The 1077407-nt window shown below is 40.7% G+C and overlaps 3 protein-coding genes across 12 annotated transcripts; 1 reads left to right on the top strand and 2 right to left on the bottom strand.

The window, feature by feature from the left end:
• Positions 1 to 138887: 138887 nt before the first annotated feature.
• On the bottom strand, positions 138888 to 647656 carry AGBL1 (AGBL carboxypeptidase 1). 2 transcript variants are annotated; one of them, XM_087941340.1, is made up of 23 exons: positions 647296 to 647656; positions 616117 to 616180; positions 611351 to 611497; positions 607794 to 607925; positions 597910 to 598003; positions 548965 to 549002; positions 532203 to 532411; positions 524130 to 524289; positions 523189 to 523262; positions 522692 to 522808; positions 522032 to 522597; positions 516387 to 516470; positions 512945 to 513031; positions 512216 to 512364; positions 510303 to 510390; positions 497947 to 498094; positions 479573 to 479726; positions 449434 to 449614; positions 391059 to 391188; positions 381845 to 381973; positions 368523 to 368699; positions 279014 to 279177; positions 138888 to 139869 (listed from the first exon to the last, which is right to left on the bottom strand). In XM_087941340.1, the coding sequence occupies exons 1-23, from the start codon at positions 647344 to 647346 to the stop codon at positions 139725 to 139727; spliced, it is 3288 nt and encodes a 1095-aa protein (XP_087797466.1). In that variant the 5' UTR covers positions 647347 to 647656; the 3' UTR covers positions 138888 to 139724. The 2 variants fall into 2 exon arrangements, with proteins under 2 accessions (XP_087797466.1, XP_087797468.1); XM_087941342.1 differs by having other exon boundaries at positions 138888 to 139866.
• A 97766-nt stretch (positions 647657 to 745422) lies between these two features.
• Positions 745423 to 784328, top strand: KLHL25 (kelch like family member 25). Its single transcript, XM_026709292.2, has 3 exons — positions 745423 to 745600; positions 773994 to 775815; positions 783870 to 784328. Exon 2 carries the CDS (start codon positions 774011 to 774013, stop codon positions 775778 to 775780), a length of 1770 nt encoding a protein of 589 aa, XP_026565077.1. The 5' UTR covers positions 745423 to 745600; positions 773994 to 774010; the 3' UTR covers positions 775781 to 775815; positions 783870 to 784328.
• A 6589-nt stretch (positions 784329 to 790917) lies between these two features.
• On the bottom strand, positions 790918 to 1076355 carry AKAP13 (A-kinase anchoring protein 13). Of its 9 annotated transcripts, none has more exons than XM_087941336.1 (40): positions 1076080 to 1076355; positions 987763 to 987854; positions 963793 to 963836; positions 943800 to 943950; positions 930181 to 930477; positions 926164 to 926347; positions 924154 to 924343; positions 918081 to 920820; positions 913038 to 913114; positions 868222 to 868303; positions 861171 to 861307; positions 856344 to 856696; positions 853694 to 853747; positions 851220 to 851282; positions 848476 to 848668; positions 847280 to 847373; positions 837912 to 838037; positions 835981 to 836014; positions 834840 to 834972; positions 823074 to 823239; positions 821656 to 821723; positions 820479 to 820551; positions 819413 to 819548; positions 818278 to 818390; positions 815349 to 815495; positions 814114 to 814364; positions 813049 to 813174; positions 809159 to 809276; positions 807187 to 807435; positions 806403 to 806479; positions 805999 to 806180; positions 804913 to 804995; positions 804549 to 804728; positions 803498 to 803659; positions 802492 to 802562; positions 801243 to 801287; positions 798743 to 798793; positions 797154 to 797603; positions 796190 to 796511; positions 790918 to 794633 (listed from the first exon to the last, which is right to left on the bottom strand). In XM_087941336.1, exons 3-40 carry the CDS (start codon positions 963823 to 963825, stop codon positions 794584 to 794586), a joined length of 8061 nt encoding a protein of 2686 aa, XP_087797462.1. In that variant the 5' UTR covers positions 963826 to 963836; positions 987763 to 987854; positions 1076080 to 1076355; the 3' UTR covers positions 790918 to 794583. The 9 variants fall into 9 exon arrangements, with proteins under 9 accessions (XP_087797462.1, XP_087797461.1, XP_087797464.1 ...); XM_087941335.1 differs by having other exon boundaries at positions 847280 to 847391; positions 848488 to 848668; XM_087941338.1 differs by lacking the exon at positions 837912 to 838037.
• Positions 1076356 to 1077407: the final 1052 nt, after the last annotated feature.

Genomic DNA, 1077407 nt, shown 5'->3' with positions numbered 1-1077407 from the left:
AACTCTAGACCTAGAAAACCTAGAACTACACCGCCTCTGGTCCGATCTAAATATAGTATATAAAATCATACATTTCAATGTCCTACCTGCAAATGAATTCTTCAGCTTCAATCATAACAATACAAGAGCACATAATAGATACAAACGCAAGGTTAACCACACCAAACTTGACTGCAGAAAATATGACTTCAGCAACAGAGTGGTCAATGTCTGGAATACTCTACCTGACTCTGTGGTTTCTTCCCCAAACCCTAAAAACTTTAACCTTAGACTGTCTACTATTGACCTCACCCCCTTCCTAAGAGGCCTGTAGGGGACTGCATAAGCACACCAATTGTGCCTATCGTCCCTGTCCTATTGGTTTTTTTAATTTTTCTTATGAGTATCCATCTCATGTATTCAAAACTATATTTATTCTTATACCTGTATCTTGTAAGCGATTGACAAATCAAATAAATGCTAAATACTAAAAATCATGTGGTGCTCTGAGTTTTTAACTTGGGCTGCCAGCTTTCTGGTCTTTACCACTGAACCACCACACCACCTATTTTCCCCCCATACTGATGTTTTAATTAAAAGTTGCCAAGGTTTACCCTTATTTAAAATCCAGTACGCAAAAAATTGTCTGATCAGCTCAGTTCAGCAGTGGCATTTATGGTGCTTGATAAGCACCAATGAAAAGCAGCAATGACATCAAACCAAAATAGGATGGTGGAAGGAAAGAGAGAAAGAAAGGGAAGAGAGAAATGTTAGAGTTGGGCAGATCCTAATCACCATCTACCACCAACCATAATGTAGCCAAGGTTGAGTTTCATCACCATGGCCTTCTATGTTACAGGAAGCATTAAAATATATTGTATGAGTGGTGTTGCCATTTTATGGAAAATAGATTCCAGATCAAAGGGGCTTGCTTTAAAAAAAAAGGAAAAAAGGCCAGCTCTAGGGGGTTTCAAATATTTATACTTTGCTACATTTTTAAAAGGTTCTTTGAAGCAATGTGTTTGGAATCTGATAACACAGGCACTGTTCAAAACAGCTCTTGGTCTTATCCAATTAATGTTATAAGAAAATAAGTGTCTGCAGCTAGCCACAATGAGAAAGAAATGGTGACACATGCACAGTGATGTCACTCTTATGAAGGGATGCAAGCCCATTCTACTTGCATCTCAACATTGGCTGGGGAAAGTCACAGGGTTTGCATGATGCTGTGACACATGTTCTGCCACTTCCACTCCTTCCACAAACACATCTGCCAACACCAATAAAAAGAGAGGAAGGGCAGGATTTGAGAAGAAAGCATTTGAAACATTGAGCCAGAGCAGAGGCTAGCAAGCTTTTAATTTGGGTCAAAGGAGATAATTACCCAAATTATCTTTAGACTGAAAAAGATCCATGAAAACCAGCCCTACCTATCAATGCTTCTAGAGAAGCAGTATGAGACTTGTGCTTACTTTCAGGACATATTATCTCCCCACTACATTATAGCCATTCTGAATGTTGCTCTGGATTTCTGATGCTAGGATTAACTAGCAAGACCTACTTGGGTTAAATGCCATGATATTTATCCCCAGGTGGACTTTGGGTGACTAACCATGTTTAGCAAATGTAATGGTATGTGGGAAAGACCTTGAGAGATTGAACAAAGATACTGACAAGGGAATGGCCAGATAAGAGATAGCATAGCTAGGGGTGGGATTCAAATTGGTTTACCATCAGTTCGGTGGGTGTGGCTTGGTGGACGTGCTTTGTGCACATGCAGAGACATTCCTACTGACTTTTTCCTGCACTCTCTGTCTCTTCAACAGCTGATGCGTGGCAATCTGCTGTGCCACATGATGCAGCTGAGCATCAAAAGCAGGAAAAAGGGTCAGTATGGAGCCAGGGTAGGCAGGTGAGCCCAGCAGCTGATCGTCGGAGTGAACTGGTTCACTTCCAGATGATCTTCAGAGCTACCGGTTTGGCTAAACTGGGCCAAACCGGTAGAATATCACTCCTGAATATAGCCCACAGTTGTATAATGGGCAAGGAAAGAAGTTCAGAAGGGACTCTCCCTAGTTTCTTGGGCTGTATAGGAGGCAGGGACAGGATTGTACTTTGTGGCCTGCATGATTAATGTTGACCTCCCCAAGTAAACCATATAAGAATGAGAAGGATTCTGATGATGGAAATAATGGATAACAGCATTAAAAAACTTCTAATTGCAATTTATGCCCTGAATGATAAACAAGAAGAATTCTACAGAAAATTACATAAGAAAATAATTGAATTGGACTATGTTAATATTTGTATGATGAGAGATTTTAATGGAATAATTAATGACCGGTTGGATTATAAAACACAGAAAACAACAAAGAAAGTTAGAAAGATACTACCAAAATCCTTCCTTTGAATAATAGAAGAATTTAACTTAAAAGATGCATGGAGAGAGAGAAATGCGGAAAATAAGCAATATACTTTTTATTCAAACAGGCATACATCCTGGTCTAGAATAGATATGATATGGATGTCAGCAGAATTATTGACTAATGTATGACAGATTGAAATAGAAACAAGCACTTGGGCTGATCATAATCCAGAGTCAGTTATTTGGAAAGGATACAAGAGGAGATCTAGATGGACTTTAAATAATATGATATTAAAAGAAGAAGACTTTAAACAGAAAATAGAGAAAGAACTTGTTTTCTTCTTCAAAGAAAATAGAAAAGAGGATACATCTTTACAGAATCTCTGGGACACAATGAAAGCCTACACAAGAGGAGTTCGCTGTGTTCTGCTTGATTGGTGTTTCTAATATCTCCTGTCTGTTTTTTGGCTCTTTTTGTTTCTTGATTGGCTGGCAACATTGTGTTACTTAATTGGAGGCCTTTAGTGCAGCTTGGCTCTGGGTAAATGGACGGCTATCATTAGTTAGGAAGCTAGGTTTCATCTGGGTGTCTGGTTGGGGTGTGTTTGAGCTGGAGGTATCAGGGGGGATCTGTCTGTGCCCAGGTGTTTGCCTGGCTTGTGGTGTGGAGATTTTTTTGTTTGTGAGTGCAGGCTTCCAAATGATTGACAGTCTGCTGGAATCATCTCTTCTATTCATGCTTTCTGGTCTTTTTTCAACCTCTATGGCTTCTCTGATGATTCTGTGGCTAGGGTTTTGGTGCCATTGAAGCTGATGCTATAACCTGTGACTTCCATGTGTTGGACTAGTGAGGAAGTGTGTTCCAGCTTTTTGACTGCACTTTTGTGTTCATCCAGGTGGGTACTTATTCTTCTATTGGTCTGTCCACTGTATGTGGACGGGAATGATGCACAGGGGACTTCGTATATGCCTTGGTTTTCCAGGTCAATTTTATCTTTGGGGTTTCTAAGGATGGCTGCTATTTTTCTCTCTGTTTTGAAGGCAGTCTTGATGTGATGTCTGTGCAGTATCTTGCTAATTTTGTCTGTAGTACCTCTTATGTAGGGCAGGACAGCTGTTCCATAGGTCTGTTCATCTTCTGAGTCTCTATTATGTCTCAGTGTGTTTTTGTGGATCAAGCCGGTGACTTTGCTTTTGTAGAAACAGTTGGCTGTCAGTACCTTAGTCAGGATGAGAGATTGTCAGAGAGACAATCCACTCCAGAACCTTCGACTTCGTACATGACAGCAGCTGATCCACAAAATGAGCCAGAGGCTTCTAGTGAGGAGGAAACTGACAGACGTTGGCTTGACGCTAGAACTAGGAGAAGATTGAAATGTCAATCACAATCTGAAGGGAGGTGTCAAGCCAGACATTGATTAGAGAGACTGACACGCCCATAGTGGGGATTTAAGGAGGCGTGCTGACTCTCAATCTTTGCTTGGAGCAAAGTGAAAAGTGAGTAGTCCTTTGTGGATTCGAAGGGATACATTTGAAGTGGCTGTTGTGATTTATGAACAATTCTGAGTTGCCAGACAGATTCCGGGAAGACTGCCAAGGACTGGAAAACAGTACTGTTAACTCTTTAAAGTCTGGTTTTGTTCTTGTTTGAATATTTTGAACTCTGAAACTTTGTATTCTCACCTGTGGATATAGGTGAGACATAACATTTTTGCTCCAAGCCAAAACTCCATCTTATAACCAAGATGGACCCAACACAACTAAAGCAACTGGCAGAGCAGCAGCAACAACAAATAGATCAACTTTTGCAGCTTAACCAGGTTTTACAACAACAGGTAACTCAACTGGTTAATCATGTGACACAATTACAGGCTCCAGTTGCTCCCCCAGCTCTTCCTCTGAGGAAAAGCCCGGTATCCGTGCCGGATAAATTCTCGGGACAGACAGATATGTTCCCGGCATTTTTGGGACAATGCCAATTATTCATGTCTTTACAGCCTGAAGATTTTCCTAATGACCGGGCTAAAGTGGGGTTTATTATTAGCCTTTTATCAGGACCGGCTGCTAAATGGGCTACTCCTCTGCTGACACAAGATAACCCTTTATTAAGTAACTACCAGGGTTTCCAGCATCAATTACGGATTATGTATGAAAATCCTATAAAGAGCCAAATTATGGCTAGACTTTTGTGGGACATTTGCCAGGGGAAACGTCCTTTGCAAGAATATATTGCAGACTTTCGTCTTCTCTGCATGGACTCTACTTGGAATGAGTCAGCCCACATGGATGCATTTCAGGAGGGCTTGGCAGATGAAATCCAAGATGAATTGGTGCATGCGGAGCGGGCCTTAACACTGGATGCGCTAGTGGTACAATGTTTGTGCATTGAAGCCTGGTTACAACAGCGCAAGATCAAACACTCAGTTCGGGAACCGCCCTCCCACTCAAGGTCGCAACCTTCAGTACAACCTGCGCCATTGGTATCTGATAGTACCAGGACCAGGACCGAGGAGCCGATGGAGTTGGGTGCACTCCGCCCTCGGTTGACAGCGCAAGAATGCTCGCGAAGGTTCCAGGAAGGTTTGTGCCTTTACTGTGGGGGACCGGGACATTTTGCCAATTCCTGTAACAAGAGGGGAACACGAAGACAAGTGCCCGAATCTACTCCTAGCCCATCAGGGAAATGAGGTAGGCCCGACCATGGGGAAACCCTAGGTTGGGCACGTTTCACACCCCTACCTCAAGCAGTTGAAACAAACTCTGGTCCTCCCCGGCATTTACTTTTGGATATGCAAGTTTTTCTACAGTCCTGGAAGGAGGGGATTCCTGCGGTTGCATTGGTCGACTCAGGGGCTACTACTAGTTTTATGGATCAGGCTTTTGCAATGCACTTTGATGTCCCATTGGTTGCCGTTGAACCACACTTCTGGGTGGAAACCTTTGATGGGCATGAGCTTAGGTCTGGGCCCATTCGCTTTGCCACCCAGCCGTTGTGATTGGTTATCGGAGACCACAAGGAGGCGATTAGCTTCTATATCACCTCGGACCTTCATCTCCCCTTGGTTTTGGGCATGGCCTGGCTATGGTTGCACGATCCTATGGTGGCTTGGGCGCAGAACGCCATTTTGTTCCCTAGTCTCCAGTGTGTGGATCATCTGAGACATATTTGTGCTGGTCAGAACATTGCCGCCCCTGCTGTTTCCATACCACCAGAGCTATTGGACTTCTCCAACATTTTCAGTGAGAAGGAGGCAGATCAGTTACCACTGCATCGCACATATGACTGTCCCATGGACCTTCTACCTGATGCCCCACTGCCCAAGGGTCGCTTATATTCCATGTCTGAGCCCGAATTGGCTGCTCTTTGGGAGGTTCTGGATAAGAACTTGGCCCGGGGATTTATCAAACCATCGTTGTCTCCTCTTTCTGCTCCTGTTCTTTTTGTGAAAAAGAAGACGGGGGAGTTACGCTTGTGCTGTGACTACCGCTGGTTGAATGCAATCACGGTGAGAAATAGTTACCCCTTGCCGCTCATTCCAGAGTTAATGGAGCAATTGCGGGAGGCTACTATTTTCACCAAGCTCGATCTTCGAGGTGCCTACAACCTGGTGCAAATGCACAAGGGGGACGAATGGAAGATGGCATTTGGCATCCGCCACAGACATTTTGAATACACTGTAATGCCATTTGGTTTGACCAACGCCCCCACGGTTTTCCAGCATTTAATGAATGACATTTTTCAGGACATGCTTGACCGATTCATGGTGGTGTACCTGGACAACATTTTGATCTACTCTCGGTCCAGGGACAGCCACCTTCGTCAAGTCAGTCAGGTATTACAACGTCTTCGGGAGCATAAACTCTATGTGAAACTGGAGAAATGCCTCTTTTTCCAGACTTCCATAGAGTTCCTGGGGTATATCATTTCTCCCAAGGGCATTGCCATGGACCCGAGGAAAATAGAGGCCTTGTGTAGTTGGGAACCCCCTCGTTGAGTAAAGGACGTGCAACGTCTCTTGGGGTTCGCTAATTACTACAGGACCTTTATCCCGGATTTTGCCAAGCTGATGGATCCCATCACCCAGCTCCTTCGCAAGAAGGTCCCATTCAAGTAGGGGCCCCCGCAGCAACAGGCTTTTGAGGCTTTAAAGAAAGTCTTCGTTGCTGAACCTATATTGAGGCATCCTGATCCGAATCGTCCATTTGTGGTTGAGACAAATGCCTCTGACGTAGCTATTGGTGCGGTGTTGTTGCAAGCCCCAATGGATGGCACTCCTCTTTTCCCATGTGTATATTATTCAAGGAAGCTCACAGCTTCTGAGCGCAACTATACCATTTGGGAGAAGGAGTTGCTGGCCCTTAAGGCTGCGTTTGAGACATGGCAGCATCATCTGGAGGGGGCTCAGCACAAGATGGAGGTTCGTACGGATCACCGTAACCTGGAACATTTGTCCACTGCCAAGAAGTTGAATCAACGACAGATCCAGTGGTCGTTGTTTTTTGCTAGGTTCAACTTTTCAGTCACATACGTTCCCAGTGAATAAAATCAGAGAGCGGATGCCCTGTCTCGTAAACCTGAGTACATTGGCCCTGAGGACACTCCTCCTCCATGTACGGTGTTACCAGCAGAATCTTTGGCCATTATTCAGGATACGGTGGATTTAAGGGCTCGAGTAAGAGAGGCACAGTGTTTAGATGCTTGGTCACCGCAAAGAATAAGGGAAATTGAACCTGACTCCCCATGGAATCTAGAGGAGGGCTTGCTACGTCATCGAGGTCTATTATACGTACCCACCAGGACACTTAGAGCCCTCATCATGACTCAATGTCATGACAATCCTGCTGCTGGACACTTTGGCTTCTTTAAAACTTTTCACTTGGTTACACAGACTTTTTGGTGGCCTAGAGTCTGACATGACATTTTTTCTTACGTTGCTTCTTGCATTACGTGTCGACAAGCGAAGGCTGCATCAGGTGTGCCTCCTGGACTTCTGCAACCACTACCGACTCCGAACCGACCCTGGGGGGCGATATCCATGGACTTTTAACACACTTGCCCTCGTCGTCGGGTTATACGATGGTACTCGTGGTGGTTGACATGCTCACTAAGATGGCCCATTTCATCCTGTGTGGAAGATTACCATCGGCTCGTGTTACTGCCCAGCTTTTCATATAACACGTATTCCGTTTACATGGCTTACTGGACAGAGTTGTTTCAGATCACGGTGTTCAGTTTACTGCTCAATTTGGAAAAGCCTAATGAATGCACTACGAGAACAAGTTTGTTTAGCATCAGTGCACCATCCAGAAAATGATGGCGGAACTGAGAAAGTAATTGGCATCCTCGCCCAATACCTCAGATGTTTTGTAAATCAATGGCAAAATGACTGGGTGACCTATCTTCCATTGCCAGAGTTTGCCTTTAATAATTCTCGGCACACCTCCACCCACATGACGCCATTTTACGCAAATGTGGGTTACCATCTGAGGTTTTTCCCCCTGTCAATTGCAGATTCTCCAGTTCCAGAGGCACGGGACTTTTTGTCGGAGTTATATGCCGTGCATCAATTAATTTCCAGACAATTGGAACAAGCAAAAGCAGATTATAAGCGTTTCGCAGATTGTTCACATCGAGCAACGCCTCTGTTGGCCATGGGTGACAAGGTGTGGTTGTCCATGAAGCATCTTTGGGTCGATTGTCCGATTAGGAAGTTGGATCATCGTTTTATTGGTCCCTTTCCTATCGAGGTGGTTATTAATCCTGTGGCTTATCAGCTCACCCTACCATGCTCCATGCGCATTCACCCTGTTTTTCACCGCTCCCTGTTAGTACCTGACACCCCATCGTGTCCTCTCTGTTCTCCAGAAGATATGGGTTCTCCATCCAGGCCCAGCACTGAACCTATTATGGATACTACAATGGTCGGAATTTATGATTCACGATGGTTGAAGGGGCGATTCCAGTACATCGTGGGGAGACTGCAAAATGAAACAGAGATTCGTTCTTGGCAGGATATGTCCAAGGTGCTTATTCTAATATATCATGCACAATTTCCTTCAAAACCGCATCCTGATCGTCAGACTTGGGGGAAGGGCCCTGCAGTGAGGGATAGTGTTGTGACTGGAAGGATTGACCCTGCTAGGAGTTTTGACTCTGATGCCTCTGAAGATGGAAGGTTTGAGCCTGCTGTGAATGGGGAGTCTGAATTATCAGAGGACACAGATGTAAGCCAGGAGGATGAGAGATTGTCACAGACAATCCACTCCAGAACCTTTGACTTCGTACATGACAGCAGCTGATCCACAAAATGAGCCAGAGGCTTCCAATGAGGAGGAAACTAACAGACGTTGGCTTGACGCTAGAACTAGGAGAAAATTGAAATGTCAGTCACAATCTGAAGGGAGGCGTCAAGCCAGACATTGATTAGAGAGACTGACACGCCCATAGTGGGGATTTAAGGAGGCATGCTGACTCTCAATTTTTGCTTGGAGCAAAGTGAAAAGTGTGTAGTGCTTTGTGGATTCGAAAGGATACATTTGAAGGGGCTGTTGTGATTTATGAACAATTCTGAGTTGCCAGACAGATTCCAGGAAGACTGCCAAGGACTGGAAAACAGTACTGTTAACTCTTTAAAGTCTGGTTTTGTTCTTGTTTGAATATTTTGAAGAGACATTATATATATATATATATATATATATATATATATATATATATATATATATATATATATATATATGGATGGTTTTCTCCCAAGATTCGAGATCTAGGCAGCACGTTCGAGAAGTCTCATTCATCATCTTCAGAATGAGACTTCATCAAACGTGCCTAGATATCAATCTTACACGGAGAAAACCCAACAACCAAAGATCCACAATAAATACCCGAGAACCTCAGAAAATATATATATATATATATATATATATATATATATATATATATATATATATATATATATAATGAGAAGCAGGTGAGCTACTTCTACTTTATTGTAAAGTGACATTGACAGTATCTTGCAAGTCTGAAAATACAATTCCAAACACCCAACCACACCTAACCCTAGGATCTTAGAGATCTCTAGTTGTACATTCTTGCTTAGGATTTCTTTCCCACGCACATTTTCTTGTTAACATACTCATGGTTATTTGCAGCCATTTACAACTACTGCACATTTCCTAATCTGTTTTTGCTCCAGCAACTGCTTTCTCAGCATTTCACCTCCTTAAATGGTTCAAGCCAAGAATGGCACAGCAGGAAGCTATGAAGTCAAAAAAGATTTTACCCACTCATCTTTGTTTATTGATGAACATTAGTATAATTAATGGCATCCATTTAGGATAGGAAACTTGAGCCCTGGCTCGGAGATGTCTGTATCAGAGGAACGATTATTCAGCATACTGGAGGAGGAGAGGAGGAGGAGGAGGAGGAGGAGGAGGAGGAGGAGGAGGAGGAGGAGGAGGAGGAGGAATTCTAATGCACAAATTTAAAAACTGCTTTCTCTTTTCTTTCAACTCCAGTTCAAAAGATCTTCCTAACTTTGTAAAACATCACAAAGGATGCCATCAAATGTCAATTGGTGCCAAATCAGAGACACATATGATATAATTTATTCATTTATTTACTTAGTGGTAGTTTTTCAAATTCTCAGAGAAAAGTTGGAAAGAAACAAAGAAGTTCCCCCCAAAATATGCTACATTTCTCTAATTTTGTTTTTGCACATTGTTTGAAACCTGCCTTTTCCCTGAATTAATTTTTCATCTTCTATAGCATACTGTATGTATCAGCTGTTTTGCTTTCCTGTTGATTAAAAACCTGAAATGGATTAAGACATATATAGTCAATGAAGAGCTATATATAAGGCAATATTAAATTTAAAAAAATGATTTCAGCCTTAGTACTGCATATCTTAAGAGATCCTGAATTATATGTAAAGATAAACAAATATATGGTTTGTCATCTTTAATGACTCCAGTTGGGTCAGCCATCATTAAATCTCATTTGGGACAATCTTTTGCCTTGTTTCTGTGCTTTTTCCCAGAGAAGCAGCTCAAGTCAATCTGATGTTTGACGTTTTATCTCCCTTCACCATAAGTAATGATATACAAATGTTCTTTAGCTCCCAGCACGTTGTTGAATTAATTGATAATACCTTTTTCATGATTCAGGACTATATTATTCAAATAAATACTTTCCCCTGTAATACAATATTGATCTTAAGAAAACTCTGCCAAGCAATGATTGATACTTCATCAACTAACTGAGTAAATTGACTTTTTTTTACAATGGATATATGTAACTAGCAGGGTTCATTCCTGGGACAGGTTATTTTTAACATATTTATGAATGGATCTGAAATTTGGAGGGATTAATGAAGCAGCCATACTTTGCTGATGACACAAAGTAATTCAGAGTATTTTAAAACAAGTAGGGTCTGTAAAGAGCTCCAAAGGGATAATTGCACATTAAAGGGATGAGCATCAAATGACAAATGTCATTCAATGTGAGGCACACTGATGTCAAACATGCTTGTCACTCATAAAATTTAAAGGAATCATAGCTACTAGTGACAGACAAGGAAAGGAATCTTGGAGTAAAAGCAATAGCAATAGCACTTAGACTTATATATCACTTCATAATCCTTTACAGCCCTCTCTAAGTACTTTACAGAGTCAGCCTATGTCCCCCAACAATCTGGGTCCTCATTTTACCCAACTCGGAAGGATAGAAGGCTCAACCTTGAACTGCTCAGAATCGAACTCCTAGAGTCAGCAGTGAGTTAGCCTGCAGTAATGCATTCTAACTACGGCATTCTGGGCCACCACAGCTGGTAATGGTAAATGGTAATGAGAAAGAGAAAGAGTTTGGTGTAAACATTGACGATGCACCCTTTGTTTAAAAAAAGGGAGGGGGAGGAGGAAGCTAATAGTAAGTTAGGGATGAGAAGAGAATGTACTGAAAAATGAGATGCTAATATAATAATGCCCATATATAAATCAATAATAACACAATCATGTCTGACATATTGTGTGTAGTTCTGATCACCACTCCTCACAAAGGAAATAGTGAAGTTAGAGAAGATTCAGTAGAGGGCAACTAAAATGTTTGAGGAGCTAAGCAGCGTCCTTATGAGGAAATTTATGACCCTTAGGGGTTTTTTAGTCTAGAAAGGAAGTGAACAAGAAGGGACATGATTGACAAGTTGTACAAAATTATTCATGGTATGGATAAAGTGTCAGGGTTGCTCTCCAGTTGCCATAAAGCAGGCAAGGAGCAGCTATGTTCTCCTTCCCCAAATATTAGAACCAGAGGTCACCTGGTGGAAGTAATCAGCACAGAAAAAATAAATGTTTTTACACATGTAAATAAACTTTGGGATTCATTACCAAGCAGTCTGGTCCTAGTTATCAATAGCAATAAATGACTTAGGCACTTAGACTTATATACCACTTCATAGAGCTTTACAGCCCTCTCTAAGTGGTTTACAGAGGCAGCATATTGCCCCTAACAATCTGGGTCCTCATTTTACTGCCATTAGAAAAATAGAAGGTTGAGTCCACCTTGAGTCAGTCAGATTCAAACTCCAGGCTTTGGACAGAGCTAGCCTGCAATACTGTATTCTAACTACTGTATCACGAGGCCATCAGCTTTGCTGGTTTCCAAAAAGGGTCAGACCAGTTCATGGAAGTCATGGAGAGCAATGGCTATTAGCCCTGATAGCCATGATAGCCTTTGAAGGCCATCTGCAGTGAGACAAGTGGACTTTGTGTGTGGTTGGCTGACCATTGTCAGAACAGACTGCTGAACTAGATGAGACAGAGGTCTGATTGAGTTGGGCACTACCTATTATTTATTTATTTATTTTTATGATGCCCATCTCCTCTACTGAGTGACTTTGGACTTAAGTACCTAACTCCAGTTGGTGTGTATTGGATAAGACTGATTGTGCACCAGGCAGTTTTGACTCCTAGCAACCACAGATATTTTCTAAGCAGGATCAGGACTGATTAATACTTGAAGGAACAGCACCAAGAATTCCTTATCCTGAAGGGTTAGATTGTCAAGAAAACATCTCAGAAGACATGTCAATGGTGATTCTTAATCATTCAGGTCATGGTTGCCTCAAAGGTGCTTTTTCAAGAAGCAATTAGGCTTTCTTTGTTTTTCCTTGACGAAGTTTCACTTCTCATCCAAGAAGCTTCTTCTGAAGATGAAATGAAGGAAAAACAAAGGAAGTCCAGTTGCCTCTTGAAAAAGCATCTTTGAGACATCTCAAAAGACAACAAAGGCAAATCTACTGGTAAAGGAGAATATTTGTAGCTCAGGGTTGAAATGAGAGATCCTTGGTGCTTCCTGAGCTTAGTTCTTTTCTTGCAGATGCTTCATTAACTAAACTAGGTAGCATCATAAGTGCTAATGGTAACCCTGATGATGAGTTTTGGTAATGACATGTCTACTAGAAAACAACCAAGCTCAGAAGGCACCAAGGACCCCTCAAAGGCAAATCTCTGAGAGTGAGATGGACAGTATATAAGTTTTAATAACATTTTTTTTAAAAAAAAAAATCACTTCTATATTGTTGCCAAGAAGACAAACCGCTCACCTCAAAGAGGACTCTACCTTGATTTTATTCATCCTTACTGGTATTTATTCAAGAGCAATAGACGCCTTCCATGCATGGATACATTGAAGCACAAGAATTTCTTTCATAAAATTAACAATCTTCTGTTTTGGTGTGTGAAAAATAAAAATTGTGCTTGCAAATCACAGTTGACTGCAACATAGAAAAGTATCTCTATATTTATCCATATCTCTATGTTCTGTCTCACCTGTATCCACAGGTGAGAATCCAAAGTTCAAAAAGTTATAATACTCAAACAAATGAACACAGACAATGCAGAGTTAAAGGTTTCTGTTTACTCAGTTCTTGGCAGTCTTCCTAGAATATGTCTGGCAAGTCTGAACTGACTATAAATCATGACGCTGCATCCAAGAGGTTCAAATGTATTCTTCTGAATACAAAAACGCACTTTGCTCCAAGCAAAGATTGAGAGCCAGCACACCTCCTTAAATCCCCTGGAGGGGCGTGTCAGTCTCTCTAATTAATCCCTGGATTGACGTCTCCTTTCAAATTGTGATTGACGTTTCAATCTTCTTCTAGTCCTAGCATCAAGCCAACATCCATCAGTCTCGTCCTCACTCGAAGCCTCTGGCTCATTCTGTGGATCAGCTGCTGACACATGAGGTATGAACGAAGTAGAAGGTTCTGGAGATGACCGTCTCTCCGACACTCTCTCATCATCCTGGCTCACATCTGTGTCCTCTGATAAATCAGACTCCACATTCACAGCAGGCTCAAACCTTCTGTCTTCAGATGAATTAGATTCAAAACTCCTGGCAGGCTCAATCCTTCTAGTCACAACACTATCCCTCACTGCAGGGCCCTTCCCCCGAGTCTGACGATCAGGATGTGGTTTTGAAGGGAATTGTGCATGCTATATTCGAATAAGGACCGGGGCATGCACCTTGGACACATCCTGCCAGGAACGAATCTCTGTTTTGTTTGCCAGCCTCCCTATGAAGTACTGGAATCATCCCTTCAGCCATCGTGAATCGTAAATTCCGATCACTGTGGTATCCGTAACAGGATCAGTGCTGGGCCTAGATGGAGAACCCGTATCGTCTGAAGAATGGAGAGTACACGATGGGGTGTCAGGTACCAACAGGGAATGGTGAAAAACAGGGTGAATGCACATGGACCACGGTACGGTGAGCCAATAAGCCACAGGATTAATAACCACCTCGATAGGAAAGGGACCAATAAAACGATGATCCAACTTCCTAATCGGACAATCGACCCAAAGATGCTTCATGGACAACCACACCTTGTCACCCACGGCCAATGGAGGCGTCGTCCGATGTGAACAATCTGCGAAACATTTATAGTCTGCTTTCGCTTGTTCCAATTGTGTGGAAATTAATTGATGCACGGAATATAACTCCAATAAAAAGTCTCGTGTCTCTGGAACTGAAGAATCTGCGATCAACAGGGTGAAAAACCTTGGGTGGTAGCCCACATTTGCGTAAAAAGGCATCATGTGGGTGGAGGTGTGCCGAGAATTGTTAAAGGCAAACTCCGCCAATGGAAGATAGGTCACCCAGTCGTTTTGCCGTTGATTAACAAAACATCTGAGGTATTGGGCGAGGATGCCAATTACTTTCTCAGTCCCGCCATCGGTTTCCGGATGGTGCGCCGACGCTAAACATACTTGTACCCATAGTGCATTCATTAGGCTTTTCCAGAATTGAGTGGTGAACCGTGATCTGAAACAACTCTGTCCGGTAAGCCATGTAAACGGAATATGTGTTGTATGAAAAGCTGGGCAGTAACACGAGCCGATGATAACCTTCTACATGGAATGAAATGGGCCATCTTAGTGAGCATGTCAACCACCACAAGTACCGTCGTATAACCCGACGACGAGGGCAAGTGCATTAAAAAGTCCATAGAGATCGCCCCCCAGGGTCAGTTCGGAGTCGGTAGTGGTTGAAGTCCAGGAGGCGCACCTGATGCAGCCTTCGCTTGTTGACACGTAATGCAAGAAGCAACGTAAGAAAAAACGTCATGTCAGACTCTAGGCCACCAAAAAGTCTGTGTAACCAAGTGAAAAGTTTTAAAGAAGCCAAAGTGTCCAGCAGCAGGATTGTCATGACATTGAGTCATGATGAGGGCTCTAAGTGTCCTGGTGGGTACATATAAAAGTCCTTGATGATGTAGCAAGCCCTCCTCTAGAGTCCATGGGGAGTTGGGTTCAATTTCCCTTATTCTTTGCTGTGACCAAGCATCTAAGTGCTGTGCCTCTCTTACTCGAGCCCTTAAATCCACCGGATCCTGAATAACAGCCAAAGATTCCGGTGGCAGCACTGTAAATGGAGGAAGAGTGTCCTCAGGGCCAATGTACTCGGGTTTACGAGACAGAGCATCTGCTCTCCAATTTTGTCCACTGGGAACGTATGTGACTGAAAAGTTGAACCTAGCGGAGAACAACGACCACCGGATCTGTCGTTGGTTCAACTTCTTGGCAGTGGACAAATGTTCCAGGTTACGGTGATCCATCCAAACCTCCATTTTGTGCTGAGCCCCCTCCAGATGATGTCGCTATGTCTCAAACGCAGCCTTGATGGCCAGCAACTCCTTCTCCCAAATGGTATAGTTGCACTCAGAAGTTGTGAGCTTCCTTGAATAATATGCACATGGGAAAAGAGGTGTGCGATCCATTGAGGCTTGCAACAACAACACCCCAATAGCTATGTTAGAGGCATCTGTCTCGACCACAAATGGACGATTTGGATCAGGATGCCTCAATATAGGTTCAGCAATGAAGGCTTTCTTTAGAACCTCAAAAGCCTGTTGCTGTGGGAGCCCCCACTGGAACAGGACCTTCTTGCGAAGGAGCTGGGTGATAGGATCTGTCAGCTTGGCAAAGTCCGGGATAAAGGTCTTGTAGTAATTAGCGAACCCCAAGAGACATTGCACGTCCTTTACTCGATGAGGGGGTTCCCAACTACACAAGGCCTCTATTTTCCTCGGATCCATGGCAATGCCTTCAGGAGAGATGCTATGCCCCAAGAACTCTATGGAAGTCCGGAAAAAGAGGCATTTCTCCAGTTTCGCATAGAGTTTATGCTCCCGAAGACATTGTAATACTTGACGGACTTGACGAAGGTGGCTGTCCCTGGACCGAGAGTAGATCAAAATGTTGTCCAGGTACACCACCACGAACCGATCAAGCATGTCCCATAAAATGTCATTCATTAAATGCTGGATGCATTGGTCAACCCAAATGGCATTATGGTGTATTCAAAATGTCCATATCGGCTGCCAAATGCCGTCTTCCACTCATCCCCCTTGCACAACCACACCAGGTTGTAGGCCCCTTGAAGATCGAGCTTGGTGAAAATAGTGGCCTCCCACAACTGCTCCATCAACTCTGGAATGAGCAGCAAAGGATAACTATTTCTCACCATGATGGCGTTCAACCGGCAGTAGTCACAGCACAAACCTAACTCCCCCATCTTCTTTTTCACAAAAAGGACGGGAGCAGAAAGAGGAGACGACGATGGTCTGATAAATCCCCGGGCCAAGTTCTTATCCAGAAACTCCTGAAGAGCAGCCAATTTGGGCTCAGACATGGAATATAGGTGACCCTTGGGCAGTGGGGCATCAGGTAGAAGGTCCATGTGACAGTCATATGTGCGATGCGGTGGTAACTGATTTGCCTCCTTCTCACTGAAAACGTCAGAGAAGTCCAATAGCTCCGGTGGTATGGAAACAGCAGGGGCATCAATGTCCTGACCAACGCAGATATGTCTCAAATGATCCACACACTGGAGACTTGGGAACGAAATGGCATTCTGCGCCCAAGCCACCAGAGGATCATGCAACCGTAGCCAGGCCATGCCCAGAACCAAGGGGAGATGAAGGTCCAAGGTGATATAGAAGCTAATCGCCTCCTCGTGGTCTCCGATAACCAAACGCAGCAGCTGGGTGGCAAAACGAATGGGTCCAGACCTAAGCTCACTGCCCATAAACTGTTTCCACCCTGATGGGTGGTTCCATGGCAATCAATGGAACATCAAAGTGCGTTGCGAAGGCCCGATCCATAAAACTAGTAGTAGCCCCCGAGTCCACCAATGCAACCGCAGGAATCCCCTCCTTCTGGGACTGTAGGAAAATCTGCGTGTCCAAAAGTAAATGCCGGGGATGACCAAAGTTCACCTCAGCTACTTGGGGTGGTGGTGTGATACGTGCCCGACCTAGGGTTTCCCCAAGGTTGGGCCTAGCCCATTTTCTCGATGGTCCAGGATTAGGTTCTGGCACTGGTCTTCATGTTCCCCTCCTTTTACAAGAACTGGCAAAATGTCCCAGCCCCCCATAATAAAGGCACAAGCCTCCCTGGAACCTTCACGAGCGTTCTTGCACCATCAACCGAGGGCAGAGTGCACCCAACTCCATCGGCTCCTCGGTCCTGGTCATGGTATTATAAGATACCAATGGCGCGGGTTGTACTGGAGGTTGCAGCCATGAGTGGGAGGATGGTTCCATAACTGAGCATTTGATCTTGCGCTGTTGTAACCAGGCTTCAATGCGCAAACATTGTACCACTAGCGCATCCAGGGTTAAAGCCCGCTCTGCATGCACCAACTCATCTTAGATTTCATCTGCCAAGCCCTCCTGAAATGCATCCATGTGGGCTGACTCATTCCAAGTAGAGTCCATGCAAAGCAGATGAAACTCTGCAATATATTCTTGCAAAGGACATTTCCCCAGACGAATGTCCCTCAAACGTCTAGCCAGTTTGACTCTTTATAGGATTTTCATACATAACATGTAATTGTTGCTGGAAACCTTGGTAGTCATTTAATAAAGGGCTATCTAGTGTCAGCAGAGGAATAGCCCATTTGGCAGCCGGTCTTGATAAGAGGCTAATAATAAATCCCACCTTAGCCTGGTCATTAGGAAAATCTTCAGGCCGTAAGGACATGAATAGTTGGCACTGTCCCATAAATGCCGGGAACATATCGGTCTGTCCTGAGAATTTATCTGTCACAGATACCGGGCTTTTCCTAAGGGGAGGAGCTGGGGAGCAACAGGAGTCTGCAAATGCGTAACATGATTAACCAACTGAGTTACCTGATGTTGGAGGACCTGGTTATTCTGTAATAGTTGGTCTATTTGTTGCTGCTGCTGCTCTACCAGTTGCTTTAGTTGGGTTTGGTCCATCTTGGGTAGAAGATGGAGTCTTGGCTTGGAGCAAAAATGTTCTGTCTCACCTGCATCCACAGGTGAGAATCCAAAGTTCCAAAAGATATAATACTCAAACAAATGAACACAGACAATGCAGAGTTAAAGGTTTCTGTTTACTCAGTCCTTGGCAATCTTCCTAGAATATGTCTGGCAAGTCCGAACTGACTATAAATCACAATGCTGCATCCAAGAGATTCAAATGTATTCTTCCGAATCCAAAAATGCACTTTGCTCCAAGCAAAGATTGAGAGCCAGCACGCCTCCTTAAATCCCCTGGAGGGGCGTGTCAGTCTCTCTAATTAATTCCTGGATTGACGTCTCCTTTCAGATTGTGATTGATGTTTCAATCTTCTTCTGGTCCTAGCATCAAGCCAACATACGTCAGTCTCATCCTCACTCAGAGCCTCTGGCTCATTCTGTGGATCAGCTGCTGACACATGAGGTATGAATGAAGTGGAAGGTTCTGGAGATGACTGTCTCTTCGACACTTTCTCATCCTCCTGGCTCACATCTGTGTCCTCTGATAAATCAGACTCCACATTCACAGCAGGCTCAAACCTTCCGTCTTCAGATGAATCAGATTCAAAACTCCTAGCAGGCTCAATCCTTCCAGTCACAACATCTCTATATAAAATCCTAAACTATTTTAGGGACAATCACATCATTAAAGCCAGTGTACATATTTAGAACTTCACAAAGTTATTGTGGATGTTCTCCAAAATACAGTCTATTGCAAACAACCATTTGACTATCTATTAAAGTTTAACAGAAGTTGTGGATGCTCCAACATTGGAGGATTTTAAGGACAATGGACAGCAATTTGTCCAGAATGGTACAGTAAGGGGTTGGACTAGAAGACCTCCAAGGTCCCTTTCAACTTTGTTATTCTGTATTTTCTTTGTCTTGCAGAATGATCACAATTATCTCAGCCCAAGCATTATCTTTTTTTTTGGGGGGTGATTACTCCTGATTTTAGACAAAGCTGCAGCTTTCCATCATTTTTGTCCTCTAATTTTTTTTTTTGTGCAGGCTCAGAGCTTTCTTAGCAAATTGAGATGAGGCTGGTGATAGCTGTTTTGTACTGAGCCAATAACCTAAGGAAAAAAATCTAATTGAAATGAAAATACTGAGGCAATAATAGCTGATGGGAACCAAGTTATACATTTGAAAGAAAAATATTGTCCTGATCTGTCAATCTTTGAAGAAATTTCAATTGGCTTGAATCTTTTGCCTTGGCGGAGGGGGGGGGGATGACTCACATTCATCAATCTCAGTGGCCCACCTACTGGTTATTTATAAATATCATTTGGCATTATGAACATATAGATCTATTTCTTAGAATGAGATAATGGCATTTTAGAACAGATCAATAAGTGTATTAGCACCAATGGTCTCGCTACATACTTTTATTTGTCAAATATGACATCAGTCTTCACAGAAGACAAGATAATAGCACTCATTATGTTTTACACAGGTTATTATAGTAAATATAGGTCCAGCTACTATCTTAAGAACCTTTAGGCCATGTGGCTATAACTATCAAACAGTGATTAGGAAAGCTAACTAAGAGAGTCAATTCACATTCAAGTATTATGCCAATAAATAAAAAACAAAAGGACATGCTGAGAAGAATACCAAACAGTAACGAATCTCAATATCACTTTAAATATAGAATAAAATCTCTAGGTCATGATTCTTATCCTATTATAATCCAAATATAGAGGATTGCTTGTATTCAGCCAGAAAGGCATGTGGGTTTGTTTTTAAGCAAGCAAATGTGAGTTTATTGATACATTTACTTGTTTAAAAATTTACAGAATAACAGAGTTGGAAGGGATCTTGGAGGACTTCTAGTCCATCCCCCTGCTCAAGCAGGTAATCCTACACCATTTTAGACAAATGACTGTCCAGTCTCTTCTTAAAAGCCTCCAGTGTTGGAGCAACCACAACTTCTGAAAACAAGCTCTTTCATGGGTTAATTGTTTTCACAGTTAGAAAGTTTATCCTTCTCTCCTTGTTTAGTTTTCATCCATTACTTCTTGTCCTGCCTTCAGGTGCTTTGGAAAATAAGTTGCCCCCCTCTTCTTTGTGGCAGATCATCAAATATTAGAACACCGCTATCATGTCCCCCCTGGTCCTTCTCTTCTGCTAATCCTTGTTCCCACAACATACTTATTTGGAATGATAGGTGAGAAAGAATAACAGTAGAGCAGAGTTGGAAGGGACCTTGGAGGTCATCCAGTCCAACCACCTGCCCAAGCAGGAGGTCCCACACCACCCCAGACAAACGGCTCTCCAATCTCTTCTTAAAATCCTCCAGATTTGGGCTGGTGGTTCCAGTCACATGATAGGGGTGCAACAATGGGTTGTGAGATCCTGAAAAGATTTAAATAACCCAGGCAAATAGCCACAAGGGGATTAAATCCAGGGGTGGGATTCTACCGGTTTGGACCTGTTCGAGAGAACCAGATGTTAAATTTGCATCTGATTTGCCAAACTGGTATTTGAACTGACTGGTTGACCCTCCCCACCTCACCCCAGCCCTCCCAGGAGTCTACACGCAGCCATTTTCGATGCAGGTAAGTGCAAGGTCCATGCAGAATGTTAGGAATGATAGTCACCTAACAATTGGGTTGGCAATATATATATATACCAGGATAGTCATTTAATACTGTTGTATCTTTAAGAGAAGAGTTAGTGTGAATACATAGTATCGTATGTCTATTGTTTATTCGTGGGTTACTGTCCTGGTAAAGATGGCACAAGACCCATGAACAAGTCTATCACTGATAACCCAGTTGGATGGAACAAACTATGTTTCCTGGTGTATGAAGTGCAGTCTACTCCTGTGTAGGGAAGGGTTATGGGCTGCAGTTCAGGATCCACCGGATGTAAATGCTTGGGATCCAGATGATGAGGACAATGCCAAAAAGTTAGCTGACTTTAAATGGAACAATGAATGAGCTCTTTGTATAATTGGACTAACACTGAGTGACCAGCAGCTAGTCCATATTCATGGTGAAAAGTCTGCTGCTAGGTGTTGGGAGAATTTGAAGAGGATTTATGTTCGTGACAGCGTAGGTGCACACATACATCTTAACACATAAGCTGTTTAGAGCACGTCTTCTGAAAGGTGGAGATATGTTAGCTATTTGAACTTTATGAAAAGAACTTTTCAAGAGCTACATGAAAAGGAACTGATTTTTTCAGAGCTGCATCAGGTTTACATCATTCTTTCCTCACTGGATGGAAGTTATGATGATTACATATCTTCATTGGAAGTCCTGACCAGAAATGAACTGACATTGATGACATAACTGGATGATTGTTAGAATAGGCAAGAAGAAGGCAGGATAGAGACCAACTGAGAGAGAAACAACCACAAGAAGAGGATTTCTTTTTAACTGTCTATACTGTTAGGAAATGTTTTTCTTGTGGGGCTAGGGGACATATAGCTAGATTCCGTAAGAAGGGAAAATGACAGAATACTGGTAATCACCAGAAGGCTATGAAGAATGTTAATTTAGCTGTGTCTAGCAATTCAACTGTAAACCATGAATTGTGGGTAGTTGACAGTGGAGCATCGCAGTGCATTACTAGAAATAGAGAGAGGTTTGTAAAGATGTCCATGAGTAAGCAACATGTATCATTGGCAAAAGGATGGAAGATGAAAGCATCTGGTGAAGGTACTGCATATTGTTCATGTGTAAATGAGCATTTATCTATGTTATATGTACCTAAACTGAAATTTAATTTGTTATCAGTAAGGGCTTTAGTTAATATTGGTTATGTAGTAACCTTAGGGGAGATAACTGTATAATACAGAAAGAGGGTAAAAGTGTTTCTGCTACTTTAGAGAATGATTTATATGTTATACATGATGATTAATTGCAGATGGCTAACTCAGTTTATAACAATGTTAAGCCACATGATGAATGTATACATTTACTGCATAGACGTCTGGGGCACATTAAACAAACTGTTAAATTGGCAGAGGGAGTAAAATTAAAACCCTGTAGCAAGTACTTAAACTGTAGTGCCTGTAACCAGGAGAAAAGCAAGGTTACTCCTGCAAACAGACTGAATGGGTTTAAGACCAAAGAACCTTTAGAAGTTGTTTTTGCTGACATAATTGGTCCTAAGACACCCAGTTTGGGAGGTGCCTGCTATGTTTTGAGTATAATAATCACGGTACGGTTTCTGCTATCTAATGAAAAACAAAACAGAAACGTTCCAACGTTTCTTTAACTGGCTAAGATTTGCTGAAAGGAAAATGAGACATAGGGTAATTATCTTACTTACAGATAATGGGACTGAGTTTATTAACACTAGATTCCAAATGATGTTGAAATTGGCTGGTGTCAAGCATAAGTGTTCTACCCCTTACAGGCCACTACATAACTCATTTATAGAATGAAGGGGGCAAACATTACAAGCCATGGCTTGCACTATGTTATACGATTCAGATTTTCCTGAAACACTGTGGGTTGAAGCCATAATGTGTACCAACCATGTTTTAAATAATGTGGTGAACACAACAACTGGTGAATTGCCATTCACTCATTGGCATGGCAGAAAACCAAATTTAAGTTATCTACACACATTTGGAGCTCCAGCATTGGTGCATATTCCCTCACAAGTAAGACTGAAAAGACAACATAGAGCTAGGAGATTAATTTTCGTATGAAGCCAACCTTAGATTGTTTAGATTCTGGGCTCCTGGCACAACTAATGTTTACTGTAGCACTAGTGCTAAATTTCTTGAGCACGTTGGGTGGCATAAAGTAGAACAGAAATCCAACAATGATGTTATTATTGACACCCAAGTGGCCCCTTACAATGAGAAAGTTAAACCTTCAATAACATTAAAAAAGAAGAACAGGCACAGGAGGAGGTAGAAGAACAGGAGCAGGTGGAACAGGAGAGTCCACCAATAAGCCCTGAGTTGCCTAATGTTCAACCCATGTAACACAACCACCAGATAGATATCAGACTAGTATAGCATGCCAAGTAAATATAGTTCCTACTAATTATAATGAAATGAAACGGTATCCTGCTAAGGTTCAGGCTGCTTGACAGGAAGCAATGGATAAGAAACTGAAATCCTTACAAAGGTTGGAGGTATATGAAAATGTCAGGTTACCACCAGGTAAGCATGCCATAGGGTGTAAGTGGATTTATAAAATTAAGACAGGTATGGATGGGACTGTTACCCATAAAGCCAGGTTAGTAGCATAGGGGTTCTATCAGTCAGCCAATGACTACGATGAGGTGTTTGCACCTAGTCTGAAGACTACCACATTACGAGCAGCATTAGTGTGGACAGCTAAGAAGAAATACACAATAAACCATTTAGATGTTGAGACGGCATATCTACATGCACTGTTGCAACATATTATATATTTAAAGAAGACTTTGGGAATAAAAACTAATAAAAACTAATTGCTGGAGATTAAAAAAGAGTCATTATGGCTTGAAGCAATCAGGCTATGAATGGAACCAGTGCATAGTGAAGGAATTAACTAAGATAGGTTTTGTAGCTGGCATGGCTGATCCATGTTTATTCAAAAAGGAAAGTGATGGTGTAGTTTCATTGTTGCTATTGTTCACTGATGACATAGCATTAATCACTAAAACTGAGCAAGAAGCTACTGGGATTATTTCACTGTTAGAGAAGAAATTTAAACTCAAACATTTAGATGAGATTAAACAGTATCTTGGTTTGAAAGTAGATAAAACTAAGGGAGGCTACAAAATCTCACAGGTAGATAAAATTAACCAGTTACTGAAGAACTTTAAAATGGAACTTTGTAAACCGGCTAAGATACCAATGAGCCAGGAGTTTAGCCACAATGATCTGCAAAGTCCCATTTTTGCTAAAGACATTTATCAATCATTAATTGGTAGCTTAGCCTATTTTAGTAATTGGTCTAGTCCAGACATAGCATATAATGTCAACCAATTAGGCAGGTTTAATGCTGAGTCTACTGAAAGGCACTGGCAAGCCTGCTAAGCATGGGTTGAGATATCTTAAACAAATGATGCATTATGCATTATATTTGGAGCCTAAGGATGAACTAAGTTTAACTGCATATGCCAATGCAAGTTTCGCTACAGATGTACCTACACGTAAATCAATGTCAGGTACTATAGTTTTATTAGGAAAGGTGTTAATTGGATGGCGGTCTATTCGACAAAAATATCTAAGCTTATCAACAATGGAGGCTGAATTCTCATGTTTGTCTCTATTATGTACGGACTTAGTATGTTATAAACAACTAATGATAGACATGGGAAGTAATGTAAAGGAACCTATTGTTGTATATGAATCAGCAATTCAGATGGCTTCCAATCTCACCGTAAAGACAAGATCAAAACACACCGATCTATGATATCTGAATGTGAGACAATGTGTCCAAAGTAAAATGATTAAACTGGAGTACTGCATGTCAGAAAATAACATTGCAGATCATTTTACGAAAGCCCAAGGAACTGTAAAACATAAGGCTTGCTGTGAGGAATATAAACTTACACTGTTAGGTTTTATATATTGTCCTACCCAAAGGGGAGAATGTTTCCACTCATTCATCTAATGGGAAATACCTCAACACAGAAGCTCTGGGAGGGGGAAAACTGGCATTCCCAGAAGTACTGGAAGGCCTGTTTTTGTTTCCGGTGGGCCTCCAGAGCCCAGGGGAGGCCATTTTCACCTTCCCAGAGGCCCAAGGGAAGCCTCTGGACCCTTGGAATGGTGAAAAACAGCCCTCCCAGAAGTTCCAGTAGGCCACGCATACCATGGCCACACCCACCCAGCAACTGGGCAGCGAACTGGTTGCTGGGATTTTTGAATCCCACACCTGATTAAATTTCATTATACACTAAGTTTGAAGAGAAAGAAGAGGAGGAACAACCACAATCCAGGAGGAAAGGGTTAGCAGAAGCATCAAGTCAAGCTACTATGGATCTCATTGCCAAAGCAGTAGAATGGAACACATTTTGCAAATGCTCATTGATTATGGAATTGAAGACATGCCAATCATTTCCTTCCTACCTAGTGAGGAGGATACCAGCACTATGGCCTGAAGTCTCACGAAAAAAAAAAGTGGAGCAGGAAACAAGAGCACACACCAACAACAACATGCAATGGTACATCATTGAAGTTATCTTCCACCTTTTAGCCTGGAGCTCAAGAAGGCTCAGAATATCCCAAAACAAATTCTAAACTACATTGAAAATGTGGTTAAAAAACAAAAACAAAGCAGAAGTCTTCTGCAGGAGAAAAGAAAGGGGGAAAAAAAAAGCTTCCAGGAGATGGAAAAAAAATGTCTGAAAATCCCTATCAGCCTGACAATAAATTCCCTGCTTTCTCCCAGGGCTGATCTTATGAAGCAGCAGAGCCTACAGCCTCCCTCTTTTCATACCAGCTGCCACTCTTAATGACAGGCATTTAGCGGATGCCATATAGGACGACTCAACATTACATGGCAAACAGATTTAAGGTGGCAAGAAAAATTATCTTCCAAAGCTATTTTGTCTGAAGGTACGATGGGTCAGTGGATGGCAAAAATCCATCTTCCTTTAAAATAAGCCATGTTGTTATCCTGTCCATAAACTCAGCAGACTGGGAAAAAAAATGAAAGGTTGAATATCTATTTCTCTATTTGTCTTCAACAGCACCAAGTTATCATCTGCTTTCATAAGGAGAGAAAAAAGAGAGACTGCCCCACCCCTAGGAGATTATGCATTACTTGACAGCAGGTAAAATACCAGATGGGGGAAAAATATTGAATAATAAATAAACCTTTTTTTAAAGAAACCGTAGTAGGGAAATATTAAACGTTAATATGGATAACAAGGAGGTTGTCTCCACCCCAGACTTTTCTAAATGCATCCCAGTTTCCCCAAAGGAACAAGTTAGATTTCAGTTTTCAGAAAATCAAGTTTGTGAAGAAAGTGGTATGTCTAAAAATGTTTGATTTGCTTGTTTTATGACAAAGACAATTTTGGGTGACTGATAACTCTGCTTTTCCAAGAAGGGAGAATGCAAGGAAGAGAAAAACAAAACAAAACCAAAATCATTATTTCTCCCATCCAGACTGCATTTTTTTTCTCAAAACAATTTGTGCATAAATAGGGTTTTCAGCGGAATTTCAGGTCAGCCTGTAGATAAATTTAATGATAATTAAATGTTCTAAATGCAATGTTCCTCAGAACTGCTTTGTTCCTGGAATTGGATGTATCTGCCAATTTGGCTTTCTCTCATTTCTTAGCATATGTAGTTGGTTTCAAGCCTATTTAGGGAGAAATTTGACTTGCCATTTTTCAGGAATAATTCCCTTAAGCTTAACCAAGTTACCAGCACAAATATCCCTGAGCAGTACAAATTTGCATGATGTTTTAGACCTTTAGCAAACTCGGGGAACCTCTGACACAGCTATTTAATAATTAATGATTACTTAATAAGAGCCGTGGTGGCACAGTGGTTTAGGATGCAGTATTACAGACTAACTCTGCCCACAGCCAGCAGTTCGATCCTGACCAGCTCAGGGTTGACTCAGCCTTCTATCTTTATGAGGTTGGTAAAATGAAGACCTAGATTGTTGGGGCAATATGCTGACTGTAAACTGCTGTAAAACACTATGGAACAATATATGTCTAAGTATTATTATTATTTCATTGCAATTGTAACTGAAGCCCTTGAACTGCACATAGCATTATAAGGGGATTCTTGATAATATCCAAAATTGGCTGAAACCCTATACTACTAAATGTGACCAAAGAAAATATTAAATATAAGTAAAATAGTCATGTTAAATGAGATTAAAGCAGTTAGCATGACTGTTTTAGTTATATTTAAGTGGAATTGCATTTAAATTGAAATTTTATTTTGACCTTTCACTCCCTCACCACTGCAATTAAATTCTCAACTGTAGCCATCATGCAGGATACTGAAAGTTGATTCTTGGTCCAAAAATGCTTTGCACTTCAATTTAGGATAGGTTTCGTTGATATGTCTAGTTTAATGGAAAAGAAGGACTAAGGGGTGACATGATAGCAGTGTTCCAATATTTGAGGGGCTGCCATAAAGAAGAGTGGGTTAACCTATTTTCCAAAGCAGCTGAAGGCAGGACAAGAAGCAATGGATGGAAAGTAACTAAAGAGAGAAGCAACCTAAAACTAATAAGAAGTTTCCTGGCAGAACAATTAATCAGTGGAATGGCTTACCTTCAGAAGTTGTGAGTGCTCCAGAATTAGAAAATTTTAAGAAAAGATTGGACAAGCATTTATCCAGAATGGTATAGAGTTTCCTGCTTGAGCAGGGGTTGGACTAGAAGACCTCAAAGATCCCTTCCAATTCTGTTATTCTATAAATGGAAAATTTTCAAATCTGGTACCAGGTATCATTTGTTAATATCTGCAAATCTGATTGCAAAAAAAGTTAAAATGGCTGGTTAAGAACCATTGAGTGCTCTGCCCTATTTACTATGGAAGTTTCTAAGGTACCAAGAAAGAATCAACTAATGTCCTATTATGGATAAAATGATATGTGATATGAAAGGAAGATGAAGGGAAGACAGAGAGACATGGAAATGTTTTGCCCAAAGTGAAGAATTTTCAACCTGTAACATATTCCAGAGAAAATGCTTATTTTATATACAGATGTCTGTCATGGGGAAATACAATCTGACGTCATTGCAGTTTTCACTTCCTTCCAAAACACAGCTTCTTCTTGCAGAGATGAAGTTGTTTGCCACTGAAACATTATCAGTCAAGAACATTAATTGCTAGGAGATACATTAAATAACTAAGATTAAAGGCCAGGAAGAGAAGGAAGGAGTATGTGGTGGTATGCTGGGAATAAACAGTTTTAACCCATAAATAATGAGCTTTGCAAAGAGCCCTGATTGGAAAGATTAATTTGCAAAGAAGCACTTTCTAACTAGATTCAAGCTCAAAGCATGTAGCATGAAACTGGTGCTTGAAAGACAAATTCACCCTCAGGGTTCAGTTGAGCTGATGCCATTACATTTCTCAAAGGAAACCAGAAATGTGAATGGCAGAGCAATTCTACTGTTTTCTTGGAGCTGCTTGATTTTAAAGTTCTTTCAAAAATCCCCAATATTTTCATGACAAGAAGGACAGAGATATTTTAGGCATTCAATCCTCTTCCAATTTTTTATTCAAATAGGTTTAAATTCTTCCTTCCAGATGCTAGTCTTAAACCTTCTAATTTTTAGCATGTCCCATCAGGAGACTGAAGTCAAGATTTTTTTCCCCCATCTCACAAATTCTTAACAGTTGCAGGAATTGGGTATGTCTAGTCTAATGAAATGAAGGAGTAGGGATGACATGATAGCAGTGTTCCAATGCTTGAGGGGCTGCCACAAAGAAGAGTAGGTCAACTTATTCCTCAAAGCACCCAAAGGCAGAATAAGAAGCAATGAATGGAAACTAATCAAGGAGAGAAGCAACCTGGAATTAAGGAGAAACTTCCTAACAGTGAGAACAATTAATAGGTGGAATGGCTTGCCTTCAGAAGTTATGGGAGCTCCATCACTGGAAGCTTTTAATAAGAGAATGGACAGCCACTTGTCTGGAATGGTATAGGTTCTCCTGCTTGAGCAGGGGGTTGAATAAGACAACTTCCAAGGCCCCTTCCAACTTTGTTCTTCTGTTTAAGAAGAGACTGGACAGCCACTTGTCTGACATTCTTTTAAATACTCTGAATTTATTCCTCAAGAAAAATCTTCAATCTTGGAAACCCAAAACATCTTGATTGGAATTTGATTCCTTAAAAACCATAATCTTCAAATGATTGGGGTTCTTTTTTATATCTTGGAATTGGACAACCAGACAACCTAAATAAATTCTGTGTGAAGTTGTTATAGCCAGAAGACTATTCTTGCAAGATTGGATTGAAGACATGATTGTACCTACCACCTACGAGTGGATTTCTTATAGACATAGACTTTGTATGGACAAATATAGTGAAATAGGGGACTCGTTTATAAAAAAATCAGTAGGTTTAAAAAAAACACTAGTTATATATGTGCTTGAATAATAAATACATTAGATAACTATGTATAGAATTGTAACCATTTATAGCTAAAATGATACACTGTACCTTTATCATGTATTTTTTTCACATTTTTTAAAAATGTGTTTTTCCTCTTTAACATTGTATGCATTTTTTTTATCTTTGTGAGTTTTGTTTTTCTGTCATAATTTTAAATATATAAACCATAAATGCAGAATTCAGGCTAATTATTTTGAATTTTAAAACGTACCAATCTGTTATGTACCTGCATTTTTCTTCACAATGTTTGAGTGAAGAGCCACACTGAAAAAACCTATAGTCTGAGGAATAATCATGGCCTAATTTACGTATTTGTCCAGGGAAAAAGAATAATACTACTGTCTTTATAATTACTGTCAAACACAGTTATTTTCCATTTCAAGCAAAATACACTTTTGTTAGAGAATATTACTAAGGGGACATTTTTTCATGAATTAAAAAAATCATATTTTTTATAGCACTCCAAATTCAGGAATTAAATTCCTGATAATAAAATACCAAAAGCAGAATAAGAATGGATGGGAAAATAAAATGCCAGCAATTTTGGCTCCATATTTTTCAAGGTAAACTGTCAACTATCTCATAGATACCTTATTAGAAAACTCATTAAAATCTTCAGGAAAAAAACTGATAATAGTTATTCAGCATTAATTTGTCATACAGTAATTATCATATTAAATCTAAATTAAACAATTGACTTGCACACTTTATTCAAAACATTAACACAGCAATTAAAGAGGACATGGGAAATATCCTATCAGTACTGGTTTAACATTTAATGGTTAAATATATTTTAGGCTGTTTTAATCGCATCTGAAGATGGGCTATGAAAGAAGCAGCATAAACATAATTCAAGTACATAGATTTAAATAATATGTATATAATAATGTTAAGCGTAATGAGCAAACTGTAGTTCAAAGAGAAGTGTTTTTTCAGTATCTAGTGTCTTTTTCAGAGCAGTGGGTGTTGTAGCTCGGAGGTTTGAGCCTGCTTTGTTAGAGGACAAAGACTTGGACAATGAGGAAGAGGAGGATTTGGCTCTGAGGTTTGAGCCTGCTTTGTTAGAGGATTTGGAGTTGTCTTCCTCCCCAGGACTTTCCTCTTCAGCAAGACCTTCGTCCCTGATTGTGCCTCAGGTGTTGGCAGATAACCAGGAGGGCGTATCAGAGCCTCTGACTGACGATCAAGCTGAGGAATGCTGGCTTGAAGTGAGGCAACGGCGCAGGCAAAAGTGTGAGCTGCAATGCAGAAAGAAAGGATGAATCAGAGACTGAGATGAGGGACTGACATGCCCCACAGGGAATAAAAGTGGGTGTGTTTGCTCTGGGAACTTGTTCGGAACAACGTGTTACTTAGTGAGAGAAGCTTCAGAATATCCTATGTGCAGTGACAGCTTGTGATGTATATTCCTGCTTTCTTGTCGGACTTGGCAGACAGCTTGTGTGAGACTGCCAAGAACTTTATCGGCTCAAGGAATTTAACCCTGTAACTACTGGACTTGCTTGCTTGTTTTTATTCAGTTGGAAATTTTGACTTCTCACCTTGTTGGTACAGGTGAGACATAACAAGTGGGCTAGGGTTATAATAAACTATTATAACTATTCTTAAAATACACACTATATTATTTAAAAAAAAAGAATTATAAATATATGTAATTATAAACCCTCATTCTGTTCCAGTTCAGTTCTATCATTAATAATCATTAAAATCTTAACATCTTTAACACTTCTTTTCAATTAAATATCATACTTCCTTAAAAACACACATAATCTCCATAATTATTTTTTCCCTTATTTCTCTTCACATATGTTTTATAAATCATTAAATATAACTTTTATTATATTTATTTCTTGACAAGAATTCCACTGAATTACGATAGGTATTTTATCAGACATTTTAATCACACATTGTTTCATATTTTCTAAAATTGTTTCTGTTTCTAATATAACCATACTATCTTATGTACCTTTGCAGATCCCTTTTTCCATTAAATTTTCACCCATTATCACTAAATAGGCCCTGTTTCTCTATATTTTGCTTTTGTCCTTTATAACTTCTTTTCCTTTCTTTCCATTCCAATTCAATTCTATCATTAATATTAATATTCGTTAAAGTCTTAACATCTTTAACATTACTTTTCAATTAATTATCATACTTCTATGGGAACAATTATAAGCTTTCCATAGTTAATTCCCCCCCTCTTCACTTATATCTTATAAAACATTAACTAATTAAAATGTTCCCATTCCTTCCTAATTTTCTCATTTATTTTATTTCACTTTTTTATTCACAAACATTTCACTAAATTACACTATTTTATCCCTCATTTTAATCTTATGTTATTTCCAATTTTCTAAAGTACTAATATAACAATACAATCTTATGTACCTTTACAGAATCCCCTTTTCAATTAGATTTTCACCCATTATCTCTAAATAGGTCCTGTTTCTCTATATCTTGCCCCGGTCCTTTGTAACTTCTTTTCCTTTCCTTCTTCTTCTCCCTCCCGCTTTTACCGCCTTGTCTCTCTAGTTCTAATTCTCTCTTCTGCATTTCCCTCTTCTGTTGCTTTCTGATTTTATACTTATTTTTCACTCTATTTTTTTTGGAGTTGTTTTCCCAATCTTAGACTTTCCATTCTCTTTCCCCCCTTTCCTCTCCCCCCCATCTAAGCTTCTTCTTTGTCGCAATCTTCTTGTTCTGCAGGCATTTCTTGTTGTTTCTCATAATTCCAAATCCCCACTTCTAAAAACTGAAATACGAAGCCAAAAGAACCTCTCCCTTCTTGTGCATCTTCTTTGTACCTTTTAAGTTCCATTTTCAGTTCTTCTAAAAGTGGAGCCATTTTAAACAGTTTTAAACAACCACTTGATTGGTTTTAGTCATTCAAAACAATAACCAGGAATCCAGAGATTACCAAGTAATCCAAATAGTCCAAAGCTGTTTCTTCTTATTTCTTTTTCCACTTTCTCTTCCTGGGTTTTTTGTTTATATTTCAGTTAGAATGTATCTTTTGGAAGTCTTGTTGAGATTTTGCTGTAAGTTCTTTTTTAATTCCAGGCAGTCTCCTCCCTTCAAGATCCTGCCCTTTTATTCTTTTTCTCTCCTTTCCTGTTTTCAAAAGCTTTTAATTATCCAGAAATCTTTATTACCCCTTTGACTTTTTATTTTCAGCATTAAATGCCTATTGATGTCAAAGTGGATTTTTTTCCAATTTCTTACTTAAGTCTCTTAGCTGTCAGTATAGGAAAAGGAGGAAAAAAAACCCAAATCTTTTCCCTTTTCTCTCTCCTTCACAGCTTAAAAATCTTCTTAGGGAACAATGTTATTGTTTTTTAATAGTTTCAATTCCAGGGTACCTTATTTGTTGCTTTTGCTGTTTGACCCAGTCAACCAAAACTTTCTCCTCTTATCTTCCTCCTGCACATTCTTTTCCAGTCAAGTTGTTTGTGGTGGCCATTTCTGACCACCGCTGCAACTGCCTTCAGAAAAGGGAGTAATGGTCAGCTGGGAAGGAGAGATGCGGCTCTCCTCAATCCTGCAGGCAGTCTCCCTCCTCTTCACCACCTCTATGGGGGTGGCTTAGCCTCAAAGCCAGCTGGCTCGGGGCACTCCAGTGGCGAACACGGATCGAAGCCTCGCAGAGATGAAGAAGCTCAAACCAGAAGTCATGAAGAACTTAAATTTCTGTTGGCATGGCTGGGACCATGGTCTAGCTACATGGTGAAACACATTTACACAGGCATACTTAATGACCCAGGCACCACTCTAAAATGAGCATGGGATGCTTTGGACCGGAAATATGGTTAGGACACATTGATGGAATACTCACTCCTAGAACGATTTTACAGTTTCCCATGTATCACCATCCACGAAAACCGAAGACTAGTGGCATTTTCCAACATCCTTACGGAGCTGTGAACAGCCAAAGAGCATTTTGATTTACCAGGACTGGTTTGTCTTGATCTCTTCATAACACAAGAAGCAATCACTGCCAAAGTCCCAAAAGAAATATTAGAATGATGGATTGTTTTGTCTGATGCCTTTCTGGCTGCAAACCGCAAATGAGAATCACCCTTTGCCCTTCTCCAAGAATTTGTTGTCTGGCAAACAGAGTCCTGCAACAGCTTCAGAAACCTCCGTCTCAGATGCAGACTCTTCCCAACTAACAAAGACACAACAGAAACTTTGCACCTCTCCAGAGTATGCTGTAAATTGCTACAGATCACAATCACAATAACACATGTAACACAAAGGTTACAACCTCCTCCAAAAACAGTTTGGGAGAGGACTCATCAGATACAACCCAATTTAGATCTCCGACTCCAAAGAGAAGCCAGTTTTCTCCTTTGCACCACACTCGACACTCACTGAACAGGTGCCAGGGGTTTGCAGCGTAATATCCAAAAGGAAAGAGTTGATAAAAGATCTCCAATTCTGCAACAAGTGTTGTGAATCCAAACACTCGCTCAAATATTGCACAGCCAAAGTGCAATGTCATATCTGCAAAAGTAACATGAACACAATCGCGCTGCATCCAGATGCTGATCCACCACTGCAGACATCTCGTAGCCCTCCTTTGAACAAGGAGCCTCAACAAGCTACAGAAGCACACCCAGAGCCAGTGGTGAGTGTCAATTGCATAGCAGTGTGCAATGGCATACCAGCCCCACGCTCATGTCATCAGATTTGCTTAGCCAAAGTTTACCCAGATAGGCGCCCAGAAGAAGCAGTGAAGATGTATGTAATGCTGGATCCTCAGAGCGATCGCTCACTAACCAGGCCCACATACTTCAACATCTTTAATGTTCAGAAGGAAATAGTGCACTTCACAATATCAACGTGCACCGTACCAAGACGCACGGAAGGAAGGGAAGGTACTGGACTCTGTATAGAGTCATTAGATGGAAGTTCCCAGTTCCTATTGCTGCCTGTGTTGGAATGGAATGGGATACTAGATGGCCACAGCCACATTGCAATGCCAGAGGTAGCTAGCAACATACCTCACCTGAAGCATATGGCTCATCTATTTCCCGCCCTAGATCCTGAAGCCAAGATTTTGCTCTTGCTAGGATTCGATGCCCCTGATGCTTTAGCGTATACTGAAGTAGTCAGAGGCCCGAGTTACTCACCCTTTGCCTTCAAGACAGACCTGGGTTGGGGAATCTCAGAACTTGTCAGTGTCGATCGGATGCAGCCCCCAACCCAGGCAGATGCCTTAGCACCATCCATTCTGACAGCCTTCCGATGCCCTTTAGCACCATCAAAAACAAGAATGCCATTCCATCCTAAAAGGCCGCTGGCGACCATACACTTTCACTAGGACACCCTAAACAGCTGCCAGCAACCACCAGACCTCCACTTCCGTGCTCTGCATGGGCATATGCCTCCACAACACCATTTTCAACAGCTTCCCAATGCCCTTTGATACCATGGAAGCAAGAGTACCGCTCCAACCCTAAAAGGCCACCAGAAGCAACCACCAGACTGGCACCAAGAGCACCTGTCAACTCTAACAGGCCATCAGAAGCGACCACCAAACTTTCACCATTGGCACCAAGAGTACCTGTCCACCCTAAAAGGTCACCAGAGGTGACCAGCAGACTTGCACCAAGAAGCTCTACACCTGACAGGTCATCGACCTAGTGTTGCTGCGGTGAAAGGCTGAACTTGAAGATTGAACCTCAAACTTTGCATGCTTTGCTTTGTTTGATGCTTTATTACTATTTACGGTTTCCTTTAGTTATATAGTTAACTGTTTATTTTAGTAATATAGTTATCTGCTATTCAGTTAGCATTACTCTTTACTGTTTATCTTAGTTAATTGCTCTTTACTTAGTTAGTGGAATTTACAATTCCAGGTGGACAGTGTGCTGTCCAGACAGTTTAGAGTAATGAGATTTGAGATAGTTAGTTAGGAATTGTGAGGTGTCCCATTAAGAGAATGCATCATGGTAAATGTAGTTAAGGTATCCTGGGAAATGTAGTCCATGTCATGTGGCCACATCTGTAATCCTGATTGGTCACTAAATTGACCCTTGTTGGGTTGGGGGAGGCTCCCACATTCTTGCCTGAAGCCACCATACCATGTAGTTGCTTCAATCATCATGAGGTTGAGACTTTATTATTTTTCTACACCACAATTCAGATATGCAAAGGATTGGACATTAAGAAGAACCTCATCATAAATGTGAGTTGATAGGTTGCCTGATGAACCAATGAAAAAGACTTTGTATGGATGCATTGTGGAGTTACTCTGTCTGCTTTATGCCATCAAAACATTAATAAACAGAACAAGAAACTTTTCCCCATGCCTTTGTAACTTTGACCGGTCACTAAATGAACTGCTGTAAGTTGAAGACTATCTGTATGGAACATGACAGAAGGCCACAGTTAGTAACATGCCAAGGTATGACAGCAGCATGCTATTTCTGTTTCCTAGCAGATAGAGGATAGCAATACTCTAGACAAATTAAGGCACTTTAATCCATTATATCCCAAAACCATCTGCTGATCCCAAACCTGGCAAAGTCACATCTGTTCATACTATCTACAGCAGCATCTGACCTGCACTTGATTTGCAAATTTATAGGCCAATTATGAATGAAAAAGGTGTGAAAAAAGAAAGCAAAGGAAGGAATGGGAGGATTAGAATAGAAGCCTCCTAGCAAAAAGAAAAAGAATAATCTGTGGTGGGTTTTTTTTTTCCTAGCTGAGGACCAAATACTGAAAAGCTATGAAATAAATTATATTTTGTTGCCAGTTCCAAATAAGTACAGTAAATAAGCTTGAAATCTCAGTGGGATATTAGGAAGAACCTTAAAAAACATTTCACTCTTCTTTTTCATGCTTATAGCTTGTTAACCAGCTCAAAAAGATATGGGCTAGAATAACAATGTACTGGTTTCAAATCAGATTTGCACTTATGTTTATTTTGACATTAACGCAGTTTAGAGCCTTTCTGACATTAACTTGCATTTTTTTTAACAATGTCCTTTAAAAATGTCTCAAAAGAAGGTACTTATTATTTATAGTCTGCCCTTTTTTTAAAGTGCAAACAGTAATCTTATGTGGGGAGGGATATCTTCTTGAGGTTTCACAAGATATGCAAAGAGTTTTCCTAGATATCCTATCTACCAGTGCTGCAATGGTCACAAGTGTGAAAACGGCCATGTCACCTTTTTCAGTTGTAATTTCGTGGTAATTTCTGTTAGGAATGATAGTCACCTAACAGTTGGGTTGGCAATATATAAACCAGGATAGTTATTTAATACTGTTGTATCTTTAAGAGAATGCTGTAATTGTGATTGGCTGAGGTTCCTCTGATGGCCCTAAGATGGAGCCAGAAACCTGGTTTGTTCTCTTCTTGCATTTCCCTATTGCCTTTTGTCTGATCGTTGTTCTGCTTAGATTGCTGTGAATCTTGCAACTGTTAGCAAACTCTGTTTACTGAATTTTGTTTATGATACTTGACTTTGTTTTTGGATTATCCCTGGACTGATACTAACTGCTTTAACTGTGTATAATTTGGACTTTTTGTTGGACTTTGTTTACCCATTTACTGGAAGTAAAACCTACATTTTACTGTTCAGTGTATCTGTATGCTGGTTGTGTGTTATTCAATATCACTCTCACTACATTTCCCTGAGTGTACTCTTTCTCCTAACGGGGAATACCTCAACAATTTCAAACAGTCACTAAATGAACTGTTGTTGAGAGCTACCTGCATTGTGCTTTATACCTAGAAATAACCATAATTTGTATGCCACCCTGTTTATATGCCAGTGTTTGCATAAGTTTCCCTTTGAAGGCAGCACAGACTTGAGATTTACTTGATACCAAATAGACACACCTCTATACTTGTGAATCTAACCACTTTTCACCTATTTTGCTTGCATTACTTTTTGGATTCAATTTATTAGGCAAGGTCTATTTGGTTCTCATCATTCTGAAGTTAGGTTCTTTGAATGAGTGTCTGTTCCCATATGATCCTATTTTGATCCCAACATTAAATTTCAGACACTCCTCAAAGTAAGGACAGATAGGGTGTCCTTACCCCTTTATTTAATTAGTTATTTAATGAGCATGAAGGAGATAACTTCCTCTTTGGTGGATCTGAAAAGAGGACTAGGGCAAAACAACTGGCTTGCCAGAATCCCTTTTGTGGTTTCCAACCCTCCTTGCCAAAAAAAAAAACCTTGTGTATTTTTCCCCTGGAAGGTGCATGCAAAGTTTCAGCTCTTAAGCAGCATTTGATCTGGCTTCAACTTATCATAGGGAGCCAAATAGTTTATCTTTAAGTCAGGGGTCTTCAAACTTGACAGCTTTAAGACTTGTGGACTTCAACTCCCAGAATTCCTCCTCCAGTCATGTTAGCTCAGTCTTAAGACTTAAGTTAAGTCTTAAACTTGCCAAGTTTGAAGAGCCTTGCTTTAAGTCTTTGTAGAAGCCATTTTAAAACTACGTTCTTCAAGCCATGAAATGAACCCTGAGCTCCATTTTGGACTGAGCCTTGATAAACTACGCAAAGACTACTGTAGTTCAGGGGTAGCTAACCTTGACAACTTTATGACTTGTGGAATTCTGGGAGCTGAAGTCCACAGGTCTTAAAGTTGCCAATGTTGGACACCTCTGTCCTAGTGTGATTCTTCCTCTGCTCTGATATCTGATTCTGCATCTCTGCTTTTAAGTGAAATCCAAATATATTTTCTTTCTGACTTTATTTGATCTTTATTATGGTTTCTTTTGATGGAGTACTTGCCTTCAGTATTGCTTGGAAGACATTTGTTCACCGGTTTTATCTTTCTAGCATAAGCTCTCTAACAAGGGCTCATTGCAAAATGTTGAGAGTTGTACACTAAATAGCTAATCTAGGTTGGTGAACATTTGATAAATTTTTTCAGGATGAGCACAAGCAATTGAAAGGAAATCTCTGGTGTCATTTTCTTTGAAAATGAAAGGAGTTTCCTTTAAATTATAATGCCTGCAGCTTGTCAGGTGTTGCTGATCTTAATTCTCAGAATGTCTCATTGTTGGTCATGCTGGGTTTCTGGGATCATTCTGGTGGAATGATACATTAGCCAATCCTTCCTTGGTGAGGATCTTCTTTCAGTGTTGCTATGGCCAAAGTCTAGTACGCTTTTGAAGAAGACAATTGTTGGTGAACACTTCTTAAGATAAGGAACCCTGGGTGGAATGCCATCCATAATATTACTGAGTTACAATTCTTTATTGAAAATAAAGCTCTCTGAATAGCAAGAAGGCACATTCCAGGTAGAAAATTCTTGAGAATGTTAAGAGGAATCCAAGCCCTGTTTTGAATTGGAAGTAATATTTTCAGCAAAACTGCAATCTTTTTCTAATTATGGTTAAAAGCTATACAAAAGAACAGAGGAAGGGAAACATAAAGTTATCTGGCTTGGAGGGAGTTCATTAGCAGTAAAGAATAGCATAATTCTTTACTGCAGTTGCCTCCATATTCCGAACTAAGTTGGCTAATCCCTTTTTTCTTTTTGAGTGAACCACAGGGTGCACTTCTAATAGAACACCAATTGCTTTGGGGGTTGGATACAAAACCTATTTGCTAATAATTAGATCTCTAAATTAGTCTTATTTCAATTTTTAATCCTACTTCTCTCCTTGCTGTAGCAGTCTCCTGTGGTCAAGGGATTTTTTTAAAACTTCCCATCTATTTTCTCCTTATCAGCCCTTGTAGCGAGACAAATATCATTCATATAGTTTTCCACCGAACTGCTTTTGTGGTCATTTTCTTCTTTCTATATTGCAAGTAATCCTGAGCCCAATTTTTACAAGGTTTGGTTTTTAGATGTGCTAGATGTAGCTTGCAAGGGCTTTGTGGGAAAACAGAACAAAACCTTCAATACATGTAGTCATCCCATAAGTCAAGAGTCTTCAAACTTGACAGCTTTAAGACTCGTGGACTTCAACTCCCAGAATTCCTCCTCCAGTCATGTAAGTTCAGGAATTCTGGGAGTTGAAGTCCACAAGTCTTAAAGCTGTCAAGTTTGAAGACCCTTGCCATAAGTGCTTTTCCAAAAGACAAGTGGACTTTGTTGGGTTTTTTTCTTTGAAACCCTTTTGCTTCTCATCCAAGAAGCTTCTTCAGTTCGTGACCTGGATGATTAAGGGTACAGGTAGTTCTCAACTTATGACTACAATCAAACCCAAAATTTTCATTTGCTAAGAGAGACAGTCAAGTGAGTTGTGTCCCATTTTGAGGCCACTGTTGTTAAGTGAATCACTGAAGTTGTGTTAGTAACACTGTTGTAAAGTGAATCTGGCTTCCCGGCTTGTCCAGAAGGTCTCAAAAGAGGATCACATGACCCTCAGAGGGCTGCAATCATCATAGATATGAATCAGTTACCAAGCATCCAAATTTTGATCATGTAACCATGGGGATGCTGCAATAGTCATAAGTGTGAAAAAGAAGTCATTTTTTTCCCAATGTTATTTTAATTTTGGTCACTAGACTAAGCATTTGGATGCTTGATAACTGACTCACATTAGGACAGTTGCAGTGTCCCAGAGTCATGTGATCCTCTTTTATGACCTCCTGAGAAGCAAAGTCAAAGAGGAAACCAGATTTGCTTAAAAACCATGTTACTAATTTAACAGCTGCAGTGACTCACTTAACAAATGTGGTAGGAAAGGTCATCATAAAATGGGGCAAAACTCACTTAACAAATTTCTCACTTAACAACATAAAATTTTGTGCTCAATTGTAGTTGTAAGTTGAGGACTCCCTGCATAGTTGAGCACTAAAGCACATGACTATATACTTTGTTTGCTCTGTGTGGTGCTTTATATAAATATAATTTATAACATTTTGCCCCCCCCACATTAATGTTAATGTAAATGGAGAATTGTTCCTCTTAACTTTGCAATCTCAGTAAATCAAGAATAAGAAATGTGCTGCTTGTATCTGTTGATGTGATTATGTATCATTTTCATTTATCTTATTACCTATCTCAAATATACAGCTCAGGGCAGTTGATGCCAATCTTGCAAGTCTGAAAGGCTGGGTTGCCAGCCTGTTAATTGAGACCCTCACTCCCATAATAGCAATAGCAGTTCAACTTATATACCACTTTCCAGTGCTTTCCAGTGCTCTCTGAGCGGTTTACAGAGTCAGCCTATTGCCCCCAACAATCTGGGTCTTCGTTTTACCCACCTCAGAAGGATGTAAGGCTGACTTCCTTGATGCTGATAAAGAAGGAGGAAACAATTCATGAGAATTGTTGCTTTCATTATTTTCTTTTTTTTAAAAAAGTGAGCACTTACTGACATTTCCACATTTTTTTGTGCACAGAATTTGTGTTTTTTTATATTTTGTTTTTTGTTTTGCTGAAAAAAATATACAGGTTAAGTGTTTGGATTCAAATGCTTCTCTAATTTCATAACTAGAACTGGATGTATGTGTAAAGCAATTGTTGGAAGGAGAGAGAAAGAATGAGGGAGGAAGCAGGTACCTCTTAAGAAGCATGCTACATTAGACCAAAATCCTAACTTATCCTGTTTCCCACTGTGGCCAACCATATGTCACTGGAATGTTCAGAAGAAGGACATATGTTCCCAGCATGCTTCCTCTGTTGCTATTATGTTGTTCTGTCACTTCCAACTCTTTGTGATTCAATGGGCAACATTTCTACAGTATTCTGCTCTGTTTCTCAGAATTCAAGTCTCTTCCTTGTGTTACTCATAACAGTACCTAGCCTGCCTTCCTCCCTCCCTCCCTCCATTCCTTCCTTCCTTCTTCTTTATTCTTTCTTTCACTTAATGCAATGTGTTTGATGTGACTGATATACCTGTGAGAAGAAAACATGTTAATTTTCTGTTAATTTTAAGTTAGAGGGAAGCAACTGGAAATATTCCTATCAAATTGACTTAGCTAAAACATTAAGAAAAGTCCCCCATTTCACTGATCCATGGGATTAGGAGACTAACACTCCATTCCACGAGAGTACTGGTAAACTTGGAAAAACAAAAAACTCCCTGCTTCACTGGTCCACCATCAGAAGGTCTCTTCAGAGGAGGCCCAAGAGATCTTGATAACATGGTGTTAGAGAGTAAAGACCAATGATCTACAATGGAATGAAACATGGCAGGCAAATCACACCGCACAGTAGAAGCCAGAAAAAATTACTTTGGATGTACAGAAAGAAAAGATTCTGTCACCTTCACAGTGGGTTGATGCTGAGCTGAGGTCAACATTGTGCATTCATTTCTTTAAGAAAGCTGTCCTTGTGCCACTTCTGCTGGTATTCCATCACCTCCTGCAGCTTTCTTGTTAGCAATATTTTCTAGGGCCCATTTAACTTCAGTTCCAGAATTTCTATAACTTATAGTGTTGCTCAAACCTTGGTGTGTGTCTTCAATTTGTTGATTTTGGAGATGGGGGGTACAGTTTTTCCCTATAATCAATCCCTTTTTCATTCCTTTCTCTAAAATATGTCTCTGTTATATCTATATCTTTATATAGAATTAAAATATTTAAACAAGATAATAACTTACACAAACTAATACAAAGTGAGATAGAAAAAAAAAGAATGTTTATCTTTTCAGGAAAGATTCCCATTATTTCTGTAACTTTCTTAGATCTTTAATACATTTACTTAAATAATGCTGATGATTCCTTCAATATTTAGCAACTAGTTCTGTTACTGGCAATGCATTTACTAATTTTTACAAATGTATATGCCTCCATCACATAAAAGGGATGGATGATAAATGGATGGATGGATGGATGGATGGGTAGGCAGGTAGGTATAGATTCAGCAGTCTGATTCAGAAATGAATATATGAGGACATAATTGTGTAATTGAAACTGAATTTACAAAGTGTGATAGAGAGTATTTTGTCCAAGGAACCTGTAGTGAAAATATTTGCACAATATTTTTTTTTGTAAATTTTATTTGAGTTTTCACAAAAAAAAAATACAAATAAAACATCTTTTTTGAAAGTAGCGTAATCCCGGGTTACATTTCTTTGTACAGACACAAATTCAATTTCATGCTCATTTTTATGTTCTATTCCATATTTTATTACTGTTTTACATTTTCTGCATAGCTTCTCCCCTCTTTTAATTTTCTCAATTTTATTTTAATTATCTCACCTCAATTCAAATCATTTTATTTATATTTTTTGTCTGTCCTGTTTCAATTATCTATTATCTTTTCTAATTAAACAAAGTTTCTCCTTTAATTACTGATTGGAGTATGACGCCTTTATATCTTTTAAGTTTATCCATTTAACTCTTATTTAGGCTTCAATATATACCCTAAAGTTATAACATTCAATATAATACATAACTCCTCTAGTTCCAACCATGAGTCTGTGTAGCAGCAATATTGCCTCTCCCAATCATCCCTTAAGTGTTCTTCCATGGGTTTGGTAAGCTTATTCTTTCTGAAGTCGTAGGCTTTGTGAGATCCAGCCGCCTCTGGGTGTTGGGAACTGGGCTCCATGTTTACATCTAGGATGGGTGGAGGATTTGAATCCTCTGGTACTTCAGGGCCATCTGCCATGGCTGAAGAAGTTGCCATGCTTCAAATTGGCAAAGGTAAATTTTGGAAAATTTAGTAGTTTTCCTTTATTTTGCTAATGGCGCTGTGCACAGGTAGCAGAAAGTAGGAGTATCTGCTAGATTTAGTACTTGAGCACATAGGTGGCGCTGCACAATATGGCTGCTTTTTTTTGTAAATTTTATTTGAGTTTTCACAAAGAGAAAAAAAATACAAATAAAACATCTTTTTTGAAAGTAGCATAATCCCTGGTTACATTTCTTTGTACAGACACAAATTCAGGTTCATGCTCATTTTTATATTCTACTCCATATCTTATTACTATTTTACATTTTTTGCATAGCTTCTCCCCTCTTTTAATTTTCTCAATTTTATTTTAATTATCTCACCTCAATTCAAATCATTGTATTTATATTTTTTGTATGTCCTGTTTCAATTATCTATTATCTTTTCTCATTAAACAAAATTTCTCCTGTAGTTACTGATTGGACTATGACGCCTTTGTATCTTTTCCCTAAAGTTGTAACATTCAGTATAACACATAACTTCCATTCAGATTCTGCTTGGTACATTCTTAAAATACACACTGTATTCTTAAAAAAAGAAAAAAATTATAAATGTATATAATTAAAACAACATTCCATTCCAATTCAATTCTATCATTAATATTAATATTCGTTAAAGTCTTAACATCTTAAACATTACTTTTCAATTAATTATCATACGTCTATGGGAACAATTATAAGCTTTCCATAGTTAATTCCCCCCCCCCCTCTTCACTTATATTTTATAAAACATTAACTAATTAAAATGTTCCCATTCCTTCCTAATTTTCTCATTTATTTTATTTCACTTTTCTATTCACAAACATTTCACTAAATTACACTATTTTATCCCTCATTTTAATCATACTTCATTTCCAATTTTCTAAAGTACTAATATAGCAATACAATCTTATGTACCTTTACAGAATCCCCTTTTCAGTTAGATTTTCACCCATTATCTCTAAATAGGTCCTGTTTCTCTATATCTTGCCCCGGTCCTTTGTAACTTCTTTTCCTTTCCTTCTTCCCTCTCTTCTTCTCTCTCCCCTTTTTACCCCCTTGTCTCTCTACCTCTATTTCTCTCTTCTGTATTCCCCTCTTCTGTTGCTTTCCAGTATTATACTTATTTTTGAATTATTTTTCTTTTCTTTGGTTGTTTTTTTAAGTCTTAAATTCTCCATTCTCTTTCCCCCCTTTCCTTTTTCTTCCCCACATAGAATTACTTGTTCATTAAAGATGGCTTCTTCTTTGTCCCAGTCTTCTTGTTTTGCAGTCTTTTCTTGTTGTTTCTCATAGTTCCATAACTCCATTTCTAAGAATTGAAAAACGAAGCCAAAAGAACCCTTCCCTTCTTGTGCATCTTCTTTGTACTTTTTAAGTTCCATTTTCAATTTATCCAAAAGTGGTGCCATTGTATAAATTTTTAAACAACCACCCGATTGATTTTAGTCATTCAAATATAATAACCAAAAATCCAAAGATCACCAAATAATCCAAATACACGCAAGCTGTTTCTTTTTTGCTCTTTTTTTTCCCACTTTCTCTTTCTGGGGTTACTATTTAGTTGCAAAGTTTCAGTTAAAATGTATCTTTTAGAAGTCTTGTTGAAGTTTTATTTAGATTCTTTTTAATTCCAGGCAGTCTCCTCCCTCTTCCAGATCCTGCCCTTATTCTTTTTCTCTCCCTTCCTGCTTATGAAAAAGAAAGTTTTTAATGTCCAGAAATCTTTATTATCCCTTTGGCATTTTGTTTTATTTTCCGCTTAATTGCCTACTGATGTCAAAGCGGATTGTTCAGATTTCTTATTTAAGTCTCTTAGTTGTCAGTATAGGGAAGGAGAGAGAAGAAAAAAAAAGCCAAACCTTTCCCTTTTCACTTTCCTTCGCTGCTTCTGACTCTTCTTTGGGAGCGATGTTATTTTTTGTAAGTTTAAATTCCAGGGTACCTTGGTTGTTGCTTTTACAATTTAACCCAGTCAGCCAAAACTTTCACTTCTTATCTTCCTCCTGCACATTCTTTTCCAGTCGAGTTCTTCTTTGTAGTGGCCATTTCTGACCACCGCTGCAACCACCTTTGGGAAAGGGAGTAATGGCCAGTTGAGGAGGAGAGATGCAGCTCTCCTCAATCCTGCTGGCAGTCTCCCCCTCTTCACCACCTCTATGGGGTGGCTTAGCCCCAAAACCAGCTGGCTCGGGGCACTCCAGCAGTGAGCCCAGACAGAAACCATGCACGATTGCAGATTTCTGTCTGTCGCCAAAGCCCTTCAAACTGGAAGTCCAATATGGCTGCTTTTAGGGTGCAGTGAATGCTTGCAACACAAGTGGGCTCTATAGTAGGCATTGTTGCTGAGTCTGAAGACGTGAGAGCAAAATGCAGGTTTGCCTGTTAGTGTTGCTTGCTAAGTCTGGAAGACACTGTTGCTAAGCACAGGTTAGGCTGCAGGTAGTACTGGAACCCTGCATTAAGTTGCTTAATGTTGCCACAATAATTTTTTTAAAAAAAGGAATTTTCACTGGTTACACACTGGTTAAATTTGGGAAACTCCCTAAAGTTTTTATAAAAATTTGTAAACAAGTTATTATAAAAATTGGCAGACAAGTCTTTGAATTATCTGGGAAATTTCTCCTAGACCACCAGATGGTGCTGTGGGCTTAAGTCTGTAGTGGGGGGTGAGCTCCAGAGGAATTTATTACTTCCTCGCTGGAAGAGAAATTCATCAAACAAATACAAAACTCCAAAGGTTGCATGCAGAGTTATACTGTTAAATTTTTAGTAAAGATGGATAAACTCTAGGTTTTTTTATCAAAAAAGAAATTGCTCCTTTGTTCATATAGCTGCTTGAATTAGCCTTGTGTCTTGGGAGAGGGGAAATGGACTCCTTTGCTTTGAAGACAGTCTGTCAGTAATGAATTATGACCCCCAATAAAATGGCCAGAGAAGAAAAAATCCCCTTTTAATTGCCTTTTGATGCAGCCAAGAGCTGAAGAAATGTGAAGCCTTTCAGTTGGAATGAGCAGGGCAAAATTAGTTTTCCTTTCTAGAAATACCAGCAAGATTTCTGAAACTTTCTCATTGCGTTTGGAAAGGGCTTGTAACTGGATGAATATAGGGATAGATGAGGAATACCTGGCCCCTCCCTTTCTTTTGCAAATTGGTTCTTTCTGAGTTAGGAGTTGTAATTTGAGACACAGCACTTCTTTTGCTGAAGAGAAAAGGGGGGTGAATTTGCCCCTTCCTGCCGACACGATGCTAGGTTTGGGGAACAAAGGAATAGCATGCACATTTACTCCTGGCTTCAAAATATCTTTGTATTTATCTTTCTACCTTATCTTTATCTTTTTACTGCTTCCAGGAATCAAGATTAAATTATCTTTCTACTGTTCTGCTTATTAATGTTTGGATGGCATAAAGCAGACAGAGTAACTCCACAAAGCATCCATACAAAGTCTTTTTCATTGCATATCTGAATTGTGGTGTAGAAAGATAATAAAGTCTCAATCCCATGATGATTGAAGGGACTGCATGGTATAGTGGCTTCAGGCAAGAGTGTGGGAGCCTCCCCCAACCCAACAAGGGTCAATTTAGTGACCAATCAGGATTGCAGATGTGTCCACATGACATGGACTACATTTCCCAGGATACCTTAAATACATTTACCATGATGCATTCCCTTAAGGGGACAGCTCTCAAATCCTAACTAACTATCCCATTAACTCTAAACTGTCTGGACAGCACATTGCTTATGACCATTTTTCACACTGACAACCACTGCAACATCCCCTTGGTCACATGATCAAAATTTGGACACTTAGCAACTGGTTCATTTATGACTGTTGCAGTGACCCTGGTTCATGTGATCATCTTTTGTAGCCTTCTGACAAGCAAAATCAATGGGGAAGCCAGATTCATTGCAGGAGAGGACCAGGCTGAACCCAAGGGAGGAATCAAACACATCATAAGTCATGAGTCCCTACATGCCCACAAGAGATCTAAGTCCAGCCCACCTTGAATGCCTCACTTATCTCCCATGTGTTTCCCTTAACGGCTAGTTGGCCAGATTCTTGTAGAGAGCTTAAGCTTGCAATAAACCTTTATACTCATTTGAACTTCCTGAATCTCCTGGTTTCCCAGGGTCTTGATATCCACTTCACAACACTTAGTATTACACTTCACAGTGCTACTAACTTAACTACTGTAAGTGGTTCACTTAACGACTGCGGCAAGAAAGGTTGTAAAATGGGGCAAAACTCATTTAACCACTGTCTCACTTGGCAACAGAAATTTTGGTCTCAATGGCTGTTGTAATTCACGGAATACTGTATTCAGTCACATGGGAGAGGGTACTGTCAGAAATGGAAAAAAGTCAGCCAAATTCTTCATCCTTGGAAGTGCAGTACATTTGTGAGCTAGATAGCAAATATTTACCGCAGGATTGTCTGGATCTTTTTTGCATGCATCGTTAATTTAATTTCTGTAAGTTTACCCTGCTTATGAATGAATCATGGAAGAAATTGAACTCTCTCTCACTAGGCTGGTCTATAAACATAGAGCAGCTTCCAATAATTTTGTGGCTAGCTTTATGACCTAAGGAATGTGGCACACAAGGGAAAAGTTTTTGAGAAAACTTTTTAAAGTTCGGCTTTTGATGACAACCAGCTAAAAGAAATAGTTCTCCTTAACCAAATCAAATAACTTGCATTAAATGAGGAATCAAATTTGCTTATATTCAAATGTTTATAATATATGCTTAATGCACAAACACACATATGTACCTGCTTATATATTCCCTTCAAAGGCTGTGAGTGGAATGATTCCCCCCCCCCTCTCATAAATTCAATGTCTCTCATAAAAATCCTTTAACAACAGAACACAACCAAGAAAAGAACAGTTTATCAATTAGGTTTATTATTATGAAGAATGTAAGCAGTTAATATATAGAATGTTGGAAACTAAGTACACCAAAACTCTTCATTAGTGAATACCTTAAGATGGGATCCCTGATTTTTTCTCCTTTCTCAATTTGTATGCTAACTATCTACCTGGTTTGTTTGCGTCTTCAAAGTAGTTCTGTTTAGCACCTCTAATTTTCTGTGCTAATTCTTCTTTTTCTATTTGACCCATTTTATGTTTAATTATATCCATTTTTAGCTTGATGTCCTTTTTCTTTGGCATTTTCTGTAGCTCTTTTTCAAGTCTTTTATACTCATCCTCTAAGGCCTTATAGACTAGTCTTTTCATAGTATTCCTTTTCCTTGTATAGTCTATTATCAAGCCTCTAACATATGCCTTCATTGTATCCCATACATTCTAAATCGATGTATCTTCTTTTTTGTTTTCTCTAAAGAAAAAACCAAATTCTTTCTCCATCCACTGTGTGAAGTCTTTTTCCTTTAAAATAGTATTATTTAACATCCATATAGATCTTCCTTTTTGTCCTTTCCATTTAATTGTCATTGATTGTGATCTGCCCAAGTACTTGTTTCAAATATTTATTTCTTGAATATTAGTTATTAATTCTGTTGACATCCATATCATATCTATTCTGGACCATGATAAGTGTCTATTTGAATAGAAGGTGTATTGTTTAGTTTTAGCATTTCTTTCTCTCCATGTATCTTTTAAGTTTATTTCATCTACTATTTAAAAAAAAAAGATTTAGGGAGCTTTTCTGTTTTGCTTTATTGTTTTCTGTGCTGTATAGTCCAATTTATTGTCTACAATTCCATTAAAATCTCCCATCATAACTATATTAGCATAGTCCAGTTCAATTATTTTCATATGTAATTTTTTGTAGAATTCTTCTTGTTTGTCATTCGGAGCATAGATTGCAATCAGGAGTGTTTTCGTATTATTGTCCATTATTTCCACCATTAGTATTCTTCCATCATCATTGGTATAAATCAATTTTGCTGGGGTGGTCTCTTTAATATATAAAACCACTCCTCTTTTCTTACATTGTGTCAAAGAAGTAAATATTTTCCCTAATTTTGGCTGTATCAACAATTGTTCATATTGTTTTTTAATATGTACTTCTTGTAGACAAATTATATCAAATTTTAATTTCTCTAATTTATGAAAGGTTTTCCTTCTTTTAACGGCTGAATTAAGTCCATTTATATTAATTGTAATCAGTTTTTTCTCTTCCATGGTTATATTTTGTAGTTAAGTTTAGCAGCTCTCGTAGATCTTAGTTCACATTTTTCTTTGGTTTCCACCTTTTCACCTACTGCACCTTCTTCTTTTTCAGTCGCCATTTGGCAGTCCTCTTGGAATTCAATTAGTGAGATCTGTTTTTCTGCCTCTTCCTCTTTCCCTCCAAAAAATTCTGTATAAAATAATTCAGCTTTCTCAATTGAGTCAATTCTATGTCTCTGTTCTTGCCATGTGAACATTAAACCTTCTGGAATCAGCCATCTATAATTCACCTCTTTTTTTAAGTAGCATTTTAGTCAGGAATTGGTATTCTCTTCTCATCTCTCTCAGTCTTCTGGGTATTTGTTTCAAGACCACAATCTCCTCTCTTTATATTTCAATGTTTTCTCTTTTGCCACTTGCAATATTTGCATTTTAATGGCTTTCTTTGTAAATCTAATGTGAACTTCTCTTGGTAAGCTATTTCTCATTGCATATCTTGTGAAAACTCGATAAACCTCATCTATTCCATCCATCATCTTCTCTTGAGTTATTTCCAAAGCTTCAGCCAGTATTTCTATCATTATCTCAGCTAGGTTTTGTCCTTTTTCTTCCTCTACGTTTTGGAATCTAAGATAGAATTCTGATCTATCCATCTCCCATCTCAACATACCACTTTTATCTTGTTCAACCACTGTTAATCTATTATTAATATCTCCAATCTTCTTGTCTCTTTGTTTATTTTCTTCAATTTTTTGGAATCTCTCATCATACGTCAACATCATTTGTTGGATGTTCTCTACTTTTTCATCGGTTTTCCCTGTTCTTTGTTTAGTGTTCTCTGTTCTTTGTTCAATGTTCTCTGTTCTTTGTTGAATGTTCTCTATTGTCTTTTCAATATTCTCTGATCTTTCTTGAATATTTTGAATTCCTTGCATAATCATCTGCAGAGTCACTTTTTCTTGTTCTTTTTCTTGTTTTAACATTGCCTGTATTGAACGTTGTCCTCCAGATGCTGGAGAGGAAGAAGTAGAAGTTGAAGAACCAGGAGCTGTAAATTTCCCACTCATTTTAAGCAATTCAAAATCTTCAGGTTCTTCTAAACCTTAATCCAATTGTGAAGTAACCAATTATAGTTCAAAATAAAAATAGTAGAAAAAAGAAGCCCAATAATAATGATAAAAGAAAAAGAAAAAAAGGGGGTTCTTTTATACCTTAATCCAATCAGTAGTTAGATGAAGAAAAAGGCTTGAAAAAGAAAAAAAAAAAAAAAAAGGAAAAGGAAAAATTCTCCAGGTTCTTCAACACCTCAATCCAATTGAAGGGTCTCAAATAGAAAAGAGTGCATAAGAATAAACCAGAAAGGTAGATGAAAAAAAACAAAAATACCAGGAAAGGGGAAAAAAGGCTATTCCTTAAAAAAAATACATTACTACTAAAGCTTTCCCTTTAAAATAAAAAGCAAACGTAGAGATTGGACTTCCAAAGAAAAAAGAAAAACAAAGACAAGTTCCAACAAAGCCAAAAACCCAAATAGTTATTACAAGAAAAAAAAAGGTAAAATGAAATAAAATAAAGCTGGTGAGGAGGGATAGCACAACTTAGAAAAAGTAAAAAGAGCACACTGCACTTTTTTTTAATTATCCAAGGCTCTTATTATAGCTCTCTTCTCCAAAACCTTACCACCTTTTTTTCCCCTAGGTTTCAACACCAGACTCCAGTTGTTGATAGAAACCCAGAAGAGCACCTGCAATAACACTCTCCCATGCTCTTCCCTCTATCTTATCAAATAGCAATGTCCTTGAAAAAGAGTCTCAGTTATTTCTTTCTCAGCTTTGTTTGGTTACAAGGAAATAGAATATTTTCAAGCCTCTAGTTGGCAGTGTTACAAAGTTTCTTTGCTCTCACTTTCCCCCTCCTTTTCCAAGCAAGATATAATAAGAATTAATAAAGAAAAAGAATTTTTTTTAAAAAGAAATAACTAAAAGGAAGCCTCTAGCCTAAAATATTACAAAATCAAAAAGGAGAAAAAAAATAGATGTAAAAGAAAAAATCAGTCCAGTTTCAAAATATAAGATCATGTATAGAAAATCCAGCAATGAGAAAAAAAACATTACTTTGACATTCCTGTTTAAAATCGCCGCTTAATCACTTCTGTCAAAACTTTTACAGATTCTTTCTTTTCCTTAGGGTGTCCTTTCAGATCTTAGAATAAAGAAAAAGTTCTCACCAAACCGGCACACTCTCTCTTTCTGTTCTCTTTTGTTTTGGAGCTGTCCCAACTTCAGCAGCTTTAATGGCTGCCTCTTTGCCGCTGGCAAGAAGAGCTTCTCCTGGATCTACCAGGGACTTTGCAGTATCCCTGGAATCGACAGGATGCACTCTTCACTTTCACCATCTCTTCGGGATGGTTTAGATCCAATAGGACCGTCCAGAAGCAAAGATATTGGCAGTGATCTCAGATCTCCAAGTTCGCATGCTGTATCATTGTGAAGCCAGTGATGCCCTCCCCATATTGCAATTAATAGATGACCAAAGCCAAGTATGCTATGGTAGTAAAGAGAAGAAGGAAATAATTTGAGACTTCTATGGGAAATTATATATGCAAGAGAATATTGATGAGGAAAGAGTTAAACAGTACTTACAGAATGCTAATTTACCTCAGATACCTAAAGAGACTGAAGCAATGTTAGAAAGCAATATAACGATGATGGAGTTAACTGAAGCACTCAAGAAGCAAAATAATGAAAAGGCACCAGGCCCAGATGGACTTCCGGCAGAATTTTAAAAAACATTACAAGAATTGTTGAATCTTCCATTGCTAGAAGTTATGAATGAAGAAGATACCTAAATCATAGTCAAAAGCCTATATTACACTTGTCCCAAAAGAGGAGGGTGATCCATTACAAATCAAGAACTATAGACCCATTTCTCTACTAAATGCAGATTATAAAATCTTTGCTTCAATATTGGCAGAAAGACTTAAAAATATTTAAATAATTTTATTCATCCTGATCAAAATGGATTTCTGCCAAAGTTACAAATTAAAGAAAATCAAAAAGGAAGAATTTAAGCTGCAAGCATTTGCAGATTATCTGGTTTTCATCTTAGAAGACCCTTTAGAAACAGCATCAAAATTGATAGAAAAGATAGAGACATATGGAAAGGTGGCTGGTTTGAAAATAAATAAAGATAAGACAAAGATCTTGACAAAGAATATGCTATTAAGACAAAAGGAAGAACTGGCAGATCTATTGAAAATTCAGGTCACGAATAAGATCAAGTACTTGGGCATATATTTGACAGTAAGATGTAGTACTTTAAAAGAAAATAATTATATCAAACTTAAACAGCAGATAGCACTAGATTTGGTGAAATGGGAAAACTTACAACTGTCACTAATAGGGAGAATTTCAACAATCAAGATGAATATATTACCCAGAATTTTATATTTGTTTCAAACAATTCTAATTAGGTTTGGAAAAGACTACTTTGAAGATTTAAATAAAATTGTGTTGAAATATATATGGCAAGGTAAGAAAGCGAGAATGAAGTTAAAACTTTTTCAAGATGCTAGAATTAGAGGAGGATTTGGTTTGCCTAATTGGGAATTGTACTATCAAGCTACAAATCTGATGTGGGTTAAGGAATGGATAACACTAAGAAATACTAGATTGTTGGCATTAGAAGGACATGATTAGTTGTTGGGGTGGCATGCTTTTTTATGGTATAAAGGAACTAAAACACAGGGGTATTTTAGAAGACATATATGGGAGTCTCTGTGGTTAAACTGGGAGAAGATTAAAAGACAATGTTATTTGAAAATTCCAGTATGGTTATCGACTATTGAAGCATTTTCTTATCCTATAATATACAAAAAGGAACAAACAGTTAGATATGGTGAAATATCGAATGAAAAGGGTGAACTCAAATCTATACAAAAACTAGAGGAACAAGGTACAAAGATGAATTGGTTTTCATATGCGCAAATACATTCAAAGTATGATAAAGATTCTAAAATAGAAGGTTTCTATGATAAATTGACTGATTTAGATAAGATTTTGACAGGTACTGATGAAAAGGTGATTAAAAAACTGTATGGATATTTATTAGAAATTAAACTAGAAGAAAAACAAGTTAAAGAAACTATGATTGCTTGGGGGAAGAATTTTCGATATGGGATCAATTTAGAGAAATGGCAAAAATTGTGGTCTCAAAATTATAAAATGACAATGTCAACAGCATATAAAGAAAATTTGTATAAGATGTTTTACAGGTGGCATTTTTCCCCAACAAGAATAGCAAGAATGTTCAAGAATAAATCCGAAAAATGTTGGACATGTCATCAGACATGTGGTGGACTTGTGCGGATGCTAAAAAATACTGAACTAAAATGCACATATGGTTGGAAAAAATGACAAAAAAACATATAGACTTGAAACCAGAGATATTTTTATTGGGAATTTTACCTGAAATATATAGTAAAGAATTGAAATACCTGATTGTAAATGCATTAACAGTGCCTAGAATTGTATTTGCTAAAAACTGGAAAAATGAGAAAATACCATCGCAGGAGGAAATCATTAAGAAAATATTGGAATGTGCTGAAATGAGTAGATTGACATTTGAAATTAGAGAACAAGAGGATAAACAATTTTATAAAATTTGGGATCTTTTCTATCAGTGGTTAGTCAATAAAATACAGTAATGAAATATGTAGACTTTTAGAAAATAATAAAGATATAAAGATTCTTTCTTATTATACCTACAAAATGATTTTAGGATAGATTTGGGATGATAATATGAACTGTTATAAAATAAACTAAGTAAATTATGATTATCTTGTAAAACATGAATAAATAAAAGTATAGTCAAATGATTGATTAATAATGATACTAAGGTATTTAATTTTTGATTGAAAATGTAATTGTAATTGAAGACTACGAAATGGAAGCACAAAACAATTTGTAAACCAACCGGCACACTGTATGTACACATATGGAAGATGTTTGTTGTTAGATCTCGAAAAGGAGGGAGGCCACACCAGAGCATTTCTCAAAACACGCTTTATTCGGAAATAAAGGGGGCTGTCGTGTCTGCATTGCTAACAGCAGACTTGCCAGCGAACAGCGGCTGGCTCAACCTAGCAGCCGGCTTTTATAGCCGGCTGTCGAAGGGAGCCAACCAATGGGGGGTGTAAACGCCCCCACAGGGAGAGCGGACCTGATGGAGAACTGGTGTCAGCCCCGAGGACATAACACCCCTTCCCCCCAGATACGAACATGAATAGTCTTGTAGGTATGCGGGCAGTTTGTACGATCGCCCTGATCGGCGCAGTTCGGGTGAGCCCCCAGGCAGTACAGAGTTCGGGGCAGCGGAAGCTGGATTTGTTGGGAGCTGGTCGGCCACCTGTGCGTGGTCATAGACCTCGGGCCGGCTCGCTGAGTTGTCGCAGCCACTTAGTGTGGTGGGGTAGTCGGTCGGAAGGGCCGATGACTCTGGTGGACGGTTCCGGTCTATTGTCTGTTCCCTTGACTCGGCTGGAGGGGATTGGTCGCCCTGGATGTCCCAGTCAGGAGTTGCGCGTGGTGCTTGGAGTGTCACTGCAGCCTCTGGGTCGGTGCTGGCGAGCTCGGCTGGACGGCTCCGTATTTGGTCTAGGTGTCTCCGCCAGATGCGCCCGTCTTCCAACTGGATGCGGTACGATCGGGGACCCGTGATGGCCACGATCTTTCCGGGTATCCACAGTGGGTCGCCTGCGTAATTCCTGGCGAAAACTCGGTCCTGTAATACAAAACTCCTGACCCTACTGTTAGACCCAATTGGCATGTCTGGGCAATAGTGAGGGTGCAGTCTATCTAGTACTGTCCTTAAGCGTCTGCCCATTAGTAACTCGGCTGGAGATTTGTTGGTGACCGTGCAAGGGGTCGAATGTTGGCTCATAAGGAATCGAGAGAGCCTGGAGTGCCAGTCATCTTGGGTGAACCTGGCTAGTGCCTCTTTGGCAGTTCTGACAGCTCTCTCAGCCAGTCCATTGCTCGAGGGATGAAAAGGGCCGTTAGAATGTGCCGGATGCCCAGGTTGGTGACATACCGGCTGAATTCCGTGGAAGTAAATTGAGGGCCATTGTCTGAGACTATAGTGTCCAGCAGACCGTGTGTGACGAACAGACGGGTTAGAGCTTGGGCAATTGCTCGAGTGGTGGTTGTGAGTAGAAGGGCCACATCGATCCATTTAGAGAATGAATCTACAACTACTAGGAAGGTCTTGCCTTGAAATGGGCCGGCCAAGTCAATATGCAGCCGCGACCATGGTGCGTTGGCGCTTTCCCATTTGGTGGGAGTAGTGATTGGAGGTGCAGGCCTGGACTCTTGACATGGGCGGCAGGAGCTTACCCATTTCGCGATTTCGTCGTCCATGCCCGGCCACCAGATGTAACTCCGGGCCAATGCCTTCATTCGGACGATGCCGGGGTGCCCCTCGTGCAATGCCTTTAGGACGGGTCTGAGCAGAGATTCCGGGATGACAACTCTGGTCCCCCAAAGCAGGCAGCCCTGTAAACTGGAAAGCTCCTGTTGGCGGACTTTAAATGGTGAAAAATCGTTAGATGGATTACTACCCGGCCACCCCCTCCGTACCCAGTCCAGGACCTGGGCGATAAGTGTGTCTTTTCTGGACTGAAAAGCAATGTCTCTCACAGTGACTGGAATGCTGAACTCACTGGTGTTGAAAATGGTGTGTACTGGGGCCGGATCCTCCACGGGTGTTGGCAGCGGGCATCGGCTGAGGGCGTCAGCATGGCTGAGGTTTTTTCCTGGGCGGTGAACTAATTTGTATGAATAAGCCGCCAGGAATAAGGTCCACCTTGTCATCCTGGGTGACAAGACTTGCGGAGTTTGTTTCTCCCCGGAGAGAAGTCCCAACAGTGGTTTGTGATCTGTAACTAGTTCGAAGTTGTGCCCGAATAAAAATTCATGGAATTTTTTAACCGCGGCTATGGCAGCGAGGGCCTCTTTGTCAATTTGACTATAATTACGTTCCGTAGTTGAAAATGTTCGAGAAAAGAATGCGATCGGAGCTTCGGATCCGTTGGGAAGCCTGTGACTTAGTACGGCCCCAATCCCGAAGGGTGAGGCGTCAGCAGCTAAAACCAGTGGCAGGTGCTGGTTGAATTGAATCAGCACAGCGTCTGAAGTAAGTAGTGACTTGACTGCCCTAAAAGCGTATTCCTCTTTGGGTCCCCAATGCCATGGTGTATTTTTGTCTAAAAGTCTATGCAGTGGTTCGGCCACTGAAGCTTTGTGAGGCAGGAATGATGCATAGAAGTTCAGCAGGCCCAGGAAGGCTTGTAGCTCTGGTTTGGAAGAGGGGGTGGGTGCCTCGTGAATGGCTTTGACCTTAGATTCCACCGGGTGAATGCCAGAGGCGTCTATTCGGTATCCAAGAAAGTCCACCTGTTTAGTGGCTATGGCGCATTTTTCTTTTTTTAGTTTGAGGCCATGCTGTCTGAACCTATCCAATACCCCTCTTACTCTGAGGAAAAGTTGGGCTCTGTCCCGGGCTGAAACCAAGATGTCATCAAAGTACGGAACCACACCAGGAAGGCCCTGCAGGATCCGTTCCATTAATGACTAGAATATGCCCGGGGCGACGCTGACGCCAAATTGGAGGCGCTTGCATCGGAAGGCCCCCCTGTGGGTAACAATGGTTTGCAATTCGGCCGTTGTCCACAGGAAACTGCTGGTATGCCTGTGACATATCCAATTTGGCGAATATAGTTCCTGGTTCAAATGTGTGAAGTAAATGTTGGATTACTGGCACTGGGTATGCGCTAGTCTGCAGATAGCAGTTTATTGTGGTCTTGTAGTCTGAACACATTCTTATACTACCATCCTTTTTTAGGGGTGTGACAATTGGTGTCTCCCATTTAGCAAAATCTGTGGGTTCAATTACCCCTTGCTTGAGTAATTTGTCTAGTTCCGCATCTAGCTTAGATCGCAGAGCAAATGGTACTCTTCGCGGCTTTAAGCGGATGGGAACTGCTTGGGGGTCTACCGAGAAGGATATAGGTGTGCCTTTGTAACAGCCCAATTCATCACTGAATACGTCAGCGTAATCTGAAAAGAGTGAGTCGGTATCGGAGGATGAGACAGCATGTACTCCCGTTAAGCTAAGACCGAGAAAGGGAACCAATCCAACCCCAGAAGACTAGGAAGAGCACCATCAACTACCACTAATGGCAGGTGGCCTTTAAAGGATTTGAATTTGACGAGGAACTTGCCTGTTCCGAGCACCGGAATATTCTTCCCTTGATAGTCCCTCAAGGATAGGCACTCTTCTGCAGTTGCTTCCTGGACAGGCTGGGACGTATTTTCTTAAGTGTGCTCCACGAAATAATCGAGAGTGCTGACCCGGTATCGACCTCCATAAGGCAGGGTTTACCTTCTAAATGAATGGAAAGTTGTATTTTATTAGGAGTCAAAAAAGTATGGTTAGCTTGATAGCATGTATAACAATTTTCTACTTGCCTGGGTGGCCCCGGAGGGGCATAGGAAGATGTCTTTTGTGGAGTCACGTGCGTTGCCTGGCACACCCTGGCGATGTGCCCTTTCTTGTTGCAATTGTTGCAGGTGGTGTTTCTGAACCTGCACATCGTTCTGGCATGGGGACCGCCGCATGAGAGACAAAGTTGGGTGTGCCTAGGTGCGTTGCCGTCTCTAGGTCTAGCTCCTACCTGTGGTTGCTTGAATGGTTTAAGGCGGTGGACTTCTGAATGTTCAATAGGCTCTTCCTCGTTCACTGCTTCCTCGGAATGCACAGTGACTGGACTGGTTTTGGGTGCGCCTCCCTGTATTTCAGCGGCTGACTGTATGGCTAGCTCAGCGGCCAGGGCTTCTTCGATTGCTCGGGCGAGGTTAAGGTCCTTTCTGGCCAATAAGCGCCTCTGTAGCCTCGTGTCTCTGACCCCACAGACAAGTTGATCCAGGAGCATGTCATCGAGGTAATTTTTAAATTCACAATGAAGGGCTGCGGTTCTGAGGGCGGCCATATACTGGTTTATGGTTTCTCCATCCGCTTGTTTCCTCATGCGAAAGGCAAAGCGTCTCGTGATCTGCGACGGCTTTGGCGAATAATGATTGGAGAGTATCTCCAGCAGCTCAGACCACAGAACATTCTTTAACTCCCTCGGGGCGCATAGTGCTGTTGCGGTGTCGAACACTGTGGCCCCGCAGTAACTCAGGAAAAATGATTTCTTCTTATTGTCTGTAGCATCGGCCAGCTCAACAGCATCAATGTAATGATTGAAACGGCTCCTGTAAGAGTCCCACTTGTCTTCGTCTGGCTTAAATGGCGGGAACGCCGGATTTGAATTCATGTTTGGTTTCAACCTGTGGCAGGTTGATCAATCTCACTGGGAATACAGGCCCTGGATGCGGTAGCAGCTGCAGCTCGCAGCGCTATTTCAGCTCAGTGTCTCAGCTCTTGGAATCTCTCTGGGTTTGTGTGGTAGCAGCTGCAGTTCGCAGTGCTATTTCAGCTTAGTGTTTCAGCTCTTAGAATCTCTCTGGGTTTCCACGCTCTATATTGCCCTTGGCGGCTAGGCTGTAGCGCCGTAACTGATGTCTGTTTAAATTTCGCGCCCTTACAAGGCGTAGGCGGCTATGGCTGTAGCTTCGTGCCGACAGCGATTTAAATTGCGCGCCAACTTTCAGCGATTGTGAACGCAGCGCCGAGGCTCGGCTAGGCAGAATCCGGCAATTTCGGCTGGATTCAATGCCGGGCGGCTGAGGCTCTCAGCGCCCTACTTCCCTGTAGCTATTTGTGCACTTGAGCGGCTACACGCTCCACTTCGCTCTGTATCTGTAACGGCTGACCGAGCTCTCAGCGGCGCGGCTACGGCTCAGCGTTCAGGTGTGTGACTTCAGCTCTTGTATTGCTGCTGGTTGGCCATATCCCATCCTCGTCGCCAATGTTAGATCTCGAAAAGGAGGGAGGCCACACCAGAGCATTTCTCAAAACACGCTTTATTCGGAAATAAAGAGGGCTGTCGCGTCTGCATTGCTAACAGCAGACTTGCCAGCGAACAGCGGCTGGCTCAACCTAGCAGCCGGCTTTTATAGCCGGCTGTCGAAGGGAGCCAACCAATGGGGGGTGTAAACGCCCCCGCAGGGAGAGCGGACCTGATGGAGAACTGGTGTCAGCCCCGAGGACATAACATTTGTATTGATGTTTGTATGTTTTGTTTGTTTATGTTTGTTTTTAAAAACCAATATTTTTTTTTTAAAAAAAGATGGGATCCCTCAAAGACATTTGAAATTCTCTTTCCCAGAATGCAAGATTTGAAGGACTAAAACCAATTTTTTTCCAGATAACACTGAAAATTGTTGCTTTGATAGTCTCCTGTTTTTTCTGCAGACCAAATCAATCACAGAACTCTAGTACTAATTCACCAATGCAGTTCTGAAAATCATATCAAATATGTGACTACTTTCTTCTCTCTCTCTCTCTCTCTCTCTCTCTTCCTTGGTGCTCTCTGAGTTTGGCTTTTTTTTTGCAGACATTTCATTACCCAAACTAGGTAACATCATCAGGGTCGTTATTATGTTAATGTGATAGAAAGAGGCCAAAATGAAATTTGATACAATGGCAAAGCTAAACTCTCATTTCACCACATGTATATTATCTTGGAATATGTTCAATTCTATGTAATATGCAAGGAAAGATATTTGACAGCAGCTTTTTATACCATCCTTCAGCAACAGATTTAGGTGCACCCAGGATCACTCAGCTATAATAACATTCTATAATTCTCCAGGAACCCAGGCAGACAACTCTGCTTCCTGCTAATATCAGTTACTGTCAGATTTCATTGCAGGTAATCAATGAACTTTCTAGACACTTTACAACAGACACTTACACTGTAGATATAACCCCCCAAAAGATGTTTTTTAAGACTGCAGACAAGACAGAAGCAATGGATGGCTCAACAATCTGCCTACAAAGATACTAAGCTCAGTTTTCTCCCTAGATGTGGCCATTCTCTTTCTTCTAACTTTGAGAATAGGAAAGAGTTGCTTCTTCTTTTTTTTGTACAACAGTTCTAACTGTCCTGTGTGTCTCTCTCTCTGTGTGTGTTGTATTTGCAAAGTGTGAAAACATTGTACTGGCCTTCTGGCTTCAAACATTCCTCATTATTCTATTTTGTCTTTTGCTGCTCCTTGAGTAAAGCAGATACGGCACTACAGGTGTGTTTATAATCCAAAACAACCTTCTGACTTCTAGCTTTTTTATTAATAGCTATAATACCATTACCTATCATCATAATATGTTCTCAGAAATATTTCCCCTCTTGTAAGAGCTTTAATACAGGAAGACAAAGTGCATTCTAGGTCAAGCCAGTGCTGCTGCTGTTTGTTTTGTTTGTTTTTTCAAATAAGCATGAATCTCTCCTGACTTATTTTCTTTTTATGCCTTTCCACTCTGCAGCAATCTTTACCTTGAGGGTTATTATTAAGATTATTAATCATATAATTTGGGCCTATTGTTGATATTACCAGTAGTCCTCTTTCTCTATCAGATAAAGTAATTTCCACTTTTCTATTTGTAAGATGCAGTGCTAAATCTAAAACAAGAGCAGTTAGTGGCATATCACAGGTAATAGATGCTAATATAATCCTGAAATCTATCTTGCAATTTCTCTCTCTATTTTTTCCTTTCCTTTCCTCTGCAAAGAGAAATATTGTATTTATTTATTTATTTATTTTATTTGTCAAGCAAGTATTAGATAACAGGTATAAGTTAAAACATAGTTATGAATACATGATAAAAAAAGAAAAAGAAACAATAGGACAGAGATGGTAGGCACGTTGGTGCGCTTATGCACGCCCCCTAAGGACTTCTTAGGAAAGGAGTGAGGTCAATAGTAGACAATTTAAGGTTAAAGGTTTGGGGGTTTGGGAAGAAACCACAGAGTCAGGTAGAGTATTCCAGACATTGGCCACTCTGTTGCTGAAGTTGTATTTCCTGCAATCAAATTTGGTGTGGTTTACCTTGAGTTTGTATCTATTGTGTGCTCTTGTATTGTTGTGGTTGAAGCTGAAGTATTCATTTGCAGGTAGGATATTGCAGTAGATAATTTTATGTACTACACTTAGATTGGGCCGAAGGTGTCATAGCTCTAGGTTGTCTAGGTCTAAAATTTCAAGTCTGGTGGCATAAGGTGTTCTGCTACTAGTAGAGGAGAGGAGAACTCTTCTCATAAAATATTTCTGGACTTTCTCGACTGTATTAATATCAGATATGTAATGCAGGTTCCGGACTGATGAGCTGTATTCAAGTATTGGTCTAGTAAATGTTTTGTAAGCTCTAGTTAGTAGTGTGATGTTACTGGAGAAAAAGCTATGCAGGATTAGGTTAACAACTCTTAATGCTTTTTGGCTATGTAGTTACAGTGGGCTCTAGCACTTAGATCATTAGAGATGAGTACTCCAAGGTCCTTGACATAGTTGGGATATAGTTGTATTCATAAATTAAATTATTGCTCAAGCCTTTGTTCTCTTGGTGCTTAAGAATTTCTATCAGATCTGTTTTGGTGGCATAGTTCATCCTTGTTCAAAATGGAAAAGAATGCAACTTTCTAATGCTATTGTTTTGTTCTACATAGCTTTCCATTTCTCTGAAGCCTCCTTACTGTTCATATTTTCCATTTTTAAAAAAGGAGAATTTTTTTTTTCTCCTCTAAGCCTTGGAATGAATGGAAACATGGAAAGCAAGAGAAATTTGTTGTTGTTAGTCACAAAGTTGTGTCTGACCCATTGCGGTCCCATGGACAAGGTTCCTCCAGGCCTTCCTGTCTTCTACCATCCCCCAGAGTCCATTTAAGCTCATGCTGACTGCTTCAGTGACTCCATCCAGTCATCTCATTCTCTGTCATCCCCTTCTTCTTTTGCCCTCAACTGTTCCCAGCATTAGGGTCTTCTCCAGTGAGTCCTTCCTTCTCATCAGGTGGCCAAAGCTTTTAAGTTTCATCTTCAGGATCTGGCCTGAAGAGAGGTTACAGGCTGGTATAAAGAGAATCATACAGTATGAAAGTATTATTTGGTGAGTGGCTAAAATTTGCTAGGCATTACACTCTCTTTTTCATTATCTAACTCTCTCTCCAGCTGTTTTGCAGACACTTTGGAATCTCACATCACCATGAAATCCCAAAGGAAAACAACATGAAGGAGATTTTATTTATTTATTTATTTTTGTCAAAAGCTTACAATACAATAGAAATAAGAATAAACATAAGTTTAAATATAAGAAATAGGAACTAATAATTGGGGACAATAGGACAGGGACGGTAGGGACGACTGAGCGCTTATGCACACCCCTTACAGACCTCTTAGGAATGGGGTGAGATCAATAGAGGTTAGTTTGAGGGTAAAGGGGTGGGGGTTTGAGCAGGTGACAACAGAATCAGGTAGTGAGTTCCAGACATTGACCACTCTGTTGCTGAAATCGTACTTCCTGCAATCAAGTTTGGAGTGTTTAGATTGCTTTAGGCAAGTCACAAACTTCCAGAGAAATGAAAGACAGGATCTCTACCTCACTCCTTGCCTATTTCATAATTAAAATAGTGCAAGAACACTATAATCCACATAGAAAATTGCTTACTTGCCTATTTATTTCTGTAGTTGTGTGTTTGAATCTATGAGACACCACACTGAGGGGTGAGATTCAAATTTCTTAACAACCGGTTCTGTGGACATGGCCTAATTTGTGGGTGTGGCTTGGTAGTCATGTGACTGGATAGATGTGGCTTGTATGTAAATATTGTATATATTTATGTAAATATTGTATATATTTATGTAAATATTGTATATATTTATGTAAATGTTGTATATATTTATGTAAATGTTGTGTGTGTGTGTGTGTGTGTGTGTGTGTTGTGACTGGAAGGATTGAGCCTGCTGGGAATTTTGACTCTGATGCCACTGAAGATGGAAGGTTTGAGCCTGCTGGGAATGTGGAGTCTGAATTATCAGAGGACACAGATGTGAGCCAGGAGGATGAGAGATTGTCGGAGAGACAATCCACTCCAGAACCTTCAACTTCGTACATGACAGCAGCTGATCCACAAAATGAGTCAGGGGTTTCTAGTGAGGAGGAAACTGACAGATGTTGGCTTGATGCTAGAACTAGAAGAAGATTGAAATGTCAATCACAATCTGAAAAGAGGCGTCAAGCCAGACGTTGATTACAGAGACTGACACGCCCATACTGGGGATTTAAGGAGGTGAGCTGACTCTCAATCTTTGCTCGGAGCAAAGTGAAACGTGAGTAGTGCTTTGTGGATTCGAAAGAATAGGTTTGAAGTGGCCATTGTGATTTATGAGCAATTCTGCGTTGCTAGACAGATTCCGGGAAGACTGCCGAGGACGGAAAACAGTACTGTTAACTCTTTAAAGTTTGGTTTTGTTCTTGTTTGAATATTTTGAACTCTGGAACTTCGTATGCTCACCTGGGGATGCAGGTGAGACATAACATTTTTGCTCCAAGCCAAAACTCCATCTTATAACCAAGATGGACCCAACACAACTAAAGCAACTGGCAGAGCAGCAGCAACAACAAATAGATCAACTTTTGCAGTTTAACCAGGTTTTACAACAACAGGTAACTCAATTGGTTAATCATGTAAAACAATTACAGGCTCCAGTTGTTCCCCCAGCTCCTCCTCTGACGAAAAGCCCGGTATCTGTGCTGGATAAATTATCGGGACAGACAGATATGTTCCCGGAGTTTATGGGACAATACCAATTATTCGTGTCATTACGGCCTGAAGATTTTTCTAATGACCGGGCTAAAGTAGGATTTATTATTAGCCTTTGTCTGGGCAGGCTGCCAAATGGGCTACTCCCTTGTTAACTCAAGATAGCCCTTAATTGGGTAATTTTCAGGGTTTTCTGCAACAAATGAGGGTTATGTTTGAAAACCCTATTAAGACTCAAACCGTGGCTAGACGTTTGTGGGACATTTGTCAGGGGAAACGTCCTCTGCAAGAATATATTGCAGAGTTTCGTCTGCTCTGCATGGACTCTACTTGGAATGAGTCAGCCCACATGGATGCTTTTCAGGAGGGCTTGGCAGATAACATCAAAGACGAGTTAGTGCATGTGGAGCGGGCTTTAACCTTGGATGCGCTAGTGGTACAGTGCTTGCATATTGAAGCCCATTTACAAAAGCGCAGGAGCAGACGGCCAGTTGTGGAACTACCTTCTCATTCACGTTCGCAACCCGTGCCATTGTAAGTTTATAAAAATACGACCAGGACTGAGGAGCCGATGGAGTTGGGTGCACTTTGCCCTCGGTTGATGGCACAAGAACGCTCGTGAAGGTTCCAGGAAGGTTTGTGCCTTTATTGTGGGGGACCGGGACATTTTGCCAATTCTTGTAAAAAGAGGGGAACACGAAGACCAATGCCAGAATCTACGCCTAGCCCATCGGGGAAATGGGGTAGGCCCGACCTCGGGGAAACCCTAGGTCGGGCACATCTCACACCACCACCCCAAGTTGCTGAGGTGAACTCTGGCCCTGCTTGGCGTTTACTGTTGGACACCCGAATTTTCTTACAGTCCCAGAAGGAGGGGATTCCAGCAGTGGCGTTGGTAGACTCTGGGGCTACTACTAGTTTTATGGACCGGGCCTTCGCAACACACTTTGAGGTCCCATTGGTTGCTGTGGATCCACCCATCAAGGTGGAAACCGTGGATGGGCATGAGCTTCGGTCTGGGCCCATTCGTTTCGCCACCCAGCCATTGCGTATGGTTATAGGGGATCATGAGGAAGCGAAAAGTTTCTATATCACTTCAGACCTTCACCTCCCTTTGGTTCTCAGTGTATCCTGGTTACAATTGCATGATCCTTTGGTGGCTTGGGTGCAGAATGCCATTTCCTTCCCAAGTCTCCAGTGCGTGGATCATCTGAGACATATCTGCGCTGGACAGGACATCGCTGATCGTGCTGTTTCCATACCTCCGGAGCTATCGGACTTCAACGTTTTTAGTGAGAAGGAGGCGGATCGGTTACCACCACACCGAGTCTATCACTGTCCCGTGGATCTTTTACCAAATGCTCCACTGCCCAAAGGTCAATTATATTCCATGTCTGAGCACGAATTGGCTGTGCTTCGAGAGTTTCTTGATAAAAACTTGGCTCGTGGATTTATTCAACCATCATCGTTTCCCCTTTCAGCTCCCATTCTGTTTGTAAACAAAAAGTCAGGAGAGCTTCGCTTGTGCTGTGACTACCGCCAGTTGAACACCATCACGGTGAGGAATAGTTACCCTTTGCCGCTCATTCTGGAGTTGATGGAGCGGTTGCGGGAGGCTACTATTTTTACCAAGCTCAATCTTTGAGAGGCCTACAATCTGGTGCAGATGCGCAAGGGGGACAAGTGGAAGACGGTGTTTGGCACCTGATACGGACATTTTGAATACACTGTAATGCAGTTTGGATTGACCAACACTCCCACGGTTTTCCAGCACTTAATGAACAACATTTTTCGGGACATGCTGTAGCAAGATCCTCCAAAAACACAACATCAAAACAGCATTCTGCACAAACAGAAAAATATCCACCATCCTAAGAAACCCCAAAGACAAAATCGAATTAGAAAACCAAGGCGTATACGAAATCCCCTGCACTGCCTGCCCTACCACATACATTGGACAAACTAACAGAAGAATAAGTGCACGCATTGAAGAACATAAGAACTCAATCAAAAAAGAAGAAATGACCTCTTCCCTGGTCCAACACCTCAAAGCCACAGGACATGAAATTGATTTTAAAAATACCAGAACTATTGCCAAAACCGAACACTTCAACAGCAGAATAATCAGAGAAGCCATAGAGATAGAAAAACGCCCACACAGCATGAACAAACGAGATGACACCTCCCGCCTTCCAGCCATTTGGAAACCCGCCCTCATGAACAGATGAGTACCTAACATGAAGAAGGACACCAGACCCACACCCATGAGAGCCACACAAGATGCCACCACCACACTTCCATGTAGAAAACAGACTCACACCCACCCAGAAGATGAGACATGACCATGGACCAGAAGCTGCACTGCAGCTGCATCACTACCCACTTCAAACCCCTCCGAGCCATACATGAAGCAAACCGACACCCACTATGAAGATGCAGCACGACCATGAACTCGAAGCCAAACAGCAAGATCACAGCTCACCAACTCAAATCCCCCAGCAACTAAGACTAACCTGAGCACAACCAAGCCCCCACCTGAACAGAACATGCCTCCTACCAATCAGAACACGGCCAACCCCCCAACCAATCAGAACACAGCCAAACCCCCTACCAATGAGAACACACCCCCACCCAATCAGAACACAGCCAAGCCCCCACCCAATCAAGTCCCACCCCACTAGCAGTTAAAAGGAAGAAGCAGCTGCAATCTCACATCACTCTGAGAAGCACAGAGCCGGAGACAGAAGCCTGAAGATGATGAATGAGACTTCATTGAAACGTTGCCTAGATACTTCGAATCTTACGTGGGAGAAAACCCGAACAACCAAAGATCCACATACAAATACCTGCGAGAACCTCAGAAAACAAATATTGCACCTCTACGGGGAGGAAACCCACCATCTGACCAGGACTTATGAAAAACTTGAAGTCCAAAGAGCCTCCATTTTATGTGACCTTGCATTCCTATGCAACTGCCGAGATCAAAATTTAATTCCCACAAGCTTCCAATTGAAATTCCACACCAACACAGCAGCCACCAAACGCATCCTAAAAAGAACAGAACTGGCCCTAATTAGAAATGAACTTCACACAAAAAGGTTTCTCCTAGACCAAATCAACAAAGATCTCCTCACACTCCACCTCAGACTCAGCAACAAGATTCACCCCTACTTTGGGACAAATCCAAACAACTCGCTGTCTGGAGAGCCGAAACACAGACCACCCTCAAGACAGACACACACACCAACAAACTCAGGAAACTACAACAACGCCAGAAACCAACTCCTCCCCCACAGCCACACATGAAACAAACAGTGCACAACATCTCAGACAAGATCCTCACTGAAGCTGAAACCAAGGTCCTTTCAAAAGGATTCAACTTTGCTGTCGCTCCCAAACACATCCCCACAGAAACCATCATATGCGGAGTTGAAACCAGCCTGACCAGAACCAACCCTGATGATGCTAACAAAATCAGACTTGAAATCACCAACATCCTCTGCACTAGCAAACCACCCAAAAGCAACTTATCCAAAGAAGAACAAACTGCACTACTTAACCTGAAAGAAGACACCAGCATAATAATCCTACCAGCAGACAAGGGCAATGCGACAGTGGTTATGAACACATCTGACTACCAAACCAAGTTAACCAACCTACTCCAAGACCCCGCATACAAACCCCTAAAGACAGACCCCACCACCTACCTAGAAAAAACTACCAAATCCAAAATAAAAGCCTCCCCATCAGTGAAGAAATCCAGCAACGAATCATACCCAGAGAGAAATCATCCAGATGTCCCAAGCTTTATGGTCTCCCCAAGATACACAAAGAAGGAACCCCACTCAGACCAATAGTCAGCTCCATAGGCTCACCTCTACAAAACCTGGCCAAATTTCTTGCCAAACAACTACAACCCTATGCAGAATCCATCAACTCACACGTAAGAAACTCATTCCAGTTCATCGAGATCATAAAGAAACAAAACTTACAACCTAACGACCTACTAGTAAGCTTCAATGTCATATCCCTCTTCACCCAAGTGCCAATAAAAGAAGCCTTGACAGCCATCGAAACAAATACAACCCCCAAGCACATCCTAGATCTGACCAACCACTGCCTATCCAATACATACTTCACCTACAATGAACAAAAATACAAACAAATAGAAGGAGCACCCATGGGATCACCCCTCTCACCTGTCATCGCAAACCTTTACATGGAACACTTTGAAACACAAGCTCTAGAAAAATACGACCACAAACCCAAACTCTGGCTCAGATACGTAGATGACACCTTCATAATCTGGCCACACGGGAAAGAAAAACTGAACAACTTCCTCACACACCTCAACAGCCTACACCCCAAAATACAATTCACCATGGAAACAGAAGCCAACAATCAACTTCCTTTCCTAGATGTCTTGGTATACAAAAGATCCAATGGCTCCCTAGGACACACCATCTACCAGAAGAAAACACATACAAACCGCTATCTACATGCACTCTCACACCACCACCCAGCACAGATCAATTCTGTAGCCAAGACACTCATCTCCAGAACAAAATGCTTAGCCGATGAACAACACCAAAAAACCGAACTACACACTCTCACCAACGTACTTACAGCCAATGGATTCCAAAGAAAGAAGATTACCCACCTAATCCAAAAAGAAACCCCAACCAAAATCCAAGACAGAGAACAGGAAAACGGCAAAGCCCTCCTCCCATATATAAAAGGCACTACAGACAAAATTAGCAAGAGCCTCCAAAAACACAACATCAAAACAGCATTCTGCACAAACAGAAAAATATCCACCATCCTAAGAAACCCCAAAGACAAAATCGAATTAGAAAACCAAGGAGTATATGAAATCCCCTGCACTGCCTGCCCTACCACATACATTGGACAAACTAACAGAAGAATAAGTGCACGCATTGAAGAACATAAGAACTCAATCAAAAAGAAGAAACGACCTCTTCCCTGGTCCAACACCTCAAAGCCACAGGACATGAAATTGATTTTAAAAATACCAGAACCATCGCCAAAACCGAACACTTCAACAGCAGAATAATCAGAGAAGCCATAGAGATAGAAAAACGCCCACACAGCATGAACAAACGAGATGACACCTCCCGCCTTCCAGCCATTTGGAAACCCGCCCTCATGAACAGACGAGTACCTAACATGAAGAAGGACACCAGACCCACACCCATGAGAGCCACACAAGATGCCACCACCACACTTCCATGTAGAAAACAGACTCACACCCACCCAGAAGATGAGACACGACCATGGACCAGAAGCTGCACTGCAGCTGCATCACTACCCACTTCAAACCCCTCCGAGCCATACATGAAGCAAACCGACACCCACTATGAAGATGCAGCACGACCATGAACTCGAAGCCAAACAGCAAGATCACAGCTCACCAACTCAAATCCCCCAGCAACTAAGACTAACCTGAGCACAACCAAGCCCCCACCTGAACAGAACATGCCTCCTACCAATGAGAACACGGCCAACCCCCAACCAATCAGAACACAGCCAAACCCCTACCAATGAGAACACACCCCACCCAATCAGAACACAGCCAAGCCCCCACCCAATCAAGTCCCACCCCACTAGCAGTTAAAAGGAAGAAGCAGCTGCAATCTCACATCACTCTGAGAAGCACAGAGCCAGGCGACAGAAGCCTGAAGATGATGAATGAGACTTCATTGAAACGTTGCCTAGATACTTCAGAATCTTACGTGGGAGAAAACCCGAACAACCAAAGATCCACATACAAATACCCCGAGAACCTCAGAAAACAAATATTGCACCTCTACGGGAGGAAACCCACCATCTGACCAGGACTTATGAAAAACTTGAAGTCCAAAGAGCCTCCATTTTATGTGACCTTGCATTCCTATGCAACTGCCGAGATCAAAATTTAATTCCCACAAGCTTCCAATTGAAATTCCACACCAACACAGCAGCCACCAAACGCATCCTAAAAAGAACAGAACTGGCCCTAATTAGAAATGAACTTCACACAAAAAGGTTTCTCCTAGACCAAATCAACAAAGATCTCCTCACACTCCACCTCAGACTCAGCAACAAGATTCACCCCTACTTTGGGACAAACCAAACAACTCGCTGTCTGGAGAGCCAAACACAGACCACCCTCAAGACAGACACACACACCAACAAACTCAGGAAACTACAACAACGCCAGAAACCAACTCCTCCCCCCACAGCCACACATGAAACAAACAGTGCACAACATCTCAGACAAGATCCTCACTGAAGCTGAAACCAAGGTCCTTTCAAAAGGATTCAACTTTGCTGTCGCTCCCAAACACATCCCCACAGAAACCATCATATGCGGAGTTGAAACCAGCCTGACCAGAACCAACCCTGATGATGCTAACAAAATCAGACTTGAAATCACCAACATCCTCTGCACTAGCAAACCACCCAAAAGCAACTTATCCAAAGAAGAACAAACTGCACTACTTAACCTGAAAGAAGACACCAGCATAATAATCCTACCAGCAGACAAGGGCAATGCGACAGTGGTTATGAACACATCTGACTACCAAACCAAGTTAACCAACCTACTCCAAGACCCCGCATACAAACCCCTAAAGACAGACCCCACCACCTACCTAGAAAAAACTACCAAATCCAAAATAAAAGCCTCCCCCATCAGTGAAGAAATCCAGCAACGAATCATACCCAGAGAGAAATCATCCAGATGTCCCAAGCTTTATGGTCTCCCCAAGATACACAAAGAAGGAACCCCACTCAGACCAATAGTCAGCTCCATAGGCTCACCTCTACAAAACCTGGCCAAATTTCTTGCCAAACAACTACAACCCTATGCAGAATCCATCAACTCACACGTAAGAAACTCATTCCAGTTCATCGAGATCATAAAGAAACAAAACTTACAACCTAACGACCTACTAGTAAGCTTCGATGTCATATCCCTCTTCACCCAAGTGCCAATAAAAGAAGCCTTGACAGCCATCCGAAACAAATACAACCCCCAAGCACATCCTAGATCTGACCAACCACTGCCTATCCAATACATACTTCACCTACAATGAACAAAAATACAAACAAATAGAAGGAGCACCCATGGGATCACCCTCTCACCTGTCATCGCAAACCTTTACATGGAACACTTTGAAACACAAGCTCTAGAAAAATACGACCACAAACCCAAACTCTGGCTCAGATACGTAGATGACACCTTCATAATCTGGCCACGGGAAAGAAAAACTGAACAACTTCCTCACACACCTCAACAGCCTACACCCCAAAATACAATTCACCATGGAAACAGAAGCCAACAATCAACTTCCTTTCCTAGATGTCTTGGTATACAAAAGATCCAATGGCTCCCTAGGACACACCATCTACCAGAAGAAAACACATACAAACCGCTATCTACATGCACTCTCACACCACCACCCAGCACAGATCAATTCTGTAGCCAAGACACTCATTTCCAGAACAAAATGCTTAGCCGATGAACAACACCAAAAAACCGAACTACACACTCTCACCAACGTACTTACAGCCAATGGATTCCAAAGAAAGAAGATTACCCACCTAATCCAAAAAGAAACCCCAACCAAAATCCAAGACAGAGAACAGGAAAACGGCAAAGCCCTCCTCCCATATATAAAAGGCACTACAGACAAAATTAGCAAGAGCCTCCAAAAACACAACATCAAAACAGCATTCTGCACAAACAGAAAAATATCCACCATCCTAAGAAACCCCAAAGACAAAATCGAATTAGAAAACCAAGGAGTATATGAAATCCCTGCACTGCCTGCCCTACCACATACATTGGACAAACTAACAGAAGAATAAGTGCACGCATTGAAGAACATAAGAACTCAATCAAAAAAGAAGAAACGACCTCTTCCCTGGTCCAACACCTCAAAGCCACAGGACATGAAATTGATTTTAAAAATACCAGAACCATCGCCAAAACTGAACACTTCAACAGCAGAATAATCAGAGAAGCCATAGAGATAGAAAAACGCCCACACAGCATGAACAAACGAGATGACACCTCCCGCCTTCCAGCCATTTGGAAACCCGCCCTCATGAACAGACAGTACCTAACATGAAGAAGGACACCAGACCCACACCCATGAGAGCCACACAAGATGCCACCACCACACTTCCATGTAGAAAACAGACTCACACCCACTCAGAAGATGAGACACGACCATGGACCAGAAGCTGCACTGCAGCTGCATCACTACCCACTTCAAACCCCTCCGAGCCATACATGAAGCAAACCGACACCCACTATGAAGATGCAGCACGACCACGAACTCGAAGCCAAACAGCAAGATCACAGCTCACCAGCTCAAATCCCCAGCAACTAAGACTAACCTGAGCACAACCAAGCCCCCACCTGAACAGAACACGCCTCCAACCAATCAGAACACGGCTAACCCCCAACCAATCAGAACACAGCCAAACCCCTACCAATGAGAACACACCCCACCCAATCAGAACACAGCCAAGCCCCCACCCAATCAAGTCCCACCCCCACTGGCAGTTAAAAGGAGGAAGCAGCTGCAATCTCCATTACTCTGAGAAGCACAGAGCCGGAGACAGAAGCCTGAAGATGATGAATGAGACTTCATCGAAACGTTGCCTAGATACTTCGAATCTTACGCGGGAGAAAACCTGAACAACCAAAGATCCACATACAAATACCATGAGAACCTCAGAAAACATATATATATATATATATATATATATATATATATATATATATATATATATATAGAGAGATATAGATATAATATATATATATATATATAGAGAGAGAGAGAGAGAGAGAGAGAGAGAGAGAGAGAGAGAGAGAGACATATACACATACACATACACATACATATATATATTTTCGTAGATTTTCACGGGTACAGGTATGTAGGTCTAGGTGTGCTCGGGACTTTTCCCATATAAGATTAAGAGTATCTTGGCAATGTTTCTTGGCAATGTTTCAGTGAGGTCCCACTTGCCATCCTCAGGCTGGTGCTTTCGGCTTCATGCCAGTGCAAGCAGTGTGTGATCGGAGCTGCCGTCTCTCTATAAATACTGGTGGGGGGGGGCTGGTGTGCTGGGCTGGTTGGCTGCGCTGCTGCCTCTTGATTGGTTGATGGAGTTGATGTTGGTATAATGGGCTGTGTGATGGCCTTGTGAGTTTTGTTGTGGAGATATCCTGGATCTTGTGCTGTAATCTCCTGTATTGTGTGTTTTGTAGTGATCTTTTTTTCATTAGCCTCTTGTGTTTTTAATGGCTTGGGTAATGGGTTGTGTGTTGTGGTATCCTGGGTCCTGAACTGTAATCTCCTGGATCATTTGTATTTTGATCTCTTTTCCATTAGCCTCCTGTGTAGTAATGGCTTGGGTAATGGATTGTGTGATGACCTTGTGAGACTTATTGCTGTGGTATCCTTGGTCTTGTGCTGTGATATCCTGGGTCATTTGCTGTGTTGCAAATTCCTGAGTTCTTGTGGTGTAATTTCCTGAGTTTTCTGATGTGATATCCTGAGTGGCTGGCTGTGATGTAGCATTCTGGGTTTTAGTCTGGCTTCGAGTTTGGGGTCTGGGTCTGTGTTCTTGGCGTGTGTCAGCTTGTTTGGTTTTTGGGGTCGGGGAGTGTGACAGCTGGCGAGGCAGTCATGGTCTGTTTTCTGGATGGTGGTTGTCCTTCATTTATAGGATGGGCTTGGGCCTGGATCTGATGATGGGAATTGGAGGTGGTGTCCCGTGTTGTTTCAATGAAATTAATTTTGAAGGAACCAAATTATTATCCAACACTGAACACTCCAGCAAGAGAATAATCAGGAAAGCCATCGAGATAGAGAAACACCCCCATAACATGAATAGACAGGATGATACCTCCTGCCTATCAGACATCTGGAAGCTAGCCCTCACCAACAAATGAGTCCCAGCCACAGAAACCAACACCAGACCCGAAACAACATGGGACACCACCGCCGATCCCCCTCATCAGACCTAGGCCCAATATATATATATATGTATATATAAAAAGAGCAACTTTTACTCAAAATCAGGCAAAGCAGGCAGGCAGATTGAGCTGCTTGCAGGATCACAGCTTCACTCCTAGATCTACCTTTCTGCAATCTGCTGCCTGAGTCTGCATTGAAAAATAGAAGCTTCAGTTCTCAGGAAGGTTTGGCTCTGCTCTCAGGCCACTTCTCCCCCACCCCCCGATCCCCTGAATACCACCCCTGACTGGGGCTCAGGGAAGCCTCTTGGGCAGAGGCAAAGCAGTACAACAGCGATTCAGATTAGCTAGAAAGCAGAAATCCACCAGGAGAGGGGGGAGAGGGCCAGTCAGTGGTGCGATTTGCTGGTTCTCCAAACCGCACAGAATCGTAACAACCGGTTCTATAAAACTGGTCCGAACTGGTAGAATCCCACCCCTGACCCCACTCCAAAGTTCTCTTCTAATTTAAAAGAAATGCCAAAGTGCACTCTGTGTTTTCCAGCAAAATGACAACCTGTAGAGGGGAAAAAGACAGGAGAATTATTCTGCATAGTATGAATGTTTGGTCAACTTGGAACACATTTCATTTGGGGATTCCTGCCCCACAACATATTCTCTTTGAACATCCCATATAATGATACGGAAGCTTAATTTCTCTTCTTTATTAACATTATTAAGACATTTCCCCCAATTTCCCTCTATTTGAAATGACAAACAATTGGAAGGCAGTAGATTTTGACACAGTCAAGATGCCTTGTGTTAGCCACACCATATATTTGAAGCAGCAAAGTTATTCTCTCTCTCATCCACCTATTTCCTCATAATGCAATATATATTGAGCTTAGATAATAGGTGCAGTAGATAATATGATAATATGATGCATACAGTATTTCATGCAAATAAAGAAACCTACTGTCAGCCAATTCCCCCTTGATGGGATGGATTAGAGATACAAAGATGACAGATTTGTGATAAAGGTTTTAGAGGTTACTGTGCTAAAACGCTAACTAACAGCTTAAATGGCTAAAAAACTAAACAACAGCCTTAATAGTTTTCACCATCTAAGAAATGTCACAGGGGCATTGGGTATCATGAGTTGATGCTGCCTTATAATCACAAAAAGTATTATTTTATTGCAAGGAAAATTCCATTCATGAACATATATCTCTCTTCTTATGTGAAAGCACAGGAAAAGAAACAGAACAAGGAAAGAACAGAACAAGAAAAGCAACAAGAAACAGAAGACAACAGAACAATCCCTTTTATTGGAATACAATATTTATATATTTTTTAATGTTTTAATTGTGCACTGCCTGAGTTTCTCTGTGTGTGACATAGGCAGTCTCCAAATTTGATGTATAAATAAACAAGCATTGGTGGTGGAAATATAAAATATTGTTTTAATGAGTAGTCTCTTCCCATAGAGCTTTCTCAGAACACAAAGAATAAACAACCACAAAGTAGCAAAGAGCTGGAGAGATTTGGGGGAAAGGGATGCCTTTGACTCAACCTTGACTCCTGGCAACTACATAGACAAGCCCATGCAGGTTTCTTAGCAGTGTTTTGGGAAGTGACTTGGCCTGGCCTTCTTTGTTTGGGCTGAGAGAGAGTGATTGGCTCAAGGTCACCCTGTTGGCTTTGTGCTTAAGGCAGACCTAAAACTCACACCCTCTTCATTTCTATTCCAATGCCTTAGCCAAAGTACCTGTCAGATAGAGGAATAGGTAGCAGGGAAAGAAAGAAAGAAAGAAAGAAAGAAAGAAAGAAAGAAAGAAAGAAAGAAAGAAAGAAAGAAAGAAAGAAAGAAAGAAAGAAAGAAAGAAAGAAAGAAAGAGGAAGGGAAGGGAAGGGAAGGGAAAGCAGGAGGAAGGAAGGAAGGATTATTGAAATAAATTTGGGGGCAATCTAAAGGAATCTGAAGATAAAGAAGAAAAGCACACATTCTTCCGGAGGGTAACAAAAGCGCCCCCCCCCCCAGTAGTAACCTATATCTAATCCCCACACTACAGTTAATATATAAGAACTCTGTTCCTGCACTTATTTTATAGCAAGGATTTATTTGTAAACCACCACAGGATCGTCTCAGAGAAGGATATAAAGCAACAAATATTGTCTTGAATCCTAACAATGAAAACATATGATGGGCAGGGGCTTCCAGCTGGGCGCTGCATTGATGCGGAGCTGAGGAGCGGATCTCCACTCTGAAAGGCTCCAATTTTCACACTTCCAGGAGTGTGTTGGACCTCGGAGGGGTAGACAGATGAAAGGGGAAGACCTGGAGATCTCAGGGAGGTTCCGCGATCCCAGAGATTACAAGAGAATTCCCTGAAAACCAGCAGCAGAAGCGGGAGATCATACAGATCGGAACCATAGATGTGGCAGCCCAGCAGCTTAAAGAAGAAGGAAGGAAGCAAAGAGTGGAAAATAGCAAATTGAGTAGTGGAAAGGTGAACTTAAAGAAGATTTCCAGAATACTGATTTATACTACAAAGGGAAATTGAAAATTGAAACTCCAAACCGAACAGTGCAGCAAAGCGGCAGAAATATCGGAAGGAGTACTAACTAAAGAAATGGCAGTAATTTGTACTGATTAATGGAGCACTGAAAATGGAGGAGCTGAAGGGTGAGACAACACCGTTTACTTTTACTTTGGGAGCTATATTTTTTGGCGATTCACATTTGAGAATTGTGGGAAGAAAGGGAAAGTGACGTGTCCACGTGAGACAGAGAGATCGGAAGAACAGCTGAGAGTAAAAACTTGAAAAGAGAACAATTGACACTTTAAAAGATTTAAGGAAAGGACTGAGGAAAGAAACCTTATAATTACAATATTTGTCTGATAACTGTGATAAAGAAAAAAAGAAAGAAATAAGATAACTAAGATTTATAAGTGGAACTAGGACTGTGTGGAGAAAAAGAATAAAGGAGCAAGAAGAAGAAAAAGCCAAAATAGAAAGGAGAAACAAAATGATGGAAGTGACTGTGCAAATTTAAAGAGGACATTTTGAACTTGAACTAAGAACTGTAATAAGGTATTTATCAGAAGAAGAAGAAGAAGAAGAAGAAGAAGAAGAAGAAGAAGAAGAAGAAGAAGAAGAAGAAGAAGAAGAAGAAGAAGAAGAAGAAGAAGAAGAAGAAGAAGAAGAAGAAGAAGAAGAAGAAGAAGAACAACAACAACAACAACAACAACAACAACAACAACATCCATGGACATCATTCAACTGGTCAATCATAGATGTAACTAAATAATATTGGTAAAACATAATCCTAATAGATATATATGTGTTAAGATATATATATTAAGATATAAGAATATTGAGTTAAGAATACTGGTTAATAATTTTTGAATAACTGGACAATTGAAAGTGAACTGGACAATTGAAATATAGAACCCAGACCTTCAAATATTAATCATATAGTAAGATATTGAGTATTTTTATTCTGAGGTAAGCATATAACTAAGAACTCTAAAGAAATAGATTAATTGATATTTATATATAGATAAGAATATAATTACTTTAATAAATTGGCTGCTTTAAATTAATTAGTTAAGCATATAAGACTGTTGATTTTGTGAGTAAATATATCTGTATTTGATTAATATTGAATTCTCTTAAGTATTGTAATAGTTGAATAAGTTCAATAAGAAAAAATAGAAATAAGAGCTGATTGTGATTTTTCATAATAGAATTTTGGTAATTAATAATATAATAATATATGTATTAATATTACTATTGAACTGAAAAGGAGAGGAAAATAGTGCTCTACTAGGGATAGTTGATGGTAGACTGGAAAGAGCTGCTACAGATAGTTAAAATGGCGACAATATCAATTACAAATGTAAAATCAGGAAAGAAAACTACAACAACGATGTCTCCACCTATGGGGCAGAGATCTATAGATGCAAGGCTATTGGCAGAAAAACTAGGTCAGCTCAAAGCCTGTAGACAGTACAGGCAACACTCACTGTGATGCAGGAAATGATGGTAAAAACCCACAAATTGATAGCAAGGAACCATGAAGATATGAAAACAGAGATGAGAACTGAAATAGGACAAGTGAAAAATGAAGAGACATAGACTACCCCAAGAGGTTCATATTTGATTTGCGAGGAAGATAACACGAGACCTGCTCTATAGTAAGACCAGAGAAGTGGTTACACTGAAACAAATACCTAGGAGAGTCAGAGAGCAGATAACGGGCTACCAATTTTTATCAATTTAGCTTATTAGAAATGGTATTCCATTTAGGTGGCTCACCCCAGAGGGGCTTTTAGTTTCGTGGCAGGACAAAAAATACAAAATTGATACAATTGAAAAAGCATAGAAATTTCATGAGCAACACCTAGGACCTAAGGAAGAACACGAAAGTAGAGATGACCTAAATACAAGAAGCCAAGAGGAACAGCTCTCTTGAGAAAAAGAATCTGATTCACACTCTGAACCCCAAAATCTTAGAGAAGAAAGGGAAGACAACAGACTAAGAAAAAGAGAGCCTAGAATAAGAAATGAAATGAGAAATGCCTCACACAGTCAGTGACACTGATAGAAAAATCACTTTATTTTCAGTCAATATCAATGGTTTAAATCTATCATCAAAAAGAAAACAGATATTTGAGAAACTTAAAAAACAAAATGCTGACATAACTTGTATCCAAGAAGTGCATATTCCAGACCATCAAGCAGACCTCTTAAAGAATATAAATTTGGGTAAAATGTACTCCGCACTTGCAAACAAAAAAAAAAAGGGGGGGAATTGTAGTATAGGTAAAGGATTGGTTGCAACATAAACAAATATACAAAGATCAAGAAGGGAGAATGCTTTTTATAGAAATAAATGTAAATCAGAAAAGGATGTTATTAGTCACAATATATGCCCTGAATACAAACCAAAAAGACTTTTATAATAGGCTTCACCATAAGATAATAGAATTTGAGCATACTAATGTATGCATTGTAGGACACTATAATGCAGTCCCAGACAAAGATAAAGATTATAGAACTTCCAAAAAAAAAAAAAGGAAAGGAGAATACTCCCTTCATCTTTTAATAATATGGTAAGAGAACTTAACTTGAAAGATCTGTGGAGAGAATTAAATCCAAATAAAAAACAATATACCTTTTTTTTTTTGAACCCCCACCACTCTTGGTCCAGAATAGATCAGATATGGATAAACCCTGGGTTAATGGAGAATATTGAAAGGATTGAGATTTTGCCAAATCTATGGGCTGACCATAATCCCATTCAAATTAAATGGAAAGGAAAGAGAAAAATTGAAAGATGGTCATTTAACAATACCGTATTAAGAGATAAAGAATATATTGAAATAATAAAGAAAGAATTGAACGTATTTTTTGAAATAAGCAAAAGAGAACATACCTCTCTACAGAATCTTTGGGATACAGCCAAAGCCTATGTGAGAGGTCTAACTATTGCTTATAGTATTAAAAAGAAAAAAGACAGCAACAAAGCATATGGAAGGAGAAACTGAAAGATTTGGAAATAAGTAGACAAAAGGACCCAAACAATTCAAACATTAAGAAAGAAATTGATCTGGTAAAACATAAAATAAATTTAAATGTACAGGAAGATTTGGCCTGAAAAATTAAATTAGCAAAACAAAATTACTTTGAAAATGCAAATAAGCTGGGGAGGTGGTTAGCCCATAAAATTAAAAAAGAACAAGAAAAGAGAATGATCGTAGCTCTCCAAGATCAGGAAGGGAAATTATGCATAAAGACCTTGAAAAGAAAGAAATTGCTAAGGAGTTTTTTATGAAATTGCATAAACAGGAAGAAATACCAGAAGAATCTATTGATCAATATTTGAATGAAAAGAACTTGCCCGAAATTACTGATGAAGAGGAACAAAATTTGAATAATAAAATATCTATAGAAGAAATTAGGAAGGCAATTGGAACACAAAAAGCAAATAAGACCCCTGGCCCAGATTGAATTCCTTCGGAATTCTATAAGGAATTCCAAGAAACAATAGAGGAGATATTGGTGGATTTGTACAATGAAGCCCTGGAGAATGCTAACAGGCCTAAATCATGGTTGGAAGCATATATTACCCTTATTTATATAAAGAAAAATCAGACCCACAAAAAATTCAGAACTATAGACCAATATCACTTTTAAATGTAGATTACAAAATAATGGCTATAATATTGGTGGAAAGATTAAAGAGAGTATTAAGTAGAATTATCCACACTGATCAGAATGGCTTCCTCCCCCATAGGCAAATAAAAACAAATACAAGAACCATTATAGATATATTAGAATATTATGAAGTACACTCAACCAAGACAATGGCATTGATATTTTTAGACGCCCAGGAGACTTTTTTTTTTTTGTAAATTTTATTTGGGTTTTCACAAAGAGAAAAAAAATACAAATAAAACATCTTTTTTGAAAGTAGCATAATCCCGGGTTACATTTCTTTGTACAGACACAAATTCAGGTTCATGCTCATTTTTATATTCTATTTCATATCTTATTACTATTTTACATTTTTTGCATAGCTTCTCCCCTCTTTTAATTTTCTCAATTTTATTTTAATTATCTCACCTCAATTCAAATCATTGTATTTATATTTTTTGTATGTCCTGTTTCAATTATCTATTATCTTTTCTCATTAAACAAAATTTCTCCTGTAGTTACTGATTGGACTATGACACCTTTGTATCTTTTCCCTAAAGTTGTAACATTCAGTATAACACATAACTTCCATTCAGATTCTGCTTGGTACATTCTTAAAATACACACTGTATTCTTAAAAAAAGAAAAAAATTATAAATGTATATAATTAAAACAACATTCCATTCCAATTCAATTCTATCATTAATATTAATATTCATTAAAGTCTTAACATCTTTAACATTACTTTTCAATTAAATATCATACTTCCATGGGAACAACTATAAGCTTTCTATAGTTAATTCCTCCCCCTCTTCACTTATATTTTATAAAACATTAACTAATTAAAATGTTCTCATTCCTTCCTAATTTTCTCATTTATTTTATTTCACTTATTTTATTCACAAACATTTCACTAAATTACACTATTTTATCCCTCATTTTAATCATACGTTGTTTCCAATTTTCTAAAGTTATTTCTATTACTAATATAACAATAGAATCTTATGTACCTTTACAGAATCCCTTTTTCAGTTAGATTTTCATCCATTATCTCTAAATAGGACCTGTTTCTCTATATCTTGCCCCAGTCCTTTGTAACTTCTTTTCCTTTCCTTCTTCCCTCTCTTCTTCTCTCTCCCCTTTTTACCCCCTTGTCTCTCTACCTCTATTTCTCTCTTCTGTATTCCCCTCTTCTGTTGCTTTCCAGTATTATACTTATTTTTGAATTATTTTTCTTTTCTTTGGTTGTTTTTTTAAGCCTTAAATTCTCCATTCTCTTTCCCCCCTTTCCTTTTTCTTCCCCACATAGAATTACTTGTTCATTAAAGATGGCTTCTTCTTTGTCCCAGTCTTCTTGTTTTGCAGTCTTTTCTTGTTGTTTCTCATAGTTCCATAACTCCATTTCTAAGAATTGAAAAACGAAGCCAAAAGAACCCTTCCCTTCTTGTGCATCTTCTTTGTACTTTTTAAGTTCCATTTTCAATTCATCCAAAAGTGGTGCCATTGTATAAATTTTTAAACAACCATCCGATTGATTTTAGTCATTCAAATATAATAACCAAAAATCCAAAGATCACCAAATAATCCAAATACACGCAAGCTGTTTCTTTTTTGCTCTTTTTTTTCACTTCCTCTTCCTGGGGTTGCTATTTAGTTGCAAAGTTTCAGTTAAAATGTATCTTTTAGAAGTCTTGTTGAAGTTTTACTTTAGATTCTTTTTAATTCCATGCAGTCTCCCCACTCTTCCAGATCCTGCCCTTATTCTTTTCCTCTCCCTTCCTGCTTATGAAAAAGAAAGTTTTTAATGTCCAGAAATCTTTATTATCCCTTTGGCATTTTTTTAATTTTCAGCTTAATTGCCTATTGATGTCAAAGCGGATTTTTCCAATTTCTTATTTAAGTCTCTTAGTTGTCAGTATAAGGAAAGAGAGAGAAGAGGGGGAAAAAGGCAAATGTTTCCCTTTCCACTTTCCTTTGCTGCTTCCGACTCTTCTTTGAGAGCGATGTTATTTTTTGTAAGTTTAAATTCCAGGGTACCTTGGTTGTTGCTTTTACAATTTAACCCGGTCAGCCAAAACTTTCACTTCTTATCTTCCTCCTGCACATTCTTTTCCGGTCGAGTTCTTCTTTGTGGTGGTCATTTCTGACCACCCTGCAACCGCCTTCGGGAAAGGGAGCAATGGCCAGCTGAAGAGAAGAGATGTGGCTCTTCTCGACCCTGCTGGTGTTCTCCCCCCTCTTCACCACCTCTACGGGGTGGCTTACCCCCAAAACTAGCTGGCTCGGGGTGCTCCAGTGCCAAGCCCAGACAGAAACCGCACACAATCGTGGATTTCTGTCTGTTGCCGAAGCCCTTCAAACAAGACAGGCGCCCAGAAGGCTTTTGACAACCTGAATTGGAACTTCCTTATTAAACAACTGATAGGTATGAAATTTGGTGAAAATTTTATAGGATTTATTAAGACAATTTATAACATGCAAACCGCAAAAATATTAATAAATGGGGAAAATACAGATACCATAAAGATAAATAAGGGAGTAAGACAAGGCTGCCCCCAGCTCCCCTACTGTATATATTGGCAGAAGAGGCAAAATCAAGAGATTAGAGGACTAAAAATTTAAAAAGAGGAATATAAACTCCAGGCATTTGCCAATGATATGGAATTTATATTAGAAGAACCCTTAGAAATGAGTCCTATACTACTAAGAGAAATAGAAGAATATAGAAAGGTGGCAGGGTTAAAACTTAACAAAGAAAAAGCAAAAGTGTTAACAAACAACTGTACAAAGGAGCAGAAGAAAGAACTAGCAAATAAATTAGGTATGCAGGTGCTAAATAAAGTAAAATACTTAGGGATCTGGTTGACTGCCAAATGTTTGTTGATTAAAACAGATAACTATGATAAGTTGATAATGCAAATAGTTAAAGATTTAGATAATTGGGTCAAATTGCAGTTATCACTATTGGGATGTATTTCGACAGTAAAAATGAATATTTTGCCGAAACTGTTGTTCCTGTTTCAGACAGTGCCAGTCAAGTTGGAAAAGAACTTTTTTGTAGAATTGAACAAATGTATATCTAAATTTATATGGCAGAGTAAAAAACCCAGAGTGAAATATAAATTATTACAGGATGCCATGAAAAAAGGAGGATTTGGCCTTCCAGATTTTGAATTATATTATGATGCTGCCATAGTAAACTGGCTTAAGGATTGGGTTAAATTAGAAAATAGAAGATTATTAGTATTAGAAGGTTTTGATCTCCAACTTCACTGGCACGCCTTCATGTGGGATGGAAAATCTAAACAACATTCATATTTCCAAAGGCATCATGAAAGAAATGTGTTGTTCAATATCTGGGGAAAGATTTAAAAAAAAACACTACTCAAAGGTTCCATTGTGGCTGTCTACATTGGAAGCAGTCACATATCCAAATCTATTGGATTATGAAAATATTGTCAGGTATAAAGATTTACTATATGATACTGGAGAGCTTAAAAATAGGAACCAAATACAAATTCAAGGAAAAGAGATAGCATGGTAGTCCTTTGCACAAAGACAAATCCATTATTAAAAAGATAGAGAACAATTTGGCTTAAATATGACCCCACAAGAATTAGATAAAATATGGCTAGGAGAGGAAAAGAAATCAATTAGTAAAACATATAAATATCTTTTGGACTACAAATTAAAAGAAGAAACCATCACAGAATCTATGATAATTTGGGCTAAAAACATGGGTCATAGTATTGAATTAGATAAGTGGGAGCACATCTGGCAAACAAATCACAAATTAACCATGTCAGTCTCATATAAAGAAAGCTTATATAAAATGGTTCATCGCTGGCACCTACCTCCTGCGAGACTGGCAAAGATGTTCCCCAACCTACCACCCAACTGTTGGAAATGTAACAAGGAACATATTTTCACATGTGGTGGACTTGCCCATGTGCTCAGAAGTTTTGGTGACTTCCGGTTTGCCAGGCTTCGGCGGCGGCGGGGATTCACGATCCTGCGCGATCCCTGTTGCACTAGCCGTCTTGGTGCCTCCGATCCTGATAGGTCTGGAGGATAAGGCTGCCCCGTAGAGGCAGCTGAAGATAGGGAGGATCTGGGAAGGGGTTAGGAGGTGTCGCAGACCCCTTCCTCACCCGGCATAACCTCCTTTTCTCAAGGCAGTGGAGCGGTGGTCAGTAATGGCCGCCACAAAGAAGCCGGCAGCTGGGCAAGATTGTGCTGGAGGAAGGAGAAAGAAGAATCAGAAGTGAAAGTGCTGGCTGAGCCGGGAAAATAACAACTTTTAAAACCCTGGAAACTGAATTGCTTGAATTGCCTAAAAGATACGTTGTATCCCTAAGAAGATTGGAACACAGCGGAGAAAGCTGTCAAGGGAAAACTTTTTTTTTCTTCACTCTACCACCCCATAGAAATAGCAGACGGAGATTTGGAAAATATATCTGGGTACCGAAGGTAACTCAATTTGAAAGTTAAAGACAAGAGATAAAGGATTCCTGGACACTGGATTTAACAACTTCAGAAATCGGTAAACCCGTATTTGAGGTATGGATTTCTGAGCATTTAAAGGAAAATTGTTGGTGTAAGTGGGGGGAGAGGAAAAAAAATTTGGAGCAGAACTTGAAAAAGGAGGAGATTGCCTAGAACTTTAAAGAAAGATATATCTTAATGGGAACTCTTTGATCAAACAGTAACGCCAGAAAGAGAAATAGAAGAAAGAAAGAAAAAGTATTAAAAGAAATAGTTTATTTGGATTTTTTAGTGACTTTGGAACTCTTTGGAATTATTCTTGATTAAAAATACTTGGGTGGTTGTTTTGGAAAAGTTTTTCTCTTCATGATGGCATTGCTTGTGGATGAACTAAAACTTCAATATCAAAAATATAAAAAAGAAGAGCAAGATGGAAAAGACACTTTGGGCACTCTTTTTCAATTTTTAGAAATGGCAGTATGCACTTATGAAAAACTGACTACGCAGCAGGACGACTGGAATAAAGAAGAAGAAGAAGAAGCCATCTTGGATGAACAATGGGTTTTCTTTGGGGAGGAGGAGAAAGAGGAAAAGAAAAAGGGGATTTTAAGGTTTGAAAAAAACAATCCAAAAAGAGAAAAATGAGATGAAAGGTGGATATAAGGTTAGAAAACAACAGAAAGGGGGTAAGCAGAAGAAGAAAAGGGAGGAGGAGAGACAAAGGGGTAAAAAGGGCAAGGAGAAAAATAAACAAGAGAGAAAGGAGGGGATGAGAAGCCTTAATGGTGGGAAGCAAGATTTAAAGAAGCAAAACTTATTTAGAGACAATGGGTAAATCTAATTGAAAAAGGGATTCTGGAAGGTACATAAGATTGTGTTTTTATATGTGTATTTAGAGTAAAATGTCTAAGATATAAATGAGTATCAATATATATGATTAGCTTTTTAATGGTATTGATAGTGGTTTATATGCTTTTATTTTGTTATTGTAGTGTTGTTGCTTTTCTCATAAAATTTATTGTGTAATTTTAGAATGTACTAAACAGAATCCCAATATAACGTGTTATATTAAGTATTATTAAGTTAGGGGAAAGAGTTAAAGGCGTTACTCCAATCAGTGTACAGGAGAAGTATATTTAAAGAGAAAAGACAAATGGATAGCTGGAAAAGAACAGACAAAGAATGATAAGTATTATGAATTCTATTGAGATAAGATAAATAAAATAAAACTAAGAAAGATAAAAGAGGGAAGAAGCTATATAGAAAATTGAAAATGGTAATAAGATATGGAATGATATATAAAGTAAATATGATTTTTGAATTTGTGTCTGTGCGAAGAGTTTTAACCCGGGATCAAGTAGCTTTCAGAAAAGATGTTTTATGTTTTTTATGTTTTATGTTTTGTATGTTTGTGTATTGTTTTTGAAAGGCAATAAAATTTTAATTAGCAAGAAATATAATTTGGATAATAGAATGAAAAGGAGAAGTTGGGATAAGATATGAAGTTGAACAGATAACGTAAATATATATATTACAATTTGGAACTATTTTGTATGTTCTACTGGTTTTTTTAGAAAAGATCTTTTATGTTATTATGCCTTGATTGTTTGTGTATTGTTCTGTAAATTTAATAAAATTTGTCTTAAAAAAAAAAGAAGTTTTGGAGAAATATTAGAAATTGGATTTTAAATATAACAAATCAAAATTTAAAACTTGAACCCGAAGCCTTTCTTCTAAGTATTTAAACATGGAGAAAAAATATCAATATTTAATTTTGCACATCATAACTGCGACCAGAATAACCTACACACAAAACTGGAAACTGTCTTTCATTCCTTCAGAGGATATGGTAATTAAATAATACATGAATGTGCTGAGATGGATAGCCTAACCAAATTGTTAAAAAATAAACAAGATAGTGACTATTATGAAATATGGAACATTTAGTATGATTGGTTAAAGAAAAGGTAATATTTGATATTTGGATAAGTTATGGAAATGACAGAAGACGTGCATTTAATTATAAACTATATAGAGAAATTAAAACATTAAAAGAATGAAGCAGTTATTGTAACAAGGCAGATCACATCAATGATAAAGTTAAAGATAAAAAAAATTAACCATTGCTCAATATATGCTGTAAAATGTATATGTCTGTGTGTGTGTGTGTGTGTATATGTATGTATGTATGTGCATATATCACCCCTCTCACCTGTCATCGCAAACCTCTACATGGAACACTTTGAAACACAAGCTCTAGAAAAATATGACCACAAACCCAAACTCTGGCTCAGATACGTAGATGACACCTTCATAATCTGGCCACACGGGAAAGAAAAACTGAACAACTTCCTCACACACCTCAATAGCCTACACCCCAAAATACAATTCACCATGGAAACAGAAGCCAACAACAATCAACTCCCCTTCCTAGATGTCTTGGTATACAAAAGATCCAATGGCTCCCTAGGACACACCATCTACCAGAAGAAAACACATACAAACCGCTATCTACATGCACTCTCACACCACCACCCAGCACAGATCAATTCCATAGCCGAGACACTCATCTCCAGAACAAAATGCTTAGCCGATGAACAACACCAATAAACCAAACTACACACTCTCACCAATGTACTAACAGCCAATGGATTCCAAAGAAAGATTACCCACCTAATCCAAAAAGAAACCCCAACCAAAATCCAAGACAGAGAACAAGAAAACGGCAAAGCCCTCCTCCCATATATAAAAGGCACTACAGACAAAATCAGCAAGATCCTCCAAAAACACAACATTAAAACAGCATTCTGCACAAACAGAAAAATATCCACCATCCTAAGAAACCCCAAAGACAAAATCGAATTAGAAAACCAAGGAGTATATGAAATCCCCTGCACTGCCTGCCCCGCCACATACATTGGACAAACGAACAGAAGAATAAGTGCACGTATTGAAGAACATAAGAACTCAATCAAAAAAGAAGAAACGACCTCTTCCCTGGTCCAACACCTCAAAACCACAGAACATGAGATTGACTTTAAAAATACCAGAACTGGAGCCACGTTGCTGCGATACAGCTGCAATCTTGGGGCTCTGAGATTGCAGCTGATATCTTCGCCCCTAATGGACCTAAATCATCCCGTAGAGACAGTGATAATAAGGGGTGCGTTCTGCTGATCCCAGGGACATCACAAAGTCCCTGGCTGATCCAGAAGAAGCCCTTTTACCATCAGCGGAGAGGCAGCCCCCTTGGCTGCTGAAGCTGTGGCAGCTCCGGAAGAGAGAGAACGTGCATTGGCTGGTGAGAATTTTTTTTTTCGGGAACTCAAGGACACTCTAAAATGAGAAGAATCCTGTAAGACTTTGGACAAAAACTGATGGAACTGATTTAGCAGCGATTTCTTAGAGATAATGTCAAATTGAGGCTTGGCTTTTTACTTTTACTTTTGTTTTCATTGAACTTTTATTGTGATCTAGTAACTGTAACTAGACTGGTTTTTCCTTTTATATTTATCTAATTTTTCTTTCTTTTTTCCCCCTTTTGATTGTTAATAGTTTTTTTTTAGAATAGAGGCTCCCTTTAGTAATTTTTTTTTCTTTTAAATATATATATATACATGTATATTTCCCTCTTTTTCCTTTTTCCTTTTTTCCTTTTTCCCCTTTTTTGGGGAAAGAAGGGGGAGTGGACTAAAGAAATTTTGTAACACTGCCAACTAGAGGCTTGAAGATACTTTATTGAAAGTTGAAAAAGCTGTGAAGGAATCCTTTCTCAAGGACACTGGATCTTGATTAGATAGAGGGAAGAACACCGGAGAATGTTTTAACAGGTGTTCTTTGGAACTTCTATTATTGAGTACTTGAAGTTTGGCTTTGGAATTTGTGGAGAAGCCATAATAAGAGCCTTGGATAACTAAATAAGATGCAGTGTGCTCTCTTTCTTATCTTTCTTTAGCTGTTTCATCCCTCCTCCTCAACCCTACAGTATTTTGTAATATTTGTATATCTATTTTCTTTTTCTTTTGTTTGACTTTATTTTTAATTTTTAAACTTACTTTTTTTTTTAAGGGAAAGCCTCAGAATAGCTTTTCTTTTTCTTTTTGCTTATTGGGATTTTTGCCTTTTCTATTTTCTATTTTCATTTTTTATTTATTTTTATGGTTATTTTTTTTTATTTTTTGAGATCCTACAATTGGACTAGGGTGTGAAGAAGCTGAAGAATTCTTTCTTTTTCCTTTTTTTTATCATTGTTTTTTAATATTATTGGGTCTTACTCTCCTTTTCTTTTTTATTATTCTTAATTTTTATTTTTGAATCATAATTGGCCATCTTACAATAGGATTAAGGTCTAGAAGAATCTGAAGAATCTCTTTCTTTTTTTTCTTTTTAATCTTCTTTTTCTCCTTCTCTTTTTAATCCTGGACTCTTTATTTTTTATTGGCTTTTTAAAATGTTTTTCTTCTTCCCAATTGGATTATAATTGGCTACCCTACTGATTGGATTAAAGGAGCTTAAAGATCTTGAGTTATTCAAATGAGTAAGAAAACTTTACCTTCTGGCAGTTCAACTTCTGCTCCTGCTTCTCCATCAACTGGAGGACGACTATCAATAATGGCGAAGCAAGATAAAGTACAAATGGATCTAGCAACGATTATACAAGGAATACAAGAACTCAAAACAAGCATTGACCAAAGAACAGAGAGTATTGAACAAAGAATTGCAAAGACTGATGGAAAAATTGAAAACTTTCAACAGATGATGGCAAAAAAGGAGGAGAGACTCCAAAAAATTGAGGAGAAAGATAAACAAAGAGATGAGACAATTGGAAATATTGTTAGCAAATTAACAATGGTGCAACAAGATATAACTGGGATGTTGAAGTGGGAGATGGATAGGTCAGAATTTTATCTCAGATTTCAAAATATTGAGGAAGAAAAAGGACAGGATTTGGCGGACTGTAATGATAGAAATTCTGGCTGGAGCTTTGGAGATAACAGAGGAAAAGATGATGGACAGAGTAGATGAGATATATCGTGTTTTACAAGATATGCAATGAGGAATAAGCTACCAAGGGAGATCCATGTCAGATTTACTAAGAAGACTATTAAAACACAAATATTACAAGTCGCAAGAGATAAGGGCTGAAATATAAAGGTAAAGAGATTATGGTTTTAAAACAAGTCCCCAGAAGAGTGAGAGAGATGAGAAGAGAATATCGATTCTTGACCAAAAAATTATTGGAAAAAGACGTGAATTATAGATGGTTGATCCCAGAAGGATTAATGTTTATATGGCAAGAACAGAGACACAGAATCGACTCAATTGAGAAAGCAGAAATATTCCACAACAAATTTTTTGGAAGAAGAGAAATAGAGACAGAAAAAGAAACCTTTGCAATTGAGCCTCAAGAAGACCAGATGAGATCGGGAAGGAAGAAGGTGCGGTAGGTGGACAAATGGAGACCAAAGAACAACGTGAAGTAAGATCCACAAGAACTGTTAGACCTAAATATAAAACATAACCATGGAGGAAAAAAAATTGATTTCTATGAATATAAATGGATTGAACTCAGCTATTAAAAGAAGAAAAATCTTTCATAAATTAGAGAAGTTAAAATTTGAGATAATTTGCCTACAAGAAGTACATATTAAAAAACAACATCAACGATTATTGGTAAGACCAAAACTGGGGAAAATTTTTACTTCCTTGACTAACTGAAAGAAAAGAGAGTGGTCCTGTATATTAAAGAAACTATTGTAGCAAAATTGGTTTATACTGATGAAGATGGAAGAGTATTAATGGTTGAAATAGTGGATAACAATATAAAAATATTACTTGTTGCAATCTATGCTCCGAACGATAAACAAGAAGAATTTTATAAAAAGTTACATATGAAATTAATTGGACTGGACCATGTCAATATAATTATGATGGGAGATCTTAATGGAATTGTAGATAATAAATTGGACTATACAGCGACAGCATTAAAACAAAATAGAAAGACTCTCCCTAAATCCTTTTTTAAAATGGTAGATGAATTAAATTTAAAAGATATATGGAGAGAAAGAAATGGTAAAACGCAGCAAATTGGACCTCATCAGAACTAATATCTAACATTCAAGAAATAAATATAGAAATGGGTATATGGGCAGACCATAACCCTATGACAATTAAATGGAAAGGACAAAGAAGAAGATCTAGATGGACATTAAATAACGCTATCTTAAAGGAAAAAGACTTTACACAATGGATGGACAAAGAATTGGCCTTCTTTTTCATTGAAAATAAAAAAGAAGATACTTCAATGCAGAATGTTTGGGATACAATGAAGGCATATGCGAGAGGATTAATAATGGACTATACAAAGAAAAAAAATATTAGGAAGAGGCAAACTATTAAAGCTTTAGAAGATGATTATAAAAACTGGAAAAAGAATTGCAGAATATGCCACAGAAAAAAGATATTAAATTCAAAATGGATATAATTAAACATAAGATGGGTCAGGCGGAGAAAGAGAAGTTGGCACAAAAATTAGAAGTGCTAAACAGAACTATTTTGAAGATGCAAATAAACCAGGTAGGTGGCTAGCATACAAATTGAGAAAGGAGAAAGAATCTAGGAGAATAGTACAGTTAATAGATGATAAAGGTCAAATCTGTTATGGTAATAAGGAGAAAAAGATAATTATTCAAGACTTTTATGGACAATTATATAAACAGGAAGATTTTGATGAGGAAAGAATTAAGCTTTATCTACAAAATGCTAACCTACCCAAGATACCTGAAGAGACTGAAAAATGTTAGAAAGTACCATAACAATGATGGAACTAACGGAAGCACTTAATAGGCAGAATAATGGAAAAGCACCAGGCCCAGATGGGCTCCCGGCAGAATTTTATAAACATTACAAGAATCGTTGAGCACTCCATTGTTAGAAGTTATGAATGAAGCCATGTTAAATAAGAAAATACCTAAAACATGGTCAGAAGCTTATATCACACTCATTCCAAAAGAAGGGGCTGATCCATCACAAATTAAGAACTATAGACCTATTTCTTTACTGAATGCAGATTACAAAGTCTTTGCTTCCATCTTGGCAGAAAGGCTCAAAAGATATCTAAATAACTTTATTCATCCTGACCAGAATGGATTCCCGCTAAGGAGACAAATTAGGGATAATATGAGGGTAATTCTGGACACTTTGGAATATTACGAGGCACACCCTGAAAAACAAATGGCTTTGGTATTTTAGATGCCCAAAAAGCATTTGATAATGTGAATTGGAGATTCATGTTTTTGTTATTGGAACAGATGGGCTTTGCTAGAAAATTTATTCAAGCAATAGAAGCCATATATGACAAACAAACGGCGAGAGTGATGATAGAGGGAGATTTTACAGATTCTATTAATATAAGAAAAGGCACAAGACAAGGTTGCCCATTATCACCTTTGTTATTTGTATTGACTTTGGAAGTGCTGAATAGAAACATTAGAGATGATCCAAATATAAAAGGAATGAAAATTAAGAAGGAGGAATTTAAATTGCAAGCCTTTGCGGATGACTTGGTTTTTATTTTGGAAGATCCTCTAGGAACAGCTTTAAAGCTACTGGAAAAGATAGAGATTTATGGTGAGATGGCCGGCTTGAAAATAAACAAAGATAAAACAAAGATCTTGACAAAGAATATGTTATTAAAACAAAGAGATGAACTGGCAGATTTATTGAAAATTCAAGTTACGAATAAGGTTAAATATCTGGGGATATATTTGACGTCAAGATGTACTACATTGAAAGAGAATAACTATATCAAACTTAAACAACAGATAGCATCTGATTTGAAAAAATGGGAAAATCTACAATTGTCATTGATAGGTAGAATATCAACAATCATGATGAATATTTTACCCAGAATTTTATATTTATTCCAAACCATACCAATCAGGCTTGGTGAAGATTACTTCGAAGAATTAAATAAAATTGTGTTGAAGTTCATATGGCAAGGTAAGAAAGCCAGAATAAAATTAAAACTTCTGCAAGATGCTAGAATTAGAGGAGGTTTTGGCCTTCCGAATTGGGAGTTGTATTACCAAGCTGCAAATTTAATGTGGGTTAAAGAATGGATAACATTAAGAAAGACTAGATTGTTGACATTAGAAGGACATGATTTATTACTGGGATGGCATGCTTTTCTCTGGTATAAGGGAACTAAATCGCAGGGCTATTTTAGAAGGCGTTATATAAGGGAGTCTTTATGGTTGAATTGGGAGAAAATTAAGAGAAAATGTTATTTGAAAATCCCAGTCTGGTTATCAACTATTGAAGCCTTTTCTTATCCTATAATATATGAGAAGGAACAAACAGTTAGATATGGGGAATATTGGATGAAAAAAGTGAACTTAAAACAATGCAAAAACTAGAAGAACAAGGCATAAAGATGAATTGGTTTTCATATGCGCAAATACATTCAAGGTATCTTATAGATTCTAAAACGGAGGGATTTTATGACAAATTGACTGATTTAGACAGGATCTTGATAGGTACTGATGAAAAAGTGATTAAAAAATTATATAGTTATTTGTTAGAAATTATATTAGAGGAGGAACAAGTTAAAGAAACAATGATTGTTTGGGGGAAGAATTTTGGATATGGGATTGATTTGGAGAAATGGGAAAAATTGTGGTCTCAAAATTATAAAATGACAATGTCAACAGCTTATAAAGAAAATTTGTATAAGTTGTTTTACGGGTGGCATTTTCCCCCGACAAGAATTGCAAGAATGTTCAAGAACAAATCTGAAGTGTTGGAAATGTCATCAGATACCTGGCTCATATTACCATATGTGGTGGACTTGCGAGGATGCTAGAAAATATTGGACTAAAATTCGCATATGGTTGGAAAAAATGACAAGGACACATATAGACTTGAAACCAGAGGATTTTTTTTATTGGGAATCTTACCTGATATATATAATAAAAATTTGAAGTATTTGGTTGTAAATGTATTAAAAGCAGCTAGGATTATACTTGCTAAAAACTGGATGAGTGAGAAAACTCCATCAGAGGAAGAAATTATTAAGAAAATATTGGATTGTGCTGAAATGAGTAAACTGACATTTGAAATTAGAGAACAAGAAGATAAACAATTTTATGAAGTTTGGGATCTTTTTTATCAATGGTTAGATAATAAAACATAATAATAGAACATTCAGATATAGCATATAAATTTTTTCTTTTCTTTTTTTTGGATATTATCTTTATAAAACATTATCAAGATAGATTTGGTATGATCTCATGATTTATTGCAAAATAAATTAAGTAAACTATAGTTATCTCGTTAAAGTATTTATTAATAAAATTATAGATAAATGCTTTTTTAGTGATGATATTAGGTTATACAATTATTGATTGATAATATGAGCTATTATGTAACATAATTATATTAGTGACTAGGAAATGGATGTACAAAAAAAAGTGGTAAACCAACCGATGCACTGTTTTTAAATTTATGAAGAAGGATGGTGCTTTTATGTTTCATGTGGTATGTCTATGTTGTCTTGTTGTTAAAATAAAAAACTTTTTAAAAAAACCAAAAGAAAACACCACCACCCAGCACGGATAAACTCCGTGGCCAAAACACTAATTGCCAGAACCAAATGCCTGGCAGACAAGACACACATAAAGACTGAACTATGCACCCTGACTAAAGTACTGACAGCCAACGGCTTCCACAAAAGCAAAATCACCGGCTTGATCCACAAAAACACACTGAGACATAATGGAGACCTAGAAGATGAACAGACCTATTGAACAGCTGTCCTGCCCTACATAAGAGGTACTACAGACAAAATCAGTTAGATACTACACAGGCATCACATCAAAACAGACAGAAAAATAGCAGCCATCCTTAAAAACTCCAAAGATAAAATTGACCTGGAAAACCAAGGCATATATGAAGTCCCCTGTGCATCATGCACTGCCACATACATTGGACAGACCAATAGAAGAATAAGTACCCGCCTGGATGAACAAAAAAAATGCAGTAAAAAAGCTGGAACACACTTCCTCACTAGTCCAACACATGAAAGCCACAGGTCATAGTATCTACTTCAATGGCACCAAAACCCTAGCCACTATAGAAAACCCCAGCCACAGAATTATCAGAGAAGCCATAGAGATTGAAAAAAAGACCTGAAAGCATGAATAGAAGAGATGATTCCACCAGACTGTCAATTATTTGGAATCCTGCACTCACAAACAAAAAAATCACCACACCACAAGCCAGGCAAACACCTGGGCACAAACAGATCCCCCCTGATACCTCCAGCTCAAACACACCCCAACCAGGCACCCAGATGAAACCTAGCTTCCTAATAAATGATAGCTGTCCATTTATTCGGAGCCAAGCCACACTAAAAGCCTCCAATACAGGAAACACAATGTTGCCAGTCAATCAAGACAAAAAAAGCCACAAAATAGGCAGAAGATATTAGAAACACCAATCAAACAAAACACAGCAAACTCCAAGACAAATAAACACAGACCAAGACTCCCAACCAATTAGGATGAAGAAAAAACCATTCTGGCACAGCAGTAGGCTAGCCCCAAATTTAAAACTGAAACCACTGTAAAAGTCTGACTCACAGATGAAAACAATACAGAAGCCTGATGATGGTAGATGAGATTCTGCCGAAACGTTGCTACAACTTTAAACGTACAACTACAATGACGTGGGAAAATACCCGAACAAAGCTGAATGCCATACACACACACACACACACACACACACACACACACACACACATATATATATATATATATATATATATATATATATATATATATATTGATTTGTTCTGTTTTAAATGTATGTCAAATAAATGTTTTTTTCTAGAATAAAAATAAATATTAATAAAAAAAGCAAACATATGATGGGCAAACATAACCAAGATCATTTCTTATCCAAACGCTGGATTCTCTACACTAACCCCGCCCCCTCTCATCTTCCCCCTAGTTTCCTTGTTCAGTATTGCAGAGAAACATTTATTTGTGTTAGCCAATTTGTGACTTCTGGAAAAGATATGTCCCAGGGACATTCACTGATAGTCCATAAGAAGCAAAGGCTGCACAAACAGTGTGAAATGAGGTGGCCAATGATGAAACTGCAGAACACACAAGAGTGCTTTCAGTTTTGTTATCCAGAGCAAAGTGTGTCATCCTGAATGAAGATTTGTTGTTTTTACTTTGAAGTTTTGTGCATTTTCTGGCATCCCTTTAACACCCTCGCCACTTTCTCACCATGAAATTACATTTTTGCATTGTAGGTAAACTGTTTCAACTTCTGCCCTCAAAACAATGCTATAGGGCACTGTGCATAAGAATAACTAGACACAAGGACAGTTTTTTCCCTCCATACCCTCACTCTACTAATTCCTACAACACTGTCAAACTTTCTAGAAAGGAAGTATTACCACCATTATAGCAATAGCACTTAGATTTATATACCACTTTACAGTGCGTTATAGCCCTCTCTAAGCAGTTTACAGAGTCAGCCTATTGCCCTCAACAATCTGAGTCCTCATTTTGCCCACCTCAGAAAGTTGGAAGACTCATTCAATCTTGAGTCTGGTGAGTTTTGAACTGCCAAATTGCAGTCAGCCGGCAGTCCGCAGAAGTAGCCTGCAGTAGTGCATTCTAACCACTGCATCACTGTGGCTCATCTTCCCTATCTCCCTATCTCCTTATCTTCTTTATAGCTATAACTTTGTTGCTTATATCTTGCGATTTATATTGTTTACTTAGTATCCTAGTATGATTTATGTTGATTGCTTATTTAGTATCCTATGACTATCACTAAGTGTTGTATCTTATGATTTATGATGAATGTGTTTTTACAATGATCTATCACTATTGTTGTATGTACACTGAGAGCTTATGCACTAGAGAGGATTTGATGTTGGTGTGGTGCTAGATAAGCCTTCCCCAACTTGATGCCCTAAACATAAGCCAAGATTACAACTCCCAGAATTCTTGATCCTTATCAGTTATCTAAGATGAGGATTCTCTCGCATGATCATCCGGTTGAGGATTAGCACAGTCCATTCAGTGAACTACAGATGGTATAAACAAGTAACTAGGTCACGTCTGATTTTAGGATTATTATTATTTTGCTTCAATTGTTAAGCAAATTGTCAGTCTGTGCTCCATTCAAAATCCAAGAAAGAAATACTTAGACTCCATAGATTAGAGGAAAGAATTCTTTTACTGAAATTTGAAGTGGAAGCTACAGGTAGAATTCTGAATCTAAGGATTTAGGTGTGCAGATCACATATACAAAAGGATGGAATTGTTCCCACCCCACAAAGTTCAAAAGATTCTTCCAATTAAAAGTTCTGAATATGATCATGTGGGCATCTTCAGGAAGTGATGAGGCCTCTGTCCATTGACCTTGCCATATTTTGATAAAGATTCGCAGTTGCGCAAAGGAAAGAAGGCTAAGCAAGGAAATAGAAACTTAAGAACAGGAATTTATACTCCCCCCCCACTCCTCATTTATACAACACAAGAATGTAACACCTCCAGGTCTCTTCTCAGACACAACCCCTCCCCCCGTTACTCATGGCAGCCGAAAGATGCAAAGCAGTAGAAAAGTAGAAAAGATCTTGAAGGCTGACACAAATACTGTGCTTGTTAAGTGAATCACTTGGACATTAAGCAAATTTGGCTTTCTTCATTGACTTTGTCAATTGTAAGCTGGCTGGGAAAGCCTCAAATGACCCTGATATGCTGCAACCATCATAAATACATCATCATAAATATATCACCTGAAATTTGATCACATGGCCATGGGGATGCCACCACAATCAAACATTCAAGGACCAGTCATATGTCACATTTTTCATTGCCATTGTGACTTCTATCAATAAACCAATGGTTGTAAGTCAAGGATTATTTGTAAAATGGAATCTCATTTTTTATCTTGCTATCAATATATGAATTGTGTGTATATGTTTGCTTATCTTCTGTCATGTTCTTGTCATACATTAAACAATAATAATGCTATAAATTTATTTCATTGGTATTTTGGTCTTTTAAGCTAATTGCCTTTGAATAGCATCCATATGGTATTTAAAAAGGTGATTCTTTTTCTACCCCCTGGCTTTGAGAAAGGAAGAAAGATGAGCTTTGAGACAAGAAGAATTAAAGAAACTCAGCTAGCAAGTCTAAATTCCCTTTGAAAGACACAAATGTTTACCATTTAAACAGCCTTCTGGAGCAGAATAAAAGTGACTTGGTTTTGAAGGAACAACACCTTTTAATATCCATCTTACTTATGTTCCATTTCTTGAACTTGAAAACAAAACAAAGGGAGAAATAGCAATGTTTAATTAGATAAATGGAGCTGTGTGAGTCAGCAAGAGGAAGGGGTAAATAAAGACTTTCAAAAGAAGCCTTTCTTGCAGATTAGAAATAAGCTGTGTTTCAGAATGTCAGATCTAGTAACAGTACGATATTTAAACCTCCTTTTGATTCAATTTGGAATCTGGCTGGGCAAACTGAACTCATTTCCAAAACCAGCTTCTATTCAAGGAAGAAAAATAAAGATGTGTGAGTAGGAATGCTGTGCTGAATTCTGTTTTACAATTTTGAAAAGTTCTGCTTTTCCTTTTCCTCTCCCCCTCCCCCACTTTAAAAAAACCCTTCACTCTTAGGGTATTTGAAAATTTCCTTTCAATTTTTAGGGATCTTAGGATTTCTTTTGGTAGCAAGGAATGCCACTGCTTCTAATTTTGGCTTTCCATCTCTCTGATAGAACATAGAATAATAGGGTTGGAAGGGACCATGCAGATCTTCTAGTCCAACCGACTGCCCATGGCAGGAGATCCTGTACCATTCTGGACTTTCTTTAGGCTTGATAGGATGGATACATGTAATCATAGAATGAATAACAGAACAGAATAATAGAATTGGAAAGAACCCCAGAGGTCTTCCAGTCCAACCCCCTACCAAAGCAGGACACCCTATATCAGGCTTGTCCAACCCACGGCCCACGGGCCGCATGCAGCCCAGGTCGCCTCGTAATGCGGCCCAGTGCCCACCCCAACCATCGTGCCACAGCCAGCGAGAAGGAGGAGGAGAGGCAGGTGCGAGGTGGGGCGAGGCAAGCGCCAGGCCAAGCAGCAAGAGAAAAGGCGGGTGCCGTCAGAGCGCCACCTCCTGCTGTTGCCGCCGCTGGCACCTGCCGCCGCTTCTGCCCCTGCCACCGCTGCTGCTTCTGCCCCGCCGCCGCTGCTGCCCCGCCTGCCGCTTCTGCCCGCCGCCACCCTGCTGCTTCTGCCCCCTGCCACCCCCCCACTTCTGCCCTGCCACTGCTGCTGCTTCTGCCCCCACTGCTGCTGCTGCCCCCGCCGCCGCTTCTTCTCCCGCCGCCACCCCCACCGCTTCTGCCCCCGCCGCCGCCGCTTCTGCCCCTGCCACCACTGCTGCTTCTGCCCTCGCCGCCGCTGCTGCCCCCACCGCCGCCACTTCTGCCCTGCCGCCACCCCTGCTGCTTCTGCCCCCGCTGCCACCCCCACCACTTCTGCCCTGCCACTGCTGCTGCTTCTGCCCCCACCGCTGCTGCTGCCCCCGCTGCCACCGCTTCTTCTCCTGCCGCCACCCCCACCGCTTCTGCCCCCGCCGCCACCGCTTCTGCCCCCGCCACCGCTGCTGCTTCTGCCCCCGCCGCCGCTGCCCCCGTGGTGGGGGCAGAAGCAGCGGCGGTGGCGGGGGAAGAAGCGGCAGTGGCGGCAGGGGTGGTGGTGGGGCAGAAGCGGTGGTGGCAGAAGCAGCAGCGTGGCGGGGGAAGAAGCGGCATGGCGGGGGCAGAAGCTGTGGTGGCGGCGGGGGCAGAAGCAGCAGCGGCAGCAGGGGCAGAAGCAGTGGCAGTGGCAGGGGCAGAAGTGGTGGTGGCAGCAGCGGCGGGGCAGAAGCAGCAGTGGTGGTGGGGCAGAAGCGGCGGGGGCAGCGGCAGCGGGGCAAAAGCAGCAGTGGTGGCGGGGAAGAAAGCGGCGGCGGGGGCAGAAGCAGCGGCAGGGGAAGGCTTCTGCCCCCGCTGCTGCTGCTGCTGCTTCTGCCTTCCAGTCCTGCCTCATCCAGCTGGGCTATTTGCAGGAGGAGAGGTAGGCGTGAGGCAGGCGAGCTTTCTCCCCCCTCCCCCCCCCGCAAAATGTGGCCGGAAAATAAACTCTGATAAAAAAAACTGTGATAAAAAAACTGTGATAAAAAATAAATAATTTTTAATAAATAATTAATAATAAATAATAAAAACATCTCACTAACTTTATTTCCAAATAAATTTAATATGTTAACTATGTTTTCTATGGTTTTTTGGGATGATCGGGTATCGTTACTGTTATTTTATTTTATGTGCGGCCCAAACCAAATTTTCATCTTCAAATGTGGCCCAGGGAAGGTGAAAGGTTGGACATCCCTGCCCTATATCATTTCAAGCAATGGTTGTCCAGTTTCTTCTTAAAAACATCCAGGGATGAAGCACTCACAACTTCTGGAGGAAAGCCATTCCAATTGTTCTTTTTTAAAAAACAAATTTTATTCAGTTTTTCACATTAAAAACAAAAATCTTTTTAGTGGACAACATATTTCCGGGTCATCACCTTTACATAAAAATATGACAGCAATTATACATTCATATATGCATACTTAATTCTATTATTACCTTTTCCATTCCAAATTTTCAGTAAGGAGAGAAACAAACACATTAATTCTAGCCTCTTTCATTAATCTCAGTCGAAACATCTTTTTGTTTCATTTCAATTATTCAAAATAATAATAATAATATTTATTTTAAAAATAAAGATAAACAATATGTGTTTGCCTAATAATAATAATAATAATAATAGTAATAATAGTAATAATAGTAATAATAATTGTTACCAATGTCTCTCCTTGCTTTTAATAGTTCATATTAACTTATTAATTTAGTTGGTTCTTTAGTCTGTCATATTCCTTTTCCATTACACATTCTTTTTATAAATTCTAGATGAATACAAATTTTAACACACACAAAAAACCAAGTATAGGTTTCCCCCCTTTTACTGCTTTGAGTGTGACACCTCAATGATTAAAATATACCTTTATTCCCTCATCTTGATTCCCAATAAACCATATTTTTAAGAAGTTACAATAATAATCATTACATCTTTTCATTTGGATTCCACAGCATATCCCCCCCTTGATTTTTAATAAGAGTTATCAGTATCTATATTACCCTATTTTCTAAATATTTTTAATTGCAGAAATATTCTTATTACCCGTTGTCAACCTGCAGAATCCCCTTTTTAATTCATCAACCATTATCTCTGAAAAAACAATTTCTTTTCAACATTTTACTATTTCCGTATTTCTTTATTTCATGCACCTGTTTCTTACTGCTTCTCCCCCGCCCCTTTTCCCCATATCTTTTCTCATTCCAGTTTATATCCCTCTCTTTCTTAATATCTTCCTTTCCCCTTTTCTGCTGGGTCTTTCTGCCTTTCCTGACTTCATAGGTATTCCCCCTTTTGATTGCCTTCTTAAATCTCAATGTTTTAACCTTCCTTCTTTCCCCACTTCTTTGTAGTGTTCTTTGTGTTAATTGTCTATTTAAAATGTCTTCTCCTTGAATCAACTCCTCCTCCTCTGAAGCTCTTTCTTCTTGTTCTTCAATCGCCATTTCCATTTTTTCTAACACAGAGCAAAGTGATTCACCTCTTTCCTGTAGTAATTCTCTCATATTTTGAAGGTCCATTTTTAATTCCCGAAGAGATATCATCATTACACACTCTTATATTTTATGATTGTTAAAGTCCACACAAAAAAATCACTTTTACTTTCCTTCTTTCTTCTTTCAATTTTCTAAAGTTCTCAGTTATTCCAGCCGAGGGTCTATACCAAAAACATCGATCAATCCCACATTTTCCTTATTCTGGTTCTGCTTTCACTTTCTAAGATTCTTACTTTGTTTTAATATTTCTTTAATGTTATATCCACATAAGTTCATTCAGAAAGAGGATGCTTTCTCTTTTGTTTGAGCTCAAGTTTTTGTCAAAAGGGGGCACCCTCCATTATACAAAATCTTCACCTTTTCCCCCTATTTGTTTTTATTTAGGGTTTTTCGAACCTCAATATTCTAGCACAGTCCAGTCTCCAATTTGTAAATTTTATTATTATTATTTTTTGACAATCTTAAGTCCAGCTTTATTTTATGCCTGTTTAGTCCCAAAATATTTTAGTTCAATTTAGTTAAATCTTTAGTTCCAGCTTCTTCCTTTCCCGGTTTGAAGCCCCACTTAGCTGTAAAAAGTATTTTCTTTTTTTCTCCCTGTCCCTTTTTAATTTCGCCGCTTACTTTTCTTTTCTTAAAAATTCCATGTTACCTTAATCCCGGGGTACTTTTGTTTAGTTGTATTGCCCAGTTGTCCAGTTCAGATGTTACCCACCTCTTTCTTCCCTCCTGCACAAATCTTAATCTAGCTGAGTCCTCCTCTTTGGGGTGGCCATTTTAAACCACCGCTGCAGTCATCTTCAGGGGGAAAAAGACCAAGCCCAGGGGAGGAGATGTGGCTCCCCTCAACCTGGCTTGCGGCTTCGCCTTACTCCACCACCCCTCCAAGGCAGCTTCAGCCCCTAATCGTAATAATCGGGGCTCTCCAATGAAAGAGCACGGACCATGGCTGCAGAGAGTCATGATCTACCATCCGTCAGTGAGGAGGCTCTGCCTTCTTCCCATTCCAATTGTTCTGACTGTCAGGAAATTTGACTGAAAAAGCCTGATAAAAAGAAACTTTTTGAAGATGGAATGGATTCCAGGGAAGTCCACCAACCAACCAGTCATTATCATGGTCACAGAGCAGCACAACAAGGGAAGCCTTGGAGGCTGTGGACTGCTGGAGAGAGGAAAACAGAGTAGCTTCACAGTCCTGGCCTTCTCAAACAAAATCAATACAAGAAGAACACTCTGCCAATGGCATGAGCCACGGTGATTAGAGTGCAGTACTGCAGGCGACTTCTGCTGACTGACTGCTGCTTGCAATTTGGCAGTTCAAATCTCACCAGGCTCAAGGTTGACTCAGCCTTTTGTCCTTCTGAGGTTGATAAAATGAGGACCCAGATTGTTGGGGGCAAGAGGCTGACTCTGTAAACCGCTTAGAGGCCTGTAGAGCATTGTAAAGCAGTCTAAGTCTAAGTGCTAATTGCTATTATTAAGTTTCAACTGGACATTTGGGTACTGGACCCAGAGCCTTCTCCTTTGCCACATACATTATCTTTCACTAAGCTATGGGACTTTCTCAAAAATGTTCTTCAGTACCAAAGCAAACTATTTTTCATTTGGTGTAGTCCTTTTCCTTCAACAAATCTCCAGGATTTCAGATTGATTTTCCACATAGATTATCCCCTCTCTTTAATTAAAAATAAACCTGAAACTACCTCAATATAAAGACCCTTTCCATCAGTAATCTAGCACTCTAGCAGAATTCAGTAAAGCTGCATTTTTTTTAATCCATTAGAATTTCAAGGCAGATCAGACAAGGAATCTACTCAGTGGTGGAATTCAAAATTTATTACTACCAGTTCTGTGGACATGGCTTGGTGGGCATGGCAGGGCTTGATGGGTGTGGCTTGATGGGCATGGCAGAGGGAGGATACTGCAAAATCCTCATTCTCTCCCCACCCCACTAACCTGCTTTCCAGTTCCATTCTCCTGTGCAGGGCAACAAAAGAAGACCCAGCCAATCAGCTGGGACTCAATGGGAGGCAGAGAATAGATGGGGTTGGAAGGCCCAGTCAGAGGTGGCATTTGGCAGTTATCTGAACTACTCGAAATTTCCACTACCGGTTCTCCAGAACTGGTCAGAACCTGCTAAATACCACCTCTGAATCCACTGCCATGCAAGTCATTATTGTGGCTAATCTTTGGCTTAAAACTATTATTTTAATGACTGTTCAAAGTTACAACAGCACTTCTGTGCTGTCCAGCCAGTGTATGGGAATTGGATTGTTAGTTAGCAATTGTGAACTGCCCCCTTAATGGAATGCATCATGGTAAATGTAGTTAAGGTATCCTGGGAAATGTAATCCATGTCACGTGACCACATCTGTAATCCTGATTGGTCACTAAATTGACCCTCGATGGGTTGGGGGAGGTCTCTTCACTCTTGCCTGAACTCACGGACTCATGGTAACTGTTCTACCTCTACCACTATGAGATGGGAGATAACCATGTTTTTACCTACAAGACAGATATGCAAAGGATTGGACATTAAGAAGAACTTTGTCATAAAAAAGTTTTCACTCCCTGAACAAGGCCCTTCTGACAGGACCTGACCTCATGAACAGTCTCCTTGGGGTGCTCATCTGCTTTAGAAAAGCAGTTATGCTTATAGCAGTTATGGCCGACATACAACAGATATTCTAATCCTTCCTCGTACAGGAAGATCACTGTAACTACGTCTGTTTCCTGTGGTTCAGTGATGATCAGCACAACCAATGAATATCTGAGTTCTGCATGAGGGTGCATGTATTTGGCAATGGCTCTTCCCCTGCAATTGCAAACTACGGTCTCCAACGTACTGCTAGAGAGGGAGGAGACAAATACAGAGCAGACGCTGAACACTTTGTAGAACATGACTTCTATGTAGATGACCATAGACCATATAGGAGAGGCCATAGACCTCTTGAAGAATACACAGCAAATGCTAGGGATGGCCACCTCAAGCTACACAAGATAGCGTCCAATAATGAAGAAGTTCTAAAGGTCTTTAGTCCTGAGGACCATGCCAAGATATTGTAAGTCCTTGATTTCGCCAGTGATGCTCCCTTCATCCAATGTAGTCTCGGCTTGTGTTAGGACTTGAAGAAAGACCTCTTCACCTTCAAAACCCCAGCCCTAAAGACCAGCATCATGAGGAGAGGAGTGCTGTCAACAGTTAACAGCCTGTTCAATCCTCTAGGGTTTGCAGCTCCTGTCACCATTCAAGGTAGAATCCTACTGCGCACGCTCTCCAAAAACACCAAAGATTGGGATGAACCGCTCCCGCCAGGGCAGAAGCAAGAATGGGAGTCATGGAGCAACTCTCTCTGTTGTCTCCTAGATGTTCACCTACACTGCATATATGTTTCCATCTCATCCTCCACAGCATACAGAAAGGAACTACATATTTTTTCAGACACCTCAACAAAGGCAGTAGCAGCCGTGGCATACCTCAAAGTCTATGGCAGGGAAAGCAATGTATATGTCGGATTCATCATGGGAAAGGCAAAACTAGCACCGCAAAAAGGTCATACTGTACCACAGCTGGAACTTTGCAGAGCTGTGCTGGCAGCAGAACTATCAGACACAATAACGAAGATGATAGATCTTCCCTTAGAACCCACCACCTTCTATACAGACAGCAGAGTGATAGTAGGTTATATCTACAGCGAGAGTAGACGCTTCTACATCTATGTGAGCAACAGAGTTGAGCGGATCAGGAGATCTTCTAAACCAGTGCAGTGGCAATATGTTCCAACAGATCAGAACCCTGCAGATCATGCGACAAGGTCTATTACTGCATCCCGGTTATCAACCTGGCTCTAAGGACCTGAGTTCTTGTGGTGTACAGATAACTTGAAGCCAGGGAAACCTAATTTGTATGAACTCCTAGATCCAGATAATGATGGCGACATTTGACTGCTGGTCAAGAAAGAGGAACCAGTCATCCCTCCGGTTGTCTGCCTAGCAACGACGTTCCAACGCGAGGCAATAGGCCCCTTAAAACCTGCTTGCTTTGAACGCTTCTCCCAATGGAAACCTCTTGGACTGGGAATAACTGTGCTCATCCGCACAGTTGTCCATCTCCTCAGTCATTGGAAAGGCTTCAGATCATACTTCCCAGACCACTGCACTCATACCGAGGGATGAATATTGAGAAGTGTACAACAAGATGCATATCTGTCAGAATACAGACTCCTGAGTGTAGGGAAGCCCATTCCACAATCTAGCCCACTTCTGAGACTGAACCCATACCTTGACGACCAGGAGACACTGCAAGTAGGAGGTCGCCTACACAAAGCAGAAATGGACTCACCCAGCAAGCACCCCATCATCCTTCTGGCTAACCACCATGTAATGAGGCTGTTAGTACAACACTACCATGAACTAATCCATCATCAAGGCCACCACTTTACAGAAGGTGCACTCAGAGTGTGTGGAGTTTGGATCGTAAGTGCCAAAAGATATATTACGACTGTTCTGCAGTCTTGCTTCCATTGTCGCAAGCAAGGAGGTAAGACTCTACACCAGATGATACCACCCAAGTGCCTGAGTTCCGAACCACCGTTCATCAATGTAGGTCTCAATAGTATTCAGCCTTTGGTCTGTATCTGCCTGACAGACCAGGGGTGGTCAAGCTAACAGCAAATGATAGGCAGTACTCTTCACATGCCTCAGCATTCGAGCGGTCCATATCGAAGTCATTGAATCTATGGATACCTCTTGCTTCATCAATGCCCTGAGAAGGTTTCAAGCCCACAGAGGCCCAGTCAAGATATTCAGATCTGACTGTAGAATTAACTTTGTAGGCACTTGTAAAGAATTACAGATAGCAAACGGCATTCCCCCTGACTCGTCAATCGATGGCTACCTTAAAGCCAACAAGTGCAGATGGGTATTTAATCCTCCCCATGCATCTCACATGGGAGGAGCGTGAAAATGCATGATTGGAATAGCTCATCAGATCCTTGATTCGATGTTGGCGAAAGCACCTAAACTGGCACATGAGACTCTATCTACCCTTATGGCAGAAGTCAAGGCCACCATTAATGGTCAACCTTTAGTTCCACTCTCTTCAGATCCTGAGAATCTGACCTTTCTCACTCCAGTTGCCTTGCTAACTCAGAAGACGGGTGATTGGCCTGCGCCATTAGGGAACTTCGATTCAAAGGACTTGTACAAACAACAATGGAGACAAGTTCAACAGCTTGCCAACATCTTTGGGAACCGTTGGAAGCAAGAGTACCTGTCTACCGTACAAGATCGCCATAAATGGAAGACCAAAGAACTGAACCTCATAGAGGGAGACCTTGTCTTGCTGAGAGACAAGGATGTGCATCACAACACGTGGCCTATGGGACTTGTGTCTCAAACCCTGCTGAGCTCTGATGGACTAATCCACAAAGTCAAGGTCCTGATAGTGAGGTTACTAGATTCCTCCTGGGACCAGCAGACTTTCACCAAGAAGCTCTACACCAGACTGGTCACTGACCTTGTGCTACTACGGAGAAAGGCTGAACTTGAAGATTGAACCTGAAGCTTTGCATGCTTTGCTTTGTTTGATGCTTTATTAATGTTTACTGTTTATCTTGGTTATATAGTTATCTGCTATTCAGTTAGTATTACTGTCTACTGCTTATCTTAGTTATATAGTTAATTCCTTTTCCTTTTAATGGTGGAATTTACAATTCCAGGTGGGGAGTGTGCTGTCCAGCCAGTGTATGGGAATTGGATAGTTAGTTAGCAATTGTGAGCTGTCCCCTTAAGGGAATGCATCATGGTAAATGTAGTTAAGGTATCCTGGGAAATGTAGTCCATGTCACGTGACCACATCTGTAATCCTGATTGGACACTAAATTGACCCTCGATGGGTTGGGGGAGGTTTCTTCACTGTTGCCTGAACTCACGGACTCATGGTAACTGTTCTACCTCTACCGCTATGAGATGGGAGATAACCATCTTTTTACCTACAAGACAGATATGCAAAGGATTGGACATTAAGAAGAACTTTGTCACAAATGTGAGTTATGAGGATACCTGATGAACCAATAATAAAGACTTTGTATGAATGTTTGGTTGAGTTTATCTATCTGCATCTGTACAGAAGACAAAATCTACCACTGTACAGAATACAGAACAACTTTCAAAACTGACTTATGATCATTTTTCACACTTATGATTGCTGCAATATCCTCATGGTCAGGTGATCAAAGTTCAGGTGCTTAGCCACTGAGTCATATCTATGATGGTTGCAGTGTCCCACGTTCATGCGATCCCCTTTTGCAATTTTCTGGCAAGCAAAGTCAAGGGGGAAGCCAGATGGACTTAACCATGTTACTAACTTAACAACTATAGAATAGAATAGAATTCTTTATTGGCCAAGTGTGATTGGACACACAAGGAATTTGTCTTGGTGCAAATGCTCTCAGTGTACATCAAAGAAAAGATACATTCATCAAGAGTCAAGAATCATCAGGTGCAACACTTAATAATAGTCATAGGGGACAATAAGCAATCAAATCATACTAGGAAACAGTCAATATAAATCGTAAGTATATAAGCAACAAAGTTAAGTCATACAGTCATAAGTGGGAAGGAATGGGTGATAAGGAGTGATGAGAAGGTTAATAGTAATAGTAGTGCAGAGTTTGTAAATAGTTGGAGAATGTTGAGGGAATTATTTGTTTAGCAGAGTGATGGCTTTTGGGGTAAAACTCCCCTTGTGTCTAGTTGTTCTGATGTGCAGTGCTCTATAGCATCATTTTGAGGGTAGGAGTTAAACAGTTTATGTCCAGGATGTGAGGGGTCTGTAAATATTTTCACAGCCCTCTTTTTGACTCATACAGTAATGATTCAATTAACAACTGTGGCAAGAAAGGTCATAAAATGGGGCAAAACTCACATAACAATGGTGTCATTTAACAACAGAAATTTTGGGCTCAATTGTGGTCATAGGTCAAGACTACCTGTATAATCAGTAAAACTGTAGTAACTGAAACTTTCAAGCCTGAATGAACTTCCTTCCTCTCTCTTTTTATCTTCATGGGAGTTAGGGAGGGCTTGTTTGAGACCCTTACTTAGGTTAAATGCCTGTCCTGATCTTGCCTTTTATAGCTGACCAATATTTTCATAGCAATTGTTCCTCCTGTCCCTCAAGGCCATTTCCTCTGTCCTCTAAATTCCCTCCCAAGGATCTCCAAAATATTTCCTTGTCAAGCACACTTGGTTGGCTTGTCTGAATTCATCTCAGTGGGTAACAAATTATGCAGACAAATAAAAGATTTCTAGATGGATTTGCTCCCTTCAGCCCAAGTTCCCACTCAGCACTGTTATACCATCCATTTAGGTGCTTGCTAAGCCAACATTTTCAGCTGTAGCTCAAAGCATTTTCTGTTTATTTATTTCAACATTCCAAATTGAGCTAGGACTTCTGTTGGGGTCAGGTAATTAGTGCTGGAAAACTTTATCTCTTTGCACCAGTCCTCAACATTTAACACAATCTCACATAAGCTTTGTTTCTGACAAACACTATCTCTACCAGGATCTTCTCAGAGGCTGGTCCACAAAGTGAGGAGAAATGTTGACATCCCCCTTTTTTGGGTGCCAGGTTCATTTCTCTTATTAACTCTCATCTAAGAGCCATGGATGAATGGGATATACAAGTAGAAGGAGAATCCCTTTTCTAAGATAAGAAACTGTGATTTGATTCCCTGTGATTGAAGAAACATATGGTGGTCAAGTACTCCTTCCTTTCTCCATTTTAAATATTGTTTGCTTTTTCTAAACCTGCTTTGGAATAATTAAAAGGCAAAACAAGTGGACGGTAACCTGAATAAGCCAAGGGGAATCCAGATTATATATTCAAACCACAAATATCCATACACAGGGACATGGGAAAACGAGTCTGGTTATTAAATAAAATTAAGCAATTCCCCTTAAATGGAAGGGGGAATTAAAAGATGCATTTTGAACATAAAGTGTCAACAAAGGCATAATGAACAATTAAGAGGGGAAAAAAAGCCGTTATCTCCAGTCATCCTGGTGCAAAAATGTCCCATGAAGAAGTTGTTAAGGACAAGGAGGGGAAGTGAAATGAGCAAACAAATCAGCAAAGGTTGGCTGGGAGGAGAGAATGATGGGCAGAAGGAAAGACCTTGCAAGACACACAACACTCATTAAAGAAGCTGGCCATGTGCTTGGTTCTCCAGCCAAAGAAGAAATAGAGATGAAGTGAAAGGTTCTACACCTTTTGATTCTAGAACAGTTTAGAACAGATGTGATCCTATTAGGCATTGGACAGAAGGGTGCTGTGTAAATTCAATTGTTAGGTTTATTTGAAGGCAAGGCAAGAAACAATGGATGAAAACTAATCAATGAGAGAGGCAACCTAGAACTAAGGAGGAATTTCCTAACAGTGAGAACAATTAATCAGTGGAATGGTTTGCTTTTAGAAGTTATGGGTAGTCCATCCTTGGAGGCTTTTAAGAAGCGACTGGACAGCCACTTGTCTGGAATGGTATAGGCTCTTTTGCTTGAGAAGGGGGTGAACTAGAATACCTCCAAGGTCCATTCCAACTCTGTTCTTCTGTTATTATGAAACACCTCAGTCGGTACGTAACATACTAATGTCTGAATGAGTATATAATTATTTGGCTTATGCAAAGATGCCCATACTTGCTCTGAGTTTGAATCCTTAATATTGGAAAGGGACAAACCTTTAGAGTTCATCAAACATGGTCCCAATGAATGAACATTATTCACGAAACTAGCCTAGAAAAATATAGACATATGTAAGTCAATGGCTATCAAACTTTCTTCACACTATCTGATTAGTGATAGTTAAATAAGAGGCCATCAGGTAAGGTTGAAGACTTGGTATCTTGACCCAAACCAAAGGATAAGGGGAAAAGGCAGCAAGTCTGTCAGTAAACTCTTACAGTAGTCTACATGAAACATCACCAAAATATAAATTAACATCTTGGCTGCTTCAATAGCACAAAAATGGTTAAATTCACCTCTCTTTTACATGCCAGTTGCCCAGGCTGTGGCTTCCTCCCCCCCACCCCGCCTTCCAAGGTCCATCCCACATACCATTACTCATATTTTATAAGACCATGTTCTAGTTCATGAACATGTGAACTTTATAAATCTCACAGCAAACGTTTGGTAGCCATATATTCAGGCTTCTGCTTGCCCAAATCAGAAGAAGAAATCTGTGGGAAAATGTTTAGGAAAAAAAATGAGACAATTTGATTACATTGAAAGAAAGTTCAGAAAACAATTAAAAACAATTTTGTCCTTGACAGTTTGTGGGACCTTATTTTCAACCTTATTTTATACTGTCTATACAATTAATCCTTGTGTGAATATATATCTATATATATGTGTGTCTGGGTGTATGTATGTATGAATGTATGTGTGTATGTATGGTCTTCAGCTTTGTTCAGGTATTTTCCCATGTCATTATAGTTGTGCTTTTAAAGTTGTAGCAACGTTTCAGCAGAATCTCATCTGCCATCATCAGGCTTCTGTATTGTGTTCATTTGTGAGTCAGACTTTTACAGTTGTTTCAGTTTTAAATTTGGGGCTAGCCTACTGCTGTGCCAGAATGGTTTTTTCTTCATCCTGATTGGTTGGGAGTCTTGGTCTATGTTTATTGGTCTTGGAGTTTGCTGTGTGATTGGTGTTTCTAATATCTTCTATCTGTTTTGTAGCTTTTTTTGTCTTGATTGGCTGGCAACATTGTGTTTCTTGTGTTGGAGGCTTTTAGTGCAGCTTGGCTCTGAGTAAATGGATGGCTATCATTTATTAGGAAGCTAGGTTTCATCTGGGTGCCTGGTTGGGGTATGTTTGAGCTGGAGGTATCGGGGGGATCTGTTTGTGCCCAGGAGTTTGCCTGGCTTGTGGTGTGGAGATTTTTTAGTTTGTGAATACAGGCTTCCAAATAATTGACAATCTGGTGGAATCATCTCTTCTATTCATGCTTTCAGGTCTTTTTTCAATCTCTATGGCTTCTCTGATAATTCTGTAGCTGGGGTTTTCTATAGTGGCTAGGACTTTGGTGCCATTGAAGTCGATGATATGACCTGTGGCTTTCGTGTGTTGGACTAGTGAGGAAGTGTGTTTCAGCTTTTTTACAGCATTTATTTGTTCATCTAGGTGGGTACTTATTCTTCTATTGGTCTGTCCAATGTATGTGGCAGTGCATGATGCACAGGGAACTTCATATATGCCTTGATTTTCCAGGTCAATTTTATGTTTGGGGTTTCTTAGGAGGCTGCTATTTTTCTGTCTGTTTTGAAGGCAATCTTGATGTGATGCCTGTGTGGTATCTAACTGATTTTGTCTGTAGTACCTCTTATGTAGGGCAGGACAGCTGTTCAATAGGTCTGTTCATCTTCTAGGTCTCCATTATGTCTCAGTGTGTTTTTGTGGATCAAGCCGGTGATTTTGCTTTTGTGGAAGCTGTTGGCTGTCAGTACTTTAGTCAGGGTGCATAGTTCAGTCTTTATGTGTGTCTTGTCTGCCAGGCATTTGGTTCTGGCAATTAGTGTTTTGGCCACGGAGTTTATCTGTGCTGGGTGGTGGTGGGATTGGGCGTTGAGGTAGCGGTTGGTGTGTGTTTTCTTTTGGTTTTTTTTAAAAGTTTTTTATTTTAACAACAAGACAACATAGACATACCACATAAAACATAAAAGCATCATCCTTCTTCATAAATTTACAAACAGTGCATCGGTTGGTTTACCACTTTTTTTTGTACATCCATTTCCTAGTCACTAATATAATTATGTTACATAATAGCTCATATAATAGCTCATATTATCAATCAATAATTGTATAACCTAATATCATCACTAAAAAAGCATTTATCTATAATTTTAGTTGGCTGTCAGTACTTTAGTCAGGGTGCATAGTTCAGTCTTTATGTGTGTCTTGTCAGCCAGGCGTTTGGTTCTGACAATTAGTGTTTTGGCCACGGAGTTTATCTGTGCTGGATGGTGGTGGGATTGGGTGTTGAGGTAGCATTGTTTTCTTTTGGTATATGGTGTGTCCTAGTGTGCCATCTGTTTTTTTGTAGATTAGTACATCTAGGAATAGTAGTTGTTTGTTTGTTTCCATTTCCATGGTGAATTTGATTTTGGGGTGTGTGCTGTTTAGGTGTGTTAGGAAATTGTTTTGGTTTTCTTTTCCATGGGGCCAAATAACAAATGTGTCATTGATGTATCTTAGCCATAGTTTGGGTTTTTGGGTGGCATTAGCCAGGGCTCTGGATTTGAATTCTTCCATGAACAGGGTTGCAATGACGGGTGACAGTAGTGATCCCATAGGGGCTCCTTCAATTTGCTTATATCTTTGTCCTTTGTATATGAAATGTGTTGGTTAAGCAGTGTTCTGTTAGTTCCATAAGGTGTTTGGGTGGTTGGTATTTATTTTTGATGATTTCGAGAGTAAATTTTTGATGATTTCGATATGAACACAATACAGAAGCCTGATGATGGCAGATGAGATTCTGCCGAAAGATTGCTACAACTTTAAAAGCACAACTATAATGACATGGGAAAATACCTGAACAAAGCTGAATACCATACATATAAATATCTGTGAAAACTTAAGAATATATTCTCATGAATCTTATATGGACTTCTCTTGGGCATTTGTGGCATCTCGCATAATTTGGACTAGACTCCATCAAACTCTCTCAAGATGTCATCTTTGTCCTTTTCCAATAGTTTCACCAATATTTCTACCATTATCTGTTCCAATCTTCTTCTCTTGATTCTGCTGTGTTCTGGAATCCCAAGTATGTAGCAGCCTTGTTCATCTCTAGGTAGATCAAGGAATCCTCCATTTCCTTGCTCACATTCTTTAGTTGTTCATCTACACTTTCCAATTTCCTTTCAGTTCATTCTGTTCCTTTCTCTACCTCTTTTATTGTTGCTTCATTTTTCCCCAAGGCCTGCTGTATTATTCCAACTTTCTCCTCTACTTTGAAAATATCTGCTTTCATTTCTGCTTTTAGTTTCCCACCTCTTCCTTTATCCATTTATATCTGCTCTCATCTCATTATTATTTTTCATCATTGTTTCTTGCAACTTTGACATTGATTCTTGTAGAGTAAGCAGGATCGATTGGATATTAACATTCGAGGAGGTGGTTTGTTTCTCCAATGGTATTGTTTCTTCAATTGTCTTTTGTGTCATGGGCGAAGATGTTGCCAACATAGTTGTTAGTCTCAAGGTGGCCTTTCCTCCAATTTTCAGAGTAGTAGTTGTTGTAGATATCATTGCTTTTAAATTTTGTTTTTGTTGTTGTAATATGTTGGTTATGTTGTCCCAAATTAACATTCAATGGTAACAGTTGATAGTATATATTAAAATTGATCAATAATTCAATTAACTTATCTATCTATCTCTTTGGTATCTATATTCTATATATATTTAGTGGGGTGATGTCCAGGAATAAAATTTCAAATCTGAATTCTATATCACATATATAATTTGTATATAGCCTAACCTTTGTTACTAATTGTTACTAATTCTATATACGTAGCCTCAAAATACTCCTGATAAACAAGATTTAATCCTGAGGAAGAAGGCAGAGCCTCCTTGCTGACAGACCATAGATCGCAACTCTCTGCAGCTATGGTCCGTGCTCTTTCGTTGGAGAGCCCCAATTATTACAATTAGGGGCTGAAGTTGCCTTGGAGGGGTGGCAGAATAAGGGGAAGCCACAAGCCAGGTTGAAGGGAGCCACATCCCCTCAAAGATGACTGCAGCAGTAGTTTAAAATGGCCACCCCAAAGAGGATGACTCAGCTGGATTAAGATTTGTGCAGGAGGGAAGAAAGAGGTGGATAACATCTGAACCAGGACAACTGGGCAATACAACCAAACAAAAGTACCCCAGGATTAAGGTAACATGGAATTTTTAAGAAAAGAAAAGTGAGCAGCAAAATTACAAAGGGACTGGGGGAAAAAAAGAAAATATTTTTTTGACAGCTAAGTGGGGCTTCGAACCGGGAAAGGAAGAAGCTGGAACTAAAGATTTAACTAAATTGGACTAAAATATTTTGGGAATAAACAGGAATAAAATAAAGCTGGATTTAAGATTGTCAAAAAATAATAATAATAAAGTTTACATATTGGAGACTGGACTGTGCTGGAATATTGAGGTTCGAAAAACCCTAAATAAAAAAAATAGGGGGAAAAGGTAAAGACTTTGTATAATGGAGAGTGCCCGCTTTTGACAAAAACTTGAGCTCAAACAAAAGAGAAAGCATCCTCTTTCTGAATGAACTTGTGTGGATATAACATTAAAGAAATATTGAAACAAAGTAAGAATCTTAGAAAGTGAAAGCAGAACCAGAATAAAGAAAAAAGCAAGGAAAGGCTGACTGTGGGATTGATCGATGTTTTCGGTTTAGGCCCTCGGCTGGAATAACTGAGAAGTTTAGAAAATTGAAAGAAGAAAGAAGGAAAGTAAAAGTGTTTTTTTGTGGACTTTAATGATCATAAAATATAAGAGTGTGTAATGATGATATCTCTTCGGGAATTAAAAATGGACCTTCAAAATATGAGAGAATTACTCAAGGAAAGAGGCGAATCACTTTACTCTGTGTTAGAAAAAATGGCAATGGCAATTGAAGAACAAGAAGAAAGAGCTTCAGAGGAGGAGGAGTCGATTCAAGGAGAAGACATTTTAAATAGACAATTAACACAAAGAACACTACAAAGAAGTGGGGAAAGAAGGAAGGTTAAAACATTGAGATTTAAGAAGGCAATCAAAAGGGGGAATACCTATGAAGTCAGGAAAGGCAGAAAGACCCAGCAGAAAAGGGGAAAGGAAGATATTAAGAAAGAGAGGGATGTAAACTGGAATGAGAAAAGATATGGGGAAAAGAGGGGGAGGAGAAGCAGTAAGAAACAGGTGCATGAAATAAAGAAATATGGAAATAGTAAAATGTTGAAAAGAAATTGTTTTTTCAGAGATAAAGGTTGATGAATTAAAAAGGGGATTCTGCAGGGTGACAATGGGTAATAAGAATATTTCTGCAATTAAAAATATTTAGAAAATAAGGTAATATAGATATTGATAACTCTTATTAAAAATCAAGGGGGGGATATGCTGTGGAATCCAAATGAAAAGATGTAATGATTATTATTGTAACTTCTTAAAAATATGGTTTATTGGGAATCAAGATGAGGGAATAAAGGTATATTTTAATCATTGAGGTGTCACACTCAAAGCAGTAAAAGGGGGGAAACCTATGCTTTTTTTTAGTGTTAAAATTTGTATTAATCTAGAATTTATAAAAATAATGTGTAATGGAAAGGGAATATGACAGACCAAAGAACCAACTAAATTAATAAGTTAATATAGACTATTAAAAGCAAGGAGAGACATTGGTAACTTTTTTATTATTATCATTATCATTAGGCAAACACATATTGTTTATCTCTATTTTTAAAATAAATATTAAAGTATTATATTTGAAATCATTGAAATGAAACAAAAAGATGCTGCTTCTTCCTTTTAACTGCTAGGGGTGTGTGACTTGATTGGGTGGGGGCTAGCAGTTAAAAGGAAGAAGCAGCTGCAAGCTCACATTACTCTGAGAAGCACAGAGCCAAAGACACAAGCCTGAAGATGATGAATGAGACTTCATCGAAACGTTGCCTTGATACTTCTAATCTTACGCGGGAGAAAACCTGAATGAACAAAGATTCACATACAAATACCTGCAAAAACCTCAGAGAAAACACACACACACACACACACACACGTATGTATGTATGTATGTATGTATGTATGTATGTATGTTATGTCTCCCCTTTAATTGCAGGTGGGCAAAATGAAACAAGCAGTTCCAGAAATATCACAAACCAAAAAGCAAACTCTCACAAGAGGACTGCTGAAGTATTTTCAGTCCTCAGCAATAAATCCAAACTCTCTCTGGCAAACCTGACGTGGCTATAAATCCCAAAGCCTCAAAGAGTTCTCTTCGTGTGTTCACTCCCATAAATCACTTTGCTTCTGGCAAAGCTCACCAGCCAAGCCGTTTCCTTTTATCCTCTATGGGCATGCCAGCAGCTGATCCACAAAATGAGCCAGAGGTTTCTAGTGAGGAAGAGACTGACGGATATTGGCTTGATGCTAGAACTAGGAGAAGATTGAAATGTCAATCACAATCTGAAAGGAGGTGTCAAGCCAGGCATTGATTAGAGAGACTGACACGCCCATCCAGGGGATTTAAGGAGGCGTGCTGACTCTCAATCTTTGCTTGGAGCAAAGTGCTTTGTGGATTCGAAAGGATACGTTTGAAGCGGCCGTTGTGATTTATGGACAATTCTGAATTGCCAGCCAGATTCTGGGAATACTGCCAAGGACTAGGTAAACAGTGCAGTTAACTCTTTTGGGTCTGGTTTTGTTTTTGCTTGAATATTTGAACTCTGGAACTTTGGATTCTCACCTGTGGATACAGGTGAGACATAATACACACACACACACACACACACACACACACACACTCTTGAGTAATACTATGTAGACCCCCCCAAATTGAGAGAGGAGCATTCACTAATCAGAACACCAGAGAGAGAGAGAAAAAGTAGAAAGAGAGAAAAGAAAAAGTATCTTAAAGTAGCTATTCCACTTTCAGTCACTTGAGATACACTCTTGAAATCCAAATACCCTGAAAGAGCAAATTGCTGAGTAATAATAATGTCCTCTCAAAATCTCAGCTCACTCAGTTATATCCAGTTCTCTTTTCATCTTTTCTTGGGGATCTTATGTTCAGTTTTCCTATATTTTTTTCAGTTAAGGCAGACTATTCAATTGGACCAATATACCCTTGGATCAGTGGTCAAAGACTTTTTCAGAGCTTCCAAAAAGTTTCTAAGTGTCTCCGTTTACACCGTGTTATCTCCTTTTATTTCACTTACTCCAATCATCTTCTCATCTCAAATCTAATGCAGTCTTTCAAAAAGAAAGTGATCCAAGTCCCCTAGACCTTCCAGAAGCTAGATTTCCTTCCGTTAACAATGTAGCAAGCCTTGCCAACCTCCCAGTCTTCTTTGCTTCATTTGTTACTGTCCTTATTTGTTACTGTCCTTCATTTGTTACTGTCCAGCCCTTTCACTTTCACCCACCTCACCTCCGTTCCTTAGCCGCTTCCTTTTAGGGCTCCGATCAGATTCCTTCAACAACTTTCTGTGGATCCACAGCATTCAGAAAAAACTTCCTCACCCACACCTTTCTCCAATGATCACCACACTTTGTCTCTCACTTGCTTCCTTTCATTGGTGGCAGACCAGATTTCGGGACCACCATTAACAGAACAGCAGTCTCTTGCTCGTCGGGCTCTGGAGGGTTTCTCTTCACTGCAATGGGAGTTGCCTTCCCCTCCCTACAGCTTGAGTTTCCCTACACCAGCATGTTTCTCTCCGGGATTTATGCATCCCAAGGGATTGCACCAACAGCAAGAAGAGGCAAGAAGAACCACGAGCAGACCTCTACACTATTCGTCCCCACCTCACCACCGGAAGTCTTCAGAATTCACTTATCCTTGGCAGGCTAAAGAAAACAGATGACCAAACTCAAATGATTCTGAGTCTGACCATGTTGCCATGAAGAGAAGCAGAAAGTGAGTGATGGAAGTAAAAGAGGAATATATCAAATACAGAAAAAGAAGAAGGCTCAAAGACAACTACCCTATATTGTTGATGTAGATCAATATGTCCCAAATTTGGGAACTTCCAAATGTGTAGATTCCCTGAATTCCCTAAGCAGATGGCTATTATGGCATGTGACATCTGACCATCTGTGAGAGCTCAAGGCTGGAGAATAGTGTCCTAATAGACTAGAGACACCATGGTCTGGTTTTCTTTTGCCAAACATTTAAAAAAGAGACAGGCAGATTTACAAGGTTTGGTCTGTAGGGATTCATGCAGTAAGTGGAAAACATCTGAAAATAAAGAGGGGTTGTTTTTTTTGGCTTCATCTGTTCCTGTAAGTGTTTTTTAAAATATCCATGAGCAAAATAACTTCTGACAATAAATACAGCTCTCTCAAATCATTACCTCTGACTCTTTATTTCTCTGGCAATAACATGGAGGGTTTGTATTCATAATAATTTCACACTGTCCAGAGTCTGGTATTAAAGTATTACAATGATGTTTGATAGATAAAAACAAGCAAATATATTTATTGTTAACCTTAAAAAAAACCTGAAGTAGCTGAATACGTGCAAAGTATAAATAACAATCAGGATGTTGTCAGAATGATTAAACTCTCAATAAGCAGTCTAGAAGCAAAACCATTCCTCCTGTCTCAATCTTTTCTTTGGCTGGATTTTGTAATAAGTGTATATATGCTTGGTCTCCGTCTCCTGGCTCAAACGAACACACTCACTCATACAAGGGAGAGGGATCTTTTAAGCATCCAAAAATGACTTACAGGTGCAGAAAGCTATGACTTACAATGAAAGATTAAAATATCTAAACATCCTACACTTGGCAGGAAAATAACTCCAGGGTGGGGAGATAATAAATGACACCTAATTTTTGAAATGTGTTCTAGTCAGGAATGGCAACAACATTATGATGTGTGAGGAGTCACAGGTAATAGAAATAAAAAGCTTGTTTGTGAAATGAGAAAGATGATGCTGATAGTGGCATGTGGGGAGGAAAAACTAAGAAAATGTTAAAGTGATAAATGTTCACCCTGGCAATGGAATATCCCTTTAGAATGATATTCAGTTAAGAGTAGGGAAAACGTTCTCTTATCAACATGATCAAAGCAAGATATGTCACTGTATTAAAAATCGATGCCCAACCAAGGAAGTCTGTTGTGTTTTTAAAGCTATGCTCATTCAAGTTGATGAAGAGATGTAGTTATATGAATTCTAAGAATAGAATTTCTACTCTATAGAGTAGACCCAAAGGTGCTTTTTCAAGAGACAGCTGGACTTTCTGGATTTTCTTTGATGACATTTCACTTCTCATCCAAGAAACTTCTTCAGTTCTCTTGGATGAGAAATTAAATATCTTCAAAGAAAAATCAGGAAGTCCACTTGCCTCTTGAAAAAGCACCTTTGGGACAACTATGACCTGGATGACTGAGGATCTCCATACACATCTATAGAGTAGAATAGAATGCATAGGTGGAGTGCTGAAGTTCTGACATTGAGAAAGTGTTGGAGAACTTCTTATTCTCTTGGAGAAATTTTGAGAAATTGGACACTTTATTTCCCTGCCCAGGATAAGTTTCCAAGGACAATTCATGCTCAGCTCACTCAAAACCTCATGATTGCTGCAGACTCTATTTAAAGGCTAAGTAGCCAGCAACAAGTTTGTTAGGCTTGGGTTGTGTTATCAACCAAGCTTATCAAGTACTTAGGAGCGGAGGGCTTGGTAGCACAACACCAGCCATGAATACACCAATCAGTCATAGGCACCACATAAACATGACTCATAGAATAGCTCAAAGCACATATTCCAGTGGAGTGAAGTTCCCAGACGATGGCCTCCAGCATGACTCCAAAAGTTCAACCCAATTTTATTTTCCACCTAAATGTGCTTGAGATAGAAAACCTGTAGCTGTATTTGCATCACATTTCGAACTTGATTAGTGTTAACTTTAGTTGGATCTTTTCCCCCTTTGGGACAGCTTAATGTGTTGTGTGAACCTAAGCTGACTGGTTAGTTCACAAATCATTGTAATGTGCAAACATAGATTGTGCACTAACCCAATAGCAGTATTTTGCACATTAAGGGTTCATTGTATTTGGATGAAATAACCTCAGCATTTCCCTTAGGTCTATTTAAACCAGTGCTTTATAGATAATCTATGGTAGCAATAATTTATTCAAAATAGTGAGGATTTTTTTTTTTGTTACACTATTTTTATTTTAAAGTGGTGGCCATATTTGCAGACCATGAAGAATCCAAAGAAAATGAACTTGATTAATTTTTCACCATCCTTATAGAACTTTGGAATCTGCTGATTCAACGCAAAAATAAATATTCCAAGCCAATATTATCCCCAATTATTATTCCTCTTGTGGGCAATTTATCTTTTCAAATAAATGGGAAATGACTCTTGCCTTTGTTCCCTTGTTGGAGTAATGCCTCTTTGAGGAAAAACAGACTACCAGGTGTGCAATTGGTAATATACAATGTGACTTATTTTCAGCCATGGAACTTAATGTTCCTGAATTCTTTTCCTTTAAAAAAAATGGATGTTAACCAGATAATACACAAGACTGAATACTTTTTCCGGGTCTAATTCAGAAAAATAAAGTTTGAATGAACTGAGCTAACTAAAGAGATAGTTTGGATAACTATTATATTTATCCAAAAATTGCTTATGAGTCTTAAATCTCTTACAGTATATGTCTTTTTTAGAACAGAATAAATTAGCTGTGGTTGGCAGCTACTACAAATATGTTGCTTTAGTAAGATCCATAATTAATGGAAAACCAGAACTCGCTGAGCAAGTTATCAAGTGTTAGGCCAGGGATGTACTATCAGCAGTCGCAACACCTTCCTTCCTTCCTTCCTTCCTTCCTTCCTTCCTTCCTTCCTTCCTTCCTTCCTTCCTTCCTTCCTTCCTTCCTTCCTTCCTCCCTCCCTCCCTCCCTCCCTCCCTTCCTTCCATCCATCCTCTTGTCAGATTGACCCATTCCCTTCATTCAGCCAGTAGCATGATGTACAAGAGCTGTCCAAAAGAGAATAATGATTTTGCTCTGGTTTCATCGCTTGCTTCCTTGAGTCTTGATCACCTGCAGTGTAATCTCAAAACATTTTGAATGTTATCAGCATTGACAAAATTACCATCGATCAATTGCAAAAGGCAGCTTTACTTGGAACAGCTTAATCCTGTAACAATACCCTTAACACAAACAAATATCAACATCTCCCTATCCCAGGTCATTGGGAAGGACTTGATAGGTGCATAAGATAGGTGCATAAGTCCAGACTGAAAAGCTGGCTTACTGTGCAATGAACCATAATCAAAATAATAATACTGTACTGTACTGGGGTGTGACAAATGTCATGTTAATCAAATTATTATTGGAGAACCAGTGAATTGAATCTGTAAACAGAGTCCAACACCACATACTCTATATATAGGTATTCTGTCTCACCTGTGGCCACAAGGTGAGAGTCCAAATGTCCAAAGGAAAATATACAAAAAGAAAAAACCAGGAACAACAGAGTTAACTTTCCTTTGTCTGAATTCGTCGTTGGCAGTTTTCCCAGAAGCTCTCAGCCAATTATGATAACGAGCAGCACTATAAATCAGAGATGAATTCCAAACAGGATAAATTGTCCAACTGCAAACACAAATCAACAAGTTGATCCGAACAGGGCTTCAGAACTAGCACGCCTCCTTATATTTCCTGAAGGGGCATGTCAGTCTCTTACTCAGTCCCTGATTCGACGTCTCCTTCCAGTTTGTGCTTGACGTTTCTGCTTACGTCTGTTCCTTGCATCAAACCAAGATTCTTCGGTTTGATCTTCATCCAAGGGCTCTAGCATGTTCTCCTGATTATCTGCTGACACAGGTGTAACTAATGAGGAAGGTCCTGGAGAGGATGAAGATTTCGAAACTTCCAGCAAAGCAGGTTCAAACTTCAATGCCCTATCTTCCTCTTCCTCCTGACTCCCATTTGTGTCACTCAACAAGGCAGGCTCAAACCTTAATGCCAGATCTTCCTCATCACTCGAGCCTATGTCTTCTGACAGAGCAGGTTCAAACCTCCTAGTCACAACATATAGGTAATTGTGTTTGGAGACTATCATATGGCAGAAAGCTGACTATCATTATGTTAAGTTCATGCAGAATTTCAATCCACTTAACCTCCCTATGCATTTCCCTCAACTGTAGTGACAAACTTTATCAACCATGTTATCAAGAATTTCACTTTACTTAAAGGCAAAACACATTAGTACATGAAGTGCCCTTTATCCTGTCTGGAAGACAGGGAGATGGAAAACAGGAAGCTCAATAGCATTGAGATTCTCCTACTTTGACACAAAGCCACCAGTCCCTCAGAAGAGAATGAAACATTCATTTTCCCCATCAGCTTTCTGCCTGTTCATAGCATTTTATACAATGATCTGAAGTTGCTAAGCAACAGTCTTAGAGGCCTCCTGTGGGTGGAGGACACATTGCAATAGGAACCATCTTTGTATGTTGGCTTATTTTCTTCCACTTTATATTTTGAAATAAAACTGCAATTTTGAATTCTTCTGCTGCAATGTCCAGGAAATCTACCTCAATTGGTTGAGTTAGCTTTGTGGGGCAATTCATGTATATATGGCACCACAAGATACAATTTAACTGCCTGACTAGAGAAGAGTTTTTGAATCAGGAAATTCAAACTTAGAGTCATCTTCTGCTCCATATGCTTTGACCTTCTCCCCTTGCTTCTCTTGAAAAGCACAGTGTACTCAAAGAACACAAGCTTCACAGAGACAAAGGTCCCAAATCTAATTAGGGATGGAGAAGAATTTATCCCAGTTTCCTTTTGAAAGCCATCTTACCTAATTCATGAACCAAAATGCAAATCAAAACACAGCTGTACTATGAAATATACTCTTTCTTTGAACTGTGTGATGCAGTTCTTGAATCAGAAAATGTGTTTATAAGGAAAAGCACAAATGTGTGTCTTTTGTAAAGATTGTGAACAAAAATGCATTGGGGGGGAGGGAATGCTTGCAACAAAAGGTAATGGGGAAAAGGATGTATGAGGAATAATGCACACAAAGGCATATGAATCTGGGTGCAGTTTACTTTTCATCAATTAATTTAGGAAAAAGACAAAAGCAAGTAGATCCTACTTCTTGGAAACCTGTCCTTTCTAGCATTAAGCATCTAACTTTAAGTCAACTTGTCTAACTATTGCTGGTGATGATTGCTTTTTACCATTTTTTTCTATTACTATCATAATAACACCACTGACATCTTGATGCACTTTTATCATAATTGTTTCTAGAAAACATTTACAGGCAGCAATAAGAACTTCAGCAGCATTTAATTGCTATTTTCCTTCCTCTTTTCCCCCAGTCTGGAAACTCACTCTCTTCCAAAGTACTGCAAAAACAACAGATCCTGTCTTATCCTACTGTATTAATGTTAAAGAGGCTCTGCCAAATTCTTGATGGTGCAATGGGTTGTCATTAATGTATGCTATGAATATGCTCATTTTGCTAATATTTTGGAATCGTTATATATGCCCAATTAGGAGGAGGAGGTCTCATCAGAAGCAATCCAAAGCATCAGAACTGTCAGATAATCATAGTCAGTTGCAAAAAAGGTGAGACATTGGCCAAAGATCAAGTTTCCAAAGATGACTGAGTCTAAGAGGAAATTAGTCAGTCCAGAAACAGTCCAGAAGTACAGAGGTGAGGATTGATAAATAGACTTTATACAGCCAGCATTCCTGAACCTCTGCTAAGGGCTCCATTGCTTGCCTTAATACCACCAAAAAGGATCTCTCCTCATAGTTCTGATTCCCCATAGTTCTGATTCACAAAGCCTACTACCTAGTTAAAAACCATGCTTCTGAGACTGGGATCTCAACTAGGTGTGATTCTTGAGAACAGATAGCATTTTACATTCTCAGTTGAGGTTGGAAAGAGGAGGACATCCTGAGTTCCTAGATTCTCAAAAGAGGGGTTTAATAAGATGAGTATAAACATTTTCTCCCCCATATTTGACAAGCTATTCTTATATCAGGTAACATCCATTAGAAAATGGAAATTCTGAAGTATGACTGGGAGAACTGGCAATTAAATGTAAAAGTGGAATAAGTGAGGCCATTGTGCTCCTGATATGACTTAATTGTGGTTAGAAATAAGTAATTCTTTTTATTTAACTTGTTGAGTCAGTTACATTTTCTGGTTAAACATTCTTTATGCTATAGATAGGAAGAAGATCCTAAAAGGCAAAATGTTCTCTTTATACCAGTATTAGGAGGAAGGTGAAAAGTAGCTCTTTTTGTCCAAGAAAGGAGGAAACTCCATGATACTTCTGCTCTGAAAGCCAACTCCAATCATGTTCATTACATTTCAACAACTTCATGAGTGAAATAGAATTATACATTGATCTGTTTATGTGCCAAATGTCAACAGGAACCACAGAACATCTCTGAAATACAACATTTCTTGACAGACTTGAGCATCCTAAAAACATCATTGCCCCCCTTTTAAGGGGAAAAAAGTTTATAGTCTTTTCCTGTGAGTGTCAAATCTGACTGCTGTTCAGTTCAATCAATCAATCAATCAATCAGAATAGAGCTGGAAGGGACCTTGGAGGTCTTCTAGTCCAACCCCTTGATCAAGCAGGATACCCTACACCCAGTGGTGGGATTCAAATTTTTAACAACCAGTTCTGTGGACATGGCTTAGTTGGTGGGTGTGGCTTGGTGGTCATGTGACTGGGTGGACATGGCTTGGTGGTCATGTTGTTGGCTTGGTGTGACCAACTCAATATCACTCATATTGAGGCATGCATCTCCTTGCCTGGCATTTCATGACTGTGGGGATGCTGCAACAGTCCTAAGTGTGAAAAATGGTCATAAGTCACTTTTTTCACTACCATTGTAACTTTGAATGGTCACTCCACACAAGCAAAGTACCAGCAAAGGAGAGGAAAAAAACTCCAGAGACGTTCCTGAGACAGGAAGTCTAGTCCTGCCAAGATTGTAATAAGGGTTAATAGAGAGGTAGTTTCTGTAAGCAACACCAGAATGTTTCCTTCCAGCTTTCCTTACAGGATTAGGCCAGTAATTTATTCTAACAACTGGTTCTCCGAACTGCTTAGATTGTTAACAACTGGTTCTAGTGAATAGGTGCAAACTGGTAGAATCCCACCCCTGCCTATACCATTTCAAACAAGTGGGTATCCAGTCTTTTCGTAAAAGCCTCCAGTGATGAAACATCCACAACTTCTGAATGCAAGCTGTTCCACTGGTTGGTTGTTCTTACTATCAGGAAATTTCTCCTTCTAGGTTGCTTCTCTCCTTGGTTAGTTTCCATCCATTGTTTCTTGTCTTGCCTTCCGGTGCTTTGGAGGATAGGTGGACCCCCTATTCCTTGTGGCAGCCCCTCAAATACTGGAACACTTCTACCATGTCTCTCCTAGTCCTTTTCTCTAGACTAGACCTATCCAATTCCTGCAACCATTCTTCATATGTTTTAGTCTCCATGTCTTTAATATTTTAGTTGCCCTTATCTGCTTTTTTGCCAAGGCCTTTGGTCAACAGGACCAGTGATGGTATTCAGCAGGTTATGACAAGTTCTGGAGAACCAGTACCGGAAAATTTGAGTAGTTTGGAGAACTGGCAAATACCATCTTTGACTGGAGATTTTACAGTATCCTTTCCCTGCCATGCTCACCAAGCCATGCCCACAGAACCAGTAGTAAAATAATTTGAATCTCACCACTGAACAGGACCCAAAAAGCAGCTCTGAAATACAACATTTCTTGACAGACTTGAGCATCCTAAGACTATAAGTGATCCCCTTTTAAAGGGAAAAAAGTTTCAAGTCTTTTCCTCTCAGTGCCAAATTTGACTGCTGTTCAGTTCAAATTCATTGTTTATGCCTCCTTCCATTCCATGGCTGACTGACTGCTTAATCCTGCATGTATTTAAAACTGATTAAATCAAGAGCCAAGGAGGATTTTTTTTAATGATACAAATGTATTTTGCAACAGATACTGTCTCTGAATATTCCCTCTAGGAGGAGACAGAATAGAAAATTAGAGATGGATGAAAATTTCCTTCAGCTGATTAGCTCGATAAGAATGTACTTTAATTTGCACTTTCCTTCACAAATGGGATGTTGAGATTCTTTTTAAAAAGACACATGATAACCAAGTAAAAGAGAAAATGAAAGAAAAGTGAAACCGACATATTTATCAGCTACAGATCAAGGATTTGAATACCTAGCTTTCAAAAGCTACTGCATGAATTTCAGTGCATTTGTGATAATGAATAGGAGATATACTTTTCCGCCCCCTCTTTTCTTTGGTAACAGATATTATGAAAGGTGATTGTTGCATCATGGGAAAAGAGACTCAGACCCAGTTGACTTTTTCTAGTCTTTATTTTCCTCTAGGATTTGAACCCAGAGAAACCGAGGCAGTCTTTTTTGTAGCCAGTTGCTCACGGCTCGTGGCCAATGACAGCTCTTCAAATCTCCCGCTGCCATGGACCAACCCATCATAAGTAAGTATGCAAATATATAACACACCTCCCCATATGGTCCAGTCTAACCAATCCGTGCCCTGACTATATTACGTAGTCACATAGATAGGTGGGGCTCTTATGGTTCCTACTGAACCTGCACAACTTAGTCGTGAGTTTGCCTCTGACCTGTTCAGATGGGGTTTCTGTTTCTCCTGTCCTTTTCCATGGAACCTCCTGGAAGGTAGAGCCCATGCTGCTCCCACTAGGCCTTTCCTGGATGGTTGAGTCGGCTTGGCCGCTCCCACCAGGAGTGGCTTCCTGATGGCTCTTCGAAGCCTGCTCCAGTCTCCCCAAGTTGTTTTCTTCTATGGTCTCAGGTACATGTTTGCGAATTCCGATCAGGGCTAATGTTAGTATTGGTTGTTGTGTAGTTGTTAGGGTTTGTTTTGTCAATTCTTTTATTTGTGGAGGGTCTCCCCCTCCCCTTCTGTTTCTGTTTGAGGGGTCTCCCCCCTCTCTCTCTATTTTCAGATATTTCGTGGAGGTCGCTCCCTTCTAGGAACCTGAGGAATCGGTCGCCGTACGATTCCCAGTCCTTGGTTGTTGGGTTGAATGGTGCGGGTGGCGAATTGTTCCTGGCCATTTTGTCTCGCTCAGTCTTTGTTGCCACATGCTCAGTTGGGCTCCTTTGTCTCAGTATCCCACCTTTGTTGCCAGTGTTGCGTCACGGGAAAAGAGACTTGGACCCAGTTGACTTTTTCTACTTTTTATTTTCCTCTGGGATCTGAACTTGGAGAAACCGTGGCAGCCTTTTTTGTAGCCAGCTGCTCGTGGCTCATGGCCAATGATGGCTCTTCAAATTTCCCGCTGCCACAGACCAACCCATCATAAGTAAGTATGCAAATATATAACAGTGATGATGCTGTTAAACATTCTGGGGATAACTGTATCTTCTAAATTTGGCAACAGAGGCAAGCATTTCTATCAGAGTGGATTTGATGAGAACTTTCTAACCATTTGCAAATTCCTCAGTTGCCTGGGATTTCAGCATAATGTGACCATTTCTTTTCCCTGCATCCATTTTTATTTTTATTTTTTGTTTTTAAGGGTCAATGGAATGGAAGTGTTCTGGGAAATCTAAAGTACTGGAAGAATTATTACCATTTAACTAATGAGTTAAAACCTGGCATTAAGTTTTAACTTACTACCAGTAGGTTTTAACTAATTAGTTAAAAACCTAGCATTAAGGTTTAACTGATGAGTTCATTATAACTAAATAACCGGAATGAGAATTATATCTATTTATTCAATCCCTTGAAATACGGAACCCTCTTTTCAATGAGGGAATTGTTCAAAAAATTCATTTTCTTTCTCTTTCTCTCTCTCCCTCTTCCTGAAAGTGGTTCTGAAATTTCTTCCTTAATAGAAAAGAAAGAATGTATGTGTCTTTGTATATGACAGGGAGAAAAGGGGAAAAACATGGGAAATTAAAAGGGGAAAAAAGTGAATGAATGTACAACTCTCATATATTAACCCAAAAAAGAATTATTTATTTATTTATTTTATTTTATTTTATTTTATTTGTCAATTGTTTACAAGATAATAAATATAAGTGTATACATAGTTATGAATACATGAAATGGGTACATATAAGAAAAATAAAAGAAAAATAAAAGAAACAATAGGACAGGGGACAGTAGGCACGTTGGTGCGCTTATGCACGCCCCTAGAGACCTCTTAGGGAAGGGGTGAGGTCAATAGTAGACAGTCTAAGGTTAAAGTTTTTGGGGTTTGTGGAAGAAACCACAGAGTCGGGTAGAGTATTCCAGACATTGATCACTCTGTTGCTGAAGTCGTATTTCCTGCAATCAAGCTTGGTGCGGTTAACCTTGAGTTTGTATCTGTTGTGTGCTCTTGTGTTGTTATGGTTGAAGCTGAAGTATTCATTGACAGGTAGAACATTGCAATGTATGATTTTATATACCATGCTTAAATCAGACCGAAGACGGCATAATTCAAGGTTTTCTAGTTCTAGAATTTCAAGTCTGGTGGCATAAGGTATTCTACAACGAGTAGGGGAGTGGAGAACTCTTCTTGTGAAATATTTCTGGACTTTCTCAATTGTGCTAATATCAGATACGTAATGTGGGTTCCAGACTGATGAGCTGTATTCGAGTATTGGTCTAGCAAATGTTTAGTATGCTCTAGTTAGTAGTGTGATATTACCAGAGAAAAAGCTACGTAAGATTAGGTTAACAACTCTTAATGCCTTTTTGGCTATGTAGTTGCAGTGGGCTCTAGCACTTAGATCATTAGAGGTGAGTATTCCAAGGTCCTTTACAGAGCTTGGATCATCAACAAGATCTTGACTATTCAGCTTGTATTTTATTTTTGGATTTTTTTTGCCAATATGTAAGACAGAGCATTTATTTGTTGAGATTTGAAGTTGTCATTTGTTTGACCATTCTGATACACAGTCAAGATCTTTTTGAAGGGTAGCAGTATTGTCTGTGGTATTGAACAGCTTTACATCATCAGCAAAAGAACGCAGTTGCTCTTAATATGATCACAGAGGTCATTTATGTAGAGTATGAAGAGAGTTGGTCCTAGAACACTGCCTTGGGGGACACCACTATTGACAGGTACAGAATTTGATAGGATGCTCCCAATTTTGACCATTTGTTGTCTGTTTGACAGGAATGCTTCTATCCAGTTATGCAGTTGTCCAGAGATACCATAGGATTTTATTTTTAGTAGTAGTTTGTCATGTACCACTGAATCAAAGGCTTTACAGAAATCTATGTAGATTGCATCTATTGTTTTGCCCTGATCAAGTTGTGTAGTCCATATGTTTTTGCTATGTAGGAGTTGCAGATTACAGGATAGTTTTTTTCTGAAACCAAATTGTTTATTGGAGAGTAGGTTGTTTGTCTCTAAGTGGAGGATGATGGATTGGTTAATAATTGATTCCATGACTTTACAGGTGATGCAGCATAAGGAGATTGGTCTGTAATTTTCAACTAGACTAGGGTCTCCCTTTTTGAAGATGGGGATGACTGTGGCTAGTGACCATAGGTTAGGCAAGGAACTGGTCCTGAAAGATTTTTCAAAGATTATGCTTAGAGGTTTGGCTATGGCAGTGGATAGCTTTTTTAAGAAATAGGCACATATTCCATCCGGTCCAATAGATAGAGATGGTTTTAGATTGCGAAGTGCTTTTTCAACATTGTCTTCTGTAAAATCCATATGTATTAGATCATTGTAGTTATCTGTGGTTCGGCTAGGAAATACTGGGCATGATCCATTGCTGTTTACAAATACTGAGCCAAAAAATGTGTTAAAGATGTTGGCTTTAATGGTGTCGTCGTTGCAGTCTTTACCATTAGAAAAGAAGAATTAGAAAAGAAGAATTAGAAAAGAAGAATTAGAAAAGAAGAATTAGAGAAAAGTGGAATCAACAGAGATCTCTTATGAAGAAACTACTATTTCATACTTGGGTCTCATCAAATGATCACCCTGCCCATCCTGGATTAGTAGGAGAAATATTAATAGTTATTTGTCAAATCCCTTTCCATTCTCCTTGAATTTTTTAGAAGCTTGGGCTATGAAGAAGCAAATAGAAACAAAAGCCCAGCCTATCTCAATTTTGTAGTTATAATAAAACTGATTCAACCTTAGCCTGAAACTTTTACATTCCTCTAGTATAAGGAGCTACCTTATAAAAGACAACTGTACATAGTATTAGCTGAGAGCTGGCAAACTATCAATTCCTTTCTCAAACTGATCAATTTTAAATACATAGCCCTTTAGAATGGAATATATTTTAGATTATTCTGATTGAGGCAAATCTTTCGAGTGTAATAACTTCCTGAGGGGAAAATATATAATTGTTTTATAATTTAAATCCTATCTTAGCCCAAACCTGTTATCTCCAAAGGACATAAATCTCCATGTTGCTAGGTTTTTGTAATAAGAATGTTCACATAGATATCACAGTTTTCTCATTCATGGAATGAAAATATTCATGGAATTGGAGCGGGGGGAGCACAATATTTCAACCTGCTCAACCAAATCCTGGGAATTTCCTTTTTTTAAAAAATAAATTTTATTAAGTTTTCAAATTTTAAAAACATAAAACTTTATACATTGTTATCAATATCAAGACATCTTTTGTATCTTCTTACATTTTTCAGTATATGTATTTACTTATTCCTTTACCATTACATATTACTCTTGCTATAAATCAATATCTTTTATCACACATTAATCTTCTTTATGGTATATTTACATATTCCCTCATTCTTTTTCTAATTGCCATTTTATTTTATTTTTATTTCTAAACCACTCATATTAGGCATCCCAGGCCATATAGTAAATTGAGTCTTCTCTGTCTTTTATTTTCATCGTTAGTCTGTCCATTTCTATAAAATCTACTTTTTTTTATAACCATACCTTCTGGTGGAACCCCTTTTTCTTTCCAGAGTTGTGCGTACAAAATCCTTGCAGCTGTTGATATGTGTAACATGATATATATATATATATATCTGTTTTATTGCATTTTTGTGTTATTATACCTAATAAAAAAGTTTCCAGATTAAATTCAATTTTCTGATTCATGATTTCTTCTAGCCATTGTCTAATTGTATTCCAATATTTTTTCACCTCCTGGCATGTCCACCAGGTATGAAAATAAGTGCCTTTTTCTTTTCCACATTTCTAACAGTTTGGGTCTGAGTTAAACATTTTTGCCAGTCTAGCAGGAGTAAGGTGCCATCTGTAGAACATTTTATATTGATTTTCCCTGTATGCTGAAGATGTAATTAATTTATAATTTAATCCCCACATTTTCTCCCAATTTTCCAGGTCTATATTATGGCCAATGCTTTTCTCCCATACCACCGTCTCTTTGACCACCTCCTCTTTCATTTTAAAATCTAGTAGAAAGTTATATATTCTTGAGATCATTTTCTTTTCCATTTCTTGTAGAACTTTATCCAATTGTTGCTTTTCCATGCAGAAACCAAATTGTTCTTTGTCCTTTTTGTATCTCACCTGAATTCGCTTGTATGGCCACCAATCTATCTTTATATTTTGTTGCTGTAATTCTTGTCTCATTTTTAATATTCCTTGTGTGTCTAATAAGTCTTTATAAGTCCTCCTTTTTCCCAGATCCATTGCATTTGGATAGATTTGTGCTCCATAGTTGACAACCAGTTTGATATTTTAGTATAATGGTTCTTTTTAATCTTATTCCATGTCCAAATAAAATAATTCTCTAATCATGTGTCTCTGAAAATATGCATGCTGCTTACATTTCCCATCCCATAAAAAACTATGCCACCCTCTCTGCAAGTCGTGAACCTCTATCAACAATACTCTTCTGTTTTCCAGGTTGATCCAATCTTTAATCCATACCATAGCCACAGCCTGGTAATACATTTCCCAGTCAGGGAGTCCAAAGCCACCCCTTTCTCTTTTGTCCTGTAATAATTTCATTTTTTATCCTGGTTTTTTTTCCCATCCCAAACAAATTTACTTATTATTTGATCTACAGTTTGAAAAATATATAGTAATCCTGGGAATTTCTTAATCATACTAATGTATTTGCCAATAAATAATCCAGATATGAGATATGAAATTCAACCTGTAGAAAAAGAGCAGACAGAGCTGAAAGGTGGAGTTAAGAATATTATCAGCTTAGAATCATTGTGTTCCCACAAGCATTCCAAGTCCAATCACTGATGAATTCATTTGACTCTTATCTGGTGACAATTTATTGTTGAACTTTAATAGATCAAATACTTGTGCATAGGCTTGAATATGTCTTCTATGCTTCAATCTTATGAGTGGCCCTGATTCCTTGCACCTGACACAACAATAAGTAAAATGCTTGGGAAGAAGGCAAAATAGTTAATAAAATTCCATCCTGAATAAAAGCTCTATTAAGATTCTACAAAATCAGGGATTAATAAAGAGTTGACTCCAGCAATATGGAGTTGTCTTAGCAACAGTATGGAAATTGTCTATTGATAATCCTGTGATTTCTCAAAGTATCTTCCAACCAAATATTAATCAATTTTAACCTTGCTTACCTTTTTGAGATCCATCAAGGATGTTTTAAGATCATTTAGGATCAGCTGGATGATTTTAAATGTTTCATAGCTGTTTCATAGTTCATTGTATGGGATTTTTCAGTAGTGTCTATAATCGAGTTAAACATTTCATTTTTAAAAACCAAGCCTTGGAATTTCTCAAAAATATTTAGAAGAAATGAAAATGTCTGACTATAAGTATGTCACTTTTTAGTCTTATAATTTAAGAATGGAGACAATTCATTATAAATGTTATTCATATCTAATGGACCTCTCAAAGAATATTAAAAACATGGACATCAGATTTTTGTGAGGGCTCTCTGTCACACACACATATATTCTGCCATTAAGCTGAAACACACATCCATATTGCAATCCAATCAATAATATTCACAGTTAAACTGATAAACTAAGTGGGTTGTCTGCATGTATACACACAACATTAGTATACATACAACATGGACACTTGGTCTCATCTCTGTATACTGTATTTCACCTGGAATTCTGAAAGTGTCCATCTTCACCCATGAAATGAAGAATCTTCTTGGACATCAACTAGGAAAAACTAGTCTTGGGGACTTATATGCTTTACTTTACCCTACATATTTACCCCCTTTCCTTAATGTATCTCTGTGTCTGCAGTGTTTGGCAGCCAAGTGCTGAAAACAGATTGCACTGGCAGCAACTCTTTGCCACTTTTAGTTAATCTACTGCATTCTCCCTCTCCCTCCCTCTTCTCTTTTTCTTCTGTCTCTTTCATATGCATACATCTCCATCTTCACTACATTTATTTACCACAATTTATAGCCTGCCTTGTTCCCAAATCTCTGGGCAGCCTAATTAAAAGAATTATAGTAAAAAAAGTAACATAAATAAACATTAAAACATAATTAGTCATGAAACAACATTAAAACATCATCATTATAAAAAAACAATTCAGGGATAAAGCATTGCAGGCTGCAATTCTACATTCCAAATCCTCTAATCAAGAGCCAGTCTTTGTGACTTTCTGAAATTACAGGTGTGCAAGGTGTCTACAAGTTTCAGAAGTTGGGGTGTTCTCTTTCCAGACCCAAAAGCTTATCAGTGCTTTTGGCTCTCTGCCAAGGGATGAACAAGACAATATACTACACGTTAGAAAATTCAGGAGAAAACTATTGGATACAAGGGTTGCAACTGAGCCACTGATCTTGTTTCAGTAACTCCTGACTCCTGATGTTCCAAAGGGCAGGAACCTTCACCCAAATCACTTGCTCCTGAATTTATCTCTTTTAAACTTTTTGCAGTGAATGCAATGGTATCTGAGAATGACCTTTGGAGACAACAGGAAGAACCACAGAGGCAAGTGGTAGCTGAATCCCCAGAAGGAATGGGTGGGTACCAGATGTCTCAGAAGGAACCCTCCCTAGGAGGAGATGCATTTTCAGATTTGCAAAAATTTATTAATGTAAGTGTCAGATGGTGCTCCATTCAAAATCCAAGAAAGAAATACTTAGACCCCATTAATTAGAGAAAAGATATCTTTTACTGGAAGTCAAGTGGTAGCAACAAAAGAATTCTGAATCTGAGAAAATGAGCGCGTAAATCACATACAATGTTCCCACCTCCAATAGTTCAATTGGCTCATCCAATTAAAAGTTGTGTATATCATCATGTGGGCATCTCCAGATGGTGATGAGGCCTCTGTCCATTGACCTTGACATATTTTGATAAAGAGTTGCGGCTGCGCATAGCATAGGATAGAAGCCTAAGCAAGAACCTCCCCTCCCAACTTATACAGTTTTGTTTTGTAACACCTCCAGCTTGCTTCCCATAACCATGTCCCCCCTCCTCCCCCCGTTACTTATGACAGCTGAAAGATGCCAAGCAAAGGAAGAAAATCTTGAAGGCTGACGATAAGTTTACAATAAAGTACTGACCTAGTATTTTGTGGTGTCCTTTTTATCTGGACTACCTTACAAGGTTGACAGAAGGTGAACTCACAGTATCTATTCCTCAGCCAATTGAATAGAAAGGATAGATCCCTTCCAGAAAAGATGATTAACTCAATTCTCCTGGGTCTAACCCCTTTTAGGCTTAGACTAACTGGCATCTTAAAAATTACAACTGATAGCCAGTGCAATATCCCAGTAAAGGTGTTACCTTGCTCCATGGCACTTACCTATTAGCCTATAAGCTCCTGCATTTTGTGCCAATAAACTTCAAGGGCAGCCCCAAATAAAGCATTTACAGTAACCTAGATGAGACATAATGAGGGCATGAGTTACCATTCCTAAAGCTTTCTACCTCAAGTAGGACTTCAACTATGGCACTAGGCATAGCAAGGTAAAGGCATCCTGGCCACAGATTCACCTATTGTTATGGTAGTAGTTGTAAGTCCAGAAGAACCTACTGGTCATGGACCTGCTCCTCCAAAGAATGAGATCCCCTACAGATCAAGAGAACAGGTCACCAGAGAATCCAAAGGTGTCTAGGTAAACAGTGATCTAGTCTTCCTGAGCCTTAGTTTTACTTTCTTTTGTTCCATCCAGTTTCTGGCAGCCTCTATCTAATTGGAGAAAATATTCACTGTATCAGGATTCTGGCAGTTGCCCCATCTTTTCCCAAGCCTAAGGTAGCCATGACTGAACAAACAAATAAATAACATACTGTTTGTGAGATAATATGGAGAGTGCTGAACTATACAATGTCCCACGTTGAAGTACTCAGACTTCTTTCTTATTAACGATAACTGGAACTTCCCACTTGGAAAGTAAGGAAAGTATACCAGGAAAGTTACATTCCTTCCATTCATGGCCCAGTGGTCATTCCCAAGAGTGACTAAGTTTTGGTTCAGTTTTAGTTTGCCAGGGATTCAACTGGTCAGTTTTTTCAAGGATTTTCTAGTGCAGAACCTTCTCTAGCAGAGCATCAGTTCAATACTAATAATTTAATAATAAATTAAATAACTAGTTTGGTAATGAAACGTCCTCAAACAAGCAAACAAGCTCAAAGAACACCAAGGACCCTTAACAATTCAACCCTAGCTACACATTTTTTAATCTATTGGAATACATCAACATGTTCCACACACACCCTGCCAGCTCCAGAATGGAAGCAATGCATGTTATTGTGTGCCTAAGGAAGTGCCCCAAGTTTTAACTGAGAAGCTCTTTAGAAAACTAGACTTCTTACATTATTCATTATGTAGAAGATCCTTACTATACAGCAACAATGGAAAGAATTATTACATTTGTGTTGCATTGATGAATTTCCAGCAAGCATGGAATAGCTCAGAAGGGAAATAATAGGTGGTTGTTTTTGTTTTTGAGTCAGTACATCAAAAATGACTTGGGAACTTATAGCACTAATTCAAAAATGCAGTTCTCAAGGTCATATTAAAGATATGAATACTCTCTCTCCCTCTCGCTCCTCATTCTTCCTCCATCCTGTTCTTCTTCCTCTCTCTTTTCCCTTCTTAATTATTTATTTTGTACTTCAAAGTCACCCAAAGCTCTGTGAGGCATCAAAGGAAACAGCTTTCAGCTGCAAAAAGGTTATTGCTTGCCACATACCTAGCCAGCCACAGGACTGCTAATATATTAAGAAGAGCAAGGAGGCAGAGTTTTGGGTCACAGCAGGCAGCAGCCATTGAGTCCTGGCCTTATTAACATGGGAAAAGAAACATATTTAGCTTGGGTCACTCTTAATAAAAGGAATCCAAATAGCAAAGGTTGGAACGTGCATCTCCTTCAAAGAAGAATGATCCAACGACACAAGCCTGACAGCAGTTTTGATAGGCCCAACTCATCCAGAGGAAAAGTTTTAAAAAGCTGATGTAAAATTGAATGGCAATGTTTAACTGTGAGATATCTCTGGAAGCCCTGCTTGATTGAAAAGAAAGGTGAGGAGAATGTAAAATAAGGTGGCAATGCATTCTCAACATTTCAACCTTATGTCAAACCATTGGAAACATAGCAAGAAAAGCCATTTTTGACTTAGGGTGGATTTTAGCCTTGCAAGGTGACTATTACTTCCAGATCTCTGCAGTTTGTTCAGATCACATAAAAACATCAGAATTTGTCTAAGATCAGAAAAGGCTGCCCCTTGAAAACAAGTCACCACTTTTCAATTATGGTTGGGGAAAATCATACTGTTTCTCAGCATCTGATCATACATCTGACAGATTGGGCATTCCTGAGTTAATTTCATGGCAAAGTGTGATGGTCCATGCAATTATAATGGCCTACAATTAACAGATTAACAGAGTTGGAAGGGACTTTATGTTGTAGGTCATCTAGTCAGCCCCCCACATGCTTAAGCAGGAGACCCTACACCATTTCTGACAAATGGCAGTCCAATCTCTTCTTCAAAGCCTCCAGTGATGAAGCTCCCACAACTTTGGAAGGCAACTTCCGTTCCATGGGTTGATTGTTCTCACTGTCAGAAAGTTTCTCCTTATTTCTAGGTTGAATCTCTCCTTGATCGGTTTACATCCATTATTCCTTGTCAGGCCTTCAGGTACCTTGGAGAATAGCTTGACCCCCTCCTCTCTGTGGCAGCCCCTCAAATATTGGAACCCTGCTATCATGTCTCTCCTGGTCCTTTTCTTCACTGGACTAGCCAAGCCCAGTTCCTGTAACTGTTCTTCATATGCTTTAGTTTCCAGTCCCCTAATCATCCTGGTTGCTCTTCTCTGCACTTCAACATCTCTTTTTTATAGTGTTGCGACCAAAACTGAATGCAGTATTCTAGATGTGGTCTTACTAAGGCTTTATAGAGTAATATTAGTATTACTAATGTTACTCTATAATAGTATTAGTACCTCACTTGATCTTGATCTTTCTGAAAGCTTCAGTAATCAAATCCTGAATGGACCCTTCAGGACCAACCTGTGGAATTTCTAGGAATAAAACATTCATTCATTAAATTTATTTTTCACGCCTTCACTTTCATTGCAGAACTCAGCGACTAATTCGTGAAGTTCCCCACAGGTATCCTGCGCTTTGCCGACGGTACATCGGGCGAGAAGGAACGTGCATGAAAGCTTCAAGAGATCAGAGAGTTGAGAGAACTTGGTGACTCTGTAGATGTAGGAAACCATGGTCCTTTAGCATCCCTCATCAGTGGTGTGGCTAGAAATTGTCATTCAAGAATAAGTGGAGAAGGAGATGGGTTTGCATGCACAGAGATGAGATGGTACACCCAGCAGATACAGACTGAAAGGCTCACATTTTAGATGCTTTCATGCTTGTTCTACAGACTCATGGCACATAAATTCCAGATGTGATGCTTAAGGGAATGCACTCCTTAACAGAAAAAAAAATAAAGCGGGGGGGAGAAGGGGACGAATTTCCTTATCCTTCAGACAGCCTTTTCCAGATAGAAGAGGCTAAATGGATTAATGCTTTAATCCCCTTTGAATTTCAGTTTTAGGTGAAATATGATATTTCTTTAAACATTCTTTTGGGCTGTGCCACTTATATCTTAATGCAAGCCACAAACAGAAAACTTGGTAAGCAGGAAAATCCCTTATGGAACACAAAAAAAAGAGAGGGAAGAGGGAGGGATAAACACAAGCAAAGAAACTTCTCTCTTCACTGCTAGTGTTCAGCACTATATTCAATTTTAACCCTGTTTCCAGCAGGTGCAATTTCAGCCACTCAGGGATCACAGCGACCAGGACAAAATCTATCTATACTTTCAATCAAACACTTCTAAATTCCCTTTAGATGCCTAAGGGCAGAAGCATTTTGTAACAATGGGACCTTCAAGACTGAGAAACAAGCAGATAGAAGACTATTGGGTCAAAGTGAAAAAAGGAAAAGGATCAAGATTCAGATTTGGAGAGTGATGTATTTCTGGGTCAGGTTTCCTACATACAGTCTGCTACAGAATCTTTGTGCTACCCATGGCATGTCAAGCCTCTTCAATAAATACACCTGGCATTGCCATCTGCTTCTGACTTCTAAATTATATTCAGTCAGGTGTGTTTGACAAGGGGCTGGCAAAAAATGAATTCCACCTCACTTTGTAACATTATTATCCATCTTTCTCTTTTCAGACTCAGCCTTGGGATATTATAGGGGGAGGATAGAAAGAGCTTGGGGGCAGAGTCAAAAGAGGAATCAGCCTGGCATCATTACATTCCCATCAATGTTCTAAGCCCAACACCTCTTGAATTCCATTAACTCTTATCTAGCATCGATTTAGTGCTGACCTTAGTTGATTAGATTTTTGTATACAGGCATGAGCACTAAATCATCTTAATTAGAACTCAACATATGGTCCTGATTCTTCACACCTGACAGATATATCTGCCAAAGCCTGACACAATACCATGAAATGCCAGAATAACACAGTGAGAGATTCACTTTAAAGAAGAGCATTATTAATCTTAATGGGAGGGTATTTTACGAACCAACTGGAGATGTTGAGCAGTGAAGTTCTTTACAGAAAAAGAAATGCTGATAAAGTTGAAAGGTATATTTTACCTCAAACATCTATGAAAACCAAAATTATTAAGACAAAGAAAAGTATGATAGTTGTCCAGCCAGGACTTTGTCTAGCCTTACCAAAAATCAAAGAGCTGGAACTGGGAATTTTCTGCAACCAAAGTATTTGTTTTATTATGGGGTATCTGCTGTGAAGAAGACACAGGACTAAGAATCTGTTTCCCTTCCTTTCACTCCTCATAAAAATAAAAAAAACCTCTTTGCAAAATACCCTCCGACACCTTTCCCGCTCCAGCTGTTTAGCATTATTGTCCCATTAGTTGTTGGCAAAATTTGCAATGGCCAAGGAAGAACATAACACTAAATGGGGCAAAGGCAGGCCAAACTTTGGAGAAATGATTAAAGCTTTTGATCTCTCCTTGAGAGGACCTGCCTGCTGCAAAATCACATCCTGCCAAAACTTTCCAATCTTAGCAAAGGACATTTTGAAGGTATTTAACACAGAGGTCTAGCTGATACAGAACGAAGTACTCTCCCAACTTCTCCTTCCATGACATCACAATATTAACAGGAAAAGGAAAAGAAAAAAGGGGAGGGGATCTCTTCTGAAGAGCAACAGGAACAACATGTCTCAAACTATAGTTGTCACTAGTAAAGCAGCAGATGAAGTGATGAGTTGCTTCTTCTTTCCTGGGTTCCACTCTCTTCTCTGCTTCCACCAAAGCTCCAGAGCAGAGTGGTAGGACAGGGTCAAATCTGGCTGCTCACCAGTTAGAAACAGAAGTCTTCTTCAGACCTGGGAGAAAAAAGTATCCATCCACCTCTGCTGGCCTCTGCTTTTGTTTTCATACTTTCAACCCTTTAGGGGAGATTCTTGGATTTCTCTATCCATGTCCAAAAAATCTGCTTCTTGATCAGAGCAGCTATCAGTGTTATAATCCACTTCATCCCCGCAGGGAAGTTCATCATCGGTCTCCAGGCTGCAGTTGTTGTTGCTTCTGCCAGAGATTCACACACAGAAAGAAAACAGAAGATTGAATTGGACGGAAGCAAAAAGAGGTTCAGTCTCATCTTGTAAACACCCAAGCACATATTGCAAATTCTAGGCTCAGTGGATAAGGAGAAGATTAGTATAATGAAGCCAAAGACAACAAAAGCCAGTCCTAGTTTTCCTTTTTAAAGCAGCACACATACACACAACACAGAGATATATATATACACATAATATGTACACATACACTCCCAAGAATGACCTACTTCTGGTGCCACCAGACTGGATGTTAAGGTATATTGTGAGATGTTTATGCAAATGTTTTGAGTTCTTGTATATTCAATTTTGAATACATAAAATTGTTTTGTATAAAATTTCAAAAAAAAAAAATTTCCTTCCCCTGCCAAAGAATAAAGCAACCCTCCTATTTGCTCTCTCCTTCTCAAAATGTTTGAGAACATCTTTTGAATTTCTCTTTTGGTTTTTTAAAGCTTATTTTGTCATTGGGGGCAGTGGTGGTATTCACATTTTTTAGTACCAGTTCTGTGGGTGTGGCTTGGTGGGCATGGCATGGCTTGGTGGGCGTGGCTTGGTGGGCATGACAGGGGAAGGATACTGTTAAAATCCCCATTCCCTCCCCACCCCTCTAACCTGCTTTCCAGCTGCCTTCTCCTGTGCAAGCCAACAAAAGAAGACCCAGCTGATTGGCTGGAACTTGGGAGTCAGCAAATAGATGGAGGCAGGGCCAATGAGAAGTGGTATTTCCCAGTTCTCTGAACTACTCAAAATTTCCGCTACCAGTTCTCCAGAACCTGTCAGAACTGGCTGAATACCACCTCTGATTTGGGGTACAAAATTGCTAGGTTTCCATTGTTGCTATCTATTTGCTTCCCTTGGAAGCCTCTTTGACTGTCCATAATCATGGGTGGAGTTCTCCACCATAACATCTTCCCTTAGGAAGGAAGGACATTCATGGAGTCCTCAGGTTGCTGGAGAGAAGACGATACAGTGAAAACAGGACATCTACACACCCATCTTTTGGTTAGTTCCTAACACTCCAGTTCTGAACATTTCACCAACAAATGTCTATGGAGATTCTCAGTCATCCAGGTCATGGTTGTCTCACAGATGCTTTTTCAAAAGGCAACTGGACCTTGTTTTTCCTTTCTTTTCTCATTCAAGAAGTTCCTTCAGAACTGGAGAGAAACAACGAGAAGCAAAACATTTTCAAGGAAAATCAAAGTCCAGTTGCCTTTTGAAAAAACACCCTTGGTATTTCACCAACACGCTTTCTTCCCTTTCACAGTATAATTTGAAAACAAAAGCCCCTTTTGTCACATTGACTGAGTGGAAGAGAATATGCAGGAAAACTGTTTGCCATGGCAACAGTTTATAGCATTTGTGGGAAAACTTGAAGATAAAAGGTTATGCATGCTGTCTTAAGCATCTGGAGGAAAAGTGAAATATAAATCAGTTAAAATTATTTAGCTCTTTATCAATGCTGAAATAAATAGCATTGTTTTCAAAACTCATATGATACCACCATTTTCTATTAGTGATGCTTTTGGTATCTGGAACTTCTCATCTGACCCATGGAATCTTCCACTTCCAAATTTAATTTTTAGGGGTAAATCTGGTGAGCTTTAGTGAAAAGATGTTGAGATGTTTTTCTTCAAAGAAAATCAAAGAAAGTCTTGTTGCCTCTTGAAAAAAAAAAGCACCTTTGGAACACCCATGTCCTGGATGATTGGATATCTCCATAGAGAGATATTTCACCTTCTTTTCCTGAGCAATTTCACTTGCTGGGCTTTCCTCAGAATTAAGAAAGAAAATTTCTCTTAAGTAGAAAGTTTGTCACAAGTGAGCCCCCAAAAAAAAAAAAAAAAAGTCCTGTCACCACTGGGAAAAAACAAGACAGCTGGAACTCCATTCTAATATACAGTATTATTCTGGGTCATCAATGCATCATTATGCAGAGGTTAGCTGACCTGCACATTTAAATCTAACATCCTGTAACTCCCATCTAGTGTGGTTTGTAGTAGTCTCAGAGCAATCTGCAGCTTTAGGATGTGATAAATAGAATTCCTTGTTTTCATTTGTCATTTGCATATTTATTGAGCAATGACTTGATCTTAATTAGTTCTGCTTCAAATGTGTCTGTGTGCTGGCTAGCTGGTGCTTCTTGAAAGACTGTTTTGCAAAAGAAGACTTCCATACTCTTGACGACATACGCAAAGATGAATCCCATGGCTCTGCTATTTATTCAGAAATCAACCATTTTTCTCGCATTTGCTTTCAAGCAGGTCTTCCTGTTCTGTTAGGGGTGCTCAAATTTTCGAAGCCAACCATCCAGATGAATTGCACAGAGGATATCCTAAACAGCCTCAATTTTCTCCTAATAATATGAAACAACATATTCATGCAATGTTAGCCATTTACTGGCTGCTGAAAGCATTGGGAGATGTTGATCAATCAGGAAGGGGAAAAAAACCAAATTCATGTTTATACATCAACTATTATGAGTTCAGCACCTACCTGGAGTTTTGAGAATATTATGGTCTCGCTTTCAAAAAACAGAACAAGGAGGCAAGATAAGAGTGGAATGGCCTTTCATAAAATGTCTTTAATGGTGAGCATGCAGCCATTTAGGAAAGTTTACATGAAAGTTCTACATGAGAAAACATGACTCTTTGTATATCCAAATATGAATTCTTATGTGGACTCTTGAACAAGGAGAGATTCAACCTGGAAATAAGGAGCAACTTTCTGACAGTGAGAACAATCAACCAGTGGAACAGAAGTTGCCCTCGGAAGTTGAGGGCATCATATGCCATCACTTGAGACCTACAAGAAGAGATTGGGCTGCCATTTGTCAGAAATGGTGTAGGGTCTCCCGCTTGGGTAGGGGGTTGGACTAGATAAGGTTCCTTCCAACTCTGATTATCTGTTAACTATTAATCTTCTCATAGTTCCTATCACCCATCTCCTCCCATACAGACTGTATGACTATAACTTTGTTGCTTGTATCCTTATGATTTATATTGATTGTTATCTAGTATGATTGGATTGCTTACTTGTACCCTATGACTATCATTAAGTGTTGTGCCTTATGATTCTTGATGAATGTATCTTTTCATGTACACTGAGAGCACTTGCACCAAGACAAATTCCTTGTGTGTCTAATCACACTTGGCCAATAATTAATTATTCATTTATCATATGTCTTGAAATAGAGGTAGCCCAGGTTCACTGCATGTATCATGTAGTTTTCTAGAGTTAAGGAGATCCATACCTTCCCAACTAAGACTTTCCTATTGCTGTCAGATTTTTTTCCTCGAACAATATCAGCTCTTTTTATATATTATTTTAAGCATGACTCAAGTAGATATGGATATTGATCAGATGGATGGATGCAGTGGTTAGGGATACAAATGGAACAGAAGAGGAGAAGATATTACTAAAAAGTAGTTTTATCAGTTTCTGGTAATTCAAATGTAGCAGTCATTTTTGTATCATCTTGCTTCCCCCCCCCCCTACTTTTTTGTAATTGAATATTTCAGTGAAATATGTAAATAATAACAAGAACATTAAATATTAATATTAAATATAAATGTTAATAATATTGATATTATAAGAGCCATGGGGGTGCAGTGGATAAAATGCAGTACTGCAAGCTACTTCTGCTGACTATCAGCTGCCAGCAGTTTGGCAGTTCGATCCTAACCAGCTCAAGGTTGATTCAGTCTTCTATCCTTCTGAGGTCAGTAAAATTAGGATCCAGATTGTTGGGGGCAATAGGCTGATTCTGTAAACCACTTAGAGAGTGCTATAAAGCACTGTGAAGCAGCCTGTAAGTCTAAGTGCTATTGCTATTATATTGTATACTTAATATAATATTAAATATAGTAATAAAAAGATAGGCTTCAGTGATAAAGTGAGTAAAACATATTAGACTCTCTGTCACTCGTCTTGGAACAACGGTGTCTGGAGACAGTGTCAAAATCTATAGGGCCGCAAATAGCTGTTCTTCAAGATCTACTTTGATGCCCCTATGCACCCACCATCTTGAAGGCTTGGATTTCCCACCTGCAGTCCAAGGGACACCTCTTCTTCAGGGTAATGGATGCCAGAACCTAACAGAGAGTGTCACTTGATGGCATCAGAAGGCTGATCTACCTGGCCAGGTTAACACAAATGAAGATAGACTGCTGATTATTTCTCAAGAGCAAGGATGCACAGTCTCATTCTCTATTCACATCAAGCCCACCAGGAATACAATGTGTCCCAATTTTTCTCCTATATATCTGAACCAGTTGTTTCTGACTTGAACCAGCCCAAGTAGTGGCATCCCATTTGCCTCCTATACTTAATTTCTGTGTAGACAAATGCCTTCTCTTTAGTTGACTCTTGGGCCCTGGGGCAGGAATGATACAATCATTGATTTCCAATGATTGTACCCCAGCCTCCATGGGTCTCTTCCATTCTGCTCACTAGAAGTTTCCCTTTCCAAGTTCACTAGAAGTTATTTAGTTCTGATCTCTCTAAAAAGGTCATTAATCAGTGGTGAGATTCAAATTTTTTTAGTACCGGTTTTGTGGGCGTGGCTTGGTGGGCATGGCAGGGGAAGGATACTGTAAAATCTCCATTCAGAGGTAGGATTTGCCGGTTCTCCAAACTATTCAAAATTTCTGCTACCAGTTCTCCAGAATTGGTCAGAACCTGCTGAATATCACCTCTGTCATTAATGGAGTAATAAGACAATGGATTTGTCTTTTGTTTTAGAAGTAAACTCATGAAATAACACACCTATCTTCTCTCCCCTCTCTTTCTCTTTCTTCATTGATGGATCAATGAATCATGGGCAAGAATTCTGCCACTTTCCCATTTCTAGCTCAAGGGGGAGAAAAAAAATTCCATAGCCCTTGTATTTATGTTCTTTCCATAAAAATGATTTTTTTAAAATGTTCATAAAATAGTGTTGTTTTTTGTTTTTAACCAGTCCAGAAAAGGTATAAAAAGGGAGGGGAATCTATAAATCAGGATCCAGACACAGCATCCTGCCATGACTGTGGTTGATGCAAAAGGAAAGGTTTGAAATCCAGACAGGAATTTCAAAACTGGCTTGAATTCTGCCCAATTTCCATACCAGAGAACAGCAGATTAAAGCTGTAATGTCTAAAATAAGGGGAAATATTACTTTAATGCCATAAGGCTATGTATGACTTATGGTATTATGGTACATACAAATGACTTAATCCTTGTGGGCTAGGGACAAGTGGAAGGCAACACCATGGGGACATGGCAGAAAAAAAGATATCCTAAGGTATATTTGTACCCTGGTTCAGCTCAGTAGAGAAAGGTCCAAGATGCTGGGTAGCTAAACCCATTATGAAGCAATTATTTTTTCTTCTTGTTTTAACGACCCTTTAATCCTTTGCATCAGGGTGGAGTCAGGGGGACTGAATGGAACTAAGCATTCACTGGCCAGATGCCCTTCCTGATGCCTATGTGGAGCTCACAGCAAATAGTTTCTATGAAGCAGTTATTTAATAAAGCTTTTGATTTGTGGGATTTTGAAAAGAAAATCACCAGGGGGGAAAAGTTAGACCACCATTTATGCCTTGGACTGCTGATATAAAAGAAAGACCTAGAAATTGATGTTTCAATAAGTCCCTCGTCTGTGCTTCTGAGCACTATCTAATACTCAAGTGTAGCCTGTGTTTTTATCCTGGAGTTTTACTTGTTTTCATTCCAATTGTGCTGGGGCTCCTATTCTTAAATTTTTAATGCTGTTCTTTAGGTTTATAAATGGTCTAGCATTCAAAACAATTTTTTTGGATGAAAGAAAAATAACTTCAGATGATAGCCAAGAGTGTAATATATTCTGGATGGGGAATGATGAGCAAAAATTAGGTCTGTGCTTTTGAATACTCAGTGATGTATTCCGTTTCCTACAGTGCATAATAATTATATTGCATTATATTGATATTTTGCAAATACCATTATAAACAATAGTGCTGAACAATCATGTCTCTCTGTTTGTTTGTCTGTCTATCATCTATCTATCTATCCTATCCCTCCCTTCATCTATCTATCCTTGGCTGCAGATATTTTATATGCTTTTTATCTTATATATTGTATGATGTTTTTTCACTTGCTTTTAATTGTTGTAAACTGCCCAGAGTCATGTATTCGATTCAATTCTATAAATTGAAGGAAGGAGATGGAGGGGGAGCTGAAGCAGAAGGAATTGAGTGAACAGTGAAGGAATCTGGTAGTTCATACCCATCCTCTTTTTGGGATTCATCAGTAATAAATATCCTAGCTAATTCTCCATAGTGGCATCATTTTTAACAAAGCATGAATTAAAAGTATCTCCTTTTTCTGTTTTCTACGACTGCTAGAATAGCCTTTTTTTTTTTTTGATTTTCATTTTTTCTCCCTTTCCCTGTGTCAACTTCAAAGAAAGAGTGTAATTCATTGTTAAGAGCTCTGGTCTTTCCAGAGCTCCCCAAAGTCATTTCTAGCCACAATGTTCATAACAGATCCAGACTGATTTAAATCAGACTTTTTTTTCTTTAAAAAAAAAAGAAAGTTACCACGATGAAGCAAATGGAAAACATGCCAGAGAAGGAAGGAATACTTAGAAACCTAAGTGATTGTCTTCTAGACCACTCTGAGTTTTCCCCACTATTATTTAATTAGAAGGCAGCTTTCAGCCATGTTTTTATGAGGCAAACCCAAATTGCAATAGATAAAAAGAATCATGAGTTTATGAAAAATTTAATGGAGGACAGAAAAGCGCAGAAAAGCAAGACTACCCTGCCTGAATTGGATGGTTTCTAATATCATTTTCCTGAAACCTCTGTCAGATAATCCTAACCTAGCAGAACCACATTTTTTTTTGTCTTCCTACCTCTGAAGAAGATTGAAAATAATACCAATAATATGTGTGATTTAAAAGATTTAGAGTAATATGATGAGTAAGGGAGGCAGAGAAAGGCTACAAGTTCTGGGTTCAATCTTATGTTCCATCATTAATTTTATTTTTTACAGGAGAAAAAATAGCTTTGTGTCAGTGCTGCATGAATACAGCATCTTTTATCATCTCTCTGATAGCTTTAGGCCATGTAAGCATTAATAAAACAAACTGATTTGAGCAGATGCACAGCAGCTGGGAAACAAACAGGGGGAGGGTTGAGCCTCTGCATTGATCTCCAGAATTCCTGATTATTATTATTTTATTTTAATTTTCTTCCCTTCTTCTCCCCCTTGGATTAAAAAAAAAGGCACCAATTAAATGTTGGCATCCAACTCTTGAAATCATCTGGATGGGGAAAGTATTAACTCATTCCTCGATCTGCTGACGTGCTTATTCTCCCATTGCTGCTCAACAACAGGAGTGGGCAATGTGAATCCTCCACGGGGACACTTTTCCCTTCTTGTTTTAATTCACAGGACTGGAATTACTATGGTAACTATGGAACAACCTTCTCACAACCATTTTAATTCAGTGTTTTCTTTTTTACTAAGAAAACAAATTAGCATAGTGTGATGGGCCTTAAGTTGTACCATTCTGCATCTCATAAACATTCTTTCTCATCACCCCAATAGCATCACACCACAAGCTCTCATAAAGCTCTTTGAACCTCTTCTACAGGAAGTTCTCGACTTATGACAATTGAACCCAAAATTTTATTGTTGCAAAGCGAGACAGTTAAGTGAATTTCGCCCCATTTTACAGCCTTTCTTGCCACAGTTGTTAACTGAATCACTGCAGTTGTTAAGCTAGTAACACGGTTGTTAAGTGAATCTGGCTTCCCCATTGACTTTGCTTGTCAGAAGGTTATAAAGGGGATCACATGACCCTGGGGACACCACAATCATCATAAATGTGAACCAGTTGCCAAGCATTCAAATTTTGATCATGTGAAATGGGAATGCTGAAATGGTTGTAAGTGTGAAAAGTCACCTTTTTCATTGCTGTGGTATCTTCTGTTATTAAATGAACTCTTGTAAGTAAAGGACTACCTGTATTTCCATTTTTACTTCTCACTCACTCCCCTCCTGGGCTCACCTTGCCTCCTATTTTTAAACCATCTTGGCCTCAATCAGATCCACCATTTGCAAGTATCTTCTGTTAAAATCCTGACGGATTCAGCAGGATCATTAACTTCTTTATAAACATAATAATATGAGTAAAGTTTACAAAACCATTTGTAGATTCTTTCAACCTAACATAAGCAAAAACACAAGCAGCAGCTCAGAGGGCTCAGAACAGAACTCTAGTTTCAGTTTCAATTCTCAGCAAAGCACACAGAGCCAAACCACATCCAGGCTGTCAGCTCCCATTGGATGGTCCGTTGCCATGCTTACTCACTTGCTGACTTTGTTAACCATGTCTCTGCCAGTTAATGAATACACTCTGACATCTTCTCATACCCATTTTCCCCCAACTATCTCCTTAAACCATGTTTCAGGCTTTCAAGATGCTTTTATTGCAGCCTATATCAATAAAACAGAGCTCCAATCTGTTTTCTGGAATCTTCACCTGATTTGCTCTACCTCAAAAGGCTGGCAATGCACTAGTAATAAGCAACCTGTTTTCATATTAGCACTTTAAAAAACCCCAATTTTTTCATGCTAAAACTCAACAAAGATATGTTTTAAAAATAGTGATGAAGTTTGCATAAATATACCTTTCAAAATATAGAAACATTGGGACTTCTGGTTTGAGCTTCTTCAGCGACAGACTGAAACCTCATCTCTGCGAGGCTTCAATCCATGCTCGCTGCTGGAGTGCCCTGAGCCGGCTGGTTTCGGGGCTAAGCCACCCCGTAGAGGTGATGAAGAGGCGGGGAGACTGCCAGCAGGGTTGAGGAGAGCTGCATCTCTCCTCCTCAGCTGGCCATTACTCCCTTTCCCGAAGGCGGTTGCAGTGGTGGTCAAAAATGGCCACTACAAAGAAGAACTCGACCGGAAAAGAATGTTCAGGAGGAAGAAAAGAAGAGAAAGTTTTGGTTGACCGGGTCAAACAGCAAAAGACACTAATAAGCTACCCTGGAATTGAAACTGTTAAAAAACAATAACATTGTTCCCTAAGAAGATTTTTAAGCTGCGAAGGAGAAAGAAAGGGGAAAAGATTTGGTTTTCTCCTTTTCCTATACTGACAGTTACGAGACTTAAGCAAGAAATTGGAAAAAAATCCACTTTGACATCAATAGGCATTTAATGCTGAAAATAAAAAGTCAAAGGGATAATAAAGTTTTCTGGATAATTAAAAGCTTTTGAAAACAGGAAAGGAGAGAGGAAGAATAAAACGACAAGATCTGGAAGGGAGGAGACTGCCTGGAATTAAAAACAACTTACAGCAAAATCTCAACAAGACTTCCAAAAAATACATTCTAACTGAAAAATCGCAACAAAAACCCAGGAAGAGAAAGTCGAAAAAGAAATAAGATATAACTCGGGACTATCTGGATTACTTGATGATTTCTGGATTCTTGGTTATTATTTTGAATGACTAAAATCAATCAGGTGGTTGTTTAAAACTGTTTAAAATGGCTCCACTTTTAGAAGAACTGAAAATGGAACTTAAAAAGTACAAAGAAGATGCACAAGAAGGGAGAGGTTCTTTTGGCTTCATATTTCATTTTTTAGAAATGGAGATTTGGAATTATGAGAAACAACAAGAAATGCCTGCAGAGAACAAGAAGATTACATAAAGAAGAAGCCATCTGTAATGAACAAGTAATCTTAGATGGGGGAAATGAAAGGGGGAAGAGAATGGAAAGTTTCAGATTGGGAAAAACAACTCCCCCCCCCCCAAAAAGAATGAAGAATAAGCATAAAATCAGAAAGCAACAGAAGAGGGAAATGCAGAAGAGAGAATTAGAACTAGAGAGACAAGGGGGTAAAAAGGGGAGGGAGAAGATGAGAGGGAAGAAAGAAAGGAAAAGAAGTTATAAAGGACAGAAGCAAAATAAAGAGAAACAGGGCCTATTTAGAGATAATGGGTGAAAACTTAATGGAAAAGGGATTCTGCAAAGGTACATAAGATAGTATGGTTATATTAGAAGCAGAAATAATTTTAGAAAATATGAAACAATGTATGATTAAAATGTCTGATAAAATAGCTATCGTAATTCAGTGGAATGCTTGTCAATAAATAAATGTAACAAAAGGTATATTTAATGATTTATAAAACATATGCGAAGAGAAATAAGGGAAAAATTAATTATGGAGATTATATGTGTTTTTAAGGAAGTATGATATTTAATTGAAAAGAAGTGTTAAAGATGTTAAGATTTTAATGATTATTAATGATAGAACTGAACTGGAATGGAATGAGGGTTTATAATTACATATATTTACAATCTTTTTAAAAAAAAAGAATATAGCGTGTATTATAAGAATGTGCCAAGCAGAATTTGATTGGAAGTTATGTATTATGTATTATATTGGAGGTCATAAACTAGGTATATATTGAAGTTTAAATAAGAGTTGAATGGATGTAATTAAAAGATATTAAGATGTCATACTCCAATTAGTAACTACAGGAGAAAATTTGTTTAATGAGAAAAGATAATGTGAAATTGAAACAGAACAGACAAAAGTATAAATATAATTATTTGAATTGAGATGAGATAATCAAAATAAAATTGAGAAAATTAAAAGAGGGGAAAAACTATGAAGAAAATATAAAACGGTAATAAGATATAGAATAGAATATGAAAAGGAACATGAAATTGAGATTTGTGTCTGTACAAAGAAGTTCAACCCGGGACCATGCTATTTTCAAAAAAGATGTTTTACTTGTATTTCGTGTGTGAAAACCCAAATAAAACTTTATTATATATATATATGCAGAAACATTAACATTTGGGTGTCAAAAATGCTAAAAAAAGAGGGGATCCTGTAAAATGGACTATGTAGTGGTTGCATTCCCACACCTCAGAGTTTGCTTCAATATGATTTATCAATTTAGGGGTTAGGTTCAAATCAAATGTCTTTATTGTGATCGTTGACCAGGCTTTATAGTGAAAAAGAGAAATAGTTTGTGTTCAAAATATAAACTTGAGTTATAAACTCCATGGAAGGAGTTCATGTGTCAGAAAAGGAAAAAAAAACCATAATGTTGAGTTAGCATCTTCTGAAATTCCAGTCAGTCTGAACTATAAATGTTAATGATTTAACAGTCAATTCTGAAAATCATTCCTACAAGGATTTATGATGCAGTTGGCCAACTACCCAAGCAATAACTATTTTAACACTGACTAAGAGGTCAATTCTTGCTATATGTGATTTAACAATGGAAAAGTCAAAGGTTTCAAATGAGCTATAGCAATTTGCAGCTTTGTAACCATGGAATCTTTGAACATCTTTTTCATATAGAACTTTTATTTATGTCTATGAAGATTCTCAGTCTCTGACTGGATGGTGGGGAATGAAATGCAAATAGCCAGCTATCTGCAAGGAGTATAAATCCTTCCATTCCTCACCATCCAGTCAGAGTTGAAGAAGCTTTTTGGGTCAGAGGTGAAATGTCTTGAAAGAAAAAAACAAAAAGTCTAGTTGCTTCTTGAAAAAGCATCTTTGGAATTTTTGTTTAGTTTGAACATTTTAATCACATCCCTTTTGAGGTCAGAAGTCCTTTGTTCCTGCCAAAATGCTTTAAATAATTAGTTTGTCTCTATCTAATTGATATGCCACTCAAAAGCAGATCAGATGATGACAATTTGTAAACAGAAAGAACTCCTCTGATGTTCAGAAGGGAAGAACTGAGTATGGCATCTTCCCTGCAGATAAGTAACCATCATGCACATGTAAAGAAAACCTGCAATATCCATCAACTTCTAAGAGGGACTAAAGGAGAAGCTGTGGTGGCACAGTGGTTAGAGTACAGTATGACAGATTAACTCTGCCCATAGCCAGGAGGTCATTCCTGATGGGCTCAAGGTTGACTGAACCTTCCATCTTCTGAGGTCGGTAAAATGAGGACCCAGATTGTTGGGGGCAATATGCTGACATTTGTAAACTGTTCAGAGGGTTGTGGAGTGCTATATAAATCTAAGTGCTATTGCTATTTTCCAGGTCACACCATTCCTGACTCATGCACTATGTTCACAAGGGAATTTTAGAAGATGAAAGACCAGTAACTCTAATAGTGACATCTTCTAGTGCAATTAAGCCTTCAAAGGAATCTGAAGATATAATGCTGTCCACTTATCATCTTCCTTTGAGAGGTATTATCTTAAAGGAATGCATTTAATCATTTCATCAGAACAAAACGAAATGCTTAGCACACCCTATTCACCTAGACTCCATACAGCTGTTTCAAAGGGACCCAAATTCCCATACAGTCTGGAAAGACATTATGTAGATCTCTCTTTGATTGTTTCTAACACCAAATTAAAAGAAAGTAGCTGTGAAGCCTTCCACTAACTTCTACTATTTAGGCTGATTGATGGTGGAAAAATCCAATAGGTGCCAAGTGGCCATCTCAGAAAAAGCTTGGAAATGAGTCACCGGGGGATTTCTAAGCACCACAAGCTGAGAATGTGATTAACGCAAGGGAAGAAAGAGCTGTTCCTATTTCTTCAATTGTATTATTATTTTTCTAAGCACCTGAAGCATTACCTCAAAGGTTGCAGCGTGTTCTCCTTGCCTTACTCCCACTTGTGAATCTAATAATCATCTTTCAAGGCAGGGAAACAAATAGCCTTACTTTAATGGAAGTGTAGCAGACCCAGCATGATGTAAACTCTTTTGAAATCTGGATTTTTTTCAGATCCCAATTCAGGGATCTCTGAAAGCATCTTGAGAGCAGGAGACACGTTTAGGGAGCAGAAAAAGTCATATTTCACCTGAACAGCAAAGCTTCCATTATTAATACCCTACAGGTTATGTTGTATATAAAATACAGCAATATCAAAGGAATAATACAAGGGACACTTGTATTTTTCTTCAAGCTAGAATGCTAAATAAGCTTCTGAAATTCTTCACCACATTTGTATGCAGACAAAGTAGGTTCCAAGAGAAAAGAATGTATACAGCTCAGATTTGAGCTGTGGAGCACTGATGGGGCTTCCTAGTTGGGCAACAAAACAACTGCAGGAAAACAACCAAGGTAGGTCAGAGAGCACCAAAAACTCCAGAGAAATCAGGCAAATCATTTCTCCAAATCCCCCCAGGGAGAGAACTTCTCCAACATGCCTATGGAGATTCTCAGTCATCCAGGTTATGGTTTTCCCAAAGGTGCTTTTTCAAAAGGCAACTGGACTTGCTTTAAAAAATCACCTTTGGGACAAATTCTCTAACAATTTCTTAAGGGAGGGAACCACCTATTAATTGTGTAAGAGGATCATTACTGGAAATGTCTCTCCTGAGATGCTCTATCAGAATTTAATGGAAGCAAGGGAGCCCTGATTAGTTGCAGATCTTTGAAGAATGATTTGGGGAAAGAAAGACATTCCAAATGTGCTTTTTCAGGAGGCAACTGGACTTTCTTGTTTTTTTTTTTCTTTTGAAGACATTTTACTTCTCATACAAGAAGCTTCTTCAGCTCTGACAGGATAGTGGGGAACAGAAGGATCCACTATCGTGTCAAAGCTGAAGAAACTTCTTGGATGAGAAGCAAAACATCTTCAAAAAAACAAACAAACAAACAACAAGAAAGTCCAGTTGCCTCCTGAAAAAAGCACCTTTGGGACAAACATGACCTGGATGAAAAAAACACTTACTACCAACCTCCCTTTCATTGAGGACCTGTATACTGCACGAGTCAAAAAGAGGGCTGTAAAAATAGTTACATCCTGGACATAAACTGTTTCAAATCCTTCCCTCAAAATGACGCTATAGAACACTGCACACCAGAAACTAGACACAAGAACAGTTTTTTTCCCGAAAGCCATCACTCTGCTAAACAAATAATTCCCTCAACACTGTTCAACTATTGCAAAGTCTGCACTACTATTACTATTAATCTTTTCATCACTCCTTATCACCCATCCCCTCCCACTTGTGACTGTATGACTGTAACTTTGCGTCTTGTATCCTTATGATCTATATTGACTGTTTCCTAGTATGGCTTAATTGCTTATTGTACCCTATGACTGTCATTCAGTGTTGCACCTTATGATTCTTGACTCTTGACGAATGTTCTCTTTTATGTACACTGAGAGCATTTGCACCAAGACAAATTCCTTGTGTGTCCAGCCACACTTGGCCAATAAAGCATTCTATGTAATTCTATCTATGACTGAGAATCTCTACAGACTTACAGAATTCTCATGTTGACTATTTGGCCACTTCCTAACTAATGCCACACTCATCATAGAAGGCTTTTTTCAAAACTTTCCTCTCCTTTGGAAGCATTTTTAGCAGAAATACTCTTTTCATCCAATTCTATGAAAATTGGTAGTAAAAATTCATGATAATTTTTATACTCTATTTTAAGCTCCATTTTGTGATTATGAAAGATAGGATTCAGTAGAAGACAAATGCATAAATGACTTCCCATCAGTTTCCTGGATACTGAGAATATCAAGCAAGATTTTCAGAAAACCGTGTGTGCAGGACTCTTTTCCCCATACTAGCTTGGTATTACTTGTGCATATGGATTCGGCAATGGAGTAAACTCTCCACGTAAACTGAACTGGAAATCAAACAGAACAAACCTAGACTTAATAAAATATAAATGTAGAAAATAAACATGTAAAATAATTACAGTTATGGAGTCCTAGTTCCTAGGTTTAAGAACAGCACATTCAAGGCCTTAAAAGTTTGCTGCATGTGAGTCCCACTAGGTAGACCAAACCAGGAAGTCAACTGCACCGGAAGACTAAAAGTATTTATTGAAATTGGCTGTTGTAAAAAAATCTTGTTAGTCTGACCTTGCTGTACTTTCTTCACTTCTTACATTACAGTGAATTAGAGAAGTGTCTGACTAAACTGTTCCTGACCGTTATCTCATTGCTTGGAACCTAAAGATGTTTCAGACCCCTTTGCTTAGGTAATAGTTTTTCATCAAAATTACCTTCATTATTCTCTACACTGGAGGCCTTTGGTCCAATTATTGTCTCTCTCAGCCCAACCTCATGGTTATGCAGATAAAAGGAAGTGAAACCTTCATAGGAACTATTACAGGATCAAATAATAGAATGTGAAATCAATTAATGGAGCAACAAGTAGGTCTTTAAAAAAAATCACTGGGACTGAAAAATCTTCAAGAAATCCCAAAGCTGTGAGCTAGACTGGGAATATTCTGGAACAAATCAATGTTAATCATTTTTATATTCTTGCTAAGAAAATAACATGTCCTGTCTCTATGTCTCTTGTACAGGTAATCCTCAACTTACAAACGATCATTTAGTGACTGTTGGAAATTACAATGGCATTGAAAAAAGTGACTTATGACTTACAAATATTGCAGTATCCCCCTGGTCACAGGATCAAAATTCAGATACTTGGCAACTGACTCATATTTATGACTATTGCCGTGTTCCGGGGTCATGTGATCACCATTTGTGACCTTCTGACAAGCAAAGTCAATGGGGAAGCCAGATTCACTTAACAACCATGTTACTCATTTAACGATTGCGGCAATTCGTTTAACGAGTGTAGCAAGAAAGATTGTAAAATGGAGCAAAATTTGCTTAACAAATGCCTCACTTAGCAATGGAAATTTGGGCACAGTGGTGATTGTCAAGGACTACCTGCAATCATCAAGAGTTAAGCACGACAAATTTAGCCTTAGTAAATATCTAGTATATTTTTATATCTAGTATATTTCTAATAAAATACCGTTGGATGGATTTTAGATCTTAATAAAGTCAACTACCACATCATTTTGAGCTTAATAGATCTTTTTCACTAGCTACATTTTTTCAAAAAGAACAAAACTCTTGCCACCAGCTTCATTGTTGGAAATGACCTTGTGTTTTAAGGTTTTTAAAAAGATGAACAATTCTTTCAGATTGTTTGTTCAGAATTGAATACTTTTTATAAAAGCTGAACATTGTCACGTAAGCTGCTTTCCTGGGTCCTTTCTTTGGGATCAAGAATAGCAGGGAGTACATCATTTACCATCTGAGTTCAGTTCCCATGCAGGGGTTTTTGTGAGCCCCAAGTGAGAAGTAATTGAATCCTGTACGCTTAAGAAAAAGTGAAGCTTCACCTGACACCTACAATATTGGTGAAATCAAGATGGTAACTGCATCTGTCCTGTCAATCTTAGAGCTTTTCTTTATGAAGAGGTGCTATTTCCACCACCACCCATTTCAAAGTGGCAGCTCATATCCCTCAAATGCATCACTTTTTCATTTGAACAGCTATCTGATCTTACTTGGGTTTGCTCTCTGCTGCTCGGAAAGATATATGAAGTTTTCAAACAAAGTTTTGAGCTTAAGGTAACATCTAAAATATAGATTTCTCAAATCGCCTGGGCTGTGGTTGCTTGACAGGCTGCTTTGTGAGATAAGCTGATAACCCACCTTGCCCCAGGAGATGTCTCTTTGCTTTTAGACAACTAACCAACTGAACAGCAGCCCCATTAAATCTGACACAGGGTATCTGTGGAGTGACTCTGCAGAGAAAAGCTATAAACTATGGAAAAGTCAGTTGCTGGTTTGCTTTCACCCAAGGAAGAGTCATCTTCTATTTGAGTGAGGTTTGAAGGATGCAGAAATTCTCCAGTCTTAATCAGCAAAAGCTCTTTCGTAGGCATGCAGATTTTAAAATCTGTAATATTTTAACCTTAGCTTAATTCTCAACTCTGTTCTAACTTTGTTTTTTTATTTATGCTTTTATGCCAGTTTTTATAATTTTATTGTGACCGGCCTGTAGTCACTTAGGTGGGGGATGTAGAAATGTGATAGGTAAGCAGGCAGATAGATAGATAGATAGATAGATAGATAGATAGATAGATAGATAGATAGATAGATAGATAGATAGATAGATAGACAGACAGACAGACAGACAGATGATAGACAGATGATATAGGCCTCCTCAGTTCACCTGTGTGGTGCAGCTGGTGGACAGTATGATTATTTTTTCATTGCAGTGACCACACAATTCTTTCATATTTTGAATAACACGAATGCCCTTTTTTCTTTTGAACTTTCTTCCTCTTCCCTTCTGCATGTATGGTTGAATTTCAAGAACTGTATATTTTCTAAGTCTATGTATTTGCATTCAATCTATCTATTGGCCTTTCCTTCCAGGTCCTTGGGCTTGCTCAAAGTATTCAAAAGAAGTTCCCCTTAAAAAAAACACTATCAATGTAAAAGAAAACTATCTCTCTCTTTTATACAAACACACAATGCCTCAAAGATCAAGTTAACCTTTGCATCTTGCAACAGGCTTCCTTCTCTATAAAAAGCAATACACGTCATTCTTTGCTGCTCCATCTAAAATACATTCATCGAGACTGCAGAGCTTGGAAGCATCCTGATAAATGGTTGTTCTCTGCCCCAGCTAACATCTCTTAAAAGTTTAACAACACAGTTAAACTTATGCCTGTGAGTTGCTTCTTTGGACCAGTCCTTGAAAATGGTGTGTGAGTGTCCATGTTAAATTTTCACAGAAGACAGAAGGAGCTGGGGAATCTATCATCTGTATTTATTTATGGCATTTATTTATCAAGAGCATGACTTGCACAGCCTTGCTCACTGCTTCATAAGCAATAGCTTTATCTATTTTATCAGTGTACCTATCTAGAGCCTTCTCTCTGAAACATCTATTCATGATATTTGCTTTTTTCCAAATCATTTTTGATTTCTTTCCAATATCTACCTCCATATATTCATATTACTTAACTTATATATCCACCTAAAACATTTTAGTGTGCCTCAACATGGTATTTTTTATCTGATTCCAGAATCCTTCTATAATGTTCTAGCTAGTCTAGTGAAGAGAAGGACCAGGGGAGACATGATAGCAGTCTTCCAATGTTTAAGGGGCTGCCACAAAGAGGAAGAGGCCAAGCTATTTTCCAAAGCACCTGAAGGCCAGACAAAGAATAATGGATGGAAACTGAACAAGGAGGGATTCCACCTGGAAATAAGGAGAAATTTTCTGATAGTGAGAGCAATCAACAAATGGAACAGCTTGCTTTCAGAAGTTGTGGGAGCTTGATCACTGGAAGCTTTCAAGAAGAGACTGGACTGCCATCTGTCAGAAGTGGTGTAGGATCTGGACTAGATGACCCATCCTTCCAACTCTGTTAATCTATATCTGTATCTGTCTGTATTAGCTCAGTTTGGGCAACTGAAGATCCTGCAGCTGGGATGACTTCTTTGGGCTGTGACAGCTACCTCTCAATCGTGCCAGTTAATTTACTTTTTGTCATGGAAAACATTAGGTGCAAAGAAATGAACTCGAGAGGGCACAAGTTATTGTATCAGACCTTGTTTTTCAAACTGAATGCCTCCTCTTCCATTCTGCATTTGGAAGAAGTAAGTAAGAGCAAGCTTATTAGTGGAATAAATAGCAATAATAAGTAACATAAAGGAAAAGGGATATGGGTAGCTTGAAACTCATTAGGACTCCTGAGAAGCTAGGTAGTTCTATGAACTTCAGAAGATGGACATTTGTCTTCCTAGCACTGAACATCTGGGAAAAAAGGAATGAGCTCTATTCGTCCTCTATAACTCTGAACTCAAACAACCATCATTGTTCAATTCTACAATAGTCCACCTTAGAGGCTCCACCATGATATAAGAGCCATGGTGACACAGTGGTTAGAATGCAGTATTGCAGGCTAACTCTGCCCACTGCCAGGAGTTCTGATTGGTTCAAAGTTGACTCAGCCTTCCATCCTTCTGAGGTGTGTAGAATGAGGACCCAGATTGGTAGGGACAATATGCTGACTTTGTAAATTGTTTAGAGAGGACTGTAAAGCACTGTGAAGTGGTATATAAGTCGAAATGTTGAGGGCTATTGTTATGCTCTCAGTAGACAGCTATGCAGGGGTGAGATTCAAATTTTTTAACAACCGATTCTGTGGGCCTGTCTTAGCTGGTGGGCGTGGCTTGGTGGTCATGTGACTGGGTGGGTGTGGCCAACTCAATATCACTCACATCGAGGCATGCATCTTCTTGCCTGGTCTCTCATGACTGTGGGGATGCTGCAACAGTCATAAGAGTGAAAAATGGTCTTAAGTCACTTTTTTCAGAGCCATTGTAACTTTGAATGATCATTCCACACAAGCAAAGTACCAGCAAAGGAGGAAAAATAACTCCAGAGAAGTTCCTGAGACAGGAAGTCTAGTCCTGCCAAGAATGTAATAAGAGTTAAGAGAGAGGCAGTTTTGTAAGCAACACCAGAATGTTTCCTTCTTGCTTTCTTTACAGGATTAGGCCAGTAATTTCTTCTAACAACCGGTTCTCTGAACTGCTTAGAATGTTAACAACTGGTTCTAGCGAATAGGTGCAAACTGGTAGAATCCCACTCCTGCAGCTATGGCTGTGTAACTTTTAATGAAGAAGAGTTCACCGCTTCATTAAGCAGTCAGTTCTGAAACCAAGCACCTCACACAATCCTAACAGGTTTCCAAATGTCAATCACAGCTAACAAAGTTGCCAGTGAGAAAGTCAATTTCATATGTGCCTGTTTTGCTTCTCCAAGCAAAAGATTCAATGCAGAAAAACCTTCTCAAAACATGATACAAGCTACAGCTTTCTCCTCTTTTCTCTTCTGCTGTGTATGCTTTTGCCTTGCTTCTGTTTTCAACTTTTCTGAGACAAGATTGCATTGGCTAAATGGGGTAGTTGGAAGTTGGAAGCAGAAAACATCAGTGATAACCATGTTAGACATGGTGTGATTAAATCAAGGTCTCACTATAATTACACCACATTTAAATAAAACATATTCTGGTAAGTGATTGTAATTAACTACAATTAAACACTTTTTTGTAGTTGCTGTTTACCTGGAAAAAGCTCTTTCATCTGATATGGGAGCTGGGGACAAATATCCTATGAAATACTGGTGTTACCTGAGGACCATGTGCAAAGCATGGTATCCAGTCATAGGTTTCTTTATGCAATGACAGGATAAGGGCAGTGAGTTGTCCAAAGGTAGAACAAAAAATAATAATAATAATGAAAAACCAATTGCCTTTTGCTTAAAGAAACACAACCTCACCACCCCCACCCCCCAAAAATGATAAGCTGGAGAAATATAGCATTGATACATTTGGGAGTTGAAAGCTGGCCTTCCAACTGAGAATTTTGTTTTCCTACAGTACTTCAGAAAGAGAGAGACAGAGAGAGAGGGGGGGGGGAGGGAGGGAGGGAGAGAGAGAGAGAGAGAGAAAGAAAGAAAGAAAGAAAGAAAGAGAGAGAGAGAGAGAAAGAAAGAAAGAAAGAAAGAAAGAAAGAAAGAAAGAAAGAAAGAAAGAAAGAAAGAAAGAAAGAAAGAAAGCTAGCTAGCTCACAAACTTGTATTTTATGTAATTTCCAAAATGGGAAGCAGGATAGGGGCTTTTTGTAATGGTGCTGAATATTCCCTGCCTGCCAAAATCTGCTGTGCTGACCTCTACCATTTTTGAAAATGGCAGACTTGCTTATTGGAGCTCTTACTGGGGTTTGTATGCATTCCCTGCTGCTTTCTGGATGTAGTTTTTGTGCACTTATTTCACTATCATCACTGAGGTGAAAGATAAGGCTACCCACAATTGCTTGTCAATGAAGGAGCCGATATGGTTTTTCACATCAATGTCTAGGGAAAGGAAGCAGAAGGGCTCCATTGCATGCAGTATAACACTTGTGGTCTCATAAGAGCGATCCAGTTGGTTAGTATGATGAAGTGGAGCAGGGATCTCCAAACTTAGCAACTTTAAGACTTCAACTTTAAGACTTTGGACTTTAACTCCCCTAATTCCCCAGCCAGAACCTTTGGGATAGTCCAGACAAAAAGTCCCACATCAATGCTAGCTCTGCCTTTATTGTAAGATTTTATTAACAGAATATTGCTTGTCTGCAGTAATTCTCCCCTCCTTTCCTTTTTCTCTCTGTAAAACTAAAGAAGGTTCCTTCTGAGATGTTTTCCACATATTCTCCTTCACTGTACTGAAATAGCTTCTCCATTACGGTTCTCTAGAGATATCTTCTGCATGGCTGGCTGAGAAATTCTGGGAGTTGAAGTCCATGTGTCTTAAAGTTGCCAAGTTTGGAGATCTCTGGACTAGAGAATCCATGAGTTTGATCTAATTTGTCTCTTCCCACAATTTCTTTAAAAAAAATCATCACTTTTCTTTAAATTAAAACCAAACAGCTGAATGAAGCAAAACCCAAACTGTCCAAAGAAGCATTGTGATTAAATTTAAAACCTATACAGCTTGGAAAGGAAAATGAAAAGCTTTGTGGAAGGATAGCAATAGAATCTTAATTATGTACCTGAACAGAAGCAGCAATGAAACCTTAGGAAATCCCCTAGAGAGGCAACGACAATTCACAAGCAGTAGGAAAATTAATCCAGATATTTAAAGTGATATTAACTTGGGGACAGTGTGGGAAAGTAATACAGCAAAAGACCAGACACAGATACAATATTTCCCATATCCCTATCTGAGGCTGGACATCTCACAAACTGTTGGTCAAAATATGTAGTTTGAAGTTTTATGCATATTCTAAAAAGCAAACCTTTTTTATTTATGTTGCTTTGATCCTACACTTCAGAAACAAGCTTTTGAAACCACATCTTTTATAAATAAAGTCAGCCACCATTTTTGAACATAGGCAGTCTGGATTTACCTGGAACCTTCTTTGAGGTGACAGATAGTGGCAGCTCTGTCTGGTCCTAATAACTTGCATGGATCAGGCTGGGTTACATTGAGTAACAATATAATCCTGCCTTGTCAAGTTGAGTTTACATGCCTTTTGGAAAAAAAACAAAACAGACAGGTCATTTATTCCAGCATGAGGGCAAGTGTGCTGCCTGATCTGTCACAAATGCTAGAATCTTTTGGCTGCACCTCTGTGGTAGGGTACATCAAAAGGAACTTGTCATGGCCCCTTGCTCTCCTGTTGTCCATGCGCATTGTGTTGCCCTGAGGCTGCAGTGTGACAATGCTGTAAGAAAGCATGTGTTATTTCCATGAGTCCAGAGTGAAAATGGGGGAAGATGAAATCATGCTCTATTAAATTCTAGCTTATTTCAGAATTTTGGGCAGCCTTCACTAACATATAGGTGGGTTACAAATAGCCTTCTAATAGAATTTCATACCATTAAGTTTCCCTTCTCTCTTTCTTGATTATTTTGCTTTGTTTTGACTTAGGACTCAGGTGTAATTAGTTTATACAATTGCATTTGTTTATATAATCAAATATAAACTTTGCATGTTTTCAACACACAGCCTGATTGGATGGCAATGTACAAACCACAACTGTATGGAACATCTCATTGACTGCCATGCCAAAAGTGAACACAAAATGACAATTTGTGGTATGACAAGTTCTAACAAGTAAATTCTTTCAAATGCTGCAATTTTTGAAAATATATCTCATGGGCATTACAGCAATATAGTATTGCCATCATGTTCCCCACATCTCTAAGAGATAATGAGGATGAGGATAAAGGTGACGATGATAAGAAAAGTGCAACCCCTGGTCAAAAAACCTTTTATATATTTTAGGGTGCTTCAATGCTATCTAACAGGAGGTGCCTTCCAGATGTACATGACTTGGGTGATTCAACACTGAAAGTTTTAAAGAAGAGATTGAACTTGTCTGAAATGGTATATGGTTTTGGCCTGTGCAGAGGGGTGGGCTAGAACAGGGGTCCCCAACCAGTAGGCCACATCCCACTATCAGGCCCTGTGCTGTTGGCCACCAGGCCACATGAATGGCTGGCTAGTAGGCACACATCTGTGTGCACGCACATACCCTCACTCACACTAGCATTACTGCAAGCATTGGGCGTGCACTCACCTGTCATTCCCCATCCTCTGGGCCGCCAACCCAGAAAGGTTGGGGAACTCTAGACTAGAAGACTGGACTTCCAAAGTCCTTTCCAACTCTGAGTAATCTATCCTTTGTTATCATCCATGGGATGGGAGATTTCAGACAAGAGCAGAGCTGTAAACTAGATTGAGAAGTCACAAATAAGATGGAACAAGCCACTTGCAGATTATTTCTATGCTATTAACAATGATTAATGACAACAACTACATAACTACTACAACAAAATGCATGGACACTTCCATGAAATCACCAGGTGGGGAGCTTCTCTTAAGAGAGATGTTACACTACTCAATGCTGGAGGGTTTTCTTTTAACATCCAGCAGCTGAAAATAGATGCAAATTTTTAATGGAAAGCGGTAACAGTATGGTTCCTAAACAAACTAACAAACCCACAATGTCCTTTCTTGGTGCCCATTGAAAGAAACTAACAAGCTGTCAAGCAAAATATCAGACACCAGCATCAACAACAGTCCTAAATGCAGAATGTTATGATGGCTAAAAATATCTGCATTGTGAATAAAAGCAGCTAAGTTTTCCCACCATCATCTTGAAGCACTCTGTTTTATTCCTCTCAACTATAAAAATGAATTATTAGTAGAGACCTGGAATAATATTGGAGCAACAATAACATGATCCACAAAGGCAAAATAATAATAATCACACCATCATCTTCTCAAATGATTGGCCAAACAGGAAAAAAAACCTTTCACATCTGGAATGTTTCGATCTAGTTCCCAATTCAAGCAATGAATTAAAAAGCATTTCAAAATAAACATTCCAGATGAAATTAAAAACCTGCATTTTAAGAGAAGAGGAACTGAGAACTATGCCTTTAAATACATATTAATACTGTTTTCCAATTTGGCAAATCAGTACTGAATGGGACTGAAAAATAATATGGGTAGCTATGTGCAAATGTGATGTGGATCGAAATTAAAATGTTATTTTCTAATGTTGCAAATGTGAGAAGTATTGAGCAACACTTGCATGATGAAAACTATAAAAACTATTAAATTATATCCCAAAGCCCCAGCGCTTGATTAATTTGAATAATAATAATATCTCTGCCTGTTGCTGCTTTCTCAAAAACAGTCATCAGGGGCCAGAGACCATTCATTTCCTTGTAATTCAAGCTCTGGATTCTACAGAAGAATTGAACTAACAATAATGCAGAAAAGAACACTGTAAAACTCAAGACAGAAATTGCAAGAGCTCTATTACCCAAGAATTATGAAAACATTAACAAAAATGGTGAGGGGAAATCTTATTCATCTTCCCATTCACTGCCTGTACCTAGTAGTAATATTAATTTAACTGGGTGCGGTGGGGGCGGGGGGAGTGGAATTGCTGTCTAAACAAAATCAGGCCCAGTTCTTTAACCATTAAATGGAATGATTGATTCTTATATTTCTCTTGATACAAGAATGCAGAACTTTTATAGAGCATGAATGGGTCCTAGGAAAACTCGTTGCCTAGGTCATCTCGCTATATTTTGATACCAAAAATTCAGTCCTGAAACCATGTTTGGGACTTCTGAGGCAGAAATAAAGTTTTGAAACTTGCTGGTTATAAGTAACTAGCTGATAACCTAGCGTTGCCCAGGTAGTTATTTATCCAAATCCTGTACTAGACAGGAAAATCCTGTAGTTGGGACTCGCGCTATTCTACTGTCTCTCATGCAGTGTCACAAGTCTTCTATTCCTGTCCTCGGGAGTTTCTTATCTACACTGGTGTTTCATTTTTTTGATTGCACTTGGCCAATCACCTGACATTTCCTTGGAGGGCTGAGAGAGAGCCCCCTTGTAGAATAGAATAGAATACTTTATTGGCCAAGTGTGATTGGACACACAAGGAATTTGTCTTGGTGTAAATACTCTCAGTATACATAAAGTTAAGAATCAAGAATCATAATGTACAACACTTAATGATAGTCATAGGGTACAATCAACAATCAAATCATACTACGAAACAGTCAATATAAATCGTACAGATACAAGCAACAAAGTTACAGTCCTACAATCATAAGTGGGAGGGGATGGATGAGAAGGAGTGATGAGAAGATTAACAGTAATAGTAGTGTACACTTTGTAAATAGTTGAACAGTGTTGAGGGAATTATTTGTTTAACAGAGTGATGGCTTTCAGGGAAAAAATTGTTCTTGTGTCTAGTTGTTCTGGTGTTCAGTGCTCTATAGCGTTGTTTTGAGGGAAGGAGTTGAAACAGTTTATGTCCAGGATGTGAGGTGTCTGTAAATATTTTCACAGCCCTCTTTTTGACTCATGCAGTATACAGGTCCTCAACTGAAGGCAGGTGGGTAGTAATTTTTTTTCTGCAGTCCTAATTATCCTCTGAAGTCTGTGTCTGTCCTGTTGGGTTGCAGAACAAAACCAGGTAGTTATAGAGGTGCAGATGATAGACCCAATAATTCCTCTGTAGAACTACACACACACACACACTGAGGGGTGTTACGGGTGTCTTACCCCCACAGTATTTGTTTCCAGAGGGTAAGTCATCTGTGTACCAAGTTTGGTTGAAATTGCTAAAGGCGTGCCAGAGTTATGCTGGAAAACACACGCACACACATACACACATATCTATGGATAGATAGATAGATAGATAGATAGATAGATAGATAGATAGATAGATAGATAATAGATAATAGATAGATAGATAGATATTCTGTCCTCCGAGTTTTGTGAGACTCCCAAAACAACCCTCCAAAAATCAGATGGTTGGATACAGGCGCTTTCCCATTTTCTTTGGGATGTATAACAAAAATGCACGAAAACTTCTCTACCATTTAGAAGAGGCTCTTTAACAGAGTGCCTGCTGTTTATAAAGAGCATCACCCTTGAAATACATTAGGCTAAATCAGAACAGGCTCAAAGACTCTGGTCAGGAAGAAGAAAACCAGATCAAGTGATTATGAGAGCATGTTCATCATTAATGATAAAAGAGATGGAGAGACAGAAAAGAAATTGGCTATGATTAAAAAAATGGAAAGAGGGGGAAAAAACAGCGTACCACTGAGATTAATGGAAGTGAGCCGCAGTTACTTATCAAAGATACAATCTCTCTGACATTACCTACAGTTTAATATCTCAAAGAATTAAGGGAAGAAAACTGTTCTGATTATGCTCCATTAACAGCTGCATGTATTTTTAATCCATTTTGCCAGCATGTCACACCTTCTTCCTTTTCCCTACAGGCATCTTAAGTACATGCTCTTTAATAGAATCTTTATGTGCTCTTTCTTTTAATAGAAGCCCACATTTGGCATTTATGAAGACCATCAATGTCCCACTTTGGCGCTCGCTGGATGAACTGTACATCTTGCCCTCATCAGGATTTCTAATTATAAAGCCCCAATGGAACATGTGTCCAAAACCCTCCCGTGTTTCTTGCTTTGGCCAAAAAGAAATTCCCAAAGAGATTGAAAAACCAAACTTAGAAATGCTTTGATTCATTTAAAAGGGCTGGAATATCAGTCGAGGGACCCATAAGGAACTCTGTTGCATTACATTGCCTTCATTAAAATAAGAAACTCCATCATTTCCTCCTGCCTCAAGAGGTTGTTCCATGCCTAAAATCACATTTTAGCAATCTAACTCTGCATTTCTCTCTTGAGCCTCTTTGCTGATCTCTAGAAGTGGTGCATCCAAGAAGCAAAGCAAAACCAATAAAGCAAAATATTTTTCCTTCTCTTTTTTTTCAGACCATATTTTGACTTTCTCTAAGTCAATTAATGATGACCAAATCCTGGTTTAACATTTCATTTCTGTGCACCAAGCAGACTGGCTGCTGTTATTTTCTCACCTATTGCAATAAAAAAAAACTTTAAAAGTGTTGCTATGGAAAACTATAAAGATCTTGAAAAGAGCAAGAGTTCATTTTCTGTTTGATTTTCCCTAGTTGTCCTTTTAATGTGAAATATACTTATTATTCCATGCTTGGTAAGATGGAAACCTGAAAAGAATAATTAGATACTTGTTTCTAAGCTGACTTCCATCCTAGACCACAGCAACAGTGGGAAAGTATCAAGGTCATATGAATTGGTAATCCTGTTTTATAATGCACAATTAGGATATTGTGTCCAGTTTTGGTCACCACAATACAAAAAAGAATACACTAGAAAAAGTATGGAGAAGAGCAACGAAGTTGATTAGGGGCCTGGAGGCTAAAGCATATTGTTATGTCCCTGGAACTTGCTAAAGTCCCCACCCAGGTCCGTTCATGCTGCGGGGGCGTTTGCTGCCCCTCATTGGCTGGCCTCCCTCGACAGCCGGCTATAAAAGCCAGCTGCAGGGTCCGGCCAAACGCTGATCGTTGTGAGCCTGCTCCAGGCAGGGCTAACACGTTCAGTCCTTTATTGCTCAAATAAAGTCTTGTTGCACCCAAGCCCTGGTCTAGCCTCTCATTGCTCAACTACAACACTGGCGACGAGGATGGGATGGCTACCAGAGGCAATTCGCAACAACTGAAATCACTAAAACCGCTGAGCCGCAGCCGCGCCGCCGGAGAGCTCGGTCAGCGAGAGTGAAAGTAATAAGCGTCTGTAGCCACTTGTTAGCAAGCTACAGGGGAAAGTGAAGCGCTGCGAGCCGCAGCCGCTCAATACAAAAAGAGCGCGAAATTCAAACGGCTGTCGTTTGGATTTCAAGCCGGAATACAGCGCGGTGCTGTTATTCCGAGTCACTGACACTAACGCAGGCGCAAAATTCAAAGCGCTATCAGAGGCGGTAAGCCATCACCGCCTACGCTCTCCAGGAGCGCGAAATTCAAAACGCTGCCAACAGCCGTTGCAGCTTAGCCACAATTGCAGCCCAGAGAGAGAACAGAGAGGTTCTGAGGAGCCTCTCCAGAGCTGTAGTCACTAGCCTGACAAGAGCACAAGTGCCCTTTTGTTGTCCCAGAGAGATTTCTCAACAGCATAACGCGCAGGAGTCCTCATCATGAACTCCAACCCAGCCTTCCCACCGTTCAAGCCGGAAGAAGAAAAATGGGAGTCATACAAGAATCGTTTTAACCACTACATCGACGCTATCGGTCTGGCTGATGCTGGGGAGCATAGAAAAAAGTCATTCTTCCTCAGTTATTGCGGAGCCATCAGCACTCGTCGCTCCACGTGAGTTAAAGAATATTCCCTGGACAGAATTGCTAGAGATTCTCACCAATCATTACTCCCCCAGACCATCACAAATCGCGAGGCGTTTCACCTTCCGGATGAGGAAGCAAGCAGAAAAAGAAACCATCAACCAATATATGGCCGCCTTGAGGACTGCAGCCCTCCACTGCGGGTTCGGGAACTATCTTGATGACATGCTCCTCGACCAGCTCGTCTGCGGGGTCAAAGACCTTCACCTCCAAAGGCGACTACTCGCCAGGAAGGACCTCAACCTCTCCCAGGCCGTCGAGGAAGCCTTGGCAGCAGAGCTGGCAACCCAGTCAGCCACCGAAATTCAAGGTCCCGTTCCCAAACAAAGCTGCGCCACCGTTCATTCAGAAGAGGTAGTCAACGAAGACGACCCTAACGATCAAACAGGCATCCACCGCCTCACCCATGCCAAACAACCACAGGCAGGAGCCAGGCAAGAAACCAACAGCGCACCCAAACACATCATCCTGTGCCTATCCTGTGGCGGACCTCACTCGAGAGCTACGTGCAAATTCAAGGGTGCCATCTGTAACCATTGCCACAAAAAAGGCCACATCGCTAGAGTCTGCCAGGCCGCACACAACTCAGCACAAAAGGTTCCTCCCTTTTCCCATTCTGGGCCTCAGAGGCAAGTACTCAATTGTCACACTTGCTACCATGCTAACCACACCTGTCACTCTATTAGTAAAATAACACTTTCCATTCTATTAGAAGGTAAACCTTGTCGTATGGAGGTTGACACGGGGTCAGCGCTCTCAATCATCTCTTGGAGCACCCTCAAGAAAATCCAGCCCAGACTATCCAGAAACCAGCTCCAGAAGTGCCAGATCTCCTTGAGGGATTACCAGGGAAAAGACATTCCAGTGCTCGGCAAAGGCAAGTTCCTTGTTAATTTTAAAGCTTTTAAAGGCCACCTGCCTCTAGTGGTAGTTAACGGCAACCTCCCCAGTCTTCTGGGGCTTGATTGGTTCCCCTACCTCGGCCTAGGGTTAACAGGAGTCCATGCTGTCTCAGCTTCTGACACTGACTCCTTATTCACTGACTACTCAGACGTATTCAGCAATGAGTTAGGGTGTTATAATGGTACCCCATCTCATTTGCAGTTGACCCCCAAGCGGTTCCAGTCCGGCTAAAACCGCGTAGAGTCCCATTCGCCATTCGGCCTAAACTGGACGCAGAGCTCGATAAATTATTAAAGCAAGGGGTCATTGAGCCGACAGACTTCGCCAAATGGGAGATGCCAATTGTCACACCCCTTAAAAAGGATGGCAGCCTGAGAATTTGTTCAGATTACAAAACAACAATCAACCGCTTTCTACAAGTTAGCGCGTACCCAGTCCCGGTCATTCAACATTTATTGCATACCTTTGAGCCTGGCAACATTTTTGCCAAATTGGACATGTCACAAGCGTATCAGCAGTTCCCCGTTGACAACCAAACGGCCAAACTGCAGACCATTGTGACCCACAGGGGTGCCTTCCGGTGCAAGCGTCTCCAGTTTGGCGTAAGTGCTGCCCCGGGCATTTTCCAATCCCTCATGGAGCGTATACTACAGGGCCTCCCTGGCGTAGTACCCTACTTCGACGACATATTGGTCTCGGCCAGGGACAGACCCCAACTCTTCCAGAGAGTCAGAGCAGTTTTAGACAGGTTCAGACAGCATGGCCTCAAATTAAAAAAGGAAAAATGTGCCATTGCCACTAGACAGGTGGACTTTCTGGGCTATAGAATTGATGCCTCGGGCATCCACCCCCTAGAGTCCAAGGTCAAGGCAATTCATGAGGCACCCACGCCAACCACTAAAGCCGAGCTACAAGCCTTTTTGGGATTATTGAACTTTTATGCATCATTTCTACCTCACAAAGCATCAGTAGCAGAGCCTCTACACAGGCTCTTAGATAAAAAGCACCTTGGCACTGGGGACACAAGGAAGACACCGCTCGCGCAGTCAAATCACTGCTCACATCTGACGTGGTCCTTATTCAATTTGACCCACACCTTCCACTGGTACTAGCCGCGGATGCTTCCCTTTTGGGATTGGCGCCGTATTAAGCCATAGACTACCCAACGGCTCTGAGACACCGATTGCCTTCTTTTCCAGAACGCTCTCAGCAACAGAGCGTAACTATAGTCAGATCGACAAGGAGGCTTTAGCCGCAGTGGCCGCGGTTAAGAAATTTCATGAATTCCTGTTTGGCCACAACTTTGAGCTAATCACAGACCACAAGCCTCTCCTGGGTCTTCTTTCCAGGGACAAGCAGACTCCCCAAGTGTTGTCTCCCAGAATGACGAGGTGGACTTTGTTCCTGGCGGCTTATTCGTACAAGCTCATCCACCGCCCAGGAAAAACGTTAAGTCACGCAGACGCCCTCAGCCGCTGCCCCCTGCCAGCTCCAGCTGAAGACCTGGCCCCAGTCCACGCCATCTTCGATGTCACCGAGCTCGACCTCCCTGTCACCGCTCTCGACATCGCCACCAAATCCAAGACGGACAAAACCATCGCCCAGGTACTGGACTGGGTGAGGAGGGGGTGGCCGGGCTCTAACCTCGCAGCCGAATTCACACCTTTTAAGACCCATCAACAGGAACTGTCTAGCATACAGGGCTGTCTGTTGTGGGGCACCCGGGTTGTTATTCCGGCCTCACTTCGCACTCCAGTCTTAGAGGCACTACACGAGGGCCACCCGGGCATCGTCCGGATGAAGGCGTTGGCACGGAGCTACGTCTGGTGGCCTGGCCTGGACGACGACATCGTCAAGTGGGTAAGCTCATGCCAACCCTGCCAGGAGTCCAGACCATCCTCCAGTCACCACCCCACAAAGTGGGAGAGCGCCAACGTGCCTTGGTCAAGGCTACACATTGACTTAGCGTGTCCGATACACGGCAAGACCTTCTTGGTGGTCGTAGATTCATACTCAAAATGGATTGATGTGGCCCAACTATCCACAACCACCACGCTAGCAGTTACCAAGGCTCTAACTCGCCTATTCGTAACACACGGGTTACCAGATACCATTGTTTCGGATAACGGCCCCCAGTTTGCCTCAACAGAATTTAGCCGTTTTGCCACAAATCTTGGCATCCGACATATCTTCATGGCTCCCTTCCATCCTGCCAGCAACAGATTGGCAGAACGAGCCGTTAGATCCACAAAAGAAGTGTTAGCCAGATTCAGCAAAGAAGATTGGCATCACAGACTCTCCCGTTTCTTGCTGAGCCAACACTCGACCCCTTGCATGGTCACCAACAAATCCCCTGCAGAACTTCTAATGGGTAGACGCCTAAGAACTGTGTTGGACAGGCTCCACCCTCACTATTGCCCTGACACCCCTCTCACTTCAATGACGGGGTCAGAGATTTTGTCTTGCAGGAACATGTATTTGCGAGGAACTATGCCGGAGACCCACTGTGGATTCCAGGAGTGATAGTAGCCATCACCGGCCCCGGTCGACCGAGTCCAGCTGGAAGACGGCCGCATCTGGAGAAGACACCTGGACCAGCTAAGGAAGCGACAGGGTTCCTTCGCCAGTGTCGGATCGTGGGCTCAGGTCGACCCCCAGGTGCCACACCAAGCTCCCATCGAAGACCATGCCAGAGCCTCTGCACCACCTCCACCCGGACCAGGAGAGTTGGCAGTAGACCAGGACTGCCCGATGGGTCCGCCACCGGCACCAGTAGACGGGGCCACAACATCGCCAACCAGAAGCACCACACCGGTGCCAGTGCAAACCCCAGAGCGAGGCTGCACCCCATCACCAACCCCACCGGGTTCCTTGAACTCTGAGACACTTGGTAACTCACTGGAGTTACGACGCTCGGGGCGCCAGCACAGACCACCCGCTTATTTAAGTGACTATGCGTGTTCGCATCTGGGGGGGAAGGGGTGTTATGTCCCTGGAACTTGCCAAAGTCCCCACCCAGGTCCGTTCATGCTGCGGGGGCGTTTGCTGCCCCTCATTGGCTGGCCTCCCTCGACAGCCGGCTATAAAAGCCAGCTGCAGGGTCCGGCCAGCCACTGATCGTTGTGAGCCTGCTCCAGGCAGGGCTAACACGTTCAGTCCTTTATTGCTCAAATAAAGTCTTTTTGCACCCAAGCCCTGGTCTAGCCTCTCATTGCTCAACTACAACACATATGATGAACAGTTGTGGGAAGTGGGTAAGTCTAGTATAACAAAGACAAGGGACTAGGGGAGACATGATAGCAGTCTTCCAGTATTTGAGGGGCTGTCACAGAGAAGAGAAGGGGTCAACCTATTCTCCAAAGCACCTGAAGGACAAGAAGTTACAAATGGAAATTTATCAAAAAGAGGTCCAACTTAGAACTGAAGGGAAATGTCCTGACATAAGAACAATTAATTAGTGGAACAGCTTGCCTCCAGAAGTTGTGGATGCTCCATCATTGGAAGTTTTTGAGACTAGACAGCCATTTATCTGGAATGATATAGGGTCTCCTGCTTGAGGAGGGTTTGGTCTAGAAGACCTCCATGGCTCTTCAGACCTTGTTATTCTGTACAGTCATCCGGCCATCATTATATAACATTCTTGGGTAAACATAAAAAGAACCATGGCCGGAATCTGGTACTAAAACAAAGAGTGAGAATAATTGAAGCAATTTCTCATTTTCAGGGCCCCGGGCCTTACAACCATTGCCTTGATATCCAGGTTAGGTTGGCATTCACTGTGTATCTATAGCAGCAGCTGCAGTTGGTGGCAACAGATGGTTGACAAAGCCAGCCATGTGTTACCACCAACTTAAGAATAATAACAACAACAAAACTAAGCTTAGTCTTGGCATAGCACTAAAAGCAAGAGCTTTGGAAAGTGGACAGCTGGGTACTGAAAATTCGTCTCTTGACCTCTGATTTTTTGATGATGAGAAAAAGAGATCAGCATTAAGAAAGTAGAACTGAATCGGTCAATTAATCACTCACTCACCTCCCCCAAATCTTCAATAGCTTCATAATTCTTTAAAACACATACACACACGCGTGCACACACACACACACACAGGGAAGGCAAGAGGTTTCGCCTTGAGGTAAAGCCAATTCAATTATTTTCCACAGCTTAACTGTCAAGACCCAAATACTGGGTGGAATAATGATCTGATTAAATCCAGTAATTGCAATTCAGTGGAGAAAAGCGGACATCACTGAGATGGCAACAGCCCCCATTTTCCAAAACACATTGAGATACCAATAAAAAGATGGCAAGGAAACTACCTTTAATGATAAGTTAGTTCCACTAGGGAATTATCTGAGATATAATTGTAATTGGGTCAGCAAACCCTCCACCACTTAGAGATTGCAATGAAAGGTTGCTTTGGAAGCAGGCTATGCAGAAAGCCACCTTAGAGAAATATTTCATATGATAAGACACATTTGTGGACATTGCTATACTAATTGTCATAATGGCTATTGAATCACCAGCTTCAGAGCATTTTCTGATTCTGGTTCTTGAGCCATGCAACTTACATGCCATATGCTTTAGTCTTCCACTTGGACACTATGATCTAAAAATCAGAATACCAGAATAGCAGAGTTGGAAGAGCAGGAAAACCTATACCAATTCCGAAAAATGGTTATCCAATCTTCTTTTAAAAATCACCAGTGTTGGAGGTTTAACTGAGGACTATGTGGACCATAGTGTTATATTTAGGATTGAAGGAAAGATGTCAAACATGAAAACATTAGGGTCAGATTTATCATGTGTACTTCTTATCTAACTCAGAGATGATTTCTGAACAGGGTTCAGCTTGAGTTTTCAACAAATGAACTCATCTACCTTGCTTAGTATTCTCACAAGTATCATTTCTATTCAGACTCAGTAGTTTCTATAGTTTGCATTCTGTAATTCACGTTAGCACTTTGTGACTTAATCCGGATTAACCTGCATAACCTGGATGATGTGACCAGTGACATCCTGTAGGAATTTATGATGAAATTAATGCTATCCTCACATTTATTCATGTGCAGATGGCCATTGCCCAATGAACACCACATCAAGAGATTATTCACATTACTTAATCTTGCACTGCAGATCAAAACACTCCACATAATACTTTTGCATGACTTCACATCTTAAAACGGAATTACTTCATCCATTTCTTCATCTTTTAATCTTCACGTGTGTTGTAAAATCAGGAAGCATGTAATCACTAGCTTACAAACCAGCCACAATCTTCTAAGTACCAATTTCTTGGCATAAACTGTCCAACACTATTGCAAAGGCACTGTGGGACAACCAACTCACCATGGCCAATTTGCCACAGCCAACTCGCCGTGACTAACTCATCATGGCCAACTGGCTGCAGGACAACTTGCCATGGCCAACTCACTGTGGGACAATTTAACAATTCAATTTAATTATTTAAAATAAATTTGATATTAGTGTGACTCTTGCCCCACAACTAGCTATCCCACATTGAGTTGATCATGGCAAGTTGGCTGAAGCGAATTGTCATAGACCTGTAAAGGCAAGTGAATGATTTTCATAGAGAAAGATGGGGTAACTCAATTCTTCTCCATCACTAGGAAACATTTAATAAAGTTCACATCTAAGAAGAGGAATGCACTAAGAAACAAAAAATGAATCTCACTTGTGGCCACTGGCTGAGTTTGATTTCACATTTTAGACAGTTCACACAGGTTTGTACACATACTGTACATACATGCACACCTATACAAGATTAGAGCATTTGTAGGAAATCTAAATTATTGCTCCTGTGGCAACAGTTTCCTCCCTTTCTTCAGCATAAGAGAAGTGGAGGGGGGGACCCATCTTATTGCAAGAGTTTGAACTGCTCAGTTATTTCTCCATGGAGCCTACATATAATCCCTGCCAAGTTTCTAAGATAGAACTAGCCAGCAGTGAATTAATATAATGCTTTTAATGCTCCTCCTGCCTTTTTATTTTCCTTTGTTGGCAAAACCAACAAGAAACTTTCCACAGCCTCTCTTAAGTTTCCAAATCCCCATTATTTAGAAGCAGACATTTATTTATTTCACTGTAATGGTCTCAAGGGAGACATCGCAGATGCTCTTGATCCTAGTGAAAGGTGCAGCTTCATCCGATGGGCAAAGAAGAAGGAGAAGGAAAAGTTGTAAGAGCTGAGAAACAACCATGCTTACCCATCCCAAGAGATAGAGATGGTTGTAGTGGTGCATGCCGATGCTATAATGTGCTGAATGAAGCATTAAAAAGGGAATACTTACCTTAGAATGAGAAGGGGAGCAGAAATTATTGTCTGAGAACAAATTAACCATACTCATGTGATGAGTCTATCAAAGTGTCCCCAATGAAGCTGGTGTAATTAGACATGTTATGAAAATGAGGCATGAAATCAACCTGAGCCAATATGCCACCTGATGAATTGGAGGCTACTCAGAGGCAGTTGTATATATTTATGCCTATATTCATGTGTCTATGCATATATGTTTGTGTGTGAGTGTATATATAGAATGTACTTCTTATTCAGTCCAGACAATCTGCTCAGATGTAATTCTATATTCCCCTGCCTTGCAGTAAGATCCACAAAACTCAGCTGATCTAATTTTTAATTAAATGGGGTTTAATTAGTTAATTAATTAAAAAAGGGATGCAGTGGCTCAGTGGCTAAGACACTGAGCTTGTCAATCAGACGGTCAGCAGTTCGGTGGTTCAAATCCCTAGCGCTGCATAATGGAGTGAGCTCCTGTTACTTGTCCCAGCTTCTGCCAACCTAGCAGTTCGAAAGCATGTAAAAAATGCTAGTAGAAAAATAGGGACCACTTTGGAAAGGCAACAGCATTCCATGCACCTTCAGCATTTAGTCATGCTGGCCAAATGACCATGGAGATGTCTTCAGACAGTGCTGGCTCTTCGGCTTTGTAACAAAGATGAGCACCGCCCCTAGAGCTGGAAATGACTAGCACATATGTGTGAGGGGGATCTTTACCTTTACCTATAGGTTTGTACAGCAAGAGCTGGTTTAGTGCAGTGGTTTTCAGCATTGGGTTAGAAACTAGGAGTCTGTGAGTTCTAGTCCTACTGTAGGCACAAAGCCAACTAGGGGGACCTTGGACCAGTCAGTCCCTCTCAGCCCTAGGAAGGAGGCAATGGCAAACCACTTTCAAAATGTTACCCCAAAACTTGCAGAGAGTAACCCAGGAAGCTGCCAGAAAATAAGACTGATTGATTCAAAAGCACCAAAACGAACAAAAGTTTATACTATAAGTCTTTTTGAATATGATACGATCTTGTGCAAGTTTATTTCAACTGAGAATCCCAGGATTGCAACCTTAGTGGCATTATTTAATACATTACACATATTTGGCATGACAAGTATGGTATACACAACTACCACATTTCTCCTTTTTCTTATTTTTAAATGCATTGATGAAAATACAAACATAAAATTATTCTATTAAAATGTTTGTTAAAATATGAGGGATTTGTAGGAAACATAATTCATGATGAATAAAACCAAAGTTGCTTGTTTGAGATATACTAATTAAGTATTTATTCATAATTCTAGACAGGATATCCCTAAACCAAAGAGTCAGGTTGAACAGTTTGTTTTCTTTTGTTATTTCTTTGCTATTATTTTCTTGTTATATGGCCATCCACTTGGTAGAGAGACAGGCGGCATACAAATTTAACAAATGAATAATTTTTAATCTGGGTTTTCCTCTGGATATTGATGACACCAGGTATTCTTCAGTTGGACTCACACAAGAAGAGAGAGAGAGAGAGAGAGAGAGAGAGAGACTTAGCTAAAATAGGTTCTAATATCTTGTGGGTCAACATTTTATTTGTGAATCAGATGATCACAAATGTTTTTGTGCTTAGCATCTTATATGAATGCCAGATCATATTTTGTTAACCTGGATTTAGCCTAAGTGAAGTAAGTGAAGTAAGCTATGGAGTTAGTAAACACTTATGCTGTCTCACAACTATGTTCTTTCTCCACTATTTAGTCACCTCTTTCTTTACTTATTTAATTCTCCCAAATACATTTATAAGCGTATATTTCAACATAAGTTTTATTTTCCCCTTTTATATATAAATTTCATTTGTTTGATTTGGAGCATTGTGTCAGATCCGTGTATCTGCCATTCTTCAATGGAAGAAGAAGTGTGGGGGGGAGTTGGTACAAGTAATCCTTTTTGATGTAACCTGAGTATCTTAAGCCTTGTATTGAATCTGCATAACTTGCACATGATACATGACTGGAGCCAGATGCCTGGAACCTTGTCACCTCTTGGAGAGATAGCAAGAGGAGAAGAGACCATAAAAATTCCAGCTCTGAAAGGAACTGCCTGAGAAACTTTTCTAAGATACATTCCCAGAAAAGGGGGAGGGGGAATTAATATGTTTCTTTGGTTGACTAAATCCACATCAGAATAAGGGGAGGTGTTCTAACTCCATTTATCTGTCCCTATATGCCTGGGGTATCTTAGACTCTGCTTTGACTACTATCTGGAATACTTCTTCCAATAAAGAATTTCTTTTGAAGTACCTAGCTTTCAGAAGTTCATTCTTTTTGGTTGAAGGGAAAAAGTCCAGTGCTTACACATTGCTTGCTTATAACAGCTGGACACTATTTTGCTTGTTTGTTTATGATCTTCTAGGAAAGTGAGGACAAATACATACAAATGTTTGTCATAAAATGAAGAAGAACATATTAAAAATCAGCTATGCCACTGGACAGCAGCTGCTGATCTGTTCCATCATGTGCCAGTTTAGACAATTTCATTTTATATCATGCCAAAGAATTCCATAAAGGTATACAAGCATCAAATTGCTGTCCTAAAAAAGTATCTTATCCAACAGACTAAATTTATTCCATTAAAGAGAATAAATGAGCTGAATAAAGCAAAAAATTTGACATAACTCATACCTGTCCATCCTCCTACCACAGCTTTGGTGATAATTCTCATTATCTTTGTGTATGGAAGATGCTATGTCATTCCACCAGGAAAATGAGGTTAATAAGGCTATCAAATCAGGTGTCATTTAAGAGAAGCCCTTACTAACTTAACAGCTTGCAGTGATTCCCTTAACAACTGTGGGAAGGAAGCTCATAAAACGGGGCAAAATTCGCTTAACTTACTTAGCAATGGAAATTTTGGGATCTATTGTGGTTGTAAGTTGAAGAGGATCAGTGGGAAAGAATAAGGTTAAAACAGCTGAAATGGACATTATCTTATGACTTAAGAGAAAGCATCTATAAAATGATGAACCATTTATATCTGTCACCAGAGTAATCAGTCAAGAGGTAATTACAAAGGTAATTCTAAACATTGTTGGATATATGGAAAGTATGAAGGGACATTTTACCAACCATGGTGGACCCAGGGGCAGGCTTCAAAATTTTAGCAAAAGGCTCTCTGCCCTAATGACTGGGTGGGTGGGCATGGCTGGGTGTTCATGTTGGTTGTTTATTATTTTGTGCATTTGATACTTAAATAAAAGATTGGGTAAAATCAGGCTTAATAGCAGTGACTGTGAGAGGGAACTTGGAGTCTTCGTGGAGTTTCTGGTGAGTTACATGATTATTATTATTTGGGAATTAATCCCCTCAAAGGCTAGTGGCTATGTTATCTAATTTTCTCAATGGCTGTCCCTCACAAGTGCTGAATACATTGTTTATCTAGCTTGTAACACTTTTACGAGGTGTGAAATGCTCTTGGCTGAATGCCCAGAAATTCAATTAAGCCTATTAAGAGCTTTCCCTTGCTGCTTGTCTTTCTGAGGTTATTGGGGGCTCTCCAAGCCCCGCGGAGTCTTAGCTAGGGGCTCTCCTGAGCCTCTGCGAGCCCCCAGCAACCCAACCCTGGATGGACCTCTGGAAAAAACAAAAAACAAATTGGATAAAAATATGTATGATAACATGGAGAATTAAAAAAAAAATCAGAAAAGAACAGATTGGGGATTTATTGATAACCAATTAGAAAAGACACATGGAAGATGGCTTTTATATATGGTAACTGCAGCAGAGCTACTGTGCATGGAAAGATGGAAAAATACAGAACAATCACACTGGAAGACCAGACCATGAAAAATGACAGCATTGGCAGAAATGGCAAAATTGACCTATTTGATCAGGGACAAAACAAGAAGTACTTTTCTTAAAAGACCGAACAAGCTTCATGGACTTTTTGTTGAAAATGGATAAAAATGACTTGATGGTTTCTGGAGAGGCTGATTGAAAAGGGTTTAATGTGGGGAGAATTGAATTATGTGATGTAACCTTGAGGGGAGGGGGGTAAAACTAAGTTCGTTCGTAACCTTGGCAGGAAGAAAGGAAGCTGCTTCCTTAAATATTTTTCTCTTTTCCCACTTTTCATCTTTACTGCCCTTTTTTCTGCACATCTTGTTTCCTTAAAAATGCTTAAATCTGCTTTCTGTATGTTTTCCTACCTTTTATCTTTAAAAAAATGCTAATAAAAATTAGAGAATAAAAAAAATGAAATAAGCCATGGATAAGAGAGTCAGTGGAGCGGGTAGCTATATTAAATCTATAGGTAACTCTATGACCATAATATAGATTTGATTTGATATATTAAATCTAATGTAATGGTAACAATAGTACATTTATTTCTCTAAGCAAATCATGTATGACAGGATCAGCAAAGTGGGAATATTGCCTGGTATTCAAATTAGGATCTTATGCTGTTCAATATGGAATATAAATCCTCTTCTAATATGGAGACAATTTAAGCTGCTGGTGGGAACTTTTTACTGATTGCTCAACTTGACGATTTTCAACAAGGGCGACATTTGATTTCCTGGATCTAATCATTCTAGGAGTCCTTGTTAGTTGCTCTCAACACTTTTTTCCCAAGCTTCTCATCTGTGAGAAATAGCCACTTTCACCACCTCTGAGAGGACAAACAGGGAATAGAATAGAATAGAATTCTTTATTGGCCAAGCATGATTGGACACACAAGGAATTTGTCTTGGTGCAAATGCTCTCAGTATACATAAAAGAAAAATACATTCATCAAGAGTCAAAAATCATAAGGTACAACACTTAATAATAGACATAGGGTACAATAAGCAACCAAATCATACTAGAAAACAGTCAATATAGATCGTAGGGACACAAGCAACAAAGTTACAGTCATACAGTCACAAGTGGGAGGGAATGGGTGATAAGGAGTGATGATGTTAGGAATAACAAGGTTACCTAACATAGTTTGGGTAAAATAATATATATAAACTATGATAGTAAGTTTAAGTGTGTGTCACTTTAAACTGCAAAGCATGTAATTTTGGGTGCGGTTGTAAACCGCCATAAGAGGGAGCAAGAGAACCTGCTGGATTGCTGATGATTGCTGGTTTGCCTGGATTGATGGTGTGCTAACTGCGTGTTCCCTGCTGCTGAAGGAAGAAAGGAGGTTTGACTTCTTCATATCTCTACTGCGAGGAGATATATTACTGGACTGATATTTGTAAGTTTACTGACCTCTTTTTCGACACTGGACTTTGCAACTGAATAATCCCCGGACGGACTGAACTAGTGAATGATATATGGACTGTTTTGACTATGCTATAACTCTTACTGGAATAAACTATTTACCTAGCACAGTGTATTTGTTTTACTGAGTGTAAGCTACAAAAACGTTTATCTCACATATTTTGCCTGCCTGCCTGACTGCCATGCAGATTCTGCTAGGGTGTATCCCTAACACTGATGAGAAGGTTAATAGTAACAGTAGTGCAGATTTTGTAAATAGTTGGACAGTATTAAGGGAATTATTTGTTTAGCAGAGTGATGGCATTTGAGAAAAAACTGTCCTTGTGTTTAGTTGTTCTGGTGTTCAGTGCTCTATAGCATCATTTTGAGGGTAGGAGGTGAAACAGTTTATGTTGGGGATGTACGGGGTCTGTAAATATTTTCACAGCCCTCTTTTTGACTTGTGCAGTATACAGGTTCTCAACTGAAGGCAAGTTGGTAGCATTTTTTTTTCCTGCAGTTTTAATTATTCTCTGAAGTCTGTGTCTGTCCTGTTGGGTTTCAGAACCAAACCAGGCAGTTATAGAGGTGCAGATGATGGACTCAATAATTCCTCTGTATCAGCAGCTCCTTGGGCAGTTGAGCTTTCTGAGTTGGCACAGAAAGAACATTCTTCGTTGTGCTTTGCCGTGTGAACATTAAACCTTCTGGAATCAGCCATCTATAATTCACCTCTTTTTTAAGTAGCATATTGGTCAGAAATTGATATTCCCTTCTTATCTCTCTCACTCTTCTGGGTACTAGTTTCAGGACCACAATCTCCTTCTCTTTATATTTCAATGTTTTCTCTCTTGCCGCTTGCAATATCTGAATTTTAATGGCTTTCTTTGTAAATCTGATGTGAACTTCTCTTGATAGGCTATTTCTCATTGCATATCTTGTGAAGACTCAATAAACCTCATCTATTCCATCCATCATCTTCTCTTTAGTAATTTCCAAAGCTTCAGTCAAAATTTCTATTATTATCTCAGCTAGGTTTTGTCTCTTTTCTTCCTCTATGTTTTGGAATCTGAGATAAAATTCTGATCTGTCCATCTCCCATCTCAGCATCCCACTTTTATCTTGTTCAACCACAGTTAATTTGCTATCAATATCTCCAATCTTCTCATCTCTTTGCCTGTCTTCTTCTTCAATTTTTTGGAATCTCTCATCATACTTCATCATCATTTGTTGAATGTTATCCACCTTTTCATCAGTTTTCCCTATTCTTTTTTCAATGTTCTCTGTTCTCTTTTCAATATTCTCTGTTCTTATTTGAATATTTTGAATTCCTTGCATAATCATCCACAGGGTCACTTTTTCCTGTTCTTTTTCTTGCTGTAACATTGTCTGTAATTGAACATTGTCCTCCAGATGGTGAAGAGGAAGAAGTAGAAGTTGAGGAACCAGGGGCTGTTAGCTTCCTACTCATTTCAGACAATTTAAAATCTTCAGGTCCTTCTCGACCGTAATCCACTTGTGAAATAACCAATTGCAATTCCAAATAAAAATAGTAGGAAAAAAGAAATGTAGTAGTAGTAGTAGTAGTAGTAGTAGTAGTAGTAGTAGTAGTAATAATAATAATAATAATAATAATAATAATAATAATAATAATAATTTCTTCAGGTTCTTTTATACCTTAATCCAATCAATTGGCTAGATAGCAGTAAAAAATCACAAATGGAAGAAAAGACCATAAACACACACAAAAAAGAAAAAATTGTTAAATCCTGAAAAAGACGGAAAAGTAAAAAGTAAAAAACTAAAAAAGAGAAAAGTAAAGTTCTTCAGGTTCTTCAACACCTTAATCCAATTAAGAGGTCTCAGGTATAAAGGGATGCATAAGAAAAAAAAGCCACAAAAAAATATGGAGGGTAAAAAAAAATACAAGGGAGGGAGAGAGGAAAAAAAAAAGAGACTACTTCTTTAAAAAGAAAAGGAAGGAAATCATTAATACGAAAGCTTTTCCTTAAATAAAATGCAAACGTAAAAAAATTTGACTTCAAAAACAAAAAGAAAGACAAAAACAAGTTCCAAAAGGGCAAAAATCTAAATAGCTATTACAAAAAGTAAACTAGTGAGGAGGGGGTTTGTTAAAGTAAGAAATAGCGCAGCTTAAAAAAAATAAAAAGAGCACACTGCACCTTGTTTGGTTATCCAAGGCTTTTGTTAAAATTTATAACTCTCTTCTCCAGAGTCTTATCACCTTTTTTTTCTATAAACTTCAACACCAGACTCCAGCTATTGATAGAAATCCAGAAGAGCACCTGCAATAATACTCTCCCATGCTCTTCCCTCTATCTTATCAAATAGCAATGTCCTTGAAAAGAAGTCTCAGTTCTTTCTCAGCTTTGTCTGGTCAAGAAAAGGAAATAGAATATTTCCAAGCCTCTAGTTGGCAGTGTTACAAAGTTTCTTTGCTTTCACTTTCCCCCTCCTCTTCCAAAAAGAATACAATAAAAATTAATTAAAAAGAGAAAAAGATATTTTAAAAGATGACTAGAAGGGAGTCTCTAGCCTAGAATATTATAAAGTCAAAAAGGAGAGAAAGAATAGGTGAAAGAAGAGAAAAGAAAAAAAAACAGTTCAGTTTCAAAATATAAAATCATGTGTAGAAAATCCAGCAATGAGAAAAAAAATATTACTTTGACATTCCTGTTTAAAATCGCTGCTTAATCACTTCTGTCAAAACTTTTACAGATTCTTTCTTTTCCTTAGGGTATCCTTTCAAATCTTAAAATAAAGAAAAAGTTCTCACCAAACCAGCACACTTTCTCTTTCCGTTCTCATTCGTTTTGGAGCTGTCCCAACTTCAGCAGCTTTAATTGGCTGCCTCTTTGGTGCTGGCAAAAAGAGCTTCTCCTGGATCTACCAGGGACTTTGAGGTATCCCTGGGATTGACAGGATGTGCTCTTTACATTCACTGTCTCTTTGGGACGGTTTAGATCCGATTGGACCGTCCAGGAGCAAAGATATCGGTAGCGATCTCAGACCTCCAAGATCGCATGCCATATCGTCGTGACACCAGCTCCACCCTCCTCCAAACATCTGAATTTTGATCATGTGACTGATGTTTGTAAGTGTGAAAAATGGTCATAAGTCACTTTCTTCAGTTTCTTTTTAACTTTGAACAATCACTAAATGAACTGTTTTAAGTCTAGGACTACCTGTACTCCAAATTCTTCTCAAAGGAAAACTATCCTTCGATCTTTGAGCACTTTATACATGCATATGAAAACAAGATGGTGCAGTACAGAAATATTTTAAATAAATTTAAACAACTAGTTTCTTATATTTTAAGAGGGAAGATAGATTCACCAAGAATATGACAATAAAAGTAGAAGAGAGTGAAGTTTTATTTAAGTTAACCTTTCTTGTTGGGTGGGAGATATTATCCAAACTTCAGGCCTGTCTTCATTGATCTCACTTAATATTTGGCAGTTGAGATATGACTATGTTGGATAGCTGGCATGTAATGATATTTAGAATTTGACAGTATTAATAATTGCCATACAATAGTATTTAGTATCTGACAGTATTTGAAAAATGACAAGCAGTGACATTTCTATCAACCTTTGTTGATTCAGAATACAGTAGTACAATTTAGTAGCTGACAGGTTACTAAATTAAGTATCTTGAAGTATTTGCTGATTGTCAAACTAAATTTTATACTTGGCAGCTTACCATCATGGGATTTGATATCTGATGTCACCAAAATACTCATAAGAGGGAGGAGACTTTCTCTCATGCCAGATCCAAATTATGTAAAACACACTCGCAGAAGACCTGTCAAAACCTGTCTCTTTAGCCAGACCTTTAAAGGTCAGTAATGTTATTATTTGTGTATTGACTTATTTCTTTTTATCTTTTGCATTTCTGTATTCTTCTGTGTTTGTTTGAAACTCAAAAGGTCACTTTGTGGGGTTTGGCATGGAAAGAAAGACAGCATAAAATATAAACATGAAGTCAATAAAATAAGCACCAACAATTTCAAAGGGTTCTATCTTCGAAGTGATGGCAAAAATCAACATTTAAAATGAAATGAAAGAACTGATAGCAGAATAAAGGGGAAAATCTCATCAAATTTTAAACAACAGAAACTCACATTTCAACTTTAGCATGTTTAGGAGGATAGCAGAATTTTTTCTAAGCAGAATGAGTCAAGGAACAATCCTCCACTTTTTCTGAGAAGAACTATTATTAAATTGACTGGTCTGGGCCCAGTGAGGTTTTCTGGGTGGCTCATTATTAGATACGTTGAATTTATCTCACCAGATATACTTGGCAGAGTCAAATCCCTCACTGCCATCTGAAATATTTACAGGAATTATTTCTATAATTAAGAAAACTATTTAATCTCCAAAGGAGATCAGATTTAATTTTTAAGTGTAATAATACCATCTCAAATTGTTAACAGGTGGTAGTTTTCTAACCACAGCTTGCACATTTTTTAAAGTTTATTTTAAAAACATAACAGCAAGTATAAACTTTTTAAAAAACCACAAGTGCTTCTTAGAAGAGAGAATTGGTCAACAGATATGAGATGTTTTGAGTATCTGCACTTGCAATGGGCCAGATTCATGCTGGAGTACTTCAAGAGGAAATCCAAGCTATTTCCAAGCTGTGAATAAATAACCTAGATTTATTTGGGGGAGGGGAAACCAATCTGGTTCTCAAGTCATCCACTGAATCTTTGCCATACAATAGTATTTCTCAACTGTGAGACAGTTGAGACTTTCTCAACTGTGCTAATATCAGATACGTAATGTGGGTTCCAGACTGATGAGCTGCATTCGAGTATTGGTCTAGCAAATGTTTTGTATGCTCTAGTTAGTAGTGTGATATTACCAGAGAAAAAACTACATAGGATTAGGTTAACAACTCTTAATGCCTTTTTGGCTATGTATTTACAGTGGGCTCTAGCACCTAGATCATTAGAGATCCCCAGGGTCTTTTACAGAGCTTGGATCATCAACAAGATCTTGACTATTCAGCTTGTATTTTATTTTCTGATTTATTTATTTTTTGCCAATATGTAAGACAGAGCATTTATTTGTTGAGATTTGAAGTTGCCATTTGCTTGACCATTCTGACACCACTATTGACAGGTACAGAATTTGATAGGACACTCCCAATTTTGACCATTTGTTGTCTGTTTGACAGGAATGCTTCTATCCAGTTATGCAGTTGTCCAGAGATACCATAAGATTTTAGTTTTAGGAGTAGTTTGTCGTGTACCACTGAATCAAAGGCTTTACAGAAGTCTATGTAGATTGCATCTATTGTTTTGCCCTGATTGAGTTATGTAGTCCATATGTTTTTGCAGTGTAAGAGTTGCAGATTACAGGATAGTTTTTTTCTGAAACCAAATTGTTTATTGGAGAGTAAGTTCTTTATCTCTAAGTGGAGGATAATGGATTGGTTAATAATTGATTCCATGACTTTACAGGTGATGCAGCATAAGGAGATTGGTCTGTAATTTTCAACTAGGCTGGGGTCTCCCTTTTTGAAGATGGGGATGACTGTGGCTTGTGACCATAAGTTAGGCAAGGAGCTGGTCCTGAAAGATTTTTCAAAGATTATGCTTAGAGGTTCTGCTATGGCAGTGGATAGCTTTTTTAAGAAGTAGGCACATATTCCATCCGGTCCAATAGATAAAGATGGTTTTAAATTGCGTAGTGCTTTTTCAACATTGTCTTCTGTAAAATCGATATGTATTAGATCATTGTAGTTTTCTGTGGTTCAGCTAGGAAATACTGGGCTTGATCCATTGCTGTTTACAAATACTGAGCCAAAGAATGTGTTAAAGATGTTGGCTTTAATGGTGTCGTCATTGCAGTCTTTACCATTAGGTCCTATCAGGGGTGGGATGGACCTTGAGTCTTTTAGTTTGTTGTTTACAAAATTGTAAAAAGTGCGGGTGGAATTGGTGCATCAGAGGTTTTCCTCTTGTTTAATGTGATAATTGGTGCATTCAGTCTTTATCTGGTAGCATAAGTTTTTGTATCAGCTTTTGAAATTGAAATTTCACAAGAAGAGTTCTCCACTCCTCTACTCATTGCAGAATACCTTATGCCACCAGACTCGAAATTCTAGACCTAGAAAACCTAGAACTATGCCGCCTTCGGTCCGATCTAAGTATAATATATAAAATCATACATCGCAATGTCCTACCTGTCAATGAATACTTCAGCTTCAACCATAACACAAGAGCAAACAATAGATGCAAATTCAAGGTTAATTGCACCAAACTTGATTGCAGGAAATACGACTTCAGCAACAGAGTGGTCAATGTCTGGAATACTCTACCTGACTCTGTGGTTTCTTCCCCAAACCCCCAAAACTTTAACCTTAGACTGTCTACTATTGATCTCACCCCTTTCCTAAGAGGTCTGTAGGGGGCGTGCATAAGCACACCAACATGCCTACCATCCCTGTCCCATGGTTTCTTTTATTTTTTATTTTTCTTTTATGTATCCATGTATTCATAATTATGCTTTTACTTATACCTATTATCTTGTAAGCAATTGACAAATACATAAATAAATAAAAGATTTCAGAGAGAAATTGCATTAGCCCTAAAAATTCATTAAATACAAAGTTAAGGTTAGATAAATGTGACAATTTGGCATTTCCCTACTTTATTTTTTCCTTTAATTGCAAAGTTCTATTGCATTCTACTTCTGGAGGGAGTCTCACCTGCTCTGAAGTTTAATAGGCACAGTAATTCATAGCATTGAGAAGACCATCTTATACGACTTGTCATGTCAGGAAAAAAATGAAGTTGCAACAGTGATCAACTGCATAGACAAGTTTGAAAACATAAAGTTTTCAAATAACTCCAAACTCTGCTGATTAACTGCAACTGAACATTAGGCAAAGCATTCAAAAATCCAGATTCAGAAAAAATCTCCATATCTAAAACTAGCTGTTGGTCTAGAATCCTTCTAGAATTTTGCTTTTGTGAATGTTCTTATGGCACTGCCAATTCCTGAATTTTAAATATACTATCTGGTGATATCTATCAGGTTCCTGGCTTCTTTGTTCCTGTTCTTTGGCACACCTAACAAGTTTTTTAGCTAGTTATAACCCAAATTGGGTATGGTTCAAATCAAAAGAGGTCATACTTTCAAATAGCTAAACAACAGAGGGAGCACACTCACTGTACACATTTAATCAGTTTCTTGTCCCAGTGTTTCTAGCCTGACATTGTTTCTTGGATAACTACAGGTACCCTGTTTCCCTGAAAATAAAACCTAGCATGTTTTCATGTGTGCACTAATATAAGCCCTGCCCCCAAAGTAAGACCTACTTAACAGCCTGTGTAACCACCCGCCTATCCATTCCGTCAGTTTGCTTGCGGTGTCATGGCCACAAGGGGTGAGACAGGGTGGTGGGGCTGCCCCATGTGCCATGCACCAGGTTACCTAACAGATAACAGATAATCAGAGTTGGAAGGGACCTTGCAGGTCATCTAGTCCAACCCTGTGACCAAGTGGGAGAGCCTACACCATTTCTGACAGATGGGAGTCCAATCTCTTCTTGAAAGTCTCAAGTGACGGTGCTCCCACAACTTTTGAGGGCAAGGTATTCCATTGGTTGATTGTTCTCACTGTCAGAAAGTTTCTCCTTATTTTCAGGTTAAATCTCTCCTTGTTCAGTTTCCATCCATTATTCCTTGTCTGGCCTACAGGTGCAGGAAACCTCAGGGCTTCCTCAGCCAGGCCATCCATGCCCTGACACCTGCCTCACAGTGGCAGCACCAGCAGATACGTTCAGCAGGAGCCCATGTGGCCTCCAGCTCACTTCTTCTGCTTGTTTGCAACCACAATGGAACAGAAGGCTGAGTGATGGCGCCATGGCCCTGAGGTGAGGCAGGTGTCAGGGCATGGATGGCCAGGCTGTGGGGGCCTTGAGGTAAGCCAGTGTTGAACATGTGGGGTAGCTCCACCTTGCCTCACAGCAATGGCCTCCTGCCCTGCCATGAGCAAGCCTTAGAAGTGGGCCTCCCATACATGGAAAAAAAGTAAAACACCCCCTCCCCCCACACACACACAAAATAAGCCCTAGTGCTTATTTTGGGGTCCAAAATAAAATAAGACCCAGTCTTATTTTTGGGGAAACACAGGTATGTTCAAATGATATAAAAACTAGCCAATTCCATTTCAGGGTATGGTTGGAAGAACCTAGTTTATGGGATGGGTTTGTGGCTCAAGGTGTGATACCAACTTAGGAATTAGGTGAACAGAATAAACTGTGAATGTGCAGCCAATCAACATCTTTCAAAGTTGGGTATGAACACAGTGATCAGAAAGCACTAATCAAACAGCAGTCAACCAAAACTGGGTTCAGGTGGTTGTTTACAGCATTGCAGGTTCACTACATGCAGCTTTTTAAAATTTGCTCTTGTGGCTGTACTGAACACAAATGAATCACTGTTTCTAGACTTATCAAAGCTGCCAGGAACAGGCGGTGTTCCAATTTCCTTTTGGCCTATGGAACAATCAGATTAGTAGTAAACGATTATATTTTGAAGACCCCTAATCTGGTAATTGAACAAGGCCATCATCTACATGTTGTGCCACTTAGTCAGCATATCATAAGAGGATAATGACGTGGGTAATTTTTATAACCAAAGCTTTATCTTTCTTGAGACATGTACAGCAGACATGTTTCTCTTTTTGCTATCCCTCAGAATACATCAAAACACTTTGCAGACCTTAATTATAATTAATTGCTACTTCGCACACTATCAGGAGATGAGCAGTGTTGCTTCTTCTTTTAATTCCCCGACTCTAGCTTTTCTTTTTCTTTTTTTCCTTTTTTAATATCTGTTCCTTTTTCTTTTTTTAATATTTGTTCCCTAAAAATATTCTTTTTGTTCCATCCAGCAGCAGAAGGGATAGAAGAAACATGAGAAGATCAAAGAAAAACATTTAATCCTTATTGTACTTCGAGATCCTAGGATTGCAGGATATCTGAAACTCATTTTTTGGGGGGTCAAATAACCACTGAAATCAGAATTTCTTTCCTTCAGGATATAAAAATGCTATAGACTATATGTTAAGGTATTGAAGATTTAATAGCTGACCAGCTGCTGTAAGACTGCTGTAAATGCTGATGCAATGAGGATGAGTCAGCAGGGTTATTGCTGCTTTAAGACTGAGGATGGGTCAGCAGACTTATTGCCGCTTTAAGAAGCTGTCTATATAAGAGAGGCCATGAGAGAGCATCTCTCTCTCTCTCTCCTTGTGTTCTATCACCATTGTAGTTCTCTGTAATTAAGTAATTAAGATTGCTTGCTTGCCTGGTATGTACTTAACACATACATGTATGTATATAGCAGTCTTGTATATAAACCACTGTTAAAAGACAAAGCCTCTGTGTGCTGTCTTGTGCTCCTAGGTTGTGCTGCAAACACTCTGACACTTTCCTGTACTTATTTTCTCCCACAATAAACCAAGGGGCTGGATTATCATATGAATGGTTTTAGCTTAATTCAGTATAAATATAAATTAAAACAATTTCTTTTCAGCATTTTTTTCTGAGCATTGTCCATTTCTTTGCCTGGACTCCCTGTCTATTTTCAGGAATATTATTCCTGTTCCTTGTTCTGGGGCATCCTAAGGACAAAGGCATTACCCTGGAGAAGAAGGCATGTGATTGCCACACAAAGGTAAAGGTTTCCCCAGTCCAGTCATGTCCAAATTTAGGGGGCAATGCTCATCTCCCTTTCCCAGCCAAGAACTTTGTTCAAAGACATTTCTGTGGTCATGTGTCCAGCATGATAATACAACAAAGGTGCATGGAACCTTCCCACCAATGTGGTACCTATTTATCTACTTGCATGCTTTTGAATTGCTAGGTAGCAGGAATTGGGGCAAGTAACAAAAAAGCTTTATCCTTTGACAAGGATTTTGTCAAATAGATTTTTCACCAGCTTTCCCCAAACTCAGTGGGCTTCTCTTGGTCTTTGCTTGAAGACCCTCATTCAACTAAACATCAAAGTTCATTTTCAAACTTTCTGTGATCAAAAACCTAACCACAGTCCTGGGTTTGATTTATTTCCAAATTACAACACATTGTTTATGATGCCAAGCTGACTTGTGACTCACCATCATAATCTCATTCTTTGCAAGAAGGCTTAAAGGACAGAGAGCAGGTTGACCTTGCTAACCTAAGGCACACTGTCCTTGGGCAGAAAAGGAAAGGGCAGCAGTATGAATCAGAAAAAAAAAATTGCAGGGAGCTGCTTCTTTCATCCTGATCAAAAGGGAGCATCAGCTTGCAATCAGAGATGCATAATGGCTAAACAGAAAAGATCAATTGGGAGCTATCAATGATTAGTGCTGCTGTTGCTGGCCTTGACATTGGAGGAGGGGAAAATGAAATGGGTACATCAACACATGGCTCTTGTTGTACAAGGGACCCTTGTTGCACAGAGACTTATCCATGGCAGGAAAGGGATGAAGGAGAGGTATTGATGTTTGCAAATCACCTTTCACTTTCTGTTCCATCACAACATTGGTCACCATCTGCTCCTGTGTGCATTCTGTCTCAGAAGACCATCTGGTTCTTAGACTGAGCCAGGTGATGCTGGGACTCTTTTCCTGCCAACATTGCAAAGCAGGAACAGTATATAAAAACATGGTGGAAGCAGCAAAAATTGCAAATGGAGTGGGCCCTATCGCCTGCCTAGCTACTTTTCCATGACCCCAAATCTGTTTTGTTTTTTTCCAAAACTTTGGCAAAGCCAAAAGCTAAGGTAAGGCGCAAATCAGAAGTGGGAATCACACAATCTGTTAAGATTCACACATTAGGTTAGCTAAATCATGGCATGAATAGAGGGGGAGGGAAAGTGAAACCATGGTTTCATTCAACAAAGTTGAGCCACAAATAAGCAAACCATCTTGTGTCATAATATTCTAGGTAAACCCAGTCAAATTATTCCTTTTATCCCAGGCTTCACACCCATCTATAGTCAAGAACATGGATATTAAATGTTGCTGTCTCTCTCTCTCTCTTTTCCCTTTAAAGTATGGAGAGGAAAAATGTGCGCTCTAAATTTTTTACAAGCCTACAATAGTTACATCCTGCGAAGTTATGTAGCAATGGGTTGCTCCTGCAAGCCAAAAGCCATCATCAAGGCAGATTTTTCTGCAATACAGTTTGCATCTCCAAAGAAATGTCTTTACAATTATTATTTTAATGTCCCTTTCTCACTATGAGATGTTAAGGAAATAGCAGTGATAGAAAGAATCATAGCATGGTGGCAATACTAGTGGCAGCAATCTCAATGTCTCCAACTTCAGTCAACCCCAGACAAACAAAAAATAAAATAAAAAACTCCCCAGAAAGTAAAATGTCAAAAGGGACAGTGGGAGAGAAGTTCAGCAACAACACCAGCTCAAATCAATCTGTCTCACTCAGCAGGAGATGTCTGGCTTCTCAGCCAATAAATAGCACCCAGAAGACCTTCATTAGCAAATCTACATAACCTCATAGTCCTTTGGCAAGTTCTTGTGCTTTGTTTTGTTTTCCAAATGGGAAATATACTGCAAGCTGGTCTTTGTACTTGGCCAGTGTGATGGTGTTAGCTAGTTTTTTCCCCTTGCCTTCTTCACTGATTACCTCCAGGCAATGGAGCATTGTATCTTCATGAGAACTACCATTCTATGGCAGTGGGTTCTTAAATGATCTTTAACTTTAGCACTCTACAGGTAGGTTGGATCAAGCTATTTGTTCTGCTTAGTAAGGGTGCTTTAGAGAGTGAAACCTGCTTAGCGTTCGAATCTTCTTTCCAGATACCAGCTGATCTCCTCTAGGCATAGTTTTGTCATTTCTCTTCTGCTCTACTTAGATTATCATTTGAGAGGCATAATTTTACGATGGTGGGGGGAGAGAAGCTATAATGTGCATTTTTGTGTGCAAAAGTAAGGAATGGAGCAGTTAATTTGCACCGATCATTTCAAAACATGCAAAAAAGACATTAGTACTAAACTTTCTTTTTAATTAGATTATGCCAAGAAAATATTCATCATATTATGATGTTTCCACTTGTGCAAACTAGTTATTCTGTGGAGAAACCCCCCACCTGCCATCCTCTTTCTCTTGCTGTTTGCTCTGCATATGTTCACCAACTTTTCCCAGTTCTAGTTTTTGAGGCAGGGCAGGGCAGGGCAGGGCAGGGCAGGGCAGGACAACCCAACTAAGGTAAAGTATGGTGGTAAACACCCAAGTGGTGTTTGCTGGTATCCCTGCTTTTCATGAAAAGAAGTTGCAGACCAGTCAGGTGGATGCAGACAAAGACAGCACTAGGCAAAACTAATGGAAGACAAGCTATGGAGTGTTGTGGCCCATTGGCTGCCAGCCCCTGCAGCAGCCAAATTAGAGGAGGTGGAGGCATGGGAGTCAAGATCAACATCAGAGCAACCTGGGAGCTCTGAGGGGGAAGTGGGAATAGAACTGGCAGAGAGAGGGGGGGGCAGGGAGGGAGAGGGGGGAGAGGGAGGAGGAGGAGCCTTGGCAGCCCTCAGATGGAAAGATAACAGCCCCCAGGTCTGGAGGTGGCTGATGAAGAAAAGGAACAGCTGTGTCCAGTGCCTGACATGCCACTGTGCAGAAGGCAGAGAAGAGGAGAGCAGTGGAAATTTGTGGGCTGATCCTGGAGAAGGAGGAGCATTGTTGGGAGGCCAGGTGGTGGTGGTGGTGGAAGAAGAGAAGGTCGACCCCAGGGACATCCAATTGCTCTCTGTGGCAAAAGTGGGACACGTCATTTTTGCCAACAGCCAGCTGAGCCAAAATGATCCTCTGCATTAGCACTTCTTAGAGTAGGATATATATGGAAACAAACCAATGAGTTTTGCTGAAATGCACATTTCCACATGCACACCAGATGCGACTGCAGTAGTAGTAGTGTAGTACATCAGTACATTCAAAACAAAGCCTGTGAACATTAATTATTGATGGAACTGGTTGTTGCCTAATTTGGAAAACATCTCAGTCACCAGTTGCCTCTTTTCTGCAGCTGAGACTTGCAAAACTGCACTTACTTGTCTGCTTTTTCTTTTAATTTCAATTTGGGTTCTTTTTTCTTTCTCTTTCTCTCTCCTTAATATGCACACACATGTATATACTTCCAAATGCCTTTTTAAAACGTTCACTTGTGCTTAAGTATATCATTCACAAATGGATTGCTTTGTTTTTGAATGAGTCAGTTACTGTATAATAAACAAACTGAATTAAGTCTCTGAATATGTTTCCATTTGGTAGTCTAACTTCAAACAACACTGGGAATTGATTTGCATCCCAAGTAGGGATAACCTTATTTATACTGAAAGAGCCAATTTGGTGTGGCAGTTAATGCATCAGACTAGAGACGGATAGATTGTGAGTTCCAGCCCCACTTTAGGAATGAAAGCAGCTGGATAACTTTGGGCCAGTCATTCTCTCTTAGCTCTGGAAAGCAGACAATGGCAAATCAGGGACATGTCCAGGTTTAGTGACCCAGTCTGGTGTAGTGTTAAAAGCATCAGGCTGTACAATCCAGAAATTTGGACTGCATAGTCTTCAGTATGATGATAAAAGCTAGATGCTTAATGGAAAACTAAACTGTTGCGTGCTTCCTAGCTATCTCAATGAAGTTCTCCAGAGTTGAACCTGGTTGCAGTAAGCACAAACTTTCGTTGAAGTTAAGCTCAATTCCTTATGACTCCAAGGGAGGGCATATGAACATAGCCTCCCTAAAGGCAACCTTTATAGAAGAATAGTAAGCTTGTGAAGTTCTTGAGTTTTTCAGTATCAATATCCTAGAAGAATTTCTGTTCCCTAGCCATCCTATACCTAAAAGCCATCTCCTTCTTTCTTTTGCTTACTTCTTGCAAGAAAGAGCCAATGGAGAAAGAAATGGCAATAGGAGTGAAGAAAGCAAAGAAGATCTCCATAACTGAATACAATACAATGTGGGACTGGAATAGAGAACATGGAAGATCATTCAAAAGAGAAAAATAGTACAACATGAAGCAAAGCATGAAAAACCATAGAATATATACTTTTCCAATTATGGTTCTAAAAGGAGCAATAGGTTTTGGAAAGCAAAAGACAAAGACCATATTCAGATGAAACGTGTAAAAATTGGGAGAAGAGTTATTGCATTTAATATGATTAGACAACCAACCCAAAACTATATCCTTATGTAATAAGTAGAATTAAATCAATCCCTTCTCCTCCATGCTGCAGCAAGAGCCCTGGATAGGTAGACTCCTTCTTATGATGTCATTAAGCTGGGACTGTACTTGTATATATAAAAAGCCAGCCCCCAGGAGAATCCCCAGCTTTGACTCAGCTTCTTTAAGTCACAAGCTGTGTGTCTGAAAGTGTTAGCTTTATTCAGTGATTTTCTACAGAAGCTACCCTTGCTTCAATCAGCTCCCAGGGATCTGGGCAGCTGCAACTTCAGGAGAGTGGAGCCCCGTTCTTCTGCAAGGTTGGTGTTATATATTTGAATGTTTAAATGTTTCGTTCTGATTGGTTCAGCCAATGGTAGGAAAATCGAATAGTCATCATTGGCTGCGAGCCGCGAGCAGCCGCTATAAAAGAGGCTGCCGCGGCTCCGTTGGCTGCTCAGTTTCAGAAAGAAAAATAAAGCAGCTGAAGATTAACTGGTCTCGAGTCATCTTTCCCACAACCTAACACTGGCGATGAGGATAGGATTCTGAGACAAGGAGACCAGTTGAGCACGTGGCAACGAGAACTGAGCTAGACAAGATGGCCAGCAACAACTTGCCACCTGCACCATTCAACCCAGCAATGGAAGACTGGGAATTGTACATAGACCGATTCCTCATGTTCCTAGAAGGGAACAAGCTCCAAGGAATCTCTGACAATAGGAAGAGAGCCATTTTCCTCACCCAATGCGGACCCACAGTTTTCAAAATGGCAAAGGGATTAGCATCACCCCACAATGTAAAGAAAATGAGACAAGTTACTACGAGCCCATTATACACCAACCGTCTCATGCCTTATCAAGCGACACAAATTTTACAAGCATGACCAAAAGGAAGACGAAAGCATTGGAGATTTTGTCGCAGCCCTAAGAGACATTGGAGGAGCGTGCAAATTCCTAAACATGGACGAAGCTATGAGGGACCGCGTGGTTCTGGGATTAAGAGACTACAGAGCCGACTATTGACCAGACCCAAAATAACATTGACCGAGGCAATAGAAGAAGCCACCACAGCAGAAGCAGCACAAAGATCAGCAGCCACCATGCGACAGATGAATAAAGTGACACAGGAAACCCCGAAAGACACTAACCAAGCCCAAAACAAGAAGTAAGAGGAAACTCAAAAAACCGCCACCATGACACACCATGAGGACATTGAATCCCTATCCAAAACTGATGAGGAAGAAGAAGTAAATCAACTTCAGTTGGAGAAAGGCATACGGGAGCACAGGGAAAGAAAGTCGGGGTTTCATTGTGCCGGGCGTGGAGGGGACCACCCACATTCCGAATGCCGTTTGTTTGATGCTATTTGCAGGCATTGTGAATGGTGGGGACACATAGCCAGGGCATGCCAAAACAGAAATAACTATAGCCCTAGACGAAAAGGAAATACCCCCTGTCAGAATGAGAGAAAGGCAGACGGGGCTGTTGGAGCCAAGAAAACAGAAACAAGCCGTGGAAAGAAGTCAATAGAAAAGAAGAAACACACCAGACAATAACCATTGGACACTCGAGCACAATCAATGAGAAGAAGGTACTGGTACGAGTCACCATAGAAGACCAACCATGTGAGATGGAGGTGGATTCTAACTTGTATCTGTCAATGGTATCATGGAACACTCTCAAAAGCCTGATACCCGACATGAAAAGAAAGGAACTAGAAAAACAAAAACTCACACTTAAAGACTACCAGGGAAACAGAATTCCCATAGTTGGAACCGGACATTTCCAGATCAAATTTAAAAAATACATGAAAGTCCTTCCATTGACTATAGTCGACCAGGATCACCCCAGCCTACTGGGACTCAAATGGTTCGAACCGCTAGGAATTGGAGTGACCAGAATAAACAACATAGCTGAGACAGACTGGGAAGAGAACCTGATGAGAGAATTCCAGGACGTTTTCAATGGAGAACTGGGCAAGTACCGAGGGTCCCCTATCTCATTTAATTTGGATCCTAAGATAGCCCCAATAAGGTTAAAGGTGAGACGAGTCCCTTTCGCATTAAAACCAAAAATTGATGAACAATTAGATAAACTTATTGTATAGGGGGTATTAGAACCAATAGACCATGCAAGGTGGGAGACCCCAATTGTGACTCCTATCAAACCAGATGGGTCCGTACGCATCTGCAGAGACTACAAGGCCACCCTCAACCATGCACTGCAACAAAGCGCATACCCAGTTCCGATGGTACAGCACCTGTTACACTCTTTGGGGGGGAGGTAAAATTTTCACGAAATTAGACCTCGCGCAAGCTTATCAACAGTTGCCAGTTGACTCAGAAACCGCAGTAGCCCAAACAATAGTGACTCATGGAGGGGCATTCAAATGCAAAAGACTACAATTTGGAGTTAGCATGGCCCCAGGGGTATTTCAGAGTCTAATGGAGTGCCTACTGCAAGGACTTAAAGGGGTAGTGCCATATTTTGATGACATGCTGGTATCAGCCAAAGATGAAGAACAACTCGAAGACCATTTGAGGGAGGTCTTACAAAAATTTAAAGAGGCGGGACTTAAAGTTAAAAGAAAGAAATGCCAATTAGCCACCAATAAGGTTGAATTCCTGGGATACCTTATTGATAAAGAAGGGATCCACCCCACTGAAAAGAAAATCAGAGAAATCAAGGGAGCTCCCAGACCTGAAAATAAAACAGATTTACAAGCCTTCCTGGGACTTATTAACTTTTGCCGCAGAAGGCAACGATAGCAGAACTGCTACACAGGTTGCTGCATAAGAAAGCTACCTGGACCTGGGGGCAACGAGAAGAAACCGCATTCCAGGGAATCAAAGATTTAATTACATCAGACTGTGTACTAATCCAATATAGCGAAACCCTGCCACTAACTCTAATCTGCGATGCATCACCATTTGGCATAGGGGCCATACTCAGCCACACATTACCCGATGGAAGAGAGGCACCAATCGCGTTCCATTCAAAAACCCTATCAAAAGCGGAGCGGAACTACAGCCAATTGGATAGAGAGGCGTTGGCCGCAATAACAGGAGTTAAAAAGTTCCACGAGTACATCTATGGCAGAAAATTTTCACTGGTCACTGATCATAAACCTCTTTTAGGAAGACTCACAGGAAACAATCCCACACCCAACATTTTGTCACTGCGAATGACAAGGTAGTCCAAATTCCTCACTGCATACAACTATGAATTAATCTACCAGCCAGGAAAGAACATAAGACACGCTGACGCCCTGAGCCATTCACCCCTGCCTGAGTTAGAGGATGATCCTGCACCAACCACATCAACCCTGCACATCGAGACGCTGGCAAACCTACCCATAACAGCAACAGACATTGCGAGGGAAACTGCGAAATTCACTTCTCGGAGCCATCAATGAGCAGCAGCCATCTTTGAGTGCAGTCTCTTCAGACATGAGGTAAGCGGCCATTTTATGTGGCCTGTTGACCATTTTCAGGGCTCCAAAGACCCAATTCCACCCTCTGCCATCCTTAAGCACTTTTGAGAGCCATTCTCTCAATGCTTGAGCCTTGCTTATTTAAAATGGATCAGGACAGTGCTCATGCAGAGTTCCCCCCACCCAGTGGAACATGCCCTCCAACCCACAAAAAAGAAAAGACACAGACAACATACTGCTCAGAGGGAAGTGGCGGCAAAAATCAGAGCTAAGGCTCTAGCCCCTAAGAAGACAACTCAGGCTGAGTTGAAGGCAGAGAAACGCAGACATGCAGAGACAATTTAACAAGGCTATTCAACAAATGAGAGGGCAACTGCAGCAGGTTTCCCAGCCAGCCAAACATCAGGGTTTCCAGAGAAGCCCGCTCGGGGGAAGTTGTTCATGGAGCTTTTGTCCTCCCCCCCGGTCTGGTTCCCTGAGGCATTTGAGGAACAACCTCAGGATTTCAGCAGCTCTGGGCCATATTTCTAGCAAACTTCTGGGCCCTATGCCCCCTCTCTTCCCTCCAGAGTTCAGGCCTCACAGATCAGGCTGGAAGCCACTTTCACCCCCACTGCAGCTGGCCTTCAGCCCTCTACTACCTTTGATAACAGGCCCAGGGAGATCCAAGATGTTGTTTCCTTAGCTATTAGGCAGGGATTGGCTGAAGGTTTTCAACAGATTCTTCGGCCTCTGGAAAGGGTTCAGGCCCTTCTCCCTTCTCACTCTATGGCTTCCTTACCTCCACAATGAGATTTCCACAGACCCAAGACCTCAGGGTCCATTCTTCACAGGCAGAATGGGAGGAGTATGAAGGGGAAGAGGGTGCCTCCCTATGTGAACACAGTTGCTCCTCTCGTTCAGAGTGAGAAGAGGGCGAAATCTGTGATCAAAATCTTTCAGAGGAAGAAGACTCTCATCCAGATCAGCCCTCTTCTGCGTTATTCTTTAAACCAGCCCTCTTTAAACCCTTACTTAGCAAGGCCCTGGTCACTGCCAAGCTGTTACCTGAGGAAGCAGCACCTGAACCACAAGGGGAACCCTCTGAGCAAGGAGACTCGCTCTTCTCCAAGCCAGTAGTACACACAGAGGTTTTGCCTTCTCCCCTTTTGTTTCTCAACATGGTCAAGGAGCAGTGCGCTTCCCCTTCAGCAGGTCCTTGTCCATCATCTTTGGACAAGCGGTTCTACAATGTTAGCACATCCCTAGCCAACGCCTTTGCAGTGCCCTCAGTAGACACTATGGTTGTGGCATCATTCTCCTGGCACTCCCACCGAGCCAGAGGATGACCTTAAACCAGAGGACAAGTGTTCCAAACAGACCCTCAAGCGCAACCACCAAGCAGGTGCATGGGCTGTTTGGGCTTTGACTGCTGCATCATTTTTCACAAGGGCATCTCTACGATGGCTGCACCAACTGCAGGATCGATTGCCTGCCTCTGACCTCAGGTCTCATCAGGACCTTAACAAAATTATAGCAGCAGCGGAATTCACTGTGGATGCCACCCTCAATTCCACCAAATTTGCATCAAGGGCCATGGCATCTTCAGTGGATGGCAAGAAGGATTCTGTGGCTCCAAAACTGGCAGATGGAGTCCTGCTGCAAATGGAAGCTGGCCTCTGCCCCCTGCACAGAAGACAAGCTTTTTGGCGAGGCTCTAGAGCTATATCTCACCGAGACCAGAGATAAACGTAAAATTCTTTCCTCCTCAGGGAAAAAAGCTGACTATCACCCAGCTCCTTATCGCCCACCTGCCTTTTGGGCGGAGTCCACCTCTTGCTTTCCTTGGCCACAGAGGGCGTATTCTCAGTGCCAAGACCAACATCAAGAACCCCTGGCAGACAACAACCTTCTGCTGGTAAACAGCCCTTTCAGGGTCATGTCTTCCGTCGCTCTACGTAATACCTCATTCTCCCCACCCATCAGAGGTCGCTTAGCCTTCTTTGCCTCCAAATGGGAGGAGTCAACGATGGATGCCTGGGTGCTCAACATGGTTAGGTCAGGGCTACAATTGGAATTTCTATTGTCACACCCAGAAAATTTTTCGATTTATCCCATTTCACGGGACACTTCGAAGAGAGCCCTTATGAATTCAGCCATTCAACACCTACTCGACATAAGGGCTATTCAACCAGTTCCCACCTTACAACAGGGATGTGGATTTTACTCTCATCTTTTTGTTGTTCCCAAAGCCTCGGGAGGGGGTGGGTGGGTGGCGAGCCACCCTTGACCTAAAATTTCTCAATCAATTTGTCAAATACAGGTGATTTAAAATGACACTGCATTCTATCTTAGAGAGCATTCGGGAGGGTGACCTCCTCTCTTCCATTGATCTCATGGAGGCTTACCTCCACATCCCCATCTGGCCTCATCATCGCCAGTTTCTCCATTTCTGTTACCAGAATGCCCTCTTCCAGTATCAAGACCTTCCCTTTGGCCTCTCATTGGCTCCAGGGGTCTTCACAAAGATTCTAGCAGCATTGGTGGCTTCACTCTGTTCTGTTCCAGTGAGGATCCAATGCTACTTGGATGACATGTTGATACTGTCCTGCTCCATCCACTCAGCCCATCAGAACTTACAAATTACTCTGTCTTGCCTCCAAAGCCACGGGTTTTCCATCAACACCAAGAAGAGCCATCTCTCACCCATGACCAAACTGCTACACTTGGGAGCAGGAACCAGCTACTCGTCAATCAAGGTCCTGCTCTCTCAACAGACCCAGTGGTCCCTCAATTGGTGGCTCTCCCCATCCCTCTGGAAGGGGCTCCAATTCAAGGAACCAGACAGGCTAGTAATCACCACAGATGCCAGCTTTCTGGGTTGGGGCTCCCATATGGAGGATCAGATAGTTCAAGGGGTTTGGTCCAGATCAGACAGCACCCATCCCATAAATTGATTAGAGCTCAGAGCTATCTCTCTGCCTCTCAAGCATTTCAGAGCCTTGGTGACTGGCTCCCATGTTCTCACATTGACGGACAATATGGCCACAAATGCACATGTCAACAGACAGTGGGGAACGAGATCCAAGGCACTTATGAGGGAGGCAAGACATTTGGGGTTATGGGCAGAGAAACACCTGCTGTCGATCTCAGTGGATCACATTTCTGGAGTTGACAATTCCCAAGCTGATTGGCTGAGCAGGACTTTAGTCGACCAGGCAGAATGGTCCATTCCTCCGTCCCTATTCAGGGATATTTCCGTCAGATTCGGAACTCTGGATGTGGATCTCTTCTCCACTCCTCAAAATGCCCAAGTCAACAGATTCTTCACCAGGTTTCCTTGCCAGGGAGTGGAGGGAACCAATGCTCTTCATTGCAAATGGTCTGCGGGTCTCCTCTATGCCTTTCCCCCTCTTCCCATCATTCCGGCGGTCATACAGAAGCTGTTGGCAGAACAAGCAGAACTAATTCTTCTGGCACTCTCTTGATCAAGGAGGTCCTGGTTTGTGGACCTGGTCAACCTGTCTGTGGCTTCCCCTTGGAGGATCCCGGCCCATCTCATCTCTCTGCACCAAGGGGCCCTGATTCATTCAGAGACCCAGTGGCTGAAGTGTACCATGTGGCACTTGAGCAGTAGCAGCTAAGGGAGGCTAATCTCCCAGAGGGGGTAATCCTCACCATCCAGGCATCTCGCAAACCTTCTACAAGGTGACTCTATGATACCACCTGGAGGGTTTTCTCCCAATGGTGCCTCAAGGGTCTCTCTCTTTCCTCAGCCCAGTTGGCAGAGGTTCTTAGATTCCTTCAGGATGTCTTGGAGAAAGGTTTAGCCCCCAATACCTTATGTTGCCAGGTAGTGGCTCTCTCCTCAGTTCTTTCATGGAGTTCGCTTCCTTCCTTGTCCCATCACCCCTAGGTCAGGAGATTTTTGAAAGGGGCTTCCAACCTACACCCTCCTGTGGTGCACAGGTATCCTTCATGGGACCTTCACTTGGTTCTTAATGCCCTTAAGAAGCCCCCCTTTGAACCCCTTAGAAGAGCGTCTCTCCAATTCCTAATTCTAAAGGTAGTTTTCCTCAATTTGTAGCTTGGTAATACAACTCCCAATTAGGCAAACCAAATCCTCCTCTTATTCTGGCATCTTGCAAAAGTTTTAACTTTATTCTCGCTTTCTTACCTTGCCATATATATTTCAACACAATTTTATTTAAATCTTCAAAATAATTTTTTCCAAGTCTAACTGGAATTGTTTGGAACAAATATAAAATTCTGGGTAGTATATTCATCTTGATTGTTGATATTCTCCCTATTAATGACAGTTGTAAATTTTCCCATTTCACCAAATCTAGCGTTATCTGCTGCTTAAGTTTGATATAATTATTCTCTTTCAATGTACTGCTGTCAAATGTATCCCCAAGTACTTGATCTTATTCGTGACCTGAATTTTCAATACATCCCCCAATTCTTCCTTTTGTCTTGATAGCATATTCTTTGTCAAGATCTTTGTTTTATCTTTATTTATTTTCAAACCAGCCACCTTTCCATATACCTCTATCTTTTCTATCAATTTTGATGCTGTTTCTAGTGGGTCTTCTGAAATGAAAACCAGATCATCTGCGAATGCTTGCAACTTAAATTCTTACTTTTTAATTTTCATCCCTTTTATATTCTTTTCTTCTCTAATATTTCTGTTTAACACTTCCAAGGTTAACACAAACAACAAAGGTGATAGTAGGCACCCTTGTCTTGTTCCTTTTCTTATAGCAATAGAGTCTGTCAGTTCTCCCTCTATCATTACCTTTGCTATTTGCTTATGATATATAGCTTCTATTGCATGGATAATATTTTTTTACCAAAGCCCATCTGCTCCAATTGTAATAACATAAATCGCCAGTTCACATTGTCAAAGGCCTTCTGTGCATCTAAGAATATCAAAGCCATTTGTTTTTCAGGATGTGCCTCATAATATTACAAAATATCCAAAATTATTCTCATATTGTCTTTAATTTGTCTCTTTGGCAGGAATCCATTTTGATCAGGATGAATAAAGCTATTTAAGTATTTTTTGAGTCTTTCTGCCAATATTGAAGCAAAAATTTTATAATCTGCATTTAGTAAGGTCTATAGTTCTTGATTTGTAATGGATCGGCCTCCACTTTTGGGACAAGTGTAATATAAGCTTCTGAGCATGATTTGGGTATCTTCTTCCTTAACATAACTTCATTCATAACTTCTAGCAATGGAAGGTTCAATGATTCTTGTAGTGTTTTATAAAATTCTGCCAGAAGTCCATCTGGGCCTGGTGCCTTTCCATTGTTTTGCTTCTTAAGTGCTTCAGTTAACTCCATCATCATTGTATTACTTTCTAACATTGTTTCAATCTCTTTAGGTATCTGGGGTAGGTTAGCATTCTGTGAGTACTGTTTAACTCTTTCCTCATCAATATTCTCTTGTGTGTATAGTTTCCCATAATAGTCTCATATAATTACCTTCTTCTCTCTACTACCATAGCAAACTTGGCCTTGGTTCCAAAAGGCCAAAAATCCAAATAGCTATTACAAAAAAGTAAGCTAGTAAGGAGTGGGTTTGTTCAAGTAAGAAATAGCCCAGCTTAAAAAAAGTAAAAAGAGCACACTGCACCTTGTTTGGTTATCCAAGGCTTTTGTTAAAATTTATAACTCTCTTCTCCAGAGTCTTATCACCTTTTTCCCCCTATAAACTTCAACACCAGACTCCAACTAGTGACAGAAATCCAGAAGAGCATCTGCAATAATACTCTCCCATGCTCTTCCCTCTATCTTATCAAACAGGCAATGTTCTTGAAAAGAAGTCTCAGTTCTTTCTCAGCTTTGTCTGGTCAAGAAAAAAAAGAGATATAATATTTCCAAGCCTCTAGTTGGCAGTGTTACAAAGTTTCTTCTGTTTTCACTTTGCCCCTCCTTTTCCAAACAAGATATAATAAAAAATAATTAAAAAGGGAAAAAGATATTTAAAAAGATGACTAGAAGGGAGTCTCTAGCTTAGAATATTATAAAGTCAAAAAGGAGAGAAAGGATAGGTGGAAGAAAAAAACAAACAGTCCAGTTTCAAAATATAAAATCATGTGTAGAAAACCCAGCAATGAGAAAAAAAAATATTACTTTGACTTCCTGTTTAAAATCGCCACTTAATCACTTCTGTCAAAACTTTTACAGATTCTTTCTTTTCCTTAGGGTGTCCTTTCAAATCTTAAAGTAAAGAAAAAATTCTCACCAAACCGGCACACTTTCTCTTTCTATTCTCTTTCATTTCGGAGCTGTCCCAACTTCAGCAGCTTTAATGGCTGCCTCTTTGCTGCTGGCAAAAAGAGCTTCTCCTGGATCTACCAGGGGCTTTGCAGTGTCCCTGGGATCGACAGGATGCTCTCTTTACATTCACCATCTCTTTGGGATGGTTTAGATCCATTTGGACCATCCAGGATCAAAGATATCAGCAGCCATCTCAGACGTCCAAGATAGCATGCCATATCATCACGACACCAGCTCTGCCCTCCAGTTTTCCTCGTTTCTATCACTTCGGCCAGAAGGGTGTCAGAACTGCCACCCTTTCTATCAGGCAGGATCTTTGCATCTTTCACAATGATAGGGTTGTTCTCCATCTGGACCCCTCCTTTATCACAAAGGTTAACACCTGGTTCCACCGGTCCCAAGACATTGTGTTACCTGACTTCTGTCCCTTCCACACCATGACTTAGAGCGCAAGTGGAATACTCTAGATGTCAGAAGGGCTCTTAGAATTTACAAATTGTTTTATAGATGGCACTTCCCCACTTCGAGGTTAGCGAAGATGCACCCTAACATGAGTCCGTATTGCTGGAAATGGAGGAAAAAAGAAGGAACCTTTTTTCATATGTAGTGGTCATGTACAGAAACCCAAAATTACTGGAAGAAAATCAAAACTTGGTTGGAAGAAATTACAAAAAAGCAGATCGAATATAAACCAGAGTCCTTCCTGTTAGGGATTTTTGATAAACAAATTTCCAAAAAAGCTAAATACATAACAATAGACATTCTAACAGCGGCCAGATTATCCTTCGCTCAATATTGGAAACAACATCAAACTCCATCAGATGAAATGATTATCGAAAAAATTTCAAAATGTGCAGAAATGGATAAACTGACTTTGGCGCTAAAAAACAAAGATACTTCACTATATTATGATAGCTGGAATTGTTGGTATAATTGGATTGATCAAAGATAAATTATATATCATAAGGCATAAGAGAAAAGTATTTATAATAATGATATAGTGATATATATAAAGAACAGGTGTGTATATATGACATAAATCAAAGGTTATGAAAAAAGATCTTGCAAACTGTAAAAATAAGAATGCTTTTAACTTTTCTTTCCTTTTTTTCTAATTTTTTCTTTCTTTTCTTTCTTTCTTCTTTTCTTTTCTTTTGTTCATTTGTGAATGTATTGTTGGTTGGTTTTAATTGTAAAAACTAATAAATTATATTTTTTTAAAAAGAATTTACATCAAGCGCACTTCCCCTTTTAGAAAGACAGAAGCCATGTTTGTCTCCTTTTCCCCTTCTCACTTGGGGAGCAAGGCCTCTTCCCCTACTATTAGCAGGTGGGTCAGGACATGCATAACACAAGCCTACAAAGCGGTGGCTCTTCTGGTACCCCATGGTCTAACAGCGCACTCTACCAAAAGTGCGGCCACTTCAGCCGCTTGGGCCACCCAGGCATCCTTGGAAGCGATTTGCGGAGCACCCACGTGGACATCCCCATCTCCCTTCATCAGACACTACCATCTGGATTCCTTTGCCTCGGTGATGGTGGCCTTTGGCAGATGGGTTCTTCAGTGAGTGGTTCCACCATAGGAGTGATTGGCCAGATGAGGACCTGCCCGTGGACACGCAAGCTTTGGTATGTCCCATCCTGGGCTCTCACAGCAGCATGGAGGAGAATGGGTGTTGGTAAATTTACCTGTGAACACCCTTTCTATCTATGCTGCGAGAAAGCCCAGCCCCTCCCTTGGTTCGTCTGGAGATGGTAAGGCATGTTAATGTATTGGATTGTTTGCTTTCAGAGACACTTCTTAGTCTGTCAAGTATTTTCGCGAAAGCTGGGGATTCTCCTGGGGGCTGGCTTTTTATATATACAAGTACAGACCCAGCTTAATGATGTCATAAGAAGGAGTCTACCCATCCTGGGCTCTCTCGCAGCATAGATAGAAAGGGCATTCACAGGTAAATTTACCAACGCCCATTTCATTCTTGTTACCTGTGTGGGTGTTCAATCATAAACCTGTCACATTTGATTTCTGCAAATATTGGTAGAAGCATGCAATGGTTTGTATGAGTGCATTTATGTATGCTACTTTCCACAAAATATGCATTTTGTATGCTAATTCACTCAATTTGACATATATTCTCATGATGTACTCATTCAGAATGCACCTTCCCAGACAGATACCTATTTTTTTGTTGAAAACAATTTTATTGGTTTTTAAAGACAAACAAAAACAAACAAAACATAAAAACATCCAGCTTTCTTTCATAAATATACAAGCAATATGTCGGTTGGTTTACCAATTTTTGTGCATCCATTTTGTAATCTCAATTACAGTTACATTGCATAATAACTCATATTATCAATCAAAGATTAAATACCCTAGTATCACTATTGACTATAATTTGACTATAATTTTATTCATTCATACTTCACGAGATAACTATAATTTACTTAGTTTATTTTATAACAAATCTATCCTAAAACCATTTTATGAATATGATATCAAAAAAAGAAATATATCTTAATATATTCATTATTTTCTAGAATTCTAGATATTCTATTATTGTATTTTATTATCTAACCATTGATAAAAAAGGTCCCAAATTTTATAAAATTGTTTATCCTCTTGTTCTCTAATTTCAAATATCAATCTATTCATTTCAGCACATTCCAATATTTTCTTAATGATTTCCTCCTGCAATGGTATTTTTCCAATTTTTAGCAAATACAATCCTAGCCGCTGTTAATACATTTACAATCAGGTATTTCAAATCTTTACTGTTGTGACTCTGCAACTTGAACCTGATCAGTCAGCGGATGTGGGTTCGAGCGAGGAAGAAGATCTGGCACTGAGATTTGAACCTGCATTATTAAGTGACTTGGAGGGGAGTCAAATAGAGGAAGAGGAGTTGGATTTGAGAGATGAACCTGATTTATTGGAGGATTCAGAGGCCGCTCTCTCCCCTGAAACTACTTCCCTAATTAAACCTCAGGTGTTAACTGTTAATCAGGAAAGTGTGTCGGAGGTTTCAAGCGGAGATGAAACTGCCGGATGCTGGATGGATGCCAGAACTAGGAGAAGATTGAGACGTCAATCTCAATTAAAAAAGAGACGTCCAGCAAAGGATTAATTAATGAGACAGACACGCCCTTTCTTAGAGGATATAAGGGAGCTCACGGCTTTGAAATCTTTGCTGGAAACAAAGTGAATCTTGCCTTGGAAAGACTTGCATCTGATTACTGTGTTGTGATTTACGAACTTTACAGAATTGCCGGACAGATTCTAGGAGGATTGCCAAAGGACTGTGATAACAGAGCAATTCAATCTTCTGACTCTGGTTTTGTTTACGTAAAGTATTTGAACTCTATAACTTGAAGTTTTCATCTGTGGATACAGAGGGGACAGAACACTTTACTATGTTATGACTCCCCTTCAAAATTCAAACGAACAAAACAGAAAGCAGCCGTTTCACAATTAAATCAAACAGAAAGAAGTCTTACAAGATAACAGCTGGCAGAAATCTCAATCCACAGCATAAATCTTTACTCTGTCCGGCAAACCAGTCCTGGCAATAAATCTCCAGTCTCAGAGCTTCTTGCTGTAACATCCTCACTCAATAAGTCACTTTGTTCCTGGCAAAATTGTACCAGCCCAGCTGTGTCCTTTTATACTCATTGAGGCAACGTGCTAATTTACTGACTCGCTCTCCTCCTTCGCTCCAGCTGATTTTGCCTTCTCAACCGTCTTCTATTTTTTACATTTAACCACAAATTTTCCAAGTTCTCATCTCCACTAGAAGACTCTCTCAAAACTTCCCTGTCAGCCATTCCCGGCTGTTGATCAGATAAGGAACCAGAGGAGGTCAAAGGTCCTGACAATTCTAATACATCAGGTCTGTCATCCTTTGTCACGTCCATCTCCTCATCCTGGTTACCAGTCCAATCACTGAGCCATGCCGGCTCATATTTTTCTGCCATGTCCTCCTCACTTGAACTCACATCAGTCACAGGAGCTGAATCCAAGCCCAGAGCCACAACACTATCCCTCACCGCAGGGCCCTTCCCCCGGGTCTGACGATCCGGATGCGGTTTCGAAGAGAAACATTCATGAAAGCCCTGAATGATGTCTGGAGCATGAACTGCAGACGCATCCGTCCATGAGCAAATTTCTGAGCCATCCACTCTCCTCCCGACTAAATACTGAAAACGACCCTTGAGCCAACACGAATCAGTAACACTGACCACCGTGTCATCAACCTCCGCCTCCTCACGGGGCGTCGATGGGGAAGTTGTACCAGCTGGAGCACGCAGAGGACATTCCAGGGAGTCAGGAACCAAAAGAGAGCGATGGAATACAGGGTGAATACGCATGGAGCGCAGTAAGGTGAGCCGGTATGCCACAGGGTTGATAACCGTCTCAATCGGGAATGGACCGATGAAACGATGGTCCAATTTCCTAATTGGGTGATCGATCTGAAGATGTTTTGTGGATAACCACACCTTGTCACCCACAGCTAACGGAGGCGGTGCTCGACGTGACCGGTCCGCAAACCGTTTATAGTCCTCTTTCGCTCATTCAACTTGTTGCCTGACTAAACGGTGGACCGCTTGTAGTTCCTCCAGAAAATCTTGTGTCTCAGGAACCGGTGAATCCATCAAAGTTAATGGGAAGAAGTGCGGATGATAACCTACATTCGCGAAAAATGGTGTTACCTGAGTGGAGGTGTGCTGCGAGTTATTAAAAGCGAATTCAGCCAATGGGAGGTATTTCACCCAATCACTTTGTCGCTGATTAACAAAACACCTCAAATATTGGGTAAAAATGCCAATCACCTTCTCAGTCCCACCATCAGTTTCCGGATGGTGTGCTGACGCTAAGCACACCTGAACTTGTAGCGCTGCCATTAACTGTGTCCAAAACTGTGCAGTAAACTGAACTCCACGATCAGAAACCACTCTATCTGGCAGTCCATGCAGACGAAAGATATGCTGTAAAAATAGCTGAGCCGTAGTGCGGGACAAAGGTAATCTCCGACAGGGAATGAAATGAGCCATTTTAGTCAGCATATCAACTACCACGAGCACCGTCGTGAAGCCTGACGAGGATGGTAAATACGTGAGAAAGTCCATGGAGATCGCTCCCCATGGTCTGCCTGGAATCGGTAATGGTTGGAGGAGTCCAGGGGGCGCACCCGACGCCGCTTTCGCTTGCCTACACTGGACGCAAGAAGAGAACACATCGTGATGAACCCGAGGCCACCAAAAAGTCCGGGTGACCAAATGCAAGGTTTTATAAAATCCAAAATGGCCAGCAGCGGGGTTATCATGACATTGTGTCATGATGAGAGCTCTCAGCAACCTGGTAGGTACGTATAATAAACCCCGATGTCAGAGCAAGCCCTCTTCAAAGGACCATGGAGAATCAGGTCCGACCTCCCCCCATCTCTGCTGCGTCCACTCATCCAATCGTTGCGCCTCTCGTATGCGAGCCCGCAAGTCTACTGGATCTTGCAGTACGGCCAAGGATTCTGGTGGTAACACCGTTTGTAGAGGAAGAGGATCCTCGGGACCGATATACTCAGGCTTCCGAGACAATGTGTCTGCCCTCCAATTCTGTCCACTTGGAACATAAGTAACGGAGAAATTGAACCTGGCAAAAAACGACCACTGAATCTGGCGTTGGTTCAATTTCTTAGCTGTGGTCAAATGTTCCAAGTTTCGGTGATCTGTCTGAACCTCTACCTTGTGCCGAGCCCCCTCTAAATGATGTCTCCAGGTCTCAAAAGCAGCCTTAATGGCCAACAACTCCTTTTCCCAGATGGTGTAGTTGCGCTCTGAAGCTGTGAGCTTCCTAGAATAGTTTGCGCATGGGAAAAGAGGCGTGCCATCCTTCGAAGCTTGTAACAGTACCGCTCCGATAGTGACATTAGAGTCATCGGTCTCGACCACAAATGGACGATTCGGATCAGGATGCCTCAATATCGGCTCGGCTACAAACGCTTTCTTTAAAATGTCAAAAGCCTGTTGTTGCAGGGGCCCCCACACAAACGGGACCTTCTTACGGAGGAGCTGAGTTATGGGGTCCATTACTTTAGCAAAGTCCGGAATAAAAGTCCGATAGTAGTTGGCGAATCCCAAAAGACGTTGGACGTCCTTGACTCGACGAGGGGCTTTCCAACTACACAATGCCTCAACCTTTTTAGGGTCCATAGCAACGCCCTCAGGAGAAATGATGTGCCCTAAAAACTCTATCGATGACTGAAAAAAGAAACACTTCTCCAGTTTCGTGTAGAGTTTATGCTCCCGAAGACGCTGAAGCACTTGACGAACCTGCTGAAGGTGGTGATCCCTGGACCGAGAGTAGATTAAAATATCAACCAGATACACCACGACAAACCTATCCAGCATGTCCCGAAAAATGTCGTTCATCAAATGCTGGAATACAGCGGGAGCGTTGGTTAGACCAAATGGCATGACGGTGTACTCAAAATGACCATAACGAGTGCCAAACGCCGTCTTCCACTCATCCCCCTTGCGCATCCGAACCAGGTTGTAGGCCCCACACAGATCGAGTTTAGTGAAGATAGTAGCCTCCCGCAACCGCTCCATCAATTCCGGAATGAGCGGTAAGGGATAGCTATTCCTCACGGTGATAGAGTTTAGTCGTCTATAATCACAGCATAGATGCAGTTCTCCCGACTTCTTCTCAACAAAAAGAACGGGAGTCGAAAGAGGGGACGACGAGGGTCGAATAAATCCCCGAGCTAAGTTTTTATCCAAAAATCTCGGAGTGCAACCAACTCGGGCTCCGACATGGAGTACAATCTCCCCTTTGGCAATGGAGCATCCGGTATCAGGTCCACGGGACAATCATAAGCACGATGTGGGGGTAATCGGTCTGCCTCCTGTTCGCTGAAAACATTGGAGAAGTCCGACAGCTCCGAAGGAATTGAGACAGCAGGAGCGGCGATATCTTGGCCAGCGCAAACATGCCTCAGGTGGTCCACACATTGTAGGCTTGGAAAAGAAATGGTGTTCTGCGACCAAGCCACCAACGGATCGTGCAAACGCAACCAGGATATTCCGAGCACCAAAGGGAGATGGAGGTTCGAGGTGACATAAAAACTTATCGCCTCCTCATGATCCCCAATAAGCATACGCATTGGCTGAGTAGCGCAGCGAATGGGTTCCAACTTGAGTTCACGCCCATCTACGGTTTCCACCTTAATGGGTGGATTCACAGGAATCAAAGGAATTCCAAAATGTGTAACAAAAGCACAGTCCATAAAGCTGGTTGTAGTCCCTGAATCCACCAGCGCAACGGTGGGAATTCCTTCCTTCTGGGACTGTGAAAAGATACGAGTGTCCAAAAGTAAGTGCTGAGGAGCACTAGGATTTACTTCGGCAATTTGGGATGGGGGTGTAATATGTGCCTGACCTAAGGTTTCCCTGAGGTCAGGCCTACCCCATTTCCCGACGGGCCAGGAGTGGTTTCAGGCACAGGTCTGCGAGTCCTTCTCCGAGTGCAGGAATTTGCAAAATGTCCCGAACCCCCGCAATAAAGGCACAAGCCTTCCTGGAACCTTCTCGAACGTTCTCGCACCGTTAAGTGAGGGCGGAGTGCGTCTAACTCCATCGGCTCCTCAGCATTAACCATGGGTTGGAAAACTCTCGGTGGCGTGGGTTGTGCACGAGAAAATGAAGATGGTTCCATAACGAGCCGTTTGCATCCACGTTGCTGTAAACGAGCTTCAATTCGTAAGCACTGAACTATCAATGCATCCAAAGTTAAAGCCCGCTCTGCATGGACCAGCTCATCTTTGATGGCATCAGACAAGCCTTCCTGGAATGCAGCCATATGAGCCGGTTCGTTCCAGTTAGAGTCCATACACAGCAAACGAAATTCTGCAACGTATTCCTGCAGGGAACGTTTCCCCTGATTAATGTCCTGTAACAGTCTGTCCAGAGTTTGTATCTTAATTGGGTTCTCAAACATCACTCTCATTTGTTGGAGAAAACCCTGGAAATTGTTCAACAATGGGCTATCTTGAACTAACAAGGGAGTAGCCCAATTAGCAGCCTGCCCAGTTAATAAACTGATCATAAATCCTACTTTAGACCAGTCGGTTGGGAAGTCTTCAGGCCTCAGAGAGATAAACAATTGGCATTGACCCATAAATGCTGGGAACCTGTCCATTTGCCCAGAAAATTTCTCCGGCATGGATACTGGGCTTTTCCTCACAGGAGGGGCAGGGGGAACAGCAGCAGGGTTTGATAAGCTGGAAACATAATTCAGCAATTGTGTTACCTGATTCTGAAGCGTCACATTGCTTTGCAGTAGCTGGTTAATTTGTTGTTATTGCTGCTCTACCAAACACTGCAGTTGATTTGAATCCATCTTGCTTTAAAGATGGTTTGTTTTGGCCAGGAACAATAATGTTATGACTCCCCTTCAAAATTCAAACGAACAAAACAGAAAGCAGCCGTTTCACAATTAAATCAAACAGAAAGAAGTCTTACAAGATAACGGCTGGCAGAAATCTCAATCCACAGCATAAATCTTTACTCTGTCCGGCAAACCAGTCCTGGCAATAAATCTCCAGTCTCAGAGCTTCTTGCTGTAATGTCCTCACTCAATAAGTCACTTTGTTCCTGGCAAAATTGTACCAGCCCAGCTGTGTCCTTTTATACTCATTGAGGCAACGTGCTAATTTACTGACTCGCTCTCCTCCTTCGCTCCAGCTGATTTTGCCTTCTCAGCCGTCTTCTGTTCCTTACATTTAACCACAAATTTTCCAAGTTCTCATCTCCACTAGAAGACTCTCTCAAAACTTCCCTGTCAGCCATTCCCGGCTGTTGATCAGATAAGGAACCAGAGGAGGTCAAAGGTCCTGACAATTCTAATACATCAGGTCTGTCGTCCTTTGTCACGTCCATCTCCTCATCCTGGTTACCAGTCCAATCACTGAGCCATGCCGGCTCATATTTTTCTGCCATGTCCTCCTCACTTGAACTCATATCAGTCACAGGAGCTGAATCCAAGCCCGGAGTCACAACATTACTATATGTATCAGGTAAAATTCCCAATAAAAAAATCTCTGGTTTCAAGTCTATGTGTTTCTTTGTCATTTTTTCCAGCCACATGTGAATATTAGTCCAATATTTTCTAGTGTCCTCACAAGTCCACCACATATGGTAATATGAGCCAGGCATCTGATGACATTTCCAACATTGTTTGGATTTATTCTTGAACATTCTTGCTATTCTTGTTGGGGGAAAATGCCACCTGTAAAACATCTTATACAAATTTTCTTTATAAGCTGTTGACATTGTCATTTTATAATTTTGAGACCACAATTTTTGCCATTTCTCTAAATCAATCCCATATCCAAAATTCTTCCCCCAAGCAATCATAGTTTCTTTAACTTGTTCTTCCTCTAGTTTAATTTCCAATGAATAACCATATAGTTTTTTAATCACCTTTTTATCAGTACCTGTCAAGATCTTATCTAAATCAGTCAATTTATCATAGAATCCTTCTGTTTTAAAATCTTCATCATACCTTTAATGAACATATGAAAACCAATTCATCTTTATACCTTGTTCCTCTAAATTTTGCATTGATTTAAGTTCACCCTTTTCATCCAATATTTCCTCATATCTAACTGTTTGTTCCTTCTTGTATATTATAGGATAGGGAAATGCTTCAATAGTCGATAACCAAACTGGAATTTTCAAATAACATTGTCTTTTAATCTTCTCCTAATTTAACCACAAAGACTCCCATATATGATGTCTTCTAAAATAGCCCTGTGCTTTAGTTCCCTTACACCACAGAAAAGCATGCCAACCCAACAACAAATCATGTCCTTCTAGTGTCAACAATCTAGTCTTTCTTAATGTTATCCACTCCTTAACCCACATCAAATTTGCAGCTTGATAGTACAATTCCCAATTAGGCAAACTGAATCCTCCTCTAATTCTAGCATCTTGTAAAAGTTTTAACTTTATTCTCTCTTTCTTGCCTTGCCATATATACTTCAACACAATTTTATTTAAATCTTCAAAATAGTTTTCCAAGCCTAATTGGTATTGTTTGAAATAAGTATAAAATTCTGGGTAGGATATTCATTTTGATTGCTGAGATTCTCCCTATTAATGACAATTGTAGATTTTCCCATTTCATCAAATCTGGCGCTATCTGCTGTTTAAGTTTAATGTAATTATTCTCTTTTAATGTACTACATCTTGGTGTCAAATGTATCCCCAAATACTTAACCTTATTCGTGACTTGAATTTTCAATAGGTCTGCCAGTTCTTCTCTTTGTCTTAGTAGCATATTCTTTGTCAAAATCTTTGTTTTATCTTTGTTTATTTTCAAACCAGCCACCTAACCATATGTCTCTGTTTTTTCCAATAATTTTGGAGCTGTTTCTAAAGGGTCTTCCAAAATAAAGACTAAATCATCCGCGAAGGCTTGCAATTTAAATTCTTCCTTTTTGATTTTCATTCCTTTTATACTTTTATCATCTCTAATATTTCTATTCAACACTTCTAAAGTTAATACAAATAGCAAAGGTGATAGTGGGCATCCTTATCTTGTACCTTTTCTTATACTGATAGAATCTGTGAATTCTCCCTCTATCATTACCTTTGCTGTTTGCTTATGGTATATGGCTTCTATTGCTTTAATAAATTTTCAGGCAAAACCCATCTGTTCCAATAATAATAACAAGAATCTCCAATTCACATTATCAAATGTCTTTTGTGCATCTAAGAATATCAAAGCCATTTGCTTTTCGGGATGTGCCTCATAATATTCCAAAGTGTCCAGAATTACTCTCATATTATCTTTAATTTGTCTCTTTGGCAGAAATCCATTTTGATGGTTCTGGTTTGTAGCGCTTTGGCTGGGGTACCTCAGTGGCGAGCGCAGCAGGGACCCGCAGAGAAGTGGATTCCTGCCACCGCTGAAGCCTTGCAACCGGAAGTCCCCCAAAGCTGGACTCTAATTTTTAGTAATGCTTAATCGGAAGACTTGTTCTGATGCACATATTCATCTAAAAAGTGAATGGTGAATTGAACTTAAAAATAGGAACCAAACAAATATCTAAGGCTGTAAGACACTTTGTACATAGGTGCCATTAGACCAAGAGATCCTGGGAAAATAATTAACTCTTCATAGAAGAGAATTCTTGTATGAATAGCAGGAAACATAAATGAAAGCTTCTAGATTCTCAACAGACAGATTAGTATAATTGTTCTTCGTCTTATAGATATGTGCTTCATTCATTCTCCAATCTCTTGTGATTCTGCTGTTATGGGGATGGGAGTCCATTTAAAGGGAATAAAAGTAAAGTTAAAAGTAAAGGGAAAGTAAAGTTAGTACAAACATAAGAGCTTTAGACACACATGTTCCAGTTTTCCATCAGGGGTTTGTCTAGCTCAACATTATTATCACAACCTGCTCCAAATGGGATAAGGAGACGATGGTATATCACTCACCTTTTATCTCACTTTTTTTCCCCTGATGTACTGTATGTGATGCTGAATTTGGCTCAATGCTTCTTCATATCACAATCATTATCTTCTTCTTCTTTTAACAATCCCATAATCCTTTGCAGGGTGGAGGCCTGGGTACTGAATGGAGCTAGCAAAGTGTTTACTGGTTGGATGCCCTTCCTGTTGCCAATGAAGAGTTTTGTTCAGCAGATAAAATTCTCATTGTGCCCAGAGAGAAAACTATCTGCCTCTACCTAGAATCGAACTCACAGCCTCCTGATTGTGAGGTGAGAGCTCCACCTCTAGGCCACCACACCACTCCATCTTCATATCACTATGATAACAGGAAAGCTTATTGTTACTTTTGGAATTACTTTGAGGTAGGGATAGGTGAAAAATGATGGTATTTCCAAATAGTATCATGGCAGATAGGAATACTGTATGTACCAATAGTATTTTGGAAAAAAGAATATAATATTGCCATATATCTCGATCCTAAGGGGAAAAAAAAAACCTCTTCTCAATTCAATATACAGGCGCTTCTACAATCTCCCCCTATGCCTGAAGATAAAAGTTTTTGATCAGTGTGTGCTACCTGCTCTAACATATGCTGGTGAAACATGGACACTAACCTTATAATCGATACAAAAGCTAGGAGTGTTGCAAAGAGCCATGGAAAGATACCTGCTCAGCATTACAAGAGAAGATAGAAAGACTTGCACATGGATTAGAGAACAAACTAAAGCATACAATGTCATCAAGAGAGTAAAAGAATGGAAATGGAAATGGGCCGGTCACATATAGCAAGATGAACTGATGGCAGGTGGACCAAGGCAGTCATAGAATGGATCCCATTTGATCAAAAGCATCCATGAAAGAGACCTAAAACAAGATGGATTGATGACATCAGCAAGTATTGCAAGCCCAAATTGGCAAAAGAAAGCTCAGGACCATATGGGTTGGTAACATGTGGAAGAGGCTTTCATCCTGCAGTGGATAGACATTGGCTAAAATGATGATGATGATGATGATGGTGATGATGATGATGACGATGATGATGATGAATGACATATAGTTCTACTCTGTATCATCCATATCCAAAAGCAGTCTTATTTTCCTCTAGCCTTGAATTTGACAAAAAAAAATCTGTAACAGCCAACCAACTAGCTCTCGTATTTCAAAAAGGGATTTAGTTTCTTGTTCTTTGATCAGTGCCTAAATGGGAACCTTGAGCTTGTTGATGAGATTTATATCCTGTGTCTTTTCAAGAACTCAAAGTAGTGTGCTCCCTCTTGTAATTTAATTCCTTCATGCCTAATTATTCATTAATACACTGGCCCAGTGTCATTTGGTGTCCTTGTGTTGCTTGGAGAAGATTTGAATCAGATTCTCCTTGTTTCTAAAACAACATTCCAAACAAAGTACTTCCAGAAAGAAAATCAGGTAACTAGCTAGAAAATATACATAACTGGAAGGAGATTATGAATGGTAACTAAGCTTGAATTCTCCTGGATGGTAGAATATGATGGTAGTATAGGTGGCATGAAATACACATGAATAAATCAATCCCCTGGCAAAAAAGCTGAACTGACTAGTGCCATTTCCTTCCTTTCTTTCTCCTCCCTCCCTCCCTCCCTCCTCTCCTCCTCCCTCCCTCCCTCCTCCTCTCTCTCCTCTCTCTTCCTTCCTTCCTTCCTTCCTTCCTTCCTTCCTTCCTTCCTTCCTTCCTTCCTTCCTTCCTTCTTTTGAGAGTTTTGCTCTAGTGACTATAATACTGCCAACACCAGAATCAAGAGTGTTGTTGTTTTTTAAGGAAAATAAAAGGAGCAGGGTGCTAAATTAACAATGGACAGAGAATAAAAGCTCAATTATTATCAATCCTTCAAAGTAGGCCAGGTTAGGAAAACAATTGCCAGCCAGAATCCTGACACCAGCATTTCACTCCCACTCTCTTATACTCAAGAGAGTTAAGGCAGAGTATCTTTCTAATATTTTCTTCCTCTTTGGGCTTAATTCGTGTTTTACTAATTGCCATAAAGTAGTTTGTCAACATCATCTTTATGATTTTCTACACTTAGAAAAATTACACAATAGCATACATATTTGAACAACAAAAAGGGGAAATATCAGTATATTTAGTAAAAGATCATGAAAGAATTGTGGAGCGATGAAAAAATATTCTTCCATAAAAAAAATAATGTAAAAGGCTAGCAATTGCATGCATGTGCACACACACACACACACACACACACACACACACATATAAACCCTAAGCAATAACAACAATTCCCTATGGAAGTAGAAAATGGCTCCCAATTAATTATGCATGCTATGAAAGAGATGTAACCCAGTTTCCAAATGAAAACCCTCAAGAAACAAAGGGAAAAAAAGTCATATAAGTTGGTGATAGCTTCATTGTCCTCCTAACTTTGAGAAGGAAACAGGAGACCACAAGGCTTGTTTTAAAGTTGTCCTCCAACTTTTCCTGCCAAAACATTTCTCTGCTAACCTTCAGAAAGGAGAACAGTAATTCTGTCTATGGTTTCCAGAGAGACTCATATATTTTGCTATTCTTTTCTATTGCTCACTGGTCATTGAATTTGTAGCTAGAGCAAATGCTAGAGGTTGATACATCAAAATAACACTCTGAAGGCAACGTCAGGAAGGTCATTACTGCATCTGCTCTGGGAAGCCCTTTAAGTTGTTGCAGCTCTGAGCAAGCAGGTGGTGGGAGGGAGTGCAAAATAAGACCAATAGGTTTAATATTATTATTATTATTATTAATAATAATAATAATAATAATAATAATAATAATATCCAGTCCTATTTTTGGAAAAACACGCTATGTACATCCTCCTGGTGAGAGAATAGTCAGGTTCTCTTGATATTCTGTTCATAAGTCCCAAGAAACCCCAACACATTTTATGCTCTTCATGCACGCCTAAACTGGCAGGATTTGATCTTGGCATCTCAATATTCCTCTGATTCTTTCCCAGAAAGAAAGCCCTATGTACAAGGTAATTATGTACAACTAGCAACCTGCTTCAAAAATGCTGCTGTTGTGCTTAATTTGTCCTGGTCTAAGATGGCAATAAAGAACTTTTCAGTCTGAATTTTTTTCTGCTTACCATTCAACTAAGCCACAAATTCAGGAATTTTGCAAGTGTTCCAGGGTTCATAAAATATTCTCAATTTCACTTCACTATCCACAAGACTCACAGAATACATTGGATCTAAAATTCTCCCTTTACCAATGGAGGAATGAACTTCTTCCTTCTTGGGGAAGATTATTTCTAACTTTTTTCCAAATACTATGTATGTATTACTGAATTATTTTCTCTGCCTTGTTGTTCCTTCCATAAGCACACCAGCGTGCCTACTGTCCCTGTCCTAATATTCTCATTTGTCCATTTATTCATGCTAATTCATTATGTATATACTTATACCCAGTTATACGTATATGTTTATATGTTATGTTCATACTTATACTAGCATGTTTTCTCATACATGCTTGACAAACTAAACTAACTAAATAAAATAATCTCAGAGGTGGCTTATAACCATTCAGGGTGGCTTGTAACCATTTAAAATAACGCCAAGTGAAAATATTGCATTTTGTCATCATTTTAAGTAGCCCAATTGTCTCCACCATCTTTTTCATAATAGCAATTAAGAAGGGTAGATCTCATAATGATCTCCCTGGCACTTTGCAACTAAGATTATTTGGAAGTCCTGGACAAATATTGTGTGCAAGGTGTGACTATTTCTTAGGTTTTGTGGATCATCTCAGATGATCCATCAATGATCATCTGAGGGGTAACATGAAGACACGATCTACTCCTTCCACTACAAAAAGGAAGAAATTGAGATGGAACACCTTAATAGCATCATAGCCTCATCTCCATTAAATATTTTGTGTTTTCATCACAGGGGTAGCAGGATACTTCCAAAGAAGTAATAAGGCCTAGAATGGTTAGATGTGGGATCTACCATCTTTTTATTATAAACCTAGCAAAGTGGTAAATCCCTAAGTTGGCTGGGAACTTGGAAAATAAGACTTTCATTGACCTTGTGTTTGAATTATGGACTTTCCAGTCTCAGGTGGTTGACCTGAATTTTAATCTACTTGTTGTTGACTTCCAATTTAAGACAACTATTTTTCCACTAGGCATTGGAATCTGCTGTGCTGAGAATTTTTAGTGAACATATTCCTTGTTTTAAAGCAGCTTTAATTACCATGTATATTGGTTTCTTATGACATCTTCAGCTTAAAGTACGGTTTATGAAGCATCCAATTTGCAATGGGAAAGCAGGATGTCAGCTACCATAAATAAACAAAAAACAGAACTTCTCAGGAACCTACATTTAATTCCTCCTCACAAGAAAATTGCTTTATGTGATGCATTTATACCTGCCTTTTCCATCAAAGGCTTCAGAATATTTATATATGTTACAGTGATGGCTCCTAGTCAAGGAGACACAAAATTAAAGAGGAAAGAAGGGGGAGATTTAAGAATCATGTGGTTAAAACTTGGGGAATCTGGGAGTATAAAAACCAGGTTATAGAGTTTCATGTGTCCCATCTACACTTATTTTGCCATATCTATACAGGGTTCAACTATGGACCCAGTATAGCTGATTTCAATTAGAAAGAAATCACTAATAGGTAAACTTTGATTTTCTATGTCCATTCCATAGAACTGTTCACTCAATTTCTCCAACAAAGCTTGGTTGGCAGATCTTGAGGTTCTAGCAACAGCAACATGGCAAGCCTAGAATGTCCCCACTCCAGCATAACAAAAGAATAAACACATCATAATCACCCCTTAAAAGAAGTAATCTGCAATGTTTAATATAATAAGGAAAACTTGAGATAGCAATTATTTCTCTAGCAGTGGATTCAGTCTGGGAAGATAGTTTCATAATTACAGTGTACAGACAAGAAACATCTTTCCTTTGCAGTCACTAGTTGCCATAAACAAAAGTCTTAAGAGGAGGATAAGTAATCTAAATTGAAGTCTAATATATAATAAATAGAAGGAAGAAACTCACAGATGCCTTCCCCTTGGTTTATCAGAAGAAATAACTATTCTTTATCTAACATTATCTATTATCTAATGTTATCTTTACCTAATATTGTTATAAAAAAGACATTGAGATTCTGAAAAGAATGCAGAAAAAAGCAACAAAGATGATTAGGGAGCTGGAGGCTAAAACAAATGAAGAGTGGTTGCAGGAACTGGGTATGTCTAGTCTGGTGAAAAGAAGGACTAGAGGAGAAATGATAGCAGCATTCCAATATTTGAGGGGTGGCCATAAAGAAGAGTGGGGTTAACCTATTCTGCAAAGCACCAGAAGGCAATGCAAGAAATAATGGATGGAAAAGAATCAAGGAGAGAAGCAACTGAGATCTAAGGAGAAACAGTGAGAACAATTAACCAGTGGAATGGCTTGCCTTCATAAGTTGTGGATGCTCCATCATTGAAAGCTTTTAAGAAGAGACTGGACAACCACATGTCTGAAACGATATAGGGTCTCCTACTGGAATAGGGGGTTGGACTAGAAGATCTTCAAAGTCCCTTCCAACTCTGTTTTTCTGTCATTCTGTTAAAAGTACAGGGAAGATACAAAATGAGATACCCGCTGCCCCACCTTCAGATCAAAGAACTTGGCCTTCTCAGAATTCATTCTTTTCAGGTTAAAAAATGGAGCTTGCAAAAGGAGCAGACTGGACAGAATGATTTAGTGTATCTCAGATTGTCTAACTTTATTGAAATTGATTACTGGTGGAAAGACATTAACGTGAAATTCTTGGTGGTCCCTGAGCTTGGTGGTTTTTTTGCAGATGTTTCCTTACCAAACTAGGTAATATCAACAGTGCACTGCAAAAAACCCCCACCAAGCTCAGAGAGCTCTAAAGACCTCGTAGTTCAACCCTGAGCTACAAATATTGTCTTCTACAGAGACATTAATGTTCATGCAGAGATGGCAAAATTTGCATGATGCTACTAATATTGTTGAATAAATTCAAGCTATTCAAGCTGAGAACCAAACCTAATTTTTAAGAATCAAGTCCAAAAAAATTTAGTCTTTTTTAAAAATCACTTTTGACCCATTTTGGTCTCATCAATTTGAGCACAAGATCTGGTCTAATTTGATTCCCAAAGTCACCCAGTAAACTTTATAATTCATGTGGATTTGTAGCAGGTCTTCTTATTCTACATCCAACTTCTTAAACATAATATGGTACTTGTCTAACTTTCTCTCACATTTAAATCATTCAATTTCATGTGCTTCCTATCTTATTTATGAAGAGATGCATGCATTTTAGTTTGTTCTTGTTTTTGAAAAAGCACAAAAGAAATTCTCACTGATTACTAGGGAAAATTGATGAATACCTCAAATTCTTCCCCTACCCCCAATCCAGCAATGAAATATTGATATTGTGTGCTGCAAAAATGTCAAAGAATTCCATAACGTTGTATGAACTGGACAGCATTTGTCTGACAGAATAATTCTTACAGCTTCTGGATAATTTTTGGATGTTACAACCAGTATTACCTTAAGGCAGAAATTCCAAATTGCCTGAATTTTAGTCACTAGAAAGTCTAAATGCATCAGGTATCCTTTCTGTTAACCAAGATCAGCGATTCCCACTGTGCAAACAGAATTCACTTTGATTCCAATAAACAATTTAAATGAAAGCACGTACTCTTTGAACCAATCAGAAATTAGTTCACATCTAATGTGCACTTCTGCTGCCACCTACTGAGAATACAATGTAGTGATATCTTGTCCTTTCAAACAGTGATAGGGAAGTATTTCCTGCTTATCACCTTAACAGTGTTTTTGGACAATACTGGTCAATATTGCCATACTTGTCTTCATATGTGAGCCAGGAAACACTTGAATTGGGACAATTAAAATGTACAAAAAAGTAGACCAGTGCTGTATTATGCTTAACATGTTGGGATTAGAATAGGGAGATCCATTTCAAATCCAAATGCTAGGTGACTTTAGGACACTATTCTCTCTCAGCTGAGTTTACCTGAGAGAGTTCCTTTGGGTATAAAAATAGAGAGCTATTGTTGCTTTATTACCCTTGTCATTTCAAACCAGGATTCACAGTAGTCAGTCATATTCACTCCTCTTTTCTGCCACTAATGTTATATTCCAACCAGAGTCAACTCGTGCTAAGAATTCCTCCTGGGAGAACATATTTTTGGATGCTCAGAGGGGCTGAGGTTTTTTGCACAGGCATTGTTGGCTGCCAGGCAAGAAGATAGATATCTTCAATAGTCCAATGATATTAAAACAGAGGCAGACTCTTCAGAAGAAAAGAGCCCCTTTTGCCTAGATCAAAAGATGGCAACTGTAAACATAGTCAATGGCTTGGCAAAGGTCAAAACCAGCAACCCAATAAAGAGATGGCAAATCCAAGGGAAGAGACAAAAGACAGGGTGAGGTGGGAGGCCAATAAATAAGCAACCTGAGCCACCATCTGAATGCACAACTATGATATATTGCTTCTTGGGGTTTGCCAGTCTGCTTCTTGGTCAGTCTATTGACAGGAGCTGGGATGAAGACAAGAGCTCACACCATAGTGTGGAACTCGGGTCTCAAACCTGGGCTGCTGGTTTTTCAGTCAACAAGCCCAGCATCTTAACTGCTGAGCCACTGTGCCGTTTCTCAGATTGAAAGCTGGCAAGAAATGTCCTAATGGTAGGTGCACTTTGATGACAGAATTAATTCCCAAGAATGGTGATGCCAATGAATGGGTTCAAGCAGATAGCCATACTTTGGAAATGCTTTCATTTGGATTCCCTCTCCACTGCCTGAATGTATCGCTCCACAGCCAGACTTTAACTGATACACATTCTTTTTGCAAAAATAAGATGGGAAAAAAGTGGGGGGGAGAATGAAAGAGAGAAGAGAGAGAGAGAGAGAGAGAGAGAGAGAGAGAGAGAGCATGTCTAATTAACTATCATTTCATGGATCCCAGTGTTCCATTTCCTATCTTTCTTATACCTTCTGAAATTGTTGATAGCAGAGTAAACGTCCAGGTGGCAAACACAAAAACTGGAGAAGACAAATGAGACAGCAGCAAGATGAAAGTGCACAGAGAATGGTTCCCTACAAACTCTGATTAGACTTCATCCTTCTACCTCCCCCTGGTCTTGATTTATAGGATATACATTCCTGCCCCCAAGCCCCTTGCCTGTCATTTTATTAAGGTGGCGACAATTTAGAAGACCCACAGATTTCTACATCTCATTTTCTCCTAATATAGAGGAAAGGTAGGAGGTGGTAAAATATTTAATCATTTTTGTCATCCTGAAATAATTGCTCTGTGTCTGAAAGCAAGGGTGGAAGGGAGGTTTTACAACTGTACGTGTAGTTGGAAAAACAAGAAAAACAAGTCTTCTCTTTGACCATGAGTGATGGCATATTTATTATGGCACCAAATGAGATGATGATTTTATAAGCTATGTCAATTCTTCCCACTAATGGGAATTATTTGTACAAATATTGTATTTTGCTTAAAATATCTTCATATTGTTTGGTGTTAATTCAAGCTTTTTTGAACCTACCAATGGGCTTTCTTGAGAAATGTTTAAGAGATGATTGCAATATAGAACAAAGGGGACAATGCTGTCATCTCCAATTAGAACGCAAATATCCAACCTTACCAACTTTAAGAATTGTGGACTTCAACTGCCAAAATTCTCCAACCACTAGAGCAGATTGAGAAATTCTGGGAGCTGAAGTCCACAGGCCTTAAAGTTGCCAAGATTGGACACTCCTGAATTAGAACATCTCCAGTTAACGATGCTATATGATGACCACAACCAACTGGCTGATCAACCAAGTCAAGCAAGGTTGATTTCCCAGAAGCTTCAGCTATTCCAACTTCATTTCAGCAAACGTTGACATATTTCTGACATAGATCCCAATTGATCAATATTGTTTTTCTACAGCATGCAAACCTTGCTCAGATCAAAGAAGTACAAGCCAGAATCCAGCAATCTACATTATTATTTTTTTATTAACTCCTTCTGATTACATCTCCCAGTCTTGGTTGTGCAGTGGCCACAAATTGTTACCATACTGAACAATTGCTCCTACTTAATAAAAATCATCCCTGCCTGATAAAAATGTATCAGGAAACTGTGCTTGTCATTTCCCACTATCATGGGGTTAGAGAAGTTGAGGCCAGAGGGAGATATTTCTCAATATACAGCTCCTGTATTATGAGACAGTTTTTCCCAAGAAAATAGATTGGCTTTGAATCATTGTCCTTCCTGAAATAATTAGAGTGGAGCTTCCCAAGGGAGTTTTTAAAAGTTTTGTTAAGTTTTCTTTTAGTTTTAAAAATAAAATTAATTGATTTTAACTTTTAAAGTTAGTTGATTTGGGGAACACTGTATATGTGATTTAAGTTACAGTTTTTAATTTTTATAATATATTATTATATTGTGGTTGCTTTACATTTAGTAATTATTAGAGCTGCAGTGGTGCAGTGGTTAGAATGTTATACTGCAGGCTACTTCTGCTGGCTGCCAGCAATTTGGCAGTTCAAGTCTCACTAGGCTCAAGGTTGACTCAGCCTTCCATCTTTCTGAGGTTGGTAAAATGAGGACCCAGAATGTCAGGACTCTGTAAACCATTTAGACAGGGCTGTAAAGCACTGTGAAACAGTATATAAGTCTAAGTGCTTTTGTGTATGCTACTGGGTGGTGCTTAATTGCAGTGGTTTAGGAATCGAACAAATAAACAATAGATCCTGCCATTTTTGACATAGGAAATAATGAAAATGTTTGAGTTTATGTATGAGAAGAGCAGACAGGGGGTGGGTTGAAGTTAAATATGTCATCAGTTTAGACTCCTTATGTTGTCATAAAGGATCCAAGTTCAGCCCTCCCACCCTTGAATTCCATTGACCCTTAACTAGTGCCAATTTAGTGCTAATAGTTGAGTTCAGAGGGCTCACCGGTTAAAGGCTGGAAAGCTGACAACCTGGGTTCAAAAAATGGGGTGAGATCATGTTCCTTGCCCCAGCTCCTGCCCAGCTAGAAGTTTGAAAGCATGCAAAGACAAGTAGATAAAATAGGTACCACTTCAGTGGAAAGGTAACAGCATTCCATGCGCCTTTGGTGTATAATCATGCTTCATATCTTCAATGCTTGCTCCCTTGGCCAAGAAACAGAGATGAGCACTGCCCCCTAGAGTCGGACAGAACTGGACAGGGAAACTTTTACCATTACTATTAGTTGACTAGATGCTTGTGTATAGTAGGCTTCAGTAAATCATCTATGCTGCAACCTTATGAATGGTCCTGATTCTTTGCGCCTGACAGTTTACTAATTGAAAGCGGCAGGAAAAAATTTATATTCCTTGAGTTAAGGGGGGTGAACTAAAGGAGGGAGGGAAATATAAAGTCAAAAGCAAGAAAATGGAAAATCCTAGTCTTGATCACATTAGTGATGTGGCTCCCAGCCACCCTGCTGTAAAGCGAGAACATAAACTAATAGACAAGCCAATAATTGAGTACATGTCAAAATTAAGTTCCTATGATGTATTTAGATGAATTGCATATGCAGCAATCCACAGACAATCCAGAACTTCCCAATCACAGAGAGCTGAGTCCAAATTCATAATGTTGTATGGTAGCTCCATAAGTGAAGAATGCAGCATGATGTAAGAAGGAGTATTTATATATCAAGAAAAAGGTCTGAAACCTACTTTTTAAAAACCACAGATGCACAGATACAGGCGCAAAGAATCTTGGCTATGGCCTTCCAATATATCCAAAGCCATGGCTAGCTCATCATTTTTCATGGGTTGGAAAATTTAAAAAGATTTCAGATTGTAACCCTGCAAATGTTGCTATACGGTTCTTGACTTAAGAAGTATAAAAATGCATTGAGAGCCAGCTTTGTCTAATGATTAAGGCACCAGGCTCCCTAACTGGGAGATCATGAATTCTAGTCCCGCCTTAGGCATGAAAGCCAGCTGGGTGAATTTTGGGCTACTCTCTCTCTGGAGGTAGTGACACTTCAAGAGGCATATGCAACAAAATTTCATTTTAATGTATGCTGATCAGCGTACATTCAAAGTTATTTTATTCTGTTCTCTCTCTCAGCCCAACTCACCTCACTAGGATGTCATGGGGAAAATAAGAAAGAGATATAGATGTTCTCCACTTTAGTTTATTTGTAGAAATTAATAATGGCGCGATACAAATAAATGAATAAATAAAATACATGTAGGGCAGCTTATTTTTTCCCTAATTCCAACCACATACCTTTTGAGCAGCCAGGGCTCAACATTCTCAGAATCTTTATTTGTGATAATATTCTGGTTCCCCACTTGTGTTTCAAAAAAGACAGACACACTGGGCATGCAAGTTCCTAAGCTGTTGGTGTCACAAAAAAGAGATTTTGAAACAATCACAGATTGCACACAGCCTGGCCTGCCCCCTCATTTTCCCAGACAAGAAATCTCAAAGAAGACAAGTGAGGGAAGAGAGGATAATGGTTTAAATAAGATCTTCAACCAGTTTCTCATATTTTCACGTAGGTTGCAAACATGTACTAAATCCATTAACAGTTCCACGTTGAAGAGATCTTAGTGCAGACTCCCTGCACAGTGTTAAAGATGATTAGACACTCAAATACGTTAATGGACAGGTAGACATTTATTACTGGAGAGATCCATAACTCTCATCAGAATATAATCAAGAAGGCCACTTCAGAGGGAAAATATGGATGTAAGTTCTTTTCCCATCCTTCAGCTTTGTATTTTGATCTCAGAGAGGCTACAGTTGCCTTCAGCAAAGGGGGAAGTGATCTGACAGCTTTTGACACTTTCTACTCTTTAGAAAACGCAGAACGAGGCTATCGGCCTGTTAAATATGCTGCATTAGGTAAGAAACAGGACAGATTCTGATTTGCCCAATGTATTTTGTTCCATTTCTGAAACTCCAAAAACCTTTGATGAGAAACTGGTAGAAAAGGCCCAGGTTGAGAACTAAAAACAAAATATCCTTGAATCTAATGATTTGTTTTTTGATATCCAGGTAGAACTCATCTCACATCAGATCCACTTCTAGTTATCCTAAATAGTCCCAGTTTACCTCATGAGGCAGTTTACCTCATTGTCTTCCTTATTAATAAAATATTAAAAGACACAATAGTGATCTTTTACTGTAGTTTTTCCAATAAATTGTAATTTAATTTCTGGGTACTTTGTATGTTATAGAAAGCCAGTGTTCTCTCCTGTTCTAGGATTAAATTATAGTTATGCAATGTGCTTGTAATATTGACATCTGGGATAAATTATGCTCAATAAGCATAATTTTACAGTTATTTTGCAGTCATTTTACAGTTATTTTGCAGTCATTTTACAGTTATTTTGCAGGACAAATGTTAAAAACTCTACTGGACCAGACTGAAAGTTCAATAAGTTCATCATTCTTAGCCTGTACAAGCGATCAGAGAACTGCTTTGCGGATAATGACCATCAAAGCAGCAGTATGTTCTGCTGCTTGACCCTAGCATCTGATATTTAGCCTTGCACGATATTTATTTTCAGCCATTGATACGAACGTAAGTTATGCATTTTCCAAATCAATATCCACTACTGCAGATACTCAATTTTCTTCACTGCCTCCAAGGTGACAGCAATGATTGATAGAAGTCTAGCAAAGCTCAATATTCTGTCCATTGTGTGACCTCCAATTGAACTGTGTGGTTCCATGACATCTGGACCATTTGATGGAGAAATTAGGATGTAACAATGGCAACTCCATGTGCTGGGAAGAGCACATGCAAAAAAACAACAACAGATGGCATGTGTGCAGGTCAAGATCTTTTGAATTGGGTCCCATCATAAGACTTCATTAAAAATGTGCTTGGCAGATAATTTATTCAGAGTTCCTTCAAACTCTCTCTGCTTTGGAAAGCCTCTTGGTACATCCATGTATCAATCCTGGTTATTTCCCATCAAAACAGAGAACATGTGATTTACAGAGCACTTTCTTAATAAATTTGACCATGGTTTCCTTTAGAAGAAATTTAAACAGAGAGAAAAGGAAAGAGTGGTAAACAAGATGTAGTTTTGGAAGCCATCATAGCTATTAGTTAGTAGATTTCAATTAAAATGACTCCCAGGAACCAATTAAATTAATTTTATGTCCTTAAGCACCTAAGGAACATATATTTGCTTTTCTGCTTGGCTTGAGTTTCCTTGTCAACATCTGGCAGACTTAGAATGACCCTGCAATACCCTCAATATTTGTTATATCCCAGGGGGGAAAAGACCTAAAATTAAGAAAGAAGTGTTTATAGTCAGCTGAAAACTGTTCACATATCATGCCATGACATGATTTTCTTCTTTTGATACAGCATGCTGTTTCTGCCCAATCACTATGCTCTATAAAGCAAAGTTAGTGGTTTAATACATTGTGCAAATAAACACCCCATCTTCATAGTTAATCATGGCTCCTTCCCAATATTGAGTTGACAGAGAAGTATGTAAACATAATTTGTGCTGCACCCATGGCTAAGAAAGGAAATGAGTAGAGCTCTTCTTACATATTTAATTTTAATGCAAGAAATTGGGGCATTCCTTGGTTTTCTTTTCCTTCCCATCTGGTGTCATCTACTAACTGATCATAATGTGAATTGAAAAATAGGATGGGATAGAGAGGTAGAATTGGTGGATTTCCTTCAGTTTTATTCCATGCCCTATGTTTGCTCTAATCAGTCGCCCATATTTTTTTTAATCACATGGTGAACAATCTCTTTGGAGATCAATAGTTCTGCCAAAGCAAACAAATCAGCTTGCCCTATTAGTTGGTGTCAATCAAAGGTTCTGACCAGTTCTGGAGAACTGGTAGTAGAAATTTTGAGTAGTTCGGAGAACCGGCCAATACCACCTCTGATTGGAGATTTTACAGTATCCTTCCCCTGTCCACCAAGCCACACCCACAGAACCAGTAGTAAAAAAATTTGAATCCTACCACTGGTGTCAACCTAATATATACATTAACTACTGATATTGTTATATGCCTTATACTTTATTTATACTTCATCCCACTCCATTCATATACTCTGTCAACTGGTCAGCCAGAAATTTTTGCAATTAGACTAAACAATAATAGCTGCTTGGGTTGTCACTGAAGATGGAACTTGCATGGAGATTGACAAAACTTTTGTTGCTTATTCTGCTCTACTTATACCCACCACATAGTCAGGATGAGCACCTAGTCAGGTCTGGTTTATTAAAATAATCGCACTTGATTAATCAACCATTCTTCAGCAAACCAACAGAAGAATTTGAAGAAATACAATATTTTAACCATGGAAGAGAGAGGGAGGGAGGGAGGGAGGGAGGGAGGGAGGGAGAGAGAGAGAGAGAGAGAGAGAGAGAGAGAGAGAGAGAGAGAGAGAAGAGCTCATGAACTGTAAGTGCCAGTCTTCACTCAATGATCAGAATGTAAAAGAGACAGCCAATCATGACAGGGATTACAAACATTGATTGAAATGAAATCAAATACCATATGTCCTGTGTAAACTGAGGACTAAATTTACAGTTATGGTAATTGCATCATTACACCTAAGCATTGAGGGCATCACATGTTCCAATTCTCATTCAATAAGAAATATTGATCAACAACTTTGCCCGCACCTGTAATCTTCATAAATAGCAGACAGTATTTTGTAGAGTGTGCATTTGCTCAGGTCTACAACCTGCTCCTTTCTGCTTGTCATATTTGCAGCTATGTTGGTTGAGCTGCTGTTTACAGAGCTTGCATAATGACTGCATCATGGCTTCCAAGCTGCTGGGAATTCAGAACAATAAACTTAATGCACTTTTGGCTTTTGATTGAGCAACGCTATTCTGGTCCACCAACATTTTAATACTTGTTCTTTGTATTTTGTATTTCTAAGTTGCTATTGTAGTGCAGAGGGGCAGTGTGGTGGCTCAACATTAAGATGCTGGGCTTGTTGACTGGAAAGCCGGCAGTCCAGGTTCGAGACCCAAGTGTCATTTGATGAGGTGAGCTCCTGTTATTTTCCCCAGCTCCTGCCAACCTAGCAGTTTGAAAGTGTGGAAATGCAAGTAGATAAATAGGTACCACTTTGATGTAACGGTAACAGTGACATCATGTGGGCCACCTGACTGCTGAAATGTCTTTGGACAGTGCTTGCTCAATGGCCTTGAAACCAAGATGAACCCCACCCCCTAAAGTCGGCAATGAGTAGCAGGCTAAAATCCGCAGGGAGTCCTTTACATTTTGCTATAGTGTCAAAGAGATATGTCCTTTATCAAGGGGTAAAAGAGATAATGACTTGACCCCCTTATTCTACTTCACTTGCATTAAGCCAAGGAGACTTCATCCATGAAAGTATTATAAAACGTATTGCTTCAAGAATAGACCAGATTCATAAAATAGAGGTTAAAGCTCCCCAGAAGGCAGTTCAGGACAGATGGATGCAACCATCTTCTGAAAGCATCCGTATGGAAAGGTGAGAAAACAGTAGCATGATTAATTCACAGATGGCAGTTTGCTAGCATGAATAAAAATCTAGAGGTGTCCATGAGTTTGCCTATTTGTGTATTTCTGCAGCTCTATTTTCTTTTTTATATTTGCATATTTATTTTATAAAATGCCAGTCCTGATTGTCACTGATCAAAAAATTTTCCAAGCAGAGTATGATGACCTTTATTCTCTCAAAATAACCCAAAACCCAAAACATACATTAAAGTCCGGTAAGGCCTTCAACTTAACTTCACTGTTTTATTAGGCACAGTTTAAAGTTGCAAAAGTAAATAATGAGGCAAAAAGAAAACCAAAACAAACCGCATCGACGAGAGTTCTGAAGCAAAGCCAAGATAACTAATCATAAACTCCAGGAAAATAACCGAGGATAAACATCTTTCAAAGTAAACACTAAACTTTGACTCCAGCAATTCTAACTGTGCAGTTACAAACTTATATACATAGCTCCCAGCTGCAAGCCATGAGGAGGATCATGGTAATCTCCTCTTGAGTAGACCTCACTTTTCCCTGATCCTCTCCTCCCTGCATGACCTAGGATGGATAGGGGATGGGCCTGGATCCTCCTCTGACTGCTCAGCCAGCCTCTGCCCTTCCCCAGCCTCCTCCACCACCTCTGGAGACACACTCCCACTCCCTGTTGGCTGTTCCTCCTCTTCCTCAGAGTCAGTCTCCACCAGGGGCATGATACAGAGATACAAAACTTTGGAATTATTTACACAACATTAAAGTGGGTGTTTTTTTTTTTTCAAATGTTATTGCAAGAAAATCCCACACTTTCAATTTACTTTTAAAACTATAAAAGTACTGCAATGTCCAGAGAAAATGCCATAATAGAGATCATCAACAGAAATATGGAAACCACCATAACACGAGTTTAACTAAAGGTCTGGATGAACAGATACAACTTTACTTGGAGCTGAAAGCTTATGAGGCTTAGTACCAGCTGTAGTATCTTTGAATGCAGAGGAGATTCCACAACTGGGGCATTAATATTGTCACTGACTTCTCACTTGAGAGACTATCCTCTCAAGAGACCATCATTCTTACACTGTAATACCTATGAAGGTAAATTGATGGCGGCTAAGGGAAGATATTGCGGCGGGGGGGTCAGTGGTTAAAGATGCTGAGCTGGAAATCTGACAGTCCAGGTTTGAGACCTGAGTTCCACACAAGGGTGAGCTCCTGTCCCACCTAGCAATCAAAAGCATACAAACGCAAGGAGATAAATAGGTGGGAAGATAAAAGCTTTCCATGCCTCTCGGCATATAGTCATGCTAGCCATATGACCACAAAAATATCTGGAAAATGCTGGCTTCTTTGTCCCTTAGAGTCAGTAATGACTCCACAGGGGAAACTTTACCTTTACCTAGCTATACATAAATACGTATATTTGTAACATGATCTAAAGATGGTTTGTAACATCATTTCAAAACTATTTATTCTCAGAAAATGGGTTGTTTCAGTTTGTTATATTTTAAATGAAATAATTTAAAAAAAAAGATTTATCAGAAATGAAAAATGTCCAAACTTAACGCAAGGGCTTAAGGAATATCCCATGCCAAACCTGAGGAAGAGTGGATGAGTGAAGTAACTGGAGTTTTAAAATGCATATTTAATATAAAATATACCCTGCAGAGTTTAATTAGTTTATTCCCAAGTGAATGCATAAAAGGCATAGCAAAATGAAATGTTGACAAAATGCGTCTGTGTTTGTGCATATATACAGAATGAAATTTAATAAAAACAATACTCTCTGTGTCACCGGGCCAATTTCATCAGTATTGGGTTGAACTTCTTTTTTAGATATATGCACATAATTCCATGCACATACTTTATTAAAAATGCAATAGCTATCTGAATAAGATGCATTCCCTTTGCTCCACATATACTCTAGGATACACGCTTCTTCTAAAGTGATGCCTTAAATCATATCCACGGATTCTAAAAGTCATAGCTTCTGGGATTTTCTTTCTTCAAAACAACAGGTTTATTCATATTCAAATTTAACAAAATTAGTTAATAGATTGGCTCTAACTCACATGGTTAATAAGGTAGGAATCCTTTAATCAGTTGCCTGTTCCCAAGCAATGCCATTGAATTTGGTTAGAAACAATACATGGGGTGGACTTAGTATTTCAAGACGCATAAAGTGTTTTCATACAGCTTGGAAGAAAATGATGCAGATATGAAGATCTTCTATAATTCTAGGCTGCCACGTAATTCCTCTAAAAGCCATGAATTTAGAAATGATCTGTACATCTTTGACCTTTTGTAGAGTTTTGATGGAATCTGACTCAAAATGAAACTCGAAATGACTGTTATTGAAATTTCTAGCTCAAGTGAAATATTTATAATGAGATTTTTTAAAAATGTATTTGGAAGTTTTAAGCCAATCCTCTAATTTAAAGTCCTTCCCTTGTGCAGGTTTTGACTCTCACCTTGGTCTCATCTTACCTTGATCTATAGGCTGAGCAAAAGCAGCCTTCTGCCTTTAAAGATTGATGCCCTTGTATTGCACAATTACTTTATGGCCAAGCTCCCTAGCAAAGTTCCTTGATTTATCTTTCTTGCAGTAGTGATCTTTACCCTGTGCCATAACCATGAAAGTCATAAGGGGAGGTATTTCAGCCAGCTCCCAGAACACATTGGTTGCCAGCATTACTTAATTTGCTGCACTGTCAGAACACAAGGAGTGTAGGCAGGAGAATCCATGCTTTGCTATATATCCTGATCTGGAGCCTCCATTTATTTATTTATTACATTTATATGCCACCCATCTCACTATTGTAGTGACTCTGGGTGGTTTATGAAATGATAAAAAGATTAAAAAGGTAATGAAAAAGAGGTCAAGAGGAGAGCTGAGAAAATATCTACAGATCCCTCACATTAGAATTAGAATAGAATTCTTTATTGGCCAAGTGTGGCTGGACACACAAGGAATTTGTCTTGGTGTAAATGCTCTCAGTGTACATAAAAGAAAAGATACATTTGTCAAGAGTCAAGAATCATCAGGTGCAACACTTAATAATAATCATAGGGGACAATCAGCAATCAATTCATACTAGGAAACAGTCAATATAGATTGTAAGGATACAAGCAACAAAGTTACAGTCATACAGTCACAAGTGGGAGGAGATGGTGATAAGGAGTGATGAGAAGATTAATAGTAATAGTAGTGCAGTCTTTGTAAATAGTTGGACAGTGTTGAGGGAATTATTTGTTTAGCAGAGTGATGGCATTTGGGAAGAAACTGTCCTTGTGTCTAGTTGTTATGATGTGCAGTACTCTAGAGTGTCGTTTTGGAGTTGAAACAGTTTATGTCCGGGATGTGAGGGGTCTATAAATATTTTCACAGCCCTCTTTTTGACTCATGCAGTATACAAGTCCTTGATTGAAGGCAGGTTGGTAGTAATTGTTTTTTCTGCAGTCCTAATTATCCTCTAAAGTCTGTGCCTGTCCTGCTGGGTTGCAGAACCAAAACATGCTGGACATAAACTGCTTCAACTCCTCCCCTCAGGATGTCACTATAGGGCACTGGCATGCCACAAACAACTAGACACAGGGACAGTTTTTTCCCTGGTGGCATCACTCTGCTGATCACCTAATTCTCACAATTATTGTCTCTTATGCCTATTTATCCATGTTATATGACGGTGGTGTTATTACTATACTTCTTATCTTCTTTACTACCCTCTCTTATTGGTATTATCATTATGGTTATTATTAATCTGTTTCTTTGCATGTACACTGAGAGCTTCTGCACCAGAGACAAATTCCTTATGTGTCTAATCACACTTGGCAGAATAGAACAGAACAGATCAGAACAGAACAGAACAGAATAGAATAACAGAGTTGGAAGGGACCTTGGAAGTCTTCTAGTCCAACCCCCTGATTAGGCAGGATACCCTACACTACTTAAGACAAATGGTTGTCCAATCTCTTCTTAAAAACTTCCAGTGTTGGAGCATTTACAACTTCCAGAGGTAAGTCGTTCTACTGATTAATGGTTCTCACTTTCAATAAATTTCTCCTTAGTTCTAAGTTGCTTGCTTCTCTCCTCTATTAGTTTCCACCCATTGCTTCTTAAATAAAGTATTCTATTAAAATTAAGAAGAGACAATATAGAGTGTGGATCTTCTCTCTATCCCATCAGCAACCTCCTGCATAAATCAGCTCCATTGGGGCCCCAGGCCAACCAGCAGTGCCAGCTTTTAAGGCTCTAGAGGACCCAGAGTTTGGGGTCTGGCCTCACCTCCAAAGGGATATTTTCCCAGAAGGTGGGAGCAAAAAAGGCTCTTTTCTGGACCTGAGTCATTAACATTCTTTAGCAGATAGGATCTGAAGTAAATTGCATAATGCCAATTCATGATACGATCACCTATTAAACAGTGTTCTCGTACATACTATTAAGAAAAATAAACTGTGAATTAATGCCAAAAAAAATATTTGGAACAGATTTTGGAATGCACACAAAACTAGACTCAATTAGGAAAAGATTGATACATCTATTAGTACCAGAAATGTGAGCAACTGTTACCAGGAACTAGACTTAAAATATGATTTTTTTCCAATAAAAGTTCTCTTGCAATCAAAACCTCCTGGGTCAAAGGAAGGCTAAACTCTCCTTTTGTAATCAAGCCTGGAATACAGAAGGAGGCAGATATCATAATGACCCCAAAACAGATACCTTTGAAAAGATAATAACTAGAGCCATGGATATTATTACAAGGGTAATAGACTAGACTGAGAAGTATAAAAGAAAATTTCAAAAGAAGGCAATGCCAAGCAACCCCCATAGAGTTGCAAATAAACAAGAAACACATCAATTCATGCATTTGTATAATCACTGGGAGTTGAGTTTACTCAAATGATATATTATTAATTATATACTACTGTCAGGCCTAAAGCCAAGGACACTACAGTAAAATCCAATCAGATCCAATTCTTTATTTGCTTACATCTAAGAGACAGAATCTTGCCAGACTAAAGCTATAACTTTCTAACTTATAAATATACCTTGAGAGATTATAGGGTGTGGGTCTGAACCTTTTTCTTTCTTCACCATCCAGTTCAAGACTGTGCAGCCTCTTGTCTTGGACCCCTCTCTTTCCTCACCCCAAAATAAACAAACAACACACATACACACTCAGACACACACATACACACAGAGAGAGAGTTCTTCTCCAGCTGAACATTCCATCCCCACTATCTCCAGAAGCAGAGACATCAGGTCTTAGAGTTCAATTGCTACTTTTAGGAAGGAGAACTCTACTCAGATCCTATTTCTAGAGTTCTGTGACATTTATTTGGGCTTTGAGAGAAATGGATATTGAACTTGCTGATACTTCTGTCTCATCTACAGTGAACCTGTGAAGGAGTCTAACCACTGATTTAAGTGTGACAACAACCTAGTGTTGTTCAACTCTGAGAGGGGCTCTTGAGAGAGGGGCTCTTATCATTATGAGTGATATGGGCTGACCAGCTTGTTCCATCCCAACAACACTGTCTTCTAGTAAGGAACAATCCACCTCATTCCATTTTTCTGTCACCATGAATAAAACTTTTGGGATTGATCAGGATGCAATAAGCTAAATAAATCAACATTATTGCTAGTATTGTCTTCTCCTGCATTTATCCACAGAATAAAAGGTTAGATGTTAATTACCCAGATGCTTTTGCTTATTAGTTGAACAAAACTGAGTGCCCAGCTATTACTTACCATCAAATTTAATTTGGTGACTAAAGCACTCTTATCAACCTCTGAAGCCAAGATTTCATAATCAACCTAAGAAGCCATAAAGCCAGGGGTGGGATGCAAAAATCCCAGTTCACTGCCCAGTTGCTGGATGGGAGTGGCCCTGGTAGGCGTGGCCTACTGGAACTTCCGGGACGGCCATTTTTCACCTTCCCAAGGGTCCAGAGGCTTCCCTCGGGCCTCTGGGAGGGCGAAAAGGCCTCCCCCAGGCTCTGGAGGCCTCCCAGAAGCTGGAAACAGGCCTGTTTCCGGACTTCTGGAAGGCCCATTTTTCCCCCCTCCCAGAGCCTCTGCTTGGACTCTGCACTTACCTGCATCGAAAATGGACCATGCAGAGACTCCTGGGAGGGGAGGGGCAGAGTGGGTAGGGCCAGCTGGTCGGTTCAAATACTAGTCTGGTGAACTAGATGCAAATTTAACATCTGGTTCGCCCGGACTGGTTCACCCCTGCATATATCCACTAAGTACCAGTCAGGAGATATTCATATCCACACAAGGATCCAGAGTTTTCAGCTTTGAAGGATGCTGCAAGGGCTTTGGGACTGATTGGATTCAGTAAGGTGTTTTTTTTTTAACTCTTCTCATACATTGTTTTCAATATGCAAATAGTGACCATTCATAAGAATGTTGGGTACCTATACGTTGGATTAGATGAATTATCAGTCTTACCCAGTATTCTGCTTAGAGCTATGGACAACTAGATTGATCTGGGAACCTCACCAGCTGATGAATCATCTTTAATGTTTGCCTTCCATTTCCAATGCTTAATTTAGTTGATACAGAAATGCATTTCATGATTTATTTATGTGTTGTTGTGGGGAAACCTGTTATAGTTGCCTGTAAGGAAGATTAGTTTCTCCCCAAATAATTCACCTTAAAAATGGAAAAGAATGGAGGGATCTTATTTTTCCTGAGAATGCAGTAAAGTGTAATCAGCATTTTTTGAAAGGGGAAATCATCTTCAGTTCAGCAATGTCTTCCTTGCATGTAACTATGGATATTCCATTTTTTTCCTGGATTTCCTGCCATTTAGTTGGGTAAATCTGTATCTTCACAGCAGATTGCCATATACTATAATCATCAAGTCATTTAGCCCAATATTATGGATTCTGTCAAATCAACTCAAATCAAATCAGGATAGATATGCTATTTATCATCCTAGTGATTTTTTTTCCAAATTGCTGAATCACTCTCCCTCTTACTCTCCTGTTTTCTTTTTTTACTGTAAAGGCTGATCAAAGACCATAATAAATCTGACTGTTGACTTGATAGAAAGTAACTCTTTTGTATTTTAAGCAGGAATCAGGTTTTTTTTTTCCCAGTTCTCCTGTGATCCTGGAGATCATTGAGTATCGGAATTGTAGAATTGAATGGAACAAGATCACCAGACAAAATCCTCAGAAACATACCAGAAAACCAATTAATCCATCCAAAACAGGTGACTGTTCAGTCTCTTTGTAAAAATGTCCACAGGTTGATTGTTCCACAACTGTAAAGATCTTACCATCAGGAAGTTTTGGGTTATATTGAAAAGAGCTCTAAGTAATTGATACTTGTTTCTATGACTTCTGGTGTTGGGAATTAATTTTTCTGTCAGTGTTCCACCAGCAACAGGGTAAGGGAGCAACATAGAAAATGAAATTCAGTGTGGAGAAAAGTAAGGTTAGGCAATCAAATGTACAGGCAATCCAATGTACAGGTACAGATTAGGTGAAACCTTGTTCAATAGCAGTAACTGTGAGAGGGATCTTGGAGTCCTATTGGTTAATCACTTAAGTAGGAGCCAGCAGTATGTGTGGCAGCAGCCAAAAAAAAAAGCCAATGCAATACTAGGTTGCATTAACATAAGGATTGAATCAAGATCAGGTCATGCATTAGTACTGTTTTATAAAGCCTTGGTCAGACCACACGTGAAATACTGCATTCAGCCTTGGTCACCATATTATAAAATAAATATAGAGACTCTGGAAAGAGTGGAGAAAAGAGCAGCAAATATAATTAGAAGGCTGGAGGCTAAAACACATGAAGCAAGAATGAAGTATGTCTAGTCTAGTAGAAAGAAGGACCGGGGTGACATGATAGCGGTGTTCCAATATTGAGGGGCTGCCACAAAGAAGAAGGGGTCAACCTATTTTCCAAAGCACCAAAAGGCAAGACAAAAAGCAATGGATGGAAACTGATCAAGGAGAGAAGCAACCTAGAACTAAGGAGAAATTTCCTGACAACGAAAACAGTTAACCAGTGAAGCAGTTTGCCTTCAAAGGTTGTGGGTGCTCCATCACTGGAGGCTTTAGGAAGAGACTGGACAGCTACTGGTCTGAAATGATATAGAGTCTCCTGCTTGAGCATATAGTTACCATGTTCTGAATGAAATAAATAAACATTTTCTAGCTTAAGCAATCCTTAGTTGAATCTGCAGTGAATTTGAATGCTTCAGAATTTGTTTGTAAAAACAAATGAGAAGACTGCCAAAGTTTCTTCCAGTTCTGTTATTCTGTTATCTAGATAGGAAAACAGGAATGCAGAAAATATAAAAAATGTAACTATCATCAGTGGATGGGATGAAGATAACTGAAAAAGGGAATCCAGGACTTCTTGTAGAATTATATATTCTATAATCTTCTTCCTACCCACTCAAAAACTTTCAGCTGCCTTATACGGTTACCATATTCCAAATGAAACAAATAAAAATTTTCTAGCTAAGCAACCCTTGAATCTTCAGTGAATCTGAAGGCCTCAGAATTTGTTCAAAACAGCATCTCTGCCACTGAGTGAGACCAATTGCCCTTACTGATTAATTGCTATATCCCAAGTACATTGGAAGTTTCCTAACAATTTGTTGTTGATTCTGGTAGTGTGCAGCTTTTAAGGGATTCAGATCAAGATCTTTCCAACTGCTTTCTAGGGTATCAAGCAAAGAAGATACCCTAGTATTGAACCATAGCTCCAATTTATTTCCTACAAATTTCCATATTGTCTGTAATTTTCAATATTCCTATCATGCCTTTGATTTGACTTAGCCCTAGGCATATACACGTAAGTATCTTAATGACATCAATATTTGGGTCTAGATATGAAGAAAATAATCAGTCAAGGTCAAAATGTTTAGTTCATATCTTTTCTTTCTTTAGGAAAAAAAGCCTGAAGTTGTATTTAGCATCTGGCATTCTTGGACAGTCTCTCCAACTTTCATTAGTTCTGATATATTCTTTAAATATTTACTTTTGTCTATTTGCAAATACATTTCTCAAAACACTCATTTCTAATTATTTCTGCCCGTACTTCTCTGCTGTTGTTAATATTAGTTGCAACATTCCTAAGCAAAATGAGAAATAGTAAAAAAATTGCTATTTCTAAACTATTTTAGCTGTTAAAATAGCATTAAAGCAATTGGATAATGCAATTGTTCATTAATCCAGATGAACTGCGTGTTGAGTCCATCCTGAAATAAAGCATTGATATCTTAATCTTTCTTCTCATTGATTATTTTATTGTTATAACTCTGGTGCAATGTTTAAGGCTAAAAGTATCACTTGCTCAAAAGTCAAACCCCCTTTTTTCAGTCTAAATGGGATTGGGGTTTAGGCATTGCTCTCACTTTGTCCATTATACAAACCACTCACTGGAATAATATTTGCTAAGGATAGTATCCTATTACAACTTAAGCAATGCAAACATAGGTACAGCTATGAATCTTCATTTATGGACAAGATTGTGCGAAGATGAAAAGAGCGTGCATGTATCCCCAAGTGTCTGAATGTCAAGACAAACACTGTGATCACAAGCACAATTCTCCAGTTATTGAACTTGGAGACTCTTGGGAAAAGAGCTTCCTAAAGGCATTGTGGTGCAGTGGTTAAAGTGCAGTATTGCAGGCTACTTCTGCTGAGTGCTGGATGCCTGCAATTTGGCAGTTCGAATGTCACCAGGTTCAAGGTTGATTCAGTCTTTCATCCTTCCAAGGTCGGTAAAATGACTCAGATTATTCAGGGCAATATGATGACTCTGTAATCTGCTTAGAGAGGGCTGTAAAGCACTGTAAAGTGGTATATAAGTCTAAGTGCTATTGCTATTGTAGAAGGGAGTCCTATCTTCTGCTCAATCCCATTTTTTTCTGGGAAAAATTCTCTGATGGGATCAGATTACCAAATAGTCAACACAGGGCTTCTGCCAGACCGTAGGTAGTCATCCTTTCCCAATGCTCATGCTTTTGACTCTGGCCTTCTGGCCTATCAGCCAGACTGTCAGCAGTTCAAGAACCAAGCACTGCATGAAGGAGTGAATTTAAAGACTGGCCCAATGGCACAATATAAGAAAACACATGTGCTAAATCCGATTATGATCCATGTGGCTGAGTATGTTAGTTGACTAACAACTTTGTGTAGGGGCATGGTGGCCCAGTGGTTAAAATACTTTGTTGATTGTAAGGTCAGCAGTTTGAGACCCAAGCACCATGTGATGGGTTGAGCTCCCGTTCTTGCCCCAGCTCCTGCCAGCCTAGTAGTTCGAAAGCTTGCAAATGCAAGTAGATAAATAGGTAACACTTGGGTGGGAAAGGAACAATGTTCCATTAGCCTCAGAGTATGGTCATGCCAGCTATATGATCCTGGAAGCATCTTCCGACAATGCTGGGTCCCTTGGCTAGGAAACAGCAATGAGCATTGTCCCTACAGGTTAAAAAAGTAATTTCCTATGGAACATGAAGAGTTACAATTTAAACATCTTTGTAAAATGCTTGAATTCTCTACATCCTGACCTGAATTTACTATCCATAGGACAGAATGGATCCCCAGCAATGAATTATGGATTGCCACTTGGGGCTCTAATTATACAACTTATCACAGATTGATTTATTGATCTGATTTGCAAAGCATTTGTTGGCAGTGAAAATAGTCTTCACTTATAGTATTTTTTAAAATCAGCATACCTGGACCAAAAAAAAAAAAAAACCAACAGTAACTTTGGCTGCAATCCTATAAGTATTTTACTTGAGAGTAAGACATAATGGTATGCTTCTGAACAGTTGTACATAGGATACTTTTATTCATTTAAAGGATGCTTGGCTGAATATTATCCGGCAGCTAATTTGTTTAATTATGTAGCAAGTTCTGTTCTGTGGGAAAAAAAATCAGCTGCCCATGTAAGTTATTGCATTTCCTGCCTGATTTCTCTTTGGATGAGATTTTCCATGCAATTAATACAGGCTAAAACTTGCAAGTGCAAACAGGAGAAACTAGATCAGAAAAAAATACTGCTTAGCCAATATTAGCCTGGCTAATATAAAATATTGGTCAATATTTTTTATCTTAACTTTATTATTTTTTATAGATAACTCAAGGCAGCAAACATATTTAATACCCCTTCCTTCTTCCTTCAATTCTCCCCACAACAACAAACCTGAGACTTGTGGGTTGGGCTGAGACACAGTGACTGACCTAAAATCATCCACCCAGCTTGCATGCATAAAATAGAACTAGAACTCACAGTCTCCTGGTGATTGGCCCCCAAATCACCCAGCTGGCTTTCATATCTAAGATAGGTATGGAACTCATATTTTTCTGTGTTCTTAACCACTAGACTAAATGGACTCCATTTCAGTTTGTCTTAGGTTCTGTTTGGCCTGTTTTCAGGTCTTTAAGGGATGGGCCAGAAGGGGTGGAGAAGAAAAGTTGCATTTTTGTGTATTTTCATGCACATTTCTTTATAGAACATACATTTTGCAAGCAATTTTTTTCTAATGGAATTGGCTAATCTGTATTATTTTCATTACTGCATGCAATTTAGAGCTCTTGTTTTAAATAGTGAAGTAATCATGCTGTTTTGCTTAGCTTACAGTACCTTAGCTTCCCAAAGCTTTTGGTGAACAATGCTGAAGACACATTACTTAGAACCTCTAACAAACATGTGCCTGATCCACCATAGCTATTTCATACAAGAAATGTGACAAACCCTGCTTATTTCTTTCCCTTTTAGTATTAAACTGACTATGGGTCTCAGAGTTTATGGACTGTAAATTTAGTACAGTAGACCATGTGTTAGTTGACAGACTGGATTTTATCATAGATTTTATCTGTTATTTATTATTTTATTCTAGAATTTTTAATTATATATTTACTTAGTGTTTTTATTTGTTCTGGTCTCTGGTCTATGACTGTAATGAATTGAATTGAACTGATTGATTGATTAATTGAAACTTCAATACAGCTTGCCCCAAAGTTTGGTGAGCTGGGCTGGAGAACATATTTCTCTACCTTTGCTAATATGTCACTCATCAAAATTTAAGAGCAGTCTTAGCTTTTCACCAATGATAGGGAGAAGAGAGGGAGAAACTCATTCAAACCAAACTGTGTTGCATTTTGTTTTAATGAAAAGGCATCTCAGTGCTCCCCAATACAAATTTTATTCTGGGAAACAAATCTGGATCATCTTGCAGAGACCTAATGCATTTTTGTAGATGTTTTTCACAGACTTCTTCAGACAACTTTTAAACTTCAATATATATTCAATGTGCCCCAGTTCTGAGGCACATTTTTCAACAAAATGTATTGCAAAATTCAAATAATGTGTCATCCAGCAAAAAGGTAAACATGTTTTAATTAGTGTTATTAGCCCAAAAACATTAAAATAGATAGGCCTCTATTAAAATGCAAGGGCTTTCTTGCTATTGCTATTTCTTAAAAGATAATTCAATTCCACTAAATTAACAAAGTTTCACTTTGAAAAATCTTATAGGGAATGCATCTGGTACAGACTTAACATTAAAAATACAAGTATTTCCCCAAAGTATTTGACTTCAGTGGAGGTTCTATATAATCATTTTCTGAATTTTTGTGTACTTATTTTTCATGACTCCCTTGTTGAGGTTTTCAGCTTCCCTAAAGTGCTCTTTGTATTCTTGAAAAATTAAAGATTATCCATCTGGATACTGGCAATGGTAACTTAAGAGAGAACAATTGTGTAGTGTTCTCTGGATAAATGCCGAATCCTAAAGAAGATTTATCTTATTATTAGTTTCTCATTACTTTGATGCATTCCTAGAGAACCTTTAAGCATGTAATTATAGGTTATGATCTCATGTGTACACTGGCAAAAAAAATTCCCTTCCTTTTTATCTGAGGGAAAGTCTGAGTTATTAGTCATTCTACAGAAAGCACAAAGGTAAGGTTGCATAATTGAAGTACTTTCTGCTGTGAGTTTGAAACTTTCATTATCCTCTGATTATTGTGCAGCCTAACTTATACAGATGAAATGCAACATCCACAACATCTGGCAGGCTTATCTCTATTTCAACGGATCTGTCATAGATTTTTCACATGTGTGTAGCACTAGCAATAGTACTTAGACATATATACCACTTCACAGTGCTTTACAGCCCTCTCTAAGCAATTTTACAGAGTCAGCATCTTGCCCCCAACAATCTGGCTCCTCATTTTATCAACCTCGGATAGAAGACTGAGTCAACCTTGATGTATCAACTAGATGATAACCCAGTAACCCACTGTTGCAGGATAAAAGTTTAGAAGCAGGAGTGATTTATAATTTTAAAAAAAGTGGACAATTTAAATATATAATTAAAAAAATAGGGAGAGGCAAAGCACAATTAATAGATGGAACTTTGGAAGGGTTTTTTTTTTAACCAAACTGTATATATCTCACAATCACACTACTTACAAGAAAAAATATAGAACATTTTGCTATTAAAAAAAGGCAAAATTTTCAATTACTTATACATTACAAAAAGGAGTATAATGCTTTCCTTGGTCCCTGTGACAATTTTTTTTCCTCTAAATATTTGAATTCAAATTTGAAAGAAGGAATACATCACAGTGATCCCAATATAGACATTCTTACTTCCTGTGGATTATAAATATACTCTGAATTAGGGGACCGAAATTCAGTTCCCTTGCTACCTGTTTACTGGCTTAACCGGTGGAATTGCAACTGAACAGATCCATGCATGGATTTCACAATTAGATCCTCTTTTAAAATTCACCTCCCAGCGGTGGATCCCTCTGTAAAGTAATCAGACTGCCAACTCTACCAAGTTTCCAAGAGAGAAGAAGTTGTTTAAGAGCCTTATCAGAGCAAGCCAGCTGGGAGAACATGGATGGTATCGCACGCCTGCAAACCATCACTTTAACTGCAGCACTAAATTCTGAGTGTCTCCAATCCTTTTGTCACATAGGTGACCAGAACCTTTTGAGAAACAAAATGTCAGAAAGATCCATGTCGCTCCACTTTAACCAGATGGATCAGAGAGGCTCAAGGAAACTGGTTTGAACTTTTCTTTCTTTCTTTCTTTCTTTCTTTCTTTCTTTCTTTCTTTCTTTCTTTCTTTCTTTCTTTCTTTCTTTCTTTCTTCCTTTCCTTTCCTTTCCTTTCCTTTCCTTTCCTTTCCTTTCCTTTCCTTTCCTTTCCTTTCCTTTCCTTTCTATGTACTTCTCATGTGTTAAAAATCCAGAAGAGTTAAGAATCCTGCCAGACATGAATCCAAATTGTCATGTTTGTATTGTGGGTACACAAGGATTTCAACGGGGCTTGAAAAAACTGCTTCCTTTTTTTTCAGAGGCTTCCCCCCCCATTTCCCGCTGCTGATGAAAATGCTCACTTATTATTCATGAATGCATATTCATAATAATTACATTACTTTCCATCCTGACAAGATGAATGCTTACAAAGAGGATTCTGCATTTACAAGTCCTCTGTTGCTCAGTTAATTGTCCTGTCCCTTGCTTTCAAACACAGCTTTCTGAATCAGAAGGTCTAGAAACTTCATTCATGCATCCCTTTCTTTAAAGTGGTAAATATGAAATGTTTGGGTGAAAATGTATTAAAAGCTGAACAAACTTCCGTAACACAATTATTTACATTAAACCTAAGCTGTATCTTGTTGTTCATGCCTAAACTGATTTCTGCAGAGAAAGTTTCTCTTCAATGGCTTTCAGATACCCAGTGATGCAATTTCCTTTCCAGTGCATTGATCCATAGAAAACTTGTAAAGAAACAGCTTGGTAGTATAAATCTAATCTAATGGGGAATCGGGCATAATAATAGTGGCTTATCCCAATAAATGTGGCATCTTTAGGGACAGAGCATAAGGCAAGTGCAAAGCTTGAAGGAGCTTTCTGTTTGAAAGGCACAGAAATAGTTGGCTTGAGTGATGCACCTTTTATATTCATAACTTTATGACAATGATTTTGTTACCATGCTTTTCTGAGTCTGTTTCTGTCAGAGCAGTGAGGAATGTTGGCAGTGAGAGAAATTGAAATGCATTTTTTTTAAAAAAAAAGAAGCAAAAACTCACCTCAATTGTTGTTATTTAATGCTGTCACAAAAAGCCAGGAATGTACAAGTTGACATACTAGTAAGAAGTATTGAGTGTTTGTGTTTTTCCACTTGGTAGGATAGTTAGATTTTCCTGAACTGTTTAATAGTCTAATAAAATATATAGCTCTTTACAACAACAATGCAATTTTAACCTCCTTAAAAGAACAATCAACAGAAATAGGAAGATTTATGTTTTTTTTTTTAAAGAGGAATAAGTACCCGCCTGGATGAACACAAAAATGTAGTAAAAAAGCTGGAACACACTTCCTCACTAGTCCAACACATGAAAGCAACAGGTCATAGCGTCGACTTCAATGGCACCAAAACCCTAGCCACTATTAGAAAACCCCAGCTACAGAATTATCAGAGAAGCCATAGAGATTGAAAAAAGACCTGAAAGCATGAATAGAAGAGATGATTCCACCAGACTGTAAATTATTTGGAAGCCTGCATTCACAAACAAAAAATTCCCCACACCACAAGCCAGGCAAACACCCGGGCACAAACAGATCCCCCCTGATACCTCCAGCTCAAACACACCCCAACCAGGCACCCAGATGAAACCTAGCTTCCTAATAAATGATAGCCATCCATTTACTCGGAGCCAAGGCTCCCCTCACTTGTAAGGATTAAAATTTGTGAAATGCAAACCAATGTGGCTTAAATTGGACAGAACCATTGTCTCAACATTTGTATTTCAATGCCAAGATTGAAAAAAAACATAGTCAAGAGACCACTGAAATAAAAGGGCAGAAAGATGAAGCTGAAGACTTAAATCCTGGAGTTTCACTCATTTATTCTTCTTTTATCTTGATTTCTGTGTTTTTGGATCAGGCAGAACTTCTCTGCATGAGCAACTTTTTTTTCTACCTTAAGTGATGGGATTTCTCTAACAACAGCAGGTTCTTGGTGTTTCTACTATTATCAAGTTCCTGGGTCCAAGATTGAAATTCTGGAAATGTGTAAGCTGCCAGGACTGATATTAGATTCTCTCTCACCAGGTCTGTGAGCTTTCCAGAGGTACCTGGGGTTTCTCTAAATAAAGAATGAATGTCTAACTTGGATTTGTCTAATTTTCTGAATGTGGTTGAAAGGTGCAGTCTAAAACCCCAATGATTTCAAAGGCAAAACTCCCACTAACTGGAACAGGGTTTGTCACAGGTTCTTTCATATATAAGCCAAGTCGGTGGGCTCCTACTGCTCCCCCAACTACTACAGGTAGTTCTTGACTTACAACAGTTCATTTAGTGGCCATTCAAAGTTACAACAGCACTGAAAAAGGTGACTTTATTACCTTTATTTTCACCCTTACGACCATGGTCACATGACCCAAATTCAGCTGTTTGGAAACTGGCTCAATTTTATGATGGTTGCAGTATCCCAGAGTCATCTGATACCATTTTATGACCTTCTGACAAGCAAAGCCAATGGGGAAGCTGTTCCGGACTAGTGGGCTCGAAAGCCTGCAACTCTGATTGGCCCGCGAATAGCAGATCGTGATTGGTCACCGCAGATTGATCTGATTGGCTAGTAAATGGGCTGCTGCGATTGGCCCAGCCAAGCGCGGCAAACTCAAATCGCCTTCATTGGCTGCCTGGCCACAGCCAGCCCTATATAAGGGGCTGCTGCGGCCGGGATATTTCGCTCAGATCTGAAGTCACTAATAAAGAGCTGTTGTTGCTATCTGAGTCTTGCCTCCGTTCTTGGACCCATCCTCCCAGATCTAGCACTGGTGACGAAGGTGGGATGCAGATTCAACAAAGTCTGCTGAACACTTGCTAAGCTGAAGGAGCACGTGGCTGACAGAGCGCGACATCGGCAACATGGCCAGCAGCGCTATACCACCCGCCCCATTCGATCCAGCTAGCGAGGACTGGGACTCATATATGGACAGATTTCAAATGTTCCTAGAGTCCAACAACCTTAAGGATGCCACGCCCAGCAAGAAACGAGCTGTTTTTCTAACGCATTGCGGACCCGCCATTTTTAAAATGGCTAAAGCACTTGCGAAACCAGCTGAAGTCAAAACGATGGACTGGGATACCCCTGCTCCCATCCTTCGCAACCATTATGCACCAGCAGTACTGACTCTCATTCACAGGCACGAGTTTTATCAGAGGGACCAGTGTGAAGATGAGAGCGTCGGGGATTTCGTGGCTGACCTGAGAAACCTGGGCAGATTAGGTGGCTTCGCCAATTTAGAAGAAGCCATGAGAGACAGGATTGTCCTTGGCCTGAAAGATCCAACTGTCGAAAGCAAGATCATGGCCAAAGGAGACATTTCACTTGCAGATTCCATAGCAGACACCACTGCAGATGAAGCCACTTGTAAATCAGCTGCACGATTGCGCTGAACCAGCGGGACCAACCGCCAAACCACCAACAATGCTGAGAGACCTTCAGACAAGTACACATCGGCCACCCATCATGAAGATATCGAGTCATCCTCAGACAGCGAGGAGGAAGAAGTCCACAGACTCCGGTCAGAACGTGAGCAATAGGACCAGCGGGGTCATAAATTGAACTACCAATGCACCAGATGCAGAGGGAATCACCCATGATCCAAGTGCAGATTCCTAGACGCCATCTGTTGTTTTTGTGAAAAACATGGACATATCGCTAAGGTATGCAGAAACAAAAGAGGTTCCAGCCCCAGATGGAGAGGGAACAGCCCAAAAAGAACCGATGGCAACCCCACCACACAAAGGGACCTCCCTAGTAACCAGTGGAACCAGTACAACAGACCCCGAAGGTTTAATGGCATGCCCAGATGAGAAGAGGCTCATCAAACCATCACCCTCGGCCATGCTTCATCACTTGATTCAAAGAAAATCCATGTAGAAGTCACCATCGAAAATAAACTGTGCATCATGGAAGTAGACTCCGGGTCTTCCCTATCCATGGTATCCTGGAAAACCCTCAAGCAGCTGATTCCCAACATCTGACACCAAGACCTCAGCAGTCAGAGACTCATACTAAAAGATTACCAAGGCAACTGGATTCCAGTCGCGGGTACCAGCCATTTCCAGGTCTCTTTCAAGGGACATACTGCAATACTACCACTCACCATCGTTGATAGAGACCGGCCAAGCCTACTGGGCCTTCAGTGGTTCGCGCCATTAGGTATCGGACTTTGACTTTGTGGGACCTACTAAAGGACACACTTTCCTAATAACTGTAGATGCATATTCTAACTGGCTTGAAGTTAATAAAATGAAAACAACCACAACGGATGCAGTCATCAAGAAATTAAACAGACTCTTTGCAACACACGGCCTACCCGATGTCCTGGTGTCTGACAATGGGCCCCAATTTACTGCCTTAGCCTTTGAACAATACCTAGCTGAACGGGGAATCCGACATGCACTCACATCGCCAGCTCATCCAGCGGCTAATGGTAGGGCTGAACGAATGATTCAGTTCACAAAGAAAACTCTACAAAAAATGGAACAAGGTAACATCCACGATAAAGTCACTAGGATGCTCCTTCTCCAGCACATCACATCTAACAGCACGACTAACAAGAGCCCAGCTGAACTCCTGATGGCCAGGAAACTCAGATCGCCTCTAGACCGGTTACACCCTGCTTACACCCCGGAGAAGCCCCTGGGTTCCAGCAGCAAGCACCGTGCCTTTAAGGTAGGAGACCTTGTATTTGCAAAAATCTTTTCAGGGGATCCCCTCTGGATTCCTGCTCAAATAACTCAAGTCACTGGCCCCCGCTCCTACCGTTTACTGACCACTGATGGCAGAGCGTGGAAATGCCACATTGACCAGCTACGCTCCAGACTGACTACAACTTCCATCCCTGATCCCAGCCTCGACACCAGGGGGGAGGGGAAGCTGTGAGCCCAGAAATAGAACCAACACCTGTCCCATCAGAACTAACCCCGAGATCACCACATCATAGCTTACAATACTCACCAACTGTAGTTGAACCTGGGCAAACAAACACTTCACCTAGAAGCAGCAGCCAAGCGGGTTCAGTGAGCCCGGGGGGCCATAGCAGTAACAACGAAGCTGACAACTCAATCACCCCGAGGTCACCAGAGGAGAGTCCCAACTATGGCACCGGTTCACCGTTCCAGTTAGATCCAGCAAGCAATCCATCTGAACCCGAAATTGAACACGGACAATTGGAATTACGCAAGTCAGGTAGACAGATACGAAGACCTGCCTACCTGCGGGACTACATAACTCCACCCCTTAAACGGAACCGAGAGGGGAGGGGTGTTCTGGACTAGCAGGCTCGAAAGCCTGCAACTCTGATTGGCCCGCGAATAGCAGATCGTGATTGGTCACCGCAGACTGATCTGATTGGCTAGTAAATGGGCTGCCGCGATTGGCCCAGCCAAGTGCGGCAAACTCAAATCGCCTTCATTGACTGCCTGGCCGGAGCCAGCCCTATATAAGGGGCTGCTGCGGCCGGGATATTTCACTCAGATCTGAAGTCACTAATAAAGAGCTGTTGTTGCTATCTGAGTCTTGCCTCCGTTCTTGGACCCATCCTCCCAGATCTAACAGAAGCCATGATTCACTTAACAACCATGTTACTAACTTAATGACTGAAGTGATTCATTGAACAGCTGTGGCAAGAAAGGTCACAAAATGGGACAAAACTCATTTAACAAGTGTTTCCATTAACAACAAAAAGTTTGGGCTCCATTGTGATCCTAAGTCAAGAATGACCTGTACTTCCTACAAGTCCTTCGGCTGGAGAACAATATATCTTTCTATTTACTTTTAGGCTGTTTTACAAGCACGTACACCTCTTTCCCTCTCTCACCACAATGCCACCACCATCAGTTGCCTCTCTTCTCAGTTTTCATAGCCAACAGTTCCTGCGCTGAGGGGCCTTACAGGGACAGGACAACCGCAAACTAAGTGCTGGCCATTTTGTAGGCCGCCTGTCCTCTCACAGAGTTAAATTGTGTCGCTATGTTTATAAAACTGCCCAGTGAAGCTGCTAGTTTTTTTTCTCTCTTCCACTTCCACAAATCCCTCTCCCATTAAACCTTCTATTTGCAAAATATGTCTCTTTTAGATGAAGGATGGGAAATGAATCTCTCCTACCTTTTTTCAGTTTTATGAGTTGCTCACCAGCTGGCTAGGCTTCTTCCTGAACATTTAATTATCTTCCTTTATGAAAATGAGAGAAAGTTGACCAAACTTAATTGAGATTTCGGCGGTAGCATTGCCAGTCTTATCCCTACCTCTCTCACTTTGATTTTTTGGGGGGGCGGGGGGAACAGAAATATTCCCTCTCAATTTGTTACCAGCGCTTTGCCATTTTTAAAGAATCTGGCTCATTTTTACTATTTAAAAACAATAGCCTACTATCTTACTTTCCTTGTCTGTCCTTCATCTTTTGTCAATGCTACATGAAACTGGTGTGGTAATAATGGACTCAGGGGTTACACTGAGGCCAAGGACCCCCAGTTTCAAATCCCTGTTTGATCAAGAAATTCATCGCATGACTTTGAGCCATTCTGATTCATCCCAACTACCCTGCAGAATGGCTTACCAGCCAGCTACATTTCTCTTTGAAAATATAATCATTGTGGAAGAAGGCAGAGCCTCCTCCCTGATGGACCATAGATCATGACTCTCTGTGGCTATGGTCCGTGCTCTTTCATTGGAGAGCCCTGATCATTACGATTAGGGGCTCAAGCTGCTTTGGAGGGGCAGCGGAGTAAGGGGAAGCTGCAAGCCGCATCTCCCCCCCTAGGCTTGCTCTTTTTCCCCCCAAAGATGATTGCAACGGTGGTTTAAAATGGCCTCCCCGAAGAGGAGGACTCAGCTGGATTAAGATTTGTGCAGGAGGTGAGAAAGAGGTGGACAACATCTGAACTGGGACAACAGGGCAATACAACTAAACAAAAGTACCCCGGGATTAAGGTAATATGGAATTTTTAAGAAAAGAAAAGTGAGTGGTGAAATTAAAAAGGGACAGGAAAAAAAATACAAAAATATTTTTGACAGCTAAGCGGGGCTTCGAACCAGGAAAGTAAGAAGCTGAAACAAAAGATTTAACTAAATTGGACTAAAATATTTTGGGAATAAACAGGCATAAAATAAAGCTGGACTTAAGATTGTCAAAAAATAATAATAATAAAGTTTACAAATTGGACTGTGCTGGAATGTTGAGGTTCGAAAAACCCTAAATAAAAAAATAGGGGGAAAAGGTGAAGACTTTGTATAATGGAGAGTGCCACCTTTTGACAAAAACTTGAGCTCAAACAAAACAGAAAGCATCCTGTTTCTGAATGAACTTGTGTGGATATAACATTAAAGAAATATTGAAACAAAGTAAGAAACTTAGAAAGTGAAAGCAGAACCAGAATAAAGAAAAAAGCAAGGAAAGACTGACTGTGGGATTGATTGATGTTTTTAGTATAGACCCTGGGCTGGAATAACTGAGAACTTTAGAAAATTGAAAGAAGAAAGAAGAAAAGTAAAAGTGTTTTTTTGTGTGTGGACTTTAACGATCATAAAATATAAGAGTGTGTAATGATGATATCTCTTCGGGAATTAAAAATGGAACTTAAAAATATGAGAGAATTACTACAGGAAAGAGACGAATCACTTTGCTCTGTGTTAGAAAAAATGGAAATGGTGATTGAAGAACAAGAAGAAAGAGCTTCAGAGGAGGCGGAGTCGACTCAAGGAGAAGATATTTTAAATAGACAATTAACACTACAAAGAAGTGGGGAAAGAAGGAAGGTTAAGAAGTTGAGATTTAAGAAGGCAATCAAAGGGAATACCTGTGAAGTTGGGAAAGGCAGAAAGACCCAGCAGAAAAGGGGAAAGGAAGATATTAAGAAAGAGAGGGATATAAACTGGAATGAGAAAAGATATGGGGAAAAGAGGGGGAGGAGAAGCAGTAAGAAACAGGTGCATGAAATAAAGAAATACGGAGATAGTAAAATGTTGAAAAGAAATTGTTTTTTTCAGAGATAATGGTTGATGAATTAAAAAGGGGATTCTGCAGGGTGACAAGGAGTAATAAGAATATTTCTGCAATTAAAAATATTTAGAAAATAGAGTAATATAGATACTGATAACTCTTACTAAAAATCAAGGGGGAAAATATGCTGCAGAATCCAAATGAAAAGATGTAATGATTATTATTGTAACTTCATAAAAATAATGGTTTATTGGGAATCAAGATGAGGGAATAAAGGTATATTTTAATCATTCAGGTGTCACACTCAAAGCAGTAAAAGGGGGGAAACCTATACAAGTTTTTTTTTAGTGTTAAAATTTGTATTAGTCTAGAATTCTCTGATTATTCTGCCACAGGACATGAAATTGATTTTAAAAATACCAGAACTATCGCCAAAACCGAACACTTCAACAGCAGAATAATCAGAGAAGCGATAGAGATAGAAAAACGCCCACACAGCATGAACAAACGAGATGACACCTCCCGCCTTCCAGCCATTTGGAAACCCGCCCTCATGAACAGACGAGTACCTAACATGAAGAAGGACACCGGACCCACACCCATGAGAGCCACACAAGATGCCACCACCACACTTCCATGTAGAAAACAGACTCCCACCCATTCAGAAAATGAGAAATGACCATGGACCAGAAGCTGCACTGCAGCTGCATCACTACCCACTTCAAACCCCTCTGAGCCATACATGAAGCAAACCGACACCCACTATGAAGATGCAGCAGTACCACGAACTAGAAGCCAAACAGCAAGATCACAACTCTCCAGCTCAAATCCCCCAGCAACTAAGACTAACCTGAGCACAACCAAGCCCCCACCTGAACAGAACACGCCTCCAACCAATCAGAACACGGCTAACCCCCAACCAATCAGAACACAGCCAAACCCCTACCAATGAGAACACACACCCCACCCAATCAGAACACAGCCAAGCCCCCACCCAATCAAGTCCCACCCCACTGGCAGTTAAAAGGAGGAAGCAGCTGCAATCTCCATTACTCTGAGAAGCACAGAGCCGGAGACAGAAGCCTGAAGATGATGAATGAGACTTCATCGAAACGTTGCCTAGATACTTCGAATCTTACGTGGGAGAAAACCCGAACAACCAAAGATCCACATATAAATACCCGCGAGAACCTCAGAAAACAAATATGTATGTATGTGTATATATATATATATATATATATATATATATATATATATATATATATATATATATATATATATATATTCATTGTATTTATGAAAACAAGAAAAAGATAAAGTCTTTCTAGATAGCTCTTCTGAAGAAATAAGCAGAAAGATAAATTACAATTAGAGGAGGCAGTAGAGTAAACTGCTATCAAGACCTTGGAAATCTCACTGCAGGACCATGAAGTTAACTCTTAAGAACGATTTCTCAGATGAATACTCGGGCTTAACTAGATATTAAACAATCTACAGCTCTGAGATATGGCCCCTCAAACTTGGACCAAGAACATGTGTTTTTCCATCTGGTTTTTCTCCAGTGTTATATTTTATAAGCTTAAAAGCAACAGAATCTTTTTTTGGCTAGAACATGTAATACAACATAATGCAATGCATAATAATTCTTCACTGTGGATGATCAGGAGACTCGAAACTAGTCCAGTAAAGGGAATTGGAAGTACCTGTTGCTGTTTGTTTTTTGTTATTAGCTTTGAGAAGAGTAAGGGAATGGGAAAGAAGAACAATCTTCAAATACCCCCAAAAGATGCCACATAGACAAGCTCAAAATTTGTTCTCTATCATTCCAGCATGCAGGACATGGAATAATGGATTTCAATTAAAGGAAGTTCAATTCCAGTTGAACATTAGAAAAGCTTTCTTTTGACTGTGACATGATTGGTTTACCTTCAGTGGATGCATTCTGAATGGTCATCAATTAGTTGCTTTTTTTTTTGGATTGCTGCACTGACCAAGAGTTGGACTCAGTGACATCAATGGCCCCCTTTCTTTCTTTCTTTCTTTCTTTCTTTCTTTCTTTCTTTCTTTCTTTCTTTCTTTCTTTCTTTCTTTCTTTCTTTCTTTCATTTTATGTTCTTTAGAAGCAAAGTCTACATTGATGGAATATCTAAATTTCTAACTGGCTGTTTATCTTTCATGTATTTTTCAAAACCCACAACTCTTAATTCCTCTATGGTGAAGCATGTTCAAACCAACATACAAACAAAACTACAGTTATACCCTTATAGTAATCCTCTGGAGACTTTTAAAATGCCATTCCCCAATGGAAAACTGCTTTAAAAAGTACGTCTTTTGGCAAAGGGCCTAAAGAAATGCATTTAATCATGAATCTAATTTGAAAATTTGTATTTCCAGATTAAATGATTGGCTTGCAAAACACAACTGGGATTACTGTGCAAATAATTTTTCCCTAGTTAAAAAAAGAAAACAGAAAGTGGTTGGCTGGCCTTACCTTAGTTCTATGGCCTGTTGTACACTGAATTTAAAAAACCCAAATCATTTTTATCAAGAGTGGCAGGAAAAAAAGGAGACAAATTTCAACATAAATTAGATCTAGAGCCATACAACTCTGTCAGAAAAACAAATATTTTCAATTGACAAAAAAGTGAATAAAACGTTCATCATTGTTTTTTTTAATTCATCGCTAGGAAAAAGATAAAAGAATGGGAGCTCATTAATTACCCTCTTCCAGTAAACTGGGAGGATGAGTAACTGGAATATGCATATTATAGATGTAGCCCCTCCTGAGAAGGTAGCCAAGAGAGCATCCTCTTCTAGAGGGGGAAAAGCATATTAAAAATGCTGTTCGGGGGATGTTTGGCGCACGTCTACTTTGGCGGATCACCAAAGTCAAGGTCATTGAGGAATCAGCCAAGGGAAACAAGATTTCTACGTTATGCAGATGCATGTGTATGAATCATGTCCCCAATGTATTCCCCGTACCAAGCTTATTCGTTCCTCTGCCAATACAATGATATGATTATGCCTGTCTGTTCCCCGAAGACCTTCAAAATGAGGCTTGCTTGCCAGGTATCGCCTCTTGCATACAAGTTTAAAAAAAGAAGAGCTACTAAGCACTGCAGACACCATTCTTTAAATTGCACTTGGGGCCTCAGAGCCTGCTTCAGCCCGAGAAAGATACAGAATATGATTAGATGCAAAGGCATGATGAGCAGAAAAAGCAGAAGGGAAATAGATAGATAGATAGATAGATAGATAGATAGATAGATAGATAGATAGATAGAGAGAGAGAGAGACAGACAGACAGACAGACAGACAGATGAAATAGAGGCAGCAGAAAGTGGGGGAATTGAAATCTCCACGTTCGGATTAACCATCATTTCATCTCCTTTGTTCCTCTGGTTTGATATAGCAGATAACAGATCATCAGAATTGGAAGGGACCTTGTAAGTCATCTAGTCCAACCCCCCTTGTAAGTCATCTAGTCCACTCAAGCAGGAGACCCTACACCATTTCTGACAAATATAAAAGCTATTGAAGTTACTGTAAAGTTCCCATTGATTTCAGCAGGTTATTAAATCATTCTTCTAATCGTCACACAGGCCTAGGTTTCAATGATTGGGCCCTGCTATTTTATTTTTTTAAAGTGTCACTCCTTGCTAAGATTACATCTTTAACATTTTTATTTATTTATTTATATTCCTACCTTTATTAATTTTATAAATAACTGAAGGGGGGGAACACAGGTAATCCTTGAATTACAACAGTTTGTTTAGTGAGCATTCAAAGTTACCACAGCGCTTTAAAAAGTGACTTATGACCATTTTTCACACTTATGACCAATTGCAACATCACTATGGCCATGGAATCAAAATTCAGATGCTTGGCAACTGGTTCATATTTATGATAGTTGCAATGTCCTGGGATCAGCTTTTGTCACTTTCTGATAAGCAAAATCAATGAGGAAACCAGATTCAGTTAATGTTAGTTCAGTCAATGTTACTATCTTGACATGATTCACTTAAAAATTATGGCAAGAAAAGTCATAAAATGGGGCAAAACTCACTTAACAAATGTTTCACTTAGCAACATAAATTTTAAACCCAATTGTAAGTTGAGGACTACCTGTATACCTAATACTCCTTCCTCCCCCTAGATTCCCCATAACAACCACCACCACCCTGTGAGGTATATTGGGCTAAGAGTGACTGACTAGCCCAAAGTTACCTAATAGGCTTTCATATCTAGGGCAGGACTACAACTCACAGTCTCCTGGTTTTTAGCCGGTTGCCTTAACCACTAAACCAACCTGATTCTCTCTTGTGAGCACCTCTTTTGATTCATGAACTATAATTGGCAAGACCAAGGCAGTATAGCATCCTATTTTTAACACCTGGTCATCCTGTCAGCCAGTAGTGGGATTCAAATATTTTTACCACTGGTTTGGTGGGCGTGGCTTGGTGGCATGCTTTGCACGCGTGCACACACTTTGCGTGCACGCGTGTGCCAAATGTATACTTTGTGCAGGTGCAGAGGCATTTGTGCAGGCGCAAAGGTGTTCTAACTCACCTCCCGCAAGCCTGCACGATCCCGGTCGCTTCAGCAGCTGCTGCACAGCACTATTCTGTGCTGCACAAAAAGTAGCTGCCCTTCAAATTCAGAGGATAAAGGTGACTATGGGAGCCGGGCGGGCAGGCGGGCCCAACAGCAGAGCGGTGGAGAGAACTGGTTCGGTCTCTGCTGCTCATTGCTGCTACCAGCTTGGCAGAACTGGGCCAAACCAGTAGAATACCACCACTGCTATCAGCCCAGCATAGGTATTAATCTCCTGGTTTAACAAAGAGAAAAACACTCTCTCAGTTTTATAAAGTTTTAGTTCCAGATCACCTGAAAGTGGAAGGAAGGAAGGAAGGAAGGAAGGAAGGAAGGAAGGAAGGAAGGAAGGAACGCTTCTCAGTATGCCTTCTCAGAAAAATACAGTGCTTGTGAGTAATTAGGAGACTTTAACAAATTATTTCCTGTCGTCTAACTACTATATATGCTTGGTCATTTCTGTCCTGCATGGCATCTTCTGAGCTGTCACATTAGGACCGTTGGAATTTCTGCCAACTGAGCATTCCAGGATATAAAATCCACTCCCAATTTCTTACATTTCCTGTTGATTCATTTCTCCGTTGATTAAATTCAGTTGCAATTCCAGGCAACTGGAATTCCTGAAATTAGAAGTCAGCAGCACTGGAGAAGCACGTCATTGCAGAAAATTGCCATTTGAATTGGGGGGCGGGTGGGTTTGTAACTCATAAATTAGGCCAGTGCTGGCTTCCTTTTCTTTACTTTGAGTCCATTTCATGATTAATTTAGTTCCAGTGAATTATTTTTACTCGCTATGGAGCAGAAAACGCATTTCCTTGCTTATAAATCTCCACTCCAGACCCATTTAGAGAAGTAAATGAGGGAGAAGTCATTTGAACACTTTGTTCTAAAAACAAGACACTTCTGGAATTCTAAAGCATTCTAAAGCATTATTGTCCCCTGAAACGGACAATAAAAATCATCAAAATAAGGAGCAAGGAATCTGCTGATGCAGTTAATTTCAAAGGTATGTTTTTCCCCCTTGAGCAGCAAAAGCAATGAAATACCAAAAGCAATGAGCAAAATTTCTGGAAACCATTACTTTGAAAACATTTGTTTTTTTAGAAGGAGTACTTTTCATTCTCTCAGCCCTTACAAGCTTAACTATCTATTTATGCTGCAACACAAATGTTAAGTTTGTGAACATGCATCATCAGTTTGGAGTCTTTTATACCCCCATAAGAAACCCAAGTTCTGCACTCAGTAAAGCAATTCTTTGAGAAAGCTGAAAGTCTTGAAATGCTGAATTGGTTGGGTTTATCCTTGATACCTGAAGTCTCTTGACCCTTATCTGGCAACAATTAGCCTTGACCTTAGATGAGATTCTTGTGTATTGTTGTTCAGTTGCTACATCATGTCTGTTTCTTTGTGACACCAGGCTTCCCTGTCTTCCAGTGTCTCCTGGAGTTTGCCCAAATTCGTCTTCAGGAGCTGTGGTGGCTCAGTGATTAGAATGCAGTATTGCAAGCAAACGCTGCCCACAGCTAGAATTTGATCCCAATAGCTCAAGATTGACTCAGCCTTCCATCTTTCTGAGGTTGATAAAATGAGGACCTAGGCTGTAGGGGGCAATGACTCTCTAAACCGATCAGAGAGTACTGTAAAGCACTATAGAGCAGTATATAAATCTAAGTGCTATTGCTATTCATCACATCAATGACACTGTCTAACCATCTCATCCTCTGCCACCAACTTCTCCTTTTGCCTCCCATCTCTCCCAACATTAAGGGTCTTCTCCAATGAGCCCTCTCTTCTCATTAGGTGGCCAAAGTATTTCATCTTCAGCCTTGGTATCTGGCCTTCCAGAGAATAGTTAGAGTTTATTTCCTTTCAGATTGACTGAACTCCTTGCAGTCCAACAGATCTTCTTCAACGCCACAATTCAAAAGGTTTAATTCTTCAGTGTTCAGTTTACCTTATGTAGCATGAGATAAACTTGCAGTACTTTTGAACTCTATCCTGGCTCATGACTTCTTGCACCTGACAATCTTGTACTTGCTATCTTTATTTATTTATTTGCTTTCTAGAACTTATTTAAACGTATTGTCATTCTCCTGTTGGAATCTGATTCCGAGGGAGAGGCCGAGCAGCTGACACGGAATGGAAGTGTGGCTCCATTGGCTGTGGAAGAAACTGGGGAAGGGCACAGTCTGGCTGGGCAGAGCAGGGGAGAGGTAGAGCAAGGCAGAGGGAATTCGGAGGAAGACCCAGGCCCACCTCCTCTTCATCCTAGGGCACACAGGGAGAAATGAAGATGGAAGCAACATGAGTTGCATGGCTTACAGGGGACGAAAGGGTCCTGATTCCTGTTATGTCCTCGGGACTGACACAAGTTCCCTATCAGGTCCGTTCATCCTGCGGGGGCGTTTGCAGCCCCCATTGGCTGGCTCCCTTCGACAGCCGGCTATAAAAGCCGGCTGCTAGGTCGAGCCAGCCGCTGTTCGCTGGAAGGTCCGCTTGTTAGCATGCAGACGCGACAGCCCCCTTTATTCCCTGAATAAAGCGTGTTATTGATATGCTCTGGTGTGGCCTTCCCTTCTTCTCGAACTATAACATTGGCGACGAGGATGGGATCTGGCCAACCAGCAGCAAACATCAAAAGAGCTGAAAACACACACCGAAATGCTGAACCGTAGCCGCGCCGTTGAGAGCTTGGTCAGTCGTAATTGCGGAAGTGAAAGTGGAGCGTGTAGCCGCTCAGTTAAAAAAAGCTACGTGAGAAGTAGGGCACTGAGAACCTCAGCCGCCCAGCATTAGAGCACAGAATTCAACCGCTGCTGTTCAGATTCTGTTGTTAGCGAAACTTCGGCGCTGCGCTCACAGCCGCCAGAACACATTAGGCGTGCAATTTGAATAGCTGTCAGCATGACACTACAGCTATAGCCGCCTACGCCCTTGTAAGGGCGCAAAATTCAAACTGAAGTCAGTTACGGCGCTACAGCCATAGCCACATAGAGCGTGTAACCCAGAGAGATCCTCTAAGAGCTGAAGCAGCACTGCGAGCTGCAGTTGCCACACTTATCAGGGCCTTGTATTCCCAGTGAGATTGGTCAGTCTACCAACAGGCTGAACACCCAATATGAATTCAAATCCAGCGTTCCCACCATTTAAGCCAGATGAAGACAAGTGGGACTCTTACAGAAACCGCTTCAATCACTACCTTGATGCCATCGGTCTGGCCGACGCTACAGAGAACAGGAAGAAATCGTACTTCCTGAGTTCCTGCGGGGCCACAGTATTCGATACCGCCACAGCGCTACTCGCCCCAAGAGAATTAAAGAACGTCCCTTGGTCCGAGCTGTTGGCGACACTCTCCAACCATTATTCCCCAAAGCCATCGCAGATAGCGAGACATTTTGCCTTTCGTATGAGGAAACAAACAGATGGGGAATCTATCAATCAGTATATGGCCGCCCTGAGAACTGCGGCTCTCCACTGCGAATTTAAAAATTACCTAGACGACATGCTCCTGGATCAACTCGTCTGTGGAGTCAAAGATGTAAGGTTACAGAGGCGGTTGCTGGCCAGAAAAGATCTCAACCTCACCCAGGCGATCGAGGAAGCCTTGGCCACAGAACTAGCAACCCAGTCGGCCGCTGAAATACAAGGAAGCGCAGCCAAACCCAGTCCGGTCACTGTTCATTCCGAGGAAGCAGTGAGCGAAGAAGACCCCACCGAACACTTAGAAGTGCATCGCCTCAAACCCTTCAAGCAGCCACAGGTAGGAGCTAGGCCTAAAAACGGCAACGTGCCTAAACACATCCTGTTGTGCCTCTTCTGCGGGGGGTCCCATGCCAGAACGACTTGCAGGTTCAGGAACGCCACCTGCAACAATTGCGACAAGAAAGGCCACATCGCCAGGGCCTGCCAGGCAACGCACGCGGCTCCACAAAAGTCATCGTCCCCTTACTCCCCTCCGGGGCCACCCAGGCAAGTAGAAAATTGTTATACGCGCTACCAAGCTAACCACACTTTTTTGACACCTAATAAAATTACCCTCTCTATTCATTTAGAAGGTAAACCCTGTCTTATGGAAGTCGATACCGGGTCAGCGCTCTCGATCATCTCATGGAGCACACTTAAGAAAATACGACCCAGCCTGTCCAGGAAGCAACTCCAGAAGAGTCGTCTCACCTTGAGGGATTATCAAGGGAAGAATATTCCAGTACTCGGAACAGGCAAGTTCCTCGTTAGATTCAAATCCTTTAAAGGCCATCTGCCTTTAGTGGTGGTAGATGGTGCCCTCCCTAGCCTTTTGGGGTTGGATTGGTTCCCCTATCTCGGCCTTAGCTTAACGGGAGTACATGCTGTCTCACCTTCCGATATCGACTCACTATTTTCAGACTATGCTGATGTGTTCAGCAATGAATTGGGTTGTTATAACGGTACGCCCATTTCCTTTTCGGTGGACCCCCAAGCAGTTCCCGTCCGTTTAAAACCGTGCAGAGTACCATTTGCTCTGCGCGCTAAGCTGGATGCAGAATTGGACAAATTGCTCAAACAAGGGGTGATCGAGCCCACGGATTTTGCTAAATGGGAGACTCCAATTGTCACACCCCTTAAAAAAGATGGTAGTATAAGAATGTGTTCTGACTATAAGACCACAATTAACCGCTATCTACAGACTAGCGCATACCCAGTCCCAGTAATCCAACACTTACTACACACATTTGAGCCGGGAACCATATTCGCCAAATTGGATATGTCACAGGCTTATCAGCAATTTCCTGTGGATAACCAAACGGCCGAATTACAAACTATTGTCACCCACCGAGGGGCATTTCGATGCAAGCGCCTCCAATTTGGCGTTAGCGTCGCCCCAGGAATCTTCCAGTCATTAATGGAACGGATACTGCAAGGCCTCCCTGGCGTAGTTCCATACTTTGATGACATTTTGATTTCAGCCAGGGACAGGCCCCAACTTTTTCTCAGAGTCAGAGCGGTATTGGATAGGTTCAGGCAGCATGGCCTCAAACTAAAAAGGGAGAAGTGTGCCATCGCCACTAGGCAGGTGGACTTTCTTGGGTATAAAATAGACGCCTCTGGCATCCACCCGGTGGAGTCTAAAGTCAAAGCCATTCACGAGGCACCCACTCCGTCTTCCAAGTCAGAATTACAAGCTTTCCTGGGTTTGCTAAACTTCTATGTGTCGTTCCTACCCCACAAAGCGTCAGTAGCCGAACCGTTGCATAGACTTCTAGACAAAAACACTCCATGGCATTGGGGACCCAAAGAGGAATACGCCTTTAAGGCAGTCAAATCGCTACTCACTTCGGACGCTGTCCTAATACAATTTGACCAGCACCTTCCTCTAGTCTTAGCTGCAGATGCCTCACCTTTCGGGATTGGGGCTGTCTTAAGCCACAGACTTCCCAACGGCTCCGAAGCGCCAATCGCATTCTTTTCTAGAACCTTGTCAACAACCGAGCATAATTATAGCCAAATTGACAAAGAGGCCCTAGCCGCCATTGCTGCGGTCAAAAAATTCCATGAATTTCTTTTTGGTCACAACTTCGAACTTGTCACAGATCACAAACCACTGTTGGGGCTCCTCTCAGGAGAAAAACAAACACCGCAAGTCTTGTCCCCCAGGATGACTAGGTGGACCCTATTCCTGGCGACTTATTCGTACAAACTGGTTCACCGCCCAGGAAAAAACCTCAGCCACGCCGACGCCCTCAGCCGCTGCCCGTTGCCAGCACCCGTGGAGGACCCGGCCCCGGTCCATGCCATTTTCGATGCCAGTGAGTTCGACATCCCAGTCACCACTGGCGACATCGCCCTCCACTCCAAAAAAGATAAACTTATCGCCCAGGTTCTGGACTGGGTATGGAGGGGGTGGCCGGGCAGTAATCTCTCAACTGAATTCTCACCATTTAAAACCCGCCAGCAAGAACTTTCCAGTTTACAGGGCTGCCTGTTATGGGGGACCAGAGTTGTCATTCCAAAACCGCTGTGCACACCCGTCCTGAAGGCGTTACACGAGGGGCACCCTGGCATCGTCCGGATGAAAGCGTTGGCTCGGAGTTACGTCTGGTGGCCAGGCATGGATGACGAGATCACGAAATGGGTAAGCTCCTGCCGCCCCTGTCAAGAATCCAGGCCAGCACCACCGATCACCACCCCAACCAAATGGGAAAGTGCCAACGCACCGTGGTCACGGTTGCACATTGACTTGGCCGGGCCATTCCACGGCAAGACCTTCCTGGTGGTCATGGATTCGTTCTCCAAATGGATCGATGTGGCTCTCCTACCCACAACCACCACCCGAGCAATTGCCCAGGCTCTGACCCGCTTATTTGTTACACACGGTCTGCCTGACACCATAGTCTCAGACAATGGCCCCCAATTTACGTCCACAGAATTCAGCCGGTATGCCACCAACCTGGGCATCCGGCATATCCTAACGGCCCCTTTTCATCCCGCTAGCAATGGGTTGGCGGAGAGAGCCGTTAGGTCAGCAAAAGAGGCGTTGGCAAGATTCACTCAAGACGACTGGCACTCCAGACTCTCTCGCTTTCTTTTAAGCCAACACTCGACCCCATGTACTGTCACAAACAAGTCCCCAGCCGAATTACTGATGGGCAGACGTCTAAGGACAGTGCTAGATAGACTGCATCCCCACTATTGCTCAGACACACCAATTGGTTCTAACACTAGGGTCAGGAGTTTTGTATTACAGGATCAAGTTTTTGTCAGGAACTACGCAGGCGATCCCCTGTGGGTACCGGGGAAGATCATGGCCATCACCGGTCCAAGGTCATACCGCATCCAGTTGGGGGACGGGCATATCTGGTGGAGGCATCTGGACCAGATAAGAAGTCGCCAGGGTGAACATGCCAACGCTGACCCAGGGACTCCAGTGACTCTCCAATCGCCGCACCCGAATCCTAGCTGGGACCTCCAGAGTGACCAGTCTCCACCAGCCAAGTCGAGGGAATGGACGGTAGACCGGGACCGTCCTACAGCGTCATAAGCCGTACCACCTGACGACACCACCGGGTTGCGTGACAATGACAATTTAACAATCCAACCCGAGGACTGTGACCACTCCCAGACTCCAGACCGAACACCAGATCGACCCTGTTGTCCGGCAAAGCCAGTTCCTGACTCCCAGAACTCTATGCCACTTTGTGCATTGCCAGAATTGCGCCGGTCGGGGCGCTCACACAAACCACCCGCTTACTTAAAGGACTATTCGTGTTCGTATCTAGGGGGAAGGGGTGTTATGTCCTCGGGACTGACACAAGTTCCCTATCAGGTCCGTTCATCCTGCGGGGGCGTTTGCAGCCCCCATTGGCTGGCTCCCTTCGACAGCCGGCTATAAAAGCCGGCTGCTAGGTCGAGCCAGCCACTGTTCGCTGGAAGGTCCGCTTGTTAGCATGCAGACGCGACAGCCCCCTTTATTCCCTGAATAAAGCGTGTTATTGATATGCTCTGGTGTGGCCTTCCCTTCTTCTCGAACTATAACAATTCCCTTCATTAACTACAGTTGGGAATATAGTGTTGAAAAAGGAAAGCTAGGCACAGCAACTTGTTGGAAGAAAATCATGAGTTATGCGTTATTGTTGAGGCTTATCTGGGTTCCTGCTGTCTTCCCAACTGTGTGTGTTTTGCTGGCCTTTCAAGTCTGGAATTCCTTCTCCTGCCCTGTCCAGTTAATTGCTGCAGCATGGTTTGTGTGGATTTTTATTTACAGTTTGTATGCACTTTGTTTTCGGACTGAATTTCCTCCCCTTAAAGACTGTTCTTGGGATTTTTTTTCTCCAGCTGAAGGTAACCTGGAAATTGGGAGCAAAGTTGGAAGTATTAAAGGGACTCTTCTTATTTATGTGACTGTGTTGCCTTTGTGCCACGCCCCTCTGGGTCATCACACTTATATGTCTTTATTGTATGTCATGCTTTTTCAATTGTTTTAAGGATTTATTTATTTATTAGATTTATGTGCCCCCCCCCCCTTGTTTAGAGGTAAACAATCCACTCTTTATTCTTGCTTTTGGCTAAGTTTACATTTTTACTTCGTTATTAATAGTTTGTAAAGGAAGGGCTGGGGAGAAAAAACACTTTAGCAAACCTCTGGAAATATATTTGTTTGGAAAGTGCCAAATTATTATATTAATAAAATACAGGGCATTTATAGTTGGAAAAGAAAATGAACTGGCATGTAAGTCTCCACCTAACATGTAGTAATCATCTGGTAATCCTTTGCTATTTCATAACCCAGAGGAGGGAGGAAAGTCAATCAGCTATCACACTCCGATAAGAGTTGCAAAGCTCATTCATTTGCAGCTGGTGTATAATTTGAATAACCTTGCAGACTGCATTATCAAGCAACACAATGGTAGGGGGTACACATTTCCAGCTTAGATGTCTTCCATTTCAGTTTCTAAATTGACCCCCTACTCACCTGTCCTTAGATACATTCAGTGTGATTTGATAAATTAATTATCTTGGTGACCTAGGCAGGAGAGATCCTCACTTGGATGTTGGATAACCAACTCAAATAACAACAACAACAATAATAATAATAGTAATAATAATAATTTTTATTATTATTATTATTCTGCAAAGACTCTGCAAAGAAGTGGACAAAACCAATTCTACACTTCATAAATCATGAGAACCAATTAACTGCAACTGGAAATTCTTAATACAACATACAGAATAACCTTGAACTTTTCAACTCCTCTAACTCTCCAAACAAAAAAAATGTGGCAGCTGAATATCAAAGCTGACAGGTGTCCCCCCTTGAAAACTCCTCCTCCTAAAAGAAAATAAAAAAACAGATATAGGGGTTAATACATTGTCCTTAACCCCCTCTCCCCAGTCCCAAAAGGACCCTTCGGTTTGTGGGGAAAATCCTCATGGAATTGGTTAACCAACTGATCAGCATAAATATCCCAACTCTTTACCCAACTAGCATCTGAGAGGGGGTATCCTTTCCATAAGACCAAATATTGAAATCGGCTATGGTGTAATCTAGAATTGAGAATTTTTTTGAATCTCATAATGTGTTTCCCCATGTATCGTTAATGGTTTAGGGAAGAGATTGGCAGTGGTCTTATCATTGATGTAGTAGCTGGTTTTAGTAAACTACAATGGAACACCGGATGATTTTCCCCAATAGCTGAGAAAGACGTAATTGGACAGTGACCGGATTGATTATCTTTGAAATTGGGAATGGACCCAAGAATTTTGGACCCATCTTCTTACTGGGCAGTTTCAACCTAAGATACTTGGTCGACAAATATACTTTGTCCCCTACTTTAAAAGGCAGTTGAGGGAATCTATGTTTATCCACCTGTTTTTTATAATTTTTTTCAGCTTCGTTCAAAGCTTTTTTTTGTATCTTCCCACCCTTTCTTTAATGAGTTCATCCATTCTGTTAGGGACATGGATGAGGGAGGTTGTCTAGGTAACTCTGGCATTGGGACAAAATCCATTCCAGTGTTGATTTGGAATGGAGTCAATCCCGTGCTGCTATGTACTGCATTATTGTAAGCAACCTCTGCAAAAGGTAATAACTCAGCCCAATTTTCTTCTTGACAATTTACATAGCATCTAATGTATTGTTCATTCATGGTGTTAGCCCTCTCCACTGCTCCACTGCAAGCAGGATGGAAAGCTGAGGATAACACTTGAGAGGAACCAATGGATTTCAGAAATTCCCTCCAAAATTTTGCGGTAAATTGTACCCCTCTGTTTGATATTGCTCTACGAGGTACACCATGTAGTCTATAGACATGTTTCACGAACAGCTTTGCAAGTTTTTTCACAGATGGAAGCCCTTTGCAGGCTATAAAATGGGCCTGTTTAGAGAATAAGCCAATTATAGTCCAAATGATCATATTCCCTTCACTCTTAGGTAATTCAACAATAAAGTCCATTATGATTTCTTCCCAAGGTTGGGTTGGTTCAGCAGCTTGGTGCAGGAGGCCAGGGGTTTTTCCAGTTCTGTGTTTCATCATGGCACAAATTGAACAACTTTTTACATAGTCCTCGACATCAGGTTTCAGTTTTAATGTTGAAATTGAATTGCTTGAAATATTGGGCCCAGAGGACTTGCTTGGGTGATAATCTCCTAGTGGTCTTTAGAGCCTCAAGGTTGTTATGATCAGTCGATACCTCAAAGGCCTCTAGTGCCCATTCTAGAAAATGTCTCCAAGTCAATAAAGCCCATCGTATGGCAAGTGATTCTTTCTCCCAGACCACCCACCTTCACTCTGTGCCTGTCAGCTTTTTGGACACATAAGCGCAAGGCATCAGTCAGCCTTGAGAGTCTTTTTGTGGCAAAATGGCTGCCACCGCTACATCACTTGCATCTGTTTGGACAATAAAAGGTTTGGTTGCATCTGGGTGCTTGAGGATGGGCTCTGTTGCAAAGAGGCATTTTAATGTTTCGAAAGCTTTCTGACAGTCCATAGTCCAAGCCAGGGGTTGACTCGGTTTTTGGTTTGGTTGGTGATGGGCCTGTTTTTAATAGCTCTGTCAATGGGAGGGCAACTTCAGCAAAGGACGGAATGAATTGTCTATAGAAGTTGGCAAACCCCAAGAAACTATGAAGTTCTTTTCAGGTTCTGGGGGCTTGCCAGTCCAGCACCGCTTTCACCTTTCTGGGGTCCATTTCAATCCCCAGGTTAGATATTTGGTAGCCTAAGTAGTCTAGCGACTCTTTGTGGAATTCGCATTTTGAGAGTTTCACATATAATTTGGTGGCTAGAAGTTTTTCTAGAACCTGTCAGACCAATTGAACATGTTCTTCCATGGTTTTGCTGAAGCTAAGGATGTCAACCAGGTACATGAGGACACACACACCCTGGTAAAGATGCAGGTGTAGCACCTCATTGATGATCTGCAAAAACACTACAGGAGCCCCCTGAACTTCGAAAGGCATGACTTTGAATTGGAAACTATCCAGAGGGCAGTTAAAAGTAGTTTTCCACTCATCTCCCCCTTTGATGTGGACCCGGTATTAAGTTTCCCTGAGATCTAGCTTGGTGAATACTTTGCCCTTCTACAGGTGGTTCAATGAGTCCTTCATAAGAGGGAGAGGATACATGTTTTTGACACATACTGCGTTCACACCTCTAAAGTCAACATACCATATCAATCCGCCATCTTTCTTCTCCTTAAATAACACAGGGGGAACTAATCTTGATTTGGCAGGCTCAATAAAACCTCATTCCAAATTGCTGTCGATGTATTTCCTTAATTCAGTCATTTCAGCAGGCGTCATGGAATACATCTTTGGTTTTGGTAATTTCACCCTGGGCTCTAATTCTATAGCTCAATCAGTGGCTCAATGGGGAGGTAAAACGTTACACTATTCTTCACTGAATGCTTTAGCCAAATCTTTGTATTGGTCGGGTACCTGGGGGTTATCTGGGAGAAGGTGGGATGCCATGGATGCTGGCTCCAGCTCTAGGTTCGAGCTGACTGGTGGCTTTGTAGTGGATGGAAGAAGGGGCAATGGGCCCAGTCCAATGAGGATTTTACTAAATCCATCCTCCCATTTGATTGTCGGGGCCCATTTGTCTAACCAAGCAAGTCCCAATATGACTGATTCTGACATCTTGGGGGCCACTATGAAGCATATAAGTTCACGATGGGGCCCTAATTCCATCTTGATTAATTCTGTCAATTGAGTGGCTTGGGCCCCCTCAATTAAGGTTCCATCCACTTGCTCAAATCTGATTGGGCATTTTAGTGGGTTAGTCTTTATGCCCAATTGTTCAATGATGGGAAGTCTGATAAGACATCTAGAACACCCATTATCAATGGCAGCTTCTAACTCCCCAGCCTCCCTCATGTTTGGTACCACTAACTTGACCTTGATTGTAAAAGGTATGATGGGATCACTCATCATTGGGTCATCTTCGCAGGTCGGGTTCTTGGGGATGTGGTGTCAGTCCGGTGGTGCATTGTTCCCATCTGTGCAGAGGGGGCTTTCCCAGCTGTGTTTGGTGAACCCATCCCTGCCCAGAGATCTTTCTTGATTCTTCCAACCTCTAACAGCTGTATTAGGCTTCGACTGTGGAGCTTGTGGCACAGGAGCAGGGGCCAGACAGTCTGTTGCCCTATGACCAGCTTGGCCACATCAGTAACATTTCAGCACCCTGGTGGGTCAAGTATGAGCAGGTTCGGCTTGTCTGGTCGGCAGTCTCCTCACCACAATTCTCTTAGTCGGGGCTGCCAGAAGGGGTCTCCTGTGTGGGTTGATGCTGCGATCTAAGCTGAGGGAAGCAGCATACCATGACTGTGAAGTCTCTGGGATTCCCCTAATTTCACAGGCCTTCTTTACTTCTGGAACAATGGCTTTTTAAAAATAGTGTAAAGTCATTCTTTCAGGCCAATCCATGAGGTGGCTTGCGACCCTTCTAAAGTCCCAAATGAATTTTGACAATGGTCACTTGCCTTGCCTCATTTCCATTAACTTCTCTTCATTCTCTGCTACCCTGTCTGGATTTTCAAATCTGAGCCTTAATAATTGAATAAATCCATTTACAGGGGCTTGTTCATTGTGTAGTTGGGCCACCCAGTCTGAAGCATCCCCTTCATTCATTCCATTTGTTATGGCTATAACAAAATTGCGCTCTGTGGCATATTGATCTCCAAATTGTTCTATATGGGATCGGATTCAAGTGAAGAAGTAATTGAAATGTTCGTGGCGGCCATCAAATACAGCCTCAAAGGGTATTCGGTCTGGCCCGGGTCATGGTTGCGGAGGTGGCACATGCCATTGATCCTGTTCCTTCCATTCCATTGTATTGGAATTGAAGGAACAGGCCAGGTGGAGTATGTAGGCTGGGTAGGCTCCCTGAATCCTGGCTGGGTGGTGCCTCTCTGGAATAGAGGTCCCTGTGGCCTCACTTCCGGTTGGGTTTGCAATTGTGGTTGCCAGGAGGAATATGGGTGTGGCCTGGTTCCCTGGTTGGGTGGAGGGGGTGTGGCTGCTGTCCGCTGTCTGGGCAACCCCCCTTCAGACCAGGGCTGTGTTGGTGCTGGCTGCCATTGGCATTGAATCCACCCCTGGCCTGGATAAAATCCCCACCCTGTAGGGATACTCTCTGCAGGGGGCAAAATTCCTTCTGGAAATTGAGGGGATTGCCTCTGAGGCTACAGCATACCTCTGTTAGTTGATGCTTCTTTCTGGCTTCCTCCAACTGGCATCTGTATAGTCTCCTTGTTCCTTACAATACTTGGGTAAATGAATATGGGTGGTCTCAAGCTTCCACCCATCCAAACAGACTGTGAGACCAAACCTGTCACCTTTAAATTCTGGAACTGTTGATGTAAGTCTGCCCTTGATGGACTTCCAAGAATAATCTGGGGGTTGTCTTCTTGAGAGAATTTCAACCCCAATTGTCTCTCTTCCCTCCAATCTGACAGAATAGCCATATGCCTGGGGCTAGAGAAAGATTTTTCTTCAGACAGCTGGGTTACCTCTGGTTCATAACAACTTCTTGAGTTGAAATGCTTCAGTATAGGTCCCAAATCTCTTTCTCCTACTGCCATCCTGAAAGCATCCATCATCTCTTCCAAACAAGGGTTGGCAGGTTCAATTAATGCTCTGGAGGGAGGACCCCCACACACTCCCCCTGCACATCTCCAACTTTGGATGATTGCTGCTCTTTCTCCATTTTTGGGAAAGACCTCCAGGGCATCAGCCAAGCCCATTCAAAAAATAAAAGTTTGACTTGGGAAATAAATGTCAGGAATCAAAGTATCCATGATATCAATCAATCCAAGATATTATCTCTCCAATTGATTTATTAGAAACAGATCTGGCATGTCAAAAGCAATTTCCCAAGTGAAAGCTTTTTTGCGTGTTACACAGAATCCACCTTCTCTCCTCCCAATTCTACACTTCATAAATCACGAGAACCAATTAACTGCAACTGGAAATTCTTAATATGACATACAAAATAACCTTGAACTTTTGAACTCCTCTAACTCTCTAAACAAAAAAATGTGGCAGCTGAATTTCAAAACTGACACTCGCCTTTACTTCCTAGCATGGTCTTTTGTTTCTGATGCAACCTTTTGCACACGTGTGCACTTTGGTACCCAGATTTTCCCCACCTGTAATGTCTTTGCTGAGAAATATTCTAAGACAAATGCTAGAAGACTCTGAATTAGATGGCTTGTTCATATCTCCCCAGATGTAGTTTGGATAGATCACACTGTTCCACCTAGAAACAAATAATATGTCGTGGAATTCCCTGAAAGGCCTGCCTTATTTTTTTATACAACCATCACAGCATCCCCGTGGTCATGTAATCAAAATTCAGAATAGGATGTATTTATAATGGTTGCAATGACCTGGGGTCATGTGATCACCTTTTGCAAGTTAATGGGGGAAGTCAAATTCACTCAAATTCACAAATTCACAAGTTGCTACCCATGTTATTAACTTAAGAATTGCAGTCAACAATCTCAACAATTGTGGCAAGGAAGGTTGTAAAATGGAGCAAAAACTCACTTAACAATTGTCTTGCTTGGCAACAGAAATTGTGGTCATAGGTTGAGGACTACAAGAAAGTAATAAGCATAAACCACAAGCCTTAGATGAAAGGCAAGTTTCCAAGGCTTTCCAGAACACCAGAAGGTGGGGCAATGTCCTTATATCTCAAAGGATGCTATTTCAGAAGATGGGGAACACAACAGAGAAGGAGTATTTTCTTGGTCACACAAGATGGCAATTTTAAAAGGAGAGGACCTGGAACACACCCACTCTGCTGGAACATACTTGGCGGGCAGAAACAAATGGAGATAGCTGGTCTTTCAGGAATCCAGACTGAATGCCATAGATTTATATTTTATACTTTATATACCTGGGTTCTCTGTGTGGACTAATTGATTAAAATAAACAGGCCAAATCAATTATCTGTTTGAACCCCCTGAACACTCCAATCAAGTGATTTTCTGTCACTCATTTTAATAGATGAAGAAAAGTGGGAAGCAATAGAAGAGAGTAAAAAAGAAAAAAAAAGGAGAGGGAAGAAGAAAGGAAAGATCCAAAGCAGGAGAGAACAAATGGGAAGAGAGTTGAATCTAGCATGGTTCAAAGACACATGTCAAATAGGAAGGGACAAAGCCCAGCAAAGGAATTCTATTTCTAAATCCATGTATTTTAACTGTGGTATCATTGTGACTCCTGTATGTTGCTGAAGTATGCTATCCCTAGTTAATGCCTGTGAAAGAAAGAGTCACAACGGTTCAGTGGCTTAAAAGACTCCAGAGAAGAACTGTGCTCTGGCAGTTTGAGTCAGCACTGCATGACAGAGTGAAGCTCCCATCACTTTTCTCAGTTTCTGCCCAACTAGCAGTTTAAAAGCCTGAAAAAGCAAGTAGATAAATAGGTACCACTTTGGTGGGAACAAAACAATGCTTCAAGCAATAGTACAAATTCAGTCAATGCTGGACCTGCCTGAAAGCGATGCCTGAGTTTTAGGTGACATTAGTGGTGGGGAAAGCCCAAATGACACTGTAGAATGCCGTCAAGTCTTCTGAATACAAAGCTAGATCGCCCCCTGTGGTGCACTCTGGATAGTGCATGGGCATGCACTGAACAGACCAGCAGTCGTCAGCAACCAAACAACTACTTCGTATTAACACTGTAGTCTCCTGGCTCATGCATCACCACCACATGCTAAATAATAAATAATAACCCATGGAAGAAACAATGAGAGTTGTGTGGAGGAAGCCAAATTGTAGATAGGAATACACCTAAGCCTCCAAGGTCTTCTCTATTTCTACAGGTTCAGCCACTGCTAGAAGAAAAAAAAAAGGAGGGAGACACTAAGCTGATAAGAAGAGTTTATGTTTCCAGGGGGTCTCCATTTAGAATAATTTATTCTCTCCCGTGCCACTAATCCATTTCAGCCAACTTGAGCCCAATACATAAGCACCATCCTGGAAACAAATAGCATATTATTCCCTGCAGTGCATAGAAAAGATTTTCATGTCTATGTTCACTGAAAGAACAACAGGGGAGGAAAAAAGAGGAGGGGGTATATTAGACAGCTAAGCTGAGAAAGTGGGGAGGGGGGAAGTAGAGGGGCATGCTTATAAAGAAGTTTTGTTTCACTCTGGATTCTGCTGAAAAGAGGAAACAGTTCCAATTACCATCTCTTTGCTGGTGATGACAAATGCAAAAGAATGCAGAGTTTTGAGGAGGATCTAATAGTGTTTCTGGCAAATGAGGCATGAAAGTTATTGTCAAAAAATTGGATGCCCAACATGGTTGCTGGCACTTCATCTTCCCAGGGGAGAGAACTCCTAAGTGTTTAAGGGGACTGGGGGCTGTGGACTGTGAGGAGAGTTCATGAAGGCAACATCAGATGATCTGATAAGCCTCAGGAGAAGAGGTAATGGTCCAAGCAAAATGGTGAAAGACAACTTTCTGAGTGCTGAAGCTGCCAAAGAAGGTTAGGATACTGGACATCAATAAAAGCACATCTCTAACACCTTTGCCTGTCACTAAGATTGTAAACCTTGCATTAAGAGAGGAGCATTCTGCTTCAGCATTCTGCTTCAGACCAGAGCAACTGTTGAAGGCATGTGGTCAGACCCAATGGTCAATAGCAATTTCATGGGGTTGGAAGGGACTGTGGAGGCAGGAGTCCTTATACCATTGTGGACAAATGAATATCCAATATTTACTTGAAAATCTACAGCAATGGAGCACCCACAACTCTGGGAGGCAAGTAAGGGGGTGAACTTTGGCAGGATGCTCTTCTTTAAGGTTGGGGTATCATATATCTTGAAAGGCTTGGCTCAGGAAAGTTATCCTTGATTATGTCACTATATCAATGTCACTAAAACATGAGTCAGCATCTTTAAGAGTCACAGAGGAAAAGGATTTGTGGCTGCTTCAGTCCTAAGACATGAGTAGGAAATCAGAGTTGCAACTGAGTTTGCCCTGCAGACACTCACAAATAAATGAATATAGCCTGCAGAAGTGTGAAGACCCTGACCTGTGCAGTTGGCTAAAAGAAGAGAGACCACAAAAATCCAAAAAGAGCATTAGAGTACAAAGAAGGACAAGAAAGCAAGATGGTTTATATCTATTTTTCCTACTAGTGATAATTTAATTCATTGTGTGCTGGAGGATAAGCAAAAGGTTGTGGACAGTAAGTCTGTGAGACTGAGAAGTGAAGATGTGTGGTTGGAGTGATATACAAACGGTCAGAAGGCATTCAAAACAGGCCTCTGTGTTAAAAAAGATTGCTCAGATGACGGGGAGGCAGAGTAATGTGCTCTTACTTCAGACGAATCCTCAGATTTGAAAGGGATCTTGACAAGCTAGATTAAACATGGAAAAGATTTGAATTTGGGAAGTGTTTTTGAATGTTCACATCAGTAACATATTCCTTCCAGGAGATCCAACATCAAATTGAGCTGATTTGGTTAGTAAGAAATGAAATGAAAACATTTCATCTCATTGATATTAGGTAGGGGAAATCAAGAGAACACGAGGCTTACAGAGAGTACTGGTGGCTAATTATATGGAAGAAATATTTGCACAAGATCCATCCCAAGATGGCTGTATGGAGATCTGCCCGATCTGTGAATTAAAAGATGCCACTGTTAAATTAACTACACTTATCAGGCTATCAGTGGGAATATTTCCATCTTGCAGATGTGACTATTTTGTACCAGAGTGGAACTTCTGTACTTGTTAGTGAAAATTTTTGAACAGACAATGTTAGATGATAGAAGACACTGTTCAGAATATGTGGAATACACATAGAGATGAGTTTTTAAAAAGAGGCAATGCTGTTATTAGTAGGAAGATGGGAGACACTAATTTAAATAGTTCCAATCCTGTTGGCTAGGAATGTATTTGCAAGCTATAAAATTAATCTAACATTAATCACTTTGAGAAATTACAGATTTGGCCCACAGACTGCCAGCTGACAACTTTTTAAAAGACATTTTGCAAAACCTTAATAATAAAAAGAAAAGCATTATGGAAACATTAGCATACTGACTCAGTTTTGAAATATATTTTCTCCAGTCGATCTGTCCATTAATATGGAAGAATGCAGGAGTTGCCAGAATTTCAAAGAATTTCATCTAAGGACTATAACATAAGAAATATAGATGCGTAACAAACAGCATGGTGCAATTCTTTTCCAAGTGCATCATTTCTACATTCATTTGTACTAGTCACCATAAGTAAGCTAAAGAAATGTCTCTATTTTCCTTCCAGTTTCCTTCCTTCCTTTCCCTCCTTCCTTTGTTCTTTTCCTCCTTTCCTTTTTTTCCTTTCTTCCTTCCTTCCCTCCTTCTACCTTCTAAGAACACAATAAGCAAAACAGTAAATATGGTCTCCAGCATCAAGAACAGGTGGTGCTAATGACTGCTAAAGCACCCCTGAAGAGCATCATAAATTATGGAACAGTTTTGATATGAAGAAGGAAGAGCCAATGCAGTCTTGGGTTAGAGGAAAAACATGGGAGAAGAATTATTTCAAAAGCAGCAGCAACAAAAAAATCATTGAGTGAACTGGAACGCCTTGCAAATTGATAGCAATAGCACTTAGACTTATATACTACTTCACAGTGCTTTACAGCCCTCTTTAAGTGGTTTACAAAGTCAGCACATTTGCCCAAAAACCGGTGTCCTCATTTTACCAACCTCAGAAGGACGGAAAGGTGAGTCAACCTTGAACTAGTCAGCATCAAACTGCTGACAGTGGGCAGTGTTAACCTGCAATACCACATTCTAACCATTGAGCCACCTTTCTCCACCTTTTGTGGAGGATTTAAGATAAATGCTTGGGACCAGAGAATTCTATCAACTTGTCTCTAGGATGGATAGATAGATGGATGGATGGCTATAGATACAGATACAGATATAGATTCATTCATTTCCTACATACAGTTAAATAAATTCATCATTTTCTTTGCAAATTTATTAGTCACCATACTCCTGTTTATAATACAGGACTTTCATCTGTTCCTACTGGTCTATTGCAAACTACTAACTGGGAGATTTTAAATCTGGTAATGACTTGAGCCTCTCAACCACAATTAGACTGGTGGTTAAAGTATATAGCAAAGAAGAATTCACATGAGGCCCATCTTTATGGTTAGACTGCAATAATTAGGAATTACAATAAGGGCAATCATGCCAGGCAACAAAATAGTCTCCATCAACAGGTTGTAACTAATTTGGTGATGCAACTCAGTTCTTACAAGAGCCTCCAACTTAAGGTTGCTTCCTGCTCTGATCAATATGAATGACTGGTTCTGTTAAATACAGAAGGTCATTCTTTCCCCTCAAGTAAAACAAGTTGAGTCTACTAAGAACAATGGACTGAGGTTTGCATACATTTTGAGCAGCATCAGAAAACAGAAGATGGGATCAACAACGTTCCTTATTAAATTTTGGCAAGCCTGATTAGAAAAACAAGGTTTGGTTTTACCCTTAAGAATGTTGAACCTGCACATCATGAGATTTTAGATGAAATCTGGTTTCAGTTCTTCATTATCATTTTGAAATTGCTAATCATGTTCTCTTATATAATATGTATACAATACAATACAGTAAGTATAGTATAATATAATATCATATAATTATATGTATAAAATATCATTCCCTTTTCCTATATCTTTCCCATTCATCATTAGATAAACATGTTTGTTATACGATGGTTATTTTTGTCAATTTTTTTGTTTAAATGTATTTTTGCTGTTGCTTGTTGTGGTGGTTATGATTGTTGTTCTTCTGATACGCCACTCAGAGCTGGTTCGGAATGTAACCGCAAAGCAATTTTCATAATCAGATACAAACCTGCAATAACTTGCACAGCTGGATGGAAAATAGCTCAACAAAGCAGCCGAAAATGATATGGCTAATGACCCTGGATGTTCATCTCAGACTAAATACCAGTGCACACACCATAGACAAACCATGACCCCCATAACACATCGAAAGGCAGACAACCACCATCAAAACTACATTTGTAAAACAAGCTGAAAAAAGGAAAACAAAACTCCAAATCAAACTGCTTAAGCTAGAAGCAAATAGGTTCCTGAACTCAAATGGATGGCCAACATGTCCAGCTGTCCACTCTCCATTGTTAGAACACAGTAAGCCCCAAAAAGAAAGAGCTAAATTATAGCACAGATGATACTAGTCAAGTTAGAATTTTTTACAGAAGTAGAAACAGAATTTAAAACCACAGTATTTGCCACAGAGACTTGTGGAATCATAAGGCAGACAATCCAGAAGATCAGAAGAACACCAAACCAGAAGCAATTCAGAGCAGAACATCCCCCGCAAAAAATTCAAAGCAGAACATCCCCCCCCCCACAAAAAAAACCTAAAGAAGACCAAACCCTCACCATCCTCCCTGCAGGCAAAGGATGAGCCATAGTTATCCAGAACCCAATGCATACAAAAAGCCAAAGAACTATTGGAGGCATAGAAATTGTCATCCTAGTAAACATCAAAGCAATACAGAAATGAGAAAACCTGATCAAAAGAATCTTTCACAACCCAATCAAGAAAGTCAAATCATGAAATGAGAACGATGATGGAGGCAAAGCAGTGGGTGTGTCCTCTCACACTTCTATGGCTGGCCCAAAATACACAAACTGACATACATCTTCATTCAATTGTATTATTACCAGGAACCCCAAAATAGAATAAAGAACTTACAAATAATAATAATAATAATAATTTGGACATCTCAATGCTACTTTTGCATTTTCATCCTTATCTTTCTGTTTGTACTAGATATCCCCTAGTAACTAAAATGTAAACTTAACCAATGCCTTATAATCTAGAAAACTCCTTTTAGTTGACATTAATTTCTATGTCAGATTACATAAGGCTGAGAAAACATCAACACACATACACACACACACACACACACACAAACCACACAAATACACATAGCATGTAAGAACAGTTCATAGAGGTCCCATTTTCTGCTACCTTGAAAGTCAGCAGCTAATTTAGTTTCAGATAAATTGTTACTGGTCTGACCTTTGTGACTGGAGATCAGCAATTTCCTCTTCCAGGTCCAATAAAGTCTCTGCCTGGGTCATCACCTTCTTGCTGCATGGCAGGGATTTAAGCTGAAGGACCAGAAGTCCAAGGCAGAATTTGGCACCCATCTCCTCCAGTTCTGAAGTTCCCATCTGAAGACCCTAGAAGCAAAAGGAGAAGGAGACGAAGGGAGGGAAAGTAACATTAGAACCTAGAGGGAAATTCCATAATCAGCAGTAGCTTGGTTCATTTGTTTTACCTGCACTGCTCCAGAGAAAGCAAAAAGTCAAATGACTGTTCACAACATTTTCCAAATGGATATGAAAGTGGATGAAACCAAAGAGCCTTTGGAAGGCTGTGGGCAGGAAAAACATGCAGGCAGTGATTTTCTGATACAAAGAGGGATGTCTTACAACATGCAAGCTAGTGATCCTTCAGATTCCCAAACCTCAGCTACCTTGGTGTCCTTAGTAGACCCTTTTTTACTTTCTTGCTACAATGAACTATGAGTAATCTTGCCCCAGGCAGACTTGAAGAAACATTGAAATGAATTTCCTCAATCGTGATTTCTTTTTTCCAAACACAGAAGAAACTTAATGATCACTAAATGCTTCTCTTTTGCTTGTGTACATAGATCTGTGTCGGTTCCCTTCCTTCTATCTCTGAGTCCTCCTCTCAAGCCAGCCTGTCCCTGAAAACGTTGGCACAATGCCTGGCTTTTCATCCCTTATCAAAATTATTCATAAGTAAACTAAACTTTAGGTGCGCTTCAATGCAACAAGGCTTCAATCAAAGTGCCTCTTTGAAGGAAACTACCTCGTCAAAGTAGCACTCTTCTGAAGTGACAGATGAGAACAAACTACCCCGCTTTCATCCAGACATTTAAAAGGGGCTTCTGCATATATGGTGAAAATGAGACTTCATTCTGCCAGATGGGAATAGCCGTTGAATTATCCCACTGTGAATAAAAGGGTAGAATAGACTCTTTTTTTGAGCAAGACGGGTGGCAATGATTCTGATTCAGGTAATGCCTGAAGGGAGGGTAGTTGCTTCATGCAGATTTACTAAATGAACACTTGATCTTCTTGTTAATTTTATTTATTTGTTTGCATTCCTGCTTTTATTATTTTTTACAAATAACTCAAGGTAGCGAAAATATCCAACACACCTTCCCCTTCCTATTTTAACAACAAAACAACAACAACAATAACAAGTGGGTAGGGCTGAGAGAGAGTGACTGGCCCAAAGTCCCCCAGCTAAGGTGGGACTTGAATTCATGATTTCCTGTGTTTTACTCTAGTTGTTTAACCACTAGACCAGGGTAAAACTCAAGGCCTGGGGGCTGGATCCAGCCCACAGGGTGCTTAGATCTGGTCCTCGGGGCTGCCCTGGAAACAGTGAAGGACTAGCCTGCATTGCCTCTGCCAGCTCCATTTTTGGTGGCAGAGGGTTAAAGGAGGCCATCGCAGCCACTCTACATTATAAAACTGAGCCTCATTTCACCTCCAAGGACTAAGCCAACCCACCTCAGTTTAGCTTCCAAATCCAGACAAACCCGGCTAGCTACTGCTTAAGGATTTCCATATTTCCTCCACCCCACCTAAATGTGGATAAGTGTGTTTTCCTGAGTACAATTTTGCTAAAGAGGCATAAACGTTGGAGGAGCAGAGTTAAAAGCAGCACAGATTTATAGATTCCAAAAGTCTGAGCCAGCTTCTGGGCTTGTTCTTTGCACTGTTCACGATAGCTCCAATTATTATGCTGTCCAACAGCTTGCTGCCTGAATTAGTAGGGAAAGGAGACTGTCAATTTATTTATACCCAGCCGCAGGGTATTGCCACTGTGTGTGTTTGTAAAGCTATTATGATGCAGAGAGCATTCTGTGAGCATACATGTGCAGACGAGCTGGTAACAAGGTAGATAATGCCAACTATTATCCCCAGAGAGAGCACCTGGAATATTCTATTGCTCAGTGGATTTAATTTTCTTTCCCTCATTTTGTCAATAAACACAAGGGCTTCAAAACCTGGTGGTGCTTATTATTTGTGTGGAGCTAATGCACCACCTCCCATCTGCGTAGCCTCTCCATTTACAAACAAACCTTCATTGGCAACAGTTTGGCTAGCCAGGTTGATAACCAAAGGCCTATTTATGTCTTTCTCTGTACTTCTATGCATCCTCTGGAGGAAAACTCATCTAATAATGAAAAGGAATAGCTTCTGAAGACAATGAAACCAGATATTAGACCTTCCAAGATAATCATTTGTGCAGTTCTGCTTTCCTGACTCTTCTTTGAGAGATGGCTTTTCCTTGCCCTGCATCTCCTTCCATAGTTTTTCCTGGCTGGCTTCCAAGATATTCTCTTCTTTCATCCATCCTCTTTCATCCATCACCATTTAGACTATGAAATACATGTCTATGGAGATTCTCAATCATCCAGGTCATGGTTGTCCCAAAGGTGCTTTTTTCAAGAGGTTAACTGGACTTTCTGGTTTTTCTTTGAAGACATTTCATCCAATTGCCTCTTGAAAAAAGCATTTTGGGATCTACAAAAACACAGCCGTCAAATGTTTAATTGGCTTTTGGTTCAAGCTATTTAGGATATTGCTTTGCATCCACTGCTACTCTTTTGTCTCTCTGTTCAGAATTTAGACTCGATGTTCCTTGGGGCAAGGACACTGCATGCTGACATGCTGTTTGCACATTGGTGTTGCTAAATTCATAAAAGTAATATTCTTCTCCTTTCAACTTCCCTCTACTCCAGCAAAGGGAGGGAATCCAAAGAACAAACAGTCTGGTGATTTTGTTGAGTTAAAAACTAAAGTCCTGACTTGATTTGAAGTGAATTCAAGTGTGCTAAAAGTAATCCTCCAGCTATGTTTTTTTCCCAGCTCTTATACCTGAGCTGTCAGGTTTACTAAAGCAACAGATAGGACTCTGAGCAGGTTAAACAAAGTGAAAGCAATTACAGTGGGGTGTTTCCCAAGGCTGTTACTTTGATTTTTTTTTTCATCATTATGATGTTCCTGTCCATAAAGTTGGCTTCCTTAAAAAAAATCTTCACACATTCATAGAATGCTCAAAGGAATCATGAAGCCACCGAAAAGTTTTTGTATGGTTGCTTCCTTATGCCTTGGAGATCAATTGGTACTTTTTTCTGATTGAGAAGTTGCTGTGGCAAAGAAAATCAAATTCTGGGATGGCTCTTGTTGGTAACTTCTAGGGATTTCTAGAATCATCTAGCTGGTACTATAAACCTCTTATCACTACTGTTCTACTACCATAGCACAACAATAGTTGGATGTCTAAAGAAAGCAGAAGTTGTTTACATATAATGTCCAAAATAGGACCTCATCTAACTTTTGACTTTGGGAGTAAAGATTAAAATAAAAATTGGGCTAAGATAGAGTTACATCTGGAGATTGGATTTCTACAGGAGGTGTGAAACTCTTCTCCACAGAACTATCTCCTTGGCTAAATACCTACGGAAAATCTATGGTTGTCCCAAAGGTACTTTTCCAAAAGGCAACTGGACTTTCTTGGGGTTTTTTTCCTTGAAAATGTTTCACCTCATTCAATTTGGTTTAGAACTAAAGAAGCTTCTTGGATGAGAAGCAAAATGTTTTCAAGGAAAAAACCAAGTTCCAGAACTGAACCAAGTTCAGTTGCCTTTTGGAAAGGCACTTTTGGGATATCTCCATGGCTGTTCCTTTAAGACATAAATCAACTTTTAATAAGAGCTAATACAGTGAAGTGGTTGAGATGAGTTTGAAAAATGCTAAGTTCATGTCTGTCCTTGGCCACAGAACCATTGATAACTTTGGATCAGTCATCCCTTAGATAGTTGATCTGTACAAGATCCCTTTAAGAGAAAATCCCCCTGTGACAGCTATTTTGAGTTCTCACAGAAATTATGGACCCTAAATATGAATTTGTTGGCACTGACTATACAGCACTTCATGAGCAATTGACCACAAAGGAGCAGTCCATAAATAGAATAGAATAGAATAGAACACAACACAACACAACACAACACAACACAATACTTTATTGGCCAAGTGTGATTGGACACACAAGGAATTTGTCTTGGTGTAAATACTCTCAGTATACATAAAGAAAAGGTACATTCATTAAGAATCAAGAATCATAGCGTACAACACTTAATGATAGTCATAGGGTACAATCAACAATCAAATCATACTAGGAAACAGTCAATATAAATTGTATGGATACAAGCAACAAAGTTACACTCATACAGTCACAAGTGGGAGGGGATGGGTGACAAGGAGTGATGAGAAGATTAACAGTAATAGTAAGCATCCACTTTGTAAATAGTTGAACAGTGTTGAGGGAATTATTTGTTTAGCAGGGTGATGGCTTTCGGGAAAAAACTGTTCTTGTGTCTAGTTGTTCTGATGTGCAGTGCTATATAGCATCATTTTGAGGGAAGGAGTTCAAACAGTTTATGTCCGGGATGTGAGGGGTCTGTAAATATTTTCACAGCCCTCTTTTTGACTCATGCAGTATACAGGTCCTCAATTGAAGGCAGGTGGGTAGTAATTGTTATTTCTGCAGTCCTAATTATCCTCTGAAGTCTGTGTCTGTCCTGTTGGGTTGCAGAACCAAACCAGGCAGTTATAGAGGTACAGATGATAGACTCAATAATTCCTCTGTAGAACTGTATCAGCAGCTCCTTGGGCAGTTTGAGCTTTCTGAGTTGGCACAGAAAGAACATTCTTTGTTGTGCTTTTCTGATGATGTTTTTGGTGTTAGGTGTCCATTTTAGGTCATGTGATATAGTAGAACCTAGAAATTTGAAGGTCTCTACTGTTGATACTGTGTTGTCTAGTATTGTAAGAGGTGGTAATATGGGGGGAGTTCTTCTAAAGTCTACCATCATTTCTACAGTTTTGAGCGTGTTCAGTTCCAGATTGTTCCGGTTACACCATGAGGCAAGTTGTGTAACCTCCTGTCTGTATGCAGATTCATTGTTGTCTCGAATGAGACCAATCACTGTTGTGTCACCAGCAAACTTCAGTATTTTAACAGATTGATCGTTTGAGATGCAGTCATTGGTATATAGGGAGAAGTGGAGATAGCACACAGCCTTGGGGGGGGGAGGGGGGCTGTGATGATTGTACAGGTATTGGATGTGATTCCACCTAGCTTCAGCTGCTGCTTCCTGTCTGTTAGGAAGCTTATGATCCACTTACAAGTGTGTTCAGGTACCACTAATTGGTTTAATTTACTTAGAAGAGTGTCTGGAATGATGTTATTGAATGCTGAACTGAAGTCTACAAAGAGGACCCTTGCATAGGTATTTGGAGATTCAAGGTGTTGTAGGATGTAATGCAGAGCCATGTTAACAGCATCATCTGTCGATCTATTTGCTCGGTATGAGCCCAATGGATTGGGGCCAGTTGGAGGAGGCTTGGCTGTTGTTGGTGTGTTTGAGATGTGGGTTGTGGAGATAGGTGGCTGTAGTTTCTTTTCAAACCTGCAGTAAAACACATTCAAGTCATCTGCTAGTTGTTGATTTCCTTCTGCCTGGGAAGGAGGTTTGCTGAAGCCAGTGATGTTTTTCAGAGTTTTCTACAAGTTTGCTGGTTCATTTGCTGAGATCAGAGTAGCTTCTTTTTGCTGCTCTGATCTCTCTTGTTAATATGTTTCTGGCCTGGTTGTATAGCAATCTGTCACCTTTTCTGTAGGCTTCCTCTTTGGAACGATATAGCTGCTTAAGTTTAGCTGTGAACCAAGGTTTATTGTTACTATATATTTTCAGGTTCCTTGTTGGTACACATAAGTCTTCAAAGAAGCTAACATATGATATTACAGTATCTGTGACCTCATCTAGATCTGCAGAGGCATCTTCAAAGATATTCCAATCAGTGCAAACAAGGCAGGCCTGGAGTTTCAGCTTTGCCTCATCCGACCAAGTCTTCACTGATTTAATTGTTGGTTTAATAGTTTTAAGTCTGTAGGCAGGTACAAGGTGAATCATGCAGTGGTCATGATTTGTGTTAACAAATTTTGTTTCTGCTCATTCACTAAGTAATTACTAATCTGGGAGTCACTTTTTTCCGCCTTTATTCCTAGGCACATACATATACATTTTGGCTCCCTTTTTGGCAGGATATATTTAATCATGAGCTAAGTTTTGCCTATTCCTATACTGTATTTCTTTTAAGTAAACCTTTTTCCATTTGTTGCTATAAAGCCTGCTTCACTAATTCTTACAGGAGTTAGAATTTATGCTCTCATTCAGACACAAGAATGCCTCCAACTCCATCAAAATCATGATCACCACTACATCACTATAGCTTCACCAAGTTAAGTGCCTCCAAATGTCCTTGATGCTAAACCCATCAATTCTATCCTGCCTATTCCCTGGTTTGAAATGGATCTCAAGTTAAAAGCATTTACCAGGATCAAAGTTGACAACAGTCAATTTAAACCAATTAGCGTGCATGATATAGTCAACCAATCACTTTCAGCTCTGCCATCTAACCATGAATTATGAACACGACTCAATTTCTTAGGCTCACACTCCACACCCGGCCATAAATTATGATTTATAAATTCAATGGCTGGATTCATATACTACACTAAGTGATTGAATTAGTGAAGTACAACCAGAGTCTATGTAAGTAGGATATACAGTAGACTATATAAGTAAACTATATACTACAAAAATTCCTTTAAAACTCAACAACATATGGCGCACGTCAGATGAAGGCTGATAACCTGTTCTGTACTTCTTTGATCTTGCTAAAAATGTTAGATGTGAAGGACAAATCTCTCATAGTTATTCTGGTGAGAGATGTTACATCGAGCTTACTCTGTGATCCAAAGGCAATCTGAGTGCTTCAGTTGATCTAGTTGGCTAAAAAGATATCCCTAACCTCATTCACTGGTTTTTGTGCTTTTCTCCTAAAAGCTATTTTGATAAACTGGGAGTCGGGTCTAGACCAGTAGTGGTATGCTACCGGTTCAGCTGAACCAGTAGTTTAAAAAAGCCTCCCACGATCAGCTGAGAGGAGTAAGAAGAGAAAAGCGCAGGATAGGCCCTCCCACCCACTGTTGCGCTTTTCCCTTCTTTATCCTCTCAGCTGATTGGTGCTGCAAGAAAGCTGCACACACATTAGGTGTGCGTGTGTTAGATGCATGCGCATGCACGCACAATCACCAAACCAGTAGTGGAACAGGTAGGATCCCACTGCTGGTCTAGACAAACCAGAGCTGCAGATAGTCTTTGGAATTCAGAATGAAATCATTTCATTCTTTACCAAGGCTGAGTCACACTAGGTTGCACTTCAAAGTATATCATTTCCCATATATTGAAATATTGTGTGACAACCTCACCTGAGAGAAAACCATGGTGCAAAACAACAGGCTTTAAACATTGGCTGTTCTAGGGACAAGGTTGTATAAGGCAGGATTATGATTCTATATGTGGCCTTGTGAACTCATTTGTGCAGATGCTTATCACGTGCTACGAGGTTTCTACACCGATCCAGGCTCTTGAAATGTGTTAAAGATAATTCATTAGAGAAAGGAGAGATAATGTATTTTAGAGGAGAATTTTAATTCAGGCTATTTCTTGGAACACATTCCCTGGGCCTGCTATTCATTCACAGGATAACACCCCAGAAGTATTTAGCTTTTCTGCCCTTAACATTTTGTTGAATGCGTTACTGACGATGGAGTGGCATGGGTGCACTGAGGTCAGAATAAAAGGGTTTGTGGGCTCCAGCTGTGATATATCATGATGTTCTAATGATACTCAAGAGAGCTAATAATTGATTCTAGCCATTAGGAGGGAGGGAAGAGCCTGAGGTAGAATCCTTGTTCCTCTAGCCAATGAACGGGGACAGAATCACTTTTTTTCTTCTGCAGCCCCAAGGCAGTTGATGGCTAATTCTGGGTTGGTTTAGGAAAAGAAAAGTAAGTTCCATCTCAGAAAAGGTTAAAGCCCAGATGGACTTCATCCTCGGTACAAAGAAAGAGATGCAATCCTGCCCTCTTTCATCCCTTGCTTGTCTTCCTAAATGGCAGGATATCTTTCCTCATTTTTATTGCAATCCTAGGGCAGCTAGAATCAGCACAGTTAGAACGGACAAATGAAACTAGAGGGCAATATTAAGGACAGGCACTCTGTGATGTGTGATCAGCTCTACCTATTGCTTTCAGAAGCATCAGATGCTCTTTGAGTTGAGCATAAGCCATGTTTCCCACTGAGATTCATACAGAAGTATCTGCAAAATCAAAAGGCAGCACATTTTCTCCCCAGCTGTTTCCGCACCACTTATTAAAATAACACTATTTTTCACACACATCTAAAATGCCTTTTGCATGTCGCTCCTTCTTTAGAAGGACCAATCCAGTGGGGGAAGGAGCCAGAGTCAGAAGTGATGCACGCTGTATTTGAATGTCAAAGTTTTAAGCCATCATCTGTATGCTTTGTGCTGAATCCCACAGAAGAAATGGCTGAAAAAAAAAAAAAAACGGAAAGGTTTTGCTGGCCTTTTCTCCAATTCATTTGATCACTCATGGTTTCCCTCCTCCCATCCCTGCAAAAAAAAAAAAAAAAAATGCACGGGATTATCCAGAAGGCCTTATGTTAGATACATGTACTTCTTGGCACAAATTTGCTCAAAATGTTTAGGGAACGAGAAAGCAATTCTTACATTTAACAATCATTTATTGATCTAAATTATATATCAAAATAGGGTCCAAGAAAGAAATTGTAGGGTTTCAGAAGGGATTTATAGGAAGTTTTTAATCCTGCCAAAAAAAATAAAAACCTTTCAAAAGTCTATAGAAACTGGAGTTGTGTCTATGCTGTCTCAATGACTGGATAGTATTCGTATTTGGATGGCTATCAGCCAGCTAAAGCTTAATTCTAATTAAGATTCAACTGGTGATGATAAGTAGGATGAAGTGCTTGGAAGAAAAGAGCCAGATGGCCCCTTTTATGTCATTCTCAAGAATCTGACCAAAATATGTATTTGAGGCTTAATGTAAAAGTAAGTTTTCATGCAGACCAAAAAAACCCAACAATTTGATATTGCATCAGGCTACTATTATCAAACCAAGGAATAGAAGGAAATTGTAATTCCTGCCTCAAAAAGAGTTGTTTATGGCCTTTTACTTAGGCTGGTGGGAGAAAAAAAAAATTACCATAAAATATTTGAACGTGCATTATTATTTGATAATAATAATGCCCCAACCACTGTCTTTCATTTTTGGTTCCAGACTATAACTGCATTACTTAGATAAGCCCTTGGACATATTTTCTTTTTTTGGATACTACCCAACACACATTACCCAGGATACCTGCTGGGGTGGGCTTCAAAAAATTTAGCAAAGGTTTCTCTTCCTGGTTGCTGGGTGGGCGTGGGCATGGTGGGCATGACCTAGTCATCCTCCTGCACCATGGCGGGGGCATTTTTGCCTTCCCCAGGCTCAGGAGGTTTTCCTGGAGTCCCTGGGAGGGCAAAAATAGCCTCCCTGGGCTCCGGAGGCTCTCTGGAAGATGGAAACAGGCCCACTTCTGGCCTTCCTGAACTTCCGGGAGGCCTGTTTTTTGTCCTCCCCAACTCTCTGAACTTGCCCTGCACTTACCTGCATCCAAAACAGGCCACATGGGGACTCTGGGGAGGGGAGGGGTAGGCAAGCCAGCCAGGAGTGGGATTTGGGGGGAGGGTTCTCCAAATTGCACAGAATCTTAGCTGGGGGCTCTCCCAAACCCCTGGGAACCCCCAACAGCCCCCCGGATATCTGACAAAATGGGGATGGCTCCTTCCATGCATTTAGGAAGAATTTGGAATGATGTATGCATCTTTTAAATGTTTTGCTTATCCTTGTTTAACTTGGTGCCAAGCTAAGCACCAAGTCTGACACATTCCTAGGAAGCCTGAAGCCTCCTTCCTGCTGTGACAGATAGTATGAAAACTATTTGAGTTTCACGAAATCTGATAAGCTGCTGGAGAAACTGTAAGGATGCTTGCACAAAATATGGGCAGAAGGGAAAAGAAACAAAATGGATTTCAATCAATTGTCAGGATTTGTTTCGATACAAGAGTAATGTTGACATATATAGGCTTGGATAGAACAAGACCAAGTATCACAGAGTGTTGCATGACAAATTAAGAGCTTACCACAAACACCTCTAATGAAAACAAGAGAAGGAACAGTGTTTGTACTTCTGCTCATCAGATTTCTGGATTTCACCCCAAATAAAAATGAAAGAAAAAAACAATTCTCAGGGAAACATACACTTGCTAAAACAGTAAGTATTAATGTATCTGGGAAGGAAATCCCCAGAGTGGATGATTAGCAGGACATTCCGTTAGTCATAGTGGTGATTTTCTGCATCATTAAAAAAAATACAAAAGCATCACTCGTTTATCATTAAAGATTGGAAAAATGATTTTCCTCCTTGGCCTTTCCAAAGAATGTCAGTCACCTTGGATGCTTGACTTGAAGAGGATGCCATTTGATGCTCCTTCTCCGGCAACAACCCAGCTTTGGATGGCTCAAACAAGATTTCAAAACCAAAAAGAAAGGAAGAACTGTACTTTCTTCCTTTCCATGTTTTGGAATATTAGTACATCCAATTCATTGAGAGGGAGGGGGAGGGAGAGGGATACATATATATGTAACATGCTGGACACTTTATTTAGATTGCACATAGGAAGATACACTGTTGAGCACCAATTCTTCTGAAGCATTATGCATTGGAGATTGTGAAAGCATCTCATGGACATTGTCACAAAATAGTTACCACATTTTGGCTTGCCTATTTGCAAAATAGTAATACAGTGGATGTCACCAGTTACAACTTAATGCTACAGAGGCAAACAAGCAACTGTACCTCATTTTATTGCTTTGGAAGTTATGGGGACCTGTCTTCTGATATATGTCAGCACAGAATAATAACAGAGTTGGAAGGGACCTTGCGAGTCTTCTAGTCCAACCCTCTGCTCAAGCAGGAAGCTCTATAATGTTTCAGACAAATGGCTGTCCAATCTCTTATTAAAAATCTCCTATGTTGGAGCACCACAGCTTCTGGAGGCAAGTTGTTCCACTGATTAATTAACTGTTGGGAAATTTCTCCTTAGTTCTAGGTTGCTTTTCTCCTTGGTTTGTTTTCATCCATTGCTTCTTGTTCTGCCTTCAGGTGCTTTGGAGTGGACCCCCTCTTCTTTGCAGCAGTCAACCAGTGTTGAATACATCAACTGGCTGTCAGGGCTCCAACAAATCCACCCTCATTCAAATCAAAAGTCTCTAGCCGCATCTCAGAGAAAAGTAAATTCGTTTATTAGAAGTTGCCATGTTGGCACATGGCTGGGTGCAGCCAATACTAAATTACATCATACATTTCCCCCTTGACCCTGGTCTTTTCCTCACCCCCTGGATGTGACTTCTCCAATGGGACACATCCATCTCCAAGAGTCATCTATCATGCTCTCCAATAACGTTCATATTCTCTGACAACTTTGGGTTGCCGAGGTTATTATCTAGGCATTTCAAGAATGCCTTGTTTTCCCCCACTCCCCTTTTCTGGCAGCTAAAAAGACCAAAGAAGTATCTTTTTAGTTGACACTAGCCTTTTGAAATGGTAAAGGTGGGTTGCCTTTCAAAGCCTTCACACACATGTCCATCATTTCTTCGTGTTAAAACATGCCCCCTCCCCCCAAAAAATAGTGCCACCAAAAACTGAATGTTTCACAGAGTAAAAGGGTCTTGCAGGGAAGAACAAAATGGGAAGTGGGTTGCCCACCTCTGAGTTACCAACTTGTCCTCTCTGATCCTCTCTGATCCGTAACTAGGCTTTGGTAGAACAAATTCAGTCCATTTCTTATCATACTTGGTCCTAATGCCATAAATTGGTCCTCAATCTTTTATCAGAGTTGGAAGAAGCAGATGGTACCAATAATCAAGGTTCTTGCTGCAAATCTAACATCAAGGTTCAAGGAGGAAGACAGTAGCCATTATCAGACCCAGGGAACAAGGAATTCACATAAGTTGGCCATAACAAGTAACTTTATGGTAAGACTGTCAGCAAAGTTGTTCCAATAAATAACCTTCTTTCTGAAGCAGCCTTAAAAACTCAAGGTTTCTATAGTCTTCACTCAGTGGTAGGTGAAGCAAAGCAGAGTTTTTTAAAAAATTGTATAAAATACAAAAAAAGAAAAGAAATTAGAAAATTAAGACAAGGAAAGGGAACAGAGAAAGGAGGGGTGAAGTACAAGGGGGAAGAGAAAGAAAAGAAAAGGGGGCATTGACTTCCAACTCTCCCTAGCTCAGTACAAGATTAACACACTACAGGAGAGGGCAGAGCTGGCATCACGGAGATACAGCATGCGATCTTGAAGCTCTAAGATCGCCGCTGATATCTCTGTTGCGGGATGGCCCCACCGGGCCTAAAACGTCCCATAGAGACAGTGACTGAGGAGGGCACATCCAGTTGATCCCAGGGACATCTCAAAGTCCCTGGTAGATCCAGGAGAAGCCCTTTTTTCCCCATGGCAGAGAGGCAGCCATTAAAGCTGCTGAAGCTGGGACAGCTCCGGAATGGAAGAAAGCTGGAAAGAAAGTGTGTTAGTTTGGTGAGATAAATTTCTACTTATTATTTTCTGGAGGGAACACCCTAAAAGACTAAAAGTTAAATTTAAAAGTGAAGATAAAAGTGGTCAAGCGGCGAGATTAAGCACAAATTAAACCTGAAAGTTTTTTTATTGGAACTTTGGATTTTTGTAAAAACTTTTTAATTTTTAAACTGGACTTGTCTTTCCTTTTTTAACTTTTATCTTTTCTTTTTAAAATAACTCTTTGGAAAAGTTTTTTTGTCTCTTCTTTTTAACAATTTTAGACTCTTTTTTTCATTCCTGGCTTAAATATTAGAGGGGAAGGGGAAGGAAAGGGAAATAAGTAGCGCTGCCACCTGGAGGCTTGGATACATTGTTTTTCTTTCTTTCTTGTTGATATAGTTGGTGTTACATGCAAGGACACTGAGTTTTTAATTGAAAAGATAGTGGGGAGAACATGTAGATTGTTTATGCAGATGTTCTTCTGTGGAACTACTGATAGCTGGAGTCTGGAGTTGAAATTGAAAGAAGATTGAAGTGACCTTGAAAAGAGAACTGGAAATTTTGTTTTTTGATTTAGTAAAGAGCCTCAAATATTTAGTGGTAGTGCTTTGCTTACTGACAGAATTGCATTTTCTCTTTCCCTTTTTTTACTCCCCCCCCCCCAGTTGGATTTTTATATTTGGACTTGAGTCTTTTGATGCAGGAATAAGATTAATTTTTTCTCCCTCCCTCCCCCTTTTGCTCTACCTTTTTAGCAAGGGGAATATATAGATTTCTGTCTTTTTATTTTTTTTTCTATTTTTTTATTTTTTCATCCTTTCTCCATTTTTCTTTTTTTTTTCTTTTTCTTCCACACAATTGGAACCAATTGGATTAAGGTGCTCAAGTGCTTGAAGATTTTCTCCTTCCCTTTTTATTTTTTGCTTTTATTTTTTTATTGGAGTGGCAGTTGGCTGCTCTTGCTTTTTCTTCCCATTTTTCCTATTAAATATTCTAAGATGAGCAGAAAGATACCAGCCTCAGCTTCTTCAATCCCGACTTCTTCCTCCTCACCATCTGGAGGACAATGATCAATCCAGGTGATGTTACAACAAGAGAAGGAGAAAGAAGTGACACTGCAGATGATTATGCAAGGAATTCAAAAGATACAAGCAAAAACACATAATATTGAAAAGAGAATGGAAAACATTGAAAAGAGAATGGAGAATATTGAGCAAAGAACTGAAAAAAACAGATGAGAAAATTGAAAATATTCAAGAAATGATGATGCAATATGAGGACAGAATTAAGAAAATTGAAGAACAAGATGTACAAAGAGATAAGAAGATTGGAGATATGAATACCCGACTGAGTGAAGTTGAAAGAGACAAGAGCAGATCACTGGGATCACTGAGATGGGAAATTGATAGATCAGAATTCTATCTTAGATTTCAAAATATAGAAGAAGAAAAGGGTGAAAACCTTGCTGAAATGATGACAGAAATCTTGGCAGAAGCATTAGAGATAACTAAAGAGAAGGTGATGGATGGAATGGACAAGTTTTTTTGTGTTTACACAAGATATGTGATGAGAAATAAACTGCCAAGAGAAGTTCATATCAGATTTACTAGGAAAACAATTAAATCACAAATACTGCAGGTGGCAAGAGAGAAAACACTAAAGTACAAAGATAAAGAAATAGTGGTACTGAAACAGGTACCGAGAAGAGTGAGAGAGATAAGAAGAGAATATTTATTTTTGACCAAAGAGTTACTTAAGAGAGGAATAAATTATAGATGGCTGATACCAGAAGGTCTCATGTTTACTTGGCAGGAACAAAGACACAGAATTGATACAGTTGAAAAAGCTGAGTTATTCTATCTGGAATACTTCAGAGGAAGGGAGGAAGATACAAGAAAAGAAGAGTCATTAATTGAATTTTAAGATGAATGTATAGCAGTAATTGAAAAAAAAGAAGGAGCCATAGGTGGTGTACCCAGAGAGCAACGAGAACCAAGATCTACTAGAGCAACAAATCCTTCTTATAAAGTCTAAAATGGATGAGCGAAAATTGATTACAATTAATATAAATGGACTTAATTCAGCTACTAAAAGAAGAAAAATATTTCATAAATTAGAGAAATTAAAATTTGATATAATCTACCTACAAGAAGTACATATTAAAAAACAACACGACCATATATTGAAACAACAAAAATTAGGGAAATTATTCACAGCATCGACACAGTGTAAAAAGAGAGGAGTGGTGTTATACATTAGAGATACAATCCCTGTGGAACAAATATATACAGATGATGATGGAAGGATTTTGATGGTGGAGATAATGGACAATAATCTAAAGATACTTTTAATAGCAATCTATGCTCCAAATGATAATCAAGAAGATTTTTACAGGAAATTACATAAGAAAATAATTGAACTGGACTATGCTAATATTTGTCTGATGGGAGATTTTAATGGAATAATAAATGACAAATTGGATTGTAAAACACATAAAGCAGCAAAGAAAACTAGAAAGACATTGCCAAAATCCTTCTTTTGAATGGTAGATGAGATAAACCTAAAAGATGCATGGAGAGAGAGAAATGCGGAAAGTAAACAATATACTTTTTATTCAAATAGACATGCATCATGGTCCAGAATACATATGATATGGATGTCAACAGAATTGCTCTCTAACACACAAGATATTGAAATAGAAACAAGTACCTGGGCAGATCATAATCCAATAACACTTGTATGGAAAGGACAAAAAAGGAGGTCGAGATGGACTTTAAATAATATGATATTAAAGGAAAAAGATTTTAAACGGAAAATTGAGAGAGAACTGACTTGCTTCTTTAAAGAAAACACAAAAGAGGATACATCATTACAGAACCTCTGGGACACGATGAAGGCTTGATAATGGATTATACAAGGAAAAGAAACATAAAACAGAGAAAAACCTTTAAAATATTGGAAGATGACTACAAGAGACTGGAAAAAGAACTACAGAAATTTCCACAAAAAAAGGACATTCAAATTAAAATGAACATAACTAAACATAAAATAGGGCTAATGGAAAAAGAGGAAATAGCACAAAAAATTAAAAATGCTAAGTAAAACTATTTTGAAGATGCAAATAAACCAGGCAGATGGCTAGCATATAAATTGAGAAAGGAAGGAGATTTGAGAAGGATAAATCAATTGATAAATAAACAAGGACATGTATGCTATGGAAATGTGGAGAAGAAAAAAATTCAAGATTACTATGGAAAATTGTACCATCAAGAGAATGTTCAGGAAGAAAGAATTCAACAATACCTACAGGAAGCAAATCTGCCCCAGATACCCAAAGATATTGAAATAATGTTAGAGAGTAACATAACAATGGTGGAATTAACAGAAGCTTTAAAAAAGCAAAACATTGGGAAAGCACCAGGTCCGGATGGTTTGCCAGTGGAATTTTAGAAGACATTTCAGGAAACATTGAATCTTCACTTATTAGAAGTTATGAATGAAGTTATGACAAAGAAGAGAATACCCAAAACATGGTCAGAAGCATATATTACACTTTTACTGAAGGAGGACACAGACCCACAACAAGTTAAAAATTACAGACCTATATCACTATTAAACTCAGATTATAAAATTTTTGCTTCAATTCTGGCAGAAAGACTGAAAAGATACTTAAACAATTTCATTCATTCTGATCAAAATGGATTTCTGCCGAAGAGACAAATTAAAGACAATATGAGAATAATATTAGATACATTGGAATACTATGAGGCACATCCCAAAAAACAAATGGCTTTGATGTTTTTAGATGCACAAAAAGCTTTTGATAATGTGAATTGGCATTTTATGCTGCTACAATTGGACCAAATGGGCTTTGGTAAAAAATTTACTCAAGCCATAGAAACGATATATTGTAAACAAACTGCAAAGGCTATGATAAATGGAGAGTTAACAGATATAAGAAAAGGGACTAGACAAGGCTGTCCATTGTCGCCTCTGTTGTTTGTGTTAATACTGGAAGTGCTGAATAGGAACATCAGAGAAGAAAAAGAAATAAAAGGAATGAAAATTAAAAAAGAAGAGTATAAATTACAAGCTTTTGCAGATGATCTGGTATTTATATTAGAGGATCCATTGGAGTCAGCACCTAAACTGATAGAAAAGATAGAAGAGTATGGGAAAGTAGCAGGTTTGAAAATAAATAAAGATAAAACAAAGATTTTAACAAAGAACATGTTAGCAAGACGAAAGAAAGAATTGGAGGAAGTTTTGGGGATCCAGGTCACAAATAAGGTTAAGTATTTAGGGATACACATAACACCAAGATGTAGAACACTTAAAGAAGACAATTATCTTAAACTCAAACAACAGATTGAAACAGACTTGATAAAATGGGAAAATTTACAATTATCATTGATTGGGAGAATATCTACAGTTAAGATAAATGTATTGCCTAGAAACATATAGATTTAAAGCCAGAGTTTTTTTTATTGGGAATCTTACCTGATACATACAATAAAAATTTGAAATATTTGATTGTAAATGTATTAACAGCGGCTAGGATTATATTTGCTAAAATTTGGAAGAATGAGAAAATACCATCACAGGAAGAAATTATTAAGAAAATATTGGAATGTGCTGAAATGAGTAGATTGACATTTGAAATTAGAGAACAAGAAGATAAACAATTCTATGAAGTTTGGGACCTTTTCTATCAATGGTTAGATAATAAAATACAATAACAGAATATTTAGAACCTTAGGAAACAATGAATACATATTTCTTTTTTTTATTTGATCCTATCTTTATAAAATTCTATTAAGATAGACTTAGTATGACTTTATGATTTGCTATAAAATAAATTAAGTAAACTATAGTTATCTCATTAAAGTATGAACTAACAAAATTATAGTCAAATGATTGTTTAGTAATGATATCAGGCTGTTGATTGATAATATGAGCTATTATGTAATATAACCATAATGGAGACTATGAAATGGATGCACTAAAAAAAGTGGTAAACCAACCGACACACTGTCTGTAAACTCATGAAGGAAAGGATGATGTTTTTATGTTTTATGTGTTTTTGTTTGTTGTTAAAATTAATAAAACTGTTTATAAAAAAAAAAACTTAAATTGCTACAAAGTGCAAGAATAAGAGGAGGATTTGCTCTGCCCAATTGGGAATTATATTACCAGGCAACGAGTTTGATGTGGGTAAAGGAGTGGATAACATTAAGGAATACTAGACTTTTGAATTTAGAAGGACATGACTTGCTGTTAGGGTGGCATGCCTTCCTCTGGTATAAGGGAACTAAAATGCAGGGGTATTTTAGAAGACATTATATTCGAGAAGCATTGTTTCTAAACTGGGAGAAGATAAAAAAGCAATATTATTTAAAAATTCCACTATGGTTATCTACTATTGAAGCTTTTTCCTATCCAATAATATATAAAAAGGAACAAACAGTTAGATATGGTGAGATATTGAATGAAAAAAGTGAACTTAAATCTATGCAAGCATTGGAAGAACAAGGTGTAAAAATGAATTGGTTTTCATATTTGCAAATACAATCTAGATTTGATAAAAATGTTAAAACAGAAGGTATCTATTATAAGTTGACTGACTTAGATAAAATTTTGAGAGGTACTGATGAAAAAGTAATTAAAACACTTTATGGACGTTTGTTGGAGTTTAAATTAGAAGAAGAACAAGTAAAAGAAACAATGATTGTGTGGGGGGGAAATTTTGGATATGGGATTGACCTAGATAAATGGCAAAAACTGTGTCTCAAAATTATAAAATGACAATGTCAACTGCATATAAAGAAAATTTGTATAAGATGTTTTACAGGTGGCACTTACCCCCAACAAGAATTGCGAGGATGTTCAAGAATAAATCGAATAAATGTTGGAAATGTCATCAGATACCTGGCTCATATTACCATACGTGGTGGACATGCTCGGATGCAAAAAGATATTCCACCCATGTTTGGAAAAAATGACAAAACAACCTTTAAACCTGAGATATTCTTATTGGGAATTATACCGGAAATATACAGTAAAGAGTTGAAATATTTGATTGTAAATGTTTTAACAGCGGCTACAATTGCATTTGCTAAGAATTGGAAAAATGAAAAAATACCTATGCAGGAGGAAGTTATTAAGAAAATAATGGAATGTGCTGAAATGAGTAGATTGACATTTGAAATCAGAGAACAAGAAGATAAACAATTTTATATGATATGGGATTTATTTTATCAATGGTTAGATAAAAAGACATGGTAAAGAAATAGATTAGCAAGCTTTATAATAAAAGTTAATAGATTGACATAGAATACAATATAAAATATATAACTATTGGATGAATGTATAAGATTAAACCATAATGAAATTTAGAATATCTTGTATAGAATGATGGAAAAATAGTTTAGTCAAATGAAGGATTAATAATTGATATTACATAAGCACAAGTTAGATTGATAAGGTGAGGATTTATATAACTTGTGAGTAATGGTTAAAAAAAAAAGGTAGCACAAAAGTTTGTAACCAACTGACACACTGTATGTATATAATTGAAAGAGGGTTTTATGTTTTTATGTTTTGTCTGTATGTTTGTTGTAAAAAATAAAAACTTTTTTTTAAAAGATTAATACACTCCAGTCTCAACCTTTTGCTTTTACACATTAATATATAACTAGCCATTTCTATAACACAAAATCTTTCTAATCAACAAAACCAAAACCAAAGTTTCTGGGGGTTTTTTCTTCACAAGCACAAATTCCAGAAATGATATCCAAATAAGAACGTATTTTCTTCTTTAAATAAAGCATTCAATTTAACCATTCCTGCTTCATCTTTCTTGCCATGGAAGTAGTATATATTACTATTTACACCTAGTAATCTTTGAAAGCAAAGCAGTCTTGATTTTTCTAGGATATAGACTGTCAAAAGCTTTAGAAGATTTCCCTGACAGCAGCCACTTTTTTACCTGGCTAATTTCTGGTTCTACCTGAGTTCTTATGGGAGAAGAGAGACTTTCTTCCAGTTTTAGACCAGAATCCTGTGATTCAGGGCAGGGACCAATACTGTCTGCTTTAAAACTTTCTGTGCTGGTATCAGGCCTTGGTTCTTTGACATCTGAAAGGCTGGCAATGCAAATTGTCTTCTGAAGATGACATTTCTTGTTAGGCCTTGACATCAAAATGCTGTCATCTCAACAGGCATTTACCTGTGTTTCTTTTCTTTTCCTGGACAGAGGCACACACATCTCTAGCCAGAAAGTTTGTCACCTCTAGAAGGGGCAACTTTATTGGGTCATTTCATGGAATAACCAATGTGATGGAAATAACTTAGGAGGTGATGCATGAACACTTTAGAGGAAGTCCCAACGGGTGCACCTCAAGCATAGAAACTCTGTTAAGGTCACCCAGATTCACTATTAACATCAAAGCCATAGGGAACTTTCTAAAGTCTCTCTTCTCTCCTGATTAGATTAGGAACTGGCATTGCCTCATTATGTTTATTAATGCTTGGCCAGATGTTGGCAAGAAATCAATGATCTTCCCAGGTTCTGCTTGAAAGACCCTTTCCTGTCACTCATAATGTGTACGATAGATATATCCTTCATCATAAAGATCTCCAAGATTGCATAGCTTGGTTAAAACTTTTTTTTCCCCCAAGGCCATCCTTATCATTAGGCAAAACCATGCAGATGCTTCAGTAGCTATTCTAGGGAGTTATAAAAGATCAGCCAAATGCTTTATATAATTTACTATTATTTTAGCTTTACTACCAGGGCGGAATTGAGCTGTTTGTGGCATTGCCTGCCCCAGGTGTCCAAACACTAGGCACATTGATGTGGGTAGTGAAGTGAGGAGGGTGTGCATCACAGCCTTCTAGTTTCCATATTTCATATTTAACTGCCTGACTTCACACCAGAGCTCAGCAGTAAATCTCAGCTCTCCAGACACTTTACCCCTTTTTCAAGAATAATCTTGCTTGGCAAAAGATTCTCAGACAGGACTTGGCTACATTAGATTCCTTATTTCAAAAGACATACATATAGAGATGATTTGCTCTTTGTATTGCAAACAAGTCCAAGCTTTTATAAAGCTCTGGGCTCCTCCAGAGTGTTTCTCCCACCTTTCTAAATGAACGGATAACTTGGCAATCTGCTTGGCAGACTGGGGTGGTTTAGATCTGTATATGCCACATTCTCTTTAGCCCAAGAAATGTTGTTTGCTTGCCAAGGTTCAGCCCTTATGCTGACTATACTGCTAGCAGTACAGACTGGACAACGGTATCACTCTTTCAGTATGAGCCATCCCACATATATATGTATATTTTTGTCTGTTCTGTTTGACATGTTTTTGCAAAAAATAAATCAGAATATGTTCTTCACCTCTTTGGGTTGAGTCTTCTAAAGCAGAAATACTTTCTACAGGCCAAGGCCCAAGGATTCAGGTGAGGGAGCAACCCTGTGAGGTAAGCTGAGCTGAGAGAAAGTGAGTCGCCCAAAGTCATCCTTTCATGCCTAATGTGGGACTAGAACTCAGTGTCTCCTGGTGATTGGCCCAAAGTCACCCAGCCAGCTTTTATGCCTAAAACGGGACTAGAACTCACAGTCCCTTGGTGATTGGCTCAAAGTCACCAGTCAGCTTTTATGCCTAAATCCTGGTGCTTTAACTGCTAGATTAAACTGGCTCTCAAGGAGTCTTCCAAGTAATGCAAAAGAAAAAAAAGTACAAACCCATCCCCTATGTTATGATTTCTTCTGCAGCAATAATAAAACCTTCTACTTCACATTTCAGTAGCCATTGCTACATTTTAGCAATAACAGTCATCATTTGTACACAATTCCACTTCAAATTCAGTCTTACAATGTTCAAACCTAAAAATTCTTCTATCTACTTTAAATCTTCCTAATGAGGCAACGTTTGGTGTTTTCTGAGCTTGGTAGCTTTCTTGCAGACGTTTCATTACCCAACTAGGTAACACTATCAGCACAGAGAGCACCAAGGACCTCTCATTTCAACCCTGAGCTACAATGTTCTCCTCTAACAGAATCTTCCTATTAACTGCACATAAGAAGCCATTGAATATCTTTTCTACTGTCTCTTTTCTTGTTTCTATGCTTGCAGAAATAATGAAACCAACCATAGCTTAGCAGGATGTATGAATCCACTCTAACATTGTTAACTAAGCTTTACTTAAGCTTTCTGCTGTGCAAACCTCAGCCATCATGGGAAAACTGCTTTTGGAATGCTCAGGCTGTGAACAGCTGATCAAATTCTCTTTGTAGTTATAATCCCAGAGGTCCATAGGAAGCTAGAAAAAACACAGTTTTTTCCTATCCCTACCTTCAAAAGGTTCAGAGACCACAGAATGTTGTCACAGTGCTACACAGTCCATAAGTTCTGGTAACTCTAGTATATCACTGCAGGGGCAAGCAAGCACAAAGAATTAAGAGTACAAGGGAGTACAAGCTGCATTTGTGCAAATATTAACTAAAAAGTAGATCCAGTCAGAATTGTCATCACAAAGAATAGGTGGTCCTTGGCTCAATAGTAGTAACTGAGAGAGGAGTGTTGGTGTCCTGGTAGACAATCACTTAAATATGAGCCAGCTGATGCTGCAGCTGCCAAAAAAAGCCACATACAGTCCTTGGTTGCATTAACAAAGAAATAGAATCAAGATCACATGAAGAGTTGTATCACTTTATAATGCCTTGGTAAGACCACACTTGGAATATTGGGGGGGGGGTTGGTCACCATAAAATAAAAATGTTGAGACTTTGGAAAAAGAGCAGACAAGAGCAATGAAGTCTGGAGAATAATAGCATATTGTTATATCTGGGAGGACGGTTCAAGAACGGAGGCAAGACTCAGATAGCAACAACAGCTCTTTATTTGTGACTTCAGATCTGAGCAACTAAACCCAGCCGCAGCAGCCCCTTATATAGGGCTGGCTGCAGCTAGGCAGCCAATGAAGGTGATTTGAGTTTGCTGCTCTTGGCAGGGCCAATCGCGGCAGCCCATTTACTGGCCAATCACATCAGTCTATGGCGACCAATCACGATCGGCTTTCAGCGGGCCAATCAGATTTGCAGGCTACGAGCCTGCTAGTCCGGAACACCCCTCCCCTCTCAGTTCCGTTTAAGGGGTGGAGTAATATAGTCTCGCAGGTAAGCAGGTCTTCGCACCTGTCTGCCTGACTTATGCAGTTCCGCTTGACCCTGTTCAAACCCGGGTTCAGATGGACTGCTTGCTGGATCAAACAGGAATGGTGAACCGGTGTCATGGTTAGGGCTCTCCTCTGGTGCCCCCAGGGTGATGAAGTCCTCAGCCTCGCTGTTACTGTCATGGTTACCAGGGCTCGCTGAACCTGCCTGGTTGCTGCTTCCTGGCGAAGCGTTCGACTGTCCAGTCTCAGTTGCAGCTGGTGAGTGTTGCCAACCATGGTGCGGTGATCTCGGTGATAGCTCGGAATAAACAGGTGTTGGTTCTAATTCTGAGTTCACTGCTTCCCCTCACCCCCTAGTGTCAAAGTTAGGGTCAGGGTTGGAAGATGTGGTTAGTCTGGAGCGCAGTTGGTCAATATGGCGTTTCCATGGTCTGCCATCAGTGGTGAGTAGACGGTAGGAGCGTGGGCCCGTAACTTGAGTTACCTGGGCAGGAATCCAAAGGGGATTCCCAGAAATTTTTTTTGTGAAAACAAGGTCTCCTACCTTGAAAACACGGTGCTTGCTGCTGGAACCCAGGGGCTTTTCCGGGGTGTAGGCAGGGTGCAAACGATCTAGAGGCGATCTGAGTTTCCTGGCCATCAGGAGTTCAGCTGGGCTCTTGTTGGTCGTGCTGTTTGGTGTGATGTGTTGTAGGAGTAGCATTCTAGTGACTTTGTTGTGGATGTTGCCTTGATCCATTTTCTGTAGGTTTTTCTTAGTAAACTGAACCATTCGTTCAGCCTGGCCATTCGCCGCAGGATGAGCCGGCGATGTGAGTGCGTGTCGGATGCCCCGTTCCGCTAAATACTGTTCAAAGGCTAATGCAGTAAATTGGGGCCCATTGTTAGAGACCAGGACATCTGGTAACCCGTGTGTGGCGAAGAGTCTGTTCAGTTTTTTAATGACCGCCTCAGTAGTGGTTGCTTTCATTTTATTGACCTCAAGCCAGTTTGTGTAGGCATCAACAGTTATTAAGAAGGTGTGGCCTCTCATAGGTCCCGCAAAGTCAATATGAATGCGAGACTAAGGACCCCTGGGTGTTTCCCATTCTGTTGGTGGGGCTTTAGGTGGAGCTGAGTGGTTTTCCTGGCACTTGTTACAAGAGGCGACCCAGGTTTCGATTTGTTTGTCTATACCTGGCCACCAGGCGTAACTTCTTGCCAGCACTTTCATACGCACGATGCCCGGGTGTCCCTCGTGTAGCATTTGCAAGACCCTTTTTTGTAACTTAGTTGGTACAACAACTCGGTCTCCCCACAAAACGCACCCTTTTTGTGAAAAAAGTTCCGTTTGTCTGTTTTTAAACGGCTTAAACATTTCCTTAGTGTCGTAATCTGGCCATCCCCTCTCCACCCAGCCAAGAACTCATGCCAAACAAGAGTCTCTTTTGGTTTCAAAGGCGATGTCTTGAGCCGTTAGTGGAGGCGATGGCATTGTCTCTATTTGCAGTACCGGGAGTGTGGGAGCTGGGTCTTCCTGTGGCTCAGGTAGCGGTGAGCGGCTCAAGGCATCTGCGTGGGGAATAGATTTCCCCGGGCGGTACTTTAATTGATAGTCGTAGGCAGCGAGAAATTCTGACCATCGCGTCATTCTGGGGGAGAGAATGTGTGGAGTAGGTTTGTCGCCCGCCAGGATCCCAAGTAGTGGCTTATGATCTGTTATAATAGAAAACGGTCTCCCATAAACATATTCATGAAATCGTTTTATTGCAGAGACAATAGCAAGGGCTTCCTTATCTAATTGGCTATAGTTTCTTTCTGTTTTTGATAGAGTTCATGAAAAAAATGCAATTGGTGCTTCTGAGCCATTTGGTAGGACCTGGCTCAGGATGGCCCCTACCCCAAATGGTGAGGCGTCACACGTGACAGTCAAAGGTAGTGTCTCATTATACTGAATTAGTACTGCCTTTGAGGTAAGGAGGTCTTTTACTTGCTGGAAGGCGTGTTCCTCCCGACATCCCCAAATCCAGGATGCCCTTTTATCGAGTAGTCTATGAAGGGGCTCAGCAACAGTCACCTTCTGGGGTAGGAAGATGTTATAAAAGTTAATAAGTCCCAGGAAGGCTTGGAGGTCGGTTTTGTTTTTGGGTCTTGGGGCATTTTTGATAGCTGCCATTTTTTTTTCTGTGGGGTAGATTCCTTGCTTGTCAAGGAGGTAGCCAAGAAACTCCACCCTTTCTGTGCAAAGCTGGCACTTTTCCTTCTTAACCTTGAGGCCAGCGTTTTTGAACCTCTGTCGAACTGTTCTGAGACGTTTTTCTAATTGGTTTTTTGTGGGTGCTGCTATTAATACATCATCAAAATAGGGCACGACCCCTTTTATCCCTTGTAATAGTCTCTCCATCAGGCTTTGAAAGATGCCTGGGGCTACGCTTACACCAAACTGGAGCCTGTTGCATTTGAATGCACCACGATGTGTGACTATAGTTCGGGCTTCTGCAGTCTCGGGATCAACTGGTAGCTGTTGATACGCTTGGGCCAGATCTAATTTTGCGAATATTTTGCCACCCCCAAGTGAATGCAGGAGATGTTGAACAACTGGTACTGGGTAGGCGCTCTGCTGTAGCGTGTGATTGAGGGTGGCCTTGTAGTCACCGCAGATTCTTATGGACCCATCAGGTTTTATGGGGGTGACAATTGGTGTCTCCCATCGGGCATGGTCAATAGGTTCTAACACGCCTTGCACAATTAATTTGTCCAGTTGCTCATCAATTTTGGATTTAAGAGCAAAGGGAACTCGGCGTGGCTTTAGACGAATGGGTGCTATGTCGGGGCGAAGATTAAATGAAATAGGGGACCCCTTGTACTTGCCTAGGCTTTCATTGAACACTTCTCGGAAGTCATGGACGAGAGCCACCTCCCAGTCATTGTCTTTAGTATGATGGATGCCAGCCATTCCGATTCCTAATGGCGTGAACCACTGAAGACCCAATAGACTTGGCCGGTCTCGGTCTATGACGGTGAGTGGTAGAATTGCCTTATGTCCCTTGAATGAGACCTGCACATGGCAGGTACCTGCGACTGGAATCCGGTTGCCTTGATAGTCTTTCAGTATGAGTCTCTGACTGCTGAGGTCTTGGCGTCAGATGTTGGGGATTAGCTGCTTGAGTGTTCTCCAGGATACCATGGATAGTGATGACCCAGAGTCGACTTCCATGTTGCACGGTTTGTTTTTAATCGTGACCTCTACTCGGATCTTTTTAGCGTCAAGTGATGAAGCGTGGCCGATGGTGATGGTTTGATGAGCCTTCTCTTGTCTGGGGGCGTCGTTAAACCTTCGGGGTCTGCTGTACCAGTTCCACTGGTTGCTAGGGTGGTCCCTCTGCGTGGTGGCGTTGCCATCGTTTCTCTTTGGTCTGCTCCCTCTCCGTCTGGGGCTGGAATTTCTCTTGTTTCTGCATACCTTCGTGATTTGTCCCTGTTTCTCGCAAAAACGGCATATGGCATCTAAGAATCTGCATTCGGATCGGGGATGGTTTTCCCCGCATCCGGCGCATTGGTAGTTGGATTTGCGACCCCTCTGGTCCCGTTGCTCACATTCTAACTGGAGCCTGTGGACTTCTTCCTCGCTGTCTGAGGATGACTTGACGTCTTCGTGATGGATGGTTGATGTGTACTTGGCTGAAGGTTTCCCAGCATCATTGGTGGGTTGGCGGTTGGTCCCGCTGGTTCGACGCATTCGTGCTGCCAATTTATGAGTGGCTTCGGCTGCTGTGGCATCTGCTATGGCATCTGCAAGCGAGATGTCTCCTTTGGCCATGATCTTGCTCTGGACGGTGGGGTCTCTGAGGCCAAGGATGATGCGATCTCTCATGGCTTCTTCGAGGTTGGCAAAGCCACACAAACCACCCAGGTTCCTCAGGTCTGCCACAAAATCCCCAATGCTCTCACCTTCACGTTGGTCCCTCTGGTAGAACTCATGCCTGTGAATGAGAGTTGGCACGGCTGGGGTGTAATGGTTGCACAGGATGGGAGCAAGGGTGTCCCAATCCATGGTTTTAACTTCAGCTGGCTTGGCTAAGGCTTTAGCCATCTTAAAAACGGCTGGTCCACAATGGGTTAGAAAAACAGCTCGTTTCTTGCTGGGCGTGGCATCTTTGAGGTTGTTGGACTCCAGGAACATTTGAAATCTGTCCATGTATGAGTCCCAATCTTCGCTAGCTGGATCGAATGGTGCGGGTGGTATAGCGCTGCTGGCCATGTCGCCGTCGTTGCGCTCTGTCAGCCACGTGCTCCTTCGGCTAGCTCAATTCAATAGCTTTTGTTGCCTCCGCATCCCATCCTCATCGCCAGTGTTATATCTGGGAGGACGGTTCAAGAACGGAGGCAAGACTCAGATAGTAACTAAAGCTCTTTATTTGTGACTTCAGATCTGAGCAACTAACCCCAGCCACAGCAGCCCCTTATATAGGGCTGGCTGTGGCTAGGCAGCCAATGAAGGTGATTTGAGTTTGCCGCTCTTGGCAGGGCCAAACGCGGCAGCCCATTTACTGGCCAATCGCATCAGTCTATGGCGACCAATCACGATCGGCTTTCAGCGGGCCAATCAGATTTGCAGGCTACGAGCCTGCTAGTCCGGAACACATATGAAGAATGGTTGCAGGAATTGGGCATGCCTAGTTTAATGAAAAGGTCTAGGGGTGACATGGGAGAAGTTTTTCAATATTTAGGGGGGTGTCAGAAAGAAGAGGGGATCACCTTATTCTCCAAAGCACCTGAAGGCAGGATAAGAAGCAATGGATGGAAACTAATCTAGAGAACCAACCTAGAAATAAGGAGAAATTTTCTGACAATTAGAACATTAATTGCCTCCAGAAGTTGTGGGTGCTCCAACACTGGGAGTTTTAAAGAAGAGACTGGAGAACCATTTGTCTGAAATGTTATAGGGTTTCCTCCTTGAGCAAGGGGTTGGACTAGAAGATCTCCAAGGTCCCTTCCAACTCTATTATTCTGTTAAAGAATAAACTCCCTTTCCTCTCTACCTAATTATAATGCATCTGATACTAAATTTGATCAAGAAGACAATTATACTAGGCTCTATGCTGCACATATATGAAAGTATTAACCATTTTAAATAATAAGAACCAGAGCTGAAGCAACACGGTGCCTGTTCAATTGCAAATCCATGTGATTGGTGTTCTTTATTAGCTCAATACAAATTAGGGCTGCTAATTAGAGATACAACAGGAGGGCAATATCCTTCTACTAAAAAGAAAATCTCTCCCTTTCTGAAATTGACTTGATTATGCTCAGGCATAATCAAATGGCCTGTTTACCAGCCCCCAATAAATCCTAAAACAATGACCAGTCAAGATTGACTTTGTAACTCCCAGGAATTTTCTTGAGTACTGATGTGGATTTATTTGAGGGTAAAGGTTTGTTCTCTGAGTTTGTGGGCTGGTTTCCAAAGGTTTCACTATCAGGCTGTCAGTGTTCTATTTATAAGGGCTTCAGTGTGGGTGTGTTAAGTGTGGTTCTTGTGATGGGTCAAGTGTGAGTCATCAGTGAGTCTTGTGATGGGTTTTGTAATAAGGAGATACATCAGGTGAGCAATAGCATTTAGACTTATGTACCACTTCACAATGCTTTACAGCTCTAAGTGCTTTACAGAGTCAGCCTATTGCCCCCAACTATTTGGGTCCTCATTTTACTCACCTCAGAAAGATGGATGCCTGGTGATATTTGAACCTTGAGCCTGGTGAGATTTGAACTGCCAAATTGCAGGCAGCCGGCAGGCAGCAGAAGTAGCCTGCAATACTGCATTCTAACTGTTGCACCACAGTGGCTCACTCGGGGTCATTAGGAGGAGATGGATTGTTTTTTTAAACAAGGAGAGGAAATGCACCATCATAAAAATGTCAGAAAAATCCCATTATTGGATCCAGAACTCATTTGGTTGATCTCTTCAGCATCCAGACAGTTCGTTTCTGCCTCTCATTGTGAAGAGGAACTGGAAAATTTGGAAGATCATCAACCATGGGGTGGGGGGTCTCTCACTTCACAGGATCTTCTGTTGTTTTCTCCAATATTAATAAGCTTTGGGGCTGATAACCTTCCCATATATTTTATGCAGAAACAAAACTCAAACTGTAGTGTTCACACAACATGACTTTGACAACAGCTACCTTAGGGAAAACCTTAACTGGGTCTTGAAAACTCAAGAATCAACAGTTAAGTCTGTTTGATTCTTTTAACTATCATTATCATTCATTTATTTCATATTTATCCCATTGTTATTTTCTAAGTAAGTCAAGGCAGGGAGCATATTTCTTCTGCCTCCTTTTCCCCCACAATGACCATCCTGTGATATGTATTGGATTGAAATAGAGTGATTGATCCAAAATCACCCAGCCCAGCTTTCACGCCTAAGGTGGGACTAAAACTCACAGTCTCCTGGTTTCTAGCCTGGTACCTTAATCGCTAATCCAAACTGGCTGTAGAGGGATTCATATACTAATGCAAAATCCATGCCATATTTATTTGATTTAATCAAGCTGGGGTTTGCTTTTCTTTTTTCCGACCTGAAAACATCAGACAACCTGTACTTACAAACATTTTGATACATGATGTATCAAACATGGAGAAACATGTCATATGTTTGAGCTCATGCCCACAGAAGACCCAAACTATGTATCAATCAAATGTAAATTATATGAATTACTAGAAGAAGAATAAAATAAGGGTCTGGCCACTCTGAAACTCAATGAACAAAGCCAGAAACCCCAACCCCAAAGAAGACTACATTATAATTAAACAAAATAAGGTTACCCCATATATATGAATCAAAAGGAGAAAACTGATGCACCAAAATTACATGATAGCATGGCTGCCACAAAGAAGAGAGGGACAACTTTTTTTCCCAGAGCAAAGAAGGAAAGACAAGAAACATTGAATGGAAACTAATCAAGGAGAGAAGCAACCTGGAATTAAGGAGAAACTTCCAAACAGTAAGGACAATTAACCAGTGGAACAGCTTGCCTTCAGAAGTTGTGGGTGCTCCAACACTGGAGGCTTTTAAGAAGAAGACTGGACAGCAACTTCTCTGAAATGGCATAGGATCTCCTGCTTGAGCAGGGGTTGGACTAGAAGACCCCCAAGGTCCCTCCCAGCTCTATTCTGTTTGATATCATTAGCATATAATCAATAGGCAGTTTAAGGAACTTCCTCTTATTTATTTATACTTCATCTTGCCATGCAACAGATGATCGGAGTCACTATGATGACTGGTAGTCTCTCAAAATAACCCCAAACCCAAAACATACATTAAAGTCTGGTAATGGCTTCAGCTTAACTTCACTGTTTTATTAGGCACAGTTTAAAGTGACAAAAGTAAATAATGAGGCAAGAAGAAAACCAAAACAAACTGCATTGATGAGAGTTCCAAAGCAAGCCAAGACAATTAATCATACATTCCAGGAAGATAAGGGAGGAGAGTCCATGGGAAGAACACCAGCAAAGATAAACCTCTTTCAAAGAAAACATTAAACTTTGACTGCAGCAATTCTGACTGCGCAGTTACAAACTTCTATACATAGCTCCCAGCTGCAAGCTGGGATCATGGTAATCTCCTCCTGAGTAGATCTTGCTTTTCCCTGATCCTCTCCTCCCTGTCTGACCTAGGATGGATAGGGGATGGGCCTGGATCCTCCTCTGATTCCTCTGCCCTTCCCCAGCCTCCTCCACCACCTCTGGAGCCACACTCACACTCCCTGTTGGCTGTTCCTCCTCTTCCTCAGAGTCAGTCTCCACCAGGGGCAAGACACTATCCTCCCCCGCAGGGCCCCCTCCCCTGGGACCAGGCGGATGAGGACATTGAGGAAACCGAGTGTGAAAGTCCTCGACCAAACAAGGAGCATGAACATCAGTTGCATCAACCCAGGTGAAGTCCATAACCTTTCCATGCCATAACCTTTCCATGCTACCAAATACTGAAATCGGCCTCACACCTGGCGTGAATCTCAGACGCTATCCACTTCATACTCCTCCTCTCCCAGAGGGGCTACTGGGGCCGGCTGTGATGGAGCCAGTCTATGCGTACTGTCGGCCAAGGCAGGGACTAATAGGGAACAATGAAGAACAGGATGGATACTCATGGTCCATGGCAGGGAGAGATGATAAGCCACAGGATTGATCACCGCCTCGACCGGAAAAGGTCCTAAGTAATGGTGATTGAGCTTTTTCAATGGTCACATTGTTGGTAAGTATCGAGTAGAGAGCCAAACCCGATTGCCTACTGCTAAAGGTGGAACATCATGATGATGTCGGTCTACAAACCATTAATAGTCCTCCTTGGCTCTCTCTAGTTGATTGTGGACCATGTGGTGCATGGCGTTTAACTCCTGCAAGAACATATCCACTGCCAGAACCGGGGAAACAGACGGGGTTAAAGGGAAAAGTCATGGATGAAACCCATAGTTAGCAAAGAAAGGGGACACACGGGTGGATGCATATTGAGCATTTTAAGTGAATTCTGCCACCAGCAGCACTTCCACCCAATTGTCTTGTTAAGTATTGCTGAAACAGCAGAGGTACTGCTCCAAAATAGCATTCACTCTCTCTTCCCCCCATCAGTTTTGGGGTGATGAACAGACACGCCTGAACCTGCAGTTTCACAAGTAGGGCCTGCCAGAAGCGTGCCGTAAATTGTACCCCCCAATCTGATACCATGCGGTCTGGTAACCCATGCAACCGGAAAACATGGGAGATAAACAATTGAGCCATTATCTTGGCTGATGGAAGACCCGCACATGGAATAAAGTGGGCCATTTTAGTCAACATATCCACCACCACCCAAATGGTTGTGGCACCATTCGATGGTGGTAACTCAACAATGAAATCCAATGAAACTGCCCCCCACAGTTGTTCTGGCATGGGCAAGGGCTATAAGAGACCAGGGGGTGCACCAGGAGCATACTTGGCTTGGCGACAGATCCCACAGGATGCAACATATCCTGACACATCATGTTTAAGTCTCGGCCACCAAAATGTCCTAGAGATGAGGTGCAGTGTTTGGAACACCCCAAAGTGTCCCGCCACTGGACTATCATGACATTGATGTCGGATAAGGCCATGAAGAGGACCTCCAGGCATGTAAATGCGATCATGGAACCGCAACAGGTCCCCAATATATGCCCAAGGAGTCTCATGTCTCCCATTCTCATTCAATCCTTGACATCGAGCTGCCACAAATGGGTCCTTCCACTGAGCCTCCTGAATCCTCACTCGGAGGTCCACAGGTTCCTCAGTGGCCGCAAACCGCTCCAACAGAATCACTGTCCAGGGCAAGATTTTATCCTCCCTTTGGGTATACTCAGGCTTCCAAGATAGGGTGTCAGCACATTGATTCCCTCCACTCGGAACATAGGTCACCCAGAAATCAAATCGAGCAAAGAATAAGGACCATCTTACCTGATGCTGGTTCAATGTCCGAGCTGTACGTAGGTGTTCCAAATTGCGCTGATCTGTCCAAACCTCGATTTGGTGATGAGCCCCCTCCAGGTGGTGCCACCATGTCTCAAAAGCGACCTTAACTGCCAATAGCTCCTTGTCCCAAATCATATAGTTGCACTCTGGAGCCGACAACTTCCGGGAATAATAAGCGCACGGGAACAAGGTGCCTGCGGGAGCATAGGCCTGGAGGAGCACTGTACCAACAGCCACATTGGAAGCATCTGTTTCCACCACAAATGGCTGGCCTGGATCAGGGTGTTTGAGGTTAGGCTCAGAAGCACAGGTGACTTTCAATGCCTCAAAAGCTGCCTGCTCCTCAGCACCCCAATGAAACTTCTCCTCCTTCTTGAGCAGATTAGAAAGGGGAGCAGCAAAGCGGAGAATAAATGTGTGGTAGTAGTTCTCAAACCCCAACAGTCATTGAACATCTTTAACCAGCTGTGGAGGTTCCCACGCCTGCAACGATTGTATCTTTTCCGGGTCCATTTCCACCCCGGCAGGTGAAATATGATGTCCCAAGAAGTCAATCATGGTTTGTGCTAACTGACAGTTCTCACACTTAGCAAACAGGTGGTTATCATACAAACTTTGCAAAACCAACCACACATGTTGCCGTGTTCCTGCAGGGAGTCTGAGTAAATTAAAATGTCATCTAAATAAGTGACCACGAATTGATCCAACCAATTATGGAAAACATCGTGCATGAAATTCATGAACACAGCTAGGGCATTGGTTAATCCAAAAGGCATCACGGTATACTCAAAATGCCCATACCTCATCTGGAAAGCTGTTTTCCACTCATCCCCTGCACAAATACGAACCAGATTGTAGGGCCCACGCAAGTCCAACTTCATAAAGATCTTAGCTTGATGAAGCCGCTCAATCAGTTCAGGGATGAGGGGAAGTGGGTACTGATTCCTCACTGTGATTGTATTCAACTTGTGGTAATCACAACACAAATGTAGCTCTCCTGGTTTATTTTTTACAAAAAGCACTGGTGCAGCCAATGGGGAAGTAGAAGGCCAGATAAACCAAATAAAATCCCACAATGCGGCCAACTCTGGTTCCAACAGGGAATATTTCCGACCCACTGGCAATTTTGCATCGGGCAACAAGTCAGTTGGACAGTCATATGCCTGATGCGGAGGCAACTGATCTGCCTCCTTCTCCCCAAACACATCAGCAAAGTCCACCAACTCTGCAGGTAGATCCAGGTCCACGGGCATAGCCACACTCCCTGCACAGGAGCACAAGTAATGGTTGGCACACTTCCTATCAAAGAACTGCACAGCTCCAGACGACCAAACAATCTGTAGATCATGGGCCTGTAACCACTCCAAACCCAGCACCACCAGAAAATGAGGCACTGCAGTAACATAGAACACATTTTTCTCCACATGCTGCCCAATACACATGCAAAGGGGTTTGGTTGCAGCAACCACAGGTCCCGAACGAAGGGGCTGACCATCAATCGTCTCTACCATTACTGGCAGGGACACCTGTTGCTGAGGAATGAACCACTGCTCTACAAAATGAGCATCCATGAAGTTGGCTGTGGCCCCTGAGTTGACCAAGGCTTGGATCTCCACTGCTCCCACACCAGGCACAAACACACTTGCTGTCAGCACAAGATGTTTCACCAATAACAATTGTGGTAGAGATGTCAAAGGTGGCCAGGATGGCAAGGTTGGTGAAGATGGCAAACCTAAGGACTTTACACCCTGACCTACAGACCCCCATAGGCCAAGCAATGCTCATTTCCCACCACCGCAGGCATTGCCACTGTGGATGTCTTAACAGGACACTTGGCCGCAAAATGGCCTTGATTGCCACAATAGAGGCATAACCCAGCACAATGATGTCTATCCTTTTCTACTTGAGTCAGGCAAGGGTGGCCAGCCCCCATCCGCATGGGTTCCTCCAAAGGCACTTCCACAAAGGGCGCCGTCTTGCTGGAAACAGATACAGTCTCTGTCTGTCATCACACCCATTGCTGCTGAAGTCTAGGATCGATACGAAGACACAGATGCATGAGCTCCTGAAGGGTGTGACTCATTCAGGAGCTCCAACGACAAACCCTCCTGGAACTGGTCTAATGGTGCTGCCTCATTCCATTGTACATCCTGAGCAACCACCTGAAAACTAGCATTATAATCCATGAGTGAGCCATGCCCCTGCTTCAACTCTCTCAAACGTGTTTGTTGTTTGGCTTCGAATAGGGTCCTCAAACATGGCCTGAAACTGATGGCAAAACTCAGCATAATTGTCCAACACCTGGTTGGGTTGGATCAAGATTGGCGTTGCCCGACATGCTGCAGAGCCTGACAACAAACTAATCAAAAATCCCACCTTATCCCAGTCAGTGGGAAAGTCCTCAAGCTGAAGGCTCATGTAAAGCTGGCACTGCCCAAAAAATGCTGGAAATTGGGCCAGTGAACCATCAAATTTATCTGGCACTGGCACTGGGCATTTTTGGCGTGGCCAGGCAGCTTGCATTTGTGCCACCTGTGCAGTCAAAAGAGCCACTTGCTGGCTTAACTGGGCAATCTCTGCTCTGAGCTGATCCATGGTCACCCCACAAAAAGCAAAAATAAGTTGAAGGGGTAGCTGGAGTCAAAATGTCATGACCAGTAGTCTGTCAAAATAACCCAAAACCCAAAACATACATTAATGTCTGGTAATGCCTTCAACTTAACTTCACTGTTTTATTCGGCACAGTTTAAAGTCATAAAAGTAAATAATGAGGCAAAAAGAAAACCAAAACAAACCTCATTGACGAGAGTTCCAAAGCAAGCCAAGACAATAAATCATACATTCTGGGAAGATAAGGGAGGAGAGTCCGTGGGAAGAATGCCAGCAAAAGTAAACATCTTTCAAAGAAAACATTAAACTTTGACTCCAGCAATTCTGACTGCACAGTTACAAACTTCTATACATAGCTCCCAGCTGTAAGCCACGAGGAGGATCATGGTAATCTCTTCCTGAGTAGACCTTGTTTTTCCCTGATCCTCTCCTCCCTGCCTGACCTAGGATGGATAGGGGATGGGCCTGGATCCTCCTCTGATTGCTCAGCCAGCCTCTGCCCTTCCCCAGCCTCCACCACCACCTCTGAAGCCACACTCCCACTCCCTGTTGGATGTTCCTCCTCTTCCTCAGAGTCAGTCTCCACCAGGGGCATGACAGTCACTCAGAAAATTAAAGTCCCAAATTAAAGCACAGAAAGACACAAATGAAAATTAAAACAATATTGGTACAGTTGTCCTTAATAAACTATCCTTTATCATTCCCACAGATGTGCTTTATTTAAATGCAAGGCAGACTGATCAAAAACTTGATATGCCTCAGAGCTATTTGCAGTAAGAACTGTGAATGCCACATGTTTTTAAAAATCCACCATGGATTTCTTTTATATCCCTTTTCTGCCCTCTTGAATATTCACAAGCCGTAACAATAGTTCTACTATATACCTTCCACTCTTTTAAAAATAATTGTCTCCAGTCACCAGCCAGAAATGAGGAATAATAGGCTGATCAATGACGGCGTATTCCTTCCACTTTCTCCCACCCCCAAGTTCTTCAAACTTTTCAGCTTGCAGACTTCCCAAGGTCCTCGTGGAGAGGATGCTGCACTCAGGGTTACATAGAGAGCAACCGCCATTGTTACAACATTGTGTGTTGCTCTTTGGGAAAGCACAATACGGTTAGTAGCTTGTGTCTAATTACTTGCAAATGGAAAAGAGCTGAAAAGGACATATCCCACCCCTTAGCTCTGCATTTGCTAAAAGGTCATGGTGGAAGTGAAATTTTCCCCCCTCCCCTTTCTCTTTCCCACTGAAGAGCATTATCAGGAGTTAATCATATCTGAACTTCATCATTAACTGAATGTTCTTCTTTTGCTATTTTCATTTTAAAAATTTCTGTCTCTCTCCTGTACTGTGATTATCATTTTCATAGGCAAAGACTTCCTGAATGTACTGATCTTATTCCCCAATGCTATAGGACTTTTTTGGCTACAGTTTTTTTTTTAAATTATTTCTTCAAAACCCCAAGGCAAGGTAAGTCTTTGGGACAGAAAACTGGAGAGCAAAAGGTATTATTCTCTAATTACCCATTTGGATGATGAGACCATCTTCTTTTCCCATATTCTGTCTTTAACCAAATCAGTTTGGTGTGCAATCTGATTTTTTTATTTTTTATGACCCTTCAGTACCTTTCTTTGGGATGGGAGTGGAGCTGAGCATTTACTGTCCCAGATACCTTTCCTGATGCCTATGCAGAGTTAGCAGAAAATATTTTCTCTTTGCCCCCTGTAGACAAACACCTGCTGCTGCCTAGGATTGAACTCTCAACCTTCTGAGTGGGTTAGGGTCTTCACCACTAAGCCACCTAGTGGCCAATATCAAATGTGCAATCTGATACTGGGCATAAATTCCACTTTATTCAAGGAAACATAATTCTGACATGTATAGATATCCACCCATTATCCCAATCTTTGTCTGTATTCACACAACATAGTTTCCTACATTTTGCCAAAATGACATGTTACAGCTTAACATCATTAACCCAATGAACTAGAGTCACACGACCCTCTAAATATGAACTAGTCTGGGAACCACTCTAAATTGTTGAAGATCAAAGTGAAACAAGCCATTAATCAGTGGTGAGTAACAAATTCTGAATCCCTCTTAACCCCAGACACTGGTGATGCTAGTTAGTATTGTCCTGAATTCCACAATATCTAAGATAGGCTACATTTCAAGAGCATTTCCTTCATTTCCTTCTTCCTATTTCCCTTTTTGAGAGGAGAGCAAAAGCCAGACAATTAGGGGCTATGTGATAGAAATCATAACAAAACAAGGTTTTCATCCAGGCTACAAAGTGATCATCATGGTTCTCCCACTGTGCATGATATGCTTACAACAACTACAGAGAAGGAGAAGGAGAAGGAGAGGGAGAGGGAGAGGGAGAGGGAGAGGGAGAGGGAGAGAGAGAACCCCACTCCCTTCTAGCATTGATGATGTTACCTAGTTGGGTGATGAAACATCTGCAAGCCAACAACCAAGCTCAGAGAATAGCAAGGGCTCCACCCTGAGCTACAAATATTCTCTTCTAAAAGAACTACAGATCAATAGGAAGCTAGAAGACGGGTGCTGAATGAGATTTGTTTTCTGTTACCCTTTTGAAGGCAGGACATAAATAGTGAAGGCTCTATGCTACTCTTCTCTTTTTCCCCTCTTTGTAAGTCTATGAACAGATGCTATCTCTAATACAAGACTGATTTTTGCCCCCTGCTGGCAACATGCACAGTCCTGGATCAAATCTCCTTGCCTGCAAATGTTTTCCCTGATTTTTCTACAGATTCCTTTCCCTGCTTTAAGAAGCCTTCTTCCACCTGCTTTCCAGCTTGCAGGCCAGGCTCCTTGTTTCTGCCTCTGCCTTGCTGATTTCTTTCCCTGCACTTAAAGCTCTGGTTCTTCGCTTTTCTGCTTTCTGAAAAAGGCTAGCAGCTTCAGGGAGCTTTTGGGTGTAGATGGCCTGTCAGATGAACATTCTCTGTTCCATGACATTCTTTTTTTGGGTGGGGGGGGTGGGGGGAAGCACAACCAAAAGCTTGCATCTTTAAATCAACTTTCTCCATTGCCTCAGGAATTTAAGGCATTTCAGATCAATAACCCCAAGTGCCCTTCAATCCAGCTCTGTCAGCTCCATCCTCTGGCATATGCAGTGATCAGAATGTTGACTACAGAAGACAAGGCATCAGTATGCAAGGAGTGTTAGATAGATACTGGACTTAGCATCTAAGCTTGCTAGCTGTAGCCAGAGCTAGGAGAATCCCTTGGAAAATAGCTCTTGTACCTCTTTAAAAAGTTGCATGCAGCAGGACACTTCTCAAGCCGTGTGACATTTCCCATCATAAATTAGAGTGAAGCTGGGGATAACTGAGAATCACCTTCTGTGCGGAAGAGCCTAAAATCCAGATTTGGCGATCCCAAACACAATCCTCCAAGCAAATGAAAGAAAAGTGTTTTTGCAGCTCAGACTTAGAACAATGCCAAGGAAAATAAAGCAGGGTACAGACCCTATGTCTTGTTCAAATCAAGTAGACCTTGAACTGATGGCATAGTTTCAAGCAACATACTCGCCAATCAGGTTCATACTAGAAGAATAGGAAAGGAGAGAGGGAGAAAAACAGGGAAGTCAATATATATAGGAAGGACTCTGAACATTTAAAATTAACTAGACAACCCTCACCCCATTGGGTCATTATTTCAGAGAAAGTTCCCTACTTATATAGAGAAACTGACCAAGGACAGGCAAAAAAGCAGTGGAGGTACAAGTGACTTCTGATTTCCTGCTGGCTTCCCCATTGAATTTCCTTGTAAGAAACCGGCAGGGAGCAACAGAAACCGTCCCTTTTCTGCCAGAAATCACTATCGTTGGGAGAGGGAGCAAGTGGGGGATTGAGAGACTGGCTGGGAAACTGTCACAGAACTTTGAAAACGAAGTTCATGTGACTGCAACAGCAATGCAACAGCAACCAGTAGTACCAAAGCAGCCACAACTTCCATAAATTTCATTCTCTCTGGATTTGGGATGCATTCTGTAAGTTAGCCCATTTGAGGTATCTTGGTTCAAAAATTTGTAGCCCTGTGATGCACTGTGTCACCCAGTTAAAGATCATGACAATGAGATTTAGTAGCAATAGATAGTATTAGATAAAATAATGCCTCTTTCAAACTGAGCTGACTTCATTGGCCTACCCAAGTGATCTTCTTGGCAACAGTCCAGAAGTTTTCCATGGCTTTCTCTTGGGATTTCATAATGTCTTCTATTCAAGTTCAAACCAGGTCTGTTTCTACTCAGCTGTCCAATATCAACCAATGTTTCAATATATTAATATTGTATAGGAACATAATTTTCTCCATAGAAAAATCTCTCTTAGCCAGGAAAATTTGTTTATCCATCTAAGAATGATAAAGACACAAACTTCCCATCTCCATGTTAACTACTTGATGGATTAAGACAAATGCTTCCTAATTTTTTTTTTTCTCTAACCATTAAACAATTGCAGCTCCTGCCTCACTTGTCTGATTGTCTCCTAGGCAGCATCTCCCCCTTTCTTTCCCCAAGATGATTCATACATTCCATTACATCATGAGACTTTTGCATTCAACTGTAAGTTGAAACAGCAATGCACATTTAAAATTCTTCATCTCTTGAAGAGCGATTATTGTTGGTGAAAGCCCTTTATTTCTAGCCATATGAACCAATTGTGGAGAGTACTTTATAGATGAACAAGAACTTTGAAACTTTGAATTCAAGTGGAGGAGTGACAGTACAATTTGTGGTGGTGGCCATTGAGACCGGCAATTCCGGGAGAGTGGAGGAAGGCAGCTGAAGTGACTGTTAGAACTGTGAACTCAATTTATTATTGGATATATCTGGAATACCAAGGCAATGATAGGAAAGTAGGAGACTGTAAATCCTCTGCTCGTCCAGTGCTTTTTTTTTTGAAATCTTTTTTTCTTTCTTTTCCCACTTCGGACTGACTGGAGTGGTATAGTTTTACGTTATATTTATTTATGTATATATTTAAGTAATAAGACAATAAGATTGTTTGGTTATTTTGAAATAGGATCTAACCTGAGTAAGTGATATTTAATCCCTTTGGATTGCACTCTATTTCTCCTCCCCCCCCCTTTTACATATATTTGATTGAATATAGATTAATGAACTTAATATATTGATTAATATAATGATAAGTTAATTGATTTTTTCTTCCCTCTCTTTCTCATATTCCCCTTATATCGGATATTGTGATTTACTGAAATATAAAAAGTATCAATCTGAATGTTGAACTTTTGTTATATATGTAGGGAAATATTAGCTGAAATACAGTAATCAACTTAAAGAACTGACTGGGGTTATATTATTGTTATATATCTAAGCACAGTTGAGTGATTCTTTTTTATCCATTAAACAAATTAAGAACTGATGAGTTATTGAATTTATTAAGATTAGGCATTGTATACAAGGTAAGGGGAACATTTAGAGTAATAATAATTAAAGTGGGCTTGGAAGTCTGAATACAGAATTATTAATTGATGATAATTTTTTTAAAGCTAAAAGTGTTAGGAAATTAGATTAAGTAGATAAATAGTAGTATAAATATTAGATAACCAAGAAAATTAAATTGTAAAATACGGATAAGATTGATGGTAGTTGGCAATATGACTTGGGAAAATATATTTAGGATAGTGGAGGAACAACAGAGAATTATCAAAGATATGACAAGTACAACTGCCACTGTTACAAAAACAGGAAGAAAATTGGTATCAACAACAACACCATCTACTCCTACATTAACATTGACTCAAAAAACGATTGAAGGGATGTTGGCACCAGAAAAATCTACAGCCCAAACTAACACGCAATCGGTTCAAACTACATTGCTAACTATTCAAAGCATGATGCTGGCAATGCAGGAGTTGATGTCTAAAAATCATACAGAAAGTAAAGCAGAAAGAGAAACAATGAAAGAAGAATTAAAAAATGAGTTAGGAGAAATGAGACGCGAAGTTAAGAATTTGGATGGAAAGATAGGTCAGATACAGGAATTGATTAAAATAAATGAAGAGAAGATTAAAGAGATTGAAAAACTAGCTGATCAAATGGAAAAGAAGTTGGAAGGCATGGAACAAAAAATTATGGAACAGAACAAAGAGAAAAATGAGACCCTGACTCATCTCGAGATGGATAAGGCCTCCTATTATCTCAGATTCCAGAACATGGAGGAAGAGAGGGGAGAGAACTTACCGTTGGTGATGGTGGAGATATTGGCAGAGCTCTTGAATAGAGATAAGAATGAGATGGTGAATGAGTTGGAAGATGTATACAGAGTGTACACGAGCTACACAAGACGGCACAGACTCCCCCGAGAAGTGCCATTTAGATTTGCAAGGAGGTGAGTGAAAGATTTAATTTACAGATTTATGAGAGATGAAGGGATAAAATATAAAGATAGAGAAGTGATTGTTCTAAAACAGGTGCTGAGAAGAGTTTGTGAGCAAAGAGGAAATTATCAATTTCTCATCTATTATTTAAATAAAAAAATATACCTTTTAGATAGATTACCCCAGAGGGTATCTTAGTAATGTGGAAGGAGAAAAGGGTGAGAATAGATAGCCTAACTAAAGCTCAAGAATTTTTTGATCAAATAGGAGAAATAGAGAAAGAATTGAGCAGCAGAGATGATCACGAGACCTCGAGTCAAAAAGAGTTACAATTTAGAAGTAGGGGGAAGGATATAAAGAGAAGGAGAGGGAAGGAGGTGAAGAGATACTTGGAAGAGAAGAAATAGGAGTGAGGACCAGAAGTCAAATGACGAGCAAAAATACTGAGGGATAGAAGCAAGAAGGAGAATGGATAAAGGAGTGAACTTAATATCTATAAATATTAATGGGCTAAATGATCCAGTTAAGAGAAAAAGAATATTTTTTAAGTTAGAAAAACAAAGAGCTGATATAATTTGTATTCAAGAGGTTCATATTAGGATACGTGATAAAGGATATTTACTAAATAAAAAACTGGGGAAAATGTATTCAGCATTGGTGGAAGAGAAAAAAAAGAGGTGGTAATACAAAATAAGAAAACACTATTAGTGGGGATATATGCCCCCAATAAAAATCAAGGTGAATTTTACAAAACTTTATATGAGAAATTAATAGAATTTGGCAATTCAAGAATTTGTATTATAGGAGATTATAATGCAATAATAAACAATAGCCAAGATTATGCTTGTGAACAAAGACAATATAAGAAACGGAATACAGTGCCTAAGAAATTTTTAGAGATGGTGGAAGAATTAGAATTAGTGGATGTGTGGAGGAAGAGGAACCCAGGAATATCACAGTTCACTTTCTACTCCAGCCCACACAAATCATGGTCCAGGATAGATATGGCTTGGGTAAATAGTGACATATGTTAGGAGATCCAGGATATAAAGATTTTGGCCAATACGTGGGCAGATCATAACCCAGTACAGATAATCTGGAAAAATAGTCGCTATAAAAAAGGTAGATGGACACTCAATTTACAATTATTGAAGGAAGAAGACTATATTCAAAAAGTTAGGGAAGAGCTGACCAGTTTCTTTAAATATAATAAAAAACAGTATACCTCATTGCAGAATCTATGGGATACAATAAAGGCATATTTAAGAGGAATATCGATAGCCTTTATAGCAAATAGAAATAAAGAAAGAGAGGGAAAATGGAAAGCTCTAAAAAAAAGAATAGAGAAAATGGAAAATAAGCAAATGGAAACCCCAGGGGATGAGCAAATTAAAAATGAATTAGCATTAGTTAAACATGAAGTGAATATTTTAGACCAAGAGGAATTAATGAAAAAATTTCCATATACAAAACAAAATTATTTTGAACATGCAAATAAATCTGGTAGGTGGCTGGCATATAAATTAAGGAAAGAAAATCAGAAAAGAACGATATATCAATTAGAGAATAAAAATGGAATAATAGAAACGGATTTGGAGAAAAAAAAGGAAATCATAAGGGAATATTTTGAGGATCTTTATAAACAAGAGGAAGTTGATTTAAATAAAATAGAAGAATATCTGAAAGAAGGAATCCTGTATCCATTATCGGATGATAAAAAGGAACTGCTTAATAAAATAACCTTAGATGAACAAAAGGCTGTGATTCAAAAACAAAAAAGAAACAAAACGCCAGGTCCAGATGGGTTACCAAATGAATTATATAAAGAGATAGGCATCATATTAGAGAATATGCTTTTAGAGGTCTGCAATGAGGTATTACTGGAAGCTAAAATTTCAGAATCATGGAAGGAAGCTTATATAACATTGATTCTGAAAGAGGGTGCAGATGCCAACCAAATAAAGAATTATAGACCAATATCCCTTTTAAATTCCAATGATAATTTTTTTATGGCAGTGATTGTGGAAAGATTAAAGAAAGTATTTAGTAATGAAATCCATTCGGATCAGAATGGTTTTCTTCCCACGAGGCATATTAGAGATAATACAAGAGTAATAATAGACATATTAGAATATTATGAAAAACATCCAGGAACTTCCAGTTTGCAAGGCTTCGGTGGCGGCAGGGATCCGCGATCGTGCGCAGTCCCTGCTGTGCTCACTGCCGAAGTGCCTCTGATCCAGCTGGATCTGGAGGATATGGTTGCCCCATAGAGGCAACCAAAGAGAGAGGAGATCTGGGAAGGGGCTTGGAGGTATCGCAAACCCCCTCCTCAGCTGGTTAAACTTCTTTTTCCCAAGACGGTGGAGCATGGTCAGCAATGGCCCCCACAAAGAAGCCTGCAGCAGGGTAAGATTGTGCAGGAGGAAGTTGGTGAAAGTGAAAGATTTTTGGCTGAACCGGGACAACAACAAACCTTTAAACACCCTGGAAATCTAATTGTTTGAATGATACATTGCTTCCCACGAAGACTGTGAAAGTGGCGGAAGAAGATTCAAAGGGAAAATTATTTTCTCTCACTCTCCCTCCCCATTGGGCACTGAAGCTAACTAAACCTGAAATTTAAAGCCAAGGGGATAAAAGATTTTTGAACACTGGAATTAAAAACTAAAATCTTTTTGCTATAAGTGGGAGGGAAGAGGTAAAGAACTGTACTGAAGGAGACTGCTTGGAGTTTATAAGACCAGAAATAAGTGGCAATTAGACTTCTAAAAAATTACTTTGGAACTGTGTAACTGAATTCTACCCCAAGAAGAAAAAATATAAAAAGAAGAAAGTACTAAATGAAACAATTTGTTCTGATTTGGATTGCTTTGTGACTTTGGGACTTTGGGGAACTATTTCTTGAAAGACTAAAAACATTTGGGTTGTTCTTAAGAAAAAAAATGGCATTATCAGTTGAAGAATTACAAATGGAATTTCAAAAGCTAAAAGAAGAGGAACAAGAAGGCAAGGGCTCTTCTGGATCTATTTTTCATTTTTTAGAAATAGCAATTTCTACCTACCAAGAAATACAACAACGAGAAGGCTGGGATGATGAAGAAGAAGCCCTCTTTAATGGACAGACAATCTTAGTTGAGGAAGAAAAGAGAAAGTGGGGAAACAAAATGGAGAATTTAGAACCTAAAAAAGCAACCAAGAAAGGGAAAAATAAGATGAAAAATCGATACAATGTCAGAAAGCAACAGAAAAGAGAAATACAACAGAGAGGGAAGATCAAGAGAGTGGAGTTTGAGAGGTGGGGGGTGGGGGCAAAAAGGCTAGAATTGATAAGAAAGAAAGGGAAAAGGGAAAGAGAAGTCATAAAGGTTTAAAACAAGATGTTAAAAAACAGGTTTTTTCAGAGACAAAGGGTAAAATATAACTTAAAAAATGATTCTGCAAAGGTACATAAGATTGTATTGTAGATATTAATATTTGAAATTGAGTTAGAAAATTGAAATATTATATGAATTAAGGGAATGTATAAAAATGTTTAAGATTTAACAAAAGAGTTTAACTTCCTATGGAGTATTGTTTTTACTATATTATAAATTTAATTCTTTTTTTTTGTTTTATTATTCTAAAATGTAGAACTTAGAATGTACTAAGCAAAATCAGTATGGAAAGTATGTATTATTTTAAGTGTTAAATTTAGGGGAAAGATAAAAAGTTGTCATACTTCAACCAGTGATTACCGGAGAAATATTGTATTAGAAAGAAAAGATAAATAGATAATTGAAAGAGAACGGACAAAAGATGCAAGTATAATTATTTAAATCGAGATGAAATAAATAAAACAGAATTAAGAGAGTGAATGAAGAGAGAAAATATATAGAAAATATAGAATGTTAAATAAGATATGAAATTGTATATTAAGTGAGCATGAATTTGATTTTATGTCTGTATAAAAAGATGTAACCCGGGGTAAGCCGCTTTCCAAAAAGAAGTTTTATGTATTTATGTTTTGTTTGTCTATGTTTGAATTAATAAAACGCTAAAAGAATGCTGGAAGAGAATAATGAAATTGTAAATAAGACAGATGAATATAATGAATATATACAATCCAAGGTAAAAGAAATATAATTGAATAGAAAGAAAGGGAAAAATAAAGAGAAGGAGGGAAAAGATATGAAATTGAACAGATAAGATGAATATACACATTAAACTGTGCTTGTATGGAAATGTGATAATTTGGAATTATCCTGTCTTTAAATAAGATGTTTTATTTGTTCTATAGAAAAGATGTCTTACGTTATTATATTCTACGTTTTGTTTGTTTGTGTATTGTTTTTAAAAAATTAATAAAATTTGTTCAGAAAAAAAAAAACATCCAGGAAGCCAAGTGGCCTTGGTCTTCCTAGATGCGCAAAAGCTTTCGACAACTTAAATTGGGACTTTATAAAGAAGCAGATTAACTTGATGGACTTTGGAGGTAATTTTGTAAAAGTGTTAAATGCAATTTACACCACACAAAAGGCTAATGTATTAATAAATGGAGAGATTATTAAATCATTAAAGATAAGGAAAGGTGTCAGACAGGGATGCCCTCTTTTCATAACAATTTTAGAAACTTTGTTGGATAGAATTAGATCAAATAAAGAAATTAAAGGACCTAAAATTTAAAAATCAAGAGTATAAATTACAGGCTTTCACAGATGATATAGTTTTTGTTATAGAAGACCCAATAGCCTCAGGACCAGCTTTACTAAATGAAATAGATAAATTCAGTAAATTAGCAGGATTAAAAATTAATAAGGAAAAAACTAAAATGCTAGTTAAAAATTTAACAAGTAGTAAACAAAAAAAAATTGGAAGAAAAGATGGGCTTACAAATTGTAAATAAGATCAAATACAGTACTTAGGCATATGGTTAAGAGCTAGAACATTAAATCTGTGGGAGGATAACTACACCAAATTATTGAAACAGATTGAAAAGGATTTGGAAAATTGGAATAAGATGCAAATACCATTATTAGGCAGAATAGCAACAATCAAGATGAATGTTTTACCTAAAGTATCTGTTTATCTGTTTCAAACAATTCCGATACTATTGTATAAATTTTTTTTCAAAGATGAAATTTATTTGGGCAGGAAAAAAAGCGAGAATAAAAAAAAATTATCTGCAAGATAACAAAAGCAGAGGTGGATTTGGACTCCCTGTCTGGGAGATCTATTATAAAGTGGCGGCATTAGTGTGGATAAAAGATTGGATTAATTTGAGGCACAATAGAATTTTTAAATTGGAGGGTCACGACTTACAATTAGGTTGGCACGCATTTTTGTGGAACCCAAATAGCAAAAACAATCTATATTTTACTAGACATGTACTCCGAAAGTCTTTAATTAAAATTTGGGCTGATATTAAAAGAAATTGTTATACTAAAATTCCGAGGTAGTTTTCAACAATGGAGGCAATGTTTCATTTAAACATGATGGATATCAGTAAAACACTTAGGTACCATCAAATATTAGATAAAGAGGGAAGAATTAAAATGATACAGGAACTAGTAGCACAAAGGATAGTCATTGACAATTGGTCATATTTTCAAGTAAAATTGAGATATAATAAAGACGTAACGGAATATGGAATTGAGGTAAAAGATACTCATTTAGACAAAATACTTTCAAGACCCGAGAAAGGGTTGATCTCTAAACTATATAATTATATTATAAAATGAAACGGCTGAGAGAATTGTAAAAGGACCTATGTTAGCTTGGGAAAAAATTTTTGGTTATAGTATAGATCTGGATGACTGGGAAGAAATTTGGCAAAAAAATCTCATATTAATAGCAGCACATAAGGAGAATCTGTATAAAATGATGTATAGATGGCATCTGGAACCCTCTAGATTGCCCAAACTATTTCCGACAGCAAATCCATACAGTTGGAAATGCAAAGGGAATTTGGTACTTATTTTCATTTATAGTGGACCTGTCCTGAGACAAAGAAATATTGGTTAAAAATAAGAGTGTGGATAGAAGAAATTATAGAGTGTGGGCTGGAGTGGAAACCAGAATTGTTCCTGTTGGGAATGATCAAAGGGGATTATACCTCTAAAGTAAGATATCTGACCATTCACTAACAGCGGCATGGATTTCATTTGCACAATATTGGAAGAAACCAAATGTACCACCAATACATATTGCTATTCAAAAAATGTATGAGTGTGCCCAATTGGAGAGGCTCACGCTCAAAATCAATGGGAAGGAGGATACAGATTACTATAGGATATGGGATAAATGGTACAATTGGGTAGATTACAAGGGGAAAACATGCAAATGAACCCAAGAAACAAATTATATTCAGCTGTCTATATGAAATGTATAAGAATAACAAAGATTTTAAATCCTCTTTTCTTTTACATTATTATCATTATATATTTACTATATCTTTTTATTCATTATTTAAATAATATGAATGTATTATTAATTAAATAATAGTTATAAACCAAGGAGAAGATTAGTAGAATATTGTGAGTTACTTAGTGATTAAGATGTGATAGTAAATGAAAATGCGTTAAATATTAGTTAGTACTGATTATTAGGACTTAACAATTTTGATACCAATGTAAAGAGGAATGTGTTATTTACATACTATTGTTTTTGTATTTTTTAAATTTGTATGTTTTTAATTCTTGTAAATAAAGTTTTTTTTTTAAATAAAATTCTTCATCTCTATTAATGCATAATTATTCTCTTCCAAAGCAGTGGGAGAACATTTCAATAGTGGGAGTGTATTTCAATATTAGCACCAACCCTCATCCCAAATGCAGAGAAAAGCAACAAAGATGATTAGGGGACTGAAGGCTAAACCATATGAAGAATGCTTCAAGGAATTGGGTATAACTAGTTTGATGAAAAGAAGGACTAGGGGAGACATGATAGCAGTGCTCCAATATTTGAGGGGCTGCCACAAAGAAGAGGGAATCAACTTAGTCTCCAAACCACACAAAGGGAGAACAAGAAGCAATGGATAGAAACTAATCAAGGAGAGAACCAATCTAGAACTCAGAATAAATTTTCTGACAGTTAGAACAATTAACCAGTGGAACAACTTGCCTCCAGAAAATGTGAATGCTCCAATACTGGAGGTTTTGAAGAAGAGATTGGACAACCATTTGTCTGAAATTGTATAGGGGTTCCTGCTTGAGCAGGGTTTGGACTAGAAGACCTCCGCGGTCCCTTCAAACTCTCTTATGTTGCTACTCTGCTGTACTTCCTCCGTGTCATATAAGACTTTTCCAGTTCCGAGTCACACTCAGCATAATTCCTGCAACCGCATGCTGCACAATTCAAGCTCTAAGCTCTCAGTGTAGCTAATCATGTAAAACTGGACCACTGTTCCAAAGACAAAATTTTAAACAATGTTATCATAGTACAAATTTTCTTCTTTCTAGATGGTTTGGTCTTGGCTCATGTTTTGTCCACCAGTTTTAAGATTACAACCTGTATATGATCCAGGTCCTTTTTTTCCCACTTAAAGTGAAGGGTGTGGCTAGCTTGAGATTTTGATTCCTTGCCATTCTTCACATGCATTTTGATCCCACTCCTTCCAAAGTCCAATTTAGGTATCCAAATTTCTTAAACTTAATTCGAGAACAGTAGCATGTACAATATGCCACAACTTTCAGGGTTTTTTTTCAGGTGATTTGCATCCCCATAATCATCACCACATTACTGATGCTCATGTGTGAACTGATAAAATGCTGCAAAAAGCTACTTTGATGTTATTACCTGTCATTGTACAAATGGATCAGGACAAGATTCTTTTTCGCATAGAATTCACTGATGAATGCCTTTGCACATTTGTGGGTGTGAGGTGTTATTCATGGCCCCATAAGCTCAAAAGCACCGCATGAAAGGGACTTGATATAACTGTGCAAGCAATTTCATAGCTTGTTTGTTTGTTTTCTGTGTCTTTTTCATTTTGGTTTTTGTTCTGCTTTGCTCATTAGTTATATGGAGGAGATGAAAAGGAACTGGAAGGTGTGGGAAACTGTCCAAGACAATGGTGGTTCATTATTTCAAATAGTTTTTCAACATTTAGAAAAAAGAAGCGAGACAATGGAGGATTCCAGAAAATACATTTTTCCTGGGAAACCAGATAAATTTCTAATTTTTAAGGGAAGTTCTGTCGAGGAGAGTTTAGAAAACATCTTTAGATGAGACAGTGGAGTGAATTTTCTCTCATAGTCTCCCATGCACAGGAATATGCCATCTAGGAAGTTCCAACTCCTCTATAGCATAGCTCAATTCCTACTCATTAGAAAAGGATAAGACAGGTACAAAATCTGATCTGTATGATCATCAGCATCCATGAGTTATATCTGAATCTAACATTTAGGAATAAGATGGTATCTGAAATAAATGAGCTCTTCAATTCCAACCTGGAATTTTTTCCTCCTTTGTTTTTGTTTCAAATTCATCAATGCCAGCATTTATCTAACTACTCTTTTATGTTAACTATGCATTATATGAAGAAGTCATCCAATGGAATATTCTAGAGCAGCTGAGCTCTTTGCCAGCCAGAGTAACTGAATTCCAGTTTTAGAGTCATTCTGGCATTTCAGAAAGCATTGGTCCTGCTGGTGTCTGCAGGGTAGCAGCTGGGTGTCAATTATGTAAAATGAGGAAGAATGGTTAACCATGGTTAAGAAGAAAGAAATCAGATCATAATGCAAGGCAGATCTGAAATTTGAAAGAAAAGAATCAAACTACTTAGCTGTAAATGAACTTTACAATTAACCATTGTTTCTGAGTGAAAGGGAAGAAAATTCTTCTCCTTCTTCCTCATCTTTTCCTAAGCATCTAAAGCATCAAAATCATGACTCATTAACCTGACATCACCCTCACTGTCAGATCCAGATGTCAAATGTTTATATCAGTGATCATGGCAGGTAGCTCAAGGAAAATACATCCTGGTCTCTTAATTAGCATGAGGTATCTATTGTCATTGTCTTAAACTACATACTTGAGATGATTTATGTTTTGTATTAAGTAATGGGGGTTATTTATACTTGTTTATCATGAATGAAGGCAAATATAGGTGTCCCAGGATAATGTAGAAGGATCCAATCTGGGTCAGTCACTGGAACTATAAGTTTAGTCTTCCAAACTTTCAGACTCATGCTGAAGCCCATCCTCGGGGAATTTCTCTCTACCACAATGTAGAGAGCCCACCCTCAGAAAATTTATCTATATCAGAATACTTATTTATATTATCTTGAATATGTATGTACCTTATATGATCACTGACCAACTAAAGTGGTTTGGATTTCTTCTGATCTGCACAGATCCAGGAAATCAGATTTTGCTCAAATTCCAAAACATCTCTAACCTCTGGGGGGCAAGTAGCTTTTTCTCCGGAAATATCACACTACTAACAAGAGCATACAAAACATTTGCTAGACCAATACTTGAATACAGCTCGTCAGTCTGGAACCCACATTACGTACTAGATATTAATACAGTTGAGAAAGTCCAGAAATATTTTACGAGAAGAGTTCTCCACTCCTCTACTTGTTGCAGAATACCTTATACCACCAGACTTGAAATTCTAGACCTAGAAAACCTAGAACTATGCTACCTTCAGTCCGATCTAAGTATAGTACATAAAATGATATATTGCAATGTCCTACGTGTCAATCAATACTTCAGCTTCAACCATAACAATACAAGATACACAATAGATACAAACTCAAGGTTAACTGCACTAAACTTGATTGCAGGAAATATGACTTCAGCAACAGAGTGGTCAATGTCTGGAATACTCTACCTGACTCTATGGTTTCTCCCCCAAACCCCAAAAACTTTAACCTTAGACTGTCTACTATTGACCTCACCCCTTTCCTAAGAGGTCTGTAGGGAGCGTGCATAAGCGCACCAATGTGCCTACCATCCCTGTCCTATTGTTTCTTTTTTCTTTTCTTTTTTCTTTTTCTTATATGTATCTATTTCATAACTATTCATAACTATGTTTATACTTATACTTGTTATCTTATAATCGCTTGACAAAATAAATGAAGTGGTTCAAGAAAAGGGCAGCATGGCCAACAGCCTTTAAACAGACTCTTTCTTCCCATGTCTCCTTTAAGCATTGAATGACCCTAATATGGTGGTGATTTATAACATTGCACTATTCACAGTGGGTGTAGCTGAAATCCAGTCTCAGATTGTTATTAACAAGGTAATAGACTGTAGCAATGACAATCATAAATGATTCAGAGTTGGGATGTATTTTAGATGTATATGAGCTGTGTGTGGATTTTATTTGGACTTATAGAACTGGTTTTTGAATTTCAATTTGTCTTAATAATCTTGTATTGGATTGCTAAAATTTTAGATCTTAGGTGACAAGTATTGCATTCACTTAGGAATCAGTATAAATCTGTTCCATTTTATCCTCTGTATAAGTAATAAAACATTTAAATCCATGGCAAGCTTTGCATAAAATTGACAATACATGTCAATTCTGAAATGTGTTTTTCTACCCAAATGCTTATTCACGTAAGTTGTTCCAGTGTTCTTTTTATTTTTAGACATGGATCCCCTATACAGGATTTTTAAATATTCATTTCTTTGCACATAACAAAATGTAACTTATCCCCTTCTTGTCCACTTTTTTAAAAATAAATTTATTCTGCCACAGATGCACATTTTGCAAACAAATTCTTTTCAAGTGGACTTTTGCCCAAGAATGTTAAATGCCAGTGGATGTCTGCTTAGCACTGGCTTGATCCCATTTTCCAGTTGTGTAAAGTATAGTATTTATAGATAGGAGATATCTATTGCCCACTGGGAGGCCCATATTAAAACAACATACCTCATGTGTGGCCAGAATCTGAAAACAACATTTAATATAGCAGTTTCTGACTAAAATGGTCCGACTGAGATCAGCATATGTGGGCCTGATTGGAGTAGATTGTAGGGATGATAAAGAAATATAATTTTATTCTATTTTACGTATTTATGTATTAAATTATTGTATTTTATCCTATAACTATTATATTTTACCCTACTCTCATTTTAAATTGTTTTTAATTTTATTGGTAATATGTGTTTGAACCTGTACATTAATATGGCCTATAGGCTAATCAATAAATAAATACCATTGACACCATTGGCTCTTAAGTCTTCCCTCTACATAACAATAAGCTATTTCCAATTTGAATGCTTGGTGGCCTTTATAGAAGCAATGATCCTTTTTCCAAACATAAAGTTTCCATCCAAGAAACTAAAATGGCACATTTAAAAAAAAAAATACTAGGGCAATCACTGGGGTCTCTGAACCATGATCTTGAGTCTTCTGACCAAGACTTCTTGAGACCGTAATTAAGCAGATGCTTAGTCCAAACAACCCTTGTTTTATTTCAATGCTGGGAATTATGTTCATTCCCAGCCTGTAATGAGTCCCAAACAGTCCCTTGAGATAAGCACCCACCTTTATCTCCTTTGAATTGCTGCCAATAACTAAAGTGCCAAATTAACTGTAAAAAACCATCAGAAGTACAAAGTCCACACAGAGCTTCAAGGTTTAATTTGAACAGAGTGAACGACTTTGCTTCCTGTCTTCTCTACCATTGCACTTCCTTTATACCTTAGGGGAGGGGCCAATCATCTCCAAGCCTTACTCCCGAGTTGCCCCTTCTGTCTTAATTGTTCTTGCCTTCTAGCATTTCTGTGCACATGTGCACTGGGAACAGGCTTCCCTTGTTCCTCTGCCTCACTGCTGTCAGATTTTGGAGGCTCTGGAGTCAGCATATAACTCCCAGATGGTCCTGACTCCATCTCTGTGTTGGATGCAGGGTCCTCATCTGTGTCCTCCCCAGACTCCTGGACTGGTCCCTGTTCTTCCCCACTGTGTTCTGACCCAAGCCTCATTCAAATCAAAGAAACACAAAGTATATATAAAAGCAAACCTTTTTAATGCGTCTCTGTGAATTTTGTTCATTCACAGCAAAGAGTCATTAAAACTAATTGTCCCAGATAAGAGCAAGCCCTTTCAAGGTTGTGAAAGGCTGCCAAGAACACAATATTAAGTGCAAGGAAATATTCAAAGCCAAAAGTCTCTGAAAACAAACCAGAATAGACCTGACTTCCATGAGAACTTTGAATTGAAAGAACTTATTTGCTTCCTGCAAAGAAGCCAACCCTGAACACTGGCTTTTATACCTTATGGGAGGAGCCATTATCTTTCAGCCTTACTCCTGAGTCACCCATGCTGCTTCAGCTGCTCTTTCCTTTGAGCAGCCCTGCACGCACGTGCACTGAGCACCCCGGTATCCTCTTTGTCACTGCTGCCAGACTCCACAAGCTCCGAAGGCAGCACCCCACTCTCCAATAGTCCTGGCCTAATCCCTCTATCACACGTAGGCCCGAATCCTATGTGTCATCCAAATCCTCACTCTCAGAGGCCTCAGCCATCTGCACCTGCTGCCTGCAAACCACAACACACTGTCCGATTCTGCTACTGTCTGCACAGGCTGCCGGCGAACCATAACATTGAGTTAATCCAAGATAAACCAAACATTAGATGCAGAAAGGAAAGACAAAATCCCATCCCAGTCAAATATGAAAGAGGATAAAATGTGAAGATATGACAATTAAGAAAAGATGCAAGAGTAGAGAAACAATACACAAAAACATCTTATTATACTGACACATTCTAAAGATTCTTTTTCTTCTCCCCTTCTCCTTTAACCGAAAGCTTCCCTCTCTTCTTTTGCCCTTACACTAGCACTTCAAACCAAATGTTTATCTCCCCTTAAATCTCATTTACTTTTTTAAAAAAAATAAGTTGAAATCATTTTATATACTGTTAGCTATTGCTCAATGAATGCTGTTCTGTGCCTCTCTCTATGTCTATGCAAATGTTAAAAAACACTCCACTAAAATGTAAATTGACTTTCTGGTTAGGCTGGCTTTAGAAAAGATAATAGAAACAGATAGGAAAATAACCCTTGAATGAGGCTAGAGCTCATAAGGTTCTCAATCACTATTGTCATTATCCCTTATATTTTGCCTTTTATTTTCTCTTGTCTGTTTTTATGCACAGAGAAGCAGTATAGGAGTAGCAGTACAGGAGTAGGGAATCATAGCCCCTTTATGACTTGAAAGGAATTCTGCGGTTGAAGTCCATAAGTCATAAAAGGGCCGTTGTTCCCTGCCTCTGGTTTACAAACAAGACCCAGCCAATCAGCTGGAACTCAGGAGGCAGAGAATAGATGGGGGTGGGGCCAGTCAGAGGTGGCATTTGCTGGTTCTCCGAACTACTCAAAATTCCCACTACCAGTTCTGAACCTGCTGAATACCACCTCTGTAATGGACTCTGAAAAACTGGAGTTTCCAACCCTGGTTTTTCCATCCCATATTTTTACAACTTCATGACTGCTTGGTGGTCCTATTAATGCATTTCTTAAAGCAGGACAAATATGTCAACATTTTCCAACATTGTCAGAAAGCTAACTGGAGTCTTTAAATAAAGGGAACACAGTAATTATGAGGGTTGACAGATATTGTATTCTACTTCCTATTACACCTCTGCAGTAACTTCTGCTGAGTCCTTGTATTCTTCAGTCATGGATGCTGATCCTGTACTGACTTGCAAACCCAATAGAAATTGGGTTATTCCTTTGATTTCTGTAGTTGGAAACTTTTCATATGCAATAATTCAACGCGAGAATATATTTTTCCTTCCTCAATTCAAAATTTTCACCAAATTTGGGATTAAATGGATTGGGTGGATAACTTTCCTGAATTTTAACAACAAGAGTACCAACCCCTGCTCAAGCAGAAGACCTTATAACATTCCAGACAAATGGCTGTCTAATTTATTCCAGTGATATAGCACCCACAACTTCTGGAACTTCTGTTCTTACTGTCAGAAAATTTTGTCTTAGTTCTAGATTAGAAACTTTGATAAGTTTCCATTTGTTACTTCTTGTCCTTCCCTCAGATGCTTTGGAGAATAGACTGACCACCCTCTTCTCAGTTACAGCTCCCCAAATATTGGAAGACTGCTGTCAGGTCACCTCTAGTCCTTTTCTTCTTTAGACTAGACATGCTCAAATCCTGCAACTGTTCCTCATATGTTTTAGCTTCCAGTCCCCTATTCATTTTCATTGCATTAGGACTTCAACTGCCTGAACTGAATTAATAAAAAGATAAAAGAAACCAAACATTTCCATAATCCTGAGTCCAGATAGAAGCAAACTCCAGGTTGTAAAGCTTGCTAGTATAAAAACAGCTGGTTCTAAATTAAATGCATCCAGGAAGTCTTCTGGGATAGAACTTGCAAATGAAAATCTAATTGCCCCACTCTAAAGCAGCACATATTTATTTAAACTAGATTTTGTGAGGAGTAAACTTCATACAGCATGAGCTTATAAAGCAATAAACGGATAGATTGAGAAATTGGGGGATGACTCATTCCTTTAGTTTAACATTTGACTATAGAAACAAATCAGATTGGGCCTATCCAAATCCTTCTTGGCAATGGAAAACATTCACACTTGCATAAGTATTTTGGTGAGAAACTATATGATGGAGAACATCTGCACTAGTTTTTGACATTGTGAGTGATTGATCACCCCAATTATATTATGTTTGTTTAATTAAGCAAAATTTCGGAAACATTTGGGGGTTGCCCTGGGAGCTTTCCCATGCGGCTTTGCTCCGCATTAGGAGGGCTTCTCATTGAGTCCAATGCATCAAGAAAGAGACCAAGCCGGTTCAGTCTTGGATGAGCAGCCCTGAACACGCGCTCAGGGAAGCTCTTTTATTGAACACACATTGTTAAACGTCACAAAAGAGAGAGTTCAGTCTACTTTACATGTTAAAGGAGTGGGGGGTCTCAGTGGATACATTGTAGCGCCCAATCACAGTGCTTAAGGGATACAAAGTAACCAATCCGCGCCTGCAGTCCAGCCAGTAGCCCAAGGTGGGCAGCATCCTTTTGTTCCTGATACCTGCTTTCAGCCTACGTGAGGTCTTGCAGGTATCGAAACTCCTTTGCCTACGTGAGGCTTTGGAATATGCCCAGGCTGTTAGATGTGGATTCGCTGCTGCATTCCCAGGATTAGACAGGGAGACAGGTTGCATATCGCTGGGAAAGATAAATCTATGAGTTTCAAGTTCCACAACTCTTTTAGACACTCTACTAGATGAAAAAAATGTGATAGAGAAAACACAGTAGCTCTACTCACATTAATCTCTATTTTCTTTAGTTTTCATTTGTAAATGATGATTGGATGCAATGAGGAGCAGAGTCTGTTTTTGAAGCAAGAGGTGGACTCTGAGTAGGTACCCTTCCAAATTGTAAATCCAATTACATCAGCAAGGTTGCATGATTAAATGAACTTCCACTGCTCTGGTGCCAAGTACACTTGGAAACAATACTATTTGTAGTTAAACAAGAGGATATCAAAGCATATCTAAAATAAAACAAATGGAGCAATTGTAAGCATAAATGTGCTTGGGCAACTGTTAGAAATTTTACATTTTATAGCAAAAGAAAGCTGTAATAAGATCAGCCCTGTGTGTTGTGCTGTGTCTTTTTTCAACCATTGGGATGGTTTAAGACCCCTGCCTTGAACAGGATGGGGGGGGGGGTGGTTGGACTAGAAGACCTCAGAAAACTTTCAATCCCCGTGATTTGCAATTCTATTGTATCATCTCCTATCATCTCCCTATTGGCAACCATTTGTGGACAAAGCTTACACAGAATCTAGCAAAATTTTTGCTATTTTGGGGGGAAATAAATATGTCTTGATTGTTTAACAAATAACAATGACCAGAATGCCCTGGAAATTTAAATAAAATGGTCATTAATCAGTTGATGGCAAATGTCCTTGTAGAACTGGCAATATAGAAGAACATGAGCTATGGTTTTTATGGCATCCATATTGAGGGGCAGTACTGGATTTCATATAGGGTTTATATTTCCCTTCCAGGACAGTTGTAGGGAGGCCATTAAGTCAAGCTAAAGATAAGGCTCTCCTGAATTTGTGACATGATATAAATATGAGGTTGGTTAAGGCACCAAAATGTGGATATTTGCAATTATATTAGGAGAGAAAGCAGCAATTTGTTTGACCTTCTATATACTAAAAATCCTTTGCCTTAGCATTGATGTAGCTTGAACTGACTCTAAGGTTAATATGGCATCACTGAAGAAACCATAGAGGCTCATAATATCATATATCTGGTCTAATTAAATTTCCAAAGGCAGATCAGTGGTGGAATTCTTTTTAAGTCCTCCTCTCTCCTGGATCAACAATACAACCCATCACTGAGAAAGTGAATTTATAAATTCTTCACTTCCCTGGAATGCTGCAAGGAGAAACAAAACCACCAGTTGACTTTCTTTGATCCACATCCTGAACAGATGAAGCAAATACTACAATCCAAAGAAAAGCTACTTCGGACTTTTGAAAATGGAAAAGAAAAAAAAAATACACACATGGTAGAGTCTTTGAAATGTTGCGATGTACCTCAAAAAATCCATGATGAATGGAAATACAAACTGTGATTTTTTTTCTTTCACTCTGGTATTTCATCACCTCCCTATTTTTCTTTGCTATGCCTCAGGAGTTCGTGATTATACTATGATCTTCATCAAAGAGCAATTTTCAGCTGCGAAATATATATTTATACAATAAATATACACCAGATTGTGATGGGCCATATTAATGAGCAAGGGTGACATCCAAAATAAATAACAATAATCTCTGAGCTGCTATAATTCCACAATAAACTCAAAAGAACATAGAGATGAGATTTAAATGCCCTAAGGAGATACCATCAATATTAGGCAATTCATATTCTACCCTTCCTTCCCTTGTTGTCTTTTCTTTTCCATTATTCCTACTTCTCTGTCCTTTTTCTCCATTCACTGCTATCACTATTCTTTCACTAGTTCCCAAGAAAAGAAGCCAATGTTTGAAGTTTCAAAGATATTTGAAATTACATTTCTCCAATTGATATGCGAGCCCAGTCAGAAAGAAAATTTGACTCTATAGTGCCACTTGTCCTTGTTTGGTTCAACAAAATTTATGAGTCCTGCTCAGATTAAACCCTAAAAATTGTCCCTTCTCCATGACTCACTGTCTTATAGCAGAGTCCTTTAAAACCAACAGCAAATTGTAGCTCTTTAAAATTATCTTTAAAAAGATAAATTGCCTTAATCTAGGGTAAAATTATGATGATATTGGTGTTGTGGTACCCAGAAATTCTCAGGTAGATGTATCCTTTCACATACCTAATTCCCTCTTTAGCAGGCATGTAGTGTTCAGATTTGGGACTACTTTGCTATGTGTTATCTAAGCCTAGCAGATATGGCTGTTCAATGAATGCTGGACTATTGTAGTACCTTTCAGACTATCAATAAACAATGAATCAAGCATGCTATGCCAACGTTTGCTTAATCTGGCTTATTGGATAAACCATAATTATAATAGGCAGTATTGTATGTAGGCACATCTAAATCTAACTCAATTTTTAAATATAATGGCTTGGTGAAGAAAACAAAGCAGCCTCATTTGCACATAATATAACATTGAAAGATCAGAACTGATTTAAAAGTTCCAAATGGTGACTCCTCAACTCTTTCTAAATATCTAAGTTCTCCTACAAATGTAGCATTCAAGGCCTCCATATTACCTTAGAGGTTTTTAATATTGCTGCAGAAATGTTAGTATACTGTCCCTAGAAAGAACTGGCTTTCATAGATTAATTTGGTTTGCCCTAGTCTTTCTTTGATAGTCCTTCACAGATTTAGCAAACAAAGCAGGGAATATAATCAACTTAAATTTAAACCCAAAGATACCACCTAATATGACCAAGAAGAATATAGCTCTATTTAAAAAAAAAAAAATTCAAAATTCACAGGAGAATCAGAGAAGGTATGTCTAAGGAAAATCATGGTTAAAAAGTGCAAGGAGAACATGGAAAATAAGCCCTAAAACTGTCAGAGTCTCAGGATGATTATTTGAAACTCATTATTTTTTTGCATGGTCAAACCCAACTGTTCAATCACCAAGTTTTCACTAATAAGTGAAAGGGAAGGGAAGTCTTAACACATATGCATTAGAAATAAAGAATCCAGCGGTTCTGGTTTGCAGCGCTTCGGGGCAGGCAGGAATCCGTGATCATGTGCGGTTTCTGCCTGCACTCACCGCTGGAGTGCCACCTGGCTTCGGGGCTAAGCCACCCCATAGAAGGTGGTGAAGACAGGGGAGATCTGGCAGAGTCGAGAGGAATCGCACCCCTCCTCCCCAGCCAGCTAAACTCCCTTTTCTGAAGGCGGTAGAGTGGCGGTCAGAAATGGCCGCCTCAAAGAAGCACTCAGCCGGAAAAGAAAGTGCAGGAGGAAGTTAAGAAGTGAAAGTTTTTGGCTGACCGGGACAAAAAATAACAAATAAGGTACCCTGGAATTTAAAATTTGCAAAAGATACATCATTCTCAAAGACTTGCAAGCAGCGAATGAAAGTTAAAAGGGAAAGGTTTTTTTTTTCACTCTCCTTCCTAATGTTGACAGCGAACAGAAATGAATGAGAAATAGGAAAAACCCGCTTTGGCATCAATAGGTAACTAAACTGGATAATGAAATGTCAAGGGGATAATAAGGATTTCTGAACATTAAAAAAAATATTTTTTGCTGTAAGTGGGAAGGGAGAGGAAAAGAATAGGAGCAGGATTTGGAAGGCAGGAGGAGATTGCCTAGAACTTAAAAGAATCATTAAATACTAACAAGACTTCTAAAAGATAGATTTTAACTGGAATTTTGTAACTAAACAGTAACCCCAGGAAGAGAAAGTGAAGAAAGAAGAAAGTGTTAAAAGAAACAGCTTATTTGGACTGTTTGGTGACTTTGGGACTTTTGGAAATTATATTTGAAGGACTAAAAACATTTGGGTGGTTGTTTGGAAAAAAGTTTTTTTTTTCTACAATGGCATCACTTGTGGATGAATTGAAAATTGAATTCAAAAAATATAAAGAAGAGGAACAAGAAGGGAAGGGCTCTCTTGGCTCTCTTTTTCAGTTCTTAGAGATGGCGATTTGTACTTATGAGAAACTGACTGCGCAACAAGATGATTGGGATAAAGAAGAAGCCATCTTCGATGAACAAGTAACTTTACTTGGGGAAGAAAGGGGAAAGGAGGAAAAGAAAATGGAGACTTTAAGATCTTAAAAAAAACAACCAAAAAAAGGGAAAAATAAGGTGAAAAGTGGATATAATGTTAGAAAACAACAGAAAGGGGGAATACAGAAGAGGGAAATAGAGGTGGAGAGACAAGGGGGTAAAAAGGGCAGGGAGAAGAAGCAAGGGAGGAAGGAAGGGATGAAAAGCTTCAATGGTGTGGAGCAAGATGTAAAGAAACAGGATTTATTTAGAGATAATGGGTAAAACAATTGAAAAAGGGATTCTGCAAAGGTACATAAGATTGTATTGTTATATTTTTATTAGAAATAATGTTAGAAAATTGGAAACATGTGATTAAAAAATGGGATAAAATATTCAGTGTAATCCAGTGAAATTTTTGTGAACAAAAGGAAGGCAATGAAATAAATGAGAGAATTGAATTAGGAAGGAATGGGAACATTTTAATGATACAATGTTTTAAAATATAAGCGAAGTGGGGGAGAAATAACTATGGAAAGTTTATAAGTGTTCCCATAAAAGTATGATATTTAACTGAAAAGTAATGTGTAAAACATTTACGATTTAAATGAATATTAATATTAATGACAGATTTGAATTGGTATGGATTGTTGTTTTAATTATGTTACATATTTATAATTTTTTATTTTAAAAAAAATATAGTGTGTAACTTTAGAATGTGCTAAGCAGAATCCAAATGGAAGTTGTGTACTACACTGTTATAAATTTAGGGGAAAGAGATAAAGGCGTCATACTCCAATCAGTGTACAGGAGAAATTTTGTTTAAAGGGAAAAGATAATAGACAGCTGGAAACAGGATAGACAAAGAGTAATAAGCATAATGATCTGAACTGAGATGAGATAAATAAAATAAAATCAAGAAAGTTAAAAGAGGGGAGAAGCTATATAGAAAATGTAAAATGGCAATAAGATATGGAATGTTATATAAAATGAGCATGAATTTGAATTTGTGTCTGTACGAAGAGATGTAACCCGGGATCAAGCTGCTTTCAGAAAAGATGTTTTATGTTTTTATTTAAAAAAAGAAAAAGAAAGAAAGAAAGAAAGAAAGAAAGAAAGAAAGAAAGAAAGAAAGAATGAATCCAGATGCTATTCCCACAAAAGGGTGGGGGAGAATAACAGGGAGGGAGGGAGAGAGAGAGGAAAAGATAGGAGAGGAGAGGAAGTGTAGGAGAAGAAAGAAAGAAAGAAAGAAAGAAAGAAAGAAAGAAAGAAAGAAAGAAAGAAAGAAAGAAAGAAAGAAAGAAAGATTATTATAGGCTGAAAGGATGAGTCTGAAAAACACTGGATGAATTCTGCATTGACAGTTTCAGAAGTAATCTGATCCCCTTGTCATTTTTCTTTGCATATACTGTAATTTAACCATATAGCCTGGGGTTTATTCTCTAGTTACAAGCTTGGTGAAGCCCAAAATGTCAGCCTTAGAAAGAGAAGAACGGATTTAAGACATTATGTTCATGCTAAAGGGAGAGTTAAGCCTTTTGCTAATGGTGCAGCAGAAACCAAGGTCTCCAGATTTTGCAAGGAGGAAATTTTTAAGTAGTTTCCAAAACCCCTGAGCTGTATTTATGATCTGTTGTTGAAAGCCATCTCTCTCTCTCTCTCTCTCTCTCTCTCTCTCTCTCTCTCTCTCTCTCTCTCTCTCTCTCTCTTTCTCTCTCCTCCCCTTTTTTTGTGTAACTTTATTATTGTGGTTCTTATACGAACAGGCTGAGAGGCTGTATCATCTACTTGTTGCCTCAACTCTAATTCAAAATCCAATTTGCAAGCCTGACTGTTGAATAAAGCCAGTGAAAGATCAGGTGTTGATGCAATGCAGAAAAATCAAAAGAATGCTTTGTTTCCAAAATTGGCCATACCACGTAGCTCGAGGCATCCTTGAGGTGGGGGCTTTGGGTTGAAAAAAGGCGAAAATTCTATCATTCTAATGACGAAGCCAAAAAAATAATATGGGTGACAGCAAAACTGTATGAAGATAGCCTAAAACATCCGGAAATCAAGAAACCAACTGCAAATCAAAGAACATAAGCTGCCATCTCGTGACCCCAATAATCTCCCAGAGTCATAATTTTATCTGTTTGAGATAGACTTTCATAAATTTAACCAAAGTTGGACAAATCCTGTCCCAACAAGCAAGATATCTGAACAGAAGTTTGAAAGAACTTAATGCATACCATCTTCTTCTCTTCTTCTTTACTTCCTTTTTTTTTTTACCATTTCAGGTGTTGAGGGAAATGCAAAGTTCTGGTTCTTGCTCTTCTGGCAACCTCACCCATTGTTAATTGCTGTTGTTGTAGTGTGTCTTTGATGTTGTCTCTGCATCTTCCTCTGGGTCTGCCTCATTTTCTTTGACCTTCTCCTCTTTTTCTATATGCCTTGTGTGGTATGGAATCCCATTACATCCTCTCCAGATGAGCATATCATTTTATTTGTTGTTTTTATATGCAGTTTAAGTTGGTTCTATCCAATTCTGCTTCTTATGGTCTCATTTCTTGTTTTTATCCCTTCTGGTCACTCCAACAGCTTTCCTCAAACATCTCTTTCTATGGTGAATGTATACCAATAGCTAAACTATTAAATTCAGAATTTTGGAGAAGGGCTATTTCTAGAAAGGGAAGCAAGACACATTTCCTGGGACCCATACATCAGGAAGGCCAGATTTGATTTAAGTTTATTATCTGAAAACATGACTTGAAATAATACTCCTTACTGATTTAACTTATGCTAAGAATCAATTAAAATCTAATCCCGATAATTAGTTCAGTAGTTCCCTCCATGTGTTCTCATTTCTGGACCTTTGATTTCAATGACCAAAATGCAGAAAAGGGAAAACACAAAACTGGTACAGATAGAGCATGCAGTGAGAGTAAAGTGTAAAGGAGAGATAACATGAATATTTAATATTTCTAAAGGCCATACTAAGACCTCATTTATCCCAAAAGAAGCTTAAATGTAGCACTTTTATGGAATTACTATGCTTTGAAATAAGGGGAATAATATGTGCAAGCATCTAAAGAAGAATAGGCTAGAGGATTTCAGCATCTGAAATCTTTGAAAATCTTAATTTTCAAATTAGATTGCTATCCAGAAATGCCACAACGTAGGAAAACTTCAGCTGTGCCTATGTATCTCAGTAAGTTGCCCATATTCTCTCCATTCATTTAACCCATCCAGGTTTGTAATAGGCTGTGCAAATAATAAAACCATTCACAAAGTAGTCCTTCAAAGGAGAGTAAATATTACAGTGCAGACCCTAACTATATAGACTATGTTTAGATGTTCACACCAGATTATTTTAGAAAGGAGAGATCCTGTAATTCTCTCTTGTGTTATAGGCCAAAATTGACTACTAATGCAATTTTGAATAAAACTAGGCATTACTTTTTGAGTTCCAATATCCCAAAGGAAATAAACAAAGCAAGGCAAAATAAACCAAGGTGGATTCTCCTCTATTAAAAAGGAATTTCAAATAAATATCCATTCTTTTGATTAAATCAGAGCCCATGCTTTTCTCTTTGTTTATATTGCTCCCCCCGCCCCAAATGGTATTCTGGTGCTGCAGATATTTGAATGGACAGCTTCAATTTAAGCTGGAAAAAAAAGCATTCCCAACCCCAAACATTTACCTAGATGTAAACTCTGATGATCTTGATGGAACTCTTCTCCAAATAAGTCTGCAGTGTTATGAATACATAAACTGGATTATGTTCCATTTAGCACTTTGATGCTGAGATTCATAGAATCCACTGGTTCATGTTTTAGTTGCATCCATATCTGAAGGGATTTAATTATGCCTTCCATCAGCAAGCTGTCCCTCACTCTTTCTCCCCATAATGGTGAGAAGGTGGTCATACTATGGAGCAAAAAGGAACCTGCAATCTCTTTCAACAACACACAAATGTCAGTGTTTCAGCAAAACCAAACTCCAATCAAAAAATCTGAGACAGGCATCTCAAAGTTTCTTTTTATTGGAAAAGTCATACTAGCACATCTGCGAAAACCTGAATCTGAGAGATCTGGGTTTTCCTTCAATAATTAAAAAAATACAAGTACATCCCCTGAACCCATCATTCCACCATATGCCCCAATCACCATCCGTCCCAACTTGAGACATCCCTTAAACCACTCCTCATCTAGGTGCAGGAATAACAAGACCTTGACTGTAAAGAAGAATGCTATTATGTCTAACTATGTACGGTCCAGGAAATCCCCCCTCTCCTAATTTCCCAAGCACAAGAATGTGGCAGCGTGGAAGCTTCTGGAGCTACTATGGCTTCCAGAGCTGACACAAACATTGACTCAAGCCTAGGGATGACCATCAAGACTTCTGCTTAAGCCTAGGGATGACCATCAAGACTTCTGTTTAAATAGAATGGTGTCAGATTGTCTTCTTTTACCTTGATTTTCAAGTTTACGATTTGGTTGCATCTCCATTATGGGATCTTGACAGCTTTCATTTACAAACTTCAAAATGCCACTGCTCTCCTGGGTTCACTTGCCTTCTCCCCATCTTACCCAAACCACAATGTGCTGAGAACACCAATGGTGCCAAAGTGACCCACACATTACTATCTTCCTCAAAGCTCCTGTTAATGAAGCAACTGCCCTGGACAAGGGTACCTGGAGAGAGGTGGGTATGACCTACACCCTCTGGGATGGCATCAACTCAAGCCAACCCATCAAAGAGGTTTGCGATGACAGGTGAGAGGGGTGATCCCCTCTACATGGAACACTTTGAAACACAAGCTCTAGAAAAACACGATCACAAACCCAAACTCTGGCTCAGATACGTAGATGACACCTTCATAATCTGGCCACATGGGAAAGAAAAACTGAACAACTTCCTCACACACCTCAACAGCCTACACCCCAAAATACAATTCACCATGGAAACAGAAGCCAACAATCAACTTCCCTTCCTGGATGTCTTGGTATACAAAAAATCCAATGGCTCCCTAGGACACACCATCTACCAGAAGAAAACACATACAAACCACTATCTACATGCACTCTCACACCACCACCCAGCACAGATCAATTCTGTAGCCGAGACACTCATCTCCAGAACAAAATGCTTAGCCGACGAACAACACCTAAAAACCGAACTACACACTCTCACCAACGTACTAACAGCCAATGGATTCCAAAGAAAGAAGATTACCCACCTAATCCAAAAAGAAACCCCAACCAAAATCCAAGACAGAGAACAAGAGAACGGCAAAGCCCTCCTCCCATATATAAAAGGCACAACAGACAAAATCAGCAAGGTCCTCCAAAAACACAACATTAAAACAGCATTCTGCACAAAAACAAAAAAATATCCACCATCCTAAGAAACCCCAAAGACAAAATCGAATTAGAAAACCAAGGAGTATACGAAATCCCTTGCACCGCCTGCCCCACCACATACATTGGACAAACTAACAGAAGAATAAGTGCACGCATTGAAGAACATAAGAACTCTATCAAAAAAGAAGAACCGACCTCTTCCCTGGTCCAACACCTCAAAGCCACAGGACATGAGATTGACTTTAAAAATACCAGACCTATCGCCAAAACCAAACACTTCAACAGCAGAATAATCAGAGAAGCCATAGAGATAGAAAAACGCCCACACAGCATGAATAAACGAGATGACACCTCCCACCTACCAGCCATTTGGAAACCCGCCCTCATGAACAGACTAGTACCTAACATGAAGAATGACACCAGACCCACACCCATGAGGGCCACACAAGATGCCACCACCACACTTCCACGCAGAAAGCAGACTCACACCCACACAGAAGATGAGACATGACCACGGACCAGAAGCCACACTGCAGCTGCATCACTACCCACTTCAAACCCCTCCGAGCTATACATGAAGCAAACTAACACCCACCATGAAGATGCAGCACGACCACGAACTCGAAGCCAAACAGCTCACCAGCTCAAATCCCCCAGCAACTAAGACTAACCTGAGCACAACCAAGCCCCCACCTGAACAGAACACGCCTCCAGCCAATCAGAACACGGCCAACCCCCCAACCAATCACAACACAGCCAAAACCCCTACCAATGAGAACACACCCCCACCCAATCGGAACACAGCCAAGCCCCCACCCAATCAAGTCACACCCCCACTGGCAGTTAAAAGGAAGAAGCAGCTGCAAGCTCACATCACTCTGAGAAGCACAGAGCCGAAGACAGAAGCCTGAAGATGATGAATGAGACTTCATCGAAACGTTGCCTAGATATTTCCAATCTTACGCGGGAGAAAACCCGAATAACCAAAGATCCACATACTAATACCCGCGAGAACCTCAGAAAACAAATATTGCCCCTCTACGGGGAGGAAACCCACCATCTGACTAGGACTTATGAAAAACTTGAAGTCCAAAGAGCTTCCATTTTATGTGACCTCGCATTCCTATGCAACTGCCGGGATCAAAATTTAATTCCCACAAGCTTCCAATTGAAATTCCACACCAACACAGCAGCCACCAAACGCATCCTAAAAAGAACAGAACTGGCCCTAATTAGAAATGAACTTCACACAAAAAGATTTCTCCTAGACCAAATCAACAAAGATCTCCTCACACTCCACCTCAGACTCAGCAACAAGATTCACCCCTTACTTTGGGACAAATCCAAACAACTCGCTGTCTGGAGAGCCGAAACACAGACCACCCTCAAGACAGACACACACACCAACAAACTCAGAAAACTACAACAACTCCAGAAACCAACTCCCCCCCCCCCACAGCCACACATGAAACAAACAGTGCACAACATCTCAGACAAGATCCTCACCGAAGCCGAAACAAGGTCCTTTCAAAAGGATTCAACTTTGCTGTCGCTCCCAAACACATCCCCACAGAAACCATCATATGCGGAGTTGAAACCAGCCTGACCAAAACCAACCTTGATGATGCTAACAGAATCAGACTCGAAATCACCAACATCCTCTGCACTAGCAAACCACCCAAAAGCAACTTATCCAAAGAAGAACAAACTGCACTACTTAACCTGAAAGAAGACACCAGCATAATAATCCTACCAGCAGACAAGGGCAACGTGACAGTGGTTATGAACACATCTGACTACCAAACCAAGTTAACCAACCTACTCCAAGACCCCACATACAAACCCCTAAAGACAGACCCCACCACCTACCTAGAAAAAACCACCAGATCCAAAATAAAAGCCTCCCCCATCAGTGAAGAAATCCAGCAAAGAATCATATCCAGAGAGAAATCATCCAGATGCCCTAAGCTTTATGGTCTCCCCAAGATACACAAAGAAGGAACCCCACTTAGACCAATAGTCAGCTCCATAGGCTCACCTCTACAAAACCTAGCCAAATTTCTCACCAAACAACTACAGCCCTATGCAGAATCCATCAACTCACACGTAAGAAACTCATTCCAGTTCATCGAGATCATAAAGAAACAAAACTTACAACCCAGTGACCTACTAGTGAGCTTCGATGTAATATCCCTCTTCACCCAAGTGCCAATAAAAGAAGCCATCCAAAACAAATAACCCCCCCCCCCAAGCACATCCTAGATCTGACCAACCACTGCCTATCCAATACATACTTCACCTTCAACGGACAAAAATACAAACAAATAGAAGGAGCACCCATGGGATCACCCCTCTCACCTGTCATCGCAAACCTCTACATGGAACACTTTGAAACACAAGCTCTAGAAAAATACGATCACAAACCCAAACTCTGGCTCAGATACGTAGATGACACCTTCATAATCTGGCCACATGGGAAAGAAAAACTGAACAACTTCCTCACACACCTCAACAGCCTACACCCCAAAATACAATTCACGATGGAAACAGAAGCTAACAATCAACTTCCCTTCCTAGATGTCTTGGTATACAAAAAATCCAATGGCTCCCTAGGACACACCATCTACCAGAAGAAAACACATACAAACCACTATCTACATGCACTCTCACACCACCACCCAGCACAGATCAATTCCATAGCCGAGACACTCATCTCCAGAACAAAATGCTTAGCCGACGAACAACACCTAAAAACCGAACTACACACTCTCACCAATGTACTAACAGCCAATGGATTCCAAAGAAAGAAGATTACCCACCTAATCCAAAAAGAAACCCCAACCAAAATCCAAGACAGAGAATAAGAGAACGGCAAAGCCCTCCTCCCATATATAAAAGGCACAACAGACAAAATCAGCAAGGTCCTCCAAAAACACAACATTAAAACAGCATTCTGCACAAAAACAAAAACATATCCACCATCCTAAGAAACCCCAAAGACAAAATCGAATTAGAAAACCAAGGAGTATACGAAATCCCTTGCACCGCCTGCCCCACCACATACATTGGACAAACTAACAGAAGAATAAGTGCACGCATTGAAGAACATAAGAACTCTATCAAAAAAGAAGAACCGACCTCTTCCCTGGTCCAACACCTCAAAGCCACAGGACATGAGATTGACTTTAAAAATACCAGACCTATCGCCAAAACCAAACACTTCAACAGCAGAATAATCAGAAAAGCCATAGAGATAGAAAAATGCCCACACAGCATGAACAAACGAGATGACACCTCCCGCCTTCCAGCCATTTGGAAACCCGCCCTCATGAACAGACGAGTACCTAACATGAAGAATGACACCAGACCCACACCCATCAGAGCCACACAAGATGCCACCACCACACTCCCATGTAGAAAACAGACTCACACCCACTCAGAAGATGAGAAACGACCATGGACCAGAAGCTGCACTGCAGCTGCATCACTACCCACTTCAAACCCCTCCGAGCCATACATGAAGCAGGCCGACACCCACTATGGAGATGCAGCACGACCTCGAACTCGAAGCCGGGCAGCAGGAAATCCACCCAATCAGAACACAGCCAAGCCCCCACCCAATCAAGTCCCACCCCCACTGGCAGTTGGAAGGAAAAAGCAGCTGCAATCTCACATCACTCTGAAAAGCAAGAGCCGAAGACAGAGGCCTGATGATGATGAATGAGACTTCATCGAAACGTTGCCTAGATACTTTGAATCTTACGCGGGAGAAAAAACCCGAACAACCAAAGATCCATATATATATATGGATCTTTGGTTGTTCGGGTTTATATATATATTCTCAAGTTTTCGCAGGTACTTACATATATGGAATTCAGCTTTGTTCGGGTATTTTCCCACGTCATTGTAGTTGTGCTTTTAAAGTTGTAGCAACGTTTCGGCAGAATCTCATCTGCCTACATATATATATGTATGTTGTGACTGGAAGGGTTGAGCCTGCTGTGAGTTTTGAATCTGATGCATCTGAAGATGGAAGGTTTGAGCCTGCTGTGAGTTTGGAGTTTGGAGTCTGATGTATCAGAGGACATGGGGTGAATGATGAGGAGGATGAGAGAGTGTCGGAGACACGATCATCTCCAGAACCTTCCACTTCATTCATACCTCAGGTGTCAGCAGCTGATCCACAGAACGTGCCAGAGGCGGTGATGATGACGAGACAGACGGATGTTGGCTTGATGTTAGGACTAGAAGAAGATTGAAATGTCAATCACAATTTGAAAAGAAACGTCAAGCCAGAGATTATTTAGAGAGACTGACACACCCCTTCAGGGGATATAAAGAAGCGTGCTAGCTCTTAATCCTTGTTTGAAGCGAAGTGTCTTTTGGTTTGGAGAATGCATCTGACTCTCTCGGCTGCAGTGTCTTGATTTATGGTTAGCTCGGACTTGCCAGACAGATTCCAGGAAGACTGCCAAGGACTGTGTAAACAGAAGCAGTTAACTCTGCCATGTCTGGGTTTGTCTGTTTGAGCATTTGAACTTTGGAACTTTGGATTCTCACCTATGGATACAGGTGAGACAGAAACATATATATATATATATATATATATGGATATATATATATATATATATATTTTCTCCGCGTAAGATTCAAAGTATCTAGGCATCGTTTCGATGAAGTCTCATTCATCATCATCAGGCCTCTGTCTTTGGCTCTTGCTTCTGTCTTCGGCTGAAGATGATGAAGCCTGAAGATGATGAATGAGACTTCATCGAAACGTTGCCTAGAAACTTCAAATCTTACACGGGAGAAAACCCAAACAACCAAAGATCCACATACAAATACCCGCGAGAACCTCAGAAAATATATATATATATATACACATACACACACACACACACACACACACACACACGTATGTATGTATGTATGTATGTATGTATATGTATTGTGACTCCGGGATTGGAATCTGTTCCGTTGGCAGATGTGAGCTCGAGCGAAGAGGATATGGCAGTGAGATTTGAGCCTGCATTGCTGAGTGATTCTGAGGGCAGCCAGGATGAGGACGTGGACTTAGCTATGTGAGATGAACCTGATTTATTGGAGGTGAACTCCCCCGAATCTCCCTCTCTGATTATACAGCAGCCGGGAACAAATAATCAGGAAAACATGCAAGAGGTTTCAAGTGCGGAGGAGGAGGGTTTTGAGGGATCCTGGCTTGATGTGAGAAATAGACGGAGATTGAGACGTCAATCTCAATTGGGAAAGAAGCATCAAGCCAATGATTAATGAGACTAACAAGCCCCCTTTAGGGGATAAAAGGAAATGGATTGGTTTGAGAAATTTACCAGAAGCAAAGTGTCTTGTTAGAGCGTAAGTCTTGTGAAGATTCTCTGAGGCATTGTGATTTATAGGCACTTCAGGTTTGCCAAACAGATATCGGAATTACTTGTGAAGACTGGAAAAACTTCAGCAGTTATCTTGGTTGGGGTTTGTTTTTAGTTGCTTATATTTTTGGAACTTCAGAATTGTGATTGCTCACCTGTGGATTTAGGTGAGGCATAACATTTTTGCTTCTGGCCTGACAAACCATCTTCATACCAAGATGGACCAAACTCAACTGCAGCGTTTGGTGGAGCAGCAACAGCAACAGATAGACCAACTGCTACAAAATAAACAGATCCTCCAAAATCAGGTAACACAGTTGGTAAACCATGTTTCACATTTGCAAACTCCTGCTGCTCATTCAGTCCCTCCCTCTAGGAAAAGCCCGGTATCTATGCCGGATAAATTCTCAGGACAGACTGATATGTTACTGGCATTTATGGGACAGTGCCAATTATTTATTACCTTGCGGCCTGAAGACTTTCCAAATGACTGGGCTAAGGTGGGGTTTATTATTAGCCTCTTATCTGGGCAGGCTGCCAAATGGGCTACTCCTTTGTTGACCCAAGATAGCCCTTTGTTGAATGATTTCCAGGGCTTTCAGCAGCAAATGCGGGTAATGTTGGAAAACCCAATTAAAACTCAAACCATGGCTAGACGTTTGTGGGACATTTGTCAGGGGAAACGTCCTCTGCAAGAATATATTGCAGAGTTTCGTCTGCTCTGCATGGACTCTACTTGGAATGAGTCAGCCCACGTGGATGCTTTTCAAGAGGGCTCTGACAGACACAATACAGAAGCCTGATGATGGCAGATGAGATTCTGCCAAAACGTTGCTACAACTTTAAAAGCACAACTACAATGACGTGGGAAAATACCCGAACAAAGCTCTATACCATACATGTAAGTACCTGCGAAAACTTAAGAAAACATATATATAGATATAGATAGTTCCATAAGGCACCCTAACAGATGGATCACCACTTGGCCATCATCTAACAAGCATCTCAGACATATTTTCATGCCATTGGAAAGATATTATAAAATATGCATCCTATCAAAGAAGCATGGTCTTTAAAAACTCAAATTATTTACTGTTAAGTATGGTCGGTGGGTCCCATAGAGAGACGAGGCTCAAGTAGTGAACAACAGCTCTTTATTAAGGAGGCAGATTCTGAGACAACAAGCCTAGCCGCAGCAGCCCTTTATATAGAGCTGGCCGCGGCCAGGCAGCCTATGACAGTTGTTTAAGCTTGCCGCGCTTGGTTTTACCCAATCGCGGCAAACCCCATACGAACCAATCAGGAATGTGTATATCGTCCAATCACGGCCCGGTTCTTCCGGACCAATAGGAATGCAGGTCTACAAGCCTGCTAGTATGGAACATTTACAATTTTTTTAAAAAATCAGCAATAGATCCAATGAAATAAAACCAAACAGTTAAAAGAGAAGGAAGGAGAAAGAATTGTCAAGTTATGCTGGAAGCTTGAAGCTAGTTCTTGCTTCATTTTATCTGCTGCACTAATAAATTTGCTATTGTGTAGCTGGCTTTATGGTTGGAGTTGAAAGTATAAGGTGGGTGTTAAAATCATCCATTTTCATAGGTGTACTTAGTAGAAGGGAGGTTATGAAGTCCTTTTGAAGGTCCTTATAAGCATTACAACCAGAAAAGAACATGTTGAATTGTCTCAATTTCCTCAAAGTCACAAGGTAAGTATGCTGAATAGGGGAACACTGTCATATATGCCAGGTAATTGAATGATTATGATACTTGGCTCTAAAAGATGTTTTTCTTAAGTTAGAGGAAGAAAGGGTATACAAATATCTCAGGTTATGAGTAGCAATACCAGCTTTTTGGACTGAACAAGTCTGACATTAAGGAATCTACAGGTATTGCAGATTACAGAATATCAAAGTTGGAAGGTGCCTTGGAGGTCTTCTAGTCCAACCCCATACTCAAGCAGGAGACCCTATCCCATTCCAGACAAATGGCTGTTAAATCTTTTCTTAAAAACGTCCAATGACAGAGCACCCACAACTTCTGGAGGCAAGCTAAGCCATCCAACTGATTAATTGTTCTAACTTTTGGTTCCGTCCTTGATTAGTTTTGTTCTGCTGTACTGCTTTTATCAACAGTGAGATAAAATTGCTGGCTAAGCTTAACTATAATAGCCCTGTAGGAACAAATTTAATCTTTAACCAGTATGAAACTGACAGTCCCCATGCTCTGTCTTTAATTTTGGGTATCCCAGACTCAAGACAGACTACTGGTTGGGTATGGCTTTCCATTACAAAGTAACCATTTTTTAATAGTTTATAAAACTCTCATTGCCTTTGGGCTTCTGGAAATGAATGTGTAACATACTGTAGTTAAACCATAATGGAATACTCAGTGATCCTAATCCTATAGCCAGCTTACCAACTACTATTAACTGATTATGTGCCATCATCAACTTCAAAGATTGATTGTGTCCATGAAGATCTGTCTCTAATCTTATTTTTCAGGTCTTCCAATTTTAATCCAATGCCACCGTAATTGAATCTTTCCAAGTTTCTGGTTGTCCTCTCCTTCTGTTTCCTTCCATCTTTCTCAGCATTAGAGTTTTCTCCAAATAGACAGACTTCTACATAATGTCCTTGAAGACTATTTGAGCCTAGCCATTTGGCCTCCACTGAGAATTCTAAGTTGATTTGTTTAATGATTCATTTGTTGTTTGTTTTTTTTACTATCCATGATATTCTCAGGAGTCTTCTCCAAAATAAAAATTTAAATACGTCAGTATAGCTAAATAATTTGGCCAACCCTCTTTCCCCATGTCTCCAGAAGAAATAATTTGATTCTCATTGTATTTAAAACTAATTCTACATTCTGCCCACTTCGTTAGAGATGCTAAAGACTCTGACCCTAAGTTTAGTTATCTCATAATACAAATCATGAGACTTTAATGCTTACATATCTTGCAATCCACCTGGCATAGCTTTGTTCAAGTGCTGTGAATTAAGGATTTGTTGTCTTGGGATAGCTTGCGGGATTAAAGAATTCTGCCAGAGCATCTGCACACCTCATTTATTTAGTAGTTTTCAAGAGCTGCAGAGCACTGGTATACCTACTTACTTTCAAAAGCTTTGGCTGTCTGGAATGCCACCTCTACAGGCTTTCAAGTTTTCCTTAATAATCAGAGGAGTGTCAGAGAATTCAAAGGGAAGAAATCAAAATTATTCCTTCATGCCTGACTCCAAAACGATGAGAAAACAGGACCTGCTCAGCTTCCACAACTTAGCACAATTATAGCGAGCAGTGCAAACCTTGTGTTTCTGGCTCTCTCCAAGGCTCTCTCCAAAGAGAAATCCATATTACAAGTAAAATCCACTTCAAAAGAACCTGCCAAGTATCTGCAATCATTTAAAAACTCCTTTCTGTTGTTCCCTTTATAGAACATCCTTTTGTAGCTTGATCAATCCCTTTGCTGTCAATCCCTTTCTTCAGGGCAGAATCATGATGTAGCAAAATTCTATTTGGAAAGAACATCAAGGAGAGCACCAGGCAAGAATGTGCTCATCAAAGAGCAGCACAGAGCAATAGAATTATAGGAGTCTGAGCAGAAAAATTAACACATTTGATGGCTAGGAAAACACAACGCTTGGAAACTCTCCTATTGCCATATTTTATTGACAGATCAATTTCTTCTCCAAATTCTAATCATGTTTTGCAGACTTCCCAGAGACATCTGATTGGCCACCAGGGGAAAATGCTGGACCAAGCAAGCCATTCATTTCATTGATTTCAGCAGGGTTTTCATATTTTTATAACATCTATTAGATGGTGTAGATTGTTACAGGAAAAGTAGAGAGATATCTGAAGAGAAAGGTGGGAGATTTGTTGCCATGATAATTCATTAAGGAAAGGAACATTGGGTGATCTCAGCACCATTTCTGAAATGATGGGGAAATCATTTTTCTGCATTTACTAACAGTTTTGCCATTGTTCAAGTAAAGAGACTGAGAAATGACCACTATCCTGGCCATTTGTTTTGGGAAAAGGCTCTTTGCTAATGACTCAATTGGACTTTGAAGAACAGAGCAGATATTGTTCTGGGGAGGATACTATAGGAATATCCTCTTCTTCTTCCTCCTCCTCCTCTTCCTCCTCTTCCTCCTCCTTCTTTCAAGAAGAAAATACCATGCATAAGATCAATAGTTTCTTTGGCTTTATGTTTCAGTTTCTTAAAGCCAGTCATCTTATTGCATTTCCATTGATCTGACATACATTCAGGGCAGCTCAATTGGGATCAACCAAGTGTTGCAATTTAATTCTCAACATTTTGAAGCAAAATGATCGAGATAATGTAGTGGAGAAAAACTGAGCAGGGTATGGACAAGGACCACAAACAACAAGCTTTGTCTTTTTTTCTTCCTTGGAGGCAACATCCACACCTCCTTCCAAAATCAGATTCTACATTTTGATTTCTAGTTTCACAACTGGAAGATTCAGCATAGAACAACTCTGTTGGAGAAATTACCTATTTCAAATTGCAGAAGGGGAGAAGAGTCGATTTTATAGATTCATTTCAAGGAGAAATGCTCCCTGATGTTCAAGTATTAGGATTTAAGGGAAAACTTTAATCCATAACTTGTGAAAAGAAATGCTTGAGAAGTTTAATTTTGGAGACTTCCACCATGATTGATGCATGGTGCATTTGTAAATCTCAAATTAAAAGATGCAATTCAACACTGATTCAATAGAATTGGAAAGTCAAATCCAATTGTCAAACGAGATACCTCTAAATTGATCAGTCAAGCTGGAATGGCTTTTGTGAAGTCCAAAGGCACATTTTCCCAAATTAGTTCAAAAATCAATTAAAATTAATTAATTTGATTAATAGTTTAAATGGACTCCGATTAAAGTTCTATCCAAGCTGCATATGCCCTAATATTGGCACAAAGGTGTGATGACCCAGGGTGTGGCACAAAGGAAACACAATCAGATAATCAATAAGAGTCCCTTTATTATCTCCAACTTTGCCCCCAATGTCCAGGTTATGGCTTCTGGCTGCAGAAAAACTCTCCCTCTCAAAGGAACAGCCTTTGACTGCAGAAAATTAAGTCCAAAACAGGGTAAAAACAAACTGTAACTTAAAGTCCAAACAAGCCAAACTGAAGTAATTACCTTGGCAGGGCAGGAGCAAGAATTTCAGACTTGAAAGTATGGCAAAATTCACATGTTTGGGAAGATGGCAGGAACAGATAAGCCATGACAACAAAAATAAAGTCACATTTGCTTCCAACAGCCTGCCACACGCAGCTTGCCTTTTTTATAAACTGTTCCCAGCTGCAGCTAATGAAGGAAATCAGAACCCTTTCCTCCCCCGTGAGCTACGCAACCCACATTGCTCTCTTCTCCATTCCTCCCTGCATGCCCTAGGATGAAGAGGAGGTGGGCCTTCCTCTGAATTCCCTCTCCCTTGTTCTACCTCTTCCCTGCTTTGCCCAGCTGGACTTTGCCCTTCCCCAGTTTCCTCCACAGCCAACGGAGCCACACTCCCACTCCCTGTCAGCTGTTCAGCTTCCAAGCAGGTTTCATGGCACTCTTATACAATACTGTATGCATTCTCTAAATTAAAACAAAACAAAACAAAAACAGTGCAACCAACTTTTTATTTGTACCAAAGAACCAAAACCATTCCACACATCCTTGCCCAGAGTACAGACACACTACACACACCCACACCCAAACGTTGCTGGTTGTTGCCTCTTCTACTCTTTCCATTCTACCAGCCCCCCCGCCTTTCTCCCAGCCAATCTGAACAGACTCATCCACTGTAGTTTTTGCATTCACGTTTGCTACTTTTCTTTTTCCTCCCTTTGGGGACCACAACGATACTCTTTCAATCATCAAGCACAGATATAGTCTTCACACTATTAAACAAGCTGCACGGCGACTGCATAAGTAAACCACATTCATATTTTAACATTTCTCCAGTTACATTGTCTGCTCCCGCAGTCTTCCCATTTCTCAATACTTTCACAGCTACCTTCTCATTAATTTTCTTTTCCTTTTTTCTTTTTTCTTTTTGGAATGCAGTTGGGACCGTGGGATGGAACATTTGTAGCAATTGTTTCCATTCTGTTCTTTGACGTTTCACAATTGTTCCCCTGTAGATTTCTACAATAATAATTCTTCAAAGCATCTTCTTCACTTCAGTTTCATGCTAAGTACAGGTAGGCCTCAACTTACAACCACAACTGAGCTCAAAATGTCTGTTGTTAAGTGAATGTTGACCCATTTTATGCCCTTTCTTGCCTCCATTGTTGAGTGAATCACTGCAGCTGACAAGTTAGTAATCGGTTGTTAAGTGAATCCGGCTTCCCCATGGATTTTGCTTGTCAGAAGGTTGGAAAAGGGGATTATATGATCTTGGAGCACAACAATGGCTGTAAGTAACAATAGCTTTTGCTCTTAATTCCTAATAGACTAGATTTGGATTATTTATATGTTTACTCGTCTATTGCGATATTTATGTCCTGTTGCTGAAGATTTCTGTGTGGAAAATTATTTATATTTAATATAAATTGAAACAATCTATTTTAAAAAACCCAATAGAACACAATAAAACCGGTGTCAGAAAATCAGCAGCAAAAATAAGTATACTATCAAATGCAGTGGATCAAATCACAGAGAAACAAAAACTAAGTTTGGATACTTTTAAAAAATCCCTAGGAATAAGGCCACCTCCAAACAATAAAGGTAGGTAGATAGGTAGGTAGGTAGGTAGGTAGGAAGGAAAGAAAGAAAGAAAGAAAGAAAGAAAGAAAGAAAGAAAGAAAGAAAGAAAGAAAGAAAGAAAGAAAGAAAGAAAGAAAGAAAATCACCAAAGGGTCCAAGAAAAGTTTAAAAGTTAAGAAAAAATAGAAAGAAAAAATGTTTAAAGAAGTGAGTTCTGTATTCTTCAGAGCAGTTATAAGTACAAATACATTTTATTTTTTATTTATTTATTTTGATTTGTCAATCGCTTACAAGATAATAGGTATAAGTATATACATAGTTATGAATACATGAAATGGGTACATATAAGAAAAATAAAAGGAACAATAGGACAGGGACGGTAGGCACGTTGGTGTGCTTATGCACGCTCCCTACAGACCTCTTAGGAAAGGGGTGAGGTCACTAGTAGACAGTCTAAGGTTAAAGTTTCGGGGGTTTGGGGAAGAAACCACAGAGTCAGGTAGAGTATTCCAGACATTGACCACTCTGTTGCTGAAGTCGTATTTCCTGCAATCAAGTTTGATGTGGTTAACCTTGAGTTTGTATCTATTGTGTGCTCTTGTGTTGTTATGGTTGAAGCTGAAGTATTGATTGACAGGTAGGGCATTGCAATGTATAATTTTATATGCCATGCTTAGATCAGACTGAAGACATTGTAATTCAAGGTTTTCTAGGTCTAGAATTTCAAGTCTGGTGCCATAAGGTATTCTACGACTAGAGGAGTGGAGAATTCTTCTTGTGAAATATTTCTGGACTTTCTCAACTGTGCTAATATCAGATACGTAATGTGGGTTCCCAGACTGATGAGCTGTATTCAAGTATTGGTCTAGCAAATGTTTTGCATGCTTTAGTTAGTAGTGTGATATTACCAGAGAAAAAGCTATGTGGGATTAGGTTAAAAACTCTTAATGCCTTTTTGGCTATGTAGTTACAGTGGGCTCTAGCACTTATATCATTAGAGATGAGTACTCCAGGGTCCTTTACAGAGATTGGATCATCAACAAGGTCTTGACTATTCAGCTTGTATTTTATTTTCTGATTTCTTTTTTGCCAATATGTAAGACAGAGCATTTATTTGTTGAGATTTGAAGTTGCCATTTGATACATTGTATTCTGATACATAGTCAAGGTCTTTTTGAAGGGTAGTAGTATTGTCTGTGGTATTGAACAGCTTTACATCATCAGCGAAGAGAACGCAGTTGCTCTTAATGAGATCACAGAGGTCATTTATGTAGAGTATGAAGAGAGTTGGTCTGCCTTGGGCGACACCACTATTGACAGGTATAGAATTTGATAGGACACTCCCAATTTTGACCATTTATTGTCTATTTGACAGGAATGCTTCTATCCAGTTATGCAATTGTCCAGAGATACCATAAGATTTTAGTTTTAGGAGTAGTTTGTTGTGTACCACTGAATCAAAGGCTTTACAGAAGTCTATGTGGATTGCATCTATTGTTTTGCCCTGATCGAGTTGTGTAGTCCATATGATTTTGCAGTGTAAGAGTTGCAGATTACAGGATAGTTTTTTTCTGAAACCAAATTGTTTATTAGAAAGTAGGTTGTTTGTCTCTAAGTGGAGGATAATAGATTGGTTAATAATTGATTCCATGACTTTACAGGTGATGCAGCATAAGAAGATTGGTCTGTAATTTTCAACTAGGCTGGGGTCTCCCTTTTTGAAGATGGGGATGACCGTAGCTTGTGACCATAAGTTAGGCAAGGAGCTGGTCCTGAAAGATTTTTCAAAGATTATGCTTAGAGGTTCTGCTATGGCAATGGATAGCTTTTTAAAGAAGTAGGCACATATTCCATCCAGTCCAATAGTTAGAGATGGTTGATCATTGTAGTTTTCTGTAGTTTAGCTAGGAAATACTGGACATGATCCATTGCTGTTTACAAACACTGAGCCAAAGAATGTGTTAAAGATGTTGTCTTTAATGGTGTCATAATTGCAGTCTTTACCATTAGGTCCTATCAGGGGTGGATGGACCTTGAGTCTTTTAGTTTGTTGTTTACAAAATTGTAACATAATGCAGATACTGGGTAAGCTCTTTTAGAAAGACATCCTAAAGATGCTTTCTCTGATGCTCACCTGTCACACTTTTTGTTTGTTTGTTTGTTTGATGGTTAATAGCACATCCCTGAAATAATGCAGAAATAATGGTGCACTATTTCCCTGTCAAACAAGAACATTGCTATGATTAATTTTCAGTCCTGTCTATTTACTCTTCAGCAGTCACTCTTCCCAGCGTGCATTTGTCAATTTGCTTAGTGCTTCTGCTGATTAAGGTAAAACATCTGAAAGAAGCTATTTCTTTGTAGGACAACTTAAAAAAAGCTCTCTCTACCTTCTCCCAAGAGAATGGCATATTGACTTTCAATAGCTCACTCATGGGAACAACCTTAAAACAATAACCTATTCTCTACTAGATCTATCTGTTCTGACCAAGGCTTCCTGAGACAGTAACTATCACATGTTGTTCCCAAAAACCTTTTTTGTTTATTTCAATGGCTGTGAATTATATGCATTCACAGCCTGTAATGAGTCCCAAACAGTTTATGAATAGTCCAACAGAAGTCTGCCACAATCTTTCAGGATAAGGCTGATAAGGACCCACCTTTATCTCCCTTGAAATGCTGCCAATGACTAAATTGCCAATTAGCTGTAGAAGGCCAAATGGAGCACAAAGTCAACACAGAGCTTCAGATTTTAAACTGACCAGAATGAACAAAGTTGCTTCCTGCAAAGGCTCATGTCCCTTTGCTCCTCCTTGATGTCTTATGGGAGGGGCCAATCATCTCCAAGCCTTAATCCCAAGTCACCCCTTTTGTCATAACTGTTCTTGCCTTCCGACAGCTGTGCATAAACACACACTGGGAACAGGCTCCCCCTTTGCCTCACTGATGTAAGATTCTGGGGGCTCTGGAGTGTGCACATAACTCTCAGATGGCCCTGGCCCCATCTCTGTGTCAGACGCTGATCCCTCGACCGAGCCCTGCCCAGATTCCAGAACTGGCCCATGTTCCTCTCCACTGTCCAATTCTGCTGCCAGCTCTGCAGGCTGGCAGTGGACCACAACACTATCAATGTCTAGGATAGGGAGAGAAGAAGAAGTACACTATTCTCAAGATAGCATGCTCTGGGCCAAAGGACTGCTCAACCACCAATTCGGTCTCACCAGCAAGGTCGCATGCCAATGTTGCATGTATTTTGGGTCATTTGGGTCACTATTAAAGCCAAGCCCAAAATGGAACCTTTGGTTGCTGTGTCTCAACCATAGCCTGTGGTGAGTCTCCTCTAATACAAGAGGCTCAAAAATAGGTTTTAATTGCAGTAAAGAGAGATGCACAAAATAGAAGGCCTTGCTTACTTGGTAGGTTGGATGGCTTGGAAGACTCAAAAACCACAAAATAAAATTCAGAAGTTGTGGGTGCTCATCAGTGGAAGTTTTTAAGAAGAGATTGGACAACCACTTGTCTGAAATGGTATGGGGTCTCTTACTTGAGCAGGTGGTTGACTAGAAGATTTTCTAAGTCCCCTCCAACTCTGTTCTTCTGTTAAATTATTATGCTTCCCTTGATTAATCCCATGCCACACATTCTTGTACACATATTTATAAAGCAATCCAATCTTTCCCAGATATTTTTCTTAAAAGAATTGGCCAATCCCTAAACAAAAGAGGTTTTAAGAACTGAAATAATCCAATTGATACTTTTATCCAAGCCAGGCATGCTAATCAATTAATAACTCAAGATATAGCTCTGAACTATGGGTTTTCCTTCACCTTTCCATCTACTGAATTATTGGCTTTCATAAATAATAAAAAATTAATAATGAGAAAAAAATAAAACAGGTGCAGTGAAAAAAATGTTGAAGAGGTTCAGCTTCTTCATCCATGAGGATTATTGGCATTGGCATTCTCTTCTCTTTAAAAGAGTTTTGCAAATCTCCTTTTCTTTCTTTTTTCTTTTCCCCCCATGAAACAGGGATGGCCTTTTTGCTAAGAGAAGTATTTACAATTCATCGCCATCCTCATCTCCTGCAAGAAGTGTGCAAAGTTCCCCACATACTGTCTCCTGAGAACTTTGATTTTTTTTTTCTTGGATCAAGCTCCTCATCAATAAATAGATAGAAGTATTCCCAGTCAGTCTTGCCCTTGTAGTGATTTATTTCAGCTAATACAGCAATAGTTTCTGGCTGGTTGATTTCTCTGTAATTTAGAGGAGTGAAATGGATTTTAAGCATTTACTTGGCATTTTGACAATCCAAGCGGGGAGGGGGGCAAAATGTCCATACCATCTTCATCCCCTCAAAGTCACTCAACAACACAGAAATGGGGCATGTTTTTAAATCTCCAGCAAATGTAAAGTTTACGAACAACCAGATTAGATTAGGCCAAGCAATTATCTAATAAAGCATATTTTTTCTACAATGGATTGACAACATTTAAAGGCAATATTCTTTGCTTAATATATTCCTCCTCCCTCTATTTGGAAGTCAGTCAGAAGGTGCCAACCATACATATTAACCATGAGCTCCAAGTCCTTAGACAAGCAAATCACATCAACAGACAAAAAGGGGCTTTCAGCCAGCTCAGGAAAACCTTAGATTTGCCGTAACACAAAAGATAGAAAAAGAGACCCATGAAAGGGGGAGTCCAAGAGCACATAAGGAAACAAGGAACAGGAGCTGTGGTGGTGCAGTAGTTATTTGCAAGTTAACCCTGCCCACTGCTAAGAGTTAGATCCTGACTGGCTTGAAGTTGACTCAGCCATCCATCCTTTCAAAGTTGGCAAAAGGAGAGCCAGATATGCTGATGTTTGTAAACCACTCAGAGATTGCTGTAAAGGACTAAAGAGCAGTATATAAGTCTAAGTGCTATTGCTCTTGTTATGTTAAGTGGTTGATTGTTAGAGGGGAAACACACTGACAAAAACATTGAAGGGTGGAACTAGAATGGATACTCAGAAAGAGATGGCTGAAATTGATGGGTCCCCAAAAGATGCTCATCCCTGAATCCCTCTTAGGTACACTTTTTAGTTATTAAGATTTAGATAGTTATTAAGGCTATTGGACAAGGTCAGAATCCCTCCAAAATGTTTTTATTGTGTTTATTTTGTTTTGTTTTTATGTTTCATTTGTGTGTGTGTGGGGGGGGTGCTTCTTAAAATTCTTTGCCATACAGGTGAGAAAAAAATGGAGTGGGAAGAGAGGGATACTTCATTTGAGAGAGATCTACTAGACCCATCACAACAGTTATCCCTTTTATCTAGATAATGCTTTGGTTGCAGTTGTTGTCTTAATAGGTTGAAGGCCATGACATCAATAGCTAGTGCTCAAAGCTTCAACTTCATCTACTACCAATTTGCAGGATTAGATACCCACACATAAGTCACAAGTCCCTTCACACCTGCAAGTGATCTAAGTCCAGCCCATCTTGAATTCCTTTCTATCCTTAACTCCCATGCATTTCCTATAACAGTCACTTGGCCAGATTTTTGTAGAGAACTTAAGTTTGCAATAAATCCTTATACTCATTTGAACAGCCTGAATCTCCTGATTTCCCAGGCATTTGACATATATACCATTAACTATGGACCAGCATTAGAGAGATGAACAACTGCTAGCATAACCATTGCCTGCAAGAAAATAATTGACCAATAATTCATGTTACATCGAGGTAGAGATGGAGATTAGAGATGATGGGATATTAAGCAGGTAGGAGGAGGAGGAGGAAGAGGCAGCTATGGGGAAAAAATAAACATTTAGAGAAAGACAACTGAAGAGACAAAGGAGTCATCTTGTTGGGAGATGGAGGCATAAACATTTAATAAAGAAATAAACAAAAGAAAATAGGGCTTTTGTCTAGTTACTTGCTTTAGTCCAGTTACTTGTTTTACAGCTATGCTTCTATAAACATTTCTATCATTTGATGGATATTTTGTGAGGAAGTTGCAAGGCATTAAAATGTCACCTACTGGAAAATAATAGCTTTAAGTTCACTTCTGGAGCTCCAATATAAATATCAGGATTTAAGAATTGATATTTCCTTTTGGATTGAGACAATCAAATCAGTGACTTAGTATTTTGGAGTGCGATGACTGAGACTATTTGAAAGCTGCCTGAATTAGAAATACTGCAAACATTTTTATGTTCCTAAAGCAAAACAAAGGGAAATACACTCTTGGGCATATTTTAAGCATCCTCCATTTTTTGGCTAAATGATAATGTTGAAGAAAAAGGAATAAGGATTTTTTTTAAAAAAAAAAGAAAAGATGACCCTACTATCATTATCTCCTGATCCAACTGGGACTGAGCTTCCTAACTTACAAAAATCATTTGCAATATGCTTGGAGAGGAAATTTTTATACGATTGTATAGCTCATATGTTTCTTTACAGACTATACAACATAAAGAGATAATTTAAAAAAAATGTTTTTCTCCCTTTTCCCTGATCACGGTTCATACGTACCACTACAATGTATCTTATTTACAATTTACTCCATACTGAGCACTCCCTCTCCCCTAATCCTGCTATGGGAGAGGTTTTATTCCTGGGAGGAAGAAGTGAAGAATACAAAGAGTACATATTAAAAATATATGCTCCCAGCAGGGACAACCAGAGGCATGAAGGTCATGCCAGCTGCTCAGCTAAAGAAAGCAAGCATCCATAACAGGCAGCAATGAAATAGGAATATACTGGAGGCAAATGACCACTTTAGTGATTTCATAAAAGACAGCAATAACACTTAGACTTCTATATATCACTCCACAGTGCTTTATAGCCCTCTCTAAGTGGTTTACACAGTCAGCATATTGCTCCCAACAATCTGGGTCCTCATTTTACTGACCTCAGAGGGATGATAGGCTGAGTCAACCTTGAGGTGGTCAGGATCAAACTGCTGGCAGTGGGGAGAGTTAGTTTGCAATACTGTATTCTAACAACTGCATTACAAAACCACAATACATTGTATCTGTATTTTACTGAGAAAGCCACCTGAATGGACAAGAGCTGAGGCTCTTTAAAGACTCTAACCAAATTATGCCAACAATTCTGGAGAACAATGCAGTGGTCAACGGATAGGGAAAAAATCAGGCTACATACCAATACTAAAGAAAGATAACTTTACAGAATGTGCTAAATATTGTACAATATTCTAGTTTAGAAAAGGCCTAAGAATGAGATATGTTACTGCTGATACATGCTAGCTAGATCACTGAAAAAGTGAAAGTATACAAAGATGAAGTCCATATCTGCTTCACTTACAGAAACATACTTTGTCAAACCATCTCTGTGGGACGTCCCTAAAAATGGGAAATCCACATCTTACTGTCCTCAGATGAAACCTATGCACTGGATAGGATGTTACCATTTGAATAAAAGATGGAAAAATGGACTACTTTCAAGTCAGCATTATATAAGGGATATGATTTGTTCCAACATAGTTTATTGAATAAACCAAAACCAGCTATGCATTCTAGGCATTACATCTTGGTTTGCTATCCACAAAGACTGAGTTCACACAACATATTAAGCCACAATCAAACAGTGATTGTGATACAATGTCGAATGTGAACTAGCTAAAGAATAGTAGCTGATTTCAACCTATGCTCCAAAATTTACTGAAGATTTATTAAAATCAAATGAGTAACATGCATATGCATTGACCCAGCAGGTTTCTAATAATTCAACCATGTAATTGCAATAATTATAGTAATCACTGTAATTATTGTGACCCACATGTAAGGTCAAGTGTTCACCATGTATTAAGTCAAATTATTCCTTTTTAATCCCACACATGCTTTAAGGAGCTTGAAATGTTATAGAGGATTCTCATTCAACCCAATTTATCCTTATCTTAAACTTGTAGAATATATTCATCTGAGAAATAAGATGATTCACCAAACTAGAAACTGACTGCAAGAACATTTCTATTTATGCTTCTAACCCAGAAATGGAGCTGAAGCTGACAGCAGTTTGTGCTTACGCTATAATATGCTATTATCAGTTCAAACTTATTTTTTCTACCTAGCTGGAAAGAGAGCATTGGATTTATACAGACCATGTAATAAAGTACCTACAAAATTTCCAGGGACTTGAGAATAATCATGTATGACCTTCTAAAGAGTTGTTAGTCAACTAATGTTGATCATACTCAGCTATACGTGTCATCTGATTTAGCACATGCACCTTCTTATAATCCCATTTAGCATATACACATTTTATAATCCCATTGACTTTATGAATCATTCTATAAAACTTTAAACTTGGGAAGGGGCATCCAAAAATAATGTTCTAAGCTTTATCCTGAACTAGTCATAAGGTTTGATCTCACAATGTTTGTTTTATTAGTGCCTTAAGCAAAGCTGGATGGTCCTGGGGAAGCTCTTCAGCTAAATTGGGTGGCTAAAATCTGCGAAAATCCAGTAGGTTGAACATCTATGAGGTTTCTATTTTGTTTCTGAAATAGGAAGGTGAAAATGTTGATCTGGGCCAACTTCATATTTATGTGACATTGTTTCATTTGAAACCCTCAGTCATAACACCATGAACCCATAAATAATGGCTTGTTTACAACCCACAGCTACTATGTTCATACAAGACATCAAGTCAGTTTTCAGCTAGCACACAATGTGATCACAGCTTTTGCATTCCTTGCTAACTTGCATGAGAAGTTCCCATTAAATAGCCTGCCTAAAGCACTAAAACATTTCTGGTTTAGACAGGACGCTGGGCAAAAAGGTCACTGTTATTCATAGACTGTTCTTACTGAAGCTGCATAAGAGGAAAAGAGAGACTAATATTAAATAGACTGCTCAGTTCTCCCTTTCCTTCCACAGCCTCCAATATTATTTGTAATAAATGAGAAACTCTTTTTCAGTGTCTGTTCTTCTATACCCCAGGTGTCTGCTTGTTTGTTCCTTTGAAGTGGGATATATTTTGTGCACTGTTCCAGCCAAAGAGAACAAATTTATTTGCCTCCCAAATGTTCTCTCCATATTACTCTTCTGTTTCCCATTCCAAACAATTGTCCTGGAATCCTCTGCACACTTAGAGCAGCTGTTCTGGTCTGTTTTTGCTCTGATTCACTGATGCATGGAGTGACAACTCTATGGAGATGGGAACAAGGTCCCTAATTCTAATTGTACACTTGATTGCAAAATAATTATTTGTCCATTTGCTTGCATCTGCCAGGAAGGAAGGAAGGAAGGAAGGAAGGAAGGAAGGAAGGAAGGAAGGAAGGAAGGAAGGAAGGAAGGAAGGAAGGAAGGATGGATCTCAGCATTTCTTTCTTCAAGGAGCTCAGAAATGTTTATTGTGATGCCCAACCCAGATTTTACCTGTGCTTAGGTTTTCTGCTTAGAAACTGAAATGCTGAAAAAGTAGCACAGGAATGAATGACTCATCCTTGTTCAAACACATTGCTGTCCAATCTTTTTGGAGACAGGGTTGGTGTGTGTGTGTGTGTGTGTGTGTGTGGGAATTAAAGATTTCCAATGTGACCTATACAACCCCTCAGGAATTAGTATGGAGGGGGAGGGCTGAACTGATTAACGAAAGTAAGACAGTGAGTCAAGAACATTTGCTTTATTCTCTTTTTTCATATCTTAGAATAAAGCAGCACTGCACAGTTGTCAACTATACCAGTTGCCTTTCCTTCTCTTGCTCATGCTGAGACACAATTACACAACCAAGAATGCATGCATCTCTCAAAAACCAATGCCCCCCCCCCCAACAATCAAATACAGATCATTGGGCATGCAATAGCTCTGTAGAAGGCCTCTAAAGATAGAGATTCTCAAAATTAAATGTTAATGTGCTAGGCACGGTAAACTATTAAATGCACAGAGAGTAATTATCAATCATTAATTTAATTTTAAATAAGTTTCTGGGGTTCTGGAAACAGGAATCACCTCAGATGGGTAAATAGGAAACCTTTGGCAAGAGGAATCAAGTGTAAGAGAAATTCACAAAGAAAAATCACACACGGATGCAAGAGTTTCTAACCCAACAGAGGAACCGTCACCTCAAAAACCTGCTATTCAGATTGGAATAGTGATTATTATTAATTTTTAGCTGAAGCACATGTAATTTAATCAGAGGAATGAACAGGGCATGTCTGTAAGAACTAAGGTTTGTCCTTGTAAAGGCTGGAGATTTGTTTTTAGTTCAGAGTAATGGAAGTATATAATTAATGCAGTTTTTCTGAGTTTAACAACCTTAAGTTAGCTGGGAACATTGGGAGTTGAACCCCACACATCTTAAAGCTGTTGAAGTTGAGAAATACTGCATTAATGGGGCAGTCTTTTGCCGTCCTTTGGTCTCCTCCTGAGGTGATGATGTGCGATGCAATGAACTTATTGTCATTTTTACAAGCAGCTCCAGGCTCCTTTATGCTCAGCCCTTAAAAGAGCAGATATTCTTTTCCAGTCATTGCTAATTGAATGTGACACATTGGCCTCCTGGTTTCTTTTCTTTTTTCTGTTGTTTGCTTTTTGAGTGAGCTAACATTTAAAATAATTTGTGCAGGTTGTTCTGTGAGCTTCTTAGCCAAAAGATGGATCACCAACACATTAGCAAATCCATAAATAAATACATTTCTGTACACAGAAGCAATCGAAATGAAGAGAAAGTGAGCTGCGGTGCTTTGGAATAATGCTATATTTTGCAGAAATGAAAGAAGCAGGCCCTTCAACCAAATATTGGTGCTTTCCTTGGTGCTGAACTCAAGAGTTGCTGATTATGTCTTTAGAAAGTTCCTGCTGCTGTTGTTAGCTGTGAAGTCGTGTCTTACCCATCGTGACCCCATGGACAACATTTCTCCAGGCCTTTCTGTCCTCTACCATCATCTGGAGTCCATTTAAGCTCATGCCGACTATTTCAGTGACTCCATTCAGCCACTTCATTCTCTGCTGCCCCCTTCTTTTTTTGCCCTCAATCGTTCCCAGCATTAGGCTCTTCTCCAATGAGACCTTCCTTCTCATTAGGTTGCCAAAGTATTTGAGTTTCATCTTCAGGATCTGGCCTTCTAAAGAGCAGTCAGGGTTGATCTCCTCTAGGACTGACCAGTTGGATTGCCTTGCAGTCCAAGGGACTCACAGAAGTCTTCTCCAGCACCAGAGTTCAAAGCAGTGGTGGAATTCAATTTTTTTTTACTACCGGTTCTGTGGGTGTGACTTGGTGGGCGTGGCAGGGAAAGGATACTGTAAAATCTCCAGTCAGCGGTGGCATTTGCCAGTTCTCCAAACTACTCAAAATTTCTGCTACTGGTTCTCCAGAACTGGTCAGAACCTGCTGAATACCATCTCTGGTTCAAAGGACACAGTGCTTTGGTGCTCTGCCTTTGTTATGGTCCAACCTTCACAGCCATACCTTGCAACTGGGAAAACCATAGCCTTGACTATATGCACTTTTCTTGGCAGGGTGAGGGTGATGTCTCTGCTTTTTAGTATGGTGTCTAGATTTGCCATAGCTTTCCTCCCCAGGAGCAAGCATATTTAAAATATTAAATTTATTTTAAATATGTATTAAATTTATTAAAGTATGAAATACGTATTTAATCTCAAATACTTCGTATAAAGTTCCCGTAGCCCCAAGCCATTCAAACCAAGCGTACCATACCTTATAGAGTCCATGGCTACATCCAGAGTAGGTGCTTTCCATGGTGTAGCTCCTCAGCACTCCTATTTCCCGCCAAACCACCACTCGGGCTGTGGAGTCACGTGACTTCTCCAGCAAGAAGCTGCAGCTACTCATGAGAAAAGCAGGAGCCACTTTATCCAAGATCTTTGGCAGAGTCTGCAACATATCAAAGGATAGCACTGTCACATAAATATGGTACAGTGGTTAGACTGCAGTATTGCAGGCCAATTCTGCCCAGAGCCAGGAGTTTGATTCTGATCAGCTCAAGGTTTGACTCAGACTTCCATCCTTCAGAGGTCAGTAAAATGAGGACCAAGATTGTTGGGAGAAATATGCTGACTTTGTAAACTGCTTAGAGGGGGCTAAAAAGTACTATGAAGTCTTGCTGCTATTGCTATTAGATTTTATTTTATTCTTTATTTTGACAGTGGCTTCTTACTTTTCCCCTTCCCCTGGTTGATTTTAAATGGAACTAGGAATAACTAGCCAATTTTGCTGGACTTGGAGTGGACTTTTTTTCCTTTAAATTTTGAACTGCTTATCTTGTCTCAGAGAGGGACCACTCTGGATGGTGACTTTCTTAGCACTTGAATGAAAAACCACAGAGACCTCACATTTGTAAGCTAGACTGAGAAATTGGGGAGGAAAATAAACTGAGTTCTAGAGGAATGTGTTCACTTTTAAGCCTCCTAACTGACATAAAGGTAAAGATTCCCCTCTCACATACATGCTAATCATTTCCAGCTCTAGGGGGCTGGGCTCATCTCCATTACAAAGAGCCAGCACTGTCCGAAGACATCTCCATGGTCATGTGGCTGGCATGACTAAGCGCTGAAGGTGCACAGAATGCTGTTACCTTCCCACCAAAGTGGTCCCTATTTTTCTACTTGCATTTTTACGTGCTTTTGAACTTCTAGGTTCGAAGCTGGGACAAATAACGAGAGCTCATTCCATTGCACGGCACTAGGGATTTGAACCGCCGAACTGCTGACCTTTCTGATTGACAAGCACAGCGTCTTAGCCACTGAGCCACCACGTCCCTTCTAAGTGACATACACATGCTGATGAAAGTAAGCAGTGAATTGTGATAGAACAAATTCACACCTTTGTTGTGGAGCAGCGGAGATACGAGGCAGACACAGAGCGTTCGTTCAGAAAGCTTTATTCAGCGAATAAAGGGTTGCCACAGCTGCCAAAGCTAACAAGCCAGATCAGCTGGCGGCAACAGCTGATGCCGTTTGACAGCTTCTTTTATAGCCGGCTATCAAGTGGCATCAGCCAATGGGAGCGATTGGCGCTCCCGCCAGAACTGCAGACCTGAGTAGGGACCGCAGTCAGTTCTGTGAACACAACACTCCTTTCCCCCGGCCAGGAGCATGCGTAGTCTTGCAAATGGGCCAGCCATCTGTGTTGGTGGCTGGACCATCTTAGTCCTGGGGAATCTCCGGCTGGGGTAAAGTCCTTTGCCCCTGGAATCATCCTGGAAGCTGCAGGGGTGCGAGTCCGATCAGCTGGAGCCTGCGGTGGTCCAGGTAGGTTATCCCATTCATCTCGCTTCGGGCACGTTGTCCGGCTGGATCGGTAGACCGGGTCATTTGGTCGGGAGTCCCTAGCATTCCTTTGGTAGACCAGGTTGTCAGGCAGGGAACCTTCGGCGTTGGCTGGGTAGATCGGGTCCTCGGTGTTTGCTGAGTAGACTGGACCCTCAGCGCTTGCTGGGTAGACCAGACCCTCGGCACTTGCTGGATAGATCAGGCCCTCGGCATTTCCTCGGTCGACCGGTTCCTCGGAGTTTGACAGGTAGACTGGGTCGCCTGGCTGGGAAACGTTGTCTTTTGCTGGGTAGATCGGGCTGCTCGGCTGGGTGCGGGAGTCATCAGTAGTCCCTCTCCAACGCCGCCTCAGCTGGTCCACATGTCTGCGCCACATACGACCGTCGCCTAGGAGGACCCTATAGGATCTTGGCCCTGTAACTGATATAACCTGTCCTGGTACCCATAATGGGTCCCCTGCATAATTCCTGGCATAGACCAGGTCATGCAGGGCAAATTCCCTGGCAAGGCTATCAGAACCCAAGAGGGTGTCAGGGATGTAATAGGGGTGCAATCTGTCCAAGGTGGTCCTAAGACACCTGCCCGTTAGTAATTCTGCTGGTGACTTGTTTGTCATGGTGCAGGGGGTTGTATGCTGGGTCAGAAGGTATCTAGATAGTTTGGAGTGCCAGTCTCTCTGGCCAAACCTTGCTAATGCTTCTTTTACTGACCTAACTGCCCTCTCAGCCATTCCATTGCTAGCAGGGTGAAAAGGGGCTGTGAGGATGTGCCTGATGCCTAGGTTGGCAGCGAATATTTTGAATTCACAAGAGGTGAATTGGGGGCCATTGTCAGACACCAATGTATCGGGAAGGCCATGGGTGACAAATACCCAGGTCAGGGCCCTAGTGATGGCCAGAGTGGTTGTGGAAGGAAGTAGGGCCAGGTCAATCCATTTAGAAAAAGAGACCACTAAGACTAGGAAGGTCTGCCCATGCATTGGTCCTGCCAGGTCGATATGTAGGCGAGACCAAGGGCCCCCAGCATCCTCTAACTTGGTAGCGGGTGGCTGCTGGTGGGGCTGGTCTGGTAGCGTGGCATGGCTGGCACGAGCTTACCCAGCTGGAGATCTGGGCATCCATGCCTGGCCACCACACATAGCTGTGAGCCAGGGCCTTCATCCTTACGATGCCCAGGTGGCCTTCGAGAAGGACTTTTAAAATTGGTTCTTGTAAAGTGGCAGGGGGGACCACTCTTGTCCTCCACAACAAATATCCCTGCAGGGATGACAACTCTTGTCTGCGAATCTTGAATGGCATAAATTCAGGAGTGTATTGAATTTCAGGCCACCCCCTTCCCACCCAGTCCAGGACTTGGGCAATTACCCTGTCTCTTTTGGAGTGCATTGCAATGTCTTCAGCTGTAATAGGCAAATTGAGTTCGTTGACCTCAAAAATGGAGTGTATGGGTGCGGGGTCTTTGACTGGTACTGGTAGGGGACAGCGACTAAGGGCATCTGCATGGCACAAGTTCTTCCCCGGGTGATGCACTAGTTTGTATGAATAGGCGGCCAGGAACAAAGTCCACCTGGTCATCCTAGGTGATAGGACCTGTGGGGTTTGCTTGTCCCCTGACAAAAGGCCTAGAAGTGGTTTATGGTCTGTTATAAGTTCAAAGTAGTGACCATAAAGGAATTCGTGAAACTTTTTAACAGCAGCCACTGCAGCCAAAGCCTCTTTATCAATTTGGCTGTAGTTTCTTTCTGCACCAGAGAAGGTTCTTGAGAAGAAAGCAATTGGTGCCTCAGAGCCATTTGGGAGCCTGTGGCTCAGAACTGCCCCTACACCAAAGGGGGAAGCATCTGCTGCCAGGACTAGGGGGAGCTGCTGATTAAATTGGATTAAAACTGCATCAGATGTGAGCAAGGATTTGACTGATTTGAAAGCATGGGCTTCCCTAGGTCCCCAATGCCAGGGGGATTGTTTATCTAAAAGTCTGTGCAGAGGTTCTGCGATGGATGCTTTATGAGGAAGGAATGCAGCACAAAAATTTAGAAGCCCTAAGAAGGCTTGGAGTTCAGTCTTGTTGGATGGCGTGGGTGCCTCGTGGATAGCCCTGACTTTGGACTCAATTGGGTGAATACCAGAGGCATCAATTCTGTAACCTAGAAAGTCCACTTGCTTAGTGGTGATGGTGCACTTCTGCCTTTTTAGTTTGAGGCCATGCTGCCTAAACCTGTCAAGGACTGCTCTGACCCTTTTTATTAGTTGTGTCTTATCCATAGCTGAAACAAAAATGTCATCAAAATAAGGGACTACACCTGGGAGTCCTTGGAGAAGCCTCTCCATGAGGGACTGAAAAATCTCAGGGGCAACACTAATACCAAATTGGAGGCGTTTGCACTTGAATGCACCCCTATGGGTGACTATGGTTTGTAATTCTGCAGTCTGGTTGTCAACAGGAAACTGTTGGTAGGCCTGGGACATATCTAATTTGGCAAAGATAGTGCCAGGCTCGAAGGTGTGTAACAGGTGTTGGATGACAGGGACAGGGTATGCGCTGACTTGCAGGAAATGATTGAGGGAAGTCTTGTAATCAGCGCAGATTCTCATGCTGCCATCTTTTTTTATGTGGGGTGACTATGGGGGTCTCCCACTTTGCAAAATCTACTGGTTCTAACACCCCTTGCTTTAACAATTTATCTAATTCTATGTCTAACTTGGGGCAGATAGCAAAGGGTACTCTGCGTGGCTTAAGGCGAATAGGAGTTGCCTGTGGGTCCACATTGAATGAAATAGGGGTACCAGAATAGCAACCTAATTCGTTGCTAAACACATCAGAATAGTCTCTGAACCCACATTGTAGGGCAGCTGATCACAAGGCTGCCATATACTCACTAACTGACTCCCCCTCAGACTGCTTCCTCATCCTAAAGACAGGTCTCCTAGCAATTTGGGAAGGCTTAGGGGAGTAGTGGTTGGAAAGGATCTCCTGGAGCTCTTCCCATGGAATAGTTCTAACAGAGCGAGGGGCTACCAGCGCTGTAGCAGTGTCAAAAACCGCAGCCCCACAAAAACTAATAAAGTAAGATTTTTTCCAGTGGTCTGTGGCATCTGTGAGGTCTATGGCATCTAGGAAACAGATGAAACGATTCTTGTACAACTCCCACGTCTCAGCAGTCAGCTTGAAGGGTGGGAAGGCTGGGCTGGTACTCATCATGAGGCGGCAGCGTTTGTCCCCTCAGCTGGTGAAGGCTTTGAAAATCGTGCTCTTAGAAGAGCGATTTGCGGCTGTGCCTGTCAGGTGGCTTCTGTCTCCTCAGCTGTGGACGCTTTTAAACTTCACGCTCGTGGAGAGCGTCAGTGGCTGCAGCTGTCAGCTCTCAGTGGCTCCGCTCTTTTTTAGTGACCAGCTCAGCAATTAGAAAGTCTGGTAGCCTCTTATAGTATCCCGCCCTCGTCGCCAGTGTTGTGGAGCGGCGGAGATACGAGGCAGACACAGAGCGTTCATTCAGAAAGCTTTATTCAGCGAATAAAGGGTTGCCGCGGCTGCCGAAGCTAACAAGGCAGATCAGCTGGTGGCAACAGCTGATGCCGTTTGACAGCTCCTTTTATAGCCAGCATCAGCCAATGGGAGCGATTTGCGCTCCCGCCAGAACTGCAGTCCTGAGTGGGGACCGCAGTCAGTTCTGTGAACACAACAACCTTATTTTAGGATAGTCATGGAATAGATTTACTTGAACCTTTTCCCTTTAGCTTTAGCTTTGCTTGACTAATAAGAATTTATTTATTTGGTTTATTTATATTCCTGCCTTTCTATTCAACTGAATATTGAACATCTGAGATTACAGGATTAGAGAGAGAAATAATATATTGGTATATCAACAGAGACTTAAACTGTGCTGTCAATAATATAGCAATTCAGATAATTATAAGAATTCACTCTTGTACATTGAATGATATACATAAAATAAAATGGAAAGCTAGGAGACAAAGACCTCTTGAATATCAGAATGAAAAGCTGGGTGTGTTTTGGTTTTCTGTTTTTTTGTTTAATTAGAAAGACATCAGGCAGATACCAAATTTGTCTTTTTAATAACACAAACAATATGAAATAGCACTCATCAATACCATCAAAATCTGAATGGGCAGCAAATTAAAAACAAATAAAAGGCAATACATTATGCATAATAGATTGATGGAATTTCATGCTGCATTTGGATGATATTATATCAGGCTGCAGAATAACAACTTTTAATCCAACATATTAAAAAAAAAATTAGAACTGATAGCAAAAGTTCAAAAGAAAAAAACAGCCTGCAATGCAAGATGTAAGTAGCCAAAAACTAATACATGATACAAGACTAAACCTAGAGGTTGTCTGTCAAATATAAAACCTGTGCAATGAGTTTGCTTTAATACTGGTTCATAATAAAAAATAATCTTAGTGCAGCTGTATGTGCAGTCATATTCAGACATCCTAGATATTCTTGGGCCTTTCAGGTACGATTTGCCCGGTGGTGGGATTCAAAATTTCTTTACTACCAGTTCTGTGGACATGGCTTGGTGGGCATGGCAGAGGAAGGATACTGAAAAATCTCCATTCCCTCCCCACTCCACTAACCTGCTTTCCAGCTCCATTCTCCTGTGCAGGACAACAAAAGAAGACCCAGCCGATCAACTGGGACTCAATGGGAGACAGAGAATAGATGGGGATGGGGCCAGTCAGAGGTGGCATTTTCTAGTTCTCTGAAACTACTCAAAATTTCCACTACTGGTTCTCCAGAACTGGTCAGAACCTGCTGAATATCAGTTCTGAATTTGCCAATTTATTCATTTAAGTATTTTTTTTTCTTTTTTACTCGTCTTTATTTTTTTCAAACTCTGGTTAATCTGACTGCTAATCATGCTTTTATCATGATAAAGATAGGAGATGACTCTGACAAAATGCCTGCGACTCCAAATCTGTTTGCAGAAAATATATCTTTTATTTTTACCTAAGTAAATAAAACTACCACTGATTCCCATAATTGAAGATAATCCATTCCATGGATAAACTCTGTTTCAGATCATCTTTCTGATGGTCCAGGAATTTTCACAGACTTTTCTGCCAACTTCGTTGACCAGTGTGAAAAAAAAATATTGCAATTTCTGATTTGAAAAATCATGGGCTGATCCTGAAGCATTGCTTGATTCCCACCTACTCTATGTTGCCTCAAACTAACATGTGTTTGGTTACTGACAAATGTCCAAATTATATTAGGGAAATCAGCCTCATCATAAGCAGATAGAAAATTGTCAGACAAATAACACTAACCAATCTTTGGGAGGGAATTCCTTGGAGACAAGTCGTCACATCAATGTGCTTTTCCTTGTTCTGGATTGCCCTCTAAGAGATGTTTATTGGGGAAGCATCAAAAATTGAAATGCATCCTCCAGCTGAGTCTCAATGTTATCATCAGTATCATGCCAATTATTTCACTTGTGTTTCCCCCCATCAGTTTCCAGTCAGTGTTATGAAACAGAGAATTCACTTTTGAAAACAAAGGGGAAGTTTTCATGAGCAGAGCATGGTGTCTTTGTACTTACTGAGTGATAAGGTGGTTAAAAAAAGCTCCCTTTCCAATTTTTCATTGTGCAATTCTTTCTTTGGCAGTCTTAATTTTTGCAGGCTTTCGCTCAAGAGAAGATAGCAGGGGAGAATGTTTACCCTGGACCTTTTCAGATCAGAAAGGATGAGCAGCCACAATATTTTCAGTGTAGCATTATCTACCACTCCCAGGAGGAGAGCAAGCTCAAAAACATTGGCCAAAGAAATCAGAAAGATAGCTCTTCTTCAGGGAAGAAAAAGTTCAAAACAAAAAAATTCAAGTAAGACTTTTGGAAAGTGCTTAGTCAAAGCACAGGCATCATTAGGGAGTACTGAAAATAAATGGCAGCTACTTTTTGAAACCCCCTGCATCACTGACTTTGCAGAGCACAAAAATGGCTTGAAGCCTCCTGAGATGTTAGTGACCTCATCCAATGTTACTCTGAGAAGGTATAGAGAAAGGCGAACAGTATTTTACCAGCTAAAACTGTGACACTTCTCTGGTAATACTACTGATCTGTTTATGCATTTGGCCATCAATCAATTAAGGGTTAACCCACTCCCACCTATAATCTTCTCCTATTGGTTTCTTATGATTTATCAATTGTTGTTTGTAACTTATGATTAATGATTGTAATTATGATTTGTGATCTATGAACTATTACTTGCTGTTTATCTGTACACTACGAGCTTATGCACTGGAGACAAATTCCTTGTGTGTCCAATCACACTGGGCCAATAAAGAATATTCTGTATTCTGTATTTTATCTTATCCCATCCCACCTCACTCCACTCCATTCTGAGATCAAAAGATATTCAGTGATTTGTGAATGTGTTTTTCTCATCTTAAGACAAAAGAAAAGCTTTTCTTGCTTTGTGCCATTAGCAGCAGCTAAATCTCCAGAAATCAGCACGATCCATTTTTCCCCAGGAGAGAGCTGAGCTGATGTTTACAGATAACAGAAGACACCGGGAAATAAAACAAGTGGGTGGCAAGTTTTGGTTGTAGCTTGGCTGCTTTAAATTCTTAGGATATCTCTCTTCAATGTCTGTTGGATATACTGGGAAATGCTAGGTGATACAGAATGTTCTGATATATGACACTGGGTCTTAGCATTGGCTGTGTAATTTACTATCAGATCCAATGGGATATCTAAGGATGTTTCATATGCTTGTATCTTTATCTTTAACACTGTGTTAAGCTATGGACTGTTACGCTATGGGTTATGTTTTCATGGCATGTCTATGGAGATTCTCAGTTATCCATATCATGGTTGTCTCAAATGAGCTTAAAAGGCAACTGGACTTCGTTTTTCCTTGAAGACATTTTGTTCCTCATCCAAGAAGCTTCTTTACTTCTGACTGAATGGTGGAGGATGGAAGAATTTATGGTCTGTTTATATTGTTGTAACACAGCCCTTTCAACAGTTCCAAGAAGGTTCCACATTTGCACTATTTGGGTGACCCTGAGGGAACAGATAAACCCCCAAGTGACCTCAGCAACTGTCAGAGAGAGTGCTTACAACCAGATGACTGCAAGGAATATAAATCCTTCCATCCTCCACCAATCAGTCGGAACTGAAGAAGCTTCTTGAATGAGAAGCAAAATGTCTTCAAGGATAAACAAAGTCCAGTTGCTTTTTGGAAAAGCACTTTTGTAGCGTATTCACAACATGTTAAACCAAGCACAATGGTTTATTCAATAGCAATTCCTCAAATCCAAACAAACCCTACATATCATTGCTTGGTAAAAAGCCATTTAGTCCTGCCTAATCCAGTTTAAACAATGAGAAACTATACATAGATAGCTGGGTTGACTTCAGCTTCTTAACGAAATAAAAAATATCTTTCCAATCAACCTTTTATATTAATTAAAGAACAATTCTGGTAGGTAAATAGTAAGTAGGCATGAATACCCCACATTTGTAAACATTAGCAAATACCAATTTAATATTCTATTTGTTCTAACTGTGTTTCTTGGATCTAAAGCTAATGATTCTCTCCCCTGTTTATTTTCTTATTAATTGTCTTTTAATTGTACATTTTCAAAAAGAAAAGTAAAAGACTCATTTACTCATTTAAGATGTTGGAAAAATGAAGGCTCACCCTCTCTCCTAATACAGAATAATTCTGAAACTACAAAATTCCTTTTCTTCTCACTAGAGCCCAGCTATAATTTCTCAGGACCAATCTACCCCTCCAAGAAAAATGATGAGATTTTTCTTCCTTTTTTATTGTTTTATTTTTCCATCGTCCTTGGGAAAGAACATTATCTCTGGAATGATTTCCATCAAATAATTCTCTTAACTGTCATTATTCTTAGACATAATTCCTTGGATAGGCAATTTAATGAGATGTCATCCTGATGGTTTTCAGCAAATTTTACTCGCTAAATTTCAGGAGATTTGGGAATGAAAAGATGGAGATAAGAAGGGAAGTAAGGCTGCAGAAAAGGGACGATGCTGAAATGTCAAACCTGCTCAGCAAGCTTGAACAGAATAATTCTCTACTCTAACAGCAGACTGATATTGTAGTCTTCCCGTGCCCCATTATCTGAGAATCTTTAATAGAAGACACCAACAATAGAATCCAAGTTCTCCTGTGAGCAAGCTGCATGTTCAATTTCTGAATTAAACTCTGCCCTTCTGCAAATGACAAGAGTATTTACGGGTAGTCCTCAACTTACAACGATTTGTTTAGTGACCATTCAAAGTAGTGATGGTATTCAATTTTTTTTACTAACAGTTCTGTGGGCGTGGCTTGGTGGGTGTGGTGTGGCTTGGTGGGTGTGGCAAGGGAAGGATACTGTAAAATCCCCATTCCCTCCCCACCCCACTAACCTGCTTTCCAGCTCCATTCTCCTGTGCAGGGCAACCAAAGAAGACCCAGCCGATCAGCTGGGACTCGGGAGGCAGAGAATAGATGGGGGCAGGACCAGTCAGAGGTGGGATTTGCCCGTTCTCCAAACTACTCAAAATTTCCGCTACCAGCCCTTGCTTATCAATGGAGACTAAGTGGAGCAAGTGGTCAGTTTTAAGTTTCTGGGTGTTACCCTAAAAGAGGACCTGACCTGGGGTACTCACATTGCAGCACTGGTCAAAAGGGCCCAGCAGAGATTATACTACCTGAAACTTCTCAGAAAACAACAACTGAATGAAGAACTGCTGGTGATCCTCTACCACTGCACCATAGAGAGCATTTTAACTTACTGCACCTCTGTATGATTTGCCAGTTGCACAGGGGCAGATAGGAAAGCGCTCCAGAGGGTTAATGTCATTGCCCAGAAGATCATTGGTTGACCTCTCCTCTCTTTGGAACAGCTGTATAGCTCCTGCTGCCTTAAGAAAGTTCAAACCATTCTCAAAGATCCGTCTCATCCTGGGAACCCTTTTTTTGAACTATTACCATTTGGCAGACGGTACAGAATAATAAAAACAAGGACAAATAGGCTGAAAAACAGCTTCTATCCCAGGCAGTAGCTCTTTTGAATTCTGCTGTATAGTGCAGTGTTGGTACGGTGTTGGGGGTTTTCAGTTCAATGTGTGGAGGGTGAAAGGTGTGTGTTTGTGTTAATTTTCATGGTCATGGTCATGATGTGCACTGAAGATGGTGTTTGATTTCGTTGTACAAGGTGCAATGACGATAAAGTAAACTAAATTAAAGATGAAGCTAGAATACACTGTTGGGCTTCTCATCTTGACTACTTTGAAGAGCTAACAAAAAACCTGTTCTGCTTTGAGGCTGTGTTTCAGGTATCAAAAATACAGATCTTGCCTGTATGCCAACTGATCAGGGATAAAAATGTTCACCTTCTATCCCCTTTTAGAGAATCCTGCAAAGGGATGTTCAGTGTCATTTATACATGGAACACAGTTCATGGATTCAAGAATAGGAGTTCAGGAGTTTGGGGAAATCACAATTCTGGCATCCTATTAATTCTTTGAATGAAATTAATTCAAACATTAACATTAATTCTTTGAATGAAATTGCCAGCATTCTCCAATTCTCCCAAATTCAAAAGAAATACAATTTCCAACCAAAACCATGAACAGGTTTAGTCAATGTTGCTCTTTCTGGACCCTACCATTTGATTAGACCACAACAAAAAATAAGAAACAATGAGAGTGGATGATGTATTCTCTCCTATGCATATTACTAGAGTCTGGAGCCATCCAGTGGAAATAATTGACCAATTCCTTGCAAAAGACAGTGGATAAAAGGTTAACATTCATATTCTGTATAACAAATATGCAGAACTCCCTGTACCAAAATATAGTAAATGGCCACAACCTTCAATAGCTGCTAAAAGAGATTCTGCAGACAACCATACTAATCATACTTGAATAAATACTTCAATAAGGTACATAGTATCTATGGAAGAATTAACACATTAAGTAAGATTAAGGATATGCAGAACAAAAGAATTCCCCGATAAATGACATTATTAGTTAAAAAGATAATAAGGAGAAAATTCCTCACAAGTGTAGAATAATTCTGGGAATATTTTAAAAAATGCATTATGGGTACTGGATATCTTTTTATGAGTTGTTTAATTGTTTTTTTTTAATGAATGAATTAAAAACATTTCTTCCTAATAAATGTTTGGACAGAAAAATTATATACTAATGTTTGAAAAGTTTTTATCATTCAAGCACATATATTTCCAATTAATATTCTCCCCATTAGATTCTTTCTTTCTTTCTTCTTCTTTTTTTTTGCAATTCTATGGCTCCATATTATAATGATGTATGGCTTTATCTTAATTTAATATTTTATCTCCTATATTGTATTGTCCACATCTCTGTATTTTGTAATTCCTTGCATCGGGGTAGAGTCAGGGCAACTGAACAAAGCTCGAGCCGTTTGCTTGCCAGATGCCCTTTCTGATGCCTCCAAGGAGTTGGCAGCCGACAATTACTCATTGCTTCCAAAGAGAGAAATCTTTGGAAATCTTTTTCTTTCTTTCTTTCTTTCTTTCTTTCTTTCTTTCTTTCTTTCTTTCTTTCTTTCTTTCTTTCTTTCTTTCTTTCCTTCCTTCCTTCCTTCCTTCCTTCCTTCCTTCCTTCCTCCTTTCCTCCCTCCCTTCCTTCGCTCCCCCTCTCTCTCTTTCTCTCTCTCTCTTTCTGCTTCTTTATTATTATTATTATTTACTCCTGGTTTTGCCTTGAGTTACTTTTCAATTTTCCATTATTGCTACCTTTTAAAGGGTTTGTTTTGCTTGATTTTGCTTGGTTTTGCAAAAACAATAAAATTGGGGGGAACAGGGATTTAAAACTTTGCTGAACAGGAAACTGACAGCTATGTGCTGTGACAGAAAATACCTTCTAAAAAGGTCATATCCCAGTGCTGAGCTAGACACATAATCTTAGCCAGTGAGATTCCAATTGTCTTCTTTATCACATCACTTGCACAGAGAAATATGCAATCCATATTTTCCTGGTCCAATTGACAAGGAAATCCCTTAGTTCTGAGAACTGTTACCTGAAAAATAGCATTAATGCATCAGTGTACTAACCTATTTATGGATTTGCATTGCCCTTGCCTCTTTTTCTGAGCTGCTCCAAGGGACTGAGGTAGTCGTGAGGTAGTAGTACTTGGTTGGATTTTAATGTAAGAAGTAATGTTAGTAAGGGAATAACTTTCCTGGGTGTGTGGGTGTGTGTGTGTGGGGGGGGGAGGCAAGACAACAGATGCAAATAATAAGAAAAGCATGATCATTAACTAGAAAATAGAAAAATAGTAAAACTAAATATCTGACACAGATTTTTTTTCTTTTGTTTAATCTTGCCTGATGCTCAGAGACTACCTGGACAAGTCCCTGCAGCTGTCTTGGCCATGGTTTGCAGAAGTGGTTTGACATTGCCTCCTTCCTAGGGCTAAGATACACTGGCTGGCCCAAGGTCATCCATCTGATTGCATGCCTAAGGCAGGTCTAGAACTTACAATCTCCTGACTTCTAAGCCTGATGCATTAACCAATGTAGTCCCCTCTAACAGACAGATTTATCTGACCATATTTCCACATTTTTATGTAAAATAAAATCAATACAGTTTTTGCCACAGATTTACCCTTTTCATCCACCTGGCTCCATCCATTTTGGAGGGGGGGGGCTAAAATGATCAAGACAATTTAATTTGGAATATCTATGCAGATGAAGAGGCTGTAAGAAGTATGCCTTACCCGATAGCCAACATCTTCAGTCACCGATGTGTCTACAGTACATCCTGCCTGCCAGAGAGTCTCCTTTATGCTGCATCCATATAGAAAGATGTTCTTTCTCTGAGAATGACCATGGTAGTCACAAAACACCTGGGGGTGGGGAAAAAGAAGAAGGAATCAACTAAACGTTGAAGTCTCATAAGACTGGGTTGAGGAGTTGGTAAGAAAACGCTGTCCCAGAGTCAAAAGAAGTTAATGTTTTGAGATATCCAAGCATCAGCTCTAGGCAAATACATACTGAATCAAAGAGAATCAATATTGAGGGTATTGGCAAAGTATCATGAATGACTTCAAAAGAGATTTAAGATTTACGCAAAATAGTTGATTCCTAATAAGAGTTAGGGACGGCACTTCACTTTCTTGAACTATACTTATCAAGTTTTTATAGATTATTATCTCGCTTCCATATCCTCTCATATGAAGAATAAAGCCATTGAGCACAGTTGTCCGGATAGGAGCAGGAGCCATCAAGAGCTGTGGTGGTTAGGGTCTACATTAAGATCAGGAAAACCCATTTTCATCAGCATTCAGATGTAGAAGACAATAGGTGGTTTTGATTTTCAGTCTAGCCTATATCAAGGGCAGTGTGACGGCTCAGTGATTAAGACACTGGGCTTGTTGCCTAGAAAGCCAATAGCTTGGGTTTGAGACTTGAGCGCCATGCAATGGGGTGAGCTCTCATCTTTGCCTAACTCTTGCCCCCCTAGCAGTTCAAAAGCAGGCAAACGTGAGTAGATAAATAGGTAGCATTTCAGTGGGGAAGAAACAATGCTCCGCAACATCATGCTGGCCACATGTCTAGAATATAACTTTATTACGGTCTTAGACCAGCAATAAACATCACTATTTACAATATATATAAAAAAATATTGACACATTATAATACATTAATAGTGGATAAAAACATCTATTAAGAAAATACATGTTCTCAAACAGTTAGGGGCACTCCCTGGTTTATATGATGGAGAGCCAATAAGTAACTTTTCCAAAGTTTGTTCTATCTCCAAAAATTGTCACAAATTGACAGCTATAATTCCGTAACCAATTTTTTTCTAGTAGACATTGTAGTAGCAACACAGAATTTTGCCACTGCATGCGTAATAGCTGGTTTTGAATCCTGGAGGAGAAAGTCTACATAAAAATTTTCTGCCCTCCCTGGCAATCTTTCTAGTAAGGGAAGAAAAGCCACATGTCTTCAGAATTGTCATGCTGGGTGAATGGCCTTGAAATAGAAATGAGCCCTATGGTCTATATGTCAGCAATAGCAGAGTAAAACCCACAGGGACTCCTTTCCTTTTTCCTACATAGCAATAGCACTTAGACTTATATACTGCTTCACAGTGCTTTACAGTCCCCTCTAAGCAGTTTACAGAGTTGGCATATTGCCCCCAACAATTTTACCCACCTCGGAAGGATGGAAAACTGATCCTGGTGAGATTTGAACTGCTAAATTGCAGGCAGCTGGCAGTCAACAGTCACCACCGTGGCTCATGGATATTTGGAGAAATTATTAGAGAAAGGGAATATACTACACACCCCTTGAGTTTTATAAGCAAAGCTTGGGTATACACTGAACCGAAGAAGTAATATGAGTTCTAACAATGACATCATATGTTCCCGTAGCTGCTCATTACACAATACAATATAAGCATTTTGTTTACAAATGATACTCTACTAGGTAAGGCAACTTACAAGTTATTAGATACAGTTTGGGGGTGCACTGCTCTGCTTTATTCATAGATCCAGAAAAAACAACAGATTTACCCTGATAATAGTGGGCTTACCTTAACTGCAGATCCATATTAATTTTATGCACTCAAGCATCCCACTCTCATATTCATTTACCATTCACAGAGTCCCTAGGAAAATGAAGTCCTTCTTAACCCAGTTATGTTTTAAAGACCAATTCTGGGATAGCATACTGAGCAATAATAGGTGATGGTTTTTTTTGCTTCTAAACATTCTTTGTTATCCATCTTGTAAGAATCCAAACCTGTGGTTTGCAAAGCAATTAAATACCTCTTGCGTTTCTTTACAGTCATAGCATACAACATACCAATTTGAAGCATTGCTTAAGCAAGCAATTATGCAAAAACATTCTTGTACACTGTTATTTCGTTTTGTAAAAATCTCAGTGGCAGAAAAAAAGAGAACACGACTTACCTTCCCAGTTTAACTGTTGTGTTTCTCCCCTAATCTAATCCATCTGCCTAGCCTCTGTTATTACAGGGGTAGGCGATGGTCACATCTTTTGCTATACCAAATTTAGATCGCCTTTATAAGCAGTTATTGACTCTCATCACAGTGAAAACTGGTGTTTATTCACACAAGGGGCTAATATTGACCCTGGCTTTTGAAGAACAATCCATTGTCCAGTTTTGCTATGATAGGAAGTCAATACCAATCGCTGCCCTCCAGGATTTGTAATATTTGATATAAATACAGATTGGGTGTCTTTAAACCTACATCCCCAGAATGAAAGGGAAATACTATGTAAAGAAATCAGAAGTGTAATTAACCTCTATTTCCCCATCACTGTTTTATTTGATCCCAGAACTTGCTTGCTAAGATTTCCAGCTAGCAAAGGGAGATAAAATAATGCATTCTTTGGAAATCTATCTGACTGTACAGCTTCAAATGATACCTAAAATAAAATGCAACTTTCCTCAAAATAATAATTCTCCAAATTTTATAATATTAATATATTAGCAAAGTATAACATGGTTAGTACGTTAAAAAGACAGCAGGGAAAGTAGATAACAAGAACTTGTGATGGCTAAGAGCAGGAAATTTGAAGAAAAAGTCTGAGGTTCTAATTCTGGTTGCACAAGACAAGACCAAGCCTTAAGAACAAATGAATACAAAGCCAGAAGTGAGAAATAGCAACAGACAGCAAATGCTGCCTGTGCAAAGAAGCTGAAGATATGGCGAGTTACCTAGTTAGCTGCTACAACATCTCACAGACTGATTACAAACAATGATATGACAAAGTGGCAACAATGGTGCATCGGAAGATGTGCAAGAAATACCATTTGCCTACAAGCAAGAAACAGGCGGACCACAAATTAAATAAAATATTAGAAAAGGAAGAAGCTAAAATTATCTACCACATAACACCACAGACTTAAAAACTGTTGATTAAAAAAGACAAAAAGTCTGGATAATGGACATTGCAGCACTTGGAGAAAGCAGAATAGACGAGAAGAACTAAAAGACATCACAAAATACAAAGACCTGCAATGGAAGTCATATGACTGTGGCAAAAGAAAACAAAGTTAGTACCAATAGTAACAGGTGCCTTGGGTGCAATCCCAAAACATCTGGAGCAAAATTTGCACACCATCGGCATTGACGAAAATAACCACCTGTCAATTGCAAAAGGCAGTTTTACTTGCAACAGCTAACATCTTGTGACAATGCACTTAATACCATCAAACAATATCTTTCTGTCCTAAGCCCTTGGAAACAACTCAACAGATGGATAAAAATGCCAAAGCCAGTATAAACATCAGGTTGATCATGCAATGAACCATAACAATAATAATACTGAAATTCAATGTAGAGAAAAGTAAAGTCCTACACTTAGGCAAGAAAAAACAAAAGTACACATATAGACTGGGTGAAACCAGGCTCAATAGCAGTAACTGTGAGAGGGATCTTGGAGTCTTAGTAGACAACCAGCTAAATATGAGCCAGCAGTGTCCAGCAGCAGCCAAAAAAGCTAATGCAATCCTAAATTGTATTAACAGAGGGATACAATAAAGATCAAGGGAAGTACTAATACCACATTATAAAGCCTTAGTAAGACCTCACCTAGAGTACTGCATCCAGTTTTGTTCACCACATTTTAAAAAAGATGTTGAGACTCTAGAAAAAGTACAGAGAAGAGCAACCAGGGTGATTAGGGGACTGGAGGCTAAAACATAAAACGAACAGTTGCAGGAACTGGGCTTGGCTAGTCTAGTAAAGAGAAGGACCAGGGGAGACATGATAGCAGTCTTCCAATATTTGAGGGGCTGCCACAGGGAGGAAAGGGTCAAGCTATTTTCTAGCTATTTTCTGTAGGCCAGACAAGGAATAATGGATGGAAACTGAACAAGGAGAGATTTGACCTGGAAATAAGGAGAAACTTTCTGACAGTGAGAACAATCAACCAATGGAACAGCTTGCCCTCAGAAGTTGTGGGAGCGCCATCACTTGAGACTTTCAAGAAGAGATTGGACTGCCATTTGTCAGAAATGGTGTAGGGTCTCCCGCTTGGGTGGGGGGTTGGACTAGATGACCTACAAGGTCCTTTCCAACTCTGATTATCTGTTAATACTGAACAAAAATGCCCTGCCTGCCTGCCTACCTAAGGATCTGTATATGTGTATGCACACACACAAAGTTACACAAATGCCAAGTCCTCATTGAAAATATGCCTCCTATCTATCTATCACTATATATATAGTTCTTTATATTTGACAAAATTATTTGCAAAAAAACCTGAATATTTTGCAAAAGTCCAGAGAAAAATGTTTATATTAGGGGAAATGAATATTTTTTAAAATGCAATATTCATTTTGTGCCTTTTAAAAAATCACCAATTCATTAATCCTATATCTGCAAAAATAAAGAAAACCAAAACAGAGAGATTGGGGCATCTCCCAGTACTAGCAGTATTTGACAGAATGATTAGCACAGTAGAGAATAATTAACTATTTACTAAAACCACAGTGATGCACAAATCACTTCCCAAATATCCAATGTGACATGGTGTGTGATCTGCATCTAAATATTTTTTTAATAGAAAAGTTGGGTTGATACTCTGTTTTTCCACCCAAACTGTGAAAGTGAGAGGTTGAATATCACTTATCTGATAACTTATACTGTAGTCGGACACATCAACTTTAGAGCAGAGGTGCTATTCCACCGGTTTGCATCTCTTCGGGAAAACCGTAGTGGTTATTTGGCATGGGTCAAACTGGTGACAATCCCTGGCTGGCCACACCCCAAACCGGTCGCCCGGTCGCTCACTTGAGATCTCTTTCCTAGCTTTCTGATCCCCACGTCCTCTTACTCCCCGGGGAAAAGGAAGAAAGGCATAGACACTGCAAGTATCACTTTCCCCATGTGAGTTAAAGTGTCTGGAGTGAGAAAGAGTGTGGTCTGACATAGGGGGCGGGGGTGAAACGAGCCTTGGAGCACTTTTGCAACGTAAAAGAAATGTATTTTGGAAACAGGTCCTTTAAAAACTTCTCCAAGGATTTCCAATGGATGCTGCAAGTATTACTTTCCCCATGTGAGTTAAAGTGCTGGAGTGAGAAGGAGTGCAGTCTGACAGAGGGGGTGGGGGAATCCACTCAAGCCTTGGAGAAATTTAAAGGAGCTGCTTCCAAAATGTTTGTCTGTTAAGTGTTCTCTCTCTCTCTCTCTCTCTCTCTGTGTGTGTGTGTGTGTGTGTGTAAGAGAGAGAGAGAGAGAGAGGGAGGGAGGGAGGGAGGGAGGGAGGGAAGGAAGGAAGGAAGAAAGAAAGAGAAAGAAAGAAGGAAGGAAGGAAGGAAGGAAGGAAGGAAGGAAGGGGAAGGTAGAGAAAGAAAGAAAAAATAGGAAGAGAGATAAAACTCTGTGCTATTATTTTTAATTGTTCCATTATTTATCATGTGTTAATATTTTACACTATCCCTACACCTAGAGTGATTTTTCTGCCTTTCTTTTGCCCAGGGCTACCACATATTTTTCAGGGTTTACATGCATTCAATGTCAATAGTCCAGACCATAAAATACACATGTGTTTAACAGGAGTTGAAAGGGACCTTGGAGGTCTTCTAGTCCCACCCCCAGCTCAGGCAAGAAAACTGAGGATGCCAAACTCTGAGTAGAAATCCTGGGAAAGGTGTCAGAATAATACTTAGAAGGGACCTTGGGGTGAACCCTATACCATTTCAGAGAAATGGTTGTCCAGTCTTTTCTTAAAAACTTCCAGTGATTGAGCACCCAGAACTTCTGGAGACAGGCAGTTCCACTGGTTAATTGTTCTCACTGTCAGGAAGTTTCTCCTTAGTTTTAGGTTGCTTCTCTCTGTTCAGTTTCCATCCATTGCTTCTTGTTTGCATTCTGCTTCTTTGGAAAATATATTGTTCCCCCTTTCTTTGTGGCAGCCCGTTAAAAGCTTGTTGCCTATCACATTCTTGAGTAAAGCATGTGAGCCATTTCCTCCTTTCAGTGGTCCGTGAAAGTACATCTGTAGTATAGTAAAGTCAAAAAAGGTGAACAACATTTTTACAGAACTATAGATAAGTTGAGGCTGGGTGACAAGGAATGGCTGGGAGGGGAGGGGGCAGGTGAGGCACCCCTTGATGTGAGTGACATTGAGTTGGCCACACCCACCCAGTCACATGACCACCAAGCATGCCCACCCAGTCACATGACCACTAAGCCACACCCACCCAGTCACATGACCATAAGCCATGCCCACAAAATAGGCCACACCCACAGAACCGGTAGTTAAAAAAATTTAATTCCACCATTACTTTAGACAGTAATCACATATAACATCACAGGGAGGGGGGGTGTAGAGATAACTGGGGTGTTGTAGCCTAAATAAAATTATTTCCCCTGGGAACTAAGGACATTTGTGCAGATGTTCAAAAGGTGGAGACTGAGGTCACCTAGCAACTGGGCTGTATGCTGATTGGACCATGTGACTGGAGACTCTGAGGGGAAGTGACAAAGTTTTACTTTCAATTGGGTGAAAAACTGGCGCCAACTTAGAGCTGGTTTTCTCCCAGGAATGTGCCAATTTGATATATCCCAATAAAATCTTCTTTGCGGAATTTGCCTCAGAGTTCTTACTGAATGGGATGTATTACTTGGAACCTTGACACATGTGTATTCACTTCCCAAATTTGAATAACTCAGTGTCACTATTTGAAAAAGAGGGGGCACAATGTCTCAGCGGTTAAAAATGCTGAACTTGTCAGATGGAGAGCAGTTAGACTGGGTTTGAGCCTAGCTCCACACAGTGGAGTGAGCTCCCCTTACTTGCCCAGCTCCTGCCCAACTAGCAGTTCAAAAGCATGCAAATGCAAGTAGATTAATAGATACCACTTCAGTGAGAAGGTCAGTGTGTTCTGTTTGGCATACAGCCATGCTGGCCACATGACCATGGGTATTTTCTTCAGATAGCGCTGGGTCCCTCAGCCAAGAAACAGAGATGAGCACTGTGCCCTAGAGTCAGACATGACTGACAGGAAAGCTTCTACCTCAATATGACTGGCAGGCCATTCTCTTATGAGTGCCATGCGTCCCAACTAAAACCTCAAGAATCCTCCAAATTAGTTTATAGCGTATCCAATTGTTAAGCATAGTCCAAATTGAGGCACAGCCTTAATAAACCTTTGCCTTGAACTGGGCACATTCTTTTCTATCTATTATACTACACAGTAAGCCTCTCTTTCATATGAATCCAATAATGATCGTAGTTTAAAAATTCATCTTATCTTAGGTGTTATGTTCATTTATTGATTATATGGCTCTAATAAACAGGCAACTGGTTTAGCAAAACTGACAACCTGCCCACTTTTCAAGGAATTAAAGATTCAAACTTCAGCTAACAACACAATATTATGCTCCTATCACACTGGTAGATCTGCCCAATCTAGAGTCCAAACAAATCGAGGAATTTTGCCCACATTCTAACCTAAGCCATAGTTTGACTCAACCATATTTTTTTTTTAAAAAAAGGGTCCAGTCTGTTTTTGGCTCCTCCTCCTCTGAATATTAAAAGGATTTCATAACTTCATTTCTGTACTTCACTGCAATATTTATATTGGTGAATTTTACTTGGAAAGTCTGCAGTGGGAGGCGGGGAGTGGAAGTGTTCTTCTAAAGCAAGGAGAAAGCAGCATGAGAGAAAGAGGTTGAACATGTATTAAATACAATCAATGAACTCTTCAAAGACAAGGAAAATCCAGGTCTCCTATAGCTTGTCAAGTTCTGAAGACTGAGAAAGAGTGAAACAGAAGGATCAATAGGCAAGTCTAAAGCAAAATTTGCTAATAGGTAGCACCGCCTCCTGGGAAAAAATACACAAATCACTAAGCCATTCTGGATTCTAGGTAGCAAAGACTTTATTTGGTGTGGATGTTTGTTGAGCATTTGCTACTTTTCAGTTCCACTGAATACAGCTTTTAAAATTCTGCTTATTCATGGGCATTCTGGGCTAGCAGTTTATAGTATTTCACTCTGTAAATGGACCCTAATGTTCAGCAAACATTTTTTTTTCTCTCTGGAAAATTACTATACTCTCCAAGAGGTAGGAATATTGTGTAACGCCCTAATAAGCATCTCTTAAAAACAAGACCCAAATTGGTACAGAACTCGATTGCAGTTATAAACTGAAATAAGCTATTTCCTCAGTGTTGTAATATGGTCCAGACATTTTTTTAAAAAACTGTGGATACAAAGTACAAAAAAATCACAAAAGAGCACATTAAATATGTTACATTAGATAAATTGCTTGTACAGAAGTGAACGTATTAAGAAAGAGAAAATAGGATGTATTTTACAGTAGGCTAGAATTATACTCATGGTTACTTATACTAACCACAGTTGCTTGAACAACTCTGAAACAAATCAAAGTTCATCTTGCAGACAAAAAAAAGGGTTTGGTCAATTCCTGCCTTTTTTCCAGCTCTTTTCTCTGCTATTTCTTGGTAACTTGGCAGAAGTTTGGGGAAGAATAAGCAAAAAGAAAAACAAACCAAGAATAAGCCAGAAAATTGCAAATACCATGCCCTAATTAGCATATAAGAAATAAGCCAGAGCTGCAATTAGTTATTCCCAAAGCCATGGTTTCAAATGATTATTTACTGATTTAAAACAAAACATGGTTTATCCACTGGCAAGATTGCACATCACACTCAAACTAAAGCTAAACAAAACCCATAATGATATATAGAACTAAATGGGCATTCGGCATCTGTGGAGGAAAGCTCAGAAGAAGGAAAATAGAGGTGTCTTCAGGGAGACAAGAAAACCAAGGCAGCCCCAAACCCTGACTGAAACCCCACTTTTTTTACAGGTATATGCAAGAGCGTGGAGCTTCCACTGCATGATCATGGTCTCCATCTTGGCTGGAGGCCAAGATAAAAAATAAAAATAATAATAATAAAAAAAAATGATAATGACTCACCACTGGAACTCGACCTTGGCTCTTGAGGTAATAAAGGAGACCTTTGCTGTGGTAAATGGTGGGGTGGTACACAGGGTCGGGTTTCAGCCATTGCCTGTTCAAATCATCACCACTCAAGGAACACCGTTGACTGGAGTCAAAGAAGAAGAAGAAAATCATAAATCGTAACAGAAAGTCCCTGCTACAAAAAGGCTCAGAGCCAAATCAGTTCTGGATTCTTCTCCTTCTATTCCCTATTCTTTGACACCTCCATTTTAGAAAGCTGTAGTAGAAGTCAAATCTCTAGAGCTGTTGATTTGAGAAAATGCATTCCTCGCTGTATTCATTATCACTCTCTGTCTGCGAACCCCTGTGCAGATGGATTAAACAAAATTAGGAGCAATTTTATTTTACAATGAGAGATAGATAGGGAGCTGTTTTACTTAAAAGCGATTAATAGTAGGACCTGAGAGAAAGTACACAATGCATGCTGCTTTAAATAACTCATTGACGTAAATAAAACTGGAGTGCAGCAATCAGCAATATATGTCCCCTGAAACAATGTGGACTCAAGCAAGACAAAACAAAGCAAAAATAAAAAAAATAGCACCAAATCTCAAGCCATATATTAATAGATAATAAAATGGTATTGTTATGTAACATTTGCTTGTTAGTTTCAGATAATTAGAATGAGATGGAAAATGAAAGACTAGACTTTTAGGGGGGGTTATATAAATCCCCAAAGGGGGGAAAAAAAAAAAAAAAAAAAAAAAAAAAAAAAAAAATTCCAAATGCCATCCCCCCCTCTAAAACCCCTTTAATCACCCCCTTTTTTTTCTATTCTACCTTTTTAAAAGCCTTGATCTCACCATAAGCACACCAGGCTTTTTAAATAAAATAAACTAAAGAAGATGTTTGGGCAATCTCACACATCTTAGAAATTACAGGTAATCCTTGACTTGCAACAGTTCATTTCGTGAATGTTCAAAGTTACAACAGCACTGGAAAAAGTGATTTATGACCATTTTTCACACTTACAACCATTGCAGTATCCCTATGGTCACGTGATCCAAATTGAGATCATATTGATGACAGCTGCAGTGTCCTAGGCATGTGTGAACACATTTTGCAATCTTCTGACAAGCAAGGTCAATGGGGAAGCCAGATTCACTTATCAACCATGTTACTAACTTAACAGCTGCAGTGATTCATTTAACAAGAAAGCTCACAAAATGGGGCAAAATTCACTTAACTCACTTAGCAACAGAAGTTCAATTGTGGTTGTAGCTCAAGGACTACCTGAACTTGGAGCTGAAGAAGTCATATGATAAGCCTCTGTTTAACCAGATTCTGTGATCAAATATGGGATAGATAAATATTTTACAAGCGATTGTAAAATTGGAGCTGTAATGCAAAATGAAGAAAACGTATAATAAATATATTTTTTAAAAAAAGAAAGAAAGTTGGTTTCAATTGTGGTGGTAAATCAAGGAGTACTTGTAAATACAATCTCCATTCCCTCCCACTCACCCACCTACCAAATCTTAAATAAAGCTGGGCAGTTTTTAGTTTTAAAATGGTAGGATTATTTCCTGGGTTGCAAGGCTGTTCGCTCCAGCCACAGTAGACTCTTGAAAAGAAGAACGTTCCCATTAAGATCACTCTCCAAGTCTCTTTATTGGTCTGCTACAAAGCCATCATCAGTTCTACAATGCCAAAGGGATAAATGTTTAAAAAGAATATTTAGAGCTTGGAATTAGTTTGCTCGGGACAAAATGTCAAGTTCCCCCTGGAAGACAGAGCTTCATGAAGCCTCCCAAAGATGTGAAATGACATGGGGAGGACTAAATATCAGAATTCAAGGATGGTGGCCATTACTCAGACAGCATGTTTTGGGAAGGCAGGGCCAATTCCAGAATGTCTTATTTCTTCTTACTCCTTTCCGCTGTATCTCTCCTCTGAGTTCCAGAGTTCTGGGAAATTCCCCCTCCATCGCTAATTTCATTCATCACTTTCTTACTCTCAGAATCTCCAGCTGCCAACAATATTGAATTGTACTGGATTAACAAAATAAAAACCAAACATCCAGACACAAAATAATGCCTGTTGGGCTACTGCTGCCAAATGAGAGACTGTTGCAGAAATTAGCAATGCAAGCTGACGACTTTTTAGCTGAACCTTTCAGAATCGTGGGCATAAGTGCACAATCATGCCTACCATCCCTGTCCTATTGTCCCCAATTATTAGTTCCTATTTCTTGTATTTAAACTTATGTTTATTCTTGTTTCTGTTATATTGTAAGCTTTTGACAAATAAAATAAATAAATAAATAAAATAGAATCCTGCTCAGGGACTGTTATTCATCAGGATGGCCTCATTATTATCCTTGTAAAGAATAATACCCACTTCTTAACTGAGTAGCACTCTGTTTGGATAACAACAGAGTTTGGGACTCTGCTGTTGACATTCAAGACAGCAGGATGATAGCTCAGTAGGCAGTTTTTTTTAACTGAGGATGAGAGTTTTGCAACCTGAAATACCAAACCAAACAACTTTCCTTCAAGATCATCCTAGTCCCTTTTATGAATTAGAGTTAGAAAAGGTTAAAAATATGTGTTTGAAGCTACCAATAAAACCAGGTTGACTGTGCTGCATTATTAATGCACATTATTATTAATTGTGTAGATGAAGGATCGACCATTTCATCAGAGGTGGCTTCCCTTATTCTATTCTTAGGATGTTTTTGAAGAGGCAGAATTCCTATTATCATTTGCAAATGGCTATTCTGATTATTAGCTCTCCAAGGTGATTTTACAAGCACATTGAGTCACAGGGTATGATAGTGACCTGTAGCTTAGATTGCTTTTATAAAATGAATTAAGCAAATGAATAGGGTATTTCCATTTCAAAGTTAAGTGCTCTGGAGTTTATTCAATTTATTTTTGTTTACTGGATTTTCAAGCCATCAGACTCTGGGCAGCTTATTAATGTTTTAAAAGAATACTTAATTTGGAAAGAAAAATGGACAAAACCACATCAATAATAGCCCCCAAACAATTCAGTGAGATTCCACTGATTTGATGGTAGAACAGAACTCATGAATAAAATTGGGACCCTTATCCAATAAAGTAGATGCTGGGATCACCCATGTTAGGGTTAAGGTTTATCCAGTGGCTCATGTTAATACAACACACTGAGTCATAAACTAGCCAACCACAATTTTTAGCCAAGATTCTGCAGACTTGACCTAGGTGGTTTGTTTAAAGTTCAGTACATCATCCGAAGTCAGAAAATTGAGGTGAGTAATTATACCAAGGTTACCAACCCAATTTTCTGAATTTGCATAATGTACTGGATTGTAAACAAACCACATTAATTCTTGCATGCAAACACAGCTCCAGGGTTTAGATCTCTGAGTACTTAGAAATGCTGTTATTTCATTTCTAGAGAGTGGACTGGCTGCATAGGTGGCATGAAACTGAGCAAACCAAAGTAGTTGATCTCACATCAAAGACTAGAATATAAACTGTGATTTACAATCCACATGGTATCCACATGTGATCAAAATTCAGATGCTTGGCCACTGACTTATATTTATAATGGTTGCAGTGGGCCAGGGTCCTGTGATCACCTTTTGGGACCTTCTGATAGGCAAAGTCAATGGGGAATCCAGATTCACTTAACAACATGTTACTAACTTAACAACTGCAATGATTCACTTAACAACTCTGGCAAGAAAGGTTACAAAATGGGGCAAAACTCACTTAACAAATGTCTCGCTTAACAACAGAAATTTTGGGCTCAATTGTGGTTGTAACTCAAGGACTACCTGAACTTGGAGCCAAAGAAGTCATATTATAAGCTTCTGTTTAACCAGATTCTGTGATCAAATATGGGGTAGATAAATATTTTACAAGCGATAAGGACTTGTATTGATGGTTTTTTTCCCCTGCTTTGAGGACAAATAAACTAATCGCCATTTAGTAACATCTGGGAACTGATTAACTGGTTGAACAGTACAATGAGGTAGATAGCTAGTAAGTCAAACTGAGTTATGAAACTTTGGCTCATACTCCCAGTATAATCCAGTTCTTTCCTATAGTAGTTCCACAGCCCTTAGCAACACAACCGTCCCACATTTCCTACCTGATATGCTTTCACTGCAGTATCTCATGACTGAACTTGCATAACAGTTCTGTCACTGCTGAAAAATTATATAGTCTTGTGTGAACAGCCAGAAGGGACTTTCATCTCCAGCTAATAAAATCCAAATCATTATCTGGTTTTGTAAAATAGTAATGGTATATGTACCAAGCACACATTACAGACTCTTTATAGATTGCTAAGAATATTGAGGATTTTATCACTCATTCTGCATCAAGCAATTCATTACATCCTTCACAGTTTGCTTTGTTGTTAGTATAATGCCTTAATTTAAAACTTTGTTTTTAAAGAAACAGAAAATGCGCTTGAGGGTTTGTACAGTATCGCAAGCTCCATAACAGCTTCTTCCGTTCTCCTGAATTGTCTACTTGATCCTGTAATTTTAATTTTTGGTCTCCCTTCTATTCATTCCGCAGACAGCAAAGCATTTGCTGTCTCCTGCAGCCAATAAGCTGAAATCTGCTACTGAGATATCAATTAATAAGAGAGAAAGATACACAGCTAAATAGCATCTCATCTAAACTTGAATAAGCCAACAATGACTTTTTCTCAAGTATACATATTTCTGAAGACAAAATAATGTTGTTGAAGTCTCTGTGTGATCATTTTTAAAATTCAAATGTCAAGGTGTGAAGAATCAGGACCCCAAGTTAAGATCCAGTTAAACTGTTTTTTTTTTTTGTTGTTGTTGTTCATGGCTATATACAAAAATCTAGTCAACTAACAGTCAGCACTAAAATGGTGCTAGATAACAGTTAACAGAATCCAAGAAGGGTTAGACTTAATTCCTTATGTGAACCTAACGATTCCAGGCTGAGTCCTCTCTTGACCCCATCCTCAGTCTTTGCCTGTCTTTCATCTACACATCAAATACTCTAACAATGGCATTGGGCAGCCAATCAATTTAAAACAGGGTTGTCAAACTGGCAGCTCATGGGCCGGATGCCTCACATGCAAGCTACGCCCACCCCAGCTCCACAAAAGGGAAAATCCTCATGAAATGTCACATGACAGCAACATGACACCATGAGACAAGTAGGGGGGAAAATCCCCATAGAGTAGAGATTCAAACTAGGGCTAGCTCTATCATAAAACAAATTAAGGCAACTGCTTTCGTCAGCAGGTACTAGGTTATGGATCTGCTGCAGGATATTGAATGACTAAGTATTTTGATCTAAATTGTATCCTTTTAATGAGTTATTCTCAAGATCAGATGGAGAACTTCTGGAAATAAGATTTGGTGGTTAATCCAATCTGGCTTTTATTCATGGAATGGGAAACTGCTAGAATACATTGAAGTCAAGTCATCCCCTAATATACTACAGCATCTTATGCAGATGGAGTCTTAGTTTAGTGGACTTTCATCCTGTCAATTTTATACTCAGGAGATTCTCCCAGACTCTTAGGAGAACAGTAATTATATTAATTTTATTTCAGAAAGCACAAGCCAATATGACTTTTTCCCCTGCACCAATACATGAACTGGATCTTCCCTCTGTCCAGGAAAAATATAGCTTTTCCCCTACACCAGAAGGTTGAATCAAGCTCATATAGCTTTGGTTAGCATGCTCAATAGCATAAAGAGCTTCCTTGCCAATAACATTTCTCCATTATTCATTATTTTGCTGCCTGAGACCAGTTACTTATTCCACTTAAACATACATATGTGTTTGAAGAATGAATCTCAAGCACCAAAATATATTGAGATGGTCCTGTCTCTTCGGAAGATGAACTGAAGAAGCTTCTGAAATGTCTTGAAGCAAAACATCTTCAAGCAAAACAAAGAAAGTCCAGTTGCTTTTTGAAAAAGCACTTTTGGGAAAACCATGACCTGGATGACTGAGAATCTCCATAAACACTCTTAATTCTAACATGTAATGGAAAGCTGATTTTTTTTTTCCTCCAAAAGCTGTATTGGGATAGCAATTAGAATGTTGGACTAGGACTAATGGAGGTCCAGATTCAAATCCCCCTTCCGTAATGGAGCCAGAGTACTAGATCTGGGATGCAAAATCTAGTTGTCCTTTGGATAACAGCAATTTAGTTGATCATCTGGATATTTGCAGCCCAGATCTGGTACTACTGAATATATCTCATTTGCACTATTTGTTTTCTCTTTCTCACAGCCAAACTTTCGTCACAGGATTGTGTTAATAAAATTCTGGGATTGGAAAAAAACAAGATATACCCCATTAAATGCCTAAAAGATAAATAAATGAACTTCACCAGATGCTGTAAAGTTTCAGCAGCTGCCAAGAAAGTCTGATCCAAGAAATGCAACCTGCTTCAAGACAGGATGTAAGTACTCAATCAGGTAGGAAAAGTCATTTCCTAATATAGTACAGCATCTTATGCAGATGGAGTCTTAGTTTACTGGACTTTCATCCTGTCAATTTCATACCCAGGAGATTCTCCCAGATTCCTAGGAGAACAAAAATAATGTGAATTTTATTTCCTAAAGACAATCAAATAAGAACACAGATGAAATTGTTTGAGGGAAGGCTTTTGTAGGAGATGACCAGCTGAGCCTGAAGGAGGGTCAAAGACGTCATCAGTCATGAGTCCCTTCATACCCACAAGAAATCTAAGTCAAGCCCACCTTGAGTCCCATTGACTCTTTCTCTACTACCAATTTGCTTGGACCCTTAGTATCATAGATGTCTGTTGTGCTCTCCAAATTCATGGGACCTAACACTAAGTGGATTTGCACCTTAAGGAGTTTATCCCATGTATTTTACCAAGAAACATGGATAAGGCAATCTCAAAAAGTCAGACTCCTCCTAGCCATACTGATGTCTAATGGTGATGTCTGTTTTGCTGTATGAATTCAAGGGGAGCAAACCCCTAACCCTAAGCAGATTCCCCCCTCCCCATGAGATTTCCTTGAGTGTTTTGCCAGGAAACATGGCTGTCTCGGGAACCCAGAGCCAACCTAAGCACCAGAATGTTCTCAATTTATCCTTTGCACAATCCTAATATTATCTCCATCTCCCACCCACCCAAAAGTGGAGGGAGGGAGGGAGGGGGAGAACTCTGCAATCTGAAGTTATATTTCTTCTGTATCTTTTTGAAAAAGGTACTTATAAGGAGATTTTGCTAAGAACATAAGTAGCAGCATCTGGATCTTTCCCACAGAGGCTCAGCCAAATGCTACAGAGAAAGCAAATGCAGGGCTTAAAGGCAACAATTGTTTATATGTAAATGAATTTAAATATAACCAAGAGATAGGTTGGGAGTAAGATAAGTGAAAATGACACCAATACTTGAGAGCATGCGGGAAGATGCATCACAGAGAATCAATTTTTCCTTAATATGATGTCATATCGTAAAATAATGAATCCTAAAAGGGCAGCAGGCTCTAATTTCAATCAATCAATCTCAAGCCCAAGTGATGGGGGCTTTTTTGTTGTTTTTCTTACTTCCTTCTTTAAGCTACTAGTTCCCTTTTTGGTTACCTGAGAGAATTTTCTGTATCCAGATACTGGGGAGAGGGTGGGGGATAGCAGATGCTCTCATGCTGCCAAGGGACCAGAGACTGTGCAAGGCCGTTTTGCTAGTGTACAACAAAGCACAGCTGAAAAGCCAGAGGCCACAAGTAGACTTTGATTCTATGTGAATGAACCTTTTCTAGCCTGCTCTGCTGCACCTGCTTTGCCCATGAAATATTTCTTCGCCCTTTCAGATGAAGCTGTGAATGATAAAATGTCAACTACATGTATTATCTTCAGGGTATGTACCAGCTGGCTGGTCACTGCAGCATCCCTAACAGAACAGGAAGATGTGTCTGCTCAAGAAAGGAGACTTCTGAATGATTTAAGGTAAAATTAAGGCCAAAATGGTTTTGATAAGGTCATACACAGTTCCAGCCGAGCTAAACAATCACTGTAACGGACTTAGGCTCTGGCTCAGCACTGAGAAAAAAGAAAAATAATCAGAAATCTGAATGGTTTCCTGTAAGGCTTCCAATCTTCCAGAAGGTCTATTTGATCCTAATTCACTAAAAAGGATCTTCTGGAGCTTATGATCTCATCAGAGCTTAACAGGAATTTATAATGTCAATATGGGTTGAGCTGTGTCCTACTTTCCTGAGCCATTCTCAGATATCTGTGGTTTATCATGGCCTAGAGAGGATCAGAAGAGGGTTTTATCCATCCAGGCAATGGGTGATACACTTCCAGAAGCTGTACAACCTACACAGCATACCCTATTTTAACTAGGCCTTCTGAAATTAATGATTTGAATACATATATCCTTTTTTCCATTTATTGTGTATTTTCTCAAATTACATTCCTGCTTTAGACTCAAAGTTTTCTTATCAAACTGCAGCTCTTTCTCCTGGCCCTCAAGGTTATTTTCATAGCCCGTTACCAGTTTCTACAGTATTTTCCTTGTCTGCTGTGTATTTTAAGAGCACAACATGCATTGGCAACCATGGTGCTATCTGGCTCCTGACCAGCTTAATAAAACTGAAGATCTCTGTCCTGCTTGAAGAGTGGAGGATGGGATAGCATAAAGGAAGGGCAATTCTAGGTCTTTCTAGGTCTTTCAGTTTTTTCCCAAATGCCATCAGTCTGCTAAACAAATAATTCCCTCACCACTGTTCAACTATTTACAAAATCTGCATTACTATTACTATTAATCTTCTCATCACTCCTTATCACCCAGCCCCTCCCACTTGTGACTGTATGACTGTACATTTGTTGCTTGTATCCTTATGATTTATATTGACTGTTTCCTAGTATGATTTGATTGCTTATTGTACCCTATGACTAATATTAAGTGTTGTACCTGATGATGCTTGACTCTTGACAAATGTATCTTTTCTTTTATGTATATCGAGAGCATTTGCACCAAGACAAATTCCTTGTGTGTCCAATCACACTTGGCCAATAAAAATTATATGTCCTATGATCTATGTTCTAATGCAATAGCAATACCATTTAGACTTATCCAGGTGAAACTTGAAAAATTAGAATATGGTGCAAAAGTTAATTTATTTCAGTAATGCAACTTAAAAGGTGAAAGTAATATATGAGATAGACTCATTACATGCAAAGCAAGATAGTTCAAGCCATGATTTGTCGTAATTGAGATAATTATGGCTTTCAGCTCATGAAAACCCCAAATCCACAATCTCAGAAAATTAGAATATTGTGAAAAGGTTCAATATTCTAGGCTCAAAGTGTCCCACTCTAATCAGCTAATTAAGCCATAACCACCTGCAAAGGGTTCCTGAGCCTTTAAATGGTCTCTCAGTCTGGTTCAGTAGGAATCACAATCATGGGAAAGAGTGCTGACCTGACAGTGGTGCAGAAAACCAGCATGGACACCCTCCATAAGGAGGGAAAGCCTCAAAAGGTAATTGCAAAAGAAGCTGGATGTTCCCAAAGTGCTGTATCAAAGCACATTAATAGAACATTATGTGGAAGGAAAAAGTGTGGAAGAAAAAGGTGCACAAGCAGCAGGGATGACTGCAGCCTGGAGAGGATTGTCAGGAAAAGGCCATTCAAAAGTGTTGGGGACTTTCGCAAGGAGTGGACTGAGGCTGGAGTCAGTGTATCAAGAGCCACCACACACAGACGAATCCTGGACATGGGTTTCAAATGTCGTATTCCTCTTGTCAAGCCACTCCTGAACAACAAACAACGTCAGAAGCATCTTACCTGGGCTAAGGAAAAACAGAACTGGTCTGTTGCTCAGTGGTCCAAGGTCCTCTTTTCTGATGAGAGCAACTTTTGCATCTCATTTGGAAACCAAGAACCCAGAGTCTGGAGGAAGAATGGAGAGGCAAACGCTGCAAGATGCTTGAAGTCCAGTGTGAAGTTTCCACAGTCTGTGTTGATTTGGGGAGCCATGTCATCTGCTGGTGTTGGTCCACTGTGCTTCATTAAGTCCAGGCTCAACAAGCCATCTACCAGGAGATTTTCTTCCTTCCACAGATGAGCTTTATGGGGATGCTGACTTCATTTTCAAGCAGGACTTGGCACCTGCCCACACTGCCAAAAGCACCGAAACCTGGTTCAATGACCGTGGGATTACTGTGCTTGATTGGCCAGCAAATTCGCCTGACCTGAACCCCATAGAGAATCTATAGGGCATTGTCAAGAGAAAGATGAGAGACATGAGACCAAACAATGCAGAAGAGCTGAAGGCCGCTATTGAAGCATCCTGGTCTCCCATAACACCTCAGCAGTGCCACAGGCTGATAGCTTCCATGCCACACGCGCATTGAGGCAGTAATTGCTGCAAAAGGGGCCCAAACCAAGTACTGAGTACATATGCATGCTTATACTTTTCAGAGGTCCGATATTGTTCTATGTACAATCCTTGTTTTATTGATTGCATGTAATATTCTAATTTTCTGAGATTGTAGATTTGGGGTTTTCATGAGCTGTAAGCCATAATCATCACAATTATGACAAATCATGGCTTGAACTATCTCGCTTTTCATGTAATGAGTCTATTTCATATATTGGTTTCACCTTTTAAGTTGCATTACTGAAATAAATGAACTTTTGCACGATAGTCTAATTTTTCGAGTTTCACCTGTATACCGCTTCACAGTGCTTTGCAGCCCTCTCTAAGTGGTTTACAGAGTCAGCCTCTTGCTCCCAACAATCTGGGTCCTCATTTTATCAACCTCAGAAGGACGGAAGGCTGAGTCAACCTTGAGCCTGGTGAGATTTGAACTGCCAAATTGCAGGCAGTCAGCAGCCAGCAGAAAGTAGAATGCAGTACTGCACTCTAACCACTGCGCCACCATGGCTCATGTAATGTTTCCTCTTAGACAAAAAATCCTCTGATGCATCAGTGTACCTGCTCCCTCTTTGTCTCCAAATAGTTCCAAACACCACCACCACCACCAATTAATATAATGAGGTTTTGGTGTTCCACATTCCATCTCTGACTGATCATTGTCACGCAAGACAATCTGTTTTTTTCTTAAAACAAATGAAGCAGAGGCCATGTGCCTCGAATGTGGCACATGTGCCAGTCTGGCAGCTTTTCTATTGTGGCGATTAATGGTCCCCCAAATAGCAGCAGCTGGATCACTTTGGTTCCCAGCTCACCTTTCTGCTCATACAGCACTCTGTGCAGCTAACGATGAAAAATACTGAAAACTTTAAAAAGCTATTAAAATTGGGAGAGTCTGACTAAAGAGAAAGAGGTCTTGACTCCCTTCTTGAAAGGGGATTGATCCCAACTGCCTAGGGGGTATATGTTGCTTTTAAACTATTTTGTATTATTTTTTTTAACAAACTTAGTACAAAATAATACAAATTAATAAAGGAGAATATTTGTAATTCAGAGTTGAAATGAGGGGTCCTTGGTGCTCTCTGAGCTTCATTGTTTTCTTGCAGACATTTCATTGCCCAAACTAGGTAGCATCATCAATGGGAGGAGGAGGAGGAGGAGGAGGAGGAGGAGGAGGAGGAGGAGGAGGAGGAGGAGGAGGAGGAGGAGGAGGAGGAGGAGGAGGAAGAGGAGGAGGAGGAGGAGGAGGAAAAGAAAGAAGAAGGCTCTGGGGTCTTTGTTGCTCTCTGAGCTTGGTTGTTTTCTTGCAAACAAAGTAACATCATCAGTGCTTAGAAGAGAGTGGAGCTTGCTCTCTATTCTAGCACTGATGATGTCACCTAGTTTGGGTAATAATGAAATGTTTGGAAGAAAACAACCAAGCTCAGAGAGCACTAAGGACCCCTCCATTTAAACTAAATTAAAAGGGGAAAAAAGCTCAGGAAGTATAAAAAAAAGTAGAAGAGAAAAGAAAAGAAAAAGAGAGGACAGACAATAATGAAGTGGCTTCTAACCTTCATCACACCAAGCACAAGCTAATATACTAATTTAAAATTACAAATAAAAAACCTCTTCATCCCATAGCCTATTTTTATCTATACACAATCCAGAAATCATCATGGTTTCAAAAAGTCCACCAATAGGAAGACTTTAGAGGTGAAGACTGTACAGATCAAAAAGAAGGAATATAGACCTGGAATATTTCATCAGGGAAACAGTCCAACTTTATATTCCATCTTTTGGCTCTGTACAATCATCCCTTTTAAATTCTTCCTATGTTAGTGAAGGATTTGATCTTACATCACTTTTTGGCATTTAAAATAAGTTTTCAAAGCTTTTACCAGACTACTTCATAAATGCTTGCAGGAAATATAACTTCAGCAACAGAGTGGTCAATGTCTGGAACACTCTACTTGACTCTGTGGTTTCTTCCCCAAACCCCCAAAACTTTAACCTTAACCTTACTAAGGTTTGTAGGGAGCATGCATAAGCGCACCAATGTGTCTTCCGTCCCTGTCCTACTGGTTTTTTTATATGTATCCATTTCATGTCTTCATAACTATGTTTATACTTATACCTATTATCTTGTAAGCAATTGACAAATCAAATTAAAATAAAAAATTATCTCCCTTACACATGCTCCGAAATCTTCCCTCTCTCCTTTTCTTAAAATTGTTTTTGGAAAAGGAATTGCTTTGGGTTTCATTCTCAGCAACATTCTCTTTTCAGTTACCTAGCCTGAATCTAGAGTAGCTGCTTGTCTCTTCCCAGGAAGGCAAAGACGAAGTTTGGACATGATTTACAGCAGACAAAGCCACCAGCTGACATGCAAGAAGGGACTTCCTACTTTTCCTATGAAGTAAATTATAGCTCTTTCAAGGCAGCATTAGCTGAAATATGCTGAGTGAACAATCAATCCTGTCTTTTGCTTGCTCAGCGCCCTTCTAAAGGAGAGCAGGAGTGGAAAAGGGATTTTGAATCTCTATAATCATGCCTATCCATAACTAATAATCCTAGCATTGCAGGTGTAGAATATGGAAACGAGAGTTGCAGTTTTAAGTCTACCTGATCAAAGGAGGCACTGATGGTTACGGGCCGGGGTGGGATTCTACCAGTTCACATCTATTCACTAGAACCGGTTCTTAACATTCTAAGCAGTTTGGAGAACCGGTTGTTAGAAGAAATTACCGGCCCAATCCTGTAAGGAAGGCAGGAAGGAAACATTCTAGTGTTGCTTACAGAAACTGCCTCTCTGTTAACCTTCATTACATTCTTGGCATTCTTGGTTCTCAGGAACTTCTTTGGAGTTTTTTTCCCCTCCTTTGCTGGTATTTTGCTTGTGTGGAGTGACCATTCAAAGTTACAATGGCAGTGAAAAAAGGGACTTATGACCATTTTTCACACTTACAACTGTTGCAGCATCCCCACAGTCATGAGAAGCCAGGTGAGGAGATGCATGCCTCAATGTGAGTGATATTGAGTTGGCCACGCCCAGCCAATCCCATAGCCACCAAGCCACATCCACCAACTAAGAACCGGTTGTTAAAAAAGTTGAATCCCACCCCTGGTTATGGGTGATGAGAGTTGTATGCAAATAAATCTAAAGAGTATGACCATCTCTGTGTGAAGCTTCCACATGTCCTTATCTTTGCCTCTGGGATGACCTTGAAGATGGAGCAAATGATGAAAACCTAATTTATTATCTGATCTTATATATTTTTTAAAAAGATAAAAACCAAGTTTTAGGGAAAGTGACATCAATGCCCGATATTGAATCAACAGAAATCATAAATCTTCAAAGTTTACAATTTCTTCATTTGTATTTCATTCTGGGCATATCATAATGAAGTGCTTACAATGCCAATAATCCATCTCTCCTTGAGCAGCTTGCAAAACATGTACTATACAACATGGATGAATGTCTCTGTAGCCCTTTACGCTGCATGATTTCTCTCCTTCTAAAAGAATGTTTAAAACAAATCTTCTTTCATTAAATTGAATAAGAACTGGTATGGAAAAAAGCACTAGCCCTAGAGCATCCAACCACGAAAAGAAGGGAAAACTCAAATACACAGGGCTGATTTATCTAAATAAAATTGGAAAAGAAAATTAAATCAAGAGATATGGACGCTTCAAGCTTCGTTTCTTTTTCTCATAATGTGAACCAACAACATTATTTGAATGCTAATTTCCTGAACTCTGGTGGTGAGGAAGGCAGGAAGGCAGGAAGGAAACAGGAAGGAAGGAAGGAAGGAAGGAAGGAAGGAAGGAAGGAAGGAAGGAAGGAAGGAAGGAAGGAAGGAAGGAAGGAAGGAAGGAAGGAAGGAAGGAAGGAAGGGAAAGGGAGGGGGAGAGGAAAGAGGGAGGGAGGGAGAAAAGAGGGAAGGAAGGAAGGAAGGAAGGAAGGAAGGAAGGAAGGAAGGAAGGAAGGAAGGAAGGAAGGAAGAAAGAAAGAAAGAAAGAAAGAAAGAAAGAAAGAAAGAAAGAAAGAAAGAAAGAAAGAAAGAAAGAAAGAGCAGACAGGCAGCTGTGCATGCATAATTGTTGCTCATCCAACCACAATTTCTCTGGGCACTTCTCAGTTGTAAAGTGAAATGAAGCATCCCATGCACATTTGTAAAAGAAATGCAAAAGCAGACAAGAAAGGTTCTTTTGAATCTCCTTTAAAATCTGGCTACCTTTTACATGGTCCTTGCTTGCAACAGTGACTCTGCAGTACAACTTGGAAAGGCATTTTTTTTAAAAATAGGTCAAGTCAGATGGAATTATATTAGTGAGGGGATGGAGGGAGGTTAATGAGAAAATAGGAGGATTAAAGAGGAATCCCCTTGAGAATCTTGCATCTTAATCATTTCACAGACTAAAGTTACTTGGGAAAACTTAATTTTAGTGTTTGAGTTAACAAAATCCTGGGTGGTTTGTATTAGGTTGGATTTGTTCATCTCCACTGTCAACGGTAATGTGGGGATCCTACAATGCAAAATGACTTCCTCTAACTGGGTTCAGTTCCTAGACTCTTGCACACAATTTTCTTGGTCGTAATATAGTTACTGCACCACAGGAAGTTTCATGCATTTTCATAGAAGCCTAAAATCTCCAGTGCAGTGTTTTTCAATCTTGCAACTTTAAGATGTCCGGACTTCAACTCTCAGAATTCATGCTGTCTAGGGAATTCTGGAAGTTGAAGTCCAGACATCTTAAAATGACCAAGGTTGAGAAATACTGTTCTAGTGGTCTCACATCTGAGTATTAACTCTCTCCAATAATTTGTGTGGAGGACCAAAGAGTGCTTTTTCAAGAGGAAACTTGAAGACATTTTGCTTCTCATCCAAGAAGATTCTTCAGTTCTATTGAACTGATGGTTGAGTAATCCAAGCCAGTACATTCAAGAGAGAAGCATAATGGAAATTGTACTTCAATGACATCTTGAGACCCATCATTTGCTCCAAGAAAATACAGCCTCAACTTTTTTTGCAGATGTTTAAAGTGATATTTTTTCTTATATCTCATATGTTTCCTTGTTGATCAAATAATAAAATATACACTGTATTCTTTAAAGTCTAGAAGTGATTCTTCATATTTTTAGGATCTTTTGCAGTCTTATGTAGTGATGCCAGGATTTGGGTGGACCCTGTGCATTCAAAGAAAGGACTCTACCATTCAAAGTAAGCCAAGTCAATTAGTGTTGTGTCTTCTTTCTTTTCTGTCTGTCTGTTTGTCATCCTTTTCCCAAAGTCAAACAGGCTTCTTTTTTTTTTTCTCATTCTCAGGGAGCTTTAGAGTTTCTTTCATATTTCTTTTTTCCGCTTAACCTCTACATATTCTGAATAAAAATAGAGTTGTGCTGCTACCAGATTTTAAACACACTAAGATCGAGTTTGACCAAAGTGGGAATCCTTTTGGAATAAACCCACAAAGCATTGCACTGCACATATGGTAATTCTTAAAGCATGACCAGCCTGCTGCCAAATGCTTGCTACCCTTAGGGAACTCAGAAGCTGGCTGTGCTCTCATTTTTATACAAGTCTGCACTCCATCATTGGCTGGAGACGACAGCATCTGTTCAGCTGTCAGAGCCCGGCTGTTGCCTACTAGAAGCAAACGTGTGAATTAACACTACATGTAAATATTAGCAAAACATGAATTCTGAAGTCAGCTCCTGGTGTTGGACATTGTTTAATGAGAGATGCTCTCCAGTGGAGGTGTATCAATACGTATGACAATGGCTTATTCCTGGAACATGCAAGAAGTACAGGATTCTTGCTACCAAGTTTTTGAAGATGAGGTGATGTGAAGTTTGTACATTTAAATACATCAGGGAGGAGTGTGTTTGACAACAAATTGTGGCTTGGATTGCACAAACATCCCTGCCCACCAACTGCAGGGAGGGATTTTAGTCCATTCTGAAGCTGGATTTTAAAAAGAGAATTTACACCTATAATTCTGTTATATTCTGTTCTAATTCTAAAATAATGTAGGGAGAAACCAGAACAGAGGCTGAGAATCTTTGCAATTTTCATGCAGGGTATGTTGATGGCATTACCCACATATATTTATTTTATTAAGGTCTTGCGATTTAAGAGCTGACCAGCAGTGAAGCTGATGCAATATAGGCTGATGCAACAAGGATGAATCAACATAGCATTAGTACTGCCTCTTTAAGACTGAGGATCAGTTCTACCCTTTAAGAGGTATTTATATAAAGCCAGCCATTAGAGGTCATGTCCTCTCTCCTTGTGTCTGGTATTCATTGCAGAGTTCTCCGTGTAGAGTTAAGAAGAAGAAAGATTGCTTGTAAGGTATTTTGCCTACCATATATAAGTCTGTATATAACTGTTGTATATAAACAAATGTCTAAGTCTCTGTGTGCTGTGTTTTGCTCCTGGGTTGTCTCATAATAACAGTAATGCTGCAAATGCTCTGACATATTTGGAACATTTACATGGCCATTCAATGCACTCACTGTGACTCCTGATCTTGTGTTAGCTTGCCAATATTTTGACAATGTTACCCTAATATTTTGTGAATCTCATGCAATAGTGCTTCATGAGATAGTGCAAAATTTTTGGCCATGATTATTTTTTTTTACCCTAATTGAAAGGTAAATATAGATGCCATTTCATGTGGAACAAATATTCTGGCCATTCAGACCCATGTTGCTAGTACTTCTCTTAAATTATGCAATAAAGAAAGGTGGGCCACTTCTGATTTCATCTATAAAGATGATCTTATGAAAATGTGCTTCCCCACTTTCTCTCTCACACACACAACTGTGATTTAGAGATTTTATTAATATTCCCAGCAATTCCCTTCACCAAAACCCAGAACTCTCCCAATTAAGACCAGCCATGAGCAGACCAAGGTTAATCAACAGAGCAATGGCCCAATAGTCCACAAAGCACTTGAAATTTGCTCAAACAAAATAAGTCCACCAGACAAACGTAAATCCACCAGGCAAAATTTAAATCTACACCCAAGGGAGCTCATGGGGCAAGAGAAATCCAGAATTTCCAAGACATGATTTGATTCCAAACATGGTGTCAATTCAGAGTGAGGTAGGAAACATGATGACCAGAAAACACATAGCTTGAAAACAAACACATTGCTCCCAGCAATGCCCCCATCTGTTTGCAGTGATAAATAACAAGGTTCTGGTACAGCCCATCAAGATGGGTGGGGCTTTCTCCTCTTGAATTGTCTGGCTGACCTTCTCTGCTCCTGGCTTTTCTCTATTCTACATGTTCTTGGATCAGTGCAGAAGGCGTTCTTCCTCCTCTTCATTGGTCATCTGCCACGGCAAGCTTTCCCTAGATTCAAATCCCTTCTGGATGGCCATTCAGAGCCATCAATCAACTCAGTTCCTGATGTGCCAGGGATGGGCTCATCCTCCCCTGAGCTGATATCTAAGGAGATATCTGGGGAATCATCCAAGGAAGACATCCCAGAGAAATTGCTAATTGGACAGAATGAAAAATCATCCAATGTCCCTCAGGGAAAATCTATTCTAACTTGTGAGACCCTTACAATGGTTAGAGAAGCATAGCTTTACTATGAACCTGGCGAGTTATTAAGGCATGCAAAAAAATGCATTTAAATACGTACTGACTGACCATTAAAATAGCATGTAGAATCGGAAAGGACTTTTGAGATCTTCTAACTGAGGTCCCTACTCAGTGAAGGATCCACCACAGCATCTTAGATTGGTGACCATCCAGCTTGTGTCTGAAGTCCTCCACTGAAGGAGAACTCATCTGTATGGCAATCTCAGAGTTTTGCACCTCTACTATGAAATGGCTCTTCTTTACAACTCAGATTGTTCATCTAGAATCTTAGATGTCTAAGGATGTTGTTAAATCATTTGATTAAATTGATGTTTTGCAGAGAAAGTCTTCCATCTGTTGTTCCTAAAAGGAAGTTAGTCACACTAAAGAAAACTATTGGATTAGAGTAGCAATGCAATAAAGGTTAAAAAAAACAAAAACAAATCCAGTTTATCTCCCTTTCTCATGATGTGGCTTTAACATAAGCATTAACACTGCTGTTTGGGAAAATAGGGAACAAAGGAGAAATTTTCTGACAGTGAGAATAATCAACCAGTGGAATGACTTGACTCCAGAAGTTGTGGGTGCTCCAGTAGTGGAGGTTTTCAAGAAAGGATTGGACAACAATTTGTCTGAAATAATATGAAGTTTCCTGCTTGAGCAGGAGGTTGGATTCCAACTCTGTTTTTTTCTTCTTTTGTTAAAATGGTAGTTTTGCTGTATTTCAAGGGGACAGGGGCAGTAATAGCTGGTAATGATATCCCCCCCCCCCAGTAATATTTGCCATCTCTTGAGACAAATATTATGCAGTGCTCTGAAAATGTTTCGGAAGAGTTTCTCAAGACGAATGGGTTGGCATTTGCAAGAATTTGCAATCAATGTTGTATGGCTGTTTTGATCCTATATTTTTTTTAAAAAATGGTCCACTGACTGCTTGGAAAGTGGAGAAATATGACAAAGAGCCTTGAGAAGATTGTTAAAAGGAGGAAACAGGACTGACTGACTTGTGGAAAGTAATCACTTTTGGTGCAAATATTGAAAAGGAGCATGTAGAATCTGTTTTCTGACCTGTTAGGGTTTTTTTCTTCAGTAAGGTGAAGTGATTAGAACAGTGAAGTTCACAACTGATGAATGGCAATTGTTATTTTCTTTTGAGGAAAAGTGACTGTTTTCTAAAACACATTGGGGCAGCTGCAGGTGGATGGCATTGGTGTTCCATCACAGATGATGGAACTTGGCTAAAACACATTCTTCCTGTCTCTTTGGGGGCATGGGTTTGAATCCCACCATAGCCACCTTGAGCGCAGGTGTCCTAAGATGAGTTGCTAAAGTACTTGAACTTTACCTTCTCTTCCAACTTTTGCTTCTCATCCAAGAACTTTTTTCTTTCCTTATTCTTTTCCTTTTCCATATTTCTATCTTAAATGAATCTTTTTTTCAATAACACACAAGTAAGGTTGAATCAATCAGAATAGAGCTGGAAGGGACTTTGGAGTCTTCTAGTCCATCCCGCTGCTTAAAGCAGGAGACCCTACACCAAGTCAAACAAATGGTTGTCCAATCTCTTCTCAAAAACCTCCAGTGTTGGAGCACCCACAACTTCCAGAGGCAAGCTGATCCACTGGTTAATTGTCCTCACTGTTAGGAAGTTTCTCCTTAATTCCAGTTTGCTTCTCTCCTTGATTAGTTTCCATCCATTGTTTCTTATCCTGCCCTCTAGTGCTCTGGGTTGTTGTTGATTGGTAAAATTTGTGTTTATGTGTTTCCTCCAAGCTAGATATGAAGAGGGGGGTGAACAATTATATTTATGTATATTTTAATATTGTTTTAATTCCATTATTTCACCCATGTAAAAGGCAATTTCAAGTATTGAATGACAAGTTGTGGATGATCCAGTACTTGTCCCAAACTATTTCTTTTGATAGAACAATATTCTTTGAACTGTTGTTTTGCTCAATTGAGTAACTCCAAATTCTCCTCAAGCTTCATCGAAGGCAAAATTCCACAGCAAGTTTACTCTAAGGTTATAATAGAAGTCTAAATTTCAGAGGGACTAGATTTGTACATTAGAAGTTTCTGAATTAAGGATGTTCTCATAAGCGAGACTGCCTGGAGATGCTCCACATCTAGTTTAGGCATCTTTTTAGCCACAACAAATTGGGATCTTAAAGAGGAGAGAGAACTTTTCTTTCTCTAGCAGATTGTGTCATCTTATAGGCCCATAACACCTACCCTTTTATTTTAACGTTTATTCCTTTCTTTGACATGCCTTTAAATGATTCCTTGACACCTGAGTATCTTTATTCCATCTTTCTGATTCAACTCAAAATCCGATCTGGCAGCACAATCCTTTGTATCTAGAGGAACAACCTTCTAGAGCCGTGATGGTGAACCTATGGTATGTGTGCCACAGTGGCACGCAAAGCAATTTGTACAGACACACAAGCCCCAGCCAAACTTACCTGCACTGCGCATGTGTGCTCCTCCCAGCTTATTTTTTGCCCCTTTGAGGACTTTTTTGGCTTCCCAGAGGCTTAAGGAAAGCCTCTGCAGCCTTTGCAGGCTGAAAAACAGGCCCATTTCATCACTTCCTGTATTTCCGGAAATACAGGAAGTGATGAAACAGGCCCATTTTTCAGCCTCCAAAGGTTGCAGTGGCTTCCCTCGAGCCCTTGGGAGGCTGAAAAAGACCTCAATGTGGCCAAAATCAGCTTGCACGCAATGCAGGTAAGGGGGCGGGGGTGTGGAATTGCACACACATGCACAGGGGGTGGGAGGGGGGCACATTGCTTTCTGGGTGCTAGCACGCGAGCAAGCACACACAAGCATGCATGCAATTTTCAGCAGAGGAGCCCCAAAAGGTTAGGCCTCACTGTTCTAGAGCCTTTAGATTGTGTGATTTAATTGGATTCTGACATGTTTCCTCAAAGTCTTTTTGCTCTCCTGCCCTCGTAGCTTGGCAGAGATGGTTTTCTGAGGGTTCTGGCACTAATAATTGATTGATATGCATGTGAGCAGCTTGCGCACATCTTGCCAATACTTCTGAGCAATAACAGGCTGTTGATTCTCACTTCTCCCCTTGCTGGAGGGGATGCAAAGAATGTCTCTTCACTAAGCAGCTATTTATGCCAGATGTGGTCCTGGAAGGCAGCTCTTGATTGGCCAATACCACAGTTCCAAATGTGATTTCTTGTTGCAAAAGATTTAAAGCCTGGTAAATGCACACTTCAAGGGTCAGCGATGCTATCTGCCTGAAAATTTGGAATCATTTTGTTGACTGCAAAGCAAAGGCTGGATTTCTGCGGCCTGAAGCAGGAGAGTTTTAGAATGCCATGTGATGAGGCAATTTCTGAATTGTTAAAAAAATGACTGTAATCTTAGAAAATTAGGAAGGAGATATTTCTATTACTCTTTCTATTACTCTTTGAAACTTTATGCTCTAAAAAAAATCTTCCTGAATTATCATTGTCTCTAATTTGCATCAGAGAGGAAAAACTACAAATGACCTGAATGCATAACACTGGGAAGAGGGGAGATTTTTATGCAAAAAGATATGCTCCTGTAATTTTAGAATTTCTCCTCATTTCCACTGGAAATGAGGAGAAAAGACCATTCAAAACAATATCCTCTGCATCGATGCACTAATATCATCTGGTATTAAGAAAGCCACCATTGAAAGCCAGGTGTGCATTTAAGCATCAAACCTTGTCCATGTCACTTTAGTTCATTCAGCAGCTATTATGCACTGCTCACACATGAGAATCTGAAGTTGAGTGTTCCCATTACCTTGAAAAGTATTCTGGAAAAAAATTGAATGTGTTAGGATGTATTTTCTACATATACATCTGCATACATGTATACATACATATATACATATACATATATGTTATGTCTCACCTGTACCAACAAGGTGAGAAGTCCAAATTTCCAACTGGATACAAGCAAGCAAGTCCAGTAATTACAGGGTTAAATTCCTTGAGCCGATAAAGTTCTTGGCAGTCTCACACAAGCTGTCTGCCAAGTCTGATAAGAAAGCAGGAATATAAATCAAAAGCGCACACAGGATATTCTGAAGCTTCTCTCACTAAGTAACACATTGTCCCGAACAAGTTCCCAGAGCAAACACACCCACTTTTATTCCCTGTGGGGCGTGTCAGTCCCTCATCTCAGTCTCTGATTCGTCCTTTCTTTCTGCATTGCAGCTCACACTTTTGCCTGCACCATTGCCTTGCATCAAGCCAGCATTCCTCAGCTTGATCCTCAGTCAGAGGCTCTGATACGCTCTTCTGGTTATCTGCCGACACTTGAGGCACAATCAGGGAGGAAGGCAACTCCAAATCCTCTAACAAAGCAGGCTCAAACCTCAGAGCCAAATCCTCCTCTTCCCCATTGTCCAAGTCTTTGTCCTCTAACAAAGCAGGCTCAAACCTCAAAGCCAAATCCTCCTCTTCCTCATTGTCCAAGTCTTTGTCCTCTAACAAAGCAGGCTCAAACCTCTGAGACACAACACATATACATATACATAAATGTTTTGTCTCACCTGTATCCACAGGTGAGAATCCAAAGTTCCAAAGTTATAATACTCAAACAAACAAACACAGGCAATGCAGAGTTAAATGTCTCTGTTTACTCAGTCCTTGGCAGTCTTCCTAGAATCTGTCTGGCAAGTCCGAGTTGACTATAAATCAAGACGCTGCATCCAAGAGGGTCAAATGTATTCTTCCGAATCCCAAAATGCACTTTGCTCCAAGCAAAGATTGAGAGCCAGCACACCTCCTTAAATCCCCTGGAGGGGTGTGTCAGTCTCTCTAATTAATCCCTGGATTGATGTCTCCTTTCAGATTGTGATTGATGTTTCAATCTTCTTCTAGTCCTAGCATCAAGCCAACATCTGTCAGTCTCCTCCTCACTCGAAGCCTCTGGCTCATTCTGTGGATCAGCTGCTGACACATGAGGTATGAACAAAGTAGAAGGTTCTGGAGATGACTGTCTCTCCGACACTCTCTCATCCTCCTGGCTTACATCTGTGCCCTCTGATAAATCAGACTCCACATTCACAGCAGGCTCAAACCTTCCGTCTTCAGATGCATCAGATTCAAAACTCCTAGCAGGCTCAATCCTTCCAGTCACAACACATATACATATACATATACATATACATATATGTTATGTCTCACCTGTATCCACAGGTGAGAATCCAAAGTTCCAGAGTTCAAATATTCAAGCAAAACAAAACCAGACCCAAAAGAGTTAACTGCTCTGTTTTCACAGTCCTTGGCAGTCTTCCTGGAATCTGTCTGGCAAGTCTGAATTGTCCATAAATCACGACGGCTGCTTCAAACGTATTCTTCCGAATCTAAAAAGCACTAAAAATCCACTTTGCTTCGAGCGGGGGAGAGGCGTTAACACGCTCCTTATATATCCCCTGAAGGGGCGTGTCAGTCTCTTTAATTAATCCTTGGCTGGACGTCTCTTTTCTAATTGAGATTGACATCTCAATCTTCTCCTACTCATAGCATCAAGCCAGCATCCAGCAGTTTCATCATCGCTTCAAGCCTCTGGCACACTTTCCTGATTAACAGTTAACACCTGAGGTTCAATCAGGGAGAGAGTTCCAGAAGAGGAAGATGCCTCTGAAACTTCTAATAAATCAGGCTCATCTCTCAGATTCAACTCCTCCTCCTCCCCCAGACTCCTCTCAACATTGCTCAGTAATTCAGGCTCGAATCTCAATGCCAGATCTTCCTCATCACTCGAGCCTACATCTGCTGACTGACCTGGTTCAAACCTCGGAGGCACAACACACACACACACACACACACACACACACACACACACACACACACACACACATATATATATATATATATATATATATATATATATATATATATATATATATACACACACACATACATACACATACACACACAAACCCTTTGCTACATACAGATTTCAACTATTTATTGGTTCCAGACCATGCCCTAAAGAGAAATGTTTTTTTCTTTTCTCCCTTAAAGGTTGTGAATGCACCCACCTCTTTCTTCATAAATAAATCAATCCACAACTATCTTGTGATACATGTTTGTACCAAGGGTGTTGGGCAGGCAGATATAATTGCTGCAGAAAATGAATCTCATCTCTAGGCTTTAGCTATTCATTTATCATACCCTGAAGAATACTCAGGTTTGGCCTTTACTTTTCTGGCCTGAGGATGAAACATTACCCTTGACTTTGAGAACTCAGATGAGATTTCCCTGTGGTTTCTCTTCCTTCCAGCTACATAGGAATGTATAATTTTAGTAAATGTCTAAAAAGCTAGACATTAGAACAAGAACAAGTACTAGAATTTATTTCTAGCAATGGGAGAGAGGGAGAGAGAGGGGGAGAAGGGGAAGGAGGAAAGGGAGAGAGGGGGAGTGGAAGAGAAAGAAAGAAGGGAAGGGGGGAGATGCCATTTTTCCCCCAAGACCTCACCAGCTCTTTGCTGTAGCAAACATCCTCCAGTGTGATGATATCCTAGCCTAGCTAGTAATCTCTGTTTCTGCTGTCCAGGGTGCTGAATTTCTAAATCTTAAATATTAAGACTCTCAATTTCAAAAATTCAGATTTTGCTTGATACTTCCTCGCTTCTTCTGATGTCTTTGGCTCAGATTGTCTACAGGACCACCTAATTCCTCACAGGTTCTCCCACAGTCTTCAACAGGACACCTTCTGCTGGTCCCACCACAGGTGTAGTTAACAACAATGTTGATATTTCCCCCCCTGCAATAATACCTTTCCAGTGCAATCAGTTGTACCTAGATTTGGGCACAGCTTGCTGAATACAGTTTAAAATTTTTAGGCTTCAGTGTATATATTCTGGTTAGTATTACATAAATGTTTATATATTTCTACTGGATGTTGCCCTGAGATATTTGGAAGTGTGACATATAAATCTATAAATAATAATAATGTGGATACCATCCATAATTTGTGTGTGTGTGTGTGTGTGTGTTCCTTGAATCACTGTGGCAGAATACACAGTAATAAATGAAGATACATTGTACAAAGTGAAAAATGTAATACCGTGTGATGGGACTCGGGAAACTTTTTCTCTCAAAGCTTTTCACAAGCAAATGAAATATTCACTGCATGATCCCAGCAGCAAAGAGATGTCCAATCAGTCTTTTTCTTCTTCACTTTATCAAGTGAGATTTGAAGAGGGGGGAAAATGAAATCTGTCCTATGCTCCATTTTGAAGGATCAATTATTATGCTGTCCTTTTAAATCCTCCTCTTGTCCCTTTGGTATGATGTGCTGCTAATATCATAATTAAAGAATTATTAGCTCAAAAAAGGAATTTGCAAAATTCTGTTCATTATTTCTTGGTGATGGAGAGAATGTGCCATGGAAATGAAAGCTATGCCTTGGAAGATGTAAAACTTATTAATGGGTTTTTAGTTTGAGTGGAATCTGAACATAAAATATGTTATAAATGGTGTTAATGAGACATTTAGCATCCTATTACTCAGTATAATAGCAGCTAGGTCCAAATTATGACCAGGACATTTGTGTGTGTGTGTGTGTGTGTGTGTGTGATATATAATATATATATATATATATATATATATATATATATATATATATATATATATATATATATATATATATATATATATATATATATTCATGGGTAGAGGTATGTAGGTCTAGGTGTGTTCAGGTCTTTTCCCATGTAAGATTAAGAGTATCTTGGTGACATTTCGGTGAGGTCCCACTTGCCATCCTCAGGCTGGTGCTTTCGGGCTCGTGCCAGTGCAAGCAGTGTGTGATCAGAGCTGCCATCTCTCTATATATAGTGGTGGTGGGGGCTGGTGTGCTGGGCTGGTTGGCTGCACTGCTGCCTCTTGATTGGTTGATGGAGTTGATGTTGGTATAACAGGCTGTGTGATGGCCTTGTGAGTTTTGTTGTGGAGATATCCTGGATCTTGTGCTGTAATCTCCTGGGTCGTTTGTTTTGTAGTGATCTTTTTTCCATTAGCCTCTCGTATTTTAACAGCTTGGGTAATGGGTTGTGTGATGGGCCTGCGAGTTCTTTTATTATGGTATCCTGGGTCCTGCATTGTAATCTCCTGGGTCGTTTGTGTTTTGAACTCTTTTCCATTAGCCTCCTGTGTAGTAATGTCTTCGGTAATGGGTTGTGTGATGACCTTGTGAGATTTATTGCTGTGGTATCCTTGGTCTTGTGCTGTGATATCCTGGGTCATTTGCAGTGTTGCAACTTCTTGAGTTCTTGTGGAAAACTCAGGAAATTACACCACAAGAACTCAAGAAGTTGCAACACAGCAAATGACCCAGGATATCACAGCAATAAATCTCACAAGGTCATCACACAACCCATTACCCAAGCTGTTACTACAGGCTAAAGGAAAAAAGATTACTACAAAACAAATGACCAAGGAGATTACAGCACAAGATCCAGGATTTCTCCACAACAAAACTCACAAGGCTATCACACAGCCCATTATACCAATATCAACTCCATCAACCAATCAAGAGGCAGCAGTGCAGCCAACCAGCCCAGCACACCAGCCCCCACCACCACTATATATAGAGAGATGGCAGCTCCGATCACACACTGCTTTCACTGGCACAAAGCCGAAAGCACGAGCCTGAGGATGGCGAGTGGGACCTCACCAAAACATCGCCAAGATACTCTTAATCTTACACAGGAAAAGACCCAAACACACTTAGACACACACACACACACACACACACACACACACACACACACACACACACATATATATATATATATATATATATATATATATATATATATAGTTTTCTCCCGCGTAAGATTCGAAGTAACTAGGCAACGTTTCGATGAAGTCTCATTCATCATCTTCAGGCTTCTGTCTTCAGCACTGTGCTTCTCAGAGTGATGTGAGATTGCAGCTGCTTCTTCCTTTTAACTGCTAGTGGGGGTGTGACTTGATTGGGTGGGGGTTTGGCTGTGTTCTGATTGGGTAGGGGTGTGTTCTCATTGGTATGGGGTTTGGCTGTGTTCTGATTGGTTGGGGGGTTGGTCGTGTTCTCATTGGCTGGAGGCGTGTTCTGTTCAGATGGGGGCTTGGTTGTGCTCAGGTTAGTCTTAGTTGCTGGGGGATTTGAGTTGGTGAGCTGTGATCTTGCTGTTTGGCTTCGAGTTCGTGGTCGTGCTGCATCTTCATAGTGGGTGTCAGTTTGCTTCATGTATGGCTCGGAGGGGTTTGAAGTGGGTAGTGATGCAGCTGCAGTGTGGCTTCTGGTCCGTGGTTGTGTCTCATCTTCTGAGTGGGTGTGAGTCTGTTTTCTACATGGAAGTGTGGTGGTGGCATCTTGTGTGGCTCTCATGGGTGTGGGTCTGGTGTCATTCTTCATGTTAGGTACTCGTCTGTTCATGAGGGCGGGTTTCCAAATGGCTGGAAGGCGGGAGGTGTCATCTCGTTTGTTCATGCTGTGTGGGCGTTTTTCTATCTCTATGGCTTCTCTGATTATTCTGCTGTTGAAGTGTTCGGTTTTGGCGATGATTCTGGTATTTTTAAAGTCAATCTCATGTCCTGTGGTTTTGAGGTGTTAGACCAGCTGCATCACTACCCACTTCAAACCCCTCCGAGCCATACATGAAGCAAACCAACACCCACTATGAAGATGCAGCACGACCACGAACTCGAAGCCAAACAGCAAGATCACAGCTCACCAACTCAAATCCCCCAGCAACTAAGACTAACCTGAGCACAACCAAGCCCCCACCTGAACAGAACACGCCTCCAGCCAATCAGAACACACACACACACACACACACACACACACACACACACACACATATATATATATATATATATGTATGTATGTATGTATGTATGTATGGATCTTTGGTTGTTCGGGTTTTCTCCCGCGTAAGATTCAAGTATCTAGGCCTAGATACTTAATCTTACTGAGAAAACCCGAACAACCAAAGATCCACATACAAATACCAGAGAACCTCAGAAAACATATATATATATATATATATATATATATATATATATATATATATATATATATATATATATATATTCTTAAGTTTTCGTGGGTACTTACATGTATAGTTATTCAGCTTTGTTCAAGTATTTTCCCACGTCATTATAGTTGTGCTTTTAAAGTTGTAGCAACATTTTGGCAGAATCTCATCTGCCATCATTAGGCTTCACAGACAAACACAATACAGAAGCCTGATGATGGCAGATGAGATTCTGCCGAAATGTTGCTACAACTTTAAAAGCATAATGATGTGGGAAAATAACCGAACAAAGCTAAATACCATATATATATGTTCTGTCTCACCTGTGGCCACGAGGTGAGAGTCCAAATGTCCAAAGGAAAAAACACGAACAGACAATATCAGGAACAACAGAGTTAACTTTCCTTTGGCTGAATTCATCATTGGCAGTTTTCCCAGAAGCTGTCTGCAAATTCAGATAACAAGCAGAACTATAAATCAGAGATGAACGGCAAACAGAATTACTTTGTCCAAACTGCAGACGCAAATTAACAAGTTTGACCCGAATGAGGATTCAAAGCTAACACGCCTCCTTAAATTCCCTGAGGGGTGTGTCAGTCTCTTTCCTCAGTCCCTGATTCAACGTCTCCTTCCAGTTTGTGCTTGACGTTTCTGCTTACATCTGTTCCTTGCATCAAACCAACATTCTTCGGTTTGATCTTCATCCAAGGGCTCTGGCACATTCTCCTGATTATCTGCCGACACCTGAGGATAACTAATGAGGAAGGTCCTGGAGAGGATGAGGATTCCGAAACTTCCAGCAAAGCAGGTTCAAACCCCAATGGCAAGTCCTCTTCTTCCTCCTGACTCCCATTTATGTCACTCAACAAGGCAGGCTCAAACCTTAATGCCAGATCTTCCTCATCACTCGAGCCTATGTCTTCTGACAGAGCAGGTTCAAACCTCTGAGTCACAACACAAACACACACACACACACACACACATATACATATACCCACACACACACACACACACACATACATACACACACATACCAGTTGGAAGGCAATAACCTACATTATCTACTCTTAGAATTGAATCCCCCAAAGAATCCTTGAGACAGAATATTGATAGGATAACTTGTTTTCTTAAAAATATTAGAAGAGTATTGGAGCCATATTATAAATTAGATTCCACAATAGACAGATTCTGCAAAGAATTTCAACATCAGCAGCAAATCAGCAGCAAATGTTGGTCAGGCATCTACTAAGACCGATATTTGAACTGGAGGTGCACAGGTGATTCTAGGAAACCAAATCAGTGGTCTTTTTGATCAACATTTTGCTTACTTGTCCTTTCCCATGGACTTCAGTAAGGCAAAACTACAAAGAAGAACAATGCTGTAGCAAGGAGGCAATGACCAAATGAGTGCAAACAATATAAATCCTTCCATTCTCCACCATTCAGTCAGAAATGAATTAGCTTCTTGGATGAGAAGTAAAAGGTCTTCAGGGAAAAACAAAGGAAGAGCAGTTGCTTCTTGAAAAAGCATTTTTGGGACAATCAATTTGGATTTGAAAATAGGATGGGCGCAATTATGTTCAAAATCAGAAGTGTTTCTGTATCTCTGGATCCATCAATCTTATCATGATACCCCTTGAAAACAAAAATGACTCATTCAGATCATGTCCAATATCTCTTTTTCCCAGTTTGCTCCATTGCACTTTATTAGATGATACAGATTCTCCCTCCTCTCTTTCTTCATGCATTGGGTCTCTGATTACAGCTGTTGACCCCTATCACTGACCCCTTGTTGAAAGATCAGTTGTGGGAAGAGTAGACTATTATCTTCCTTCCAGTTCACCTGTTTCTAATCAAAGCAGCCAATTTTATCCACGCCTACTATAACACTCTGCTTGTGGAGAAAGCAGGCTGGATGAATAGAGAGAGTGATGGGGAATGATGCAGGAGGCAGTTTTTGAGAAGAAAGAAACAGTAAAAGGAAATACATGGAAAACAGAAGGAAGGAAATATTACAGGTTGTTTCAGAAGGAGGCTAGGTATTGAAGCCATCTCTTATACATGAGCAATCTCAGGATTGAACTTGGAACTAAAATCAATTACCAAGGAGTCAGTGGACTTCTATTGACTCACTAGTGACCATCAGTGTAGTCCAGAGTCTCAAAGAAAATTCTTACCTATCCCTACCTATGATGCTTGAATGCTTCCAGCATGAACACTGTGCCTTAAGTTATAGTCTTTGGTACTTGGTTTTTAAAGCTGATTAAGCAAGAGTCTCATTCTCCCTTTTTCTATCAGTCTCAATCAATCAATCAGAATAGAACTGGAATGGACCTTGGAGGTCTTCTAGCCCAACCCCCTGCTCAAGCAAGAGCCCCTATATCATTTCAGACAAGTTACTATCCAGTCTTTTTCTTAAAAGTCTCCAGTGTTGGAGCACCCACAACTTCTGAAGGCAAGCTGTTCTACTGGTTAATTGTCTCCACTCTTACAAAGTTTCTCCTTAATTCCTAGTTGCTTCTTTCCTTGATTAGTTTCCATCCATTGTTACTTGTCTTGCATTTTGGTGCTTTGGAAAATGACCTCCTCTTCTTTGTGGTAGCCCCTCAAATACTGGAATACTTCTACCATATCACCTTTAGTCCTTCTTTTCTCTAGGGTGGCCATACCCAATTCCTGCAACCATTCTTCGTTATTGTCTCTAGGCCCTTAATCACCTTAGTTGCTCTTCCTACTAAGGATTTATAAAGTGGTACTAACACTTAATGTGATTTTGATTTCATGCCTTATACAACAAAGGACTGTTATTAGTTTTTTTGGCTGCCACCGCACACTACTGTCTCATGTTTAATTGATTGTCCACTAAGACTCCAAGGTCCTTCTTACAGTTACTGTTTTGAGCCAGGTTTCACCTAATCTGTACCTTTGGTTTTTTCCTGCCTCGGTGTAAAACCTTGCTTTATCTTTTATCCACAGGGCTATTGTAAAGATAAAATATTGTAAGGATGAAGTATTTTAAGTATTGTAATGATAAAATATCGTAATATTGTAAAGATAAAGTAGCACACCTCATCTGTTTCTCTATATACAGTATCACATTATATTTCTTGTTATTTCTTATCTAGGCCTAAATAAAAATGCAGATAAAAATCTTGCACAAAGCATAACACAACATCCTTCCTTCTTTTGGCTGCCACCAGACAATCTACGACAGGAAGGCCTAAGGGTGGTCTAGCTTGCTTGATCTCTACTGCTTTGAAAGTGGAAACAGTGGAGCTGCCCCCCTGTGGCTCTTTAGCTATGGCGCTCCTAATTAAGAGAGGATGCAGCAAACTGTTAGTGTTCAACATTTATCTTCCCCCAACGATGAGGCAAGCTGATACCAAGGCTCAATGGGACATGCTGGAGCATTACATTACTTGTATGGAAACTAAATTCCCAGTGCTGTACATCCTTATAGGGGGCCACTTTAATGCCTGATTGGGAGTCCAAGTTCCCCCATCAATTGAGGCACTCTACTCCCAAGAAACCATCCAGGCCATAGAACACCTGATTTCAGCCAGACATTCTAAGGATGAATTAACAAATTTTGCTGGCATTCAGTTAGTCCTTTTAGCAGCCCAACACAATAAGATAATTCTTAATGGGAGTACCCTAGGTGATCTAGCTGGTGAGTTTACTTTTAGTTCCTCATGTGGAAGTAGTGTTATTGATTTTGTGCTGGTATCCCAGCTTCTTAGAAAGGCAGTCCGTACTTTTTATGTGGACTGCCTTACAGAGAGCGACCAGTACCCCCTGGTTACAATCATTGGGCTTTCCTCAAATATACATCTCCCTAGGGGTCCCCAGATATTAGATCTCTATGTGGAGGATAGATACAAGGAGGATCAAATGGTCTTCTAATATTGAAATAAAGTTCCACTCCTTTTTATCATCTTTGGAGTGTCTCAGCCTATACAATCAGGCCCTAACAAGTAGTGGCCCAGGGACAATCTCAGCCTTTGAATCACTAATTAATAGTGTTCAAAGGGAGCTAGGAGCCGTTTGTAGGCCGAGTGGTCCATATCATTCAAGAAGTAATTCTTGGTTTGACAAAGAGTGTCTGATACTCAGGAACCAGATTAATTGGATTTACCTGCACTATCATAATCGAGGGGATAAATGCCCACCAGAGGACTACTATTGCTTAAAGCGGGAGTACAAAGGACTAATTGCTAAGAAAAAGAAAGCTAAAGAGAGAGAGAAGTGGGATCTACTTCTCCTCTCCATCCAGCAGAAGAACACTTGATTATTTGGCAAATTGTTGCCAGCTCCTTGCCGGGTCATCAAGAACTCCCTCTCTGCTGCATTTCCAACAGAGATTGGGAAAACCATTTCTTGGAAATTTTCCAGGCATCAACAAGTTCGACCGTGCTTGGGTCACAGCTGCCTTCTGCAGTTCCTGACTGGCAACCTGTGACTCATGCTGAGATTACCAAGCTGATCTCCGAACTCAAGTCAGGCAAAGCCCCTGGCCCTGATACTATACCCCGATTTGCTAAAATCCAATCCCGAGTGGTGGATTCCTCTCTTAGCAAGACTCTTTACACATATCAATACCTCTGGCAGGATCCCTACCTCCTGAAGCTTAGCAATTATTGTTCCAGTTTTTAAATGAGGAAATAGGAACAGTCCAGCCGACTATCGCCCTATAAGCCTGCTCTCCATCATTGGAAAACTGTATGCTAAATATCTCCAACATAGACTCCTCACCTGGGTTGAGGAGTCCAATATTATTGGTGCTGAACAGATTGGTTTTAAAGCGGGCTGTGCCACACTGGACCACTGCTTTGTCTTAGTGCACCTGGTCGATAAATATACCACCATACCAGGTGGCAATTATTTTACTGCTTTTATCAACCTAAAGTCAGTGTTTGACTCAGTCCCAAGGGGACTGTTGTGGTCAAAACTGCTCAAAAGTTCTATAGATAGATGTCTTCTGTTCCTAATTAGATCCTTGTACAACCAGACCTCTAGTCAGGTCAGGTGTGGTCTGCAGGGAGAACTTTCAAATCCTATCCCGATTAAGAACGGAGTAAGGCAGAGTTGTGTTCTGGCTCCTCTTTTGTTTAATTTATTCTTATCTGACTTGGCCTTTCACATTGGACGTATTGAGTCCCATGCCCCAAAGTTGTCAACTACAAAGATCCCGTTTCTCCTTTATACTGACGATGCAGCCCTCCTTTCATTGTCAAGGCCAGGCCTGAAAAGATTATTTTCTGCATTCAGATCCTACCGTGCTGAGAACCACTTGTCTATTAATTATGACAAATCCAAAGTGTTGGTGTTCTCTAGAGCCCGGAAATTGTATAAATGGGCTATCAATGGTAATGCTGTTAAGCAGGTTTTCCATTTTAAGTATTTAGGTATTCAATTTCAGAACACCGGTGCTTGGACTAGACATCGAACCCAGGTGCTGAACTCGGCCTCCTGTAGTCACCAGCACATTTTAAGATATTTTTATACCTAAGGAGGCCAGTTTATTCCTTCTGCTCTGCGTATTTACAAAGCCAAAACTTTGGCTCAAACTCTTTACGGAATTCCCATATATCCATATGGGACTTCAAGGATTGTATTGAAAGAACCCAGGCTGTCTTTTTCGAAAACTTCTGGGTCTTCCTCCTTGTGTTGGTTTTGCTCCGATGTACCTGGAACTGGGCACTCGATCAGTTGAATGTATGGTGTGGATTAACACCTTTAAATGGTGGTTTTGGGTGCTCTTTCTCCCTGGCGTTTGCTGACTCTCATATTCCTCATTGGAAGAGGGAGCTGATGAAGAAATTACACCTGCTAGGTTTTACGGGGGATGCCCTGGGAGATTATGGCCTTAAGGACACCCAATTTAGGGTAGTCCAAAGGCTTGTGGACATTGACTTGCAATATCTATGAGCCAGAGCTAACAAAACTTGCTCCCCTCTGATCTTCAGCCAAATTAATAATTAGGGACTGAGGATGGTTTCCTATTTTTACACTCTAACCATTCTCAAGTATAGAAGAGCTTTCTCCCTAGCTCGCTTTAATGTTCTGCCCTCAGCACTACTGGATGGGCAATTTAAGAGGCTCCCGATTAACGAGCGGCTATGCCCCTGTGACAGAGCTGAGGTTGAAACTGTGGAGCATGTCCTTTTATATTGCCCTATGTATAATGCAGGAAGATCTAAGTTACTGTCTCTCCTTGAAACAGACCCTTGTAGACCCAATATTAGTAATTTGTTCTTATATTGTTTAGGGGATGGCTCCTCATATATCTCTTCTTTGGTTTCCATTTTTTTTAACAGCTGTAACCATCAGAGGAGAATGCTGTAATTCCCCTTAGTCAAGTTTTTGGTGACCAATTGTTCATGATTAATTTTCCCATGTTCTTCTTTTGTTGTACTTGTGTTTTGGTCTGTGATCTTAAATAAAGTATTATTATTATTATTATTATTATTATTATTATTATTATTATTATTATTATTACTACTACTACTACTACTACTACTACTACTACTACTACTACTACTACACAAGAGAAAACTGAATGAACATGTCCAACCACATTGTTAAAAAATCCAAGCCAACCTAGAAAATTGAATGTTGCTTCATGCAGCATAGAGAACACACTAGGCTGGCAACACTGTATGATTCTGAGCACAGAAAAGAACGAGTTAAATAAACAAAGTCTACAGCACCCTTGGCTACCTCCAACATAGCTGTCAAACCTTACATGCTTCCCACATAGTCTAGCCAGGTGGCCCATTCTTCAGATTCTCTTCTACTCAGTGCTTATCATGGCAGGAAAGAGGACATCGGCATGATGGATTACAGGAATCTGTTGATTTATTGTGTCATTTATCACACAATGGCTTCCCATCCTGTGAACAGAGCCCTATCTATACATCAACATCAATGTCGTTCCTTGCACCACCTCAGTGCATCAAAGAGAAACATTTTACTATGGCACAGTATTTCCTTAGGCTCATCTCAGTCCCAGATCTATCAAGTATCTTTGCTTTGCTTCTCTTGGGTGATTATTTGTCACAGATACATACTCACACCAAGAATGCACTGAAGGTTTGCCTGCACTAGACAAAGATGTCAAGTGAGAATAGGAAGTGTATGGAATGAACTACAAGACAGAAAAATTAGAATAGAATAGAATAGAATAGAATAGAATAGAATAGAATAGAATAGAATAGAATAGAATAGAATACTTGAAAGGGACCTTGAAGGTCTGCTCGTCCAGCCCCCTGCTCAAGCAGGAGAACCTATACCATTTCAAATAAATGATTGTCCCTTCTTATCTTAAATGGTGCAGGTTCTCCTGCTTGATCAAGGATTGAATTTAGATCTAACACCAATGCTTCTGGTTTCCCAGCAAAGTTTGCTGTTATGTTTAGACAAAGGCACTCCACGGAATATACTGGGGATATATGTAGAAACTTCAAAATGTACAATATAGAGATCAAGTTTGGTGGGTTAGTGATGTGATTCAGGGCCAGATATATGGCTATTAACCAGCTGTTGTGGCTTAATTTGCCATGTGAATATGTGCAAATGAGTAGCTTAAGCAACCAGTAATCCTCTTGGAAAGTAAAACTTACCCAGCAATAGAAAGTCTAGCTCAGAGGTGCTATTCAACCAGTTCGCACCTATTCGGGCGAACTGGTAGTGGTTATTTGGCATGGGTCACTGAACCGGTGGCAATCCCTGGCTGGCCACGCCCCCAACCCAGTCACCCGGTCGCTCACTTGTGATCTCTTTCCTAGCTTTCTGTTCCCCATGTCCTCTTTCTCTCCAGGAAAAAGGAAGAAAGGCATGGACACTGCAAGTATCACTTTCCCCATGTGAGTTAAAGTGTCTGGAGTGAGAAAGAGTGTGGTCTGACATAGGGGATGGGGGTGAATCGAGCCTTGGAGAACTTTTGCAATGTAAAAGAAATGCATCTTGGAAACAGGTCCTTTAAAAACTTCTCCAAGGATTCCCCATGGATGCTGCAAGTATTGCTTTCCCCTTGTGAGTTAAAGTGCTGGAGTGAGAAGGAGTGCAGTCTGACAGAGGGGGTGGGGGAATCCACTCAAGCCTTGGAGAAATTTAAAAGAGCTGCTTCCAAAATGCTTGTTTGTTCAGTGCTCTGTGTGTGTGTGTAAGGGAGAGAGAGAGAGGGAGGGAGGGAGGGAGGGAGGGGAGGGAGGGAGAGAGAGAGAGAGAGAGAGAGAGAGAGAGGAAGGAAGGAAGGAAGGAAGGAAGGAAGGAAGGAAGGAAGGAAGGAAGGAAGGAAGGAAGGAAGGAAGGAAGGAGGAAGGTAGAGAAAGAAAGAAAAAATAGGAAGAGAGATAAAACTCTGTGCTATTATTTTTAATTGTTCCATTATTTATCATGTGTTAATATTTTACACTATCCCTACACCTAGAGTGATTTTTCTGCCTTTCTTTTGCCCAGGGCTACCACATATTTTTCAGGGTTTACATGCATTCCATGTCAATAGTCCAGACCATAAAATGCACATGTGTTTAACAGGAGTTGAAAGGGACCTTGGAGGTCTTCTAGTCCCACCCCCAGCTCAGGCAAGAAAACTGAGGATGCCAAACTCTGAGTAGAAATCCTGGGAAAGGTGTCAGAATAATACTTAGAAGGGACCTTGGGGTGAACCCTATACCATTTCAGAGAAATGGTTGTCCAGTCTTTTCTTAAAAACTTCCAGTGATTGAGCACCCAGAACTTCTGGAGACAGGCAGTTCCACTGGTTAATTGTTCTCACTGTCAGGAAGTTTCTCCTTAGTTTTAGGTTACTTCTCTCCGTTCAGTTTCCATCCATTGCTTCTTGTTTGCGTTCTGCTTCTTTGGAAAATACATTGTTCCCACTTTCTTTGTGGCACCCCTTAAAAGCCTGTTGCCTATCGCATTCTTGAGTAAAGCATGTGAGCCATTTCCTCCTTTCAGTGGTCCATGAAAGTACATCTGTAGTACAGTAAAGTCAAAAAAGGTGAACAACATTTTTACAGAACTATAGATAAGTTGAGGTTGGGTGACAAGGAATGGCTGGGAGGGGAGGGGCCAGGTGAGGCACCCCTTGATGTGAGTGACATTGAGTTGGCCACGCCCATCCAGTCACATGACCACTAAGCCACACCCACCCAGTCGCATGACCATAAGCCACGCCCACCAAATAAGCCATGCCCACAGAACCGGTAGTAAAAAAAATTGAATTCTACCGCTGGTCTAGCTGTGCCCTTTATTTAAATGCTGTGTGTGTGTGTGTGTGTGTGTGTGTGTGTGAGAGAGAGAGAGAGAGAGAGGGAGAAATAACCTATCTTTACAAATAACCCAGACAGTATCTCTGATCTCATGTTCACTACTGTGAGTTTGTTCTCATTTGCAAAAGGAGCCGATCAGAAAATAACTATTATTCCTATTTAAAATATATATAGAAACTATTCTCTAGTTGACTTTCCATACTTCAAAACGATGAAATAAGATGTTCTAAGATTTTAAGGGGCTTATGTCTCAAAGCTCAGCCCTAAAAACAGCCCAAATGCTGGCCCTCTGGATTCCCTTCAGCCCACCAAAAATGTTTGACTACAACACCCATAATTTGATTGGGGTGACAAAAGTTGAAATCCAAAACATCTGAGATAGGGTCAGCTGGAGGGGTAATCAGACTGTGTGCCCTAGCTAAAGGTGATTTTTTAAAAAAATGTGGATGATTTTCCAAAGACCAAAAAAAGAAAGGAGGAAGAATAATAGAAATATGTGCTAAGTACCTTGCCATGTGAGGCCTTTATCATCTCAGTCCTTTTTGCAAGTAAGAAATTATTCATTTATTTTAAATCATTTATATCCTGCCTTAAATCAGAGCAGCTCCAGGCAGATTTCGAGAAGGTCAATTTTATCCCCATTAAAAATGTTCTTCCACTGGATAGGCGGTAACAGTGAGAGCAAAAGAGCACAGAAAAGAACAGAAAGCCAAAACACAACCCAAATATTGAGAAGATTTTTAGAGAGAGAGAGAGAGAACACTAATTGAAATAGAATTACTAGAATTACTCATAAAATTGCGGTGGTGCAGTGGTTAGAGTGCAGTACTCCAGGCCATTTCTGCTGATTGCTGGTTGCCTGCAATTTGTCAGTTCAAATCCCACCAGGCTCAAGGTTGACTCAGCTTTCCATCTTTCCAACATGAGTAAAATGAGGAGCCAGATTGTTGGGGGCAAGATGCTGACTCTGTAAAACACTTAGAGAGGGCTGTAAAGGCACTGTGAAGCGGTATATAAGTCTAAGTCCTAACTCATAGATTCATAGGACTGGAAGGGATCTCAGAGGTCTTCTAGTCCAACTCCTTGCTTAAGGCAAGAGTCTTACACTATCCCAGCTGAATAGTTGTCCAATCTATTGTTCAAAACCTCTAGTGATGGAGCACTCACATCTCCAGGAGGCAAGCTATTTCATGGATTAATTGTTCTCACTGTCAGGAAATTTCTCCTGGGTTCTAGGTTGGATCTCTCTTTAACAAGCTTCCTCCCATTGCTTCCTGCCCTGCCCTCTAGTACTGTGGAAAATAAGTCAATTCCCTCTATTCTGTGACAGCCCCTCAATACTGGAAGACAGTTACCACGTTTCTCCAGATCTTCTGAATATTTTTAATTGAAGAAAATTCTGGAAGATTAGTATTGAGAAACCAAGAGGAGAATCTGACCATCAACTAGTTGGGAATCATCTCACCATTTAAGTGGCTTTGGTTTAGAACAGATCCAGGTTTTGCTATTTTATTGCTTGTGCAACTGAAGAGCTATCTAAATAAGCATTGGTTCTCTTCCATAAACAAGTGATACAGGTGCAAAAGAGTTCATGGGCAAATTATGCTTAGAAAATTAGTCAATGCGATTTTATTACAACCAGTCTTTAATTCTTTTATTAATATAAGGAAACACAAAATTAAGTCTTTATGTTATGGGCAGACCTCTGGAAAAGGTAGCAAGCCTCATATTAAGAGGGGAAAAAAAATCTTTTTTCCCTTATTTTCTTACAAGCTATTTTTCTTTGCACAGGATGCCCTCTACAGGTGCTAGCTTTCCTAGAGATGAATTAATACTAAGCAAAGTTCCAATTAAATCAAATCAGAATCTCGATTTAAAAATTAAAAACAAATTAGCTTTCTTTCCAAAATGTCTTACTTCCAACATCATACTTTCCAGAGAAGTAGATCTTTTGCAAGGGTGGGGGAAATGAATTCTAACCTGAAAGGCATTAAGCTCTTGTGAGCTCAGATTAGGCAGCCTGTGTCTAATGAATAAGCTGTAGCTCATGAAATCTTGTGCTTTTTTATAAAACTGGTTAATCCAAGAAGTGGAAAGCAAACTCTTGATTTTAAGCTACACTGACTAATGTGGCTTTTCCTCAAAGCAAAAGATATATGGAGTCTTACAATGGAAGAGAACAAAACATGGGGGGAGGGAAGAGCTGAGAAGAAAAGGATCAATGGGGTTAGTGGGAAAATGAGAGAAGAAAGACCGTGAGAATTGCCTAGAAAAAATCCATCATTAATAAACAATGGTCATGTTTGACACAAATCCTTGCATTGACAAGAGCCATGACGGCGCAGTGGTTAGGATGCAGTATTGCAAGCTGACTTTGCTCATTGCCATCAGTTCAATCCTGATTGGCTCAAGGTTGATTCAGCCTTGCATCCTTCCGAGGTGGGTAAAAGAGGACCCACACCGTTGTAGGAAAGATGCTGACTCTGTAAACTGCTTAGAGAGGGCTGTAAAGCACTATAAAGCAATATATAAGTGCAAGTGCTATTGCTATTGCTATCTGGATCTTGGTCTTCATCAGAATTATTTAGGCAGAGTTAACATTTCTCGTTACAAGAGTTTACAATAAATATTAACTCTCCTAAAGAATTCCAGTTGAGACCAAGGCAACCTATCTTATCCAATATATCAGTGCCAGAGTTTCTATGTTGTACCTAACAACTGTTTATAAATCATGAATATTTATAGGGAGGATGTACATTAAGAAATAAGAACTGTACTCTAGACCCATACACATTTTATATATTGCATGTAGACAAGTGTTTCTATGTTTGTTTTGTTTTTTCTCTACTAAAAGAGGCCACAGCTTCCTTTTTTTGGAAGTCAAACGAATTGTTCCCGATAGACAGGGAGATTAACAACCAAATAAATCCAGCCACTTGCTTGCTAGTAAAATGGGCTTTACCCAGCCCAAATCTTAGTTTACTGACTTATAATACATGATGCTTACTTAAGAAATTGTAACTGCTTGGAGAGTATCATTTATAGCAAAACTTGTTTCTAGATTTATCATACCAACAAATTAGTTTACCTATATCTGTATCAAACCTAAGTAATCTAGAGCCCTCTGCAGACATTCTCTGTGTGCAAAGGATCTGGACAGCAAGCTATTATTTCTTTAGTATTTAATATGCTGCTGCTGTTTCTTTTTTCTGCCTTGACCTAATGGATTTTTTAAAAAATGCATCTGCGATGTGATCAGGGCACCAGGACTGCTCAGCGGTAGTATTTCTCTAATGGTAGAGTGCCCTTCTGTACAGAGGTTATACATCCCTCACCCCAAAAAAATTTCAATCAAAAAAATTTCAACCACATGACCCTGGGAAACTACAACTGTCATAAATTGTTGTGGTTAGCTGGCAGCAGGTGCAGACAGCTGAGGAGAGTGAGGACTCAGATGAGGGGCGAGGACCATTAGGGAGTGGACTGCTGCCTTCAGAGATTGTGGGGGCTTGCAGTAATGATGAGGAGATTCCTGAGGAGCCTGTGCCAAGTGCCCATGCATGCAGGTTTACTTGCAGGAAAGAGCAGCTGCAACAGCACAGGCAACTCGGGAGTAAGGCTGCAAGGTAATGGCCCCTCCTTCAAGAATATAAAAGCCAGCTGTGAAGCGAACATTCTTTGCAGAAGGCAAAGATGTTTTGAAACTCCAGCCTCATGGACATTCCAGTATCCTGAGTTTGTCTCTGAAGATTCTTGTATTGCAAATTATTTCTTGTCTGTTATCTTTTGGTAGTCTCGCACAGTTTGGCAAGGGTTGTGCTTATCACAGCTAATTATTTTGCAGAAGCATTAAAAGGTTTCTGTTCCCTTTGGATCGTGTTTGATTTGTTGGAAAAGGGCATGGGTCAGAACATAAATATGAGTCAGTTGCCGAGTGTCTAAATTTTGAGGGTAAAGGTAAAGGTTCCCCTTGCACATACATGCTCATTTTCGGCTCTAGGGGGCGGTGCTCATCTTCGTTTCAAAGCCGAAGAGCCAGCACTGTCCGAAGAGGTCATGTGGCTAGTATGACTAATCATTGAAGGCACATGGGATGCTATTACCTTCCCACCAAAGTGGCCCCTATTTTTCTACTTGCATTTTTACGTGCTTTCGAACTACTAGGTTGGCAGAAGCTGGAATAAGTAATGGGAGCTCACTCCGTTACACGGCACCAGGGATTCAAAAACTGCCAACCTTTCCGATCGACAATCTTAGAGTCTTAGCCACTGAGCCACTATGTCTCTTATCAAAAATTCAATTTTTATAAAAAATTGGAAGCCACTGTATATTCCCTTTCCAAAAGTAATCTTACTACAATTACTACAAGTAGAAGCCATTCTAGTAGGAGAACTAGAAATCTTCCAAGTTCCCATTCACCCCTGAGTCTATTTATTCTTATGTTTACAATCACTTCCAAAGATAAGCAGTAAAGAGACTCATTTCATCCCCTTCCTTTCAAAATTCAAAACTGCCTTCATTATCCTAGCCCTCCAAAATTTGCTTTTATAACCAAAGGATGGCACTGGTGTTTTTTTTTAAAAAAACCTGCTTGTCCTGTGATAACCTCACTCGCTAGTTCAACTAGTCTTATCACCCTTCTTAGGATCTACAGCTTGGAAGGCGTGGGCAGCTATTTTTAAGGAAAATAAATGAAAATGAACAAAGGTGCCTCACTCTTTCTCTTTCATTGATTCAATAGGAATAAAGACACAGGACTGAATGAGAAGGAAGGGATGATAAGGAATTCATTTTTTTAATTCATTTATTTTTATCGGGTTTCCTTTAAACTCTAAAGGATTTGTTTGTCCGGGATGGGAAAGCAGGTACGTATTATACTGCTTCTCTGAAAGTTTTTCCCTAACATTTCTCATTCTCTTTTGATGACAAAGATGTTTTCATCTTCTTCTTTTTTTCAAGGAAAAAGTGAATTGTGCTGCAGGGGTGGAAAACTAGTAATATACAGCAAAGCAAATTCAGCACAGCATTATGAAACTTGATGTCTTCCAGAATTGTTAGAGAAGAGTGAATTCACCACTAATTGCAACAGGAGTCCTTCAAGTCAGAAAGACCTAGCAGAACACATCTTCTTGCATTGGAGTTTCAAGAATTGTGCAAACAAGAAGACTCGGTCCTGAAAGTAAATCCTTCCTCTTCTGATAAAGTATCTCATTCTATGCCACTTTCCTTCAAATCCCAAGAACCAGACACAATGTACAACAGAACTGATATTTCTGCAGCCCAGAGTTAGTTATTATTATATATCATCATGTTGAGGAAAGCCATTCTTTTTTATAATTATACCTGGGAGTTCTCTGTGGATGCTCTTTGGCTAGCTGTTTTCTTAAGTGATGTGCCAATATTTTTAAGTGTTGTGTCAATATTTTTCTCATGTTTTTCAATTCTTATTCAATCTGAAGAAAAAGAAATGGCCTCTTAAATTGTTTTCCTAATTGAGACCACTTCCCCAGCCCAATTAGGGTGGTCTGAATGTGAAATTCTTAGTTAGAACACTGCTATCTTGCTATACAGTGCCAAGAGTATATTGTAAGTTTTTGCGCTTTGCTGCTCTTTGTACAAGTATCTCTCCAGTAGTCTTACTAGCTCACTATGCTTTAATTCAGCCCAAAGGAAAAGCATTAAGGCAGAACTCTTCCCAAGGGATTTTTTTTCCAATCAGGCAGCCAGAGAAGATATAGATTAACAGAGTTGGAAGGGAACTTGCAGGTCATCTTGTGTAACCCCCCACCCCACCCAAGCAGGAGACCTTATAAATGGCAGTCCAATCTCCCCTTGAAAGCCTCCAGTGATGAAACTCCCACAACTTCTGAAGGCAAGCTGTTCCATTGGTTAATTGTTCTCACTGTCAGAAAATTTCTCCTTATTTCTAGGTTGCTTCTTTCCTTAATCAGTTTCCATCCATTATTTCTTGTCTGGTCTTCAGGTGCCTTGGAAAATAGCTTGACCCACTCCTCTGCATAGCAGCCCCTCAAATATTAGAACACTGCTATCATATCTCCCCTGGTCCTTCTCTTCACTAGACTAGCCATGCCCAGTTCCAACAACCATTCATTGTTTGTTTTAGCCTCCAGGTCCCTAATCATCCTGCTTGTTCTTCTCTGCACTCTTTCTGGAGTCTCAACATCTTTTTTATAGAGTGGTGACCAAAACTGGGTGCAGTATTCTGGTCTTACTAAGGCTTTATAGAGTGGTACCTCACTTGATCTTGATTGTATCCCTCTGATATAGGGTGTTATAGAATCTATAGGGTGATGGAGCAATTTGAAAAAGGAAAGAAAAACAAAACTTTCCTTATTGGCTTGCAGAACTAAAGCGCCAAAGTAAGACCCCGCCCCCCCCGCCCCAAAAATATGATTTGTTAATTCTCTTAAAGCGATAGTCCTCTTCCACTGAAGAAGAAACAGTTCAAAAGGAGAGGATGACTGGATGAGAGGTTTACACACTTTATTAAGAAGGATCTGCAATCTGACCTAGGTTGAATGCCCCAAGTAACATGGACAAGCCATAGAACCGTGATGGCAAGCATATGGCACACATGCCAGAAGTGGCACGCAGAGCCATCTCTGTCGGCATGTGAGCTGTTGCCCTAGCTCAGTTCCACTGCGCATGCGTGCATGCCTCCCGCCAGCCAGCTGATTTTCCTGTATCTGCTGCGCATGCCTGGGAAGTGGGGCATATACGGGAGATGTGTGTGCATGTGCGGGGGTGGGGGAGTGCACATGTATTGCATTATAGGTGCAGGCACACATGCACACATTCGCACATGCATGTGTGCACTTTTAGCATGTGATGACAAAAAGATTAGCCATCACTGCCATAGAATCAGTGGTGCTATTCTACTGGTTTGGCCTGGTTCTGGCATACCGGCAGTGCCGAAGATCAGTGGAGACCGAACCAGTTCTCTCTGATGAGCTGCAGTTCAGCCCACCTGCCTGCCCAGGCTCCCATCTTGACCTTTATTCCCTGCTTTTGAAGCGCAACTGCTTTGCACGGCACAGCAGATCGCCACACATCAGCTGCTGAAGCTACAGGAAGAGTGCAGAATTGCAGGAGGTGAGTAGGAAAGCCTTTGCATGTGTGCAAGGTGCATGTTTCTTGCGTGTGCACAAAGTGTGTGCGCGCACACAAAGCGCACCCACCAAGCCACGCCCACCGAACTGGTGTAAACTACTTTGAAACCCACCACTGCATAGAACAGATTGCACTGGATCATCCGATGGTCACCTGCATGACAATATGAATCACAGTACAAAAGGGAAGGTATGGGGATGTGTTAAAGTCCCAGAGCAACTCTCTCCAACCCGGTGCCCTCCAGATGTCTTAGAAATGAATTCCCGAAATCCCTAGTGAGTATAGAGCAGGGGTCTCCAACCTCTGGGCCACGGATGGGTACTGGTCTGTAGCCTGTTAGGAACCAGGATGTGCAAGAAGCGGTGAGGTGGTGAAGCTTCATCTGTGCATGTACAGGAACTAGGTTGCATGCAAAACCATCCCCCACCCCGTCAGTCCATGGAAAAATTGTCTTCCACGAAACTGATCCCTGGTGCCAGAAAGGTTGGGGATTGCTGGCTTAGAGGCTAAGGGTTTGGGGAATTGATAGTCAAGGCACCTGAGGGCACCAGGTTGGCGAAAGCTCTTCCAGAGGGTTGCAGCTCATAGCATAACAGAGCACAATGCAGTAACTGAAGCTGGTGATGGATCACCAGTCTTGAAAACACCCCAGGCAGCAAGTTAGTCAATTTCAAAAGCTCAAGGTTGCAAGGAGGCAGCTGAGTTTTTGTGACTGTGACACCTGGCTGCTAATTAGCTAGTCTTTCCTTCCCTATGCCCAGTGGGGCCAACCTAGCACTGAGTACATCCAGAGTAAATTACCTTTAAAATATATATATCTATATCCCTTTCTTCACCTCCCCTCTCAGCTTTTTATTTATTGTAATTACCCGAGTAATAAGATTTTTTTTCCTTATTATTATATGTGTGACCACACAGGGCAACAACAAAAATAACAGCAGTGACGGTGGCTGGGAGAAAGAACAACAGCTGGGAAAAATTATGCCTTTTATTTATCTCTGTGGTCATTACGGGGGGGGCACAGAGCACAGCCGGGGGAAGCAATGTGGTGAGGGAGGGGTTTGCATGGGGAACAGCTGTAAATAGAGAAGCTGGTGTGTACCAGGGGAGCCAAAATATTTAATAGTGCATTTGCTAAGGAGGAAACGGTGGTGCTAAATGAACCTGGATTGTAATTCACATGGCAAGGCAGCTCAGGCAGATAAGGGACCGAATAAATCACTCTCTGGAAAAATGAAGGCAAGGAGAGGAAATCTGTGAATCCTGTCCAGATTTTTGAAGAAAGAATCTGCAAAACCAGATCCTGTGTTTTCGTTCCCTTGCTTCATCTCATGAGATTTGCTACTCAGCTGTGGTGCACCATCCACTTGCAGAAGATCTTCATATGCTTCTGTTTGTTAAAACAGAATTTGCATTTTGAACACAAGAAGGGGTTGATACTTAATTGAGCTCTTGCTCCATTCATCAATTAGACACCTGCTTCTTGGTTGTGCTAGTGATTATGGGGTATAATATTTCTTGCCTGATGTATATTTTAATTTTTGTATTGTCATTGTTTTCATTTTATTTTAAATGTGTGTGCTGTTCAGAGTCACTTGAGATCTGTACAAACTGAATAAAGACTGAATAGCTCACTTAGCCTCAGTTAATGTAACCATGATTTGTTTACTCATTAACCCAATGTACTAGGTTCACCCACAGTCAACTAACCACAAAAGCTCGGTTCACACAGCATGAAGCAATATAATTTCTTGGCTAGCTTATGGCTCAGTATATCCTACATCTTACATTAGAACCACAGTGGTGCAGTGGTTAGAGTGCAGTACTGCAGGCTACTTCTGCTGACTGCCAGCTGCCTGCAATTTGGTAGATCGAATCTCACCAGGCTGAAGGTTGACTCAACCTTCCATCATTCTGAGGTGGGTAAAATGAGGGCCCAGATTGTTGGGGGCAATACACTGACTCTGTAAACCACTTAGAGAGGGCTGTAAAAGTACTGTGAAGTGGTATATAACTCTAAATGCTGTTGTTATACCAGCCTGTGACTGGCAAGCATATCCCATCATTAAGAGCAAAAGGCATCCCAGAGATAGAAAATCAATGAAAGAGAAGATCCTGTCATAGTTACCAATGCCCTCCAGGTGCCATGATAAAACAAAATGGTACACCCAATGATCTCATTGTAAGTGATGACATCATTGGAATAGCCCATATGGAATGCTAACATCTATTCCACCACAAATTTGGAGTACGTTACTCTGAAGCTTTGACTAATAACAATTTTCCAGTACCTGAACTCAAGTCTTACTCAATCTTTGCTTCCCTTCATCCTTGAAGATACCACAAGTAAATGAGATTTCCAGCAAGCTATGTGTGAATTTATCATTTCACATTGCTGGAGAAAAGTTGAGGAAAGTGCTAGTTTTCTAAAAGTTCCTCGGAAAGCATTCATGAGTTATCAGAGCTGCTGGAAATATGCCTTGCAATTAACCCCTTTTGGTTAAAAAGAGAAAATATGAACTGAATTGCACCTTTGCCCCAATGTGCAAAACAGATCTTTACCTGAGCAACAAATAGTTATTGCCTAATTTGTTTCTTGGATTTATTCAGTTTTTTATTCCATTTGGCTTTCTTTCTCCACATCAGAGGTAAATGTTCTGTTGTATTCAAGTGGGTCCGTACCAGAGGTGGTATTCAGCAGGTTCTGATCAGTTCTGGAGAACCAGTAGCAGAAATTTTGAGTAGTTTGGAGAACCAGGAAATATCACCTTTGACTGGAGATTTTACAGTATCCTTCCCCTGCCACACCCACAGAACTGGTAGTTAAAAAAAATGAATTCCACCAATTCCCAAGACCCTTTCCCACTAACCATGATGACTGGGATTGATAATCGGAGCCTGTCACCTCAATATTTACTTCTTCCACTTGTCTTCCTGGTATGTTTGCTCTTTGGTCCTGTGGCTAATAAAACAATGGTGAGATTCAAAAATGTTTACTACAGGTTCTGTGGGCATGGCTTGGTGGATGTGGTGTGGCTTGGTGGGTGTAGCTTAGTGGACATGGCAGGGGAAAGATACTGTAAAATCTCCATTCCTTCTGACCAGTTCTGGAGAACTGGCACTGGAAGTTTTGAGTAGTTTGGAGAACCGGCAAATATCACCTCTGACTAGCCTCACCCCCATCTATTCTCTGCCTCCCATTGACTCCCAGCTGATCAGTTAGGTCTTCTTTTGTTGCCCTACACAGGAGAACAGAGCTGGAAAGCAGGTTAGTTGGGTGGGGAAGGAATGGAATTTTGCAGTAACCTTCCCCTGCTATGCCCACCAAGCCATGCCCACCAAACCATGCCACACCCACCAAGCCACACTTACAGAACTGGTAGTAAAAAAAATTTGAATCCCACCACTGATGAGAACTGAGTATGTAGTATCAAACCCGCCACTAGTTAGTGGTGGATTAGCATGCTGTGTGAATCAATTCAACAGTGGTTTGTTTACTCAAGAAGCTACAAGTAAGCCAACCCAAAATGTATGATTCCTAACCTAATGTTACAACTATCCTTTGGGACAGTCTAAAGGGAAACAGATCAATTTAGGGTGACCACCATGCCTATCCCAAGAGCTAGGTGATTACAGTTGAATTGCAAGGACCTTTAGTGTTAAGTGTGTGTGTATTCTTCTATCAACTCCAAGCTTGATCAATGATCCTGTAGTTCTGAATCATTTTTAATTTAATACTTCCGGGAAGAAGTATTAAAAAAATCAATCAAATACAGGTACCGTTGGCAAGCAGGGGGAATTAGCATTTGGCAGCATTCATTATTGCTGTTTACGATGTTTTGGTTCTTTCTCTTTTTTTGACTGATGCATTTAATAACCTTAAATTTAGAGATGATAAATAATAGCTTTTCCTCTGGAGCTGTAGTGTCTGGGAAAGATCAACTAAGAGCTTAAATTTCTTCCAGCTTCTGAGGTTGCCAGATGCCACATTAGTCTGCACACTTGCTGAATGCTGCCAGGGAGAATGTCAAACCAACAAATATAGCACAGGGATGGAATCAGGGTTGGATTCTACCAGTTCGCACCTATTCACTAGAACCTGTTGTTAACATTCTAAGCAGTTCAGAGAACTGGTTGTTAGAAGAAATTACTGGCCTAATCCTGTAAGGAAGGCAGGAAGGAAACATTCTGGTGTTGATTACAGAAACTGCCTCTCCATTAACCCTTATAACATTCTTGGCAGGATTAGACTTCCTGTCTCAGGAATGTCTCTGGAGTTTTTTCCCCTCCTTTGCTGGTACCTTGCTTGTGTGGAGTGACCATTCAAAGTTACAATGGCACTGAAAAAAACATTTTTCACACTTACAACTGTTGAGTGATATTGAGTTGGCCACGCCCAGTCAATAATATGACCACCAAGCCTGTCCACCCAGTCACATGACCATCAAGCCATGCCCACCACCTAAGCCACACCCACAGAACCGGTTGTTTAAAAATTTGAATCTCACCCCTGGATGGAATTCCCAGAATTCCTGAGCCAGCCACAGGTCATAAAGGGGCATTGCTGGCTCAGGAATTCTGGGAGTTGAAGTCAGTTGCCCATCTCTGTTGTTGCAGGACATCCACCAGAAGAGACATTGCTAGTTTGGTCAGTAATTCAAAGCATCTAAGGAGCTAGTAAGGGAAGTGGTTGCAACTTCACCACCACAGTTGTGAAGTAAACTGAATGTGTCCAAATTGGCATCTTTTTTATTACAAAATTGAGCCTATTTCCTTGCTGACTGTAATGGAAACTCCTTTCACAGATCCTATCACTGCAGATGTTTTATTCTGCAGATTTACTGAGACTAAAACTACGTTAAGGATGGGAGACTGTGGCCATCCCCCCCCCCCATGATAATTTATCAGCAAGCTTGAAAAAAAGATATACACAAGATATTTCTTCCTGATTTGTAGTCAGGATCACCCAAGCTAAATACCAAATAATAATAAATGGAACAACAACAGCACTCTTACTTTGTTCATGCAACAGAGCGGCAGGCGGAAGTTTGCTTTCAATTACTACAAATGTCCTCCTTACGTCATTCCCTTTTCTGCCTAATCTGGGAGCATTTTTCTCTTGAAATCACTGGGAAATCCCTCATCTCTAAGCCAGTGGTGGGATTTATTTATTTTTACTACCGGTTCGGGGGACATGGCATGTTGGGCGTGGCATGATGGGCATGGCAGGGGAAGGATACTGCAAAATCCCATTCCCTACCCACCCCACTAACCTGTTTTCCAGCTCCATTCTCCTGTGCAGGGCAACCAAAGAAGACCCAGCCAATCAGGGATTCAGGAGGCAGAGAATAGATGGGGGTGGGGCCAGTCAGAGGTGGCATTGACCGGTTCTTCAAACTACTCAAAATTTCTGCTACCAGTTCTCCAGAACTGGTCAGAACCTGCTGAATACCACCTCTGCTCTGAGCCCTAGTAGCACAGTGGTTAAATATAATATTGTAGGCAAACTCTGTCCACAAACTGGAATTTGATCCTGACTTCTTGGTTCAGGATTGACTCATCCTTCCATCCTTCTGAGATTGGTAAAATGGGGACCCTGACTGCTGTATGCAAATAATGCCAACATTGCAGACTGCCCAGAGAGTGCTGTAAAGGACTATGGGGACGTATATAAGCCTAAATGCTATTGCTATCTCTATCATATTTCCCTTGCAACAAATCCTGGAAGAAGAAGCAGGAAGATCTAGCTGGCTGGGATCTAGTCTTGTGCCTTAATTTAATCTCTCTCTTTAATCTCTCTTATGTATTTAGTCTGCAACACAGCAATTTTCTTGCCATTTTTTTTCTGCCAAGTGTCCTTCAGTTTGGAGAAAGACATTTTACTTCAGAAGTTCTTTCCAAGCAGAAGAGAGCGGAGAAGAAATGGTGCATAACAGGGGTGTTGTGTTCTTGCATTTTATTTAGCAACCTGGGGGGAAGAATGACAGCCTTCATGATGATAACAGTTTATTCCCCAGTAATCTGCAACTTCCTTGGATTCTCATGTTTCCTTTATATCCCACAAGGCTTTTTCATCTGTGGGACTTCAAGGGAAATCTGCCTTAAATAAACTGCTAAAGGTTTTTGCTACCCCCTGGATATTGCAAGAGGAAAGCCATGACCAAAGTATATACTTTTCAATAACACTAGTTAGTCAGAAAAGATACAGCAGATATTCCAATTTTTGGCCGGGGTAATTTCCCTGGAGAAATTCATAGGAAAGCATCACCATCAAACATGGTAGAAAAGTATGAAAGGCCATTTATTGTCAAGCATAATTTAACTTTCTTACTTTGTTTTTCTCTGAACTTTCCTCAATCCTGTCCAGTATGTTCACCTGACTTTTTTTATTGCCTTCAAAATTGTATCTTGTGTCACTATTTCTCCATCTTAAGATACAAATTCATCCCAGGGTCTTTATGGAAAGATCTGTTTGATTACTAACTTCTATAACTCAAATTGTTCCCCTTTGGAGCTTTGAAGAGTCCAAGTTCATGATAAAAGTATACCTTTCCACACCTACACATGAACACATTAATGTCCCACAATGAAACTCCATCTGCAGTAGGGAGATGCTGTTTCAATTCAAAGAAGTGCATATTACAACAAGCTGAGCTGTTTACAACCATTCAGAAATTAGCTTCCAGAACAGAAGCTGTTAATTTGCAGGTGCAGCCGAAATCCTGTTATTATAGATTGCCCTGTGAAAAGATCCTTATTATATTGCACAATTCCTTCAATTTTGAAGAAGTATGCAGTGATCTCAGTGCAATGCAGAATGTTAGCACACAGCCCTTGGAACTAAATCCCATTCTTAAAACCCCATTTCTCTGTCCTATCTCTGTGACTAACCAGGAAAGTTCTAGTGTAGGACATGACACTTTGAAGTAAGGCAACAGGGGGGAGGGATATCCCTCTTAAATCAAGAAAGATGTTGGGACAAGTAAGCAGAAATGGCATCAATAGTGTAACTGAATGGAAGCAGGAAAGATTTATAGGGGCCTGAATGTATGAGATCCAAAATCATCCCGCTCGTTAATAGGTCAGATCCGAAACGAGATACTTCAAATAATTACCTTGTTCAAAATTGTCCTAGCTGGCATTTTTATGAGCTTTCAAAAGAAAGGAGACAACATTAATTTATACTAGCATCTTCAAGGCAGTTAGTTGAAGAGAGGTGTGATCTGAAATAATCTAATGCATAGGGAACAGAAGTAAGCTGGAATGGTTCAGGGTTTTTCATAAATATTTATATACAACAGGGAAGAACATTTATGGCAATTGTTTGGCCCGGCTTCCAAGAAGTGTTAAGCTGTTTATTTATATTGTTTCCACCTTCCTTCAGCCCCAGAAATGTCATTCCATTGACAAGTCTCCTTGACTATCAGATATTGGAGTGTCATCTCTTAATGACATCAGCACAATAACATCAAAAATGTAACCTAGAGGGATAAGGGCATTCAATGGGAAAGTGTTCAGTAAAATCTACAGATGTTCCCACCCCATGAACCACCAAAGAGAATTCAATATTCTCAGCACCATTTATAGAAAAATGGGAGTGAAACATGAGGTCATTATCAGTAGACAGATGAACATTCAAAGATTTGCAAAATGACGAAGAACAACTTTTAATATCTCAAAAGCACATTGATGAGCGAACTTAGTGGACAAAAATTATGATCAGGTTACGGAGAACAGAAAATATGGAAAAATAGAACAATGGAACATAGAACTGTAGGATTGGAACGGACATCTAGAGGTCTTCTAGTCCAATTCCCCTGTTCAAAGCAGGAGACTCTATGTCATGTTGGTCAACTGGTAATACAGTCTAGTTTGAAAATGTTGTGATAGAGCAACCACAACTCCAGGATGCTAGCCATTCCACTGATTAATTGTTCTCACTGTCAGGAAATTTACTTCTAAGTTGGCTCTTTTTTGAATAAGCTTCCGCCCATTATTTCTTGTCCTAACCCCTGGTGCATTGGAAAATAAGCTAGTCCCCTTTTCTCTATGGCAGCCCCTCAAGAACTGGAAGACCTTTGTCATTAATGGAGGTCTAGGTTACAACCTATCTGAAAAGATTATGAATTGGACCACCCCATGCTGCAATGTTTTGTGGCAAATCCCATTTATAGAACACATCCCATGAGATAAAGAAACAAAACCTACAGAAAATGTTCTTCATCCCTCAAAGAACCTTGTCTTTCCAAAAGTTTCAAAGATATAGCAATAAAGGTTAGTTAAGCCAATATCACCCACCCTTCTCCATATTTCAGTTACTGACTACTTTAATTATGTGCAATGATACTGAAAAGTTAGGAAAGCAAAAAAGCACTGAAATTCTCTGAAAAGAGTCAGACATGATCCATACTTGATTGTGGAACCATCTGGTATATACAAGACTGTTGGATAGACTGAGAAGTGGCGGGGGGGAGGGGGGAGAATATCCTGGGAGCATCAAGAAATTACTTCTGTATCATGTCAAGGAAATTGCATGGATGTATCCATGAATGACACTAAGAGCCAAGCCAGCCTGAAGGCAATTTTGCTTCAGTTTTCAGGGGTTTTTGTAAAGTACTTGAGCATGAAAAAGACTGATTTAATAACCAACTCAGGGTATTAACCATTATTTAATTCTACTGAAGCCAGAGATGCATTTCCTTCTTGTCATTAAAGCAGCAGCCCAGAATGGAAGGTGTGATGGAGGAGAAAGGTATGATCAATGCTTCAGAGAAATATGAAAGTTTCAAAGCTTCCATCACTCCCCTGTTCCTTCAAAGAGGACTTGGTTGTGAAATTGAAGAAAGCACTGCTAAAAATCTCTTTTCCCCGCTTCCTTTCTTTTCTGCCAACAAACTCCAAGACTACCATGATAACCAGCAAATCAAGAGGAGCATGAAAATAAGCCATGACCACAGCAGCATATCTTCTCCATCACAGCTTGGAAAGTCCAGACTGATCCCAAATCCTTCCTTAAAAACTCCTCTTGTTTCAAAACAGCAAGAGAAAAAAAAATAGACCATAAAGTAATTCCCCATCTAGTATAGCAGTTAGTGTTTACCATGGCCAACAAATACACAAAGAAGTTGACTAAACTCCCAGTAGTAGGTCTTTAGAGGCAATGATGCTGCCATGGAGGATCAGAGTCACCAGTTCCCATGATTAACAGCCATTTTTGAAGCCAACTGTGATGACCTGTAGTCTCTCAAAATAACCCCAAACCCAAAACATACATTAAAGTCTGGTAAAGCCTTCAACTTAACTTCACTGTTTAATTGGGCACAGTTTAAAGTCACAAAAGTAAATAATGAGGCAAAAAGAAAACCAAAACAAACCGCATTGACGAGAGTTCCAAAGCAAGCCAAGACAACTAATCATAAACTCCAGGAAAATAACCAAGGAGAGTCTATGGGAAAAACGCCAGCAAAGGTAAACCTCTTTCAAAGTAAATACTAAACTTTGACTACAGCAGTTACAAACTTATATATATAGCTCCCAGCTGCAAGCCACGAGGAGGATCATGGTAATCTCCTCTTGAGTAAACCTCTCTTTTCCCTGATTCTCTCCTCCCTGCATGACCTAGGATGGATAGGGGATGGGCCTGGATCCTCCTCTGACTGCTCAGCTGGCCTCTGCCCTTCCCCAGCCTCCTCCACCACCTCTGGAACCACACTCCCACTCCCTGTTGGCTGTTCCTCCACTTCCTCAGAGTCAGTCTCCACCAGGGGCATGACACCAACCAAGCTGGTAGCCAGCACCACATTGTCAAGAATAAATGTCATCTAACATACCAACCTCTCCAGAGCCACAAACACCATTTCTAATATTCATCTTAGGAGGGAAATGATAATAGCCTACATTACCGATTACTGTATTCTAAATGAAACATTAGGCATTGGTGGACATTTTCCACCAAAGAGGTAACATTAATCTTTTTCAGCTGGAATCATACTTTTAAAATTAATAATTAATTATCATCCCTGATCAGGATTCAAAACTAAAAATCAGCTGATCACCATATTACTGTTATCAATGTCATGGCTATGTAAATTTATTGAATTAAATCAATACATCAATTTACTGAAAACTAAATTGCTAGCGATGTAATTATTTGGGGGATTTAGTCCTGAGATTAAAGGACTAATAAAGTCCTGAGATTTTATGGTGGACTTCCCCCCACATTTACATACCATTCAAAATAACAATTTAAAAAAAGCTAAGAAGACAAAAAGACCCAAACATATCCTCTTCAGCACTCAATACCCAGATAAGCAGGGATTAATACCAGATCAACAATCATAAAGAAAACAATACCCTAATAAAAGAACTATCAAAGTAAAACCACATCTCCATCAACACTGGCAGGGCAAGCTACTGTATATAAACAGGGCAAAAACTTTATACTTCCTATCATTGGTGAGGTTACCTAGTTGCGAGAAAACAACCAAGTTCAGAGAGCACCAAGTATCCAACAGTTTAACTCCAAGCTAGAGATATTCTCTTCTATTGGTCTTCCATCCCCCTACTAACCCTACTAAATTTAGCATTTTGCAATCAACCAGAATTGGCTAGGTCCTGCCAACCTGTTAGACTTCAGAACCAAATCTCCCTGAATTCAGCAGGACTTTTCTTTTTAAGTATGTGTAAGATTGATCAGGAAAAAGGCACTTTTCAACTCACAGCATGTCATTTTACACAATGCAAAGTTTTATTTAAAAAATACTTTTAATTGCAGATAACCAATTAGAGCATAATCTCTTTTTTAACTTACATTTCAATAAAAGGAGGGGGAAACTCAATCATTATCTTGCTTTAAATTCAGTGTAGGACCGTTCCAGAGTAAATGTTTGACAGCACATCAAGAGAGAAGTTTTTGACATTGATCCTAGATAAAAGAATGTGGATGTTGTACAAGCTTTTTTTGCCTGTGAAATTCAGAAAGACTTTTTGTTCTATGAGTATTTATTCACATGTACATTCCAATGACTTTAAAGATGCTTTCTCTCAAATAAAGCTGCAGCCTTAATAAAGTAGCCTGATTTAAGGAACGTAGCTATTTTTTAAAAAACAAACAAACATTGTTATCTCAATTAGCTATTATTCAAGATTTCTTCTCTTATAATAACCATCTTTAACACAGAGGTCATTATAGAAAGAATCAGCATTTCCTGACTCAGGCAATGAATTTTAAGATAATTTACCAAACCACTCACAATTATATTTTTCCAGGTTAATCAGTCAATACAAAGCACTGTCTTCATTAAATACATTAAATCCACACACACTGCCACTCTGACTGAATTGCTGTAACATTTATGTTAATTTGCCAAATAACTGATTAATTGGTTAAAAGGTAGGCAATTAATTTACCATAAAATGGATTACTCAGTGAACAGTCTTTATAAATGCAAGCTTGGAGAACCTTCAAATGGTGCCTAATTCTGGATTCGAACCATACACAACAAGTATAAGATAAGGCTCTATAAAAAGGACAGATTTTTGAATGCCATTGAATTGCATCAAATTTTATGGTTGGTCACACAATCAGCCAGGTGTTAAGACCAGATTTGGCATTTTCATCTACCCATCAAGTCCTTCCCAAGGTCTTGGGATAGGCATATATTGAGGCTGGAGGTTTGTTCTTTGAGCTTGTGGGTTGGTTTCTGAACACTTCATTACCAGGATGGGTAACATCTTCAGTGGACTTTAGGGAGTGTCAGTGTTCTTCTGCTTATAAGGGCTTCAAGTGATCAGTAGGTCTTATGATGGGGAGGTCCCATCAGGTGAGGATTACATCAAGTGAGAGACTTGTGATGGGTCTTGTGATGGGTCAGGTGTGGGTCACGTCAAGTGGAGGGTCTTGTGATGGGTCTAGTGATGGGGAGGTCATGTCAGGTGAGGGTTATTGGGAAGTGAAGTTCTGGTTGGGGGTCTTATGTAGGTTGGTTAAGGGTCAGTGCTGTCACTGGTTGGCTGTGCAGTTTATTTGAATTTTGAGGGGTTCGTAGGCTAATTATAGGTCAATGTGTCTATTGATGGAATTGCTTGTGGAATGCCAGGCTTCAATAAACTCATATGTATGAAAGATGATAGCATGGCTGTGATTCTTGTATTGCTGCAATCAAATTGGGGCTGTTTGGTGTCAGTGTGACACTGAAGAGTAGAGGGTAGAGATTAGGGATCGTGGAGATTGACTGCCAGCTGGTGTTCACGGATTCTGGTTTTTAATTGACGTGATGTCAATAGGCAGATATTGTTGTTTTCCAGAGATAGAAAAGCAGATATCCACTCATAAGGAAGTCTGGCAAAAGCATGCCAAGTCACCCACCCTTCTTTCCTTGGAGGTGAGCATGGATAGCACCAAGAGCTGAGTGATATTCATCTACCAGGGTAAATCCAAGGGAAAGCAATGGTCTGGAATAAAATCTTTTCTTGGGTTCCCTAACAGGTTGTTATATACCCATTCACAGATTTCCATTTCCTATTTCCTACTGGTGTCAGCATTAGAGCCTTACATGCTCAATTCTCTGTGGACTGTAGTTGGGGCGGGGGGGGGGGAGACATCTTAATAGCCTCATTATAACGTAATCCTCTTGGCAATCACCTCTCAAGCTTCCTATTAGAAGAAGTGATTTGTGATGCCCAGTCAGCCTGCACAACTCTGCACATCATTCCCACTAACAGCAGGCAGCTCTTTCCCTGAGCATTCTCTCTCTCTCTACATGTCATATTGCATCCTCATCCCTTCTCACTTGTGATCACATGAATTGGTTCCCCTTCTCTTCCCTACATCACACTTTTTTATTATTATTAATTTATTTCCGTTCATAGACATCCCCCTTTCAAAGACATCCCCATTCATCTAAAACCGAATAGCTAACATCCTGGTTTCTTAGCTGGATAGATAATATCATCTCAAGATTAGAAACCCCATGAGATTCTCAAGGTATTGCCAGCTACCATTTTGACAGATCCCACTCTAATGCTCAATTGATGAGTGTTGAAATTGGAATTCACAGTTTAAAGTAGCAACATTATTCATATTTCAACAGCGCACCAAACCATATGTTGCTAAGAGTTGTTATGATTGCATTGCACTCATGTTGGAAGCACCAGGTTGAAGGGATTAGTTGGTGACATCACCGTTGCCTGGGGGACATCCACTTGGTGGGGGTCCTTTCCAGTGGTGGGCTGCTGCCTGGTCAGACCGGTTCATGCAAACTAGTAGTTGTGATCACTGGCTGGGCCCAGCCACCCACCCTTGCATTATCCTTTCCATATATAACTAACTTTCTGGCTCATTCCCTCCACCCACGCTGCCCAGCTGAGTTCTGCACCATGCCTGCTGTACTCACCAGAGCTGCCTGAATAGATTAGCTACATGTTTGAAGCTGCATTTCAGCCTTTTCAAGGCAAGCAACGAACCGGTTGTTAACGTAAGTGCAGCCCATTTCTGGTCCTTTCATATCCCTGGCAGAAGCTGGAGCAAAGGGCAGGAGTTCACCCTGCCCAGGGGTGGGATTCTACCGGCTCAGCCCAGTTTGGGCGAACCAGTAATTACAGCAACAATTTGGCCTTGTCCACTCACCCCTTCCCTATTTTGTCCTTTATGTCCAGTGTTTTCAGCTCAACTGATTGGCGCAGCACAGCGGATTGCCATGCCTCAGCTGATTTACTCACCAAGACTGTAGCAGAAGATAAGTTTTAGAGCCGAAAAAGCAGTGCTTTTGAAACACTGCATGCAGGCACAAAACATACACTCACCGGTTGAATCGCACCCGTGCCCCTGTCCCACAGCAGCACTCAGATCTCAGATGTGGTATTGCTAACCTCCAATCCAGCATCTTAAACACATGAGCCACCAGGTTCCCTAAGTCATTACTATGACACAACACTATGATAAATATTTAAATAAAATAACTCACTGGCCATTGATGACTCCATCTGGATTCAGCATGGGAATAATCTTGAAGATGAAGCATTGGCGCAGAAGATCAGCTAGTCGATCGTTACTGAGGAGGAACTCCAAAGTCCCCTTCATAACCCAGCTGGAATTGCTCTCACCAGGATGAACCCGCGCCGTGAGTACGATATAAGGACGGTCACCTTAGAAAGAAAGAAAACACACTTTTTATGCCCATAGAAGAGAATATTTGCAATGCAGCGGTTGAACGATGGGGCCCTTGGGGTTATCTAAGCTTGGTTGTTTTCTTGCAGACATTTTATTACCCTACTAGATAACATCATCATCCCAGAAGGGAGTGGGGTTTGCTCTTTGTTTATATACAAGTGGCTTGCCCTGTCATACTTTTTATAATTTTTTTCTCCTGCTTATGTAGTATAATGCTAATAGCAGTAATATCTAAGTACACTCTTGCTATTTTGTACAAACAAAAATAAGAAAATAAATAGCAATAATTCAAATTGAAAATGCAATGTGAAAAACGCACAGAAGGCTTATGTAAGAGTCTGGCAAGTAATGCACATTCAAAAGCCTCAGTTGCTGGTATAGCTCACTGTTCTGACAGCCAGTCCAAACTGTTCTCAGGATATCAGGGCTTTTCCAGATGTTTTTAACTTTGTGTCACAGGGTCCTTTGGTCAATACTCAATTCATTGGGTTCCAACACCCCAGAGGGCCCACTCCAGCCTCCCTGGCCTTCCACCATCCCCCACACTAGCAGAACCCTTGAGTAGTGGTCCCAGATTGTTATCAAATCCTGCCTACATCTACTGCTGCTCCTTACTATCAGGAGTAAGCTACAGTTCTCCTTAACTTCAGGTTACTTCCAGTTTCCTATATAAAGTAAGCAAAATCCACAACCCTTCTCACACCCAGAACCCTTCAATGCCAACTGCTCCACTGCCATCACACCACACAACTGCTTTGCTACAGAGCTTTTATAGTTGCTTTTTGATATCAGCTGAACTGGTTGGGGAGTGATCTTAAAAAGTAGGGCATCTTCAGTCCAGGTGCTGGTTAACCTCAGGCATTCTGCTCTTTCTCACTTTGCCTTTTATTTGTACTTATGCCAAATATGTCCTTTGTTTTCTCTTCTCATGACTGCTCTTATATGTACTGGAAATAATAATTGTGACTTGGTCTTTCTTACATGTAGAAATGGGTCCTTCTTCAACCTGGTACCCTTCAAACTCATTGCTTTACAATGCTCAACCAACTGCTAGGATGACTATCCCTAACATGACTGAGAATTTAGTGGTCTAACTTATCCAGACATCATCAACCTGAGAAACGCATCCTTTTGGGTAAGAATGAACCACATCAATTCCTCCCACGGGGTAGAATGGCATTTTAAAATGTTCATCATTATTCCACCCCTCTAAACTCCGTAAAAAAAGAAAAGTAACTGCAAATTTTAAAGGAATGGGTCCATCTTTCAAGAAATGCAATCTCCGAAGCAAGTTGAAATGGAAACAAAATAGCCCTCATAAAGCCATCATAAAAAACAATGATGAGAAAAATAGGTAATTGTCATCACAGCAGAAAATCCATTTTTGCTAAAGTTTTTGTTCGTGCTCTTTTTATTTCTTTTTCTCCATGGACATTGTCAAAACTAGGGTGTCAGGTTTGAAATGGCACAAATTATATTACCCGAAGATTCTCACCCCTCCCCCCAAATTTAGATATTTGTGTGACAGTTTTCACTGTTTGGGGAAGGGCTTTAAGTAAACAGAAACACACACATCATCATTATCATTATCATTATTATTATTATTATTATTATTATTATTATTATTATTATTATTATTATTATTATTGGCAGCAAACATATCCAACACATCTTGTTCCTTCTAATTTTCCCACAACATCCACTGTGTGTGGATTGGGCTGAAAGAGAATGACTTGGCCCAAAGTTATCCAGAAGCTTTCATGGCTGAGACATAACTAGAACTCAAGGTCTCCTGATATTTGGCCCAAAGTCACCCAGCTAACTTTCATGACTATGGCAGAGGTAGAATGCACCATCACCCAGCTGGCTTTTGTAGCTAAGACGGAACTAGAAACTCACCATCATTTGGTGATTGATCCAAAGTCACCCCGCTGGCTTTCATTGCTAAGACAAGACTAGAACTCACCATCTTCTGGTGATTAACCCAAAGTCACCTAGCTAACTTTCATGGCTAAGGCAGGACTAGAACTCATGGTCTCCCATTTTTTTAGCCCAGTGTCTTAACCATAGAGCAATCTAGTTAAAAGACTTCTCTAAAGTGGCTGTTAGAACCCATAAAAAATAGTGAGACTTCAGTATCTCCAATCCCTCACTTGGACATTTATGTACATCTTAGTTTTTATTTACTGTCTCATTTTAAACATCATTACACTACACTGCAAACATAATTCCAGGCTCTCCCTTGTTCAGATAATGAACAGCCACTTCTGATTCCAAATCCTTTACAAGGTTTGCCAATAATAAAGGGAAGAGAATGAAATATCTTCTTTCTGAAAATGATGTGCATTGACAATCTTGATCCATAGCTGGCAGCCTCTCTGACAATTATATGATTTGATTGGTGACACTCTGAGAGAGATTGCTTTCGTTCTGTGGAAAAATACAATTGATAGCACCAGCCTGCTTTCAAAGCTGTTTTTCTTTCTTTCTTATGCTTAGCCAGATCACTTCTCAGAGATGAAAAGCTCCATTTAGTTCCTTTGGAAGGTTTGGATGTAGCCAAGGTCAGTGCAAGAAATATACAGGTAGTGTGATGACCCGGGGTGTGTCACAAAGGCAACACAGACACAAAAGTAAGAACAGACCCTTTAATACCTCCAACTTTGCCCCCAATGTCCAGTTATCTTCGGCTGGAGAAAAAACTCTACCAAGAACAGTCTTTAAGTAGAGGAAATTCAATCCGACAACAAAGTACAAATAAATTGTAAATAAAAATCCACACAAACCATGCTGCAGCAATTAACTGGACAGGGCAGGATAAGGAATTGCAGACTTGAAAGGCCAACAAAACACACACAGTTGGGAAGACTCCAGGAAACCAGATAAGCCTCGACAAACAACGATAACTGACGGTTTGCTTCCAGCTTGCCTTTTTAAACACTGTTTTCCCAGCAGCAGCTAATAAAGGGAATCTGGGCCCTTTCCTCCCTCATAAGCCATGCAACCCACGTTGCTCTCTTCTTTGTTCCTCCCTGCATGCCCTAGGAGGAAGAGAGGGTGGGTATGGGTTTTCCTCTGAACTCCCTCTCCCTTGTTCTACCTCTTCCCTGCTCTGCCCAGCCAGACTATGCCCTTCCCCAGTTTCTTCCAGAACCACTGGAGCCACACTCCCACTACCTGTCAGCTCGACCTCCCCCTCAGAATCAGATTCCAACAGGGGCAGGACAGGCAAACGTTAATTGGTTTTATAAGGAAGACAACCTTGTTTGACTGCTGCAGGGGACCCCAAAGGTACTTTTCCAAAAGGCAATTGGAATTTCTTGGGGCAATTGGAATTTCTGGAGAACTGGTAGCAGAAATTTTGAGTAGTTTGGAGAAGCGGCAAATGCCACCTCTGACTGGCCCTGCCCCCATCTCTTCTTTGCCTCCCAAGTCCCAGCTGATTGTCTGGATCTTATTTTGTTGCCCTGCACAGGAGAACGGAGCTGGAAAGCAGGTTAGCAGGGTGGGGAGGGAATGAGATTTTGCAGTAACCTTCCTCTGCCATGCCCACCAAGCCACGCCCACAGAAGCAGTAGTAAAACATGTTGAAGCTTCTGTACAAGAAGCTTCTTCAATTCTGACTGAAGAAACTGAAATTAGAACTCTACGTTTCGCCAGACTTCATTTAACCTTTGCTGACCCTTTAGTGATAATGTAGTGAACCAAATTAAAGATAGATTTGGACCAGCAAAGAAGACCCCAGCACCTCTTTTAGCAAATGGTTTCCACTATCCAACTGATGTTAGCTTAGAAAGTTTTTCTCCCCAACATTACATCAGAACCTACCTATTTATCTATGACTAAACACCATTATTCTAAATTGGTTGACCATGGCCCCATTTTTATTTTGTAGGTACCCCTTCTTTCAAGTAGTATTTACTAAGCATTATCTTAAATCAATTTCCCCCTGTTGAGTAGATCTTTTCCAATGGTGTTGCTCAAAAGCACCACTTGGTTGACCTATGGTCCAAGCAGAGACATAATCTGTCTACTACAGTGGGTGTGTGATATAGTAGCAATAGCAACAGCACTTATATGCTGCTTTACAGCCCTCTAAGGGTTTAGAATCAGCCTGTTGCCCCCAACAATCTGGGTCCCCATTTTACCGACCTCAGAAGGATGGAAGGCTGAGTCAACCTGGAGCCTGGTGAAATTCAAACTGCTAAATTGCAGGCAGCCAGCAGGTAGCAGAAGTAGCCTGCAGTATTGCATTCTAACAGCTGCACCACCGTGGTTCATGGGATATGAAAGGACCACCCCCCAAATGGATGTCCCCTGGGCAACAGTGATGTTACCAACTAATCCTTTCAACCCAGTGCTCCTGACACAAGTGCAATGCAATCATAATGACTCTTAGCAAGTAAGCTTGAAGTTCTAACTATTCATATCAATAATATTAGTATAATAATTAGACCCCCCTATTTAAAAGGAATTGAGATGCCTATTTCCTACTTCCTAGTTCCAATGCCACTGACTGCTGACTCCCCTATTTTCTCCTCCCTTCCTGTTTTTTTTTTTTTTTGGCTTTGCTTTGCTTTGCTTTGTTTCTCCTACCATTATGATTTAGGGTCGGTCTCTGTTCTTATTGCTTGAATGAAACTTATAAGGCTACACACTCATGGTTAGGAATTGCACTCATGAGAACCCTAATGGACAACAGCTATAAATAGCACAAGGCCAGATAGAACACATTGCCTTTTTTTTGTTCTCATTCTCTCTAATAACCAATGACTATAGTTGTTAACCATTCTGATCTATTGTCACTATTCGGTAAAGCATAGCAACAGATTATCATCTTCATTTCTGATTTAAGAGATTAGTGCTAGCAACCCACCAATAATTTTGCCAATAATACTGCAACATCTGAGCCTGTGTTTTGCAGAAGTGAAAGAATAGAGGAGACAAATGGAATGGATGTGGGAAGTCTCCCATAGGGTCACAAGCTCTGTTCTGCTGGAGTAAATTCAAACATTATCCTATCCATAGGCTAAGTGAAATCAGCTTCTTCTCATTCCAAGAATCCCATGTTGCAAGTCACTTTCTCCCTGCCCCTATACTGTAATTAATTTGCTGGAACTGATTTTTTGGAAAGGATGCAATATCTCTCTCATCAAAAAAGAAAAATGCTGAGTATGTTGCTTTTTATTTCCCTTTCCAAATCCTTAGTATTTTCTGGTTTTTGATAGAAGGGAGGATTGGAATAAATATATATACTGCTATTATACAGCACCCCTATCATACTGATGTGTGTATCATTGCATCATGTGCAACATCCATAGGGTTCAATTGTGCATGGTTATCCTGTTGATCAATATTGCTTAAGTATGGTGCCCCTGATTTACAGCTGTCTAAAGTGTTTGTCAGCTCCTCCCTTGGCATTTGCAAGATTCTCGGCACATCTTTATTTACATGAATTGCTCAGAGCTCTTGATGACTCCTGGAAACACAGTTAATTGTAGTGATGGGTGATTAAAGCCCAGGGCTTTGTTGGAAAAGATGCCCAACAGCACAGATAAGCTGGGGTGATAAAGAGCCCTGAAAGAGTTCAAGAAGAGAGGAGGGAGAAAGCTCACCTGATCACTTTTTGACAAATGGGATGTTCAGTCACACACACACACACACACACACACACACACACACACACACCACAAGGCAGATGTTCTACAAACAGGCAAACCTAATCAATGCAGCCATATTCCAACAGGATCCCCAATATGCACTCAGAATATAAACTTAACAGAGTTGGAAGGGAACTTGGATGTCATCTGGTCACAGGAGACCTATACTATTTCTGATCGACGGTTGTCCAGTCTCTTCTTAAAAGCCACAAATGTTGGGGCACCCACAATTTCTGAAGGCAATTTGTCCCATTGGTTAGTTGTTCTCACTAACAGGAATTTACTTCTTAGTTCTTAGGTTGCTTCTCTCCTTGATTAGTTTCCACCCATTACTTCTTGTCCTGATTACAGGTGCTTTGGTAAAAAATTTGGCCCCTTCTTCTTTATGGCAGCCCTTCAAGTATTGGAAGGCTGCTATCATGTTATCATGCTACCATGACTTGTCTCAGGATTCCAGCAATCGCTCTACTTAAATCATGATTCTAGAGCCAAACTTCAAAAAACTTCAAAGGATTTATTAGAGGTGACATACTGGCACTGCCCTGTATTAAGCCAACTCTGGCCTACATAATTCACAGTCACCTGTGACCCTGTTTCCCCCCTCCCCCCTGGGTGTCTCATAAACCAGATTCTCCAATTGAGCCTGTTCACAGGCTGGGTGTCATCATTCACCTTCTCCAATTAAATATATTCACAGGCAAAAGCTCTGGTATTTTAGTTACAATCTTTTAAAGATAAGACTTGGAATGTACTTTCACTTTCAAACTGCTGCACTGCTCCTCCAGATTTCCTTCCTCCTCTCTTTTTTCATGGTAATGACTAAAACAGGTATAGGAATGTTTTATGAGTTGACCCACTGGTTCATTGTTCTAACTGTTAGGAATTTACTTCTTGGTTCTTAGGTTGCTTCTCTCCTGGGTTAGTTTCCAACCATTGTTTCTTGTCCTACTTTGGTAAATAAGTTGGCCCCTTCTTCGTGGCAGCCCTTCAAGTATCAGAAGGCTGCTATCATGTTATCATGCTACCATGACTTGCTTTTTCCAGCCCCCACCCCCACAAAAAGTAGCATCCTAAATGGATCAAACACCTGTCTGGTACTTCAAAAGGTGTAATATCCTATACAAGGTTTGACAACGGGTAGAGATCCTTCAAGGATCTCCACAAAGATCAACTCTTTAAAATTATTGGGTGGCTGTGTCACGCAGAGCTCTTATTGGATTCTGGGGAAGTTGCCAGGGAGCTCAGGTTGGCCATTTATCTCTACAGAAACCTCATGTGGCACATAACCTTCTCAGGGAACATAAATAATGAAAAGGGGGGAGCAGAGGAACCATTTTTTCTGCTACATAAACCCTCATCCAACATATCATGTCTTGTTACACTGCACTGCATTCTGACATACTCAAATGGAATGCAGCAATGCTAACAGATGCCAGTTAGGGGGGGGAAAGGCAAGGGAGGGGGAGGAGGGTGGGCATTACAATTTTTGGCTTTTCCCTGATTCAAAAGAGAAGGAAATAAAATCTAACATGGACAGGATTGATACCAGCAGGACAGCACCCATAATAAGTCCACTAATAAGTCCAGCTAATATATTCAGACACATAATAAACATACATTCAGATTAGCCAAGGTTCTCTGGAATCTGTATGACAAGGGCATTTCCAATCCTGCTTGGGTTTTTTTTTTTTTTTTTACTACAAATGCTAAGTTAAACTGTAAATTTCAGGAAACTACTTTTTACACCCGAATTATGCTATTTCCTCTTATATGCAGTAGAATAGGATTAATAATGCCTGAAGTGGTAGCCCTAGTATTTTTGTTTGGAAGATAAGCAGCAAACAATGTTTTGAATGCTCTTCTATATGAAGAGGCTATCTTCTTTTCCTCATAGGCAGGATTTACACTTTAAAATTATTTAATGTAGAATTTGAAATTCCTTACTGAGGTACTACTTTGATCGGGACAATTCAAGATCACAGAAGGAAAGTCAAGAATTTCTGAACTGGAAAACTTGGTAAATTAAATAATGGGAGGGAAAAAATAGAAGGGAGTCAGATCAGTGCCCACAAGCCACATCTGTATTTTGCTCTGCAAATAGGAAAAGAGACTTTTTAGGAGTGTTTCTGAAAGCAAGAGAGATGGGAAACTCTAGCTCATCACCCAAGATTAAATAAAGTAAATGATAATTTTTTTCAAAATGGTGAAATGCTCCCCTTTAGGAATTCGCAGAAATGAGAGATTATTTTTCAAGAAATGAAGTGAGATACTTTATTGCCACTTGGAAAATGGCTATTGCTTGCTTATGTGGCTTTCATCTTTTTAAAGTGGTAATTTTAAAAAATGTTACGAATCACTGTTGCCCTCAAGATTCAGAAGAGAAGCAGGTAGTCCATCATGCATGGAATGTGTCTGTCTTATTCAGGCCTTACCTGAATGAGTCCAGTGGCATTTGGTCACCACCACCAGAAATGGCGCTGTTTGAGATGAACCATGGAGAACTAGGTTGACCTAGTTAACATTAAGGTAGAAATCAGGAGACTGTGAGTTCTGGTCCTACAAAACTGCCACCAAAGAAGTTTCCATTGAGTTATCCATGAAAGAGGGTCTAGACAAATGTCAACCTTGATATCAACCTTGTGATTTCATGGACACATCCAGATCTGGAATTTCTTGTAGAATATTAAACACATCCAACCCTGCTTAGCTTCCTATCATCTAGGATGCTACTTCAACTTCCCAATCTACCCTAGAAGTCCAGAATTTCTTGTAGAATATTAAGCACACCCAACCCTGCTTAGTTTCCTAACATCTAGGATGCTACTTCAACTTCCCAATCTACCCTAGAACTCCAGAATTTCTTGTAGAATATTAAACACATCCAACTGTGCTTAGCTTCCAAGACCAGACAAGATTGACCAGAAGCTGCAACCTGCTGAGTGTATTTTTAAATTCAATATTCCTTTCATCACAAATTTTCAAGGGCTTCTGATTTCTTCCTCTGACAGTTTTCATCCATGCTTTCTCTCTCCTTCCTAATCTTGCTTCAAAGCATCTATGTACAGGCATAGTTTGTACCAGGAAAAAAAATCCAACACCCTCCTTGTTTCATTCTTACACTATATATCTGCCTCTATAATACACACCAAAACCTTTGCTAGCATTGCACATAGTAAATAAGAGCATTACAAAAGTTAAATTGCTTTTTGCCCATGAACTGCCTTGTTCTCCATTTTCATATCCTAGTGGGGTTGTTTCACGAGCTGTGTTGCCTGGCAACCTCCTTTTGTGCTAGCGTGGTATGAATGGTCTAATCTTTTGAAAGAGAAAGGAACTGAAAAGACCAGGCCATAAAGAGAAGAGTTCCAGACATTGGGACATGATGCCTTTACTCACTGTTAAGCGTGTGACCCAAGAGAATTGATGATTTCATGTAAAGACACAGTTACTAGAACAATAAAGCAATGGTTGATGTAACACTGAGCATAGACTAGTACTTCCTGTACAAGTTTCAGATACAGATACAGATAATCAGAGTTGGAAGGGACCTTATAGGTCATCTAGTCCAACCCCCCCACCCAAGCAGGAGACCCTACACCATTTCTGACAAATGGCAGTCCAATCTCTTCTTGAAGGTCTCAAGTGATGGCACTCCCACAACTTCCGAGGGCAACTTCTGTTCCATTGGTTGATTGTTCTCACTGTCAGAAAGTTTCTCCTTCAATCTTATCTGTCTGGTATTCGAGAGACTGACACAAAGAGGAGGGGGTCAATTTATTTTCCAAAGCACCAGAGGGCAAGACAAGAAACAAGGGATGGAAACTAATCAAGGAGAAAAGCAACCTGGCATTAAGGAGAAACTTCCCTACATTGAGGACAATTAACCAATGGAACACCTTCCCTCCAGAAGTTGAAGGTGCTTCATCACTGGATGTTTTTAAGAAGAGACTGGACAGTTATTTGTCTGAAATGGTATAGGGATCTCCTGCTCGAGCAGGGCCTGGACTAGAAGACCTCCAAGGTCCCTTCCAGCTCTATTCTGATTCTAATTTACCATATTCTGAAGCAGCTGTCAGCCACATATCATGGCACATTTGCACTGTATGAACACCACTAATAGAGAGAAATGTTAAGAATTAGAAACAAGACATATCAGGGCAACTAGGTGGGCAAGACTAATAAACAGGGAATGAGCAAATGGTTATTACTCTGGAAATCATCAGGACTCTTAAAGAGAAGCTCTTAAAGCCAAGTATTCAAAGCACCACCTAAGTCTCCCTGGCACCCTCAAAGAGGTTCCACCAAAGTTTTGACTCCTGAGCAAGCCCTTGTTATGGGATGGCCTTTTATCATTTAGAATCTGTTGTTTAGATCACAGTGGAATGAAACAGAATGAGCAAGTGTAGAAAATCACAAGGTCACAAGGAGAGTTCTTACTAATAGGGACATTTTAAATACCTGATCAAAAGGAATGTGATGGCTCAGTGGCTAAGACGCTGAGCTTGTCAATCAGAAAGGTCGGCAGTTCAGCGGTCTGAATCCCTAGCACCACGTAATGGAGTGAACTCTCATTACTTGTCCCAGCTTCTGCCAACCTAGCAGTTTGAAAGCATGTAAAAATGCAAGTAGAAAAATAGGGACCACTTTGTTGGGAAGGTCACAGCATTCCATGTGCCTTTGGCATTTAGTCATGCCAGCCACATGACCATGGAGACGTCTTTGGACAGCACTGGCTCTTTGGCTTTGTAATGGAGATGAGCCTAGAGCCAGAAATGACTAGCATGTATGTGCAAGGGGAACCTTTACCTTTTAAGTACCTGATCATCTCAAAGTTTGGGCCTGGCCTCCTAATTTAAGAACTCGGGTTGGCAACAATACTTACACTGCTATTCAACAGCCAATAACCAGATTTTTATATTCATATTCAACAGTCAGTTATCATTACATATTTCAATGGATAGTCTGTTGGTATGCATGGGAATATACTTCATTTCATTGTGGAGTGCTGCTGCCTACTTAAGACTGGCATCATTAAGTAGGTCAACAATAGCCAGGAGCATAATGAACAAAACAGGGAAAATCATCTTGCCACTAGTGTCTTTATTCAGACAGAGTCAAACCCTCTTCAGAGATACCATGTCTATCATATTATCTCAAGTAGAATTTTGTAATAGGAGTCTGGAGGGATTCCATCCATATCCTCCTTTTTTCTCAAGTTGATGTCTCCATCCATTTAGACTCAACAATGGTAGTTCTCAGCTATTAGTTCTCAGATATTAGGTGAGACAAAGCACTGGAACTGAGAACAGAAGACAACAGATGGTAGCATCCTATGCCTGCTTCTGCCTACACTTGCCATGCTCTTGTTATTTCCTAACACCAAAGTCATTCTTGTAAATTCAGACAATGCTAAATTGGAGTCGAAGCAGCAGAAATATCCATCATGCACCATTGCCATAATATCTATTTCAAAGTCTGAATTTATTCTGAAGCAGGAAGCAATTTGAGTTCCTCTTAAGTATTTTGTGTTGAGTGCTGACTTTCTTCTATATGTTTTGAAAATAGGGTCTGGGATAGGTGCATCATATAATTTTCTGTAAATTGCTTTGCAGAGGTGGAGGTAGGTTTCCCAAGATGTGATTTCTGAGGAGAAAGGGTTCGAGAAACTCATATCTTGGGATGAGCCCTACTAGTGGTGAATTAAATGAAGCCATGACCTTTTCACACCATTTTATGTTCCCTGAGCGAAATATGACAATGGCAGCCTCCCCAATCTAAGGTTCCTTCTACAGTCATCTGAGCAGGGACTGAAAGTGGAGCAAGTTATGCTCAACCATATTTATTGAGTACTGGCTGGAGCTCACCAGAAGAAAAAATAATCTTCTTAATAATTGTTCAAAACTCACTTGGTATCTAAGTAGTGGGGTCTCAAAACACCAGCATCACTGTTGAAAATCCAACACAGGATTCATCCTGTTGACTTTCCTTAGAGCTGGGATTGTAATGGAGGCCATGCAGATTGCACATTACTGAAGTAACACTTGCAGAGTGAGAGATAGGACACACAGACACACACACACACACGCACGCGCACACACACAGAGCTGTATTTCCATTAAATAGGCTTGTGAACACCACAATGTTCTCTACTCCTGTGACATTATTTAAAAAGCAATTTTTATCGAGTTGTTTTTATGTGAAAAAGAATATAATCATCGTATGGATTTGTAGAATAAATGTATGTATTTGCATAAGACCTTACTATACAGTGCTATACTGGGAGACCAGGAGTTCTAATCCTGCTTTAGGCATAAAGACAGCTGCTTGTTTTGGGGGAAAGTCACTCATTCTCATCCCAAGGTAGAAGAAAATGAAAAACTTTCTGAAAATTTTCTGAGAACACTTCCAAAAACAACCTCAGGAACTTGTCCTGGCACTTGCCAGGAGTCAAAGTTGATTTGAAGCCACAAAATTATAACTTATGTGCACAACGTTACTCATTATACTTAGCAGTTAACCTAGATTCACTGAGAAATCTCTTTGTACCAATTCCCCTGATATTGTTTTTGTTACACTTATTGCCTGTTTTCAGTGCATCATTCAAAAAGTGAAGCTTTAACCATTTAAACAAAGATGTATTTTTATTTTTACTTGGAAGAGAACGGTTCTTGTCAAACCCATTCAGTTCCATCATCCACGCGGCCACTGAATCTCTGTGGACTGTTGTCAGTTCAAGATTTAAATAGACTATCCACAAAGGACTCAGTCCCTCTTGGACCCATTCTGGTGGCAGGCAGGAATCTTAAACTTGACAGGTAGTCCATGAGCATCTTCAAATGCCAGCTTGCAATGACTCCTCCAAACCAGTGGTGGGATTCAAATATTTTTACTACCGGTTCAGTGGGCATGACTTGGTGGGCGCGTTTTGCACACGTGCACACACTTTGTGTGCACATGCATGCCAAATGCATACTTTGCGCAGGCGCAGAGGCATTTGCGCAGGTGCAGAAGCATTCTAACTCACCTCCTGCAAGCCTGAACAATCCTGGCCTCAGCAGCTGCCGCGTGGCACTCTTCTGTGCCACACAAAGCAGCTGCGCTTCCAATTCAGAGGATAAAGATGACTATGGAAACCCAGGTGGGTGGGTGGGCCCAACAGCAGAGCGGTGGAGAGAACCAGTTCAGTCTCTGCTGCTCATCGCTGCTACTGGCTCTGCAGAACCAGGCCAAACCGGTAGTATACCACTACTGCTCCAAACCTACTCAGCATTTTGACTGGGCTTTTATTCAGAAGGTAGATGAAGTGTTCTGAGATACCTAAGTTTTTCTCTCTCCATCATGCTTTCTCTGGGAGCTTATATGTGAGCCAGGAAGTGAAGTGCTTAGGACTGGAATAACTTAAGTCTGTCCTCAACCTTTACTTGCTGAGCAATTCTCAGCCCAAAATAATTCATAAGAGATGGTTATTGTGGGGATACAATGAAGGGAATTCTCCATGTAATCTGCCTCAAGATATTGGAGGAGAAGCAGCATATTAATCCAAAAAATAAAATAAATAAAAAATTAAATTAAATAAATTTTAAAAAGTAAAATAATACATTTAAGGAGGTCATATCACCACCAGGTACATAACACTGGACTGTGACTGAATATATGGCAGAGGCATTTATTTCAAATAATTGAAGAAGGTCTAATGATGGGGTTTAAAAGACCAGAAGATATACATGGACTTTTTCTGAATGAAGAAAAAACTGAACTGATGAATTGTGGATTTAGAATTAGAAAGGGTTAAAGAAAGACAGGAAAGAATAAGTTGACAGTTACTTGAAAGAAAGAATTATGGGAATCAAAATTCTGTTTTCCTTTCTTTTTTTCCACCTTTCCTTTTTTTCCCCTTTTCCTTTTGATACTTTCTTTGTACTGTAAAATTCTAATTCAATGTATTCAAAACAAAACAACAACAGGGAACAAAATTAACACCTTCTCTAGGCTTCTGTTCTTATGACTTCACTCTCATATGCCTTTAAAACTCTTCTCTAGGCTGGGATAAAGTCCAGGAAAATTGAAATATAGTTAACCTAAGACTTAATCAAGGCTTACAAGTCAGCCAATATCCAAACAAATCAGAACCCTCCCTTGCAGTTCCCGGGATCCACAGATCTCTATCTCCATCTAGTGATCTAGTATTAGGCATGCAAGAGGGGCTGAATTTAAGAACATATGTTTAATTTGCATAAAATAATCCAGTTTGTAGCTGGTAAAAAAACACAAGACCCCAGGTTTCTGGTTGTGAAGTGGTGAGGTCAATATTTGGAAGGGCTAGCTGAAAACAAATTGTTCAATTTTACAAGAGGTTTATTGTTTTTTTCTCCCCTGTTCAGCGGCCATGCTAAATGTTGGCTATTTAAAAAAAAACAATAGAACAAAGAGTTATCTGAAACTCTCTGGGGACTGGAAATGTTAATAATTCAAAGGAATAAAATCTAGAATCTTTACTAACTGCAATAGCATTGCTTAAAAAAAAACCAGGAGAGGCTATGCCCTCTCTTTTTCGTAAGCATGCATCCATGTGCATGCATGCTCGCAAACACCAATTTGAAGCTCACGTATAATTGCTCCTTTGGAGCACTTCATATATTCTATGTCAGACATGCATCTGTTGCTTGGCAAGAACACCTTCATGGGAGAGTTACTTTCAGGAGACTGTTTGAAAATGACTGCAAATGATCCTTTAGTTTAGTTCTATTTGGCAGGGGTACAATTGCTTTTTGGAGTTTGCTTTCTCTATTCCTTTCTCAGTGTTAAAATCAGCATAGCCCGAGTGGTACATTTCTGTTAATCCTCATTCCCAACACTACAAACAGGAGCCAAGCACTTCGTCAGTAGAGCTGTACTAAACCTGTTTGCAAAGTTAACGGAAGGGGAAGAGAGTAAAAAGATGGAAGGCTGGAATTAAAGAGAACCTTGTTAAGGTCTTATACATTTAAGACAGAGTGAGAATTTCTCCATGCGGTTATTAGGAGTCAAAACCAACTCAAAAGCACCTAATGGTTTAAGGACTATTTTGAGTATAGGATTTCATGTCAGGAGGAGTCAAGAGGGAGACCAACTAACCACTCTTGACTTGTGACCAGTCTCATTCCTTCTAGCTTAGTCTCTACCAGAGATGGCATTCAGCAGGTTCTGACCAGTTCTGGAGAATTGGTAGCAGAAATTTTGAGTAGTTAGGAGAACTGGCAAATACCACCTCTGACTGGCCCCACCCCCATCTCTTCTCTGCCTCCTGGGTCCCAGATGATTGGGTGGGTCTCCTTTTGTTGCCCTTCACAGGAGAACGGGGCTGAAAAGCAGGTTAGTGGGGTGGGGAGAGAATGGGGATTTTACAGTATCCTTCCCCTGCCATGCCCACCAAGCCAGGCCCACCAAGCCACACCACACCCACCAAACCATGCCCACAGAACCAGTAGTAAAAAAATTGAATCCCACCACTGGTCTCTACTCCTCAACATGCCATCCAGAGACAAGAAAAGAATCTGGAGCAGTCCCAAAAATCATAGTGATGCCCATAAATTAAATTAAGAAGAAAAACAGAGCAACAACAGCTCCTATCTCCCCACCACAGAGACAATATAAACCATGAATTGTTCTCTTTCTTCTCCAAAAGATATTATGACATGGAAGCCAGTGACAAGACTGGATGCCTCCCTGACTATCTGAAACCAGAATAACAGAGTTGGAAGATAACTCCCTGAAACCAGAATAATCCAACCCCTCACCCAAGCAGGATACCCTACACCATTTCTGACAGATGGCAGTCCAGTCTCTTCTTGAAAGCTTCCAGTGGGGAAGCTCCCATAACCAAATCTTGCATTCCCTCCAATTACATTATTCAATGTTTCTGTGATGCCTGCTTATTGTCAGCAACAGTTTTGTTCCTTGGTTATTTTTGTTTTTAAACCAAGTCATTCCAATTTTGCTTGTACAAGGACTACCATGTTTGGGTTGCAAAACTGTAGTTGAACACTAGATGGCAACTAAGTTGGAGTTATCTGTATTCTCTTGCTGCCCTGTAATGGCCACCTTTAGGAATTGATTGGTTGATGATATAATCCTATTTATACAATGTTCAGCATGTTTCCTGCATCAAAATGGGTAGAAAATTGTGACATTTGATTTTAATTATTTGCAAGCAGAAAGAGTTTCAAGGGTATGTGTAGTCCTTGACTTACAGCCATTTGTTTAGTGACCATTCAAAATTACAACAGCATCGAAAAAAGTACCATAACTTGCAACTGGTTTACAAGCATCATAGCATCCCTCTGGTCAGGTGATCAAACTTCGGGTGTTTGGCAGCTGGTATGTATTTATGATAGTTGCAGTGTCCCCAGATCATGTGACCTTCCCAGATGACTTTCAACAGGTAAGGTCAATGGGAGAAACCAGACTAAATTAACAGCTCCATGGTTCACTTAATTGCAGTGATAGCTTTACAACCTCGGCAAAAAAAAGCTTGTGAAATCAGGCACAACTCACTTAATATCTGCCTTACTTAGCAACAGAAGTTATTGTCCCACATGGTTGTAAGTAGAGGATCATCCCTACAGTTAGAATAACAGAGTTGGAAGAGTTGGAGATCTTCTAGTCCAATCCCCTGCTTAGGCAGGAAACACTACAACATTTCAGGCATTTTTTTAAAAAAAAACTTCCAGTGTTGGGGAATTCACAACTTCTGGAGGCAAGTTGTTCCACTGATTAATTGTTCTTACTGTCAGAAAATTTCTCCTTAGTTCTAAGTTGCTTCTCTCCTTGATTAGTTTCCACCCATTGCTTCTTATCCTGCCATTAGGTGCTTTGGAGATACAGTTATCACAGACCAAGTGCAAAGATAGATGTGGGACACATGAATCTTTCCAAAAAATGGGAAAGGCAGATGACTTGAAAATCAAAGCTGAATAGTTGCTTCTACTGCTTGGGGCAGTGGTTTCCTTTATCTCATCCAAGGCTGATTTTTCAAACTCAGAGTAGCTGCTGGAAGCCCATCTTTCTGACTTGAACATGACAGATACAGGAAGGAAAGCTCACTCCTTGATTAGTTTCCACCCATTGCTTGTTATCCTACCCTCAGGTGTTTTGGAGAATAGCTTGACCTCTTCTTCTTTTCAAGATCACGTTCAAGATCAAATATTCAAGATCACATTCCCAACATTAGATGGGGAATTAGGTTGCTGTGCTGGTTTTTTTTTTGGGGGGGAGGGGAATATAGTTCTGAACTTTGCATAGAAACTGTGAACCTTCTGGCATCTCAATGTGTAATTTGTTTTTCCTCTCTCTGCTGATAGATGGTAGGAAAATGGGTAGAAATGTGTGCCATCTGATGACAGGCTCAGTGCATCAGATGGAATGTGCTATAATCAACAAACAACATTATACAGCCTTCTATCTTTTTGATGCCACTTGCCTTATTTCCAGATTCCAAAGGGAGAAAATTAGATTTTTGGGGATTTGGTCATCTTGAAATGTTTCTGTTGAAAATTGCAGAGAAGTATCTACTTTAGTTATGCAGCTTGGCATGTCAGAATAAGGAAGCATCAAATTCAACTTGCCTCCAGAAGTTGTGGGTGCTCCAACACTGGAGGTTTTTAAGAAGAGATTGGACAAGCATTTGTTTTTGGGAATGGTATAGGTCAGGGTCTCCTGTTTGACCAGGGGGTTGGACTAGAAGACCTCCAAGGTCCCTTCAACTCTGTTATTCTGTTAAATTCTACTTCCTCTTGTACAAAAAGCCATTAATAGCTACATAGTGCTATTTTTTCAATCCATTTTTTTCTTTTTCTCATACATCAGCAAACATCCAAAAGCCCTTTAAATTAAAAAATGCCATTCATTTAACTAAAAGAATACATCTGCAAATGTTAATGACATAAAAAATAATGGATGCCTTATCATTTCTGTGAAGTTCTGCCTGTTTTTGTTCTTCATTTTTTAGAAAACTTTTTTATACTTGGATTCCAAGCAGGGGGTGCATGACTTCCATCCCACTGCAGGCTTCAAATCTCTTTCAAAAGATGCATGTAGGAAGGGTAGATAAATCTCTGTCAAAAACTAGAATGAATAGTTTTAGCCCCATTATGAAAAGCAACTTTTTTTTCCTTTCAAAAGATCAGCAGGCTTTTTATAGGAAGAGGAATACAGAGGGAGAGAACTTGATCGTTAATAATAGCATGAGATCAATGTATTCCATTCAAACTTTTCTCTGCATTTCAAGCCTAGGCTGAACTGGATATCAAACTTTATACAGTTTGGGAAGACAGGGAAAACAATTTAGCAGCTTTCACAGACCTTACTATGAACCATATGAAGTGGAGAGAGTTGGCCTCAATCCTTATCTGATTTTAAATGAAAATAAGGCTTTGTGTGCCACCAGTTGAAATGTTGACAAAGCCGCCATAAAGGCTGACAGCCAATTTAATGTAATGGTTAAGGAACCAGGGTAGACACCAGGAAATGGGGAGTTCTAATCCCATGTCTAGGAACAAAGCTGGTAGGTGATTTTGACCCAATCAAAGTGCTAGGAAAGAAAAAACAAAAACAAAAACTTCTGAGCCCCAGAAATCTCATAGTGACAAACCACTTCCAAAATTGTACCATGAAAACTGCAGGGACTTGCCCAGGTAATTGCCAGGAGTCCACACTGATTCAAAGGAATCCACCCCCCACAAGAAAAACACCCAATACATGGTGAGTTTCCATTGTCCACAAGCATATTAGGAAAATGTTAAAGGGACACAAGAGTCACAAAATGACCTGTGGGCTTCAGTTTGGAGGAGATGCTGTACTATGAGAAACAGTCTAATGCTTCAGAGCTATCCATGGTCCTGATGACATGACATGCATCAATAGAAGAGAATACAGGTAGTCTCATCCTACAACAATTCATTTAGTAACCATTCAAGGTTAGAACAGCACTGGGGAAAAATGACTTATGACCATTTTTCACAGTGACAACCTTACCAGTATCCCCATGATCATGTGGTCAGAATTCAGATGGTTGGCAACCGGTTCATATTTATGACCATTGCTGCATCCCAAGGTTGTGTGATTTCCCCTTTTGCAACCTTCTGATAAGCAAAGTCAATGGAGAAGCCACATTCATGACTGAGGCAAGAAAGGTTGTAAAATTGGGCAAAATTCACTGAACAAGTGTCTCATGCAACAACAGAAATGTTGGGCTGATGATGTTATGTAGTTTGATATTGAAACCTCAATAATAGCTTGATCTTTTCAATGTGGCATGCCAAAAGTACAATGCCTTCACTGGGGCTTTTCAAGCTGATGGTTCTACCTTATTCTTGCACGTAGGATATGTAAATCTAAATGCAATCTGTAATCTAATATGTAAACTAAAATAGTAGATGTGGTAGAGCCCTGGTAGTGCAGTATTTAGAATACAGTATTGCTGGCTGATTCTGCCAACTGCCAGCAGTTTGATTCCCACCAGCTCAAGGTTGACTCAGCCTTCCATCTTTCTGAGGTTGAGAAAATGAGGATCCAGATTGTTGGGGGAAAGATGCTGACATTGTAAATCAGCCAGAGATGTACTGCCCTACTGTAAAGCACTATGGGGCAATATATAAAGTTTAAGTGCCATTGCTATTATTGCTCTAAGTTAATACTTCTGATATAGATTGCAATCAGGACAGGTTGGGGTGTTGAAAACATCTTCAGGACATGCCCTGTCTGTCCTCTTCATTTTCAAGCATACATGAGGCCATCTTAGCTTTCTTAGAATATGGGCAGCTGTGTGTAGCACAGAATAATGTAATGGCTAGGCTACATACAAGTATATCACTCATCAATCCCTTTAAGTTAATACTGCTGATATAGATTGTAATCAGCGTAGAGAAGAGACCACAGGAAAACTCATTGGCATGGCAGGAGAAAATCAGATTCATCTTCTCTCATTTGGTTCCACTAGCAAAACCAATGTTTTGCAGCCCGCTGTTTATTAATCTGCCCTTCAGTTTATGTGTTTGTTTTGCATTGTCATCTATGCAAACTGGCTTCCCATCCAAATTGTGAGCGATAGTCAATATGGCAACTCAAAATGTAATATAGCAAGGGCAGCCTAATATTCTGCAGCCAGAGAGAGTCTGTTTTTCTAACTCTATTTTTCAGATTCATTTTTGAAAGGAACAAGGGGAGGTATTATCACGGATGAAGCTGTGGGTTTTGATCACTTTTTTTTAAGTGGGGAGAGGATGATTTATTTAGGAATAACTGAATTAGGCACCTTAAGTCTAGGGAAGCCTATAAAGCTATTTTGTTGAGGGGTTTTTTTGAAAGTGAAAATTACTCCTGAATGTTGATGATGCAGATTTCTTGGCTCTAGGGGATTTAGAAGACAGAGAAAAGAAACAGCTGCCCATGTTGTACAGAACAGAAATAAGAAAAATTAGAGTCTTAATATACACCCCTATTTTTGTGTTAGACACAAACACTTTTAGTTTATAAGTCTAAGATGAGGTTTTGTGCTATGCACTTTTCTTACTGTACTCAGGCAACTTTCATCGTAACATCTTCAAAATAATAATAAAAAAGCCTTGGATTTTTGAAATCATTTTTACATAGAGAATGTAATTGCTACTGGCTGCTTATTTCAAGAGACAAAAGAAAAAGACTTTCTACATTTTTTACAGTCTAGCTTCACACAATTAATATTCATGTCAAAGCCCAATTTCAGTTGTTTTCCTTCTCATCTGAGACAAATATTTTGTTTCAAGGGCTGTACGGTGGGATGAAAAAGGAAGTTGCTTGTAACAGCTATTAAGGAACAAAGCAAATGTTCATTTGTTGTTTGGAAGACAATGTTCCAGCCATTTCTTTCTCTTTCCTTTTTTTCTTTGTCCTTTTCTTTCATTTTCTCTCTTTCCCCTTTGTACAACTGAAGGAGAAGTAGGTGTTGCATTCCAAGAATTCAATGGCAATACAAAAAAAAAGGAGATAAATATTCAATATTCAAAATCAGGTAAGGAAATTTAACTCATCTTCAGGCTAGAAACAAATTCAAAGCATTTTCTAGAGCAAAAGAGGTTCATTGGGGAAGAGAAATAGGAAAATAACCAGGCCAATTTAGTTCATGTGTCACCAACAAAACAAACAGATGGCACAATATCTGTTTTTTATGGCAGGGGTCTTTGGGGGAGGAAGCAAAGGCTATGGCCGGTGACGTATGAAGCAAAATGGGCAAAGCTTCTTGATGTACGTCAGATTTGGAAGGCAGTTTCAGAAATAATTCAGGTTTTTCCTTAGGGGAGTGGGGATTAAGTATCTGCTTACATGGCTGTTTTAATGGAAGTTCTTACCCCACCCCCCCAAAAAAGGAAGGTAACTGTGTTCTCGCTTTGCAGCATTTGGAGAGAGAGGACTTTAGGAATTGCAAAATGGGCAGAGTTGGGAATGAAGGAGCAATGGCATTGCAGCTCGCTCATTCATTTATTCATTCATTCATAATATAATTTATAGGCCACCCTAACTCTGTGTGTCTTGCAGTTAAAAGACATTGCACCCCATGAATAAAGCTGTTTTATTTATTGCTGAATTTTGACTCAAAGCAATTGAAACTTGTAGATAAAATAAACACAACTTTATGTAGGAAGGGAGAACAGTTTCCACACTTGTAACAATTACTACCAACCACCCTTCCATCAAGGACCTGTATACTGCATGAGTCAAAAAGTGAGCTGTGAAAATATTTATAGACCCCTCACATCCCGGATATAAACTGTTTCAACTCCTACCTTCAAAATGACGCTATAGAGCACTGCATATCAGAACAACTAGACACAAGGGCAGTTTTTTCCCAAACGCCATCACTCTGCTAAACAAATAATTCCCTCAACACTGTCCAACTATTTACAAAGTCTGCACTACTATTACTGTTAATCTTCTCATCACTCCTTATCACCCATCCCCTCCCACTTGTGACTGTATGACTGTAACTTTGTCACTTGTATCCATACTATTTTTATGGACTGTTTCCTAGTATGATTTGATTGCTTATTGTACCCTATGACTATTATTAAGTATTATACCTTATGATTCTTGACTCTTGATGAATGTATCTTTTCTTTTATGTACACTGAGATCATATGCACCAAGACAAATTCCTTGTGTCTCCAATCATACTTGGCCAATAAAGAATTCTATTCTATTCTATTCTATTCTATTCTATTCTATTCTATTCTATTCTATTCTATTCTATTCTATTGCTACAGTGTGGTTCAACAATATTATCTCCACTATGGTGTTCTATTTCTTATTTTAATTAGAACCAGCCTTTTCTGCCTTAAAGAGGTAGACTTAGGTTCGCATCTGATTCCCCACCATGCAATATTTATACAAGGTAGGTTGGGCTGTGACTCAAATCATGGAATCAGTTCCATGGTTGATTGGGACTTGAACCTGAACTGAAATAATGTCAGGGTGTGGCTTAAGGGAGATTTAAAAACTGCACTTGCTGCATTCTACTACTAGAAGAATACAACTTGAAGGCTACTTAACTACTCTTAATTACCCCCTTTGTCAGTTCGCTACCCCATATTCACTAAGTATTCCTTTTTTATTGAAACAGGTAGGTTTTATTTTCCTGTCTTCTCCAAGACCATCCTAGTCATTAGACACAGATAGGATAATTCTTTCTGAGTAAAGGAGAAAAGCAACATGGCACACACCCTTCAGTTTTCTGCCTGGAGAAGGAAAGGAGATATAACCTACCAATAGAAGAAAATATTTGTAGCTCAGTTGAACTGAGGGGTACTTACTCTGTGAACTTGGTGGTTTCCTTGCAGATATTTCATTATGTCTAGCACTGATGATGTTACTTACTTTGGGCAATGAAGCATCTACAAGAAAACAGCCAAGCTCAGGGAGAACCAAGGATTCCACAGACATTTCATTATCAAACTAGGTAACACCTTTGGTGCTCATTGATGACATTACAGTTTTATAATGAAATGACTGCAAGAAATTCACCAAACTCAGAGAGCACCAAGGACCCAGAGGTAATATATCCTGAAAACTATCGAAGATGGCAATGTCCAACTTGAATAGGTTCGGGAGAGAAAGCTTTAAAAACACAATAAAAAAGAATGTGAGTTTCAAAAATGATTAGCAATAATTGCTGGAAACAGTTGATCAGAGACAATTTAGCATTTGATGAAATAGAGGATGATTATTGATCCCAAAGATGAAAAGATGGAGGAAGCATGAGAAAGAAAATCGAGCAAAATCATCCACAAGGGATGTTCATGGACTTCTTGTGGCTCAGATCATTGGTGAAGGTAGTCAAATTCAATCAAAATTTATGGGCAGGAGCAATTCTAGATTTCAGGAGAATTTCCCAGCCCAATCTAGAAATGATAGTGATGCTTTATGCCATCAACCTTAGCTAGAACTGTCTCTTGACTCAGATAATAGTATAGAAAATATGGCCCATCAGCCATTTATGGGCTGGCAAGACGTTCTCTCTGGTTCTACTTGAGTGCCTAGATAGCTCTTACTTAAACTTTACAACATCTGACCTTTTCAATTATGCCTGCTTAACATTGGAGAAGTGATGGGAATTTACTACTGAACCTCAGGAAATGCAACTCAACTTCAAAGAAATCACCTCAACTGCATCTATAGTTTGAAGGAAAACTTAGCAAGGACAATGGTCCTTACTAGTATAGTAGATGGGAAAATCTAGTATATCAGGAACTGCAGTGGGTCAGATAATGAATACTTATAAATTGTAAAATATTTGTAAGTATTAGAAGGGTAAGGACTGCTTAACTTCATCTCCAAAGGGCATTGCAATTCCTCCAATTTCAGAGTGTTTGGCTCCTGGTTTCTTGCCCCTGATACATGCTACATATTTACTACATATTTATTCAATGAAACCATTCTAAGAAGGCCATAATCTCATAGATTTCCTACTCTGGGCTCCATTTTTTCTCTGAAAGTTATTGAAAAGAAAGGGAAGAGTGGGTGCTCTTCATAATTAACATGCAGCAATGCCTGTCATGCAGGGAGAAGGCATAGTTATAATAACTCAGGAGTCAATAATTCATAAACCCTAATGCATTATTAATCAATTATCAAGGCCCAAATTACATTTAATGAGATTAAGCTGATTGGAGCGCTAAGCTGTTTGAAACATATTGATTTAATCAATGTGCTTAATTAAACTGTGTACATTTTTTCCACACAATCATTAGTTCACAGCGCCCTGCAAAAATGACCATTGCTCACTGCTCCACTTTCTCATTTCTCTGCTGGCGCTGTTAATTGGGAAGAGCCCAGAGAAGCAGCATTTATTGAAAAGAATAGGCCCTTCTTCCTCTTCCAAACATGGATCAAGCAACCCCAGGCATCCTAAGAAATGGATTTTGCTGGAAAGCTACCACTCTGAGCATGCACCAAGCTGAGTTTGCTATTTCCATTAATATATCATGACATTTTCTAGGAAAGATATGGGTTTTTTTAAATTGTGTGGAGGTTAACCCAATGACTATGGGTGACATGTAAAACTGCAAATCCATCAAGACAGTAGTACTCATTAAAGTTAGCATAATTTTCTATCAGAGGAGAAGGAGTAGAAATGCTAAGCTACACGTAGACTTAATTCAGTACCAGCCCTTTGAGGTACACCAGACAAGAAGCACAATAATGGAACACAACGTTAACCAAATGTTGCAAGTTAGAAAGTATTTCTCCCTTCTTTTTCTTTTGCTCTTCAAAAAACTTTTGGAGGGCCCCTTCTGAAACTTCTCCTATGCTCTTCCTCTTTTTGTGGACTCAGATAACTTTTTCATGTTGATTTGTTAGTGTGTGGTTCTTCCTCCTGCCTCCCAGGGTCATCCCTACATACTATTACACGTACTGATTTTTAACTGAGAATCTCCCTCATTGCTTACAAATAATGTCCCTGTGATTATACCCCTGTAGTCTTTGATTTTCCAAACAAGTTTCTCAAATGAAAACTGTAGGACTTGGATATAAAAAGGATTATCCTTTCTTCCATTGTACCGAATTCATTCATAGAAGCTGTTAAATGCCTTGTTAAATGCCTTGAGAAGAATGGTATGGAAGCAGAGGTAGTATTGAGCAGGTTCTGACCAGTTCTGGAGAACCAGTAGCAGAAATTTTGAGTAGTTTGGAGAACTGGCAAATATCACCTCTGACTGGAGATTTTACAGTATCCTTCCCCTGCCACACCCACCAAGCCACGCCCACAGAACCAGTAGTAAAAAAAAAATTGACCCCCATCACTGCTAACAAAAGGTAACCAGGCTTATATTTTGAGAAAATAGCAGGATCTAGCTTGCTTTGTTTGATCTTTGAAGTTAAGCTGGGTCCACCTAGGTTAGCTTTTGGCTCAAGTGAAAAGTAAAAAAATACAAGCAGGAAGAAGGTGATAGCAAATTTCTTCTAGGTTATTGCCAAGAACACTGAATGGTCCATGTAGTTATAAGGAGTCAAGCTAGATTTAAGGACATCTTCATCCTTGTTTATTCAGTTTGTGTTAGAATTATCCCATGTTCTTATAATTTTTCATAATGGGGGCAGAACCTCCTTGATATTTAATGAAATCCAAATGTAAAGAAAACTACAAAATTCTTCCTTTCAGGCAGATAGCTTACAAAGCTTAGCTATTACAATTCTGGCATCCCACAATATTTAGCTTTGTTTAAAAAAATATTGAAACAGAGTTTGTTTTATTGAGCCTGAAAAGACTCGTGGTGGTTACCCGTGTAAATAAGTGATAAAACATAAAATTTTAAATCCATAACAATAGTAATACGAAAAGCCTAAAAATAAAGTAAATTAAAAAAACAGGACAATGGAAAGCATCAATGCAATCTATTCAGTGCAGCTTCCACCCCCATCATCTCCTTTTTGTAAGACCCTTATATAGCAGGAATACAATATACAATTTTGCAGTATCCTTGAATAGAGACTTGGGGAGAATTTTGTTGAGTGCTAGAGTTGGTGAGAATTTTCTTTTGTTCATTTTGGAGAAGAAATGACCAAAGTATACATATTTCTTCACAAATGGAATCCAGGCAGCTCAACATTTTTTTAATTTTTTTTTAAAAAATGCAAATACAGGAAGAAAGTTAACAAAGCTTCGGCTGTCATGCAGCTGAGAAAAAATAAGTTCCCTCTGGGAGGGAGGTTGCCAAATTTCAGCAGAGCACTTGCAAATGCTGCAGGATTAAAATTCATGGTGTGAGGGGGGGCGGGTGTTGTGTTCTCTGTCAAATACAGAAAGCCTGAATGTATGTGCATCAAGGTGGGTTTTTTTTCCCCTTAACAGGATTCATTTTGAAAATTCCTAGTCGGGCAAGGATGAGGGGTCAAGTGAGAAAATAGCCTTGAGTTCTTGCACAGCTACAAGAGGTATAAGCCTGACACCCCACCCCACCCCCCACACACATACATAGTACCAAGGTCCATGAAACCTTACCTGTTTGCTCCAAGGGAAGGCAGTCTGTGGAGATTCTTGTAATATAGACAGAAATCAATAAAATAACTGACTTGAATCTTTTACAACTGAATCTAATTGCTTGTATCTAAACACATAGTGTACACACTTGCACACTTATACATACATGAAAAGGTACACATAGAAGCTTTTGGCACCACCAGTAGCCCTTATGAAATGCAGATGAATTACCTCACAGTTTTTAAACTCAACAGGCTACACAGCAACCATTCTTTTTTTTTTTTTTCTAACATGATCATTAAGTGTTTGGCTCAGTGACAGTTTAATTTTTCCCATCGGTGCAGTTTCTATAAGATGCAGCCTGAGCACAATGCATAATAAAGTGTTACACTTTTCATAACAAAATAGTTCTGGGTAGGATCTCTATTTTCGTTTATAAGCAAGAGCCCCTCACAGACATTTGCTTGACTTCGAGGTCCCAAATGGGTCATTGAAGAGGGGGCATAAGATAATGGGTGCAGAATGGAATGACCAAATTGACTTTCTGGGAAGCCTAGTCAGCACAAGAACATTTGAGAGACCAAGCTCAATTAATTCTAAGAGGGCTCTTCTTCTGTTTCTAGAAACAGAATGACATTTTAATAAGCAGGCTCAGGTAGCTTGTGAGAATTGATCCATATCTCTAGAATTAGAAAAGGGCTGTGGCTCTGGGATGTATAAAACATACACTCCTCATAAGAGTTGAACATTAGAGTGGTTTGTTTCTCCTCTTGCCTGTGTTCTGTTGGTGATAAGGAATAACCAATTATTGCAGAAGCTAAGTAGAACAATAGGCAAACTCAAGCAGAAATTGATGTTTTACGCCACCAGGACACCAATGGCAGGTCCAGTCTAGGACATCTAGTAACAGAGCCCAAGCAGCTTGGTCTGTATACCACTGGAGAAACTCCAGTTAATCTACTGTGTGTCTTGCTGAGCCAAAGGTGCTTTTCCAAAAGACAACTTGGTTTTTTCCTTGGTTTTTTCCTTGAAAATGTTTCACTTCTCATCCAAGAAGCTTTTTGGATGAGAAGTGAAATGTTTTCAAGGAAAAAGAATCAAGAAAGTCCAGATGCCTTTTGGAAAAGCATCTTCGGGACAATCTTGACCTGGGTGATTGAGAATCTCCATAGACTCAAGTCTTGATGAACTGCAATGCCTGTTTCAAAATGTCTTGAAAGTATAAGTATAGGTAAGCTGAGATAGGTCTTTCAACCAGGGACACTTTAGATATTTTAAACAGTTCTTTGGCATAAGAAAAATAATAGTTTAATTCTCCCAGACCATAGAGGAAAGCAAGTTAGACAGAGCTTTGAGGGACCTCAGCCTTAGCTATTAACACCAAGAAACTCATCAGCCAGAGGCAATTTTCCACCAACTTCTGAAACCCAGATTCTATAGCTTCATTGAGGTTTCTTGCCCTATGAGATCACCTTCTGACTTGTTCTCTGGGAAACATGTTTGGCCTGCCTGAATGCTCTCTCTGATACTCAAATTATTTATCCATTTAGAAGTTACTTATCCTCTTTATAAGTTTGGGCAGCTTACAAGATACAATGGGCGGAAAAACCATTTTAAAATGTAGTTTACATTTGCTTTAGGCACTATACTTCCCCATACGTTTGTATCTTTGCAAACCATTCTGATCTCTACCATATTCCATCACAGTTTCCTGTGTTGCCTTTTATTCTTTAAACTTTTCACTTCCCTCTATTTGGGTGAGCAAAAAAACTGGATGTCAGAGCTTGAAAATCATGTTGCTTATCCAATAACCTCTCTTCTCCCATAGGTGGAACAGGATGTTGTCTCATATATTGAAATAAAATGTGAAGGACAGTTCAGCTAGTTTGTGTACACAAGAGACGCCACTTCCACCTTCATCCCAGGATGAAAAAAGTTTCATTTATTTATTTATTATTAAATAAATTTGTAGAGCTGAGGTGGTGCAGTGGTTAGAATGGAGTACAGCAGGCTACTTCTGCTGACTGCCAGCTTCCAGTAGTTCGAGTCCCAGCAGGCTCAAGGTGGACTCAGCCTCCCATCCTTCTGAGGTGAGTAAAATGAGGACCCAGATTTTGGGGCACAATAGGCTGACTCTGTAAAATGCTGAGAGAGGGCTGCAAAGCACTGTGAAATGGTATATAGGTGCTATTGCTATTGCTATATCATGACTCCATGATAGCTGCTTTTTTTTTTAGTCTAACCATACTATAGAAGTCAGATATGCATTGGTAATAATGCCATATGGGATTTAGAAATGCCCCCCCCCCCATCACTTCTTGCCTGCACTCCAAAACCTATTATCCTCAGCAATGAGGATAATAGTCTCATGAATTCACAACCAATGTGCCTTAATAAATATATAGATGTAGGCAAGCAATCCATTTATAAAAGCTGAAAAATTAAATTATTTCCCAGCTTGGTTATCTATAAATATTGTGTATCTATGTAAAGAATTCTCTAAGGAAGCAATATCAGGCTGAGTTCACATATCATGTTAAACCAGGATGTTCAACATGATTTACTGAATAAATCTTAATTGGCTAAATTTGCATAGCATGCTAAAGTAAGAATCAGGGTTATAAGCCAAAATAGATTGTGTTCATAGATTATGTGAAATCCAAATCATATTTAACACAATGAGTGAATCCAAGCTTAACTCTAAAATAAAATAGGAAAAGATGTAATCCCAGAAAGAGAAAAGAATCACACCATTCATTAGGAGCTGAAAGGGTTGAAGATGGATCAATAATAATAATAAAAACAGAATTGCTAGTAGCACCTCTACTTCTCCTGTACCAGATACCAGCCGGTGTCCACATGGCCAATTGTCAAGTAGCAAAGACTAATCTGAAAACATTTCCATTCCTTCTTCTATCAACAAGACCTTTCCACCTCTATTGCATTTTTGCAAATCTGAGCCGCATTTATCGTTTTGAAACATACAAAAGAAACCTTTCATAACAATTTCCTTGTTCTGTAAATTAGAGAACATCTACAAAGTCAAAGCAAATAAATCAAAGGTTCCAAAAGCTGTAATTCTCTGTGTTGCTTCAATGAAACAAAAATGAAGATAATTCTTTCTGAAGCTACCGTGTTTGACAGTATCTTCTTCTTTTTTCTTTTTTTCAATATTGAATAAAAACTATTTTTAAAAGGAGATACTTTTGAAGTCTTGCTCCAATGCAAGTCTGAACATGACATGGTCTTTCATTTTTGTCCCATATTGCCCAATAAAAACAAATAGTCTGCATTATTGCAACAAATCTATGCCTACCTTACATTGAATTATATTTAACTACCGGTATATAGTGACAGCTGCTGAATGGATATTTGTTCCTGAAATAACTGTCCTTCATATAGATCTTTCACACCAGGAGGCAAACCAATGACTTATTTGATAGTTTTAGCCACCATTGTTTAACATGGCTGTTGAATAAACTGGAACTACATAGTTCCAGTTTAAGTCACAAAGCACAATAGCTAGGTTCATGCAGAATACTGAACGACAATCAATCCAGATAACTCTGTCATGGAAAGTATGAATCAGATCCACACCTTTCCCTTTCTGCAAGCACATATTCAAGAATTCTCTCAAAAATGAGCTTTTCTCAACAGCAATGAAAATGGATGAGCCATGTCAACCCAGCTCATGGTTTTACTGGATGCCATTTATGACATTCAGATGTAGGTAACTTGAGATCTAGAGAGGGTTGAGAAAGAACCAAATGAAAGAAGTGACTTACGGAACTGCTCCAGGTCATTCCTGCTTTCCGATTGAGGCATGGCAGTGATGGTAAGCAGTGGGCACGCATTTCCCGCTAGAGTGTAGCAAAGGATTTGCCTCTTGAAGAAGATTTTTTTTGTATTCCTGGTTTGCTCCAAGATGTCAAGGTGAGACTGTAAAAATGGAAACATGAAAATGTAATAATTTACAAAATGTCCTGCTGGGAGAAACTATCTAATCCAACACCTTTTATAGATATGCAACTGGAAGACTCAGATCCATGGGCAGACATCTCATTGAGGCCAATGACACGAGCAAATTGAGGACAACTAACTAACTAACTTCCCTTCCCTTCCTTCCCTTCCTTCCCTCCCTCCCTCTCTCTTTCTCCTATTCTTGTTTGTGAACAATTTCCTTGTGTGAACCCTAATTTCAACATTATTAGAATAGGAAGCAAGAAAATGAGCTTAAATAATGGGAACACACCATAAACAATTATACGAACTACTGTATTTTCTTATTTAGAGGTTTCTTGACTGCTTGTTGATGAATCATGGAATACAGCTACCTAAGTCAGGTTTTCACTATCAGCCTGTCTTAACAATGCACAGATGTTGAACTACAACTGCCCAAATCTTCTAACCAGACTGTTACCATCTTAGTAGACATGCTTCAATTGTACTATCCACACTCCTGGATTACAGACAAGTTGACAAGCCAAGTGGTACCTGAGCATCAGAGGCTGCAGAAAGAGACAACATCTACTCTGAGGGGTCTTTGATGCTCCTGCTTGAACAGGGGGCTGGAGTAGAAGACCTCCAAGGTCCCTTCCAGCTCATTCTATTCTATTCTACATTCTATTTTATTCTCTCTGGGCTTTGTTGTTTCCTTGCAGACATTTCATTATCCAAACTAGCCAACATCATTAGAGGAATCACTTCTTATTAGCATTCTTGACAAATGTATCTTTTTTTTTTATGTACACCAACAAGCATATGAAGCCAAGTCTAATCACACTTGGCCAATAAAGAATTCATTCATTCATTCATTCATTGATAATGTCACCTAGTTTAGGTAAGGAAACATCTGCCAAGAAAACAACCCAGCTCAGAGAACTCCAAGGACTTCTTGTTTGAACCCTGAGCTATAAATATTCTTCTTCTTTTTTTTGATAACATACTCTGTATCTCTCATCACCCAATCTGCACAGATCCTGCTGAAAAGAAGCAAAACCAATGACAGTTGAACAACCTGCACAATGTGGGGATTGTGAATCATAGCCATTTCATCTACCTCTAGTGTCTTCTCCCTGCCCTAAAACCCAAGATGAGAGTCACTTAAACTACCTATTCACTGTAGCTGCAGGAGTGAGCAGAAAAATGATTTTATTAGTTCTGTTCCTTTGGGTGATTCTCTGCTTCTGGCTTTCTCTTGGTGCACCTCCTTGACCTTGACCACCTTGAAAGTGGACTGTAGAAGAAATGTTTTTGCATGTAGGAAAATCTTTGGTTCAGGCCCTGCCATCTTCAATATGAAAAAAAAATCAGGGAAAAAAAACATAAATCTGCCTGAAATACTTGGTATTACCAGTCATAGTTAAAAAATATTGGATTAGACTGAATCAAAGGTCTGTCCTTCTGCACTGTTGTTGTTTAATGAAAAGATGGAGCTTTCAGCTTGCATGGGCAAGCAAGGATGTATCAGCAGTTATTTGAAGTTATCATGCTGAAGAAAAAAACAATTGGTTTCTGACTCAAAGAAATGGTACAATTCAATGCCAGTCTTTCATGCGGTTTCTTCTCAGTGTGCTGTAAATATGTCTGCCATTATTAAATGCATATTAGATTGTGTTCTGTCTCGCCTGTATCCACAGGTGAGAATCCAAAGTTCAAATATTCAAGCAAAAAAAAAAAACCAGACCCAAAAGAGTTGTCTCTTTAATTAATCCTTGGCTGGACGTCTCTTTTCTAATTGAGATTGATGTCTCAATCTTCTCCTAGTCCTAGCATCCTAGGACTAGCATCCTAGTCCTAACATCAAGCCAGCATCCGGCAGTTTCATCATTGCTTGAAGCCTCTGGCACACTTTCCTGATTAACAGTTAACACCTGAGGTGCAATCAGGGAGGGAGTTCCAGAAAAGGAAGACACCTCTGAAACTTCTAATAAATCAGGCTCATCTCTCAGATTCAACTCCTCCTCCTCCCCCAGACTCCTCTCAACGTTGCTCAGCAATGCAGGCTCGAATCTCAATGCAAGACCTTCTTCATCACTCGAGCCTACATCTGCTGACTGACCTGGTTCAAATCTCGGAGGCACAACACTATCCCTCACTGCAGGGCCCTTCCCCTGAGTCTGATGACCCAGATGCGGTTTCAATGGGAAGTGTTCATGGAACCTCCGGATAAGGTCCGGAGCACAAACCGTGGAAGCATCCACCCAAGAGAGAACCTCCGATCCATTCACCAGCTGCCTGACAAAGTATTGAAATCTCCCCTTCAGCCAACAAGAATCCTGAACGCTGACAACCGTGTCATCAGCGGCGGTCTCATTGCTGGGTACCAATGGAGAAGCTGTACCTTCAGGAGAATGGAGTGTAAACGAAGGGGAGTCAGGAACCAGAAGGAACAGTGGAAGACAGGATGAATGTGCATGGAGTGCGGTAAGGTGAGTCGATACGCAACGGGATTGATGACCGCCTCAATAGGGAATGGACCAATGAAGCGGTGGTCCAACTTCTTAATCGGGCGATCGACCCGAAGGTGCTTTGTGGATCACCACACCTTGTCACCCACAGCTAGCAGAGGTGTCACCCGATGTGAATGATCTGCAAACCGTTTGTAGTCCTCCTTCGCCCATTCCAGTTGTTGCGCCACTAATCGGTGAACCGACTGCAACTCCTCAAGAAATTCTTGCATTTCTGGGACAGGGGAGTCCACAATTGATAACGGGAAAAATCATGGATGGTAGCCCACGTTCGCATAAAACGGCGTTACATGAGTAGATGTATGCTGCGAATTGTTAAAGGCAAACTCCACCAAAGGGAGGTAAGTCACCCAATCGTTCTGTCAATGGTTGACAAAACATCTCAGATATTGGATGAGGATGCCAATCACTTTTTCAGTCCCACCATCGGTCTCCAGATGGTGCGCCGACGCCAAACACACCTGCACTTGTAATGCTGTCATGAGGTTCTTCCAAAACTGAGCGGTAAACTGGACACCGCGATCTGAAACCACCCTGTCCGGCAGACCATTTAAGTGGAAAACATGCTGCAGAAATAACTGGGCAGTAGTGTGGGCCAATGGCAACTTCTGAGAAGGGATAAAATGAGCCATCTTGGTGAACATGTCAACTACCATGAGTACCGTCATATAACCTGACGATGAGGGCAAGTGCGTCATAAAGTCCATGGAGATCGCCCCCATGGTCTACCCGGAGTCAGAAGCTGTTGAAAGAGTCCAGGAGGCACACCCGACGTGGCCTTCGCTTATCGACACGTAATACAAGAGGCAGCATAAGAAAAGACGTCATGTCAGACTCGAGGCCACCAAAAAGTCCGTGTGACTAGGTGAACAGTTTTAAAGAAGCCAAAATGGCCAGCAGCAGGATTGTCATGACATTGAGTCATGATGAGGGCTCTAAGCATCCTGGTGGGTACGTACAATAGTCCTTGATGCCGTAGCAAGCCCTCCTCTAGAATCCATGGGGAGTCAGGTCCAATTTCCCCCATTTTTGCTGTGACCAAGCATCTACGCACTGCGCCTCTCTTACTCGAGCCCTCAAATCCACCGTGTCCTGAATAACAGCCAAAGATTCCGGTGGGAGGACCATACGTGGAGGAAGAGGGTCCTTGGGACTATGGTACTCAGGTTTACAAGATAGAGCATCTGCTCTCTGATTTTGTCCACTGGAAACGTATGTGACTGAAAAGTTGAACCTAGCGAAGAACAACGACCACTGGATCTGTCATTGGTTCAACTTCTTGGCAGTGGACAAATGTTCCAGGGTACGGTGATCTGTCTGAACCTCCACCTTGTGCCGAGCCCCCTCCAGATGATGTCGCCAAGTCTCGAACGCAGCCTTGATGGCCAGCAACTCCTTTTCCCAAATGGTATAATTGCGCTCAGAAGTTGTGAGCTTCCTTGAATAATATGTGCACGGGAAAAGAGGTGCGCCCTCTGTTGGGGCTTGTAGCAACACTGCCCCAATAGCTACGTTGGAGGCATCTGTCTCGACCACAAATGGACGATTCAGATCAGGATGCCTCAATATAGGTTCGGCAACGAAGGCTTTCTTTAGAGCCTCAAAAGCCTGTTGCTGCGGGGCCCCCCACTGGAACGGGACCTTCTTGCGAAGGAGCTGGGTGATGGGATCTGTCAGCTTGGCAAAATCTGGGATGAAGGTCGTGTAGTAATTAGCGAACCCCAAGAGACGTTTCATGTCCTTTACTCGATGAGGGGGTCCCCAACTACACAAGGCCTCTACTTTCCTGGGGTCTATGGCAATGCCCTCGGGAGAGATGATATGCCCCAAGAACTCTATGGAAGTTTGAAAAAAGAGGCATTTCTCCAGCTTCGCATAGAGTTTATGCTCCCGAAGACGAACTGATCAAGCATCTCCTGCAAAATGTCATTCATTAGATGCTGGAAGACCGTGGGGGCGTTGGTCAATACAAACGGCATTACGGTGTATTCAAAATGTCCGTATCGGGTGCCAAACGCCGTCTTCCACTCATCCCCCTTGCGCATCCGCACCAGGTTGTGGGCCCCTCGAAGATCGAGCTTAGTGAAAATACTGGCCTCCCACAACTGCTCCATCAGCTCTGGAATGAGCGGCAAGGGATAACTATTCTGCACCACAAGGTTCAACCAGCGGTAGTCACAGCATAAAAGCAAATCCCCCATCTTCTTTTTCACAAAAAGGATGGGAGCAGAAAGAGGAGACGAGGATGGTCTGATAAATCCCTGGGCCAAGTTCTTATCCAGGAAATCTCGGAGAGCAGGCAATTCGGGCTCAGACATGGAATATAGACGACCCTTGGGCAGTGGGGCATCAGGTAGAAGGTCCATGGGACAGTCATAGGCTCGATGTGGTGGTAACTGATCCGCCTCCTTCTCACTGAAAATGTCGGAGAAGTCCAAAAACTTCGATGGTATGGAAACAGCGGGGGTGGTGATGTCCTGGCCAGCACAGATATGTCTCAGATGATCCACGCACTGGAGACTTGGGAAGGAAATGATGTTCTGCACCCAAGCCACCAAAAGATCATGAAATCGTAGCCAGGACATGCCAAGAACCAAAGGGAGATGGAGGTCCGAGGTGATATAGAAGCTAATCGCCTCCTCGTGGTCTCTGATAACCAAACGCAGTGGCTGGGTAGCAAAGCGAATGGGCCCCGACCTAAGCTCACGCCCGTCAATGGTTTCCACCTTGATGGGCGGTTCCACAGCAGCCAAAGGGACATCAAAGTGGGTTGTGAAGGCCCGGTCCATAAAACTAGTAGTAGCCCCTGAGTCCACCAATGCAATCGCAGGAATCCGCTCCTTCCGGGACTGTAGGAAAACCTGCGTGTCCAAAAGTAAATGCCTGGGAGGACCAAAGTTCACCTCAGCCACTTTGGGTTGTGGTGGGATATGTCCCCGACCTAAGGTTTCCCCGAGGTCGGGCCCACCCCATTTCCCAATGGCCCAGGATTCGATTTCTGGCACTGGTCTTCATGTCCCCCTCTGTTTACAAGAACTGGCAAAATGTCCTGGCCCCCCACAATAAAGGCACAAACCTCCCTGGAAACTTCGTGAGCGTTCCTGCGCCGTCAACCGCGGGCGGAGTGCACCCAACTCCATTGGCTCCTAGTCCTAGTCACAGTATTGCGGGATACCAAGGGCGCGGGTTATACTGGAGGTTGTGGCCGTGAGTGAGAGGGCGGTTCCGGAACTGGTTGTTTGCTCTTGCGTTGATGAAGCTGGGCGTCAATAAGTAGACATTGTATGACAAACGCATCCAGGGTTAGAGCCCGCTCCACATGCACCAGCTCATCTTGGATGTCATCAGCCAAGCCTTCCTGAAAGGCATCCATGTGGGCTGACTCATTCCAAGTAGAGTCCATGCAGAGCAGACGAAACTCCGCAATGAATTCTTGCAAAGGACGTTTCCCCTGACGAATGTCCTTCAAGCGTCTGGCCACAGTTTGACTTTTAATGGGATTCTCAAACATGACACGTAATTGCTGCTGGAAACCCTGGTAGTCATTTAATAAAGGGCTATCTTGTACCAGCAGAGGAGTAGCCCATCTAGCAGCTGGACCTGATAAGAGGCTACTAACAAACCCCACCCTAGCCCGGTTGTCAGGAAAGTCTTCAGGCCATAAGGACATGAATAATTGGCACTGTCGCATAAACGCCGGAAACATATCAGTCTGTCCCGAGAATTTATCCAGCACAGATACCGGGCATTTCCTAAGGGGGGGAGCTGGGGGAGCCACAGGAGTCTGTAACTGTGCAGCATGATTAACCAGTTGAGTTACCTGTTGTTGTAAGGCCTGGTTAAGCTGTAAAAGTTGATCAATTTGTTGTTGCTGCTGTTGCTTAAGTTGTGTTTGGTCCATCTTGGTCATAAGATGGAGTAGGGCTCGAAGCAAAAATGTTCTGTCTCACCTGTATCCACAGGTGAGAATCCAAAGTTCAAATATTCAAGCAAAACAAAACCAGACCCAAAAGAGTTACTGCTCTGTTTTCACAGTCCTTGGCAGTCTTCCTGGAATCTATCTGGCAAGTCTGAATTGTCCATAAATCACAATGGCCTCTTCAAACGTATTTTTCTGAATCCAAAAAGCACTTTGCTTCGAGCGGGGGAGAGGCATTGCCACGCTCCTTATACATCCCCTGAAGGGGCGTGTCAGTCTCTTTAATTAATCCTTGGCTGGACGTCTCTTTTTTAATTGAGAAATCTTCTCCTAGTCCTAGCATCAAGCCAGCATCCAGCAGTTTCATCATCGCTTCAAGCCTCTGGCACACTTTCCTGATTAACAGTTAACACCTGAGGTGCAATCAGGGAGGGAGTTCCAGAAGAGGAAGACACCTCTGAAACTTCTAATAAATCAGGCTCATCTCTCAGATTCAACTCCTCCTCCTCCCCCAGACTCCTCTCAAAGTCGCTCAGCAATGCAGGCTCGAATCTCATGAATGTATAATTTTTTTAAAAAAAAACTTGTTTTACTCTATTCACTATAATTGAGGTAAATAATTTATAATCAGCGTTTAAAAGTGAAATTGGTCTATAATTATTGATATATCTGGCATCTACATCCTCCTTCGGAATTAACGAAATCAACACCCCACTCCATGAGTCTGGCATTTTGGCTGCCAAAAGTACTTCATTAAACACTTCCAGCATCAGTGGCCCTATTAACTCTATTGTAGCTTTGTACAATTCTACTGGAATCCCATCTGGACCAGGGGATTTATTATTACTTTGGTTCTCCATTGCAGATTTCAACTCAGACCATGTAATATCCTTATTTAATAATTCTTTCTCTCCTTCCCCTATTGTTTTATCATTCGTATTCTCCAGATAAGTTCTTATTTTGTCTTCATTGATTTCTTCTTTTTTATATAATCTTTGAAAATAGTTTAATATAATATCTTTTTTCTTCTCAATCTCATGTTTTGGTATGCCTTTCTCGTCTATTAGTTGGTGTATCAGTCTCTTTTCTTTTTCTTTTTTAAGATAGCCATCTTCCTGGTTTATTAGCGTGTTCAAAATAATTTTGTTTGGACCTTCTCAAACTAACTTCTATTTTATCTTGTTCAATTAAATTCAGCTTATGTTTGGCTAATATTAACTGGTTTTGTATTCCTTGGATCTTAGGGGTTTTTTGTAATTGTATTTCTAAGTCTTTGATTTGTTGTTGTAATACGTTTTGTCGGGCATAAGTTCTCTTGTTTCTCATAGCATTATAGGAAATTGTTGTACCTCTTATAATTGCTTTCATAGTATCCCAAATATTCTGTTCTGAAGTTGTTTCATTATTATTATCTTTTAGAAAATAGTTTAGCTCCTCTTTCAGCTTATTGATATACTCTTCTTCATTTACTATTTGGGTATTTAGTGTCCATCTTTTTTTTTATTCCTCTCCTGTCTCTCCAAATTAGCTGTATTGGGTTGTGGTCAGCCCATTCATTTGGTAGGATTTTAATTTCTTGTATTTCATTAGCCAAATCCAAATCCATCCAAGCCATATCTATTCTAGTCCAAGTCTTATGTGGATTGGAATAGTATGTAAATTGTTTCTGTTCCAGGTTCCATTCCCTCCATAAATCTTTTAAATTTAACTCTTTCATCATTTCCTTACATGCCACAGAAAGTTCCCTTTTCCCCTTCTTGTTTTTTCCCATATTACTTATGGTCTTTTTGGTAGTCTGCAATGGAGTTAAAATCGCCAATCAAGCAAATGTTCCTTTTTTCAAAGCCTACTATTTTTTGGTGGAGGTGTTTAAAAAATTTCCCTTGGTCTTCATTTGGGGCATAGATTGCTACAAGTAAAAATGTGATGTGGTTTATCCAAACTTGTATAACCAGAGTTCTTCCTTCGGGAACCGACCAGGCTTGAATCTCAATGCCAGATCTTCTTCATCACTTGAGCCTACATCTGCTGACTGACCTGGTTCAAACCTCGGAGGCACAACACAATTGTGAAGAGTTTCCAAGTCAGTTTCCATATGGAATTTTATTGCCTTTCCAAATGCCTAGTGCAGGTAATTGAGTTCCTGAGTTGCAAAAGCACTTAGATTTCATTATTGCTCTGAAAACAAAAAGGGGGAAGATGCACCCACGACACCTACACACACCTACACACACCTACACACACACACACACACACACACACACTCTTGTACAATCAGAGGCTGAGAAAGAAAACCTATTGAAACACATGTGTGAAATTTGTATTTCTTTTGGGATGGGTGGGAATCATGCAGCCTGTAAAAATGAAATTGTTTTTTACTGGATTTTTAAAAATCGCTTTGCAGGGGTAATAAAAATCTGTGAGTTATTTAAGTGACCCCAGTCAAAGTTATCTCTACAGAGATATCTGTTGTGACTCAGAGGTTTGAACCTTCTCTGTCAGAAGACATAGACTCGAGCGATGAGGAAGATCTGGCATTAAGGTTTGAGCCTGCTTTGTTGAGTGACACAGATGAGAGTCAGGAGAAAGAGGAGGACTTGGCTCTAAGATTTGAGCCTGCTTTGCTGGAAGTTTCGGAGTCGTCTTCCTCCCCAGAATCTTCCTCCCTGATTGTGCCTCAGGTGTCAGCAGATAATCAGGAGAGTCATTGGCTGAAGATCAAGCCGAGAAATGCTGGTCTGATGCAAGGCAAAGATGCAGGCAGAAATGTGACATACAACGTAAAGGAAATGTCAAATCAGAGACTGAGAAAAGAGACTGACACACCCATCAGGGAATATAAGGAGGCATGTTAGCTCTGAATCCCTGTTCGGGTCAACTTGTTTATTTGAGTTATTGGTTTGGACAAATTATTCGGTGTGGCGCTCGCCTCTGATTTATGGTTCTGCTCGTTATCAGACTTGGTAGGCAGCTTCTGGGAAAACTACCAAAGACGGATTTAACCAAAGGAAGTTAACTCTGTCGTTCCTGTTTCTGTCTGTTTGAGTATTTTCCTTTGGAAATTTGGACTCTCACCTTGTGGCTACAGGTGAGACAGAGCAGATATCCATTGAAATTATGATTCAGGCAATGTCAGGAAATGAATGTTTCTCTGTATCTCAGTACAGTAAAACTGAATCTTGTATTCATTGGAGGCATAATCTAAAATTAAGCTAAAGCTCCTAACTTCAGAAGCATTATTTCCTTTTTTTAAAAAAAGCAATGTAAAGCAAAAATTCCTTTGTTGTTAATTTATGAAGCAGCATTTACACAACAGGCCCTCTTACTCTTCTCTTTCTGTTGTGTCTCGGCGGTCTGAACCTGCCTTGTTAGAAGATACAGACTTAAGCAATGAAGAAGAGAGGGATTTGGCCTGGAGATTTGAGCCTGCTTTGCTGGAAGACACAGACTTGAGCCAGGAAGAAGAGGAGGATTTGGCTCTGAGGTTTGAGCCTGCATTGCTGAAGTATTCGGAATCATCTTCCTCCCCAGGACCTTCCTCCCTGGTTGTGCCTCAGGTTTCGGCAGATAATCAGGAGAGCGTAATGGAGCCTCTGACTGAGGAATGTTGGTTTGATGCAAGGCAAAGACGGAGACATAGACGTGAAATGCAACGTAAAAGGAAATGTCAAATCAGGGACTGAGATGAGAGACTGACACACCCCTCAGGAAATAAAAAGGGGGGGTGTTAGCTCTGAATCCTTGTTCGGGACAACTTGTTTATTTGGAATAGAAGCTTTGACAAATTCTCTGAGTGGCGTTTGCCTTTGATTTATGGTCTTGTCTTGTTATCGGATTTGGCAGGCAGCTTTTGGAAGACTGCCAAGGACTTCTCCAGTCAAAGGAATTTAACTCTGTCATTCCTGGTCCTGTCTGTTTATTTATATTCCTTTGGAAACTTGGACTCTCACCTCGTGGTCACAGATGAGACAGAACATTTTTGTCCCGAACCTTGCAAACACCATCTTCTGAACAAGATGGAACAACAGCAGCAGCAGCAGCAGCAGATTAATCAACTTTTAAATGATAACCAGGTTTTGCAGCAGCAAGTGACTCAGCTGGTTAACCAGCTTATGCTGCTGCAAGTTCATGCTGCTCCTCCTGCCCCTCCCCATAGGAAATGCCTAGTAGTTGTGCCAGATAAGTTCTCTGGGCAGCCTGAAATGTTCCCGGCTTTCATGGGACAGTGCCAACTGTTTATGGCTCTGAGGCCTGAAGATTTTCCTGATGACCGGGCTTGGGTGGGTTTGTTATCAGCCTTTTGTCAGGCTCGGCTGCCAGATGGGCCACTCCTTTGTTGGTGCAGGATAGTCCCTTGCTAGCGGACTATCAGGGATTTCTTAGACAATAATTTGGGCAGGGGGTTTATTTGACCGTCGTCATCCCCTCTTTCTGCTCGCGTTCTTTTCATTAAAAAGAAGATGGGAGATTTGCACTTGTGCTGTGACTACCGCCGGTTGAACGCCATTACGGTGAGGAATAGTTATCCCTTGCCGCTCATTCCAGAATTGATGGAGCGGTTGTGGGAGGCCACTATTTTCACCAAGCTCAATCTTCGAGGGGCCTACAACCTGGTGCGGATGCAAGAGGGGGATGAATGGAAGACGCCATTTGGCACCCGATACAGTCATTTTGAATACACCATAATGCCGTTCGGGTTGACCAACGCTCCCGTGGTCTTCCAGCACCTGATGAACGACGTGTTCTGGGACATGCTTGATCAGTTCGTGGTGGTATACCTGGACAATATTTTGATTTATTCCAGGTCCAGGGACAGCCATCTTCAACAAGTTCGTCAAGTCTTGCAACATCTTCAGGAACATCAACTCTATGCGAAGCTGGAGAAATGTCTCTTCTTCCAGACTTCCATAGAGTTCTTGGGGCACATCATCTCTCCCGAGGCATTGCCATGGACCCGCGTAAGGTGGAGGCTTTGTGCAGTTGGAAACCCCCTCGTCGAGTGAAGGACTTTCAACGTCTCTTGGGGTTCACTAATTATTATCGGACCTTCATCCTGGGTTTTGCCTAGCTGACAGATCCCATCACTCAGCTCCTTAGAAAGAAGATCCTGTTCCAGTGGGGGCCCCTGCAGCAACAGGCCTTTGAGGCTCTTAAGAAGCCCTTCATCGCAGAACCTATCCTGAGGCATCCTGATCCACATCGTCCATTTGTGGTGGAGACGGATGCATCCAACGTGGCTATTGGGGCTGTGTTGTTGCAAGCCCCAGTGGATGGTGCCCCCCTTTTCCCCTGAGCTTACTATTCTTGGAAACTCACTCCTTCTGAGCTCAACTATACAATCTGGGAAAAAGAGTTGCTGGCCATCAAGGCTGCATTTGAGACCTGGCGACATCACCTTGAAGGGGCTTGGCACAAGGTGGAGGTTCGGACAGATCATCGTAATCTTGAGCACTTTTCCACTGTGAGGAAGTTGAACCAACGACAGATTCGGTGGTCGTTGTTCTTTGCTCGGTTCAACTTTTTTGTGACTTATATCCCCAGTGGTCAGAACCGGAGAGCTGATGCCCTGTCCCGTATAAGACATAAGACATAAGACATAAGAATTTTATTTGTCATTACACTCGCAAGCGGGTGCAACGAAATGAGGTGCTCTTCCACAAGTAAAACTGGACAACACTATCGAAAGAAAAATAAAATTAAACACAACAGACCATACAATAATCTCTATACAATTTAAAAATGTAAATACCCCATTACTCTCAGCCATTAAATTCCACAAAATCTTATGACCCTGCATTCAAACTCAAAACTGCACTTGGATAAAAACTGTTCTTAAATCTAGTCGTCCTTGTTCTTAATACCCTGAATCTCCTTCTCGATGGTAATAGTTCAAAGAGCTGATGTCCCGGATGAGAGGAGTCATTCAATATATTAAATATCTTCCTCTTACATCTATTCCTATACCGTTCTTCCAAAGAGGGGAGTGAGCAGCCAGTGATGTTTTGGGCCATCTTAATCACCCTCTGAATTGCCTTTTTCTCTGCCACTGTGCAGCTCGAGAACCATACACAGAGACAGTAGGATAATATACTCTCAATTGAACTCCGATAGAAGGTAGTCAGTAGACTCTCAGCCAGTTGTTGTTTCCTAAGAATCCTTAGTAAATACAACCGTTGTTGTGCCTTCTTAATTAAAGCAGCGGTGTTTGCACTCCAGGTCAGGTCATTTGTAATGATGGTCCCGAGATACTTACATTCAACCACCTGTTCCACACGAACTCCCTCTATATACAGTGGCTGAATGTCTGCTCTTTTTTCCTATAGTCCACTATAACCTCCTTGGTCTTCTTAATGTTAAATAGAAGATTATTATTTTTGCACCAGTGGGATAGCTGTAATACCTCATCCCGATATGCAGACTCATCATCCCCAGAAATAAGTCCTACAAGCGTAGTATCGTCTGCAAATTTTATTATCTTATTGTTGGGATGTTTATTTGTGCAATCTGATGAATAAATGGAGAACAGTAGTGGACTAAGGACACAACCTTGCGGAGTGCCAATGCTAAGTGTCTTGACAGTAGAAATATAATCATTCAGTTTAACTCTTTGTGGACGATTTGTTAAAAAATCCAATATCCATAAACAAATAGAATCTGGAAAATCTAGATCTTTGAGCTTGGCTATTAATCTGTGCGGTATGATGGTATTGAAAGCAGAACTAAAATCTGCGAACAACATTCTTACATAATTCCCCGGTGTTTCCAAATGGGATAAGGCCATGTGAAGCACAGTAATAATTGCATCCTCGGTTGATCTATTTTCTTTGTAAGCAAACTGAAGCCCATCAAAGGAATCAGGAAGGCAGGAGATAATATAATTTCGAACTAGCTTCTCAAAGCACTTCATTAAGATAGAAGTTAGTGCCACCGGCCTATAGTCGCTAGGACCATTTGTGGGCAACTTTTTAGGCAGTGGAACGATGGTGGAAGCCTTGAGACACACAGGAACCACACTTTGTGTCAAGGATCGATTAAAAATTTCAGTCCACACCCCAGCTAGCTGATCAGCACAATCTTTTACCACATGACCAGGAATTGAGTCGGGTCCAGCTGACTTTCTGCAATTAACTGCCTTCATTGTCTGCCTCACATCCTGCTCATTCACAATGAAGGGGAGGCTCTGCTGAGTAAATGATGGCAAAGGGACAGTATCAGTTTGATGGATCTCAAATCGAGCAAAAAAATTGTTCAACTCCTCAACCACCACCGCACTACCATCCAAAGAGACCTTTTTTGCTTTATAGTTCATTAGTTGTTGAACCCCCTGCCAAACCTGCCTCATGTTATTACTGAGAAAGCAGTCTTCAATTCTCCTCTTATATTCGGCCTTAGCTTGCTTAATACCTCTCTTCAAGTTTGTTCTTGCAGCACTATAATCTAGATCATTCCCAGACTTAAAAGCCTTATTTCTTGCGTACAACAAGCGTCTAACCTTCCCGGTCATCCAAGGTTTTTCATTAGGATACACCCGGATTTGTTTATCCACCGTGACAGTATCAATACAGTGTGCCATATACCCTAGCACTGCAGCCGTGTGTTCGTTGAGATCAGGATGATCAAAAACTTCCCAGTTTGTGCGTTCGAAGCAGTCCTTTAGCTGCTCCATTGCTCCCTCTGGCCAGCTTTTCACCGTCTTGACTACCGACCCCACCTGTTTTCTCAGAGGAATATACTCCGGGGCTAAAAGCAGGGACAAGTGATCTGACTGGCCCAGATGTGGTAGTTGTAATACCCTGTATCCATTTACAATATTCGTGTAGACCTTATCCAAGGTGTTCGATCCCCTAGTTGCACACCTTATATGTTGATAGAATTTAGGGAGGACCACACGAAGATCTACATGATTAAAATCTCCTGCAATAATGAATACAGCATCTGGAAATTTGCTTTGCAAGTTGCCAATTTCATCACCCAGGTAGTCCAGAGCCAAATCTGCATTTGCATCTGGCGGAATGTAAACAGCAAGAATAATAACAATGCTGAATTCCCGTGGAAGGTAGAAGGGTCTGCATCTAACAGACAGATATTCCAGCTCCAAAGAGCAGTGACGTGTTATAACCTCTGAGTTTTTACACCAAGTCTCTTTAACAAACATACACACTCCACCTCCTCTACACTTCCCCACATTTCTGTCTCTGTCCAGACGATGTAATAAAAAACTGTCCATCTCAATAACAATGTCTGGAATAGTGGGGTCCAACCAGGTTTCGGTGATTAGCAACACACAACAGCTTTTCACGAACTTACTTGAAGAGACCTGTAGCCTTAAATCATCCATCTTATTTACCACGGATCTAGCATTAGTCAGAAAGAGGCTTGGGAGCGGTAGCCGCTTCGTTTGTTTTTGCAGCCTGTACAAAACACCAGCCCTGCAGCCTCTTTTCTTGCCCCTTTCTCTTCGTCTTCTTTTCCTTTTCACTGGAGCCACAATCCACAGAGAGCCAGGGAGCCTTGCAATCTCTGATGGTATGTTATGTTTCCAAACAAACTTAGCTGTTTATATATGTATGTATACCAGAGTATCTTTGTCCTGAGTAACCTCTTCCTCCACGTACGGTGCTGCCACCGGAATCTTTGGCCGTTATCCAAGAACCAGTGGATTTGAGGACTCGGATACGAGAGGCGCAGCATTTAGATGCTTGGTCGCAGCAGAGAATGGGGGAAATTGGACCTGACTCCCCATGGACTCTGGAGGAGGGCTTATTACGACATCAGGGCCGATTGTATGTGCCAACAAGGTCACTTAGTGCCCTCAGCATGACTCAATGTCATGACAACCCTGCTGCCGGCCATTTTGGATTCTTTAAGACCCTTCATCTGGTCACACGGACTTTTTGGTGGCCTCGAGTCTGGCATGATGTCTATGCTTCTGTTGCATCTTGCGTACAGTGCAGGCAAGCAAAAGCTGCAATGGGTGTGCCTCCTTCAACCACTGCCAACTCCGGACAGACCATGGGGGGCAATTTCCATGGACTTTTTAATGCATTTGCCCTCTTCGTCGGGTTATAGGAGGGTACTCATGGTGGTTGATATGTTAACTAAGATGGCCCACTTTATCCCCTGTCGGAAGTTACCATCGGCTCGTACTACTGCCCAGTTATTCTTACAACATGTGTTCCATCTGCATGGTCTGCCGGACAGGGTAGTTTCCGATTGCAGTGTCCAGTTTACCACTCAATTCTGGAAGAGCCTAATGACCACGTTGCAAGTGCAAGTGTGCTTGGCGTCAGCACACCATCCAGAGACTGATGGTGGGACAGAGAAGGTGATTGGCAACCTCGCCCAATATTTAAGATGTTTTGTTAACCACTGACAGAACAATTGGGTGACTTATCTCCCTTTGGCGGAATTTGCCTTCAATAACTCTCAGCACACCTCCACTCACATGAGACCTTTTTACGTGAATGTGGGTTTCCATCTGAGGTTTTTCCCATTGTCGATCTTGGATTCCCTGGTTCCCGAGACATGAGACTTTTTGTTGGAACTGCATTCGGTTCATCAATTGGTTTCGCAGCAATTGGAATGGGCTAAGGCAGACTACAAAAGGTTCACGGATCGTTCACGTTGGGCGACGCTTCCGTTGGCTGTGGGAGACAGGGTGTGGTTATCCATTAAGCATCTACGGGTCAACCGTCCGGTCAAGAAGTTGGACCATCACTTCATCGGTCCCTTCCCTATCAAGGCGGTCATCAATCCCGTTGCATATTGGCTCACCCTACCACGCTCTATGCACATTCATCCTGTCTTCCACCGTTCCCTTCTGGTTCCTGATGCCCCATTGTGTACTCTCCGTTTCCCCGCTGGTACGGTTTCTCCATCTGTACCCGGGGAGGATTCTGCTGCTGATGACATGGTGGTCAGCATTAAAGATTCTGGCTGTTTGAAAAGATGATTTCAATATTTCATCTAGTGGCAAGGGGATGGACCGGAAGCTCTTTCCTGGGAAGATGCTTCCACAATTCAAGCCCCGGATCTTATCCGGAGATTCCATGCACAGTTTCCATTGAAACCACATCCAGATCGTCATACTCAGGGGAAGGGCCCTGTGGTGAGGGATAGTGTTGTGACTCGGAGGTCTGAACCTGCCTTGTTAGAAGATACAGACTTAAGCAATGAGGAAGAGAAGGATTTGGCCTCGAGATTTGAGCCTGCTTTGCTGGAAGACATAGACTTGAGCCAGGAAGAAGAGGAGGATTTGGCTCTGAGGTTTGAGCCTGCATTGCTGAAGTATTCGGAATCATCTTCCTCCCCAGGACCTTCCTCCCTGGTTGTGCCTCAGGTGTCGGCAGATAATCAGGAGAGCGTAGCGGAGCCTCTGACTGAGGAATGTTGGTTTGATGCAAGGCAAAGATGGAGACATAGACGTGAAATGCAACATAAAAGGAAATGTCAAATCAGGGACTGAGATGAGAGACTGACACGCCCATCAGGAAATAAAAGGGGGGGGTGTTAGCTCTGAATCCTTGTTCGGGACAACTTGTTTATTTGGAATAGAAGCTTTGACAAATTCTCTGAGTGGCGTTTGCCTTTGATTTATGGTCTTGTCTTGTTATCGGACTTGGCAGGCAGCTTCTGGAAGACTACCAAGGACTTCTCCAGTCAAAGGAATTTAACTCTGTTGTTCCTGGTCCTGTCTGTTTATTTATATTCGTTTGGAAACTTGGACTCTCGCCTCGTGGTCACAGGTGAGACAGAACACTTTCTTTTAACTATTTCTCATCCACTGGTATACCCAAATAGCCAAATCTTGCTGAATAAATTGGACATCTGCAGTCTTGACTGGCTGGCTATAATCAAGAAATATCCTCCTGACCCTCAACCTCACTCTTCCCATGATGTCATTAGTGTTTTTGTTGGATGGGCATTAATATTATCTGAATTAATGAGCTGTATTTCTCTAGGACTTTAGACTAGGGGCCTCTCTTAATCCTTCTTGCAAATTCTGGGATCCAATTTGCATACTGAATACATTGATTTCACATTGATCACCTCTGCAACTGCCCAGCCAGATACATATGCACTCTAAATATGTTATCTGACCCTGGAAATCATCACATATCCTAGAAAGAAGGCCCTGATTTTGCATGAATTTCCCAACCATGCAAGAAGTGATAGTAATAGCAGTAGCACTCGAGCTTATATACTTATATATAACACGCCACAGTGTTTTAGGGCCCTCTCTAAGCATTTTTCAGTGTCAGCCTCTTGCCCCCAACAATCTGGGTCCTCATTTTACTAACCTCAGTAGGATGGAAGGCTGAGTCAACCTTGAGCCAGTCAGGATCGAACTCCTGGCAGTGAGCAGAGTTAGCCTGCAATACTGCATTCTAATCTCTGTGCTACTAGGACATTATTACAATTAGGCTACAAATTACTTGCCAACAATAGATGGCAGCAAAGCAAAAAAAAATCATACCTGACTTGTATTAAATGGGAGATTACTTGATAATATTAGGGGTATAGGTTAAACCTGGAAAGCAAAACAGTCAAATCTATAGCAAACCACTTAAATCTGATTGCCCACAAAACTATATAGAAGTACTCATGAAATTACCAACTAAAATCAACTGGAGAGAGCCTTAACCCTCCATTTACAGACTAGCTAGAACCCAGCTGCTATGCAGTGCATAACTAGGTTTGCATGACACATTAAGCCAAATAGCTTAACATCATGAGTCCTTTCCTTCAAATTCTAGAACAACAGCATTACCATCATGGTAGAGTAGGTGTATGGATAATGGTAGGCCAGGTAGCAAACATCTTCTTGGTGAGGGAAAACGAGGCTGAAGGTGAGAGTATAGCATGACTTCCCACAAGGACCTTCTGCCGCTGCTGGGCCATAGTTTCGGTAGTGATTTCTGAATGGAAAGGGAAGAGAAAAAACACCACTAAGTGGCTTTCCTGCCTGCCTTCAAAACCAAGAAGGTAAGATTTTAAAAAGAGGGTAGAGTGTACAAGCTTTGGGGGGAAAACATAGAAAAAATTCTGTGGAGATTCTCAACCAGGTCATGGTTGTCCCAAAGGTCCCAAAAGGCAAGTAGACTTTCATTGTTGTTTTTGTCCTTGAAGATATTTCATTTCTCACCCAACAAGCATTCTGAACTGAAGAAGCTTCTTGGATGAGAAGAAAAATGTCTTCAAGGGGAGGAAAGGGAAAGTCCAGTTGCCTTTTGAAAAGTACCTTTGGGACATCGGAAAAGCTCATTTTGGTTATTTTTCCAGTAAGGTGAAAAGGCAATAAAATTACTTCTGGTGGTGCAGAAAGGTGCATATAGTGGGATTGGTGGAAGGAAATATTTTATTTATTTATTTGATTTATTTGATTTATATTGCTGCCTATTCACCCATAGCGACTCAAGGCAGCTTACACAATGTAAAATCATATTTAAAACAAAAAATAAAAATAAAAACAATAAAAATTAACAAAAAGTATTATTAAGGTAAAAAAAATTAAAAAATTAAAAAAAATTAGTAAAGTGCAATAGAACAAAATTTGGGAAAACAAAAAACAAAACAAAAAAACCAACTCCCACCCCCTCCCCACCCCAATGACAGCAGATCATGTTTGCCATTTGATGGGTTCCATCCCTCTCTGGGTTCCCCAGCCCCGCTGGCAAAACCAGGTCTTCAGTGCCCATTCTAAGAGGGGCCCATTCTAATCTCTGGGGGAATTATGTTCCAGAGAGACAGAGCCACCATGGAGAAGGCCCTTCTTCTGGGTCCCACGAGGTGTATCTCCCTCAAGGGTGGTACCTGTTCTGTCTCACCTGTGGCCACAAGGTGAGAGTCCAAATATCCAAAGGAAAAAACACGAACAGACAATATCAGGAACAACAGAGTTTTCCCAGAAGCTGTCTGCAAATTCATATAACGAGCAGAACTATAAATCAGAGCCAAACAGCAAACAGAAAACTTTTTCCAAACTGCAAAGGCAAATAACAAAGTTTGACCCGAACGGGGATTCCAAGCTAACACGCCTCCTTATATTCCCTGAGGGGCGTGTCAGTCTCTTTCCTCAGTCCCTGATTCGACGTCTCCTTCCAGTTTGTGTTTGATGTTTCTGCTCACGTCTGTTCCTTGCATCAAACCAAGATTCTTCGGTTTGATCTTCATCCAAGGACTCTGGCACATTCTCCTAATTATCTGCCGACACAGGTGTAACTAATGAGGAAGGTCCTGGAGAGGATGAGGATTCCGAAACTTCCAGCAAAGCAGGTTCAAACCCCAATGCCCTATCTTCCTCTTCCTCCTGACTCTCATTTGTGTCACTCAACAAGGCAGGCTCAAACCTTAATGCCATATCTTCCTCATCACTCGAGCCTATGTCTTCTGACAGAGCAGGTTCAAACCTCTGAGTTACAACAGGTACCCATAACATTCCCTGCCTCCTCACTCTAATGGGTCAGGTAGATGTCACTGGCAAGAGATGTTTCCTCAGATAACCCAGTCCCAAGCCATGAAGGGCTTTAAAGATGACAACCAGCACCTTGAATTGCACCCAGAAGTAAATCAACAACCAATGCAGCTCCTGCAGGAGAAGTGATACATGTGCACACTGGGGTCTGCACAAAACCATGCAGGCTGTTGCATTTTGCACCAACTGGAGCTTCCAGATGCTCTTCAAGGGCAGCCCCATGTAGAGCGCATTGCAATAATCAAGATGGAAAGTGACCAGTGCATGTTTCAATATTTGAGGGGATTGCCATACAGAGGTCAGTCAAGCTATTCTCCAAATATCCCCCCATTCCCTCAACCCATTGAGTCAAATTCTGCTTTCAAGACTTCCTTATTCTGACGCATGCAAGGAAAACCAAAGGAGTTTAGCCATTGGTTGAGATCCATTTCAAAAGCAGGCAGAGAAATTCAGTCCATGGGGCCACTGGAATTTAATTTGTGTCTTCCACATTGTGTCCCTCAGTGCTTTGGGGATCATTCTAAGCCACAAATTGGAGGTGTTCCCCTCAGGCAAAATTTCAGTGTACCCTTTCTGAAATCCATCCTTTAGATTTGTGCTTTTCCATAACTTATTCAGTAGGCACAGCAGCTGGACACCATCTCGCTGAGATTACTTTTTAATTTTTCTCCAGGATGCCTGATTTACCTGAGCCATGTATTCTTCAGTGCCATGATAATTTACCTTGGCAGGTAGAACTTCATCCCCAATCAGTGCTATAAAATGGGATCTGATAAAGTTTCTGAAGGACACAGAAAATTCGATAAGGAATAGTTGATGAGCTGGGAAATCTGACTCTCACATTAGACAGAACTGTTTGTAACATAAGTGATAGGTGGACAATCGATTCAAGGCTAAGGAAAGAGTAACCCAGAACAAAGTGACTTGAAAATGTGGTAGGTCCAGAGCTGAATTGTCATGCCCCTGGTGGAGACTGCCTCTGAGGAAGAGGAGGAACAGCCAACAGGGAGTGGGAGTGTGGCTCCAGAGGTGGTGGAGGAGGCTGGGGAAGGGCAGAGGCCGGGTGAGCAGTCAGAGGAGGATCCAGGCCCATCCCCTATCCATCCTAGGTCACACAGGGAGGAGAGGATCAGGGAAAAGTGAAGTCTACTCAAGAGGAGATTACCACAATCCTCCTTGTGACTTGCAGCTAGGAGCTATGTATATAAGTCTGTAACTGTGCAGTCAGAATTGCTGGAGTCAAAGTTTAGTGTTTACTTTGAAAGAGGTTTATCTTTTCTGGCATTCTTCCCATGGACTCTCCTCGGTTATTTTCCTGGAGTTTATGATTAGTTGTCTTGGCTTGCTTCAGAACTCTTGTCAATGAGGTTTGTTTTGGTTTTCTTTTTGCCTCATTATTTACTTTTGTGACTTTAAACTGTGCCTAATAAAACAGTGAAGTTAAGTTGAAGGCCTTACCAGACTTTAATGTATGTTTTGGGTTTGGGGTTATTTTGAGAGACTACGGGTCATCACATGAACCTTGGAACCAGCAAAGTTATATGACAGGTTTCTTGTGAGTTGTTATAGGCAGAACTCATTCATATGTAGGACTTTCTAATTCTGTGCAATAAAATTACTCATTACACTTCCTAATAAAGATTTGATTTGATAATTAACTTTTGCATAACTTCTTGAGAAAGAAAGAATTGGAAGAGAAGGGATTTTGTCAAAATTGGTGGTAAATGACGGATTCCTCAAGTCAGAATCGAAAAGAGGAATTAAAATGTGTCAAATATTTCAGGGAACAGAATACTGTAAAGAAGAACACAGATTGTCCCAGAGTATCGGTGCCTCTCATATTTCCTTTCTGCCTGTTTTTCTACAGACAGAAAAAGTAAAATGTACACCAGATTTCTCTTTCTACAACCAACTTTTTCTTTCTTCTTTTTTGGCATTTTTTTAATAGACACAGTTTCAAGGCTGATGGTGAAAGATTTCCCATTAGGTGTGATGAAGAGTTAATTCACGCATTTCAAAGAGACAAAATTGCATTCCTGAGGACATTCTAGACAATAATTTCCCCCACCTAGCACCAATTATCCCACTGCTGACATGTCCTATTCTGAAGTGCCCTGTGGATTTTCTCCCTTTCACTTTTTGATTGATGCTATTCTTGTTGCTGCATCAAAATGCAGAAAAAACAACAGCCATCAAATAATGCAAGAGATCCTGTTTGAATTGCCCAAATATACATGTCTTTGATTTTTCAAGTGGATAGTCATTTAGTTTATTCAAGGAGTGGCAGTAAATAATGAAATGATTACGTGGACACACACACACAAACACACACACACACACACGTATTGGCATGGGAGGCAGAATAAATTGATTTTCCTTGAAAACACATTAGTAAGAATCTCTTAGCACAAATTCATTTTATGTATTTGAATTGAGTGTGACTAGTATAGAGAAAAGAAGGACTAAGGGTGACATGATAGTACTGCAATATCTAAGGGACTGCCACAAAGAAGAGGGAATCAAGCTATTCTCCAAAGCACCTGAAGACAGGACAAGAAACAATGGATGGGAACTAATCAAGGAGAGATTCCACCTAGAACTAAGGAGAAATTTCCTGACAAAACAATTAATCAGTGGAACAACTTGCCTCCAGAAGTTGTGGGTGCTTCATCACTGGAAATTTTTAAGAAGAGACTGGATAGCCACTTGTCTGAAATGATGTAGGGTCTCCTGCTTGATCGGGGGTTGGATTAGACCTCCAAGGTCCCTTCCAACTATATTATTCTGTATTTTAAGCTACATCTCTTAAAGCTAGTCCCAGAATCAAAATGCAGAGGATGTTGATCACACTGATAAAATATTTCCCACATGGTCAAGAGCTTCCTCCATTGTCTAATATAGGTAACAAGAAAGGAACAAGACAAGTCTGAGAATGAACAGATCAAATAGTTCTCTGTCTGCCCACATCAGATTTTGACTCCTGGACAAGTCCCTGAAGTTTTCTCAGTAAGGTTTTCTGAAGTGGTTTGCCATTGCCTGCTTCTCATCCAAGAAGCTTCTTCAAAGAAAAACCAGAAAGTCCAGTTGCCTCGTGAAAAAGGACCTTTGGGACTTCCTGTATGAAAGTTGGCTTTGCCCAATTAAGGAGAGTTCTATTGTAATGGTATGTAGGAATGACCTTGTTTGGGAGTCAAGAGAAAGAGCAGTAATCTAGACAACTTGGCAAAGGGATTTTAGCCCGTAGAAGAAAAAGGAGTATGGGAAATATCTCAAAGAAGACTCTCTCTAGTTTGTCAAGAAAAAAGGGGAGAACTTTCAGACTTGCAAAATTCAGTTATTTTAACCTTACAATAAATATGTTAGCACTCATGGTTTGTGCTTCATATCTGCACTACCTCAAAGGCCTGGTACCTGTAGTAGCTGTAACTTATTTCTTCTTACCCACTAATTTTATAAGGATTCCTAAGCACAATATATATGCCCATTAATTTTCCAGGCATTCACATATTCTACTTTCAATGTCTTTTGTCCAATAAAGACCATGTATCTTTTTAAGTTATCTAAATACTGTAATATTGCCTATAGAATCTGTATTGAGATTGCTGCTTAGCATTAATATTAGCTCATGGTGTTTAGCGATTACAGTATGCCAATAATGAACTACGCCGCCTACGGTTAGACTTAAGCGTAGCACACAAAATTATCTGCTAAAATGTCCTATCAGTCAATGACTACTTCAACTTCAACCACAACAATACAAGAGCACACAACAGATACAAACTCAATATAAACCTCTTCAAACTTGATTGCAGAAAGTACGGCTTCAGCAACAGAGTGGTCAATGCCAGGAATGCACCACCTGACTCTGTTGTTACATCCTCAAACCCCCACTCCTTTAACCTCAAACTATCCACTATTGCCCTCATCCCATTCCTAAGAGGTCTGTAAGGGGCGTGCATCAGTGCACCATCATGCCTACCATCCCTGTCCTATTATCCCCATTTATTTGTACCTATTTCCTATATTCTTATTCATGTTTATACTTATATCTATTATCTTGTAAGAGATTGACAAATCAAATAAATGAATGAATGAATACAAATTTTTCCTGGAATATTTTTGATTTTAGACTGCAATAATAAAGAAACTTGAATTTAGACTGAGGATCATATTGATTATATAATCATTATATTGATTTTTAAAAATCTGGAAGAAGGCAAATACAATCCTAATTTTGCAATGTCGACAGGTCAATTTGAAAAAAAAAAATTGCTTTGGTCTGGAGTCAACGGCTGAGATCAACTTTTCAGATGCTCAGCCCCGCTCCACCCCTCCCCATCCATTTAACCAAACTTCAAACTATCCATTTTGCCTCTGCTCAGATGCGGTTACACCAGAGACTGGAAAAAAGACTGATGTAATTCTGTATTTGGATATTGCCACATGTCTTCAGTGCTGATCTTGATGTAATCAATGCAAAAAGTTGCCAGGAGAACAACTGCAGATCAGATCGTTTTTATAAAGGCTACTGTGATCATTTTTCTGGCAGTGAAGTTCTCTTCCTGCAAGCATCTGTCACTTCACACAGGGGGAGAACAAGTGAATGATGCTGTCACCAAGGCCCTTTTGACAGAAATGTTTCTAATAATCTCAGTAACATAAAAAATATCACTCTGGAGAGGAGAAAGGAAGATGGCACATGACCAGAGCTGTGACTGTCACATCTGTCTTTGTGAGTGAACTGTCCTTGTTTCTCCATGCAAAGCAAAATGGATATGATTAGCGATTAGAACTGTATGCACTACACAGACTAACCCAGCATACGGAAGAGAAACTCTGGTGTATTTTAAAGGTTTTCCAATCACAAACAAAGCCACCACTAATCACAGTGCCTGCCTGTTGCCTCTCTGCCATGAATCTCTGCACTACTTCCCTGAGAGTGATGGACTCGCTCCAAATTCAAGGATGGAACAGGAATAATCTTATTCAGTGCTGGTTGAATCTCCTTACAGTTCAGAGCATGCTTGTGTTAAAAATGTACAGCAGTGCCAAAGAAGGACTAATCTAAAACAATGGATTATTTTTTTATTTCTGTACTCTTAAAGAAAAATGTTGCTTATAGGAAGCTTGCTTTCTTGTTTACTTACTTATGGGGCCTCACTTGAAAATGTTTTACATGGTGGGCTGCAAGAACAACAAATTATACAACAAACATCCCAGCTACAGGCCTCACATATTATGCAACATATGCAAGCATTCCTTTAGAATACATAATTGTATGGACTGGACTGCTAAAGCATTGTGTGATTATGCTTGAAGTTATGACATTAGACATTCACTTCTGATTGGATATGTCTCAAGCTATTGCTGTAAGTTAAACCAATCAGCTAAAAGGTCATGATTTTAAAAGAAAGAATATGAGAAAAGGGTAGAATATTATTCGTCCCCATCTGGTGTGGGGGAGGAAGTCATGGATGCTTCTTCTAATCTGAACTGAATTCTTTGATTAAGCTCCCTCCCCAATGAGATCCTTGTTATTTTTCTCCTCCAATCCCAAGGCTAGTTTTCTATTATTATGTGCTATTATTCTATTTGGTATTCCATGTCAAGCTTTTGGTTCCCATTTTTATAGTTCTCCACCAATCTGATCTATTGATCTGCTTAGGGCAGTAATACCATCAACCAAGATACTGAGTGGAGATTGTAAAAAATGAAGTCTTCTCTGAGTTGAAATCAAGGGATAGAGACTTAATCAATGCATTTCTTGTAGTTGTGTTGCGATAATACGGAAGTGATTTGTCCTTAACTCTTTCTGAATTTTTACTGTAGCCTGCAGCTTTGACACCCCCTGGAAGTTTGCCATCCAAGTTCTAACCAATAACTCCAATTTTCTTATCCAAGATCAAACAAGGTTGGATAGATTTTGCCACTTGAACTATGGTAAATGAATAATTATTTGTTCATCTATAGAAGCCACCAGAGATGGGCTTCAAAAATTTTAGCAATGGGTTTTCTGCCAGGTTGCTGGGTGGGTGTGGCCATGGTGGGCATGGCCTAGTCAGCCTTCTGCACCATGGTGGGAGGGCGGTGTTTTTGCCCTCCCCAGGCACCGGAGGCTTTCCTTGAGCCTCTGGTAGGGCGAAAACAGCCACCCCGGGCTCCAGAGGCTCTCTGGAAGCCAGAAATGGGCCTGTTTCTGGGCTTCCCAAACTTCTGGGAGGCCTGTTTTTCACCCTCCTGGAGCCTCTGTGTGCACCCTGAACACACACATTCACCTGTATTCAAAATGGACTATGTGGGGACTCCTGGGAGGAGCAGGGTGAGGTGGGCAGGGACAGCCAGGATTAGGATTTGGGGATTCTCCAAACTGCACAGAATCTTACCTAAAGGATCTCCCAAAACTGTGCAAACCACCAGGAGCCCACCCCTGGAAACCACCCATCTCCATCATAGAGTGACTCTGGGCAGTGCACAAGGATTAGAAAGAGCATTATGAAACCACAACCATTTGACCACTTTGTATCAGTGTTCAGTTTGAAGGCCATTCTTGGGGTCCCCCCCCCCCATTCTTATTCCAAAATGGAGGATATTTGCTGTATAAGCCCTCCCTTTTCTCCCCCTGGGATTTCTCCTGAAACAATAAAATGTAATTAAATCATCATTCGGATTATAGTGACCCTTTTCCAAGAGCCCAGTAATATTCTGTGTGCGGTAATATTTTGCAAAAAGTGCCACCTGTGTGGATTTCAGATACCATCTTCAACTTCAGTTTTGCATCGAAAAGTAGTCTAATTATGTATTACACCAAGCTATTCAAAGTGCTTTGCATTACCCCAGCAGTCTTCGTAGAAAAGCGTATTATGATTAGATCAGAATTAATACCTGCATGTTACAACAAGAGAAAGGAATGTATGATTGAGAGATACCAACTGGGTTCAGACATCATATTAATGGCATTTCATCTCCCTTTCTCTTCCTGATATTATTCTTCTCTCCCTGTCCATTTACCACACTATTGCAGATTGTTCCTAGCAGGACTCTTGCAATGAGTTTCTGATATCAGGTGACTATCTGTATAAATGAGAGCAAAAGCCATGGATCCCAAGGCTGAAGGTTGTCCTCTACTGACCTATATCTATTTTTTCTAGATAATATCAAGAAGCCATTTCAGGAATAAATGTTGGGAATTATTTTCCTTCAGTATTAATCTACTCTATAGAGATTTATCTGTAGACTTGAATAAGAGGAGGCAGAGGTAAAATGATTGCCCAGCCTAGGAAAAGCAAAATGCCTAGGAAGAAGACTCAGAATATTGAGGCCTTGATCCCATTGTCCTCAAAAAGTGAATATTTTGGATAGTCTTTCAAGGTTCCACAGACTCTGCAAACAAGAGACTCAGTGATGGCTATTTCTCAACATTTGCAAGGAGAAGGAGATTTTGAGTTAAGTCTTCAGTCATAGCAACTGACTGGAAAAGTCGTCCAATTTTCTTAGCAAGATTTCAGGAGAGGTTTATTTATTGTCTTCTTCCTAGGGCTGAGAGAGAAGAATTAGCCCAAGGTCATCCAGCTGGCTTTGTGCTTAAGGTGGGACTAGAACTCAGAGTCCTGTTTAATAGCCTGGTGCCTTAAACTACACCAATGACTGACCTACATCAAATAGGTAAAGCCATCTTCTTTCTTTGATATAGGATGCAGAAAAATCAACATAGCCTGGAGTAGAAGACATGCTTCCCCTCACTGGAAACTTCAAGAAATGGAAATATTTGAAATGTTAAGATGTTGATGCAACTTCAGTTAAAATGGTGGATTTAAAAATGTTTTGGAGCACACACACTTACAATTGTTATGGCTTCTCTACACATTTCTCCCATCAAGAATTTCATGTACATGAGTAAAGTGAGAGATTCTGCAAATGTTCAGCAAAGCTGGGTTGTTGTTGGGGGTTGGGGTTGGGGGAGGACTATAAGTGGGATTATTTGGGCCCTATAATACTAGCTATAACCTTCAGAATACACCTTCAAGAAATGTTATGGAATAACAATAGATTTGTGGTGCCAAGTAGATTTTGGAACAATTAAAATTCAGGAACATAAATTCAATGACAGATTTGTAGCTGTTCAGAGCACTATGGAATTGAATTCACTCTATTTCCCATCCAGGGAAAATGAAATGGGGAGAACCCCATTCCATCATCTACAACCAGGTTCCAATTAAGAACTTAATTGTACTTCCATAATTTAATTGCACCAGTCAGCAGTGATTTAACCATGAATAGTAACAGCCTTCTTAATGCTATTATGGCAGTAATCAAACTCTATATGCTTGCATCTGTTTACAGACCTGCTATGATAGAAACAACTATTCATGATAAAAGAAACTGGAAGTAACAAGAATCACAGGTTCTTTTAAAAGATCACATTATTTGAAAGACTGTCTTTTTCAGTTACATCTACCTTACTAGAGAAGGAAGGCAGGATAGGTTGTTGTGACTCGGAGGTTTGAACCTGCTCTGTCAGAAGACATAGGCTCAAGTGATAAGGAAGATCTGGCATTAAGGTTTGAGCCTGCCTTGTTGAGTGACATAGATGGGAGTCAGGAGGAAGAGGAGGACTTGGCTCTAAAATTTGAGCCTGCTTTGCTGGAAGTTTCGGAGTCGTCTTCCTCTCCAGAATCTTCCCCCCTGATTGTGCCTCAGGTGTCAGCAGATAATCAGGAGAGCGTGCTGGGGTCATTGGCTGAAGATCAAGCCGAGAAATGCTGGTCTGATGCAAGGCAAAGATGCAGGCAGAAACGTGACATACAATGTAAAAAGAAAAGAGACTGACACGCCCCTCAGGGAATATAAGGAGGCGTGTTAGCTCTGACTTCCTGTTCGGGTCAACTTGTTTATTCATGATAGCATCTTGGACAAACTCTTTCCGTGCGGCATTCGCTTCTTGATTTACGGTCTTGTTTGTTATCGGACTTGGCAGGCAGCTTCTGGAAGACTGTCAAGGATTCCTCCAGTCAAAGAAATTTAACTCTATTGTTCCTGGTCCTGTCTGTTTGTTTGTATTCCTTTGAAAACTTGGACTCTCACCTTGTGGTCACAGGTGAGATAGAACAGTAGGTTATGGATCATTTATCTTAAGGGGGTCCATCTAGTTGGACCAAGAAGAAAGGTCATCTCTATGGTGACTCCACCCCCATGGAAGTAAGAAATGTCCCCCACCTTGGTACACTTTTGAAAGGCCCTGAAGACATGGTTTTGCCGATGAACCTAGGAACCTCAGGGTGATACAGGATCCATCAAGTGGATTGTTTGATTGTTGCTGCCAGTGAGATGAGGGCTTATTGGGTTTCATACTTAGAGTTTTACTTCTGTTAGCAGTTGGGTGGCCATATAAATTATCTTAATAATTTATATCATGAAAGGGCCAAAGATGGTAACCTAACTGGCTAGGTTGCTAGATAGCTCAAAAAGAAGAGAACCACTGAGAAAAGTGGTTCTCCTCCCACCCATCCCCCACTCCATAAAACATAACATGGGAGATTAACTATGCCCCTGAAGAAAAAAAAGGAGGGGAGGAAATCAAGCACATTTAAATAGACTGGTTCCTTCCAACCCTACTATTCTATGTTCTGTGTATCTCAGATCATTATCCTATTTAGCCAAGTGTTTTCATTCAATAAAATTTTGTTTAGTGTTCATTTCTAGAAAGCTGAAGGCGAAGAAATGCCTCTTATCCATTCAAAGGCTGAAAAAACAAGAGTGAGCTCACTTTTCAGAGGAGTTTCCTCCTTGTTCCTCTGTGTGAGTCACAGTTCAGTGGCTGTAGAAAGATCTGGATGAGTGGCTTACGGAGAGATGATTAGAAAGTCTTCACTGAAGTGGGATGATCTTACAAAATTCTGAAATGGGATCCATGGTAGAAATGTTCACCCCAGTAAAGACTGGAAACAATCAATGAGAACATTTCCCATTGTTTCAAACAACTTCTGTATGCTTGAAGTGATTAATCATGTAAGACATTGAAGAGAAAAGAGAAAACCCACTTAAGAGTAAGGATTTCCAAAAAGAATGCAAAGAATATAATGAGGAAAATTCTTTTCCATTGTTAATATACATTGCAGGTATGATCTATGTGCCTCTATTCTTCATCATTCAGCCCTCACACAAACACACCAATCCTACAATCTGGCTATGGAGATTTTCAGTCATCCAAGTCATGATTGTCCCAAAAGTGCTTCTTCAAAAGCCAACTGAACTTTCTTTTTCCTTGAAGACATTTCACTTCTCATCCAAACAGCTTCTTCAGAACTGAAGAACTTCTTGAAAAAGTTCCTTTGAGATAATCCTACAATCCTTTGTTGCATGTTTAGCAAAGCATGCTTGGGGAATTTTAGTTTGGAGGATTGCTGGGAAATTGCAAAACTACTCTCCTGAAACTGAGATGCTTCAGATATTTGGGGACTAGAATCTCCAGAGTGGCCATGCTAGCTGAGAATGTTATGTTGTTGGTCGCAACATATCACCCATCATTTTGGAAAGCCGTAAAACATGGTGTGCAATACAATGAAGTAAGTAGTATTAATAGGCAGAAGTATATGGAATGACTAATTAGCAGGAGGCTCAAATGTCACACAGAAAAAGGAATATCAGACACTTACTTGTAATAACAGATATCATAACCCACTCGAATCCAGTGAGGTCTCCCCTGTAGAGCTTCCTTCACTGAATACATGACTGGTTGCATACCTACACAAAAAATGGAGTTTGGGAGGGGAGGAGAAGAGATATGATTTCCACTGTAGTGGAATGGGAATAGCCATTTTACATATGGCATGTTTAGGAATGAAGACAGAAATAATATTTTTTAAGATCACAAGGACTTTCTGTACCACCTTCAACTGCTGACAATCTGAACTGTTCTGCAAGTTCAAAGCAAAACCTTTTTGTGCCAATCCTAGACTGTATGACCTTGATTGGCTTGACCTCCTCTGATGTCATGAAAAATGTTTCCAGATGCCTCCAAATGGTTTTCCATTTGGTGGAAATGAAAAACAGTTGTGTAAGTACATTTTGATGGCTGATCTGATGTTTGATTAATTCTGTGAATCACTTGTTCAACCTGTACAACTAGAATTGCTCCAGTGCTATATATGAAACTACAAGTCCTCCAAGTTCTTTCATATTATTTCTGTTTTCAACTTTCTTTGAACCCAAGCCTTCATTTCTCTGCTTGATATATGTCAGAGTGTACATTATTGGAGTCTGTGCTGTAGCCCCAAATTGCTTTGATTTTATAAAACTGCCATCCCCAGTTCTTGCTTCTGTTCATCAAGAAAGCCTCATGAGAGGACAACTGCCTTGCACAAGACTTCCAATCATACAGAAGAACATTTGGCTGAACTAAACCTCAAGTGCTTTTCACATTTCAGGTTTCAGAAGTCAGTTAGGTGTCCAGAGCACACATCTGCTTCTGTATCTCTCCCATCTTTCCAATTACGTAATTTTGGACGTGGAGCTTCCTACCTTTAGGATCTGATGGAAGAAAGGGTGATAATAATTCTCACAGAGAATTTTCACTGCTTTCCCCAAATTGCAAGATCCAGGAAACCATAATTTAAAAAATGGATGAGTTTGAAAACAAGCTCAGGTTGTAATTTATGCAGGTTACATTATTAAAGAAAGTATTGAGAATTCCACTGCAATAAAATTGGTATAATGTGATTTCACAGTTCCATTGCATTATCTTTCAGGAGGTTCATTCCTAGCAGTTAAAACCAAGTTTCCAAATGACAAAACCTTTAACCTCCCTTTCTATGCCTCCCCTGTTGCTGATATTGGAGACATGTGAGGATTTGAGTCTTCTGACTTCTTTTGCCTTCAAGTCATAGTTAACTTCTATTTTATCCATGGTCATGTCCCTCAAGTTTTCTTTGAAATATTTTCAGAAACAGTTGACCCTTGCCTTCTTCTTTCTAGGACTGAGAGAGAAAGTGATTGGCCCAAGATCACCCAGCCCGATGCAGAACTAGAACTCATGGTCTCCCAGTTTCTAGCCTAGACCCTTTAACCATTACACTAAACTGATTATTTTTTCATTCTCTTACATTTCTTATATTGGATAACAGCATAATAATAAATAATAAGTAAATGCCTTCTGAGCCACCCATTGGTGTCTTCCATCCTTATTCACAACTACTGATTTACTCCAACTTTACATTCCCCCCACTTTAGCTAACTTCCAGTTTCCTGCCCTCATTTGTCTTATGGCCAGAGAAAGAAAACATATAGTTTTCAATTTATTCTATCAAAGAAGGGGATTTTTGTTGCTGAATTTTAATTTATCACTTAGTTTTATCACTTTATCACTTTAATTTACCTGCCCAAGGAAGGAAGTGGTTGGAATTCCATGTAGCTAGACACCAGTATGGAAACTATCTCAGTACACAATAAGAAAGGTGAAATAAAAGAGCTCTGGAGGATCCATGTTTTAAAGGCTCTTTCATTTGACTTTCCCAGGAGAGGGTAACCACAGACAAATGCTCAACTCCTTCCTCAATATGACAACTCTTACCATAATTAAACTGGCTGTTTGGCTTGTCACAGTTGATGATGTTGAAGCGATAAGGAATGGCAGACTTCATGGCACTGACCTCAAAGTAGAACCATTGATGGTATTGGGCACAGTTGATATCAGGGTTGAGGATCAAATCATATTCATACCTGGGTTCACAAAGCACAACAACAGAGTCTGAAACATCCACAAGATACAAAATACTTGGCAGAATCCATGGAATATTAACCCACATATTAAAGTCATGGTACATAGCTAGGCAAGGAGAACAGGAGAAATGAAGAGACCTGGTCATCTGGCATGCACTGGGAACTAGTTGTACCATAGGACTGTGAAATATGTTTATATAAGCTGATTATTTAGCATTAGACCTAAGATATATGGTGGCTTGGCTCAATGGTTGGAACGTAAGAGTAGGTCAACACCTGTACCTGCCAAACATCTGTCTGTCTCCTGAAACAGTACTTTGAGAATGAGAATGATCAATTTGGTAACCTAGTAATTTCTTCCTTGGGTCATTTCTGTCTTCTGAAAATAATTTTTCTTCATAACCATGCTGTGAAGATATTCCCCTATTAAATATGATGGAATTCCAAAAACTTAAACATTAAGGCCCATATTTTCCCTGCTAGATAATACTGTCAAGCATATGTTTGCCTTCTATTATGGTCTTCCCCAAATGGCCTGGAACACCTCAGATACTCTGCTGGGATTATTTGCAATACTTACTCCCGCACTTGAATGGCTTTGCGGAGGTTCCCAGATTCAAATTTGGAAAAGAATTGTAAGCCATTTTGTTGATCTGAATGCAAAGAACTGAAACAAAAGGCAACACAATTAGTGCAAAGCTGACTGAGAAATAGCTAGACCTATTAACCACTAAAGAAATTAGCAGAAAGCACTGAGACTCACAGAAATAGAGGTAGTTCATAATGATTAGGTTCCCCATAGGTTTCTAATAGTATTTACATCCGTCCTTTTTTGCTGGGAGAACAAGGTGGCTTATATAGAGATCACAGTGCATTTAACTCTAAAACCACAATCCTTTGAGAAAGTTTGGGCTGATAGAAAATTACTCCCCAAACTAACAGCAAGATTTTCATACCAATCAGTACTACTTGGACCTGGGTTCCTCCAGTTCAAGGCCAACTATAGTGTTGCTACACTACCTTGGCTTTATCTTCATCCTGTCTCCAGAAGAGGACCCTCCAGGAAAGATTTTATGAATGTGCAGAGGGGGAGGAAGGACATTAAGAGTCCTTGACTCACGGGGACTTCCGGTTTGAGCTTCTTTGGCGACAGACCGAAATCTGCGATTGTGCAGTTTCGATCTGTGCTCACCGCTGGAGTGCCCCGAGCCAGCTGGTTTCAGGGCTAAGCCACCCCGTAGAAGTAGTGAAGAGGGGGGAGACTGCCAGCAGGATCAAGGAGAGTCACATCTCTCCTCCCCAGCTGGCCTTACTCCAGAAGGCGGTTGCAGCGGTGGTCAGAAATGGCCACCTCAAAGAAGAACTCAACTGGAAAAGAATGTGCAGGAGAAAGATAAGAAGAGAAAGTTTTGGCTGACTGGGTTGAACTGGAAAAACAACAATACAAGGTATCCTGGAATTTGAATTATAAAGAACAATATTGTTCCCAAAGAAGACTTTGAAGCAGTGAATGAGAGAGGAAAAAGGAATTGATTTGGGTTTTTTTTTTTCTTCCATATATTGACAACTAAGAGATTTAAGCAAGAAACCAGCAAAAATCCACTTTGACATTAACAGATATTTAACCTGAAAATAAAATGTCAAAGGATTAATAAAGATTTCTGGATTCTCAAAAACTTTTAAAAGAAGGAAAAAACTAAAGTATGAGATCTGGAAAATGGAGGAGACCACCTGGAAGTAAAGGAATTAACAGTGAAATTTTCACAAGATTCCTAAAAGATATATTTTAATGGAAACTTTGTAACAAGATAAGAGAACCCCAGGAAGAGAAAGTGTAAAAAAAAGAAACAATAAGAAACAGTTTTGGATTATTTGGATTATTTGGTGATTTTTAGATTTTTGGCTATTGGATTTAAGGGACTAAAATTAATCGGGTGGTTGTTTAAAAGTTTTTAAAATGGTATCACTCTTGGAAGAATTAAGAATGGAACTTAAAAAACAGAAAGAAAGATGCACAAGAAAGAAGAGGTTCTTTTGGCTTCGTGTTTCAATTTTTAGAAATGGAGATCCTGAACTTTGAGAAACAACAAGACATACCTGTAGAACAAGAAGGGCGGGACAAAGAACAAGCCATCTTCAATGACCAAGTATTTCTATGTGAGGAAAAGAAAGGAAAGGGGGGAAAGAGAGTGAAAAGTTTAAGATCTGAAAAAACAACTCAAAAAAAGAATAGCTTGAAAAGTAATTACATTAGGAAGAAACAGAAGAGAGGATTAAAGAAGAGAGAATCAGAATTAGAGAGAGAAGGGGTTAAAAAGGGAAGGGAGAAGAAGAGGGAGAAGAGGGAAAGGAAAAGAAATTATAAAGGACCGAAACAGGACATAGAGAAACAAGGAAAGTACAAGACACAGATATAATGGGTGAAAACTTAATTGAAAGGGGGATTCTGCAAGGGTACATAAGATAGTATTGTGACTCGGAGGTTCGAACCTGCTCTGTCAGAAGACATAGGCTCGAGTGATGAGGAAGATCTGGCATTAAGGTTTGAGCCTGCCTTGTTGAGTGACATAAATGGGAGTCAGGAGGAAGAGGAGGACTTGGCTCTAAGATTTGAGCCTGCTTTGCTGGAAGTTTCGGAGTCGTCTTCCTCTCCAGAAACTTCCTCCCTGGTTGTGCCTCAGGTGTCGGTAAATAATCAGGAGAGTGTGCCGGAGTCATTAGCTGAATCAAGCCGAGAAATGCTGGTCTGATGCAAGGTTAAGACGCAGGCAGAAACGTGATATACAACGTAAAAAGAAAAGAGACTGACATGCCCCTCAGGGAATATAAGGAGGCGTGTTAGCTCAGAATCCCTGTTCGGGTCAAATTGTCTTTTGGAGTTAGCAGTTCAGATGAATTATTCTCTGTGACGGACACTTCTGATTTATTGCTTTGCTCGTTATTGGACTTGGTAGGCAGCTTCTGGGAAAACTGCCAAGGAAGAATTCAGCCAAGGGAAGTTAACTCTGTCATTTCTGTTTCTGTCTGTTTGAGTATTTTCCTTTGGAAATTTGGACTCTCACCTTGTGGCTACAGGCGGGACAGAACAAGATAGTATTGTTATATTAGAAATAGAAACGAACTTTGAAAATATGAAACAAGTGTGATTAAAATGATAAAATACTCATTTTAATGGAATGGAATGTTTAATAAATAAATGAAATAAAGAGAATGAGAGAAAGAAATTAGGAAAGGAGGGGGACTCCTTAATTATTATAAATGTGTTATAAAAAATTAAGAGGAACATGAAAGAAACATGAAAAAATTATGGAAATATTATGTGTTCCCAGAAATATGATATCCTATTGAAACAAAATGTTAAAGGTGTCAAAGATTATAACTAACATTAATGATAGAGCTGAATTGGAATAGAATAAGTATTTTATTTATTATCGTTCTATATATTTTTTCTGTTTAAGAAAGTGCGTATTTTAAGAATGTACCAAGCAGTATTCGACTGGAAGTTATGTGTTATATTGTATGTTATAATTGTAAAGGCATAAATTGAAGTTTAAATAAGAGCTGAATGGATAAAAATTAAAAGAAACAAAGCTGTCATACTCCAATTAGTAACTACAGGGAAAAATTTTGTTTAATGAGAAAAGAAAATATGAAATTGAAACAGGACAGACAAAAGTATAAATATGATGACTAGAAAGGTATTGAAATTTAGAAAAAGATATATATTATTGAATTTAGAAAGGAATGAGATAATTAAAGGTAAGATTGAGAAAACTAAGGGAAGGGAAAAATTATTGAGAAAATGTTAAAATAGTAATAAGATATGGAATAGAACACAAAGATGAATATGAAATTGAATTTGTATCTGTATGGAGAAGCAATAACCCGGGACCATGCTATTCTAAAAAAAAAAAGAAATTTTACTTGTATTAGGTTTTGTGAAAACCCAAATAAAATTTTTATTTAAAAAAAAGAGTCCATGACTCACTAACAATGGTCTTAACTAACAAAAACTCACTTACTCAGAGCAGTCTAAACTGAAGACAACTCGCTTGGTTATATCAGCTGGCTGGACCATACGGCGTATGTCATCAAATATTTTGACCCTGTAGTAAGAGAACAAAAGAGCTGATGTTGTGGTGAAGAACATGCCCAGAAGGAAACTTTGGGGGATTCCTTTTTTAAAGAATATCTCTTTCTTTCACTCTGGTCTTGTAGAATAGCGGTCTCCAAACTTGGCAATGTGAACATTAATAGACTTCAACTCCCAGAATTCCCCAGCCAGCAAGAGGAATTCTGGGAGTGGAAGTCTACAAGTCTTAAAGACTTTTGAAGTTTGAACACCTCTGTTATAAAACATGGAGACCCACATTGTAGCATTAAGTGGTACTAACTTGACAATCCTGTCCTATGCTGGAAAACTTCAATACATTTCCCAACTTAGAGTTGCTCCACGTCACACAGCCTGCTGAACTACTCCTTATTGTGGGGAAATGTGTTCCTCAAAGGCATTACAGTGATTTCTGTTTTTGTCATGGTTCCAACTACACTTCCTTTTGCAGACACGGCCTCAATATATAATTAGTGAGAGTAGTGCTCAATTTTCCCCCCACTGACCACTTGCCATCTTCCTATCCTCTATGATATGTACAGAATAACCCTTGAGTAACAAGGATATGCACATGGAAACGTTTCACTATATGACCATTAGCCCCTAACCCTAACCCTAATCTCAAAATGGTGGCTTGAACAATTCATGCAGAAAGCAAAACTTTTGACAGAGCACGGATTTTGAAAAGGACTTCATTTTCATGTTCCCTGTGGTGGAAAACATTGAAAACCAGCTTCCTTTGCAGATCCGAGTTTTCCCTAAGGAATTATCCCAAGGCAAATCTCAAAATGGTGGCTTGAACACAAAGCATATCTTTTGACAAAGAGCTGGGATTTTGAAAAGAACTTTATTTTCATGTTCCCCAGGATGGAAAATATAAAAAACCCACTACCATTTCCGATCAGAGTTTTCCCTGAGGAGTTATCCCATGGCAAATCTTAAAATTGGACTTGAACTAAATTCATCCACAAAGCAAAACTTTTGATACAGAACTCAGATTTCGAAAAGAAGTTCACTTTCACATTCCTCAGAATGGAAAACTTCGAAAACCTGCTTCATTTTTGGATCCAACCTTTCCCTGAGGACATATCCCAAACCCTAAGCCGAACTGAACATGAACACAAACCCTAATATCAAAATGGTGGCTTGAACTCAATTCATCCAAAAAACATAACTATTGATACAGAGCTCAGATTTCGAAGTTCATTTTCAGGTTCCACAGTGGAAAACATTGAAAACCCGCTTAATTTTCGGGTCCAACGTTTCCCTGAGGAGTTATCCCAAGGCAATCTCAAAACGTTGTGATGAACTCAGTTCATTCACAAAGCACAACTTTTGATACACAGCTAGAATTTCGAAAAGAAGTTCATTTTTAGGACCCTCACAGTGGAAAACATTGACAAACCACTTGATTTTGGGATGCGAGGTTTCCATTAGAAGATATCCCAAGGCAATCTCAAAATGGTGGCTTGAACTCCATTCATCCACTAAGCACACCATTTGATACAAAGTTCAGATTTCATAAAGAAGTTCATTTTCATTTTTCCCAGAGTGGAAAAGATTCAAAATCCACTTGATTTTCGGATCCGACCTTTCCCTGAGAAAATATCCCAAAGCAGTATCAAAATGGTGGTTTGTACTCAATTCATCCACAAAGCACAACTTTGGATACAGAGCTAACATTTCGAAAAGAAGTTCACTTTCATGTTCCCCAGAATGGAAAACATTGAAAATTCGCTTGATTTTCGGATCCATGGTTTCCCTGAGGAGTTATCCCAAGGCAGTCTCAAAATGTTGCAATGAACTCAGTTCATTCACAAAGCACAACTTTTGATACAGAGCTAAAATTTTGAAAAGAAGTTCATTTTCAGGTCCCGCACAGTGGAATGCATTGACAAACCGCTTGATTTTGGGATGTGAGGTTTCCCTGAGGAGTTATCCCAAGGCAATCTCAAAATGTTGGGATGAACTTTGTGAATTCATTCACAAAGCACAACTTTTGATATAGCTCAGATTTTGAAAAGAAGTTCACTTTCATGTTCCCCAGAGTGGAAAACATTGCAAACGCACTTGATTTTGCGATGCGAAGTTTTCCTGAGGAGTTATCCCAAGGCAATCTCAAAATGGTGACTTGAACTCAATTCATCCACAAAGCACAACTTTAGATGCAGTGCTAGGATTTCAAAAAGAAGTTCATTTTCATGATCCCCAGACTGGACAACATTGACAACCCGCTTGATTTTGGGATGCGAGGTTTCCCTGAGAAGATATCCCAAAGCAATCTCAAAATGGTGGCTTGAACTCAATTCATCCACAAAGCACAACTTTGGATACAGAGCTAGCATTTCAAAAAGAAGGTTACTTTCATGTTCCCCAGAGTGGGAAACATTGAAAACCCACTTGATTTTGCGGTGCAAAGTTTCCCTGAGGAAAGGCAATCTCAAAGGACTTGAAATGAATTCATCCACAAAGCACTTTTGATACAGAGCTAGGATTTTGAAAAGTTCATTTTTTCTTCTCCAGAGTGGAAAACATTGAAAACCCACTTGTTTATTCAGATGCAAGCTTTCCCTGAGAAGATATCCCAAGGAAATCTCTAAATGGTGGCTTCAACTCAAAGCACAACTTTCGATACAGAGCTAGAGTTTTGAAAAGAAGGTCACTTTCTCGTTCCTTCAAATGGAAAACATTGAAAACTCACTTGATTTTCAGATCCAAGGTTACCCGAAGGAGACATCCTAATGCAATATTAAAATGATGGCTTGAACAAAATTCATCCACAAAGCACAACTTTCGATACAGAGCTAGCATTTTGAAAAGAAGGTCACTTTCATGTTCCCCAGAGTGGAAAACATTGAAAATCCGCTTGATTTTGGGATGCAAGGTTTCCCTGAGGAATTAGCCCACGGCAATCTCACTATGTTGGGATGAACTCAGTTCATCCACAAAGCACAAATTTTGATATAGCTCGGATTTCGAAAAGAAGTTCATTTTCATGTTCTGAAAAGTGGAAAACATTGAAAACCCACCTGATTTTGCGATGCGAAGTTTCCCTGAGGAAAGGCAATCTCAAAAGACTTGAAATGAATTCATCCACAAAGCACAACTTTTGATACAGAGCTAGGATTTCAAAAAGAAGTTCATTTTCATTTTTCCCAAAGTGGAAAACATTGAAAATTCGCTTAATTTTCAGATCCGAGCTTTCCCTGAGAAGATATCACAAGAAAATCTCTAAATGGTGGCTTCAGCTCAAAGCACAACTTTCGATACAGAGCTAGAGTTTTGAAAAGAAGGTCACTTTCTCATTCCTTCAAATGGAAAACTTTGAAAAATTGCTTGATTTTTAGATCCAAGGTTTCCTGGAGGAGACGTCCGAACGCAATATTAAAATGATGGCTTGAACAAAATTCATCCACAATGCACAACTTTCAATGCAAAGCTAGCATTTCGAAAAGAAGGTCACCTTCATGTTCCCCAGAGTGGAAAAAATGAAAAAAAAACACTTGATTTTCGGATCCAAGTTTAGCATGAGAAGATATCCCAAGGGTACCTGAAAATGATGGCTTGAACTCAATTCATCCACAAAGCAGAACTTTTGATACAGAGCTCAGAATTCGAAAAGAAGTTCACATTCACATTCCTTTGAATGTAAAACATTGAAAACTCACTTGATTTTCAGATCCAAGGTTTCCCAGAGGAGATGTCCTAACACAATATTAAAATGATGGCTTGAAAAAAATTCATCCAAAAAGCACAACTTTTGGTACAGAGTTCAGATTTCATAAAGAAGTTCATTTTCAGGTTCCACAGTGGAAAACATTGAAAACCCACTTAATTTTTGGACGCAAGCTTTTCCTGAGAAGATATCTGAAGGCAAATCTCAAAATCGTGGCTTGAACTCTATGCACAAAGCACAACTGTTGATGCAGAGCTCGCATTTTGAAAAGAAGTTCACTTTCAAGTTCCCCAGAATGGAAAAGATTGAAAATTCGCTTGATTTTCGGATCCATGGTTTCCCTGAGGAGTTATCCCAAGGCAATCTCAAAATGTTGCGATGAACTCAGTTCATTCACAAAGCACAACTTTTGATACAGAGCTAGAATTTTGAAAAGAAGTTCATTTTCAGGTCCCACACAGTGGAAAACATTGACAAACCGCTTGATTTTCGGATCCAAGTTTTCCATGAGAAGATATCCCAAGGCAATCTCAAAATGGTGGCTTGAACTAAATTCATCCACAAAGCACAATTTTTGATGCAGAGCTAGGATTTCGAAAAGAAGGTCACTTTCATTTTTCCCAGAGTGGAAAACATTGAAAATTCACTTAATTTTCAGATCCGAGCTTTTCCTGAGAAGATATGTGAAGGGCAAATCCCAAAATGGTGGCTTGAACTCCATGCACAAAGCACAACTTTTGATGCAGAGCTAGCATTTCGAAAAGAAGGTCACTTTCATGTTCCCCAGAGTGAAAAAACATTGAAAATCCGCTTAATTTTTGGATCCTAGTTTTCCTTGATAAGATATCCCAAGGCAATCTCCAAATGGTGGCTTGAACTCCATGCACAAAGCACAACTTTTGATGCAGAGCGAGGATTTCAAAAAGGTCACTTTCATGTTCCCCAGAGTGCAAAACATGGAAAAACTGCTTGACTTTTGTATCCCAGTTTTCCATGAGAAGATATCCCAGGGCAATCTCAAAATGGTGGCTTGTACTCAATTCATCCACAAAGCACAACTTTGGATACAGAGATCGGATGTAGAAAAGTTTAATTTCATGTTCCCCAGACTGGAAAACATTGACAACCCGCTTGATTTTGGGATGCGAGGTTTCCCTGACAAGATATCCCAAGGAAATCTCAAAATGATGGCTTGAACTAAATTCATTCACAAAGCAGAACTTTACATACAGAGCTTAGATTTCAAAAAGAAGTTTCCTTTCACATTGTCCAGAATGGAAAACATTGAAAACCCGCTTGATTTTCAGATCCAAAGTTTCCCTGAGGAAATGTCTTAAAGTAAGTTTAAAATGGTGGCTTCAACTCAATTCATCCACAAAGCACAACTTTTGATACAGAGCTAGGATTTCAAAAAGAAGTTTTTTTTCAGGTTGCCCTGGGCTGAAAACATTGAAACCAGCTTCATTTTTGTATCCGAGTTTTCTCTGAGAAGTTATCCCAAGGCAAATCTCAAAATGGTGTATTGAACTCAATTCATCCATATGGCACAAGTTTTGATACAGAGCTCGGATTTCAAAAAGAAGTTCATTTTCATGTGCCACAGGGTGTAAAACACTAAAAACCAGCTTCATTTACAGTAAACAAAAATATCAAAATATCAGAATGTCAGAGACAGAATGTCAGAGAGAGCAAGGTATGACCTTTAGCTCCCTCTTATGGTAATTTGCAATATGATCAACCAATTGCAATATAATATAAATCAATACAGTGATTTTGTCTTAAAGCTACCAACATACATTGGTGGGGTATATATTGCCAACTTAACTAATTGGTGTACAGATTTGTAACACAGGGTTAGAAGTAAAGGGAGAGAAACTTACTTTTGGATACCACATTTCCTTTGCTGCAAAGGCTGGCTGTGAGGAGGAGGTTGATGACCCCAGAGATCTGGGAATGCCAATACTCTGTACTCTGGAACAGAGCGGGTGCAGTTAGCCCTTGCCATAAATAACTTAGGTTTGTGGAAAGAGATGTTCCCAGGATGCCTCTCCAAAAGCTTTGTAACCACTTCAGAAGCTTCTGTTCCCTCCTGGCAGCCAGGTCCACAGGAATTCACATGTTGGAACTGGGATGTCTGCCTGTTCCGTAATCCCTCTTGGGTTGCATGACCCTTACTGGAGATCATGCCTTTTCTGTAAGAAGTTTCTGATTCACCCAAAGTTCTTTTTTCAGGTTCATGGAGTTTCTGCTTTCTTTCCTCTCTGTATACTGGCCTATCTAAAGTCCTCTGGATCTGCTTTTTTTCTTCTATACTTTGGTCCCCTTCTCTACATTTGTGCTGGCACTTCAGGGAAGCAGCACATGGAATGACATGGAGGCAGGAACTGGTCAGGATCCCAGGGATGTCCACAGAATTCAATTCATCGTTAGGCTCCAATTCATTTACCTTGAAATAGGGGAAAGACAACCAACCATTATGGATCCTTGCATACAGCAGCTTTCTGAATGGACTGGAAATCCAAAGCCAAGAAGGATCTCACCTGAAAGTTATACTGAAGTTCAGGACACATGACCATATACTGATTCAGTTCCAATTCAGGTCGGTCAAGTTCTGGCCTTGATAGAAGCTTGTTAATATCCTTCTCTAGATCATCATCCTTTCAAAATAAATTTTTTTTTCATAAATAGCAAGATGATGACTAATTATTTCAATGCATACAGTATCCTACTTTCGTTCTACCATGGATTTTGCAGTTTTCTTCCATCCAGACAAGAGTCAGAGTTAAAAGCAACTTATTGTAAACATAATGGTTATTATAATGCTCCTTCAGACTTTGGCCTGGTCTGAATCTTGCTTTGCAAGGCAAGACTTGCAATTAAGGCTAATTGGGACTGGATCTGATAGAATATCTGGCAGGCATTCAGAAAGGACAATAAATTCCTGCTAATATCTCCTCTGATCATCTATTAAAAGTTTAATGAATAAAGGCTTGGCTACCAAACACATGGCAGCTTGCTACAAAACAAGTTTACTTACTTCCTCCTTATTTTCGGCGTTTTCATTATCACAGTCTTTCTCAATCTCTTCCTCGGTGTCTTCATCGAGATAATCTGCAAGAAAAGACAACTAAGCCAAAAGTCAATAATCAAAGAAGTGAGCTCTTTCCCACATGGGTGACTTAGTCACTGATAGCATCCACATCACAAAAATAAGTCTCATCAAAGGAGAAACAGTATAGCTATGCAGAGAAAAAAACAATATGCAAAACAAGGCATTTTAACCAAAATCACAAGCAGACACTTGAGGGCAATTTGCACGCATCTTAAATAGAATTTGCTGTTTGCTCCACTATTCAGTCAGATCACCAAGGACACCTCATTTAGTGGCCTAGTTTGGCATATTCTTCTTTCGGAAGATATTTTGCTTCATGTAGAGATTTATCCTTCTACATACATCTACATTACCCTAAGTGTGTGGCTGCCTCTTTGCAGTGTCAGGGTTCTGATGAATGCCCTAATTAATTCATGAGCCAAGACAAGTTTCAAAAGAAATCAAATTATTTATTAGAAGCAACATGGCAGCACTTTCCCAAGTGCAGTCAGCTCCACCCCATGTAATTTACTGCTCACCCTGTTTCGTCCCTCCTCCCAAGGTGTGTCATAAATCACATTCTCCAACAGAGCACTTTTGTAGGCTGTACAAAACACACCTCTCTAGTTGGCTCTAGTAATCTGAGATACAATCTGGAGAAAGATATGCATGGAATGTGCTTCTGGTCTTAGCAACAAAGCTGCTTCATCAGTTCTCCTGCTCTCTTGCCTATGGCAACTTGAGAGCAGTCCAGGAATGCTTTACAAGTTGACATTCGGTGCATGTGTACATATTTTGCACGAGAAAGCAGATCAACCATCATAACCTAAATATTGGAGACAGAGGGAATCCCATTTTTTTCTACTTGGGACTTTGAAACCACTTACCTTCAGGTCTGCAAAGTGAAGATTCTGTTTTCCCAGGAATGGGAAAAGAATAGGAACTGCTAATTTCAGCTGAAGGAAAGGGCATCTTTGGATAGGTTTTCCTGAGGATCTGAGTCACTGTATTGACGATAGGGTCCAGATTCTTGCTGAACAGACTGCCCTAAACAAGAGCAAAAAATGAACATCCAGATTATCATTTTTTTCCCTGACTCAGTCATAGCTCCACTGACCAAGAATCCAGTTTGATGCAAGGGACCTATTCTGTTCAATTTATTATAGTAAATGTGATTATTTCCCATGTGTTTAATAACTACACTATTTCTACCAAATTAGCAGTTACAACTTGGCCAATGTTAGAGGGGATTTGAAAGCCATATGTGCAGTTTTCAGTAACATAAGCAACAAAAATGTTCTACTGGTTTATTTGTTAATAAATAGATGTTTAGGGCTGTGTATTCTCTTTGCAGAGTGCCTTTATTCCAGAGGGGATTGACAGTTTTTGGCTAAAAACAAATGGGATGAAAAAACAAACATGTTCTTGTTGTGACTTGGAGGTTTGAACCTGCTCTGTCAGAAGACGTAGGCTCGAGTGATAAGGAAGATCTGGCATTAAGGTTTGAACCTGCTTTGTTGAGTGACATAGAGGGGAGTCAGGAGGAAGAGGAGGACTTGGCTCTAAGATTTGAGTCGTCTTCCTCCCCAGAATCTTCCCCCCCATTGTGCCTCAGGTGTCGGCAGATAATCAGGAGAGAGTGCCGGAGTCATTGGCTGAAGATCAAGCTGAGAAATGCTGGTCTGATGCATGGCAAAGACGCAGGCAGAAATGTGACATACAACGTAAAAAGAAAAGGGACTGACATGCCCCTCAGGGAATATAAGGAGGCGTGTTAGCTCTGACTCCCTGTTTGAGTCAACTTGTTTATGCATGATAGCATCTTGGACAAACTCTCTCCGTGCAGCATTCACTTCTTGATTTATGGTCTTGTTTGTTATCAGACTTGGCAGGCAGCTTCTGGAAGACTGTCAAGGATTCCTCCAGTCAAAGGAATTTAACTCTGTCGTTCCTGGTCCTGTCTGTTTGTGTATTTTCCTTTGGAAATTTGGACTCTCACCTTGTGGCAACAGGTGAGACAGAACATTTTTGACCCGAACCTTTACACCATCTTCTGACCAAGATGGATAACCAACAGCAGCAACAGCAGGTTAATCAACTTCTGCATGATAACCAGGTTTTGCAGCAACAAGTCACCCAACTGGTTAAACAACTAGGTCGGGCACGTATTAGTCAACCGCCCGAAATGGCGGAGGTGAACTCTGGTCCCCCTTGACATTTACTTTAAGAAATGAGGATTTTCTTGCAGTCCCGATCAGAGGGGATTCCTGCAGTTGCCTTGGTGGATTCGGGGGCTACTACCAGTTTCATGGACCAGGCCTTCGCAACTCATTTAGACTTTGGTTGCGGTGGAGCCTCCAATTAAGGTGGAAACGATTGATGGGCGGGAGCTTCGGGCTGGGCCAATTGGTTTCGCCACCCAGCCATTGCACCTGGCTATTGGGGACCATGAGGAGATGATTAGTTTTTACATCACTGCGGACCTCCGTCTCCCTTTGGTTCTTGGTATGACCTGGCTACGGTTACACGATCTTCTGGTGGCTTGGGCACAGAACGCCATTTTGTTCCTGAGCCTCCAGTGTGTGGACCATCTAAGACACACCTTTGCTGGCCAGGACATTGCCGCCCCTGCCGTCTCCATACCTCCTGAACTATCTGACTTCTCCAATGTTTTTAGCGAGAAGGAGGCGAATCGGTTACCCCCGCATTGACTGTCCTGTGGACCTTCTGCCCGATGCCCCACTACCCAAGGCATGCCTGCATTCTATGTCTGAGCCCGAATTGGCTGCTCTTCACGAGTTTTTGGAAAAGAACTTGGCCCAGGGGTTTATCCGGCCATCGTCGTCTCCTCTTTCCGCTCCCATCCTTTTTGTTAAAAAGAAGATAGGAGATTTGCGTTTGTGTTGTGACTATCGCCGGTTGAATGCCATTATGGTGAGGAATAGTTATCCCTGACCGCCAATTCCAGAGTTGATGGAAAGATTGCGGGAGGCCACTATTTTCACTAAGCTCGATCTTCGAGGGGCCTACAACCTGGTGTGGATGCACAAGGGGGACGAATGGAAGACGGCGTTTGGTACCCGTTATGGCCACTTTGAATATACCGTAATGCCATTTGGGTTGAACAATGCCCCCATGGTTTTCCAGCATTTGATGAATGATATATTACGGGACATGATTGATCAGTTCGTGGTGGTGTACCTGAACGACATTTTGATTTATTTGAGGTCCAGGGACAGCCACCTTCACCAAGTTCGCCAGGTATTACAACATCTTTGGGAGTATAAACTCTATGTGAAGCTGGAGAAATGCCTCTTTTTCCAGACTTCCATAGAGTTCTTGGGACATATCATCTCTCCCGAAGGCATTGCCATGGACCCGCAGAAAGTAGAGGTTTTGTGTAATTGGGAACCCCCTCGTAGAGTGAAAGACGTGCAACGTCTCTTGGGGTTCACAAATTATTACAGGTCCTTCATCCCGGGTTTTGCCAAGCTGACGGATCCCATCACCCAGCTCCTTCACAAGAAGGTCCCATTACAGTGGGGGCCCCTGCAGCAACAGGCCTTTGAGGCCATCAAGAAGGCCTTCATTGCAGAACCAATCGAGGCATCCTGATCCCCATCGTCCATTTGTGGTAGAGACAGATGCATCCAACATGGCTATCGGGGCGGTGTTGTTACAAGCTCCAGCAGATGGCGCACCTCTTTTTCTATGCGCATACTATTCACGGAAACTTACTACCTCTGAGCGCAACTATATGATCTGGGAAAAAGAGTTGCTGGCCATCAAGGCTGCGTTTGAGACCTGGTGACATCACCTTGAGGAGGCTCGGCACAAGGTGAAGGTTCGGACAGATCATTGTAATCTGGAACACTTGACCACTGCTAGGAAGTTGAACCAACGACAGATCCGGTGGTTGTTGTTCTTTGCCAGGTTCAACTTTTCAGTCACTTACATTCCCAGTGGTCAAAATCGGAGAGCGGATGCCCTGTCATGTAAACCTGAGTATCTTTGTCCCAAGGACCCTCTTCCTCCACGTACGGTGCTGCCACCGGAATCTTTGGCTGTTATCCAGGAACCGGTGGATTTGAGTGTTCGGGTATGAGAGGCGCAGTGCTTAGATGTTTGGTCGCAGCAGAGAATGGGGGAAATTGGACCTGACTCCCCATGGACTCTGGAGGAGGGCTTACTATGACATTGGGGCCCATTGTATGGGCCCACCAGGACAATTAGAGCTCTCATCATGACTCAATGTCATGACAACCCAGCTGCTGGCCATTTTGGGTTCTTTAAAACCCTTCATCTGCTTACACGGACTTTTTGGTGGCCTCGAGTTCGGCATGACGTCTTGCCTAAGTCGCCACTTGTGTACCGTGTCAGCAAGCAAAAGCCATGTTGGGTGAGCCTCCTGGTCTCCTTCAACCACTGCCGACTCCAGACCAACCATGGGGGGCAATCTCCATGGACTTTTTAACACACTTGCCCTCTTCGTCAGGTTATACGACGGTACTTGTGGTGGTTGATATGCTAACCAAGATGGCCCATTTTATCCCCTGTCAGAAGTTACAATTGGCTCGCAGCCAATTCAGGTTCAGACATAGAATACAGGCGACCTTTGGGTAGTAGAGCATCGGGACAGTCATAGGGTCGATGTGGGGGTAACCGATCTGCCTCCTTCTCACTAAAAACATCAGAGAAGTTCAGGAGGTATGGAGACAGTGGGGGCGGCGATGTCCTGGCCAGCACAGGTGTGTCTAAGATGGTCCACACACTGGAGGCTTGGGAATGAAATGGCATTCTGTGCCCAAGCCACCAGAGGATCGTGTAACCGTAGCCAGGCCATACCAAGAACCAAAGGGAGATGGAGGTCCACAGTGATGTAAAAACTAATTGCCTCCTCATGGTCCCCAATAGCCAGGTGCAATGGCTGGGTGGCGAAATGAATGGGCCCAGCCCGAAGCTCCCACCCATCAATCGTTTCCACCTTGATTGGAGGATCCAATACAACCAAAGGGACGTCTAAATGAGTTGCTAAGGCCTGATCCATGAAACTGGTAGTAGCCCCCAAATCCACCAACGCAACTGCAGGAATCGCCTCCGACCGAGACTGCAAGAAAACCCTCGTGTCTAAAAGTAAATGTCGAGGGGGACCAGAGTTCACCTCCGCCACTTCGGGCGGTTGACTAATACGTGCCTGATCTAGGGTTTCCCCAAGGCTGGGCCTGCCCCATTTCTCCGACTGTACAAGGTTTGATTCAGGCACTGGCTTGCGTGCCCCCCGTCGTTTACCAGGACATGAATTCACAAAATGTCCAGGCCCCCCACAATACAGGCATAAGTCTCCTTGAAGTCTCCGGGTATGTTCTTGGGCCATCAAACAAGGTTGAACCACACCCAACTCCATCGGCTTCTCGGCCCTGGCCACGGCACTGTGGAAGACCTGGGGCACTGGTTGTACAGGATGCTGTGGCCTTGAGGTGGATGGCTGCTCCAGAGCTGGATGTCTAGTCTTGCACCATTGAAGCCAGGTGTCAATGCGCAAACATTGCATGATCAGAGCATCAAGAGTCAGGGACGGCTCCATGTGCACCAACTCATCTTGTATGTCCTCCGACAAACCATCTTGGAAGGCATCCATTTGAGCAGCCTCATTCCAGGCAGAGTCCAAGCAGAGCAGACGAAACTCTGAAATGAATTCCTGCAAGGGGCGTTTCCCCTGGCGAAGTTCCTTTAAGCATCTGGCAGCGGTCTGAGCTTTTATGGGATCCTCATACATCCAAAAGCCCTGATAGTCCATTAGTAAAGGACTATTTTGCACCAATAAAGGAGTGCCCCCACCCCCAGCAGCTGCACCTGACAAAAGACTGATAACACCCAAGCCCATCAGGGAAATCTTCTGGCCGCAGAGACATAAATAATTGACATTGCCCCATAAAAGCCGGGAACATTTCAGGCTGTCCAGAGAATTTATCCGGCACAGCTACCGGGCATTTCTTACGTGGAGAGGGAGGAGGTGCAGCAGGAGCTTGCAGCAACGTAAGTTGGTTAACCAGTTGGGTGACTTGTTGCTGCAAAACCTGGTTATCATGCAGAAGTTGGTTAATCTGCTGCTATGGTTGGTTATCCATCTTGGTCAGAAGATGGTGTCAGGGTTCTGGTCAAAAATGTTCTGTCTCACCTGTAACCACAAGGTGAGAGTCCAAATTTCCAAAGGAAAATACTCAAACAGACAGAAACAGAAGCGACAGAGTTAACTTCCCTTGGCTGAATTCATCCTTGGCAGTTTTCCCAGAAGCTGCCTACCAAGTCCGATAACGAGCAAGGCAATAATTCAGAAGCGACCATCACACAGAATAATTCATCTGAACTGCTAGCTCCAAAAGACAATTTGACCCGAACAGGGATGCAGAGCTAACACGCCTCCTGATATTCCCTGAGGGGCGTGTCAGTCTCTTTTCTTTTTACGTTGTATGTCACGTTTCTGCCTGTGTCTTAACCTTGCATCAGACCAGCATTTCTCGGCTTGATTCAGCTAATGACTCCGGCACACTCTCCTGATTATTTACCGACACCTGAGGCACAACCAGGGAGGAAGTTTCTGGAGAGGAAGACGACTCCGAAACTTCCAGCAAAGCAGGCTCAAATCTTAGAGCCAAGTCCTCCTCTTCCTCCTGACTCCCATTTATGTCACTCAACAAGGCAGGCTCAAACCTTAATGCCAGATCTTCCTCATCACTCGAGCCTATATCTTCTGACAGAGCAGGTTCAAACCTTTGCATCACAACAATATATGATGGCTGGGGTTTTCTCTTTTCTTCTCTCTGGAGACCACAATATGTGAGAGCAGCAAAACTTCCAACATTACAAAATGCTACACTTTTAAAATGGTAAAAAAAAATGTTGTGATGTTAGAGGTCATTTGGCTCGGATAAAAGTCTTTTAATTTGTTGGAAGTGCTGAGAAGGTGCTTATCTTAAAATCGTGACTATCATTTCAGGGTCTTCTTCATGAAGATTTTCAGGTTCCAGTTTTAGAGTTTGGAATTAATTCAGCTTGTTTGTGAAATGGAACCAATATAATAAAGATGCAATTTGCTAATGTGACCAACTAAAGTTGGGCCAATTGCTTTATCCCTCAATCCAAAATAGCCCAAGATGCAAAATCCATAACAGGATGCAATATTTTATGATTAACGAAAAGCTCTGGGGTCAAATACATGTTTGCAAACTCTCTACTTCTAAAGGGAGATGGAGAAAATTTTGTTTGCTTTGCATTTTTGAGCAAACAAATCTCACTCGTATCTATCAGACAATTATGCATTTCAGAACTGTTACACTTTTCACTTCTCTGAATTTGGTGATGCAGTGTGTCTATTAAGGAAAGCTGCCTCAGAGAATAGAGAGATTTGAGGACATTGCATATAAAAGGGACATTTAATTTTAAAAAAATCCAATACTGAAATAAATATGAAATTCACACTTCAAAAAAATGCTTACAGATGCAGAACTGAGATAGAAAAGTTTTAATGAATTATTTATTCATAATTCTAAGAAGAAATGTTAGATGATTTGGGGAATATTATTCTAACTTGTACGTTAAAACTGGATTAGTTAATAAAGAAAATATGACTCAGCCTGCAAGACATTACTGACTAAAACTAATTTCTCTATTCAAGTTATACTTTATGTTAATTTACATCCACAGTTTCCAAAAGACAAGGGATGTTGGGAATAAATTAGAGTGTTAAAACTTTATGGAGGACGGAATCTCTTTTTCAAGGACTTTTGATCTTTCTGCTTGAGGGTGATCTCTAAAGACTACCTAATCCAAGTCTACAATAAAGGTAAAAAACATGTAAGCACAAGAGATCATACACCTAAACATCAATATTTCACCCTTGGCTATGAGTTTATTTTGATCACAGTCATTCTAAATTTGGTATTTCTACTTAAATGAAAATAAATATGTAAAATCATGACACAATGATTTCATTACATTTTCTGTGGATTATATCTGTTTTTAAGTGATGCATTTCATCCTTGGGACAATTTGTAAGTGGCCATTGTGGACCAAGTCTAAAGATAAATCGTATCGAATGCCTTGTCAACTAAAGTCCTAACTCATTAAAGCCACATCATGTGTCCTGGAATGTTGACTGAATATATATTATATATCAACTTATCATTAAGGCAGAGAACTTAAACCATAGTCTGTAAGTCAAATGTTTTATTTTCAGTTAGTTTACCTAAATGTGGTCCATCTTTCAAATTGAACCTAATTTTGGGTTCCACTATCTGTTATTGACCTGTCAGGAACAATCTCTTGAAGCAACCATTAACCAATAGCAGACAATATTGGTAGTTCAGAGTTGAACTGAGGGGATCCAAAGGCACTAAGGATCCTCCTATTAACCGCAACAATTCAAGCAAGATTGAGAGATCCTTGGTGCTCTCTGAGCTTGCTTGTTTTTTTGCAGATGTTTCATTACCCTAACTAGATAATATCAGTGCTAGCACTGACTAGCAGTGATAATGTTACCTAGTTAGGATAATGAAATATCTGCAAGAAACAAGCAAGCTCAGAGAGAACCAAGGATCCCTCATTTCAACCTTGAGCTACAAATATTCAAGCAAGATTCTCTACTTTTCCACTGCTTTCACCATCTATGAACAAATAGGGAGGAGGATTAACTGGGGTCATTAAGGGGAAAGAGGATAATCTACCTAATCCCCATAGTGTGTGGTTTCAACCAAGAAAAAATTGGCATCTCAATATGTTAAGGTGAGAAGAAGCTCAGGGCAGGCAGAAGACAAGCCACCACAAAGGGGTACATAACTTCGGGAGGAGAAGGAGTGGGTCTACTGGCAGGGTGATTAACAATCATCTGGTACAATTGGCAGTCAACTATCTCTAAGGCTGAGCTAAACTCAGAATGTTACAGTCACTGAAAGTTTGTTTACCTGTGTTGTTCTGAAAAGTATCTCCATGCCATGAATAAGAAGGAAACTTTCTCTCCCAGAGCGGACATTGGTGACATGCTTGAGACAAAGCAAAAGACCCCTCCGGATTAGAATGTAGTTATTTGAAGTGTCTCGATGATGCCAATCTTGATACAACCGGAGCAGCTGACAAAAGTAGCCTCTGTGTACAGCTCGGCGACTGTTGGATTCTGTAAGTGAAGAGCAGATCAACTGAGCAGCTGCAGGAAATGTCTGCAGATGGATACAGTTCAATTATTAGACATTGCAATTAGTGGGAAAATTTTGGTTCACTGAAAAGATGAAAGGAAAGTTAGCTGACTTGTCCACCCAGAAACAACCAGAAGCTTGAGAAATATCAAATGCCAAGGAACCATTCAGGAGGTTGGGTTTCCCTTCTCAGCTAAACTTTTAAAACAGGAGAGAGTAACATGCCTCTTGCATCTTTTCCTTTCCTTTGGGAGGTCATGTTTTCTCTTCCACAGCTGGACGAATTTGGATGGCAAGCTAGGATCAATGAAACGATTTGAGCCATGGTCGTGTAGTGATTAATGGGCAGTATGCAGGTTACTTTGGCTGACTGATGGCTGCCTTCAATTTGGCAGTTCGAATCTCACCAGGCTCAAGGTTGACTCAGCTTTCCATCCTTCTGAGGTCAGTAAAATGAGGAGTTGGATTGTTGGTGGCAATTGGCTGACTCTGTACATACATACATACATACATACATACATACATACATACATACATACATATTCTGTCTCACCTGTAGCCACAAGGTGAGAGTCCAAATTTCCAAAGGAAAATACTTAAACAGACAGAAACAGGAACGACAGAGTTAACTTCCTTTGGCTGAATCCGTCTTTGGCAGTTTTCCCAGAAGCTGCCTACCAAGTCCGATAATGAGCAAAACCATAAATCAGAGGCGACCGCCACACAGAATAATTCATCCAAACTGCTAACTCAAATAGACAAGTTGACCTGAAAAGGGATTCAGAGCTAACATGCCTCCTTATATTCCCTGAGGGGCATGTCAGTCTCTTTTCTTTTTACGTTGTATGTCACATGTTTCTGCCTGCGTCTTTGCCTTGCATCAGATCAGCATTTCTCGGCTTGATCTTCAGCCAATGACTCCGGCACGCTCTCCTGATTATCTGCCGACACCTGAGGCACAATCAGGGGGGAAGATTCTGGGGAGGGAGACGACTCCAAAACTTCCAGCAAAGCAGGCTCAAATCTTAGAGCCAAGTCCTCCTCTTCCTCCTGGCTCCCATCTGTGTCACTCAACAAAGCAGGCTCAAACCTTAATGCCAGATCTTCCTCATCGCTTGAGCCTATGTCCTCTGACAGAGCAGGTTCAAACCTCCGAGTCACAACACTGTCCCTCACTGCAGGGCCCTTCCCCTGAATCTGATGGTCCGGATGCAGTTTTAATGGAAACCATTCATGGAATCTCCAGATAAGGTCCGGGGCCTGAATCATGGAAGCATCCACCCAGGAAAGAACCTCTGATCCATCCTCTAGCTTCTCAACGAAGTACTGAAATTGTCCTTTCAGCCAGCGAGACTCCCAAATGCTGACCACCATGTAATCAGCATCAGCATCATCGCTGGGTACAGATGGAGAAATCGTACGAGCGGAAAAACGGAGAGTACACGATAGGGGCATCAGGAACCAGAAGGGAATGGTGGAAGACAAGATGAATGTGCATAGAGCGTGGTAGGGTGAGCCGATATGCAACGGGATTGATGACCGCCTCGATAGGGAAGGGACCAATGAAACGATGGTCTAACTTTTTAATTGGATGATCGACCTGGAGATGCTTCATGGACAACCACACCCTGTCTTCCACAGCCAGCGGAGGCGTCGCCCAACGCGAACGATCTGCAAATCTTTTGTAGTTCGCCTTAGCCCGTTCCAATTGTTGTTGGAACCAAATGTAGTTCAGATAAAAAGTCTCGTGTTTCTGGAACTGGGGAATCCAAGATCGACAATGGAAAAAACCTCGAATGGTAGCCCACATTTGCATAAAAAGGCGTCATGTGAGTGGAGGTGTGAAGGGAATTGTTAAAGGCAAACTCTGCCAAAGGGGGGTAGGTCACCCAATCGTTCTGTCGATGGTTGACAAAACATCTTGGATATTGAGCGAGGATGCCAATTACTTTCTCAGTCCCACCATCGGTTTCCAGATGGTGCGCCGACACCAAACACACCTGCACCCATAATGCAGTCATGAAACTCTTCCAGAATTGAGCGGTAAACTGGACACCGCGATCCGAAATTACCCTGTCCGGTAGACCATGCAATCTGGTAGATCTTCCTCATTACTTGAGCCTATGTCTTCTGACAGAGCAGGTTCAAACCTCCGAGTCACAACACATACGTATGTACATAGATACATACATACATACTTCTTAAAGTGGGCTGTAAAGCATTGTATAGCGGTATATAAGTCTATTGCTATTTACAGAATAGATTCTGTTGTATCTGATGGGCCAAAATCAGAGTGTGAGAGCTTGTTAGTACTAAATGTGCATAATGATATATGGGGAGGAAAGACAACATAACCCAAAGAGACCCTAATTTCTTGAGAGTAAATGAGATGGGAGGAGAATTCTACTTTCAGGCTTGCAATATTCTGTTAATTTTCCAAGAGTCCAGATGATCCTGATCAATGGCAAGTAGTGGCAGCTTGTGAGTGGAACTCCAAGACAAAAAAAAGTCTGTTTGCTTTGTAAATACTTTGAATGTTATTGTGAGCTGCCCAGAGTTGGGTTTTAAGATGGATGAGCATTCAAATCAAATCAAATAAATCAAGCAATCAAGTTCTTATGAAAGTCAGCAAGACTGTAAGACTGCTGTTTTGGTTCATGTATGAAATGGGTAATGACATAATGAGAAAAAAATGGCAAAAAGTCTCCTACATTTAGCAGCACTGAAAGCACCAGAACATGTTTGTGCTGCAGGGCACCGTCCTTTTGACAAAAGCAAGGTGGATTTGGCTAAAATCCTATCTTCATAAAATCACCTGCTGAAATTCTGCAGTTCATAAATTCACCAGCTGCCTTCACTGACAACATACCAGAGATCTCAGCTAGGCCTGAAACAAAGACAGCTACATTATAGAAACATCCTGACCTTATAAGGATCCTTTTTGGTTGTTATTATTGTTTATCAACACTTGGTTTGCTTCAAAGACAGCCGTCAATTCGTATGATATAATTTATCTGCCAAGATTAGTTATCTTTGTAACCATCTCCCCAGGGCTACAGAAGCATCCTTTAAAAGAAAAAGGAAAGAAATAGGAATAATTTCTCTTCCCTTTCTTGTAAAATAATTCTAGAACCAAACTTTTTCACTTGGCTCATTCAAGAGCCTTTAAAAGACTGGCTACTTGCCTTCAGACTTCTAGTATCTGTCTTATTCTGATTTTCAATCATGTTGTACAACTGCCATTGTTTGTTCCACTGCTGTAATTTGGGTATGGTGCAAGCTGTTTTGGGAACATGCCATGGGGAAAGGCACACAGAAATGTTTTAAATATTCACCTATTTCACCTATTTCATGGTGAAATAAAAGGTGGCCTATAAAGACAAAGTTTGTAAAACATTCTGTTATGTCCTGAGGACTCAAGGAGTTCTCACTCAGGTCCACTCACTTTACGTGGGCGTTATTTCCCCCATTCCCATTGGTTGGCTCTCCCCAGCAGCCAGCTATAAAAGCAGGCTGCGGGGTCCAACCGGTTGCTGATTGCTGCGAGCCAGTTCCAGGCTTGGCAAGCACGGTCAGCCCTTTATTGTAAAATAAAGTATTGTTGCACTCATGCTCTGGTTCAGCCTCTCATTGCTCAAACAAAACACTGGCAACGAGGGTGGGATGGCTACCAGAAGCACCTTGCAACCGCTGAGTCACTAGCCACCGATCTACAGCCCAGAGAGAGCGATCGGCTGGCGACAAGGGAAACGCTGATCCGCAGCCAGAGAGAGCGGTCAGCTAACGAAACGAGCGATCAAAAAGAGCAAACACAGATCCGCAGCCAGAGAAAGCGGTCTGAGTCAAATAGTTAGAAGCGTCTGTAGCCGCTTGTTAGCCCGCTTCTGGGGAAAGTGAAGCGCTGCGAGCCGCAGCCGCTCTGCATTTGGCGCGAAATTCAAACGGGTGTCATTTGAATTTCGAGCCAGTAGGAATCACAGCACAGCGCTGTAGAGAGTCACTAACGCCCACTTTTTTTTGGCGCGAATCAAGACACCTCCAACGGCTAGCAGCCAACGTGGTAACCCAGAGAGAGAGAAAGAGAGGGTAGCAAAAAAACCTCTCCAGAGCTGATATCACTAGTAACTCACGAGCGTTCGTAGTCCCAGAGAGATTTTTCCGCAGGTAGCCCAGCCGTTCCAGCACCATGAGTTCCAATCCAGTATTCCCGGCGTTTAAACCAGACAAAGAGAAGTGGGAATCGTATAAGAACCGTTTCAATCATTACATCGATGCGGTCGGCCTGGCGGATGCGGGAGAGCATCGGAAAAAATCCTATTTCCTAATCTACTGCGGAGCCACTGTTTACGATACCGCTGTAGCACTCGTGGCGCCGAGAGAATTGAAAAACGTTCCGTGGTCCGAGTTGCTTGAGATCCTCACAAACCACTACGCTCCCAGGCCTTCACAAATCGCCAGGAGGTTCACGTTCCGAATGAGGAAGCAATCAAGTAAGGAGACCATCAACCAATATATGGCCGCCCTCAGAACAGCAGCCCTGCACTGCGGGTTTGGAACATACCTGGAGGACATGCTCCTCGATCAATTAGTTTGTGGGGTCAAGGATCTCAACCTACAGAGGCGACTGCTAGCTAAAAAAGACCTCAACCTCGCGCAAGCGGTAGAGGAGGCCCTAGCAGCCGAGCTAGCAACGAACTCAGCCACCGAAATTCAGGGCCCAAGCGCCAAGCTAGCAGCGTTCCCAGTCCATTCCGAAGAGGTGGAAGCGGAGGAAGCCCACAACGATGAGAACGATGTCCATCGCCTCACCAATGACAGACGGTCGCAGGTAGGGGCCAAACAAGAATACACCGGTCCACCCAAGCACATCACTCTGTGCCTAGCCTGTGGGGATCACATCAAAGGGCCACCTGCAAGTTTAAAGGAGCCGTTTGCAACAACTGCCATAAGAGGGGCACATTGCGCAGAGTCTGCCAAGCCCCCAAAGCGCTGCACACAGACCCCGTCCTCGCACTCGGGACCACAGAGGCAAGTATTAAACTGTCGCACGCACCGCCTTGCCAGGCGTACTTGCCACACTGTTAGTAAAATTTCTCTCTCCGTTTCCCTAGAAGGTAAACCGTGCCACATGGAGGTTGACACAGGGTCAGCGCTCTCAATAATCTCGTGGAACACCCTCAAGAGACTCCACCCCAGCCTATCTACTACCCGGCTTCAGAGATGCCAGTTCGGTCTGAAGGACTACCAGGGAAGGCCATTCCGTGATCGGCAGAGGCAAGTTCTTTGTCAGTTTTAGAGCTTTTAAAGGCCACCTACCTCTAGTGGTAGTTAACGGCAATCTACCCACCTTATTGGGGCTCGATTGGTTTCCCCACCTCGGCCTAGGGTTAACAGGAGTCCATGCTGTCTCAACCTCAGACACTGACTCCTTATTCGCTGACTACGCAGATGTGTTCAGTGAGGAGCTGGGGTGTTATAATGGAACCCCCATCTCGTTCACCGTTGACCCCCAGGCAGTCCCAATCAGATTAAAACCACGTAGAGTTCCATTTGCTATTCGACCAAAACTAGACGCTGAATTGGATAAGCTACTAAAACAAGGGGTCATTGAGCCAACAGATTTCGCCAAGTGGGAGACGCCCATTGTCACACCCTCAAAAAGATGGTAGCCTGAGAATTTGCTCGGACTACAAGACAACAATCAATAAATATTTACAAGTTAGCGCCTACCCTGTGCCCGTCATTCAGCACTTATTGCACACATTCGAACCGGGCAGTATTTTTGCTAAATTGGACATGTCTCAAGCATATCAACAGTTCCCTGTTGATAACCAAACAGCGGAACTTCAGACCATCGTCACTCACAGGGGTGCCTTCCGATGCAAGCGTCTCCAATTTGGCGTAAGTGTTGCCCCGGGTATTTTTCAGTCCCTCATGGAGCCGGATTTTACAGGGCCTCCCTGGTGTAGTACCCTACTTGACGACATCTTGGTCTCGGCCAGGGACAGACCCCAACTCTTCCAGAGAGTGCGAGCAGTGTTAGAGAGGTTCAGACAGCATGGCCTCAGGTTAAAAAAAGAAAAATGTGCCATTGCCACTAGACAGGTGGACTTTCTGGGTTATAAAATTGACGCCTCTGGTATTCACCCCTGGAGTCCAAGGTTAGGGCGATCCACGAAGCTCCCACACCGACCTCCAAAACGGAGCTACAAGCTTTCTTGGGGCTCCTAAACTTTTATGCATCCTTCTTGCCCCATAAAGCCTCAGTAGCCGAACCCCTACACAGATTACTAGACAAAAAGTCACCGTGGCACTGGGGGCACAAAGAAGACCAGGCGTTTAACGCCGTCAAATCACTACTTACGTCAGAGGCAGTGCTCATCCAATTCGACCCCAACCTTCCTTTAGTACTGGCAGCAGACGCATCCCCTTTTGGAATTGGGGCGGTCCTTAGTCACAGACTCTCCAATGGCGCCGAGGCCCCCATCGCCTTTTTCTCCAGGACGCTCTCGGCCACGGAGCGAAATTACAGCCAAATAGACAAGGAAGCCCTAGCAGCTGTTGCAGCCGTGAAAAAGTTTCACGAATTCCTTTTTGGCCATTTCTTCGAACTGGTCACCGACCATAAGCCCCTCCTGGGCCTACTGGCCGGCAACAAACAGACACCTCAAGTCCTTTCCCCTAGAATGACAAGGTGGACACTTTTCCTAGCGGCCTATTCATACAAACTTATTCACCGCCCGGGCAAAACTCTATCACGCCGACGCTCTCAGTCGCTGCCCTTACCGCTCCGCTGAAGACCCAGCTCCTGTCAACGCCATTTTTGAAATCACCCAGTTGGACCTACCCATCACCGCCCTTGACATCGCCGCTAAAACCAAGGCAGACCAAACGCTCGCCCAGGTGCTCGACTGGGTGAGGAGGGGGTGGCCGGGAGGCAACGTCGATAACAAATTCGCACCCTTTAAGACTCGCATGCAGGAGCTGTCCAGTTTGCAGGGTTGTCTACTGTGGGGCACTCGAGTGGTCATTCCGACCTCGCTGCGTACCCGAGTCCTGGAGGCGCTGCACGAGGACACCCCAGCATTGTGAGAATGAAGGCGTTAGCACGCAGCTACGTGTGGTGGCGGGTCTAGATGAGGACATTGTCAATTGGGTAAGTTCCTGCAGCATTTGCCAGGAATCCCGTCCTGCTCCCCCCATCGCCACCCCCCTACCAGATGGGAGAGCGCCAACGCCCTTGGTCTAGAATCCATATCGATCTGGCAGGCCCGTGCATGGAAAGATGTTCCTAGTGGTCGTGGACGCTTATTCCAAATGGATAGACGTGGCGCAGCTATCCACGACCACCACACTAGCAATCACCAACGTGTTAACGCGCCTGTTCGTTACACATGGACTACCCGACTCCATTGTCTCCGATAATGGCCCACAGTTCGCATCAGTAGAATTCAGCCGTTTTGCTGCCAACCTGGGCATTCGCCACATTTTCACAGCCCCATTTCACCCTGCCAGTAATGGGTTGGCTGAAAGGGCCGTCAGGACCACCAAAGAGGCCCTCGCTAGGTTTGGCAGGGATGACTGGCACCACAAACTACGCACGGTTCCTGATGAGCCAACACTCAACCCCTGTGCAGTCACCAATAAGTCCCCAGCGGAACTTCTGATGGGCCGGCGCCTGAGGACTGTATTGGACAGATTGCACCCACAATACTGCCCTGACTCTCCCCTCGCTTCTACGTCGGGGGTTAGACATTTTTTGTTACAGGAACCGATATTCGCAAGGAATTTCGCCGGGGACCCACTTTGGATTCCAGGCGAGGTCATCGCCATCACCGGGCCGAGATCGTATAGGGTCAGGCTGGAGGATGGTCGCGTCTGGAGGAGACATATAGACCAGCTTAGAAGGCGCCTCAGCACCCTTGCCAACAAGTCCAGAGTCTCCAGTTGAAGGGGAACTGCCTCATCCGCCGCCCAGCCACATCATACCCTGCGACCAGTCTGCACCAGCGGTCGTTCCAGTCAGCCCAAACTCGGACAACAGCGCCCAGAGAGTTGACCAGCCTGATCCAACCCACGAGAGCTCGACCCCAGTAACCAACCCGGTGTCTCCCGAGGATGCCCAGTCCAGAGAGAGTGTTGGTGACACTATGCCGGCTCGACCATCACAGACTGGTACCGAACAGACAGACAATGTTCCCGAGTTGCGCCGTTCCAGGCGCCAACACAAACCCCCCGTCTACCTCAAGGACTATGCATGTTCGCATCTGGGGGGAAGGGGTGTTATGTCCTGAGGACTCAAGGAGTTCTCACTCAGGTCCACTCACTTTACGTGGGCGTTATTTCCCCCATTCCCATTGGTTGGCTCTCCCCAGCAGCCAGCTATAAAAGCAGGCTGCGGGGTCCAACCGGTTGCTGATTGCTGCGAGCCAGTTCCAGGCTTGGCAAGCACGGTCAGCCCTTTATTGTAAAATAAAGTATTGTTGCACTCATGCTCTGGTTCAGCCTCTCATTGCTCAAACAAAACACATTCAACATTTCTCATATGGTATTAACAGAATAATCATTATATGAAGCAACTGAGCTAGGGTTATGTTTGGCTCGATACAAGAGTGACAAAATATGTGGCTCAAAGGTATTAATGGTCCTACCAAAGCTTTAGATTAACCAATAAAGCAGAGTATCGGTAACAGCGAGTTGAATTACGGAATTCTTGGTGCTCTCTTAACTTGGTTGCTTGCCAGCAGACATTTCATTAGAAAACATTGTCCTAATTAATGAAACATCTATACAAGCAAACAATTTTACTATATCTCCTGTCTCTTACTTTCTTTGCAAAACTACACAGTTTTGCTCTGATCAAAGCATTTACTTCCAAGTGGTGTGTCAGTGGGAATAGTCAGAAGACAAACTGCTTTATCATAAAACACCGGGCTGATCTGTAGAATTATCTCCTATGAACATTCAAGATGGCTACTGACCTTAAGGGAGTTTAGATGAAAGATGAAAAAGATTGCTAATAGTTTTTCACAATGTCGGCTACATTCACACATTTGTTCCTTATTCAATAAACCCTGGATAAACCAAACAATGGTTTGGCAATATATCCTATCTCAGAAGTGATCAGTCTGTTAATACCTATGCTGAGAAACCAAAGTATGCCGTTGAGCCTATGCTCAGAATGTGAATTTCATTTGACTGGCCACCATGGAAACAGGATACTAGTTTGGATCCATCTTTTGATTAATGCAATAAGACTCTTCTTACATTCTTTGTGAAATGTCTATTTAGCTAAGATTTATATAAGAGGCAGCTTCTGCAATAAAAGCAAACTATGAGATGGGTTAAAACAGGAGAAAGCATAGTTTTTGATCAAATATTATTAATTGTTATTTGGTTCAATGTTTTCAAAGTGACATTCCCTCTTTCATACTGTTGTCATTTTGATGTGCTGAATTTCATTCTGTTGTTCTCTCCAGAAGAAAAACAAATACAGCAAAACAATGTCCACAGAAAATGTTATTGTTAAAGTTTTGAGCTGATCTCCTTATCAATCATAAATGAACTACTTAATATGCATGTACATTAGAATAGAAAAATTTGGCTGAGAAAGGATAAAATGAAACCTGAACTATACATTTGAAGAACTGCGTTGTTGAATAGAATGTACGAGCTGTTAATGTTCTAATAATCTAATGGGAATAATAGCACATCTTTATAATATAATGCTTTCTAAGGAAACTATTTGAATACTACAAATAATCAACGATATACTGATAGATTAATACAGGATGATAATGAGGAAGGGCTGGTATACATCAAATTGTCATTGCTGCCACCATTATCACCACCACCACCATCATCAGTCATTGTGATCTGGTTAATATTCACTTAGTCATGATTTAGAAACTTCAATGTCTGGGATCATACAATATACTTAAATTGAAATGAGCGGAGCCCATTCTGGCTTAGTGGCATGTTGAAATTTTTTTTTATCCCTACAAACTTCTATCACCATAAACTTCTTTCAAGACTTTCTCTTGCGAATAATCATCAGTATTATATAATACAACTTCCGTTTGATATGGGGTTTACTAATATTTTTGTAACTATTCCAACATTAATATATCATTCTGTAATCAACAGCCTACATTGGATCCAAACAAGAGATATTTGGCAAAACAGCCTCTTTTGAAACCATTTAATAGATCGTCATATCCAGCTTTTCTAAATTGTATTTTTTGTCCCTCAAAAAGATAATATAATTGGATTCCCCAGTCCACTTTTTTTTTGAAAGTGCACAAACTCCATAAGGCTATGTTTCATGCCATAGTTACAGGAGGGGAAATATCCTAGTGATGTCCTAGCCAAACCAGACAAATATGTTTTTCTTATTGAATTTGATAAGTAGGGAGATGGTATGGAAAATTAAAGAGAGATATCAGCTAGGTGACTGTGACTTGGCTGGACTGGGCCACTTTACACCCGAAATGAAGATTCTCTTGTTTAAATGCTTGATTTTTCTTTCAAAAATTTCCAAATGCATGAATAGGTCCTACCTAGCCTTTTCCTTAAAATGCTCATATCAGAGGCACAAAGTGATGATAGGAGAAAATATAGGAAAATATATGCATAGGTGACCATTCAGTTGCTGCTATACTGCTCTATTAGAGATCCACAACGTTGACAATATGGTGGCTCAGGTTATAGGATATAAACTAAGGTAGCTTTCTGAAGCATCTCTGCAAAATATAGCCCAACAGAGTTGGAAGGGACCCTGGAGATCTTCTAGTCCAACCCCCTGCTCAGGCAGGAAACTCTATACCATTTCAGACAAATGGTTGTCCAGTCTCTTCTTAAAAATTTCCAGTGTTCGAGCATCCACAACTTTCACATGCAAGTCGTTGCACTGATTAAATTGTTCTGTCAAGAATGTTCTCTTTCAATCTAGTTTGCTTCTCGCCTTGATTAGTTTCCACCTATTGCTTCTTCTCCTGCTTTCAGGTACTTTGGAGAATAGCTTGACCCCCTGTTCTTTGTGGCAAGCCCCTGAGATATTGGAACAATGCTATCATGTCACCCTTAGTCCTTCTTTTCATTAAACTAGACATATCCAATTCCTACAACCGTTCTTCATATGTTTTAGTCTCATGAAATGAGGCTAAACGAAAACCATGGAAAGTGTCACACATACTGGCCTTGAGATTCTGGTGTCCAGAGCTGTAACTTGCAATATTGCAAATCAAGTCAAGCCAAATATTTATTATGGTCATAGACCAGAATGGGCAATATTGTGATTAATGTGAGAGACAAACTACTTGATATGAATATATGAGAAACAATGATAGTTCAGATCACAGCTATCTCAAATTCAGTATTTGGTTACTTCATGTAATCCCTTAATTTGGGGTAGAGTCAGGGAGACTGGGTGGAGCTAAGCATTTACTGGCCAGATGCCCTTCCTGACGCCACATAAAGTTCACAGTAGATATTTTTCTTTGCACACCAGGAGAAAAAAATCTGCTGCTAGCTAGGAATAATCTCTCAGCTTTCCGAGTGGGATACAAACATCTTCACCACTATGCTACCATACCATTCTTTCTCCACCAAATTATATTTTAAAAATAACGATTTTAGGCTAAACTTGTTCATGAGGATTTGGAGAAACATCCAAAATTGAACCTGATTTGATTTTTCTTTTATAATAGCAGTAGCATTTATGTACAGCTCCATAATACTTTACAGCACTTGCTGGGCATTTTACAAATGTCAGCATATTGCCCTCAACAATCTGGGTCCTCATAATAACCATGAAAGGAGTACAACATGCCTTAAAAAGAATTAGACCTTTGTGAATTTGAACCAGACAGTGACTTGGTTTACCTACTGCTATGCTTTATTGATCAAACTGCAGTTATGCAGTTTGCTACGCTCTGCTCTGTGAATTCTGAATTTCTTCACCAAGTCCACAATGTACTGATACCCCAACAAAGATAGCCTGGCACATACTACTTGTTCTTTGCCTGCTTGAGGTTTTCAGAGAGGTTTTTTTTCAAGATTCAGAATTCAAACACTAACATGCTTCATCCCTGGAGGTTTTCAAGAGACTGACAACCATTTGAGCAGGATAGTATAAGGTTTCCTGCTCTTCTTAAGCAGAGGGTAGGACTAGAAGACCGCTGGGGTCCTTATGGTTCTATGTATTCTATATATGCATTGATTAGTTTTCTTGATCAAGAATTGAAATCAAAACTTCCCTGATAACAACCAATTGAAGTACACTGCTCAAAAAAATAAAGGGAACACAAAAATAAGATATCCTAGACCTGAATGAATGAAATATTCTTATTAAATACTTTGTTCATTACATAGTTGAATGTGCTGACAACAAAATCACACACAAATTATCAATGGAAATCAAATTTAGTAACCCGTGGAGGTCTGGATTTGGAGTTACACTCAAAATTAAAGTGGAAAAAAACACTACAGGCTGATCCAACTTTGTTGTAATGTCCTTAAAACAAGTCAAAAAGAGGCTCAGTAGTGTGTGTGGCCTCCACATGCCTGTATGACCTCCCAACAATGCCTGGGCATGCTCCTGATGAGGTGGTGGATGGTCTCCTGAGGGATCTCCTCCCACACCTGGACTAAAGCATCCCCCAACTCCTGGGTGGTCTGTGGTGCAACGTGGCATTGGTGGATGGAGCGAGACATTATGTCCCAGATGTGCTCAACTGGATTCAGGTCTGGGGAATAGGCAGGCCAGTCCATAGCATCAATGCCTTTGTCTTGCTGGAACTGCTGACACACTCCAGCCACATGAGGTCCAGCATTGTCGTGCATTAGGAGGAACAAAACCCTGGGCCAACCGGACCAGCATACGGTCTCACAAGGGGTCGGATCTCATCTCAGTACCTAATGGCAGTCAGGCTACCTCTGGCGAGTACATGGAGAGCTGTGCGGACCCTTAAAGAAATGCCACCCCACACCATTACTGACCCACTGCCAAACCGATCATGCTGGAGGATGTTGCAGGCAGCAGAACATTCTCCATGGCATCTCCAGACCTTGTCACATCTGTCACATGTGCTCAGTGTGAACCAGCTTTCATCTGTGAAGAGCACAGGGTGCCAGTGGCGAATTTGCCAATTTTGATGTTCTCTGGCAAATGCCAAATGTCCTGCACGGTGTTGGGCTGTAAGCACAACCCCCACCTGTGGACGTCGGGCCCTCATACCACTCTCATGGAATCTGTTTCTGACCATTTGAGCAGCCACGTGCACATTTGTGGCCCACTGGAAGTCATTTTGCAGGGCTCTGGCAGTGCTCCTCCTGTCCCTCCTTGCACAAAGGTGGAGGTAGCAGTCCTGATGCTGGGTTGTTGCCTTCCTACAGCCTCCTCCATGTCTCCTGATGTACTGGCCTGTCTCCTGGTAGTACCTCCATGCTCTGGACACTACAGACACAGCATACCTTCTTGCCACAGCTCCAACTGATGTGCCATCCTGGATGAGCTGCACTACCTGAGCCACCTGTGTGGGTTTTAGACTCCATCTCATGCTACCACTAGAGTGAAAGCATCGCCAGCATTCAAAAGTGACCAAACCATCAGCCAAAAAGCATTGGAACTGAGAAGTGGTCTGTGGTCACTACCTGCAGAACCACTCCTTCGTTGGGGATGTCTTGCCTATGCTTTCCAGCTGTTGTCTATTCCATTTGTACAACAGCATGTGAAATTGATTGTCAGTGTTGCTATCTAAGTTGACAGTTTGATTTCACAGAAGTGTGATTGACTTGGAGTTACATTGTGTTGTTTAAGCGTTCCCTTTATTTTTTTGAGCAGTGTATATACCTAACCTGTTGTGACTCGGAGGTTTGAACCTGCTCTGTCAGAAGACATAGGCTTGAGTGATGAGGAAGATCTGGCATTAAGGTTTGAGCCTGCTTTGTTGAGTGACGTAGACAGGAGTCAGGAGGAAGAGAAGGACTTGGCTCTAAGATTTGAGCCTGCTTTGCTGGACGTTTCAGAGTCGTCTCCCTCCCCAGAATTTTCCCCCTGATTGTGCCTCAGGTGTTGGCAGATAATCAGGAGAGAGTGCCGGAGTCATTGGCTGAAGATCAAGCCGAGAAATGCTGGTCTGATGCAAGGCAAAGACGCAGGCAGAAACGTGTGACATACAACGTAAAAAGAAAAGAGACTGACACGCCCCTCAGGGAATATAAGGAGGCGTGTTAGCTCTGACTTCCTGTTCGGATCAACTTGTTTATTTGTGATAGCATCTTGGGCAAACTCTCTCCGTACAGCATTCGCTTCTTGATTTACAGTCTTGTTTGTTATCGGACTTGGCAGGCAGCTTCTGGAAGACTGTCAAGGATTCCTCCAGTCAAAGGAATTTAACTCTGTCGTTCCTGGTCCTGTCTGTTTGTGTATTTTCCTTTGGAAATTTGGACTCTCACCTTGTGGCTACAGGTGAGACAGAACACTAACCCATGCCCACAAAAAAAGGAACAAAAGCAGAATGTTGTAATTTTCTAATAATTTCACTAATGTATGCCTGATTACACTTTGTGCTACCTCCACACAATAATTTGAGTTCCCATTATGTGCCAAGCAGAGATATAACTAGCATTAAATCAGCAGGGTCTCCATGGAGATTCCCTTATGGTAGCATTGAACACTTTTCCTAATTTTAAAAAAATAAATTTTTCAATACAGGGAAAATAACTACAAAACTTCACTGATGGAAATCAAGGAATACGTATTTTTTGTTGTTCACTAATTGTTCTCATTGTTCTCACTGTCAGGAAAATTCTGCTCAGTTCTAGGCTGCTTCTCCCCTTGATTCCTTTACTCATCAAAGTGCATGCAAGGATTTGAGGCAGTGAAAAAGAAGGGGCACTCATGAGTAAGAGTGGAAAAGGAAAATATAGGCTTGTGATTTACCATCAGGAAGATTGATGAAGAAAAAGCATTCTTCAGTTGGAGACAAAGCTTTATTAAATTCTGGTAATAAATGCCCAAGTTGTTTTGGGATGTGAGGAAGAGACACAGGGTGATATAACACTGGCTTCGGGAACATTCATTCTTTGTGCAGGATTGTGCAAGGGCCTGTTTTTTCATTTAGTAGATACTTTAAACCCTGCATAAATAAGGTTGCAGTTGAGTGTCACCATAACTTAGCAATGTTCAGTGATTCTCCAAAGCTTTCCTTCTCTGCCACCAGGAACCTTACCTCATCCACACACAAAAAAAATAAAATACAGATATACACAAGCTGGTAAGCTAATATCCTGGTTTCCAGAATGTCATTTCATCTCTCCTTGAAGTCACAAAGATCCCATTGGGATAGTGATGGCAGCAGTGACGTAAAAGTCCATGACTCCCTCTTTTTAATGGGTCTGGTACATCAAATACTGGAGTACATCAACACCGTTGCTGATATATATCAACCCTGAGAGCTTGTGTGTTGTAAACATTCATTGTGTGTCCAATCACATTTGGCCAATAAAGATTTCTCTATTCTACTCTGATCTTCTCTGCTCCACTCCCAACTCCATTCCATTCTATTTTATTATTTAGGGCTAGAGGCTGAACCATCCTTAGCAAATTCATATTAAATATTGGAATGGTTTTTGGAGAAGAACCATTCCAATATTTCTAGCCTTGCACCTCAAATTATTTGTAGAAAAATAATATTCCCAATGTCAAGGATTACTGGGGAAAAGGTTCTCCAGGAATTAAGTTAGAAGCCTTATTGAAAGATGCTGAAGAAAAACATTTCACAGAATTTACAATTTAAGTATGATTCAAACTAGAAATCTGTTCAAAATAGACAATATATTGCTGTTGCTTACACAACTCTCTGCCGTAGATTAATTATTCTAACAGCATCCTTCTTACTTATCATCATCCCTACTTATGAAAATGCCCCCGAGCCCTCATATGTCCTATAGGCATTCTTGCAAAATAAAACAAGGGTGATAGATCTTAGTCCTTGAATTGGAATAAGAAAACAATACATTTGTAAGTAGAGAAACTCTTGGCAGAAAGGAAAGAGCTAAACCAAGAATCAACCTTAACTTGACTTCTGTCACAAATAACTAATCACAACCACCATTTTGCAACAGCACCCACATTGGGCTGTCTAAATCCTAAGCATTTCTCCTGCCCTAAATTGTTCTCTGAATTCAGCAGAAAACAATACGGTAGATGTGAGAAACAACTACACTATAAATTCTGCCCTTTTAGAGGTGGCATTGACAACTTGGCAACTTTCTTCTTTTTTATATCTCGTATTCTGTACCCTAAAGAAAGGTAAATATAGTGTGACATGTTCAAAGCATCACATGCCTTCTGCACTGCATTTTTGCAGTCTCACTGTCCTGTTGCAGCTTCAGAGGAGTGATCCTAATTAGAATGAAGGAGGGAAGTGATGGAGAAACTTTATAGAAATGAGAGCATTTCTATGTAGACAGACAGCACAGGAAACTGTGTGTAGGGAGAAAAATATATGAGAAAGGTAGAAACACTTACTTGATTTCAGCAAAGCTGCCAAAGCTTCAACTGCTGCCCTAAAGAGAGAAGAGGGGAAGGGAAAAAAAGAGAAATATCATTTCTTCCATAATTTCAGTAACCTTTGGCTTTCTAATGTCTCCTGTGGTTCCCCTCCTAGCAACTGCAAACTGATAGAAGAGCTCCAAAGAAAAGGTTTTATTCTTGCATTCTTGTGGACTTGGAAGGCTACATCTTTAATGCTTGGTTCCATGAGACAATTAGACCCAGAGCCTTTACTGATCTGCGGTGAGCAGTTGGTACAAATGTCCAAGTAATTGGGGCAATATTTTATTATTAAGAGTTTCTTATATCTTATCTCTCTCTATTACTTGCCACCTTTTACTGCTGGTTTGGCATTAGTTGTCAGATCAAATCTAGGCTTAGCTATTAACAGAATAACAGAGTTGGAAGGGACCTTGGAGGTCCTTCTAGTTCAGCTCACTGCTCAAGCAGGAAACCTATACTATTTCAGATAAGCGACTGTCCAGTCTCTTCTTAAAAGCCTTCAGTAATGGAGCACCTTGTTCTTGCCATTAGGAAGTTTGTCCTTAGTTCTAGGTTGCTTCTCTCCTTGATTAGTTTCCATCCATTGTTTCTTGTCTTACCCTCAGGTGCTTTGGAAAACAGGCTGAACCCCTTTCCTTTGTGATAGCCCCACAAATACAGCAACCCTGCTATCATAACTAATTCAAATTAACTAGTGTTCTGATGTTTCAGCCAGTTGCTCTATTCATCAACAACATTAAACTGTTTTTGAAATGGCCATTTTTTAAAAGGTATCTGAGTAGTGAAAATGGGATCTCAGCAGTTCAACACCATTCATCTCTCATTCATCCCTTTCCCCTTCCCCATTCTTCATAAAGAAAGGCTGCAAAGTGCTATAAGAGCTGTATCTGTTGTGATGGTCATCTGTCAAGTGAACCCTGACAGATCCCTAGTAATCAGATCTATGCAGTTTTCTTGGCAACATTTAAGAAATGGATTACCATTACCTTGTTCCTAGAACTGAGAGTGTATGAGTGGCCCAAAGTTACTCAGCTGGCTTTTGTTCGTAATTTAAGATTAGAATTTGGGGTTTCAGTGCCTTTAACCACTCCAGCAAACATGCTTCATTTGGGCTCAAAAGATAGGCAAGATTGTGCCTAACAAAAATGTGGATGGTAACTACAAAAAAATTTCAACATCTCACGAAACTGCATCTCACTTGCTTTGGCCATGTCATGCAGGGAAGTTCATTGGAGGAAGCAATTCTGCTAGGAAGAGTTAGTGGTAAAAGAAACCAGGTCACCAAAGAACACACGGTGATTGAACACCATTAACACTGACACCAGGTAGAGCATGGAATGGCTCAAAAAAGTAGTGCAAGATTGGAAAATGTGGGGCCTACAGAATCACCGAGAATCGAACATGACTGACTGGATAACATCATCATCATTAGACTGGTTAATGGAAACAAATTAATGGGGGATGTTGGGGACTTTGTGTTAGCTGAGCTTGGTTTTCTCCTTGCAAATGTTTTCTTACCAAAATAGATAATAACATCAGAGCTGGCTTTGCTGGTAGTTTATGTGGGGCAGTTTTTCCCACCTGTCAGTGTTTGTGGACCTATTTCTGATTTGGCTTGATTGGCTGTATTGTTTCATCTTAAGAGTGTTCTTGATTGCGTACCTAGCAATCAACATATGAATAAGGGAGAACCAATGTAAGAGGCAAACAAATGTTTGCAAGATACCAAAATCACAATGATGGATAAGATATTTTTGGATATCCCAGAAATAGCTGGTAACAAGCTAAGAGAACTATGTCCCCATGTCCATGAAGTCACTTGGAATCAATCTCAGCATGAAACTGATATACCTTTCAAATCTCTTTATAAACAAAATCTGTACTGATTCACATTAACTTTGGCACCAGCCCAAGTATTGAGCTGCAGCCAAAAATAAATATTTCATTTCCATTCAATTATTTCTCATTGCAAGTCCACTCTACAGCCAAGAAGAACTGAGATTCTAGCATTTCCTACCAACATCTACTGTTCCAAGGCTACTGCTCCTTCCATGTTTTATACACACAAATATTTGGAGCCCTAGAAGCAAATGAATAACATATAAGAGCCAGTTGGGTTGATGCTTTAGTTTTAGCAATTTGCTGGAACTTTGCTGGTTGAAAAACAGGGGTGTGATCACTGTCATTGGAGGGAGAGATAACAACCATATTGTTATTGAGAGTTGGCTAATGCAATATTAACCATTTTGGGCATTGGGATGCCACCTACTGGCACATCTATTACCACAATCAACATGTAGTAAAGACTGACATCCTTGTGCCCAATGGAGATTATAAATGAGGAACAAGATATAGGCAGCTTTAGCAAAGAAAGGAGAAGAACATTAGCGCTTCACCATCACTCAATCCAAAAGCCATTTCACGTTCACTGGAAGAAAACAAAAGCATTAGATATGGTGGCATTATTGCTGTTATACCATGTTTCATTGGTTCTGGATGCTTGACCAAATAAAACCTACATTGTAAGAAAAGTAGCAACATTGCTGTCCAAAATCCAACAGCTGGATTAGTGGAATAGTATCCAATTCTCTGATGTTACAATAGCAAAATTAGTCTTAAAAGAGCAGGGCTAATCCCCACTGATAATATAATTTAAGAACCTCCATTCACCAAGAAATCATGGGTCATTCTCAGTCCTCCTCCTTCATAGTCTCTTTTTAACATTATTATACCACATGAACAGCCCTCCATGAACTGACTTCCCTTCAGAATAAGAGTAGATCTAAGGGAACTAGGCTGGAAAGGAGCAAGAAAGAAGACTCCAAACGAGTTCCAAGTTTTCCTTAATTATATCATATACAGTCTTGGCAACACTCTAAAGCTAACTAAAACTTAATCACAAGTTCTTGAGGAATTATCTAAACATTTAAATGTCCTTTCCAGATTTTCTAATCTCAGATGCTTACCAAATTGGAGATTTTGGGAGTTTATTATTCTTTGACCTGAAGAATGATTTTAAAGCTCCAGTATCTTCTCTGACTTGAGGAGCTCCAAATATAAAGCTGTCTTCCTCTAAAGACATGTCTTCTTCTTGAAATAAGACATCCCAAGGACAGTATAGCTCCATACTGAGGCCATTTCCATTCTAGAGATGTTTCTACATAACATATGCTCAGCAGGGTGATATCTTCCTGCTTTCCAAGTCACAAGTCTGTTTCATGATTCTAGATTCCAAGGGACAAACAATTTGAATGTTGATTTAACACTACTGGCTAAGTGGGAGGAGGTGATGGAAGGATAATTGAGTAAAGTATGGGGAAGTTTGTTGAAAAGTGAGAAAAACAAAAGAGAAAACAAAGCTCTAAAGCATTAGGGAAAGAGACCATATGCTAAAGGAACAGCCTTAATCTTTTATATGAGGAAAGATGTTGTGACTCCGAGACTTGAACCTGATCAGTCAGCAGATGTTGAGTTCAAGCAAGGAAGATGATCTGGCACTGAGTTTTGAGCCTGCATTATTAAGTGACTTGGAGGGGAGTCAGGTAGTGGGAGAGGAGTTGGATTCGAGATATGAGCCTGATTTATTGGAAGATTCAGAGGCCACTCTCTCCCCTGAAACTACTTCCCTAATTACACCTCAGGTGTTAACTGATAATCAGGAAAGTGTATCAGAGGATTCAAGCTGCGATGAAACTGCCGGCTGCTGGATGGATGCCAGAACTAGGAGAAGATTGAGACATCAATCTCAATTAGAAAAGAGTCGTCCAGCAAAGGATTAATTAATGAGACCGACATGCCCTTTCTTAGAGGATATAAGGGAGCGCATGACTTTGAAATATTTGCTGGAAACAAAGTGAATCTTGCCTTGGAAAGACTTGCGTCTGATTTACTGCGTTGTGAGTTACGAACTTTACAGAATTGCCGGACAGATTCTAGGAGGATTGCCAAAGGACTGTGATAACAGAGCAATTGAATCTTCTGCCTCTGGTTTAGTTTACGTAAAGTATTTGAACTATATAACTTGAAGTTTCATCTGTGGATACAGGTGGGACAGAACAGAAAGATATGTGGCAAAACCTACACCAAATTTTGATTCATGGACTTTATTAATGGCCTTCACATCAGTATTCTGTATAAAATAACCAAGTTTCCAGCAGGTACTTATTTTATAAATCTATTTGAAAAAGAGGTATAGGAAGAGTAACAGAACTTGAGGGCAGAGTTAGGAGAGATCAGCCTAGAATCCTTACCTACCTAGCAACAAGTGAACTAGTCCAAACTCCCTGTGAATTCCATTGACCCTTATCTAACTCCTAACAAGCATTAACCATTAGTTGAGTAGAATACTTGTGCATAGGCATGATTAGCAATAAATCAGTTTAATTTAACCTTCAGATGTGGACTTGATCTTTCATTACTGACAGGAGGGGAGGGGTGAAAACATAAAAGTATATGTCAGTGGAGACAATATGCAAATAATATTGCCTAATATTCTCAAAACTGGCAGCTTTTTCATACATTGAATTACATCCCCCGGGATAAATTTGAGTCATTGAGGCATTGAGTATGTTACTGATGGGATTAGAATATATTTCACAAACATAGAATGAGTGATTCTAGGTATTAAATTGCAATTTATCAAACTGAAAATTACAAGAAACTGGGACCAAAAAAGGGTAAGATGCAAGCATATTAACAGAAAGCTCATTCCCAGTCTAAATCTATTATTTATTGGCTTGAAATCTTCATGATGGAGAGCCAAATCCTGGGTCAATTCCATTCTAATGTCACAGTCTATCCCGAATGAACTCTTACTCTGCATGCCTGCATGCCGGGTAGTCTGGTCCATCCTATTAAGACTTCGTCGATTAGCTTGGTTTTGGTCTATTATCTTGTGGCACAAAGAGCCAATGAAAGATACATGCTCAACATTACAAGGCAAGTTGAAAGACCTTCAAATGGAACAAACAAAAACAAAAGTATTCGATTATCATCAAGATAGTAGAAGAATTGAAATGGAAATGGGCTGGTTACATAGCAAGAAGAACTGATGGCAGGTGGACCAATCATAGAATGGATCCCACTTGATGAAAAGCATCCATGAAGAAGACCTAAAACAAGATGGATTGACAACATCAACAAGTGTTGTGGGTCCAATTGGCGAAAGAAAACTCAGGACCGTATGGGTTGGAAACATGCAGAAGAGGCTTTCCTCCTGCAGTGGATAGACCATGACTAAAATGATATCATGTAATCATGAATCATTGAAATATGTGAACTCAGCCAACTTTAGCACACTTGAAAAAAAACAAAGTTTACCAAAACACTGGATTTTGTTCTGTATTTTTCCCCCAATAATGATCTCATTTGAGGATCATTCCAAAATCTCAAAATAATATATTATTTTTGTCTATACATTCACTTGGTTGGCTAATCAATAAATTAATTAGTGAAAAGGCAGGTGATGACTACAAATTCTTTAACAGATTGACTGCTCATTTTCTCTGACAGAATGATACAAGATTCTTCATAATCTAAAAACCATTGGAGCAAGGAAAACCTATAGCAATCTGGCCACAGAGCTCTGAATGACAAAAGACTTTTGAAGCCTCTCCAAATTACAGACTGAATTATACACAATGAATCAGGCTGACAAACGCTGCTAGCAAATTAAATACACTCAAACTCTGAACAAGAATGGGTAGGGGAATCCACCATTGTTCTCCATGCCAAATGAATCAGATTATGTTCCAATGATTTGCCGAAGTCCCATAAGATGTCAAACGACTAGGTGAAGAAGAATGCCTGCCATATCTGATGCCAGCCAGCTTTCTCTCATGTAACATATTCTACTGTTTAGATGGGGGAATAAATTCGTGCAAAGAAACATCTTAATTTCCCAAATTTATCCAGTATGCTAAATAAAGACTTTTTTATAAGAAGCCACCTGCTTCTTTCCACCTCTTTCTTCTGCTTTTGGCTGCATGCAAGGAAAGCAGCAAAAGTCTTCATTTTCCTCCCACAAATTCTGCCAGAAATTAGTCTTTGGGACTCTGCAATCCTGCTCCAAGAGGCTGCGCCGGCAAAGATTCATTTCTGGCAGAGTTTGGGGAAGAGAAAGGTATCTGCTGCTTCTGCTGCTTTCTTTGTATGAAGCCAAAAGTCTCCCTCTCTCCCCTGAGAATGGAGCTGGAGATGGTATCCTGCAATCCCAAATAAAGAATGATCGATCAGTAGGAAAATGGGGTGGGAAATTTTCCTGCAGACTTTTTGGGGGATTTTCCCAGGGTCTCTGGTCTCTGGTTTAAAATTATGGGTTTGGTGGTCCCTGAGGTTCAAAAGGTTGGCGACTCCTACCCAACCCTAACCTGAACTCATTTTGTGGCTATCTGACAAGCAAAGTCAATGGGGAAACCATATTCATTTAACAACCATGTTACTAACTTAACAACTGCAGTGATTCATTTAACAAGTTGGCAAGAAAAGTCATAAAATAGTGCAAAATTCACTTAACAACCATCTTGCTTATAAACATAAATGTTGGACTCAATTGTAGTTATCAGTTGATTATTTGGTGTCTTCAGCTAACCAATTGCCTTTGACGGACATGCAATCTATGAAAATTTACACCACAGAGTTTTCTCTTTCCCAAACCAAACCATTTTCACTTTCTCATGCTATAATCAATACAGAATCTGCCAGGGGTCTCCACCAACATATCCTCGCACCCATCTTCTTTGTCTCTTTCACCTTTGCTTCTAGCTCATTATCTCTGTTTCCAGAAAAACTCATCCAAAACATCTATTTTTCCACCATAACTTGTCCTTCTACTTCTCCAATTCCTCTGCTTTTTCTGCTACACAGCCACAGCATCAGTAATACAAAATTTGGCAGGGCAATCATGTCAACTCGAAGGAGCATTTCTATGAAATAGTGCTTTATTGCTTATTACAAGTTGAGCCTCGGTGTTTGGAGAAAGAAATGATGCGGACAGAAAAACAGAGATGCATCAGGAAGTATGTTAATGAAAATGCTTCCATCATCAGGGCTCACTGGTGCATTCAGACGGCCCAAGGTACACAGCTCAAATGTATGCACTTATCTTGCTGATGTTACCTCCCTGTATGCCAAGCCATCCAGGTTAACAAGTTAACAACTATTGGCAAAGTAATGAGTACAGATCTTCCATCCAACTTTTAGCATGATTACCATCTTTAGCATTATCAGCAGGGGAAGCACTGAGCCAAATGCAGGCTGCATTTCATACTAAGTCATGGTCTGTGGGACCATCGCTCACTGAATGAAACAAGCTTGACCATGCACTAAGATGGGGATAGGTAAAACATGTCCCAGCTTCATATGCAAAATGCAAATGTATCCCCTTCCTATATCTCTAAGGGCGTGGTCTGACTACAAAGTTAATGTTAATTTTTCATCATAACGAGGCAGGAAAACTTGCTAACTCTACTGCAAGCTAAAATAGGCTTACTATACCTTTAAAAAAAGTAGAAAGGCAACCCTCACTCCAACACTCACACACACACACACACAGAGACACACACACACACACAATCTAAAACTCCCAGCAACAAATACACTGACTTTGTAAAGGTGAAGGTTTCCCTGTCCAGATGTCAGGCAGGGATGATACTCATCTCCATTACTTAGCATGCCGAGGGAACCGGTATTGTCCGAAGACATTTTTGTGGTCATGTAGCCAGCATGACTATACATGAAGAACACAGTTCTTTCCCACTGAATCAAATCAAATGGAATAACAGAGTTGGAAGGGACCTTGGAGGTCTTCTGGTCCAACCCCCTGCCTAGGCAGGAAACCCTACACCACTTCAGACAAATGGTTATCCAATCTTTAAAACTTCCAGTGTTGGAGAATTCACAACTTCTGGAGGCTAGTTGTTCCACTGATTAATTGTTCTCACTGTTAGGAAGTTTCTCCTTAATTCTAGGTTGCTTCTCTCCTTGATTAGTTGATCCATTGTTTCTTGTCCTGCTTTTAGCTGCTTTGGAGAATAGCTTGACTTCCTCTTCTTTGTGGCATCCCCTGAGATATTGGAACACTGCTATCATGTCTCCCCTAGTCCTTCTTTTCATTAAATTAGACATACTCAGTTCCTGAAACCATTCTTCATATGTTTTAGCCTCCACTGAAGTGGTACCTATTTATCTACTCGCATTTGCATATTTTCGAATTGCGATGTGGATAGAAATTGGAGCAGAGAAATGGGAGTTCATCCTATTGGCAGTGCTCAGGTCTCAAACCCAGGCTTTATCAGCTTTCTGGTTGACAATTGCTTTAACTGCTGAGCCATCATACCCCTTTATTGACTTTGCAGTATAACACAAACACACATAGCAATTGTGAGCCTCCTAGAAATACATTAATTGCAGTCCAAAGCCATCAAGAGTACTCAAGATTATGGGGATCCATTAGCATTCACAGGGGACAGGTAAGTTCTGGGGCAAATGACATAGCATGCACCATGTCCCCATACAAATACAAATGATGTGCTTTCATCAAATACAAAATGAGGCAAGTATTGACAAGGCTTACTATACCTTTAAAAAAATTAGAAAGGAAACCCTCTCTCCAACACTCTCTCACACACACACATTCTAACAAATGCCATGGGCTATATTTTTCCACATAGGATCCCAGAGAAGTTTCATTAAGACTTTTGGGTGTGAGGCCAACCTAATTATAGCAGCAAATATAGCATCCACCCCACCAGAGATATAAAACAAACTGCACAATCTATAAATCTAAAACCATCCTTTGGCAGCAAACTTTAATTTGGGATGTAACAAAAGGGAAAAAATAAAATTCAACATATTGTACATCATCATGAAATGTGTGGATTTAATTTAATTTAATTTTTGTTAGAATTTAAATCATTTTAGCATCATCCTGCATCATTCAGTTTTGGGATCCACTTTTTCAGAGGCCACTCCCAAAACCACATGTTTCCTCATCTTAAAAAGGGGGGCAGAGCAAACTTGGTATCAAGAAAACAGGAAAGTTTAAAGTGGGAAAGTAGAACTTGTTGTCAGGCTTGTCTCTGAATGCAGTCATGCTTTTCAAGAAAGCAAGTCCTTTCCTATTTTGTTTTAAAAGCAGGATGCTCTGTTCTAAACCCTGTATGCAGGATTGGAAAGGGGCTTGCAAAACTGCCAGCAACTAGGCAAACTAGGCTAATTTTAGAACTTGGTTTTTGCTGGGATCCATGCACAATACATTCACGATCCTTTCCAATGCTATTAGTTACCAAGTAAAACATAGCACAATAAAAGATCTGTATGGTTCAGGACCTGGATATCTTTGTGTGTTAAATCTGTGCACTTGGTAAAATCTTGAGGAGAAAAATGACAGCTTGGTGCAGTGGTTAAGGTGCTGGTCCAGAAACCAGAAAACCGACTTCTAGTCTCACCTTAGGCATGAAAGCCAGCTGGGTGACTTTGAGCCGATCACCAGGAGACTGGGAGTTCAAGTCCTGTTTTATGCATGAAACCCAGCTGGGTGGTTTTGGGCCATTCACTAGGAGAAAGTGAATTCTAGTCCCACCTTAGACATGAAGTCTATCATCTGCACCTTTATAACTGTCTGGTTTGGTTCTGCAACCCAACAGGACATAGACTTCAGAGGATAATTAGGACTGCAGAAAAAACAATTACCACCAACCTGCCTTCAGTCGAGGACCTGTATACTGCACGAGTCAAAAAGAATGAAGCTGTTCTATTTATTGCTGAATTTTGACTCAAAGCAATTGAAAATTGTAGATAAACTAAACACTACTTTATGTAGGAAAGGAGTGACAATTACCACCAACTTCCCTTCCATTGAGGACCTGTATACTGCATGAGTCAAAAAGTGAGCTGTGAAAATATTTACAGACCCCTCACATCCTGGACATTAACTGTTTCAACTCCTTCCCTCAAAATGATGCTATAGAGCATTGCACACCAGAACAACTAGACACAAGGACAGTTTTTTCCCAAATGCATCACTCTACTAAACAACTAATTCCCTCAATACTGTCCAACTATTTACAAAGTCTGCACTACTATTACTATTAATCTTCTCATCACTCCTTATCGCTCATCCCCTCCCACTTATGACTGTATGACTGTAACTTTGTGGCTTGTATCCTTACGATTTATATTGTTTCCTAGTATGATTTGATTGCTTATTGTACCCTATGACTATCACTAAGTGATAGAGATCACCTTATGATTCTTGACTCTTGATGAATGTATCTTTTCTTTTATGTATACTGAGGACAAATTCCTTGCGTGTCCAATCACACGGCCAATAAAGAATTCTATTCTAGTCTGTTCCGTTCCATTCCGTTCCATTCCATTCTATTTGATTCTATGAAAGCCAGCAGGATGACCTCACAGAGTTGTTGTTGAGGAGGAAGGAATTTTAGATATGTTCATCACCTTGAGTTGCTAATAAAAAAATAATAAAAGCAGAATAAAAACATTCTACTGAGAATCCTAAATCTGAGGGAATTACAAGGGCTCCGTGCTCAAGATTTATCACTGATGTCTCCCATCTCCAAAACAGCTTGCCAACCAGCTGTTTGGATCACCCCCTCCCTAGTATTTTCAAAGAGCTGAAAAACATAGTTCTTCAGTAAGGTATTTAAGGATGCTTGAAAATTCTGCTGCTTGAAGTGTGACCCATTAGGGCCGTGTTGTTGTTTATGTTATTGACTTTTTATGCTTTTATTTGAAAACGGCTCGGAATCTTTATAAATGGAACAGGCAGGCAGGCAGGCATAACCACCAGCAAGCTGGAATTAATGTTTGCTTGCCTCCCACTTTATCTCTGAAGCAGTTTAAATATATCAAGTGGTCTCCACAGAATATTTCTCAAAACAGACCAGCAATACAATCTGTTGCCAATAAATAAATAGTGTCAGTGATTTCCTTTCTCAGGTGCAAAACATAGGCTAGTGTGGAGTAAAGAAACATGGATGCTTCCCAACCTTGTTCAAACCAAGCACTGTCAAACACTCAGAAAAGCAGAATTGCATTAAAATACCTGGTGGAATCCACTGGTAGAAGCATTTCACAGCTTGAGTCAACTGTGTTGCGCTCAACATGTTTGTTCTGTTTTTCACTTACACTTATTTCCTAATATATCTTTTCCTGCTTTTCCCTTCTCCCAAATTCAGCACTTCCATTCATCTGAAAAGTCACCTTTAAGAGTTTCTTGCATACATGAGGAATGACTCCGGGGTGGAATTCTACCAGTTTGGACCGGTTGTTATGATTCTGTGCAGTTCAGAGAACTGGCAAATCACACCACTGGCTGGCACCTCCCCTCCCCACCCACCCCACCCAGGAGGCTTCCCTGACTCCCAGTGAAGGGTGGTATTCAGGGGTTTGGGGGAGGGAGAAGTGGCCTGAGAGCAGAGCTGAACCTTCCTTAGGATTGAAGCTTCTATTTTTCAGTGCAGACTCAGGCAGCAGATTGCAGAAAGGTAGATCTGGAAGTGAAGCTGTGATTCTGCAAGCAGCTGAATTTGCCTGCATGTTTTGCCTGATTTGGAGTAAAAGTTGCTCTTTTTAAAAAATAAAAAATTCAATCTTTACATATATATTTACAATATTTACCTACAAGCCATGCCCAGCCAGTCACATGACCACCAAGCCACACCCATAAATTAGGCCATGCCTACAGAACCAGTTGTTAAGAAATTTGAATCCCCATGTTTGAAACCAAGAGGCACATCTGGAATTTTAAAGCATGCCACAGAAGGCACGTCCACTCAAAGGACACCAGTTTCTAACAAATCAAATGGAAGAGAGGTTTTGCTCCTCCTCTTTAGCAACCCAGGATGCTTTCCACCAAGCCAACATACTTTTACAGGGGGGTTGTGAATCAATTAAAAAAAAAACCAAGCAGTGGTTTGCAACTGTTCACCACTTTTACCCTTTCATGAATGTTTCTGAAGGTTAGGAAATACAAAGAATTCAAAGAATACAAAACTGAAAAGGACCTTGGAGGTCTTCTAGTCCACCCCCCTGCTTAAGCAGGAGACCTTATACTATTTGAGACAAATGGCTGTCCAATTTCTTCTTAAAATCCCACAGACACATTAGTGGAAAGGTAAACATAAAGACACCTAGATGTTATGTTCTTGACAGCAATACAGAAATAATTTGCTCTTGTCTTTTTGCAAACTATTTTTTCCCCATTTTCTAGTCAACTTTCCAGCTTTGGGATTTCTTGAAAGGCATATGAGTCCTGATTTCTGTCAGCATTCTTGAAATCGACCAAGGTCAGCTCAGCGCTATCACCTGCTGTGATTTCATTTACATCCCAGTTTGAAAATACAAGGAAGTGTGGCACTTCCAAAATTTTATTTTCCTATTTTTGGTTTTCTCTTTCTGCCACAAATCCCCTTCAATTAAAGTGACCCTTGGCATTCCGCCTGTTATACTTACTAAGGTGTTCAGCAAAGATGAATAGTGACACAGGAGCTTCTGTCAGCCCCAAGATAGCCTCTGTTGCTTTGATTCATGAAGGAATGAGAACTGCTAGAATCTTTTGAGACTAAGCAGAAGTGACAATAACCTATGCTTATCATAAATTATCAAGGGAAGCATAGATGCTGTTCAGCGTCTGGGATTTGAAAGCAAAAAAAACAAAAAAAAAGCACACGGGTCAAGCACATTGCACTCGTCTGTAGTTTATTAAAGCAGCTGGGTCTTCTTCTCCTAGGGTCATGCAATTCCCCTGTGATCCTGGGTAAATATAATTGGCTTAAGGAGTTACAGCTATTACGTGCATGAGTATATGTGCCCTGAAGCACCTTTATTCCATCAAATTCAAAGCAGTGTGCAATCCTGTTAAGCAGCCCTAGGAACAGAAACTCTTGTCACTCACTCCCCTTATTAAATTTGAGAAGACCTTCTAACTAGATTGACAGTTCTTTGAACTTGTTTTTATTCATTAATGATTATATTTTTGTTAAAAGTGGCAGAAAAGTTTATGTCCCAGATCAGAAAAGATAGACAAGTCCAGTTTCTGATGGAGAATCATTTGGCATTCTTCCCAAATAAGATCAGCTGGGACATTTGATGAACTTTCATCTGAATAACCCAAGAGTTGACACTAAGTGAAATAAATAGCAACGTGTATCTTGTTACTACATGGTAGCTGGCTTAGTAAATAGTTGAAATCCCAACAATTAAAGGAGTTGATTTTCAAAATGACCTTGATTTAATGGGGCAAAGACAGATAAGCTGCATGCACTAGGCGATGAGTAACTAGAAGAAAGGATAAATTGCCAATACTATTTCCTTGGCAGCTAAGTAAATCATGTCAGCCCTGAAAATCAGCTCCTTCTTCTCAATAGGAAGAGGAATTACTGCAGACCTTGAGATGACAATTTGGAATTTGATGTGGATAGAAGTCTACAAAGGCTGAGCCAAGGAATACCTAGTCAGAATTTAAATGGCAGGTCATCAACAGGATTGTAGTTTTGATTTGAGAAATCAACAAGCATCTCAGAAGGACTTCTGCATTGACTTCTGCATTGTTGATAAAATATCACATGGGGTCATCTAGAGTCAGTCAACTTGACTCAAGGAATCACTGTGATATATGTAACAGAGAGGAGATGTAATATCTTGAAGTGACTGCATTGTATTTTGAATGCCAGATTCTATTTTGCCTTGACAATGTTTAAGTCACACACATCTCTAACAATTGCCTACCTCAGTGTTGTGAAAACAATTCATTGGCTACTTGAGAATCTCCAGCAGAAATTTCTATGCATTCCCAACAATCTATTCTATTATGGGGCTGAGTTGGTAATCAAGAGATATCTCCAAATGTTCAGCTAAAACTAACCTTCTTGTAACTGAACTTTGATAATTCTAGGCTTATGCCTATCTTGTAGTCAAGGGATCAATGAAGGAAAGCATTAATCTTCTCCAACAAAAATCTCTGCACCATTAATTAGAAGATCTTGGGTTATCTATGGCAAAGGAGCCAGGAGACAAACTGGGTTGGCTATTGTTCACTGTCTTCCTATCTGACATAACTGCCACTGTTATCTTTCCCTGCCGTCTTTGAAAAAATAAGACAGAACTGCTTCAAAATAGTCTTTTGAGACAGCATGTCTACCAAAAGAGATATATTTATCAATGAAGACAATGTGTTTTGTTTCTGTTTGTGAGACTATTAACACTGCAATGAAAGGAACAGGAGAGGAAGAAAGAAAGAGAAGGAAAACTGATTGCCCTTAGTTTTCAACTTTTTTAAAAAAATAAATGAGTCATACCCAAATCATATGGTTAATCAAAACTGGTTCTTATTTCATTTCATAGCATTTTCTTCCATGTCATTAGCTTGAAAATATCAGCCTTTCACTCTAATTCTTATTCAGAAATACATGTATTATATATCATCTAACCAACAATAGATTTCTATTGTGACTAGGAGATTTGAACCTGCTCTGTCAGAGGACATAGGCTCGAGTGATGAGGAAGATCTGGCATTAAGGTTTGAGCCTGCCTTGTTGAGTGACACAAATGGGAGTCAGGAGGAAGAGGAAGATAGGGCATTGGGGTTTGAACCTGCTTTGCTTGAAGTTTTGCAATTCTCATCCTCTCCAGGACCTTCCTCATTAATTACACCTGTGTCAGCAGATAATCAGGAGAACGTGCCAGAGCCCTTGGAAGAAGATCAAACCGAAGAATCTTGGTTTGATGCAAGGAACAGACATAAGCAGAAACGTCAAGCATAAACTGGAAGAAGACGTCAAATCAGAGACTGAGTAAGAGACTGACATGCCCCTTCAGGAAATATAAGGAGGCATGTTAGCTCTGGAGCCCCGTTCAGGTCAAACTTTGTTATTTACGTTTGCAGTTTGGAAAAAGTTTTCTGTTTGCCATTCGGCTCTGATTTATAGTGCTGCTCGTTGTTATTATCTGGATTTGCAGACAGCTTCTGGGAAAGCTGCCAACGATGACTTCAGCCAGAGGAAAGTTAACTCTGTTGTTCCTGATATTGTCTGTTCATGTTTTTTCCTTTGGACATTTGGACTCTCACCTTGTGGCCACAGGTGAGACAGAACAGATTTCCATTGAAATTTATGGGATATTATATAACAATTCTCTTCTAGTTTACGCACCACGTAAGGCAGCAAGGCTTGTTCAGTAAATTCAGAAAGTCCTTTCTAGCTTATTCTATTCTAATATCTAGAATAGGAACTATGTGTTTGCAACTCAACATCCTTCTGTGAGCAAAATGCAACAATCCAAAATGCCAACAGCTCATCTAAGTCCATGTTCTGCATTATCACTAGTCAATCAAATACATTCAAGAATTTTACCCGTACTTCAGAGAATGTTTGCCTTCTTCTAATGCCTATCATAGATAGCATTTAAACAATGCTGCCCTTTAGGAAGTAGCATACCAATGCAATGATGAACTGTTAGCTATTGATGATCTCATCCTCCATAAATTTATTCAGTCCCCCTTTACAGCTGACACGGTATGGTTGTCACTGTATGGCTGCTGTCATTGTACAGTATATGGTAGCTGTGACTTTCACGTATTGAATAAGTGTTCTTCTATCAGCCCTTACTTGCCATTTAACATAAAAGGATGGCATTCTTTAGCAATTGCATATGAGCAATAGATACTTTTTTCCCAAACCACTCTTCATTTTATACAGCTCCACCCGCTTCTGCCCTTCTTAATGGCTTTCTTTTGAAGCCAAATAGCCCCAAACATTGCAGTTATTCATTTCAGAGAACTTGAATCATTTATTTACTCCTTTTTCACTCGTTCAAACCAAGGTACATGATGTTGCATCCCAGAGTTTGCAATGAACACTCCTAAGTTAAGTTGGGCATCAAAAGAGCTTGCCACTAGAACACTTTCTCTAGCTCTGTTTGGATTGTTCTTTGGTGGCATCTGAAGAGCTATGAGTCCTGTCATCTGCTAGCCACTCTATTATCTGGTATGACTGGTATCTTGTCATCCCTTGGCTGCAATGGTGCATGTCCCATTCCCTGCATATCCACTTCTCGGGAGTTATAATATGCTTTGCTAGCTAATCTTTCTGCAGCAATACAGAAAAAAAGAGAGGAAATAGTGCAAACAGGATTAGCTTGCTCAGTTAAGTGTAACTAGGATGTATCAATCATTTTTCCAATAGCTACCTTGTCTGAGACCTTATGGCTTGGAAGCCAAGAAAATCTTGAGCTTTGTAAAATAACCCTGTCCTCCCTTGTTTTTCCCAGATACCCAGTTCTTAAAAATGAGAGGACATAAATAGACATTTCTTTAAAAAGCTTCAGATACCAAAGGCATGCATAGGCATTGTTTGTTGAATTGGCTGCTGCTATGCCTTAAATGTTGCTTGAACCCAGTTGAAGCAAGTTGTTCAATCAGGTGCAAAATGCACCTTGGATTTTTGAATAATGGATCATTAATATTTTTCCATCAAGAAACTATGGATTGAAAACACACTAACATACATGTTCGATCATAACTGCTGAGACAATTGAGTCGTCATGATCTTATTTGTCCCCCAAGTACATCCTTTGAGACTAGACCACTTCAGAAGAGGTTCTGATTTCTAATCATGACATCTCCTATGTAATTTCTCATGTTCCATATAGACTCAAAAGGAAGGAAGAGCCACTTTATGGGGAAATGGGTAGCATAAAAATATTTTAATAAATAAAAGATTAAAAGATGACAGGTGGTGCCATCTCTTGGATATTGAGAATGTTGGACTCCATGAAGTTACTATTAAACTGCATATATCATGACATCATGCCAATCATACAGACTACATATATTGTGTGTCATTAGCACAACAGTGTAATAATGCAATGCCTCTAAGTAAAGACCAGATGGACTTGTTTACTGACAACACAAATAAGGCCTTTCCTCAACATGCATTGATGATACACACATTTGCCTGCCATATGAATTGGATTTTTGCTCTTTTATTTTCTTATTTAAAATTACACTTCCAGAAACTAGAGGTCCTTGGTACTCTCCGAGTTTGGTTGTTGGCTTGCAGATGTTTCATGATCCAAATTAAGTAACATCATCACTAGTCACCATCATCATCATTATGAGTAGCACTGATGTTGTTATTGCAAGAAAACAACTAAGCTCAGCACGCACTAAGGATGCCTCATTTCAACTCTGAGCTAAATATTATTCTTTATTGGTATTGGCCATGATGGCACAGTGGTTAGAATGTAGTAGTGCAAGCTAACTTACTGCTCACTGCCAGGTGTTTGATCCTGACCTGCTTAAGATTGACAGCCTTCCATCTTTCTGAGGTTGATAAAAAGGTTATTGGGAGCAATGTCCTGACCATAAAGCATTATGAAGTGGTATATAAGTCTATTGCTACTTCTGGAAACTCCAAGCAATTTACAAAGTTTAATTGAAACAGGGTTAAAAACCCAAACCATTAATAACAATTATAATTCAATTAGAGGAAGAAACATGAACTTCATTTGTCCCTGAAAAAGCACATCTTCCAAAAAAAAACCCTATGAACAGGAAGATTTGGAAATAGAGGACTCTGTTCCAAAAGGAAAGGGTGGTATAACCAAAAATAAACAATCAAGGCGCAATTAATTCTTAAACATTTTGGAAGCAACTCATGGAGCTGAAATAATAAGTTCTAAGGCAGAAACAAAGAACTGCCTCCAAGATTTTTATCTTTTTTGGGGGAAATTTTATTTGGGTTTTCACAAAAAAACCATAATACAAATAAAACATCTTTTTTTTAAAATAGCATGGTCCCGGGTTATCACTTCTTCATACAGACACAAACTTGATTTCATGCTTATTTTTGTGTTCTATTCCATATCTTATTACTGTTTTACATTTTTTACATAGTTTTTTCCCTCTTTTAATTTTTTCAACTTTATTTTGATTATCTCATCTCAATTCAAATCATTAATTTATACTTTTGTCTGTCCTGTTTCAATTTCATTTTCTCATTAAACAAATTTTCCCCTGTAGTTACTAATTGGAGTATGACACCTTTATATCTTTTAATTTTATCCATTCAACTCTTATTTAAGCTTCATTGCATACCTTTAAGATTATAACATTCGATATAATGCATAACTTCTGCTTGGTACATTCTTAAAATACACTGAAATATTCTTTAAAAAAGATTTTATATATATATATATGTAAATAAAGCACTCATTCCATTCCAATTCAATCCTATCATTAATATTCATTAAAATCTTAATATCTTTAACATTTCTTTTCAATTAAATATCGTACTTCCTTGGGAACACTTATAAACTTTCCATAATTATTATTTTTTCCATATTTCTCTTTACTTATATTTTATGAATCATTAATAATAATTAAAATGTTCCCATCCTTTCCTAATTTAATTCTCTCATTCACTTGATTTCATTTATTTATTAACAAACATTCCACTAGATTATGATGAATATTTTATCTATCATTTTAATCATATTTTCTAAAATTATTTCTATTTGTAATATAACAATACTATATTATATACCTTTGCAGAATCCCTTTTACAATTAAGTTTTCACCCATTATCTCTAAACAGGCTTATACTTTCAATTCTTATACCTTTTCCCTGTTTCTCTATATCTTGTTTCTGTCCTTTAAAACTTATTTTCCTTTCCTTCTTCCCCTTCTTCTTCTCCCTCCCCCTTTTACCCCCTTATCTCTCTACTTCTAATTCTCTCTTCTGTAATCCCCTCTTCTGTTGCTTCCTAATATTATACTTATTTTTCAAACTATTCTTTTTTTTTGGTTGTTTTTTCAAATCTTAAACTTTTCATTCTCTTTCCCCCCATTTCCTTCCCCCCCCCACATAAAATTACTTGTTCATTAAAGATGGCTTCTTCTTTGTCCCAGTCTTCTTGTTCTGCAAGCATTTCTTGTTGTTTCTCATAGTTCCAGATCTCCATTTCTAAGAGTTGAAATACAAAGCCAAAAGAACCTCTCCCTTCTTGTGCATCTTCTTTGTACTTTTTAAGTTCCATTTTCAGTTCTTCTAAAAGTGGTGCCATTTTAAACAACCACCCGATTGAATTTAGTCATTTAAATGCAATAACCAAAAATCGAAAGATCACCAAGTAATCCAAATAATCCAAAGCTGTTTCTTCTTGCTTCTTTTTTCCACTTTCTCTTCCTGGGGTTCTATTATTTTGTTGCCAAGTTTCAGTTAAAATGTATCTTTTAGGAATCTTGTTGAGGTTTCACTGTAAATTCCTTTTAGTTCCAGGCAGTCTCCTCTATTTTTCCAGATCCTGCCCTTTTATTCTTTTTCTCTCCTTTCCTGCTTTTAAAAGCTTTTAAGTATCCAGAAATCTTTATTATCCCTTTGACATTTTATTTTCAGCTTAAATGCCTATTGATGTCAAAGTGGATTTTTTTTTCAATTTCTTACTTAAGTCTCTTAGCTGTCAATATAGGGAAAGGGAGAGAGAGAAAAAAAATCAAATCCTTTCCCTTCCCTCTCTCCTTTGCTGCTTCAAAATCTTCTTTGGGAACAATGTTATTTTTTATATAGTTTAAATTCCAGGGTACCTTACATTGTTGCTTTTGCAGTTTAACCCAGTCAACCAAAACTTTCTCTTCTTATCTTCCTCCTGCACATTCTTTTCCGGTCGAGTTCTTCTTTGAGGTGGCCATTTCTGACCACCGCTGCAACTGCCTTTGGGAAAGGGAGTAATGGCCAGCTGAGGAGATGCGGCTCTCTTCAACCCTGCTGGCAGTCTCCCCACTCTTCACCATCTCTGCGGGGTGGCTTAGCCCTGAAACTAGGCAGCTCGGGGTGCTCTGCTGGTGAGCACGGATCCAAACTGCGCACAATCATGGTTTCAGTCTGTCGGCGAAGGAACTCAAACTGTAAGTCAATCAATTTTTATCTTATGTTGATGAATCTGCATATTCATTACATAAACCTATCTGTGAATTAAATTTATCACCATGATAAATATGAAATGCAACAGCAGAAGTGACTGCAGCTAGCAAATGTTGGCTCAGTTCCCTTAATGGGAAACAGGAGTCCTAGGGTTTGGGAGGTGGTTTTGTTTTTTTAAATTAAGCCAGCACATGCTATAAAATTAAGAAACAACAGATTTCTAAAAGTCCTGGCAAACCTATTCTAGACTTCTCAAATGGGGAAAAAAGAGAAAGATGGATGGGAAAAAGATGTCTTCATTAATGTAAATTATAATGTGAAAAACGATCTTATGACCAGAGATAAGAAATGGGAATATCTTGAATTCTAACAAAGGCAATAATTGAACTGAAAGCAGATAGGATTCCATTACTATACAGTGTTAAAATCTTTTGTTACCATAAGTACTGTCTCTTAGAAGAAACTTTGAAGCATAAACTTAGTGGCTGAATTTTATTTTATAAGCAATCTTGTCTAGCTGCTCCTTGAGAATGTACATACACAGAGAAAGAGCATTTAAAACCCTTTTTCTTTGATGTTTTTGCTTTCTGAAACCGTTCATTACATGTATCTGCTAGGCTTTTGTATTTATGGAGTCACAGCCTTCCTTTTGATTACAATTGTTGGGCTGATTGCAACACAGCTTTAGTTTGTTCTAAAATATATTTGTCCCTTATGAAAACATCACACATTCCCATCTAATGGGGGAGGGGAGTAACATAAAGAAAAAAGAAAAATAAGAACAGAAGAATCAATAGTCACACATACTATAACACCAATGCTTCAAAAGTAATATGGATAACAACTAAATACAAAATCCAATCTGATCAAAATTCCAGGCACCACATTTTGGGAAGGATGTTAACAAATTGGAATGTACCCAGAGGAGATCAGTCAAGGTGACAAGGGGCCTGGAAGGAAAAAAAACTTGAGAAGTGATTGGAGGCATTGGGTATGTTTAACCTGGAAAAGATATGACAACTCTCTCCAGATGTACCAAGTGTTGTCAGATAGAAAACAAAGCAGACTTGTTGCAGAAAGACAGGACAGAAAGCAATGAGTTTAAATCATGAGAGCAGATTTTAGCGAGATGTCAGGATATTTTCCTAATGGTGGCTATAGCAGTGGATTCCTGCCCTGATAAATGGTTAAAATGAATTATTTTCAAGACACCTATCAACTGTTATGTTCTATGATTCTATAAGCAGGCAGGTCATGTTTTACAAAAGAATCATGGTTTCATTACATGTTGGAACAGACCAGGCATGAATAAACTGGCTACTCAGAATTGTCAAAATCCCCACCCTGACAAAGTTCATTAGAGTTATCACTCTTCCTGCCATTAGCAACATTCCATATTTTCGTAGGTGCAAAAGCAACATTAGGCATCTAATTCTGTACCATCTTGTTTACAGTTTTGTTTAGTTCTTTGTCACTTCCTGTTACCAGCTCCTAATGGGGCCAGCAAATTGTTCATTTGCTAAAAATGTTAAGTGGACCCGACAGATGCACTGCTTCCTGCAGCTGTCTCTCCATCAAGGCTCTGCTAATTTTTGGTGGGAGTAATAGCATCGTTTTAGCCATTTCAATAACCATAATCACAGAAAAGGTTATGACAAGGTTTTGTTATTTGGGATCCAATGTGGCTTCCCAGCTACCGAAAAGGGACTTGTTGAAACTTAGTGGTGATTATGGGTCATCTATTTCCTATCCTACCATATCTTGACATTCTATTTTGCTTCTGTGAGCTTCAGATGGAATTAATCTCATGAATTAATCCCTAATGCCTGTGTCAAAAGTAACCACGGAAAAGTTTTAGAATAGAAGACTAGGATTATCAATGTATAAACTCTCTCTCTCTCTCTCTCTCTCCCCCTCCCTCCCTCCTCTTGCCATCCATCCATCTACTGTATCTACCAGTATATACTGCATCTGTCTGTCTGTCTATCTATCTATCTATCTATCTATCTATCTATCTATCTATCATCTATCTATCTATTTATCATCTATCTATTAGAATTAGAAGAACGTTATTGTCATTGTACAACAAAACTGTGGATGCACCCCAGCAACTGTTCGCAATACAATAAAACCAAAGCACTTAAAATGAAGATAAGAAAAATAGAGTACCCATGTCTCCATTTGCATTTAGAGATTACAATATCTACAAATATACACAAAATATACATCCAACACTGACTGTAATGCTTAGCTGAGTATAATACACAAGAGACGGATTGTACTGTAATATGTTATTATACATCTGAATGGAGTATTGAGATTTCACATCTTTTCACATCTTAATAAGGTAGTGACTTTGTGTTTATTTGCGATTCGGATGGCCCAGGGAAAGAAACTATTTGTTGGTCTAGTGGTGTGGGATTTTATTGACGTAAAACACCATCCAGATGGCAGCAGGTCAAAAAGATAATTGCCGACTTCCGGGTTGCCAGGCTTCGGCGACCGCAGGGATTTGCGTCTCTCCGCGATCCCTGCTGTGCTCGCCGTCTTGGTGCCTCCGATCCAGATGGATCTGGAGGATAAGGCTGCCCTGTAGAGGCAGCCGAAGATAGGGAGGATCTGGGAAGGGGTTTTGGAGTGTCGCAGACCCCCTCCTCACCCAGCTTAACCTCCTTTTCTCAAGGCGGTGGAGCAGCGGTCAGTGATGGCTGCCATAAAGAAGCCAGCAGCTGGAAAAGATTGTGCTGGAGGAAGAAGGAGGAAGAAGATTCAGAAGTGAAAGTGCTGGCTGTGCCGGGAAAATAGCAACTTCTAAAACCTGGAGTGGAATTGTTTATTGCCTGAAAGATACATTGTATCCCTAAGAAGAGAAAAGCGGCGGAGAAAGCTGCCAAGGGAAAACTTTTTTTCTATTTACTCTCCCACCCCACAGAAACACTAAATGCAGAACTGGAAAATACTGGGCACCGAAGGTATTTTAACTTGAAAATTGTGAGAGAACAGACTTTGGACTTTGGACTTAACATCCTCAGAAATTGGAAAGCCCGCATTGGAGGTATGGATTTCTGAGCGTTTAAAGGGAAATTGTTGTTGTAAGTGGGGGGAGAGGAAAAAAAACTTTTTGGAGCAGAGCTTGAAAAAGGAGGAGATTGCCTAGAACTTTAAAGAAAGATACATTTTAATGGGAACCTTTTGATTAATCAGTAACCCCAGAAAGAGAAATTGAAGAAGGTAAAAAAAAAAAAGTATTGAAAGAAATAGTTTATCTGGATCTTTTAGTGACTTTGGAATTTTTTTGGAATTACTTTTGATTAAAAATACTTGGGTGGTTGTTTTTGAAGAAGTCTTTCTCTTCATGATGGCATTGCTTTTGGATGAATTAAAAACTCAATACCAAAAATATAAGAAAGAAGAGCAAGATGGAAAAGATACTTTGGGCACCCTTTTTCAATTTTTAGAAATGGCGGTATGCACTTATGAAAAATTGACTACGCAGCAGGATGACTGGAACAAAGAAGAAGAAGAAGCCATTTTGGATGAGCAATGGGTTTTCTTTGGGGAGGAGGAGGAAGAGGAAAAGAAAAGGGGGATTCTAAGGGCAGAGAAAACAATCCAAAAAGAGAAAAATGGGATGAAAGGTGGATATAAGGTTAGAAAACATCAGAAAGGGGGTAAGCAGAAGAAGAAAAGGGAGGAGGAGAGACAATGGGGTAAAAAAGGCAAGGAGAAAAATAAACAAGAGAGAAAGGAGGGGATGGAAAACCTTAATGGTGGGAAGCAAGATTTAAACAAACAAAATCTATTTAGAGACAATGGGTAAATTTAATTGAAAAAGGGATCCTGGAAGGTACATAAAAGTGTGTTTTTATATGCGTATTTAGAGTAAAACATGTATTAGCATATATGATTAGCTTTTTTATGGTAGTTATGGTGGGTTATAGGCTTTCATTTTGTAACTGTAGTGTACTTGGTTTTTTTATAAAGTTTAGTGTGTAATTTTAGAATGTACTAACCAGAATCTCAATATAAATTAAGTGTTATATTAAGCATTATTAAGTTAGGGAAAAGAGTCAAAGGCGTTACTCCATTTAGTGTACAGGAGAAATATATCTAAAGAAAAAAGATGAATGGATAACTGGAAAAGAACAGACAAAGAATGATAAGTATTATGAATTGTATTGAGATAAGATAAACAAAATAAAACTAAGAAAGATAAAAGAGGGAAGAAGCTATACAAAAAATTGAAAATGGTAATAAGATATGGAATGACATATAAAGTAAATATGATTTTTGAATTTGTGTCTGTGCGAAGAGTTTTAACCCGGGATTAAGCAGCTTTCAGAAATGATGTTTTTTTTATGTTCTATGTTATGTTTGTTTGTGTATTGTTTTTTAAAAGGCAAAAATTTTGACTAGTAAGAAATATAATCTGGACAATAGAATGAAAAGGAGAAATCGGGAGAAGATATGATGAGCAGATAATGTAAATATACATATTACATCTGGCACGTTTTACTGATTCTTCCAGAAAGATTCTTTATGTTAATATGCCTTGATTGTTTGTATGTTTTGTAAAGTCAATAAAATTTGTTTTTTAAGAAAAAAAAAGAGAGTCAGAGGAAAATATAAATGTGATGATTGAATAGCGGATAAACTAGAAAAGAAATGTTATTGAATAAGAGTAAAGAGACAATGTGAAATTTGTTAAAGGGAATTTATGTGTCTATATGGAAATGGGATAAATTAGAAAAATGTGATATAAAATAATGTGTTATCTGCTTTGTAAAGATTTATAATGGAAAGAGGTTTTATGTTTTTAATGTTTCATGATGTTTTGTTTTGTTTGTTTGTTGTTAAAATCAATAAAATTTGTTTTTAAAAAAAAGATAATTGCCAGGGTGTCAGGGATCTTCTATGATGGTCTTGATTCTGCTTTGGCAGTGGGACCTGGCTAAGTCTTCCAGGGAGGGCAGAGGGCCACCAATGATCTTTTGAGCTGTGTTTATCACCCTCTGTACAGTTTTCCTGTTCTTAACTGTGGAGTCTGCATACCACATACCCAGACAATATGTCAGAGTGCTCTCCACAGAGGCTTTATAGAAAGCCAGCAACAGCTTCTTATCGAGATTATTCTTCCTGAGAACCCGCAGAAAGTGCAGCCGCTGCTGAGCTTTCTTCACTATGGCCTTGGTATTAGGGGACCAGGAGATATCAGCTGAAATATGGACGCCAAGGAATCTGATTGTAGGGACAGTTTCCCACTCGTTCTCTGTTGATGATGAGTGGGGCGTGGTCCTGTCCATGTTTCCTGAAGTCCATAATCAGTTCTTTGGTTTTATGGACATGCAGTGACAGATTGTTCTGTGAACACCAGGTAGACAGGTTCTCTACTTCTGCCCTATATGCCGTCTCATCCTCTCCGGAGATGAGACCAATCATGGTTGTGTCACCTGCAAACTTTATGATGGTGTTTGTTGCATGGCTTGGTGAGTAGTCAAAAGTGTACAAGGCATATAGCAGGGGGCTCAAGACACAACCCTGGGGGGAACCAGAACTGAGTGTAATAGTGGAAGAAAGGTGGGGGCCAAGTCTAACAGAATGTGGTCTGTTTGTCAAAAAGTTCTTAATCCAGGGGCATGTGGGGGTGGGGACCTGCAGATTATACAGTTTGGTTACTAGTATATCTGGGATGATAGTGTGAAATGCAGAGCTGTAGTCCACAAAGAGCATCCTCACATAGCTCTGTTTGTTCTCCAGATGACTCAGCACTAACTATCTATCATCTATCTATCTATCTATCTATCTATCTATCTATCTATCTATCATCTATGTACTGTATCTATTTACCTATATACAGTACATACATACATACATACATGTTGTGGCTCGGAGGTTTGAGCCTGCTTTGTTAGAGGATGAAGACTTGGACAATGAGGAAGAGGAGGATTTGGCTCTGAGGTTTGAGCCTGCTTTGTTAGAGGATTTGGAGTTGCCTTCCTCCCCAAGACTTTCCTCTTCGGCAAGACCTTCCTCCCTGATTGTGCCTCAGGTGTCGGCAGATAACCAGGAGGGCCTATCCGAGCCTCTGACTGAGGATCAAGCTGAGGAATGCTGGCTTGATGCGAGGCAACGGCGCAGGCAAAAGTGTGAGCTGCAATGCAGAAAGAAAGGATGAATCAGAGACTGAGATGAGGGACTGACACGCCCCACAGGGAATAAAAGTGGGTATGTTCGCTCTGGGAACTTGTTCGGGACAACGTGTTTCTTAGTGAGAGAAGCTTCAGAATATCCTGTGTGCGGTGACAGCTTGTGATTTATATTCCTGCTTTCTTGTCGGAGTTGGCAGACAGCTTGTGTGAGACTGCCAAGAACTTTATCGGCTCAAGGAATTTAACCCTGTAATTACTAGACTTGCTTGCTTGTTTATATTCAGTGGGAAATTTGGACTTCTCACCTTGTTGGTACAGGTAAGACATAACATTTTTGTCCCGAACCTTAACAAAAGCCATCTTTTGACCAAGATGGATCAACAGCAGCAGCAGCAGCAGCTTTACCAGCTGCAGAACGATAACCAGGTTTTGCAGCAGCAAGTTACTCAGCTGATTAATCAACTCACTCTGCTGCAGGCTCGTGCTGCTCCTCCTGCCCCTCCCCGTAGGAAATGCCCAGTAGCTGTCCCGGATAAGTTCTCTGGGCAGCCTGAAATGTTCCCGGCTTTCATGGGACAGTGCCAATTGTTTATGGCTCTGAGGCCGGAGGATTTCTCTGATGACCAGGCTCGGGTGGGGTTTGTAATAAGCCTTCTTTCAGGCTCGGCTGCCAGGTGGGCCACTCCTTTATTAGTGCAAGACAGTCCATTGCTAACAGACTATCAGGGGTTTTGGCATCACCTGTGATTAATGTATGAGGACCCCATAAGGGCTCAGATGCCTGAAAGAACTTCACCAGAGGAAACGCCTCTTACAGGAGTTCATTTCAGAATTTCGACTGCTCTGTTTGGACTCTGCTTGGAACGATGCGGCTTTGATGGATGCTTTTCAGGACGGCCTGTCGGAGGATTTACAGGATGAATTGGTTCACGTGGAGCCAGCCCTGACCCTCGATGCTCTGGTGGTGCAATGCTTATGCATTGACGCCCGACTTCAATGGCGCAAGATTCGATGCCCCGTTCCGGAGCAGCCATCCACCTCAATGCCACATCGCCCTGTACAACCAGCACCCCGGGTCTCCCACAGTGCCGTGGCCATGGCCGAGGAGCCGATGGAGTTAGGTGTGGTCCGACTTTGTTTGACGGCCCACGAATGCACACGGAGACTCCAGGAGGTTTATGCCTGTATTGGGGGGCTGGACACTTTGCAAATTCCTGTTCTGTTAAACAACAGGGGCACGCAAGCCTGTGCCCTAATCTAGACTTGATCAGTCGGAAAACGGGGCAGGCCCGGCCTTGAGGAAACCCTAGGTCGGGCACATATCAACCACCCGCCAGAAGTAGCGGAGGTGGACTCTGGACCCCCTTGACATTTACTTCTAGACACTCGGGTTTTCTTGCCATCCTGGTCGGAGGGGATTCCTGCAATTGCATTGGTGGACTCGGGGGCCATGACTAATTTTATGGACCAGGCCTTTACGACTCATTTTGACCTCCCCTTGGTTGCGGTGGAGCCTCCAATTAGGGTTGAGATGATTGATGGGCGGGAATTTCGTGCTGGGCCCATTCGTTTCGCTACCCAGCCATTGCGCCTCGTCATTGGGGACCACGAGGAGGCAATTAGCTTTTATATCACAGCAGACATCCATCTCCCCTTGGTCCTTGGAATGGCCTGGCTACGGTTACACGATCATCGGGTGGCATGGGCGCAGAACGCCATTTCATTCCCGAGTTTCCAGTGCATGGACCATCTATGACACACCTGTGCTGGCCAGGACATCGCCGCCCCCACCATCTCCGTACCTCCTGAACTGTCCGATTTCTCCGATGTATTTAGTGAGAAGGAGGTGGATCGGTTACCCCCACATCGACCCTATGACTGTCCTGTGGACCTTCTGCCCAAAGCCCCACTACCCAAGGGACGCCTGTATTCTATGTCTGAGCCCGAATTGGCCACCCTTCGTGATTTATTGGAAAAGAATTTGGCCCGGGGGTTTATCTGGCCATTGTTGTCCCCTCTTTCTGCTCCCGTTCTTTTCGTTAAAAAGAAGACGGGAGACTTGTGCTTGTGCTGCGATTACCACCGGTTGAACGCCATTATGGTACGGAATAGTTATCTCTAGCCGCTCAGTCCAGAGTTGATGGAGCGGTTATGGGAAGCCACTGTCTTCACCAAGCTCGATCTTTGAGGAGCCTATAACCTGGTGCGGATGTGAGAGGCGGATGAAAGGAAGACACCCTTGGCACCCGATACGGCCATTTTGAGTACACCGTGATGCCATTTGGGTTGACCAATGCACCCGTGGTCTTCCAGCACCTGATGAACGATGTGTTCCAGGACATGCTCAATCGGTTCGTGGTGGTGTACCTGTACAATATTTTGATTTATTCCAGGTCCAGGGACAGCCACCTTCAACACGTTCGTCAGGTCTTGCAACGTCTTCAGGAACATCAACTCTATGCGAAACTGGAGAAATGCCTCTTCTTCCAGACTTCCATAGAGTTCTTGGGGCACATCATCTCTCCCAAAGGCATTGCCATGGACCTGTGTAAAGTGGAGGCCTTGTGTAGTTGGGAACCCCCTCGTCAAGTGAAGGACTTTCAATGTCTCTTGGGATTTCCTAATTATTACCGGACCTTCATCCTGGGTTTTGCCAAGCTGATGGGTCCCATAACCCAGCTTCTTCGAAAGAAGGTCCCATTCCAGTGGGGCCTCCCGCAGCAACAGGCCTTTGAAGCTCTCAAGAAGGCCTTCATCACAGAACCTGTCCTGGGGCATCCTGATCCGCATCGTACTTTTGTGGTGGAGATGGATGCATCCAACGTGGCTATTGGGGCTGTGTTGTTGCAAGCCCCGGCGGATGGCGCGCCTCTTTTTTCCTGCACTTACTATTCCTGGAAACTCACTCCTTCCAAGCGCAACTATACTATCTGGGAAAAAGAGTTGCTGGCTATCAAGGCTGCGTTTGAGACCTGGCGACATCATCTTGAGAGGGCCCAGCACAAGGTGGAGGTTTGGACGGATCATTGTAATTTGGAACACTTGTCCACTGTGAGGAAGTTGAACCAGCGACAGATCCAGTGGTCGTTGTTCTTTGCCTGGTTCAACTTTTCTGTGACCTATATTCCCAGTGGTCAAAATTGGAGAGCAGATGCCCTGTCCCATAAACCTGAGTACCTTTGTCCCGAGGACCCCCTTCCTTCACGTACAGTGCTGCCACCAGAATCTTTGGCCGTTATCCAGGAACCAGTGGATTTGCGGACTCAGGTACGAGAGGCGCAGTGCTTAGATGCTTGGTCACAGCAGAGAATGGGGGAAATTGGACCTGACTCCCCATGGACTTTGGAGGAGGGTTTACTATGACATCGGGGCCGGTTGTACATGCCCACGAGAACACTTAGAACCCTTATTATGACTCAATGTCACAACAACCCTGCTGCCGGCCATTTTGGGTTTTTTAAGACCCTTCATCTTGTCACATGGACTTTTTGGTGGCCTCAAGTCTGGCATGATGTCCACGCCTATGTCGCATCCTGTGTACTGTGCAGGCAAGCGAAAGCTGCGACGGGTGTGCCTCCTGGTCTCCTTCAACCTCTGCCGACTCCAGACAGACCATGGGGGGGCAATTTCCATGGACTTCTTAACACATTTGCCCTCTTCGTCAGGATATACGACGGTACTTGTGGTGGTTGATATGTTAACCAAGATGGCTCACTTTATCCCTGTTGGAGATTGCCGTTGGCCTGTACTACTGCCCAGTTATTTTTGCAGCATGTGTTCGTCTTCATGGTCTGCTGGATAGGGTAGTTTCAGATCGCGATGTCCAGTTTACCACTCAATTTTGGAAGGGCCTAATGACTGCGTTACAGGTACAGGTGTGCTTGTCATCGGCACACCATTCAGAGACTGATGGTGGGATGGAGAAGGTGATTGGCATCCTTGCACAATATTTAAGGTGTTTTGTTAACTACCAACAGAACGATTGGGTGACTTATCTCCCTTTGGTGGAGTTTGCCTTCAACAATTCCCAGCACACCTCCACTCACATGACACCTTTTTACGCGAATGTGGGTTTCCATCCGAGGTTTTTCCCATTGTCGATCTTGGATTCCCCAGTTCCCGAGACATGGGACTTCTTGTCAGAACTGCATTCAGTTCACCAATTGATTTAACAGCAATTGGAATGGGCTAAGGAGGACTATAAAAGGTTCGCGGATCATTCGTGCCATGTGACACCCCTGCTGGCTGTGGGAGACAGGGTGTGGTTATCCACGAAGCATCTACGGGTCGATCATCTGATCAAGAAGTTGGACCATCGCTTCATCAGTCCCTTCCCTATCGAGGCGGTCATCAATCCCATTGCTTATTGGCTTACCCTACCACGCTCCATGCGCATTCATCCTGTCTTGCACCGTTCCCTTCTGGTTCCTGACACCCCTTCGTGTGCTCTCCATTCTCCCGCTGCTATGGTTCCTTCACCTGTACCTGGCAATGATCCCGTTGCTGATGACACAGTGGTCAGCATTCGGGATTCTTGCTGGCTGAAAGGACGGTTTCAATACTTCGTCAAGAGGATGGGGAATGGACCGGAGGCTCTTTCCTGGGTGGATACTTCCATGGTCCACGCCCCGGACCTTATTCGGAGATTCCATGAGCAGTTTCCATTGAAACCACGTCCTGATCGTCAGACTCGGGGGAAGGGCCCTGCAGTGAGGTATAGTGTTGTGGCTTTGAGGTTTGAGCCTGCTTTGTTAGAAGACGAAGACTTGGACAATGAGGAAGAGGAGGATTTGGCTCTGAGTTTTGAGCCTGCTTTGTTAGAGGATTTGGAGTTGTCTTCCTCCCCAGGACTTTCCTCTTCAGCAAGACCTTCCTCCCTGATTGTGCCTCAGGTGTTGGCAGATAACCAGGAGGGCCTATCAGAGCCTCTGACTGAGGATCAAGCTGAGGAATGCTGGCTTGATGCGAGGCAACGGCACAGGCAAAAGTGTGAGCTGCAACGCAGAAAGGATGAATCAGAGACTGAGATGAGGGACTGACACGCCCCACAGGGAATAAAAGTGGGTGTGTTCGCTCTGGAAACTTGTTCGGGACAATGTGTTACTTAGTGAGAGAAGCTTCAGAATATCCTGTGTGCGGTGACAGCTTGTGATTTATATTCCTGCTTTCTAGTCGGAGTTGGCAGACAGCTTGTGTGAGACTGCCAAGAACTTTATCAGCTCAAGGAATTTAACCCTGTAATTACTGGACTTGCTTGCTTATTTATATTCAGTTGGAAATTTGGACTTCTCACCTTGTTGGTACAGGTGAGACATAATACATACATACATACATACATACATACATACATACATACACACACACACACACACACATATATACATCTTGGGTAGTTTGGGATTTTCATTGACAATGAAGATTTCCTGGGTTTTTTTATGGCTTACTTGGCTGTTGGCTTAGTATCAGAATCAAGGTTAGTGTTGAAGTAGGTTAGGAAAAGCTCAGCTTCAAGTATATCCCTACCCAAAGGTGCTTTTTCAAAACACAACTGGATTTTCTTTGTTTTTCCTTGAAGATGTTTCACTTCTCATCCAAGAAGCTTCTTCAGTTCTGACTGAATGGTGGAGAAAGGAATTCTCCAGCATTCAGTTAGAACTGAAGAAGCTTCTTGGGTGGGAAGAGAAACATATTCTAGGAGAAAGTTCAGTTGCCTTTTGAAAAAGTATCTTTGGGTCAACCATGACCTGGATGATTGAGAATTTCCACTGACACTCTATCCTTATCCAAAGAAATTCACAGGAGATCTATAGTCTCAGTCTACTTTCTGGGATTGCTGCTGTGGAAATCCAGCAGAGGGGATATGCATGGATGCCATTTTGATATGCTGAGGAAAGATGGGATATAAATCTAACAACCAAATTCTGCAATGTATGACCCCAAAGCCTAGTGGTTTGTAAAGCATAATTTATACCCTGAAACATTGTGTGCCAGAGAACACTACAGTGTGTCAAAGAAACCACTGTTCAGTGTGATATGAAACAGAGGGCTGAAAAGGCAACAGAGGAGGTTAAGGTTCAGCCTTCCATCCTTCTGAGGTGGGTAAAATGAGGAGCCAGATTGTTGGAGGCAATATGCTGAATCTATAAACCGCTTAGAGGGGGTTATAAAGCACTATAAAGTGGTACATAAGTCTAAGTGCTATTGCTATTGCTATTAAAGAAAACAACGTGGAACACTTAATGACCATCAAAAACCAGGATATTTGCAAACAAAAAAAAATTACTATCACCATCATTGTAGATGCAGCATTTCAGGACATTAGAGAGCCAGGAGCCGTGCCAATCTAAAATTCCCTCTTTGTCTTTTCCTAATCTATGAAAAATTCAGCCACTGGGACAGTTTACATCCCTGATCACCTAGGCTGCTTTTCTGTACCTTCTCTGGATTTTCTCTGGGCCTTTTCAGAACCGTGAAAGGGGAAAAAGCAGCAACAGTTTAAGCAACCTGAAGTCTCTGTGCCTCTTGTTTAAAATGTGTGCATGCCTTGTAAATCTCACTCTGAAAACTGGCTAGGGACAGGACTGGAGCAGACAGCTGCAAAGCTAATTTTAGCCTCTTGTAAGAGAACCAGATTAGATTTAAGTCTTGGTGGTGAAAGGGGAAAGGAAAGGAGGCGCTGAATTCACAGGAAAAGAAATGCAGTTTCTATCTGACTTTTGAGCAGTGATCAACTTTAACTCTTGACCTTGGCAACTTTAAGATATGTGGACTCCAACAGCCCGCCTGGAGAATTCTGGAGGTTGAAGTACACATATCTCAATGTTGCCAAGGTTGAGAATCACTGTGCTTGAGACTTTCCAAGTAGTTGCAGATATAAGATGGACTTCCTGGATAGCAGTTGGGATCTGAAACCTCAACATCTTCCTCCATACCAGAGATAACTAGTTGAACTGGATTTGTCCATGTTACATTTTCTATCCTTTTCCTGTTTGGGGAAAAGAAGCAATCAGAAAAGTTTTTACAATTTAGTTTTTTCCCTTCTCGTCTCACCATCTCCCCTCTCCCCGCATCATGAGTCTCTTCAACTCCGGAAGCAATCGCTTTGTTGGTCCAAAACTTACTTAACAGAAAAAAAAATGGTTTCAAGTACATCTCCTGTAATTCAGATGTGAAGTATATGCTCGTCTGTAGTCCTAATAAAGGTTTCATTTTATTTGTGTTTAAATAATACTATGGACATAGAGTTATTCTGTTGATTATCAACATTAGGTATGTACCCCCTTTTCTATCTTAAAGCTGGGGAAATCATTTCTTCTGTTCCAACACTATCCTGGGTAAATATTTCAGCAATTTAGCATCCCCAATTTGTATTTCACCCTTCCTGTCTTAAAAAAAACAACCACACAACATTGTTGCTTTTTATAATTCAGTTTCTAATTTAGCTATCCCTATTTTACAAGTGTTCTGATGCGGTTCTTGGCAATTATGCCAAAGAAGAAATGTTTAAATAGCTACTTAAGAGTATTTACATATAGCATCTAAATATATATTTATATAAAGATATTTTTCAAAGAATTGCAAACAAATGCAGAAATAGAATTGAATTTACAGGCTAAAAGCAAGTAGAGCATTTTTTCATATCTATTTTTCCATCCAGCAAAAAGGAGAAGAAAAAATAGGATAAATTCACAAGGCAAAGTCCATTCAATAGTTAACATTCAAGTTACCACAAATGTCCAGTATTTTATACCATATCATTCAAGGAGAAGTTTGTAGCCAAGGGATAGAGTTTATGCTTTGCATGCAGAAAATCAGAGATGCAATCCCTAGCACCTACAGGTATATAAAATGAGGTGAGAATTACCTTGCACAAGCTTCCAAGCATCTACTGTGTTTCTCCAACAACACGGCCTCCACCCATAGGAAGGCCCAGCATGCTTTCTAGGCATGAGGTGAAATTAAGCCGCACCCCAAAAATTTAGGCCTATTTAAACCATGCATTTCCCGGCTATTTCTCACATCCTTCGTTAGAACTACACGAGGTGAAGAGAAATGGGGGGGAAGGGGGGGGAGAAAACTTTCCTTTAGGAGTGCCCTGAAGGATGCCTAGGCTAGAAAACCCTGATCTATTGATAGGACATCAGCTGATAGAAGCTCCCCAAAGGCAGAGTCCCCAGCCGCTTCAGGGTGAGGCGTGGCTGCCCGTGTCCCCTCACCATTAGGCAGTGTCTTTCAGGCGATGGAAGCTCCCCAAGGGCACTCACCAGCCACTTCGATCGGCTGGTAGAAGCGGCCTCAGAGTGAGCACACAAACACACACACTCCCCTCTCTGCGAGGCCACTTCTATTGGCCAACGAAAGCTCCCCGAAGACAGAGTCCGCAGCCGCTTCAGGGCATGGTGTGGCTGCCTGCGTCCTCTCACCATTAGGCAGTGTCTTTTGGGCAGTGGAAGCTCCCCAAGGGAAGTCACCAGCCACTTTGATTGGCTGGTAGAAGTGGCCTTGGGGCGAGCGCACACACACTCCCATCGCCGCGAGGCTGCTTCTATCAGCCGATGAAAGCTCCCTTGAAGGCAAAGTCCCCAGCCACTTTGGGGTGAGGCGTGCCTATGCATCAGGTTCCCAACTGCAAACTCAATGCAACTGCAAACTCAATGCAATGTACATATGCTGTTGTCAGAATAAATATCAGTCAACCCCAAGATTCCCGCTGCATTTCTGCTTCCTGAACCAGCCACTCTTCTTCATCCTCTCAGATAGCCCTATTCCCCCCCAACCTCGATTTCCCACTGCAAACATTTGGATCGCAGGAGGGTCAGTAAAGAAGCTTTTGTCTTTTCCTGTCCCACTCTTTTAAACTTCTCTCTGCAACCTTGGAAATCCTCTCCTGGGGACTCCATCCCAGCTCCAACCCTGCTTAGTTTCCATCCTAGACAAGCCCCCTCACAGGTGTGCTCTGGGAATCCAAGGCTTGTTTCCTCCCCCCCATCTCTGACTTGAGCAGAGCAAGCACTGGGGGGCAGGGAGGGGGCAGAATAGAGGGGCTCCTGGGTTTTTTGGCTGAGCTGGGTGAAGATCATCCTGGTGGGCCCAAAGGGTGGCCTTTCAGATTGCTTTAATGATTAACTGGACACTTCCCTGAACCCCCAACTTCCTCCAGTGGGGGGGAATGGCGTCTTGCTGGGACCAAGAGAGATGATGGCTGTGTTGAAGGGAAGAAACAGGCCCTCCAAAGCCCCTTGGGGAAATGTAAATGAATGAATAAACTCAAAGGGTCTTGGGACACACACACACACACACACACCAGTTAAATTGCACCAACAAAAGAGAGGTGGTGGAAGAGCAGGGACCTTGAGGTTCAGAAACTCAGTTAAGCACAAGCTGCTACTTCTTCCCTCCCTGCCCTCATTTCAAATTGCCTTTGATCACAAAGCAGATCTTAATGATAAACAACCCTTTTGTAACTTACCAACTGCATGCCAAATCCCAGCCACCACCCCCAGGTGGCTTAATGTGTTTGGGTTAATTGATTAATTGAGTTAATGATCTAAAGTGATTTTTATTTTGGTCTAGAGAGAAGATGAGTTTAAAAAGAAAGAGCTATTCTCTGGAATTCAAGAAAGCAATCACTTTGGAAATAACTAAAGAGAAGAGGATGGATGGAATAGATGAGGTTTATCGAGTCTTCACAAGATATACAATGAGAAATAACTTACCAAGAGAAGTTCACATCAGATTTACAAAGAAAACCATTAAAACACAAATATTGCAAGTGGCAAGAGAGAAAACACTGAAATATAAAGACAAGGAGATTGTGGTCCTGAAACAAGTACCCAGAAGAGTGAGAGAGATGAGAAGAGAATACCGATTCCTGACTAAAATGCTACTTAAAAAAGAGGTGAATTATAGATGGCTGATTCCAGAAGGTTTAATATTCACATGGCAAGAACAGAGACATAGAATTGACTCAATTGAGAAAGCGGAATTATTTTACATAGAATATTTTAGAGGGAAAGAGGAGGAGGCAGAAAAAGAAATGTCACTAACTGAATTCCAAGAAGACTGCCAAATAGCAGCTGAAAAAGAAGAAGGTGCAGTAGGTGGAAAGGTGGAAGTCAAAGAACAACGTGAACCAAGATCTACAAGAGCTGCTAAATCTAACAACAAAATATAACCATGGAAGAGAAAAAATTGATTACAATTAATATAAATGGACTTAACTCAGCTGTTAAAAGAAGGAAAACTTTCCATAAATTAGAGAAATTAAAATTTGATATAATCTGCTTACAAGAAGTACATATCAAAAAGCAACATGAACAATTGCTGATACAGCCAAAATTAGGGAAAATATTTACTTCCTTGACACAATGTAAGAAAAGAGGAGTGGTTTTATATATTAAGGAGAACATCCCAGTGAAATTGATTTATACTGATGACGACAGAAGAATATTAATGATGGAAATAATGGACAATAATACGAAAACACTCCTGATTGCAATCTATGCCCCGAATGACAATTAAGAAGAATTTTATAAAAAATTACATATGAAAATAATTGAACTGGACTATGCTAATATAGTTATGATGGGAGACTTTAATGGAATTGTAGATAATAAATTGGACTATACAGCACAGAATACAACAAAGCAAAACAGAAAGACTCTCCCTAAATCTTTTTTTAAAATGATAGATGAAATAAATCTAAAAGATAATGGAGGGAAAGAAATGCTAAGACTAAACAATACACCTTCTATTCAAATAGACATTTATCATGGTCCAGAATAGATATGATATGGATGACAACAGAATTGTTAGCTAATATTCAAGAAATAAATATTGAAATAAGTACCTGGGCAGATCACAATCCAATGACAATTAAATGGAAAGGACAAAGAAGAAAATCTAGATGGATGTTAAATAATACTATATTAAAGTAAAAAGACTTCACACAGTGGATGGAGAAAGAACTGGCTTTCTTCTTTAGAGAACACAAAAAAGAAGATACATCAATGCAGAACATATGGGATATAATGAAGGCATATGCCAGAGGCTTGATAATAGACTATACAAGGAAAACAAATACCATGAAAAGACTAGCCTCTTAGGCATTAGAGGATGAGTATAAAGGACTTGAAAAAGAGCTACAGAAAATGCCACAGAAAAAGGACATCAAGCTAAAAATGGATATAGTTAAACATAAAATGGGTCAAATAGAAAAAGAAGAACTAGCACAGAAAATCAGAGGTGTGAATCAGAACTACTTTGAAGATACAAATAAACCAGGTAGATGGTTAGCATATAAACTGAGAAAGGAGAAAGAATCAAGGAAAATATTGCAATTAATACTCTGTTTCTCATATAATAAGGCTGGGTCTTATTTTTTTTTTTGAGCCCCCCAAAAATGGCTAGGCCGTCTTTTGGGGGGTGACTTAATTCCCCCCCCCCTTGCATCTTCGGGCGGGCGGTGACGGCTTGGATGTTGACCTCGGCGTTGGTGGGGCACTTCATATCGGGGTTGTTAGTGATTGGGGACAAACCCCCAAACAGAATGTGCAGCAGCAGTCAAGCCAGGCAGCCAAATGAGAGAGGAAGGGCCCTAGAGTTTACACACACTGATGACAAACACTGTTTTTGTAGTTTAAATAGTTGTTTAATCCAATTAGAGTTTAAACATTGTCAATCAGTCCATATGTCATTCACAAATATATCCATTCAGTAACTTAGTCCATTCACTAGTCAGTTCTATATCCTTATCTGCTTGTAAAGATATCTTCTCCTCTGATACCTTTCCTTTTGAAGACAACGCTGAGTATTCACAGGATATCAGCACATCAATGAAATAGTCCTTTCGTTCAGGTATTCAAACAGTTGTAGCAAACAGTAGCAAACCAACAGTAGCAAGCAGATAAAACAAGCAGAGAGAGGTTACGTTTCTCTTACTGCCTTTTATTGCCGTTTGTAACCGCACCCTTAATTAGTTAATTACAAGCAGTTTGGTGCTTAAAGCTACAAGTTACAAACACCCAAACCTTGGTTTTATATATTTATTCACCCAAACTTAGTTGGTGTATCAATGTTATACCCAACATTCTCCCCTTTTGGGTGATATAAATATACAATACCTTACAATCTAAAACCATACTTTACACAACTCTCTTGGTGCTTAATGGCACCTTGGGCTTTAGTAAAGTTGTCAGCTATATTGTCCTCCGACATGCAGTACTCCAGCTGTATCATTTTACTCTTTACAGATTGTCTAACGTTTAAGTACCTTAAATCTGTATGCTTGCTCCTAGTTTTTACTGCAATATTTGTGGCCATTTGAATTGCTGCCTGATTATCTTCATGTACAATTATAGGATAATTTACAGTTAATCCCATGTCATTCATCATCTGCTTATACATGATTAATTCAGTACATAATAACGACAAACAGGAGAATTCTGCTTCCATAGTGGACAAACTTATATGCTGTTGTCTTATTGACTTCCAACCTATTAATGTGTTACCCAGCATTATGGCTGTTCCCGAAGTCGACTTTCTTGTGTCTCTTTCTGATGCAAAACTAGCATCTGCATAAGCACTTAGTATTAGATCACCTTTGGTTCTAGATACAGTGCATGGTGTAATGTTCCTTTAAGATATCTCAAAATTCTCTTTAATGCTTTCCAATGACATTGTAGTGGATCATTATTATGTCGTGCCAGTTGATTAACACCATAAGCTATATCTGGCCTTGACCAATTGCTAATGTATGATAAGCTACCAATCAAAGATTGATATATTACCTTATCAAACTTGGGACTTTGAGCATCCATTTTGCAAATATCCTGACTCATTGGAGTCTTTGCAGTCTTACAAAGTTCCATCTTATAATCTATTAGCAATTTAGATATCTTATCCTCCTGAGATATCTTAAAACCTTTCTGTGTTTTCAGTATATTCAAACCTAGATATTTCTTTATCTCCCCTAATTGCTTGATTTTTATTTTCTTAGCTAATGATGCTATTATTTTATTGGCTTCATCATTAGTTTCTGTAATCAAAGCAATATCATCTGTAAATAATAGTAATAATGATATTTTCCCATTTGTCTCCCTTTTAAATAGGCATGGATCGGCTAAACCAGCTTTAAACCCTATATTGTTTAGTTCCTTTACAATATACTGGTTCCATTCATAGCCTGATTGTTTAAGACCATAGAGGCTCTTTTTTAACAACCAATAATCATTATTATTTTCACCTTTAAATCCAATAGGTTTTTTTCATGTATACAGTATGTCTTAGTGGAGCGTGCAAGTAAGCAGTTTCTACATCTAGATGGTTGACTATATATTTCTTACTTGCTGCCCACACTAAAGCTGCCCTTAATGTTGCTGCTTTAAGGCTAGGTGCAAATACCTCATCATAGTCATTGGCATCTTGTCTAAAACCTTGGGCTACTAATCGTGCCTTATGGATTATATTACCATCTTTTTCAGTTTTTATCTTAAAAATCCATTTGCAGCCAATGGGTTTTATATCAACAGGTAATCTCGCATTTTCATATACTTTCATATCCTTTAAGGATTTCAATTCCCTATTCATTGCTGCATACCAACTTTCCTTATCTTTTAGTAGGATACATTTTTATTTCATCTACAGTATATGGAACTTTATTAATCTGGCACACTGTGTTAGCCTGGTATCTATCAGGCGGTCTAGATATTCGTGTAGTTCTTCTGGGAATTACAGGGCTTGTATGAGGACTTTTTGAATTACTACCTGTTCATGTTTCTCAGCTTGCTCAGCTATTGGTACTATTTCTTCCTTTATGGGCTCTATCTCTGCCTGTATTTGTCTCTTTACTTTATTCTTAAAGTTACAGGGATAATTAATGGGATTTCTATAGGATTCAATAATTACTTCTTTATTGTTATCCTGTTCTAACTTATCCCATCCTACGTGCTCTAGAAATTGGGCATTGGCACTACATAACACCTTAGATGTGCCTTTCTCCCAAAATCTATATGCCCTATGGTTTGCTTGGTAACCAACGAAGAATAATTGTTTAGCTCTGTGTTGCCCTTTACACCTGAGTTGTGTAGGGATATGCACCCATGCTGGTGCACCAAATGTGTGCAGGTAACTCAGATCAGGCTTCCTGCCATGCCACATGGTGAATGGTATTTCACCAGTAGTTGTATTAACAACGTTGTTCAATATGTTATTAGCACACATTGTGGCCTCCCCCACAAAGAATCAGGTAATCCAGAATCAGTTAACATTGTTCTAACCATTGCCTGTAGTGTTTGGCCTCTTCTCTCAATAAATGCGTTGTGTTGTGGTCTGTATGGTGCAGATTTCTTGTGCTCTATTCCAGCTACCTTTAATCTATTCTGGAATTTTCTGTTAACAAATTCCATTACCATTATCTGTCACCAGGGTTATCAGTTGCCGTTCAGTCTTTCTTTCTGCAAATTTTAACCAGTTGAAGAAATGTTGATATGTTTCAGTTTTGCTTTTCATTAGGTAGCAAAACCCATATCTAGAATAATGGTCCATAATGCTCAGTATATATCGAGCACCCCATACTGGGTTTCTTTGGACCTATAATGTCTGCAAATACTACTTCTAAAGGTTCTTTAGTTTTGAAACCATTTAGCCTATTTGCAGGCAATATTTTACTCTTATCTTCACAGCAGACATTACAACATGCAAATATTTATCACACGGTTTTAACCTTATTCCATCAGATAACTCTACTGTACGTTTTAGCATTTTAAAATTTACATGCCCCTAAAAGCCTATGCAATAAATGGATACATTCATTATGAGGCTTTATATTGTTAAATACAGTCTGTGCCTCCCCTTTCTTACTATCATGTAATACATACAATGTTCCATTTAAAGCTGCAGTTACCTTTTTGTTATCTTTTCAATTATGCAATTATTATCCTTAAATGTAATTACATAACCTAGTTTGTCTAATACCCTTACAGAAAGCAAGTTCACCTTTAACTGTGGTACATACAACATTTTATATCCTGGTTTAAGCATGGACAGTATGCAATACCTTCTCCCTTGGCCTTGAGGTTCCAGCCATTAGCAAGTGATATATGTTGAGAGCTTGTAGACATTTTTATAAATTTTGTCTTATCTCTCGTGATGCAGTGGGATGCACCACTGTCCACCACCCATAAATCATTCTTCACATCACAGTTGCTAAACATGGCTAGTTCAAAAGATTTCTTTGGCTTTTTACATTCTGGCTTTTTCTTTTCTGCAGAATCTTGCCAAATGTCCTCTGCCTCCACAATTAAAACACTTTTTAATTGTGTATGCGCCTGTCAAGATAATTCTCTTCTTCCGGTGCTTTAATTTACTTAGTTGGTTTCTTTCAAGCTTTGAAGATAATTTCTCTTCTTTATAAGGTTTATCTTCTCTCAGCTCGTCACGTCCACACCTTCTTCTGGCTTCTTCTAATAGCCTGCGGTAATCTCGGTTAATGATAAACTATCTTTTGGCAATACTTCTAAAGCAGTCACATAATCATCATAACTTTGATCTAATGAAGACAGTATGATGTATACTTGTTGCAACTCATTAAATATAAGCTCTTTTTCTTGTAATTCCTGAAAAATGCTCTTCATACAATTTAAATGAGTTAACATGTCTCCATTCTTCTGAAGATGTGTTCGAAATAGTTTGCGTGTAAGATATATATGAGCTCCTACACTGTCCCGAACATATATCTTCCTGAGGTTCTCCCAGCAGTTCGCAGCATTTTTCCTCTCACGGATATGGATAAGTTGCTGGTCAGAGAGAGACAGTCCTATGATGCATAAAGCCTGCTCATTCTTTCGTTTATAGTCTTGTATCTTTTGTCATCCTCCTCAATATCAGGATCTAAGTTAGTCACATCTGGTGGGTTTGTTATTATGTCCCACAAACCTTCTCTTCGTAGAAGTAAACTACATTCATTGACCATGAAACATAGTTTGTTCCATCTAGTCTGGATATCATGGACAGATTAGGCAAATTTACTTGTGCCATTGCTCTTCAGATATGTAGCTATTTAAAAACTACTGAAAAAAAAAAAACAGTTTGTTTTACAGTAATGTGCAACTCACACCAACTCTCTCACTGCTATATCCTCGTTAGTTAGACTGTGCGCACTGGGCCCATAACCAATGTTAGTGATTGGGGACAAACCCCAAACAGAATGTGCAGCAGCAGTCAAGCCAGGGCAACCAAATGAGAGAGGAAGGGCCTAGGTTTACACACTGATGACAAACACTGTTTTTGTAGTTTAAATAGTTGTTTAATCCAATTAGAGTTTAAACATTGTCAATCAGTCCATATGTCATTCACAAATATATCCATTCAGTAACTTAGTCCATTCACTAGTCAGTTCTATATCCTTATCTGCTTGTAAAGATATCTTCTCCTCTGATACCTTTCCTTTTGAAGACACGCTGAGTATTCACAGGATATCAGCACATCAATGAAATAGTCCTTTCGTTCAGGTATTCAAACAGTTGTAGCAAACAGTAGCAAACCAACAGTAGCAAGCAGATAAAACAAGCAGAGAGAGGTTACGTTTCTCTTACTGCCTTTTATTGCCGTTTGTAACCGCACCCTTAATTAGTTAATTACAAGCAGTTTGGTGCTTAAAGCTACAAGTTACAAACACCCAAACCTTGGTTTTATATATATTTATTCACCCAAACTTAGTTGGTGTATCAATGTTATACCCAACAGGGGTCAACGCAGGCAGCACCATATCTGGGTGTGCGAAAGTACTTCCTAACGGCAAGCCCCCACCATTCCCCCCATTTTGCATGTTTTAATATAGGCCTTAATTTGGGGGGAGGGGCTTAATTTCATTTCATGCCTATAAAACATGCTGGGACTTCCTATTGGGGGAAGCCGTATTGTTGGAGAAACAGGGTAGATGACCAAGGCCAAGTTTGCTATGGTAGTAAAGAAAAGAAGGAAATTATATGAGACTATTATGGAAAACTATGCACACAAGAGAATATTGATGAGGAAAGAGTTAAACAGTATTTACAGAATGCTAATCTACCCCAGATACCTAAAGAGATTGAAACAATGTTAGAAAGCAATATAATGATGATGGAGTTAACTGAAGCACTTAAGAAGCAAAACAATGGAAAGGCACCAAGCCCAGATGGACTTCTGGCAGAATTTTATAAAACACTACAAGAACCTTCCATTGCTAGAAGTTATGAATGAAGTTATGTCAAAGAAGAAGATACTCAAATCATGGTCAGAAGCTTACATTACACTTGTCCCAAAAGAGGAGGCCAATCCATTACAAATCAAGAACTATAGACCTATTTCCTTACTAAATGCAGATTATAAAATTTTTGCTTCAATATTGACAATATAAAAAAATACTTAAACAATTTTATCCATCCTGATCAAAATGGATTTCTGCCAAAGAGACAAATTAGAGACAATATGAGAGTAAACTTGGACACTTTGGAATACTACGAGGCACACCCTGAAAAACAAATGGCTTTGATATCTCTAGATGCACAGAAGGCATTTGATAATGTGAATTGGCGATTCATGTAATTATAGCTGGAACAGATGGGCTTTGGTAAAAAAAAATATTCAAGCAATAGAAGCTATATATCATAATCAAACCGTAAAGGTAATGATAAAGGGAGAACTGACAGACTCTATTGATATAAGGAAAGGAACAAGACAAGGGTGCCCACTATCACCTTTGTTATTTGTGTTAACCTTGGAAGTGCTAAACAGAAATATTAGAGAAGAAAAGGATAAAAAAGGGATGAAAATTAAAAAGGAAGAATTTAAGTTGTAAGCATTCACAGATGATCTGGTTTTCATTTTAGAAGACCCACTAGAAACAGCACCAAAACTGATAGAAAAGATAGAGGTATATGGAAAGATGGCTGGTTTGAAAATAAATAAAGATAAAACAAAGACCTTGACAAAGAATATGCTATTAAGACAAAAGGAAGAACTGGCAGACCTATTGAAAATTCAGGTCACGAATAAGATCAAGTACTTGGGGATACATTTGACAGCAAGATGTAATACATTAAAAGAGAATAATTATATCAAACTTAAGCAGCAAATAGCGCTAGATTTGGCAAAATGGGAAAATTTACAACTGTCACTAATAGGGAGAATATCAACAATCAAGATGAATATACTACCCAGAATTTTATATTTGTTCCAAACAATTCCAGTTAGGCTTGGAAAAGATTATTTTGAAGATTTAAATGAAATTGTGTTGAAATATATATGGCAAGGAAAGAAAGCGAGAATAAAGTTAAAACTTTTGCAAGATGCTAGAATAAGAGGAGGATTTGGTTTGCCTAATTGGGAGTTGTATTACCAAACTACAAATTTGATGTGGGTTAAGGAATGGATAACATTAAGAAATACTAGATTGTTGACATTAGAAGGACATGATCTGTTGTTGGGGTGGCATGCTTTTCTATGGTATAAAGGAACTAAAACACAGGGGTATTTTACAAGACATTATATACGGGAGTCTCTATGGTTAAACTGGGAGAAGATTAAAAGACAATGTTATTTGAAAATTCCAGTCTGGCTATCGACTATTGAAGCATTTTCTTATCCTATAATATATAAAAAGGAACAAACAGATAAGGTGAAATATTGAATGAAAATGGTAAACTTAAATCTATGCAAAAATTAGAGGAACAAGGTGTAAAGATGAATTAGTTTTCATATGCACAAATACATTCAAGGTATGACAAAGATTTTAAAACAGAAGGTTTCTATGATAAACTGACTGATTTAGATAAGATTTTGACAGGTACTGATGAAAAGGTGATTAAAAATTCTATGGATATTTATTAGAAATTAAACTAGAAGAACAAGTTAAAGAAACTATGATTGCTTGGGGGAAGAATTTTGGATATGAGATTGATCTAGAGAAATGGCAAAAATTGTGGTCTCAAAGTTATAAAATGACAATGTCAATAGCATATAAAGAAAATTTGTATAAGATGTTTTACAGGTAGCATTTTCCCCTGACAAGAATAGCAAGAATGTTCAAGAACAAATCTGAAAATGTTGGAAATGTCATCAGACACCTGGCTCATATTACCATATTTGGTGGACTTGTGTGGATGCCAAAAAATATTGGACTAAAATCCACACATGGTTGGAAAAAATGACAAAAAAGCATATAGACTTGAAATCAGATATATTTTATTGGGAATTTTACCTGAAATATATAGTAAAGAATTGAAATACCTGATTGTAAATGTATTAACAGCGGCTAGGATTGTATTTGTCAAAAACTGGAAAAATGAGAAAATACCATCACAGGAGGAAATCATTAAGAAAATATTGGAATGTGCTGAAATGAGTAGATTGACATTTGAAATCAGAGAACAAGATGATAAACAATTTTATAAAATTTGGGATCTATTGTATCAACGGTTAGACAATAAAACATGGTAATGAAATATGTAGATTCTTAGAAAATAATAAATATATAAAGATGTATTCTTTTCTTATTATATCTACAAAATGATTTTAGGATAGATTTGGGATGATAATATGAACTGTCATAAAACAAATTAAGTAAAATATGGATTATTTCATAAAACATGAATGAATAAAAGTATAGTCAAATGATTAACAACGATATTAATGTATTTAATACTCGACTGAAAATTTGAGAATATATACAATGTAATTGTAATTGAAAACTACGAAATGGAAGCACAAAACAATTTGTAAACCAACTGACACACTGTATGTACATATATGGAAGATGGCTTGATGTTTTTATGTTTTGTTTGTCTATGTTTGTCTTAAAAAACAATTTAAAAAAATTAAAAAAGAAAGCAATCATGGAGGATTCTCGTGGTAAGAATCTGATCGCTTTCTGCAAAGAGAATATGTTGCATCTCCGTATGGTCCAAAAATGGAGAGCTGAGTACCTCAGTCAACAGGTACAGAAGGGAAATGCCAAGAAGCGCAGGTGTGGATCAGGTTGGCATCCATTATATCCTGAACTTGAAGACACCATCTCTCAATGGATTGCTGAGAGGAAAGCAAAGGCTTTAGTTGTACGCAGGGCTGATATTCAAGCATTTGCCCTTGCAATGGCACTACAGTTTGAAATTACCCAGGGAGAATTCAAAGCCTCTCATCGCTGGCTGGATGGCTTCCTTCAGCGATATGAATTGTCTCTGAGGAGGTCCACCTTTCTCTTCAAGCTAGAAGATGCTGAAATTGTCAAACGGGCACATGATTTTAAATCATTTGTTGACACCACTGATTTCTCCAAATATAATATCTCTCACATGGTTGCAATGGATGAGACTGCAGTTTTTATGGGCCAAGAGGCTCAAACAACAATTGATAAGAGGGGTGCCTCATCAATTTACATTCCATCAACTGGATAGGAAAGCACATGTATTAAGTGCATCTTGGCCATTCGCCTGGATGGGACAAAAGTAGCACCTCTTGTCATTGCCAAGGGCAAAAAAGAAAAAAATTGAACATGTTTCAGGGACTTATGTGCTTGAAACCAAAAAGGCTTGGTGCACACAAGGAAGTGGATCAAGTTAATACTGCCACTTGTTGTGCGAGGTGGCCAAAGAGGCATGCTGATATGGGATGCAGCCAGCACTCACCGTGCCAAAGACATGAAGCATTTATAGCACAAAGAAGAGTGAATCAATTAATGATCCCGGCAGGAATGACAGCACATCTCCAAACCCAAGACATTGCAGTAAACAAACCATTCAAGGACAATCTGCAGGTACAAATCAATGACTACATTGAAAATCGCATGGAGAGAAACCAACGAGGAAACTTTGTGAAACCTAGCCTGGCAGAGGTTGTGAGTTGGGTGAAGAAGGCACCCACTGACACCTGTGTTGCCAATGCACTATGAGCAGGATACATGGACAAGAGATACTTCTTTAAGGAGACCTCTATTGCTAAACATCAGCAATTGGGACCAATTCTTTTACAGGCAATGGAATCACAAGAGATTCCAGGCAGAATTCAGGCTTTGGAGTGTTATGACAATGTCCCAGAAGAAGATGACATAACTGTTTTTGAATAAATTGTTCCTACATATGTTTGCAAAAATTGTTCCTGTGTTTGAATAAATTGTTCCTGTATTTGAATAAATGGCTTGGTTTATTTATTTTTATTAAAATGGTGGATTTTTAATAAATTGGGGTGTTGTTTTGTGGTTCCCCTGGGGGGGGGGGATTTGGCATGCAGTTGGTAAGTTACAAAAGGGTTTATCATTAAGAACTGCTTTGTGATCAAAGGCAATGTGAAATGAGGGCAGGGAGGGAAGAAATAGCAGCTTGTGCTTAACTGAGTTTCTGAACCTCAAAGTCCCTGCTCTTCTGCCACCTCTCTTTTGTTGGTGCAATTTAACTGGGGCGGGGGGTTGTCCCAAGACCTTTTGAGTTTATTCATTCATTTACATTTCCCCAAGGGGCTTTGGGGGGGCTGTTTCTTCCCTTCAACACAGCCATCATCTCTCTTAGTCCCAGCAAGACGCCACCCCCCCCCCACTGGAGGAAGTTGGGGGTTCAGGGAAGTGTCCAGTTAATCATTAAAGCAATCTGAAAGGCCACCCTTTGGGCCCACCAGGATGATCTTCACCCAGCTCAGCCAAAAAACCCAGGAGCCCCTCTATTCTGCCCCCTCCCTGCCCCCCAGTGCTTGCTCTGCTCAAGTCAGAGATGGGGGGGAGGAAACAAGCCTTGGATTCCCAGAGCTCACCTGTGAGGGGGCTTGTCTAGGATGGAAACTAAGCAGGGTTGGAGCTGGGATGGAGTCCCCAGGAGAGGATTTCCAAGGTTGCAGAGAGAAGTTTAAAAGAGTGGGACAGGAGAAGACAAAAGCTTCTTTACCGACCCTCCTGCAATCCAAATGGTTGCAGTGGGAAATCGAGGTTGGTGGGGAATGGGGCTATCTGAGAGGATGAAGAAGAGAGGCTGGCTCAGGAAGCAGAAATGCAGCGGGAATCTTGGGGCCGTCTGATATTTATTCTGACAACAGCATATGTACATTGCATTGAGTTTGCAGTTGGGAACTTGATGCATTGGCACGCCTCGCCCCAAAGTGGCTGGGGACTCTGCCTTCAAGGGAGCTTTCGTCGGCCGATAGAAGTGTCTTCGCGGCGAGGGGAGTGTGTGTGCGTGCTTGCTCTGAGGCCGCTTCTACTGGCCGATCGAAGTGGCTGGTGATTGCCCTTGGGGAGCTTCCATTGCCCGAAAAACACTGCCTAATGGTGAGGGGACATGGGCAGCCATGCGTCGCCCCAAAGCAGCTGGGGATTCTGCCTTTGGGAAGCTTTCATCGGCCGATAGAAACAGCCTTGTGGAGAGGTACATGCGTATGGGCCACTCTAGGTGGGGGAGGAAATTAAGTCATCCCCGAAAAGACAGCCTAGCTGTTTTTTCGGGGGTAAAAAAAAAAAAAAAAGGCCTGACCTTATTTTGTGAGAAACACGGTAGCATCTTGTAACTCACAGACACCAAACAGATTTGGGACACACATGAGCACAGATGCTCACATAACCCTTTTCCTATCAACTGTACAAGATGGTATTTAAATTACAATGTTTAGGATTCAAGAGAAAGAATAGCGCATCAAGAGCCACAATAGTCATCCTTTTCTCTTGTATCCATCCCAAATTTCTTGCTTTGGCTTAATTTGGATTGAGACTAGAAATAAAATATCATTTTTACCCTACTCCAATCATAGGCAAACATGGTGCTTTCTTCTCAATCTGATATGTCTAAAGGTGGTATTTTATGAGTTTCTCAACTTACCTTGTCGTGGTGGTATGCTTCTTGGTATATGGTGTGATAACTTGGAAGAGCAATTCCATCGCTCCATTAATGCCCAAAATAGTTCCTACTGTAACTGCAGTGAATGACAGAGAGGAAAAAAACAGACTCAGAACGTGGAATTTGGGAAATGATCCTTGTAGACACAATAGAAGGAAATTGTCTGCAATTGCCTTTTTTTATTCTCTTCAAAATCTTCCCTAACAAGTAAACGTAAAAAGCATCTTTATTAGCTTAACATGTCTACTCATCTTATCCATTGCCCCATCCCTCAAACCATGAATGTTCAGATTGTATTTTAATTTCAAAGATGGCAGAAATACTGTCAAGCAGGAAATCTAGGTTGGACCGACATGAACAAAGAGCCAGAGTTCAATTCTGAGTCACATGTTTATTCAGAGCGAGATAAAGGTGAATTCTTCCATAAAGTGGAAGAACCCCAAACAATTTATTCAGCATGCTTTTATCCTGAGTTTGGTTGCACAATATCCATTTGCATCAAAGTAGATAAAAAACAGAAGTTGCTGCAACATAATTCCTTACCAAGCACATTTAAGAAGCATATTTAGAAAGAAACAAATTTAGCAAACCCATTGCCCCTATTTGTAGTTTCCTATCAGCTTCTCCTGAGATCTGGACAGTTAATATTACAGGTAATCCTTGATTTATAACATATCATTTAGTGACTGTTCAGTTACATCATTGAAAAAAGGCCATTTTTCACATTTACGACCATTGCAGCATCATGATCAAAATTCAGACAGTTGGCAACTGACTCATATTTATGATGGTTGAAGTGTCCTAGGGTCATGTGCAGAGGTGGTATTCAGCAGGTTCTGACCAGTTCTGGAGAACTGGTAGCGGAAATTTTGAGTAGTTCAGAGAACTGGCAAATGCCACCTCTGACTGGAGATTTTATAGTATCCTTCCCCTGCCATGCCCATCAAGCTACACCCACAGAACCAGTAGTAAAAAAAATGAATCCCACCCCTGGTCATGTGATCACTTTGTGAGACCTTCTGATAAGCAAAGACAATGGGGAAACCGGATTCACTTAAGCACCATGTTACTAATACCTACAGTGATTCACTTAACAACTGGGCATAAGAGGTCATAAAATGTGGACAAACTCACTTAAAAATGTCTTGCTTAGTAACATAAATCTTGGGCTGTACTATGGTTGTAAGTCAAGGACTATCTGTATTACAACTCATTTATTCCCCTTTAATTCAGTCATTTCAGTACAAGAATCTTGAACATTATAGTCCTGATCAACAATACGAAGGTGCATTATCCAACAGCAAGACTTAGTACTCAGCCCAGATGGTGGTTACCATTACACTAGTTCTAGCCGTAGCAGGACAGGGTGGGCAACACTGACAGGTAAAGGGCCAACTAACTCATGGTCTCTCAAAGATTTTAATACTGAGCCATACATCTAGCTCAACAGACAAAATCGTGTGTGTGGGGGGGTGTCACACAGCTGAAAGAGACCATTTAGTCTTGAGCACTTGCTCAATGAAGGAATCAAATTAACACATTCTAGACAGATAGTTATATAATTTCCACTTAAAGAGATCCAATGAACGGGAACCTACCACTTCTTTGGATAATTGGTTCCACTCTTGAACTGCTCTGGCTGTCAAGATTTTTTTTCTCCAGCATTCAATAGACATGTTCTTCTAACTTGAATCTATTATACTGTGTCATGCTCTCTGGAGCAAGGGAGAACACTTCTTTCTATGAGATATCCTTTCAGGTAGGTAAAGAATGTTAGCAGACCCTTTTCAATCACCTTTTCTTAAAGTTAAATGCACCTAAAATATATGTAAAATCTCTAATGCTAAGAAAGATGGAAGGAAAGAGAAGATGAATGGAATGGAATGGAATGGAATGGAATGGAATAGAATAGAATAGAATAGAATAGAATAGAATAGAATAGAATAGAATAGAATAGAATAGAATTCTTTTATTGGCCAAATGTGATTGGACACACAAGGAATTTGTCTTGGTGATTATGATCTCAGTGTACAAAAAAGAAAAGATATATTTGTCAAGAGTCAAGAATCATCAGGTACAACACTTAATAATAGTCATAGGGTACAAATAAGCAATCAAATCATACTAGGAAACAGTCAATAAAAATTGTTAACAGCAGTAGAAGGATTTGCTGAAGCTGTAAATTGGAGGCTTCCTGATAGAAAGTTATACCAGAAAGTGCACACTAAAACAGGACCTTGGATCACCACAAAAAAACATAAAACATATACATGTCTTTTAATTATTTAATACTAAAATATTTAGTGAAAAGTACAAATCATTTTCAAATGAACGCATTTAGTGATTAAATAATTTTTACTTGGCTGGCCTGACCTCAGGCTGGTGCTTTCGGCTTCGTGCTTGTGTGAGCAAAGCATGATCAGAGCTGCCGTCTCTCTATAAATACTGGTGGGGAGCTGTGGTGTGCTGGCTCTATTGTAAATGGGCTGGTTGGCTGTGTTATTATTTCTTGATTGGTTGATGTTTGCAGATTGGTTGGCTTTTTCATAAGAACCTGTGGGGCTGAGGTGCTGGCAGTATGTCTATCAGCCTCCTGTGTTGTAACCTAGGTACACCTAGGTAATGGGCTGTGTGATGACCTTCTGAGTTCTATTGTTGTGACCTCCTGGGTCTTGTGCTGTAATCTCCTGGGTCATTGGCTGTGTTGTAACGTTTTGAGTTTTTGTGGTGTAACCTCCTGAGTTCCGTGATGTGATATCCTGAGCAGGTGGCTGTGATGTAACATTCTGGGTTTTAGTTTGGCTCAGAGTTTGAGGTCTGGCTATGTGTTCCTGGCACATATCAGCTTGCTTGGTTTGGGGGTCGGGGTGTGTGGCAGCTGGTGATGCAGCTGTGATCTGGTTTCTGGACGGTGGTTGCCTTTTGTCTATGGGATGGGTTTGAGTTTGAGTCTGGTGAGGGAGATTAGTGATGGCATCATGTGTTGTTTGGGTCCAGTGTTGGTTTTTGTGGCTGGGACTTGTTTGTTGATAAGGGCTAGTTTCCAGATGTCTGGTAGGTGGGAGGTATCATCCCGTTTTTTCATGTTATGGGGGTGTTTCTCTATTTCGATGGCTTCCTTGATTATTCTCTTGTTGAAGTGTTCAGTATTCGAGATTAATTTGGTACCCTCTAAATGAATGTCATGTCCTGTGATTTTAAGGTGCTGGAAAAGGGAGGAAGTATTTTCTTATTTTCTGACTGCATTCTTGTGTTCTGCGATGCATGCATTTATTCTCCTGTTGGTTTGTCCAATGTATGTGGCTGGGCAATTGTTGCATGGTATTTCATAAACTCCTTGGTTTTCTAGCTGGATCTTGTCCTTGGGGTTTCTTAGGATGTTGGCTATTTTTTGGTCAGTGCCGAAGACCTGATATTGTGTTTGTGGAGAATTTTGCTGATTTTGTCTGTGGTGCCTTTGATGGAGAGGAGGAAGGCAATACCGTTGTCCTGTTCTGTGTCTTGGTTGTTTGGGGGTGTCTAGGGTGTTTGGGGGTGTTAGGATTATGTTGGTAATTGTGTTTCTTTGGAATCTGTTGGAAATTAATACATTAGTGAGGGTGTGTAATTCTGTTCTCAGGTGGTCTTTGTCAGCTAGACTTTTGGTTCTGGAGATGAGGGTCTTGGCTACGGAGTTGATCTGTGCAGGGTGGTGACGGGATTGTGCGTTTAAGTAGCATTTAGTGTGTGTGTTTTCTTCCAGTGGATGGTGTGTCCTAGGGAGCCATTGGGTTTTTTGTAAATTAGGACGTCCAGGAAGGGAAGTTGCTTGTTAGCTTCTGTTTCCATGGTGAATTGTATTTTGGGGTGTAGGCTGTTGAGGTGTGTGAGGAAGTTGTCCAGTTTTTCTTTCCTGTGTGGCCAAATTATGAAAGTGTCATTTACATATCTAAGCCAGAGTTTGGGTTTGGGTTCAGATTTGTCTAGAGCATTGATTTCAAAGTGTTCCATGTATAGGTTAGCGATAATGGGTGAGAAGGGTGATCTCAGAGGTACTCCTTCTATCTGTTTGTATCTTTGTCATTGTGGATGAAGTATGTGTTGGTTAGGCAGCGGTTGGCCAGATCTAGGATGTGCTTAGGGGAGTTGTATTTGTTTTGGATAGCTGTCAAGGCTTCTTTAATAGGTAATGTGGGTGAAGAGGGATATGACATCGAAGCTCACAAGTAGGTCACTGGTTTGTAGGTTTTGTTTCTTTATTGTTTCTATGAAGTGGAAAGAGTTTTGGTACGTGTGCAGTGATGGATTCTGTGTAGGGCTGGAGTTGTTTGGCAAGAAATTTGGCAAGATTCTGTGGAGGTGAGCCTATGGAGCTGACTATGGGTGGTTTTTTCCAGGTTAGTGGTAGGGCAGATGAGATTCTGCTGAAACATCGCTATAATAAAAGCACAAATATTAAGATGTGGGAAAATACGTGAAGAACCTAAATACCATATATATATATATATTGATACATATATACTTGTTTTCTGAGGTTTTCGTGGGTATTTGTATGTGGATCTTTGGTTATTCGGGTTTTCTCCCGCATAAAATTGGAAGTATTTTGGCGACGTTTCAACAAAATCTCATTCGTCATCTTCAGGTTTGTGTCTTCGGCTTTGTGCTTCTTGGAGTAATGTGAGCTTTCAGCTGTTTTTTTTTTTTTAACTGCCAGTGGGAGTGCGGCTGGACTGGGTGGGGGCTTGGCTGTGTTCTGATTGGGTGGGGGTGTGTTCTCATTGGTTGGGGGCCTGGCTGTGATCTGATTGGTTGGGGGGTTGGCTGTGTTCTGATTGGCTGGGGGTGTGTTCTGTTCAGGTGGGGGCTTGGCGGTGTTCAGGTTAGTCTTAGTTGTCGGGGGATTGGAGCTGGTGAGCTGTGATCCTGTTGTTCGGCTTCGCTTTCGTGGTCGTGCCACGTCTTCATGTTGGGCATCAGTTCACTTCATGTATGGGTCGGAGGGGTTTGAATTGGGTAGTGATGCAGCTGCAGTATGGATTCTGGTCCGTGGTCATGTCTCATCATCTGTGTGGGTGTGAATCTGCTTTCTACGTGGAAGTGTGGTGGTAGCATCTTGTGTGGCCTTTGTAGGTGTGGGTCTGGTGTCATTCTTCATGTTAGGTACTTGTTTGTTAATGAGGGCGGGTTTCCAAATGGCTGGTAGGCAGGAGGTATCATCTTGTTTATTCATGCTGTGTGGGCGTTTTTCTATCTCTATGGCTTCTCTGATTATTCTGTTGTTGAAGTGTTGAGTTTTGGTGATAATTCTGGTATTTTTAAAGTCAATCTCACGTCCTGTGGCTTTGAGGTGCTGGACCAGGAAAGAGGTTGGTTCTTTTTTGATTGAGTTCTTGTGTTTTTCAATACGTGCACTAATTCTTCTGTTGGTTTGTCCAATGTAAGTGTTGGGGCAGGTGGTGCATGGGATTTCGTATACGCCTTGGTTTTCTAATTCGATTCTGTCTTTAGGGTTTCTTTGGATGGTGGATATTTTTTTGTGCAGAATGCTGTCTTAATGTTGTGTTTTTGAAGGATCTTGCTGATTTTGTCTGTAGTGCCTTTTATATATGGGAGGAGGGCTTTGCCATTCTCTTGTTCTCTGTCTTGGATTTTGGTTGGGGTTTGTTTTTGGATTAGGTGGGTAATCTTCTTTCTTTGGAATCCATTGGCTGTTAGTACGTTAGTGAGAGTATGTAGTTCATTTTTTAGGTGTTGTTTGTCGGCTAAGCATTTTGTTCTGGAGATGAGTGTCTCAGCTACGGATTTGGTCTGTGCTGGGTGGAAAGAAACCCTAAAGACAGAATCGAATTAGAAAACCAAGGAGTATACGAAATCCCATGCACCGCCTGCCCCAATGAGAACACACCCACCCACCCAATCAGAACACAGCCAAGCCCCCACCCAGTCAAGCTGCACTCCCACTGGCAGTTAAAAGAAAAAACACATTACTCCAAGAAGCACAAAGCTGAAGACACAAGCCTGAAGATGACGAATGAGATTTCGTCGAAACATTGCCAAAATACTTCCAATTTTATGTGGGAGAAAACCCAAATAACCAAAGATTCACATACATACATACATACATACATACACATACAAACATACATACATACATACATATATATATATATATATATATATATATATATATATATATATATATTTATGACTCCCCTTCAAAATTCAAACAAACAAAACAGAAAGCAGCCGTTTCACAATTAAATCTAATGGAAAGAAGTCTTACAAGATAACGGCTGGCAGAAACCACAGCATAAATCTTTACTCTGTCCGGCAAACCAGTCCTGGCAATAAATCTCCAGTCTCAGAGCTTCTTGCTGTAACGTCCTCACTCAAATAGTCTTTTTGTTCCTGGCAAAATGTACCAGCCCAGCTGTGTCCTTTTATACTCATTGAGGCAACGTGCTAATTTACTGACTTGCTCTTCTCATTCGCTCCAGCTGATTTTGCCTTCTCAACCGTCTTCTATTTTTTACATTTAACCACAAATTTTCCAAGTTCTCATCTCCACTAGAAGACTCTCTCAAAACTTCCCTGTCAGCCATTCCCGGCTGTTGATCAGATAAGGAACCAGAGGAGGTCAAAGGTCCTGACAATTCTAATACATCAGGTCTGTCGTACTTTGTCACGTCCATCTCCTCATCCTGGTTATCAGTCCAATCACTAAGCCAGGCCGGCTCATATTTTTCTGCCATGACCTCCTCACTTGAACCCATATCAATCACAGGAGCTGAATCCAAGCCCGGAGCCACAACACACACATATACACACACACACACACACACACACACACACACACACACACACATATGTATATATATATATATATATATATATATATATATATATATATATATATATATATACATACATATATACATATATACATATACAACATATACACATACATATATACATACATATATATACACACACACAGATACCCTGGCAACAATACTTAAGTCTAATTTTTAAAATAATTTTAAGATACATTAATATATATAGAAAATGTTTATAAATATGAGTAATCATGATCACTTTTATTAATATAACTAATAATGAACTTGTTTGCAAAATCAGAAAAGTAATATTCCAAAATTTCATGCAACCCTGTGGATTGTGAGGCCCTAAATTATAGATTGTTTAGCTTATGCCTAAACTCAATTCTGATTAAGCAGCAAGGAGGATGGATTCAATTTACAGAGGCACTGTTGGAAGACCAAAAAGAATAGGTTACAAATATAATCATAATTTAATGACCCCACAATCCCTTGCAGGGTAGAGTCTGGACAACTGCATGGAGCTAGCAGAGTGTTTTAATGGCTGGATGCTCTTCCTGTCACCAATGCGGAGTTTTGTTCAGCAGATATATTCTCAAGTGTGGACAGAGAGAGAAATATCTGCCTCTACCTAGGATCGAACTCACAGCCTCCTGATTGTAAGGTGAGAGCTCTATCTCTAGGCCATTGCACCACTCCATGTTCAGAATATAATATGGAGAAAATCTATGATTTCTTGGGAATCAAAAACAACTTGATGACACATAATCAATCAAAATAACTAACCCCTTTAATATTGAGATATTATAAGACTTGAGTTTAGTCTCCTGATCACATTTTTGTCCTTCTTTGAACTTTCTCCAATTTATCTAAATCCTTAAAAATTGTGGTGCCCAGATGAAGTTTGACCAAAGTAGATTAATGTGGAATTATACTTTAATGTGAAAATTATACTTCTGTTAATATAGTACAGTTGTCTCTTCCCAATGCTAAAAGAATTATTCTTAGCTGTATCACCCTTCTGCTTAAAAATGGAATGAAATTCAGAATTCTTCCTGGCATGAAAGGCATGGTAGAACTTGGGGTAAATTACTTGTTGATTTCCTGTGAAGGGGTCTGAATAGCATCTTTTCAATTGCTTCTTCTAAGTTGCTCATTATTTTATTTTTTTCAAAAGACAAGGATAGCCCTTGTAGCTTGACTCACAGCCTCTGGATGGGGAGAACAACAAGATGCTGGATTCTTGCCAGTGTTAAGTGTCACTCAATTCACCTTCTGTAAATGAAGGCAAGTATAGGCTTCATCTTATTTTTAGAGGGAGATGGAAGGATGACTAAAAGCACCGATAATAACTGCATCAAAGATAGCTGTTTGTTCAATGTTGGTAGAAAGGACAGTAAGATCTTCTTAACACATTTCCTGAATAACAGGATCTCTATCCATGCAGCACACTACACTTTCCTTGTCAATCTTCTCCACATTTTTTTCACTCACCATTAAATCTGTAGTAACCACCCCAGCCTGTCCTGAGTAACTAGCCCATCACTCTGCCTCTGCATTTCCAAATACTAGTTTCTCTTCCTCTGGCCTGTGAAAGTGGACTCAAAACAAAAAGCAAGCCACAAGGAAAGACTGGATGTGCGAGACGTGTGGAATAAACACATCTCAGTGAAGATGCATTTCAACTGTCTTCTCTGTTACACACACCCTTTCAAATACTGCTTATATCAAAGAGAATGACAGGGAAGGTTGGCTGCCTGCCCAGGAAGGCCCAGAGTGAATGAAGACCATTGGGGTCTTGCACGCGGAGAACTTACAGGGCCAGCAGCCAGTAGCACTAAATCTTCAAGGGGAAGATCTAAAATGCTAAGCATGTCAAATTGGGCCATTGCGGCTGCTGATACAGTTAGAAGTCTCCACAAGGGAAGTGACAACGAGGTCAGAGAAGGTGAACCAAAATAAATAAATAAATAAAAGTAAGTAAGTAAGTAAGTAAGTAAGTAAGTAAGTAAGTAAATGAATGAATAAATAAATAAATAAAACTGAGAGCAGCTGGAAAAGACCAGACACACTTAGAATGGCCAGAGATCCCCCAGCAGAAGTAGACCATGTGTAGTGCAATAGTCAGGGCCGGCCCTAACTGGCTGCAGAGAGAAACAAAATAGGTTAGTATAACTTAAAATACAGAATAATATAGTTGAAAAGGACCTTACAGGTCTTCTAGTTCAACAACTTGTTCAAGCAGAGGACTCTATACCATATGAGACAAATGGCTGTCCACTCTCTTCTTGAAAACCTCCAGTGATGAAGCAACTTCTAAAGGCAAATCATTCCACTGATTGTTCTTGCCATCAGGAAATTTTTCTTTAGTTCTAGGTTGGATCTCTCTTTTGTAAGCTACCATCTGTTGCTTCTTGTCCTGCCTCCAGGTGCTTTGGAGAATAGGTTGACTCTCTCTTCTTTGTGGCAGCCCCTCAAATCACCCCTAGTCCTTCTCTTCATTAGACTAGGCAGACCCAGTTCCTGCAAATGTTCCTGTTTTAGCCTCCAGTCCCCTGATCATCTTTGTTGTTCTTCTCTGCACTCTTTCTAGAGTCATCTTTTTTTGTTTTGTGATGAACAAAACTGGATGTAGTGTGAGTCTTACCAAGACATTACAAAGTGGTACTAATACCCCAGATGATCTAGATTCTATCCCTCTACTAATGAGGCCTAGGATTGCATTGGCTTTTTTTGGCAGCTGCAGCACACTGGAGAAATAGGTGAAGGAAGCAATGTTCCAAGAGTCCACAGAGTTCCCTATCCAATTCATTTTTAAAATAATAATAATCTAGAATGAATGATGGAGATGATTTCAACCTTTTAGTGTATGGACACTTTGGAACTTGATCTTTACTCCTATTTGGTTGGAGTGGCCATGATAGGTTCTCAGCATTCCAAGCAATCCCAGAACCACATGAAAACTGACTACTGAATTCTGATGATCAAAATATGTTTTGTACCAAACTTTGAAGTGCAGCGACCAGAGTGAAAACAAACACACATACATACCATTAGAAGCATAAATCTGCAACACCCAGAGACAGTGGGTGAGATTCTCGTGGTGGTGAAGATTTTTTCGTGCCAGGCTGAGGGTTACATCAATTGCCTCCAGGCGCTGTGCTTTTAATCCAAATTTGTTATCTAGGAAAAAGGAATAAGGAAAATAAATATTAACTAAGAGACCTTCTATTGATAAGAGACATAATAGTTGTCTTGATTATGGTGGAGGGGGGGGACTTCTTTCACTGAGATATTCCACCTTCACATTTTATTCATCTTTTTTACAACTCCATCTGGAGTTTTGGTGTGTTTTGGTTCTCCTACTGACTACAGTGAAGCCAATTTGTGCAATTTATAATTTCAGAGCAAAACACTTCCAGCCAATGCATCCAAAGCTCATGCGTTTTTTTATTCCAGCATTCTACAAATCCAACTTATTATATACACTGAAGATAACCACCTCCTTGCTACCTCCTCTTTTAAAGGACCAAGCATGGGAGCAAGTTTGAAAGTCATCTTGAGATTTCAACCACATACATGTTTATTTAGGGATAAGCATCACTGAACTCGGTAGAACTTGGTTTGGAACAAGGGTGAGTTTGATCAAGTTCAGAGGCCAGTTTTCCTAATCAGGAATAAACAGTGGGAATGCAGTTGCAAGATCTTGCTATTACTCTCAACAAATTCTGTACACTATTTATTTTATTTATTAAATTTCCATGCCATCCATCTCCCCTACAAGGTGACTCTGGGCAGCTTAAAAATTATCAAACGGGTGAAAAATAATTAAAAGATTAAAATGAGCCAACATTGAAATATTATTAAAAACTGTGCTAAAACCACACCTACAAGAACCAAGAAATGGATGAGATCTTCTACCCCAACAGCCACCTCCAATAGTGGACATCCCTCTCAAGGCCCCAGGCGAACAGGGAAAACCAGGTTTTGGTACCCTTCCCAAATGCCAAAAGTTAAGGGGCAGTTTTCACTTCTGGTGGAAGTTCCACTGGATGGGGCCACAACAGAAAAGGCTCTTCTATACTAATGAAACACTATGCTTATAAAACTTGAGAGATGCTGAAAAAGGCTGCTAAGGATTAGAAGGATGCCTGAATGCATCTATTTTAAAAAATCAACACGGGGATTTTTTTAAAAAAATAAACTTGAATCAAGATCCCAAAGCAGTGGGCTGGCGTATTCCCCTTTATCATTTCCCGGATTATCTTGTTTCCCTGATGTTGTCACGAGTGGCAAAGAGGAAATTACAAGAGCATATGCTTTTAAATTGATTAACACTAGGTTCCAGTTTTCTTTCATGAAACAGGCAGTTCCATTCAAAACATCACAGAGGGTGAGCCTCTTTCTAGGTAATATACTACATAAGGACTGTATGAAACCCTACATAATCATTCAAGGGCTCAGTAAGTAATTTTGTCACTTTGTTTTGTCTGTAATAAACTAGCCATTATACCTGGGGAATGTCATGCACAGTGGGTAGCTGACATCTCTTCACAATGTTTGGCCTAAGGGCAAAGCTCAGGTTGTAACAGTAACTAATCCATTAAAAACAAGTTCAGCAGCTGTATCTGGGGGTCCCCCTTGACTCATAATTCCTCTTTCAACAGCATTTGGGGGGGCTATGGACAGAGGAACCTTTGGGCAGGCCAATCAGGTGCAACAATTCTAGCCAACCTTGCATCAGAGATATTGTACACAGCCATTCATGTCCTTGTCACCCCAAGGTTGGTCTCTTACAACTCATTCTACATGAGGCTATTTGTGCAGACCAGCCAGAAGCTTCCACTGGTATAACATGCAGTAGGCTGGGTATTTATAGGCACATCTAAATTCATCCTTGTGACACCACAAGTACAAGTGTTGCATTGGTGATGAATGGATTCTTGTATACCCTGGTCATTGGACTACAAAACCCAAGAGAGCCAACACAACCCTAGCTGGTCTCTAGGCAACATACCCACAAGCAGGGGTGGGATTTAAATTGTTAACAACCGGTTCTGTGGGCCTGGCTTAGGTGGTGGGCATGGCTTGGTGGTCATGTGACTGGGTGGACATAGCTTGGGGGTCATGTTATTGGCTGGGCATGGCCAATTCAATATCACTCACATCGAGGCACACATCTCCTCTCCTGGCCTCTCATGACTGTGGGGATGCTGCAACAGTCATTAGTGTGAAAAATGGTCATAAGTCACTTTTTTCAGTGCCATTGTAACTTTGAATGGTCACTCCACACAAGCAAAGTACCAGCAAGGGAGGGGAAAATTCTCCTGAGAAGTTCCTGAGACAGGAAGTCTAGTCCTGCCAAGAATTTAATAAGGGTTAACAGAGAGGCAGTTTCTGTAAGCAACACCAGAATGTTTCCTTCCTGCCTTCCTTACAGGATTAGGCCAGTAATTTCTTCTAACAACTGGTTCTCCGAACTGCTTAGAATGTTAACAACCGGTTCTAGCAAATAGGTGCGAACTGGTAGAATCCCACCCCTCCCCACAAGGGTTCAAAAGCTGGTTCTCACTGTTTTCTATACTACTGTTCCCCTATCCTACTACAACTTCTGTTCCTCCAATATTTCTAAAGAACAGTAACTCTTCTATTTTCTTGAGGCTCTTTAATTCCCCAAATGAATATAAACCACCTTCATGTCACACCAACCCCAAGCCTCTAACATGACCACACTCTGCTTAGAAAGAGACAACTTGCCACAGACAACTTGGTGCAGCCAACTCACCACGGTCAACTCACCGCTGTCATCTTGCCATGGCCAATTCACTGCAGCCAACTCACCATGGGACAACTTGCTGCAGGACTATTCAACAATTCAATTTAATTATTTAAAATAATGAAAATATTATTTTAATTTTTGTCATCACATTTCATTTTGCACCTCCTTTAGCACCCTTTCTTTAATGATTCTAATCCATCATTTCTTCAATATTAATGTCCCATGGTGAGTAAACCAGGATGAGCTGTCCCACAGTGAGTTGTCATAAACCCCACTCAACTGCCTCTCTGCTCAAGTTTTATAGCCACCAGCTGCTGGGCTGGCTAGGGAGAGGTCTTAAAGAGACAGGACACCAGTAGCCCAGGTACTGGCCATTTTGCAGGCAAACTGTCTTCTCACAGACTGCCAGGCTACTTCCAGGTGCATTTCAAAGTATTGGTTGGCAGTTTTAAAGTCCTACTATACATGGCTAGATGGTTTGGAGACCACCTGCTACAGTTGGAGACTGTCCATCCAGTAAGAGTTGGGAAGAAGGTTTATTAGATGTCTTTTCTCCATGGGAATGAAAGAATCAGACCTTTTCAAAGATAACTGTCTTCCTGTCATTCACCCCCCACCCACCCCCCGATATCCAGAGTATTTCATCCTTGTTGAGCCATGAAGACATGGCTCTTCAGGAAGCATTTATGGATAACAAGGACTGATCTACTTCTGTTGGATGGCACAGTTGGTTGTGTTGTAATTTAGATGATGGTGATTAATGTTAATGGTTGCTTGATGAAAACCACCCCGAACCATTTGGAATTGAACAGCTCTGGTCAATAATTACCTTTACAGCCAATTCTGACCAGCAAACGCAAGAGAGGTAACAAGATGTCATAGTCTGGTACTGGAGTTCGTGCTGCATTCACCAATGCCTGCAAAAGGGCTTCGCTACCCCCTTTGCTAATAGTATACTGGACCCTCCTGTTTGTCCCTGGAGAAAGGAAAAGACAGTTATAAAGTACTAGATACTCAGTGTGTTGATTCTAAGCAAGTCAGGTTTACTTTGCACACTTATATATGGGATTTTTTTTCACACCCACTGGAATGTGCCGCCTGGTAAGAATAGTGTTCAGTGCAAGAATTGTCTAACCTTCTTATCCTCCAGATGACTTTGACTTTGGTTTCCAAGCTACCACAATGGGTTTGCACTTGTTACCTGGGAATTCTAGAAATTGAAACCCAAGAACTCCTGACATAGCAGGATGGACAGAGCTGATAGATTCCAAAGGAGAAGGTATAGTGATGCTCAGAAACTTTTTTTTTTTTTGATGGTGCCTTCAAGTCAACTTCTGACTGCTAGTTGGACAAGTCCCTGCTTCTTTTCTTGGCTTTTAGAAGTGGTTTGCCATTGCCTCTTTCCTGGGGGAAAGAAGCTGGCTTCATGCCGAAGGGTGAGGTGGGGTGCAGGTGATACTAGAACTCATGGACTTGCTGGTTCTAGCCCGGTGCCTTTAACCACTACACCAAACAGCTCAAAAGCTTAGATCATTCTAAAAGCCAAAGAAGACAATCCAACTGAATATTCTGCCAATTTAGGGAAAGGACATTTTTTAGTACATTTAGGATTAGGGGTTGTGATCAGGGTGGAAAAAGTAACTGAGTAAATAGCTCCCTTTGCACAATTTTCCTTCATGCTCTAAATTGCATTAGGCACCCTTGACCATTCTTTTTCCAGCAGCTGCCTTTCTTTTTTCTTTTTAAAATAAATGTTATTAAGTTTCCAAATTTTAAAAACATAAAATAAAATTTTATACATTGTTATCAACATCATGACATCTTTTGCATTTCCTCACATTTTTCAGTATATGTATTTACTTATTCTTTTACCATTACATCTTACTCTTACTATAAATCAATATCTTTTATCCTTACATCTCAATCTTCTCCATAGTATATTTACATATTTACATATTTACATATTCCCTCATTCTTTTCCTAATTGCCATTTTATTTTATTTTTATTTCTAAACCATTTACAGCAGGCATCCCAGGCCCTATAATAAATTGAATCTTCTCTGTCTTTTATTTTCATTGTTAGCCTGTCCATCTCTATACAATCGTGTTTTTTTTTTATAACCATGCCTTCCGATGGAACCCTTTTTTCCTTCCAGAGTTGTGCATACAAAATCCTTGCAGCTGTTAATATATGTAACATAATATATCTATCTGTTTTATTTCATTTTTGTGTTATTATACCTAATAAAAAAGTTTCCGGATTAAATTCAATTTTCTGATTCTTGATTTCTTCTATCCATTGTCTAATTGTATTCCAATATTTTTTCACTTCCTAGCATGTCCACCAGGTATGAAAATAAGTGCCTTTTTTCACATTTCCAACAATTTGGGTCTGAGTTAAACATTTTTGCCAATCTAGCAGGAGGAAGGTGCCATCTGTAGAACAATTTTTTATTGATTTTCCTTGTATGCTGTGGAGGTACTTAGTTTGTAATTTGATCCCCACATTCTCTCCCAATTTTCCATGTCTATATTGTGGCCAACATTTTTTGCCCATAGCACCATCGTTTCTTTGACTACCTTCTCTTCCATTTTAAAATCTAGTAGAAAGTTATATATTCTTGAAATCATTTTCTTTTCCATTTCTTGTAGAATTTTATCTAATTGATGTTTTTCCATGCAAAAACCAAATTGTTCTTTGTCCTTCTGATATCTCGCCTGAACTTGCATGTACGGCCACCTATCTATCTTTATATTTTGTTGCTGTAATTCTTGTCCTGTTTTTAATCTTCCCTTTTCCCCAGATCCATTGCATTTGGGTAGATTTGTGCTTCCATAGTTGACAGCCAGTTTGGTATTTTAGTATAATGATTCTTTTTACTCTTGTTCCATGTCCAAATTAATGAATCTCTAATCATGTGTCTCTGAAAATTTGCATGCTGTTTACATTTCCCATCCCATAAGAAACTATGCCACCCTCTCTGCAAGTTGTGACCCTCTATCGACAATATTCTTCTATTTTCCAGGTTGATCCAATCTTTAATCCATACCATAGCCGCAGCCTGATAATACATTTCCCAGTCAGGGAGTCCAAAGCCACCCTTTCTCTTTTGTCCTGTAACAATTTCATGTTTATCCTAGCTTTTTTCCCATCCCAAACAGATTTTCTTATTATTTGATCTAATTCTCTAAAAAAGGTTTTGTCTAATCTTATTGGTACAGTTTGAAAAAGATATAGCATTTTTGGTAGGATAGGCATTTTAATTGCTGCAATTTTCCCCAGTAGTGATAGCTGTAATTTCCCCCACATTTCCAATTATTTTTTGATTTGTATTATTAATTTGTCATAGTTATCTTTTTTGATTGAAGAACATCTTGCTGTAAACCAAATGCCTAAATATTTTACCTTTTCCACACTTTGCATTCCCAATTTTCCTTCTAATTCCTTTTTTTGCTTATCTTTTAAATTTTTAGACAATAATTTTGTTTTGTTTTTATTAATCTTAAGGCCTGTGACCTTGCCAATTTCCTCTATTTCCTTTATTAATTTTACTCCCATATCCTCTGGATCTTCCCAAAAAAATACTATATCATCAGAAAATGCCTATACCTTATAATGCTCCTTTTTAATTAAAGCCTGTTTGATTTCTACATTTTTCCTAACGTTTTCCAGTAAATTTTCTAAGGTAAGAATAAAGAGAAGGGGTGACAGTGCCTTACTCTCTTGTTGGTCTTGAATGTTTCCATTCTGTCACCGTTCATTATTACACTGGCCGTCTGTGTCGTATAAATTGTTGAAATCAATTTAATAAATTTATTGCCAAATTGCATGCTTTTTAACTGTTGTATTATGAACTGCCAATTAACATTGCCAAATGCCTTTTGCCGCATTGAGGAAGACCATTGCCAATTGTTTACTTGGGTTTGCTTCATAATATTCTATTATATTCAATACCATTCTGGTATTATTTTTAATTTGTCTATTTGGTAAGAATCCATTTTGGGTTTTTTTCAATCTTTCTGACATTATGGACATAAATATTTTATAATCAACATTTAAAAGGGATATGGATCTATAATTTTGAATTAATTGATGGTCCAAATCTTCTTTTGGAATGAATATTATGTATGTCTCCCCCCATGACTTAGGTAATATTGCTGTTGTCAGTACCTCATTATAGAGTTCTAATAATTGCATTTCTAATTTTTCTTGGAGCATTTTATACAGTTCCTCTGGGAGACTATCCTGTCCTGGTGTCTTATTATTTTTCTGTTTCAGGACTTCCTCTTGTAGTTCTCTTAATTTATTTCCCTGTTTATCTCTTCTTTATCCTCTTCCAGGATCACAGGTAGCCCTTTTCCTTCTAAGTAATGTTGAATATTTCCCTCCGGTACGTCTTCCCTACTATATAATTCCTCAAAAAAACTTTTAACAATATGTTTTTTCTTTTCAGTTTGATGTTGTCAGCGTCTTTCAATTGTTGAATTGCTCTTTTATCTTTTTCTTTCTTAAGTCTATAGGCTAGCCACCTTCCCGGCTTATTCGCATGTTCATATTAATTCTGTTTTATCTTTTTCATGTCCTGTAACCATTCATCTTGTGCTAACATATTCAATTTATATCTAATCATTATCCTCTCCATATTTGCGATCTTATTATGTGGTGTTTTTTCTAGTGTTTTTTTCTAACTTCTTAAGACTATTTAGGTTTAGATTGTTCTCCTTTTTTCCCCTCATATCTACGTGTATTATATGAAATTGCTAGGCCCCTGATATATGCTTTAGTCGTGTCCCATAGGTTTGGAATTGATGTTTGTTGTTTTTTGTTTTCCTTCAGAAAGAACTCCAATTCTTTTTCCATCATCTTAACACATTCTTTTTCTTTTATGATCTCCTTGTTTAGCATCCATCTTCTGTTTTTTTTCAATCCTTTCCAAATTATTTTAATGGGATGTGCACATGGGTCCGCCCATGTGTTAGATTCAATTTCTATTTCTGTTATATTATGTTCCATTTCCCCATTTGTCCATAACATATCCAATCTTGACCATGATGTGTGTGGTAGCTGCTTTTCTATTACAAAGCAATCATCTAATTCAGATGTCCCCCTGCATCCGTTTTAATTTGTGGATTAGACAACATTTACAGAGGATAAAATTTCCTGATGGTCATTAAATATGTTAAATAAAAGAAACAACCATAATGTTCTGAGATAAATGATAGATAGATAGATAGATAGATAGATAGATAGATAGATAGATAGATAGATAGACAGACAGATAGATGATAGATAGATAGACAGATGGTAGATAGACAGATGATAGATAGATAGATAGATAGATAGATAGATAGATGAGAGAGAGAGAGAGATTAAATAAGATGAAAAGACATCTCTCTGTCTTTCTGTCTCTATCATCTGTCTATTTATTTAATGTAAATAATGTGTTTCATATTACAATGTAAAAAGTGTGGGTTGAAAACCATAGCTTAATATTATCCAATTGTATTTCTAGAGATTAGTACATTGGGATGTACTTTCGAATATAAGATTTTTCATCTTAAATCCTACAATAGAATATTTAATTTTCCACTTACCAACAGAAAGAAGATTTGTGAGAATACTAAGGGTATTCAGAATCACGTCTTTGTCATGGGAACTCTGCAATATAAACACAATCCTTCATAAACATTATTTTGCTTTTACAATGTATTGTATTCTTTTATAAAAAGGAATCCCACTCGTTAAAAGGGTTTTAGGCACTCTAGAGGTGAGATGGGCTTGACAAGAGCTCCAGAGAGAATAGACCAATTGTCTGTGTCTGCATAAACACAGGCTGCCTGAGCTTCCATTGTTTAAACATGTGATCACGGTGCAATTAGAGATCCTTTTTGCTATTGTTGCTCTAAGGTGGAACTTCAGCAGGAGATCAAAAGTACAAAAACAAAAACACAACCTGAGGCACTTTGAAGAGGAGTTTAAGACAAATGGATTTATGATAGCATAAGCTTTCAAGAGACAGAGTCTACTTGTTGGAGAAATGAAGAGTTATTTTAAGTTAATAGGTACAAACGAATGAGGTAAAAGGTAAAATTAACGCAGTAAGATAAGAATTGAGGAAAATACAGATAATTGCATGATTACTTTGAATATACACCAAACACTCTGGCCCTGGCACTAGAGAATTAATAGTACTGATACGAATTTTTTTACAAGCAATAATGACTAATGCATGTTAACAAGGTGATTTGTTTGGATTTGACTTATCTTCTCATGTGAAACTAGCTAAAGTGGTTTGTATCATTCAGCAAGCAGTCCAGAAAACTAAACAGTGTTGCACCTGTGAGTATTTGGATGGAGGATCATTTGTTATTTATTTATATCTACCTTTATTATTTTTACAAATAACTCAAGGAAGGGAACATATTCAACACACCTTCGTCCTCCTATTTTCCCCAGAACAATCACCCCGTGGGCTGAGAAAGTGTGACTGGCTCAAGCTCACCAAGCCAACTTTCATGGCTCACTGTCAACTCACTGTCTCCTGGTGATTGGCTCAAAGTCACTGTTCCATACTAGCAGGCTTGTAGGTCTGCATTCCTATTGGTCCGGAAAAGCCAGGCCGTGATTGGACAAAACTAAGCGTTCTGATTGGTTCTTATTCGGCTGCCGTGATTGGGTAAAACCAAGCGCGGCAAGCTCAAATGCATGTCATAGGCTGCCTAGCCGCAGCCAGCTCTATAAAAGGAGCTGCCTCGGCTGGGAGTCTCGTCTCAGTATCTGGTTTCCTAATAAAGAGCTGTTGTCACTATTTCGAGTCTCGTCTCTCCTTGGGACCCACCGCCCAGACTTAACAGTCACCCAGCCAACTTTGGTGCCTAAGGCAGGACTGAACCCACAATCTCCTGTCTCAAAGATGCTTGTCAACTCTGAAGCTGGCCTGATTTTTTCTTCAAAAGGCAACTGGACTGTTGTTTTTTCCTTGAGGAAGACGTTGCCTTTTGAAGAAAAAAGCACCTTTGATACAACTGTGACCTGGATTATTGAGAAACTCCACAGTTACATTTCTATCTGGTGCCTTAACCATCAGACCAAATTGGATCTTGGAAGTTCAATTGTCCCCATTTAATCGTACCTATTTTCTGTATTCTTATCATGTTTATACTTATAGCTATTATTTTGTAAGTGATTGACTAATTTAAATAAATAAATAAATAAAATATATGCTGGCCCCATCAAATCACTTCTGAATCATGTCCAAAAAACCCCACCCCTGCATAAGTGAAGTCAAATTTGACTTGAAACAGACTTTATTTTCTGCCATGGCTAACTTAGCATGTTATATAAACCTAGCCAATTTTAGCTTGCTCAATAAAACATGATAAATCACAACACAGCACAATGTGTGGATCAGAAAATAGGAGGGGGAAAACAGCAGAGTCTCAGAATTAACTTGGATGTTCCCCAAGAAAGATCATGGATTAAACATCTATTCATAATTAACAGAAGTGCTGTTTTGCATGCCACCCAGGGACTTCCAAATTAACTCTCCCAAGGTTGGTGGGTTAAATGCTAGGTGAAAAGATTAATAGAGCTTACATAAGGCCAGTTTGAAAGGTGTATCTGCCCATTTCTCTTGAGTAACGTGCCTGAGTCTTGATAAACTAATCAGCTGAGCTGAAAAAAATAACCTTGTGTCACCACATTTTTTTTGTTAGCAACCTGGCAACAGGCAAACTGATTGGCACAACATAAACAACTCTGCAAGGGGACTATAAATCAATTAAGATTTTATTGCTGACATCTAAACACGACATCCGTCTACCCAGAGAGAAAAAGGTTACATTACACCAGTACACCTAGACATACAAACTAATCTGCCCTCTGATTGCTTTGGGCAGTTCATCATCAAAGATCTCATTCTAATTCACCCTGAATCTTGGAAGACAGGACACTTCAACTCCCTGATAATCCCCAAATAATATAATCTGCTCCTGAAGATCTCAAACCACCCCAGAACCTTCCAGACCAGCTTTCTTAAGCTGGTCATCTTCTAGATCTGTGAATGTCAGCCCCCAAAATTTCCCAGCCAGAATGCCTATTGCTGACAATTCTAGAATTGAAATCTATGCATCTGAAATACACAACAAAGCTGGGTAGGGTTTTTCTAGATGTAGTCACAGAGAAAACTCCTTCTGAGAGAGACCAGTTTTCAGAACCTGAGGAAGAGAAAACTCAATCACTCTGTCAACTCTCTAAGGTCACTCAGCCTCAATAAATGTTTCTATTTCTGCTGCATTTTACAGTGGTTGGTTTCATTTAAGCATGACATTGAAAAATCTATTGTGAATTGGTTCATGCTAAGCCATAAACTGTGGATTACAAACAATGACTAGGTTCACATGTCATTCACAGCCAAGTCCAAAATCATACTAATTCTGTAGCCCAGCTTCCTATTTTGTCCTTGATGGGTACTCTTAAAATCAAAGAAACTTGGAGATGAGCTTTGGCCCAACCCATTGTTGAGCAAAGGAATCCAAATTAAAACATTCCTAGCTGATAGCATTTTCTTTTTTAAAAAAATTCCAGTGAAGGACAGCTCACTGCCATTCTGGATAATAGTTGCACTGCCAAATAGCTTTTAATTATTGGGTACTTTTCCTTAACATTTAACCAGGGTCTGCCTTCCTCTAACTGAAGCCTTTGCATGCTTATAGATTTCTAGATGATGCCTCCTCAGATACTTGAAAAGTATCATCATATCAATCATTGTCTGAAAGGCTAAATCAATATCTCCTCTTAAGACTTAGTTTCCAAACCCTTCATTATTCCCAGCTCTTGTTCCTCATGCCCAGTTTGATGTTCCTGTTAATTTAACTACTGCAGGTTTCAAAACTGCAGGTTTCAATACTTGAATGAGGCCATGTTTATGGTAAAGTAAAAAGGGGGGAACAAGGCAACACATAATTTCAACCTTCTATCAAGAGGTGGAGTCAATGGGAGGGACAAGTCACAGAATACATGGTTTCTAAGCAAGCATTTGAAATTACATCTTCCTTCAGCCCTTCTACATCACTTTCTTGCCAATATCACTGTTCTGATATGGCTGACCCTGCACCTTGTTCCAGCAGACTCAAATGTGTGTAGCAGACTGGAACATCCCAGATGTCAAGACAGCTTTATTAGCACCACGTATAAAGTCACAAAAGAGTCAAACAGCAAATATTAGGCAGCACTGTGGAGTCAGCATCAAGGACAGGAAATGGTTGTTGAAAGAGAAAGTTAGCAAGCTTCAATGACATACTACATCCACTCCTTGGAGAGAGAGGGAGGGAGGGAGACAGAGACAGGTGTTGGTGTGTGTGTGTGTGTGAGTGAGTGAGTGTGGTTACTATTGCAAAAATTCCATTATTCATTATCTACTGATTGTTGGGATCCAATTCAATCCTAAATACCTTAGTTGTCTTCCATAGAGAACTCTGTAATATTTCACTTGTACAAATTGACCTAAGGCATTTCTAGTGACAAGGCTTCCCTTCTTGATAGTGTTCAACTTCCTCTTGCCTCTCCTGGAGAGAGGATGAGAAGGCTGTCCTCTCCCCATATCGAATGAGGCTCATGATTCCTAAGAGCTTGCTCCTTCTCAAAGAATTCTCAATCTTTTCTCTGAAGATGGCCTTTCTACTTTATACAAACAGTATAGTTCCTCACAATAGGATAAGACAAATCGCATCTTCCATGTATCTTCTCAGTGCTTGGAGTGGCCTTCACCAATAGCTGTGGTCACTAGTTCTTCAAATCCCTAATTTCTAGATCCAGCAAAACAACTGACAAAGGGCCCACAGATCTACACATATACATTTACTTTTTTTTTCAGCAAACCCCTGGATTTACACACATCACTACTCACAACCTTAAAACTATGTTTGAATAAAGACCCAGATCGCACAGACAGTATTAATTTCAGGGAATATAGCCAGCCAACATGATTTCACTCGCAATGTACAGTATATTGAAATGTGTGGGGAATATGCTAAAAAGTAATCATGTGTCAAAACAAGACGGATTAAATAAAGAAAATTAGATCCATATGTTGTTTCTTCAGAGAAAAGAAATTATCAAACATTGGGAAGAGGAGGACAGAAAATAAATCCAATTGCCTTTGGGCAATGCAACTCTGTTATAATGTTTCCTGAACTTTGGGAGACAGCAAGCAATCTGGCATTGCAGTTTCTTAAATAAATAGGTGAGTGGGTTAGGAAAAAAAATAGCTATCACTTTATTCAATGGAAGAATACAGTCTTCAGCTAGGAACATTGATGCATGAACCTGGGAAACAGTTGATCAAGATCAGAAACCAGCGGACAGCAGCCAGAATGAATTGCTAAGTGCCATACAGCAAGTCCCAACTGAGTAGAAACCTAACAGACTATCCAAAGGCTGAGGTGATATGGAAATGAATGTGTGACAGACATTGCTGATATCCTAAACTGTCAAAAAGAACAACTATGTAAGTCTCTGTTGGAAAAAAAAAACCAGAAGCATAGAATCAAAATAAAATAAAATATTATTTATAAAACTTTAGGAAGACCACACCTGGAATACTACATCCAGTTTTGGTCACCATGTTACAAGAAAGACCCTGAGACTTTGGAAAAAGTGCAGAGAAGAGCAACTAGGACGATTAAAAGCCTGGAGATGAAAACATATGAAGAATGGTTGCAGGATTTGAGTAGTCTGGAGAAAAGAAGGAATAGGGGTGACACAATTATCGCAGTTAATTATTCTAGTTTTTAAAGGACTGCCACAAAGAGGAGGGGGTCAATTTATTTTCCAAAGCACCAGAAGGCAAGACAAGAAACAATGGATGGAAACTAATCAAGAACAGAAGCAACCAGGAATTAAGGAGAAACTTCCTAACAGTGAGAACAATTTGTATGGGATAGCAAAATCAATCTGTCTGTCTGTCTGTCTGTCTGTCTATCTATCTATCTATCTATCTATCTATCTATCTATCTATCTATCTATCTATCTATCTATCATCTATCTATATACACACTGCTCAAAAAAATAAAGGGAACACTTAAACAACACAATGTAACTCCAAGTCAATCACACTTCTATGAAATCAAACTGTCCACTTAGGTAACAACACTGATTGACAATCAATTTCACATGCTGCTGTGCAAATGGAATAGACAACAAGTGGAAAGCAGAGGCAGTTAGCAAGACATCCCCAATAAAGGAGCGGTTCTGCAGGTGGTGACCACAGACCATTTCTCAGTTCCTATGCTTTCTGGCTGATGGTTTGGTCACTTTTGAATGCTGGCGGTGCTGTCACTCTAGTGGTAGCATGAGACGGAGTCTACAACCCATACAAGTGGCTCAGGTAGTACAGCTCATCCAGGATGGCACATCAGTTGAGCTGTGGCAAGAAAGTTTGCCGTGGCAAGAAGGTTTGCTATGTCAGCATAGTGTCCAGAGCATGGAAGCACTACCAGGAGACAGGCCAGTACATCAGGAGACGTGGAGGAGGTCATAAGAGGGCAACAACCCAGCATCAGGACCACTACCTCCACCTTTGTGAAAGGAGAGACAGGAGGAGTACTGCCAGAGCCCTGCAAAATGACCTCCAGTGGGCCACAAATGTGCATGTGGCTGCTCAAACAGTCAGAAACAGACTCTATGAGGATGGTATGAGGGCCTGACGTCCACAGGTGGGGGTTGTGCTTACAGCCCAACACCATGCAGGACGTTTGGCGTTTGCCAGAGAACACTGAGATTGGCAAATTCGCCACTGGCGCCCTGCTCTTCACAGATGATAGGGATAAGGATACCAGTGCATGCAATATAGATGTTTGTGCAGGTAAGATTATCAACCTTGCTGTCAACCAAAACCAAGCATTTAATAGTGAGTGCTATACCATGTGCACTAATCAAACAGGTGGCAAGAAAGTAGGGACAGGCAGGCACAACACAGGTTATGTAGACAGTAAACACAGTGTCTGACATAAAGATCTCAAGTGCCTATATACAAATGCACAAAGTCTGGGGAACAAGCAGGGTGAACTCGAACTACGAATACTTGAAGGTAAATATGATATAGTTGGAATAACAGAAACTTGGTGGGATGAAATCCATGACTGGAACATACTGGTAGAAGGATACAAACTATTCAAAAAAACCAGACCCCATAAAAGAGGAGGTGGAGTTGTACTGTATGTAAAGGACCACTATATTGCTACAGAAATGCATGAAACCAAAGATGAAAACCTCCTAGAATGCATATGGGTCAATATAAAAGAAAAAAAGAATGACATGGCCATATGTGTATATTATAGGCCACCCAATCAAGCAGAAAAAAATAGATGTCATTTTTGCCAGCCATCTAACAAACATATGCAGGAAACACACAACAATTGTAATAGGAGACTTCAATTATCCTGATATCAATTGGAAAACTAATTCTGCACCAAGTGAGAAATCAAATAAGTTCCTAACCAACCTAGCTGACAACTTTGTTGTCCAAAAGGTAGAGGGTGAAACTAGAGGGACAGCCATACTGGACTTAATTCTTACAAACAGAGAAGAAGTGATAGAGGGAGTTGAAACTGTAGGAACCTTGGGTGAGAGTGACCATGTCATACTAGAATTCAACATAACACAAACACAAGCATCAGAACATGACGACACCAGAGTCTTGGATTTTAAAAGAGCTGATTTCAATAAATTCAGAGAGAACTTGGGAAAGAATCCATGGATAAAAATCCTACAGGGGAAAACAACTCAAGAATCTTGGGAAACTCTAAAAAGTATGATCATAGAAGCCCAGACCAGCATAATACCACTGAGAAAGAAAAACAAGAAATCCAAGAAGAAATCAGCATGGCTACACAAAGATCTCTTTGGCAAATTGAAAGAAAAAAAGGACAAGTACAAAAAATGGAAAGAAGGACATACAATTAAGGCAGAATATCAGCAGATAGCCAGAATCTGCAAAGACGAAGTCAGGATAGCAAAGGCTCAGAACGAACAAAGACTTGCAACAAAAGTCAAAGATAATAAAAAAGTTTCTTCCAACATATAAATAACAAGAAAAACAATCAAGAAAACAGTCGGTTCACTAAAGAGAGAAGATGGCAAGGAAGTAACAGGCAACAGAGAGAAAGCAGTACTGCTTAACTCATTCTTTGCATCTTTCTTCATGCAAAAAGAAACTATAGCTCAACCTACCAAAAACATAACTGTAAAAGACAGACCAGAAATAAAAGTTAAAATAAGCAAAAAAAATAGTAAGAGAACACCTGTCTGATCTTGATGAAAACAAATCATCGGGGCCTGATGGATTACATCCCAGAGTTTTAAAGGAGCTGGCAGAGGTCATCTCAGAACCACTACACCATATCTTTCAAAAATCCTGGAGCACCAGGGAACTACCAGAGGACTGGAAAAGAGCTGATGTTCCCATCTTGAAAAAAGGGGAAAAACCCAGACCCAGGAAACTATAGACCAATCAGCCTAACATCAATACCCAGGAAGATACTGGAAAAGATAATAAAAAAACATCTGCCAACTTCTAGAAACAAGTAAAGTAATAACTAGCAGTCAGCACGGGTTTGTTAAAAACAGATCATGCCAAACCAATCTTATTTCATTCTTCAACACAGTGACTAAATTAGTAGACCAGCAAAATACTGTGGACATAATATATTTAGATTTCAGCAAGGCATTCGATAAAGTAGACCACAACCTACTTCTTAGTAAGCTAGAAAAAAGTGGAATAGATAGCACCACCACTAGATGGATTTGCAACTGGCTAGCAAACTGTACTCAAAGAGTAGTCCTTAATGGGTCTAGGTCTACATGGAGGGAAGTAAGCAGTGGGGTGCCACAAGGTTCTGTCTTAGGCCCAGTACTCTTCAATATCTTCATTAACGACTTAGATGAGGGAATAGAAGGGGAACTTACCAAATTTGCAAATGATACTAAGCTGGCAGGAATAGCTAACACCCAAGAAGATAGGCTCAAGATCCAGATGGATCTTGACAGACTAGAACACTGGGCCATATCTAATAAAATGAAATTCAATATAGAGAAAAGTAAAGTCCTACACTTAGGCAAGAAAAACCAAAAGTACCCATATAGACTGGGTGAAACCAGGCACAATAGCAGTAACTGTGAGAGGGATCTTGGAGTCTTAGTGGACAACCAGCTAAATATGAGCCAGCAGTGTGCAGCAGCCGCCAAAAAAGCTAATGCAATCCTAAATTGTATTAACAGAGGGATACAGTCAAGATCAAGGGAAGTACTAATACCACTCTATAAAGTCTTAGTAAGACCACACCTAGAGTACTGCATCCAGTTTTGGTCACCACATTATAAAAAAGATGTTGAGGCTCTAGAAAAAGTACAGAGAAGAGCAACAAGGATGATTAGGGTACTGGAGGCTAAAACATACAATGAACGGTTGCAGGAACTGGTCTTGGCTAGTCTAGTAAAGAGAAGGACCAAGGGAAACATGATAGTGGTCTTCCAATATTTGAGGGACTGCCACAGGGAGGAAGGAGTCAAGCTATTTTCTAAAGCTCCCGTAGGCCAAACAAGGAATAATGGATGGAAACTGAACAAGGAGAGATTTAACCTGGAAACAAGGAGAAATTTCTGACAGTGAGAACAATCAACCAATGGAACAGCTTGCCCTCAGAAGTTGTGGGAGCGCCATCAGTTGAGACTTTCAAGAAGAGATTGGACTGCCATTTGTCAGAAATAGTGTAGGGTCTCCTGCTTGGATGGGGGGTTGGACTAGATGACCTACAAGGTCCCTTCCAACTCTGATTATCTGTATCTGTATCTGCCATTTCCTGTCTGAAATGGTATAGGGTCTCTTGCTTGAGCAGGGAGTTGAATTCGAAACCTCCAGCTTTCTTCTTCTTCTTCTTCTTCTTCTTCTTCTTCTTCTTCTTCTTCTTCTTCTTCTTCTTCTTCTTCTTCTTCTTCTTCTTCTTCTTCTTCTTCTTCTTCTTCTTCTTCTTCTTCTTCTTCTTCTCCTTCTCCTTCTCCTTCTCCTTCTCCTCCTCCTCCTCCCCCTCCCCCTCCCCCTCTTCTTCTTGATACATTTTGGATAAACAATCATCAGAAAACCCAGGGTTGTAGCCTAGAATGGGATGCCCTCACCACCACCTACTTTTTTTTAAAAAAACACAAAAACAGCAATGGTAAATCATACCTATATAAATAAATAAAATAAACTCAACCCCCAAACCTTATATAATCATACCTACAATATCAGAGAAGCTAGTTGTGTTAGTAAAATTACTATTATAAGAAACAAATACCATTTGCAGAAAACTGAATAAAAATAAAATAGCTCAGTTTTTTTCCTTTGTTTTTAATTCATCAAGATAGAATTATTCCCTTTGCATCCCTTCCATAATGTTTGTGAATATATATCTTCTTTCTTCATTATGACATTTTCAAGAATTAGCATATTTTAAATCATATTATTTTACATAATTCATATGGTATTACATACTAGCAAAACATTGTTTTAAAACAGTTTGCCTGCAGATTAAGCACATAATGAAACATTATTTCTCTATAACCACGTTGTCTCATTATTATAGATGTAATTAATGATGTTAAGTCTTGCTCTCTAATCATGTTTGTACTCCTCATAGTACTAGTCATATTTTTTAGGGTTTTGATAACAGATGTTTCTCATCTCCAATTAATATGTAAACTTTCAAAAGAACATTCTCAAAGTAACTAAAAGTGGATACTGACAATAGCAGAAAATATTTTTAATGTGTTGCTTTCTACCAACCATCCAAACCAGTTTAAATAAACTACAACTGTATATATTTGAATATTTCCAAATTCCCTAATCCAACGGTCACATCAAAAACTCTATCACAAACCCAGAAGGGACAACTTATTAAGGGACCACTCACTGTGGTCAACTCACCACAGCCCACTCGCCATGGGACAACAATTTAATTATTTAAAATAGTTTAAAAATATTTTAACTTTTGTCATTCACATTTCATCTTGTCTGTCCTTTGGCATCCTTTCTTTAATGATTATATTCCACCATTTCTTCGATATTAGTGTAACTCTTGTTCCATGGCAAATGTTTTGCAGCAAGTTGGCCATGATGAGTTGGCTGCAGTGAGGTTGCCACCACTGAAGTTCTCAGCCAACCAATTCATTTCTCAAACACAGCTATTGCTCTAACAGGACTGTGATGAAATGTATTTTAATGTTTCTATATTCATTTTCTTTGCTATTCCCAAATTTATCCCTTCAAAGTCATTCCGTCCACATTTCCTAATCAGAAAATCTAATAAGAGGAATTGTATACTTGGGATTTCAAAGAAGCATGGGAAATCTTCTTTTAAATTACTGGAGAAAGGATGCATAATGAAAAGCAGAGCATTCACCTATCCTTTAGATAAGGATACATGTAAATAATCTTCCTTATATTGCTTAATCCTTTCTCTAAGAGTCAGGAAATCTTCAGGGTTTCATGGGTTTTCACTAAATTCTAACAGAAAATGTCAGGAAGATATTCCTATCAGAGAACTTTTCAAGCTTGAGAAGTCAGGGAGGCTGCAGAACAATGAATAGAAGATTAAAGCAATGAACGACGTTTAAGGAATGTGTGAATGCTCTGTGTTAGGAATCTGTCCACCAATTAGTTGGGTTGGCAATATATAAACCAACAATGTATGTTTGTAGCTTTAAGACAAAATCACTGTATTGATTTATACTATATTCCGATTGGTTGATTATATTGCAAATTACCATAAGTGGGAGCTAGAGATCATAGCTTGCTCTCTCTGACATTCTGTCTCTCTGACATTCTGTTGCTATCTAAGGTTCTCTATTGTATTTATGCTGTGCTTATACTTTGATATCTTTGTTTACTGTAAATGACAAAGGCAACCGGTAAGAAGACTTTGTAATTGAATATTCTTTGGACTGTTAAATGAATATGACCTGGACCGTTTATTGGACTGTGCTATTTCTTAAAGTAAACTTTAACTCAATTTGTGTGTGGCTGAATAATTATTCATAACTACTGTCATAAACATTTCCTTGTGCATATCCTTGTTATTCAAGGGTTATTCTGTACATATCATGACACTCTGCTTCATAATTTAATAAGTGCAGGAACACAACTTTCTATCTGGAAAAATTTCACCAAAGTTCTATGCACCATTAGAAAAAACATTGAAGCACTTTTCTTTCATTAAGCTGAAGGATAACTGGTATAAAAGGAACAGAGAATTGTTGATTATAATACTAGAAATAAATTATTTCTACATCCATACCAGCTCCCTAGGCTGGTCTTGAAATGTAAGCAGAATCAGACTTGATGAGGAGGACCTGAATGGGAGACAATCAGGAAGGCTGATTCAAATCAAAAAGACCCTCAAAAAAGAAAATAAGGCAAAAAGATCTGTTTTGCTAAATGTCTATGGAGATTCTCAGTCATCTAGATTGTGGTTGTCCCAAGGGTGCTTTTTCAAGAGGCAACTGGACTTTCTGGATTTTCTTTGAAGTCATTTTGCTTCTCATCCAAAAAGCTTCTTCTTCTGAATTAAAGAAGCTTCTTGGATGAGAAGTGAAATGTCTTCAAAGAAAAACGAAGAAGTCCAGTTGCCTCTTCAAAAAGCACCTTTGGGAAAACATATTGTTATTCTTGCCAAAAACACAACCTGAAATCCTCACCACATTGGTCTGAAAGGTGATTAAAGTCATCGGGATTTTTCATTTAATTATTTATTGCTTATTTTTCCATTTAGATCACCGTCTTAAAATTGGTCTGATCTATACTGATCCCAAGAGAATAACTCTTCAGATACATAGCAATTTCCATCCAAATTCGAATTGTGTATTATCATGCATCCTTTCCTACTGATCAGTCTAAAGAAATGAAAGGTCATTTTTCTCTCCCCTGTACTCAAACAATGTGCCAGTCAACCTATCAGATCTATTTAGGCAGTTTGCAAAAGTAGGTGAGGTCCATGAGAGGAGTCATATTTAAAGTGGTGAAAGAAGGCTCCAGACATATTAAGTAACAGGTTTAATCCTGCACGAAAAGTGTTCACAGCTGAAGAAGATCGTATAACCCTCAGACTGTACATTGTTCACCTAAAGAGACATTTCCAGAATATGATTCATAATTGGCAAGGGATTATCTTTTTCCCCTTGATCTGCTTGATCTACAAAAGATCATTTTACACATTAACCAAATGTCAATACTGACTGATACCCCTATTTCACTCATCCATCCCATAACTGGCGGTCCAAAAGGAAGGGTTGCATTGTAGATATGTTTGCAGGTTGGAAGGAGTTTTAGGAGGTAGCGATCGTAGAGTTTTGTGAACATTTTCAGAGTTTGCTGTCAATGCTACTTTCAGGGGGGAAAAGAGAAAGAAAGCTGGAGGCAGCTTAAAATGTACCAATCAAATAAGATTTGAAAGGTTGAAATGAGGGATCCTTTGTATTCTCTGAACTTGGTTGTTTTCTTGCAGACATTTCATTACCCAAACTAGATAACACAAGCAGCATTCATGATGTTACCTAGTTTGGACAATACAATGTCTGCAAGAAAGCCACCAAGCTCAGAGAGCACCAAGGATCCCACAGCTTAATATTATTGTTCAGTTAACTGCTTCCCATCCTCTATTGCAACTCTGTCTTTCATCAAGCTTTAAACTTTTAAATAAATGCATCTTTTCCCCTGATTTAACTCTACCACTTTTCTTTCCTCTTTCACATTTTAGCTTAGGAGATGCTTGAGAAGGGTAACTAGCTTATTACCCCTATAAAGAGCTATGAATGCTGATGGTGTTTACTTTCTAAATACTATGTCTACATAGAGTTCAGAATACATCATGTGTTAGATGAAGCTATTATCAGAGGTGGATATATTTCATGCATGGGGGATTTACCATGAGAGCTGAAAACTCTCCAAGGCTCTAGTGCAAAATAGTAGCTCAGGTGGAAAAAGTATTAAGAAAAAGTATTAAGAAAAAACATATCTGAGCATATGATTCCAAGCGGAACCAGGCCATGAGCATCACTGATGAATTCACTATCCTTCCATTTAAATCCTATCCTGGATTAAACCTCCAAAGCTTTCCTTGTTTCAGCAGCCTAGTTTTGGAAAAGTAAAAGAACCCGTTGACTTCTTATTTTCATTGTTAATCAAAAATCTTTGCAGGAGTAACAAATCTACCAGTACAGTTGTGGCTCAATCTTCTTACTACTTAGCAGTATATCTCATAACTATTCTATGCCATTTTAATCCACAAAACAGGCAAGTGACATTAAAGTGTTCTTCAACTTGTGTTTGTTGGTTTGTTTAAATGGCTTGACAGCTCTAGTCCATTTTGAAAAATCAGTAAGAGCTTTTAGACACTGTTTCATCTAGTCTCTTTAGCATGGATTATATGTTGAGCCAGATGATAACCTGGTTTGCTTAGTTTTGGGATATACTTTCATATGAAACTCAGATACTGTGATTTGCAAACAATTCTTTAAGTTTAGTGCCTTGGCCAAACTCATATAACTGCAGATTATTCAATAAGCCTTAATGAATCAGAGAGTTTTAGTTTATTTATTTAGTTGATTCTATGTTCTAGTCTATGTTCTAGTGTCAACGTATAAAATGGTGGGTCCCATCCTTGCTTTGTAGAAAATATACATTGTAGTATATCATCTCCTTGGTGTTCTGATTGTCCCAGCAGACTTTATTAATTTCAATGTTTCTATATCAATTCTTGTAAACTGAATGTTCTTTCCTCCAATCTCATTATGGGTGGCCTGTAACGATCTGGAGTTGGAGCAAATTAGTGTCTTTATGCAAACTCCATCCAACCATCTCTGAATTGCTCTGTGGTGCTTCTTTTTTTCTCTTCCACCTCCCTCTTCCATACAATCCTAATGCATTTCTAATCACATATTTTATTATGCAGAACTTGTCATAAAACACATTACTGCGTAACCTTAAAAGGGCTCTCATCAAATGGGAATAGTGAGAGAACCAAGGAAACCTGAAAGAAATCAAAACACCTGCCCCTTTGTAAGTGCCTTCCCCCCATTTATGACTTATATATTCCCTCAAAAGGAAGAAATCTAATTTTCTCTCTGGAGCAAACCTTTTATTACATAATGGGTTGCTTATCAGGTATTTCACTTTAAATTTGGTCTTATTGTTCATTTGCTCTCTTCTTTTTTTTACCATGGTTAATGTAGTTGTATCTTTACATGGACTTCATTTCTACCAGGGCCATGTTGTTCTGTTATCTATTGGATTTTTTTTTCACCCAGGTTTTTTCAATGTCATTTCTCGCTGCAGAAAATTATTTTTATAAGTCAGCCCAAAAGCCAACTCTTTCTTAGCATGCTGGTTTCAATTCAATTATTTCAGAACTATGACTTTTTATAACTTTGCAAGTTCACATTTGTAGGGTTCCCTATTGGAGGAAGTGGCTTTAAAATGTTCAATGAATAAAACGGGTAAGAATTAAAGTTTGATTAATCTCATTCATGAATGTTATCTTTAAAAGGCTAAGAAAAGTGCTACAAAGTGTTAAAAGTTTAAAGAGCCACTGCATAACTGAGTATTGTAAGCCAATACTTTTTGGAACTGGATGTCAAATTCACCCATTCTTAATATGGAGATTAAGGACAAAGGAAATTGCTTTATGCAAAGTCAATGTGCTCGATTTAAGATAGACATTGTCATACCCCTGTCAGAATCTGACTCGGAGGAGGAAGCTGAACAGCTGACAGGGAGTGGGAGTGTGGCTCCGTTGGCTGTGGAAGAAACTGGGGAAGGGCAAAGTGTGGCTGGGCAGAGCAGGGAAGAGGTAGAACAAGGGAGAGGGAATTCAGAGGAAGACCCAGGCCCATCCCCTCTTCTTCACGTAAGGAGGAACAGAGAAGAGAGCAACATGGGTTGTGTGGCTTACTGGGGAGGAAAGGGCCCTGATTCCCTTCATTAGCTGCAGCTGGAAATACAGTATATATATAAAAAAGACAAACTGTGTACAGCAGGCTGTTGGGAGCAAATGTGACTATCTTGTATCATCGTGCCTTATGCGTGAATCGTGCCAACTTGTGAATTTTGCCATGCTTTCAAGTCTGAAATTCCTGCTCCTTCCCTGCCAAACTAATTACTTCAGTTTGGTTTGTTTGGATTTTAAGCTACAGTTTGTTTTGGACTGAATTTTCTACAGTCAAAGGCTGTTCCTGGGAGAGCTTTTCTCCAGCCAAAGGTAACCTGGACATTGGGGGCAAAGTTGGAGATAAAGGAACTCATATTGCTTATCTTTGCCTTTGTGCCATGCCCTGGGTCATCACAGAAAAGTGTGGCTATACACTTCCGGATTGTTCCCAAAGAACTTTTTATCAAATACTCATACTCATTTTTAATATGATGGAGCAGGATGTATAATGTAGAAGGACAGACAGAGCCCAGAAACAGAGTCTAGAGAGGAATTAGCTTGGAGTCATTACGTTTTCACAAGTGGTCTAAGTCCAATCCTTCTTCAATTCCAATTACTCTTGTATAGCACCAATTTAGTGTAGACCATCAACTAGATTCTTGTGTATAGTATGAGCAATAAATTAGCTTAACTGGAATTTAACCTGTGGTTCTGATTCTTCATGCCTGGCATATAATTGCATAATATGAACTATACTGTATCATTTTCAACTCAATTTCAGGTTAATTAAATAAACTCATTTTTTTTTCATGGGCTACTCTCTCTTTTTTTAACTACATCCCCTAGTACCCAATTCAAAGGCCAAGAGCAGCTCATGGCCTAGAAAATGTTGAGCCTGTTTGGGAAATTATCCTCCCATCTTTGAAGAACTGAACAAACAAAGCCCAATTAAAATCCTACAAGAAGGATGAATAGGAAGAACATCAAAGCTATGCATTGAAAAAGAGAGTTATTTATTTGCAGGTCTTCCCATTCTATACAAGTTTGGAGTTGTAGTCCTCCTTTATCATATGAAAATTCTGGTTTTGGTTAAAGGCTTTGTACAGTCTATGGTCCTGCTACTATCTCATGTTTAACTAGATTGGTAGGATCTGGAGGTGGCTAGCCAGTCTACTTTTTAGCAACCCCAAGCAAGGGTCCTTTACTTGTCAATTTTAATTTAATAAACTGCAAGTTTATTATCCAAAATTAGATTCAGAAGATTCTTATTTAAATTAACTCCAGCCAACTGCTTATTCAGATTTTATCTATCCTAACCAATTTTGTATTGTCATCACTATTCTTTCCACTGTTCGTCCAAGTCATTAACAAGAGTTTTAAAGAGTACTGAACTCTAGATCAAACATGCAGGGTCCCATTCAATACTTCAAAGTCCCTCAACTCTATGGTTCCATGACTCTATGCTCAACAATCTATGATCAAGCCCATTGGCCAGTTTGTTACAGCAATGGAACGTCTATCGTTATGATGAAACATCTTAAACATCTTTCTTCTCTGCATGCTGCCTAATGCAAGACAGTGCAGAAAGATGCAAATCTCCCAAAGTAGATTTAGGCTTTGAAAATATAAGAGAAGTTTTTGTGAGAAGCAACTGGTATTTCAGGGCACAGTAATTTAAAATTCTTAATTCTTTCTCATTAAACTGTTCTTTTGTCTGTCTTTTAAATGAAAGAGCTTTAACCAACAAAGCAGTGCATGAAGCTCTGTTCTAATAAAATGAAGATCTGTCTGAATGCAACATCCCTTTTTAAGCAACATTTTTATTCAAGAAAAGAAATGAGCCAGGGATGTGAAATGGAAACACATCAAAAAACATGTAACAGTGGAAGAGACTGTCCTAGGCATGATCCAGCAGAGCTGTAAGCATCTCCTATTAGATCACTTGAAATTTGCCCTTGCACCTTACATGGAATACTGATATAATAAGAACTCTTTTATTTTACTCAGAGACCCAGGCTTTATAATCTAGAATTGTGCTGAAATTTTCATCTGTATTTTTTAAAAGACTGATCTCTTTTCTTTTGCCAGGAAAGAGAATATCAATAATTCAGGAGTGGGGTGGGATTTTTATATGTATCCTGAACATAAAGTGGCTGAACTGGATGTGTGGTAAGAATTTTGTCTATCACTGCATTGTCTTCTCTCAACTGGTTTAAAGATTCCCAGGCTTCTCTCTGGAGGTGGTATTTAGCAGGTTCTGACCAGTTCTCGAGAACCAGTAGCAGAAATTTTGAGTAGTTCAAAGAACTGGCAAATACCACCTCTCACTGGTCCCACCCCCATCTATTCTCTGCCTCCCGAATCCGAGCTGATCGGCTGGATCTTCTTTTGTTTCCCTACACAGGAGAACAGAGCTGGAAAGCAAGTTAGTGGAGTGGGTAGGGAATGGGATTTTGCAGTAACCTTCCCCCAGGAGTGGGGAGGGAATGAGATTTTACAGTATTCTTCCCCTCCATGTCCACCAAGCCATGCCCACAGATCCGGTAGTAAAAAAAAAAAAAAAATTGTATCCCACCACTGCTTCTCTCCTTCCTATTCAATCTCAGGAGAAGAAAATCTTCCCATGGGAGAGATTTAGCTGAAAGGCAACATCTAACCTAGTGCTAATAGTGGAGCTCTCTGCTACTTCCAATCAAAAGTGCTCAAAAACATTATATGACATGATTCAAGATTCTGGAAAATAAGGCAGAAAATCCCAACTTTGGGAAAGGAGAATCAAGGACATAGAAAGTAGGGTTTGGACCAGCATTAAGCTCAGCTGAGATTTTTTCCTCCGAAAATGCTGCTGGCACAGTGGTTAGAAGGCAGTATTGCAGGCAAATGTTGCGCACAGCCTGGAGTTCGATACTGAGGAACTCAAGGTTGACTCAGCCTTCCAGTTTTCCAAGTCAGGAAAATGAGGACACAGATTGTTGGGGGCAATATGCTGACATTGTAAACCATCCAGTGAATGTTGTAAAGAACAATGTTGTAAAGGGTAGAACATGTTATGTCTCACCTTTACAAAGGAGGTGAGAAGTCCAAATTCCAACTGAATACAAACAAGCAAGCAAATCCAGTAATTATAGAGTTAATTCCTTGAGCCGATAAAGTTCTTGGCAGTCTCACACATGCTGTCTGCCAAGTCTGACAAGAAAGCAGGAATATAAACCACACAAGCTGTCACAACACAGAATAATCTGAAGCTCCTCTGAATAAGTCACAGGTTGTCCCATACGAAACTCTCAGAGCGAACACACCCACTTTTATTCCCTGTGGGGTGTGTCAGTCCCTCAGCTCAGTCTCTGATTCGTCCCTTCCTCCTGCGTTGCAGCTCACACTTTTGCTTGCAATGCTGCCTTGCATCAAGCCAGCATTCCTCTGCTTGATTCTCAGTCAGAGACTCTGATACACCCTCCTCCTTTTCCTGATTAGCCTCAGGTTTTCCCTCTCGGTTATCTGCCGACACCTGAGGCGCAATCAGGGAGGAAGGCATTGCTGAAGAGGAAGGTCCTGGGGAGGAAGGCATTTCCAAATCCTCCTCTTCCCCATTGTCTGAGTCTTCGTCCTCTAACAATGCAGGCTCAAACCTCAGAGCCACAACACTATCCCTCACCGCAGGGCCCTTCCCCCAAGCCTCTCGATAAAATATTGAAACCGTCCTTTCAGCCAATGAGAATCCCGAATGCTGACCACTGTGTTGTCAGCAGCGGGATCATCGTCAGGTACAGGTGAAGGAACCGTAGCAGTGGGAAAATGGAGAGCACATGAAGGGGTGTCAGGAACCAGAAGGGAACGGTGGAAGACAGGATGAATGCGCATGGAGCGTGGTAGGGTGAGCCAATAAGCAACAGGATTGATGACCACCTCGATAGGGAAGGGACCAATGAATCGATGGTCCAACTTCTTGATCGGACGGTCGACCCGTAGATGTTTCATGGATAACCACACCCAGCCTCCCACAGCCAGTGGGGGCGTCGCCCAGCAAGAGTGATCCACAAACCTTTTATAGTCCTCTTTAGCCTGTAACAATTGTTGTCGAATCAATTGTTGAACAGAATGCAGTTCCAACAAGAAATCCCATGTCTCGGGAACTGGGGAATCCAAGAGCGACAATGGAAAAAACCTCGGATGGAAGCCCACATTCATGTAAAAGGGTGGAGGTGTGCTGGGAGTTGTTGAAGGCAAACTCTGCCAGAGGGAGATAAGTCACCCAATCGTTCTGTCGGTGGTTGATAAAACACCGTAAATATTGTGCGAGGATGCCAATCACCTTCTCCGTCCCCCCATCAGTCTCCGAATGGTGCGCTAATGATAAGCACTCCTGCACTTGTAACGCAGTCATCAGGCTCTTCCAAAATTGAGTGGTAAATTGGACACCGCGATCGGAAACTACCCTGTCTGGCAGACCATGAAGACAGAACACATGCTGCAAAAACAACTGGGCAGTAGTACGGGCCGACGGTAATTTCCGACAGGGAATAAAGTGGGCCATTTTGGTTAACATGTCAACCACCATGAGTACCATCGTAAATCCAGATGAAGAGGGAAAATGTGTTAAGAAGTCCATGGAAATTGCCCCTCATGGTCTGTCCAGAGTCGACAGAGGTTGAAGAAGACCAGGAGGCTCACCTGTCATGGCTTTCGCTTGCCTGCACGGTACACAGGACGCGACATAGGTGTGGACATCATGCCGGACTCGAGGCCACTAAAAAGTCCGCATGACAAGATGAAGGGTCTTAAAAAACCCAAAATGGCCGGCAGCAGGGTTGTCGTGACATTGAGTCATAATATGGGCTCTAAGTGGCCCCATGGGCACATACAACCGGCCCCGATGTCGGAGTAAGCCATCCTCCAAATTCCATGAGGAGTCAGGTCCAATCGCCCCCATCCTCTGCTGCGACCAAGCGTGCAAGCGCTGCGCCTCTCACACCCGAGCCCTCAAATCCACCAGTTCCTGGATAACGGCCAAAGATTCCGGTGGCAGCACTGTACGTGGAAGAAGGGGGTGCTCGAGGCAAAGGTACTCCGGTTTGCGGGACAGGGCATCTGCTCTCCGATTGTGACCACTGGGAATATAGGTCACAGAAAAGTTGAACCAGGCAAAGAACAACGATCACCAAATCTGCCGCTGGTTCAACTTCCTTGCCGTGGACAAGTGTTCCAAATTACGATGGTCCATCCGAACCTCCACCTTGTGCCCGGCCCTCTCAAGATGATGTCGCCAGGTCTCAAACAGAGCCTTGATAGCCAGCAACTCTTTTTCCCAGATAGTGTAGTTGTGCTCGGAAGGAGTGAGTTTCCAGGAATAGTACGTGCAGGGAAAAAGAGGTGCACTATCTGCTGGGGCTTGCAACAACTCAGCCCCAACAGCCACATTGGACGCATCCATCTCCACCACAAAAGGACGATGCGGATCAGGATGCCTCAGGTCAGGTTCTGCGATGAAGGCCTTTTTGAGAGCCTCAAAGGCCTGTTGCTGTGGGGGAGCCCACTGGAACGGGACCTTCTTTCGAAGGAGCTGGGTTATGGGACCCGTCAGCTTGGCAAAACCCAGGATGAAGGTCCGGTAATAATTAGAGAACCCCAAGTGACGTTGAATGTCCTTCACTCGACGAGGGGGTTCCCAACTACACAAGGCCTCCACTTTACACAGGTCCATGGCAATGCCTTCGGGAGAGATGATGTGCCCCAAGAACTCTATGGAAGTCTGGAAGAAGAGGCATTTCTCCAGCTTCGCATAGAGTGATGTTCCCGAAGACGTTGCAAGACCTGACTAACTTGTTGAAGGTGGCTGTCCCTGGACCTGGAATAAATCAAAATATTGTCCAGGTACACCACCACGAACTGATCGATCATGTCCCAAAACACATCGTTCATCAGGTGCTGGAAGACCACGGGGGCGTTGGTCAACCCAAATGGCATCACAGTGTACTCAAAATGGCTGTATTGGGTGCCAAATGCCATCTTCCATTCGTCCCCCTCTCGCATCCGCACCAGGTTGTAGGCCCCTCAAAGATCAAGCTTGGTGAAGACAGTGGCCTCCCGCAACCGCTCCATCAACTCTGGAAAGAGCGGCAAGGGGTAACTATTCCGCACCATAATGGCGTTCAACCGGTGGTAATCGCAGCACAAGCGCAAGTCTCCCGTGTTCTTTTTACTGAAAAGAACGGGAGCAGAAAGAGGGGACAATGACGGCCAGATAACCCCCCGGGCCAAATTCTTTTCCAAAAAGTCACGAAGGGCGGCCAATTCGGGCTCAGACATGGAATACAGGCATCCCTTGGGTAGTGGGACATCGGGCAGAAGGTCCACTGGACAATCATAGGGTCGATGCGGGGGTAACCGATCTGCCTCCTTCTCACTAAAGACATCTGAGAAATCAGACAGTCCAGGAGGTTCGGAGACGGCGTGGGTGGTGATGTCCTGGCCAGCAAAGGTGTGTCGTAAATGGTCCACGCACTGGAAACTCGGAAATGAAATGGCGTTCTGCGCCCATGCCACCTGAGGATCGTGCAACCAAAGCCAGGCCATGCCGAGGACTAAGGGAAGATGGAGGTCTGCTGTGATATAAAAACAAATCACCTCCTCATGGTCCCCAATGACCAGGTGCAATGGCTGGGTAGCGAAGCGAATGGGCCCAGCATGAAGTTACCGCCCATCAATCGTCTCAACCCTAATTGGAGGCTCCACCAGAACCAAGGGGACATCAAAATGAGCCACAAAAGCCTGGTCCATAAAATTAGTCGTGGCCCCTGAGTCCACCAACACAATCACGGGAATCCCCTTCGACTGGGACGGCAAGAAAACCCGAGTGTCTAGAAGTAGATGCCGAGGGGGCCCAGAGTCCACCTCTGCTACTTCAGGTGGGTGGTTGATATCTGCCTGACCTAGGGTTTTCCTGAGGCCGGGACTGCGCTGTTTCCCGACTGATCAAGTCTAGATTCAGGCACAGGCCTGCATGCCCCCCGTCGTTTAACAGGACAGGAATTTGCAAAGTGTCCAGGCCCCCCACAATACAGGCATAAACCTCCCTGGAGTCTCCGTGTGCGCTCGTGGGCTGTCAAACGAGGTTGGACCGCACCCAACTCCATTGACTCCTTGGCCATTGCCATGACACTGTGGGAGACCTGGGGTGCTGGTTGTACAGGGCGCTGTGGCATAGATGTGGATGGCTGCTCCGGAATGGGGTGTCGAGTCTTGCACTGTTGAAGTTGGGCGCCAATGTGCAAGCATTGCACCACCAGAGTGTTGAGTGTCGGGGCCAGCTCCATGTGAACTAATTCATCCTGTAAGTCCTCCGACAGGCCATTCTGAAAAGCATCCAACAAAGCCGCATCGTTCCAAGTAGAGTCCAGACAGATCAGTCGAAATTCCGAAATGAATTCCTGCAAGGGGCGTTTCCCCTGGCAAAGTTCTTTCAGGTGCCTGGCTGCTGTCTGAACCCGTATGGGGTCCTCATACATTAAGCGCAGGTGACGCCAAAACCCCTGATAATCTGTTAACAATGGACTGTCTTGCAATAATAAAGGAGTGGCCCACCTGGCAGCTGAGCCCGAAAGAAGGCTTATTACAAACCCCACCCGAGCCCGGTCATCAGGGAAATCCTCCGGCCTCAGAGCCATAAACAATTGGCACTGTCCCATGAAAGCCGGAAACATTTCAGGCTGCCCAGAAAACTGATCCGGCACAGCCACTGGGCATTTCCTACGGGGAGGGGCAGGAGGAGCAGCATGAGCCTGCAGCAGAGCGAATTGATTGGTCAGCTGGGTTACTTGCTGTTGCAAAACCTGGTTTTCGTTCTGCAGCTAGTGGAGCTGCTGCTGCTGCTGCTGCTGCTGATCCATCTTGGTCAAAAGATGGTTTTCATTAAGGTACAGGACAAAAATGTTATGTCTCACCTTTACAAAGGAGGTGAGAAGTCCAAATTCCAACTGAATACAAACAAGCAAGCAAATCCAGTAATTATAGAGTTAATTCCTTGAGCCGATAAAGTTCTTGGCAGTCTCACAGACACTGTCTGCCAAGTCTGACAAGAAAGCAGGAATATAAATCACACAAGCTGTCACAACACAGAATAATCTGAAGCTCCTCTGAATAAGCCACATGTTGTCCCGTACGAAACTCTCAGAGCGAACACACCCACTTTTATTCCCTGTGGGGTGTGTCAGTCCCTCAGCTCAGTCTCTGATTCGTCCCTTCCTCCTGCGTTGCAGCTCACACTTTTGCTTGCAACGCTGCCTCGCATCAAGCCAGCATTCCTCTGCTTGATTCTCAGTCAGAGACTCTGATACGCCCTCCTCCTTTCCCTGATTAGCCTCAGGTTTTCCCTCTTGGTTATCTGCCAACACCTGAGGCGCAATCAGGGAGGAAGGCATTGCCGAAGAGAAAGGTCCTGGGGAGGAAGGCATTTCCAAATCCTCCTCTTCCCCATTGTCCGAGTCTTCATCCTCTAACAATGCAGGCTCACACCTCAGAGCCACAACAAGAACATAAGTCTAATTGCTATTGCTATTGCTATTCTTCTCAATGATTACTCAGAATCAAGTAAATGTTTATTATATAAAGAAACTGAATTTTGCCTACCTTAGCTTTAGTGTTTCATTTGGCATGAAAATTTACTACTTTACTCTTACTACTCTGCTGTTGACATCCAGAATGATGCAGCCCAAGACTAACTACACAATAATTGTAGATGACAGTCCAGACTCTTCTTGAAAGCTTCCAGTGATGAAACTCCCACAATTGCCTTCAGAAAGTGTGGGAGTTTCATCATTGGAAGCTTTCAAGAAGAGACTGGACTGCCATCTGTCAGAAATGGTGTAGAGTCTCCTGCTTGCGCAGGGGGTTGTATTAGATAACCTATAAGTCCCTTCCAACTCTGTTATTCTATCTTAAAGTTGTTTCGTAGCTGATGATATACCCAGCCTTTCCCAGATGACATTTAGATAACATTAATTTGTTTCTATACTGGTAATTGATTTCTGTGGAAAATGAAGACTGCATAAAGATGCTCAGGTTCCTGGGTTCAGAATTATTTTAGCTAACCAGTATCTTTAATCACTAGAGAGGAGTAAACATACCAATATTCCCTTCTACTTGTGCCCTTGTGGCTATCTACTGTATGTACAGGTGAGAGCAGATGGGATGCCAAAGTAATCAAGTATGTTCTTCCAATGCTTTTTTTCCATTCAGGCTGCTAGATAAATTGGTACAAAATAGAACAGTTATAGCATTATTTTTAATAGGATACCCAAATTATTTCCTCCTTCAAACACAGTCTGATACTAAATATGTAAGAATGCTCTAGGCATTCTCAACCATCAGAATTTATATAGACACTTATTAGAAGGTGTATATTATGTCCTGAAAGACATTTGCATCTGAAGAAAATATCCTTTCCTGCTCCCCACTTTATTTGTGATTATTGTTTTCCTTGGTTCTTTCTGTTTTTTTCCCCTTCTATTTTGTTTTCCTCCCTCCTGAATTAGCCATGTGAGTCCCAACCAATCAGGAATCTTGTCTGAATGCTACTTAATCAGATTTTGTTCAATAAAAAGCCTACAGAGAGGTAATTGAGACAATGAAGTAGAGTTGGCTATGCCATAAAGCACCAGATAAAGCACCCAGGGAATGGGACCACGTCTAAAAATAATCAATGGAAACATTCTTACAAAAAAGTGCAAGTCCCAATGAGCTTGAATACTTGCATTGTATTCAAATTATTGAGAATAGTCAAATGTTAGACCAATTACGATATCCAATATTGTCTGCCATCTAATGTCAACAATGAAAAAGTAAGGATGGGGAGGGCGAAAGGTTGTACATATAATATTCCTAGTCTCATATTAAACATCTCTTTGTGCTATTGGGTAGACTCTACAGATGCATGATGAGGTTTGCTTGGTTTTGGCTTAGGGTAGTGTGTGAACGCAGCCACTGTGGGTTTGTTCAAGAAACTATGCTTAAGAAAACCATGTTTTTAATGGTGTGAACCTAGTCTTTCACCTGGTTTGAATTGCAGTTATTGAAATTCTAGTAAAAAAGCTCAGCATTGCTGTGGAGTCCTTGGTGATCTCTGAGCTAGCAGATGTTTCATTATCCAACTAGTAACCTGAAACAATATTCTAATCAAGCAACTACCAAGAAGACAGTCCTACCTTCCAATTGCAGGCATCCACCGTATATAAATAAACAGCAAACTACACACTCACTCACATTGATGATATTACTTAGCTGGTTAATGAAATGTCTGCAAGAAAATTTCAAATTCCATATTTCAGAATTATGTGCTGGCAGAGTGGATCGATGTGCAATAAAGATGGCTTGTCTATTTCCATTTTGTTTTAAATGTGCAAATATTTTAATTTTTGAAAAGGGAAGAATTACCTGGATTCCAGGTTTCTAAGAACATCTACACAGTCCTATTTAAAATGGAAAATGCTTAAAGATGAATATGTCAATAAAATAAATAACCCATAAGGCAGATTTGTTGTTTGGCAACAGAAGCAAATAGTACTTGAAGGGTAGGACATAGATTTTGCAAGACAGAGCCATTGTAAATGATTTGTAGAACTTTCTTTTTTTTTGTTTTGTTTCATAGTTTAGAAGAAGTTACTTTACTGGGTATCATCAATGTTTGGAAAATACCACACTCAGTATTAAACTAAGCGGCAAATCAATCAAGTTGGTAAAATACATTTTTATACATTCCATCTTCTTACACACCATTCAAAAAGTTCAGGAGACCAGTTATTGAACAAACTGCCTCTGTTCAGTTTAGTCCATGCTTTCTATTGCCATGACTAAATACGGTGCAGTTTTCACTCCCTAGACAGGTAGAAAAGAGAATTAGGCCATACACTGGCTTATTTCCTTAGTAATTAAAGTTTTAGAATGACAAAAACTATACACATTAAGAATGTCATGTCCAGGTACAGTTTATCCAGAGCTGTGGGCAGATATGGAGAAAGGTAATATATCCTGTAGCTATCACAAAAGCACATACTTGATGGAGAAAAATACCTTCTGTACCAGTCATAACAGCTGTAGTATTATTGTGCTAATCAAACTGGTTATACGCAATACCTTGATAAAGCATTTTGGTCTCCTCTATGTACAGTATTTTCTGTATATTTTTAATTAATTTTATTAAATTTACAGTTTAAAAACGTATCAACAGTACATTTACAGAATAGAAAAAATGGCTAAAGGGAAAGGAAGAAAACACCTGGCCTAACAAGCTGGATAGGGCCGGTTGGGGGGGAAAGAAAGAATATAGAGGGAGAAGGGGGAAGGATCGGGGAGGAGGAATAGAGTAAGAAAGTACATTAAAAACAAACGATATCTTTTTGTGACAGTCTGTAAGGATCATTTCTCTTCGTCATATCCAATCTGCTCCTCTTTTCCATTATATTTAAGTTACTCTATATCATTTACACAATTTGTCTCTGTATAAGCCAATTATACCAAGAATCCCAATTGTTGTAAAATGTTGAGGACTCTTTGTTTTTTAGAGCTATAGTTAGTTTATCCATTTCAGCACACTCACAAATTTTCTGAATGACCATTTGCTCTGTAGGTGTATGAGGTGATTTCCAACATTGAGCAAACGCTAATCTAGCCGCAGTTAGAATATGGATTATTACATATTTTGTTTTCTTGGATAGATATCTATCAGAGATCCCTAACAGGAAGAACTCTGGTTTATAGTCTATTTGTTCTTTAGTTATCTCCTCCAACCATTTTCTGATTTTTTGCCAAAATTTTTGGGTAGTTTTGATTTGTAGAACTTTCTGCCCTGCTATCAGTTTATATCATCAGCTGGATCATATAATAAGCTTTTCCAAGGTTATTGTCATGCCCCTGTCAGAGTCCGAATCCGAGGAGGAAGATGAACAGTTGACAGGGAGTGGGAGTGTGGCTCTGTTAGCTGTGGAGGAAACTGGGGAAGGGCAAAGTCCAGCTGGGCAGAGCAGGAAAGAGGTAGAACAAGGAAGAGGGAGTTCGGAGGAAGACCAGACCCACCCACTCTTCATCCTAGGGTACGCAGGGAGGAACGGAGAAGAGAGCAACATGAGTTGTGTGGCTTACGGGAGAGGAAAGGGCCCTGATTCCCTTCATGAGCCACACCTGGGGATGAGAGTTTAAAAGAGATGCATGTTGAGTGCAGCAGGGAACAAACATGCGTTTATCTTGTGTTGACTTTGGTTATCTGTGTTCCTGGCATCCTCCCAACCATATTGAATTACTGCTGTGCCTTCACATCTGGAATTCCTTCTCCTGCCCTACCAGACTTATTACCTCTTCTTGCCTTGATTGGACTTATAGTTACAGTTTTTGTTGACCATGTTTTGGACTTGATTCTCTGCAGCCAAAGGCTGATCCTGGGAGAGTTTTTCTCCAGTCAGAAGGTAACCAGGATATTGGGGAAAAAGTTGGAGTTAATAAAGGGACTCCTAATGATTATCTGACTGTGTTGCCTTTGTGTCATCACAGTTATAGATTAATAGATTTAGCACCTTAAAGGTCATTTCATCAAACCCTTTGATGCAACACCAATATGAATGCCACATAAAGGCTCAACGCTTGAATTTCTGTTTCCCACATTCTTCAATATTTTTGAAGCTAATCATCTTCCCAAAGCATGTTTAGCAGAAGAATGGCAATAGAATGAGCAGGAGCTGCTAGTCATGATTCTAATGTCCAAACTTAAACTGCTGGTTTGCTTGCTTATTAGGAGTTATTATCAGAATTCATGCATTTATTTTCTGAGCAAAAAACCCAGTTAAGATGGCTCACGTATAAACTAAAAATCATACTATGCAATTAAAATAAGCTAATTTAAGACTGCCAAACTTGAATTGCAGTTTAAGCCATTTTTAATCCAATACCACAAATTCACTGAAAGAAAGCAATTTAAAACAAGAGGCAGAAACCGGACATACAATTAAAAGATATAATTGTTGTTTGTTCCTTGGGTAATGTGGTTTCAATCCTCACTGTTTCTCCTGAGCCAGAGGCAGCCTTAGGAGAAAATGCCTCCCCTGGAGAACAATTTATGCTGCCACCAACAGAAAAACACTGTATGTCAAAATAGTTTTGCTTCAGGAGTATTCTGGCAAATAATGGCAGTGATGATCCACTGCTATAAAGGCAAGTCAACAGAATCGTTCAACACCCATATAAACACCCCTTTAAAATTTGAGCTGAAACTCTAAAACTGCAGCTTTGTTTTCATTTACATACCAAGCAAGTGACATCCAAACCTTACCTCCAAAATGATCATCATCTTAACAAACAGAAACTGAAATAGCAGCAAGGAACATTTTTAGGCAACCAATAATAACAGGCAAAAAAAGGAGAAATCTTTTTTAAACTCAGAACAGGACTGTGAGCTATTTTTGCCATCACACTAACCCGTTGTTATGTAACTTTTATTATTTATTATTATCATCTAATTGAATTATCCTATTTTTAAAGATTTATATAACAAGCACAGGGTGCTCAAGCTGAGTTTGCCAGCAATAGCTAGCTCATTTGTGTCTCATTCTGTTGGGCAAACACAACCAATGATTTATTAGATGAGTGGATAAAAAAAACTGCAGATTTTCCTCCATAATTAAGGCTGGAGCATATGGCAGCATCTAACGCCCAACAAGATTTCAGTTAAACATATTTGTTCTCTATCTCTTTGCCTTTCTGGAATGTGTCTTGGCAAAAACAGAGGTGCATCTAGTCGGTTGTATTACTCGATTCTACACCTAGAAGTTGTATGCTTTAATAATTGCTATGAAGTTTCAGAAACACACAAGAGATAAAGGGAGCACATACCTAATGTTAAGTGTATTCATGGCAGCAAGAATTGTGTTTGCACAATGAAAAAATGAGGAAAGTGTTATAAAAAATTATAATGTGCTGAGATGGATAGATTAACATTTAAAATAAAAGAGAAGGAAAAAACAGAATGCTTTTTAACATGGGACTTATTTTACCAATGGCTAACTAACAGAAACAGAGGTTAGAAACTAAAAAGAATTAAAAGATATTTTTAAAAATTGTATTTAAAATTTTGCAAAATGGATAAATTAATGGTATTATTATTTTGTGATTAATATTGACATGTTTATCATGATTATTATGATTATTGTTATATTTCTACTTAAAATTAGCTGTGACCAGACAGCACGCTGTTCTGATAGATATGGAATTTTTATGTTTATAAAAAAAATGTATCAATAAAAAAATAATAATTGCTGCGAAGTTTCAGAAACACACAAGAGACAAAGCTCAATAGGTAAAACAGAACTAACTATGGCATTGATGGATTGACTGATTCATTGAAGAGATATTAGTCAATCATGAAGAAGTTGGCTAGGAAAAGAAGTGCACTTCAACATCCAACTGAAAAAGCTAATGGGTTCGTGCCCATGGTCCCTTTGAAAGGGTCAAAACTCAAAGAACACCAGCATGAAGATATTCTCCGGTTGAAACTCAGGAGAAAACATCCTTATCCAAAATCTGAAGAGCTCTATCTGTCAGGGGCAACAATTCCCTTTTATGCTATTCAGTTTAATCAAGGATTATCACCTCACTGTCTAAGGCTAATGACAGTGTCTAAAATAATCTCCTACAATCTAACTAGCAATCAATGCTGGAACCATGCTGTAGAATTATGATAAATCATGGCAGAGTGATACCCCTAATTTCTAAATTGAATGCTATCCTCCCATTTGTAAATGGACTTTTTTAAAAACAAGGGCGCTAAGTAGGCTAGTTAAGACTTGGTTTTGCTTCAGCAAAAGGAAATCTTAAATTCAGCAACTCTATTTCCCCCAAATTAGTTCCAGGCAGAAATCTGCTAATCCTGAACATTTCTACCCTTCTCCTACCTGCTTGCCTTAACAGGCCTGCAGCATCTCCTCTAATACAAGTTGTCCTGATTCTACAACAGCTCCTGAAACCTAGATTCAGGATGCTCGATATTCCAGCAGGGGAAGTTCTTAAATATTGAAAGCCTTAATTTTTCCATGATGAAAACTCTTGTTTTCTGTTTGCAGTTGAGAACATTTAAATCCCTTTCTAATGTCCTGGGGTAAACTACAACAAATCCCAAAGCTTTCCTTTGTTTTCACTTGCTATGTTTAAACACAGATGATTTAAGCAACCACTCAAGAATGGATACACAAAGAGAGGGGAGGGGAGGGAGGGAAGGGAGGGTGGGAGAGAGAGAGAGAGAGAGATCTGTCTCCCTAAACAGATCTGAATCCAAGCTTGTCACCTATTTAGCAAGGTTCTTGTCTTTAAAAAAAATTCAAGTGCATAGGAAAAAAAATATTAGTTTGCTCTAAAGCACCAAAGCTTGAAAACAGATGGAAAAAAGACTTGCCCTCATAACGCCAATAATATTTTTAAAGCACCATTGAATATTCAAATATTCTGGCTGCATGGGATGTTCCCTTTTGGTGAAATATTTAAGAGGCATTGTACCTAAGGTGTAACTGGGGGGTGAACCATCCTAAAATAACCATGTGGCGAAGTCCGTAGCAGAGGGGAAAACTGAAGGCAGACTTCCTGCTGCTTAGCAGTGCCTCTTTTTATACACCCACCGTGACTAGTGCAGAGACCGCTCTCTCCTCCGATTTGGGATGCAGGAAGTGTAATCATATATCTAAGTTTCCACCACTAGACAATTCCCCCGGCCTGCCTTGAGGGAAAGGAAGGGAAAAGAGCCATACAGCCATCAGGTTTCTCTCCAGCTAGTTGAAGTCTTCTTACCTGAAAAGTAGAGAGAAGCACCTGCAAGCCACTACTTCCTTGCTCAGCCATGTTGCTAGGCTTGAAGCCACCCCAAAACTTTTAAATTCCAACAGAAGGGTTTTTTTTATCCAACTGCAGTTGTCCCTGTCCTGATCAAGAAAGCAGCTAAATCCTGATCAAAAAACAAAACAAAAACAAAAATCAAAGCAACACCATTCTAGACCTCCACATATGAAACAGATACACGTATACAGACATATGCATCAGCTTCCCACTCAGAGCTCCAGTCTCTTTGCTACTCTCCCAGTGTGGCAGAGAGATTAATTCCTATATAAAGAATCCGGGGGATTAAGAAAAGCTCTCTGCAAAAGGTCTGGGTGTTTTGTGCACAGCCAGAGGCAGGGTGGCTGGCCAGGAGGGAAGAGAGAGGAAAAGCAGAGAAAGAGGCAAATTTGCATAGTCCTCTGGGCAGAGGGACTGAGGAGCGTGCGGTTGAACTTGGCTGCCTGACAGGCATTCTCAACTGCCTGGCTGATCAGTTCCAGAGGACCTTCTGAGGCCACTCAGTGTGTCCACTTCTGTCCCGGTGAAATCAGAGAGGCCTGCAGATGGACACTAGACACACAAGTCCAGGGAAGCCATGGGGCACAAAGAAGGGACATTGGCAAGCTCTTAAAAACACACTTCAAAATGAAGACTCACCCATCAGACTAACTGTGGAGTTTCTTTAGTCTTGATTTAGCGGAGTGTGCAAAGATGGGTAGTACGGCCCAGTTTTTTTTTTCAGGGTGCCATGTACTGTATGAGCCCAAGTAATTGGGGCTTGTTAAACAAATCACAGCCACAAGCAGCCATGCTTCTGACAACACGGGGATCTTTGAAGGCACTCTTCAATCTTGTACAAGTTTAATACATAGCAGCTCACCCATTTGTACCTCCCTCAACTCACTAGTGATATTTAATTAGGTCATCTTAGATGCTCTAAGGCCACAAAAATGCCGCTTCTGGCTTGCCACAGTCTATGCCAATGACCCACAGGCCAAGTTCCTCAAAGTTGATCTTAAGCAGCTTGGAATTCTGGGAATAGAATAGATTGGCAAAGGTTGATCAAGGATTGCTATGTAGCCAATTTTGCTGAAGAACAAAAAAATAGTTATCCCTCTCTCTTTCTGGAAGCATGCTTGGATGAGTTGGCCCTTCTTCCCCATTTTTTATTAGATGACTTCTCCATTACTTGCTGTCCTTGTCTCACCATTTCAGCTTCTGGAGCTATGAACCCGGCAGGATTAGAAGAAAAAATACTTCTAAAAATACTTCTCTCTAACCAGAACTTAACTTGGAGAAAAATAACACAGCTGTCAATGATGTTGCCAGGGTCAGTCCTTGAAGTATCTGTCTCACCCTGACAAGACCCAGAAAGTCTAATAAAAGAAGTTTATGTAATAGCTGAGGCAGACTTGTGGGATAATGTTCTATCATGAGCAAAAGAATGGAGGGTGACAAAACCCTTTTAAGAACTTATAAAAGCTTGGCTAGAACTCAACATGCTTCACTGATTAATTCACTGGCTGCAAAAATGACTTTAGAGCTAATTAAAGGCAGTTTAAAGAAGTTGTTGTGATGTTTTTTCTCACTCCTCACTTTCCCCATTCTGCAGATAACTGTACCTATCACTGGAGCTGGTTGAAGCCATCATTACCTAAAGACTAAAACAACAAAAACCCCGGACCATTTGCCTAGTTCGTGGCCATCACATTTTCTTTTTTCTGACACCAAGAGTTTCAGAATTATAGTACTTATCACCAAGTCCAATTCTTTTCAATTTGTAGGTTCTTTGCAGTTTCCAAAACTTCAAAGAAATCTCCCATTTCTCCAAAGTACACATCACGACATACATGTAACCCACTCAGTCTTATGTTGGTTTAATTTGTTACAGGAACCCAACCAATCCAACCAATGTAAATATGTGAATTTAATGGGGAAGGAGCTCATTAACTGGCAATATAATATGGGAAAATACATTGGTGTAGGCTTTTGTGAAGAGTATCGGTTGCACTGTGTTGTTCTTCAGGATTTAGTAACAAGTCTAGACCAGGGGTGTCAAACTCGCGTCATTCCAACAGTGTCACATATCAGGACATATCAGGACTTTTCCCCCCATCACTAAACAGGGCAGGAGCATGGCTAGTGTGTGATGCATCCGGCCTGCAGGCTGTGAGTTTGACAGCCCTGGTCTAGACAAACAGACTACCTTTGCCAGTGAAACCTCAGAAAATCCATTATCTATACATCACTCACTAAACCCTAAAGGCCAATATTGCCCAATATTCTTATTACATTGAAACCAAATTTCACTTTCTGAAAATATACATAATATAGTGAAATTAGACCAGGTCTATTTTCCTCCCAGTTTCACAAACTAGGACTACCAGAAATGGTCAAAGGGAAGAGATTTTGAACAGGCAAAACAAAAGTTCTTGACCTAACACACTAGCAACCTGTAGAACTTCACCACCAGTGGCAAGAAAACACCGAACTGTACAGTCTTTGAACATGGAGGCCTCTCTGTCTCTTTCTGTCTCAGTCTCTCTTTGTCTCTATCTCTTTCTCCCCCTCCCTCCCGCTCTCTCTCTCTCCCTCTCCACGCACGCCTGCTTGCCTGCCTGGCTACCTACATCTATCTATCTATCTATCTATCTATCTATCTATCTATCTATCTATCTATCTATCTATCTATCTATCTATCTATCTATCTATCTATCTGCTTATCTACCTACCTACCTACCTTACCTATACCAAAGACTGGGTGATGGCTACTAACTTTATTGGCTTTAAAAGGAGATTAATCTTGAAGACTCAACATTACCTCTGAATTGGGAAAAGGAGAATAATGGAGGACAGAGGATATATCTGATAAAACTCCAACTGTTGGACTAAGGTGAACCTTGACCTGATCCAGCAGGGCTGTTCTTATATTCTTAATACTTAATACAGATTCTTATAAACTTTAAATAAACACATTTCCTTCTGCCTTCTTTTTTCAACATCTGCCATAGGTTCCAGATGTATAACCTCCAAAATATATAGTATAGATGGGAGCATTATAGCAAAAAAGGAATAGCCTACAGCCCATTATAGGTCTTCTGCATGCAAAGCATTCTGTGCATAGATGCACAAACACATGCCCAATTCCTTAGGGAATAGTAAAACTGCAATTTGCTGAGTTAAAAAAAACTTAAGAGCTTTGAAAGTGCATATAGTGGACTCTTCTGCAAAACAAAGGAAAAACAGAGCAGAGCATAAAGCCATTTTATGATAACATTGCCTTTTACAAACACATTTTTAACATTAATCACATTCAGGTATTGATCTTTACAGTATTGTTAACTCAACAGAAGACAGTCTTTGAAATCATAAAAATCTAAATAAAAGACTGATGGGTTCAACAGATCAATTTTCACCCCAGAGAAAGGAAAGCATAAATTAGGTAAAGGTATAAATACATATTATGCACAACGTGATGAATTTCTGACTATGTCAATTTCCTAAAAAATCTGTCAACTGTCAGTGATCGCTCATAGATGGGGCTGCAAAAGCCAGAAAACTAAGAGAAGTTGAATTGGAAAACCTGTAGGGACAGCTAGGAAAAAAGTAAGTGCAACCTGCTTTTTCTTTAAGTTCAAGTAAAAAAGCCCAGGGAGATAGTATATACCTTTCATTTCAAGTAGCATATAAAAATAAATAATATTACACAGAGAACAGACTCTTAACACTCCTTCTGGTCAGTAGCCATGCCAGAAAAAAGAAAGATGAGTGAATGAAAGAAGGAGGAATGGGAGAGGGAGGGGGAGAGGAAGAGAGAAGAGAGAGAGAGAGAGAGAGAGAGATTTCAGCAGCATGACCTTACCCTGCCTAGAGTTTAAAAAAAGCTTGGGAGTCATAGGTAACTGATATTGTTAGTCCTGCAATAAAAGAAGACACTTAAGTTTTCCTCTGTAAACCAGCTTCAGATGACATCATAAATTCCTATCAATAACATAATGATCTGAAACTCTTCCACAGTAAATGGCCTTTAAAAGGTTCGTATAGCTACGAATAATTTATCTGTAAGTCAGTGAAAAATTCAACCATAGAGAATGAACCTAAAAAACATGATAATGATGCAGCCCTTTACCAGGATAAAGGCTTCAATCCTATAATCCTTGGGGAAGAAGAGAAGCAACTGCCGAAACCTCAGGAGAGGACATCCAATTTGGACCAACCTTCCATATCTAGATCCTGGGGAAATTTAATGTCCTTCTTGACATTAGAGACTGAGCTGGAAGAAGCACAGAAAAAATAGACAATAAGCCTGTAATTTTCCAAACATATAGCAATACAAGGTCCACAGTAGGTGAGAAATTTGTTTCACAATTTAATGTGAATGTATTGAATTCTGAATCTTTCAAATAAGACACACTTGAAATTCAGCTATCATTCCAAAATCACAATTGTATGAATTTTCCATGCGGTTGACTATTTTTCTAAAAAGCAAAATTTATATTAAGGAAAATCTTGATAGATATGCAGCTCGCTACAGAAGAACACATACAAATACACACACAAATAACCCTAGAGCGTGTGTTTGTGGGTGTTTATTCACCCTCCAAATCCTGATGTGGGGGGAGGGAGGAAGGGAGGGAGGGAGGGAGGAGGAGGAAGGAAGGAAGGAAGGAAGGAAGAAGGAAGAGAAGGAAGGAAGGAAGGAAGGAAGGAAGGAAGGAAGGAAGGAAGGAAGGATTTTAATTGTTAGTGTGAGGCCACAAAGAATTTGGCTAAGCTCACTATCCTTTTTATCCTTCTAGAGTAGCAAGTAATGGGTTAATTTGAATAAGTCTTACTCCATATCATTTATAGAAGGGGGTTCGATTTTCATAAAAGGTTTCCTTTAACTTTTTTCACATCTCATGGTTTAATAATACATTCTATCAATTTCACCTTTTTTAATATCCACATTTTGAACGAACTCCCTCTGTCCTTTTAATAGCAAAAGGCATTACTATCACTATTATTAGATTCCATGCTAACACTTGAACTATTGATATATAAAATCTTTAATAAATTCTTAACAGTGGGATTACAACATTTGATAAATTCAAATTTCATTTAGCCAGGAAGTTCACTAATGACCTTGGGCAGTGGCTAACCTTCAGTCAAACCTACATTGCAGGATTGTCATGTCAATAAAATAGGGATAGCTCCTTGGGGACAAGCTGAAATATAAATTAAATATAAGTCCTCCAGGCTATTCCATTTTCAGTTTTGAAATCTGCTCTTGGATGTTTCATATTACTCACTTGAAATCTGAAGTCCTTTTAAATTGGTTTTCTTATGCTAAATTAGCAAAAGTATAGATAGGCAGGACATGATTAATGATAGACAATAAAAACAATAAGGGCGTAGAAAACTACCATCATAAAACACTGGAAAAAGAAAACTACATTTGATTTGCAGGAGTGTAAATTGCAGAATTTGGGGGAGCTATACTAATTAAAGGCTGCCACACAGGTCAACCTATTTTCCAGAGCACCAGAAGGCAAGGCAAGAAACAATGGATGGAAACTAAGCAGGGAGAGAAGCAACCTAGAACTAAGGAGGAATTTTCTGACAGTTAGAACGATTAATCAGTGGAATGGCTTGCCTTCAGAAGTTGTGGGTATCCCATCTCTGAGGCTTTTAAGAACAGACTGGACAGTCACTTGTCTAGGGTCTCCCTCTACAGCAGGGGATTGGACTAAATGATCTCCAAGTTCCCTTGGGGGACTATTGCTGGCTGGCAGTTCTGGAGTTTTTTAGTTCAGCCTATCTGTAGGGTGACAGTAGAGAAAGTATTAATATTTTTTTTATTGTTACATATATTTTATTGTTACAAGAAAATAGCATGATACTAGATAGGTCTGTAAGCAAGACAAGAGACAGGTATACACAGAATGCTGGCACTTCTGCCCAAAACAGATTAACTTTATTCCATCACGGTGTGTGAGCAGTAAAGTTATAATTATTTGAGCTTTCATTAAATACAGGCATTGCTTTCGAGTCACAGCAGTCACTGGAATTCTTTTACAATATGTTATTCTGCTTTTTACAATAAGTCTATTTATCCAAGCTGTCATGTCCTCACTTTTCTACTCTTCCAAGTTTCTTATCCAACCATCCCAGAATTCTTACACATATTCAAGGTTAATATACAAATTTAAATGTTACACTCTAATTTATTTAGTCTCAGTTCATTGGTTCTCAGTCTTCCCCACCATAGTTAAAATAGGTTGGAGAGAGAGAGAGAGAGAGAGAGATTCCTCAACTTACAAGAGTTTATTTAGTGACTCTTCATTTCCACACATGACCATTGCAACATCCCTATGGTCACATGATCAAAATTCACATGCTTGGCAACTGACTCATATTTATGACAGTTTCAGGGCCACCTTATGTGACCTTCTGACAAGCAAAATCACTAGGGAAACCAGATTCATTTAACAACTAACTGTATTACTAACATAACAACTGTAGCAATTCACCTAATAACTGTGACAAAAACAATTGTAAAATGGAGCAAAACCCAATTAACAACTGCCTTGCTTAACAACCAAAATGTTCAGCTCAATTGTGGTCATAGGCTGAGGACTGCCGTATACATTTGCAACTGCAATTTATTCCTTTGGGGGGTTTGTGGGGGGAGGGGAGGAAGGTTGGACAGTGGTGGTGTGGACAATGTTTTTTTTATAAAAAACAATGTTCCATAACAGATAATCAGAATTGAAAGGGGCCTTGTAGGTCATCTAGTCCAACCCCTCTGCCCAAGCAGGAAACCCTACACCATTTCTGACAAATGGCAGTCCAATCTCTTCTTGAAAATCTCAAGTGATGACATTCCCACAACTTCCGAGGGCAAGCTGTTCCATAGCTGTCTACATGAACATAGGTGAGAGAGAAGAAGAAAGTTAAAAAGAGAAAAGGGGAAGGGAAACAGGAGAAAATAAAATTACTTTTCTACTAAAATTACAATGCATTCATAAAAGATTAAAATACCCAGTAGCCAAATGTACTCATTGCCTCTTTTTCCTTCACTCACTGGTACAATCCTTTGGTAAACTCTCAATTATAACAAGAATCAGGCTTTCTTGTTTATGTTGCTCTCTAAAGCACAATGAATGTCAGGCTGAGCAAGTTTCCTTCTGCATTTCTGTAGGGCCAATAATGTTTCCATTTTTTTTTCCTTCCCGTACTCTCTCTAACATTCTCTTTGATCTTGCTTCCTGCAGGGCAACTGACAGCTCATTTTGGTCAGCATTCAAAAATGGTAGCTTGCAATGAGCTTTTGAAATTAGGCCAACAGCTGTATATGGCCCCTTGGGGGGTCTGCATTGCCCAGCTCACCCTACACTGATGGTTCAATAAATGATGATCATTTGGAATGAATGCATTTGAGATGGCAAACAGGCCATAATGGAGACAAATTGTCACCCACCTGGGCTTGCTTACATACTCAAAGTTAAAAATCTTCATAGCGGATTACAACCATCATGAATTCATCAGCTTGCCTCTAAGGCTAAAGAAGTACAGAATATTTTACCCCAGCTTGAAACGGCACAGCTGAATCTGCATCAAAAGGCTTAAAAACCTTCTATTATTGCAGATGAGCAAATACAGCTGAGGCATGGCATAGTACACCAAATAAAGTACTGTGCAGCCATTTTGCGAGGCTAAATGTAGCTGCAAGATTGATAATCAGCCCATGGGCAAGAGAAACCAAATTCTGTTTTCACCACCCCCTTTAAAATGCAAAGCACTCAAGTTGGTGAACTGAGATTATGTGCTGAATAAAAGCAAAATCTGTTTTTTTTTCCCCTTTCAGAAATGGTGCTTGTTTGAGATTGTTGTTGAGCTTTTGATTGCCGTGGTTTGCAAAATGCAATACATCTTGGTAATGAAGTGTCAAATCTGGTTCTATGATTTTGAAAATCTTGAAGCAAAAGAAGAGATCATGGAACTTCCTTCTTTCCTGGGGGGAAAAAAATCCATGACTTTGGTCTCCAATTGTAAATGATAGTGATGATGATATAGAGAGAAGCATTATGAGGAGAGCAGTATGACATTTTAAAACACTATGATATATATTCACATTTCCCAAAAGATCATTTGGTAAACAGGGAGCCATCATAGCGAATTATGTATTTAATTGGCAGCCTACAGGTGAAACTTGAAAAATTAGAATATCGTGCAAAAATTCATTTATTTCAGTAATGCAACTTAAAAGGTGAAACTAATATATGAGATAGACTCATTACATGCAAAGCAAGATAGTTCAAGCTGTGATTTGTCATAATTGAGATGATTATGGCTTACAGCTCATGAAAACCCCAAATCCACAATCTCAGAAAATTAGAATATTGTGAAAAGGTTCAATATTCTAGGCTCAAAGTGTCCCACTCTAATCAGCTAATTAAGCCATAACACTTGCAAAGGTTTCCTGAGCCTTTAAATGGTCTCTCAGTCTGGTTCAGTTGGAAGCACAATCATGGGAAAGACTGCTGACCTGACAGTTGTGCAAAAAACCATCATTGACACCCTCCATAAGGAGGGAAAGCCTTAAAAGGTAATTGCAAATGAACTTGGATGTTCCCAAAGTGCTGTATCAAAGCACATTAATAGAACGTTATGTGGAAGGGAAAAGTGTGGAAGAAAAAGGTGCACAAGCAGTAGGGATGACTGCAGACTGGAGAGGATTGTCAGGAAAAGGCCATTCAAAAGTGTTGGGGACTTTCACAAGGAGTGGACTGAGGCTGGAGTCAGTGCATCAAGAGCCACCACACACAAACGGATCCTGGACATGGGTTTCAAATGTCGTATTCCTCTTGTCAAGCCACTCCTGAACAACAAACAATGTCAGAAGCATCTTACCTGGGCTAAGGAAAAACAGAACTGGTCTGTTGCTCAGTGGTCCAAAGTCCTCTTTTCTGATAAGAACAACTTTTGCATCTCATTTGGAAACCAAGGACCCAGAGTCTGGAGGAAGAACGGAGAGGCACACACTGCAAGATGCTTGAAATCCAGTTTAAAGTTTCCACAGTCTGTGTTGATTTGGGGAGCCATGTCATCTGCTGGTATTGGTCCATTGTGGTTCATTAAGTCCAGGGTCAACGCAGCCATCTACCAGGAGATTTTGGAGCACTTCATGCTTCCTTCCGCAGATGAGCTTTATGGGGATCCTGACTTCATTTTCCAGCAGGACTTGGCACCTGCCCACACTGCCAAAAGCACCAAAACCTGGTTCAATGACCGTGGGATTACTGTGTTTGATTGGCCAGAAAACTCGCCTGACCTGAACCCCATAGAGATATGGGTCATTGCCAAGAGAAGGATGAGAGACATGAGACCTAACAATACAGAAGAGCTGAAGGCCACTATTGAAGCATCCTGGTCATCGTAACACCTCAGCAGTGCCACAGGCTGATAGCTTCCATGCCACGCCTCATTGAGGCAGTAATTGCTGCAAAAGGGGCCCAAACCAAGTACTGAGTACAAATGCATGCTTATACTTTTCAGACATCCGATATTGTTCTATGTACAGTCCTTGTTTTCTTGATTGCATGTAATATTCTAATTTTCTGAGATTGTGGATTTGGGGTTTTCATGAGCTGTAAGCCATAATCATCTCAATTATGACAAATCACAGCTTGAACGCTCTTGCTTTGCATGTAATGAGTCTATCTCATATATTGGTTTCACCTTTTAAGTTGCATTACTGAAATAAATGAACTTTTGCATGATATTCTAATTTTTTGAGTTTCACCTGTAGTTTAGTTCCTGGCCATTGAAACTTCAGCACGCCAAACAGTCCACAAACTGTAGCTGCCTTCAATATTTATTTTTCTCTACACTCCAATCACAACAAACATTTGGCCACAAGAAACTATTTGAACTGAGTATTCTGAAACTTCCAAAATCTAGGAAGGCCTTGAAGAGTTGGCTCTTTCTTCAAGCATTGGGATAGAGTAGGCTAATGTCATTCTGGGTGTTAGATCTGGGAGGATGGTTCAAGAACGGAGGCAAGACTCAGAGAGCAACAACAGCTCTTTATTAGTGACTTCAGATCTGAGCAACTAACCCCAGCCGCAGCAGCCCCTTATATAGGGCTGGCTGCAGCTAGGCAGCCAATGAAGGCGATTTGAGTTTACCGCTCTTGGCAGGGCCAATCGCGGCAGCCCGTTTAGTGGCCAATTGCATCAGTCTATGGCGACCAATCACGATCGGCTTTCAGCGGGCCAATCAGGTTTGCAGGCTTCGAGCCTGCTTGTCCAGAACACCCCTCCCCTCACGGTTCCGTTTAACGGGTGGAGTAATATAGTCTCGCAGGTAGGCAGGTCTTCGCACCTGTCTACCTGACTTATGCAATTCCAATTGTCCATGTTCAAATTCGGGTTCAGATGGACTGCTTGCTGGATCAAACAGGAACGGTGAACTGGTGCCATGGTTAGGGCTCTCCTCTGGTACCCCCGGGGTGATACAGTCCTCAGCTTCGTTGCTACTGCCATGGCTCCCCAGGCTCGCTGAACCTGCCTGGCTGCTGTTTCTTGGCGAAGCGTTCGACTGCCCAGGCTCAGCTGCAGCTGGTGAGTGTTGCAAACTATGGTGTGGTGATCTCGGTGTTAGATCAGAATAAACAGGTGTTGGTTCTGATTCTGAGTTCACGGCTTCCCCTCCCCCCCAGTGTCAAAGTTAGGGTCAGGAGTGGAAGTTGTGGTTAGTCTGGAGTGCAGCTGGTCAATATGGCATTTCCATGCTCTGCCATCAGTGGTGAGTAGACAGTAGGAGCGGGGACCCGTAACTTGAGTTACTTGGGCAGGAATCCAGAGGGGATCCCCAGAAAAAAGTTTTGCGAATACAAGGTCTCCTACCTTGAAGGCACAGTGCTTGCTGCTGGAACCCAGGGGCTTTTCTGGGTTGTAGGCAGGGTGCAAACGGTCTAGAGGCGATCTGAGTTTCCTGGCCATCAGGAGTTCAGCTGGGCTCTTGCTGGTCATGCTGTTGGGTGTGATGTGTTGCAGGAGCAGCATTCTAGTGACTTTGTCGTGGATGTTACCTTGTTCCATTTTCTGCAGGGTTTTCTTTCTAAACTGAACCATTCGTTCAGCCCGGCCATTCGCCGCAGGATGAGCCGGCGATGTGAGTGCATGTCGGATGCCCCGTTCCGCTAAATACTGTTCAAAGACTAAGGCAGTAAATTGGGGACCATTGTCAGAGACCAGGACATCTGGTAACCCACGTGTGGCAAAGAGTCTGTTCAGTTTTTTGATGACTGCCTCAGTAGTAGTTGCTTTCATTTTATTGACCTCAAGCCAGTTAGAATACGCATCAACAGTTATTAGGAAAGTGTGGCCTCTAGTAGGTCCCACAAAGTCAATATGAATGTGAGACCAGGGACCCCTGGGTGTTTCCCATTCTGCTGGTGGAGCTTTTCGTGGGGCTGAGTGGTTTTCCTGGCATCTGTTACAAAAGGCGACCCAGGTTTTGATTTGTTTGTCCATACCTGGCCACCAGGCATAACTTCTTGCCAGCGCTTTCATATGCACAATGCCCAGGTGTCCATCGTGTAGCATTTGCAAGACCCTTTTTTGTAACCTGGTTGGTACAACAACTCGGTCTCCCCACAAGATGCACCCTCTTTGTGAAAAAAGTTCTGTTTGTCTGTTTTTAAATGGCTTAAATATTTCCTTAGGGTCGTAATCTGGCCATCCCCTCTCCACCCAGCCAAGAACTCGTGCCAAACAAGAGTCTCTTTTGGTTTCAAAGGCGATGTCTTGGGCCGTTAGTGGAGGCGAGGGCATTGTCTCTATTTGCAGTACTGGGAGCATGGGAGCTGGGTCTTCCTGTGGCTCGGTTAGTGGCGAGCGGCTCAAGGCATCTGCGTGAGGAATAGATTTCCCCGGGTGATACTTTAATTGATAGTCGTAGGCAGCGAAAAATTCTGAACATCGCGTCATTCTGGGGGAGAGAATGTGTGGAGTAGGCTTGTCGCCCGCCAGAATCCCAAGTAGTGGCTTATGATCCGTTATAATAGAAAATGGTCTCCCATAAACATATTCATGAAATCTTTTAGTTGCAGAGACAATAGCAAGGGCTTCCTTATCTAAATGAAGGGGCTCAGCAACAGTCACCTTCTGGGGTAGGAAGATGTTATAAAAGTTAATAAGTCCCAGGAAGGCTTGGAGGTCAGTTTTGTTTTTGGGTCCTGGGGCATTTTTGATAGCTGCCAATTTCTTTTCTGTGGGGTGGATTCCTTGCTTGTCAAGGAGGTAGCCAAGAAACTCCACCCTTTCTGTACAAAGCTGGCACTTTTCCTTCTTAACCTTGAGGCCAGCGTTTTTGAACCTCTGTAGGACTGTTCTGAGGCGTTTCTCTAATTGGTTTTTTGTGTGTACTGCTATTAATACGTCATCAAAATAGGGCACGACCCCTTTTATACCTTGTAATAGTCTCTCCATCAGGCTTTGAAAGATGCCTGGGGCTATGCTTACACCAAACTGGAGCCTGTTGCATTTGAATGCACCACGATGTGTGACTATAGTTTGGGTTTCTGCAGTCTCGGGATCAACTGGCAGCTGTTGATACGCTTGGGCCAGATCTAATTTTGTGAATATTTTGCCACCCCCAAGTGAATGCAGGAGATGTTGAACAACCGGTACTGGGTAGGTGCTCTGCTGTAGTGCATGATTGAGGGTGGCCTTGTAGTCACCGCAGATTCTTATGGACCCGTCAGGCTTTATGGGGGTGACAATTGGTGTCTCCCATCGGGCGTGGTCAATAGGTTCTAACACACCTTGTGCAATTAATTTGTCCAGTTGCTCGTCAATTTTGGATTTGAGAGCAAAGGGAACTCGCCGTGGCTTTAGGCGAATGGGTGCAATGTTGGGGCAAAGATTAAATGAAATAGGGGACCCCTTGTACTTGCCTAGGCTTTCGTTGAACACTTCTCGGAAGTCGTGGATGAGAGCCGCCTCCCAGTCATCGTCTTCAGTATGATGGATGCCAGCCATTCCGATTCCTAATGGCATGAACCACTGAAGGCCCAATAGACTTGGCCGGTCTCTGTCTACGATGGTGAGTGGTAGAATTGCATTATGTCCCTTGAAAGAGACCTGGACATGGTGGGTACCTGCGACTGGAATCCGGTTTCCTTGATAGTCTTTCAGTATGAGTCTCTGACTGCTAAGGTCTTGGCGTCAGATGTTTGGAATTAGCTGCTTGAGTGTTCTCCAAGATACCATGGATAGTGATGACCCAGAGTTGACTTCCATGATGCACAGTTTGTTTTCAATGGTGACCTTTACTCGGATTTTTTTTTGCGTCAAGTGATGAAGCGTGGCTGATGGTGATGGTTTGATGAGCCTTCTCTCGTCTGGGTGTGTCTTTAAACCTTCGGGGTCTGCTGTACTGGTTCCACTGGTTGCTAGGGTGGTCCCTCTGTGTGGTGGAGTTGCCATCATTTCTCTTTGGGCTGCTCCCTCTCCGTCTGGGGCTGGAATTTCTCTTGTTTCTGCATACCTTCGCGATGTGCCCTCGTTTCTCGCAAAAACGACACATGGCGTCTAAGAATCTGCATTCAGATCGGGGATGGTTTCCCCCACATCCGGTGCATTGGTAGTTGGATTTACGACCTCGCTGGTTCCGTTGCTCATGTTCTGACCGGAGCCTGTGGACTTCTTCTTCCTCTCTGTCTGAGGATGACTCGACATCTTCATGATGGGTGGTCAATGTGTACTTGTCTGAAAGTTTCCCAGCATCGTTGGTGGGTTGGCGGTTGGTTCCGCTGGTTCAATGCATTCGTGCTGCTGATTTACAAGTGGCTTCAGCTGCGGTTGCATCTGCTATGGCATCTGCAAGCGAGATGTCTTCCTTGGCCATGATCTTGCTCTAGACGGTTGGGTCTCTGAGGCCAAGGACGATGTGGTCTCTCATGGCTTCTTCGAGGTTGGCGAAGCCACATAAACCACCCAGGTTCCTCAGGTCTGCCACAAAATCCCCAACGCTCTCACCTTCACGCTGATCCCTCTGGTAGAACTCGTGTCTGCGAATGAGAGTTGGCACGGCTGGGGCATAATGGTTGCTCAGGATGGGAGAAAGGGTGTCCCAATCCATGGTTTTAACCTCAGCTGGCTTCGCTAAGGCTTTAGCCATCTTAAAAACGGCTGGTCCACAATGGGTTAGAAAAACAGCTCGTTTCTTGCTGGGCGTGGCATCTTTGAGGTTGTTGGACTCCAGGAACATTTGAAATCTGTCCATATATGAGTCCCAGTCTTCGCTAGCTGGATCGAATGGTGCGGGTGGTATAGCGCTGCTGGCCATGTCACCGTCGTTGCGGTCTGTCAGCCACGTGCTCCTTCAGCTAGATTAAATCAATAGACTTTGTTGCCTCCGCATCCCATCCTTGTCGCCAGTGTTAGATCTGGGAGGATGGTTCAAGAATGGAGGCAAGACTCAGAAAGCAACAACAGCTCTTTATTAGCGACTTCAGATCTGATTGAACTATCCCAGCCGCAGCAGCCCCTTATATAGGGCTAGCTGCGGCTAGGCAGCCAATGAAGGCAATTTGAGTTTGCCGCTCTTGGCAGGGCCAATCGCGGCAGCCCGTGGCGACCAATCATGATCGGCTATCAGCGGGCCAATCAGGTTTGCAGACTTCAAGCCTGCTAGTCTGGAACACTGGGGACACCAGGAAACTCTTAAATAAATAAAACATAATAAATATTCTAAATGATGAGAGCAGTCCTGTTTGGTAAAGATGCAAAGCAATGCAGGAATGTTAATAAAAGCAGTGTTTGCTGCTTACACCCCACAGAAGACTGCCAAGACCCATGTCAACCTTTTCATGACACCTTCACGTTTTTTCTAGGAAATGTATAATTATGAAAGCAAACACTGTCATAGATTGTGTGGGGGAGAGGGGAGCAAGTTATTTACTCCAAGATGTCACTCTGCAGCAAACTCAAAAGTTGGACAAAAAGAAACACTCCTGGAGGCTACACTTTTGAGTTACTGCATCCAATTCTGCTCACCAGGATTCAAAAAAGATGCTGAGCCCCTAGAAATATTGCAGAGAAGAGCAACAAAGATGATAAGGGGTCTGGAGCCTAAACTGTAAGATGACTGATTGAGGGAAATTGGTACATTTAGGCTAACAAAGGGGAAGGTTAGGGATGACATGATAACTGTCTTCCAATACTTTAGGCAGAGGTGGTATTCAGCAGGTTCGGACCAGTTCTGGTGAATCGGTAGTGGAAATTTTGAACAGTTCAGAGAACTGGCAAATACCACCTCTGATTGGCCCCGCCCCCATCTATTCTCTGCCTCCTGAGTCCCAGCTGATGAGCTCGGTCTTTTTTTGTTGCCCTGCACAGGAGAATGGAGCTGGAAAGACAGTTAATAGGGTGGGGAGGGAATGGGATTTTGCAATAAACTTCCCCCAGGAGTGGGTGGGAATGGAGATTTTGCAGTATCCTTCCCCTGCTATGTCTACCAAGCCACACCCACCAAGCTACACCATGCCCACCAAGCCACGCCCACAGAACCAGTAGTAAACATTTTTGAATCCCACTACTGACTTTAGGGCAGGGGGTCTTCAAACTTGACAGCTTTAAGAGTTGTGGATTTCAAATCCCAGAATTCCTCCTCCAGTCATGTTAGCTCAAGAATTATGGGAGTTGAAGTCCACAAGTCTTAAACTTGCCAAGTTTGAAGACCTTTGCTCTAGGGGCTGTCATACAAAAGAAGGGATTGACTTATTCTCCAAAGCATCAGAGAGCAGGACAAGAAGCAATGGATGGGGAAACTAATGAAAAGGAGATCAAAGCTAAAACTAAGGAGAAATTTCCTGACAGTCAAAACGATTAATCAATAGAATTGCTTGCCTCCCAAAGCTGTGGATGCTCCATTGCTGGAAATTTTCAAGAGTAGACCAGACAACCATTTGTGCTGAATGGCATAGGGTTTCCTTCCTTGAACAGGGGTTGAAGACCTTAAAAGGCCTTTCCAGCCCTAAGTTTCTAATTCTTCTTAGGATGGTTGTAAAGAAATAGAAATGGGAAAAAAATATGTTGGACCTCGTCTAAGGCCTCCACAATCATGACTTGGTTTCATTTGCGTAATTTCTATTTAAAGGTAAAGGTTCCCCTTGCACATATGTGCTAGTAGTTTCTGGCTCTAGGGGGCGGTGTTCATCTCTTGTTACAAAGCCGAAGAGCCAGCACTGTCTGAAGACATCTCCATAGTCATGTGGCCAGCATGACCAAATGCCACAGGTGCTTGGAGCGCTGTTACCTTCCCACCAAGGTGGTCCCTCTGTTCTGTGGCACTAGGGACTCGAACCGCCAAACTGCCAATCTTTCTAGTTGACAAGCTCAGCATCTTAGCCACTGAGCACCGCATCTTATAATTTCTATTTACCAGAGTCCAAATCAAGGCCCATAGCTGCTTTGAGAGAGTTCTCAAGTTTTCTCCCTCCAAGGCAGAGCTTCGAGTTTTTATAGTTTATTCACAAGGCGCTTGAGAATTTCTTTTCATTTTTTTCGAGGTGGTATTTTTTTTAGCTGGCTTGATTGTAAAAGGGACCAGTGGGGGTTGCCTCTGTTATATTTTCTACCATTCTGCAGCCTCTTTGGTTGCCTGGAATTTCCTCCTGAAGAAAACCTGTGCAAAAAAGAAGCTTTCTCCTGATAGGTTTTTTGTGGGATTGAATGAAACCCCAGGAAGCCAAAGAAGCGGCAGACTTTTGGAAAGAGGATGGTCCAAAAAAAGAAAGAGGGAAAAAGCACATTTATAGAATGCAGGATCGAAACAAAAGTCAAGATTTCATCAAAATCACCTCCTCCTTTAGAAGAAATTTCAAAGACATGTTCTCTCTTATTCCAATGGAATAAAAAAACCACTAGTATGTAAAATGCAGGATAAATTTTAGCACAGTCCTAACACAAAAGACTTGATACAACATTCTACTTCAAGAACCTCAGGCACAGCTTTCTTGCCCTTCAGCCTTGTACATTTTGGTATAACTATATTGGAGGGGGGGGGAGTAACACTAATTAAAACCATGGAGTCCTTGCCTACCCTTCCCCACTTGCTCTGCCCAGAAATTGACTTCAAGCCAGAGAACAGAATTCCCCTTAAGTATTCAGCTGTCTTTTCTTTGCACCGCAACTGTATTAATTTTATTTGAGACAACAGCTACTTTAGAATGTTTCACCCTTGGCTGCAAGTATGATCAAGCTTGAAACAGGCTGTAAATAGGAGCTCAGGTTACACAGCAGACTCTGATTTAATGCCTAGCATATTTTATTAATGGTGCAACATTTATTGTATTTATTGATTTTTATTCCAACAGACATTTTTATTACAGGAGCTAAATAAAACACCACATTTCCTTTCTCTTCCTGCCTATTCTATTTCTAGAATTTGAGTTTATTGGGAAGACTGTGAAAAAAAGATGACACCAGTCATCCAAACCACGGGCCAACATTCTCTGAAAACACCTTTCTCCAACGAGAAAAGGGGAAAGGGAAAGAAAAAAAGAAACCATTCTGTACTTAGTGGTGAACAACAGACCACACTAAAAATTCTTCTGTTGGAGTATTTCCCTATCTTTTTTCTGGTCTTTGATAGCTGCTAAATAGGTTGGTGCTGCTGTTGCCTTGTTCATACTGGGGTCCTTCAACTGATGGCTATGTAAAAACTGTGCCAAGCCCCCCTGCCCTCCCCAAAAACCCTGTCTAAGGAGATTCTTAGTCATTCAGCTCATGGACATCAAGGTTCCAACCAATGCCCCAATAAAAGCAGGAGCCTCCAGCCATTTAGCAAGAAAAATCCAATTGTTTATTAGAAGCGCCATGTCGTCATGAACTAAGTGAAGCCAGCCTTGACTTCACCAAATTCATGCCTTGCCTCTGACCCTGTTGTTCCCTCCCCCCAAGGTGCATCACTAGTCACATTCCCCAACAAAGCAACTTCACGGGTTGTAGAAGTCACTCCCTCTGGCTGTTGCAGGTCTCTGTGGAGTTGGCCTTGACTTCGCGCAGCTAGAATATGTTTTGTTTTGATTGAGGTGTGAATTCTTCAGTGCAGCTGCAAGGCATGATTTCCCATCCCCCTGCCTATGGCAACTCAGAAGCAGGTCAGGAAACCTTCACAAGTTGACATCATGGTTGTCCCAAGGTGCTTTTTCCAAAAGGCAAACTGAACTTTCTTCTTTGTTTTTAATTTTTGAAGACATTTTGCCTCCCATCCAAGAATCTTCTGGATGGAGTTAGAATGGAAGAAGCTTCTTCAGATTAGCAGGGACCTTGTAGTTCATCTAGTCCAATTCTCCACCCAAGCAGGACACCTACACCATTTTTGACAGATGGCAGTCCAATCTCTTATTGAAAGCTTCCAGTGATGAAGCTCCCACAACTTCAGAAGGCAAGCTGTTCCATTGGTTGATTGTTCTCACTGTCAGAAAGTTTCTCCTTATTTCCAGGTTGAATCTCTCCTTGATCAGTTTCCATTCATTTTTCCTTGTCTGGCCTTCGGGTGCCTTGGAAAATAGCTTGACCCCTTCCTCTCTGTGGCAGCCCCTCAATTTTTGGAATACTGCTATGATGTCCCCCCTGGTCCTTCTCTTCCCTAGATGAGCTGTGCCCAGTTCCTGTAACCGTTCTTCATATGTTTTCATCGCCAGTTCCCTAATCATCTTAGTTGCTCTTCTCTGCACCTTTTCTAGAGTCTCAACATCTTTTTTATAATGTGGTGACCAAAACTGGGTGCCATATTCTAGGTGTGGTCTTACTAAGGCTTTATAGAGCGGTATTAGTAGCTCACTTGATTGTATCTCTCTGTTAATACAATTTTGGATTGCAATGGCTTTTTTGGCTGCCCTGCACACTGTTGGCTCATATTTAATTGGTTTCCACTAAGACTCCAAGATCCCTCTCACAGTTACACAGTTTGGGGATGAGATATGAAATGTTTTCAAAGTAAAAAAAAGCACAAGAAAGTCCAGTTGCCTTTTGGAAAAAGATATGCTGGGATAATCAAAAAAAACTCTGCACCCTCCATCTACTGTATTTTGAAACAAATACTAGGAAGAACTGTGCTACATTCCAAGTCTGTTTAAACTCACTTTCCATAAGATATAAACCATGTGAATCTAATCAAAGTTGCTGTCAACAGCAATTCAAATGTTTAATGCAAAGAATACAAGCATGGCAGAAATATTGTTTATATTTCATAGAAATGATCAGGATTGTGCTGCATTTTCCCATACAGAGTTTTTAAAATCTTCAATATTATAAGGCTTAAAAGTATACATTTCCTTGGATGGCCTTTTTTTTTCAATATAAGTACAATCTCCCTAATAAAGTGGGCATGGAGAAATCCAAACAAACACTATCTATATTCTATATTTCCCCTCTCACACTTCCCCCCCCCCCTTCTCTGCATTTATAGCAGATTGAAAAAGCTCCAGTGACTTTTACTAAAGTTATTATTTTGCAATATGTAAGACAATGAGCTGGGAAATCAATTTGCAATTAAAGCGAAGTCTGGAAATTTAACAGCTCTCCACACCACACACAACTGCATCCATATCCTGCACTAAACCAAAAATAAATAAATATAGTTATTAATAATAAACAAAGAAATAAACATAGAGTATCATTGAGTAGTAATGAATGCATTGGAAGAGCTGAAAGTTCAGGTTAGAGACAGATCATCATGGAGAAAAACTGTCAAGGTTTTACTAAGAATCTACAATGACTTAATGCTATGCAGTTATCAGAGTAACACAGGAATCCACCAATTGTGGTTTGTAACCTTGCAATGTATGGCTACGTATAGTGTGTAGACCAGAGGTGGTATTCAGCAGGTTCTGACCAGTTCTGGACAACTGGTAGTGGAAATTTCGAGTAGTTTGCAGAACCGGAAAATAAGACCTCTGACTGGCCTCACTCCCATCTATTCTCTGCCTCCCGACTCTCAGCTGATTGGCTGGGTCTTTTTTTATTTCCCTGCACAGGTGAACAGAGATGGAAAACAGGTTAGTGGGGTGGGGAGGGAATGGGATTTTGCAGTAACCTTCCCCCAGGAGAGGGGTGGGAATTGAGATTTTGCAGTATCCACTACTGGTGTAAACCTAGTTAATTATCAATAAATCATGGTTAGAAATCATACAGAAAGCATGAACTCATCACTTCATGCATGTTAACCTTGAAAGCCAAATCACAAATGGACCATCTAGATATAATACCAGTTTAAATGATTTCTGTTCAGATCTACTGCTTAGTTTTCAACATTTAATTCTTAGAAGTTAGACCTAGAGATATTTTCCTATGACAATGTACCTTTTGGATAAATATTTTAGTTTAGAAATATTTTAGTCCTCTTTTCATCCTGATCACCTGATGTATAACTTCATTCCCTAGAAGATATATAAACAAAGTACACAACAAAGCAAAGCAATTTTTTTCAAAATCTTTTTTAAAAAATTTAGGGTTGGATTTTCTACACTAGTCAAGTTTACACTGAGGTTTTCATTATCCATGGGCATATTTTATAAGAATACAACTGTAATGGTGTCAAGGATGGAAGATGGAATTAGGAGTTCCCTATGCAATGTGAATTTTTCATGACACGCACAAAAATTTTGTCAAATGTTAGAACAAAAATGGCAAGTTTTGAATATAAAGCACTACGCAATTAGGTGACAGCTTTACCTGTCTGTCCTAAAAGCATTTTTACTGTTTAATCAATCGCAAGCAATTGATAAACAAGGGTGAAGTTTTATAGGGAATCGTAAATCTGCTGCGCTTGCTTCCTTACAAAATAGAGGGTCTATATGGAAAAATTTGAGTTTTCAAATGATATCTTTATCAAGTAACATTTTTAAAAGGAATTTTGTGGTTGTGATATTTTCAGAAGAAAGAATCATAAGGGAAGAGGAAATAATAAACTACATTAACAGGCTGCTCACTGGAATTTTAAAACAGGCAAAATATTACAGTATAAGTTTACCTTTGTTTTTCTGGAGAGAAAGCAAGTTCCTGGGTGCAGATGCTATGATTGTTGAGAGAATTGAACCATTCTCTCAATGTTTAATATCATATTAATATGGAATAAACATATTAATATCATACTGCATTAATTTCAAAGGATTGCCCTCAATAGCCTAAAAGATATAGAGGCTGAAATATAAGATTCCTCCCCTTTTCAAAAATACCCCTGAACAACCATCATCACAGTGTGTGTTTAAACTGCCTTTTAACTTCCTTTCATCCAATGAGATCTCTACCACGAGTTTCACCTGGGAGGAAAAAAATTCCAGGCTAAAAACCTTGGAGAATCACTGCTAGTCCATGTAGATTATGTATTAGGGAGAGATGGATGAAGGGCTGATTCGACAGAAGCCACTTCCTACATTGCAATGATATAAAGAAGTATGGCAAACAAAATATGTCATGATCTAATGCATTATTTAACACAACAGAGTTGAAAGACATCAGAACAGCAATGCAAACAAACATAAGCTGATGTAATGCTTTTAAACACAGGGGGCAAATAGGTTTTAACATGTCTTTTGGCACTTCCACTGTGCATAACTGGGAATAGAGGCATACAATTTATTGATTAGAAACAGAGAGAAAAGTGTGTGATGAAGTGCAAATTACACAAATTACCTGCCTGGCATAAAAGTTATGGCTCTCCCACCTCATATAGGCTAGGAAGTCATTCTGGACCCTTTTTATTTCTTCTCCAAAAATACACACAAAGGCAAAGCATCTTTCAGCAAACCCGTCAGAAAATGGTCCTAGAGGAAAAAATGTGACATTGCATTCTTCAGAATGTAAATAGATTAACAGTGATGGAAAAAGTAGAATAAAAATGATGAAGAGAACCTCCTGTTCTTGGACTGTTTAGACCAGTAGCTCTCAACCAGTAGCCTGCAGAGCTCTGGGGAGGAGAGGTGATGTCATCACAGGGGGTCTCTGAAGGCTTGAAGAAATGTTATGATTTAAATCTTGAGTCTTTGTGGTCCGTAGCCCTGGCCCGTGGCCACAAAAGAAATTTAATGAAGGTCCATGGGTGAAGAAACAGTTGAAGATCACTGGTTTAGTCTGTTTACCCTCAAAATGTATATGTCAGCCCTGAAGCCATTTTTTTTATGCCAGAGCCATTTTGGGAGCATCTTCAGGGCTGCCACAGCCAGGCCAGTTGGAGCTGTGAGAACCAAAGTGGGGCGGGGAGATAGAGATAGAAATAGCTGGGGAAGTGTAGCCAAAACAACATTTTTCCCCGTGTGAGCCAAGGACATTCTACCAGATGTTGGAGAGGGGTGACCAAAACCAGCCAAGATGGTGACTGAGACCTGATTGGACCATGTGATGGATGCGTGACCTGAGGGGAAAAACTTTGGGGTTTGATTTGGGTGTAGAAAACCTTGAGTCTTCCAGAGGCGGGGTTTTCTCCGAATGTGCCAATATGACCAGTTCTGGAGAACCGGTAGCGGAAATTTTGAGTAGTTTGGAGAACCGGCAAATACCAACTCTGACTGGCCCCACCCACATCTATTCTTTGCCTCCCGAGTCCCAGCTGATTGGCTGGGTCTTCTTTTGTTACTCTGCACTGGAGAATGGAACTGGAAAGCAGGTTAGTGGTGTGGGGAGGGAATGGGGATTTTGCAGTATCCTTCCCCTGCCATGGCCTCCAAGCCACACCCACCAAACCTGTAGTAAAAAAATTGAATCCCACCACTGAATACATCTATATTTTGAGGAAGATGTCTGCCTTGGAGTTTTGATTCCATTGGGTGTCCTAACTGGAACCCTGACAGTGCACTTTTGTCACCTCAGGAAGATTAGTTCTTGAATTTTGGGTGGGGAACATACTGCTGACTATTATTGAGAACTTTTGCTTCAGATGATTGGCAGAAGTCCATAAAGTAAACCACATTAGCTCACAAATCATTTAACGGAATATCCCAGTCTAATTATGAACAAAGGAAAACACCAATTTGGTGTTTTTTTTTGTCCAAAGCAATTAAATGGTCATTAAACCTGCTTTTCCTGGCTAAAAAAAAAAGAATATGTCACCTCATTATATTGCTTTGTATATCAATCCCCGAGAGATTCTACTAGTTCAAAAGCATTAAGCTTTTCACCAGAGCATTACTTCAATCTATCAAACACAATTGTCAATCAACAGCAGCACAACAAATTTGGCACAACCTTATCAGAGCTGGAAAGATTCCAGTTCTCAAATTCATTCAATGCTTAAAAACACATGTCAGTTCAGGTTTTAGGGGCAAAGAAAATCAATTGTAACCAAGACTGAAAGGCCCATTACATAGCGAACATGAAAAATTATTTTTAGGGAAGAATATTTGCAGGAGAATTCTCATGGATGGACTACAAGGTTTAGTGTAAACCGTGATTACAAAGAGATGCTATCCTGGAAGCAATATCCTAGCTATCACTATGAAATCAACTGTCCAGGAATCTTCAATGCTTCGGGTTTCCCTTTGAAAATAAAAATCTTGCCATCAGGCTTCTTTAGGTGAAAAAGCAGAGACAATCAGGGAAGTCCTGTTTTGACAGGCCAGGTGCATATTTAAAAATAAAGGTTTAATGAATGTGTCTTTTAAAGAAACATTTTCTTTCTTTAAATGTTATTTAAAGAAAATACCAGCATCCATCACCACTTTGCAAGTAAAATAACAATACAAGAATTACAGAGTTGGAAGGGACCTTGGAGGTCTTCTAGTCCAAGCCCCTGTTCAAGCAGGAGACTATATCATTTCAGACAAATGGTTGTCTAATCTCTTTTTAAAAGTCTCCAGTGTTGGAGCACCCACACTGGAGGCATGTCATTCCACCGATGAATTATTCTGTCAGGAAATTTCTGCTTTGTTCTAGGTTGCTTCTCTCCTTGATTAGTTTCCATCCGTTGCTTCTTGTCCTGCTTTCTCAGGGGCTTTGGAGAATAGCTTGACTCCCTCCTCTTTGTGGCAGCTCCTTAGGTATTGGAACACTGCTAGGATGCTACCTTTAGAATGAAATCTTTTGATTAGTCAAGAATGTGATATGCCCAAGTCTTCTTTTTCAAGGAAAGAAAACTTTCAGGAAATTGGAAGTCAGATTTTTATACCACTTTAATTCTAATCCAATAAATTGCATAAGATTCCAGCAATCAGTAAGAATAATTTTTTCTTTCCAGGAGATGAACGAAGGTTATCAGCATCTTCACTCATCTCCTATTAAAGGCCAAATCAGATGTAAAATTGAGAGCTTCTGTTACTTAATGCTGTGTGATCTCACTACTCTCATTACTCACTATCTCACTATCTCACTACTCTCACTACTCTGACTCAATAGAAACCCAGAGAGTCAACAACCATTTTAGCAGTTACTCTACTCACAAAGTGTAAGTTTCAATGTCCTGTGACCTTCAGGAGAAGAAAATGGCATCAAAAGTTTATAGAATCATAGAAATCAAGAATGCAAAGGAAGAATTCTTGATGGTCATCTAGTCCAATTCATTACTCATTGCAAGAACCTATAATGACAGCATAACCAAGTTTCAAAATGGTGATGTATCTTTGTTGGTTCCGTAGCATACTAAGTAAATTCCAGTTTCCATGGCAATGGGAATCAGTGTGGTGAGCAGATGGAGAGTATATACCAAAGCATTTGGAAGACATTAACTTGTCCAAAGTGACACAAATAAGGAAGGAGAGGTTATCTCAGAAAATATGTTACCGTACATCAAAATTAGTTCTAAAAATTCATCAGTCCAATGAACCCAGTAAGAAAATTCAAAAGAAGAAGAAGAAGAAGAAGAAGAAGAAGAAGAAGAAGAAGAAGAAGAAGAAGAAGAAGAAGAAGAAGAAGAAGAAGAAGAAGAAGAAGAAGAAGAAGAAGAAGAAGAAGAAGAAGAAGAAGAGGAGGAGGAGGAGGAGGAGGAGGAGGAGGAGGAGGAGGAGGAGGAGGAGGAGGAGGAGGAGGAGGAGGAGGAGGAGGAGGAAGAAGAAGAAGAAGAAGAAGAAGAAGAAGAAGAAGAAGAAGAAGAAGAAGAAGAAGAAGAAGAAGAAGAAGAAGAAGAAGAAGAAGAAGAAGAACTTTATTGTCATTGTACAAGTACAACCAAACTGTGGATGCACCCCAGCAACTGTTTGCAATACAATAAAACCAAAGCACTTAAAAATGAAGATGAGAAAAATAGAGTACCCACATCTCCATTTGCAATTAGAGAGTACAATATCTACAAATATACATAAAATATACATCCAACATTGACTTAGCTGAGTATAATACACAAGAGATGGATTGTAATGTTATTATACATCTGAATGGGGTATTGAGATTTCACATCTTTTCACATCTTAATAAGGTAGTGACTTTGTGTTTATTTGCGGTTTGGATGGCCCAGGGAAAGAAACTATTTGTTAGTCTTGTGGTGTAGGATTTTATTGACCTAAAGCGCTGTCCAGATGTCAGCAGGTCAAAAAGATAATTGCCAGGGTGTCAGGGGTCTTCTATGATGGTCTTGGTTCTGCTTTGGCAGTGGGACCTGACTAAGTCTTCCAGGGAGGGCAGAGGGCCACCAATGATCTTTTGAGCTGTGTTTATCACCCTCTGTACAATTTTCCTGTCCTCAGCTGTGGAGCCTGCATACCACACACCCAGACAATATGTCAGAGTGCTCTCCACAGAGGCTTTATAGAAAGCCAGCAACAGCTTCTTATCCAAATTGTTCTTCCTGAGAACCCTCAGGAAGTGCAGCCACTGCTGAGCCTTCTTCACTATGGCCTTGGTATTAGGGGACCAGGAGATATCAGCTGAAATATGGATGCCAAAAAATCTGATTGTAGGGACAGTTTCCACTCGTTCTCCATTGATAATGAGTGGGGTGTGGTTCTGTCCATGTTTCCTGAAGTCCATAATCAGTTCTTTGGTTTTATGGACATGCAGTGACAGATTGTTCTGTGAACACCAGATAGACAGGTTCTCTACTTCTGCCCTATATGCCATCTCATCCTCTCTGGAGATGAGACCAATCACAGTCATGTCATCCGCAAACTTTATGATGGTGTTTGTTGCGTGGTTTGGTGAGCAGTCAAAGGTGTACAAGGCATATAGCAGGGGGCTCAAGACACAACCCTGGGGGGAACCAGTACTGAGTGTAATAGTGGAAGAAAGGTGGGAGCCAAGTCTAACAGACTGTGGTCTGTTTGTCAAAAAGTTCTTAATCCAGGAGTATGTGGGGGTGGGGACCTGCAGATTATACAGTTTGATTATTAGTATATCTGGGACGATAGTGTTAAATGCAGAGCTGTAATCCACAAAGAGCATCCTCACATAGCTCTGTTTGTTCTCCAGATGACTCAGCACTCTATGAAGTGTGATGGCCATAGCATCTTCTGTAGATAGGTTTGCTCTATAAGGGGCCTCTATGAGGGGCCTTTATAGTCGGTGAGAATAAAGGCTATGGAGATAGCAGCAGTGACAATGCAAAGCAGTAAAATTCTCTTTTCACTCCCTTTACTTTCTCCTAAATTAATTAATTAATTAAGAGAAGCAGAAAGGGCTCAACTTAGGGTAAATTTGATTTTCTGCCTACCATGTTTCTGAGTCATGTAGTGAAGCTGCATTGGCTTACCAGAACACATAATAAAGCCAGAATCCGAGGGCGGAGCTGGCGTCGCAACGATACGGCATGCGATCTTGGAGGTCTCAGATCACTGCCAATATCTTTGCTCCTGGATGGTCCTATTGGATCTAAACCATCCCAAAGAGATGGTGAAAGTGAAGAGCACACCCTGTCAATCCCAGGGATACTGCAAAGTCCCTGGTAGATCCAGGAGAAGCTCTTCTTGCCAGCGGCAAAGAGGCAGCCATTAAAGCTGCTGAAGTTGGGACAGCTCCAAAACGAAAGAGAACAGAAAGAGAGAGTGTGCCGGTTTGGTGAGAACTTTTTCTTTATTCTAAGATCTGAAAGGACACCCTAAGGAAAAAAAAGAATCTGTAAAAGTTTTGACAGAAGTGATTAAGCGGCGATTTTAAACAGGAATGTCAAAGTAATGTGTTTTTTTCTCATTGCTGGATTTTCTATACATGATCTTATATTTTGAAACTGGACTGGTTTTTTCTTTTCCATCTATTTTTTTTCTCCTTTTTGATTTTGTAACATTTTAGGCTAGAGACTCCCTTTTAGTTATTTCTTTTTTAAAAATATCTTTTTTTTAATTAATGCTCATTATATTTTGCTTGGAAAAGGAGGGGGAAAGTGAAAGCAAAAAAACTTTGTAACACTGCCAACTAGAGGCTTGGAAATATTCTATTTCTCCTGTGACCAGACAAAGCTGAGAAAGGAAGAACTGAGATTTTTTTTCAAGGACATTGCTATTTGATAAGATAGAGGGAAGAGCATGGGAGAGTATTAGTGAAGGTGCTCTTCTGGGTTTCTATTAACAGCTGGAGTCTGGTGTTGAAACTTAGGGAGAAAAAAGGTGATAAGTTTTTGGAGAAGAGAGTTATAGTAAGAGCCTTGGATAATTAAACAAAGTGCAGTGTGCTCTTTTTACTTTTTCTAAGTTGTGCTATCCCTCCTCACCAGCTTTATTTTATTTCATTTTATCTTTTTTTTTCTTTTGCAATAGCTATTTGGATCTTTGGCTTTGTTGGAGCTTGTCTTTGTTTTTCTTTTTTTTCTTTGGAAGTCCAATCTCTATGCTTGCTTTTTATTTTAAAGGGAAAGCTTTAGTATTAATGTTTCCTTTTTTTAAAGGGAATAGCCTTTTTTTCTTCTTTCCTGGTATTTTTGTTTTTTCATCTACCTTTCTGGTTTATTTTTATGCACTCTTTTCTATTTGAGACCTCTCAATTGGATTAAGTTGTTGAAGAATCTGAAGAATTTTTCCTTTCCTTTTTTTTTTCAAGCCTTTTTGTTAATCTATCTACTGATTGGATTAAGGTATACAAGAACCTGAAGAAATTTTGTCCTCCCCCTTTTTTTTAATCATTACTATTTGGCTTCTTTTTTCTACTATTTTTATTTCGAACTACAATTGGTTATTCCACAATTGGATTAAGGTTTAGAAGAACCTGAAGATTTTGAATTGTTTAAAATGAGTAAGAAATTTACAGCTCCTGGTTCTTCAACTTCTACTTCTTCCTCTCCACCATCTGGAGGACAACGTTCAATACAGACAATGTTAAAGCAAGAAAAAGAACAAGAAAAAGTGACTCTGCAGATGATTGTGCAAATAATTCAAAATATTCAAGCAAGATCAGAGAATATTGAAAAGAGAATAGACAACATTGAACAAAGAACAGAGAACATTAAACAAAGAACAGAGAACACTGAACAAAGAACGGGGAAAACTGATGAAAAAGTGGAGAACATCCAACAAATGATGTTGAAGTATGATGAGAGATTCCAAAAAAATTGAAGAAGATAAATAAAGAGACAAGAAGATTGGAGATATTGATAATAGATTAACGGTGGTTGAACAAGATAAAAGTGATATGTTGAGATGGGAGATGGATAGATCAGAATTCTATCTTAGATTCCAAAACGTAGAGGAAGAAAAAGGACAAAGCTGAGATAATGATAGAAATACTGGCTGAAACTTTGGAAATAACTCAAGAGAAGATGATGGATGGAATAGATGAGGTTTATCAAGTTTTCACAAGATATGCGATGAGAAATAACTTACCAAGAGAAGTTCACATTAGATTTACAAAGAAAGCCATTAAAATGCAAATATTGCAAGTGGCAAAAGAGAAAACATTGAAGTATAAAGACAAGGAGATTGTGGTCTTGGAACAAATACCCAGAAGAGTGAGAGAGATGAGAAGAGAATACCGATTCCTGACTAAAATGCTACTTTAAAAAGAGGTGAATTATAGATGGCTGATTCCAGAAGGTTTAATATTCACACGGCAAGAACAGAGACATAGAATTGACTCAATTGAGAAAGCAGAATTATTTTATACAGAATTTTTTGGAGGGAAAGAGGAAGAGGCAGAAAAAAGAAATCTCACTAATTGAATTCCAAGAGGACTGCCAAATGGTGATTGAAAAAGAAGAAGGTGCAGTAGGTGGAAAGGTGGAAGCCAAAGAACAATGTGAACTAAGATCTAGGAGAGCTGCAAAACCTAACTACAAAATATAACCATGGAAGAGAAAAAACTGATTACAATTAATATAAATGGACTTAACTCAGCTATTAAAAGGAAAACCTTTCATAAATTAGAGAAATTAAAATTTGATATAATTTGTCTACAAGAAGTACATATTAAAAAACAATATGAACAATTGTTGATACAGCCAAAACTAGGGAAAATATTTACTTCCTTGACACAATGTAAGGTTTTATATATTAAAGAGACCATCCCAGCAAAATTGATTTATACTGATGATGACGGAAGAATACTAATGATGGAAATAATGGACAATAATATGAAAACACTCCTGATTGCAATCTATGCTCCAAATGACAAACAAGAAGAATTCTACAAAAAATTACATATGAAAATAATTGAACTGGACTATGCTAATATAGTTATGATGGGAAATTTTAATGGAATTGTAGACAATAAATTGGACTATACAGCACAGAAAACAATAAAGCAAAACAGAAAGACTCTCCCTAAATCTTTTTTTAAAATGGTAGATTAAATAAACTTAAAAGATACATGGAGAGAAAGAAATGCTAAAACTAAACAATACACCTTCTATTCAAATAGACACTTATCATCGTCCAGAATAGATATGATATGGATGTCAACAGAATTAATAACTAATATTCAAGAAATAAATATTGAAACAAGTACTTGGGCAGATCACAATCCAACAACAATTAAATGGAAAGGACAAAAAACAAGATCTATATGGACGTTAAATAATACTATTTTAAAGGAAAAAGACTTCACACAGTGGATGGAGAAGGAATTGGCTTTTTTCTTTAGAGAAAACAAAAAAGAAGATACGTCAATTCAGAATGTATGGGATACAATGAAGGCATATGTTAGAGGCTTGATAATAGACTATACAAGGAAAAGAAATACTATGAAAAGATTAGCCTCTAAGGCCTTAGAGGATGAGTATAAAAGACCTGAAAAAGAGCTACAGAAAATGCCACAGAAAAAGGACATCAAGCTAAAAATGGATATAGTTAAACATAAAATGGGTCAAATAGAAAAAGAAGAATTAGCACGGAAAATTAGAGGTGCTAAACAGAACTACTTTGAAGACGCAAACAAACCAGGTAGATGGTTAGCTTACAAATTGAGAAAGGAGAAAGAATCAAGGAAAATATTGCAATTAACAGATGACCGAGGCCAAGTTTGCTATGGTAGTAAAGAGAAGAAGGAAACATTCGAGACTTTTATGGGAAACCATATATGCAAAAGAATATTGATGAGGAAAGAGTTAAACAGTACTTACAGAATGCTCATTTACCCCAGATACCTAAAGAGATTGAAACAATGTTAGAAAGCAATATAACGATGATGGAGTTAACTGAAGCACTCAAGAAGGAAAATAATGGAAAGGCACCAGGCCCAGATGGACTTCCGGCAGAATTTTACAAAACATTACAAAAATCGTTGAATCTTCCATTGCTAGAAGTTATGAATGAAGTTATGTTAAAGAAGAAGATACCTAAATCATAGTCAGAAGCCTATATTACACTTATTCCAAAAGAGGAGGCTGATCCATTACAAATCAAGAACTATAGACCCATTTCCCTACTAAATGCAGATTATAAAATCTTTGCTTCAATATTGGCAGAAAGACTTTAAAAATATCTAAATAATTTTATTCATCCTGATCAAAATGGATTTCTGCCAAAGAGACAAATTAAAGGCAATATGAGAGTAATCTGGGCTTTGCTAGAAAATTTATTCAAGCAATAGAAGCTATATGTCATAAGCAAATGACAAAGGTAATGATAGAGGGAGAACTGGCAGACTCTATTGATATAAGAAAAGGAACAAGACAAGGGTGCCCACTATCACCTCTGTTGTTTGTGTTAACCTTGGAAGTGCTAAACAGAAATATTAGAGAAGAAAAGGATATAAAAGGGATGAAAATTAAAAAGGAAGAATTTAAGCTGCAAGCATTTGCAGATGATCTGGTTTTCATCTTAGAAGACCCTCTAGAAACAGCATCAAAATTGATAGAAAAAATAGAGACATATGGAAAGGTGGCTGGTTTGAAAATAAATAAAGATAAGACAAAGTTCTTGACAAAGACTATGCTATTAAGACAAAAGGAAGAACTGGCAGACCTATTGAAAATTCAGGTCATGAATAAGATCAAGTACTTGGGAATATATTTGACAGCAAGATGTAGTACACTAAAAGAGAATAATTATATCAAACTTAAACAGCAGATAGTGCTAGATCTGGCAAAATGGGAAAATTTACAACTGTCACTAATAGGGAAAATTTCAACAATCAAGATGAATATATTACCCAAAATTTTATATTTGTTTCAAACAATTCCAATTAGGCTTGGAAAAGATTACTTTGAAGATTTAAATAAAATTGTGTTGAAATATATATGGCAAGGTAAGAAAGCGAGAATAAAGTTAAAACTTTTGCAAGATGCTAGAATTAGAGGAGGATTTGGTTTGCCTAATTGGGAGTTGTATTATCAAGCTACAAATCTGATGTGGGTTAAGGAATGGATAACACTAAGAAATACTAGATTGTTGGTATTAGAAGGACATGATCTGCTGTTGGGGTGGCATGCTTTTTTATGGTATAAAGGAACTAAAACACAGGGGTATTTTAGAAGACATTAAATACGGGAGTCTCTGTGGTTAAACTGGGAGAAGATTAAAAGACAATGTTATTTGAAAATTCCAGTCTGGCTATCGACTGTTGAAGCATTTTCTTATCCTATAATATACAAAAAGGAACAAACAGTTAGATATGGTGAAATATTGAATGAATTGATGAATTGGTTTTCATATGTGCAAATAACATTCAAGGTATGATAAAGATTCTAAAATGAGGGTTTCTATGATAAACTGACTGATTTAGATAAGATTTTGACAGGTACTGATGAAAAGGTGATTAAAAAATTGTATGGATATTTATTAGAAATTAAATTAGAAGAAGAACAAGTAAAAGAAATTATGATTGCTTGGGGGAAGAATTTTGGATATGAGATTGATTTAGAGAAATGGCAAAAATTGTGGTCTCAAAATTATAAAATGACAATGTCAACAGCATATAAAGAAAATTTGTATAAGATGTTTTACAGGTGGCATTTCCCCTGACAAGAATAGCAAGAATGTTCAAGAATAAATCCGAAAAATGTTGGAAATGTCATCAGACACCTGGCTCACATTACCATATGTGGCGGAATTGTGCAGATACTAAAAAATACTGGACTAAAATCCACATGTGGTTGGAAAAAATGACAAAAAAACATATAGACTTGAAACCAGATATATTTTATTGGGAATTTTACCTGAAATATATAGTAAAGAATTGAAATACCTGATTGTAAATGTATTAACAGCGGCTAGGATTGTATTTGCCAAAAACTGGAAAAATGAGAAAATACAATTACAGGAGGAAATCATTAAGAAAATATTGGAATGTGCTGAAATGAGTAGATTGACATTTGAAATTAGAGAACAAGAGGATAAACAATTTTATAAAATTTGGGATCTATTCTATCAATGGTTGGACAATAAAATACATTAATGAAATATGTAGACTTTTAGAAAATATTAAATATATAAAGATGTACTTCTTTCTTATTAAATCTACAAAATGATTTTAGGATAGATTTGGGATGATAATAAGAACTGTTATAAAACAAACTAAGTAAATTATGATTATCTTGTAAAACATGAATGAATAAAAGTATAGTCAAATGATTGATTAATAATGATACTAAGGTATTTAATTTTTGATTGAAATATGAGATTATATGCAATGTGATTGTAATTGAATTCCTACGAAATGGAAGCACAAAACAATTTGTAAACCAACCGGCACACTGTATGTATACATATGGAAGATGACTTGATGTTTTTATATTTTGTTTGTTTATGTTTGTTTTTAAAAACCAATAAAAACTTTAAAAAAACAAAACAAAGCCAGAAGCCAAGTATGGTAAAGAGGAAATCAAAAACAGTGAAGCTAGCAAAGTAACAAGCAGTTGGCAAGGGAAAGGAAAAAGAAAGAATCAGTGCTATTCCATCAGTCAGCAGTCTTGAAACTGAAGGTTTTATCTAATATATTCCATGCCTATAGCAGGGCTATCCAAACTTGGCAACTTTAAGGCTTGTGGACTTCAGCTCTCAGAATTCCCCATGCTACCTGGAGAATTCTGGGAGTTGAAGACCACAAGTTTTAAAGTTGCCAGATTTGGAGATCCCTGGCCTATAGCAAGGACCTATTCATGAGGTGGTCTTTTCTCATGAGAAGCCTATTGTTCATGAGAGAATTTGTAGAGATGTGTAACAGTTTCAAAATGCCGAGTTCAGTAACATGTTGTTCCAATCGTGAGGGAAATGTTATGAGAGCACTCCAGTCATTCTGGAACTCTCTTCAGTAACAACAACAACAACAACAACAACAACAACAATAACAAATACCACCTTCATAGCTTTTACATCCTTGAATTGTTAAGTTTTTACCAGTCCTGTTCTGTGAATCAAATTGAAGAGTAGCAGTAGTAGTAGTTGTTGTTGTTGTTTTCTGAGCTTCAATCTCTTTGAGATTGAAACTAGAACATATTTTACTCAAATGCTTCTGGAATGGCTAGAGCACCACTAGTGTAATTCTGCTAAGGCCAGCAGTCTTCTTCTGAATTTAGATCAGGTCATTTTGAGCTTGAAACATTCGAACTTCAAAAATGGTTTGCACACTGCTGAAATGTTGCCTAAAGCAGACATTGCTGTCTATTCTGAGCTCATATTCTGTATCACTTAAGTTTAGAACATCTGGCGACTGACTGAGCCAGTGCTTCTGAAGTACAGAGCAGGTTTTTTATGGCCTGAGGTAATTATTCTCTGGGAAATCCCTCAGGAACAGGAGAATCTGTTTCTGTTGTATTAACATTCTGTTTACAATCTGCAACCTCCGGAAATTCTAAGCATCTCCAAAGCTGAGAGTGATCTAAAGAACTAGTGGGACCAATGGCAAAATTCCCTGCGTTTCCATGTGCAAAGTACATCAAGTTACTGTACATTAGACACTTTACTGGCATTTATAAGCACCATCTTTCTTTGTATAGACAGTTGTGTTTACACACACACAGAGTGGCTGCCAACAACCATTCTTTTCTGATGTGGTGCGTCAGTCATACCTAGATTACTGGGTTCAGTTTTGAATACTGATTTTTGGGAAGGGCACCAACACACTAAAATAATGTTTAGAGGACAGCAACCAAGATTGGTCCTGGAAAGATGAGCATAAAAGGAAGAGATGGGATGGTGTTTAGCACAGAGAAGAAAATATTTCAGGGAGCAGCTGTCTTCAAGCATCAAAATGGCTGAAATGTAAACGTTGGGGCAGAATTGTATGAGAAGAAAGGAAATAATGGGCTTAAACTGCATTTTTGGTTGGACATCAAGGCATTTTGTTGACAAGAAGTGCTCAGGAATGGCAGGCTCCCCTTTGTTCGAGACACTTAAACAGAGTGGTGGCCATCTCTTGGGAATGCTACAGTAAGAGATCCTTGCACTGGGCAGGGGCTAAGATGAAAGGATGTCCAACCCTTATATCCTATCATCTTCCAATTGGTTTTTGAAAACAAGACTGCAAATATCTAGTCCCTGCCTTTCCACCCTCCCTCTTGGCATATAAGAACTCACATGGGTTTTGATTTTGAACCCAAGTTCCTTGTGTTTTTAGAGGGGATGGGGAAAACCGCTGGAATAGGTTAAAGGGAATTTCCAGATATACACGAATATAAACTAGGATACAGCTGTATCTATAGAATAAAATATAGATAATCAGATATAGATTCTAATAATACAGATAGGCAACCGTGCTGCAATGCCTTTGGGCCATTATCTGTTGAATGAACTACCTTCCACGCAGTGACTATACAGAAGGATCTCTCACATTTCATTGCTTAATAGGAACAAATGTATATTCACACAGTTCACTGCTTTAACAGCTCTTCACATTTTTGATTAATAGCCCATTATATTTTCAATTCCTAGACTTTTTATGAGGGAGAAAAATAAAAAGGTAGAAAGTCACTGCCTTATACTGTGGAAATATAGTAGATGAATTGTCGTCCGCAAAGAATCCAGGCTAGAAAATAATCTTTAATATTTAAGAAAGAGAGAATAATTTTACAGTGGGGTGAGACTTACGAGTTTTTAACAGACCGGTCGTACTTTCCCTGCATATAAAGAGACAGCACATAGCTACAAAGGTTTTTTCTCTGTGGGCTAAATATTTATATAATCTGCCTCCTTTTTTTTCCTTTTCTATCACGTTCAAGGCTTCTGAAGATCAGAAATTGCATCAAACTGGGCAGATTATTCAAATTCTCCCTTTAAGGTTGCAGAGTACAGACATATCTCCAATCCAGCCTTGGAAAAGTACAGGTAGTCTTCAAGTTACAACAGTTTATTTTGTGACCAATTTTCAAGCTTATGACCATTGCAGCATCCCTGTGGTCACATGATCAAAATTCAGGTGCATGGCAACAGGTTCATATTTATGACTGTTGCAGTGTCCTGAGGTCATGTGATCAATTTTTGGTGACCTTCTGACAAGCAAAATCAATGGGGAATCCAGATTCATTAAACAACTGCGGCAAGAAAAGTTGTAAAATGGGGCAAAACTCACTTAAGAAATGTTTCACTTACCAATATAAATTTTGGATCAATTGTGGTCATAACTCGAGGACTGTATATCCGGCATTCTATGGTGGGTATCATGTTGTCTCAGAGGGCTAACATTACACAATCAACTCACTATGTAGGATTTAAACAAGCCAGACACAAATCTAATATAAAACTGTAGAAAACAGATTTTGATGTGCCAACTATTGGAAAACATGGGACCGATCAATACATAATCGATGGGTGCTTTCTTTAGTAGGCTTAAGCTTTTAGCAGTCAATAAAGATAAATGGCCTTCAGGATCATGACTACAACCTATCACAACCTTTCTTCCTGTTTTTAGTTTTTTTAATTTATCTGCTCCACTGAACCTCCATTAAAAAGCCAACATTCCTTTCAGTTATGCCCAAATTCCCATTACTATTAAACCTAAAGCAACCATTTTCTGCACCAAGAAATTTGAGATTTTGAGGGAGGAGTATATCAAGGGCCCTCTAATAAGATATAGCACAGTGGCAGCACACTTGAAAAACATTTTATTTATTTGTTTGTTTGTTTATTTGTTTATGAAACTCACACAAGCTTGGGGCAGGGCTGGCATTCAATGAGGTGTTACTACTCTGCTCTGCATCTTAGGTAAAGGTAAACGGTTTCTCTGCCCAGTCAAGTCCGATTCGGGAGCAGGGGGCTTACCTCCGTTTCCTAGCCAAGGGAGCCAGCTTTGTCTGAAGACATTTCCTTGGTCATGTGGTCAGCATGACTATATGCCAAAGGTGCATGGAACTCTATTACTTTCCCACTGAAGTGGTACCTATTTATCTACTTGTGTTTGCATGCTTTCAAACTGTTAGGTGGGCAGGAGCTGGAGCAAGGAAAAGAGCTCACCCATCACATACTACCTGGGTCTTGAACTGCCTACCTTCCAGTTGACAAGCCCATTGGCTTAACTGCTGGGCCACCACACCCCTTCTGCTCTGCATCTACCATTACAAAATTGTAACAATTGCATCCAATTAGTGAGAGACACTAGGGTTTCTAACACAGGATAGATCTTTTGGTAAGGCTCCATGGTGGGCAAGAAATTCAATGCAGCCTTTTCACCAACCAACTGCCTTCTCATTATTCATCTATTTTCAGTTCAAATTGGGAAATATCAGGGAGGAACTCTACGCCATCAGCTCCAAGGTTGGAGCAGGCAACATTTTTGAGTCTATACTTTTTAAAATAATCATTTGTCAGCCTCCAAGTGCTGCAAAAACAAGGAGGGTTATGTCATGACATAACCAGCACACAGAGATGGCCTTTCTGTTCTTTCCCCCAATTTCTTGTGATTTTTTTTTTAAAAGTCAAATGGACAAAGGCTTATTGGATTTACTTGGGCTTATTTTTTTAATATGTACCATCTACAGAAATTGCCCTACCAAAATTTGACAGTTTGCCATTGAATTTCAATAGCTGGTTTCAAAGGTTTTTCAGCTTCAAGAAACAGGTCTGGGCAAACAATCCACAGGTTGATCACTGATGGCTTATCTAAGCAACTGTAGTTCAGGTCTGATGGAAGAAAATCTAATTTTGCGCAGTGCTGTTTTTTCTCTCTCTCTCTGCTAGATTCATCCTAGCCAAGGTACTTTGGAGAAATGTAAAAGGCCACTTGAGTTGCTACTCCCAAATGTTCATGCTCAAGGATAAAAATTCAGCACACAGGAAATTATGTGCCAGTCAGGGAAAGGAGACAGCAAACATCCTGAGCTCACTTCAGATGTGGTTTTCCATCTAAGGCTGCAAGCACTTGAGTGTCCTGGTGTCTGTCAATTGGGCTGGGAGGCAGCTCACCTAGCTTTAAGTGGCAGCCACAGGCCACTTTCCAGAGGCTGGGGGCAGTATTGAAATACTTCAAAATCAATCCCACACAATGAAAACGGACCAAACTATTACACTTCTGCAAAATCACAAAATGCGATCTCACTTGCTTTGGCCATGTCATGCAGGGGAATTCACTGGAGGAAGCAATTATGCTAGGAAGAGTGAGTGGTAAAAGGAAACCAGACCATCAAAGAAAACACGGTGGCTCTGGACACCATCAAAGCTGACACCAGGCAGAATGTACACAAACTTCAAAGGAGCAATGCAAGATCAGAAGACTTGGAGAGACCTGGCCCATAGAATCATCAAGAGTCAGACACAATGGAATGGATATCATCATTGTCGTTGTCATCGTCATCACACTTCAGATCCCTCCACTGGTGTCATTCCATCTGCTTCTCCTCTGGATGCATAGAGAGAGAGAGATAGAGAGATAGATAGATAGACAGACAGATAGACAGAGACAAGAGAAGAGATAAAGATAGATGATAGACAGATAAGAGACAAGAGATAAGAGACAGATGATAGATAGATAGATAGATAGATAGATAGATAGATAGATAGATAGATAGATATAAATAGATAAGATAAATAGATAGATAGATAGATAGATAGGCAGACAGACAGAGACAAGAGAAGAGATAAGAGATAGATGATAGAGAGAGAGAGATAATAGATAGATAGATAGATAGATAGATAGATAGATAGATAGATAGATAGATAGACAGAGACAGAGACAGAGACAGAGACAGAGACAGAGACAGAGACAGACAGACAGAGATAGAGATGTTTATATAAATGGAATGTATTCTTTGATTATATTGGTGCCTGGTTTTTATAATGCCCACCTACTAAACAGATAGGGCTACTACATACAGGTAGTCCTCGACTTATGACCACAATGGAGCCCAACATTTCTGTATCTAAGTGAAAACCTTTGTTAAGTGAGTTTTGCCCCATTTTACAACCTTTCTTGCCCCAGATGCTAAGTGAATCACTGTAGTTGTTAATTTATTAGCATGGTCATTAAGTAAGTCCAACTTCCCTATTGATTTTGCTTGTCAGAAGGTCACGGAAGCTGATCACATGACCCCCATGACACTGATTGCAACCATCATAAATAGGAGTCAGTTGCTAAGTGCCTGAATTTTGATCACATGATCACAGAGATGCTGCAATGGTCAGAAGTATCAAAAACAGTCATAGTCACCTTTTTGGAAATGCTGTTGTAACTTTGAACCATCACTAAATGAACTTTTGCAAGTCAAGGACTTCCTATATACAGGATTGCCCTGAGAAGTTTGCATTTCAGAATGGCCTGCCCAGCTGAGAATCTAAAAAGAGTTAAAAGGTTAGGATGTTCATCATTTCTTAAGAAGTATCTTGCTACTGTTCTAATCTTCTGCCTCGTGCTGAATTTGTATGCTGTCCCATCACCTTTTTCTTTTCTTCTTTTCTAGATCTTCATGCTCCTTTTTTCCCTTCTCCTCCCCATCCCCTTTCAGTCCTTTACCTGAGTGTAGCTGCTCATCAGGTTCTAATTTCATGCATATTTGTTAAATTGTTGCAGCTGTGGGCTTGTTATATCCATTAAGATTAAAAATTAAAAAGATAAAGTTTAAAAAATTAAAATATAATTAAAAATGGAGACTTTAACTCTATCCCTGTCCCACACACCTCTGATCATTTCCCCATATTTTAGATGGTTCTTTTATGCAACAAGTGTGACTAGATCTATATCCTGATACGGTTTCATTAAAATCAAATAAAAGGAAGTATATATTTTTTTTATCTGAACTTAAGTGGTGAGGCAAAAGGTTTGCCAGATGTTTTCTGGATATGTTTCTAAGAGTTAACTGAATGAGTTTCAACTATTTACTTTGTAAAAAGTTCAAGAGAATTAGAAAAGAGCTGTTTCCTTAGGAAGCATAAGAAGAATGTTGAGATAAGTGGTGTGTCAAAAAGCAGGCAGACTGATAACCATCAAGACAGACAGAGCTCTGAAACACAGCTGCGGAAAATTGATTATGTGCCATCAATTTGGTGTGGACTTTAGAGACCATGTAAAAAAATTTTCCCCATGATTATCTATCTCTAATGTGGTCCTTCAGATCTTCCTACACGGAAGGAGTGGGAGCATCAGTTGAAACACTCATGCTATATGTCCCTGCAAGGATTTTTATTTGTAATTAATACCCACATTACATTGTGTTATTCAGCTCTCAAATGGCCCATTTCAGAATCCTTCAGTGTGATCAGGTTCCAGTATAACACCTGAGTGCTAGACTTCAAATATTCACATTGACAGTGTGTTGTTTGGGTACAGTTGATTTTGAGTAATAATAACAAAAATTGTCAGGCTGCTGTTCATAACAATTATCATCAAAACGTATTTACTTATCCTTAAATATTCACCTTACATTATTTAATTAAACATCCTTGTCAATTTTAAGTTTCTAACTTCTGCTTCCATTTTCTAGTCATTGATAAAATGCCCCCCAAGTTAAAAAGTATTCTGCTTCCTTCTTATCCTAAATTTTCATTGTTAATCCATCCATCTCAGCACATTCTAATATTTGCTTTATTATACTTTCCTCTGTAGGAATATCTTCATTTTTCCAGTTCTGTGCATATACAAATTCTCACTGTTGTTAAAACATGTAAAATTAAGTATGTGTTTCCTTTATTTATTTTTCTGGTAAGATACCCAACAAAAAAAATTCTGGTTTTAAATCTATTTGTTGTTTTGTCATTTCTCCTAGCCATATTTGTATTTTTATCCAATATTTTTAGCCTTTGGACATGTCCACTACATATGGTAATAAGAGCTCGGTAACAAATTACATCTCTAACATTTGGCAGACATGTTTTTGAACATTTTTGCCATTCTCACTGAGTGCTAAGCCTTCTAAGAGGGCAGCTTTTCCAGGTCCACATATCATGGCAAACCATGAGAAGACCCCGATAAGGAGGGACACATGCTCATTAACTGACCTTTACAATATTAGCATCTTCAAAGGTGGTATTCATCAGGTTCTGACCAGTTCTGGAGAACCGGTACTGGAAATTTTGAGTGCTGGCAAATACCTCCTATGACTGGCCCTGCCCGCATCTATTCACTGCCTCCCAAGTCCCAGATGATTGGCTTGGTCTTATTTTGTTGCCCTGCACAGGAGAACGGAGCTGGAAAGCAGGTTAGTGGGGTGGGGAGGGAATGGGGATTTTACAGTATCCTTCCCAAGGAGTGAGGTGGGAATGGGGAGTTTGCGGTATCCTTTCCCTGGAGTGGGGTGGGAATGGGAATTTTGCAGTATCCTTCACCTGCCATGCCCACCAAACCACACCCACCAAGCTACACTCACAGAATCGTGGTAAAAGATTTTGAATCCCACCACTGAGCATGTTACGTAAACAGAGTCTAAGCAGGTCATCTCCCAGATCTTGTTTCGAAACAGCATACGTTGACTGTGAAACTGTCCAACCCAACACCCAGGATCTGAATAAGATGGCTAACAGGTTCACAATGCACACTCAAAGCAAAGGTTCAAAGCATTCTTTCTCCTTCATGGTATAAAATCCCTCGTCTCCTTTATGCCTGTGGGCAGAACTGAAAAGCATATATATTTTCCCTGAAGGTTTTGTCTACTTATTAATCTGCTTACCATTCAGAATTCGTATTTGCAAATATCTCCTTCACCTTCAATCTCCAGCTTGTTAAATGACAGGTTTTAATCTTGGCTCTGCCCCCACCCACCCACCCACCTGCCCACCCCTGTCTCCCAACGAGTCCAACTTTTCCCCCAAAGAGGATCAAAGTAACTATTTTATTTATTCTCCTTCTTTTGCAACCCTTGGGCTCATTTGCATACTAAAGTGGTTATTAGAGGGGAATAAAAGTTGCACATGCAAATTTGACATTCAGATGCCAATACCCTTCCATAAATAAGGTCAACTGTGATGAGGACACATGTTACATCTCCAATTATAAGGCTCTTAATGTCTAAATAATGCTAATATGAAACATCTGCCATCGGTGCAGAGCTGCGAAAGAAGAGGGAGGGAGGATTGCGCGAAAGTTCATTGGTTGGGTTCTGCTGCCTCTGCCAAAACTTCCACATACAGGTAGACCTCGACTTACAAATGTTCATTTAGTGACCCTTAAAGTTACAACGGCACTGAAAAAAAGCGACATTCCTGTTTTTCAGATTTACGGCCAGTTTAGTATCCCCATGATCATGTGATCAAAATTCAGACTCATGGCAAGCTGACTCATGTTTACGATGGTTGCATTGTCCTGGGGTTACATGCGATCATATTTTGTGACCTTCTAACAAGCAAAGTCAATGGGGAAGCCAGATTCACTTAACATTCACATTGCTAACTTTAACAACTGCAGTGATTCACTTAACAACAGTGGCCAGAAAGGTTGTAAAATGGGCCAAAACTCACTTAACAACCATCTCGCTTAGCAACATAAATTTTGGTCTCCATTGTGGTCGTAAGAAGACTTTACATGGGATATTTCTTTTCACTGGGGTAGATATGTCTCACTTAGCAACATAAATTTTGGACTCCATTTGGGGTCATAAGTCAAGGACTACCTGTAATGGCAAAATACATTGCACTTCTAATACATCTTTACTTCCATGAAGCTGTGCATTAGCACACTTAGAGATCTACATTTAAAAAGTAGGGAGAAATATTGGGTGTTAACTATGCTGTTAGGCCAGGAATAAGTGTGGATGAATTTGTTCCCCAAATCTCTGTTTGCTACTTTATTTTACTAATATCAAATTAGTTTATAGCAATAGAATTTAAAACTGGATAGACTCAACAGTATTTGTTCTTATGGACTAAGCTTGGGGAATTGTGGTCCTTCCTTCCTTTCTTCCTTTCATCCTTTCTCCTCCCCTCCCCTCTTCGTTTCTTCCTTCTCCCTCCCTCCCTCCCTTTTCATCCCCATCAATTATGCAACACCAAGAAAAAAATTTGCTTGCAGTAACCCCCCCAAAGTATAAAGTGGGAGGGAGTTCTTTCTCTCATTCCCATCTAAATGTCAGATGCTCATCCAAGAGACTCCTGTCTCTCCAAGCACAGCCAAATAAACAAATTATATGATAGCACTTAAGCTTTAGTATCCCTTATATAGCTAGGTGTTTCATCAGAAAGGTGCTGGTAACCCAATGCCCCTACAAAAATCTGAGTATTTTGCATCACTACTCTTTTCATTTTTGGTGAGAAGGAAGCCTTTTTTTTTTCCTGGCATTCCAGGGTCCACTATTTACATATCAACCAAAGGTTGATCCACTGGTTGTAACAGGAACTGACTTACCAGCTTGTTGTCCAAGCCTGACATCATGGGCTGAAAGTGTGTGACTGACCCAAAGTCACCAATTTCATGGCTAAGGTGAGACTATAACTCAGTCTCCTGGTTTCTAGCCTGGTGCTTTAACCTCTGAATCAAACTAACTCTCAAACTGGCTCTTTACCCTTTCCAAAACAATCACATGTGTAGCCACCAGCCACCAAAAAAATTGCCCAATGTAAACCACAGTACCTCCTTTCAAGCAATGCAAACCAAGTAAATCAAGTTATGTTCATTAGGAGTGCTAAAATGCAAGCATAAATTAGAACGCTGTCCTGTTAGTTGGTTTACTGTGTGTATATTATATAAGTTGGGAAATGGGGTTCCCGCTAAGCGAACCCATAATTAGGGGTGTTATTTACATAAAGTCAATGCCTCAATGCAGCCATGATATCATCAATGGGAACAAAGATATGTTGGGTATGTCTTCTGACAGAGCAGGTTCAAACCTCCTAGTCACAACATTTCCCTACCCACGATAAATACAGATTTTGCTTTGACAAATGCCTTACTTTTCACTGCTAAGAGCCATGGGCCACCCACTTCCTTGACAATTGCTTCAACACAATTATGGTATTCACTTGATGAGACATTAGTCCCATACCTAAGACAGTCTATGCTGCTGTTGTTTTTTGTTTGCAATTAAATAACACAATGAGTTATTATAACAAATTCCTGAGGATAGCTGATGACGGTTTGAATTCTGACAGCAGCTGATGGAGTGAATTTTTTATTTGACCTCCTAAAATCCATTTCCTCGCCTGATTCTGAACAACATTTCCACTTCTGCCTCTTCAAGAGATTTCTAACTTCTCCAATTAATTAAAAAATGGCTCATGTAAGAGAAACTACACAGCAGAGGGACTACAAGTGGAGGAGTGGGGGAACTGGGTTTTCTTATTCTTTTTTTTTTGCTATTGATAAAAGTAATTGTAATATTCTCTTTCATTTCTGTGGCCCCTGATCATCTTTTAGGTTTCAAAAAAAGTACTTCCTTGACTTAAGAAATGTGTCCATTTTCTCTCTTTCTCTTCTCCAGCAAGCCCAAGATGGAAGTGCAGAATTACAGGTAGTCCTGGACTTACAACACTTCACTTAGTGCCCATTCGAAGTTACAACAGCACTGGAAAAGTGACTTTTGACTATTTTTCATACCATTGCAGCATCCCCATGGTCACATGATTTACATTCAGATGATTGATAACTGACTCACATTTATGAAAGATGCAGTGTCCCAGAGTCATATGATCCCCTTTTGCAGCCTTTTGACAAGCAAAGTCAATGAGGAAACCACTTAACAACCATGTTACTATATTTAACAACTGCAATGAACGGTACTTAACAAATGTGGCAAAAAGAATCATAAAATGGGGCAAAACTCACTTAACAAATTTCTCACCTGGCAGCATAAATGTGGTCATATGTTGAGGACTACCTGTGTAGAATACAAAGAGGGATGTTCTTGGCTCCCTCTCAAGACTTTGATACTAAGTTCTATCAAAATAGCCTTCCTGTAGTTCTGCCTTGTTGAGATAGACTTTACCGTTCCATCTGATGTAAAAAAAACCCAACACTTTGATGATTTAAGCGACACGGGAAGAACACGAGAAATCAAGAATTACATTGTGCTTCAGTCTCCTGAAGTACATTATTCTCATAAAATTCCTAAGGGAATGGTGCCAGGTGATTTACAGTCTGCTCCAGATATGCCGCCGTTTGATTCTTAAGTCAAATTGGGAAATGGGAGCGATTGTTTTCTGAAATGCAATCCTCTTAGAACTAGCACTGGTTTCTATTGATCCAGCCCCTCTGGACTCTGTACCAGCTACTGTTACTATTTTGAGGAAACCAGGAAAGAGAAAGTATGTACTGAATGAGAGAATATCACATTACACAATGAACAGGAGATGCCTAGAGCTACTGAGAGGCTCCAGAAGTGAAAATAATGGTTCCAGGAGAGCTCACTGGCTAAGAATCTCAGTAGTGTTAGCTCACCCTCAAAATAAGTCAATAAAATCTCTCTTTCTCTCTCTCCCCTTCCCTCCCTCTCGCTTGCTCATTCACTAATATAGCCTTAGGGGGCTTCAAAGAAATCTGGGGGGGGGCTGGGAGAAAACATTTTGCTGTTTTTAGAGCTTTCAAGTTTTGTACCAGACCCAGCAATAAATCTCCTGCTTCCAGAAAGCTCAGCTATGAATAGGGCAACAAACTGCAGAAGTTTCAAGGTCACAACATGGAGAGCTAAGTAGCTTTTATCATATTACGAAAGAGGTTGTGTATGCACAGACAGTCTCCTGAAGAGCATGGGAGTCAAAGGATATACACACATATATATTCATATGTCTATGAGAGAGAGAGAGAATGTTTAAATCCAGGGTTATTTCTCCCACCTCAATGAATTCTTAACCCTTATTTTCCCAACTTTGAAGGCTGATATCTGTTCCATGATTATCCAACAGGCTGTCTGGCCTTAGATTCTACAGAAGTATTTTGAGGGTTTAAGTGACTAACTTTGAGGGTTTATGAGACTAAACATGTGATACGCTCATATCAGGTTCCAGATGCTCTCTTTTAATCTCTTCTAAACTTTTGGCCCTTCCCCTACTTCAGTCAGGGCATAAAGGACCAACCACATTCTCTGCAACCCTTTGATGCCAGTTTAATTTTTAAAAAATCATATGAAAGCTATAGCCCACTGACCTTAGCTAGGTAGTTTTGCTCATTTTTTTTTGCTTACCCTGATATGTGACTTGCCCATTACTACTTGCTCAAACAAGATAGGGAAGGCATGCAGAACATATCATCTGGGTTTTTTTCCAGTACAGGAAATGTCTATGTTTTGTTCTGTGTTGCAACAAGAACAGTGCTCACATGCCTGTTGAGACAATCAAGACTTGATAGCTTTAGAAAAAGAGTCAGAGCTCTGCACCATCATCAGCCTTTCATGGTAGGCAAGGTCAAGAAACAGTAACAGCAGAAATTTCAGGAATATGTTTCATTGTTATAGAGGAATGAATCTTGAAAGCCTCATTTTCTTTCTTTCTTTTCTTTTTTCTTTCTTTTTTTTCTTTTTTCTTTTCTTTCTTTCTTCTGTTTCTTTCTCTCTCTTTCCTTCCTTCCTTTTCCTTCCTTTTTCTTTCTTTTCTTCTTTCCTTTCTTTCCTTCCCTTCCTTCCTTTCCCTCCTTCCTTCCTTCTTTTCCTGCCTTTCTTGTTTTTTATAATGATAACTCAAAGCAGCCAACATATCCAACTCACCTTCCTCCTCCTGTTTTCCCCATAACAACACCCCAATGAGATGGCTTGGGCCAGGGGTGCTATTCAAAAATCCTAGCAACTGGTTCACTGCCCGGTTGCTGAGTGGGCATGGCCATGGTGGGCGTAGCCTACCAGAAAATCGGGAAGGGCTGTTTTTCACCGTCCCAGAGCCTCTGCACAGACCCCGCACTTACTTGCATCCAAAACGGGCCGCGTGGAGACTCCTGGGAGAGCGGGACAGGGTGGGAAGGGCCAACCAGTCAGTTCAACTACTGGTTCAGCAAACCAGATGTAAATTTAACATCCAGTTTACCTGAACTGGTCCAAACCAGCTGAATCTGCTTTATAGCCTGGGTTTGAACCACTAGAACCAAACTAGCTATGCCTCTTCATACGTATCTCAAAGTGGGGTTATTTTGTGTTTCTTCCTCAAGCTTTTTTGCTTTTTACTAGTTTTTTCTCATCTCTTTACAATTGGTTAATCTTTTCCTAGATGGATTCACAGATATGCTGTTCTAGAAAAGGAGGATAATAACCAAGAAGGCACCACTCTTCAGATTTCTGCAAATTTTCCTATAGAATTTTGATGGAATCCCCCTGAATGTAGTGCTCAACTATGAGTTTTGGACTTTATTTTTTCATGAATTAATATAGCATGTCTATTTTTTATTAATGTACACTTTACTTTGAAGTTCTCACTGGCATTTTCTGATGAAAAAAGGACTTTTGTTTGCAATTCAAAGGGAAGGCTACATGTCAGAGAAGATCAAACCCATCAGAATAGTGGAGCTTTCTATACCTTCCCAAGTCAATTCCTTCAATTTCCATAATCTTTAGGGATTAGTGTCCTCTATTTTTCCCAGGTGACAGTTCAGTCCCAAATCTCTCCATTTCATACTACTTAACTATTTCAAACATTATTTTAAAGGGACATTTAACAAGATGCTTAACAAGGCTTGAAAAGGGGAAATTATGTTTCATATCAGGGTAATCCAAGTAGAATTTCCCTTTCTTCCTTTGCAGCAAAAATTCAAATCTGTTTTAAGTGAGAATGTTGAAGACTAAAAAATAAATTTAATGACTTCTTATCAGAAAAGAAAGCATTGTTTGGGTTGGGCTTTTCTGGCGATATTTACCTTTGTGTTTTCCACCGTCAAAGAAAATAAGCTTCTGTGGTTTTTAAACTGCATTTGTACTAGACAACACTTCAAACAGAGATTGCTTTCAAAGAGGTCAGGGATTCCAACATTATTTATAAGAAGCCCAATTCAGAAATAACTCCATCCAGTCAGTCAGATGTTCAGACTGGATTTGGCACTTTTACCTACATATTGAATCCTTCCTAAGGATCTGGGACAGACAGTTATCATTGTTTGATTATGTTAAAGGTATCAGCGCAGGATGTAAACTCTTCCAAGCAAAGCTGCCTTTTGCAATTGATTGATGGTGATTTTGTCAATGCTAGTGGTGTTCAAGTGGTGGTCCAGATGTTTTGTGATTGCATCCAAGGTACCTATTACTATTGATACTATCTTTACTTCCTTTTTTCACAGTCACTCCAATTCTATTTTCAGTTCTTTGTGTTTTGTTATTTTTCTCCAGTTCTTTCTCTCCTCTTCTGCTGTCTCCCAATATTATTAATATTCTATCTTTAACATCAAGTAATCCTCCTCCTCTTTACTTTCCCCAACAGCCAAGGATAACTTTGAATGGATTTTCACATGCTGTTTTTCACTATGACCTGGCTACCAAGCATCCACTCTATTAATAAAGGAGAATATTTGTAGTTCAGGATTGAAATGAGAGGTCTTTGGTGCTCTCTGAGCTTGCTTGTTTTCTTGCAGATATTTCATGACCCTAACGAGGTAACATCATCAATGCTAGTAAGGAGTGCTGTTTGCTGACACTTTATATTCCGGTGACTTGCCTGTCTGTGTGTATGGAGGTGGTCTTAGGGATTCTTTGGTTGGGTTATTTACTGGTGACCCTGGAAGTTTCTTGATTGGGATATTGTTTATTTGATTGTTGGTCTGATGTTAACCTTGGAGTTAATCCTAGACTAGGCCAAGTCCAAAAATGCCAGAAGCCTAGCATTCTGACAAGTCAGCTGTCAATAGACACATAGACTAAGCAAAAGAGATAATCAAGCAGCCCACAAGAGAACAAAAAGACCACCAGCATCCAGATCAACATAGATTCACTCCAAGGTTAACTTCAAACCAACAATCAAGTAAACAACAACCCAATCAAGTGAAGTCATATAATTGTGTGATTTACTTAACAATCATGGCAAAAAAGATCAGAAAACCAGGTGGGACTCACTTAAGAACCACCTCACTTTGCCGGGGGGTCCCAGTCTCAATTTTGGCTGCAAGTCAGGGTCTACCAATATAAAACACATACATGTAAAATATCATAGTTTAAAAACCAGGTCAGTTTTCAGCTCTCCTAATTCAACATCTCAAAAAAATTCTGGAATGAGTAGTTTGGCTGGATGAAAGATTTTGGACATAACATAAATTTGGGTGATTGGCAAACCTTATGGGATAGAAATAAAAAAAAAACTTTGGTGGCTCCATATAAAGAAAATTTATATAAAATGTTTTACTGATGACACATTCCACCATCAAAACTGGCAAAAATGTACCTGAAATTATCCCCTAAATATTGGAAATGCAACAAAGAAATTGGAATATATTATCATTTATGTTGGAATTGCAAGAGAACCCAAATATATTGGTTGAAAATTAAGAATTGGATAGAAGAGATGTGTAAAATTAAAGTAGAATTTTGACCCAAAATTTTCTTACTGAGAATTAATGTGGGAGACTACAATAAAGATATAATATATTTAATAGTCCATGTCACCACTGCTGCGAGATTAGCTTTTGCCCAAAGATGGAAAGGTAATGAAATGCCAGATGAGATGGAAATAATTAAGGAAATTTGGATGTGCACTGAAATGGATGAATTAACTCAAGAATTAAAAAATAAGATTGAATCTGATTACTATAAAATTTGGGAGACGTTTTACCACTGGTTGAAAAAAGGAAGGAATAAGTGTATCAAAGATGACTAAAGTTTATGTGTACATGTACATTTGTATTAATCTTTATATTTGTCATTTGGTGATGTAAGATAAGCAGGTGTGTCGGGATGTATGCACCACGTTCATTGTTTTTAAATGTCTTCCTTTTTGTTTGATTAAATATATATATAAATTTGTATTGTAACCAAAGTTCCGCACCCATGCTATCATCGTATTCTTAATTGTGTATATAGTATAAATAGTATATGTTGATGCAAAAGTTGTTGAAAATTTAATTAAGATTTGTACTAGTGAAAAACAATAAAAATCTATTGTAAAAAAAAAGAAAAGAAAAGAAAGGTGGGGGCTTTCCAAGAACATGTTTCTTCTTTAGGGAAATATAATGTTCTGCTTTTTTAATAGTTCTCAAAATATTTCATTCTTCTAGGAGAGAGGTGGGTGCTAACTTTCTACAGTGCCCAAGGTAGAACTGGAACGCATGTATCTCCTGGTTTCTTGCCTGATGCCTTCACCAGCCTTCAGTCAGCTTTTAGAAGATTACAAAATCACAAACCAATCCTGCCATCTGGTGGTGGTATTTTTGATGCCCTGACATGGTGGGTATATTTACAGTGGCCAACAAGTGGGAAAGTACAATTGTACTTGACAGTAATTGTGCCTTTCTGATCCTGCTTGCAAGCTTCATGAAGAAACCTGGTTGGTTATCAAAGACTCAGAATTTTGGCCTAGGTAAATTGTCAATCTAACTCAACAGGGCTTTTCTTATTCAAGAAAAAAGAACAGATATTTAAACACATACTTCTTGCCAGTTCCAATAAACATAATGAACTTTGTTTCTGCATGGTTATATAGAATTGGCATTGTTACTTCAGTGATTTATTATTTGCTTTATAGTTTATGCAAGCCACGTGCTCCCATTTAATGGTTCAGTTTTTATCAAAGGGGTAGTCTAATTGCAAAATTAGGGATAATCAGTGGAAAAGCTTACATAAACACAATCATGCAATTTAGATGGAGAAGTAGGTCAGTTTAAATCTGGGGATGCAAAACGAAAGTCTTGTTCTTATTTTGCTTCTGATATATTACTGCCAAGGGGACAGGACAAAAAAGAAATGGTTAAAGATTACATTATCTATCATAACAAACACAGCTGTTATTTAATGAATGTTAACATTACATAAAACTTCCTCCACTTTTTGTAACAAGTAACCATAGGAACCCTTCCTTTAAATCAATCAATCACTTATTTAAAAAGTAGATGACAGTTTCCATTGAGCAGGCCACAGTTGATTTGATCTGTGTAGTCTTTGAAAATGTTAGCAACGATATTACTGAAGTAAGTCATAAATATCCGTGTTTTATTCACAATAAACATATGCAAAACAAATCAACACTTATTCCTTTGCTGCAATAGGCTATCTTGTTCTACCTAATCAACCTCTAATGGTGTTTACTTTTCAAGCATATATACTTATGTCGAAAGGAGAAAACTGTGTCTCCTTAGGAACACTGAGATCACCAAAATAGTCCTTCAAGGTTCAGTCCTTGATATCAACTTTATCCCAAGAACTAAAGTAAGTGTAGTTTAATAGTTATGGCCCACAAGTTACATTGAGTACTAAAAGGGTCAAATACGTTTCATCCAGTTGGGAGTCATCAAATATATGTAGCCAGATTTTATTCTAAGGGGTTCAAAACCTCTACTAGAAATTGAGTATTCTCTACTCTATCCTGCCCTGCCCTGCCCTGCCCTGCCCTACCCTATCCAACTCTACTCTACTCTTATTCTTTCAATATTTCAGTTGATGGGTCTTATGGGGTGCAGCAGGAGATAAACTCCCTCTTTCTGAGACAACTGTAGCCAAAAAAGGTGAACAAGACCATTGCCTGGATCATTATAAATCATCATTGCCAGCATCACCCCCATTGTTTACCATCATCCCTACTCATTTCTCAATTCCAATTTAAAAATAGTGACAGACAGACAGAAGCTGTTCCTTTTTTGAAGCCAATTAGTGGTTGTTTTTCCACTTTAAGGAGCTAGAAAGAAGGTTATTTTCCTATACACTTTCAAAACTTTTCAGAGTTTGCCAGGCACACTTTGCAAAAAATTCTGTGCCAGACAAGCACTATGCAAAATTCTGAGGCAATGTGCTTTTTGTTTTAAAAGGAAAATGAAGCTGTTCAACCCCATCTATTTCATCATTGATATTCTTACCACAATGGCAATTTTTGCACAATGTGCTAACTAAAAAGCTTGGTTAAAGGACACATGCTGACCTTATACCTGCCCCCCTTATGTGTGGCATTTTAAGCAAGTACTCTGGCTCGCTATGCTATTCAAATCTGAAATCGATGGCATTTAAGCTTTCCAGAAACCAGGATCCGTAGCCTTCCAAACTCCTTAGTTATAAGTCTTAGAAAACCAGAAGGACACCTAATAGGAGTTGGACAAGAACCTAAGTCATAATGCTCGATTCAAGTTCAGCACATAATGGGGATACAATGCTGCATGCTCATTAACCAACCTTTTTAGCATAGCCTAATCTGCAAAGACAATTTCCTGAAAAGGGGGTTGTTTCCAAATGTAGATTGGCTAAATTTTACCACTGGTGTACTATACAGACCACTAATATATCCTCTCCCCTCAACATAAGACTTAGACTGTAAGGTTAAAGCACCATCAACTGTACGTGTGCAGCAGTAGCTACAAAGGACATCAATCTAGGACATCAATGAATTATTGACTGGAATTATAGCCAATATATTATCTTGAAAAATGTTCAAAGAAAGGAAGAAAGAAAAACACAGATGGAACAATAACGTTACAGAGGTGCTACCTGTAGAGGACTCAGGACCTTCTAAAATACATGAATTAATGGAGTTCATGGACTATATTCTAATTCTATGCATGTACATCTGGCTGAACCTCTGTTCCATACAGTGGAACCTCTGTCCGCATAAATACACATAAAAGTGCTCTAAACAGATTGGCATAAGCCATAGAAATAACACTGTAGAGATCACGCTAAGTCAGATTTTTTTTAAAAAAAATCCCAGCTTTGAGGGTGTCTTGCATCTTGCAGTCTCAATGTGTATCCCTTGACAAGCAAAACATTACTTGGGCTTCAGCAAAGCACTCCTACCCTGCATTCTTAAATAAGTCCATCTTTTGAAGCTTTCTAGGATGGAGGTGGGCAGATGAAGGAAATGAAGTGTTTTTAATGAGCAAAAGATCCAAAAGTCCAGCTCATCTAGGACAGAAAGCAGAAAGCCACCCACAGGAGACAATGCTTTAACTTCTACTGCCACATAACAGGATCAGCCAAAACAAACAAACAGACAAGCAAACATATCAGGCCTCAGTGCAACATGGGCTCTAAATTTCTTTGCTATTTTTAGTATTCTGAAGTTTTTTCCCTGTAACATTTCACCAAAATATGCTTCCTAAATCCTTCCTTCTAGGATGATAAAAACAACAACAGGTATTACTATTTTTTTAATGCCAGTCTAGCCAACTGTAATGGGGAAAATGATGCTGGGTGACATTTTTGAAAATTCATGGCATGTTGTAAGAATTCCTTGGCAAATTCTAGTTTTTATCTTCCTCCACTTGTCAAACTGAATAGGTCAACATAGCAGGCTCATTTCTGAAACCTGATGTAAAATAACACAAGGAACAAAGAACCTAAATGCCGCTTTACACTGAAAACTGACCTATTCATGATCTATAGTAAAAGTTGTACAATAGTTCTTATTAATCAGAATTAAAGATTTTAAATTGAGTAGTTTATAATTTTTATTATCTACCCCAGGGGTATACCAGTCTTGACAACTTTGAGACCTTATGGACTTCAACTCCCAGAATTGCCTAGCCAGGTCTTAAAAGTTGCCAATGTTGGACACCCCTGCTCTGTATAGTAATCCCCATGGTCACATGATCAAAACTCAGATGACTAACAACTAGCATGTATTTATGACAGTTACAATGTCCCGGGCTCATGTGATCGCCTTTTGTACCCTTCTGACAAGCAAAGTCAATGGGGAAGCCAGATTCACTTAACAACCATGTTACTAACTTAACAACCGCAGTGGTTCACTTAATAACTGTGACAAGAAAGGTTATAAAATGGGGCAAAACTCACTTAACATCTACCTCGCTTGGCAATGGAAATGTTGACCTCGTTACACTATTCAGGTGACCCTGAGGGAACAGATAAACCTCTAAATGGCCTCAGTGACTCTCAGAAAGAGTGCTAATGACCAGATGACTGCAAGGAATATAAATCCTCCCATCCTCCACCATTCAATCAGAACTGAAGAAGCATCTTGGACGAGAAGTGAAATGTATTCAAGAAAAAAGTCCAGTTGCCTTTTGAAAAAGCAAAAGGATACAACTTAAATTGGCTTCGGTAGTTTATGGTTCACGATATTGCATTTTGTCAACCCAGCCCATTGAGAAGTGTAGAGTGAAGATCAAAATGACAGGTCCAGTAATTTTTAAAAACTGCCACATTAGAACTGACTCTTACCCTGTATTCATATTGTCAGGCTACAGAACTTTTCCCATTCAATCAACTAGAATGAATTTCTGGAAACGTATTAAAACATATCAAAAAGGAATCCTTTATTGAGATGAGACAATACATGTAGGGGTTAAAAGCAGCGTCTAATGTCTCTCAGGCATATCAGGATAGATAAGGGAGTTTAGAATCCCTCCCCTTCTCTCAATATGTATTTTGTGAAACAAAAGCCAGTATGTTTATTCCACCCCCACCAATTCTGAAGGAATGATCTTTTTCACAGTTTCCCAAGCATACATCTCACTGGATTTTTTATGGTTTTCTCATCTCCTGCCTGTGCCACTCAGAGGTGTTAGGTTCCGGCCATCTGGGATTCCTCTCTCCATTGTATCATGTGTGGGTTATATAAATTCGATATGAGATTGAATGTATTCAAGTTACATCAAGAAAGGATTTCTTTATCAGTCTCCCCCCCTCCCCTTTTTCTTCTTCCACTGAAGAAATGGATCTGACACATATACCTAATAAATGACACATATACCTAATAACTCACAATTAATTGAACTAAGCCAACTGTTCATTTTTGCAAAGCTCACAAGGTAGCTAAAGACATTTCAAATGAGATCATGTGCAAGCTTTATGCATCTACAAGGCCAATAAACAATTAAGGGAATACAATCCACCTTGATTTAAGCCCCACATCAGGTACCTTCTGCTCAGTTGAAGGTTCCTATTAGAAGAACAAAGCCTAAGAAGAAGAAAATACCTTCATGGAAAGACCACTCCAAGGTCCAGAGGAAAAAAAGCAGAACCGTTTCAAGAGACATCCACGAAACAAGTAAGATCTAAGAAAACAAAACCAAGGGAGACAAACTGTTTCATGGCTAGAAGCATAAGGTGGTTAGAAACATTTTTCCACCAAACTTTGCTTATTAAGCTCTTGTGCTCCATGCAACCTCTCTAGCCCTGGGCTCAGCTGCCATAAATCTACAGTATTCCTGGGTAAAATAGTGTTGACAAGGGGAACTTTTACCATCCAGTAGTTCTTTCCTCCTGAGGAAATCTTACTTTTTAAAATCTCTTAAACAGGCATTCTTGACCCATGGACTGGACTGGTATTTCTGACATTGGTACTGCAGCAGGCTTAAATCTCCCCTTTTCAGCTGATAAGAGACTCCCCACACTTAGCATTTCCTTCTGGGGCATTTTCTCAAGGTTGGTTATGCAGCTACCAGACTACAATAATTGGGTTTACAGATAATGTGAAGCCAAAAGCAACAAAACAGACTGGCTACAATTGCCTGAATCTTGATTTCTTTTTTTCTAATTAACTTCATTTTCTGACTTCTAGCAATACACCAAGCCATAAACCAATACTGCAGGCAGAAATCTCACAAGCCACCGAGCTCAGACATGTTTGGCTAATTTATGGTTCAGTGTCTAGGCAGAAAACACTCTTTGGATTGTTGTACGGTTCAAAGAAAACCTATTGAATTGTTTTTGATTTCTCTAGAGGATGAGCAAGATAAGGATTTAGTTTCAGAGTAAACTTGACAGGCTTCCTGGGAATTCTGATGCAGAAATATTTAACCCACTTAAGTGAGTTAAACAAGACATTACCAATAAACTTCACACCAGTTTTCATGAGGCCTCAAACGATGCAGCTTCTTCCTCAGCATACATGAGTATTGATTTGGAAACATCTTATATATTGGTCTGTTTCTCTTACTTCTTGCATATATGTTCCTCTTATTCTTTCCTTCCTCTTTTACTGCTTTGGGTGTTGAAGGAGATACAACGTTTTGGTTTTTGCTCTTCTGGTGGCCTTTCAACTATTGTAAATGGATGTTGTTGTAGTCTGTCTTTGATATTGCCTCTCCATTTTCTTCTGTGTCCACCTCATGTTCTTTGACCTTCTCCTCTTTTTATATATGTTTTGCATGGGTGTGGAGTCCCAAGACATCCTCTCCAGGGGAGCAAACCACTTTATTTACTGTACGGTAGGCTACTTGTGATGACTGCCTGCAATTTGGGAGTTCAAATCTCACCAGGCTCAAGGTTGACTCAGCCTTCCAAGGTGGGTAAAATGAGGACCCACCCAAGTTGTTGGGGGAAATATGCTGATTTTGTAAACTGCTTAGAGAAGGCTGTAAAGCACTGTAAAAGCAGTATATAAGTCTAAGTGCTATCACTATTGCTGTTTTCTGTTGTTGGTTTTTTTTATGTAACTTAGGGTTGGTTCTATGTCAATTCTGTATCTCATGGTCCCATTTCTGATTTTTATCTCTTCTGGTCACTCCAGCAGCTTTTCTTTAACATCCCATTTCATGCTTAGATATGGGTTGCTGGATACAACCTGGGTCGGTGACCAGGACCAGAGGTTTAATCTTCCAAACTTTCAGACTTGTGCTGGGACCCATCTTCAGGAAGCTTCTCTCTCACCAGAATGTGACTCACCAGAATGTGACACCAACACATTATGATGAGAGAGAAGTTCCCCAAAGATGGGCTTCAGCATGAGTCTCAAAGCTCGGAAGACTAAAACTCTGTGCCTGGTGACTTATCCAGATTGGATCCTGTAACATTATTCTGGGACATGTATATTTGTCTTCATTCATTAGAGATACTTGAGCAGGTTATCTGAGGGACCATCTCTCGCCAGTCACATCTACCTGACCCATTGAAGTGGGGAGTCAGGGAATGTTGCAGGCCTGTCCCCTAGGGCAGTGGTTGCCAACCAGTGGGCTGGGGCCCACTGGGGCCCACTGGTGGTCCGCAGAGAAATGTCATCCCTAAAGCACCCTCCCCAAATCAATTAATCCAGGCTTCACAGAAACACATGACCCGCCCACCCACTGGCCCCCTCCCTTCGGCCAAGCGCAAACCTTACCTCTATATGAGCTGGAATTGGAAGGTAAGACCAATGGTGGGGGAGGGAAATTTGCCCCTGGGTGGCCTGTTGATGTTGGTGGGAAAGTCGGTCCCATATTCCAGAGCTGCAGGAGTCACAGGCCTGGCCCTTTGGTCATCCCGGATGCACCTGCCTGCCATGGACTGGAGGAGCAGCTGCTCCAGGATGACCAAAGGGCCAGTCCTGTGACTACTACAGCTCTGGAATATGGGACCAACTTTCACACCAATGTCAGGAAGCCACTGTCAGTCAAAATTCATATTAGTGGTCTTCGAGATTTAAAATTATGAGTTTGGTTGTCCCTGGGGTCCAAAAGGTTGGCGACCCCTGTCCTAGGGAGATACACCTGGTGGGATCCATAAGAAGGGCCTTCTCCATGGTGGCCCCCTCCCTCTGGAATGTCATCCCCCAGATATTAGAATGGCCCCTACTCTAGCACTCTTCCAGAGGCGTTGAAGATCTGATTCTGCCAATGGGAACCCAGAGCAGGATGGAGCCTATTAAATGGCTCATGGTGAGGTGCTGTCACCAGGGTAGGGGGCAGGGGTGTGATTTTATTATATTAATTTATTATATGGATCTTCTTTTATCAGTTTTATTGTTTTTGTATGAGGTTTTATATTCTGTAAGCCCCCTTGAATCACCATGTACGAATAGGCAACAATATAAATTCCCTAAATAAACAAATAAACAAAATTTCAATGAAGGGAGTGGGGGAAGTAAAGGCACTTTACTGTGCATGACTGAAATACAGATAGATGACATGCAGGATTTCCACGATGCGTTTCTGAACCTTCAGAAGGGGCATCCTTGTGCTTGCCTTTAGTTAGCTTGCGTTCTTCAAGCTGCAAATGGGCAATGAAGTTAGGAGGGAAAAGAAAGGAAAGAAAGAGAAGTATTTCATTGTGGGGATGCAAAAGGCAGGCAGCAGCCCTCTTATCTCCAGGAAAGAAGACAATGCTGAGAAGAATACAGGAGAACATCTGCCTGCACCTGAGTACTGTTCCTAACTACAGCATGCCTTCTCCTACAAAATGGGATTAATCAATTAGCTTCCAGTTGGGACACCTCAGCATGAATTCTGCATTAGCTCTTATTTAGGAAAGCTCACAAACCACAGTCTTTCCCCCGCAGACATCCGTTCCTCATAACAATCCCTGTCATTGTCCTTTTCAAAAAAGAAAAAGAAAACCGTTTGAAATACACAGGGAATGTACCTTTGGATCATCGTAAAGATATTTGAGCCTCTCTAGAGCACAGAGCCGTGTTTAATATCTAGCACAAGCTCCTCTGGAAGTCACTGGTGTCTGGAGTAAGTAGAGCTGAACGAAGTCTGGAAAATGAATTTCTCTCCAATCCATTTTCTTGTCTGTTCCATTTATGCTATTAACAAGGCAGACATGACTTCAAAGAGTAACAAGGAATAACCAATGTTCTCTCTCTCTCTCTCCCTCCCTCCCTCCCTCTCTCTCTCTTCCAGGCTTGTCACAGGGAGAGAAATTTCAGTGGAAGGAAGGGAATAGACATGATGTGATAACATCAGCTGAAATTTTCCATGAATGCATGGAAAATAGATCAGCTCAACCAATTAGGGCTGGTGCTACTTATCAAATTGAGGATCTCCTGTCCCTTTAATGAGGGTCAGATGGCCTGGATATCACTGGAACCAGCACAGATAACTCCGGAGGATGTATCTGAAAATAGCAGAGTCCTGTGGTTCCTGAATATTACATAAAAAAGAGAGCTGAAAATGATTGACTAGAGAACAGTCAACAGACCAAGATGGCCAAGAGACGAAGTAATCCTTTTATCATACATCACGTTAACATAAAAAATCTTTTTTTAAAAGATTTAAGTTGGGACTGGTTTCCATGGGACCCTATGGACGCATGCAGGTTCTTTTCTGGTGTGGAGAGAGAGGCCGGTTAGTAGAGGGAAATACAGCTAAACCTCAACCAACGACCGTAACTGAGCTCAACATTTATGTTGCTAAGTAAGACACAAAGTGAGTTTTGCTGCATTTTACTATTTTTTTTCTTGCCACAGTGGTTAAGTGAACCATTGTTAAGTTAATAACCCAGTTGTTAAGTGAGTCTGGCTTTCTCATTGACTTTGCTTGTCAGAAGGTCGCAAAAGAGATCACATGACCCCTCCCCCAAGGACTCTGCACCATTATAAATATGTGTCATGTCCCTGTTGGAGTCTGACTCCGAGGTAGAGATGGAACAGCTGACAGGGAGTGGGATTGTAGCTCCGGTGGTTGTGGAGGAAACTGAGGAAAGGGAAAGGCCAGATGGGAATTCAGAGGAAGACCTAGGCCCATTCCCTCTTCATCCTAGAGCAAACAGGAAGGAACGGATAAGGGAGAAACATGAGTGGCATGGTCTATGGGGGAGGAAGGGGCCCTGATCCCCTTCATAGGCTGCAGCTGGGAGGACAGGTTAAAAGGACAAACTGCACGTGGCAAAGTTGCTGGAAGCAAAGCGTTCTTTATTCTTATCAGAGCTTATCGGTGTTTTGCTTTCTCCCAATTGTGGTTGCTGTATTATCTGGTTGAAGTCAGCAATTAATCATCCTTGCCTGCCGTAGTTCAGTGTGGTGTGTTGGATTTTTTATTTCAAATTAACTTTACTTTGGGTGTGGACTGCATTTACTCCCTCCGTAAACTGTTTTCTTTAAGAGTTTGATATCAGGCCCAGGATAATTGGACATTGGGGCCAAGTTGGGGGCATTAAAGGGACTTTCATATATATATATATAAATATGCTTGTAAGTTTCGACGTGGTTTCACTATACACTCAAGTCCCAATAAAAGAAACTCTTGATATCATCAAAAATAAATACCAACCAGCTAAACACCTCATAGAACTAGCAGAACACTGCTTAACCAACACATATTTCATATACAGAGGACAAAGATACAAGCAAATTGAAGGAGCCCCTAAGGGACCACCACTGTCACCTGTCATTGCAAACCTGTTCATGGAAGAATTTGAATCCAGAGCCCTGGCTAACGCCACCCACAAACCCAAAATATGGTTAAGATACATCGATGACACATTTGTGATTTGGCCCCATGGAAAACAAAACCTAAACAATTTCCTAACACACCTAAACAGCACACACCGCAAAATCAAGTTCACCATGGAAACAGAAACAAACAAACAACTACCATTCCTAGATATACTACCGTATTTGCCGGCGTATAAGATGACTTTTTTGCCCTGAAAAACATGCCTCAAGTGGGGGGGTCGTCTTATACACCGGCAAATACATTGTTGTCACTCGGTGCAAGAGCGACGGAGGCAGAGCTCCGCAACTTGCGAAGCCCCTTCAAGCCCAGCCGGAGTCTCTCTTCCTCCTCCTCCCCCCACTCCACCCAGCTCGGGGCGCTTGCGGAGGCCAATCTGGAGGTGGGGGGGAGCGGGAGGGTCTCTGGCGGGGCCGCTTCGCCCAGCCAGCCCCGAGCCGTGTAATGGCCCAGGGAGTGGGGGGGAGAAGGTGGTGGGGGTGGACTGTGGTGCCCCTCCTTCTGGGCAGTGGGGCAGGGCCAGCAATTTGCTCCTCCCACTTCTCCCTCCCTCTTTGAAAGACTGGGAGGGCTGTGCTTTGGGGCAGGGAGGGTGTCCTTGGGAAGTTCCTGATGGGATCCCGCTGGGAAGGGCCACTCGGCTCTCAAGCTGCTTTCCAGGGTAGAAAAGGGTCCAGTGGGTGGTGGAAGAAGGCGAGGGACCTTCCCCCGCCCCTTGTCCCGTCCTGTCTCTCCTCTTATCCCCTCCTTTCCTCCCTGCTTAAGAGAGAAAGATCTGCCTCCCCGGCACTGAGCTGCCACCCAGCGCCGTGTCTCCCAGCCAGTGCGCGCTTGCGACTTGGGAACCGGCCAAGCGACTTTAAAACTGAGCGGAGGCCAGAGATAGCCAGAATTACCCTCCACACACACACACACACACACACACACACACACACAGTTGGCAGCTGTCCATCCCCCATAAACTCAATATAACAAACTCTATAACAAACTCTATATTTTGAGTGGAAATGTTGGGGGCTCGTCTTATACGCCCAGTTGTCTTATACGCCGGCAAATACGGTAATCTACAAAAAAACAGATGGCACACTAGGACACACCATAAACCAAAAGAAAACACACACCAACCGCTACCTCAACGCCCAATCCCACCACCACCCAGCACAGATAAACTCCGTGGCCAAAACACTAATTGCCAGAACCGAACGCCTGGCAGACAAGACACTCATAAAGACTGAACTATGTACCCTGACTAAAGTACTGACAGCTAACAGCTTCCACAAAAGCAAAATCACCAGCTTGATCCACAAAAACACACTGAGACATAATGGAGACCTAGAAGATGAACAGACCTATGGAACACCTGTCCTGCCCTACATAAGAGGTACTACAGACAAAATCAGTAAGATACTACACAGGCATCACATCAAGACTGCCTTCAAAACAGACAGAAAAATAGCAGCCATCCTAAGAAACCCCAAAGATAAAATTGACCTGGAAAACCAAGGCATATATGAAGTCCCCTGTGCATCATGGTGTGTCCTAGGGAGCCATTGGGTTTTTTGTAAATTAGGATGTCCAGGAAGAGAAATTGGTTGTTGATTTCTGTTTCCATGGTGAATTGTATTTTGGGGTGTAGGTTGTTAAGATGTGTGAGGAAGTTGTCCAGTTTTTCTTTTCCACATGGCCAAATTACGAAAGTGTCATCTACATATTTGAGCCAGAGTTTGTGTTTGTGTTCGGATTTGTCTCGAGCGTTGGTTTCAAAGTGTTCCATGTAGAGGTTAGCGATGATGGGTGAGAGGGGGGATCCCATGGGTGCTCATTCTATCTCTTTGTATCTTTGTCCATTGTGGATGAAGTATGTGTTGGTTAGGCAATGGTTGGTCAGATCTAGGATGTGTTTGGGGGGGTTGTATTTGTTTTGGATGGCTGTCAAGGTTTCTTTGATGGGTACTTGGGTGAAGAGGGATATGACATCGAAGCTCATGAGTAGGTCGCTGGGTTGTAGGTTTTGTTACTTTATTGTTTCTATGAAGTGGAAGGAGTTTTATACATGTGAGGTGATGGATTCTGGGTAGGGCTGGAGCTGTTTGGTGAGAAATTTGGCAAGATTCTGTAGAGGTGAGCCTATGGAGCTGACTATGGGTCTGAGTGGTATCCCTTCTTTGTGCATCTTGGAGAGGCCATAGAGCTTAGGGCATCTGGATGATTTTTCTCTGGAGATGATTCACTGCTGGATCTCTTTACTGATGGGAGACGCTTTTATTTTGGATTTGGTGGTTTTTTTCTAGGTAGGTGGTGGAGTCAGTATTTAGAGGTTTGTAAGCGGGGTCTTGGAGTAGGTTGGATAGTTTGGAGTGGTAGTCCAATGTGTTCATTACGATTGTGGTGTTGCCTTTGTCTGCTGGGAGAATGACTATGTTGCTGGCTTTCCTCAGGTTGGTAAGTACTTTTTGTTCTTCTCTGTGTAGGTTGCTTCTGGGTGGGTTGCTGGAGCAGAGGACATAGGTTGACTTCAAGTCTGATTTTGTTGGCTGGTTAGGCTAGCTTCAACTCTGCATATAATGTTTTCAGTGGGGATGCATTTGGGGGCAACTGCAAAGTTGAATCCTTTGGAAAGGACATTGGTTTCTGCTATGGTGAGGGTTCTGTCTGATATGTTGTGTACTGTTTGCTTCATGTGTTGTTGTGGGAAAGGGTTGGGTTTCTGGCATTTCTCTAGGCTAGAGTTTTCTTTTGTGTGTGTCTGTCTTGTGGTAGGTTTCTGTTTTGGCTCTCCAGAAGGCTAGTTGTTTGGATTTGTCTCAGAGTGCTGGGTGGATTTTGTTGCTGAGTTTGAGATGGAGTGTGAGTAGGTCTTGGTTGGTTTGGTCTAGTAGAAATCTTTTCTTGTGGAGTTCGTTTTTGATTAGGGCTAATTCCGTTCTTTTCAAGGATCCTTTCAGTGGCTGAGGTTTTGGAATGGAATTTGAGTTGGAAGCATGTGGGGATCACATTTTTGTCTTAGCAATTGCGTAGGAATGTGAGGTCACATAAGATGGTGGCTCTTTGGACTTCGAGATTCTTGTAGGTCCTGGTTAGCCAGAATGTTTCCTCCCCATAGAGGTACGATATTTGTTTTCATAGATTTTCATGGGTACAGGTATGTAGGTCTAGGTGTGTTTGGGTCTTTTCCCATGTAAGATTAAGACTATCTTGGCAGTGCAAGCAGTGTGTGATCAGAGCTGCCATCTTTCTATAAATACTGGTGGGGGGGGCTGGTGTGCTGGGCTGGTTGGTTACGCTGCTGCCTCTTGATTGGTTGATGGAGTTGATGTTGGTATAATGGGCTGTGTGGTGGCCTTGTGAGTTTTGTTGTGGAGATATCCTGGATCTTGGGTTGTAATCTCCTGGGTCATTTGTTTTGTAGTGATCTATTTTCCATTCGCCTCCTGGGTTTTAACGGCTCGGGGAATGGGTTGAGTGATGGCCTTGCAAGTTCTTTTGTTGTGGTATCCTGGTCCTGCATTGTAATCTCCTGGGTCGTTTGTGTTTTGATCTCTTTTCCATTAGCCTCCTGTGTTGTAATGGCTTGGGTAATGGGCTGTGTGATGACCTTGTGAGTTTTATTGCTGTGGTATCCTTGGTCTTGTGCTGTTATTTCCTGGGTCATTTGCTGTGTTGCAACTTCTTGAGTTCTTGTGGTGTAATTTCCTGAGTTTTATTTATAGAGAGACGGCAGCTCCAATCACACACTGCTTGCACAGGCATGTCACCAAAAGCACCAGCTGAGGATAGCGAGTTGGACCTCACTGAAACATCACCAAGATAGTCTTAATCTTACACGGGAAAAGACCCAAACACACCTAGAACTACATACCTGTACCCGTAAAATCTACATACACACACACACACACACACACACACACACACACATGTCATGGTATCAACAGTGTTCTTGGCATCTATACTGTTTTTTTGTTTAAATATCATAATATATTATATTACATTTGACTAATATTAAATAATAACTTTAACTATGATTACTATTCTTATATCTTTATATAGTTTACAAAATTTTGTTTTACTTTCTTAAGGGTTATTTCAGCTAGACTCTTTGTCTCACTTCTTAGTTCTGTTTGTTAGCCATTTATACCAATTGTTCCAAATTAAGAAGAATTCAGAGTCATCTTTTTCTTTCAATTTAATTGTTAACATATTCACCTCAGCACTTTCCATTACTTTATGTATTATTAGTTCTTCATTAGGAGTATTTGTGGTTTTCCATACCTGCACAAAGGCTATTCTGGCAGCTATTGTAATGTGTAGTAATAGGTATTTTACTTCTTTCGGTAATCTATCTTTGATAATTCCTAAGAGGAAGGTTTCCGGTCTGAGCTCAATCTGATATCCAGTGATCTCTTGTAACCAATTTTTGATTTGGATTCAGTATGTCCTGGTCTTGGGGCATAACCAACACATGTGATAAAATGTACCATCAACTTTTTACATATCCAGTATTTGGGACTCATGTTGGGATAAAGTTTTGCCAATCTCGTTGGAGCTAAATACCATCTATAAAACATTTTGTATATATTTTCTTTGTATGCTGCGTATACCGTTAACTTATAATTTACATTCCATATTTTTTCCCATTCCTCTAATTCTATAGTGTATCCAAAATTCTGTGCCCATGCAATCATTGTGTCTTTGACTGTTTCCTCTTTCATTTTGAAATCTAATAAATATTTATAAATTTTAGTTATAAGTTTTTGTTCTGGTCCCATTAATATTTTATCTAATTGGTTCTGTCCTTTGTCAAATCCAAAATCTTTAAAATCTTTTTTATATTTATTTTGAATTTGCAAATATGGCCACCAATCAATTATGATTCCATTTTCCTTCAATTCTTGATTTGATTTTAATTTTCCTTGTCTATCTAATAGTTCTTCATAGTTTAACATTTTCCGTAGGTCTAATCTATTTGGATGGATTATGGCTTCCATGGTTGACATCTATCGTGGGATTTCCATATAGTGCTTGCCTTTGATTTTTTTGCAGGTTGTGATCAATGAGTCTCTTTTTAGATGTTGATTAAAATAGGTATGTAAAATTGCTTTTGTTTTCCCACAAAAATCTATGCCAACCTCTAATGTAAAGATTCTCTTGTCTCTTAATTTAACCCAACACCGCTGCCTGATAATAGAGCTCCCATTCTGGTAATCCAAGATCGCCTCTGCTCCTATTATCTTGTAATAGTTTCATTTTAATATGTGGCCGCTTGCCCTACCAGACAATCTTGGATGTCATTTTATTTAGAAGAAAGATTTCCCTAATTTAATTGGGATCATTTGGAATAGATATATTAGTTTTGTAAAAGTATTCATTTTCAGCATTGCTATTCTTCCTAATATAGACAGTTTCAATTTGGGCCATAATTTCAATTCTTTTCTAATTTGCTTAATCAGTTTAACATAATTGTCCTCTTTTAGTGATGAGCATCTGGGTGATATCCAAATTCCCAAGTATTTCACCTTTTTTACTATTTGCAGTTCCATTATGTTTTCTAATTCTATACAGTTTTTGACTATCATCTTAGTTTTATTTTATGTATTTTGAATCCTGCCACTTCCCCAAATTTTTCTATCTCTTGCAACAATATTGGTCCCGAATTCATTGGATCTTCCACTATAAATATCAAAGCACTGGCAAATGCCTGAACTTTATATTCCTCATTTCTAATTTTAATTCCATGAATCTCTGGGTTTTGTCTGGTTGCAGCTAGCAACACTTCTAAAGACAAGATAAATAGCAGAGGCAATAATGGACACCCTTGTCTCACTCCTTTTGCAATTTCAAAATCTTCAGTGCGATCTCCATTTAGTAATACACTTGCTTTTTGATTTGAGTATATTTCTTGTAATATTTTTTCTATATTGGTGCCAAAATTCAACTTTTTAATTTGATATAACATGAATTTCCAATTGAGATTATCAAATGCTTTTTGCACATCTAGGAAGATTAAGGCTGCCTGTTTTTCTGGGTGAGCTTCGTAGTATTCAATTGAATTTAGTACTGTTCTTATATTGTTTTTGATTTGTCTGTTTGGCAGGAAACCATTCTGGTCTGTATGTATAAGTTCACTCAAAATTGGTTTCATTCTTTCTGCCAATATTGTCATGAATATCTTATAATCCGTATTTAGCAACGAGATTGGCCTATAGTTTGCAATTAGTTGTTGATCTGTGCCATCTTTTGCAATTAAGGAGATGTACGCCTCGGACCAGGATCTCAGAAGTCTAGCTCGCATTAATGTCTCATTATATAGGTCCAGTAATATTAGTTTGAATATTTCAGATAAATTTTTATATGATTCACTTGGTAGACCATCCGGACCTGGTGTTTTATTATTTTTTTGTTTTTGTATTGCCTTTTGTAACTCTGTTAGTGTTATTTCTTTGTTAAGTATTTCTCTGTTTTCTTCTGAGATTGGGCTCAGACCGTTTCCCTCCAAGTAGTATCTAATATTTTCTTCCATAACTTCTTCTTGCTTATAAAGCTCACCAAAATACCTTTTGCACAATTCTCTTTTTCTCGTTCATCTGATAATACACTGTCCCTTCCTCATCCTTAAGTTGCTGAATTAATCTTTTCTCTTTCTCTGTTTTTAATTTATGGGACAGCCACCTTCCTGGTTTATTTGCTGATTCAAAGAAATTATGTTTAAGAGTTTTTAAGTTGCGTACATTTTCCTCAATATCTATCAAATTTAATTCATGTCTAATCATCCCTATTTCTTTCTTAGCTTCCATATTTTGGGGGTCTTTTGGAGCTCATATTCAATATTTTTAATCCTTTCTTGTAGTTCATTCTGTTTCTTCCATTTTTCTTTATTTTTCTTAGCTATATAGGCTATTGATATGCCTCTCATGAAGGCCTTTGAGGTGTCCCATAAATTTTATAAGCTAGTATGCTGTTTTAAATTAACCTTAAAGAATATTTCTAACTCATTTTTAATTCTTTGAATATATTCTTTTTCTTTTGTTATTTGTGAATTTAATATCCATCTCCTTTCCTTTTATTATATCCTTTCCATGTAATTTTAACCGGGCTATGATCGGCCCATATACTGGGCATTATTTCTACTTCACTAATGTCTTTCTCAATTGCCCCATTGCCCCATAGCATATCGATTCTAGACCATGATTTTTGTGGACTAGAATAAAACATAAATTTCTTCTCATTTGGATTCCTTTTCCTCCATATGCCTTCCAAATTGGTCTCTTGTGTTAAATCAAAAAAAAAATGGGTAGAATTCTCTTTTTTTTTCTTCCTAGTCTATGCTAATATAGTCTTTTATAACATCAACAATGGCATTAAAGTCCACTATCAAGCAAATATTTTCTTCACCTACACTAATTATTTTATCATATAGTCCCTTATAAAACTATTTCTGAGTATCGTTAGAGGCATATATCTTCAATTGCTTTTGATGTAAATTTATTAAAATTCTGCCTTGTTCATCTGCACAATTTTTTTTTGCATTTATCCCTTTTTTTTACATAAATTGCTACCCCCCTTTTCTTTTGATCTGCCAATGCTGTAAATAATACACCCAACTTGGGATATTCTAAGTATTTTTATGTTGTTTTTGAATATGTACCTCCTGCAGGCATATAATGTTGATGTTTTGTTTAGTTAGTTTAGTTAATATTTGTTTCCTCTTGATCTGGGAGTTTAATCTGTTGATGTTTATTGAGAGTAGTTTAACCTCTTCTTCCATTGTTGATTCTAAGTCTACCTAAATCTTCTGTTGATTCTTGCTTCTCTTTGGGGTCTTACTCTTAGTCCTTCTCTCCTAGGGTATTCTTTCTTTTCTTTGCCTCTCTCTTCTTGATCCGTTTCTGTGTATTCCCTGTTGTTGGTCTTCTTGTTGGTCCTCCTGACTCTTGCTTTCTGACTCTTCTTTGCTGCTCCCCTCTTCCTCTATTTCTATCAACTGATCATAAAATTATTGTGCCTTTTCAATATTGTCAATTTTTACTCTTCTTTCTTGCCACGTCACCAGCATTCCTTCAGGGACCAGCCATCAGAACCAGATGTTTCATTTATTCAGGAGTATTGCCAGAGATCTGTAGTCTTTCCTCAGCTCTCTTACCCACCTCAGGATTTGTTTCAAGGTTGTGATCTCTTTTTCTTTATACACCATCGGCTCGTCTTTTGTGATTCGATATACAATATCTCTTACATTTTTTCTGGTGAACCTGATGTGGACCTTTCTAGGCAGCTTGTTTCATCTGGCATAGTTTGTGTGAATTCGATAGACCTCATCCAATTCTTTCACTATTTCCTGTTGATCCCTTTGCAATGCCTCTGCTATTAAGTAGGCCATTATAGCTCCCAGATCTTCATCTTTGGATTCCAATACATTTTGGAACCTCAAATAGAATGCTGCACATTCCATTTCAAGATGGATAATTGAATCCTCTAAATCTCTGTTCAACTCTATGACTTTCCTATCCATCCCTTCCAATCTCTTGTCTATTCGTTCAGCTTTGATTTCTATATTCTTTATTCTTTGTTCATTCTTCTCCATTGTCAGTTGGATCATTCCTATCTTCTCATCCAGATTTTGGATCTTACCCTTCATTTCCGTCTTCATATCTGTGTGGTTGTTTACCATTGTCTCCTGCATTTTAAGCATCGTTTCCTGAATAACTGTTAATGTTGCTTGCATCATCTTCATGTTAGCCATGTTGCTTGTTTTTTCTGTGTTCAGCATTCCTTCTATTGTTATTTGGCCCGCTGGAGGTGCAATAGACACTGATGAACCAGACATCGTTTTTTTTTCCCTTTCAAGGTCGTTGTTGTAGTACTGGTCATGTTCCTAACTTTGTTGTAGATATCTTCCCACTATAGATATTTCACTGTTTAATTTTCCTTTTGTTATCAATTCTATTCAGTAATTTTCCTTAAAATATAAATATCTTTTTACCTCTCCAGCTTATGATATTCTAAATTATTCAAATTTGATTCAATCTTCTATAGAGTCTGAAACTAACTGAATCACCAATATTAAAGAACATAAAGAAGAGAGAGAGCCAAAGGGATGGAAGGAAGGATAGTATCAAAATAAGAAAGAAAAGAAAGAAAAGGTGTGATATAATGGCAGAAAATATGCTTACTATAAATTGTTCTTATACAGCTATATTATATTACTATATTATGGTATATCAACTATATTCTTTATCTTTAACTGTAAAGTTCAGTTTCTTTTGAACAGTACTATATTCTACTTCTAATATATATAACCTTACTTATTTCATTAGTTATTAATCAAATCAATCAATAATCATCAAAGTAATATCTCACCAGTCTTCACAATTTCATGTCATTTAAACTTTTAAATTCTTAACAAATTCAATCAAACCTTAATCAAAATGTTATTTCATTAATTATATTCTATAAAAAGAAGTCCAATATTATTTGTTCACTTTCCTTTCCCTGTCCGTTCACGTTTTGTTTAGTCACAGTCTGTTCCATCAGCTTCTCTTCTCTCTTTACAATCTCAAAATGTCACTTCCGTTCTTGGATTCAGTCCTGTCTCTTACTTTTTTCCACTGTTCTTCTTTTACAAGTCACAGATCCATCAGATTAGGCTCCAAGTTCCTAAATAATCAGTCTAAATCAACTCCAAATTTATCAGAACAAGTCCAAAACACCAAGCAATCTTTAATCAAATAGATCGGCTTCAATCTGTCTTAAAGGTCCCTTGCTTTCACTGCCAGTTCACCATTTCTATTCGGACTTCCGTCCTTTTGTTTAAGACTCAAAGTTCTGGTGTCTCTCTCTCTCTCTCTCTCTCTGCCATTTCTCTCCTCGACTTTCACTTTCCGCCTCCTTCACTTTCAAGTCTAATCTGTCAATTGATGCTAGAAACGCTGTTCATGCTATGGTGTCTTCCTCATTGGGTTAAAGCACCACGGCTTCAGTCTGCCATCGAGATGGCCGATCGCTCACAAGTTGGAGCAAATGGGGTCTCCCTTGAAGCTGTCAACCACTGCCGCCGTCAAACTTCTCCTCAGGCTTCCTTACACCTTCATCTTCCCCTCCAGGGTCCCTCACCACAGCCTCCTGGCTGGCCCCACCCACCCCACCCCTCCCACAAGTCCCCATGCAGCCCATTTTGGAGGCAGGTAAGTGCAAGGTGCACACAGAGGTTCCTGGAGGGTGAAAAGCGGGCCTCCCAGAAGTTTGGGAAGGCTGGAAATGGGCCCATTTCCAGCTTCCAGAGAGCCTCTGGAGCCCAGGGAGGCCATTTTCGCCCTCCCAGAGGCTCAAGGAAAGCCTCCAGAGCCTGAGGAAGGCAAAATGCCTCCCCACCATGGTGCAGGAGGATAACTATGGCCACACCCACCATGGCCACACCCACCCAGAAACTGGACAGAGAACCCTTTGCTAAAATTTTTGAAGCCCACCCCTGCACATGTCCATTAAGCAAACTCTTTAGCTTTGCTGAAAGATCATGCAAAGAGTCTTGGTTGATGTTTTTTTAATCACATTCGAATCCTGCATATCCCAGTTCTAGTCCTGGTGTCTTTGATGAGCTTAGTCTAATCATCAGTGCACCATGGTAGCCCTTGGAGACCTTCTCCAGAAAAAAACAGTTTTGGGAGAAAAAAGAAGTTTAAAAAAAGAAGTTTTGCTGGGGCCAAAGTATCTTGAGAACATGATAAGAACGAAGCATTTTGTGTGTGTGTGTGTTGTTCAATGTCCCTGACCAGCTCCCTCCCTGCCTAATTCAAACTAGCCTATAATGACGGCTTTATTTATGGCAAGGACATACCGGCCCAGTCATTCAGCTAGCTCTGCATGCTATGATAAGCAAAGCTTCTGCTTGCCCAACCATCCACTGCCTGCCTTCAAACACAGCTTCTAATTAATTTAACCCTGAGCCCAGCACAGGCAGCGTTTCCTGCTGGCAATTAACAAGAAGAGAAAAACAGGAAATTGGGAGGGGGAAATCTGGGCTCCCTCCAGAGCCCAATGAATCTGCAACAGGGAGTATATCAGGAGCAACCAAAGGGGAAGTGGACACCCCTGGTTTTAATTAAGCTCACAGCTCACTGCAATTAATAAAACATGCCGGAGGAGCACACAACCTGTTGGCTGTCTCAGCAGCCAGGCATTTCAAGCCTGAGCGAAGAACACCGGGAATTGGATAGGAAGGCAACAGGTGCGCCTGTGGGAAGAAAATAGCCAGCATTACACAAATATTTATGAAGGCCATTTTTCCTACATGACCATTATGATAACTAGGAGATAGGAAGCAATGGAGTCTGAATGGTGGAGGGAATCCAACATGCCACCTGGCTTTACACACTATGCTAAGCAATGGACTGTTTTAACCATGGCTGGTTGTCTGTGTAAGAGTCACTCTAAGTCCTAACCGTGACCGAGAAAGTACTATTAGGTCGACGTATGCAAATTTGAGTTATTCGAGGGACCACCTCACTTGAATTACATCTTCCTGTCCAAGCAAGTCCAACAAAAGAGGCTGTTGCAGGTCCCATCAGCCCAGAAGTATTGCTTAGGGGCTGGGACTCTGGAAGACGGCCTTTTGTGCTCTGTCATCATGCACCCTGTAGAACATCATCCCCCCACTCCCCCAAGAGATCAACTTGGGCTCAACCCTGCTGGCTTTCCACAAAGTTCTGGATTCATGATTTTGCCCTTGGTCATGGGGCTTTGGCTAAGTAGTGGAGCTGGTACAGTGACTGTACTAATTGTTTTGATGAAAGGCTATGAGTTTTATGTATTTTATTATGCTTTATAGAGGTTTTGTATTGTTCTTTTTTTCTTATTTTAAAATAGCTTTTTAGCATCCTATGCTTCTTCTTGTTGTCTATATATTTGTTTTAGTTGTTTCTAAGCTGCCCAGAGTCACAGATATGAGGTGAGTGACTTTATCAAGTTAAATAATAAACACTGTAGAGGTCTTGCAGTCAAATCGGGGAGCGGTGCAAGGTGTCAGGCTCAGCCTGTAATGTATGACCAAGATAAGATAGAAAGATGGGAGGATGGATGGATGGAAGGAAGGAAGGAAGGAAGGAAGGAAGGAAGGAAGGAAGGAAGGAAGGAAGGAAGGAAGGAAGGAAGGAAGGAAGTCAAAAGAAAAGATAATGGGTGGGCCCATTCACTTTTCCATTCTAAATTGGTGGAATGGCCACTGTAAATTCCACCTATGCTTGTATGATCTACAGACATCCCCTGTAGATCATTCCCAAAGAAATACAGCCTTCCATAGAGAAAAGAAACCTATCCTTATCTTCTCTAGCCAGAGATGTTGGAAGCTATAAAATCTGGAATTCTTGTGCTATGTATATTTGGCTTTATGGCTTAGTCCATTGTGTGACCCCAGATAATTATGCTTGATCAATAAACCACAGTGAAGCAATATACTGCTTAATGTAATAAGTACACCAAGTCAAGAAGTTAATGAGCCCCTGGCTCACTTTGCACAACACATTAAATGAAATTGTAATTGGCTGTTTGGTGGCTCCTTATGTGGTAGGGATTGAGATACTTGGTGAGGTTAGAGATTTGGGGTATTGTGAGTGAACTCAGCCAGCCACTGATTCAGTGAACAGTAATTAAACAATCTCTGGGTTGTTTCATAGCAAATATGCTAAACCTTAACCTGAATTAACAAAGCATACTTGTCATGCTCATAACATCTTGTATCCAAGCAAATAAATCACATTAGGATCTTGAGATAAGGGCCTGTTTCACATAGCAAAGTCAGTGGTTGAGTATCCACAAGATGTCGAATCTATTTTTAGGCCTAGTAAATCTGGATTGCAAAAATTTGAATCAGCCCTAGAGATTTCTGTATCTCTTAGCTGCCATCTTGTGGCCATTTGAAAGTTATGTTGTACAAACCTAGTTTAAGTGTCTAAAGAGAAGCAGAGTGGAAACTCAGTATTTTTCTATTTCAATTAAAAAAGCCGCAGTAGTTTACTAATCTAAGTTTAGTATGAAATAATAACAGTGAATCAGAATTTCAGAATCAAAGGGCAAATCTCTTCCCAATCTGAAGAGCCACCTACTCACTAAACATAAGGAATATTCCCAAGGACTTTTACTCAACCCAATTATGGACTCTAAAAAGGCTCAAATGCCCCCTGGTTTCCATGCCCACTCTGTTTTCTTTCCTTTGAGGGCAATAGCTTATCAAAAAAATCTCACCAAATCACAGTCTCAATTTTCTGTCTTTATCGGCATTGCTCATCACTGGGTAATATCTCTGAGTCAGGGCATCCTGCTCTTACAATTGTTATGTGTGCCATTTCTGGAGGAAAGGGTAAGGAATAAATGTGTGTGGTTTTTTTTTTTTTACATACAGCAAGATGTATCATCAGTCTCACTCTAATTGCTCCTGTGAGAAACACATTTTTTTCTTCTGCTGCTGCTGCTGTAGTTGTGCAATCTTGGTGGAACAGAGTCACAAAGAGGCATAACCGTAATAAATAGCAATAGCACTTAGACTTATATACCGCTTCATAAGTGCTTTTACAGCCCTCTCTAAGTGGTTTACAGAGTCAGCCTTTTGCCCCCAACAATCTGGGTCCTCATTTTACCCACCTTGGAAGGATGGAGGGCTGATTCAACCTTGAGCCTGGTGAGATTTGAACTGCCAAATTTGCAGCCAGCCAGCAGCCAGCAGAAGCAGCCTGAAGTACTGCATTCTAACCACTGTGCCACCTCAGTTCTAAAACTTGCTTTGGAATCCTGGTCTTGTAAAGTCCCAAATCAACTATGCATGTTTTGAACCACAAGAACCGGAGCTGAAATCTGCAAATAATCCTGACACCTTTAAAGGTTAGTTGTAAGATTTAACAAGCTACTTGGTGCCCCCCTTCCACAGCAATTGCTTTCCAGTTTAGCCAGTTTAAACTTTTCTGCCTTTTAAAGGGGACTTCTCCATCTTTGGCAGCATCTTCCTTTTCCTATTTTTCTGCCAATATGGTAGCCATCTCACTAGCCAAAGGAATTCTGCCTGTCAGTATCTTCTTAGCTCATCTCCATTTCCATAGTTCATGCTACTTTTGGCCGAATCCTAATGGCAAACCTAGTTAGTTTAACCTAAATCCATGGCTTTCCTAGGAAACAGCATTTAGTATCAGGGAGCTGAAAGGCATCCCTGGGGCCATTAAGCCCACTTTCCTGCTCTGTCAGGGATCAAGACAGATCAATCCAGTCTTTGCTTGAACACATCCAATGAAAACAAAAAATCCCACAAATTCTTTGGACAATAAGTTCCATTGTTGAACTGTTCTTCCTATACAGACTATTTCAAAGTTGTACGATTGTAACTTTGTTGCTTGTATCCTTACGATTTATATTGACTGTTTCCTAGTAGGATTTGATTGTTGATTGTACCCCATGACTATCATTAAGTGTTATACATTATGATTCTTGATTCTTAATGAATGTATCTTTTCTTTATGTATACTGAGAGTATTTACACCAAGACAAATTCCTTGTGTGTCCAATCACACTTGGCCAAAAAAGTAATCTATTCTATTCTATTCTATTCAAACATACCTTCAGAATCTGTCTTCTTGTCATTTAAATCCATTATTCCGTGTCATGTCCTTCGGGAAGATGAAGAACAAGTCTTAACCTTCTTTTGGGTGACATCCCTTCAGATATTTAAAGAGTATTATTATATCTCCAGTTGTTAGCTTAAAGGTGTTAGGGTTCTCTCTAGTTATATCATTTATTTAGCTCCATCCAGTACAGTGATTAATATTAAACCAAAAAGGTGCATCTGAAATTGACCCTCAGAAAGGTTTTCTTGCTGCCTGTAAGTTTTCCCCTAAGTAAACCTGAAAGCAAGATTAAAAATTTCAGCTGCTTCCAAGATACTGCAATTGAAATTGCAAAAAGGAATGTTTTTTTATCAACTTCCAGAAATGTTCTTTTATGAGACCAATGATACGTTTCTCGAATTTTTGCTGCCACAACCGCCAGTTCTAGTTATTACCTTATTATTGCTCTTAGTATTCTACTTTTTCTCCCAAAAGACTTTTTTAACTAAGCAAGTAGGCGGGGAAGGAGGTAGATTTCTAATTGTGTTCAGTGGGACTCAGAGTAAACTAAGACAGCCATATTGCCACATCACTGATTGGACATTAAGGTGGAGCAAAATGTTAACCCCCTGCTTCATGAAAGCCACTTCCAAAATGAAGTGAAAGATGTGAATTCTTCCTATCTGTCTGGGTATAATCGACTGCAAGTTTGATCCATTCAAGTGTGAACCAATTAAAATGTTTGTTTAATTAGCTGACTATACACAAGAGTGCCCTCCCTCTTCTGTGAGCTGCCAGAGAAGATGCCAAACAGGTGGATCACCTGGGATGTTTAGGGATTCAAAGAAAAATGGCAATGCTGTGGCTGGCTGTAGCATTTTAAAAAGTGTGATTTTTATGACTTCTTCTGGCCACATCTGAAGCAACAGTAGCTTTAACAGAATAACAGAGTTGGAATGGACCTTGTAAGTCATCTAGTCCAACCCCCACCCCACCCTCCCATTTCTGACAGGTGGTAGTCCAATATCTTCTTGAAATCTTCCAGTGATGAAGCACCTACAACTTCTGAAGACTAGCTGCTCCATCAGTTGATTGTTCTGTCAGAAAATTTCTCCTTATTTCTAGATTGAATCTTTCCTTGATCTGTTATTCCTTGTCTGGCCTTCGGGTGCTTTGGAAAATAGGTTGTCCCCCTCCTCTCTATGGCAGCCCCTCAAATATTGCAACCCTGCTATCATGTCTCCCCTTGTCCTTCTCTTCACTAGACTAGCCATGAACAGTTCCTACAACCATTCATTGTATGTTTTAGTCTCCAGTCCCCTAATCATCTTGGTTTCTCTTCTCTGCACTCTTTCTAGAGTCTCAAAAGAAAAGCACATTTTAACAGGAGGACAATTTACTAAACAGGGAGTCTGCTAGGCTCAGAGAATGTCGTCATCATCATTATCATCATCATTTCCCAAGCACCAGAAGTCAAGACAAAAACTAATGGGTGGAAGATTTATAACGGATTGCCAAACATGAACTAATGAGAAGTTTCTCATCCATGAGAACTATTAAGCAATGAAGTGGTGGGTGCTCCATCACTGAAGGTTTTCAAGGAAAGACTGGATACCCATCTGTCCCAAATGTTATGAGGATTCCTGCAATGAGTAGAGGATTTGGATCAGAACATTTGCCTTCCGATTCTATGACTTTATGGTTGCTTTCTGAAGCTTCCTAGGATCACCCATTTTGGTTTGATAGCAACTTAATATGGGTGTGACTCACACACATGTAGACACAGAAGTAGAGATGAGGGAAACAAGAAGACAATGAGAGAGAGGAGGAGGAGGAAAGCCTCAATCAAAATAAAGCACTCTGCCACCTTTTTATCGAACAAACGTGTTACCATAGGAACAACAAAGTCTGCTTTTTGGCTTGAAAGCATGGAGCTGCAGTGACATCTGCAGGCAATTTAGAATGCAGTTAGGAGAAGGGCTTAATGCATGCATGAGTGGGAAAACAGAAAACAATTTGGCATCTCCTCATGTGCATTATGAAAAAAAGCACTTAGTGGAGTTGAACCCCCCCAATCAAAATTTGCATTTGGCCTTGGAAAAGAGAAACTTGTTTTGTGATGTTGTGGCAGGTATTACTTGGTGACAATAACCCCCACAGAAATACATACTTTTCTGTTCACACTTTTTTAAAAAATGAAGCTTACCTCTGAAAGGAGACCAGCTGCAAAACTTCTTCTATATTTTGTTGAGGTAATTCCCCATTAGGAGAATGAGTGCACACAGGGAGACATAGTGAGAGTAATGTTGAATAACACACAACCAGCACAGAGATACACTGAATAGTAAAATGTAGGGTTTTTACTTCCAGTAAACGTTTAAGCAAAGCCCAAAAAACAGTCCAAGTTATACACAGTTATAGCGATCAGTTTTCAGTCCAAAGATAATCCAATAACAAAGTCCAGTATCAAAAACAGTTCAGTAATAGACTCACATCAATCCAAGAATAACGACAATCAGCAACAGTCGATAGGGAAAAATGCAAACCAACCAACATCGAACATTAGAACATCTAGCAACAACAGAACTAACAAGCCAGGTTTCTGGCTCCATCTTATGGCCATTTGAGGAACCACACCCAATTACAATTTCAGCATTCCCTTAAAAAGACAGTATTAAATGTCTATCCTGTTTTATATATTTCCAACCCAACTGTTAGATGACCTACATTCCTAACATTCTCCTTTTGGGTAGGACAATATATACAACCTTACATTCCAATTCCATAATCCTCACAGCAAGCCTTATGCTTTACAGAGCCTTGGGCTTTTGTAAAATGATCTGCAATGTTATTTTCTGACATACAGTATTCCAGCTTAATCATCTTACTTTGCACACATTGTCTTACATTTAAATATCTTAAATCTGTGTGTTTTGTTCTTGCCTTAACAGCAATATTTGAAGCCATCTGTATTGCTGATTGGTTGTCTTCGTAAACAACAATAGAATCTGTTACATCAATTCCCATATCAATTAATAGTTGCTTATAATAAACTAAATCTGTACATAATAAAGACAAACATGAGAATTAAGCCTCCATTGTTGACAAACTTAGATGTTTCTGTCAAATAGACCTCCATCCAATTAACACCTTTCCTAATAATACTACAGTACCTGACATAGATTTACGTGTATTTACGTCTGTAGCAAAACTTGCATCGGCATATGCAGTTAGACTTTGTTCAACTTTAGGCTCCAAATATAATGCATAATGCATTGTTTGTTTCAGATATCTTAACACACGCTTAGCAGCTTGCCAGTGCCTTTTAGTTGGCTCAACATTAAACCTTGCTAATTGGTTAATACAGTATGCTATATCTGGTCTTGACCAATTACTGAGATGAGATAAGCTACCAATCAAAGACTGATAAATGTTCTTATCAAAAACAGGACTTTGAACATCACTGTGGCTAAACTCCTGGCCCATCAGTGTTTTAGCTGGTTTACAAAGTTCCATTTTAAAATTCTTTAGTAATTGGTTAATTTTATCTGCCTGTGAGATCTTGTATCCTCCCCTAGTTCTATCTAACTTTAATCCAAGATATTGTTTTATTTCTCCTAACTGTTTTATCTTAAATTTCTTTTCTAATAGTGAAATAATCTCAGTAGCTTCTTGTTCAGTTTTGGTGATTAATGCTATGTCATCAATGAACAATAGCAACAATGAAACTACTCAATCACTTTCCTTTTTAAATAAACATGGATCAGCCATGCCAGCTACAGAACCTCTCTTAGTTAATTCCTTAATTATACACTGGTTTCACTCATATCCTGATTGCTTCAAGCCATAAAGACTCTTTTTCAATCTCCAGCAATCATTAGTATTATCATTTTTGATACCTAAAGGTTTCTTTAAATAAATTGTGTGTGGCAATGGTGCATGAAGATATGCTGTCTCTACATCTAAATGATTTACAATGTATTTCTCCGTAGCTGCCCACACTAAAGCTGCTCATAATGTAGTAGCTTTCAGACTAGGTGCAAACATCTCATCGTAGTTGTTTCCTGTCTGATTGAACCCTTGTGCTACTAACCTGGCTTTATGGGTAACAGTCCCATTCACACCTGTCTTAAGTTTATAAATCCATTTACAACCTATGGCATATTTACCTGGTGGTAACCTGACATTTTCGTATACCTCCAGTCTTTGTAAGGATTTCAGTTCCTTATCCATTGCTTAATGCCAAGCAGCCTGATCGTTAGCAGAATACAGTTTCAGTTCATTATAGTTACTAGGAACTGTATTCACTTGGCATACAACACTAGTCTGATATCTATAAGGTGGTCATGTTACTCAGGTTGAATGTCTTGGTAATACAGGGCTTACTGGTGGACTCTCCTGTTCCACCAGCTCCTGTTCTCCTACCTCCTCCTGTGCCCATTCTTCCTCTTTAATGGCTATTGATGGTTTAACTATTTCATCTTTATGGACTACTTGGGTGTCAATTACAACATCATTGCTGGATTCCTGTTCTAGTTTATGCCACCTAACATGCTCAAGAAATTTAGCACTAGCGCTACAGTAAACATGGGCTGTGCCTGGATCCCAAAATCTAAATGATCTATAGTTGGCTTCATAACCTACAAAAAATATTTTCCTAGCTCTATGTTGCCCTTTTAGTCTTACTTGTGAGGGAATATGCACCCATGCTGGAGCTCCAAATGTATGTAAATAACTTAAATTTGGTTTTCTGCCATCCCAACGAGTGAATGGCAATTCACCTGTTGTTGTGTTAACCACATTGTTTAAAACATGGTTGCTACACATTATGGCTTCACCCCACAGTGTTTCAGGCAAACCTGAACCAGATAACATAGTGCGAGCCATGGCTTGTAACATTTGCCCTCTTCATTCTCCAAATGAGTTATGTTGTGGCCTGTAAGGTGCAGAACATTTATGCTCGACACCAGCCAATTTTAACATAGTTTGGAATCTATTGTTAATAAACTCAGTCCCGTTATCAGTAACTAAGGTGATTACTTTACTCCTCATTTTTCTCTCAGCAAATCTTAGCCAATTAAAGAAATGTTGGAATGTTTCTGTTTTGTATTTCATTAAACAGCAGGAACCATACCATGAGTAATGGTCCATTATACTCAAAACATAGCAGGCACCTTCCAAACTGGGTTTCTTAGGACCAATTATGTCAGCAAACACAACCTCTAAAGGTTCTTTGGTCTTAAACTCATTCAGTCTGTTTGCTGGAGTAACCTTGCTTTTCTCCCGACTACAGACATTACAGTTTAAATACTTGCTACAGGGTTTTAATTTTATCCCTCTGACAATTTAACAGTTTGTTGCAGCATTTTGAAATTAATGTGCCCCAGATGTCTATGCAGTAAATGTATACATTCATCATGTGGCTTAACATTGTTATAAACTGAGTTAGCCATCTGCAACTAGTCATCATGTATCATATATAAATCATTCTCCAAAGTAGCAGTAACCTTTTTACCCTCTTTCTCTATTATACAGTTATCTCCCCTAAAGGTTACTACATAACCAATATTAACTAAAGCCCTTACTGATAACAAATTAAATTTCAGTTTAGGTACATATAACATAGATAAATGCTCATTTACACATGAACAATATGCAGTACCTTCACCAGATGTTTTCATCTTCCATCCATTCGCCAATGATACGTGTTGCTTACAAATGGACATCTTTACAAACCTCTCTCTATTTCACTGCGATGCTCCACTATCAACTACCCACAAATCATGGTTTACAGTTGAATTGGTAGACAAAGCTAAATTAACATTCTTCTTTGCCTTCTGGTGATTACCAGTATTCTGTTGTTTTCCCTTCTTACAGAATCTAGCTGTATGTCCCCTAGCCCCATAAGAAAAACATTTCCAACAGTATAGGCAGTTGAAGACAGTCCTCTTCGTGTTTCTTTCTCAGTTGGTCCCTATCCAGTCATCTTCTTGCTTCTTCTAGCAACCTTCCGGTTATGTCAGTCAATGTCAGTTCATCTTTGGTCAGGACTTCCAGTGAAGATACGTAATCATCATAACTTTCATCCAATGAGGAAAGAATGATGTAAATTTGATGCAGGTCTGAAAATATCAGTTCCTTTTCATGTAGCTCTTGAAAAGTTCTTTTCATGAAGTTTAAATGAACTAACATATCTCCACCTTTCAGAAGAGGGCTCTAAACATTTTATGTGTAAGATGTATGTGTGCACCTACACTGTCACGAACATAAATCCTCTTCAAATTCTCCCAACAGCAAATTCTTCTCCACGAATATGGACTAGCTGCTGGTCACTCAGTGTTAGTCCAATTATACAAAGAGCTTGTTCGTTGTTCCATTTAAAGTCAGAAAGCTTCTTGGAATCATCCTCATCATCTGGATCCAAAGCATTTACATCTGGTGGATTCTGAACTGCATTCCATAACCCTTCCTTATGCAGAAGCAGACTGCACTTCATAGACCAGGAAACATCCAACTGGGTTATCAGTGATAGACTTGTTGATGGGTCTTGTGCCATCTTTACCAGGACAGTAACCCACAATTAAACAGTAGACAGCTGTCTGTATATGGTACTGTGTATTCACACTAACTCTCAGTTATCTGAGCCTGGGCCCATAACCAGTGTTGAGAATGAGTGCAGTCAGGGAAACGTAGTGAGAGTGATATTGAATAACACACAACCAGCATACAGATACACTGAACAGTAAAATGTAGGTTTTACTTCCAGTAAATGGGTAAACAAAGTCCAACAAAAAGTCCAAATCATACACAATGAAAGCAGTTAGTATCAGTCCAGGGATAATCCACAAACGAATTCCAATATCATAAACAGAGTTCAGTAAATGGAGTTTGCTAACAGTTGCAAGACTCACAGCAATTCAAGCAGAACAACGATCAGGCAAAACGGCAACACAGGAAATGCAAGAAGAGAACAAACCAGGTTTCTGGCTCCATCTTATGGCCGTTGGAGGAACCACAGCCAAAAACAATTACAGCATTCTCTTAAAGATACAACAGTCTTAAATAACTATCCTGGTTTATATATTTCCAACCCAACTGTTAGATGACTATAATTCCTAACACTGTTCATCATTAAACTTTCTTTCAAATCAGTCTCCATGTTGTTTCCAGCATCTTTCCCCCGGCTTAGAACTGAACCAGATGGATTTTCCTTCCAACACCATTTTGTATTTTTTTGTTAAGAGGCAGATGGGCATAATCTAGGTAAAGTCATAGAGTAGTGCCACTCATCTCTTGCATTTTAAAGGAAGGCCGCAGACCCTCTGTAAAGCCCAGAGAATTCCTGCAGTAGTGACTATGTCAAATGCTCTTTCATTTTTCTAAAAAGACTAAAGTAAAATCAAGCTTGACAAGGTGACTAATGAGTAACAAGAAAGTAATATCCTTATTGCAGTAGAAATTTCCACATTCAGCAGCCGTCTTTAATCTTAATATGAGGTCCAGTTTTAAGTTCTGTTGCTAGATTGTTGTATCTAAACTTTAGTTAGCTCTATATGCTTAGGCAGAGGTGGTGTTCAGCAGGTTCTGACCAGTTTCCAGTAGAGGAAATTTTGAGTAGTTTGGAGAACCAGCAAATGCCACTTCTACCTGAACCCTGTCTATTCTCTGCCTCCTGAGTCCCAGCTGATTGGCTGGGTCTTCTTTGGTAGCCCTCCACAGGAGAACGGAGCTAGAAAGCAGGTTAGTGGGGTTCCCCTGGAATGGAGATTTTGCAGTATCCTTCCTCTGCCATGCCCACCAAGCCACGCCCACCAAGCCACGCCACACCCACCAAGCCATGCCCACAGAACTGGTAGCAAAAAAAAATTAATCCCACCACTGTGCTTAGGGAGTTAGATGTCCTTTGACACAGTTCATTAACAGTTTTAACAACTTAGAGAGAGCTTTTGATTTAGATATTTTAACAAAACTTCTTTTGCAGATCTGATGTTGTTTTCATACAAATCAGTTTTGGATTATGGTGCAAGGGATAACAAAAAAAAATGTGTTAGGCACAGATTAATAGATAATGGTATTCTGCCCTTGGCTTTTTTTTTATTTTTTCTTTTATTGTAGCTGAAAAGGTTTAAGGAATCAGGAAATCTGAAGCTGAACATTATTTGTTTCCTATTCACTCGAAGGCTCTCTCTCCAGCAGAAAAATTATTGCTTCTGAATATTTAAGGATGGAGAAGGAATCCTAAAGGAAGAATTTGAAGGACATCTGTAGTCTACTACATAAAGGTCTGAGTTTAGCTCAGGGTGATTTTGCTGACATCTTTATGTTGTTTTCTTGCTAAGAGCACTTAAAGGCCTTGCCATTCTTTTTCTGGACCTTTATTTTTTTAACTTTTAGATATCCAAGCATTAATCAGGACCAAGCCTGCTTCATATCAAGCTCAGCCAAGATTGTCCCAGTTCTGCTGCCAATTCCTTCAACTAAAACAATCAATATGTAGTGTGCTTAAATAAATTATAAGAAGGAAGATCCTTGCTTTGGGTAATGAAGAAGCAGTACAAAATGGGAGACAGGAAAAGAGGCATGGGTAATGGGGGAGAAGAGGCAATGTAATGAATTCTTTTATCACCTGGAGATTAACCAGAATATCCACAATGTTCCCGGCCTACAACTTTTTGTTACTGTTCCAATTGTATTCATAAAGCTCTTTGAACTTTTTCATGGAAGATCTTCTAAAAAGCTGTTTCCATAAATCCTTCACTTCTGTTTGTTGTTTTGTTTTCTCCCTTGCTGTAAAAATTTCTCACGGTGGAATTACAGACATTTTGATTGCTTATAACCTCTCTCTCAATAAAAAAGAAGAAGGGAAGGGAACCCTGCCTTCTAATATTAAATAAATTCTGCAAATTGCAAGAAAATATATACCCTCCAAGAGCTGGCCCTACCATCAGGCAAAATAATGACATGTATTTTGGCAAAGGATGTCTGGGTCACGAAAAAAACAGGAAACAATGGGATTTAATTTATGGCTGCAGTATTTTTACTGTCTGGGTAAAAGGTCCTTGTGAAGACCGTTGTTGGATTCAGCAAATAATTGGCTTGTGTGGGGACAGTGATACAAGTTGGATAAGGGGCAGGTTTTCATTCTCAGACAGCAAACCCTTGCAGTATAACTAAGCTCTTCCTAACAGCCTTCAACCTGTAAGAAAATGGATTAAGAAAGTGGACATGCAACCATGTGATTTCCTATCAGTTGACTCAAGCAGTCCAATGTATCATGAATGAAGGCAAATATACATGTCTCAGGATAATGTTGAAGGATCCAACCTGGGTTTTTTTTATATAGAAGATAATTCTTTATTGGCCAAGTGTGATTGGACACATAAGGAATTTGTCTTGATGTAAATGTTCTCAGTGTACATAAAAGAAAAGATACATTCATCAAGAGTCAAGAATCATCAGGTACAACACTTAATAATAGTCATGGGGTACAATAAGCAATCAAATCATAGTAGGAAACAGTCAATAAAAACCTTAAGGATACAAGCAACAAAGTTGCAGTCATACAGTCACAAGTGGGAGCGGATGGGTGATAAGGAGATTAATAGTAATAGTAGTGCAGACTTTGTAAATAGTTGGACGGTGATGAGGGAATTATTTGTCTGTAAATATTTTCACAGCCCTCTTTTTGGATCATGGGACCAGGGACTAGAGGTTTAGTCTTCCAAGCTTTTGGACTTGTGCTTGAGCCTATCCTTAGGGAACTTCTCTTTCACCAGAATGTTCTCTTGAGAGAAAAATTCCCTGAGGATGAGTTCCAGCATGAGTCTAAATACTCAGAAGACTAATCCTCTGGTTCTGGTGACCAACCAAGATTGAATCCAGTCCAATTTGTCATCTCTTTCTGTTAGATCGGGTAGATCGGTCCCCATACAGACGCAGGACCAAAAGTGAACAGTCAGCTCTTTATTCAGTATACAGTTCTGTACAAGACCTGCACTCAGCGGCAGCCCTTCATATAGCCACTGCAGGTGGTGCGGCGGCCAATGACAGGGCTTTGAATCTCCCACGATCAGCTCAGCCAATCGCGGTTGATTCTTAGCATGCCAATCACGGCTGTTTAGTTGTCCAGTCAGGTTGCAGTCCGTGTGGACCAATCAGGATTCAGGGTTTGGAGTATGCTAATACAGAACACTTTCTACTTGAGAAAGGTTCTCCAAACTGTGAGGTGTAGCTCCCTATCTATGCAGACAGAATCCAGGGAAGGTGTGAAAAACCTTTAGTTGTATGTTATTACAATAAATCCATCTTTCCCAAAGTCCTATTGAATTGTTTTCATTGTTCACTTTGTTTGGATTTTTAGGGGAGGTGTTTACATTAAGATTATCCCAAAGGAAGCATGATAGGAAAAAGTTTAGGAACTAAATTAGAGGTCAATCCAAGATCAATTCAGTCAATCAATCAATGAATCCAATCAATCTAATAAAAGGTCAATCCAAAATCAATCCAATCCAAGGTCAATCCAGGATCAATCCAAGATCAATGAATTGAAAATATGATTTTGGCTTCCTGTTCCTTTGTATGAAGATGAGGAGTTGAGATTTCCAGAGTTTCATGAACAGAGTGCAATGGTGTGAGATCATCTTGTTCTCAGATTTCATAAAGGCACTCCTCCCCAAAAAATGGTTAATGTTATCATGGAAACAAGATCGTTTTGCTTGCTTGATTGAATAATAACAAGAACCACTGTGTTAGTGTTTTCTTCCATTAATTTTTTTAAACATAGTTAATGTGTTTATATTTCCTCTGGCAGGTTTCTGCTATTAATATATCCCTTGCCTTCCAAGGAGAAATGGGAGTGAAAGGGTTATATTTCACCTTGATCATTAATAAACAAGATGATTGGGAGGAGCTAAATATTTGTTCAGGTAGCTCAATTCTTTTGCAACTGGAGAAGACTGCAATACCTAGACAAAGCATATACCTCCAAGACTTAAGCATAAACCTAAGGATCTTTAAAGGACAGGGGAGACATAATTAAATTCAGATTCAGAAACCATATGATGCAGGGGAGGGATTCTACCAGTTTGCACCTATTTGCTAGAACCAGTTGTTAACATTCTAAGCAGTTCGGAGAACCGGTTGTTAGAAGAAATTACTGGCCTAATCCTGTAAGGAAGGCAGGAAGGAAACATTCTGGTGTTGCTTACAGAAACTGCCTCTCCATTAACCCTTATTAATTCTTGGCAGGACTAGACTTCCTGTCTCAGGAACATCTCTGGAGTTTTTTCCCCATCCTTTGCTGGTATTTTGCTTGTGTGGAATGACCATTCAAAGTTACAGTGTCACTGAAAAAAGTGACATGATCATTTTTCACACTTACAACTGTTGCAGCATCCCCACAGGCATGAGGAGCCAGGTGAGGAGATGCGTGCCTTGATGTGAGTGATATTGAGTTGGTCACACCCAGCCAATAATATGAGCACCAAACCACGCCCATCACCTAAGCCACGCTCACAGAATTGGTTGTTAAAAATTTTGAATCCCACCCCTGGTATGATGTCATCACTAGATGCTCCATCCTTCCACAACAAAACATATGTCATTTGTGCTATGGAAAGAATGATGGGATTTCAGCAGGATTTAAACTCATTCATCTGGCCAAAACTGAGAACTTCTGATTTGTTTCAACATCTAAAAGCCATCTTAAAAGGCTTGCCCCATCTCAAAGACACAGTCATAGTCCCAAAGGCCCGGGAAAGGGTTGTGTGCGTGCATAATTAGTTCCCCATTAGCAAGCCTTGCAGACGGCAGATGTAGGCTTCCCTTCTGCCAACAATGACCCATCTGTTGTCTCTTTGGTATCGTTTCCATGTGCACCTCCGGTTCTGTATTTAATAGCAACACATTTACAGCCATTTGAGCAGGAGTTGGGGACATGTAATAGCAGTTAAATTGGAGATGCACTGCTTTGTTTTTTTCCTTCACTGAAACTTCTGGTCAAGGGTCAAGAAAAAAAGATGACAACTGAAATAGCTCTTCAACAGACCCAAAGGTTAGATCTGAATATTTTTAGGAGAAAGGGTAGGAGCCTTCAGTGGAAGCTAAAGAACCCAGGAAATCTTCGAGAGGATGGTGGCTTTATCAAGCAGAGATACAAAAAAAAATCTATTTTTCTGTGTAAACTGAGGGATTATTTTATTTTCCCTTTGCTCCCCTCTTTCCTTTAGATTTCCTTTTAGCAGAATGTTTCTGCATGGCTAAATACATTGTTAGCTTTTGTTTAATTCATCTTATTTGTTCAAAAAATATTTGAAGATACTTAAAACTCTTTTCTTGTAGGAACCTAAGATAATAGACAGGGAGGGAGAGGAAAGAAGGAAGAAAATTCCCTCATCTTTCTCCCCAACAACGAATCAGCTACATAGATGGGATATTCAGAGAATGACTGGTCCAAAAGACAAACCGGGAATTTCTATGGCTTCCTTGTTCTCATAAATCTTAAAAACACCCTACTTCAATGTTTTCCAACCATCCCTATTTCCAAGTGTATGAATGTCAACTGTCAGTGGCCATGATGGCAATGGAATTCTGGGAATTGAAGTCCACAAACCCCAAAATGGCCAAGGTTGTGAAACTGCCCTATTTTTTATGACTTTCTGGTTCAGCTATTATTATTATTTTCATTTGCATTAAACCTAGAATGCTTTTTTTTGGTTTTGCATGGAATTCATTGTAATATTTGGATTTTCATTTTTATGCAGTGAACTATATATCATCTGTCTCCTTTAGTCTCCAAATGAATGAAATTGTCTTGAGAATTACTTTCTCAAATTTACTTTGTATTCTTTTACTGTTTGCTTTTTCTTGTAATGAATTACTTTGTTATATTTGTTTGATGTACACTTTTTGTCCTTTTTCATTTGCTTGGTTATTCCCTTCCCCTTTATTTATTTTCTCTTTAGTTTTGTATTTTAATGTTTGATATTGAAATGTAATAAAGATATTGTTTCAAAAAAAGAGAATTGCTTTTCAGAAAGGTTTGGAAAAAGCTACTTAAGGTCAAATGCCCACTCTTCCCCAATTCTTATCTTGCTACCGTATATGAAAATGTCTATTTCTTTCTCTTGCTTTTTTTTTAATAAAAGTTTTTATTTTTAAGACATATACAAACAAAACATAAAAACATAAAAAGATCTTCCATTTTATATACATACAGTGTGTCAGTTGGTTACAAATCTTTTGTGCTATCCTTTCGTAGTCATTACTCACTGTTTATATAGATTTTCACATTGTCAAACCAACATATACTTATATATTTATCAGTTATTAATCATCCACAACTAAACTATTTATTCCATCATTTTATACAAGATATTCCAAATTTTATTTTGAAATTTATATTGTACTTTCATCCAATGGTTATATATGTCTATATTATATATGTCTATATGTCTATATCAATCTATTGAACTTCTATTACAAAATTATCTAATCTATTACATTACCATGTCTTTTTGTCCAACCATTGATAAAACAAATCCCATATCATATAAAATTGCTTATCTTCTTGCTCTTTAATTTCACATGTCAATTTACTCATTTCAGCACAATCCATAATTTTCTTAATAACTTCTGCCTGCATAGGTATTTTTTCATTTTTCCAATTCTTAGCAAATACAATTCTAGCCGCTGTCAGGACATTTACAATCAAATATTTCAGCTCTTTATTGTATATTTCCAGTATAATTCCCAATAAAGAGATCCCTGGTTTAAAGTTTATGTGTTGTTTTATCATTTTTTCCAACCATGTGTGGATTTTAGTCCAATATCTTTTTGCATTCGAGCATGTCCACTACATATGGTAATATGAACCAGGTATCTGATGACATTTCCAACATTTATCCGATTTGTTCTTAAACATTCTTGCAATTCTCAATGGGGGTAGGTGCCACCTGTAAAACATCTTTTCTTTATATGCAGTTGACATTGTCATTTTATAATTTTGAGACCACAATTTTTGCCATTTGTCTAAATCAATCCCATATCCAAAAATTTTCCCCCAAGCAATCATCATTTCTTTGACTTGTTCTTCCTCCAACTTAAATTCTAATAGATGTCCATAGAGTTTTAAAATTACCTTTTGATCAATACCCATCAGAATTTTGTCTAAATCAGTCAACTTATCATAAATACTTTCTGTTTTGAAATACTTATCAAATCTAGATTGTATTTGCAAATATGAAAACCAATTCATTTTTATACCTTGTTCTTCCAATGCTTGCATAGATTGAAGTTCACCCTTTTCATTCAATATCTCACCATATCTATTTGTTCCTTTTTTATATTTTATTGGATAAGAAAAAGCTTCAATAGTAGATATCCATAATGGGATTTTTAAGTAGTATTGTCTTTTTATCATCTCCCAGTTCAAAAACAGAGCCTCTCTAACATAATGTCTTCTAAAATACTCCTGTGTTTTAGTTCCCTTATACCAGAGGAAAGCATGCCATCCCAGCAGCAAGTCATGCCCTTCTAAAGTCAATAATCTACTGTTCCTTAATGTTATCCATTCCTTTACTCACATCAGATTTGTTGCTTGGTAATATAACTCCCAGTTGGACAAGGCACACCCTCCTCTTGTTCTTGTAACAGTTGAAGTTTTATTCTCGCTTTCTTACCCTGCCAGATGTATTTCAGCACAATTCTATTTAAGTCTTCAAAAAACTCTTTCCCTAGTCGAATTGGAATTGTCTGGAATAAATATAAAATTCTAGTCAATACATTCATCTTAATTGTAGATATTCTCCCAATCAATGACAGTTGTAAGTTTTCCCATTTTGCCAAATCTGTCACAATCTGCTGTTTGAGTTTAAGATAGTTATCCTCCTTCAGTGTGCTACATCTCGGGGTAATGTATATCCCTAAATACTTAACCTTATTTGTGACCTGTATTTCTAAAACTTCTTCTAACTCTTTCTTTCGTCTTGCTAACATATTTTTAGTTAATATCTTTGTTTTATCTTTGTTTATTTTCAAAACTGCTACTTTTCCATATTCTTCTATCTTTTCTATTAATTTCCAATGGGTCCTCTAATATAAATACCAAGTCATCTGCAAAGGCTTGCAATGTATACTCTTCCTTTTTAATTTTCATTCCTTTTATTTCTTTTTCTTCTCTAATATTCCTGTTCAACACTTCCAATGTTAACACAAAGAGCAGAGGCGACAGTGGACAACCTTGTCTTGTCCCTTTTCTTATATCTATGGATTCAGTTAATTCTCCATTTACCATAACCTTTGCAGTTTGTTTATGATATATCATTTTAATGGCTTGGATACATTTTTTACCAAAGCCCATTTGTATCAATTGCAGTAAGATGAATCGCCTGCTCACATTGTCAAAGGCTTTTCCTGCATCTAGAAACATCAAAGCCATTTGCTTTTCAGTATGTACTTCATAGTATTCCAAAGTGTCCAGAATTATTCTCACATTGTCTTTGATTTGTCTCTTTGGCAGAAATCCACTATGGTCAGCATGGATAAAGTTATTTAAATATCTTTTTGGTGTTTCTGCCAAGATTGAAGCAAAGATTTTGTAATCTGAATTTAGTAGGGATATAGGTCTATAATTTTTAACTTGCTGCGGGTCTATATCCTCCTTCGGTAGAAGTGTAATATATGCTTCTGACCATGTTTTGGGTATTCTCTTCTTTGACATAACTTCATTCATGACTTCTAATAAGTGAAGGTTCAATATTTCCTGAAAAGTCTTATAAAATTCCGCTGGCAATCCACCTGGATCTGGTGCTTTTCCAACATTCTGCTTTTTTTAAGTTTCTATTTTAATTCCATCATTGTTATGTTCCCTTCTAGCATTGTTTCAATATCTTTGGGTATCTGGGGTAAAGTCGCTTTCTGTAAATATTGCTTAGCTTTTTCTTTTTGAATATTCTCTTGATAATACAATTTTCCTTAGTAATCTTGTATATTTTTTTTCTTCTCCTCATTTCCATAGCAAACATGTCCTTCTTCATTTATTAATTGACGAATCCTTCTTGATCTCTTTTCTTTCTCAATTTATAGGCTAACCATCTGCCTGGTTTGTTTGCATCTTCAAAGTAATTCTGTTTAGCATTTTTAATTTTTTGTGCTAATTCCTCTTTTTCCATTAGTCCCATTTTATGTTTAGTTATATCCATTTTAATTTTAATGTCTTTTTTTGCTGGGACTTCTGTAATTCTTTTTCCAGTCTTTTATAGTTATCTTCCAATGTTTTGAAAGTCTTTTTCTGTTTTCTGTTTCTTTTCCTTGTATTGTCTATTATCAAGCCTCTTGTGTAGGCCTTCATTGTATCCCAGAGATTCTGTAAAGATGTATCCTCTTTTCTATTTTCATGAAGAAAGAAAACCAATTCTTTCTCTATTTTCTGTTTAAAGTCTTTTTCCTTTAATATCACATTATTTAAAGTCCATTAGATCTCCTTTTTTTCCCTTTAATATCACATTATTTAAAGTCCATTAGATCTCCTCTTTTGTCCTTTCCAAATGACTGTCATTGGGTTGTGGTTTGCCCAAGTGCTTCTTTCTATTTCAATTTCTCGTATGTTGGCAAGTAATTCTGCTGACATCCATATCATGTCTATTCTAGACCATGATGCATGTCTGAGTAAAAAGTATATTGCTTGCTTTCCACATTTCTTTCTCTCCATGCATCTTTTAAGTTTATTTCTTCTATCATTTGAAAGAAAGATTTTGATAATATCTTTCTATTTTTCTTTGTTGATTTCTGCGTTTTATAGTCCAGCCAATCATTAATTATTGCATTGAGATCTCCCATCATACAAATATTAGCATAGTCCAGTTCAATTATTTTCATATATAATTTCCTATAAAATTCTTCTTGGTTGTCATTTGGAGCATAAATTGCAATTAAAAGTGTTTTAACATTATTGGCCATTATTTCCACCATCAAAATCCTTCCATTGTCATCTGTATAAATTAGTTCTGCCAAAATTGTATCTCTAATATATAAGACTACACCTCTTTTTTAAAATTGTGTCAATGACGTGAATAATTTCCCTAATTTTTTTTGTTTCAATATATATATTCGTGTTGTTTTTTAATATGTACTTCTTGTAAGCAAATTATGTCAAATTTTAATTTCTCTAATTTATGGAATACTTTTCTTCTTTTAATAGCCAAATTAAGTCCATTTATTTTAATTGTAATCAATTTTCTTTCATCCATATTAACCTTTATAAGAGGATTTTATTGCTCTAGTATATCTTAGTTCTCGTTGCTCTCTGGGTAAGATATTCTAGGTAGAATAGCTCAGCTTTTTTGACTATATCAATTCTGTGTCTTTGTTCCTGCCAGGTGAACAAGAGGCTTTCTGGTATCAACCATCTGTAATTTACTCCTCTTTTAAGTAACTCTTTAGTCAGAAATAAATTTACTCTTCTCATCTCTCTTACTCTTCTTGGTACCTGTTTCAGCACCACAATTTCTTTGTCTTTGTACTTTAATGTTTTCTCTCTTGCCACCTGCAGTATCTGTGTTTTAATAATTTTCTTGGTAAATCTGATGTGAACTTCTCTTGGTAACCTATTTCTCATTGCATATCTTGTATAGACACAGAACACTTCATCCATCTCATCCATCATCTTCTCTGGTTTTCTCTAACACTTCTGCCAGTATTTCTGTCATTATTTCAGCAAGGTTTTCACCTTTTCCTTCTTCTACATTTTGAAATCTCAGGTAAAATTCTGATCTATTGATTTCCCATCCTAATGGTCTACTCCTGCTCTTTTCAACATTGCTCAATCGAGTATCAATATGTCCAATTTTCTTGTATATCTTCTTCTTCGATTTTCTTAAATCTGTCCTCATAGTTCATCATCATCTGTTGAATATTCTCTACTGTCTCATCTGTCTTTTCAGTTTTTTGCTCAATATTCTCTATTCTCTTTTCAATCTTCTGAATTCCTTGCATAATCAATTGCAATGTCACTTCCTTCTCTTTCTCCTGTTGTAGCATTGTCTGTATTGATCATTGTCCTCCAGATGGTGAAGAGGAGGCTATTGGTATTGAGGAAGCTGGGGCTGTTGTCTTTCTGTTCATCTTGTAATACTTATCTGTAAAAAAAGAAAGAGAAAGAAAAAATTGGAACAAAAAAAAAAAAGAGCGAAGGAAGACAACTGCCACTCCAAAAATAAAAAGGGGAAAAAAAATATTCAGGCACTTGTATACCTTTATGCAATTAGTTGCAGTAATATGCAGGGAAAAAGAGAAGATATGGAAAAAAAGGATAAAAAAGATTTTTTTTTGAAGAAAAAGAGAGTAGGGGGAAGGAGAAAAAAATAAAAAATAATAGTCTATGTATTTCTCTTAATTAAAAAAAGAGAGCAAAAGAAAAAAATTACATTCTAGTTCCTGGGTTAAAAGGTTAAAATCCAAATATAAAAATCCAACTAGAGGGGAAGTAGAAAAGAAGGTAAGAAATAACAAACAATTCTAATAGAAAGCAAGCCACTGCCACTAAATATCCAAGACTCTTTGGTAAATCAACTCAGATTTTCCAGTTCCAGTATTTCCAAGGTCACTTCAATCTTCTTTCTTTCAACTTCAACTCCACCCTCCAGCTATATTTATAGTTTCACAGATGAGCATCTGTATAAACAATCTGCCATGCTCATCCCACTATCTTTTTCAGTGCAAAGTTCAGAGTCTTTGAGTATAACACGAATACATCAACAAGTAAAAGAAAAAAGAAAACAGTATATCTAAGCCTCTAGATGGCAGTGCTACTTATTTTTCTTCACTTTCACTTCCAGCTCATGTATCCAAAGCCAGGAACAGAAGAAAAAAAAGTAAAATCTTCTCTTTTTTAAAAAAAAGAAAAGAAAAAGAAATAAATCTCAGATCAGAAAGAAGAGTCTTAATCAAAGTAGACTTTCAAGAGAATTGTTAAAAAAAAATAAAAATAGGAAATTTAAAAAGACCAGTCCAGTTTAAAATTAAGAAGCCTTGCCAAATTCCAAATTCCAGTAAAAAGGGAAAAAAATAAACTTTCAATTTCACTGGCTTAATCTCACTGCTTAAGCTCTTTTCTCTTCACTTTTAATTCCACTTTAAGTCTTTCAGGGTGTTCTCTCCAAAAAACAATAAGTAAAAGTTCATCTCACCAAACTGACACACTTTCTTCCAATCTCTTCCATTCCGGAGCTGTCCCAGCTTCAGCAGCTTGAATGGCTGCCTCTCCACTGCTGGCAAAAAGGGCTTTTCCTGGATTGACCAGGGACTTTGCGATGTCCTTGGAATCAGAAGGACATGCCCTTATCAATCACCGTCTCTACAGGATGGTTTAGGTCCGTTGGGACCGTCCAGCAGCAGAGATATTGACAGGAATCTTGGAGGATCAAGATTGCGTGTCATACCGCAACGACACCAGCTCCGCCCTCCTCTTTCTCTTGCTTTTTCTCAGAACCCTGAGAAAATTCTCAGAATCACAGTCACCTGGAATTAGTGGAAAACCTTTACTTCAGTACTTTTCTATGGTGGTTGCCATAAATCTCTCTATCCTTCATGAATTTCCCTGTACAAGTAGTCTCTGATGACCTGGGCCGTGGCACAAAGGCAATACAGTCAGATAAGTAAGAAAAGTCCCTTTAGTACTTCCAACTTTGCCCCCAATGTTCAGGTTACCTTCAACTGGAGAAAAAACTCTCCTAAGAACAGTCTTTAAGTGGAGGAAATTCAGTCCGAAAACAAAATACACACAAACTGTATATAAAAATCTACACAAATCATGCTGCAGTAATTAACTTGACAGGGTAGGAGAAGGAATTGCACACTTCAAAGGCCAACAAAACACACACAGTTGGGAATATGCCAGGAACACCGATAAGCCACGACCATAACAGATAACTCATGATTTGCTCCCAACAACTTTGCTGTGCACAGCTTCCCTTTTTAAACACTGTATTCCCAGCTGCAGCTAATGAATGGAATCAGGGCCCTTTCCTCCCCCATAAGCCACGCAACCCTTGTTGCTCCCTTCCCTGCATGCCATAGGATGAAGAGGGATGGGCCTGGATCTTCCTCCAAATTCCCTCTGCCTTGCTCTACCTCTCCCCTGCTCTACCCAGCCAGACTTTGTCCTTCCCTAGTTTCTTCCACAGCCAACAGAGCCACACTCCCATTCCCTGTCAGCTGCTCAGCCTCCCCCTCCAAATCAAATTCCGACAGGGGCATGACATAGTCATTGACTTACAACCATAATTGAACTCAACATTGTTGTTGCTAAGTGAGACATTTGTTAAGTTTATTCTGCCCCATTTTACAACCTTTCTTACCACAGTTGTTAAGTGAATCACTGCAGTAGTTGAATAAGTAGCACGGTTGTTAAGTGAATCTGGATTTCTCATTGACTTTGCTTGTCAGAAGGTTGCAAAAGGTGATCACATGACCCTGGGACACTGCAACCATCATAAATATGAACCAGTTGCCAAGCATCCAAATTTTGATCACGTGACCCTGGGGATGCTGAAATGGTCGTAAGTGTAAAAAATGGTCATAAGTCCCTTTTTCTAGTGCAATTGAAACTTTGACCAGAGCTCCCTTGGTCTATCATTTCCATCACTTCCCCATTTTAATCTATGTTTAAATCCAAGAAAGCTAGACTGTTTATTTTCCTAAGGTCAAGTCAACTCTGAAATTCACAAGGGTGCTGATTGACATTACCTGTATCTTCTTAACTTTTAACGTTAAAAGTTTTAATATTAAAAATTAAACTTTTAATAAACTTTAAATATTTTTTAAAAAACAAACCTTTTCATGACGAAGACTTTTGTTGCTTTCAGCAAATGGAGTGATGTTGACTAGTATATAATCATCCCACTTACAAGAGGGCAAAGCAATGGTGCAAGACCAGGTATAAGACCATGCAGCAGCTATGGGGCAGAGGTGGTATTCAGCAGGTTCTGGAGAACCGGTAGCAGAAATTTTAAGTAGTTCGGAGAACCGGCAAATCCTTGACTGGAGATTTTACAGTCTCCTTCCCCTGCCATGCCTACCAAGCCATGCCCATAGAACCGGTAGTAAAAAAATTTGAATCCCACCACTGCTTTACCAGGTGTATCTTCTTAACTTTTAATATGCAAAGTTAATTTTTAATATTAAAACTTAATATTAAACTTAATAGAACAGACTAACAGAATGACAGAGTTGGGAGGGACCTTGGAGATCTTCTAGTCCAACCCCCCTACTCAGGTACCGTAGGATTGATCGTCCAATCTCTTCTATAAAACATCCAGTGTTGGGACGTTCACCATTTCTGGAGGCAAACTGTTCCACTGATTGTTTTCACTGTCAGGAAAATTCCCCTTAGTTCTAGGTTGCTTCAATATTAAACTTTAAATATTAATTTAAAAAGCACAACTTTTTTTTTCTTAAAGTTTCATGATGATACTTCCTACATTTTTGTTGCTTTCAGTGAGCGGAGTGATATTGACTAATATGTAATCATTCCACCCACAAGAGAGCAAAGCAATGGTGCAAGACCTGGTATAATACCAATGCAGCAACTACGGGGCGTTAGGCAAAAGTCTGGGCACTGGGATTGGCATTACAGGTTTAAGGTGAAGGCTGTTGAATATACCATTGGTATGTGAGTTCTGGCCCCACCTTAGGCAATGAAAGCCAGCTGGGTGACTTTGGGCCAATCCCTCTCTCTCTCTGCCCAACCCTCCACACGAGACTTTCATGACAAGCAACATTATTGTTATTGTTGTGGGGAAACTAGCAGGAGGAAGGATTATTAGGTATGTCTACCACCTTGAATTACTTAAAGGCAAGGCAGAAAAAAATTAAATCCGTGGCACGAACCAGTTAAGAGAAATAATCAGAATAAATTAAAATAGGGGAAAGACTGTTGCTGTGAGGAACTAAAAACTATTTTCAAGTGAAGGGTGAGAAATACCAGTAGTTCGCGACTTACGACCACATTAGAGCCCCATCTTTTTGTTGCTAAGTGAGATAAGTGTTCAGTGAAATTTGCCTCATTTTATGGCCATTCCTGCCTGCCACGGTTGTTAAGTGAATCTGGCTTCTCCATTGACCTTGCTTGACAGAAGGTCACATGACCCCAGGCCACTGCAACTGTCATAAATATGAGTCGGTTACCAAGTGTCTGGATTTGGATCACGTGACCATGGGGATGGGTACAACAGTCACTAAGTGTGAAAAATGGTCCTAAGTCACTTTTTTCAGTGCCAGTGAAAGTTGGAACGGCCACTAAACGAACCATTGTAAGTCGAAGACTACCTGCAACAGAGTTGGGCCTTGGAGGCCTTCTAGTCTAACCCCTTTTCAAACACCAATCCAGACCCAAAAAAGTCAAGAATTATGGCAGAAATGCTTTTGAGGGAGATGCCAAACGTTCTTTAGGAAACACTCAAAACTCAAAATTCGCATTACCGAGCAAGCAACTATCTTCAGAAAGCCCACCTCTCTCCTGCCCATGCCTTAATCACCACAGGCCCTATTATTGTTGTTGTTGTTATTGTTGTTGTAATTTAACTACAGTATACATAGCAAACAAGATAAACATGCTGGGTTTCATATCACAAATCTCGTCAAATACTTCCCAAGTGTTTAGGCCTGTGTGATGTATCGGCGGATGATGAGAGCAGATCCCAGTAAGGTGGCCTTCTGCAACTGACCAATGGTGATTTTGTCAGCGCCAAATGTTTTTAAGTGCTTGCCTGGGTCTTCAGGCACAGCACCCAGTGTGTCAAGTACCACTGAAACCACCTGCACTGATTTATGCCAGAGACTTTGCAGTTCGATTCTCAAGTCCTGATTTCTGTTGATTTTTTCAAGTTGTTTCTCATTGATTCTGCTGTCACCAGGTATGGCAGTGTCAATGATCCACACTTTTTTCTTCTCCACAATCCTGCTATCCGGGGTATTGCGTTCCAAAACTTTGTCAGTCTTTGTCACCCCCTGGGCTGCCGCCTTGACATGGCGGGGGGCTTAACTGCTCCAATGAAGCTGAGAGCTGTGCTGGCGGTAGCGTAAACTACCAGCAGGTCCAACCATGCCAGAGAGGTCTTGGCCGAGGAGCAGGACTGAGTGCACCCAACAACCCATGCAATGAATCATGGTGAAACACAACCAAATGAAGCCTATACTGACTCGGTCATCCCAGGACCGTCGGGGGGGTTGGGGAACCTGGGCATCTGTCGACAAGTAGGCTACAGGCCATGAGTCCCATAGTTGAGCAACCAGGGCATGGGTCTGCAGGGCTACGGGAAGCTGAGCAACCTAAGAAGCGGCAGAAATACACCATGTCAGAGAATTGCACTGTAATGAAATACAAAGCTGAACCAGAAAAATGAGACTATCACAAAAGGAGATGATGATGATGATGATGATGATGATTACGATTACTGGGGCGCCTGTCCCTTTAAAAATCAGATTCCTCACTCCGCCTCCACCCCTCCCGTCTCTACTCCTCACTTCTCACCTCCCCCCCATAACTCCGCCCGAGAATCCATTTCTAAGACTCCGATTGGTCGCATCTTTGTTTTCCCAACCCCGCTCCCGCCGCTGGCAAGGAAGAGAAGCCTGATTGGTGCGGCGGCAGGTTTCGTCACAAAGGCCTCCCTCTTCCGATTGGCCCCGGTGCCCCGTAGAGCTTTGAGGAAAGTAGTTAGTTTCAAACCTTTGATTGTAATTGTGTCCGGGAGGGTGGGGGGAGAAAAGCAAGAGAGCGAGACGCCCCCGAGGGGCAGTGGTGGAGATCTACGGCGATCCCAAGATCCAGGCAGCCCCGCCCTACCTGGAGAGATCCAAGAGGTGAGCTATTCGTGAAAAACGTTATTTTCTGCATTATATTATTTTCTGCATTATGTTCCCTTTGCTCTGGGATTTTTATTTTATTCTCTATAGGGGTCGGGGGGTGGGGGGTGGGTTGTCATTAAAGAAAAGGGATTTAAAAAGATTCCCCCAAAGGGGATACAGATCACAAATATAGGAGGATCACCCGTTCACCGCCCCACGCGGAAAAATTGCTATAAAATTAAACCCGTGTGTGTGATTGGAGTTGTGTAAACCAAGCAATCAGGTTTTGTGAATTGTTCCCTGCTCCGGTTTTTTTGGCCATCCATTGTCTGCTAAACTCGCAATGTTCGTTTTGAACTAGACCCTGTTATTTCTCCGTGTCATTCATATAAAAAAAGTTAGTCTAAGTGAGTCAAGGAGGCAGAATGACTTGGCGGGTTTATTTTAAAAAAAGGAGATTTTTTAAAATTTCTCTTACAAGCCATTTTAAAAATTAAATAAACTCTTGATTGTGCTGTCCCAAAGGTGCTTTTATTTTCTTCCAAGAGGCAACTGAACTTGTTTTTCTTTGAAGACGCTTTACTTCTCAACTAAGAAGCTTCTTCAGTTCTGGGGTGCTGAGAATTAAAGCCTAATACTTTCTCTTCCCAATAGTTCGTTTATTTTGCATGGTTATGCAATGGAAAGCTCTTTGCAAAGCTTTCAGAGTTCTTTCAGTACCAGTTCCGGTTTAAGAGAGTCCATTTGCCCTCTTCTTGGTGAACTTTCTTTGTGGGATTGGACTAGAAGACCTCCAGGGTCCCTTCCAACCCAGTTATTCTATTATTCTATATTTTTTTGTAATGGGATAAATTGTGCTGTTAATTATATGGATAGTCAATGCTGCTTTGTTAAGGCAAGCCTGAGATTTTCTCTATGATGAGGCTTTAAAATGAAACCATCTCTTATCACCTCCAGCAGTGTTTTTACTGTGAACTCTAAAGGCACAGGAGGGGTTGTGGAAAAATGCTGGCTGCACAAGTTTTGTGAATTACAATGGGCGTCTGCTTTTTGAAAGGAATAGTTTTGCTTGTGGAAGGTGAAGCCAGGACACTTGCAAACTGTCTAAAATGCCTGAGCAGATGGCGACAGCGTATAAATTTCATATGGTGAAAGAGCATATTTGCTTTTGTTTGTCATACTTTTTGCAGACACCTAGCTTTAATTTTGTTTCCCCCGCATTTATATCAGCCCAGAAAGATTCCACCAGACGTAAAACAAACAAAACAAAAAAAAATCAATATGTTTTTGTTTCCACGTATGTTTTATATCCAAATATCTTGCTTTTAAGATTCTGCTACTATTATTGTTTACACAACAGCTACCATTTTAATTGTGTGGTTTGATAATTTAGTCAGCTGTTGTCTTCCCAAGCAAGGGATGGTGAAGTCTTGGGAGATACAAAGACTTAGAAGTCTCATCATCATTCATACAGATGAGTAGCAACTGTATGATCTGTGGGATCATTGATTTTACGGTTGATAGATCTCAGATATGCAGAGAGACTAAACTGAATCCCATTTAACTGTGTTGTGACAACAAAATTACAATTAAGTGCCTTCACACATTGCACACAACATGCAACTTGCAAATCAGTACAGAAGGTGCTTATATATCAAACTTTAACAGATGTGGACTCAGTCGGTAGAAGAATGGACTATCTTGGAAGACCTATATTTTTGTATAATTAAGTCCTCACATTGTAGGAAGTTGTAACGTGGATCATTGTATCTTAATATGTTGGCTAAATCCAGCCAGAGTCATTTATCGTTTATAACTTAGCACAAATAATTAATTCAGTTAGGGATGGCTCATTCAGACGTGCTTAAAACCATAATTGTGTGGATCTAGTCTCTATGATAAGGATGAGGGCATGACAAACTTTTGGGAATGCACGTAATTCAAATGTGGCAGTGATAAACTTTGACGTAACCCTTAAACTCTTGCATGGCATTTTCCACACTATCTACCTCAATGAAAAGAAATATCCCATGTAAAGTCCTCTTACGATCACAATGGAGACCAAAATTTCTTCTGCTAAGCGAGATGGTTGTTAAGTGAGTTTTGGCCCATTTTACAAGTTTTACAAGTCACAATTTTTAAGTGAATCCCTGCAGTTGTTAAGTTAGTAACAGCGTTGTTAAGTGAGTCTGGCTTCCCTATTGAATTTGATTGTCAGAAGGTCACAAAAAGTGATCACATGACCCTGGGACACTGCAACCATCATAAATATGAGTCAGTTGCCAAGCATCTCAATTTGGATCACATTACCTTGGGGATGTTGTAATGGTCATAAGTGTGGAAAATGGACATTAGCCACTTTTTTCAGTGCTGTTTGTAACTTCAAACAATCCCTAGATGAATAGTTAGTTTACACCTGTGCATTTTAAACACATCCATTTTTTTTTTTTACAAAAAACCCCCGGTATCTTAATTCTGCAGGAAACAGTATTTATTTCTCTCTTCTGGAGACAGAAATAAAGATTGTACCCTAAAACAAAAACATAAACTCTGCTGAAGTGAGCTGTATTTGATGTACTTTGTTCCTAAGAGACTGCCCGTCTGTAAATAAATAAACCCTACCTCAAGAACATCCAAATGAATCTCGGAGCCATGGGGATTTACCACAAGGCCGCAAATTGACAGTGAGGCAATTAATGCACATAGAATTTTAGTTCTGTGCATATTTTTTAAACACAACTTACCTGCACACTTCAGTTCCTCACTGAATCTTTCCTTTCCTTCCTTTTAAAGAGTTGGAAAAATGACCTCAAAAGACTAACTTTCTCCAGCCAAGGCCTTTTCAGCCATGAGGTCTGGGAACACAGAGATTGATTAAATCAAAGCTTAAGTACCTGTGCAATTTAAAGAAACGCAACTAGTACACCTAGATTCTATGGTCTCCTTTTATATACTGCCTCTCTGTAAAATAGTCATGATGGCTTAACAGCAAACATACCCTGAAGGAAAAAAATGTAGGGGCCTGTTAGGAATGATAGTCACCTAACAGTTGGGTTGGCAATATATAAACCAGGATAGTCATTTAATACTGCTGTATCTTTAAGAGAATGCTGTAATTATGATTGGCTGAGGTTCCTCCAACGGCCATAAGATGGAGCCAGAAACCTGGTTTGTTTTTCTTGCATTTCCTGTGATTTCCCTTTTTGCCTATTGCCTGTTCGTCATTTTGCTTGAATTGCTGTGAGTCTTGCAACTGCTCGCAAACTCCGTTTACTGAACTTTGTTTATGATACTGGTAAAGAAAAGAACTTCATTTTTGGATTATCCCTGAACTGATTGTTTTGAATACTAACTGCTTTAATCGTGTATGATTTGGACTGTTTGTTGAACTTTGTTTACCCGTTTACTGGAAGTAAAACTTACATTTTTACTATTCAGTGTATCTGTGTGCTGGTTGTGTGTTATTCATCACCACTCTCATTATTCTTCCCTGAGTACACTCATTCTCCTAATGTGGAATACCTCAACAGGGCCTGGTCAAGAAGAATACTTAGAAAAGGGGTATCTCTTATTTTATACCTTAAAATGAAATTGTGTAAAAGGAATTGCTGGAAATGGTCTTCATAAGAGAAGGATAAGAGTTATAGTCTCAGCACATTTGATTAGCTAGGCCTGATTTGCTTAAGGGTCTTCCAACTTGACAAGTTTAAGATCTGTGGACTTAAACTCCCAGAATTCCTGAGCTAACATGACTGGAAGAAGAATTCTGGGAGTTGAAGTCTTACAAATTCAACAAGTCTTAAAGCTGTTGAATTTGAAGACCCCTAGTCTGAAGGAATATGGGAGAGCTATGCTATACGTTAAGAAATCAATGTATAGGCACAGATAGTCCTCGACTTACGACCACATTTGGGCCCAAGATTTTATGTTGTTCAGTGAAACATTGATTGAGTGGGATTGCCCCATTTTATGACCTCTCTTGCAACCATAATTAAGTGGATCATTGCAGTTGTGAAGTTACTAACATAGTTGTTAAATGAATCTGGCTTCCCTCATGGACTTTGCTTGTCAGAAGGTCACAAAAGTGGATCATGTGACCCCCCCGCCCCCAAAGACATGGCAACCATTCTAAATGTGAACCACATGCCAAGCAACTGAATTTTCATCAAAGGACCATAAGGATGCTGCAATGGTTGTAAGTGTGACAAATGGCCATAAGTCGCTTTTTTCAGTGCCGTTGCAACTTTGAACGGTCACTAAATAGACTGTTGTAAGTAGAAGACCTCCTATAGTTGTCGACTTACAAATAGTTCATTTGGTGACCGTTCAAACTTATAACGGCACTGAAAAAAAGTGATTTATGGCCGTTTGTCACGCTTACAGCAGCATCCCCATGGTCACAAGATCATAATTTGGATGCTTGGCAACTGACTCATAGTTATGACGGTTGTAGTGTCCCAGGGTCAGGGGTGGGATTCGGCTGGTTTGGACCGGTTCAAGCGAACTGGATGTTAAAGTTATAGCTGGTTTGCCGAACTGGTATTTTAACAGACCGGCTGGTCCTGCCTCTCCTGCCCCTCCCCTGCCAGGAGTCTCCACGCGGCCCATTTTGATTGAGGTAAGCACGGAGACTCTGGGAGGGAGAAAAATGGGCCTTCTGGAATCCTGAAATGGGCATGTTTCTGGCTTCTGGAGGGCCTCCAGAGGCCAGGGGGGACGTTTGTCCTCCCAGAGGCCTTGGGAGGATGAAAATGCCCCCCTCAAGGCTCTGGAGGCCCACCAGAAGCCGGAACAGGAAGTTTCGGTAGGCCCCACCCACCATGGCCACACCCACCCAGCAAACCGAGGTCATGTGATTTCCTTCTGGGACCTTCTGACAAGCAAAGTCAATGGAGAAGCCAGATTCGCTTAACAACCGTGCTACTAATTTAACTGCAGGGATTTTGCTTAACAAATGTGTCGAGAAAGGTCGTAAAATGGGTTCAAAACACACTTAACCAAGTTCTCACTTAGCAACATAGATTTGGGGCTCAACTGCAGGTCGTATGTCGAGGACTACCTGTATATGTCTAAATCAAGTCCTTTTGATTGGCTTCAGGTCTGAATACAGCTAATACATGCTGGCTGTGGACAGTATGCATCAGGAGGAAATCAGCATAGCTTCAAATGATTACCTGGATTGTTTAACCACAATGCTTGTTTCCCAAACACACCCACTTAGCTCCACCTGCCAGAGGGAGTCGCGAGGCAAAGCCTGGGAATTTGTGTCTCTGCTTTGTTTAGCTTTTTCATCCAAACCAGGAGACAGGAGTTTTGCTTTCCTAACAAGACACGCCTCGGAAGCCTAACTCTCGCTTATGTGTCGTGTATAAGCTTGTGTGTGCAACTTAACACACATTATTTCCGCCTTCCTTACTGCAAACCTGTAAGGTGGCTAGAATTGTTTTCCCCACATTACAGAGAAGGAATAAGTCCAAAGTACTATCTTATTATTTTTTAAAGGCAACTGCAAATTGGGTGGCTTAAGATAGACTCGAATGAGCCGCGTTGCAGCTGGAAGCTTTTCTCTGTCGATGCATTTTCTCTCAATCTTCTGAAAGCGCGAATGGTAGCAATTTGCTGGTTCATCAACTTCTTAAGCAACAGTCAAGAGACTGGAGCGAGGAAACAGGATGGACGAGGCCAGGAATAAATGCATGGATAGGCAGTTATTTAAAATGTGTTGTGAAACAGGGTTATGTTCTTTGCTTCATCATTCAGTCTCTTTCCACACCAGGAAAAACTAAATGGAAACACAGCCATGTGTGTGTGTGTATTCTGCATTCTTTGGTCCCGATTTAAAAAGTTCATATTGTACTTTTTAAGAGTACAGATCATTTTAAAATAATAATAATAATAATAAATTGACCCATGAAATCCATTTAAATAGCTTTTTAAAGCACATGTAGCATGTTTTTAAAAAGGCTTGGGAAAACAAATGATGGTTGAAGCGCAACATTACCCACTCCAGAAGAGGGCCCTTCCATACAGAGACACCCTTCCCCTCGAAAAAACACCTTATCCTGATGGGCATTGTAGTCCATCCTTTGGTAGCTGCTACTCCTGAGAAAAGAAATTTAAGAGAGGCTAGGAGAGGTGTCTCAAGACAGGCCTCTGGCTAATAAATGAACTCAACAATGACATGTAAGGATGTGTGTGTGTGTGTGTGTGTTTCTTAGTTTGCAATCATTCATTTAGTGCCCATTCAAAGCTAGAACTGAAAAAAGGGACTTTATGATCAGTTCTCACACTTATGGCTGGTGCAGGACCCATATGGTCATATGATCAAAATTCAAGTGCTTAACAACTGGTATGTATTTAATGACAATTGCACTGTCCCAGGGTCACGTGTTCTCCTCCATGCTGCATCGAGAGCCCAGGATGAGTTGACTCCTTCCCATGACATCATAGCTGAGTCTGTACTAAGATATAAAAGCCAGCCCCCGGGAGAGACCCCAGCTTTTGACTCCGCTCCTTTCAGTCAGTATCTGTGTCTCTGAAAGCATTGTTAGATAGCAATCACCAGCAATCTTCAGTACTTTTTTCCTCTCTTCAAGCAGCTCCCAGGAATCTGGGCAGCTGCTCTTTCAGGAGAGCCCTGCAACGTTGGGAGCAGCGTCACAGAGCTCTGTGCAGGCAAGCTGGGCAGCGTCTGCAGACCTCCCCTACGCCTGCAATTTGGAGCGATTGTAAACACAATCGGCAAACTGATAAGAGCTCCAGCCAGCTGATCGTGTAGCTGGTTGCTGTGTTTTTCCCTTGCTGACTTCGCTCGGGGCTCTATATAGGCTAAGGAGCGATTCTTCAATCTTGGAGCCTGTTTTCCTGTAGTCAGCGGCCATCTTAGATTCAAGCCTTCCACCACGAGGTGAGCGGCCATTTTGTAAGCCCTGGGGGCCATTTATACCCTAAGGAGCTTAATAGAAAAATTTCTAAACAGTTTCTTTCCAACGCAAGAGCCTTTATTTTACAAATGGAGCAAGATAAGGCTCTGGCAGAGCTTTCCCCCCCAGTGGAACAGTCTCTTAAGCCCAATAGGAGAAAAAGACGTAGGCAACGCACCCAATCAGTCCAGAGGGAGGTGGCTGCTAAAATCAGAGCTAAGGCTCTAGCCCCTAAGAAGGCAACTCAGGCTGAATTGAGGGCAGAGAAGCGCAGACATGCAGCTCTAGAGAGGCAGTTCAACAGAACTATTCAACAGAAGGGAGTGCAACTACAGCATGTTTCAGGTGATACTCGTGGGCCCCAACCAAGCCCTCCCAGGGGAGGAGAAGTTGTCTATGAGCCTTTCCATCCTCCATCCTGGTCTCCTGAGGCTCTTGCTGTACAGTCGGATCCTCAGGATTTAAGCAGACCTGGGCCTTATTTCCAACAGGCTTCTGTGCCCTATGCTTCTCCCCCTCCCTCCAGGCCTCGAACCTCTCTTCAATCTAGGCCTGAAGCCACCTTCACTCCCACAGCAGTGGGCCTTCTGCCTTCTGCCTTCTGCCTGTACCTTTGAGCATAGACCAAGGGATATCCAAGATGTAGTCTCATCAGCCATTAGTCAGGGATTGGCTGAAGGCTTCAAGCAAATTCTCTGGAAAGGGTTCAGGTCCTTCTCCCTTCTCAATCTATAAGTTCCTTGCCTCATCATCCTGATTTACACAGGCCTCAGGACCTCAGGGTCCATTCTTCTCTACCAGAATGGAGGAGGTTGATGAGGAAGGAAGGGCCTTCACCATCTGAACACAGTTACTCCTCTCATTCAGAGTGTGAAGAGGGTGAGATTTTTGACCAAAATCTTTCAGAGGAAGAGGATTCTCACCCAGAGCAGACATCCTCTGCATTGGTCTTCAAACCTACCCTCTTCAGACCATTACTCAGCAAGGCCTTGGTCACTGCCAAGCTGCCGCCAGAGGAAGTGGCTCCCGAGCCACAAGGAAATCCCTCTAGCCAAGGGGATTCGCTCTTCTCCAAGCCTGTAGTGCATGCAGAGGTTTTGCCTTCTCCCATTTTGTTCCTGGACATGGTCAAGGAACAGTGCGCTTCTCCTTCGGCAGGTCCTCGCCCATCTTCTCTAGATAAGTGTTTCTACAATGTCAGTGCAGCTCTGGACAATGCCCTGGCAGTGCCTTCTGTTGACATTCTGGTTCTGGCCTCGTTCTCATCTTCTGGCACTCCCACGGAGCCAGAAGATATCTTGAAACGTTCCGAACAGACCCTCAAGTGCAATCACCAGGCTGCTGCTTGGGCTGTTCGGGCTTCAACAGCAGCATCCTTCTTCACCAGGGCATCCATACGGTGGCTGCGCCAACTCCAGAATAGATTGCCTGCTTCTGACCTTCGGTCTCACCAAGACCTTAATAAGATTATTGCAGCGGCGGAATTCACTGCGGATGCCACTCTCAGTTCCGCCAAATTTGCACCCAAGACCATGGCATCTTCTGTAGCAGCAAGAAGACTTTTATGGCTCCGAAATTGGCAGAGTCACGCCGAAAATGGAAGCTGGCTTCAGTTCCTTTCGCAGGCGATAAGCTTTTTGGCGATGCTCTGGAACCTTATCTCATCGAAACCAGAGATAAACGTAAAATTCTCTCTTCCTCTGGGAAGAAAGCCCACTATCACCCTGCTCCTTATTGCCCTCCTGCCTTCCGAGCGGAGACCTCATCTCATTTCCCCCGCTCTCACAGGCCATACTCCCAACGCCAAGATCAATGGGCGGAAACATCTGGCAGGCAACAACCTTCTGTTGGTAAATGGCCCTTTCGGGGGGGAGGGGGTTGTTCCTTCTGTCGCTCTAAGTAATCCCTCGTTCTCCCCACTCATCGGAGGTCGCCTAGCCTTCTTTGCCTCCAAATGGGAGGAGTCAATGACAGACGCCTGGGTGCTCAGCACTATTAGGTCAGGGTTACAATTGGACTTCCTAACCCCACCCCACCCCAAAATTTTTTGATCTGTCCTGTGTCTCGGGACATTTCCAGGCAAGCCCTCACAAATCAGGCCATTCAGCACCTTCTTGAAATCAGGGCTATTCAACCTGTTCCCCCGTCTCAACAGGGACGTGGGCTTTACTCTCGCCTTTTCATCATTCCCAAAGCCTCAGGGGGGTGGCGAGCCATCCTTGATCTAAAATTTCTCAACCAATTTGTAAAATACAGGCAATATAAAATGCAGACTCTGCATTCTATTTTAGAGAGTGTTCGGGAGGGCGACCTCCTCTCTTCCACTGATCTCACTGAGGCTTACCTCCACATCCCAATTTGCCCTCATCATCGCCAGTTTCTCCATTTCTGTTATCAGAATGCCCATTACCAGTATGGAGCACTTCCCTTCGGCCTTTCATCGGCTCCAAGGGTCTTCACAAAGGTTCTGGCAGCATTGGTGGCATCTCTGCGTTCTATTCCAGTGAGGATCCAATGCTTCTTGGACGACATTTTGATTCTTTCCTCTTCCATCCTTGCGGCCCATCGAGATCTGCAAATTATCCTGTCATGTCTTCAGAGTCATGGATTTTCCATCAACACCAAAAAGAGCCAGCTCTCTCCTACAACCAAATTGCAACACTTGGGAGCAGTCATTGATATCATGTCGTGCCAGGTTTTCCTGTCCCCAGCTCGTGGAAAGAACCTTGCAGAGATCATCAGCCAGATCCAGCAACATCAAATTGTCCCCCTGTTGCTGCTGTCCAAACTTCTGGGGAAGATGGTTTCCTGTATTGGCATCGTCCCGTGGGCTTGGCTCCACTCCCGAGCCCTCCAATGGTTCCTGCTTCCCTACCAACAAGCAGGAACCAGCCACTCATCCATCAAGGTCCCACTCCCGCCACAAATCCGGAGATCTCTCAATAGATGAGATCTTTCATCTATCTGGAGGGGACTCCTGTTCAGGGACCCAGACAGGCTAGTGATAACCACTGATGCCAGCCTCCTGGGTTGGGGTTCTCATATGCAGGGCCAGATAGCTCAGGGCGTTTGGTCCAGATCGGAACTGTTGTGTTCCCTGACTAACTACAGTCCCCAGTCTGGTCCGCATTTCTGGCGGGAGCGCCAATCACTCCCATTGGTTGATGCCGTTTGACAGCTGGCTATAAAAGGAGCTGTCAAACGGCATCAGCTGTTGCCGCCAGCTGATCTGCCGAGTTAGCCTGGCAGATGCGGCAACCCTTTATTCACCCGAATAAAGCCTCTTAAACGAACGCTCTGGCTCAGCCTCGTATCTCCGCCGCTCCACAACAGGAACAGACCCTTCCCATAAATTGGCTAGAGCTCAGAGCTATTTTTCTGGCTCTCAAGCATTTCAGGCAATCCGTGACCGGCTCTCATGTTCTAGTCCTTACGGACAACATGGCTGCAAAGGCTCATGTCAACTGGCAAGGTGGGATGAGGTCCAAAGCCCTCATGAGAGAGGCTCTACGGCTGGGGTTATGGGCAGAGAAACCTGTTATCGATCTCGGCGGACCACATCTCCGGGTCGACAACTTCCAGGCCGACTGGCTCAGCAGGAGCCTAGTCGACCAGGCAGAATGGTCCATTCCTCCATCTCTATTCAGGGATCTTTCCCTCAGATTCGGAACACCGGAGGTGGATCTTTTCTCCACTCCTCAAAACGCAGTAATTCCGAAGATGTTGGAGGAACATGCAGAGCTCCTCCTCCTGGCACCCTATTGGCCAAGGAGGCCCTGGTTTGCGGACCTGGTCAACCTATCAGTGGCTTCTCCTTGGAGGATCCCTAACCATCTAATCTCCCTTCACCAGGGGGCCCTGCTCCACCCAGAGCCCCAGTGGTTCAAGCTGACCATGTGGCACTTGAGCGGCAGCGGCTAAAGGAGGCTGATCTTCCAGAAGGGGTCATCCTCACTATCCTGGCTTCTCTCAATCCTTCTACAAGGTGCATTTATGATGCCACCTGGAAGGCTTTTTCCCGATGGTGCCTCAGGGAGGGTCTTTCTCCTGCTTCAGCCCAGTTGGCAGAAGTTCTTAGCTTCCTTCAGCATGGGCTGGAGAAAGGTTTGGCCCCCAACACCTTACGCAGGCAGGTTGCGGCCCTCTCCTCAGTCCTTTCATGGGGTTCTCTTACTTCCTTATCCCATCACACTTCAGTCAGGAGGTTTTTGAAAAGGGCTTCCAACCCTCCAGTGGTTCACAGGTATCCTTCCTGGGACCTTCATTTGGTCCTTAATGCCCTTACAAAGCCCCCTTTGAAACCCTTAGAACAGTGTCTCTCCGTTTTCTGACTCTGAAGGTAGTGTTCCTTGTTGCCATCACTTCTGCCAGGAGGGTTTCCGAGCTTGCTGCTCTTTCCATCAGACAGAACCTTTGTTCCTTTCACGATGATAGGGTTGTTCTTCGTCTGGACCCCTCATTTATTCCGAAGGTTAACACCTGGTTTCACAGGTCTCAGGACATTGTTTTGCCTGACTTCTGTCCTCTCCCGCACCATGACTTAGAGCGGCAGTGGCATACGCTAGACGTAAGAAGGGCTCTTAGAATATACATGAAGCACACTTCCTCCTTCAAGAAGTCAGAAGCCATGTTTGTTTCCTTTTTCCCTTCCCACTTGGGGCACAAGGCCTCTTCTACTATTAGCAGGTGGGTCAGGTCTTGCATTGAGCAGGCCTACAAAGCTGCGGCCCTTCCGGTTCCCTGAGGTCTGATGGCGCACTCTACCAGAAGCGCGACCACTTCTGCTGCCTGGGCGACCCAAGCATCCTTGGAGGAGATTTGTCGTGCGGCCATGTGGACTTCCCCGTCTCCTTTCATCAGACACTAGCATCTGGATGCTTTTGCCTTGGCGACTGCAGCCTTCGGCAGACAGGTTCTACAGTTGGTGTGATGAGCCAGACGAGGACCCGCCCATGGACATGCAAGCTTTGGTATATGCCATCCTGGGCTCTTGATGCAGCATGGAGGAGAATGGGCGTTGGTAGAAGTTACCGTGAACGCCCTTTCTATCTATGCTGCGCGAGCCCAGCCCTTCCCTTGATTAGTCCGGAGAGGGTAAGACGTATTTCTGTATTTATTTTGGGCTTTCAGAGACACCTTTCAGTCTGTCAAGTATCTTCGCCAAAGCTGGGGTCTCTCCCGGGGGCTGGCTTTTATATCTTAGTACAGACTCAGCTATGACATTATAGGAAGGAGTCAACCCTTCCTGGGCTGTCTCCCAGCATAGATAGAAAGGGCGTTCACAGTAACTTCTACCAATGCCCAATCTCCATTTGCAACCTTCCTAGCTGGCTTCCAACAAGCAAAGTCGAAGGGGAAAGCCAGAATTACTTAACAATGAAATGATTCTCTCAGCCACTTCAGTGATTTGCTTAACAGCTGTGGCCCAAAAGTCATAAAATAGGGGACAGCTCACTCACCAACTGCCCTCTTAGGATATGTCGGGCTCTGTTATGTTAGTAAGTTAAAGATTGCCTGTAGTGCAGTATCTCCCCATCATAGAGACAAGTTTAAAGGGACAAAGACAGCAACAATTCTAGACTATCCTGAGAATATGGGCAGTTTACCAGCCACTGTCGATGGATTCAAGCTTGTTTTCTCTGCCTTAAGATTACAACTTTAAATTATTTAACAGCAAAAGAAGTCTGTGGCTGATTTATGCATTGCAGATAAAATTTTCTAAGTAATTGGAACTATTCTAATGTCCATAGTTTGTTCCTGTAGTCTGGAGAGACTAGGGCAGACTTCCCCAATCTTTACAGCTTTATGGCCGGCAGGGAAAGGAAGGGGGGGGATGGGTCCACGTGACCAGACGGCCAGCACATCACACAGGATGCTCCATTTGTGTGAGCGGCATGCACGCACATCCACTGCTCAAGCAAATAGAGCACGTATGTACATGCTCATCTGCTACTCATGCAAGTGGGGATGTGTGTGCATGTGCTTACCCATTGTTTCCATGGCCCAGTTGCAGACTAGTGGGCCATGCCCAAAGGTTGGGGACCCCTGGACTAGGGAATCCCCAGACAGATCCATGGGGATATATCGTATAACTGGGATGAGTTACTAGGGCCTGAGTCAGTGAGAACAGGACAGGACAGTGACTACCCGTTGCCATGAAGAATTGGCATTTTTGCAGGCCACGGATCTAGTTGAAAGGACAGAAGTAAGTTTGATGTGTAGTACATTATCGAGTAAAAGGTAAAGGTTCCCCTTGCACGTACGTGCTAGTTGTTTCTGGCTCTAGGGAGCAGTGCTCATCTCTGTCACAAAGCCAAAGAGCCAGCACTGTCCAAAGACATCTCCATGGTCCTGTGACCGGCATGATTAAACGCCAAAGGTACACGGAACGCTGTTACCTTCCCACCAAAAGGGTCCCTATTTTTCCACTTGCATTTATTACATGCTTTTGAATTGCTAGGTTGGCAGAAGACAAGTAATCGGAGCTCACTCCATTACGGGGTGCTAGGGATTCGAACTGCCAAACTGCCGACCTTTCTGATTGACAAGCTCAGCGAGAGTGGCCTTTGCCAGACAATGCCTGCCTTCCTTAAACTCTATTGCTTAACCATGTTTCTTGCAGGAAGGGCTGCGGAGAAGCATTTTGCAATTGCAAGATACATCGAGGCCTCTTGATGTCAACCCAACAACTTTACATCCCCATAGTGGCTGTTAGTGCTGCTGCAACTGATAAGGCCTGCCAGAGCACGTCTCTTGCCAGGGCTGAGTAGATCCCAGGCCTCAAGATCAGAGGCTGACCACTGCAGTCTGTGGCTTAGGAAATGTCAGTGCTCACAAGGGAATTTGTCAGTTCTAGAATAGAATAGAATTCTTTATTGGCCAAGTGTGATTGGACACACAGGGAATTTGTCTTGGTGCAAACTAACTCAGGCTTGCTTAAAGGGGTTGTATTGAAGTTAACAATATTTGGAGTAAAACATCCAAAGCCAGCATTTCACATGTACCATAATCTACTAACCGGTGGATTAGATTGTGTTTTGGCATGCAGATTTTGCTGGAAGTTTGAAGTTTGTTATGTTTGTTTTTTTTATCGTACACAAAAAGGTTGAATATGTTTATGCCCCAAGCACACTTTCCTACCGAGTGTCTCTTTTATAATGCGATGCTGACAATAACCTATTGATTCACTTAAGCTATTAGTAAACCAAAATAACTCTCCTTCACAATAGTGCACTCCTTACCAGATTTCCACTGCTTTTTTTTCCTGGGCTTTTTGTTTTATAGGTTCATTGCTGCAAGAATTACACTTTCTAGGAAATGTTAAAAGCATCCTGCAATGCAGCAAGAGTTCAGCATAATATTCCTGGGTTGGGAATTCACCGAACAATGCTTGTAAACTGGGGTGGGGGTGGGGAAATAGATGGAAAATTGTAGTGTCTCATTTTACAGACTAAGCAGGTTTGTGGTTAGCTTCCTCTTAGTCCACCACCTGGAGTTCAGTTGACAGAAATTTGCCAGAAAAAATAATTTGTTTAACCCAATGCAAACAGCCAAACATTCTCTGGAGCAGTGTTTCTGAACCTCAGTTGCTTTAAATTGTCCTCCCTCCTCCCCCCGTTACTTATGACAGTCAAAAGATGCAAAGCAAAGGAAGAAAATCTTGAAGGCTGACAGTAGATGTATTAACCTCTAAGCCACGGGTTCTCCTCACTTTATCAGCTAGGGCTTAAGTGTTTTTTCCAGTGAGACCGGTCTATCAGGGAAACCTGGTCTACCCAATTATTGGATACTGCTTCTACTTTCGCCTTTCAGCCGCAAGCTTGGAGCTTTCGCAGGCAGTCGCTTTTGCAACAAACTATTTTTTGTGTTGAATTTATGTTTACCGACAAAGAAATACGTTTACCAACAAAGAGGTATTCTTTGACTAACAACAGTTCATTTAGTGACCCTTCAAAGTTATGATGGCATTGAAAAAATTGACCATTGCAGCATCCCCATGGTCACATGATAAAAATTCAGATGCTTGGCAACTGACTCATATTTATGACAATTGCAGTGTCCTAAGGTCATGTGATCCCTTTTGCGACCAAGTCAATGGGGAAAGCCAGTTTCACTTAACAACCGTGTTACTAACTTAACTGTAGCGAGAAAGGTTGTAAAATGAGGCAGAACTCACTTAACAACTATCTATGGAGATTCTTAGTCATCCAGGTCATGTTTGTCCAAAGGTGCTTTTTCCAGGGACAATTGGACTTTCTGAAAAACTTTCCAAGAAAATCCAGTTGCCTCTTGAAAAAGGCCTTTTGGATCACTTAACAACTGTCTCATTTAGCAACAGAAATTTTGGGCTCAGTTGTCATAAGTCGAGAACCATCTATAAATCACTACATGGCATTCTTCCACCCAAGTGGCATGCTCAAAGCCAAAATACTTGGGAAGATCCTTATTCCACATACCAAGATGCTTCCAGATACTAACATGCTAAATTGGAGCTTAGTTAAGGTGTTAAGGAGTTTGTATTAACTCCTAGGACTTTTAGGGTTGACTTTGGAAAGAGTTGCTCACTTTCACCCCAGCCTGTCTCTCAGGGTTGCTGATGGGATGAACTATAGGGAAGAAAAGTGAATATAAACATAGCAAACAAGTCAAATTAAGTTAATCACATTCTGAATTAATCAAAGCGTGGATCTACTTTGAGAGTAACCAGTAATCCATCAACTGGCTTAAATTTTCTATACCTCCAAGGGAAAAACTATAATTTACGGTAGAAGAAGCATTCCTCAGTCTTTTCTATTGGCAGAAAACCTAGAGTTCATTCCCCGCTGGGGTGTATAGATAAGCTTTTTCCTTCACTAAGCTGTGAAGCTATTTGCTGAGTCATTGTGAAAGCAAGGTTGCTAAAGACATCGCAACCTTTCCTTTAGAAAACTCTGCAGTACAGGTAAGTCCTCGACTTACATTTCTGTTGCTAAGCGAAACATTTGCTAAGGGTATTTTGTTTTACGACTTTCTTACCACTGTTAAGTGAATCCCTGCAGTTGTTCAGTTAGTAGCATGGTGAATCTGGCTCCCCCCCCCCCCATTGACTTTGCTTTGTGACCCGGGACACTGCAACCGTCATAAATAGGAGTCAAATGTCAAGTTTCTGAACTTTGATCACATGACCACGAGGCGGCTGCAATGGTTGTAAGTGTGAAAAACGGCCACAAGCCACTTTTTTCAATGCTGCTATAACTTCAAATGATCATTAAATGAGCTGTTGTAAGTTAAGGATATATTTGGTGAAGGGTGAGCTGCAAAAAGCTGAAAATGGTTTCAAAAGTTGCAGACGGTGTCATGTATGCATCCCATCTACTTCGAAATATCTTTTTTTCAGAACATCCTGTGGTAAGATGGGCAGCCAATAAATGTAATAAATAAACCAATAGAGCAATCATGGGACCTTGGAAGTCTTCCAGTGCAGGGATTGCCAACCTTTTGGACCTCAGGGACCACCAAACTCAGAATTTTAAATCCTGCAGACTTTAAATATTTTAAAATTTACTCATGTATTTTAAAATTTGCGAAAATCCCCCAAAATGTCTGCAGGAAAATTCCCCACCCCATTTTCCTACCGATCGATCATTCTTTATTTGGGATCGCAGGATACCATCTCCAGCTCCATTCTCGGGGGGTGGGGGGGGAGAGACTTTTGGCTTCATGCACGGAAAACAGCAGAAGCAGCAGAAGTCTTTCTTTCTCTCCCCCAAATTCCACCAGAAATGATTCTGTGCAAGACTTGTCACGCTGGCGCAGCCTCTTGGAGCAGGATGCCTTGCAGGGTCCCAAAGATTCATTTCTGGCGCAGTTTGGGGGAGAGAAAGAAAGACATTTGCTGCTTTCCTTGTGCGCAGCCAAAAGCAGAAGAAGAAAGAAACAGAAAGGAGCAGCCTGGTGCCCAGGCCTGGCATGTGGGGTGAGTGGGGCAAGTTGCCCCCTCTGCCCTTTCCCCCCCTCCCCTCACTATCTCATGTTGTTCACAATGCAAATGATGCAAGCCTTGTTTTCCTTCGGGCCATGTGGGCAGCACAGCCTTGTGCTCCTTCCTGCACAGCTTGAATTAATTGCTTTGGGGGTTGCTTTAGGGATGACATTTCTCTGTGAACCACCAAAATTTTCTCATGGACCACCAGTGGTCCCCAGCCCACTGGTTGGCGACCACTGTTCTAGTCCATCTCCTTGATCAGGCAGGAGAGCCTGTACCATTTTGGACAAAAGGCTGTCTAATCTCTTCTTAAAAATCTCCAATGATGGAGCATTCACAACTTCTAGAGGCAAGCCACCCCACTGATTGTCCTCGTTGTCAGGAAATTTCTCCTTAATGCTAGGTTGGATTTTTCTTTGATAATCTTCCATATGTTACTTCTTGTCCTGTCCTAGGTGATTTGGGGAATAGGTCAACCTCTGTGACAACCCCACAAGTCTCGCTAGATAGCTGTCATATCACCCCTAGTCCTTCTTTTTGTTAGATTAGACCAGAGGTGGTATTCAGCCGGTACTGACCGGTCCTGGAGAACTGGTAGCAGAAATTTGGAGTAATTCGCAGAACCGGCAAATACCACCTCTGACTGGCCCCGCCAACCCCATCTATTCTCTGCCCCCCAAGTCCTAGTTGATTGGCTGGTTCTTCTTTTGTTGCCCTGCACAGGAGAACGGAGCTGGAAAGCAGGTTAGTGGGGTGGGGACGGAATGGGGATTTTGCAGTATCCTTCCCCTACCATGCCCACCAAGACACACCCACCAAGCCAAGCCACACCCACAGAACCCGTAGTAAAAAAAATTGAATCCCACCACTAGATTAGACCTACCTCTACATTTATATAAATTATATGAATGCAGTTTGGATTTCAGTTGAATCCAAAGGCCAATGTAATGGCAGTGCTGAATAATTCAGCCAGAGTCACCTAATTCTGTAGGATGGCTTGCTTTCTCAACGGTGCAGATTTGAGTAAGAGCTGCTGGTTGTGAGATTGCTCACAAAGCAGCCTAGTTTCACGGTGTATCATCTCTTAAGCTTGTTTGTGTGAATCAGTTGCATTTAACTCAAAGCAAGGGGAAAAGAAGTGTATAATGTCGACTGCTTTAAAAGCAGAGCTCTGCAGCTATGATCCCCTTAGTCCCGTATCTGTGGCCCCATTCCCAAACAGATGGCTTCAAGATGATTACAAATTTGAAGAGAAGACGATACATCTCTTCTATTCTCAATTCCTGGCAGTTGGGATTTAAAATGGATTGCTGATGAGGCAGACAGCCAGAGTAAATATTGATAACCCGAATCCGCTTATGAATCAACCCAACCCCCTTTTAAAACCCAATGATGAGGGTATCTTATAGCAGCAAATTCCATAAGTTTAACAAACTGCTTAGGTTAGTGCTGTTTGTGTTCTTTTAAAATTGCTTCCAATCCCTCTGAGCCTCATGGAAGACTTAAGTGGAAGGGCTTATATTCTGTAACTTAAACCTGCCTCCTCCTCCTCCTCCTCCTCCTCCTCCTCCTCCTCCTCCTCCTCCTCGTAGAAATTAGCCAGCATTCTGCTACACCAGCTGGAATTCAGGGTTTCGTAATGCATGAAAACATTTTCCATAACCTGGGAAGGAGAGACCAAACAGGTTGTGTTTAGATTAGATAACGTCATTAAGGTGATTGGATTAGGATGGATTGCACAAAGGGGAAAGGGAAAGACAAGAACTATCCTGTCTTGCCAAAAGTAGGTTTGTCTGTTTTTCCAGAGATAAATCTCTCAGGGAAGAGTTATACATGGTACAAAAACTTTGGCAACTAGAGAGCTGATGTTGTCTAGATTATGGGTGGTACCTTTCAGCATCCATCTGCATTCCCTCTGGCTCACCTGAGATCTAAGCTACCTTGAAAGTGTCCCATTGCTTTCATCATCCAGAAGGTGCTTTGAGTAACACACAAAACAATAAAACCACAAGTCACTAGAAAGAGGCAGATGAGAAGGCCAGTAAAAGCAGGGTGTATGGAAGAAGTTTGGTTAACTTATGAACTGCTGCCCATAGCTTTCTTGCAAATATGCATGCATGCAGAAACCATCAACCCGGTGCACTTCCTTTTTATTTATTTTGGCAAGCTGAGTTTTGCAAAGCTGCATTTTCGCTAGCGTGATTGGCAGGCTACATTCAGCTTGATAAAACCACAAGATTTCCTCTCTGCGAAGAAGAAAATGAAGCATCATTGATTTTAGTATCATCTAAAGCAGGAGTGTCAACTCAATTTCAATGAGGTCCAAATCAGGGTTGTGTTTGACCTCCTGGGGGGGGGGAGGCTGGGGGTTTGTGGCCAAGCTTGACATCACTTGTATTGGGAGCGCCTGGGGTGGCCTTTCACTCTGCCAGCGAAAATGGGCTCTGAGCTCTGTTTTCGGCTTCAACGGCCTCCTGCAACCCTTCTGCCAGTGAAAACGGAGCTTGGGAGGGCCAGGCCACTACAGGAGCCCCGGACATGAGGGACGTTGAGCTGGCACCCCCCTCCCCCAACCACACACACCCAGGTCAAACACAACCCTGATATGGCCCTTGGTTTAAACGAGCTTGACACCCCTGTTCTAGATCTTCATTAAACATCTCTGCTCATGGCTAAGTGGCTGAACTTCTGGTTCTGAGTTACTGTGTCCATGGCAAGTGGTCTTATGAACTGGCTCAAAGTCAGAATGGGATTTCTGGCTCTCTAGTGTTCCTTGAATCTCCAGTGGTAGGAGAGTATTTCCACTTGGCCCTTCTGGCTCTACTTCCTTCTCATCTGAAGGTATCTAGGGTTGGAGCCCCCAGATGACTAAGGAGTCCTTGCTCAAGCTCCCTTTCTATTGCACAAGATGATAGAAAGGGGTTGAATAGTTTGTTTTCAATGGGGGTCTTCTCCTATAGAATAGCTTCTATCCCAGGGCAGTAGCTCTTTTCAGTTCTGCTGTATAGTGCAGTATTGGTGCAGTGTCGGGAGTTTTTGGTTCAATGTGTGGAGGGTGAAGGAGGTGTGTTTGTGTTTATTTTCATGGTCATGATGTGCACTGAAGATGGTGTTTGATTTCATTGTACGAGGTGCAATGACAATAAACTAAGCTAAACTAAACTAAATATTGTACTATACAGTAGAATTCAAGAGAGCTACTGCCCTGGGATAGAAGCTGTTTTTCAGCCTAATTGTCCTTGTTTTTATTATTCTGTACCGTCTGCCAGATGGTAGTAGTTCAAAAAAAGGGTTCCCAGGATGAGGTGGATCTTTGAGAATATTTTGAACTTACTTAAGGCAGCGGGAGCTATAAAGCTCTTCCAAAGAGGGGAGAAGGCAACCAATGATCTTCTGGGCAATGTCAACCCTCTGGAGTGCTTTCCTATTTGCCATAATCCATAAAGGAAATCCATAATCCAAGGCAGATTGAATAAGAAAGCCTAAAAACAACTCGGTGGACAATACAACACAACTCAGTTGTGTTCCTCCAGAAGAACAGAATTGTCTGAACATTGTCTTAAAGTAATTCGTCCCAGAAGCAAAATTTAAACAGAAGGGAGTGCTTCAATTCCTGGTTCATTGTTCCACCTCCACAGTGTAGACATTGGCTTAAAAATAAACCCTACTGAGTGCAATAGGAGTTACAAAATAAGAAACCTTGAATGCATACAAATGCAGGTTTTAACATCAGCTATTATACTAACTCGCAAGCAAGGTAACACAATCTGCAATCATGGACTGCTCTGATCACAGAAGAGCCATCTGCAGTCATGAAATGCTGTAACCACAGGCTCAATCTGCAATTCTGGAGTGCTCAAACTGATGCCATGGTTCATTTGAACTTTCTCTTGGGAACAGAATAATGGACAGCTTTTTAGAGGTTTTCCTCATTTGTCAACCTTTAATCTCCCAAATAGCCAGCCTTAGAACTGTGATGGCAAACCTATGGCATCAGCTCAGCTCCACCGTGCATGCGCATGTACCTCCCACCGGCCAGCTGGTCTTTGGTCTTTGCTGTACATGTGCAGGGATGCGCATGCATGCACAGGGTGGGGCACATGCACGGGGATGTGTGCACAAAGGTGGGGTCAGTGGTAGGATTCAATTTTTTTTTACTACCAGTTCTGAGGGCGTAGCAGGGAAAAGATACTGCAAAATCTCCAGTCAGAGGTGGTATTTGCTGGTTCTCCAAACTATTCAAAATTTCCGCTACCGGTTCTCCAGAACTGGTCAGACCCTGCTGAATACCACCATTGGACAGCGTGCATGTCTGGGGGATGTGTGTGCATTGTATTTTGGGGGTTTGCGCATGCATGCGCTTTGGGCACAGTGCCAAAAAGGTTACGGATCACTGCCTTAGAAGATGGCAGCCACCACAAATTTTGCTTTCTGAGGTTGAAACTCTCTCTTCCTTATTTTCGTTATTTGTTTTTAAAAAATATAAAATGTCAACAAAAAACCCTCTACAAACCCACCACCTTTAAGAAAAATAAAAATAAGCCAGCCAACGAGATGGTGAATGGAAAACCGGGTGCTTTAACCAACAAGGAAGTCTCAGCCAGAAGCTTAAAATGAGGATCTTGAATTTTGTTTTGTTTTGTTTTAAAATGTAATAGTTGCTTGGCACAAACATATGAATACAGCAACACGGGCAGTGTTGTGTTTGTGAATGAGAAGGGAATTGTAGATGGGATTAGGGAAGCGGACAGAAGGTGTGATTTGGCATTCAGGAGAAATGGAGAGAAAAAAGAAGAAATGCCAGGAAATAATCCAATCTTGATTTTTAGGGTGGTCAGTCCAGCAAGAAATACTGAGGAAGAATTGGGAAAGTCCCTGGAGCAATTTTTTTTTAAAGCACAACTTGAATCTTACCATATTATTTTATTCAGTCTTCAGCCATGATTAGATCAAGAGCTTATTTTATCCATTATTACATTATGTGCCTCTTCCTGTTGACTATTAGAAATGATCAGTGGTATATCAAGACACTCATTCTTTATTATTCCCAGATTGGTGATCGTGGATATATTTACTTAAATTTTAGGGACAACATTCTATGGTTTCAGATGGTCAAAAGATTACTATGGCTGTCCATCTTAGTCATAGAATAACAGAATTGGAAGGGACTTTGGAAGACTTCTAGTCCAAGTCCCTGCTCAAGTAGGAGGAGAGCCTATATATTCTCCACTGAGCCGAAGGGAGAATCCAGGATGGGTAGTCTCTCGTCTCATAGCTCTGCAGACCGAGTTGAAAAACTGAGGACACACACCCTGGTAACAGTCCCCAGTTCTTCACTCTGTCTCAGCGTGTTCAGACCACCCTTTAAGGGCTCTGAATAGTTCAGATTGCAGAAGAAACTTCACCCCCTGGATTGAGTTTTTTTTTTCTTTGAGAGGCTTAGAGCAGATTTGACAGCTAGCCGGCTTGCCAGTTAGCACTTTCGTTTTTCATGTTTTTTTGACTGCCTTTTAAAAAAATTCTTTGCTGGTAGACTGGTTTTTGGAATTGTGATTGTAAATTTGGTTGGAGGTGCCCCTGAGAGCCCATGTGGCCCAGGCTGGGGGGGGCGGGAGTCAACTCACTTTCTCCTGGTCTGTTCTTATTGATCTGTGCTAGCCGCAAAAACCATGAGGCGCTTCTGCCCCTTTTTGGTGTCGGCGGCCATTTCAGATGTTTTGGGACAATTCTGCAGTTTGTCTCCATGATTGTCCCTTGTGGGGTACTGGCCATCTGGATTGAATCCTGACCCCGCTGTCCAGTCATCAAAGCACCGTGGCAGCTGTGAGACGCTTGAGACTGCCAAATGGATTGCGTTGCAGCCAGCACTGGTTGCAAGCTTCTGATCTGTCAGGGCTTGTAGCAATTTTAAAGAGTCAGCCATTTTTTTCCCTTTTTGCTCTTACTCTTGCCTTAAATTACAGAGCTGTGCTGAGCTCACTACTTCTTGGTTGCACTAGCCTCCTGAAGTGGTGGACAGCTGCTGTGACCAAAACAGACAGCTTTAGATAAAATAAATTTTGTTTTTATTTTTCTTTTGCCCCTTTTTTCCTTTTCTCTCTCCCTGTCAGTGACAATTATTTTTGGCGGACTCAAAATGGCCACCATGGGAACTGGCCAAGAATTATCAGCTCCTCAGCAGAGTAGGGAGAGAGCTGCAAGGGGATCAACTAAGTCCTAAAAGACCCTCTAGGGCAGAGGGTAGGCAGGCCAGGCATAGACAAAAAGCCCTAGATAAGGAGTTTTGATAAGGTGGTGAGAGATTCCAAGATGGCTGAAAACAGGGCCATCTCTCCTCTGCTCCCACAAGATGGCAGGCAGCAAAACCAATTGGCAGTTAGACAATATTTGACTGCCTGATATCCTGGTGGCTCAAGTACTCAGGATTTGCAGGGAATCCTCCAAATCAAGGCAAAAGCCACTCATAATAATTCTGAGCCACCACAAGGATTTTCGATTGCTGCACCTGGAAGCCAAGCCTCCGGCAGAACCAGACCTGTGCCTGAAAATAAAAAAAAACACCTTTACCCTATAGTGGCTGGGTTGCGGCCTGAGGAGACCCACAGGCAAGAGATGCCATCCTTCATGAGAGCCTGGATCTCCCAAACAATTAGACAAGAATTTCAGGCTTAGGTCAACCAGCTGCACCAGCTGCCTGGTTTGGACACCAACAGAGTGGGCAGGCTTCTGCAGAACAGCCGATCTACTTCAGAAATAGTTCTGCATCCCCTTTGGAAAGAAGCCAGTCCGAGAGGGACTTCCTTCCAGAGAGGGATTTTCGGACGGGGAGTCCCCCCTCCTTTAAGGACATTTTCCAGCTGGCTCTCTCCAAGACTCTGCTGGTTAAGGCTAAGAGCACAGCTCATCTTAAAAAAGGGGACAAGGTCACCCAGGATCTTCCCCCAGGGGGGGAGGATCAGGAAGATTACTTATTCACTGAGAAAGCATCTGTGGTGGATGCTGTACCTGTGCCCCATGTGATTAAAAAGCAGTGGGAGTCCCCTGGGGGGGTACATTCGCCCCAGTGGGTCTGAGTCTACCTTATTTAATGGGTGGCTGCTGCAGCTGCAGGGTAGAATCCCACCTGAGGGTCTCAGGGTGCATCAGGACTTAAACAAGATAATAGCCACAGCTCAATTGTCAGCTAATGCCACCCTCATGTCAGCCAAAATTTCTTCCAGAGCCATGGCCTCATCTGTAACAGCACATAGGCCCATCTGGCTAAGAAATTGGCAGGTGGACGCCAGAAACAAATGGAAGCTGGCGTTTGCTCCCTTCAAGGGAGAGAGGCTTTTGGAAAGGCCCTGGATCCCTTTTTTTGATGGAAACCATGGACAAGTGAAAGATCCTGCTCTCCCAGGGGAGGCATTTTGATTACAGGTCTCTACCCTACTACAGAAAGCCCTCCTTTAAACAGGGGGAAGCTGGAGCAAGCTTTCCCCATCAAAGTAGGTCCTTCTTCCAAAGATCCTCATTTCAGGCCGATAGACCAGCCTTTGCCGTCAGAGGGCATCAGAGGCAAGATGACAGAAGGTCCTTTCAGGGTGCCAACAGATCTTTTAGATGCAAAAAGTGACACCCAAGCCTCGTCTTCCACAGCGGGTCGTCTGGGACTGTTCTGGCAGAGGTGGGAACAGATCATGATGGACGCTTGGATCCTGACATTTATGGCCAGGTCTCTCTCGGGAGTTTATTTCCTCCCCCCCCAGTGCCTTTGTGTGCTGCCCCGTCTCAAGGGACTCCTCAAAGAGGGATCTCATGGAATCGGCAATCCTCCATCTGCTGGACGTTTAGGCCATCCAGCCGATTCCTGGAGACCAGGAGAGACAGAGGTTCTATTCAATTTGGTTTGTGATTCCAAAGGCCGGAGGGGAGGGTGGCGAGCAATCCTCAACTTGAAAGGGCTCAACAGGCATCTAATCTACCAAAGATTCAAGGTGCACTCCTTCCACTCTATCCTACAGGGCCTGTGGGAGGGAGATTTTTTTGGCTTTGGTAGACCTGACAGAAAACTACCTCCCATGTGCCCATAGACCCCAACCACTGTCAGTTCCTGAGGTTTTGCTATGGCGGCCACCATTTTCAATACAGGGCTCTCCCGTTCAGCCTGTCATCAGCCCCAGAGACTTTTACCAAGCTCTTGGTGGCCGTAGCGGCATATCTCAGATCCTTACCCATAAGGATCCTATGCTATTTGGACGACATCTTGGTAGTATCCTCTTCCAGACCCCAGGTGGAGGAGGATATGATGTCAACAATCAGGATCCTTCGAGAGCATGGGTTCTCGATAAACCTGGACAAATGCCACCTAGTACTATTGAACCGTCTCTTGCATTTGGGGACTATCATAAACACCTTAACTGACCAGGTCTTTCTCTCACAGGAGCGTCAAGACAGTATAAGGGACGTCACATCACAGATCCTGTCTGACAGAGAGGCACCTATCATCTTGCTGTCTCAACTTCTCAGCAAGATGATATCATCCATTGGGATCGTCCCAGGGCCCGCTTCCTGCCCGAACCCTTCAGTGATTCCTGCTCCCCTACCAGAAGGGCAGGGGCGACTCACCAAGGAGGGTTCACGTCTCCTTGCTAGTTCTTCATTCTCTCCATTAGTAGCAGTCCTGAGCCATGGATCAGGGTTGCTTGTACAGGGAGCCCCAGAGGATTACCATCATCACCGACGCCAATCTGTATGGTTGGGGGACCCACCTGAGAGTCCAGATTAGGTGGTCATGGGAAGAGCTCACCCACAACATAAATTAGCTAGAGCTTAGGGCTGCCCGCTTAACTCTCAAGGAGCAGAAGGGGTCAATGTTCTCCGGTGCAGATGGCCCCAAGGGCTATTCTATGCCTTCCCCCTTCCCCTGATTCCGGGAACAATCAGAAAGGTACTGACAGAGAGGGTGGAGGTTCTGTTGGTAGCCCCTTACTGGCCCAGGTGCCCATGGTTCACCTACCTGGTGGTACAGTCGGTCACCAGCCCCTGAAGAATTCCCCTGCACAGGCTCTCCTTCATCCAGGGCCTGATTGAGCACCCAGATCCAGCCTGGTTTCGGTTGACCATCTGGAATTTGAGCGGGTGCTCCTGAAGTTTTCCAGAAGGGTCATTCAGACCATCCAGGTGGCCAGAAGACTTTCCACGACCAGCATATATGATGCATCGTGGAGGATTTGCTGCGGCTGGTGTGCCACTCACCTTATTGGAACCTACTACTATGTCTATGGCAAATGTGTTAGAGTTCCTGCAGGTTGGGTTGGACAGAGGTCTCACCCCCAGTACCTTGAAGAGACAGGTGGCTGCCTTGGCCTCGTTTTTTTTCGGTCAAGGACTCAACCACTCTGGCCCAGCACCCCAGGGTGAAAGCCTTCCTTAGGGGAGCCACTAATTTGAAGGCACCAGTGGTCCATCGTTTCCCCACCTGGGATTTGCCTAGGGTCCTGCAGGCACTGACTTCTCCCCCATTTGAACCCTTGTGTGAAGTCAGTCTTTGCCTACTCACGTGCAAGGTGTCATTCTTAGTGGCCATTATTTCAGCCAGGCATATCTTGGAGTTGATGGCCTTATCCATCAGAAAGGACCTGTGCGTTTTCCATGCAGACAGGGTGGTTCTGTGGTTAGACCCTACCTTTCTGCCCAGGGTGAAGTCCTTATTCCATCGCTCACAGAAGTTAATTTTGCCTGACTTCTGTCGAGGGCCTACCCATGCACTGGAGAGAAAATGGGACACCTTGGACATTAGGAGGGCCCTCCGTATGTATATCAAAAGGACCTCCTCTTTTAGGAGGACTGAAGCCTGTTCGTTTCCTTTCAGCTGTCAACTTTGGGTCTCAGGATGACACCATCTACCGTGGGTCACTGGCTCTTCCTGTGCCCAGGAGAATCACTGCGCACTCAACCAGGAGTGCAGTGACCACTGCAGCCTAGGCAATGCAGGCTTCGGTTCTGGACTTTTATAGAGCTGGAACTTGGTCATCTGTGACCCCATTCATAAGACATTATAAAATTGAATCCTTTGCCTCAGCAGAGGTGTCCTTTGGAAGATGAGTCCTGCAGAGCGTTCATGTAGAAGTGGGTACCTCCAACCAATCCAGTTCCCTCCCATAGGACAGCCATCAGCCAGCTTTGGTGTGTCCCATCCTGGATTCTCCCTTCGGCTCAGTGGAGAAGGGGCATTGGTCCTACCTGAACACTTCTTCTCGGGGAGCCGAAGGGAGAATCCAGTCCCAACCTGTATTCTGTCTGGTCAGAGTAGGGAGGAAATGTTTTTTTTTTCTCGCAGTACCAAATAGGCTATCTGTTAGAGGACTAGGAGCAGCTGCATTTGCTTCGACGTCGTTCGGAACTTGGGACTGTTACCAGGGGGTGTGTCCTCAATTTTTCAACTTGGTCTGCAGAGCTATGAGACTAGAGACTACCCATCCTGGATTCTCCCTTTGGCTCCCCGAGAAGAAGCGTTCAGGTAGGACCAATGCCTCATTTCAGACAAGTGACTGCCCAATCTCTTCTTAAAAGCCTCCAGTGATGGAGCACCCACGACTTCTGATGGCAAGCTGTTCCACTCATTAATTGTTTTGATTGTTAATTGTTTTTACCATCAGAAAATTTCTCCATTCTTCTCTCCTTGATTATTCTGGTGCTTTGGAAAATAGATTAACCCCCACTTTTTTTTGTCTCCCTAGTCCTTCTTCTCACTAGACTAGACATACCCAATTCCTGCAACCGTTGTTCTTATATTTTAGCCTGCAGCCCCTTAATCCTATCTGTTGCTCACTCTTTCCAGAGTCTCAGCATCTTTTTTATATTATGGTGACCAAAACTGGATGCCGTATTCAAAGTGTGGTCTCACTAAGGCTTCGTAAATTGGCTCTAATGCTATGTGTGATCTTGATTCTAACCCTCTGTTAATGCAGACTAGTAAATTAATACAATAACGCTACCTTAATAATGCCTGTCTTAAGCAACTCTGGGAAGTTACAGAAATTACAATTATACCTCAAACTCTTTATCATCCCATCTTTGTTCTAACAAGTGCTATATGGTGTTTAAAATCTTTTTAACTTTAATATTTAATTTAATTCATTTAGTAAAACTGCCAATATATCAGAGGAAAATAGAGTAGAGTAGTAGAGTGTAGAATAGGGTAGGGTAGAATAGAGAATAGAATAGAATAGAATAGAATAGAATAGAATAGAATAGAATAGAATAGAATAGAATAGAATAGAATAGAATAGAACAGACTAATAGAACAGAACAGAATAGAATAGAATTCTCCATGCATAGAATAGAATGGAATGGAATGGAATGCACCTTGGAGGTCTGCTAGTCCAACCTCCTAGTATGTATACTTGGCTGAGAATTACAACTAAGCATAAGGTCACCCCAGATTTCATTCTGAGTCTCCCCAGTGTTAAACCCTACTGTGTTTGGTGTTCTCAACCAGAATTATTTGAAAATAAGGCCTTGTTTCTTGTTCCCACAGGTCACACTCCAGTAGTCATGTCAGTCAGCGTCCATGAGAACCGTAAATCCAGGACCAGCACCGGCTCAATGAATATCTTGCTGTTCCACAAAGCCTCTCATTCAGACTGTGTCTTGTCTCACCTCAACACTATGAGAAAGCACTGCATGTTCACAGATGTTACACTCTCTGCGGGGAACAAATCCTTTTCGTGCCACCGTGCAGTGTTAGCTGCTTCCAGTCGATATTTTGAAGCCATGTTCAGCAACGGCCTTCGCGAGAGCTTAGGGGATGAAGTCAATTTCCATGACAGCCTCCATCCAGAGGTGTTGGAACTGCTGCTGGACTACGCTTACTCATCCAAGATCATCATCAACGAGGAGAATGCCGAGTCCCTCCTGGAAGCTGGAGACATGTTGCAGTTTCATGACATCCGAGATGCAGCTGCAGAGTTCCTCGAGAAGAACCTTTGTCCTTCCAATTGCTTGGGGATGATGGTCCTGTCAGATGCTCACCAGTGCAAGAGGCTTTACGAGTTCTCTTGGAGGATGTGCTTGGTCAACTTTGAGACAATCCACAGGACTGATGAATTTAACAACCTCTCCAAGGATACGCTGCTGGACTTGATTTCCAGCGATGAACTAGAAATTGAGGATGAGGAGAAGGTCTTCAAGGCAGTTATCCATTGGGTGAAGTACGACTTGGACAAAAGGAAGCCCTTTCTCCCAGAGCTTCTAAAGAACGTGCGGTTGGCCTTGCTGCCTTCTGAATGCCTCAAAGAAGCCATGGCCTATGAGGAGCTGATCACCACAGAGGAGGAGAACAAGGAAATCATGGGGGAAGCTCTTTGGTGCAAGAAGAAAATCCTGCAGAACGATGGGGTGGTCACCAGTCCTTGCGCCAAGCCCCGCAAAGCTGGGCACACGCTGCTCATCTTAGGTGGGCAGACATTCATGTGTGACAAAGTCTACCAAGTCGACCACAAAGCAAAAGAGATCATCCCTAAATCAGACCTGCCCAGCCCACGGAAAGAGTTCAGTGCCTGTGCCATCGGCTGCAAAGTTTACATCACTGGAGGGAGAGGCTCAGAAAATGGGGTGTCCAAGGATGTCTGGGTCTATGACACGGTCAACGAAGAATGGTCCAAAGCTGCCCCCATGCTGATTGCTCGGTTTGGACATGGCTCAGCCGAGCTTGAGAACTGCCTCTATGTTGTGGGTGGTCACACCGCAGTGGCGGGCATTTTTCCTGCTTCTCCCTCGGTTTCACTGAAGCAGGGAGAGAAATATGATCCGGTTGTCAATAAGTGGACCATGGTTGCTCCCCTGAGGGATGGGGTCAGCAATGCTGCAGTTGTAAGCGCCCGGCTCAAGCTTTATGTCTTTGGTGGGACCAGCATCCACCGGGATATGGTGTCCAAAGTCCAGTGCTATGATCCGACTGAGAACCGGTGGACTATCAAAGCTGAGTGCCCCCAACCCTGGCGTTACACGGCTGCTGCTGTCTTGGGTAGCCAGATTTTTATCATGGGGGGAGACACGGAATACACTGCAGCGTCTGCTTACCGTTTCAACACTGAAACAGATCAGTGGACCCGCATTGGGGACATGACGGCTAAGCGGATGTCCTGCCATGCCTTGGCTTCAGGAAACAAGCTGTATGTAGTAGGGGGCTACTTTGGGACGCAGAGATGCAAAACGTTGGACTGTTACGACCCCACTTCCGATACCTGGAACTGTATCACCACGGTGCCTTATTCCCTCATCCCCACAGCTTTTGTTAGCACATGGAAACACTTGCCTGCCTGACACGCGGGAGCACTGATTACAATGGAGCACAAGAGGTAAGTTTTCTTTAGGAAAGTTCCACTTAAGTATCACTCAGCTGTCTGTTTTTTTTTTTTGAAGGAAAGCCCTTTTTAAGGTGGAAACATCTCCAGTTCACAAGTTTAGAAGATCCGAGAAAAAAATTTGGGGGGGAAAAAAGTGAGTTTGGATAGTTGCGTTTTGAACATTGTTTAGATGTTATTTATTTAACAGACTCTAGATTTTAAGTGTAAAGAACAGTAATACGTCATGAGAAAGACTTAAAGCAACAAATAAAAAATATGGCACTTGAAATATTTTGGGGAACAATAAAAATATACTGGAAGTTAAATGTCTGGACCAATGAAAACATCATTAGGTCCATCATTAGGCCTGCCTTAAGAAATAGCAATAACACTTAGATTTATATACCACTTCATAGTGCTTTACAGATCTCTCAGCCGTTTACAGAGTCAGCATATTTCCTCCAACAATCTGGGTCCTTATTTTACCCACCTCGGAAGGATGGAAGACTGAGTTAATTTTGAACTGGTCAGGATTGAACTGCTGGCAGTGGGCAGAGTTAGCCTATACATTCTAACCACTTCACCACTGCAGCTCTTAGGTGATGTGTCCTTCCACGGACACAATGTCAGGATTCCGGCAGTTCCTCTAATTAAATCATGAGCCTCAAGCCACACTCCCAAAACTTCTTTTGTTTTATTAGAAGTTAACATGCTGGCATTTGCCTGGACGTAGACGACTCTGAGATACGTAATTCACTGTCACCCTTGATCTTGCTTTTCCCCGCACCCCTCTGGGTGTATCATCCAACGAAACACGTCCATAGCCAAGAGTCATCAATCATGCTCTCCAATTACATTTTTGCATGGCAGAAGCTTCAGTCATCTAGTCAGTCTCTGAAGAAAATATGAATGGAATGTACTTTTGATTCCACATTGCTGCCTGCTCTTTGAAACTCCTTTCTGTTGACAACTATAAAACATGTATACAATATGTTTTATGAGTTGACACACAACCACAACCTCCACTTACTGCCTTCCTTTCTGCTTGCAGAGTTATTTAAAGTATATTCTGATACTGAGAAGGATGGCAAACTTATTCTCAGCCTTACCAGGTGGATTAGACAGAAAACATGATCAGTTGAGCTAATTCTGCTTTTATTGGAAGGGTACTTACATAGAGTTTTCCAAGTCTGAAAGTACAATTCGCCCTGCCTCCTTTTAAAAAATTTAAATGACCCTGCAATCCCTTGTACTAGGGTGGACTCGGGGTTTATTGGCTGGATGCCCTTCCCGATGCCTATGCAGGGTTCACAGCAAATTGGGCACTCATTGTGCCCAGTGAGAGAAATTTCTGCCCCAACCGAGGATTGAACTCACAACCTCCTGATTGTGAGATCGAGAGCTCCACCTCTAAGCCACTATGCCACTCTTTCTCCCTGTCCCCTATACACTTGAGAAATTAGGGAGGATCTCTTTTGAGATTTTGCCCCACTCATTATCCATCTGAGGGCTATGTTGTCTCTTATCTGACCATTCCTAAGGCTCCGAGCCCAATCTCCCATGATCAGTTCCTCATGTACAAGCTCATTACATCTGTGTAGCTTCAGCTGAAGGTACAGAAGCAATAGTGCTATGAAAAAAAGCTTGTCTCTTTAGCTTAGTCCCAAGAGTGCCATAAAAATTTATCAAACTGTAGAGGCGCCCAGCTCCTAGACAAACTCCTTTATTGCTAGAGACGCTCCAGTAATTGTGTGGCTAGATTTACAAATTAGTGTAGATTAGTGTAGGCTAGATTAGTGTATCTACCCTTCAGTAGGTTTGATTTTAGTTTTGCTTAGTATATGTGTCAAGACGGCCTTCTTTTGTCTGTCTGCAAAGGAGGGAGCCCTGTCTGAGCACAAACACACAAAAAAAGCACCCTACTTCGTAATGACACTGCCCTATGTTCTCACTGGACTTATTCAGATATTCTTGGCTGCTAATAACTGCTTTTCCAAATTTTAGCTCAGCTCGGCCGTGACCGTTTTCTCCAGCTCCCAAATCCTGCTCCAGCAGCCCAGGCATCTGTGAGCTTGTCGCTCAACCGTTAATTACTTTCGCAGTACGTGGGAAAAGTCCATTTTCAAGCTCAGTTTACAGAGCTCTTTAAAGATCTGCATTCACAGTGGAAATAAGATTTATATGTCTGTCACGCAAGTGCCATCTGAATGCCAAAACTGCAAGCCAAATACACCCATAGGCAATGCTTTGGAGTAGATTTTGAGACGGCGCTGAAGGATTTTAAAAACTGAAATAAAAGCTGAGCCATTTTTCCTCTCCAACAGCTAGTGATTTCCCCTGGAAAATCCCTTTGGACAATGCACATATTGTTCTGAGATGCTCTGGCCTCTTATAACTTTTGGCTGGTGAGATTTCTTTGTTCTTGCATTTGTGGTTTCCAGAGATCCCTTTCGCCTTGGCTCAGATTAAAAAGGTCTTCTGAATAGCCAATGTCTTGATTTCTAGGTTGCTTTGTTTGGGGTGCTCTACCCTGTTCCAGGACAAGATTTAAATGCTTTCCCCCCTCAGACATTCTGCTGAATCTCTGGGAAAGAATCAAGGGATTGATCAAAATTAAGGGAAAAATGTGTTGGCAATTCTTAATATCAAGTTGCATATTAGCTAGGTTTTCTATTAGTTATTTCTTGACTTGCATTTCATGCCAAGTTGTAGCTGCTTAACCATGATCTGTTGGCCCGAGACACAGCTGTCTGTCCACAGGTGTGCAGAGGGTGTGCCAACAGGTATTTAATGCAAACAACCATAACACTCCCATAACACTCTTAAGGCAAAAGCTTACAGACCAGATTCTGGAATTCCACTCATTTAGCAAACATTCAAAGTTGGAATGGCATTCCAAAAAGTGATTTACAAGCAGTTCTCACACATCATATCCCCTGATTTTCCACTTGGTGACTGCATCATGGATGCAGACTATGGTCCCTAAGTGAAAATTACCTGTAAACTTCATTATTGCAGATTATATGAGCAGAATCTTCAAAAACATCCCTGCCCTATTTGAAGGACAGCAAGGCCCAGGGGGAGCTGTTCCGAATCTCTTTTTCATTTTTCCTCCTCAAAGCCAGAGGTAAATTCCTCTACGGTGGCTGAATATGAAATTCCTTTATACCATTTCTGTGGCAGCAAGTTACATATATATTTTCCTCCTCTGCATTAAGCCATTGCCAGAGTCATTCCCAAGCTCCTTAAAACTCTGAAAGCCGATAGTTTGATTACACCTTAGTTGTTAAGCATTCGTTTTTCCTCTGGTTATTCTGTGGGAAGGGGAGGATCATTTCAAAAGAGAAGTTTGGGAAACAGGCCAAAGATGACAGTCTAATGTTTGTGAGCTTCACGTGTTCCCTTGTGAGCTCAATTTGTGAATCTCTTCAAGATTCAGCTACTCCTGATGGACTTCCGGTTTGGGCTTCTTCGGCAACGGACCAAAATCCACAATTGTGCGTGGTTTCGATCTGTGCTTGCTGCTGGAGCACCCCAAGCCGCTTGGATTCGGGGCTAAGCCGCCCCGTAGAGGTGGTGAAGAGGGGGGAGACTGCCAGCGGGGTTGAGGAGAGCCGCATCCCTCCTCCTCAGCTGGCCATTACTCCCTTTCCCGAAGGTGGTTGCAGCGGTGGTCAGAAATGGCCACCTTAAAGAAGAACCCGACCAGACAAGATTGTGTAGGAGGAAGATACAAGAGAACGTTTTGACTGACCAGGTCAAACTGAGAAAGCAACTATACAAGGTATCCTGGGTTTTGGACTATAAAGAATAATACTGTTCCCAAAGAAGATTTTTGAAGTGGCAAAAGAAAGAAGAAAGGGAAAAGATTTGGTGTTTTTTTCTCTTACATTGACAGTTGTAATTGGCTTTAAATGCTAAGAAGAAGAGATCTAAGCAAGAAATTGATATAAATCCACTTTGACATTAATAGGCAATTTTAAGCTGAAAATAAAATGTCAAAGGGATAATAAAGACTTTTGGATATTTTAAAACCTTTAAAAGGAGGAAAGGAGAGGAAAAGAAGAAAGAAAAGGGTGGGATCTGGAAAAAATGGAGACCACGTGAAATTAAAAAGAATTAACAGTGAAATTTCAACAAGACTCCTAAAAGATACATTGAATTGAAACTTTGCTACAAGATAATAGAACCTCCAAAAAGAGAAAGTGAAAAAAAGAAGCAAGAAGAAACAGTTTTGGATTATTCAGATTACTCGGTAATTTTTGGAATTTTGGTTGTTGGAGTTTAATGACTAAAATTAATTGGGTGGTTGTTTAAAAGTGTTTAAAATGGCATCACGCCTTGAAGAGCTAAAAATGGAACTTAAAAAGCAGAAAGAAGATGCACAAGAGGGAAGAGGATCTTTTGGCTTCATATTTCAATTTATAGAAATGGAGATGAAAAAAACAAGAAATGCTTGTACAACAAGAAGGGCAGGACGAAGAAGCCATCTTTAATGATCAAGTAATTCTATGTGGGGTTAAAAAGCAAAAGGGGGGAAAGGGAGTGAAAAACCTAAGATCTGAAACAACAACAACAAAAAAAGAATAACTGAAAAGTAATTACAATACTAGGAAGAAGCAGAAGAGAGGATTACAAAAGGGAGAATTAGAACTAGACAGAAAGAGGGTCAAAAAGGCGAGGGAGAAGAAGAGGAGGAAAATGGAAAGGAGAAGAAGTTATAAAGGACAGAAACAGGATGTAGAGAAGCAGGGAAAATGTTCAAGGATTCACAGAGATAATGGTTGAAAACCTAATTGAAAGAGATGATTCTGCAAGGGTACATTAGATAGTATTGTTATACTAGAAATAGTAATGGGTATAGAAAATATGAAATATAGGTAATTAAAGTGATAGATAAAATTGGTACTGTTATGTAATGGAATGTAACTAAATGAAATAAAGAGAATAAGAGAATGGAAGTGGGAAAGGATGGGAATAGTTTAACTGTTATCAATGATTTATTAAAATATAATTGAAAAGAAATATGAATATCAGATATTGATGAATTTGAATAGAATAACAACTTTATTAATTACTTTACCTCCTTTTCTGTTTAGAACGTAATGATTCTTAAGGGAAGGTACCAAATAGAACTTGGTTGATAAAATATATAAAATGGAATGCTACAATTGTATTTTTTAGAATCTAGTGAGTATTTCTATGGGAATGTACTAAGCAGAATTCGGTTGATAAGAGTTATAAAATAGAGATTAGAAATTTAATGTTATAATTGTTAAGATATAAATTAAATTTTAAAAGAGATTTGAATGTTCAATAATTTAAAGATATAAAGGTGTTACACTCCAGTTAATAATTACAGGGGAAATCTTGTTTTATAAGAAAAGAAAATATGGAAGTGTAAATAGGACAGACAAAAGTATAAATATAATGATTAGAAAGACAGTGAAATTTAGAATAAGATGAATATGTAAACGAGTTTATGTCTGTATAGAGAAGTGATAACCTGGAATCAAGCTGTTCTCAAAAAGACATTTTAATTGTATGTTTTGTAAAAACCCAAATAAAAATTTACCCCAAAAGAAAAAAGATTCAGCTACTCCTGCACTTTGCTTAACTGCCAGTCCTGAAGCTTTGATTCAAATGAATGCCACGGGGGCCGAGGGCATTGCCCTCTCACAAAATGCTGTTCTGAATCAAATCTGCCCTTAACTAGCCACAAAACTCATCCGCTTGTCGCATAGATTAAAACTCTCTTTTTACGACCCTGTAATCCCTTAATTTGGGGTAGAGTTGAGGTGACTGGGTGGAGCATTTACAGACTGGATGCCCTTCCCGATGCCACACAGAGTCACATAGACTGTTGCAAAAATTCAGTTGCAGTCATTGCAGAACTAGATTTCACTTCTACAACCTGTTGCCTGTTCTGTGTCCCCGCTTCTGCCCCCCTCTTTTTGCCCACTGCTTCCATTTCCTAATATTATGGAGTGGACGAATCTTGTGGGTTGCCACATGGATGAGGCAAACGACAAGCCACTTTCCTATTCCCCAACAGAGATAAGAGATAGTGTGCTCTTCATAGTACTGGCATTTGCTGCTAAACTTTCACATCAAGCTGTTGGGCATCCCTTCTTTCATTCAGACTTTTTCTCTTTCTTGCCTTCTCTCTAGACTGCGTTCATACCTCATACTAAGCACAATGCTTAATTGTATATATTTATTGCCAGGGGTGGGATTCTACCGGTTCGGCCCAGTTCTATAGAACTGGTAGCTCCGAAGAGCAGCTGACACTGCAACGATATTCTGGTCTTCTGTTTGGCCCACCCAACTGCCCGGGCTCTAGGCTGTGCTTTATTCCCTGCATTTTCCACCTCAGCTGCTTCGTGCGGCACAGCTCAGTGATGTGTGACAGCAGGAGAAGGTGAATGCTTGCCGGAGCCATGATTTGTAAATAGTACGCATGCATGCAACGTGCAAAGCGCGCGCTCACCGAACCGGTTGTTATGCCAGTAGGATCCCACCCCTGTTTATTGCTGCAATGAGAGCAAGTCACATTTAGCAATACGCTAAGCCAAAATTAATCAAACCAAGTCAGAGCTTAATGAATTATGTGAGTTCTGTCCAGATCTTTCATACTCTCCTCTCTCTTCCCCCCCTTTTTTCTTTTCTTATCCTCCTCCTCCTCCATTTAATCTATATAGATTTTTTTCCACATATAACAGAGAACCCAGATAGCAGGAATCCAGAACCATCTCCTGCTAGCTTTCCCCCCTTTCTCATATTAGAGTGGCTGAAATGATCATGTGACACAACATCTTTTAGTTACCAATAATCCAGGTTGCCATCTGCGAACAAATTGTGCTGGATGGAAATATTGACACCTATAATTTAATACGGACAGGGATCAGGGTGGCTGGAGCAGATGAGCTGTTCCTGCTAAGTTGATATTTGTCTCCCAAGCCTGATTATCAGGCCGCGCTAACTGGGAGTGTCTGTTGTTTAGAAACATGTTTTGGCAAGCTAAGCCTGGGTTGAAACCTTTAGTTTCTGAACTGAGTATCCTCGGTCAGCCACATATAACAAGATTACTAAGCATCTATGGAGATTCTGAGTCATCCAAGTCATGATAGTCCAAAAGTGCTTTTTTGCAAAAGGCAACTGGACATAAATCCTTCCATTCCCCACTGTCCAGTCGGAAGAAGCTTCTTGGATGAGAAGCGAAATGTCTTAAAAAAAAACCCAGAAAGTCCAGTTGCTAAGATCAAGTAAATTGATCCCATGGTGAGGGTAGTAGGGTGGCTCACCCATCTCCAAGAATATTGGTATTATTATTCTAGTTTCTCCCACTTTGGGCCTGCTTCCCATTCTACCTTCAGATGACTGGAGGAATCTTCTATCTTATGCTACTTTGACTAATTCAGAGCCTGAATTACAGAAGACAGGTTGCGTAGTGCAACCCAGGTCCTCCCATTTTCTATAAACAAAAGACAAGGACATCCTAAAAGATCTCTATAAATAGAAGGGAGAATCTCATGAATACTCTTTCTTTTTCTCTTATATGGATCCTTGACAGAGAAGAAGGAAACCTTAGTAGATTTGTAACCTCTTAATATGGTGACAGACCGTAAGATAAAAAATATCGGGGTGAATGTCTTTGGAGAGGACAGTTGATTTTATGTACCTTTCCTTAGAATGTTCATCCATGCATCAAATTTAAGACATCCATCCACTCTTAGGGTGGTCATCTTCCCAGGCAAAGACCTTTCCTGCCTTTATCAACTGGTTATCAATCAACTGGTTATGCTACTGGGTCAGACCTGTTCAGCCAAACTGATAGTAAAAAAAGCCGCCCAGCTGAGAGGATAAAAGAAAAGCGCACGGATAGGTGGGAGGGTCACTCCGAGCTTTTCGTTTCTTCATCCTTTCAGCTGATTGGTGCATTGGGGCGCAAGCGTGCTTTGGGGCGTGTGCGCACAGTCGATCACCCACCAAACTGGTAGTGGCACAGGTAGAATCCTTACCTGTACAACCATTCAAAGATCTGACTGTTCTTTCTCTTTTCCCAGATGAAGCATTTGCTGCGTCAATACTACAATGGAAGCTACACCGGTAGCTGGAGACACCAGCTTTGCTTTCTGATTGCTCTCACACAGTCCGGTCTATTGGTATGCCATCTTGGGACCTCAATCGGTTCCCAGAGCTTGGATGGATGGAAAGGCTGAGCGCTCCTGTTGACTTTCTCCAAGAAAAAGGGAACAAAGCTGCAACGAAGTCCTTCTATCAGGACAGTCTTGTTTGGTCCTTGCAGGTATCACTTTGATCCCAGGTAGTATGGAGAAGTAGCCTTAAAAAAGCCTTGATGATTTCCATTCGAGGACTTTAGCAACTCCCTTCTCTGGGGGAATGAAGCACAACTGTATCAGCAAGGGCTTGAATTACACCAGATGATGTTGTTGTTGATGATGATTTGTACTTGGATGTGACCAGGAGTTCTAGTAAATGTTAATAAAAGTATTTGTATTGCATGAGTGGGAGTTTTCTTTTTGGAGTAGTAGTATCCATGTAGTATCTCTTCTTTATGGAGAACTTGACCAGCAAAGCAGCTGCTACTTCTGAAGTTCATAAGACTCAGAATTGCTTTCCTCATTTGAAGATGGACTTTTAAATGCAAAGAAAGGGATATTTGCTGAACTCAGGATGCATAATTTTCAAAAGACCATATTCCCACTGGTGATCCCACAGATTGACCGAATTAACTAGGCAAAACCAAAGAAACCACATTAAAGTGTAGAGTACCATACCAATCCAGTCAAATGTGATTAATTCAGTAGACCATCAGTATGATTTAATTTGTTATAAGATCCAGTGTCCTGTCTATAATTCAATGTGTAATGTATACTTGATAAACTGGTGGTAAATCCGCGCTCCTGTTGATTGACAAGGAGCCAGTTTCTCAGGCTTCAGTCACTTCCCTGGCTATTTTTGTACCTGCTCGTCCAACAATCTTAACAGCTACAAAAATCAAGGTGTGTCCTTGTCCATTGCAATTTGAGGCTTCCAATGAGTTGAGGTCTCATCTGACTGCTCATTTGTGGTCTTGCAATCTAGTGGTTAGTTTCCTCCCCATCTGCCTTACATAATCACAGGGGCAACTCCTGCAGGGGATCCGGTAGATTACATTGGAAGTACCTTCCACCTCCAAGCAATCTTTGCAATGCTTTGCAAGGCAGTAGCCCAAAGAACACACTCTGCTAAAGAGAAGTACCCTGAGGATGGGCTCCAGCACGAACCTGAAAGCTTGGAAGACAAAACCTCTGGTCTTGGTAACCGATCCACATTGGATCCAGAGACATGTCTATTTGCTTCAATCTTAAGCCAGTCTTGTTCTCAACTAGGCATAAATCTCAGTTCAACATTTCTGGCCGTAGAATGTTTATCAACAATTCAACAACAATTTTGTATCCTAGAATTTCAAGAGTATTTAGGGTTTTTAAAAGCTATTCTTGCTTTGAAATTATTATTTTTTTGGGGGGGGGGAGTGGTTCAATGGTGAGAAGATTATAAGGGAAAATGGCTCCATTATTTATGGATAAGACTGGTGAATACTAGTTTTCTCCTGCTAGGGAGAAAAAGGGTATTTTTCCCCTCTTCTCATGTTTATTTGGAGAAAAAGGCAATTCAGAAGCTTTGGGCAGTACAATAGCTCCCATTAGTTGCTAAGAGATTCAACAAGAGGTGGGTGGCATAAAAGAACCTCTGTGATAGCTAAATAATAAAGGGGAGATTCAAGGAGATTTTGATTAATCCTTAAAAAGAAAAAAAATCTGATCTGGAATGGATTTTTCATGCTGGAAACAAAGTGCATTCAACTGGGCTGCCTCTTCAAGGTCAGATGTTTCCTCTTTCTCATGACCCAGGGCTGCCTTTTCAGACAATGCTTCCTATTCTTCCAGAGGATGTCCAAGTTCCATAAAAGGTTCGTTTTTCTTCCGTGTAAAAAAAAGGTAATGTGATTTTCACCCTCAGTCTCAGAAAGCTTTTAAGTTCTTGAGGGGTTCTAGAAATTGTATACTCATATGCTCATCTGGAGGGACTTTTTGAATTGATCAAAGAGTTGCAAACGAACAATAGAACCCTTTTGCTTTTCATGTCTTGTGTGTGATTTTGGTCATGTTGCATCTGCCTGGTTGCCCCACTCCTTGAGTGAAGAAAGGGCTGCACTACATTGCTACAGCCCTGTGTCACCAGATGTTTCCATTGGAGTTCCTTTCTTATTTCATTCAACATTTTAAAATGTACGTATATAATTTTTAGGGAGTTGTGCGCTGGCCTAGAGTTAGAGCTCTCTCCACACAGTCAGGAGGCTGTGAGTTCAATCCTAGGTAGAGGCAGATACTTCTCTCATTCAGCACAACGAGAATACTGTATATCTGCTGAACAAAACTTCGCATTGGTGACAGGAAGGGCATCTGGCCAGTAAAACACTCTGCTAGCTCCATTCAGTTGCCCAGACTCCATCCCGCAAGGGATTATTAAATGATGCTGTTATATAATTTTTTGACTCACTCTTTGTTCTGACACAGCCGGGTTCCCAAAGAGCAAACACAGGTAAACTCAGTAACTCAAACTTTCACAGCTTTAATCTACAAATAAACCTCTTTGTAGTTAACAAATGGCTTGCAGTCAATTAGTCCAATTAGAAAAACCTTGGCAGAAATCTTCAAATAAACCAGAGTCTTTAACACTCTTCTGTCCTCCTGTTGGATGCAACCTCTATCCCAAGATCCAGAGATGGTCAAGTTACACCTCTGGTGTACTGACCATACCTATTACACCTTCCTCCTATTTACCCCACAGCAACAGCTCAGTGAGGTGGGTTGTGCAGAGAGTGTGAGACTGGTGCAAAGTCATTCAGTTAGCATTCATGCTTAGGGCAGGACTTATAGTTTCCTGATAAAGCTTGGCGCCTTAAACCACTAAACAAAAGTCTGAACCAGCTCCTTTCTTGCCACAGTTGCTAAGTGAATCACTTCAGTTAGTGAATCACAGTTGCTAAGTGAATCAATTCAGTTAGTAATGTGGTTGTTAAGTGAATCTGGCTTCCCCATTGACTTTGCATGTCAGAAGACTAGAAAATACGATTGCATAACCCCGGGACACTGCCACTGTCATAAATATGAGCCAATTGCCAAAGGTCTGAAATTTGATTATGTGACCATGGGCATGCTATAAAGGGTCATAAGTCTGAAAAATGATACTGTCACTTTTTTCGTGCCATTGTAACAGGAAGGAACTATTGTAAGTCAAAGGACTAACTGTACTGTTGCATCCTTCCAGAATTCCCAGCTTTATAGGAAGTTAAATTAGAATAAAAATGAAAGTAAACCTATGGTCCCAGGATTTCTTTGAAGCCTTCCATTGAAGTTGGACTCTCATTAATTGTAGAAAAAGGGGGGAAAGTAATGAAAGAATGGGCACTGCTAAAAATATATGATAAGGGTGGAAATGCCTTTATTCACACAATTCTGATTTAAAACTGCAAACTTCCCAAGGTCTGAATAGACAGGCTGTAAAAGAATTATGTGGAAAAGTAGAGAGCAAAATGGCATTTTTCATGCTCATTTTCTCCCTTTCAGTAATCTCTGTTTAAAGAAGAAAAGCCAGGATTGACGGCCTTGGGAAAGCAGTGGGAGACAACTACTGTCTGGTGACTATTTCACACGCTTGTTAAAAACAGCTTTCCTTGCTAGAAAGCTGGCAATGTGTTTGCAAATCACTTTTTCATGGTTTATGTTTCCAACATGTCCTGGGCTTACCAGGCCCCTTTAGAGTGATATCTCTTTATGTCTCTCACAAACAAACTAGTCTGTTTTATACCAAAGACCAGGAAGTAGCCCTCTGCAGAGCTGAATCACCAATTGAAATAATTCAATAAAGGAGAATATTTGTAGCTCGGGGTTGAGATGAGGGGGTCCTTGGTGCTCTTGTAGCTCTCGTAGTTGGCAGATGTTACATTACCCAAATTAGGTAACGTCAACAGTGCTCATGATTGTCCCAAAGGGGGTTTTTCCAAGAGGCAACTGGACTTTGTTTTACCTTCAAGATGTTTTGCTTCTCATCCAAGAAGCTTCTTTAGCTCTTCAGAGCTCTTTAGAGCTGAAGAAGCTTCTTGGATGAGAAGCGAAACATCTTCAAAGAAAAAACAAGTCCAGTTGCCTCTTGAAAAAGCACCTTTGGGACAACCATGACCTGGAATGACTGAGAATCTCCCTAGACATTTAGTGCTGGTGATGTTACCTAGTTTGAGTTATGAAACATTTGCAAGAAAACAGCCAAGTTCAGCAAGGAACCCTAAAACAACCCATTCCAGGTTCCTGAACTTTTTGAAGGATTCCTTCAATGCCCTTGGGAAATATTCTTTATTTTTTGTGAATAATAGTGCTGGCTCTGTGCAATATGCAGAGGAGCAGCAAACAGAATTGGTCATGTGTTCTCATCTCCACTCATGGCTGAAAGAGGCAATAACCAGATCTTACCCAGGCTAGGAAGAAAGCTCCCCTGTCCAATTCTAGGCTAGTCTCAAAATGTTCCCATCCTGAGAAAAATGATGGTGGTAGAAGAGAGTATAGCTCAGGGTTGGAATGAAAGGTCCTTGGTGCTCTCTGAACTTGGTTGTTTTCTTGCAACATTAGCAATTTAGGTAACATCATCAGTGCTGGTGGGGAGTGGGGTTCATTACCAAACATTTTGGTAATGAAGTTTGGTAATGAAGCTTGGCTGAAAGAAAACAACCAAGCTCAGAGAGTACCAAGGACCCCACAGAAAAATGATAGACAATGTGGTGGCCTCAGAGCTCCAGACACATTGCAAATAGTATGAGCCATCTGGTTCCCTTTGGCTATGCTACTGAAACTGCTTTGGTAACCTTAGAAGATGATCTGTGCCAGGAATTGGATGCTCTGCTCTTACATATTTCAACATATGTATATGTTTTCTGTGCTGTCCTAAAAGCCTCCAAAACAGGAACACAATGTTGCTGTGAAAGTCTGACTCACAGACGAACACAATACAGAAACCTGATGATGGTAGATGAGATTCTGCTGAAACGTTGCTACAACTTTAAAAGCACAACTACAATGACATGGGAAAATACCCGAACAAAGCTGAATACCATACATGTAAGTACCCACAAAAACTTAAGAATATATATAAAAAATATATATAAAAATATATATATAAATATAAATATAAATATATATATATATATATATATATATATTCAGCTTTGTTCGGTATTTTCCCATGTCATTGTAGTTGTGCTTTTAAAGTTGTAGCAACGTTTCGGCAGAATCTCATCTGCCATCATCAGGCTTCTGTATGTATGTATGTATGTATGTATGTATGTATGTATGTATGTATATACACACACACACACACATACAGAGAGAGAGACAGAGACAGAGACAGAGAGAGAGAATATTGTATCAAGGAAGAAGGTTCAGCAACAGATTTATGGAAGCAGAACAAAGTTAAAAGCTTAGTTAACCTAATCCAGAATTCGGGTTTTACCTTCCTGAGGAATGTAGAATGAAGACTACAAACCCCATTCTTCAATCCAGAAAAGAACTGAACTCTAGAATCTGCTCATTCTCTGGATCCACAAGGTCAATTGTCCAAGAAGAAAAATTACATACTCAGAATAAATATTGACCTCCTAAAGTGATCAACCAGCGGAATCACCATATTAAAGAAACAAACACATCCATAGTTTTCTTGACCACAGTAGTAAAGTTGTTTGCTTTGTTTCTTCCAAAATGTTTGTTTCAACTTCTGAATCTAAAGTGCTCAGAGACGTCCTAATAGCCTCCCATCTAAGTACTAACCAAATCAGAATCTGTTTTAACTTCTAAATCAGCCAAGGTTGGTCACAGTAACTGCCTGAGTCAAATTGGGATCATTAGTACATTTTTTTTTGGTTGCAAAAGCAGTTTTGGGGGTTTGGCCACAAAGCAAATATTGTTTCAAAATAAAATAAAATGGTTTATATAGCATATCAGTGATCGTTAGATAAAATTGCTGGGCCCCTTTTAATTATGATTAACAGCTTCTTGCACTCTTCCATGCATTGTGCACTGTTTCTCTTGATGGTCATTATTGCAAAGAACATATCAGTGTTATGGTACTAGATATTTTGGGATTTTAGCCTTGCCGGTCATGTCAAATGAATGTACTACACTCAAGGGACTATCTCTTTATAAAGAAAATGCTTAGTACATTCACGTAGCAATAGCATTTAAGCAATTAGCAATAGCACTTAAACTTATATGCCGCTTCACAGTGCTTTACAGCCCTCTCTAAGCAGTTTATAGAGTCAGCTTTCCCGCCTCCCAATCATCCGGGTCCTCATTTTACGAACATTGGGATGACGGAAGACTCAGTCAACCCTGAGAATCGAACTCCTGGCAGTGAGTAGTGAGTTAGCCTGCAGTACTGCATTCTAACCACTGCGCCAATAATTTACAAAAATTAACCAAGTCCCTGACTAGTACAATATGCTGCATCATAAATCAACCTGATTGGATTCGCCCATCATCTTAAAACACACAAAAAAATCTTATCAAGAATAACATCAACCAAGTACAAATGTAGTTGTCTAGTCTTTACCTGACATGGTTCACAACATCCCATGTGCATCCCACATGCAAAAGTGCACACAGCATTTATTCCTGGCCCAACCACCTTACTGGGCATTTATCCGTGATTTTGCACCAACACATTCACCCACATTCATCTGTTGGGAGAGATAGCTAAGCCAATTATCTTTATTTCAGTATTTCCCAAAGGAACTGACTCCCCTACCCCTCAACCTCTTACTGTCTTTTCTTCCTTTAATTCATTTTTTTTTTTGTGGCGGGGATTACATTTCTATTCAGTGCTGCACAAAAATGTATTTACATTTATCCTGTCACCACAGAGGGCTTCCTTCCTTTGTTCTGTGTACGAAATAAAGCAGCTTATTCAATTGTTTTATCCAACAGTTTCAATCTGAAAAGGAAGGGTGAGAAAACACATGGAGAGATACAGATACACAGAGACCAGCAAGCAAAAAACTCATCTGACTTAGAATCAACATTTATTTAAAGGGTTAGGGAAATTTAACTTTTTACAAGAGTTGTTTTTCGTAGCAAGAAAGGTAGATAAATAAAAGATTATGAAAATCTGTTTTTTTCCATTTTTGCAAATTACAGTGTGGGAAATTAAAAAATTTACAATCGTAAACCTAACTTGTTTTTTTTTTACATAATTACAAATGAATATATAACATTTTTTTTTCCTTTCGACTCTCCATTGATGTACATTTTTTTATTTTTAAAGCTTTTCCTTTTCAAGATATATTTCAATAGGAAACACGCAACTGGTACCTTCTCAAAAGCCTATGGGAACAAGTGGGAGGAACTCAAGTGAGAGAAATGCATTGTCATATAATTTGTGATGCTAGTGCAATCCTTGCCAAAAAGAACTCACTATGATAACCAACCATAATCTAGCTGAACAGGAAACGAACATGATATAAAGAGCTCATAATACCCACAGGTTTCTTTGAAATACATAAATCCATCTCTATATGTAGTCTCTTGGTGACGAAAAGAAAGATTGGCAGCAGAGATTTTGGCTAAGAGCTTTCTGCATCAAGTAGTATCTCTTTTGCTCTTTCTTGCATCTCTGCATTCGCATGGCGCGTTGCAGAGAGGAAGAATACAAGATTAAACTAAATTAAACTCTCTTCAAAACTTAAGAATTGAATTTCATTGCAGGAAAAAGTGGACTTGTTAACTCGAGCATTTGGTGCAGCAAAGATGTTCCTTGGCAGTTATGAAGTGTTTTTTTTCCAAAACCTGCCATTCCTCTTTAGCACCCGTGAAAGTGGAATAAGCATCCACACTGTGTGAACCGACTCCAGCTTCAACCCAAACTTCAAAGAGCCAGCCACCAGTCAGCATCTTAAGTTTGCTTTGGCCAAGAAATGCTGCATTTTAGAGGTTCTTTTCCTAGCAGTGGTTGATAGCATTTAATGCTGGTTTTTTTCAAATAGCACATCAGTAATCAATGATATATTTACACAAGAAGTAGTAGCAACAACAACAACAATAAAAAGCACAGATACACACCAACACACACACACAAACATTCTTTAGGCTTCATAAGCCCAGCTTAAAAATAAAGCAAAAACAGACAATCCAAGTAAACATTTGTCATTTTAAAAATCCAGATTTCTTTCAAACAAACAGAAAGATTTTTTTTTCCAATGCAAGCCCAGCTTGCAACTGAGAACAAATATCACATAACAATTGTGGTAATAAAAATAAAAAATATATAAGAAATAACATTCTCTAGCTGCCTCTGGCTTTGTTTTTGGACAGCGCGAATATTTTTTAGAGAACATCAGATTCAGCCAGGTCCCCAGAGATCATCTCTATCTGTAAAGGCACACTCATTAAAGTTTTTTTTTTCTTCCTTTTTAATCCTGCAAATTGGGTGGTGTATGAAAATGGCTCCTGAGATGTTCTAAAGAGAGAACGCAAGGATGGAACAATAGTGCAAAACCTTCTTTGAAGGAGTGGGATAGCCAAAAATGTTGTGTCCCCCCCAAGTTTTAAAGCTAAACAGATCTCTGGGACAACACAGTGACAGTGAGTTGTAAATATTTGCAACACAAGGATGTTCTTGCTTATTCATCCCAAATCATCAAACTGAGCTGCTTATTGGCTCTTCCAATCTCTCCTTTCTTACCCCGCCAGATTTCTTGCAGTTTGTCACTAATGTGAGGGGGAAAAGGAGGGGAGATTAAATTTTAATCCTGGGGCTGAATAGAACTCCCTACACACACTATGATGGGCCAGGTGATCCTACAAGGTTAGCCTTGGAGGAAAGGAAGGAAGACGTGACAATTACATCTACTGTTGGCACGAATGAACAAGGAATGAACAAGGGAAATGATCCATTTTCTCCCCTGCTCCCTTGCCTGGAGCAAAGCATCCATGTGCTTTTCTAAACAAAATTGAGTGGAAAGGAGGACTACAAGAGAGACATTCCCTTCTCTGGCCTAGCAAATGAGGAGACCAATAGTATCCATTTGCTGGTGAGGAAACACAAGCACTTTCCTATATTCCATGTTGAGGAGACCAAATTCAGATGACTTATTTTCTGAAACTGGTTGACGGCTATCCACATATGAGAAAAATCAAATATATATTTACGTGTTGACCTCTGATGAAGGTCTGGTTGCCCTTGGATAGATCAGGAAGAGATTATTTTTCTCTACCCATGAATTAAGGCAAGTCCTAATGGAGCGATTGGGAGGAGTAGGTTTGCAGCAAATAGTTTTGGGGTGCCTGTACATTTACATACGTTTTTCAACTCCTGGCAGCTCCACCTCAGAAATGATGGTTTGTCCTCACTCAAAAAGATGATAGCATTGAGATGGGAACTCTACAATTCTTAGAGCAACCAATCTATTCAATCTGCAAAGTTACATTCAGGGGTAGGGGGGGTTCTTTATAATCCACGTGGAAGAAATTCTAGCAATCCAATATAATTGTACTTCTCACACAACGTTCACCCTGATGGCAGTCACCCACTCCCTCGACATAGCTTCTAGCAAGACGATACAACGAAATCGGGAGAAAATGTATACAGGAGTTTGGGAGGAGAAGTTGGGGAAGCAGGAGCAGAGAATTTGGTTTGAGTTTATATCTTCTTCAGATTCTTCCACTGCATAACCAACTCAATGGGTGTTGCTTCCCAGAAAGACAAATCCCATAGAGGTAGTTAGGATGTACCTCACAATTCCATGGAAATTCAGGCTGATTTAAGTATTCCCTTTGTAACTCTTCTGAGATGACTTCCAGAACAGGTTTTCTAATTTCCAACAAGGCCTGTTTCACTTTTCCAATTTCCTGCCTCTTGGCAATAGGCTTCAACCATTCCCCAGGAATCTCGCCTTAAGGGGCCCTTCCACTTCAAAACAATCCCTATGATCTTGATGCAGAAGGCCAATTTTGCAGCCAAAGGCAAAACTCACGGACCTAGCTCAAACCAAGAGAGGCTGTGTAGCTCTGACCCCAATCCCTGAACTCAGGTATCTGCCAACCCCATTAGGATACATCTAAAGTTCCTTAACTTTTCTGTACAGACATACAGCATATCCAAAGGATATTGAGCTACATTTATTTGTGAGTGTGAATATATCTATATATTTAGTTAAGTATGTATAGAAGTGGATATTACATCTATATAGACCAGTGTAGAAACACTGGGTAAGGAGTCACATCGTTTTTTGTTTCTATAGAAGGTTCTTGATTTGGGGTGGTGGTTTCCTAAGAGAAGGTGAGCTTTGATGTCCTTGTTCACAAGTTCCCTGTTGTTCAAGACGAAAAGGAAAGAAAGGAATATCCGCCTAGGCAAGCTAGCATTGCACAGAGAATCAGAGCTCTTCAGAGCACATTGAGCCCAAACTGAGCCTGCCCAGTTTGGCTATATCCACAGTTCTTCCATGTGGCTGCTCCTCCTCCTCCTCCTCATATTGCCCTTGTGGACACGTTTTCAGATGTGACATATTCAAGAAGATCCAGAAGTGGGAATGGACAGTGGATTGTAGGAGTGAAAGGTGATAAAGCCCAACATAGTTCAATGTCTAGAATAAAGAATAGTTGTTTGATTCTTTGGCCTCTCTCTGTAGGGCAGATCTTGAAGTGGCCTGGCTGGAGACAAGATATGGGATCAGCAAAAGATCTCCTCACTTTCTGGTGCTCCTTCTGGAGAGTGAGCATCTAGGAGGGGAAAAAAAGAAATCAAAATATTATCAACACACATCAGAGATTGCTTTATTTCTTGGCTTCCTTATGCACTGCTGTGTACTTGAGCAACCAACTGCATCCTACCGGAAAACTATTCAGAAAGGAAGAGTTCTAAGGGATTGTGGTTCTGTGGAACAAACTCACAAAGATTAGTATTTCCGTAGACAATGACCAAGCAGACTGATAAGTACAAGAGATACAAAAAATTCATAATTATCTATCTACCTGTCACCACCCTTATGGAGGTTGGCTGTGAAGAGTCCCCTACAGCTGAAAGACTTCACCCTATACAAATTCTGCACAGCTGTTTACTCAAGGTCAATCGGTTAAATGTTTTTGCATATTGCCATAGTCAGCAGTCTTTCCTTCTTTACGATATAAGAAAAAAAAATGTAAACGCATCAGCAAAAGGTTTCACTTCATATTAGAGCCAAAGATCATTTTTTCCTTTTAAATTCATGCTTCTATTAGCACAAAGGCATCACCCTTCAAAGAATATGTTCAAAAGGAAAACCAACATGGAATGGCATCATCTCTATTACTGTCAAATTTTACCCCTTCCAACTTGCAAGTTAGATAACTGTAGCTCTGGGGAGGATAAGAATTCTTATTTGTCTGGACTATTCTGAGTAGGACTTGGGCTAACCTCCCTTTATCTGGGATCATGTCTTGCATATCCATCATATTCAGCTCACACAACCCCACATTCTACTTTTCCCTAAGTCTGGTTTAATTTATTTCAAAATTATCCTGGAATTGGAATGCTCAGTTGCAATTACTTTTTATTTAAATGTGGAAATCTGCATGAATTGATCTCTAACCCTGCCCCAAGATACGTAGATCTCATTAAAATTACAATGCCTAAAAATTACTTCCTCTATAGGGCATTCATTCCTACGCACAAACTCCCAGGTGGGAAAGATTGAAAGAAATCAGGGCCACATGTTACGTTCCAATTAAATTGATTTATTGCTTGTGTCTATGCATAGGAATCTAATCAACTAATAGTCAGCACTGTGTTGGTATTAAATAAGGATCAGCAAAATTCAAGAGAGGTTGGACCATTAGTGGGAATATAGGGACTCTAGGCTGATTCCTCTTTTGACTCTGTCCCCAGTTCTGCTATTCTTTCTCTTACACAAAGAGAACAACCCACGAAAACAGCAAGTTTCAGTTGTACATGCTATCACAACAAAATGGCCTTTTGGATGTGTTTTTGTCAATGTGGAAGCTGTCTCAAGTATTTATTCGCTGCAACACAGCTAAGGACTATCTAACTGAGGGTGGACTTGAATCTTTTTCTCAATATTAGTTCAATCACTTCAGCTTTACAACTATACTGTCCCTCTTTTGGTTGAGGGAGGCCAGAGCTTATACTTTCCAGAGGTCCCTTCTGCTGTTGCCTACTGATCTGCAGTCAAGACTCAGATCTGGACCACAAGCAAGCAATCTGGTAAGAGACATTTCCATCCTTAGTTGTACACTTCAGAGAGCAACCTTTAGAAACATCAAGCCCACCCTATGCTTACCAGAAGTCTGGGAACGATCTCTTTTGCTCTTCTTCTTCTTCTCCTTCTTCTCTTTCGGTTTGGCTAAACCAAAGAGGCGGTTGGGTATCTGCCCAGGTCCTTCAGTTGGCTTGTTGGTTTGGCCTGATGTTGTAGTGCCAATCAAATGAAAAGAGCTCTTCTCTTTATTCGTCCTTGAGAGACTGTTCCTTTTGGATGAGACAGAAAGTTCTGTATCCAGGTGCCCTTTGGGCAGAGAGGAACACAACTGTCTAGAAGACAAGTCCTCCGTGGGAAGAAGGGAAGAAGAGGTTCTGCTCATTTTGGCATGTTGATTGGGATTCTGGAAGACACAAGACAAAACAAGAAATAGGTATGGTAATGGAGTGTTCATGTTTGTATTTATTACATGTTTAAATTCTCCAATACCCTCAGTTCCCTGGCACTATAAAGCATGTTTAAATTTCAATGTAAAATAAATAAAAATAAAACAATATAAAGCAGAAATAAGTAATAGTATACCTAGGTTACACACCACAAGAAAACCAAACTGATGTTGAATAATATTAGCAAGTCTTCATCTGGTAGGTCAGGGTGCTACCAGTGAAAAGATACGTTCTCCTGCAGATGTCCACTGTAATAGTTGTGCGACTATAGCTACTATATACATAAGGAGAAAATCAGAGAGCATCTCAACATGGATAATATTGCTTAGATAAAAAAAAAATGGGGCTTCCAGAATTGAATAGAAGTGACTTGAGAATTCCTATCTAGGATTGTGTAATGCACAAGAAAATCAGTCATGCGGTACATGCTGTTGTGGAAGAAAAACATTACTGATCTTCTAAAGAAGACAATAGATTCAACAGAAGGGTCCACAAGCATAATTTGAAAATGAGTGATCTAGAACCTCTGCATCTTCAGATCTTCCACCAGCCTCCCTTGTTGGATGCTAGAAAACGTACAGGTACAAAGAAGCAATTACCGGTTTGACATTGGGTTCCATCTGAGGCTGAGATATTTGCTCCATTTCTCTCTTCAGTTGCTCCTTTTCTTTCTCCAGTTGCTTCTGGGCCGTCCGGAGATGTTCCAGATCGAGCTGGTAGGCGGCTTTCTTCTGCTGCAGCTCTTCCCGCTCCTTCTCCAGGCTGTGTTGCTCTTTCTGGATCTGCTCTTCCTTCTGGCCCAGCTGAGATTCCCGCTCAGTCAGCTCTTTCTCTCTGGCCTCCCACTCCTTCTCTTTCTTCCTTCTTTCTTCCTGGTGCAAGGTTTGCTGCTTCTGCAGATTGGCGAGCTCCTGACGCTGTTTCTCCAGGCTGCGTTGTTTTTCCTGCTCAATCAAGGAGTTGGGTCGGAAGGAGATGCGGCTCAAGGTCCTCTCGGTGAGCAGCAGCTTCTGGTCTTCAATGTAGGTGTCTTGCTGCACAACCACAGCCTGTTTAAAAAAAAGAGAGAGATGAGGTTTTCTACTAGGCTGAGTAATTTTCTTCAAAGGTTCTATGCTTGCAGCACAAAACTAGAGCTAAAATTCCTGCGAGGAACCCATGAGAGTCAATCCCCATAAGAGAGGCGTTGGCTTTAGAAAAGATCCGCAGAATTAAATAGTAAAATTAAAATATCTTGCCAAACTGGATGTACTGCAAATCATTCCAAACCATCCAAGTTAATGGGTCTATTTCAGATTATAACAGTTTCCTCCATTTGGAACCTACATCTTTGATTGCTGGTGCTCGGTAATTAGAATGTAGTGTTGTAGGCTAACTCTGCTCGCTGTCTGGAGTTCAATCCTGACAGGCTCAAGGTTGACTCAGCCTTTCATCCTTCCGAGGTCAGTAAAATGAGGACTCCAGATTGTTGGAGACAATATACTGATAAACCGCTTAGAGAATGTTGTACTGTGGAGTGGTATATAAGTGTTATTGCTATCTTTGATTGCGTGACTTGTATGAGGCTGCATAAAAGACAAATCTCAGCGCCAATGCTATTTTTTCTATCCTGTGCAACATTAAGACCTTCCTTCCTCTACAGGAGCTCCTATATTTCATTGACCCTGCCTGGAATAAGGGCTCTTCCCATGACTTTGACATGGCTCTTCTTACGAGGAATCATGAGGTCAGTGATAACTGATTACTACTTGTCTGGACTGTTAATTTTAAATTTCCAATACCATGATGAGACCTTTTGTTGGCAAGCTGACATATATGCAGGCATCCAGAAACCTGAATAATAAATAAGTGTCTTGTTCTTCCCATTCCTTTAATTAAGGGCCACCCTTAATTAAGTAGCATAGGAAGGACCTCATTCCAAAAATACCATGTGCCTCCTTAAAGTTCAATTCGTTAATTTAATTCCTCTCCTTGCCTTTCATGAGTTTCTGTCTGATTCATCCAAGATTACAATTCAGCAACATTTTCTCAGAGCTCAAGGGTTCTGGAGAACACATTCAGCCCTGAAGCTTCTTGTTGGAGGCTCCAGGTGTTGCACCTCTTGCGTCTTATTCAGCTGAAACCTTAGACTGGATCAGCTTTATCACATTAGCAGAGACTTTTCCTCTGCCTCTTTCTCAGCACTTACCTGTAGTAAGCCCAGCAAGCTGTGAAGCTGAGTTATGCTCTGGAGAACTTGCTGTAGAAGGAAAAAAAAAGAAGCAGAACAAAAGACATTGTCAATAGTTAATTAATTCATTTGCTCCACTGAACTCCTTACCTTCTTATAGGAATCCAAAAATTAAAAAGTAGCCAACAGCAGGCAGCTAGCAGGATGGACAGTGGTAGTGGAACACCAGTCCTTAAGTACAGTATATTCCCATGACACCGATTACTTCAGAGTAGCCAGCAACCAGCAAATATTCCCCAAAAGCAAAATTCTGTATATTCCTTCACATTCAGGAAAATAAATACCCGGAAAATGATGCTTTGGGGAAAATGCAACTTTCTAATTTGTCTTTTTTTCCAAATCTATACCGCTTATTTTGCATTGCTTGGTTTTTCAAGGAACAACATTGATTTAGGTTGACATATGGCGTTTGGAGAGGCATAATGTTACATAAAAGCACAGTATTCCAAGGTGAGTTTGTTTTATCTAATTTAAATGTGTAAATCTTTTGTGACTCTATAGACTTTCTCTCAATGCTGAATTTACTAATACAATGAGGCTGTGGCTATTTTATAATATTTTTGTACTGTATTACTTTGAAATGTATATTTAGATTAATACAATTACATGTCATGGACCATTTAATTTAGAGGGTTCTTATTTTATATTATGTAATTATTATAATTGCACCTATCAATTACATATATTGGTGCCTTTCTATACATATGTGTAATCTGTTTCAAATTACTGAGTTTTATTATGTACTGATCTTTGACTGTAATAAAGATTTCTATTCAATATATCATTTTATGAATTCTTTTTAAAATTCTATGTCTGTACTGCACTTAGTTATGAATGCATAATAAATAAAACTACTAATTCCATTATTTAAACAAAACAATTTTTTCATCAGCCACTGGGAAATATTAATTTCTATTAGCTTTGCATTAAACTTTCAGGGACAATTTCTGTGTTTCTTCAGAAATTCAAGGACTGGGGATATCATAAAACTTCAAAGGTTCACTTGTGTACCCAAGTCAACATTATGTGGGTTTTCTCTTCTCCCAGCCAATCACAGCAAAGACAACCTGCACATTCTCCAACTGTCCCTAACTGGTGCTGTCTGGATAGAAGTACTGTCAGAATATTCATGAACTGGCAGAGGCATGGTAACAAGGTCAGCCAATGAATAGGCATAGCAACTAAATCAGCCAATGAGGACTGTTTGGAAACTGAAACTGTAAGGAACCTAGGCATGGCTCTAGATCAGGGGTCTTCAAACTTGACAGTTTTAAGATGTGTGGACTTCAACTCCCAGAATTCTTCCTCCAGTCAGGAAGAAGAATTCCTGTTAGCTCAGGAATTCTGGGAGTTGAAGTCCACAAGCCTTAAGCTTGCCAAGTTTGAAGAGCCTTGCTCTAGATTAAGCTCCGAGCTCTGAAGCTGCAAGGCTGGTCTGCAACTCTGGATCAAAACAGAAACTGTTTTCTGCTGTTTTCTCCTCTGCCTGTTTTTTTTTGCCTGTAACTCTCTGCCACATTGGAAGAATCTACTATTGATATTGTAAACTTTACTTCGATATTATTATGTATATAAAGAAGTTATTGAATCCTGCTGAATCAGTCATTTGTGTACTTTCTGGATTTGAATTTCTGCTGCAAAATCTAACAAGTACAACTTCCATTATAATGGCACTGTGGTCCAACCAACTGTAGGATATCCAGAAGGTGCTGGTTTAGCCCAAAGCTTGTCACGAAGAGGCACCAAAGTCATTCTAATAACAAACAGAGCAAGAAAACTAAGGAGGTACATGAGGCAGGACCCAGAAGAAGGGCCTTCTCCATGGTGGCTCCCTCTCTTTGGAACATCATCCCTCCAGAAATTAGACTGCCTCCTACTCTTGACAGTCTTTAGGAAGGCCCTGAAGAAGTTGTTTTGCCAACCCAGAGTGGAATGGAGCGTATCAAATGGCTGATTTGAGTATATGTTGTCACTGGTATGTGTGTGTGTGTGTTACTATTTTATTATTATATTATGATTTATTATTTTTATTTCTTCAGGAACCATGGTGGTGCAGTGGTTAGAATGCAGCATTACAGGCTAACTCTGCTCACTGTTAGGAATTCAATTCTAACTGGCTCAAGGTTGACTCAGCCTTCTGTCCTTCCAAGGTCAGTAAAATGAGGACCCAGATTGTAAACCATTTAGAGAGGGCTGGAAAGCACTGTGAAGTGGTATATAAGTCTAAGTACTATTGCTATTGCTATGTTGTGTTTTTTATTTTCTATAAGCTACCTAGAGTCACCATGAGTGAGTAGGCGTATATAAATATAAATTTTCCAAAATAAATAAATAAATAACATTCCAGATTGGAAGACAAAATTAAAGAAGAAGATATTTCATTAGGCAGAAGAAGGGGATGATCCCATTTTCTAGAAGCTGTGTAAACAAAAGGGCATTTTTGAATGCAAACACTTACCTCATTGTTTCTCTTTAGCACAAACATCAAGTTAGCTGTTCCTCCCTGAGAAGAGACCATAGATACTCTCAATGAGAAAGAGACTTAAGGACGAGAGATCCCAATAAATCATAAACAACAACTTATTTTTGAAAGCTTAGCCTTGTATGTTTATGGTCACGGACCCAAAGTGAGCATAAAACACCGAACAACAAAACACAATAACATAAAACAAATATGCCACTAATTGCCTTCTAATCTGAAAACAGCCTTCCAGGATTTAACTTCTCTGAGAACGATCATGATGGAACCCTGTTTTGCTACCTTCTTTTGAGGTTTCTCAGGATTTATCAGCTGACAGGAGAAACGAATTTTCTCCCATAGAACAGCTGGAGGGATTTACAAGGAAGGGTGATGCTAATTAAAAGTGACATGAAAGGTGCAGCTCAGCAGAAGTGGTAGTGTTGGTTCAAGGACACCCTCCTGCAGCTATCAGTTTAATGCTAGGAGGGACAGACCGTTGTTCAGGTCACTGTTCTTGCCGTTGCTTTGACCTCTCACCCTCAATCACCACAATCAAGCCCAGAGATGCAGCGTGACGCCTTCTGCAGAAGATAAAAGCAGCGGATCTGCTGGTAATCGAAGGAACTGAAGCTGCTAAGTGGGGAAGTGAGCTATTAGGAAGGGTGGCTCAATTACTGGTAGACTTTGCAGGACTGTTGATCACTCTAGTCAAACATGGTGTGTGGACAAGTCCTAGGCACCGTTTGGTGGGGGTGGGAGGGCTCAATGGTTAAAGACACTGACCTGGTCAGCTGGAGAACTGACAGCCCAGATTCGAGACCTGAGCTCCATGTCACAGGGTGAGCTCCCATTCTTGCCCAGCTCCTGTCCACCTTGCAGTTTGAAAGCATGCAAATGCAATTAGATAAATAGGTACCACATGGGTGGGAAGGTAATCACATTCTGTGTGCTGTTGGTGGATAGTAATGCTGGCTACATGACCATGGTAAGTGTCTTCGGACAATGCTGGCTGGTTCCCTTGGCCAGGAAACGGAGATGAGCACTATGCCCTAGACTTGGACACAACTGACAAGGCAATCTTTACCTTTACCATTTAGTCTGGGTCTCCGACAAATAGATGGCATTTTAAGTGTGGTTGCACCTTTTTCCAGGGGTTCGCACTCCCTTATTAGCCAAAACTCTACACGAGATGGAAGAGGCAGGAGGCTGAACATGGAAAGCTGTTGAACACTTAGCCATTCCATACCTTTTTCAACACACTGTCGGACTCTGTCCTCCGGAGATCTTGCACTTCTTCTCCTTCATCCTTCTCGCCACCTAGAAAAACCAAAAACTTTGAGTAGGTTTGTGTGTGTGTGTCTGTGTGTGTGTTTTGACCTAGGCTTCCCCCAAAAGCACTAAGCAGATTTTTTTTGTCCTGGCAAAACCCCTTTGATTGAACGAAGGTGAATTTCTTGCATTCACATTCAGCCAAAGGCCTGGCAAACAGCCTTTCAAGGGTCTAATTAGGAGCACAGAACTTATCCAGCCTGAAGAGCTGCCAAGTAAATATTTTCAAACGCAGTGCTGACAAGGAAGGACTCAGCACAGAGTCTCTGAGATGCACAGACAGAACTTCCCACTGCTGCAACAAATGAATTGCTTCCTGCAAAAGCCCCCTCCCCTTTTGCTCCTCTTTTAATCCCTATGGGAGCGGGGCATTCAGCGTTCACCTGTGGCCTTACTCCCACATTAACCTTTAGTTCATAATTATTCTTTTCTTTTGGTAGCTCTGTGCATGCAAAGGCTAGGAACCGGTTCCAAAAGCTCCCCCGCCTCACTGCTGTCCAAGCCCAAAGGCAGCTGATGACTACCAGCCTGCCCTGGCCCCATCTATGCCTCCGATGCAGAGCCTGCCCTCCCCCATCTATGCCTCCTTTTCCGAGCCTTCCTCAGCCTTAGGACTGGCCCAAGTTCCTCCCCAACCTCCTCACTGTCCGACTCTGCTGCCAGCTCTGTTAGCTGGTGGAGGGCCACAACAGTGTAACTGAGAAACTGAAGATGGCAGGACCCACATCACACCAAGCCATAGACCATCATTTGTACATAAAGACTGGGCGCAGTCACTGGGCGAAGCCAAAACAAATACAGCCTAAGGTTCTTCGAAATGTGAGCCTTGGGAGTGACTGTAATTATGGCAGAAGCCACGTTTCCACCATTCAGGACCGCAAACTAAAAGGGCAAAATTTAATAGGGAGGAAGAAAAGGCTCACCTTTATAGACATTCATTTGGTGGCTGTCAAACCCTCCAAAGGTCTCTGCCCTCCTGGGGAGAGAGATGGGCCCCACGCTCTCCTGATCAGAGGCAAGGTTGGTCACCTGCTGCCCAAAAGCACTTCCAAGGCTTCTGCTCACCAAACCTTGCAACTGCTCAACTGAAAGAAGATGCAGCGCCGTCATAAGACCATCCAGGTTCATCCGCTGCCACTTGCTTATTTATTCATTTAAAAATAAATACACACAGGTAGTACTCGGCTTAAGACTGCCACTGAGCCCAGAATTTATGTTTATTCGTTCAGCGGGCTGTGGCTCCATTTTACGACCTTTCCTGCCACCGTTGTTAAGTGAATCGCTGCTGTGGTTCAGTGAGGAACATGGGTTGTTGAGTGAATCTGGCTTCTCCGTTGATTTGGCTTGTCAGAAGGCCACAAAAGGGGATTTGACACCTCCCCCCCCCCGGGATGTTGCAACCATTGTAAATACGAGTCAGTTGCCAAGCATTTTAATTTTCATCCCCTGACCATGGGAGTGCTGCACCATTCCTTAAGGGTGGAAAACTGGTCATAAGTTGCTTTCCTCAGTGTCGTTGTAACTTTGAACGATCACTAAATGAACTGTCAAGGACTACATGTATTTAATATATCTATTTACTTAAACATTTTCTAACTGTTCACATATTGCAACAACAACCCTGAGCAAACAGTCAAAACCACCCAGAGTCACCTTGTAGGGTGGCATAAAAAAATTAATATATAAAAATAATGCATGAATAAAAACACCAAGCCCTCTTGGTTAAAATAAAATAAAATAAAATTATAAATAAATAAATAAAATAAAATAATAAAAAATAAATAAAATAAAATAAAAAAGCAAAACTCTGTAACATTCATTGTATCCGTAATGATTAGCTCTTTTCAATTCTTGGTTCTTGGGCTGTTGCAGTTTACTTCCTTGAAATCCAGCTATTTGCCTTGTCCAAGATATTCAGAGCTTAGACTCTATCAGAAAAGCAAGTGACAAATGTTGGGTGAAAGACCAGCTTACCTTCACTGATCAGATTCTTCATTATGCTTTCTCCTTTCGGTGCTTCCTCTGTGTTGGCCCGGAACAGCATCCTGGCCCCCAGTCCTTCTTCATGCCCGCTGCAATCGGTCATATCTCTGAAAATCTTCTCTTTTTCCTCCAAGAGAGTGATAATCTGCTGATCTTTTTGCTGGAGTTGTTCTGTGAGAGGATTAAAAAAAAAGGAGAGGTCAGCTAGGGAACTCTTACAGAGGACGGAAAGTTATTTAAAAGTTGGTGGGGTTTGCAATCTCTAAGGCTGGAGCTCCATCTTATGCTGAAACAGAGAATTGCTGGAGTTTAAGTGACTAACAATGCAGATTATGCCCATCTTTTTCATTTTTACCTTTCAGCTCCCTGGCCTTGGTGTCCAGCACTCTCTTCTCCTCTTCCGATTCGCTAGGGATACCTTCATCTTCCTCTTTGTCCCTGTAGAACAATCAGGCAGATTGGAAAAAAAAACATGTTGGAGAAATTTTCATTTTCATATCATTTATACTGAACCCTCTCTCCGTTTATTTCAGCCCAGTTTCATCTCCTACTCTGGTACGATTACCTACTATGCTTATTTATTTTTTAGATTTTTAAAATCCTGCTTTTATTATATATTTTTATAAGCAACTCAAGGCATGAAATATACTTAATATTTTCTTCAATTTCTCCCACCCCAACAACATTGTGAGGTGATTTGTGCTAAGAAAGAGTGACTGACCCAAAATTACCCAGCCAGCTTTCATACCTAAGGCAGGACTAGAACTCACAGTCTCCTAGTGATTGGCCCAAAGTCACACAGCTGGCTTTCATTGACTAAGACAGGACTAGTACTCTCAGTCTTCTGGAGATTGGCCCAAGGTCACCCAGCCACCATTCATACCTAAGGCGGAACTAGAACTCCCGTTTTCTAGGCCAGCACCTTAGCCACTTCATCAAACTACACAAGTCAACTACACCAAACACAATATCTGTTTAGTTCTTTTAAACAATATTAAAGATGTAGAACTCTTGAGGCGTTTGGAAATTTCACAGTAAGTTTCTCTCTATTGGTGTTGCAAACGAATGAATGGATATCAAGCATAGGAAGCTCCCGTAGATAACTCGATCTCCTCACAAGGGATTGAAATCCCAGAATTTCAAACCCCAGATTTTTTCTTCGGAAAGCCATGATTACTAAACCTTGTGGGGAAAATCAAGATGAACAAAGTGAAGAAACATGGAAAACCTCTTCTGCCATCTAGTGGACATCTAGATTCTTCTAATTCAAATGTCTGCAAAACAGCCTTCCCAAATCAAACATCCTCCATTCAAAGATGGGACACCGTCCAGGGGCATCAGACTGAGATACCTTCTTTTTATTCTATCTTCCACCAAGCATTCATTCGCTGGAAGCAAACCCAAACAACATCTCTCATTGCACCAACACTTATCTTCTTACATTGTGTTGATAGTGTCCTGGATGATTTGAATCCAGCTGTTACGCTCCTCCTTAGAGCCGGCATGAACTTCCACCATCTCAGGGTCTTTCCCACCCATGCTGATCAGGAACAAGCCCTTCTCCTCGTGGGCAACTTCACGGACAATCAGCTTCTTCAATGAGATCACGGTGGATTTTTGATCCTTTTTTGTGAGTTGAAGAAGAGATGCATTAGGTCGATTTGGGGCAACTGCAATCTCTACACATACAATCATACCTACAACATGATCTGTCCTGATTCTGGAGCAATAGTAAAGAAACCACCTAAAGTGGACTCCTAATTTAACTTGTCTTATTATGCAAATGCAACCAAAGTGTGATTTGTTTGTTTTTAATGGAAAAAAGAATTGTATAGAATTCCTTACCAGGGATGCAAATACGTATTTTTGATCCTTTTCCTGGAGGAATATCAGAACATCTGAGAGAAGAACAGCTAGGACTTCTGAGAAGGAAAGGAACATCAAAAGATCCGATTTGAAAAAACAGCCAACCCAAACCTGATATGTCTGCATTTATCAGTATTACTTACAATACCTCTTCTTTTATTTCCTGAAACAATTTCAAATCAAAATAAAGATTCTGCAAATTGTGCCTAGCAGCAAGTAGAGTCATCAGTTTTGTGGCATTTTTCCTGTTTAGGTTTCGATACCATTCATTTTCAGCTCTTCGTTCAGGTTCAGGCCAAAGAGGATTTGTCTGAGAGGAATTCAGGACTTTCCTGCAAAAGTTTCCCTCATCCCTCCAGGCAAAATGCAGTTAAATGACTTTGTGTGCAGAGTGCATCATTGTACTTTTTTCCTTCCACCCCCGCAACTAAGATTTTATTCGAGATAGAAGGTTTCTCAAAAAAACCTATGTCATAAGCATGCTATCTGGCATCATATCTGGCCGGAAGAATTCGCAGCCGATTTCTACAACCTGGAGAACCATCCCATTTTAAGCAGATGTGGAAAGAAGTTTACAGGACCAACAAAAGAAAATATTTGTACCTCCGGGTTGAAATGAAAGGCATTGGTTGTTTTTTTGCAGACATTTGACCAATCTAGGTAACATCATCAGTGCAAGGACTGTACGGTGCCTGTTGTGTCCGAATCAAGGCAAAGAAGCAGTACTGAGTCCCCGTGGGATCGCACTGAAAGCATCCCTTACCTTTCAACCTCCCAGCTACATTTTTGAGAGAAACCGGTCCATCCCGGACAAACTTCCTGCGCCTCAGGTCTTCTCTGGCAAACATCTGCCCACTCTTCATTCTCATGATTGACTTGCTGTCTGTCCGGGTATAGATCTCGCTGAGGCGCATCTTCTTCTCATAGTTGCTCACTTTGCTGTCAACCGCAGTTAGGACTTCCTTCACCAGGTTCAACGAAAGCACCAAGTCTTGATGTTCAGTGTCATTTTCTTAAACGGAAGAAAATTTGGTTTGTTATCTTCTTTCCTCCCAAAGGATTCCCTTCTCCAAGCTCAGCCCTGTTTTTTTATTCGGTTTTTTTCTAACCAACAACTTATCCACTTCTAGATTCCCCACTCCAAGAAATTTACTTAGGACAGGAATCCAGTCCATCCAGTCCACGTAACCGACTAGTATGTTTACACCATCAACATGCATGAAGATTTTGATGAACAAACAGCATTGCTCTCTGGTTTTCAAATATTTCCAAAGGGGACTGCTGTTTATGTAATGTGAATTGTGCGTTCAATTACCTTAATGAAGTTTTAAAAGTTATTTTAGCTGATTTTGACTGAAGACTACATTTGATGTGTGTATAATAATCCTCCTGCTGACCTCATTCACGCCAATTTCTTTAACCAAATTATTGATATACACATATTGGCAGAATAGCAGGATTGGAAGAGACCTCAGAGGTCTTCTAGACCAACCCCCTGCCCAAGCAGGAGGCCCTACACCATTTCAGACAAGTGGCTGTCCAGTCTTTTCTTCCAAGACCTCCAGTCTGAAGGCTTGGTGACTAAATTAGATAAACAATTATATAAATATTATAAATGTTATATAAAAATTACTTATTAAATGAATAAAATAAGCAACTTCAAGGGTTATCTTCCCTGTTTTACAACACTGAAGGCCAGCTGTCATTCTTCTATCCAGTAGTTGTATCTAAGCAAACATCTGTCATAGGAGGAATTAGAAAGGGGTCGTGTGAATCCCCAGTGGGTTTACTTTGCATGTGATCCTGAGCACATCTGGCTTTTCGGCTACAGTAGGTTAGCTAGACTTCTTTTTCTCTTACACTTTGCACATGTGGGTGTAAGAGACCAAAAAGGAATGCAGTGTCACAAAAAGAGCAAACACTGCAATTTTTCCATTGGTGAACTCTAACTCAACTGTATCTCTCTGCCTGATTCATCCCACAGTCCACTGGCTTTTCATCGAAAAAGGATTTATGTGCCATTATGCATTTATTTAGCCTTTAAAACCCACAGCTGAGTAGTTAAATGAAACTGAAATATTTTTAAAAGCACTTTCATTTTAGAAAGGAAACACTGCAAATGTTCATCTCAATGAATAGAAGCCCAAAATCTAAGACAACCATCTTCACAACAAGCAAGGGATACTTTCAAACATTTTAAAACATTAGCTATAACAGGCAAGAATCTTCAAAATTGGCGGCTTTAAGACTTGGGGACTTCAACTCCCAGAATTCCTCAGCCAGCCCTCAGATGAGACATGCCGGTTGGGGAATTCTGGGAATTGAAGTCCACAAGTCTTAAAGTTGCCAAGTTTGGTGGTCCCCTAATCTATAAAATCACGATGAACCAGATCAAATTAATGCCACTGTTCTGGGTATTCAAGATTTTTTTAAAAGGTCAGTGTCATTGAAGACATTATTTTTTTTAAAGTTTATTTGTACATTGACATTTAATAAGTGCTTTGTTAACAGTGTATTGTCTGGATCAATTGCTTACGTAATAAAGTTTTCCCAGATGCTAATTTCTTCTTCTATTATCCAACCCCAATTATTTATCCAATAAAACAAATCCCATATTTGATAGTATTCTGTATCTTCCTTCTCTTGCTTCTCTTTTATCTTTCATCGAAGACATTATTAATTCTAGAAAAGGAAGGCAACTAGAGGATTACAGAAACATCTACAGAAAAAACTACCTTTGGTATATTGCAATATTCTCTGTAGCAACACTGGGTATTTGGTGATCCTTTGCGTTACTAGCAAGATGCATTCAGGAATACCCAAGCGCCTCACCACGGAGCTGCTCATCTTTTTCTGAAGAAAGGAGAGAAAATTGAAGCACCTGAATAGCGAGGAGTATCTTATATATGCGATGACCATAATCTTCAAAACAGAATTCCAGAATCACCATATCTATATACAGGTGAAACTCAAAAAATTAGAATATCGTGCAGAAGTTCATTTATTTCAGTAATGCAACTTAAAAGGTGAACCTAATATATGAGATAGACTCATTACATGCAAAGCAAGATAGTTCAAGCCGTGATTTGTCATAATTGAGATGATTATGGCTTACAGCTCATGAAAACCCCAAATCCACAATCTCAGAAAATTAAAATATTACATGCAATCAATAAAACAAGGATTGTACATAGAACAATATCGGACCTCTGAAAAGTATAAGCCTGCATATGTATTCAGTACTTGGTTTGGGCCCCTTTTGCAGCAATTACTGCCTCAATGCGGCGTAGCATGGAAGCTATCAGCCTGTGGCACTGCTGAGGTGTTATGGAAGACCAGGATGCTTCAATAGTGGCCTTCAGCTCTTCTGCATTGTTCAGTCTCATGTCTCCCATCTTTCTCTTGGCAATGCCCTATAGATTCTCTATGGGGTTCAGGTCAGGCGAGTTTGCTGGCCAATCAAGCATAGTAATCCCACGGTCATTGAACCAGGTTTCGGTGCTTTTGGCAGTGTGGGCAGGTGCCAAGTCCTGCTGGAAAATGAAGTCAGCATCCCCATAAAGCTCATCTGCGGAAGGAAGCGTGAAGTGCTCCAAAATCTCCTGGTAGACGGCTGCATTGACCCTGGACTTAATGAAGCACAGTGGACCAACACCAGCAGATGACATGGCTCCCCAAATCAACACAGACTGTGGAAACTTCACACTGGACTTCAAGCATCTTGCAGTGTGTGCCTCTCCATTCTTCCTCCAGATTCTGGGTCCTTGGTTTCCAAATGAGATGCAAAAGTTGCTCTCATCAGAAAAGAGGACTTTGGACCACTGAGCAACAGACCAGTTCTGTTTTTCCTTAGCCCAGGTAAGATGCTTTTGACGTTGTTTATTGTTCAGGAGTGGCTTGACAAGAGGAATACGACATTTGAAGCCCATGTCCAGGATCCATTTATGTGTGGTGGCTCTTGATGCACTGACTCCAGCCTCAGTCCACTCCTTGTGAAAGTCCCCAACACTTTTGAATGGCCTTTTCCTGATAATCATCTCCAGGCTGCGGTCATCCCTGGTGCTGGTGCACCTTTTTCTTCCACACTTTTCCCTTCCACATAACTTTGTATTAATGTGCTTTGATACAGCACTTTGGGAACATCCAACTTCTTTCACAATTACCCTTTGAGCCTTTCCCTCCTTATGGAGAGTGTCAATCATGGTTTTCTGCACAACTGTCAGGTTAGCAGTCTTTCCCATGATTGTGATTCCTACTGAACCAGACTGAGAGATCATTTAAAGGCTCAGGAACCCTTTGCAGGTGTTATGGCTTAATTAGCTGATTAGAGTGGGACACTTTGAGCCTAGAATATTGAACCTTTTCACAATATTCTAATTTTCTGAGGTTGTGGATTTGGGGTTTTCATGAGCTGTAAGCCATAATCATCACAATTATGACACATCACGGCTTGAACTATCTTGCTTTGCATGTAATGAGTCTCTCTCATATATTAGGTTCACCTTTTAAGTTGCATTACTGAAATAAATGAACTTTTGCACGGTATTCTATTTTTTTGAGTTTCACCTGTATATAAAAGCGAAATACCACTCAAGCATATCACAAAATCTCCAGAACTGTAAAACCTACAAACTTGAAATTTGGCACATATGTTCCTCTTGGCTTCTAGGTGCTCACTAAGAAAGGATTTTTCAAAATGGCCATCAGAGCATTAGTATTCCATATATTATTATTAACATGCTCTGTTCTATTCCCCCTCCCCACCTGAAAAGAAATCTCTTCCAAATGCAAAACACCAGCAGAGGAGAGGAGTTTCAGTTTTAGTTTCATAGCAGCAACCAGCTTTAGTACAAAACAGTTGAGCTAAGCTACGCCCAGGCTCCTTGCTGTCTCCTTGTTCACACAGCAAATACTGTTTCAGTTTCCCTATTTCAGTTTTCCTGTTTCAGTTTCCAAACAGCCCTCAAGTCACTCACACACTGACAGGACACTAGCCGGATGAATACCGATGGATGCTGGTAGGCAGAGGCAGAATTCGCCCCCCCCCCTATTTTCCTCTCCCAAAACTAAGCCCGACCACATAGTTTCGTAGCAAAGCACCGCTTTTGAGCTAGTTGGTTAATAGTCTTAAAGAACCCTGCAGAGCTAAAGTTCTCTAGACAATGCTTAATAATTTTAGAGGGACAAGTACAGGTAGTCCTCAACTTACAACCAAAGTTGACCAAAGTTACAACAGCCCTGAAAAAAAGCAACTTATGCCTGTTAGGCATTAGCATCCCCGTAACCATGTGATCAAAATTCAGACACTTGGCAACTGACTCATATTTATGATGGTTGCAGTGTCCCGGGGTCACGTGATGCCCTTTTGTGACCGTCTGACAAGCAAAGTCAATGGGGAAGCCAGATGCTCTTACCAACATGTTATGAACTTAACAAAAGCAGTGATTCACTTAACAACTGGGACAAGAAAAGATTGTAAAAAAAAGGAACATTTTTCCACATGTGGTGGCAATGTATAGAGGTTAGGGGCTTTTTGAAATTACAAATTATAGACTTAAACTGGAACCAGAAATCTTCCTATTAGATATGATTAAAGGGAATTTGAGCAAGGATAAAAGATATATTATTGTACACATCTTAACGGAAGCAAGAATCACCTTTGCACATAGTTGGAAGAGCAAGAAAATACCACCAGATGAAACTTTAATTCAAAAAATAATGGATTGTGCAGAGCTAGACAAATTCACTATGGAATTAAGAGGCAAGGATGATCGAGAATATTATGCGATATTCATAATATGCAATAGGTGGTATGAATGGGTGAAGAATAAAGATAAAAATGATGTATAGTCACAAAATGAGAAACATGTATATACAGTAACACAAACACTGTTGATGGAAATGAGCATTCTGTATTTTTGGTTTTTAAAGAATAAAAATTTAATTAAAAAATTTAAAAAAACAACTGCGGTGTTTAACAATTGGGACAAGAAAAGGTTGTAAAGTGGGGCAAAACTCACTTAATGGCTGTCTGGCATAGCAACAGAAACTTTGGGCTTAATTGTTGTTGCAAGTCGAGGACTACCTGTATAAATCCTTGAGATGCTGTTAATTTCCATCTTCCTTCGCTGTTGGGCAACAGTGGCCAAGGCTGATGGAAATTACAGGCCAACAACATCTAGAACACTACATTATGAGCCATGGTGGCGCAGTGGTTAGAGTGCGGTACTACAGGCTGCTTCTGCTGACTGACTGCAATTTGGCAGTTTGAATCTCACCAGGGTCAGGGTTGACTCAGCCTTCCCTCTTTCCAAGGTGGGTAAAATGAGGCCCCAGATTATGGAAGGCAATAGGCTGACTCTGTAAACTGCTTAGAGTGGGCTGTGAAGCGACATATAATTCTAAGTGCTATTGCTATTATCCACAGCTGATGCAGACAGAGAAGTCCCCAGATGGAGTAGGATCTTAGTTTTCAATAAAACTATGTCAGTCAACACCTGGTAGCTGTATTGTATAACAAGCAAAGCCTGGATAATGTTAATCTTCAGGTAGGTTTCATCATTCCTATCATTCTAAAGGTCACACCCACAACCCTCGCAAAAACTGTATCCCCCTGCCAGCTTACTTTGATGAAGGCCTGAAATCTTTTATCCTTAGAATGAAGGTCTTTGAAGTAATTCACGGCCTCATTGTGGTGCCCACAGAACTTCCCATACGTTTTCTTCATTCGCTCAGCGTTCTCCCCAGAAAACTGCAAATTGCAAGAGATAAATAAAAAAGGAGGGAATTCATGGAGTGAGGAACACCATCCAAGCCCACTTAAGACATCCCCAGATGTCAATGGCCTCACCTCTTGCAGAAGGTTCTGCAAGAGGTGAGGCCATTGACATCTAGGGAAAGAGGTTTTAGTCGGGATGCTTTTGTCAATGCAGAGGTTTGGATCTATATCATCTTCTTTTATCTTCATTTAACGATCCCATAATCCCTTGCGGGGTGGAGTGAATGGCAACTGAATGGAACTAGCAGAGTGTTTTAATGGCCGGATGCCCTTCCTGTTGCCAATGCGGAGTTTCGTTCAGCAGAAATATTCTCATTGTGCCCAGAGAAAGAAATATCTACTTCTTTGGATCTATATGGGTTGTTTAAATTCTTCTTGAGGTCTTAACTGAAAGCAAATGGACCATAAAGTTAAATTGAAATGATCTCCCTGAATTTGTGCTTCTCCGCTCATCAAAGGAGACAACAGTTTTATTCTGTATCAATTCCATCTTCCATTTGTGATTTTGTTTTTGCTTTGGTCATTAAAACTATCTAAGGGGACAATGAAAAAAACAATAAAGGTATCTTCAACAGTTGTCATTCTGTGGAAATATCCCTGCCATTTTCTTGGCAAAAATACAGAAATGGGTTGACATCACTAAAATAAGTCAGTCCTCCTTTGAGACTGAACGGAAGCCACGGGATTTGTTGTAAAGACAACTAAACAAGATCTCTGTTTAGATAAACCTTTTGGCCACTTTATCATTCAGATAAGCACAAAGGCACCGCCCTTTAACTCAATCTTCAGAAACGTACTTCTCTTCGAAAAGGTTTCCAAAGCAAATTTTGTGAAGAAAATGTAGTGGAGAAGAATGACAGACAAATCATGAACTTGTGTCCTTCTTTGGAGGCAAGGCTTATGGCAACTTACCTGATTCACTAAGAGGTCCCCTATCCTCTTGATGACAAAGTTCTTCTCACTTCGGTCAGCCAGGGATTCCTTTTTCCTCTCCAGGATTCGCTGAAAGAACTGGCTGTGGATGTTCAGCAAGTTGTCCAAGCAAGGAAAGATTTTTTCCACCATCTGCTGCTCAAATTGTAGCTCCTGCACCATGCCTCTGCTGTAGACATCGCTCATGATCTTCAAGGTCCGGACATGGTGCATCTCCGTCTGCATCAGTTCTGGAAAGGAGAAGCATAGAGGGGACAATCAGAAAGATACACAAGGCTCTGCCAAGGCGTGAGAAAACACAGCTACAGCTTTTCTCGCCTTTGATTTAGAAGTCAATATGGCTTCTATAGCTGAGTTATTCGAGAAGTGCTTGAATACCTATTTCACTGTATCTACCCTCATCAGAAATCCTCCGATGCAACTCACTGGCAATATGAACCAAAGAGAGCGTAAAATAAGTGGGGAATGGCCAAGAGCTCACAATGTGCCACCAAAGCAAACTATATAACACATATAGTCCAAGAATGGCACCTCGGGAAATTTCAAGGCACCTGGAATGTCCTCACCGCAGCAACACCAGAAACATTGAGATGGTTAGCTTCCTTAGGTGTTGAATTATAACATCTATCTCACTGCAATTCTATGACTCCATATTATGGTGATTTTATTATGGTTAGGGTTAGGCTCCTATATTGTATTGTATGTCTGACTCTGTCTCATCTATCTACTGGTATCTGTCTATCTATCATCTGTCCATCTATCTATCATCTATCTATCACCTCTCTCTCATCTATCATCTATCTATATTTATCATCTATGTCTGTCTGTCTATCTATCTATCTATCTATCAACTATATTTGTTGATGCTTTATTAAAACTAAATGTGTATATCAGTGATTGCATGACCTCTTGTAGATGCCATACACTAAATAAATAAATGTAAAATAAGAATACATATGACCTACCATAAAATAAAACAGCAAAGAACAGAACACAGGGTAGAAAAGCAAATATGTAAAATGCTCAAAAGAGTTATTATAGAAAGAATAATTGCAGTAATACTGCATTGCTTGTTGGCTTCAAAGACACACTTATTCCAAATCAAGCCAACCAAGCTACAGTATGGCTAAAAATACAAAATAAATCAAAATGGCATGATTTCTCTCCCTATTGCAGAACTTAAACCAGGAGACTGTATTTTGCCTGTCACTCACCATAAATGACGTCCTGTCGCTTCACAATGTCTTTCTTCTGTTGTTTGAGAAACTTGCTGTCCACCACTTGACTCCAAGACTGAGCTTCCAGATGTTTCAAGTCTGTTTCAAAATCTCCCATGAGCTGTCCTTCATTCATGTCTGCCCCTAGAAGAGAGAGACAGAGATGATCTGATTCTTGTACAGCTAGTCCTCAATTTACAACAGTTCATTTAGTGACTGTTGAAAGTTACAACGGTACTAAAAAAAATGACCTATAACCATTTTTCACACTTATAACCACTGTAGCATCTCCTACGGTCGTGTGATTTATGTTCGGATGCTTGACAACTAATTCATATTTATGACAATTGCAGTGTCCCAGGGTCATGTAATCCCCTTTTGTGACCTTCTGACAACCTAAGTCAATGGGGAAGCCAGATTCACTTAACAACTGTTTTCCTAATGATCCAAAGCCAAGAGTCTTGATGCCTCCTGGTTGCAAGATCTATCAATTCCATAAATATCTCAAAACACTAGTTGGGCGAATATTTTGATTTCCTTCAGGTCTTGCATGTGATGTTTCCCTAGGATTTAGAAAGCAGCCAAAATAGGACAGGACCTTCATTCTAGTCACATGATCAGAGGAATAACCAATGGAATTTAGCCGCTTGAGCTCAAAGGAGTAAAGGAATTCTATTTTGCAGGCAGCATGCAGAGTGTTGATTATGATATATTTTGATTATAGATATTACTTTGCACCTTGGGCAATGGTCCTTTTTCTGAATTCTGCTCTTGGTGAGAAAAAATAGTGGCTGAAAAAAAGGGGTGTCAGACACTTTGAATTGACTCCCCACTTGCTTTTTCACACTGTCTTGGCCAAGGGTCTTCAAACTTGGCAAGTTTAAGACTTTGTGGACTTCAACTCCCAGAATTCTTGAGCTAACATGACTGGAGGAGGAATTCTGGGAGTTGAAGTCCACACTCCCTGCTCTTGGCTATTTCACTGCTCTTCCCTAGTTTCAAATCTCTTACAGGCAAGAAAAAAGGCAGAGCAGTACTTCCTTGGGGTAAATCTCTCTTGTTAGAGCTGCCCATTTATTCCACTGCTCTGGAACCTTTATAATCTGTCTCAGAAGCTATGTAGGATAATCAACCCTTCATCTATCATTTCAATTGACTCCTCACAATGGTTGCCAGCTTCACAATTCATACCACTCTGTTTTTTTTTGTCCACAGACAACAAATACAACACAACATAGAGCAAGGGTCTTCAAACTTGGCAAGTTTAAGACTTGTGGACTTCAACTCCCAGAATTCCTGAGCTAACATGACTGGAGGAGGAATTCTGGGAGTTGAAGTCCACAAGTCTTAAAACTGTCAAGTTTGAAGGCCCCTGGGTCTTGACCATGAAGGAATGAAGTTATCAATTGAAAATTAAAAAAGGTTCCCAGTTTATGCATTAAGAAACGCCACTCCCTTTGGGGCAATAATTTGCAGAAAAAAAGAGTTAAGTGGAACAGAACGCAAACTTCTCACCTTGAGTACAAAAAAAAAAAAGATACAGAATTAGGATCTTGCGAGAATGCTATTATAGTTTTCTAAGGCTACAATCATCACAAAGTTATCAGACTGTTTAGGTTTCATCCATAACCAAACCTAGGACTCTCCTTTTATAAACCCGGAAGAATTTGGTCCATCCCCTGCGATACCCCCACCCCCAAGTGTTAAAACCTCAGCGGCAACACAACCTTTTCAAAAGTAACTTAATAATGAATGCAGAGAAATTCTACGATTGCTGTGCAAATCTCCCAGAGTGAGACATTAATGCAATTTCAGGTAATTGCGTTATCATTAAGATGTAATTTGTCTGCCTTTGTTTACGTGGGTAAATTAACAGAACATCAGAAAAGGATTTTGATGAAGCTGGCATAATCAAGCTACGGAAACAATTTATACAATTGTCTTGGGACAGACCTCAGAGGAATTGTTCTCTTGCCCTCCAAATCCCGTTTCTCTGAAATAGCCTGGACTTCAAAATATTTATCAGCTAACAAAGTAGCCCATTTCAGTGCTTAAGCATTTCATTGGTCCCAGACAGGCAGTTAAAATGAAAATTATTTGGCACGGATTCCCTCTAGTTTGCTATGCCCAAAGTATACTTCTTGTAATCTTACATGCTGCAGTCCAGTCACAGGTTTACTTGCTCTGTAAGCAACTAGATCATCTTCATTTAACGACCCCATAATCCCTTGTGGGGTGGAGTTTGGGCAACTGAATGGAACTAACAGAGTGTTTTAATGGCCAGATGCCCTTCCAGTCACCAATGCGGAGTTTTGTTCAGAGGATATATTCTCATTGTGTCCAGAGAGAGAAATAACTGCCTCTACCTAGGATCGAACTCACATCCTCCTGATTGTGAGGCAAGAGCTCCACCTCTAGGCTACCACACCACTCCGCAACTAAGCAACTAAACAGTATTTTATGCTCAGTGCAGAATGTAGCAAATGCATCAGTTTAGAGCAGTATGTCTTACCTAGTTTATATCTAGGTATCTGGACTTCGAGTTCCAAACAAGAGCAAGGCTGGCTGGGAAAGTTGGAAGTCTACCGAGTTTGGAAACACGGATCTAGAGCTAATGAAGCAACATACTGCCCTCCCAACATCGCTGGACATCAACTCCAAGCAGTGCCAACCCAACGGCTATTGGTGAATAATGCTAAATGTTAGAGTCTAGTCCTCCATATCGTGTTGCAGAATTGGCGATGTTTGGTTTTTCCAATAATTGGGAGAATTCTTAATTGTATAGAAAGAGATCTACGTTAACTTTTTTGGGGAGGGGAGTTAATTTTCTTCATGTAGAGAATGTAGCATGTGTGAAAACATTCTTTTCTCTCCTTCAGCTTTTTTCCTTCATTCAAGCATGTTATTTCCCAACACAGTCACTTACCTTCATCTGTTAACGATTCCATGGATTCATTTACCCGGCAGATTTTGTTCAAGGAGTCTGTTGATTGGGAGAGAAATTTCCGCGTATGAAGGATACTTTCATCGTTTCCGACTCTGCCAGGACAAGAAACACGGAAAAGAGAGTAAACTACTGAGAAGCAGTGTTGTCCACCAAAAGTTAGATTCAACATCAAAATGAGACACCATGTTAGGATTGGGAAAATTGCATGATTACGTAATTTGTGTCTGATGTATTAATTATATCTGGCACAACAATGTTTCTATCTATCTATCTATCTATCTATCTATCTATCTACCTCCTACCTACTTACCTATCTATCTACACTATCTAACTAAACCATCTATCTACACTATCTATCTACTCTATCATCTATCTATCTATCTATCTATCTATCTATCTATCTATCTATCTATCATCTATTTATCTAAACCATCTATCTACATTATCTACTCTATCTATCTGTCTGTCTATCTAAACTATCTACACCACCTATCTACACTATCTATCTAAACCATTTATCTATTCTATTCTTTCTTTCTATCTATCTATCTATCTATCTATCTATCTATCTATCTATCTATCTATCTATACCTTACACTATCTTACACTATCTACATTATCTATCTATCCATCCATCCATCTACACTATCTATCTAAACTATCTATCTATCTATCTATCTATCTATCTATCTATCTATCTATCTATCTATCTATCTATCCTATCAATTTTAAATTGAATCAACTGATACAGTCACCGATCTCACTATTGTGATTCTAGGCAGTTAACAAAGATTTAAAAATGCAATGTAATTCTAATATAAAGATACATGTCATCTATGCATAAAAACACATACATGAAGAAGTACAATGAACAATGTGCCATTTGTGCAGTGAACATAGGAAGGGGTCTTTTATATATTGAGTGAGACCAATAACTCCTCTTCCCCAAATCCTCTCATCCAGGATCATCTTTTAAGTGGAAAAGATAAACCCCGAATTTGGAGCCTTCTTCCCACAGGCTTCACTGGTTCAATCTTCAGCACCACTGACCACGCACGTCTTAAATGGAATCCCTGCTCCAAAAAGCAAAGCAGCAAACAAATAAGTTCTTTACCCAGCAATGTTCTGAATGGAAACACTCTTTGAAAGGGAGAGGTTCTGCTGGGATCGCCTACTATTGAACACTGCCGTCGTTATGTTCTCATCAGGGGCAAGAATTGCCGATCTGGGTCGCTCTTTTGGCTGAGAACCTACAAGGAAAACACCAGCAGAGACAGCAAGAGGTTTAGTGAGAGATCAGGCTCAATTCAGTATTCAGAATATCAACATCAAAGCTGATGCCATCCAGACATTGTTGGATGAGATGATTGGACAGAAAATTGGATACAAACTGGAACTTTTCCTATTAGGAATCACGAAAGAGAAATATAGTAAAGAGGTGGATCTATTTAATAGTACATATTATGATGGCAGCACAAATGGTTCTTGCTCAACAATAGAAAAATAGAGAAATCCCCGAAGAAGGTGAGGTGATAAAGAAAATACTGACTTGTGCTAAAATGGATAGATTGACTTTGGAATTGAAAAATAAATTACAAGATATGGAATAAATTTTATCAACGGTGGGAGCAGAAAGGATGGACCCAAAATAAAAAATAATTAGGATTTGTAGAATGGATAATTGAAGTTATGTAAATAATTATAATGGAATACGATGGATAATACAATGGATATAAGTTAACTGTATAAATGTATACAAGATATGTATCATATACTTTAGTATGTATGGCAAAAATTATGCCAGTACGACCACACCATGTCCAATATTTTATTGGATGTAATCAATAAAATATATTTTTAAAAGCTGACGCCAACCAGAGCATAGCACAACTCCAAGAAGTAGTGCAAAATTGGAAGTCTACAAAAATCACTAAAAGTCAGACACAACTGAATGGATAACACCTTTATCATCCTCCTTGCTTGGAGTTCGTTTGAAAAATCCTTTTGAAAAGTGAGGATTTGTTTTCTAAATTAACAAGCACGCTCTTTTCTCCAGGTGTTTTGTAACGCGTGAATTTAACAGAACACGAGTATAAAAACTAGCTGGATACGCAACCCAATGGCAAGCTTTGGGAAACTTGTGCCAAGAAGGGAGGGGCAGGGGGGAGAGAGATACTCACTCTTATTTCTCATAATTACTGTGGGCAATGAAGAAGTGTCGTGAGGCTGAAGACCGCTTGGGTTTTTCTGGAGCTGAAGTAGAAAAGATTAGGAAAAAAAAATGATATAATATGAATTCCGCTCACACGTCATGCTAAGCTAAGGTTTCAGAGGGGTTTGGCTGAGTTTATGTAACAAATTAAGACATCAATCATGGTTTATGAATCACAGTGACTGTTTCATGCCACAAACATCAAGATAAAGTCCATCAGACTCATGAATGAGAATTCAAAATGTGCATTATTATTTTTTTATCTCAATCTCACTTAGAAGAAAAATCCTTCAAAATGTTTGAGGGGTCAAAGAACTGAAACTCTCACACAATGATACAATTGCCACATAGATAGGAATTTTTTTTAAGTGGCCTAAAACTGAAAACTTTCCTTGCATTTAAAAAAAATTATATTTCTGCTATCTAAAAGTTTCTAGCCTTCAAAATACTAGAAATTTCTGGATGTTGTTAAATGATCTCCTAAGTGGACTCCAAAAAACTACAGTTCTTCAAGAATGTTTCGTTCTATAGATAGAATAGAACATCAGATCTACCGATACTAGCATTTACATAGACAGGCCTCAGCAAATCTGGCTTATGACAGATTTATTGCAAATAAATTACTGTAGCAGAGGAAGAATTCAAGTTGGACAGTTCCGGTAATTGATTGCAACAGAATGAACTAGTGAAGAGCCCACAGGCACAAATGAAATAAATGAACATAAATTTACCGTATCTTCCTTCTCCTGCTTGTGCTATAATCACAATGAACCACACAGCAGTTATGAAGTGGATTTGAATAGAATGATATCACAAATAAAATAGCAATAATAGGATTATTATTGCATCTCGAGATGGAATAAGATACAGGATTCCTGACACTAACCTTGATCTATTGGAAGTCCTAGCCACAGTGAAACAGTAGTTTGCTTGCATTTTTTTCCCTGCAACCAAGAAGGCTAGACATTTATTTTAAAGAAAACAATAACAAACTGAAGATATTTCAGAGCCCTAATGAGCCTGCATATATGAAAATTGGATGGTTTTTTTCTCCTTCCCAAGTTACAACCGTACATTTTCAGATATATACATATATCCACACAGGTGAATATATTGACGGGAAAAAAATCCAGAAGAATACTTACTTTCATTTTGACCTTGGCACAACTAGCCACATTCTCTTTGCAGCTTTTATGGACAATGGCACTACAATCTGGGGAAAACAAAGAGGACATCTTTAATGTGTAGCCAACGAGAAAGTCAGCCGTCATACAGGGTTCATATACCCATTCATTGCATCTCATCATTCATAACTGCAACTTCCCCAAATGGAAATAACGATGAAGATAGATACTTTTTCCTAGACTTACTTTGAGCTCCCTTAAATTTTTCTTTGCAATCTTTAAAACTTAAAAAAAAAGAATCCACAGCATGAGCCAAGTCCTATAAATTCTTGATCAGATTTCCATCGATACTTTCTTTATAACAGGCAGTGGTCAGCTCTTGCATCCAGAATAAAAAAGAGATAGCTGAAAAGCTTATTTAAAAGTCATAAGAGTGAGCAACCTTCCCTCTTCTCCCCAAAATATGCATTTGGAAATATGCATTTGGAAATATCCATAGTTGGGAGGTCATTCTAATCTCCTAAAGGAAGTTGTTCCCCAAAGCAGGGGCCACTGTGGAAAAAAAACTATCTTCTAGTCCTTGCCAGCCAATACTCTTTGGCTGATGGGATTTGTAATTTCTAATCCTAGCCATCCTCTTCAACTGCATTTGCAAGCTTAGCCCCAATTAGTCAGCAAGCATCTCAAGCACCATTTCAACTTGTAAGATTGCAATACTGTCCAATGCCATCGAGGGGGTACCCCTGTCAAGAGGAAAGCAAATTGCTCTGGACTCTTCCTATAGTTGTGTGGTTGGGCAATAAGAAAACATGTGATAGGATGACCTTTAATGCTCACTCTTATTTTTGCCTTAGTCAATACTAGTGAACTGGCAAGTTCAGGTTCCCAAAACAGGAATTTCTCCTTGAAGGTAACATGATTCCGTTTCAGTTTTCTAAACCTGAAGTGGCACATATGGAGGGGAAATGCTTCATTGAGTCATTACCAATTATCCAGAAACACAAATCGCATTTAATGCATAACACTGCTTAAACAGAATATACAGAGAGATTGTTTCAGAATTCAACTGATAAATTCTGTTAATAACCAGGAAAGGTCAAAATTCTTTAACAGGATTGTACAAGGAACTTCCACCATCTTTTCTGCATACGCTGATTTGGCCCAGAAGTCACTACTGGCAGTAACAATAATAGTAATGTCAAGTGTATTTTACTAGAACATGAATGGAATATGAAAACATTTTGGGCATATTTTTCACTTTTCAGTTGGTCAATTCAAATTGGTCAGCCATTGTTCCAGATTCTCCTACCATTGTCATCTCTCCTGGCATCAAAAGGGCAAGCAACGATGGTAATTTTATGCACATAATTATTTTCAGAAATGTATTCTATTTCCTATTCATTCCAGTGCACAAAGCGGGGGGTGGGGAAATTACTCACTTGCACAGACGAATGAATCTTTGTTGAAGGGCTTGAGACAGTGGTAGCAACTGACGGGACCCACAGTTGAGATGACACTGAAGAGATGTCCATTTAGTATCTTGTTGTCTTTGTCTTTTTCCTTGGAGTCTTTATCACGTTCCTTCAGTTTCTCTTTCTCTTTCTCCTAAAAAAAAGAAGTGCATGGAGGACATTCATAACATAAAATAAAGTGTGTGTGTGTGTAAAAATGATGTTCTTTCATGTGCAAGGTAGCATGTATTCAGGGACATCATCATCAAGAAATGAGCTCCATATGCCAAAGATGCAAGCAGTTGTCCTTCAATTTAATGTTCAGCAAGTCAACTGTGAGTCATTGGCTGCAGACACCCCGGGGCAACGCTCACATTGCTTTGAATCAGTCCTCATCACCTAGGCTATCAATATGTAGGAACATAATAAACTATCTTATCCTGAGTCAGAACTGTAGCTCGGAATTATGTGGCAGCAGACATCCAGGGTTTCAGGCAAGAATTTTTCCTACCCTTGAGAAACCACCTGCGAGTTCACACCATGAGTTCTATCACCAGATTTTATGAACTTCTAGAAGAGATTGTTCTACTTTGATGTGAGAACTGAGCTCTACAGGAAGGTGGGTTCTGTAAATGCAAAACTTTGCGGTTAGTGCCGGGAAGAAGGAAGCCTATTTTGATTTTGCTCCTGCATACTCTTAAAACTATAGCATCCGAGACAAGATAGCTCCCTCTATTCTTCTAAATTACTCTTTCAATCAAGAAAGTTAAAAATCTAACATTAAAACCAACGTACTGCAAAGGAAGTTTCCTATAAAGAGTGAAGGTATGCAGTGGCTCAGTGGCTAAGATGCTGAGCTTGTTGATCAGAAAGGTTGGCAGTTCGGCGGTTCAAATCCCTAGCACCATGTAACAGAGTGAGCTCCCATTACTTGTCCCAGCTTCTGCCAACAAGTTCGAAAGCATGTAAAAAAAAATGCAAGTAGAAAAATAGGGACCACTTTGGTGGGAAGGGAACAGCGTTCCATGCCCCCTTTGGCATTTAGTCATGCTGGCCACAAGACCACGGAGATGTCTTCGGACAGCGCTGGTTCTTTGGCTTTGTAACGGAGATGAGCACCGCCCCCTAGAGTCAGAAACAACTAGCACGTATATGCGAGGGGAATCCTTACCATAATGTAATAATATTATCCACAGACAGAGGAAGGTGGAACTTCAAGAAAAACATCAGCCTACTTGGAATGAGTTAAAATGCTGTTTGGAGATGCTACACTGTATATCAGTAGCACTGATTTCATTGTTGTAAAGTTAGATTTTTTTTTCCCCAGTAAAAGCAAAAAAAATTGGACCTCCCTAAAATTGCCAAGGTCAAGGAGGAATTCTGGTTGTTGTTGCTGGTAAAGTGATTCAAAATAAGTAGTTCATGGCAACTATGAATTATGCAACACCCCCTTACAAATAATATTCATTACAGGAGCATACACGTAAACATTAAATTGGAAAAACAGTATTTCAGGGCAAGAAGCTTGCCCTGAAATACCTCCAAGAAGATTTCATGTCCAGATAGGTGGGGATTGCAACTTTAAAAATTCCCCTGTAGCTCAGCTACAGATCAGGTTGGCAGGTAAGGCCTAGGAATTGCAATCCGCAGACAATGAAGAGATTAAGATCAGCTTAAAGATGGCTGAAGGAGGGGCAAGAATCCTCCCTTCAATCCATCTCAGTCTGTGTTTTCCAAGTCATGATCTGGAAACTCCTAGATTTTCTTCAGCAGGTTCAAAATAATACTTGAATCTTCCAACTTTGGACCAATGGAAGGGCTGAGGTCCATCTCCTTATTATGCTCACTCTATTATTTTTATGGTCAAATTAGCACTTCAAAAAAGGAACTGACCTCAGGACCACACTTTGTTTAGGATCCCACTCCTATTTGCATGGGGATTACAAAAATGATCAGTTGCAGCCATAGCAATAGCACTTTTACAGCCCTCTCTAAGTGCTTTACAGAGTCAGCCTATTGCCCCCAACAATCTGGATTCCCATTTTGCCCACCTCGGAAGGATGGAAGGCTGAGTCAACCTTGAGCCTGGTGAGATTCAGACTGCCAAACTGCAGGCAGCCAGCAGCCAGCAGAAGTAGCCGGCAGTACTGCACTCTAACCACCGCACCACCACAGCTCAGTCACCTTCATAAACAACTGCTGGCCCTTCTATAACAATCACCAACACCCTGCATTTTTGAGGAGTGGGGGTCTCTTTCAATCAGTGTTGACTCCCTTGATTTCAGAAGTGATTTGTCCTAGCTCACTTCTTCCTAGGACTGACCTTGGATGAGTATCCCCCCCACCCAAAAAAAAAGATGAGACTAAAACTCCCGTTTCTAGACTGTTGCCTTCACCCCCTAAAGCCTGCCTATCTATCTATCTATCTATCTATCTATCTATCTATCTATCTATCTATCTATCTATCTATCTATCTATCTATCATCTATCTATCTTTTTAAACACATGGTGAAAGCAAGCAGTCATATGGTTAATGTAGGATAGTTGAAGATGGCAAGGATAAAAAAAAAAAAGACAGCTGTTGCAATTCTGCTGACGAGGAAAGGCTGAGTCCCTTGGGTAATACATGCAAATACAAGTAAAATGGTATGTAGGATTGCGCTCTCTCTCTCTCTCTCTTTTTTCTCTCGGCAGAAGGCAAGGCCCATCAGAGGCTGAACACATACCTACAGCTCTGACTGTAGCCCCTCAGGGAAGTCTCATTGGCTTTCCTGGCATGCATTTCAGAAACGAAAAAAACAACATGGGGCAGTCACCCGTGTTGCAACTGACCAGTCTAAAGCTGCTTTAACATCCACTCTATTTTGACTCTTGCACACCATTTTCTTCCCCTAGCATTCCTGAGTTTTCAAAGCCATAGTTTCTCAGAAGAACAACCCAAGCAGACAGCAAGTACGGAGAGCTGGTTGGTAAGCAGTAAAGCTGAGAATGGCCGGAAATAACTTTAGCAGAACAGGACTGAATCTGGCACTATTTCTTAGCTAGCAACCATTGAAATTTGCATCCCTTCCAATTATGTGCGAGTTATTCAACAGAAGCTTGGTTGGCCATCAGGACTTAGAGAGTAAAGCACTGTAAAGTGGTATTTAAGTCTAAGTGCTATTGCTATGGCTGCAACTGATCATTTTTGTAATCCTCATGCAAATAGGAGTGGGATCCTAAACAAAATGTGGTCCTGAGGTCAGTTCCTTTTTTGAAGTGCTAATTTGACCATAAAAATAATAGAGCATCTATTCTAGAAAGGACCGAGTTGAAGCAATAGCTTCAAATAGCTGTAGCAAGCTGACAGACAATATCCAGTATTAGAGATATTCAAAAGACTATATCTCAAAAATAATCCCTACCAATTATGCAAAAGTCATTCAAGAGGGACTTTGTTGAGTGACGACCATAATACTCTAGAAATGACATGATATTTCAAAAATAGCACTTGATTCTCCCTCTTACAAGCCATCTTTGATACTATGGGGAATCTAACTCTTCAAAATCTTTGAGATTTTGAGAAACATTCACCTCAAAGTTATCCTCCTATATTAAGGATCTTGAGCCTAGTTCTCCTCGTGGAAATGCCCACAGACAGACCACTAATGTGTAGAAAGTACATGACCAAATGTTGCCTTCCATACAATGAAATTCAGCCCAGTAAAATCAACGTAATATTGAAAAAAAACCCAGCTAAATGCTCATGCTTTTATTGCCATTAGCAGTTTTTGACATGTGCATCGGGATCTAAACCTCATACAGCTTAGAGCAACATGTTTCATCCAGTGAGACTTTATGCACCCTTGAGAAAGCCTTCAATGCCCTAAATAGTTTCCCAATTAATATACGCAGCTTGATGACTAAAGCACAAAATAGAATGTCTTTTCTTAAAAAAAAAAAAGAAACCAAAAAACGTCAGCCATGACTTTAATTGCTTCATACCCAGTTCTAAGTCATTGACCAGCTGACTAAGCTGCAACTGGCAGGATTGACATATGTTGCTATGTCCTGAACCACAGCTGATATCACAGGTTCATACAATCTTAAACTAAAACATTACAATTTAATATCTCTGTGCCTAATGTAGAAATGGAGTTTGAATCCTTGGTCCCTATCAAGCTCCCTGTTTTCCCTACTATCATTTTTTTCTTCCTAATATTATTTCTTTTCTTTTCTTTCTTTTTTATTTAAAACAATGACAAGACATAGCACTTAGCAATAGCACTTAGAATTATAAGCCGCTTCACAGGGCTTTACTCTAAGTGGTTTACAAAGTCAGCATATTTCCCCCAACGATCTGGGCCCTTATTTTACCGACCTTGGGAGGATGGAAGGCTGAATCAACCTAGCCTGTCAGGATCGAACTCCTGACAGTGAGCAGAGTTAACCTGCAGTACTGCATTCTAACCACTGCACCACCAGGGCTCTTATAGCATGGCTCGCAATTTCCAACTCTGGGACTCTCAATGATCATATCATACTCAGACAGCATAGAAAATCATAGCAATAAGTAACCCCAATATCAGTAGCTGAGAAAGTCCAGGAAAAAACAAACTAACAAAACTAATAGGTCAACCATTCCATAAGAGGTCTACTTCCATTCAACAGAAGACACAAGCTGTAGTCATCATGGGTCAAGATGGAAGCCATATGAATATCAGGGGGAAACTATTCCAGAGAGCAAGAAGAGAAGACCCATTTCTTGAATGCCATCAGATAATAATTTAATGGATGTAACTTGGAACATAAACATGCAAGTAAAATGGTGGACATCTGACACCTCACTTGCCATCTTGAGGAATTTAGGATTGGCCTCCTGATGACAACCATAACATATTCTCAACATCCCAGGGACAAATAAAAGTCTGTGATCTCAGTATCTAAAAACAGTGTGTGGTTTATCAACATCCCCAGGTGCCAAGATGATCTTCAGAGATATTTTTTTAGGTTATGTCCTCCAGTTTTTTGCTTTTCTCCATTTCTTTTCTTTCTCTTCTTCAATTTTATCGGGCCTGTTCCCAAATCCTTTTGGACAATTCTTTTCCAGAAACTGTCATAAAAATATTTCTACCCACATCTCCCCAGAAGCAAGCATTTTTGCACATCCCTTTATCCTAGAAATGTCCCATCATAAAACAGCTTTCCCTGAACATGGTGTATTTTTGTACCTCACGTTCACTAATGTGCATATTTTAATACAGAATTTTTCTTTATGAGGTATTTCTTCAGTTGAACAAATTCATGTTTTGGAGTGGGGTGTATTAGCAATGTGGTATACGCATATTGAGAAATGCAAAAGGTCTTAAGACTGCATTAATATGGGGAACCTACTCCATTTCATCTTTCTAAGGTGATGCATGAATTTCATTACTGTGAGAACAATCAACCAGAGGAAGAGCTTGCCTTCAGAAGTTGTCGGTACTCCATTACTGGAAGCTTTCAAAAAGAGACTGGACAGCCATTTATCTGAAATGGTATAGGGCCTCCTTCTCTAGCAGGAGGTTGGAATAGTCTCTTCCAACTCTATTATTCTATGCTTTATGTTAAAATCTTCTTCAAAAATGTCCTCCTATTTATGAAACTTGTGTTTCATCTGTTTTTCTCTCCCTTTTAAATGTTGATATATTTTGAGCCTTTTTTAACAGAAAATTCTGGGGCCTGAGAATGTCCCATCTCCAGGTTGTGTTAAGAACCATTCACTGTGACATCTTTCTTAGCTGCTGTGTATTTTGTAGTTTTGATGGAAATTTGTTTTTAATTCATTTTAAGATGGCTTGCAAGACAGAGTCACTTGCTGAGATGGGCAGCCACCCAAACTGAATACAGTAAGGAAGACATCTGTCAGGGACAAAGTGGGAAAAACATGTTAGGTTGACTCTGAGTTAGAATTTTCTTTTACTTTACTTCAAATATCTGCATTAGACTAGGATGCTAGTGTTTCTCTGCTTTGACAAATCCTTTCTATGCTCTTTTATTATTTTTACTGTTTTCAAAATGCTGTCTTTGTCAACCGCTCAAGGGTCTCTGATAATCAGGTAGCTTAAAAATCTAATAAATAGTAAGGATAATCAGTGCAATCTGACTAGTAGGAGAACAGAAGATTGATCAATATAAAGGAGATTACTGTGCCCTGAGAACAAAGCTGTGTGAATGCAAAGCATATTAACTCTATCACTTCCTTTTGATGTCTACATGCATAAAAATACTTGGCTGCTTCATTTGAAACTTAATCTTCTCACTCAAGAAAACAGTCATACAACAACTTATTTCTAGCTCTCTGGCCATCCTTTTGCCCAGTAACAGGAATTTACTACTGACATTTTGAAGAAAATGTTCTTACTTTGAAGAAAAACATTGTCTAAGTGTTTTGATTTGATTAGTTTGATTAGAAAGACAGAGAGCTACCATAAGCAGATTGAGTCAGAAAACAGGAAATGGTGTTTCATGGGTGCAAAAAAGTACAAACAACTATAAAGACTGGGGAAAAAAACCCACAGTGCCCTATAATTTGGAGTTTAACGAACCACAATTTGTTATATGTAAGAGTTATATAGAAATGAACCTTCTCCAAACTGAGAAGGATAGCAGAGCAGCATATTGCCAAACTGGAATGAAAAAACAAGGGTGGGAGACCGTCCAGCCTAGACTTCTCACCAACATCTTAGCATCAACTGATACAATCCAGACTAATCAATCAGGCCTTTCCTGACCACCACTGGGGCTGCCACCACTAATCCTCACTACCCAAGCCAAGATAGAAGTTTACCTCCGAATGGAAACGTCCGATCAGTTTCACTGTTATATGGGGCACGTCCGAAAACCGATGCCATTTGAGGGACATGCTGCCCAATGTCGGTGCAAGACAATCCACCCGATATCTATCCATCCATCATGTTAGAGATAAAACAAACCCCAAACACCGATCCTGTTCAGCTGCTCAGCCTGGTGTCATAAAAGGAAGTCAGAAACAAGTTGAGCAAGAGAGAAGGCAGAGGGGAGGAGAGAAGGAAGAGCTGCTTCTTCTGAGCTTCCTCAAAGAACAGATTAACCCTTCAGGCACTGGAGGTGTCAGAGCTGAAGCTCCCTTGGGATACCCAAGGGACCCAAGAGACTTGGGGGACACTTGGGAAACAACACATGGAGGCGCCGAAGATATTTTTTCTCTGATCTCTTTGCTAATTGGCATTTTCAAGTATTGAATGCTAAAGCAGAAGAGGCTGTGATGGTTCATGCTTGCCTTCCTGGTGAGAGATTCATTTATATGACTTAAACATCTGTGTTTTTAAGGCGGCAGAAGTACTAGCAGAGTTAGAAACTTCCTGTTTTGCTTCCTCTTTCAATATTTTTTTTCTATCTATTTTAGACAAATATGGGAAAAAAAGAGAAGGCGAGGAAAGTTAAATACCCTCCACACATCTAAGAAAAACCTGTATGCAACAATTTAAGGTGAAAAATCTCCTTTGCAGGTGAGAAAGGTAAACTCCATCCTAATCCCGAAACACTGAGAATGGAAAACCTTTGGATCTACAGCAGAATCCAGAAATAGGGAAGAGAGAGGTGCCAGTCAAAAATAGAAGTTGGCAGACAAAGTTCTCCTGAAGCCAAGATTGGGACAAAGCCGGTTTTCTGAGACATAGCTAGGTTTGTCATTCCAGTGCTCTTCCCTTGGAGATACACTGACATTGCAATCTTCAGCCAATCTATCTTTATTACGGTCAATGGCCCTTGCCAAAGGGGCACAATCTCAGCTCATACGGTATTTTTTGTATCAACCTTTTGCAATTTTCAAAATCCTGGGTTAACCTTCTGGGATTTGAGCCTCAGCACATATGGACACATCAGTATGTGGATCATCATCTTGAGGGCACTGCTGCCCAATGGCTAAAATCATCCCAAGGATATTGCTGCCCAATGGCTAAGCGATCTACATATCTGGTCATAGCTTAGCCACTTCAGTAACTGCTCATACGTAATTTAATCTTATTCATCATTTTATTCATCACTTGTATTGTACGTCTTTAAAATAATTCACTGTACTGGCGTTTTATATTTTGATACACATTTTATATGCTGATTTTGTGAATTCTATGCACTAGTACTGTATTCAGTAATGCCATATGAAATAAATAAAAAGTATGTAGATGTCTATATGTGTCTATATCAGGGGCATCAAACTCAATGCCTGTGGGTCGAATCCAACCCTTACGGTGCTTAGATCTGGCCCGCACGGCCGACCTGAAAATCATGAAAGACCAGCCAGTAGTGCCTGGCCAGCCAAAGGGCTCCTGAGCTCCATTTTCACTGGCAAAGGGTTGCAGGAGGCCATCACAGCCAAAAATAGAATTCAGGAGCCCATTTTTGTTGGCAGAGTGCTCGGGCTGCCTCAGGTGCCCCCAACACGAGTGATGCTGAGCTGACCACACCCATCCCAGCCCCCCAAGGTCAAACACAACCTTGATGCGGTCCCAATGAAGTCGAGTTTGACACCTCTGGTCTATATTATACTATACTGTATCGTATATTATGGGGCCCAAGACAATTCCTCTTCAATGCGGAAGCAAAAAGGTTGGATAACAATACATATTTCTCTTCATTCTTTAAGTGGTTGAAAAGTCGTGCCATCAGAGACTGAAAGGAGACTGTACGTCTAAAAGACCGTGTCCTGAAGATTATTTGTTCTGGTTTATTGAATGTTCTCTCCAAAATAATAATGCACCCAAATCAAGTAAAATGGGGAGCTGCATAGGATAGGATGCTTTGAAATGGAGACAATTGTTGTTCAGGCTATTTGATCTATCCACAGACAGAGGAACTTCAAAACACTCATAAAATTTAAAAGGGTGCCCACAAGCGGTGAGTTTCCCTTGCACAATTGTCAAGCGGTGTTGTAACCATTCCAAAAAAAAAGGATGCTACGTCAAAACAGATTTCTTCAAAACTGGTGTTCCACAATGACATACAAGTCCATCAAATAAACTATCCGATTTTATTAAGAATTTGACAGACTGGGTTTTTATTGGGAGCTGCCCAGGGTTTGTTGGAAGGATGGGTGGCTATATAAATACCTGAAATAAATAAAAAAAAGAAACAAATAAAATAAACTTTCCCCTTAAGAATTTGCCTTCCTTTTTAGAAATGAGAGATGAAGAGTAGCTCCAGTTTTTGAATATTAAGGAAAAGCAGGAGATTTCTGGCTAACATGCAAAAGTCAGAACTGAATGAAGCTCCTTTGCATTTTAATCTGAGTATCCAAAGAGTTCTTTGGCCGATTTTGTTTTTAAATATAAAGATGGCCTCTATAATGATGAATGAAAGATCACAATAAAAGTATGCTACTTTTCCAGAAGCTTTTTTTCTAATAAGTTGCAATGCTGTTTATAATCACTGCAAGGAGAAGAAATATCTTTTCATAAACAAGATTCCAATTCTAGCTGTGCAATCATAGTGAATAGGAAACATTTACCTCTACCAAAGAAGAAGTACTGGAATATTGCAATGGTCTGGTTTTTTAAACTTCTAAAGCATTCTTGCCAAACAGAATTTTCCTCCCACCATTTCTCAGAAGAACAAGCTACTTTCAGCTCACTCGTGACACTTCATGTTCTGAACAGGTACAAAACACACAAAATGAAGTCAAAGGATCTACAGAAAATCCTTTTTTCCATTGATCTTCACTAAAGCACTGTGTTGGCTGTAACTTGGCTAGGTCAAGACACCTGCCTCCTCATACAATTTATAATACAGTGAGGGTTGCACACTGGACGCCCTGATTTGATGTGTGCAATTTACACAATCCTTATCAGTCCCCTGGTGATCTAATGACCTCATTTTGCAAATGTTGCAAATTGACCCAACTCATGATACAAAGGATGAGGGAGTCCAAATGCCAGCAGTCACCCTCCAAACCCCCAAATGACCACTTAAACCAGGGGTGGGCTTCAAAATTTTTAGAAAGGGGCTCTCTTATCTGGTTGCTGGGTGGGCGTGGCCATGGTGGGTGGGGAGGGGAGTTTTTGCCCTCCCCGGGCTCTGGAGGCCTTACTTGAGCTTCTGGGAGGGCTAAAACGGCCTTCCCAGGCTCTGGAGGCTCTTTGAAAGCTGGAAATGGGGTCATTTCTGGCCTTCCTGAACTTCCGGGAGGCCTGTTTTTTGCCCTCCCTGAGTCTCCGCACGTGCCTTGCACTTACCTTCATCCAAAACGGGCCCTGTGGGGACTCCTGGGTGGGGAGGGGAGGGATGGGCGGGACGGGGCCAGCCAGGAGTGGGATTTGGGGGTCCTCCCGAAACTGCACAGAATCTTAGCTGGAGCCTCTCCTGCACCCCTGCGAACCCCCAGCAGCCCAACCCTGACTTAAACCAAAGAAACTTGCAGTAAGCACCAACAGTGTTGTATGCAGAAGAACTGTAGACTCTCCCCAGAAAGAGGATATTGCATGCTGAACTTTTGGGATAACATAGGTCTTTTGTCCCTGGTTTCTGCTGCTAGATTTCAGATTTTGGTTTTTTAAAAAAGCAAAACTGTTCCCCCAAATTTGCCCATTCTGATATCATCTCAAAAAAGTTGATTTCAAAGTAGGACAGATCCAGAGTTGAAGTCTCAGTTTAAACATTACTGCTAGTCAAGATAAACAGTAATAGACCATACTGATAAGATTGGGTTCAGATAAGAGGCTAAATCATAGCACTATTTGTTTGTTGTTAGAGTCATATGTTAACACAGCCAACAGCAGTTTGCTTAATAAATCATGTTTATATAAACCAAGGCTCAGAGAAACCAATCTATTACTTTAGGAATTGCTTATGTGCATCTTTGAGCCGCCAGTAGAATCCATGTTTGCATTAGATCTTACAGGATGTTCTGAACTTGATGTAAAAAAAGACCAGATGCATATGTGTATATTGTGTATGTTGTTCCAGGACACCACAATATTAGTGTTAGCAAGTGACTGTCACCAACCTTATGGTGGACTCTAAATCTCATTCTGGAAGAATTTCAAAATGTTAATAGCCTAGAAAGTTGTCCCTGGGTAAGGACCAAGAACCTTAACGGGTTTTTTTAATAATGAACTTGGTTGAATGTTGAGATTTTCTAGGTCTTTTTATTTCATTAGCTAATACCCAATTTGAAATAATTTGCAGGAAATGAAGGTCAGACTGTAGAACAAGAGATTCATTTAGGTTTCCATTTTATGTGTTTCTAATATAAGACAACAATCTTGTTTAAACCAGGTTGGCTTCTTTATTAGCAAAGCACAGACATGTTGCTTTCATTGAACAAAGTTGTATGTAGGTAAATGTTTTTATATCCCTTTATCTGATTCTTAAAAATTGTTTGTATATGCGTATGTTTTCTGGATATTTTTGAGGGGTAGCTTAGGGAGAACTAGAGTTAATGAATAGAAGGTTTGAAAAAATAATCCAATTTCCTTCAAAATTGTCTGAAAAAAGAGAGGGAGGAGCAAGGGTAGCCCAAATCTTTACCACATTCCTTATTTCTCAGTCATGTTGTCATTAGCATGGCTGCAGTTGGAAGGAAAACGTTCCTAGTTATTTTTACGTGAGAATCTCTTCCTTTCCTGGACAGTCATCTCCTTACCAATGGGTTTAAAGCAGGATGGGTTTGAGAATCACCAAGACAAACATAATGGTCACAATATAATCCCTCATCGTCAAAGCACCAGTCTTGGAAGCACAACCCCTGGGCCTACTTACTTTGCTCTTTTTACTGCTGGACATTTTATTCCTGAGGTAGCTGAATGTACGGCTGACTTTCGTTCCACTTTTGCCTTCCAAATCTTTTCTGGAGGGGCTGGAGGGTGGGAAACTGCCACTCTCCTCACTGATGCTAAAAGCCAAGAGATAAAACATGTCACACAATGCGCAAGAAGGGTGGTCACTGATGCTAAAAGCCAAGACATAAAACATGTCACACAATGAGCAAGAACGGTGGTGCACTCATCCGTTGCAAGTTGGAGACAAAGCATTTTCATTTGAACCTGCCTACAGTGCCTAGGGATGGGGTGGCTCAGTGGCTAAGATGCTGAGCTTGTCAATCAGAAAGACTGGCAGTTCGGCGGTTGGAATCCCTAGCACCGTGTAATGGAGTGAGCTGTTACTTGTCCCAGCTTCTGCCAACCTAGCAGTTCGAAAGCATGTAAAATGCAAGTAGAAAAATAGGGACCACTTTGGTGGGAAGGTAACAGCGTTCCGTGCGCCTTCGGCGTTTAGTCATGCTGGCCACATGATCACGGAGATGTCTTCGGACAGCGCTGGCTCCTGGGCTTTGTAATGGAGATGAGCACCGCCCCCTAGAGCCCGAAATGACTAGCACATATGTGCGAGGGGAACCTTTATCTTTAGGGAGCAGTTAAAGTTACAGAAACAATTTTAAGGAGAAAGGACCAAACTTTGCTTCAAGCCAAATGTTTCCCACCCACCTCCAAAGATAAATTCAGTCTTCATATTCTCAAAAAACCCGCCACTGAATTGAAAATTTGAATGTATCATAGGAAGGAATTACTGCCTGCAGAACAAATGTTCTTAATTTTAAGTATAATTAAGTCATGTCAAAGTCATTTTACCCAATTTTCAGAATATGGTCTCTTACATGCCTCTTAAAGATTGAAACCCAAAACCAGTAAATTTGACAAGCTTTTTGACCACAGTTCAGAGATATGTAGATTTAATTTTTCAATCAGTTGATAACTGGGCCAATTTTTTTTTGTAGTAAAATCAATCTTTTTTTAAAAAAAAAAACCCACCATCACCACCAATAGTCTTTGTTTAAATTCTTGTTGAATTCAAGAAAGGAACAAACTATATTTAGAATACGTTTAAGAGATAAAAAGTTCACCTTTGACTCAAGGAGCTGCTGAAGGATCGAGTGCCTGCGAAAATACACAGAGAAAGAATTACAGTTAAAAATCCTTCAAAATCAAATCATGTATAGTAATACGTGTATATAATTTTATTAAAACATATGTTCTAGTATGACAGTGCCAGATGATGCTTGATTCTGAATCTGCCCAATACATTTTAGCAGGATAATAGTTGACTACGATATCTAGAAGTCCATACTCTTTATCAAGATTATAAATGAGCAATTATGTTGATTTCCTCCTCTCTTTTTAGGAAGATAGTTATTTTGAGAACCAGCTGATGGGACCAGGACCACATCTAAAGTCAATACATCAGAATCTTCTCAAATTAGTGTCCCTGGTCATTTCAGACAATCCATGAAAAAGAACAAGTATGAACATGGTTCAAAATCTAAACAGTTTCCTTCACATTCCCCAGCAAAAATAGATTTGAGAAAGCTGTCAAGTAGGAACAAGCATGCATTACATCCTCTCGCTTGAATTAGTAGCTGGAACATTTATGATAATCGCTGGGGGACAGTCTGCAAGCTGAAGCCAGCAATGCTCAAGACTTGAGTATGGAAGATATCCTTGTCAGTTTTATACCCAGGCAGAAGGGTTGGAGATCACACTAAGGCCTTTGCAAAAGCCAAAAGAAACACGCTTTAAGGAGTTGCCTTGGTTACTTTCTGGTAAGAAATTCAGCCTGAAGGATTCATGTGGCACTTTTAAGCTGTCTGAATCTGAAGAGAAGTTATCACCTGTAGATGTTCAAGCAACACATTGTGATGCACACAGAGACACAATCCACAGGACTATGCCCATCTCTTTGAAATTAATTTATAGTTGTTCCATTTGCTTAAAAGGTTTAGGTTACTGTAGGTAGGTTCATGATGTGCCACATAAATTGAAATTTCGGGCCTTCAAATTATACCATATTGGAACAATTTTCAAATAATCCCCCAATGGCAAATCCTTTGCTACTTTAAATCATTCCAAACTATTAAAGGCAACCTTGACTATTCCTTGACCATAAATGACCATATATTCCTTGCTTTACATTTACAGTAGGGTTTTTTTTTTTTTTAAAAAAAAGTTTCCTCACAATCTGGCATCAAAAAGAAAAGATAACAAGAATACAGGATTTTACCTTGTTGCCATTAGATGAAGGCAATGTTTAAATAGTGATTTAAAAGGATTGCTTTAGAAAAATCTCTCACTGGAAAACAACTAACATGTCCCATAATTTTAGGGACATAATTTGTTCTAACTATTTCAGGTTTTAACCACCTCCAATAATGAGCTTATCTCCTGATTAAAATCTCCTTTTCACATATATTTCCTAAGAAAAGGTACTATCCAACAACATTTTTTTTCCAGGATAAGTTGCAGAAATATTATGTTGACCTTCTAATATTTCTGAATTTACACATTTCATAAAAGTGCTTTCTTTTTTTTTCCTGAACCCCTGTTTATGTAAAATAATCTAAGGGTAACTTAGTCTATAGCAAAATTTAACATTTTTGAACCTAAGCAAGTACGGAGAATCTCAACAACGTGGAGTCCAAGTGGGAGATCCTACATGCAAATAAACAAATAAAATATGATACGTCAAATTTGTGGCCATAACATCGGTTCCTACACATGAAGTCTATAGACCATAACATTCCTTATTGACCCAGGGGCCAAATGAAGAAAAGGAAGCTTAGAAAAACCTTGTAGGCTAAATTCATCAGCAGGAAAGTAAGCTGAAAAGCACTTTGGCTAGAATTTGCAAGCAGCAGTGAAGACAAGTAGAGACAGCAAGCCATTCAGCTAAGACTGAACCACTAGCATTTGCATTCGACGAAGCCATGCAAGAGTCTAAGCTTCTCCACAGAGCACTAAGCAAATGCCAGCATCATTTTGCCCCAACAAGAGTACTTACTCTCCAACTTCTCCTCCTCATCACTGGAAGAAGAGTCAACAGAAAAGACAGTTTTAGACTTAGGAATGAGAGGAGAGATGCTGAAGGAGAAGAAAACTCGTCTAGATGGCTGAATCCGTCCTTGTGCTGAAAAGTGGGTTAATGGCAGAGGTTAGAGCATGGCGTTTCGACACCGACAACAGACAACAACAAAGAAAAAGGAAGAACGGCCACAGAGAGACCAAGAAGAAAGCAAAAGGCATATTACAAAGCAAAGGGCTGCAGCAGCCAAAGCAGAGAAGTGTGTGTGTGTGTTTTTAAAGGGAGGAGAAGAAAAGGGAGGTTTCATTGTATGCAAAAAAAAAAAAATGCTACAGGCAGTCCTCAACTTAGTTAGAGACCATTCAAAGTTACGCCACTGAAAATAAGTGACTTTAGGGCCGTTTTTCACACTTAGGACCGCTGCAGCATTCCCAAGGTCACATGATTTACATTTAGACACTTGGCAACTGGTTCATCTTTATGACGGTTGCAGCATCACAAAGTGATCCTCTTTTACAACCTTCTTTTACAACCTTTTACAACATCGATTTTGGGCTCAGTTGTGGTGCTAAGTCGAGCGCTACTTGTATTGATTTCCGACAGTTTCCCTACAAGGCTTCCATCATTACACTGTAAATTGGAGACGTGTCTCTTTTCAGTAATCTAAGTACTAGCCAAAAAGAACAAACAAACTCCAGCCTCCAACCACCACAACCCCTTTCGCCAGTTTGAGCAGACACTCTAACAAGCTTATGTGTCACTGGAAGAGAGTACACAAGATTGACTTCGTGGGATAGACATCAGAGGTGGTATTCAGCAGGTTTTGCCCAGTTCTGGAGAACCGGTCGTGGAAAATTTGAGTAGTTCGGAGAACCAGCAAATACCACCTCTGACTGGCCCCGCCCCCATCTCTTCTCTGCCTCACACTGAGTCCCAGCTGACTGGCTGGGTCATCTTTTGTTGCCCTGCACAGGAGAACGGAGCTGGAAAGCAGGTTAGCTGGGTAGGAAAGGAATGGGATTTTGCAGTGTCCTTCCCCTGCCACACCCACCAAGCCACACCATGCCCACCAAGCCATGCCCACAGAATCATTAGTAAAAAAAAATTTTGAATCCCACCACTGATAGACATGATGTGTTTATCTCTATGACAAAATGTCTCAATCTGAGCTCCCTTTGAGTGTTCCCTCCTTCCTCAAGAAGCCATTGTTAGACCCAACCGCCCTGGATAGTTTTCACACAGTTTCCAATCTTCCCTCTTTATGGAAAGCTGAGAAGACGGTCAGGTTGCAGTTGGGAGAGGATTCTGGAGGAAGTGGACTATTTGGGCCCTATTCAGTTAGACTGGAAATTGGGACAACTTTGATTGGACTTACTGAAGTCTTACAGAAATGGGGCTTCCTGAATTTCTCAGTGCATTTCTATTCCACTTGACCACGATAAACTTCTGAGTGAGGGTTAAGAATGTAATTGGCTGGCAGTGGTTGCCCTCCTTTCTCTACCATGGTTCCCCCCAAATAAGACCCTGTGTTATATTTTTTTGCCACCAAAAAAGGCACCAGGTCTTATTTTGGGGGGATGCCATCCACTGACAAACTTCACTTGCGTGTGTTGCCCCGGCTTCCTTTTTGCTTTCAGAGGCTTCCAGGAACTTCTTCTTCTGCAGCCAGCAAGGCTTTCCTGAAGGCCTCTGTAGCTGATAACAGAGCCCCAGGTCGGTCTGCATAAGAAATGGGCTGGCAAGGCAGGTGTCGGGGTGTGCGAGGCCTGGCTACAACTGTCCAAAGGTAAGTAATAGGGCAGCTCCACACACACCCCATCCCCACCTAGCTTAATTTTTACCCATGTCCTCTGGAGTGGGCAGGATCTTAATTAGGGCTTATTTTGGGGATAGGTTTATATTGGGTGCAGGTGTAAAAACTAAACTAGGACTTACTTTCAGGGTAGGTTGTATTTTGGGGGAAACAGGGTAGTTCTAGCCAGTATTGGACAGGAGGGATAGATCAGGCCCAAAGACTCTGATCTGTGGGACATCTTCAAGGTTCAACTTTTCTTTCCTCTCCACTGTCTCCCTGGTTTCCTTCTCCTTTTTCAAGCATTCTTTTAAAAGCTGAATTTTCTCAAAGATCTGGGCTTCAGGAGTACATTGAAAGAATTTGAGGGAGCGGGAGAGAGAGATTCCATGATGGATGTTATTTTTTATTCCTGGAGTTGTTTTGCATTTATGGTTTTGTTTTTTTTAATTTTGAAAGTTCCTTGCATCATCTGGAGTGCAATAATCTATAAATTCAGCCATCGCATTATCACGCTCTAACAATTCTTGAAGTGCTGAACTCCCTATAACCTCTTCAAGGTATCTTCCAACTTTTTTTCTTCTGTTGCATATCTTAGAAGCACAATTCAGGTGTGAAAAGCTGTGCTGTCAAGAGCAGTTTGAAATTGCAACACACTCCTAAAAAAATCGGTGTGCCTTATTTCACCTTGATGAAGTAGTCTGTCTTCCTTTTCCTCCCATTTTCTTATTTGCATTGACAAGATAATTAACAAAATAAACTTCCATGTAGAAAAAGTATTTGCCTTAAATCTGATGCAAGCTTTACAAACTTTTTCAATGGCCTGATGAGGTGTGCAACCTTCACTCGATATAGTTAGGGGCAACATATTTAAAGTTTGGAGTAGTTTGAGCAGCTGCAATCCAGAGACCTCACCATTCCCATGGATCTAGTAGCCAAGAAAATATTGTGATTTTGTTCTGTTGTTTAATTCATGTGAATATGTGCAACAGGCATGTCTTATATGCACTGTATCTGGAAGGAACTGACACGCTAAGATCTGAAAAAGTTCTCTATAGCTTTGGGGGTGAGGACAGGAGGAAGAGTAGAGACAGTTTTTAGCTGGCCAAATATTGTCCATTCCTTGTTGTGCTGTAAGCCTTCCAGTAAGTAGCATGGGTGGGTTTTAGCTTCACAACTATGACCACCAAGAAGATTTGTCCAAGAGACTGATTTGTCAAGATGACTGAACAACATTTATGGGTCCAAAGGGTTTGTATCCGGGAAGATAATACAATTCCATGAAGAACAATTGCAGGAATTGGGTATGTCTAGTTTTAGGAAAAGAAGGACTAGAGTGACACAATAACAGTGTTCCTGTATTTGAGGGGCTGCCACAGAGAAGTGGGGGCCAACCTATTCTCCAAAGTATCTGAAGGCAGGATAAGAAGCAATGGATGGAAATTAACCAAGGAGAGATCCAACTTAGAACTAAGAGGAATTTCCTGACAGTTGGAACAATTAATCAGTGGAATGGTTTGCCTCCAGAAGTTGTGAATGCTCCATCACTGGAGGTTTTTCAGAAGAGATTGGACAACCATTTTTCTGAAATGGTATAGAGTTTGCTACCTGAGCGGGGAGTTAAACTAGAAGACCTCCAAGGTCCCTCCCAACTCTGTTATTCTTAAATTCTTAAGAATAATTTCACAATTTTTTAAAGTATTGCAATATAGACAAGTGCTAAAATCAAATAATGATGAAATAGGTGCAAGAACAGAACCATTTGAGGGATCTCTTGTGTACTGGAACATGACTAAAAGGTCTGGGCTAAAAGGTCAATAGCTTTTCTACGACTTTAGAGCAATTTTACTATGACCATCCAGAAGTCAAAAGGTTGAGAAGGAAGGAAGGAAGGAAGGAAGGAAGGAAGGAAGGAAGGAAGGAAGGAAGGAAGGAAGGAAGGAAGGAAGGAAGGAAGGAAGGAAGGAAGGAAGAAGGAAGGAAGGAAGGAAGGCAGGCCAAACCAATCTCCATGAAAACGATCAATATGAAGTCTACAGAGGGGAAACTTTCTCAGTAAACTACACCAAGTCAAGACTTGATTCTTATTTCAGTATTTTTCAAAGTCTAATATAATAGGAACTCACTTTTATATGTGTCACTAAGAGTGAGCTGGACTGTCATATGCATTTTCTTAAATAAATAAATGTGCTCTCAGATGGGGCACCATTATTTCTGTAGGACTTCCCAGCAAATTGGATTATACTTATACTTTTACACTTACCCTACTTTTACTTCTGTTGAAAAAGTATACAGTAATTTAAATTCCTAAGTTTAATTTAGTTTACTTTGTCATTGCACCACGTACAACAAAATTATATACCATTTTCAGTATACATAGTCAATTCATAAAATACTTTTTTGGTCTTTTTAGAGTTGCCAACAGAAAGGGAGGGGGGAGCAGTGCAGCAGCTTGCAAAACTAAAACTGCATTCCATAAATGTTTTTAAAGATAGTAACTAGGTGACCGAAATTTCTGCTGCACAAAATTCTAACTGGATAACATGATTGATGATTCCTGGCTATGGATGTGTCTCATTGGAGAATATGAATTACGATATACCCAGGCGGTGGGGGGAAAATCAGGGTCAAGGATGACAATGAATTATGTGTCTCAGAGTCGGCTGCACCCAGGCAGTGCCAGCATGTTTTGGAAGTTTGTTTAGAGACTCGTGATTTAAATTGGGGTAACTGCCAGAATCCTGACATATACATTATGACTATGAAAATAAACACAAACACACATCCTTCATATTCTGTACATTGAATTGAAAATGCCTGCTATTGCATTCATATTGCACTATACAGTAGAATTCAATAGAGTTACTGCCCTGGGATAGAAGCTCTTTTTTACAGCCATATTTGTCCTTGTTTTTATTGTCCTGTACTGTCTGCCAGATGGTATTAGTTCAAAAAAAAGGGAGGGGCGTGCCCCAGGATGAGATGGATCTAAAGAGTGTATTCCAGGTAGTGCCTTGCATTTCAAATGTAGTATTAAGGAGGGAGGCACGACTATCTAAAGCTGAAACAGGTACATGGTGATAGTACAAAGTAGTGATGATGGATGATGGCTTTATTCATAGAATAACAGTCTTGGTGAATGCAAGCAGCCCCAAACCCACACTTATCAGAAGGCCAATTTGTTCTCCTCCCACCTTCTGCCCTTTGGGATTCTTTGCGTGATCTCCAGTTCATGTTGGTCCTTTTTGTCTGAAAAAAAGAGGCTCACTGCCAAACAAAGCTCTGGACAGAGACGCTCTCCATGTTTATTTTTCCCAGAACATCTATGATACCAACGTGAGCTTCAAAGGTAATCTTGCAAGTGAAGACCACACTAGGGCCAATCATGCTCCCTTATAGCAGAATAAGAGAATTGGAAGGGACTTTGGAGGTCTTCTAATCCAACCCTTTGCTCAGGTAGGAAACCCTATACCATTTCAGACAAATGGTCGTCCAATCTCTTCTTAAAATCCTCCAGTGTTGAAGCACCCATAGCTTCATTTTATTTTATTTTATATGGTATAATCTTTCTTTAGTTCCAAAAACATTCTCAAAGATCCATCTCATCCCGGGCACCCTTTTTTTTTTTTAACTATTACCATCTGGCAGACGGTACAAGACAATAAAAACAAGGATAAATAGGCTAAAAAAACAGCTTCTATCCCAGGGCAAATATTGAATTCTACTGGATAGTGCAATATTAATGCAATATCGGGCTTTCAATTCAATTGTATAGAAAGTGAAGGATGTCTTTTGCTTTATTTTTATAGTTGTAATGTACACCAAAGATGGCATTTAATTCCGTTGTATGAGGTGCAATGACAATAAAGTAAATTAATTAAAATGACAAAATCTGAAAGTCGGGTGAGGAAAGCAAAGCATGAACAAAGGGAAAATTTCTGGGGAAACTGATAACCACAAATACAGTTCTGGTCTAGACTAATTGTTCTATTCACCTTAATGTATCCTGAGTTTAATTGGAACAGAAGCACAGAATGCCTCTTCTGGTGTTTTACCCACATCTATAAACATTCACTGTTATTTACTAAAAAAAAATTTTTTTAACCTGCATATATAGTACTCCTACAGTTTAGCTAAATTGATACTTTTTAATGATGCAAATATTTCTGTTTCGCTGTACTGTTATCTGCAGAGCTCACACTCCACTCTGAAATCTGATCAGATAAAAAAGAATATCAGCAACGCTTTAAGGAAACAAAAATATAACATTAACTTTAGCCGATGATAATCTGGGGCAGCTTTAGGCACCCTCTAGTACTTTGAGCCTCCACTTAAGCCATGTTGCATATTAAATTATTAAAATATTAAAATTGCATTTTTCATTTGCACAGCACTGTTTTGTGAATCCATTTCTTTCCTTGCTATTAATCTGAGCTGCGGTACAGATCCCTTTGGAAAAGAGTGCAAATTTGGAGGAAAGCATTTGCAAAACGTTTTCCTATAATTAAGAGAAAATAATCCGTTTCTCAAAGAAGGCTGGTTTTCAAGTCCCTTTCCCTTTTCTTAGCCACTTAGAAAAAAACAAGAGCAGCGCAATTGGTCCTTTGCTGCATACGTGAGCCCATCCTGTGTGTGGATATGCCTTTAATGAGGGCCTTCAGAAGGAGGAGGAAAATTAGTACATTCTGGTCACCGAAGATGAAGTGTCTATTTTCATGGATGGACAAGTGTTTTGGTTACTATTGCTAAGGGAGAAGCAAAAACGAGTCAACATCTTTATGAGTCACGGGTCTTGAGAAGCTAAGCCAGATCTTCCAAAAAGGTTTGCTTGTTAGAAGAGACTTTCTTAGTGGCAAACTCCCAAACCAGAGAGGCTTCTCTCCAAGAAGAAAAAAAACAATGAGTTTCTTATATACGCAGAGTGCTTCGGAGTACTCCACATTTATGGCAAAAATAAAATGTGTATAAAATAAAAGGTGGACTGGGGGTGACATGAAAGCAATCTTCCAGTATTTAAGAGGCTGCCACAAAAATGAGGGGGTCAATTTATTTTCCAAAGCACCAGAAGGCAACATAAAAAGAACAATGGATGGAAACTGATCAAGGAGAGAAGCAACCTGGAATTAAGGAGAAACTTCCTAACAGTGAAGACAATTAACCAATGGAATATCTTGCTTCCAGAAGTTGTGGGTGTTTCATCACTGGAGGCTTTTAAGAACAGACTGGACAGCCACTTATCTGAAATGGTATAAGGGTCTCCTGATTGAGAAGAAGGTTGGACTAGAAAAACTCTAATGCCTTTGTTTTATTTTGTTAGTTTGTTTCAAAGATAAAGGTTCCCCTTGCACATACGTGCTAGCTGTTCCGGCTCTAGGGAGCGGTGTTCATCTCCGGTACAAAGCCGAAGAGCCAGCGCTGTCCGATGACGTCTCCGTGGTCAAGTGGCTGGCATGACTAAATCCTGAAGGCGCACGGAATGCTGTTACCTTCCCACCAAGGTGGCCCCTATTTTTCTACTTGCATTTTTTACCTGCTTTTGAACTCCTAGGTTGGCAGAAGCTGGGACAAGTAATGGGAGCTCACTCCGTTATGCGGCGCTAGGGATTTGAACCACCGAACTGCCGATCTTTCTCATTGACAAGCTCAGCGTCTTAGCCACTGAGCCACCGCATCCCCCTTTGTTTTACTGTTTTGTATTTTATTTTCTATGATAAAAAAATAAATTAAAAAAAAGAATTTGAAATGTATGGAAATTCTTATTCCACCATTTATTTCCCCAACAAAAATGTTTTCTTAGCTTTAGTGACCCCTGCAAAACTTTTTTTATAGGTGTTCTTCACATGTATCTTGGGTGTGTTTCTAAAGTATCTGAAAATCTGCCTTTTTCTGCTCAGTCCTTTGTTTCAGGTGAATGGTGAACTTCCTGTAGGGATTATATATGTTTTTCTGAAATGCTTTCCCTTTGAGATGTACAGGTTATTTTTTTAATTGTTTCTTTTTAATGCTGCATGTCGTCCAAAGTTTTTCTAAATTGGACAAATAAATAAATCATCTGAACCCATTTGATCATCCCACAGGTACAGTTGGGAGGTAATAATTAAATTTAGGAGAAATGTAAGGAAATGACCACTGTGCAAAATCCTTTTGCTTATTATATAAAATCTGGATTTCCAATTGGAATAAAACAAGATTACAATCCATAAAATGCAAGAGTAATCATGGAAAGCAGTCAGGCTGTTCCGGGCTCATTTGAACCACACCACATAACCACTGACAGAACTGATGAACAGTGAAGCTGCACCGGAGACACAACTTTCACAACTGCAAGTCTGAACCCACTGACATTCCCCCAGGGCACACAATCATCCTATAAAAACATGTCTCACTGTCATTTTTGCTAAAACAGAATGTGGCAGATGCAGAGATAGCTTGTTCTTCACCTCTCTCAAAGCTCCAGATAGATGTAAAAGTATCCAGGAGATATTTTCCAAGGAGAGAGCGTTAGTCACAGTGGGGTGCAGTTTGTTTAGTTATTTTGGACTGTCTCTAGCACCTTAAAGATGGTTTCCACATTTACTGAAGACTAATTGCCTCTGCTGCATCAAGATTTCAGTTTATTTTTATTCTTTTCACTACGGGGGGGGGACACGATGGCTCAGCGGTTAAAATGCTGAGCTTGTCAGCTGGAAAGCTGACAGATCAGGTTCAAGACCTGAGTGATGCGTGATGGAGTGAGCTCCCGTTCCTTGCTCTAGCTCCTGCCCATCTAGCAGTTTGAAAGCATGCAAACACAAGTGGATAAAAAGCTACTACTTCTGAGGGAAGGTAACTGTGTTCCATGAGCTTCAACTAGCCATATGATCACGTAAATATTTTCAGAGAACGCTGGCTCCCTCTGCTAAGAAACGGAGATGAGCACCGTCCCCTAGAATCAGACATGACTCTACGATGGAAAACTGTATTTTCCCACGACTAATCTTATTTCTTGGAGATGCATTGAAAAGGAATGACAGTTCAGCAGTATGCTTTGCATAAGTCTCAAGCTTAATCCAGGATGTTCTACATTTTTTAAAAATGCATAGATTGGACTTATAGAAGAAAAGAGCTTGGGTATCTTTAGATGGATAGAATTCTTTATTGGCCAAGTGTGATTGGACCCACACAAGGAATTTATCTTGGTGCAAATGCTCTCAGTGTACATAAAAGAAAAGATACATTCGTCAAGAGTCAAGAATCATAAGATATAACACTTAATAATAGTCATAGGGTACAATAAGCAATCAAATCGTACTAGGAAACAGTCAATATAAAGCAACAAAGTTACAGTTATACAATCACAAGTGGGAGGGGATGGGTTTACTGGAGTGACTAATATCGGGCAGAGCAAACCAAAACTTCATACAGCGCAGGACCAGATATTTGCCTTCTCTGACAAATATTTATCTCAAAATGGCGCAAAGTTAGGTTGGTATAGGAAAAGCAGAAGGTGTGCTTAATACGCTCACAACCAAATGCTACATGCAAAGAAAAAAATTTAAACCCAACAAATACTCACTATTGTCTGATCCCACTTGGGCGATGGTCATCAGTGACATGGATTTCGTTAATGGAGGAGAAACGGGACTTGTGGAGAAGCTGAAGGAGTAGGGCTGCGGTCTTTGGAGAATCTGTGAAATGCAGAATGGTTACACTAAATTCAGTCTTCTCAGACTGGTCAAACAGACAAATAGAGGAGAATATTTGCAGCTCAGGGCTTAAAACGAGGGGGTCCTTGGCGCTTTCTGAGCTTGGTTGTTTCCTTGTAGACGTTTCCTGACCCAACCAGGTAACATCATCAGTGCTAGAAGGAAGTGCAGGTTGGGAAGAAGGGAGGGAAGGAGGAGGAGGAGTATGAGGAGGAAGCAGCATTCCCAGAACTGAGGTTCAACCTCTCTTGCTTCCTCGTCAGCACAATTTTTTTAAAAAAACCCAACATCTAAATCTTTTCCCCAGTCTAGCTATGATGTGAAACCATCTTGCCAACCAGTTCTACTACAATATGCCTGGGATATTAAAGAGGAAGGTATTTGTATGTAAACAGCTTGCTCAACATAAATGAACCATGAAAAAAAATCTATACTAACCCCCTCCCACCTCAAATGGATCTAGAAGTTAAAAGTCTTCTTTGAGTCAAACTTTTGATAACTTCATGGAAATGTCCATGCAGTTTCCTGGATGATAGCAAAATGGTTTGTCATTGCTATTTACACACACACACACACACACACACACACACATGCATACACAGGTAGAGCTCCATCAAGAACCCTAATTTTTGTTTGTTTTTAACCATTAAGTCATGTCCGACTCTTGGTGACTTTATAGGCAAGTGCTCTCCATGCTACGTTTTATGAAGCATAATATAAACTTGGTTGTTGTTGTTTTAATTTCTCAATCTAGCACATAGCTTTAGAATATCAATGGCCTTCCATCTAAGCAGGCATGACCCTCCTAACGATTTTCAAGATCAGCTGAGGTCAGTTTGTTGCTGGTCCCAGAATGTGGTCTTTAAATACACTGCTAAGATTTCTGTCTGACTCTTTTAGCCTTGATCACAAGAGTGGAAAGTGAAAATCAAGTTGAGGGTCAGTTGTGATGAAATTATGAAAAGGAACGGTACCTTCTGACATCAAGGGATGGAGCTGCTGTGTGCCACACCTGGCTTTGTAGATCATACAACTCAAAGCTAGGATCCTATATCCTTGGAAGGACCTTTCTTCTTACCTGACTTCTCATTTCTCCCAGCTCTTCCTGTTCCTCTTCGGTGAGTGAGACCAGCGATCCTCGTTCATCATTTGCTAGGGGACTCTGCCGAAGATCTTTGGTGTTCATAGATACTACATCAAGACTTGAGGATGGCTTAGTAGTATCATCAGCCTCTGCAGAAAGACCTTCTAAGCTGTAACTGAAGACAAATGACAGGCATTAAGTTTTTCCCAGTTCTCGGTAGGTCAGTCCATAAAGTTTTGTTGGCTTAAGCAAGCTTGACAGGAGATTTCCAAGTAATATAGTGCTGTTTATTATTTTGCTGTAAGCAGATCTACCTGGGTTCCTTGGTTAGTTAGCATGTTAGCACATTACTGCTGTTAGAATTAGAGACCCATTCCACCTGCAAAAGCTCCTATGCGACTTTCTGCTGCTGCAATTTATATATATAAATGTGCAGGCTCAAGGACTTTTCATAAAGACCCTACTTTGTACTGAGTATAAACCTGGTTCTTTCTTTTCAGGAGAAAGATACCTATGTACAAAGATGCAAAGGAAAGATCAAGAGGTGCTTTATTAGTACTTTTAGCATGAGTTAGTTGTTTTTTAGGAAAGTTGTTTCTAATAAAGAATTGCTAAAAATGAATTCCAGTTCATGCCGAGCAGAGAAATACGTGAAATTTTTTTTTAGCCTTTTGGTTTAGTATCTTTTTTCTAAAGGAAAGCATGTCAGAAACATTATCCAGGCTGGACTTTGGCATCTATTGGCTTGTTTAATCATAAGACTTCACCATGCAACCCTTTTCATTGTTTCTCGTGATTTTTCAGCTTCTGTTTAAAGCAGGGATTCCCAAACTTGGCAACTTTTAAGACTTGTGAATTTCAACTCCCAGAATTCTCCAGCCAGAATTCTGGGAGTTGAAGTCCACAAGTCTTAAAGTTGCCAAGTTTGGAGACCTCTGGTTTAAAATTTCATTCTCCCTTGGGACCCTTTCGGTGACAAAATTATTGTTGTTGACTTCCCCTAGTTGGGAAAAAGCTGCACATGGACACAGAGCATGTAAGAGGAAATTCTATGCTGCAATGTTTTTGTTCTGCTAGTTAGACAGAAGCCACAAAAATAATAAGGTGGTCAAAATATACTTGGCCATAAAACCTTCACTGCTTATATGTTGTAATTCCACAAATATTGATGATACTTTCTGAATTTTCAAACATTGGTTTTTACTTCCTTGCAATCATTATTTTCAGCTTCATTTAATGTACTATCATTCCTTGTGCCATTTATGTGTTATGGCCCGACAGCGGCCAGTGGAGCTGCCAGCAGATTCGGAAGGTAAGGAGTTTGGGGAGGAACATGGACCAATCCTGGAGTCTGGGGAAGGCTCTGAGTCAGAGGCAGAGATGGGGCAAGGGCCATCTGACAGTTATCAGCTGCCTTTGGAGTCAGACATCAGTGAGGCAGAAGAACAGCTGCAGCCTGTTCTCAGTGTGCGATGCATAGAGTTGCCAGAAGGGAACAGCTGAGGAACAAGGGCCGACTTGGGAGTAAAACCACAGGTTGATGGTGAATGGCCCCTCCCCTAGAGAATAAAAGAGGAGTGAAAGGAAAGTGGGGTTTTGCAGGAGACAATTAGTTCATTCTGGAATGCTTGCCAAATATTGTGCCATCTGAAAGATATCAGCCCGGCCCTTCTACAAGCCTGATAAAGGTCTGTAATTGAAAGACGGTTGGCCGGGACTTTGTGGGAGAGGAATTTCATTGTAAATTAAATAAAAGGGGTTTATCAGGATGAGAACTCAGCTTTGTGCTGTTGGGGAAGCCTAGGTCAGAATGATTAATTTTTACATTAACTACTCAGGGCATAATTCCACCTCCTGTTCTTCCCATGCATAGCCTACAACATTAAGTGAGACTTAGGTTTTGCTCAGTTTGCATACTTGATAGAATAAGAACATGTACATCAGTGGTGGGATTCAAATTTCTTTACTACCGGTTCTGTGGGCGTGGCAGGGGAAGAATAATGTAAAATCTCCAGTCAGAGGTGGTATTTGCTGGTTCTCTGAACTATTCAAAATTTCAGCTACCGGTTTTCCAGAACTGGTCAGAACCTGCTGAATGTCACCTCTGATGTACATGCTTTGTTAAGCATATTTCTTTCTAAATTTGGAAAGCCAGACTGACCCTAGTAAAAGTGGAAACATGCGAAGAGATTGCAATGGAAGTAACAGGAATTATTCACTTGGTTGCCTATGGTGAGCAAAAATGGCTTCCAGGTGACTAAGGAATTTTTTTCTCCACAACTTGTACCATTTTAATCAGTCTATAGTCTTGGTAAGTTGCACTGTAATCTATGTTAATTCCAGAAAGCCCAAAGCCTGCTCATCATGTCAGGAAGCCTTTTCCTGCTCTGAAGAACTAAGTCCCATCTTCTTCGAATTGGTGATCCAGAAGATTCTTATCTAAGTTGCAGCCAGAAACTTTGTAAAGCTTAGTGTGACATTAAACAAGTCTCTGTACTCCAGTTCAAGTCATAAGGAAGGGCTGGGATGTGATGACCACAAATACCAGGCAGCCAAATTCTGGAAACCATCCAGTAAAAAAAAAACCTTAATACAAAGAAAGTGAATCAAAAAAGCACACTACCCAAGCCAACAGATACACCAAGGATGCAATGAGACTACAGACATCACAAAAAAAGCTGGCAATGAGATGCAGAAGCTCCCTTGGATGCTATGGCATACTCTACCTTTGACCATTAAAGTCAGCATCCATGGCATTGCACTGGACACCTGAGGGACACCAGCTCAAACTGGGAATAACAAAGGTAAGAGACAGCAAGAGGTCTGCCATTACTTGATTGTTCAAAGGGGCAGATGTTTACCAACTTGGCTACCCTTGAAAGAATTATACTGTACTTCCTTTCCCCCTAATAATTTGGTGCATGTACATAGTTCCATTTTTTAAATTATTATTATTACAGTGTTTCCCCTCAAAAAAGACTGGGTCTTATATTAATTTTTGCCCCAAAAGATGCATTATAGAGTTTATTTTCCAGTAGGAAATACAGTACTAAATGTGTCCATCTAGCTGATGATCTTAACTGGAGCTTATTTTGGGGGTAGGGTTTATATTATGAGCATCCTGAAAAATCATGCTAGGGTTTATTTTCTGGTTGGATCTTATTTTGGGGGAAACATAGTATTTCATGATTTAAAAGCTATTCTGTTAGGAATCCCTAGCTGTTGACTGAACTGCTCAGTTACCCCAGAACATGCATTAATATACAATTCCCAAGAAAAGATTCCAGCCGTAGAAAGGTTCATCATTAGTGGAAAATTTTGTAGGAATCAGCAGCTCATTTGGCAGATACTAAAGCCTCATATTCTAGTGGACCAGAAGGTATATAATTGAAATGAAGGCAGGGAAATTGCTAAAAGAGCAAAGGGACACCAATAGGGAAACTGGGCAAGAATGAATGAGAAAGAGTCCATGAGGGATGAATGAAGTATGGAATTCATGAACAGAAAAATCAAACAGAAGGAAAAGGGAATTGGAGTGGAGTGAAATGGAATGGAATAGAATAATAATTTTCACGTATGGATATAGTTTGTACATGTCATCAGAAAATGTAGTAATGACTAGGCTACATGAAAATTAAAAATACCTCTAGGTGGCGACTAGGAGAAGACTTGTGCCAAAATACTGAATTAATCTTTAATCTGCCCAGGGTATACCAAATTGGTACTGCTTTTTTTCCACAGCATTTAAAAGTTCACCCACAGCTTAAATATGCAAAAACATGATTAATAACCACGTTTTATCATTAGCTCCAGAAATATGTGGCTTTTTTTGTTTTGTTTTTCCTACTTCGTTTTGCAAAATCACCATTCAAGCATTGAATGTTCTATTGATTTTGGCAGGATTAGGCACACTGAGGTTTTTGAAATGTAAAAAGATTGTCTAAAGCTTTTTGCTTAAACATAAACTGGAAGATGGAGGGGCAGAAAGAAACAAAAGAACTAGGAACAACAATTATTTTTTTTTACTTCTAGGGAGGCTGTTTATTTTTTCCCTTCTTTTGGTTTTGCTTATTATTTTCTTGATGTTTGTTTGTTCTTTAAGGAAAATGTGTTCCTGGAAAAAAAAAATCAGTTACATCAAGGATGTTAGGAATTTTTTTTATTGATCTCATTACTTTCATGTCTGGGTATTATAAAGTATTCATTTACTGTTTCAATCTGAACTGGTTTATTTTTATTAAACACCACCAGTTTAATAAATAGAGATTTCTATTCATTTCATTTGCAATGCAATGAACCTTCCAAACTATGAAGTGGTTTAGAAAGATGGGAAGAAACTTGGTACCTATGTGGTTCTGAGGTTTTCCCCATAGCTTAAGAGTTAACGAGTTATTCCTAATAATAAATCACAGCTAATCTGACCAAGGAACAAGAATACTATGGTTTGTGCTAACTATTGAAACTAATCTAGCACTTATCCACAATCCTGGTCTGTAGCATAAATGTAAGGTATCATTTGAGGATATAGGATAGGATAGGATAGGATAGGATAGGATAGGGAAGGGAAGGGAAGGGAAGGGAAGGAAAGGAAAGGAAAGGAAAGGAAAGGAAAGGAAAGGAAAGGAAAGGAAAGGAAAGGAAAGGAAAGGAAAGGAAAGGAAAGGAAAGGAAAGGAAAGGAAAGGAAAGGAGTGTTAAAGAGAATGGGAGTTCTATCAGAAAAATATTTAACTGTCCCTCATCTCAGTGCATCCTACAGAGGTATAATTTTATCTCCATATTTTTTTGCCCACTGAATATATTACCCAAAATAGCGAGATGGTAGTATAATTTAATAAATCAATTTTACCACTTTATATTAAAAGTACTGAGCCATCCATTTCAAACAATAAAGTATATTTTGGACAAGCCTGCTCCTCCGATGCTCCACTGATCCCCAGTGAGCTGTGGTTGGAGTACTGCACTGAACTAGCTTTTCCCAGGCTGGTTCCCTCTTAAATAGATTGCACAATTGTGCCCATAGCCTTCAGCAATCATAGCCCAATCTCTGCCAGTTGGGGACTATGGGAACTGAAGTCCAAGCCATCTAGAAGAACCAGACTGGAGAAGGCTAAACTGAACGGTGATTAATACAAAAGCAGGAAGTTAGTCGCCATTGAAATGCAACATGGTTAGTCAGCCTCAGTGTATCTCTGCTGTACCTTCTTCTGTGGGAGGGAGTTTTCCTTATGACTTCCCCCAGCAGTCGCACTGAACTGAAAAAATGAATCATGGACAATTATCAGAAACATCATCAAACATTCAGAAATCTCCAGACAGAGACCGGAGGTGGGGTGGGGGCGGAGAATCAGAAGGTGAAGGACAGAAGGGGTGATAACACAAGGAGTAGAGAGATACGACATGGTGGCAGAAGGGTGGGAAAAATGTTTGGTGTGAAAAACAGTTTTAGCCTGCAAGTTCACAATGCCATCTATGGCCAAGAAGCAAGAACTGAATGGTCCTTGGCTGGCTCAACACAAACACATTGGCACCATTGGAGACTTACCAAGGTCATTTCCTATACTGCCTGCCCAATCCATGGTTATGCAAAATGAATAACTGATCCAAGTAGTTCCTTGATTTACCATGGCAATTTAGACCCAAATTTCTGTTGCTAAGCAAGATCATTGTTAAGTGAGTTTTGCCCCACCGTGGTGGTTAAGCGAGTAACACAGTTGTTAAGCGAATCTGACTTCCCCTTTGACTTTGCTTGTTGGAAGGTGGCAAAGGGGGAATCACATGACCTGGAGACACTGCAAATGTCATAAGTATGAGTCAATTGCCAAGCATCTGAATTTTGTGACTGTGAGGATGCTGTAATAATCGTTAAGTGTCAAAAACAGTCGTTAAGTCCCTTTTTTCCAGTGCTATGGTAAGTTTGAACAGTCACTAAACAGACTGTTGTAAGTTGAAGATTATCTGTACCAATAGCAATGAAAAGTGCTAAGGTTGTTGTGCCAAAATCATAACAATGTTGCACAGGGGATGCTCCTCTTTCTTGGTCTCAAGTCATCGAGATGAGAACTTGCCTGAACTTTCTTGAAAGCCACATCATCTCCAAAGTATGATTTTTTTCACCTCTAACCTGTCATCCTTCCCCACTTCCCCACACCTACTACAGGTGAGATGAATCACTGTGTACAATAACCAGAGTCATGATAATTGCTTAAACTTTTGTCACAGAGCACACAACACCTAGGAAAATCCAAAACTCCTTCTAGGTCATAGTAACACGTTTTTTTTTCCATAAAGAGGGGTGGGGAATCCAGTTTTGCCTAGTAGTTAAAGCAACCAGGCTAGAAACCTGGAATGTGTGAGTTCTAGTCCCACCTGAGGCATGAAAGCCAACTGGGAGACTTTGGGCCAGTCACTCTCTATTTCAACCCAACTTTCCTCACAGGGCTGTTGTGGTGATGGTGGGGAGAGGAAGATGAAGGAATATTAGGTATAGTCACCAACTTGAGTTGTTTGAGTTACTTTGGATAGTGAGATGGGTGGCATATAACTTTAATTACATGCATGCATGCATGCATACGTACGTACATACATACATACATAGGTGGGCTGCTGGGGGTTTGCAGGGTTTTGGGAGAACCCCCAAATCCCACTTTTGGCTGCCCCCCCAACCCCTCCCCCCCCCTCCCCTCCCCGAAGTCCCCACATAGCCTGTCTTGGATGCAGGTAAGTGCAGGGCACATGCAGAGGCTTGGGGAGGGTGAAAAACAGGCCTCCCGGAAGTTCGGGAAGGCCAGAAATGGGCTTGTTTCTGACTTGCAGAGAGTCTGCAAAGGCTGAGGAGGCCATTTTCGCCCTCCTGGAGGCTTGAGGAAAGCCTCAGGAGCCCAGGGAGGGCAAAACACCCCGCCCCCCGGCCATGGTGCAAGAAGCTGACTAGGCCACGCCCACCATGACCATGCCCACCCAGCAACCGGGCAGAGAACCCTTTGCTAAAATTTTTGAAGCCCACCCCTGCATACCTACATACCTACCTACATACATATACACACACACACACACACACACACACACGCACACACATACATAGATACAAAGATTCCTTCCAATCATTTATTTGCCTCTTTTAGATGGCTCATAGACTTTTAGAATAAAATGCTTTTACTCCTCTTGTTGGTCTGAACAATAAAGAAGGAACAAAAAGGCTCCCAGATTGCTTTTGAAGTGTAGAAAAAGCACACACCCTCCTTTTCAATAGCAAAGACAACAACAATACTTATTTGAAGCTGACATACTCTGTTGTTTGGCTAAAAGAAGGTCTCTGCCTTCAAAGGGGCAAAAGGGATGGAACGCCTTAACTTTTAACTTCTTAAAAAATTGCAAAAGGGCTACCATGCTAACTTACTGCAAAACAAAAGACAGAACCGAATCCTTCCGGTTTCTCCAAGATCCCAACTTCCCAATCTACAGAGCAGCCCAAAGATCATCTAGAATGATTGGATGGCCCTGCTTGGTTTCTTGCCCTTTGCTTTTTACCTTCATAAAACGGGAGCTTTCCAGGTTAGGTGAGAAACCAACAGCTTAGGCCACGTTTACTCAAAATTCCCACTCCCCATGGCTATTGGATAGGGCAAAAGGGAGTGGAGTTCAGGTTATGAAGGTGAGAGCCAAACAACCAGAGCGTGCCAGATTGGCTGTGGTCAACCTCCAATGTTTCCCACGTTTGGATCTCACGTTTGGATCCTGGGGTTGGAACTTGACTTCTCCTTCCCATTTCCTTCCTTCTATCACCTTGTAAGCCCCACCTTTCTTCAAGGTGTGGATGATCAGCACCTTCCAAGAAACTATTTGACTTACCTCCTGTGGTTGACCTCAGCTTCACCATTGTTACTATTCTTCCCTGGACCCCAGCTATGCCGACGGAAAGGAGACGAAGGCCTCAAATTGTTAGGCAGGCCAGAAGAAGGTGGGGACACCTCCATGACGCTATCCAGCAATTCGTCCAGTTCTCCAGAGATCACTGCCATCCCATCCTGACCTTCTCCGTTCGTCCCCATGTTGAAGCAGCTGCCATCTGGGCTGCACCTCTCCTTGGATCCAAGGAGGTCAGAAGTCCGAGGAACAGAAATGGAAGAGTTTCTTTCCAGCGATATGGTATCATCTGCTGAGGAGGTTGAACTTCTACCAGCTGATTGCTCCTCTTCAGGCTGCTTTAGGAGTTGCAACAATGCAAGATTAATGGTAAGGATAGCAGTAGTACTAGTAGTAATAATAATACCTTTATGTTATTTAAGATGTGTAACTAAATTTCTTTCCAAGTGACGCTCTACTGTAACTATTAATGTGACAGAAAGGAAATTTACTAAATACATAGGGTAGGACCGTGTTAATTATTTGTTGATAAGGGTATTTAAAATAGCGGCTTTTATTTTGAATTAATGCAAGCATTTAATTTTAAAACTAATTTTGAAATTATTTTTTAATTTAAATCTTTCCATCAACATGGCTTTTAATCTTAGCCTGCTCATCAAGAAAGGGATCCATCCCATTTAAAGTCAAATCAATCAGATGGCGTTTTGGTCCTGCCTCTACTAACATTTTAACATTACTAATTTTGACATAATTTTCCAAACGTACCTTCTTTTTATGTTATTTAAGAAAAAAATTTACCTTCAATTCTGGAAAAAAAACTATCCAAATGACAGAAAGAAATAAGAATCAAATCTGAACACAAACAGGGGAAAAGGGGGGGAAAAACCCATAGCTCAAATGGCCAGGAATCAAATGGAAGCTCAATGCTGATCTGATGTAGGAGATGAGTATGCTGACTCAGAAGGCGGGATCAAATTCACCATCAATTTGGAATCATTATGTCCCTGTAAAAGACCCAAGTCCAGCCCCTCTTAAACTCTGATGCCTGTTATCAGTCACCAGTTTGCTTTGACCATTAGTAGATCAGATTCTTGTTTATAGATAGCATGGAATAAACTCATAGTGCTGTTGAACTCTATCCTGGCTCCTTTCTTACACCTGACACCATAGTCTCTGACACTTATTACAACACCTGGTTCAGACAGCAGAGTCTAAGTCACTAGCTAGCCCATAAACCAAGGGTCTTCAAACTTGGCAAGTTTAAGACTTGTGGACTTCAACTCCCAGAATTCCTGAGCTAACATGACTGGAAGAGGAATTCTGGGAGTTGAAGTCCACAAGTCTTAAATCTGTCACGATTGAAGACCCTTGCCATAAACTGTGGCTCAATTCCTCCTATCTTGCTGAACCAAGGGTGGATTTTGTACAGTTGTACTCAAACAGTAGAGAACTCAAGGCCATTAATGTGCTAGTGATTAGTCTCATATAGAAGCCCAAGCTAACACACCATTCCAGAAGAGATTCTCCCAAGGAAATAACAGACACAGCAGTCAACCTTCCCCAGTGTCCTTATTTCTCATATAAAGAGCTGGTAGATGTTTTGCTTTTGGTTTACATAAATAAGAATATTGTCCATTGCCACCTTGGATTCTACAAGCTCTAGGTCTGGATACCCATTCCTTGCCTGAACCACTTCATGCTTCATTAAAGCTTACACCACCAGGAAACTGAACTCAGATCAATAAGGAAAGAAGGATGATCTCATCAGAGACAGTTATTAAAAGGGGATTTACAAGTTTCTTGCCAATGACTTGAACGTTTAAGTAAAGAAGAAGTAATCTCTGCACACCCTCCTTCCAAATCTTTAACTCTGCACAGAAATCCCCTAAATCATATTTGAATTCGAAAGTGATAAGGATTATTTGGGAGGTGGGGGGTGGGGGGGGGGAATGGGGAGGCGCATCACAAGACCATTATCTCATCACATCACAAAGTGATTGATGGATCACAAGCCCAACATTAATACTGTGGGTTATTTTCCATCTTGGCGCTTTCCATGATATTGCAATGAAGAAACCTGCACACACTTACATGGAACATATTGAAGTGTGTGCTGGGTGGTGGGATCTAATAGTGTAGGTGCTGAGCTATAGTTCCCAGCAGACTGAGCCTGTAAACCTAATGGGGAGGGATGTTGGAATCTAAAGCGCAGCATTGTGTAGAGCAGGGATGGGGAATGATGGCCCCTTTTATGGCTCGTGGCTAGCTCAGGAAATCTGGGAGTTGAAGTCCACCAGTCACAAAGAGGCCATCATTCCCCACTTCTGGTGTACAGGATCAGTTTCCTCATCCTGTTCAAGAGACGACCTTGAGTTACATTGCTCGAGCTGCTTAAGTTTTCAATGGTCAAGGCCAAGGGTCTTCAAACTGGTCAAGTTTAAGACTTGTGGACTTCAACTCCCAGAATTCCTGAGCTAACATGACTGGAGGAGGAATTCTGGGAGTTGAAGTCCACAAGTCTTAAAGCTGTCAGGTTTGAAGACCCCTGGTCAAGGCCAATGGTGATCCAAGTAGAAATACATCAAAGATATTCCTGCTATTCCTGCAAAGTTCTTTCTTTTTTGATGTACTACAAAAACTGAGTTTTCCCTAAGATGGTAACAGCTGATCAGCTGGCTAGGAAAAAACCCAAAGAGATCTGTCTTCTCAGTTCTACTGGAACCAGTTTACTTAAATCTAGATTAAAGCGGGAATCCCCAGCAAAGCAACAACACTTTTATACAAAAACGAATGAAGCACAGAATTTAGTATTTTCCAAATGTCATTGCCTAAAGTTTGACATTTTGGGGTTTTTTTTGCATACAGTTAAACAGATGCTTGCTTCAAATGCCTCCCAGACCAAGTTCTTCTCGAGATTCTAATAGCCTCCAGTTAAAAGCACCTCCTAGCATTTTCCTCTTTACACCATTTATGAGAATTTGAGGAAGATAAGATGCTTGCTTTTCGTACAATGGCAAAAATCTTGAAATTCCCATATGACCACCAGCTGTACCGCAAGCCATGTTGCCTTCTGGTTTCCTACTCTTGGGATGAGGTCACTTGAAAAAGGAGGAAGTTCTGATGGGAACAGACAATTGATACATCTGGCATGGGGACTCTTGGTCAGCCAACCTTTAGCCAAGCACCATGGCAGAACATTTCTGCAACCCAGCATGTCAAGGAGACAATGCAGGAAAACTTGCTTTGCAAATGTTCTTCCATCTGGCTTCATTTGTGAGCTCAAAATAATCACATTCTCAAGAACTTCCTTTTCTTTTGTCAGTGTTATGTTACCCAGAGGTTACATAAAAATGTTTCTCAGAACCCAAGTTCATGGCTGCCTCAAAGCTTATTAGTAGAACTTCTTCTTTTATTGGGGATGGGGTTCAAAATTGCATAAGAACAATATTCAAAAAAACAAAACCAGAAGTTTATAGACAAGAATTTTTCTTCTTCTCAGTGCCTCACCCTTTTCTTAGGCACTCCCTAGATTTGTACACAAGGCTAAAGGAATTGGAAAACAGCTTTTCCCTCCAGACTTGCATCCAGAATAGTTTTTCTTCTTGGCCAGAACTTCAGCAGCTTAACTGTGATCAGAAAAGCAAGGGTGGCCCTTGGCTTGCCAGGATTCTCTTGACTTTTAAAAGATGCTGCTGCCTTGCGGTGATGCAACCAGCATTGCCAAGACATCCGGAGAGTTCTGAGTTGAGCAAAAGGCTCAGCAGTGGAAATATTCAGATCCTTAGAAGATCCAGCAAGGAAAGCGGCAGATTTATCAGAAGAGTTTGGAAACAGACTGCAGGAAATGACTTCAGCCTGCGTGATTCATTGAGATGGGCCATGTCACAACATAGGCCTGTCACAGTGAATGTTTAGTGTGAGAAAAGAGAAAATTCAGAAGGAGGTTTCTGGGATCTTGCATTAAGACTTTGTCTTAAAGCAGACAACCTGAGACTCAAAGCCAGAGGCAATCATGTAAACATTGCTTTTCTGCTCCCTGAAACCATGTTGATCTTAACAGCTGAAAACCAATGCTACAGATTTCTGCCATTTTGAACAAGAACTTGGACTTCAAAACCCATCCTCATTAGCCACTTTCTTGCTAGCTGGGCAGTAAAATAAAAAATACCGGTGGGGTAATTCTGCTGCTATAATGAATTACATTGTAGACTAGACTTCATTCTGATTAAATATTTCTAAGTTGGAGAGGTTCTCTCTCTTTAAAACCAATACTTCATACCTAAGTCCTATAGAAGTCTATACTGGCAAGATTCAATAGTCAGTGAGTTCATTTTATGAACCTATCTGTCCTGAATTTTAGAGATTTTTTTTAAGCGATTCTAGGGGACCTGAATACATCATGTCATTCTTAACATATCTGTAACTCACCACAAAGTAACTTCTACCTATTTTTCCCTTGATTTGTAGGAATCAACCAAACAGGGGCATTAGTTATTCCTATTATTACTAAATTACATTTACTGTCGCCACCCATTCCAATAAGACCTTGGACAGCTACCTATCTCGCTAAAACACTTGACTAGCAATGTTGCCAAAGTCTGAAATGTAGACAGTGATATCTTTCTTAAGCTGACTTGGTTTCCTGCCAGTATCACCAGAGGAGACAAGCAGCTTATGAGATTGTCATGCAGAAAAACCAAATGACAATAAAATAAAATAAAATAATATACTAACGAATATATGGCTTTGCAGCCAAAGAAACAAACATCAGTAGAAGATAGGTAGATCTATTGAGTCCAATTTTCATCTTACCTTTCTAAAGTCCACCTCGTCCAGACCATCACTGGAGAGAGGAAAGAGTTCAGAGTCACTCCCGGATCCTCTCTTAAGGATGCCTTGCGAGGAAGAGCCATCACCACTTAATCTGTCTTCTAGAAAATGATCACTTTCTGGAAGAAGACACATTTAAAACACAGACATAGGTATCATATAATCAGAGATTGCAAATCGAATCAGATACTAGGATGAGCTGCAAAGTGCTCTACCATGAACTTTTGGGCATCTCATGATGTTGGAGAATCCCAGGGAAATAGCAATAGCACTTAGACTTGTATACCGCTTTACAGCCCTAAGTGCTTTACAGTGTCTGCATCTTGCCATCAACAATCTGGGTCCTCATTTTACCCACCTCAGAAAGATGGAAGGCTGAGTCAACCTTGAGTCTAGTGAGATTCCAACTGCCAAATTGCAGTCAGTCAGCAGAAGTAGCCTGCAGTACTGCATTCTAACCACTGCACCACCAGGGCCCTTTTATGACACAATGATACCAAGTGGACTGATAATTGGACTCCAGAACAGCATCTTTAATGTCCTCACCTGAAGAGTCCAATTTAGGGGACAAGGCACAAGAGGTGTTATGGTTCAGTCTACCGATGGAGAGGAAAATCTGGGTGGAGGTCATCAGAAGAGGAAACCAAGCAATTATCGATGAATAATAGGATTGGACACCCTAGACCCAAAGCAGCTCTTGCCAACGACATTTTAAATTCTTATAACTGCTTAATGTCTCCATAGCATTTTCAAGCTTTTGCAGAAATTCTCATATAATATATCCAGTCAGTAATTTTTCCATCAATCCAGCAGCATATGTCAAATAATTTGCCAAAAAGTATAATGAAAATGCAGTATAAATGTCTACATCCATGACATTTAACCTCCGAAAGGGATATATATTATATTATATTATATTATATTATATTATATTATATTATATTATATTATATTATATTATATTATATTATATTATATTATATTATATTATATTATATTTATATATATATATATATATATTATTTGAGTGACCCAGATAAAGTGTGCAAAACTTTCCATAATCTTCTTTCTTATTCTGCAGCTATCTCTCTTTTTCATTATTATTCTACTTTAAAGCATTTTAAGGCAGTAGAAAAAAGAAAACATGCCAGATATTATTTGCATTTTATTTTACATATTCAGTTTCTGTAGCTGCCCATCTCAGCCAAGTACTCTGGGGCAACTACAATCTTTCCACCTGCAAGACAATCCAGCTAATAAAATAGGTCTGTTCTGGTTAGCCATGTTTATTTACTTATAAACACAGAATTATTTTAATCCAGTATCACTTTTATAAGATAAAAGTGTGCAAATAAGAACTCCAGTTCCAGATTTGACCTGTGACTACCAATCTTCCAAGGAAGACTGAGATGAAAAATAGTGACTGAACCACCAGTAAATTTTCCCCAGTATTCTTCCTCCCTTTAGCCTGAGTATGTTGCTTAAGAGAAAAATTAATCCTGGCGATGAAAAGGTTTTTACCTACTCAGAGTATTTTAGGAAGGGAGCCTCAAATAATTTGCACCTGCAGGAACACCTTTCCTTCCATTCCATTCTCTTCTCTTTCCCGGTCCCTTCATTCCCAATTTAAATCCTACATCTGTCCATCTTTTCTCACCCTTTTTGGAGAGAACTCTTGAAATAATTTTTGCATTAATTTTTTTGTTTGCATTAAAATCTGCAAGAAATATGGATTGTTCACCATACGTTTTTAACCTTTAACATTCACCACCTACGTCTTACACCTTTTTAACAAGAGCAAAATGGCAAGCCAGGAGCTGAATTGTGGCAGGTAAAAATTCTGACCTCTGTGGATGCTAGATCACATGGTATGCAAAGTTGAAGAAACAATGGTTTGGTTTTTTTTAACCTTAATCTCTTGTGGAACTCCTAGAAATTGTTCACAGAAAACAAGAGCCATTCTATACATCTGATGAAGTGATGAGCTGCAACTCACGAAAACATACACCTTTTAATAAAATCAATTAGTTGAGAAAAGTTTTGTCAGATGCCTAAAGTTTTGCACATTTACTACCCATTTCTAAGATCAGGACAAGCAGATTCTTTTCATCAAATCAAGAAAACTAATTCTTTTTTCATCAAGACTGGCTTCAAAGATTTCACGCAGTCTATTATGAAATTTTTGCAAGAATCAATTTTCTGCAATAGATATACCAACGTTTCTCTGTTTTAACAGGTGTGACTTCTTTCTCCATCATCATTGGCCTATATTTCTTTTCCATAAGTTGAAGAAGGTGAGAGAATTTTTAAAAGGGAGGGAGAAAGAGAAGAAAAACAGAAAAGCCAGAAATTGCACTGATCCATCTGGCAATTTAACAGAGCATATTCCACTGCATTCCAGTCTGAAGGGTAAGCCAGCTCTGTACTGAAAGAGGAAAAAAAAGAACTAACATAAAACTGAAATAAAAAAAATCACCAAGGAAGTTCCAGATTGGCCACTGGGCAGCACTAATTCCAGAAAAATTAATCAATTGCTGAATTGCAAATGCACAGCAGATTTGGCAAAACATCTTCCATGTTTTCTCTCCTCTAATTATTTCAAAATTGATAGACATCACATTACTAATCTAAAAGCTGGAAGATGTGGGCCCCAAAACAGCCCCCTCTACATAAGGTAAAGGTTCCCTTGCATATATGTGCTAGTCGTTTCTGGTTCTAGGGAGCAGTGCTCATCTCTGTTACAAAGCTGAAGAACCAACACTGTCCGAAGACGTCTCCATGGTCATGTGGCCAGCATGATTAAATGCTGAATGTGCAAGGAAGGCTGTTACCTTCCCACCAAAGTGCTCCCTATTTTTCTACTTGCATTTTTACATGCTTTCGAACTGCTAGATTGGCAGAAGCTGGGACAAGTAACAGGAGCTCACTCCGTTACGCAGAGCTAGGGATTCGAACCGTCGAACTGCCGACTTTTCTTATTGATAAGCTCAGTGTCTTAGCCACTGAGTCACTGTATCCCCATCTATATACAACCAAACAATTAGTTGCATTTGATCTTGGCCTGGTTCAGCCATAACAACTTTTGTGGGTGTGTTTTGTTAAGAGAACACGGAACAGCAAATTGCAAGTATTTCTCCCTTTCTTTTTCCTTGTCCTATCAAGACAGGAAACGTTCATTTCAGGATTGAACTAATCCTAGATCCAGGTTTAACAGGGGAGCTGTGATTTCTTTTAATTTCAGTTTAAAATCAGGATCAGGGAACTCTTAGAACCGACCCTGTCTTCCGCTGTGACCTAGCATGTAAGAAGGTGCAAGCAATAGAGGCCAAGCCATCCTTTCATAGTTGCAGAACCAGAAGCATATGAAACAGCCCCAATTTGAAGAGAAGCTTTACTGGCCTGGAGAATCAATTATGATATAAAATGAAGGAAAAGTGAGAAGTAAAAAAAAAAAAAAAACCTCAAGAAGATAGGAAAAAGTAAAATGTAATCAACAAGAAGAATATTAGGTATATAGCTATCCTGTAACAGCTGAGGGTTTTCTGAACTCTTGGAAACATTCCCGCTTCTTTCTAGGGAAACATGATTTATTTTTCTGTTTACATTTGGTGTACTTTACGTGTGCTCACATTGTGCAATCCAAGATTATATTCACCTCTCCTGATGGCCTGATAAATCTCCAGAGGCACGAATGCTACTACAACAAAGCTGGAAGAATGACAAGTTCCCAACAGAGATGCCATTAAGTTCCAGAAAAAAAATCTGATTTATGGACTGACCTCTCTATAACCATTCCTTCCAAACAAAAAGAAAGGAAACCATGGAGGTTTTTAAGGTACAATTAAGGGGTCAGGGTGGAAATTGGACATGCAGCAAGTAGAAAGCATCTCCCTTGCTTGAACATTAAGCAGAGTTAAGTAAAATGATCGCATGCTATTCTGTGCTCAAACATGGAAACGTTTGATCCTACCTACAATGGAGGAATGGTTGGTGGAGATAATGGAACTTATTAAGATGGCTTAAAAAAAATTGTTTCAGAGGAGAAAAAAACAGTCTGTACATTTATGGCTGACTGGAAACCCCTTATGGACTTTTTTACATGAGACTGAAAAAATGTACTTATGATTTGTAGTTTTGATGATTAGATGATGGAACTTCCAAAGATGGCTAAATTATCTTTTTTGATCACAAAAAAATCTACATTTATGGCTTACTTGAAACCCCTTACAGAACATTTTGCATTAAACTGTCACTTATCTAATATCTGACTTTTCTAATACGGGGAAGTCTTCAAAACAAATTATACCACCACTAACACTCTGTCATGGATCATTATCATCTTATTTTAAGGCACATCTGGAATACAACAAGTGCATCAAATTCTGAGATATAATTTAAAGCTGTTCTCGTGCCTTTCTGACTGGCAAAACAGATTTGATATTTCTAGATTAATAGTCATTTTCCTCCAGTCTCTCTCATTCTCACACATACACAAATCTTATCAAAATGATGCTGGTGATTTTCTTTGCTGTCCAAAGTAGCACCATATTTAATTCTCTGGCTGGGAAGGATGGAAAATTGACCTGCTTTTCTGAAATAGGTGCCTTCCAGATGTTTTGGGATGCAAATCCCAGAATTTGGAATTATCTGCAGAAAACTGAGGAACTAAACATCTAACACATGGAAAGTCAACTCTCTCAGCAATGACTCCCTAATATTAACACGTACATTTTGGTAAGAAAGGCACAGTAATTTAAATGTCTATGGAGATTCGCAATCATACAGGTTATGGTTATTGCAAAGGTGATTTTTTTTCCAAAGGGCAATTGGACTTTCTTGGGTTTTTTTTCGTTTGAAAATGTTTCATCCAAGAAGCTGAGAACCGAAATCAATCATCCAAGAACTGAAGCAGCTTCTTGGATGAGAAGCAAAATATTTGCAAAGCAGAAAAAAACCCCAAGAAAGTCCAGTTGCCTTTTGGGGGGGAAAAGCACCTTTGGGACTGTCTTGGGATTTAAATTTCTTCAATCAGTCTCTTCATCAATTTTCTGGCAGTCAACATTCATCTTGGATTATAATCTCAATATAATTTTCTGGCTTTAAAATGAAAACGAGGAAGAAAGCTTTGTTTCAATGTTCAGAATATTCCCCGGGCTACAACACTCAGAACATAACTGAAAAAGAAAGAATTGTTTTGTTCTGATCTTGGATCACACATCATTTGGAGCTTGGCATGTTGCCACGTCCTGAGTCTCCATTGATGTTCCTAGAGACGATGTGATTTGCTTGCCTTGAGACATCAGAGATTTGACTCTCAATTTAAGAAACCAGTTTTGAGGCGAGAAATGTTTGCCGAAGGCTTCAGGTGGAGGAGGCAAAATTCTTTTCCAATTTTGGAATCAAAATTATCTTCTCCCTTGAGGGGCTAGAGTCGTATCCCAACTTTCATCACCATCGCTTTCTCTTTCACCACAAGGTCCAGTTCATTTGCTTTAAGGGTAGTCAGTCAGATGATTACACATCAACACTGCTGGGCTTTTAACTTGTTAACAGGTTCTAAAGTTTGAAAGTCACCAATGTCATTTGGTGATTTTAATCATAAAGCTGACTAGAGACTAGGGTCTCCAACCTTGGCAACTTTAAGACTTGTGGACTTCAACAACGCTGGCTGAGGAATTCTGGGAGTTGAAGTCCACAAGTCTTAAAGTTGCCAAGGTTGGAGACCCCTGGGCTAGAGCATTAGCATGCAAAGCAACTGGCTTCTGTTCTCCAGTAATGTACATTTGAACCAATCAAAAAAGTCACATAGAGGTTGACTTTTTTTGCCTTGGCTGAATCATAGGGGAACCTCTGGCGAACATCTGAAGAGATTATTACAGGCAGGCCAATTCTTACATTCCAATTTAAACAAGCCCAAAGTTCTTATGCAGCTCAGCCTTCTTCCAAAGGAAGTCCAGATGTGCTGAGAATGAACTTCCCAAATTCCCAGCCAGCCTTTGAAAATTAGGGGAGCTGAAATCCAACTTTCAGATAAGTTGGACTTCAGCTCCCCTAATTTTACAATGCAGGAGAAGGCTGATTTGTCCCCTACAATAAGGGGACGTGGTGGCTTAGCAGTTAAGACACTGGGTTTGTTGATCAGGTTGACAGTTCAAGACCCAAGCACAGCGCGACAAGGTGAGCTCCCATCCCTGCCCCAGCTACTGCCTACCTATTAGTTCGAAAGCATGCAAATGTGAGAAGATCAATAGGTACCACTTCGCTGGGAAGGTAACAAGAGTTTTGTGCACTTTTGGCATATAGTCATGCTGGCCACATGACTACAGAACTGTCTTCAGACAACGCTGGTTCCTTCCCTCAACTAAAAAATGGAGATGAGCACCCAACGGACACAACTGGACAGGGGAAACCTTTTACTTTTATCTACAAGTAGTCCTCAACTTATGATCATTCATGTATTGACGTTTCTAAAGCAATGGTGACATCAAAAAAAGGGATTTATTTTTCTTTTAAGTCTCCCACCTCCTACCTCCAAAGCTGCCCATTCTGTAGGCAGAAGGTAAGCAAGAGATTGATGGAAATACGAGAAGAGCCGAAGGGTGAACCAAAACTGTCACTGACATCCGTGGTACTATGATGTTTTTAAAACAAGAATTGTGATTCGTAAAACTATATTTCAGTGACAGCATTTTATAACCCAGCTTTACCCTACCTGATACTCTTAGGACATGGCACATTATCACAGGATGAATAGGAGTTTGGGAGTCCAAAGTTATCTGAAGGGTATTATATTAGAGAACCTCGATTGTGCTTTCCAAGAAGCTTCCTCAACCCAATTCAGAGGTTGTCTGCCTGCATTCCTCAAACACAACACTCTTGTTTTTTTGATATCCTGCACTGGACAGTACTTGGTAGCTGAGTCTGTTGCAGCCTGACCAAAAGATCTGCATTGTTCAGCTCCCAAAAAATAAGGTTCATGAACAGTGCAGCCCTCTTCTATTTCCATATGTCAAAGAAAAACTGTTTCTCTTACCTGCAGAGTTGCAAGGATGCTTCTGCTCCAACAGTAAGGAATCTGAAGAAGGTTCAACAGGGCACCAGTTGTCACGGTTGATCTAAGGTAAAGAAGGAGAGAGGTGACAAATTAACCGAAATCTTTCCATGCAGCCTCCGTATTCTCTTTTTCTGTCTCAGTTCTGTTTTTATTGTTTTGAATGCTCTTGTAATAATTACTTTATCACGGTTTTAGGCCATGTTTTATTTATTTTACTCTTTTATTGGATTGTTTTCCACTTAATGTGAGGTGGGCGGCCATAAAAATTTGATTAATGAAATAAATTAATGAACTCTTATCTTGACCTGGTCAGACTTCACAAGACTTTCCAATGAATCAAGTAAATAGAATTTGGCTTTTTTTAAACGGCATATTAATCTCCAAAAAGTGATGAGGAACCTCAGAACAAACACTAATATTTGCTTCATTTCTTTTATGCTGAATTAAAAGCAGAATCAATATAATTCCTGTTCTGTTACACCTTTCATTCAGACACATTATGTAGAAACCTAACTCTTTGGAGAAGAAAAAGGGAGGGAGGGAGGGAGGGAGGAGAGTGTCAGGGTAGGAAGGAGAGGAGAGGGAATGAGAGGGGGAAGGAGGAACAGATGGGGGAACAGGGAGGGAGGCAGAACAGAAGGATGGAATTAGACAACCAATAGCCAGGTGGATGACTGAAATACATCAATGAGCCATAGTGGCACAGTGAGTAGAGTGCAGTACTGCAGGCTACTTTTGCTGACTGCCGGCTGAGTGCAATTTGGCAGATCGAATCTCACCAGGCTCAAAGTTGACTCAGCCTTTCATCCTTCCAAGGTGGGTAAAATGAGGACCTAGATTGTTGGGGACAATAGGCTGACTCTGTAAACATGCTTAGAGAGGGCTGTAAAGCACTGTGAAGTGGTATATAGGTGCTTTTGCTATTGCTACTTTGACGATGAATACACTATTGAGAGACCTGAAAGACCAGGTTAGGGACATATCATCCTGGAGAATGTGTATGTGGTCACCAAGACTCAAGAATGACTTGACGGTACATAATCAAATCATGTATACAATCCCTTCTTCCCTCTGCTGCCTATGTCACACTGCATGTTACACTGCCAATCACAACAACGCACCAACCTCTGGAGAAGGCAGAGCCTTTCAAAGGCCAAATGCTGCTCCACTTGACTCATACCTGCTTGGACCCTGAAGTCTTTACTATCACCTGTTATGTTTTAACCTGGAGAGGTGAAAGAGAGCCCTCTCTCCAGCTACTGCTTGAGTGCTCTGCTCCAGTTTGTCCCGGGTCATCTCAGTCCATACTTCCCTGCCAAGAATAAAGTCCTTTGCGGGATTCAAACTTCTGAATGCAGTTACAGCAGTAATTTCACCAAAACGGATCGGGGGGGGGGGGGGGGGGGGAAACAGATTATTTTTAATGTTAGTTCCCTTTTTAAACCCTGGGGTTTCATATTTCCTTTAATCATGTTTTAATTTAGCTTTCAGCGCGCAAAGGACATGCTATTTTTCCTGTTTGTCGAAAGCTGCCTCTGCATTGCACTATGTCCCCAATTCCAAGTTTCGACTTCCAGCACAATAGGCTTCATAAACCTTGTTACAAACCTACGGGCTGTATTCGAACGATCGGATAAACCTACTTAATTTAAAGCTGGCCCAGCTTTAAACAAGCCACAATGGCTGCATTTGTGTACAATACTGAGCCACGGTTTGCAAAACTTAATAGCTGGGTTCACTTATTTGCACCAAACTGCACTATGATCTAATGCAACATACAGTATGAACTGACGGTGTGCAATCAGGACAGTGGTAATTACCAGTTCTATAGGAAGAGATAATAAGGAAATGAATAGGGAAAATGAAAAATAATTTCCCATCCAGTTTTACTAGAAGCATGCATCTTGCTCTAACAGCTCTTCAGCATCCAGGTTTCCTCCATCATTCAGCAGTTAAAGCAGACCAGAAGAGTGAATAACAGAATAAAAGAATAGAAAGGGACCATGAAGATCTTCTAGTCCAAACCCCTGCTCAAGCAGAAGATCTTGTACCATTCCAGACAAGTGACTGTCCAGTTTCTTCTTAAAAGCCTCCAGTGATGGGGCACTCACAACTTCTGAAGGCAAGTGGTTGCACTGGTTAATTGTTCTCCTTGTTAGGAAATTTCTCCTTAGTTCTAGCTTGCTTCTCTCCTTAATTAGTTTCCATCCATTGCTTTTTGTCCTGCCTTCAGGTGCTTTGGAGAATAGGTTGATTCCCTCTTCTTTGTGGCAGCCCCTTAAATATTGAATCAGTGCTATCATGTCATCGCTAGACCTTCTTTTCATTAAACTAGACATATCCGATTCCAGTAACCATTCTCTATAACAGGGGTGGTCAATTAATTTCTGTCAGGGGCCACATGGAAAATCAGATCTGCGTTCGAGGGCCGAACCAATTTTATAAAAGGCCATTATAAAGGGCCCATTATAAAATGCAGCAAATTATATATAAGAATATTATAGATATAGATATAGATATATAGATATAGATATAGATAACATATACACATACACATACACATACACACACACACACACACACACACACTTATAAATAATTTGCTGCATTTTATAATGGGCCCTTTATAATATAGATATATATAATATATATATATATTATATATAAGAAAAAATAACACCGCGGCTGCTCCTGCTACTACTTTCCATGCTTTCCAAACACGAGTCCCAGGAGACAACAAACAGCAAACCGCGCTCAGGGGCATCCAAGCCACGCCCAGTGATTTTTTTTCCGGCCCGTTGGTCTGTAGCCCGCGGGCTGTAGTTTGCCCACCCCTGCTCTATAAGATACTTTTAAAGCCACTTTTTTGAACCAACCACTTCTGCATTACAGGCATGCTGTCAAAATTGCTTTGCCAAGACCATGTTGGCTAGATATCATGGAAGTGGGGATATAAAACTTCTGGAAGGCATTGGGTCAGTCAGTGATGCCTAGTTCTGGCATTCAAATAACAACATGGTCGCATTTGGGCATTAGCAGGGGAAGTAAGTGAGACAGAAGTTACTTCAGCTCTTTGATTTTCATAAGGCAGAATTTATGGCCCAAGAACTATCCCAGCCAAAAAAGATTCCCACGTGGCAACCAAAGCAGCAGAAGGGCAAAATGGAATTAGGATCCATGACTTCGGACATTTTGAAAATGTTTTGCCAATGGTTTCGTTGAAGCTGGCTATGCAAGAAAATGGGAAAACAAATTGGGTGTTCTCCATAGGTAGAAAGATAAGGAAGGGCCATTTCTGTCATGAAAAGAGAAAGGCAAACTCAACTTCAGAGGTCAAAGAAAGTAGCAACGGGCTACAGATTCAGGAAGCCAAATTTCTGCCCCAATTTACTTTAGTGCCTTAAGGGCACCTGTACTAATTGGCAATGACTGTTAACAAATATGACCTACAATCATACCTGCGCAATGCCTACCATTCAGAAGGACGGAATTGAAAGCCCTGAGAGAGTGCGGGGCACAGAATTCAGCTACGAATGCTACCTTTCCTTCCAAAGAAGGACATTTAGGAATGCAGTGAAAAGCTTAAGCACCTAAGTCTAACCACTATTAAACTCTTGGATGGGTAAGGCCCAGGGGTGGGATTCTACCAGTTCACACCTATTCGCTAGAACCGGTTGTTAACATTCTAAGCAGTTCGGAGAACTGGTTGTTAGAAGAAATTACTGGCCCAATCCTGTAAGGAAGACAGGAAGGAAACATTCTGGCGTCGCTTACAGAAACTGCCTCTCCGTTAACCCTTATTACATTCTTGGCAGGACTAGACTTCCTGTCTCTGGAATGTCTCTGGAGTTTCTTTTCCCCTCCTTTGTTGGTACTTTGCTTGTGTGTAATGTTGTAATTACTGTTTGTAACATTCAAAGTTACAATGGCACTGACAAAAGTGACTTATGACCCTTTTTCACACTTACGACTATTGCAGCATCCCCACAGTCATGAGAGGCCAGGTGAGGAGATGCATGCCTCAATGTGAGTGATATTGAGTTGGCCACACCCAGCCAATAACATGACCACCAAGCTATGTCCACCCAGTCACATGACCACCAAGCCATGCCTACCACCTAAGCCACACCCACAGAACCGGTTGTTAAAAATTTTGAATTCCACCCTTGGTAAGGCCATAAAACCAGTGGCATAGAACACAATGTCTTCCCACCCGTGGTAATAAATCTGCATAACCTGGCATGATAAATCTTGCAAAATTAAACGTTCCTTTCTATACGTCTAAACTCTTTTCTCACAACAGAATCAAAGATAGCTGGAATTCAAATTTTTCAACATGGAAGACTGGGTCCCTTCTTGCAAACAAGGATACTTCTCCAAGTCCAAGCTCAACTGAACAACTTCTGATTTTCTGCAAAGCCGCAGCGTGGTTTGTTTAGTTTTGTTTGTTTACTTGTCACCACAATACCAAAAAAAAAAAGATCCAAGACTCTAGAAAGTGTGCAGAGAAGAGCAATGAAGATGATAAGGGAGGCTAAATCGTATGATGAATGGTTGAGGGAACTAGGCATGTCTAGCCAAGGGTCGGACAAGAAATAATGAGTGGAAGCTTGTTAAAGAGAGATCCAAACCAGAAGTAGGGAGAAATTTCCTGACAGTGAGAACAATTAATCAGTGGAAATGCTTGTCTCCTGGAGTTGTGGGTGCTCCATCACTGGGAAGTTTTCAACAGTAGATTCTGCAACCAATTGAGCGGAATGGTATAAGGCCTCCTGCCTTGAGCAAGGGGTTGGACGATAGGACCTCCAAGGTCCCTTCCAGCTCTATGGTTCCATATTCTACGTATAATAGAACCAATCCTTGGGTTCTTTTCATTAAATTCCATGAAAAACTTGCTGTTCCAGTTCAAAAAGATCTAGGAAATGATGTATAACCTCTCCCCTCCCAGCCTCCATTTTAGACTATTCCCCATTCCTCTGAATTAATACATCCAAGCCAGACTCTGTGAGCCATTCTGCTGGCTGCTTTCTTTCAACTGCTTCTTTCTCTGCCAGGAAAGTCAAGCTTTTAAGAGTGACAAGAAATTCTCAGACTGCCACCTTACTGTTTGGTGGAACAGCTACTAATTTTAGCTTGGAAAGTGTCCGCATGGGGAAAGGAAGAGAGTGGAAAAATGCCAGGGACCGTTAGCCAAGAGAGGTATCCGCCTCCACACTCCCTATTTAAAGGCACAACTAACTCCAGATTTCAATGAGGGGAGGGGGGGGGGAGTCAAATAAAAACATAGACTGAGAACTTTGAGACCAGGGAAGAGAGCAGGTGATTTTATATATATGGCAACTTCAAAAGTAGGTGGGAAGGGTTGATAGTTAGTGCTTTCCAGTGCTCTCTAAGCAGTTTACAGAGTCAGCCTATTGCCCCCCACCAACAATTTTGGATCCTCATTCTATCCACTTTGGAAGGATGGAAGGCTGAGTCAACCTTGAACTGGTGAGAATTGAACCGCCAAATTGCAGGCAGGCAGCAGGCAGCAGAAATACTGCACTCTAACCACTGTGCCATCGTGACTCATGTTGACTTCATATTAAAATTCCAATATGTTTTATTCTATTTTATTTTGAGCGGAGGGGATAGATATTCACAGGAAGTTGCAAAACTGGATGTGCCAAAAAAATTAAATGGGGAAAAAATGAAAATAGATTCAGCTCTGCTTTCTACAATGAAACTCAATGGTGATGGATTTAGTGGAACATAAGCAATGGAAGGCCAACCTGACCAACCATTTAGCCCCAAATTGGGCTAAGTAACACAGGAAAGTCTGTAGAGATTCTCAGTCATCCAGGTCATGGTTGTCCCAAAGGTGTTTTTTGGAGAGGCAATTGGACTTTCTTTCTTTTTTTCTTTTGAAGACATATCACTTCTCATCCAAGAAGCTTCTTCTCCACTATCCTGTCAGAACTGAAGAAGCTTCTTGGATGAGAAGTGATATGTCTTCAAAAGAAAAAACAAGGAAGAAGTCCAATTGCCTCTTGAAAAAAGCACCTTTGGGATAACATAGGAAAGGTGTGCCTTCTTGGACTAGTTGTTGCCAGGGTGCAGAAGCAGAGCCCAGATTCCACCCTAATACACCCTTTTTCAAAAAAAGAAAAAAACAGAAGCAGAATGCATAGTACAAAAAAAAAATCTAAATATGGCTAAACAATTTTCTGATAAAAATATTAGCTGGAACCAACCGCAAACTTAGCTAACATGGAAAAACGATGCCAACTGACAAGAAGAATACGTGTAGCATAATATACATACCGCTGGAACCACAAACTTTTTTTAAAAGTGGGGCATTTATCATCACCATTGTAAGTATTTTTGTACCAGACCTCCTATGCATAGGACTGCTAACCCTTTCAATAAAAATATTTTTTTTAATTAAAAAGATGTTTTAGAGGCATCTAAGTAATTTACCCATACAAATTTAGCGAACGCTTTCTCTTTGTCTACTTCAAAATCTTACACCAAAGTCCTCTAAGTAATCATGAGTAGTCTTGTCCCAGTTATCACCCTGCTACTCTCTATTTCAAATCCTGTTCCTTGGAAAGAGATCCATTCCTGATAGGGAATCGAAGAGTCCCTTCACAAGAAAAAGGAAGAAAGGGAAAAAGGCTACTCAGGGTCTGACCCTGATCACCTTAAAGGAGGGATACAAACAGAGGGGCAGCTCAGCCAAAGATACAAGCAATTGACCATACCTTTAGTAGCACCACCTCTACAGCCCTCTCTTCTTTGGAAATCTCACATAGGCTGTATCGTCTCTTGTGCCGTTCGTACATTTTGTCCACGGAAAGAAAAAGCCAAGTCAACCATTCACTCCTAGAAAGGACCAAACAGTCCAGAAGCCTCTGTCTTGGCCAAGGGTCCTTGTGCTTTGGAGAAATCCCTCTCTGAATTGCAGAGTCCAGCCAGCTCGCTTCCCAGGAAGAAGGAAAACAGAGCCCAGCAGCACTCCAGCTGCTAGACTTAAAAAAACAACAACCACCTTCTTGGAACAGGGTGACTTGTATGGAGAGGAAGAGCAGCACGAAGGATGGAGATGCGGAAGGAGACGGTTAGCCGTGCAAAAAGATGTTTATTTTAAAAGAAAAACAGAACAGCGAGTCTTCCTAGAAACTTGTCCTCACGGAATGTTTTCAAGTCTCTCTCTCTCTCTCTCTCTCTCTTTTTTTTTTTTTAAAAGCAGAAGAAACTTTGCAACCAGAAAAAGAGAAGGCGGGTAGAAATGGCCAAAGCCGGATGTCTCAAAGAGACCCACCAAAAAGAAGGAAAAGCTATGCTCAAAAGTTCTAATTCCAACCGAAGGGTGGCAACTCAATTCCAAAGAAAATGCAGCTGCTGAAGGATGAGACCATCCAGTAGAAAAGGAAACAAAAATAATAATTCTGTTTTAAAAATAACAATAAACAGCTGCCCCCAAATGGGTTTTCTAAGCTTCTTCCTGAAGAGGGTCGTCTTTTTGCCCAGCCTCAAAAGTTTGGTCTTGAATCAGTTTTGAAGAAAAGCCTAATGACAGCAACAGGCAGAAAGGAGATTGGGGAAAACGCTCAGACGTCACTGTTTTGCTCACTACCCCAGAATTCTGTGAGAGCAGAAAATTTAATTGCCAGTGTGGGGCTATGATTCATCTATTTGGAGAGGGAGCGGGAGAGGTGAGAGGAGGCAGGGCAGTCTTCTCCTCCTCCTCCTCCTCCTACGGCCCCGATTCATCTTCTCTTCCAAAGGAGGGGTGAAACCAACCGCACAAGGAAAACTGCAGCTCTCCAAAAGGGATGGCTGACTCTTGCACTAATCTGGGGAAGGACAACTTTGAATATTTTAAGGGCAAGAATTTGGGCCCAGAGCTGTCTGAAATCCAACATAGCCTTCTGGCTCAGAGCTTCTCAAAACACAGACAGGAACGGGGAGGTGGGGGGATATTCAGACTCAATTCTGCTCTGAGCAGAGAAAAAGAAACAAAATGCTCGATTGACTTGTGCAAAGGAGGGGAAAAAGAGACACCCCCCCCTGTTTTTTGTTCTTAGCCAAAGGGTCTTTTTTTTTTTTCTCAAAGAGTGGGCTCCTCCTCCCCTTCCCATCTTTACCTTCGCTTTGGCCAAAGCACTCGCTGCCTCTGTTTCTCAATGGCTTATTCACATCGACCAAGGCCGGAGAACACGCTGCCACACGGTTTCCTGTTTTCGAGATCATCGGAGTCTTTTTCAGCCTCCATTTCAGCCCAGGCTGGTCTCTCAAGAGATGAAATCTTCCTCTGGTTCCCCCTCCCCCACCCCCCCCATGTTGCTTTAACCTTGATTCTTGGATTCTTTTTGCTAGAGATGCAAAAAGGGAAGGGAAGGAAGGGAAGGGAAGGGAAGGGAAGGGAAGGGAGGAAGGAAGGAAGGAAGGAAGGAAGGAAGGAAGGAAGGAAGGAAGGAAGGAAGGAAGGAAGGAAGGAAGAAAGAAAGAAAGAAAGAAAGAAAGAAAGAAAGAAAGAAAGAAAGAAAGAAAGAAAGAAAGAAAGAAAGAAAGAAAGAAAGAAAGAAAGAAAGAAAGAAAGAGGAGGGAGGGAAGGATGGAAGGAAGGAAGGAGAGAGAAAAGAAAGAGGAGTCAGAAGGAAGGAAGGAAGGATGGATGCAGGAAAAGTGAGCTTTGGGAAATGTCGTGATAAAATAGGGAAACAGGGTCCCTTTTGATCCTGTTAAGTTATAGAACAGCAACTATGTAGACCAGGCAGAAAAGCATCTAGGACTCACTGTTTCTTCTCCCCAAAGGTAAAGACAGAACAAGCGGGGTGACTCACAGACAGCAATTTTGGGGGACTCAATCTGTTTCCATTCCTCCCTGAAAAGTTCCAGTGGGCAATTCTGAGACTGGGCCTAAGCTGCAAATTATGCATTTCCTCAAACGCTGGCATAAGTCAGTAATTTACAAGATTGTACCGAGGAGCGAGACCGCGTGGTAGACCTAAGCAACGCTGGATGGACACGATCAAGGCCGATCTAGAGATCGTGAAGGCAGACCCGACATACGTGGTAGACAGAGAGGTGTGGAAGCAGTATTTAAGGACATTAGCGGACCTCGCCCGAGCGCGAGACAAACGCTGAAGAAAAAGAAGAAGAAGAAGTACCGAGTGTCTTTAGCTCATTGCCAGGGATTCATTCCCAGTTCTCTGGGGCTCCTTCTTACCTATCAGCCTGCTATTCTCATCCCCATCTATTGCTTTAATGTCCCAAAGAGCTACCAGATTTGATTGCAGGGGCCAGGAGGACAATTGTTTCAACTACCTACAGTGGCAACCAGTGGTACGCATTTCAGCCAGACACACTCGTGACACAAAGAAAATGTTAGAAAGTTATGATATTTATGTAGTTGCTTACATCTAAAGTGTATGAAAGTAAGCCAGACATCTTTACAATCCTCAAGGCATGTCACAATTTTTTGAGCACCCACTAACGTTTGGAAATTGAAAGTTTAAAAATTTGACACACCTGACTACCAGGGTCCACCAAACAGGGAAGAACCCAAGACAGCCTCAGGTTGCCTTCTCTTCTGCTGTTGACCACAAACCTCTTCTGTCTTCATATGCAAAGACAGAGGTATGGTTCAGAAATCTCTACCTGCAAAGGTGGGGATGAGATGGCAATAGCCAGTTACAGAGAAGACCTATCTTGTCTCTGCTCTTTCTCCCTGAGCAGCCTAACAAATATTTCAGTCTCATTCATTCAGAAAAGAGCTGGAAGGGACCTCGGAGGTCTTCTAGTCCAGCCCCCTGCTCAAGCAGGAGACCCCATACCATTTCAGACTAGTTGCTGTCCAGTCCCTTCTTAAAATCCTCCAGTGATGGAGCACCCACAGCTTCTGAATGCAAGCTATTCCACTGGTTAATTGTCCTCCCTGTTAGGAAGTTTCTCCTTAATTCCAGATTATTTATCTCCTTGATTAGTTTTAACCCACCGTTTCTTGTCCTGCCTCAGGTGCTTTGGAAAATAGGTTGACCCCCTCTTCTTTGTGGCAGCTCCTCAAATAATGGAATACTACTAGCATGTCTCTCTCTCCCTCACACACACAACATATCCTTCAGTGGCTGGTGCTGTATGAGAATAAAGGACAAAATCTGCAGTGGGGAAGTGGATATAAATATCACAACTCTCCAGATAAGGGGATCCAGGGAACACAAGTCACACATTTTTCTCCCCTGTGTACAAAAGTGGTCAGTGAATCCTGGCAAATGTACTTAGATTCCATTGAAGCTCTCTTATCATTATCCCTTTCCTTTAAATATATTCCTTTCTCCACAGTTTCCCTTGCCTTGTGCTTCTTCTCCATAACATCTCCATGGCCAGAGACACTTCCACTTGGAGACCAGCAGAAAGTCTGGAATGAGGACTGAGTGTGCAGTTGATTCATGTAAGGCAGTGGCCTCCTACCTTTTGGGCACCAGGGGCCAGGTTTCGTGGAGATAGGATGCCAAGGAAAATGTGATTGGCAGAAGACTTGCCGTTCTACCTGTGTGCATCTTATCGGCCATTTTGGCAAGACCAAAGCTGGGCGCGGTAGATCTTTGGCCTCATCCATTACCGGAGCATTTCTGGTATTGTTACAGTAGAAAAGATGGTAGAGTTTGATTAAGATGGAAAGCAAACAGGCGGATGTTCCATAATCTGATTTCAAAAGGGGTAAACTATGGGAGGAGTACCTTCAATCATGATAAAAAATATCTTGTGAAGGTTTGAAGGCACCATGACGTGGAGGAAACATGTTAATGTTTTCTACATGAACTGCAAGCCCCTTAAAGCCTTTTAACAAGATAATTATCTAAGTTCCTCTGGACTAATTCTAGCATGCACAGAGAGAGAGAGAGGGGGGGAGGGAGGGAGAGGTTGACTTGGAGGGCAATGTGCAGCATTAGATATATTAGATGCAGGGAAAGCATGATCTGCTAATTATGGTTTCTGAGTGTTGTAAAAACCAGATGCTCTAGGCAGGCACCAAAAACAAAGCTGAATAATTATTATTCGGAGCTGAATAATTCAGTCAGTAAGAGCTGGACCTACCAGAAAGCTTACTAAGTGGGATCTTGCTAGAATGCTGCTAGGACTTCACATCTTAGTCCTAAAATGTAATTTGGAGGGCTCCATTGAAAAGACTTTAATCAAAGATTGTCCATAATACCATACTTCTTCAAACCATAGTTTGTTGGACCCAAAAGGAGCCTAGTTAACATGCAATGCCAAGCCATACACTGAGGGTCTTCAAACTTGGCAAGTGTAAGACTTGTGGACTTCAACTCCCAGAATTCCTGAGCTAACATGATTAGAGGAGGAATTCTGGGAGTTGAAGTCCAAGTCTTAAAGCTGTCAAGTTTGAAGACCCCTGCCATGGTCTTCCCAAGCACAATCATTGGATTCCCGTCAGAAAAAGTCTCCTTTGAACAAAACTTGATGGCTGTAATCGCATCTGCACATTTTGGGGTGGTTTGTGGAAGTGGTTTCTCATTGCCTTGTTCTGGAATTTTTATTTTTATTTTTAGTTCTGTCTAGCCTAGAGTCTTAAGATGTCATACTGGTTACCCATCTAAGTATTGAACTGGCTACAGCAAACCAGAGAGATAACTTTGGAGAAAGAATTCAGAGGTTGTTAGGGAAGCACCAGATTAGGAAACACCAAAACACATGTGTCACCTCAAGGGACGTGGGAGAGTATTACAAAGAGAATGAAACCAGCCCACCCAATTCTTCCCCCTTTGTCCTGGGGCAAAAGAGGGGTGGAAGGAAAGACATAAGGGCAGAATTGAAAAAAGTCTGCTATCACAGCCTAACTCAAGGCCATTTTAGTTTTTCTGTGGAGTTGGTCAGCTGATCTGGTTTGAAGGCCCAACCCTACTTGGCTTTGAAGACTACATAAAACCATCCAAGTGTTGCCAGCTGGTGGAACATGTATATAAGCCCAAAACAGTACTATTATGGTTCAGTAAAATCTGTAGATTTGACAATTCCTTCTAAAGGATATATGGAGCTATCATGTTTATTAGTCTTTGGCTGGGTTCAACACATCATATTCAGTCATAATGCAAATTGTTTGGTTTGGGTTTAGTAGTATTCATTCATTTATTATTCATTCATTGCTCATTTATTCCTTATATTCCTTATATTTTTATACTATCCATCTCCCCTACAAAGTGACACTGGGTGGCTTATAAATTATAAAACAAATAAAAACCAGTTAAATTATTAAAAGATTAAAAAAACAGAATTAAAATATTAAGAATTATACTAAAGCTGAACTAAGAAAGCTAAGAACCAGATGGGATATATGAAACCAGCTGTGATGATTTGCAATCCCCAGAGTGTATAGGGGAGACATTTTCAACCTAACTTAAAATTTTAGATATTTAAGAGGTAAGGGATTGATTTTGCAGAATTGCTTCAGTTCTTTATAACTGTACTATCAAGCCTAAACCGGTCCTCCATCACTGAGTAGCAAGATTCTCAGAATCTTCTTTAACCAGATTTATTGAAACGGAAAAGGAAATTTAGTCACAGAAATCTTTGTCACTGGATACTTACTCGGCCACCCAATATATCTCTAAGGTTTTAACAGCATTTTTTTTTTTTTTGCTTCCAATCTTTTCTGCAGGCTCAGAATAAATCTGATACTTTTCCTAATTGCTGGGAGAAGGACAGTCAGAGCCTGGGGTGAAGTCAAGAGAGGAATCAGCCTGGAGTCATTACATTCCCACAAATGGTCGAAGTCCATCGTCTGTTGAATTCCATTAACTCTTATCTAGTGCCAATTTAGTGCTAACTAAATTCATTTCAAAGTATCATTAGATCCTCTTTTTAAATTTTAGGCCAGGTTATACCATTCAAAGCCTAGTGTAGCCCTTATGATGAGATAAATTGAGTTTGACTCAGTTTAGATGCTAAAGGCTTATTCATACTGTTTTTACTGGGACTCCAAGGAACAGGCTCAGCCTCTTGACAAGGTCACTCCAAGGGGTTTCTCAGTTTTTCCAATAGATGGGCAGGGAGAGAAGAGTTGCTGAAGGAATGGAAACGTTTAAAAATATTAAAAGAACAGAGTTTACATTTATGCAGAAATGACTCAGTCATGATGCAAGAGTGGTGATAGATGAGTATAGCCCTAGACTGTACAACAGACTACATTTTAGTGCGACGTATTAACCAATAAAGCTTATCATAGCCTAACAATTTCTTTCAGATAAGTTGTTTTTAGTTTTTTAGTTGTTTTAAAAGTTGTTTTTAGTATGTTACTGAATCAGTGTCATCTTCCTGCTTTCAGTGCTTACAAAGATGTGATTGATGCTCTTTGGTTCATGATATATCCCTGCAACACAGGTAGAGCTTTCCAGAAAAGGATGGACCTTATGAGGCACACAACGTCCTGCTTGAGGCCTGAATACGAAGAATTTCACATCCAGATTGATTTATTAACATTCTAATGCTCCAATGATTCCACACTGCTTACAAAGTTCAGAAAGTCTTTATCAGAATTCTGCATCCTTGTGTTCACATTCGCCCTACCTACATGAATGGACTTATTCTCAACCTAGAGCCTCCCAGGTATATAGAACAATTCCAATAACCCCAACTCATGTTGGATAGAAATTTTGGGGACTACCATCCCTGTACCTTCAAAGAGCATAAGCTTGGAGCAGATATACTTGGATTCTCTGAAACAGACAAAAATGGACAGGTTTACACTGTTCTTCAGTGGCTGAACACAGGCTTTACAAACTGACAGTGCCATCTTCAATCTCTCAATTGAAATCCTGAAGAACCATTGCCAGTGTTAATGACTCAATAAGCTTACATGGTATAAAGCAACAATCTGTGCTGAAGTACCATTGAATTGACCAAACACAGCTGTCATAGTCAATAGGAAGCTCTGATGGTGCAGTGGTTAAAATGCAGTATTGAAGGCTAACTCTGCTGACTGCCAGCAGTTCGATCTTGACCAGCTCAAGGTTGACTCAGCCTTCCATCCTTCAGAAGCCAGTAAAATGAGGACCCAGATTGTTGGAGGCAATAGGCTGACTCTGTAAATCGCTTAGAGACAGCTGTAGAGCAACTGTGAAGCAGTGTATAAGTCTAAGTGTCATTGCTATAGGAAGCCTACTAAATCCTCCTGTTGACTGCAACCCAAACTCTTGGAGACCTAGAGGTGACTGCATTACAGTGTGCTTCTCAGGAGGTGACTGCAATGCATTGCATTTCCAAACATAGAATACAGTATGTTTTCTCAAAAGCTACGAGCGGTACTGGTTATGCATCAAGACCTTTTCCATCAGCATGGTCTGAGGTTTTGTCCACAGCGGGACATGCCAAATTCCAAGCAACCCAAGTTTCCAAACAACCTCTCCAAATTCCACCTCAGTTCTCCCTACTGTGCCTAAATACTCAAACTGAGGGACCCAGTGAGAAATGCATTTAAATCAGAACACTTTTGTGAGTTCTGTATTTGCTTTCATTTTTCAGGGGTTCAGCTAAACATCTTCACCATTAACAGCTGCCACTTCTGCTTGTTCTGGGCAGGGTACAATTTTCTCATGCTGTAAACAGTTGTGGTGAGAAATAGGCAAATTGGTTACACACACAATTCGACATTGTTCTGCTTTGCTCAGATTTATATGGAGTCTCTAATCCATCACATGTAGGCTGCCTTTTTCAGACAAATTATTTTTCAACTCTGGGGCAAGGAAGATAGGACTCAGACCTTGTGTAGCTTGGAACTTCTTTTTCCTGTTTCAAACTCACAGGGTTGGCCTGACCGAAAGAGCTACCAGCAAAAAAGGGTGTGTAAATTTCTCGAACCAAGCTATTACCAATCTGGGCATTAACAAAATTTCTGGGAGAAAGAAAAAGTTGGCGTATCATTAAAAAACACATTTGCACAAATAAGTTTGCTTTTATCATCCAAAGATTGAGAGCTTCAATCTTCCATTCAACTCTAGGACAAGTGAAGAGTCAAAGTAATATCTACAAAGGAGAATATATGTAGCTGTGATGACCCAGAGTGTAACAAAAATATAACAAAAACCAAAACGTAAATAAAGGTCCTTTAATGCCTTCAACTTGGCTTCACTGTTTAATTGTTCACAGTTGAAGATTAAACTATTTTCAAAATAACATTTCAAATGAAAGAAATACAATTCAAATCAAAGATCAGATAACAAAGCAAAAAACAAAAACAAACCGCACTGAAGAAAGTTGCACGACAGACCAGGATAATTAATTACAAACTCCAAGAAGATAACCAGGTATAGTCCGTTGGAAGAACGCCAACCAAGATAAACCTCATCCAGGAATAAAACACTAATTTGTCACCAGCATTTGTTAGCACACAGGTCCAAACTCTTATGCAGATCTCACACCTGCAACCCATGAAGAGGATCATAGCCCTTTCCTCTTGAGTAGAGCACATTTTACCCTGATCCTCTCCTCCCTGCGTGCCTTAGGATGGAGAGGGGATGGGCCTGGGTCCTCCTCTGACTGCTCAGCTGGCTTCTGCCCTTCCCCAGCCTCCTCCACCACCTCTGGAGCCACACTTCTACTCCCTGTTGGCTGTTCCTCCTCTCCCTCAGAGTCAGTCTCCACCAGGGGCATGACAGTAGCTGAGGATCGAAATGAGGGGTCGTTGGTACTCTCTGAGCTAAGTTTTTTTCTTGCAGATGTTTTGTTACCCAAACTCAGTAACTTCATCAGTGCTAGACAGAGGCAGGGTCAAGAGAAACATCTCACATCTGTTTTGAACAAGCTGTGCTTCGATTAGTTTTGTGCCCATTTTCGTGGGCCTGCTCCATTGCATTAAGCCATGATTTGTTTAACCACATGTGAAGGGTGAAAAAAACCACAATTCTCATCCCAGCAGTATTTTGGGATAGCATTGCTCAAAATTGCTGGAGGACATTTGGTGGAAGATGGACCCCCCCGAGAAACCTGATGATACGAAGAACTCCAAAAAGAACGACATCAACATCGCCTGCTGGAGAGATGCTTCCAAGCTGCCTTATTAAAAACATCTGGAAGAGCTGTGTCCTTTCCAGAGCTTTTGGTGATGTGAACCAGCTATTCATTTCCAAACCAAAGTCTGGGGCTGCAGATTTTTAAGGCACGCCCCTCCCTGATTTTTGTTCCCAGCCAAACTGTGCTTTAGCTGTTCCATGCTTGCTCTCTCCTCCTCGCCTTCTCCTTCCACTCGCTGACCTTTTTTAACGACAAGGAAATCATAAGTCGGCGCAGAAAACAGAGAACCCCTTTGATATCTGTTTCATATTAGGCTAGCCACATTGTTATGAAAGCTTGAAAAATGATGCAATCTGGAGAAATACTGTGGCACTTTCATAGCCAGAACTGTGCAGCTCAAGACAGCAAACAGATTCATGAAGAAAGGCAGAGCAGCTTGGAACTGGCTGAGCTTTTCAACCATAATCAAATTTGAAATCAGGAGATATGCTCAGAGCTATTACCCCCACCAACCCAAAGTTAGAATCCTCTTTTAGTAAACAAGGTCCCGTGATCAAGTCATTGTTTATTGACTAGACCACCACCACCTGAGCAAACACAACACAGAAAGATACAATCAAGACCAGGAGTCTTCGAACTTGACAGCTTTTAAGACTTGTGGACTTCAACTCCCAGAATTCCTCCTCCAGTCATGTTAGCTCAGGAATTCTGGGAGTTCACAAGTCTTAAACTTGCCAAGACCTTTGATCAAGACCATTACATTTTGCATAGCCCAGTTGGAGAGAATAGAAAGGACAGCATGCCTTTCTCTGGTCCAGCCCCAACACATTTGCAACTCATAGCAAATTTGAAAGAAGGAAACTCTCACGGTCGGTCAACAGGGGATCTGCATCAGGTACTGGGGCAAGCAAATGCATGGATCTTGCACTGATGTTAAAGCAGAGGTCTCCAAACTTGGTAACCTTAAGACTTGTGGACTTCAACTCCCAGAATTCTCCAGCCAGCTATGCTTAGTCTTAAAGTTGCCAAGTTTGAGGAACCCGTGTTAAAGCATCACTTCAGAGAAAACTCATTTGTGATTTTCACGTGGGCACCCAAAGCTGTAAACTACAGTTGGTCCTTAACTTACGGCCACAACTGAGCCCAAAATTTCTGTCGCTAAGCCTGACAGTTGTTAAGTGAGTTTTGTCCTATTTTACAACCTTGCTTGCCACCGTTGTTAAGTGCATCCCTGCAGTTGTTAAGTTAGTCACAAGGTAGTTAGGTGAACTAATTACCCATTGGCTTTGCTTGTCAAAAGGCAGCAACAAAAGTTGATCCTATATAATACCCAGGACATTGCAACCGTTATAAATTATAAGCAAGTTGCCAAGCGTCCAACTTTTGATCATGTGACTAATGGGGATGCTGCAGTGGCTGTAAATGTGAAAAACTGTCATAAGTCACTTTTTTTCAATGCTCTTGTAACTTTGAACAGTCACCAAATGAACGATTGTAAATCGAGGACTAACTGTAGCTATTCTCATTTTAATCTAGTCTGTTTTATTTACTCAACCCAAGAGCTCATCTACGGTGCAGTATCTTTTTACCCGCTGAATGAGAAGCGAAACATCTTCAAAGAAAAACTAGAAAGTCCAGTTGCCTCTTGAAAAAGCACCCTTGGGACTACCTGCTGGAAAACTGGATTATTTAGTTTTAGTAAGCCATCACTGAGTTAACTATGGATAAGCATGTCTTGCCTACACACATATCCTGCTTTGTTCACAAAGGAGGCATACCTTTCCGTCCCGTCATTTCTGCACCTTTGAGAGATTATGATGGCATCTCACAATGCATCCTGAGTTCATACCCAGGATCCTGGTTACATGTTTAGAACTTTGCAATTACAGTACTTTGCTACAGAACACCATCTAAAGTAGCACTGATGATGTTATCTAGTTTAGTAATGAAACATCTGCAAGAAAACCACCAAGCTCAGAGGCCACCAAGGACTCCAACCACCCAAACTGCCTGCACCAACATCAATAGATGATAGAAAGGAAGCAGTCTTCTAGGGAAGCTAATTTGCTAATCCTGGTCATCTCTATGGAAAGCAATACATTAAGTTCGAATGAAACAGAGATTCATTTTGTAAACCAATCCCACATGTTTGTAACATTTCATCTGCCAGTCAACCTGTTGGGTTTAGGCTTTCTCCTACCTGGAAGCCCTTCTGAGGAGGCAACGCAGAACTTGTAGGAATGGAGGTTCTTCTTTAGAACAACATCCTACTGGACTGGATTGACTCCCAAACAAATATGCTCAGCGCTTGGGTCTCAAACCTGGGCTGTCAGTTTTCCAACTGACAAGCTCAGCATCTTTAATCGCTGAGCCATCATGTCTCCCTCATCCCCAGCTTAGCACTCTTTAACTGTCATGCTGGCTGCGGATGGCAGGTACTCCAATCTCACAGATGGGGAGCAGGAAAACTGGCAATAGCTAGTAGACTGAGTCATAAATCAATATAAGGTAATGTTTTCTTCCTTTTGCAGTTTCCACTTGTCCAGTAAATAGAGTTCAGAAGCATACTTTTCTGTTAAGAACAAGACTGCTACCGATGCAGTCTAGATACCATCTAGTGGCAGATACCATTCATTCACAGAACAAAGGAGACAGGAGATCTTTCATTCAGAATAGAGCTGGAAGGGACCCTGGAGGTCTTCTATTCCAGCCCTCTGCTCAAACAGGAGACCCTATACCATTTTAGACAAGTGGCTGTCCAGTCTCTTCTTAAAATCCTCCAGTGATGGAGCACCCACAACTTCTGAAGGCAAGCTTTTCCACTAGTTAATTGTCCTCACTGTTGGGAAGTTTCTCCTTAATTCCAGATTGCTTCTCTCCTTGATTAGTTTCCGTTCAATGTTTCTTGTCCTGCTCTCTGTGCTTTGGAAAATAAGTTGACTCCCTCTTCTTTAGGACAGCCCCCCCAAATAGTGGAATATTGCTATCATGTCACCCCTAGTCCTTCTTTTCTCTTGACTAGCCATACCTAAATCTTGCAACTGTTCTTCATATGTTTTAGTCTCCAAGCCTTTAATCATCTTAGTTGTTCTTCTTGATAATTCAGCCATCTTGTTTGACCCTTTCCAACCTTAGCAACTTCCAAATAAGTGCGCCAAGTCCCAGAATTCTCTGTAATGCCCATACTTGACTAGGGAATTCTGCATTCACACATTAGGGAGGTAACCAAGTTACCATTTTGGTTGGCTTGAATCAAACTACTAACTGTACTTTCCTCCTACCCCCAGAACTAACATGACTATGACTGTTTGTTTTGTTTCTCAAAGGCTGTGCTTTCCTCAGCACTCAACAACTTTAAATGAAGAGATAAAATGCAATGCAGAAATTTCTTGGTAAAGAAATTTGTTGGAGAAAGTACTAAAGATAGGTAAGAAGATCTAACTTATTGGAAGTTTTTGGAACGTTGGACAATTCATAAAATGTTTAATTCCTTTCTCTTCTTCTTGTCTCTGCATTCATAACTTTTTTTTATTCCAAGGGGTTCTTTTTCCTAAATAATTCCTGTTGGATTGTGTGTTCAAATTTTGAAGGAGGAAAATTGAATAAGGGTAGCAATAAATCAAATCATAGCAACATGATTCTTCTCAACCTAAACAGGCTGAAATGGAAGTGGAGCAATTAGAAATGAAAGTCTGCAAAAGCACCAAGCAGCATTTATTTATTTTTTTTGCAGTCAAAACTTTGCTTCATTGCTAATGAAAACGGACGAAAGGCGATCAAGACACCAACTTGTTTGAGAGAAAAAGGAGGTTTGGGAAGGGCCAAAGCTCCCCTGGACTCCATCCATAATTGGAATGAGGCTGCGATTAAAGCAAAGAAATTCTTCTACCCTACAAAGCACATCAATAATGACAAAACTAATTGGCCCTTTTTAGTTCTGCTTGCTTGCAAGAGGCGACTGGATGGCAAAACTAAAGTCCAAATATTAAAGCAGTAGCAGAATTTTAAAAATTGCTGCACTTTAGAAAACTGATAGAAATAAAGACCAAACCAGCAGGACTCAACTCAGTTCAATTAGATTTCTTTTTAATGTCCTTCCTACTTTTCTTGACCATCAAGAACTCCAATGGACAGGCTCTATCACACACTACTTGTAAAACATATCCTCAAAATCTTTTGCGTGGTTAAACACCTCCAAAGAATGACATGTTGGAGAGCTTGGAACACAACCAAGAAATCCAGCAACACCATTTTGATAAACTGGCTTCAAAGACCGGAAAAGGAGACAGCCTCATTTGAGAGCAAAAGAAGAGTAGCTCTCTCCAAAATCTCCCAACATGGACTAGTAGAAATCGTTCATGATTTCAAGCTGGAACTGTTGAGCTCTACCTGATCTTTCCTGATAGATAGAAGATCCCAGACACGGTATCTTGTACAAGTGTAGCCTAAGACGTGCCCATCGTTGAATTTGACCTCCAACTCAACCAAAAGAGACAGCCGGGTCTCAAAGTCATCGTAAGAAAGCTTTTCAAGATAACCAGCAGAAAACTGATTGTGGTGAAATCAACAAGCTTACAATAAAAATATTGGGAAGGAGAATCAGAGGAGAATCCAGAGCAACCCATGAAAAAGTAATAAACAAACAAATCAGAAGGCACAAAAATATTGCATCCTATGCCAGGAAGTTTCTCCTTTTACAATTTGTTGTGTCTTCTAGATATCTCATGACAATCCTGATATGAAAGATCAACATGCTGGATGAGCATTTTGGGAACTGTCCAGCAGGATATCAGGTTGAGGAAAATTGTTCCAAGACAAGATGGAATGGAATGGAATAGAAAATAGAATAGAAAATAGAACAGAACAGAACAGAACAGAATCCAGAAGGGACTTTGGAGGTCTTCTAGTCCAGCCCCCTGCTCAAACAGGAGACCCTATATCATTTCAGATAAGTGACTGTCTAGTCTCTTCTTAAAAACCTCCAGTGTATGTAAATGCATGTGTGTATACACAATAGGATTTCTCAGCTCTCAAAATGTGAAGCTCTTATGAATAAACTTTCTTTAGGGATTTGCTATCTTTAAATAAGGTTATACTTCAAGAAGACTGCTAAAGTTGATTGACTCGTCCTGCCCTTTTATATCCAGTGAAGTTAGTCATAGGTAAAAGAAACAGGATACATGAATAACTTAGCTGCCAAGCAGAAAGTTGTTGCTTCCTAATTTTTTCACTATTCTAATTGCATTAGCAAAATACTAATTATGGTAAAAATTATTTAGAAGTAAGTTTGGTGTTTGACTTAACTCATTTTTACTATCCTACCATCAGGGATCTATGAATACATAATATTTCCTTTTTGGCATAATGAGAGATCTACTGATCAAGACGGATGTCTTATTTTCCAATAAACGTAAATTTCTGCTATTCATGTGTATTTCTAGAAATATTAAGGGAAGCAACAGCAGATGGCGGCACCGTCTGCAATTCCCTACCTAGACTTTCTTTTTAAACCAAATGCTTTCTAGCTGAAAACAGAGTCTGCTCCATTACCAGTGTCACTCTTTGTTTGCTTAAGAAATAAACAGAAGAGGGTCTTCTCACATAGAAGTCCTGCAAAGGTCCCCCTGTTAAAACCATGGTTATCTTTGGACATGTTGAGCCTACTTGAGGAATTAATTCTTTAGGAGAATTCACACAGTAACCTAAATTCAATGTGTGAATTGGGTTTGTTTGCTTACTTACAATATTTGCAAATCGCCAATCATCTGAAGTGCTGGGCAGAATACAACAAAGGAGAAACAGCAGCAGCAAAACCATATAGCTCCAAATCAATCTGTCTGTCTGTCTATCTATCTATCTATCTATCTATCTATCTATCTATCTATCATCTATCAAAATATCACTCATGCATCATCACAAAATCTCCAGAACTGTAAAGCCTACAAACTTGAAATTTGGCACTTATGTTCCTCTTGGCTTCTAGGTGCTCACTAAGAAAGGATTTTTCAAAATGATCATCACAGCATTTAGAGTATTTCTTATATTATTATTATTAACACGCTCTGATGCTAAGGAGTTCTACTCCCCCTCCCCACCTGAAAAGAAATCTGTTCCAAATAAAAAACACAAGCAGAGGAGTTTCAGTATCACAGCAGCAACCAACGTTAGTACAGAACAGTTGAGCTAAGCCATGCCCAGGCTCCTTGTTGTCTCCTTCTTGCTCACACAGCCCTCAACTCTTCCAAACAGCCCTCAACTCTCCCACACACACACAGGATGCTAGCCAGATGAATACCGATGGATGCTGGTAGGTAGAGACACAATTTTTTCTCCTTATTTTCCTCCCAAAAAACTAAGTCCGACCACATCGTTTCATAGTGAAGCATGGGTACTGAGCTACTAACATGTAGAGCAAGGATACCTAGCTATGAGACTGACCATGAGAATAATGAACCAGTGGAATGGTTTGCCTCCAGAAATGGGTGCCCCATCCCTGGAGGTTTTTAAAAAGGGATTGGACAGCCACTTGTCTGGAATGATATAGGATCTCCTGGTTGAGAAGAGGGTTGGACTAGAGGACCTCCAAGGTCCCTTCCAATTCTGGTATTTTGATATTTTGAATCAATGCCAAAGCCACACTGGAATAAGATGAATCCAGCAGTTCTTAAGAGAAGCAAGCAAGCAGGGATTGAACAAACAGACACCCAGAGGAAGGATATTCCAAAACAAGGAAGTTACTACTGATCTGTCACCTGACTATGTGCACATTTCAAGGAGAGGAGCCCTATTTTCAGACCTTTATTTCAAACCTTTATTGTCAGTGCACAACATGTGTACAAGGAGGTTGGCTGAGCCTCCCTTAGTGCACCCCTTAACCCAAATACATCTCAATAACAGCAGGTACAACTGAATCAACCAACCATCCATCCAAGTAAACAGCTCTCTGTGTTTGGTTTGAATTCTCCGAGATTCATAAAATGCGTTAAGCGTTATGGTGCCGAGTCAAGAATTCCAACCAGTATTTTTTTGCTTTCAAAGTGTGACCGAAAGTAGTCACTTCTAATCAGTGGTGGGATTCAAAAAATGTTACTACCGGTTCTGTGGACGTGGTTTGGTGGGTGTGGCTTGGCAGGTGTGGCTTGGTGGTCGTAGCAGGGGAAGGATACTGCAAAATCCCCATTCCCTCCGCACCCCACTAACCTGCTTTCCAGCTCCGTTCTCCTGTGCAGGGCAACCAAAAAAGACCCAGCCAATCAGCTGGGACTCGGGAAGCAGAGAATAGGAGGGGGTGGGGCCAGTCAGAGGAGGTATTTGCCAGTTCTCCGAACTACTCGAAATTTCCATACCGGTTGTCCAGAACTGGTCAGAACGTGCTGAATACTGCTTCTAATTATCTTTCTCTAGCACTTTTCGTGGAGCGGAGGTGACACCTGTTGCTTGTGGGGATGTCAGCTGGCTTAAGCCTGAGCTAAATTTTCACACTGGCAAAACAGACTTTATTGGTTTGGGAATCAATAATCACGGAGGGTGCTAAAACTGTAAAAAAAAAATAATAACAACACTGAACAGATAGTTCTCAACTTACAACAGTTCATTTAGTGACCGTTTGAAGTTGAAAAAAAGTGTCTTATGACTGTTTTTTTCCTCCACACTTATGACCTTTGCAGCATCCCCATAGTCAGGTGATCAAAATTCAAACAACTGGCAACTGGTTCATACTTATGACGGTTATAGCATCTCCCTTGGTCACGTCATCAGTGACCTTCTGACAAGCAAAGTCAATAGAGAAGCCAGATTCACTTAACAACCGTGTTAGCAACTTAACCACTGCAGGAATTCGTTGTGGCAAGAAAAGTCGTAAAATGGGGCAAAATTCACTCAACAGCTGTCTCACTTTGCAACAGAAAAAAAGAAATGCTGAGCTCAATTATGGCCATAAGTCAAGGACTACCGATACTATCAAGTTTGTCATGTTAGCAATCTGGTGGCACTGATGCTACCATATCAGCTGTTTCTTAATGTCAGAGGTGGTATTCAGCAGGTTCTGGCCAGTTCTGGAGAAGCGGTAGCGGAAATTTTGAGTAGTTTGGAGAACCAGCAAAGACCACCTCTGAGTGCCCCCCCCCCATCTATTCTCTGCCTCCTGAGTCCCAGCTGATCGGCTGGGTCTCCTTTGGCTGCCCTGCACAGGAGAATGGAACTGGAAAACTGGTTAGTGGGGTGGGGAGGGAATGGGGATTTTGCCGTATCCTTCCCCTGCCACGCTCACCAAGACATGCCACGCCTACCAAGCCACGCCCACAGAACCAGTAGTAAATTTTTTTGAATCCCACCACTGCTTAATGTATTAGTACTTGGGGTTCTCCAGCAGCTCCCTAAAAGGATTTTCAAATCAGAATTGGCCACGTAATGGTGGCCTGTCCCTCTTCTTCTGGAAAGTAAGCACATAAAAGTGGGGGGGAAGCACACATATAAGAAAAAAGCATCAGAATGATTGATGGACATGAAAAAATGCTAAGAAATGTGGATTTAAATGCATACATTAATTCTGAAGATTTTAAAGGCAGCTGAAGCCAGAGGTGTTTTCTTTGGAGTTAATAAAAAGTTGGAAAAAATACTCAGGGAAGTTTGTTTTTATATGTGATAATAGCACCAAGACATTCACATATGTATGTGGGTGGGACATTATTACCCAGAATAGAAGAATGGATGATGGACGCGATGGTGCTTGCTGGCAGAGCCCCAAACTGACAGCTTTTATTAGAGAAATGAACAAAGACTTGCAACAAAAGTCAAAGATAATAAAAAAGGTTTCTTCCAACATATAAATAACAAGAACAAAAAATCAAGGAAACAGTCGATCCACTAAAGAGAGAAGATGGCAAGGAAGTAACAGGCAACAGAGAGAAAGCAGAACTGCTTAACTCATTCTTTGCATCTGTCTTCACGCAAAAAGAAACTATAGCTCAACCCACCAAAAATATAACTGTAAAAGACAGAGCAGAAATGAAAGTTAAAATAATCAAAAAAATAGTAAGAGAACACCTGTCTGATCTTGATGAAAACAAATCACTGGGCCTGATGGATTACATCCCAGAGTTTTAAAGGAGCTGGCAGAGGTCATCTCAGAACCACAGCACCATATCTTTCAAAAATCCTGGAGCACCAGGGAACTACCAGAGGACTGGAAAAGAGCTGATGTGGTTCCCATCTTGAAAAAAGGGAAAAAAAATAGACCCAGGAAACTATAGACCAATCAGCCTAACATCAATATCCAGGAAGATACTGGAAAAGATAATAAAAAAACAGATCTGCCAACATCTAGAAACAAGTAAAGTAATGACTAGCAGTCAGCATGAGTTTGTTAAAAACAGATCATGCCAAACCAATCTTATTTCATTCTTCAACACAGTGACTAAATTAGTAGACCAGCAAAATACTGTGGACATAATATATTTAGATTTCAGCAAGGCATTTGACAAAGTAGACCGCAACCTACTTCTTAGTAAGCTAGAAAAAGGTGGAATAGATAGCACCACCACTAGATGGACTCGCAACTGGCTGGCAAACTGAACTCAACGAGTAGTCCTTAATGGGTCTAAGTCTACATGGAGGGAGGTAAGCGGTGGGGTGCTACAAGGTTCCGTCTTAGGCCCAGTACTCTTCAATATCTTCTTTAATGATTTAGATGAGGGAATAGAAGGGGAACTTACCAAATTTGCAGGTGATACTAAGCTGGCAGGAATAGCTAACACCCAAGAAGATAGGCTCAAGATCCAGATAGATCTTGACAGACTAGAACACTGGGCCATATCTAACAAAATGAAATTCAATATAGAGAAGAGTAAAGTCCTACACTTAGGCAAGAAAAACCAAAAGTACCCATATAGACTGGGTGAAACCAGGCTCAATAGCAGTAACTGTGAGAGGGATCCTGGAGTCTTAGTGGACAACCAGCTAAATATGAGCCAGCAGTGTGCAGCAGCAGCCAAAAAGGCTAATGCAATCCTGTTGCATTAACAGAGATACAATCAAGATCAAGGGAAGTACTAATACCACTCTATAAAGCCTTAGTAAAACCACACCTAGAGTACTGCATCCAGTTTTGCTCACCACGTTATAAAAAAGATGTTGAAACTCTAGAAAAAGTGCAGAGAAGAGCAACCAGGATGATTAGGAGACTGGAGACTAAAACATATGAAGAACGGTTACAGGAATTGGGCTTGGCTAGTCTAGTAAAGAGAAGGACCAAGGGAGATATGATAGCAGTCTTCCAATATTTGAGGGGCTGCCCCAGAGAGGAGGGGGATCAAGCTATTTTCTAAAGCACCCAAAGGCCAGACAAGGAATAATGGATGGAAACTGAACAAGGAGAGATTCAACCTGGAAATAAGGAGAAACTTTCTGACAGTGAGAACAATCAACCAATGGAACAGAATTTGCCTTCGGAAGTTGTGGGAGCATCATCACTGGAGGCTTTCAAGAAGAAATTGGACCGCCATTTGTCAGAAATGGTGTAGGGTCTCCCACTAGGGTGGAGGGTTGGACTAGATGACCTACAAGGTCCCTTCCAACTCTGATTATCTGTTAAATCTGTTAAAAGACACCAATTAACTAATGCCCTTGGAAACTCCTTTTGGACTTTTTTGTGGAGTGGGAAAATATGATATATGAGTTTGAAGATTAGAAAAAATAATCACCATTTCCTTTTAATGACCCCATAATCCCTTGTGGGGTGGAGCCTGGCCAACTGAATGAAGCTGAGTGTTTACTGGCCAGATGCCCTTCCTGTCACCAATGCGGAGGTTTTTCCCAGCAGAGAGTAATATCTGCCTCAACCTGGGAACGAACTCACAGCCTCCTGATTGTGAGGCGAGAGTTCCACCTCTAGGCCACCGTACCACTCAGGATTAGAAAAAATGTTCGAGAAAAAATAAAGTTTTGTTGCAGAGGCCAATTTAAATTCATACTTATATAACTGATGTAAAAGAGAATCAGGAGCAATTTCTTTGTATTTCTTTTTTCTCTGCACTCTTGGCTTCGTTCTCTCTCTTTCTTTACTGCTTCCCTTTTCCTCATCTTAATTATTAATTTCTCTTAGCTTTTGTCTTTCTTCTTTAAAATAATCGCAATAATGTTTTCTTAACGAAGAAAAAAAAAAGAAGAATAGAGTATCACAGACAGTTATAAGACGGTTCTTTTCCTGATCTATAGGTCAGCCGCCAAATTCTCAGCAACAGTCATGGTGACTAGGAAATTCTCAGCGTTGAAGGACAGGCGCTCCCGCTGCAGGAGGCAAGAACAGAGGAGAGGGAGGGAAGGAGAGGGCGGCTTTGAAAGAGGGAAGAAGTGACTAAACCTTCCTGGATGACAGTAACAAGTCCCAGCTGTCTACATTCATCAACCCTGCATGTCAGATAATCATCACTCTGAAAAACCAAAGAGACTCCAGGGTGCCAGGCATCAGATTAAAATCAGAGGAGGAGAAACCTCTATTCCTACCCTTCCTTACTGACATTATCTGGTACCACTAAACACACACACACACACACACACACACACAAAATCAGATCCCAGCAAGGATTGGTGACCACCTTTGCAACTGGGCAGATGCTCAGAGGATTACAAAGGAGAAAGAGATGAGCCAGCTTCAAATATGAAATTATCCAGGGAGAAGCTCGAAGAGCGGGTTGGAAGTTAAAGAGCAAGAATATGGGAATATTGGGAAGAATATGGGAAGAATGGGGCAGGTAGTCCTCGACTTACGAGCAGAATTGAGCTCGACCTTTCTGTTGCTAAGTGAGATGGTTGAGTTTTGCCCCCATTTCACTTGAGTTTTGCCCCCATTTTATCACCTTTCTTGTCACAGTGTTAAGTGAATCTCTGCAGATGTTAAGTTAATAACACCATTGTTAAGTGAATCCGGCTTCCCCATGGATTCTTTTTGTCAGAAGGTTGTGAAAGGGATCACGTGACCCAGAGATGCTGCAACCATCATGAATACATGCCAGTTGCCAAGCATTTGAATTCTGATCACGTGACGATGGGGATCCTGCAACGGTCGTAATGGTGAAAAACAGCCCTAAGTCACTTTCATTCAGTGCCATTGTAACTTTGGTCACTAAATGAACTGTAAGTTGAGGGATACCTCTATTCTGCTCATGGGAAGTTGAAACCCAACATATCTGAGAGCACCGGGCTATTTATTCCAGCAATCCCATCTCAGCTTAGCTTGTTCTACATGATCACTGTGAAGGAGGGCAAGGAAGGGGAGGGGAGGTGGAGGGGAGGGCAAGGAAGGGAAGGCAAGGAAAAGAGAGGGGAGGGGAAGGGGGGAGGGCAAAGAAGGGAAGGGAAGTGGGGGGAAGGGGAGGACAAAGAGGGCAAGGGAAGTGGAGGGGAGGGCAAAGAAGGAAAGTGCAGAGAAGGGCAAAGAAGGGAAGGAAAGTGGAGAGAAGGGCAAAGAAGGGAAGGGAAGTGGAAGGGAGGGCAAGGAAGGGAAGGCAAGGGAAGGGAAGTGGAGGGCAAAGAAGGGGAGGGGAAGGAAGGGGAGGGCGGGAGAGAAGGGGAGGGAAAACTTAATGGATATATAGTTTCCCTTCCTGGCACCAATGCCTTGGAAAGAAGGCCAAACCAAACATGAAAGAGCGGAGAGGCAGCCCAGACCAGGAGCCTGGCTCCCAGGGATGGTGACACCTGTGGAGGAAAAGCCCTGATGTTAAACAGGCCAGTGCCAGGCCTGGGAGCTCCTTCGCCTGCCTGTTTCCTGTCTTCCGGGTGAGAACTGTCACCGGGGCAATGGCACATATTCCCCGGGACAGGCGCTGCGAGAGCAGGAAGGTCGAAAGGACAGCTCCTCTTCCCATTTGGGGGGGCTTGCCTGCATTTTCCTATGTGACCTGCCCGGGCCAAACGATGTGCCAACCAAGCAAGCTCTTGCGGGGGAAAAAAAAAACTTCTGGGTCTTTCAGCTTCCTTCGTGTACAGTGAATTTTACAACTGGTCCTTTTGAGAAAAAAAGAACACATTTTATTTTCCTTTTTGTGAGCTGCAGAGGTGGAGGATAACATGAAAAGCATCCCAAAAGTTCATTGTGTAAACTTTTTTTCTCCATTTACCTCCCCCCAGAACTTTACTTAAAAGAGTTGTTGCCTAAATATTTGTTTCAGGGGAAAAAAATCTCACTCAGGATATTGGCATCACCATGCCTTGTAACCAGGAAGCCAGATAGCCAGTTAGCTTTCATTCCTGGCTTGTGACTGTGGCTTATTAAGAAAGAAACCAGCCAGAGTTAAGAGAAAACTAGCTGGGGTTTTAGAGGGCAAAAAATTGAGGGTGGAGGTATCACCACAGATAAAGAAGGGCGAACTGCAAGATCTATATACGGGTATATATATGGGTAGTCCTTGACTTACAACCATTCATTTAGGGATTGTTTGAAGTTACTTTTAAAAGTGACTTATGACCAGTTTTCACACTTAAGACCATTGCATGATCACATGATCAAAATTTGGATGCTTGAGCCGCGGTGGCGCAGTGGTTAAGAGTGCAGTAGTGGCTACTTCTGCCGACTGCCAGGAGTTCAATTCTCACCGGCTCACTATTGACTCCACCTTCTATCCTTCCGAGGTCACTAAAATGAGGACCCAGATTATTGGGGGCAAGAGGCTGACTCTGTAAACCGCTTAGAGAGGGCTGTAAGCACTATATAAGTCTAAGTGCTATTGCTTAGCAACTGGAATGTATAACAGCTGCACATGTGATCATCATTTGTGACCTTTCCAGCTGGCTTCTGCCAGGCAAAGTCAATGGGGGGAGCCAGATTTGCTTAATGACCACATGATTCATTTAATGACTGCAATCATAGAGATAGACAGAGATGGATGGATGGATGGATGGATAGATAGATAGATAGATAGATAGATAGATAGATAGATAGATAGATAGATAGATAATAGATAGACAGATATAGATAGATGTATAGATAGATGATAGATAGATAGATATAGATGGAGAGATGGATAGATATAGTATAGATAGATATAGATGTATAGATAGATAGATAGATGTATAGATAGATAGATAGATATAGATGGACAGATAGATATAATATAGATAGATAGATATAGATGTATAGATAGATAGATACAGATGTATAGATAGACAGACAGACAGACAGACAGATATGGATGGATGGATGGATGGATGGATGGATGGATAGATAAATAGATAGATAGATAGATAGATAGATTGATGATAGATAGACAGATATAGATAGGTAGATGATAGATAGATAGATATAGATGGATAGATAGATATAATATAGATAGATATAGATGGATAGATAGATAGATACAGATGTATAGACAGACAGACAGATATAGATGGATAGATAGATAGATAGATAGATAGATAGATGTATAGATAGATGATAGATAGATATAGATGGATAGATATAGTATAGATAGATGGATATAGATGGATAGATAGATAGATAGATAGATAGATAGATAGATAGATAGATAGATGTATAGATAGATATAGATAGATGTATAGATGATAGATATAGATGGATAGATAGATATAGATATAGATATAGATAGATGTATAGATAGATAGATAGATAGATAGATAGATAGATAGATAGATAGATAGATAGATATAGATGTATAGATAGATAGATAAAATTTTACCCAACATTGCTTGGGAAATCTTTTTAAGTCAGTGCTTTTTATTCTGTCTATCTTTATATGCAGCAACCTTATCCAAAAGGAAAATATATATATTTTTTCCTTCCAGATTACATAAGGTGGTCATCTGTTTTGATAATGTCCAGGGCTTTCGAGCCCTTCTCCTCCCACCCAAGGCAGCTGTCCATGTTGATAAGTCAGCATTTGTTCTTTGAGATCAATCCCATACTTCCCTCCCTGCATTTAAGGAGAAAGCTAACTGCCACTTTGAAGCGGAGCAGAACAAGAACTTCGTACCTCTTGCAATGAAACAGATTCAGTGGCAGGCAACAGACAGGCAACAGGACTTAAGGAATTTTCAAGCATTTTCCAAACAGGTTTTGCATCTAGCAGCAATAGTATCAAAACACAAGGTTGACCTATTATTTGATACAGCGGCTACATTTCCTGCTCAACAGATGCTTAGTTCTATACTTATCACTTTCAGAATGGAGTCAATTTGATTTATTGTTTAACCCCGGAAGTAGCATTGTTAGGTCTAATGTCAAGCGCAAGAAATCAGGAAGGAGTCCAGGCAGTTCCAATGAATGAATATGAATGTATGTATGTATGTATGTATGTATGTATGTATGTATGTATTTAACCCAAGCTTAAAGCTCTCTACAAGAATCTAAACTACTAACAGTCAAAACAAATTGCTGGCAGTTAAGAGCAGGGGTAGGGATTCTACCGGTTCTCCCCGGTTCAAGCGAATCGGTAGCTCTGAAAATCAGCTGGCAGCAAACTGATTCGCTTTGACAATCAGCTGTTGGGCCTACCCGCCAGCCCCGGCTCTAGTCTGTGGTTTATTTCTGGGTTTTCCAGCTCAGCTGCTTTGTGCGACACAGAGAATTGTTGTGTGTCAGCTGTTTTACACACAGGGGTTGCAGCAGAAGGTGAGTTGCAAGCACTGTGTGCGTGCTCACCGAACCAGTTGTTATACCAGTTGAATCCCTGGATAAGAGTCAACACAATTCAGAAATTAAAAAATACTGGATCAAAATACAAAAATGGTTAAATGAAATCACACACTGCCGAATAGAATTGAAGCTGGAACTGTTTCTATTGGGGATTATTAATGGAAAGTATCCTAAAAAGATAAAATATTTGATTTTACACATCACTACAGCAGCGCGAATTGCACTTGTTCAATCTTGGAAAATGGCCACTATACTGACAGATAGTTTAATAATCCAAAAAATTTTCGGTTGTGCAGAAATGGACAAATTCACTATAGAATTAAATAACAAGGAAGACTTGGAATATTACTCAATTTGAGGTAATTGGTACCAATGGATAGATAGTAGGAATATGAAATGTATAGATTAGAATAAGATATAAATATGTATATGTACACAATTAATTAGAAATGTATGGAAATGTATCAATATAACTAAGATTCTTTTAGTACTGTCAAAGAAGATGGAGAATTGTACAAAGCTATTTTTAAATTTTACTTGTATTTTAATGTTTCAAATCTCAATAAAGGTTTAATTTTTTTTTTTAAAAGAGTCAACACAATTCAAGATGGGCTACACTCAGATCTATTGTGGGTGCAAAGGAACTCGAGACTGATAATATCTTTGGACCCCCTCTCTCGGGCTCAAGCCTGGACATCTCCTACATCCAATCACTATATACAGAATTAAGCAGTCAGGATGACAAAACCTCCTTCTTGTGCATAGCCAACACCCCGGAGAGAGACAGAACCATTGGCAGAACCAAATGTCCATCAAAGACACACAGACACACCCAAAATCACACTGCAATAATCTTGTCTGAGTATCTCCAAAACATCAATGATCTACTGAATACGCCTGATTTTCCTCTCAATGCATTCTTGTTATATCGGGATAGTATGCAGAATATAATTACAGTCTACTTCATTCAAAATAAAACACAAAGAGCCAGAACAACAGATTTTGCCATCCAAATAGCAAAATATAAACTAAGATAGTCTGAAAACCTGTAATCACTGGGATTGAACTGGCCTAGGTTAACCTACGGTACATCTCAAAGAACCTTTAAATGTTTCATAAGGAAGCCAACTAAGATGGGAGAAAAAAATATGTGCTAATAACAGTTGCACTACATTGAAAAATGCAAAATGGTTTGAAAAAAACCCAATGTCTTCCTAGAATATAGAGTAACAGAATAGAATAACAGAACAGCAGAGTTGGAAAGGAATTTGGAAGTCTTCTAATTCAACCTCGAGCAGGAAACACTACAGTCCCAGTCAAATGGTTACTCAGTCTATTTTTGAAAACCTCTGTCTAAAGAATTACAAATATCAGCTGCCCTAATGCTCCCATTTCTTCCAGAATAGCCTCCTCTATTGTATGAAGAATCCTCCTATCAGAGAAAAGATGATTGTAGATCTGAGGAAGATTAATTAAACAATGCCTGAAACTTTGTCAAGCTATTCTAGTTACCATAATGTCATCTTTCCGGTATTACGTCCTGAGGACTGAGATGCTTTTCTGCGCTTATGACATCATCCTTTCCTTAGAGCTTCTGGTACATCCTCCTGCCCTATGATCCATTTAAACCTAATCCCAAGACCAGATACTCCATCATTTTTGGATTTTTTTGAGGCTAAGAATTGCAGTTGGAGTTGCTTAAAATGCACCTCCTAGTAGTAGATGTGTACCTTGTGGATCCATTTCCAGAAAAAGGGAAATAAACCCCAGGAAGGCAGGTTTTCCAAAAGCCCCCCTTTCCCTCGGCTTAGACGGAGTTTAAGTGTTGAGTTTCTGAGCATTACCGATGCATCTTGGGTTAATCCATATCTCTTCCTTGCAAAACAGCCCCTTCTTAGAGGCCATTCCTTGGAGAGAGAGAAAAACAATGCTTTTCATTGTTCGGAGGGTCCTTTTCATCTCTAATGGTCATTTTCCCCTGCAGCTTATGTTGCCCTTTCTTTGCTGGCTGAAAGTATCAACTGTGCCATGCAGGAGGCACCAAGGGTCACCAATGGAAGGCAAAAAAAAATAAAAGAATAGATGAGGTCAATATGGGAAAGTGAGTTAAGGAAGAAGCAACTTTTTCACATCCCTAAATTGACTTTTGCTTTCCTCTTTGAAAAAAAATAAATTTAACTCTTTCATCCCAAATCATCACTATTGTGGTTGTCATTAGTGCCTGTCCTGGCCCAGAGCAGTGCCAAGAAGAAAGAAGGCAAGAGAAAATCTTTCCCTTGCTCAACAAACAAACAAATCTGAAATGGCCAGATTTGTTCATTCAAAGATGCTATAAACCTGTCATGCCCCTGGTGGAGACGGACTCTGAGGAAGAGGAGGAACAGCCAACAGGGAGTGGGAGTGTGGCTCCAGAGGTGGTGGAGGAGGCTGGGGAAGGGCAGGGGCTGGCTGAGCAATCAGAGGAGGATCCAGGCCCATCCCCTATCCATCCTAGGGCACGCAGAGAGGAGAGGATCAGGGAAAAGCAAGGTCTACTCAGGAGGAGATTACCATGATTCTCCTTGTGGCTTGCAGCTGGGAGCTATGTATATAAGTTTGTAACTGCGCAATCAGAATTGCTGGAGTCAAAGTTTAGTGTTTCCTTTGAAAGAGGTTTATCTTTGTTGGCGTTCTTCCCATGGACTCTCCCTGTTATCTTTCTGGAATGTATGATTAATTATCTTGGCTTGCTTTGGAACTCTCGTCAATGCGGTTTGTTTTGGTTTCCTTTTGCCTCATTATTTACTTTTGTGACTTTAAACTGTGCCTAATAAAACAGTGAAGTTAAGTTGAAGGCATTACCAGAGTTTAATGTATGTTTTGGGTTTTATTTTGAGAGACTATGGGTCATCACAAAACCTTTGCATCCTGGACTATCCCAAAATGATAGCCGCCCTCTTTCCTGTACAGTGTTCTTTTTCTTTAGGACGGGATATGTATTTTTACAGGCATATCAGATCTCACACATCCATCATGCCAAACACTGCAAATAGGAAAGGGTGAAGTATATTTTGTTTCCCAGCAGAACTGATAAGAACATATAAACACAGAGGCATGGATGAGTGTGTGTGAGTGCGTGTGTATGTTTATTTCTTTGTGAAATCCTTTGTGCTCTCTGAGCTTGTTTATTTGTTTGCAGACATTTCATTACCGAACTAGGTTACATCATCAGCGCTAGCGATCAGTGCTAGCACTGATATTATCTAATTGGTGCTCCTGAACCATTTTCAGCGAGTCTCCAAATTACTAGCCTGTCTAAAACACTGCACCTCCCAATTCTAGGTTACAAACGAAATCATGATCTGCGGTAGGAGGTTCTGCAAATCGAGATCTGTTCTTCAATGGCAAGTTGGAGACATCAAGACTGTTTCAACCCCAAACTCACAACAAGATCTAAACCTTGAATTAAAGTAATCAAGTCAGATTTTAACTGAAAGTTTCTGTCTCCTCCACTGCTTCTTATTCATCTCACAAGGGAATGATCAAATTTAACATGTGCTATGTATCTCCATGTCTATATTTAATACTATCATCTTCTTTTAATGACCCCATAATCCTTTGCAGGGTGAAAAGGGGTGTTGGTACTTACCTGATACGCCCGTTCTCAGTGAGCTGAGATGAGCATCCAGAAAGTGGGGAGGTGCAATGTACCACTGGTGGACATAAATTTGTGGCGCCCCAAAGAAAACTCTTTATCCGTGGGTGGTGGGAGATGGATATTAGACCTTACCAGGTCACCACCGAGGCAATAGCCATCACCTGAAGAGGGGGGAAGGCTCTGGGGCCACCGGCAATGGAGGGTGTTGATGTTCTCCGTCCCCTGGGATGGGTAACTCAAAATGAATCTCAGGAGCTGCGCATTCAGGGGAGAAGTGAAGAGATCTATAACTGGCAGACTGAATCTCTGAACTGCCTCCTGAAACAGATCCAGGTACAGGCGCCACTCTGACTGGTCGACTGTGGCCCTGCTCAGCCAGTCTGCTTGTGTATTTGTAAGCCCGGAAATATGCTCCGCTGTGATCGAGCTTAAGTTCCTTTCCACCCAAAGGCACAGTCTCTCTGCTTCCCACATGAGTTATTTTGAGTGGGTACCCCCTTGTCGGTTTATATGTGCTTTTGTTATGACATTGTCTGTTAGTATGAGGATGTTTCTCATTTGAAGATGAGGAAGGAAACTGTGAAGGGCCAGATGGACTGCCCTGAGTTCCAACCAATTTATGGTGTTTGATGGATCTGCTGCTGACCAATGTCCTTGAGCTGAGAGGGACTGGAAATGTGCTCCCCATCCAAACAGGCTGGCATCTGTAGTGATGGTGAGTCTGTGGGGCTCTTTCAGTGGACAACCCTTGTTGATGGTCGGAACAGTCCACCAGTACAGAGAGAGCAGGACTTTTGTTGGAACAAATACTCGGGTCTTGGAGTTGCTGTGTCTGTCAGCGTAGTGTCCAGAGCACGGAGGCACTATCAGGAGACAGGCCAGTACATCAAGAGACGTGGAGGAGGCCATAGGAGGGCAGCAACCCTACCTCCGCCTTTGTGCAAGGAGGGACAGGAGGAGCACTGCCAGAGCCCTGCAAAATGACCTCCAGTGGGCCACAAATATGCATGTGGCTGTTCAAATGGTCAGAAACAGACTCCATCAGGGTGGTATGAGGGCCCGACGTCCACAGGTGGGGATTGTGCTTACAGCCCAACACCGTGCAGGACGTTTGGCATTTGCCAGAGAACACCAAGATTGGCAAATTCGCCACTGGCACCCTGTGCTCTTCACAGATGAAAGCAGTTTCACACTGAGCACATGTGACAGACATGACAAGGTCTGGAGATGCCGTGGAGAACCTTCTGCTGCCTGCAACATCCTCCAGCAGGACCGGTTTGGCAGTGGGTCAGTAATGGTGTGGGGTGGCATTTCTTTAGGGGCCGCACAGCCCTCCATGTGCTCGCCAGAGGTAGCCTGACTGCCATTAGGCACCGAGATGAGATCCCCTTATAAGACCATATGCTGGTGCAGTTGGCCCTGAGTTCCTCCTAATGCACGACAATGCTAGACCTCATGTGGCTGGAGTGTGTCAGCAGTTCCTGCAAGATGAAGGCACTGATGCTATGGACTGGCCCGCCTGTTCCCCAGACCTGAATCTAATTGAGCACATCTGGGACATCATGTCTCACTCCATCCACCAATGCCACGTTGCACTACAGACTGCCCAGGAGTTGGGGGATGCTTTAGTCCAGGTGTGGGAGGAGATTCCTCAGGAGACCATCCGCCACCTCATCAGGAGCATGCCCAGGCGTTGTAGGGAGGTCATACAGGCACGTGGAGGCCACACACACTACTGAGCCTCATTTTAACTTGTTTTAAGGACATTATATCAAAGTTGGATCAGCCTGTAGTGTTTTTTTCCACTTTAATTTTGAGCATAACCCCAAATCCATAGGTTGCTAAATTTGATTTCCATTGATAATTTTTGAGTGGTTTTGTTAGCATATGCAACTATGTAATGAACAAAGTATTTAATAAGAATATTTCATTCATTCAGATCTAGAATGTCTTATTTTTGTGTTCCCTTTATTTTTTTGAGCAGTTTATATGTGTGTGTGTGTGTGTGTGTGTGTGTGTGTGTGTGTGTGTGTGTATGTATGTATGTATGGTATTCAGCTTTGTTCGGGTATTTTCCCACATTATTATAGTTGTGCTTTTAAAGTTGTAGCAACATTTCAGCAGAATCTCATCTACCATCATCAGGCTTCTGTATTGTGTTCATCTGTATAGTGTTCATTTATACAGAAGCCTGATGATGGCAGATGAGATTCTGCCAAAACGTTGCTACAACTTTAAAAGCACAACTATAATGACATGGGAAAATACCCAAACAAAGCTGAATATCATACATATAAATACCCGCGAAAACTTAAGAATATATACATACATACATATATATGCAGGTCTTGGCATGTTCGGGTCGTTTCCCGTGTAAGCTTGAGAGCATCTTGGCAACGTTTCAACGAGGTCCCACTCGCTATCTTCAGGCTGGTGCTTTCGGCTTCGTGCTTGTGCACAATCACTAAGCTGAAAGCACCAGCCAGAAGATGGCGAGTGGGACCTTGTCAAAACGTTGCCAAGATGCTCTCAATCTTACATAGGAAAAGACCCGAACACGCCAAGACCTGCATACCTGTACCCGTGAAAATCTATGAATATATATATATATATATATATATATATATATAGTATTATATATATATATATATATAGTATTATATATAGTATTATATATATAGTATTATATATATATATATAGTATTCAGCTTTGTTCGGCAGATGAGATTCTGCCAAAACGTTGCTACAACTTTAAAAGCACAACTATAATGACATGGGAAAATACCCAAACAAAGCTGAATACCATAAATAAAATTCAATGCCTCAATATTCTGATAAATATCCACTATGCCAAATTTGAGAACGCTCAGTGATAGGGCAATTCACTTGCAATTAATAGGCCCCCAACAACTATCTGCACAGCCCTCAGGCCTTGGTGCTGGCTGTTGCTGCTGTGTTTCTCCTTATATATATATTATGCAAACTGTGAGGGCAACCAACAGGTACAAATGATTTAATCTCCCAAACCGGAGCTAAAGGGACTAGAATTTTTCTTTCCCCTGGAACTGTGGCTAGAGCTTGGAGGAGGTTGAAACCTCTCAACAGTAGGCTGGAAAACCCAGCAGAGACCACATGATGCAACGTGATAATGGCCCTTGAGAATGTGCGCTATAATGGAAGACAGTCCCCTGTTCAAAATGAGGCAGACGTATTTTGGGCACCAAAAACACAGCAGTACCTTCGCCGCCCAACCAATTTTACCAGTGGCTATCTCGCGTTTGAGCGGCGGGAAGGGGAGAATCAGGGCCCCAACGCCCCCACCCCTGCGTTCTCCGTGGGTAGGATGAAGGTATGAGAAGAAAACACGCGCTTTTTAAAAACAGCATGGTACATTCGAAATGCAATGGCAAGGGGACTAGCTTTTGGCACCGAGGATCGTTTGTGCGAAGGAAGAGAAATCACATCCTTTGAAGAAGTGCGATGCTGAAATATAACGGTAGGGTTCAAAGCCTCAGCCCTTATAGGCGCGATGCAGACACGATGCGGGCGCAATGCGGGCAGAACGCCGATGGTGAACTGTGATCGTTCCAACTGCTCCCTATCTCTAACTGCAGTCAGATCTCACCACTGAGAGCAATTTAGGGATTCTAGCAAAATGGAGTTTTTGAAAACTATCCAAACCTCAAAGTTGTTCCTGCTCCGGCCAAGGAAAGCTGCCTATTGAACCAAAGGCTGAGCTAAAAACTGAGGGATGCTAGGGAGGAGTCAGGGAGGAGTAAGAGTGTCCTAACAATTAAGCCCAGCCTATCCGAGCAGAGACTAAGCACATCCCCACTCTCTGGATGCTTGGAGCAGCTCAATGGAGAAAGCAGAGTGTTTAATGGCTGGATGCCTTTCCTGAGGCCAATGCAGAGTTTTGTCCAGCAGACATATTCTCATTGTGCCCAGAGAGAGAAATATCTGCCTCTACCTAGGATCGAACTCACAGCCTCCTGATTGTGACGTGAGAGATCCACCTCTAGGCCACCACCCCACTCCTATATTTCTATATCTATCTATATCTACTATTTATTTAACACTATGTGTATGTATATGTATCAAGTCATATTTATTTGAGGGTTATCTCAAATATCTCAAGCACATTTCTGCAGTTTTTCAGTGTGGTTAATGGATTGTAATCTGCTTGTTGGTTATTAAACTTCTCTCTCTTCCAACACTGAGCAACAGGAAATTGTGGTCACTGGTCCTGCAGCAAACTTTCCATTTGCCTTGACATTTCTGATGCCATACCAGAAAAGATCAGTTTAAAAGGAATATTTGAAGGAGAAGAGGAAAAAAAGACTGGCCCACACAGTCATTTCCACCAGTATCTCTCACGCACCAAACCTCAAGAAGTGTCTCCATTTTGATTCATTCTGGCTAGACCACTTGATGTGCCAGGGTAGCTGTCTCCTCTTTTTTGTCTTGCAGGCAAACAAACCAGCTATCCAATGAAAATCCTTACTTTCTTTTTTGTGAAAAGAAAGCAATTACTAAGACCTAACATAAAACCACAGATCAAAGTTTATTCCTTTGGAACTTTCTGACAGGCAGCTGGTCTCTCTGTTCAAAGCAAACACTCAAAGATTAGTCACCCAAATACCTATAACAGATCAAGGGGCATGCTGAGTGAACCTGCAACGCCTTTTAATTCTTTAATCTTCTAATAAAAAGGGAGATGTTTGAAGAATAATATGCATTTGATTATCAACGGGTTAGTTAAGACAACCAACGTATGACCACAGCAGATGATAGCATCTAGTGGATAATGGAAGTATCCTCCAAAGCTAAGAAGTTCTTTGGTGGGAAACCCCTAGTTGTAGACTAGATCTGACACACAGAAACACATCCTGGAAGAAGGTAATGGTAAAATATTACAATATTCCATTAAGTCTCATGCTTAAGTCTCTTAAGAATCAATCACAACCTAAGGAAGGAACCTATCTAATCTACACGAATGCAATGGCTTGGAGATTGATCAAATCCTCAGTTTGAACACCCAAGGCAAGCTGGAATTTAGTGAGTAGCAAAAATCACACCACTTCTGCAGTACGGGAAAAGATTTCAGAATATCCATCTCCTAGGATTGTCATTATGCTCCAACAAGGTAAGACATGAAAAGCATTTGAAAGGTTATATAGAAAGCTGTCTATTTTGCTGTTACAATCTCCCCCGCCCCTCCAAGAACTGGGGAAATAGTCTGGTTTATTATTAATAGAATTTAAGTCAGACAGTATTGTTAACTACGGCTTCCGAAAACATGAATCAACTGTGATTGGCTGTGTTCATACAATATGATGAATCAAAATCAAACAAACCATGCTATGGTTTTGCATGATGTGGGAAGACTACCAAAATGTCCCAGGAACAAAATGTTGGAGGATCAATTGTGCACTCTACCATTAAATTAAACCAGTGATGTCCTCTCCTCTCTTTACTCCTTGCCCACCTAGTTGTGAATCGTGATTTACATAAAAGAATAAATACCATTTGCAAAAAAAAAAAAACCTGAAGCCTGTTGCTCATACACTAGCAACTATAGCCTTACATTTAAGACTAAGAAAGCAAACTGTCATTCAATTGCCTAATTAACTTTCAAGAGAAGCCGGAATTTCTGTGCACCATTTTTGAAACGTTCCTTCAGCCTTCCTGAAGGTTGAGGCTTCCATTGTTGGTTAGGAATAATAAGCAGCGCTGATAGGAGAAAAGGATGATGATGTTGATTAGGAATCAATAACCCAATCCAAACAGAGGGTATCAAGTTGATTTTTTTTAAAAAAAAACTGCTATACTGCAGCTTCATAAATGCTCAATAGCACTATATTTGCATATTAGTCATAAAGCAAAACCAAAGAGTAGACCCAACAGCTGCTTCTACAGCCAGCAGCAAATCTGATGGGCGGCCTCTTGTCCTTTATGCAAACTTCCCCTCCTCCCCACCCTTAAGTAATTTTCTGACACACAACACGTAATCCAATTTATGGAAACCATTGCCACAAGATGCGATTACTGTGGTAGGTTTTTCTAAAAATTAACTTCGTTAAAAACACATGAAAGATTGGACGTGACTAATAAGCACAACCTGTAGAGAGAAACGCAAAAAAGCGTTTCTTTGTGCAGACACTACATTTTGAGAGCATTATTAGCCATGGACAAAAGCAAGAACAGGCCTAGGATTATGGGACGTGAAATCTAGCATAGAGAGGAAAGCTTCACATTTGACTCATAAACAGCTAATTTTTTAAAGCAACATGGACTTTTCAGCTAAGAGCCAAGCAATAATATGCATCCTCTAAGAAAAACCCAAATTACAGAATAAACCTACTTCTTGGTAAGCTAGAAAAAAGTGGGGTAGATAGCATCACCATTACATGGATTTGTAACTGGCTGACAAACAGTACTCAGCGAGTAGACCTTAATGGTACTATATCTACCTGGAAGGAAGGAAGCAGTGGGGTACCACAAGGTTCTGTCTTAGGCCCAGTACTTTCAATATTTTCATAAATGACTTCGATGAGGAAATAGAAGGGGAACTTACCAAATGTGTGGATGACACTAAGATGGCAGGAATAGTTAACACCCAAGAAGATAGGCTCAAGATCCAGATGGATCTTGACAGACAAGAACACTGGGCCATAACTAACAAAATGAAATTCAGTATAGAGAAAAGTAAGGTCCTACACTTAGGCAAGAAAAACCAAAAGTACACATATAGACTGGTTGAAACCAGGCTTAATAGCAGTAACTGTGAGAGGGATCTTGGAGTCTTAGTGAACAACCAATTAAATATGAGACAACAATGTGTGGCGGCAGCCAAAAAAGCCAATGCAATCCTAAATTGCATTAACAGAGGGATTCAATCAAGATCAAGTGAGGTACTAATATCATTCTATAAGTAAAACCACACCAAGAATACTGCATCTAGTTTTGGTCACCACACTATAAAAAGATGTTGAGACTCTAGAAAGAGGACAGAGAAGAGCAACCAAGATGATTAGGGGACTAGAGGCTAAAACATCCGATGAACAATTGAAGGAACTGGGCCTGGCTAGTCTCGTGAAGAGAAGGACCAGGGGAGACAGTTTAGCAGTCATCAAATATTTGAGGTGCTGCCACAGAGAGGAGGAGGTGGTCAAGCTATTCTCCATAGGATTGGAAGGCCGGACAGGGAATAATGGATGGAAATTGATCAAGGAGAGATTCAACCTGGAAATGAGAAATATTCTGACATTGAGAACAATCAACCAATGGAACAGCTTGCCTTCAATAGTTATGGGAGCTTCATCACTGGAGACTTTCAAGAAGAGGCTGGACTGCCATCTGTCAGAAATGATGTAGGGTATCTTGCTTGGGTGAGGGGTAAGACTAGATGACCTAATCAGATCTAGGAGGGGAAAAGCTTGCTCTGCTTCTCCATGTTATCGCAAAATTTCAGTTCTTTAAACCTTGCACTTTAATTATGATCAGTGTCTCCCTAGGCCATCCCTCCCCCCAAAAGTTAGGTCAATTACCTCCCCAACTGAAAATCTAAGCAACATATTCAATTTATGGCTGATCTAGAAAAAGTTTGCCAAGCCTTTCTTTCAAAAGGAGTTAGGTTTTCTCAGATTGCTCTATATCTTATTGTGATGCAATGAGCCAAAAGAAGAGCAAGTCAGGGTCATTTAGACACAAACTTCTTCATTCTCGAGAACCGAACAGAGTTCTTAATGTCACTGGTGCTTCAAGAAGAGTGGGTGGGTAGGGAAAACTTCTCACCCAACATCAATGTAAAGAAGATCAAAGCCCACCTGCTGCTGAAGCTAAAAAGTCCAGAGTAGAAGACCAACTGGGAGCTCTACTGTAAGTATTTATTTTTAAAAAATTCCGTTCTGCCCTTTGGTTTGGTATTTCAAAGTCTACTTATAATTAGTCACAAAACACAACCAACTGCCACTAATGGCAAAGTATCAAGGACACTTTAAACAGCAGAAAGCTTTACAATGGCAGGAGGGTACCGATCCCTTCAGCTACTTCTCTGAAGACTCTTGCAATAAAATAATGCACATCAATTTGTCAATAAAAGACAGTGTTAAAACAAGTCACAAGCCCTAAGTACCTCATCTTGTGAAAAATTAAAAGTAAGTTTCCAGTGTGCCTCACTACTGACTATGCTCTATATATTTCACGCTAGAATCTCCACACAGGTATTGACCACCCAGAGCAGTTGGCTTCTTCCAAGGGAAGCATGGTACCAATAGCAGAAGACACAAAACTGTCACTGAGAACAGCCAGTTAAAATAGAAGACCAACTTTTCTATCCATCAGAAACATGCCTGAGCACCGCATTTCCTGCCAACCTCTCAGCCTGCAGTGAAGACTTCTCCCTTTCAGCATCCAACTGATTCCATCCTTCTCATTTCAGATGCCTAAAACAACGCTATCACACCACCACCTTCCAAATCAGCAACTGTAGGAACTGTTATCCTTCAAAATGTCCAAAATGGACTCATGTCAATCGTGCTGCACCAGACCCAGTCAAGCCACTCAGAGGCACTTCAAACTGCAAGACGGACAGCAAATAAATGTAATAATTTTACATAAATAGAATGACTGTGGCAAAGGCAAGCAAGGATAGTACCAATAGTAATGGGCCCCTTGGGTGCAACCCCAAAACAACTGGAACACCACGTAAACATCATTGGCATTGACAAATTCTCCAGCAGCTAATTGCAAAAGCCGGCTGTACTCAGAACAGCTTCCATCCTGCGACGACATCTGTAACACCATCCAACATCCACCTCTGCCTATCCCAGGTCCTTGGAAAGGACTTGATAGACAAAAATGCCAAACTCAGTCTGAACATCTGGTTGACTGTGCGATAAAACCATAATAATAACAACAACAACAATTAGCCCAGATGCTTAGGAATTCTGTTCAAGATGCTTAAAATCTTTCAAGCCGATGTGGGATAACTTTCCCAAAATGGTAAAGGTTTATTCATTCATTCATCCAATTTAAAGATTCATTCACAGAACAGGTTGGAACAGTCATTCGCTCATTCATTGATGTTTAATTCAGTTCTCAAAGTTGCCAAGAAAGAGCGAGAGGGTCTTCCATCTAACATACACCAGAAAATTTTCTCAAGCAGTGATGATACCCATCCTCGATAAAAAGACAGTCCTTCTTCCCACAAACCATGAATTAACCAGCACCAACTACCTTTCAGACATCACGCTACTGAAAGGAACTCCAGAGCTCACAAAGAGGTGGTTAAAAAAGCAATAATTTCAGAAAATGAAACCAACAGAGAATTTTTAAAAAGGAAGATCTGCTTCCTCGTGATTAAAGACCATACATAAATAAATAAAAATAAATAGAAGGAAATTAGTTTTGCGAGAGGGGTCATGTGCCTTTTTGTTCCTCAATCAATGGCTGAAGCTCAATGACAGAAGATGGAAAAAAACAAAACCTTACCGTTCCTTCAGAAGTAATGTTCTCAGCTAGATCTGTCAGAAAATCCATTTCTTCTTCCATTTTTATTTCCAGAGAGTCTGCAGGAAAAAAAGGGGAGAGAGGGAGGGAGGGAGGGAGAGAAAGAGAGAGAGAGGGAGGGAGAGGGAGAGAGCTCATGTGTCTTAATAATTGCTCCAGTGCATCAGGGTTAAAACAGCCTAGATGGTGTCCCTTCCATTTCTGCCTACCCATGAAGGTTTCCTTTGAGGTCATTCTGTAACTTCCTAATTCTTCCTACCCCACCCCACTCTGCACACCCCAACCTGGCCCAGATAGAGCTGGTCTCTGCATATCGCCTTTACATCACCTGCTGCATTCCTGCCCAAGCTGCAGTGTTTGGTTCATCTGATGTCATTCTGAAACATCTCTGCTTTTCTCAGCCAAACAGGAACACCAAGAAGTGACAGAGACAGACAGACAGACAGACACCAACCACTTCAAACTAGAATTGGGAAGGCAGGGGAGGAAAGTTGAGTTGCTTCCTTCACTACCACCCTTAAACCTGATGTTTCAGTTGAGCTCTAAGGCAGGGGTGTCCAACCTTGACAACTTTTAAGACTTGTGGAGTTCAATTCCCAGAATTCCTCAGCCAGGAATTCTGGGAGTTGAAGTCCACAGGTCTTAAAGTTGTCAAGGTTGGAGACCCCTGCTCTAAGGACTATATATTTCAAGTGATTTCAAAACTTTTTAAATAGCCAAAGCTTTCTGATTCAATAAGATGGATCATCTCATTGTAGGAAGGTGGGCTCTAAATCTATTGAAAAAAAACAGGAAACACTTATTTATTTTCTAATTTTCACTGAGACTTAGGTTTGTTTAACTTCTTTAAAGACCAAAGGGATACTAAGAAAGGGGAATTAAGCCACAGGAAAGCCACAATTCATACTTGCAGGTAAATCCATGCTGTCAGACAACATTTTGGGTGATAAAGGCACTCTGTGTAACTTTTGCTCACAGAAAGCAAACATTTTCCTTTCTTAATCTTTTTTCCTGATACATTAATTTTCTATGTGTTGAGAAGTATATTGGTAACAGCATTAAAAATGCTTCACCGTTTCATACTGATCTGGCTAACTAATTCACCTTGAGCCATTGGCATTTCTGCTGCATGTTGAGCACAATTTTTAAGGTGCCACTCATAGGCAAAGAGTTGGTTGCAGAAAATGTAGGGAGAGAATAATTTCCTTGCAACCTCTGAAAAACCAAAGGGAAGAACATTCTCTGTGGGACTCCAACTCATATCAATTTCAACCAGTACAAGCAGCCAATCGCAGCCACAGAGCATCTTCTGATGTAAGGAATGAGTATCTAAGAGACATATCTCATATCTAAGAGAACTGGTGCCAATTATACTGGTCTACAAGGATCACTGGTCACATCCACACAAAATAGGTCAAGCTCTTCCAAAGTGGCATCTTCCAGATGTGTTGGGAATGCAACTCCCAGAATTCTCCAGCCAGCATCGTCTTGCTGGGCACTCGGGAAATGGCAGCTCCAACACATCTGGAGGGCACCAAGTTGCATGAAATTGGACAAACCTGAAATCAATAACATCAGGCCAGATGATCTTCTGGTCTGGCAGTTGTCATATGTTTACAATATCATTTCTATGGAAACCAAACTACAGACGTTTGTACACAGATGAAATGTTTTTGTAGTTTCCATTTATCATGTTATACTTCAGGAAATAATCACTTTGCTAGCGATTCGGTAACATTGGTTTACTTAATATCTGTGAGCTAATATCTTCTGCAAAGCACTCAAAAAAGCACTCATCAACTCCCTAAGATTTAGAAAATATTAAACAACTAGCAAGGAGGTGGTAGATTTGGGACCTAATAAGCAAAATCAATTTACATTTCAAACAACATTTAGGAGTTTGGAACAAGCAGGCACTTCATTTCTGTCTTGCATTTCCCTCGTGTAGCGAAAGGGGGGCGGATTTGCAAGGGAAGCTACTTTAGATGATCCAGAACAACATTTTTGGCAGCTCTTAACAGCATCAGCAACAACGGTTGGAGGAGAAAAAGGTGGGACTTGAGAATCGAGGGTGGGGAAAAAGAATGAGTTTTTTAGCCTGTGTGTTTGTTTTGGTGCAAGAGTGGCTACGTCTCTTCAAAGTCACAGGGGAGCATGCCTTGGCGAGAAAAAACAAGCTTAGCTTGAGCTCAGAACAAACAATGCATGGAGAGAGAGAGAGAGAGAGAGAGAGAGAGAGAGAGAGAGATTGCAAGCAAACTAAAAAGGGGTGGGTTTGATTCGACATCCCCGCGGGAGAGAAGGGGAGACAACACCCTGGGCAATTCAAGGCAGCCACTCACTTCTTTTCCATTTCATGCAATGTCTTTCTTGCTACAGAATCTCCCTCGGTGAACAGACCCACACACAACTTAGGACTATTTTCCTTGCTCCCATCTTGAGGTCTCCGCATACACACACACACACCTTTCTCAGTTGGCTCCTGACACTCCCCACAGGCTCTCTCTTGCTCCTTGAGGCCATTTCTAGTACCTAGATACATGTGGACAGAAACAACTCAAGTTTGCCGTGTTCCGGGCACGGTGGAGACTCCCGTTTAAATCCTGTTTCTCCAGTTGCTCTAGAGCTTTCCTGAACTACGCAGTCAAAGCATTGCGGCTGGCAGCAGGTGCAAAGCAGGAAGTGCGCCTTAATTACAGGTGCCCTTTCCCAGCCCCTCCCCTGCGCCTTCAGTTTTAGCCTTCTTCACATACTATTCAGCGCAAAGCAGATTTGAGGCCAAAGCCGCTTCCAGCAAACACCACCCGGCAGTCCCACTGCAGATCTAACTCGCTCTCATGTTACAAAATCCAACAGCGAGACTTTTTCCAACTGGCCAGCCTTTCTTTTCTTTTTCTTTTTTCTTTTTTTGATAAATTTTCCATTAATTGCATTTCTTAGTGCTTAATAAACATCGTGTTGTCTGGGTATTTCATCTGCCTAGCAATACAAATGCCGTTCTTACTCTCCATCCCTTTTTTTCCCAGCCACTGGTAAAATAAGTTCCATCTTTGATAAATACTCTGTGTCTTCAGCAGGCCAGCCTTTCTGATGACATCTAAAAAGTTTAGACTGCTTTTTTTTTAAAACGCAAAACAGAGGGTTTTTAATAACCATCAGGGAGACAAACAACAAGCTCAGAAGACAAAACCTCTGCCTACTAAGGTTATGTTTTTTTTTTGTTTAAGTTGGCTGTTCATCTGTTGTGCAAACCGGGCTTCTCTCCTTCTTTCTGGAGGCCGGAGTTTTGACTAAATGGCCGGTGTGAGGGAATAAAATTAGGAGGCTGCCACTGAAGTCCAAAAGGAGAGATCAACCTCAGCTTCGCCAGGATCGCATGACGCCGCCCCCGCTCCACCCTATGAGATCAAAATATCAAGCCACTGTAGGCCACAAAAATAAAATGGAGCTCGCTGGACGCCAAATCCTGTCAAGTGAAGCCTGAGAGCAGCTGTTATATATATTTTTTTTTTTTTCTTCCAGGCTGAAGGGTGCCCCTTCCAGTTTTCTTCTTGTGAAAAAAGACATTCTTGTACACGCCCTGCCTCCGTTAGTCCCCAAACAGCAAGGGCTCCCCCAGCTTTTCCTTCTATTTGAAGTTCATCTTGGGATGACAGGAAAAACAACGGGGGGGCGGGGGGGAGGCAGAATTCTCCGTGTTGTGTTTTAGAAAAGAGAGCAAGAGAGAGCATCCAACATTGGTTCAATCTGTCATGTTTGTTCAGTTTTAACTTAGGAGAAATTTGCTGGTACTAATTTTCAGCAGATCAAACATAACTGGGGGAAGGAAGAGAGCCTCAGCACCTGCGATTCCTCAGGGCAAGCCACATAATAGCAGCAGGGAGAGATCAGCTGTTTTCTTTTTCTTTCTTTCTTTTTTTTTTAAACAGCTGTCTGAACAGGTGGAGCCATGAAAGCTTGCATTAAACTATCATTAAGCCTTGCCAACAATTATGCCTCTAGGTTTATAGCTCAGATGGAGGGGGGGGGGGAAGAAAGGCCTTTCCATCATTTCCCTTCCTTGCTCTTACCTTTAAAAAACACAAAAAAAAAGCAATGAAAACAATATGCTCTTAGCAACTCCTGTTACAGAAGAGGCAAAATGGTTTTAAGAAGGAGTTCAACCGGTCTGGCTTGATCCTTCAGGTCCTCGCTTGTCAATGTTGCTCTCGCGCTAAGCAAACTCCTTCGTCCTGGCCTTTGTTTTCTCAAGTCGGAAATAAAGGCTCAAAGAAGCCCAGCAAATACACACACACAGAGACAGACAGACAGACACACACACACACATATATATACAGATACACATACATATAAGAAGAGTGGGTACCCTACTCGGGAAAGATTTTGCAAAAGCAGAAATTGGACCGAGTTTTTAAAAATTAAGTTAGCTTTCCTGTGACCTCAAACTACATTTGGATCCAGGCCATATCTTGGAAAGCCGTTTTTAGAACTTGAGCAGCTGATAGGCAGAAGTTTTACCCACAGCTCAGTGGTCTTCTCTGACTATGAAAAGCCGTCATGAAACATTGGAAATCTAGCACCAAGTAAGGCACCTGTTCTGGAAGGAAGTCTCCCTTCGTGCAACGTATCTTTCAAACTCCTTCTTAAACAGGTACTTTGTAGGGTAGAACCATGCACCTTGATGACAATTTAGAAGGGAAGGTGTCAACAGAAAAGGGGTCAAGTGTAAAGCAGGTGTGTGCTTCAAGCGACTGACAGCCTGACATTTAGTTGTGCAAAAGGGGGAAACACAAGTTGGGGCAACCAGGCTACCACCTATGGATTTCCCAAACCAAGAAATAGGGAGCTTGCTTGCTTTTCTCTTCTGCACCTTCTTTTCAGATTTGTTAGATACTTTCAACAAACAGATACACCTTCCCTCCAATACCCTCATTTGTCATCCACAAATCACAACTCCAAACCCCCTTCTGCTGGCCTAGAGAAGAAAACTGAATCACACCTTTTTTTTATTTTTCATTTTCTTACCTGCAACAGGCGAAGAGCTGGTTAGTTCCAGGGTTGCAGAGTTCATTTTGCTTCCAGGAGGTACACTGAACTCCTCTTTCACTCCATTAAGCAGACATCCAGGCTCGGAGCTGGCTTCCACCAAGGAGGGGACTTCCACGGGATTTCCACCAAGAGATTCCACCGGGACATGTGATTCTGCTGGCAATATCACTTGACTGGGCATTGGGTCAGCATTATCCGACGAATGATCAGGTTCCTGAGCAGTTCCTTTCGTTCCAACTTTGTCCAACTGCTTGGTCACAGGAAGAGCGTCGAGAGGCAAGGGAAGGGATCCTGGTTCGTCTTGGCTAGTCCTTCTCCCCTTCCCTTCCTCCGACTCTCCCAGCTTCGTAACATCCATTTCACAAGCCAACAAAGGCATTTCAGGACCGGAATCACAGTCACAAAGGGGCTCTTCAGCAATTGGCTGAAGCAATATTCGGGAAGGGATATTTTCCACTTCCCCCTCTTCCTCTCCGTGCTGTGAAAGACCACTTTCCATGGCCAGTTCAAGAGCCGTCGGAGGAGCTTCCATCACATCCAAGGTTTTGCCAGCTGGAGAGGCTGCCTGCCCAGTTGGACCAAGCTCAAGTCCCGGGTTTAGCATGATCTCAGGGGAAGGAGTCCCCCTGTCACAAAGAGAAGCACCTTTTGCCAAGCCAGGCTCAGAAGGAACATCTCTGACCGCCTCTGCCTTTACTTGCTCCTCAGGTTCCAGACTGGAGGCTTTTTCCTTTAAGCCAGGCTCAGCATTGCTTCCATCCACCGGCTGCTCTTTACCCAGATCACAAGGAGTCAATTGCACAAGGACTCCCGGAGGGAAGCTCTCCAACAGAGCCTGCGTCTTGCCAAGCAGTTCCTTCTCGCTTTCTGGCAGCTGTGAAGAGCTGTGCTCTTTGTCTTCTTCTTCCCAGCCAACTGCCAGAGTGAGAGACGTGGCTGCCAGCTCACCTTGCACTGGGCTTCCCTGTTCAGCCACTCCAGTCAGCCGCACTGCTGCTTCTGCTGCCTCTGCTGTTATTGTTGTTCCTACTTCCTCGTTTTGTTTGGAGTCTTGATTAAGAGCAGCAGAGGGTGTGCCCATTAAATGCTCCTGAATAAATTGGGTGCCCTCACCACACAAAGATAGGGCAAGGCTCTCCAATTGTGAAGGAGCTTCCTGGCCAACAGAGGCTGCTCTAGCATTGTCCTTCTGTGAAACAATCAACTGAGCCTCCTGAATAGCTTTCTCAACCAGCAAGGCTGATGTCAGAGCTATGCATTTTTGGAGGCTTTCACTAGATTGATCCAGTTCCTCTTTGCTTCCTATCATCTCTGCTGGTCCGCAAAGGGGCTCCTCAAGATCAGAGGGCGGCATAAGAGAGTTGAGAATACCTGTATGTGATTCAGGGCCATCAACTGGATCTGCGTGCAGTACAGAAGAATTGAACTCTTGGTCTTTGCCAAAATCCTGTTTTTCATCCTCGTTTGCAACCTTGGTAGGATCAGCATTTCCTTTAGTCTCTAATAATGTCGGGTCAGTTACTTTTTGCTCACTCTGATCTATCGCTGTAGTGTCTGGGATATCAGTTCCACCACAGGCAGCCAGGGACTGCACACATGTTGAGCTCTTCGTGAGGTTTCCGACGTTGCCATCTAGGGGAGCACTCAACCCTTTGCTGCTCAAATCCAAAGCACTGTTTTCAGTAGCCATGTCTGCATCTCTCCGTTGCCCTTGATCAATCACTTCCCTAGCAGAACGATGCTCCAGAGAAAATCCAGAGGTGTCTTCAAGGTTTTTGGACAACAGTTCTATACCAGAGTTTGGAGCAATGTTCTCCTTCTCCTTCTCCTCTAACTGTTTTTCGACAGTGTTTCTTGGTCCACTGTTGATGTGATTTTCAGCTCCGGTCTCTTTGTTCCTTCCATTGTCAACAGAACTAACATCTGCAATAGCAACCACATCTACAAGACCTTCTGGCACCACGGTTGGCTCATTCTCATCTTGACAGGCAAGAGTAGGGTCACCATCCCTGAGGAAGAAGGCAGCAGGATTGGTTTGTGATGCAACAGATGATGGCAATGCTTCCATAGCTGTCATCCTGGAAGGCTCCACACCCATTTTCACATTTTCCATATACGGTTGGGACGCCACGTTAACGTCTATGGCCCCTGTGCAGCTCTTGCATTCACCTTGCCCCATATTTATGTTGCTGGCCTCGCAGGAAGCTGGGGGTGTATTTTCAATTTCAGCCAGCTGCACTTCCTGGGAGAGATTATTTTCTTCACATAAGGTCCCTTGTTCCAAAGTAGCACTGGAAGAGCTCATTCCAGCTTCCTTGTCGGTACTTCCAAAGGATGGGAGGCCAGCAGCATCACTAAAGGTCCTCTTGCTATCCTGCTCTTCGAACACTGCCCCAACAGAGTCTCCAACAGAGGATAAACACTCCCCTTCCTCTTTGTGTGGCAATGTTTCGCCTTGGCAGGAAGTCCTTTGGTTCTGCATTTCCTCCAACATCTCTTGTGATGCGCCTAAAAGCTCTTCTGGTTGCTGGGAGGTGCCTTGCCCTCCAAGGCAAACAGGGGGAGAGATCTCTAGAAGATCAGAAGAAGTTTTCTGAGTTGCGTCAACCAGCAATGCATCCAACCCATGTTCTGCAGCAGCTTCAGAACCTTCAGGCACAGGCCCCACATCACAGTCCTCGCAGGTCTGCACTGGACAACGGTCTTCCTTCACATTCTAGAAGAGGAGAACATTCTTATTATTTTTTATTAAAAAGCGGGGAGGCAGTTGCAATGTACCTTTTCCTTTTGAAAATCCAAATATAAGAAGCAGTTAAGATGGTATTTTTGGGTTTGTTTTTGTTTTTTTTAACCCCAAGTAGTTAAGTTACTTTCTTCTCCAGCATTGTTGGCTGGAGACTCAATCTTGGTGAGAGGAAAAGACCACAATACAGGTAGTCCTCAACTTATGGCCAGAACTGAGCCCAAAATTTCTGTTGTTAAATGAGATGTTTGTTGAGCTTTGCCCCATTTTACGATCTTTCATTTAAAAAAAGTTGTTAAGTGGATGACTGCAGTTGGTAAGTTAGTAACATGGTTGTAGAGTGAATCTGGCTTCCCCTTTGACTTTGTTCATGAGAGGGTCATGCAAAGAGATCCCATGACTTTGGGACACAGCAATGGTCATAAGTATGAACCAGCTGCCAAGCATCTGAATGTTGATCACATGATCATGAGGATGCTGCAAAGGTTGTAACTGTGAAAAATGGTCCTAAAGTCACCAATGTCGTTGTAACTTTGAACAGTTTGTAAAAGAACTGTTGTAAGTCGAGGACTACCTGTATAGATACACCCATCCATCACCACGTTCCTTGCTGCTTTTGAGTCCCAGACTGCCACAGAGGGGAAGCGGGGGAGGAGTGGCTTTGAAAACTGCCACCTCCTATACTCTAACAGGAAGGGGTGTTTTTTTTTCACTTTCACCTGACTCACAATCACCCTTTCCTCTGTTCCAATTCCAAGCAAGTTTTGTTGCCTTCAGCTTCTGGCAACTCTCCTTACCTGAATTCTTTAGATAGATTCCACTAATAATTGACTAGACTAGACCAGCCTTACCTGACCAGGTACTCTTCCAGTGGGTTGGGATAGCATCTCCCATGCTGGCAGGGAATTCTTAGAATTGCAAAGCGCCTATTTCTCTCCTCTCCTCTCCTCTCCTCTCTCTCTCTCTTCTCCCCCTCTCACTCTCCCTATCTCTTTCTCTCTTTCTTTCTCTCTCTCTCTCTACCCTCTTTCTCTCTCTCTCTCTCTATCCTCTCTTCCTTCCTTTCTCTCAATACTAATCCAGGAGAGGCCATTTTGCATGCATTTTGAAATGAGGTCCAGGGTCAGATGAAGGTCTTGGATGACCAATTTTGCTGGGCGTGAGCTCAGACCTCCTATGTCCATATTCAGGGGGGTGGGGGAAACCCTAAATGCTGATCCATCCAAACACCCTCAATCCCAACTGAGCCTCAAATAAAGGAAGCTGCTGAAGCCCAACCAGAAGGAAAGGCTTTGGCTGGGAATCAGCCAGCAGCAGCAGATGCAGACACAAACACTTGTGCTGGAACACAGAGTGACTGGGGGAAGGGAGAAAGGGGAGGAATGAGAGAAAATGGGAGGGGGAGAGAATATGAAAATTTTTCTGCCATCCTCTCAGTGAAGTCATTCTGGTTCCCTAAACTGAAAAAGACAGGTCCTTCTCCCCCAGGAAGTGAAGTGCCTTTCAGCTAACCCTGACCGGACTAAAACTGAAATCATTAAAGGCTCTGGCCCAGATTCAAATTAGATTAGATGTGAAACAAACCAGGTCTCTTGATAGAAGGCCGTCTAAACATAGCTTTTCCGACTGGTGACACGTGACTGTATCCCCTCCAGTGCCCTTTGCTATCAGCTAATACCCAAACAAGACTTTTAATGGTTCTGTTTCACTCCTGTTGCCTGAGCAATGTGGGAACCTAAGCAACACATTAAAAATATACTGAGACTTTATTCACACCCTGCACTGAATCCAGAATAGTCAAACACAATTTCGGTGTTCATGTAGCATGCTTTATCCAAATGTATAATAAGATAACCTGGTTCACGCAGCATACTAAGGCCATAGCTGAGTTGCTACAATACACTTAATGCTACCCAACCACATCTTAACTTACAAGCAAAGCTCCACTCTATGTTATTTCCAGCATTTGGTGAACTCTAGAAGGTCTCAGGGGAAGTCTATGTGGTAAAACCTGAAGTACTGCTTAGGGAGTTGATGAAATCTCTGGCCTGTGAGCCTTAGGTGGCCCATAAGTTATCCCTGTGCAAGCCACCCACTCCGCAAACATCTGCTTCTTCTAGATCAGTTGACAGTCCAATTTGCATTCCGAAAGTCAAACTGCACCCTTTCTTTCAAAACGTAAAGACTTGGAGCAATCAGAATGAGAACGTGTCACATAGAAGGATGGGGAGGGGTCAACCTAGTCTCTAAAACACCTGAAAGCAGGAGAAGAAGCAATGGATGGAAAGTGATCTAGGAGAGAAGCAACCAAGAACTAAGGAGAAATTTCTTGACAGAACTATCAATCGATGGAACAACTTGGCTCCAGGTGGTGGGTAATCCAACACTGGAGGTAATTTAATAAAAGACTTATCTGAAATGGTATAGGGTTTCCTGCCTGAACAGAGGGTTGGACAAGAAACCCCCCAAGGTCCCTTCCAACTCTGTTATTCTGTCATGTCTCCAAGCATAATTTCGTCCTTGAACCAAAGCCTCCTATCTTTATGCTAGAATTCTATGGGACTGAAAGGTTACCAATGACGTTCTAGTATTAGTCCTATGTTTTTAGCTCCTTCGCTCCAGAAGTTAAAATAAGTTACTGTCATTCACCATCACTTCTTCCACCCTTGGCCCCTCCAATACCATCACTGTTTTCTCATGATTATTTATATTTACACCCGAGACCCTTTAATTGAATTTGAGGGGCAGTATATGGGGATCCCAGATGGCTATTCCTTCACCAACCTAGACCCATGCTGATTATCACTTGTCTTCAATAATTCCTCCATTTGGGGGTTACTTCCTGCAGTATATACACATTTTGACTGTAAGTTCCCCCTCCAGGGCATTCTCCTCCCAACTGTATTATTTACATGCATATCGTGCAACCACAGAAATAACAAGCAGGGATCATTAAACATTCACAGATGCTTTTCCTAGCATTGTATTCCACTCCCCATCTCATTAATCTGTTCACATGTGATCCATATTCACAGCAATCAAGGATCCTCAATTGTGATATCTGGGAGTGTTTAGGTCGGCTGTCAGAAGCAGACTGTTATCTCAAAGCAACTTATTCTCAGGAGATTATAAAGAATAACACAATAAAAATGTATTCTTATTATAATCAAAACCAAACCTGTAATCCTATCAAGTTTTTAAAAATAACAGTATGGTACTTATCAAGCCACAAGACCATGACAAATTAGAATTATTTAGAATCCAGCTCAGTTAAACCAATGAGTTAAGACAGGCCCTTTCCCTCACCATACGCTGGAGATTCTGGATGTGCAGCTGGAGCTGAGCGATGTCTTTCTCCATGTTCAATTTGTCTCCTTCCTTCATTTCAGTTGTCAGAGTGTAAAGGTTTAAGCCCTGATGGTACTTGATGCAGGAGTCCCCAGAATGTACTATATGCGACAAGGTGCTCCAGGAATCTGGTTCATTGACTTCTTCTCTGGAAAAGACATGCACAACCGAACTCTCAAATTCACAAAGTTTGAATTTGCTACAAAAGGCTGCATCCCAACTGGAGCTGATTATTAACAATTCATCAACCATTTGGGCAGCGCTCTAGAATTTGAGAAATGATATCCAGTTGAAGATATTTAGGTGTATTTGACAAAAGTAATCTATAACAGATGTGGGAAGAGTGAAGAGCAGGAGCTACTAACAAATCTTTAGGTGAACTTCTACAGAAGCAATCAAATTTCAGTTTACAGGTCTAGACAACAGAAGACAAAAAAAATACTTAGGTTCTTTCTCAGATGTGATGATGATAATGATGATGTCAACTCCTTGCCAACTCCTTCTTCCATCAAGTTTTATGACCTCTCAATCTAGCCTATAACATTCCCAAGAGGTCCCTGTTCAAATTCTAACCAGAGCAAAATTATTTTTACAGCTAAGATAATACATTTCCCTCCTTCACATCAGCATCTTTGGAAGAGAACTACTTTTGAAACCAATACATCAGATGTGATACAATATACCAAAGCCTTGGCTGAGATGAATGTCCCACAGCAAAGACATACACACACTAAATGTCCCCCCCAATCAAACAAGAAATCTGAAAGTTCTTTGGTCTCAGAGATACAGCTCCCATTACTACCTAACCAAGTTCACAATCAACAGCAAAGTCATGAGAATAATACTTATAAAAACTGTTCTAGATTTAAGATTCCTATAGGCAGGAATTTATATTCAATTGTGCTCTCTGGACTCTCTACTAACTGTACCATTGTTATCATAAACAAGGATACTCTTCTCTGGGAATCTGGGTCAGAATGAACTTGGCAATTAGCCTTCTGCTCTAAAATGAAGGACCAGGTTGCTCTAATTCGGAGCAACTGATAGATTCATTGCCTAAAGAAGCCAGCAACTTTCTTTTTGGTTGCTAATTTCAGGAAAAAAACTGAAATTACCTTACTCTCAATGCAACAAAATGCAGTTAGTCCCCCCAATGAATGACATCAAGCAAAACGCCCTAGGTTAAAACACCTTGCAAAATTATGTGTTTTAGAAAAGAGAGAAAATTTAATTGGATGGGGGAAAAGAAGTATTTCCTTAAAGTTCTTTTGAACTGGAGTTGACAACTTTCTTGTAGTTCAAGACCACCTATTAAATACATATTTCCAACTGTTGTTTGGAACTCTGGGGAAAAGAGGTGAAATAAGAGCCTTAAACCGTGAAGCTCTTTAAAATTTCCCCAAATGAGAACATTTTTTTTCTATCAAAGAGGTTTGGGGTCTTTAGTAGCAGAAATGAGGGCTCTTGTGTAATATATTGATATCTGATATTGCTCCTAAAACCATTCCTGTCTCCTAGTAAAGCACAATAGTTAGATACTATCTTATGCTGTGCACCCAGGAGCTATGTGCAGTCCCAAAGTTGTCCACCTTTTCTTAGAGCTTTTTCAGGTCTACCAACATTATACTGAATGGCAAAACACTTGCAAGCATTTAAATCAAGTGATTTAAAACATCGCTTGACTGGTTGACTTGCAGACAGAAAAAAGACCATCAGGAAAGTTGTAAGACAAAAAAAATGACCTCTCTTAAGTAGTCAATTAGCTCAGCATTGGTATATTGGCCAGTTATATCAGCCCTGAGTTTCCAGTCCTAACTGGAGCAGTCTCTAGAAACCAAGGAGGAAGTGACTCAAGCCAAACAGATCCTTGTCTGGATGGATGACTGTTTAGGAATCACCATAAGAGGCAAGAGATAAATGCACAAAGCCAAAAAGCCAAAAAGCTTAATCAATACCAATGGTCCTTACTTGGTCAAGATGTGGTGCAGTTTCTGGTAGCCCCTCTCCAAGGCTAAGCTCACCGGTGTGGCTCCTTCACTGTTGGGAATGGTCACGGCGCTTCTGCCACCTGGTTGCTTCAACAGAAACCATGTCAGCCGCAGCAAACCGAGTCTGGCTGCAAAATGCAGCAACGTCTCCCGGGGAACATTTTCTGAGAAACCAAAGCAGAATAGAAGAAGGGCTTCAGCTGACATTCAGAGCGTGCCTCAAAACTTCCCACTAGATGCTGTCTCATTTGGAGCATGAGAGTTTAACACCTCAGCCAGGGTTCACAGTGAACCCTGATATGAGACTGGATTTCCCCAACTGGGGGGGCGGGGGGGGAACACGACAGAGCTGAGGTGATTGATTCAAACTCAGAGAGTACATGAATGATCAGACCTGTGGCTCCTCATTTTCTTTCCATTGTCATTCTTCATTTCCACCACCATTTACAGAAGAGTAGCATCTAGCAAGGTGATCTGTTCAGTATCAAACAGCGCCCTCTGTCTACCATTTACCTCCTTCTCAAAGCAATTAACTCAGCTTCCAGCTTCAAACTATTTCCAACTTCATCATCACACCCAGCTTTGCTAGTCAGGAGGGAGTGGGGGTCATACAGCACAGGAAACCTTCAGTCACCCCAACAGCTTCTATGATTTCAGCCAATGTGACTCACGTATCCTCATTTTGCAGCCCTGGGGACTAGGAGCTGCCTCTTGTCATCCTAAAATGAAATCTGAGATCTCTGAAGAAGCTCAAACCTTGTACATCACAGAAGCCCTATGAATAGTAGCCAGGTTGTGGTTTTTTTAAGTTAAAAAGAAAATATAAAGCACTGCTTGTGACCAATTTGCACTAAAATCATTTTGTTGATTCGTTCTTGGAAGACAAGTCTATTCTTGTTTTTTCTTGTTAAATCCCCTTGGCCATTTTGAGCAGCATTTCATCAAGAGTAATAAGTAAATTAGAAAGCAAAGCAACATATTACATGATTTGGGATACATGGTATGAGTGGTTAGAGAATAGATGTAAAGACTATAGATAAAGGTGACTTAAGAGCAACAGGAATTACATATATGTAGATATTTGTGAAAAGGCGAAATATATATGTAAGAATATTATGATAATTATAAGAATAGTATATAAAGAGGAAAGGAAGAAAAATGAAAATACTAATATGTAGTATGAGAGATATCGATACTGAAACGCTGTAAATATTGGGAATGAGGTGTAAATGTTGGAAAATATGCAATAAAAATAAAATAAACAAATAGAAAGTGTTTCTCGTCTTTTTCCCCCACCCCCAGATTTTGTTTTATTCTCAAAATTCACTCGAGAGAGTTAACTTCTCCTTCCTGGCGTAAATCTGTCAACCCTATTTTATGCATAAAAATTAAAAACAGACAAAATTGGGGCCGAGAACTGGCAGCTGAGCGACTGTACAGAAGGAAAGGAGGGCTCCCCTCCTAGAAAATGTCTAAATGGCATCAATGTGTTGGTGCCTATATATGCTCCATTAGAAAGCAATACTGTTATTGCTTTGAGTTAAGTAACATGTAAATTTAAGTTGCCCTTACGAGTCAAAAGAGCTGCAGGACCGTCCAGTGCTAAATATATCTGGATTAAATTTTGGCAGGAAGACAATATGGCCTCAGCTTGGTATCAGCTAAGAAGGACTTAATGCTCAGAGTTGGCCTTAAAGCCATTCTAGAGCTGTTCAGAGAAAGGGCTGAATAATTGGGGAAAATGAGAATAAGACTTGTCTTCCAAGAATGACTGATTGATTGATTTCATTGCATTTATATGCCCCTGCAATCATCAATGAATCCGTAGTGTCCACAATAAAAAAAGCACCAGTACGAAAACAACCAGAGTGCATCTGAGTTGTGGGTACTCCATCATTGGAGGCTTTTAAGAAGAGATTGGATATCCATTTGTCTGAAATGGTTTAGATTCTCCTGTTTAGGTAAGGGATTGGATGGGAAGACGTCCGGCGTCCCTTCCAACTCTATTATTCTCTTCTGTTATTCTGTTATTCTTTCTATGATCACATATATCCATCCCATCAAGCCCAAAGAAAGTCCATAATGGTATAGCATCTATTACCAAAGGCAGTGGTTGGACTGGAAGACTAAAAGATCTCCAAGTCCCTTCCAACCCTATTATTTTATGTTCTATGCCCTAAAATTTGCAAAATCAATATATTATAAAATCATCAAGCACATTTCAATGCCAATAGATAGCTAATTCTTTTTTTAATGCTTTTATTGCATTTTTTCTCTTTACACATCTTAAACATCTTTAAGAGTACTGAGGCAACTTTGTTACAAATACACATTTCCATACATTTCTAATTATTCATATACATTTCTATACCTTTTTCTTCTCTCTACAATTCTTATTCCTATTGTCTATCCATTCATACCATTTTCCCATACCGCATAATACTCCAAATTTTCTTTACCTTTTAATTCGTAAATTCACCCATAATTCACTCATAATCACCATGGGTGAAAGAAGGTACCTTGTCCCTGTTTGCATTTCCAACAGCTTGGGTTCAGATTTGGGTACATTTTTGCCAACCTTGTTGGGGCCAGATGCCAACGATAAAACATCTTACATTGATTTTCCTTATATGCAGAGGATTTTATTACTGTACAATTTTTATTCCAAATTCTTTCCCAATCTTCGAGCTCAATATTATGTCCAAAATTTTTGGCCCACGCAGATAGCTAATTCTTGTTGTCCCATTCCAAGGTGTTGCACCAAATTCTGATTGAAAAGGTACAAGCGACCATGAGGAGCACAATTTGGGAAGCGCAGCATAGCTTTGTGGCAGACAGATCAGATTTTGCTAATGAATGTGAGAAAATTGTTGAAGTGTGAGCAGACTTGCGTTTGGAATGCATTGCACAAATATGGAATTCCAAGTTGATGGTTGAATAGGGTAAGAGTGGCATGAAAGCTAAGTAACTATGCATGAGAATAAACGGAATGCTTAAAGAATGGGAGTAAAGAGGGTAAGATAAGGATACGTGATGTCATTCATCCGAAAAGCAAATAAATGGCAAGGAAACTAATATCTGGAAAGGGAAAACAAATTATGATCACACTGTTCAGCCAGCTGCATGCTGCAGCCACAGACAAACCAACAAGTCAGAAAATAATTACCACAAAGAACAGTTGTTAAAAATATGAAATAAAGATACAGGTGGTAGAGAAAAGAAAAGCAGCCGAGGTTCAAATTATTAATATTTAAAATTAGCCCCCGATGCTCCATTCTCCATTTCATTTCCATAGTGGCCTTTTCTAGATATCTCCAGGGTATTTTAGTAGGATTGAAAAACCAAAAGGTACTTTTTCAAAAGGCAAACTATTTTTCATTGAAGGCATTTTGCTTCTCCTCCTCCGTCAGTTCTGACTGGATGGTGAGGAATGGAACTGAGGAAGCTTCTTGGACGAGAAGTAAAACATCTTCAAGGAAAAACAAAGAAAGTCCAGTTGCCTTTTGAAAAAGCATCTTTGGGGCAACCAAGACCTGGGTGACTCAGAATCTCTGTAGACAAAAAAGGAACCATTAATTTAATGTTTTTATACCCAAAAGTTAGCACTGTCTTTCTTTCTTTCTCTATTTCTTTCTCTCTTTTTCAGGAATTCTCATTCATGACACTTCAATTGTCCTGATAGTCATTTTGGTTAACTCACAGGATAAAAATGCTACAGGTAACATCCACCAAAATTAGCAACAACTGAAACATTTGACTAAGATTTGTTTATGTGGCGTGGTATAAAGGCAAATTGCTTAGAAAGCTAATCTGCGAAGACAAACAGGGTACTAATAGAATAAATCAGGTTTACGGAAAACAGATTTAACACCTGTATTTTGCAGGGAGAAATCAGTCCAGTCGGTCTAAAATATGACGTTGGGGAACCAGCTTCTAAGTTTGATTATCGCCGTCACAATCCAATCTGCAACACGCACAATGTGTTACCCAATCTTACCATTGAGACTGTGGTCTGTTCCCAACACGTTCCACTCAGTCGGCAGCTTCAGGTGACAAAACGCCAAAGTTACTTTCTCATCCAGAAAATCCAAGTCCCCGGCAGGTGGCCTGGAACGGTCCAGAAAACGTGTAAAGTTTAACGCTTGCTGATTTCCAGCACACGATGCCAGGAACTGTGCCGCATCGTAAACCTCATCCTGGACAAATTGCAAGCTCTCCTCCGCCACCACCAGAAGAGGGTGGCCTTGCTTGGTAGCACAGAGAGAGACTTTCACCGTCTCGCAACAGTCATGACCTGCGACGGAGAAACAAAAATTGACCTAAGTTAAGACATTGACATTCTACTTTTTCCATATCCTGCCATCTCTGGCTACAGCATCTTCATTTATGACCATTGCCCGTATCGCCATGGGAACAAAACTCAGATGCTTGGCAACTGACTCACAGATTCACTTAACAGCCATGTTACTCATATAACAACTGCATGGTCAGGTTCAAAATCCAAGAAAGAAAACCTTAGACTCCATTTGTATAGAGAAAATTGAAGTGGTAGCAACAGGAGAAATACAAGATCTGAAGCAAAAGGTGCGGAAATCACATATAGAAAGTTATCCCAAGTCCCCACCCCCAACAATTCAAACTGGACATCCAATCTGAGGTGTGTATAATGTCATGTGGGTACATCTTCAGGTGGCGTCTCAGACATCTGGTATGCCAAGAAGGTTGACCTTGGCCTAGAAAAGATAATTGGTTGCATATGTGCAGTAAGCAAGAAAGCATCCCAACTTTTATAATTCACACAACTTAAACCTCTAGCACCCTTCCCCCTCACGAGGCCCAATTATTCCTCCCCACCCCTTTCTATGGCAGCCGGAAAGAGTCACGCTGAAGAAGGAATCTTGGAGGCTGACATGCAGTGATTCATGTAAACACTGGGGCAAGAAAGGTCTTCAAATGGAGGCAAAAATCACTTAAGAACTGTCTTGCTTAGCAACAGATGTTTTGGGGTCCATTGTCATTGTAAGTTGAGGACTACTTGATTTTACCTTTTTCCTAAGTTAGGGGGTAGGGATATGGGTTATCAGAACATTCAGACCTGGTCTAGCTATCAAAACCAGTCAAGATGAGGAATGCTACCCTTTCAAACATTTTACAATGTTAGTATTGTACTACTTCTCACAGCAAACCAAGCCAAAACGAGGATTATACAGAGCGTACAAACTCAAATTTCTCTTCCCTCTGAAGGTTTCCTATTTTCAAAACCACCATTGTTTTGTTGGTGGATCAAGGCCTCGCTTCTCCTCCTTTCTTGTACCCCGTTGCAGTCACCACCCTCCACACCCAAACTGGAGTGGCCATTCATTAATTACTGAAAAAGCTACTCTGCCAACTACTTCGGTCCCTCGTTGCATGAATCAACATTCTCCCCTCTTCCACCTCCTTCCTCTCTATTTTTATTTACATCAATGAACTCAAATGACGTTTTCTTCTCCAGAAAACAGATTTGAACAATATGCAGCTGCTTGCGGGACAGTGGCAGCTGGGGGAAATCCTTTTACAGTAACATGGCAAAAACAATCCATTCACTATTGAAGAGAAAAACCGAAGCAGGAATTGGAGCTCTTATATTCTCAGAATAAAGATAGCAACAATCTCTATACTTCGGATTACATAAGCAAAGAGGTAACTGGAATTAAGAATCCAAGTGGAAGGAGCCAAAAAGACCTATTTGTAGCTGCCCAACTTAATTCTGTTCAAAGATAAATGACAAGCAGATAGACGCCGTGGTCAAGAGACTAGGGCAAGGGTCTTCAAACTTGGTAAGTTTAAGACTTGTGAACTTCAACTCCCAGAATTCCTGAGCTAACATGACTGGAGGAGGAATTCTGGGAGTTAGAAGTCCACAAGTCTTAAAACTGTCACGCTTGAAGACCCCTGGACTAGGGTAATGAGAAAAGGTTGATAAACAGTGGTGAGATTCAAATTGTTTTAATACCGGTTCTGTGGGCGTGGCTTGGTGGCCGTGGCAGGGGAAGGATACTGTAAAATCTCCAGTCAGAGGTAGTATTTGCCAGTTCTCTGAACTACTCAAAATTTCTGCTACCAATTCCCCAGAATTGGTCAGAACCTACTGAATACCACCTCTGATAATAAAGATATTATCACTGCCAACAACTGTTCAAATAGTTTGAACTAAAAGATGCTCTTCTCTCTCTTCTTCAGCCAACCATCCCAGTAACTCAGACAACCTATGCAAGTAGTAAAATAGGGCACAGATTTTATCTGTTATATTATTTAAAAAGCTACCCATACCACAGCCAAATCTGGGTGGCATACAAGGTTTAAAGCAACAACTATAACATATAAACCGTGATGTACAAGTTTAAAACAGTCAGCCTCAAATCACAGCAACCACATCAGCTCATCTAATCTCTTGGCCAAAATACTTCGGGAAACAGATCTTCAAAGTCTACTGAAAGCCTAACAGAACCAGGGTCATCCAGATTTCTGGACAGATGCTGTTCTGGATGGATGGATGGATATGAATAAAAATGAAAGTACATAGTTCTAGCTTTTAAAGTACTTTTAGCAACCTAGGCCAATTTCAAACAGTCTTTCAGGTAGTCCTCAATTTATGACCACAACTGAGACCAAAATTTCTGCTGTTAAGTAAATTGTTAAATGAATTTTGTCTCATTTTATGACTTTTTTTGCCACTATTGTTACAGTGGTGGTATTCTACCGCTTCAGCCTGGTTCAGCTGAACTGGTAGCTCCGATGATCATCTGTGAGTGAACCAGTTCGCTCCGATGAACAGCTGTTGGGCCCTCCCACTTTCCTTGGCTCTATACTAACCTTTATTTCCTGCTTTTCAACCTCAGCTGCTTCGTGTGGCACAACAGATTGCCACATGTCAGCTGTTGATTGCAGGATTGCAGGAGATTAGTAGCAAACACTCTGTGTGCACGCTAAGTGCACATTTGACGTGCACGCACACAAAGCACGCATGCGCGTGCAAAGCATACCCAGCAAACCATGCTCACAGAACCAGTGGTAAAAAACCCCACCACTGTGTTGTTAAGCTAATGACATGGTTGTTAAGTGAATCTGGCTTCCCCGTGGACTTTGCTTGTTAGAAGGTCACAAAAGGGGATCCCTTGATCCCAGGACACTACAAATGTCATAAATATGAGTCAGTTGCCAGGTGTTGGAATTTTGATCATGTGACCATGAGGGTGCAGCACCAATTGTAACTGTGAAAAATGGTCCTGTCACTTTTTTTCAGGGGTGTTGTAACTTTGAATGGTTGCTGAATGAATTGTTTTATGTCAAGGATTAACTAGGACTGAAAGCTAAACTGGAACCATGTGGCACTTTCATCTCCAAAATCCCAACACTTTTGAGAGTCGAAGCAGCCACAGCCAAGGAAGGTGCGTCTGTTTTAGAATTTTAAATTTTAATTTTTTTAACTCCCTGCTTCGATAGTCCTTTCCTAAGTGTCCTTCTCTGAGTGCTGTCTGATCATTTCTTAGACAGCATCTCTTCCCCTTGTCCCTCGGGATCATTCTCCTGTATCATTTACAACTGGGAAATTTGGAAAAAAATTAAGAGCATCAAGATATACAGTTTTCCAATGTTCCTGTTAATAAGAAAACCACCAGGGTATCTTGATGCTCTTAATGACATCTTTACGCATGTCCAGACGTTCATCTAATAGAAAATGGCTGGGTTCGTGAGTTAAAGCAGGGGTCTTCAAACTTGACAGCTTTAAGACTTGTGAACTTTAAACTCCTAGAATTCCTCCTCCAGTCATGTTAGCTCAGGAATTCTGGGAGCTGAAGTCCACAAGTCTTAAAACTTGCCAAGAGACCCTTGAGTTAAAAGATAAAGAAGTTTCTTTGGGTCTGGCTTAGCATGAATCCAGCATTTATGGTTTGTAGGTGACCTAGCCAACTGTAGTTTATTCACCAATCTTGGCTATGTATAAATCTGGGTATAACCTATGTAACAGAGTTGTGTCAAGAAGTCAGATAACCAAAAGGCCGAATTCTAAAACGCATACTTCCAGGACTGAGAAGAGACACGCTTGGGATGAATTTTGGGAAATGCAGTTCCTTCACAGCTGGAAAGCATCAGGATGAGGAACATTGGACCATTAAGTAAGGAGAAGTAGCTAGGAATCTGGGCTGAACTAAGCTACATTAAAAGTGTTGCAGCTCTTAAGAGATGAAACCAAGGTGACAAATAAGGCTTAATCAGATCAAATATCCAGCTGCAGAGAGCAATGTGTTTGCTTCCTTTCTTGTTCTTTGATGTTGTTCTTTTCCCCTGCCACTGACATGGTTTCCTTCTGCCCAGAATTAGACGTTGACTTTGTCAATTAATTCAAAAGCAAGAAGAGCTATTCCTCAAAGAACACAGTGAAGATCTAAATTGCTTCAGGACTTCCAGAACCCATTCCATTAAAAAGAGAAAAGATCTGTGCTTTGCAGTATCTGTTTCATATTGCCTCTAAGGCTGAACGACAGAAATCAAATTGCTAAAAGAGGCAATTCGGTATTATGGATTTGTAAAGGAAGAAGGCAGGAGAATAACAAGATTAAACACACGCACAGCCAGACACAAGCTGGAGCCTAAAACATAGATTTCATCTGCCACGCTAGGAGATAAATCATATAGTCCTAGGATCAGCGAAAGAAACAGTATATAACAGAATTTGTAACTAATCTCATAAGGGACTATCTTAGCAATGCATCACTAAATAAAATATTATACACAGAGGGGAAAAAATACCTACAATGCATTGTACTACATTGTACTGAAAAACTAATGTAGGCTATTCACACAAGTATTCCCCCAACCCTGAGTGCAAAGATCTATGTATAACATATGGATATTGTATTCATTCATTCATTCATTCATTCATTTATAAAATACACAAATAAAACTTTGCAAATAATTTTACCAAATAACCTACATTCTCATACTCTTTCATAATCTTGGAAGTTTTAAAGAAGAGATTGGATAACCATTTGTCTGAAATGGTATAGGGTTTCCTGCCTAAGCAGGGGGTTGGACTAGAAGACCTCCAAGGTCCCTTCCAACTCTGTTATTCTTTTATTTTCATTTCTTTCCTAGAAAAATATTCAAAGCTGCTCTCACTAGGATTACACGCTGAAACAGATAAACAAGCAAGTAGCAGTGAGAGTCACCTTCAAATGCTTTCTTCGATATACATTGTGAAACCTTTGGAACATAAAGGCACTTCTTGCTGCATATGTGTAAAAAAAAATCATTTATTAACAATACAGAAAGCTTCCTTAGACTGAGTCCTCCTAAATGAATCCCCAACAGGGATATTTGTTTAGTTTTAAGACCCAAATGTTCTTCAGTCTACCTGGAATCCATGGAGCTTGGTTTGAAAATTTCTGCAATCAGCATGCAAAACTAATGTTCTTTTCCTATGCTAGCCTGTTCTGTGTTTGAGAAGTTAAAGTGGAATATCCTTTGATCTTTATCAGATCTCTTATAGGCTGATTTATCTAGTATGATGCATTTTCAGCAGGATGAGATTGTACATTAGTGCTGTGGTCCCCAGCCTTTTTGACACCAGAGATCTCTTTCATGTTTTGCTCGCTCATTGCTTACCTCCAGCTGTGCAACTTGGTTCCTAACAGGCCATGGACTGGTACCAGTCCACAGCCCAAGGGTTAGGGACCCCCTACACCAATGATTCCATAACGGCGAAAATGCTACACAGCTATTATCCTCAATCAAACTGCTGCTGGTTGTACTGTTTATACCAGGGGTCGGTAACCTGTGGCTCTGGAGCTGCTTTCATCCCTCTGCAGTGGCTCCTTATCGCTGGTCAGCTCCACAATTGATAGGGCTTTCAGTTAGGACAGGTAGAGGAAAAAGGATGCTGTGCTAGGAGGAGACTCTATGGTGGGGAAACCGGACTTCCGGTCTGCTCCAAAATTCAATTGGGGGGGCGGCTTCCAATTAGGTCCTTTGTGGCTCTTTGAGTGTTTAAGGTTGCCAACCACTGGTTTAGACACTATCCCACTCCCAAGATGAAAGTCCCTGAAAATGGATCACCAATTTTTAATTTTTAATGGCGTGACAGAATAAGAAAAGAACATTAGCTACAAATAAATGTTGTGGACTGGACTTGGACCCAGTTCACATCCCAGAAGGAATGGCTAACCACTTCTATAATATGCCAAGAAATCCGAATGAATTTGCTCTGGATTTACTCCTGATAAATCACCAGAATGAAGTCATTGTAAGTGTGTATCATGGAATTCATTTGAAATTAAACTGAAAAGTACATTTCATGAAGATGGGAAAAGGGACAACTGTCATTACCAGTGAGAATTTCTTTAATGAAAATGAGTGTGTTGCCTAGAATAATATTTTTGTTCCAGACAGTACCTGTTTTGACAACTGATGCACCATTTACACAGTGGCAGAAGGGGATAGCTAAATTTGCGTAGCAGAGGAGTTAAGTATAAGGTGTTGCAATCGGCAAAGGGAAGAGGAAGAGTAGGTTTGCCGGATTTGGAATTGTATTTTGTGGCTTGTTGTTTGCTTTGGATGAAAGAGTGGGTGTTGCTGAGAAATGGAAGGCTTTTGGGGTTAGAAGGACACGACCTGAAGTTTGGGTGGCATGGATATCTGTGTCACAATAAACTCAAGGTTAATGTGGATTTTAAACATCATTACGTTAGACATGCCATGTTGAGAATGTGGAACAAGTACACCCAGGATGTGCTTCAAAACATTCTTGTCCTGCCTGCTATCTGGACTCTGGAAAGAGTGCAGAAAAGAGAAGCAAAAATGATTCGGGGCTAGAGGCTAAAATAAATGAAGAACAGTTGCAGGAATTGGTATGTCTAGTCTAGTGAAAAGATATAATAACATGTTCCAGTATCAAAGGGGCCCTCAGAAAGAAGAGGGGGTTAACCTATTCTCCAAAGCACCTGAAGGCAGAACAAGAACCAATGGATGGAAACTAATCAAGGAGAAAAGCAATCTAGAACTAAGGAGAAATTTCCTAATAGTGGAGGAAGACGAACAACTTGCCTTCAAAAGTTGTGATTGCTCCTTCACTGGAGGCTTTTAAGAAGAGGATGGACAGCCACTTGTCTGGAATGGTATAGGGTATTCTGTATTCTATCCAGCTGTGGACTATTCTGTTTTTCATCTGACTATTCCTACGTAGTGTCTCCTAAGGTCATTCTCACATACAATTGTACTTGGTGAATCCCTGCAGTAAATGCAGACATGCAGGCAATGGAGAATAAAAACTGGCGGGGGCAGTCAGTGGTAGTATTTGCTGGTTCTCCGAAATACTCAAAATTTCCGCTACCGGTTCTCCAGAACCGGTCAGAACCTGCTGAAGACCACCTCTGTTCCATAACCTCAGGGGATGGTGGCCATTTTTCATTTTTTTTTAAAAAAATCAGTCCTTTTATATATATTTTTTGAAGTACTACTGTTTATTGGAACTGGTCAGGTAATCAATTTAAGTAGACTCTTAAAGGTCAACTACACAAGTCACATCCACTGAGATGACATGGTACTGACACCTCAGTGTATGAACTGCTTCTATGCATCATAGCTAAGTCTCTGAACCCAAGTCCACCTCTATCCAGTTTAGCCAGTGAGAAATGCTAGCTTCTATTGCAGAGAAATCCAGCAATCAGATTTGATAGAAAATAATATGGAAGACATTCTCTTCGTGCTGATATTTGGCCGCCAACCCAGCTGTACTTCATTCAAGTAAACTGCTTTTATCACCAAGCTGCTTGGAGACACAACACTGTTGTGACTAAACAAGAAATATTGGCTGCTTCACTAGAGCATGACTTCACATCCAATCCAAGCCAAGTGTGGAATCCAGCCTATTCAAGATCAACTCTTCGAAGGATTCAAATCTCAGATCAGACGGCAGAGTTTCAGAAACTTATTTCAAGCTTCTCCGGGAACCCCAATGTAGCATCACTTTTGTGGCTGATTGAGGGTGACCATATTAATGGGTCTCCTGAAATCATTATGATGTAGTAAAATATGTCATGTCTAGAGGAATATACTGAAGTTTACTGAAGAGCATTGGACATCTCTAATACTTACTTTATTTAAATTCTGAGGGTATTAGCAAGGGAAACACTAACATTTGTTCATGAAGATTTTGCATAGGGGCACCCTTAGGTCATCAACAGAATATTATATTTGTAGCTCAGGGTTATTGAACTGTGAGATTCTTGGTGCTCTCTGTTTGGTGGGCAAATAGAGCTCATAAACATTGATTTCTGGCAAGCAAGCAATTGAAGGGAGGGAGGGAGGGAGGGAGGGAGGGAGGGAGGGAGAGAGGAAGGAAGGAAGGAAGGAAGGAAGGAAGGAAGTTACTATTGAGAGTGCCTGGACTTCCATAGTCTCTCAGTAAAATCCCCTAGGAAAATCACTTAGTCTCCAAAATCATATAAAGAACTGAAGAGAGGATTGAGAATTTTATTGAGTGGGAGAGTACTTGATATGTTTCCTAAGAAAGTGTCTTATTAAGCCAAGATCACATGACTATTACTTTCAAGCAACCACATCTTACACAACTTGTTTACTTATATGATTCCTTACTACAAAGAGAGGGGAAAATCAAAGGAGGGGAAAAAAACCCACAATCTCTACAAGACACATAAAAAAAATAGTTCTGGAGAATTATTTGAAAGTAGCAAAACTACAATAAAGATAATATGCATGTCGGTGTGCATAATCAGATAAAAAGATACAAAGTGCACATTTCAAACCCCAAAATGAAAATCTTTAATCAGAAAACTGGTGGTCTCTGGGCTTGGCTGTTTTCTTGCAGACCAAATTAGGTAACATCATCAGTGCTAGAGGGAGTGGAGAGGAGGAGTGGGAGGGAGGAGGAAGAGGAGGAGGAGGACTATGGGGACTTTGGTGCTCTCTAAATTTCATGGTTTTCTTGTAGACATTTCACTACCCAGCTAGGTAACATCATCAGTGCTAGAAGGGAGTGGGGTTTACTATCTTTTTATATACTAAAATAATGTCTTGCCCTTCAGTATATAAAAAGGCCACCAGGAGGTTTTATCTGTGTCCTCGGGATCACCTGGGTAGTGCAAATGTGTGTGGAGCCTTCTTGGCTGCAGGAAGTTTTCTGCCCTGTGTCCCTTCACTGTTGAAGACAGATTCAGGTTGTTGGGGATGAGTTTGTGTTGTCTGCATCTCAAACTGAAGTGGAAAGAGTTCTTGTTGTGTGCAATTCAAACATCTGCACTCCTCAAGTGATCCTGAGGACACAGATAAACCTCCAAGTCGCCTCAACGACTCTTTCAAAGAAAGCAAATGACCAGCTGTCTGCAAGGAATATAAATCCTTCCATTCCCTACCATTCAGTCAGAGCTGAAGAAGCTTCTTGGATGAGAAGTGAAATGTCTTCAGAGAAAAAGAAGGAAGTCCAGCTGCCTTTTGAAAAAAAGCACCTTTGGCGACGAAGAAGGTTGAGCCTCCTCGCTGACGGACCGTAGATTGAGACTCTCTGCGGCTATGGTCCGTGCTCTTTCGTTGGAGAGCCCCGATCATTACAATTAGGGGCTGAAGCTGCTTTGGAGGGGCGGCGGAATAAGGGGAAGCCGCAAACCAGGTTGAGGGGAGCTGCATCTCCCCCCCCCCGGGCTTGGTCTTTTCCCCCCCAAATATGACTGCAGTGGTGGATTTAAAATGGCCACCCCGAAGAGGAAGACTCAGCTGGATTAAGATTTGTGCAGGAGGGAAGAAAGAGGTGGATAACATCTGAACCGGGACAACTGGGCAATCCAACTAAACAAAAGTACCCTGAGATTAAGGTAACATGGAATTTTTAAGAAAAGAAAAGTGAGCGGCGAAATTAGGGACAGGAAAAAAATAAGAAAGTATTTTTGACAGCTAAGCAGAGCTTCGAACCAGGCAAAGAAGAAGCTGGAACTGAAGATTTAACTAAATTGGACTAAAATATTTTGGGAATAAACAGGCATAAAATAAAGCTGGACTTAAGATTGTCAAAAAATAATAATAATAAAGTTTACAAATTGGAGACTGGACTGTGCTGGAATATTGAGGTTCGAAAAAACCCTAAATAAAAAAATAGGGGGAAAAGGTGAAGACTTTGTATAATGGAGAGTGCCACCTTTTGACAAAAACTTGAGCTCAAACAAAAGGGAAAGCATCCCTTTTGTTTCTGAATGAACTTGTGTGGATATAACATTAAAGAAATATTGAAACAAAGTAAGAATCTTAGAAAGTGAAAGCAGAACCAGAATAAAGAAAAAAGCAAGGAAAGACTGACTGTGGGATTGATTGATGTTTTTGGAATAGACCCTGGGCTGGAATAACTGAGAACTTTAGAAAATTGAAAGAAGAGAGAAGGAAAATAGAGTGCTTTTTTGTGGACCTTAACGATCATAAAATATAAGAGTGTGTAATGATGATATCTCTTCGGGAATTAAATATGGAACTTAAAAATATGAGAGAATTACTACAGGAAAGAGGTGAATCACTTTGCTCTGTGTTAGAAAAAATGGAAATGGCAATTGAAGAACAAGAAGAAAGAGCTTCAGAGGAGGAGGAGTTGACTCAAGGAGAAGACATTTTAAATAGACAATTAACACAAAGAACACTACAATGAAGTAGGGAAAGAGGGAAGGTTAAAATGTTGAGATTTAAGAAGGCAATCAAAAGGGGGAATACCTGTGAAGTCAGAAAAGGCAGAAAGACCCAGCAGAAAAGGGGAAAGGAAGATATTAAGAAAGAGAGGGATATAAACTGGAATGAGGAAAGATATAGGGAAAAGAAGGGGAGGAGGAGCAGTAAAAAACAGGTGCATGAAATAAAGAACTACGAAAATAGTAAAATGTTGAAAAGAAATTGTTTTTTCAGAGATAATGCTTGATGAATTAAAAAGGGGATTCTGTAGGGTGACAAGGGGTAACAAGAATATTTCTGCAATTAAAAATATTTAGAAAATAGGGTAATATAGATACTGATAACTCTTATAAAAAATCAAGGGGGTAAATATGCTGCGGAATCCAAATGAAAAGATGTAATGATTATTACTGTAACTTCTTAAAAATAATGGTTTATTGGAAATCAAGATGAGGGAATAAAGGTATATTTTAATCATTGAGGTGTCACACTAAAAGCAGTAAAAGGGGGGAAACCTATACTTGGTTTTTTTTTTTTAGTGTTAAAATTTGTATTAATCTAGAATTTATAAAAAGAATGTGTAATGGAAAAGGAATATAGACTAAACAACCAACTAAATTAATAAGTTAATATAGACTATTAAAGGCAAGGAGAGACATTGGTAACTTTATTATTATTGTTGTTGTTGTTGTTATTATTAGGCAAACACATATTGTTTATCTTTATTTTTAAAATAAATATTAAAGGATTATATTTGAAATAATTGAAATGAAACAAAAAGATGTTTCGATTGAGATTAATGAAAGAGGCTAGAATTAATGTGTTTGTTTCTCTCCTTACTGAAAATTTGGAATGGAAAAGGTAATAATAGAATTAAGTATGCATACATGAATGTATAATTGCTGTCATATTTGTATGTAAAGGTGATGACCCGGAAATATGTTGTCCACTAAAAAGAGAGTTTTGTTTTTAATGTGAAAAACTGAATAAAATTTGTTTTTTTTTAAAAAAAAGCACCTTTGGGACACTCATGTCCTGGATAAGGACCCAGATTGTTGGAGGCAAGAGGCTGAATCTATAAACCGCTTAGAGAGGGCAGCAAAGCACTGTGAAGCAGTATATAAATCTAAGGGCTATTGCTCCAACTGAGAATCTCCATAAACTTTATTTACACACAGCACTTGAGCATCTTTTACGTTTGTGTTTCCATTGTAGATTTTTAGCATCATCCATGCAGTTCATTTCCAATCAGGAACATTTCTCTAACAGACAGAAAAGAGCTTCCTCTCCATTATTGCCGATCTCTCATTAGTTATTAATGCTGCAGCACTCAAAGAACATTGGCTCTGACTCCCTTTGCTTGTTGTCACTGATACTGCTTCAAGACACAAGCCCTTGATGACACACGTCAATAATGCCAGCCACAGACCAAAGAGGGCAGCAAACCAAAAGAAGGGGGAGACGGTTCCTGACCCAGTTGGGTTACTTTTGAGGACTTGGCAAAGGTCAAAGGAGAGCATGATATTTTTTTTCTCCTTAGGCTGTTGAATTTCATAAGAGAGTTCACTTTAAAAATCGAGCTGCTTTTTTCCCTCCCTTGTTACTTTTGAAAAATGTAGGGACATAAGAAAGCTTGTCTCATCATGAGTCAGTTCACTGGTCTATCAACATCGCCATTGTTTTCGCAGACTGGAAATGGCTCTTCATTGTTTGATGAGACTCTTTCCCAGTTCCATCAGGAGGTGGTGAGGCTGACCCCATGACACTCTGCAAAAACGACTGAATACAATTTCCAGTGGACAATGGGTGGAGATGCCACTCCCTGCCTCTCCAATGAGTTGAAGCAGCAGAATTATTCAGAGTGAAGGAAATGACAACATTCAGCTCTTGGTAATGCAAACTCTGTATATAGGTAGCCTTTAATGTCAGAAACATCTTGCCTGTGTGTCTTGGGTTTGCAAAACCCTTACATTTATCCATAATATGAGCCATTAAAATGAAAACATTAAATGCAAATAAAATAAATGATAACATTTAGGTTTCCTAAGGCCTAGCAAACATTAAGAACTGTCTCTTTCTTTTTAATAATTAAAAGAAAACTAACTAGGCAGAGCATTTTGCAGGGAGGGAGGGAGGGAGGGAGGGAGGGAGGAAGGAAGGAAGGAAGGAAGGAAGGAAGGAAGGAAGAAAGGAAGGAAGGAAGGAAAATGAAGGGAGGCAGGGAAGCAGCAAGGAAAAGAAGAGAAAAATAAAGGAAAGAAGAAAGAGTGGGAGGGAGGGAGAATTCCTACCACATAATTAGTGCCAGCAATTCTTTGTAAGCCCTACTGTTTTTCTAGAGCAAGCAAAGGGCATCATATTCTCCGGATGCTGCACTGTTTTCCCAAAAACCCACATCACCAGTGACGTTCCATCCAATTTCCTCTGTGCTGGAAGTGGAAGCTTAGTAATTGAGGATGAACGGGAGAGCCACCTCTTGTTGTAGCATGTTGAGCCATAATACAACAAACCAGTGTTATGGTGTCATAAGACCAACTCTCTGTTACTGAGCTGGATTCAGAGTTAAAGCTTGTTGTGTGAACTCAGTCCTAGTAGCTCAGTTCTCCATGGTTTTCACTTCCACTTCCCCGCCTCCCTTTTTTCCGATAAAGAAGTCATTTGCTGGAAGTGTTGTCCTCCGCCCACTTTTCTGTCCAAATTACAGCCCAGTTCTTCCTGGGCACACAGGCTCACAATCAAACCACACTTGCCCATACAGTGCCCGAGCACAATACTGCTCCTATGGGCAGAGTGCCGATTTTGTACTCACGCCCCATTCAGGTGCATAGACCCAATGCAGTAAGAGCTGCATGAATTTAATGCTTTCTAGTTTCTATTTTTGGATTTTATGCTTTCTATTTTTTGCAAGCATACCTGGAGCAATGGTTTCCAACCTCCCTGAATCAAGCTTCCTAGTGCTGGTGCAGTGTTGAAGGGCGGATCCCGTAAAAACGAGGTAAAAAATTACATCGTCACTTTCGACGTGATCATCTTCAGTAAGCAATATGGTAATTATGCAGTCACCCTAAGGAAGCCAGGGAACAAAAAAAAAGAGAAGAGACTTTTAATTTTAACATCCATTGATGAAATAGGCTAGTTTAGTAATAGTTGCCTTTGGTGGAATCCTAAAACATCTGGAGAACCACTTGAAGACCATTGGCATTGACAAAATGAACCTCAGTCAATTGCAAAAGGCAGTTTTGCTTGGAACAGCTTACATCCTGTGACATTACCTTTAAAGTTATTAAACAATGTGTTCCTTTACCAGATCTTGGGAAGAACTCAGTAGGAATAGGAATATTCTCTATTGTTCAAGTATAATGAGACACACAAGGAATTTGTCTCCGGTGCATAAGCTCTCAGTGTACATACAAACAACAACATAGTGGTAAGTCATAGATCATAAATCATAGGATACAATCATAATCATAAGATACCAATAGGAGAAGGTAGTAGGAAAGATAACGTGAGAAGATGAAAAGATGAGAAAGATGGGTAGATAAGAAGGATGATAGCAATATAGCTCTACTAGAAAATATACTTAGGCATAAGACAGTGCTGAGGGGAGTAGGCATTTAGTGATGGCATGGGGGTGGGATTTGTCTTGGAATGCAATGCCCTATAGCGCCATCCCGAGGGAAGGAGTTGAAATAGTCCAGGGTATAAGGGGTCTGTAGATATTTTCTCAGCCCTCTTTCTGGCTCGTGCACTATGCAGGTCCTTAATTGAAGGCAGGCTGGTTGCAGTTGTTTTTTCTGCAGTCCTAACTATCTGTACTTGTCCTGTAGGTGGATAAAAATTCCATATCCAATCTAAACATTTGGGTGACTGTGAAACCAACCATAATGTGTAAGACAGTATAGGTTATTATGACAAATTGGATGAATTAAAAAGTTTGGTGCTGGAATGGGAAAAAATTTAATGTGGATCTTACTAAGGTTTTCAAGGTACGAAGAGAGAGAGACTTATTCTTCAAAGAGCAATTAGGACAACATCACTTTAAGCCAGATCTTTATATGCTAATGATTTCAATTGGGCTTATTTTAATCTTCCTTATTCATAAATTTGTGGGACACGGTGGTTCAGTGGCTAAGATGCTGAGCTTGTTGATCAGAAAGGTTGGCAGTTCGGCGGTTCGAATCCCTAGTGCCACGTAACGGAGTGAGCTCCTGTTACTTGTCCCAGCTTCTGCCAACCTAACAGTTCGAAAGCATGTTAAAAAAAGTGCAAGTAGAAAAATAGGAACCACTTTGGTGGGAAGATAACTGTGTTCCGTTCGCCTTCAGCACTTAATCATGCTGGCCACATGATCACGGAGACGTCTTTGGACAGCGCTGGCCCTTTGGCTTTGTAATAGAGATAAGCACCGCCCCCTAGAGCCGGAAATGACTAGCACATATGTATGAGGGGATCCTTTACCTTTACCTTTATTCTTAAATTTATGGGATTTCATTTGGGCCTCAATGTCTATGGAGATTCTCAGTCATCCAGGTCATGGTTGTCCCAAAGATGCTTTTTCAAAAAGCAATTGGACATTCTTGCTTTTCTTTGAATTTCCCTGTATTACACTTCTAAGTGAAAAACAAGAAAGTCTAGTTGCCTCTTGAAAAATCAGCTTTGGGGTTTGGGCCTCAAGTCTTCCGGCTGTATAGAAAAGGCAAGACACACAACTGGTAAAATAATAGAAATCATAATAACCCTTAGGGAGGCCACACCAGCTCCCTGGGCAAGAAAATATTATCCCTGTTCCTAATGATTGCATAAAAGGACAAGGAAGATGTACTGATGGAACTGGGATAAATAAACAACTTCCAAAACTTTGGAGCAACAAAATAACCCCATACTCCATCCCCTTCAGCCTTAAAAAGTAGCAGAAAAAAGGTTTTGGTACTTACCTGATACACCTGTTCTCTTTGAGCTGTGAGGAGCATCCAGTAGTGGGAGGTGCTTCAGTCTCTGCATGTCTAGGCTGGGCTTAATTTCTGGAACGCTCCTCCTCCTCCTCCACGGGACTCCTCCCCAGGGTTCCCCAGTTTTGGCGAAGACAAGAGAATAAACACCTCAACGTCCTAATGATATGTTGGCCGAAACAGGACCCCACCAGATGGAAAAAGGGTGGGGCTGCATGCTCTTCACAGTTCAAAGAGAACAGGCATATCAGGTAAGTACCAATGCCCTTTCTCCCATGAGCGGTTCAGAGCATCCAGTAGTGGGACATACCAAAGCTTGGCCTGTCCTAAGGGAGGGACTCTGTCTGGCTTGGAATCTCCTCCGGGTCCCTGTGAACCTGTTGCAGAACTCTTCTGCCAAAGGAGGCCTCGGCAGATGCAAACACATCTATTTTATAATGCCTAATGAAGGGCGATGGAGAGGCCCAGATTGCAGCTCGACAAATTTCAGTTATTGGTCCCTGCGTGGCTCACGCTGCCGATGCTGTGGTGCTCCTTGTTGAATGAGCTGTTATGCTCCTGGGCACCCGTAGTGATTTAGTCTGATACATTTTCGCTATCACAGCCCGTAGCCAACGGTTTATTGCGGAAGATGAGACCTTGCATCCCTGAGTGTTTGGCTGAAATGACACAAATAAAGCTTCTGTTTTTCTGAAAGACGCTGTGCAGTGAATATATATTTGCAATGCTTGTCTCACATCAAGCCGATGCCATTGTAGTTCCATCCCTTGAGATGGCCTGGGACAAAAGTTAGGAAGTATCAGCTCTTGTGCCCTGTGAAAGGCCGAATTAATTTTGGGTATAAACGTAGGATCAGGACGAAGGACCACCCGGTCCAAATGGAAGACACAAAGATCTTGTCTGATCGACAAAGCTGCCAGTTCCGAAATACAATGAGCGGAAGTGATCACTACAAGGAAAACTACTTTATACATCAGAAATTGGAGACTTGATGATTTCAAGGGTTAGAAAGGGTACATAGTGAGTGCAGCGAGAACCTTGTTAAGGTCCCAAGTGGGATAACTGTAAACCACTAGCAGGTGTAAATTTGTGGCTCCTTGAAGGAAACTCTGTATGTGTGGGTGATGAGAAAGAGACAGTAGACCCTCACAAGTGACAACCGATGCCAAGGCTGCCACCTGTCTTTTCAACGTATTAAGTGATAATCCCTTGTCAAGCCCCCCTTGAAGAAACTCTAGGATTTGAGCCACTGATGGAGAGATGGGATCAATTTGAGACTTAGTACACCATTTGCAGAAACTGGACCATGTGGCATTGTAAATGCAGGTTGTTGAGAGGCGTCTGACAGCTTGGATGGTGGCGATAACTCTGTTGGAAAACTTTTCATTCTTCAGACGTCTACACTCAAGACGGTCAGGTGCAACCATTGAGGGTCCGGATGTTGAAGGGGTCCCTGGGTTAGCAAAACCCTGTCCGGTGGAATTCTCCATGGTGTTGATAAGGATAGACTGCGGAGGTCTGAAAACCATGGCCATCCGGGCCAGTAAGGAGCTATTAGCAGAAGCTCCACCCTCTCGTCCAGCAGCTTCTGGAGGACCTTGGGGATCAGTGGTGGGAATGCGTGTAGAAGACCCTGGGGCCAACGGCAGTGGAGAGCGTTGAAGCTCTCTACTCCTTGCGAGGGGTACCTGGAAATGAATCTGGGGAGCTGAAAGTTGAGGGGGGAAATGAACAAGTCTGCCACCGGCTGCCCGAATCTCCTGACTGCCTCTTGAAACAGGGTCAGATGGAGGCGCCACTCCAGTGGATCAATCATGGCCCTGTTTAGCCAGTCTGCCTGTGTATCCGAAATGTGCTCTGCTCTGATGGAAAGCAGGTAGTTCTCCTCCCAACAACACAAGCACTCCGCTTCCCGCATAAGGTGTTTCGACTGTGTGCCCCCATGCTTGTTTATGTGAGCTTTTGCTGTTACGTTGTCGGTCAATATTAGTATGTGATGATTGTGTACCTGTAGAAAGAAGCTGAGAGCCAGGGGTACTGCTCGAAGCTCCAGTCAGTTTATGCTGCTCGACTATTCTATGGAGGACCAGCAGCCTTGGGCTGTGAGCGATTGAAAGTGAGCCCCTCATCCAAACAGGCTGGCATCGATGGTGATGGTAAGTCTGTGGAGCTCTTTGAAGAGACAACTTCTGTTGATGACTGGTCCGGTCCACCAGTGTAGAGATATGAGGACCTTTGATGGTACCTTCTGGAAGACCTTGGGGATCAGTGGAAGTGGAAGGTCCTAGGGGCAGAAGCTAATCCAAAAGGAAGGGCCACATATTCAAAATGGTAGTTATTATAACAGAATTTCAGAAATTTATAGTGGGAAGGCCGAATAGCAATGTGCAGGTACGCCTCCATCAAGTCTATGGATGTGAGGACGTCACTTTTTCTGATGCCAAGTAAGATAGATTGCACGGTATGCATTTTAAACTTGCGATATACTAAGAAATGGTTGAGACATTTCAGATCTAATATCGCTTTCCACCCCACCCCACCCTGAACTTTTGGGAACAACAAAAAGATGTGAATAGAAACCTCGCCCTCGTTGGTTGGTTAGCTACTGGTGGGATGGCTCGTATATCCAGTAAATGTTGGATAGCTGTTTCCATAAGATTGCGTTTAACTGGATCTCTGGAAAGAGGGCATGACATAAAGAAGACTGGGGGAGTGGATTGAAACTCCAGCGCAAGTCTGATTGTGTCTCTGACCCAGGAACCAGATGTTGATGAGTCCCATTGGTCCGCGAATAATTTAAGGCATGCGGCAATGGGAGTCGGGTCCAGGGAGTTATTTTGGATGCCGCAAAGACCCGTTTCCTGCTCCTTGAAAGGATCTCTTGGATTGGCCACCCCTTCTGTTCCTAGCCCTGAAGTCGGACCTCTCTGGCTGCTGCCCTGGTCTGAATGATGGGGGTCTCTGGTATCTGGGTGAGAAGGGTCCCTGATAAAAGGGCCGAAAGTATCCCCTCTGAAAGGACTGAGGGTTTCTAGAATCTGACTTCTGAAAAAGGGAAGGTAGAATTTTCTTTATGTTTCGGGTTTCAGTTAGCAGCAGGTCAAGGGCAGGGCCAAACAATCTGTCTCCCGCAATAGGAGATGAAGCCAGCTTGCATTTGTGCTTAATGTCTGCTTGCCAATGTTTTAACCATAGTAAGTGTCGCGCTGTGACATGTGAAGTAATTAATGGTCCTGGCTGAAAACATGACCACATGGTAAGTTGCATCAGCTGAGAATTCAGCAGCTGCTATAAGTTTTGCAATATCTTGGTGTGCTCTAATGTTGGAATTAGGGACATGCTCCCATCAGAGGCAGAGCTATCTAAGAGAAGAACAGGTAAAGAAGGAAGCGGCCGTGGCTGCTCTGATGGCCCACGCATCAGACTGATGGGCCCTGCGTAGGGCTAGCTCAGCCCATTTTTCCTCCAGCTTTAATGCCCCCAGCGCTTCACTGGAAATGGAGGACGCTAATCCCACTATAGGTTTATCTACCTTGCGAGTATTCAACAATTTTGAGAAATCAGGGGCCAAATTAAAATATTTCCTGTCATATCCCGTGGGGGCCGGGTACACTGCTGCAGATGCCCATTGTTTCTGTACCAGGTCCGAAAACAGGAACTGGAATCACATCTGCCTCGACTACTGGTTGGTTTAAAATTAGATCTTCTGGTCCCTCTTTTTAAGGAGTTGGAGTGGTAGGAGGGGCCGACTTGTTCAGGCGCGCAATGTTTTTTGCATTAAACAAGAATGATCTGAATAGTTGTGGGTGGAATAAGCCTGTAAATACAGGTTGATAGCGAACGAAGCCCTCATCCTCAGACATCCTCCTTTCTAAGGGGTCCAGTTCCAACAGGAGCGGGTCACTGTCATGTATTGATCCTGATTCAATCTGTTCCATTTGATCAATTTGATCCACTTCTTCCGCCTCCTCCTCCTCCTTTGTCAGCCCTTGGAGGGGCGGTTCCCCCTGTAACTGTACCTGGGTATAGTGTTGCTCCGACCTGGTCAAGAACCTTAGTGATTGAGAATCATAATCAGCAGTTACAGGATGTTCCCTGGTCCGATCTGTGTGTTGAAGACCTGATGCGATTCCCTGGCAGATTGCCAGCTCCATCCAGGCCTTCATCCTCTCTGGAACTTCCTCTGGAAGAATGTCGTTCTGTCAAAGACCGGCAGCCATTGGAGTGAATGTAGCTTCGGGAGCCCTTCACGTGGTTGGTGTTCCAGGTAACTGGGCCTGTTGGCTCTGGAGAGTGAAGCTGTGCCTGGATGAGAGGGAGAGATCTAGGGGAGGAGGAGGGTGGGAAGAGGTAGATGGACCTGGACTGGGGGGCAGAAAGTCCTGTGAGGCCCTGTGCGCCTCCCGTGTGCACTTATCTATCTGCTTTTCTAATGCTTTATGGTGCCTGTTGGCATCTTTTTCTGAAGCTTTATAATTCCCTTTAGTCAGCTTAGGTTTGTGCTGAGATTTAGCTTTGACCTTCGAGGTTGAGGTCTGAGAGCTACTACCGCCTGCCATTTCGATTGAAGGAATTACAGTATGCTCGTTATTTGATGCAATACTGTGGAGGCGGTTGGCACGCCCAGGGGCCTGATCTAAGAACAGACTGGTTGCCCTGACAATGTTTTATTCCCCCTCTTTTTTTTAATTATCTATCTATAATGAGTCGTATCTCACTAATAATATTTTATTGATATTAAAATATTATACCGAATAGATGATGAATTATTATTATTATTATTATTACTATTACTATTACTATTACTATTATTATTATATCACTAATATATAGCTATATATATGGATATCAAATAAATAGCACACAGCTAAAATTATTGAAAATCCAAACAGCCAGATTGAGAACGCCTAAAGGCCCAAGTTAATGAAGGTAGAGGCCTTCAACAGCTTCCCTGAACAGGTGGACACAGGCCTAAGTGCTCGCTGTTGTGCCGCTGGGTTGATTGGGCTGTGAGGGTTAAGCCAACAATTTAAATGTACAGATAGCCTCGAATATAGTAAGAAAAAGATGAGGGTGTAATGATCCCAAGGGCTCCTAAAGATAAACCTCTGCTTGGGAAAGAAAGTACCTCACACAGCACGAAATGAAATACAGTCAGTGCGGCCACAAGTTCTTTGTAAAAAAAACAATGGACTCTGGCCATTAAACTTTTGGTGCGCTCCCCAGCAGCAAACTTCTGCTGGGTGGAGGAGTAGCCTCAGAGAGCTTCTCCTATATGGCTAAATGGGAGGAAGGGTGGAAAGAACTAAGCATTTAAATCTTCCACCCCCAGACAGCGTTCAGAAGGAGAGCGATACGACTCTGTTGTGAGCAAAAACGCTCACGCCGCTGTTCAGATGTAATAAACTCTGTGGCTATCAGAATGGCAGGGGTAGAAAGAGCGGTTGTGGGGAGGAAGTGCGGAACAATGCTGAAGCCTCCCTCTGCTTCGGGGCACGAATCAGCGCTTCCCAACAATGTGAGCGATCTCCGGCTGCCAGATGTTAAAGAGCCAACATCGGGAGATCGTAATGCGATTAGGAGGCTAAAGAGTCCTAAAGACAAACTGGTCAATTTTCAAACCTGCTAATGAGAAACGAATTTTCCTGTTTCAGCCAAGGAAGAATCACAAGCACTGCCTATCCTGAACGAGGCTGAGCCAAAACTGGAGAATGCTGGGGAGGAGTCCCGTGAAGGAGGAGGAGCATTCCAGAAATTAAGCCCAGCCTAGACATGCAGAGACTGAAGTACCTCCCACTACTGGATGCTCTTCACAGCTCATGGAAGAAACAGGCGTTTCCTTCAAACAAAACCAAAATAAAAACAATTGGCACATCTGATTGATTATACTGTTTTTTATTCCAGATGAAGATTGACCCACAGGCCACAAATACCAGACACAGAGAAACAGTAACCATCAAGGAGAGTGCTGGTAGCAAGCAACTTTTGGGTGAACGCTCAGAAGAATAACTGTGTGAGTTGGGATCAGCCATCCAAGCTCATAGGTGAATTTCAACTTTGATGGCAAAAAAAGAAGAAGGTAAAAACCAGGAACAAAAGCAAACAAAATGCTTTTAATCACTAGAAAAATCATAAGTCAGGCACAAGAAACCAGGAACCAGGATCGAGTTCAGAATGCACTATGATTATAAAGCCCATGGAGTGCTTTAATCTGGCCTGCAGGGCCACCCTGGGACCAGTGCGGGACTGGCTTGCAGTGCCTCTGCCAGCAAAAACAGGCTCCCGAGCTCCATTTCTGGCTGTGACGGCCTCCTGCAACCCTCTGCCAGCGAAAACGGAGCTCGGGAGGTCTATATGCAGCCCTCCCAAGCTCCATTTTCGCTGGCAGAGGGTTGCAGGAGGCTGTCGCAGCCTGAAACGAAGCTAGGGAGCCTGTTTTTGCTGGCAGAGTGCTCGGGCCGCCACAGGTGACCCTGACATGAGTGACATTGAGCTGGCCATGCCCACTCTGGCCACACACACACTGACACACACACAGACACACACATCAAGGTCAAACACAATCCTGGTGCGGCCCTCCATGAAATCAAATTTGACACCCCTGATCAAGGCAAACTCGCAATGTAAATGGATTTTTAGGAAAAGTGGATTTAGGTCTCTTGTAGGTGCGGGGAACATAGGGACTCCAGACTGATGATGCATTTGACCCTACCCTCCAGGCTCAATCAGGTCATTTTCTGCATCGTTCCGAAAATGATTCCCCGCCCCTGGGGAAAAGTTGGGAAAGCTAACAAAATATCCCTTGTCTCATTTTTTAGAAAATGCCAGAGGATTGAGTGCAGAAGCAGGCAGTTCTCAACTTACAATGGTTCATTTAGTGACCGCTCAAAGTTACAACGGCACCAAAAAAAGTGATTTATGGCCGTTTTTCACAGTTATGGCCATTGCAGCATCCTCATGGTCACTGATCCAAATTCGGATGGTTGGCAACCAACTCATATTGATGACGGTTGCAGTGTGCCGGGGTCACACGATCCTGTTTTGTGACCTTCTGATGAGCAAAATCAATGGAGAAGCCCAATTCACTTAACGACTGTGTTAGTAACTTAACAACTGCAGTGATTTACGTAACAACTGTGGCAAGGAGGGTTGTAAAATAGAGCAAAACTCACTTAACAACTCTCTTGCTTAGCAACATAAATTTTGGGCTCCCCTGTGGCTGTTAAGTAAGAAACTACCTGTATTTCCCACCCACCCAATCGGTTTGTTAGGAAGACAGGCTCACACCTTTCAGTGGAAGGCATCCTGGTTTAAATAAATCCAGAATTTTGCCATCAAGGAAGGCTTTCCCCTTTGCAACAGCAAGGTAGCCTGGAGCTCCGAAAGAGCCGTTTAATTTGAGCGTGTTTATTTTTCCTGGTTTATTATTACCCAAATAATGTCATCTGTTAGAGATCACTACCGCACAAGGTGGCTATTATAACCCCCTTCACTTAAAGCAGCTAACAAATGACTAGCTGGCCTTGCCAAGTCTCATTTGGAGAAAAAGGCTTCCGTGATCAAAGCAAACTTCTGGCCCAGACAAGCAAAGAAAAGTATAAGTTAATTTCGTACCTAGTTTGGACTGTCTAACACTGACTTGGCTGGGTGCCCTGCTGCCAATGAAAACAGATGGTTTTCTGCCATTCGGCTGACACTGAAAACAGCCGCCTTTCCTTTCGAGTCACAAACCTTTCCGGGAAAGTGGAGATGTGTGGAAGGATTTCTAAAAGGGGCTGGGGCAGCAAGAAAATTGGGTTTCAAGAGGGATCCTTCTGGTTTCTTTTGAATCCTGCCCTCTCGATTGTTTTAATTATTGACTCAGTTTCTAAACTGCCCACCTCACCCAGGGGTGGTATTCAATTACAGGTTTTTACTACAGGTTCTGTGGGTGTGGCTTAGTGGGTGGGGCATGGCTTGGTGGGCGTGGCAGGGGAAGGATACTGCAAAATCCCCATTCCCTCCTCACCCCACTAACCTGCTTTCCAGCTCCGTTCTCCTGTGCAGGGCAACCAAAGAAGACCCAGCCAATCAGCTGGGACTCGGGTGGCAGACCATAGACGGGGGCAGGGCCAGTCAGAAGTGGTATTCTCCACACTACTCAAAATTTATCTCCAGAAGTGGTCAGAACCGGCTGAATACTACCTCTGATCTCACCTAAGTGACTCTTGTAGAAGCCTCAACCTCTGATGAAGAGAAGAACCTGTCAGGTGCAAGAAGTCGGGAGCCAGGGTAGAGTTTCAAATGTACTATAAGTTTATTTCATGCTACCAATACACAAGAATCTGATCTCCTAACAGTCAAGGTGAGTTGGCGCCAGATAATGTCAATGGGACACGGTGGCTCAGTGGCTAAGACGCTGAGCTTGTCAATCAGAAAAGATTGGCAGTTTGGCAGTTTGAATCTCTAGCGCTGAATAATGGAGTGAGCTCCCGTTACTTGTCCCAGCTTCTGCCAACCTAGCAGTTCGGAAGCATGTAAAAATGCAAGTAGAAAAATAGGGACCATTTGGTGAGAAGACATTCCGTTCGCCTTCGGTGTTTAATCATGCCGGCCACATGACCACGGAGACGTCTTCGGACAGCACTGGCTCTTCGGCTTTGAAACGGAGATGAACACCACCCCCTAGAGCTGGAAACGACTAGCATGTATGTGCGAGGGGAACCTTTACCTTTACTTGTCTAGAGAAAAGAACGACTATGGGTGACATGATAGCAGTATTCCACTATTTGGGAGCCATCCTAAAAGAAGAAAGAGTCAACTTATTTTCCAAAGCACCAGAAGGCAGGACAAGAAACAATGGATGGAAACTAACCAAGGAGAGAAGCAACCTGTAATTAAGGAGAAACTTCCTAACAGTGAGGACAATTAACTAGTGGAACAACTTGCCATCAGACATCTCGTGGGTGTTTCATTACGGGAGGTTTCTAAGAAGAGACTACTGTCGACAGTTACTTGTCTGAAATGGTATACCGTCCTTTACCTTTACCTAATGGCAATGGACTTCAAAGGAGGCTGGATTTAGGTTTCTTATAGGGATATAGAGACTTCAAACTGATGATGGGTTTGACCCTGCCCTCTGGCTCAGCCTAGTCATTCTCTACAAAGCCCAGTATTAGAAACCAATATGGAACTGATGGAACTTTCTGACATAAAGGTGCATCCACCCAATTCACAGCAATTAAGTTCTCTTTGGCAGAACCATCATCAGGACACATTGTGGGGGACGGGACACTGGGGGAAACGTTGGAACTCTATTGTTAGAGGGTGTAATAATAGAGTCCTTTAATATAGGGGAATATTTATAGCTCAGGATTGACATGAGGGGTCTTTGGTGCTCTCTGAGCCTGCTTGTTTTCTTGCAGACTAAGTGACGTCATCAGTGCTAGTAAGGACTAGTAATTCCTTATTAGAACTGATGGTGTTACCTCCTTTGGGTAATGAAACATCTGGAAGAAAACAAGCAAGCTCAGAGAGCACCTAACTGCTCTGGTATTCATTCTTCGAGGTTATCTCCATACTCCTGTCCTAGACAAGGTTATTTGCTCCATCTGTATTCAAGAACATTGGATATAAAGTGAGCTGCAGAGCAATCTATGACCTAGTTGTAATCATCTCAGTTTGGGACCTAATTAACCACAATTAACTTGCAGAATTCATTAGAAGTCACAGAGTTGGCTAATCACCTGAAGACTATAAAGGAGCCTGCACAAATTCATGGAAGACAATTCTACCCAGGTTTATAGCTCAAGGCTCATGATTTAATTAGGGCAATCATAGACCCCTGAACCCAATATTTCTTCTAGATTGGGGTAAGCATATCTCCAAATTCATGTGGCAGGGAAATAATAGCAGAGATGGTTGTGTCTCCATCTGCAGGTGAGCACTTCAGAGCCACCTGGTTGTCTAGACTGAAATACAGAATGCTGGACTAAGATGGACTTTGGATTAATCCAACCAAACTCTTCTTATAGATTCCAAGTCCCAGCAGCTAGAATAGCCAATGGAAAGGATTGATGTTGGAGAACAGCAGGAAGAGCTTGGAAGGGCTGAGCTAAACAAAACATCAGCCTAGAGTCATTACATTCCTACAAATGGTCTAAATCCAACCCTTCTCAAATTCCATTAGCCTTTTCATCTGTCACCAAGTCAGTACTGAACTTCAGTTGACCAAATTCTTGTGTACAGTTTTGAGCAGCAAATCTTCTGAACTACTTAATGCATGGTCCTGATTTGTTGCACCTGACAATATAAGAATTCTAATTGGAAGTACCTTCTCCTGGATCAGAAGAAAGAGTAAAGTTTTCTTTCAATGCCATCCTCTCTTTAGACAAATCAAATTATTAGCAAGCACATTGGTGAGCCATGGATAATATAAGGGTCATGCAACTGGAAAATGTTCCTGTTTTGACACATGTTGTACCTCTTACAGAGAAATGTCAGTCTCTTTCCAATCTCCAACTAATTTAAAGAAATCCACATGTCAACACAATGGCTTGGGCTGTTTTTGCTTTAGACTGAAGGGCAAGCTTTTTTTATTATTATTACTACATGTAGAATGTCAAGCAGAAAACAAATATTCAACACTTACTCATAACACATTCATTCTGCTTGATAGCGCTGGATGATTAATATAAAACTGTGAAGTTACTGGGAAGGGGGGCAATTGGCAACCCTTCACCTCACAGCTGGCTATGAAACCATATCACAAATGCTCAAGGACAATTGTCCAAGAAGGTGTACATAAAAACCTCTCTGGTACCTTTCATCGAGTCTTTTGACAAGCAAGCAACAGCCAGAGGCAACATTTATTAAGAGCATACAACTTGGTAGGAAGAGTTTGTGATATATAAAATGGCCTGTTTTTTTCCTTCAAAAAAAGTGCAATGAAATCATACAGAATATGACTTATATTTTTGAACTTTCATGAAGCAATCTATGTAAAAGTATTCTTTTGAGTGAGGAACAGACAATGTGCTAGCAACTTATTCTAAAACACAGACAGGAACAGTGGGAAGGGGGGACAGAGTCCATTGTCCTCTCACAGAGCAGCTTTGGGACTTTCATGTTCTCAAACATCCAAGTTTTCTAAACCAGTCTTTCTCAACCTTGGCAACTTGAAGATATGTGGACTTCAATTCCCAGAATTCCCCAGCCAGCAAAGCTGGGGAAAACAGGGATGGGAGAAGAAATTTGGGGGATCACAGTTAAAAGCTATGGGGCAGGTTTAACAGAAGCCACAGGGTGGTACTCCACTGTTCTCATCCAAGGCTGATTGAGAGAGAAAAAAAAAAGTTAAGCACAGAGTTGAAAAATGAGTGGCTTGGGGTCCCAAATTCCCATGTGTAACAAGCTCAACAGTTCAATCCAGAGGTTGTCAAATCTTGAGCAATGAGGTAGGTCAGTTTTCCTTAAAAACTTAGCGGCAACCTCTTCTCCATGCCACGAAGAACTCTGCGATAAGTTGTTGCAAAGGATCCTAAGAGACCATGCTGCAGTCAATTACATGGATTCTGGGTAAGTGACAAAGGATTCTGGGAGATAATATGTCAGAGCAAAAATGCCTCTCTTCTAGACATCAGCCAAGTCTGTAGGCTTTCACTCCACATATTGCAAGCCAACCCCAAAACAGTTTCCATATTTCCCTGCAGCTTCATTTTGCAGTCAGGGATTAAGAGACTATTCTCTTGAGTTACAAGAAAATCCCATCGTCTGTATAAATTTTGAAAGCAAACTAGATTAGCTCCAGTTAAAAATTCATATAGATCAATGAAATAACAAAGTTCATTTTTCATATGATGCTGCGTGCCTGATTATGGTTTATCAAATAAACAACAATCTCCTGGGCTGCTGCAATAGGCTAAGAAAAACAATGGGGAAAAATCACCTTGTGGATTATTACGATGTGCTACTCAAACCAATGAAATAGCATTACTGATGTCTTCCTATTTTGTTAGAATGAAGCACTCTTGGTATTTAAAACTCGTGGTCAGATATCTAGGGTTTTCCAGGTTCTATACAACTAAAACTTATAAATTCCCTTATCAGCTTGGGCTAACGGTGAGCAGGACTGGGATTTGTCGATTGACACATCTGACTGTACATTACATAGAATAATAAAGCTGGAAGGGAGACTTCCAGTTTGGTCCTCATCGGAATCAGAGTGGAATTCGCAATTGTGCGTGGTTTCGCTTGAGTTCACTTACTGGAGGGTCCTGATCAGGACCAGAACCACCCTGGTGGGGTGGTGAAGGGGGAAATTGCCTGGAGGGTGGAGGGGAGTCACAACTCCCCTCCCTGACAGGAAAATCCCTCCCAAAGGCAAGCTGCAGCGGTGGTCCTAAAATGGCCACCACGAAGACGAAGAACACTCCAGGAAACTAAGTTTTGTGCTGGAGCACAGAAGTAGCGAGCAGAGTGTGAACCAGGCAAAGGACATCGCTTTTGAGGTACCCTGATATTAAAATAAAGGGCTATCTTGGAGGGAAGTGTGTGAAAGCAGTGACCAGAGAAAGTGAGAAAGAAATTGGATCTTATAAAACTTGGATTAGAATAATTTGGAGGAGAAAATTTAAAGGAAAATACTTTAACACAACAAAGGTTTAGAAATTAAACTGGATAACTATTGAATTATGGGCACTTAAAGGGCATAATTGAATGCTGAAATTGAGTGTGTTGAAAAGAAAAGAAATAATAACTAATGATTGAAATTAGCAAACTTAATAAAAGTATTATATTCAATAAAGAAAGTTAAAGGTAAAAAGACTCAAGAGCACCACCTGATGGTACAGGAAAACTTCAGTACGTTTTAAAAAGTGTCTGGTCTTCTCAAGAGTTTGGATTTTGGAACTCGAAAGAAAATAAAAGAAACTTTATTATTGTTATAGAACCATCCAAACAAAGACTCAAGAGTATGGATTGTTGAAAATAAATTCAAAAGATATTAGCTGAAATAATATACTGAACTCTGGGATTGAATATATCTATTAAAGAAGAGGATTTTAACTATTAAGGAAAAGGAAAGAAAAGGGAAAAAAGGAAAAGACATAATGGAGAAACTATTTGTTGATATAAGATTAGACTTACAAGAGTCAAGATTGAATTTTCAAGATATAAGGAACATGATAAAAATTAAGCTTGAAATGTGCAATTATGTACTACAGAAATTAGAAGTGGTGACTCACCATACACAAGAACAAAATAAACCAGAGAGGAAGGAGTTTTATAAAGAAGAAGCCAACACTGAAGGACAAGATGAACAACAATTATTTAAGCAGCGGGGAAAAGGAATTAGAATTAAAAATTTGTGGTCTGATGGGATGTTAAAAGGGAGAATGGTTCAGAAAATGGATAAAGGGAGAGGGAAAAAGCAGAAAAAGGGCAAAAGAAAAATCAAAAGAGGGAGAGAGAAAAGTTTAATAACTGGAATGAGAAATGGAGGGGAATAAGAATGGGAAAAAGGGGAATTAAGAGAAAGGACCAGAAAACAAAGAGGAATAGGAAACAAACAAGGATGAAAAGAAAGTACATTGTCCAAAGAGTGAGAGATAACGGGTGGGGAAAAAAAGGATAAGGAAGGAGATTCCATAAGGTAATAAGTTGTGATGTATAAGAATATATTGAAAATAGTATTTTGTAATGTATAGATGATTCATAAGGTTTGAGAAAATATAATGCAGAATCTGAGAATATGTATGTATGTATGTATGTATGTATGTATGTATGTATATTTGTGTTATATACTAGATAGGGAGATTGATATTAAGGTAGAATGAAGGTGTTAGCTCGAATTATTAACCACAGGGGACAATTATATTTACCGATGATTGATAAAATGACAAATGTGACAGAAAAAAGTAATATGAGAAATGACAACAGAAATGAGATGAGAATTTTAGATAATATTGTAAAGTAAGATATGAGAATGTATTAATATAACATAAATTGGAATTGGATAAGATAAGCTTAATATTTAACAATAATAAGGATGATGCGACAGACAGAAATCGACAGACAGAAATCCGCGATCATGTGCGGTTTCTGTCTGGGCTCGCCGCTGGAGCGCCCCGAGCTGGCTGGTTTCGGGGCTAAGCCACCCCGTAGAGGTGGTGAAGAGGGGGGAGACTGCCAGCAGTGTTGAGGAGGGCCGCATCTCTCCTCCTCAGCTGGCCATTACTCCCTTTCCCAAAGGCAGTTGCAGCGGTGGTCAGAAATGGCCACCACAAAGAAGAACTCGACCGGAAAAGAATGTGCAGGAGGAAGATAAGAAGTGAAAGTTTTGGCTTACCGGGTTAAATTGTAAAAGCAACAACCAAGGTACCCTGGAATTTAAACTTACAAAAAATAACATCGCTCCCAAAAAAGAGACAAAAGCAGCGAAGGAAAGTGAAAAGGGAAAGGTTTGGCTTTTTTTTTCTTCTTTCTCCTTCCCTATAGTGACAACTAAGAGACTTAAACAAGAAATCGGAAAAAATCCGCTTTGACATCAATAGGCAATTAAGCTGAAAATAAAACAAAATGCCAAAGGGATAATAAAGATTTCTGGACATTAAAAATTTTCTTTTTCATAAGCAGGAAGGGAGAGAAAAAGAATAAGGGCAGGATCTGGAAGAGGGAGGAGACTGCCTGGAATTAAAAAGAATCTACAGTAAAACTTCAACAAGACTTCTAAAAGATACATTTTAACAGAAACTTTGCAACTAAATAGTAACCCCAGGAAGAGAAAGTGAAAAAAAAGAGCAAAAAAGAAACAGCTTGCATGTATGTGGATTATTTGGTGATCTTTGGATTCTTGGTTATTATATTTGAATGACTAAAATCAATCGGGTGGTTATTTAAAAATTTATACAATGGCACCACTTCTGGATGAATTGAAAATGGAACTTAAAAAGTACAAAGAAGATGCACAAGAAGGGAAGGGTTCTTTTGGCTTCGTTTTTCAATTCTTAGAAATGGAGTTATGGAACTATGAGAAACAACAAGAAAAGACTGCAAAACAAGAAGACTGGGGCAAAGAAGAAGCCATCTTTAATGAACAAGCAATTTTATATGGCGAAGAAAAAGGAAAGTGGGGAAAGAGAATGGAGAATTTAAGACTTAAAAAAACAACCAAAGAAAAGAAAAATAATTTGAAAAATAAGTATAAAACTGGAAAGCAACAGAAAAGGGGAATACAGAAGAGACAAATAGAGTAGAGAGACAAGGGAGAAAGAGAGAGAGAGAGAGAAAGAGAGAGAGAAAATAAGAGAGACAGACAGACAGACAGACAGACAGACAGGAAGGCAGGCAGGCAGGTGAACAGACAGACCTTTTGGATGGATGGATGGATGGATGGATGGATGGATGGATGGATGGATGGATGGATGGATGGACGGACAGATGGAATGCGGCAGTGGCGGCACTTTGGGAAAGCGGTGGCAGCAGCTTTTCCCAACGTGCTGCCGCATTCGAGGCACCGGTTCTGGAGCATTACTACAGTCAATGGGTGAACCTGCAGGGCCAGCGCTTCAAACGTTCCCCTGCCACCTCTTAGCATTTCCTAGGGGACCGGCAGAAGGGGGCTAAGAGGCGGCGGGGAGGCGTTCGAGGCACCGGCCCTGCAGGTTCACCCATTGACTAGCACCGCTCCAGAGCCGGCGCCTCCAATGCAGAAGCGGTGGCATGTTACATGCTGCCACAGCTGCGTTTCAATGCGCCACCCCCCTGCCATCTCTTAGCGCCCTTCTTCTGGCTCCCTTGGGGATGCTAAGAGGTGGCAGAAGGGTGTTCAAGGCGCCAGGCCTGCAAGTTCACCCATTGACTGTAGCACCGCTCCAGAGCCGGCACCTCAACGGGTGAACCTGCAGGGCCGGCTGACGCCTCAAATGCCCCCCTGCTGCCTCTTAGTGCCCCTCTGCCAGCCCCCTTGGGGACACTAAGAGGTGGCAGGGGGACGATGCATTGAATGCTGCTGCGGTGGCACATAACGTGCCACCGCTTCCGCATTGGAGGCGCCGGGTCCAGAGCAGTACTACAGTCAATGTTCCCTGCAGGACCGGCACTTTGAATGCCCCCCTGCCACCTCTTAGCGTCCCCAAGGGGGCCAGCAGAGGGGCACTAAGAGGCAGCAGGGGGGCGGTGCATCGAACACGGCCATGGCAGCATGTAAGATTCCACCACATTGGAGGCAAAGGCTCTGAAGTGGTGCTACAGTCAATGAGTGAACCTGCAGGGCCGGCGCCTCGAACGCCCCCCCTGCTGCCTCTTAGCGCCCCCCTGCCAGCCCCCTTGCCTCTTAGTGCCCCCCTAAGGCATCCCACCGCCTCCCCAGGGGGCAGTACCACCCACTTTGGGAACCACTGGTCTAGATATACCTAGCTTCCTCAATCTCATTCTCCAAAATAAGTAAAGGATGATTCAAATGTGTAACATCCTTTTTGTTCTTGTCTGTCCAGACAAATCCCTCTCGGCACTATCCCTCAACTTCTTGCACTGCCTCTTCTACTTTCCAAACATTTTCATACAAAAAAAGGATGACAGACGAGCCGCTAGATCTGCGGTTTACTTATAGAATCACCTTCAGGCATTTGAAGATGCAGTCCTGGTTGTAAAAATACAGACTTCCTTTGTCATCCAAAAAATATTTCCCTCCCACCTCTACATCTTGCCACAAGGTAAATCATGGATCAAAAGAAGGCCAGCTGATAAAGCATTCCTTTTTATCAAATGAGATTAATAAAGGAAGCCCCTGTCATAACAGAAGGAACGCAGGGTCCTTCCTTCAACATTTCAATCAAAGGTATTCCAATCAAACATATCCAGATACCTCAGCCATTAAGGTTGACCTTTTCTGTGGGGATTTTAAATTTTTCTGTTATTTGACTTATATAGTTATTTAAAAGATGTATTGAACCTATGATTCACATAATCATTGCTCTGGGTAAAGCACATCAAGAAGGCCACCCCACACTGCAAATAAAAACCCATACATTGCCAATAAGAAAGAAACTCATAAGACAATATGTCAACATTATGCAGCTGGGATTCATCAATCATATACTCGGTGTCCCAGAATATGGCTCAACAAAGTTGAGGACATTTGAATCAGGTTTGTGAGGTGGAAGTATGCACACAAAAGAGACTTGTTCTAAAGTGTAGGCAATGCAACAAAAAAGGCAATATCATTGCTTCAAAGAGGGAGCATTTTGTGAGAAGATGTAGGATGGGCAGAGATAATGCCTTTATTGTTGTAAATCGCCAGAAATCTGTAGTTAAATCAGCAGGTCATAAATATGATCTCTTCGAGATGAGGTTGTCAAAAACCTCGTGGAGATTTGGGTCTTTTGGCAAGCAAGGGGGAAAACGGCCCAGGGATTTAGCTCTGGTCTTGAGAAAGAAGTCGGGGAGGCAAAACAATTGATCAGGAAGTAGAAAGTATAAGAAAGGAGTCAGAAGACGCTTGGTTTGACCTGGTTGTCCTTCAAAAGAGCCAGTGAGGGTTGTGAGCAGGCTTTCAAGATTGTCTTCATACATCCTATAATAATCAAGTATTATTTCTGGAATTGTTGTGGTGCCTATAACCTTACTTTTGGTGCCCATAAGATCATTAGATAGTGGTGGAAAAGGCAACCAACTCAGAGCTCCACCAGCATCGGAGTATCTAGGAGAACTCCAAAGAAAGAATGTTATTCCTTACAATATTCCTTACATGTTATTCCTTACAGAAAAGAGCTGCTCACAATTTTTGCTCACCTAAATTCTGCTCACAAGCATTCCAAGCTGAGGCACAAATATTGCCAACACACCTACATCCATTACACCACAGGTTTTAATTATTAAAATTATCCATCTGATTCAGTGATTGATAAGCCATAACGATTTCCTAATGTCTCAATCCCCAGATGGGAAATGTAAATTGAAAAAAAATATGGTTTACTCACATACAATGGAGCTTGCTGTGGATTAAGTTTCATGACCCAGAATGCTAAAGAGAGAAAAAATAAAAACAAAAACACAAACATTAGTCTAGGAACACATATTATTGTTAATTATTGTTAATAATGTTAATAACAATGTTAATAATAATATAAACAACAACAATAATAATAAACAACAGACCACTGATTAAAATACCCTAGTCCCCTCTCTAGCTTATTGTTCCAGCCACTGGGGCAAGGATTAGGGAAGCAATAGAGAGGAGTCCTTGACTTACAACTATAATTAAGACCAGAATTTTTATTGCTTTTTTGCCACCAGTGCTAAGGGAATCACCAGTTGTTTAGTGAATCGTGAAGTCTTTAAGCGAATCTGGCTTTCCCCATTCGCTTTGCTTGTCAAAAGTCACCTGGAAAAGTCTCAAATGGTGATCACATGACTCCAAGTTGCTATTGCAACCACCATAAAATACATCCTGACTGTCAAGTGTTCGGATTTCAATCACGTGACCATGATGGGGATTCTGCGATGGTCATAAGTGCGAGGAGTCCCTAATAAGACACTTTTCTCAATGCCGCTGAAACTTTGAGCAGTCACTACCTGAACAGCTGTAAACGGAGCACTACATATAGTATTAAACATCTAGAAAGAACCACACTAATTGTCCAGGATTCCTATCACAATAAATGTAGTCGGCTTTATGGTAGTGTCAATGTTCCGAGTAACGCATCCAAAGAAATCAGAACTCCAAGTTCCTTAGAGAACATGTTTATTGGATACATCGTATTGGCACCACCAGTGGAAAACCAACTCTAAAAGTTTCCCACGGTTCCCGTGTAATTAAAAGAGCAAAAGTTTTCCTCCCCAGGTGTCACGGGTCACATTGTCCAATCAAAGCAGCTGGAGGTCTCCCTCAGCCACTCAGCCTCCTCCTACTGCCACCTGTAGGGATGACCTTGGTTCCCATGAGACAGCTCTTTAGTTTGTCTACAAGACCGTGTAACTATTTCCCCCTCATCTTTCCCCCACAGTGCGTGGCAACTATGAAGCAGCACAAGATGGCATCAGCCAGGTTAGATTCAGAGTTGACAGGTACCAGAACATTTGCAAAACTACTTTTTTTTTTTTTACATACTTGTTCCCAAATGGACAACCATCAAATGAATCCTGGTCCCTTATAAACGTTTCAAATATTGTTTTGTTAATCAAAGGTAGAATTTCAGCCAGGCAACTTCAAAACAGTTTTGAGGTGGGGGAGAAAAAGGGCATTGGTACTTACCTGACATGCCCATTCTCTTTGAGCTGTGAAGACCATCCAGTAGTGGGAGGTGCTTCAGTGGGCTTAATTTGTGGAACGCTCCTCCTCCTCCACAATACTCCTTCCCAGCATTCCCCAGTTTTGGCGAAGATGAAATACTTAACCACCCTCGTCCTCAATGCCCTAACAACTCGTTGGCCGAAACAGGACCCCACCAGACGGAAAAAGAGGGGTGGGGCTGGATGCTCTTCACAGCTCAAAGAGAATGGGCGTGTCAGGTAAGTACCAACGCCCTTTTTCCCATGAGCTGTTCAGAGCATCCAGTAGTGGGACATACCAAAGCTTGGCCTGTCCTACGGGAGGGACTCCGTCTGGCCTGGAATCTCCTCCTGGTCCCTGTGGACCCGTTGCAGAACTCTTCTGCCAAAGGAAGCCTCAGCAGATGCAAACACATCTATTTTATAATGTCTAATGAATGGCGATGGAGAGGCCCAAGTTGCAGCTCGATAAATTTCAGTTATTGGTGCCTGTGTGGCCCACACTGCCGATGTTGCAGCGCTCCTTGTTGAATGAGCTGTTATGCCCCTGGGCACCTGCAGGGATTGAGTCTGATACGTTTTTGCTATTGCGGCCCATAGCCAACGGCCTATCGTATAAGGTGAGATCTTGCATCCCTGAGTGTTGGGCTGAAAGGACACAAATAAGGCCTCCGTTTTTCTGAAAGCCGCTGTGCGGTTGATATATATTTGCAATGCTCGCCTCACGTCAAGCCTATGCCATTGTAGTTCCATCCCTTGGGATGGTCTGGGGCAAAAATTAGGAAGTATCAGCTCTTGTGCCCTATGAAAGACCGAGTTAACTTTGGGTATAAATGTAGGATCACGATGAAGGACCACCCGGTCAGCGTTGAAAACACAAAGATCTTGCCTGACAGACAAGGCTGCAATCTCCGAAATACGACAAGCAGAAGTGATCGCTTACAAGGAAGACTACTTTATACGTCAGAAATTGTAGACTTGACGATTTCAAGGGTTCAAAAGGGCCCTTAGTGAGTGCGACAAGGACCTTGTTAAGGTCCCAGGTGGGATAACAGTATACCGCTGGAGGGCGTAAATTTGTGGCTCCTTGAAGGAAAGTCCATATGCGTGGATGATGGGAAAGAGAAAACAGACCTTCACAAGTGAGACTTGACGCCAAGGCCGCCACCTGTCTTTTCAACGTATTAGGTGATAATCCCTTGTCAAGTCCCTCTCGCAAGAACTCTAGAATTTGAGCCACGGAAGGAGAGGTGGGATCAGTTCGAGACTCGGTACACCATTTGCAGAAACTGTACCATGTGGCATTGTAAATGCGAGTTGTTGAGGGGCCTCTGGCGGCTTGGATAGTGGCAATAACGCTGTTGGAAAACTTTTTGCTCTTCAGACAACTCTGCTCAACCTCCAGACGGTCAGGTGCAACCATTGAGGGTCTGGATGTTGAAGGGGCCCCTAAGTTAATGAAACCCTGGCTGGCAGAATTCTCCATGGAGCTGATAAAGAGAGGCTGCAGAGGTCTGTAAACCATGGCCATCTGGGCCAGTAAGGAGCTACTAGAAGTAGTTCCACCCTCTCGTCTAGCAATTTCTGGATGACCTTGGGAACCAGTGGAAGGGGCGGAAATGCATACAGAAGTCCCGGGGCCAACGACAGCAAAGCGAGTTGAAGTTCTCCGATCCTTGCGAGGAGTACCTGGAAAAAAATCTTGGGAGCTGAGTGTTGAGGGGGGAAGTGAACAGGTCCACCACTGGCTGTCCAAATGTCCTGACCACTTCTTGAAACAGGGAGGGATGGAGGCGCCACTCTGATTGATCGATGGTGACCCTGGTTAGCCAGTCTGCCTGTGTATTTGACAGACCCAAAATGTGCTCTGCTCTGATGGAAAGTAGGTTGGTCTCCGCCCAATGACACAAGCGCTCCACTTCATGTTTCGACTGTGTGCCCCCCTGTTTGTTTATGTGAGCTTTGGCTGTTACGTTGTCGGTCAGTATTAGTATGTGCTGATTGCGTACCTGTGGAAGGAAGCTGTGGAGAGCTAGGTGTACTGCTCGAAGCTCCAGCCTGTTTATGCTGCACGACTGTTCTGTGGCGGACCAGCGGCCTTGGGTTGTGAGCGATTGAACGTGAGCTCCCCAGCCAAACAGGCTGGCATCGGTGGTGATGGTAAGTCTGTGTGGCTCCTTGAAGAGGCAGCCTCGGTTGATGACTGGTCTGGTCCACCAGAGGAGAGATATGAGGACCTTTGGTGGTACCCTGACCTTGTGTTTGGAGTTGCTTTGGTCAGAGCGCTGGTACAGAAGCAGGAACCACTGGAGAGATCTAGTGTGGAGCCGGGCCCAAGAGATGATAGAGATACATGAAATCATCTTGCCTAACAATTTTGATAGTTCAGCTAGGGACACCCTCTTAAAACCCCTGATCTCTTTAACTAATTGCTGAATGCTGTTTAGTCTCTCTGGTGACAGGTAAACCTTGCCTTCCACCATATCTATGATTGCCCCCAGGTGGGTTAACCGAGGACTGAGGGTTTCTAGGATCTGACTTCCAAAAAAAGGAAGGAAGAATTTTCTTTTTGTTATGGGCTTCAATTAGTAGCTGATCAAGGGAAGAGTCAAACAATCTGTCTCCCACAATTGGGGATGAAGCCAGCTTGCATTTGTGCTTAAAATCGGCTTGCCAATGTTTTAACCATAGCAAGCGTCGCGCTGTGACATGTGAAGTAATGGCCCTGGCTGAAAACTTGACTGCATGCTAAGTTGCATCGGCTGAGAATTCAGCAGCTGCAATAAGTTTAGCAATATCTTGGTGCACTCTAAGGTTAGAATTAGGGACATGTTTTACAGGCGGAGCCATCTGAGAGACGAACAGATGAAGAAGGAGGCGGCCGTGGCTGCTCTGATGGCCCACGCGTCAGACTGATGGCCTCTAGTGCATCACTAGGAATGGAGGAGAACGCTAATCCCACTATAGGTTGATCTACCTCAGGAGTATTCAATAATTTTGAGAAATCAGGGGCCAAATTGAAATATTTCCTGTCATATCCAGTGGGGGCTGAGTACACTGCTGCAGAGGCCCACTGCTTCTGCACCAGGTCTGAAAACATGGGAGGAACTGGGATCACCTCTGCTTCAACTACTGGTTGGTTGAAAATTAGATCTTCTGGTCCCTCTTCCAAAGGAGCTGGGGTGGTAGAAGGGGTCGACTTGTTTAGGCGTGCAATATTTTTTGCCTTAAACAAGAGAGATCTGAAAAGTTGTGGGCGGAATAAGCCTGTAAAAACAGGTTGGTCAGGAACAAGACCCTCATCCTCAGACATTCCCCTTTCTAAGAGGTCTGCTTCTGACAGGGGCTCGCTGTCCTGTATTGATCCTGATTCAATCTCTTCCATTTGATCAATTTGATCCACTTCTTCCTCTTCCTCCTCCTCCTCGGTCGGCCCTTGGAGGGGAACCTTCCCTTGTAAATGTACCTGGGTATGGTGCTGCTCCGACCTGGTCAATGACCTCAGTGATTGGGAATCATGATCGGCAATCACAGGATATTCCCTGATCATAACTGCGTGTTGAAGCCCCGCTGCGATTCCCTGGCGGATTGCTAGCTCCATCCAGGCCTTCATCCTCTCTGGAACTTTCTCTGTAAGACTAGCGCCCTGACGAAGACCAGCAGCCGTCGGAGTGAATGTGGCTTTGGGAGGCCTTTGTGTGGTCGGTGTCCCAGGTACTTGGGGCTGTTGGCCTTGGGGAGCCAAGCTGCGCCTGGATGAGAGGGAGAGATCTAGGGGAGGAGGAGGGTGGGAAGAGGTAGATGGACCTGGGCTGGAGGAGGGGAAGTCCTGTGAGACTTTGTGCGTCTCCCGAATGCACTTATCTGTTTTTGTAAAGATTTATGGCGCCTGACAGCATCCCTTTCTGAGGCTTTAGAATTTCCTTTAGCCTGCTTAGGTTTGTGTTGAGATTTGGATTTGGCCTTCAAGGATGAGGTCTGAGAACTGCTACCATCTGCCATTTCGATTGCAATTGGAATTGCAGTATGCTTGTTATACAATGCAATACTGTGAAGGCGGTTGGCACGTCCAGGGGCCTGATCTGAGGACAGACCGGTTGCCCCCTGATTTTATTGCCCCCTTTCCAATTTTTTTTTGAATAATACTTATCTAAAATGAGTCGTATCTCAGTAATAATATTTTATTGAAATTAAAATATTGTACTGAAGAGAAATTTTTTATTATTATTAATATATACACACACACATACATACATATATGTATATGGCAATATGTACAGGAATATTAATTAAGTGGCACGATGTTATGTGCTGAGCGGACCAAACAGCCAAATTGAGAACCCCTAAAGGCCCAGATTGATAAGGGTAGAGGCCTTCAACAGCTTCCCTGCACAGGTGGACACAGGCTTAGGTGCTCGCTGTTGTGCCGCTGGGTTGATTGGGCTGTGAGGGTTAAGCCAACAATTTAAATGTAAAGATAGCCTCAAATGAAGAATAAACCAAGACAAGGGTATAATGGTCCCCAGTATCTCTGAAGGGAATCTCTGCTCCGAGCAGAGCTACCTCACACAGCACGAGAAGGAATAAAGGTGCGCAGCCACAAGGTCTGGTAAGAAAAAATGGCCTCCGGCCGTTAATTTTTTTGGCGTGCTCCCCAGCAGCAAACTCCCGTGTTGTAAAGGAATAGCCTCCAATGGCTTTTCCTATGAGGCTAAGCGGCGGGGAAGAGTGGAAGGTACTAAATGTTTGAATCCTCCACTCCAAATGCGTTCAGAAGGGGGGAAAGTGATATGACTCTGTTGGGAGCGAAGAGCTCACGCCGCTATTCAAGTAAAAGAAATGCTGCGGCAATTGGTCGGAATGGCAGGGGTAGAAATATCGGCTATGGGGAGGGGGCGCGGAGCAGCGCTGAAGCCTCCCGTCGCTTTGGGGCGCAAAATGGCACTTCCCTGAAATGCGAGCGGTTTCTACAATGTGAGCCAACTTCGAGAAATCGGAATAGAATCAGAAGGCTAAAGTATTCTAAAGACAAGCTGATTAACTGTCAAACCTGCTAGCAAAAAAAGATTTTTTTCTGTTTCGGCCAAGGAAGAATCACAAGCACTGCCTATCTCTCACGAGGCTGAGCAAAAACTGGGGAATGCTGGGAAGGAGTATCGTGGAGGAGGAGGAGGAGGAGGAGTGTTCCACAAATTAAGCCCAGCCTAGACATGCGGAGACTGAAGCACCTCCCACTACTGGATGCTCTGAACAGCTCATGGGAGAAAGAGAGCTTTACAGAATGTTAATGATGTACTTGTGTATGTATACATTATCTTTAAGTCTCAAAACGTACCTGGAGGCACGTGCGCTCCGAGTTAGTCTGAGTTTGGCCAAGAGAACAAGGCCTATGCTTAGCAAGACAGAGTTAAGTACATTTTTAACAAATGGATTACGCTGTGCATCTCTCTCTCTCTCTCTCTCAAAACATACTAGGCAGTCTTGCTGGAGCTCTGTTGAGTTCAGTGGAGGCCTCTAAGATTTGTCAAAGCCACGGACGCTTTAAGATCCAAACAGCATAACCATACTTGGTGTTCTCTTACCTTGATGGCTCCAAGCTCGTGCAAGCCTGATTATTAACTGCCCTTTAAACATTTGCAAAAAATCTGATAAAATTTCTCCTTGTATGGCCTTTGCAGAAGAGTGTCCTAACAATTGTTAGTGATACAATTCTCATGTTTCTTTTGGCCAGATAAACTCTGCAGACAATTTGCCCGGGGTATTTTTAACAAAACGAATGCTCTGCTCTGGTAGCATCATTTTTTTTCTCTTCCCCACCCCTCACCCCACTTCCTCTGGTGGTAGCAGGGGAGACAGTAATAGCAGGAGGTATAGTTTTATAGCTAGAGCCAATATGGATGCAAAAGATTTTCATCTAAAAGGTTTAGATTCATGATGATGCTTAAAATCATTGATTTTCTAACTTATGATGGTTGAAGATGATGGGAGTGTGGTCCAACATATCTCCTGGGGAGGGGTTGTGGAATATTAGATTGGGAAGATTAACACATTAACAGAGTTGGAAGGTTACCTTGGAGGTCTTCTAGTCCAACCCAAGCAGAAGACCCTATAACCATTCTGGACAAATAGTTGTCTAATCTCTTCTTAAAAACGTCCAGTGTTGGAACATTCACAACTTCTGGAGGCAAGTCATTCCACTGATTAATTGTTCTAACTGTCAAGAACTGCCAAAACTGTCATGGTTAATCAGTACAATCATCTGGTTTTTCAACTGGCAACGTTGCTTAACAATGGAGTTTCTGGTCCCAACTCTCTTAGTTAATACCTGTGGGAGGAAAACCAAAGTGGGATGTCCAAACACTGTAGAAGAAGACAAGAGCATACCACTTCCCTGCTGTTGCCAAGACAACTTTAAAATTGAGCTTTAAAATAGTATTAAAAAATACAGCCACATCTCCGTCGAGAAATAACGTGTCTAAAAGAGCCTGCCCTCATAGTCTAAACTCTGGTTGTGGCAAGACGGACGGGTTATTGGGTGACATCTGTATTGTCCGCTTCTGAATTTGAGGATATGAAGAAGAGAGTTTTTGAAGGGTGGGGAATTATAAAAGCATCTCAGCTACAGAATCATTGGCCTATGAGTCATCTTCACTGCCAACCCCAGTTGTTAGGGGTCAGGGCTCTTGACCCCTGGGAGGCAAGTCCAATTCCCAGCATTTCTTATATGGGTTAGGAGAAATCCATGGGAAGTTGCTGTTATTGAAATACTTAGTGAGCTAAAAGGACCAATAGAGGTGAAGGGAGGAGGATGAGCAGGAGGAGGAGGAGATGAGAACTTAAGTGTCCTAAGTTTATAATGGTTAGGTCCTGGATTTAATCTTTTGAAATATATTGAGCTTGCTATATTCCAGGGACAATTGAAATCCACAGCTAAAGGTTTGGCAAAGGTCCCAGTTTTTATACCCAATATTTATGTTTTACATATTTATCCCACTGCTGGACAGATCAAGGTCATTTAGGTCAAGCCTATTCTTTCATATCCCTACTTCTTTTTTTCTATATCTTTTCTATGAAATGTGCCTTTTGAATGTCAAGTACATGCAATCAAGACCATGTAATTTATTCCTTGTTTCTTTCCTTACTTCCTGGGTTGTTGTTTTTTTGGCATTCCTTTTATTGACCTTCACTTTTTTTTTTACCAGAGCCCTTCCTTCATTTTGTTCTTCCCACTACAGCAGTTTTAATTTTTAAATTATAATTTAAGACACCTGCCTTAATTTTTTACAGCACTTCTAGAAAACCATGCTGGTCTCTTCCTGGATTCAGTTATCCGTGTCTTACATTTTGAAATTCTAGCTGAGCTTCAATGATTTTGGTTTTAAATAATTTGCATGGACTGCAAAGAGCTACAGAGCTTTCCTGTACATCTCTTTTTCATCAATTTATTGGTCCACCATAAGAACATCTAAACATGCCTCCCTCGTTTCTTATAAAATTCAACAAAATCACCCTTGCTATTTTTTTAACAGTTCATATCCTGAGATGTATTTTACAGTTAGGAGTAAACGTTGCAACCCATAATTATTTTATGGAGGAATCTAGTCTTCTTTATATAGAAGCAATACTTTTCTCAGTCCTTTCTCTCTTTCTAGTTCTCTCCTTTCCACCACTTTAATTCTGTTCTTCTTTACAAGCACTCTTATTGCCCGATGAGGATTAGGGACTTCTGGCATTGGTACATAAACAACTATATACCACGTTCTTTTTCAAATGTTGGCATGAATCTTTTTCATACCCTCCTTTTCATTTTTGGACTGAAACAACCAAGCATTTCCCAAGACTGCTGTTATTCTTTTAGCATTCGCTAATATATCTTGATTCTTCCAAACCAGCTGCTTTCCCCAAGGATTGGTTTAAAAGCTGCTTTGCCTACCTTTTGTTCTACTTTAGTTCAAGTCATATCAGTCCTTCTTGTAAAGTTAGGTTGTCCCAAGTAGGAAATATAACAAGATGAAGATAAGAATTCTATTCTATTGTAGGGCTGTTTTAACAGAATCTTGAAAGTCTGAAAGTAGAAATCTCCAGCCAGCTCATTTTATCACTTGGTAAGTTAGGGGGGAATCCTTTCTTTAAAAAAAAAAATATATCTTCCCATCATGCAGCTGTGGGCTATGCTGTCTCTTATCTGATAATTCCCAAGGCAGTACTTTTTTCCTCCTATTCTTCCAAGGTTGTTCTTACACTCCATTACAGTCCCAAATCAGTCCCAAGTGTTTAACAAATCTAATACCCTCCTTCTGGGACTACTGTCCCAACCATATACTGAGTCTCCTGGAATCTAGCTGGCTCAGTGTGTGGAACAGGTAGCATTTCTTGGCCATCCTAGATCTCAATTAGCTATTTGGTATTGAGCTTCAAGGACTAGTCATTTAATTCAGTATAGAGCTTGGGGGTCTTCTAATCCAACCCCCTGCTCAAAGAGGAGACCCTATACCATTTCAGACAAGTGACTGTCTACAGTTGTCTCTTCTTAAAAACCTCCAGTAATGAAGCACCCACAACTTCTGATGGCAAGTTCTTCCACTGGGTATTTGTCCTCACTGTTAGGAAGTTTCTCCTTAATTCCAGGTTGCTTCTCTCCTTGATTAATTTCCATCCATTGTTTCTTGTCCTGCCCTCTGGTGTTCTGCAAAATAAGTTAACCACCCCACCCCCCCTTTGTGGCAGCCCTTCAAATACTGGAATACTGCTATTCAGCTATTGTGTCCCCACTAGTCCTCTTCTCCAGACCAGCCATACCTAAATCCTACAATCATTCTTCACAGGTTTTAGTCTCTAGGCCTTTTAATTGTTCTTCTCTGCATTTTTTCCAAACACCAGAGAAATGCTTCCCAGAGAGGCTGTGGTTTCTCATATTGCTTGCATCCCATGGATGGAGTTTCGCTTGCTTGTGCAACCCAGTTTCTGGTATGCCTTGGCCCTATGCTGGTGCATGGACCAGGGGTTGGGGAACCCTGTCCTAGAAGACATGGATGGTTCAAATTCACTACCTCTCCATCTTGTTGAGGTTGACTTGAACCTATTTCTCTTCATCTAAACCGATATAGCCTCCGTACAATGGGACATGACAAGAGCTTGATATCACTTAGTCAGCCTAAGAGTTGAGATGTACGAATACCTGACCTCAAACCTGTAGATGGCCTAACCCAATGACAATGATAAACAGGGGAAGAAAGTGTCAAGATATTCTAAGTATCTAAGAACAAGGATCTTCAAACTTAGCAAGTTTAAGACTTGTGGACTTCAACTCCTAGAATTCCTGAGCTAACATGACTAGAGGAGGAATTCTGGGAGTTGAAGTCCACAAGTCTTAAAGCTGTCAAGTTTGAAGACCCCTGGTCTATGTCTGACTTGATCTCTTCACTTTGACAACAATGACTGGACTCAACTACTAGAGAAAGTACAGAACTACCAGAACACTTTCTGATGTCTGGCAGCCAAAAAGGCCAATGCAATTTTAAATTGCATTAACAGAGGGATACAATCAAGATCATATTAGGTACTAATACCGCTCTATAAAGCCTTAGGAAGACCACAACTAGAGTACTGCATCCAGTTTTGGTCACCACATTATAAAAAAGATGTTGAGATTCTAGAAAAAGTGCAGAGAAGAACAACCAGGATGATTAGGGAACTGGAGACTTAAATATATGATGAACAGTTGCAGGAATTGGGCATGGCTAGTCTCATGAAGAAAAGAACCAGGGGAAACATGCTAGCAGTCTTCAAATACTTGAGGGGCTGCCCAAGAGAGTAGGGGGATCAGGCTATTTTCCAAAGCAACTGAAGGCCAGATAAGGAATAATGGATGGAAACTGAACAAGGAGAGATTCAACCTGGAAATAAGGAGAAATTTTTCTGAGAGTGAGAACAATTGACCCATGGAACAGACGTTGCCTTCGGAAGTTGTGGGAGCTTCATCACTGGAATCTTTCAAGAAGAGACTGGACTGCCATTTGTCAGAAATGGTGTAGGGTCTCCTGCTTGGGTGATGGGTTGGACTAGAAGACCCACAATGTCCCTCCCAACTCAATCTATTAAATTTTACACACACACCTCAGAAAACTACCATGGAACAATGATCCGTTGCTGCCTCCATAAGACTAAAGCTCTCTTTTTTCACAGATAAATGCATCCTTTCCAAGTTGAGAGATGATAATCAGACTACTCCAAAATTTGCTTTGTTTTCAAAATGTAAGCCAAGCTTTTTATTTAAATGTATTTAATGTATGAGTCTGCAGTGAAGGGGAACACAGCCACATTCCTGATCTATGATTTGAGCAGACAAGCCAAATGGCAGATGTCGGGCAAATTATTTTAAGTACAGTATGTATGGAAATAGACTAGAATGTGAAATACTTTTCAAAGCATCTAATGGTGGTGAGAGTCAGCAAAGAGAAACACGAAGCAACCTACCACCCAGGTTTGCCCACCAACCAATTTAAGAAGAAATCTGTGCAAGAAAAGGTTGCGCTGGAATAAATGCCAAAAGAAGGCAGGGTATTATAGTTTATGAAGATGTCATGGAGACACACAGTTATACGGGTAGCCCTCAACTTACAACCACAATTGAACCCAACATTTCTGTTGCTGAGTGAGACATTTGTCAAATCAGTTTTATGACTTTTCTTGCCACAGTTGTTAAGTGAGTCACTGCAGCTGTTAAGTTGATAACACAGCTGTTAAGTGAATCTGGCTCCCCAACTGACTCTGCTGGTCAGAAGGTTGCATGAGCCCAGGACAATGCGACTGTCATAATATGAGTCAGTTGCCAAGTTGCCTAAATTTTGGTCATGTGACCCTGGGGATGCTGTGAACGATCATCAGTGTGCAAAATGGTCATACGTTGGTTTTTCCAATGCTTTTTGTATCTTTGAACAGTCATTAAATGAACTGTTATAAGTCAAGGACTATTAGAGTCTATACTGAAGATTCCAATTCTATGGGAGCACAGAATACTGTTCTATGCTCAAAATTCAGCTTCCAGTCCCTTTAGGGAATGCAAAGCAAATTCCTAAATCATTTGCTTGCAAAGACACCCTTGAAAGTTTATGAGAGATATTGGAAAACATTCAAAACCCAACGAGTCTGAGAAGGACTTACCATAGTTTAGTGGCTAATGAATATTTTTACAGAGGTATTATTTGTATTTTTACAACATAACCCTGGGAATGCTTGCAAAAGGGCAAGGACCCACAGAATCTCCACATGATGTTGACCTGCACATCCTAATTCCTTCTCTGGTTGACAATTGCAGCACAACGACACCTGGAAACTTAGTGGAGACTTGGAAACTTAGTCGTTCTCCATTCCTTCTGTTAACTAGCAAATCTTTCAAATAAATAAATAACAATTGGAAACCCCATTTCCCTTGGATAGTAAAAATTCACTGTAGTTTCCTGTTTAAATCAGTCTAAAATGTCTCACCAGGTGGCAGCACCTGGCCAACTGTAGCTGGGCTGGGATCATGCTTGATTAGAAGATGGATGAAAACCTTTTAGAAGTACAAGAGTCTTGTAGTCATGCAAACTATAAAAAGCAAGCATGGGTAAACTATTTCTGTACAGCAGCCAAGAAAACGACATAGGCATGTTTTGTGAAGTGCCCACAAAATCTGAGTCAATCCACAGATGTCAAGGTTTGCATGGATCTATGTCTATGGGTGCCACCAACTCTCAGGTTAACAGATATAAATTTATCAGACTTTGAATGCAATCAGTATATTTTTTTCATTTGAACTTCCTCTCCATCTGACAATTTAGAGCCTGTCAAATCGAGGACCTGTCCCTTAAAAACTTTTACTTCAAAAGTAAATTGATAGATGTGATATAAGTTTTCCTGTCAGGTAAGTGACATTCCCCTCTCCCTTCATAGTCTGATTAAATCAAAGTTACCTAAAGTTGTCTCACACACACGGATTACAACAACAACCACCTCAATTTACCACAAAGTTCTGATCAAGATGACAGGGATGAATCTGGGATTGCTACGACGAACCATTCCAAGCAGCTGGACAAGTTTTGCATTTGGAAAACTTGTTGATACAGGGAGGATTTCCTGGGCAACCCCCCACCCCCCAAAAAAAACAAATAGGGACCCCTTTGTTCCTAACCAAGGTATTCAAGCAAAGAGCAATGGGGAGAGGGACAAGGGGAAGGGGAAGAAACACTGTAGATGGATGGTAGGAAAAAGAGGAGGGGGTTGCCAGCTGAAGTGTAAACAAAAAAGCAATTGTGCTCTGTCCCTGATGTTAAATAAGGATATTTTCAAAGAGGGGAAAAAAGAACATTATGAAGCATTGGGTAAGGCATGGAAGCAATTTGACTCCCCATTCAGAAACAAAATGGTTTGAAAAGGAGCTTCCTTCCCTTCACTGGAGGTCTTCAAAGGAGTTTCCTAAGTAGATAAGATTTTCAGTGTGATCGACCGCCAGTTAATGTTTGCTTCTGGAAAACAGCGCGTTTGTACTAGGACAGGCAGATAGAACTTTATTTCAGGCATTGAGCTCTAAAAATGCAATCCATAAAAATCACATGGGATAGAATTCAAGATGATGTAGGGTCACAAGAAGCAATGGGTCGATGCAATCAACTACACCCCTCAACCACAAGCAACAGTGCCTTGAGGCAGCTTCTATTTTCTGCTCGACTTTACAACCAGTTTTGGAAAGTAGCAATGAACAATGGCATTTTTCATTTTTCAATTCATATTGAATTGGGAAGACCGCTCTTAAATCCTGCTTCAGGAAGTGACCTCAGGATGTCTATGCCTTGGGGGGGAGAAAGATATTGTCTGCAATTGTGGAAGGCACGCATATGTTGTGAGCCATTTCCGAGCTGGTTAGATCTGCCACATGCCAGAGGATGCCACCCAGACATTTTCTTCCCCTATCTCTTCCACCCACAAAGTAGACCTCTTTATAAAAAAAGGAGGAAAATATTAAAAACTCTTTCCCATTTTATAAGCCAGTCATGCCATCAACAAAACACCGAGAAGGAAGAAAATAAACACAGCTATCTTGGACTGCAGACAAGGCTTTCAGAATTGAAAAGCAGAAGCTAATTTAAATGAAAACTCTTCCTGAGTCAGCCTTGTCTACTTTTGATTGAAAAGGACACCCACAGAGCACCATAGTTCTTTTTCCAGCTGTACCCTGTCCCGGCTAAAGTAAGTTGCATCCTGCAATTCAGAAGGTCAGCCAGCAGCTGAAGTAGTGGCTGGGGGAAGTTGGAGGGAGGTGAACAAGTGTGTTGAAAGAAAGACAGATCAATGCCACCTCCTCTTTTCTTCTATTTTAATCATTGCCATAGATGTTAAGAAGTACACTAACCCTGTGCACATCCTACTATTAGCAGAATATGAAAGAAAGTTAATGTAAGTGTCTCCAAAATTATAACTTGAGGTCACTTGTGAAGAAGCTCCCCATCCTCACCTCGAAAGAAGGATCCTTCTAAGAGATATATCTCTTCTAAGAAACATGGGTACTATCTCTAAAATCAACATGAGAATTAGTGATTTTTTTTACGTATGCAACTATATGATGGTTTAACAGACAGTATTTCTACTTCAGTGACTCGAGCTGGCCGACACAACCTTAATTTCTTCAACCATTTCTTGGTTTGTTGTCCTCTCCAATGGCAAAATCTTTTCTTCCCCTCTCAATGGAAGAAAACGAATTCTAGAACTGGATTTATACAAGAGGGGTATCAGAATAACTGGGCAAGGTCAAGCCGGGGATTTTTAATTTTTTAAATTTATTTTATGTATCTCATCTTTACTATTTTCACAACTAACTCAAGATGATAAACATATCCAAGCCAGCTTTCTCCTATTTTCCCCATAACAACTCTTGAAGCAAGTTGGGCTGAGAGACAGAGATGAACCCAAGGTCAACCAGCTGTCTTCCATAACTGTGGGACTAGAACTTACGATCTCCTGGTGATTGGCCCAAGGTCAGCCAGCTGTCTTTTATAACTTAGGTGGGACTAGAATTCATGGTCTCCAGTTTCTAGCCTGGTGCCTTAAACACTAGATGAAACTGGGTTATAAATTTTCTAAATAAATGTAATGGATATAAAGGTAACCAAGAGATAGGAAGAAAATGACCTCTTCTAGCATTATTGGTACATGTTTAAAAATGTTGTCTTCTAGGTAAAGATATCTCCTGCAACTACAAGTCAATTAATCCTTCCTCCCCCTCCTTTTTCTACCATTCTCTTAGCAGCATACTCAGCTACGGCAGTACCTAAACAAGACTGGATGTGCTCAAAAAGAACTAAACATGGTTAGATCTGGTAAGTAGTTGGATGGGAGCCTAAATCCCTGTACTATATATTAGATTAGGATGGCAGATACTAATATTTGTTTCCATACATTTTCCCCCTTAAAAAGCCAAATTGATGTGTCCATAGAGCCGCCAGAACTTAAAGTTCACTCAAAGAAGATGGACCCTTTTATCTTGGAGGTAGAATACCCAATACCAAGAGTTGTATTTCAGCTCTTTTCTATTTTTTCCTAAAATTATACGGTCAAGGCATTTTCCCGCCTTCTTCTCTTCTGAAAATCATTCTTTTCTTTAGAAAAAAACATTCTTATGGCCAAAAGATTAGGAGCTACTCATCTTCTTCTCTCCATTTAAAATTGAAGAGCAACATTACTGTACAGGTCTATTAAAAAAGTGTACAGGTGTATAAAAAAGATTAGACTGCAACCATAATAATGGAACTTGGTCTTCCTCACTACCTTCTTTCCCCTTCTCGAGAATGCACCGTTTAACTCTCCCTATTTTGCAAGAATGATGAGCGAACATCCTTGTATGCAGTAGCGAAATTGTTCAACTGCTTGGAGTCACTGAGTCAGGAAAGAATTGAAAGGTAAAGCCATCCAAATGGATAGCAGTAGAAAAAAAAAAAGTCTGGTATTTTCCAAATCAAACAACCGGTTAAATTTACCTTTAAATTCAAAAAGAAGGAATTCTACTGTAGTTCTACAGGACTGGTTTATGAATCCCAATATAACAATATTCACAATATTTTTTTTTATTTTTTTTCTTCATACCATCACTGTTTCACACATAATTCCCATAGTACTATCATGTCTACTTATCTATGTAGCGTAGCTGTTTTACTGTTATCCTTCTCATCTATTCCACTACTTTCTCTTATTAGTACTATTATGATTATTATTACTTTGATATATGCTTATTACCGTATTACTTTGTTGTTTGTCAGGGACATTGAAAGCTTATGCACCAAAGACAAATTCCTTGTGTGTCCAAGTTCTATTCTATTTCTATTCTATTCCTATTTTTATTTCTATTATATTCTACTCTACTCTACTCTACCCTACCCTATTTCTATTCTAATCCATTCCTTTTCTTCTCAGATACAGACAATCAGAGTTGGAAGGGACCTTGTAGGTCATCTAGTCCAACCCCCCCACCCAAGCGGGACACCCTATACCATTTCTGACAAATGGCAGTCCAATCTCTTCTTGAAAGTCTCAAGAGATGATGCTCCCACAACTTCTGAGGGCAAGCTGTTCCATTGGTTGATTGTTCTCATTGTCAGAAAGTTTCTCCTTATTTCCAGGTTGAATCTCTCCTTGTTCAGTTTCCATCCATTATTCCTTGTCTGGCCTCAGGCACTTTAGAAAATAGCTTGACCCCTTCCTCCCTGTGGCAGCCCCTCAAATATTGGAAGACCGCTATCATGTCTCCCCTGGTCCTTCTCTTTACTAAACTAGCCAAGCGCAGTTCCTGCAACCATTCATTGTATGTTTTAGCCTCCAGTCCCCTCATCATCCTGGATGCTCTTCTCTGTACTTTTTCTAGAGTCTCAACATCTTTTTTATAACGTGGTGAACAAAACTGGATGCAGTACTCTAGGTGTGGTCTTACTAAGGCTTTATAGAGTGGTATTAGTACTTCCCTTGATCTTGATTGTATCCCTCTATTAATACAACTTAGGATTTTTTGGCGGCTGCTGCACACTGCTGGCTCATATTTAGCTGGTTGTCCACTAAGACTCCAAGATCCCTCTCACAGTTACTGCTATTGGTTTCTGCTGGTTTCACCCAGTCTATATGGGTACTTTTGGTTTTTCTTGCCTAAGTGTAGGACTTTACTTTTCTCTACATTGAATTTCATTTTGTTAGATATGGCCCAGTGTTCTAGTCTGTCAAGATCTATCTGGATCTTGAGCCTATCTTCTTGGGTGTTAGCTATTCCTGCCAGCTTAGTATCACCTACAGATTTGGTAAGTTCCCCTTCTATTCCCTCATCTAAGTCGTTAATGAAGATATTGAAGAGTACTGGGCCTAAGACGGAACCTTTTGGCATCCCACTGTTTATTTCCCTCCATGCAGACTTAGACCCATTAAGGACTACTCTTTGAGTATGGTTTGCCAGCCAGTTGTGAGTCCATCTAGTGGTGGTGCTATCTATTCTACTTTTTTCTAGCTTACTAAGTAGGTTGTGGTCTTTGTCAAATGCCTTGCTGAAATCTAAATATATTATGTCCACAGTATTTTGCTGGTCTACTAATTTAGTCACTGTGTCGAAGAATGAAATAAGATTGGTTTGGCATGATCTGTTTTTAACAAACCCGTGCTGACTGCTAGTCATTACTTTACTTGTTTCTAGATGTTGGCAGATCTATTTTTTTATTATCTTTTCCATTATCTTCCCGGGTATTGATGTTAGGCTGATTGGTCTATAGTTTCCTGGGTCTGGGGTTTTTTTTTTCCGTTTTTGAAGATGGGAACCACATCAGCTCTTTTCCAGTCCTCTGGCAGTTCCCCGGTGCTCCAGGATTTTTTGAAAGATATGGTGCAGTGGTTCTGAGATGACCTCTGCCAGCTCCTTTAAAACTCTGAGATGTAATCCATCAGGCCCTGGTGATTTGTTTTCATCAAGATCAGACAGGTGTTCTCTTACTATTTTTTTGCTTATTTTAACTTTTATTTCTGGTCTGTCTTTTACAGTTATGTTTTTGGTGGGTTGAGCTATAGTTTCTTTTTTTGTGAAGAAGAATGAATTGAGCAGTTCTGCTTTCTCTCTGTTGCCTGTTACTTCCTTGCCATCTTCTCTCTTTAGTGGACCGACTGTTTCCTTGATTTTTTTCTTGTTATTTATAAGTTGGAAGAAACCTTTTAAATTATCTTTGAGTTTTGTTGCAAGTCTTTGTTCGTTCTGAGCCTTTGCTATCCTGACTTTGTCTTTGCAGATTCTGGCTATCTGCTGATATTCTGCCTTAGTTGTATATCCTTTCCTTTTTTTGTACTTATCCTTTTTTTCTTTCTCTTCTCTTCTCTTCTCTTCTCTTCTCTTCTCTTCTCTTCTCTTCTCTTCTCTTCTCTTCTCTTCTCTTCTCTTCTCTCTCCTCCTCTCCTCTCCTCTCCTCCCCTCCTCTCCTCTCCTCTCCTCTCCTCTCCTCTCTTCCCTTCCCTATTTTCTCTTCTGTTCTGTAGTCTATCCTAAGTTACCCTATTTTAATAAGCTGAAACAAAATCTGAAGATAGAAACGTTGTTCCAATTAGGGGCCACAACTGATCCAAATTTTTTTTTTTTAATTTGAACAAGCATCAGCAAGAAGAGAGGCAGTTTGGGATAGGGTTAAAGCACCAGGCTAGAAGTCCATGAGTTCTAGTCTCACCTTAGGCTCAGGCATGAAGCCAGCTGGATGACTTTGAGTCACTCGCTCAGCCTTAGGAAACAGGCAAGGAGAAACCACTTCCGAAAATCTTGCCAAGAAAACTGCAGGGACTTGTTCAGTCAGTTGCCGGGAGTCAACGTCGACTCAAAGGCACACAAACACACAAACATTCAATTGTCATGGAATACTAGCTAACCTTCTTGGGCTTCAAGCAGGTTTTCCTGAACCATCTCAACTCTTCCTGACTGGTATGATGAAAAGTCATCCACTTAGAAGGCATGAACTTAAAACTTACACCTCTTGCCCCTAGCCATGCCAACAGGGCACCAAATCTTCCTTTAGGCTATCAGTTACCCAAATTCTTACAGAATCATATCAAAAGAGCTTGGTCAATTAATGGCAGGGGTGGGCTGCTACGGGTTCGCACAGGTTCAGGTGATTCTCTAGCTAAGGTTCTGCCCAGTTCGGCGAACTTGCAAATCCCACCCTTGGCTGGCCCCACCCACCCCGCCCTGCCCAGGAGTCTCCACGTGGCCCATTTTCAATGCCAGCTAAGCGCAGGGCCCATATGGAGGCCCGGGGAGGGCAAAATGGGCCTCCCAGAAGTTCCAGAAGGCTGGAAGTGGAAATGGGCCCATTTCCGGCCTCTGGAGGGCCTCTGGAGCCCGGGGGAGGCTGTTTTTGCCCTCCCAGAGGTTCAAGGAAAGCCTGCAAAGCCCAGGGAAGGCACCCCCCCCCCAGTGCAGGAGGCCGACTAGGCCACGCCCACCATGGTCACACACATCCAGCAACTGGGCAGAAAACTGGTTGCCAAAATTTTTGAAGCCCACTCCTGATTGCTGGGTTCCTTAAAGTAACCTTCCCCAACTGGTGCTTTATAGATCCGTTATGCTGCAACCCTCACAATTTTTAAGGTGGTGACATTGCCTAAGATAAAAATACAGGTATCTGCTCTGACTCAACCACAGTTTAATATTCCACACATTTAATGGAGATTTATTTTAAGCGTGTAAAATCATGCTTAATGTCATAATCATAACCAAGTCTGATGATCTAAGAAATTTCAGCAACAGGGGCCAGAAGGAAGGACAAATACAATTTCCTGCCTTCTTGCAGCTCTTAGGTGAAAATTGAGAACAGACCAGGAAAAGAGTCCAAGAGACTTGCTTAAAACATCAGGTTTTCAAGGAAAAAAGAAGCATGCAAAGGTTCTGTCCAATAATGCAATTTTGCAAGGAGGTTCATTAAGTGGATACTAAGAACAATGGCACACACCCTTTAGTTAATTAGGAACTCCTGTGCACAAAGAAGCTTATTTTTTTATGAGACATAAATCTGGGGAAAGCCCAGATTCTATAAAGATTTGCAGAAGCTTTTCACACAAGAGTTTAGGGCTCCTGGGCTTGAATGTTCACCATTTGCAGACCCCTCTGGCATATGACAAGATCCTGTTGGGTATAAAGGATCTGAAATAGCTGATTATCCTTTCCTAACTAGAAATCAGGCTAAATCAAATCAAAACCCACAATGTTCACTTTTCTATTACTTTCAGACCTCAAGAGTTTGCTACCATCTATGACAAACCACCTTCCCTTTTAAAAAAAAACAGTGTTCTAAATCAAATTATAAGTTAAATTATCTGAATCTTATTTAAACTGGGTTCACACATCCCATTTAAGCTGTAATATGGTTTGAAATGAGCAGATTTTGTGAACCCAGTCACCGAGGATGTAAACTCTCGTTTAAAATTCAGCATTATAAGGGAATCCAGCCAAAAATATACTGAACAGGCTTTTATTTGTAGCCATAATTAAAAAGGGCAGCATCAGAAAACAATGACTAATTAAAATACAAAGAGCAAAAGAACACCAAAACATCTACTCCATCAACACAGATTTATAAGATCTGCCAAGCTAGCCTTAAGATTTGGGTTCAGTGCTTACCATCCCAGACTAAAATTTCTGGCATTTTAAAATCAAATTTCCTTTGAGATTCATTCTCTTTCTTGCACGCGCACACATACACACACATAATCTACAGCAAGTTATTCTGGCAGAGGATGCTCCTGTTCCATCCAGCCATAACCTCTTCAAGGACATTCCATTCCTGCCCACAACCTCCAGCCGGGATTGTGTTCTCATTGGGCATTTGTAGTCTTCATCCAGTTCATTTTAGGAAATTTGGAGGAATGTTACTATAAGCTCTTCAAGTTGCATGGGTGTCAACTGCCACCTTATGCTTGCTTGTGCCTCTCTGCTATGCAGTGACATACTGTCATGACCTTGGGGAATGAAGGGGGAATGCTTGGGGAAATGAAAGTAAGTGCTGTGCCTCCTTGAGATGCTGCCTCAAGGTCACCCAGCTGGAGGAAGGAGGGAACTGTATACCAATCTGTGCTTGGACTGACCATTATGAAAACATCTTGCCTGACACCTGATTGGTTACACTGGGGTGGCAGTGAGAGGTAGTTTAGGGAGGCAAAAGTAAAATGTATGGATTTGGGCTGATGATTCTCAGTTCTGGCTATGAAGTACTATAATACACTTGATCTCCAATCAAATTATACCTTTCCCAACAAATGGAGCCAAGGATCATTTCGATTTAGAGGTTCAAGTTGCGACAGGTCCAGCAATGGGATTCTTTTTTTCGTGCATGGATAGTTTTGTCCTGCCACTGGACTGGAGCTGAAGAAAACTGACCTTGCTTTTTAGAAAATCATCAGTGCCTGCTTTGAAAATGATTCAGATCTCGTGCAAGCACAGCATCTCTCCGGCAGCCTTGTCCTATTTTTCAAATTTATGCATAAGCCCTCAAAAAGAATGTCATGGCAGAAAAGGTGGCACCTTTTCTCAGGCATACACAGAAGTCTGAGAAACATTGGGCTACTTTAATTAATTGCAGAAATGCTATGCTGGCAGGAAATCCCAAACATTTCTTCCTAATAATTTTTGAAGCACGCGCTGCCCAATGATTCGATGCATTCTCAAGTTGCTTGCTGTAAGCTTTCTCTCCTACTGGGTACCCATGAAACAGAGAGGAGAAGGCGATGAGTGACATTATCAGACATAGCCATGGTGCCAGCAGGTGAAAATATCATCAATCAGAGTAGGTTCACTCGGTATTAATGGCTGGAGAAGATGCAGGTGGCTTTTCTTAAGGAAGAAACACAGAATTACTTAACCCTGTATAGGGACTTCTTTGAAATCCCTTGGTTTTCTTTTCATTTCAAGTAGCAACAGGTTTAAATTATGCAGACATGTAAGCTTGTTGGAGAAAAAAAGATGGCATTCACACCTCAAGGTTGTAAGCCATGGATCAAGGGTCTTCAAACTTGGCAAGTTTAAGAGTTGTGGAAGAATTCCTGAGCTAACATGACTGGAGGAGGAATTCTGGCAGTTGAAGTCCACAAGTTTTTTTTTTTTAAAGCAAACTTTATTGATTATACAACTAAAATAACAAACAAACACACACACAACATAAAGAAAAAAAGGAAAAGAAAAAGAAAACAAATAAAAACAAACAATTCCATTATCATCAGTCTGTGGTTCCTTATTTGTTATCATTATTGGTGTCAGAAGTCCACAAGTCTTAAAGCTGTCAAGTTTGAAGACCCCTGGGTTTAGATCAGGCTTGTCCAACCCGCGGCCCACAGGCCGCATGCGGCCCAGGTCGGCTCATAATGTGGCCCAGTGCCCACCCCAACCTTCGTGCAAGAGGACGAGCCAGCGAGGAGGAGGAGGAGAGGCAGGCGTGAGGTAGGGCGAGGCGAGCACCACGCCAAGCAGCAACAGAAAAGGCGGGTGCTGTCAGAGCACTCCTCGTGCCGAGGCAGCCGCAGCCCAAGAGTCCCGCTCCGCCACCTCCTGCTGTTGCCACCGCCGCCACCACTGCTGCCGCCGGAGCTGTTGTAGCGGCTTCTGCCCCCGCTGCCACCGCCGCTGCTGCTGCTGCACGAGCCTCCCGGTCCTCGCCTTCCAGTCCTGCCGCATCCAGCCGGGCCATTTGCAGGAGGAGAGGTAGGCGTGAGGTGGGCGAGCTTTCTCCCCCCACCCCCGCATTCCTTTCTCCTGGCTGACTATTTTTATGATATCTTATGAAAAAAATGTTTTCTATGGTTTTTTTGGATGATCAGGTATTGTTACTTTTTTTTTTATTTTATATGCGGCCCAAACCAAATTTTCATCTTCTAATGTGGCCCAGGGAAGGTGAAAGGTTGGACAAGCCTGGTTTAGATAGATGCCAGGTAGTGAATAAATCATGCCAATGATTGTAATAGGTCTGCCAACATGATCGCCAATGACTGATGATGGAAATGACACAAGAAGAAGAAATACGATTGTAAGCCATGGATTGGACTCTTATACCCTGCTAAATTATAACCAATGGTTTGTAAGACACAATTGCCTGGCTTCATACAAAATGCTAAATAAATTTTTAAAAGCATAGTAAGTCTGAGAATGATATACAGGTAGACCTCACCTTATGACCACAATTGAGCTCCACATTTCTGCTGCTGAGCAAGACAGTTGTTAAGTGAGTTTCGCCTCATTCTACGACCTTTCTTGCCGCTGTTTTTAAGCGAATCACTGCAGTTGTTAAGTTAGTAACATGATCATTAAGTGAACCTGGCTTCCCCATTGACTTTGCTTGTCGCAAAAGAGGATCACATGATCCAGGGGTACTGCAAATATGAGTCATTTGCCAAGCATCTGAACTTTGATCATGTGGTGCCATGGCAATGGTCATAAGTGGGAAAAATGGTCATAAGTCACTTTTTTCAGCACCGCCGTAACTTCGAATTAAAGAATAAACACAGAATTATTTAACTCTGGATAGGGACTTTTTTAAAATCCCTGTTTTCTTTTTATTTCAAGTAGCACACAAACTGTTTTAAGTTCAAGGACTACCTGTATTCATTTCCGCTTCCCCAACCCAATCCCTCGTGCACTCACACATATAACTTACTGTGTCTGCATGAAGCAGCATGCAGGCTTCAGCAAATTCTGCCAAATCCCAAGAATCGGGCACCAAGAGTCACTGCAACTCAAGGATGAGTTCTGGGAGAAGAATAAAAGAAAGAAAAACTTTTTTAACAATATGTAAGGAAAACGCACTCAGGGAAGTAGATTTGATCATTCTGAAGCAGTGAAAACTCTCGACCAGGCTGCACCAATTCAGAACATAGGTAAGATTTCACACAAAGAGGTAAGTCTCTTCTCAACAGGCTAATTATTTGCATAAATGGGGTGTTTTTAGGAGGGAGATATTCTTTAAGACCTCCCATACTGGGGAGGAAGTGTTAGAATCCAGACAACAGTTTAAGCCAAGAGTCTTCAAACTTGGCAAGTTTAAGACTTATGGACTTCAACTCCCAGACTTCCTGAATTAACATGACTGGAGGAGGAATTCTGGGAGTTGAAGTCCACAAGTCTTAAAGCTGTCAAGTTTCAAGAGCCCTGGTTTAAGCAGTATATAGGTCAGGAGTCCCTGGAATCAGTCTGTGCCATGCCAAAAACTAGCTGAGTGTTTACTGGCCGGATGCCCTTCCTGTTGCCAATGCGGGGTTATATTCAACAGATATATTATCACTGTGCCCAGAGTGAGAAATGTCTGCCTCTACTTAGGATCGAACTCACAGTCTGTGAGGTAAGAGCTCCACCTCTAGGCCACCGCACCACTCACCCAGTCTCCCAACCACCCCCAGTCCAAATTCATCACATTCCACAAGTTGATGCCATGGTAACAATTTGGATCTACTTTTAAACAAGGATTTGTGTGTCATGAAACTGAGTCTTAGTACACAATTTGGATAGAGAATTCTTCATTTAACAGCAAGGAAGGTTTACATATTCTGGAAGCCACAATATCTACGCATTAGGTGGAAAACACCAGAACTGGGATAATTTGAAAAGTCAGGCGTGGATTTAGCAATGTTAAGCAATCGTTAACTAAAGCTATTGTTAACTAGCTATTGTTAAGTTTTAGTTAACTAAAATAGAAGACTTACTTAGGAACAAGGGATAACATACTTGAGATAAGAAGAGTCTTTGATTTTGCAGTCCAGTCCTTAAATTGTGCTTTCACATTAGAACTACGCCAACCCTAAGTATACTTCACCTCCATTAAGTTATTTGTGTAAGATGCAGACAAAATCCAGGACATTAGCACTAGCAATCTCTAACAAACAAACCTGCCCCAAGGGGGATTTATTAGGGAAAGCTTATAAACTATTAGCAATTTGGCAAAGCTAGAAGCAGCAGATATTCCCAAATCTCTCGCAAAGAAAGCAAATTCAGGTGACAAATCAGTATATGCCTACATCCGGCGCTTGAATTTATCACAAAGTGGCACATCCACGCAACTGAAATTCTGCTCCCAGAGAACCAGAATTTTGTGTCCTGTTCTAAATTACGTAAATCTATCATGCCAGCTGACTGTGGATTTATTTATTTTGGCTTTAACAGCCCTGGCTTGAGGGTTGAGGACAAAGAGCAACTATGTGTGGAACTGAAGCCCAGGAAATATTAGTCAATATTTTTATAGTTATTTTGTATTCAACAACCTTTGCTTGTTATTAGTGGTTATTAGTAAGATGTACTTTGCTTTGATACCCACTTATATCTAAGCACGGGCCAGAGAAAGCCAACAGCTTTACAATATACCCAACATCAACAATAAACAATATAATAATAATAACAATTTAAAATGTTAGCCACCCGTAGATAGCCACTATCAAGTACTGTCATTTGGGGGTGGAGGAGAAATAATGGGTTAAAAAAGTAGGAATTTTGGAAGGGATTCAACTGATATTCTTCCTAAAATGGTCAAACATAATGCCTCCGCCAATGATCATCAGAAGAAACCACAAAAAGGAGATGTCAACAGTAGCTCTTAAGTTTTCAGTTGCCCACATGTGGTCTCCACGCAGACCCTGGTTTCCTTCATGGAAGGAAATTTCCTTCATGCAATTTCCTCCCTGGGAGTAAATTGAGCTATTACGAAAAATAATAACCAATATCTAACATCACCTTTACTGGTCCTGTTGAATTTGGCCTCTCTCACCCAACGCATGCAATTATTCAGTTCTTCGAGCCAAGATAAAAGTTCCAGAGAATAAAGGGCATTTCCCCGTGTTTTTATTTTAGTCCACGAAGCCAGAAATTTCCCCATTCGCATTTTTCTAGGCATGTTTGGACTACAACTCCCAGTGTTCTATTGACTCTGCTGATGGGGGAATTCCTGAAAGTCGCCCCAGCACATCTGGGAAGACAACTGATTGGGGAAGGCTGTAGTCTTGGTTCTTTTCAATATATGCACCTTACGAAGACTTAACTACTGCTTCCATACTTCATAAGATTTAAAACATCAATAACATCTGCAGGTGAAAAGCAAAAACTGTTTCTAATTTTTGCTTCAAAAAAAGAAGGGGGAAATACCCTGCAGGCACCCAACTGGAATGTTAGGTTCCAAAATTGTACTTTTTATAAAAGCACTGTTAAGAAGAAGAGATTTATGAGCATTCCTGTGAGGGAAGAGGGTTATTTACTTACACAAAGGCAGGATAAAGTAGCCAAGGATAGTCCACAAACAGGTAGATGGAGAGTGTGCAAACTCAAACACAGAATTCCAGTGAAGTGTAGAAGGAGAAACACCAGATTTCGATATATCCACAAGGAAGTGTTCATGTACACACACACACACACACACACACACACACACACACACACGCGCGCGCGCACACACACAAACATGGTTTCCTTTTACAAGCTTTTTCTCTGCTACCTAAGTAACGGATCTCTTGGGAAGTTTCAGAGGGAGACTAAGCAGCCGAAGCAGATTAAATCCAAAGCAAGGAGGATCCTGTTTTTCATGTTAATGTCCTGCACAATTAGAAGAAATGGCAAAAAGCACAGAAGGGGATACCAAGAATTAAAAAACAATTATTTCACTGAAGTGGCCTTTTTTTTTTTCATGGCCCACCAAAGCAAAGCAAACCTCTCTACAACTAACAGGAGGGAGGGAGGGAGAGGAGTGGGGTGGGGGGGCTAAAAGTAACAATTAACCTAAACTGAAAGGTTTCGCCAGAATCTCTTTTTGGAAAGGAAGTGAAATCTCGTTTTATTTTGAGTCTAAGGTGAACTGCATATCACTTCTCCTTTTACTGCTGGCTAATTTTCAATCAACAGGACATCAAAGGAAGGAGGATTTAAAGGCTATTAAATAAATTAGCTTTTAGTACCACTGAGATGGGGGAGACCCAGGGTAATCTAACTCACTGGAACAACAACAACAAAAAAGAACAGTATAAAAGCAAGAGTACCCACTAAGCCAATCAATAAATACAGAAGACTTGGTTGTTAAACATTCCCTCAGTCAATCTCTTGGATAAGAACCAAACAACAAGAACACCAGGTCAGAGTGAAACAAATATCCAGTAAAAAGCAATTGTGGCTTATTGTGAATTGTGACCCAAACAATTTTCTTCTAAAATATATAAACAGAGGAGAGTTAGAGAAGCAGAACAAAAGTGTCTGCCAGCCTCTCGTGAACAGTTGGGAGTCCAATCATTAAGAGGAACACTATGGGAAGAAAAGACTTAATCCCTCTTTTTCTGGATTTTATCCATAATTCCATCTCTGCAAGGAGCCACCGAGCTTAGAAAAGGGTTTCCGATGGCCCCAATGGAGATTTGTTTACTTAGGGCAAAGAACAGCTCAAGGCTTAATGGTAAAAGCACAGCTGACGTGCAAAGAGGATCCTTTTTACCCAGCATGGAAAAAAATTAAGAGCTAAATCTTTAATGTAATATGTAACAGGACTCTCGCTAAGCTAATGGACCCCTTAGGATGAGTAAGGAAAAGGCGCACTCACCACAGGTAGCCTTAACACCCCGGTGTTAAGAGGCACCCAGTGAGATTTGATATGCCTTGTGCGTACCTGCTTAACACACAAAGAGACTGTGTCAGTTCAAAAGTCAAATTTGCATATTGTCATACTCTATTATGTGCTATTTTCACAACATATATTGAAGGTATAGTGGTGCGCTGTGAAAGGACATCTGATTCTCCATCTTCTAAGATAACTTCTGGAGAGGTAAATTTAGGAACTGGTCCAAACAAAAATTCAACGCTACGTGTACACAAAACACCAATGCAGATTTTGCAACAAACCAGTCTTTTGACCAATCTGCTATAGAGATTGCCCTAAATTTTGCTTTCTTTTGCAAACTGGGGAGGGGAACCTCACATACCCAGAATCTATGCTGGCATCAACTGTCTTATCTCCCCAAATTAGACTCCTTCCAACTCAAAGACAGCCAAGCATTTTTCATGACAATTTTAGGTCCTTCCAGTTTGAGGAGAGATAAATCACTCAAAGGGAGAGAGACCATAAGGAATGAGTCCTTGGTTCTGCTCCTCTTGATTAAAAGCTGTATTCCTTTATCCTGGAAACAAAAATGGACTTCACCTCCACAAAATGTGTCCATCTTCGGTGGTTGCAAACTACTCAATTCCTCAGTCAAAATGAAATGCAACGGAATAAACCAAGTTAACTAGCAGCAAGAAGAACGCTACAAGTTAAGCTGCCTTCTGCAGCCTTTCTCCTAGTCCCAACTTTGGGCCATTTTTCCTCCATCAAAAGAGAAACTGGTTCTCTAATAAGAAGGAGATCTGCTAATAATAGGGGAGTGTTCACCAGGAATGGATGTTTAATTCCAGGAAAGCAACCTGGAACATTCCAGATATTGCTGAACGTCAAGTCCCAGTTCATCATTGGCCATGCTTCCTAGGCACTAGGACTCTAAAAATGCTACCAAGCAGAGAGAACAAACCTTGGATGTCAGCAATGGGAATTTAAAGGTTCAAAGTACTTCCTACATATTAACACGGTAAACCTTAACAGCCGAGTACAGTAGATCTAGGGATTGTACCTTGCCTTGGGATGTTGACCTGAGGCCAAAGGGAGACGTTGAAACCATTAAAAAGCTACCCGATATTTTTCCTTAACTAATATTGGGCTAGTATTAGATTAACCAACCTACAGACTTTAAGGTTCTATTTATGGAGAAGCCCTCTGGATTTGCTGCAGTTATGTTGTGTTTTTGCTTACATTAGTATCAGGTTTTCTGGTCTATTATTTATTGCACTTGGCTGGGGGAATAACTGATTAAAGCTGCAATGTGCATTCAAGATATCATCTTTTTTTAAAAAGAATTCTGAAAAGCCAAATCGCTTGTCATTAAGGTGCTTTTAAAGGAAGAGATCTTGCTTTGTACAAATCTCTGAGAAGCAGAGATCCTGGAAGGCTTTACACAATATACTGATTTGTTTGCTATGTTTTATCTGCTTTCCAAATAATTATCATGTAACTGTCCCTAGTCCACCATGTCAAAGTCTTGAGTGACTTAAAAGTGTTACCATGCCAGGGTACTAAATACAGATTATCTGTTCATTGTTTTCAGCATGGTTTCTATGGTAACAGTAAAACAGCTGATTAGGAAAGTACATGACTGTTTGTTTAGTGATTTTATAAAACTCCCAAGTCTCAATCCAGGTCACCAAAACAGGCATTCCTTATCTCGAAACACTTCAGCATGCAACCGATTAGCAATCTTTCCTTGTATCTTGTTTTTAAAGAATTGAGAACTTCATTTTACCATCTCCACAAATTTGCAGCATTTCGAGTTTTGCAAATGTTTTGAAAACAGAATGTTTTTCATTCTTTTCATTTTTTTTAAAAAAAGAAAAACTTCTGGAATGTAAAATATCACTTTGCCGGTGCCTAGATTTCAGCTGGAATAAAAGAGGCAAAATCCTGGAATGAAGTCCCTTCCAACCCCTCTTCTTTACACAGAGAACTTGGGGAGTTCAAATTTCAATATGTTTATTTCTTGTTTTTACCCTACCAAGGGAGAAGGGGGTGGGGGAAACCTTGCGGCAGAGGTCAGGCAGGAACTGAAGCGTTTGAAACAAAAGTCAAAAAGAGTTCCAAATTCCAAAGAGGGCATTAGAACAATACTAGACATCACAATACATAGATATCTGCTGAGCTCATACTGTACAGAACTACTAAGGGTCTTGGAAGCAGGAAGAAATTTCATTTTGCTCCATTGTGGTGGCTGCATTCTGTAAATCAATCTTTTGTACGGAATGTAATACTAGAACCCGTTTCACATTCTAAAGGTTGCCAGTTCAGTAGAACAAATGAAAGATCCATTTTGGTAGCGTGTCAGCACAAACCAACTTCTCAGGAGACACTGACCTCATCAGATGGGCCGCAATAAGAGTTGGGGTTCCCGCAGTTTCAGAAGAACAAAGCCAGATCCGGGGTGGTGAGGAGTTTAAACTCCATGTTATCACAAGTAATCATTTCTTGGTTGTTTTCAAAATAAGAGCGTTCAGTCAGAAATATGACCTGTGCACAAGACACAAGAACCTAGCTTGAGCTCACTTTAAAAAAAAAAAGGATTTTAATCTTAAAAACTCTGGTGACCTGCAAATCAAACCACTGATTTCTAAAATCGGATTCTTTTCCATAGAGCTGTCTCGAGTGTCCAGGTTGGGAGGAGCTCCAGTCTCGGCTCTCACAGGCTGAGCTTGAGATTGAGGCACGCCTCTCACCATCACGTGGTCCTCCGGGCGCGCCCCAGTTTTTTGCTCAGCCTCGTGGCAGTCAGGCTGGTTTTTTTTGCTCCTGGTCGTTCTAGCACCTCGTGTTTTCTTTTTTTTTGATCAACTTGGACTCTCAGACAGCGCAGAAACTGAGGTTTGAGCTCCCTAGGGAGCCTTTTTCTTCTAAGGGGAATTGTTTCACTATCCTTTTAGGGAGAATCCAGCGCTTCGAGCGCTGCCCCCCTCCGATTGCTGCCTTTTCGCTCCGTGCGAAGCTGCATCGTTTCTTTCCTGCCTGTTTTTTGTTCTTTGGCCGTTTCCCCCCACGACGCCCTCTAACCCAGGGAGATGCTTCCTGCCTCTCCCAGGTACTTCTTTGTGGCCTCCGGGCCTTTTTAACTTCTCCTGGGTGATAGCCGCCGCTGGGGATTGCCTCGTCATTGCGCCCTCCATTTTGGGCTCCTGTGGCGTCAGCCATCTTGGGAGTGGCAGGAGTCGCCGCCATCTTGTGTGTGGCCGCATGGCGGGCGCCATTTTCAGAGGCCTATAACAGGTTTTTCTTAAGGTTTTATAGGCAGACTCCGGACTGCCTATATCCTTGCCTGTTTGCACTTAGTTTCTATCAGGCTAACCAGGGTTAGTTGGCTCTGCAGCCCTTCCCCAGCAGGCGAGTTAGCAGCTCTGCCATCCCCTTCCCCGGTCCGTCCGGCAGGGGTAGCTGCCTGGCGTTCAACTTTTGGCTAATTGGCTTCTGGGCTAGGCCCTGCTGTGCAACAGCCTCCTATTTTAAATACAAAAAAATTTTTTTGATCAAAGGGGGTGCGAAACGTGCGCTAGGATACCCGGCCTCTACGTGAGGCCGCATCCAAACGTGCAACTGTCCGAGGACCCGTGATGGCACTTTACTTTAAAATTTTGGTTGGTAGCCCCAGGGACGCCTGCCACTGCTCGAGGCCTACCTGCAGGCCGCATTGTGTTTGATTCCTGGGCAGATCCTTGGAATGTCCAAATCCCTGCTGGTACCTTGCAATCCTGCCTTGGTACTCCTCTAGATATAGGAGTCTACTGGCTACACAGTCTCTCCCCAGCAAGGAGGTAGCAGCTCCGCCATCCCCTTCCCGGTCCGCCTGGCAGGAGGCGGTTTTTTGCGTCCATCTTTGGCAAATGGCTTCTGGGCTAGGCCCTACTTCTCAACAACGTGCAAAGCACCTCTGTTGCCCTTGACCTAGGGGGAGTGCAAAGCAGTACTGGGTTTCCCGGCCCCTGCTTAGGCTGTGTCCAGCCTTGTTAATCACCTCACGTTAATCAAGAACTTTCCCTCCTTTCTCCTCTCCAGATGGCAGACGACAATGCATCTCGTGGCACTTCACTGAAGGCCAAGGCTAAGTCTCACCACCTGCGCAAACAAGCACAGGAAACATCCAAAGCCTCTCAAAGGGATGCCCTTAGGCGACACAGGGCCCTTGAAAAGGAGATTGACAGATGCTCTAAGGAGTCAAGCTCTGTGCCTCTGGACCCTTCCAATCCCACTCCCTCTACCTCCACCCATCCTCCCTCCTCCCCTGCTTCTGCCTCTTCATCGCAGCCTGGACAGGCCCCTGAGGCCACCTTCCCCCGCTGCTGCAGGTCTGCGCCCGGAGGAGCCTCACCCACCCCCACGGTGGAAATCCCCGAAAATCTCAAACGGCGATGGAGCTGGCCATCCGGCATGGGATAGCACAACAGTTTCAGCAGCTGACGGTCTGGCCCCTAGGCCTGAGGCCCCCGAGGCTCGAGGATCAGCAACTTCGCATGGTCAGGTAGCTCTCCACGGGGACTTGACCCTGCCCTTGGAGATGGAGGAGATGGAGGCCCAGGAACTCGGGGACCCTACCCTCTTTGGGGACGAGGAGGATCTCGAATTGGGGTCTGTCGTAGACAGTGAACTCCTCTCGGGAGCAGGCCCCCAGAAGGGGACATGTCGGAGGGCGAGGGCCTCTCTCCAGGCCAGCCCGCGTTTCTGGGGCTGTTTAAACCACATCTATTTAGGTCCCTCCTGTTCAAGGCCAGGAATACCTCGGGCCTGAACCCTCCCCACCCAACCCAGCGGCATCGGGGTTCCTCCCGACTCCATTTTCTCCCAGCCTGTGGTGGAAAGAAGTGATTCCTGTCCCACCCATATCCTCTGACATGGTCCCAAGGCAGCTAGCCTCCTCGGGGCCTCCTCCTCCTCCCAACGCCCAGGACAAGCGGTTTTTCAATCTTGAACCGCAGTTCTCTGCCTTGCTCGATCCCCCCCTGTGGGCGAGCCCGTAGTAGGTCTGGCCTCCCGCTCAACTCCCAGCGAGTCCCTCGAAGCTCTCCAGCCCGAGGACAAGCGAGCTGAACTGGCCCTCCTGCGCGCTCATCTCTCTGATGCCTGGGCGGTCAGGGCCTCCACGGCTCCGCGTCTTTTTCACCAGAACCTCCATCAAGTGGCTCCAGCAGCTCAAGCAGCACGTCCCGCAGCTAATCTCAGAGCGCACCAGGATATTGCCAAGATCCTGGCCGCAGCCGAGTTCTCTGCAGACGCCACCTTCCAGGCTGCAAAATTCTCCACCAGGGCCATCTGCGTCCCAGGTTACTGCCCGTCGCCTTCTCTGGCTCCGCCACTGGCAGGCGGACGTAAAAACAAGGCTAAGCTAGCATCAGCCCCCATCTCTGGGGGAAGCTATTTGGACCGGTTCTCGACCCATTCCTGGCGAGACCCGCAACAAGCGCAAATATCTCCCTTCTCTTGCTAGGAGGTCTGATTTCAGAGGTTCCTCTCCCTCTTCTCGCCAAGGTTCTTCCCGCTCTTCTTCCTTCCCCAGGTACTACCAATCATCTCCCTACAGGCCTCCTGACCGATCGGAACCAGACAGGTCCGGAGGCACCTGCGTCCAGGAAGCCCTCCCGGGGATCCGGAGAGGTTCGTTCCGTCGTTCCCGATAATGCAGTCGCCCCCAGGTGGCTGCCCCTCCCAAAAAGAAAGAAAGAAAGAAAGAAACAAGTATAAAAGCGAGGAGAAGGAGAGCGAGAAAGCCTCCTCTTCAGGCTTCTCGCCTAGTCTGGCTCCACTCTGACACTTAACTCCTGCAAAATCTCTTTCTCTTCAGCCTTGCCCAAACCGTTGGGGAAGCCTAATCCTCATATCTGCCTTACCTCTCCATACCAAGACTCCCGGTAGACCATACGGCTCCCGGACGCAGGCTCATAGTCTGGAGCACCCTTGTCCTCCTCACCTTGCCCCAGGGCATCTGGCTGGCAACACATTTATCCCCACCCCATGTTAGCTGGGGTTCCTTCTCTGGGCCCCGGCCCACAGCCTCATAATCCAGATACACGGACCCCTTGCCCTGGTCCTCACTACTACCCTTAGTTCCCTCTGGGCGGTCCTCGGTCAGTTGGCTCTTGAGCAGGGCCGACCGCCTCGCTCTGGGCGGAACCAAACTTGGTCCCCACTAGCACAGGTCACAGTTTGGGAACTCCTTACGTCTCCCCTCCATCACTCTGACCTGGAGTTCTCTCAGGGGGTTCCCAACAGGGTCTATCCCATAACACCCTAGGGCGTCCCATCGCCACCCTCGCAACGGTGACCCTCCGGTTATTGAGGCGCCTCCCCTCACTCTGGCTAGGTCTTCTCAGGGGAACTTCCATCCTCGCCTCTGCCCGGGCTCCTCGTACCGGGTCCCTAACAAGGTTTTGGCCGCTCTACCTAGTCTCCCCCCCACGGTCTCAGTAAGCATCCGTGGCATCCCGGCAGGGCTACCTTTAGACAGCCCCGTCTCCTTCATCAGGCCCTCTCGTTGAGGCATTCCAACCTCCGAGGGGTTCTCCTGTTGGCGTGCCCTCCAGCGGGTCATCAGGGTTCCAGGAGAGGTCCCATTCCAGACGGGAGCCCGCCGCAGGACTAGCCAAGCTTTGGTATGTCCCAACCTGGACACTCGAGACAGCTCTATGGAAAAGGGCGTTGGTTCTTACCTGATACGCTTCTTTTCGTAGAGCTGTTGAGAGTGTCCAGCCCCACCCGTAGGCCGTCTGGTGGGAAACCCTGCTGTTCGGCCGAGCAAACTAATATTTTTTTCCTGAGTAAGATGAGAACAGGACCTTCCTTCTCGTCTTCGCAAAACTGGGGCGCGCCCGGAGGACCACGTGATGGTGAGAGGCGTGCCTCAATCTCAAGCTCAGCCTGTGAGAGCCGAGACTGGAGCTCCTCCCAACCTGGACACTCTCAACAGCTCTACGAAAAGAAGCGTATCAGGTAAGAACCAACGCCCCATCTGCAGCAAGTAAATTGGGACAGAGGGAAGGCTGGACATTGGGTATTTTGTAACTGGCCATGCCAGACAGGGTTAAGGCAGCAGGCTAGATAGTGGGAGACTGTGAATTCTAGTTCTGTTTTAGGCACAAAGCCAGCTGGGGGGGCCTTGGGTTAGCCACTCTCTCTCAGCCCTAGAAGATAGCAATGGCAATCTTTCGAATTGTGAGCCACCCAGAGTCATTTGATGAGATGGGAAGCTATAGAAATCAAATAAATAAATAAATAAATAATAAACCACTTCTGAAATCTTGTCAAGAAAAACACAGGAAGTCAGTTGCCAAGAATCAACTAAGGCACAAAAATAAACATGACCACAAGAGCAGGCCACATGGATAAGCCACCATGAGGCCACCATTTTGTGAGCCTCTTACATCTTCAACCTTGCAAATGTGTCTGAAGACTCATATTGACTATGGCTATCCATAGGTCAAAAACATCACTGTCAAATTTAAGAAAAATCAAGGATTTCATCAAACAGAATATTAGCCTAAGAATTGGAAGGGAAAAATATATGCTATATGATGTTCTGGGGTAGGAATGATCAGAACCTCAAGCATCTTGGAAGGCACTTTTCATTTTAACAGAACATCACAGCCAGCTCCAAAAATACAGTTCAGAAGATCATGAAAAGAATTAAGCAATGAGATTTTGTCATCCTTACTAATAGAAATAACACTTATTAGGAATGTAAGTCACCTAACAGTTAGTTGGGTTGGAAAATATATAAACCAGGATAGACATTTTAATACTGTCTCTTTAAGAGAATGCTAAAACTGGGTGTGGTTCCTCAAATGGCCATAAGATAGAGCCAGAAACCTCGGTTGTTTTAGTTCCTATTCTGTTCTGGAGAGTATTGCAGTTCCCTATTGACTGTTATTCTTGGATTTGATGTACTGAACTGTTTTTGATACTGGACTTTGATATTTGGATTATCCCTGGACTGAAAACTGACTGCTTTAACTGTGAATGACTTGGACTACTTGTTTGGACTTTGCTTAAACGTTTATTGGAAGTAAAAACCTACATTTTACCATACAGTGTATCTGTGTCCTGTTTGTGTGTTATCCTTCACCACTCTCACTACATCTCCCTGTATGTGCTCATTCTCTTAACGGGGAATTACCTCAACACTGGTTATGGGCCCAGGCCATACCAGGCTCAGATAACTGAGAATTGGTGTGAATACACAGTACTGTATACAGACAGCTGTTTACTGTTTAATTGTGGTTTACTGTCCTGGTAAAGATGGCACAAGACCCTTCAACAAGTCTATCACTGATAACCCAGTTGGATGGGACAAACTATGTTTCCTGGTCTATGAAGTGCAGTCTACTTCTGCATAGAGAAGGGTTATGGAATGTAGTTTAAGACCCACCGGATATTAATGATTGGGATCCAGAAAATGAGGACGATGCCAAGAAGCTTCCTGACTTTAAACAGAACAACGAACGAGCTCTTTGTATAATTGGACTAACACTGAGTGACCAGCAGTTACTCCATATTTGTGGAGAAGAGTCTGCTGCTAGGTGTTGGGAGAATTTGAAGAGGATTTATATTCGTGACACTGTAGGTGCACACATACATCTTACACGTAAACTGTTTAGAGCACGTCTTCTGAAAGGTGGAGATATGTTAGCTCATTTGAACTTCATGAAAAGAACTTTTCAAGAGCTACATGAAAAGGAACTGATACTTTCAGAGCTGCATCAAGTTTACATCATTCTTTCTTCATTGGATGAAAGTTATGATGATTACGTATCTTCACTGGAAGTCCTGACCAGAGATAAACTGACATTAACTGACATAACCGGAAGATGGTTAGAAGAAGCAAGAAGAGACAGGATAGGGACCAACTGAGAAAGGAACAACCACAAGAAGAGAATTTGTCTTCAACTGCCTATACTGTTAGGAAATGTTTTTCTTGTGGGGCTAGGGGACATATAGCTAGATTCTGTAAGAAAGGAAAATGACAGAATACTGGTAATCACCAGAAGGCAAAGAAGAATGTTATTTTAGCTATGCCTAGCAATTCAACTGTAAGCCATGATTTGTGGGTTGTTGATGGTGGAGCATTGCAATGCATTACTAAAAATAGAGAGAAGTTTGTAAAGATGTCTACAAGTAAGCAACATGTATCATTGGCAAATGGTGAAGATACTGCATATTGTTCTTGTATAAACAAGCATTTAACTATGTTATATGTATCTAAACTGAAATTTAATTTGTTATCAGTAAGGGCTTTAATTAATCCTGGTTATGTAGTAACCTTTAGGGGAGATAACTGTATAATAGAGAAAGAGGGTAAAAAGGTTACTGCTAATTTAGAAAATGATTTATATGTGATACATGATGACCAGTTGAAGATGGCTAACTCAGTTTATAACAATGTTAAGCCACGTGATGAATGCATATATTTATTGCATAGACATCTGGGGCACATTAATTTTAAAATGCTCAAACAAACTGTTAAATTGGCAGAGGGAATAAAATTAAAGCCTTGTAGCAAGAATTTAAACTGTAATGCTTGTAGACAAGAGAAAAGCAAGGTTATTCCAGCAAACAGACTGAATGATTTTAAGACCAAAGAGCCTTTAGAGGTTTTTTTGCTGACATAAATGATCCTAAGAAACCTAGTTTAGGAGGTGTCTGCTATATTTTGAGTATAATGGACCATTACTCACGATATGGTTTCTGCTATCTCATGAAAAACAAAACAGAAACATTCCAACATTTCTTTAACTGGCTAAGGTTTGCTGAGAGAAAAATGAGGAGTAAAGTAATTACTTTAGTTACGGATAATGGGACTGAGTTTGTTAACAATAGATTCCAAACAATGTTGAAATTGGCTGGTGTCGAGCATAAACGTTCTGCACCTTACAGACCACAACACATTATGAAGCCATAATGTGTAGCAATCATGTGTTAAACAATGTGGTGAATACAACAACTGGAGAATTGCCATTCACTCGTTGGCATGGCAGAAAACCAAATTTAAGTTATCTACACACATTTGGAGCTCTAGCATGGGTGCATATTCCCTCACAAGTAAGACTGAAAGGGCAACATAGAGCTAGGAAATTATTTTTCGTAGGTTACAAAGCCAACCATAGATTGTTTAGATTTTGGGATCCAGGCACAGCTCATGTTTACTGTAGCGCTAGTGCTAAATTTCTTGAGCACATTGGGTGGGATAAACTGGAACAGGAATCCAGCAATGATATTATTATTGACACCCAAATAGTCCCTAAAGATGAAATAAGTAAACCACGAATAGCCATTGAAGAGGAAGCACAGGAGGAAGTAGGAGAACAGGCACAGGAAGAGGTAGAAGAACAGGAGCAGGTGGCATAGAAGAGACCACCAGTAAGCCCGGTATTACCAAGACGTTCAACCCAGGTAACACGACCACCTGATAGATATCAGGCTAGTGTTGTATGCCAAGTGAATATAGTTCCAAGTAACTATAGTGAACTAAAACTGTATCCTGCTAAGGATCAGGCTGCTTGGCAGGAAGCAATGGATAAAGAACTGGAATCATTACAAAAACTGGAAGTATATGAAAACGTTAAGTTACCACCAGGTAAACATGTCATAGAATGTAAATGGATTTATAAACTTAAGACTAGTGTAGATGGGACTGTTACCCATAAAGCCAGGTTAGTAGCACAAGGGTTCAATCAGACAGCAAACGACTATGATGAGATGTTTGCACCTAGTCTGAAAGCTACTACATTATGAGCAGCTTTAGTGTGGCAGCTAAGGAGAAATACATTATAAATCATTTGGATGTAGAGATGGCATATCTGCATGCACCGTTGCAACACACTATATATTTAAAGAAACCTTTAGGTATAAAAGATGATAATACAACTGATTGCTGGAGATTGAAAAAGAGTCTTTATGGCTTGAAGTAATCAGGATATGAGTGGAACCAGTGTATAGTTAAGGAATTAACTAAGATAGGTTTTGTAGCTGGCATGGCTGATCCATGTTTGTTTAATGGTGTAATAATGGTAAATAATGGTGTAATTTCATTGTTGCTATTGTTTATTGATGACATAGCATTAATCACCAAAACTGAGCAAGAAGTTACTAAAATAATTTCACTGTTAAAGAAGAAATTTAAGATAAAACAGTTAGGAGAAATCAAACAATATCTTGGTTTAAAGATAGATAGAACTAGGGAAGGATACAAGATCTCACAGGCAGATAAAATTAACAAATCACTAAATAATTTTAAAATGGAACTTTGTAAGTCGGCTAAAACACCAACGAGCCAGGAGTTTAGCCATAGTGATGTTCAAAGTCCTATTTTTGATAAGAACATTTATTAGTCCTTGATTGGTAGTTTATCTTATCTCAATAATTGGTCAAGGCCGGATATAGCATACATTGTTAATCAATTAGCAAGATTTCATGCTGAGCCGACTGAAAGGCACTGGAAAGCTGCTAAGCGTATGTTAAGATATCTGAAACAAACAATGCATTATGCATTATTTGGAGCCTAAAGATGAACTGAGTTTAACTGCATATGCTGATGCAAGTTTTGCTACAGACGTAAATACACGTAAATCTACTTAGGGTACTGTAGCATTATTTGGAAAGGTATTGATTGGATGGAGATCTACTCGACAGAAACAACTAAGTTTGTCGACAATGGAGGCTGAATTCTCATGTTTATCTTTATTATGTACAGATTTAGTTTATTATAAGCAACTATTAATTGATATGGGAATTGATGTAACAGATTCTATTGTTGTTTATGAAGACAACCAATCAGCAATACGGATGGCTTCAAATATTGCTGTTAAGGCAAGAACAAAACACACAGATTTAAGATATTTAAATGTGAGACAATGTATGCAAAGTAAGATGATTAAGCTAGAATACTGTATGTCAGAAAACAATATAGAGGATCATTTTACAAAGGCCAAAGGCTCTATAAAGCATAAGGCTTGCTGTGAGGATTATGGACTTAGAATGTAAGGTTGTATATATTGTCCTACCCAAAGAGGGGAATGTTAGGAATGTAAGTCACCTAACAGTTAGTTGGGTTGGAAAATATATAAACCAGGATAGACATTTTAATACTGTCTCTTTAAGAGAATGCTAAAACTGTAATTGGGTGTGGTTCCTCAAATGGCCATAAGATGGAGCCAGAAACCTGGGTTGTTTTAGTTTCTGTTCTGTTCTGGAGAGTGTTGCTGTCCCTATTGACTGTTATTCTTGGATTTGATGTAAGTCTGTTACTGAACTGTTTTTGATACTGGACTTTGATATTTGGTTATCCCTGGACTGAAAACTGACTGCTTTAACTGTGAATGACTTGGACTACTTGTTTGGAATTTGCTTAAATGTTTATTGGAAGTAAAAACCTACATTTTACTATACAGTGTATCTGTGTGCTGCTTGTGTGTTATTCTTCACCACTCTCACTATGTCTCCTTGTGTACGCTCATTCTCCTAACGGGGAATTACCTCAACAACATTCATAAAGTCTTTTCCATAATGATCCATTCTTCCTATCTTCCTCAACCACATATAAACAAAATTTGGCAACATCTAAACATTGAAAAGCTTAAAAGTCACAGTCAAATTCAACATTGTAGCGTGTGTGCTATTATTATAAAAAAATAAATGATTTGTCCAACTACTGCAGCTGTCAAACCTGTTTTGCAAAATCATCTGAGTAGGGGAAAAAAGTGCAAACTCCACTGGCATCAGCATAAGCCATCATTTGGCAACTGGTTAATTTTCTAATTTGGTATTTGCATATGAAAGCCAGTGAAAATAAATGCGCATTCATCCATTTCCCTTCCAAAGCTGGCATTTTTGCTTTTTGCAGCAGTGCCAATGTGTTGGCTCGTGAACAGGAGAGACAGAGAAGTGGGGCACCCAGAGAAGTTGAGATAGGCTGTTGGTTTGAGCTCCGAGCTTGGAAGTTTGGTTGCAAACGTTTCATGACCATTCTAGGAGACATTATCAGTGTATTTTGAGTTGTGCTCGTCTGTCAGCACTGATGATGTCTCCTTTGAATGGTGACAAAACGTTTCAAACCAAATTGCCAAGCTCAGAGCTCAAGCCAACAGCCTAACTACCAAATCAAGCTACTAATATTCAAATACATTTCAGAAATTGAAATGTTCTAGTAACACTTAACAGAAATCATAAGACTCAAATTATCACCAATTCCAAAACTCAATCACTTATTAACCCTCAGAACAATAATATAACAATCTGCAAATACCACATCAATTGATCTCTAGACTGCTGACCAGTTCTTCAATGTATTGTTCTCTAAATATACCAAGATATAAAAAACCAAGAGTTTGTGCAATTCAGAAGATGGAAGCTATAAGAACAGAAGCTTGTTAAAGAGCAATCCAACCTAGAAGTAAGTAATTCTCTCTCTCCTAACAGTGATATTTAATCAATGAGTTGATCAATGAGTTTAATCAATGAGTTTAATCAATGAGTTGATTATTTAATCAATAAGTTTGCCTCTGGAGTTGTGGATGCTCCATCCCTGAAGGTTTTCAAAACTAGACTGACCAACCATTTGACTGGGTGGCATAAAATCTCTTGCCTTAAGCAGAGGGTTGGACTAGAAGATCTCTGAGGTGCCTATCAGCTGTATGATTCCAAGAAATGATAATATTCAGAATTCTGGCAGGTTTTGAGAAGCACCAGGCTGGTGTAAGATAGTGCACCTATATCCACCACAGACTAAAAACAGACTTTTTAAATTAAAATAAAACAAAATAAAAAAATATGGTCATATTGTACTAGACCACAATTCTATACTACAAGAATGCCCTGGTAAAAAAAGGTCACACCTCAACAAGGGTGGGGCAGCTCTTGGAACAACAGCTGAAGAAAAAAATGTTGGAAACTCATCTTCATCAAGAGCCAAACTGTGGGGGTGATGAGAACATTTTCCCACGCGGTATCATTATTATGTTGTCAGTTATAAAAATCATATCAGTGAGCCAATGCCGAAGGCAGGAGAGCTGAGATAATAATCAGATACTTATTATTATTATCATTATTATTATTGCTTGGATAGAATAAGAACTTAATCAAGCCCAGATAATTGTAAAATAAAAACAGTAGGAAAGGGTTTGCTTTTAATAAGACATCTAAAACCTCTTCAGATCCTGGATTGATCATATTACTAATTATTCTCCTGCTAGGGTAAAGAAGAAGGATCACTCAAGGTGTACCATGGAAATGATCTTGATCAATCTCTTGTGAAACTCTTACAAAAATGAAATGTGTCAAAGCACACCTTGAATCCAGGAAGAAGGGAAAAATTAGTATCACACTAAGACTGGCTGACTCTCAGAGGTATATTAGAGAGGGACATGTAGGAGAAGAGCAGGGAGAGTGGGGGCAGAGTTAAACACATCATCAGTTTAGAATCACTACGTTCCCATAAGTACTTTAAGTCCAACGCTCCTGAATTCCATTGACTCTTATCTGGCACCAGTCTTGTACTGAACTTCAGTTGACCAGATGATTGTGTATAGCTTGAATAAATCTACTGCAGCCTTATGTACTGAGGTCCTGATTCTTTATTCCTGACAGGATGGGAAAATACAACCTGTCTTGGGAGATTCTTTACTGTAGCCTGTCTCAAAGAAGTAGAGTTTCAGTCTTCTTAAGAGTCTACTTACTGATCTAAATTATCTTGAAGGACAGACACATGATGATAAAAGCAGGACGTGGGAGGAAAGAATCTTCAGTTGTCTTTTCACACAAGGGGCCCATTAAAGATGATTCCACAGCCGAGATTTGCATGAAAAAAATTACCTCCAGATGGAAGGTCAAACTTCTATCAGGGACCAAAAAAAAACCCAACCCCCTATCAGAGCATGTATCCTTTTGATTTTCCAGGAGCTCTTTGATAGGTAGGATACCAAATGGGAAAGATTGTCAGCCTCCAATAATCACAGTGGTTGAATTGACTGTGTCCATCTGGTACATTGCAACACGAGCCCTACCATGTAGGTTTTAATAGAATAACAGAGTTGGAAAGGACCTTGGAGGTCTTCCATTCCAATCCCCTATTTGAGCAGGAGCCCTTATACCATTTTAGACAAATGGTTGTCCAATCTCTTCGTAAAAGCCTCCAGAGTTGGCACACCCACAATCTCTGAAGGCAAGCTGTTCCACTGGTATATTGTTCTCACTGTCAAGAGATTTCTTCTTAGTTGGTTGTCTCCTTGATTAGTTTCCATCCATTGCTTCTTGTCCTGCCTTCAGGTGTTTTGGAGAATAGGTTGACCACCCTCTTCTTTATGGTGGCCCCTCAAATATTGGAACACTGCTATCATGTCACCCCTACTCCTTTTTTTCACTAGACTAGACATACCTAATTCCTGCAAATGTTCCTCCAGCCCTAATTCATATGAAACATTAATGCAGCCTGTTTCTCTATATTAAATTCATATTGGTGAAGAAGCCAAAGAGAACGTAAGTGAAACAAGCTTATCTGAACTCATCACTCAACCAATTAACCTGGAGTGAAGTTAATCTGATCTGCATGTTTAGTCTGAAATGCTATAAAGTAGCTGTTACAACTCAAGAGAAGCATTTTGGATATGCCTATCACATTCCAAAGACCAGACATACAGCCTCCTACAGAATGATATAGCTAGAAATTAGCATTACTAATTGACTATTCTTGCCACAAAAGAGCAAAGTAACCAACATGGTCCATTTGGCTTCACCTATGTTGGAAAATGTCTACAGGAGAAAAGCCACATTAATTAATGTGAAGGATGACCAACAAAGGAATAGAGTTAAGGGAAAGACCTGAATTAAGCTGATTTCAGGATGTGGCTTAATTTATGGTAATTATTCCCATGAGTTGTTATAAAGAAATTGAAAACAGTCATCTCGTTCTTCTTGGATCTGCTGTGATGCTTTTAATTATTCCGTTACCCATGTTCTACTTCCTTGCAATATGTTCATTCAGTTTCAAAGGTGCTTTTTCAAAGGCAACTGGACTGCTTTTTCCTTGAGGAGGAAGAAGAGGTCTTGCTTCTCATCCAAGAAGCTTCATTGATTCTGGTAGAATGTTGGGGGCAATGGAAGGATTAGTTCTGGTGGGATGGGGGTGGTTGGAAGGATCATATTTCTTTGCAGTCATCTGGTTAGCATTCTTCTTCCTCAAGGAAAAAACAGTCCAGTTGCCTTTTGAAAAAGCACCTTTGAGACAATTATGACCTGGATGACTGAGAATCTCCACGGACATTCAGTAAAATACTTTGAAAGTTTGGACTCAGTCCTTGGTTTAAATCTAGATTCCTCCTGGAAAAGTTGGCAAGATAAGCCAAAAGTGACAAAGCAATAACAATAGACTTATATGGTGCTTCACAGAGCTTTATAGCCCTCCCTAAGTGGTTTATAGAGTCAATATATTGCTCCCAATCATCTGGGTTCTCCTTTTACTGACCTCAGAAGGATGAAAGGCTGAGTTGACCTTGAGCCAGTGAGAATCGAACAGCTGAACTGCTGGCAGCTGGCAGTCAGCACAATTCGCCTGCAGTAGTGCATTCTCACCACTGCTGATATAAGATGTAATAAAGATAAGGAGTAATAAAGGAGAGAGGGAAAATCAATCTCCTGAAATAAAAAAAGAGTAAGCATAAAAGAAGCTAGTTGAGGTCACCTTCTTAACAGCTGGGCTTCACTGCCCTTATTTCCTTCAGGAAGGAAGTCAGGCAAAGTCCAAAAGTAGAAGTAAAATGCAAAGTAGGTTTATGCAACAATGGGTATAGAAGGAAGTACAAGTGTTTCACCACTCACCAAGATAAAACCAAGAGTACAGCATAACAGAATAAAATGAAGAGCCCTCACTCCTAGCAGCAAATATTAAATTCAGGATTTCAATCGTAGGTCTCTGGTGGAGAAGAATGAAAAGCTTTGTTTGCAAATCCAGCATACTGTTTCCGTTCTGACCCTATTTCCAAGGTCCAATTGAGTTAAGAGCCTCCTTCAGGCTTCAATCATAGTTTCAGCAGCACAGAGAGAACCCTAAATCATGATTAAGAGGACATAATTGGGAGATAAAAAGAAATAATACATTGCAGGCTTGTAGAATGCAAAATCACACAAGGACAGGAAAAGTATTACAGAATCCTGTTTTGTTTTTGTTTTTTGTTTTGTTTTTTTCTTAAGAGTCTTCAAGCTGCAGCATCCATCACCAAGTACAAAAAAAATTCTGGGAAAAATTATAAAAGGGTGGAAGGTCTATCATTCAATCATTCATTCATCCACCCATCCAGTCATTCAATTTTATCTTGCACTTCCTTCAGGAGCTCAGACAGCTTACATACAGCATCATCTCTACTTTTCCCAGCAACCATCTCATGATCAGCCTATGTGATGGTGAGGCAAACAATGAACTTAAACAGGAAAGCAGCTCTCTTGAGTTTTAGCTCAGCACTTTAATCATTAGACCTTGGCAGGTTAGATGCAAAATGCTAGGAACCTTGCAAATTGAAGTCCAGCCCCAAGTAGGGAAAACGCATCTACAACAATGCATGCCCTCTAGGTTGGGAAGATCCATAGAGAACCCACCCAAGTTGCCATGTTATAGATTCTAACTCTAAAAATGAACTACAGTAATTGCAGAGACTCTTGATTAAAGGCCATCCTACCATAACTGTATTTACTTCCTGTTCATAAAGCAAGTGACAAGATGCTAGTCCTCAGGGGAACACTAAAGTCTTCGCTTGAATGCTGCAATGGATTCAACTCTTACCTATTCGGGAGTGGTACAAAGTAACTGTAATTACTATAATCAAGCTCTTTCTCATACACTAATGAATAAAATCACACAATATGTTCAAGCATTATGTGGTTTCCCGCACATGTATTGTAAGTCATGTGAGTCACGGTGGTTTGCAAAGCATGATTAATGGTTGTGTACAAACAGCACTAATTGTGACTTATTCAATAGGCATGGTCAAAGAGAACATAGTTTAAAGAACTTATTGTGATTCCTGGGTGAATGGCACCTTTAACTCTTCCTTCTTTATAAGGCTTATCAAAATTGCTAAATTTTTTCGCTGCAAACATCAAGAGAGAAATATCCGTCTGGTGAATGAACGGCTGCCTTGATAATACTTACCAGGAAGGAAAACAAGATTAAAATCACCTCCCCTTCACCCTCGTTACCATCAGCTGATCCTGCAATAAATGGTCATGGGGAAAAGCCAGCATCTTTGTGTGAAATTCGGTCAAACGCTTTTTCTCCATTTGCATCAATGGACCGATACATAAAATATTAGACTTTGCACCAGCCTTAAATCTAGGAAACCAATTTGAAAAGAAGGGCCAGGGGTGACATGATAGAAGTGTTCCAATATCTATGGGGCTACCATAAGGAAGAGGGGGTCAACCTATTTTCCAAAGCACCCAAAGGCAGGACAAGAAGCAACTGTTGGAAACTAATCAAGGAGAGAACCAGAACTAAGGAGAAATTTCCTGACAGTGAGATCAATCAACCAGTGGAACGACTTGCCCAACAGTGAAGAGATTGGAAAACATTTGTCTGAAATGGTATGGTATGCCTGAGCAAAGGGTTGGACTAGAAGACCTCCAAGGTTCCTTCCAACTCTGCTCATAATTATTTTTATTATAAATAAAGAATGGCAAGTAAAATGGGACTTCCAGTCCAATCTTCTGCTTGAGCAAGAGACTCTATACCATTTCAGACAAATGGTTGTCCAATGTCTTCTTTAAAACTTCCAGTATTGAAGCATTCACAATTTCTGGAAGTAAGCCATTTGATTGGTTGATTGTTCTCACTGTCAGGAAATTTCTCCTTAGTTCCAGGTTGCTTCTCTCCTTGATTAGTTTCCATCCATTGCTTCTTGTCTTGCCTTCTGGTGCTTTGGAGAATAGGTGGACTCCCTCTTCTTTGTGACAGCCCCTCAAATATTGGAACACTGCTGTCATGTCACCCCCAGTCCTTCTTTTCACTAGGGTAGACATACCTAATTCCTGCAATTGTTCTTCATGTGTTTTAGCCATAACCATCTTTGTTGCTCTTCTCTGCACTCTTTCCAGAGTCTCAACATCTTTTTTATACCATGATAACTGCATACAATATTCCAAGTATGGTCTTACCAAGACATTATAAAGTATGTGGTGTGTGTGTGTGTGTGTGTGCCTGCTAATGCATTGTTTAATTTTATATTTGTATATCAGTGATTGTACAACCTCTGTAGATGCCCTACAGTAAATAAATAGACTGAACTCAGCCCGCACAAACTATATGCAATTAGCATCCCCTTTTGTGAAAATCTGTACATGACCATCCCACAAGGAAGACGCAAGAGGCAAGTGCATAGAACATTAGATCAGCCACAATTCTGATTGCTTTTTCTGATTTGTATTTTTATTTCTTGTGGTTAAATTCTTGCTGATCGAATGGCACTTGAGGGATTTCCCTGGTAACCCTGATTTAACCTTTTTCTCACCTCTTCAAAATATGATAAAAAGCACAGTTTTCTGAATTCAGGCACACACTCCAATCTGTTGCCTTGAATCAGTTTTATAAAAAGGCAATAATTATGGAAATAATTCTCTAAAAATGGAAACAACAGGATATCAATTAACTCTGTTTCACTGGGGCAAAAAATATTTCAATTACGCATAAAAGAGGCATATCTAACAACAACTAATCTGCCCTTTGGGCCTGATTTAGAAAGTTTCACTGCAATGATGTGAATCATAACAGAGGGAATTTCAAATTCTCTGTCATGCAACAAAACCAGTGTAAAAGCTGAGTCACATCCTTCAACAAGGTGGACTAAAAGGGGAGCCTTTTGACTGGAAAATAGCACCCTAAAGTTCTTTAAATCTAACACAGTAATGCAACATTGCAATGACTCAGGTAAAAACTATTACTCAGGGCCTGACACACACAGGTGGGTCACACATTTTATCTCGCTTTTACCCTGGGGCATTTGTGATGTGATCTAAAGATGGAAAACATGATCATTAATCCTTTGCCCCTAGCCAACCAAAAGATGCTGTTGAGATCACATCTGAGTACCTCGAGGTTGTCTTAGCTTGGATGGGGAAGAACAGCTTTAAACTCAACTCTGACAAGACTGGGTAGATAGCAGGTGTGTGATTCTTCTGATGTCAGTGATTCTCCATCATTGGTTCTGAATGGGGTAGCACACCTCCATTCAGGCAGTGAGAACAATCAATACTCAGTGGGATGGCTTGCACTCAGAAGCTGTGGGTGCTCCATCACAGGAGGCTTTTAAGAATAGACTGGACAGCAGCTTGTCTGGAATGGTATAGAGTCTCCTGCAGAGGTGGTATTCAGCTGGTTCTGACCAGTTCTGGAGAACCAATAACGGAAATTTTGAGTAGTTCGGAGAACCGGCAAATCCCAGCTCTGACTGGCCCCACCCCCAACTCTTCTCTGACTCCCATTGAGTCCCAGCTGATCGGCTGGATCTCCTTTTGTTGCCCTGCACAGGAGAATGGAGCTGGAAAGCAGGTTAGTGGGGTGGGGAAGGAATAGAGATTTTGAAGTATCCTTCCCCTGCCATGCCCACCAAGCCAAGCCCAGAGAACCGGTAGTAAAAAAAAAAATTTGAACCCCACCATTGGTCTCCTGATTGAGTAGGGAGTTGAACTAGTAGATCTCCAAGGCCCCTTCCAACTCAGTTGTTTTGTATCCTGTAAGAGCTGGTATACAATTTGGGCATAATCCTGGACATGACGAGCAGATAGCATGGACAAGTGTGTCTTCTCAAGGATTCATCTTGTCAGCCAACTGTACCCTTGTCCAGAATTCCAGGAGTCTCAGTGGTGCAGTGGTTAGAGTGCAGTTCTGCAAGCTACTCCTACTGCAATTTGGCAGATCAAATCCCACCAGGCTCAAGATTCACTCAGCCTTCCATCCTTCCGAGGTGGGTAAAATGAAGACTCAGATGGTTGGGGGCAAAAGGCTGACTCTGTAAACCACTTAGAGAGGGCTATAAAGCACTATAAAGCGGTATATAAGTCCAAGTGCTATTGCTATTCCCTTCTTATTGTCACTCATGCCCTGGTCACCTGATGTACAGGCTTTTGTAATCAGTTGCCACACATGAGTTTGATCCAGCTGATCCCCAACACAGCAATGCGAGGGGCTCACCTTGGTACACCTCTGTAATACCAGGCTTCCCAGGCTCCATGGCTGCCACTGAGCTTCTCGGTGAAACTCAAGGGGTGTGTCATCTATAAAGCCTACCATGGCATAGGATCTGACTCTCTGAGGAACTGCCTCTCTCCCATCATTTCTACCTGGTCCATAAAATCCAGCCAAGCAAGCATTCTTCATATTCCATCCTTTAAGCAGGTGATGTGTTGAGACCAGTGGCGGTATTCAATTTTTTTTTACTAATGGTTCTGTGGGCATGACTTGGTGGGCGTGGCGTGGCTTGGTGGGCGTGGCTTGGTGGGCTTGGCAGGGGAAGGATACTATAAAATCTCCATTTCACCCCACTGCAGGGGTAGGATTCTGTAAAATCCCCATACCCTCCCCATTCCTGGGGTAAGGTTACTGCAAAATCCCATTCCTTCCCCACCCCACTAACCTGCTTTCCAGTTCCGTTCTCCTGTGCAGGGCAACCAAAGAAGACCCAACCAATCAGCTGGGACTCGGGAGGCAGAGAATAGATGGGGGCGGGGCCAGTCAGACGTGGTATTTGCCAGTCCTCCCAACTACTCAAAATTTCCACTACCGGTTCTCCAGAACCTGTCAGAACAAGTTGAATACTACCTCAGGTTGAGACCTAGGAAATATGCCTTTTCTGTAATCCTGCCAGCCCTGTAGAATGGCTTTGCCCAGAGGTTCAAACTATGCTGACCCTGTATCTCTTTAGACAATTTTTTAAAATATGTTTTCTCCTCAAGCTCTCAAATTCAATGGCAAGAATGTCCATTTGGCACAAATCCTTTGCTTGGTTGGGCTGCATTATGTTTCTTTCTATTGCAATGTTTGTTGTATTTGCTTTTCAGGCGTTGTATTGATATTTTAACTGTACACTGCCCAGAGGCTGGGATGACTTGGTTGGCCTTATAAATCTAAATTTTATGAAAATGTGCAGAGGTAAAAGCCATTATTTCTACAGGGAACTTTGTGATTCTCCCAAATGGGCTGTTCCAGGTGCTCTGAACTGATGGTGCTGGAAAATGTGGAACAGCACGTTTTCTGGTTCAGCTCCTTCTGGAACACTCAGAACAACTTGTTCCGAGTTTGGAACAGTCCATTTTGGAAGAAGGGTGTCAAAATATTCCTTGGTAGAAAGTTGGAAACTTTCCTAATTTGCCTCGGAAGTAATTCAGCCTAGGCAGCAACAAACATGAGTTGGGTTCACATACTGATCCAACTTAGTATGTCCTGTGGATCCAGCCATTTCATAAATGGATTAGCAAGAGGCAAAACCATTCAGTTGCCACTTAAACTACAAAACAAGATTTAGTAACATGAAGGAACAGCCATCATCTCTATAAATTAAGCTACAAGGGAGGAAATAGAAAGATAACTAAGAATAGGTTTTACCAATATCTATACATATCTGATGTTCCTCCTCCCTTAAATCTGGAAACATCCATTGAGATTCTCAAAATCATCCAGGTCATGGTTCTCCCAAAATTGCTTTTTCCAAAAGGCAAGTGGACTTTCTTGTTCTTTTTTCTTTGAAAACATTTTGCTTCTCATTCAAGAAGCTGCTTCATTTTACTTCAGAACTGAAGAAGTTTCTTGGATGAGAAGCGAAACATTTTCAAGGAAAAAAACAACAATAAAGTCTAGTTGCCTTTTGGGGAAAGCATCTTTGGGTTAAATTTGGGAAGTTACTTTAAACAAGAAATTCAGAAACATAAACCGCATTTATCCTATTTTTGAAACTTCAGCATAGCGCATTGCATATTTTGATAAGTTGCCTCTCAAGTTTGCAGTTGAACTTCCTTGACTGACTCATATTTGGGTCACGCATTAAAATAAGTCGAGATACGGTTGGGTTGTTTGGGCTTAGGGTTAGGGGTTAGGGTTCGTATATCATATCAGCTCCAAAACATACAAATACATTACGGCTTAGCCTGACATACAAGGGAGACATTGAGTGGAGAAAAGGGATCAAATGTCCACATTTGTGTTTACCATGACACATAGAATAAATGCAAGTTCTGTTGCCATTGTTTCACAGAATTTGTGCTTATCACAACTTGACTTAGTGAGAAGTGAAAGAGAAACTCCCAGTAATTATGTCACATCTTCAGAATTTCCCAAGCTCCATAATAGAAATAAAAGCGTGGAAATTTGAGCAGTGATGTAGCTGAGATTGACCTAAAGACAAGAACATTGCAACAAGAACATTGCCAATGTTCCTGTTTTCTCGCAGAAGGCCGATAGAAGAACCATTCCCCTAACAGTGCAGCGGTCAAATCAATAAAAATAGGAGTTAGCCATTTTGGATTCAGTCATGAATCTATCTCTCAAAAGAAATAAAGCTCTTTTCCTCCAGTCATCTGCAAACCACTTGAGTAGATTAAGCTGAACAGAGAGAGTAGTATTCAACATATGTGCATGCATACACGTATCGAAACAATGTCCACATGTTGTTCCAGAATGACTATTGCAACAGATGCTCCAAAGTGCAGAAGAGCTGATGGATGAGAAAACAAAGATGCCCTTACAAAAAGATTCATCTTGCACTTTTCTCTCCTGCAGACTACCGGAACTTAGATTTCTTAGCTTCTTCAGGCAATAGCACTTGTGCTTCATAGTGCTTTGCAGCTCTTTCTAAGTGGTTTACAAGTCAGCCTATTGCCCCCAAACAATCTGGGTCCTCATTTTACTGACCTCAGAAGGATGGAAGGTTGAGTCAACCTTGAACTGGTCAGGATTGAACATCTGGCAGTGGGCAGAGTTAGCCTGCAATTTAGTACATTCTAACTGTTGTGCCCCCTGTTCAATGTATGTGGCAGGGCATGATGCACAGGGGACTTCATATATGCCTTGGTTTTCCAGGTCAATTTTATCTTTGGGGTTTCTTAAGGTGGCTGCTATTTTTCTGTCTGTTTTGAAGGCAGTTTTGATGTGATGCCTGTGTAGTATCTTACTGATTTTGTCTGTAGTACCTCTTATGTAGGGCAGGACGGGTGTTCCATAGGTCTGTTCATCCTCTAGGTCTCCATTATGTCTCAGTGTGTTTTTGTGGATCAAGCCAGTGATTTTGCTTTTGTGGAAGCCATTGGCTGTCAGTACTTTAGTCAGGATGCATAGTTCAGTCTTTATGTGTGTCTTGTCTGCCAGTGTTTGGTTCTGGCAATTAGTGTTTTGGCCACAGAGTTTATCTGTGCTGGGTGGTGGTGGGATTGGGCATTGGGCATTGAGGTAGTGGTTGGTGTGTGTTTTCTTCTGGTATATGGTGTGTGTCCTAGTGTGCCACCTGTTTTTTTTTTTGTAGATTAGTACATCTAGGAATGGTCGTTGAATAAGGAATGGTAGAAGAATAAGTACCCGCCTAGATGAACACAAAAATGCAGTAAAAAAGCTGGAACACACTTCCGCACTAGTCCAACACATGAAAGCCACAGGTCAAAGCATCGACTTCAATGGCACCAAAACCCTAGCCACCATAGAAAACCCCAGCCACAGAATTATCATAGCCATAGAGATTGAAAAAAGACCTCAAAGCATGAATAGAAGAGATGACTCCACCAGACTGTCAATTATCTGGAAGCCTGCACTCTCAAACAAAAAAATCTCCACACCACAAGCCAGGCAAACACCTGGGCACAAACAGACTCGCCCTGATACCTCCAGCTCAAACACACCCCAACCAGGCACCCAGATGAAATCTAGCTTCCTAATAAATGATAGCCGTCCGTTTACTCGGAGCCAAGCTGCACTAAAAGCCTCCAATACAGGAAACACAATGTTGCCAGCCAATCAAGACAAAAAAAGCTACAAAACAGACAGAAGATATTAGAAACACCAATCAAGCAGAACACAGCAAACTCCAAGACCAATAAACACAGACCAAGACTCCCAACCAATCAGGATGAAGAAAAAACCATTCTAACTCAGCAGTAGGCTAGCACCAAATTTAAAACAGAAACGGCTGTGAAAGTCTGACTCACAGACGAACACAATACAGAAGCCTGATGATGGCAGATGAGATTCTGCTGAAACATTGCTACAACTTTAAAAGCACAACTATAATGACGTGGGAAAATACCCGAACCATACATACATAGATACATACATACATACATACATACATACACATATACCTAAAAACGTATATATATATATATAAGAAAACATACACACACACACACACACACACACACACACACGTATACCTAAAACAGAAACAAAGGTTGATTCCAATTTTAAAGGTAACAAGATAGTTCTGATGGCTTACAAAGGTTCAGGTCCAAAGGGCATTCAGGATCATATTTCAGAGACAACTGTCCTTCAGCACAGAATTAATGTGCGTATGAGTTCAAATCTCATCTAATTCCAAGGTCTCCTTATTCTGGATTATAGCAGATAACACTGGGGCAACCCTGATCAGTCTCAAAAAATTAAGCAAAATCAGATCTAGCTCGTTGTAGAAAATATTAAAATGTCTCAGAATTGTAGGTTAAACTGAGAAATTGAAGGGGGAAAACACTACATAAAAGAATGTAGATCCCCTTCCACTAAATTGCCAAGAAAAATACAGCTGAGCTTTACTGAAGGGTGCTATTACCTTATTCTAGTGATGGCCATGCATAAGATATAGGACTCTGCAAATCAACTATAGGGGAACTCAGAGTTATCATACATATGTTTGTATGCTTCACCCTATAATAAATAAAGGAGTTAGTAGAACATATATTTGGCCTAAAGAAGACCCCAGGCTCTACAGGCATGCTGGGAAAATTTCTACTTGAGATCCCAAGGAGTCTTCCTGTCAGTCTGGCAACCTATAGACCTATTGGGTCTGCAATCTTCTAACAGGTAGACACTGGCCAATCATCTGACTGTATACAGACTTTTATATGGACCTTGCAACTTCACCTAGCTTTAGAACATATGGCAGTAAATAGGTGTAGTGAATAAGGAATTAATTTAGGATTGGGAAAAATTGAAATACACCATGGAGGGTCTCTTATAAAGCAATTCTCTCTCATCCTGACCTGTCTCTGGGCTACAGCGGGAAACACTTAGAAGAAGGAGTACCATACATGGTGCCTCAAACTTTATGGAGCAAAGGCAGAATGCGGGATCAAGATCTACATCTGGATTATCAGGACCTAAATTTATAAAAGAGGGAGAGATGCTTTGCCTACCAGTGTTCCCAGGTGTAATCTTGGGTATTGCAGCTAAGGTTGAGAAAGATTCCAGAAAAAAAACAGAAGATTGATGCTAAGCAGAAATCCTAAGAAAGATGGACCATTAGACTGACTCATGTTCCAGGGTGTCAACCCTTTGAATGCATTGTTCCACTGCAAAAAAAATCACTATATATTATACTAATACTAATATATTTTAGAGATGTTTAAATCATCTCTTAAGTTCTTCTCCATGTGAAGTGAGGCCACAAGAAGAGACCTTCTCAGGTAAAGGACCCAACTTAGGGAATGTCTTCTCCTGGGTAGATCCATCTAGTATCAACACTGATGCCTTCATGGCATAGGGCAAAGAATTTCTTCCCCTGGCCATTTCAATACATTGCAGGGCTCTAGGGTTCTAGGGCTTTGGATAAAGGATTTGACAATGTTTCAGATGATTCTTATTTATCATTTCCATGTTATTGTGTTTTTTATTATTATACTGCTACTTTTGTGGTTTGTTTTTAATGTTTTGGATAACTTTTCAGGGTTGCAAGCAACTAGAAAAAGTAACTTTGTAATTGTGCTTAGTTGTTGAGCAGATGAAAAGTAGGAATAACAATATTCTTTACTGGCCAAGGAATTATAGACATGCAAATTACTGAACAAATGGAGTTTTTTTTAAAAAAACACTACTCAACAGAATATTAATATTCCACACTAAGTTATGGCTCCAGTGTACTAAATACACTGGTGTTGGGCAACCAATAGATTTAAATACATAAGTATTACCAGTCAAAATTGGAACTCAATCTTGCATGGCAAGCTAAGTTGCACATGTGAGAATCAGCCAGAGAAACACCCTGGCGAAGGCAACCACTTTCTTGAACAATGTTGCAACACAAAATGCTACCCCCTTTAAAAATCTCTATTCCTCCATGCCAGACTGTTATTGAGTTACTCAACACAAGGAGACACCTGCTAATTTCAAACCGATGAAAACCTTCTTCCTGATCATTTCAAACTGATGAAAATTAAGGCTGGTAAAAACCTGCTGGTGTCTCCTTTCAAGAAGTTCAAAGCATTGTTGATATGAAGAGGTCTGATCAAATTCCTTCCCTTTCTCCATGCCTGAATGAAGGGCTCAGCCGAGAGCAAGGAGACAGCAGGGATGAGAGATAGGATCTTTTGACCCAGTTTCTCGAGCTAACAACAAATCATCCAACAAATCATCCAACGGGTCTGGCTTCATTAAGGGAAGATCTCCTTGACCAAAAACAAAAAACAAAAAACCCCACCACTTCTTGCATCCAAGGATTAACAAGTTTGAGAAGAATGAATTTGCAATTTTGCTTTTGTTGATTTGATGCATCATCAATTTCAGGAATTTGCTGGTAGGAAAGATGGCAGAGCCACTAGCTTTCGAAGAAAATTAGCAAATCCATAAATGGAGAGATTTGTCAGCAGCTTTAGGGTATGATTAAATTAAGTAGCTAAATTAAACCATTGGGCTGGGAGAGGCATGTTAAGACATAAAGCAATATGTACGAAGAAAGAACCTCAACTCCAGACTTTCCTTGTGTGTTTCTAGGAGAAATTTTCTGGATAGTTTTGGAGGGTCTTATTTCTTCCAATGTTATCCAACTAAGTTCTCCTTGGAAACCAATAACAAAGAATCTCAGTTTGCCTACAACTCCTAAAATGAAGAATCTGCATCCCAGTTTTCTCTTACTTTAATGTTTATAACAACACATTAAACTTAACAAAACATTCTTAAGATGCTCCAATGAACCCATTCATAATGTCAGAGAATATAAGGAATGTCAAAGAAAACCATAGTCCATTCTGTGGAGTCCACCCTAAAATAACTATTTAAAAGAGCTGCTATTCCTACTACTGTTAAGATTCAAGAGACCCTTGAGATTATTAAAGCATGCCGATCAGTTGTTCAGAAAGAAGTTCTAGTTTATGCACTTCCAAACAAATGTCCAAGAGAGCCAGTTTTGGCCTGGTAGTGGTTAAGGCACCAGGCTAGAAAGCATGAAAACATGAGTTCAAGTCCCGCCTTAGCCATGAAAGCTGGCTTGGTGATCTTCAGCCAGTCACTCTCTCTCAGTCCAGCTCACTTCACAGGGTTGTTGTTGTGAGGAAAATAGGAGAAGGAACGTGTATTGGATATGTTTGCAAATAATAAAGGTGGGATATGAATGAATGAATGAATGAATGGCTGTTTCTAATAAAAAAAAATATTGTGTAGTTACTCCGAGAATTTTCTGAAAAAAATAAATCTAGAACTAAAGGTGATAGACTTGGATTGGGTAGGCCCAAATTCAACCCTTCCTTTCACCTCATGGGGTGATTTGTGGGTTATCGTTGTCTCTCTCAGCCCAACCTGCCTCTCTGGCTGTAATGGGAGATAAATGAGCACTAACTTCCATGGAACTATTTGGGGGGTTCAGAGAGAAGATAAGATACAAAGGCAACACAGGCAGAGTCAAATACAATAGCGACAAAGTGGCAGAAAACACAGGGCAGCTACAAAATGACTGAAGACCTCTCAATCTTATCATCAGTCCTAAAAATCTCATAAACAACAGCAGAGCCAATGCACAATCCCCCACACTTGCTAGATTGCCTTAAAAATAAAATCAACCAATGCATAAATAAAAACCCAAGAGCAGCCTTCGCCAGCCCACTTCCAGGTTTTCCATTCCGAATACGTCTAAAGAGCCTTCCCCCCGCCCCCCCACCCCCCAATTTGAGACAGAAGGCTGGCTGAGAGCCTGTTAGACTTTTCCGTGTGCCGTTGCCAAGTGGGTCAGGCAGAGGAAACACCTCATTACCAGAACAGATGGCAGATGGGCTGGATAGAGCATAACCGGAGAGAAAAAGCAGCCTGGCTCTCGCTTCCTTTTAAAACAACTCATCTTTCCATGTCCCTTTACAACTCATAAAGGAGGAGCGGTACCTGCCCCCAGTGCTGACCAGATCAGTGAACAGGCGGTCAAAAATGAACATCAAAAACACAGGCTTTAATCTCTATGGAGATTCTCAGTCATCCCGGTCAGTGGTGGGATTCAAATATTGTTACCACCGGTTCGGTGGGCGTGGCTTGGTGAGCGTGCTTTGTGCACGTGCATACACTTTGCGTGCACGCACGCACCAAACGCGCACTTTGCGCAGGCGCAGAGGCGTTCTAACTCGCCTCCTGCAAGCCTGCACGATCCCAGTCACTTCAGCAGCTGCCGCGTCACACTCTTCTGTGGTGCACAAAGCAGCTGCGCTTCAAATTCAGCAGATAAAAGGGAGCATGGGAGCCCAGGCGGCTGGGTGGGCCCAACAGCAGAGCCAGCAGAGCAGTGGAAAGAACCAGTTCGGTCTCCGCTGCTCATCGCTGTTACCAGCTCACCAGAACCAGGCTGAACCAGTCGAATACCACCACTGATCCCAAAGGTGCTTTTTCAAGAGGCAACTGGACTTTCTGGTTTTTCTTTGAAGACATTTCGCTTCTCATCCAAGAAGCTTCTTCTTCTGAACTGAAGCATCTTCTTGAATGAGAAGCGAAATGTCTTCAAAGAAAAACCAGACAGTCCAGTTGCCTCTTGAAAAAGAACCGTTGGGACACAGGCTTTAATATTAACAAGTCTGCCACTGCACTGACGTATTTGCATAGCAAAATAAGCAAATACCCCAGGCTTTGAAATGTTAGCTCAAAGGTCATGGAAATTATTTCTTTATCAATAAAGAATATTTGTAGCCCAGGGTTAAAATGAGGGGTACTTGGTACTTTCTGGGTTTGGCTGTTTTCTTGCAGGTGTTTCATTACCCAAACTAGGTAACATCATCATTATCATTGTCAGAGAGTACCAAGGACCCCTCAAATGAAGTCCTTTTCAGACATGAACCTGATTTGCTGAAGCAGGGGTCTTCAAACTTGACCTTGAACCAACTCCCAGAATTCCTCCTCCAGTCATGTTGGCTAAGGAATTGAAGTCCAGCAGTCTTAAACTTGCCAAGTTTGAAGATCCTTGTGCTAAAGGGACACATCATCCTGAAAGAATCTTGAGATGAAAGGCACTAAAACCACAAATGAATGAGATTTGATCGACCAAGATCACCAGAAAACTGGTTGGGTTCTCACATCTCACTGCATCATAAAAGAATCGCTTGAAAAACTTCACTCATATTCACAATTTAACACACTCATGTGAATTTCAGCAAAGCTTGATTTATCCAGAAAGCTGTGGTTTAGTGTGGCCTCTTGACCAAGTGTTGGTTTTAACCAACTTTTTGAATATATGGACTGAAGGACACTTCTTGCCTTCAAGGTTGCTTCAAGCTGGTCATGGGAAGCTAGCACAAAGCTTTAGAAGTCACCAGGAAAGGAGCTTGAGATATGAGGCGTAGAAGGATACTGAACTATATTTATCCTTCACAGAAAAAAAAGAGATTTAATGGACACGCTCTGCAAAGGGACTGAACCCAAATCACACCGTTAGCCAAGGAGCCCCATACAAAGCTCAAGATAAACACAATTAAGGGTTCCAGGCCTTCCAAAGAAAACACACCTGGACCCAGAAGAAAAGAGCAAAATCGGACAACTGCAAAGCTTCTTTGGAAGGCAAGCAGATGCTATCACAGTGGTTGGCCACCACTGCAGTTACTTCAACCTCGTCCAACAGCAGCCAGTTTTCAAGCAGATGTGGTTTTAGAATATGACCAAAGGTAGTTGGTTCAGACAAGTCAGCACGGCTAACAATCATGATCATGGGCACTGTAACAAGATGCAGAGAATGACACAGATCCCAATCTGGGACTTGCTGCAATCTTGCAAACGTTAGGAAAAGGGAAGGGGATTTTCACAAACAGCAGGAAAAGTTGAGTGGTCTTCCAATGTATAAGCTATCCTTCATGAATTTGGCCAATATTTGACTGGTATTTATCACTTAAATAGTAGAAGAGCCATCATTTCATGTGCCGCTGTATCATCCCTAATTTTCCAGACAGAGATTGATGGAAAAGTTCACCCCATAACACATTCATGGTATGACTAACTTCAAAGCCATTGTGACATCAGGTTCATATTTCTTAATCTAAATGCTGAACAGAGCATGCAAGATAGAAAGGCAAAAATTAAACGGGTATAGAGTCAGTCCTTGCTTTTCAAGGAAGAAAATGAAATCCACAAAGTATATGAATCAAAGTATATGCCTTTTGGCTATTTCTAGCCAAATGTATGTGTATATATGTGTGTGCACGCGCGCGCGCGCGCACACACACACACACACACACACACACACCCCTTCTATTAAATCCAGTTAGGCCTTGAAAAAACTCTTTCCCCATACATTGTTTCTCAACATTAGCAATTTCAAGATTCTTTGGACTTCCATGCAAGAGTTGAATGTAAGTTTCATCTAAAGAAGTCAGAAGCCATTCTATCTTTTGGGATTTCTGTTTCTATTTATATTTTCTTATTTTGCAGCATTTATACTTCTCATCGATTCTCTTTCTTATTGGTGCTTTTTAATTTTTAGTTTTCTATTTTAAAATTTAATAAATTATTATTTAAAAACCCAGTACCCAGCGTCCTTCACTATTGGCACACTACTGCAAGAAGACGCGATTCCATGTGGCATGCCACAAATCGCCTACCATCACCAATCCAACTTTTAACTGGGAGAAAGTCTCAACAGTGAATCAGAGTCAAGACGGACATGCCTTTAAATGGGCAAACAAGCTCACTAATAAAAAATGTACCGTACACAATGGCAACTGAGAGAGTTTATTTGCAAGGCCATAGTCCAGGGCACTTTGTTCCCGAAACAAAACCTCCATAGCTCTGATTTGCCCCTGCCTTCCTCCCCCTCAGAAAAGCAGTGGCAGGGCATTGATGTAAAACATGAATCAGAAGACCAGAGAGCAAAGGCTACCAGCACAGAGCAGGCCTTTGTAGAGGCAGAAAAGTCCTTCTGCACAAAAACGACAAAAGAACAACTTAAAATACAGACTTCGCTTGTAGTAGCTCATACCTACTACAAACGATTGTTAAATCAAAAGAAGGCCAAAACAATGTCAGCTCTGTACGGGCTTTCTACCCATTTTAAAAAAAGATTTAACTTTACTATTGCTCGGAGCTCTGTTTGAAAACTTGAATAAGCAACAGACTGAACTAATCGCCCACTTCTGGGAGCTACCAAACCAGAATGCTGATCAGGACAGGCTGGCCTTCTTGTGGGATGTGAGATTTGTTGAACTTGGTTGAAGGCTCAATGGCTCACATATAATAATTGGTGCACCAGGGTTTGCTGCAGAAAATCATAACTGGCCAAGTTGACCATCTGCAACGAGCCCATCGCAACTCATAAATAGAAACCTTTTCCCCTCCAAGCATCAAAGAAAATTAAAAGATGCTGGAGGCAGGAATTTCAATCTCTAGGCTTGTCATTAAATGCTACAGAAACATGTAATGATTGCTAAAGAGTGCACACATCAACAACAGCACACTTTGTTGTTGCTGTAGGGATGAGGTGATTTTACTACTACCATAGATAGAAGCATCTAGTTGACCTTGGCTGATTGTTAAAAGGCTTAGCAGATCAGAAACAGTGAATTATTGGGAAGATCAATGAGAAATCCCAGGGATGCAAACTAGACAGATAACTTGGGAAAGGTGTCCTAGAAGAAGGGTAATGGAATCCATTTCTATACCACTCCCAAGAAAACACGTGGATGTGTCCATGTAATCACCAAGAATTCATTTTTCAGGTGGGAACTGGACTTTCTGGTTTTTCTTTGAAGACGTTTCACTTCTCATCCAAGAAGCTTCTTCTTCTTCTTCTTCAGAGCTGTAGAAGCTTCTTGGATGAAAAGTGAAATCTTCAAAGAAAGACTTTCTTCAAAGAAAGTCCATTTGCCTCTTGAAAAAGCATCTCGGGGACAACCATGACCTGAATGACTCTTCATAGACACCAAGAGTTCAACTCGATTGGAAGGCCTCCTTTTTTGAACCTGGCATCAAAGCCAAGAGAAGTCAAGGCACAGTGTGGAGGCCGCCTTCCACTGTTCTGGATGGCACCACATGGATGGGCTCTCTTGAACAACCCTGTTTTCTTTACGGCCCTGTGATTCAGTTGACAGTTAGAATGATTATTACCAGCCATGGCCAAAAAACCATGCCGAACTGTGTGCAACTCATTTAACAACTACCTTGGTTAGCAATGGAAATTCTGACCCCATCTGCAGGTGTAGATCAAGGACTACCTGCATTCACTGAACTGTAAGTGACTGATATTTATGTGGAAGTGGAAGTGGAAGTGAAAAGGGACAATACAGCACACCTGGAAAGCAGCAGCTTGAAGACAATTCCTCTAAAGCCATCTTCCTGAATCTGGGACTGCACCTGGTCTGTTGAGTCTGCCATGTCCACATTTTTTTAACCATAAGTCATACTCAAATTCTGGAGGCTAGAGCTTCAAAGCATCTGGGAAGAATCAGGTGGATAAATCTTGACTTCAAACCAGTGGTGCTATTCTACTGGTTCAGCCCAGTTCTGGTGTACTGGTAGCACCGATGATCAGCTGGCAGAAAACCGGTTTGCTCGAGTCTCTCCGACGCTCTGCAGTTGGGCCCACCTGCCCGTCCACCTGCCCGGGCTGACTTTTATTTCCTACTTTTAAAGCACAACTGCTTTGCGCGGTGCAGCAGATTGTCGCACATCAACTGTTGAAGCGACAGGGAGAGTGCAGGATTGCAGGAGGTGAGCAGGAAAGCCTCTGCGCCTGCACAAAGTGTGTGTTTGGCATGCACACAAAGTGTGTGTGCGTGTGCAAAGCGCGTCCACCAAACCATGCCCACCAAACCATTGGTAAACCACTTTGAAACCCATCACTTCTTAGAACATAGAATAAGCCTGGAAGGGACCTTGTATTGTGGTTAGCCGGCAGCAGGTGCAGATGGCTGAGGAGAGCGAGGACTCAGATGAGGGGCCAGGACCATTAGGGAGTGGACTGCTGCCTTCAGAGATTGTGGAGGCTGGCAGCAGGGATGAGGAAGTTCCCAAGGAACCTATGCTATGTACGTGTGCACGCAGGAAAGAGCAGCTACACAGCACAGATTACTTGGGAGTAAGGCTGCAAGGTAATGGCCCCTCCTCCAAGAAGATAAAAAGCCAGCTGTGAAAGGAATGTACTTTGCAGAAGGCAAAGACATTTTGAAACTCCAGCCTCGTGGACATTCCAGTATCCTGAGTTTGTATTTGAAGATTCTTGTATTGCAAATTATTTCTTGTCTGTTATCTTTTGGCAAGCCTTGCAGTTTGGCAAGGCTTGTGCTTTTCACAGCTAATTATTTTGTAAAAGCATTCCAAGGTTTCTGTTCTTTTTGAATTGTGTTTAATTTGTTGGAAAAGGGTGTGGGTCAGAACACCTTGGAAGTCTTCTAGTCCAACTTCAAGCTCAAGCAGGTGACCTTATATAATTCCACACAAATGGCTGTCCAGGCTCTTCTTGAAAACCTCCAGTGAAGGAGCACCCACAACTTCTGGAGGCAAGCCACTCCACTGATGCAGTGTTCTCACCATCGGAAAATTTCTCCTTAGTTCTAGGTTGGTTCTGTGATAGTTTTCCATCCATTACGCAGTTCATTCCTTACACTTCAGATTTATATGCATCATCAGAACAGAAACAAAGGTGGTGCAGGTTAAGAACCTTGCCTTACCTGGAAAACAGCCCTCTGACATCTGAGTACAGATATGGGGATTTTCACAACTTGTTAGGCAGAAAGGAAAATTTAATAAACGCTGCTTGGGTCAGCAAATTGAAAAAGGGTTTATTCTTAGTTGAAGGGGGAACATTCTTCATTCCTAAGTATTAATTACCTTCACTTTAATAACCAGCTCTAGTAAGTTTCACAAAGACAAATCCCTTCCCCTCCCCCGTCTTTTTCTTTATACAAACCATGCATTATCAAGAGTTCCTGCTATTCACACTGCTTCCTGTTTGGTGGCGAAAGCCCGGTTTTATGTCTCCCTCCTCTCTTCCCTGTTAGAAGAGCTGTTAAGCTTACTCAGGCCAAGATCTGCTTGCGATGGAGGCGATAAAGATATAGGAGACAAATTCAGCAGGAAAAGTCCAACTCACCAACGGCAAGGAGAGAAAAACACTTCCATTGACAGTTAAGAAAGGCAGCCATTGATTTCGATAAAATGCAGTAAGCGGAGCCAGAAAGGTCTAAAACAAGAAGGGACAAAGAAGTCTAATTAGGAACCCTTAAATAACAGAAGAACAGAGTTGGAAGGGACCTCAGAGGCCTTCTAGTCCAACCCCCTGCTCAAACAGGAGACCCTATACCATTTCAGACAAATGGCTGTCCAGTCTCTTCTTAAAAGCCTCCAGTGATGGAGCACCCACAACTTCTGAAAGCAAGTAGGTTAAGAAGATAGGGTGTGTGTGTGTGTCTATGTCTTTGGAGGAGAAGAGTTAATCCAACTTAATTCAGACAAGCACAACCAGTAGCAATCTAACTTTTCACCCAGCTTCCAACAACCAACAAATATGAAGCTGTACATCATGCTTTGCTTTTGTTAAACAAACCAAATGGGGCGTTGGTCCTGCCTGAATGCTTCTTCTCGGGGAGCCAAAGGGAGAATCCAGGATGGGTAGTCTCTAGTCTCCTAGCTCTGCAGACCGAGTTGAAAAACTGAGGACATACCCCCTGGTAACGGTCCCCAGTTCTGAATGACATTGAAGGAAATTCAGCTGCTCCTTGTCCTCAAACAGATAGCTCAGTTGATACTGCAAAAAAAGGGACATTTCCTCCCTATTCCAACCTGACAGAATACAGGGTGGGACTGGATTCTCCCTTCGGCTCCCCAAGAAGAAGCATTCAGGCAGGACCAACGCCCCTTCTCCACTGAGCCGAAGGGAGAATCCAGGATGGGACACACCAAAGCTGGCCGATGGCTGTCCTATGGGTGGGATCTGGATTGGTCGGAGGTCCCCACCTCTACATGCACACCCTGCAGGACTCGTCTTCCAAAGGACGTCTCCACTGAGGCAAAGGAGTCAATTTTGTAATGTCTTATGAATGGGGTCACTGATAACCAAGTTGCAACTCTACAAATGTCCAGAATCGATGCCTGCGTTGCCCAGGCTGCCGTGGTCGTTGTGCTTCTGGTTGAGTGTGCCGCGATTCTCCTGGGTACAGGAAGGCTCTGTAACTCATAGGCCTTTGCAATGCAGGATCTGAGCCAGCGACCTACTGTGGAAGGTATCACCCTGCGACCCAAAGTTGACAGCTGAAAGGAAACAAACAGGGCTTCCGTCCTCCTAAGAGAAGAAGTTCTTTTAATTTAAATACGGAGGGCCCTCCTAACGTCCAAGGTGTGCCATTTTCTCTCCAGTGCATGGGTAGGCTCAGGACAGAAGTTAGGCAAAATCAACTCCTGTGAATGATGGAATAAGGGGCAGAAAGGTAGGATCCAACTGCAGAACCACCCTGTCTGCATGGAATACGCACAGATCCCTCCTGATGGATAAGGCCGCCAACTCCGAGATACGCCTAGCCGAGGTAATGGCCACCAAGAATAACACCTTGCACATGAGAAGGCAAAGGCAGACTTTACGCAAGGGTTCAAATGGGGGAGCAGTCAGTGCCTACAGGACCTTAGGCAAATCCCAGGTGGGATAGCAGTGGACCACCGGTGGCCTCAAATTCGTGGCTCCCCTAAGGAAGGCTTTCACCCTAGGGTGTTGGGCCAGACTAGTAGAGCCCTTGACTGAAATCGCCAAGGCAGCCACCTGTCTCTTCAAGGTATTGGGGGCGAGACCTCTCTCCAGCCCATCCTTCAGGAACTCTAATACCTTTGCAACAGAAACAACAGTGGGTTCCAATGGGTGACTAGCACACCAACTGCAGAAAATCTTCCACATTGCGTTATATATCCTGGTCGTGGAAGATCTTCTGGATGGTCTGAATGACCTTTGTGGAAAACTTCTCCCGTTTCAGGATCCCCTGCTCAAGCGCCAGATGGTCAACTGAAACCAGGCTGGATCTGGGTGCTCGATCGGGCCCTGGCTGAGGGAGATCTTGTGCAGGGGAATTCTCCAGGGTCTGGCGACTGACAGGCCCACCAGGCTGGTGAACCAAGGACACCTGGGCCAGTAAGGGGCTACCAACAGAACTTCCGCCCTTTCTATCAGTACTTTCCTGATTGCCCCCGGAATCAGGGGAAGGGGGGGAAGGCATACAGTAGTCCCTGGAGCCACCTGCACCAGAAAGCGTTGACCCCTTCTGCTCCCCAGGCAGGGAATCGAGAAAAGAACCTCAGGAGCTGCGTGTTCTCTGGTGATGCAAAGAGATCCAGAATCGGGCGGCTGAAGCATTCCGTCATCTTCTGGAACAGACTGGGATGCAGTCGCCATTCTGACTGGTCGACCGTGGCCCTGCTCAACCAGTCTGCCTGCATGTTGGACACTCCCAAGGTATGTTCTGCTCTTAAGGACAACAGGTTTCTCTCCACCCACCTGCACAATTGAGTTGCCTCCCGCATTAGAGATCTGGAGCGAGTGCCCCCCTGCCAGTTTATGTGGGCCTTGGCAGCCACATCGTGAGGAGAAGAACATGTCTCCCCACCACCTCCTGCCTTAGATCCTTGAGCGCTAAGCAGGCAGCCCTAAGCTCTAGACAAATTATGTTGTGGGTGACCTCCTCGTGTGACCACCTCCCCTGGGTGACCTGGACTCCCAAGTGGGCCCCTCAACCATAGACACTGGTGTCGGTGATTATGGTAATCCTCTGGGGTTCCCTGTACAAGCACCCCTGATCCATGGCTCAAGATTGCTACCAATGGAAGGAATGAAGAACTGACAAGGGGACGTGAACCCTCCTTGGAGAATCGCCCCTGCTCTCCCTCTGGTAAGGGAGCAGGAACCACTGAAGGGTTCGGGCATGGAAGCGGGCCCATGGGACAATCCCGATGCACGATATCATTTTGCCGAGAAGTTGAAACAGCAAGATGATAGGTGCCTCTCTGGAAGACAGGATCAGCGACATGACTTCCCTGATACTGTCTCGACGCTCCTGTGAGAGAAAAACCTGTCCAGCCAAGGTGTCTATGATAGCCCCCAAATGCAAGAGCTGAATCGATGGTACGAGGTGGCATTTGTCCACGTTTATTGAGAACCCATGCTCTTGAAGAATCCTGATTGTTGACATCAGTTCCTCCTCCATCTGGGTCCAGAAGAGGATGCTATCAGGGTGTTATCCAAATAGCATTGGATCCTTATGGGTAAGGCTGTGAGGTGTGCTGCTACCACTGCCTAGAGCTTGGTAAAGGTCTGAGGGGTTGATGACAGGCTGAATGGGAGAGCCCTGTATTGAAAATGGTGGCCACCATAGCAAAAACTGAGGAACTGATGGTGGTTGGGAAGTATGGGCACATGGAGGTAGGCCTCTGTCAAGTCTACTGAGGCCAAAAAATCTCCCTCCCTCAGTCCCTCTAGAATGGAGTGGAGGGAGTATATCTTGAACCTTTGGTAGATTAGATGTCTGTTGAGCCCTTTCAGGTTGAGGATTGCTCACCCCACCCCCACCCCCACCCCGAGGCCTTTGGAATCACAAACAACATTGAATAGAAACCCTGTCTCTCCTGGTCTACCAGAACCGGCTGGATGGCCCAAATGTCCAGCAGATGGTGGATCACCAATTCCATGAGATCCCTCTTTGAGGGGCCCCTGGAAATGGGGCAGCACACAAAGGCTCTTGGGGGGGAGGAGAGAAACTCTAGAGAGAGACTCGACCGTAAGATTGACAGGATCCAAGCGTCCATCGTGGTCTGTTCCCACCTCTGCCAGAACAGTCCCAGATGGCCCCCTATGGGAGATGAGGTTCAGGCGTCACTTGTTGCGCCTGAAGGGTCTGTTGGAACCCCTAAAGGACCTTCTGCCCTCTTGTCTCTGACGCCCTCTGGCAGCAAAGGCCTGTCTATCAGCCTGAGATGATCTTTGAGGATCTTTGGAAGAAGGGCCTACTTTGATGGGGAAAGCCTGCCTCAGCTTCCCCGTTTAAAGAAGGGCTGTAGTAGGGATGAGACCTGTAATCAAAGCGCCACTCCTGGGAGAGCAGGATCTTTCACTTGTCCCTAGTTTCCATCAAAAAAGGATCCAGGGCCTCCCCAAAAAGCCATTCTCCCTTAAAGGGAGCCGACGCAAGCTTCCATTTGGTTCTGACGTCCATCTGCCAATTTTTTAGCCAGAGAAGCCTGCGTGCAGTTATGGAAGAGGCCATGGCTCTGGAAGAAAATTTGGCTGACGTGAGGGTGGCATCAGCAGTCAATTGAGCCGCAGCTATAATCTGATTCAGGTCCTGATGCACCCTGAGATCCTCAGGTGGGATTCTGCCCTGTAGCTGCCTCAGCTACCGCAAAGAGGCCCAAGTAAAAAAAGATGTGGTCGTCGATGCTCTGATGGCCCAGATGTCGGCTTGATGAGCTCTTTGTAGTGCCATCTCCTCCTTCCGGTCCTCTGCCTTTAAAACGTCCTCCGCATCAGGTGGGATGACAGATGAGGAAGCTAGGGCTACCACTGGGCCATCTACCTTTGGCACTTCCATAATGTCCAAAAGGTCCTTGTCCACATTTAATAAGCTAGACTCAGACCCACTGGGGCAAGTGTACATCCCAGGGGACTCTTACTACTTTTTGATCAGGTTCAGAAACATCTGGGGCACAGGGGCAGTGTCCACCACAGATGCTTTCTCAGTGAACAGGAAATCCTCCTGATCCTCTCCCTCCATGGGAAGGTCCTGAGTGACCATATCCTTTTTGAGATGAGCCATGCTCTTAGCCTTAACCAGCAGAGTCTTGAAAAGAGCTGGCTGGAAAAGGCCCTTAAAGGAGGGGGGAACCTGCCACCTCCGACACCTCATCCAAAAAATCCCTTTCTGGAAGGAGGTCCCTCTCGGAGCCATAAAATTGGCTGCTTTCTGAAGGGGAGGCCAAGCGCTCTCTGAACTGGATCGGCTGTTCTGCAGAAGCCTGCCCCTGCCTCTGAAAGACACCTCTGTTAGTGTCCAAATAAGACAGCTGGTGCAGCTGGTTGACCACTGCCTGCAATTCCTGTCTTATTGTTTGGGAGATCCAGGCTCTCATAAAGGATGGCATTTCTTGCATCTGGGTCTCCTCAGGCCTTAAGCCAGCTGCTCTAGGTGTAAAGGTGGCTGTGGGCACAGGTCTGGCTCCACTGGAGACTTGGTCTGCAGGTGCCGCCATCAAGATCCCCTAAGGCGGCTCAGAAATATTGTGAGAGGTCTCTGCCCTGATTTGGAGGATTCCCTGCAAATCCTGAGTACTTGAGCTCCCAAGAGACCAGGCAGTCATATACTGCCTATCTGCCAGTTGGTCTGGCTGCCTGTCATGTTGAGGAGGCAAAGTTTGAGAGGTGGCTCTGTTTTCAGCCATCGTGGAATTTCTCACTGCCCTGTCAAACTGTCTATGGCTTTTTGTCTATGCCTGGCCTGCCTATCCTCAGCCCTAGAGGGTCTCTTAGGGGCTAGAGCCCTGGCTCTAATCCTAGCTGCTGCCTAGACCAGCAGACCTGGGCTTAGGAGATCCCTTTACAGCCTTCTCTCTACCCTGCTGAGGAACTGACAATTCTTGATCAGCTCCCCTGGTGGCCATCTTTGAGCCCGCCAAAAATAACTGTCAGTTGACAGGGGTAGAGAAAGGGGAAAAAAAGTAAAAAAAAAAAATATTTAGCCTATGCTGTTAGCTACAGCCACAGTAGCTGTCCACCACTTCAGGAGGCTAGTGCGACCCAAAATGGTGAGCTCAGCCCAGCTTCGCAATTCAAAAGCCGAGTCAGAGAAAAAAAGTTGAAAAACGGCTGACTCTTTGAATTGCAGCAAGCCCTGACAGGTCAGAGGCTTGCGAGCCTGGCGCTGGCTGCACCGCAATTATCAGGCAAACTCAAGCATCTCGCAGCTGCCACGGTGCTCTGGGGACTGGATGGGGGATCAGGATTTAATCGTGATGGCCAGAACCACCCCCACAAGGGACAATCCTGGAGATGAACTGCAAGACTGTCCCCAAACGAAATAAATGGCCGCCGCCATCAAAAAGGAACAGAAGCACTTAGCGGCAGCTGCGGCTCGTCCCAGGCAAGGGAAAGGGGATCGGGAGAAGGCGAGTTGAATAAGACGCTGACTCCTGCCCCCAGCTCGGGCCACACGGGCTCTCAGGGTCACCTCCACCCAAGTTTTAGCACAAAATAGGAAAAAACCAGTCCACCAGCAAGAAAAGTCAAAAAATTAAAATAATAAGCACAAAAACGCAAACCAGAAAAAAGGCACAAAAAAAAATGAAAGTGCTAAACTGGCAAGCCGGCTATCTGTCAAACCTGATCTAAGCCTCTCTGTGAAAAAAGCTTAATCTGGGGTTGAATATTCTTCTACAATCCTAACTACTCAGAGCCCTTAAAGGGTGGCCTGAACACGCTGAGACCGAGTGAAGAACTGGGGACCGTTACTGTTGTAGAGCGGTGGTAATAACCTGAGGCAAAACTTGGAGCGAACTTCAAACTGTAATTTTATTACAAGAATAAAGGGTTGCCACGGCTGCCGAGCTAACAGGGCAGTCAGCTGGCATCAACAGCTGATGCCGTTTGACAGCTCCTTTTATAGCCGGCTGTCAAACGGCATCAGCCAATAGGAGCAGTCCGCGTTCCCGCTAGAAACGCGGACCGGAGTGAAGACTGCGGGTTAGTCCATTGAACACTACAGTTACCAGGGGGTGTGTCCTCAGTTTTTCAACTCGGTCTGCAGAGCTAGAAGTCTAGAGACTACCCATCCTGGATTCTCCCTTCAGCTCAGTAGAGAATGGCTGGTTCGCATGCTGCTCTAAACAGCAGTTTGTTTTAAACCACGCTGTGCCACCTGCATTTTTTTTCCCCTTCTACAAGGCTTTTTGAAACTAATGAAAAAGAAAATGCTTTTGGGGTTTCGGTCAATGAGGGAAGGATTTTGGTGAAATGCTCATAAATGGAGGAGTTATGTTTTCGCACTTGTTTATTCATTCTAGTGGAGCGCGGAGTTTCTGCCTTTCATTGTCCAGTTAACTCTCCAACTGTCCATATTTTCATTCAACTTCAAGAGAGGTATAGTAGCCTCTTTCTGCAGCAGAAATAAAGAGCCCTCTTAGCAGCTGCAAAAACTTTTCCAAGGATGGAAATTTGGGGCTCAATTGTGGTCATAAGACGAGGACTATCCACATTATGTTTTCTGGTTGTATGGTCAAAAACTAAATATATTTAGTGGACATCAAAGGGGATGGAGAAAGACAGAAGAGATTCTCCCCACACACCTGGGGAGAGCTTGTCTCTTTGCGAGGGAACTTAAAAGCTTTAACGCCATCTGGAAATGCAATTTTTAAGGAAGAGAATTTCCTTTCCAGCAAAAAAACAAGTGGATGACCAATTGTGTGTTTGCTACTCAGTTCCATATTTAAGCCTAAAGTTTCACTTCTATACATAGGAGATCTATTTTTACTCATACAGTAAATATCTGAGCACATCACAGAAGATTAGCAATAATTCCTAAATCCCTATATTTAATAATAAGAACAATACAATGGTACTTCTTCCACCCTTCAATCCAATTCTGGTCCTTAAAACAAATGCCTCTACTTTTTTGGGTTACAAATCAGATTAACCCATAAACTACAATTCAAAACAATGCAACCAACCACCATGTTTTCTGAAGTTTGAGACGGCTGTGTCAAAAATCCTTCCTTTAAAAAAAAGTATTTGGCAGGGCTTAAGGGGCAAAATGGATTGTGCAATTTGTATCTTAGTGCCATCCCTTTTTACGCTGCAGCCCTTGACAGGTTGCACAAAATTTGCTGCACTCCTTAAGTTGACATAAGTTGTATAATGATGCTTCAGATCATGGTTTATAAACCCATATAAATTTGGTTTCACACAATCCAGTGTAAATCAAATAAACAGCTAAATTAATGAAACTCATCTTTATTTCTATGTCTTTTGTAAAAAAAGCAATTAGTGGATTCCAAGATGTTAAGTTTAACATTTTTCCAAAGTTCTGATTCCTGTTCACTCCAATTCATAACTGCAGGAAAAGGCAATTGGATATTATGAAACATGACAAGGGGCAGGGGAAATTTCCAGGATTTAAGAGGTGCCTTAAACCCTACAATAAACAAACCACCCCTCTCAAAAGCAAAGAAAAAGAGGCAAGCATTTTGAACCCATTCATTCTGGAGATGCAAAAGGAATATTGACACAACATATGTGCGCCAGGTTTTTTTGCATTCTCAGCGTTCAATGATATGCAAAACAGAGAACTGTGGGTTCTTTGGTAAAATATAATTGAATCAAACCACCTATACAACAGTATACCTTTTCCTTGTTCACATGCACCTTTATATGGAATACTTGATTGTTTTCCCACTGCAGATCAAGCAAGCAGATGCAAAACAACATTTTTATTAAATATACCAAGTCAGATAAACGTAATCAGCTCCTAATCTGTCAAGTTCTTTATAGGCTCACATTAAAATCTAGCCTAGCTTGTAAAACTAGAGACCAGGGTGGCATCAAAGAAAAGAAGGATATTAACCACATATTAATTTAATTAAGTTCCATTTAATACGTAACAGAGTATAAAAGTTATGGAATCCCAGAGCCATGGCCAGGCAGCAGGAGCCAATTTGAATGTTAAACTACACACCCAGGGGATAAGCAGTTCAGGAAAGCACAATGTTAAAAGACTTTTGGATGTTTTTTTATACAAAGCTCCCTTTCTCTAACAATTCACTAATTGACACTCTTAGGTATAGAAACTAATGAAAAATGTTGTGAAAATAGAGGTGGAGAATGTGTGGCTGTGATTATCAATGAACTCAAGAACATCTGAAGAACAACTGATAGCCTACCTCCGTGATAAATATTAAGAAAGACAAGCACGTTTAAAGAAGAGAAGAGATTACCTTACTTTTTGTAAACTGGGACGGATGTCGCTTAACAATTTCTCACCACAAGACCACAGAGAAGTGATCATTCTTGAGTGAAACCATATCATTATTTTATGGGTAGAGTTTGTATTTTCAGGAGGGATATTCAGGTTTGGGGGCTCTTTATTTGATTTTAAAAATGCTAGTGCAGCACAGGTAGTCCTCGACTTACACCAGTTCATTTACTGCCGTTCTAAGTTACAACGGCACTGGAAAAAGTGACTTATGACCATTTTTCACACTTACAACCATGGTAGCCTCCCCATGGTGATCAAAACCCAGGTGCTTGGCAACTGACTCATACTGATGACGGTCGCAGTGTCCCAGGGTCCTGTGATCCCATTTTTGTGACCATCTGACAAGCAAAGACAATGGGGAAGCCAGATTCGCTTAACAACCGTGTTCCTAACTTAACAACTGCAGTGATTCTCTTAACAACTGTGGCAAGAAAGGTCGTAAAACGGGACAAAACTCACTTGGCAACTGTCTCACTTAGCAACAGAAATGGTGGGCTCAATTGTGGTCATAAGTCAGACATGGTATTCAGCCAGTTCGGACCAGTTCTGGAGAACCAGTAGCGGAAATTTTGAGTAGTTTGGAGAACCGGCACATCCCACCTCTGACTGGCCCCACCCCCATCTATTCTTTGCCTCCCGAGACCCCAGCTGGGTCTTTTGTTGCCCTGCCCAGGAGAACGGAGCTGGAAAGCAGGTTAGTGGGGTGGGGAGGGAATGGAGATTTTACAGTATCCTTCCTCTGCCATGCCCACTAAGACACATCCACAGAACCAGTAGTAGAAAATTTTGAATCCCACCATAGTCGTAAGTCAAGAACTAGCTGTAAATCTGTAAATTTCATCCGGCAGGATTCATGTTACCCATCCTCAAAACAGCAGGAAATTAACCGCCATTAATTTTCATCACACCTGGCCTGATGAAAATTCAAAAACAATGGGATTTGTTACCCAAGAGGACTCAGCCACGAATTCATACAACATAGTAAGCTTTCTATGATAAGTTTGATTTTGGCCAAGGCTGTTTGAATCCTGCTACTGGTTTAGGATCCCGAGTTTGGCATAAAACCCAGATTTAACAAAATAAGGATAAATATGAGGTATAAACTAAACACATGAGGTATAAACTTAAATTGTGAGCATGAGACCTGGCAAGTTTTAACTGATACTCAACAGGTTTGAGTACAAATATCCCAGCCCAGACTCACTCTACAATATGATGATCCCTCCAGTGCAACAAATCCTCATATGTATGGAAACAGTTAACCTAAGTGAAATGCTTGTATCCCATAATTTGTATGCACCACATGTGTTTAATGTTTATTAAAGCACATATACAGTAGACACAAACACCACAACTAGTGCTTCCCAGACTGCAGGTATTATAGTAAACAATCAAAATGTTTTATTCAACTTGTCAATTTTGCAAGAGGGTTGAATCTAATAATGTAGTGGTGGCATTCATACTTCATTAAAATAACATTGTTCAAAAACAATGTTGCAGCCTATTCAAATTTTAGTGTTCAGGAGCATACATTTTCTCTGCCCCAAGTCTAGCTACAACACTTGTTTTTACAGGAAGAACGCCTGTTTCTGCAGGAACGCTTGTTCAGTAATGTAGCTCCTTAATTTGATACTCTTAACCTTACTAAAGGGGCTGCAGTTAGATCTCATTTTTTGGTCTAAAAGCAAAAGGCCCCAATTAATCCTTAAAATTGTGTCAGTATGACTTTTACTTTCCACTTCCTCCAAAAGAGAACAGGTTTGACGTAGTAGATAAGGCAACAGACTAGTAACCAGAAGATTGTGAGTACTAGACTTGCCTTAGGCCCACAGCCAGCTGGATAACCTTGGGCCACTGGTTCTTTCTAGGGAAAAAACAATGGCAAACCCATTTTTGAAAGAAAACCGCAGAGATTAGTCCAGGCAGTTGTCAGGAAGGAAGGAAGGAAGGAAGGAAGGAAGGAAGGAAGGAAGGAAGGAAGGAAGGAAGGAAGGACCTAATATTGTTTTAATCTCATAACCATCTTGAAAAGATTAGGTCAAATTCTAACCCAGCAAATCTCAGAGCTATACAGGTCTATGAAAGCAATTCTACCAAATTTGAAGTTACCATTCAGGGCAAACTTCCTGGTCTAGCACCCCTGGTTTTAGCAATGCCTCGTCATTTTTGACTATGATTATCAAGCAGGGTCTCAGATAGTCTGCTTAGTCCCAAAGCTATTTTGTTGTCACCCAGTCCTGCACATCCAACATCCAGCTGGCTTTTACTTCCTTTAAATCCTGGAAACTTAAATGATGGTGGTCATCTAGCACTGTTCAGAATGGCCCACTACAGAAGAAAATAGCTGTCAGCAACGATGTGCCTTAGCAGCTGTGAAATGTACAAAGATAACAATAAAGGCTTCCTCTCAAGTCAACTTTTTGTGACTTCATGCTAACACTTATAGAATGGACTCATGCACAATAAGAAGGCTGTTTGTAATAATTGTTCCGCCATTGGTATCAAAGCCAAAGGAAAACAACCATACAATAGAAGGTAGACCTTGAAGAATGACTAATATTCATCAACTTGGTGATATATATGACTCAATGATTTGAGAATTTTTCCTTCCGGCAAACATTACAGATTCAAAATTACTTGGTCATTCTGAATGCACTACAAGGTAGCTGCAGGATGAGCACTATTCCAGGGGTGCCCTTAACATATTATTATTCTATGAACTGGCAACGCTCACATGGTGATTTGTAGATAGCAATGCAATCTCGTGATGGAAGTGGTTGCTTTGAAAAGCTGAGTATCTGCAGGTTGAGGTGGAAGAAAAACACCAAGGTTCTTTTTTTTTCTTACAAACTAACATTTTAAATATATAGATGAAGTGGCCAAAATCTCACAAAATCAAACCCTCTTCAGATCATTTGAAAATGAGCAACCTGGACTCTCACATGATTTTTCAATCTCTTTAAATTTCAACCGTTTAAAAATTATTTTGGCCCTCCCTCCACTGCATCAAATTACATGATGGCACCAGGAAAGAAAATTATCGTGGTTCCTGATTTTATTTTATCAGTTTGTCAAAATATATAATGCAGAAATACAAAAAAAAAAAAATGAAAATAAGGGAGAAATAAGGGAGGGAAAGGGGAAGGGTAGAAGGGAAAAAGAAAAGCATTGACTTCTAACTCCTTTTGGTAAAGCACAATAAGGTAAGTAACATGAAACCTAACCATTTCTATAACTACAAATCTATATAATCAGCAAAACCCAAAATCAAAGTTTCATTTTTTTTCCCACCTCAATCACAAAGTCCTAAAGCAGTTTTCAAGTAGAAACAAAATTAATTGTGTTTTTTTCTTTGATCAAAGGAGTCAATTAGCCCTCTCTGTTAACTCCATCAATTTCTGCAGCCATTATCCAATCAAAGTGCCCTTCCATTTTGGTGCATAATGTAATCTTGCTACCATCAACATATAAAACATCAAAGTTCCAACTTTTTTTTCAAGTTCTTTATCCATTAAGCCTAAAAGTAAAGTTTCCGGTTTTCATCTTTATATTCTCTTTAAAAATATTCTGTATTAAGATGTGAATCCTATTCCAAAATTTCTTTTTAAAAAAAAGTTTTTATCATGCTTGTAGCCATAATGATATTCCTTCCAAACACTGAATACTCTGCAAGTAACTAAGAAATATGTGGGAACAGGAACAACAGAAAGGAAGAAAAGTATGAAAATTACAGACTTGCAATAAGTTTAGCATTAAAATGATATCTAGGAAAAATAAAAATGAAGTTCCAGAAAATAAAGTATACATGTAAATCAGTTCCCAAAACAATCCTGTTATGTTCAAAAGGCTGCTATTTAAAATAAATGTGGCAAAGATTGAAAAACAATCTCAAACTTCCTCAGTTGTACCAATTGTCACACCTCTCTTGGCTGCTATGAACTTCAACTGGCCATGGATCCATTTCCAGCATTAATAATATCCTAGGTATGGGAATTCTATTTCCTTTGAAGTATGATAATAAAACCTTGGACAATACCAGTCCTGGCAGCAATCAAAGCCATTCAAGAGTCAGCACCGTTGTGTGTTGAAATGATCTTCTGGAAATAAGCTTTTCTCATTTCCCTTCAGCCTGTGTTGATTAAAAATGGATTGACACATAAGCACATAATAAAAATCAGTCAAGCCAAGCGTGGATAAAAGAGGTGAAGTTAAGAACGGAATGCCGCGATTCTTCCAATTTATAACTGACCCATCAAAAAGCTATGGAGTGGAACAAGTGGCCAGTTTTAAGTTTCTGGGTGTTACCATAAAAGAGGACCTGACCTGGGGTGCTCACATTGCAGCCCTGGTCAAAAGGGCCCAGCAGAGATTATACTACCCTGAGGCTTCTCAGAAAATAACAACTAAATGAAAAACTGCTGGTGACTTTCTACCACTGCACCACAGAGAGCATTTTAACATACTTCACCTCTGTATGGTCTGCCAATTGCATAGTGGCAGATAGGACAGCACTCCAGAGGGTTAACGTCATTACCCAGAGGATCATGGGTTGCCCTCTCCCCTCTTTGGAAGAGCTTTATAGCTCCCGCTGCCTTAAGAAAGTTCAAAACATTCTCAAAGATCCATCTCATTCTGGAACCCCTTTTTTGAACTATTACCATCTGGCAGACGGTACAGGACAATAAAAATAAGGACAAATAGGCGGAAAAAAAGGGCTTTTATCCCAGAGCAGTAGCTCTCTTGAATTCTACTGTATAGAGCAGTGTTGGTGTGGTGTCGGGGTTTTTTGGTTCAATGTGTGGAGTGTGAAGGATGTGTGTTTGTGTTTATTTTCATGGTCATGATGTGCACTGAAGATGGTGTTTGATTTCGAGGTGCAATGACAATAAAGTAAAGTAAAGTAAACTAAACTATGAAAAAGAAGGAGCAAGCTTTCTCAAGTTCTCCAGAACTTCTCATTAAGGGATACCCAAAAGCAAGCGATGAGGGGGGAAAAAGCTGAATTGGACCATGTAATTTTACCACCAGGCTTAAGATGGAGAAAGCAATCTAAAAATACTAACAGCTGCAACAGATTGTATGTTTTAGAACTGTATACAGGATGGAACGCAGCAAAACCAGCTCAGTTAGGTGTACATCTACTGATCGTACCATCTTCAACTCATATCAACCTCATGGCCTCCTCACTGCTCAAAGTAACAAAAACACCTTCATCGTTTTAAGTAAAGTTCAACAGTTGGAACAAACACGTACTCCAGTGCAATTTCCTCGGGCTCTAAAACAAATTCTTCATAAGTGCCAAGCTGGGTTAACTTATCTGAAGATCTGCAACCTAGTTGAGAAGGTGGGATTTTCAAAAAAAGTCTATTTTACAGTGTACTGTGCAATGAATTTGTTGCAGACTTGCTTTGTTTTGTACTCACAAATGTCATGTGTTAGGGCTACAATTTCTAGAGTTTGCAAGTAGATCAACCCATTTCTGTTCTTTATTCTCTATTGGTTTAACATCTGGCATCTTGACTACACTTGGAATCAAATGTCACTCTCAGTCTGAGATAAGCATTGTAAGCCTTTTAGAAGTAAGCAAATTCAATAAATCTCTTCTCAACTACATAATTATCAATGCCTGCATGCTAGTAAGGCAGTAGGATCAAGTCCCTATTCCTGGCACGTTGCCAACACACCACTTAAAAATTGCTTTCAAGTTACATTTAAATCCTGGTGACTCCATGGTCGTATCCATGCAATTTTTTTGAAAATAATTCAGAAATTATTTGTTCTTAGCCTTGGGTATTCTAGATCATCACTAGGTCACCAACTAATGGGCCAGGGACCACTGGCGAAAATTTTGGTGGTCCATAAAGAAATGTCCCCCCACCCCAAAGCACACGCCCCCAAAGCAATTGATCCAGGCTGTGCGGGAACACAAGGCTGCGCCACCCACATGGCTCGCCCACCCACTGGCCCCCACCCTTCGGCCGAGCATAAACCTTACCTTGAGTAGAGCCATGCAAGCTGGAACTGGAAGGTAAGACTAATGGCAGGGGAGGGAAATCTGCCCCGGGGGTGGCTTTCTGACGTTGGTGGGAAAGTCGGTCCCATATCCCAGAGCTGCAATAGTCACAGGAGTGGCCTTTTGGTCCTCCTGGAGCAGCTCCTCCAGTCCGTGGCAAGCCGGTGCACCCAGATGGAGGAGCAGCTGCTCTGGGATGACCAAAGGGCCAGTCCTGTGACTACTGGAGCTGTGGAATATGGGACCGACTTTCCCACCAAAGTCAGCAAGCCACCGTCAGTCAAAATTCATATTAGTGGTCTGCGGGATTTAAAATTATGAGTTTGGTGGTCCCTGAGGTCCAAAAGGTTGGTGACCCTGTCACTAGATACTCTGCCACTCAGATTTGTTCAAGTATTAACCAAGGCCAACTTTGTTGGAATTTCTAGACCCATCAGTGTTGGCTGTTTTTTTTTTAAAGCTATACCGGGTCAGATTTGAATACTGGTAGTCCTTGTGTTATGACCACAACTGAGCCCAAAATTTATGTGGTTAAGTGAAAACACTTGTTAAGTGATTTTTGCCCCATTTTACAACTTTTCTTGCCACAGTTCTTAAGTGAATCGTTGCATTTGTTAAGTTAAGTAACAGGGTTGTGAACTGAACCTGGCTTCCCCATTGACTTTGCTTGTCAGAAGGTCACAAAAGGGATTCTTGGGACACAGCAACGGTCATAAATATGAACCCATTGCCAAGTCTCTGAATTTTCATCACATGATCATGGGGCATGCTGCAAAGGTCATGTTAGAAATGATAGTCACCTACCAGTTGGGTTGGCAATATATAAACCACGATAGTTATTTAATACTGTTGTATCTTTAAGAGAATGCTGTAATTGTGATTGGCTGAGGTTCCTCTGACGGCCATAAGATGGAGCCAGAAACCTGGTTTGTTCTCTTCTTGCATTTCCCTATTGCCTTTTGCCTGATGGTTGTTCTGCTTGGATTGCTGTGAGTCTTGCAAACTGTTAGCAAACTCCGTTTACTGAACTTTGTTTATGATACTGGTAAAGAAAAGAACTTCGTTTTTGGACTTCGTTTTTGGATTATCCCTGGACTGATTGTATTGATTACTACCTGCTTTAACCGTGTATGATTTGGACTGTTCGTTGGACTTTCTTTATCCGTTTACAGGAAGTAAAACCTACATTTTACTATTCAGTGTTTCTGTATGCTGGTTGTGTGTTATTCTTCACCACTCTCACTACGTTTTCCTAAGTGCACTCATTCTCCTAACGGGGAATACCTCAACAGGTCATAACTGTGAAAAACGGTCATAAGTCGCATGTTTCAGTGCCGCTGTAGCTTTGAACGGTCATTAAACGAACTGCTATTACATCAAGGACTGCCTGTAATACAGTTGAATGGGTCTTTGCTGGAAAATCTAGTCTAAGCAGGCAAGGACAAATAAGTTCTGGAAGAAGCCACTTTCATATTGTTGCCTAGAAAACCTGATTATTGAAGTCTACTCTAAGGAAGAACACTGAGCTTTGGACGCAAAACAGATTGTATTACCTTTTGGACAGATAATATCTACACTGCTGCTATGTAGGCTATTCAAACAGTTGTGGAAGAAGCAGAAAGAACATCGTTGAGAACCAACCATAGTCTAGGCCAGTGATGGCTAACCTTTTTGTCATTGCGTGCCAAAATGCAATGTGCACCCATAATGCAATGTGCGCATGACCCCCTGCGCATGCGCCCCCACCCCTAGCCCGCGCGCCTCTGCACATGCACGCATGCATGCACAACAGATACCTGACAAATCAGCTGGTGGGAGGTGCGCATGCATGTACAGTGGACCCAATCTGGGGTGACAGCTCATGTGCCAGCAGAGATGGCTCTGCCTGCCACTTCCGGCACGCATGGCAGAGGTTTGCCATCATGGGTCTAGGATCGTGTTGGCGAACCTATGCCATGCATGCCAGAAGTGGCACACAGAGCCATTTCCCCCGGCACATGAGACATCACCCAGAAGATCCTTACTGCGCATATGCGCAGGCTGCCACCCAACAGCTAACTGTCGGGTATCTGGAGCCCATGCACAGGGGGTAGAGAGGGGTGCGTGGGAGACACGTGCATATGCGCAGAGATGCGCTGCATGCAAGGGGGGATCGTGTGTGCAAGCACTGATGCACGGCACATGAGGGGGGAATCGCACACGCATGTGCAGAGATGTGCTGCGCATGAGGGGATCACACATGCATGCGCAGATGTGCTATGTCTGAGGTGGGGTGCATGCGCGGGGGGGCAGCACGCATTGCCTTCTGGGCACGCGAACCGAAAAAGGTTAGCCACCACTGGTCTAGGCCGTATGAATATTGTCTCTGAAACCAACATCACAAGGGAAGCAAGTAAAAGAAGGAAGGAAGCAGAGGGGTGGAGAACATGTTTTTTTTTAATGCTTTAGAATTTCTCTTTTCTAAAGAAAACTGCTAGATTGAAGTCTTAACTTTTCAAAAGGCTCTTAGGTATGTTTAGGAACACAGGAAGTGGCTTTATAGTGAAGGCAGAATTTGGGTCCATCTAACTTTGAATTGTTACCTCTGATGGGTGAAGGCTGTCTAGGATTTTAATCTCATGTCCTCCTGAATTCTGTTTGGATTAAATCTGTAACTTTTGGCATGCCAACTTTCTATAATAGATGTACACTGCTTTTTTTCTGTACTAATTTCACTTATCTATGCACTGATTATGCACAACCATAATCTACATAGACTCCTTGCAGATAACAACAAAGGCAATAAAACTCCAAACAAAAAACGACAATAGCTCAGGTGGTTCTAATCCTAACTTTAACCCATCCATTGTCTCACAAACACCCACATTATTTTCATTCGCTCCCTGAATGTCACTAGGCTAGGAGCTAACTTGGCCTTCAACAGGTCTACAAGCTCCTGGTTATTTATCTCCTTGATAACGGGAATCAGAAGTAGAGTTTGCTGGGGATTATGCACCAGGTACCTCGCATAAGGAAAGTGGTCTTCCCAGTAAGGAGGGGGGGGGGTGTCTAGATTTTTTAGTAAATTGATTTGTGGGACAAAGGATAGGAAAAATTGGGAACCAAAGCCACAAATACCAGTTATATATGTAAAACTTTCTACAATGAAAGAAATCATATTAATGTTCAAGGTCCTATAAACAGGATGGCTAGTCAAATGAAAGCAAATATATATGTCCCAGGATAATGTTGCAGGATCCAATCTGGCTCGGTCCCCAGGACCAGAGGTTTAATTTCCCAAGCTTTCAGACTTATGCTGGAACCCATCTTCAGAGAACTTCTCTCTAAATATAGTAGAGTAGAGTAGAGTGTAGAGTAGAGTGTAGAGTAGAGTAGAGTAGAGTAGAATAGAATAGAGTAGAGTAGAATAGAATAGAATAGAATAGAATAGAATAGAATAGAATAGAATAGAATAGAATAGAATAGAATAGTTGGACACACAAGGAATTTTGTCTTGGTGCAAATGTGTACATAAAAGTGTACATAAAAGAAAAGATACATTCGTCAAGAATCATAAGGTACAACTTCTCTCTAGCAGTGTGTGAAGATGAGCTCCAGCACGAATCTGAAAACTCAGAAGACTAATCGTCTGGTCCCGATGGCCCACCCAGTTTAGATCCTGCAGAATGGCTAATCATTAATCATTTTCAATGCACAACTGAAAAACGTAAAAAGTCGGTTTCTGGGACAGTCTCGCTTCCGGACACTGATTAGAACAGCTTTAGAAAAGGTGTTACTTGAAGTGATCACAGTGCTGGGTCAAATTTAGTTGTTTGTCTAGCACAACTACCCCACACATTATGGTTCCAAAGGCTACTTGTGGGTTGAACTTTTACATCCTTCCTAATTGCTTCTTCATTTTCAATGGTGCAATTAGTCCAAAATCCCCCAAAGTCCAGATTTTGAGAATTTTTAAAAAAAAAAACAAACTACAATAATCAGTATTGCTCAAGTCTGTTGGATCTGCCAATTACTTTATATTAATGCAACTAAAAGAAGATCCAATCTTCACCCTCCATCAGATAACAAGATCCTTCCAAACTTTCTGTGTCTGCAGAGATATCATACCTTACAACTGTCATGCAAATATGAAGAAAGCTGGGGAGGAAGCAGCCAGATGTTTTGACTCAAGGACACAAAGATTTCAAGAAAACAGACCTTATTACCATCCTTCTGCCTTTCTTCACCTTTAATCAGTATCACAAAATCAGTTTAGCTGAACTGAGGACAGGATAGATAAAATATTGCAAAAGCAAACACACAAGCAAAGGAGGAGGGAAAGATAATTCAATTTAGATTCCCCTCCTTTTTTAAAAAAAATCATTTCCAGCCTTCTATAATATTAAATAGGTCTTTGTGGTTTAATTTGAAAATGGTTTCTTTTTTATTTTGGGTCCAATTTAATGATATTATCAGCTTGCTCACAAAGCACACTATGGCATAGAACAAATAACTACATTTTATTGCGGTGAGTCACAAAAAAGTAAACCAACATAGTACTTGGGCATGGTAAGGGAGTCAATCTATCAGGAATCTAGACATGAATCAATTATATTATTTAGTTCCCATGACTAATTCTTGAAGAACTAGCAGATGACTTTACCTCTAGCGACTAAGAAGGGGAGAACAAGCACATATCTTATTGCTCCTTTCCTGAGATAGAATTACTAGATTATCCTTTTTTGTCACCAAGTCATATGATGTCTATGAAGGATATTTCAGCTTTCACTTTCCCTATTAGACAAGTCTTTGAAAGTTGTCTTTGTAAGATGGAAGTGATATGAGTTTTTTGGGAAGTACAATATTCTACTTCTCTAAACATATGGCAATCTAGCATTTTTTTTATTCAGTAAAAGGATACATTCGTATTGTGTTTATAAACTGCCTAGTTGCTCCAAAAGTTTTTGCTTTCTCCCCCAAAGTAAACAAACTAAAATGTTTCATTACGGAAAGAAAATAAAAATAAACTCTTCTGAATGGGATTTAATTGGAATGTTGCTAAACAGTTCAAAAGTAGTAACTCAATGGTACATGACTTAATAGGAGGGATTGAAAGACACAGCAATTCAATGGTACACTGGATGTTCATAATCTAGATTTGGGATCTAGATAGCATTGTAAGCATTCTGGTTCCACCTTGACTTGAACAAAGATTATTATGTTATATTAAGAATTGCTGTTACGAAACATGGTGTTTCCAAAAACAGAAAGCTTTGTGCTGGAAAAAAAATACCACCACTGTGGAAATGAGTGGACCAGATTTATCTGGAGAGCTACATAAATCTTTACATAATACCATAATACTGTTCCTCCCCCAATCCCTACAGCTATTACTTCTACTATATGTTTAGTCAAATGTACATCTACACAGTTCAAGCCACTGCAAGGCACGTTTCTATGCATCTGTGGGTAGATTAGCTGTTGAGCACCCTAGCAAAACTTACCTTGACTAATGTTATTAAACACCTGTGGGCCACTTTTTTAGCAACAAGTGGGGCTTGTTGTCTCCTTCTATGATGTTGCATCAACTGCCTTGATCCACTCTAAAATCCTGGGATTTTCTGGTTGTTTCTCATGTGAGCCATGCTGGCGCGGGTAGTTAGAGTGCAGTACTGCAGGCTACTTCTGCTGCCTACCGGCTGCCTGCATTCAGCACTTCAGATCTCACCAGGCTCAAGGTTGACTCAGCCTTCCATCCTTTTGAGATGGAGAAAATGAGGACCCAGATTGTTGTTGGGGGCAATATGCTGACTCTGTAAACAGCTTAGAGAGGGCTGTAAAGCCCTGTGAAGTGGTATATAAGTTTAAGTGCTATTGCTGTTGCACATTAACTGCTGTTACCCAGCAGTTCGATTCTGACTGACTCAAGGTTGACTCAGACTTCCATCCTTCCTACATTTGTATATTAAACAGTCCCATCCAAGTCAAAAATTGATTTCCCCCACAACTGAAAAATCAGTAGGCCAGGGATGGGGAACCTTTTATGGCTCACTCAGGAATTCTGGGAGTTGAAGTCCATAAGTGATAAAAGAGCCAAGTTTCCCTACCCCTGGTCTAAGGGCTATTGCTATTCCCTGAAAATAATTGTTGCTATCTGCTGCTCTACAGTTGATCTAAATAGTAGCATGCATTTGCAAATTCATGGGATATAGAGAGTGGCTATCAATTTAGCTCTAATGTCACTAAAGATATGTTTCATTGTGACTTTTTTTGAATAGCAGGAGGGGGGAATTTTTGCAAACACTGGAGCCAAAGCAAAGAATTTGCCCAATCAATAATTGCCAGGTTCCAATAATTGCTGCGAAATGGGAACTGGTTAGCCTACCCATTCATCCTCACCCAATTCCCCATCTTAAGGACCCACATTATCTTACATTTCCTGCAAAGCCATTGTACCAACTGCAACACGGTCATGGTCTATCTGGCCAGGGCTTATTGTATTGTCTGAACGCAGCTTCAACAGCAAGCCACCTGAACAACAAATTTTGAATCATGGCTAAGCAAAGATCATGGCTAAACAAAACCATCATTAAACTAACCGTGAACTGAATCGCTGGAATACCTAAACCTGCTCCCTGAGCAAAGTCTCTCTCATAGAGCCACTTCCATAAGTAACAGAACAGAAAGAGGCATGTAAAAACCTTGTGCAGGGTTCAAGGCATTTCACCGTTTCTACTTCCGAAGAATCTAACCACACAGCCTAACTAGGAACCATTCAATTGTCTAGGTCCGATAAGCAAAAGTATTTATTTCGAATAAAAGCTCCCCGACGACCGACAGAAATATTGCAAATCCATTTCCCAGTTTCAAATTACCCTAGCAACCCCACTGTTTGCTTTCAGCCCAGTCTTTAATTACTGTGGCCCTCCCTCAAACTTTGCTCCAAAATGAGAGGTTTTCCGATGTGCAGTTCAGTTCTGGCAGAAGGCTAATAACCAGCTTGACAGGTTCTGATAGGTTTGGGAGGGCAGCCGAGACAGCAGGAGTTGCCCGGATGGCAGAATAAAACTGGTCAAGTTTATTGCACTTCCTCCATTTAATTTTCTGGGAAAGGCAGAAGATGGTAGATTTTAAAAACCCACCAGAAAGCCAATTAGTAATGTTAACAACTCTACTACTGATATTTTTTTGCTTAAGGAAATCCACCCAACGAAGTTGGACATTAAAACCTAAAAATTTCTCTGAAACTAAATAAACAGTTACATTATGCTATCTAGGATTATAAAACAAAGCCTTAATTAAAGGAGAAAAAGCTGGGACTTTGAGCTACTTCATACATTGTTGAACTAAAAACCCCAACAACCTTCATCCTTGGTTGTGCTGGTTGATGGTTATTGGGAGCTTGACTGGAACAATATCTGGAGAACCATAGAGCCCACAAACTGTTGAAAAGAGGGAGGGAATTCCTCATTTAGCAACTATTCAAAGTAAAAACGGATCTCCCCAGAGCTACTTAAGGACCAGTTTTGAAGTTCTGACAGCTACACACACACAAACACTGAAGTCACACATGACTGCATTTTGGCTGTGTGGCAACTGGCTTGCATTTACACGATTTGCATCGTCCTGCAGGAATAGATTTTCACGAGAAACAAAAGCACCAGCTAATACAAATGAACATGGTTGTTTTAACGTGCAAATTTATTTACTTATGTCTCAAATCAGATTTAGGCAGCCGGATCTTTTCAAATGAAAAGCCAGGTCTTGCCTGGCACCGAAAAGCAAACTGTATTGTCAAGAGAATTATGCTCCAAAATTGTGGAGTGTGACAATACACAAGAAGGCTCTCTGCTGTGTCATTTCCCAGCCTGAGGGAATTCTGTAAAAGTTTATCCTCCAAGTGCTTTAAGTTTAACTAAGGGCTCCATTTCAGAAACAGCTGAACAAAGCTTTATGGTATGACGTATTCTGTGAAATCAGAGTAATTGAACCTTGGTACTGAAAGAGCAAATCAGCATTTTGTTATGTACAAAATCCAAAGGCTGAGTAAGGTAAAAACCAAGCTGATAAAAAGCTGGGCTTTTTTCTTTTATGGCCACAGAACTGAATACAGGCAGTCCCCGACGTACGGCCACAATTGAGCCCAAAATTTATGTTGCTAACCAAAGCAGCTGTTAAATGAATTTTGCACAGGTTGTTAAATGAATCAGTACAGTTGTTACGTGGATCATGGAATTGTTAAGCGAATTTGGCTTCCCCTGTTGACTTTGCTTGTCAGAAATGATCAGGAAGGCTACAAAAGATCAATCAATCAGAATAACGCTGGAAGGGACCTTGGAGGTCTTCTAGTCCAGCCCCTTGCTCAAGCAGGAGATCCTATACTGTTTCAGATAGATGGCTGTTCAGCCATTTCATCCATTGTTTCTTGTCCTGCCTTCTGGTGCTTTGGAAAATAAGTTGACTCCCTCTTATTTAGGACAGTCCCCCAAATAGTGGAATACTGCTATCGTATTAATCTTTACTCCTTCTTTTCTCTAGACTAGCCATATCCAATTCCTGCAACCGTTCTTCATGTGTTTTTGTCTCCAGGCCTTTGGTCATCTTAGTTACTCAGAGGATCACATAAGCCTGGGATCCTGCAATACACCAGTTGCCAGGCGCCTGAGTTTTGATCACATGACCATGGAGCTTCTGCAACAGTCATAAGTGTGAAAACTGGTCATATGTCACTTTTTTCAGTGTTGTAACTTTGAACTGTCACTAAATGAATGGTTTTAAGTCAAGGAACTACCTGTAACCAGTAATGTGATTTCCCGCTCTCACGCAGTCACAAAGTCACCACTTTTCAATGACCTATCAGGAAAACAAAATATGTACCACCTCTTGAAGAATGAAAGAGTCTTATTTGGCTTTAACTGTTTAACTCTCTTTCTGTATGCAGAAACCAAAACTTGGGAGTTGAGTTTTAGTAGATATCCCCTTACCATCACTATTCACAAATTATACACTGGTTTACAGAACAGGGCTTTTCTAAAGTCACTAAACAACAGACTTCCTGTGTATTATCCTGCAATTAGGAGAAGCTAAAAAGGCAAAAAGGAAGTGTGTAATACAAACAAATTCAGCCCCCCACCTACCCACCCAGTTTTCTGCTCTGCAATACAATCCAGCAAAGAGCCATTTTTATTTTGCTTCAATTGGATGAGTTAATGTTTAATTTTTTACCCCCTTTCATTAGCGATCTTGGGCTGGTACATTGCTAAGCGAATCTAGAAAGCAAGTATTTCAATAAGAGCTCTTCAGCTGCAGCAAACTAAAAAAAAACAAATCATTTAGTTCAGCGTCTAAGTTTTAAATACTGTTTTAAACACATGCTTCCAGAAGAGCATAGAAGGTAAAAACAATGAAAGCAATGACCGTCTTCATGGATACGAGGGCGATCTGGAGATTTTCCAACGTGAATGCTAAATATGACAATCTTGACATAGAACAAGGAATTAGAGAGTTGGAAGGTCTAGAGTTGGAAGTCTTCTCATCCAACCCCCTGCTCAAGCAGAACCATTTCAGACAAATGACTGTCCAGTCTCTTTTTTGAAAGCCTCCAGTGATGGAGCACCCACAATTTCTGAAGGCAAGCCGTTCCACTGATTAATGGTTCTCACTGTTAGGAAGTTTCTCCTTAGTTTGAGGTTGGAGCTCTCCTTTGATTAGCTTCTAACTATTGGATTATTATTTTTTGTCTTGCTTTATGATGCTTTGGAAAACAGTTTGACCACCTCGTGTAAGAGTCCCTATTTATTGAACCAACTGTAGGTTAAAATTGATGTGCTTAACACCATCCAGATGTTCTGTACAATTCTGATATTTACCCATTGGCTACCTTGGGAAGTTGAGGAGCACTGAAATCCAAATTTATTTGCAGAGTCCTGAGTTTTCTTAACCCTGACTTACACCTTCCCACAAAGGTAACAGAACCCACTGAAGTGGATTCTTAAATGAATGCCATTTCTTTGCAGCAATGCTTCAGTTGTTAGTTCACTTTTTATGGCACTTACAAGCTTAAATTGCAATGGAGAAGATACCAATCAAAGCCAAGCAGCCCAAAACTCTAAATCCAACGTGAACGCCCTGGATTTTAAGGAGAGCAGCGAGCCATTTTTAATACCCAATTCCAATCTAGCGAAAACTAAAATAAATTAAACTAAACCAAGCTGCATTAAATAGAAACTGCAATGTAGGCTCTCAGAATGCATTAATTGGATAAAAGATGGGGGGGAAATTTCTTCAGAAATGTTTCCCATCACTTTGACTCTCTTGCTCGAGTCACGAAATAAACCTTTCCCTTAATTTTTTTTTGCCAAAGCCAAATTAGGCTTCATGTATTTGCCACCTTCTTTTATTTAGTTTTGATGAAGTGATATGTATGGATTAAACACCAGGGCAGTACAGAAAGAAAAAATAATACAGGTAGACTTCATCTTATGACCCTTTGTTTAGTTACTGTTCAAAATTATAATGGCACGCGGGGGGGGGAGTGAATGGTCCTTAACATACAGTGAAGACAATTAACATGCCTTACCATCTCCGGACGAACCAAGGGAGGGGCTGGGCTCTCTTGCAGCATAGATAGAAAGGGTGTTCACAGGTAAATTTACCAACGCCCGTTCTCCTCCATGCTGCTGCGAGAGCCCAGGATGGGACATACCAAAGCTTGCGTGTCCACGGGCGGGTCCTCGTCCGGCGAATCACTCTGACAGTGGAACCACTCGCTGAAGAACCCGGCTGCCAAAGGCCGCCGTTGCCGAGGCAAAGGAATCCAGATGGTAGTATCTGATGAAGGGAGACGGGGATGTCCACATGGCCGATCTGCAAATCTCTTCCTAGGATGCCTGGGTGGCCTAGGCAACTGAAGTGGCCACACTTCTGGTAGAGTGCGCCGTTAGACCACAGGGTACCAGAAGAGCCACCGCTTTGTAGGCTTGTGTTATGCATGTCCTGACCCACCTGCTAATAGTAGGGGAAGAGGCCTTGCTCCCCAAGTGAGAAGGGGAAAAGGAGACAAACATGGCTTCTGTCTTTCTAAAAGTGGAAGTACGCTTGATGTAAATTCTAAGAGCCCTTCTGACATCTAGAGTATGCCACTTGCACTCTAAGTCATGGTGTGGAAGGGGACAGAAGTCAGGTAACACAATGTCTTGGGATCGGTGGAACCAAGTGTTGACCTTTGGGGTAACGGAGGGGTCCAGACAGAGAACAACCCTATCATTGTGAAAGGTGCAAAGATCCTGCCTCACAGAAAGGGCGGCCAGTTCTGACACCCTGCTGGCCGAAGCAATACAAACGAAGAAAACTACCTTTAGAGTTAGGAATTGGAGAGACGCTGTTCTAAGGGGTTCAAAGGGGGGCTTTGTAAGGGCATTAAGAACCAAGTGAAGGTCCCATGAAGGATACCTGTGCACCACAGGAGGGTGTAGGTTGGAAGCCCCTTTCAAAAATCTCCTGACCGAGGGGTGATGGGACAAGGAAGGAAGCGAACTCCATGAAAGAACTGAGGAGAGAGCCACTACCTGGCAACATAAGGTATTGGGGGCTAAACCTTTCTCCAAGCCATCCTGAAGGAATCTAAGAACCTCTGCCAACTGGGCTGGGGAAGGAGAGAGACCCTTGAGGCACTATTGGGAGAAAACCCTCCAGGTAGTATCATAGAGGCGCCTCGTAGAAGGTTTGCGAGATGCCTGGATGGTGAAGATAACCCCCTCTGGGAGATTAGCCTCCCTTAGTTGCTGCCGCTCAAGCGCCACACACTCAGCTTGAGCCACTGGGGCTCCGGATGGATCAGGGCCCCTTGATGCAGGGAGATGAGATGGGCCAGGATCCTCCAAGGGGAAGCCACAGACAGGTTGACCAGGTCCATAAACCAGGGCCTCCTTGGCCAATAGGGTGCCAGGAGAATTAGCTCCATTCGTTCTGCCAATAGCTTCCGTATGACCACCGGAATGATGGGAAGAGGGGGAAAGGCATAGAGGAGACCCGCGGGCCATTTGCAACAAACAGCATTGGTCCCCTCCGCTCCCTGGCAAGGAAACCTGGTGAAGAATCTGTTGACTTGGGCATATTGAGGCGTGGAGAAGAGATCCACCTCCGGAGTTCCGAATCTAAGGGAAAGATCCCTGAATAGGGACGGAGGAATGGACCATTCTGCCTGGTCGACTAAACTCCTGCTCAGCCAGTCGGCTTGGGAATTGTCGACTCCGGAAATGTGATCCGCTGAGATCGACAGCAGGTGTTTCTCTGCCCATAACCCCAAATGTTCTGCCTCCCTCATAAGTGCCTTGGATCTCGTTCCCCCCGTCTGTGCCTTTGCGGCCATATTATCTGTCAACACGAGAACATGGGAGCCGGTCACCGAGGCTCTGAAATGCTTGAGAGCCAGAGAGATAACTCTGAGCTCTAACCAATTTATGGGATGGGTGCTGTCTGATCTGGACCAAACCCCTTGAGCTATCTGATCCTCCATATGGGAGCCCCAACCCAGAAGGCTGCCATCTGTGGTGATTACTAGCCTGTCTGGTTCCTTGAATTGGAGCCCCTTCCAGAGGGATGGGGAAAGTCACCAATTGAGGGACCACTGAGCCCGTTGAGAGGCCGAAAGGAAGGGCTCGATACTGGAAGTGGGCATTCTGGTAACAGAAACGGAGAAACTGGCGATGATGAGGCCAGATGGGAATGTGGAGGTAAGCCTCCATGAGATGAATGGAAAAGAGGTCGCCCTCCCGAACGCTCTCTAAGATACAATGCAGTGTCTGAATTTTAAATTGCCTGTATTTGACAAATTGATTGAGAAATTTTAGGTCAAGGATGGCTCGCCACCCTCCTGAGGCTTTGGGAACAACGAAAAGACGAGAGTAAAATCCACGTCCCCATTGTAAGGTGGGAACTGTTTGAATAGCCCTTATGTCGAGTAGGTTGAATGGCCGAATTCATAAGGGCTTTCTTTGAAGTGTCCCATGAAATGGAACAAATCAAAAAAAATTCTGGGGGTGACAATAGAAATTCCAATTGTAGCCCTGACCTAACAGTGTTGAGCACCCAGGCATCTGTCGTTGACTCCTCCCATTTGGAGGCAAAGAAGGCTAAGCGACCTCCGATGAGTGGGGAGAACGAAGTATTACTTAGTGTGATTGAAGGCATGACCCCCTTCCCCCCGAAAGGGCCGTTTACCAGCAGAAGTTTGTTGTCTGCCAGGTGGTTCTTGGCGTTGGTCTTGGCGTTGAGAATATGCCCTCTGTGGCCAAGGAAAGTGGGAGGTGGACTCTGCCCAAAAGGCAGGTGGGCAATAAGGAGCTGGGTGATAGTCAGCTTTTTTCCCCGAGGAGGAAAAAATTTTACGTTTATCTCTGGTCTCGATGAGATATGGCTCTAGAGCCTCGCCGAAAAGCTTGTCTCCTGCGCAGGGGGCAGAGGCCAGCTTCCACTTGCGGTGTGACTCCGCCTGCCAGTTTCAGAGCCACAGAATCCTTCTTGCCACCACCGAAGATGCCATGGCCCTTAATGCAAATTTGGTGGAATTGAGGGTGGCATCTGCAGTGAATTCCACCGCTGCTATAATTTTGTTAAAGTCCTGATGAGACCTGAGGTCAGAGGCAGGCAATCGGTCCTGCAGTTGGTGCAGCCATCATAGAGATGCCCTCGTGAAAAACGATGCAGCAGTCGAAGCCCAAACAGCCCACACAGCTGCTTGGTGGTTGCGCTTGAGGGTCTGTTCGGAACACTTGTCCTCTGGTTTAAGGACATCCTCTGGAGTGCCAGAAGAGGAGAATGATGCCACAACCGGAGTGTCTACTGAGGGCACTGCAAGGGCGTTGGCTAGAGATGTGCTGACATTGTAGAACTGCTTGTCCAAAGATGATGGACGAGGACCTGCCGAAGGGGAAGTGCACTGCTCCTTGACCATGTCAAGAAACAAAAGGGGCGAAGGCAAAACCTCCGTGTGTACTACTGGCTTGGAGAAGATCGAGTCTCCTTGCCCAGAGGGTTCCTCTTGTGATTCAGGTGCTGCTTCTGCAGGTGACAGCTTGGCAGTAACCAGGGCCTTGTTAAGTAGGGGTTTAAAGAGGGCTGGTGTAAAGACAATGCAGAGGAGTGCTGATCTGGATGAGAGTCTTCTTCCTCTGAAAGACTGCGATCACAGATTTCGCCCTCTTCACCCTCTGAATGAGAGGAGCAAGTGTTTTCAGATGGGGAGGCACCCTCTTCCCCTTCATACTCCTTCCACTCTGCCTGTGAAGAATGGACCCTGAGGTCTTGGGGTCTGTGGAAATCTTGTTGCGGAGGTAAGGAAGCCATAGAGTGAGAAGGGAGAAGGGCCTGAACCCTTTCCAGAGGCCAAAGAATCTGTTGAAAACCTCACCCAATCCTTGTCTAATGACTAAGGAAACAACATCTTGGGCCTGTTATCAGGGGTGGGATTCTACCAGTTCACACCTATTCGCTAGAACCAATTGTTAACATTCTAAGCAGTTCGGAGAAGCAGTTGTTAGAAGAAATTACTGGCCTAATCCTGTAAGGAAGGAAGAAAGGAAACATTCTGGTGTTGCTTACAGAAACTGCCTCTCCATTAACCCTTATTACATTCTTGGCAGGACTAGACTTCCTGTCTCAGGAATGTCTCTGGAGTTTTTTTCCCCCCTCCTTTGCTGGTACTTTGCTTGTGTGGAGTGACCATTCAAAGGTACAAAGGCACTGAAAAAAATGACTTATGACCGTTTTTCATACTTACGACGGTTGCAGCATCCCCACAGTCATGAGAGGCCAGGCAAGGAGATGCATGCCTCAATGTAAGTGATATTGAGTTGGCCACACCCAGCCAATAACATGGCCACCAAGCCATGTTCACCCAGTCACATGACCACCAAGCCACGCCCACCACCTAAGCCAGGCCCACAGAACCTGTTGTTAAAAATTTGAATCCCACCCCTGCCTGTTACCAAAGGTAGTGAAGGGCCGAAGGCCAGCTCAGTGGGCGTGAAGGTGGCTTCCAGCCTGATCTGGGAGACCTGAATTCTGGAGGGAAGAAAGGAGGCATAGGGCCCAGAAGTTTGCTGGAAATATGGCCCAGACCTGCTGAAATCCTGAGGATCTAGTTGTTCCTCAAATGCCTCAGGGGACCAGACGGGCCGGGGGGGATCAAAGGCTCCATGAACAACTTCCCCTCCCCTGGGAGGGCCTCTCTGGAAACCCTGATGTTTGGCTGGCTGGGAAGCCTGTTGCAGTTGCCCTCTCATTTGTTGAATAGTCTTGTTAAACTGTCTCTCTAGAGCCGCATGTCTGCGTTTCTCTGCCTTCAACTCAGCCTGAGTTGTCTTCTTAGGGGCTAGAGCCTTAGCTCTTGATTTTTGCAGCCACTTCCCTCTGAGCAGTACATTGTCTGCATCTTTTCCTCTTAGTGGGTTAGAGGGCCTGTTCCACTGGGGGGGGAAAGTTCTGCATGAGCCCTGTCCTGATCTATTTTAAAATAAGCAAGGCTCAAGTGTTGACAGAATGGCTCTCAAAAGTGCTTAAGGATGGCAAAGGGGGGAATTGGGTGTTTGGAGCCCTGAAAATGGCCGCCAGGCCACTTAAAATGGCCGCTCACCTCATGTCTGAAGAGACTGCACTCAAAGATGGACACTGCTTGTTGATGGCTCCGAGAAGTGAGTTTTGCTCCTTAGGCTATTGCAAGCCCTGAGCTATCAGATCATCCAGAGAAGGAACAGATCGCCTCCCACGCGATCAGCTGGCTGCCTCTGTTATCAGTTTGCCAATCAGTTTTACGATCAGACATACTGCGGCTATGGGGAAGGTCTCAGATGCTTCCCCGCTTGCCTAGCAGCACTTGGGAAAACGTTTATCCCAACGTTGCAGGAGAACGGAGCCCCACTCTCCTGAAGTTGCAGCTGCCCAGATCCCCGGGAGCTGATTGAAGCAAGGGTGGCTTCTGTAGAAAATCACTGAATAAAACACTAAGGCTTTCAGAGACACAGGTTGTGACTTAAAGAAGCTGAGTCAAAGCTAGGGATTCTCCCGGGGAATGGCTTTTTATATACAAGTACAGACTCAGCTTAATGATGTCATAAGAAGGAGTCTACCCATCCTGGGCTCTCGCTGCAGCAGGGAGGAGTAGCAACCTGGAATTAAGGAGAAACTTCCTAACAGTGAGGACAATTAACCAGTAGAAGAGTTTGCGTGCATCCTCCATCACTGGATGTTTTTAAGAAGAGTCTAGACAGTCACTTGTCTGAGATGGTATAGGTTCTCCTGCTTGAGCAGGGGGCTGGACTAGAAGACCTCCAAGGTCCCTTCCAGCTCTATTCTATTCTAAATTATATATATCATCCATAGCTCCTCACCTATATCCATCCACCGATCCTGCTACCGAACCCAAAGGTCCTATCCTAAAATGTCAGCATTCCTTGGAGCAATTTCTGCATTTGGAACCAAGAGCAAGATCAAACGAAACAATGCCAACAAGTACTGTATAACCTTTCAGAGAACCGCTTGGCGCAGCACAATTTTTACTTCTAGAAGCTCTGACATCATCTTGCCCCACCCTCACTAAAGAGGCCAACCCCATTATTCTGTCACCAGCAGTTTGCAAAGCTGGATGGAGGTAACGCAGTGCAAAGAGGGTGCACACACCCAGCAGGTTTTGAAAAGCACTTAGGGGTGCAGCACACACATCACCATTGGGGAGGGAGAAAAATTATTATCAGTGTGTTGTTATCTGCAGAAAAACAGGCCAAGAGCCATGGTGAAATGTCACCTGGACTCAAGAGCACACAAGGTGACCAATCTTCCGAGCTCAACTTTTGTGTCCTCAAACTTTGTCACTGAAGCAGTTTTTAGCAAAGGATGTTTTCTATTTCAACCATCCCATGGTGTTCCATCTTCTAGCATAGAGATCAGCTTTAGTAAATTAAACAGCATTTCAAAGACACACTTAGGTTATTTTTTGACATTTTACTTATTTATTTATATCCCGCCTTTTATTATTTTTTACAAATAACCCTCCTATTTTCACCCACAATCTGTGAGTCCCCCAATTAACTTCCATGGCTAAGGTGGGGCTTGAATTCACAGTCTGTTATTTTCTAGCCTGGTGCCTTAACCACTGGACCAAACTGGAACATCCTTGTTGAATCTGTAATGGAAACATGAAGCAACTAAGTTAATCCTCTAAGACAAGGGTCTTCAAACTTGGTAGCTTTAAGACTTGTGGACTTCAACTCCCAGAATTCCTGAGCTAACATGACTGGAGGAGGAATTCTGGGAGTTGAAGTCCACACATCTTAAAGCCGTCAAGTTTGAAGACTCCTGCTCTAAGGCAAAGCCCCAGTTCTGCAATTCTGCCAACTCCCCCCCATAAAGTCCAAGTGCCAGGGCAGGTTTAAATCTAACACTGGGACCCATTCAGCTTCAAGATGACCAACCCTGATATTAGTGTCCATCGCCATTTTTTAAAAAATGTTTTATTCCCAGTGGTTTGGAATATGGTTATATAAATCAGGGGTACCCAACCTCTGGTCTGTGACCCAGCACTGGTAGAAACTGGGCTACGCAAAGAAAGCCCCATTTGCTGCATATAGGCGGCACACAAAACCACATCCACTCTGGTCTGTGGAAAAACTTGTCTCCATGGAACCGGTCCCTGGTGCCCAAAAGGTTGGGAGAGGCTGATGTAAATGATATCCTATAACGTCCATTTCCTTTAAAATGTTTTCAGGGTTTTATAACTATGCAAAAAAACGGTCTGTTTTAAAAAGGGATGTTTTATGTCTTCTTTGTCAAAAGGGATCGATCACTGCCCACAATGAAGTTATATGTAAAATAACCAATGAATTTTGGCAGTTGGGAAATGTAAAAGAACACTTAAGGGAAAAAAATAGGACAAGAGCCTCTGAATTGTGGGAACAAATGATCTGAAAAAGGGGCAAGAGAATGGATTTCAAAGTTTAGAGAGGCATTTTGACCTTGACTGAGCAAAATATCCTCCAAGCAGAATCCACTTCAGCCCGGAAAGCTTGTGAAAATATTAACCAGGTAAAGGTGGTTGCTAAGCATTCCTTCCTTAAACCCTGAAAGGTACAAAGCTCCTTTGGTGGCAGAATTCCAAAGGGGAACACATAAGATTTAAATGGATAAGATTGCATAAGATGCATAAGATTTAAATGGAAACTAACAAGATTTCCATAAAGAAACTATGTGCGGAATGAAAGGGCGTAAGATACGGAACATAAAATTGTTGTGAACATTTCACAAAAGAAAATGATTAGCCAAGATTTTAAGCACAGGCAAGAACAAAAGTTGATGGGTTATAGAACACCAGAAACTGGGGGGAAACAAAGAAAAAAAAATAAAAAGATATAGCACATTATTTCAAAGAACAAGTAAAGTAAAAGAAAGAAATATAAAGTTGGCTTATCTGATCAAGCTAAAATGCATATGTTGTTAGCTCTGGTAACCCTTATTGGATTATTGTTGATATCAGGACTGAAATGACAAGGTTTACAGATTTGCTTATAAATAAGAGATGGGATATTGGAAAAAGAGATCATTTGTTGCATTTTAAGAAAAAATGACAAGTTACTAAAATGTTTATACAAGTTGACTGGATGTCAGCCTACAATGCATTCTCTAACCTTTGTAACATACTGAAGAAACATCTAACAACTAAACCTTCTACAAAAAGAGCCCAAGTGGGTAGACCTCGCTGGTTTGATTCAGATTGCCAGCAACTGAAAAAGAAATTGAAGGCAGCCATGAGGCTTGTCCAGAGGAACCCCCTACTGCCTATATACAAGCTAAGATGTTACACACAAGAAGGGAATATAAAAAAACTGTAACATTAAAGAAAAAAAGTTTTGCCATTTCAATCTGGTCAGAACTTGAGTTCGCTGCCAGAAGTCATAATTCAGTATTATTTTGGCGTTCTGTAGCAGGTATCCTGAAGGAACGGAGATCTGCATTTGACATACCAATCTGCCGAGGATTGGGAGAATTATTATCAGTGCTTGTTTGCCTCCACCGAACCGATAAAGAAATTATTTTTAAACAGTGATTTAATAAACCCTAGAACTCCCCCCACCCCTTGGCCACCAGTCTCAGAAAAGAAGATATAGTCCATCATTTAAAGTTTAAAGAGCAATAAAGCCCCAGGAGAGGATTTTCTACCAGCAGAACTTTTTAAGAAATTTCCCAACTGGTGAGGCCCTGTATTAGCAGGCCTTTTTACACACGTAAATAACACCTCCCATATACCAGATGGGTAGAAGAGGGCAATAGTTGTCCCCATTTATAAAAAGAGGGAATAAAAAGGATCCTAGTAATTACAGGCTCATCAGCCTGATTGACATTGTAGCAAAAATATATGCTAGGTACCTTTTGAACAGAATTGAAATCTGGGTAGAGGAAAACAACATCCTCACAGAAGAACAAGCAGGTTTTAGACAAGGCAGATCTACTATTGATAACTGCTTTGTCTTGAATCATCTAATTGCCAAATATGCCTATAAGAGAAGACCCCTGTTTGCTGCTTTCATAGACCTTACAGCAGCATTTGATGTGGTAAATAGAAACGTACTATGGAGTAAACTGACATCTCTTAAAATAGAACCCAGACTCCTGGCTTTGATTAAAGCCCTTTACACAAGTACCTGTTTGAGGGTGCGGTTTGGGGTTAACGGGGCCCTGACTAACAGGATTTGCACAAATAAAGGGATAAGGCAAGGGTGTATCCTGGCCCCATTATTATTTAATTTATACATCAATGACTTGCCAGGGTTAATGAAGGATACCATGGTACACATGCCGATGATCTTAAATACTTACTGTAACAGCTTGCTTTATGCTGATGATATGATTTTATTATCATACACACAAGTAGGATTACGTAGGCTATTAAGAAGATTTAGCTCTTATTGCCAGGATAACTCTCTAAACATTAGTAAATCTAAATAAAAAATAATGGTGTTTGGAAGAAACCATCAGAGACATAGGTGGCAATTGGATGGCGAACCAATTGAACAGGTTAATTCCTTTGTATATTTGGGTGTAACTTTTTCCAAGACTGGATCTTGGGCCTGCCATCATCAATGGAGTACATTTAGAGCAAAAGCCCGTTTGAATTTATTGCTCAAACTAAAAAAAACATAGTTATCCAGGGTCCCTAGTCCCATTAATCAAGGTTTATAAGACGAAGGTTACCACAATGCTCTTGTATGGAGCAGAAATTTGGGGTCTTTACTCAACCACAGTCTAAGAACAAACACAGTCCCAGCATTTGAGATGTATTTTGGGTGTAGACCCAAGAACATCTGCTGCAGCAGTTAGAGCTGAATTGGGAATTTATACAATTCGGGCACTATCTAAAATTAGACCTTATAACTACTGGTGCAAAGTTAATGAAATGGAGACTGATAGACTACCCAAATTGAGCCTACTAGAGCAAATAAAATTACAATCACAAATCTCCTGGATCGTTAAATTAACAAATTTTGTAAGAAGCTGTGGTCTTCCTATCTCTTGTGTAACAGGAGAACAATCTACAAAAAGAGTTGCCCAAAGAATTAAGGATATAGATGCACAAACTGATATAGCTATCCTTAGTAAGGTAGGTAAATTGAAATGGTTGAGTAAATACAAATGTACTTTTCAAGTAGATAGCTACTTGAAGTCACAACTCCCAAAACATCTTAGGGAGATATTCACGAGAGCAAGATTTGAACAGCTTGACACAATGGTTAGATACGGGAGATTTCATGCAATACCGTACAATGAGCGTCTCTGCATTTGCAGAGCGGCAGAGGTAGAGGACCTGGCTCACATCCTATTTGACTGTTGCCTGTATAAGAGGATGAGAGACAGGCATCTTGGTCTATATATCAGACGAATGACCCATTGGGATACCCATATCAAAATAACTTACCTTATGTCCGGCCAGAACTTGAAAATAACATTTAAAGTAGCACAATATTTAAACAAAATGATTCAGTTGAGATCTGCATATGTGGGATCGATTGGGGTAGATTGCAAGGGTGACTCCGAATATGTTATGATATTTTATCTATATCTTAAATTATTGTACATTATTACAATTTTATTTTAGATTGTATTTTATTATTATTTCATCTTAAATCGTATTTTGTCTAAATTCCATTTTAAACTGTATTTCCATTTTAAATAGTATTTTATCAAATTTCATTTTGAATTGCTTTTATTAAATTTTAGTAACAAATTATTGCTGAACTTTGTACTTCGATATGGCCCAAGGGCTAATCAATAAAGACATCATCATTATTATTATTATTATTATTATTATTATTATTATTATTATTATTATTATACAAGTGATGAAAATGAGAAGTCACATAAAGACATATATATCTTTTCCTTTCTTATATTTTCATTTTTTTTCTTTTCTTTCTCTATTTTCCTTTTCTCTTTCTTTTGTACACCTTCTTTTTCTTGTTATTCTTGTAATTTTTTCAGTTTATATTAGTTTTTACTGTTGTAATTAGTATTCTTACTGTATAAAAAGAAGATTGCAGTGACTTGTATGAATGTATATAGGGAACCCAGAATCATAGTTATTATACAGAGTATTTAAAGGGAGCTTTTGCATCCTCGAGTTAAGATTAACCTGGATTTTGGCCAGGCATGTTTCGGTATCCAACATGGCGCATCGCATAAACTTAGATAATACAAGACAGTTGTTAAAACTGGTTTCAAGCAACTGAAAATAAATCTCCATGCTTTCCATCATTCTGAAGGACCACTAAAAGCAGAGAAGGAATCAACAACTGCATTTAAAACCTCCATTTCCATAACTTATCAAGTTACAGTTTACATTTGCTAAAAACAAGCCTGGGCTGTTTATTCTCCTATAAATAAGTAGATTGGATTACACACTTTTACTAAAAACTGGAGATGTATGGTGTGTGTGTGTGTTTGTGTGTGTAAAGAAAGTTCTGCATGCATTCCAGAGACATGGATAGATAGATGTAAAAAGTCATGCTAAGGTATGAGATCAATGGATGTGAATTCTATAATTCAGATTTCAAACTCCATGCATTTGTTACTGATGTGCCATGCTGAGAAATTCTTTCTGCTGGCACTCAGTCAGTATTTTCTTATCATTAACTAAAGAACATAAAGGTAAGATCTCTGGCTTCTAAAGCAACATAAAGGTTAATTTCATGGAAGGAACGCAGCTAAGTATTATTTAATAAAGCTAATGGATTCACAAAAGCTAAGGCTGAATCTCTAAGGCAGCTTTACAAATAAGCCACCCAGAGATCCTAGTTGTTGAGGCTGCCAATGTTTTTTTGCTTGCCTGCTCAGTTGAAACAAAGGGGTTGCCTCTTCACAAGGGTTGTGAACCTGTTCCTTCTTCGAACAGGTAATTCTTTAACTTCCACTATATGTAGAGATGACATTACCTGCTTCTCTTTGGCGCAAGCACTCACTCAGCAGTCCAGAATTTTCTTCACTTGCATGAAGAATTCTACTCATTTATAGTTGGCTGGGTCTGGAAGATAAGATTGCTCCAAGGGATAGTTACGATTATGGAAAGGGTGGAATGCAATTCAGTCCCGTACTGTGGCCCAAGCTGAGGTTATCAGCTTGCTTGAGTCACTCATTCAATTTTTGTTCTGGCTGCCCTTCTCAAACATATGACTCTGGGCAACTAATGAAGATTAGAAACAAGATAAAAACATCACAGAAAACAGTAACTAACGGATACAGGGACTGAGATAAAGACAGCCACAAAGGGGTTCTAACCGAGAAAAGAACCTTATTCGTTCGGAGGGCAGTAGAGCCAGAGGTGGTCTTCAGCAGGTTCTGAAGAACCGGTAGCGGAAATTTTGAGTAGTTCAGAGAACCAGCAAATACCACCCCTGACTGGCCCCGCCAACCCCATCTATTCTCTGCCTCCGGAGTCCCAGCAGATCGGCTGGGTCTTCTTTTGTTGCCCTCCACAGGAGAACAGAGCTGGAAAGCAGGTTAGTGGGGTAGGAAAGGAATGGAGATTTTACAGTCTCCTTCCCCTGCCATGCCCACCAAGCCACGCCCACCAAGCCACGCCATGACTACCAAGCTATGCCCACAGAACCGGTAGTAAAAAATTTTGAATCCTACCACTAAGTAGAGCATGAAGAGCTAAATAGGACTGGAAAAATGGGTGATATCTATTTTTTAAAAAGGTTGTGCACACCTGATATATCACTTACAATTAAGCTAACTATGGTTTATTCCCTTTAACCATGTTTTTCCCACTTCAGCCAATAATGTGGATCAGTGGATCATAGCTGGAGACTGACAGAAGGTGCCACCCGCACATCATCCCTTGGTTATCTCTTGCAATCAGGATAATGTGTAAAGATGAGGCAGATTTAACTGTTTCAACACACAGCTCTGTATCAACACTGATTAAGATCGAGGACAGGTGCATCACCGTTCTTTTTCATTTCCACAAGGGCAAGCAAACAACGGAGGTTTCTGAGGACACAGCCCGCCCGATTTCCAGCAGAATGGAGTGGTAACCATCTCGCCAGCAGACTCTGATGCAATAGAGAAAACTAACACACGGTGAATAAGTGACAAATTTTTGTTTCCCAGCAGCACCAGTGGTGGGTTTCAAAACTTTTTCCTACCGGTTCGGTGTGAGCATGTGCTTTGGGCATGCACAACGCTTGCCACTCACCTTCTGCTGCAAGCCCTTTGTGTAAAACAGCTGGTGTGTGGCAATCAGTTGTGTTGCATGAATCAGCTGAGGTTGAAAAGGAGGAAATAACAGTTAGAGCCGGGGTGGGCAGGAGGGCTCAGCAGCTGATCATCAGAGCGAACCGGTTCACTCACATATGATCCTCAGAACTACCGGTTCGGTGGTATACCAGTAGCATAGCACCACTGAGCAGCACGCAGCTTCAAAGGGTACCCTAAATTGAAAAGATGCTTCAAAAAAAAGAGGTCTACTTTCATGAAAGTTAAATCCGAAGCCCTTCTTATATGTAAATCCTTCACAAAGGTTGCATAGCGTTAGTAGAAATGGGTCCAAACAAAACTTCCTAGCGAAGAGGGTTTCAAATCTGTGATCGCAGTTTCCATCTTGAATTTATCGGACCATCAACCATCTTCTGTTGATGCCTCCGTGAACTACTGTGTAGGCTTCACCAGCAGAGAATAAAATTCAGCAGCCCCAGCAGAGCAACGTCCCGTGCGTAGCTTATACAAAAGTTTTTCCAACAACAAAATATTTTTCCAAATATCAGCAACCTTATTCCCAGCTTTTTCTTTTTTCTTTTCCAGCCTAATGGAACACTGAAAAGCTTAAGCTTCTTAGAATTCCAGTCTATCCACTCCCAGATGATTTTCTGGAAATTGAACAGCATAGGAGCATTGGGGGTCCAGGAAAATAAGACAATAAAATGAAGATTGGGGGTTTTGAAAAAATGGAAACTTTAAAAGATTAAAAAACAAAAAAGATTTTAAAAGCTATAAAGAAGCATTGGTGTAATATTTAGCTGAACCTGTTGACTGCTCTTTCTTCTTTTTTCTATTTTCTGTTTTCTATTTTTCTATTTTATATCTCTCTGTGTTTGTAAAAGGGGAGAATAATTTATTGTTGTTGTTTTGTTTTTTTTCAACGTCTAGCAGTGTGGATTCTATATGTTCAATGTTAAATTTATTTGGCATGTAGATCATCATTTTCTCTTTTTTGTACATCATTTTTTTTTCCTTTTTGTTGTTGTTAGTGTTGGAAGTATGGTTTTGTTTTGTTTGTATTTGTTTTATATTTTACCTTTTATGATAAAACAAAAAAATATACTATAAAAAACTATAAAGAAGCATTGGGTATGGGGGCAGACTCCCCAATCCATCCCTACGGGAAAGATTGTTGGGCAGTGCCTCAGCCTGTTGGCCTCTGCTCCATTCTAAATCGCAAACTCCCTCCCATTCACAAGACCAGGAATGGAATCCACCCTGTGCCTCCCAGTACACACATTTCACCCAGAAGCAACACTTGATTACTCATCATAAACAAAAAATACAGATGTCAGTCTTGGAAGCCATATTTTACTTGGAAGCTTCGAGGCTGCCACATTTAGTGCCTGGGAATTTGGGAGGGGGGATCTCTTAGTGAGTAGAAGATTAGACTCAACAACATTCTTTCTTAGAAATCAAGGACAAGTACCTTGCACCTGGAGAGGTGTGTCTGAAGGAATGGCTCCAGTTGGGGTGATGTTTGATTGGGCCACGTGATGGACTAATGGGTGCAGGGGATGGAGCTTTGAATTTCTTTTGGGAAGGGAAAACCCGGAACTCTCAAATTCGGGTTTTCCCAGGTATGCCAACATGACTTCTAAAATAAATTCTTACTTGGATGAACTTTGTTTCTGAGTGCTGAATGAGTATGGGGAGTTTCATTGGAACGCTGACAACAGATGCCTTAAACATCCAACTGTGCCCATCTTGCCAACAGTGAATCATTAGCTCTCTAAAAGCCAAGTCGTTGTTCTTAAGGTATTTAAGGTATTTTAATAGGATTTAAATGCAATAAGGAAAATTGCTACACCCCCAAACATCTGCTGCTTATGTAATATCATCACCAAGTGCTTCTCATGACATGACATCACATCGTCACATGTTGAATGTTTACTGTTACACAACTAATAAGACAAGGAGGAGTATTGAAACATTCCAATAAATATCTCCTCTGGGTAAGAAAGGCAGCAAAAAAGTCTAATGAATAAATAATTAATAATAATTAAATTATCCTGCTCGGTAATCCGTCTGATGAACTTTTTCATGCCTGTTTTGACATGGAAACACATTTATTTATTTAGGAAAAATTATATTGCTGTCTTCTCATTCACCATGATTCAAGGCGGCTTACAGGGAATAAAAACACAATATCAAAGAAATAACAATAATTAAAAAATAAAACCTGGGGAAATACCAATTATGTTCTTCCTAAGGGCCAGTCTTCCACCTTCTTTAGCATGGCCTAATATGAATGGGAAAAGGCTGTTGGCAAGAGAGTCATGCAAATTGCGCAACCGGCTCTCTTTCCACACCCAGCCTAGCCCATTAATTTATTAAGCGTTCTGGATGCAAACCCAGTTCCAGGCTTGGCCTTGTGTCACTTGTGCAAAAGCTGGGATCCCAAGCTCCGTTGGGAGTTTTTCCAGTTACACAACATTTGGTTTCTAAAGTGTAAGAAATTACAAAAAAAAAAAAACCAGGGGAGGGACAAGAGGCTTAAAACAGCCATGCAATTGTGCACATCCAGGTTTTGGAAACTTGGAATTTCTTTCTGTCCACATTCTGTAGAAAGCAACCTAATGTTAGATATAAGCCCCAATCATAGACCAAGTTAGCTGAGCTTAAGGGGATTATAGTTAAAATATCTGGAAGCTATTGGTCTGCCTCCCCCTTCTCAGTTTTGCACTGTGAGAGAGATCCACACATCATATTTCCTGAATCAACGCTCCATGGCTGGTTCACACATCAGACAATTGCTCTGTTTTGATCTAATGTATTTAAATTGTGACAAACTCAGCCATTAGGATTTATGAACTACAGAAATCAGCAAACTCAACCAACCATAGTTTATTCAACAGATAATGATTCAATAAACTTGTTTCGGGAGAATCTGTGGGTCCACTCATACAAAAGGAACATTACGGTAATGAGCCTTCTAAACTAGAAAAGCAGCACAATATTAAGAAAACCTTTATTGTAATCTATCCCAGCCTATCAAAGAAGTAACTAAATGCTGTATTTTCTTGCACCAAAAATTATGCAACGTTTAAACGAAAACAAAAGAAAAAGAAAACAATTCTCATAAGAGCCAAAGGTCAGGTGGAGAAATAAGGCCATGGCCATAAGAATGATTTACAACCATTCTTTTAGTGACTATTTGAATTTATGATGGTGCTAACAATATTAATATAAATATAATGTAGTTGATAAGCCATACTGTGGCTTATTTGATATATGGTAGCATGGTGGAAATAAGTCATGGCATCAAAGGATATGAGAATCTAATTACTGATTTCCCCAAGACCCGATTAGTAAGCAGCAAGAGGGAAGAATTCAAGATTCTCCACCACTCCCTTTTCAGAAATGCTTCCTGGTATTGGTTAAAGCAACTTAGCCAATCTCTTCACTGGAATTTCACTGCAGAAGTACACAAGACATATACTTTTCTTAGTGTGATCAGATATCTGTGATCTAAACATTTAAACACAACTGGACTATTTTCTTCTCCAACCTAATGTTCTTCTAATGTGTTGGGCTGCTAAATATATAAAGTGCTCCAACACTGGAGACTTTTCAGAAGAGACTTATCTGGACTGGTATAGACATAGAGTCTCATTTTTGAGCAGGGGATTGGACTAGAAGACCTCCAACATTCCTTTCAACTCTTCTCTTCTTTTCTTCTACTCTAATCTACTGTACTCTACTCTACTCTACTCTACTGCTTTCAAGACACTCCCAGTTTTATACAGCCCAACCCCAAATGCAGGTTCATATTTAACATAGAAACTTAAAATTATTTCCTCTGCTATCATATAACATCTAGAGTTACATCTTGAGTTTTTATGTTTTCATAAGCATAATTTCTGGGACCAACTTTGCCAGCTGACATCTTGGCATGTCTCAAGTTATTCAATACAGTGCAAGGAATTCAGAATAGAGAGGCAACGCCAAGAGTTGGCATGCAGCGATACCATCTTGGAAAGTCTTACAGGCCAAATCCAAATGGCGGACAAGCTGCACAGGCTGGTGAAACTCAACTTTATTATTGTTGGGTCCTTGTAAATGGATGTACACCTTTTATTATTGCAATAATGTAGATATTTGTTGAACTGGCAAGTTTGGCTATTAGATAAGTGAACTCAACTACACCAGGCAGCAGATGCTAGAAGGAAGAGTTAAATTAGAAGGAAAGAAATAGCAACTCAACATTTATGAAGTTGTTAGGCTGGTTGGGAAGGTTGCAAAATGTGATCATGTGGCTTTGGGATGCTGCAACCATCATAAATACATGCCGATTATCAAAGCGCTTGAATTGTGCTCGACTATGGCAATTGAGATGTGAAAACCAGTCATTTATCACTTTTTCACCTTGGCCATCAAACAAATAGTCATAAGTCAAGGACTATCTATGCCATTTCATCAGCATTCGGATGATGGAAGGGGTCACCTTGCCTGCTATCATCTCAGATGAGGAAACATCTTGAATGTCTAAGCAAGATACCACTATAGCTACCACTCGCATTCTTGGTCTCTGTTTTCAGACCCCATTCAGCAAAGATAATAGCAATAGCACTTAGATTTATATATTGCTTCACAGTGGTTTACAGTGGTTTACAAAGTCAATGGAATGGAACGGAATGGAACAGGATAGAATAGAATACATTATTATCACTTTAAATGTATACTAAAAAGCATACATTAAAATGAAATTTCATTGCATTCATAACCATTATACATATGCACACACATATATAACACAGAAAAATATCAGAAGTCTAGTTCGAATGTATACATGATTGGGGAACAAAGAATCCTGTGAATTTATGACCCAAAGATGCGGTGATTTACTTTAACCGTGTTTGTTAATAAGTCACATGACCAAATACAGGTATGCTAACATATGGTTGCCCAACAAACTAGCATAATGTGTTAATTTAGTCTTTGTGGGAGATAAAACGGCCTTTGATTGCTTGGCGCATAGTTTCTGACTTTAGCCTGCACAAGCTTGTTTAGGTGCCAATCCCCGTGTGGCATCCAAATTCTCATGCCAATGACTTTTCCTTCCTAGCTATTAAGGGGAAACTAATGCAATTCCTTCTATGTTTTTCCCAAGCTTAGGGGTTAACCTGCGGGCTTTCGACTCCTTCCCACAGAATTCTGGGAATTGAAGTCCACACATCTGGTGGATGCAAAGACTGGGAAAGGCTTGCTGTGTGTCAGATTTCACAAAGCCCCACCCCCACCCACCCCCGCAGTAATCCAAAAGCTCAATGCTGCTTTTAGGAACTAGCTGACAGCAGAAGCTCCATGGGCCTGGCACACCAGATAAGTTGCTTTGCTGCAGACAAGAAGAAACTCATGTGCAAGACACTGGGTAGTCTTTGACGTACAACCCTTAGTTACCTGTTCAAAGTTACAACAGCACTGGAAAAAGTGACTGGGGGAATACCCTGGTTCTAGTCCTCACCCAACCAGGAAGTTCTTAATCTAACCCATCTCAAAGGGTTGTTGGAGAAGTAAAATAAAATAGGAACCACTCTCTCTCCCCCATGCGTGTTATCTTCAGTTCGCAGCCGGTGTTTAAATGTAAGAAGAAAGGAAATCCACAGGAGCCTCAATAAGTGTCTTTGTTTACTGGATCCAACCAACCACCGCATCAACAAAATGAAACAAAAGAGTTCATGAGTGGTAAACTGACAAAAAACATGACAAATCATTTAAGGAGGACAAAGAAAACCACCACGAGAGTAACAGTTGACAATAAAAGCTAAAACAGCATCCAAAAATGCACAGCCCCCCACCCACCCACCCCAGAAACTCTGAATTATCATTCTTGGAAAAAACAACCACCACCGCAAACTGATTTTAAAAACACAATTTTCATGAGACTGCAACAAAGCATTCCTAACTTTGCACTGCTAGCTTATTGAGAGTCTCACACTCCTATGCCCACATTCTTCCGGTCGTGGTTTGTCTTAAAACTCCCCTCCTCCCAATCCTGTGTAGTATATATTTACAAGCAATCTTTCTCCTCCCACCCTCCAAAGCACCACTTTTAAGCTGAATCTGTACAGTATTGCCCATGCTTTCTGCAGTTTGCACACTTTTAACAGAATAACAGAGTTGGGAGGGGTTTTGGAGGTGAATAACAGAATTAAAAAGTTGCAAGGGACCTTGGAGGTCTTGTCCAACCTCCTCAAGCAGGAAGCCCTATACCATTCCAGACAAGTGGCTGTCCAGTCTCTTCTTAAAAACCTCTAGTGTTGGATTAAATGTGAAATACAAGTAGTCCTCAACTTACGACCACAACTGAGACCAACATTTCTGTTGTTAAGTGAGATATTTGCTTAAGTGAGTTTTGCCCCATTTTGCAACCTTTGTTGTCACAATTGTTAAGTGAATCTCCAGTTGTTAAATTAGTAACAAAATTGTTAAATGAATCTGGCTTCCCCATGAATTTGCCTGTTAGAATAGAATAGAATAGCAAAGCAAAGCAATAAGAATAGAATAGCAATAAGAATAGAATAGCAATAAGAATAGAATAGCAATAAGAATAGAATAACAATAAGAATGGAATAGCAAAAAGAATAGGGTAGGGTAGAGTAGAATAGCAATAAGAATGGAATGGAGTAGAGTAGAACATACAGTAGCGTAGAATAGCGTAGAATAATATAGTATAGTATAGTATAGTATAGTATAGTATAGTATAGTATAGTATAGTATAGTATAGCATAGCATAGCATAGAAATAGAATAGAATAGAATAGAATAGAATAGAATAGAATAGAATAGAATAGAATAGAATAGAATAGAATAGTTGGAAGGGACTTTGGAGGTCTTCTAGTCCAACCCCTTGCTCAAGCAGGAAATCTATACCATTTCAGGCCAATGGCTGTCCAATCTCTTCTTTAAAAACCTCCAACCTTCTGAAGGTTGAAGTTCCACTGGTAAATTGATCTCACTTTGTCAGGAAATTCCTCCTCAGTTCTAGGTTGGTTCTCTCTTTGATTGGTTTCCATCCTTTGCTTCTTGTTTTACCTTCAAGTTCTTTGGATAATAGGTTGACCCCCTCTTCTTCAAGACAGCCCCTCAGATATTGGAACATGCTATCATGTCACCCCTAGTCCTTCTTTTCAGATGTAAAAGTTATTAAGATTTTTAATATGAGGCCCCCAAAGGCCACCCATTGGAGCCGAATAGAAAATAGCAGCTGGTCTGATCCCCCATGCGAAACCAGAGTTAGGCTAATTATGGTGAGAATGCATCTCAATCATCTGAAGAAATCATATAAGCTGCCAGGCGGAAAACTTGGATGCAGCACAAAATGTGAACTCAGCCTTAACATTAAGCAACAAAGCTGCCTCAGGACATGTGCTCAGACCGAATATTGTCCCCTTGCAAAAATTATCCTCCTGATTTTCAGGTCACACATGTTTGTATTCTCAACTGTCCAATGGAAAAAGGGAAGGAACCTTCCTTTCCATTTTTTTAAAATATTTTTTTTATTTTAAATACAAATAATACAAACATAGTACATATACATCTAAATACAAAAATAAAGGAGAAAAATGCAAATATTACAGTGCAACCCACCCCCATTTTTTTCTTATAATTCTTCTTCTATAACAATTAAAAGATTTACTATATATTCCAATTGTGCCCTTATCCCTTCCAATATATGGACTGTTTCTTAGTATGATTTGATTGCTTATTGTACCCTATGACTATTATTAAGTGTTGCACCTTATGATTTTTGACACTTGACGAATATATCTTTTTTTTTTGTATACAGAGAGCATTTGCACCAAGACAAATTCCTTGTGTGTACAATCACACTGGCTGATAAAAATAATTCTATTCTATTCTATTCAAAATGACATATATTCTTGAGTAGATTTATTCCCTTTGCCTTCCACCAACACTGTTTTTATAAAATCCCCCATATTACATTAAAATTGTTTGCTTTAATCATCCCTTTTTAAAATTTCATTTCTTTTGTTAATTTATCATTTGTTGCCATACTCCAATTTTATTATGCCACTCATTTCTTTGACTATCCCAATTTCGTCCCCAATATTTAACCATCACTAATCAAGCAGCCATTATCAAATTTACAATTTCCTTTCCATTGTTAGGACATCAAAAAGCCTTCTTCGTTGCTGCTCGATTGCAAATCACCCAGAAGCCTTTCCAATATTTTCTGACCCATCAACTGACAGGGGTCCTCAAACTTGGCAACTTTAAGATTTGTGGACTTCAACTCCCAGAATTCCTCAGCCAGCTATGAATTCTGGGAGTTGAAGTCCACAAGTCTTAAAGTTGCCAAGTTTGGAGACCTTTGCAACAACACAACAAGAAAAGACAAGCAATCCACTCAACCAGTTGGAAACCAACTTCACCCAACACCCCTCCGGAGACTTTGGGAATTACTGCTGGGAATTACAACTCTAGAGTAGGAGAAAGTAACAAGCAATTAAAAGTGCCACGGAGCAATTAAAAGAACCATCTCAGAAAGAGAAACAGGAAGGAGGAAGGGAAAGCGAGAATTAAAAAGAGTAAAAGAGATTCAAGTGAGGTCATTTTAAAGGCCTCTTGTTTTAAGGGCAAGAGATTAGAAAGCTTCAACGTATCTGTATCACCCCCTACACACTCCAAAGTGATCCTTTAAGTTTAGAACAAAGTTTCCTGAATCCGCCCACAATTTAAAAGTCTACTTTGGAAGAGCGGAATGTACAAGGCTGCCTGTTAACATGGAGGGGCGGGCAGATGTTGCAAAGCAGGGAGACTGCACACTATAGACAGAAAAATAAAACAGGAGAGAAAAAGTAAGAGGGTAGGGAGGGGAATAATTCTTCTACAGGACACCACCCTTGAAAAGGAGAGAAACGCTGGACAGGACAGGTGGCGGACAGGACAGGTGGCGGGAAAGCTTCACACAACCAAGTCCCCTTTCCCCCCACCCCTCAGCAAATATTTAATCTCCCAGGCAATTTTGTGTCTGCACAAATTCCACAGCTTTGCCACATGTGTGGCTCAGCAGACAGTGGGAGTCCATAAAGCAGCTTCCCACACCTCTCTTTGTAGTGTTGCACATGCAAACTATTTGGCAGAGAAGTCAGGTCGAGAACGTTACTGGGGTTGCACAGCACAATACAAAGTCTCTCTCTCTCTCTCTCTCTCTCTCACACACACACACACACACACACACACACACACACGCGTGCCTTTGAGACTCTTGAGTCTTGGGTGCCCTTCAGAGGGACGCCGATTTAATCCCCACAACCTCCACAAAGAAAGTTTTTCGGAAAGTTTGCAAAACTCCCAATACGAGGGGTTTCAGCCGAAGCAGTTCAGAAAAGGCTGGGAGTGCGAGAGTCAGCAGCCTTTTCTCGCTTTGTGAAAGAAAGTGGGGGGGGGATTTAGGGGGGAGAGGAAGCCCTGGAGCCCTTTCTTCTGAAAGAAAGAAGTCCCCCCGATTTCCTCTTTGCAAACACGGCCACGTTCAAAAAAAGAAAGTGGGGGGGAGAGAGACAGGGAAGACTAGATCAGAACTCAAAGAGACTTTCGAGGGGGCGCGGACGACGAGCGCCCACCACCAAAGCCTTCTCCCCATAGGGAAACTTCTCTCTGACATTTAGAAGGGAGGGGTCCCCTTCTCCTTCCTCCTTTCCTCTTTAGCCCCCCCCCCCAATAATCCCCCAGCCTGGGAACACACCCCCCCATGCAAACGTCCCACGTTCAAAGCAAAGAATCCCAATTGAAAGCAGCCATTTAACAGTCCAGTCTCCTCTCTTTCTTTCTCCTCTTTCTTTTCTCTCTCTCTCTCTCTCCTCTCTTCTCTGTCTCTCTCTCTCTCTGTGTCTCTCCCCACACCCACCCCTCCTTCCACCGGACTCCCCCTTCCCCCGCAGGCCATGCAGAAGTCAGACCCGCTCTCCCTCTCCCCTTCGGCCAGCGGACCCCCCTCTCCCCTCCCGAGCCTTTGCCGGACGGAGCAGCTCGCCCATCGCACCGACGCGCCGCACAAAAGTTTCCAACTCCGCCTAAAAGTTTCCCCAAAGCAAGCGGGGAAAAGTTTCCTAGCCCGACAACCGGCTCGGGGAAGCCAACCTCCACTCCCCACCTCCCCGAACCCAAAGTCTTCTCCGGAGCCCCTCCACTCACCCAGCCGGGGAGGCTCGGCGTCTGTCTGGCCCTCCGCGGGAAGGAGGGCAAAGGCGGGAGAAGAGACGCGCCTGGTTGGGCATCCACGCGGAGAAGCTGCAGGGTGGGGAAAACGGGCTGCTCCGGGGCCGCCTGGGACGCCAGAGCTCTCGGGCGGCTGCTGCTGCTGCTGCTGCGGCTGCTGCTGCTTCCTCCAGCCGCGCCGAGCCAGCGAGCGAACTAGGCAAGCAGCCGGAGAGCGGGCGAAAGGGCTGCTCTCCAGCGCCGCGCGCCTGCGTCGAGGGGCCGCGGAGCAGCTCGCGAAAGAAGGGAGGAGAGGGGGAGGAAAATTGGAGGAGGGAGGAGGAGGAGGAGGAGGATGGTTCCTTGCTTCTCACGCTCCTTTTGGGGGGGCGGGGAGGGAAAAGGGGTCCACGGGCGTCCCCTGCCGGGGCTCGGAATGAAGACAAGCGGCCCTAAGGAAGCGCTGCCCGCCGCGCGCCTGGCTTCGACCCGTGGCAGCGGGAAAAGAGCCCGCGGTTGGAAGCCCCGGCTGGCTCTGCCCGTTGAATGGTGGCCCCTCTCCCCGCCACAGCAGGGGAGGAAGAGCACGCTGGAGGTGGTGGGTGGGTTCAAAGGAGATTCTTTCCCCCGCACCCGCATCCCGTGCGTTCTGTTCCTTCCCCCTCCCGCCCCTCTTTCAATGGTAACTTATTGTTAGGAGAAATGTTGATTTACACACACACACACAAAGAGAGAGAGAGAGAGAGAGTTTTACTGGTTTTAACAGTTGCACGTTGCCTGGGTGGCAAATAAATCGAGGAAGAGAAGGATGGATGGATGGAAAGAAGGAAGGAAGGAAGGAAGGAAGGAAGGAAGGAAGAAAGAAAGAAAGAAAGAAAGAAAGAAAGAAAGAAAGAAAGAAAGAAAGAAAGAAAGAAAGAAAGAAAGAAAGAGGGAGGGAGGAAAAGGGAAGGAAGGAGGGTGAGGGAGGGAGGGAGAAAGAAAGAAGGGAGGGAGGGAAGGAAAGAAAGAGAGAGAGAGAGAGAGAGAAAAGAAAGGTAGTCCTCGACTTACCACCACAATGCTTTTAACATAAGTTACCTGGAGATGAATGGCAAATAAATCAAATATAAATAAATGAATGAATGAATAAATGAATGAATGAAAAGCATACAGGTGGTCCTCATCTTAACAACCACAACAGAGCCCAACGTTTCTGTTGCTAAGCGATGCCACTTGTTGAGTTTTGCCGCCATTTTAGGACTTTTCTTCTTGTCACGTTGGTGAAAAGGGAATCCCGGCAGTTTTTTAAGTCAGTGAAGATGGTTGTTAAGTGAATCCGGCTC

Source organism: Pseudonaja textilis, chromosome 13 (genome assembly GCF_049901715.1).
Source record: "Pseudonaja textilis isolate UNSWEBS1 chromosome 13, rPseTex1.2, whole genome shotgun sequence".
Lineage (NCBI taxonomy): Eukaryota > Metazoa > Chordata > Lepidosauria > Squamata > Elapidae > Pseudonaja > Pseudonaja textilis.
This window is presented reverse-complemented; position numbering and strand designations above follow the sequence as displayed.

Bases quoted from the DNA above. Each gene is read 5' to 3' on its own strand.
- AGBL1 (XM_087941340.1), bottom strand. From the start codon at position 647,346: ATGGCTGAGCAAGGAAGTAGTGGCTTGCAGGTGCTTCTCTCTACTTTT. The intron at 524,290-532,202 runs GTAAACAAACTT...GCTCTTGTTTAG, and splicing joins TACTTTTCAGAACAACACAG to GGCAGTCTGTTCAGCAAGAA. The intron at 368,700-381,844 runs GTAAGGCATACT...GATATGTTGCAG, and splicing joins CTGAAGATGTTGGCTATCGG to ACTCTGCCAAAGATCTTGGA.
- KLHL25 (XM_026709292.2), top strand. From the start codon at position 774,011: ATGTCAGTCAGCGTCCATGAGAACCGTAAATCCAGGACCAGCACCGGC.
- AKAP13 (XM_087941335.1), bottom strand. From the start codon at position 963,825: ATGAAACTTAATCCACAGCAAGCTCCATTGTAT. The intron at 868,304-913,037 runs GTAAGGTTTTGT...TCTTTACCTTAG, and splicing joins ACATTACTTCTGAAGGAACG to ATCAACCGTGACAACTGGTG. The intron at 861,308-868,221 runs GTAAGAGAAACA...GTCTTCTTCCAG, and splicing joins GCATCCTTGCAACTCTGCAG to AAAGTGATCATTTTCTAGAA.